The sequence below is a fragment of the Rhipicephalus microplus genome, chromosome 1, assembly GCF_043290135.1.
Source record: "Rhipicephalus microplus isolate Deutch F79 chromosome 1, USDA_Rmic, whole genome shotgun sequence".
NCBI lineage: Eukaryota > Metazoa > Arthropoda > Arachnida > Ixodida > Ixodidae > Rhipicephalus > Rhipicephalus microplus.
The window spans coordinates 30,684,131-31,837,563 of NC_134700.1; the positions used below are offsets into that span (position 1 = coordinate 30,684,131).

General features: G+C 44.9%; 7 protein-coding genes, 4 long non-coding RNA genes, 1 other non-coding gene and 1 pseudogene across 40 annotated transcripts; 9 read left to right on the forward strand and 4 right to left on the reverse strand.

The window, feature by feature from the left end:
- Positions 1-809: 809 nt before the first annotated feature.
- LOC142767690 (uncharacterized) lies at positions 810-3,146 on the reverse strand. 2 transcript variants are annotated; one of them, XR_012885113.1, is made up of 4 exons: positions 2,886-3,146; positions 2,515-2,565; positions 1,045-1,270; positions 810-934 (listed from the first exon to the last, which is right to left on the reverse strand). It is a non-coding gene; the product is annotated as an uncharacterized LOC142767690 (long non-coding RNA). The 2 variants fall into 2 exon arrangements; XR_012885112.1 differs by lacking the exon at positions 2,886-3,146 and having other exon boundaries at positions 2,515-2,806.
- Positions 3,147-66,160: 63,014 nt separating this feature from the next.
- Positions 66,161-82,879, reverse strand: LOC142765228 (uncharacterized). The gene is made up of 6 exons (XM_075865905.1): positions 82,786-82,879; positions 73,748-73,848; positions 72,004-72,273; positions 67,867-67,917; positions 66,396-66,621; positions 66,161-66,285 (listed from the first exon to the last, which is right to left on the reverse strand). Exons 1-6 carry the CDS (start codon positions 82,877-82,879, stop codon positions 66,176-66,178), a joined length of 852 nt encoding a protein of 283 aa, XP_075722020.1. The 3' UTR covers positions 66,161-66,175.
- Positions 82,880-88,717: 5,838 nt separating this feature from the next.
- LOC142765230 (uncharacterized) lies at positions 88,718-96,501 on the forward strand (annotated as a pseudogene).
- A 10,628-nt stretch (positions 96,502-107,129) lies between these two features.
- Positions 107,130-140,235, reverse strand: LOC142765232 (uncharacterized). Its single transcript, XM_075865919.1, has 7 exons — positions 140,194-140,235; positions 136,333-136,479; positions 118,224-118,314; positions 113,197-113,259; positions 110,828-111,045; positions 107,627-107,786; positions 107,130-107,529 (listed from the first exon to the last, which is right to left on the reverse strand). The coding sequence occupies exons 1-7, from the start codon at positions 140,233-140,235 to the stop codon at positions 107,315-107,317; spliced, it is 936 nt and encodes a 311-aa protein (XP_075722034.1). The 3' UTR covers positions 107,130-107,314.
- A 50,605-nt stretch (positions 140,236-190,840) lies between these two features.
- On the forward strand, positions 190,841-199,266 carry LOC142767693 (uncharacterized). Its single transcript, XR_012885115.1, has 3 exons — positions 190,841-190,948; positions 191,896-192,003; positions 196,485-199,266. It is a non-coding gene; the product is annotated as an uncharacterized LOC142767693 (long non-coding RNA).
- A 12,301-nt stretch (positions 199,267-211,567) lies between these two features.
- On the forward strand, positions 211,568-865,078 carry LOC119178032 (uncharacterized). 22 transcript variants are annotated; one of them, XM_075892549.1, is made up of 10 exons: positions 211,568-211,713; positions 249,453-249,601; positions 353,706-353,867; positions 434,397-434,527; positions 514,240-514,342; positions 526,211-526,342; positions 654,479-654,567; positions 656,726-656,809; positions 839,573-839,633; positions 864,196-865,078. In XM_075892549.1, the coding sequence occupies exons 1-10, from the start codon at positions 211,629-211,631 to the stop codon at positions 864,205-864,207; spliced, it is 1,008 nt and encodes a 335-aa protein (XP_075748664.1). In that variant the 5' UTR covers positions 211,568-211,628; the 3' UTR covers positions 864,208-865,078. The 22 variants fall into 22 exon arrangements, with proteins under 22 accessions (XP_075748664.1, XP_075748731.1, XP_075748844.1 ...); XM_075892616.1 differs by having other exon boundaries at positions 656,729-656,809; XM_075892729.1 differs by lacking the exon at positions 839,573-839,633 and adding an exon at positions 659,298-659,387 and having other exon boundaries at positions 864,196-864,320.
- On the forward strand, positions 259,861-265,788 carry LOC142770570 (uncharacterized). The gene is made up of 3 exons (XM_075872687.1): positions 259,861-259,911; positions 262,897-263,454; positions 263,568-265,788. The coding sequence occupies exons 1-3, from the start codon at positions 259,861-259,863 to the stop codon at positions 263,589-263,591; spliced, it is 633 nt and encodes a 210-aa protein (XP_075728802.1). The 3' UTR covers positions 263,592-265,788.
- LOC142814024 (uncharacterized) lies at positions 594,320-598,298 on the forward strand. Its single transcript, XR_012894788.1, has 2 exons — positions 594,320-594,554; positions 595,057-598,298. It is a non-coding gene; the product is annotated as an uncharacterized LOC142814024 (long non-coding RNA).
- LOC142814474 (uncharacterized) lies at positions 786,084-870,864 on the reverse strand. 5 transcript variants are annotated; one of them, XM_075893448.1, is made up of 7 exons: positions 870,584-870,864; positions 869,339-869,446; positions 868,858-868,915; positions 807,550-807,807; positions 804,960-805,025; positions 796,663-796,725; positions 786,084-787,619 (listed from the first exon to the last, which is right to left on the reverse strand). In XM_075893448.1, the coding sequence occupies exons 4-7, from the start codon at positions 807,655-807,657 to the stop codon at positions 787,209-787,211; spliced, it is 648 nt and encodes a 215-aa protein (XP_075749563.1). In that variant the 5' UTR covers positions 807,658-807,807; positions 868,858-868,915; positions 869,339-869,446; positions 870,584-870,864; the 3' UTR covers positions 786,084-787,208. The 5 variants fall into 5 exon arrangements, with proteins under 5 accessions (XP_075749563.1, XP_075749488.1, XP_075749613.1 ...); XM_075893373.1 differs by lacking the exon at positions 870,584-870,864 and adding an exon at positions 870,098-870,226; XM_075893498.1 differs by lacking the exons at positions 869,339-869,446; positions 870,584-870,864 and having other exon boundaries at positions 868,858-868,989.
- Positions 870,865-942,615: 71,751 nt separating this feature from the next.
- On the forward strand, positions 942,616-954,027 carry LOC142814597 (uncharacterized). Its single transcript, XM_075893659.1, has 5 exons — positions 942,616-943,027; positions 947,970-948,032; positions 950,183-950,271; positions 953,431-953,590; positions 953,688-954,027. Exons 2-5 carry the CDS (start codon positions 948,029-948,031, stop codon positions 953,948-953,950), a joined length of 516 nt encoding a protein of 171 aa, XP_075749774.1. The 5' UTR covers positions 942,616-943,027; positions 947,970-948,028; the 3' UTR covers positions 953,951-954,027.
- A 61,950-nt stretch (positions 954,028-1,015,977) lies between these two features.
- Positions 1,015,978-1,020,249, forward strand: LOC142767695 (uncharacterized). The gene is made up of 2 exons (XR_012885116.1): positions 1,015,978-1,016,236; positions 1,019,752-1,020,249. It is a non-coding gene; the product is annotated as an uncharacterized LOC142767695 (long non-coding RNA).
- Positions 1,020,250-1,040,116: 19,867 nt separating this feature from the next.
- LOC142767698 (uncharacterized) lies at positions 1,040,117-1,051,559 on the forward strand. 3 transcript variants are annotated; one of them, XM_075869903.1, is made up of 5 exons: positions 1,040,118-1,040,428; positions 1,045,361-1,045,423; positions 1,047,570-1,047,658; positions 1,050,808-1,050,960; positions 1,051,058-1,051,559. In XM_075869903.1, exons 2-4 carry the CDS (start codon positions 1,045,420-1,045,422, stop codon positions 1,050,931-1,050,933), a joined length of 219 nt encoding a protein of 72 aa, XP_075726018.1. In that variant the 5' UTR covers positions 1,040,118-1,040,428; positions 1,045,361-1,045,419; the 3' UTR covers positions 1,050,934-1,050,960; positions 1,051,058-1,051,559. The 3 variants fall into 3 exon arrangements, with proteins under 3 accessions (XP_075726008.1, XP_075726011.1, XP_075726018.1); XM_075869893.1 differs by lacking the exon at positions 1,050,808-1,050,960 and having other exon boundaries at positions 1,040,117-1,040,428; XM_075869896.1 differs by lacking the exons at positions 1,050,808-1,050,960; positions 1,051,058-1,051,559 and having other exon boundaries at positions 1,040,117-1,040,428; positions 1,047,570-1,047,872.
- Positions 1,051,560-1,089,233: 37,674 nt separating this feature from the next.
- On the forward strand, positions 1,089,234-1,089,306 carry TRNAS-GCU (transfer RNA serine (anticodon GCU)). Its single transcript has one exon. It is a non-coding gene; the product is annotated as a tRNA-Ser (tRNA).
- Positions 1,089,307-1,153,433: the final 64,127 nt, after the last annotated feature.

The following is a 1,153,433-nucleotide window of genomic DNA, read 5'->3' on the forward strand; positions in this document are numbered from 1 at the left end:
TAAACACAGCCAAGTACATTTCACGAGCAAGCAAGCTTGTGCCACCCAAACACGTATTCAACTATTTAAAGTAATGTGTTGAAAATGAAACTGAATATTTGAATCAGTTTTGTTGTAAGACAGGAGTAGCATTAGAAATACTTAGTTGGCCAATGGTGAAGATACTTTCATGCAGACGTTCAACAATCTGTTTTCAAAGGCACAGATGGAAGCACACGAAACGAAATTTTGATCATTATTTGCTCTTATTCTGATTCTGAGGAATAAACACAGCCAAGTACCGTTCACAAGTGAGCAGCTTGTGCAAAGCCAACCAAACTCTCAGATCGACCATTTCGAGCAGTGCATGGAAAATTGATCTGAATATTGGATGTAGTTTTGTTTCAACAACACCAGTATTGCAAAACCTTTTTAATATCCCTACTGAAAATTCCTACATGTACAGGAACTGCACATACGATGTTATTGGATACGGGGCATACAGGTGTCACGGGTCATACAGGTGGTACGGGTTCATGCGGGTGGTACGGGTCATGCAGGTGGTACGGGTCATGCGGGTGGTACGGGTCATACGGGTTGTGCGGGTCATACAGGTGGTAGGGCTCATATAGGTGGTATAAGTGTAACGAATGTATGGGTATTACAGGTTATGCAGGTGATATGGGTTGGATCAGCTATTTGGGTCAAAGTTAACATGCAGTAAAAGAATGTATTAAGAAAGGCATGATAGTTCATGAAGCACACAGTAAAATAAACAATGTAATGTAGGTATGCTGCAATGATATCAAATAAACACGATCAGGCTAGAGTAATGTTTTGACGACTCATTTATTTAGGTCGTTCAACATTTCAGCAATGAATCTGTTCATTTTTCTTAGCCTCTCAATCGGTGCCACTTCACTTGGTCTCCCAGATATGTACTTGCTGAAGGCATCTGTAAAAATGAGCAGGAATATGTAGCAATTAGGGACTTACTGGTTCATATAGTTGATAACTTTTATTGTCCCTAAATTCCGCAAAATATGCTAAGCATGAAACACTTACTTCCGACTGCCTCCATTTTCCTAGGCGTGAGTGCCCTCCTGGGTGGTGCCTGGTTTTCCGAGCGCACGTAGCGCCGACAAGGGGCTCCTGTGATGCTCCTGTGTTGGAGGGCACTCACACCCCAAAGATGCTTGGTCGCATCCTTACAGAACAAGCTGTCTCTCGGACGCAAAAGCAGCCATGCCCATTTTTTCTGCTCCAGGAATATGCCGTTTCCTAGGTGAATCTGTGCAAAAAAATGTGGAATCATAATAAAAGACTCAAGAGATATCTTGTTTTTGAAAAAGTTAGTTGCGCTCTTTGGTCGTGCGACTATAGTTTTGCTCGTATGTATTCAAATAGTTCTGATGAATCTTACAATTCACTTCTGCAACTGCATGTCATCTTGTATAACACTGGCATACTAAACGTTATCCAAATATTCTTTTTCTAAAGCAAGTACAGTTCACAGATTGTATATAAGTCTACAGGTGCATATAGTGCTCATTCATGGCAATACTACACCAGTTCACAAGGAGAATCATTAATTTTTAGATACTAAAAGACTGGCAAAAAGTGGGGTGCCATAGTAAGTTAGAAAAACATCAACACAATCCCTATTTAGAAATTTTACACTAATGTGGCTCCAGCGAAACAAAAAAGCATTCGTTTCAATGATCAATGAAAAGCAAATCACATACGTCATTGCTGTCTTTAAGTCTCACCTGAACAGTTTGTGAGAAGCTGTAAGACATTTTAAAAAGAAGCATACTTACAATTTTGAGTGCTCTAGATATGTGTGAAATTTAAATTACCAATTATGTAACATATCTTACAGTGTGTTACAGGTGTTAGTAATGTTGAGTCCATAATATTCTACTAAAGTATAAGAGACCAGCAGACACCCTAGAAGGCACTTTGAGCTGGCACTGACAAAAAGTGCTCTGGCACAATGCAGATGAAAATTTATTTTGTCAAGTCCGATAATGAGGAACTTGGGAATCAAAAAGACAGAGCCTCAATTCATTCCCCTTTTTCCTGACATTAGGACTTGTCACAAAAATTTTTATAAAGCTTGTACTGAAAGCCGTGACATTCCAAAAAAGGGTAATGCAGAATATTGCACTGGTCATTCGTGAAATAACCTCCTGAACCTCTAAATTCACCACCAGTTCATAATTCACAAAATTATCCGTAGTAGATGAATAAACTAAGCATAAACATACAAAGAAGTGAAAGTGCAATGCAAGTTGCATAACTATGTATTCAACCCAGTAGTGAAAGTATTGCCCTGAATAAACATAAATTTACAAAAAGTAGAGCTACTTCATCGTTTAACTGAATAAGGGCATGCACAGAGAGACGGACACTAGAAGAAGAAAATGCACACAACATAAGCGGTGTTCAAGTGTCTGTACTTGCCCTTATTCAGTTAAAAGATGAACGAATACCAACTAGCCTAACTATCCAAGCTACTGTAAAGCTACTTACTTGATTGTCCACCTGGGAAAACAGCGGCAGTTCATCACTGGCACCCAAACACTAAACGGCACAACAAAGGAAAAGTCGATCAGCTATAAAAAATATTATTTATTTTTATTTATTTATTTCAAAGTACCTTACAGGCCCCATGGGGGGCATTGAGTAAGGGGGGCTATACATGTATACAAATAAACTGGAAAAAAATATACAAGACAGACAATTGAGCAAGGGGGGAATACATATAGACACCTCAAAATGAAAAAAAGTACAAAAGAAACAATTGAGTAAGGGGCGCAATACTTATATACATCTCAAACTAAAACAAATACAAAAGAAACAATTGGAAAATATTAAGTCAAACAAAAAGCACCAACACGTACAAAAGTTCAGCATGTACAAAAGATACACGCATAGTAACCGTGGGCGAAACACTGTATTTTCTGCGCATGCAGCGGCCACAAGGCAGAATCCTCGCGCACATGAATGTGACAATCACAAAAATGAACCAATACGGACCAATGAATTATGATACGGCATCTACTTGCTGAGGCATGTGAAGTGGCTTGATAAGATATGACGGAATGTGTCAAAGTTTGTCTGGGATGCAATGTCGTCAGGCAAACTGTTCCACAGACGAATAGCACGTGGAAGTGCGGACTGATTGAACGCGTTTGTTAAGCCGTATACACGGGAATAGCTAAGATGATTGTGTAGTCTACGTGAAGTGAGATATGGTTTTTGCAGAGCAGTAACGGTGATTCGGGAAGAATGGGTAATTTCATGAAAGAATGACAGCAGGGCAATTAGGCACACATATGCCAGCATGGCTTCCAGGTATAAAAGTTAAGCATCATTTCCAAAACTTTTTTTTCTTTTCAGACACAACACAACTATCAGCCCTCATTTGTGCTTTGTTCAGCCCAATAACAGCTGCTGAAACTTTTATCCCTATTGTTTTTCCAGCTTATGCTCCATAAATTGTTAAAAGCCCAATCACTGAGCTGCACAACGAACTGATCAGTGTTCTGCATTGTGTTATTAAAACAACCTAATTTTAATCCCACTTAAAACTAAGTTCATGGTTTATACAGTTTCTAAAACAAAGCTCCCTTTGAATTGACTACCATAATTTAATTACTGCAATTTGGTGTTTTCTAGGCCAAAAACTTGATCCTAACGTGAAGTTTACCCATCATATTGCTTATGCTAAACAAAAAACTGCCTTCGGTGTATGAGCCCTCATTAAATCTTCTTTATTTAGCTCCTGTGATGCCTTATTGTTGCCCTGCTTTTATAAACAGTCAAATCACCTATGGCATTATTACATGGGCAAATATGCATAACAATAATTTTTTGCCAATAGAGAACATTCAGAATTAGGACATACACATAATTACCAACAGTTCTTTTTACTCTAATGCTGCTCGCCTTGTCTAGGCTAACTTCATACTACTTGCATATGACTTGTTATCACCTAATCATAACGGTATTCAAACTAGCTTTTGTGTGAACTGAGTTATATAAAATGTTCAAAAATAATAATTGTGCAAAGTTTGCCCATAATTACAACTTCCTTACACCTAAACATACATTAACTATGGCAGAACGACATCCTACTTTACAGTGATTAAATTATAGAACTTACTCCACACACTTAAAGAATTTCATCTCCTAAAACTAGCTTGTCAAGAATGTTTGTTAATGCAAAAAGCATATGCAATTAGCTTAAAAATCTTTGTAAATTTCCATTTAGGTTTTATGGTGAGTAAAGCTACGTGTACAACTATTATTATGTTGAATTCGACTGAGAGATCCGGAACAGCCGCCCAAGTCTTGAAGCGAGCACACGGCTTACACCGTTTTTAGATACTGTCAGTTGGGAAAGCCCGCTATGGAGGCGGCACCGACTCGTACACACTCAGAGGGGCGCGGTGCTAACGTAGCTTTGAGAACGAGCTACTGCTGGCTTCCCGCGGCAGCGTTGAATTTGTTTTTCCCTTTTAGTTTGCTTGCTCGGATTACAGAGGCGGGAGCTTGAAGGTTAGATTTCTGTCACGCAAACCGTATTTAACATGGTACACAACAATCAAGCAAGCTTGAGTTAATTAGCAGTTTAACACAATAAGCATGCTGACCTTCAGTGCGCCGGGCTGTCTAAGTGGCTATGCCTATGAGGAAAACACTTCAAATCAGCAGTACTTCTTCAAACCCCCCAATTACCCTGTAGTTCTCAAGGACTGAACAGGTGCTATTCCATGAAAAGTCTTGCAGGTAATGGTCAAAACGTACATAAATAATCATACATTTCTTAGGTACAGGCGTGAACCTTATTTATCACTAAGTAGTACAGTCGAGCCCACATATAACGGCCCCACCTAAAACGAACTTTCGCTTCAAACAAACAATATCCGCGTGACCATGAAAATATATATTGGTTCAATGGCACAAAATCGCACTTACAACGAACGTCTCCGAGCGCCGCTGATCAGTTACAGCGAACAGTCAGCGGTCTCCCGACTTCCCGGGAAACCAATTTCAACCACCGATCAGGCATCGGCGAGGTGCCCATACATTCTTATTGTTAACGCTGACCCTGCCTCCGCGACCCTCTAGTTGCTGCTCCCCAACCCATGAAGAAAGGAAAGTGCCGACTGCTTTTTGTTATGCACCCCTCTGTCCTTTGTTCCCCGCTGCTCTGAGCCAGACGAGACCCGCGTTTTCACACTGCCACGACCGGTCGGCCATCTACCCTGTTTTTAATCGCTGGTATACTGTCGTTGGCATCGCCGGCCTGAAGTCACCAGACCATTTGCCAACATCGTCGGCCACCGACTGTATCCGATAGTCTGCGTCTAGTGCACGGGCGTACGCTACCCCACCGACTCTGATAATTTGTGATTCGTTTCGTGTTAAGGACTTGTTCTCGCTCGCTTCCCACTCGACTCGGCATGCCTTCCGCTCACGTGCGGAAGCACGAAAACGGCTGTTAATTGAGCGGGACGAATAGCGAAATATCGAAGTTTGTGAGGCCACGCAAACTCGCCGGCGCAACAAAGATTTTTTGACCACGGCCGCCGATTGTTCGAACACCCCCGCGCACTGATCCAGGCGGCCACGCTTTGACTTCTGCGCGCGCAGGCACTCTTTCCCAGTTTTTCTACGTGCGAGTTTCGCGGACCTATCAAGCAAGCTACCCAAGCTGCCTCCTTCCCATGCGTTTTGGTTTGCAAGGTCGCCCTTCTGCCGCATCCTCTCCTCTCTTGTCGCAATTTGGAAACTAATTTCCTGCTGTTTCACATGCAGAGGTAGCAGACGACGCTCCTTCACCAATCTCAAAGTGACAGCAGCGCCGCCTCCGCGGGATACGAGAGGGGGCAGTCCTCGCGGCTGCGACAGCGCGTGCTTACCCAACTGACAGTATCTAAAAGCGTCTTACACCAAGCCAAATCTGTGACTGGAACACATGAATGCTGTGCATAAGGTGTCCAGAAGCTGTTTATGCATACGACACTTAAACCGGCTCCTGAACTTTTTCGACGTAGCCGATGATCTTCGGTCATCTGCACAGCCGGTCGGGCAACTTTTTTTTTAAAAATCACTTCCACACACGGTTTGTGGTCGCTGCTGCTACAACTGTCAAAACTTAACCGCCAGTTCATTCAGCAAAGTCAAACGATGCCAGTTTTAGAATGTAAAGAAATCCTTAGGGTGATGAGACACCACCTAAAAAAAACGTTGAAGACAACCTCATTCCCCGATCGTACCAAAAATGACAGCCCTGCATTGCCGGAGTTCCAGAAAAATCTACCTTTGCCAGATCAAACAACATGGAAGCCCCATTGCGGAGTAATTAGTTCGAATCTGCCAGTAGAAAGCGGGAAATCGCTCCGAATTGACCAGGGGAACTCGGCGAGAAAGTTTTATCCTGCTGAACCAGTGCGATTCGACATTGACAGATGGTCACACTGCATTTGCTCAACTTTAAAATACTTGTCTGCATACCACTAACAATGACTAGATGTATATTGATTAAATAAACAAACTGAAAAGTTACAGGATGCTAGTCTGACAATATAACCCCTAAATCGGATTGAAAAAAAAACAACAACAAAGAAACAGCCGTTTCAATTATAAAGTACACACCTGGCTGGTAGGTTCTTGAAAACCACTTGAAGTGGTTCCAGGGTGTGATACCGGTGGCATCAATGGGCATGGCTGCATCCGTGGCTGCTCTGAAGAAGGCGACGGAGGCTCTGGTAGCAGTAAGTGCTGCGGCGGTGTGTGTACTTTTGTGACCGAATGTGTTGAGTGTGCGGGGCTCGGAACTGCTATAATGTGCAGTCGTGCTTACGTGTGTGTTTCCGACTGCGAACCAACGTGTCCCCAGTGCCCTGAAGTTCTTCTACCGGAAGAACTTTCTTAAGTGGGGGGTGATGTGATGTATTAGCTTTAAAAATGCGAACATAGCAGACGACAGCGCCACATTACCTGGAAGATGAGAAGAATGAAGGGGCATTGCAGCGCGCTCATTAAAAAAAAGAAGAGGAGATGCTCGCGGAGAACGAAGCCGTTCGGACGCCGGCAAAACGACGCAAGGGAGCCTAGGGCGAACCCGCAACTACGCGCGAGGTTCGAAAGGCCGGGTTCTAGTCCTCGAGCCATTGACGTCCTCGGGGCACGTCGTGTCGGTTTGGCCAAGCACGAGTTCTCGGTGAGTGGTCCTGTGGACATCTCCGGTACGGCGAGCGCCCTCGAAATACCGGAGCTTCTGACCACGTCCACCGAGCCGACGTCACTGACAGTGTGCAGCTACGCTTAGAGCTGGTGATGTCCTCTACATTGGTATGCTGACCTGGCACCCAAACGACGACAGCATCCGAGCACGCAACGGATACCACTTCAAGGCACCGGGCTATGGCACAGACTGTGACAATATTTACTCTTTTCTTTTGTGTGTGAACTGCGTGCGTGTACCACTTATAGTACTGTAGGTCCAATAGTTTTTTTGTTCATACATTATAACTCCCTTTTGTTTTCCTCACTGTCCCCATCTTCCTCGCGTCACACGCCTTGCTATGTGACGAACCTAACCACGACACCATCATATCCACTATTCTTGCCACCTTATTCACCACAGATTCCAGCATCCACCAACCCAGGATTTTCAATAGAGATACGACCAGGGGGGCGGCGTAAGCCTGTGGTGAAGCTGCGAATGCGCTGTTCCTTATCGGAAGAGTGTTGCAGCAAGTGGCTGTATTACACCAGGCTATCCAGTGACAAGACGCAAGCTGCACAGGTTGCTACGCGGGGTCACCGAGTCACGCCTCCCCCCCATTTCTGTCGAGGGCAGAGTCTTCAGAGGAAAACTCACGGAGGCAGAAGAAACATTCGCAGCGTGTCGTGAAAGGAGCAGGTTGGCACGTTGGCACCTGTGGAACGATGCCGGTGGAAAGAGTGGCGCTGCCTGGTTAGTTCGCAGCGATGTATGCTTGCTTGAGTCGGTCAGTCGAGACGCGTATGTTGGTCCCGTTCAGGCATAAAATGAAGTTCTTGTCGTCACGATGAATGACTGCACTCTAAGGCAAAATTACCTGGAAAAGGAGTAACGGAGGCCAATAGGTGTGCGCGATGAACGGATAGGCCGTTAAAAAGCAGCCACAGAGGGAAAAGCGTGCCGTGTGGAAATCACTTAGTCTCCAAACACGCTTCAAAGGAATGAACCACCCGGGAATCGCAGACAGTGTGAAAATCGTTGCCAAGGTCACTAGCCGTCCTCCTCCTATCCTGGTTGAGTCTTTCTCCGTTTTTGCTGGCGATGGTTCGCGTTGCGTCGCGCTCCGAGTGCTCAACCACGACCGCATGGATTCGACGATCTAGGAATTACGAAGTGGTGTTTGTGTGTACGCTTCGATGAGGGTGGGCTGCTGCTTTTACGTTTCGTTGCACCCATGAAGTCTGGAGAAAGTCTCGACACGTCACCACGCCGCGCTGTATATCTCTGGCTTCATTATAGTCATGACCAACTCACGACAGCAACAGTTAGGAAGGCCAACATGGCAGCCGAGATGACAGCAGGCCTATCGAATGTATACTTCACTCCGACTCAGGGCAGAACTCAGCGTTGGATTTTTTCGCAAGTAGATTATCATTCTTTATTCTACTCTACTTGTCGCGTATGCGATACGGATCGCGCTTGCCGGCAACGGGCTTGGTCGTGTTGCATATCGCCCGCACGAAATGCACCGCGAAGGTCAGCTTGGGCGTCTGCAGTTCGTCTGCGCAAATCGGCCGCCATTGCCGTCAGCCCCCCGTAAGCTCGCTCATCGAGTGCTAGCCTGCCTTCGCCGCCGCGATGAGCTCCGGGCTGACGAGGTTGGGCTGAGATCTCGTCCCTGTGTTGGGAGTCCTCAAAAACAGGTTTCGCGTTCTCGTAACGAGCTTGGTTGTAGTATGTCGTGCGCTGTAATTGCAGCACCACGGGCTGGTGAGGCTTTCGCTAGCGTCAAAACTCAGTGAAAATTGGTCACCATTAACATTGGCTTTCCCGTCAGTCGGTCGCAAGCAGCTCGGCGCCGTCCGTTGACCGCAGTGGCACACTCGCGTTTGCGCGCCGCACTCGATGGAGTTTGTGAAAAAAGGCCGCATTAACGTTGATTTCTTCGGCGCTAGCTCCAAACTAGCTCGGCGCTGTTCGTGGCGGCGGCCAAGGGTACGCTCTCTCCCGTTGGAAGTTCGCTGGTGGCAGACACTCCGCGTGCAGCGCCGTGTTTGGTCTCGCGTTCGCTTGCTCTAGCTGAACGACGCCGCTGGCTTAGGGCTCGCCGACTTGTTGGCGGCACGGTGGTTCGCGGAGTTGTGGCTGCAGCCGCCGCTCCTAAGCTATTGCGCTGCGGGGATCGAAATGAGTCTTTGACAATGTGGGACATCACGGTGAAATATTAACCCGTCATATCTCACGTATGTTTAAATTTCACCTTGCACGTATTTCTCATATGCTTTCGTATTCATCCTTTGTCACGTGTGACTCACTATTTTACATACGTATTGTGCAACGGTGGGCACACACCGGGCTAAAGGCTATGTGCGCTGGCGTCTGTGATGCCTGTCAACCATCTCTTTCGTCAGAGCAGCTTCAGAAGTACTGTGCGAGAAGTGAAGGTAAAATTATTTGTGTGTCACATTTTACACGCATGATTTTTATATTAACTTGCACATACATGCCACACGCGTGCATTATATTCTGTCACGTGTATCTATGTCTAACTATTTTTACTCTCTAATTGTACGCACAGAAGTGGGAACACAACAGGCAGAAGGCAGCGTGCGCTGGCGTCTGCAATGCCTGTCATCTATCACTTCAATGGGAAGAGCTCCACAAGGAATGAGCAAGATTTGACAACGAGACTGGATTTGTACGCTTCGCCATAAATTCACTTGAAAGAAAGGAGACACTTGATGTGTATGTAGAAAAATAAAATATTTCAAAGTCTCACTTTTGTCTGTCGTCGTTGCCATGACTGCGAAAGCAGGTACACATAAGTGGCTAACTACTTTTGCGTGCTTTTTTTTGCGCTATTCGTGGCTCACTGTGCAGAAAAACAGGCGAAAAAGGTATTTGATTTGGCGCAAGGTACACAAAAAAAGAATGTTCGAACTATGGATAAAAAGTTTATCCGATTGGAGTATTTGAGAGGATCAACCATTCATCCGGCGAGGTGCCACCGCAAAGACTAACGGTACTCGGTAAGGTGTAAATGTGGGAATTAACAGTTGCACTATAATGTGCAAATGTGAGGACTAAATGTTTGTCCTTTGAGGTGAATTATTTGACTAACGGTTACTCACTAAGTGTAAATGTGAGGACTAAATGATAGTCTCTTGAGCTTGTCTGTGGAGACTAACTAAATGTTAGACCCGATGCCGGTAGTCCTTAAAAGAATTAATGGTTGTGGCAGCCCCTTTAGTCCCCAAAAGGACGAACCACACACACTTTTAACTTTCTTTTGCCTTAGAGTGTGAGTAGGTTCTGCTGTAAGGTGGCTGGAAAGGCCATCGGACGGTATCGTAACGGAGACAAGTATTCGTGCAGGATGTAGCTCCTTAACACAAAAGGCGTATGCTCGCTGTGGTGGGCTGTAGGTGACATGTGTAAGGCAGCAATGGTGCGTCGTATTCGGTCGACGAATAGGTAGGGTCTTCAGGAGACCATAGTGCTTAATGGCATAGATGCCAGAAAATATAGGGGCCTGAAGTGGTCCATATGTAGTGTAATGCATTGTGCTGCAGGTTGCGTGGCAGGCCAGTGGGATGCGTCAAGCCGGTAAACTCGGCGAGGATGGCATGTTACGACTAGTGATTGTCGACACTGCGTATCCTAATTATTGGCTGTTGGGTCGTTGTTTGTTGGCTTGCGGTGGAATAACCCGTTGTCGCGTCCAGTTCAGTTCAGCCTAATTACCTTAAAAGTCTCCCGAAGGAGACATTAAAGAAGGGGTGGGTTCACAAAAGTTTCACACAATGTATACAATAAACACTTTCATATTGGTTATTTACAAGTTGATAGAAGAAAAGAGGTACTCGGAGCAATGTTAGCAGGAAGGTTGTGAAAGTTTTCGGCAGTGCTTGGGATGAAAGAGGCAGAGTAGTGAGCAGTTCGGGCACATAGACGTGCAACTTATTGCGGAGGACCGCCATCGTGAAAAACTTGTGTAGCGGGAACAGTGTATGGCGCTCGACTAAGGATCTTGTAAAGGGCAGTGTAGAAGGAGGTTTTAGTGAGCTAGAAAGTCTGATACAATGATTGAGTCGGCGACGTCAGCGATCACAAAGCTCTAGTGAATGTCGTGGCGTAGGTTCTTGAGATTCACGCGCAAGTGCAGTGAGTCGTGCGCAATAATTGTGGAATGGTCTGCAGCGCTGAGATGGAAAGATGTTGTTAGGCGAGGGTCTTGAAGGTGGCATTGTGGGTAGAAGGAAATGTCGGAATCACTGTCGACCAGGTAATGCAGTTTCAAGATTTGTCCGGTAAAAAAAATGCGATGCCCTTCGGGTTGGCAGCTTTTGGCTGTTCCTACGAGCCGCCGTTTCCTTTTCCGCATGTTTGAAGTTTGAAGTTTATTTTCAATTGAAGAGTCGAACGTCGCTGGAACAGGGCGATCGACAGTATCGGGCTTTGTCACCGAAGCGTCGGTGGTATTAGCAGGGACCATTGATTTCCGGGTTAAGTGACCAGGTGGTGTTACGGCCACGGCTTCGCAAATGGTGGCACTGCTGCATAAGAAGACTAAGCTCACCCAAGTGTCGTTGAATGAAGGTGAGCCGTGATATGTTGTCAATATCGCGCGCAAGCTTTTGGTGTACAGTGGTACGATGACAGCATGGATGATGAGCAACAGCTGCTTCAAGAAGGCCTCGACGACGCGTAAGAAATGACACAAGTTCGTCGAGGGGCACCCTTACTTGAGCCTGCAGAATGGCTGGGGTGGGAATCATTGGAGCCAAAGCGATTGCAGGAACAAATCTTGGGCTATGTTGCCCGCGAACGCACGCACGTGGTGCAGGAGCTGCGAATGTTCGCACTCAGCGTGCTCTATGGACTGCAGTTGTCTTATCTTTTGTCCTTCCGAGAGTGACAAGCGGTGGATAAGTGCAGTCTTCTGGTGTTCATACAGGTTGGCCATTGGTGGGTTGGCAAGGACCTCATTGGCGTAACGTGCGTCTACGTGGGTGATGACGTAATCAAAATGAGTCCGGTTATGCTTGATGTGCGCCAAAGGGAACTGGGCCTCGACCCGAGCAAACTAGACATTAGGTGAGTCCACCTTCCACAACAGAAGCGTGACATCAACACGCCGGGAAGCAGCGTTCGGGATAGATTCTGTAGGAGCTCTGGCACCCTCAGCGGAACCAGCGGGCAAGGCCTCGTTGGCGTAGGCGTTGCAATATTGCTGCTGTTGCTGGGACTGTAGTCCCTGTTGAAGTTGTTGAATTTTATGGCGAAGAGTGGTGAGTGCCTTTGAGTCGGCCTGGCGGTGTGGTTAGTTCGTTTTCTAGGTCAGCAGATGTGTGATGCTGGGTCGACGAAGAACAGATACCAACACTAAAATATAACCATTTATTAACGCCGTACCAACACCAAGGCGCTTAGAAAAACAGTCATAAAACAAAACTTGGCAGCTTGGGTTTCATAGGTAGTATTCACCTCCGAGCAACCCTGTGCTCCCGCAGCTTACGCTTCGGCTATCCTCACAGCACGCAGGAATCACGGTGAATGCACTACTTCAGGCCGCCATGACTAGGTTCATGTACACGCGTGTGTGCGTCTGCGTGATACCAAAGTGGCACCTTTTTTTGCGCCCACCATTCGTTATCACGTTTGATTTGGCCGCATTTGTGTGCAGCCATTGCACAAAATAGAAGGGTGAGGAAAGTAGAAATGGAAAACCGGTTGAGTTTTATTTCTTGCCGAATGTTATTCGTGGTCACGAGGCCGTGCGCTGCCGGTTAGGGAGAAGCATCGAGTCGAGTGATTCAGTCATCTTCATCAGGCTAATTTCAACAAGGCTCTGGAGTGAGTGCTTTAGATTGGTTACCCTGCAAATGGAAACTCAGTTGAGTTTAGATTCTCACAGCTTTGAGTAAATAAAATGCGAACAAAACACGAAAACAAAGAAATCACCATAACACAATAAACTTGGTCAAATTTCTTGCTCTGGCAAAGACGTCGTCGAAAAGCTTTGATTTGTGGGGTTTAACGTCCTAAAATCTATATGATTAGGAGAGACGCCTTTGTGGAGGGCTCCGGAAATTTTGACCACCTGGGTGTTTTTTAACGTGCACCCAAATCTGAGTACACAGGCCTACGACAATTTCGCCTCCATTGGAAATGCAGCCACCGCAGCCGGGATATGAACCCGCGATCTGGGGGTCTGCAGCCGAGTACCTTAGCCACTAGACCACCGCGGTGGGGCTCGTGGAAAAGCATAACACAGCGGAGTACTCAACGTTGGAATATTCATATTAATGCATGCGCGGTACACTGCAAGCTGAACTAAGACCTACACGCTTTTGTTTTTTTGGCTGAAGTGACCTGGCTTGCTTGCGTCAAAGCACAGGTGGCCTGTAACCTTAGTTAAGTGAATAATTTATTGCTCCAGATACTTTTCATTTGATTGATCAAAGCTGTTTCGTGTGCACTTCACTACAGTCTAATCTACCGCATGCAATGGTGTTTTCACATGCAAGTTCGTAAGTGCTGTTAAGCCCACCGCTTCAAGCAGATTCATAAAACATCGAACTGTATCAAATAATGGGTGAACTTTAGTTTCACGCTTACAGACCAAATGTAACTTCAGATTATCTTACTTTTGCGCCCACAGCGATCCAGTTACCGCGGCTATTTAGCGAAGGTTCTTGCGCAAACCCACTAGTCAAACACCCACAGATTTCCTGGCTTTGATTCGTTCGTGCGTCACAAAACTTGTTGCATATGCCCCGAAGAGTTTTTTGTCACCTTCGTGATAAACTACTGCTAAAAGAAACAAGTCCGGTGTCGAACGCCGACTCCTCGCTGGTCAGAATGAGTGGGTAACGCACATTGCAGAGAGCCACTTAATTCTTGTATGGCTGTACAGCATCGGCGTCCAATTTCTTCGCGTACATGATCAAGCGAGTGGAGACCGTATTGCCTGTGGCTGCGGCAGCTTCACAAATTGTCGATTTCGTACATTCTAAATCTAAAGAAAAGATAACACAAGAGAAACGGGCCCGCAGTACTCAGGTGCTGGTGTACCACTGGCGCCAATATGGCGGCTTCAATATGGTGGCCACGCGGTTGCAAGGGCCACTGGTGCATTTTTCGCTGCTGTGCCCACCAAACTGACGTCACGTGAATACTACCTATAGCCACCAGAGGTCACATAAGCCTCCGGTGAAACTTTGGTGGCACTGTCCCTTATCTTAAGCGCTTTGCAGCAAGTTACAGTGTCACTCCGGGCTATCCAGTGACGAGATGGACAGGTTTGTGCGCAATGGTCACCACCGATACAACAGGAAATCTTATTTGATCATCCTCTGCAGTACATCTCAAACACCGCCCCTCCTCTCAGCAATATAAAAAAAGGTTTGTAGTTTCTGGCATGGGAAAAAGGCTTACCCTTAGGGTGAAAAAAAACATGTTCCCCTCGAAATATCGTTACATGCAATGTTCCTGTGTGTACTCTAAAAAAGAAACTCTTTGTGGCAGGAGCCACTTGCATTATTTTAACCCATTTTATTACGTCTTGCCCTTGGTCTCCCCCGTCTATTGTCCTAAACATAGGAACAGGGAAACTTGCATCGCATACAACTGTGTGCAGCTTTTTGCGTGTCACTGAAAATAGATTCTCGTTGTGAAATCTGAGAGACACAAAGCAGATACATACAATCACCTCCATCAAATACCCACTGACTACGTCATTATTGTGGTTATTATATCCAAGTGAAACACTTTTCAGCCTCAGTTTGCACACCATTTGCTGGGAAGCAACACTCACGTTACCGAAAGAAACATGTCTTAAATGCGAAGCATTTGTTAGTGAACTTTGGCAACGTTGAACGTATCTATCTATCTATCTATCTATCTATCTATCTATCTATCTATCTATCTATCTATCTATCTATCTATCTATCTATCTATCTATCTATCTATCTATCTATCTATCTATCTATCTATCTATCTATCTATCTATCTATCTATCTATCTATCTATCTATCTATCTATCTATCTATCTATCTATCTATCTATCTATCCGCTTACGACTTTTATCTCTGCTGGTCGTGTCGATATTAGTATCAATAACGAATTTTGTATGGCATAAAATTGCTGTATTACGAGAATGATGGAATATTTAAAACATGAAAATCATTATATGTATGTCATGAATGTCATGATTTCCTTTTTCTGGTCTTGCTGCCCTTGTGGCGCTTTCGTTCACAGGGCATGTTGCGAAAGAGGTATGGTATCAATTGTCTGCATGGTGAACCCAAGCGACAGACCCTAACATGAATTGATTGATATGTGGGGTTTAACATTCCAAAACCACCATATGATTATGAGAAACACCGTAGTGAAGGGCTCCGGAAATTTCGACCACCTGGGGTTCTTTAACGTGCACCCAAATCTGAGCTCACGGGCCTACAATTTCCGCCTACATCGAAAATGCAGTCGCCGCAGCCAGGATTCAACCCCGCGACCTGCGGGTCAGCAGCTGAGTACCTTAGCCACTAGACCGGCGGGGCGACTCTAACATGTGAATTATGACATGCGTGTCATGTAACAAACCGATTACATCCAATGCTCATGATGCAATCGGGGTTATTTCACTAGGCTTCACGTATACCAATGTTTGTACGGGACATGAATGGATGACGAAGGTATGTGACTGGTGCAAGCATGACCCTTTTGCAAAAACAGCGTGATGACATTACGTTTTTTGGCACTGGTACACGCTGGAGACACTGGTACACGATTGTAATCACTGACACTTCGCTGGGCGCGCTGGGAAAAAGCTGTGTCGCACTGATAGGGGCGCTGAATGAACCGCTGTGATGGTGGTGCGCATTGCGAAGCGCTGGAAGCGCTGGAATTTTCACTGGCAAGCGCTGGTGACTACTGGAGCACGCACTGTTTCTACCAGCGCGGCGTGCACGTATTGTAGCATGTGCCGTGATATGTGGTATGTTTCGGTGTCGTTGAATATAAAATGCTTGATTCGACGACACGGAGAGATGCTACCCTAGCAGATACCGAGAATACGTAATTCTTGCGGCGCACGTATGTATCAAAGCAATAATAATGCACCTTTTTCGCATATGCTCCCGCGCATACTGACCATACTGGCATCATCCGTGTATCGCTGTCAAAATTCTACATTGCAGTGTTTGTAAGCCTGGAGCTGTACGCCACTCCTAACAGAAACAGGAAATTGTTTTTTGCCACGAAGTTGACGAAATGTAAATGAGCTCTCTCGATTGCTTCGGAAGATTTCCCAGCGGAGGCGAGAAAAAAAAAAGCTGGCGTTCGATTCCGCCACACCGCATGAATGTATGTCTGGCCATGCTTATCCTTCTACTTACTTCAGCTAAGAGTTAGAAATGTTCCGAAGCTCAAATGCTGAATTTTCAACCATTCCAACTCACCACATCGAGAGCGGTCTTCCAAGTGCCCGGCCCAGCGAGCATTGAACCTGTCGTGTCGGCCGCGTTGGTATATATGTTACCGGCGCTTCTTGCTTCGTGTACACACAACTTTAAAGTGTGAAAATAACTGTAAACTATAGTTTGGACATCCATGAATCCAAATCAACAATTTTTTCTTGTGTCGGTGTTTGCGCAAGGAGCGCTGACGATCGAACTTCGCGCTTTCAGCTACGCAGGCTGTCACCGAAAGCTGCCAACCGCACTCAGCCGGTACTTCTCTTACCGATATGTAACAACACGCAATTTTCAGTTGGTAATTTAATACACCTTCGGGAACTGACTCCCTGACATACGTTTTCAGCGGATTGCATTGGTATTTCTATAGATGTTTTTTTTAATTATTGGTATTGATATACCTACATATATCTGTACAGCTGGCACGTCCGCTGTATACTGCCAGCGAAGGCCAGAAAAACGGCTGTTGCTCGGCATCGCCACTCTATAAATACATTTCTGGCATTTATTTGCCTTCCACTTACTTCAGGTACAGTTTAAGTAACAGTCAGAAATGTTGCAAAGCTCAAATGCAGAAACTTCAAGCATCGCAACTCAGCTGCTTCGAGAGCAGCCTTACTCAGTGCCCCGTCCCAGTGAGGCCTATCTTGCCGACCGCGTCAAAGCACATGCAGCCGGCGCTTTTTACTTTGAGTAGGCACAATTCTAAAGTGTAAGAATGACTGTAAATTACTGTTTAAACATCCCTGAGCCTAAATTGACCATTTATCTGCGTGTGCGATGCCCGCAGAAGGAGCGGCGACGATCGATGTGTCACGCTTTAAGCCAACGTTACTAGAACCTTATTCTAGTAACGTTGCTTTAAGCAACGTAGGCTTTCACCGAAAGCTTCCATCTGAGCGCAGGAGCCGGTACTTCTCTGACTCGTATGTAAGAACACGTAATTTTGAGTTGGTAATTTGGTACGCGTTAGTTAAATAATATACTGGCGTACTTCTTCGGTGGATTGCATTACTTATTTCTTCGGCGGTTTTTCAGTTGCAGGTATCGATAAAACTGCAATTATGTAATCTGGCACGCCGGATGTGTACTGCTACATCGTCGCTTGCGCGAAAAAAAAAAACTCAATATTCACTCGTGTGCGCGGATATTTAGAACAAGACATTTAAATCACCTGTACATGTTGACAAGTAGCAAGTGCGAGAACCAACTATCAAAGGAAAAAACTATCAGCAGCAACAGCTGACAATCTGTGGCTGCTCCTCCAGCCAATTTCAGATTTTTCAAAGTTAAGATGTGGATGCTTGAAAGAACTTTGCGCTCTTGCTAATATCCGTATGTCATTCGGTGCGCGTGAGCCATTCGTCACTCTCAAATCAAGACGCAATTGTTATTTGAAAAAGAATATCGTGTTAGCCTTGACTGTGCGACTTGTGAACATAAAGTTGAACAGCGCGTTCTTTGGATAAATAGTCATTTTACAACCTCACATGCATTCTTTGGCGTGACGTAGGGGCCTTTTAAAAGGCGTTCAAGGAGGATATGGCTGCCGCATTGCATGAGGTTTTTTCAGAGTCTTTAAATCGCGGAACTCTGCCTCCATCGTTTAATCAGATGCACACTGCGCTGATTCCTAAATGGAAAGAGTAACAAGTTTTACGCAAAGTGACAGGACACAGGCCAATCAGGCTAACAAACGTAGATTATAAGGTGTTTATGAAAGTTCTAGTTAGGAGGTTGCAAGCAGTTATATACAAGTTGGTCGGGTCACATCAGACTTGCGGTATCAAGCATACGAGCATATTTACGAATATTCATGTTGCCAGGAGCATTTTGGAGTATTGTGACGCTGCGCTTCAAAAAGTAGCTATGTTGCAAATTGATCTAGCCAAGGCTTTAGACATGGTTCCACACAATATACTCTTCACGCTAGCTGAGTACGTTGGTCTTGGTGCGATCATATGTAAAGGTATTAGATTGGCATGCAAAAGTTCAACCACAAATTTAATTGTAAGCGGAGAACTCTCACAGCGCATACAAGTACTTTCCTCCGTGCGCCAGGGGTGTCCTTTAGGTACTTTGCTTTTCGCTCTATTTTTGGAGCCACTGTGTCAGAAAGTGATTCACCATGCAGGGATTAATGGTTTCAGGTTGCAGTCATGTGAAGTGCGTGTTTTGGCATACGCCGACGATATTGCCTTTGTTGCTGTTGATAGAGAGAATGTCACTTCGTTATTTGGAATCACTCAAAGATTTTGTGACACGAGTGGAAGTTTAATAAACAAAGAGAAAAGCATTGGTTTATGGCATGATAATTGGGACCTCACGCCCAATTCTTTTGGAAATATTCAGTGGCTCAAGACACCTAGTCGTTACCTAGGGGTACCATTGGACAGGTATCAAGACAGTGAAGCATTTTGGCTTGGTAAGGCTGAAGAACTGTGCGCGACCGTCGAAGGATGGGGCGGCCGTGGCTTATCAAGTTTTTCTCGGTCAGCTGTATGCAACGTGTTTCTGGCTGCTAAAATTATGTACCTTTTGCAAGTACTTAGTTGTACGCGTAAAAGCATTCACAAAGTCCACAGGATATTCGCCACGTTCACCTGGAGCTCTACATGGGAGCGAACATCTGGAACAAACTTGTTTCGGCGTGTTAAGCAAGGAGGGCTGTCTTTGTGCCATCTGTTTCTTAACCAAGTAATATCAGGTTTCCTGCTAATAAGAGACCAGAGAGACTCTTTTTTATGTTTTTTATTTCAAACAACGCTCTTACATCACATGCCTGACTTGTTTGTATCTTCAGACAGGAGAGAACGGCATACCTTGTCACCGTTCTTGCGCGAAGTTGTGCTTTCATATTGTTTCTTAAGGGCAAGGTTTTCGATAAATTACCTAACTAGTGTGAAAAGAAAGCGCCTTATGAAAGACTTAATACAGAATGTTTTAGATGCGGAGCATCTTATACTCGCGCCTTGTAGTGCGCCGTCCGCGCCGTCCGCACCGCTTCTCGAACATTCGACAGCTGACGCGCGCGCATGCGCCGTCGCGCCGTCGCCCACTCTTCCACCATCTGTGCATCCCTTCCTCCTCTACACACCGCGCGTGCTTCACTCGACCACCATCTGTGCACCCTTCCTCCTCTACACACCGCGTTCGACATCTACAATTCTCCTGATTCTCCAGTGGACGCGCATGTGGCGTCGCGCTTCGAGAACAATCAACAGCTGACAGTGCATGCGCCATCGAGCTGTATATATACTCAAGGTCGGCGCTCGCTCGCTCGCTCAGTTGCCGCTCGTCGGTTGGTTTGTACGGCGCGTCGACGTCCAAGGTCGCGGTGAAATGAATTCCAACGAATCCACAAACACAATGATCGACGTCCCTTCGACCAGCGCCGCCCTTTCGCATACGTGTGTACGTGTTCACTCTTTAACACCCCCTCCTACAACCACGTTAACCAATTTAGCCATCGACCCAAGTAAGTCGCACTTTAACACCCCGTTAACCAATTATATGCTCCGCATCCTCCTCAGTGTTCCCCCGAGGGAAGCTGCGGGCAATTTTTTTTCCTGTGCCCCTGTACCGTTCAAAGTATGAAAAATTATATGGTCATGACGTAATAAAGCGAGTGAAAAACATGTCTATACCACCAAATGTGAAAACCTTCTTTTTTAAACTTCGTACGAGAACCTTGCCAGTAAAGACGTGGCTTGAAGAGAGAGGGATGTTTGTACCATGGGGAAGCAGCTGTTTTCTGTGTAACAAACCTGAGACCAATGAACATATGTTTATTGATTGTAAGAACGCTATTTTCTTTTGGGACATTTTATAGGGGACTTTAAAAAAAGATTTACCTCTTACTTCATATGGAATTCGTTTTTTTTCCTTTGTGATAGTTCTGTGCAAAATTTGGATGTTATATTTTACTTGGTCTTCATTCGGTTTGGCGTAGTATGCTATCGTACAGACACTGTGATGTGAGAGTTCTATGTGTTAATGAGTGTTTCGTGGAAGCTGTTATAAAAGTGCGAGATGTGTATAAGACTACCGACTGTGTTGAAGATGTAATATCTTTGTTCGATGTGTTATCACGCATGAAACACGTGTGATAGTGATTGTCAAACTAGCTTGACCTGTTGTCAAGAAGGGAATAAAGAAAAAAAAATTGGCGTGGCGTAGGGGCTAGCACACTCGGTTTGAAATCAGGAGCTGGCGAGTTCAAATACCGTCAGGAGACGTTTTTTTTCGATTTCTATTTTTTTATTTTCAATGTCATTGCGTTCTATTTTTCTTATATATATATTTATTTATGACGAATGGGCACTCCTGTTTTAACCCCGTAAAGCCATTTTGCGCAGAGTACTGTGACGCTGCCACTCCAGCGTCCCAGTACCTGCACTGGGAGGCGCTGGTACCAGCGCCATACTGGGCCCATATCAGGCATGGCGCGGGACGCTGGTACCTAGTGGCACTGATTTTTGGAATAGGGGACAATCATGAAATGGGTGTCAAGTGACGACATGACTACATGCCACGCTCAAGATGTGCTCGCGGCCGCTTCACTAGCTTCACGGTATTACGTGACGCGAACGGACGATGATGGCAAATGACACGTCCAAACGTGATAATCATAAAATACTTGCCATGTAAAAAGATGACTACACGCAACCCTCATGTTACGCTTGCGGCCGTGTCGATAGCTTTAAATATACCAAATTTGGTATTACGGGACGTGAATAGATTACGAGGGTATGGGAGTGGTGCAAACATGGTAATCATGACACGCATGTCATGTAACAACATGGCTACATGCCACACTAATGATGCGCTCGCCGCTTTCTTGCTAGCTTCACATATACCGAACTTGGTATTACGGGACGTGAATGGATACTGAAGGTATGTGAATGGTGCAAACATGATAATCATGAGATGCGTATTATGTAACAACATGACATGCCACGGTCATGATGCGCTCGCCACCCTTTCTCTGCTTTACTTATACCGAATTTGGTATTACGGGACGTGAATGAAGGGCGAATGTAGGTGACTGGTGCAAACTTGATAATCAGAAGATGCGTGCCATGTAACAACATGACCACAAGCCACGCTCAAGATGCGCTCGCCACCGTTTCGCTAGCTTTACATATACCAAATTTGGTATTAACGTGAATGAATGACTAAGGTAAATCATACATCCAAACATAATTATCATGAGTCAAGAGTCCGACGGAATACCGTCTGGCCGGGGACAAACATAGCGGAAAAAAAAACCTTGGTCGGCGTTTTTGTTTTTTTCCCTATAATTTTCATGATATTCGTGTCCCGTAAAACATGACTAAATGCTATGCTCATAGTGCACTCGTGGTCGTTTGGCTACCTTTACATGTACTAAGTTAGGTGTTACGTGATGCCACTGTTTGACGAAGGTATATGACTGGTGCAAACAGGATAATCTTAACCACCTTGTCCTCTAAGAGCATGACAACATACCACGCTCAGGATGCGCTCACCGCCATTTCGTAAGCTTCACATATACCGAATTCGGCACTACGTCACGTGAATGAATGACGAAGGTAAATGACATATCTAAACATCATAATCTTGGCATGTATGTATGTAAAGCATGACTACATGCTACGCTCATAGCGCGCTCGTGACCATTAACCTTAGCTACGCATATAGCACATTTGGTATGATGTGACGTGAATTGACGTCGAAGGTAAATAACACATCCAAACATGGTAATGATAACATGCGCGCCACGTAAAACATGACTTCATGCTACGCTCATAGCGTGCTCGTGGTCGTTTCACTAGTTTCATATATACCGAATTTCGTATTACGTGACGTGAATAGACGATGAAGGTAAATGACACGTCCAAACTTGACAATCATGACATAGAAGTCTAGTACGGCACAATTTACGTCCTCCGCCTGATAATATTGTGCTAACTTTAAGGTCACGTATCAGCCTTCCTCATTCGTGCTTCGCATATCACCGATTACCGCTGTAGGTGGAACCTACCAAAAAATTTAGTTGTCTTACGAAACAGTGTAGTAGTCCCAAACCGTTGTTTCATACAAAACTAAAGAGTTTGGTTGGTCTGCGTTCCTCTCATTGTTAGGCCCATACGAACCATTTTACACGTACAAGGTGTGTTATAAGTACTCAACCATATTATTATTATTTTTTCTAATCATGTATTTGAAGCAAGTGCGGTTGCTTTAGGATAATTTATACGCTTGTCGGCATGAGCGAACTTTTTCCCGTCCTCCTGATAGCGTCCGACGCTGGAACGCCACAGTTGTTTTGTTTGGTCATCAATTTTAGAATTTACCCTAATTCGCATGACAAGTTCTATAATATGAGGAAAGTGGACCTTAACCACATTATTTGGCAGTGCTCCAATCACTACAAAGCCCCGGGCCTTTGTAACAGCTGTGTGGTCCGGAGCATTGGGAGGCTTCCATGCGCAGCTACGACCCCGACCTTCAGGAAGTTATTCTGAGGTAGGGAGAGCTGGTAGGGGATCCTCCACACGTACTCGCAGCTTCTTTCCCTTAAGATGTGACAAATAAAGTTGTTTCCGCCTCTTTGTTGTTACAAAAGAATGACGGAGCGACTGCAGCAGCGAAACTGCATTAAATTTTGCCCGAAATTGTGTGACAGCCATGTGGAAATGAACCTAAAGGTTCAGACGGCTTTCAGTGATGGTGCTATAAACAGCACAATAATCAGTAACAGCTAATTGCAAGCTCAGGCTGTGGCGTTTATTTGATTGCTTGGTATTTGCGAGTTTTCCCGGTGAAGTTATAATGGCGTCTTTTACATAGAATTTATTCTACTTGGCGCGCAAAGAGCGCCCAAATGTTCCTTAGCGCATTCCCAGACATGAGATATCGACAGCATTTTGATGTGTTCAGAGAGCTCCTACGTCGCGCCTCAGGTGCACAGCGACGATGACTAGGCAACGATGATGTTGAAAATTTTAGCGTTGTCACCATGGTCTATACATGTGGTACCGTCTGGCGGCCACACCTCGCTGCCTGTCAACAGCTTCATGTGTTTTGTTCTGCTTGGTTTGTGCAGCGCGTCAATGTGTGTCCTGCGTTTTGACTTGTCATAACATGAGAATCATGACATGTATGCCATAAACGTCATGATTTAGATTTCGTGATCATGTAGCTTTTGCGGTGGCTTCGTTCACATGGCGTGTTGCAAAACTGGTATGGTATGGCATGATTGCATGGCAAACAGAAGCGACCGACCCTAACTTGAAAATAATGACGTGCGTGTCATTTAACAACAAGACTACATGCCACGCTTATGATGCGCTCGCGGCCGTTTCGCTAGCGTCACATATACCGAATTCGGTAGTATAGTACGTGAACGGATTACGAAGGTATGTAACTGGTGCACGATGATAATGAAATGCGTGCCATGTCAAACATAACGACATGCCAGATTCATGATGCGCTTGCGGCCATTTCGCTAGCTTCACATATGCTGAATTATGTATGACGTGGCGTCGATGCATGACGAAGGTATGTGACAAGTGTAAACATGAAAGTCTTGAGATGCGTGTCACGTGAGAAGATGACTACATAGATCTTGTGGTGGCTTCGTTCACATCGCATGTTGCAAAACTTGTATGCCACATAAGTCAAGGCTCCAATACATTTCGACGGGACATGGTGCGCGTGCTCGTCGCGTCATAAGAGCGCTGCCCCGCCAGGTGCCGGTCTAGCAATATACTCGCAGGCGTGTGCCGCGCTGCGTTGCTTTGACGCATGCGTGTTTCAGCGCGCCCAGTGCTCTCCATCACGAAAACAGGAACCCGCAGTGTTATCTGGGTAACTCATTCGCGCGAAATGCAGCATGTCACATTTCGCGGCGGTTGTGGGACCGCACCGATGGAGCTCTTCGCGCCGGTCGCACCTGGCGTCAGACTATAGAGTGCTCGCGTTTTGCTAACGTAGCGTCGCTGTGCGAAGCGTGCGCGGGTGTCAACGCTACATTGAAGTATATTGGGCTCTTCGAGATTCGCTTACGGCCGTTTTGCTAGCTCCGCATATACTAAATTCGGTGTCACGTGACATCAATGCTGCATTTCTGATGAAGGCGGAAATGTTGTAGGCCCGTGTACTCAGATTTGGGTGCACGTTAAAGAACCCCAAGTGGTCAAAATTTCCAGTGCCCTCCACTACGGCGTCTCTCATAATCAAATGGTGGTTTTGGGACGTTAAACCCCACAAATCAATCAATCAATCAACGTGACATCAATGGATGGCGAAAGCATATGACTAGTGCAAACATGATAGTGCTGACAAGCGTGTCAGTTAAAAAAATGACAACATACCATGCTCATAGCGTGCTCGCGGTCATTTCGCTAGCGCATCATGTACTAAAGTTCGTATCACGTAACGTAAATAGATGGTGAAGGCAAACGATGCATCCAAACATGATAATCATGTCACGTAATTCGTGCACGGCATCATCTATTTTTGCCTCGTAACATTGTGCTCATTTTAGAGTAACATAACCATCCTCATTCATGCTTAACATATCAGCGATTCCCACTATTTATCTTATGCCGATTTTAGAGATTTATCATGGAGTCATGAGCTCGATTGTGCTTATTGGAAGTTATTATCTGGTGAACAAGTAGCTTGCAATCAGCGTTTATATGTCTTAAGGCCACACTTTGTGCAGTGTTTCCCGGTGTTTTCTGGCGTCGCGTCTCTCGGCGTCGTAATATAAATGCTGCCAGGGAAAATGGCCTACCAGATGGAAAGCGCTAAGGCTACCTCAGCGTCATACCTTGCGATTGAAGTAGGGTGCCTCGATGCGCGTGGAGCGAGCATCGATACACTCTAGATAGAAGAGAATGAACAGGGCACCTCGCGCAACAGCGTGGTGTCCGTCAGTAGACGAACAAGAAATATTTTTAAATGAAGCTTTTGTATTTATTTGCTTTTCAGTGGCGAAGCTCCTTATAGCAGCAACCGTTCGTCCCTCGTAGCCGTAGTAGTAGCGTGTAACAAGTATAACATTTTGATCTCCAAGGTGGTGCCGGTGAGAGATTTTTTCTGTGCGTTGTTGAACAATGACGATAGGGCTCAATGCACATACCAATGGCTGCTAAGAGGGAATGATAGAAAAGGGAATTCGGCTTTTTGTTAACGCGCACGCTGCGAATTTTTTATTGTTCAACAACACACAGAAAACAAGAAAGGGTTGCTACGTTATACTCGATGGACGTAACCTCCTAGGTTTTAGAAAGGTATAGCGAGCGTTGGGCCGCAGTGCCATGAATACAGTGAACTAGTATATACCATGAACTCGAGGTGGTTAAAGGTGGGAAGTAGACACGGAACGCAAGCCCTAAGAAAGTGTGCGTGTGCCTCCTCTCGTTCAGTCCTCGGAATGTCCACTGGATGGCCGTGCTTCTATATGAGGAATATATGATGAAAATATGTGAGCTGGTGGTACCTGGAGTGTTGAATAGGTGGACGAACGGACACACAGACAGATGCATGGACGGACGCACAGATCACTGCACGGACGGATGGACGCATGAACGGACGCAGGAGCGGATGCATGGACGAAAGCAGGGACGGACGCACTGATGAACGTGCGGACGCACGAACAGACGCACGAACGAATGGGCGAACGGACGCACGGAAGGCCACACAGACGCACGCATGCATGGACGGAAGCAAGAACGAATGGTCGGACGGATGCTTCGCCCCACTATCCATCATTCACTCCATGGATATGTTGCCATTTTTTATAGTGAGGGGAAAAAAGTACAGTGCTGTCTAAAGGCTAATTTTCTTCCTTTTCCTTGTAGCGAGAACTATTCAGATTAAGAAAAACAACTAACTTGCAAAATTTTGACCTCTGAGCTTGGATGTTGTACATGTTTCTGACCCCGTATTTGGTCAATGCACATTGCCTGCTAATCCTACTGGTGTCGCTCGGAAACCGTTTGTAGAAACACCAAGTGCTTGCAATGCTTCTGTGGAACAAGCTAAGCCAAATGCGAGCATAATTTCAGAACCTGCGGGTCACACAAAGCACGTCAAGGGCTCAATGGATCCAAGCTGGGTGGCAGCCATTTCGGCCACAGCGACGATGCTATTACGCAGGTGAAGTCATTGCCAGTCATGCGCTGATTAGTTCTCTATCCATCGAACAGCTTCATGTGTCGACGCCAACGCTGGATTGTCTGAATCGTTCATAAGTGAACGTTTCGGCCACCGTCACAGGTTGCGTGAACGCGGAGTGACGCCAGCGTACGAAACCTTAGGGAAACGCCGACAAGGCGCTGCATATTGTTGGGCCTTTAGAAGCCAGCGGGGCTCAAGCGTGCGTATCCAGCTGCCTCGTCTCTGCTCGGTGCAGAATCGATTTCAGATTCCCGGTTGAGAAGAGGAACAAACTCAAAATGATTCCCCACGCCGCGAATCGCCGCAATAGGTGACCAGTAAAAGAGCGACGGATTGTGGGATGCACCCTCTGCTACCGGCTTCCGGTTTGAGAAGTGTACACGATGATGAACCGCTCGCCGCAAGCGTCCGATTATTTGGGATTCGTGTGAAAGGTTGCCCGTTTAACTTCGTGCTGATAAACCATGGTCCGTTGTCAAGCCGTTGGCTGCTCCAACTCGAGCGTGAAAGGCAAACGCATGAATCGATTGGCACAAAACGAACAAAGAAAAATGAGGTGGGCCGCGGCTGTGAAGAGAGCCACGGCGACAGGTTGCCTTTGAGTATGCACGGAACGTTAAATCCAGAGTGTACGAAAAGAATTTTATCACAAATACATGCATAGACCGCACTAAAAAAGCTTAAGTACAAATTTGCTGTGAATATTAGATCAGGATATAAATTGGCGCGCAGGCGCACCTAGCAAAGATATTGTCACGTAAGAGCGAGGGTAGCCCGAAGACAGGAGACCGGGAGGTTAGTAGAAATAGAAGGAGATCCGTTTATTTGGCGTACTTGCGCCCACTAAAGTAACAACAGACACACCGGCTTAGCGGGAGGCGAACAGCGTGCTCGACTGCCGTCGGGTAACAGAAAATGTCCCACTGGAACGCGAGGCGCGTTCGACGGCCGTCGGGTAACAGAAATGTTCCACTGGAACGCAAGGCGCGTTCGACGGCCGTCGGGTAACATAAATGTCCCACTGAACGCAAGGCGCGTTCACCATCTGAGATACAGTCGCCGTAGCGTCTGGTGCTATCTTGTTATCAACGAATGGTCGACGTGCGGGCCATGATATTCGCAGATGAGTCGCGGTATCGGCATGCGCAACACTATCCGCAATACACCTCGCGGCATTGCTCCCCTCCTCAACGTAAGCATCGACCCGATGCTTTGTTTAAAATAAAACCAAAACAAAAGGGCAGCCTCTGCGGAAGTAAATGGCAAATAAGCACGAATCACGCACACATAAACAAAACAAGAGATGCAAACAGGGAGCCTCCTTTAGCGCGCATGATAGGGCTTCAAACGGGCGACGTGTACCACTTCTTGTCGTGCGCGGCATCGTTGGGATGAGCTAGCCCCATCAGGGACCACTTCATAGTCCACTTCACGCACTTGACGGATGACTTTGTATGGGCCGAAATAACGGCGCATGAGTTTTTCGCTTAATCCTCGGCGGCGAACGGGCGTCCAAACCCAGACTTTGTCTCCTGGCCTGTATGTTAAATCGCGTCCGCAGGTTGCAGCGTCTTGCGTCGTTTCGCTGTTGGTCTTTTATGCGCAGACCATAGAGAAATAAAGGTTAAGAGTGGACGCTCCCGTAGACCCCAGCGGCCCAATCGACCCTAGCACACCTAGTGGTTGGTGAGAGCAAGTGGCGTGCGCTTCCTGTTTCGGTTTCACTGGCGCAAATTTTGAATTACTTTGCATAACCGACGTTTGGCTATGACGAAAGTTCATGATTTCAGACCACTATTCATCGCCCAAATGGATAGTTTTTGTAGGTCGTTTTGATTTAGCGATTCCCTGTTTTGTTTTGTTCAGTGGTTCGTGCGAATCGGTCGTGACGCAATTTTTATTTGGATTAGGTTATAATAAAAAGAGATGCAGGTAATGATAATTCACTACGGTTTTATTCATCGCGCTTGTGTTTTTCTTTTGGAACGAGTGATGAATGTATATATCAGTCAAAGAGACAGAGTATCCGTAATGTTTTATTCAAAGGCAAGGTAGAGTCTGAGAATATAAAAAGCACAATATTACAAAGGTAGACAACAAATGCATCTCGCCTTACAAAGAAATTATAACAAATACAGAGAGAACACAGACAACGCACACATCGCTAGAGTTGGCAGAAGCCGAGAAGCTGATGAAGTATGACACACCGGGCCAGTGGGTAAGTAAGGATCTATGGCAAAAACACAGCGCACAATGCTGATGAAGAAGGAAGAAGTGACATATACACAGCAATGAAGTCGCGATTCACGCCTGGGGTTACCCGAAATAATGCATATAAAAAAGAGCACACAGAAACCACACGACACAATATAGCAGAAAGGCAAAGGTGCAGTGTGCTGGCTGTGCTTAAGAACAGCTAGTCCAAAATGAAAAAAAGCAGACTGGATGCCTGCTTGTCCTCAGAAAGGTAGGGCTTTGCAGCTTGCTCACTACGTGAAAGACAAGCTTTATGCTACAACACTGGCAGGTCTTGCGGCTCTTCTTATGTGTCGCCTTCATCAAAAACTTAAGATCCCAAGCGATTTGCGTCTGGGTGTTGCTGTGACGCTTGCGAGCTAAAATATGTTGTAGTCATTACTTATCCAGAATTGTGGACCTTAATTGGTGCTACGAGAGCGGTATTACAGGACTAATAAATAGCAGAAGGAAACCACTTTGGCTCATTATTTTTTACAAAGGCTCTACATCGTACGTTATCACTCACAAGCTATATAAAAATAAAATGGCAGCGTCCGCAGCCCCATCAAACGCTACAAGTTTGAGTATTCTTTTGAAAATTTTGATCGGAGAGATGAGGAGGTTGATGAGAAGCTAAAATACGAAAAGCGTGATAACGTGAACCGTGGCCACTTCATACTGTGTTCCTTACCCGCTAGAAGACATTTCAACAAGCGGTTTTGTTATCGATATATTACTTGAGCTGGAGAGATAAAGCATACACAGTGACCAAGCGAGCCACAGTAAAGTGTACAGTTGGCCCGCATTTGCTACAAAAATAAAGACAGGATACCCAACATTCTTTTTAAGGTTATGCAAATCACTTCGAGCGAATACACAGTGTCCCTACTCCTCATAGCGGGTAACCTAAACAATGTATGCAATGAAAGAGTGGCTAGTCCAGTTGAGCTGAATATAAGCATATAAGACCATAATGAAGTCTGCTGTAACGAAGTAATAACATAACAAAGCTATTGCAGGATTCGGCTCAACTCGAATACTTTAGTGTAAACCTGCCGCTAATTGCTAACCTTTGAACTTGTCAAGCTGTATGCCTGAGATTGAAGACTGGAACCTAACCCTATCTAAGTTTCGGTTCACAAAACGCACATGTCAACATAAACGAACCCGGCAAAACATTTTCAGAAACTTCGCGCGACACCCAGCAGAGCAGAAATGAAAATCGCCAACACTTGACAGATGGTGATACGAAACATCGCACACTTTCAGGTGATGTGCAGTGGCCTCAATTATGGCAAGAAAGTGAGATTCAAGTTGTTGTACGTATGCAAAAGCTGCTTCTGATGGCACAGTGAGATTCCCTAAAGAGGTTTGCTGGGGACGTGGTATGCTTTGAGCATTGTGAAATACTGGTGGGTACCCTTAAGCGTCTCACTGTCGTCTTTCAGTAACTGTGGGCAACTGCAACCGTCACATGCATTCCGAAGGAAGTGTTTGTCGAGAAAACCAGCTACATAATATGCAGCGGAGTCATCGATAATATGGGAGTGAAGGTTTGTCGCAAGTTCAGAGAGATCGTCTAGAGCAGGAAAGTCGTCAGGCTGTGGCTGTGCACACTCCTCATTATCCACAAGAGACGCACTGGTGAGGGAGAATGGCGAGAGCTGCTCCTGGAGGAGGTTTCATTCATCATCCTCGACATTTCCGTATTCTGACAGCTTGAAGAGTTTTCTAATGCAGATGTGCTTCAGGCCACAAATAAATTGTGCTACATTGGGGTTGGTGTTGCAACCCTGTTTTTGCCTAATGTGGCCAAATATGTTCTCCAGAGGATCCTGTTGAAGCCTGCGTGTTAACAGGTATTCAAAATTGTAATTTTTGGAGAGGTCGTCCCATAGTTAACAAATTGCCTGAATTGTAATTTGCCAACCTACGATGGTTTGTGGTTGACGTCTGCCAACAAACTGCCATGATGCAATCCAGGGAAGCTGGCCTCGGAGGAAGTCAATCAGCTCTGAATCATTTTTCATGATTGCATGCCACAGCTTTTGCGAAGTTCATTTTTTACTCGAGCTGTTCCAGGCATCGAAAATCCTGTCCATACGATGACAAAATTGAGCTGTAGTGATGGCCGAGGCAGGCAGCACCTTCGCATACACCAATGACGTGATAGCAATCGAAACTGATGCACTGAGGACCTGAGTTGCTCTGCTGACCTTCATATTAGAAAAAGGTTTCTGATGAACGTGCCGTTCAGTCAACTTTGGAGCCAATCGCAACCGCAACTCATGTGAGGATTGGTAAAGGCTTACAATGTGCGACCAGTTAACGAAGTCATCCCCAATGTATACCTTGTGTGCTTGGACATTATTGCGTGTTGTTTTAATTAAATGCGGAACATCAAAAATGTAATGTACCCGCTCACCATTAACTTCAAAAAAAGGCTTTGCTACAGTCACTCTTAGTTGGTTAGCGAGACTTACATTTGAACTGCCCTGGTCACAAATGACTGCTTTCACTGCAATATTAATGCTCCTAAGCTCCAAAATGAGTGACACCAGCAAGTTATGCATAACAGATGATGGTGTTGATGTGTGCCCTATAGTAAAAGCAACCGGTTGAACCCACTTTCTCGAAACGCCAACAAGAAGAAAAACCAGTGCTCGATCAGTGATGGTTGAAGTGCGATGAGTGCCATCATCTGTAAAACCCTGGACAACGTCTCTTGCAGCATCATAGTACAAATTCTTTTTGAGTGCTATTTCGTCGAAAACTAAAGCGCACACTCGGTCCCGTTCATTCCAAGCTTGAGTATTTGTTGCAATTAAAGAAAGAATTCCTGGAATTATGCCTGGAGTCATCTTTACATTAGCTAGCCACCTCCTTAATGAACGCCGGGAGGGCAAAGAAAAATATGGAGCCAGAAATCGGTATGCTCGCGGACCTCGGAAGTTTAAGTGAAGAGGAAATTTCTTGAACCACACGGGAAACCGCTTGCCCTTGCGTTTGGGCCTCAAGCGAACATGTGCAGAAAGAAGTTTAAAAACCTCCTCGGTGACGTGCGGTCGGATAACTTCAAGGGCCTTTGAAGTCGATAACGGTGCTTGGTGAGGCTGTCTCCGCAGTCTTTTGATAGTTTTCCGCTGTGCTGCTACTTTGGCTTGCAGATGTTTATTGGTTTGCTTGTACTTCATTGATGGAGACATTGTCGCTGGCACACAGGAACGCACTGCAATAAACAAAAAAATGGATGTAAAAGCGAAGAACAACTAATCCCATACGAGCACTTTCCTCGCTCTTTCAGACCCAAGGTGCACAACTTTGTGTGGTGCAAAGTTTTCGATTCCACTACCTAAAAACAAACCATTCACAATGTTGACAATGCACAAAAAAAATAAAAATCACTGAGAGCCCACCCTTACATTTTGTAAGTGCACACGTAGTGTCCTTTTGAGGATAGTTTCCTCAGAATGTCCTAAACATAAAATAGCACATTAAAAACAGCTGCAATAAAAGCATAGTCACCATTTTCTCTAGGGCACTCAGGCGTGGAGCTGTTGGCGGAGACGTCTTCTGGAGGGTTTTGTGAAGCTTGTTCAGTGCCTCGGACAGTGCTGTCGGAACAATCTTGCGAGCGGCCTGCGGAAGTCTCTATATCAATCCACTCTGGTGTTGAAGTGAACATACAACTTACCGGTCACACAAGTTCCTTTTGTGACAGCTGAATGACTGGTTAAGGTTTTCTCCGGCAAGACGAAGTTAGGGGAAATTCTTTCGTCAGCTACAAGGGAGCTGCCACCTGCAGAGGTTTGATCAACAGTCAATTTCGGTAAAAAAAAAAGAAATCGCGACACTGAACGCACCCTGTTCATCGGGGCACCTCAATGTGTGGAGCCGCTTTTTGAAGCCTCTACCGCAGGTCCTGAAGAAATTAAATTACGACAATGTATCAGTAAGAGGCTTAAAATAACACAAACTGAAGCTCATCTGCACCTTGCAGTGCAGGTTCTGCAGCCATGTCACAGTCACTACTTGAAGCGACGCTCAGAGAACCTGCATATATGTGCAGTTGGTACAAGTTACAAAGCTTGTAGCATGGGGAAACTTAAACAGCTCTTTCAAACGCATAAATTGGTCGAACGCGGAAGAGAAGGTACCAACTAGGAAACAAGTAATTGGTGATTTTTGGAATTATCAACAGTGGCAGCTTTCACTCATAAAAGGTATACGTACATGTGCACTCAGGCTTGAAGATAACGTGAAATAGCCCTTTAAAGTCTTTTAAAACAAGTTGCGCAGGTCAAGAGCATCAAAAAACGACAGAAATGTAAAGCTGCTGTTAGGAAGGTAATAGCCCACAATTCACAAAATTTAAGACTTTCCAAGGGTTACTTCTATAGTGAGGCTTCTCCATCGGCTACAAAGATCTTCATGGTTAACTGTCGCCACTGATTCAATACAAGTGGCTGCTAATGCACATATTTGAGTTTCAGTCAATCACTTACATGGTGCAGCTGGTTTCACACTGGGAACAGCCATTCTTGTAAGCCTTGTGTGCCCAGGGTCCATGAAACTTAGAGCAGTAAAATGGTCGCTACAAACCCTGTACGTTGCGTACAATAGGCTGGCCGGCTTACTAAGGAGATCATCGCGTCCAGCATACTGCATCCATGCTTTCATCCTGCATTGGCAATGAACTATCAGCTGAAAGGGGAAGTGCTTGAATAGTGATTTTTTATTGTTACCCTCACTGAGCAAGTACGAACAATAAGCCTAAAGACATGCAAACCATACAAAAGCTTTAACACACCTGCCGTACCGTGGTATGCGGAAGAAACTCGTCCCAGGCTTCTTGTGGGTTCTGCCATTGTTGAAGCACCACGATACACAGCAGTAGCTGCCGTAGCTTGGACCGCCGGATGGCATGGCGTCAGCGCGGTCTGAAAATGTTAGTAAGTGGATGCTTCGCAGTCAAATTACGAAAAAGATATGTGCACGTCATAAGTGTACCAACCCCTTTGAATGATTAGCTAATCGATGCACAATACAAAACCAGTGATACATCTCTGACCCATAAAACTCTGACTTGCAAAGATATACGTCAAGACCACGTACAAAGATCTTCAGAAGTTTCCAGGCCGCTATTCCTTGTAATGCAATGGTATCGCGGCCTGGGAACTTAAGAACACCTTCGTACGTACGCAGTATCAGCAGTATCTTAGGAAGAAAAATCGTAGTTGAAATTTATGCGGTAAAATCATAATGGAAACGTCAAAAAAGTTTGTGAGCAGCTTGCACTAGTGGCACAAGGCTAGCGAAAAAACGAAGATGATGGCCACTTGGCTAGTCCAAATTTGCCTCCGGCAAACCAAGAATTATTCGTGTTCCGAGCCTTCGGGAAACGCGTCGTGAAGCATGCGAGGTCCAGAGAATGCTTCTCAATATTTTGCACCGAGCCTATGACCTAGCGTCCCAGCTACGCTCAGCGCACAGACGCTCGCGTCCGTGGCAGACGCAGCACGCGTCGCCTCGGCTTGACGCCGTGCCGCCTTTGCTATACTGCATACGTTGCACAATGTTCGCGTCTAGCCGCCGCATAGAGCCACAAACTTTCTTTTTAGCGAACCTCCCAGTCCTTACAAGCTTCAGAAAAAGGTTACAACTGCGTGAATGAGACTTCACGTAAGAAACAAACTCGCACACTCGAAGCGCAACGTGTGTGTGTGCATCTTTCTATGTTTGTTGCATGGTGTCTTATTCGCGCAAGTGTAACCGTTTTCTGAAAAAATGACCCAACAAGACCAACAACATGTCATTCAACAAGCTTCACTTGAAAACGTGCCTCACCTGTTATCTCACGCACGAAAACGCCGACGCAGCCGACGTTGACGAAAGCGACGAAAGCTTCTCGCTGTCAGTCATGCATGGGCTTGTCGCTGGGTAGATGGTGTTTATGACAGTACGGCTGAAGAAAAATAATCGCGTAAGGTGTGTTGAATGAAGTGTTTTTATGTATAAAGAACATACCAAATTTGGGCGTATAAATATTATTTTGTAAAAACAATTCTGTTGCATTGATTATAACTGTTTTTTTTTGCGCTTGCGCCCTCTGACGTTTGGTGAGAGCACTAGTTCGTTACGTAGTCATGACGCACTTCCTGAGGCCAGGTTTCGCGGAGTGTCCGCTCTTGTCTTCTTGTTTCTCTATGCGCAGACGAGCAAGCTGCCGAGCTTCTTCTGCGCGCTGAAGGTAGGCGGCCACGTCTAGGTTGTTTTCATCGGTGACATTAGGCAGCATGGCTTCCAGGGTAGTAACGGCATCCCTCCCATGGACGAGATTAAATGGTGTCATTTCAGTGGTCTCCTGCACCGCGGTGTTGTAGGCGATTACCACCTAAGGCAGAATTTATTTATTCATTTATTAATTAATTTATTTATTCAGTTACCCTCAAGGCCCGAGGGCATTACAGAGGGGAGTGGGTACATACATACATGTACAGCATACAAAGCAAAATACAACGACAGAAAAATTGTAATCGTCGCTTGCTACAGGGTTGAACTGAGGCTACGTACAAATAAAATTAGTGACGGCAATTTTAAATAAAGCAGCATCTTTTATACCAACAATATCACAAGGAAGATGATTCCAGCATACGGATGTTTTTGGCACAAATGAATTATGAAAACACTTGGTGTGCGCTAAAGGAAGTCCTACTTTATGGCGACGATCAATGCGAGTGGAAACGTAAGTTGGTTGGGCCAATAATCTGCTTCTGAGTAACGAATTGGTGAAGTAAATTTTACGGAATATACACAGCCGAGACACTTTCCTGTGAAGAGACAGTAGGGGTAATGCTAGTGTAGTTTTATTTGATGTGACGCTCGAGGTGCGATGGTAATTTGAAAGGATGAAGCGCGCTGCCCGATTCTGCACTCGTTCTAATTCATAGATAAGTGAGTCATGACCAGGGTCCCCAACAGATGCTGCATATTCTAATCTGCTACGTACCAATACTTTGTAGAGTAAGAGTTTCAAGGAAACGGGTGCCTGATTAAAATTTCTTCGAAGGTTCACAACGTGCTATTAGCTTTAGCTGCAATATATTCAATGTGTGTCTTCCAAGACAATGTAGAAGTTATGTGGATACCTAGATACTTATAAGAATTTACTAATTCGAGAAGAACCTTATTAATATGATACGACCTGATACTAGTGCTGTGTCGGTTAACATGCATGTACTTGCATTTGTTAACGTTTAACGCCATGCCCCAAGTCTCACACCATTCCTGAACCCGATCCATATTAGCCTGCAAATCTAGAACGTCTGAATGTCCCTTAATTGCCCGATAAATTACGCAGTCATCTGCGAAAAGACTCACTGAAGAAGTAATGTTTAGAAGCAAATCATTTATATAGAACAGAAAGAGCAATGGTCCCAACATGGAGCCCTGTGGGACCCCAGAGCCAACCGGGACCCTGGGCGAATCAAAGTTATTACCAGTTACAAATTGGGAACGGTCACTGAAAAAAGCAATCACCCATGCGAGGACGTTATCATCTATATTGAGGCTCCGTAATTTTAAAATGAGTAAATCATGAGGTACTTTGTCCAACGCTTTTGAGAAATCTAAAAAGATACAGTCAATAGGTGTGCCGTTGTCGAGAATAGAATGCAAATCATGTATAAAACATATTAGTTGCGTTTCACAGGAAAAGTTTTTACGAAATCCATGCTGCGAATCAGTAAAGAAAGAATTGCTCTCTAAAAATTTTACAAGCTGCGAATAAATACGTGTTCCATTATTTTGCATGGTATCGAAGTGATTGATACTGGTCTGTAATTTTCTGGACAAAGTTTATCACCTGACTTAAAGAATGGAATAATTCTTCCCACACTCCAATCATCCGGAAGGCAGCCCACTTCCAGAGATTGCTCAAATATTTTTGTTAAGATTATGGTGCTGTAGACTTTAGGGTTGATTAAAAACTTGGAAGTAATGTTGTCAATTCCGGCGTAAGACGAGACTTTAAGATTTTCTATTATTTTTTGTACACCCGCTGTGTCAAAACGAATTGCTTTCATTGGGAGATAACCACTAGCTTGACAAACAGGGTTTGAACCTTTGTTGAGGAGACCTGACACTGCCGCCGCGAAGGTGTCGCAGAGAATAACAGCGCAATCATCTTTATGGGTTACCCCGTCCGAAGTTGTAAGTGTTATTTCATGAGTATCTTTTTTATTCACCACCCTCCAAAATTGTCTCGGGTTGTTGACTAACATATTGGGGAGTGTGTTATTGAAATAGGTTTCCTTTGCTGCTTTTGTGGCCCTCCTATATTCTCCATTAGCAACGTAGTAAGAATCCCATCTGGCCTGCGAGTTAGAAACTTTAGCGGACCGAAACAGCCTTTTTTTTTCTTATTAGCCAACCCTTTCAAAAATTGGCTATACCAGGGAGCATGCTTATTGGTGGTGACTAGCCTCAGGGGAACAAACGCTTCAGTCAGGTATGCTACTTTTTCTTTGAACAAAATCCAGTTCGAATTGACGGAACGAGCCTCGAATTCATCAAGATAGCTGTCCAGAAATAAACAAAGTTCTCTATTGATGGCATCAAAATCGGCAGCAGCGTAATCTCTAATGTGCTTAGTATAATTTTCATGGTGAGGAACGCAAACATCCATAGTGGAATGGAGCAAAGAATGATCACTTAATTGAGGCAAACAAAGTGGAGACATGAACAGGTCAGGCACGTTGGTTAACACGAGATCTAAAACGCTCGAAGTAGTAGGTGTAATGCGAGTTGGTTGGGTGACAATTTGCGTAAAGATGAAATCAGAACAAAAGCTCAAAAAATTATAACTGTCAGTAGAGAACGGACTTAACTGAGGTACATCACTGGATCAAAATATATTTGGGTAGTTGACAAAGCTCGGATCGCAGGACGGTAGCAGATACCCAAGATAATCTTTTTATAACATGTGCAAATTTCAACAAATATGATCTCTAAATTGGTTACAACAGGCACAAAAGACGAAGAAATATGATCCGCTACAGCAACAAGTACACCACCACCGCATCTATCACCTCTATCACGACGATACACATTGAAACGCTTTGTGGAATCAAACAATTCACTGCTGTTAATTTTTGAAGTAAGCCACGTTTCAGTTAACAATACAACATCAGCGTCACATGAGTCGACTGCCGCATTTAGTTCATCGCGTTTCGATAAGACACTCCTGATGTTCGTGAAAAGAAAAGAAAGCGAATTTTTTGGGCACCGCCCCCCACCCCTCGCGTGTCGCTACTGCGGCGAGTTTGCAGCTGATAACGGTGCCCTGGATACTGAGGGTTCGCCTGAAAGCTGCCGATTAACGAATTCCCCAGAGGCGCCACCAAGTTCGTACACACTGTCGTCAGAAAAATTGTAACTGTAACGTTTATCACCTATGTGCAAGTTATTGTACCGAAGCTTGAAAGAAACGTCCCGTTGTTTGGCGAATTCTACAAGCTTCTTTCGCGCCTGCCGTGTTTGAAGGGAATAATCCTCACTTACAGTGATGCCATTCTTTTTTAATTTTCCACTGAGCGATAGTAATTCCTGCTTTACCTTAAAAGATGCAAACTTAGCAATAACTGGTCTATTTTGGTTGGGCCTGTACGTTCCTAGCCCGTGTACTCGCTCAAGAGCTTCGCTCGGCACTGGTGACTTAAAAACGGTACTGATCTTTTTAACCAGTTTTTCTTCAGTTTGGTTCCATTTCTCCTGCGGACAGTCTGTCAAACCGTAAAACAAGAGGTTACTGCGTCTCATTCTATCCTCAAGCTGAGAATGTTCATCGTGTAACCTAGCGTTTTCTCTGCTCAGATGGTCGGTTAGCTGCTTTAGCTGCAAAAGTTCATCCCCGACCTCGGCGTTGTCACACGCTTTTGCTTCGACAGCGGCGAGCCTACGGTCGATGTCGTTAACTTTGCGCTCGATTGCTTCCTGGTTGTTTTTAATTTCATTCACGCTAGATATTAACTTAACTTGGTCCTGTTCCATTTTTTCGGTTCGAGAGTTCACGCTCTGCAGAAGAGCAAACATGTTACTAAATTTTGGCTCATGAGCCCTGTTCGATACGTCAGACTCAGGAACATTTTTATTGGGCCCTGGGTTTTCTTCAACGTCGCCAGATAGCAAAACAAGCCTAGATATAACGTCTACACATTCACTTAACAGTGACACCAAGACTCCCGGGCGTGGGATTAGCATCAAGCACACATTGTTGGACTTCTTTGCATATAAAGGAGTATTGTTACTAACCTGTGCGAACAAGCGAGCAAGGTTACGGTGCCGCATTTCTGCGCTGTTCCCACGCCCACTGGAGAGGCCAGGTTCGTGCCATCCGTTTTTATCCTGGGCTTGCGATGACGTCACGACCGATGAAGTGGCCGCCTGGCTCGGGAAGATGTTGCAGGGGTGTTTCCGGCCAAATCCTGGACTGGCCGAAAACTGGTCGCTATCAGGCAGAAGCACTGTCCGTGGCTCATGCCCAGCAGTCGGGGATAGCCACGAGCAGAAGTGAAGAAGTGAAGCAACCTGTGTGAACAAGCGAGCAAGGTTACGGTGCCGCATTTCTGCGCTGTTCCCACGCCCACTGGAGAGGCTAGGTTCGTGCCATTCGTTTTTATCCTGGGCTTGCGATGACGTCACGACCGATGAAGTGGCCGCCTGGCTCGGGAAGATGTTGCAGGGGTGTTTCCGGCCAAATCCTGGACTGGCCGAAAACTGGTCGCTATCAGGCAGAAGCACTGTTCGTGGCTCATGCCCGGCAGTTTGTGATAGCCACGAGCAGAAGTGAAAAAGTGAAGCAACCTGTGTGAACAAGCGAGAAAGGTTACGGTGCCGCATTTCTGCGCTGTTCCCACGCCCACTCATTAAGTCCCAGGTCTTGTGTTCTGTGTCCACGTACATAGCGAGCATATCGGCAATGGTCTTGTTCAAGCGTTCCGTGAGACCATTTGTCTGCGGATGTTACGCAGTTGTTCTTCGGTGATCTGTATGACTGTAATGTAAGATTGCCTGAGTAAGATCAGCCGTAAACGCTGTTCCCCTGTCTGTTATTAGTACCTCAGGTGCGCCATGACGGAGGATAATTGATTCGACAAAAAATTTGGCAACTTCTACGGCTGTGCCGTTCGGGAGGGCCTTAGCTTCAGCGTATCGGGTAAGGTAATCAGTGGCCACTATGATCCACTTGTTACCGGATGTTGACGTGGGGAAAGGTCCAAGCAGGTCTATACCAATCTGTTGGATTGGCCTCGACGGGGGTTCAATTGGCTTGAGAAATCCAGCTGGTTTTGTTGGAGGTCTCTTCCGGCGCTGACATTCGCGGCAACTCTTGACGTACCACGCAACATCTGAGGAGAGGCGGGGTCAGTAGTATCGTTCTTGAATTCTGTGGAGTGTGCGTGTAAAACCGAGGTGGCCTACAGTGGGTTCGTCATGTAACGCTTGTAAAATTTCTTCTCTGAGGCTGCTTGGGACGCTACCCCGCACCTCCAACAGAATGTCACGTAAGAGTGAGGGTAGCCCGAAGACAGGAGACCGGGAGGTTAGTAGAAATAGAAGGAGATCCGTTTATTTGGCGGACTTGCGCCCACTAAAAGAAAACAGACACACCGGCACTAAAAGAAAACAGACACAACAGAAAATGTCCCACTTGAACGCAAGGCGCGTTCGACGGCCGTCGGCTAACAGAAATGTCCCACTGGAACGCAAGGCGCATTCACCATCCGAGATACAGTCGCCGTAGCATCTGGGGCTATCTCGTTATCAACGAATGGTCGACGTGCGGGCCATGATCTTCGCAGATGAGTCGCGATGCATCCTGGACCACGATAAGGCCGCGTGCCGGTGGTATCGGCATGCGCAACACTGTCCGCAATACGCCTCGCGGAAATATTATGGGAACGCGCGGGTGAAATGTACCTGCCATACAAGATGAGCGCCGGCCATCGCACTCATATGTATGACAAAAAAGGCAAAAGCTTTACTCAGGAGTAAGTTTACACGTAGCGCTGGACGTGTGCATTTGTGTTTATCTTCGTCAAACTGTGCGCCAGGACGGCAATCATAGGAAGAAGAGCGGTAAACAAGTGTAGGGTTTAGATTATTCAGCGCAGTCAGTCTATGTCTGGCTGTATTGTTTGCGTGCCGCCAAGCCGCGCAGCTTAATCAAGATCAGCTTTTATATAAGCATCTGGCTTCGACTAAGAAATGCATCTTATAGCGCGCAGAAGGCGAGATAAAAAAGATATCTCAATTCGCTCAATAAGTGTTGCGCTTCATGCCGATCGACCGACGACGTTGGCTAAAGCAGTGATCCCGAAATGAAGTTTTAGGGCACCATTACAGTCATCCCCATGCCCTGAGATCTTTCAAATAGCGATTTTTATTTGCAGTAACGTATCATACAATGAAAACTGTTTTCTGTATCGACTGATCTGCTAACCAAACTGACAGCGTACCCACAAGCAGCATAAGTGCATTGCAGATCATCTTAGTGCGACAAAACGTTTCTCTACCGTTTATGGCTTTCGTAGCTTGTCATTGTCACAATCACGGTTAGAAAAACAAGAAAAACAACTTCTACAACACTGACAATGCACGGAGAGGTGTTTTGTTTTTCAACGGAGCGGTACAAAACTGCGCGCGTGCCACTGCTAACCAGCTCGGTGCGTCGAGCCGGAAGCAGTCGTATCCAACAGTTCCCTGCGATGGCCCATATTACCAGTTACCTGTTATTTGTTCGTCAGTCTTTTCCACGTCCCTCGTGGATGCAAATGACAGTGGCATCGATGATGGCGATGGTGAAGAACTGCCTACAGACGTTCGCGCCGAGCACGTGAAATGTCAACTAAAGCAACCGTCACTATTTTGTGCAGCCACGTGATCATATTGACGGGACCGTGGGAGGCGACCGATAAGCAGTGCTGAAAATTGGCGGACTTTGTTCTCGTTTTGATGATGATGTTTTATGTTTCATGGCACAAGGGCCATTTCATGGCCAAAGAGCGCCAGTTCATCTTACTAGAGATATGGACCATGATTGTGATAAGTGGCTGAAGAGCGGCCATAAAATTCCTCGCGCTAAGGCGGGTAAAAACATAGAAGTAATGAAATCATGACCAGGTCGTGAATAGTGTATGGTGGTAATAGATGAGAAAAGTTTTTGATAATGAAAACGATGGTGCCTCATTCGTTCACACTCTGGCGTCCAAGGGCCGTGTGGCAAGTGCGTTGTTTTGTGTAGCCACCGCAGCGGAGACATCTCTGAAGAGGTCGTGCAACAGAATGCCCGGGTATATGATATGAAAAGTACAAACTTCTCTTAAAAAAGTCAACAATGATTTATGTGCAAAGAAGTGGTTCCCTACCAACGAACATTGCAGGATGAAGTGATATCTGTTGTCAGTAGGGTAACAGCAAGTGTTGTCTTCTTAGCGTATGTAGTTCTTTACACTGGACTAGAATATGAAGTACGGTGAGTGCTTCTCCACATCTGTCACACAAAGGTGAATCGCGCCCAGGTAAAATAAATGAATGTGTTGTGTGTGTATGTCCTGTTCTTAACCGTGTAAGGATTACTTCTGTGAAGCGTGATTTTAATACTGGCAGCCAGTGACCAAGGTGTGGCTTGCTGACATGCAATTTATTACTCGTGTATGTGTTCCATGTGCTGTGCAAAAAACCCCTGAATTTTCGTTTTAGAAAAGGTTTCAAGTCGAGTGCAAAAATTGGTATCGGAGTGTAGATAGTGGTTTTGTTGGCGCATCTAGCTAGCTGGTTCACCAGAATGTTGCGTTGTATTTCACGGTGTCCTGGCACCCAGAAGACTACAACATGCTGCTTAGATGAGTGCACTGGGCATCGGAGTGAATAAAGCGAGACAAGGATAGGGTTTTTGTGCTTTTTATAAGTTTTCAGATCTTTTAATACGCATAGGGAATCTGTATATATGATTGCCTACTGTAGCTATATTTGTTTAATGTGTTTAACAGCCGCAAGTATCGCATAAACTTCGCCGGTAAAAATGCTTGAATCATAGTGCAGAACGCCGGCTTTCTAAAAGAATGGGCCGATGGCTGCATACGAGAGAGAATTGTTAGACTTTGAAGCATCCGTAAAGAGCTCAGGACATGTGTATTTGTGTTCTAGTTCAAAGAAGTATGTCTGGATATGTGCAATCGGTGCATGCTTCGTAACCTCTAAAAAAGACACGTCGCAATCTATCGCCTGCCACTGCCATGGTGGCAGGCTTATTGCGGGAGCCATCAAGTGGTGTTTGAGTGGCACACCAGTTTCCTTCGCTAGGCCCCTCACACGTAATGAGTAGGGCTGTCTCATAGAAGGCCGTTTCTCAAACAAAGCAAGGATTGACATGTCAATAATTGTGGAATGTGATGAGTGATTCTTCTCTGCACTTACATTAAGATGAGATTTAAAAGACATGAAATATCTCTGTAGATAGAGCGACCACTCGTTCGATTCCACGTACAGGCTTTCCATGGGGCTAATACGAAAAGCACCCGTAAAGAGACGGATGCCTAGATGATGAACAGGGTCAAGCATTTTAAGGGCAGTAGGTGTCGCAGAATGGTATACTATTGTCGCATAATCTAGGCGAGTAAGTATGAAGCTTTTACACAAATTCATTAAACACTTTTTATCCCGTCCCCACGTAGTGGGTGACAGCACCTTCAGAACGTTCATAGCTTTTATGCACATGTGTTTTTAAATATCTGATGTGTGGTATGCAGGTTAGCTTAGTGTCCAAGATTAGGCCTAAGAATTTGTGTTCGGTATTAACAGAAAGACGCTGCCCATGCAGTTGAATATCAGGTTCGTAATAAATGCCTCCCTTCCTGGAGAACAAGACACACGTGCTTTTCAGTGCATTCTGTCGGAACCCGTTTTCTTCTGCCCAATTAGAGACTTTGTTCAAACCAAGCTGAACCTGCCACTCACACACGTCCAGATTACACGACTTCAAACCAAGCTGAACGTCATCGACACATATGCAATAAAACATATTGCGAGGAATGAACAAGCGCAAGGAATTCATTTTGATAATAAAAAGTGTGCAAATAACTACACCACCTTGTGGCACACCTGTTTCTCGGACAAACGACTGACAGAGAACGCTGCCCACTCGAACCTAGTATGTGCGAATTGACAAGTAACTTTCATTTATACTTAAAAATCTGCCATGCACGCCAAGATAGGACATGTTTCTTAATATTCCAAAGTGCCCTGCTGTATCATAGTCCTTTTCAATATCAGAGAACACAGAGAGAAAATATTGTTTGTGGACAAAAGCGTCTCTGACCTGTGCCTCAATACGAACAGGGGGGTCGGTGGAGGATCTACCCCCTCGAAACCCGCACTAATATGGGTCGAGGAAAGTGTTCGTTTCAAAGAAATGAACAAGTCAGGAGTTTGTCACTTTTTTCGAGAAGTTTGCTTAAACAGCTTTTAAATATGATAGGCCTATAACTCAAAACTGAAGAGGGGTTTTTGCCCTGTTTCAAAATTGGACTAACAATAACCTCTTTCCAGGAAGCAGGGATAGCGCCAGAGAACCAGATAGCATTGTACAAGCAAAGTAGGGTTTTTTGTGTTTTGATTGGTAGATTTTTTTCAAATTTCATACATCACTCGGTCAAATTCCAAGGCGGAATTACTGCAGGAGTTTAGTAACATTTGAAGCTCAGCTAAGGTGAAATCTAGGTTAGATGCCTCGCATTCAGTACATTTGTGTTCGGGTTTCTCTTTTATATTCTTGTTCTGTATTTTTAAAAGCATCATTATAGTGTGACGAGCTTGAAACCTGTTCGAAGTGTGCACCAAGGAAGTTAGCTTGGTCTTCCAAGGTGTCACTCTGTGTGTTTACAACTGCGAGGAATTGCACTTGTCTTCCTCCTACCCTACCAACCATGCTCCAGACTTTAGCCTCTTGTGTATATGAATTGATTTCTGATAAAAACTTCTACCAGCTTTTTTCTGGCCCACCGACACGTTCTCCTGCCTTGCGACTTTATTTTTCTAAAGCTGTGAAGATTTTCGGCGGTTTGTGAGTTCCGAAGAAAGCTCAATGCTTTGTTTTGCTGTTTGCGCGGGTTTCAGCACTCATAGTTCCACCACTGCGCACGTCGTTTTCCAGGGTGTTCATTCGTTTGTGGGATGTATTTTGTGGCAGCATCAATCGAAAACGCTGTGAAGTAGTTGACAGCAGCATCGATATTCAAGTACATATATCATTCTAACCTGAACGAGCGATGGTATAAAACTGTTATCAGTTGGCTCTGTTTGTTAGTCATTTGGGAACCTGTGGTGAACACTCAGTTGCTGTGATTGTTCTCAGAAATACGGGAAAGTGGTCAATTCCGTAGGGACTACTGATAAATTTCCACTGGAGTAGAGGCACAAGGGACGGAGATACAATGCTTAGGTCTATGGAGGAATCGGTTTTGTTAGCGAGTATATAATAGGTTGGTTCTTTTAGATTCAAGAGACAGGCGCTTGGCGAGAGGAGTAACTGTTCAATCTGTCGACCTCGTGCCTCTCAAAGAGTGTCGCTGCATAGCTTGCTATGTGCATTCAAGTCTCCAAGGAGATGGTAAGGTTCTGTAAGTTCATTTATTAAAGATTGTAAATGATTTTTTTGCTGCTGATAGCTTGGGAGAATGTAGCTAATGCAAATTGTGATCAGTTTATTAAAATCAACAGCTCGTACAGCCACTGCCACAAGCGACGTTCGGAGTTGTGTGTGCATGCGATCTGTTGATTGACTATAATGGCTACACCTCCGGATGGTGTCACGGCAACATCACGGTCCTTTAAAAAAATATTGTGGTTGCGTAGAAAGCTGGTGTGTCTTGGTTTTAGGTGTGTTTCTTGTACACACGGCCCTTTTGGTGAGTGTTTGTATAACAGTTATTGGACATCATCAAGGTTCCTTAGAAGGCCCCTGACGTTCCGTAGTATAATTTGAGTGTTCGTGATGAAAGTAAAGTAGTGGTGTGTGTACGAAGAGCGAGTGGCTGTTCAGGCGGAAAGTTTGAATTAAATTGACAGGGCCGTCACCAGGTCCCGGTATCTGTTTTTTTCCTGAGGCGCTCCAAGAAGCCATGCCACTCCCTATGCACCAAGGGTACCGACGTATTCATTGCCTCCTCGGAGGCACTGGATGCCTGCACGTGCGAGCCAGTTGTTCGAAGTTTAGGCCTCGCCTGATGAGGGGAGGCCATGAGACCGGAAGACGCGGGGGTCTCTGATCTCTGTTCGTATGTAGGTGGAGTAAACGGAACTACTGCCGCCTTGGGGGCAGGCGCCACAGCCGACAGCTCGCTCTGCAGGCCGAAGCAGTGGCGAAGGCTGGTGCAACGGAACCCACGGGCGCGCAGCATCAGCATATGATTTCAGGCAATAGAATGGCGAGACCTTTCTTTTGCCTTCTTTAAATGAGATGTTTTCCTTCACCTTCAGTGTGATGATCTCTTTTTATTTCCTCCAGAATAGACATGACCGTGAGTATGAGGCATGATTTCCATCAAAGTTGACACAGTGTGCCGGTTCTGTGCAGGTGACCAAGGTTTGACTCGAAACTCCACATTGTGCACAAGTTTGTCGGCCATGACAGCTTTGCGAGCCGTGGCCATATCTGTGACATTGAAAGCATCGTCGCGGGTTAGGTATGTATGGCCGAACACGAAGCTTTGTGTATCCAGTTGTGAGTGTTTCGGGAAGGATGCTGGACCCGAATGTAACGAATATATGTTTTGTCGGAGTCTCTTTGCCATTTCGCTTCATCTTGATTCTCTGTACATTATTACATTCTCTTCTTTCCAGCCGTCGAAAAGTTCGGCATCTGTCAAGTCAACTAGGTCATCCTCTGATACGACTCGTCAGACCGTGTTCATCGAACGATGTGCTGAAACAGCGACGGGGACATCACCAAAACTCTTTAAACCAGATAGTTTATCATATTGTTCCTTGTCTCGAACTTCAATGAGAAGGTCACCACTGGCTTTTTTTGTAGTGTTGTTCCCTGTTCCAGGTGTCTCTATTAGGCACCTTGATACTAGGAACGGTGAAAATTTTCTGACAAGTTTTGCCGGTGTGTCATTGTGAATAACGTGGTAGTGTGAAAAGTTGTTTTTGTTTAGTTGGAATAGCTGAAAGCTTGTTTCAGTGCGCGCTCTCTTCAAAGAGCGATCAATAGGAAGTTGGAAGTTTTTAGCCATAACTTATGGAGTGTGTCCAGTGGCGGTGACAGCCACCCTCCACCGAGACCAACGAGGGAAAGCTGCAAGAGAAGAAAAAAATTCTTTCATACGCCAACTGTACACCGCCACTATAACATGATGTGAGGCATCCCAAGGTGGGGAGAACACACAAGGTTAACCCTTGCCGCCAGGAAGAAGCGGAAGTAAGCAGAAGAGAGAAGTCGACAGGACAGACTAAAAGTGACAGATAAAGACAAAGTCGTAAGGAAAGAAATAAGAAAAGGCGACTGCTGATCTCACCTGGTTGGTTCAGCCGAGGGGTACCGTCTACGTGCAGCCGGGGCCAAAGGAGTGTGTTGCCTCTGCCGGGGCGCCTTAAAAGTCCAATCACCCGGCGTCGGCTCAACCTCCAGGATCCCCTTTTCCCCGGACAGGGCAAAGCCACGCACGGCTAGGCGTGGAAAGTAGTAGACCCCCCCCCCCCCTACGTTAGCTCGAGTCCGTGGTGTCGCTACACACCAAACGCCCACTTAGGCAGACACCCCTGCGGGCTGCTCTAGTTTTAAATTGGCTTCTATAATGGTCGAAATAATCAACAATACATATAAAACAGGGTTTATTGGCGTAAGTAGTACGTGCACAACAGGTCTACCTATACGAAAAGTGGGTGGCAGCAACCGACCCAGAAATCACAGCGCTAGAACCAGCAGCTCGCGCTCGGCTCCCCTCGTGAACCACTAAAGTCATGGCCCACCGTGTCACATGATCTTCATCTCTACAATACCCCGGTGACAAAGACGAGCCATATTGGCACGTCAGGCTGATTAGAGTAGGAGTGGGTAGTGATAGTGCTTGAGGCGACTAACGTGGACAGTCTTACAATCGAGGTGGCGCCTGTCCGTACATGGCGGGACCGGTTCAATCACTCATGTAACAGGAGATCGACGTTCAGCGACGCGATAGGGACCGTAAAATTTAAGGGCAAATTTAGAGGACAAACATCGGGAGTGGAAGGGCAGTCGGAGCCAGACGAGCGAGCCTACGGCGAAAGTCTTGGCTTGCTGGTCGTGGTCGTGGCGCTCTTTGTCGAGTGCTTTCCTACTGAAAATTCCTATACAGATAGGACCCGTATCATACGATGTTATTGGATACAGGTGAAATAGGGATTACGGGCCGTATGGGTGATAGAGGGATTACGGGCCATATGGAGGATACAGGGCTTAAGGGGCATATGGGGTATATGGGTCATACAGGAGTTATAGGGTTTGTGGGTAATATAGGTGATAGGGGTCCGATGAGTTCTCCGGTTCCTCCTGAAAATCATAATATAGTGCAAAAAAGAGAGAACGGTCACACAAAACCACACACCATATAATTTTAAGCAAGCACAAACTAGCCCAAAAACAAGTCCTTCTGCAGAACAACCCCGGTTACTTTGGGCAAGTAGTAAAGGTCATAAGTAATGTTTGCCCAAGCATGGTAATAAGGCTATACCAGTTTAGAAAGTGTACAAAATATGATATGCCACAAGGGGCAATTTAATGGTGCTTAGAAAGTGTAGTTGACTAAACGGGTGGAAGTGTTGTATGTAGTGTAGTGTGGGGACAATTGAGAAAAACAAGACAAATATTTTTGCATCCTCGAATTCATTTATATGATTAAACATTTTGCAAGGAAGTGTGTTTATCTTTCTCAGCCTGCTAGGTTCATGCGTATCTGCTGGCTGATTCACAAACTCTGCAAAACCATTTGCACAGTAATGGGCAAATACATGTAGCACTTACTAAATACTTTACTTATTTGTTTAACTGTAAGTTAAAACATAAAGCGAAATACCATAAAGAGTACTGACACAAAATTTCGTGGCTAATATAGCCTGCGACATCGATTCCTTTGAACATGCGTGTTGTGTCTTCGCGGTTTCTGTGTGTGTGTGCGCGCGCACCTGTTGACGCCTCAGCTGGCCGCCTGCACCACATCGGACTTTTGCTACTACCACGTGCGAATCGTTATCTGGCTAACGCTACGCTGCCTATAAATACGTTATACACTTTTGAATAAACGTTCTTTTCATTCTGCTGACTAAGTTGATACATTGCTGGTCCGGCACTGCTATGCGCACACCATGGCTATGCTACAGTGGCGACGAGGATGTTCACCACGCATGCAGTGAAAGACGACCCTGAACCTGACACTACAAAAATTGAGCAACCAAGGCGATCATGGCTCACAACCAGCTTCCGGATTTCGAAGAGAGCAAAGATAAGTGAACGCCATACCTTATCAAAGTCGAAGCATACTTTGAAGCGAATGCCATTGAAGACTCGACTAAGAAAAGAGCATTGCTGGTTGCTGCCTTAAGCACGCACACGATACAAGTGCTGGCAGGGAAGGTGGCTCCACGCAAGCCGAATGCGCTGACTTATGAAGAAGTCGTGGCACTGTTGAGTGAGCACTACGACACCAAGCGACACGAAATCACAGAAAGTTACAAGTTTTTCAGTCGGTGTCAAGTGGAGGGTAAGCCCATTAATGAATTCCTGGTCGACATTCGCCGAATAGCTGATAATTGCGATTTTGGCAGTGCATTAAATCGCATGCTACGAGATCGCATTGTGTGGTGTCCGGTCAAGTGCACTACAGAAGCAGCTACTTGCGAAGCGGGAATTAACATTAGAAGACGCTGAAGCGATGGTCCTTTCTGCTGAAGCTGCAGATAGTGGCGTGAAAAACATGAACGGATCTGGATTGACACCAGTGTTAAAAGTACAAGCGTATCAGCAGAAAACACCGCAAGACGAGAGATGGAGGGCTACACGTCAAGAATGCTCAAGGTGCGGTAGTGCATAGCACAATGAGAGCGGTTGCACCTGGTCTAACGCTCGCTGTTATCGCTGTGGAGGACGCGGTCACCTTGCGAGGAAATGCCGAAGCCGCGGTCCTCACGAGCAAGGAACAGCAAGCAGGGCACAAGCCAACATTCTCACGGGGACGGAAGGTTCGACAGACGACGAACACGAAGCAGCGCACATCTGGGCCTTGGCCTCGAAACGGAAGAGTTGTCTGGTGCCACCAATTCGCCGAACGTTCTCTTGGTGTGGTGTGCAGCTTACCATGGAAAAAAAGAAAAGCGGCGCACAAAAAGACGGAGACAAAGAAGAGAACCACACACAGCGCTGCACTCACAACTGAAAGTTTAATCCGAGCAACAAGAATTTAAAAAGTAAAAGCCGCGCATGACAAGTGAGGTACAACGAGATTAAATGATACGCTCATCAATAAAAGTGAACTCTTTTTTGTGCAATGTAATCGAGGTCTGGCTTACGCAATCATCACGTGACTTGTTAATATGATAGGCTTCAGACACCTCACGGGTGAATTAATTGTGGTGCTTAAAAATAATAACAGTGTTAGACAGATCAGGTGTGCACCCACACGTGGCACAATGCAAAGCCAAATGGGAAGGCGTGCCGTTATGCAAAGAGAGATAGTGCTCCCGCAACCTTTTATTAACACAGCGGCCCGTCTGTCGCACATAATGAAGACCACAAGATAAAGGAATGCGGTACACCACCCCCACAGCACAAGGAACATACTTATTTCCATGGTTTACGGCACATTTCTTTACATCTGGCTTGTCCTTCTTGTCTAGCTGATTTGCCACCAATGCACATATCTTTCCCAATTTAGTGGGTGCCCTAAAAACCACATCAACTCCGTAGCAGGAACCAACAATTTTTAACCCATGTGCCAGTTTATGCATATAGGGAATTGCTGCGAACTTTATTTTTTCCCGATTGGTTTTCCTAGCTGCACGTCCTTTTAAACCACCAAATAACTTATCGCAAACAGCCACAATTATGTTAGGGGGCAATCCTGCTTCCTCTAGTCTTGCAACTTGCTTAGCAAAAACCGAACCCAACACATGCCTGCACGATTTTTCTAGAGCGGATTTAGGGCAGGAGAAAGCGATGCCCCTCTTTACCACCTTTACCACCATAGATCGCAATGTAGACACAATCCTAAGCGGAACTGTGATGCGTATTTTCCGTGCTGCCTGCGTTATGCTGCGGCAGCACGTAAGTGCGTCAGTATTCTGTGTGTAAGGAGGAAGAAGAACAATACGCCATGGTGAGCCATCTCTTAAGCCAGAAGCGCCAAGCGGGAGCTGTTTGTCCCAGCGCCTTGATTACTGTGTCGGTTGTCACCGCCCACTTTCACTATTGATAGACCTGCTGTGCAAGTGCTACTTACACCTGGAAGCCCCGTTTTTTGTGTACCATTTAGCACACTAGTTGGCATTTGTTGCATTCCGTGGCTCGTGTTCTTAGACCTGTGCCAAACTAAAACTAGTCTGTAATAAGCAGACAGCAATTACCCATCTGTCTCATGCTGCAGCAAGCAATCCACCACACTGTGACTAATAGGCTGTCAACAATGTTAATATTGCAAGACAAAAATTTGCGTCAGTACCTCTTCAAGCAATAATCACTAGCCACAACCTCCAAATTTCTCGCTGTCAGGGCCCCGTTCAGGGGCACTTGTTTGTCCTCTTCATGCACAAATACTCCAACGCGGGGCTACTATGAGGCTCTTGTTCTGAAGCTGAAGGACACTCCACAGGAGCTTTGTGGCCTCCTTGCATTACGACCGCAGCCAAGCCCACTGCTCCTTCTTCTGCCTCTCAAATGAACCTGCAGGGGGAAAATGTCTCTGTGATCCTTTTTTCTTGTGTGTGGGAGTTAACATCGTTACACTCACTCTCAAATTGTTGCTTTGACACTTAAATCTTACTAGCATAACTACTTCAAAAAATAAAGTTTCACTAGTAAAAATTGATCGAAGAGGTTCCACAATTTTGAATTCAAACAGGTAAATAGAAGGTCTCACAGAAGAATATGCGTGGAGCTCTAGGCACGTGCACGAGTTGTGATCTGTGGCTTTAGCACAGCACTTAAAAGGGCACATGTCTTTTCTACTGAGAACAAAAAAATGGATTAAAAATGTGAAGTAAACAATAAGTAGGGGTACGCAAATATTCATATTTTTGAATGTCTTTTGAATAATATTTACTATTCGGTTCAATTCGTACGGCAAATTTTGCTATTTGAACTATTTTAACTTACCAGAGACAAAAAATAGGGTCAATGTCTGACTGAAAGAGACCCTCCAAATTTTTAATATGTTTCACCTCATCACACTCGTATTGCGTGAAAGCTGCCTTTCTGGCTCTGCTACGGTCGCAAATGTACTGACTCTCGAAAAGGCTGATTCTAACAAGGAGATGATAGGTGTGGCAGAGACAAGGGCTTATTTAGAGTGGTTTTGACCTGAAATTTGATCCACTCTTTGGCTGCGTGAAATCGTGCATATAAACACATTCGTGCATATATAAATTCAATTGTGCATTGCCTTATTCTTTATAAGGCAACTACGAAACGCTACCCTACCAACACTTATCAATTTTGCCAAAAGGAAGACTTTCATCTCATAAGAATAAACTTTGGAAGCCTCTCCAAATTTTTCTAGAATTTCACATGAAGTATTTGAAAAAAATTCTAGAAGTATTCGAGAAATTTCAGAAAAATATTCAATTTGCACACACACTTCAATATTAGAATTCGCTTTGGCACACATACTATAACAATAAAGTTTAAGAGAAGTGGGATAACCAGAAATAGTTGAGCATTTTATCGCACACTCGTGCCACAGAGAATTATTCTTCTTGTTCTTGAAGCCCTTTGATGATGTTGAAGCAGGCAAAACCATATAAAGTATAGCCAATTGGGGGCACACTTGCACCACAGCGACCTTTTCCTCCTGTTCTTCGAGTGCCTTGACGGTAACATATAATGTCCAGCAATTTAAGGGCCTCGATCATCTTTTGTCATCACTTAAATCGTTTTCAAATTGTTCTTTTAAAGTGTAGCAGATTTATTTATTTATTTATTTATTTATTTATAAATACTACAATCCCTAGTCGGGACTTTGGTAGGGTGGGAAGATGAACAATGCATGATCTGGTACTACGAAATGTGTGGAACAAGTGGTAGGCGTAACCAGGTCACATAATTCGTATGACATAAAACAGAAAGTGACCTATCAAAAAAAAAAAAAAATGAAACGCGGTTACACATCTGAACAATACACAGATGGCAGATATACAGGAATTAGGCATGCTAAAATGGGCATTTCTTTCACAAATTCAGTATAGTATACACAACACTCTCCATGAAGCAATTTAAGTGGCCCAGCAACCCTTTTCGAGCATGGTCAGAAAATGCTGCCGAGGGTAGTCGAGGCACCTGAGAGCGTGTGAGACAAACATAATAGGGCAACACGCAGCCTGTTATTCATAATTTATTATCAGTCACCTGAAAAACGCTGTTTCCCCTGAACAAATAAGGCTCCAAATTCAACTGTCTGCGCTTCAAGTGCAATGTGTACAACCGCAACCGGAGGCCGCCACATGCCCGTGCACCTGTTTGTGATTACACTGAAAAGAAGCCCCATGTTAGAAGAAAACAAAAGGGGGGGGGGAATAAAAGAGTTCAAGTTCAGGACGCACGTTGATGAATAGACATAGCTTCTTGTCCCACAGTCATCCCCTCCTGCGTGGCTTTGAGTGAGCTCACTCGAACGAAAGGTGAAAGAAAGCACGTAACGTATGTGACGAATTCCTGTAGCTCTGCTAGTACTGCGCAGATTGCAAATTTTTTTGCAACAGTCGATTTGGGATGAATTAGGTTTCTCTAATGAAGACATTTGATGGTTACTTGGAAAGGCTTTTCAGGGCTTCTTCATTACAAGGCAATGCGAACATGTGCCTGTAACATGAAGGTAGGAACTCTTCAACCTGATATGGTCTTGTTATGGCACAACGTAGTCATTACAATTCCAGCTTCCAGTTTTAAATTTAGTCGACCTGTTCTAAACTTTACCCACTGTACAAACCACACTTTTATATCAATAAAGTATCCAAAAATGAAGAAAATGCACTAATTATGTGAGCAAATACAGTACATGGATATAAAAAAATAAGTGCAAGCTGCAGGAGTGTAAATGGCATATTTAGGCTGTATGAGGAATGTCGTGGATTTGGTAGCGATAAGTATTAATGCATACAGCAAAGAAAAATTTTTTAAAAAAGCAAAGCTGCCCACTTTGTTATTTATGAGGGCCAGAACTGTAAGCGACAGTCCCCCCACTGAGTGCTGCCCCCCAAAAAGCAAAAAAATTAGATAGTTAAGTCAGTCTTAAATAAGGTGATTCCACACAAGCATGCAACCACAGCTGACACAAATGAGCACTTAAACAGCATTAAAAAAGAAGCCCCCAAGCACAGCCCCTAATGAGCCCTTTGCAGCTACACGAGCTATCAACAGCTGTTTCGCTGAAGCATGCATGCTCCTGCACCCTCCTCTGAAAGAAGGCACCGCGCAATAGCCAGCATGCTTCACACCAAATGCTGGTGCAAAAGCCCCTCCAAAAAATAAGAACTCAGGACACAATGTCATGTAGAAGCCGCTACAGTGCTATGAGAAAAGCATGCAAGAAACTTATTCATTTCAAGGCTTTGCCTTTGTTTTGCTATGCATGGATGTGTCATGTTAATAATCCTCGAACCAGGGTGCAAATGGCAACTATTGGCACCCTTGTTCAAGAATAATAGCAATTGAGAGTCGAGATTAGCAGTTACCTCTTTTGGATTCAATCTCACTTAACTCTACAAAAGAAAACGCTGGTTAAAGCAAATGGGAGCAATTTATGGCCCAATCCGAGTTTGAGTGACTCGGCTTGTGAGAGAGTTTGCCGACCTATGGCTAAGAGGGGTTCTGAAGTCTGCCATTCCTTTCCTCCAAAGCCTCTATTTGTTGCTCAATCCACTTGTTACATTGTAAAAAATTTCTCTTTTTGGAGGAGGCTCAATCAAACAAGCTTCTAATTGCCAGAGCCATCCTACAGGGCTCTTTTTTTTTCTTGAATCGCTGCCTTCTGCGACTTTTTTTTTGGAGGGGTGGGGTGGGGGGTGTTGGGAGTGTATATATAAACCTAAAACATTACCACTCAGTAGAGACGCTCTAAATGCCATAAAATTCAGAGTAAGCACTCCTAACAGAGCAAGCACGTCCCTACTTTCTTCAAGAAATGCTAAATAAGTAGCCTCTTCTCCTCTACCACCATCTTCAGTGCTTCTATTTGCCAAGTGAATGCGAAATAAAGCCGTGTATGCATGGGCATTCAAGAAAGTGCTTACGTAGACGCACAGATGTGCATTTTTTATTCTCAGTGATTCTTCCACTTCCACGTTAAATATTGACCGATGACTGAGCAAGGGCCTACTCTTCAAACCTTGTCGAATTATCATTCACTCTCCAGGAGCACTTGCTGAGAATTTTTTGATAAACACAACATACTACGAAGTCTGTACTTTCCAGTAACACGTACCTCAAGACTAGGGTTGCAGTAACTACCTTACTAATTCATTTATTACTTCATAGGTAGCCATGAATATTCACTTGAATATCATACTGTCTGCTGTGTTGCTTACCGCAACAGGTGCATGTGCTTCTTAATTTATAACTATGCAATAGTTGCACATCATATTTGCAGACTGATGTTTATGCGTGATTTAGTCACAAGAATTTATGCAAACTATTACAAAATTAACTGCTTCATGAACGTAACAAACATACAGTCAGCATGAGTATAACTTGAGAAGCTTGCTTTGGCATGTTGACACTCCAGAGATACATTTCAGCTCATAAATTACAATGCCTATATTTTTCAAAGTCAAACTGGCCCCCGAATAAAAGGCAATTAAAATTTCATGATGCAACGCATATGTGTTGTACGATTTCTTTAGTGTGCCTGTCTATCTTATGAGGTCACAGCATTCAGTTCTTGACGCAAAGCACCCATGTAAGCATGCCTCGGGTAAGTGTGAAGTTTGAGCTAGAATTCAGTATCAGGGTGCTGAGCAGTGCAGTGCAGCTGAAATTCATCGAATATTGAGCAATGTGTACAGCACCACTTCCAATACATGACAGCAAGGCACTGCAATAATCTAGGAAATTAGAAGCATGATGTACAATATTTACAATGCAAACTGACTGGGAATGAAGCAAGTGTAAAACAATGATTTTGTTGACTTAACGGATCAGATTATTCGGAAAAAGCATTGGGTCAAATTTTTTGGGCTGAGTAATTCATTTCCCAAAATATTGCAGTTAGCTCAATACAGCACAGATGATATACCATGGTTGGACACAGAGTGAGACTCTAGTGCTGCAAACTGCGTGCAGTCAGTTCCTAAAATGCTGACTGGTCATGAAAGCAAAACGATAAACGGGTGCCATTTTGACATTTCTCTGGCACTACTATGATGTACTCCAGAACTGAAGGTGCAATACAAACAGTGGAAGCATTCCGATGAGCGCAAAGAAATTCAAGTGAGCCTTCTCCATGAAGAAGTGCATGGCTGCTGTGTTTGGGGAGATAAATGGTGGTGTTTCCTTGATAAAATAAATGAGGCATAAGCCCACAAAGACTCATGAGATTTGCCATCTGCATCGGCTCCTAGTTAAAGATATCCGTGGCACGCTGTTTCGCTGGCCACGCTTTTGTAAACGTAGACAGAGCTTTTCTTTCAATTGTGTTGAAATCTAGTCATTTGCACATAGTCGGCTGTGCAGCTGTCGAAAATAGTGCCGAACGGGAAAAAATGTTCAGATTCTCTTGGAACAAAGATAGAAAATTGAAGCGGATTTTGTGGAGAGACATGGTGAGTGGTATATGCCTAGCGTAAGGTGAGTAATATTTATCGACAATCCTGCATGGATGGTTTCGTTTGACACATCTGGTATTTATGTACAGGTGCTCCAAGCAGAGATCCATGGCAGGTTGACTACGTGCCATCAACATATTGGCACGTCGATATTGGCGCCAAGACTGAAGTACAAAAGTCGTTTGGATGTGTAGTTTTTTATCAGCACAATCACACTCACTATCTACACAGCTACGACAAGCATACGGCATTTGTTTTAAAATGCACGGCCGCTATGCAACGTGCAGCCAGCTCTGAGCTTGATACAGAAAATAGCAAGACAGAGCAGCCAACAGCCGCCCGATATCATGCCAGGGGTGACACCGTGGAATCTACGGCACCAATTGCAGTGATGTATACACAATTAGTAGTGGTCAAGTAGGCGACGACTTCGCACCAGTTGGAAAAAATGATGTGTCAGTAATGCTATGTAGACAAGAAAGAGCGCTCCACTATTCTATTTATAAAACAGGTATACAATGTGTTACTATTGATTTCAACTGTTCCTCCAAGCATTCATTCTGTAGTAAATTTATTCATACCTGATCTGGTGCACATGCGAGCAGGACAAGAAACAAGGCTTTACAAACACGGTGCCTGACTGTGAGGTGAGCATCGCCTAGACCAGCTTGTTCACTAAAACGATGCAATGCCGAAACGCCTAAGAAGCTCGACTTTACTAAATAAAAGTAGATGTCATTCATGAGCATTTGAACATTTTACCAGGCCGTCACCGCTGAACACGTAGTTTTAGTAACACATGATACTCGTTGCACATGGTGAACGTTGATACGAGATACTATATATCCAACAATCTGAGACAGTGACCGAGTGTTTCAATTGCAAATGCAAAAACAGCTGAGTGCCCTCACTGAAGCAAACATGTAAAAATAAGCACATTAGTCGGTGATGTGCATTATTATGCAAGTGTAAAATTAGTTGAAAGACGTGACAACCAAGGCCACGCCACTTAAAAGAAAACACATAATTGTGATAGCACATACAGTCGGTTGCTTGCCACTTCAAATGAAAATATTATTTGGCAATCACAGCACATGCTTCTCTTTTGTGGTCAGTCGTAGGTGCGGCCATGCTATTGTGTGCTAGAAATTTGCAGCATATGCGTCAGGTTACCATGAAGAAAGCGAGTGACACGGATAAACACCAATACTCAAGGAGTGATGCAGCACGCGGAGAGCCATTGAAATGGTAGCTGGTGCAGACTGCATGCATCCCATGAGCCTTTGCAAGTTTATGCCTCACTTATTCATGGGACATGGCATGACCCTCACTACAGTATTGTAGGTCTATTTCTCAAATGTCTACAGAGCGCAATTAAGAATAAGCAAAGAGAGATGTCATAAGACACTATCTTTTTTTTTCATGACAACATGGGGCCACAGAGGAAGCAGCGGGAAGTTCAGTCGCCCAACACCATACAGACTCAACTTAGCTATCTCTGATTGCCATATTTTTGCTAACATGAAATGCTGGCTAGGAGGCCTGTGTTTTCACCGAGTCCTGTTCTTCGCTCTGCTGCTTGATGCAGACTCGCTTACTGAACTTCTAGGTGGAGAGTAAAGTAAGTTGCAAGGCAGACAGTTCTGATGAAGCCCTTGAACAACATTTGTTGTGCTGAATACTAAATCACTGAGACTCTTACATTACTAAGTCAAAAGTGTGGTTGCTAACTATTAGTGCTGTTCTTTTTCTTTGTAAGAATAATCCTGGCAAAACTGACGTATTTACGTGTGGTGCCACTATCGTTAATAATTATTTCTGTACCATTCTTCTTTCTTGTAATTCCACGGCAGCTTGGGCTATGCTAGGCTGCAGTATTGTGAATAAATAAATTAATGAGTTGGTGCTACACACTGACAAATGTCTGAATCAAAATGGCAAATATGCACAGATGTAGCTGGTGAATGTACCTAAACGCTTCAAATGAAGCAGTCTTCATTTTCCCTCTGGTTACTACTTCACGACCGAACAGAACTCGGAAAAAAAATGCAACATAGAATGAGTGACCCTTGCCTAGCCAATTAGCACAAATGTACTTGAATGAGCGACTATCGTATAGACGTGCGGCTTGTGAAAGCAACCAGGACATTGGAAGTTAGCATCTTGTATATGTTGTTAAAATCAGTTTTGCTATTAAACCACATTTACCTTCCAAGTTCTGACGTTGTTTTCACAGTCACTCTGGTAGAAAAGATTGTGTTGCACGGCGAGTCGTTTTTTTTCTCCATCCGCACGAGGTCAGTAAAAATAGTTTAATCAGACAACACATAAAGCTGGAGAGCAGGCTACTATAAATAACCACACAGAAATGAAAACGTAGAATGTGTGACTATTACATGCGAACAATAAATAAATGCAATGTAGTGCAGGTTCACCATCAGGAATAGCGACGTCGACTTTTTCATATATTAATAACTCTACCGGTGTCACACCGGAAATTTCCAGCCCCATCAGGGCCGACCCGAATGTGGTTTTTGATCGCGATCAACAGTGCCAGCTACAACTTATGTCACTGTGCAGCCGCACAGAATAAAGTTTAATCCAGATCGGTCATGATTGCGATTGAAAGATGCCATGGGACACGAGCGCGCGGTATCAGGTGCAGCACGCCAACATACGCAACACACGAATAAAATGTGCCACATAAAAAAGTAAAACACACACGCACTCAAACATGTTTTCGTTGTGCCTTCCTTTGTTCGCCTAAACGCACGCCAGCAAACGTCATGGAAAATAAAATGACACTCACCTCAAAGAAGGTGGACATCCCTGTAATAGCAGCTCTTCTTGATGTCCTTACCCGGCTCACTTTGCCGATAAAGGCCTTTTTTGCCATATCGGCAACGCTCAGCGAAATGAAGCATTTCTCGAGGTTGTCCACAACGGCATGGTAACCGTCTTCGCAAACGACGAACGTGACTTTTGGTGCACCGCGCATTTCAAATGACTCTTGACGGTTTTACTGAACCACATCGGTTTCACACCTGCCGCACAGTTCGAAGAGGCATAGAGGCTGCACACAGGAAACGTTTAAACCCGGTAGCACAAGACAAGCAACAAACTCCTTCGCACAACCCGCAAGCGCCATATTGACGATGAATGACTCCGAAATGGGCTTGTCTTGGCCGCTTGTCGTTAACCGACTCTCCCGTTGTTACAATGAAAAAAAAAAACTCGAAGCTGGCGAGAAAGAGAAAACTCGTTGACGCAATTTCAAATTCATAAACTCACGTTTTTTCACGCGCATAAAAAAGCATGCAGCAAGTTCGATTGGTTTCAATAGTTTTATTTTCACGCTACCAAAAATTTGTATTTTGGCTTTCGTAGTGCGGCTGTCAGGTGGTGTTGACTTATAGCTCGTAAACATCCTGTCGCGCAAAAATGCAAATGGCGGTTAAGCATTCTGCGATTATCCCGTTGATTCTCATCGACGCAGTAACAAACTGGACCTACCTACAGCGGAGAGCATGTGGAAAAAAAAAGCTTTTTTGAACTTCACTAAGCTTCCCAGCTGATTATTGTTCAGCAGCATGCCGTGACGACATACGTTAACTGGCGTACATAAGCATACATAATCGCCAAAAGAACACGACCAGTACACCCAACTTCGAGGAGACCAACAGAAAAAAAACACATCAAAGATAAAATTCGTCCGTGTTATTCTAGACTAACGACGAAAGCATAAAGCGCAGATCTGCGAGATGTTGACTATTTTTTGTTCAATACACAGAGTAATGGTAGGGATATTCTCGTCTGGGCCTCGTAATTAGTGTGTGGTGTTGTTTAGAATTTTTTCACGAGCCGTAAGTGTTACATAGATGAGTATTCAGCAGACCTTACTCTATCTGTAAGCATTAATATATTCTTTACCTTGTATATGCATATGCCAGAATTCAGCGTAAGTAATAGTGTAAAAACAGCTGAGCTGTCGAGAATTATTTTTGGCTAAGTTGTAAATTATGCATAAAGCTCTGTTTTGAATAACGTGGAGCTTCTTTAAAGTGCTGCTAGTAGGAAGAACAATTAAAACGTGAGACAGCTTAACGGACGAGACTGGCCTGCACATCCCTCAGCAACTTTTATGTTAACCAAACTCCTAGAATTTCACATGGCTGGCACGATTTTTATGTTTCTAGAGCTGCAAGTCACTGATTTCTGTCATAGCGCATGCTTCACCCCGTGGCCAAAAAGTGATTCCTTTCGTATTAGCCACAACAATTTCTAGTGCACTTTTTCCAGTCACGCTCCATTTTTACTAACCAAAAATTCTACGAAGATTACGATATTACTTAACGCACATCCTACGCACAGCTTCTTGTTGAAGCAATGCTAACTGCAGCCACATGCACTCCGCAGTTGTAGAAACATAACATTTATTCGTTACATGTTGCCACTAAAACTGCCAGTGCTCAAGCTTCATGCACACCACTATGTGCGTTCAAGGAGCCGCGAACTAAGCGGAACGCCTACAGCCACTTTACGACAATTGAAGCCTGCCACACTGCAGGCGCACAAACTTCATCTATAAGGAACGAAAGCGAGGGGTGGGGAGATAGCCTGCGTGACTGAGTATGAAACGAGGCTGCAGTGGCTCTTGATATCTGCAGACTCCGCGCTTGCTCTCTCGTCTTCGACCTATCGGTTAAGCCTCCAACGCAGACAGCGAAGCCGCATGACCCAGGAGCACACACGTTGAGATCAGCTCTCTCACACAACTGTATTATCGGTGCCATAAGTGCATGGTCATCGGCAGGATTCTCTCTTGAGGGGTGCAAATGGCTGGCGTAGGGCGAAAGCACTGCCATAGCTTGGGTGGGTGCGAGTGCTAGTGAGGCTTGAGGGGGACAACTACCCCATTTTTTCCCTTACTGACACCCATGCATAAATGTGCAAAACAAAATGAGTAATAGATACTAACAATCTTGTTAATAATAAGTAAACAAGAAACAACCCAGTATGTTTTTCTATGTGACTCCAAGCTGGCATAGAATCCAGTGTTTCTCATGAGTGCTAATCAATATTAACATGCTGATGTCAAAGTGACGCATAAGAATTGTTAAGTTATAAGACTCAATTGCCATCATATTACGGAAATTCAAGCTTGACACAAAGTATTTCTTCGTTTTGTTTTATAAGTGTAAGGCTTCCTTAAAGTAAATAAAGAGGGCTAACACAAAACACTTCTCTTCAATTTTTTGAAGAATGAATTCTCTCTGCAGTTACACTACACCAACGTTTTCTTTAAACCATGCTTGCATGGAACTGCAAGATTACGTTTCTCAATAAACTGAGAGAGATTTCTTTAAAGGACTAGAAAACGTCATTTGAAGAGAACTCAAAACGGGCAAGCAGAAAATGCAGAAGTTTGTGTCACACAATTACTCAGATAACACATTTCAAATAATTCACATTCATGCACCACATCAATCGAACTGAAGAGCTAATGGTCACAATACTCATGTCTTGCAAAGAAGAGTGGCTCAAGTCGTTGTTTTGAGCTTCCATGCATTGCTTTAAATTGTTTATCAGTGTGTTTGGTAGCACAAGCTTTCTTCTTTTTGATACTTGGCTGGGCTATCACAGAAAAGGCGCACAATAGCATATAATTATCCACGCTTTCTTTTGTGCACTTCCATCTGAACCATTGAAAACAGCTTGTTGCACGCTTACGTGTACAGCATTATCCCCATTGGACAGCTATTTGTAACGATACTCATGTCACAGCACATGAGCATCTTGTGCACAAAGCAAAGCGTGGAGCATTATTTTCTATTGTGCACCTTCTCTGTGATAGCACAGCCACGTATCAGGAACAAGAAAGTTTGTGCCACTAAACAATCTTGTAAACTATTTTAAGCAATGAGTCGAAGCTCAAAACAACAACTTGAGCCACTCTTCTTTGCAAGACGTAAGTACCGTGACCATTAGCTGTTCAGTTGGAATGATGCTGTACATGAATCCGTACAACAAGCTGTTTTCAAGGGTTCAGATAGCAGCACGCCAAACAAAGTGTGGAAAATATTTCCTCTTGTCCGCCTTCTCAGTGATAAACACAGCCAAGTATCACAGACTAGTATTCTTGTGCCACAATAACATTCTCATCAACCATTTAAAGCAATACGTGGAAACTCAAAACGAAAAATTCAGCCCCCTTTGTTTGAAAGACATGAGTATCGTTGTAAATATCTGTCCAATCGGCATGATGCTGTACATGCAGGCATACAACAAGCCATTTTGAAAGGTTCAGATAGAAGCGCACAAAACAAAGCGTGGAGAATTATTTCCTCTTGTCCACATTCTGAGTGATAAACACAGCCTAGTATCACAGACAAGCATTCTTGTGCCACAAAAACACTCTCATGAACCATTTCAAGCAATACCTGGTAACTCAAAATGAAAAATTGAGCCCCTTTTGTTTGCAAGACATGAGTACCACTGCGAATAGCTGTCAAATGGGCATGATGCTGTGCATGCAAGCATACACCAAGACGTTTTGAAAGGTTCAGATGGAAGCGCACAAAGCGAAGTGTGGGGAATTATTTTCTCTTGTCTACCTTCTGAGTGATAAACACAGCCAAGTATCACAGGCAATTATTCTTTTGCCACAAAAACACTCTCATGAACCATTTCAAGCAATACTTGGAAACTCAAAATGAAAAATTGAGCCCCTTTTGTTTGCAAGACATGAGTACCATTGCGAATAGCTGTCTAATGGGCATGATGCTGTACATGCAAGCATATAACAAGATGTTTTGAAAGGTTAAGATGGAAGCGCACAAAACAAAGCATGGAGAATTATTTCCTCTTGTCCACCTTCTGATTGATAAACACAGCCAAGTATCACAGGCAAGCATTCTTTTGCCACAAAAACACTCTCATGAACCATTTCAAGCAATACTTGGAAACTCAAAATGAAAAATTGAGCCCCTTTTGTTTGCAAGACATGAGTACCATTGCGAATAGCTGTCTAATGGGCATGATGCTGTACATGCAAGCATATAACAAGATGTTTTGAAAGGTTCAGATAGAAGCACACAAAAGAAAGTGTGGAAAATATTTCCTCTTGTCCACCTTTTGAGTGATAAACACAGCCAAGTCTCACAGACAAACATTCTTGTGCCACAAAAACACTCTCATGAACCATTTCAAGGAATACGTGGAAACTCAAAATGAAAAATTGAGCCCCTTTTATTTGCAAGACTTGAGTACCGTTGCAAATAGCTGTCTAATTGACATGATGCTGTACATGCAGGCATACAACAAGCCGTTTTGAATGGTTCAGATAGAGAAACACAAAAGAAAGTGTGGAAAATATTTCCTCTTGCCCATCTTCTGAGTGATAAACACAGCCAAGTATCACAGACAAGCATTCTTGTGCCACAAAAACACTCTCATGAACCATTTCAAGGAATACATGGAAACTTAAAATGAAAACTTGAGCCCCTTTTATTTGCAAGACTTGAGTACCGTTGCAAATAGATGTCTAATTGACATGATGCTGTACGTGAAAGCATACAACAAGCCGTTTTGAAAGGTTCAGATAGAAGCACACAAAAGAAAGTGTGGAAAATATTGCCTCTGGTTCACCTTCTGAGTGATAAACACAGCCAAGTATCACAGACAAGCATTCTTGTGCCACAAAAACACTCTCATGAACCATTTCAAGCAATACGTGGAAACTCAAAATGAAAAATTGAGCCCTTTTTATTTGCAAGACTTGAGTACCGTTGCAAATAGCTGTCCAGTTGACATGATGCTGTACATTCAAGCATATAACAAGACGTTTTGAAAGGTTCAGATAGAAGCGCACAAAGCAAAGCGTGGAATAATATTTGCTAATGTACACCTTCTGAGTGATAGCCCAGCCAAGTATCAAGAAGAGGAAAGCTTGTGCCACTAAACACTCTTGTCAACCTTTTCAAGTAATGCATGGAAGCTCAAAACAACAACTTGAGCCACTCTTGTTTGCAAGACATGAGTATCGTGACCATTAGCTGTTGAGTTGGAATGATGTGGTATATGAATGCGTACAACAAAAAGTTTTCAAAAGTTCAGATGAAAGCACACGAAACAAAATCTTGAGAACTATTTGCTCCTATTTAGCTTTTAAGCAATAAACACAGCCAAGTACATTTCACGAGCAAGCAAGCTTGTGCCACCCAAACACTTATTCAACTATTTAAAGTAATGTGTTGAAAATGAAACTGAATATTTGAATCAGTTTTGTTGTAAGACAGGAGTAGCATTAGAAATACTTAGTTGGCCAATGGTGAAGATACTTTCATGCAGACGTTCAACAATCTGTTTTCAAAGGCACAGATGGAAGCACACGAAACGAAATTTTGATCATTATTTGCTCTTATTCTGATTCTGAGGAATAAACACAGCCAAGTACCGTTCACAAGTGAGCAGCTTGTGCAAAGCCAACCAAACTCTCAGATCGACCATTTCGAGCAGTGCATGGAAAATTGATCTGAATATTGGATGTAGTTTTGTTTCAACAACACCAGTATTGCAAAACCTTTTTAATATCCCTACTGAAAATTCCTACATGTACAGGAACTGCACATACGATGTTATTGGATACGGGGCATACAGGTGTCACGGGTCATACAGGTGGTACGGGTTCATGCGGGTGGTACGGGTCATGCAGGTGGTACGGGTCATGCGGGTGGTACGGGTCATACGGGTTGTGCGGGTCATACAGGTGGTAGGGCTCATATAGGTGGTATAAGTGTAACGAATGTATGGGTATTACAGGTTATGCAGGTGATATGGGTTGGATCAGCTATTTGGGTCAAAGTTAACATGCAGTAAAAGAATGTATTAAGAAAGGCATGATAGTTCATGAAGCACACAGTAAAATAAACAATGTAATGTAGGTATGCTGCAATGATATCAAATAAACACGATCACGCTAGAGTAATGTTTTGACGACTCATTTATTTAGGTCGTTCAACATTTCAGCAATGAATCTGTTCATTTTTCTTAGCCTCTCAATCGGTGCCACTTCACTTGGTCTCCCAGATATGTACTTGCTGAAGGCATCTGTAAAAATGAGCAGGAATATGTAGCAATTAGGGACTTACTGGTTCATATAGTTGATAACTTTTATTGTCCCTAAATTCCGCAAAATATGCTAAGCATGAAACACTTACTTCCGACTGCCTCCATTTTCCTAGGCGTGAGTGCCCTCCTGGGTGGTGCCTGGTTTTCCGAGCGCACGTAGCGCCGACAAGGGGCTCCTGTGATGCTCCTGTGTTGGAGGGCACTCACACCCCACAGAAGCTTGGTCGCATCCTTACAGAACAAGCTGTCTCTCGGACGCAAAAGCAGCCATGCCCATTTTTTCTGCTCCAGGAATATGCCGTTTCCGAGGTGAATCTGTGCAAAAAAATGTGGAATCATAATAAAAGACTCAAGAGATATCTTGTTTTTGAAAAAGTTAGTTGCGCTCTTTGGTTGTGCGACTATAGTTTTGCTCGTATGTATTCAAATAGTTCTGATGAATCTTACAATTCACTTCTGCAACTGCATGTCATCTTGTATAACACTGGCATACTAAACGTTATCCAAATATTCTTTTTCTAAAGCAAGTACAGTTCACAGATTGTATATAAGTCTACAGGTGCATATAGTGCTCATTCATGGCAATACTACACCAACCTTCACAAGGAGAATCATTAATTTTTAGATACTAAAAGACTGGCAAAAAGTGGGGTGCCATAGTAAGTTAGAAAAACATCAACACAATCCCTATTTAGAAATTTTACACTAATGTGGCTCCAGCGAAACAAAAAAGCATTCGTTTCAATGATCAATGAAAAGCAAATCACATACGTCATTGCTGTCTTTAAGTCTCACCTGAACAGTTTGTGAGAAGCTGTAAGACATTTTAAAAAGAAGCATACTTACAATTTTGAGTGCTCTAGATATGTGTGAAATTTAAATTACCAATTATGTAACATATCTTCCAGTGTGTTACAGGTGTTAATAATGTTGAGTCCATAATATCTACTAAAGTATAAGAGACCAGCAGACACCCTAGAAGGCACTTTGAGCTGGCACTGACAAAAAGTGCTCTGGCACAATGCAGATGAAAATTTAGTTTGTCAAGTCCGATAATGAGGAACTTGGGAATCAAAAAGACAGAGCCTCAATTCATTCCCCTTTTTCCTGACATTAGGACTTGTCACAAAAATTTTTATAAAGCTTGTACTGAAAGCCGTGACATTCCAAAAAAGGGTAATGCAGAATATTGCACTGGTCATTCGTGAAATAACCTCCTGAACCTCTAAATTCACCACCAGTTCATAATTCACAAAATTATCCGTAGTAGATGAATAAACTAAGCATAAACATACAAAGAAGTGAAAGTGCAATGCAAGTTGCATAACTATGTATTCAACCCAGTAGTGAAAGTATTGCCCTGAATAAACATAAATTTACAAAAAGTAGAGCTACTTCATCGTTTAACTGAATAAGGGCATGCACAGAGAGACGGACACTAGAAGAAGAAAATGCACACAACATAAGCGGTGTTCAAGTGTCTGTACTTGCCCTTATTCAGTTAAAAGATGAACGAATACCAACTAGCCTAACTATCCAAGCTACTGTAAAGCTACTTACTTGATTGTCCACCTGGGAAAACAGCGGCAGTTCATCACTGGCACCCAAACCCTAAACGGCACAACAAAGGAAAAGTCGATCAGCTATAAAAAATATTATTTATTTTTATTTATTTATTTCAAAGTACCTTACAGGCCCCATGGGGGGCATTGAGTAAGGGGGGCTATACATATATACAAATAAACTGGAAAAAAAATATACAAGACAGACAATTGAGCAAGGGGGGAATACATATAGACACCTCAAAATGAAAAAAAGTACAAAAGAAACAATTGAGTAAGGGGCGCAATACTTATATACATCTCAAACTAAAACAAATACAAAAGAAACAATTGGAAAATAATAAGTCAAACAAAAAGCACCAACACGTACAAAAGTTCAGCATGTACAAAAGATACACGCATAGTAACCGTGGGCGAAACACTGTATTTTCTGCGCATGCAGCGGCCACAAGGCAGAATCCTCGCGCACATGAATGTGACAATCACAAAAATGAACCAATACGGACCAATGAATTATGATACGGCATCTACTTGCTGAGGCATGTGAAGTGGCTTGATAAGATATGACGGAATGTGTCAAAGTTTGTCTGGGATGCAATGTCGTCAGGCAAACTGTTCCACAGACGAATAGCACGTGGAAGTGCGGACTGATTGAACGCGTTTGTTGAGCCGTATACACGGGAATAGCTAAGATGATTGTGTAGTCTACGTGAAGTGAGATATGGTTTTTGCAGAGCAGTAACGGTGATTCGGGAAGAATGGGTAATTTTATGGAAGAATGACAGCAGGGCAATTAGGCACACATATGCCAGCATGGCTTCCAGGTATAAAAGTTAAGCATCATTTCCAAAACTTTTTTTTCTTTTCAGACACAACACAACTATCAGCCCTCATTTGTGCTTTGTTCAGCCCAATAACAGCTGCTGAAACTTTTATCCCTATTGTTTTTCCAGCTTATGCTCCATAAATTGTTAAAAGCCCAATCACTGAGCTGCACAACGAACTGATCAGTGTTCTACATTGTGTTATTAAACAACCTAATTTTAATCCCACTTAAAACTAAGTTCATGGTTTATACAGTTTCTAAAACAAAGCTCCCTTTGAATTGACTACCATAATTTAATTACTGCAATTTGGTGTTTTCTAGGCCAAAAACTTGATCCTAACGTGAAGTTTACCCATCATATTGCTTATGCTAAACAAAAAACTGCCTTCGGTGTATGAGCCCTCATTAAATCTTCTTTATTTAGCTCCTGTGATGCCTTATTGTTGCCCTGCTTTTATAAACAGTCAAATCACCTATGGCATTATTACATGGGCAAATATGCATAACAATAATTTTTTGCCAATAGAGAACATTCAGAATTAGGACATACACATAATTACCAACAGTTCTTATTACTCTAATGCTGCTCGCCTTGTCTAGGCTAACTTCATACTACTTGCATATGACTTGTTATCACCTAATCATAACGGTATTCAAACTAGCTTTTGTGTGAACTGAGTTATATAAAATGTTCAAAAATAATAATTGTGCAAAGTTTGCCCATAATTACAACTTCCTTACACCTAAACATACATTAACTATGGCAGAACGACATCCTACTTTACAGTGATTAAATTATAGAACTTACTCCACACACTTAAAGAATTTCATCTCCTAAAACTAGCTTGTCAAGAATGTTTGTTAATGCAAAAAGCATATGCAATTAGCTTAAAAATCTTTGTAAATTTCCATTTAGGTTTTATGGTGAGTAAAGCTACGTGTACAACTATTATTATGTTGAATTCGACTGAGAGATCCGGAACAGCCGCCCAAGTCTTGAAGCGAGCACACGGCTTACACCGTTTTTAGATACTGTCAGTTGGGAAAGCCCGCTATGGAGGCGGCACCGACTCGTACACACTCACAGGGGCGCGGTGCTAACGTAGCTTTGAGAACGAGCTACTGCTGGCTTCCCGCGGCAGCGTTGAATTTGTTTTTCCCTTTTAGTTTGCTTGCTCGGATTACAGAGGCGGGAGCTTGAAGGTTAGATTTCTGTCACGCAAACCGTATTTAACATGGTACACAACAATCAAGCAAGCTTGAGTTAATTAGCAGTTTAACACAATAAACATGCTGACCTTCAGTGCGCCGGGCTGTCTAAGTGGCTATGCCTATGAGGAAAACACTTCAGATCAGCAGTACTTCTTCAAACCCCCCAATTACCCTGTAGTTCTCAAGGACTGAACAGCTGCTATTCCATGAAAAGTCTTGCAGGTAATGGTCAAAACGTACATAAATAATCATACATTTCTTAGGTACAGGCGTGAACCTTATTTATCACTAAGTAGTACAGTCGAGCCCACATATAACGGCCCCACCTAAAACGGACTTTCGCTTCAAACAAACAATATCCGCGTGACCATGAAAATATATATTGGTTCAATGGCACAAAATCGCACTTACAACGAACGTCTCCGAGCGCCGCTGATCAGTTACAGCGAACAGTCAGCGGTCTCCCGACTTCCCGGGAAACCAATTTCAACCACCGATCAGGCATCGGCGAGGTGCCCATACATTCTTATTGTTAAACGCTGACCCTGCCTCCGCGACCCTCTAGTTGCTGCTCCCTAACCCATGAAGAAAGGAAAGTGCCGACTGCTTTTTGTTATGCACCCCTCTGTCCTTTGTTCCCCGCTGCTCTGAGCCAGACGAGACCCGCGTTTTCACACTGCCACGACCGGTCGGCCATCTACCCTGTTTTTAATCGCTGGTATACTGTCGTTGGCATCGCCGGCCTGAAGTGACCAGACCATTTGCCAACATCGTCGGCCACCGACTGTAACCGATAGTCTGCGTCTAGTGCACGGGCGTACGCTACCCCACCGACTCTGATAATTTGTGATTCGTTTCGTGTTAAGGACTTGTTCTCGCTCGCTTCCCACTCGACTCGGCATGCCTTCCGCTCACGTGCGGAAGCACGAAAACGGCTGTTAATTGAGCGGGACGAATAGCGAAATATCGAAGTTTGTGAGGCCACGCAAACTCGCCGGCGCAACAAAAAGATTTTTTGACCACGGCCGCCGATTGTTCGAACACCCCCGCGCACTGATCCAGGCGGCCACGCTTTGACTTCTGCGCGCGCAGGCACTCTTTCCAAGTTTTTCTACGTGCGAGTTTCGCGGACCTATCAAGCAAGCTACCCAACCTGCCTCCTTCCCATGCGTTTTGGTTTGCAAGGTCGCCCTTCTGCCGCATCCTCTCCTCTCTTGTCGCAATTTGGAAACTAATTTCCTGCTGTTTCACATGCAGAGGTAGCAGACGACGCTCCTTCACCAATCTCAAAGTGACAGCAGCGCCGCCTCCGCGGGATACGAGAGGGGGCAGTCCTCGTGGCTGCGACAGCGCGTGCTTACCCAACTGACAGTATCTAAAAGCGTCTTACACCAAGCCAAATCTGTGACTGGAACACATGAATGCTGTGCATAAGGTGTCCAGAAGCTGTTTATGCATACGACACTTAAACCGGCTCCTGAACTTTTTCGACGTAGCCGATGATCTTCGGTCATCTGCACAGCCGGTCGGGCAACTTTTTTTTTAAAAATCACTTCCACACACGGTTTGTGGTCGCTGCTGCTACAACTGTCAAAACTTAACCGCCAGTTCATTCAGCAAAGTCAAACGATGCCAGTTTTAGAATGTAAAGAAATCCTTAGGGTGATGAGACACCACCTAAAAAAAACGTTGAAGACAACCTCATTCCCCGATCGTACCAAAAATGACAGCCCTGCATTGCCGGAGTTCCAGAAAAATCTACCTTTGCCAGATCAAACAACATGGAAGCCCCATTGCGGAGTAATTAGTTCGAATCTGCCAGTAGAAAGCGGGAAATCGCTCCGAATTGACCAGGGGAACCCGGCGAGAAAGTTTTATCCTGCTGAACCAGTGCGATTCGACATTGACAGATGGTCACACTGCATTTGCTCAACTTTAAAATACTTGTCTGCATACCACTAACAATGACTAGATGTATATTGATTAAATAAACAAACTGAAAAGTTACAGGATGCTAGTCTGACAATATAACCCCTAAATCGGATTGAAAAAAAAACAACAACAAAGAAACAGCCGTTTCAATTATAAAGTACACACCTGGCTGGTAGGTTCTTGAAAACCACTTGAAGTGGTTCCAGGGTGTGATACCGGTGGCATCAATGGGCATGGCTGCATCCGTGGCTGCTCTGAAGAAGGCGACGGAGGCTCTGGTAGCAGTAAGTGCTGCGGCGGTGGCAAAGGCAGCGTTGCTGACCACCCTTGTGGAGCCAATGGCGAGCACGGCCATAGTGGTGGTGGCGACGGTAGTGGTGGCGACGGTGGGGGTGGCGACGATGGCGATGGCTGCATGAACTGCAACGGCCTTGCCTGAAAATGCAAATAAAAATCTATATTACACTTTTGAAGCATACAGCTTTTTTTTTTTGCAAGTTGAATCGAATTTGTTATTGTCAGTTTTATAATTGTATCTAACTTGTCTAAACTCACTCCATTATGCTTTCGTCCCTTTGTTTTTGGTGCAATACAGTGAAATCTCATTACCTCAAACACGCTTAATTAACAAATAACAATTCACGGGATAGCGAAAGCTCAATGTATGTCATCTAAAACGACAGTATTATCAACAGCAGTGCCCTACTTAGCGAGAAATTGAGGTAAATGCACGGGAACAAATTCGCCGCAGTAGGACGTTCGCGAAATGATCCTTATGACGTCAGACACAATGCCTACAAATAATCACTTGTAATCAAACTAGCTCACTAAATAAAGAACCTTCCAAGTATCAAAGGACGTAAAAAAATGCGGCTTGTTGAGTTGTTTCTCATGAAAAAAGAACCGCCGGTAGTTACAATGGAGAATAGCACAAGTGGTTAGAAAATTCAACTTTTTCCTGGTTAAACTAGACAGGCCGTGCCATCTAGCGGTGCCCAATTGAGCCAAAACATGTCTGCCATTTAGGAGCCTATTGTAGGAAATTGATCGATAGCCGCTGTTGCTGATGCGGCTCCTGGTGCTTTAGTTTCGCTAGTAGTGTCGGCGACCGTACAGTAAAAAGCCGGGCAACGTTGTGCACGGCAACAGTGACGTGAGACTTTCCGCTTCTTGAGGCGGGTAAATTAAAGTGCGCTACCTGATACAGACCACTAAAACACGATTTTATTTCAAAATAAGCACCTCCTTGGCACAAAAGGCTTCTGGACCGGTAATCAAACAATAAAGGTCGACAACTTTGATTCTCCAGCTCGCACATTTGCCTCAACTGTACTGCTGACATCACTTCAAGTCGACCTATGAGAAGTCTCCGTTAACAAAACATGGCAGCTCAGCCATGTTTGCCAAGCCATAGTTGAGTGAGGTTTGTAGTATTATACTGGTTCGATTGTGCCACCATAAAGATATTTCCTCTTTCATAAGTTGTGCAGCAATGTGTGATGATGCACACGGTTGACTGAATATTGCACCGAAATGTTTTGAAATAGGCATGTCTAATCATTACTGAAGCAGAAAAATAACAACTGGGCACAGCTTCATTCTCCTTCACGGCTGCTTCAAAACAACAGATAACGAAAATCTTCCTTTTCCTTTAAGTCGATTGTATTGACCCGCCACGACTCCCAACAGCTTTCTGCACTCCCAGTTGTTTCGCAAATGCCTCCGGGATAGGCAACCTTAGAACAAGCAATGACATCATGTGACGTCGTGATGACACGACCAATTTGGGAAACTTATTTCTGATGCCACGATGATGGCATCACAAGTTGATATTTGTCACTTTCGTTGGTGCTGACGGCCACTTTTGTCACTTGATGAAACATCTTAATGCGTTGTCATATGCTCATACCTTCTCTTGAATGCTCCTGTGGGTGGCCTCATGTTTATAGGCGCCATGATTAGTAGATGTGCTGCATTGGTGGCCGCAATAGGAACGGCTGGCCAATGTTTCTGTAAGAGAGCAAATGTGAAAAATAAAGAGCGCACATTTCTTCATTGCATCCTGAACGAAGCATTATTTTTTCAGAACTTTAATATATTTCAACCTGATTATTGCAAACATAATTATGTTGTATTTGCTCAAAGCTACACCAGCGCGTCAGGCTGATATTTTTCCCGATTTTACCAGAGTGCTTTTTGCTAAAATCCTCGGGTGCCATAAAATTCTTTCATACTCTGAAGTGCTCCAACCAAGTTGCCTTACCAATTTACTCTCTAGAAAACGTGTTATAAACAAAAGGAAATTAATCCCATGCATAGTGTAGTATACATTCCACTCAAAAAGATGGGTGAAGTTGAGATATTGACTGAAGCCTGTTAGGGTGAGAACATGATAAATTAATGACACCAACCACGAAAAGGAATACAAATAAGACATTTCAGCTCTCATGATGGGAATCTTGTTCAGAGTGACAACTAGACGGAGTGAAAATATGCTTATGAGGACTTCAAAAGTGACTCAAAACTGCGAGTGTAGATAAGAATGAAGGTTCCATGTGTTATCAATGGTTCCATGTGTTATGTGTATCCATTGTTTAAATCAGCATTGATTGCAAGTGGTGTCCTGAAGAGTTTTTTTTTCTAAGCTTATGCCGTTATGCTAATCTATTTTATTGCTCAAATTTTCAGGGTGTTTTGCCATTCATGGATATGTGGGGTAACGTCCCAAAACCTTATATGATTATGAGAGACGCCATAGTGGAGGGCTCCGGAAATTGAGACCACCTGGGGTTCTTTAACGTGCACCCAAATCTGAGCACACGGGCCTACAACATTTCCGCCTCCATCGGAAATGCAGCCGCCGCAGCCGAGATTCGAACCCGCGCCCTGCGAGTCAGCAGCCGAGTACCTTAGCCACTAGACCACTGCGGTGGGGCAGGGTGTTTTGCCAAAGCATTGGAAGACACCTTTACCTTGTTGACATCATTGACATGCTCTCTGACCTGATGTTCGAAATTTCCAGTCTCACTGATATATACACAATCACAGTCTACAAGGTATCCAATAAGCATCAAGATACCTTTATTTTGTCCTTCATCTTTACCAGCCGATAATGCAATTTGTAAGAACGGAACTACTTGGACATCGTAATGGTTTTTGAACTAGTGCCTGACTCGCACGCATCAGACACGTACAGTATAGCGGCACGTTATCTTGGGAACACAAGATCAGATCTTTGCAGCTGAAAGAGCTGGCGTTTAACCAGAGTTCAAGTAGCCGGATGCTAAGAGATCTCTGTGCACTTGCTGTAGGTCAGCAGCCCTGCTAGTCTGCATTGTGCAGATGCTATTAGTTCTAGCGACAAGTGAGACAACCACCGATATGTTCTGGTTTGTCAGTTGCACCAAGTCAATGCCAGTACCTGATGTTGTGTGTTTTTTCTGTAGACGGGAAACTTCAAACTGCGCTGGTCACATTTGACTAAGACTAGCAAGCGTGTGGCCGCACTTGCTGTCTTCCAGAAATGCTTTGGAGAAAGAAGTATCGTTGATGGCACACGGCACCACGCACCAAATTTTTTGGGTGGTTTGTGGCTTCCTCGATAAGTTCCGCTTTTTCAAATAGATGCCGCAAAAAAACAAGAAAAAAAACGAGAAAAAAGAAGCACTGCTCGTTAAATTGGCATGAGGGAACACATTTTAAAAACGACGCTGTTGGTTGGCGCCCAATGTGCCATATTCAATGCTCCTCACTGCTGGAATTCAAAATGGCAGCATAACATTATTGGCGAGCTCCCAAGCAGGTGATTATTCAAACACATTCCAGTTCTGCGTGCACAATGAAATGCGGGTAGAAAAGCAACTAGCTCACTATCAAGAAGGCAGAAGTCAGTTACCCTCTGAGAATAAATGTAGAAATGGTGGGTGCATATCTCGCCACACAATGCTAAGGTCACAGCATATGTTTTTTTTGCCTTTGTAAACACGTGTCAGCTCATTTCCGAAAAAAAAGTAACCACATACCCATGCCATGGATAGTATTGCGATACGGGCGATATATCGTAAAAGTATTTCACTACTGAGATAAAAATACATTTTTAAGAAGTATATCGATACAGCAATACAGACACTCAAAAGTATCTCTGAAATACTATCGCGATACTGCCCAGCCCTGCTTTGAGACAGTTGTACACTAACAACTCCTCTAAGTGTCAGACAATTCAAACTGTTCCTTATAGTTTTCAAAGGCAGTCCTGTCTAATGGTCGATTCCTACTAAAGAGATTCATTTTTGTTACAGAATTTTTTTGAAGAAAACTAATAGTTCCAGCAGGGTGGGTCGTGACGTTATATGCTCCTTTTCTGCTAAGCCGCCTGAACCCCCCCCCCCCAGGTACATATGAACATAATGTGAAAGAATGCACTTTGATGGGTGGTGTCTGATGGCATCATGCCTGAAGCCACAATTTTTCTGTTACCTTGCTGGAGCCGTCTAGAGTTTGGTGAAAAAGGGTAAGAGGAGCGGAGTCCATTCATACAGAACATATGCTTTGCTGGTTGCTGTTTCCTGCTAGTGCTGCTGTAACCACTGCACTGTTGCAGAAGGAAACACCATTCAGCAACTATCACAGCTGTTTCCATACTAAGTGGCCACTCTCTCACACAAATCTTATTCTATAAAGGGCTGCATTGTTTTGATTTTCTTAACTCTGATCATACAGTTAACGTCCGATTTCTCGGACTACCGAAATCCTGGACATGCCTGATTTCCCGGACTGATCTGTGGCACCATCATGTTCCCCATACAGTCAATGTATTAAAAGTCCAAAATTTCGGACATTTATAGCTTTCACCGTCTGATTTTCCTGCTAACTTTTTACTGCTAACAGCGGAATTGAAGTCACAATCAGCACCACTATATTTGTTTTTTTTTCGTACCCTCGAACCCACTGTGACGTGGCTGCCGTACCCTTGACACCGCAAATGCCGGAATCCAGCGCACGCCAATTTGTAGCCAGCCGTGGCTTAGACAAACCTGTGGCCACAACTGCATGGGGCTGTTACTAATGTTACTATAAGGCTGTGATCCGGCGGGAAAGCCACGCTGTTGACCTATAGTCTGCCGTCGGCATGCTTCCCGACTCATAGAAGGTGGCAACGCAACAGACTCCCAGGAACTGTTTTTGCCACGCCAGCTTTAAAATGTACGCCGAGACGGCAGTCTCACCTAGAGAGGGCAGCGTGTGTAAAGAACTTCCAAATGCGGTCGTTGCTTCAACGACCCACACGGTGCTGGTGTTTCGATTTCAGCCGGGATCACCTTGGAGGGCTTTGCCGACGCTAGCGAAAACCTTGAGCTGTGTGCAGAATTTACCGGTGATGAAATCATTCAAGTTACTAAAGGTTTCGACAACTCCGAAACATAGATCAAAGAGGCAGAGCCTACACGGGCAACAATTTCGGTGTTGACGCGAACATGACATCGTCCTAGGTATACAGTGACAGCATGACATCAGCTGTTATTGAGGCAAACATTATCGGCGCAAGTGGAACTCTGTGCAAACGAAAATAAGAGAGTCCTTTTAGCACTTAATTTTTACAAATGCAGTAGCGTCGGTCACATCAAATTTTTTCTTTTCGCTTTTTTTATTACAAACGGCTCTTCTCGGGGCCACCTAAATCATGCACTTGCTGAATCGCAACGAGAATCCTGTACTCCTGCCGTGACCTTTTCCGTCAGTGAAAAATACCTATTCATAAAGTGTATTTTCACTAGCATTCGTTTTTCCTGACTGCCTGATTTTCCGGACCTTTCGCAATCCCTTGAGTGTCCGCGAAATCGGATGTCGACTGTACAACATTAATCCAAAGGGCTATTTCAGGTACTACATCAATATTGTGGAACAAAAAGCATCGAAATAACATGAAGATGCCAAAGTAAATGTGTTAGGGTACACATAACCACAGCACTCACTGACTGCATGAAAAATTTTTTAAAAAAATTCTAAAAGGCAGCATGGAATAAATATAACTTACTGAGTTCGTTTTGCAGCATATCTTGCAGCTTGTCATTTCTTTTCTCAAGTACTTCGATTCTTTCCTCTAGTCTTTTGTTTTTTTTCTTGAGCTGCCTCGTAATGTTCCTCTCTTTTTCGAGCCGACTCAGTTGGACAAGCTCTTCTTCGGAGCTCGCACTGCTTCGGCGCCTCTTTTATCTTGGTTGCTGATTTTTTTCTTTTTTCTTTTTTGAATGCTAGCAAATAAACACATCAACCCAAAGCCAACATCACTGATTAGAAGCCGAAAACGAGCATATATGCCAGGAAACATACACGCTCCATTGATACAAACACAATTCAGGTTGTAGCAACTACCTAGCATATGAAGTTCAGTAGGGTTGAAAGCTGGGCTAGTTGGTGAGATATCATTTCAACATATGGTATAGTAGCGCAACCTCGACGAGGACCTGAGGACAAGAAAACATGCCACTGTTTGTGAGACTAGTGAGTGCAGTGTTTTCTTGTCCTCAGTGTCCCCATAAAATTTGCCCTACTACACCATATGCTAAAATTATATGTAGCATATTCCAGCCATGACTAGTGAGCATTCTAACACCCTGTCACACAGCAAATCTAATGTCCTTCGTTTGCAATGTCCTTTTTTTGCTGTCACACGGGGAAACTTATGCTATTTGATGAAAACGACCTTTTCTGTGGAACGAGTTCTTGCAACACAATCGCATTCGATTTCAGACTGAGTAGTCTCAATGTCAGGGACTTTTAGGGAAATGACTATAAGTTCAGTATATATACATTTTATAATTTATGAAGATCTTGTTCCTTATTAGCTCGACTTATTACTGGTTTGATGACATGATAGCAGGTGCAAAAGTTAAAGAAAAACAAATTAAGGGACCCTAAAGCTATGTTTTTAGGAGTTGAAGGCGATAAGGATATCCTGTTGCTACTACGTGCATCGAACACTTGGTGCATGAAACCTTTTCGAACTTCTTACGCACCCACTACGTGGCCTTAAGGGAATGGGTACAGTAGCGCATGTGCCTTTGGTAGTGGGTGACCAGTTTTAAACATCCAAGCCATTATGATAATGACATGTTATGACGCCCGCTAGAAATGGCAGGTTGTACCACGCATTATTACTGCATTATTACTGCATCATGTTGCATTGTAAAGCATGTATACAGGATGTGTGTGTTTATTAAGTATGAAAGGTAATTTCACTGCATTTCCAAGCAGAGGAAGTTCGTTCATTGTATTTCCAAACAGATGCGTGGCCGTGTGGTAGAACATCCGCTTGCCATACGAACGAACTGCGCCTCAAGAATTTTTATTGTTTATTTTATTTGCATCATTCTCAGTTTTTCAGTAGCGCATAAGATGATTTTTCGCTTACAACCAATGATGCCTACGCCGGAATTTCTGCAAATCGAGCTCTCTAATGCCATAGCGTTAAAAAGAAGCTACTCTCCATGACAGCAGCAGAACGCAGGGCATGTTTCGTTTGTGCCCTGTAGTCATTATTGCCTGTACTGTGGATATTAATCATGTGGTGACCAAGGTGGTGACTACACGAAATCGTTGCTGCCGTCTCATTTCTGCAGCGGGGGAGTAGGTTGTGCACCTTGCTTCAGTTGACTGTACTCATGCCCGGTCATACCATCGGCCAACGGTATTCGAGTGTGTCGTGCAGCTGTGGCAAGTTTTTATTTAAAACTGACACTTTTTTTATTATAGGTGCACCTTTCCACCCATAAAAATTATTTTTGTGCATACACGCATGTTACATACAAGTTTTATTATATGTTTATTTTTCCCAAAGCCATGGGTCAGGAGGGCTGAGGTCATGGTCATCATTTCAAAATGACATTTGTTTTTGTCATGAGACAGCACGCAGGCAAAATGAAATTAGGTCCGCTTAATGTAATTTCTTGTGAATGGCATTTAATTTGCCATGTGACAAGGGTAGAACATCTCTCACATTGCAAGGCGTCCCGATAACCACCACAGCCACCACAGTTGCAGTGATATTCGATTTCAAACAGTGCAATTTCCACACACCCCGACTTGCGCTAAATTGTCTAGAAAAATTCTTAGCTGCATCACAACATCAATCAACACATAGTTACTATGACTGCAACAAAAACAACTATGCCTTACCAACTTTTGCCACATAATAAGATCAAAGCAACAACACTAACACACAATGTCATCTAAAAAGCTGACAAATGCATATCTGTGAAATTTAACATAGGTCACTATGTAAATTGTAACCAAAATGCTGGAAGTTGCTGCTCTGTGCCTGCTATTCTCTCTAATGTAACTCTGTGCAAGGCGAAGTTACCATTTGTGGAACGAGCAGCCATATTATGCCTACCTAGCTTAGTGTACACTGATCAGATTTATACACGAGTTTCGAGTAATCAATTACTTTTCCAAAACTAAAATTCTGGGTAACTCAATTAGGTTTACTTGTCATTGATTAGCAGTTATCATTGACTTTTTTTATAAATAATCAAGTTATAACCAGTATTCTACAGCACTTTTTGTCCTAATACCCTGTAAGGACAACCCTCCCCTCTTTGTCAGACAATGGCCACAACAGATTTCACATGCATGCTCCTTTCCTTAAGGCCTTCTTAACTGTTGCGAATGCAATGGGAGAGTTTGTCAGTATGTTTTGCCACCTATCGGTTGTAAGAGCGCTGCAACCCTGACTTTGCATCTCCTGTGTCCCGTACACATCAGAAGGCTGTTGCTCGATATAAAACCGCGAAATGGGAATTGTCCACTGGGAGGGCGATTATTCAAGAAGCTGTAATTTGATCACCACTTCAAAATTGATGCTCAGTGTACACTAGCTGCATTATCTACACATAGTGCCCCGTAAGAAGAGCTCTCCAAGACTTTTGTCCTTTCAAAGAACTTCTGAGCAACTTCCATTGCTATAAAACTGCCAAACACAGTCACGGGGGAACATCTCGTCCTTGTTTTGCAGCTTCATGAAATTTAAAATTATGCCATTTCAATACAGTTATAAGTGCTATAAGTACCAAATCTGGCAGCATAGTATAGTATGCTATAAAACTGCCAAACACAGTCACGGGGTAACATCTCGTCCTTGTTTTGCAGCTTAATGAAATTTAGAAATGTGCCATTTCAATACAGTTATAAGTGCTATAAGTACCAAATCTGGCAGAAGTATTAGCACCTATACTTGAAAATGCAGTAGTCACTTCTTGCCCAGGTGCCTGATGCAGGTCACGGATGATTTCAAGAAAACAAAAAGTTTCAAGTATGTTACCTTTTCAGTTGTATCTTCTTCACTTTCTACGTTATAAAAGACAGTGTCAGCAACCGACAGCCGTTTCTTGCCCATCTGATGAATGAGGTCACTGAAGGTGGCTACAGAAATTATCAAACGAAACTAAATTTTAGCAGGCCACTAAAGCACCAATGTGGTATGAAGACCACAAATGCATGCAAAGTACAACTACATATCTGTTCTACCACAAAAGTTTGGTTCTGAAGAAAGAAAGCTGTGCTGTACATGCATTCGCTTCTAGATGATGCAAGTGAAGGGCTGATGGTAAGAGTTATGCAAGTATTTAAACCTTGAGACGAACCACATGTTGCTAGTTATAGCACAATCTCAATTAATTTAGCAGGTGATCACATATGAGCTATTGGAACACACATCAAAACAATTAGTCAAAGCTTTTGAACGTAATTCAGTCTGTGTGAGCAACACCATTTCTAGGAGTGCTTATTAACTGTCCCGCAGTAGCTTCTTGAAGTTCCATTTTATTATCATTCCAATCTATTCCAGAGAAAAAAAATATCTAATTACAATAAACTCATCAAAATAATTTTGGCATTGCCATTTACTTATAGCTTCAGCATGCAGCAGTTCAAAGATCTTGTCAATTGAAATGTCTAGGTGCAAAGATTGCATCAAGTTCAAACTAGAACAAGATAATCAGAAAATATATGTAGCTCTGCTGATCGCAAGTTGGGCATTCAGTTCAGTTTATTACCTTAAAGGCGCCCCTTTCTAGGAGGGGGCATTACATAAGGGGTGTGGTTTTATTTAGGTTAACAATAAGCAATAAGAGTTGTTTTAGCATTGGAGATGATCAATAATACGATCTTGAAAGGCAGATGATGACATTTATGGCGTTGTTACAAGACATAGTATATACCCGCATTACCGAACAGGCCTAACCAGCCTGAACTGCCTATATGCCGACGGACCGCACGCTTTAAATTACTCGACCAGCTGCACAATATAACATTCCACGGACATTCTAATTGATCTTTGCGTCCACCGGGATGACTGTCACTGTGAATAAGTGCACAATTTGTCTTCTGGTTTTCTACATTGCAGAATGATCACTTGCTCGCTGTTTTTCCTGCTGCGCACGTCTTTTGATTAAGCCCAATTGTGGTGCATTTGTGGACTGAAAGACTGCTGAAACATTCCAATGACATTTAGAGTATACATGAAAAATGTTTTCCTTCTTTGTATAGCAGCCCGCAAGGTCTCACCGTATTCCAAATCATAAATTGAGTGCCCGAGACGACCACCACGTGCACACGAAAAGAGCTACGTGGGCTAATAAGAATGAACAACTTAGCAGTAGTTGCGCAACCACCACCAACGGGTCAAATAAGGCACACTGAAAACACAGAAGCAATTCCGTGCGTCTTATTTTGACTACGCACCGAATAACACACGTGCGAGCAGCGACGTCTGCCACACATTTTTCCTGTATTGTAAAACGGATTCCTAAACGCCACCAAAATTAACACCTCAAAGAAGACAGAACTCACCACCAAGAAGGACGACGTCTCCTCGATAATACCCTTCGTCGACGTGCCCTGCTTCATTGGTCTTCCAATATATTTTGTGTTTTTGGCAGTGAGCCACACTCGCCAGCTTGAAGTCCTTAATGAGCTTCACGCTCACTATAGCCCGGTAGCCATCGTCGTAAGCGACGTAGGCCACCTTCGGTGCTGCCGGCATAATTAAGTGGGAGCGCAAAATCAACACTCGCCTTCAAAAACAAAAAAAGAAAGACTGCAGGCACTACTGCCGAGGCACGTCTCACAGGTCTCATTCAAAACATCCAGTACTTCAAACGTAGAGTACTGCTCTTGGATTGGCTAAACTTAACATGCTAACGACCTGACTTGTAAAACGTTTAGTGCTTGTTGCGCCACCTACTGAGTAAAAAGTATACCATAATATGTGTATTTTGAAGCAATTGTGCGCGTAAAATATTGTATTTTTGTCACCAGATAACAAAACGTACTAGTAAGTTTTTAAAAAGAAAGAGTTGTGTTTGAGTTTTGATGATTTGGACTGTTGTAGAACAATGTAATCACAAGTCATTCAACGCGAAAGGTCTGCTTAGTATTTTTAGTTTACTTACCTTTATTGCTTCTTGAGAGTGTTTTTTACTTCTATTTTGAGAGAGGGTTGGTGGGTTTGTGGGGCGAACATGTTATAAGGTAGCGTTTTGTTAAAGGAAATGAGTTACGATACCAGCTAGAACATTACAAAACTTGTAGTTTGCTCGGAGCCAAAATGCGGACACACGCCACATCTACCGCCTAACAGGACACTGGAGGAATAAATAAAATGTACTTGATTGCATCTTTTTTTTCTTGCTTATTTTTCAAGACGTTGGTAGACGTGCGTGTTTTACACATCACCCATAATCTTATTTATGAATATACAGGCACGACAAGATAATACCAATCAATTAATGAAGAAACCAGCCTACAAACCACTGCACTGCTTTTATGCGATATTCACTGAACGACACGATAAAAAAAAGCGCACGGCTTGCTATAATTATCGAAACGATAGGCATCCGCATATTGGAAATGTAATTGCGGAATGATCACACTCGCAATAACAATATAAATGTTGGTGTTTAACGTTCCAAAACGATGACAAATGAGAGATGCGCCTTAGCGGCGACCACATGGAATCCATAAACGTCCACCGAAATCTAAGTACAAGGGCCTCAAGCATATTCGCCTCTACTAGAAATCCGGATTCAAACACAGACCTTCGGGATCAGCAGTGGAGCAACGGGAAAGAATTGATGCACATGCCACACGGCATGTGAATGTCCACCTTCGGGATTGTATTAGGCTAATTTAGGGATAAGTAATGAGTCCATCTTGGTAGGAAGTGCGGCCACTATTACACAGGACCCACAACACAAGCGCTTGTGTTGTGTCTTCTGTGTAATAGTGGCTGCACTTCCTACCAAGATGGATTCATGCCAACTGGCCCGATACAATTGTTTATTGACTTACATTTATAGTTCGGCGGGCTCTTCATTATTAGCGTCTCTTAAGCGGTTGTGTTGTTTGTTCTGTGTAATAGTGACTGCGCTTTCTACACAGATTAATTCATAGCAACTGGTCCGATACAATAGTTTATTAGTAATGAGCCCGTCTTGCAATATCAACATATAATTTCGACTTGGACGCGAAGATCAGAGTCAACATTGCCTTTATAGAAACCACATTCGTCACGACATATTATTTCTATCTCGAGTACTTGCGCTTACAAGTCGTCAAAGCAAAAAAAAATAATAATAATAGCACGTTATATCCCGTGAGTATACTCATGTGAGTAACATGTACATGTACTTCAGATCGGCAAAGAAGGACCAACAGTAGTGCTGCAGCGATCGATGGTGCCCTGCGGCATAACTAAAATAGAATGAGTTGCATGTCGACATTGGCCAGCAATCACGTCTGCATCTTTACATGTTAAATTAATGCAAATATATGCATGTGTGCTCAGAGCAACTATAAGCGGCAACATTTTCTTACGTCAATCTCCAGCGTGTCCACTATCTCAGTTTATCCGAGTTGTCTACCTGTACCCAGGACCCAGGCTGCAGCCGAAGATTTCTTTCGGGGTGGGGGCAGAAGTTTGAACACCCCCCCCCCTCCTAGCTTCTGCAGTGACCTGCATGGTAGTAATGCAGGTGTGACCTGGGGTGGCTCGAGCGCGTGGAAAGTGGATATGTGGGCTTGAAGCATTGCGCTCAGAGAACTGCAAACATGGAGAAAAGACGGATATACACGATCGGTAGTGTTTAGTGATTTTACTTCGTCCTTTTTCCGGCTCTTTTAGTTGATTCAGCGCATAAACTTTGGGGTCAGGTTTCCGGAAAGTGCCGTTGAGACATGACAAATTTTGGCAATCGACAGCTGCCGGTGGAAAATTCTCGTTTCGGAGCTGGCTCTTTATACAGAGGCATTCAATGATGGGCTTATGAAGGAAACTACTTTTAGGTAGCCACATCAGTGGGCAATAATAACAGTTATGAGCAGACCATTATTTTATGAAACTCTAACCATGCACAGACAATCTCTCGGTCCCGTCCTTTGTTAAAAAAAGTCTGTGCAGTGATAAACTTGCTGATAACAAAAATAGTGCATTCCTTGAAGCGACTTTTTTATGACCACCTGTTACGTGCTCTACATAGCAAAAGTACACGTCAATTGCAAGAATCTAAACACCACTGTCGACCACAGAGCCAATCTTTATTAAGTGGGTTGCTGATCGTCACATGTTTTGCTTTTACATTGTCTGCATTCCGCCACTATGTTTATTTTTCATACGTTTAGATTCCAGGCACTATACCGACTATATTGCTACACGGTTAATGCTGTCATTCATCCGTCGTCATCCGTATCTTTACCTCCACCATCGTATCGTGGTCTTCAGTTGTGCTTTGCTTAGCTAGTCATGAGTCAACTAACTGCAAAGAAACGTCGAAAGCTGTATTTAGGACCAGACACTGAATTCGTAGTACCCCGTTCGACGCGATGGTACAGCCAGAAGTCGACCAGCAGTGCTTCGGCGACCGCTACGACTCGTCTCGCGGGTGTTTTGAACTCGCCACCAGACAGTTCTCACGCGTCCCAGGCATCACCAGGAGATCGATGTCTCACGGACGGCTGTTCTGTTGACACGAGTTCTATCGGAGTACGAACAGAGGTGCCAGAAGGAAGCGACGACTTTTTCAACAGCGCGCATGGCGTAGGCGACAATGCATACCAAAGCCCCGAAGAATGCCCTGACAACGAAAGCGATCATTCAGAAAATGAAAGTGAAGACGGTGACACTCGACCTTTCCGAGATTCAGATCAAGACCTAAGCTCCGGAACCAAAGAAGATAGTGGTGACTATCTTTGTGGAGACGGCGCTTCTGTAAATCGAGACCAAAACCCTGGGGCCGAAGGAGACATTTCTGGCGGCCGCTGTTCTGTGCCCTCGTTCGACGAATCAGAATTGCTTGCCAGATGCGTCGCGGATTTTGGAACAAAAACACTTCCGGGATCAGCAACCACAATTGCAGTCGCTATCGTTCTAATAATGTCGTTCATAGCGGCTCACGGCCTTTCCTGGTCTGCTGTGGACGACTTGTTGAAACTTGTGGAAGCCTTGTTCGGTTTCGAAAAGTGCGGCCTGCCGCAGTCGAAATACCTACTGAGAAAATAAATGCGATTCCGTCAGCAAATACCATTATTGCTGTAGTCAGTGTGGCAAGCTGCTCGACATTTCTAGCGACAAAATACACATGACTTGCAATGTCTGCCGGAGCACTGTGAAGCTGTCGGACGTAAAAAGCGGGGCCACATTTTTTTCCATTCTGGATGTTGGAATGCAACTTTCCAGCACTATAGAAAGTCTCTCTGGTGTTTTGTTTGAGAACCTCAGCAAGTTGAAGCAGCAGGCAGAAGTCGGGTGCCACTTGATTTGTGACATCACTAGTGGCATGATGCACTGCACTTTGCGACAAAAGGGTGTGTTAAAGTGGAGCGATTTGACTATTACCTTTAACACGGATGGAAGTCCTTTATACAAATCATCTAATTCCTCAATATGGCCCATACAAATGATAATAGATGAACTTCTTGTGCCCTACAGATATAAGAATGTTATTCTTGGAGGCTTATGGTACGGACGAAAACACCCCAACATGCTGGTCTTTCTGGAGAAGTTTGTTAAATCCTTGTGTAGGACTGGCGAACTTATTTGGAAATAGTCTTCAACTGTTATTCACAGCAAGATTTACACCATCTGTGTCTGTGTTGATGCACCGGCGAGGGCAGCAGTTGGAAACCAAGTTCAGTTCAACGGCTTTTTTGGCTGCCCGTGGTGCCTGGCTTGTGGAGAAGCCAAGAGGGTAAGTGCACGAAAATTCATAAAGCAGAGTACCTAAACAAGCTTTCATAATGCTTGAGCATCATTAGTAGTCTTTTTTTCAGGCAATTCGAGAATGCCCAATAGTTGTGTATGAGGAAAAGTGTTTGTGTGGCGTAAGTAGACTTTGCAGCTGCTCACTGCTAGTTCAATGTGTGGGAGTGCAAAAAAGAAAGAACATGTTGCCATTTAGTGAATATTCTTACAAATGCACCTACATGTGTCTTCTCTGTGCGCAAAATTTGAAAAAAAAATAATTCAGTCAGTGTAGGTACTACCAAAAGAATGTATGTCAAATATGGCATTTGAGCAGTATGTGCTAATTGTGCCGATATTGTCAAAACGCATTGTGAGCAATATGAGTTGAAATACCAAATTGATGTTTAGTCAACGACAGAGGCGTAGCCAGAAATTTCTTGGAAAGAGGGAAGGTAGTAAAGTCACATTTTTGAAATGGTAATTTTTCTGTTTTGTGCCACAACAAAATAAAATTTCGCGGGTGGTGCACAGGTCCGGTGCTCAGGTCCGGTGCGTTGCTAAAGATATCGTTTCTCTCTATAGAGCAGTCAATTTCATGAACAATTTTGCACTCACCAACAGCATTTAAACAGTAATATTAGTGTTGCATCTGATATTGCTTATGTCAGTACATATATCTACGCTATTATGGTCACCTTTGCGCAAACACTTCACAACACCATCGGCATCTGTAAATTCCATCACCTGCTGTTAAAACCAACAAAGGGTGGTAGATGATCATCATTTGTTGCTTCTAGTGGGGATGAAAGCTAACTGTCTAGATTAGGTATCTCATTTTAATAAATTGAAACTGAACTGTACCCTCTCACATTCTCACCAGAACCTCGCCTTTGCTCATTGAGTGTTCATGAACATTTATTCCAAATGCATCCGCGAATTTCATTGACTGATTCTGGACGTTAGCTAGGAAGCTGACTTGAATCCTCCTTTTTTTATCCCGGCTGTGGCAGCTGCATTTCCGATGGAGGCGGAAATGTTGTAGGCCCGTGTGCTCAGATTTGGGTGCACGTTAAAGAACCACAAGTGGTCGAAATTTCTGGAGCCTTTCACTACGGTGTCTCTCATAATCATTTGGTGGTTTCGGTACGCAAAACACCACATATCAATCAACTTGAATCTTTTTGTTTTAATCTATGCCATATAGCAAACGAGTAAAAAAAATAAAAGAAAAACGATACTTCGGAACCACTCAGCTGGTTCAACAGTGGCACACATAAACACTTGACAGTGGAAATCAGAGATACTATCGAAGGTGAACACAGAAATTCCCGACTGAATACACTGCAATATGCTGCACCTCGCAAAATTTGCTTGATTTCAAAAGTGCTGGCACGGTACAGGTTCAAAGGTAAACGTGTGAAGGCAGTGTGCTTGTCATGGCAGTTGTTGGGGCGTACCTACTTCTCCATAAACAAGTAGCTTGTGCGCCTGTTTGGTGGTGCTTGAGTCCTTAAGGAATCTCTATAGCATTTACTCAGTGAAATATGTATGTAGTTTCTGCTTTATTTCACTGAGGGGCGCCTGATATACTTGAATGCAGAACCTGATGTGGAGAGGACATCAGGAGGCATCCGAAAAGTCATGACCCTGGCATCGAGACTAAAGACCCCAGTCAATGGCTTGAAAGGGGTGTCACCACTGGTGAAACTCCCACACTTCGACCTTGTGTGGGGCTATACAGTGGAGTATATGCATAGTGTTCTGCTGGGCGTAACAAGGCAGTTTGCTGATTATTGGTTCGACTCGTCAAACAGCAATGAGCCATACTACATGGGTGAGTGCACCATACACCTCATGGTTGAAATACTGTGGATAAATATTTTAAAACAGTGCATATGGCCCACTTTTATATTGCTGCCAACGTTTTGACATACATGTGTTTGTATGATGCCGTCTCATGTATACTTTGGCATCTTCCCCTATTTGAAGGTTTGCGTGCTTGAATGGGCGATACTTTTGTTTTTCTCGAAAGCTTCCTCTGTAAAATGATGGAAATTGATTTCAGAAAAGCCTGGCATTTGACCAATGTAGAAAATACTGTAGTGAACAATGGCACGTAGTCTATGGATAAATCAATCTAGGTCCACAAAACCAGCCAGGGCTTTTTTCAAAGTGCCCCTTCTAGTGTTCAAATGTAAACAGCACATTGTCTTCTCAAACAAGAATACTAATGCCACCTAGCGTAATGTCTAGCTGTAACAGGAATGTTGTTTTAAGGGTTTCACATGCCAGAATCACCATATGGTTATCAAGCACACCATATGATTATTAAGCCTAGTTGAGGTTTCTGGAAATTTTTACTACCTGGAGCTCTTAAAGGAGCACTGACATCAAGTTTACTCATGTCCATATTTCCGCGTCAACGAGTAGCTATCGTCCCTTTAGTAGCGATTTGCGACCTAAAATGCATCTGAGGTACGAATGAATATCTGTAATTGATTTATATATCTGCTATCAAATGAGGTTCAAAATGAGGCGAAAGGCCGTCAAATTGTAGTGCCGTCAGCGCTACCTCGCGGCCACACCTAGGCCGCTGCATAGCTGATGCTGCTTTCACAAAAAATGGTGGTGTCACGCACACTGGCGTTTCGTCTGCTAGGAGACGAAACACCTTCCACGCCTCGACGTGCCGGTTGTCGACGTCATTGTTACTAGCGTATCGTCACTCAGCGTGGTATTTGTGGAATGTATCACGCCGAACACGCAGCTCTTGTGTTGATGTCACAGGGCAGTATATTTCCAGTTTTCTCTCCTTAGCTTCTCTACGCTGTTTGACATCAAAATAAAATAACTTCCTCGCATTCCATGCCATTAAAATTTGGCCAAAAAGGCCTACTCATACCAAGCGATCAAATCATCGGCATATCTTGATCTTGAAATTTGATGTCAGTGCCTCTTTAAGCATGCCCTGATATCATGCAGCACGTGCGCTTTTAGCACTTCGCCTTTGTCAAAATGGTACTGCTATGCATGGGATCAAACTCTTTCTATTGGGTCAGCAAACAACACCGCGGCCACTACGTCACTGTCCGCAGCAGTAACATGAATGCATGAAGTTGCCATGTAATGATGTTTTTAGTGTTGCATAAAAAGCTTCCTTTGGAATGCTTCAGGGGACCATTAATTCATATGGAGAATTTCTTACTAGTAGTTGACTAGAACTGTTTGCTGCCCCCCTACAGGACGTCCAAGCACATTGAGGGTGATCAACAAACGCCTGCTGAACATTCGTCCTCCACATCATTTCACCCGGCTGCCTCGCGCGCTACGAGAGAGGTGCTATTGAAAGGCGCACGAGTGGCGAAACTGGCTGCTATTTTACTGTTTACCATGCTGCTACCCTGTGCTACTGCCAAGATATTTCCGTCACTTCGCCCTCCTGTCTGAGGCAATTTTTCTCTTGCTTTTGCAAGAGCTGTCATCTGACCACATTGATCGTGCAGGTAAGAACACGTTGACAACTGAAAGCACAATCAATTGCATTTTACAAAACTGTCTTCAGTTCACAGTAAAAAACAATCGTGCCATTGAAAGAATAATAATTTCTCAAGAAGACTGTCTTTATAAGAGGTGATTTGAAATGGCCTTTGATATTAGTGGGAGACTCAGAGTGAAATGGGAAAGGGATTGTTTTTTTTTGTCTGCTGAGGTTTTGAACTCTGAAGGCTAATAACGTCCTTTACCGTGTTCCAATTTCGATAGTTCTTTTTGTGTTCATCAGTATTCAGCACTACACAAACTTCAGTGCTGCAGAATTCAGAAGAAAAAGCGTTGCAGACCCCTTTTAGAGGGCTCGTAAACCACCGAGAGGTCAAAATTCAATTGTGGTGGGGAATTGTGAACGAGTGTATGACAAACATGGAGCTGTGAGAATTTTTCGAAACGGTGCTGTAATAGCGGAGTTAGACGTGTTTGATTATAGAAACTGTGACGATCATTCCTTTTGTTCTTTTCTGCACTTCCCTCCATGGTATACTCTCCTAAAGCTGCTTTACCCTTTCGATGAGCACCCCTCTCTTGCTCCTCTCAATCTTGCCTGGCATATGTCAGTGCTGATGCGCTGCTTGAAACACCGTCTACTTGCAGTGGCCGGGACTCCGTGAGTTGCATTGTAGCTGTGTGCTTGTCACGAACGAAATTTTCAGAAGCATAAAAAGATTACTTTATGGTCCCCAGGTCCAGGAAAACGGCCTATTCTGCGGCCTTGCGAACGAGCTGAGAACGCGCCCCTCTTACTGCGATTCGACACTGAGAAGTAGCTGCTGGTGAAGCAAAAGAAAAGCATCCGACAGCACTTGACCACCACTGGGGGAGAGGGAGAGCGAAAGCTGAGAAGACGATGTGGCGATAGGGTCAGTCGCAAGTTGCGCTGTGTGTCGAGATTTGAAATGAAATGAAATTAACAGATTTTATTTCTGGAGAGAATACAGAAAAACGAAGTGATGCTAAAGGCCATTCGGCCTGACGTGGCTTTGCTACGCCAAAAAACTTCAGCAAACAGTGCATATTGCATATTGCAGTGCATATTGAATAATAATTATCACAATAGAAGGAGCAGCATAATAACAGAAACACAAAAATGGCATAAAAGCAAAAATACGTGGCATATAAGTACAAAAAATAGGCTGCATAGACACAGAATCAGCCATCGAGGCTCTTTTCATTACATATTAAAAAAACACATACGTATTGATGTATTCATATAATACACTCACATATTAATACATACATCTGCCCATATGTACGTACATGCTACTGTATATACACGCGTTTTGTACATAACGGTGAGAGCATATGTGGAACCTAGCCAGAAGTTTGTTGGAAACATGATGTTTAATATACTCAATTATTGAGGAGATTTTTTATGTGATATTTGAATTGCGTTATTTAGAGGTTAAAATTTAATTGTTCACCTAAATGATTTATAAGCTGTGGGGCGCGGTATGCAATCAGGGCTCTGCCATATCCAGTCCTAGTAGCAGGAACGCGAAATAGTTGCCTACGGAGCGAGTATTTGAGTGCGCCTTCCGGTGCCGTAATAGTGTGGAGTTTATTTTTATAAATGTAAAGTAATAGCTTATACTCAAACACCTGTCTTGCTTTGAGTATACCATGTTTTATCAATAATTGACCGCTAGGAATCTCCCTAGCATTGCCATAATAATCATTTATTAGGCGGAGAACTTTTTTTCTGTAAGATTTCTAGTTTATTTAAATTCTTCTCACTTGTAGTGCCCCATACTAGCATACTATAATTTAAACGCGAATAAAAAAGAGCATAGTATATCTTTTTTTAAGCAATATTGGTACTCATTCTGTATCTGTGCCACCATTACGTTCGTTCATAATTATTTATTAGTTACCAGAACAAGCCATAAGTATTTATTTCAATTAGCGTGATCGGCAGTGCTTGTTGGCGAATTGCAGCTGTCGCGCCCATATGAGTCGAGCCAGTATGAACCTTGCGTTGCGCGCACGCCTTCAAAGGATCGCCAACACGTTGGACCCATACAGGGACACGCCGTACCAGACAACCTCCGCAGCTGATTCGTGAGTGGGGGATGCAGGCGCACTGGCAATACGACGAACAAAAGCAGCACAGACAGCTGCTTGCAGAATGATGGGAAGTCGTAGACTCTTGCTCGACCAATCACAGCATGTTTCGATCGGCGCATCACAGATAGTTGAACGGCGCTTACACGGAGGCACGAAAGGCCCGAAAAAAAAGGAAGGATTGTTTCTTTTCTTTTATGGCATGCCGCCGGCTCGTAGCACTGCCACGTGTAGAATCGTTGATTGTAACGGCGTTCTGCACATGCTGCACGTGTTTGTTTGAAATGTTTGAAAAAATATCAGAGGTGGTTTTGTGGCCTCTTCAAGCGGGGACGTTGCTAGTGGAGACGAAAAAGTCAGCGTAGAAAAAAAGTGATTTCTTTATTACACTATATACCTCATGCAAAACTACTGTCATTTGTCAGTCGGGTGAATAGCCACCATGTCAGAGGCTCGGCCTGGCGTAGTACGCACAGGTTCGCATGTGTTTATGTAGACATGTAAGTAAGGCATATCGACGTGAGGCATGTATTGGCTAATAATCGCAATGCCCTTGTGTGCATAGGGGGGGGGGTGCAAAGCCAGCCCTAACATTGATGTAATAGAGAGGAAGGGGGTCTGTGACTGGGGGGGGGTGCACAAAGGCAGCCCCGTAAATTGATGTATTTGGAAGGGGATGCTGCTATGAACTTTCACCCACCTTCTCTACTGAAAGGTAACTCCTTTGTTCACCTGTGATGCTCTACACAATATTTTGAAATTCTTGTCACCAGTGCGTGATGACGCTTAAAGGCGAGCTTTGGCATTTTGCGATATTTATAGATTTCAACAAAACGCTTGCTTCGTAATGTTTATTTTAGGCCATTCCACTTTTGAAAGTATTTAAATACAGCTTTTTTAATGTGTTCATCTCTTCACTGGTGGCTTATGCGTAGTAAATCTTACTTCTTTGAAACAAGAGAGGCTGCACGAAAAAGGTGTTGTAATATTCTATAGCATCATTGAAGAAATAGTTGTTTGTTGTATTTTTCAGGACGGCTTCTGACATCCTTTGTATCCCAGGCAGCCGGGCTCTATGGACAGCGATGTATGAGCTTTAATGTGCATCAGCTTCTCCACCTGGCTGATGCTGCGAGACAGTTTGGTCCTTTGTTGGCCCATTCTGCTTTCGCATTCGAAAACAGTAATGGTTACCTCTTAAAACTTGTTAGTGCTGCACAAGCTGTGCCTGCGCAGGTGCTGGAAAGAGTGGTGATGGCACAAGAGCTCCAGTTATTGCTTGCAGGGCTTCCATTGCCATCAAAAGTGCTCCGTTTTTGTAGTAACATGCTCGGTAACCCAATCACTGAGCATGCACGGCACATTGGAGCTGCATGGTTGTTTGGAACACCGAAACAGGTTCCTTCTCTCAGTCATCAGGAGTCTACTTGCTTGCAGACATGGTGTGGACAAGTTCCAATCGTTCAAGAACATTTCAGATTTTCTATTTTGGGCACAATCTTTCACAGTGAATCGTACAAAGCTGGAAAGAAAAACAGCTCTGTGTTCGAGAGCAAAACTGGAGGCTTTTATTCTATTAAAAAAATATTTGAGGTGACAGATCCAACTTGTGCTTTAAATGGTGGGACTGTCCTTCTTTGCACAAGAATAGTTGCTGGAAACAACGTTGCAGGACTCCCGCCACACATTTCCGACTGTTTTTTTTCTTTAGTGTATTCGCTCCTCCCTCTAAGTATGAACGACATTGGCAAAGCATGTGTTCTGGTCTCTTTGAATGACAAAGAAGAGTACATTTGTGCAGTTCCTAACATGGTGGAACGTGACTAAGGTTACATTAATTTCACAGGCAGACACAGAAGTGGTAAAGAAATACATTTCAAAACCACAATATGATTATGAAGGATGCTGTAGTGGAAGGCTTTAAAAGTTTTGACTCTTCGGTGTACTTCAATGTGCACCTTAATCCAAGCAAGTGGTTCAGTAGTTTTTGCGTTTATCGAAATGCAGCCACCGTGGGCAGCATATGATCCCGTGACCTGTTGGTCTGCAGTCAAGCATCATAACTACCAAACCTCTGTGGCAGATGAGAAACACATCCAGTTAAGGCAGGTACACATTGCTGCGAACCATATGACACAAGTAACTGAATGAGCTGCTTTTGATGTGGCAGGTTCGGTCTTGTCTTGAATGGTAGTATGTGAACTCATAGATTACTTTTATTTTTCTCTATATGAGCATGTTGTGGCCAAAAACGTTGAACAGCAGCTCGAACAACATCGTACATCGAGGCGTACTATATGGCCTGGCGTAGGAGTGAGTGTGTTGCTCCAAACACAGTAGTCACTTCGTGGTCTTGCGAAAGATCCTGAAAGTAATCTAAGATAGATTTGTCCACCCATGCTTGTAGAAAGTTCCGGATGGCTGAGTAAAAGTTAGTCGTGCCTAGCTGGCACGTGCAAGCTGCAGTGAACTTTCAGTAAACGAACATCTGTATAACATGGAACTCAAAAATGTTTTTGATTTCTTGATCAATATTCATGAAACTTGGTAAGTTTATGTATATTTGTGTGCTTACTTCAAATATGTGATTATTTCCTATTGTAAAGTGTACTTTTTAAAAATACAGAAAATTTTGTTTGCCTTTCAAGGAGGCAGTTTTCTTTCTGAACAAAGAGTTGCAAAAACAAATTAGCATATCACAATAATCTGTAATGAGAGCTGACTAGTTCAACAAATTCGGATGTTCTGAATTCATTAGACGAAGACTTATATATGTTGAACATTCGTCGATGAAATTCCAGATTGAAATTGGCTTACTGAAAAATGTTAAACATTCTATAACTTTCTGAAAAAAATCTCTTTTTGTTGCATTGCAATAACATCTGATTACACATTCATCTAATATGCTAATTTGCTTTGTAGCTCTTTTAGTTTAGAAAAAAATTGTTACCCAAAAGGTGAAAAAAAATATTCTGCGTTTCTTAAAAAAGTACACTTAATACAAGAGAAATAATTACATATTTGAAATAACCACACAATTATGCATAAACTCGTCAAGTTTCATCAAACTCAATCAAGAAATAAGAAACATTTAAGAGCAGTGTCTCCCGTAAAATAAGTTGCTGCTTAAAAGAAACAAATGCGTCTAGTATGATTGGGTATGAACTCAGTTGCAACCCTGGTGATCGGTCAGTAAACTTAGCTCCTAATAAATGCAACATATTTTTCTTGTCCTTTCAGGCTCCGTTTAACTAAAGTTTACTGTAGTAGTTTTTTGTCGTTGGTATCCCCAATTGGTGTGTCATGCATTATGTTGACATGAAATGTGACATGCATTATGTTGACATATTTGGTGGTGTTTTATTGTACAATAGTTATGTGCAAGCCCTTCCTTGCCAGAGTCTTCATTAGTGATTTGCTTTCAAATCAGGGTGTGAGCCCACTTTGGGCTTTGTTGTTTTCCAACCTCTGATTTATTTTATTCAAAAATATTGTCTTTGTTCACAAAAGTAGCAGAAGTGGGTAGCAAATTTATCACGAACCTTATAACCAAATAGACGCTCGGTCAGGCCATTGGTTTATTGGTGGTATGCAGTTGTAAGGTGGTGGCTTGTCTGGCTCTATCTCAGGATTGCCTGAGTCAGGTCAGCAGTAAATGCTGTACCTCTGCTGGTGATGAGAAGCTCTGGAGCGCCATGTCAAAAGACGATGTTCTAAACGATGAACTTGGCCGAAGATTTCTGTCGGTGTCACTTGGTGACCTGCGGCTGTACGGGTTCCCGGGCCTTCTTAAGCCCCGAAACCAGTCTTAACTTCAACCTCACAGCGAACGTCCCACTGATGACGGAATGGTCGGCTCCCATGTCGACGAGAGCTCTGACGCTGTGGCCATTGATGAGGACGTCGAGGTCGCTAGTTCGTTGCCTGGTGTTGAGGTTGGGTCATGGCGTCAAATCACGGCTACGATGGTTTGTGCCACTGTTTTGACGTTGCGTCATCAGATCTTCTGGCCGCGAAGTTTCGACGTCGGAACTATGTTGAGGTTGTGATGGGTTCTTGAAGGTGTGTAGCGGTATTGTCGTCAGTGATTGTTCTTCGCTTGTTCGTCCTGCAGCAACTGCGCCTATATAGGTTACTGTGCTTAGTTTTCCGAATATGAGCAAAACGGCCGGCTCCAGGCCTAGCCAGTGTAAAACTGGCAGTGAGGCGACATGTAGTGACCAGGTGAAGGTGAATGCAAGGATTTTCGGGGTGTCCTCTGTGTGGCTGCGAGGTAGTCAGTGATGGCGCGCATTCTTTAACCCCACTGTGGACTGGCGCTTTGATAGCGAAACCACACAGTCTTATTTGGTGGTATTGGCTGCCGCTGTAGGTGTGACCAGCTTCTTCGCAGTAGTAGCAAAGAGGTCGGGGCACAACATACATCGGTTTTTGCCGGAGCGTAGCATTGGCCGGTGGGTAGACGGTATGGCAGCGGGGGTGTCTGGTGACAAAAATGCATCAGCGCAGCCTCTTGACGTGGACGTCGAGGTGGAGTGTAGTGTCGGGCAGCAGCAGCATAGCTCATGGCTTGGGGTTGCGGTTGCGATGTCTCAGGGATATTTATTGAGAGCCAGATTTTTTGTCTGACAATGTCTGCGATCGATTAAACTTGTGGCTGGCATGACAGAAATATTCAGCGAAGTTCTTCCCGTGCTACGGCCATTATGGTCTTTTGAGCCTTGTTTTGTAGAGGTTTGTACTCTGGTGGTAAACATTGCTGCCTGCGGCTTGTTCGCTGCTTGTGGCCAGCGTGGGTGTCTTCACCGCGACGTGGAATGGGTTCACAGCTTGACGGGGGAGTCTAGCACATGAAAGAAGCAGCACCTCCACCAGATGTCACGGAGGCGTGACGGGGACAATGGAAGCAGACTGTGATTGCGAAATAAAACTGTTTATTTGGCTGAACTTGTGGCCCATAAACTGAAGGTCAGATTACAGGGATTCCCACTGGCACTGATAGCAGTAAACAGAATGTTGGCCGTTGATTAACTGGCAAGTGGTGAAATGCATGAGCGTTTATACATTTGCCATCGACCATTCTAGCATTCTCGTTAGCAGTTACCTAGGTTCCAGAATATTCTGCAGTGTTCCAGGAGTGGGCCTAATCTTCACAGAGTGATCTACTGCAGTCTTGAAGCTTCTTGAACATCGCAGGTGCTGTTTGTGCTGAGAATCACTGGCAGTAAAGTAGGGCAATAACAAAACCTGAGGAAAGAATATGGCAATACAAAACAAATTAACAGGTGATGTAGTTCTGTAATTTGCTCAACAAACTTTTGGAAAAGCAGTATGTAGAGTAGATCGAGATTTCAACTATCAGTAGAACAAAACTTTTTAAAACAGTTCAAGTGTGACCGGTAAGGAACAGTCCATATGCAATGTCAAGTTGTACATACACTGGAATATATGAAAGAGAGAGGTTCCTGAATGTGATTATAAGTGTGAATGATCCTGCACAGCAAAACGATTCGTTGTTGTAAGCACCCACATTTCAATGTCTGCAATAATAAAACATAAGCATGCAATGAAGCTGAAAAAATGTAAATGTAACAAGTGTAAATGACTCTTGTTGCTTTTTTATGAACTTATTTCATGGTATTTATGCAATTGTGTCATACTGTGAGGTGGCTGAACAATTTAAGTGTATTTCAGTATCGGGCAAACCAATGATTTGTAAACAGCTGACTTTAATTTTATTGTTGCATTTTAAAATCTTCATTTACGGTAATCATTTTGATGGCCTTGTTATTTGTGCTTTTGTATATTACAGCATTGTAACTACAACTATTGTCTTGGCAGTGGTGTGTGTATGAACAAATAAATGAATTACGTGATGGCTCTGCATTCCATTGCTGTGGAATGTGGATATATGCCTGTATTTAATTGAAGCCATGCATCATTTTGTAGTAAGCCACAGAAAACCTCAATAGCAGCAGCTATTTTTTCTAGCCTTGCATTGTGGCAATGTTTGTTTTTGGAGGTTTCCTGTAGTAGCTGTACTGACTGTCATTGTTTATTTTTGAGGTTTTATGTACTAGTTGTACTGAGTGGGGAGTATGTTGCACCAATAGTACAAAGCTATCTTAATATTTTCTTGCCTTGCATTGTATTAATTTCGAGATTTTATGTATTAACTGTACTGGAGTAGAAGCATGTCCTCTGAATCTGACTCATACAGAATTGACCAGTTCATACGTAAAAATAAAGAAACAGGTTTTTCATCTTTTTTGTGTGGAAAGCAATTTGCTACGAGGACAGAAAACTTTATTACAAAGTGCTCAAATTTTTAAACCTTTTCACATGCCATATGAATGAGACATAAAACATAATAAATGGCATAGACATACATAAGTTTCACTCTGACACAAACACTAAAATATATGCCAAGCAAGAGCAGGCTGTAGGCTATTTTACCTATCCAGAGGCCCTCCACATGTATTCTAAGCTATTTCACCGTTTAGCCCGATATAGTTGCATAATTCACTCTTTTACGTTACGATTAAGGAACATCAATCAGTAGCACATTTACAACATTTGTATGAATTGGCTTGTGTAGACAGCAGAAATTATGTAAATGGACTTGAACATGTGAGAAAGTAAGCTAATTAAAATGTAACTAAAAGGTTTTGGGAATAGATCTTATGTACTTTGGGATATACTTTATTGTATGATATATACAAAATAAAAATTGTTTACTTCAAGTAAAAGGACCAAAAAGTAATTGAGCTAAAAAAACTTATGGTCCTTTTTAGACCCTTCTAATTTCAAAGGAGTGGTATACATGTCTTACGTGAAATATTTCAGAAAAAAAATATACATAAAACTAATTGAGTTAAGAGATTTGGCATTTTTAGGCTCTTCATGTTTTCAAAGGTTAAGATGGAAGCACACAAAACACAATCTTGAGAACTATTTGCCTATTCAACTTTTAAGCAATAAGTACAGCCAAGTACATTTCAGGAGCAAGCAAGCTTGTGTCACCCAAACACCATTGAACTATTTAAAGAAATGCATTGAAACTTGAACTGAACATTTGAACCAATTTTGTTTTAATACATAAGTGCCGGAAATACATGGTTCACCGGTGCATACATGCACACGTACGTACAACAAGCTGTGTACAAAGGTTCAGGTGAAAACACATGAAACAAAAGTTTGAGAATTATTTGCTCTTATTCATATTCCGACAAATAAACACAGCCAAGTACGGTTCTTAAATGAGCAAGCTTGTGCCAAGCCAAAGAAACTCTCCGATTGACCATTTCAAGCAATGCGTGGAAACTCAAACTCAAAATTTGATGTAGTTTTGTTTCAACAACCTAGTACTGCAAAACTTTTTTTAACTTTTTCTATTAAAGTTTTATGTGCTTTTTTATTGAGGGGAAGTATAGATGGATGAATGGCATTATTGAGGTCTTTCAGTGTTTAAAGTACAGAGGGCAGCTGCTACGTCAGAAGTGAGAGGCCTTCCCCCTCGACCGTGTCATGCCCTCTTATAGATAGCCCAGAGCTGTGCCTCAAGATTCGAGGTGCATAGAGATCATTCGCACTTTTCCTTGGTAATCCTGGCTCCTTGTGCCTTGAGGCAATGCCAGAGCATGTGAGTGAGACTATAGGTGTACGTATCTCTCCGGAATCTAATTCAGGTTGAATTGTCTGTTATATTTTTTGTGTATTGTGTATATATATAACAGGAAGTTATCCACTATTTACCAGTTTAATGAAAGGATTATTCATTGCACAAATACATTTGAATGATCTTTTGCATAAATATCATAACATAAATTGTGCAAATGTAAGTATGCATACAACTAAGGTGATCACAAATGAAATTACTTTGATAATTATATGATATACTTATCTAATTTGCTGCAGCATATATTTGCATCTCATGATATATACTAATTAAAACTGGCTATTTGTTGAGGTTGTGTACAGCTAACTAATAGAGCTGAAGAAGTTAAAAATTTGGGTACTTCAATACCAGACAAAGTTGTACTTGTCTAGATATTCAGTCTAATAAATTCTATTCATGTTCTACATTCATTGTTAAGGGTGACATTGAGCCCCATGCAAGTCCTATAGATGGCCTCCATTCAGCCCCATTAGCTCCTATATTGTGCTTGATGCGACATACATAGCATTCCCATAGCTCCTACATACCTCTATATGTTCTTCCCAGGTCCCATTCAGCTCCTACATAGCTCCTACATAGCTCCTACATACCCCTATATATTCTGCCCAGGTCCCATTCAGCTCCTACATAGCACCACGAGGGTCCTGTATAAGCCATATATACCCCATTTGGTCCTCCCAAAGCTCCTGTATTAACCCCAGTAACCCCTGTATTGAAGCATACGGATCCTGTATGAAATTATATAGGTTTTTTCAATAGGGTATGTTTGTATGTAATTATTTTGTACTTGTATAAAATAGTGACTTCACCGATATCTTTCAGTGTTTGTGTTTAGACCAGAGAGCGCAATTGCTATGTCATTACAGAGACGCCTTGCCTCTCGACTGTGTCGTGTGCACTTTTGCCTCGAGGTCCATGCTTCGTAGAGCTCATTCGCACTCTTCCTTGGTAGTCCTGCATGGCCCCTTGTGCTTTGTGCCTTGGTGCAATAAGAGAGCACGTGAGCGAGGCTTGGTCTATCTCTCCTGAATATAAGGATTAATTGTCTTTTATCTTCTTGTGTATGTTCATATAATAGAAAATTACTCACTCACTATTTTCTGTTAGAGATTTCTTATAGAAAGATTACTTATTGCAAAAATACAACATTTAAACTATTCTTTTTTCATAAACTGAACAGCATTATTTGTGCAAATATAACACCAGTACAACTAAGGTGATCAAAGGAAACAAAGTACTTTGGTAATTTTCTGATACACTTATCTGTTATACTTTAGCACATATTTGCATCTCATGATATGAACTAGTTAAAAATTGGTTATTTCTTGAGGTTGTGTACGGCCAACTAATGGAGCTGAAAAACTGAATATTTTAGACCTTTCAACACAAAAAAAAACAAAAATGTTATGCGTGCCTAGGTATTTGGTCTAGAAAGTTTATTGATGTGCTACATTGACTATCAAGGTTGACATTGAGCCCTATCAAGTCCTATGTATGGCCCCCATTCAGCCCCATTAGCTCCTTTATTGTGCTAGATGGGAGGCCTACATACCAAACCCATAATGCCTATATACCTCCTACATACCACCATATAGCTCCTGTATAAGACCTATCTACCCCCATTTGGTTCCTGTACAGCTCCTGTATTAGCTCCTGTAACTCCTGTATTGAAGTGTACGGATCCTGTATGGAATGATATAGGTTTTTTCAGTAGGGTTGTGCTTGTCTTATCGGCTGCGTCTACTGCTTAAACAGGACGTCTCGGCTTATGGTGGCCATCGATACCGTGATATAAAAATTCTAGGCGTTTTTTCTTACGAAAGTGACTTTCCCCTTGTATTTTAAAAGAAATGACTCAAAAATAAACAGTTGCAAGTGAGCGCCCGTCCTGTCTACGTGTTTTCTCTGTTCTAGAGGTTGTTGTTTTGGCGGGAAATGGACAATTCCATTCAGCATAACTTCACTTCTTTATCCTTCTATATTTGCCTTCTTCAACTTTCCCGACCATTTCTCTCTAAATGGTTCACATTGATAGCATATCAGATCATATTGACACTACTTTTTCTGGCCGCGGTGTAGCACCATCCCGGATCGAAGGGCATTAATCACTTCAACTGCCATTTGAATATAGTGACATTAACACTTTCAGTTTTCTTAGTTCGCTTGCGCTTTTTATGCTGTCTGCTTTCCGCAAGGAAGTTTTCGTATGGTCAATATACCTTCCTTTAGGAAGTTTCTGTATACTCTGTAAAGCTTTCCATATTTCCATATCTTTCCATATTTTCTGTAAGAAACTTTCCATATATACGACATGACTTCCGTATCCTTCCATATCTTTCATAAGAAACTCTCTGTATCAACGTTTCTAGAACTAGGTAAGTTGCAAAACTCCGCGCGTCAGACTAACTGTCACATGGCACAAGGACAGCTTCCCGGTTGGTGGCGCTGGCGGTGCTACAAGCTTCTGCTAGCAGACGAAAACGCGTAGTCGTCATGCCAAGACGCCGTGGCGGCCGTTCTGAAAGAGCTTTGCCAACAGTATATCTTCAGGATTTGCTGTTGTATTGCCGCAAAAACTTAATACTGCATAATATTTAGCGGCGTAAGGTATATACAGAGTAATTATTGCTTTCTGAACTGACAATAATAAAGGATCCTTCAAATATATATATATATATATATATATATATATATATATATATATATATATATATATATATATATATATATATATATATATATATATATATATATATATATTTATTTATATATATATATATATATATATATAAATATATATATATATATATATATATATATATATATATATATATATATATATATATACATAGCATAACATACGAGTCTTTCCGTTAGTTGAGAGTTGGTGTATGTTCGCAATTGATTTTTAGGTGCAAAATAACCCAGTTACAACGCTTTATATCCCCTCTTGTGATTGTGTTTTTCGTGCCTTAAAACAAATTGCAACCATTTGGCACAGTCTTTTGGCTTTTGTCTGGTTCTGTAGTCTGCTTTTTTATGTCAGTCACATTTTTAGCAACTTAGATCGTCGAAAAGTTGCGCGTGCGACTTTTTTCTTAAGCATCTCTTTTCTCTGCAACTTCTTGAGTTCCTGTAATGAAACCTGTTAACAAAGCTGAAGCCAAAGCTTCGAGCCGGGACTGCCCTTTTGATTATTGGTGACCACTTCGTAGTCATTACCGACGAGGCTGCCTGCTGATGCACTAGGACACACATGAACGCACTTTCACCTTTCCTATGTCCACCAGAAGTTCGGCCAATGGTGTGATAATATCTGCATAGCCGGCCGACTTGGCTAAATGATGGTGACGGCTGCTAATGGTGACTGTCTTGTCTTCTTAGACGAGTACACATTTCTCCTCAAATTACGCTTTTTTTTCTTTTTTGAACACTAAAAACACCACATCTTGTCTCGCCATTCTGAACAACGTTCTGCCAGCATGCAGCAGGCAAACAAACTTTTTATATGTCTTGAAGAGAACTGGCGCCACTCGTTGGCGGCATGTCGGGACTTATTTCACTGTCTTCGAGCTCAGTGATTAGAGATAGTCTATTCTTTTTCGCCGATAATATTCTAGAAACAACCACGCTCATATCGGGCAGCTTTCGCTTCTTTGTCGCGGCTTTTGAAAGCTAAGCAAGCTAATTCGGGAGTATCCGCGGAACGCATCAGTCGACGAAGTCACTCTTTCCTCTGGCGGTTTGTACTTTCAAATCATTGATGACGTGAGTGAAAGTCTTCAGGATGCCCTCCTCCTGAAAGTGTATATTACACACTCGTGATGTGCTGGGCAGTTTTTATCTGCACGAGGAATAGTGTGGTCCCATTCCTCTCGCTGCTCAGGTACACGCGGGGCACAAAAGAAATGTCGTACATGTCTCTCGTTACCTGTAGCCACTCGTACAGCACGGAACGCAACCTGTGGGCATGATGAAAATACCCAACGCAACACATACAAGGCAGAACAGGGCACGCTGAAGCACAAAACTGTTCACGCAGAAAAAAGCCTCTACGAGTAGCGACGCACTACAACATGCACAGCCGGCGGAAGTTACGGAAGTGACATGAGTGAGCATGCAGTGAGTGAATCCAGTTGCGACAGCAGCACCACATTTATCCCTGGCAGCGGCGGCGGCGAACAACGTGGCTTAGTTTTACAACTTACCTATTTCTAGAAACATTGCTCGGTATACCCTACATAATTTCTGTATCCTGCATATTCTTTAAAAAAATATTTCCACATATGCCAGAAAACGTTCGCATGGTTTCATGAAAATCCATATTTTTGTATAGTCCACAAGGAAGTTGTACAGAGTCCATAAGTTTTCCGTAAGATTTCATAAGACCTGTTTCAATAGGAATGTTGAGCTATGATCTGTCCGTGCTATCGAAAAGGCGTTTTATAATCAACAATAGAGAGTTTTTGTGCTGAATAAGCAAGCTCTTGGGCCGCCATGGGCTCGGGGGAATGCGGCATTGAGTACCCGGCCCATACCAAAAAGGAATGCGTTATAGTGGTGCGCACACAAATGTGAGCCGCACGAAAGGCAGACGCGCTTACAGTGCCATAGCGTCTTGTCGCATAAGTATTGTTCAAATTTTTTGTACGATTTAGAGTTTTAAAATAAACGTACAGGATGATATGGAGTAAACTACTTTCAATAAATCATTTTATTATTAGGACAGTTATTAACCCGAAACAAAACGCTTTTTTTTCGTATTTGTCGCAGTTGCGACAGAAGCCGGCAACGCCGATGCCTAGCAATCCCGACGGCCGGTCGTAGTGCGACAAGCGCTTCAAAAGAACAACGGTAGAGTGTAATGGAAGTGTTATACTGATTTCTTTTGTAATAACTCTTTCTTCGTTGGTTACACGTGTACAATATTCAAAATACCTAAGCCAATTTAATGGAAGTTAGCTGTGCTTTAAAAGTGGAGAGAAAAAAAATACCGTTCCAAACGCATGCAGAACCAGGAGGCCGTAAATAGAAAGAGGAGAGGAAGGGAATCTGAACTCTTTACACCACTACACTTTTGCGTAAATAACCGTCTCAAAATTTACTAAAACATTTACACGCATTCACAGCAACCAATTGCCAAACTTAGTCATTTAGCTGCACTCCCGACCCCTCTTGAACAAAAATTCAGGGGGCTAACCTTGCGCTGAATGTTTCCAGTGGGTGAAGTAACATATAGCGTGTCTCTGTAAAAATGCACACTGTATATTTCACTTTTTCGACAGTACGACGTCTTAAAGCTAGTTCAAGTCTAACGCAGTCAGACGAAAATTGCAGCGCCTCAAATAGTAGCTGCGCTAAAGGGCATTGCATGAATATTCTTGATGGGGTGGGGACGTGTGACCTAAATGCGTGTGGATATGATTGATAGATATGTGGGTTTTACCGTCCCAAAACCACCATTTGATTACGAGAGACGCTGTAGTGGAGGGCTCCGGGAATTTCGACTAACTGGGGCTCTTTAACGTGCACCCAAATGTGAGCACACGCGCCTACATTTCCTCCGCCTCCTTCGGGAACGCAGCCGCTGCAGCCGGGATGCGATCCCGCGACCTGTGGGTCAGCAGCCCAGTACCTCAACCACTGGACTACCGCACCGGGGCCTTAAATGCGTGTTCTTGTATGTATATATATATATATATATATATATATCATGGACAAAGGCCTCTCCCATGTTCCGCTAGTTAACCCGGTCCTGTGCTTGCTGCTGCCAGTTTATACCCGCAAACTTCTTAATCTCATCTGGCCACCTAACCTTCTGTCTTCCCTAACCCACTTCCCTTCTCTGGGAATCCAGTTAGTTCCCCTAATGACCAGCGGTTATCCTGTCTATGCGCTACATGCCCGGCCCATGCCCATTTCCTCTTCTTTATTTCAACTATGATATCCTTAACCCCCCCAGGCAGCACGCCGCCGTTGGACCAATCTTGGACCAACATCGGCTAACATCGGCACCGACGTCGGGCCGACGTCGGAAGTGCAACTTCTTCCAATGTCGGGCCGACGTTCAAGCCAATGATGGGCCGACGTTTTGCCGATGTTTTAGCCAGTATGCAACCAACAATGGGCCGACGAAGGCCCATCGTATTGCCGACAAAGCTGCCAATGTTCGGCCAACATTGGGCCATATTTCAGCCAATCACATGCCATTTTTACGCCGATGTTTGCTGCACGACGAATATTGGCTACGGATGTACGACCGACATTGGACCAATCCAGGGCCACATTGCAGCCAATCAAATGCCGTTATTACACCGATGTTTCCTGCACGACGAATATTGGCTACTGATTGGCTTGCCATTATGTCAGCATTAACAGTAGGGAATTTTTCTTACCAGAAGATTTAAACCATATGCCTCGATGACCCGCTCTTGTAGCTTTGCAGCCCTGTATACTTGGGGCAACAGAAAATTGAATGCTGAGAACTGAAAGCAGTTACTCGATCTATTTCGTCTTTTATACCTCAGTCCCTTTGCTAACACTAGAAGTGTAGTTTATTTTTTTACCAATTTATCTTTTGCAATAGCGAGTGCTTTATTTGGTACTGGTATTTGGTACAGCAGATCGAAAAAAGTCGTTAGGAAGTAAATGTTGAAAGCGTATGTCCCCCACTTGCAATCCCCACATATGTCCCCCACATGGTAATCGAGAATATTTATAGTTTAGAGCATTTATTTGTAACTAAAACATGGTGATGGTGCTTCCGAATCAGCATAAGCTAGCCGAACAGTGCACCACCGACAGTCTGCAGACTATTTATTCTTTGTTTTTTTTATTTATTTGGTACAACAAAAAATGTATACATTGAAAAATATATATACACAACTAAAAAAGGCCCGCTTTACTGCAGGTCAGGTTGCGTTGGGGGCACAGTGACAGTGGTGCTGTCAAGGCCCTGGCTGCTGCGGCTGGGCAGGAAGCCAGCTGCCGCGAGCAGCCGATAATCTGCACTCAGAGTGGGGATCATCGGGCTGCTTCACAACAAATGCTTCTCTGAAGCGCCGCTTCCTGCCCACACAGCGATCACCAGACCCTGGCAGCCACCTCTTAATAATGTTGAGGGCCTCCGCCTGGTCGCACCCTGCTTTTTGGCAGATGACATCTGCATACAAGAACAGAAATACCATAGTACACATGAAGCACTGCAGTACAGAAAATACACAAGGGTACACACACATAAAACAATGAACAAGTCTAACCTGTCACTAATCTACAGAGCCTCAGGTTCACAAAGGCCCTTTTCCCTTTTCTGCCATGAAGGCTGTACAGCACTTGCACATCATGTGCCAATACAGCCTTCATGGCATTCACACCAATTTCTCGGAAGCCACGTCCCCCAATCTGCAGGAGGTGCTTGCGCTGTAAAAAAATGCAAGAAGCATAGATGGGGTAAACGCAACAGCACATCGAAATGTTTTCATGATAAAAATCTGCAAGAAGAGGACACTGAAAACAACAGCTTGAATTTTTGGGCATCACAACATCTCATTGTTTTTTTACGCTAACTTCAACTCACTTGACCTAAAATGGTTTCCACATCAGCCCTCTCACACTCAGTGTGAGAACCTTTCAGAGTCCTTCTCTGAATGCAGTTTCGCTGTTATGAAATCAAATACAACATTATGAAATCAAATACAACACTGTTATAACCCTTAATAAATATTGATTCTAGCTATGAAATAGTATAATTACTTTGTACAGTGCTCAAATTCCAATACACGTTTCTTCGAGGTTACAATGTCTTTGCCTGAATGTTGACCAGGAGTAGCTTCTACAGGTGAAAAAGGATAAAATATGTGGAATTCAAAAAGAAGCTTGGACATGTTTTTAATCAATGCATTGTAAGCTGAGCACAACAAGATAAATGAACATGATCAAGGCGTACTAAGAGGCAACCTTAGAGCGACCAAATCTTGGTCATAGATGAAACTGATAGAAAAATAAAGGTCGCACTAGATGGTCGCACCATTTGCTGTTTATATTTTTCTGTGATAGCCAACAAAGAGGCATGTCGCTATAGAAATCTCATCACAATAAACAAAGGTGCATTTTTCTTCACACTGCAAAATTGGGTGCATGTTAGATTTTTAAAAAAGTAAGAAATCGGCTAACACAAGGCAGGGTGAACTGTAGCTCAAAGTAGAGAGAGCCGCAGCGGACACGAAATAGGGTGATAAATGAACAAAATTAGTGAATGTCTGTTTTAAGCAGGCTATTGCTAGTCACTGCCCATCAAACACACGATGCCGCCTACATCGTCTGCTAGCTTTGGACAGTTCACTCGGACTTCACAGACTATAGTAAATACAGTCGAATCTCATTATTTCCAACACACTTAATTCGAACTGACGCTGTGGTCCTATCAAAGCTATACCGCGCTCCGAAAATGCTCTCAGCACCCCGCCCAATCCTGCGGTGGCACTTCGGACACCTCATCGCTGTGCTTGAAAAGAAAATGAAGAAAAGGAAAGAAAAGACTGCGGTGGAATGTTTGCCAAATGTCAATCTGCGACATTCCTGCGCCCCGTTTCGGCTTTTTCCGTCCCTGCCACGTAGAGACCCTTCTCATCTTAACACTGCGCATGAAGAGAAAGAGGGGAAAAAAAGCTGTCACAGAGAGTTGGCTCTCTCATGCCGATCTGCAACACGCCGGTGTCACGCTTTCCTGTTTTTCGTTCCTGCTATGTAGAGACTCTTCTCCTTTCAACACCGCGCATGAAGACAGAAAAAAAAAAAGCTGCCGCGGAGTGTTTCTCTCTCGAATGCCGATCTGCTTTTCTCCAGGTGGAGACGCTCCTCCATTCTCATCATGTGCTGGCCACGCTCCGGCTGCAGCGCAGATGGTAACAGTGGAAACACAGTTGTCTTCGAAGAGTGTCAGCACTGGACATTGCCGCGCGCAACTTCTTTTGCCAGGAGAATACTGAAGCCGAAGTACAAATGCTTTGCAAACTGCACGCAAAACTTGTTGACTCGTTGCAAGGCCAACGTGTACAGACATGTATTGACTACTTTAATTATTGACGGATGTCCTGTAATTTGTGAATAAAACTTCTCCATGCACATGCATCACTGCATGGTGAGCCCTCCACTCGTTTACCGTATTTACTCTATTCTACCGCGCCCTGGATTGTAACGCGCGCCCGGTTTCCACCACAAAAAAAAAAAAAAGACATCGGTTGCAACGCGCACCCTTTTTTCTCGTTGGCCCGCTTGATCACACCACTCGCGAAAACGACTCTTTTTGAGAGCGTCTTCCGTTTAAATATGAAGTACGGGGGAAGCTTATGCCTATCTGATGTGCAAAAGAGCATTGCTGTCACTCTAGTTTTACCGTGGCCCGATGTCAGTACACAAACTTGCTTCGCCCCCTTCTCCTAGACGGTTGCGATGCCAGGCATGTCGAAGTAAAGAGGCGTGTGATCGGCATTCCCGATTTGCCCAAGCAGGTAGCCGTTGTTGTGCCGCAAGTTTAGGAGGAACCTCTGAAGACTCTGAAGCTTTTCTTCGTACTCCTCCGGCAACTTCCGGCATATGCCCGTTCGCCTTCGGAGAAAAAAGCCTTTTCTCTTCATAAAGTTCGTTAGCCAGCACCTGCTCGCTTTAAAATGGCTCTGCATTAGCCTTTTTTCTAAGGCTAACTGCATAGCCTGCACTTGGAGCAGTTCTGTCGTCACGGGCCGCTGTGCCGCTCACTGCTTAATCACATACTCGCCGAGCAGCTCTTCAATTTGTGGAAACCGACCCTGCTGTGGTCCACGGAAGCCTTTGCGTGAATCTTTGCTGTCGACAATATTCTGCTTTTGTTTCCGCCAGTCCAGCACGCACGTTTCGGGAACTACGAATGACCGCGATGCGGCCCGATTTCTGTCCGTTCCGGCACACGCGACGACTTTTCTTTTAGAAGCAGCATTGTGGTGCACTCGTCGAGTTTTTGAAGTCGGCCTTACCATGCCGTCGATGCTAATGTACTACAAGATGACGAACTCCTCAGCACACGTATGAAGTGCCGCGCATGGGAAACACATAGGCAGAAATGACCGACGCGCCATGCCGACGCACGTAGGGGGTGGCCATTTTGTAAGTGGCGATGGCAATAGAATGACAATATTCATTTTTTTTTCGTACTCGATTCTAACGCACATACGATTTATGAACTCTCCTAACCGGAAAAAAGGTGCGTGTTAGATTCAAGTAATTACGGTAACTTTCATTATTTTGAACTTCTTTTAATTTGAACAAATTTTCTGGCCTCTTTGAGTACGAATTATTCATATTCGACTGTAGTACAGTGGCTCATGAGATAACCTGACTAGTTTGTTTCCCGAAACACAGTATGTTAAAGCAGTACTAAATTTCTGCATGTTACATAGGCATACTAAAAATCAAGAAATATACACCAAAGCCGCAGCCACAGCTTTACTCTGCACAGCTGCCTCCACTTCTCCAATTGTACCAGCAGGCAGCCGGGGAAGGTCAGAGGGGCGCTGTGCTGGCTGGGCGTGCTGAGGCACGGACAAGAGCCGTACCTTGTGCTTCAGCTGTCGCACCTCCTGCAGAACCTCTCTTTGTTGCTGCCGGATGCCAAGTTGGATCCGCAGGATCCGTAGCAATAGAGCTGAAACATACAAGAGTACATACCATATTTACTCGCACAATTTGCATCTTCACATAATTTGCTCACCAGTATAATTAGCCAGCCTGCTTTACTACAAGAAACTTTTTGCTCGCATACTTTGCCCTCCCCAACCAGCCCGAGCCACCTTGCCAGCACACACACAGACACATTTGACTTCATGATGCTCTGGTCAGCCACATCTCTTGTCGAGCAGGCGAGTGCAGTCTTACACAAAATGGACTGAGTGCAAGGTCCCTTCTTCCATGAACTTTTATGCTTTCCCTAGAATATCGAACTTGAAAACTGAAACCTGTTTATGTGTAGTCCGAAATGCCTAAAGGTTTGCCTCCTATCTTCCCACCTCTTCCACGGCAAGAATGTATTCTCGAGACACAGCACAGATGTTGAACGCGTGCAAGGACCTGTCACATCAACTAGATGAGGCAGGTTTTCGCACACATTTTTTTTTCGGTTTCGCCATCTGGCCATTGCGTTTTTACCGTTCCTTGTGATAGGCTACAATAATTATATACGAGGCAGATTGCTGTTATAAAGCTTACCGAAGAAAACTGAAACCATGCTACCGCTAAGCACATCAGCGTGGAGTTCTTCGACATGCAATATTCAGTATGGGAGCCAGCAGAAGAGTGCGTTGAATAAGACTTAGCATAGAAGCTTGGGTGTGTTGGTTAGATATCGGAGGGAACACAATGCAATAGAAGACTGGGACAAGGAATGGACACACACACACACACATGAAGAGCGACACACACAGCACTGTGTTGGCATCGCGCTTCCTTGTCTGCATCTTACTTTACGTTGGGCTCCCGACAATTATTGGAGAGTACTTATGTTCTCTGGTATAACCCTGTCCTGGGAACTGGTTTTTGTGAGCACTGTTCGGAAGAACTTCAAGAAAATGGGGGCATTTGAACAGGCTTAGCAAACAAATGACAATTCGCTTTGGGACAGCTGTGACAGCGCCTGCAACATATATTCCCAGTTGAGCTTTTAGGCCAGCGATTCCTACTAGCTTCGCACATGACCGGATTGACAAAAAAAGTACACATAATACGCGAGTATATACCGGTTTGACTCTGTAGCTTTGATGAACCAGGCAGATACACAAATTTATCCAAAACTCCATTGATTCTGTTGCAAAATTATTCAACAAACAAATTGCGATGTTATCCATGTTACTATACGACTGTGGCACTTTACCATTGCAGCTTTCCAGGAGGCACATATAGTGCAGCGTTAGTTCACCACTCGCAGTTAATTGTATGCAGTAGGTTGCTCACAGCAACTGACTGCATGCAATGGTGAACATCTTGCATGCTTGCATCGCTGTTTCAGCATGCTGGCTGCTTCCCATATGCCTATCAATTGATGTTCATAAAATTGGGAAGATGAAGAAAGACTACACAGTGCCCTCTGGCCACCCTATACTCCAAACCTCCAGCCAACAAACAAACAAAAGAAACAGAAGTATGCAAATGAATATTATTCCTAATGCAGCTGGAATGGAGTGTAGTTTTCACCAATTCTGTGTGTTAAGTCAATATGGAGTGAGTTAACTCTATAAAGTAGCTTTTCTCATAACAGTGTTCCCTCTATTGTAACACAAGGAGTGACTTCATAGCATCTAGAAAGAAAAATAGAATCTTCAGTATTTGATAGAAATGTGAGGCTCTACCTTAAAACAACAATAATCTGGAAAAAGAACTCATTACATTCGAAAAAAAAGGTAGCACAGTTGATCCCCTTTACAAGAGACACTGATGTAACAGACAAACGGGGATAAGAGGCACCAGTGTGCAGGCTGACATTTGGCCCATCATGCATCAGGCACTCTGTAGATGCGCCTGTGCAGCCGGGAGCCCTGCAGTCAAGCATGCTGAGCAAGACTGTTGACCACTGTACAATGACACGTTGCCACAAAATTTCAAAACTTCATTTCACAGACTTGTGCAAAAGCTTCTTACACTCTTGCATAATTTTTGCACAAGCTTCTCTCATTCTTGCGTGATTTTCGTCAGAACATACAAGTGTTGGAAGTTGTATGTCCCCAAAAACTTGCACAATACAAATAGCATATATTAAAGTCTATCACTTAATACGTGCATAGTGTAACAATGAAAGGAAACTCACGCTTGGTTTGCTCCAAGCCTTCCCCGTGCGGTGCCTCCTTGAGCCTTGGAGAGGACTGTACAGCTAGAGCAAAGTAGCATCAATCCAGTGTTAATGGCAGGTTAACAAGACAACAAAACTAACCCCCATAACCATAAACGCTCCCCGACTCGACTTTCACCGTTCACTTGACAGAGTTGAGCACTGTGCCGCTGCTCGTTTGAAAGCGACGCTGCGCTACTCAAGAACCACAGCAGATTATTGCTGACATGCAGCAATTTTCTCTGCTTAGAGACGGCGCTCCCATCAGCCATCTCAAGTGAAGGTGAAGCGTTGAGTGGAGGGACGTTCTAGAATACGGGGGTAAGATTGGTTGCAAGAACACTACAATAGACACACTTAATTTTTACACTTCATCTATATTGTACAGCTACACACATTCTGCATCCTTATAATGCAACATATACATACAGGCTTATAAAGTAAACACTGTAGGCTGCTCAAATAACACCTACACAAAAAAAATTACCCAAAAGTGGCCATGCGCAAAGTACTTTTATTTGAAACTCACAAAACTTTTGCGGTGATGGAGAATAAATAAGACAGGTTACGCTTGGAGGCACATGAGACCTTCGCAGCTTTCATAAAGTACAAAAAACAATATGGTATGTGTGTGTGTATGTACGCATGAAGCTTCAGCCTTTACATACGGTTTCTTGAAAGAATCTACTATGAATTTTATGGCACCTGTGTCCTTCAGCGCAATTGAAAGCCTGCTGATCAGTGTGTGCAATTGTGGAATAGTTACATGTAAAATGGTGTGAAACACCTAAAATCAAATTTTTCTAGCTAGAAAATATGCAGCTGTGTATACACAACACATGCTTCAAACAGTGGGAGGTGACCACAAGAGTGATTTGAGTGTAAGCGGCAGTATTCCGCATTCATGCACCCCGCCATTTTCAACTGTTGCCCAAAAGCAGCACCACTTCAGCGTGCTACTTTTTTTTTTTACATCATAAATAGCACGGAATACAGCAAGGATGAAAACAACATATGCAATTAAATTTTGAGCACTATTTATGGCGCGCATGATTGATTGATTGATATGTGGGGTTTAACGTCCCAAAACCACTATATGATTATGATAGACGCCGTAGTGGAGGGCTCCGGAAATTTAGACCACCTGGGGTTCTTTAACGTGCACCTAAATCTGAGCACACGGGCCTACAACATTCCCGCCTCCATCGGAAATGCAGCCGCCGCAGCCGGGATTCGAACCCGCGCCCTGCGGGTCAGCAGCCGAGTACCTTAGCTACTAGACCACCGCGACGGGGATGGTGCGCCTGAAAAAAAAAAGGCCTTTGTACAACGACGAATTCATAATTTGCCTTCACGGACCTTCTGTTAGGCTGCACCACATACAGATTTTTTGTGGCTTTCAAAAGAGATTTGAAAAAAAAATATATAATAACCGTGTTTACTGTCGTCATGAGCGCACTCACTAAGTCACCCTCATTTCAGTCGCCAAAATTTTGATTTTTTTTTTCCACATATTAAACACACACCTTACGTTCATCCGCTGAAGTCCCACGGGCTCCCCCCCCCCCCTTGCCGCCTTCGCTCGCTGCCACGTGCCATTTTATTTTTGTTTCTATTTGTTCACGGAACGTCCCCTGTCTTTTTTAATTATCTCTTGTAACATATGTGGCATTATCTTGTTCCCGAGGTGCTACAGGTGCTCTGCTATGTAGATGCACCATTAAACTAGTATTTTTGATCAACTGTGCATTTCTGATGTTTACCTTGCAAGTACGTGAAACTGGCATGCTTCTTGATCTACGATACACATGTGGCTTGTCTCACTTTGAAGGAAAAGTTAGCATACAATGGTGTAAATGCTTAGAATTTGAAATATTGAGGCAGCAGCACACCGGAGATGATCATATGGTAAAGAAACAAGTGCTGCCTTATTACTGGCAAGTTGTCACTTATATGTACAAATAAATTTTGCGAGCTAAAAAAAAGTACAAAAGCACAGCGAGGCTATGATGTGGTTCAACCCGTGGATTCGCTTCATTTATCAGGCCATATGATGAAGCTTCCTTTGGTAAAACTGCTCAGATAAGAAAAAAAGTTTGCTGTCCAATACAGCAACTATACAAAGTGTGCACGTGCATCTCGCAGGGCCTTTTCGTCACTTCCGAAATGCGCCACCAACATGCCCGGGCACCAACCGAATCTATCGCCTACAACTGCCATGTTGTCTCCTCGTGCTTGCACCCGTTCAGTTTTGCCTCACGATGCAAGTTTGAGAATCTATGAGCTGCTAGTGAGGCAAGTTGATTTAGTAGTCCACGCAGAGGGAGCAGAGCTTAGGGTGTTTCTTCGCTGAAAGTTATAACCTGAAATTGAGAACGCACATTCCGATTTTCCTAAAAGTTTCAGCGTATTTGGCTGGTGCAGATTAACAAAAGCTACTTGAAGAAACTTTGCAATATTTGCATCTTCAGATGCAACTTCATTACGGGTAAGTGCCATAGCCAAGTATTTACCTGCAAACAGATATAGCTTACCAAGATTCTGTACATACAAACTTGTCCGCAGTTAAAATCATGATGGCGAGGAAGGCGGTTAAAATCGTGATGGCGATCGCGGAGATTTCGTATTGCATTGAAACAAACTATAAAGAATGGGAAACAATATTAGTACACTTTGAAGTATAGCCGATCGGTTCAAGTTGGGCGTCAGGATTTTTTTTAATTAGTCAATTAATTCTATACACGGTCTCTATCATGTTCAGTGACTCCACTGTACATTAGCGTACAACAAAAGCAAAATACAAAGTGAAAAGTGTGTTAAAGCGTACGTGAAAAATAAAGTGATGACTGGCACTACCGCGGCACACACCACGCAAAGTCGCTATCTGCCTTGTATAATATTTTCCTCGACTATTTCCACAAATTGCAATCAAAGAGGCTCAAGCTCAACATCAGCACTGTTTAAAACACTTGGGGGGGGGGGGCATTGCTACTTTGGTGGCGTAGGCCGTGACAATATATTCATAATATTATATCTCTTGTAAACTTGCCTAGCTCTGCACGACTAGTTTTCGATGGGAGCAGCTGCGCTTCGCACATCCACTCTTAAAATTGCGGCTCGAGAGATTTTGAGCTTTCACTTGTTTTTGGGCCAGGCAATTTGTAGTGAAAGCAAGATAATAGGCCCTCATAGGTTGTGGCGGGCAGCCGGTGTACGCCGTGGCTGGTATATGTGTCGCACATCTTGATTATCTGGTCTTGTATCGAGTGAACGAGCGAGGCCTTCCTAATCCAATGAGCTCGTTAAAGTAAGACAACAAAAAACCAGAATGCTTCCACATCGTTCACAGCAACAGATGACGAGCCCCCAACAAACCGCACTGCAGCACGTGAACTGCCGTAGGTACTCAGGGAGTTACCCGGGCATGGCGGGAGAGGGCGACAACGGCAGGAGTGACATCACAAGAACACTATGTATAAAGGGGACATTTAAAGGCTTTTTTCCCATTTTCAAACTTCGTGCACTGTTCTGTCACAATTTATAGCTCAGAATAGTTGTATTTTGAAAAGAGCACTAATTCATAAGCCCAATGGTTCAAGGATGGGTGCATTTAGGGGGCCCATTCTACGTTTTACTTATGCCCTTCAAGAACTTGCTTACAGGGCCAAAGTCCTGTTTCAGAAAGAACACGCTAGTGCGTGGCCAGCAGTCCGTCAAGCATTAGTGCTGGTGAGATTTGGAAATGCAGCGCATGAGTATCCTCATCTGCTACTTCTCTGCTCATGCTCTCGGGGCTTACTTGCGAGGCACGGTCCTTCGCACTTTTCATTGTCACACTGTAAATCAACTGATACCAACTCTGCCTTCCATTATTTAATAAACCAATATTTCATGGTCACGAGGACGAGCTTAAAATGTCTGCTACATCAGACCTGAACAGCATTTTGAGTCATCGAAACTTGCTAGTTGCAGCGAGCATTATGCGAAAAATATGATGTGCTTTACGGTGACAACTTCCAAAACACTGCAGCAATGATTAAAATCATGCATTTTTTGTGCTCACAGGAAATCCCTGAAGCAGGAGGCACTGGGCTAGATAAATTGCGCAGCTAAAATACGGATGCGCTTTCCAATGCTGTCATGCGCACAGGCGGAGATGGCAGACAAAACTGGGCGCACCCCGATTCTATGCGCATGCGTCCTATTCACAAGCCTCGCTGCCAGTTAGCACCACATGGCTCACTGTCCATGAGCTCGCTTGTTTCCTGTAACAGTGGACCATACGGTACACCTATTTAAAAACGAGGATAGAATGTATATAATGCAGCATCTGATGAAGCCATGACGATGTGTTGCTGATGAAATCTGGAACTCTAGTTAGTACCCTTATTGTTAACCAGCCGACCGACTAGCAAAAAGATTTGCCACTGAAATGATGGCATCTACACCTGCCCTTAAAGGGACACTGAACAAAGTTTTTGCCGCCGAGATTTTCAGCCAAAGCAAAAGATTGGGCCATAAAATTCATAGACAATAATAATTTCAAGCAGAAACTACGAAAACATACTGAATTTAATGAGCCTTTTACAAAATGCCGCGTCTAGCTCTTAGACACGGCGTTTTCTAAAAGGTCGCGACATTTATTTTTCAAGTTTTTTTTTTGTTATTCAAGACAAATCTACGGTGCATTGTTCACAGAAAACAAAATTGCCTCGGTAAGATTTCTTTGCGAGCAGCTTACTAATTTTAAGGCAGGCACGTTGATTCGTGAACTGAAGGATGCGAGTGATCGATCTTGCCTGCTAGTGGCTAGGCGACAAAGGCTTTACCTCATGTCCTGGTGTAGCTAAGTCACGCAAATGGAGCATAAAATGTGCATTATCATTTATTTCACCTAAATATCACACGTATGTGACTTATTGCCGGTGACAGGTGATCAGGATGAAGTCGACAAGTTGCAAATCTGAACAAGAATTCACTCGAATGAAAAACCAACCTTTACTCACGTGCACGGTGAAGTCGAACACGTCGTCCGTCAATGTTGTCGCTGATGCCCGAAGGAATAGAGAAGAGGACAAGCGACGGGGTCGTCTCTTTCTATAAAGTCGGCGGGACTGCCAGAACGGCCAACACAAAAGGCATCGGGTTGACATTCCTCCATCTGGGCATCAGTCGCTCCACCCGGGCATTCGGCTGCTACTGGTTCTACTACTATCCTCTTCCCCGTGCCTCTTCCCGACATTGCAGTGTTGCTGCCATACTCGCGAACCTTTTTAAATTAAAGCACGCAATTATGTATTATCGTGCGCCATACTAAACTTAAAAACAGTGCGCCGGTACATGAGATCACGAAGCGCGGTCCACGCCATCACAAGAGCAATTAGAGAAATGAAACGAAGAAAACAAAATTGTATAAAATATTTTGTCTCAATACGATCCGCAATCCAGTTTCCCGCAGCGGCTTTTGGCTCTGTATGAACGGCCAAGCCAGTGCCAAGCCAAGCTTGCGTCCCTGATCAGCTGTTTGTTTCCATCGAGAATTCAACAGTGAACTGGCAATTTGTTTAGATGATATTGCTAAAGGACTTGAACTTGAATATTTCTCTACGTACTACTGCTGTACTTTTCCTCTCTGTTTCCTGATCACAGTGATGAGATTGAGGAGGTTACAATTTAGAAAACAGCAAGTGCAGCTCAAGCATTGCTAGTATCGCTGTTTCGGTAATAAAATGTTACAAAGATTTTGCCCCGCGACCTGCTTGCCGTGTTCGAGCACCCAGTAGAAATTTACGGTCCCGCGTTTGAAAGAGTTGAATAAAATTGCAATATTACGAAAGAAAGGCTCTGAAGCAACATCGCATTTTATCAGTCCTACACCTCCCACACCTAGACGAGTAAAACTCGTCGATATTGTCTTGCAAAGCTGTGTATAATAGTTAAAACACATTCTTTAGCCCACGATGAATTGTTCTCTCGTGTGGCTTCTCCATTTGGTACTGTCATGTTAACTTACAAAGGCAACTTTCCATATTTAGTCTCTTTAGATGTTGCAAAAGCTTGACACGTGGTGTGTATGCCATACTGATAATTCTCCTCGTAACCTGGGTCCGCCTCTTTAAACAGCGTCGCATTTTATTGTTCGCAATTGTGTTTGTTTTATACTGTAAGCGAGCTGTGTGATTTCATCAATATTCACGAGTGTTCCCTGACTATACAAACACTTGCGTCTTATTTGGTGCGGTGCACGTTTGTATGTAGCAAAAAATGTCATTTCGTCAGCGTGTGTCTGCATACACTTGCATGCCCTGCAGTACGTGTACATAATTAATGCAGTAAGGACTGCAATGCATAGCCTTGCATGGGACATATATTCCATGCACCCTAAGAGAAATGCTGTTTGTTATGAGCCTACTGTTTATCATTACATTTTTTTTTCGTTAAAGTTTCATCTCCATATAAAGCAGCTGTATACAGGCACGAGCTTCAGCAGCTTCCTCGTTGTTCCATTTTAAATAAAAACACCAAGCCTACCCGAATCAATGATCTGTTTGCTATCATTACTGTTATGTGTTCTCGCTGCGCTGTGAAGCTTCCTACCGGCCTGCAGAAATTCAAGGGAGCGTACAATAGCGTGGTTCAAGAGGACTTGTGGGGAATACTAGACACACTGGGTGTAAAAGATGGAGTCACTAATCGTTTAAAGGAAATCTATAAAACTAACAAGGTAGTTAAAAAGTGGGAAAAACAGGTATCCAAGCCCACAGTGGTGAAACGTGGACTTAGGCAGGCGTGCCCACTGTCACCCTTACGTTAGCCGCCGCCCGATCTAAAGGGTACGGCCACATCCATCCATCTATCCAGCCAAGAATATGCTCTCTGGCTTGTTGCTCCAGGCCTAGTCAGGTAGATTTTCTGGCCTCACCGTTGAATTGGTTGCTCGGGTTGTGGCTTGCAAACATTGCAGTTTTGGGCTTCATATCATCTTGTTCCGTCATCATGTCCTCCAAGTGGAGGACATGTCGCAGTGTGAGGAGGGAGTACGACAAGGCGCTGATAGAATGAGCTATCAGTCTTACCAGGCAGGCGGTTGAGAGCGCACCGAGGCAGCTTACGCACACCAGCACTATCCGCTTCCTGTATAATACAGGCTAGGGAATTATAGAAACACAGAGCAGAAATCATTGTGCCTCTCTCATGCACTCACAAGGCGGAACCTGCTTCAAACACTGAGGACCGAGATAAGCAACACCATGCGTGACGATAAATCATGGTCTCCTATTGCAATAATGTTTAAGGCACGCATGCAACTTAAACCATTGTCACGCAAGATGAATTCACAACACCATCGAAGTGAACCCAAGGCACGTGCTGATTATTATGTACGGTACTAGCACTAAATTCATGCAGACGTTTAGTTGGTGCTGCAGTAGGCCTAGTTGAAGGAATGGCCACAGCTACTGCTGTGATGGAGAACGGGCTCATTAACATCTTCATGTAGATTAAAACGGCTTACCCCGAAATGGCTGGGAGTGTCACGCTATCCCTAGCAGTGGCACATGCAGTTGCATATTTAACGATTACAGAAATGGCGTACCGATTTCCAAAGCACCTATCAATACTTCCGTCAAGGCGTAGCACCAAACACTTTATCGCACATTTCGGGAAACATTCTTTTTTCTCCCAATCTGGTGGCTAGGCATGACTACGCCCAAGAATAAGCATGTTATTATGTGTGTCGGAGGTATTTTCATCTGATCCCTGAAAAGTTATTTCCCTAAACCCATGGAAAAAAAAAGAAAATGGAATTCGCACCTGTCATCACATTGCACCCCATCACAGGAATGGGATGAGATTGGCCTGGCGCTCAATACTCCTTTACGCTTAATCAGAGCTCAGTCTGGCACCAGCTCCAGACAAAACCATTTATAATCTCCTGTCTGGCACATCTGTTTTACTCTGCTCTCTCTCAACCAGAGTGCACCATGTACCTGTGGTTCACCCCTGGTGGATCTTTTTCACTGTTTGTGAATTGCACACAAAGCCCTTACTGGTAGATCCTATTCTCAATTCTTCACTATTCTCACGGGAGGCCACTCTTTGGGCAGCTTACATCCCGACATGTGCGTGTCATGATGTCAGTGCCGTCTTTTTCAGAGTCGGCGCCGTCTTTTCTTTCTCTTTTGCTCCTTCCCTGTCCTGTGTTTCTGGTGTTGCACTGCAAACAAGGGAAGATGTTAAAGAACACCAGATGTTCAAAATTTGCTTCTCATTAATATATCGTGGTTTTGGGAATTGAAACCCCAGATATATTGAAAGAAGATGCATGAAAAGAGAAAAATGATATTGGAAACTGGCAAAAAAAGGGATGACAGACTTCTTAAGCTATGCTGCCATTGAGATTTTCAGCTGTTCACGCAATTCTCACACGTGGCTTTGATGCAGCTATGCACATATCACACAAGCATGCTGACTGTACAGTTAGTATAACTGCAACCTTCATGTACCTAGCCTTCATGTACCCTCTATGACATTTCAGAACATCTGAGTCAGTGTTAGCATCAAGTTATGTTCTTCATGCTGGGGAACCAGTGTGATAAGTTACCATTTCTACAGAATGAAGCCCTGTCTACTTGGAACAAGCTGAAAGATACATAACTAAACGGCCCTTTTCAGGGCCAGTCAATCTCTGTCCGGCTTGGATGCACCAACTGATTCCCTTGATCATCAACCCTCAATAAAACTAGCAAATGTTTGTACATGTGCAAGCAGTGTCATTCAATATCTTAGGAAATGCTTGTTAAGCAATTTCAAGGAGAATCGTTTTTCTGATCTCATAGTGAGGCATTAGGAACACCTTAGTCACACCAAATGCCATTATTCAATGAGAGGAACAAGAGAAATATTTCACTGGGAACTATGAAGTAAACAAAAAAACAAATGTTTTCAGATACTGCGAGATCATTTCATAAAAAAGCTCAGAAGTTGCTATGTGTGGCCGCATTTAATCTGTGCAAGCATCGTGTGGTTACAAAATTCTGTACCAAACATAGGTTCAGCTTTCTGGAATAGACCGCGCTGCACAAGCTAGCTCAGTGCATGCACTTCTGTACTCTGCCAGAGAATATTTTTACCACCAGTATGTTGTAACGTGAAGTGAAATGGTGATTGCATACTAGGGCGCGTCCTGCAGGACCCCAATAAGGTTGTTTCACTTGATCGGTTGGTGTGCTGTAAGCAGAACATTTCCAAGAAAAATCGTATAGTTTGGAGGAGGACTTAAGCAAGGAAAGGTGTAGATAAAACACTGGATTCACTGGCATTATCCTCACCAAGTATAACATTGTTTTTCTGGTGAAGCTTTGTGTCTGAACAGCGAGCAGGATAAGCTGGTAAAAACATGCAAAATGGGAAGTCTAGCACAGCAATCTGTGCAGTACTGCTCATTTCATGGAGCATTAATTTCACAGGCTTTGCTCATTGTTAGCGTTAAGCCTATATTATGTCCACTGCAGGGTGGAAGCCCAATCAATGTTCTCTGTCCTGTATGAGCCAATTTCATATTATGGCTGATAATTTCTCGATCTCATTAGAACTAATCACCTGCCACCCTCTGCTACATTTCATGTGTCCTAATATAAATTAATTGACATTACTGACCTGTCATCCATCTTTTTTTCTCATTCCCAACTAATGCATTCATTTTTGATAAACTCTGCTTTCTTCCCATGTCTTAATATTATGCTAGCCTTTTTTCTTTTTCGGAAACATTATCTTCGCTCAGAAGCTAGAAGTTATCAGAAAGAACATAACGACATTCTACCTCCTGAGCATATGGCATCATCAATACAAAAATGTAATAAAAGTGAGAAAACATCCTATCTATATAAGAGGCCCTAAAATACTGCAGGAGGCAACAAATAAACTGGTATTTGTATATAGGCAGTGACAAAAACTTTGACTACTGTCACTTATTCTAATTCTTGGGACATCTTTTTTAGTACATCATAACACATAATTACACATTTACACAATTTACACAGAGGAATTGCCACCACGTGCATTGAGGCCACCTTTCAGAAGTCATGTGAGCACAAGGATGAGGTAAGCCTTAAAAACCAGATTAAAAGACTAAAGGATGCTGGATATCCCAACAGCACCATCACACCCGTGTGCTAAATCCTCCTGCAGAAAGTCAAGTTAAACAAAACAGGACCAAAATAAAAACAGAATGACCAAAGATCTTTGCATGCTATACCGTACGTACATAAGGTGTTTCACAATATAAAGAAAATAGCGAGCCGATATGACTTTATCTTGTTATTTGCCATCCCTTGCAAGTTTTCAAAAGTGTGTGTACTAAAAAGCAACAGGAATAGCCATTATTTCACCATTCGTCACGAGAATAGGTATACTGAATGCCAATATAATGTTGTGTACGAGATACTATTGACACGTGGAAACGTAAACATAAGACAAACTGGGCAATGCCCCTATGTTTGAGCAAGACAGCATGCTTAAAATGTTAAGAATGGCTATGGTAGTCGCATGGCCATACACTGTAAAGAATGTAAGTGCAGTTCTATGTTTCATAAAACACTGTTTTTGAAAAAAGCAAGAACAAGAAATGAAAGAGAGACTGTGAAAGCATTTTCTTCTCAGGAAGGCCATGGATCAGTGCATCAGTATACCTTCACTCATCCATTCGGAGAGAGAGTTTTCTTTTCTCAGTTAGGATTATATTATCATGGTCTCACATGTGTCGTTGTGCATGAGCACTGTTCTTGTACTCTGTAAAAAAGTGGGCGTAGTACCTTCAATAAAATTTAGTTGGCAGTCAGCGCTCTTTCCTGTCCTTTTTGTCTCTTCCTGAACTTCTCTCACTGTTACTAGAACACAACCACGATCAACCAACTTGCCCAGATTAAGCTATTGTTGACGAAAAGTCACAGCATGAAAATACTTCAGGGGCTCAGAACCTCCTCACTACCCGTCACTAGGAGGGTAGTGAGAACCTCCTCACTACCCTCCTCACTACCCGTCCGCTCATAATAAGTTCATGCGCTACGTGACGCCAAACATGCGAATAAGAGTGTTTTCACACTCGTTGTTTGGCTTATAGATGGTGCTGACGGTCACTCCTACTTCTAAATTCACATATGAACACCCCAAAAAAAGTGGATGGAGGGAAGGCCGCTGTAATAGCTCAGTGGTTAGAGCATCGAACGCGTTATTCGAAGGTCGTAGGTTCGATTCCTGCTCACGGTTGGTTATTTTTTCATCCATTACTTTTTCATCCACTTTTCTTTCTTCTTTCTTCTTATTTACATTCCATTGGTTCTAATAACTTCCCCTGTACACTCCTTGGCAATGATGTCTGTTAGATCTCATTAGTATTGTGTTAAAACACGGAAAAACGAGCCCTTAGGTTATACACTTCTTTCCCTTATATATATATATATATATATATATATATATATATATATATATACATATATATATATATATATATATATATATATATATATATATATATATATATATATATATATATATATAAGAACTGCTACTGTTACATTACTGTTTTACAGTACTGTAAAACATTACTAATTTGTTGCTCTTTGCCGTTTCTTTCTTGCACCACTATGTCGGTGCAGCATGTTGCCATAGCGTCGCACTTATTCACAAACCCATACGAAGACCGGTCCACCCGTCGTGACCGTTAGAATCCGGTAAGACAACCGCTAAGCTGTGTCTCTTCTCAAGTGCGTTTGACCCATTGAAAATGTATATTCAGTATATATATATATGTGTGTGTTTGTGTGTGTAACGTAAGTAGGTATTGATTGAAGGTAGAGGCTGAAGAAGAAGTCAGAGAAGAGTAAACATGGGGTATGAGCCAGGCCACGTCTCCCATTCATCATAGCGTCACACGAGTCGCCAGGATGAGGACCTCTCAGCCACTTCATCAGTGTCTCATCGTCAATACAGTTCTCCGCAAGATGCCCTGACCATACATCGACTACGGAATTATCTCCTGGCCGCACACAGCGACCAGCACCATGCCAGAATCATCGACTGACCTTCCCATCCCCAAGTACACCGGAGGAGCGGACGATGGACATGTACAGGACGGGTTCGACCTGTTCGAGCACCACGCAACCGCTGCATCCTGGTCGGAACGGAAGATACCAACTGCGTCTCTGGAGAGGCCTTCAAATTCTACCTCACCCACATATTTCAAAACGACGAGTAAAAGGAAAAGATAAAACAAGAAATGATCGTTTGGTTTAAAAAATAGGATGACGACTACGACGAAGACTTGCTTGTAACCCACTATCCACAGATAACTGTACTCAGTCGTCAATTTTACAGGCAGTTTTCAACCATTCGAACGCACTACAAGATTCGACCTCTGACAAAAGACGAAGTGGCACACGAGTTCAGTGGCAGACGACAATGCGTATTTTGGGAAAAACACAGCCGTCGAGCGCGCCTCCCTTCTGCATGAAAGTCGGCATTTGCCAAGACATCGCTTCAGCATATGACCCCAGACGTTGCTCAACCACCTGATGCCGTTCACTCTTCGTCTCGCATACGTGGTCAACCACCTGGGTTTTCATCATGCGGTTCTTCAAGCGCTCCTAACGCTCACCATTTGCCTTATAAGGACGCCGTATTTATGGTAGATGACCTGGCGCATCGAGAAAATACCCTGTCGAGCCATGCTTTTTCCGCACGGGTTCATGCATCGCCATCCGGTGCATACACACTCGACAGTGGAAGCAACACCGAAGGCTCCGACGCATCGAACGTCGCACGCTGCAATGCGCAAGAGCCTCTCGTAGTGAACAGGGTAGAAGAAGCTTCTGAAGAACTTTCTACCAACTCTGAAGCATTATATTCATTGCCCGAAGTGCATGACAACAGCCCACAAACTACTAGCTGCCGACTGGGCACCACATAAATTGTGAAGAAAACCAGCGCGATGTTCAAGGAGGGATCTCACCGCAATGTGTCCTACAGCAACATCAGGAACGCCAGCAAAAGCAAGTCCAAGAATCGCAAACACTCAAACGAATACACCAACAAGGACGACGACGCAAAGTAAGCCTCTTAAAACAAATGCAGACGTCAGGCATCTTCGCATAAGGGATCGGCGCAAGAAACACATTTGGCGCAAGAGATCAAGACTGCGCCTACGATTAAAGCTTCGAAACAGCAGGAAACAACGGAAGAGACGAGAAGGAACCATCTGTACAACGCAGAGACAAAGACATCATTCTGATTTCATCAGCTGCGACCATCGCACATGCAAACTAAAAGCACACCGTCTGTTCCCGTCACGAGACGCAACTCGACGCCTTCAACATCCGAACTTGAAATGCAATAGGGACTCCCACTCTTGTCCGCTCCTGGCAAGAACTCATCCCATTTCACCACCAGTGCAGATCTCCAGGGTGTGGTTATGCCATCCAGAACGCAACAGTCGGCCTCGCCTACCAGAACTCCTGCGTTAACCATACTGCTGCACTCTCCACTGATGTCTTTGAAAGTTTAGGGAATTCCTCTGGAGCAAAGAACCAATTGTGACTTTTGACATTTGTGACATTTTAACACCTCCTTGTTTACTTTTACTTGTTCATAATCCATGCCTTCTTTCGGGGGGAGGGGGAATCGTGTAACGTAAGTAGGTATGGACTGAAGGTAGAGGCTGCGGAAGAAAAAGTCAGAGTACAATAAACATGGGGTATAAGCCAGGCAACGTCTCCCATTCATGATAGCGTCACACACACACACACACACACACATATATATATATATATATATATATATATATATATATATATATATATATATATATATATATATATATATATATATATATATATATATATATATATATATATATATATATATATATATATATATATATATATATATATATATATATATATATATATATATATATATATATATATATATATATATATATATATATATATATATATATATATATATATATATATATATATATATATATATATATATATATATATATATATGTGTGTGTGTGTGTGTGTGTGTGTGTGTGCTTACTGAGTATCATCATCATCATCAGCCTGACTACGTCGACTGAAGGACAAAGGCCTCTCCCATGTTCCGCCAGTTAACCCGGTCCTGTGCTTGCTGCTGCCAATTTATACCCGCAAACTTCTTAATCTCGTCTTCCCACCTAACCTTCTGCCTCCCCCTAACCCGCTTCCCTTCTCTAGGAATCCAGTTAGTTACCCTTAATGACCAGCGGTTATCCTGCCTACGCGCTACATGCCCGGCCCATGTCCATTTCCTCTTCTTTATTTCAACTATGATATCCTTAACCCCCGTTTGTCCCCTAATCCACTCTGCTCTTTTCTTGTCTCTTAAGGTTACACCTACCATTTTTCTTTCCATTGCTCGTTGCGTCGTCCTCAATTTAAGCTGAACTCTTTTTGTAAGTCTCCAGGTTTCGACTCCGTAGCTAAGTACCGGCAAGATACAGCTGTAATATACCTTCCTCTTGAGGTATAGTGGCAATCTACCTGTCATAATTTGAGAGTGCTTGCCGAATGTACTCCACCCCATTCTTATTCTTCTAGGTCCTTCAATCTCGTGGTTAGGCTCTGCGGTTATTGCCTGCCCTAAGTAGACATAGTCTTTTACAACTTCAAGTGCACTATTACCTATCTCGAAGCCCTGCTTCTTTCCGAGGTTGTTGTACATTACTTTCGTTTTCTGCAGATTAATTTTAAGACCCACCTTTCTGCTCTCCTTGTCTAACTCCGTAATCATGAGTTGCAATTCGTCCCCTGAGTTACTCAGCAATGCAATGTCATCGGCGAAGCGCAGTTTACTAAGGTATTCTCCATTAACTCTTGTCCCTAACTGTTCCCATTCTAGGCTTCTGAAAACCTCCTCTAAGCACGCGGTAAATAGCATTGGGGAGATTGTGTCCCCCTGTCTTACACCCTTCTTGATTGGTATTCTGTTGCTTTCTTGATGAAGCACCATGGTAGCAGTTGATCCCCTGTAGATTTCTTCCAGAATGTTTATATATACTTCACCTACGAGCTGATTCCGCAGTGTCTGCATGGCGGCTGATATTTCTACTGAATCAAACGCCTTCTCGTAATCTATGAAGGCTATGTATAGTGGTTAGTTATACTCTCAGCATTTCTTTATTATCTGATTGATAGTATGAATGTGGTCAATTGTTGAGTAGCCTGTTCGAAATCCTGCTTGTTCCTTTGGTTGATTGAATTCTAGTGTTTTCTTTACTCTGTTAGCAATTACCTTTGTAAATAGCTTGTATACTACAGAGAGCAAGCTGATCGGCCTGTAATTCTTCAAGTCCTTGTCATCTCCTTTCTTATGTATTTTGATGATGTTAGCGTTCTTCCAAGACTCTGGTACCCTTCCCGTCAGGAGACACCTCGTAAACAGGGTGGCTAGTTTTTCTAACACAATCTGTCCTCCATCTTTCAGCAGATCTGATGTTACCTGATCCTCACCAGCATCTTTGCCTCTTTGCATGCTCTCCAAAGCTTTTGTGACTTCTTCTATCATTACTGATGGGGTGTCATCTGGGTTACTGCTAGTTGAATTGAATTGAATTGAATCTTTATTTTCATGTCTGGTACAACATGAAGGATGGCGGGAGTAAAAGCTGCACTAAAACAGCTTGACTAGCTCCCGCTACCTAAAAATAAATGGGTCACAAGCAGTGGCATACAAATGAGAACAAAAGCATAATGTACAGAAATTCCCATGCTATTGGGAATAAAATAATTACATAATCTGAACGTAAACAGGATACAACAGTTCGTACGAATAGAAGAACAAAACATCAGTAGCTTGAAGAGGCTGTGTATACATGTGTTGAAAAATACATAAGAGGTCAAACGGATACAAAAGGGTAGATTTCATCATAATACAATTTATAAGAACAGAGATGCAATATTTTTTGTGGTCATGGTTTCTATATTTACGTCATTGCTGCTTAAATAATTCAACATTCTGGGAATAACACTGCGTACCATTTGGTCACCATACTTTGTGCGTGATCGTGGTATTAACCAGAGGTTATGCTTACGGGTATCGTATTTATTTTCCGAAGGTTGCAGGTTGGCTAAGTCAGATAGTACAGTTTTTTGCTTCAGCTCTTTTTTTATAGTCCTACAAATGTTGTAACTGTAAAGATTTTGAAAACTGATTAGTTTATATTTTTGTTGCATGTACATAACTGATTGATATGGTTCTTTCTTAGCAATGATTTTCAGAAATCTAGTTTGAAGTCTAGTAAGCTTCTCAATATTTGTTTGTGTTGTGTCACCCCATACTATAAAGCAATAGTTTACATAGGACATAAATAAGGAATGATAAATAATAAGTATTGTTTTTAATGGAAGTAGATAATTGTTGCGATAAATTATACCAAGTACACGTGCCGTTTTTGTTGCCACCTGCTCTACTTGTGCATCCCATAGCATGTTGTTTGAAAATACGATACCTAATGTTTTGACATTGTCAACTATTTCAATCAGACTGTTATTAAGATAGAGCGGAGAACTTACTTGTACCTGCTTGCCTTTTGCTCGAAATATAACCGCTTTGGTTTTTTCCGCATTTATTAATAGTCCATTGGAACATGCCCACTTATATATCTTCTCTAATATATTATTTCCTTTTTGAATCAACTGGTCAGTTCTGATAGTATTAAGGTCGTGGTTGCCTCGGCTACTGTACAGATTTCTGTAAAACACCTCCGCTATTTTAACTATCCTATCCATATTGGATATAGATAGGATAGTTAAAATAGCGGAGGAGTATTGGTAGTTATTGTGCCTTCTTTGTCCCTTAGAGCATACATCCGACTTTTGCCTATCCCAAGTTTCCTTTTCACTGCTTTGACGCTTGCTCCGTTTTTCAGAGCGTGTTCAATTCTCTCCATGTTATACCTTCTTACATCGCATACCTTACGTCTATTAATCAACTTCGAAAGCTCTGGCAGTTCTATTTTGCCTGTTTTACTTGACACTTTCATGATTTGACGCTTTTTACTTAGGTTCTTCGTTTCCTGGGAAAGCTTGCAAGTGTCCTGTCTAACTACCCTGCCTCCAACTTCCACTGCACACTCCGTAATGATACTCGTCAGATTATTATTCATTGTATCTACGCTAAGGTTGGTTTCCTCACTAAGAGCCGAGTACCTGTTCTGCAGCGACACTGTGAATTCCTGTACTTTCCCTCTCAGTGCTAGCTGATTGATTGGCTTCTTGCGTATCAGTTTCTGTCGTTCCTTCTTCAAGTCTAGGCGAATTCGAGACCGTACCGTTCTATGGTCACTGCATCATACCTTGCCAACCACTTCCACATCCTGCACGATTCCTTGGTGTGCAGTCATTATAAAGTCTATTTCATTCTTATTTTCGCCATTAGGGCTCCTCCATGTCCACTTGCGGTTTTCTCGTTTTCGGTAGAAAGTATTCCAAATCTGCAAATTATTGCGTTCTGCGAATTCTACTTGTAGCTCTCCTCTGGCTTTTCTAGTGCCGATGCCATAATCTGCTACTGCCTGGTCTCCAGCCTGCTTCTTCCCTACATTTGCATTAAAGTCGCCCATCACTATAGTATACTGTTTTTACCTTACTCATTGCCGATTCCACGTCTTCATAGAAGCTTTCAACTGAGGCGTCATCATGGCTGGATGTAGGCGCGTAAGCTTGTACTACCTTCATCTTGTATCTTTTATTTAGTTTAATTACAATACCTACCACTCTTTCATTATTGCTATAGTATTCTTCTCTTGTAGTATTCCTCTCTATAGTAACCTCACTGAGCCCTATTATATCCCATTTAACACCCTCTAGCTCCTCGAATAGTATAGCTAGACTTCCCTCACTAGATAAGGTTCTAGCGTTAAACGTTGCCAAGTTCAGGTTCCAAAGGCGGCCTGTAGTCCAGAGATTCTTAGCACCCTCTGCTGCGTTGCAGATCTGACCGCCGCCATGGTCGGTTGTTTCGCAGCTGCCGGGAACTGAGGGCCGTGAGTTTTTTGACGTATGCATGTGGGAGGCAGTGGCCAGATACTGCACCAGGGTGGCCAATCCTTCTATGGTGAGGGAGTGCGTTGCCGGTGGTGGTTACCGGTGAGGCCGCACCCCAGGCCTCTAAATGCAGTTCCATGAACACGCGGATTTTTGTTTTTCCGGTTGGGAACTGCGTGGCACCGGGATTTGAACCACGGACCTCTTGCATGCGAGGCGAATGCTTTAACCACTACGCCATCGCCGCACCCGGATTGTTATGTTCTAAATGTAGGTTTCAGCAGTGTATCAGTCAGGTTTGTGGTCATTTTAATAAAAAAATGTTTTAATGAAATGATATTTCTGCTGATTACCCCCTTAATAAAGGGTCTAGAGGGTACGGAGTTGGGCCTCCGATTAGCCTATGGGGTGCTGTGTATTGATATATTAGGCGGAAAAAATTCAAATTTGTTTGTGAGGTGATGTTACCAAATTATTCTTTTTAGTGATTAGGATTATTTTGGTCACGAAATAGTTCCGGTACTATTACTCCTGTCCTGATGAAACCTGAGCGGCGACAGGTCTACAATTACGGCTTTGCACTGTATGAGTTAGAAGTTTCCCGGTAGGTTGTTAGCAAAGTTCAAAGCGATCGTAAGAAAAAAAACACGTGGTTCAAGACTTTGATCTGACGGGCGTACTTTTCTCCCGAGCAGTGAGCCACCCTCCCCCTCTGAGCGAGGGAAGACGCGGGCGCCCCACGTTTATTAGCGGCTTTCGTTATATTCTTTCTAACTCTATTTTCCGGTTACCTTAAGCTATCAAAATTATTTTTACACGAAAAAAACCGGACTGTTGTGTTCTAAAAGAAGATTTTAGCTATTTTTCGGTGGCGTTTGTAGCTCCTTTTGAAAATTTGTTTTAATGAAATGAGCTTTTTGCTGATTACCACCTTAATTAAGGGCCTAGAGTGTACGGAATTGGGCCTCCTTGTAACCTATGGGGTGCGGTTTATTATTATATTAAGCGCACAAAATTTAAATGCGTTCGAGGTGATATTACCAATTTATTCTTTTTAGTTATTAGGCTTAATTTTGATTGCAAAATAACTCTGGAACTATTAAACCTAGCCTGATCAAACTTCAGTAGCGTCATTTCTACCCTAAGGACTTTCAACTTTATAAGTAAGAAGTTTCCCGGTAGAATATTAACGAAGCTACAAGCGATCGTAAAAACACGTGGTCTGACTGTTGTTGTTTTCACAGATTCACACTGTTTTCCGCTCCTAAAATTTAAAATTTTCGTTTTTTTAGTTAAGTATTCACCACAAAAAGGGGTGACGACACGAGCGAGCGCCGAAGGGCGCCCGTCAATAGAGGCGGTGGCCTCTTTGTGCAACGCGGCATGCCACGAAGAAGACATGTTGCGACGAGCCCGAATCGCACAGGCGAACTGACTCGCTAAGAGCAGTCAAAAGCTGCAGCTTTTGATACCGAGTTGGGCGCCAGTGTGGTGTACACGTATCCCGAAGGAGTACGGCCACCAGCGTGGGTCCGGTCTTAGCGAGCCGCAGGGCACGCGTTAACCGTCGCCGTGGCGAGAACACGATACTGCTCAAAGTCGCAACACTTTATTGTGGCAACACCAAACGCAGTATAGCCCGTTGCAAAGGCGCGACGGGAAAGCAAATAGGCTTATTCACGCCACGGGCACAAAAGTACTACAAAGGGTGCCACGAGCACGTCTCCGCGGTAAAGGTGATCCACGGAGACACCGGCACCAAGGCCCGGTTGCTCGAGCGAGGGAAAAGGCGCTCGCGTTGGCTTCGAAGGAGATGGGTTGGCGTAGCTAGGCCACACACTAGGACACCATACCACCCTTCGACCGTGCGTACGCAGTGGGGCAACAAAAGGTGAGCGTTCGCCTCGGGCGCAAGGCGCCGTCAGCAAAGTCCGACGAGCCCCGTGCGACGGGAGTCGACAGACGGAAAAGATTGCATGGCTCGCCGTTTACAGTCCCGGAGAGTATCTCTCTGGCCGCTTCCGACACAGCTCGCGAAAACCTCTCTGGAGACTTCGCGCGCAATGCCACAGTCAACATCCGCTACCGGGTGAGGTGGTTAAACATCACTCTGCTTTCCCAGCGCGGCAAACAGCAAAAGATGGCAGACATGTCGGGACATGAGAACGGCAGAAAAGGCGGCAAAGCCCGCGCAAAGGCAGCGGGCTAGTCTCAATTCCCACAAAACCAAAATGGCACTTTCGGGGTTTTATCGTCAGCCCTGCTGAACTAATCACTTCCAGCACAGTCCGTAGTCGTTCCACGTGCTGACCGAAGGTGGCCAAAAAGATCACGACGTCATCAAGATAAACAAGGCAGGACTGCCATTTTAACCCGGACAGTACAGTGTCCATCATTCGCTGAAATGTGGCGGGTGCGGAACACAGGAAAATTGGGAGTACCTTGAACTCCTATAACCTATCTTGGGTGACGAAAGCAGTTTCCTCGCGTACTCGTTCGTCCACCTCTATCTGCCAGTATTCGCTCTTGAGGTCTAAAGAGGAAAAGAATTTCGCGTCTCATAGTCTGTCAAGGGCGTCATCGATCCTTGGAAGGGTATAGACATCCCGCTTTGCGACGACGTTCAATTTTCGGTAGTCAACGCAAAAGCGCAAGGTCTGGTCCTTTTTCTTTACCAGCACTACAGGCGAGGCCCATGGGCTGGCTGATAATTGAATTACGTCGTCCCTAAGCATTTCTTCAACTTGGCCTCTGATGACTTCTCTCTCTTTTGGTGATACTCTGTACGGGTGCTGGCAAATAGGTCTAAAAGATTGATTGGTTATGATGCGGTGTTTGGTGATGGACGTTCTTTGCACTTTCGATGACGTGGAAAAACACGAGGCTTACTCCCGTATAAGGCTCTCGATTTTTGTTTCTGGTTCGGTGATAGGGCTGTTTTGATGTGCATAGATACGAGTACAGAATCTATACCGTCAGGGTGTAGTAGTGCAGTCTCGGAAAAATTCAAATCCATAATCGGAACGTAATCGTGCAAGTGGCCAACAACAGTTCCCTTTGCAAGATGACGCACTTCATTTCGGAAATTAGTCAGGAAGAAACTCGTACACCCATCACGCACTCTTACAATATCTCTTGCTGCACAGATCCCTTTCTCGAGTAATAGCCCAGTATTGCTTTCTGCCATTCCTTCATAGTCGTTGTACACATTTCTTTTTACGGTGACAACGATGATGGATCTTGGAGATACTGTTACATCAACACCTGCAACCTGGAGCGCATCGAATCGTATTTCACTCTCAAATGTCGCGATGGCGTGTTTCGTCGAGAACCAGACGCATGTTTCCTACAAGTTTATCACTGCGCCATTGGCCTGCAAAAAGTCCATTCCAATAATTGCATCTCTTCAACACTCCGACAGGACAATGAAGCTGGTGACGTAGGTGAAGCCGCGTATTCCGACTCTAGAGGTACACATGCCTGCCGGATCAATAAGGTGTCCCCCGGCGGTTCGCACTTGTGGTCCTATCCAAGGGGTCAGCACTTTTTTCAGCGTTCTGGCAAGTCCCCTGCTCATGACGGAATAGTCTACGCCTGTGTCTATCAAAGCATTCGTTTCGTAGTCGTCTATAACTACGGACAAATCAGAAGCGACGTTATCATTTCCGCATGTAGTCTCATGTCCATCATCACATTTTGAAATCGGCACTAGAGGTTGTTTTCTTGCGTCTGCCGCGGCCTTACCTCCCCAGGTCCCCGATTCTAGTTTTCCCAAAGCGGGCTATGGGGAAGTCGCCTTGAAGAGTTTGAAGATGGGTGCGGACTTGGTGACCTATACCTCAGTGGTGCTGTCGACCGAGACTGATGCTGCTGCGAGGAGTAAGTACCTTGACGCGTTGACAAGTACTCCTCGATTTTAAAAGGTCACTCCCATTCGGTGGACAGGCAGCGTTTACGAGAAAACCCCGGAGTTGAGCTCGGCGATATTCACACATCCGGTAAAGATGGCCAGCTTCGCCGCAGTGATAACAAAGTGGAATTCGATCAGGAGCTCGCCATATATCAGCTTTTCGGATCCTCCTCTCGGCTGGGGAAGGCGTGAATCGAGGTTTCGACAGGTGCGTGCTTGCTGCGGCGAAATAATGTACAGGGGTGGTGAAAGGAGGTCCAGGGGCGACGAAAAAAGGTACAGGGGCGCCTCTCATCACCACGGCGTACGAGACTGCGGGCTGCATCGGAACCGACGCTTGAACAGGCTGTGATTGTGGCTGCTCTTCACGGATTGCCTGTCTCACTTCCTTCCGAACAACTTCCGCTATTGATTAGACTGTTGAGGGGCTGCCGTTTAGCTTCTGGAGCTCTTCTCGAACCACCGATCGAATGAGCTCTCGTCGATGCCATTCCCGAAGACTGCTGACACCGCGTCTACAGATGCAACGTTAACATCTCAATTGTAGTGCTTCGCTCGCTGTTGCAGAGTTTTTTCAACCGCTGTCGCCTCAGTGCGAAATTCAGCGATGTTTCGCGGGGGGCATCGGAGTAAACCAGCAAAAATCTCCTGCTTCACCCCACGCATCAGGTGCCGAAGTTTCTTGTCCTCGCTCATATTTTGATCAGAGCGGTGAAAGAACCGGCACGTCTTTCACATACATTGCGACACTTTCATTGTTCCGCTGGTTTCTTGCTTGCAAGGCAGCTTCAGCTGTTTCTTTGCGGTCTGTACTCGTGTATGTGGCCAGTAGCTCCCGTCGGAAATCATTCCATCACCGAATGGCACCTTCATGGTTTTCAAAACACGTTCGTGCGCTGTCCTGCAACGTGAAATAAACGCGGCGGAGCTTCCGTTCTTCGGTCCATTCATTGCAGTTGGAAACGCACTCAAAACCCTCCAGTCAACCCTCGGCGTCTTCATGAGGATCGCCCTGAAAAGGGTCGGGCGTCCGTGGCTCATCGAAAACGACGTGCGTGGCAGCGACTGGAGACGAAACGACGTGTGCGGCGGCAGTTGGATACGACGATTCGGTACTCTCACCGGAGACAGCTGGAGACACTCTAGGCTCTGGTGGCCTGGGAAATTCCAGCGGCTCACCACAAAGACGACAGCTGGAGCGCGGATGAACTGGCGTGAGCTCAGTTGGTTCGACTCCTCGTGGTTCCGGGGTGCTTCCTCGAAGTCCAACTGGGTTTGGGCCCGCACCTCCACCAGAATTGTTACGCACAATCCAAATGGTGTAAGAATAACTGTTTATTGGGGCTAACTTGTGCCCGAAAAGTAAAGGAAAGTATAGCGGCGTTTCTAACAGGCGATCAGCAAAAGGATTCAATCTCCGAGAAGCCCTCGAGCGGTGCACCCCTTCTTTTTCATGAAAATCTCGTGCTGAGGAGGCTCGCGCCGTCAAGGCCTTTTCTTGTCTCATTATCGGACCGCTGGTCTCTTGGAGGGCGCATGAACTAGTGCGCGTAGTTTGAATACAGCGTCTGCCTTGCATCAGTATACAAAACGCTGATTTCTTGAGTTCCCTGGACATTGCCCAGAACGAACCGTACTTTCAGCTAAACAACATGACATCACTTATTCCGACGTCTTCAGTCTTACATAATTTTCGCTCTTCGTTTGCCGACGGCCTACCACAACCATATGGCAGCGAACTTCTCACTCTTCTGCACGACTTCCACTCTTTTTTTGATTGCGCGAAAAACGTCATTCACCACATCGACACCGGTTCTCATGCTCCATTACACCAATGACCCTATCGAGTTTCCGTGGGGGAGCGCAATATTATTGACGAACAAGTACACAACACGCTTCAAGGCGAAGTGATTCAACCGTCCCAAAGCCCCTGGTCCTGTCCTGCCATCTTTGTGCACAAGAAGGATGGAACCATGACATTCTGTGTTGACTATCGCTGCCTCAATAAGATAACTCTGAAGGATGTCTACCCAAATCTGCGCATCGATGGTGCTCTCGACTGCTTATACGGAGCAGAATATTTCTTGTTCCTAGATTTAGGCTCTGGGTATTGGCAAGTACCGATGGCCGACATTGATCGTTCGAAGACCGCTTTCGTCACGCCTGATGGACTCTACGAGTTTAACATCATGCCGTTCAAATTCTGCAACACCTCGGCTATATGTGAATGAATGATTGACAAAGTCCTTTGCGGCTACAAGTAGAACATCTGCTATTCTACTTGAATGGCATCGTAGTCTATTCTAGGTATTTTAAACTCACCTCTTTGGGAGATTTTGACGTGTCTCAGCTCAGTTGGTTTCCAACTCAGCGTGAAGAAGTGTCATTTTGCTGCATGGCCCTTGACGATACTGGGTCAGGTCGCTTGTCCAGCCAAACTCCGTGCTGTGGCCGAATTCTTCAAACCCACTTGCATGAAGACACGTCTATGTTTCATTGGGCTGTGTTTCTACTCTGGCTGATTCGCGCGCAACTTCGCTTCAATCATCACCCTCCTTAGCAACCTTCTGACAGCCTCTAATGGCCTGTCTGCTTGGTCACGAGAGCGTGACACAGCTTTCGAGACGATTGGACACTTACTAACATCGCCTGCGATACTCCGACACTTTGACCCGTATGCGCCCACGGAAATTCATACTGATGCCAGCGGGATCAGTCTTGGTGCCGCGTTGGCTCGAAAAAAGCTGGGGTACCAGGAATACGTCGCAGCTTACACGAGTCGAACTTTGAAGCAAGCCAAATGCAATTATTTTGTCCCGGAAAAAGAATGCCTCGCCATATTTTGGGCTTTGGCTAGGTTCCGTCTGTACCTTTCTGGCTGCCCTTACGACGTTGTCATGGATCACTAAGATCTGTGTTGGCTATCATCGCTGAAACATCCGTCGAGACGACTCGGCCGCTGGGCGCTCAAGCTGCAAGAGTATGACGTTCATGTTGTGTACCGATCAGGCCGCAAGAACTCTGAAGCGGACGCACTTTCCCATTCACCTCTAGCGTCTACCACGGCTTCACCGTCTGTTTCCTTCTCGCCAGTCGACGTCACCGACATGTCAGTGAAGCAACGCAAGCATATGTGGGTTTACCACCTGCTTGACTTTCTGGCTGATCCATCAGCTTACCCCGCTTCCAGAGCTTTATGTCATCAAGCGGCTCAATTCAACATTCGAGATCGTCTCCTCTATTGGCGGAATTACGCATCTGACGGTCAGAGGTGGCTGCTTGCGATACCTCGCCACATGCACATGCAAATGTGTGGCTTTCCCAACAAAGCGCTAAAGCTGGCGTTCTCAAGACCTACACCCGCTTGCGTCAGAGGTACTATTGGTGCATAATGTATTCACATGTGCGCAGGTATATTTGCGCTTGTACTGCTGTCAGTGATGAAAAGCTCCCCCTCAACGAGCCGCCGGTACACTTCAACCTGTCCCATGTCCGGTGCACTCACTTGACAGTATTCACATTGATTTATACAGCCTGCTTCCCTCGACCACTTCTGGGAACAGATGCATCATTGTCAGCATGGAGCATGTTACGTGTTATGCAGAAACGGCAAGGTCGCCAGAAGCTTAATTGTGACGATGACCGACTTCATGCTATTTTACAAACGGGTTCCCAAGTGTGGCTCTGAGTCTCACTGAATATTCCTGGCTGGTCTTTCAAGTTATTGGCCCGCTATCATGCCCCCTACTGCATTTTTGCTCAAACTCCTCCCTTCGATTACGAGGTCGACCCCTTGGTACCACCTGAGGACTTGCGTCTTGTGCCCGAGAAATCGTCCACGTATCTCGCATCAAGCCTTATTATGACCCGGCTATACTATCAACGCCTTCAGCCGCCAGGATTGCTCCTCTATTGCCCGTGGACAAATGTTGTGAAGATGTTCACCATCAATAACTTACATAACATAGCATTTGTGAAAGAAATCAAATCAAGCCGGTAAAGATGATTGATATGTGGGGTTTAACGTCCCAAAACCACCATATGATTATGAGAGACGCCACAGTGGAGGACTCCGGAAATTTCTACCACCTGGGGTTCTTTGACCTGCACTTAAATCTGGGCACACGGGCCTACAACATTTTTGCCTCCATTGGAAATGCAGCCGCCGTAGCCAAAATTCGATCCCACGACCTGCGCCGGCAAAGATGAGCACCACATTTTAGAAGCATTCACAGTCCCACATAACTGTTGCCAAATAAGCAGTAGATAATCAGTACGACATAAGAGCAATGCTTTTCATTTTTAGACTTTACTAAACTAGCCTGCATGGCTAGCTGAAAAAGAAAAAAAAAATTGTCAAATGAGCTATTTATGCTTGACATGGCAGCTTTTGTCGCATAAATTAGATCAGAGCCGATATTGCTGCACACTAGTAGCATTCTGGGAGGTTACTATGAAGATTCTTTTCAGTTTCTTCAGAACCTATGAGCTGGTCAAACAGTAAAAGTTCATCCTTCTCTCAATGCCATTTTGGAGCAAGATTGCAGCAATCACCCACAAAAAACTGTTTGGAGCAGCATGAAGCAGCATTTTTGTTTTGGGGCAGTTTGGAGCAATCGGAGGAGCACTTCCGTCACGGCCCTGGTTTGACCAGTTTACTGGTGCACTCCTAACTCCCGACGTGCTAATTTGCAGTTCTCAGTACTTTGCTCGCCTCCATAGTGTGCCCGAGCCACTGGGGGCCCGTAAGCCATCATGTGCAGTTTCGTGGCTCTCAGTATTTTGCCAACTTTTTTTTGTGCGCCCAACTCACTGGGGTAACCATAACCCGCAATGTGCTGCTTTGTATTTCTTAGTATTTCAGCCTCAGTAGTATGCCTGAGTCAATGGGGTGCTCGTAATCTACAATGTGTCACTTCGCAATTCTCAATATTTTACCCGCCTCCGTGATGTGTCCAGAATACTGGTGCGCCCATAACTCACGATGTGCTGCTTTTTGGTTCTCAGTATTTTGATCACCTCCATGGTAAGTCTGAGTCACTTGGTTGCCCGTAACCTATGACAATGCCACTTCACTGTTCTCAGTATTTTTCCAGCCTCCACAGTGTGTCCGAATGACAGTGGCACCTGTAACCATAATGTGCCGCGTCATGGTTCTCTCAGTATTTTGCCCACCCCCATGGTGTGCCTGAGTCACTCGGGTGCCTATAACCTACGATGTGCTGCTTCGCGGTTCTCAATATTTTTCATGCCTCTGTGATGTGCTTGGGTCACTGGTGACATGCTGCTTTGCGGTTCTCAATAATTTGAGCACCTCCATAGTTTACTTTAGTCACTGGAGCGCCCGCAACCCATGATGTTCCGCATCACGGTTTTCAGTACTTAGCGCACCTTTATGGTGTCCCGAAGTCACTGGGACGCCCCTAACTCACAACGTGCCGCTTCGCGGTTTTCAATATTTTTCCAGCATCCCAGGTGTGCCTAATCCACTGAGATGAACATTCCCTTAAGTTTCGCACATCGTTGAGCCAGAGAAACTCTGGTGGAGCCACGTAACTAGCTTCTGGAGCAACTATATCACTTTGGAGTATTTACGTGCCCCACATTTTCAGCTGCAAACATTTGTTTCTGAGCCGTCACATCACAGGTGAAAGGAAATTGTTTACTCACACTTGCACGCACATTTGCTTGGAGAACTCAAGGTGAAATCAGGCCACATCTCATTGCTTTTCTGCAGATATCCCTAAGTCAGCTCAATTCACTTCGTATTTGTAAATTACTCTGGCTTGCCCTGATGATTTATTTACAATACGAAAGCACAGTCTATCGAAATTTTTGAAGCATTTTATTTACTTAACAAAAAATTGTCCGATTACATCAATGCTTTTAGTACAAAGAGGTATTTCATTGTGTAGAGAAATGTCTGCATCATGCTTTATGAACAGAATCATTAAAGGTATGAGCAGTTCATAACGAACAGAGTTTTGTGACTGGTCCACTTTTCCTATAACTTAAGGTGAGCCCTACAAAACATACGGTGAAGGGGGAGTACGTATTTACACATGCAAGACTGTTTAAAGGGGTACTGGTACAGTATATATGCAAGTTAAATTTCCCAAAACAAGATGCACCACTGCTTGACTAGACTTTTGACTTTTATATGTAGCTACACTTATAATGGAAAACATCTTCATAAAACTGCTGGCATCCAATGGTGTTACCCCTATAGAGTATTTAGAAAGCAGCACAATTTAAGCTGTCGATACAAAATAACAACATGTTAAAATGAATTCACGCAGAATAAAGACGGGCTATATGTACAGTGGGCACTTTTTAATACGTTGGCGTGTTGTTTTAAAGATATTTATTATGTAATAAGCCTTTTAGAAAGCAATAATAATCATCTTCCGAAAAACTGACATGATAATACTGAGTTGTCACCGATATAAATGTTCTAACAACGTTACTTATACTCTGGTTTCTCAAGAAACAATCGACTGCATTTACGCTCTTATGAGGAACACTGTACTCTAAATATCATAGAGACCGCCGACAAAACGAGCGTATGATTTAATCGTGAATTTTATACTGCTCATCTCTTCACCAGTAGCCAATTAGGAAGTAGCTCAAAGTGCTGCTTGAGTGAGAAGCTAGGCGGATCCGCGCAAATTCCGATTTACATTTTTTTGTATGTGTTTCGACAGGATCTTGTAAGTGTGAATGTATCGACGCTATTTCGACATGCCCGCATATCCACTTTTGCATGACGCGTCGCAGCTGCGTCCACTGATAAAAGCTCAAAAATGCGGTAAGCACGCTAAAAACGGGCAATTATGTGCTTTCGCAGGCCACAGCGCACGCTCTCCCAATGCAGACGCTCCTGAGATATACATTACACAACAGAGCCGCCGCTACTGTCACCTGCCGGAGAATCAGCCGAGATGCGGCGTGGCCGCCTCGTTCATTCCACTGCTCCTTCTAGTCCACTGTAACAAAGGTGTAACGTGTAACTCTGTGTAACATTTACTTTGTACGTTTACTTCTTTACGTTAACGTGTTACCGAATACCAGTTTGCGTTTACCGTCTTACCAGAACGCATATCTTTCAACGTTTTGAGCTCCTCATACGTAAACGTTTACACACATATGTAACTTGTATACCTATATGTTATCGCAAACCATAAATGGTGATGCTAACTGCATTTAAGCTGCATTTAACTTACATAGGATTGAATCACCGTTGCGACAAAATAACAAGACTTTTTTTCTCGTGTAGAGTATTCTAGTATACGCAAAAAAGGGAAAATACAAGCTTATTGTAACGATTGTGTCAACATCTTGTGACACTTCGTGCAACCACAGTCAAGAACACGTTGGCTTGCACAAAATGTTTTTGAAGGGAAAATGATTAAAAAGGTAACTCATTTTTAATTATGCCACTGTGCGGTTCTTGCAAAAAACATACAATTCACAGTGTTTCTGCAATAACAATTTTGTGATTTCCGGGTTAATTATGGTCCCGCTAGAAAGCACCACTTAATAAGCAGGTAGGGGCTCACACGTTTTGGCTTTTACGTTCTAAACCATTCTAGATTTGGTAATCTGGCTGAAACAATGCAATCTCTATTAGTCCGCTTCCAGCACATTAGGTAACAGAAAAATGCCCACCTCGGGGGTGAAGTAAACCCTTGCTCTGCACTGCTTCGCCAGAGGTGGCATCTTAGAATGAGACCGATCCATGCTGTCTGAGATTTTGCACTTTTGTGCTATGATATTTGTGCTTAAAAGTCAAGCTGGTGGCTCTGGCCACCCTCAGCTTGGCTCGCTGAAAAAGTTGGTAACATCACGGGTAACAAGATGCGCCATCATGTGCGCAAGGCCAGCTTATCTCCGCTAGGAGGCCAAAGGTGGCAACGTTGTTTATCGCCGCGCGGACGCATGGCCCTAGTGCCTACGCGTTCTTGCGACGCATCTGCTTGGGGTTTCGCACATGCGCGATACCACCGCCCCAGCGTCCCGGGTACGCAAGCCGCTTGGGTAGCCAGCACTAAAACTTTCTACTACAGAACCATACTAGAGAGTTTTAGTGCTGGGTACCCAAAAACGAGCCACACGAATGTCACACGCGCTCGCAGCGTCATAGCGTCTCGTCACGTAAGTATTGTTTATTCATTTTACGATTTAGAATGGTAAAATATGGATACTTAGTGACATGAAGTAGTCTATTTTAGATAAATCATTTTAAGTACTGCGACAGTTATAAACACCAAAAAAACTTTTTCGTATTTGCCGCACTTGCGACTGAAGTCGGCACCGTCGATGCCAAGCAATAAACTAGATAAATGGTTTGCTATGGCTGTACCCTTTAGATCAGGTGCTGCCTAACGCCATCAAGTCGTATTACATAGTGAACCAAAATTTAGAATTATTTTTTTTCTTTAAGTAGTGTGGTTGAGGAATGGTAACTTGCAGTGAAGGGTTGATTTTCACTCGTGCCTTGACTTCAGTCACCAATCAGATAACTTCCTTCTAGTTAATTCTATCCGCTTAAAGGCTATTTTGCCCTCCCTGTCCCTAAACCCCCGTGCTTTGAAAAACTATGCGCACACATTCTGAACTATAGGGTGAAGCCCTTTACAGAACATTATCAAGTGTTCGGCGGTTTACTCCTCCTCTCTACACGCACTGCATACCGTGTCTACCCCATCATATTTGGCCCGATATGTCATGGTTGGCAATACTCCCGTATTCACCTGAAACAGTAGAGAACTACCCCGAGTATTATCATAGACCCTTCCCTTGGCGATTTCCTGCTCAAAAGATCAATAGTCATCTAGTGCCGACTTCCTAATCATGCCAATTCTCCGCATATTGGTCTCAGCTTCCTTCCCATTCTTCTTATCCGGTAGTTCTTTTTAGTTTGGCCCCTGCTGTTTTCTAAGTATTTACCAGTCAATTTTTCTAAGTACTTACCAGTCAACCACGCTATTGTATGCTCCCTTGATAACCAAAATTGAGAGCTACAGAGGCCTGTGTTTCTTTTTTGCTATTTGGATGCACTGCGTCAGTGGGAACAGATTGTTTTACAACCTTCTGTCTTTCCGAAACTCATTTTGCAGTTCCCCCAGCACCCCCTCATCCTCTATTCATTCTGCAGTCTTTCCTTTATATTCTGCATGTTATAGGATGGTAGTTGTTTACGTCAGCTTTGTCCCAATTTTCTTCAGTGATCATTCTCATCCTGCCAAGTTTCCATCCATCGGGAACTTCCCCATCGCTTATTACTTTGCTCACTGCCTCTCTTAAAGTCTGCTTAGACTTTGCACCCAATGTCTTTTAAGCATAATGGGAATGCCGTCTGGGCCTTTTGATGTACTACTAGGAACCTTCTTCTCAGCCCTTTCCCACTCGTTGTGAAAATGAAGCCATTGTGCCATTTGATTCATCCTTGTCTATTGTGGTGCATAAGGCACTTCTTTGCCACGCTTTTTCTTATATATTCAATATCTTCGTCCCCTTCGATCCGAGCACCTTCAGCTGTAGTTATAAACCTCTGCTGTAGGCTCGTCTCATTTCTTAGGGAGTCTAGATGGTTCCGAAATTTCGCAGCTGCCTTTTTATCTCTTTTGTGTACTTCTGCCAGCCTCTGAGCCCCCTTCTAATCTTCTCATTGATCAGAAGGCATGCTTCTCTTCTACAACTTGGAAAGATGTCCCATTTTCTTTCATCATCTGTCGGTTCCCCCAGCTGCTTAGCATGTCTGTGGTCCACAGAGGATTCCTCAGGTTTGGCTGTGGCTCTCTTACCATCCTCGTCCCACAAACTCTTGGGTTTGTGTCTTCTTTTCCGGAGTGACTTGTCATGTGCCTTCGCAAGCTCTAGCTCAAACAGTCTAAATAGATTCTTGTACGTCCACACTGTTTTATAATCCTCACTGATTACTTGCTCTATTTGTTTAGTAGCTATTTCAACTGGCCTTTCTGGATAAATTTTTTTTTAGTTGCTCATCTTGTCTTCTTCCCACTTTCACTGCTCTTCCAAAACTTAGCTTGAAACATTTTTGATCACTAGCCAGACTTTTGGAGCCACATTCATCTATGTGCATTCCCCTGAGCCTATCATACACCCTATTTGACATCAGTGCGAAATCCATCATCGACTGCAGCCTTCCTACCTGCCATGTTATTTGCCCTTCACACTTCTCAGTACTGTAGCAATAGATCAAATCATGCCTTTCACACATGTCCGTGATCATTTCACCTGTGGGGTGGGTATGCCTATCTATATCTTCTATGTGCGCATTCATATCGCCTAGTATAACTATCTTGAACTCTCCTTATAAATCCTCTATGTCCTTTGATAAACACTCCACCATTGCCTTGTTTTCAGCTTTGGGCTTTGCTCCGCCTACAAGTACCCTTAACCCAAGAGTGTAATTAGCCCTGCCACTTTCCCTTTTAGCCATAAATGTTCCTAGCACTGCTGCTTGACCCTTTGCCAGTCTGCCCTTTTATCAATGAATACCCCAATACCACTGCCCTTTCTTCTGCTTCTGTTCTTTTACAATATTTCTATGCACATTACGAACTGTTAGAAGGTTGTTCCATGTCCCTAAGATGTGTTTCTTGAAAACCATATACCATCGGCCTCTTCTCCCTTAGCTGTTCTTCTATCTCTTCCCACTTGCGCCTGTTACTGCCACCCTGCATGTTACGCCTACCTGGCTTTCCCGGCAAACGAACACGGAACTTCGGAGTGGTCGCCACCTTCATTTTCCTGCAATGGCTCAGTAGGCCCACCCACAAGAGCAGCAGCAGCAGCAGCAGCAGCTGGTGCTGCTGCTTTTATATATATATATATCATATATGTTTATATCATATATATATCATATATATGTCATATATATATATATATGTATATATATATATATATATATATATATATATATATATATATATATATTCATATATATATATATATATATATATATATATATATATATATATATGAAAATCATGCACACCTTTGCGGTGAAGCAACCGCGGATGCCACTGCTATATGTGACCTACTTCGACGTGACCCGGTGCGCGCATGCGCCTGCGTTCGTTTCGTCGCATCGCGCCGGCGATGTCACGCCAAACGCTTTGGGCTTCGTGGATATCGGACGCAAAGCGTATCGTATCGTGTGTCCTGCTATGCTATCGCCACGACCAATTTAGGTTTTTCGCGTTCCCAGCACTGTACCAGTTAACGGCACACAAGTGGTAGACGTGTGGGAACTGGAGTAATCAGCTGCGTTAAGGTGATTGAATCGTACAACGCACGCAGTTGGCGTAATTTGACACATGCACCGACGCTCGCATCCTGTATCGCAATGACCATGCGAATTACCTACAACATTGCCGCGAACAGTTGGTAAACTGTGGTGGAGTGCGTGGATGTCGGGCACCTTGTCTCTGTAGGTCGTCGCGAGTTACAATCTTGTTGTGGAACATTTCTTTTGTTGCTTATTTTGATATACGTATATTGACCTACTGCATCCAAAACATCAGCTTGGTTACGCAGTCCGGAGACTTCAATGAACCCGCAGTACGACGCGCAAAAAAAATTTCCGTGAGTTCATATGTGCTGATTCATAGAACACATAACACGTAGGATAAATCGTTTACAAACAAGAAACACGCACGCTTAAAGCATCGTGTTGTATTATCAAATACAGAACCACAGACCGCTCTCCGCACCCTCCCTCCTGCTTTATTTAGGTCTGGGGAAAGAAGGAAGTTCTCTGCACAGATTTGGCAAGCTGGTTCCTGTAAGGTAGAGAGTTTCATTTCACACTCGCTGTTCCTTAATAATTTTCCGTTTAGCGGCGTGGCTAAGGCCAGCTGGCTGTCTTTCGAGAAATATATGAACGTGTACGTTACAAACCGGAAAATGTGTCAGTATTGCTGTAATCTCCAGAACATGGGGAGGATCATTTGACAGCTGGTGTCAGGACTGGTCCTCAGAACTGAAAGGCAATATTTATGAATAAATCTTAAGTTAAGAGTCAGTGACTGTTCTAAGTACTGAAGACTGTTACCTCTGCTGTCAGCAGCTGTGCACCTTTTGCATATTCGCCATGTGATAGTTTGAAATTTCTTTCTCACAGTGTTGTCTCAATCTAGCTCAGTCATATTTTTATAGTTTTCTTTCTCCAGACTGAGTGCAGGAGAGCTAACAAGATTGTTGTGATCAGCAAATAGCTAGTTAATTTGTCCTATTATCCATACTTTGTGTGCAATTTTGTGGTGTATGTGTCTTCAGGACGTCCTATAATCAGTGTGAGAATCAAACAGAACTAAAAACAAGGAACGGCTCAGTTGGCAAAGCAGCTGGTGCATATCACTCTTCCTATTACTTATATCTTTGTGACTCATACTGCTCCACACACATTAAGTTCTCATTGGTTTTCATAATTACGTGGTATGTGAACATGTTTCCTCAAGTCTTTTCAAACTGAAATGACCATTTTCACATCTAGTTTGACATGCAGATCAAGATATTTAGCTTATCTGTATTATCAACGGCTGAAATGGTCACATCCACCAGAGAGGCAGTTTATTTATGAGCCACTGAAGGCACAAAAGTGCAAGATGGTGCTTCATAGTTAATGCAGTGGTGTAGCCAAAGAATAGGACACTGGATCAATGGCCCACCCCTGAAGTTTTCAGCAATGGGATACCGAGAACGAAATAACACATACTCAACTTGCCTGCACTGAAGACCAAGGACGTCATCTCCCTATCCCTCTATCACACAAAGTTCCGCCTATGTCACAGGTTATAAGTCCACGGCCCATGTTCAAGAATTTCGTCAAGGATTATGCGACCTTATGTTTTCAAATAGAAACGTTTTTAACAGAAACCAATATAACCTTTTAGCATCAGTGGCGACATTTGTGTATGCAATTCGTTTATGCTAGCTGTGTGAACTTGAGGCCAGAATAGAGTAAAATACTAAGTTCGTTAGATGAACTCAACCTTCTGTCTAGTTAGTATGTCCTTACTTGACCTCAGTATGCTGCGCACAACCGAAGTTCATCACTATAGTGAATGAACTATTATCTTTCTTGGGTCGCTCAAATCGTGTTCTAAAACCAACGTCAAGTGTTGATTTTCTTCTCCCGAAATAATGCAATGAAAAACTAATTGCACACAAATCAGGATCTTATGATTTCATTCTTTTTATATCAACGCTAAATATAGCTTGCAGCAGAATGATGAAGTACTTAATTTCACAGAAATTGTAATGGTTTGCTCACACAAAAGAACAGATCATTTTCTTCCTTGGAATGTAGTATTGAGTGCCTTGTGATTGTGCTATCTGAATTTGCCTCATTTGTTTCATAATGCACACTTGAAGGGGCTATAATCTTAGCAAGAGTTAATCGTACTCTTCGCACGTGATTCACAGCTAACTAAAAGAAGAGGCTTTGCCTGTCGAGCTAGTAATACATACTCGGGACATCACCACTTCAAAGATACACCAGCCTCAACCAAGAAAGGGCACACCTGTAGTGATTAGTCCACACTTTCCATGTTTTCTGCTGTGCAATGGGGCTGGCTGAGTGTGCACCGCATCGAGCGCCAGGACGCTGCAGCGACGAAGTCTTCCTACAAAACACTCACCAGCTGAGAGGAGAAGTACGGACGTGCCAACCATTCAAAACACAATGCCGGAGAAAAGAGTGGCTATTACGTTTGCAGTGCACAAAAACATGTTACGACTTCAAAGTTGTAATGTTGCTGATCTTCCGGCCAAGTAAAATAAGGGTACACTGAGAAAAGATACTGAGGATACGCCATCAAGAAATTACAAAACAAAAACTGACGGAGGTTTGTCTTCATCACATGAACAGCCTTGAACTTATAAGGCGTGGAAGTAACTGACCAACAATGAGCGCACGAGGAAGAGCTGTCACACGAGGTTGTCAGCAGTCAAATGAAACTGGCTGGAATCTGGGTTGGTGCCATTGTAGGCACAGGGAGACTGGAGGCCCTCCCCCTCCCCCAATTTTTGCCTGACCTCTGTGTTGTGTTTCGACTATGTTCCCAAAAGGGAACATAGTCGTAACACAATGGCCAAGTTCCCCGTCTCTCTGCTCCTTCTGAAGGACTTCGCTTATTGTGGGTGCACTCCCGGTATAGACCTATCCTGGCACCGAACCTGGCTAAAATGCAATAAGAACAACAAAATACTCAAAGCAAATGTTACCACCATACATTGACTTTTTGCTTTGTGTGCAGAGGAATCTAGCGAGAAGTATATGAAACACAAAATAAAAGCACCACTACCAGCACCTGCTAGTACCCGCTTTCATAATAGTACATAGTGCTGAAGAAGCATGCAAAGAGCAATCCTACGAAGTGAAATATTATAAAGCAACCGGAGGCTGTGTGGCCCTGACTGAGACATCACCACAACAAAAAGGAAAACCTTTCAGTCATACCAGCCGTTCATGCACAGCACTGAAAAGTCATTAAAACCTACCTTCGATGCCTTTCTTGCACAAGAACATTTAAAAGAATACACACTAATGGAGAAGAAAGCTATTATTCAAATCCGACTCTTATGCACTGATGGAAGATACTTGGACCAGGATTTCTAACAATGGCTTTAGTACAACTCTTAAACATATCTTCAAAAGTGCTGACCGCAAGTGGACAAGACAAGTAGGCAGACCACAGTGCGACACAATAAACACATTAACCACCAACCATGAACTTTTGCCGGAGTGGATGCTGCAAGAAATTTTGAATACTGGGAACACTCAACGTTCCCAACCGAAATCTTGAGCTCACAAACACGATAAGAATGTTCCGATTACCTGGTGCCCATCGCCACGATGTGAAACAGGGACATATACACAAACACAACTCATTTTACGTGAATAAAATACTCTTGCTTACAGGTTTAGAGAAACCGTCTCACCAAAATTTTTTCTAATAAGCTCACCACCTTCATCGTTGCTGGGAGTGTGTTCAAATAAAGGATACAGATGGCACTGGCGGGGCTCTATGCAGATGGTGTTCTTCGAATGAATTAGCAATGGCCTGCATGGTCTTTTTTGACCACCTTTCACGTCTGAGCCAATTGTTATATTCCTGTCGACATGGTAGTGTTGTAGTTGTGCCTAAGGAAACGTATGAAAGACATAAATATTAGTGAGAGAGGCATATACACTTTGAGACGTCTTTTAATTATTGCAAATGTAAACTGTGTTAGAAATAAGAAAACCAAATTGTTGCTTTAATGACACTGTGTATATTAGAGAGAAGTATTTGTACTGTGTGTCTACCATCTTTCTATATGCAATGAGTGGATAAAGCCAGGCTTGCTCAAGCTAAATTAAGGCTTGGAAGCTGATCAGAACATGACAATCAATGCACTTTCTTGTATAGCCCCTGTCACACCTGGCTCTCATGTTCATATTTATTATTATTATTATTATTATTATTATTATAAATGTATATAGATAGGGCTCACAAGTTCCTCAATTTATTTGGTCTTTCTTAAAATATAATGCTGTGCCTTGCTCCAAACAAATTTTTCAATATGGAAAACGCCATCACTAGCTGTCCTCTTACTTTATTTGCCTTGAATGTGTGTTTCTTTCAATCAACTGCAGAAAAATTTGCAGCATTAAGTAACTATCTGCGACAAATTTTATTTATTTATTTACATACCCTAAGGACCCGACAGGGAATTGCATATGGGGGATTAGGAAGATTTTCAACATGTATAAGATACATTAAATGTTCAGGAGCATCATTATAAAGAGCTTTAGTGCAATGAAGTGAAGCAAATTCACTTCATTGCACTAATGTTGCCGGGAGTCTGAGTAGTTGCATTATTTCAGTGGGCTAGAGTTGACTCAAAAAGGAACTACTCAGGCAGAAGGTACACAACAATTATGGCAACAGTGGAGTCGAAAGGAGCTAATACTAGTGGATTTTCACATAAACAAGTAGGGAAAAAGCTACTATATGTAATCATGAGATCAAGTAAGCTTTCTAGCTTTTAGACTGGCACGACACAAAGAAGGAAAAAGAGAAAGACGCACGTTACTCAATAGAGTAACTTGCGTGAGCACATTCTTCCTGAGTTGTCCTGTGATGATGTTTTGAAAAAAAGAAATAATTGAGAAATTACATTCAAAATAAAAACAATCATGCATCAGCTCTCTTTCACATATACCGCAGGGTAAACAAATCCTTCACTCTTGTGTACAACTTGTTTTTTATTTTTTGGGATTGCTGGTCAATTTTACGTATTGCCTTGTCGATGTAGTATGTATGTGTTCTGTAACTCTGAATAAACTTGCCTTGTCGATGTAGTATGTAGTATGAACATTGCCTTGTCGATGTAGTATGTATGCGTTCTGTAATTCTGAATAAACTTCAGCCGTGAATCGGCGCTTGTGTTCCTGTGGCTCATTTGTTTTTATTCTTATTCGTTGTACTGTTCCAATATCACGAATCCACATCAACCTAATCTGTCCGTCCTATTCAAGCTTTTTGGCTCCTATAGTTGTATTACTATGTCAGAGTTATGACCAAACATTTCTCTCAAAATGTTTGGAGGACCGTTTGATGTACCACAGGGTTCGCAGCATTCATCACATTGGTTACGTGAATATTGCTTTTTGCTATTCAGGGGCACATGCACGATCCTAATTTTTTATTTTTGCTCACATGGCTTTACAAGCTTCAGTGCTTTTTTGATGTGAATGAGTTAGAAAAGAAAATAGGCATGACTTATGACCACGAGCTTGTTGATCTACAAAAAAAAACAACGCTCCTGATGCAAGACCACATCGTCTTTTATTCTAACTGATTGAAAATTCAGATATTTAGAATAGTGCCTCAACGTTTTTTAAGTGAGGTCTGGTTGCAGGGGTCAAGCTCACAGCAAACATGAAGTTACACTTTATTTTTCATAGCACTTGAGCGTTAGTACCGGGCAATAAAAAATTTATATTACATTCTCACTTCTCATTTGTGGCACTCGAGAACTCGCACATTTGCAAACCCAATCAAAACATAGATTTACTGACTCGTATAATAACATTACAGCTGTTATTCAATATGTTTGTAGCCATCATACCTCAGGTGTCAGAAATTCAATGGGATAATTTTTTGCACCTAAATTAATATTTCAGACATAACAAATGCATAAAACACAGAAAAAATATTTTCACTTTCCCTGAAGAAATGATGCTGGCAAACACTTTATTAGCTAGATTGACTTGACAAGCAGTTAACATGTATTTTCAATCGTGGCATATTGGGGAATGTTTATTGATGTTATGTAAGTTGGATATTTTTGCTGTTTCAGGCCATTTGTGCACTGATGATGACTTCTGCATAGAAAGTGAATCATCTATTTTGTTTTCATAAAACTTCAGTAAAAGTTACTTAAGACAAAGGTATTTTTTTTAAACTTGGCAGCATGACAGCGATGACGAATGATTAGCCCATGTCATTTCATTAGGCTCGCATGTACAAGAGTCTAGTTCACTGCTACCATATGTGCCTTCCAATGCGCTGTCACGTAGCTATAGATAGAAGCTTTTTTATGATTAACATTGACAAGATCCGTAGTCACTTGCAGGAAGGTGGGCTTCGTGTCGATCAGAGTAAAAGAACATGGTCACTGGGTAGACCAACAGTCATGCCTAAAGCAAGTTTTACAGTGTTTCAACCAATGTCTGCCATGAATGTCATGCATACGCGTTTCATTTATTCCATTGCTCATTAGAAGGTGGGGCTTGGTGGAATACTGTCGGTGCATATTAGCTTTCTCTATCTGTTGGGACCAAGAATGACATGAGTGATGCAGCCAGCAGCTACAAAAGCGGGAGCAATAGTGCAGAACCTAGCAATGTTTGGAGTAAGAATATATTCAACCCAACGCTGAACCATGCAATCAACACAAGCCTACAAGTTTGTCTTTTGCAAGGCAGCAGTATAGTCAGTGGCACGATAAGATCCTCAGAAACGTCGCTGAATCAAGTGGTTGGGCTGCAAACATATCTAGTAATGTAACAATGTGTTGAATCTTGAAGTGCCACAAAGCATTCGACACAGGTGGTACGTAAATCCACGTGATGCCATACACCTTACGTTATCTGTCAGGGGAAGCCTTTGGATTTCCCGTGTATTTGGGCATGAAAGACGGTCTAGTAATAAGCCTAATTTTGCTTGTAAGTGGGCGTAAATGATCAGTTCTTAGGTCACAGCATGTGTTGAAGCTAACATGTCTCCTGTTACTGGCAAACGATTCTGCACCACTGAAAGTCTAGCAGCGTCAAAGCTTATATTTCTTGCAAATGGCAGAATTTGTTGTCATGTCAACTAGTTGCAACTTTTTTAAGGTGTATATTTCTCTGGGACAGGTGAACATGTTGATTGGGCTATGTGACAGGGCATCAATGACAATGTTCACAGCTCCTATGATATGTTTCTGATATTGTTCGACATAAGCTGCAGTTCACGGGATTATGGATGCCACAATTGTAACTGAGGGAGTGTAACATGTAGTGATAAGAGATGTACTCACATATTCTATGACAAATAAATCACCTAATTTCTTCTATGTAATAAAGTAATAACATAAGCACTAACCATTCATGCCCACTTGTACGCACAATTAGGTATGTAACCATTAGATAGTATTAGAAATACACCTAAGTACTTGAGAAATCCAAAGACTTCCCCAGGCAAATAAGGTAAGATGTAGTACAGCATCACGTGGGTGTACGTACCACCTGAGTAGATTGCTTTGCGGCACTTCAAGATTCAGTCGCATTGTCACATTGCTGGATATGTTTACAGGGCCAACCACACGATTCAGTGACATTTTTGAGGATCTTTTGGCTTCAGTCTCCACAAAAAATGCTGTGATCCTGCTCAGATAGTGGGCATAAGTTTTCAGGACATGTCAGGGAACTGATTGGTCACCGTACGTAGGTACTCTTTTGACCATTCGGTGATCTAGCACAAAGTGCATTCAAGATGTCAGACAATGATGTACAGTGTAACTCTCATTTGATGTTCAAAATAAAGCGCATACTGTCGTGCAAGCATCTGTTGATCCCCAAAAGTCTGTAAGGGAGTTTTTGGTCTAAGGGAGCTCAATATAATTGCATTTTTGTGTATCAATAGGACGAAGTGGGGGAATATGTAAAATGGCCTGACACCATAGTACAAAATGTTAGTACAGCACGTATTCTACTGTAGGGCTTATCAGCTTCTACTATTCGGAGAGGGGAAGCTCTCAACACCTATAAAATTCCTGGGTAAAGCTGAGTACTAGATGCTGAGATTACCGGGATACGAAAGGTGAGGTTTTGGACATCAAATGCACACCTGCTTATGCTAACAAATCTGCCTTGCTCAGCTGTTGTTTACAGAACTCAGGTGTGATCTGTGCTCATCTAATGAACTCGCAATGAATAGGCTTTTGAGGAGAGCATGACAAAATTCAAGGCTAGGAAAAACGCTGAAACGTGTGTCTCGAATTTCTCATGCCACATGGCATATGTTGAAGATCAGACACGATGAACGGTGTCACTATCAGTATGTTATTTGAAATCTGCTCTTCTTTTAGAGAATTTGATGGTAGAACCACATGAGGCCGATTTCGGGGGAAATTTCTGCATCATATATCTGTGACATCATATACGAATGTGAGGGGCTGGGTTGAAACAGCTAGGCTCAGTTGACTGTTGCTGCTATGCCGTTAGCATCCTGATTTACACTTCAGCACCATTTGCAGAAAACAGTAACACCAACACACAGCAAACATAGGGCTTAGTGAAGTCAGCAAAATCTGTAAATATATACGTAAGTTGGTATGGCTGCCGCGAAAATTCTTTTGAATAAGCCCAATTGAGATATTACTTTTGATATATTTTTGTTGTAAATCAATTTTATGGTTGAGTTTTTGCCATATGCAAAATATTTCTTCTTTGTTTCACTGTATTGAGAGCCCTTAATGAACTACACCATACTGATGTGGGGGCCTCCACAGTTTAATATATGAAAAGGTGATTATGTAGTGTGTAATAATACCGTTGCAATGAAAGAAGCAAGTACAATTGCTACGCCTTAAAACACAAGTAATATTCTGACTGATCACCTCGCACCAATGCAGAGCTTTTTATAGTGGTCAAGCTGTCAAAAATGTTGAAAATTAGCGCTCGTGTTGTGCACACTCTTCGATAGGCCTCATTGTTTTCGCGATGTTTTGTTTATACGCTTGCTGGCAGCATAATCTGCTACTTTTATGAAGTCTATACATGTGATGTTGTTAGGACTAAGTTAATAGCAGACGGGCGTATACGGGGACTGTTATGGCTTTGCGCATTTCTTACTAAGTCATGCACGTGTATGCGCTTAGTTCTTGTATTTTACGAGCTGCCGTATTCTGTTCACGCGGTCTCGTGTATGCCACAAAGAGAGCGATGTGTATACAAGAATAAAAGTATACACAAACATGTGACCATGCTGTATCACCTTATCAAGAGCGTATAGCAAGTGTTTATTTCTAGGTGAAGCGTCGAACCAACGGTGTGGTTGAACCAGTATAATAATATCGTGTTGAATTGTATAGTTTGAACCTAACCTTGAGGCAATGCCTAGCACCTCATACTACCACCTAATTTAATTAGGACGAAAATTGTGAGCTTCTTCGCCTCTTTACGGCCGTCATTCTCGCTTGGTATTTACGCGTCATTCTCGCACGTACAACCGTGGCTTTTCACCCATTTCGAGTTCAAGACTACTGCAGCTACATACTGTCTAGAACTCCGGCATGATGAAATAAAATATATGCTGCAATCGGATCAGCTGGTGCTGACTCTCGCAATTTTGCGAGGATCGCCTGAATTTTCTTGCTGATTCTTTGTAACGGTGTTCTTTGATCGTGATCAGACCTTCCAGGTTGTGTTTGGCGCAGAATCACGCAAACGTTCGGCGCAGACGTTAGCTAAATCACGGCCTTAGAGTGGGAAATTGCGATGCGCAGATTGCGACCGTCTTGTTTCCTCCGCAATGATAGGTGTTCGTGTGACACGTAACGCAAGCTTAGCACAGTCGTAAGAAGTAGTAGGCTTGTTTTGTTGGTTATACAGCCAGCTGGTGCTGTAAAAAAGCTATCATTTGTATGGTACTTCATTAAAAAATTTCGTTTCACAGTCTTTTGCGCCAACCACGACCTTGGTCATGATACCAGCTCGCCAAGCTGAGCGACAGTAGGTTTTGACATTTGATTATTAACTATACCATCGCTGCCTTTCCGAGTGCTAAATATCACTATTGCTAAGGAGGCTTGAAATCATCTTTATATTTTGTCAATAAATACTTCCCTGGCGACATTTCGGGTGATTGTGTCCGATTTCGTTGACGCTCCCTTACCAAGACCTGGCAACACTGATTTTGTCATTCGGGTGCTGGGCAGAGAAAAGAGAATTTTAGCTGCCTCAGCACCGCCTGCGACGATGCAGATTACATTTGTGAGTATAAGTTACTGTTTTTTCTGTACGAGTGCCTTCTTGTTCATATCTGTCACGTGCATCTTAATCAACCGCTCGCCGTAGTGTGCGAGTATTCGGAGAGTAGGTAGGACGAATAGTTACGGCTGGTCGCGTATTTGCAACCCGAGTGATCGATCTTTTTTCTTTCGATTCGAAGTTTCATAGTAGAGTACAGGTAATTTTTTAACGTGTAACTTTTGTAAGCTTACCGCAGTATGACGGGAGCCTATGCTGTCTGCCTATGTCTTGCGTATCCTTTAGAAAAGTGCCTGCCTGTCACCAATGCTAATTTTATGTGCCTGGATGTCAAACTTGTGCAGTGGATCGCAGTGTGAGCTAAATGGTGCATACACGTGGCACATGTCACACCATTTTGCATAACCACTTTTTTACGATGCACCTGAAACAAGGCCAACTACTGCAGTCTGCCATGGGTTCAGCGTGGGCTCTATCTGGAGCGTGGTTCATTGTAACTAGAGGCAGTTCTCTGTGTGGGAGGTTCGTACGCTAGACAAGGCTTGTTTAACTTGCTAGCTATATTAGATATAATGAGCAGCTACGTTTACAAGCTTTGTGACATCAATACGAGTAAACAAAAGTGGCATCAACATTTATGTCAGTTGCGTCGCAGCAAAGAAAGTTGTTGTGGTGATTATGTTGCTACTAGCGGGTTTAGCTTGGCAGACAACAAAAGGAGGTCTGACTTACTTTTTTGTTTTTTCTTGCTTTGCAAGCCGAGCAATACCTTACAGTTCGTTTTGAAAATTCACTCGTGGCGAGTCAGAAACAAAATATCAAATTTAGAGTAATAATTCATCTGAATTCCTATGTTTGCCTTGTCAGCATCGTGTGGTTTTAATAATATAAACGCCCCCCATTCCTCATCTAGTGATACTGGTTCTGCGCACAAAAGTGCCAAACTAAATTTCCTGCACTATCCTAATAAAATAAATGTAGATTATGCCATGCTGCACCAGAGTTCCACATTGGACAGTGTGTATCAGTGGAAATAGTATTGCTGGTCTAAACATTTGTCGCTTGGTTTCAAGGCCATCAATCTCACAGCCATACACGCAATATGTGCTTCAGTGCATGCAGCCAGAAACCAGATGCAATATTTAACCACCCAGAGGTGGAAATTCAGTTGAGGTGAAGAAGTGCGCAAGTGCACAACAACCATAAAGCCCTTAAAATTTTTTGAAACGGTGCTGTAATAGCGAAGTTCAATGCGTTTGATAATCTAAGCACAGTAATCACTCCTTTCTTTCTTGTTTTCACTACCCAGCGTTGGTACCTCTCCCGGAGCCGCTTTGCCCTCTTGCCGAGCACCTCTCCCAATCTTGCGCGGCATACATCATTGACGACATATTGCTCCAAATACTGTCTTGTTGCGGTGGCCACGACTCCACTCTCTGCCAACTGTGTGCTTGTTGGCGAATCGCTGTTGCTGTGCCAGCCGGTGCTTATATGAATAGTGTCGGTATTAACCCTGTGCTACGGACCACAGTACCTGATTTGCAAGCACGTGCATGCATGCGGGCATCACGACAAATGACGAGTGGCGTGGACAGCTTCTTGCAGGCTAACAGGAAGTCGTAGGTACTTGCTTGACCAGCATGTGTATTATGCACGTCATATTCAACTTCTTGATGTCACGTGTTAGCCCGAAAGGGATAGGGGGATCGTTTCTTGGAATTTGTAGAGCACTGGCGGCTTGTTGCGCTGCCACGTGGAGAATCATTGATCATGCAGGATTTTGCATATGATGCACGTGTTTACTTCAAACGTTTGAAAAAAATATAGGGGGTAGTTTAGGGGTCCTAAAATGGACCGGAGCGGTCGCCAGACTTTAAAATAAGGATTGCTTTAGTTATTTGCCATTCATGAGGAACAATGCAGGGCGGCTGAGAAGAGGCTATAGCGAGACACAGCTGGGGGCTAAGGAAGCTCTGTTACACCAGTGCAAAGCGTAATTTACGAGAACGGCTTATGTCGTCGTGGGCATTAGTTTGTAAGCGTTTTATTCAGAATGGGAGGTGATAACATGAAAGAACAAGAGGGATCAAAAGCTTGTAGACAAGAGAAGAAAATTCACAAATGCTTTCAACACATGAAAAATTATAAAATATATACAGCACCTCATCAATATTGGCACGTGTTGTTTTTCAAAGCTTCATATTGTTGAGTTGCATAACTTCAGTCATTTTTTTGTGTCTTGAGTAGATGCTAGTTGGTGTTGCAAGTCAGAGGAGTCATTTTGTTGTGATTACAGCAGCAGGATTACAGTAAGTCAGGTGCAAAACAGGGTAATACAATTGTTTAGGCTCAAGCGCTTCATTTCATTGGAATGCGTGTTGTTCGGACGCCATTTTGTCTCTATTAGGGGCGAAGCTCCTTAGGGCGTGGGCTGTGCGTCCCCTGTAGCCTGTATGTAGCCACCTCTAGTTTAGTTCTTGCAGTGTTCACTAGATGGCGGTACCGTCCTCTGTATGTAGCCACCTCTAGTTTAGTTCTTGCAGTGTTCACTAGATGGCGGTACCGTCCTCTGTATGTAGCCACCTCTAGTTTAGTTCTTGCAGTGTTCACTAGATGGCGGTACCGTCTCCTGTATGTAGCCACCTCTCGTTTAGTTCTTGTAGTGTTTACTAGATGGTGGTACTTGTGGCTGATGATGAAAAGATGCAAGATGTTATAAACTAGAAAGCGGTACTTGTAGTTGATGAAAGACGCGAGATCTTATAAAATAGGAATGATGTCACTTATGGCGCGTGTCATTGGTTGAAGGCAATTGTTCGATTTAGTGCGGCGACGTACGCTAGGGGGAGCGTTGTAATAAAATGCGTTCGCTGTTGGCGCGCGCTCGGAGTCGCCGGATGGATAAGGCTGCACAGCGGAGAGAGCGCAAGGCGGCAGCAGCGCGCGCTCGCAGAGAGAATCCCGATGTGCGAGCGCGCGAGCCATGGGACATCGCAAGCCATCCATCGTCTAAGAACAAATAAAAATTGATTTGTGTATATACACACACAGCGTTTCTCACGTCTTTACATGATGATAGACTGGGCGATTTACACGGAAGATTCACAGTTTACCGATGAATCCCTCCGGAGCTTCGCCCATTCATCATCATTCACCCCGTGAATATGCCGTAATTTTTTTTATTGACACAATGCGGCATTCACCCTTTCTATGCACCTTCCTTGGCTATTCTCATGTCTTGACCATGAAAATAGCCTTGACTACTCTAGTGTGGCTCCATTTCATTCTTTTGTTTCATGTCTGCCCTGTTCTAGATATATTACTTACAAAATAGCCCCTCTGATTTATTGCACGCCTAAGTTGAAATGAAACTTTTTACTCTTTTTTTATATTTCAAATAAATAATGCTTTGCTGCTGTAGTCATCAACGTACGCTATATATAGCATTAACACAAAAGTAAAAATTTTTAAACTTTTAGTATTATGAGCGTGAAAAAAATGAAAAAAAGTATTTATAAAGTAAATGCTGATTAGCTGGTATTTCATTGAATACCCTTTTGGGGCGCTGTGCTTGTACACAGCACAGTAGGTGTAGACTATTTGCGTTCACGTCATCTTTTTTGGGGCTTATTCGCACCTTACAATTTCACGCCGTTTGCAGCAGGGCAGTTGTGTAGCGCCTACTGAACACTTGCGAAACCACCTTTGTACGTTAACAGTAGGAGCGCACTTAAAGTTAACTGTAAAAGATTTGCCGGAACAGCATTCTTTCAGTTTTGAACAGTGTTGACACACTTGAGACATCTATTAACATTTTACGGCATACAAAGGTGGATACAAGAGTTTTTATGAAGGAGAATCAGCATTTGAAATACCATATTTGCTCTTCTTGGGAATTAAAAAAAGTAATAATAATAGGGGGAGAGTCACAGCATTCGAGTCGCCCTTCTTAAATTGGCCGCCCCCTTTGAAAGAGCAAATGGAGTGCTCGAAAAGTACACATAGTGAAGCAACATGCGTGCGAACCACACCACAAATGTTACCTTATATATTAAACTCCACAAGAAACAAGTAACTATAAGCAACATGTTCGAGCACAACCAGTTCATTAGGTGAGAACCGATGACATGCAGAAGCTACATGGTTAATATGTATTTGTTATTGCAATGTAATCGACAAAGTAATGCTGTAAACAGCAGAAGAAGCAAGCATAAATAGCCATGGTGCAGCATTGAAGCCGGTGCACAACGCTGGTTTTTCTGTGCCTGCATTCACACGGTGCATAAACTGTTTCATTCTTGCATGGCATAAAGGAGCATGCTGTGATGAGTGCCTATGCTGTCCCACATCTCGATAGAACAGAGAACATAAACAGGCATTTATTGTAGGCAGCAAATGAGCAACAAATCTGGCCCTTTGCATCAGCCACGAGAAGCCAAATAACATAGAGGTTAATCTGAAGCAAATATTTTTAGCATCCCAGCTTCCTCAGTATGAGCAACGTGGCACACGAAAATTTGTTGGCACTGCCACCTCTATCTGGTACCATACGTTAATATGTACATTTCATGCCTGCACCTGCACAGGTGCCGGCTTAAAATGGGGCTGGGCATGGCGCATTTCTGAGGCTGGGTGTGCTCCACCTGCACAGGTGGAGCGCGCCCAGCTTCAGAAATGCGCTGGGTGTCTGCTAGATGACGGCAGATTCTACACAAGGTCTGTGCAGCGCTGTCGGTTGTTTCAAAAACACATCACTTTTCTAATTATTTCTTTTTTTAGCCTAGCAAGTTTTGTCGTCCTGTCTTGATAACAAGGAATTCCTTTTCTCTCGTGCTGTTGACCTGTGGTTTGTATTCCAAGGCTTGTTTAGGGCATTGTGTCGGCTATCGCTTGAACACTAGTGCTAGTACAGTGTGGCAAGTTTCAAAATGTCTCGTAAGTGCTTTCTATTATGAGAAACCAGAAAGGCTGAAGTCTCAAAATGACGCTTTCTTTAAAGGCTGAGCTCCTGCTAGTCACTTGCTCTTTAAAGCAGAGCATTTTTTAGTGAACTAAAAATGCTTTAGCCATATCTGTTTGTCAGTCGGTCTGTGTAGTATGTAACTGATCGATCCATTTATTCTAGCCATTTAAGTTTGGGCGCTCTGCGATTGTCTCCTTAACTTGACACCTTAGGTCAGCTACTCACTTATGAGTTGACTTCGTCAAGACTCGCTCATACTCAAATTAAGCCATGTGCTTAAGTAAGGGCGAGTAATATTTTAGCGAGCTTGAGGCCGAGCGAGTCTTGTTTAAGAAAATTTTGCTGGGTCAGAATGAGCTCCATGCGCGAAGTATGTATAAGTGAGTTTGAGTGACCTCTTATTTTTTGCCAACTAATGTTTGACATGAACCAAAACGTGCATGACAGGGCAGAGTGTGATATAAAAGTGTTTGATTCACCAATTCACTGACATTTGGTTTCTATAATATACAAGATGATTATTTACAGTACTTACAAATGCATTAGAGAGCCAAGAATTTATGGTTGACTGTTTTCGAAAAGTTTCTTGTCACTGTCTTTTCGACCACTGATTCACCCTGCACCGACCACTTGTTTTCCTCTCTTGCTTGCTGCACCGTCCAGTATTCCAAGGGTCGGTCATGCAGTTTCCTTAACATACTGGGCGTGAGGCCCACCACCGGAGGCGCGAGTGCTGCAATCACTGTGACGTGCAGGGTTGGATCACGTGATCTCGCCTCGTACTGGTAAACGAAAGCTGGCCGTTGCATGTGCGATTTTACTACGACTTTGCAGTGTCTTCATTTTCGAAGAGCATTGTTTTGCTCTGACTTCATGTGTGCGGACTTCTGCAGACTACACAATCCGGAAAGACAGCAAAAGTTACCGGCGGCATGCCACAGTGTGCTGGATACGTGAGGCTACTCTCACGGCAGCTTGCAGTGCCACTGTCACCTCTCTCTTTTTGTGTTGTGATTGTTATTCAACTATGGGGTTAACATGAGCACCGATCATGAATGCTCGCATAAAAGCAAGAAATTCAGGTTTCCGCACGGGAGCCACGCTCACGACTAAAAATAAATGTGCGAACAGTCCAATTATGTATATTTCAAAATAGGATGTAGGTGTGTATATCTAAGAGAAGTTGCTGTCATTGTCATTACACTCAAGAATGTGCCCTGTTGCTGTCCGAATTGTCAGATTGTATAGATGTAGTCCAGAAGTCCACATCTTTTCCCTTTAATTCAATAATTTCACTTTATTCATCTCTATTTCATTGTCAGTTGCTTCTGTGTATTCGGCCGGCACGTTGGACGAAACCTTCTTTCTTACATCATACATGTGGCGCTCTAGATGAAGCTACTTCTCTCGCCAAGGTAACCTAACAGCAGCATGTGTCACTCCCACCCTCCTCTCCTGCTTTCCTTCCCTATGTGTGTACTCGACCACGCTGGTTTCCATCCACCGGTAGCGTAGCCAGGAGGTAGCACACCAGGCCCGTGCCTCTGCCCTCCCAATATTTTCCTACGGTATATAGGGGCGCAGAAAATAACGTGCTGCCACATCTGCTTGCCTAGCGGGGACAAATTCTAATTAACGTGCCGCCCCCTTCAATAAAAACTTCTGGCAGCGCCTCTGCCATGTGCGACGTCAGCTCACAGGGTTCTTTGCTCATAGATCACATCTGTAGGATGGGCCCCTAGCCACTGTCACTTCCTCTCAATGCAGTTTTGATCTACAGGCAAAAACTTGGTAAGCTTTGAAAACTGATTCATCTGAAATACCGTACAGTTTGTGAATAAAGCCTAAAAAAACTGGACACTCCCTATTTCAATAAAGCTTTGAGCCCCCACCCCCCGCTTTTTTTTGTCTTGAAGTTGCGTCGTCACGGCCACGGTCCTGGTGATGGACATCTGCGGTACTGACGCCAGGTCAACGGGGGCGTGCCGTTATTAATTTACCTGGTCGAACGCGCCTTCAAGGGAGAGCCAAAGCGATACCTAGCCCCACGGTGGAAAAAAAACAAGGTGGGAAATTGGAAAGGGGAGGTGTAGTGATTAGAAAATTTCTTGGCTTGGGATTCTAACCCGTGCAGGGAATCCTGAATAGGCCACCTTTGCCATTTCACATCGCTACTTTGCGGAAAAGCATAATATATTTTGGAAGCGGCTGTTATTCCTAGTCACGGGATACTGCACATAATGTTCACTTACCAATGCGCTTGTTTGTTGCCTAATTATGAGTATCAGTGTAACCCCTGATGTCTAAATATGCTACTGGAAATAAATTGGAGCAGTGTATGCCATTTCGGCTTCCCTAAAAACAAACTAAACTCTGCACCAGTTTTTTTGGTTTTTTTTTCACCACCTGTGCTCTTCGGTGTCAGGAATTTCCCAAATTTCATGGTCGCAAGCTTGGCAGATCCAAATTCAAATTTGCAGTGTCTGTCAAGTGATTTTGCACATACAGCAAATGGTAATATGGACTTTATTATTGTTGGCTCAGTGGAGTGGTTCAAATTACCACTTTGATTGAAATAGCAGTGCTCATGTTTACACTGCGCAATACAAGTGATGTAGAATGGATTATACATATTTTGTTTTTAAATCTAAGCCTGTTTTTACTGCTCAAAATTGTGTATCTATTGATGAAAATTGCAGTTTTTTTTCTGTCACCTGCTCGAAATTTACATTTTAGTGCTCCGAAAGTAATATTTTGCTGCTCCAAAAATTGATCCAAGTTGTATTTCGGTTGTTGCACCCCTGATATTGTTAAACAGTAGCTTTCAGTGACGCTGTGTTTAATAAGCAAACAAGTTTGATATTCGGACATTCTTTTCACATTTCTTCTGGTGTCGCCGTAATCACCAACATGCACCTACCACTCTGACCAGTATAACTATTGGCGCGTGACGGGAGAATCTTGTACACTACTCCTGTAACACATGGAATGGAGGAGCTTCAGTGTTTCTGATCACAATCACCTTTATTTCTTGTATTGCCTTTGGCTACGAGCTTAACAAGTGTGCAAGTGCTGCCCATCTCTTGAGAGCCGTGCATATCCATGCCGCATCATATCTTGATGCAACACTCTTAATTGTGCGCCATCTTGTGAACAAGGCTAACAAGTGTTGTGTATTTTCATGTACTAATAAGAGGTTGTATCAATAAAGAACTTCAACATAGAGCAGCAGGGTTAAGTGGTTTTCATGATTTTTCTCACAAATTTGACATTTGCTGAAATGTTTGATCCATCTCGCCACCTTTTCGCAGGATCTAGTGACCGCATAATCTGGAAACCGTGATGTTGGAAATCTCTGGATCTCAGCATAAACATTGCTCGATACCTTGTACACGAATGACTTGCACACAGCCCCTTGTACCAAATATGCAGCAATTTTCTCCTTCATCACTTTGTAGTCAGCGAATGTGTAAGGCAAAAGGGGCTGTTGCGACAGGGGTCTGTATGCCAACACACATTGATAAGGAGCGAGACAGCTGCTCATATTGCGCATTTTTGATACATTTCTGTTTTTTTTGCAGCAAGCTGCTCTAAAAGCATAATAATCAAGAAAATTGCACCTAACTGCTCGGAAACAGCCTCGAAAGCTAGAAATTCGATGCTAATCTCAGCTTCAGTGGGGGAAAATGGTGAGTTTGTCAATTAGGACGCACCCAATTGTGCTTTTTTTCACTTTCTGTCTTTCTGGTGACAAAGGCACCCATGGTGCCGCCATAATCTTCAAACTTTAGCAAATATGCGCGACCCGACAAAAATGTGCGGCCATACATCGAGCGTGCTGCTTCTACTAGCAAGGCTGTGTGTTCTAGTGCCACTGTCGGCTAGCGAAAACCACCGAGTTGGGTGGCAAGCATAGCAGCGTTGACTCTCCAGTTTTCTGTCGTGCATAGCGCATTGCTTCATTCACTGTGGCTTTCATGTTGACGCTGCTGCATGCGATCACCTAAAGATACGTATTTGCTGTGAGCGAGCAACTGTAAACGTAGAGTCATTTTTTTCCTGCATCCGACGCGTCTCCCTGATGCTCTAGAACGTGGACAATTGCTTCTAAAAATGTGTTCCGTGAGCGGCAGAATGTGTGCTACCTATTCCCGGTTTACACCCATTATCTACTAATTTATTAGGGCAGGCGAGTTCTCCTGGCATTTCGCATTTAAAAAAGCCATCGCAAGTGAAATCCGCACATCAGTGCCTGCAGGTAGAGAGAAACACTTGGTTACATGCGAAGCTGTGGTGACAAAACGAGTATTCAAACGATTGTAAACAATATTAACGGGCACCTTCGCACATTATTCGTGACTCATCATGCACCGGCAATCACTTGGCACAAATTTCATTAATGGCTATTCGCCACTGCTTCGTTTTGTAATTGAAACTTGACACAAGTGTTGAAGAAGTGTCGCTGCATGTGTGCCGGCCCTGGGCTACACAAGCTTTTGGCTTATTTCAATCAGTGTTTTGGTCAGCGGCAGTGTGACTTGGTTTTCTTTTTTTTCTTCTTTTTTTAAAATAAAACCTGTTTCTCTATGATCAGCTGTTTGTTTGCGTGGACAGGAATTCTTTCACCTGTGGTGCGCGAGCACTTTACTCGAGTCACAGAGCCGCGCAGGCAGCAATCGCAAGTCGATGTATTTTTGGGAGCTCTTCATCGATGGTGATGACCTATATATATTGAAAAAATATAATACTGGCAAACTTGTGCTATAATAATAGCGCGTGGTTGCATATGTGGAAAGGCGTTATCAGTGTCACTCGCTTATCACTTAGTGCCATATGCAAGAGCTTTACGAGATAGTATATGCGGCGAGATTTCTTGGCTCTCGCGCTGCACTCTGGAGGTGGTCCTGCATGAGGTGGCCGCGAACAGCAGTGCAGTATGCCTTTGTTTGTTAGAAACTCTGGACGCTATCATGCTAGGCTTTTTTTTAAAGCGAAAGACTACTTTTCCGTCACAAATATTCTTATGCAATCACAATTTTTTATATTTCTTTTTAAATGTGGTGTGTTTTTTAATGTTTCCATGGAACCTAGCTTTCAACAAAACCATTTTTAGATATTATTTCACATGTTACGAGGGCTACATAGGTCACATATGTGGTATGTAAAAAAGTGGTGCTGTTCATACCTAGCGATAATCTTCAAAAACTTCCTTCAAAATCTGTTTCAGTGTAATGTGTAATATACGCCATTTAAAATATGCACTGGTGCCCCCACGTTGCTAAACATGGGTATTTTTATGCCCCCAGGACAACTTAGTAAAGGCTGCCAACTACTCCAAAATTGAAATTTTGCCGCTCCAAAAACTGCTCCCAATTTAGTTTCAATCGTCTCACCCCAGTTTGAGTAAAGCGTTAGCCTTAGGTCGAAAAACTGAAGGTTTTATTCCTGCGGCAGTTCTGGCGTAAAGTGAAGTACGCTTCCAATCTCCTTAAGGAGACACTAAAGAGCACAGCAATTTTTTGCATATTAGTAACTCTAATTTCACTATCCCCGAAACACCTTTCTTGCCGGGACATGATGCTCGGCAATGGAGAAAACATGCAGGAAGAAAATTTGGGTGAAGATTCCACTGCGATTGCCGTGCCAAACACCGTGACGTACGAAATATTGAAGGCGCCTACTGGGTAGGGGGGCTCCCACATAGCTTCTACTCAATAAAAATGAACTACGTTGTGTTCAGTGGGGACTAGACCTAGCATACGATGGTTGGAAAATTTCATTGAGCCAATGTCGTGAAAATAGGTAAAACACATTGTGAAATTTGCTACGTGCTGCTCAAATGCAGGGGTGCAACAGCTGTTCTGATGGCGCCAATTTGATAAAATTTCTTATTTGTGCACCGAGCTTTGCCAAAACCATGAAATTTGCCGAAGTTGCGCCAGGCTGCGCCAAAATGCCCGACCAGCCTCAAAATTCTCTCATTTGCGCTAATTTGAGCGAGAAATTGAGACAACTTCAGCCACTTGTAGTTTGCATCATCAATGTATGCGGGCAGACCCTAACCCGAAACCGCAGTGTTAGATAGCTGCTCATTAGATCAAGACACTCGCAAAACTCAATCAACCAGATGAAGTAACAACGCAGCGTGCCTGTCGCTCTGCTGACCGCAGCAGATATTTACCGGCGGGACGACGCAACTACAACACAAAAGATGTGTTGCCGTAGCCAGCAACACTTCATTGAGAAGTTTGATATTCCAGTCAGCAAGTGTGGCCATGGCAATGTTAGGAACAATTACAAACTAAAGCCATAGTTGCCATAGCAACGCCACATGCGATATATATCCAGTGTAATTGCGAGGCCAACTGGCGCGTGCCATTATTACTTCATCTGGTCAACCACGCCTAGCAAGCAAGCCAAGAAACTGAGCCCTAAACCTAACCCCTTCATGAAAAGAAAAAAAAAACTGGAGAGGGGGGGTTGTGGTTCGATATTTTCTTGGTCTTGTTTTAGCCTGCGCAGAAACGCCGCTTAAGCCGCCTTCGCTATAGTACATGGGTGGCCTGCAGAAAAGCAATAAGAAATCAAGAAGGGGCTTATAGTTGTAGTCTCTATGGCTCTGCACAGTTTGTTCAATGACTGATATATGTATACGCGACATATTTGTGAGTTCTAATATGCTCGCTTATGTCTAAAAGAGATACTGCCAAACTGTTTCTAGTACAATATGATATCTTTGCAGCTGTAAAAGATAAAACAGTTTTTTTTCCAGTTTTACGAATCTCATGGTCACATCTTGGGAAATCCACATTTGAATTCTGAAAAATAAATAGACCGACCTGGTGACTTCTAATGTAGACCTCATCATTGTTTGCTGAGTTGGGTGATTAAAAAATTACTACTTTGTCGAAATAGTAGTGCTCATATCTCATATTCACTGTGCATGATATAGGAAATATTAAATGGCTTGCACACACACACACACACACACGCACACACACACACACACCCACACACACATACACCCACACACACACACACACACCACACACACACATACACACACATACCCCCCCCACACACACCACACACACACACACACCACACACACACACCACACACACACACACACCACGCACACACCACACACACACACACACACACACACCACACACACACAAACACACACACACACCACACGCACACCACACACACCACACGCACACCACACACACCACACACACACAAACACACACACCACACACACACACACACACACACACACACACACACACACACACACACACACACACACACATATATATATATATATATATATATATATATATATATATATATATATATATATATATATATATATATATAAATAATTGGTCACACTGACGAAAGCTGGCCCACCGAAACGTATGAAATTAATATTATTAAAAGTGTTTCCTCGTTAGTCGTGCTTTTTCGCTTCCGTATATATATATATATATAGAAATTTGGTCTTTAGTAGTAAAAAATGAGTGTTTTCTCTCTTGGAACCTGCTGCAAATTTGAGTTTTGGTGCTCCAAAAGTAATATTGGGCTGCTGCGAAAATCGCTCTAAATTCTAGTTAGGCTAATGCACCCTGGCAAACGTTTAAGCACGAAATTTACCATAAAATTCTGACCTTGATTTTTGTTCAATAATGACGAAATGATGACAGTGAAACTTGTAGCATTAGAGTTCTCAGACCATAGTTTGTTAATCTAAGTGAAGTCATTGTTTCTCTTTATTTTCCCGAGTATATCTACCTGCGGCCGGTCTGGAGGAGCCCGCTCGCTTTCTTTACGGCCTGTGTACAAGAAGAAGGCTGTGCTTCTACCTATTGCCGTAATCTCGTTCCAAACTAACTCACCGTCGTCCATTGGAAAAAAAGGCTAGCACACTCAAATAATGCTCAGGTTATTTATACTGTTGCACTTCGTGGTGGTACCAATACAATAGAAACATGGTAGGAAGCATACATGACAACTCTTTTGAATACTTCATGAAAGGAGTAAATTGATAAATATTCCATTCTGCACGCCTGTACCACTGCGCCTCACATTCAGAAGCTCGGTTAATGATCCGTCAATAACTGCAGCCGAAATGACAGACAACGTAATCTTTTTTTTCCTGAGAAACATAGTTTTGGGAATGTTTACTTCGAATGCACATGCCGGCAGCCAGTGCCCATGAAAATGATAAATTTTGCACATTCTTGTTCAAGGTTTTACATATCGTGTTCATTGAAATAAGCACATCAAAAAGGTGATTGTAAAATAATTAAAGGGATGGTCACTTATTTTCTCAAGTATGTGTGAATAGCAATCGCAGTTGCAGGAGTAATAGATATAGTTGTAAGAATATCAAAGAAAATAATTATTGTTTGAAATGAAAACACAAAAGTTAGAGACATTAAAGAGCATGTAGTGATAGTTTTGGAAAGTCGTTGTAGTGAAGAAAAAAACACAACCCCAAGCCCACACAATCCCATATGCAATCTTCAGTGCCGATTAAAAAATGCGAAACATTTCATATGCAATAAGGCTCGCCACAGACGCAGGGGAACAATACAATTTTAGAGAATCAGAAAGCGTTCTCATTATTACTAATATATTTTCATTGCGCCTGAAGAAAAAAAAGCCCTGTTTATAAAACATTGTCTTGATGCTTTTAGCTGAAGTAGCGACATTCTTTCTACAGCGAGAAATACTTTTGTGTGGGGTTGTAAACAAAACCAGAAGGCATGCTGTTTTGATCCGTTAACACTTTATGCAATTAACTAGAAGAATCCGGAGAAACTTTTCAGAAGTAATTAGCACCGACTTTTCTGCGTGACTCTTGTCCACACTTTCCGGACAGCCCAGTAACAGTGAATCTTAATGGTATGACTCAAGAATCAACTGTAATTGTCAATAATTTTTGTTCGAGGAAGTTATTTCACTGATATGTTTATAAAGCATGCCATAGTGGAAGGCTTTGGGAATTCTCACCATGTGGAGTTCTTTAACCTGTACCTAAATGATAAATTGAACAACACGAGCTTCAAGCATTTTGGATTCAGCGAATAGATTATGTTCAAGCATAAAAAATGATTTTTGTGCTGTTGCGTGTGCGTATTCATTACCCAATGTATAAGGGCCAAAAAATACAGGCTGTGCCCACACGCCTCTAGTACTCTCACTGCTTCCTACAAACGTAAAAGCCATTGGTTAGAGAAAGTGGCCGGGTAGAGCTGATTTACAATACAATGGGTATACCAAAAAAGGCGTTCTGAAGAGTGTGCTCTCGACACCCTCATGCAGAGTGTGCCGTCACTGTGTAGAAAGAACTATATTGTATTTGCGGCGTGGCTGCTTAGGTAATAACAGGAGGGAGTGAGCGAGCGCCTATTGACCAGCCGTGATTCATTATCCATTCGTTATTGTTGCTTCCTTCGCAATCGATCAGGTAATCGTGCATGTATCAAAATGCATACTGCAAAACCATCTAATATTGCTGTACCGATTCATCTTGTTGGCATCACTTAAAGGAGTACCGACACAAGCTTTAAATATTTAGGGACTGTTTTCTAAACAATACGATTGGTTTCAAGAAAAGAGTTGTGTGTTGCCTGAGAAAGCATCGCATATATTTTTTAATACCTCTACGTTTAAATAACACTTTCAGTTTCGATATTATGTAGGAGGCTTCTCCGTGACATGACAAGGCAGTATGATGTTGCAGGAACTTGGCAATTCGCTACGTAGTAATGACAAATAAGCGATCTGCTCTTAGTACATATTGCCACGTTTGATTCGTCAAGTTTTGTTATCGCCCCAATACACTACACAATTCTCAGCGCAAACCACGCCTGAAGTTTTCGAGAATCTTGAGCACAGTAGTAGGTCATTTCAATAAGATCACGTCCACTCCGGGAACTGTACAGATTATTCTGGAACCTAAGCTACCGCCAGCGATAACGCTAGAACATTCGACGGCAAAAGTATAAATGCTGATGCACTTCGCCGACTGTCTCTCTCGTCCGCCTGTCGACCACCCAGCGCCCGACGACCCGGATGACGACAATTTCTTGGGAACGATAACTACCGACGACTTCGTTTAAAGACAGCGGGCCGACCCGGAACTTAAGGCCATAATAGAATACCTCGAAGGCAGGACCACCGAAGTTTGAAAGTATTCAAGCGCGCACTTTCATCGTTTTTCATGCGAAACGGTGTTCTCCAAAAGAGAAACTTTTCACCACTTCGATCGAAGTAACTCCTTGTGGTGCCTTCAGCTCTGTGACCAGAACTCCTGCAGGCCCTGCACGACGATCTGATGGCAGGGCACTTCGGTGTTTCTCGCACGCTCGCGAGGATACAAGAAAGGTACTACTGGCGACGTCTTACCACTGACGTCACTCGTTATGTGAGGACATGCCGGGACTGTCTGCGTCGCGAGACACCACCAACAAGGACAGCGCGACTTCTGCAGCCAATTGAAATACCTCGCCGACCATTCCAGTAGATTGGTATGGACCCATTGGGGCCGTTCCCGACGTTGGCTTTTGCAAAGGAGTGGATCGTGGTAGCTACCGACTATCTCACCCGCTACGCCGAGACAAAAGCCCTGCCCAAAGGCAAAGCATCCGAGGTAGCTAAGTTCTTTGTCAAAAATATTGTCCTACGTCACGGCGCCCCGGATGTCCTTATCACCGACAGAGGAACGGCATTTACTGCTGACCTAACTCAAGCGATCTTGGCATACATCCTGACAAACCACCACCGGACGACAGCGTACCACCCACATACCAACGGCCTCACCGAGCGGCTAAACAAGACGATCGCCGACAAGCTGGCAATGTACGTCGATGTCGAACACAAGACGTGGGACGCCATTCTTCCGTATGTGACCTTCGCATACATTACAGCGGTGAAGGAGACGGCGCAGATATCTCCATACAGATTGGTCTACGGAAGGAGCCCGGCAATGACGCTCAATGCCTTGTTACCCGACGTAACCGACGAAGAAAACCGCGGTGTGAGTGAATACCTTCAACGCGCCGAAGAAGCCCGACAACTCGCGCGTCTCCGTATGAAAAATCAACAGACGACCGACGGCCGCCGTTACAATCTTCGACGACGCTTCGTGAAATACCAGCCCGGTGAACGTGTTTGGGCGTGGACACCGATACGCCGACGTGGACTCAGTGAAAAGCCTGTGCGACGGTACTTCGGACCGTCCAGGGTGGTTCGACGTTTCGGCCCACTTGATTACGAGGTTGTCCCGGACGGCATCACCAACTCTCAACGACGCTGATGGCGACCTGAAGTCGTCCATGTCGCGCGCCTCAAGCCGTTTTATGCGCGTTAACAAACTGAAACAGTGTTTTTTGTAATATTGCTGTTTCGTAAATTATTCATTGTGGTTTCTTGCATTATTGTTGTACATTCATCTTTAATTAGAGCATCGGGACGATGCCTTTTTCACAGAGGGGCAATGCCACGTTCCATTTCTCAAGTTTTGTTATCACCCCAATACACTACACAATTCTCAGTGCAAACCGCGCCTGCAGTTTCGAGAAGCTTCAGGGGACGGATTCACAAAACTCACTTACAAAAACATTTTTGCGCAAGAGAAATTTTGTTGCGTAAGTCGATTCACGAAACGAAAAAACGTCGTAAGAGGCCATCGTTGTCACATTGGCCGCTGCAAATAAAGCGCGCTGTGACTGCCCGGGAACATGTCAGCGATGATGATGCAGTTGCTATATTTGCTTACGTCACCGAAAAGTGCTCGTAAGTGGATTCACGAAGCGAAATTGTGCGTAAAAACAGCATGGCTGAAAAAAAATCCTAAGAGTGGTCCGGACCACTCTTAGCAACAATGTCGCTACTTAGAACCTGCTGCCGCGGCGGTATACTTTGGTGCCCTGGCTGGTTTTGAGTTAATTCACGCCCATTAAGGGCTGCCTGATGACTGCTGTTGCGTTTTTATTTCTTTTGGCGCTTTGAGCTTCGCGCGTTATTTCTCTTCTACGCAGTGGATGGTGTTGACAACCACCATCGTCCAATAAGTTTGAAGTCGCAGTAATTGAAGAATTCTATTGGGCGTCAATGGCATAAAACTACGCATGTAAAGATTTGTGGTTGGATGAAAACCAATGTGATACGTGAATGGTCGGTGCATTCGAACGCGGCTTGGCATAGGATCCACCTTATTTTTTATGTTGTTGTGTTGCGCACCATCTCACCCCAATTAAAAGTGCGACTCGAGATCCTTGCCTCATTGGTGGAAATTACCACCAAAGAGGCTAATGGGAGCACATTCTTTGCACGCTATTGAAACTAAACATGAGAGGAAGTTTTCAGTGAGTGGTTCATAAAGTTTGTGCTCTAGTTTACTTTCATTGGCTCTAACTGTCCAATGAATGCGATCTCTGAAATACAGCTGTCGATACACTTTGGGACGATCTGGAACAAAGCGTGCTTTGTAAACCAAAGCGTTTAGGGGTGCGCGTGATTACGCATGGACCTACAAACAAATTATGCATCTTCACCTTCACTGTTCAGACACCGATATGGTGTCTGAACAGTGAACCGTGATAGTATGGCAAGCAATTGGAATGAAATGACCCTAGCAACTTTGTATGACATTGAAAATATGCAAACCCACCCGATTCTGGAGCAACCCTTGGCTTAATTCATCCCTGCGTCAAGTACCAGCCATTTAACTTGGCGCACTGCGATCTGCTTGGCGCACTGCGGCGCACTGCGGCACTGCGGCAACTTGGCGCACTGCGGCGCACTGCGATCTGCTTGGGAGCTTCGAGGGCACAAAACTGCCTAACAGCTGGCTGCAAGGTTAGTTTTTCTTTAATACATACGATTATGTGAACACCACTTACTGTGAACAAATTGAAAACCCAAGCATGGTTGCTTTCAGTGGATACCTGTAATATTCTTACACATAATTCTTATTCAACATTTATAGAGCTAAATTGCAAGATAATTGAGAGTGTTGAAAGCTGAAAGCCTGCAGCTTATGAATGAAACTCCAATAATCTGAGACTCAAAATCTTCTGCTTTGAAACGAGCACAAATACTTTGATTCCTTATTGAGCTCTCGAGCTTGCGACTCCCTCTGTGGATCAAGTGCTTTGGAAGGAAATAGCAAGTGGGTGAAAATTGCCTGGCTGTTCACAACGTGCAAGGAGAAAGACCTATTGAAGAAGCCTCAGATGCCATAAGGCCAATAACTGCATCTTTTACCTAATGTAGCGTTTTCTCTCTCAGTGCTGTTGCTTGTGTTTCAGCCGAACATGTTCACCACGATTGCATAGTGATGTATATTTTTCTACAAATTGTACCTGACCTAGGTATGCATTGTTGATCTCTAAAGGTGACGTTCAGTGCGTTTCAAAGCCATGGCTTCTCATTTCTCTGTCTGTGGCTAGCCTATTTCAGCAGCAGAGCGATGCAGCTAGCACACATGCAATCCAAGTCATGGAGCGCTCCTTTAGTGTTCTGTGCAGGACGCAGCATATCCATCCGGCAAGACACTGGTATCAACAATAATGGTAAGTGTTGGTGGCACCTGTAGGAGCCCGTTGTGTTTGTTGCGTATGATTATTTCTCCTGATGAAGTACATTTTTGAAAGGTTTTCTTCATTTAGAATAATAGATATCAGCTAAAAGCACACTCATAATCCACAAGTTCTTTGTGTCTTCTAGACTGCCCATTTGCTCCTATATGCAGTACGGTGAGCTGGCTATGTTTGACAACCTTAAAGTTATGAACATTGGCTGTTGTGTTGTAATGCAGTCTAACTTGTGTTTCTTAGTGAACTTATTTGTGGTCTGCTTCTCGCGCCTAGTGTAAAGTCAAAATAGAAGAAACTTTATTGGCTTTTTATGTCTGGCAGAAGTTTCATGCCTTCATCTACAACATTGTAGTTTTGCTCTTGTATCATATAAATATATTTTCAGTCTCCACTGTTTGTGTGTGTGTGTGTGTTGAGGCTTGTCATTGGCTTCTGAAAATACAATATTTGTAAATATGAGCACATAATTGACAACTATACACTCTTGCAAGTAGCATGGTTGTAACAATGATCTGTGTTTTTCTAAGTTCTAGCAGTAACAAGGGGTTCGGTGCTCCACAGCCATGTACAGTGTATCAAGAACAGAGCACAGAAGACCAACAAGTATAAAGGGACTGCCAGTGACTGTTCTCCTGCTCAAAGTTTACAACAGTAGAAAGAGCACGTTTTGATGTCAGGAGCAGCTGCTGCTTAACTTCTTAGCAGTGCATTATTCAGCAGTTCATTTACTTGCATTCGAAATTATTTAAATTTTGCATGGAAGATACCAAACAATGACACTAATTTAAAGGCTGCTGTAGGGTTAGTGGGCAAATATTTTTGAGCTGAAGGTTTTAACATGTGCGTTAAGTGCCTGCGTGCCTCTACATTTACATGCCAGAAATGAAAGCATCCATGGTCCCCAATGGTAACTGTGTTTGCATTCTTTGTAGTACAAGAAGTAAAGCCATGGATGCAGTAATCATGTACTTAGTCGATGTAATCCTTCAGTGTACACTCATTTGTATAGCACCAATGATGCCATGAGTGTATAAGCTCTGGGAAGCGAATCTATGTGGATTATTTTACTTGGAAGGAAGAGGATCATCACTACTCTTAGTATATCTTAACAGTAGATTTTAGTGCTTGGGTATTATCCAACTGCCTGTCCGTCCTTTAACAGTCTACTTATCTACTGTGTATGTGTAACTTCTTAAATGTATACTTTGCTCGGATAGGTTTGTTCATAATGTAATGCAAGTGACTTATCATCTATGTAGCTCTACTCCGAATAGAAATAAAAGTATTTATTTTTATATGTAGCTATAGCATGCATTCACTTGTGTTTTTCTAGGTGCTTGTACAATTGTTTAGCCCTACAAAAGTGCTGGTATACTCTAATATTGAATCTGGCATCTTAAAATAGTTTGTTAGTGGAAGTAAGAATGTGTTTACAACCAATATTACTATCCTCAGATGAACTGTGAAAATCCTGTGGAAATTCATTTACATTTTTTGAATTTCGTGAAGGCAATTGTTGTTATGTTCTTTAATTGTGGTCGCTGTTTCATGAATTGACACATAATTACTTTGCAGTGGTATAGTATTAGTTGTTATTTTACACATATGTGCTGAGCAACATCGCAGTTGAGGCCAGCAGCAAGACATACATGCAGTGCACTGGAGCATCACCTCACATAGTGTACAGTCTTTGCCCACCAGTAAAATCAATATTTTTCAAGCAGACTAATAGACAGCTGTATGGGAACTGTGTTGATGTGCAAACTTTGAAGTCTTCTTGAGGAGTGTTTTTCATCATTTTTGTCCTAGTGAAGTAGCTACCCAAGGCCACAACTGGTGGAAATGTGGTGGTTTCCTCTCTCCAAAAGCACTCTTACCAGCTGCCTCAATGTTAGCATGGGGTGAATTCACGAACTGGAAAAATAATTGGTCTTTGTTTTCTTGGCCGAAAGAGTGACTTCCACCGTTGAGCCACCACGACGCGCCAGAATAGAAACTTTTAGCTAAATAAAGTTGATTCTACTTTTGAGAAGTGTTTTGGGGAAACGAAATGGCACCTATAGCTGTCGACATAAACACTGTTTGCACCAAGGAGCTTAGTAGCTTATAATTGTATTATTCATGTATTGTCAAGAATTTACTCGCGCTGTGCCAACTTTCAGCCCAAGTGTCCTAACATGCTTTGTTAGTGGGTTGTGAATGAGCCAAGCTATGTAAATAAACAGAGTAATATTGCAGACATGTACAAAATATTGATGCACAGCCCTTTTCTTTAGCATGACATTGTCAAGGGCTTTATTCTTGTGTTTTTTATAAAAATTGCTTGTCACTAGGCAGCAGCGGAAAACTATGCATGGAGCTTTTGCAAGATGGTTCGAGAAACACCGTGTTCAGGTATAACAGTGCCGGTGGATTTCTCTCGTAAGTTACTTTCTGTAGTATATTCAAAATGAGTGTATTAGAATTGTTGTTTTATAGCCATTCATTTTAATATTTACACCTGAGTGTATGTATGTATGTATGGGTGTACATATGTATATATGTGTGTGCGTATATGTATGTATGTATGTATGTAGTATGTATGTATGTATGTATGTATGTATGTATGTATGTATGTATGTATGTATGTATGTATGTATGTATGTATGTATGTATGTATGTATGTATGTATGTATGTATGTATGTATGTATGTATGTATGTATGTATCTTTTAAATGAGAATCCGTTTTTCAATGGTGAGTAAGTTTGGTATAGATTTGGCTGAATTTGTTTCTAGTTATTTCTCTTTTGAGCCGTTTTACATTTCAATTTGTTTTGTACTGCATAAAAATAAATGTAACCTTACACAGAATATGTGTGTTCGAAGAAGTTGTTTCATTTACCAACCTACAGTCATGGGCAAGAAATTGGGTAAAATGGAACGAACCTTCGATGATTAGTTTAGAGCATAGCTACTCTACATGGCATATCTCACACACATTGCTTTGGTTGAGTATGTCAATTTCAACCTTTCAATTTTAATCAGAATAAACAAGCTATCACCCGTGGTTGTATATGTGTGGGATATTTATGCGTACTGTGATACCGGTTCGCAATTACAATTAAGGTCACAAACCTAGTCAAGCTGAATACACGAATTTTGTCCATGCACCTTTCATCTGCACTGGAACTGTTGTTAATAAAAAATAAACTTCAGTTTAGAAATTTATTCTAGTAACCAAAAGCAGGGTATCTTTTTATCACACAAATCAAATTGCCATTGTTCTGTTCCATTCTGGACAATAGGGGACCCTCAGCAGAACTCGATTAACTGCTGTAGTTCATTTTAACCATTGACAGCGACATTTCACTGAAGCGTGCAGCTTGGCAAATAGCGGGAGAGAAGACACAAACTAATCACTTTGTTTGCGTCAGCTCTAACTGTCCGTGCTCTTTGGTCTCGCTGCATGTGATGATGCCCACCAATTTAGCACGAAAGCGTGTCCCTACAAAGGCAGTCAACTTGGCTGCAAGCAGTTAGCTCACTGCATGTGTAGATTTCCTTCAAAACACCGTGAAGACTGATTCCTGGTCGAATATCCAAACACGTGAAAAGTTATATACCAGGTATGATATTGGTATTTCAGCACTGGACACTTTTGCGATAAGAGAGGATGGAGGAGAAAATTATGAACCCTGAATTGTTTAATTTTTGAAGGAGCACAGTACAGCGCTTTTGGGTCAAAATGGGTTTGAAAGAAGCAAGTGCGAAAGCCTACTTCTCAAAAAATTAGTACCTGCCACCACGCATAAAGTCAGGCCGGGCAACCTCTTGAAAAAAAAAAAGTGCTCAGTGATTCTGCGAATCGAATCGAGCACCTCCTAGATTGTAGTTGAGCGCTGTAACCGCTCGTCCACTGCAGCAGTGCTTGCATTCGCCCTATTGCTGATATATTGTCATTCCTTCGAATGAAGCCAAATGCAAAAACGTGCGGTGAAACTTCGTCAAAAATAGAAAAAATTGTAAGAATGCGTTTGCCCAAGGTTACTAAAAGATAGAAACCGCCACGTGTGACTGTATAACCGTGCGCTCTTTATTCTTGTACATTACTGTCATGACGTTGGGATAGCCGGCTCTAACGTAGGCTACATTCTCATAGTTTGCCAAATATAAATAAGAAAATAAAAATATATATATATCGGCCTGTGACAACGCTAATCAACTATTATGAGTTAACTGTCACTAGTGTCACTTTCACTAGATGAATGCTCAGTTTGCTTCCATTATCGTTATTTAGGAAAGTTTTGGCTCATTACCTCAACTGTCCTAATTAGCATTGATTCTCACATCTAAGGACAGTCACAGTTCATCTCGCTTTTTGAGTGGCTGTCACTCCCATATAATGCCTACTCCACTTTTTTATGCTCTCCGAGCATCTGACGCTGCTTTGCGGAGACTTTCCCTGACGTCTGCTGGGCCAGAAAATTGTCTGTATTATCTATCAATTTCAAGCTTTTGCGAAGGCGAAACGAGTGTCTCTCTCTCTCTCTTTTCATCCTTTTCGCACGTGTGATAACGTCTCTCGACCTCAAGACTCGTAATCGCGTCCCTTGCTTTGTTTGCGCACTCAAACAACGCTGGACGAAATATTTGCACCGTGTTTTGTGAAAAGCATTAGCACTGAGACACCTCCAGACGAGTCTCCCTCATTTTACGTAGACATATACCTAAGCGTAAGCGTATGCACGTTCTCGCATTCCGGCTTTATAAAAATGCTGCGGCGCGTGGAACCAGCGAAATTGCGCTCACAATTTCATTTGATTACTCCTGTTATCTATTTCCGCACAATTCGTATGCAGGCACCAAAGTCGCTCATGTGTCTTGTAGTAAGAATATTGTAACAAAGGCTACCTTTGACTATAGGTACAAAACACGTTATGTTCACCACTATAACGTGCTAGATTGCACCAAATTAGTTAAGTAGCAGCGCAGCTTCAATGAAACGTAAAGTAACTGGTCGCGTTAAATAGGGGAAGACATTCGAGGCACATTTTCAAACAATGCATGCATCGATTTATGTGTGGTTTCATTTATGTGGTGCACCTGGAGTGTTGTTTACTTGTACTTGGCGAGATAGTGCATGGATTGCTCGGTGGCTTAAGGCCATCTAGCAATTATTTTTTTTAGCTACAGTTGTTGAATAAAGGCGAGTGCTTGGCTTTGCACAGCCCATCAAAACGTCTATTACAACGTACGCGGCATCCCGTAAGCGCTGTAGCAGACGCTCGCGGAACTGAATTTTATATGCAGCAAATCATTGGCTATTATCGTATACTCTCGATGCTAGACGCTTTGCGTGCTACCTTGATATTATCGGCACACACTTCTTTCTTTCCTTGTCGTTTCATCGGCTACCGTGTGTCCTCCTTGCCCTCTTAAGTGCCGAATAAGGTAAATTCATACCCACGCTATAGTAATCCCTCCAGATAAGAGAATTTTTGGCTAAGAAAATACGTAGCCAAAGAGAAAGCTTTGCGAATTCGGCCCCAGGTCTGTAGTAGATCATTTCGATATGATCATGCCCACTCCGCGAACTGTACAGATTATTTTGGACCGTACGCCGCCGCCAGCAATAATGCTAGAACATTCGATGGCAAAAGTATAAATGCCGACGCACTTCGCCGCTTGTCAGTTGTTGATCGACGGCCGACGCTCCGTTCGCTGCTATTAGTCCAAGACTGCTACTGTAATCGGACTTTCCGTTTACCGGGCACAGTTTCGGCCAAATAAACAATTCATTGTTCGACTCGCAGTGTGCTCCATTCGTCCACGTCACAACCCCGTGACAATATAAAGCATGAGTGCATTCTCCTTATTGACCATGACAATGATTTTTGTGATTCAGGCTGCATGAGAACTGTGTTTGCGAACTCGGTGGAACCTTGTTGATTCGTCGCGATAATTTGCACCCTATTGCTTGCCAATACTCTGGAACAAAAACTTTAAAATCAAAGTAACTATCTCATGCACGCAGGCTACATATTGTGTGGTAAGGGGTAAAACTAGTTGCATACCAAGGCCACTAAAAATGTCCCTTTTGCGATGTCTCATAATTTTCACGGTACACCTTTAAACAACGCTAAAACCAAAAACATTGTTCTTCGATTAGTAAAGTAAAACTTCTCAATCCAGGAAATACCACTTGTACCACGAAACGATGCTTGGTAAGAGAGATAACGCGTGAAAAGAAATTGTGGGTGGAGATGCCACCTTGATCTTCTCGCAAAAAACCACGAACATCATAAAATTCAAACGCGTGTACCGGGTCTTATGTAAGTATTCATTTATCAAAATTAAGTGCACTGTTGTCTGTCGGTGCGATGGGCCTAAAATACGAAGTTTCAGAAATATTCATTATGCGAATGTTGCGAAAATACAATACATTTTCAAAATTTTTGAGCATCGCTAAATTTAAAAAATAAACTTCAACCCTAATTTTCTCCGCTGAGAATGAACTTGTGGCACTAGAGGCCTCGGCGTGCAGTGTGTCAGTCTAACCTGAGACATTCGTTCTTTTTAGTGTTCTTTTAAGAAAATATTGCCAACTTCTGGTGTTGTCCTTTCTTCTGTGTGTGATCTCCTCGCCCTCTTGACCGTATATATATTCCCACCATCCGTGCAATAAAAATGTCTTTAAGTGTGCACTGTGTCCTATCTCTCTGCTAAACCTTTCCTCTGAAACATTTTCTGCGCACTGAAAAAATATATTTCTCTCTCAAAAATAACGAAAGGGCGCTGGCGGTACTGCTGCGTATTCAAGTGCAACAGTATGTAAAAAAAAGGAAAGGGAGAACGTAGAAAGAGGAGGCAAAGTTGCATCCAAGCGGTCAGCCGAGCAAAATTCTGCTCTCTCTCGCCTTTCTAGTGCTGTCGGGCTGTTTCTAAACCGGTTATCACGTGTCTGCTATATTTATTCAGTAGTGAAGACAGCCATCAGTGGAAGCCAGGGCCAAACAGTCGAGATGAAAGGGTGTTTTGCTGGAAATGAAAGGAGCATACTATGCGACAAACAGCATTGTAAACTTTTTTTTATCTGGCTCGCTGAGCGTTGAGTAGTGAAGTTCAAGACTAACAAAGTTTCCATGCGTCCGTCCACTTGACCATCACCACCAAACTCTATCTGATGCCACTGCGTGTAGTGAACGAAACGATAGGCAGGTAGTGTTTTTTTTTTGTAAACAGTTATGTGCAAACGAAAGCTGTAGTGGCCACAACACTTGTGCAGTGCCATGTTCACACGCCTTTGAGCTGCCATTATGTTGCCTTTTTGTGCCCCTCCTGCTTGGTCTACAGACTGCAGTATGTAATAAATAAATAAATAAAATAAATAAAATAAAAGATACTCTCACGGTCAAAACTCTACGCCAAAGTGCCTCTGTTTAACTTAATTTGTGCAAAAGACAGGGTTCTCGTTACAAACAAAGGAGCCGACTCCTCAAAGCTTAGCTTTACGGAGCCAGCCAATTCAGCAAGCGTTTTTCTCACTTGCTGCCATGGCTAAGTAACATCGAAATTTATGTGTTGCTAGAGAAGTATCACATGTCTTCAACGTTTACTGGTTGTTTAGTTACCTAACACGCAGTTTCAATTTTTTTCCACTTGCCTGTGTCAGCTTAAAATGAGTATGTCTGTTCAATGTCGATAATTGCTGGGCTCTAATGTGCCAACAATATATCATTCTGAGGTACGCTGTAGTGTGTGTACCAAGATTGTGGTCGTTTGGGTTTCTCCAATGCGCACATATAGTTTGGGTCACGGGTGTTCTTTTTCTATTTCGTCCCCGTCTAAATGCAGCCAATATGATCGGAGATCCATCCCGTGCTATCAAGCATAACACCGCGACACCACCCGTGCTATGCTGTCACAGTGGTTTGCTTAATCAATGTCCACGTACATACATACCGCAGACAGGATGTACTCATGCCACCAGAAAAAAAAAGGGATGCCGCAACCACTACTTATTCGCTTTTTTTACTACAGAAGTGGGCAGTGTAGTATCGTCGCCGCGCGGGCATATAAGCCAGTACTACCGTAGCACAAAATCCCAACCAGAAAATGATCACAAGGGAGTTGACATCCCTGCACAACACTGTCTCTTCGATGCCATATGTATATAGGCAGTGCACTTTGCAGAAATGCTCTCCGTTTTCAAGCGCTATTTATGAGAGAGTAGCCTTCAGACAGTTTTTTAAAACCACAGTACAGTATTACTGGCGCAATCGCTTTTAGAGCTGTTTGTTCCAAAAGGAAGCACAGCAGCGCAACAAGTGCGTGCTCTCCCTACAGCCGGTCCGCGAATGGCTGAATTGTGTCACGACTCTCTGCCAAGTGCTGTTTTTTGGCGAGCCATCTATCCAGTCCTGGTGTCCTGTGAAACCAAAACTCCTGATCAATGCAAGTCTCAAAAAGCACGTGAAATTTCGGGGGTTTATATAATGCGAAAAGAACCACATAGGAATCCACATCAGCACATCTTTCATAGAAATGGGAGATACCAGTTTAAAGTTAATACAGGAGCCTTGCAATAATCCACAAGTGTCATTTCTGAAATTGGGTTTGCATATATTATTTCATCTTGTGTTGTCTATCTGGTGATCAGCCATCCTCTTGTGCAGTATTAGCTGATGTGTGCCCAAGAATAATCCAGAGTTGAAAGTTCGTGCGGTCGTGTGTCTTGTTGTCCTGTTATAAACTTATACAGCCATATGCTGTAGTTGCAGGCTAGTTCACCTAGCTTGTAACCTTGTAAGTCACGTTTAGAAATCATGAAAGACCATGTGTTTATTTGTAAATTAGTCAAACAAGCTTGTTCTATTCTTCTTTAACTGAAACCTATTTATAAATATTTTAGTCTGTGGTAGATTTTTTTTCGCACAATGTCTGTCGAAGTATTTGTTCATTTTTTATCATAATGGCCACTTGGCATTTGATCTGGATAGTACATTATAAATTCTGCTGTCATTATTTATTATTGTTTTAGCTTGCATATATGTAACACTGCAGTGCTTAGAACTTATTCTGAGGTGTTTATTTCTATTCACATATGCAGGTGTTTGAAAGAGCTCAGCGTTTCATCAAGACGCGGCTGTTGAAGTTTGTTGGCCTCAATGGAGGTTAGGAAAGGCACTTCACATATGTGTTCATAGATTCGCAGCCCGATCATTGCTGCCCCTCAGAGCAGGGATCTGCGACAGGCTGTGATGGTTGGTTTCCTGCCCAATCGCTGCTTGCAGGACCCCGGGAAGCCCACTGTCATTGCCTCATCTCCTGCTTCAGCCTCTGAATCATCACCCCACCTCTGCTGCCCTGGCCAGCCCTATGCCCATGGAGCCTTGCTTAACTCGCCTTCTAGTTTGGGTGCATTACTGAACAGCAGCAACTTGAAGAGCTGAATTTAAAAATAAATGGTTTCACTTAGTATACTTAGAAATAAAATTACCGATATTGTGCTCTGGTATGCTTATTTATAAATTGCTTGTGTGCGGAATATTTTCACCGAGCAGTAATGGGTAATGTTTTTTAAGCTAATACTTGGTGGGACAGCCTATGTTACGATTTCTCGCAAAACTGAGGAGGAATGTTTGGAGAAAACTACACAGTAACTAGACTTGTGCAGTCTTATGCTCTCCATGTTGCGAGGGTTATAGACAATGCAAGAAAAAAGGCAAAAATGGACGTTTTAGTGGAATCGTGTAGTGTTTGTATACTAGTCATCCAGTGGTCAGTCGCCTTGAAGTATACCACGCCGCGAATCTCGTACGGGGTGGCTATAAGCTGCTAGGAGAAGTTCTGGGGGCGTCATGTAAAGTCTACCGGCTAAGAAATTCCAGTAGTAAAAAGCCCATGTTATAATTATGGAATATTGGCAAGCCAATGGTAGCCAATATTCGTCATAAAGCGAATGCTGGTGTAATAATCGCATTTTATTTTCAACAAAAGGGCCCGAGAATGGTCCTATGATGGATGTATGTCAGCAACTACGTCGGTAAAAGGACGGGCCTTCATCGGAATGTTTAGAGTGGGTCGGCAGGATATTGACAATTGCAACAGCAGAACGTCGGCCCCGGGTTGGCTTGAACAACGGTCCTACATTGGAAGAAGCCTTTGGGCGAGATCACGAGCTTGGGCCAATATTGCGGCCGAAATTAGCCGATACGGGTCCAAGAATGGTCAAACGCCGGTGTGCTGCCTGGGTTCCTTTGGGTCAGTGGCACTGCATTGGGCACGAAAATTGCCCAAAACTTACGAGCTTCTTTATAGCTTCACTTGAAATCTCATTCATTGAAGGACGCAAATGGAAGCCTTTCTACTACAGAAGATACTTGGACGATATCTTTATGATATGGAACCACGATGAGGGAAGTCTTTTCTGTTTTATAGTGGATTTCAACAAGTGCCACCCATCAATAAATTCACGCACAAAATTTCCAAAACTAGCATTAACTTCTTGGACGTCACGGTAAAAAATGACCGCTTCTCAAGAAAGCTTTACAAAAAGTCTACAGACCGTTAACTGTACCTACATTTCAACAGCAGCCATCCAAAACACTGCAAGACAGGTATTACATATTCTCAGACCTACGAGTACTGAAAAATAAGCACCGATATGGAGGAATTCGACAGACACGCAGAAGACCTAAAGCATTTTTCATTGAAACAAAATTATACCGAAGACGTTATTGACTGTGTGATACTACGTGCGGGCAACGTTAACTGGAATGATACAATTAAGGGACCAAACTTAATATTTAAAACGACTTTCCAAACGAACCTTGTACTAACTTACTCCTCATCAGTGCCACGAATCAACAACATACTTTCCCGCCATTGTAACATGATCTTGCAAAGCAAATGACTAACTTCAATTTTCGCGAAACAACTCAATGTGGTGTAGCCCAGAGTTAAAAACCTAACATCTCAAGAAAATTCTTGTCAGAGCAAAAACAAACCCCTTCAAAATTCAATCAGGGTGGCATCGCTGCGGAAAAGCTCGATGAAAGGTATGCCCACAGATAGTTACAACACGTGAATCAAAAGCGAACTTCTCGGATTTCAAATTCTGCATAACAGAAAGCCTTAATTGCGACTCCAGTACCGTAATATACATGCTACATTGCAACATCTGCGGACAAGAATGTATTCGCCAAACGTACACACCGTTTCGGCAGCAGTTCAATATTCACCAGTACCACGCCACTTCACTGCCGAAGCTACCTTTATCAAGACATCTGCGCCTGCCAAACCACAGTTTTGAAAATATCAGCGTAACTCTTTTACATTCCGGTTTCTTGAACAGGCGCGAGCGCGAACAGTGTGAGGCATATTTTATTTTCAAATTTAGAACATTAGTGGCCTGCATAACGAGCACCCCGGAAGACTCTCCTGCCTCCGAGAAGTAAGCCAGGAGGAAATTGGTGACAAAGATTTATAGCTGGAGACCTTGCTTGTTTTTTCTGACTTACTCGTACGTGTACACTGTCCTTTCTTCTCTTTTTAGGGGCGAAGCTCCTTAAAGCGGCTCCCGTTCGTCCCTCGTAATACGCAACATGTCTTACGCTATGACCTCCAAGGGGGTGCCAGTGGGAGATTTCTCCTGTGCGTTGTTGAACAATAAACAAATCGCAGCGTTCGCGTTAACTAAAAGCCAAATTCTTCTTTCACTCCCCATTAGCAGCCATTGGCATGTACATTGAGCAGTATCTGACAAGAAAAGGCTGCTACGTTATACTTGCTGGACGTAACCTCCTTTGTTTCAGAAAGGTTTAACGAGTGTTGGGCCGCAGTGCCATGAATACAGTGAACTAGTATATACCATAAACTCGAGGTGGTTAAAAGTGGGAAGTAGACACGAAGCGCCAGCCGTAAGAAAGTGTGCGTGTGCCACCTCTCGTTTAGTCCTTGGAATGTCTGCTGGATGGCGGTGCTTCTATATGCGGAATATATAATGAAAAGATGAGAGACTGTTGTACTTGGAGTGTTGAATAGATGGACGAATGGACACACAGACAGATGCATGGACGGACGCACGGATGGCTGCATGAACGGATGGACGTATGGGCGGACGCAGGGTGGATTCATAGAGGAGCGCATGGACGGACGCATGGATGGACGTGCGGACGCACGTACAGACGCACGCCCGGACGGGCGAATGGACGCATGGGTGGACGCAGGGTTGGACGCACGGACGGACGGAAGCAAGAACGAATACACGGACGGATGCTTCGCCCCACTCCTCCATCATCCACCCCGTGGATATGCTGCCTTTTTTTTCTTTTCTTTTTTAATACATTTTTTCCTCACGTGTACATACAAAGTGTTTACGCTTGCCTACCACTTGACGGCCATTGAGGGGAAACAGGCGAAGATGAAAGGTAAAGAGATGAGACACCCATAAAGCGGAAACTCTTTTTTTACGCACGCCATCACCCCCCCCCCCCTTCCCCCGCCTTTGCGGCGACAATCTTGGGTGGTCCGACACACGCCCAGAACTTTCAAGCACAGGATGAAAACCTGATGTGGACTTACACGGACATTTGGATGTGGACAGTCCGATTTCGGGCTCAGCGTTCAAAGTGTTTTGTTTCTTCTTTTTTAACTGTTGTTTGTTTGTTTTTTATTTTTTTAGTTCTTTCTCACTCTCGCAAACATTTTTCAAGGCGAGAGGAACGCGGCAAGAACGAAATTCGAACGTCTACCATAGTATAACTCAGCCCCTGACGAAGGCCGGACCCCTCCAGAAGCTATTAAGAAATAAATATATATATCCTTGTTGACAACGCTCCCGTTGTGCCATATATATATATATATATATATTCCAGTAGATCCTCCGTGAGCGCTCACAACGTGGTTTATTTCGACGTTTGGGCCTAGAGTCTGGCCTTCATCTGGATTAAAGGTACAGTTGGTTGGTGCTCAGCTTTATACAATCTCAAATCAGAGGGAAAGGAAAAAAGGAAAAAAACAAGAAAAAAAAAGAAAGAAAAAAGAGAAAAAATATAAGGTGGACTTCCCTCGGGCGCCCCCCTTCCACTCTTCCTTCCACTTCCCGCTTCATCTTTCTTCCCTCTCTACCCTTTACCTTTCTGATGTGAGCGGTTTGTGTATGCTTCCTTTCACTAACGCATTCTTCCCGACCAGACGGCGCCTCCTGGCACTGGCGGTTCAGTGTGGGACAAAAAGTTTTTTTAGGAAGTTGTAAGCCTTTAACTACACGGAGCCCCGTCAACATTTCGTCGTTGTAAGAAGGGAGCCGCGTATTGTGGCAGAGGCTGGTAAGCGGGCATTTTAGGAAGTTTTAAGCCTTTAACTACTCGGCGCCTCATCAACATTTTGTCGTAGAAAGAGGGGTGCCGCGTATTGCGGCAGATGCTGGTAAGCGGGCGCAATGCAAATTCCTTGCCCGCTTCTGGATTACGCGTGCAGTGAGGGCCTCCCGGCTGTGCACAGGGTTACTCTTGGGCATGTCATGTATGGCACAATTGATTAGGTAGTAAAATAAATCAGAAAACAGACGACAGCTGCACTTAGAAAGAATAGTTACACTTGGAATTGTTTTGAGTTGTCCAGTGCCCTTCGCAGCTGCAGTGCCGTGAACTCAGTTACTATTTTCATTAATGCCGTTATTGTTTTCTAATGCTTTATTTGCTCGAAGTGTACCAGGATTCTCAATTATTCCTCTATCGAGGGTGTTAAATTGGTGGATAAGGTATGACTCTCGTTGTTCACGTTCTCGATTTGATTTAAATCCCGTCTCTAAAGTGTTACTGATAGTTTGTCGAATGCATGGTCGGGAAGATTGAGATGTTTTGATAGAGGTAGACTTGGGGCTGGTAGACTTGGAGTAAACTTGAGAATATATATATATATATATATATATATATATATATATATATATATATATATATATATATATATATATATATATATATATATATATACATATGTATATAGGAATATAGCTCTACAATTCGGCTGTAGCACCTTTTCACCCACTCTTCTTTATTTAGCCCGCCCCAGCTACTCGGCTGCTGATCCGCAGGTCGCCGGATGAAATCCCGGCTGTGGCGGCTGCAATTCCGATGGCGGCGAAAATGTTGTAGGCCCATGTACTCAGGTGAGGGTGCACGTTACAGAACCCCAGGTGGTGGAAATTTCTGGAACCCTGCACTATGGCATCTTTCATAATCATTTGGTGGTTTTGGGACGTTAAACCCCACATATCAATCAATCACTTTACTTTTTTCAGAATAACCTTATGACGGGGTCTAGTGAATTCTCCTATACATTCCTTGGCATTACCGTCTGTAATATCGCATTAATATTGTGTTAAAAAACATGGAAAAACGAGCCCTTAAGAATACACTTGTTTTCTTTATTCAGTAACGAGGGTCTCCTACTGGCATACTTTGTTCTGTTAAGGCTGTATACGAGGGACTATTGTTCAGCTACCAGCCCGTAATAAGTTCACGTGCTACGTGACGCCAAACAGGCTCATAAATATTGCGCCACACTTGCCGCCATGGCTACATGTGGCGCTGACTGACACTTCCATGTTTAAATTCACGTACAACACCCAATAATGTGATTTGTGGGATATCCGCCATGATAACTCAGTGGTAGAGCATAGAACGCGTCATTCGAAGGTCACAGGTTCGGTTACTCCTCACGGCAAGTTATCTTTTCACCCATATTTCTTTCTCCACATATATCTACAATTGGTTCTAATAACTTCCGTATACATTCCTTTGGATTATTGCCTGTTAGATGTCATATATATATATATATATATATATATATATATATATATATATATATATATATATATATATATATATATATATATATATTTATATATATATATATATATATATATATATATATATATATATATATATATATATATATTATTTGAAAGTCTTCCTGGATTCTGGTCGAGTTATAAGTCACCAGAAGAAGCGAACGAGCAAACGAAAAACGATGCTTTATTGCCAACGTTACGGCCGGCGACCGGCCTTTGTCAGGGCATCACTGACGATGCCCTGACGATGCCCTGACGAAGGCCCGGTCGTAAAGTTGGCAATATGAAGCATCGTTTTTCGTTTGCTCGTTCGCTTCTTCTGGTGACTTATATATATATATATATATATATATATATATATATATATATATATATATATATATATATATATACGCTAACCCTTTTAAGTGCTAGAATCAAATAAATCAATTATTGCACTATTCTCGAAGTTGAGCACTAGTAAGGTTGGAACGCCTTGTTGCCTCGGTAGCGCAGACGTCGTCGAAGTGTGATTTTGTGTTGTGAGTGGTGCAACCCTGGTGCTTCTTGTTTGCGTGTTTCTTGACAGACTGTGACTGAGTGCGTGATTGCTTGCGGTGTGCAAGCAGTGCTTTTTCGCGTCTGTCTCGGCGTTTTCTGTGTTGTTGCCGTCAGTGTATTTGCAGGCGCAGGCAGCGTCTCTGGAGACTTTGCTTTGTGCGAAGGTGCTTGGCGTGTTGAAATGGTCGTTGTCTTGTCGATCTTATTTTCTGATGTTGTTGAACTGGTGAGTGCGCCTCCGTTGAATTTTGCGTTCATCGATGCCTTCGTAGTAGTCTCTATCGTTATCGCATGAGTTTGTAGACTTGGCTTCGCTTGCTTTGCTGATGTTGCTCAGCAGATGGCTGTAGTAGAGACTTTTCCGGAATCGGGCATTCATTTCTTTCTCAAGTTGACGTGCCTGTAGACAGCTGATGCATCATGATCTGTTCTATTGCTTGCCGGGCATAGTTGGTAATGCGCCGTCATTACTAGCATGCTTTTCAGAGGCTTCGGTAAGGTTGTCTAGTATGAAGGCTTTTTACAGACAGCTGCGTGCGAGGTTTGATGTATGTATTATTTCTGCATTGTTTCGTTTCTGGGAGCTGTGAGCACTAAATAAGGATACCACAGGTGACGTGGCATAATTAGGTTCGGACTGCATAGTGTGCGGAGCCATAGAAATAAAGTGTGCTGAAAAATACCTTTTCGTGCCGTCATTGTGTGGTTCGGTATTTTTTCCGATGCGTCGATAGTTAATCTATTGCGAATGTGGTGTCTTTACGAGGCAGACGGTGAGGTTTTAAAGCACTTGAGGAACCTTGTGATGTAATCCCTGGTGGCGGGCTATGTATGCCAGACGAAGAATAGAGAGTATCAAGTGGTTGAACAACGTCTCGTGTCATTTGCTGAAGCGATGACTTTGGAAGTGCCATCTTGTGTGAAGAAGTCCCGCTCGTTGATTGAGTTTTTCCCGAAATACGCTTGGTCACCTGTCAGTGTACTTATGTTCCACTTTGTGTTGTGGCGGTGGTCGATTCATGCTGGACTTGAAGACCATTTGTGAAAGTGAGAACTCAGTGCAATCGCCTGTGGATGGTTGGTTATAAGCGAGCCTTGGTCATAGTCGTTATTGTCTTTTTGAAATTGGATGGTCATTTCTTGTTTATTTTTTTCTTGACTTGTCTTTTTCAGATATGTGGGTAAGAATAAATTTAAATGCCTCACCGGTGACGTAGACGCTGAAGATCCTAACCATTTCCCGTTCCGGCCAGAATGCCGCGGTGCCTGGAGCTCAAAGAGGTATAACCAATCTTCCATGAGTCCATCGTCTGCTGATCCGGTGTACTTAAGGATGTCTAGGTCAGAAAATGGTTCTAAAATGATGCTGGTCGAAGCGTAAAGCTAGGCGCTTGTACTGTAGTCCATTTGTGCTCAGGGTTTCTTGCGGAGAACTGCGTCGCGTCGATGATCAGTGACTCGTGAAGGGTCTGGCAGGTCTTCATCCTTTCGACTCCTTTGTTAACGTCTTTCTATTAACCGTGTGTGTTCTTCCGAAGATCATTCCATTTGTCGTTGTCCTAGTTGGTTTAGCCCTTGGAGACTATTGTTCTTGAGTTTGCTTTTGCTGGCAATGATGGTGTTGCTGTGGAAAGAGCTGTAGTGGCAGCCCTTTTTGACCATAGCACTGAATTTCTGGGCAACATGATGTGGTGTCCAGTGGGCAGATGATAATCTGTGGACTGTTATGCTGCGTTTCGGGTAATGGAGGTTGTGTGCTAGAATTGTCTGGAAGATCTTCGACGGCTCTTGCGACGCCAATCCTAATGAACGCTTCTGGCTCTCGGCAACACGTAATATTTGATGATTCCGACTCTCCTGTATTGCTAAAACTCTAGGGTGGCTTGACACTGCACGGCGACACCTCGATAACCGTGGTTTGGTCGAATTTTACTTGGCAATGTTTGTCCATCTGCGCAACTAAGGAGCTGAGTTGTTCTGACACGTGAATCTGGACGGAAAGCAAAGTGCTTCGCTGAGTATCTTCCGCAATCCGCGGCTCCATCTCGACCGTAGTGAGCATGTGAGATGCGAGGTGAGCGTTGTGAGCAACCGAAGAGCCAAGCAATGGAAAACCAGAAGGTTGTCTGAGTGTGCGATACGAGAAGTACAGTGCACAAGGTGGCTCCCTAACATCAGTCCTTCAGTGCAGCGGTAGCGTAAAGTTCGGTTTTCGAGCAGTTTCAAAACGCTGTGGAAGGTATATTTTCCCTGCTAACAGATCTGATTGCCTTTCAGCATGCGGATACCTTAATTTTTCTTCTCGAACTGGGAATCGCAGACTGAATCTGCCTGTTCCAATGCGTGAAGACTGCTGGTGGTTGTGACAACGTAGTATCGATGCCTTCAGAGGGGGTTGTGAGCGTACTGAGCTATCCACTTTTATTTCTTCATATTTACATTACAATTCAGTCCAATAACTATACCTGGACTTTCTATGGCATATTGGTCTGTTATATCTCATTATTAATGTGTCATAACACAAGAACAAGCGCTCTTAAGTATACACTTCTTTGCCTTATTCATTACTGAGAGTCTCGTAGAGGCAGACTTGATGCCTTAGTTTGTATACGAGGGACTATTGGTCAGCTGCCAGCCGACATACAACCTAAGTTCACGTGCTATGTGACGCGACACAGGTTCTTAAAGAGTGTGCCACACTCTCCGCCATGGCTACTGGTTGCACTGACTGATAGTGCAAGGTTTACATTCGCATATAAAACCCAATAAAGTGGCTGGGGGATAGCCGCCGTAGTAGCTCAGTGGTAGAGCATCGAACGCGTCATTAAAAGGTCGCAGGTTCAGTTCTTGCTCATGGCAAGTTATCTTTTCACCCACATTTCTTTCTTCATATTCACAATATGAATCGGTCTAATAATTTCGCCCATAGTCCCTTTGGCATAATTGTCTTTTACATCTCATTCATAATTGTCAAAACATGGAAAAGCACGCCATTAGTATACACGTCTTTCCCTTATTCCTTAACGAGGGTCTCGTACTGGCAGACTGGGTGCCGTTAGGCTGTATACGAGAACTATTGGTCAGCTGCCAGCTCTTAAGAAGTTCACGTGCTACGTTACGCCACACAGGCTCCTAATAAATGTGCCACACTCGCCGCCATGGTTACTGATGGCGCTGACTGACACTCGCACGTTACACATTACACATATATATCCAATAAACTGGCTAGGAGGAAAGGTGCTGTAGTATCTCAGTGGAACAGCATCGAATGTGTTGTTCGACAGTCGAAGGTTTGGTTCCTTCTAACAGCAAGTTATCTTTTCACCCAAACTTTTTCTTCCTATTTACTTTACAATTCGGTATAATACCGTGCCCTGTACTTTCCGTGGACTTATGGTCTGTTGGATCTCATCATTATTGTGTCAAAACACGGAAACACGAGTACTTAAGTAAACACTTCTTTCCCTTATTTATTAGCGAGAGTCTCGCACTGGCGGACTTGGTGGCTTAGGTTGTATACGAGAGACCATTGGTCAGCTGCCAGCTCATAACAACTTCACGTGGTACGAGACGCCAAACAGGCTCCAAAAGCGTGTGCAACACTCACCACCATGGCTACTGGTGGCGCTGACTGACACACCCTACGTTAAATTTAATCACATATATACTCAATAGAGTGGCTAGGAGGATAGCCGCTATGGTAGCGCAGTGGTAGAGCATCCAACGCGTTATTCGAAGGTCGCTGGTTCGGATCCTGTGCTCGGCAAGTTATCGTTTCACTCACTTTTCTTTCTTCCTATTATAAAAAAGAGCTGGGACAATCAAAACTGTTATTCGAGACCAGGTAAGAGCGTAGGCCCAGCTAGCAAAATCAGCGACAGTCCGGGCCGAGCGTCTCGTGCTTAACACTGACAATGTGTTTGCCGAGATTTGCCTGAGCCACTACATTCATCATTACATATTTCCCCCTCGCTGAAGATGGTGCCAAGTAAGTGTTCTAAGGTGTCGTGAGGACAAGTGGTTCGTGATATGGTTGGAGGCGATCCACATGTACAATTTCGCGGCCTCGGCGACGCAGGTTCACAGTGGCCGTGAGGGGTTCGATGAGGTAGTTAACAACGTAAGTTTGTTCTATGACGCGATAAGGTCCATGGTACCTGCTGAAAAACTTTGTATAGGTACCAGGAGCAGCACTGGGGGGCACCCACAGCCAAACACGAGAGTTGGACGAAAACTGGTAGTTGGACCGTCCATCGTCGCGACGAAATTTCTGTAGCCCTTGTTCTTGTGTTGTAAGGGTGCGAGCTAATTGCCGACATTCTTCCGCATACCGCGCGGCTTCGGAAACTGGTGTGCCTTCGGATGAATCGGGTCGGTAGGGGAGAATGGTGTTGATTGGAGATGATGGTTCTTGACCATAAAGTAAAAAGAAGGGAGAAATGCCTGTCGTCGCTTGAGGTGCCGTGTTGTAGGCGTACGTTACGTAGGGAAGGATAAGATCCCAGTTGGTGTGGTTGGAGGCGACATACATAGAAAGCATGTCGCCAAGAGTTCGGTTGAAACGCTCGGTCAAGCCATTTGTTTGTGGGCGATATGCGGTAGTACAGCGGTGAATCTCATGGCATTCTGCAAGAAGTTCTTGAATAACATCCGCGAGAAAGACACAGCCTCGGTCGCTCAAAAGTTCACGTGGAGCGCCATGACGCTGAACAAAACGTTGCCTGACCCACTGCATTCATCATTACAATATTTACATTTAAATTCGGTGTAATAACTTCACCTATACTTTCCCTAATAATATTGTCTAATAAATTGAATATATATATATATATATATATATATATATATATATATATTATTTGCCACCTGCCTTCATTCACCTTCTGTGAGGCAAGACACTCTCGAAAATACTGAAGATACATCCTTGTCAGTCTCTCGTCAGTTGTAGCACGTTCACCAGCTGCAGCACCAGGGCTTGATGATATCACTACGAAGATGCTCAAAATCTTCTTTGATGTTGCTTAAATGTATTATTGAATACCGTAAATAATTCGATGAAACACTCTTGGATTCCTTCTGTGTGGAAGGTAGCTAAAGATATACCTCAGCCTAAAGATAAGAACAAGGAACTTACTCTAAGCAACATTCGACCGATTATGTTAACATGCAATTTCGTAAAATTGATTGAGAGACCATTACATGCTCAGATAACTACATTTGTTACTGTTAATAATTTATTAACACTAACAATTTTAGTTAAGACCAAAGTTAGCAAGTGACCCAAAACATGACCAAAAATAGTAAGTTGGCAAGCCCGAAGCGGCACTTCTTTAGACTGAGTTGGAGGTTTGCCTTAGTAAAAAAACTGAAGAATCGTGCACAGACGATCGACGTGCGTAGGGAAATCAGGAGCGAAGACGATAACATTATCAAGGTAACATAGGCATATTTGCCATCTAAGACCGCGTAAAATACTGTCTATCATTTGTTCAAACGATGCAGATGCATTGCACCGACCGAATGGCATAACCGTGAATTTTATTGGCCATCCGGCTTAACCAACGATGTTTTGGGAAGGTCACAATCTGCCATCAGAACCTGGTAGCAACCTGACCGTAAGTCTAGCGAAGAAAATAATTCTGCACCTCGTAGAAAGTCGATAGCGTCGTCGATTAAGGAAAGGAATACGTCTTCCCGTTTAAGTTTTTCAGTTGCTGGTAGCCCACACAAAATCTAATCGAACCATCTTTTTCCTTCTCTAGCACAACTGGTGAAGACAAGGGGCTAGAAGATGGCTTGATGACACCGCGATAATGCATATCGTCCATTTGATCTGCAATTACACATCGTTCCTTGAGGGATACGCGGAAGCGGCGTTGCCGCAAAGGAGCGTGCGTTGTAGTGTTGATTGTGCAAGCTACGGTGTTAGTTTGACTCAGTGCATTTTTAGGAAAGTAAAATGATTATCGAAATTCATAAAGAATGACTATTAGCTTGTCCTGTTAGTCCAGAGGGAGCTTGCTTTTTCATGAAGCGAGTGAAGATATCCAAGGAGTCGTGATCCGGCGTAAAAAAGAGGAGCAAAAGCGTTCTGTAGAAGTTGCTGGCTGAGATCAGCGGACTCAGTAGGAACAATAACGTCATCATAACTGGTAAAACATAGCCAAGAGTTTCGTGAGCGCATAAGGTGATACGACATGAGCTGGGACTGCTAACGACCATTCCGGAAGCATATTGTGAGGTGGCAGAACGGTGTATTGCAGAGATGTACCATGACGGCGACTGAAAGTGTCAGAAGGCGAGAACACAACGGTAGAGCCAGGAGGAAGAAGGTTCAAGCGGAAGGACAAGGAGATTAGCCAGTTCTTAGACCGGCTGGATACCTTGTTATTTGCCTGGTAGAGCCAGAAAATTCAGTGCGATTGACGTAGACAATGATGGCACTAAGAGAGGGAACATCAATGTTCGAAGCAACAAGAATCTTGCCACCAAGGTTAGTGCGCTCATATTCGGTAGATGGGCCATCAGAAAACTCGGAAATTGCGCCTGAGCGCGAGTGCACTCAATCACGGCGTGGTGGCGCGACAACAAATCCTATCTAAGTATCACGTCGTGAGAACAAGTGGTTCACACGAGGAACTCGATGTGGTACAAGACGTCCTGAATATTTACTTTTGCCGTACATGATCCTACTGGTCAAATTGGTTGCGTGCTCGAGATATTTAGCAAAACGTCAGAAAGTGCGTTATACCTTTTTGTATAGAACGGCAGAGTTTTCGGCTTATCACAAATACAGCGGCATCGGTGTCAAAAAGCGCAAGAGTTCGCAGACCTTCAACAAACACTTCCAGAACGTTTGCGGTGGGCGGGCGAGGACTTCTACAAAGTGACGATCTCACAGCTGGTGCCTCCGGAGCGGTGGCAGTCAGTTTTCCGTCTACACGGGGTTCAATCAGCAATGCAGAGCGGATGAAGAATGGTAGCGGCGTGGGGACGATGAGCGATGGAGACCGAATCGTTGGTAGTCGGTGGCGGAGTTGTGGTCTAGTTCGGTTGGTGACGGGTCGCATTCCGAAGATGGTCGGTCTCATTGACAAGGCAGTTTTCGTCGTGCGTTGTACGGTGCCGGGAAGAGTAGTCAGCGTATTTTGGTGCTGCGGGACCACTGTAAAGCACCGGCGATAAAAACGTGCGACGTGACCTAGATATCCGCATGCGTAGCAGATCAGGTAATTGTCAACTGTGCTCCGAGGGTTTCCATTACAGCGCTGCCGTGTTGCTGAAATTGGCGTCGTTGGTACTCTAAGGGCTGGGGAGTCTAAGAAGAGGTCGTGGTGGAGTAGCAGCAAGAGCAGCGTAAGCCAATGGCGCAGTGACAGGTGTTGTCGGATAGGCAGATGGCAGTGCCTCAGTCCTGCGCCTATATTACCTGCTTGATGACGGGTGCGAGACACTCAGCAGTGGGTTCCGTAGCCGGTAGATAGGACAGGTACGAAAGTTCTCGGGCCACCTCCATACGCACATATAATTTGATTTGCGACATTAGCGACTTGTGGTATCCACCGAAGGTCAACGCATCTAGAGTTTTGCCCTGCCGCTCACCACCGTGTCAAGACCCTTTGTTTACGCAACCTCTCAAAACTTTGGCAAAAAGTGGTGAGTTCGAACACAGTCCGAGGGCCCTTCACCAGAAGCATCTGGAAGGCGTCGTCGTCTATCCCCTTCAAGATGTGTTTGACCTTGTCTGCTTCTGATATTGAAGACTCAAGGCACTTGAACAAGTCGAGCGCATCCTCGATGTTACTTGTGAAGCCTTCCCTCTGAAACTTTGCGCGTTCCAGTAGGTGCTGTTCAGCATGAAGCTTTCGTACCTCGGGACGACGGAACACATCGGCAATGCACGCCATAAAATCACGTGAAGTCGCGATCTGCAAATTGTGGTTGTTACACCAGAGACTCGCTACCCCTTCCAGGTAGGAGGGTACATATTGCAGCTTCGAAGGGTCGTCCCACTTGTTGTTTGCGCCTACCTTCTTTAATGTCGACAGTCAATCTTCAACGTAGCTAACGTGGTTGATTGGGCGAGTCGGTACGAAAAGATTCACACGTTGGCGCTATTTTTGATGTGAATCAATCTTCAACGCATTTCATCAGTACCATTGAAAAAAGAAGGATCGTGCATGCGTAGCGTAGTGGGAACGATAACCATAGGAAGCTGGGTCGTACATTGCTGTTTGTTTTCGTCAGCCGTTTCTGAGATGGCGGGTAGTTTCCTGTTGCGCAATGTCATGTTCAGTTACCCAGCACCTCCACCACTCCACAACGGGGTTTATTGGCGTTAGTAGTACTTGCACAGCAGGTCTATTAATAAGGAAAGTAGGCGGCAGAAACCGGCACAGAAATCACAGTGCTAAGGCCAGCAGCTCGCATTCGGCTCCTCTCGCTAAAGTTGTGAACCACTGCAGCACATGATGTTTTTTCTATCTACATATATAAAAAATCGGCCCTGTATTGCATTTTTATTACCAGAACATTCCTAGGAGATTGATGACTACGCATTGACACACAAAATAAAACACTACATGCGCGTCAAGTTGATGTCACTGCCTTTTAAACGAAAGGAAAAGGTGTACGTCTAAGGGCTTGCTTCTTTTGCTAGATACAATACTAACAATTCTAACAGGCATCCGTGACAAGGAAATATAAGAGATAATATTAGTAGTAGTTTTATTGTAATTGTGAATAATGAAATGTGGATGAAAAGATAACTCTCCGTGGGCTGGGACCAAACCTTCGACCTCCAAATAACGCGTCCGATGCGCTACCGGCTGAGTTAAGCTACCACGGCGGCTATACCTCCATCTATTCTATAGGTTGGGGTATATACTGTCAAGGGGTCGTGTCGTGGATGAAGGAAGCAGACTGTAAATACAAGATGAAACTTGCGGCCCGTAAACTGTAGGCTGGAGAACAGCACTGTCCACTGTTGCTGATAGCGGCGAACAGAGCGTCAGCCGTCGATCAACTGGCAAGTGGTGACGCACGTCATTACTTATGTACGTACCATCATATAATCTAGCAATATCTTTAGTGGCAACCTAGGTTCGTAAGTGTTCTACGTAGGTTCGTAGGACGTAAGTGATCTGCTTTAGTCCCGAAGCTTCTCGAACATTCCAGGCGTGGTTTTCACTGAGTATTATAAACAGTAAAACGGGATGATAACAAAACATGAGGAGGGAATGCGTACCATAAACGTTGGAGTGTCGGTCAGCACCACCGGTAGCAATGACGGCGAGTGTGGAACACTATCTGCCTGATTGGCGTAACGTAGCATGTGAACTTATTATGAGCTGGCAGCTGACCAGTAATACATCGCATGCGACATGAAGGCACCAAGTCTCCTAGAACTAGTACGTCGCTATGAACGAAGGAAAGAAGTGTACATCTGAGGGCTCGCTTCCTTTGTTAGACACAATACTAATGAGATTTAACAAAAAATCATGAAAATGAATGTATAGCGGTTGTTATTAAAAGTAATTGTAATGTAAATGTGACAAAGGAAAAGCTTACGCAAGGATAACTTGCCCTGGGCTGGGACCAAACCGGCGATCTTCGAATAATGCCTCCAATGCTCCACCAACTGAGCTACCCTTCGTCCGACTCATAGGGTATATGTGTGGAATAAATGTGGGTGTTTCAGTGAACAGAAGGATAGCCACCATGGTACTACCGCTCAAGAAGCACGGAGTGCTGGGTGCGCTGTGTCCAGGTGTCATCTTTTATACTTCAATTATTCCCGCACTAAGGTAGGATGGTAGCTCAGTTGGTGGAGCATTGAGCGCAGAATGCAAAGAATGCTTACAGGGTCCCATGTCGAGCCGCAGCATTATGCGTAATAATCAAGTATTCTGCAACAGCACCACCCCAGGTCCTAGAACTACTTTTCAAATAGACTGCGATGATCATGATATGTCAATTGTGGTTGCAGTGCTGAATTTCTAAATTTACAAACATTACATACTCATACGGGTAAGATCGAAGGGTTGATAGGCTGAATCAGTTCACGTCTTCCTGCTCTTCTCCTTTCACGGCTTAAACCTGTTGCAATGCCAGGCTTCTAGACGAATCCCGCTGGGCGAGTATGAATCACTCCGAATGTTCAGATTCAAACCACTTAAGAAGAGTGACATGTACCAGCGAGGGTCGGTTTGACCGACGACCAACTGATGTTAGCCGTGCTACCACGTATGTCAAAGCACTCAAGTGAACACTAATGACGAATGGGCCACAGTGCTTCGGTGAAAACTTCTCGAATAGGCCCCGTTTACGTTGTGGAGTGTACAACTACACAAAGTCTCCTTTTCTAGTATGCGGCAGACCGATTTTGGCCTCCGTAGCTTTCCTTAAATTGGTGTTGCGAAGCCACAGTACAAAGACGAGCAATACGCCGGGCTTCTTCGGCTAGACAGAGCGTCATGGAAACAGAATAGTCGCTATGGAAGTCAAATGGTAGAATCATGTCGATGCAGCTTAACGGTGAATGCGCGCAAAAGGGGGGGGGGGGATGACTGTAATAGGTTTCCTCATGCCTGACCGTGTTAAACGCATAGATATAGTGGAGAAAGTTATGTCAGTGCTTGTGGTCAGATGATACGTACGTGGTCAACATGTTACTCAGAGCTCTGTTCGCACGTACTACAAGCCCATTCGTCTGAGGGTGATAAGGGGAGGAATGGTGGAACTGCGAATTACAAAGACGAAGCAGTTATTTGATGGCAACCGCAACAAACTGATGACTATGATCACTAAAGATCACTTTGGGAGGGCCATGGCGAAGAATGATGAACCTAAGCAAGAACACGGCCACGCACGCCGCTGTCGAAGATGACACGGCCGCAGTTTCTGCGTAATGAGTCAGACGGTCGACGTATGCTATAACCCATTGATTTCTGTTAGAAAAGGGTAGAAACGGGCCCAAAATATTGATGCCAACTTGATCAATTGGTAAATAAGGAGGTGACAGTGAATGAAAGCGACCTGACAGAGGAGTTGAAAGGCGCTTGTAGCGTTGAAATTGTTCGCAACTTGCAACATAGTGCTTGAATGTGTCCTGCATTTTGGGCCAGTAAAACTGATCTTGCGCCCCATTCAAAGTTGTAATGAACCGCAGATGACCAGCTGTGAAATCTTCGTTCATGGCTTTCAGTATGCCAAATTGTAAACTGTGCGGTATGACCAGAAGGAAGCGCCCGCTTTCAGCCGAATAATTTGTCTTGTAGAAAAAGCCATCACCGACAAAAAATCAGCCCGTGGCTCGAGGACGCGATGCCGCAACAATAATGGCTTTAAAAAAATATCACCCTTTCCATCTTCCTTGAAAGTAATCATATCTGGGTATGTGAAAGAAATGGCGGTGAAGCAGTAGTGAAAACAGTCTTCTTCGCACTCAATCGTGTTAAGAGGAAGGCAGGAGAGACAGTTGGCAGCTGCGTGGTGGCGTCCATACTTGAACGAGACGATGAACTCGTACTCCTGAAGTTGAAGAGGTCAACGCGCCAGTCGACCACCCGAGTTACGAAGACTCAACAGCCATCAAAAAACTGGATGGTCGGTAACGATAGTGGACGGTCGTCCATAGATATAACGTGGAAATTTGTGGACTGAACACAGCTACCAAGCATTATTATTCTGTCACGGTATAGTTGCGCTCAGCTTTGTTGAAAGAGTGACTGTAATAAGCCACTACGTGTTCAGCTTCTTGATCACGCTGCCCTCATACAGCACTAATGCCAATGCCACTAGAATAAGCGTTCACTTCTGTAGGCAAGGATCCATCGAAGTGACGTAGTATGGGCCCCGATGCTAGTAAATTCTTCTCGCCGCAAGCTCAAGTCCATTTGAAAGGGACGTCCTTTTAAAGAAGACATGTTAGAGGATGCAGCAGGTCGGTGAACGTCGGAACGAGACAATGAAAAGATGAGCATCGACCCAAGAAGTTCCTCAATTCCCACAACAATTTAGGTGGTTTGAAACAGCAAATGACCTCGATTTTTTGTGGGTCTTGCCTTACGCCGTTTTTGTCATTGAGATGTTCAAGTACTATTGTCTTCGTTTAACAAAAACGACATTTCTTAGCGTTTAGTATTAAGCCGGTTGTTTGTATACAGTCCAAAACAAAAGTTATATGTCTGCTATGCTTCTTCAGTGTCCTGTTGAAAATCATCACATCATCTAGGTATCAAAATAAAGGTTACCATTTAGTTCATCGATGTATTTTGTTCATAAATTGTTCAAACTTTGTTGGCGCATCACAAAGACCTTACGGCAAAATTATAAATTTCTAAAGGCCGTCAGATGTGACGAATGCCGTTTTCTCGTTGTCGTTTGGGTGCATATGTGTTGGGCAATACTCTGATGGCAAGTTCAGCGACGAAAAGTAGGCAGCGGAAGGTAGGCAGGTAATCACGTTATCAATTCTAGGAAGCTGATGCACTTTCTTTTGGTGACCGCATTTAGTTTTTATATTCAACGCATAACCGCCATGAGTCATCTTTTTTCCTTACTAAGATTACAGGTGCTGTCCACGGACTAGATTACTCTTGGACAACACTTTTCCATAACCCATCAGTGAACTGTTCAGCTATCACTGTCCTTTCTGTCGATGACACATGGCAAGGTTTTTGATGAATGGAATGTGCACATGCGTTGTCAATTGTGATGATGATTGATTTGTGGGGTTTAACGTCCCAAAACCACCATTTGATTATGAGAGACGCCGTAGTGGAGGACTCCGGAAATTTAGACCACCTGGGGTTCTTTAACGTGCACCCAAATCTGAGTACACGGGCCTACAACATTTCCGCCTCCATCGGAAATGCAGCCGCCGCAGCCGGGAATCGAACCCGCGACCTGCGGGTCAGCAGCCGAGTACCTTATCCACTAGACCACCGCGGCTGGGCGTTGTCAATTGTGGGATGAGCACGAGAGGGAGTAGTGAAGTCTCCATGTCACCTTACATGAAATCGACAACCGAAAGATGTGTCAGAAGGACTCGTGCAAGAGCGTGGCATTCATGTGAGGGTAGCGACTTCGTAATTGATCTTAAGATCTGTTCTTCAGAACCGCTTTTCTGGGGGTCGTTTGTTTCAGACAGCCGCTCCTCACTTGAAACGATGATAGTGCCGTACGTGATTTCGGCGAACTAGGCAAGCTTCATATCACGCGGGAGAACAGCACGCACCGAATAACAAGTTAAAGCCTATAGGCTTGAGGCACCATCAACAATTGTCACGAGAGAATGTGGCACAAGTACATTTTTCTTCACGCAACTTGTTGCAAGTGGTTGAGTTAGGACGTCCAACGATGAAAGATTGGCAACAGCAAGAATAACAGAAACACGAGATAGATACCATGACACTAAAATATAATCGTTCGACATGACAAAGCAGTATTTCTCCGGTAAAGATGTCTCAGCAAGCGCAGACAGAAGTGCGTTATTCCCTGTAATTTCGCCTGTGCCACAGTTAACAGAAGCACCTTATTCCTTAAGAAAGTCGATCCGGAGAATCACATTGTGATTGTATCGCAATATTACCTAAACTTTTGTGACAAGAAATTCAGCACTAAATAAAACACTAGGATCACAGACAGCCAGAGCTATTAGGCACTCTCTGCTAACAACACGAAATGTCACACCACTATTTCACGGGAACATAACCTTCCAACCAAGCCTGTCTTTGAATGTGTCGCTCATGATAGAAACCGTAGCACCAGTATCCACTAACGCAGTTGCAGGCACACTAAAACAGAATCTTTATTTTGAATCATCGTAAGAGGAAGAAGTTTGCAGAGATGGAGACCGGCCGGCGACCTTACCTCCATTGAACGCACCGGCTATCTTTTACCTGAATGAGGGCGCGCACTCAAACAAGGGCACTAGAACAGAAAATTGGGCGGAAAAGAGCGCTCTTTGTCTGTCTGATTTTCTGTTCTAGTATCCTTGTCTGAGTGCGCGCTCATATTAAGCTAAAGGATGAATCAGTACCAACTAGTCGAATTATCCATGCGCCGGCTAGTTCCTTGACGGAAATGGTGGCAAAGAACGTCGCCGTGGTGATGGTAAACAGCGGAAGCGACTGTTTAGTGGCGTCTGATGCTAATAGAATGGCGGAAGGAAGAATGCTTGAGTAGCGGGTCTGTAGTGTTTGTTGCACGATGCTCTGCCGGCCAATGATCACCGTTGAAGCCTTTAAAATTAGGCCAAGTCGGTGGTGGGCTGTATCTAGTCTGGCGGCGAAGGCGAAAAAAACGACATATTTGCACAGCACAAAACTACGAGTAGTTACGACGTAACTACAGAAGAAGAGAGAAGGACAGAAAGAGCGTTGACATTAACTGATATTTTATTAGCGCAAACGCTGGAAATATACTCGCGACAGAACAACACCATGCAATCGCGCAACCTACTGTATCAAAGCAAGAAAAACATCATCTCTTTATATGGTTATAACGAAACAACTCAGCACAATTTTATGATCTATTGTGTCGAAGCCAGAAACTCGATTTTTCTTTTAGTCGGAGCAAGTAAAGGGATGCTAATGCATAGATCACCCAGTATTTAGATTTCATTGGCCTCCATAATCTCTCATGTTAGCTGGTGACGGTGTTTGGCTACAACAGTGCACTTTTCGAATTCTGGTCTGCAACCATGCAACCACAATCTCTGCAATGAATGCCCAAATGACCTTGCACAGCTGAGTATACATTGTAATGATGCTCCTTTAAACGTTCATTCAGGCATTGGCGCGTTTGCCCAACATATATCTTGCCGCATGACAACTGCAGCAAATAAGCGATGCCTATCACACTACGAATAGCCTTTTATGTTTGATTGAGCAGCAGCTTCTTCGTGCGCACTGCCTATTCACCCGTTTGCAGAAAGCTGAAAGCTTTTCCGGGGCAGAGAAAACCACCTGCACATCTACCTTATCGCTTAGCTTTTTCAAATTGTGAGAAATGCCCTGTAGATAGGGAATGACAGCCACGCGCTTTGAGCTACTAGCAACGCAGTTCACTGGTGCATTCTTGTCCCTGTTTAATATTCCTAAGCATATTTTCCGTTACCGAAACTAGCGCTGATCAGAGGGGAATCTAGCTCAACGAATCTGCTCATTAACGAGTGGCCGAAACGCTTTCAAAGGACACTTCTTATACAATATATGCAAGTCCTCTCTCTACGAGCTTTGAATGAGCCTACAAGTACGGTAGAAGAGGTTTGCTTTGTCTAGGCTCATATTTCCAGCAAAGGTGATCACTTGGGTTGTTTAATCTCAAATATAAAAATCTTAATGAGTGGCAAATAATTGTTCAAGAAATGCCTTCCGAATGTTTTGCGGCCTCTCGTTAACCAGAAGCTTCGTTGAGCAGGCTTCCCGTCTGATCAGCGCTGGTTTTCCCGTTTATGTGCTGGTTTCGGTGGTGGAAGAGATGCCTAGGAGGAGTAAAGAGGGACGACAAGCACCAGTGAACTGCGTGTCTAATAGCTCAAAGCGCTTGGCTGTGATTCCTTATCTACACAGGATTTTTCACAATTTGAAAAAGATGGTGATAAGGTAGACAAGAATGTGGTTTTCTTTGCCCCAGAAAAGCTTTGAGCACTCTGCAAACGGGTGAATACGCCGTGCGCACAACGAACCTGCTGCTCGATCAAACATAAAAGGCTATTCGTAGCATGTGTGATAGCCGTCTTTTATTTGCTCCCGTTTTCATGCGGCAAGATATATGTTGGGTAAATGGGCCGCTGCGTAAATGAACGTTTTAAGAAGCATCATTACAATGTATATTCAGCTGCACAAGGTCCTTTGGGCATTCAATGCAGAGATTGTGGTTGCAAACCGGAATTCAAAAAGGCACTGTTGTAGCCAAACACTGTCACCAGCTAACGTGAGAAATTACGCAGGCCCATGAAATTTAAATACTGGGTGATCGATGTATTAGCATCCTTTCGCTTGCTCTGACTAAAAAATAAATTGAGTTTCTGGCTTCGACACAATAGATCATGAAGTTGTGCTGAGTTGTGGCGTTATAACCATATAATAAGATCATGATTGTCTTGCTTTGATACAGTAGGTTGCGCATTGCGCGGTGATGTTCTGTCACGAGTATATTTCGAGTGTTTTCGCTAATAAAATTTCACTTAGAGTCAGTGCTCTTTCTGTCCTTATCTTTTCTTCTGTCGTTACGTCGTTACTACTCGTAGTCTTGCTCTGTGCAAATATGTTGATTCCGAATCTCCAACTAGCCCAAGCATCTGTCTCTACAAAAGCGAGATATGTGTCCTATGGCACCAAAGCTGTAGCAGACAGGTGAAGGGCGACCGACGTTGTGAACTTCGGGATAAGCCGCACTGGGACGCTGTGAGTAATAGACACGATCTTCCAAGTGCCGATTTGTGGTCATACCCTGATAAGCGAGTTGTTCATGCAAAACGTAATCCAGAAAGGTACAATGGTGCGGATGCAGGGGATCGTTTTAACTGTTTGCAACGCTTGACGTGGCCGACAGCGAGGAAGCCACCGGTGCAGGTTCGTGAGTTTGAATAAAAACGCAACCGAACTGTACAGCCATCACGCCATTCACTGATTTGTTGTGTCACTCAAGCTATTCGCGAAAAATTGGCCTCACAGTAACCGAAAGGTCCAAATGGACATTGTAGCTGTTCTCAATGCCTGAATCTGTCACAGAATTCGCTAACGTGGCGGAAATTTGGCGCGATACGGCATAGTTTGAATGTCTCACATGTGCGACAATGCGTCTGCACGTCAGCTACCGAATCGAGACTCTCTTTGCCAATAAAGTAGTTATAAATCATCTCGGCAATAACGTTCGGAAGTGCCCGACTTCGTCTTCTTCGGACATACGAGGATTCGCCGTTTTACACAACTTCAGGATCCTCTCTATTTACTTGGTAAAAGTGACTTGCCCTTGAGCGCGCTGAAGTGATGTCTGCTTGGCTCGTTGTTTTTTTTTCGCAGAGAAACTCCCGAACGCTCTGTGATTTATTTAGTAAAGTGACCCTAAGTTAGTGATTCTTTGTGGTTCTCGAACGACACCAGGGCAGTGTCTGTCAGGAAGAGAGCAACATACTCTGGCTGAGCCGTGGCATCTCAGCCGTTGCACTTGCTCACACGCTTGTATTGTGCGAGCCATACTTCCACGTCCTCGCAGGGTTCTTCCGAGAAATGGCATGACTTCAACTGACGCATCCCGGCACCGGGAATTTATGCCGGAGGAGTTTAAGATGACTTTTGGTCACCGTTGTTCGACCTCGTGAACTCAGGTAGTGTTGGAGGCAGTCGTGCGAAGCGTTGGCGTCGGCGAAGACCTAGCGGCCACAGCTCCGTCGCCTTGGGCGATTACACAGCCCCTCCACCACAAAGCTATTACGGTTAAAGTGGAAGGATGTTTATTAACAGGGCAAGATTGTTGAAGAGGTAAGAATGGCGTCGATAGGATGCACCAGTTCACTTCTCTTTTTTTTTGCTGAAACCCATTTTGATATGTACTCCTACGCATAGCGGTCACGTACGTCAGGTTGATGTTATTGCAGTTAAGGGCCATCCACTGAAGTTGATTAATATAGCAGTGTCTACTATCCTAGCGAGCATGAGCGCTTCATGTCAGCTCATTGCTTCTAATGTTCCATGTTCCTAATACTGATGTTCATGTTGGCATCGTTGTGCAAATGCGAACTATTCGTTGTATAAACGTCTGTGACTGTTCACCATATGTTGATAGGTGCAACCTTTACACATATATTTAGCATGCTTTTATAACGGGTCGTTCAATAAAAAAATTACAATGTGGACACCCATCCTCCTCGTGTTTCTATCTACGGTGGTTCCCAAGAGCTTGTAGGATCTGCCGAACCTCTTATCCTTGTAAATCGCGGGTCATCGCAAAGTGCCATGTACCACTGCTGCCGTAGACGTCGACGGGTACAATACGGGATCTATAGATTGGTTGTTTCACCAATATCAGACAACCGAGATGCCGACCACGTAAGCGACGCTATAGAAGCAAATTTAATGAAAAACAAAAAACAGGTGCCTAGTGCTGAAGCGAAACCTCCATAGCTCTGTGTAATGCTGAATTCCGGTCAATTGCTCGCGTGTTTAAATTCTCTTGGTTGCTGTTTCGTTGCTCCTGTGCAGGATGTTGATATATAAAGATCTAGATATTTCTTGAATAAAACCAGTTTGCGCCTGTCCTCGTCTGTCTCTTCCTGTGTGTCGTGTTTTGTTGCGCTCTCAAGGTGGTTTCTATGTCAAAGCACCAACTCGCCTAACAGTCAACTCTTCGTATGCTACACAGTTTATAAAAAGGATCCTTGATTCTACGTACACTTTCCGATCGCAATTTTGCGTTCGAGCAGCTATAGTGTCGCTGAAAGCTGAAAATTCACCGGATACTGTGGCTAGCGCAAAGGGAGACCTACTTGTGCTTCTTTCCTTGTCATCTCGTTGCCCCTTCTTTTTAGTGTAATAGAGCAAACTGGGTGCTACAATCCTGGCTGACCACCCTGCCCTCCTCTCAATTTATTCTCTCTCACTGCTTGCACACAACGTTTTTCCCCCAGTGATCATGTATGCGGAGAACAAAATACTTCACGAAGCACTGCTGTCTTCGTTTCTTTCTGCTAGTTTCTTTCCACTCACAAGCTTGGATGCTGCAGCCGAGTAGTGTCATGGTTGTTTACCAGGCAGGATAACGACGGAAAGCTTAGTGTATACAAGAAACAGTAAAAAACAAAAATCCTGCACGGGTTGAGCTCTCTGAATAACAATAAAAATATTCTTGAACATATTATGTATATCTCCTATTTCAATGCTTTCCTTTATACTACGTAGCTATAAAATGTAGCGCCCACGGACTGCATGAAGACACGCAATAAAAAAGTGGGTGCTGTGCTTTCCTAGCCTTAGTTGTGCTGGCACAGAAAGTTATCGCCAGGTATAAAATACTTCTAATAGGCAACTTAAGCATAAGTACGGCGTCCAATGAGTAACGCTTTTTGGCTGTCACATCATTTTCTCTGGTTCTGCTCTAAACATTTACTACAGCTACCACAAGCATCTATGAATAGAAGAGTTGGTTTAACCATTGTAATGAACGTTTGTCGCTGGGATGGAGATGAATCTCTGAGCTTCATCGTGGATGCATTCACAACAAACGGTGCTGTAGCAGCCTAACAGTGAAAGTCAGTGCGGAGACTCACTTATATCAATGCACCGTGAACAATAAACTACTGCTGTAAGGCCATTTTTTACTTTAATGTCATACCGATTCGTGTGACGAAAGGATCAAGCGTGTCCTTTTACTTTTTTCTCTTTTCCATCCTACATGAACCGTCATCTTGCACATCAGATTTCTAGTTAAAAAACACACACAGTAAACATGAACAAGAATTCACACAAGACCAGCGCTGACTGCCAACTACTTGATTTATTGAAAGGAATGCTACGTGAAATGCTACGTCTTCCGCTTCTTTTCAAAGTCACGAATAACCTGGGGGAATTTGACATAACTAATGTTTAAACAAAGTATACTCGATACTGTCTGATGAATAAGATAACACACTCGATATTAGTGATGGTTCATTGGAGATTACTATGGCTCCGCTTCTGGTGAAAAAATTAAACTGTAAAGAACAACTATACGATGTTTTGTACAGCCACATGAAACGCTCCGCTAAATAAAACGTACAATACACGTATATGCCGATATTTTGTAATATTCTTTGCGTGCAATTAAAGAAAACAGCACGACTCCAGCCAGTCCTTTTTTTTAATACGCTAGCGACGTTTCGAAACTTGACCGATTTCTTATCTAGGGTTGACACAAAAGATGTGTTTAGCGTTTTTGCATTCTTTATCATTCCTAGTAAAAGCATTCAGGTTTTCAAGTCATGTGTATTTTAAAATTGATTTTGATTGGTGTTTAGACTGCTCCGCGGTCAGGGGTAACAAAGCTACCCCTGACCATTCAGATATCTGCCTGCGTGAAACCTAATACAGGATATTTCCTGCAAAACTGTATGTGGCCACGTGCCATTAAGAATGTTTGCTCCACGGAAATTATGGAAGGCTCTGCCCTAAAAATAAAGAAAAAAACGCAAATGTAACAGATGTGAATTCACAGCGTGTGTGAGACACCAAGTGCACGCGGCGAGGCACACGATGTGTCAAAACCGCCCAGGCTAAAATGTTAAGCTCCGGCAAGTTGAATCAGTTTGCAAACAACGTCTGCGTGACCCTTGTGCGTTTGTGCTCACCCACTCTCTCATTGAAATTGGTGGCAGTTGTTTTTTTCTTCGTCAAAATGGTTGATTTTGCCGTGTTCTGTGTGGCTAAGGGTGAGGGCTGGCTTGCCTTAATATTACGCGGCACACACTGCAGTCCGGCGCGTAAAATAAACAGAGGAAAAATGCATGGATTCCTGTAACACTGGTTTGCATACGGCAAATTGTGTCTCCATGGTTTTTCTCGCGATGTAGTTTAAACAACTAAACAAAAATAAATAAGGAAGAGAGAGAGGAAATAGGAAAAATGAAATCAGAATAAAAAGTGGCAATACAAGTGAGCACAATGGCACTATAGAATGCCAACACAAGCACAATGTAATAACTCTAATATGATCGCGGCCAGTAAAAAAGAGGAGCACCTCCGACAGCAAGCTGATACGGGTGAGTACTGTAAACAAGGCGAGTTCTTGTGCTGATTTTCGCGATTTGTACAACGCGTGTTATCGCGTCGCTTATCGATAGCACTTTCCGAGGTCCGTTGAGACCACACATGGGTGCTCGCCTGCATAGTGTCACCTGCTTCGAAGTCAGCTCTGTGTGAAGTATGGAGCTCAGCGATGTACACTTTTCTGTGCCCAAGAGGAGCCCGTTTGGCTCCACAGACATCATTGTGCCAGAGCTGTCTTTTGGTGAGTGCGCAGCAAAAAGGCTGCATGTGAGCTATCACTGAGAAATCTAGCGTAAACGACGACAAAGGGAAATAATGGTCACATAGCACAGGTTTATCACCATGATTGGATAATTATATTGTGCACAGAAATTCACTGCATTTGCTGTCTACAATTGAACGGATACTTACATATTTATCATCCAGGTCAGCTTCCATAACTTTCAGGTGCGATCTGTTGTCGCAATTTCTGTACAGACAACACTCGACTCACCTGACAAGGCACCGCATTCACAGCGAGAACAATAATGAGCTAGGTTGACTTTCTTGTATTTTCAGAATGCACCGGGGCTAAGATAACATAAAATTGAAGCACCTGCCCTAGTGGCCTATGGACAGTTTACCGCAATATAACGATGCGCCATAATCAGTGTCCCCTCTTTCTGGACAAATTTATTCATGCGCTGCAACTTGACGTGCTGAAGCTTGTTTTGCGGTTCAAGTTTATTATCCTTAAAATTTCTTACAATTTCAAGGTACAGAAAACTAAATACGAACGTTTGCCTGCTGAGAAATATTTTTCATAATGTGCGAAGGGACATGATATTCTGAAACGCTGGTTTCTCGCATTCATGCGGGCACCCTCGAAGATAATGTTCATGCACGCTTGTTTGTGGGCGACCCTCCAGTATCGAGATTAACAAAATCTAGGGGCCTCCACAACTATTGAGCAGTGACCTCACCTGTTCAGATTCACAGTCGTTACACGAGAACCTGATCGTTTAAGCGCATTAAAATGCACTGAGTATGCCAAGGTTGTTAGCTCGCGGTTCATTTGTCTAATAAATATGATGGTAAGTAAATGTTAATTCTAGGGAAATTGTTAGGTCTCAGGTGTTAAAAAAGCGGTTTTGGCGCCACAAATAGGCAGGCAAAACGATGCTTTAGGTCTGCAACATCATAAATGTTGTTCCAATACCTATCCTTATCAATGCAAAAAGTCTCAAGAGAAAGACGTGTGCGACCTGTGCAGAAAAGCAAAAATAAATGTTTTTGCTTGTAAAGGCACTTATGTACCCGCTGCTGAACGCAGGTGTCCGACTGTCCTTTTTTCTGCATGGTTTGCTGAGTAGGATCTCTGCATTTATTAACGCGACAGCGTTAAAGAGATCGTTTCACCACAGACCATTGCGATTGCATAAAACTTTGCTAGAAGCATTATACAAAGCTGACGAAGTGGGTAGTCTCCTATACCCACTGCCCATAGAAGTGGGCAGTACTCTATAAGTTGTTTAATAAGGAAGCCTTGGGTGTCGTGGAAATGAACTTTAGGCTCGTGTGTGAAATGGCTTGTGAGATAAAGAATCGTGCCCTGGCACTTCTAGAGTAAATGAATTTGGAGCTGCGCAAGACAAGTGCTTAAAGAGTTTTATTTCATTTTTTCGTGCACAAAAACTACGGCTATGCAGTCCAAGCAGGATGGCAACGAAATTGGTACAATATTAAAAGCGCTTGGTCCAACGTTTGGTACAACATTAAAAGTGTTGAAATGACTTAGGAAAAAATATAACAGTAAAAAATTCTCTGTGTACGCATGGATAAATGCTGTAAAAGAAATCAATAATGATAAGGATTACAATGAAATGATAAGGACTACAAGGAAATACTCATAATCGGTTACTCTTCATGTCTCTTCATTTTATAAAAATATACCTCACGATGACGGCATAGCTGCATTACAAAACATGTACACAGAACATAAACAATCTAACACCTCCAATTTCTCTGCCATCGCAACTTCGACGAGGTTGGTCCTCTAATTAAAATAATTTGAGTTTATCCACGAGTATTTTCGACAAAGCAGCGGCACCGCTAAGGGTACCAAGATGACAGCCAAATATGCCAACATATTTATGGGAAAGCTAGAGTCAAAATTTTTTGCCATTGTACCTTGATACCACTGTTATGCAGAAGCTACATAGACGACATCTTCCTTATTTGGACCCACAGCGAGGATGACATTTTCGGCTTTATCGACACTTAAAACGCTGTACATCCGATAACACACTTCACACACACCTATTGGCAAGCAACCGTAAATTTTATTTATGTTACCATAACGATAGAAAAAGACAAGCTTTCTGCAACGCTATATCGCGGACCAACAGATCGACAACAATACCTCCATTACCAAAGCGATTACCCGTGGCACTGTAAAAACAGTATTCCATACAACCAGGCTGACCGGTTTAGGCGAATCTGCTCAACAGACGCTGATTTTGACACGAGCTCGCAGAGGCTAAAACTTATGCTCGATAAACAAAAATACCCCCCACATGTAATTGATGACGCCATTCAAAAAGTGAAAAACTGAAATGTGAGGACTTACTTATGAAGCGACCACCGCAATAAGAGCCGCAAAAATTAAACCTTTCCCCAAGTAAACAAAATCCTGAAACGACATTACAGCAATCTGGAACAAAGTGAACGTCTGAAACGCGCATTTCCATCCACTTCTGGCGTCTTTTACCGACGACCACGTAACCTCAAAGACACTTGTCTACTTTCAAATCAATACCTCACTCCCTACTAATTCAGGCCGACCTTGTGTAAGGTCACGATGTCTTGCATGTAAACGAATGCGAGAAACACACAAAGCAAGCAGCACACAATCCAAGTTTTCGATTAACTTACGAGGAAACCTATACTCAGCGACAGCTTTTCTTGACATTGGAGCGAAGGCTACGGAGGCCAGGCCTCCGCACATTTGTGTTACTACGTAAGTAGTCCGGCAGCTTGCAGCCGATTTCAATTCCAGTTTCGGTTTTCGCTTGCTCGCTCACAATTGTTGTAGATCGTTGTTAAGATTGCGTGCAAGACGCGAACAGTGAAGCTTATTTAAGAGCTTGTGCGGCCACCAGTAATAAGGCTGGAAAGTTCGATGCGTGATGTATGAAAGACGGCGCGTCCCAACGATGAGCAGCTTTTCCACGGCCGATGCTGTGCTCGCCGCTGCAAGAGCAAGCAGCAGACGCAGCCGGCGTGCGGAAAACGTGGTGCTGTCCAAGAAATAAAAAAGAAAAAAAAAACTGGGGCACACGATAACTTCTTTTCTATGAACAGCGTCCCATGCTTGTTTTATCCTTATAATGAAGAAAGTTTTAATTATTCGGGCCAAGTAGCTATTAAAATCAGAAAATAAAACAGGTACTATTTCCTGGCGCACGCGCATGCACGCGGTTCGGTTCTGTAGCTTCCACAGCGCTGTCAAGAAAAGCTGTCGCCGATTATAACACACAATTCCTCTATTGTGGTATACCTACTCGAATGCAAAGTGTCCAGTATGCAGTACAATGGACAAACAGAAACATCATTTAAGATTCGTCCTAATAATCAAAGAGCCCACGCGAAATCGGCCCAAGTCTGCCTATATTGAAACAACTCAATCTTCTCGACCATGCATTTGACGAACTAACAGTGGCACTCTTAAAGGCGGGATTTAAATCAAACCGAGAACGTGAACAACAAGAGTCATACCTTATTCACGGATTTAACACTCTAGATAGAGGAATAAGTGAGTATCCGGGTGAACTTGCAGTAATTAAAGCACTAGAAAGCAATAACGGCAATAATGGAAATAATAACTGAGTTCACGGCACTGTAGCTGAAAAGGGCGCTGGACAACTCAAAATATTTCCGAGTGTAAATACTCTTCCTAAGTACAGCTGTCGTCTGTTTCTGTTTATCTTTACTGTCTAATCAATTGTGCCAAGCATGACATGCCTGACAGCAACCCTGTAGTGCGCAATCGGGAGGCCCCTATTGCACGCGTAATTCAGAAGCGGGGAAGAATTGACATTGAATCCGCTTGCCAGCCTCTGCGGCAATACGTGGCACCCCTCTTTGAGCAACGGGACGTTGACGAGGCGTTTAGTAGTTAAAGACCTAAACTTCTTAAAAAAGCTCTTTTCCCCCACACCGTACCACCAAAGCCATGCGACGCCATCTGGTCGGGAACAATACTTTATTGAAAGGAAATATACACAGACCACTGACATTCTCAAGGTGAAAAGAAGAAAAAGGAGAAAGAGGGGTGGGCAGGGGAAGTGAGATTGAAAGGGGGCGCCCGGGAGAGTCCAGCTTATATTCAAACATTTTTTCCCTCTTTGTCTCTCACCCCCATTGATTTTATTTACAATTGCATAAAGCTGAGCACCAACAAACTGTACTATCAATCATGGTGAAAGCCAGACACTGGCTGAAACGTCAAAATAAACCACGTTGTGACTGCTCACGGAGGATCTACTTGACTATATATATATATATATATATATATATATATATATATATATATATATATATATATATATATATATATATATATATATATATATATATATATATATATATATATATATATATATATATATATATATATATATATATATATATATAGTGGGAGTAATATTTTAATGGGCCAGTGTTAGTCTTCGTGAAGGTATGGGATGTGGCACAACGGGAGCGTTGTCAACAAGGATAAATATATTTATTTCCCAACAGTTTCGGGAGGGGTCCTCCCTTCATCAAGGGATGAGTTATACTGACATGAACTTCCAAACTTCGTTGCTGCCGCGTCCCTCTCGCCTTGAAAGATGTTTGCGAGAGTGAGAGGGAACTAAAAAAAGAAAGAATAAAAAAGGGGTAAGAAAAAAGACGAAAAGAAAGAAAAAAGAAAAAAAGAAAGAAAGTAAAAAAGGGGAAGAACCACTGTCAACACTGAGAACGAAACCAACTGTCCTTGTACGTCCACATACGGTTCTTATCACGTGCCGTTCAGTTCTCGACGTGTATCGAGCCACCCAAGGTTGTCGCCGTGGTGGCGGGAGGGTCCGTGACGGCGTGCGTAAAGAAAGCGTTTCCCCTTAATGGGTCGGTCGGCGTGCGGCGTGCGTAAAGAAATGGTTTCCCCTTAATGGGTTGGTCGGCTCTTTACCTTTAATCTTCGTCCGTTTTCCTTCAATGGTCATCAAGTGGTAGGCGAACGTAAACACTTTGTATGTGCATGTGGAAAAAAAAGAAGAAAAAAAAGAAAAAAATAAGAAAGGACACTGTACACGTACGAGTCAGTCAGAAAAAACAAGCATGGTCTCCAGCTATCAATCTTTGTCACCAATTTCCTCCTGGCTTACTTCTCGGAGGCAGTTGAGTTTTCCTGGGTCCTCGTTGATGCCGGCTACTAATGTTCGAAATTTGAAAATAAAATATGCCTCACGCTGTTCGCGCTCGCGCCTGTTTGAGAAACCGGACTGCAAAAGAGTTACGCTGATATTTTCAAAACTGTGTTTTGGCAGGCGCAGATGTCTAGATAAAGGTAGCTTCGGCAGTGAAGTGGCGTGGTACCGGTGATTATTGAACCGCAGCCGAAATGGCGTGTCTGTTTGGCCGATATATTCTTGTCCGCAGATGTTGCAATGTAGCATGTATATTACGTTACTGGAGTCACAATTAAGGCTTTCAGTTATGCAGAAATTGAAATCCGAGAAGTTCGCTTTGGATTCACGTGTTGTGACCATGTGTGGGCATACCTTGCACCGAGCTTTCCCGCAGAGATGGCACCCTGATTGATATTTGGGGGTGTTTGTTTTTTGCTCTGACAAGAATGTCCTTCAGATTTTTATCTCTGCGGTACACTACGTGAGATGGCTTCGCGAAAATAGAAGTTACTCGTTTGCTTTGCCTGATTATGTTGAAAAGGCGGAAAAGTATGTTGTTGATTCGTGGCGCTGATGAGGAGTAAGTTAGTACAAGGTTCCTTTGGGAAGTCGTTTTAGATACTCTGTTTGGTCCCTTAATTATATCATTCCTGTTCACGTTGCGAGCACGTAGTATGGGATCGTCAATAATGTCTTCCGGATAATTTTGTTTCAATAAGGAATGCTTTCGGTGTTCTGCGTGTCTGTCAAATTCCCGCATATCGGTGCATATTCTTCGGTACCGGTAGGCCTGAGAATATGGAATACCCATTTTGCAATGCTTTGAGTGGCTGCGGTTGAAATGTAGGTATATTTGACGGTCTGTAGGGTTTTTGCAAAGGTTTGTTGACAAGCGGTGATTGTTGACCGTGACAGTGACGTCCAAAAAGTTAATGCTAGTTTTGGAAATTTTGTGCGTGAATTTTATTGACGGGTGGCACTTGTTTAAATTCTCTATGAAGCAGAAAAGACTTTCCTCAACGTGGTTTCATATCATAAAAATATCTTCTAAGTGTCTCCTGTAGTAGAAAGGTTTCAAAGTGCGTCCCTCAATGAATGGGATTTCAAGTGAAGCCGTAAAGGTGCTCGCGAAGTTTGGGGCCATTTTTGTGCCCATCGCAGTGCCACTGACCTGAAGGAAATGCTTGCCATTGAACTCAAAATGGTTATAATTTACTACAAGTTCAAGAAGGGTAAACAGTACCTCGCCACTTGCACTAGTTGATGAGTCACATTTTACATATTCAGAAAACATAGCCCGCTTCGGTCATGGTGGTATGTTGATGTAAAGTGAGCAGACATCCATGGTTACCAGAAAACTGCCGCCTGGGATGTCGAGACTTGACGTTTCGCAGATGAAATGGATTGTGTCCTTTAGGTAATAGGGAAAATTTGGGGGATGTTTTTTATTAAGGAATTGATGCATTCCGATATATTTTCTGTTGATGTGGTGTTACTGGATACTATCGGACGTCCCGGATTGCCTGCCTTGTGTATATTGGGGAGCAAATAGAATCGACCGGAACAGAATGGGCCGGTAACATTGCTTTTAACATTTTCCCGGTAATTTTCTCGTCCCGGCGGAGATTGTTTAGGGTTACTTTTAACTACCACCGGCGAGGCCAGCGAGCCAGCGAGTCCCACCAGTGAGTCAGAGATCGGCGGCAACAGCTGCCATGGAAAACTCTAGTGCCAAACCCACTCAACAACAGGGAGCCGAGGGACACAAAGAGCCATCCAAGGTCCCCGAGTGACGACATCGCCACTCCCACCAGCGAGGCCTTACAAAACCAGGTGGACAAATGCGGTGAAGACCAAGGCGGTGGCTTCCAAATGACACGGGGAAACAAAAGGTACGGGCATTCTTAAACACGCATGGTCCCACTCATTGCTATCGATTAGCAAAATAATGAAAAGTGGGTGCGATACGAAAAACACGCGGAACAACTAACCAAATATGTATCTCACGAAATTGCACCGAAGGGCCTCCGCCTAGACTGCAACCCCTCAATGTCTACACTAAGTGAAGCAGAAAGGGGGAAGTGGGAAAAAATATTACTATAAGCGTCCTTGCAACTGACTCGGGTCATGGCGGACCATAGTGAGCGTAAGGCCGCCGAATACAGTGTCACGGAGGTCACGCAGAAATTGGTATCTAATCTTGGAGAGCATGATGCAAGAGAACTGGAAAGATATGAACTAAAAAAGAGAGGCGAAATTTCAGTAGTAAAAGATAGAAAATTCAAGCGGGACTGCAGAGGCTCCACTATTCTGCAACAGGAAAATAGGAATGAGGCCGTACAAGAACGTCAGGGACCACCCGTACCACAACCTAACTTTGAGGAGAAAAATGGGAACTCGAAACTACAGTGCAATCCTAATCAAAACATCCTTACTCTCGAATATGACGCTGACACTCTTGTGCCACGTGATAGCCAAGAGCAGCCGAAAACTTATGAGAAAAATGTCCTCAATCTGTCAAACACAACACTCACAACCGCTCAGCTTCAACTTTTTTCGAGAGGCTTAACCTTCTGTCCATCATCCGGTAGATTCAATGAATTTGAACTGTACCAAGACCTCAATAACTTTTCGCGTAATGTCCGCCTTCGTGAATACTTTCATGATCGCAAGAACTGTACGGACGAGAATAGATTGATTGGTGGTGAGAAATCATTGTGTCCAGGTGAGCAGAGGGACAAACACCTCGATATGTATATATCAGCAGTTCAAAAAGATGTCATCAGAGCGTATGAAAAGAATCGGCCATTTTGAGACAACATATCAAAGTCAGAACGAAGGGCACTCGATGAACTACAAAAAGACACTGGAATTACTATCAAACCGGCTGATAAAGGGGTATGCATAGTAATTCTAAACACGTCGGACTACTTAAAGGAAGGGGAACGACAACTATCAGACACAAAACTCTACAAAGAACTTCCAACGGACCCGACTGCCGAATTCGAAAGGGAGATAAAAGTAACCCTAAACAATCTCCGCCAGGATAAGAAAATTACCGGCAAAATGTTAAAAGCAATGTTACCGGCCCATTCTGTTCACGGTGAATTCTATATGCTCCCCAAAAGCAAGGCAGGCAATCCGGGACGTTCGATAGTATCCAGTCACAGCACATCAACAAAAAATATATCAGAATTCATCAATCCCTAATAAAAACATCCCCCCAAATTTTTCCTATTACCTAAAGGACACAAACCTCTTCATCTGCAAAACTTCAAGTCTCGACATCCCAGGCGGCAGTTTTCTGGTGACCATGGACGTCTGCTCACTGTACAGCAACATACCTCATCATGACGGAATAGCGGCTATGATTTCTGAATATGTAAAATCTGACTCATCAAATAGTGTAAGTGGCGAGGTACAGTTTACACGTCTTGAACTTGTACTAAATTATAACCATTTTGAGTTTAATGGCAAGCCTTTCCTTCAGGTCAGTGGCAATGCAATGGGCACGAAAATGGCCCCAAACTTCGCGAGCACCTTCATGGCTTCACTTGAAATCCCAATCATTGAGGGACGCACCTTGAAACCTTTCTACTACAGAAGATACTTAGACGATAATTTTGTGATGTGGAACCATGATGAGGGTAGTCTTTTCCGCTTAATAGAGGATTTTAACAAGTGCCACCCGTCAATTAGGTTCACGCACAAAATTTCCAAAACTAGCATTAACTTTTTGGACGCCACTCTCACGGTCAAAAATGACCGCTTGTCAACAAACCTTTACAAAAAGCCTACAGACCGTCAAATGTACCTACATTTCAAGAGCAGCCACCCAAAGCATAGAAAAACGGAAATTCCATATTCTCAGGCCTACCGGTACCAAAGATTATGCACTGATATGCGGGAATTTGACAGACACGCAGAACACCTAAAGCATTCCTTATTGAAACAAAATTATCCGGAAGACATTATTGACGATGCCATACTACGTGCTCGCAACGTGAACAGGAATTTTATAATTAAGGGACCAAACAGAGTATCTAAAACGACTTCTAAAACAAACCTTGTACTTACTTACTCCTCATCAGCGCCACGAATCAACAACATACTGTCACGGGGTCGTGACGTGACCGAAGACAGGAGACTTCGTGTTGGAATTTAACTGTTTATTTGGGCGAACCTTTGCCCGGTAAAAGGAAAGTGCAACTACAGCAGCAGTCTCGCACAGATAGCAGTCTCGGACTGATAGTGGCGAACGGAGCGTCGGCCTTCGATCAAGAACTGACAAGCGGCGAAGCGCGTCGGCATTTATACTCTTGCCGTCGAATGTTCTAGCGTTATCGCTGGCGGTGGCGTAGGTTCCAGAACAATCTGTACCGTTCGCACAGTGGGCGTGATCTTATCGAAATGATCTACTACAGTCCGGAACTTTCTGGAAAACTGCAGGCGCGGTTTGCACTGAGAGTCGTGTGGTGTTTTGGGACGATAACGAAAACTTGGGAAATAGAATGTGGCATTGCCACCCTCTGAAAAAGGCATCGTCCCGATGCTTTAACTAAAGATGAAGGTACAATAATAATCGAAGAAAGTACAATTAATAAATTACGATGAAACAATAATAAAAAACACTGTTTCAGTTTGTTAACGCGCATGAAACGGCTTGAGCACGCGACATGCACGACTTCAGGTCGTGATCGGCGTCGTTGAGAGTTCGTGATTCCATCGGGGACAACCTCGTAATCAAGTGGGCCGAGAAGTCGAACCACCCTGTACGGTCCGAAGTAGCGTCGCAGAAGCTTTTCACTTAGTCCACGTCGGCGTATCGGCGTCCACACCCAAACACGTTCACCGGGCTGGTATTCCACGAAGCGTCGTCGAAGGTTGTAACGGTGGCAGTCTGTCGTCTGTTGATTCTTGATACAGAGACGCGCAAGTTGTCGGGCTTCTTCGGCACGTTGAAGGTACTCGCTCACATCGAGGCTTTCTTCGTCGGTGACGTTGGGTAACATGGCATCGAGCGTCGTTGCCGGGCTCCTTCCGTAGACCAATTTGTATGGAGATATCTGCGTCGTCTCCTGCACCGCAGTGTTGTATGCGAAGGTTACATACGAAAGAATGGCATCCCACGTCTTGTGTTCGACATCGACGTACATTGACAGCCTGTCGGCGATCGTCTTGTTAAGCCGCTCGGTGAGGCCGTTGGTCTGTGGGTGGTACGCTGTCGTCCGGCGGTGGTTTGTTTGGCTGTATGCCAAGATCGCTTGAGTTAAGGCGGCAGTGAATGCCGTTCCTCTGTCGGTGATAAGGACCTCCGGGGCGCCGTGACGTAGGACGATATTTTCGACGAAGAACTTAGCTACGTCGGATGCACTGCCTTTTGGCAGGGATTTTGTCTCGGCGTAGCGGGTGAGGTAGTCGGTAGCTACCACGATCCACTTGTTTCCGAAAGCCGACGTCGGGAACGGCCCCAGTAGGTCCATATCAATCTGCTGGAAAGGTCGGCAAGGTGGATCAATTGGCTGCAGAAGTCCCGCTGGCCTTGTCGGCGGTGTCTTGCGTCGCTGACACTCCCGGCATGTCCTCACATAACGAGTGACGTCGGTGGTAAGACGTGGCCAGTAGTACCTTTCTTGTATCCTCGCGAGCGTGCGAGAAACACCGAGGTGCCCCGCCATCGGATCGTCGTGCAGGGCCTGCAGGAGTTCTGGTCGCAGAGCTGAAGGCACCACAAGGAGGTACTCAGCTCGAAGCGGTGAAAAGTTTTTCTTTTGTAGAAGACCGTTTCGTAGAAAGAACGACGCAAGTGCGCGCTTGAATACCTTCGGGACTTCGGCGGTCCTGCCTTCGAGGTATTCTATAAGGGCCTTAAGTTCCGGGTCGGCCCACTGTCGTTCAGCGAAGATGTCGGTAGTTATCGTTCCCAAGAAGTAGTCGTCATCCGGGTCGTCGGGTAGCGGTTGGTTGACAGGCGCACGAGAGAGACAGTCGGCGTCGGAGTGTTTTTTGCCGGATTTGTAAATGACAGTAATGTCATATTCTTGAAGTCTCAGGCTCCATCGTGCGAGGCGACCAGAAGGGTCCTTCAAGGTGGCTAGCCAACACAAGGCGTGGTGGTCGCTCACAACTTTGAAGGGCCTGCCGTAGAGGTAGGGGCGAAATTTCGACGTAGCCCAGATGATGGCGAGGCACTCCTTTTCTGTTGTGGAATAATTTGCTTCTGCTTTGGATAGCGATCGGCTGGCGTAACTAATAACCCTTTCAAGTCCGTCAGTCCTCTGTACAAGAACGGCACCGAGACCTACGCTGCTTCCGTCAGTATGTATTTCTGTCTCGGCGAATTCGTCGAAATGGGCAAGTAACAGAGGCGTCTGGAGGCGATGTTTAGGCTCCCTGAAAGCGTGTTCCTGTGGCGTTTCCCACTTGAACTCCACGTCGGCCTTGGTAAGGTTGGTAAGAGGATCCGCGATGCGGGTGAACTTTTTCACGAATTGCCTATAATAGGCGCACAGGCACAGAAATCGGCGCACGGCTTTCTTGTCAGTGGGTGGCGGGAAGTCGGCGATGGCGGCTGTTTTCCGTGGATCGGGACGAACTCCAGACTTGCTGATAACGTGCCCCAGAAACAAGAGCTCCTCATACGCAAATCTGCACTTTTCTGGCTTCAGTGTGAGCCCGGAAGTCTTGATGGCTTGAAGGACAGCTTCAAGGCGCCGAAGATGCTCGTCGAAACTTGAGGAAAACACGACGACGTCGTCCAAGTACACAAGGCAAGTCTGCCACTTCAATCCTGCCAGTACTGTATCCATACCGCGTTGAAAAGTTGCAGGCGCTGAGCAAAAGCCGAAGGGCATCACCTTAAACTCGAAGAGGCCGTCCGGTGTTATAAACGCCGTCTTCTCTCGGTCTCTTTCGTCTACTTCGATTTGCCAATAGCCAGTCTTGAGGTCCGTTGGCGAAAAGTACTTGGTGTTATGGAGCCGATCAAGTGCGTCGTCTATTCGTGCGAGAGGATACACGTCCTTTCTTGGGATTTTGTTCAGGCGGCGATAATCGACGCAGAAACGTAGGGTCCCATCCTTTTTCTTCACTATCACCACGGGGGATGCCCATGGACTCTTGGACGGCTGGATAATGTCATCCCGCAGCATTTCATCAACTTGTCTCTTCATGGCCTCACGTTCTCGCGTCGAAACCCTGTACGGATTCTGACGGAGTGGTCCGGCATTTTCTTCGGTTATGATGCGATGTTTCGTGGTTGGGGTCTGCCGAGTATTCGATGACGACGAAAAGCAATCTTCGTATTGGAGGAGTAGGGCCTTGAGCTGTTCTTGCTTATGGTTAAGAAGTCTGGGACTGACGTCGAAAGCTAAGGAAGGGGCTTCGTTCCTTTGAGCAGGTTCCGCAGAATCGGCGAGGGCGAAAGCACTGGTGGCTTCGACAATTTCTTCGATGTATGCGACCGTTGTTCCTTTGTTCACATGTTTGTACTCATTGCTGAAATTCGTGAGCATAACCGTTGCTTTGCCTCCCCGCAGCTCTGCTATTCCTCTTGCGACGCAAATATTTTGGGTGACCAACAGATGCTGACTGCCTTCAACGACGCCTTCCAAGTCAGGTGATTTAGGAGCACCGACTGAAATAATGACGCTTGAGCGATGCGGAATGATGACTTGTTCTTCCAGCACATCCAAGGCATGGTGTCCTGACGACATGCGCGGTGGTAGTGCTTCTTCTGTGGATAACGTTATCGACTTTGTTTTTAGGTTGATGACAGCACCATGGAGGCATAAGAAGTCCATGCCAAGGATGACATCTCTCGAGCAACGCTGTAGGACTACGAAGTCTGTAGGATAAATACGGCCGTTAATGGTGACTCTCGCTGTGCAGATTCCTGCAGGCGTTAGAAGATGATCTCCGGCTGTGCGGATTTCAGGGCCTTTCCAAGCTGTCCTAACTTTCTTTAACTTCGCGGCGAACGACCCACTGATGACAGAATAGTCGGCTCCAGTATCGACGAGAGCGGTCACACTGTGGCCGGCAATAAGAACGTCGATGTCGCTAGTTCGCCGTCTCGCATTACAGTTAGGGCGTGGCGTCGGGTCACGGCTGCGTCGGCTTGATCCGCTGCTTCCATGTTGCGTCGTCAGGCCACCTCCGGTAAGTGAGCTTTCGCCGTCAGGGCTTTGCCTGGTTGGCATTGTGTTCGGAAAGCTCCGTCGCGGCGTCGTCGTCGTCGGAGGATCTTCGGTAGTTCGTCGCAGAGCAACCGCACCTCCACCGGTTGCTGCCCTTAGTTTCCCGGATGCGGGCCAGGAGACCGGCCCCGCGTTGGGCCGGAGTACTGCCGGTGGTGCGGTGACGTGTGGCGGCTGGGCGACGGCGAACGGGAAGGACTTCGTGGTGTCCATTGAGTTCCTGCCAGGTAGTCGGCGATGTCACGTGGCCGATCTCCTGGCTGCGGACGCGGTGCATTGACGGCGAAGCCACGCAGTCCCATCTGTCGGTACTGGCAACGGCGGTATGTGTGTCCGGCCTCGCCGCAGTGGTAGCACAGTGGGCGGTGGTCAGGGGTGCGCCAAACGTCGGTTTTCCTCGGCGCACTGCGCTGGCCCGCTGGTGAACGGTAGGTCGTCGGTGGGGTTGGTGGCGGCGGTGGTAAGTGCGATGGGGCGGCGGGGTGGCGTTTTGGCGTGGACGGGGAGGAGCGTTGTGGCGCAGTGCAGCGGCGTAGCTCATAGCTTCCGGCTCGGGAAGCGGTGCGTGGGGAATTTGAAGCGATTGCCGAACTTCTCGCACAATGTCGGCGATTGAATCCACTTGAGGCTGCACCGAAGGCAACAGCTTGCGCAGCTCTTCCCGCACGATCGCTCGGATCGTTTCACGCAGGTCTCCGGAGTTACTGGCTTGAGCAGCAGCGCAGTCTGCAGTCAGGCGATGATTATACTGTCAGGTGCGCATGTCCAGGGTCTTTTCGATAGTGGTCGCTTCGGCTGCAAATTCTTGGACGGTTTTCGGTGGGTTTCTCATCAGTCCCGCGAAGAGCTCCTGTTTGACCCCTCGCATGAGGAAATGGACTTTTTTCTCCTCAGGCATGTCTGGGTCAGCGTGACGAAATAGTCGGGTCATTTCTTCTGTGAAAATGACGACATTTTCATTTGGTAGCTGAACCCGGGTCTCTAATAAAGCAGCGGCCCTCTCTTTGCGAGCGACGCTCGCGAACGTTTGTAGTAATGCGCCGCAGAAAATATCCCACGTTCGGAGTGTGGACTCCCGATTTTCGAGCCAGGTCCTTGCGGTGTCTTCCAAATGGAAGAACACACGACGCAGCTTTTCGTCATGGTCCCAATGGTTGAGGGCGGCCACACGGTCGTATATTTCTAGCCAGGACTCAGGGTCTTCGAATGATGACCCATGGAAAATTGGTGGTTCCCTGGGTTGATGCATGACCATCGTGGGCTGGGGTGCTGCGGTTGTCATTGTCGCTGCAGTCGCGGTCATGGCCTTGGTCTTCCGCGCCTTGTCTTCTAGAAGCCTGTACTCCGGTGGTAGCCCTTGCTGTCGGCGGCTTGTTCGCTGCTCCTGGTTGGCGTCGGTGTCTTCTCCGCGACGTGTGCTGGGTTCACGGCTTGACGGGGGCGTCCGGTACATGAACGAAGCAGCACCTCCACCAGATGTCACGGGGTAGTGACGTGGCCAAAGACAGGAGACTTCTTGTTGGAATTTAACTGTTTATTTGGGCGAACCTGTGCCCAGTAAAAGGAAAGTCCAATTACAGCAGCAGTCTCGCACAGATAGCAGTCTCGGACTGAAAGCGGCGAACGGAGCGTCGGCCTTCGATCAACAACTGAGGAGCGGCGAAGCGCGTCGGCATTTATACTCTTGCCGTCGAATGTTCTAGCGTTATCGCTGGCGGTGGCGTAGGTTCCAGAACAATCTGTACCGTTCGCACAGTGGGCGTGATCTTATCGAAATGATCTACTACAGTCCGGAACCTTCTGGAAAACTGCAGGCGCGGTTGGCGCTGAGAATCGTGTGGTGTTTTGGGACGATAACGAAAACTTGGGAAATGGAACGTGGCAATACTTTCCCGCCATTTCAACATAATCAGGCAAAGTAAACGAGTAACTTCTATTTTCGCGAAGCCACCTTACGTAGTGTACCGCAGGAATAAAAATCTGAAGGACATTCTTGTCAGAGCAAAAAACAAACACCCCCAAATTTCAATCAGGGTGCCATCCCTGCGAGAAAGCTCGATTCAAGGTATGCCCGCAGATGGTCACAACACGTGAATCCAAAGCGAACTTCTCGGAATTCAAATTATGCATAACTGAAAGCCTTAATTGTGACTCTAGTAACGTAATATACATGCTACATTGCAACATCTGCGGACAAGAATATATCGGCCAAACAGACATGCCATTTCGGCTGCGGTTCAATAATCACCGGTACCAGCCACTTCACTGCCGAAGCTACCTTTATCTAGACATCTGCGCGTGCCAAACCACAGTTTTCAAAATATCAGCGTAACTCTTATGCAGTCCGGTTTCTCAAACAGGCGCGAGCGCGAACAGCGTGAGGCATATTTTATTTTCAAATTTCGAACATAAGTAGCCGGCATCAACGAGGACCCCGGAAAACTCTCCTGCCTCCGAGAAGTAAGCCTGGAGGAAATTGGTGACAAAGATTAATAGCTCGAGACCATGCTTGTTTTTTCTGACTGACTCGTACGAGTACACTGTTCTTTCTTGTGTTTTGTTTTTCTTTTTAATCTTTTTTTTCACATGCACATACCAAGTGTTTATGTTCGCCTACCACTTGATGACCATTGAAGGGAAATGGACGAAGATTAAAGGTAAAGAGCCAACCGTCCAATTAGGGGAAACCCGTTCTTCACGCACGCCGTCACGGACCCGTCCCGCCGCCACTGCGACAATCTTGGGTGGCCCGACACACGTCGAGAACTGAACAGCACGTGATAAAAACTGGATGTGGATGTACAGGGACAGATGGCTTTGTTCTCAGTGTTGACAGTGGTTCTTCCTGTTTTTTACTTTCTTTTCTTTTCTTTTTTCTTTTTTTTTCTGTTTGTCTGTTTTCTTCCCCCTTTCTTATTTTTTTCTCTTTCTTTCTCTTTTTTAGTTCCCTCTCACTCTCGCAAACATCTTTCAATGCGAGAAGGACGCGGCCGCAACGAAGTTTGGAAGTTCATGTCAGTATAACTCATCCCCTGATGAAGGGAGGACCCGTCCCGAGACTGTTGGGAAATAAATATATTTATCCTTGTTGACAACGCTCCCGTTGTGCCATATCCCATACCTTCACGAAGACTAACTGGCCCTTTGAATTATTACTCCCACAATATATATATATATATATATATATATATATATATATATATATATATATATATATATATATGTGTGTGTGTGTGTGTGTGTGCGTGTGACGTATGAAGCGATGATTGGTAGAAGCCGAGAAGGAAGAAGTGAGACTAGAATATACATGGGGTATGAGCCAGGCCACGTCACCCTTTCATCATAGCGTCACACAAGTCGACAGGATGAAGACCTCGCAACCACTTCATCGCCCGGCCATCATCATCGAAGACCTCAGCGAGACGCAGTAACCGAACGCGGACCACCAAGACCACCAAGCATCATGACAGCAGCATCAGAAGACCTTGACATCCCTAAGTACACCGGATCAGCGGACGACGGACCCGTACAGGACTGGTTCAACCTGTTCGAGCTCCATGCCACCGCTGCATCATGGTCGGAGCGGGAGATGATCATCACCTTCACTGACTACATCTCAGGTGAGACGTTCAAATTTTACTTCACCCACATCTTCGAGAACGATGAGTCTTGGAAAAAGATCAAAGAAGAAATGATCACCCGTTTCAAAGAATACGATGAAGACCTGTACATACCTCATCAGCTGAAGTCTCTTCAACTCAACCATCACAGTTACGTGAAGTCTTCCCGCAGTAAGCGTATTTCCCAAACAAGACTTCAGAGTAAATATTCCACCATTGTACCATCGTATGACTCGTCCAAATACACTTCACGCATGACAACACCAACTAGGGACTTGCACGTCGCAGCAGAGAAGGTAATGCCACCGTATGCCGATAGGAATGTAGACCATTTTGCCAAAAGACCAGACTTACGGTTGGATTTTTTATGAGCAAATAAATCGGCATTTCCAATGTATTTACGGCACCATAATACTTCAGGTATTACTGAACAACCCGAATCACTTGATGCGTGGTGTCGCACACATGGCCCACACGGCTCCGGATGCGTGATGGCACTTACGCACGACGAGTTAGTAAATCCACATGAAACCAACCCAGACAATGAATGTTCACAGAAACATCATTCGTTCAAAGTATTCAGCCCAGCAGTTCCATCTCCTGTCATCAACTTTACTGATAAACCTGATGAAGCACCTCACAAGATCGTAGCATTTACGCATGAGGAGTTAGTAAATCCGCACGAAACCAACCCAGACAACGAATGTTCACAGGAATCTCATTTGTTCAAAGTATTCAGTTCAGTAGTTCCACAGAGACAGAAGCATTCACAATCAGCATCTTGTGAAGAAAAGTGTTCTGCAGATGCGTCGAGTGTTCATCAATCACAAGATCGAAGCGACGTGAATCCAGTACACAACCTCACTGCATATAATGAAAACCAAACCACAGGTGCGACTTCTGATGACATAAGTACGCTTCAGGCAATGACCAACAATGAACGGTTTATAAATACAGAAGATTCAAGTGCATCGAACCCGCCACATTATCTAGCGCCGGAAACAGTTGCAATGGTTGGCATCGTAGAAGCCTGCGGAGGACTCGCTAAGAATCCTGGCGCAACGCGATCAATGTCACACCACAAGCAAGTTGACGAAACGAAGAAATTAGAACGTCAACGCATACTTCAACATTGTCAACGGCGAAACAAAACTTCATCGAGTGCACTCCTAAGGCTTGAAGAACATTGCAAAAAGGCCCATCGTGGTGAATACATTCTCCACCAAAGATCAAGAATGTGCCTTCCATCAAACCATCTGCGACATCGCTATAGAAAAATTTCTAAAAGCCACAAAAGCACCTCTTGTACTCGGCAGAAACACAGGCAGCACCCAATCAACCTCGATCAACGCGCACGCAAGCTACCTGCACGACCTGTGCCACGACGAAGAATTCGATGCCTACGATATCTGAACTGTCCATTCTGCAAGGTGTTCGAACCTCGTTTCTTCTTCACAAGAATGCCGGCTGCGATTTCCGCTATCTCCACGTCCAAAGCATTCTTGTGTTATCCAGGACGCAACCATCAGCCTCGCCCACCGGAACTCCTGCGTTAACCGGACTGCTGCACTCTTTCCTGAAGTTTTGCGAGTTTACGGAACACCACGGGGCCATGAAGCCAATTGTGCATTTTGACATTTGTGACTTCTCAACCTCTCCTTGTGTACTTTTCCTTGTTCGTAATTCATGCCTTCTTTCGAGGGGGGGGGAATCGTGTGACGTATGAAGCGATGATTGGTAGAAGCCGAAAAGGAAGAAGTGAGAATACAATAAACATGGGGTATGAGCCAGGCCACGTCACCCTTTCATCATAGCGTCACACGAGTCGGCAGGATGGAGACCTGCCTGCCCCTTCATCAGTCACTCATCATCGACGCAGTTCCCCAGCAGACGCCCTGACCGTACATTGACTACCGAATCATCTCCTGGAAGGACGACGACCAGCACCATGACAGAATGGTCGGCTGAACTCGACATCCCCAAGTACACCGGATCAGCGGACGACGGACCCGTACTGGACTGGTTCAACCTGTTCGAACTCCACGCTACCGCTGCATCTTGGTCGGAACCGGAGATGGTTACGAACTTCAGTGACTACGTCACCGGTGAGGCATTCAAATTTTACCTAATTCACATATTCGAGAACGACTAGTCATGGCAAAAAATCAAAGAGGAGATGATTACCCGTTTTAATGACTATGACCAAGACTTACTCATTGCCAACCATCTAGAGACAACTGCACACTATCGTCGATTTCCTAAGCAGTCCTCAAGCATTCGGAAGCCCAGCGCGAATCGACAAGTGCCTCAAGACGAAGTGGCACATGCGTTTACTTACAGAAGGCCATGCGTATATTCGGAAAAACCTAACCGTCAAGCGCGCATCTCTTCTGCGCGAAAGTCAGCATTTCCGAAATCATCGCTTCAACATACGACACGAGACATCGCTCACCCTACTGATGCCTTTCATGCGTCGTCTCGCATACATGGTCCACCACCTGGTTTTCTATGACGCAGCTCTTCAAAGGCTCCTAACAGTCACTATTCGTGTCATAAGGACGCCTTGTTCATGGTAGACCAGCTGACACATCAGGAAAATGCCGAACAACGCCATGACGACTCAAAGAGTGAAAATCAGTCTTCACACATTGGATCAGCTTATTTTCCATCTAGCACAATAGGGCTACCTCCTGGTTTTCCGCCACTTGGCTCTTTCGTCGTTCACAACGCCCACCTCACATCTAGCACGCTCACAATGGTCGGGATAGAGCTGCGGAGCTTGGAGAATACTCAGCCAAGCCCTGAACCTACCATCCAGATTCAGGAGCAAGAACCACTCGCAGCGAACAGCGAAGAAGCCCTTGATGATGTATCTGTCAAATTTGAAGCATTACCTTCATTATCCGAAATGCAGCTAAACAGCCTAGAGACTACTACCTGCCCCCTCGACACTACATTCAATCGCCCAGAAAGTCAGTGTCATGGTGAAAAAGGGCTGCCACCTCAGGTCTGTTCGCAGCAACATCATCAATTACAGGAAGTCCAAGAACAACAGAGATTCCAAGGGCTATACGAACAAGGACGACGACGAATGGAATCACCTTCGGAAGAACACACGCGGTTTATGGAAAGCCGTTTACAAACGTGTCAACCAAACCGACGACATATTCAAGATTTCTCGCTCGAAACAAACAAAGCATCGAATCCAGGATATTTTCCCAAGGGACGTCGAGTAAGCTTTCTCCAGTCTAGATAAAGACTCAGGCAACACGACATTCAACGTCGAGAAAGGCTCCAAGCCATACCCTGTATTCCGCAAGGACGCAGAAATCACCGCACCAGCCTCGGTCAACAAGCACGCAAACGGGTGGCAACGCATGGGTTCCAATCAAGACAAATAGCACGACACCTGCGCAAATCATCCAGCCAATGCTTCAAGGCCATCACACCACGTTCATTCATCGCAAGAATACCGGCAGTGTTTCCATCTGATTTCACGCTCAAAGCATGCCTATGCTATCCTGGGCGCAACACCCAGCCTCGTCCACCAGAGTTACCCTAGATTTGACCGGACAGTTGCCCTCTGCTGTGAAGCTTTTGTGCGAGATAAGAAACTCCCCTATGAAATCGAACTACCGTGCATTTTGACATTCTTCACTTTATGCTTTTTGTTGTTTTGTTGATTGTAACGTGCTCATTCTTTCGGGGGAGGGGGAATCGTGTGATGTATGAAGTGATGGTTTGTAGAAGCAGAGAAGGAAGAAGTGAGAATGAAATAAACATGGCGTATGAGCCAGGCCACGTCACCCAGTCATCGTAGCGCCACACACACACACACACACATACACACACACACACACACACACACACACACACATATATATATATATATATATATATATATATATATATATATATATATATATATATATATATCTGACGAAGGCCGTGCCACGGCCGAAACGTTAGTAAATACGATCCTTTTCTTATGTGCTATCTTCAAGTTATTTCAATATAGAAAATACCCGGACCTGTCGTGCCTTCCCTTCAAGTTCTTCTTCAACCATGGGTCCTGGGATAGCACTGAAGAAAAGGATGATTTCGAAATACCCTGTGCACACTCCTACCACAGCAGTTGTGGGAGATTCACAAACAAAGTATTTACATCAATACTTCGACCCTCTCAGCAATGGCGCACCAGCCTTCATTTCGCAGTGTGGTGCTACAATCGGTGATGTGCGTGACTTACTGGGTCTAGTGCCCCGCTCAGCATCCTGTCTTATTCTTCATGTTGGGACGGTCGATGTGGCTTCGTGTTCGGGACACGAGGCGTTTGCAAAGTACCGCGATCTACTTGAAAGCATTGCAAAATACCGCCCAGAAATTCGGCGAATTTACGCCACGCTGATACTGCCTAGAAGTGGAAACCGTCGACAAAGGAACTCTAACCTGACATTCATCCGACGCTGCAACAGAGAAGCATCAGTGTTCAACAACATGCTTCGGAATTTTTGCCGCTATTCCCGGCTAGTTTGCTACCTCGATCATGAAATCGAATGGTTACCACCCACACGCGTCCTCGCAGCAGACGGCCTTCATATGAGCTTCGAGGGTGTGTCGTTGCTTGCAAGCCACATCCGCCGCCTGTGCTTCAGGAGACCGGTGGATGCGACATCAGCTGCCTGGTGCGATTCATCAACGAATGACGACTCTCCGCATCGAGTGGATCGAGCTGGGCGACCTTCAGCACCCAGTCATCCTACAGCACAGCCGAACTCAAGAAACAACACCGCGCCGACAGCAACCTTCACCATGACGAGCAAGCCTTCCGTAGCAGAGAACGTCACCTCGAAAGCAGCGCGCGCCACATGAACAAGTCTCAATCTACACAGCCTACGTCTTGCCTACCGCCGCCTGCGGTCGCTGCATCACTTTCGCCGTCTCAACCACGCTACGGACTCCGGAACAGGGGCACAACCACGAGAGGAACCAACTGACTAACACAACGCCATCTAAGTGAGAGTACTTTATCTGTTGGCTCAATGAATTTTTTAAGGACCAGGAAGGTTATAGAAAAACGGACTCGTTGTGAATCCCACATTTCTATGCTTAGAATGTATGTCGCGGCAACAAGTGCTCCTAAAGGTTTACAACTAAAACTGCAGCCGGCCACATCAGAGATGTCAAAGAAAAACCTGTAAAGGTGGCACAACACCTTAAATCGGGCGTCTGTTGAACTAACCAGCATACTTATTAGCCATTATGAATCATCAGAAAAAGGTCTGCGGAATCAGGAAAAACAGCTTGTGCAATCATCTCAGTTTACGACTGAAGAATTAAAAACTCTCGAATTATACCGGTCACAGAAGTTAGCCGAGCTGGATGCTAAAAAGTCAAAGAAGGTCGCGCGTGACAACTTAGAAAAAAAGGAATGCTCCCGACGAGAAAACATTCTAACTACAGCTGAAATGCGCCAGCCCGAGCTGGAAAGTAAATCTTCTGGACAGGATAACATTATAAATTTGTCATGTTACGATCTATCAATTGAGGAACGTAGTGTGTTATCTCGAGGACGTAATTTTTGCCCTGCAACAGGAGGCTATAGTGAATTTCAGTTGGTGAAGGATCTTCACAATTTCGAACGTAACATGCGCCTCCGTGAGTACTTTTATGATCGGTCCTCGGCTCACAATACTGATAGCTAATCATTGCCATCTTACAAGCATTGGACACCCCCCTCCCAAAGAGACAAATGTCTGGACCTTTATATCAGAGCTGTACAACGCGATGTCATGCAGGCATATAAAGAACGTACACCATTGCACCGCAACCTTACTGACAGAGAGCAACAAGCAATTGAATCCCTCGCTGGTCGTAATGACATAATTATAAAACCTGCAGATAAAGGAGGCGCCATTGTTGTAATGGACAGAAGCAAATATATCAGCGAAGGCCATAGGCAGCTCAGTGATGCATCATATTACAAGCTGAAAGATCATGACCCAACAAACGAGTTCAAAGATATTGTTCGTGATACCTTGACTGCGCTCTTTAATGATAAAGAAATAAGCTATGGCACTCTGAAATCCCTCATACCGTTGAGCCCAGTAGCTGGCAGGTTTTACCTTCTTCCCAAAATTCATAAGAGAGATAATCCCGGTAGACCGATAATTTCTGGAATTGGAACAGTGACTGAGAACCTTTCCCGTTATGTAGATAGCCTCATCAACACCATTCCGTCCAGCTTTTCTTCTTACATTAAAGATACCAATCACTTTCTATCAGATATTGTTGACCTACAGGTTCCTCAAAATTCGTTTCTCGTTACGTTAGATGTCACGTCACTGTATACTAATATCCCTCACTCAGATGGCATCGAGGCAGTTATCTGCGCGTACAACGATTGCCACGCCAACAAACCAGTTTCCGCATCTGCGTTAGCTACGTTGCTTAAGCTCATTCTTGAACTTAACAATTTCGAATTTGATGGGACACATTATGTTCAAGTTAGCGGTACATCTATGGGCACAAGAATCGGACCAAACTACGCAAACATATTTATGGGGCTCCTTGAAAACAAATTTCTTGCAAATTGTGAATATAAGCCATTTTACTATAAGCGGTTCATCGACGACATTTTCCTAATCTGGCACCATAGTGAATCGCAACTTCTTTCTTTCATAGCAGATCTTAACAACGCTCATCCGGCGATTTCTTTTTCGCACTCATATTCACCTGTGAACATAAGCTTCCTTGATGTCATGGTCACTCTACGTAACGGGAAGCTGATAACTAATCTTTACAGGAAACCCACGGATAGGCAGCAATATCTTCACTTTAGTAGTAGTCACGTTAAACACAACAAAACTAGTATTCCCTACAGCCAAGCAGTCCGTTTTAAAAGAATATGCTCTGATAGCAGCGAATTTTCCCGCCACTGCGAACAACTTCAGAGCGCGCTCGAAAAACAGAGCTATCCGGCCAGCATAATCACAGACGCCATCAAACGTGCAGAAGAGCTTGACCGATCAGACCTGCTGAGTACTAACAAAAGACCCAAAGATTGTTCGCGGACTAATCTAATTTTGACACATGCGGCCTCAGCTCCAAATGTGAACCATATCTTAAAGAAACATTTTAACATTTTAATACAGAGCGAGCGGCTCAAAGGAATCTTTGCAGAACAACCACGCGTGGTCTACCGACGATCGCGGAACCTTCGTGATTTACTAACCTCATCTAAAACCACGTGTTCACATCATGAAGGCTGTCATCCCTGCAACAAACCACGTTGCAAAGTGTGCGCGCACATGACGACATCTAAAACAGTTTGTTGTCCAGTTTTTCTTTAAAAATAAATGGGAACTACACGTGTGATAGTATCAACGTCATCTATCTTCTCGAGTGTTTAACTTGCGGTGCTCAGTACATAGGTCAAACAGAGACAAGTTTCAGAATTCGTTTTAATAATCACCGTGCACATGCCGTAAGCCTCCCTAATCTACCGCTGTCGAAGCACGTCAGTATGCCTGGCCATGGTTTCGACAAAATTAGAGCCACGATTATTCAGTCCGGTTTTAAGACAAATCACGATAGGGAAGTGAGGGAATCCTTCTTGATCCACAAATTTAACACCATTCGTTCAGGTATCAATGAAAACGTAGGAAAGCTCACCTGCCTCGCACTATAACAACACGACTTCTTAGATTAGTAAAATATTTTAGTGTATATTAAATTGTATATTAGTCAACCGTGGTTTCTTTACCTCTGAGCTCTTTTACATGTCCTGCCAACCATACTGTGCCCCACGTGTCGATGCGCAAGGAAATTTGAAACTTTTATATTCATGCACCCGTCACATGTCAGTCATGTCAACACAAGGTCCTGACAGATTACCATTTTTTACTTTGATTGTCCTAGCTGCAATACCGAGAGTTCATCACGTGAGCCTATAAAAGCGGCTGCATTGTATCATACCTACTTACTCTGACGAAGGCCGTGCCACGGCCGAAACGTTAGTAAATACGATCCTTTTCTTATGTGCTATCTTCAAGTTATTTCAATATAGAAAATACCCGGACCTGTCGTGCCTTCCCTTCAAGTTCTATATATATATATATATATATATATATATATATATATATGTTTAGACCGCATTGTATTGTAAATTTGAGAAAAAGAAAAGTAGGTGAAAAGATAACGATAACTTGCCATGGGCAGGAACAGAATTTGCAACCTTCGAAGAACGCATACGACGCTCTCAGCATCGAACGCGCGGTTCATTGCAGATTGCTCCATTCCTTCATGCTATGAGCATATCCTGACTCTTGCATCCGATACCATCTTTATAAAGGATGTGTTCTTCACACTGTCCGGACGTTACTTACCTAGCAGCCTTCCCATTGCTCCTAGCCAGGTGTGGTTGCATGAAGTAAACTGTTGGTTGCAGCAGTTTACCCCTACTTCTTGTTGCGCTACCCCAGAGTACTACTGTGACTTGCTTTATGGCGAATTCCACTCGTCGAGCGTTATCAAGTTTTCTTGCTCCAAAGCTTACAATCCGCGTTTCGCTGGTAGATTCAGAGCAAGCTCTCATTTTGCACTGGTAGATTCGGAGCAATCCACTCCGCGACGGAGCGTTCCGATTGCTCCGTCTTGCAAAGACCGATTCTGCCGGAACTCTGAGAATGCATCGCCGTTTTTTCCGGTACAGTCGGGCGACTGGGATGCCCTACACGTTCTTTTAGGCGATCTAGTAACCATGTGCCCTTATTTACATTCCTAAAATTGGAAAGTGGTAGCCCTGCCTTCCGCGAGACTGCGTGGTCGAAATGCGTGCTTTGCAGTGGCGAAACAGTTGTCAGACAGAACACCTATGGTTGTCGATAAACGGTGATAGCAGAAAAGGAAATCGTTTCTGGTAGCGGTTTAGTGATGTATGCGTAAAACAAATTCCGGAGAGGCCTCACGCGGGGCATTCACGTGTTCCACTCGCATATCTGGTTTGCACATTCCGAGTTCTCGCTCCAAGATTTCGGCGGCCACTCCGTATCTACCTGTGGAATTCGCCATTACTGAGACCAAACCACTTTTTCTCGTGCCCCTCCAGGCGGAACCCCCATCTTCAGCTACTCGTACAATTGACGAAGCTACCACGTCTGCTTTAACAGCCGCAATAAACGCCAATATCCCTTAGAAGCAGCTAGGGCTAGTTGGTATGGCATGACGATAGTTATAACGCGAGAACAAAACAAACCCACAGAGACAATCGTGTCCTTTGTGTCCTTCTTGTCTTTGTGTCATCGTTTTGTTCTCCCACTAAAACAATCGTCATTCCAATATCCCAGCAGCACAAAAAAGAGCACTTTTAGCTGAACTTTAAAATCACAGCGCTTCCCTTGGTGCCCATTCCAAGTTCCTGGACTGTACTTCCGTCACAGTGCATTGTACGCCACCACCCCTATATTGTCTCTTCTGAGCAAAAGATCATTGCGGACAGCGTCACCGACATGCTCAATCGAGATGTTATCCGGCAATCGCCCAGGTCTTCACCTTTAGTGTTGATCCGGAAAAAGAATGGTTCAGTGCGATTCTGCGTTTAATACTGAACACTTAGTAGGATCACACGCCGGAACGTTTTACCGATGCTGCACATCGACGACGCCATTGTCTCTCTACGGGGCGCCTAGTTCTCCTCCAGCATGAACATTGAACCTGGGTTTTGGCAAATACCCAAGCACGGAGCGGACAAAAATAAAATGAAATTTGCAACAACAGATAGCCTTTTTAAATTCAACGTCATGACTTTTTGCTTATGTAACGCCCCTGCCACGTTTGAGTGCATAATAGACACGGTTCCTCACGGTCTCAAATGAAAAAAAAAATTGGTTCCACAAGTGTCATCGAAAGACGATAGTCTTGCGTCTGGAGACGATGAACCAAACGTTTACTTGATGTTCTGAGCAAGAAAATTGGTGAATCGCATTCTGCAGGCGATTCACCTCGAGTGCTTCGATTCACCTCGGTTCACCTCGATTCACCTCAAGTTAGAGTGCCTCGAGCGTGTAGCGGAGGTGAACGAGCGCATCGAGCCACGTTAGACACAAATGCCATCTGGCGGTTTTCTTCAAAAAACGAAGACGTGCAGCCGATGCAGAAAGATGTGCGCCAGTATCGGAGGTGATAAGGGGTAGAACGCAAAGCATCGGGCAGGTGCTACCACCTTGACGTCGCAGCAAAGCGTTGGAAACACCTTTTTGAGCATCGCGTTGCACCGTCAGCGAAACGTGATTAAATGCTACATTCCTTAGAGTTACTTGTGTGCGCCTCTTCTAGTGTAAAGGCAGACATACAAAACATCGAAGCGCTGTTCTGGCGCCTTAGATATGCGCATTTTCTGCAAAATTCTGGAACACGTCTTTGCTGCGCATGTTTACGAACATCTCGAGTCGAAGAACTTCTTTTTATCAAATCAACACAGTTTCACAAAGGGACTAACTTGCGAGACACAATTACTCGAATTTACAACAGATATTCACCTTAACATGAATCACTTCTTACAAACATACTGCTTATTCCTTGAATTCTCGAAAGCGTAGATCGCGTTGCACATTGCCGCCTCATATCAAAGTTCTAGCTCTAAAATTGAACTCCTCTACATTGTCATGGCTACGTCCCTTTCTATCTAATCGAGAGCAATTTACTTCTAATAATGAAGTCGATTCCTCTAAATCTATCGTTGCTCCTGGTGTGCCACAGGGTAGCGTCCTGGGGTCTCTGTTGTTTTTAATCTATATAAATGGTCTGCCTAACAACATAACCTCTCGCATACGAATATTTGCCGAAGACTGCATAATTTACCGCCCAATAACCAATATTGATGGTCATATCACGCTTCAACGAGACCTAGAAATAGAAAACCAGTGGTGTAACACAATGCTCCTGACACTAAACGTGTCGAAGTGTAAAATTATGTCTTTCTCCCGCGAACCTGTTAATTCACAGTTTTCTTATCACATCAACAGTAATGTCATATCGCCGACCACGACCTATAAGTATCTAGGCGTGCACCTTACACCTAATCTATGATAGTCAGAGCACATAACTTACGTATGTGCCAGTGCATCCAGATCATTAAGATTCTGGCGTCGAAACATGCGCAGTGCACCCTCCGCCTTGCGAGAACTTGCGTATCTAACTTCTGTGCCACCGTAGCTTGAGTATGCGTTTCCGATTTGGTCACCATATTAAAAATACCTTATCAAAGCATTAGAAATTATTCAAAATAGGGCAAGCCGTTTGATTGCTCACAGCTATAGTAACCTGTCTAGTATCACGCAAATAAAAAGTAAACTATCATTACCGTCGTTAAGTACCCGCCGTAATATTGCATTGCTGTCAGTGTTCCATAACGTCATTCACTCTGACGACTTACGCTACCCTGTTTGAATCATCAAGTCTATACATCGCGAAGATTGCACAACACTCTAAGTTACGCCCGCCCCGCCGCGGTAGTCTAGTGGCTAAGGTACTCGGCTGCTGACCCGCACGTCGCGGGTTCGAATCCCGGCTGCGGCGGCTGCATTTCCGATGGAGGCGGAAATGTTGTAGGCCCGTGTACTCAGATTTGGGTGCACGTTAAAGAACCCCAGGTGGTCAAAATTTCTGGAGCCGTCTACTACGACGTCTCTCATAATCATATGGTGGTTTTAGGACGTTAAACCCCACATATCATATCTAAGTTACGCCCACCTATAAGGTGCGACGCAATCATTCAATTTTTCCCCACTACCTTGCGCTATTCGTCTCTGGAACAGCTTACCAGACAACATTGCTTCACTCACAGACCATGACGCTTTTTGTCCTCAATTGAACAAACAATTTTCCACCCACTTGGCTTAGTATCTCTGACTTTTTATTAGTAAAACTTCTTTTTGATAAGCTATTGTAAGGGCGCTTTTCAAACTGATGGCGTCTGTCTCTTCAGAACCCTGTCATACATTTCTTAGTTTTTTTTTCACAATGACGAAATTGTATGGTGGCTGTTATAACGTTTATTGTGCGTGTACTTCATAATATAGTACTCCTACGCAATACTTACTATGTCGTGCATAAATAATTTTTTGCACATATAGTTATCTGTTAATATTTTTTTCTACTTGTTCTTCTATTCTACCGCCCTGTAATTGTACACTGTGCAAATCTTCCTTTACAATGTATTGAATTGTACTTTATACCCCTCTCACCCTAAGCCTCTTACGGGGCCTGTGAGCTATTTAAAAAAATAATTGCATTTTAATTGACAATTGCACAAACTATAAACCCTAAACCTTGAGCAATATTGGTGGGCGTTGCGGATGGTGTTGGCCGTTTGATGCCATTTGAGGTATCGTTAGGGTAGACAAGCAGACAACTGTACAGACAGGCAGACCAAAATTTTTCCGTCGAAGGTCCCTAAGAAAGACTATCGCCTTGAAAACATGTCTCTGTTAACCGGGCGACATCGTCATATTTTCAACCAGATTTAGTCAACACCTTGAGCCCCGCCGCGGTGGTCTAGTAGCTAAGGTACTCGGCTGCTGACCCGCAGGTCGCGGGTTCAAATCCCGGCTGCGGCGGCTGCATTTCCGATGGAGGCGGAAATGTCGAGGCCCATGTTCTCAGATTTGGGTGCACGTTAAAGAACCCCAGGTGGTCAAAATTACCGGAGCCCTCCACTACGGTGTCTCTCATAATCATATGGTGGTTTTGGGACGTTAAACCCCAAAAATCAATCAATCAGTCAACACCTTGAGTTGTTGGACAAAGTTTGTCGTGTACTTCCAACGCTTGACTTCAACTAAACACAAATAAATGCCACTTCGCCAACACGATCATCAAGGTGTTGGGTCACCTTATCAGTAAGGACAGCGTTAGGCCAGATGCTGAAAAGATTGTTGCAGTGATAAGCTTTCCTCGCCCAGAAACTAAAAAAAGCACGCACTTTGTAGGCCTGGCGTTGCGCTTTCGTCGCTTTATCCGCCACTTTGCTACCATGACCTCAAAACTGCACAATAATCTGACGTCCGGAGCTGCCTTTACGTGGACTGATGACCGCAAACATGCCTGTCAAGACCTCAAGCACGCCCTAACATCCGACCTCGTTCTCTCTCATTGCGACGAGAACGCACCTTCTTATTCACATGCCAACGCTAGTGGCCACGAGATCGGTGCAGTTCTTCTACAACGGGATCAGACTTCTTGAGAGAAAGTAGTTGCCCATGCCAGTCCGGCTCTCACGGCGGCCGAGCAGAACTACTTCATAACAGAGCAAGAATGGCTTGCTGTTTTAAAGTGCTTATTTGGGCCGGTTGGTATATAAAGAAGTGAGAAAACAGTGCGTAACACAGGACAGCGAAGAAACGAACGAAGCGCTGTTGCAGCACCTCGTCTGTCTCTTCACTGCCCTGTGTTTGGCGCAGTTTTTTCGCTTTGTTAGTCTTGCAGTTGTTTGAGCAATTCCCGAATTTTGATCATGTTTCTACAGGTGCCACTTCACAGTAATAGGAGATCATCACACCTTATGCTGGCTATATTCACTGGATATTTTGTCTGCTCATCTGGGTCATTTGGTACTCCGTCTTCAAGAATACGGTTTCGGCATCGTTTACAAGTCTGGAGAGAAACATCAAGATGCAGACGATCATTGTCATTGCCCTTTGCCACTATCACTGTCGAGCCCATCTGGTCAATATTTGTCACGTGATATCGGCACTGTGTTAACCCCTACATTACCTCATCTAGCCATTGGTGGTACCCTCAGTTCGCCTCGCACCAGCGTGATGATCCGAACTGCAACCACATTATCGAACGTCAAAGTGGCGGGTCACGTCGTCTTAATGCAAGATCTTGTCGACAGCTACAGCAATTCAAGATAGAAAACAATGTCCCACAACATTATGTTTACACCACTGATGGACATGTCTGGGTTCTAGTTCTTCCACGTTCTCTAAATCACCAAGTTCTCGAACTCTTTTATGACTATGCCTGTGCAGGCTACTTGGGACATCAAAAAACACCCGTCTGAGTCAGGCAACTTTTCCCCTGGCCGGGCTTCACCATCGTTGTAGCCAAGTACGTGGCGTTCATCCTTTGTGTCAATAGTGCAAGCGACAAACTACCAGTCCAGCAGGTCTATTGCAGGAAATCCCATGTCCCGAGACACCTTTTGTCATTCTTGGGATAGATTTAGTCGGGATGGATATAGTCGAGCAGTCTCTGCGTGCCTCACAAGGTAAGCAAAGTCTGCTCCTCTATGTACAAGTTTTGCCTCAGGTGTCATCAATTTTGTTCTCAACGCCATTTTGTTATGGTTCGGTGCACCTCGCGCCCTGTTGAGTGATCGCGACAAGACCTTCTTGCTTACAGTCATTGAAGACCTTCTGCGAGCATTTAGCCAGTGGACGAAACAATGTCAGCCCACCACCCTTGAACAATTTGGTTGACCGGACCTTTAATCGCACAATGATCGACATATTCTTGATGTATGTCGGACCACACCACGAGAACTGGGACAAAAAGTCTTCCTTTTGTGACGTTTGTACACAGCACGGCTGTCTTACAAATCAAAGGTAACTCTCGTTTTTTACCTAGTTTACACCAATGCACAAACATTCACCATCGACGTCACTTTTTTGAATTATCCAAGTGGCACCTCGTCAACCATATCTGAACAGTTCATTCCAAGGGTTGAATAGTGTCGGCGACGTGCACGCCTCAACACAAAAGCCAGTGAGCAAGATCGCAAGCAGTGATACTGCAGCTCTCATCACCATGCCTTCTTCAGTACTAGGGATGAAGTCCTGCCAGTCCTGCTTTGGACACCTAATCGTGCGCCAGGACTATGCGACAAAGTGCAGTTCCAGTATATTGGGCTCAATTTATTTAGTGAAAGAATGTCACCAGAGAACTATCACGTTATTCCCGTTGAGATTCTTTAGATCGTCGTTGTCGTGTGTCAGACATTGTTAACTAATCACGTTTCAAACAATTCATCGACGTCCTATGTCAATCTAAAATGCTGCCGGGTTGGCCGCTTGCACGAGGGTGGTAATTAGTGTGAACATTACTTATGCACCTCATCTTCTCAGCTGTATATATTCATTATCCACACTTAGGGCTGGGTTGTGCGAATCTATTTCTACTGACCAATTAAGAGCAACAGTCTTCGGTGCTCAATGTCGATATATATATATATATATATATATATATATATATATATATATATATTTATATATTGTTACGTGAAGATACACGTGATACTAGGCGTTTCAAGACACATTTACACAACGCCAACGCGCAAGCAGAGATACAGATCAAGAGCTGAAGATGATGATCCTTCTTACCCTGGCGCATACCCACAGAGGGGGCCCTACACCAATATCATATCGTCTTTCTCCGCGCCTATCTACCCCCTTTCGTGGAAAATTGTCTCATAACATAATCCCCGGGTGCTGAAGCACCATCTCGCTGCTTTCTTTGATGTTGCCGAGCGGTAAAGCTTAAGGCGAGACACATGAACAATGTCTGTAGATAGTGAAGAGGAGGAGGAGAAAGACTCGAGCGGGGCTGTCTCGTAGGTCACATTTGTCACCTGGCGCAATACGCTGTAGGGTCCCGAGTAGCGGGAAAGCAGTTTTTGAGAAAGTCCAACGTGCCTGGTCGGAGTCCACAATAACACAAGAGAACCCGGAGCAAAGGAAACTTGGCGATGATCAGAGTTGTAACGGTGCCGCTGCTGATCTTGCGATGCTAAGAGGCACTGACGGGCAGCTTCTTGTGCTTTTTGCGCTCTTGTGATAGCATCGCAGGCGTATTCGGTCGTCGAGTCAACGGCTGTCGGAAAGATTGTGTCAAACGGTTAAGTTGAATCATGGCCAAACACGAGATAGAAAGGTGAAAAACCAGCTGCATCGTGGTGTGAGGAATTATAGGCGAAAGTAATGAAGGGCAATGCAACGTCCCAGTCCTGGTGGTCGGAGGATACGTGCAAGGCGAGCATATAAGTCAAAGTCCGGCTCACTCGCTCAGTCTGTCCGTTAGTTTGCGGGTGGTAGGCTGTCGTAAGTTTATGTTTTGTCTCGCAGGAGCGAAGCAGGTCGTCGATTACTCGGGAAAGGAAATAGCACCTAAGATCTGTGAGGAGTTGTCGTGGTGCGCCATGATGAAGTATTATGTCGCGCAGAAGGAAATCGGCAACGTCTGTGGCACGGCTGGTTGGTAGAGCCCGTGCAATGGCGTACCGCGTTGTGTGATCCGTCGCAATAGCTATCTACTTCTTCCCAGAAGTGGAAGCAGGGAAAGGGCCTAGGAGGTCAAGACCATGTCTAAAGAGTGGATCAAAGGGAACGTCAAGTGGTTGGAGGAACCCATCAGGGCTCACCGAAGGTTTTTTTCGGCGTTGACACTGATCGCATGAGGTGACGTAGCTGCGGACCAAGCGATAAAGACTGGGCCAGCAAAATCGATGGCGTACACGATCATACGTCCGAGACAGTCCGAGGTGACCGGCAGTGGGAGGGTCGTGGAGCTGGCTGATCACGCTCGCACGTAAGTGAGAAAGTACCACCAGGAGCAGTTCATGTTCATCAGGGCGGACGTCGTAACGGTAAAATGTGCCATCCTTGAGCACGAACAATTGAGTAGACGGGTCTGGTGCTGTAGAATGAAGTTTCTCGATAATGTTACGTAAGACAGGATCTCGGCGCTGTTCCACGCGGATGTTGCTTAAAGCGGAGAGCGACAGGACACATGGCGCTTCATCGAACGCCTCAGGTGGGTCCACTGGATTCCGTGATAAGCAGTCAGAGTCATGGTGTAAGCCGCCAGATTTGTAGGACACCAAGTAGTTCTACTCTTGGAGTCGTAATGCCCATCAACCAAGACGCCCAGTGGGGTCCTTCAAAGATGCGAGCCAGCAATGTGCGTGGTGATCGATTGTGATGGTGAAATGTCCACCGTGTAAATAGGGCCGAAATTTTGCTACTGCCCAAACGAGAGTATTCCCTTTCGGTGATTGAGTAGTTTCTTTCCGCCTGTGAGAGGAGACGGCTGGCATAGGCGATAACGCGGGCGCAGCCGCTTTGATGCTGGACCAAAACAGCACCAGTTCCGTGGCCACTGGCATAAGTGCGGACTTCTGTAGGGGTGGCGTTATCAAAATGGGCCAGAACAGGTGGCTCTGTTTGCAATGTAATAAGTGTAGAGAACACCGTAGCCTGCACAGCACCCCACGTGAATGAGACATTTTTTTCAGTAAGTTTGTGAGAGTACGGGCTACTTCCGCAGATGGGCATGCCCTCTCCTTACTTTTCCTTCCTCCGTGAGTGGATGACTATATAATAATATGCCCGGAAGGCCTAAGAAATTCTAGAGGTGTCACCAGAAAAGAGAAATAAATCCTGAGAATTTTCAGCTACGCCGACCCGGGCTTCACCTTTACACTCGAGAAGGCTTCAGAAAAAGATATTAGGTTTTTAGACCTGATCTAGAAATGGGAATTGCAGCAAGTAGGTTGTAGGTATGAACACAGGTCAAGCCACGGCTTTCTTCCGTTAGACTCATGTCCCATCAAAAATGTCACCAGGCTACTGGTGATCTCAGCTCTCTGAGCGGATTTAGGCAAGACATGTCCACATAAAATAGGACAAAGTTTCTAGCGTCTAGTCACACAACAAAAATTGGCAGATCCTACGTACAGTGGGAATCAATGATATGCGAAGCCCGAATGAGAAGTGTTGATTTGTAACTTTACAATCAGAACAACGTTACGAGGTGAAGGTAAATGATTCCGTACATGACTTCCGCGAAATGATTATGAATTTGGATGTGTCGTTTACATTCGTCATCTATTCACGTTACGTGATACCAAATTTAGTATATATGGAGCTAGCGAACCAGCCGCGAGCATGCTGTGAGCGTGATAAGTTGTCATGTCCTTACTTATTGCGCGTGTCAGTAATATCATGTTTGTACCATTCATAAATTTCGTCATCCATCGATGTCACGTAACACCAAATTTGATATATGTGGAGTTTGCAAAACGGCCGCAGGCGCATCATGAAGGTCCCAATGTACTCCAAAGTAGCGTTGAGCGCACGCTGGGCACCGCGACGCTTAGCAAAAAGCGAGCATTCTATAGTCTCACGCCAGGCGCGACCAGCGTCCCGACGGCAACCGGCATGAACTGCGACATGCTGCATTTCACGCCAATGTGTTGCCAAGACAACACTGCGTCTCCTTCTATTCGTGATGGAGAGACGCCGGGTGCGCTGAAACGTGCATTCATCAAAGCAATGCAGCGCGACGCGCACCTTCAAGTATATGGCAGGACAGGCGCCTGGTGTGGCAACGCCGGCGTGACGCGACGAAATGAACGCCGGCGAGCACGCGCACCGCGTCACGTCGAAATGTATTGACGCCTTGACTGTGGCATGTAGTCGTGTTCTCACGTGACACGCATCTCATGATTATCTTGTTAGCACCAGTCACATACCTTCGCCATCTATTGGTGTCACGTAATACCAAATTTGACATATGTGAAGATAGCAAAACGGCCATGAGGCGTTTGCTAGTCCACTCGCATGTAGTCCACTCGCATCACGTCATTCTGAGCTTCGTACACGTGAAGCTAGCGAAACGGTCGTGAGCTCATCATGATCGTAGCATGTAGGGATGTCGATACATGACACGCATCTTATGTTTATCATGTTTGCACCAGTATCATACCTTTCTAATCCATAAACGTCCCGTAATACCTATTTTGGTATAAGTGAAGCTAGCGAAACGGCCGCCAGTGCATCATGACCGTGGCATGTAGTCATGTTGTTACATGACACGGATCTCATGATTATCTTGTTTGCACCAGTCACATATTTTGGTCATCCATTCACGTACTGTAATATCAAATTTGGTATATGTGACGCTTGTGAAACGGCCGTGAGCGCATCAGGAGCGTCCCATGTAGTCATGTTGTTACATGACGTGCATGTCACGATTTTAATGTTAGGGTGTCTCTTGTGCTTGCCATGCAATCATGTCATACCATTCCAGTTCTGCAACATGCCATGTGAACGAAACCACCGCAAGAGTTGCAGGACCATGAAATGTGAATCAGGACATTCATCACGTACATGTCATGATTTGCATGTTATGACTAGTCAATTCGGTTCTCCATACAGTCTGGTTATGCGATACCATGTTTGGTATTGATACCATTGTCGAAACGTTCAAGAGAGCTAAAAGTCGTAGGCGGCTAGATAGATAGATAGATAGATAGATAGATAGATAGATAGATAGATAGATAGATAGATAGATAGATACGCTCAAAGTCACCGAAGTTTGCTAAGAAATGCTTCGCGTATAAAAATGCTGGCTATACAGTACAGGTAACCAGAGTCGTAGGTTTCTCAATTTTCTGGAAAGTGAAGAGGTGTGAACGAAAGCACCAAGAAAGTGCTGACTGGGACCGCCGGCGTCGATTATAAGTGTTTTTTTTATGTGCACGCGCTAATCCACAGTCTGAAAAAGATTGCAAAACGGCAAGGCGTTCGAGAACTTTGTCCTACCCCTTCGAAAGAACGTATGATGCGGCAGCACGTCAATAGTGACAATAAGAAGAAACTATGCGAGGCGAAGCATAATTAGAAGTAAGTGCCGTGTGACAGTAGGTGATATACAGCATACAACTATCATGTGGGTCAACAGGCGGGACGCTGCGGGGGGAGACTGGGCGACGCGTGAAAGACAAAGCCAGAGAACACGTGAACAATGTCAAGGCATGTGCTGTCACAGCCCACCTCTCAGCGCATTGTCAGACATGTGGCTGCCAAGCCCGCTTTAACAGCAAAGATTGCTAAACAGCAATCTAAATTGTTAAACAGCACAGATTGTTAAAAGGAAGGACACTGACGCTTGCGCTATCGTAGAAGCAATCCCTATAAAAATGAAAGGCGCAAAATGGATCAGCGACCCATCAGTTGTGCTGACTCAGACAAACATTGACTATATCTATAGCAAATGTTCCACCTTTTCTGGTATTTGAAATTCCGTTTAGTGTATGTAATTTTCATGCACGTGTTTTTTTCTGCACCTATATATTCAGCGGAGGGTTTCAATAAACGCCTATACCTCCTGTTTCGTTTGTTCGTGCGTACATTTGTCTTTACCTGCAATCATTGAATATCCTTTTTGAGGCCTTCAAATCAATGAATTGTAGTGATGTAAATAACGTGAAGAAAAATCCGTCCCGTTACACATACAGCCGTATCGGTTCAATTCTTTACGTTTTCTGCGTACATCAAGTGTACTAAATTCGTGCTGTCTGTCGTCACTGACTAAAATGTCGCAAGTGATGACCTCCCTTTCACAATAAAGGTGTATTTGCTGTGCATGCACATTATGCATGCAGACAGCGTTGAGGAACTGTTCCGTTTCTATAAGCACTCTCTACATGACCAGCCTACCGACGATTCAAGCTTTTAAATCGCCGGTTGGTTTGTCACCTAGAAATATTTATATCACAGATTGATGTTTCTTGGAACAATGAGGCTATAGTCATGAATGTTGTGAGAATACCTCTCTGAAAGGTTGCGACCAAAGTCTAAATTGATTTGACGCATGTTTTTTAATGACACTTTCAAGGTCATGCGCCGAGCTCAACGCCTCTTTCCGGCTGAAATATTGCCTGCACAGGTGCTTCAGGTCTTGGCCTTGTGAAAGAAAGCAGTCCTGAAGAGGAAGAGGTGGTGCTTGCTGTTCGCCATGCTGTTCAGTGTGGCGTGAATTACTTTGACACAGCTCCTTGGTACGGACAGGGCCGCTCTGAGAGTGTTCTCGGAAAAGTACGTATAGCATGCCATTCAGTGATCGGGGTATGTTTAAGATATTTTTACTTTTATTTTATTACTTTAAGGGCCTTCGCTGTGGAGGCATTACATGAAGGGCGGTACAAAAGGTACACTTGGTATGAACATACAAATGTGACATAAGCTCCATGACTACAAAAGAAATACACAAATGTTGGGTGAAGAACTTTTACAAAAATGTCAAATTAGGTAGACACATGAGCTGTAAATAGCAATCATAAATGTGAAGGGCATCAGATTGAGAAACGACACCAATATATCACACAATCCTGGGCGCTGTGAGAGTTGATTGAACCGGTCAAGGTTTTTCAATTGTACCACGTGATCTGGAAAATGGTTCAATTCCTTTGTAGTGCGTATAAAAAATGACTGCGCAAATGTGTCAGTGCGGGGGCGAGGGTATGTTACTTGTAGTTCATTATTGCTGTGGCTCGATACATGCGGTTTTGGCTCGATGTAAGTGTTGGGTGATAAAGAATGATAAAACTGGTGAAATAATGCCAGTCTTGAAAGCTTCCGGCGGTGGCTGAGGAGAAGAAGTGCTAGGCGTGATTTCAAGTCTATGACACAAGTAAATGATGAGTAGTCTGAGAAAGTGATTCTAACGACGCACTTTTTAATTGCTTCAGTGCTATCAGTTAGGTACTTCTGATGCGGATCCCGTATGGCGGCTGCATACTCTTATTTTGGGTGGATTATGGTTTTATATGCCAATAGTTTTAAGGGAGGAGGAGCAAGTTTTATTGTACGCTGCAGATACCCAAGAGATCTAGTAGCGCAGGCGATTAATTTGTTTATGTGGACGGTCCAGAAGAGATCATTCGCGATATGAACACCTAAGTACTTAGAAGACATTGTGAAATGTAAAGACGACCCTGTTAGAGTGGAATTAAAAGTTAGCGAATTCGCGCGTCGTAAAAAAGACAATAATTTGCACTTGGAAACGTTTCATGACATTTGCCAACTTTTACACTAGTTTTCAATAGCAGTTAAATCAGATTGAAACGCAAGTTCGTCTTGGTTATAAGTATTTTTGGCACATAGCACACAATCATCTGCAAAGATACGTATGTTGTAAGTAATGTCGAAAGGCAACTCATTGATATCAATAAGAAACAGTAGCGGGCCATGTACTGTACCTTGTGGCATGCCGGAAAGAACAGGGGCTGTGTTAGATTGCGCGGCATTTACTACGGCAAATGGCTTTCTTGGTCTGAGGAAGTTTTCTATCCAGTTGAATGCAAATGAATCTAGATTTAGCAGTGATAGTTTGTACATTAGACGGCGATGGGGTACCTTGTCGAACGCTTTTTTAAAATCGAGAAAAAAACTTCTGCTTGAATAATGCTGTCAAGATTAACGTGTAAATTATGGGTGAAGGTGGCAAGTGTGGTTTGGCATGATAGCACTTCACGATAAAGTACCAAACAACTTTGTGACCACCAGCATTCCTATTTTGCCGAGGCTTGAGACATCGAGTGGCGTCAGGTGTCATCACTTCCATCATGCTTAACATGATCCTTTAAGAGTTGTTGCGCAAGTATTCATGACTTAGTGACGAAGAATATAACATCACAGGTAGAGGTACCGTGTACATTGTGAGAGACCAGCATCAACATTCCATAAACGTCTGTAACTACTGTTTTCTTGAATGCTTTTGAAACAACAAAAAGTAATGTCTCGCAGCTGTCAACGTATACACAAATGCCGCTGTACTAAACTGGAAAGACTACTCTTGTTATATGCAAGCTTATATTTCAATATTATAAGTAAACTTCATCAAATGTGTGAAACCTAATAATATTAACAAGAACAATAATAATAATGATAATAATAGTCTTAATAAGGTGATTCTTAGTCCTCCTTCAAAAAATACAAAAACATGGCAGCCAATAAAAATCTCTCAAGAACAGCGTCATTGAGCCGCACCCCGACACACACAGCTGCAGTGAGAGGTAATCGAAAGCAATCCACTTGATAGTATTGTGATTTATATAAAATAGTACAATACGTGAAAACAATAAATGCACTAAAGACCAAACACAGTCGCAGGCACATTTATGTACAGCGCAGATCAGATCACTTTATTATGATTCGTTTATTAGTACCTCAAGAGTCTCGAGGAACATTCCACGAGGGGTAGGAAAAAAGATAACAGATAAAACAAAAAAGGAGCAAAGTGGCACAAACAATAAAATATGAAAAAAACAACAGTACATTTAAATTAGAAAGATAAAACACGGCTTTTTACGGCGTTTTTAAATTGATCGAGCTGAGGTGAAATGGCGATGTGGGTGGCAAGGTTGTTAGAGCCTTGAGCTGTCTGAAGGAAAAATGACTTCTGGAAGGTCTTTGTATTTGGGCGAAGGGATATACTGCGTTGGGGTGGTGATGTTGTGATGTTCGATGTGCAGATCTGACAAATGCATTGCCTGGTGGCAGGGAAAGAAAAAAAACTTACAATACAAGCACAAGCGTGAAATTTTTTGGCGATATGCAAGATGAGGAAGATTAAGCTGGTGTTTGACTGCTGACACACTTGTGTTATTTTAATAATTTGAGGTAATAAATCTGGAAGCACGGTTCTGAATCAATTCTAGCATAGTAGGAAGGTTAGCTTGATGAGGTTCAAAAATGGCATTAGCACACTCCAGTTTAGGCCTGATTGTTTTATAAGCTATTAGTTTAGTAGCAGCAGGTGCCGAAGCAAGGTTACGACGTTGGTATCCAAGAACTTGATTAGCTGAGTTAGTGATGCTAATGGTGTGTAAAGTCTATGTTAGATTATATGAGATACGAACACCAAAGTATTTAGTAGTGTTGGTAGTGGCTATGAGGTAGTTGTTTAGAAAGGAAGTATTAGTGGTGTAGTTATTACGACGATGAAATGTCATTGGGAAAACTTTGTTAACATTTAGTGACATTAACCAATCTTCACACGATTCCTGTAAAGTGTTAAGATTTGGCTGTAAAACGAAAGAATATAAGGCATCATTTACAGGGTGATAAAACAGGCAATCATCGGCGAATAGTTTAATAGTAGAGGTATTGTTACGTGGCAAGTCGTTATGTAAATTATAAAGAGGATGATACCTAGTACAGTACCTTGTTGAACGCCCGAGTGAACGGGAGAAATGGGAGATTCGCAAGAGTGCGCGACAACAAACTGTCGGCGATGGCTTAGAAATTCATGAATCTGGTTCAGCACGAAGGGGTCTAAGTTCAGACATGAAAGTTTAAGCAGTAATTAAGTCATGTTGGGAACCGTTGTTAAATGCTTTTTCGAAATCAAAGAATATAGCATCAATAAAGATAATATTATCAAGATGAGAAAAAATTTTGTGCTAGAAAAGGGCTAGTTGGATTTCACAAGAATTGCCGGTATAAAAGCTCTGTTTATTGATATGAAAAAATTATTAGTAGACAGAAAATGCGCTACAAAAGAGTACACTATATGCTCCATTATTTCGCGACAAACACAGCTGATGGATATGGAACGATAATTGTTAGGAGACGACCAATTACCTTTCTTGAAGATGGCGACGACCATCCCGATCCGCCAGTTCTCTGTAACAGAACCTGAATCTAATGATTGCCGAAATAATAGTGATAATACGATACTGGTTACATGATAGGTATTTTTTAGCACTTTGGTATTCATACCATGAGTTTCAGCTGCTGATGAGTTTTTTTTAAGTTGTTGATCATATGCACAATGACACTTGAAATAAAGGTAATACAAATCATCAGTGACTGCGCGTAGGGCAAGTATGAAGGAAGCGTCTGAGTGGATTCGCGGGTGAAAACCGAGAAAAACGTGTCGTATAGTAGAATAGCGGCATCTTCTCTGGCAATGGGGTAATCATCAGGATCGATTAGCAAAATACCTTCCGTTTCTACGGGTTTATTACTTTGCCAGAACTGTTTATTATTGTTGTGCAGCGAAGAAGGTAGCATGGTTGCGTAAAACTGACAACTTTAGGGCAAATGCTTCTGCCGTGTTCCACCCATCATCCCGGCCTGCATGCTACGGCGACACTATACCCGCAAACTACCTAATCACAGATGTCCCTCTAATTTACTCGCCTTTTCGTGCATTTGCCTTCTCTTGGCATTTATTTAGCTACTTTTAAGAACTAGTGATCATCTTTGCCTAGGCGCTGCATGCCCTGCTCATGCCGATTTTTTTTATGACGTTCACCAAGACGTCCTTAAAGGAGCAATGACATCCACTTTATGCATGCCGTGTTTTCTGCGTCAATCTGCAGCTTTGAGCCTTCTAGTAACAATTTGCTACTGATAATGCAAGAAAAGAGTGAAAAAATTTTGTCTAATATTTATTTGTAGGACCTATATCCCACGATTCAAAAAAGGGGCACCGCCTGCCAATTACCTGCGCGGGCAGCGCTCACACCCCCGTCACAACTTCTAACACGAGAATTATCGCACTGGAGATTGTACCTTTCAGGAGCTCAAAGAACCATACCTCACAAACCAATATTCATGTCTAACACAGAGTCGGCACGGCATCTCCTGGACCAGTGGCACATGAAACATGACTTTCGCACTCAGAAGCGGGTGCGAATGCCCGACCTCTGGAAAGGCACCGTCAGAGTTGGACACCTCTTCGTAACGATAGATGACCCTATTGCAAAAACAGCGTGATGCCACTACGTTTTTTGGCACTGGTACACACTGGAGACACTGGTACACGCTTGTAATCACTGGCGCTTCGCTGGATGCACTGGGAAAAAGCTGTGTCACACTGGTAGGGGCGCTGGCTCAACTACTGTGATGCTGGTGCACACTGCGAAGTGCTGAAAGCGCTGGCATTTTCACTGGCAAGCACTGGTGAATACTGAAGCACGCACTGTTTCTACAAGCGCAGCTGCAGCGTGCATGACTTTGTAGCGTGTGTCGAGGTTTGTTTCGGTGTGGTTGAACATAGAACGCTTGATTCGACGGCACGGAGAAATGCTACCCTAAAAGATACCGACCATACGCAATTTTTGCGGCGCACGTACGTATCGCAACAACTATAATGCACCTTTTTCGCCAATGTCGCCGCGTAAACCGGCCATATTGGCATCATCCGTGTATTGCTGTAACGATTCCAAGTTGCAGTGTTTGTAAGCCTGGAGCTGCACGCCACTCCTAACAGAAACAGGAAATGCTTGTTGCTGCACAGTTGACCAAACGTGAATGAGCTCTCTCGATCGCTTCGCGAGGTTTCCCAGCGGAGGTGAGAAAAAAAAGCTGTCGTTCGATTGCGCCACACCGCCTAAATATATGTCTGGCCATGCTTATTATTCTGCTTACCTCAGGCAAGAGTTAGAAGTGTACGAAGCTCAGATGCAGAATCTTCAACCATCCCAACTCACCGCGTTGAGAGTGGTCTTACCCAGTGCCCGGCCAAGCGAGTAATTCGCCTGTCGTGCCGGCCGCGTTGGTATATTTCATTTTTATTTCCTTAAAGACCCGCGAGGGGGTATTACATAAGGGGTGGGTAATTATAAACACAAAACATAGAAGCCAATGACTTAACATAAAAAGTGATTATTGATATTTTCTATGAACGATGATGGGAAGAGAATGGTTGCAATTTCACTGGGAAGGTCGTTCCAGTGTGGTGCGGTATGTGGGAAAAACGAGGCAGAAAAAGTAGAAGTCCGGGAGCGTGGCTGAGCTACTTGAAGCAAATGGCTCGTGCGGTGAGATATGCGTGTTGCAGGAACGATATAAGCTGGGGCATGCAAGGGACTATGAAAACGTTTGTGGAACAATGACAAGCTGGCTATACGACGCCGAAGTTCTAGATATGGTAAACCAGATTCTGCTTTCAATCCAGATACGCTGACAGTTGAAGAGTATGAACAGTGAATATATCTAGCGGCCCGGTTTTGAAGCGATTCGATGGCATGTGTAAGATAAGATTGTCGAGGGTCCCAAATTGGTGATGCGTATTCTAGTTTAGGTCGAAAGATAGATTTGTATGCTTGTAATTTTACGTGTTGTGGAGCGTGGCGTAAATGGCGTTTAAGAAAACCCAGTGTTTTATTTGCAGATTAAATTATATTTGTGATGTGTATGTTCCATGAAAGATCGCTACAAAGATTGACGCCCAAATACTTGAATGACGGAACATTTTCTAGGGGGATGGCCTTAACTGCGTACGGATACACAAGCGGCATGTGACGGCGATGGAATGAAACGACTTTATATTTACTCGGGTAAAGTTCCATGAGCGAGCGCTTACACAATTCCTGGAGGCAGTTTAGGTTGGCTTGTAAGGATGCCTGTTTTGAAGTGTCAGTAACAGTGTCATATATAACGAAGTCATCAGCAAACAGGCGGGTTTTACAGGTTAGGTTTGAAGGCAAGTCAATTATGTATATAAGGAATAAAAGAGACCAACAACCGAACCCTGGGGTACTCCGGACGTTACTGGAAGAGAATTAGAGATACGGTCGTTGATATTAACAGACTGGGAGTGGTTTGTAAGAAATTCTCTGATCCAATTTAGTAAGTTCGGGTGAAGATTTAACTGGGAAAGTTTTAGTAACAGTCAAGAATGAGGTACTTTGTCAAACCCTTTGGAAAAATCTAAGAATACGGCATCGGTTTGTGAGTTACAGTCCAGGTTAGTATGCAAATCATGAACAAATAATGCGTTTCACAAGAGAAGCCTCTGCGGAACCCACGTTGTGCTGAATGAAAAAAGCTGTTTGAATCAATAAAGTCTATGATATGGGTGGAGATGAAGTGTTCCATGATTTTACAGGGTACGCTGGTTAATGATATGGGGCAATAGTTTAATGGCGAGGTATTGTTACCCGATTTGAAAATTGCAACGACCTTGCCGTTATTCCAGTCATCTGGTGAGCGTTCTGTTAAAAGTGACTGTGAGAAGAGCAAGCATAGAAAAGATGCACAAATATATTTTGTGTTCTTAAGGAATTTGGAGTTGATTCCATCAATACCAGAAGAGGAGGAAAGTTTTATTTGTCGATGAAGCACATAATTCCATGAGCAATGAACGATACCGGTGGCATAGCACATTCTATAATGGTGGGTGGTACTGTAAATGACACGTTACTATCTTTGGTAAACACGGATAAAAAAGCGGTGTTGAAAATGTTAGCGCATTGCTCATCGGCGATCAATGCGCTAAAAGGGTCTCACCGACGCTTCTTGCTTCGTGTACACACATCTTTCAAGTGTGTGAATAACTGTGAAGTATAATTTAGACATCATCATCATTATCATCATCATCATCATCATCATCCTCATCATCATCAGCCTGACTACGTCCACTGCAGAATAAAAGCCTTTTTCATGTTCCGTCAGTTAACCCGGTCCTGTGCTTGCTGCTGCCAATTTAAACCCGCAAACTTCTTAATCTCATCTGCCCACCTAACCTTTTGTCTCCCCCCAACCCGCTTCCCTTTTCTGGGAATCCAGTTAGTTACCCTTAATGACCAGCTGTTATCCTGTCTACGCGCTACATGCCCGGCCCATGTCCATTTCCTCTTCTTTATTTCAACTATGATATCCTTAACCCCCGTTTGTCCCCTAATCCAATCTGCTCTCTTCTTGTCTCTTAAGGTTACACCTACAATTTTTTCTTTCCATTGCTCGCTGCGTCGTCCTCAATTTAGGCTGAACCCTCTTTGTAAGTCTCCAGGTTTCTGCTCCGTAGCTAAGTACCAGCAAGATACAGCTGTTATATACCTTCCTCTTGAGGGATAGTGGCAATCTACCTGTCATAATTTGAGAGTTTCTGCCGAATGTACTCTACCCCATTCTTATTCTTCTAGTTACTGCAATCTCGTGGTTAGGCTCTGCGGTTATTACCTGCCCAAAGTAGACAGTCTTTTACAACTTCAAGTGCACTATTACCTATCTCGAAGCGCTGCTCCTTTCCGAGGTTGTTGTACATTACTTTCGTTTTCTGCAGATTAATTTTAACACCCACCTTTTTGCTTTCCTTGTCTAACTCCGTAATCATGAGTTGCAATTCGTCCCCTGAGTCACTCAGCAATGCAATGTCATCGGCGAAGTGCAGGTTACTAAGGTATTCTCCATTAACTCTTATCCCTAACAGTTCCCATTCTAGGCTTCTGAAAACCTCCTGTAAGCACGCGGTAAATAGCATTGGGGAGATTGTGTCCCCCTGCCTTACACCCTTCTTGATTGGTATTCTGTTGCTTTCTTCATGAAGCACTATGGTAGCAGTTGATCCCCTGCAGATTTCTTTCAGAATGTTTATATATACTTCATCTACGCCCTGATTCCGCAGTGTCTGCATGACGGCTGATATTTCTACTGAATCAAACGCCTTCTTGTAATCTATGAAGGCTATGTATAGTGGTTGGTTATACTCTGAGCATTTCTCTATTACCTGACTGATAGTATGAATGTGGTCAATTTTGAGTAGCCTGTTCGAAATCCTGCTTGTTCCTTTGGTTGATTGAATTCTAATGTTTTCTTTACTCTGTTAGCAATTACCTTTGTAAATAGCTTGTATACTACAGACAGCAAGCTGATCGGCCTGTAATTCTTCAATTCCTTGTCATCTCCTTTCTTATGTATTAAGATGATGTTAGCGTTCTTCCAAGACTCTGGTACCCTTCCCGTCAGGAGACACCTTGTAAACAGGGTGGCTAGTTTTTCTAACACAATCTGTCCTCCATCTTTCAGCAGATCTGATGTTAACTGATCCTCACCAGCAGCTTTGCCTCTTTGCGTGCTCTCCAAAGCTTTTCTGACTTCTTCTGTCATTACTGGTGGGGTTTCATCTGGGTTACTGCTAGTTCTTATGGTATTAGGGTCGTGGTTGTCTCGGCTACTGTACAGATCTCTGTAAAACTCCTCCGCTATTTTAACTATCCTATCCATAGTGGTAGTTATCTTGCCTTCTTTGTCCCGTAGTGCATACATCCGATTTTTGCCTATCCCAAGTTTCCTCTTCACTGCTTTGACGCTTCCTCCGTTTTTCAGAGCGTGTTCAATGCTCTCCATGTTATACCTTCTTACATCGCATACTTTACGCCTATTAATCAACTTCGAAAGCTCTGCCAGTTCTATTTTGTCTGTTGTACTTGATACTTTCATGCTTTGACGCTTCTTAATTAGGTTTTTCGTTTCCTGGGAAAGCTTGCCAGTGTCCTGTCCAACTACCCTGCCTCCAACTTGCACTGCACGCTCCGTAATGATACTCGTTAGATTATCATTCATTGTATCTACGCTAAGGTTGGTTTCCTCACTAAGAGCCGAGTACCTGTTCTGCAGCGACACTCTGAATTCCTGTACTTTCCCTCTCAGTGATAGCTCATTGATTGGCTTCTTGCGTATCAGTTTCTGTCGTTCCTTCTTCAAGTCTAGGCAAATTTGAGACCGTACGAATCTATGGTCACTGCATCTACCTAGCCAACCACTTCCACATCCTGCACGATTCCTGGGTGTGCAGTCATTATAAAGTCAATTTCGTTCTTATTCTCGCCATTAGGGCTCCTCCATGTCCACTTGCGGTTTTCTCGTTTTCGGTAGAAAGTATTCAAAATCCGCCAATTATTGCGTTCTGCGAATTCTACTAGTAGCTCTCCTCTGGCATTTCTAGTGCCGATGGCGTAATCTCCTACTGCCTGGTCTCCAGCCTGCTTCTTCCCTACCTTTGCATTAAAGTCGCCCATCACTATAGTATACTGTGTTTTTACCTTACTCATTGCCGATTCCATGTCTTTATAGAAGCTTTCAGCTGAAGCGTCATCATGGCTGGATGTAGGCGCGTAAGCCTGTACTACCTTCATCTTGTATCTTTTATTCAGTTAAATACAATACCTACCACCCTTTCATTATTGCTATAGTGTTTCTCTATGTTGCCAGCTACGTTTCTGTGAATTAGGAGCCCCACTCCCAGTTCTCTTCTGTCTGTCAAGCCCCGATAGCAAAGGACGTGCCCATTCTGTAGCACAGTATAGGCCTCATCTGTCCTCCTAACCTCACTGTGCCCTATTATATCCCATTTAACACCCTCTAGCTCCTCGAATAGTACAGCTAGACTTCCCGCACTAGATAAGGTTCTAGCGTTAAACGTTGCCAAGTGCAGGTTCCAAAGGCGGCCTGTAGTCCAGAGATTCTTAGCACCCTCTGTTGCGTTGCAGATCTGACCGCCGCCCTGGCCATTTGCTTCGCAGCTGCTGGGAACTGAGGGCCGTGAGTTATTTGACGTATGCATGTGGGAGGTAGTGGCCGGATACTGCATCAGGGTGGCCAATCCTTCTCTGGTGAGGCAGTGCGTTCCCGGTGGTGGTTACCGGTGAGGCCGCACTTCAGGCCTCTTAATGCAGTTCCATCAACACGCGGATTTTTTTTCCGGTTGGGAACTGTGCGGCCCGGGATTTGAACCACGGACCTCTTGCATGCGAGGCGGATGCTCTAACCACTACGCCATCGCCGCACTCGGATTGTTGTGTTCTAAATGTAGGTTTCAGCGTTCTATCAGTCAAGTTTGTGGTTATCTTTATAAAAATGTTTTAATGAAATGAGATTTCTGCTGATTACCCCCTTAATTAAGGGTCTAGAGAGTACGGAGTTGGGCCTCCGATTAGCTTATGGGGTGCTGTTTAATAATATATTAAGCGGACAAAATTTAAATTCGTTTGTGAGGTGGTGTTACCAAATTATTCTTTTAGTGATTAGGCTTAATTTCGGTCACGAAATAGTTCGGGTGCTATTACTCCTGTCCTGATGAAACCTGAGCGGCGACAGGTCTACAATTAGGGCTTTGCACTCTATGAGTTAGAAGTTTCCCGGTAGGTTATTAGTAAAGTTAAAAGTGATCGTAAGGGAAAAAAAACGCGGTTCAATACTGATCTAACGGGCGTCCCTTTCTCCCGAGCAGTGAGCCACCCTCCCTCTCTGAGCGAGGGAAGACGCGGGCACCGCACGTTTATTAGCGGTTTTCGTTATATTCTTTCTAACTCTGTATCTTCCGGTTGCCTTAAGCAATCAAAATTATTTTTACACGGAAAAAACCGAACTGTTGTGTTCTAAAAGAAGATATTAGCTATTTTTCGGTGGCGTTTGTAGCTCCTTTTGAAAATTTGTTTTATTGAAATTAGCTTTTTGCTGATTACCACCTTAATTAAAGGCCTAGAGTATACGGAATTGGGCTTCCTGGTAGCCTCTGGGGTGCGGTTTATTATTATATTAAGCGGACAAAATTTAAATGCGTTTGCGAGGTGATATTACCAATTTAATCTTTTTAGTTATTAGGCTTAAGTTTGATTCCTCAATAACTCTAGAACTAATAAACCTAGGCTGATGAAACTTCGGTAGCGTCAGGTCTACCCCAAGGACTTTAAAATTTATAAGTAAGATATTTCCCGGAAAAAAAATAACGAAGCTACAAGCGATCAAAAAAACACGTGGTTCGACTGTTGTTGTTTTCACAGATTCACAGTGTTTTCCGCTCCTAAAATTTAAAATTTTCGTTTGTAATAGCACAATTTGTAGCGGTTGAACTCCTTGTATCTTCACGAACAAATAAACACCCCTCTGACCCTCCTAGAACCAAGATTGCTAAAGTTATAGGCCGATATGTGCAGAGCACACTTACACGTGCTGCTGACGCGGTCGCTCCCGTGGGCCGCTCCCGTGGGGATTTAGACATTCATGAACCTAAATCAAGTATTTTGTTTTGTGTCGACATTCGCATAAGGAGCGCTGATGCTCGAACGTCGTGCTTTCAGCTACGCAGGCTGTCACCGAAAGCTGCCGGCCGCACTTAGCCGGTACTTCTCTGACTGATATTTATTAACACCTAATGTTCAGTTGGTAATTCGGTACGCCATCGTGAACTGACTCTCTGGCATACGCTTTCAGTGGATTCCATTGGTGTTTTTATGGGTTTTTTAAATTGTAGGTATTGATATAACTGGATATATCTGTACACTGGCACGTCCTCTGCACACTGCCAGCGGAGGCCAGAAAAATGGCGGTCGCTCGGCATCACCACTCCGTGAAGGCATTCGTGGCATTGATTGACTTTCCACTTACCAGCAGCCTTACCCAGTGCCCCGCCCCAGCGAGGCCTATCGTGCCGGCCGTGTCGAAGCACACGCTGCTGGCGCTTTTTCCTATAAGCAGGTACAATCTCAAAGTGTAAAAATGAATGTAAAGTAAAGTTTGCACATTCCTGAGCCTAAATCGACCATTTACCGCGCGTGTGGTGCCTGCACATGGAGCGGCGACGATCGATGTGCCGTGTATTCAGCAACGTAGGCTGTCACCGAAAGCTTCTTTTTGAGCGCAGAAGCCAGTACTTCTCTGACTTGTACGCGAGAACACGCAATATTGAGTTGGCAATTTGGTGCGCGTTAGTGAACTAACATACTGGCAAACTTTTTCAGTGGATTGCATTAGTCATTTCTTCGATGGTTTCTTAGTTGCAGGTATCAATATATGCAAATATGTTATCTCGCACGCCAGATGTGTACTGCTACATTGTCGCTTGCGCGAAAAAATACTCAATATTCACTCGTGTGCGCGGATATCTACCAAACAAGACATTTAAATCATCTGTACATGTTGACCAGTAGCAAGTGCGAGAACCAACTGTCAAAGGAAAGAAAAACTATCGGCAGCAACAGCTTACAATTTGTGGCTGCTCCTCCAATGAATTTGAGCCCCACTGCGGTGGTCTAGTGGCTAAGATACGCGTCTGTTGACCCGCAGGTCGCGGTATCAAATCCTGGCTGCGGCCGCTCCATTTCCGATGGAGGCGGAAAGGTTGTAGGCCCGTGTGCTCAGATTTGGGTGCACGTTAAAGAACCCCAGGTAGTCTGAATTCCCGGAGCCTTCCACTACGTCGTCTGTCATAATCATGACAGACGACGTAGTGGAAGGCTCCGAGAGTGGAAGGCTCCGGGAGTAGGCTTGGCAGCACCGTGTTCGGGCGGTTGTTCATGAATTTCCACTTTTTCGTCCAGATCGCCTTGCTGCGGGTGGATTCCGTCGTTGGCCCGGCGGAACTCTTCCCACCATGGGGAAACATCGCCGCGCCTGCGCCGGACAGCCCCGTCCACGAAGAACCATCAAGGAAAGCAGCGCCTCAAGTGCCCCTCCCCTACCATGTGGTCAACCGAGTGACGTCAGCGGACACGCTTGAGCTTCAGCATAAAACCCGGAGCCATCTTCAGCAGTCTTTTAGTGGGCTTGTTAGCACCGTGTTCGGGCGGTTGCTCATGAATTTCGACTTTTTCGTCCAGATCGCCTTGCTGCGGGTGAATTCCGTCGTTGGCCCGGCGGAACTCTTCCCACCACGGGGAAACATCGCCGCGCCTGCGCCGGACAGCCCCGTCCACGAAGAACCATCATGGAAAGCAGCGCCTCAAGGGCCCCTCCCCTACCATGTGGTCAACCGAGTGACGTCAGCGGACACGCTTGAGCTTCAGCATAAAACCCGGAGCCATCTTCAGCAGTCTTTCAGTGGGCTTGGCAGCACCATGTTCGGGCGGTTGCTCATGAATTTCCACTTTTTCGTCCAGATCGCCTTGCTGCGGGTGAATTCCGTCGTTGGCCCGGCGGAACTCTTCCCACCACGGGGAAACATCGCCGCGCCTGCGCCGGACAGCCCCGTCCACGAAGAACCATCATGGAAAGCAGCGCCTCAAGTGCCCCTCCCCTACCATGTGGTCAACCGAGTGACGTCAGCGGACACGCTTGAGCTTCAGCATAAAACCCGGAGCCATCTTCAGCAGTCTTTCAGTGGGCTTGGCAGCACCATGTTCGGGCGGTTGCTCATGAGTTTCCACTTTTTCGTCCAGGTGGGTGACAAACATTCTGTCTGCTCTATTAGAGACGATTCGCTCACTTTAGTAGTGCTGCCGGGCCCACAGAGTCTGCTTTCTTCATTTTGTGATTGTTTTCTTGTTATTAGGCTACTGCTGTTAACATCAGGTGATGTGGAGTTAAACCCTGGACCCCGCTCAGACTCGGAGTCTGGTTCAGAAGCCACTTTAAATAGCCAGCTCCTCAAGAAAATTTTAAAGGAACAAATAAAGAGGAATAAAGTGCTCACTGCTCTTTCTGAAAACTTAAAACACGTAGAAACTACAGTAAGCAACCTACAGGAAAGATTGACCGCCATGAAAAAAGAGTTAGCTCGCCTACAGCAATTTGAGGATAAACTCGCCGAGCATGAGGTTATGACCGTAGAAACAAATAAACTGGTGCGAGAGCTATCAGTTAAGGTAGAAGACTTGGAAAACAGGAGCTGCCGGAATAACATAATAATCTATGGCGTGGAAGAGGGTGATAACGAACAAAATGTAGATTTACAACAGCGTATTGTTAAGGGCATTTTTAAAGACATCCTCAAGGTGAATGTTACATCTGTAGAACGCATGCACCGAATCGGCAGGAAAACACAAAATCGAGAGCGGCCAGTAATTCTTAAGCTGTACAATTTCTCTGAAAAAATGTTAGTCCTTCGTAACTGCAACAAACTTAAGGGAACAGCGATATCGATATCCGAAGACTTTTCCGCACGAGTTCGGGACCTGCGCAAAAAGCTATGGCAATCAGCAAAGAAAGATCGGGACAATGGTGCTAAGGTCACTCTTGTATTCGATAAACTAAAGATAGATGACGACTTGTACGTATGGGATGAAGCAAAAAATGCAAGAGTTTCCATGAGAAGGGCACTTCACGATGGTCGCGCGAAAAGCAACGCGTGATTCCCGCAAGCCGCCACACCGTTTTCATTGGTATGTTTGAATGCCCGTAGCATTGTTAACAAAACTAATAAGCTAGAAGAATTGTTATTTTCGTACACTCCTGATATTGTCGTGATAACTGAAACGTGGCTGCACCCAGACATTCTTGATTTTGAAATTGTTCCTTCTTCATACTGCCTACTTCGGTCAGATCGTGACGGTCGCGGGGGCGGGGTCGCCATTGCAATAAAACGTGGTTTGCAATATCGTAGAGAAAAGGGTATCGCGAATCCCGAAAGCGTTTGGTGCACAATATTTGCTCACGATACTCCAGTACTGATCGGTGGCATCTACAGAAAACCAAATGCGTCTGATGATTACCTTTTACAAATACATGACTATCTGGATGATAAGGTTACCCCCCGTACCAAATTGATACTTACTGGAGATTTCAATCTCGCTATTGACTGGGAAAACTTAACAAGTACTAGAAATACCGCCAACAGCGAGCTATTATACGATTTAATGTTCAATTTTTCATTGTCCCAGTTGGTCCAGGAACCAACCCGAATTCAAGGAAACACTCGCTCCATACTAGACCTAGCTTTTCTTTCCGATAAGCTATCCGGTAAAGCCACTGTAGAAGATGGAATATCTGACCACAAAATGTTAATCATAACTTTTAACCTTGAATGCTTAAATACCAAACCCGATGGCGCAAATTCACGGATAGCCTTGAAAGACTACACTAGAGCTAATGATGTTTGTGTTATTGATTACCTCGACACAGCACTAGAGACTTTTTCTCTAGAGGAATGTGAGGGTGTTAATGGTATGTGGATTCAACTGAAAAAAATAAATACGTACTGTGAACAAAATTTTATCCCAACGAAACTAAAACGCACACAAAGAAAAACACCATGGATCAATCGCCGTATTATTCACCTTAAAAGAAGGGTACAGAGAATGCGTAAGAAAAAGAGGAATCCAATCATCTTAAAGGAACTTGCATCTCAGCTTAAGGCGGTAATTAGAAATGCAAGACAAACTTTTTTTTCACATACGTTATCTCGCTTCATGACGGATCAGCCGCAAAAATTTTGGCGTTTCTTGGCACGGCCTGAAAACCCAACAACTGAAGTAGAAATTGAGGGTACTATCGTAAAGGACGCGCAGACCGTTTCTAATGCTTTCAATAGGTATTTTCAGTCGGTATTTACACGAGCATGCGCACCAAGCAGCCCTGTTGCTCCGGTGCATCCTTTTTTAATTCCTGATGTCGTTGTCACTACGGAAGGTATTCTGAACCTGCTGTTGCAGATCGATGTTAAGAAATCAGTGGGTCCTGACAATATTTCAAATGTATTCCTTCGACGCTACGCAGAGCAACTATGTCCCTTCCTTGAAGCAATTTTTAAAGCATCCCTGCTAACAGCTTCTTTACCTGCCAACTGGTTGTGTGCAAAGGTTATTCCATTTCATAAAGGCGGGAGCAAGCTGTCCATAGAAACATTCAGGCCTATCTCGCTAACTAGCTGCTGCTGTAAATTATTGGAACATGTAATCAACAAGGCAATAATTACTTATTTAGAAGACAACAACTTATTGCACCCAAACCAACACGGATTCCGTAAAAACCTGTCTACCGTTACTCAACTCTTGGAAATAACGCATGACTTCGTAACTACTATTAACTCACAATTGCAAACCGACTCCATATTTATAGACTTCGCCAAAGCTTTTGATAAGGTGCCTCACAGTAAATTGATTGACAAACTTGTGTCTATTGGTATTAACAGTAACATAATAGCATGGATAAAAATGTATCTATCAAATCGAAGCCAGTATGTAACCGTAAACAACACAGCCTCTGATTCATTGGAAGTTTTTTCCGGAGTACCACAAGGTTCTGTTTTAGGACCCACCTTGTTCCTAATATATGTTAAGGATATCTATATGTGCCTTGAGCCTAACGTTAAAATGAGATTATTCGCTGACGACTGCGTGATCTACACCACTATCCGCACAACTGATGACCAGCTTAGACTTAATACCACACTAGCTAATATTGCATGTTGGTGTCTTGAGTGGGGAATGGAAATTAACGTGTCAAAAACAGCTTGCCTTAGCATAACTCGCAGAAAAACTATCCAGCATTTTAGTTACAATTGGGTCGGCACAAACATTGCAAGAAACGACGCTGTTAAATACTTGGGTGTTACCTTTACAAGTAAACTGAAGTGGGATGCACATATAAGCAGCACATACACAAAAGCCTATCGCCAGCTGGGGTTCCTGCGTCGAAAACTTGCATTGGAACCTCCTAATGTAAAGATGATAGCATATAAATCTCTCATAAGGCCGATCCTCGAGTACGCCAGCATTGTTTGGAACCCCCACCAAAAATATCTTTCCGACAAATTAGAAATGGTCCAACGCAAGGCCCTTCGCTTTATCTATTCTAAGTATTCGAGGCATGACAGTGTCACTGAGCTGCGCAGGCGGGCATGCTTGCCGACCCTTGCAGCCCGTCGCCGTGTCTCTTCCTTAAAGTTTATTTTTCTTTTGTATCACAACGGTTTAAATATAGATAAAGACAACTATATAAAGCTGCCTAACCATCACTCCCGTCGTACCAACCACAATAAGTGCATTAGACCATTTATGTCACGTTGTGACACTTTTAAATATTCATTCTTCCCGTCAGCAGTGGAAGAGTGGAACAAATTGCCATGTGAATGCGTTAATCATTCCTCTGTAGATTCATTTGTTCGTAATGTAGAAAGCCTGTTTTATGAAGACTAAAAGCAACTTTTGTTTTTTTTATGTTTGTGAGCGCTTCCTCTGTAGATTCATTTGTTCGGAATGTAGAAAACTTTTGTTTTTTTTATGTTTGTGAGCGCTTCCTCTGTAGATTCATTTGTTCGGAATGTAGAAAGCCTGTTTTATGAAGACTAAGAGCAACGTTTGTTTTTTTTATGTTTGTGAGCGCTTCCGAACACACTGATCACAGTACCCCCTGCTGATACCTTGATGTTTTGTGACCTGTCCATGATTTTGTACAATTGCTTTCATCGTACAAGTTTTATTTTCACCATCATCTTGTGATTCTGTTTCTTCCGCTATGTGCGATATTGCCTGGTTTGTACGCGACTGTGTATATTTGCTCGCCCACCCTGTATGAGCCTGAGAAAGGCTTACAGTATTAAATATATAATAATAATAATATGGTAATATTGAGACGTTAAACCCCACACATCAATCAACAATCCAGTAGATTTGAGATTTTTCAATGTTAAGATGTGGATGCTTCAAAGAACTTTCGCTCTTGCTAATATCCACACGTCATTCGGTGCCCGGAAGCTGTTCGTCAAATCAGTCAAATCAAGCAGTCAAATCAAGACGCAATTGTCATTGTGACAGGAATATCGCGTCAATCTTGACTGTGCGACTTGTAAACATTAAGTCGAACGGCACGTTCTTCGGATAAATATTCATGCTACAACCCCACATGCATGTTGTGGTGTGGCATAGTACTTCGCCTGGGGCAACACTTGCCTAACATGGTTGTATCAACCTGCAGCGTACCCGGTGGCGTTTATGGCTTTCTCCGCGAAGTTGTGCTTTCTTGTAGGTTTCTGTCAGTGCGGTTTTCACTTGAATACTTGAGTCATGTCCGACGTAAAAAGTTGAACAAGGACCTATGTGATGTGTTTTTACCAGTGCCTTTGTGTCAGTCCCTTTACATTGTATTACATGGCCACACTGTTCTAAAGCGCGTCAAGGCGATGAAAATACCGCCAGGTGTTAAGAATTTCTTTTTAAAATTAAATACCGGTACACTGACCATCAAAACCTGGATGGCTGCAAAGGGGTTTTACGTTCCTTGGGGCACGCATTGCATAATATGCAGAAAGGAGGAGACAATTGAACATGTATTCCTTGACTGCTGGGATGCTGTCTTTCTTTGGGACGTGCTCCAGCGCACGATCAAAAAACATTTCCCCCTTGATGCACATGGCATCTGCTATTTGCAAATACAAAGTGACGACGGTACCCCTTCTGATATGATAATGCTTATGGCTCCTCATAGCATTTGGAAATCCAATATGGCAGCCATGCACTTTGATGTAGATGCACGAGCGCCAACCCAGTACTTCAAAGAATATATAAGAAATTTTGTGGATGAACAAAAGTTGCAGGAATACACCCCAGAGTGGTTGCCGCGCGTCGAATTACTAGCGATGATGAAAACATTTTAACAGATGCGTGGCCACATCATTTGAGCCACGGTTTTTACAATGTTTTGGATTGTGTTGCGTAATTATCTGTTAATATGTGTATTGTTTACGTGAGCCAAAGACAGGCAATAAAGAAAAAAAAAGTGGCGTGGCATAGTGGGTAACGTACTCGGGTCGAAATCAGAAGGCGGTAAGTTCAAAGCCCCTCAGGAGGCGTTTTATTTTTTTTTAATTTTTCTTCTCAATGTGAATGCGCGCTGTTTTACTTCTATATTTGCTTATTTAGGGCGAATAGACATCCCTGTTTTAGCCCTGTAAAGCCATTTTGCGCTGAGCACTGGGACGCTGCCACTCCAGCATCCCAGTGCCATAATGAGCCAGCGCCATACTGGGCCCATAATCAGGCATGGCGCTGGACGCTGGTACCCAGTGGCGCTGGTTTTTGCAATAGGGGGGGGGGAGACAATACTGGTCGTCGCGAGGCAAACGCAGACGCCTTGCAACGTCGTTATGACAATTAACAAGGAGTCTCCTAGGTGGATGGGGCCTGTCATAATACAGGAAGTGGTATACAGTAGCAGTCATTTACGAGTAAAAACAAGTAGATGGGCTCGCAATCAAAATTAATCAACACAAGCGGAAGAAGTACTAGCTATGCTGGCTCTGATTCCCGATTGCAATGATCCATGACAGATTGCCCCAGATGCATCATAACAGACACACTGATGCACCATAACACGAAGCCGAAATTATGAAGCTGGTTGGAATACACTGCAAGGGTAAAACTTGTTGCAGAATCATTGCGATTGGAGAATCGACCCCTGCTTCCATTGCTTAGTCTGCCCTGGGGAATGAAGGCGCAAACAAGGTGGGCGTCCCACTTAGATCCTGAGTACCTGAAACCCGAAGATGGACATCTCCTCATATACAAAGCATAACCACCTCTCACAGCAGTGTGCATCGTAAATACCCGCCTCCTGCAAAAGAGCAGAGAACAGCTTTTGAACAAATCCCACGGCGACTATTTCCATATATGCTACTGGGACTAGAAATTTTGAAACGTTTTCATTCTTCCCTCGCTAGCGAATGCAAATACTGCGGGGAGGTGGCGGACACCTACAACATTGTTTATAGGCTTTCCAGCTCAACTTAGTTCTGCCCCCAAACCTAACCCAAGCTGAAAGGAGGAAAAGGTAGCCGTGCTCAGTTGCTCGGACCTTCAGATCCAAAGGGTTTTTCTCTGGAGGGCTAAGCTAGCGGCTGCTAACAATGGTGTCCCGGCCTAGGGACTGCACTCGTTGCGGAGTCTCTAAAGGGCTGCACTTTTGTTTGCTTTCAAATCAACTTTTTTTTCAATCAATCTTCATTAAAATTTCCAAAACAAATTCGGTCATGGTCTCGTTCATTTTGGTACAGTCTCTGGTCATGTAAGTCTAACGTTCAATGTGCTGCGAAGATGCGGCGAGAGACATGCATTGCATGCACAGCCCTACCCAGAAAGTTTTGCAACCAACTGAGAGAGTGTTCCGCGGCAAAGACATTTCTTCTTGAGGTACATGAAACACCTCTGGTGTCATTCACGCACAGCTGTTCACGAAAAACACGAAAAAATGTTCTCAAGGACATAACTAAACGAGTTTGAATTGTCAAGCTCGTACGAGAACGACTGGCATTAGGGCATCTTGCTTCATAACGCAAAGTGTTGAGTTGTGCAACACGACACGAAATAAAGAAAATAACGACGACACAAAGCGTGAACCACGAACAAAAGGTTATTAGTTTCAGCCCACATTCTTTCTAGACCGCAAAAGCGCCTCGACACATATACAACAATTAACTTTGAAACTCAAGCTCTTCACTAGAAAGCTTGACAGACGGCGTGCTGACGCATTGAAGGTGTCATCCTACAATGTTTTCAGCCTCACTGATTTCTCTTGTCTACTTATCATTCACCGAGAAAACAACCATACATGCGCTTAAAACAGGTTCAGAGCCACACGCACCACAGTGTCTACCAAAAAAAGGCAACAGTAGTGAACCTAAGCCTGCTCAAGAAATGTGCAACAAATTCGTCGTTCTATGATACTCTTATGGTTTCATTCAGTGACAAATGAACTTGGCCTAATACTATGATATACGGGTTTTCATTCCATGCGAAATAAGATCAGCGAACTCTGAGCCAATGTTCGCTGCCGTTCGAAGAATGAGATGGGTGTTTCGTGGTATGGTTTCACTGAAAAACATGCCTATAGGTACATACCTTGATTTTGCCACTTTTTTATTCACTTCTTTTGTCATGTGTAGGCGCGTACGTTAGGCAGATGGGGCATTGCCTTAATGCACAGTTAAGTAAAAAATCCTATGCATTGAAAGCTTCAGCAAAATCACAATTATCACTTCACTTCTCTGTGTGGTTCTACATACATTTTTAATAACGCGGACGCCAAAAAGCACGTTACCTTGCTAAGGCTGCGCACGTATCCAACCTGTCGCGAGCATATGTCAGTCAGGCTTTGGTGAGAATAAATAATAAAAGGAGTATGTATTTTTATAAGGGTTGAATATGTAACGCGCGTTTGATTTAGTTCTTGATCAAAAGAGGACCTAAAAACTTTCTGTGCGCATGCACCGTACCCCTGGATGCTGTATGTGTCTACGTTTTGCAGGTAAACATGCTTGACAGCAATCAGTCTGGATGAAAAAACTATGCGAAAAAAGAAAGTCTACAGCCACATTCACAGCATAGTTATTGATATTAAAAATTGGCCCCGTATCTGCGTGCTTCACTGCAAAGGAGGTCGAAAGATGAAAGTCTGGAATCACTGCGCTGGAGTGCTTCGATGAGTGAGCAGAGGCGAGCTAGTGTATCGAAATAATCGAGGCACTCTACGGATGAATAGATGGATGCTTTGAGCGACCTCTTTATAACGAGCGGTGAGGTGTGTGCCACCAGCCTCACAACAAAAAGTGTGAAGAAAACTTTATTTTATGTTGACTTAATATCTCATCTACTTTGATTAAATTGATCTTATAGCAAAAAAATAAATCTATGTTCCATCTGTCGTTTCGAGGTGGCATGACCTCAATTTCCCACTATTTTTGTTCCTTATCTCTACTTTCTCGAGTAATACTCTAACCATCTCTTACTTGTTTCTATCGCATACGTGTTCAGCTTTCCAAGTTTGTCTCTAAAAATCCAAAGTCTCATGTAGGTACGCATAACTGTGTGTACATCACCGCATTCAATCAGAACATGTTCCATTGCTGTCTTGTCCCCTACAGAATGTGCATTGTTCTTCCTCTTTATTGAATCTCACTTTATGGCTACATGTTCTCAGGCAACCCGACGTCGCTTCGAACAATAAAGCGCTTCCCCTTGAATGATCATAAAACCTCTCTCTCCTTATTTCGTTTCCTCCCTTTCGGTAGTTACTGAGAGCCAGTGTCCTTTTTTACACTATCATCAAAGCAATCATCTACGCTTCTCTGACTTTTCGCTTATTGCTCCTTGTTGCCATATCACCCTAACTTCCAGCCGTATATTTACTGGTCAGCCTCCTAGTTCTTTTTCTCCCCTAAGTGTCGACGCTCTTCCCATACAGACCCTGGAACTCTTTCCTTGTTTATCTACTCTCCTTCGTTTTTCTAATCCTTACTTCAAGTCTCATTTTGCTCTGAACTTCCTCTACTACTAAACCTGTTCATCTCATATCCCCTTTTACACCCTCATTTGTTGTGTTCCCGTGAGCACCCAACACGAGGCGTAGCACAGTCCTTTGATCGACATTCATTTCTGAGTGCACCTCTGACTTCATGCCCACCACTGAGTTCCCAAATGAAAGCCCTGGAACTCAGTTTCAGTTCAAGTTTTTTTGTATTTTTTTTCTTTCGGACATAGTTACATGACATGAAATATGTCCACGAGGCAAGGCACAAGGAGACTTGTATGTCTCCTGACGAGGCTTTCACCCCGGAATTACACGTCGGACAGCCAGGAGCAAGATCAGAGAAAATAACTATAATGCTCATTGCATAACTTATATAAACGAAAAACGAACAGTAAAAACACATTAGGACAAAAATTATACAAAATTTACACTGTTCAGTTTTGCAAAGTTACATAAATATACAAAATTACATATTTTCCTGTTCAAAGCAAAATAATTGTAATTCCAAGGAGGCAGCAAAAGTAGCTTTACTTGTTTTTTTTAAACGAGACATACTTGAGTTTTGATTAGCCAATTTGATTAGGGATAGGCATGCATTCAGCAATGAAATAATCTGATAATCTATAGTTTTAGTACCATAATTGGTCCTTAGTCTTGATCCACTCAATGAAATAGTGCGAAGGTCATATGCCACTTGTCTGTTTAGATATTTGCTTGATAACATGGTGCGATCACGTTTGAATTCGCAGAAAATCATTGCTGCCAAAGAAAGCTGATATAACTGTGAGAATGGTGGTACGTTTAGACTTTTATACAAAGAGTCAGTTGATGGGTGAGGATAGGATGAAATCATTTTTAGGCTTCTTTTTTGTATAGAGGAAACACGTTCAGCATCCGTCTTTTTGCACGTACTCCAGACTAGGTGACAATATGTTAAGTGGGAATGAATAAAAGCGAAGTACAATTGTTTTCTAACACGCAACGGCAATGAATATTTTAGCCTGTATAACATAGCAAGAGATCTAGATAGCTTAGCACGAACATAATTTATGTGCTCAGACCTGCTGAGGTCAAACCTAAAAACGACTCCCAAGAAGCGGCAAGAGTTGACGGGCCTTATTATATCTTATACACAATTCTACGTTATGAAGAAGTGGTTTATTTTTTGGACGAAATATTACGTATTCTGTTTTATTTACGTTTAAGCTTATTTTGTTCCCATTAGGCCAGGTATAAAGTTCGTTTAGCCAGATATTAGCATGGTGCTCTAATAAATATAGATCTGGACCAGAAAAGAAAACGTTAGTGTCATCGGCGTACATAGCAATGGCGGGAGTAAAAGAAATGTTGGCAGTATCATCAATATATAAAAAAAGAGCGAAGAACCCAAAATAGATCCTTGTGGGACCCCAAAGTATATATTACCTAAGTCTGACTTTAATTTATGAAGCTGTGTATATTGCAATCTGCCTTAAAGGTAACTCTTTAATAATTTAAGGGCCAGTCCACGAATACCATATGTCGTTAGCTTATGAAACAAGATTTGGTGTTTGATCGAATCAAACGCTTTTCGAAAGTCAATAAAACTTCCAACTGTAGAATATCGCTGTTCAAAATTACTAAGTATCTTTTCTTTTACCTGCAGTAGAGCAGATTCCACTAATTTTCCACATTGAAAGCAGTACTGGTGTTTCGAGATTATACTTTAACTTGAATAAAATCATACAATCCTTTATAAATAATACGCTCTGCAATTTTCGAAAAAAGAGGCAGTACCTCTCATAACTATAACGCCTTTCCACACATCTCAAAGGGCTTCTCACCTATTGTATCCGCATAGCATTCTGTGCTTCGTAATTGCAGCATTACTCTTTTTCTTTGGTGTCGATTTATTTTCTTGTACCTCCACATATCTGTCTTCCTCATTTATGTATACTCCGAAGTACTTGTACTCGCTTACCCTCAGTATTTCTTAGCCCTTTATTGAGACCACCTGGTCCTTATGATCGTTGATATCAACATATGGTAGATAAAAGATGAAATGAATTGGAAAGGTAGGAAGCACTAGGTTATATTCAAAAGGTAACAGCAGATTTGTTTAAAGAGGTCGCCCAGGAGACTTCCTCGTTGAGTAAAAGTCTGAAAAAAAAGAGCAGCGGGGGGAGAGATTGAGCTTGAGAATTTCAACTGAAAGAAGGCCGAAGAAAAAATTTGTAAGCGGACTACTCTGGGTTTAGATGGGGTTCCCGTCCACCTCAATAACGAACAAGGAAACAGCATAAAGAAGCGCTGCTGAAAAACATAGAAAAGTGCTTTCAGGAGAAGGAAATACCACACACTTGGCGGAAAAGTAGAATGAACCTAATATAAAGGCAAGGGAGATAAAGCCAGCATTTGATTTTATGGACCGCTAACCATTACATCAGCGCTCTAAAGGTTGGACATGCAGGCAATAAAATTAAACGTAGAAGCGCGGGCAGAGGGAAATGATATTTTGGGAGAACTTCAAAAGGAATTCAGAATTAGCATGTGCTTAGACGATAACTTGTTTGTTATTGCACAGTGTGTAGAATTATTTAAAATAGAAAAGAGGCCCCTATACATAGCTCTTCTGGGCATCACTGGGGCGTGTGATATTTTTAATCGAAAAATTTCCTGAGACATATTGAAGGAAATGGGCATCTGAGATGACCGTATACAACATTTGAAAAAAAAAGATATACCATAAGAACACAGTTTGCATAGAATCAGAAGGAATAAGTAGAAACGGCAGTGTTGAAATTAACAAGGGGCTGAAGCAGAAATTTCTTTTGTCCCCTCTGTTATTCTTGCTGTACATGACGAGGACAGAAAAAGCGCTAGAAGGCGACAACCTTGGATTTAAACTGTCGAAAAAACAGGCTGGCGTGATGGTTGAGCAGAAGCTTCTAATACCGGTGTCACACGGGCATTTTTATTCGCGATCAGTATCGATCCAAACTTACCACGATCTGGATCAGATGCTGCTCCACAGTCACTTTTATTCACAATCAGGCCCTATTGCGATCAAGACTATCGCAATCCGCGCAGCGCGATCTGCCTGAGAGATCGCGATTTCGTGGCGTCTGCACCCCCTGGCCAAGTTTGTTTAAAGCAAAAATATAAAAACAAAAAATAAGCATATATATATCTTCAAAAACAGTTTTAAAAAGCTAGATATTTATTTACGAAAGAAACTTTAAACTGTTTCAATTGGAAAAATTATCTGTATATATTCGTATTGATATGTGTATTCGTATTGACCGCATGTAGTTATGGAAAAAGCAGACGATAAGCAGACAGCAATTTCAACTCTCGCACAGTCCGTGTAGTTGGAGCATTTCTAAGCAAATTGATTATGAGTGTCGCCAGTTTTCCGACTACGTCGCAGAGTATACGCTACGACGTAGTCGAAAAGCTAAAATAGAAAGCCGAACTCTAAGCCAAAAGGGAGCAACGGGGGCATAGGGCTTGCTCCTTTCAGGGATCAATTGCATTGCCACTGCCATTACTCCGCTAAAAGGAGTAACTGCAGAGCGACGAACCGTTGCTCTCCTTTCAGATTCTCCTTCAGGGGATGAACAGTTACTCCCTCCAGTTGCTCCCTGCGGACCAACAGTTACTCCCACCAGTTGCTCCCTGCGGACCAACCATTACTCCCACCAGTTGCTCCCCTAAGACCAACGGTTACTCTTTATCGTTCCTCCCGCGTATTCGCAGTTACTCTCTGAGGACCAGCTGCACATTCTTTCAGTTACTCCTTGGGTAAATAACTATATCGAATAATCTTGTCACACGCTCAACACATGGCGGGAGCTCCTTAGAAAAGCACTGCTTGGGTGCTTCTAACACAAAAAGTGGACAATATTGAAAGGAAAAGAAATGCTTCATTGTTTTTCTTTTTTTGAGGCGACGTGTGAGCACACGTAGAAGTAGACTTCGCCACACCACAGCCAGAAATAAACAAGCGACTTAATACATTATAGGTTTTCTGCGTCTTCCGTGGAAAAACAATCTCGAATTTCTAGCATAAGGCAGTCTGCGTCATTATTGGTGAGAGAAGGGTGGCGATTTCTCCAATTCTGAAGGACTCGAGTTTCGCAGCTGGTGATTCCATCAGGCTAGCGCAGCGGAATGTCACCGCAGGCATATATGAAGCATCTCATTGTTGCAAGAAAAAAAAATAGAAGAGTGAGGTTTAACTTGCCAGAATCAATACATAACAATGAGTCACACATACTGCAGCACCGCTTACATTCTAGGATGTCTACTGCAAAACGAAATGTGAAAAAATGAAAGGTTTGGCCAAACGTTACTTGGCAAGCCATATAAATGCTGATGTGGTAGACGTTCTTCACATGATGTCACAGATAGCAATATTCTGGAAGGAAATGTGCAGCACCTCAAGGAGGCATATTTGTAGCAGTTAAAGATACACTTTGGTTCAGTTAACTTGTTTTCTGTACACAGCTGTGTGACATTTCTATAAGCCCAATCACCAATGGGCATTCTAAGCGAGATCATAAGTGTGGCAAATAACACGTGCCGTCGGCTCTTGTTAAAGTACATATTAAGCTCGTGCACATAGTTGCTCTCGATTCTAATGTTCTATTATACGCTGCTGCGTCTTGAATTGTGCAATACCTGTAGGCACAAGCCAAGCATGCAAAGCCTGCTTGATAGCAACCATTTTTAGAGGCTACATGATAATCTTCAGTATATTTCCTTGTACCTGACGCAAACGGCTGGACAAAACTATAGACAAGAAATGTAGACCATGATACATTAAAAAAATGCTTTAAATATAGGAAACTAGGATGCACTTGTTCACTCGGTTGATGAGTCGCAGCCACGAGAAATGTGAACGAAGCAATATTTCTTTAGGCATGCACAGATATTCTGATTCTTTGTTTGACAGTGTCACAGATAGCTTGCCGATACATATATATCTGAGCGCAACAATATGTGAAGCTTTTATTAGTTCAACGTCTTGTTGGTTCACAGCCCAACTGGTTACTGCTCTGTTAGACAAATTGGAATAAGTGCACCGTGGTTTAAAAAAAGCATTATTAGAATTTAGCGCCCGATCTGAATGTCTTTTTATTTATTTTGTACTTCCTTCTACTTGTGCCACAAATACATTTGTTGAGGATGTGCTACCATTCAAGTCAACATCGCATACTTGGTCAACGTGATGGAAATACAAACATTAGGAACACTGCCACCCCTAGTAAGATCATAACACTTCAGGATCTTGAAACAGCTAGGAGGTGCAAGAGTGTTAAGCCCACTCTTGCAGAACTTTAAACGAGAATTTTTGAGAGTGGGAGAGGTCAGCATGCTGTGGCACTTTTTAAACCTATGAAACATCTGCAGAAAACTGGGTAAAGGCGAGTCAAGAAACGTTGTTATGAAGGCCTGCGCATGGACAGCTTTGTGAATCTAGGCCCAAGTGTTATGCTTTGTGCAAGCCAAAAATCGTGAAAATAGGGAAAGCGTACTTTTAGTAGCACCAGCGTGAACAAATCCTTGCAGTTGGCTTTCTAGTACAAACAGCAATCCCGGCAATGAAAACATAAACATTTATCTTAACGGTAACAGTGTAAGCACACACACGGGCCAGCGGAGCTATGTGAAATTGTCCGTGCCAGCGCAACCATGTGGCAAGATAAACTATTCGCTGGCCAACACCTGCGCAATTCGCCCCCCAAAAGGCGATGCTTTCATAACCGTAGTACAAAAAGTCTGCACTTACCAAAATTTACTTGCTTTCTGAACTTTAGCATCATTGGGGGCATCATTATCTGCAGTATAACCACATTTGTGTCATACTCTGAAAAAAAAGTGGAAAAGAACATGCATCAAATATTGTTTTATTTGGTAGCAGTGAAGTCTGTTTAAGAACAGCCAAGTTGTCATAAGCCTAATTACGTGCATGCCGCAAATCCCAATCGGCGTTATTGAGGCTGTCAAAATTTTCGTCGATTGGTATTGACGTCAAAATGTGACTTCAACGGCTTGCCAAGTTTTCATAGCGCATAAAGATTTCATGATGCATAATAATGACAACACTAATGTGAACCTACAGCATTTATGATTGTCTTTCCCAATATTCAGTTTTGCAAAGCTTTTGCATCACTAAAGAAATCTGAAAGATTTGGGTCAATCCTCCTATAAGTGTTCTGTCCATATGTAAAGTGCTCGCTTGATGGTGCGCTTATAAAATAGCACGTTCAGCGTAGAGGTGAAGCAAGTGACGCAGTGATGCAGGCAGATTTTTTTTTCTTTGAGGCGTGCGGGGAGAGGGGGGTGGGGTCCGCTTATCTGAATCGGAGGCCAGAATCATTCCTCATAAGATAGCACACAAGTTAGCATGTCTATGTGCTCGCCGACCACAAAGTATATGAATATGAGTAGTGCGAACGCGAACCTAGTTGCGCCGAAAAAAAAATGTCGAACAGTGGCAGCACAGGCGACAGCGCAATGCTTTCAGTGTGTTCTGCTAATACACGTATAAAAAAACTTATGTGTACTAAAGCTTATAATTATTTATAAAATATTGAGTTTAATTTTTATTTAGTGCTAGTACACATAAGCATTAAATATAGATCACTATCTAAATTACAGCGCTTGCAATACTAGCACCACACTTGTCGTGTGGGCGCAGATGGCGCAGATTTGTCATTCTGCCCTCAAACTACACGTTGAAGCGTGCTACTAAGTTTGACGGCTGATGAAAAGCGCCTCTGGGTCTGTTTTTTTTCCACCAATATATTTGGCGGGGGGGGGGGGGGCTCCTTTTGCACGTGTTTTGGTGCTTGATCGGCTTTGACGCCCTTCCCTAGCAGACAAACGGCGTGCCTAGGTTTTTTTTACATCCTTTTTTTGCACGTGTTTCGGCGTTTGGTCCGCTTTGACGTGCCAACTCTCCATGCTGCTGCGGCGTGTGTTAGGCATTTGCGGTAGCTGTATTCTCAGGCCTTCTGTGTTCAGCCATCGGTGCTATTTTATTATCTGCAGATACTAAAATAAACCACTGTTTTGGTTTGGTGTTGTTTGGCACACCGAACAAATAATAATCTGGCCCATGAATATCAATGTGGGCCGCATGCATATTTGTGTGCGGTATCCTTCAGGGGAGTAAACGGTGCGTGACGAGAGCTTTTAGAGCGGTTCCTCCTTCCGTTGCTCCCTTAGAAACTTCAGAAGAACAGTTGCTCCCCGTTTTCGAACATGTTAGCCGTCTTGTTCCGCTTGGTCCTTTTGGGGAGTAACAGTTGGTCTGAAGAACTAAAAATAGGCGTTGCTCCCATTTCGACCGTTTTTGGCTTAGAGTGTACGCGCACTTCGTGGTCGAATGGACAAACCTTTACAGTACAATACCTACTGGCAGGAGCAACTGTGAGAATTGAGGTGCCAGAAGTGAAACTGTAGCATGTACAACAATATTGCTGCTTCACTGTGACTGGACGGCTACGAGCAGTTATTATCAGAAATAAAAGGGAAGATTGAAATTCTCCCACAACAATACAGGTAAGCGCGAAAAAACTCTACTGAAAGACAGACAAATAAAATCACTTTTGTAGTAGCACGCAAACTTTTGAACCTTCGAGCGGTTCTCGCACGAAGAACACATTAGGGAGTTTTAGAATACCGTTTGCAAGCCCTGTGGGCTTTGCGGGCGAAGCGGGCGCCATATGAGTTTTACTATAGCGTTTGCCCTGCTGTGATCCGCAACGAACGATCGCAGCGGCACCGTACCTCGAAAACAGCGCTTGCGGGCGACATGCGGGCCGCCATCACCGCACGCAATTTCGAATTTTTTGCTTGCGGTCCGCGAACACGACGGCCGACTCGCGTTACGACGCATGCGCAGTGGCAGCGACCGCACCGCAAGGGCTCGCGGTGCGCTATTCTAAAACTCCCTTTTGCCGATAAATGGCTCTGTTAAAATATCGTACTTCGAGTTTTGTCAACGACGTGTTTCAGGCACACAAGCGCCATCTGGTGCATTTCTTCTAATCCAACCTCGTACCGGTTTATTTTGGGCAGTGTAGCAGCGGCCGTAAACTTCTTCGCCACGATCAAGGAAACTGAACCGGATCACCCTTATCGCGATTAACAGTGCCCGTTTGACACCGGTATAAGTCTATTTTATGCAGACGTTATTGTCCTATTTGCGGACAGCGAAGACAATACACAGCGGCTAGCAGATATATGCGCAAGACAAGGCGAGGCTTCAGAACTAGGATTTAGTGCAACACAACGTAAATTGATGATATTCAATGACCACGCTACGCCCGGCCGCGTTGCTCTGGTGCTTAAGGTACTCTTGAGCCGCTAGCACATATATGCGGAAAGGAAGGCGAGGCTCTAGAACTAGAATTTAGTGCAACACAACGTGAATTGGTGATATTCAATGACCACTCTACGCCCCGCCGTGGTGGCCTGGTGGCTAAGGTACTCGGCTGCTGCCCCGCAGATCCCGGCATTAAATCCCGGCTGCAGCGACTGCATTTTCGATGGAGGCGAAGATGGTGTAGGTCCATGTGTTCAGATTCGGGCGCACGTCAAAGAACCCCAAGTGCATGGTCTAAATTTCTGGAGCTGTCCACTACGGTGTCCTCATAATCATATGGTGGTTTTGGGACGTTAAACCGCACATATCAATCAATGACTACGCTCCGTGGGATGTGGCACCATCTAGCAGTGATCTGAAGAACGCTTTTTTGTTCATAAAGCCGCATTGAGAGCGTAGCGCAATAGTCCCTGCAGTCTCTACAATTATGTATCTATGAATTTCTTAATAAAAAGCCACGCTGCCGGATACCCACGCATTTATAGTATATCTGAGATGAGCATACTATTTGCGTTTGGATTGACAACTTGTCCAAGCATGAACGAAGCCGCCAGAGAAAGGATACTGCGCTTTCAGCAAGGGTCAAACGTTCTCTGCGATGCGTAACCAGGGTTGCCAGACTTGGCTACTTTACACCAGATTGGCCACTTTAATAAGACCATGGTGACAAAATGCGCTGGCTACCTGGCAACTTTTTGGCTGTTGTTCTGACACTGGCATCAACAGCTAGTATACGCTAAAACCGAACAAAAATACAAAGTGTGTTATGTGGTACTTTACCCTGCTAGCCGCAGCTCCTTTAGTGTAATCGCATTTTTCACTCAGTATACCGGTAGCAATTGCCTGCGCACAAAACCCGCCCTGGCCGATATAGGCACCCAGCAATGCAATTTGCTTTTACACGTCCCACCGCCGAGCAGCGGGGATTAGAACCCGCAGGGTGGCCCTTAACGCCATTTCACCGTTGTGCACATTGCGAACAGATGGAAAAACATAGCAGCGCGTCGTTTTTCAATGGACTTACCGAAGCCCGTTGACAACTTCGTTGCCAGAGGTGGAAAAAAAGAGCGAAAGCAGATACTGTTGCGTTAAGGATTGCCTCAATAAAGAAGGGGATGTCGGCGTCATAATGAATCGCTTCCTATCGATACCATGGGAGTAACTCAGCGGCAGGAGTGAATCGCCGCTGTTGGCACGCCAAGTAAGTGTCGTCCTTGCGAATTTTCGTTAAACAACATCAGAGCACAAACAATAAAGGGAAGCATTCGTTCAACGCACGGTAACTTTAGAGCTGCTCACAAGCATCCTAGTGACCATTTTTTTATGTTAACGTTTGGTCCTTGTATGTTCTTTCTTTCATCATCTCTCTCCTGTCTTCTTCAGTTTTGCCGTCCTTTCCTCTATTTCTCCTTCCTGAAGAAGCAGGCAGGCATTGTGCCCCTATATATGTGAAAGGCGTCAGCTTGTTCCCTCGCTATTTCCTCTGTGTGTTGTGGTTTCTGTGTATGCAAACGAAATAAATAATTCCTGTGCATCGAACTGTATTATAATGCAATCATGAGTGTTCTGTGGACAGTTGTATTCCGTCCGTAAATACCGCAAAGGAAATACGCATGTTTTCAATTTTTCACTGTACAGCGAAAAGCAAAACCAAGGCGTCCGAGACATATCTGGTAATCGCGGACACCAGGAGCTGCAAAAAAAACATGATATCGGTCATGGCCAACAATTGTTGATTCACTGGTATGACGCAATTGTTGACATATGCTACACACCAAACAATAATGACCTGAAATAACCTCAAGAATTGGGTGAACCAGTTGTTCTCTAGCGCACTTCCTTTCCTGGTTATTTATTTTACCACATACTAGTCGGAAAAAATTACTCTTGTGCTAACTGAGTTTTTGAACGCCGGAAGGGTAGTAAATATATACCCAACTGATGATTTGATTGATATGTGGTGTTTAACGTCGCAAAACCACCTCATGATTATGAGAGACGCCGTAGTGGAGGGATCCAGAAATTTTGACCACCTGGGGATCTTTAACGTGCACCCAAATATGAGTACACGGAATATACCCAACTGAGGTTTTGAGCGAGTATAAAGAGAGTAAATTCTTACTGCCTTCACAAGGTTTTTGAGGTGATTTCTGGGAGTTATTTCAGGCGGTAAAAAAGAAATGTTGAGGGTTGCATTTGCCCAGAGTCCACAAATTTAATAAATATGACGTGATGGCAGAATTGATAACACATAGATCAACACACAAACAAACATGCACACACAACAAATGCAGAATAAAACACCACTCGAACAAACTGCACGTGTTACTCGACTACACTTCGACAATCGAGTATATATAGGCATGACTTTCGGACCTGCCGAGTAGTACCGGTAGGAGAGCTGATTTTTTCGCATGGATTAACAAGAACGGTTGAGAGTGCAAGCGTAAACTTCCGTGGACTGCGAGTTGCTAGGAGTCACGCGAACCTATCATTATAAACCTACTCCATCTCACCTGTTTGATTGTCCAATGCTGGCACATTGGCCTATTGGCCTCACCAAAGTTGGCACTGCTGTTCCACGAGTCGATAAAATACACCTATTTACACACAAACCACGGCAGTTCAATGATTTTCATTGAGAGGCGATGCACAAACACAGTGGCAGCACGTATTAATGACAACGGGTGTAAAAGAACGGTGCACGCCTGTATACAAGCTTCTTACCGATGGCGTACCAGGCCTTTTCGAGGAGCACGGCTATGCGATGAAACACAGCTGGCGATCACAAAATACATCTCCTATGCGGATTTCATCGTCATTTCGTCGACTGGCATCAACAGCTAATAACGGACGATGACATCAGCTTGATTTTGTTACCACGGGCAGATCTTCGCGATTTGGCACGGAAGCAAGGTGTCCGCGACGTGCAGGGTCGGAAGCGCTCAAAAGCGCATGGTCACTCGATGATGTAGGAAACACGTCAGAACCAATAGCTCAACCAGACACACAGATTCCGAGCTTCTTGCACCGTCTGACTCCAGGGCCGCCGCAGAGCTATAGCCAACAATTCGCGAGAATATGCAGGACAACTTTACACAGCAGGTTTTTATTTTTTTTTTCTTGGCGAGACACCCCTTCTCTCCTTCCCATTTTTTTCATCCAAAGAATGCTGTCTTCACTCATTGTACTTATACTGCCCCCAGTTTCAGTGAAAGTGCGTGGACTCGATGTCAGTCATGAAGCAAGACGATGCAAAAAAAAATAAAAAAGTTTGTGTCCTCGCGTACCTTCGGGATTCACTTAAAACGTCACTCGTGGGGTATGGGGCGAAAACCACCAAAGGAGCTCCATCTTGCAGTCGCGTGGTAATAAACCCTGAAACGCACGTTAAAAATCACGTGATATGAAACTCCCTACGTGATAAAACTGGATTTTGACATCCTTTTACTACGTTTCTAAGAGGTGGTGGTAAAACTATGTAATGTACCACCTTTTACTCCAACACGAGGTGGTAATTTTAAACGCGAGAGAGTATTCAGAGGTAATGAGCTGCAAAAATCCCAAACTCGTATAGTTTTTGCTTACAGTGTATTTAAAGAGGACAGTTGGAGACACTTACGTGTGCGACGACGACCAGTTCAGATTATGGGTGGTTGCGGAGCGCTCGATGTTAGCGTCACTAAGATGTTGCACGGCTTACACCATGGTTAAAGGTTCTGATGAGCTTCATAGTCAAGGTTACCTCGTATCTCTGTAGAATGTGCTAAAAAATAGGAGACCTATATTATCGCTCTCTTTTTATGCTATCGGCAGTGGAGAGCGCGAGTGTAATTCACTTGCCCAACACTTTCGTAACATTATTGAAGTTTTTGCGCACACACACAAGGACACAGAAGAAGGGAACACAAGGACCAGCGCAGTCCTTGTGCGCTGGTCCTTGTGTTCCCTTCTTCTGTGTCCTTGTGTGTGTGCGCAAAAACTTCAATTATGCAGCAGTACCAACTAGCCCGTCTTTCCGTATTATTACTTTCGTAACAGCCCGTATCTGACGAGAGATTCGTGCTACAGCTGCGGAAATCCACAAAATCCATGTCCTTTACGTCCGCGGCGATTCACAATGCACAGTGGCGTTGACTGAGGCCTTTATTCATAGCGCGCGAAGCTGTAGCGTCGGCTCTTGTTTCCGCCTTTTTTCTGGCAAGTCGTACAGCAAGCACTTCATAGCGATTCGGTAGGGCATGTGACTAGTGGAGAGAAATTCAAAGCACTTTTTCTTTTTTTTAGTGTTGAATGCGCAAACACACTTAACAATTTCTTTGTCACTGTTTCTCCCTTCCTAGTTGCACATGGTTGCAAAGCAGACTGTGCAAAGAATTCGTACTTTGCACTACCCAAAACAGCTCCGACATGCGGCCCTGTGTCTCTACGAAAGCTAAGCGGTTTTGCATGTTTTGAGCTTGTCTTTATAATTATAAGCCTGCAGTCAAAATCTTTCTAGCACTTATTTTATTGTATGGCTTTTTCGGGGGTCAGTCACCAGGTACTTATTAGTTTGTGCGTGTGTGTTTGATTTTTTGCTTTTGTAGTTTTTTCTTTTTGCACCCCAGGGGGGAGGTGCACGTACATTGAACACGCAAATTTTTGTAGCAGAGCTTAGACGTTCTCTTTATCGTAGGGCAGGGCTCGAGTTTTCTAATTATCGAGTGAGACAAATCATAGGAACAATGGTGTCAGAAAGACATGGTTAAAGACTGTGAAGTGTTCAGGATGCGGTGTGGTTTTAAAAGTGAACACAAGTGTAGAAGCGGATGTAGAAGAGGCTGACGCGAAGTGTAGGCAATGTGAGGTCGAGGAAAAAATGGAGAAAGTGATGGTTGCCCAGAGTGAACTGCTGATGAGAATCACCGTGCTCGAGACTGCGTTGGCGACAGAGCAAGAGAACACGAGGGCAATGGGAGAAATGCTGAAGTCCGCTGAAGAAGCACTAGCCAAGGTGAATAGAGGAGCGGCCTACAGAAAGAACAGTAGGGAACCGGCAACCGGAACGGCGGAGAAGAAAGAGCAAGCAAGTTTAGAAAAAACAGGTTCAGTCGGCTCAATTGTCATAAGGCCCAGCTTCAGCGAAGTAGTGGTGAGGCTGGGAGGGGACAAAGCAGCCAGCGTCACAGGTGCAAGTAACCCCCAGGTGCAGGACGCTCCAGCTGAAAAGTCACAGCATGTGATAATCGCCGGCGACTCTAATTTAAATCGAGGCACAGAAGCCATCAAAGAGAGGGTAAGAGGTGACAAGAGGGTTGCAGTAGGGGCGTTCCCAGGACGCAAGCTGGAAGCAGTCATGAGGCAAGCGAGCGCAAAACTCAAAACTACAGCTGATAGACGAAACCTCGTGATAATTTCAGGTGGTTTAAACGATGTCCCAAAATGAAGGTACAGCAGCACTAGCAACCACACTGGCGAAAGGCGTCGATGACAGGCACGCCACTTCTCCTCAGGTACAAGTAGTGATATGCATGATACAGGAAGTACCAGTACGTGATAGCAACCTGCAAAGAGCGGTTGTTAACGCAAACAAAGAGATATGGCGGATGAGTCGAGAGAAAGGCTTTGAGGTGGTGGAAATCAACAGAAAGGTGCCTAAATAGATGGGGTGTTTTTCAACGAGACAGAATTCACTTCGATGGGCGGCTTGGTCATGAGGTGGGTTGGCGACTTGCAGGACGCGCAGTAGCTTTTTTGAGGGGCAAGCGCGCCCTTCGGGATGCAGGATAGCTAGTAACGAGGAAAACAACCAGGAAGAATCTTTGACAGCTGGTATGGACAGATACGATTTCAAAGTGGCACCAGTATCTAAGATAGGTAGTGTCCGGGCAGAGATAGATGTAGCAACGAGCGCCGAGCCAGTTCAGACATAGGATATATTAACATGCAGAGTGGCAGGAACAGGCTGAAGTGGGAAGAGATAGAAGAATAGCTAAGGGAAAAGAGGCCGATGGTATACGGTTTTGTAGAGACGCATCTCAGGGGCATGGAACTACCTCCTATTCACCCGGACTACGCGTTGGATTATTGTAATATAACGGAAGGCTGCAGAAAGGGGGGTGGTATTGGGGCATTCCTTCATAAAAGTAAAGACTGGCAAAGGGTAAAGCAGGAGTGCAAAGAACATATATGGTTAAAAGGGAAAGTGGCAGGGCAAATGACACTCCTTGGTTTCGTGTACTTGTGGATGGGAGCAATGGCCAGAGAGGAAAACCAGGCAGTGGTAGAGTGTATATCAAAGGCCATTCAGGAGTTAGGAGGAGAGTGCGAGATAATTATAATAGGAGATATGAATGCGCGCACATAGAAGATATAGATGGGTATACCGACCCGACAGGCAAAATGATCATGGATATGTGTGAAAGGCCTGATTTGATCATTTGCAACAGTGCCGAGAAGTGACAAGTGAAAATAGCATGAGAGGTAGGAAGGCTGCAGTCGACAATAGATTACGCCTGATGTCACATAATATGTATGGCAAGCTAAGAGGAATGCACATAGATGAAGGTGGCTGCAGAAGTCAGGGTAGTGATCACAAAAGTATCAAGCTAAGTTTTGGAAGAGCAGTGAAAGTGGGAAGGAGAGAAGATGAGCAACTACAGGAAAATTTTCATTCAGAAAGGCCAATTGAAATAGCCACTAAGGAAATTCAGAAAGTAATCACAGAGGATAACAAAACAGTGTTGACATACACGAACCTAATTAGACTGTTTGAGCTAGAGCTTCCTAAGGCACGTGACAAGTCACCCCGAAAAAAAAGACACAAACCCAAAAGTTGGTGGGTTGAGGAAGTTTAGAGAGCCATAGCTAAACGTCAGGAAGCCTCTTGAGAACACAGACATGCTAAGCAGCGGGGTCGAACCGACAGATGATGTTGCAAGAAAATGGGAAATCTTTCTAAGCTGTAGAAGGGATGCATCCCTTCTGATCAATGAACAGATTAGAAGAAAGGGAGTTCAGTGGCTGGCAGAATATACATAAAAAAGATATAAAGGCAGCTGCGAAATTTTGGAACCATCTACACTCTCTAAGAAATGAGACGACCTTAGAGCAGAGGTTTATAACTACAGCTCAAGGAGCTAGGCTAGAAGGGGACGAAGCTATTGGATATATACGAACTAGGGTGGCAAAAAAATTAAACAAAAAAGTGCTTTATGCACCATAATAGACAAGGATGAATCAAGCGGCGCAATAGCTCCATTTTCACAACGAGTGTGGGAAAGGGCTTAGAAAATTGTTCTTAGTAGTACATCAACAGGCCCAGATGGCATTCCAATTATTCTGATAAAGATATTGTCATGGGGTCGTGACTTGGCCGAAGACAGGAGACTTCGTGTTGGGATTTAACTGTTTATTTGGGCGAACCTGTGCCCGGTAAACGGAAAGTCCAATTACAGCAGCAGTCTCGCACAGATACAGTCTCGGACTGATAGCGGCGAACTAGCGTCAGCCTTCGATCAACAACTGACAAGCGGCGAAGCGCGTCGGCATTTATACTCTTGCCGTCGAATGTTCTAGCGTTATCGCTGGCGGCGGCGCAGGTTCCAGAACAATCTGTACCGTTCGCACAGTGGCCGTGATCTTATCGAAATGATCTACTACAGTCCGGAACCTTCTCGAAATTTGCAGGCGCGGTTCGCGCTGAGAATGGTGTGGTGTTTTGGAACGATAACAAAAACTTGGGAAATGGAACGTGGCGTTGCCCCCCCTCTGAAAAAAAGGCATCGTCCCGATGCTTTAGCTAAAGATGAAGGTACAATAATAATGCTAAAAGTACAATGAATAAATTACGATGCAACTATAATACAAAAACACACTGTTTCAGTTTGTTAACGCGCATGAAACGGCTTGAGGCGCGCGACATGTACGACTTCAGGTCGCGATCGGCGTCATTGAGAGTTCGTGATGCCGTCGGGGACAACCTCGTAATCAAGTGGGCCGAAACGTCAAACCACCCTGTACGGTCCGAAGTACCGTCGCAGAAGCTTTTCACTTAGTCAACGTCGGCGTATCGGCGTCCACAACCAAACACGTTCACCGGGCTGGTATTCAACGAAGCGTCGTCGAAGGTTGTAACGGTGGCTGTCGGTCGTCTGTTGATTCATGATACGGAGACGCGCAAGTTGTCGGGCTTCTTCGGCGTGTTGAATGTAATCGCTCACATCGAGGTTTTCTTCGTCGGTGACGTTGGTTAACATGGCATCGAGCGTCGTTGCCGGGCTCCTTCCGTAGACCAATTTGTATGGAGATATCTGCGTCGTCTCCTGCACCGCCGTGTTGTATGCGAAGGTCACATACGGAAGAATGGCGTCCCACGTCTTGTGTTCGACATCGACGTACATCGACAGCATGTCGGCGATCGTCTTGTTAAGCCACTCGGTGAGGCCGTTGGTCTGTGGGTGGTACGCTGTCGTCCGGCGGTGGTTTGTTTGGCTGTATGCCAAGATCGCTTGAGTTAAGTCGGCAGTGAATGCCGTTCCTCTGTCGGTGATAAGGATCTCCGGGGCACCGTGACGTAGGACGATATTTTCGACGAAGAACTTAGCTACCTCGGATGCACTGCCTTTTGGCAGGGCTTTTGTCTCGGCGTAGCGGGTGAGGTAGTCGGTGGCTACCACGATCCACTTGTTTCCGAAAGTCGACGTCGGGAACGGCCCCAGTAGGTCCATACCAATCTGCTGGAAAGGTCGGCAAGGTGGATCAATTGGCTGCAGAAGTCCCGCTGGCCTTGTCGGCGGTGTCTTGCGTCGCTGACAGTCCCGGCATGTCCTCACATAACCAGTGACGTCGGTGGTAAGACGTGGCCAGTAGTACCTTTCTTGTATCCTCGCGAGCGTGCGAGAAACACCGAGGTGCCCTGCCGTCGGATCGTCGTGCAGGGCCTGCAGGAGTTCTGGTCGCAGAGCTGAAGGCACCACAAGGAGGTACTCAGCTCGAAGCGGTGAAAAGTTTTTGTTTTGTAGAAGACCGTTTCGTAGAAAGAACGACGCAAGTGCGCGCTGGAATTCCTTCGGGACTTCGGCGGTCCTGCTTTCGAGGTATTCTATTAGGGCCTTAAGTTCCGGGTCGGCCCGCTGTCGTTCAGCGAAGTCGTCGGTAGTTATCGTTCCCAAGAAGTACTCCTCATTCGGGTCGTCGGGTAGCGGTTGGTCGACAGGCGCACGAAAGAGACAGTCGGCGTCGGAGTGTTTTTTGCCGGACTTGTAAATAACAGTAATGTCATACTCTTGAAGTCTCAGGCTCCATCGTGCGAGGCGACCTGAAGGGTCCTTCAAGGTGGCCAGCCAACACAAGGCGTCGTGGTCGCTCACAACTTTGAAGGGCCTGCCGTAGAGGTAGGGGCGAAATTTCAACGTAGCCCAGATGATGGCAAGGCACGCTTTTTCTATTGTGGAATAATTTGCTTCTGCTTTGGATAGCGATCGGTTGGCGTAACTAATAACCCTTTTAAGTCCGTCAGCTCTCTGCACAAGAACGGCGCCAAGACCTACGCTGCTTGCGTCAGTATGTTTTTCTGTCTCGGCGAATTCGTCGAAATGGGCAAGTAACGGAGGCGTCTGGAGGCGATGTTTAAGCTCCGGGGAAGCGTGTTCCTGTGGCGTTTCCCACTTGAACTCCACGTCGGCCTTGGTAAGGTTAGTGAGAGGATCGGCAATGCGGGCGAAGTTTTTCACGAACCGCTTATAATAGGCGCACAGGCCCAGAAATTGGCGCACGGCCTTTTTGTCAGTGGGCGGCGGGAAGTCGGCGATGGCGGCTGTTTTCCGTGGATCGGGACGAACTCCAGACTTGCAGATAACGTGTCCCAGAAACAAAAGCTCCTCATACGCAAATCTGCACTTTTCTGGCTTCAGTGTGAGTCCGGACGTCTTGATGGCTTGAAGCACAGCTTCAAGGCGCCGAAGATGCTCGTTGAAACTCGAAGAAAACACGACGACGTCGTCCAAGTACACAAGGCAAGTTTGCCACTTCAATCCTGCCAGTACTGTATCCATAACGCGTTGAAAAGTTGCAGGCGCTGAGCAAAGGCCGAAGGGCATCACCTTAAACTCGAAGAGGCCGTCCGGTGTTATAAACGCCGTCTTCTCTCAGTCTCTTTCGTCTACTTCGATTTGCCAATAGCCAGTCTTGAGGTCCATTGGCGAAAAGTACTTGGTGTTATGGAGCCGATCAAGTGCGTCGTCTAATCATGCGAGAGGATACACGTCCTTTCTTGGGATTTTGTTCAGGCGGCGATAATCGACGCAGAAACGTAGGGTCCCATCCTTTTTCTTCACTATCACCACGGGGGATGCCCATGGACTCTTGGACGGCTGGATAATGTCATCCCGCAGCATTTCATCAACTTGTCTCTTGATGGCCTCACGTTCTCGCGTCGAAACCCTGTACGGATTCTGACGGAGTGGTCCGGCATTTTCTTCGGTTATGATGCGATGTTTCGTGGTTGGGGTCTGCCGAGTATTCGATGACGACGAAAAGCAATCTTCGTATTGCAGGAGCAGGGCCTTGAGCTGTTCTTGCTTATCGTTCGGTAGTCTGGGATTGACGTCGAAAGCTAAGGAAGGGGCTTCGTTCCTTTGAGCAGGTTCCGCAGAATCGGCGAGGGCGAAAGCACTGGTGGCTTGGACAATTTCTTCGATGTATGCGACCGTTGTTCCTTTGTTCACATGTTTGTACTCATTGCTGAAATTCGTGAGCATAACCGTTGCTTTGCCTCCCCGCAGCTCTGCTATTCCTCTTGCGACGCAAAGATTTTGGGTGACCAACAGATGCTGACTGCCTTCAACGACGCCTTCCAAGTCAGGTGATTTAGGAGCACCGACTGAAATAATGACGCTTGAGCCATGCGGAATGATGACTTGTTCTTCCAGCACATCCAAGGCATGGTGTCCTGACGACGTGCGCGGTGGTAGTGCTTCTTCTGTGGATAACGTTATCGACTTTGTTTTTAGGTTGATGACAGCACCATGGAGGCATAAGAAGTCCATGCCAAGGATGACATCTCTCGAGCAACGCTGTAGGACTACGAAGTCTGTAGGATAAATACGGCCGTTAATGGTGACTCTCGCTGTGCAGATTCCTGCAGGCGTTAGAAGATGATCTCCGGCTGTGCGGATTTCAGGGCCTTTCCAAGCTGTCCTAACTTTCTTTAACTTCGCGGCGAACGACCCACTGATGACAGAATAGTCGGCTCCAGTATCTACGAGAGCGGTCACACTGTGGCCGGCAATAAGAACGTCGATGTCGCTAGTTCGCCGTCTCGCATTACAGTTAGGGCGTGGCGTCGGGTCACGGCTGCGTCGGCTTGATCCGCTGCTTCCATGTTGCGTCGTCAGGCCACCTCCGGTAAGTGAGCTTTCGCCGTCAGGGCTTTGCCTGGTTGGCATTGTGTTCGGAAAGCTCCGTCGCGGCGTCGTCGTCGTCGGAGGATCTTCGGTAGTTCGTCGCACAGCAACCGCACCTCCACCGGTTGCTGCCCTTAGTTTCCCGGATACGGGCTAGGAGACCGGCCCGCGTTGGGCCGGAGTACTGCCGGGGGTGCGGTGACATGCGGCGGCTGGGCGACGGCGAACGGGAAGGACTTCGGGGTGTCCATTGAGTTCCTGTCAGGTAGTCAGCGATGTCACGTGGCCGTTCCCCTGGCTGCGGACGTGGTGCATGGAAGGCGAAGCCACGCAGTCCCATCTGTCGGTAGTGGCAACGGCGGTAAGTGTGCCCGGCCTCGCCGCAGTGGTAGCACAGTGGGCGGTGGTCAGGGGTGCGCCAAACGTCGGTTTTCCTCGGCGCACTGCGCTGGCCCGCTGGTGAACGGTAGGTCGTCGGTGGGGTTGGTGGCGGCGGTGGTGTCCGGCGACGGTAGTGCGGCGGGGTGGCGTTTTGGCGTGGACGGGGAGGAGCGTTGTGGCGCACTGCAGCGGCGTAGCTCATAGTTTCTGGCTCGGGCAGCGGTGTTTGGGGAGTTCGAAGTGATTGCCGAACTTCTTCTCGCACAATGTCGGCGATCGAATCTACTTGAGGGTGCGCCTAAGGCAACTGTTTGCGCAGCTCTTCCCGCACGATCTCTCGGATCGTTTCACGCAGGTTTTCGGAGTCACTGGTTTGAGCAGCAGCGCATTCTGGAGTCAGGCGACGATTATACTGTCTGGTACGCATGTCAAGGGTTTTTTCAATGGTGGTCGCCTCGGATACAAATTCTTGGACGGTGTTCGGTGGATTCCTCATTAGTCCCGCGAAGAGCTCCTGTTTGACCCCTCGCATGAGGAAACGAACTTTCTTCTCCTCAGGCATGTCTGGGTCAGCTTGACGAAATAGGCGGGTCATCTCCTCTGTGAAAATTCCAACCTTCTCATTTGGTAGCATAACACGGGTCTCTAGTTGAGCAGCGGCCCTTTCTTTGCGAGCGACGCTCGCGAACGTTTGCAGAAATGCGCCGCAGAAGACATCCCACGTTCGGAGCGTGGACTCACGATTCTCTAGCCAGGTCCTTGCGGTGTCTTCCAAGTAGAAGTACACACGACGGAGCTTTTCTTCGTTGTCCCAGTGGTTGAGGGCGGCCACACGGTCGTATGTTTCTAGCGGTATCGCTGGCGGCGGCGTAGGTTCCAGAACAATCTGTACTGTTCGCACAGTGGGCGTGATCTTATCGAAATGATCTACTACAGTCCGGAAACTTCTCGAAAACTGCAGGCGCGGTTCGCGCTGAGAATGGTGTGGTGTTTTTGAACGATAACAAAAACTTAGGAAATGGAACGTGGCAATATTAGGTCTGAAGTCTAAGCAGGCTTTAAGAGAGGCAGTGAGCAAAATAATAATCGATGGTGAAGTTCCGGATGGATGGAAACTTCGCAGGATGAGCATGATCTATAAAGGAAAGGGGGACAAAGCTGACATAAACAACTACTGTCCTATAACAGTGACATCAGTGGTGTACAGGCTGCCGATGCAGATTATAAAGGAAAGACTGCAGGCATGGATAGAGGATGAGGGGTTCTGGAAGAACTGCCGAATGGGTTTCGGAAACACAGGAAGTTGGAAGACAATCTGTTCTCACTGACGCAGTGCATCGAAATAGCAGAAAAGGAACTTAGGCGCCTGTGGCTAGCATTTTTGGATATCAAGGGAGGGTACGATAGCGTGGTTCAAGAGGAATTGTTGGGAATACTGGACACACTAGGCGTGGAAGATGTAGTCAGTAATCCTTTAATGGATATCGATAGAGGTAACAAGGTAGTCATAAATTGAAAAAAAAACAGGTATGCAAGCTTACATAGGTAAAACGGGGGCTTAGGCAGGGTGTCCCCTGCCACCCTTACTATTCATAATGTGCCTACAAGGATTAGAGGCCAAATAAGAGTAAAGTAGACTGGGCTTCAACCTCTTTTTCGTCAAACAAGGAAAACTCATTGAACAGGCACTGCCAGCATTGATGTACTCAGATGATATAGTGCTAATGGCCGACAACAACGTATATTTGCAGAGATTGGCGGACATCTGCAGTAATGAGGGAGATAGTTTAAATTTCAGATTCAGTAAGGAAAAATCAGGAGACATGAATTTTAATGACATTGAAGGTAGGGAGCTTAGAATACAGGAGGTTACGCTAGAGATAACAGATAAATACAAATATCTTGGCGTATGGATAGCCAATGGGGCCGAGTACCTAAGGGAACACGAAATATACGTGACGACGAAAGGTAAAATGAATGCAGTTTTAATGAAAAACAGGGTACTGTGGAATTACATTAGGCATGATGTTGTGAGAGGATTATGGAAAGGATTCGTGGTTCCAGGTCTGACGTTCGGCAATGCGGTCTTGTGCATGAGATCAGAAGTTCAAGCATGATTTGAAATTAAGCAACGTGAAATAGGTAGGCTTGCCTTAGGAGCTGACGGGAATACACTAAATCAGGGAGTACAAGGTGATATGAAATGGACATCGTTCGAGCGCAGGTAAGCTAGCAGCAAGTAAAAATTTGAGAAGCGATTGAGAGTATGGAGGAGGAGCGTTGGGCTAGGAAGGTATTCAGCTACTTGTACATGAAAAATGTCGATACAAAATGGAGGAAGCGAACCAGAAAATTGACTGGTAAATAATTAGAAAACAGCAGGGGGCCAAACCAAAAAGAGTTATCGGTTAAGAAGAAGGTGAAGGAAACTGAGACCAATATGTGGAGAATCGGCATGATTAAGAAGTCCGCACTAGAGAACTATCGAACTTTTAAGCAGGAAATTGCCAAAGAAAGGATCCATGATAACACTCGGGGTTGTTCTCTACTATTTGAGACCAGGACGGGAGTATTGAGAACCAAGACATATCGGGCCAAATACGAAGGGGTAGACACTGTATGCAGTGCGTGTGGAGACGAAGAAGAAACTGCCGAACACTTGATAATGTTCTGTAAAGGGCTTCACACTATAGTTCAGGATTATGGCGCAGAGTTTTTCAAAGCACTGGGGTTTAGGGACAGGGAGGGAAAACAGACTTGAAGTGTGTAGAATTAACCAGAAGGAGGTTATCTGATTGCTAGCTAGAGTGAAGGCACGAGTGAAATTTAAACCCTTCACTGCAAAGTATGAAACTTCAACCTCACTATTTAAAGGAAAAAATAAATCTAGTTTTTGCTTCAATAAATATTATGGCTTGGTGGCGCTAGCCGCCGCCCGATCTAAAGGGTACAGCCATATCCATCCATTGATGCAGCTGCAGAGTCTCCAACATTCCAGACACAGCGAACTTTCTCCAGAGTCAGTGCACTGTGTCTAGTTGTCTCTGTTTCGTACTTAACCTTTCGCGCACCTCAGGTAAAATGTATTACTAAATCACCCAGCAATGCCTGCTTCCAGAGTCTGTAGTCAATACTCGTGTGCAGCAGGCGTCCGCACGTGAGATTGTAAAACAAAGTCTGTGCTCGGGGCACTTAGATGCACAGTATATGGTGCATTTGGTTTGCTTAAAGACGTGGCTTGAGGTCAAAGTTTTTAGATACTGTCAGATAGGAAAGCTCGCTCTAGAGGCAGCGCCATTTCGTATCCGCTCTGATGAGCAGCGCTGGCGTAGCGTTCAGATTGAGCCGCTGCCGCCACCAGCGTCCCGCGGCAGCGTAAATATTTTTTTCACTTGCTCAGACCACAGTGGCGGGAGCCTGAAGAGAAGGTTAGATTTCGGTCAACGCAACAGTACTGGACATGTTACTCGACAATCAAGCATGCTTAAATGAATTAGCAGTTTATCATAGTAAATATGCCGACCTGAGGCGCGCCAGGCTGTCGAAGTGGCTATGCCTCTATGCCACTTGCGATCAGAGGCACTTCTTCATACCTCCAAAATTACCCTGAAGTTCTCAGGACCTGAACTGCTACTATACCATGAAAAGCATTCCTGGTGACAATCAAGACGTACACTGCTGACTAACATTTCGAATCTGAGGACCTAACCACTTGCTGCGAGCAAATCGTAAGGGGAAACGTGAAACTTTCATGTGGTACTTAGCGACCGTACCCTGTATATGTCAACAAGCGATAGAGATACAGAGCTTTATATTTTTATCTATTATTATTTATTTATAATACCTCAAGGGCCCCAGTCAAGGGGTGTTACATGAGGAGGTAGACAGTTCACAAACAGATGATTTGTGCTATGTCTTCTTTGAAATGGGCGATGCTGGAGTGGTGCACGATGTCAGCAGGAAGATCGTTCCATTCTGTTGATGTTTGCACAAAAAATGAAAAGTGATGGGCAGTGGTATGCGCACGGGGTGGATAAACCGCTTTCGAGTGGCTGATGCGGCATGAAAGACGATGGGCTGGAACGATAACATGGTTTAGGTGCATTGCATGATAAAATGTGTGAAACAAACACAGTCATGAAATTTTGCGGCGTGAAGCTAAGTTAACCATGTTAGCTTGACATTTTAGTTTGGTGACGCTGCTAAGATAGGAATAGTCAGAATAAATGAATCTGGCTGCACGATTTTGGATAGTTTAAAGCGTTTTAATAAGAGTGATTTGATGGGGATCCCAGATGGCACATCCGTATTCTAGCTTCGGGCGGACTAGTGTTAGATAGGTTAAAAGTTTAACAGAAGGTGGGGCTAGACGTAAGTTTCTTCGGAGATAGCCAAGCACGCGGTTGGGGTCATTAGTGATGTTCATTATGTGGGATAACCAGGTCAGATCTGAAGTTAGAGTGGTACCGAGGTATTTACATGAATTAGCTGCTGTTATTTCAGAATCAAATAGGAAGTATTTATTGGAGGAATAGGATTGACGGCGATAGAAGGAAATGACACAAGTTTTCTTTATGTTAAGGGACATCAGCCATTTTTCGCACCATGATTGAATCAAAGATCAGACTTTAAGATGACAGGGTCGTTAGAATTGTGAATAGGACGATAAATGACACAGTCGTCTGTGAACAGACGAATGTTAGACGCTAAGTTATTTGGGAGGTCGTTATTATAGATTAGGAATAGTAGAGAACCAAAACCGTGCCTTGAGGTACGCCGGAGGTTACAGCGGATAGGGAGGAGCGTAGGTTATTAGCACAAATGAACTGCTTACGGTTAGTAAAGAAGTCACGTATCCAATTAAAAACAAGACAATTATGGTTAAGACGTGAAAGCTTTAAAAATAATCTGTTATGAGAAACTTTGTCAAAGGCTTTTTCGAAATCAATGAAAATGGCGTCTACAGGTATGTTATTATCCAGGCTAGAACTCAGGTCGTTAACGAACAGGGCGAGTTGAGTGTCACATGAAAGTTCTTTTTGAAAACCGTGTTGGTTAGGGTGAAAGAAATGTACTGAACGTAGAAAAATTACTATGTGGGAATATTTATGTGTTTCATTAATTTAGAGCATACATTTGTGATGGATATGAGGCGATAATTACTCGGTGAACATGAAATACCTTTTTTCGGGACAGGAACGATCTTACCAAGATTTCAGTTTTTCAGCACCACTCAGGATGAAATGGACTGCTGAAATATGTGCGAAAAAATAATGCTTGTTATAGGCTTAGTGTTTTTCAGAATTTTGGAATTGATGCCATCCATTCCCGTGGATGACGTTAGTTTCAATTCGTCGATTAGTTTTGCAATACCGTATGAATCAAATGTAATGCCTGGCCTGACAGGAGGATCAAGAAGTGGGGAGTCTGGAAGCGGGCAGCAAGATTCAGGGGTAAATACGGAAGAGAAGGCAGTATTTAGTACTTGAGGGGTAACATGTTCTGGAATAAGATCGCCGTGTTCATCAAGTAAGGATAACGTTTTAGTGGGGTTGGGGTTAATGGCTCTCCAAAATTGTTTAGGGTTATTTCGTAGCATATTAGGTAATGTAGAAGAGAAAAAAGAACCCTTAGCCTTCGCAGTGAGTGATTCAAATTCCTTTGCCGTTCTGCGGTACTTGTTCTAAGCGCTCGCGCTGTTAGACAGTTTAGCCGAGCGATATAATCGCTTTTTCTTATTGTTAAGACGCTAAGAGATATGTTGAACCAAGGTGAAGACGGCCGTTCCGTAATTGTAATTGTGGGTATAAATCTATTGATCAAATCATGGATTTTGCACTTGAACAAAGACCAGTTAGTTTCAAGGGGGCGTTGGAAGAAGCCGTTCAATTACAATTAACAAAATGTGGATAGTTCGTTGTTAATGACGGCATAGTTACCCTTATCGTAGAGTGTGAGGGTTTTCTTGGAATGGCTTTTGCCGTGTAGTTGATTAGAAAACGATGCGTGAAGCATAGCGTGATCACTAATCTCTGGGAGAGGAACTAGGGATGCAAGATTGTCGGGGTGTGACGTGAAAATGAGGTCGAGAATATTTGAAGAGTGCTCAGTAGCTCCCGTTGGGAATGAAACAAGTTGAGATAAACCAAATGTTAGGCACGTGTTAACAAAGTCGCTTTCCATAGTGTGTTTAGATATCGTGAGCGCGAGGTTAGACCAGATTATGCCTGGGATGTTAAAGTCACCCATTAAAATAACCGGTATGTTAGAATAAGAGGCATTCAGGAAGTTAGGAGCACTGTGGAAATTAGCGATAAATGAAGCATCTGCGTCAGGAGGGCAGTAACAGACTGCGATGATAACCGAAGGATATGAATTTCTGCAGCAGACAAACAGTAATTCAAGGCTGGAAGGGATGACCACTGAGGAGCAATTTAATCGACTGTAAGCAGCTATCAGGACGCCACCACCACGCTTATCATCACGATCTCGCCGAAATATAGTAAAACCAGGAAAGCATGGTGCTGATTCGGAATCGCTTATTGAAGGGTTTAGCCACGTTTCAGTTAAGAGAACAAAGTTGCATTCTGTAATGCAGATAAGATTAAAGAGCGAGTCGCGTTTCGGCCGGAGGTTTCAAATGTTAGTGTGTACAATTGAAAAAAGTTCAGGGTTTATTTTACGATTCGCCGAGGTGGGAGGTGGTAGCTGTGGGCGGAGAGGGATTACTTTTTCAGAAGAGCGAAAGAAAACGTAAGTGGTGCCACCAATGGTTAGTTTGTTGTACCGAAGTTTATAGGCCTTGCGAGATGCTTTACCAAATTCAATGAGGTGTTTACGGGCCTTGCGTGTGTTGGCGGAAAGATCTTCGCTAATGCTGTAATTGGTGTCTTTTAGTTTTTTGGCGTTGGACAGCACTAGTTCTCGATCCTTGAAATGGCAGAACCGGACAATGATGGGTCTATTTTTACTTGGTTGAAAACGCCCTACGCGGTGAGCACGTTTAATGTCTCTAGATTGGACTGAAACTTCCAGATTGGCAAAACATAAATCCATGACGCGCTTCTCAGACTGTGCCCAAGTCTCGTCACTGGCATCCGTAAAAGACAAGGTGGCATCGTCGCTGTCTGTCCTCAGAGTCGTCCATCCTGGCGACAAGGCTAGCGATATCACCACAGTTTTGCTTAGTTAGTGTTTGTAAGCCGTCAACCTTTTCTTTTACCGCGGCTATTACAGAGCAGTTGTCTTTAATTTCAGAAGGTCTTTTAGTAATTTCTTCAAATTTTTGCTCTTGTTGCAGAAGCGTAGAACGTATGGATTTCATTTCATTAAGGATGGCTGCCTGCCCGGACTGAATATCGTTGAGGACAGATATAACGTCGTTAGGGGTTTTAGTATTAGAGGGCCGAATTGCCGGGCCAGGGTTTGTGTCGATGTCGCCACATAATAGCAACAGCACTCGCAGGGCACGAATACAGCTAGAAACAACCTCTAAGCAACAGTTTGGGCTCAGCAGCACTAGCAATGCAGCGTATTTGGTACGCTTGGAGAATAGGGAACAGGAATTTTTTATCTGCACGAAAAGCAGGCATTCCATGTGAGTGCGGGCCATCGCTGGGGTGCTGCCGAGCCCGCTGAAAAGCGCGCGGCCTTTGGTGAAGCTTTTATCGTAGCGGTGTGACGTCAGTTCTGTTTCCGTGCCTCGTGACCATGAGGGGAAGGGTGGCAGCAGTGACGGAGGCACAGGCGGGAACATTGAAGGGCATTCGTGCGGTGTAGGTGGCAGGGTATCCACGGCACAATGTAGACGGGGAATCCCGGCTGATGGGTCCAAAGCGTGCAGCGGTAGCTTAGCCTGGGGGGCCAGGCTCTGATGTGCAGCGTGCTGCAGGCTACCGGGAAAGGATTGAAGACGGGCCACGCAGAATATCTGCACAAAAAGCAGGCGTTGCATGTGAGTGCGGGCCATCGCTGGGGTGCTGCCGAGCCCACTGAGTGCTGCCGAGCCCACCACGGTTAACGTTAACCGTGGTGTTTCTGAAGGGAGTGTTCTCAATACAACACTTTTTAACATCACCTTGATTGGGCTTGCTACTGAACTTCCTGACACGGTGAAGGTGAGCACATAAGCGGACGACATCTGCATCTGGGCTTCTGGAGCTACGCGCCCCCAACTGCGTGCTCAACTGCAACGTGCAGTGACCATCACAGCAAGGTACCTACGTCACCAGGGTCTCACCCTGTAACTGAAAAATGCGCTGTGCTTGCATTTACACGAAAACAAATGACAAGGTATATTCAAATGACAAATGACAAGAAACCTCCAAAATTACCCTGAAGTTCTCAGGACCTGCTACTATACCACGAAAAGCCTTCCTGGTGACAATCAAGACGTACACTGCCGACTAACATTTCAAATCTGAGGACCTAACCACTTGCTGCGAGCACATCGTAAGGGGAAACGTGAAACTTTCATGAGGTACTTAGCGGCTGTACCGTGTATATGTCAACAAGTGATGGAGATACAGACCATTATAACATTCATCGTGGTGTTTCCCAAGGAACTGTTCTCAGTCCGACACCTTTTAACATTACCTTGATTGGACTTGCTACTGAACTTCCTGACACGGTGAAGGTGAGCACATATGCGGACGACATCTGCATCTGGGCTTCTGGAGCTGCGCGCCCCCAACTGCGTGCTTGACTGCAACGTGCTGTGACCACGCAAGGTAACTACGTCGCCAGGGTCTCACACTGTCAAACGAAAAATGCGCAGTGCTTGCATTTACACGAAAACAAATGACAAGATACCCACTAAATGTGAATGGAACAGAAATTTGTGCTGTTGTGCAACACAAATTCTTGGGCGTTATCTTCGACCGGACTCTATTGTGGTCAAAACACGTCACAGCCTTGAAGTCGAAGCTCAAGAGTTTTGTCCGCGTTCTTCGGGTCATGGCCGGAGCAAGATGGAGTCCTTCGGAGGCAGCTCTCCTGCAACTGTACCAATCTTTATTCGTAGGGTACTTACGATACAGCATGCCCGTTCTTTCAAGCATGAAGCCCAGTTGTGCGAGCCCGCTGGAAAGCATCCAAGCTCAAGGGTTGCGTACATGTTGGGGCTTACCTCAATGCACATCAACCAAGGCAACTCTCGCCGAAGCTCGGGCTTGTCCAATCAAAGTATATGAGCTCTGCAAGCCTCTTCGAGTTCACTTTCGCCTGTTGACTCGTCTTTTAGGGTACTCAGCACATACCCTAAAAAAACGAAAAAAAAACAGGCAACATCCCCTCTCAGCGCTCCCCGCCAGCCACCGAGACTGAAGTTATTCAAGGGCTATATCGTGGCTTGAGAACATCATACCGCCAAGATCCTCTCCCCCACGTGTTCCTGAGACACCTCTATGGCTCCTGCCTAGACCACTTGTTTTAACTTCAGATTTCTGGGATTATGAAGAAGTCCATTGTATCATCGATCGGCCTAAAGCAACTTACACTGCTGCACATTTATACTATGTACGATGGTGTGGCGCACGTATATACTGATGGACATACCACGTCGCGTACTTCCGCCGCAGCTTTTATCATTCCGCAGATGAAGATAGCTCGACGTTTCAAGATAGATCACAAGACCACATCAACAGCCGCGGAACTTGTTCCTCTTCGGGAGGCAATACGTTCCATGTCGACAGAACCCGCTCGTAATTAGACGATACTGTGCGATGCCAAAGCTGCTCTTCAAACCATCGATTGCTTCATGAGACAAGGTCCATATCATACTTTATCGATTGAAATAGCAGAGCTTCTTGGCATTGCTACAAAAAATGGACATCATGTAACATTTCAATAGATACCTGCACATTGTGGCATAATGGGCAATGAAAAGGCAGACGCTGAAGCTAGGAGAGCTTCAAATAGTGCCCCGGAAGTGTGCATCGCATTTTCTCGACAAGATACTAACATCCTACTTCAACGCGAAATGCACAACTCCATCTTAGAGCACTGGCAGAAACCAGAACACAAGCACAAGCGGCTGCACAAATGGGACCCGGAAATGAAGTTCGGTAAGCCTCACAAGTTAAAGCGAAGAATCTCATGCATTATCCACCGCATTCGCCCCGGTGTGGCTTACATAAGACGTTACACCCACTTGATTGGCTGTAATGACACAAGTCCCAACTGTGGTCCCTGTAGGTTGCTAGAAACGCTTGAACATATATTTTGCGACAGTCCAGCATATGCAAGCGAACGTCAGCAACTGATATCTTCGATTGGCCGATATATTAGTCGACCATTAACCGATGAGGTTGTGTTAGGTTCTTGGCCTGACGCCAGCAGCACACATGTGCTTATACGAGCCATCATCGCTTTCTTAAAAGCCACTGGACTGGATGCACGTCTGTAGAAATACACAGCCTAATAAGAACATATCGTCTCTCTACCTTACCATCGTCATTCATCACTCTTTCACTCCCTAGTCACCCTTCTCCAGTGTAGAGTAGCAGGCCAGAGCAAACATAGTTCAGGCCGACCTCTCTATCTTCCTGTAAATAAATTCGCTCTCTCTCTCTTCAAGGGGTATGTGGGCAACTAAAGCAGGTGCGTTTCCGCGAATTTTCCCGAATATTCCTGCACACTTGTCAACACCAGCAGCATTAAAGCGCAAAAGAAAACCACCGAAAGTAAAAAAAAACACGAATTTAGAGGACCATGTGTCCACAGGTGGTGGTTATGTGTCAAAGTTAACATAGAAAACAGCGATGTTGAGGAAGCTACAGATGTCCCCTCTAATTCAGAGTGGTGTGCAGAGGTAGCAACTTGATTCGCTGTATTACCAGACGAAACAATGTTCTAATGCTGGAAGGCCGAGCTTATCTAGGAAGTTTTTTTTTTCAAATGCGCTCTTTGTGCTGTGTTTAAAGCTTTAAAGCGAAGACAGCCAAAGCGTCGCGCTACGAAACAGAGTGTCTGATTACTTGCCTGCTCCTTGAAATGTCGAGCCCTGTTTCTCCTTATGGGTTGATCTCCTACTGATCTCCTCCTACTTATAGGTTGATCTCATACTGCCTCTGCCGTCATCGTCACGCCTTTAAGAAATAATTTATCAAAAGAATGCTTTGCAAATTTTGGTTTAAAGAGATTTTGGTCCGCAATATCGGTTGTGCTGAAAGAAGGCCTGTCATCAGTTAGTCCACTTGACTGGTAGAGCCTTTGGAATGCCATGTATTCATTTTCCGAATGTCGTACACTTTTTCTTCAAAACTGTCGCCCTTTTAACCATCTCTTTTTTAGATGTCAAGTGTAATTCTGCTGAAGCGTCGGTGGTTTTGTAGATTCCTCTTTTTTTCTTTTACTGAGTTCGCTGAGTCTTCTTTTTATTCTTGCATGGTGGGCATTAGTCTTTCCGGGACAGCGCGAAAGTGATCCTCCTCGCGTCCCGGATCTTCGGTGTGCTTTATTTGTCTTGAAGTTATTTATTTATTTATTTATTCACATACCTGCAGTACCCAAGGCGCACTATTGTAGGGTGAAAAGCAAAACAATATAATACATTACAGGCAGTAGAAAACATGAAGTGTTAACACAAGAAAATCACCAATGTGTTTAAGATTACAGATAACGTGACACATGTACATTTCTAACAGGTCACTCGAAAAATATAACGCGTCAAACATAGCAAAGTACACTACTTCTCGACCATTCCAGCCTTTGTCAGCTGAAACATTCACCTTGATTGAGGGGGGGAGGGGGGGCTGAAAGCACTGGTAAATCTGCATTGTGAGGCAGATGGCATCTTCAGGCAACAGAAATTGTGTGCGCGCGGCGAAAATACGTTCACTCAGTAGCAGGCTCGACCAACAGATGATTGTTATTGCGGGAGCAGGTTTGTGCCGGTGTGTGAATATGTGTGGAGGAAAGTCAAAATAGTGAGCAGCGAGCTGACGAGCAGATGAATCGCCGAAAAGAACACGGATCTTCGTTGAGAAAAGATTCCAGCTTGTGATATCGGCTTCATTGGTTTCTAACCATGTCCGCGGCGTGCCGTCGAGGTAGAACACAACATTGGCGAGCATGAGCGTGGGATCCCAGCGGTGGGTAGCACTGACCCGCTCGTACCGGTGTAGCCAGGAGTCAACGTCGATGGTACCGTCCGCGGAGAAAAAGCCAGGATCCCGCAGGGGTGGCAGGGTGACGTAGGTTGTCGACCCGGCTCGAGAGGCTGGTGGTGATGAGGCACTGGCTGTTGAAGTAGCCGAAGAGTCCCCGGTGTTGCGACCACTGCGCGTCTCCATTGAGGCACGGGAGTCGTCAAACTCCACCAATAATGTTACGAGTAACTTATTTAATAACCTATATACGATGAACCGTGCTCTGCAAACAAGATAGCGACAGTTTATCAACAACCAGCAACCGACGTCGTCTTTCTCTTTTTTGCAGCACGGCTGTGCCGGCTGTTGTTAATCAATATGTACGTAAGACCCAGTACACGCGTTTAAATTTCATGATGCCGCATGGTTTCGTGCGACAAAATCAAGGCGGTATCTCCAACCACAATTTCTTTTCGCACGTTTTCTCACTTACCAGGTGCCGTTTCACAGTACAAATGCTATTTCCTGGATCGAGAAATTGTACTTGACTACTATGCGAAAAATGTTTTTTTTTCAGTGTTTTTAAAGGGGTACCTAGACAATTTGGAAGATCGCAATAGGGAAAGTTTTAGTTTCCTCGGTATGCAAGTAGAATTACCACTTATCACACAACAGTCAACCAGCATGCATAAGATAGTTACTTTGATTTTAAAGCTTTCGTTGCAGAGTATAGACAAGCAATGAAGTGGACATTATCGTGACGAGTCAAGAAGGTTCCTCCGAATATGCAAACAGAGTTTCCATGCAGCCTGAATCACAGAAATCACTGTCATGATCAATAGGGACAATGTACTTATGGTTTATATGTACCAAGAGCAGATCGCTTATCTGTCATTAGTACGTAGCGAGTTGCCAAGTTCCTGCAACGTCACACTGCTTTGTCATGTCATGGAGAAGCCACCCACTTGATATCCAAACTGAAAGTGTCTTTTAAAGGTACAGGTATTAAAAACTTATGCGATGCTTTCCCACGCAACGCAGCACTCTATTCTTGAAACCAATCGTCTTCTATAGAAAAAAAAATCCTAAATATTGAAAATTCGTCTCGGTACTCCTCTAAGTGGTGCCAACAAGATGAATCGGGACAGCAATATTAGATGGTTTGGCAGTACGTATTTCGGTGCATGCTAGATTACCTGATCAATTGTTAAGGGAACAGTAATAATGAATGAATAGTAGATCACGGCCGGTCTATAGGCGCTCGCTCACTCCCTGCTTTTATGGCCTAAACAGCCACCACGAGTAAAATATAGTTGTAGAGCGCCCCTGTCTCTGGCTAGCCCTATTGAATAGGAAAATGTTTCACAATTTTTTCATCTGCACTGAAGATTGCATATGGGCTTGCGTGGACTTAGGGTTGTTTTTTTCTTTACTACAACGACTTTCTAAAACTGTATCACTACATGCTCTTTCATGTTTCTAACCTTTGCGTTTTCATTTTGAACAATTATTATTTTAATTGACATTCTTAATACTATTGTTATTACTCCTCCTATTGCGATTGCTATTCGCACCTACATGTGAAAAATAGTGGTCATCTCTACTATGCTCCTACTTGCACCTTTTTGAAGTACTTATTCCAATAAGCACGAAGTGTGATACCCAGAACAAAAATAAGCAAAGTTTATTATTTAAATGGGCACTGGCTGCCGGCATGTGGATTCGAAGTAAAGGTTTCCAAAACAATTTTTCTCAGGAAAAAAAAAGATTACGTTGTCTGTCATTTCGTCTGCCAGTTAGTGACGGATCATGTGGCCGAGCCCTCTGAACGCGACGAACAATGGTACATGCGTGCAGAAAGGAATATTTATTAATTTACTGCTTTCTTGAAGCATCAGAAAGAGTTGTCATATATGCTTTCTACCATGTTTCTATTGCATTGGTACCACCAGGAAGTGCAACAGTGCAAATGAACCTGAGAATTACTTGAGTGCACTAGCCTTTTTTTCTAATGAATGGCAGCGAAATAGTTTGGAGCGAGATTGCGGCGATTGGTAGAAGCAGAGCCTCTATCCTGTACACAGGCCGTAAAGAAAGCGAGCATGTTCCTCTAGACCAGCCGCAGGCAGATATACTCAAGACAATAAAGAGAAACAATGACTTGACTTAGATTAACAAACTGCGGTCTGAGAACTCTAATGCCACAAGTTTCACTGTCATCATTTCATTATGATTGAATAAAAATCAAGGTCAAAATTTCATAGTTAAATTTTGTGCTGAAACATTTTCCAGGGGTTCAACTGCGAAATAGAATTTGGAGCAATATTCGGAGCAGCAAAATGTTACTTTTGGAGCGCTTACCCAAACTTGGAGCAGGTTACAAGCAACAATATATATATATATATATATATATATATATATATATATATATATATATATATATATACATTCCCTAATTCTTGCACAGTGAATATGACCACTGCTATTTCAACCAAATAGTATTTTCTTGAATCACCCCACTCCGCAAACAATAATGAGGTCCACACTAGAAGTCACCAGGCCTGTGAAATCGTTTTGGAATTCAAATGTGGATATCCCAAGATGGTGACCATGAGATTCGTACAACTGGGAAAAAAACTGTTTGCCTTTTTACAGCTGCGGAAAGGTCATAATGTACTTTAAATAATTTTTTCAGTAACTTTTTTAGACATCAGCGAGCATATTAGTACTCACATGCATACGTCATTGAAAAAACTGTGCAGTGTCTACACGCTAGAACTATAAGCCCCTTCTGAATTTTATATTGCTTTTCCGCCGGCCACATGTGTACTATGGCAAAGGTGGCTTAGGCGGCGTTTCTGCATATGTTAGAACAAGACCGAGAAATTTTCGAACCTCACCCACCACCCCCTTCATTTCTTTTTTTTTTCATGAAGGGGTTAGGTGTAGGGCACAAATTTTTGACTTGCTTGCAAGGCGCGTTTGACCAGGTAAAGTAATAATGGCACGCGGCAGTTGGCCTCATAACGGCACCGGATATCTATCGCATCTTGCGTTGCTATGGCAACTGACGTGGTCACGGCATGAACTAATGCTGGTAGCGTACAAGTCCGATGTGCTGAGAGTTCGTACACTTCCAGCTTTAGTTCCTAATGGTTCCTAAGAAGACATGGCCACACTTGCTGACTAGAATATTCATATTTCTAACGAAGTATTGCTGGCTACGGACACACTTTGTGTTGTAGTTGCGTCGTCGCGCCGGTAAATATCTGCTGCAGCCAGCAGGCCGACAGGCACGCGGCGTTGTTACTTCATCTGGTCGATCAAACTTTGCGAGTGTCTTGACCTAATGAGCAGCTATCGTACACTGTTGTCTAGGGTTAGCGTCTGCCCGCACAGATTGATGACGCAAGCTACAAGTGGCTAAAGGTCTCAATTTCTCGCTCAAATGAGGGCAAATGAGAAAATTTTGAGTCTCGTTGGGCATTTTGGCGCAGCCTGGCGCAACTTTGGCAAATTTCACGATTTTGGCACAGCTCAGTGCAAAGTTGACCAAATTTATCAAATTGGCGCAATCAGCGCAGCTGTTGTCCCTGCATTTGAGCATCAAGTAGCAAGTTTCAAAATGCCTTTTTTGTATTTTCACGACATTGGCTCAATGAAATTTTCCAAACCATCATATGCTAGGTCTAGAACCAACTGAACACAATATACTTCATTTTTATTGAGTAGAAGCTATGTGGTACCCCCCCCCCCTCCTGTAATAGCCCTTAATATTTCGTACGTCACTGTGTTTGGCACGACAATCTGTGAAATCTCCACCCGAATTTTCTTCTTGCATGTTTTTGCCATTTCCATGCATCATGTCGCGGTAAGAGAGGTGTTTTTGGAATAGTAAAGTTATAGTTACTAATACGAAAAAAAATTGTTTTGCTCTTTAGTGTCCCTTTGTAGAGAATGAAAGTGTGCTTGAATTTACAACAGAACTGCTGCACGAATTTAACCTTCAGTTTTTAGATGTAAGGCTAACGATTTACTCACACAGGGGTGAGACGGCTGAAACTAAAGTGGCAGCAGTTTTTGAAGCAGCAAAATTTCAATCTCGGAGCACATAGCAGCTTTTACTAAGTTGTCCTGGGAGCTTTAATATACCAATGTTTAGCGACGTGGGGGCACCAGTGCATATTTTTATTGGCTTATAGTGCACATTTGACTGAAACAAATTTTGAAGGAAGTTTTTGAACAGAATATTGCTAGGTATGAACTGCACTAAATTTTTTACATACCACGGGACCTATCTAGACCTTTTCAGATGAAAAAAGGTTTTGCTGAAAGCTAGGTTCTGCGGAAACATGAAAAATACACTACGCTCAAAAAGAAATTGAAAATGTGTGATTGCACAATAATCTTAGTGACGTAACAGTGATCATTCGCTTAAAAAAAGCCTGACATGATTGCGTCAAGAGCTTTTAACAAACAAAAGCATGCCGCATGGCCGTTCGCGGCCACCTCATGCAGGACCACTTCCAAGAGTGCAAAGCGAGAGCCAAGTAATTTCGCCGCATAGACCATCTCGTAAAGCACGTGCATCCGGCACTGATTGATAAGCGAGTGATACTGATAACGCCTCTCCACATGAACAACCACGCATTATGAATACACCAAAAGTTGGGCAGTTATATATTTTTTCTATATCTATAGGTCGTTACCGTCAATGTAGGACTCCCAACAATATATTGACTTGCGATTGCGGCTCCCGCCACTCCGTGACTCGCGTCAAGTGCTCGCGCAGCACAGGTGACAAAATCCATGTCCACATAAACGAACTGGTGTGGCAGGTTTTATTGCAAAAAAGAAGGAAAGAAAGAAAACGAAGTCACACTGCCGCTATCCGAAACATTGATTGAGATAAGCCAAAAGCTCGTGTAGCCCAGGGCCGGCACGCATGCAGCGACGCCTCTTTAAGCACTTGTTGCGAGTTTCGATTACAAAACGAAGCGGTGGCGAATCGCCATTATTGAAAACTGTGCCAAGTGATTGCCAACGCGTAATGAGTCACAAGTAAATCACCGAGGTGTCCGTTATTATCGTTTACATTGGTTTGAATCCTTGTTTTGTCATCGCCGATTCGCATGTAACCAAGTAATTCTCTCGACCTGCAGACACTGATGTGCGGGTTTCACTTGCGATGGCTATTTAATTCCAAATATAAATCAGATGTCGCCTATCTAAAAAATTAGTAGCTAATGAGTGTAAACCTGAAACTGGTTACACACAATTTACCGTTCAAGGAACCCATTTGAGAACACATGTGCACGTCCCAGAGCATCCGGGATACGCGTCGGATGCACGGAAAAAAAGACTCCACGTATAGAGTTACTCGCTCACAGCGAACACATACTTGTAGGCAATCACAATCAGCAGTATTGACATAAAAGCCACAATGACTGAAGGAACGCGCTACGCACAACAGAGAACCAGAGTCAACCCCGCTATGTTTGCCACCCAACACTGTGGTTTTCGCTAGCCGGCAGTGGTACTAGAACACACAGCCTAGCTAGTAGAAGCAGTACACCCGATGCGCGTAGCAGATACTTGTGAAGTCACACATATTTGCTAAAATATAAAGATTATGACGGCACATGGGAGCCTTTGTCACGAGAAAGGTGCAAAGTGAAACAAAAAAGAAAACCACTATTGGGTGCACCTTATTAGTCAAACTCGCCCTCTTTTAACCGCTGAAGCGGAGGTTGGCATCAAAATTCTAGCTTTCGAGGCTGTTTCGGAGCAGTTCATTGCGATTTTCTTCATTTTTATGCTTTTAGAGCAGCTTGGCGCAAAAAACGGAAATGTATCAAAAATGCCCAATATGAGCAGCTGTCTGACCCCTGCCCAATGCATGTGTGTAGGCAGTACAGGCCCAGGTCGCAAAAGCTCTTTTGCCTTACACGTCAGCTTATTCCAATATCCAAAGATGGATTTTCTGCATGTTCGGTACAGGAGGCTGGGTGCAAGTCATGTGTGCAAAACGTATTGAGCAGTGTTTGCGCTCAGATCCAGATGTTTCCTACAGCAGGGTTTCCAGATTATGCGGTTACAAGATCCTGCGAAAAGGTGGCGAGATGGCTTAAACATTTCAGCAAATGCGAAGTCTGTGAGAAAAATCATGAAAGCCTTTTCAGCCTGCTGCCCCACGTTCAAGTTCTTTATTGAAACAAGCTCTTACATGAAAATACACAACACTTGTTGGACTTGTTCACAAGATGGCGCATAATTAAGAGTGTCGCATCCAGATATGATGCAGCATTCGGCAGTGGTATATAGGCTCTCAAGAAGCTGGGTAGCACTTGCACACTTGTTAAGCTCGGGGCGAAAGGCAAAACCAAAAATAAAGACGAATGGGGTCAGAAAAGCCGAAGCTCCTCCATTCCTTGTGTTACAGGAGTAGTGTACAAGATTCCTCTGCCATGCGCCAGCAATTATATTGGTCAGAGTGGTAGGTGCATGTTAGATTACGGGGGTACCAGAAGAAATGTGAAAAGAATGTGCGAATATCAGACCTTTTTGCTTAGTGAACACAGCGTCACTGAAAGCTACTGTTTAACAAGATCAGGGGTGCAACAGCCGAAATACATCTTGGACTAATTTTTTAAGCAGCAAAATATCACTTTTGGAGCACTAAAATATAAGTTTCGGGCAGGGAACAGGAAAAAAAGTGCGACATTTTTATCACTAGATACCAAATTTTGAGCAGTATAAAAACTTACATTAAGAAACAAAATTTTGTATAAAACATTCGACATCACCTAAATTGTGCAGTGTAAACATGAGCACTGCTATTTCAATGAAAGTAGTATTTTGAATCACCCCACTGAGCCAACAATGATACAGTACATAGTGTCACGGAATCGTGACGTGGCCAAAGACGGAAAACTTCGTGTAGGGATTTAACTGTTTATTTGGGCGAACCTGTGCCCGGTAAAGGGAAAGCCTAATTACAGCAGCAGTCTTGCACAGATAGCAGTCTCGGACTGATAGCGGCGAACGCAGCGTCGGCCTTCGATCAACAACTCAACAACTGACAAGCGGCGAAGCGCGTCGGCATTTATACCCTTGCCGTCGAATGTTCTAGCGTTATCGCTGGCGGTGGCGTAGGTTCCAGAACAATCTGTACCGTTCGCACAGTGGGCGTGATCTTATCGAAATGATCTACTACAGTCCGGAACCTTCTCGAAATTTGCAGGCGCGGTTCGCGCTGAGAATGGTGTGGTGTCTCGGAACGATAACAAAAACTTGTGAAATGGAACGTGGCGTTGCCCCCCTCTGAAAAAAAGGCATCGTCCCGATGCTTTAGCTAAAGATGAAGGTACAATAATAATGCTAAAAGTACAATGAATAAATTACGATGCAACTATAATACAAAAAACACACTGTTTCAGTTTGTTAACGCGCATGAAACGGCTTGAGGCGCGCGACATGTACGACTTCAGGTCGCGATCGGCGTCATTGGGAGTTCGTGATGCCGTCGGGGACAACCTCGTAATCAAGTGGGCCGAAACGTCAAACCACCCTGTACGGTCCGAAGTACCGTCGCAGAAGCTTTTCACTTAGTCCACGTCGGCGTATCGGCGTCCACAACCAAACACGTTCACCAGGCTGCTAATCAACGAAGCGTCGTCGAAGGTTGTAACGGTGGCTGTCGGTCGTCTGTTGATTCATGATACGGAGACGCGCAAGTTGTCGGGCTTCTTCGGCGCGTTGAATGTAATCGCTCACATCGAGGTTTTCTTCGTCGGTGACGTTGGGTAACATGGCATCGAGCGTCGTTGCCGGGCTCCTTCCGTAGACCAATTTGTATGGAGATATCTGCGTCGTCTCCTGCACCGCCGTGTTGTATGCGAAGGTCACATACGGAAGAATGGCGTCCCACGTCTTGTGTTCGACATCGACGTACATCGACAGCATGTCGGCGATCGTCTTGTTAAGCCGCTCGGTGAGGCCGTTGGTCTGTGGGTAGTACGCTGTCGTCCGGCGGTGGTTTGTTTGGCTGTATGCCAAGATCGCTTGAGTTAAGTCGGCAGTGAATGCCGTTCCTCTGGCGGTGATAAGGACCTCCGGGGCGCCGTGACGTAGGACGATATTTTCGACGAAGAACTTAGCTACCTCGGATGCACTGCCTTTTGGCAGGGCTTTTGTCTCGGCGTAGCGGGTGAGGTAGTCGGTGGCTACCACGATCCACTTGTTTCCGAAAGTCGACGTCGGGAACGGCCCCAGTAGGTCCATACCAATCTGCTGGAAAGGTCGGCAAGGTGGATCAATTGGCTGCAGAAGTCCCGCTGGCCTTGTCGGCGGTGTCTTGCGTCGCTGACAGTCCCGGCATGTCCTCACATAACGAGTGACGTCGGTGGTAAGACGTGGCCAGTAGTACCTTTCTTGTATCCTCGCGAGCGTGCGAGAAACACCGAGGTGCCCTGCCGTCGGATCGTCGTGCAGGGCCTGCAGGAGTTCTGGTCGCAGAGCTGAAGGCACCACAAGGAGGTACTCAGCTCGAAGCGGTGAAAAGTTTTTGTTTTGTAGAAGACCGTTTCGTAGAAAGAACGACGCAAGTGCGCGCTGGAATACCTTCGGGACTTCGGCGGTCCTGCTTTCGAGGTATTCTATTAGGGCCTTAAGTTCCGGGTCGGCCCGCTGTCGTTCAGCGAAGTCGTCGGTAGTTATCGTTCCCAAGAAGTACTCCTCATTCGGGTCGTCGGGAAGCGGTTGGTCGACAGGCGCACGAGAGAGACAGTCAGCGTCGGAGTGTTTTTTGCCGGACTTGTAAATGACAGTAATGTCATATTCTTGAAGTCTCAGGCTCCATCGTGCGAGGCGACCTGAAGGGTCCTTCAAGGTGGCTAGCCAACACAAGGCGTGGTGGTCGCTGACAACTTTGAAGGGCCTGCCGTAGAGGTAGAGACGAAATTTCGACGTAGCCCAGATGATGGCGAGGCACTCCTTTTCTGTTGTGGAATAATTTGCTTCTGCTTTGAATAGCGATCGGCTGGCGTAACTAATAACCCTTTCAAGTCCGTCGGCCCTCTGCACAAGAACGGCGCCAAGACCTACGCTGCTTGCGTCAGTATGTATTTCTGTCTCGGCGAATTCGTCGAAATGGGCAAGTAACGGAGGCGTCTGGAGGCGATGTTTAAGCTCCTGGAAAGCGTGTTCCTGCGGCGTTTCCCACTTAAACTCCACGTCTTCCTTGGTAAGGTTAGTGAGAGGATCGGCGATGCGGGCGAAGTTTTTCACGAACGGCCTATAATAGGCACACAGGCCCAGAAATCGGCGCACGGCTTTCTTGTCAGTGGGCGGCGGGAAGTCGGCGATAGCGGCTGTTTTCCGTGGATCGGGACGAACTCCAGACTTGCTGATAACGTGCCCCAGAAACAAGAGCTCCTCATATGCAAATCTGCACTTTTCTGGCTTCAGTGTGAGTCCGGACGTCTTGATGGCTTGAAGTACAGCTTCAAGGCGCCGAAGATGCTCGTCGATACTCGAGGAAAACATGACGACGTCGTTCAAGTACACAAGGCAAGTCTGCCACTTCAATCCTGCCAGTACTGTATCCATAACGCGTTGAAAAGTTGCAGGCGCTGAGCAAAGACCGAAGGGCATCACCTTAAACTCGAAGAGGCCGTCCGGTGTTATAAACGCCGTCTTCTCTCGGTCTCTTTCGTCGACTTCGATTTGCCAATAGCCAGTCTTGAGGTCCATTGACGAGAAGTACTTGGCGTTATGGAGCCGATCAAGGGCGTCGTCTATTCGTGGGAGAGGATACACGTCCTTTCTTGTGATTTTGTTCAGGCGGCGATAATCGACGCAGAAACGTAGGGTCCCATCCTTTTTCTTCACTAACACCACGGGGGACGCCCACGGACTCTTGGACGGCTGGATAATGTCATCTCGCAACATTTCATCAACTTGTCTCTTCATTGCCTCACGTTCTCGCGTCGAAACCCTGTACGGACTCTGACGGAGTGGTCTGGCATTTTCTTCGGTTATGATTCGATGTTTCGTGATTGGGGTCTGCCGAATTTTTGATGACGACGAAAAGCAATCTTCGTATTGCAGGAGCAGGGCCTTGAGCTGTTCTTGCTTATTGTTCGGAAGTCTGGGATTGACGTCGAAAGCTATGGGAGGGGCTTGGTTCCTCTGAGCAGGTTCCGCAGAATCGGCGAGGGCGAAAGCACTGGTGGCTTCGACAATTTCTTCGATGTATGCGACCGTTGTTCCTTTGTTCACATGTTTGTACTCATTGCTGAAATTCGTGAGCATAACCGTTGCTTTGCCTCCCCGCAGCTCTGCAATTCCTCTTGCGACGCAAATATTTCGGGTGACCAACAGATGCTGACTGCCTTCAATGACGCCTTCCAAGTCAGGTGATTTAGGAGCGCCGACTGAAATAATGACGCTTGAGCGAGGCGGAATGGTGACTTGTTCTTCCAGCACATTCAAGGCATGGTGTCCTGACGGCGTGCGCAGCGGTAGTGCTTCTTCTGTGGATAACGTTATCGACCTTGTTTTTAGGTTGATGACAGCACCATGGAGGCATAAGAAGTCCATGCCAAGGATGACATCTCTCGAGCAACGCTGTAGGACTACGAAGTCTGTAGGATAAATACGTCCGTTAATGGTGACTCTCGCTGTGCAGATTCCTGCAGGCGTTACGAGATGACCTCCGGCTGTGCGGATTTCAGGGCCTTTCCAAGCTGTCCTAACTTTCTTTAACTTCGCGGCGAACGACCCACTGATGACAGAATAGTCGGCTCCAGTATCGACGAGAGCGGTCACACTGTGGCCGGCAATAAGAACGTCGATGTCGCTAGTTCGCCGTCTCGCATTACAGTTAGGGCGTGGCGTCGGGTCACGGCTGCGTCGGCTTGATCCGCTGCTTCCATGTTGCGTCGTCAGGCCACCTCCGGTAAGTGAGCTTTCGCCGTCAGGGCTTTGCCTGGTTGGCATTGTGTTCAAAAAGCTCCATCGCGTCGGCGTCGTCGTCGGAGGATCTTCGGTAGTTCGTCGCACAGCAACCGCACCTCCATCGGTTGCTGCCCTTAGTTTCCCGGATACGGGCTAGGAGACCGGCCCCGCGTTGGGCCAGAGTACTGCCGGGGGTGCGGTGACATGCGGCGGCTGGGCGACGGCGAACGGGAAGGACTTCGTGGTGTCCATTGAGTTCCTGCCAGGTAGTCGGCGATGTCACGTGGCCGATCTCCTGGCTGCGGACGCGGTGCATTGACGGCGAAGCCACGCAGTCCCATCTGTCGGTACTGGCAACGGCGGTATGTGTGTCCGGCCTCGCCGCAGTGGTAGCAGAGCGGGCGATGGTCAGGGGTGCGCCAGACGTCAGTCTTCTTCGGTGCACTGCGCTGGCCCGTTGGGGAACGGTAGGACGTCGGTTGGGGTGGTGGCGGCGGTGGCGTCTGGCGACGGAAGTGTGACGGGGCGGCGTTTTGGCGTGGACGGGAAGGAGCGTTGTGGCGCACTGCAGCGGCGTAGCTCATAGTTTCTGGCTCGGGCGGCGGTGTTTCGGGAATTCGAAGCGATTGCCGGACTTCTTCTCGCACAATGTCGGCGATCGAATTTACTTGAGGCTGCGCCGAAGGCAACAGTTTGCGCAGCTCTTCCCGCACGATCGCTCGGATCGTTTCACGCAGGTCGTCGGAGTCACTGGCTTGAGCAGCAGCGCATTCTGGAGTCAGGCGACGATTATACTGTCTGGTGCGCATGTCCAGCGTTTTTTCGATGGTGGTCGCCTCGGATACAAATTCTTGGACAGTGTTCAGTGGATTCCTCATTAGTCCCGCGAAGAGCTCCTGTTTGACCCCTCGCATGAGGAAACGAACTTTCTTTTCTTCAGGCATGTCTGGGTCAGCGTGACGGAATAGGCGGGTCATCTCCTCTGTGAAAATTCCAACCTTTTCATTTGGTAGCTGAACCCGGGTCTCGAGTAGAGCTGCGGCCCTCTTTTTGCGAGCGACGCTTGCGAACGTTTGAAGAAATGCGCCGCAGAAGACATCCCACGTTCGGAGCGTGGACTCCCGATTCTCTAGCCAGGTCTTTGCGGTGTCTTCCAGGTAGAAGTACACACGACGGAGCTTTTCTTCGTTGTCCCAGTGGTTGAGGGCGGCCACACGGTCGTATGTTTCTATCCAGCACCTCCACCAGATGTCACGGAATCGTGACGTGGCCAAAGACGGAAAACTTCGTGTAGGGATTTAACTGTTTATTTGAGCGAACCTGTGCCCGGTAAAGGGAAAGCCTAATTACAGCAGCAGTCTTGCACAGATAGCAGTCTCGGACTGATAGCGGCGAACGCAGCGTCGGCCTTCGATCAACAACTCAACAACTGACAAGCGGCGAAGCGCGTCGGCATTTATACTCTTGCCGTCGAATGTTCTAGCGTTATCGCTGGCGGTGGCGTAGGTTCCAGAACAATCTGTACCGTTCGCACAGTGGGCGTGATCTTATCTAAATGATCTACTACAGTCCGGAACCTTCTAGAAACCTGCAGTCACGGTTTGCGCCGAGAATCGTGTGGTGTCTCGGAACGATAACAAAAACTTGTGAAATGGAACGTGGCAATATTAGCATTTGCTGTGCCTGTAAATTCATTTGACAGACTCTGCGAACTTAAATATGGATCTGCCAAGCTCGCGACCATGAAATTTGAGAGATTCCTGAAACCGAAAAGCACATGTGGTGAAAAAAAACAAAAAAAAACTTGTGCAATATATAGGTTGTTCTTTTAGGGAAGCAGAAATGTCATACATTGCTCCAAAACATTTCCAGTAGCATATTTAGACATCAGTGCTTACACTGATACTCAGAATTAGGCAGCGTACAAACGCACGAGTAAGTGAACATTATGTGCAGTGTCCCGTCACCAGGGATAACAGCCCCTTCTAAATCTAAATACACTTTTTTCGAAAAGACCGGTGTAACATGGCAAAGGTGGCCTATTCAGGATTTCCTGCACGGGTAGAATCCTAAGCCAAGAAATGATCTAATCACTACATATCCCCTTCCCCAACTTCCCACCTTGTTTTTTTTCACCGTGGGGTTCGGTAACACTTCTCTCCCTTGAAGGCGCATTCGACCAGGTAAAGTAACAACAGCGTGCCCCCGTTGACTTGGCGACAGTACCGCAGATGTCTATCGCCAGAACCATGGCCGGGGCGATGCAACTTCAAGACACACAAAAAAAAGGAAGAGGCAGAGCTTTCAATAAAATAGGGAGTACCTAGTTTTCTTAAAGCTTTATTCACAAGCTGTGTGATATTTCACGGCAGCTATTATAGCTGCTGGAGTGCTATAGTTGTCTATAGCACTCCTTTGACTTGCGGTTGCGAATACATAGGCCAATCTGGAAGGTGTGTGAATGAAAGACTAAAGGAGCACAAGTACAATGTAGAAAGAGCTGTATGTGGTCATTTGGCCCTTCACTGTCAGAGGTGCGGTTGCGTCCCTATGTTCCAAAACACCCGTATACTCTTTAAGGCCCGTGACAGAACCACACGTGAAATTATTGAAGCTTTTGAAATAGACAAAATGAAAGAGAAATGTGTGAGTGTGGCTTCCATAGCATTATCATCTAAAGAAAAGAAGTATCTGGAATTTTCGCTTTGACGAGCTAGTGTAGATTGTCGCTATCAGTGATGACACGTGCATGGGCTGTGCTGTATTCTTGACGTGACATTATCCATGTTTTATCCGTCTCCTGTTGTATAAACAGCGTGTGTGATCGCAAATAAAACATTAGTTGCAAGTTAGCGCTGTGTGTGTGTGAATCTCTCTTTTGTGTGTGTCCTTGTCGTGGTGCGCTATACCAGTGAAAATGATGAATCCCAACCAACTAGCCCGGCAACGTGCCTTAGCAAAGCTATTATAGGACGAATCATTTTTCGAAGCTTGCCACGTTTTCGCATCTAGATCAAAACGGCACTTAGAGGAAGTGACAGTGGCTATGGGCCCATCCTACAGACGTAATCTATAAGCAAAGAGCCCTGTGAGCAGAGGTCACTGATGGCTCAGACGTCGCCAGAATTTTTTTTCGAAGTGGGCGCCACCTTGATTAGAATGGGTCCCAGCTAGGGAAGCAGATGTGGAAGACCAATATTTCCTGCGCCCCTATATACCATAGGTAAGTATTGGGGAAAGGGGGCAAAAGCACGGGCCTGGTGTGCCGCCCCCTGGCTACGCTACTGGTGGATAGAAACCAGTGTGGTCGGGTACACAAATAGGGAAGGAGAGCCGGGGAGAAGGGTAAGAGTGGCACAGGCTGCTGTTTGGTTACCTTGGCGAGAGAATTAGCTCCAAGTTGAGTGGCAGACATATGATGTAAGAAAAAAGGTTTCGTCCAACATGCTTGCCGAACACACAGAAGCACAGAAGCAACTGACAACAAAATAAACTGAAATAAGGTAAATTACCGGAATAAAGAGAAAGAATTGGACTTCCGGGCTATATCAAGACTTTCGGGCAATTCAGACAACAACGGGGCACATTCTTCAGTGTAATGACAATGACCGCGAATTCCCCCAAATATACACACCTACATCCTATTTTGAAATATACATAATTCGACTGTTCGCACATTTATTTTTAGTTGTGAGCGTGGCTCCCGTGCGTAAACCTAAAATTGTCGCTTTTATGCGAGCATTCATGGTCGGTGCTCATGTTAACCCCATAGTTGAATAACAATCACAACACAAAAAGAGAGAGGTGACAGTGGTGCTGCAAGCTGACGTGAGAGTACCCTCACGTATGTAGCGCACTGTGGCATGCCGCCGGTAACTTTCGCTGTCTTTCCGGATCGTGTACTCTGGAGAAGTCCGCACTTATGAAGCCAGAGCAAAACAACCCTGCTCGAAAACGAAGACACTGCAAAGTCACGGTGAAATCACACATGCAACTCCGAGGTTTTCTTTGCAGTGCGAGGTGAGATTACATGATCCGAGCCTGTACGTCACAGCGAATGCAGCACTCGCACCTCCGGTGGTGGGCCTCACGGCCAATATGTTAGGTGAACTGCATGACCGACCCTAGATACACTGGACAGTGCAGCAAGCAATAGAGGAAGACAAGAGTGGTCGGTGAGGGGTGAATCAGTGGTCGAAAAGTCAGTGACAAGAGACTTTTCGAAAACGGTCAACCATAGATTCTTGGCTCTCTAACGCATTTGTAAGTAGTGTAAATAAACATCTTGTATAATATAGAAACCAAATGTCAGTGAATTGCTGAATCAAACCTTTTTGTAACATACTCGGTCCTATCATGCAAGTTTTGGTGGATGTCAAACATCAGTTGGCAAAAAATTAGAGCTCACTCAAACTCACTTATACATACTTCGTGCTTGGCGATCATTTTGAGCCACCAAAATTTTCTTAAACCAGACTCGCTCGGCCTCAAGCTCGCTAAAATATCACTCACCCTTACTCACTCAAGCACAAGGCCTAATATGAGTATGAGCGAGTCTCGACTAAGTCAACTCATAAGTGAGTTGCTGACTTAAGGTGTCAAGTTAAGCAGACGATCACAGAGCGCCCAAACTTAATAGGCTAGTATAAATCGATCAATCAGATAGATACTACACAGACCGATTTAGAGACAGGTATGGTTACGGGTGCTTCTAGTTTGCTAAAAAATGCTCTGCTTTAAAGAGCAAGTGGCTCCCGGGAACTCAGCCTTTAAAGTAAGCGTCATTCTGAGACTTCAGCTTTTCTGGTTTCTCTGAATAGAAAGTACTTACGAGACATTTGGAACTTCCCACTCTGTACTCGCACTGGTGTCCAAGCGATAGCCGACACACTGCCATAAACAAGCATTGGAATGCAAACCACCGGTCAACAACACGAAAAAAAAAGGAATTCCTTGTTATCAAGGCAAGACAACAACACGTGCTAGGCTAAAAAAGAAATAATTGAAAAACTTATTTGTTGTTGAAACACCCGACAGCACTGTACAGACCTTGTGTAGAATCTGTCATCCAGCAGACACCGAGCGCATTTCTGCAATGTTGAAAGCCGGGCGTGCTCCACTTGTGCAGGCACGGAATGTCCATAATAACGTGTGCTGGCAGATAGGGGCGGCAGAGCCAACAAGTTTTCGTTTGCCGTGTTGCTCAGACTGAGGAAACTGGGATGCTAAAAATATTTGCAGGAAATAGCCTCGATATTATTGGACTACTTCGTGGCTGACGCGAAGGGCCAGATCTGTTGCTCATTTTGCTGCGTACAATAAATGCGTGTTTATGTTTTCCGTTCTATAAAGATGTGCGACAGCATAGGCACTAATCACAGCACGCTCTTTTGTGTCATGCCACTATGAAACAGTTTTTCCATCGTGTGAATGCAGGCACAGACTTACCAGCCTTGTGCACGAGTTTCAAAGCTGTATAATGGCTACTCATGCTTGCTTCCGCTGCTCTTTACAGTATTACTTTGTCAATTACATTGCGATAAAAATACATATTAGCCACGTAGATTCTGCATGTCACCAATTTTCATCTAATGGAAAAGTTGTGCTCGAACATGTTGTTTATAGTTACTTGTTTATTGTGGAGTTCAATAGCGTAACGTTTGCTGGTGTGGTTTGCCCATGTGTTGCTTCATTATGTGTACTTTTCAAGCATTCTATATGCTCTTTCATAGGGGGCGACCAATTTCGGAAGGGCAACCCGAATAACGTGACCCTCCCCCTGTTAATAATACGGCCAACGGTGAATGGGCGCAGAGTCACCAGTGTTGGGTCACCTTGTTGACACTGTCAGCGTATGACCAGACCCGGCGAAAGTACGCGCTGTAACAAACTTCCCAGTTCCACACTCTGTTCATGATGTTCGCAGTTTCATGGGCCTCTACTACTACTTTTCTTGCATCTGAGACCACAAGCCTGCCTGCAACCACACCCAGTGATGTTGTGCACATCAGCAGGCTAAAACCTTACCACCTGCCTAGTGAAGACCCTAGTTAATGTGCACTGAGGTGGCGCTTTTATCGCCAGGAGGGGGGGGGGTTAATGCTACGTAGCTGACATGTCAGTGGTCAGACGACGACAACGAGGAAGTGGTCTGTCGGTTGTGCGTGCTGTCCTCCATCTTAGTCGACGCCATACGCATCATTTTCAATATAGTTTTTAAATAGACGCGCCTCGTGTCTTTTTTACGTAACAATAATATTTTTATACCCAAAGAAAAACCAATATGTTATTCTAAATGGTGATCCTCCATCATAAGAATTTTGGTATCCATCTTTGTGTGCCGTAAAATGTTAATAATAAATATCTCTAGTGTGTCAAAACTGTTCAAAACTGAGAAAAATGATGTTCTGGCAAATCTGTTACCCTTAACTGGTGGTGCGCTCCCACTGTTTATGCCTAAAGGTGGTTTTGCAATTCTTCAGTAGGCGATACACAACTGCCCTTCTGCAAACGGCATGAAATTGTAAGGTGCCAATAACTCCTGAAAATGGTGACGTGATCACAAATATTTTACACCTACTGTGCTCTTTATGGACACATGCCCCCCCCCCCCCGCCCCAAAAAGTGTATTAATGAAACACCAGCTAATCAGCAACTACTTTATGGATATGCTTTTCATTTTTCTTTTTCACGCACAGCAGACTAAATGTTTAAAATTTTTTACTTGATTGGTAATGCTATATATAGGGGACATTGAAAACCACAGCAGCAAAGCATTATTTATTTGTAATATAAAGAAAGAGTAAAAAGTTTAATTTCAAGTTAGATGTGCAATAAATAGGAGGGGCTATTTTGTAAGTATTCCATCTAGAACAGGGCAGACATGAAACAAAAGAATGAAATGGAACTACACTAAATTGTTCAAGGCCATTCTCATGATCAAGACATGAGAATAACCATAGAAGTTGCATAGAACGGGTGAAAGCCGCATTGCGTCAATAAATTGGAAACAAAATGGCATCCGAACAACATGCATTCGATTGAAATAAAGCACTTGAAGCAAAAGAATTGAATTAGCCTGTTTTGCACCTGGCTTAACATAATCGTGCTGCGAAAATAACAACAAGATGACTCCTCCGAATGGCAACACCACCTAGTATCTACTCAAGACACAAATATATGGCTGAAGTCACCCGACTCTGCAATCTCAAGCTTTGAAAAAGAACGCGTGCCAATATTGATAATGTGCTGTATTCATTTCATATTTTTTCATGCGTTCTAAGCATATCGGATTCTCTTAGCTTGCCTACAAGCTTTTTTGAACCCCCTTGTTCTTTTATTCTATCTCCTTCCATTCAAAACAAAGCACTTACAAATTACCCCCCCCCCTCCTCGACATAAGCCGTTTCCAGTAAATTACGATTTGAAATGGTGTAACAGAGCTTCCTTAGCCCCGAGCTGTGTCTCGCTATAGCCTCTTCACAGCCGTCCTGCACTGTTCCTCATGAAGAGCTAACAACTAAAGGAATCTTTATTTAAAATTTCGGCCACCACTCCAGTCCAGGTAAAGGGCCCCTCAACTGCCCCTATAGTATTTTTCAAAAGTTTGAAGTACGTGCATTAAATGCAAAATGCTGCATGATCAATGATTGTCCACGTGGCAGCGCAACAAGCCGCCAGTGCTCCACAAATTCCAAAAAAACAATCAGTCTATGGCTTTCGGGCTGGCACGTGACATCAAGAAGTCGATTCTGACGTGCAGAATAAATATGCTGCAATTGGTCAAGCAAGCAACAATGACTTACTGTTAGCCTGCAAGAAGCTGTCCACTCTATTCGTCGTTTTTCGCAATGCCCGGATGCATGCACGTGCTTGCCAAAGAACTACTGTGGTCCGTAGCACAGGGTTCATACCAACACTATTTGTATAAGCACCAGCTGGCACAGCAACAGTGATTCGCCAACAAGAACACAGTTCACAGAGGGCGGAGTCGCAGCAACCGCAACAAGACAGTGTTTGGAGAATATGTCGTCGATGATGTATGCCGCGCGAGATCGGGAGAGGGGCTCGGCAAGAGGGCAAAGTGGCTTCGGGAGAGGTACCAACGGAGGGTAGTGAAAAGAAGAATAAACAAGTGATTACTGCGCTTAGATAATCAAACACATTCAACTCCACTATAACAACACTGTTTCAAAAAACTTTATTGGCTTTAAGGTTGTTGTGCACTTCCGCACAACTTCTTCACAACAACTGAATTTTCACCTCTGGGTGGGCAAATATTGCATCTGGTTTCTGGTTGCATCGAGTATAGCACACATTGCGTACCAGCACTTTTCAGTTATTAAAATAATCCTTGGTGTATGGCTGTGAGATCGGTGGCCTCGAATTCAAGTGGCAAATGTTTAGACCAGTAATGCTATTTCCACCGATGCGCACTGTCGCACGTGGGACCCTGGTGCAGCATGGCATAATATACATTGATTTTATGAGGATGGCGCAGAAAAGTTAGTTTGACACATTTTTGCGCAGACGCTGCATCACTTGATGAGGAATGGGGGTCGTTTACGTTATTAAAACCACACGAAGATAACAGACAAGGCAAACATAGGAATTCAGATGAATTATTTTTTGAAATTTTGTATTTTGTTTCTGACTCGCCACGAGTGAATTTTTATAACAAACAGAAATGTATAGTTGGGTTTTAAAAGCAAGAAAAAACGAAAAAGTAACTCAGACCTCCTTTTGTTGAGTTCCAAGCTAACCCACTTAGCAACATAATCTCTTTACTGCGAAGTAACTGACATAAGTGTTGATGCCACTTTTATTTCTTCGTATTGATGTAAAGAAGCTTTTAAACGTCGCTGCTCATTATATCTAATGTAGCTAGCAAGTTACACAAGCCTTGTCTAGCATACTAACGTCCCACACAGAGAACTGCCTCTATATCCAATGGGCCACGCTCCACATAGTGGCCACGCTGAACCCACGGCAGACTGCAGTAGTTGGCCATGTTTTAAGTGCATCGTAAAGACGCGGTAAAGCGAAATGGTGTGACGTGTGCTACGTGTATGCACAATTTAGCTCACAGTACCGATCCACTGCACAAGTTTGACAACCTGGCACACAAAATTAGCATTGGTGACAGGCCGGCACTTTTCTGAAGAATACCCGAGACGTAGGCAGACGACATAGGATCCTGCCATGTTGTGGTAAGCTTACACAAGTTACTCAACAGAAGATTAACTATACTTCACTATGTACCCTCGAGTCAAAAGAAAAAAAAGATCGATCATTCGGGTAGCACATATATATATATACGCGACTAGCCGCAACTGTTCATCCTACTTACTCGCCAAATACTCGCTTTTTTTTTCCTTATTGCCTTCTTGAATACAGGTAGAGCTAATATGACAATCACTATCACACGCGTTTCATACGTGATAACGCTTCAAACAAATATATTACATCTTCAACACAGTCGGTAGTCTCATACACATCTCGCCCTTTTATAAAAGCTTCCACGAAACACTCAATAACGGATAGAACTCTCACATCACAGTGTCTGTACGATAGCATACTACGCCAAACCGAATGAAGACCAAGTAAAAATATAACATCCAAATTTCGCACAGAACTATCACAAGGCAAAAAACGAATTCCATATGGAGTAAGAGGTAAATCTTTTTTTAAAGTCCTCTGTAAAATGTCCCAAAAGAAAATAGCGTTCTTACAATCAATAAACACATGTTCAATGGTCTCAAGTTTGTTACACAGGAGACAGCTGCTTCCCCATGGTACATAAATCCCTCTCTCTTCAAGCCACGTTTTTACTGGCAAGGTTCCCGTATGAAGTTTAAAAAAGAAGGTTTTCACATTGGGTGGTATACACATGTTTTTCACTCGCTTTAGTACGTCATGACCATATGATTTTTCATGCCTTGAACGGTACAGGGGCACAGGAAAAACATTCTGTATTAGGTCTTTCATAAGGCGCTTTCTTTTCACATTAGTTAGGTAATCTATCGAAAACCTCACCCTTCAGAAACGATATGAGAACACAACTTCGCGCAAGAACGGTGACAAGGTGTGTCGTTCTCGTCTGTCTGAAGATACAAAGAAGTCAGGCATGTGGTGTAACAGCGCTGTTTGAAATGAAGAACGTAAAAAAGAGTCTCTCTGGTCTCTAATGAGCAGGAAACGTGATATTACTTGGTTAAGAAACAGATGGCACAGAGACAGCCCTTCTTGCTTAACTCGCCGAAACAAGTTCGTTCTAGATGTTCTCTCCCACGTAGAGCTCCAGGTGAACGTGGCGAATATCCTGTGGACTTTGTGAATGCTTTTACGCGTACAACTAAGTACTTGCAAAAGGTACATAATTTTAGCAGCCAGAAACACGTTGCATACAGCTGACCGAGAAAAACTTGATAAGCCACGGCCGCCCCATCCTTCGACGGTCGCGCACAGTTCTTCAGCCTTACCAAGCCAAAATGTCTCTGTCTTGATACCTGTCCAATGGTACCCCTAGGTAACGACTAGGCGTCGTAAGCCACTGAATATTTTCAAAGGAACTGGGCGTAAGGTTCCAATTACCATGCCATAAACCAATGCTTTTCTCTTTGTTCATTAAACTTCCACTCGTGTCACAAAGCCTTTGAGTGATTTTTAATAACGAAGTGACACTCTCTCTATCAACTGCAAAAAAGGCAATATCGTCGGCGTATGCCAAAACATTCACTTCACATGACTGCAACCTGAAACCATTAATCCCTGCATGGTGAATCACTTTCTGATACAATGGTTTTAAAAATAGAGAGAAGAGCAAAGGACTTAAAGGACACCCCTGGCGAACGGAGGAAAGTACTTGTATGCGCTGTGAGAGTTCTCCATTTACAATTAAATTTGTGGTTGAACTTTTGTATGCCAATCTAATACCTTTACATATGATCGCACCAAGACCAACGTACTCAGCTAGCATGAAGAGTATATTGTGTGGAACCATTTCGAAAGCCTTGGCTAGATCAATTTGCAACATAGCTACTTTTAGAAGCGCAGCATCACAATACTCCAAAATGCTCCTGGCAACATGAATATTCGTGAATATGCTCCTACAATTGATGCCGCAAGTCTGACGTGACTCGACCAACTTGTATATAACTCTTTGCAACCTGCTAGCCTGACCTGTCATAAACACCTTATAACCTACGTTTGTTAGCGTGATTGGCCTGTATCCTGTCACTTCGCGTAAAACATGTTGCTCTTTCCCTTTAGAAATCAGTACGGTGTGTGCCCGATTAAACGATGGAGGCAGGGTTCCGCGATCTAATGACTCTGAAAAAACCTCATGCAATGCGGCGGCCATATCTTCCTTGAACGCCTTGTAAAAGGCGGCATTAATGCCATCTGGATCGGGTGATTTGCCCATGCCAAGATCATCGATAGCCTTCTCAATTTCCCCTATACTAATAGACATTTCCAATAAATTTGTGTCCTCAGCATTAAGTGTCGGCATTTCTATCAAGAACTCATCTACAAAACCCGGCTCTTTTGGTTCGCGATAAGCAAACAAGTCCTGATAATAGTTTTCGAAAGCTTTCATATATCTTTATGTTCTTTCAATATTTTACCATTCCATTCTATCTCTAGTACGTCGTGAGCTCGCGCATATGCCTTTTCATCTGACATGGCTCGCTTTGTCGGGGCTTCACCCACGAGGTATCTCTCAGCTCTTGCTCGTATAATTGCGCCTTTATACTTATCTTCTTCAAGACATTCAATTTTGTTTTTGACAACCTGCAGTTGATGTGTGAATAAGCCCGGGTTTTCTGCTTCAATTTTCACCAAATCATTTAGCTTTGCCCGTAGCTCACGTTCCTGTTTTCGAGCTTGATACTGCATGTAGCAACCACGCTCTATTGCGTTCCATTTTATCTTTTGCTTAAATAATTCCCATCTTTCCGTGGCACTCCTTTCTGCGTTTTTGAAAAAATTCTCGATTTCCTTCTTTGTCTTATCTACAAACCCTTCGTGCATAATTATCTTAGTATTCAGTTTCCTTGTTGCCCATACAACCTTCTTTTTGCACTTTCTACCCATTTCAAACGAAACTAAGCAATGATCACTGAAGTAAACAGCATAAACGTCATAGTTCTGACGTAAAGGTACTATCTCAGAACAAAAATATGCTCGATCTAGTCGTGCGTGACTCAAACCTTGAAAATGTGTGAAGTGTTGGCGACTGCCACCCATCGCAAACAGAGCTACGTCATGTAAAAAGTACTTATTAAGGCTGTCTCTAAGCAAACCAACGCTTTCATCGCCTAATTTAGCAGTATACGTGCAATCCTCTTGGGTCAAAACACAATTGAAGTCACCCAACAGAATCACACATTTCTGACATTCAAAGTACGCTTGCATTTCCCGAAAAAACAAACATCTGTCTCTCGAATTTGTAGGTGCGTGTACAAAGATAATTCTAAATTTAGTGTTCCCGTAACAAAAGTCACACAAAACAAAACTCCCACGTAAGCAACTTTTGACCTCTTCCACTACAATACCAAGAGAGTTCTTGACAAAAATAATACATCCGGCTGATGCTCCCACTGCATAGCTCACACACGCATTGTACCACAATTAAAATTCTGCTACCAAGCTATCAGTCGCGTCCTCAGTACTAACTTTAGTCTCCTGGACCGCGAGCAAGTCTAGGTCTTTTTCTTGCATCAAGCGTTTCAACTGGTACTGTTTGCGACGCGTTCCTAGACCACGTACTTTCAGCGTACCAATGCGTAAAGGCGCAGTCATGCTAGCCATGTTGATGACAAAGATGAAAACTACAATGCTGCGCTCACCGTGTCTCGTATACCGTGCAGCGGGGAAAACCAGGGTCTGACGCGTCTCGATCCAGTCCCCCAACCGGCGACGATGACGCCGACCGGGTTTCGAGGGCATATTTTTTACTGTTAGTGCCCGTGACGCGATGCCACAGACGCTCTGGGCGTTTCAGGTTGCGTTCCATGCTCTCCACTCGGTAACGCTTGCCGCGTTCCGTGGTCACTTCCGGAGACTTTGTGCTGGCTTCTGGCGTAGCGATCTCGCCACTGGTACCCATGTCTTCCTCCATCGATTCTTGAATGTCCTGCGCTGGCCGCCTGTTGCGGCCAACTCCTCGGATTCTTTCGTTGAGTCTTTGCCGCCTTGCGTTGTCGCGTCGGCTGTCTCTTCTCCAGTTGCCTGAACCGTGGCGTCGGGTCCCACGGCGTTGCTGCCAGGGGCCAACTTCTCAACCTTTGCGGCTTCCATTAGATTATCTTGGGCGCCGTCTGTTGGCAGCACGCTCTTCGTAACTCTGGCATAACTCCTAACGCAATCTTGACTTTCATGTCCCAACGCTTGGCATACACCACAGCGGGGGGTCTGGCAGTCTCGTCGTATATGTCCTTGCATGTGACACCTTAGGCAAAGCGGTGCCCGACCCGGGGCCACAAGAAGGACGGTGCCTCCTCCAATCTTAAAAAGGTGCGGCAAGTCTTCTAGCACCACGCCTTCCTTCAGTTTCAGTCGCACCACCCTCGTCGCCGATATCGCGTGTTTAAAGCCCGCGACATTCAAGTTGTCGTTGGAAACCTCCAGAACTTCACCAAACTCACCTAACGCTTGTCGAATGCTCTCATTCGAGACCGCAAAGTCAACCTAGTGGGTTTTCACGGTTACATCATGTTGGATAGGGTCGATGATAGCACAGAAGCCACCCTTAACTCGGAGTCCACTTGTTTTGAGTAATGCATCTTTGTCATCCTTGCTTTGCATCTTCACCAGCCAGATGTGATTCATCTGGAAGGCTCCAATGCCAGTGATCGCCTTGATGAGTCCCACTTCTTCCAACGGGGCCCGAAAGTCTTGTAACCGGTATGGTCTTTTTTCCTAATCCCCGTGAAGAAACACACACTCTTCCATACTGTCACCCGACGGCAATGTAGCAACAAAATCCGGTAATCCGATGGTGCAGAAGGGAACCTAATACCATGGCCAGCAGCGGCTGCCGAAGCACCTCGCACGGAGCGAGCCATCACACGTCCGTCTCCCACCGAAGCTGAAAGTGGAGTCTCGCCAAATACTCGCACGCTACGGCGAGTGGTTGATTAAGGTGCACTTGTCAGGTATGAACAAGAAAGCACTCGTACAGAAGAACACTTATACTCGCAAAAGTAATCTGGCTCGTCGCTGGCGTTGCTGAGGCAGCTGAAATTTTCTTCCCTCTGCCCAGAACCTGGATGACAAAATCAGTGTTGCCAGGTCACGCTATGGGAGCATCGACGAAGTCGGACACAATCGCTCGAAATACGGTCGGGGAAGTATTTATTCACAACAAAACTAAAGAAATATTTCAAGCCTCCTTAACAAAAGAGATATTTAGCACTCAGAAAGGCAGCGTTGGTGTAGTCAACCAGCACACACTGTTTACTGTGTGTAAACAGTGTGTAGGGTGTGTAAACCTGTACTTGTATGTTGAATTCTTTCCTTTTTCCTTTTCTACGTGACTTGAGTGCCTACCATGTACTTGCTACTCGTACCGTGTCCACCTGCCTGGACCTCTGAAGGTCTGCAGTATGTATTAAAACAAAAATAAATAAAATAAATAAATAATGATTGTTAATATCTACTGCCGCTCAGCGTGGCCAGCTGGTATCACGACCAAGGTCGTGGTTGGCGCAAAAGACTGTAAAACGAAATTTTTAATGAAGTACCATACAAATGACAGCTTCTTTACAGCACCAGCTGGCTGTATAACCAACAAAACAAGCCTACTACTTCTTACGACTGTGCTAAGCTTGCGTTGCGTGTCACACGAACACCTATCATTGCGGAGGAAATGAGACGGTCGCAATCTGCGCATCGCAATTTCCCACTCTCAGGCCGTGATTTAGCTAACGTCTGCGCCGAACGTTTGCGTGATTCTGCGCCAAACACAACCTGAGAGGTGTGATCACGATCAAAACACACCGTTACAAAGAATCAGCAAGAAAATTCAGGCAATCCACGCAAAATTGCGAGAGTCAGCACCAGCTGATCCGAATGCAGCATATATTTTATTTCATCATGCCGGAGTTCTAGACAGTATGTAGCTGCAGTAGTCTTGAACTCGAAATGGGTGAAAAGCCACGGTTGTACGTGCGAGAATGACGCGTAAATACCAAGCGAGAATTACGGCCGTAAAGAGGCGAAGAAGCGCACAATTTTCGTCCTAATTAAATTAGGTGGTAGTATAAGGTGCTAGGCAATGCCTCAAGGTTACGTTCAAACTATACAATTCAACACAATATTATTATACCGGTTCAACCACACCATTGGTTCGACGCTTCACCTAGAAATAAACACTTGCTACGCCCTTGATAAGGTGACACAGCATGGTCACATGTTTATGTATACTTTTATTATTTATACACATCGCTCTCTTTGTGGCATACACCAGACCGCGTGAACAGAATACGGCAGCTCGTAAAATACAAGAACTAAGCGCATACACGTGCATGACTTAGTAAGAAATGCGCAAAGGCATAACAGTCCCCGTATACGCCCGTCTGCTATTAACTTAGTCCTAACAACATCACATGTATAGACTTCAGAAAAGTAGCAGATTATGCTGCCAGCAAGCGTATAAGCAAAACATCGCGAAAACAATGAGGCCTATCGAAGAGTGTGCACAACACGAGCGCTAATTTTCAACATTTTTGACAGCTTAACCACTATAGAAAGCTCTGCATTGGTGCGAGGTGATCAGTCAGAATATTACTTGTGTTTTAAGGCGTAGCAATTGTACTTGCTTCTTTCATTGCAATGGTATTATTACACACTACATAATCACCTTTTCATATAATAAACTGTGGAGGCCCCCACATACGTATGATGTGGTTCATTAAGGGCTCTCAAGACAGTGAAACAAAGAAGAAATATTTTGCATATGGCAAAAACTCAACCATAAAATAGATTTACAACAAAAATATATCAAAAGTAATATCTCATTTGGGCTTATTCAAAAGAATTTTCGAGGCAGCCATACCAACTTACGTATATATTTACAGATTTTGCTGACTTCACTAAGCCCAATGTTTGCTGTGTGTTGGTGTTACTGTTTTCTGCAAATGGTGCTGAAGTGTAAATCAGGATGCTCACGGCATAGCAGCAACAGTCAACTGAGCCTAGCTGTTTCAACCCAGCCCCTTACATTCGTATATGATGTCACAGATATATGATGCAGAAACTTCCCCCGAAATCGGCCTCATGTGGTTCTACCACCAAATTCTCCAAAAGATGAGCAGATTTCAAATAACATACTGATTGTGGCACCATTAAACGTGTCTGATCTTCTACACATGCCATTTGGCATGAGAAATTTGAGACACACGTTTCAGCGTTTTTCCTAGCCTTGAATTCTGTCATGCGTGCCTCAAAAGCCTAATCATTGCGAGTTCATTAGATGAGCACAGATCACACCTGAGTTCTGTAAACAACAGCTGAGCAAGGCAGATTTGTCAGCATAAGCAGGTGTGCATTTGATGTCCAAAACCTCACCTTTCGTATCCCGGTAATCTCAGCATCTAGTACTCAGCTCTACCCAGGCAGATTTATAGGTGTTGAGAGCTTCCCCTCTCCGAATAGTAGAAGCTGATAAGCCCTACAAGCTCCCTCGTCTTAGTTTTGTGAAATACGTACTGTACTAACATTTTGTACCATGGTGTCAGGCCATTATACATATTCCCCCCACTTCGTCCTTTTGATACACAAAAATGCTAATATATTGAGCTCCCTTAGACCAAAAACTCCCTTACAGACTTTTGGGTATCAACAGACGCTTGCACGACAGTATGCGCTTTATTCTGAACATCAAATGAGAGTTACACTGTACATCATTGTCTGACATCTTGAATGCAATTTGTGCTAGATCACCGATTCGTCAAGGAGTACACATGGCGGCCAATCAGTTTCCTGACAAGTCCTGAAAACTTATGCCCACTATCTGACCAGCATCACAGCATTTTTTTTGTGAAGACTGAAGTCAATAGATTCTCAAAAGTGTCACTGAATCATGTGGTTGGCCCGGTAAACATATCCAGCAATGTGACATTGCGACTGAATCTTGAAGTGCCGCATAGCAATCTACTCAAGTGGTACGTGCTCACATGGTATGCTATACTACACTTTATGGTATTTGCCTGGGGAAATCTTTTGGTTTCTCGTGTACTTGGGTGTATGTGAAAGACTCTCTCATTGTGATATACCTTTTTGTGCTTACAAGTGGGCATAAGTGGTTATTGCATATGTCAATACAATAATACATGGAAGAAATTGTGTGATTTCTTTGTCATAAAATATATGAGTACATCTCTTAACGGTACATGTTACACTCCCTCTGTTAAAGTCGTGGCATCCATATTCCCATGAACTGCAGCAGATGTCAAACGTATCAGAAACATAACATAGGAACTGTCAACATTGTCATGGGTGCCCTGTCACATAGCTCAATAAATACGTTCACGTGTCCCAAAGAAATATACACCTTAAAAAGTGGCGACTGGTTGATGTGACAACAAATTCTGCCATCTGCAAGAAATATAAGTTTCCACGCTGCTAGACTTTCAGCGGTGTAGAGTTTGCCAGCCACAGGAGCCTTATTAGCTTCAACACAAGCTGTGACCCAAGAACTGACCATTTACGCCCACTTGCAAGCACAATCAGCCATTTTACTAGACTGCCTTTCACGCCCAAACACACGGGAAATTCAAAGGCTTCTTCAGGCAGATAACGTAAGTTGTATGGCATCACGTGTGTTTACATACCACCTGTGTCGAATGCTTTGCAGCACTGCAAGATTAAATAACATTGTGATATTGCTGGATATGTTTGCAGGCCCAACCACTTGATTCACCGACGTTTCTGAGGATCTTACTGTGTCATTGATTATACTGCAGCCTTGCAAAAGAAAAAAATTGTAGGCTTGTGTTGATTGCATGGTTCAGCGTTGGGTGGAATATATTCTTACTCCAGACATTTCTAGGTTACGCACTGTTGCTCCTGCTATTGTAGCTGCTGGCTGCATCACTCATGTCACCCTTGGTCCCAAAAGATAGAGAAAGCCAATATGAACCGACAGCATTCCACCAAGCCCTACGTCCCAATAAGCAATGAAAATTATGAAACGTATATGCGTGACATTGAAGGTAGACATTGGTTGCAACACTCTAAAACTTTCTTTAGGCGTGACTGGAGGTCTACCAAAAAGCCATGTTCTTTTACTCTGATCGACACGAAGCCCACCTTCCTGGCAGTGACTACACATCTCGTTTATGTTACATCATAAAGAAGCTTCTGACTATAGCTGTGTGACAGCGCATTGGAAGGCACAGATGGTAGCACTGAACTAGACTCTTGTACACGCATGCATAATAAAATATGGGCTAACAATCCCTCATCCGTGTTATGCTGCCAACTTAAAAACTTTTCTCTAAAGTAACTTTTACTGAAGTTTTATGAAAACAAAATAGATGATTCACTTTCTATGCAAAAGTGATCATCAGTGCACAAATGGCCTGAAACAGCAAAAATATCTCACTTACATAACATCAATAAACATTCCCCGCAATGCCATGATTAAAATTGCACGTTAACTGCTTGTGAAAAATCAATCCAGCTAATAAAGCCTTTACCAGCATCTTGTCCTCTGGCTAAGCGAAAATATTTTTCTCTGTTTTATGCATTTGTTATATCTGAAAAAACAAGTGCGATAAAATAACAGTGCGAAAATGCCCCATTTAGTTTGTGACGCCGGAGTTGTGATGGCTACAAGAATTATTGAATAACAGCTGTAATGTTACCATATGATTCAGTAAATATATGTTTTGCATTGGTTTGCTAATGTGCTAGTTCTTGAGTGCCACAAAGAAAAAGCGAGAATGTAATTTCATTTATTTTGTTTGCCTAGTACTTACGCTCAAGTTATATAAAAAATGTAGTCTAACTTCATGTTTGTTGCGAGCTTGACCCCTGCAACCAGACCTCACTTGAAGAAGGTTGAGGCACTATTATAAATACCTGAGTTTTCAATCAGTTGGAACAAAAGACGGTGCGGTCTTGCATCTTGAGCTTTGTTTCCTTTGTAGATCAACTAGCTTGTGGTCGTAAGCCATGCTTAATTGTCTTTCCTTATTCATTCACATTATAAAGCACTGAAGCTTGTGAAGCCTCATTAGAAAAATTAAACATAAAGACTGCATGTGCTCCTGAACAGCAAAAAGCAATGTCCACGTAACCAATGTGAATAATGTTTTGAAACCTTTCGTACATCAAATGGTCCTCAAAACATTTTGAAAGGTTTGCTTGGTCATAACTCTGACATAGTTTAGTATGTCAACTATAGGAGCCAGAACCTTGAATAGGACTGACAGATTAAGTTGGTATGGATTCACGATATCATAACAGTTCAGCGAAGAAGATTAAAACAAATGAGGCCCAGGAACACAAGCGCCGATTCACGGCTGAAGTTTATTCAAAATTGCAGAGCAAATATTTACTACATCCACATGGCAATACCAAAAAATAAAAAGCAAGTTGTACGCAAGAGTGAAGGATTTGTTTACCCTGTAGTATAGGTGAAAGAAACTTGACGTATGATTGTTTTTTATTTTGACTGTACCTTCTCAACTAGTTCCTTTTTTTTCAAACATCATCACAGGAGAATTCAGATAGCTTGTGCTCGTGTACGATACTCAATAGTCTTTTTTCTTTCCTCGTCGTGCCAGTCTAAAAACCAGAAAGCTTAGTGGATCTGAAGATTAAATATAGTAGTTCTTCCCCTACTTGTTTATGTGAAAATCTTCTAGTATGCTCTTTTTTCGACTCCACTGTTGCCATAATTGCGTATCTTCTGCTTGAGTAGTTCTTTTTAAAGTTAACTTTAGCACACTACAATAATGCTACTATTTAGCCTCCCGGCAGCTTTACTGCAATGAACTGAATTTGTCGCTGACAGTAGGTCAATGCAGCAAATTTCTCTACACTTCACAGAATGAAACACACATTTAAGGCAAATCAAGTAAGAAGACAGCTAGTGATTGCATTTTTCATATCGAAAGAGCTGTTGGGAGCAAGGCAAAGCATTGGATTATAAGAAAGGTAATATAAATTGAGGAACTTATGAGCCCTATCTATATGCAAATAATAATATTATTAATAAACATGAGAGCCGAGTCTGACAGGGTCTATACAAGGAAGTACGTTAATTGTCATTCTCTGATCAGCTTCCAAGTTTCACTTTAGCCTAAGCAAGCCTGGCTTTATCCACTCATTGCAGGCAGAAAGATAGCAGAAACACAGTTAAAATTTGCAATAATTAAAAGACGTCTCAAAGTTGACATCCATCTCTTACTGATATTTATGTCTTTCGTGCCTTTCATTAGGCACAACGTCTACACTAACATGTCAACGTGAATATATAGAATGGCTCAGACGTGAAAGATGGTCAAAGGTGATCATACAGGGCATCGCTCATTTATTCGAAGAACACCGTCTGCATGCAGCCCCACCGCTGCCTTCTGTCTCCTTTAATTTGATCACACTCCCAGCAACGATGAAGTTTGCGAACTTTTTAGAGAGACATTTTGTGAGACGGTTTCTGTAAACCTGGAAGCCAGAGCATTTTAACCACGTAAAAAAAGAGTTGGGTGTGTGTATATGCCCCTGTTTCACATCATGACGATGGGCAGGAGGTCATCGGAACAATGTTATCTTGTCTTAGAGGTCGACATTTCGGTTGGGAACGCTAAGTTGGAGCCAGCGTTCGCAATTTCTTGCGGCATCCACTTTAGCATAAGTTCATGGATGAAAGTTCACGTGTTCATTGTGTCGCATCGTAGTTTGCTTTCATGTCTCGTCCACTTGCGGTAAGCACTTTGGAGGGTATGTTCAAGAGTTGTACTGAAGGCATTGGTAGGAATCCAGGTCCAAGTATCTTCCATCAGTGCATAAGAGCCAAATTTGAGTAAAAGCTTTGTTCTTCATCAGTGTGTATTCCTTTTAATGTTCTTGTGCAAGAAAGGCATTGATGGTAGGTATTTATGACTTTTCAGTGCTGTACATGAACTGCTGACATGACTGAAAGGTTTTTCTTTTTGTTCTGGTGTTGTCTAAGTCATAGCCACACAGCCTCCTGTTGGTTTACAATATTTCACATCGTAGGATTGCTCTTTGCATGCTTCTTCATTACTTAGTACTATTATGAAAGCAGGTACTAGCAGGTGCTGGTAGTGGTGCTTTTATTTTGTGTTTCACATACTTCTCGCTTGATTCATTTGCACACAAAGCAAGAAGTCAAAGTAAGGTGATAACATTTGCTTCAACTTTTCTTGTGTTTTTATTGTATTTTAGCCAGGGTTGGTGCTAGGATTGGTGTATACCGGCGGTGCACCCACGTAAAGCGAGGAGGAGCAGAGAGGTTGGGAACTTAGCCATTGTGTTAAGACTATGTTCCTTCTTGGGAACATAATCATATCACATAATATCGAAACAACACAGGGGTTAGGCAAAAGGTGCGAAGGGGGGGGCTCCTGCCTCCCTGTGCCTACCCAGGCATCACCCGAAATTTTTGCCTGTGTCATTAGACTGTTGACGACCTCGTGTGACTGTCACTCACTCGTAGCTTAACATTTATTCATAGATATTGCTTTCATCTTTGAGGACCAGTTTCGACACCAGCTGTCAAGTGATCCTCCTCATGTTCTGGATATTACAGCCAATTTCGACACAATATCCGATTCGTAACGTTTGCGTTCATTGATTTCTCGAAAAACAGCCAGCTGGCCTAAGCCACCCCACTAAACAAAAAATTAATAAAGGGCAGCGAGTGTGCAGAAAAACTTTCTACTTTACAGGAACCGACTTCCAGATGTGTGCAGAGCACTTTCTTCTTTCACAGACTCAAAAAAAAAGCAGTAGGGAGGGGGGCGGAAAGAGGTCAGTGGTTCTGTATTTGATAAAAGAACTCGACGGAGTAAGCGTGCGTGTTTCCTGTTTATAAACAATTTAGCCTGCTTGTTATTTGTTCTATGCATCAGCACATATGAACTCACGGAAACGTTTTTTTTGGCGCGTCGTACTGCGGATTCAATTAGATCAAGTTACTGGGTAAGCTAGCTGACGCTTTGGCTACGGTAGGGCAATGTATACACACACACACACACACACATATATATATATATATATATATATATATATATATATAAATATATATATATATATATATATATATATATATATATATATATATATATATATATATATATATATATATATATATATATATATATATTATAATGAGGCGTTTTAGAGTGGCACTCTTTTATAAAACAGGAGAGCGGTCACGACACGTCAAGTGGTAATGGCGGAACCAGTCTGAGTACCCAGCCAACCAAACGTCGTCTTCTTCACCGACTGAGTCATACCCCCTGCCTTTCTGAGTAGCACTCGTCTTCTTCACTACATTTTCCTCCCCTCCGGAAAAGAGCCATCTTGGTGACTCATGGGCAGGAGACAATAGAGGGATCATAATACGGTTTTAGGCGGTCTATGTGCACGGTCTCACGTCCATGGCGTCGTTGATCATGGGGCTGCTCTAGCGGCTCGACGATGTAATTGACGGGTGAAGTTTGCTTAACCACACGGTAAGGGCCGTCATACTTGTATGTCAGTTTCGTTGAGAGACCAGGGCAGGTTGAAGGGATGCGAAGCCAGACAAGGTCATCTGGTGCATAAGAAGCTGGAGGCGTCGGGCTATCGCGGTGGTGTTTCTGTCGTTGCTGTTCAGCACTTGTGAAGGAGCGGGCAAGCTGACGACACTCTTCCGCGTATTTAGCAGCTTGTGACATCGTCGTCGACTCAGCAACATCCGGGTGGTAAGGAAGGATGGTGTCTAGCGTGCACAAAGGAGGAAGTATGGAGAGAAACCAGTGGTTGTCTGGACAGCAGTATTATGCGCTTATGTTACGAAAGGGAGAATACTGTCCCAGTTGGTGTGATAGGTTGCGACGTACATTGACAGCATATCTCCTAATGTACGGTTGAATCGTTCTGTAATGCCATTAGTTTGAGGGTGATACGCGGTGGTGGTGTGATGAATGACTTGGCATTCCTGGAGAAGCGATTCGAGGGCGTCCGACAAAAACACACGGCCTCGGTCACTCAGGAGTTCACGTGGTGCACCGTGACGTAAAATGATCTGATGCAGTATGAAACGACCGACGTCACTGGCTGATGCAGAAGAGAGTGGTGAAGTTTCTGCATAGCGCGTAAGGTGATCGATAGCGACGATTACCCAGCGATTTCCAGCAGGTGTAATCAGAAGAGGTCCATACAGGTCGATACCAACACGGTCAAACGGTCGTGCAGGACAAGGTAAGGGTTGTAGTGGAGCTGGAGAACTTGGAGTAGGATTCTTCCGGCGTTGGCAAGCGAGACAGGAACGTACGTAGCGACGAACGAAGCAATACATTCCAAGCCAGTAGTAGCGGTGGGACAGGCGGGTGTAGGTTTTTAACACTCCAGCATGGGCGCATTGTGGGTCGGCGTGAAAGGAGGCGCATATGTCTGAGCGGAGACGACTTGGAATGACTAAGAGCTATTGGCGTCCTTCGGAGAGAGAATTCCGTCTGTATAACAAACCATCTCTGATAACGAAGTGCTGTATTTGACGACGCATACCTCTAGGCATATTTTGCGAGGGAGCTCGACTCAACAAGTTGACAAGTGAAGCGATCCAAGGATCTTTTCGTTGCTCCTGTAGCATGTCGCTGACACTAAGTGCAGATACGTCGGGGGCAGGCGAAGACGGCGACTTGTCACTGCATCGTAAAGGTGGTCGGGACAGAGCGTCTGCGTCGGAATGTTTTCGGCCAGATCGGTAAACGACGTGAATGTCGTACTCTTCTAGCCGAAGCGCCCAACGGGCGAGCCGGCTGGTGGGATCTTTTAACGAGGAGAGTCAACATAATGCGTGATGATCTGTAACCACGCTGAATGGGCGCCCGTAATGATAGGGCCGAAACATGCCTATGGCCCATATGATGGCTAGACACTCTTTTTCGGTGACTGAATAGTTGGCTTCTGCTTTTGTGAGTGCACGGCTGGCGTAAGAGACGACGTACTCATCAAATCCAGGCTTACGCTGGGCGAGCACAGCACCGAGGCCAACTCCGCTAGCATCCATGTGTATTTCCGTCGGGGCAAGAGGATCAAAATGTCGCAGTATAGGAGGTGACGTAAGAAGGTGGCGGAGTGTAGCAAATGCATCATCACAAGCTGACGAATAACTAGAAAGGTCGTTGTTGCTGCCAAGAAGGTCAGTCAAGGGCGATATGATGGAGGCGAAGTTGCGAGTAAAACAAAAATATGAACATAAACCGAGGAAGCTGCGAAGTTCTTTTAAGGTCTTCGGTTTAGGAAATTCGGCAACGGCATGGAGTTTCGTCGGATCCGGAAGAATACCATCTCTAGATACAACATGGCCCAAAATTAGGAGTTTTCGAGCGCCGAAGCAGCACTTCTTCAAGTTTAGCTGTAGACCGGCGGAGGTGAGGCAAGTAAGCATTGTCTCGAGCCGCTGAAGATGCGTTGAAAAGTCGCTTGAAAATATCACGACATCGTCTAAATAACACAGACATGTCTGCCAATTCCGGCCACGGAAGATGTTGTCGATTATGCGCTCGAAAGTGGCAGGCGCATTGCAGAGCCCGAATGGCATGACGTTAAATTCGTATAAGCCATCAGGGGTAGCAAAAGCCGTCTTGGGGCGATCAGCCTAAGCCATTGGAACCTGCCAATAACCTGAACGCAGATATAGTGACGAGAAGAACTCCGCGCCTTGTAAGCAGTCAAGGGCATCGTCTATGCGGGGTAGCGGGTAAACATCTTTGCGTGTGATTTTATTCAACCGGCGGTAGTCGACGCAGAATCTTATTGAGCCATCCTTTTTCCTAACTAGAACAACTGGGGATGCCCACGGGCTGTTAGAGGGCTCAATAACACCTCGCTTCAACATGTCGTCAACTTGTTCCGCGATTATGCGACGCTCAGATGCCGATACCCGATACGGACGCTGACGTAAAGGAGCGTGAAGGCCAGTGTCGATTTCGTGAGATACTGCGGAAGCACGGCCCAAAGTCAGTTGCTGATGGTCGAAGCTGGCACGGAAGCGCTCGAGGAGGGCGATGATGTCGGTGCGCTGTTGGGCCGTAAGGTTGGTGTCGATGCAGCGCGAAATTGCGTCGGTGAATGATGGGGAAGAGGATGACGCGCAGCAATCAACAGCGTCAATAGGTAGCGTAGTCGAGTGGTCAGGAACTACACGTGCACTCGAGGGATCAATGTCATCGGCAAAGCCCAAGCACTCTCCGTACAGTAACTTGGAAGGCGAGGGAAACGGATTTGAAACATAAATTGCACTTGATGCCTCGTGAACTTTCAGAACGGCGAAAGGAATCAAGAAGCACTTGCGACGAACAGCGGTTTCAGAAGGCGTAAAAAGAACAGTTGAGCCACTAGAGACGTCACAGGAAAGCGGAACTAGGGCGGATGAGAACGGGGGTATCGAAGTGTCAGCGGCAACGAAAACTTTTGCAGGTGAAAGGGACGAGTCGAATGAAGCAGCGACGCATAACGGCGCGAATTCCACTTCGGCGCGAGCACAGTCGATGACGGCATGATGAGTGCAGAGAAAGTCCCAGCCTAATATAATGTCATAGGAATACTGCGGGAGCACTACAAACTCGACGACATAAATATCGTCCGCAATAGCGACACGTGCTGTGCATGCAGCAAAAGGGCGAATTCGTTGCTCGCTCGCAGTGCTCAAAACGAAGTTGTGAAGAGGCATTGTGACTTTTTTTTGTCGACGGCAAAGTTTTTCAGTCATTACAGACACTGCGGCGCCAGTATCGACCAATGCAAAAACAGGTATACCTCCAACGGAGACAGCATCAACGTTGGACGGTGAAAAACAAGGTCTTGTGGAGTTCGAAAGATCCCCAGTTCTTGCCCCCGGAACTGTGGCCCCTAGTTTTCCTCAGGGACAGGGCGAGGTCGACGTAGCATAGGGGAAAGGGAACGGCGTTGAGGTGAAGGCGACCGGTGTCTGTTGAAGTTCCGGCGAGGTGAAAATGTGTCCATGGTCGCAGTCTCGCCAGACACAGCAGGCTCTGGTCGTTGTGGGAACGTATAATTGTTGGGCCTGACGTCGTCACGCAGGAAAAACTCACGCTGTCGACAAAATCGTGCCACGTGCCCCGCAATTCCACAGGCGAAGCACGTGGGGCGGTTGTCTTGAGTGCGCCAAGGGTTCTGAAAGCGCGGAGGTGGTGGTCGGGAGAAAGGACGGGCAGCCTGGTACATATGCTCAGTCGGTACGACAAAGGGGCGCGTGGACTTAGGCGTTCGTGACAAATAGGCGTGGCCGTTCGCGACAAGTGGACGTCGGGTTCCGTTCAGTGCTTCGGCATAGGTCAATGGAGCAGCCACAGGTGGTGCGTGAGCTGCTGGTAGCGCCTCGGACACTTGCTCCTGGACTACTCGCTGTATTGATGGCGCTAAAGTAGATGGGGCACCTTCGGAGGTATAAGGCACGATGAACAACTGGTGTGCGACCTCCTCTCGTACAAATTGCTTGATCTCGAGAAGCAAAGTGTTGTGGTCTATAGTAGTGCCAGGCGACGTTAAAGCGGAGATTGTTGCACATGGCGCGTTGGCACGACGAGTGGTGTCACGCTGTTTCCAGAGCTCGTCATAGCTCTGACAAAGTTGGATCACTTCCGCTACTGTTCGCAGGCTTTTGGTGACAAGCATCTGAAATGTGTCGTCAATCACGCCTTTCAAGATGTGTTTGATCTTCTCGGCTTCTGTCATGGCCGAGTTGACACGCCGGCAAAGGTCGACCACATCTTCGATATAACTGGTGTAATTCTCACCATTCTGCTGAGCCCTAGTACGCAAGCGCTATTCTGCCCGTAGTTTGCGAAGCGCTGGACGGCCAAACAAGTCCGCGAACGCCGTTCGGAAGGCCGACCAGGTGGGTAGGTCTCTCTTGTGATTGCGGTACCACAGACTGGCCACATCAGTCAAATAAAATTGGACGACGGTAAGCTTGTGCGCATCGTCCCACTTGTTGTGCATGCTCACCCAGTCGTATTCGTCGAGCCGGTCTTCCACGTCTTTGTCATCGGTTCCACTGAAGGTAGGCGGATCGCGTTGCCGAAAGGAGCCGAGACAGACAGGAGCTGCAGTAGTTGGAGCCGAGGCGGCCGCCTGCTGATCGTCGTTCGTGGACATCGTAGCAGCTGGAGGCTACGTACGGTTTAGCAATTCCAGGATTAGGCGTTACCCAGCACTCTCCACCAATTATAATGAGGCGTTTTAGAGTGGCACTCTTTTATAAAACAGGAGAGCGGTCACGACACGTCAAGTGGTAATGGCGGAACCAGTCTGAGTACCCAGCCAACCAAACGTCGTCTTCTTCACCGACTGAGTCATACCCCCTGCCTTTCTGAGTAGCACTCATCTTCTTCACTACAATATATATATATATATATATATATATATATATATATATATATATATATATATATATATATATATTTATATATAATCAACATAAAAACGTTCCACAACAAAATTGTAACTCGCGACGACCCACGGAGACAAGGTGCTGGATGCCCACGCACTCCACCACACTTAACCAACCGTTCACTGCAACGTTGTAGGTAATTCATGTGGTCGTTGCGACACATAATGCGAGCGTCGGTGCGTGTGTCAGATAACGGAAAGTGCATGTGTTGTTCGATTCAATCACCTTAACGCAACTGATAACTCCAGTTCCCACACGTCAAGTACTTGTGTGCCGTTAACTGGTACAGCGCTGTGAATGCAAAAAAACCAAATCGGTCGCGGCGATAGCATAGCAGGACACACAATACAAAACGCTTTGCGTCCGATATCCACGAAGCCCAAAGGCTTAAATTTGCTTCGCCGGCGGGATGCGACGAAAGAAACGCCGGCACGCGCGCGCGCGCTGGGTCACGTTGAAGTGGGTCATGTACAGCAGTGGCATCCGCGGTTGCTTCATCGTACAGATCTGCACGATTTTCATCTGGGAAAGCATCGCATCGGACGTCCGACTGGTGACAAACTCTATAAATGTTTATCAGCAAAATAGTTTAGCTTGCGCAACTTCAATCAACAATCATGCACATCAACTAGTTGTGCATAATTTAACGACAAAATATTTTACTCATGAGCCCGGCATAATACTCTCTCGAACTCGAAAAATCCACACGTGAGTGGGACCAGAACAGCGCGAAAAGCAGCAGACGCAGAAATCAGCTCATACCGGTTTAGTGTTATGCCAACGAAGTTGACTCTTGAGCCGACGCCTGCAATAACGTTCGAACGACGGGTCAATAATGCCAGCCTCATTGCATGGCTTTACTCGTATTGGCTGTTGGTTGTACAACTCGGTCCAATGTGGCCGTCGTAATACGCTGGCACGTCCAATATTGGCGGAAAGTTTTGTATGCTGGTCAAACACCACCATTTTATTCGGCTTACACAGCCATTATTGGCGAAACGTTGTCAATGCCGGTCCAACATCGCCGTTCTATTCAGCTGGCACAGCCATTGTCGGCGGTACATTGTCAACCTGGGGCATTCTTGGGCAATGAACTTCTAATCTATCCCCAACGCTGGGCAAACACTTGGCCACGAATGGCTTGCACGGCTGGCTCTAAAACAGCCATGTTGCAGTACCGACACAGTGGGATGCGAACTGTGATGTTACGTCAGTGCTAAGAGTATATTACGTTTTGGTTCCATCGTTATTCATGCACAGAGGCACAACAACAATCCAGAGACGTCATCGTCTCGTCGAAACAGGTTAATCTCCAAGTCCTTAGACTGCCTCGAACCACCTAAGTCGCCAAGTTGGAATTATGTCTCACATCATTTATTCACGTCTCACATTCATGGTGCAGGGTACCAATATACAATAAAACGTCGATACGTTTCTAAAAAAAATGCGTACAGTAAATGCAGGATCTGAGGATACTTATGATTCAAATCGGTTTAATTTATTTTCAGGATTGCGAGCGTAGCAGCCGGGAAATCATTGCTCAGTCGTGGTGGTCTAGTGGCTAAGGTACTCGGCTGCTGACTTGCAGGTCATGAGGTCGAATCTGGGCGTCGGTGGCTGCTTTTTTGGTGGCGGTGAAAATGCTGTAAGCCCGTGTGCTCAGGTTTGCGTGCACGTTAAAGAACCGCAGGTGGGCGAAATTTTCAGATCCCTTCACTATGGCGTCTCTCATAATCATATCCTGGTTTTGGGATGTTAAACCACACATATCAGTCAGCTGGGAAATCGTATTAACGGGAATGTATCAGTGAGGTTATACTGTATAGGTCCACACAACTCTACGAGCTTACATATTCGACGGAAAATTATGGTCGACAACTGTCTCTAGATTCAACTATTGAATTAAGAGGCAGTGTGCGTCCAGACAGAGTTCGAATGGCAGCTGACGCTTTAGGCAAATAGAGGGACGTCAGTGCAACCCTGAGAGTAATAAGTATGGCTGTACTGCGACTCTGCAAACACAAACCTAATCAACAGAAAGCTCCTAGTGGATATGCACCACAGAAATGAGGAAACACGGCCACCCACTACTGATACATAAAAAAATTAGACAGAAAAAAAGGTGAATGAAAACATTAATTAGCAAAGAAATAAATGCATACATAAATACATAACTTGCATGTTTCACTTCTAGGCCACATAAACTGAGGTGTAGCTGCTTTAAAAATACATATACTAAAACTTCAGAACATCTTATTATTTGTATAAATTTAAAAAGTAAGCAAACAAAATCCTTGTGCCACACAGCTTTGCTGAACACCCACCTTCACAGAGTAAAATAGCTCCAGCTTTCTCCAGAAATCTTTGAAAACTATCCCGCAAAAACATGCACATATAGCTGGGTTTATTCATTATAGCCCGCTTGGAAGCTTATGCTGACTTCATTTACCCAAAAAGCCTCAACAACTGCCAATGACAGGTAATCAGCGTACAGGATTGCCGACAAGTTCCTTCGTCTACTTTGTACCAATTGCAAAATATGTACTGCTGACAAGAATGATGAATTATCATCGTATTCGTGTAATTCATTGATAAAATATTTTTAGCTGATGACGGCATCCTTTTTTGGAGACAAAGCGTACGTTATTCAGTTTCTGTGCACAATTAGGAACGAACAGACATCAAACACTGAGCTAACGATAATAGGCATATTTCTTGTCTAAAGTTTTCTTGATCTTACATGCGCTTGAAATATTTTGCTACACGCAATATTTTTGATGATCACAGAGGCATGTTGAACAAGACAGACATGAGCGTTTCGGCAGGATATTGAAAATACTGTTTAACTCTTCCTCCAATGCTTGATGCAAGCAGATAACCATCGCATATTAGATATGTTGTCATGGTGTTGAAGTAATGTAGCATGACTGCCTGCAATCTGGACAAAATTATCCATTCTGAATTAGCAGCTACTGTCAACCATTTGACAATTTATTGCAACTTTTACACTTGATTTAAACTCGGTGTACAATAACTTATTTCACGCATTCATAGACAATCGATCGTAATGCGTACCGTAAATAAAGGCGGGGGGGGGGGGGGCTGCATGCACAAAAATGTCTTGTATGCAAGCTCCTCTTCAGGGCACATGCACGCAACTACACGAATCGGAAACTGAACTGTACACTCCTAAATATTTCACGGTTTACATCTCATGAACACACTTCACAACACTGGACAGAATCGTTCAAATGTGACACGGTCCACGGAACTTCATCACAGCGCTACACACAACAGCACTCGTATGGCATTGCGCACTACGAATGACAACAACGACGGGCAATAAAACTTGTCGTGCCTTATCGTGGCAGAAGCTAACGCTCGCAAGCGTTCAAAATTTATGCTAACTATATGCTGCGACGAACGGCACACACAAAACACTCCCGACGCGCACTGAACGCAATTCCTGTTCTGGAAAGAGGAATGATTACATCACGGAATTATCTGAAGTTTCTTGCGATTACACTTGAAAGATGGATGGTACAACCCAGGAAACACACGAAGCGACGACGCTCACATCTGCAAACACACTTTATACACTGCGCTAGTTTCTTCGTTTCCGTTGTCGATCGGACGCCCTGACGGGCCAGCGAACACCAGCTGGCTACTGATGTCTCACCGGGAGTCTCACAGCGCATACGATAGTCACAACGATAAAATCCGCTGTACTTTTTGTTCCATGTCGCTGCAGCGCCCAATTCAGCCAGCGCCATGTTTGCCAAGCGAGCTGACGGGGCGGCCGTCAAGGCCGTTTTTTGCAGTAGCCGGCTGGCGGCTTTAAAGAGTTGAGAGCCGCTCTGCAAGACGTCACAGAGACGGCCGCTCTAGCCCTTTGTGTGGTGCGGGTGTGCGGAGCGGGTGTGCGGCTAGCGCGTGTAAGGGCCGTTACCACAAGGGGCCCCGACGACCCCGACCAAGCGCCGAGGACCCACGCTAGAAACAATCGTTCACGGCAGCCTCCATGCGCAACAGAGACTCGCTTAACTCTCGCCTGCCACCAAGGCTTGCCTTCCGCTAGGGCTCGCCGTCGGCGCTACACCATGATGATAATAATAGTAGTGATAAACGTGAACACAATGCCACCTACCACCCAGTGTTCGTAACCCGAAATGCGGCTTTGGGCGAGACACCTGCACCACGCAGCACAAACAACATTACAGGGGGTGTCAGCACCCCCCAAAAATATATATAGCACCTTACGTACAGTGAAGCACAGAATAAGCGCTAAGTAGAAATAAGAAACTGAGAGAACTTCCAAAGGGATAACTTGAGAGTGCGATCTCGGAGCACTAATTATGTGGTAGCGAAACGTATGGTTTAGCCACAAATTAAGTATTGAAGCTGAAATTATAAATACAACGCATAAGAGCTGACGATAAAAAAATTAAAAGATATTCATTTCAGTGAGCCTAACTTCTTCGTACATAAATTCTTCATTATTATACTGTTCAGTGAGGACACGAATTCATCCGAGCGAAAGAAAGACAGAAGACCCCAGTCTGAAAGAAAAAAAAAACAATGCATGGCTGTTTCGAAACGTGCTCGCGTACTCCACACCAGCTGGCTCTTGAACGCCGTAAGTAAAAACACCGTAAGCGGTTGTAATGGTTAGAAGGAGAAAGCGGCTAATTTCAGCAGCCTAGTAGGGAGCATAGCGCACGGCCTGAAGAATGCGCTGGAGGCGAGGGCACTTTACTTTGGCTCCCACAATGACGAGCGACTGGAGAGAACAGGTTGAGTGACTAACCAATGCCATCTAGACAATTTCAGGCCGGCTCACTGTGTTTGCAACGGGCTCTGATGTCCCTCCGTTTGACTGGTGTGTTTCGCTGCACAGATGTGCCTCGCTTGCTCTCGTCGCACGACAGACAAATTGACAAGCTCGATGAACGTTTTGGTGGCGTGCTGGTGTGCATGTTGGTGACTCGAGAAGACCGTCTTTTTCTTTTTCTGTGAACTGCAGAGTAGATAAGTCATACATTTTTATGCACGGGATATTCGCAATCTGTACAGCTGTATATCCGAATGGTTGAGCGATGCTGCGTTTCTAATTGTCATGGCAAAGGGACCAAGTTCCGAGTGTTTTCGTTTTCCAAGGACAACTGAAGAATGAAATAGGAGCGTGTCGTTTGTCAAGCTCACGTCGGCATTGCCTTCCTTTGTGACCCGAAGGTACATACATACATACGTACGTCCGTAGTACATATTTCTAAATCAATCCAATGGCACTATTTCCACCATGTTTCGTTGTTTGTCCAAAATAAAGATGTCCTGTGTGCTTCTTACTTGTTGTCGTGAGCCCCGGCATTAAAATACTAAACGCGCGTGGCAGTAAGTTCAGAACAGGAGCTTTTCTTTAAGAGTCCGTAAACCTTTTTCTATTGGCAATTAGTGCCACGTACTTGCATTACTTCTGTTTACTTGGTTGATTAAATTGGAATGAATGCTGTTGCATTCCTTAGTACATCGGTTTTGGGCATAGTATTTTCATGCTGGTGTTTCTGCCACTTTATTGCTGTCAGCCTTGACCTAATATGCTTCCTTGAAAGCTAGAGGCGTGTTGACGCGGTAAAGCGCTTTCTCAATTTGTTTTCACGATTGTGATTTTTCCACTTCTCGTTAGAATATTTAGGAATCCCTACCAAATATATACAGATCTAAGTACTGGCAGTGAAGTAGAAGCACCTACTTGGTCTACACGGTTTAATATAGACCCCATACTGGGGGTCTTTATTAAATATTTTCCAGGCCTTAAGGTGTATCACCGACTACGAACCTCTGCGAGAGGGGCCAGAACAAAAGAGGTCACAAGTTCGTTGTATCGGTCAGAAGAAATTTTTTTGAAATAAAAGATTTTGTTTTCTCTTCGAATGATCGTCACCCTGTTATTGGGCTGAGTATGTATTTGTGGCAGCAGCACACACTCGTCAATAACTAGCGTCTATGAAGACAGATGTTCCAAATAGTACAAATAAAACGGCAGAAACTTTTAAAGTACGTAGAAACAGCTCCTCTGCGTGCTTTAAATAGTAAGTGTGCGTGCATGTGTGTGTAATAAATGAAAGAGGAATACAGTTTACCTTATTTATTTCGCCACTGTGTTTGTATATCAAAGTTTGCTCTTATAGTTCGACCACTCATTCGATAGCGTACAATCTTTCACTTGTTCATGGCAGAAATAGCTGACATGTAAATCTCCAAACGTTTTCAATCACAATACATTTCTTGAACAAACCACCGCCTTTTTTTACCCAAAAGGCAGAATAAAGCTGTTAAGCATGCAAACTTGTCACGAACACTATTTTTTTATCGGGAGACGATGGTGGCAATGGACTTGCAGCCTCTCGTACACGCGCTCGCTCGGGAAAAATGAGTGATAGTGAGCAGGCCTAATATTCTTCTTGGTTGCAATCGGCTAACCACTTTGCTCACGAAACTCACCAGCATCATGGTAAAAGGATAAAAGCGGGAACGAGGGGGAGGGCTCAACTTCATGCGGCACGTGGTGGACGGTTCAAGAACTAGCCCTTCGTGAGCCGGAATCCTGGCCTCAGCAGACGAAACAAATGGGCTTGCTATCTAAGGTACGCCATTTCGGATAGATTACGTTGACGAGCATAGATGGAAGCAAGGCGAGGGGCAGAAGGGGGTCAATAAAAAGGCTCAGCACAGTATAAGGGAGGAACAGGATGTGGGCCAACATTTGATAATTCTTGACGAACGACGGCTTGTATCAGCGAAGTCCGGTCGTATTCGGGCAAGGCACAGGCGTCTGAAATGGCATGGCTATCTGTTGTGTGGCCTCGACCTCTCAGCGAGTGACATGCGTGGGTTTGTCATATCGAGAGGCCTGGTGCAACACGTCGTCATACGAAGTCGCCGCTGTGTTCAAAAGGCGCACGATGCTGGGAGCTTCACGGCTGGCCGGGCTATAGCGTATTCGAGACGTCAGCATTCTTTGAGGATCACCTCAGTGCTCGTGACCATAAAATTCAGCAGGCTAAAAGCGTCATCGCCAATGCCTTTTAGGACGTGGCTAGCTTTCTCGTCTTCCGAAATGCACTGGTCAGCCTTGCTACAAAGGGCCAAGACGTCAAGAATGTAGGAGACGTAGAATCCGGTAAAAGACTGGCCCATGTGCCGAGAGTCTTCTTTGCAGCGAACTGACGACCAAATGAATTACTGAACAGGTTGCGGATCTTGTCTTTATAAGAATGCCTGCTCTGTATTTTGCATTAGTGGCTTTGAAACCACGTTCGCGTAGTGCAATCGAAATGGAAAAGCATGGTGGCGAGCATGAGCATGCGATCCACGCGGTGAGTAGCACTGACGCGCTCGTACCGGTTCAGTCATGCGTCAATATCGAAGGCACCGTCACCGGAGAAAGTGCCGGGATCCCGGAAAAACGGGAGTGTGACGAAGGTCATGGCTTGGGCAGAAGAGGTTGGTGAAGAAGTATACCAGCAGTCGAAGCCGTCGATGGGTTCCCGGCGTTGCGACCGCTGCGCGTTTCGATTGAGTTGTGGGAGTAGTCCACCTCCACCAATATTGTTACGAGTAACTTCTTTATTAATATGCTAACGATGCTCGAAGCTCTGCGAACAAGATGGCACCAGTTAGTCAACAACGAAAACTGCATTTGTTCTTCTTTATTTCTTTGCAGCCGCATTGTAGCGGCTGTTACGCATCCATACAATAAAAATATCATCCACGTGGTTATTGTCGTAAAAATTAGAACACACGGATTTCTAAAATCATCGTACCTCTTCTGCCATCACTGACTGTCTTACAATGAAGACCAACCAAATATGCAAAGCTTCTCTACTCGCTTAAAAGTAAAGATTCGTCAATTAGGACGAAGGCCCACTCTACATCTCTTACGTTAAAATCACCCATGCATGTCACATTTGGCGCATGTCGTGCAATTTCATAGATAAATGTAATAAAACAAACCAAAGAGCCTAAGATCTGGTTAGATGAGGGGTGGAAGACGCCAACAAGAAAAGTAAGGGGCACGAAACTGACTCAGCCGGAAATGAAACATCAAGTACAGAAAACTTCAAGTCAGAGTTAAAGTACAAATTACCGTGCTTCTCTGCCTTCAGCTATATAAATTCTTGTAACATTAAACTTTGGCAGTGACACTTACGTTTCACTCCATGAAACCATGTTTCTTTAACTCCAATCATATGGGAAAAGACGGACCGAATAACAAGATGTCAGAAAATTTATTAACTTCTAGCATAGATATTTATCAGGGACCTAATAACAAGAAGTCAGGAAAGATATTAACTTCTGGCATAGATATTTATCAGGGAAGTCATGGGAATAGCATTGAAGGATACAAGCAGGAGCTGAAGTAGATAACAATATTTGTAGGACTCACAGTCGTGTTCGAATGCAGATCCAGCAGTAGCGCACACCTTCAATAAACGCGTGTCATACATTATATGCACCGAGGAGCAACTACTTCAGTAAGATTTGGTTGCCTCCTACAGCTTTATTCTGATAGTTTGGACGTTGCTTGAGGAGTGCTCTTGTATTCGTACACCAAATTCTTTCAGATTGAACGCATTTTTAGGCATTATAGCGTCTTCGCAGAATTCCATAAATTTTGATGTAATTGGATGTATACGACCTGCAAAACGTTTGCCGATCATACGACATTTTTCTATTTGTGGGCAATCAACGCGAAGTGCTTCCGTGAAAAATTTTGATATAGTGTTCACTAATGTCATATAATCATTTGGAGTTACCAGAATTTTATATATGATCGAAATCTCACAGTGCCCTGCATTTTTCATGTCGTGATTTTGAGCCGCGAGGTAGATTACCTTGTCGTTAATGAACTCAATGGTCGTCTTGACGCCGTCCAGCATTGTTTAGGTACGCCAGACATATAATTTGATGACTCAAAAGCAGAAAGACGTGTCTCGAAAGCTTCAAAGCACAGGCTGACGGGAGAACGAAGTTCAGCAATATCCTGGGTTATCTTATTTTTCTCAGCAAGTATTCTGGAAAACATGGCCGAAACTGCAAGTTTGCTGTCTGCGGATGCTGAGCCACTGTTATTGGTGCCCACAACCACCCCTACTAATGATGCAGACAAACCAGTAGCAGTCCTAGAATTTCTCGGTAAATCACCCCTGCATCCTCCACGGCAGGGTTTCAGCTCAAGAACAAGCAACTTGCACAGTACGCAAGCTGAGCAGAAACAGATATGTATGAAGAAATGACAGACTGTGAGCGAGTAAACAGCTGCAGGTAACGGTTGTCTGAGCTAGAAAAATAGCCGTTGTCTAAGGAACACACGTGCACTATAAAGAAGCATCGCATGAGCATTTTGTAACCACTGCTGCTGCCTCTTTCACTAAAAGAGCGCTGTAGTTTCAGTGTCTCTCATATTCATTATCGATGATGTTACCCAGACGCACTTGGAACTGCTGGTTAGAACGACAAAGTTAACGCGGACAGCGAAGGCGCATCATGCGACTGGTAAGAGCCACCTGTCGACAGAAAAGAAGGCAAGGTTGGCTGGATACTGTTACGGAGATCATCAAAGACGTCTGACGGTTCCGATGCACACAGGGGCACCCCGCTGTCCAAGCGTAGCATTGAAGATTGAATGAGGCTCACAAAAAGCTGCACGTTAAAGTGGCAGTGCATGAACATCTTGTCACCACTGCTGCTGGCTCACCCACTCAGTATGAATGGCATAGATTGAGGAATGTAAAGCACTCAACGGAAAGCAAACGGTAACGGTACACGGCACGCCTTGAGGTATCATGACGAAACTGGAAGCGTATGAACTGTGGTGACTCTTCATGAACGTAAGGTTTTCCATTACCTGAAAAACGTTGCAAGCTGGTATATACTGTGCATTGAATAGTCCACGGCCGTTAAATGGCTGAGGTGTGTTCGTGAACCATTAGGAATAAGGCTAGTCGCAAGCATGTGGCAGAAAACTTGCCGCGACGTACCGGAGATGTGCAAAATACGTGGTGTATGAAAGGCTACTTTCTTGTCACAAATCGTAATTTGGGCAAACGGGGTGTTGTATAAATGATCAGAGAGCATGATCTCAACGACATATGTCTTGGCGCATTCGCCAGTGCATTCAACAACCTAAGTGTTAACCAGGTTTGGTAGAGATGAAGATTTTGAACAGAAGCAAGTATCGGAATTCCCGCTGGTAGAGGAAGGCGTATCAAACAAACATAACAGAGGAACACGTCTATCACACTGTGCATATAAGAAAAGACGCTGCTTCATCGCTGGACAGCTGAGGTTGTGATGAGACTGTGCAAATATGTTGTTCATTTCATGTGTAATAACCTCAACACTTCTGGAAGGGTGGCTCATTCTGTCATCATGCACTTGCGCTTTTTTGGGTGTATTATATTCCGCAGCAAATTAGGTCTTTCGGTATGTACCAACTAGGCCAGCAAGGAGGCTTGTTCAACGAAAAAAAATTATGAGGCACAAAATCTGTGTGTGCGCTGCCAGAAAAATTTCCTTCACATTTTTGTTCTTGCAGGCCCTCGAAGGAATTTCCCGAGATTCATTTTACGTGGCCACAAAGGTAGGCCGCTACGAGCTGGACTGCGAGCGAATGTTCGACTTCAGCGGCAGCCGCACTCTAAAGAGCGTCCAGGAGGGACTGCGAAAAATGAAGCTGAACTACTTTGACGTCGTTCAGGCAAGTTCACAACCGCCAGTGTCAGGTTCCTAATATTAAACGATGTTGCCTTTGCAGAGTTTGTATAGACATGACGGAGTTGCGCACAATGCGGGAAAGCAAGAAAGAAAATGCGATGCCTTACCACCACAATTGCAACATATGTTTGGCGAAATTTGCAAAGAACTTGCTAATTAGTGAAAAAAGTTTTAACGCATGTACATTTGACGATATAAGTATAGAGGACAGCCCTCAGTACAAGAGGGCAATGTTTACCAATGAACTAGCAAGACATGGTTAGCACAGGGTACGGGTATACGTTCATTGTACAAAAAATGAAGCCAGTTGTCGAGAAATAATTACAAAAGATGAGTCATCCAAGCATATGCTATGGTCTCCGAGACAGCGCGCCAGCAAGATTCTGTCCGGCCTACAAATCAACATGCTCCACACCAAAACATTGCAGTTTGCCTCGCACCCTCACCAAGCGCGAGAGGACGCGTTAACCAAGCATCCGATGGCTGTTGAGATCGAGGCAGAAAGTAAAGCGTACGGCACACCAATGTGCATATTGGTAATTGTTTTGCACCCAAGAAAAGAATCAGCCCAAGGATGACCTGAATGAGCTGAAACAAAAAATATTTTGTGTTATTGCATATTTTGGCGCAGTTTACTAAGCAAAACAGGACAACTGCTCAATCTATTCAAGATAGATAATTATATTATCGTCATTATCATCCATACTATTCAAACGGCAACACAAGCTTAGACAAATGCAAACAAAAACAATAAAAACTTGAAGCAAAAATGATCACTCTCAACTGAACTTTTATTCACTCACTGATCATAAATATATACTTATGTGTGGCTTCACACATAATACAAACCCATACATAAACATGTGACAACGTGAGGTAGCAACCCATCAAAATACCGAAAAGTAGCATCTCTACCCAATACACTTTAAGCTTTTTCTATTTGGCAAGGCTAAATACGCGAAAATGATGCACAATTCTTTTAGGAGCGAAGCTGCTAAAGTCGTGGTCTGTATCGCCTAGCTCGTACGCGACAGCCTAGTTCGATGACTCACTCAGCAGGTGCGGACGTATGGTTAGAGTGGCAGACGAACAGACTGACAGACGGACAGACTCACAGACAAACAGACATACGGAAGAATGAACAGATCATTGACGATTAACCGGTAAAACCCTCCGAAGCTTTACCACACTCATCAGTCACTCCGTAGATGTGCTGTGTTTACCCTGATTTTGTGTTTCTGTATACTGCTTTTGTCTTCTGTTGCAATGCGGTGTTACCCTCACTGACCAGCGGGTAACCCTGTCAGTGGATGTCTAATAATCCCTGGTTTGTTACCAGGTTTCAGCATCAACTTTTGAATGCAAACATTAGCTGGTACTTTTAAACTGAGCCGAAACCCATTGTTGCCAGGATCGAACGTTTTTTTAACTTCTCTGCTTTCATTGGCAGGCAGCGTTTATTTATACTTTCTTTTGAACTCTACCTCGGAAAAAGAATAGTTGAGGAAATGAAACTGCTCCCGCTGGGGCGTTCTGAAACCATCACGAAATCGTGCACTGGCACTCTCTTTTACGCGCGCGTTTCCTCCTCGATCGACGCTCCCGCGGGCGTGTCGCAGAATTCAATGGAGGCGGGTTATTCACGGCAGCTTGCGCACCACAGTAGTGCTGATTTTTTTTAATGTTGGTAATAAAATGGGGAACACTGAGGCAACCGTTTAATAGAGGATTAGGGTCTTTCAAAGGTTGTAGAAGTGGGACATGAATATTAAAGGAAAGTTTTTATGAGGCTTTCTACGATGCGGATGCTCTATAACACATGATAGCAAGCTGTACGTTTGCATCTGATGTAGTTCTGCTTGTGACATGTCCGTCTGTGTTTGGATTTTTTTCGTGCTTGTGCTAGTATACAACAAAGGCACTGACAACATCACATAATGCAATGACTTCGTGGTTGGTGGATCGTTTAGCCATGTGTTTATCTTCGCAGCGTGAAAGTAGCTCTGCGCAGTGGTATCCAAACTGAAGAGGGGCTTTAAACAATGTCGGAATGATTAGGTGTAACCGACAGTGATTCATCAATCACAATAACAGCAACATAAGAAAATGTTGAATTAGAACTGTGCTTTGATGTTGTCAACGAAACTAGCGATCGGGCTACCTGCGAGAGGAGAAACTCTGCAACAGGAATATCATCATCATCTGTGCGTGGATAGCGACAACAGTCTCCTAGAAAATGGCTCGATTTCACTATCACTGTGCTATAGCTATTTTTGTGGTGTGTGTCTGTACTCGTTTCTTCTTTTGATGGACCGCATCTCTTTCATGATTTTGGTGTATGAATCCCTCAAAGAAAACAAAACAAATGCCCTTATGAAAAGAACGCCAAGTAGTGTCATCTCTAATAATATATTCATTTGTTTTCTCCAACAAAGATTCTCGTAAACGATTCCTAACAGTCAGAAAAGTCGCGGTGGAGAAGCTGAATCATCCCACGTAACTGTTTGCAGCGAAGAAAGACTACAGTTGTGCATTTTATGCGATTACCGAGGTGCTTGTGATGCGACAAAGTATGAGCTATGTATTTTATTTATTTTATTTTTATTTATTTATACATACTACAGATTGGCATTCTCATCTGGTCAGGAGGGGCATAAGAAACATCAAGTGATTCGTAACAGAAAAAAAAACATTTATCCATACGCTTTCACAAGTTTGTGAAACAGCAACAAATTGTATAACACAATTTACCACTCTAATCACCGTTCCAGCGATATAGCCAATTGTCAGCTGAAAAAAATCTCATGAGGCATTCAACTGCAGTTGTCAAGTGTTTTGGGAAAATAACTGCATTTGCAAGCGTGCAAATATGGGTGCAAAGGATCGATCATGCGCACAGCGGGTATTCCTAGCAGCGGCTGGCTAAACGCATCAAGTTACATATAAGGCAACTTTTCCTGACATAATTTTGTATAAAAACGTAAATGATTGATGTTTTTTCTCGTTTCTAACGAAGAAATTTGGCATGTAGATGACAACTCCAGTTTGAAGCAATGCACAAATAGCCGAAAAAAAAAATTGCAGCATATGCAGCATATCCACGAGGTGAATGATGACGACGGGGGTAAAGCATGCAGACGGGCGGGCGGATGAATGGATGAACGGATGAATGCGCACACGGACAGACGGACGCATGGACGCACAGATGTATGGGGCGACTGACGGAGGCTTCATCTCAATCATTATTACTCAATCATAGGATATGCTGTGACACCGTTTTTTATTGACATCCAATGCAATGCAACTGGCTACTACGACGACTGCGACGACAGGGGACATGACTCCCGGCGTAGGGAGTTTTGCCTCTAAAAACGCGTGTGTTAATGAGCAGGCCGAAATAGTATTCCAAATGCAGCATTCGGTGATACTTCAACACAAGCAAGAAGAAAGGCGTCTTACCTTGCAAAGTACACTGTTCTTTGTCGGAACGAAGTTTGTTCAGCGGATGTTGTGGAGCCGTTGTAGCTTGCGCTAGCAATCGCGTTTACCTTGGGGTATCATAAAAGGTGCGCGACCATTTTTACTGTGGTTGTTGTAGCCATAGGCGTAGCAGCATTGCATAGCGTCTGCACAAAGCACAAAACAACAAAGCGCCCGCTACGTTTGTTACGCGGAGCGTCGGCAAAAATCGTGCGAGCGAAAAAGAAAAACAAGCAATGCGCAAGATCCGCGCGTCTCAAAGAGGAGACCGCGGATCTTCGCGGACTGCGGACCGCGCAGACCAATCATCGGGAAGTGAAAGGTGTCGGAGACTGGGAGGACGCGAAGTGGGGCAAGAAGGGAAAGAGGACGTCGAGCGCGTGGCACAGGGTACAGTGGATGGCGGTACCTTCCCAAGATCAAAAGGGGCCAGCAAGGGAGTGCCCCTTGATTTTGTGTAGGACTCGCTTGCTGTATTTTGTGCCGACCGGTGTGCCCTCGTGATCTCCGGCGTCAGCGTAGCTCTAGCCGACTGGGCTCGCCCTACGTCATTTCCTGACGCTGACGACCTTCTACAACAGTGTAGCCCTGACCGACTGGACTTGCTCTGTGACCTCGCCGACAAGAGCTCTCGCAAGTGGTGCCCCGTCCTCGGACCTCGGACTCCTATGACCGTGTTTGCATCTTTCCTATCTCTCCTATCTCCTCTATTTGTCGTTGTTCTCTTTGGCTTACCACCTCAAGCCTCTTCCTCTTTTCTACACCTTTACTTCTACCATTTTAATCCCTCCTCACCCCCATCCCTTGTGAGCTACTGTTGATGTGTCGCTCGCTGAAGCAGACAGTTACGGGGCTCACTTTTCTCTTCCTTTCTCTCTTAAAAACCACTTAGTAGTAGATCAAGGGGCTTTATCGGGCGCAGCACGGACGTGCCCTCTGTAGTAAAACTCCACTAGCCGAGAAGAAAAATTGCGCGCAGACACCTCACCGCGCTCTTGTTCAAGGCCACTTCGGGTCGAATCACCGTTCGTGCGTAATTGAAGGTGTTTCAGTGCATACTCACCGGTTCCAAACTTTATTGTGACTGCGTTTAAAAGCTAAATTCGCAGAATTGCCGGCATCGGCGTCGTTGATTGCTATGAAAAAATTTATGATGTTCGTGACCACACACTCAAGATGCAAACAAGAGCAGCCATCTTTAATTTGCTAAGTCATTATAATAAGGAAAAAAAAGTGAAAAGTGCCGCCCGTAACTGTCTATCATTTCCATGACAACACAAGGCGGCACAGGGGTTGGGGTAGTGAGAATAAAAGGGATAGCTAAGGAAAAAATCAAAGAAAGATGGGAGACAAAACATCGCATTCGATCCGTCTCACACAGACAGTGCGTACCCGAACCGCCGCAAGAACCCCCAAACAACCGAAAAAGCCACCGAGAAGGCCGGGAAAATATATCCGTGGAGAAGGTGCATGAAAGGACGGGAGTGCACAAAACACTCTTTTAGGCAAGTAGTCCAAACACGGCAAGAAAAAAAGTTTCAGTTTATTTATATATTATTTTCATTTACAGATACTCTCGGTCCCCATCAGGACTAAGGCAGGAGTGGTAATAATAAATCAACATACAGGAAACAGTCAACGGAACAATAGAATACAGTGATACAGTGATGTACGCCCTATTGTAAATATTCGGACACAAGTGCAGAAAACTGATCACGAGTCCTTGCGTTTACAATATTTGCAGGGGGACAATTCCAGTCACGGGCTGTCGAAAGGAAGAATGAGTACTTGTAGCTGTTCTTGCGAAATCAATTTTCCCTAACGTGCCTACTATGTTTGTTTCGCACTATGCGGGTCCTAGATTAATTTATGTAGCATACGTATCAACAAGTAGCATCTCATAAATGTATAAATAGAAAATACACGTCGTTTCTCCTTCCTCCTGACGTTAAGTAAGGGCAGGTTTGCCCTCACCTAAAGTGGTGTTACGGCATCTTCCCGACGGTATCAGGAATAAATAAACCGCAATGCACATCTTTAAGTTTGCTTCAGTTTTGACTCTGGATCTTTCAAATACAGATCCCACATTTCACAAGCATATTCTAGTATTGGGCGCACGAGCCCTTTATAAGCAGTCAATATCGTGGCTGGAGAAGCCAGTTTAAGGACACGTTGAATATAATTTAATTTCTGGTTGGCTTTCCCTACCACTTTTCTTAATGTGTGGTATCCAGCTAAGGTCAGGTGTTATTAAAATTCCGAGGTATTTGTACTTCGTTACGCGATGAAGTGGTTCTCCTTGTAGAGTGTATGCGATTGACAGAGGTTCAAGTTTGTGTGTGATGGTCATACATGCTATCTTTGCTTGGTTAAAAGAAATCTGCCACATGTCGCACCATTGTTGAACTTTTTATAAGAAGGTATTTAACTGGTCAATAATAAATTTCACCTTTGTATATATGACACAGTCATCTGCGAATAACTTTGCTGTAACTGTGGCCGATTCTTCGATCAGGTCGTTAATGTATACCAGAAACAACACAGGGCCCAAAACTGAACGTTCAGGCACCCCTGATCTTACACCACAGACCCCGAACTTATTTTCATTAATACTGACAAACTGTCGGCGATTAGTAAGAAAGTTTTTCACCTATATGACTACATCTGTATCTTCTATAATAGCCTTTAATTTAATTACCAGTTTTCTAAGATTAGCCTTAATGAAGGCCTTTTCGAAGTCGAGAAAGATCAGATCTATTTGTCGCTTGCCATCACTAGCTTTACTAAAATCTTGAACACTTGCAGTAATTGTGTAACGGTTGACAAACCCTCGCTTAACCCATGTCGATAGTTACTAAGAATATTGTTCTGTGACGAAAACAGCCGAATGTACTTAGAAACAATTATTTCTAACACCTTACAGCAGCTTGACGTTAGCGCAATGGGCCTATACTTGGCAGTAGACGTGGTGCCACCGTCTTTGAATACGGGTATAACTTTACTTATTTTCTATTCTTCAGGAGGTGTACCTGACCATAGTGGCTTCGTAAAGATAATGAAGAGGTACTTCACAGTACATTCATCATACCTCTTTAAAAATAGATATGATATCCCATCGGGACCTGCCGATTTCTTTATATTTAGGTTCAGCAGCAAACTTAATGCTCCTTTGTATGTTGACCGCAATTCCTCTGCAACTGAGCGAGCATTTAAGTTCATGATACTGCAATATCCACACTAGTGGATATTGCAGTATTACGCACTTAAATGCTCGCTCAGCTTGCAACAAGCACGATGATATAACTACGTTTCTCGACGAATTCTCGTTTAAATTGAACATCTTCATGATTTCTGAACCTTGGTACACGTGCAATGACGAGGTACTATGCTTGCCAACGTATAAATCGTTCTTTCTAAACAGGCCCTCTCGTCGAGGGGGAGGTGTGTTGCAACTAATTGGTGACCAATTAGTTTGCAGCCTTCTCTTAGACTTTTCAGCGATTACACCAGACTATGAGGCATTATCACTAGCATGTCAAAAGTATGTATATGTGGTAGTTTATCGTCCACCTGACGGAAAAACAGAAGCATTTTTCCAATTTCTTGAAAATCTGCTTACGTATGCGTGCACTAACAAGTTGCACATTATCATAGGGGGCGACTGCAACATAAACCTTTTACAGCAAACTGAAACCTCTGGTAACTTCCAACTATTACTTGATCCTTTTGCGTGTGCTAATATTATTACTGAACCTACACGTGTCACTTCAGATACAGAAAGCCTTATCGACTTACTTACTACAAATGACATAAGTGATTCAACCGTTTCTGGAACTGTTATTGCCGATATTAGTGATCACTACCCTATATACATGTTTCCAAATCACAACGAGTATCTTAATCGTGCAAAAGTATCAACTGCAGAATAATACAAAATACAAGAAATTAGTACCAAAACATTAGACACTTTTAGGCGTGAAATTGCGCAGATTTGTTGGGATCCTGTCTATAAATCAGTTAACGCTAATGAGGCGTATGAAATATTCATGTGCCTGTTAAGAAAAACTTACGATAAGTGTTTCAATTATAAAACTGTCAAAACCCTAAAGAAAGGTCGGAAACAATGGATGACGCGAGAATGTCTGGAAATGATTAAGAAGAAAAATCTACTGTACGCGAAATTCGTGAAAACAAGACACAATAACGATCTTTCGGAATTCAAGCGGTATAGAAATTTTGTAACGAAGCACCTGAGAAAAACTAAGGATGCGTACTATGAAGCACTCTTTAGGAGGGTTAGCACTCGTGGCGACGTGGTTTGGCGAGAAATAAATAAGCTTCTAAATAGAAGTTGCTCTCGAGACAACGCGCTTGAGTTAATCATAGATAACAAGTTAGTAAAAGGTAGAGAACTTGCTAATAAATTTAACGTGTACTTCACAACGCTGGTGTCATCTGCATCTGATTTATCAAACCCTTCTCGTGCCTGTAATAATGATTACATGAACTTTCTAGGTGTGCCAAACATGAGCACTGCATATTTTTTAAACACAACTCCAGAAGAAGTATTGTCTGTATTTATGTCACTAAAAAACACTACTGCTCGGGACATAGATGACCTACAACTTAAGCCTATTAAAGCAGCACTTGATCTTTTGTTACCTGTTCTTACCCGTCGTTTTAATATCTGCTTATCTACGGGAGTTTTCGCAGAAAGAATGAAGCATGCGAGAGTTAGTGTCTTATACAAATCTGGTGACCGAAATATCTTTTCTAATTATCGTGCGATCTCCATACTTCCTGTTATATCTAAAGGGCTAGACAAAATCATGTATCAACGTGTCATGTCTTTTTGTGAAAAGTACTCTATATTATCACCGCATCAATTTGGCTTCCGATGGGGCACGTCCACGGAACTGGCTCTCCTCACACAAAAAGAACTCATACTTAACTCATTTGAAAAGAAACTGTTAACACTGGGTGTTTTTATTGACTATTCCAAAGCGTTCGATAGAATCAACCACGAAGTACTCTATGCAAAATTGCGTCATTATAGTTTTCGGGGAACCCCACTTGACTTTCTGAAATCTTATTTATCACAAACAAAGCAATCTGTAGTTATAAATGACAGCCAATCCTCTCTACTAACCATAACGTCAGGTGTACCTCAGGGCAGCATATTAGGGCCCCTACTGTTTAATATTTACATAAACGACATAACAAGTGTCAGCAAATATGTTGACTTCATAATTTATGCAGATGACACTAGTATATTTTTTCATGGTAATGATTTAGGTAAGCTTGCAGACTCAGCCAACAACATTCTTAACGACATCTTCATATGGAGTACTGCAAATTATTTATTGATTAACACAAAAAAAATCCAAAGCTGTGGTATTCCCACCGGTTCAGAAGGCTGTCTGTCGTGGTTTGGATATATATCTCGGGCCCGAAAAAAATCGAGGTTGTCAAAAAAGTTGAATCATTAGGAGTAATTTTTAATGAAAATCTTAATTGAGACAAACACGTTAATAATGTAACTAGAAATATAGCTAGGACGTGTGGTGCTCTCTCTAAATTTCGACAGATACTTCCAGCAAACATTAAACTTTTCTTCTATAATACGTTGTTTTCATCTTACATAAACTATTGTAGTCTAGTGTGGGCAGATACATCTAAAGCAAATCGGAACAAAATATTTTTACTTAAGAAAAAAGCGATTCGTCATATTGCAAACGTACCATACGACGCATATACAAGTCATTTATTCAGAGAATATAAGGTTTTACCCATCGATCACATACACAGCTTCAAACTTATTATGAAATACAAACAAAGCTTGCTATCAAACAAAACTTGTTTTCTTAAACTGTGTAACCTCAGAAAAAATACACGATCCTATTAGGACATTCGGAAAAGGCTTTCCTGGTTCGTTCCTTATTCGCGAACTAATCACAGTTTGAGAAGACTTGAACACTGTATTCCAGCTTGTTTTAACGTTTTTGAAAATAAAAACATCGACATCTTTAATAGACATAAAAAACAACTTAAGAACCTTTTCATCCAAAATGGCGGCATGTAGTTTAGCTTCTCTTAGTTGTCCGGCTACAATACTATATGTAAAAAAACACCCTATAATAGTGCTCGTGTTTAACATGGCATCCTATGATGTTTGCTTTCTTTGACATTTTTTTTCGTTGCTTTTTTAGGAGTGAAACATGCAACATTGCACTCGTCAGTGTTTCCCTTGTGCATGAAAACTTGTGCTTTTCGCATACCCAGTGTTGTAAACGTTGTATAATCATTTTGTAATACTTTGGTAGCCGTTTAGCAACGTGTGCATTGTTTCATGATTGACCGCATGCTGTTTTCTTTTGTTTTTGTTGTTTTTCTCTCTTTGTGATTTGCTTATTTTATGTAAACCTGAAACTGATGTAATTTTGATGCATTTTCTTTTTATTTTCTAATTTCTTGAAGTTTTGAAAATCGACGTCAAATTGTTTTTTCATGTTTTATGCTCTGCGGATTTTTGTAATGCCAAGTGAAAAGGGGTAGGAGCCTCGTCAAGCTGCTAACATAGCAGTTTTTTGCTCTTATCCTTGAGTTTTCTTTTTCGCAACTCTGTGAAGAAAATGCTCAATAAAACTGAAACTAAAACTGGAACTGAAACTGGAGCTGTTGGTGTACCTCAAAGTTTGACTGCTTTTCATCATTATTGGAGACGACACTAGCAAAAAGGTCATTGAAAAAATCACATTTAGCCTCAATAGATCTTTGTTGTGTGCATATTTTATTGACTGCCTTCTTAGTTGGAGCCAGGTGCATCCAAAGCTTTTAAGGTGATTGGCGTAAAATTGTATCCTTGTTGACACCATAATACTCGTCCTTAGATTCTTTCATCTATAATTTTAACTGTATAATTAAGTGTGACACGTCATCATGAACAGCGGAATTACGTGTACGCTTATAAAATGCCCTACGCCTTGCCACGCTTTTTTTCAGTTGTATGATCTGTCTTGTATTCCATGGGCTGTGCACCCATTTTGATTTACTTTTGAGAGGAACATAGCGGCTTATACATTTGTGAACCGTTCTCTTAAAGTTTAACCACAACTCATCGATATGCGCAGATTCATCTTGACTAAATTTTTCACACTCTCGAAACGAAAGGCCAGTTCATCTATTATTGAAGTATCATCAGGTTCTTTGAACTGTCTATAATGTGAAACATGTCTAGGGACCCTTGAAAAGCAACCTATATTTAAAAACAATCCTACAATTCAGTGATCCGAGATCCTGGGTAGAATATCAGCTCTATAGTATCTCTATACAATGCTATGGCTTAAAAAGAAGTGGTCAAGAACAGATTTGCCATTACCGCAGACCCTAGTAAAGTCCCGTACTACTTGTGTTAGCTCATGTTAAAAGCACATATCTATAACTGCTGCACCTGCATCACGGTCTCACGTACCCGTTTCTATTTCGTCCTATTTAACGTCTGGAACTTTAACATTTCCCGCTATGATAACGTTTTTGTTCTGAACGAGTAAGTCTTGCAGTTTCTTACTCAGGGCACCAATACTGGCGGCAGTACTTCCCGGAGCACGATATACGCATCCCACAATCAAGTAGGGGCGGCCAAGAATTTCGCAACATGTAGCTTCAATGTCAGACGGTTTGTAAAGGACCGTATTTTTGAGGCTGCATTCCAGAAAGATGGCAACGCCCCCACCCCTGCTACGGCGGTCATTTCTGATCACGTTATATCCTGTGGGGCATAATAAACAATTTCGGACATTTTCATGTAGCCACGTTTATGTTACAAGTACAATATGTGGGTGATGCTCAAATAAATTGTGCTCCAGGTCCAAAGCCTTGTTAACAAGGCTACGAGCAATGACGTTCAGTAGCCGAAGCTTGCCCGGAAGTGCATATCATTCATTTAAATAAGCAGTGGTTCTTGCAGCTGTATTAGACGGGCTGTCAGTCAGCCAATAGGGTTGATTTGTGGCTTCATCCCATGCATACGTCACTCCATTTATTATCTTTTTATTATACAGAAGTGCAACCATGTCTTTGCTTTTTCATTGTATTTTCCTTCTCACATCATGCGAAAAGTCTCCATTGATGAAAATATTCGTGCCCTTAAGCCTAATGCGATTGCGTAGTGCGTCCTTTTTTTCAGTGAGGCTTCCCAGGCGCACAATGATCAGTCTTGGTCCGTTTGAAGAAGGTTTTCCAATTCGATGTATACGTTCGACATTTGTTGCTGATAGATTCAGTTTTCTCTGCAGAATTCCCACTACAACCTCCTGCTTCAAAGTTGGCTCTGTCTCATTCTGCGCATCTGGAAGGCCTCTGATTACAATAATATTACTTCTACTGTGATTCTCTATTTGGTCAACCTTTTTTTATCAGTTTTGCCACAGTGGATAGCAGAAATGATAATTATGTTTCAGTCTCCTCTACCCTTTTTACCAGTGCAGGTATCTGGGACAAAGTCATTTCGACACTAACAATTTTTCGTTCCATTTCGGATTATTTTGCTTTGTTTTACCTTCGCCACTCTATTAGCCGCAAGAGCAACTCCTGCGTTTCAGGGCTGGGGTTTGTTTCCACGTCTCCACTACGCGCTAGTAACAACAATATGACCCTTCAACACTCGGCAAAAAGCACAATGATTGCCTATGGGCTCGGCAGCACTAAACTACAACGACAGTCATCTCGAATAGAGTCATAGTAATGTTTCGCGCCAACCTGTGCAAGCAGCAAGACAGGGTTTAGCATTCTTGTCTGTCCGACGCTGCCAAGCCCACTGACGGCACAGCTATCATCCTGGCTCAAAGAAACCACCCCCTGGGTTGGTGTTGATGATGCTAGGGCTTTCGCTGTCCATGCACACTCAGCGACAATTGCCCGCTCCATAGATCCGTAGATTTCATGAAACTTGCGCACGTCCAATCACGAAGCAGCGTGTTCCGGCGGAGTAATGCCGTTATCAGCCTTTTGTGAAGACGAACGAAGCAGCAGCAGCACTTGTAAAAACAGAAAAACAGGGTTTAGCATTCTTGTCTCTGTGGTGCTGCAAGCCCACTGACAAAACAGATAGCCTCCTGGCTTGAAGAAACCGCCCCATAGGTTAATGTAAATGGTGCTAGGGCTTTCGCTCTCCATGCGCCCTCGGCGACAATTGCCCGTTCCGTAGATCCGTAGATTTCATAAAACTTGCGCACGTTCAAACACCAAGCAGCATGTTCCGGCGGAGTAATGCCGTTATCGGCCTGTTTTGTAGACGAACAAATTACAGCATCACCTGTGCAAACAGCTAGACAAGATTTAGCATTCTTGTCTTTCCGCTGCTGCCAACCCACTCTTCGCACTAGAGTAGAAAAAACTGTTCGGTTGAAGTCACAGATCACAGTCCTGTTGGTCTCGATGAAGCATTCTAGCTGCAGAGTGGGCAAACACTCGCCTGGCCATGTAGTCCAAGCCAGGGAAAGGAAAAAAAAGTTCAGTTACACCTAAAGTATAAAAAGGAGAAAAAAAAGTCACAACTTTGCCACAGAGGCGAAGCAATGAACGCGATAGCAATAAAATGGAAGGCCATGCGCAGAATGGCAAGCAGATCAAAACATACCCCGCGTTTATCAGGCACGCAAAAAACGTACTCACAGGTACAGATGAACGCCAATAGGCGTCTCAGTGGTTAATCCGCTGTGTCTGGAAAGCACGCTCTTTTCGAGAACGAAGGCTGTGGAACGATTGCAGTGACTTTTGTTAGCCCCGTAACTGCAACATAATTGTTCCAGTGCAAGCCCAACGCCCGCCAAGACATTTTCTTCTCCCCACCAGGAGATAAAGGCTCTCGACAGATCCTTACCTCTCCGGGGGCCAAAATACGCGTGAGATATGAGAGCCGCCGCACGCCCTTTGCATCATCTTGGTGATATCTGAAAACACCATTGTCCCCCCTCCTCCAAAAATGCCCTCTAAGAGCGGTAAGTGGTAGACATAAATGGTTTGCCATTTGAACGTTTAGGTAGGTAGCCTTCGGTGGTTCAGTGGTAAGTGCCATACATCCATGAAGTGGAGGTCCCACGTTCGATTCCACGTACCAGACTCTTTTTTGTAATCTTTTTTATTTTATTGTTTTCATATGTATAGATACGTATACAGCCAGGGTGCATGACGCCGACGCTGGCGGCAAAATACATCCGAGAATGTCCATATAATTGCTATCGCAATAAAAGAAAGTTCAGCTGAACACACACATGAGAGTGCCGATGGACTCGATGTCCTAATCAAGTCACCCTAATTCATCGGGAGGATGACCTCATGCGCAGAAAGAGCCGCAGCACACAGTCCATGAACCGGAGAATCCGGCGACAGGAACACGATCACAACGTGCATTGCCGCCACAAGTGCATTATTCAATGTGTCCTTCGGGTCAAGCTCGGGGGTCGCGTTATCCGGTGAAAGGGGGGGGGGGGTGGAATACGTGTGCTTGCAGAAGCACGAGGTGCACAGGTAAGAGGGCAAGGGGCGTATGCCAATGCCGACCAATCATCAGAGGCGACAGAGTCGCGAAAGGAGTTGCCCTTGACGGCTGCCTCACTTGTCGATGTTGATAGCGGTCCTGGCCTTCTCCAGCGATTCGCGGCACGTGACGGGGCCATCAGAGGAGGCGATTATGACGACGGCTTTGCGCTGAATCTCCCAGAAAGGGTTGCACAGATCGTTAGCCGGGTGGGTGCAGCTGCATGAATGCCGCCGCAGTTCACGCAGCGAGGGCGCTCCGCAGGGCTGCCACCACTGCGGAAGCAGCGTTATTCACGCGAGTAGGTCGCCGTGGCGTGGCCGAAGCGGCCGCAATGAACGCGCTGTAGTTGTCACGGCAGGCGCGGACGGACTAAAGTTACTTTAAATGGTACCTACGTAAGGGTGTAAGTATACAGTAACTCAAGGACGGAGTGGCCTCCACAGCTTGAAACGGAACACCTCCAGTTATACGGTGGTCCCCTCAAAGGTGATGGTGGCACGCCTGCCACGGCAAGCACACGAAACAACTGGAATGGCCGAGTCGATGTTCGCCGCGATGCCAGCGGTCTCCAAGTCCTTGTCAACCCCGTGCACTCTAAACACGAAAACCACCAGACTGGAGTTTGTGGCTTGTCCTCTAGATCAATCCCGTCTGTAGAGAATTTTATGCCCTCGATATGGGAGTAAAGAAAAACGCTCATGTGGTAGTTCCTACAAAGGGCGTAGATTGGGAAAGAACTTTACTCCCTTCGTGGCTAAGAGAAAACAAAGCCGTAGTTTTATGGTTCTTACTTGGGAGTATTTTATGGTTCTTACTTGGGAGTAATGCCCAACTAGAGCATTATTTTAATCCCTTCCGGCTGTTCTGAAGTGGCAAAGCGCGAGTATTTTAGTTACTTGACCACGCTGCTTTGTCTTTTTTTATGTTCTATTTCGGAGTGAATAAGTGGAATCTAGGGTGTTTTAACTCGCGGCTCGGGAAAGTACTTTGGGTAATGATAGGGAGTAACCGCTGCAGCCGGAACTCCCTTTGAGCAAGCATTCTTGCAAGGCTGCAGGCTGTGTTCGAAAAACATTTGACGCGAACAAGAGCTATTTATAGCCAAACACCGAAGCAAAATACGAATCAATTTAGAGTTCTCGTCTATGCACTACAAGAGCACGCAGACTGAATATTTAATGTATTTTTATGGAGGTTAAGTTACACACAATATATAACTCTTGTGTTCATTTCATGAGTGAGCATGATTAATGATCGCAGGATTTGTACAGCACGAGCACGATAATTACCATCACACAAAGCACCTAAATTACAAACACTACAAAGAAAAGCTTTTTCACACATTTCTACCATAGAGTTGAAAAGTAAAAAAATGAAATGAAATGCAGTCATCCAAACACACTCTGCCAATCACATTAAACTACCCGACTAGAAATCTGCTAAACTTCTATTATAAGACCACCTAATTTAGTAAAAAGTGCATTTATGCAGCCCTGGCACTGTGGATGACTATAGCAAATAACATATATGTTGAAGGTAATTATAGTGTCAATAGATGAACTTACAGCACTTGTTTGAATTCAATGCTATACCAGTGACTGAAGTTCCCCTGGAGATTTTCGGACATTTTCCCGTAGCACACATCTAACATAAGAATAAAAGAAAAATCCTCAAATACACAAAATGAATGCAGCTACATTCTTCTAAAAGAAAATAAAAACCTGAAAGCACTGTTGGATCAGCATTGAGGTTGCAGCAAAGCCATTTTCACCAGACTAGCCCATATCACCTTCAAATCACAACAGTACAGAAGAGGTTGAAGAGTGTACTACAAAAAAATTGTTGCTTCAATACGATTGAACCATATCGATCAAGCTCAAGGAAGGCATTCATGAACATATGAAGAAACGAACATTCCGCAGAACTAGGCAATGAATTAAGAGTACTAAAAACATACAACCTTACAAAACTCAGCAGCACAAGCAGACGGCTTTTTTGTCTCATTTTCTGTGTACTTTCTGCTAATGCTTTGTAATGAATACATTCAAGATTGTCTAAACTACAGCTTTACTATCATATTGCAATTAAAATGACATTGAAGCAAACCAGCACGCACAACAAATTAAAAAATGCAGCATTACAACATCAGAACTTACACTACACTTTCATAAGTTGTCACTGACGTCAGCTAGCATACTTGCGCACATTTGGGTCATGCCATATCATAGTATCCAGTGTTTTTCTCACCACCAAGAATATAGCTAAACTAAATTCTACGTGTTTTTTGAAGTTTACATTTGCCTTGCTCGTTTGTTTACGTTGCCGAAAATTTTCTTCATATTTAAGAGAGTCTGTAGTTTTTCGCTGACTGAGGTAAAGGGCGTTAAAAAACAATTTTTAGAAGATAATTTTAGAATCCACTAAATAGAATAATATTTACGGCAAGTAATCAAAATGATGCAACTGCAAAAATATTGACATACTTATGAAAATCAATTCCTTGGGGGTTTTTCACACGAGCGTAATGCATGACTTCGTTGAACCATATTTTTTCCAGGACCTTGACCAGCTCAAAGAGCGCACACAGAATATGTGAGGTCAGCCGCGTTAACATGCTACAAATTAAAGGTAATTTAACCGCTTAGGGTGAAGCAGATCATCCCGAAAAAGAAAATGCGAATTTCACTTTGAAAAAAAAAACGCTGTTTAAAACAGCAAAAAACTCACCTTGGTGTTGGGCTAAAAATATGCACGGTTGTTCTTTTCAAAGTGTTATGTATGGGCTAATCAAAGATGCAGTTACTAGACAGTACTTTTTTTGGCTTCAGAAATAATTTTTGAATAATTATTCCTCACAGATTTTTTACTATGCCACTCAAGCAGCATGGTGCATTCGTAAAGGCAATCCTCCACTCAAGTCGACTGGCCTAAAATGCAGAAGGCAAACTTCGTGCTATATACCAGAAAACTAATTTATCATCTGCATTCTGTCGCTAACAGAAATGCATAACAATGAATGTGGTCAATGTGGTGACACCAGCTAAACTATTCAGCATTAGAGATTTACAGTCACAAACGCTTCTTTCTTATGAACGTCTGCAAATGAGGAAGGCGTGTTTTACACACCTAAAAAAAGCTTATTCATAACCAGTACGCAAGTACCATTCCCAAAATACACTGATGAAAGCAGTCTTAATAGAAACTATTCATTTTTTCAAGCTTTCAGAGACTACCTTGCTCCTTGAGACCCAAACCCTGTCATATGACTACACACAAATGAAGATCTTTATATTAAGAGCTCAGAGGCTAGCCTACTGTCTTCTCTCGCTTATGTCATGGGTAATGTAGTGTTAATGCGTATTGTATACTTTTTAACGGCCTGACAGCTCTTTACGGAGTCATCACTAGGAAAGGAGATAGAGCTGCTTGAATCCCCCTTCCCCCTTGCTGTTAAGATATTTCCGTTTAAGTTATTCATAAGCATATACAAGTGTACAATCATACAAGTGCATACACGAATGTACATAAAGCGCGGCTGAAATCACTTTTTTATTCTTTCACAGCGCGCCAATTGAAAATACTTCTTTTTCCATAAAACCTGTCACCACACTTTAGCCACATTCCTTGTAGTGCACCTGTGTTGGCAGTGTGACACAGATGATAACTCCATTTCTTTTACGGTTGCTTTATAGTTGCACAAAGATTGGCATCTACATTTCTGTCAGTGGGATTGGGCTGAAGATAGCCTTTGCAAGTGCATCATGTTGCAGAGTTACGTAGGTCAAAAGCAGTAAAAGAAACATTTCATTAAAAAATATTTTTTGTAAACATAAAACTCTAATAACTGCACCTATGTTCAGCTAATACATACCGCTTTCAAATGAGATAACATGCATATTTTTGTCCAAGCTCCAAGGTGCTTTTCTGACGCTGTATACAGAGCTTCCCCCTCCCAAAAAATTAAAAAATAGCAAATTTTTGAAGACGATCTGCTCCACTTTCAGTGCCTAAACTATTTTATTTTTTGCATGTCAAACAGGCCAGCTGTAAATTTTCTGTGCGCGCTTTTTGATCTTGCCATCTTGCCATGTTTTCTGAAAAAAATGCCGAATTTGGCAACTATTCAGTTTTGCTGGTGTGAGAAGCCCTCGAAGAATTGATATACATAAATGAATCATTATTTTTACAGTTACATTGCTTCACTACGTTGCCACAAATACCAGTTCATCGAGGTAATTACAAAACATCTTATGGCAAAAATTGTTTTTGACGCCCTCTAACTCAGTCGGCCGAAAACTACAGACTTACAGTAGGCACGAAAACTTTTGGCAACGAAAAGAAAGAACCAAGGCGAGTGCTTTGAGAATTGTGAATTTTTTCGGCCACGTTTGTGATGGTCGGGAAAATGCTGGTTGGCTTGGCATGGGTTAGCACAGATTTAACGCACTACCTGAAAGGAAATTCAAAAAAAGAGGATCGTTTTCATGGGGCTTATTTTTTGTTAGACAAAACAACACCAATTCAATTGACAATTAGGACAGCAAAAAGATTGTGGCCGACAACTATCAACTATTGTGTAATAATTATGGTGTCAAATAAAGAGGTCTTGGCAGGTGAAAAATCAATGCTGCACTGAATGTAACACCGACCAATCTGTTACGATGACCAAAGTTTCGCATTGAGCTTTCTCTCACTAGTTTGCAAGACACAATTTACCTAACATATATGCACGGCTGAATGATCTGTCTGCGCCCAGTCAAAAAACCAGTGGAGTATTCAGGAACCACGACTCCATATAAAATCCTATTGAGTGATCATTTAGACAGCACCTATGTGTTGGTTTATATACCCTGCCACCACTCTTAAGGCAAAGGTAATGTCAATGAAAACGTTACTGTTACCTGCAATCAAACTTATTAGGAGAGTACCAGGAGAGAAGAACTTTTGTGAGAAAAAAAGAACAACAGAGCAAGACAATCACCACTATTTTTTATAATTTATGTCAAGAGCTTCAAATTGCAGCAGTTTGTATAAAAGTTGAATGATGCGTGCTCCGCGAACGATTCTCTGGGTGTTTTTCACGTGTATTCCACGTGAGGGGCAAGAACGTAGGGTCTTCCAGAAAATGGTGATTACACTTGAAGAACACGCATTCTGTCATAGTGAAGCACAAGGACAATTAGTCCTTCTGCACCAAGTAAGGCCGAAACAGCGCTTGTGCCTGCGATAGCAAAAAGAAAGGAGCACTTCAAAAAAGAGTTGATAATTGGGCTGCTTTATGTTTGGACATAAAATCTATTGCGGCTAGCGCAACTAGACAGGACTAATATCAGATAAGAACAGACTAGCACAGGCGCAACACTATTGCAACACTAAACAAAACTGAGCTAAACTGTAACATTCAGTGTCGATGTTGTTGAGCCAATAAAAAATACTGTTTAACAACGCATGGTCTGTGCAGTTAAGCTTGAAAATGCATGTTTCACAACCATGTCTTATTTTGATGGTGTCACGGACCATTATATCTGTTTTACATGAAGAACATGTAAAGTGCTTGGTGAGCCGGAATTGCATAGAATGGTGCATATCAGAGTTTCAAAACAACCGGCATTCGAAAAGGGGACTGTTTTGAAAGAATTTTTTCAGTTGCTTCATTACTGACTATGGGCGCTACTTGAAGTGACTGTGACGATGTAAGGTAATTAAAAGGCTAGTTTCAAAAACGAAAACATTTTTCTAAAAAAATCAAAGCTTGTTGCTAAAGTGCCCAACAAGAAAGGTTGAAGTATTGCATTACCATAACGTCGTGTAATTCGAAAATAGGGTAGTGTCAGGAAAGCGCAACGCCAACATGGTTCCGATGGCGCCAATGCTCCGAAATCTGCAGCCAAGGTCCCTAGCCGCTTGGTAGCATGTGTTACTCAGCTCGTGACTGCTTCTGTGCAGAGCTGATAGACGAGCGGACGAGATTCGGCCTCCTCACGCTCGCGTCTGAAACAAGGCAAAGTTGATGTATAGCATAGAAATAGAGGCGTTACAAATTTGGCACTGGGGCCGATGGTTTAGGGACTCGAAGAGCTGAGATGTCTTCTCTCGCACGAATGCGTCGGCTTCTCTCTGACGGATACGTCCACTGCTGGCGACGCGACACTTGACTTTTTTTACAGGCACTGGGAAGACCTTTTTCGTCACCAACGTCAAACCAGAAGTGCCACTGGCCGTGATGTCAGAATCCTCCAATGAGGACCCACCACTGGGCTGCATCATGATTATCAATTTGGAGCCACGCTGCGCTTGATTGCACCCAAGAACCAGTGGTGTTGCCACGCATTGCGTAAAACTCGCCAGACTGGAAGGTGCCAATTGCTTCAACGGGCTCGTGGGCTAAGGGAGCTCGCTGTGCGTTGCGTCAAATAGACCGGCGCCGCCACTAGATGAAATCGTTCAGTTGATCGTGTCAGGCGGGCTTGGTCACTGGCCTTGACACAGATTGCCTTTGCAGAGGCATTGACGTTTGGTGGGGACTCCCAGGCGTAACAGCACCCCCGCCGCCAGACAATGCGCCGGAAAGACGAGCTGCTTCCACATGACTCCGATGTCGGGCACGCTCGTTCGCCAGGACCCTTCGGGTTCGCCTCCAAGACCATGGGGATAATGTAGCTCTAGGCTCAGTTCGGTGAACAAATCCCATTCTTGAAGACGGATCCTAACTCCATTGGCTTGTCGCCACAACTTGATGACCAGCTTCGCTCGTCTCTTCTGAAAATTTTAGGGGCGAAGCCCTTCAGAGCGGCACCCGTTCGTCCCTCGTAGTCGTAGTCGTAGTGTGTAACCAGTCTTACGTTTTGACCTGCAACGTGGTGCCGGTGGGAGATTTCTCCTGTGCGTTGTTAAACGATAAAAAACTCGTAGCGTGCGCGTTAACTAAAAGCCAAATTTTCCAGTCTCTCATTCCCCATTAGCAGCCATTGGCATGTACATTGAGCACTATCTGACAAGAAAGGGTTGCTACGTTATACTCGCTGGGCGTAACCTTCTTGGTTTTAGAAATGTTTAGTGAGCGTTGAGCCACATTGCCATGAATATTGACACACCTCGATGGGCGCATGAAGAGGAAGAGGTAGAAGCGGTCTGGCTCACGAGCAGCTCGGTCGCCGGTTTCTGGCTCTGAGCTGTACCGATCTCAACCATTTTCCTGTAAATAAACGCGTTCCTTCGTCACAGTTGTGGTGGAAGGTGCTGGGTAAGCCAGCTACTGTCAAGCGAGACCGGAGAGCAGCCGTCTACTAACGACGGAACCGCAAGAGCACGAGCTTCGCCGCAGCCGTCGACTAGCGGGCTTGCCACCACTACCTCAAGATATGAACTTGGACGGAGACATCCAGCAGCCGGTCGCGAGGGCGCCGTCTTTCCACTACCGAGAGCCACGCACATTTACAGGAAAACCTGGCGATGACGTTGAAGAATGGCTCAGCCACTATCAACGGGTGAGCCGAGCCAATGGCTGGAATGCGGCCAGCCAGTTGTCCCACGTGGGTCTATTTCTCGATGGCAGTGCTTTAGTGTGGTTCGAGAATCACGAAGACACCTTGACAACATGGGACCAGTTTATGGAGGAGATCAAGAAGTGCTTTGGCGACCCTGCGACGAAGAAGAAACGTGCAGAGCAAATGTTGTCGCAGAGAGCTCAAGCTTGTGGTGAGACATGCAGAACCTACATTGAGGAGGTACTGAAACTGTGCAAATGTGTGGACACCAACATGACGGAAGAGGACAAGGTGGGCCACATTCTCAAAGGAATTGCGGAAGACGTCTACCACTTCCTTATCGGCAAGGAGAGTCTTGAGTCTGTGGCCGATGTGATTGGGCACTGCCGAACGTTTGAGGCCCTGAAGACTCGCCGCATCACTACGAAGTTCGGACGCCTTGCCAATGTTACGACCGTCGCCACTGTCGATGTGTGCCAAGACTCCGTGCCTACCGACCTTTCGTCAACGATTCGCCTCATTGTACGTGAGGAACTTCGTCGTCACCTTTACGCGCCCTTGAACGCCCGAGAACCACCGTGCGATACACCGTCCACAAGTATCAATGCTACGAGTTTCGAGGAGCGCAGCTATTCCAACCGCGGCCCTCAGCTAAGGGCTCCACCACCGGCGTCTTCTTATGTAGAGTCGCCTCATGCTCCCCACAGTCGTTACGGCTACAACAGCCATCCACCTCCTTTTGCGTCTCAGTGGGAACAGAGCGCCGCGTACCCTCAACATCCAGCGACGTTCCCTATGCCCCGTGAACGGCCCGTCTGCTACCAGTGCGGTGTTCGTGGACATATCGCCCGATTTTGCCCAATGCGACGTAATCCACGTTCGACATTCCCTCAGAGATCCGCGACGTTTGCACAACGAAGCCAACGGCCTGACTACACCTACTGGCCCCCCAACCCAACTGACGAGCGGCACGCCTACCAGCCGATCAACCGGAGTGATTCGCCCGGATCTGTGCGCAGCTTAACGCCGCCCACCACCCGTCCACCTCGGTCACCATCTCCACGGCGCCGGTCACGAATGTCGTCTCCGCCACCGGGAAACTAGCCAGCGCGGCCGACGGAGGTGAGGTCGCTGGACGTACCGATTTTCATCAAAGAATGCCTCCACCAGTTTCTATGCTTCAGAATAAGGTTCAGGTACTTGTTGACGACGTTCCCACGATGGCATTGATAGACACTGGCGCAAGTGTTTCCGTGATGAGTTTAGTTTTTAAGCAACGACTGGGCCGTAAGGTTATGTTTCACTGGGACAAACCTGCCACATTTCGGGCAGTGAGCGGCGCATTCTTGCGTCCTGTCGGCGTCTGCACTGCGTCTGTTAGTGTTGCCGGTAAAACGTTCAAGGCGGAATTCACAGTACTGGCTCAATCAACGCATGACGTTATACTTGGCATAGACTTTTTGCGAGAGTGTCGTGCGACCGTGGATTGTGGAGCAGGTGAGGTTCTGTTGTCTACTCTCGCCCAGCAGCCTGATTGTGAGAAAGGTAACCTCACTGTAGCTAAAGATGTACTTCTGCCAGCGTGGTCCACGGCCAGCGTACAAGTGACCACTTCGGAAACCAACTCGAGTTTGAATTCACGTGACATAGTGATTGAGCCATTGCCTGTAGCTTGTCTCAAGAAAAACATCTTTGTACCACGGTGCATTGTATCTCTCGCAGACGAGACGGCTCAATTATGGGTGATAAACAGCTCACCCGAGTCGGTTGTACTACCGGCTGGTATGCGCCTTGCCCTGTTCGAAAAGCAGAGCAGCACCTGCATTGGAGCTTTAAGCGATCTTGAAAGGGCGGGTCCGGAAACTTCTGGTATGGAAGCTGAATTTTCAAAAATGGTTAGCAAGTCCATTTCCTCACAGAAGCGCAAAGACCTGGTTGCACTGCTGGCGAGACATGCTAAAGTATTTGATTTTGCACGGACGGTGCCTAGGGCTCAGATACCGACCACGCGCGCTCGTCACAAGATCGATACTGGCTCTGCTCATCCTCTCCGACAAAAGCCCTATCGCGTGTCCGTGTCCGAACGCAAAGTTATTGCTGAACAAGTTGGCGAGATGCTAGCCACTGGTGTAATTCAAGAATCGTCAAGTCCGTGGGCTGCACCTGTTATTTTGGTAAAGAAAAAAAGACGGGTCCTGGAGGTTCTGTGTTGATTATCGGCGTCTCAATTCTATAACCAAGAAGGACGTGTACCCCCTCCCCCGCATTGATGACGTAATTGACTGCCTTCATTCAGCTTCCTACTTTTCTTCGGTAGACTTGCGATCCGGGTATTGGCAGATTCCCATGGATCCAGTTGATAAAGAGAAGACGGCTTTTGTAACGCCAGACGGTCTATTTGAATTTAATGTTATGCCGTTCGGCTTGTGTAATGCTCCGGCAACATTTGAACGCTATATGGATACCGTCTTGAGAGGCCTTAAATGGGAAATTTGTTTATGTTACCTGGACGATGTGGTTATTTTTGGACGAACTTTTGAAGAACATAATCATCGCCTTGACGTTGTTCTAACATGTTTGGAGAAAGCCGCCTTGACACTGAACTCAAAAAAATGTCGTTTCGGTGAACGGCAAACACTGGTTTTAGGACACCTTGTGGACAAAGCTGGTGTTAGGCCGGACCCGCAGAAAGTGGACGCCGTCAGCAAGTTTAAGCAGCCACAGTCTATCCGCGAGCTACGAAGCTTTCTGGGCCTATGCTCTTATTTTCGCCGCTTTGTACCTAATTTTGCTGAAAAGGCCCAGCCACTGACTGACTTGCTGCGCAAGGACGTCCCTTTCCACTGGACACCAAATTGTGAGTCAGCGTTTAAGCAACTAAAGTTCGCTCTCACTTCCGGGCCAATACTATGCCACTTCGATCCCTCTGCTTCCACGGAAATCCACACCGATGCCAGTGGAGTTGGTCTCGGCGCGGTGCTTATTCAACGACACAACAATGCTGAACACGTCGTCGCCTATGCAAGCCGGTCCCTGAGCAAGGCAGAGCGTAATTATACGGTTACCGAATTGGAGTGCCTCGCCGTCGTTTTCGCCGTACACAAGTTTCGCCCCTACATCTACGGTCGTCGTTTCTCAGTCATCACCGATCATCACTCTCTTTGCTGGTTGGTGAGCCTACGTGATCCATCTGGTCGACTTGCGCGATGGGCCATACGGTTACAAGAATTTGACTTCACGGTCCGCTACAAGAGCGGTAATCGCCACGCAGACGCTGACTGCCTGTCACGGCTTCCTCTACCAACGACCGAGTGTGAAGCTGATAATTTTGACGATTTTATCACAGCTATTGACTCTCATTTTCCTGACATCGCGGCTTTCCGGACAGCACAGCACGAGGATCATTGCTTAGATCACCTGTTTGCCTCCGCGAATGACCCGGCCAGTTCAAGCTCTTTTGTAGTCCATGACGCCGTCCTTTACAAGAAGAATTATTCTGGCCAAGGCGCCCGTCTGCTTCTGGTAGTTCCACGCGCTCTACGTCCCCAAATTTTTCGGTTCTGCCATGACAACGCAACCAGTGGGCACATGGGCTTCGCCAGAACGTTTCATCGCATCCAGCAAAGGTTTTACTGGCCCAAGATGCGACGCGACACAGAAAAATACGTAGCGGGTTGCGAACAATGTCAACGTCACAAGCGTCCCACGACTACATCACCCGGACCTCTCCATCCCGTACCACCTCCTAGCTCTCCCTTCGAGATTGTTGGTGTCGACCTTCTAGGTCCGTTTCCGCGGTCAGCCAGTGCCAATCGATGGGTCATCGTGTGCGTCGACCACCTGACGCGCTACGCAGAAACTGCGGCTATACCTACTGCAACAGCCTTTCACGTGTCGCAGTTTATGCTTCGGCATATCATTCTCCGTCATGGCCCTCCACGAGTCGTCATTAGCGACCGGGGACGTCAGTTCGTCGCTGACGTCGTTGAAGAGATCCTACGCCTGTCTGCCAGCCAATTCCGCCACGCAACCCCGTATCACCCCCAGACGAATGGCCTCGTCGAGCGGACCAACAGGACGCTAACGAACATGTTGTCAATTTATGTTGATGCCAAGCACAAAAACTGGGACGAAGTACTGCCCTATATCACATACGCCTACAACACCGCGAAACACGAGACAACAGGGTACGCGCCCTTTTTCCTGCTCTACGCCCGCTCCCCTCGCAGTTGCCTCGACACCATTCTGCCTTTTACGTTAGATGTGGAAACATCGGTTGCCGAGTCACTATGCCGCGCTGAAGAAGCCCGTCGCGTCGCACGCCTTCGAACCATTGCATCTCAACAGCGCTCCAAGACCCGGTACGACGCCCACCATCACTCCGTTGCCTACACAAAGGGTGACCTGGTGTGGTTGTGGACACCTGTCCGCAAACGTGGTTTATGCCAAAAGTTTCTGGCCCACTACTCCGGACCATTTGTAGTCATTGACCGTCTCAGTGACGTCACATACGTCATCTCCGGCGTCACAAGCAATGGTCGGCGCTCTAGCAAGACACAGCTGACACACGTCGCGCGCCTCAAGCCATATCACCACCAACCTTCCTATTGACTCGCCCAGTGGGCATCGTCTGCGAACGGGGGAAATGACACACCTCGATGGGCGCATGAAGAGGAAGAGGTAGAAGCGGTCTGGCTCACGAGCAGCTCGGTCGCCGGTTTCTGGCTCTGAGCTGTACCGATCTCAACCATTTTCCTGTAAATAAACGCGTTCCTTCGTCACAATATAGTTAAGTAGTATATGCCACGAACAGGTTAGATTTGTGGGAGTTAACGTCCCAAACAACCATATGATTATGAGAGACGCCGTAATGAAGATCTCCGGAAATTTCGACCACCTGGGCTTCTTTAACGTGAACCGAAATCTAAGTACACAGGCCTACATCGTTTCCACCTTCATCGGAAATGCAGCCGCCGTAGAGGGGATTTGAACCCGCGACGACAGGGTCAGCAGCCGAGTATCTTAGCCACTAGACCACCGCGGTGGGGCCATGCCATGAACTCAAGGTGGTTGAAGGTTGGAAGTAGGTACGAAGCGCAAGCCGTAAGAAAGTAAAAGCCTAATTCTCGTGTCTCTCATTCCCCACTAGCAGCCATTGGATTGTACACTGAGCAGACCATTCTTCAAGCAGCACAAAGGCCACACATTGTGATCGGCGATTTTAATGCACCTCATCTGCTCTGGGGTAGCACTACAACGAATTATCGCGAAAAGGATTTAGCCAATTTTATATGCAACTATGGACTAAGCGTACTCAATGACAGATCACCTACATTTGTTCGTGACACGTCCTACAGCAGCTGCCTTGACCTCTGTTTCGTTTCCAGAAGCCTTATCTCTTCCGCATGTTGGTGCACAGATTTGGACACTCGCGGCAGTGACCACCTTCCAACCTATGTTCAGTTCAGGTGGTTTCGCCGCACGCACACACGCCAAATTCATCAAAACGACTGGACACTGTTCAAGGCATCTGTCAAGTCTGGCTGTGAGCACACGACCGATCCATCCGAGGTAGAGAACATCATTGCTTCTTCACTGCGTGACACAACCAAACAGGTTAACCCAGCGATGCAGAGATCAGCAGTTGACTCCCAATACGAGGCCCTTCGTGCAATCCGTCCCCGTGCCGAACGCCGATACAGACGAACGAAGTCGCCTTCAGACCTTTCCGCCTGTCGTCGAGCTCAACGACATGTTCTTCGGCATCTCGACAAGATTGACAGGCAACGTTGGAGAAATTTCTGTGGATCTCTGGACCCAAGGCAACCTCTATCTAAAATCTGGCGGGTGGTACGAAGTTTGCAGACAACTCCCTAACAACGTCAACCATTTCAAGCTGTTGCTCTACATCAGGGACAGACAGAAGTTGAGATAGCCAGTGACTACTGTAGCCTCATCGTGGACACCACTGGTGGTCTTGCCACTAATGAGCCTCTTACTACCATTGCGCCTCCATCGTCTGACGAGTGCCTTGATGAACGTTTTACAATACATGAGCTTGACGCTGCGATTTGTGCCTCTCGCCGATCATGGGCACCAGGACCTGACGGAATCACGTATGCTGCACTCAACCATCTTGATACAGAAGCACGACGTATCCTGTTATCTCATTGTAACACTTCATGGGAGTCAGGAGAAGTCCCAGCTAATTGGAAATGCAGTCGCATTATTGCATTGCTAAAGCCGGAGAAGTGTCCTTATGCACTTTCCTCCTACAGACCAATCGCGTTAGCCAGCTGTGTCAGAAAATTGATGGAAAGAATGGTACTGGCACGATTAGAGTGGCTTCTTGAGAGCAACAACTCCTTTCCTGCATTTATGAACGACTTCAGAAGAGGCTGATCTGCCATTGATGGTGTGGTCGACTTGATCACCAGCGTTGAAGAGGAAAGAAGCTGACGCAGACTAGTGGCGGCGGTCTTAGACATAAAGGGTGCCTACGATAACGTGCTGCATTATGCGATCCTTGACGCATTGGAAGATTTCGACATCGGTGGACGACTGTACGCTTGAATTTTTAGCTACCTTAGGGACCGCACCATTTACATGACGACAAGTAACGGAGACACCGATCGATATAAGGTTCATCGTGATGTTCCCCAAGGAGAAGTTCTCAGCCCGATCCTATTCAGTGTAACAATTATCGGCCTAGCAGCAGAACTTCCCAGCACGATGAAGATCACTGCATACGCTGATGACATAGGCATATGGGCATCCCGAACTACTCGTCCGCAATTGTGAGCTCGACTACAGCGTGCAATGACGATCACACACAAATATCTACGACGTCAGGAGCTCCCTCTTTCAATAGACAAATGCGCAGTGCTTGCGTTCACGCGCAAGCATATGTCGCAATACCCGATATTTATTAATGGGACTGCGATACGTGCTGTAACGCACCACAAGTTCTTTGGGGTTGTCGTAAACAGAGATCTATCGTGGACGAAGCATGTCGCAGTACTTGAATCTAAATTGAAGAGCTTTGCTCTCATTCTTCGCCACGTAGCAGGAGCAAGATGGGACCCATCAGAATCATCGCTACTTCAACTCTACAATGCTCTATTTGTGAGATACATTCGATACAACATGCCGGTGCTCTCCAATATGAGACCTAGTTGTTTGAAGACACTAGAGAGTGTTCAAGCTCAATGCTTACGAAGACGCCTGGGTCTACCGCGCTGTACTTCAACAAATGGGACGATCGCAGAGGCTCGGGCTTGTCCCATCAGTGTATACATGCTCTGCGAGCCACTTGGAGTTCGCCTTCGATTACTGAGCAGACACAGACAGCACCCACTGTCAATACTACCCGCCACTCACCCAGATTGCAGTTTCTCAAGAGTATTATCGCAGCATTAAAATATTATACCATCAAGGTTTTTTCGGCCAAATGCCCCTGCAGTGCCTCCGTGGCTCCTGCGTAAACCACCTGTCTCTTTTACGATACCTGTAATTACGAAGAAGTCGCTCATTTCTTCGGTTGGCCTCAGACAACTGACCCTATATCCCATTTGTACAACGTACAGTGATTCTCTGCACGTTTACACCGACGGATCCACCGCGCTAAACACCTCCGCCACAGCCTTTGTCATCCCAGACATGGATATCGCTCGACGATTCAAAGTGGACCATAAAACCACATCAACTGCCGCAGACCTTGTCGCTATCTGGGAGGCAATAAGGTTTATTTTCGGAGAGCGACCTCGAGCCTGGACGATTTTCTGTGATGCGAAACTTGCTTTGCTAACCATTATTTGCATCATGAAGCAAGGTCCGTATTACAGTTTGGCAATAGAAATCACAGAAATTATTCAGGTTGCTTCAACAAATGGTCATCTTATAACTTTCCAGTGGATTCCCGCTCATTGCGGCGTCATGAGAAACGAAGAGGCAGACGCTGAAACTAAAAATGCCTTAAGCAGTCCCCCTGAAGTACGCATTGCATTTTAACGAGCTGACACGAACGCCCTGTTTCGCTGCGTGATGCGTAGCTACACACTTCAGCACTACACCAAACCGGAACGGCGACACTAGCGACTTTACAAATGGGACCCGGAAATGAGGTTACGCATGCCTTCTAAATTGAAACGGCAACTCACAAGTATGATCCACCGCATTCGTCTTGGTGTAGCGTACACCAGACATTACGCACATATCATCGGTCGCAGTGACACCGTTCCTAATTGTGAACACTGTGATGTGCCAGAAACACTTGAGCACATATTTTGTGTCTGCACAGCATACGCACGTGAACGACAAACACAGATTTCTTCTACTGAACTATATCGCAGTAGGTCAATAACTGATGAGACCATGTTGGGCCCTTGGTCAGACACCAACAGTGCAACTGCGGTCACAACAGCAGTTATTACCTTTTTAGAAACAACTGGACTATGTGCGTGGCTATAAAGTGTGTCTCAGCTAAAACGAACGCTACATACTCACCTCTCTATCTCACCATCATCAGCCTTTATTATTTCTTTTCCCCTTTTCCTTCCCCCAGTGTAGAGTAGCAGGCTAGAGCAAGCTATCGCTCAGGCCGACCTCTCTGTCTTTCTGTAAATAAACTTACCTCCTCCTCCTCCTACATTGAGCACTATCTGACAAGAAAGGGTTGCTACGTTCTACTCGCCGGGCGTAACCTCCTTAGGTTTAGAAAGCTTAAGTGAACGTTGGGCCGCAGAGCCATAAATACAGTGAACTAGTATATACCATAAAGTCGAGGTGGTGAAAGATGGGAAGTACACACGAAGCGCAAGCCGTATGAAAGTGTGCGTGTGCCACCCCTCCTTTACTCCTTGGAATGTCCGCTGGATGGCGCTGCTTCTATATCAGGAACATATGATGAAAAGATGCGAGATGGTGGTAATTGTAGTGTTAAATAGATGGACAAACGGACACACAGACAGATGCAAGGAGGGACTCACGGATGGCTGCACCGACGGATGGACGCTGGGGCGGATGCATGGAAGAACGCATGGGCGGACGCACAGATGGACGTGTGGATGCACGAACAGACGCACGTACGGACGGGCAAATGGAAGTACGAATGATCACACAGACGGACGTATGAACGGACGGAAGCAAGAACGAATGGACCGACGGATGCTTCGCCCCACTGTCCATCATTCACTCCATAGATATGCTGCCATTTTTACACGTACAACAATGTATTTAAATAGAATGCAACCTAAAGTTGGCCCCTTGAGATCACTCTAGATGAGAGTGCTCAGCTAACGCCATGACGAAGACAAATTTTCGCCCCGAATTGCCAGCGATAGACCAAAAGGTGGAGAAGGTACTAACTAAAAGCACGGCTCAACGCGTCTGCATTAGCGCTTAGCTTTCCTTTTTTTCTTTGTTGTGAACGTCAAAGATGTGCTTTTGGTGTATAATGCTCTATCTCAGTAACCGGCTACTTTTAGGTGACGATACCTCTGCGGTACCAAGAGCTGCTTATACTTGAGACGTTGCACACCTGTGTAACTGCAATATAGGCGTCCTGATTTCTCACAAAAAGAAAGAATATCTCTCTTGGTTTCCAACTTTACGCTTTTTATTGGCGCTTTATTCGAGAGGTCCTCGCGCTGCTCTCAAATGAGCGTTTCTCGATCAACCCTTGACAGCCCACTCCTACTTTCCGTACAGGCGAGAGCGTTGCAACCCCCTCAGTCTGACTCAAGGGTGGCATTTCGTCTCCTTCGCTAACAAATACTGCGCCACTCGCATCGGCGATAGGCTTCTCGAGTGACTGCTTAAATGACTCACACAGAAAATTTTCTGTCTGAGGTTCTGTTGACTCGCCACAATGATCACACATATGAGCAGCTTTTGCACTTGGTGCTTCACCACATTGAACAAGATAAAGTTCTTGCGAAAGCTTCCGCGTCTGCAATCGCGTAAGGGTCATGTACGCTAAGTTGGAGAAGAATGATTATCCTGCTCTTTGAGAAGCTGCTCGGAGTTATTAGAAAAAAGATAGGGAAAACGATCGAGAAGCACGGCCGATGCAGCCGCTTCGGTGCGAAACATACCGAACGGGCCTTCAACGACAACCGTAGCGATTGGTAAGCAAGCACTCTGTTCCTCAGTGACTTGTGTGATCTACGCGCAGTCTCATGTAAAGTTATCTGTAGACACCAACAAAAGATGGACAGCGTCCATGGTTGCTGCAGAGTTTCGAAGTGCTCGACACGTTTTTTATTCACACTAGTTTCTTGGAGATACGGCTCTAACAACCGCAAGTTTTTTCTGATTCTTGGATTGTTAAAGAAGCAAACTTTTGCTTAGAGTTTATTGCGATGTCATTTTTTTTGCAGTCATAGCAGATTAGCGGCTTGCGTAATTCAAACGCCCATGTGGTATCAGTGCGTTGTTTAGGAACCTCACTCGATTATACCGTTTCTGTTTGCCCTTACCCTACAGTGTCCTTCGTAAAAGACAGGTTCTTCCCGAAATTACGGTGCGGAGCGGGTTTCCATTGATCAGCTAATTTTGAAACGCCCTTTTTCATTTCATCTTTATCAACGCACACTGCCCTGCTATGCAACTTTCGGTGAGTATAATACTGCTAAGCTAACTCTGCCGTCTTGTTTAGCTGTACTTCCCTACGTTTATCCTGCAGCCAAAACTGGATATCCCCCTCTATGCAGCGGTAGAATTGCTCCTATGCAATGCATTCTACCACTTAATCGCAATCGCCATAAACACCTTCGCTCTTTAGTCATTCAAATAAATCAGCTTTAAGACGAAACGCGAAGTCAACGTGTGACTCATTCCCCTTTCTAGCATACTGGAACCTTTGCCTGAAAGCCTCGGGTGACAACCTATATCTTCTCAAGAGCACTTCCTTAACTTCGTCATAGCTCTCAAACGCTTCCCTCGACAAGCACGTTATCACTTTGGACACTTCACCGGAAAGAAGAAATAACAGGTTCCGTGCCCAAGGAGACCACTCCTAAGCATTTCGCTCACAGACGCGTTAAAACTTGACGAGATACTTCGCCATGTGTTCGCCTACTGCAAAGGGTGGCAATTGGTCCCGAGTTCTATAAGCAGTGAACTGAACTGTCGCAGAAGCTACGAAAGGCGCCTGAGAACACTGTAAGATTTGCAATTCTATTCGTATCAACTCGAGGCGCTCCTGTCTTTCCGCCTCCTCACGCTCGCGACGTTCACGTTTTTCAGCCTGATCGCAGCGTGCTTTTACATACGCCCAGGCCTCATCGACTACCTCAGCCGACACTGCTTCATCCTCTATGATCTCAAGGATCGCTTGTTTTCGTTTGGCACGGCCCAAAGTAAGGCACGTTCCTCGCAAATTTCCACGAGTTCCTCCACTTTAAAGTTTTCCATTGTTTACACTAGCCTCTTGCTGTTTGGCCCTGTTATGATTCTACTTGTCGTACTAACTATAAGTCTACTAGGAAGACGCGCAAGCAATATTTTTACACTGCCATGTTTACATCCTCCGCAATAACTTTGGTTTCAAAGTGCTTCGACTTGGCTTAAAACGATAAAAGCTCACTATAATGCTTCCACAGCAGACCTTCTTTACACTACTATAACCTGTGCTAGAGTATTCTGGTGAACTGAGGGGAAAATATCAGGCACTCACCGCATTCATGTCGCTGACGCCAGTCAATCTCGCAGCTGCCATCCACTGTTACGAAGTGCACCGCCGACAAGGTTACGTAGGGCGCCACGAAACTCGCCCCTTACAAGGACACGGGCCGCGTCGACAGCGAAAGGGCTCGAAACAACGAGATGTCTTCGCTCGCACGCATACGTCAGCTTCTTTCTGATGCATACGTACACTGCTGGCGACGGGACGCTTGGCTTTTTTTACGAGCACCGGGAGGACTTTTTTGGTCATCAACGTCCAACCAGAAGCACCGCTAGTCGTGATGTTCGAATCCTCCAATGGGGACCCGCCACTGGGCTGCGTCATGATCATCAAATCCAGAGCTTCTGCGCTTGGTTGCACCCAAGGACGAGTGGTGTTGCCACGTATTGCGTAAAACCCGCCAGACTGGAAGGTGCCGATTGCTTCAACGGGCTCGTGGGCTGAGGGAGCTCGCTGTGCCTTGCGTAAGACAGACCACCGCCCCCGCTTCATGACGTCGTTGAGTTGATCGCGTCAGGCTGGCTCGATCGCTGGCCCTGACACAGATTGCCTTTGCAGAGACATTGACGTTCAGTGTAAATTCTCAAGCGTAACAGTAGACAGACGTCAATTGAATCATTGTTTCCTGAACCCCTCCAAATATCTATGCCTTTATTCGGGAGGTGCATCTTGAGTGCCTGCGAGAAGATGCATGCTGGACCTCCGTTTCTTGCAAAGTGCTCATCATCAATACATTCCTTCATAGCATAGAATGAACGGAAAAACGGAGAATGCTAATAGCTCGCTATACAACCTTAACAAAGTGTTAATATTAACAAGAATACGAATGAAAATATAGGGGTTGTTATTTGAAGTTTATAGTGTAATTGTCACAAAGGTAGACGAAAAGATACTGTATAATTGGCAGAAACCATACCTGCCAATTAGAATACGTCTGATGCTACGCCAACCAGTTCCTTCGTTCTAACTAACATACCTAACGCAGGTGAACAAGCCCTTAAATTTCTCTTATTCTGTTCATTCATAGTAAGGGCTTTGTTCTGTCAGACTGGATGCCCTCAGGTAGTAAGGAAAATCATTAGTCAGCTTCCAACTCAGAAAATATTGTATGCTTTATCATTCCAGCAGGCAGGAAAAGTGTTCCTCACTCGCCATCTTGGATACTAGCAGCGTTGGCACTCCCAGCACATACACAAGCCATGCAGCCATATATTTCTCGCAACCTGTACTTCTGTGTGTGTGTGTGTCTATTTTTTCCCTGAAAATTTGAGCTTACCTTGATAAGCCTTTCGTATATGAGAAGATATTGAAAAAACAGGTTTATTCAAAACGCTGCTTAGTCATTCTAAAACCTTTTGAAGTATTGAGCCCCGACACAGTTTAGCCCAAGGTTTTTTTGTACTGCATTCTTGTAGATTGATTCCGAAAGGTGTTCAAACGACCCTTGACACCAAACTTAGAAAGTCAAAATGCTTGTGTTGCTTGACAGTCCAGCATGCGAAGGCACTTTTGACTGATTATTATTGAAAACTGCCGATAAAGTATTTTAACTTGATGTTAAACTAAGGGAGAGTGCTCATCCGAGTTATTACCACCAATCGACTTCTCTGATTCGATGCAAAGAGAAATTACGCGTGACGTTCTATGAGTAAAGGGAGTACTACCTACAACAGAGAACATTTGTGGGGTGCGCACCATACCCCAACTGGCACCCGGTGAGAAGTGCCAGCTCAACCCTCTCACCTCTCACTCTGCTAGCAGGCTGCTTTCACAATGGTTTTAACTGCTTACGGCAGTAGTTGTCCTCTTTCTATCTCAGGGGGCTATGATCAAAGGCCTCACATTGTTTCATTCTTCACCAACCGCAGGTCTCCCGATTTTCGAGACTTCAAGCTGTGTGGGGCTTGTCTTTTAGGATACTTAGGTGGGCGTTTATTCGAAAGAATATCGTTATGCACTAGTATTGATTATAAGATGGTTTGAATCAATTATGTTTCAACGTCGGTATTGCCACAGTCAAATCTACAAGTTATTGTAAAAAGTTGCAAACAAACTTTTTGCTGTCAAGAGCCCTTAAAAAGCCCGCATACAAGTTTCTCTAAAGGGGCAGGATGGTGTGCATTTCACGGTAGATTTCACTTTGGAGAACAGGAAAGAGTCTGCTGGTGCTAAGTGCAGTAAGGTAATCAGGGAATCGCTGAGACTTCATTTAGGTCAGGTGGTATGTATGGGGAAGCGACATCAAATGTTGATGCTCAGTCATGTTGATGTTTAATCAGTTGCTGCATTATGCGCTAGCACAGTCTTTGAACCCGAGCTCACCAAAACTTAATTTACCCTGACGAAACACTCAGATGACTGGCATTTGGCACGTCAGGGAGGTTACATCTGCCACCACAGTGCGTGCGCGTTGCAAGTGCGCCTGCGGTGTAATCATGCCAAAAAAAGTTGTTTTTTGTACTTTTTATAAACATATACACACTATGTTTATATGTATTTATATATTTCTGTGACGAAGCACATTCTTTTTATGGAGAAGTCTTGAGCGCAAGCCAGACAGACCCCCCCCCACACATAAAAAAGCATAAAAGAGACAAGCACTGGCCCTAACAACTTTGTTCTTTTTGTAACGTGTACAGTCCACCACCATTTTTTTCGGACGCCGAAAATTCGAACATGCCCATTCATTCGGACATCTCGGTAGCACCACCACTCATCCCATTGAAGCATTGCAAACTCAGGACTGAAGATTTGGATGCCCCAAGGTGCGCCGTTCAGATTTTCTACCCTCCGGCTGGCTGATCGAGTGCGGCATCAAATGCCATGACCAGCTGCCCGCGTTGTTTTTCAATAGTTTCACTAGGTTGCCAGCACTAAAAGGTTGCAGTGGCTATGGCTGGAGATTGTGTCAAGATGAAAATTAATGCAGAATATACAATTGTCGATTTCGCAGGCCATGCGTTTTCGGGCGGCACGTAATGGCAATTTTTTGCCGAGAATTTATTGAATGACTACCAATCCAAACTGCAAGCCAAGCCAAGCGATATTCAGAATTGGCTTGGTGATCGCTCGGATTGGCCACACGAACGCAGTGAACAAAAAACACGAGTGCTGCAGGATGAACCGGCTTTGCGCGACTTAGTTCCTTTTGGCATTTGAGAGTTCGCTTGTCAATTACTTCTGTGGCCAAGCGTATTTTGCATCTCGCTCTCTTGTTTGCTGCAAGGCTCTAACGCGACTAATTCCATTTGTGGCTTTGGCGCTATTAAGAGAACTAAGCATTTACTAGACACAGATGGCGATGAAAGTAGCTGTGCCACTTTGCAAGACCAAAGTAGGAAGACTTCAATCTGATGCAGCTTAGGAGTTTAAGTCGGGCAACAATGAGTGAATAGTGGCTTACGATGAATCCAGTGAAGTGCAGCCACAACATTGCTATGAAGATTTAGCACATGCCTTAACAGTGCTGTGATCTACAGCTACGGCCAAACACTAGCTAAAATACAGGCTTACTAAATCACCTGATTGTGCTTGTGTGCAGACGTGCACTTTTTTGTAGCCACTGGGCCAAAGAAGGTGCTTTTTTACTGGCGAGTCCTTTATTTTTGGGCTCACCATTATTCAGAGTTTTTAATGGTTTTTTCCTAATGTGAGTAAACAGTCGGTTACTTATAATTGCATGCCATTGCTACATAACAATGATTACGCAGCAAAATATTCATACGGGACTTTCGTTGAAGTGGGGTACAGGAGAAAGAATTCAATCTGTTCTGTGCCAGGCCTGACTGCTGCAACCATCTATCATCCCGCCTGTACAATAAACATCTCTCACCCTTTAACATAATTGGCAGATAACGCTGGGTAACGCCTTGGAGCACCGGACATACACGGCGAAAGACACACCCCTGGAGCTTCACTGGAGCCGCAGACTCGCAGGACTTCCGTCGCAACCAGTCATCATGAACCCTGACGGTGAAATCCAACCAGCTGCGTTTAACACCTATAGACACCATTACAAGGAACCGCACCCGTTCTCTGGGAAACCTGAAGAAGATGTCGATGAATGGCTCAAGCACTATCGGTGGGTGAGTCTGTATAACTACTGGGACACTACCGGCCAGCGCAACTACATACCACTTGTCTTGAGAAACCCGCATTGATGTGGTACGAAAATCATGAGGAGAAATTGACTACGTGGGCGAATTTTGTGGACAAAATCAAGAAGGGTTTTGCAGATCCTACCACAATAAAGAAGTGAGCTGAGCAGACCCTGAGCGAAAGTGATCAAGTCCCTGGGGAGGCATGTACGATGTATATTGAAGAAGTTCTCAAGCTTTGCAAGAGTGTGTACCAACTCATGACTCATGAGGATAAGGTCGGACGTTCCCTTCAGGGTATTGTGGAAGATATAACTACCTTATAGGAAAGGATAACTTGCAGTCGGCCAATGACATCATTCGACATCGCCGAACATTTGAGGCCCTTAAAGCGCGGCACATTTTGGCAAAGTTTGGTAGACTCGCCAACGTCACAACGGTCGCAAGCGTTGACGTAGTCCCTCCACCCAGCCATCTGGCGTCAACAATACGAGAAATAGTGCGCGAAGAACTTGATCGACGGGACGCCGCTGCGCCGTCGATAGCACATGGCCACGGTTCTTATACGCCATGCGGCCTCCCACCTGCGTCCATCAACGCTGCGGGCTTCGCCGACTCAAGGACGCCGGTCGATTGCGTCGTCATGCCTGTATGTCTGATCCACTAAACGACTTTGTGCAAAGGTCACCCCACGATAGGGCAGCGTGGCAAGATTATCTCGCTGACCATCTTCAGCCGCGAGTGGGGCGTGAAACACCTGTGTGCTTTTACTACGGCGTTTCTGGACATATAGCCCGCTTCTGCTCAGAGTGGCATCGGTCACTTGTGCTGCAGTATCAACGACCCCCGGCATCCTCAGGGCGCGCAAGTACTCGGAGAAACTATCGCTGGCCACCCAACGGCTACTACCATACCGACTTCCAACAGACCTTCCGCAGTGATTCGCTGGCTTCAGTGCGGAGTGTGACGCCACCTTTCCACGACTGAATGCAACGCTGACAATTTAAAGTACTGTCTGGCCGCAATTGACTCACGATTTCCAGATTTGGAAGCGTTCCGTACAGAACAACGTCAAGACCGTAGTCTGGACCGTTTTTCTCACCTGCCGTCGATAGTTGCATTAGAGCCCATTCGTCATTCAGGATGGCATTCTTTACAAGCAAAATTTCGCTACAAAGGGGGCCCGCTTACATTTGGTTGTCCCCAAATCATTGTGACCCAACGTGCTGCAAGATATGCACGACAATCCAACATCTAAGAATATGGGGTTCGCCAAGACCTATCACCACACAAACGTTTCCACTGGCCCCGCATGCGTCAGGCTACAGCTAAATACGTGACAAGGTGTGAGCATTGTCAATGGTACAAGAGTCCAACAAGTGCGCTGCCAGGATTCCTTCATCCCTTACTGCATCCATGCTTTCTCTTTGAGGTCGTCGATAATAACTTGATGGGCCCTTTTCCACGATCTATCATTGGGAACCGCTGGATTATAGTATGTGTAGACCACCTCACTCGTTATGCTGAAACCGCAGCAATCTCAGCCGCAACAGCCAATGACATTTGTGACTTCCTGCTACGCAACACTATCCTCCGGCATGGGTGGCCTCGTGGAATCATCAGAGATCGTGGCCGGCAGTTTGTAGCCGACGTCGTGGAAAAGTTGATTCGCCTGTCTGTTTCCCAGTTTCGCCACGCCACTTCATACCATCCACAGACCAACGGTTTGACTGAGCGTGTACGCTCAATAACATGCTCGCTATGTACGTTGATTCCAAGCATAAAAACTTGGACGAAGTTTTACCGTATATGACCTACGCCTACAACACTGCGCTACAAGAGACCACCAACTTTAGCCTGTTTTATCTTCTTTACATCCGTGAGCCATGTACTACCCTCGACACAATTCTACCGTTGTCAGAGCAAGAAAACGCGTCCCTCGCAGAGACACTTTGTCGCGCAGAGAAGGCACGGCGCATCGTGCGTCTCCGGACTTTCACAGCCAAACACTGTTCAAAGGCTCGCTACGATAAGCGACATCGATAAGTGTCGTACAGATAAGATGATATGGTGTGGCTGTGCACTCCAAATCGCAAGAGTGGTTTGTATCAAAAGTGTCTGGCCCGCTATACATGTCCCTTCGTCGTTTTGTCGCGCCTTAGCGACTTTACGTACTTAATATCACGCCTCGGATCTTCAGGCCATTGCTCCAGGAAAACTGACGTCGTACATGTCGCCCAGTTGAAGCCATACCACGCGCGTCACTAACTCGCCCACTGGGCATCGTCTGCAACGGGGAAATGATACGGAATTTCGTTGAAGTGGGGTAGAGGAGAAAGAAGTGAATGTGTTCTCTGCCAGGCCTGGCTGATGCAACCATTTATCATCCCGCCTATACAATAAACATCTCTCATCCATAACAATATAATACATACCAACACACAGATAGTTAAATATGAAGGGAATGCACGAATAGAAAAATACCATGTTAGCGAAAAATATAAAGATATCAATTACACAAAGCTTTTCCACTTTCTTGATGTGGCGAGCTTGAGTGCAAGTCCAATATTTACTCTTGCTTCTGCCAAAAATCAGTGTCTCCAACATCATGAGGCACAGCTGCGGCATTACAGTTCATATGAGCAACTTGTCATCCTTTTCCAATATCTTCCACGCATTGTGCATATTCTTTAAGTTGCTTAATTCAAAGCCCAGTTTACACGATGCAGGTCTTGCTACTGGGATGAGGTATGGTGTGTATAAAGGTGCTGTGCGCGATATAGCAGACTCCATGCTTGACTAGTGTCTGCTAACTCCCCACCCCTACTACTTTATATGCAGCAGCACTGCTTAGCAAGCTTGTTTCATACAGATAAAGCCATAGAGACATCTGGGGTGCTAACCACTCTTTTGTGTTGACGTGTGACAGCATGAAAGTAAGGCGCCACAACTGGCCCGACAGTTCACATACACACATCAACCTCTTGATTTTTATTTTAAATCACGGCTTCGGTAACAGTTGTTGGGAGCAGCATAGGGTAGCTTGCAGCCAAAACTTGATATAATATCTGAATGTTAAAGCTCTACTGCATTTTAACCTGACACAAGCTTTTGAGGGCAGATTTCATGCATAACGACACAATTCCTCTTTTAATAACTTTCCAATGTGCTGGCCTAAGTCGCACAAGCTTTTGGTATAGGATGATTTCTGGCCTTGTTGAAGTTCAATGCAGACTTAATGAAACAAAGAGAAAAGAGAGGAAGAACACCTTTAACTCGGCACACACACATGTGTCTGTGTGTGTCTCCCTTCGTCTTGCCCTTCAGTGATTAATCTGCACTAAAAATGTCAGCAAAGTTGAGAGCCTATGTCTTTGTCATTTAAGTGAGCCCACTGGAAATTTAGGAAAAGAGGATTGGTGTCATGCATGAAATCTGCTTGAAAGTTTACGTGAGCATAAGAAGCAGAGCTTTTGCATTTAGGTAGTACACCACTTTTTGGCAGCAGGCAACAATATGACACTGCATACCGATGTTCCTGAAGCCTTGATTGAAAAAAGAAAAAAACCAGTACGAAGGTAACATGTGAACGAGCACCACCCAAGTCATGTGCAGTGCCTTGACTTCATCAGGTGGCACATTAGCTCTCGAGAGTTGCTAGAAGGCACGATATCTCCCTTGACGCTTTTTATTCACAGTGAACAGGCTTGTTCAGGTGTGATTTCGCGGAAGTGGTGGAAACAAGCATGGATGGCGAATCAGCAAGGTGTCTTTTATGTTTCATCCAGCAAGTGTGGAGTAAATGTCATGCTTGTGTTCTGTGGCAAAATATCAAGTGGGTACAGCACCAATCAAAGACGCTGACAACGATGCACAGAAAATAATACTAGTCACAAAAAAGTACATTTCTTTGCTCATTCTAATAAGTGCTGCAACAGTGAACTGTAGTTTTTTTTTGAGACGTGGATTTGACCCCTTATTCTTGCTGCAAAAACATGCAGCTCGGCACTTCAGGAGGAGGGTATTTTTGCATTTGAATATAAATTCAGGACTTCTTTCGGTAGTACAGCAGTACAGAAATTAAAACCTAAACATGAACTCCTACGCAACTATTCATCTCGAGTCGCTGCTGGGCTATTTGACACTATGGATTCATATGAACTACACCAATCACAATGTTTACGTGTCACAAGCTTTGGTTTTTTGAAGTTTTTGACAGCATAAAGCAATTCAAAAATGGCATTTGAAAGCTCCGCGAGCACATTATGCACTATGTTCTTGATGCACGACAAATAAATTCTTCACTTCAACAAACCTTTTTAAGGCAGCAATTTTACAGCAGCAAAGGTACCCCCTGTTATTTTTATTTGACAGCAATCAACAAAACAGCAACTCCCTCTTTGTATCCGTCATTTACACTGCATCGCGACAACACATTCACTGTCTCCTGCATAAGCCCTCATAACAACCTGAGTTAAAGTCTTTTGCCCACACTTCTAGGTATATTTGGCCTAGAAGGGCGAGTACTTGGAAGGAAAGGAAGAAAATTAGTAGACCCTCAATTTGCAACCGAGTTTATTTTGGGAAGTATTTTAACGCGAAAACAACTACGCAGGCAGTCACACCTGACTTTCACTGAAGCAATAACAAATATCTGGGTAAACATTCTGTTAACAGTCTAGGATACCGTAAATGAGGCATGTTTGTTTAGTAGAGGCTGAATTTTTAGGCACTAAAAAGTGTGTTTTAGGCGCCAAAGACAAGCAGGTAAAACACCGTTTTAAGCCATCAAAATCTTAATAGTAGGCACAATAAATTTCAGCGAAAATTGAAATATTCCGAAACAACGACGTTGGTTACTTGTATTTTCGGCAATAGCAAATAAAATGATATTGTTTACGATAGCAAAAACATAACAACGATTGAATAAAGGCCTCCATTTCCCTCGCCAATCACAGTATGTGGTCTTTTGTTTCAATGTCTAGCATTGTGCCTGAGGTTTCCACCATTCAAATAATACTCTCCTGGGTCTTTCGTTTCGTTGTGGCTGAAAAGGGCAGGGCAGAAGCCAATAATCAGACCACTGACACCCCAGAAGGGAGGAATTTCAGGTTTAATTGAGTAGCACCGATTTCTCCCCTATCGGTGAACACCTTAAACGGCCCCTCACTAGGTTTGGGCATTTTGAACTGACAAGCGTAATGGTGCCTTCCAGATCATTCCTGTTAAGACTGGCAAAATTACATGTCCCGGAAAAACGCTCCCTTTCTAATGAATTCCACTTGCCCTTCTCGCGCGCGTGCGCCCCGAGATTCAGGGAGTGAGGTACTGCAAAGATTGGTTTTGTGTTTAGACCGCTCCTTTACGTTGACATGGGTGGGTTGACGTCACATACAATACGCTCTTCATCAGAACTTCGTTAAATGCTAGCTATATGTAGAAATACAGACGAAAAGTTTCCCGTCTTCTGAGTATATCCTGCATTTTAAATGGTGCCTCGTTAAGAGCGTTGCACGTGACATTACTTGGCATGTGCAATTTGTGTGTTCTGTTGTGGAGCGTCAATCAGGAGTACTTTGGTTTGGGCTAGCTTCTCGATATCAATTCAAAAGGGAAGCGCAAAGAAAAGCAGTAAAAAAAGACGGCGCTCTTTCTTTCTTTTCCCTGTGTCTTTGCATTGCCCTTTCAAAATCAGTATATCAACTACCACTACTCCATTTTGCTTGCGTTTGATTTCTCGTCGTTGCTACATCGTGCCTTCGCCAACCCTGACAACGCTAAACTTGTGTTTCGTGTCTCGTCTCTGACTGCAGTTTCAGCGGAGTGACGAGGTGTAGCGCGGTCACAATGCATGATCCTTCTCAGCCTCTCTTAAAGTACATCCACTGGCTGATTCATCCCACAGAAACTGGTAATACGCAACAGAGTACGCCGAAACGACACAATATCAATGGCGTGCGTGCACAAGTAGGCTGGGGCACGTCATGCACACGTGAGTTTGCTTACGCATGCTGTGTTTGGTGCGTATTTGTCATGTGATTCTCCAGCCCCGATAACGAAAAGAACAGGGAATGAATAAAGCTCGCGATGGCTACATGGGACGAGAGGCAAGGGATTCAAGCTTGCTTATTTGCATCATGTTTGGTGGCTCGTAGCGAACTAATTCAAAAATTCACCATGGTAAAACGCTTTTCGTTGGGCACGCAAGAACTACTAGTGTCTAACTACAACTTAATATGTCACCTAGAGAGGGGCGCCTAAAGACTAAATTAAAAACAAAACAAAAGCCGCGTGCTAAATTTTACCGAAAGGCGCCGCAGCAGATGGGTTACAATGTCGAAGAAAACACGCTTTCATTGACAAAACACACTTTGTTTCCTTTGTAAGCCATTTCACTCTGTCATGAAACTAACAAAAGCGAACTATACAAAGGTTATATCTGATACGATATTCTAAAATCTTAATTACCAGTTCGCGAAGAGGACTGTTTAGGTACATTTATTTTTGAATGTGAGTTTTATCATAAAACGGTTAAATAGAAGCTTTAACCGCAGTATAATTGGACGCCATGATAGTGATTGCCATCCTACTTCATTTTTCATATTGTCGGGGCTGTCACTTTTGAGTATTGGCAAGGGACAAACTTTGAAGCCCTGTGCTGTATTTTTTCATGTTTGTCACTTAAAGACATATGCCAAGGAATCTCATATGGCACAAGCGTGTTCAGGCATAGGGCTAATGCGTGCTAAATACACCATTCACTGTAAACATGCCAGCGCCCTCTCATGCTTCGCTGTACAAAGTACAGCGATTTGTCTACCTTCGCCCCCACTGAATCAAACACAACATTCTATGAGTGGCCCTACATGGTTTTTCATTCGTTCTCCAGCTACCCGTGGCTGCCCAGAAAAACAGGCTCTTCCTTTCCAACTGCAACACCTAGGTTTGCAGGGCGGTTCTTCACTTCCTTCAGGGCACTGGAAAGATGTCTTTAAATGGCGATCACCGCGTCCTCAGCCATAGACGTGACTTTAGTTTTCTTACCCCATCTTTTATTTTCGCTCCTCCTTGCGCTGCAGACGCTCAGGCATGCTTCCATTCAGGGCTGCAGAAATAGCACGTTTTGCACTCTTCATTCTCGTCTTCCAATAGCTCGCAGCAAGTCGGCTTTGTCTTCATCAAACCTTCTGGTGTTCGGAAATATCGATGTTGCCTTTTTTATATGAAAACGGTTTGACACCATGTTCGAAATCATAACTTTGGCTTGCATAGCACTCATATTGGCGCCCATTTAGAAAAAAGCATTTATAGGCACATATAGGCATTTGGGCACGAACACCCAACATAGGCATTTATAGGCACTATAAAAACACCCTAAAAGCCGTTCTTAACCTCTGATTCATGCTGATATGTCAAAATGGCACAATCGGAAAGCAGCGAAAAATAGGCATTTGCCTTTAAACTGGTCTCTATTATTCAGTTTTAAGACTTAACAGTGTTTAAGGTAGTATATTTTCTCCATTGTCACATGCACCGATGATGCACTAATGAATGCATCTCGGCAATTTTATAGTTTCCCGCCTGTGAGATTTTGCGCTCAAATCAACCCTTAGCCTTGACCCTGACCTTTGCCTCCACAATAAGTGCATTGCAGCCACATGTATTGGAATGCGCAGGAAAGTGCACCCCAGTGTTTCGAGCATTCAACGTAGTTACGTGCCATCCGAGTGAATAGTTAGGGCATTGGCCTGTTTGGCCGATGTAAGCTTTGCCACAACTGAGTAGTATCTTATATACCACTTCCGTAGCACATGGGACCAATGGCTTCTTGTTTGTTTCGACAGACTTCTTTCTCTGTTCTTGCCCTTGCAAGAGTGCATAAATGGAAAAGCTTTAAGGGTGCTGAGAAGACGAGGTCTATGTTATGCTTTGAACATTCTCATAAGGGAGTGTGAAATCATGTGAATCTAAGGAATTACAAAAACGTTTTTGGACCTCTGCCGTGTTGGTCCGCTCAGTTAAGTCACAATCGGCTCGAGAAGGCAGGATTCTGCCGCAATTAGCAATGTGGAAAGAAACCCCTTGGTTAGAAGGCGCGAAATTTGGCTGTCAAAGCTAAAGCTGTCCTCATGATAGCGTGACTTGGTCAGAGCCGTGCTGAGGCATGAAGAAGCGATCTCCCTTTTCACCCGTGTACTAAGCGAAGAGTCATATAGGAGGATAGTTTTTTTTTGTCCTGGCTAATACTTTCAGCCAATGTGGTCGTCTAACAATTAAAAACAACGATAACTCAAAAACTACACTGTATTTTTGTGGGGTGAACACTGTTTAAGCAGGGTTAGACCTTATTATCCTTCACATTGGACCTTCCCAACAACGGTGTGATTCAGAAAACATGTGACGACTACGTTTCCTAGGAGTGTAAGCTACTGTGAAAAAAAGCTATTCTCGACTTTTCTCATATTATACTTGAGAACAGGTGGATTGCTACTTCATGCCTCCACTAGGCTCTGACCAAGGCATGCTCTCTTATGGTCAACTTTAGTTTCGACCACAAGATTTTTTGCCTTCGAACTTTGGGTTTTCCTTTCACATTGCTCGTTGCCATAGCATCCTCCGTTCTCGAGCAGATTGTGATTTCACTGAGCGTGCCTACACGACAGAGGTCCAGCAAGTTTATTGTAATTCCTCAGATTCACATGATTTCACACAACCTTAAGAGACTGCTCAAAGCATAACGCAAACCTCGTCTTCTCAGCACCCTTAAAGCTTTTCAATTTAAGAACTCTTGCAGGTGACAGAACAGAGAAAGAAAGAACCATAAGAAACCATTTGTCCCCTGTGCTATGGAAGTGGTACATAAGAAACTACTCATTTGTGGCAAAGCTTCCATCGGCCAAAGAGACCGATGCTGTAACGATTGACTCGGAAGACACGTAAATACGGTGAATACCCGAAAAAATAGTGTCACCTCACACACAATGAAAGTCACAGCATAAACGGACACATCTTGTTTGTTCCCTGTTCTTCCTCCCTGTGGCGGCCACCGAGTGCGTTCTATCGCACAGCGCTGTAGTCAGTAGCGACGCCTCATATCATATATGCCCTCTTGCAAAAAATGAATAAAAATAAACTGTTCTGTTTATTCGCTAACGAAGTCTTACAATTTCTTCTAGGTCTTTTTACGCTTGCATTTTTTACAGGCGCAATAAATTCTAGACTGGTTGAATCTTGTGTGCCTTCTGGTGCAGATAATCCAGGGTCTGCACTTTCATGACCATACGCTTTTGATGTGTCGGGTTGTGGCACACTAGATGAAAAATCAGATGCAGGTGACCGGTTCAGTAGAGGAGAGGTTACAGGCTGTGATGCATCAAAAAACCGATGAAATGCAAGTGTCCAGTTCATAACAGAACATGTGCCTGATTTCATTTTGTTGACTGCTCCGGGTGAACTGCGGCTAACTTGAATGCATTCCACACACGCCTATCGTCCAAGACGTACGAGGCCAGTCCACGTTTTCCAATGATCTTCTTGGACGTGGAGAATTGTGGAGACAGCTTGCAGTGCCCTACAGGTGTCTTAACACGCATGTAATCACCAACGATCAAACTGAGTTCTTTGGCTCTACGTTTTTTATCAGTGTGGCTCTTCGAGAACATCTGCTTGTTTTTTACGCGCTCTCGCAACTGCTCAGTTGCCCTTGACGGGCCTTTCCTGAAGCATCTGTCAGGCAATCCCACTATGTCAAGTCTCGTATGAGGTTGGCGTCGATGAAGGAGAACTGCGGGTGCCGCATTAGTAGTCGCTAGAGGTGTACAGCGATATACTTGCAGGTAATCAAGCATGGCTGTTCGTATTTAACGACGTTAAAACGGGACTAGTTGAATATATGACTTCAGCACCCTATTGAATCTTTGAAGCGAGCCGTTAGCTTGTGGGTAATACACAGAAGAGTTTTAGTGCGTTATTCCGCACTCTGTGAGAAATTCATCAAAGGTTGCTGAAGAAAACTGTGGTCCATTATCGGCTCCAATACCTCGTGGGTATCTTCTCGCGCAAAAAGATCCAGTGAAAACTTCTTTACTGTAGGCGTGGTCACATCTCGCACGAAAGTCACTTCAGGCCACTTGCCCCAATATTCAATCACAGTATTTGCAAAACGGTAGTCGACCGAGGCTTGCGTGAAAGGTCCCACAATGTTGATGGCAATATTCCGAAGCCGCGTCAGGAAAAGAACACGTTCTAGTGGCGGTGCAAAGTTGCGTGCAGACTTGGCACTAGACTGGGAAATCACGCATGTACGCACCAGTTCTTCAATGTGGCTATCCATGCACGGCCGCCAATAAGACTCTCCCAGGCGTGTTTTGGTACGACTAATGCCTGAATGCGACACATGGGCCAGATTCATAAGATGGCGTGTCAAATTCGCCGATACGACAATCCTGTCACCTCAGCATAGGGTGTCACTTACGACAGAGATTTCAGCCTTCACGTAAAAGTAAGGTAGCAACTCTTTTCAGAGGGATTTCTTGTCAGGCCAAGAAGTAGTCACGAAGTGCTTAGCTTGACAAATAACATCAGCACTTTCTTCTTCAAGCTTTTGCATGGTAACAACTGGAGACAAAACGCATATGAATTCTTCCTGGGTGCACCGTGGAGTAAACTCTATACGGGCAGCTGGGAGAGAGTGTCAGCCACGACGTTTTCACTGTTCTTTCTGTATTCCATGGTGTAGTTGTAGCAAAGCAACCATGAGGACCAGCGCGCTATCCTCAACGGACGGTGACCTGTACCTTTTGTTGAGAGGAGCGCATAGTCTGCCCGTAGGCCGCATAGTCCGTCCGTAGGAAAAAGTGCCTCCCCCACAGGTAAACGTGATAAATTTCGCAAGCCCAGACGCAAGCAAGAGCCTCACGTTCACCGGCTGAGCACTGTCGTTCATGCGGCTGCAGAGTACGAGAGGCGAATGCGACAGTTTCCATGGAGGTTCCGTTATCCTGCTAAAGCACCGCACCTAGTCCATATTCTGAGGCATTCATCGTAACATACACAGGTAGATGAGGATCGAAGAGATGAATCACTTCGCAACATGTTAGCCGGGCTTTCAGTCGCTCCAAACTGCTTTGTGCTGCCGCAGTCTAAGCGAACGGCGCATTTCCTCGAAGCAAGGCATGCATTGGCTGCACTACGTCAGAAAACAGTCCGAGCATAGAACGCAGTTCGTTCATGTTTTTAGGTGATGATGCCTTGGTTATTGCCTCAACAGACAATTTTATTTGAAATAATCCTCCAGCACCGACAACAAAACCAAGTAAAGGCAGCTCTGCGACGTCGAAAACACATTTGTGATTGAGCCTGAGGCCCGCATCAAAGAGGCGCTTGAAAGCAGCGCGCAAATTGCGCAGATGATCATCTAGGGAGGGTTCATACACAATTGTATCGTCAGTGTAAAATAAAACGCATCGGCACCCTTTTAAAAATATATGCATCATTTTTTCAAATGTCGAGGATGCCGACGTCAGTCCGAAGAAAATGCTGTTGAAACGAAAGAGTACGTCGTGAGGGATCCAGATGGTAAGGTCACGGCTCTCTGGACTGAGTGGTAATCAGTGGTACGCAGATGCTAGGTCAAGCTTCAAGAATTGCTGTGCCCCAGCCAAGCTGTTCAATAGTTCTGCAGTTTGTGGCAGAGGAAAACTGTTCACAACTACAGCTTTGTTTGGCTCCCGTAAGTAAACGCAAACGCGAATCGAGCAATCTTTTTTACTAGCCATCACAATAGGCGGCATCCGCTCTGACGAGTCAACGCGCTAAATAATGTCTTGAGGATACGCTGTCCTACCAAGCCCAAGCAGTTCAGCAGGGTCACCTTCCAACGAATTGCAAGTAGGTCGGAGGTGCCCGAAGCCAGGATTCCTTGCTTGAAAACCAGGATTCCTTGCTCCCATGGAATGTCTTGGTGTCCTGGTGATGACAGGAATGGAAGTGGCAGTTGTAGCCGCGAAATGCTCATCGTAGATGATTTCAGACAACAAATGAAGTCAATGATGAAGTTCAAGCCGGTAGCGCATGGGTTGGTGAATTATCGTCGCCAAAATATGTTACATCATAACCAATGAAAGCCACAACATAAACGGGGACATCTTGTTTTTTTTTTCACCTTATTCCACCCTGTGGCGGCCGCCGAGAGCGTGCCATCGCACAGCGCTGTAGTCGGTAGCGACGCCTTATATCACAAATAGGGTGCACCTTCCTGCGCATTGCAGTACATGTGGCTGATTGATTGATTGATTTGTGGGGTTTAACGTTCCAAAACCACCATTTGATTATGAGAGACGCCGTAGTGGAGGGCTCCGGAAATTTAGACCACCTGGGGTTCTTTAACGTGCACCCAAATCTGAGTACGCGGGCCTACAACATTTCCGCCTCCATCGGAAATGCAGCCGCCGCAGCCGGGAATCGAACCGGCGACCTGTGGGTCAGCAGCTGAGTACCTTAGCTACTAGACCACCGCGGCGGGGCGCAGTACATGTGGCTGCAATACACTTTTCGTTGAGGCGAATGTCAAGCGCAGGGCTAACGGCAGGTGTGAGTGCAAAATAATACAGGCGGGAAAGATGAAAACTGCCGCAGATGCATGCATTAGTGCATCTTTGGTGGAACTTACAATGAAGAAAATAAACTGCATTGAACGCAGTAAAGTCTATAAACGGATAAAGCATGCACCATTCATGGTATTGTACACTGTTAACACGTTTTTTTACCCAGATATTTGTTGTGGGTTCAGTGAAAATCAGGTGTGACTGTGCCTGTGCATTTGTGTTTGCGCTGAGGTACTTTTTAAAATAAACTTGTTTGCAAGTTCAGCGTCTTCCAAGCAGTCTTTTTTTTATTTCAAGCCTTCGCGCTTCTAGTTCAAATGTAAACTAACTAGCCCAACAATTCAAAATCATGAAGCCTACTTCAATCTATAATGTTTGCTAGTGGCCACGTGTCTGCCTCAATTTTCGAATCACGGTGCTTTCCAGTAAAAGAGTCACCACATATTTTTTTCGCTGATGCGATTGCACAGTTCCTTGGAGTGTATTGGCGTTCCTCTGGTGGTTTTATTACTACATGCATTAAGCCTTGATTTAAATATGTTCAGCAAATGTTTTGTTGACGAACATAGCTAGCGTGAGTACCTTGGTCAAGGCAATTTTCTGACACTTCGACTTTGCGACAACTATGCGAAGTCCATTTCTTGCCTCTATTCACTTTGAACTTCTTGCTTCAATGCCTTGGGAGGCACAGGACCTTTGGTAAAGATTCGTTTTATTTCCACTGCATTTAGACTCTTTACCAGGCTTCCGACTTTAATTTGAGCAGTTTTTAATGTGGTCGGTCTCTTGTCAAAAGCAGACAATTTCAAACGTGAGGTGAATTCAAGCTACCATACTGCCGTGAGATCAACGACCAGAACAGTTACATTTCAGGTTAAGTCCTTCAAATCAACTACAAAGTCTTCATCACTTGCATTGTGAAGCTGAAATTTATGGGCTGAGTTTACACCTTTCTAATACAAACATCTTCGAGCAGCTGTGAAATTGTATAAGTTCTCTTAGTTTTGCGAAGAGCTTTTCCTCTGGAAATGACAGAAACAAATTTTTCTGAATGTCATATGCTTCAGTGTCAATTGTTGGTAAAAATAGGCGCAGTGTTTTCTATTCAGTTCTGTCATTTGCCCTGAAGCTCCGAATGCTAAACATAGGATTGAAAGCTCTCAATCTAAGAGTTCAATTTATCTGATTTGCATACAGCAGCATGACTTGGCTGGAGAAGCACAATCGCTGCTTGCCTAAATTTGGGATTCCTAGCTAGCCTTGTTGTTATAGCACATGTGGTGCCCGCATGAAGTCACCACATCCTTGTGGGGATTGTCCAGCAGGCCCTTTGACACAGGTCCCACCCTGATTGCCAGAATAACTGTTGCACACTAGCAGCAATGGTTCTGCAGTGAAAAGGCAAATAAAGTATTGACCAGTACAGTTCCTTCTTTTATAAGCAATATTGTTATACATAGCACAATGTGGAGCTATGAACATCCCTACGCCGCTTTGCAATGAAATGTACGAAATCTTGCACCACGACGCTAACGTCTCTTTCACTTCACCTTTAAATATTTTCTATTTCTCTTTTGTTTACCGATGCTAAATTTGATTCAGCTATGCTTTAGTAAGTGAATAGAATAGCTCAATCAGAAGAATATTTAATATGTCTATTTTATACACACTGTGACACAAATATATCTGATACTTGGATACAGAAAATCTTATACATCACTGCAAAGCTGCGTGACGTCTTCAATGGCTTTTGGGAGGTGCACATACAGTCTCCATTACAGCAGGAACATATCAACCACAAATTTTACATCCACTGTAAGTGAAATCTGGTTCATATTTTTTTCACCACACAGATAATCTGTAAGAATTTTATTCAAGCTAAGTTTATGTGGTTGCTCAAGAATTTTTTGCGTACTCTATCGTCACACAATATAGTGAACTAACTTTTACACAAATGGTGCTGAGTTGCCACAATTTCTTTATCACTGCGGTACGCATGAAAAAGCAGTTATGACGCATGATGGCAACAGCTTGATGGAAATGAAAAGAAACATCAAACACCAACTAATGCATATGTAACCACAAAAGGGAACCACCATAGGCCAACTGATATCTGGCTTTGAGTCTGCATCTTTTTTCTGAAAGGTGTCAGAGTTCAGCGTGAATTATAATATGTTGCAGCAATTCGGTTTATTAAATGAATGGGACTTTGAAAAACAAGACAGAAACATGAATTATGACTGTAACAAACACAGAACATGCAGAATTCAGCTGCAAGTGCTTATTGCACTGCCTAGGCTGCTATAATGAGCTCACAAGTTTATAAGGATGTTTTTTACGCAGCACCAGCTTCGTACAGCTTGCAACGTGTCTCAAAAGTACAGGCGCAAGCAAAAAGCGCGCATATCCCGTTGTCGCGTGGAAGAACGCATTGCTTCTATCTCTGCACACTGCCTGCTGCAGTGTGCATGCCCGTCTAGTCGTAATCACGTTGCCTCGCACAGTGCTTTGTTTGACGAAGTTATGGTGCTGAAAGCTACATCTATCACTGAGTCTTACTTACTTTGCTTCATCACATGTAGCCGCGCTTTCACGTAGCGGCTTAGGAAGGGCCTATTGAGATGGTGAGCAGGTAGTTTTTTTGATTGATTGATATGTGGGGTTTAACGTCCCAAAACCACCATATGATTATGAGAGACGCCGTAGTGGAGGGCTCAGAAACTTCGGCCATCTGGGGTTCTTTAACGTGCACCCAAATCTGAGCACGTCACATAGTTTTTTTTTCACCAGTTAGCCCGACTAAGCATAGCTAGCACCATATAATCGAAGAAAGCCAAACAATAAAAAATAGGTTTTCTCAGCCCAGCTTGCCCTTGTCACAATGAGCCAAGGTAAACTTGCCTTATTAAGTCAAACTGAAGTCAAAAATGCTTTAGCATAGTGTTGTATAGTATAATCTTGAAAACCTAAACATAGGCAGATCAAATTATGCTAATTTCAACTAGTGTAGTCGTTTGCTGTTTTCGTGTTAAGCCATGTAACGCTGGAATAAGCCAAGGTGAGTGAAATTGAGTATATCTATATCCAGCAAGACATAATTGATCATGCTGTCACTTAATTTACCCATGCATGATTAGCTTTAATAAGGCAAACATCATCGTGGTCGAATAGTCCAAGTCGAGTTCTCTAACGTCAGAGAAGACAAGCTCTGAAGGAGGTGAACTACTCTTTGCTGAATAGATACTAAAGAGGCCCATTTAGGTCTCTCATGTGTTGTATGAAACACAGATGTCTCATTCAGCAACAAATATTTCTGTTAGGCTTAACTAGGTGTAACTTGCATAATTATGGGACAGTCAGGAGCAATTATATTTTCATTGGCTTGGATTCTGTTTGCACATGGGAAATTTGATGTCTATTCATTAGGCGACATGAGAGGTCACCTGATAATGATGGGATGGGTATGCACACAACAGCAGTTGTCAAGTCGGTAGACAGCGCATCGATGCATTTTCCCACCCGATTACGTAGCCTGCACGCTTTTGCTCTCGCTTTACACTGCCTGCACAATAAGCCGAGTAAAACTCAGCGGCACAGTGTTTCCCATCGAACCAATTAAGCTTACCCGAAGTCTCATTATTACGCCAATTACACCTAGTTAAGCAAAATAGAAATGATTGTTGCTTAATGAGGCATCTTTGTCTCAGTCAACACATGGCAGATTTAAGTAGACTTTTTTTCAGTCAGAAAACAGCAGACAGCCTTTTTCTGGGCTTGTATTTTCTGGCTTATGGGGAACTCGGCTTCGGTTATTCGACTGTGATTAGGTTTGCCTTATAGAGGCTAATTATTCTCGGCTAAATGAAGTGATAGCGTGATCAATTATGCCTGGTCAGATATGGTTATACTTGACTCAGCTTGGCTCATTTAGGCATTACATGGCTTAGCATGAAAACAGCGAATGGTGACGCTTAATAATAATTAGCTAATTTTTATCTGCTTATACATGGCTTTTATGGGTTATACCATGCTACACTATGCTTGAGTGGTTTTGACTAAAGTTTGGCTCAACAAGGCAAGTTTAACTTGGCTTAAGTTGACAGGGGCAAGCTGAGCTTAGACAGCCTAATTTATTATGATTGGCTCCATTTGGTTATATGGTTCTAGCTATGCTCAGCTATACTAACTGGTGAAAAAAAACTACACCCTCGGCACTTGAATTGGCCCTGCCTAAGCTGCTACGTGAAAAAGTGGCATCAATTTGGTGAAGCAAAAGAAGCAAGATTAAGTTGTCGTTTTGGCTATGAGGGCCATAAATCTGTAAAATAAAGCGTTGTGCAAGGCCACCTGATGACCACTGGACGAGTGTGCACACTGTAGCACGCAGTGTGTAGAGATGGCACGTTAATGCATTCCGCCACGTGACCTCGTGGTCTGCACACTTTTGCTTATGCTGCGTTAAAAAACGCCCTTATAAACTTGTGAGCTCATCGTAGCAGCCTAGGCAGTTCAATAAGCACTTGCAGCTGAATGCTGCATGCCGTGTGTTTGTTACAGTCATAATTCATAATTTTTGTCGTGTTTTGCAAAGTCACATTCATTTATTACTAGTACCATGCAGTCATCGCATTGAATCGATATTCGCTGATTCTTCATCATTTTATTGCTTTACATTCATGCACGCACACGTGAACGAAAAACAGACGAAGCGAAGTCTCAACTTTTTGGTCGCTATGCTCTTACAAGGAATGTATCAAATCCTAGCTAAAAACCATCCTCTTTCATCACATCGCTTTTAGAAAAAAAACTAAAACTTGAACGTGCCAAAAACATATCGTTGATGGTTCATTTCAATCAGATGAACATAATACACGCACGCATTCTGAGTGATCGCACGCTGCAGCAACTCAAGTAATTACGCTCTTCATGGAAGAACTTTCTTGCCTAATGCCACATGCCGTCGTTCTAAACTCTCAGCATTACCAGCACCAAATAAAAGCACACTAAAGCAATGCGAGGTTCCTGATGATCTTAATTGGCGTTAAGATTCCCACACAGTGGCCTTGGCAATAGAATGGCACTTTGCGTCACTCACAGCGCTCTTTTTGCATGTATAGTCATGCCTGATTTTCCTTCCCATCGAGCGAAGCTATTAAGAGTACGTGCTTTCAACTTAGACGCCGCATTCACACTTGAGAAGCGGGTCCTTAGTTAGCATTCTTTCTCGCGGGGTGGGGTGAGGGGCTCCTGTTTGAGTTCAAAGAGGGCTACCCCTTCAAATAGCTATTTTCAGATTTCTATGCCATGACAAAAAAAATTAAGGGCAGGGGGGGGGGGTGCCATTTTATGGCTACGTCCCTGTCGAAAAATGAAACGAAAACACCAGAGCGGCCAAAACACAACGTCCGCGTTCGTCGGAAATGTTCACATTTGTGTGCGCCTAAGAAATGCTGTGGCTGTCACCGCTTTCGCGAATTAATTCGAGTTTGCCTGCTTTAGTTCCGTTCCGAATCGCAGTTTTCACGCAAATTTTTGTGAAAACTATGCTCTCACTTTTTGAAACTTTGCTTAGGGAAATATGCCAGCGGAAACGGCACGAGCGAACGCGTTGGTAGCGGTGGTGTCAGATTCGGCCGGCTGTGCACAAAAATGCATCGTTGGAGCATGCCGACTCACTGGTGCTGCACCGTCTACTTACAGTGTTTTCGACTATCGTAATCCCAACTAGGCTCTCGATGAACGCGTCTTCGTTGAGGCTGTCAAGCTTTGTCGAGCTGTACGAGGAGTTTGCAATTGGAGCCGATGTGAGCCATCACCGACGTTTTTGCTGCCATGTTGCATCTGCGGCAGGCTATTCAAATCGCGTGGTTTTGAGCTAGTAAGCCATGAATCGGAAAGAGGATCCGCTACCACGTGACAGGAAAGTTGGGGCAATTTCTTCATTCCGGCCTTGCGGCGTGGTTTTCTGGTGACTTAGGTGGCGAAGCGAGTGAATTTCCGGTAAGTTTTGCCACTTTCGCTTCAGAGAGAACAAATGTTATACCTGAACCCAGCACGAAACTTTTAACAACTTATTAGATTGCAGCAGCGCGCACACGCACGAAAAAAAGAACGCACAAAGTTCATTCGGATATACTTAGCCTGTGTCCTCCCCTTGAAAATTAAATACCACCAACGACTTCGTCCCGGCTGCGCGTTTGACAACCGTATGCTGGAGAACACGCGAAAGAGAAAGGTGACGCCCATGTCGTCTGCTACGGCGCTCATGGGGAGCGGCTACCACGAACGTCATTTGCGCGTTCAGTTAGAAATTTGGCTGTTTTTTGCTTTTGCCGCACCAGCAGCAAACGTATTTGTTTGCCGCAGCGTCACTAGCATCAGGGCTCGCTTTTTCCCGTAGATTCCACAGCATATTCGTCACGGCTCACATGTCAAGCTTTAATCCGGTCGGCTTATTGCGCTGTTGCAGTACGGCTGCACGTCACCGTTCATGTTTTGAGCGATTTCGAGGCTACCGGTGGTATTGCCTACACGATCAATGAATATCGTTAGTAAGTGCGAGTTTAAACTATCCAGTGTTCATATTACGCCCCAGTCGTTTTAAATGCGAAACATTTCTTAGCGAACTTCGATGACATTGAGCGTATCTATCTATCTATCTATCTATCTATCTATCTATCTATCTATCTATCTATCTATCTATCTATCTATCTATCTATCTATCTATCTAGCCGCTTACGTTTGGGTGCTGTCGTGGTCACCCCATTTACTTGGCGTGAACCAAAATTACCATGAGAGGGTAAAATGGTTTGACAAATACGACGCGCCTGTGAAGACACGAATAATGTCACAATCCCGTCGGGTACGTCATCAAACACTTCCCACCAGACAGTGGCACATACCCATGGTCGGGTATGTGCCGCTAGTTGGCGGGTATGTGCCACAGGTGATTGACACTTGGTATCTGCTCAGGAACGACGAGAACAGACATGGACAATTCTAACGCGCGAGTGTTAAAAAATAGCAGACGTTGGTAGCGTTGACGCGACGAGTCTCAGTTGAAATCGAACCCAAGAATTCTGGGTGCCAATAAAGCATTCTACCACACAGCTACGCTAGGTGGTCTCGGAACTACTTTTCAAATAGATGTAAATCTTCATGAAACGGTATTAGTGGTTTCGGTGCTGCCTACCCAATCTTATAAACGTTACATACGCAATATTTTAATACAGCCGTCACGTCGGGTTAACGTCAGGTGTGGTTAGTTGTCATGCGCTGAAGTTGATTTATGTAGCAGTGTCAAGGGCAAGCATCTTCGTGACCATCAGCGCTTCGTATCAGCTTCTCGTGTTGCTAATACGCATGTACCAGTTGACATCGTTGTGCAAATGCAAACAACTAATCATACAAACATCTGCAGCTGTTCAACATATGTCTCAGCGTGCAACGTTTGTACCTATATTTAGCATCATTTCATGACGTATCGCTAGCTCAATAAAAAAATTGCAACACGGTCACCTTTCCTCCGCATGCTTCGCATAACGCAGATTTCCAGGTACGTGGTATTTGCCGATTTTTTTTTACCTGTAGTGAGAGCAGCGCAAAAACTTGAAACAGTTGTTCAATCACTGAGTATGTCCTCTTTTGAAATAAACTGCCTAGTTACTTGACATTGCAGTGTCGGTTCGTGATGGCTGTCACAGTTTCGCGGACCTAATGCAGAGTACCACACGTGTATACCTTGCAGTTGACCGTGGGTGATATTTGAAGCAAAATCAGGGAGATAGGAGGTAGTTGGAGTGCAAAACAAAAACCATATTTCACAACATGTGCGTGGCTCCTAACTGTATCACTGTGATGGTACTGAGCAGCTTACTGCAATGACGAATAGAAAAAAAGATGGGTCACAGGCAGGTGGTGCAAAAGTAAAGTGAATGATGGTTAAGGGTGACTTTAGTTTTAAATAAAAACTGCAAGAGTATGTTTGTTTATGCCAATTTTTTTATTTATATTACCCCCAAGGCCTGAGGGCACCGCAGGAGGGAGTAGAAAATTCAATGCCCACAAAAAATAAGTAAGCATTGTTAATTTCTAAATGTACAGTGTTACTTATATGGTTGCGTACTTCAGAGAGGATCATGTGTTTTATTATAGGTAATTAAGTGCTAATGGAAAGAGAAAGTAAAAAACCTGCGAATAAGGTCGTCGGGTTTCTCCTGTTTCAATTTTTTTTTTATTTTTTGTTGTCACCAACTCGTCGTATTGCCACGAGTGTGCAGGTGCCGCCTGTCTACGTACTCAGCCCTGACACTGTTTACTTACGGCTTCGGTAGTTCGGAAACAACCCCAAAGCAGTCGGATCACTCGTCACCCCGCGAGCGCAGCTACGACGGCCAGGACAGACGAGGTGACAGGCATTGCGAGGAAATGATGTTAGCAGTGGTGGTAGCTAATGAGCGCCGTAGGAGACGACATGGGCATCGCCCCTCTCTCTTGCGCGTTCTCCAGCATGCGGCTGTCAAAAACGCGTCACGGCCGCCGCTGGCTGCCTCGAAGAACAGAAGGTAGTACAGAAGTGACGCACTATCTCGCGCTTTGAAATACAGAAGATGGCATAGTCCGGACCACTTTTTCCGCCGCGCGTGCGTGTCGTTCTTGACACGCCGGATCGCAAGGCACCGGCGGTGTATGAACTTTTCGACGAGCGTTGGCGCGGTGCGGGCTATTTCAAACTCGCCTACCGAAATAACTTTTGCGATGTTGACGCTGAGGCTTAGAACAATACTTCTCGCTTGTTTCTTCTTGTCCAAACGGGCATGTATAGATACACCCTTCTGAATCACGGCATTTTTTCTTTTTTTTTCAGTCACTCTCTTTGAGACTCGTTTAATTCCCATATTTTTCGATTTTGGTGATCATGGTAAAACAGTGGTTGCATCCCATTTTACCCTCTTTCAAGGGAGTTAAAATTTCGGCATGGGCGGAAAAAACGCATATAACATGCTTAAAACGCCCTTATTCGCTCATTTCTCTTTACAGTGTAGACGTTGCCTCCACAGGTGTCTTTTTCAAGGAGCTTGATCCTGACGTCGATAAAGCAAACCCTTGGTACTCCGAGAAGTTGCGAAGAGTGTGCTTCATGGGTGACATCCACGGCAACAAGGTTGCGTTGATAGTTCACGCAGACGCGCCGGGTGGTGGTGAATCCAGACAGAAATGCCGCTATGACATCTCGAGACGCGGCGAGGAAGTGTGCCTTATTCTCCACCGGTCTGTAGATAATAGTGCCACCGCGTTGCCTTACAGCTGTGGGGGGAGGCAGAGGCTGTTTTTTTTCTGCACCAGGGTCGTGTCGACTTCGGTGGGGGCAGAGTCAGTCGGAGAGGGGCAGGAGAGAGCGTCTCGTCCTTTCGGGTAGCTCGTTTCCGTCGTTGCGAGAGACGAAACCGATGTGTAATGCTCCCAGGAGGAGCTTGAAACTGACGAAGTATTCGTGTCAATTTCAGTACAGTCAGCTCACGGGTTGAGCTTCATGGGGGCTCTCGTGTACCGCATGGCCACCTCGCGCTTCGTTTTTCTCTTCTTCTGTTTTGAAGAAGCTGGTACAGTGGTCAGCTCCTGAAGTTCAGCGTCAGTGGCTGACGCAGATGCCCGTTTCGGATGGGCCTCTTGTGCCGCCTTTTAGTGTCGCACAGTAGTGCACGGTGAAGTTGCTGTGGATTCATCTTTGTAGGGTTCACGAGTGAGCGCCTCAGTTTGCTGCCTCCGACTTTACTCATGCATGATTGTAAAGGTCCACCTTTGAAGGCTGTGAACTTCCTCAGAATCAAGATTCTTGCCACTGAGCTTACGGAGCTCTTCGTTTAGCTTCTCCAAGGTCTCTATACTTAGCCCTTATCCCTTATAAGGGCTACGCGCCTGGCGCAAAAAACCGGCTGGTGGGAGCACTAAAAAAACGCGTCCTCTCGCTTCGAAAACCAAGAGACAAAAAAAAACTACAACATATGTTTACTTTGAGCCACCGAAGTACTTGTCATGCTTTCCGCACTTTACGTCAGGTCCAGTTTATTTTTTTCTCGTGTGTGTGCGTATGTGTGCGCATGCGTAGTATGTGTGCGCCCATGTGAGGTGAACAGCCATTAAGTAGTTAAGAAAGCACGGAAAGATTGAAAGCACTGAGTCAGGTAAGAACGCTGGCCGTTTCACTTTGTCCAGGAGAGCTTCGCCGCCAGGAAGCTCACCACAATAGCTACGCCTGTATATTCCCTGACCGCTATCAGTGTTACCTTGCTATGGCGCAAGCCAACGCCTCCAATCTCTTTGTGCCACTAGGAACATTAAGGGTGATTACCTGGCATGATAGTATATGCTGTTGCAGTTTGGGAAATCCCGGAAAACCACTTGTCGAAATGTTTAAAGCGCTTGCTTTCGTCGTGGCGTGAAAAGCGTGCGCGCAGCCGAACAATCGCCCAAGTCGGCGCCACCGGTGAAACACCAGAAACGCGGCCACTTCCTGGGAACTTTCCCTCCCAAAGCCGCCTACGCATGTGCGCGAACAACAGGCGAGCAAGGAGCGATGGGCACGTGCAGGCGCAGACGTCGTCTTCTCAGGCACTATTTAGCAGCTCGTTTCAAGTGTGCAAGTACGGCCTCTAATTTAGGCAGTATAGATTATTATCTGCAACCAAAATATTTGCTGCGTCTACCGATATATGTTACAGACAGAAATCTGAAAAAAAGGTACAATGCCCGAGGAGCTGTTGCCGTCATAGAAGTGCAAAAGATGGCAACAAGTCGAAAGCGTCAACTAGCAGAGGTTCGGCATAAACTTCAATCCTCTGTGACGCTATTGCATCGCCGTCTCCTGCGGCAGTGACCTGGATTTTTCCCCTCCTCAAATATTCTTGCTCCATGACCTAGACATCTATATCATCACCACCATCCTGAATGCACGCACTGCTGGGCAAAGGCCTCTTCTTGGTCCACCAATCAACCCGGTCTTGTGCTTTGTGCTGCCTCATTACGCCTGCGAACTTTTGTATCTCATAGACACTTCTAACTTTCTGTGTCGCCTTGGTGCTTTTGCTCTCTATGAAAACCGACTCAATTACCTTTAGTGACCAGCGAATATCCTGCCTACGTGCTGCGTGCCAAGCCCACGTTTTTCTTGATTTAAGCTATGATATCCTTAACCTCGGTCTGTTCTCTGACCAACTCTGCTCTCATCTTGTCTCTTGAAGGTTGCACCTAATATTTTCGCAAATATTGCAAATGGTTCTGCTCATTCGGCAGAGCGACCACCCCGGATAGGTGTTGGTTCCGGGCGTGAACTTGGACCAAAGCAAATTTTTCGGCAGCTAAAAGGCTTTTCTTTTTGAAACATTTGCAGGAATTTCTTTTATTCGGGCTACAAACGGATGGTTGACTTTCCTCTTTTTAACCGACCCGTGCCCTTGTGGGCTTTCGCAGAACTCATTTGAAATATTGTGTCCATGTGCTCCGAGTTGTCGCTCAATTCGGCTTCACGCTGTAAATAGGCAGCTTCCTGGTTAGCTCAATTAGCAGGGCGACCGCCCCGGATGGGCGTTGGTCCTGGGTTCAAGCCCCTCATCAGGACGAATTTTGCGCCAAATAACAGCGTTTTCAATTTTTAAAATTCGTGCGAATTTTGTTCTGGCTTTGTGCTACCAAACTCTTGTTTTTCTTTCCATCGCTCGCTGCGTTTTCCTCAATCGAAGCTGAACTCTGTTTTTAAGCCTCCAGATTTCTGCTCCATAGATAAGTATCTGCACGGTGTAGCCATGATATACCTTACTCTTGGAGATAATTAGCTAATTACCATTTATTATTTGTAAAAGCTTGTTCAATTTGATCCACCACATCCCTATTCTTCTTGTTATTTTACTTTCATAGTTCAGCTCCACCGTTACTATCTGTTCTGTATAGACATATTCATTTACAACTCCCAGCGTCTTTCCACATATCGCAAAGTGCTGTTTTCTGCCTGGACTTTTCTGCGTTACTTTAGTTTTGTTCATAATATTTTGACACCTACTCTTTTGCTTTCGCGTACAGATCAATTATCAGGCCATTTATATTCTCAGTCACTCATCAAAACAATGTCATCAGCGAGTCTGAGGTTACTAAGACACTCGTCAATAACTTTTATCCCAAACTCTTCCCAATATAGGGCCTTAAAAACCTCCTGTAAAAACGGGGTGAATAGCACTGGTGAGATTGCGTCTCCCTGCCTACCACTCATCTTCATTGGGTTTATGTTGCTTTTATTATGAAGGACTGTGATTCTGCTGTACATTTCTCTCAGTATATTTAAGATGGATCCCTGATCGTCGATTCTCTGACTCGGCAGTGCCTGCACCACTGCTCGGCCGAGTCAAATGGTTTCCGTAATAAACGAAGGCTATGTATAGAGTTCGGTTGCATTACCCCGATTTCCAAATCACTTTATTGATAGTATGAATAGCGTTCATTGTAGAATAGCCTATACAAAAACTTGCTTGGTCCTTTGGTAGATTGAACTCTACTGTGGTGCTAATTCCAATTGCAATTTTTTTCGTGAACATCTTGCAGAGAATGGACACTAAGCTGATTGATTTGTAGTTTTAAAGATCTTGGCGTCCCCTTTCGTATAGATTACGATGATGTTAGCATTCTCCCATTATTCTGGTATCCTTGCCGTCAAGAGACACTTCTTATTGAAGGTACCCAGTTTTAATAACGCACTCTTTTTGTCATCGTCCCACATGTGTGTGGTTACTTTATCTTCACCAGCGAAATTCATTCCTTCTAAAACATTTATTACTTACCCTATCGTTACTGGAAGGTTGACAGATTTTTCTGGGCTATTACTGCTTTTTACGATATCATACAGGTTGTTTCAGCTACTCTACAACTCTCTGTAGAACTCTTCTGCCACGTCAACTATCCTAACCACAATGCTTGTGACCTTCCTTCTTCGTGCCTTAATGCATACATCTGATTTTGGCCATGCACGAGTTTGCCTTCGCGGCTTTTAGGCTTCTTCCGTTTTTTACAGCATGCTAGATTACTTCAGTGTTATACAATATTATGTCGGCTACTTTGCACCTATTGAATAACTTCGATAGCTCCGGCAGCTCTGTTTTATCTGTAGCTTTTCAGGCTTTCGTTGCTTCTCGTCTGCTAATGACATTTTTTCGTCTCCTCACAAGTTTGCCAGTGTCTTGTATGTGTGTCCCTCTGACATCAATTATCCAGTGTTTATGATACTATTGTTATATCATTGCTGATTAAGTCAACGCCAACGTTGATTACCTCGTTTAAAGCCATGAATCTATTCTGAAGCGAAACTAAATTTTGTACTTTTCCTCTCCATACAAGCTTCTTGCGCATGGCTTTCTGCTGTAGTTTGCTTGCTTGCTTGATCCTTTCTTTTATGGCTCTCACCCACTAAGGGGGATGGGCCAAGAAGCCGGTGGTTAATGTAAGTCAATACCTTTAGGTTTTCCAGACTAGAGGAGTAGAATTACTTTGTTTGGACTGTGAAAATATTTGGCACAATGCAAAGAAGAGGGGGGGGGGGAAGGAGAGAAATAATAGAGTTTGTTGAATATCTGAGGTGTAATCGTTATATGAGATTCTTCTGAAGGTTAAATCATTACAGTGTAGCAGCTAAGTATTAAATAGTAGATTGGCTAGTATAAAAGGAGAGCTGATGAATAGCTCAGCAAGGTAATCTTTTTGTGTTACATAAGAATTTGCAGAGAGCCCCGCAGATGTTCCTGTCGCTGTGTCCCATTGAAGCAGCCCCGAAAGACAAAATGTTAGGAGTAGTAAGTGATATTCCTAGTTTTTTTAATAAAGCTTCGAAGCATTGTTTTCTTTGATTTTTGAAACGGTAACATGTGAGAAGAAAATGGTCGATATGTTCAGGTTCGTTACAGCTTGAGCTCAGAGCGGATGGCACCAGACCAGACCTGTTTAGGTAGAAATTAGGAGGTGGCACACGGCAACGTAATTTTGCTACAGAGACTTCCAATTTACGCGTGGGACATCGATTATTTTTTTTTACATTGAAAGCTGTTATGAGATCACTTTTCACGTCACGCGCAGTCGAATGTTGTGCGCCATTGCCGCCGCTGGTGTCGTCCACCACATCACGCGAAATAGGACAAAAAAACCTTGAAATGATCACACAGTGGGGCTTGAACTCGGGTCCGCAGGGTGCCAGCCCATTATTCAACCACTGATTTACGCCGGTGCTTTTAACTTGTCGAACTTGCCGTAGGCAGGCATGACCTAGCACCAATAGCACAGTAGGGCTCGAACCCGGGTCCGCTGGCCGCTGGGTACCAGCCCAGTATTTTACCACTGAGATACACCGGTGCTTGTAACTTGTCAAACTTGTCTTAGGCAGGCTTGATGTCAGGAAAGCAACCGCGTTAATTTTACTTATAAAGCGTTTTGAAACAGCGAAAGGACACCAAGTCGTAGAACAATGCGGATAGTGTATTGAGTGGTCCGTCCAACGCTCCAAACCATCGCGAAAGCTTGTTCTTCTTCGCCTATTACCTGTGGCGCACATCCCCTTCTGCCATAATTCTTGATCGTCATCAGTCACAACTGGCACAGAATTGCTTGCAAGCAAATACCACGCTTCTCAGAAGACTAACAAAAAATTTCATAGCGAATGTTGGCATACTACCCAAGAGTTTATTAATAATGTCCTAGTGGGTACGAAGCAAGTATGCTTGCTTGCCCATTGAGTGTTTTAAAAAGGCTATAAAAAGCCGCTCTTCTAGCTTTCGCTGTGACGGGGCTGCAGCTACCACGTAGGCCTGGCGTTTTTTAAGTGTAGGTGAATTCAAGCTCTTACCGTTTTATGGTACTGCCATTTTCTACCATTCTATGCATCCTATACTGTTTTATGGTGCTATCAAAATATAGCACTACGATTTTGGTACTTCTTTATTGTACCCTGTTTCTTCCGGGCTTGAAATACCTTGTTTTGAGAGAAACAGGTGTGTTCTAGCACCTCTGACTTCTCAATACGCGCGTGTGTGGAAACAGGAAAACTTTCGTCAGTAACTGCTATCATCCTCCTCTCATGACACATTGTTTTACTATTTGATCAAGTACATTCATTCATGGAGGAAACAACCCAAGCATGGTTACACTCAACAGCAAGACGTTCTAGACAACGGAGGGTGTCGTGACAATTTCTTTGAAGTAGGTTCATTAGCGATTTCGCAGCAATATTTTTGCAGCGTTTCATTAGCAGACCTACATTTACCCAATGCATATAAACAGGCTGCTTGGAGCTGCATGCCGATCATGTGGGCTTTGAAGACGGGGACAGGGAAGAGACACATGTGCTATGTGTCCCCTTTCTTTTTCCTATCCACGTCTTCTAGGTTTGTCATATATGTCATTCATAGTTAGAGTGCCTGAGCTATCATCATCTCCTTTATCGCCGTCTGTACTTCGCTGGCATTTTCCGGGCGCAGTGCCAATACAATGATTAATGTACTCCTGACTGTATTCATTATGACGAATTTTAGAGCGCTAGAACATAGAGAAAAGGGGACACTGTAGAAACAACGTTCTTTTCTACTTTGTCACAATTTTTTGACGCAAGGTCATCTTATGCTCGGGGCAGTGTCCATTAAGCGGCTTCCGAACACACACTGCGCATGCACAGCTCTTCTTTTTTTTTCTTGTTTAGGCAGGTGTGTGCTCTCCTTCTTCCATCTCCCCATCTCCGCTACAGGTGCAGCGCAGTAAATAATTGCATGCAAACTCCTTTTCGTTTTCTCCCTCTCTCTCGAGGGGTGCACTGGTAGGTGGCGCAAGAATCACGGCGCAATCTAAAGCGCGTTCACTGTCCTTCCATCATTCTCCCACGGGGCAACGATGTGGAAAATGCCATGAACAACGTCGACGTCGGTGCTAGTTGCAGTGACAGTGCCACCGCCGTGCAGCTGAGGAAGGACCCGGATACCGAACGTAAACTTCAACGCCCCAAAACCGGCGCACCTCTCCGCGCTGAACCCAGTCGCAAGACAGATCCGTTCTGGGGTGTGGACATGATTGGTTAGTTGATTTTTTAGTTGCTAGGTTGTTGCTCAAAGTTCTGGTGAAACCCACCAGAGGGATCAGTCATGAAACAGATGATACCTTATCTTTGAAATAAAATTATTTTACCAGCTGCATACGGTTAGATAGGAATGTTTCAAAATAAACAGATCGGTAAAACATGGATTAAAATTAGAATAATAAAAAAACTTAACAAGCTAGTATAGTTGGAAGTAAAGTGAATTTTTGCCTAAGCCTAACATTCTATTTGTGTTGTTTCCCTCGGAAATTCGCATACGGCTTCGCAAACGTTCTTGCGGCTAAAGAGCCTTTCAGTTGCTCCAAAAGAAAAGACCACCGGAAGGGATGAATCAGACAGATTCTTCTCACAGTCTTTTTTTTGGTTTGTGAATAACCTGCAGGTTAAGAGGAAGTGATGCAGAAACTCACTATTGATGCAGTTGGGGCATAAGGAAGACTTTACAAGACTTGACTTTTGTAAGTAAAAGTTCAAGAGCGAGGGCGGCGGACCTGGCATCCTAGTCTGGTAATTGATATCTCCGCCTTTCTAGAGGAGCACCATCGATTTTGCCAAGGGTGCTTAAGATGAGAAAACTCAGATGTTGCCAAGCGAGCCTTTTGTAAGTTATCTGATGTGACAAATTTGTCAAATCATGCCACAGCGAGAAATGCTAGCGTCGACAATGTAGAATTTATGGGTTCTTTATGTGAAGCCACTGCAAGTGCATCTGCATATTAAAAATCATCATAATCATAACCATCATAATCATCATCATCATCATCATCACCCTTGCTACGTTCACTGCTGGCAAAGGTCTCTCCCATGTTCCGCCAGTCAACTCTGTTCTGTGCTTACTGCTGCCAATTTATAACCACGAACTTCTTCATCTCATCTGCCTACCTTACTTTCTGTCTCCCCCAAACCTTATAGCCTTCTCTGAGCGTCGAAGAAACATATATAAATATTCTGGAATAAATCTACAGGGGATCAACTGCCACTATAGCGCTCCTTAAAGGAAGAAACAAAACACCTATCTAAAAGAGTTTACGGCAGGAGGATACGATGTTCACAATGCTATTTTCTGCGTGCTTACAGGCGGCTGTGAGAGCCCTAGAATGGAAATAGTGAGAAATAGGAGTTAAGGGAGAGTACCTTCGTAACCTGTGCTTCGCCGATGACATTGCATTGCTGAGTAACTCAGGGGATGAATTGTAAGTCATGATTACGAAGGTAATCAAGAAGAGCAAAAAGGTAGGTCTTAAAACTAATCTGCAGAAAAGGAAAGTAGTGTACAACAACCTCGAAAGAGAAGAGCGCTTGAAGTTGTAAAAAACTACGTTCACGAGATTCAAAGACTAAGATTACGAGATTAAATAACTAGAAGAATAGGAATAGCATGTAGCGCAATTGGCAAGCACTCTCAAATCATGGGTGGTAGATTGTCACTAGCCCTCAAGAGGAAGGTATTTAACAACGGCATCTTACCGGTACTGAGCTAGCGAGCGAAAACCTGGATACTTACAAAGAGGGTTCACTTTGAATTGAGGAAGACGCAGCGAGCGATGGAAACGAAAATTCTAGGTGTGACCCTACGAGACAAGAAGACAGCAGAGTGGCTCAGGGAAAAAACCGGGGTTTAGTACATCATAGTTTTAATCAAGAAGAGGAATTGGACATGGGCTGGGCATGTGGCGCGTAGGCAGGATAACCGCTGGTCATTAAAGGTAACTGACTGAATCTGCATAGTCATTCAGGGTTAAACCATTCTGACCTGGTATCAATGACAAGTGAATGAGCGTGGACATGATCTTGTGTGGAAACCTGTGGCGAGTGCTTCCCATTTGACCGCCCACAAAACCACCCTCATCGAGATACTGTAAGCACCGACTCTAGGAATCACCCACAATCTCTAAATAAAAACGCAACATTCCCGGACAAACGTCTCCTCTCTCTTGATTACATTCTCCATTTGATTGGGTTGTACTACCAAGTGAAACGAAACTAAAACTCGTAAGTCACTTGCGTAGGTCTGTATTGAAAGAAGTCCTTTGTATACTATCTCTTTAGCCTCTAGGGTGGCGTCGTGTAGTGTTCATCGTAAAAACCAAAGTTTTTACATGGCTTTATTGCAGACATTGTCAATATCCATTAACCAGTTGAAGGTATAATAATAATAATAATAATAATAATAATAATAATAATAATAATAATAATAATAATAATAATAATAATAATAATAATAATAATAATAATAATAATAATAATAATAATAATAATAATAATAATAATAATACTATTAATAATTTTTAGTCCTTTTCAATACGTTTGATGAAGGCCAGCTGCAGATAAAAGCTGCTCTTCGAAGGAGGCAGCTTGGCAAGGGATTACAGCCACGTTTTGACATGACAGCAGTGCCAAACAGTTAGCAGTACAAATTCAATTACCAAGCAACAAAACACAGCAAGCCCGAATTCTAAAAAAGAAAGATCACATCACTAATAACATTTTTACAATTGCAGAGGTATATTAAAAACTGAACGTATCTTCTTCGCGCAATTTGGGCTTCGGTGCAGTGCAAGAAATCTATGCCAGCTTTGTGCAAGTTGAGTGCGAGATCAATACCATGGCACTTATCATTCTTAACTTGATCTAACACTGCATCTTTATGCTTTAAAAAATAAGATTAGTGGTCTTTTTTATGCGTCATATGCATGAAAACAGTTTTCGACACATTCTTTTTCATTTGCCTTTCGTCACACCAATAAAAATTTTTTTGTGAATAGCTATTAACTTCCAGTTCATTGTCACAGCTGCTTATTTTTTCATACACAACGATGTCTTCTGTGCAATGTTTTATAGCTATTTACTTATTTGTTGAGAAAAACCAGCAACCACATCACAGATGTATTTGAAAAAAAAGTAAAGTGCCTTCAGTACACCTTTGCAGTATGCCTGCGGTATGCGGTATGCTATTGGAACTGCAAATATTACTTAATTCAATAAGTTGTTCTTTATTTTAAAATATGCCCCTGTCCGTTTATTAGCTGAATATCACCAAGAAACAGGACACGTTTTTAAACATTTTGTGAAGTACTTTATCGAATGCTTTTTGCAAATTGGTCAATATATTGTCATTATGAGAGCTAAATGGACCAAACACAAAAGTGCAAGAAGCCTAAATAGGCTCTATTGGCATATACACACTCTCAACTTTCCCATAGAATACAATAATAATAAGTGGTCTAATATAAGCAAGACCACACAGTCCAATCTAAAGAATAGATTAGAATGGTTAGCACCTGGCCTAGTTAATGATCTTGCTTGTTCAGTATTTGTAGTAAGCACTAGGCGCGCAGAAAGAAACAAAGAATCTAAAGACGGGTGTGTGAATGTAGCATCTCCTAAGAACAGCATGTTTATTTCATTCTGACACATCCAGTACCCTTTTTGTGAAATGTCCATACTTTCTCGTCAATTGTTATTGAACTAAAAAACTTATATAGGCTAGACCCTTTGACTCTTCAATGCTCATCTGAAGGCACGCAAGAACAATCTTGGCCAGAAGCAGAGGAGTAATATGGGCCTGTTTTATGAAAACTATGGTTGCTCGCCAGGCTTCGGAGCATGTAGGATTGTGGGCTGACATCATTAGGTGGATGTGGTTAAAAGTGCAAGCACATGCAATGCATATGTAGTGTAGCTTCAATGCCTGTAGGCAAAATGAAAAATTTCTTTTTAGACGGCCCTTTGACAGCCTGTGTTAAGATAGGAATAGTTTTTATTCATAAGTAAGAAAAAATGTCGCCACAATCTGAAGTTGGTTATGATTTGACTGAGTGAGCTCGCACATGTGGGGCAGTATGCTGTTCTTGTTTCTTAATATATTGTCACGGTGCTTTGATAACAGTAATAAAAAACTTTGATCAGCGCACATGGTCTCTTCTAAATTCGTTTCGTACTCCCTCGCAGTTACTTTGTTACGGCAGGGTTAGTGAAGCGGTTGGAGGTGGTTTGATCACTATTATCGACCGGGCAACCAACGGTTTATTCCAGTAGGTTCAAGTGAGCTTTGAGGTGGTACTATGGCAGTTCGAAGCTGAAATCACTTGGAGGACTCCCATATCAAAAATAAATTGCTCGTATGTCAATAACAGGCACTTACTTCCGACTCCTTATTGAAATGCAAAATTATTTGCTTTGCCGCAACGCGGAATTGTTAAGCGGCGCAGCTGAGCCCAACAAGGGCATAAAGTTTGATACAAAACAAGCGGGAGTGTCATTATCATTGAGTCACACAACGAGCACCGCGTTGTATAATAAACAGCCTTTAACATCAAACTTTTTCTGGCATTGCTCCACTTATTCTGTTTACAGGAAGTAAAATAACAGTTCGTAAACGCGCTAATATCTTTGTAACAGTTTTTGCAGATGTCCCTTTATTTTTGTGACCGACCATGCAAACGCTAGTCAAAACGTATTTTTTTAAGAACTGGACGACGACTTTTTGGAATAATAAGTGCAACCTAAACTTAAAAACAGCGCCGAATGAAGTTATCTAGAGGTTGAACGCACAGGAAGCATGCTACACGACTACGAGTTGCTCACAAAATCTGCTTTGAACTCTAGAGCTGCCTGCTACAATCAAGGTTAAAAAACACACACACATACAATGGACTACCAACCAATCACTTACGACAGTTAACCGATGGGCAACACGATTCATACGAACCGGCCGTGATCGTAGAAGTTCGGGGTGCTGATTCATCAACAATCGCGAGGTGACACCACACACACACACAAAATAAACACAACGGGTGCTTATTTGCTTCATTCTTGATTTGTGGCTCCTACGTTACGGGGGACTTGGCGTCGAGTGTTCTGTAGACAAAGCCGTCTTCCTCACATCCTCACATAACTCGCAGCACTCGAATAGACCAACACTGCCAGAAACAACCTCGTAGTGCTTGAGCTAGGGAATTTCCGCGTGCTCCAAAGCGTTAATTTTGCTTGGTAGGGCAGGGCAGCCATCAACAATAGTTTTCGTACTGCTTATATTAGTCGATGGTTTTGTGCCTTTTTAGTTTCGTGCCGCACCATGAAACCCAATGTTTTGAAGTTTCCATCGGGTCACTACGAAACTTTTTTTCAACCGAGTCCACGCTACTATCAAAGGGCCACTATATACGCAGGGCACCTGCATCAGTTTTGGACTGAGCAACAAGACACTAAGTTTATGCAAGTAGAGGACCATGTTGAAGCATCTAATGTTACATCGCTGAAAACAAAGTATAGATACTTACTTGGTGCTTTACCCACCGATATGTGGTCCACAAGGGCGTAGCCAGAAATGTTTTGTTTTGAGGGAGGGGTCACGCCAACCCGGCGGCGGAGGGGGGGGGGGGGTGCAGAGGCATCATCTTTTTCTCTGTGACATGACTATCGGTGGTCACTTGAGCAGATTGTAAACATGTATATGTATCAAACTCATGAGATTCTCCCACCTCGGTACTCATGCGTATATGGTTTTATGTTTTGAAGAGACAAAGTAAACATAAATTATTAGCAGCACAGTACAGCAAATGACAGCTACAGTGGTAGTTTAAAGAGACGGCGTCTAGTCACACCATTTGATAGCTTTGTCTTGAAAAACGCAATATTGCCACAACCAGCCCGATCGGAGAAGATATCGTTAATCACTGTTGAACGTAGATGACGTGGTCCTTGACGGGATGAAGTCTATTTCCTAAGTCAAGAACGACTCCGCTTATAACGTGGAGTAAGAATCACCGCATGCTTATGGGAATGATTTTTATGTTCAACTACTTATGTCAAGCAGCCCTGATGCAGTGATAGCTTTTAAAGAACGTTTCTAACTTTACTCCGCGCATCCACAAATGCTTGTGATATGCAATAGCTGTTTTTTATAAGTTATGCTGCACGTTGGCAACCTACTTTCACACGCATTATTTGTCAGGCAGATATTCTCGCAACAATGGTTGACTTTAGAGTTGCACTGTGACTTTTAGTATCACTGAAGTACTGTAATCGTAGGGGTTTCATCGTGCAACCTGCGAAGGCTAGGTATTTATAGTTAAAAAAGGTTAATTTGGTCTCAATCGATAATGCACCTGAGACCAGACTATACCTACTGTAGGCATTTAGTATACCAATCCTCTTCACCTGTACATTATCATCACTATCATGTCTTGCTCATGCATCCTCAACGTTGTCGCGTAGCATCATCATCTTGGTTCGTTCATCTCAGCTGTCGGCTGCCGGTTTCTCGGGCCTAATAAAGGTCTCCTAAACCAAGACTTTATACGTGGTCGAGCGTGCTGTTGAATCCCCCGTCATCCTCTCGACCACTCTACCCCCTAGAGCTACGTTCAGGTCGCCGCTTGGGCCAGGTGTCCGGAAATATGTCGCACCAAGAGAGGTCGGTGCAGCAGCCGTTCCCACTCCGCCACCGCGTGCCACGCCTTCTCACGTCATTAACAGCCTCCAGCGTGAGCCCCATCCCTTCGCTGGTATGTGCGGGGAAGATGTGGAGAAATGCCTGGATGATTTCGAACGTGTCGGCGCTTCTAACCGGTTGGATAACACCTACAAACTCGCTTACGTCTCATTCTACCTCACGGGTGTCGCCAAGACGTGGTTCCTCAACCATTTCATCGACATCCCCGACTGATCAGCCTTTATAGATCAGCTTCGCCATGTCTTTGGCACACCGGCTGTTCGTTCGGCTCTCACAAAGAAAGCTCTCGCGACTCGGAAACATCACATCGGGGAGTGGTATACATCCTACATTGAGGATGTCCTTTCACTTTGCCGCCGGGTTGACACCTCAATGAAAGAGTCAGACAAGGTACGCCAGCTTCTTAAAGGGATTGCACCCAATGCATTCAATGTTCTTGCAATCAAGAATCCGGCTATCGTTGCTGACGTTGCGACAACCTGTCAGCGCCTCGAAGAACTTGAGTCTATGTGCCTAGAACCGGACAGTGACGCGGCCCGTACTACGGCAAATCTAAACCTACGAGACACAATAAGGGTGATTATACGCGAAGAATTAGAATCAATGGGATTCACACTACCTTCAGTGTGTCCCATTTAGTCTTCTTCAACGTCATTGCGGGATGTCGTTAGGGAGGAGCTCACGTCCATGACCCACATGGCCCAGCTGTAGCCCAATGTCGCTCGTACTCTCCCATCGTTCTTTGCATGCCATCGGCGCACCATCAGGCACCGTCAGATCGACGTCGCCGCCACGAACGTACGCGTCGGTTGCTGCCGCACCTCCCACAAGCTTTTCCACGAGCTTTCCATCACCACCACCTGAGCCATCATCTGGACCTCTCACTGCTCTCTCTCCCGGTGCACCTAACGCAAGCTATATACTACCCCCCTTATCGATCGACTCGCCCTACGTGCTATTATTGCAGTTATCATGGTCACATTTCACGCTTTTGCCGCAAGCGCCAGCAAGATGAGCGCTGAGGTTAGGACATACGCGAACGGGACTATGCTGCAGGAGCCTTGTACCAGGGCCGTCGTTATTCGTCACCGTCGTGTCAGTCTCCATCTCCGCCAGCATCCGGTGAACAGCGCAGTAGTCATCGATCAACCGGACGCCGTTCACCGTCCCCCTACCATCACTCCTCTTCTACTCTTCAGCTTGCTTCCCTCACTTCTGATCTGTGTCCGGAAAACTAAGCGATGCAGTTTTTGGAAGACAAACTGCATTCCAACACAGGACTCGAATTCCTCCAGCGCACCCTTACAATATGATTGGAGTCACAGTTAAGAGAGTGGACGTTGATGCTTTGGTGGACACTGGGGCTGGGTTTTCTCTTATTCATGCTGATTTGTGTATCCGTCTTCGAAAAGTCACGACGCTTTATAATGAACCAACACTGGTTACAGCCCAGGGAACAATGATTTGCTCTTGCGCTCTCTGTGCTGCCCGTGTGCTAATCGACGACATTCTTCGTCATATAGAATTTGCGGTGCTGTCTCCGTGCTCGCACGAACTCATTTTAGTTTGGGACTTTTTTCCTGTGCTTCCGCGGCTATTTGTAGTGCACAACGTGTCGTTCATCTTACTGACGCAGACCACTTGCCCAGTGAGGAAACCTGCAGGTCACTTCGACCCATCGCTGCTGTAGACATCGAGTTACCACCACATGAACAACAATTAGTCACAGTTTTGTCCAACAACGTGGACTCTGGGACATTTTGGTCATTCCATCGCCCCGTTGCCTTAATAAAGGCATAGCTCTTGCATCAGGTGTGGCTCGCTTCAACAATGAATCAGCTGTCCTCGCTGCTACGAACACCACACCAGATAAAATTTTACTGCTGCGGGGCACTACTGTCGCCTGCGTTGCCGATCTGGAGCCTGTGTGCGTCGTGCCTCTTACCCTGCCTCCTCTAAAGGCCATCATGGAGATCATGCTGCTTCCTCGGTCATTACAGCAGCCATCAACAAAGACTTGACAGACTAGCAGAAGCGGCAGCTGCTTGATTTGTTTCAGGGGCATGCAAACTTTTTTGACTTTCATTCATTCAGCCTGAGCCAGACAACCACTACAGCACATCGTATTCTATTCATCGTGCATCGCCGTCCGTACCGCGTCTTTCTAGCCGAACGAAAAATCATTGAGGAAAACATAGGCGATATGCTGACGGGAGATAATGCGACCCTCAACCAGTCCTTGGTTGTCCCCAATGGTTCTGGTGCGTAAAAAAGATGGTTCCGTGCGATTTTGCGTCGATTATCGAGCACTCAATAAGATCACTAGGAAGGACGTATACCCCATGCCACGTATCGACGACGACCTCGATTCCTTACAAGGTGCTGAATTCTTTTCAAGCCTTGACTTGAGTTCCGGCTACTTGCGAATCCTCGTGCACGAAAATGATAAAGAAAAAAAAACTGCGTTTGCAACCCCGGACGGTCTATACGAATTCAATGTTATGCCATTTGGTCTATGCAATGCGCCCGCAACTTTTGAGCACTTGATTGACACCGTGCTGCGTGGCCTCAAATGGAAGACTTGCCTATGTTACCTCGATGACATTGTTGTCTTTTCATCGACGTTTCCTCAACATCTGCAACACTAGAACGAGGTCCTGACTTGCCTTGCAGGCGCTGGTCTTCAAATTAACACCAAAAAGTGCCATTTAACCAGCAGATCTATCAAGGTCCTCGGTAATGTTGTTACCAAAGACGGAATTCGTCCAGACCCTGAGAAAACTGGTGCGTTGCTTCGCTTCCCTCGCCCGGACAAACCGAAAGATTTGCGAAGTTTCCTTGGTCTCGCCTCTTACTTTTGGTGATTCATAAAAAACTTTGCCTCCATAGCCGCACCACTCCATTAGGCTACTTGCTTCTGGTACGCCCTTTTAGCGGTCTCAGGAATGTGAATCGGCTTTCGACAGGTTGAAGAGTGCCCTCACGACCGACCCTGTACTCCCTCATTTTCACGATGATGCACCAACCTTCCTGCATACAGACGCTAGCGGCCACGGTTTAGAAGCCATGCTCCTGCAGCGCGACAACTCTTCGCGAGAGCGAGTCGTTGCGTACGCCAGCCGCGTCCTCTCCACAGCCGAGAGGAACTACACGATCACTGAGCAGGAGTGCCTCGCCATCGTTTGGTCAGTGCAGAAATTTGGTGCTTATCTGCATGGCCGCCATTTCACCATTGTGACCAACCAACACGCCTTATGTTGGCTTTCGACACTCAAGAACTTGTCGGGCTGCCTGGGCCGCTAGATTCTACACCTACAAGAGTATGATTTTGACATCGTATACAAGTGTGGCAGAAAGCATAGTGACGCCATTGCTCTTTCTCGCTGCTCACTACCAGTGCCTCCACTCAGCGTTTCCGCACTCACTTTGCACAACACACACTCGGAGTCCACGTCTATGGCGGTTTACTCTCTCGCCTCTATGGACCAGCTGCCTTCGGACGACCCCAACGATTTTTCGTCTATACAGCTGGCTGACCCATAATGTGGATGTATTATAGGCTACCTCACTGGCAGTTCCCGTGCACCTAATGCGAGGATCCGTCGCCAACTCTCGCAGTTTAGGCTGGACAACTCGATGCTGTACCACAAAATTTACCACCCTGACGATCAGCGCTGGGTTCCCGTTCTACCCCGATCGCTTCGGTCCGAAGTCCTCAGAGCACTTCATGACCATCCGACTGCTGGTCACCTTGGTTACCATAAGACCCACGATCGCCTTCGAAGTCGGTTTTATTGGCCAAGTATTACCACTAGTGTAGCTTGGTACGTCGGTTCTGCACTACCTGCCAATGTATAAAACTACCCACATCTGCTCCAGCCGGTACACTACAGCCTCTTCCGTGCCCAGCCACACCATTTGAATTTGTAGGCATCGATCATTACGACCTCCTTCCAGTCAGTGCTGCTGGAAACCGATGGATAGTAACAGCTGTTGACCATTTGACACGCTACGCTGTGACGGCATCTGTCACTACAGGTTCAGCTTCCGAAATTGCCGATTCATCCTCCGAGCCATCACACTGCGTCATGTTGCTCTACGTGTATTGCTCAGTGACTGTGGAAGGGCCTTCCTTTCACAACTAGTGAACGAACTTCTTCACGCCTTTGGCACAACTCACAAGACTGCCTCTAGTTATCATCCCCAGACTAACGGCCTCACTGAGCGATTCTAGTGCACTATTGCTGACATGAGCGCTGCCTATATTCAACAAGACCACAAGAACTGGGATGTAGTTGTACCATTCGTCACTTTCGCCTAAAATACGGCTATTCAGCAGACAACCGGCTACTCACCCTTTTACCTAGTTTATGAACGCTCCCCTATTTTTTTCCTGGACGTCTCATCTTTACCTGCCACGCGAGTTCATCTCCAACTTCTTCAAAGGAATACGTTTTACGGCGTTTTAGAGCCGCTAACGTACTCGTATAAACACTGAAGCCCGACAGCAAGACAGAAAGCTGGTTTATGATGAATCCCATCGTGCTGCATCCTCTTAACCTGGAAATGAAGTATTCTTTTTGACGAATATTCGCACACCCGGTTTGTGCGACAAATTCCAGCCACAGTTTATCGGGCCGTACACAGTTCTTGAAGAAACTTCACCAGTGAATTATCACGTGACACCACTTGTAGCCCCAGCAGATCGCCATTATCGAACTACTGAGGTCCTCCTTGTGTCCTGTATGAAGCCCTTCATGCGACGTTCTTCGTCCCCTTGACTTGCCGCGGCCAGGCTGGCCGCTTTCACGGGGGGGGGGATCAGTGTAGGCATTTATTATACCAATCGTCTTCATCTGTAAATTATCACCATTAACATGTGTTGCTGATGCATCCTCATCGTTGTCACGTAGCATCATCATCTTGGTTCGTTCATCTCTGCTGTCGGCTGCCGGTTTCTCGGGCCTAATAAAGATCTCCCAAACCAAGACTTCATACTATTCACTTATAAAGAACATATTTGTTGCGTATATGCGCTGAAAATTCCCAATGCGCGCAAAAACGCGAATACTGTTCTAGTTTTTTTTTTCGTAGCTTTCGTTGTTTTGCTCCCTGAAAGATAGCGTTGCAGCAAAATGTATTTCGTTGTTAGCAACGTCAACAGATTCAGTACGATGCACAATATTTCATTGCGCAACGTCGATATGTTATGCAGTATGTAATGTATACAGTGTTCTAACTAGAACATTAATTTATGTTTGCTACACTTACGCTGGCGCTAAAAGGAGCAACCCCATACCACACAATATCTCGAGTGATTAGTTCTCTAGTAATGAAGGAATGAACTCTGGTCTTGTTCAGAGCATATGCACCATATCCCGATATTCTGAACCCGGGAACTCCGACAAGAACTGCAAGCACATGCAACACGAGTTCGCTTACGCTGTATTGTGCACCATCCATGCCGGACGGTTGTCTGTTTAGGGAATTCTGATGGGAGTCGCCGGAATTTCACTGCATCAACTCCTTGGGGATTATTCACAGTTGAGACAAAGGATCACAGCGCGACAGACACTACCATCCTTTTGTAGGGGCGCAATCACAAATGCGAGACATTTCGCGCACAGAAAAAGCTAAGATACTGGGTGAGTGCGAACTTACCGGGTCCTGAAGGGAAGCGGAAGAAATGTATATCTGCGAATCTTGCCGCCAGAAGAAAAACGAGCACTAGTGTTTCAAGTGGAACTTTACCAGCCCCCATGTATTACTAATAAAAATCTCGTACCTCGCATTCAGTGTACCTCACATTCAGCCGTAACTTTGCTGAGCATGTTGCTTTCTAGCAGTGCGAATTCCCGCCCTTGAAATACGCTGCCTACGTGCATTGCTGAGTATTTCATGCTCTGTCTTGATCAGCGTCTCATAATGAGACTCAATGACTGCAACAAAACGCAGTAAGTAACATTTGATGATTATTTCTTGAAAGGCGACGCTGCTCCCATTGCACACTTTACAACTGGCTAAAAAGCTACAGTGGTTGAAGAAACGATTCCCAGTTGCTGTTCTGTACTGCCTGACGCTGCTTTCAGTGCATACTCTGCAACTAAGCCAACAAAAATTTAGTGCATCTAAACTGATTGCTTGTCTTTTTACGAACAAGTGCACAGTCTTGTTGAAGTTTTGCTTTGCTAGTCAACATAAGCATTTGCTTCCATCTACGTTCTTAAGGCCTGACCCCACGCACTCGTTGCAGTGCATGAGCGCCTCAAATTTCGACGCGGCGCCATGCCCACCACTTGTGGAGATAATGGCCTTACAGCTTCTTTAAAGAAGCTGTAAGGCCATGTGCCCTCTCTCTTTAAAGGAACAGGACGCAGGGCTGTGCCAGAAAGCCCAACGCTTACGCGCTGCTGCAGGTACGTGTGGTCAGGCCTTCAACGCGCGCCCAAGAACCACCTTGGTGATTGGAGTGAGGCACTTACGAGCGCATTCATGAAAACAAGAGCATTTGTATAGAGAGCTACTACATAAAAATTTCGGAAGAGGTGTCGATCATGTACGTATCTCTTACGCCCCAAAAAGTGCTAAGTGTTTTGGACGTGCAAGAACCACATTCAAATACTGGCGAGGTTTTCGTAGAAAAGCATGGAGACCACGTTTGCTACTAGTCTTAACCCTCTTCATGCTTGGTGAGAAGAGTAAACAATTTTCATTATTTGGCAGCAACCATGCTTGTGTGTAACAAAACTCAAATTTCCCTTGAAGGACAGCTTGTCATAGCAACGCACCTTTGTGTCCAGAAGTTCTATTTACTCGCCGGCAGCGGTCTGACAGCCGCACATTGCTGTCACTTTATCTGGTCAATGGCGTCTCGTGCTGTGAGTGTCCTCACCTAAATACCTTACACTGTGGTTTCAGATGTAGAATTACCCGAAACCTGAGATCAGTGCTCGTGTGAGTGAGCCACTACGCTAGAGAATATATATAAGCACTGTGACCATACCTTGTGGAGACGCGTGTGGATAACGACGCGTGGGATGGCGTGGCTCGAGGACTTTTAAGGCCTGACAACGCGTATTGTTTGCATCGCGTTGACGCGTGGCTTTTTCACGAGGCACCATGGCATCTTCTTGTAGAGAGAGTGTGCGTGTAGCAGCGCGAAGCTGTGTGATTTCTATCCCAATATAAAAGAGAACTCGGCACCGCGTCAAAGAGATACGCACCGACGCGCTGCAACGGATACGTGAGATCACGACTTCAAAGCATGCGCCCAACGCGCGCCCACGCGCCATCTCGCTACTGATGACGACGATGCTCTGAAGTCGCTGAGCTGTTAATAACTCGCTATTAGGAATTCCTAGAGTGTTCGCTGAGTAGCTTAGCGGTAAGCTTTACGCGTTTGTAGTGGGAGGTCGCTTTCTCGACACACCGCAGCGGAAGTTTACATTTTCGTTTTTTTTTGCAGCCTGTTCGTATATCCTCCACAACGTCATATCCGTGACAGAATTACATCCACGAGACCATGGTAGACCCCGGCATACAGAATTTTTATGAAAAAAAGGCATCATCAAGCGTTCCACACTCTCTATGGAATATAAACGGCCCCAATAGTTTCGTCAGGTCAAGTACCACCCCAAGCAGACCTTAGTGCCTCATCAAAGCTTCGCGTCCACTGCTTCTCTCTGGGCTCGCCCTGTGCTTTTTATAATATAAAGGAGGTATAGGCTCGGTAAACAGATGCGTTTTTTTATTCCTTCTCATCACCATCATTAGTCTGACTACACTCATGCATTGCAGGGCAGATGCCTCTCCCATAATTCTCCCACAAACCCAAACTTGTGCTGTCTGCTGCCCCAATTTAGCTGCGCACTTTTGAATCTCATCGGCGCACCTAACTTCTACGCGTCATTGATTTAAATTTCACAATGTTTACTGAAACGTCATGCTGAAAGCGCTCCACATATTTGTACAATTTCATGTTTTACTGAAAGTCGTCCTTTCTTGTAGTTTTTTACGACGTATCATTCACTTTTTTTTACGCTGTAGGTACACGACATCGAGTTTGCGCCAAGTATCGACGTGGTTATCAACGAGACTCTCCCTGCCCTCGAAAGTCTTCGCCAGGCTGGAATAATTCACTACATCGGTGTCACTGGCTACCCGCTGAACACGTTAAAGTGAGTAGCTCGAACGAGTTTATGCCACTTTGTGTATAACAGAAATTTGCACACATTTCTTTCAGAAGAACAGGAGCCTTTTTACTTTGCCGGATTCTCACAGTTTGCTTGTCTGAATCCCCCAAGCTATCAAAGTCATCGAAGTCATAAAGGCAATTAAAGTACGTGCAAAGTGCAGCAATAGACGAAGAGGTGCCATAGAACTTATAAAAGAATTTCCACTTCTCTAGTGGACGTGTAATAATTGTTATCAACACGAAGGACTACATCATAGATGAAAAAAGGCAGTTACAGGACAGAAAATTTTGTAAATCGCTTCATTCTCGGAAATTATCGTTAAGTATTCAGGCAACGAAAATCCGCAAAGTTGCAGTGCCTTCAATGTTTACGTGCAAGACCATTACTATTCTGTCCCCCACGCGGAACTGATGAGAAACATCAAGTCATGCCTCTGTTATGAAAATGTTGAAGTCAAGTTTATGAAAAATACCGGGGTATCAGTTGCCAGTCTTCCAAAAATCTTCGCCTATTATTTGAAATCTACATTCGTTGGATGTCGCAGAGAGATGTATGTTCAGTATTCCAGAGTCTGGATTGTGTAGAAAGTAGCTGCTCTTCTCAACAATACTTCATTGGCCGTAATAGACAAGAATATTGATAAATAATTGCTTGGTCTGACCAAGATAAGTCTTTCGGTTCGTTGGCAATGTTATAGTTATATTTGTGAAAGTCGTGAAATGTTGCAATGTTATGTTTCAAGGTGTTTAAGGAATATGGGATGTGTCTTAAGTTCACAAATTATGTTGCCCATAATAACCAGTTGCAGTTGCTTGATCTAAAATTTCACACTCATGGGGCACATATGTTGGCTGTATAATCCTAAAACAGTAAACTCCTATTGTCGACTTTAGAGGACATCCGAGGGAACCACAATTCTGCGACCACATGCTCACTACATATCCACCGAGAGAGACAACCAAAGGCACTCTATGGACGGAGAGCTTGAACATGGTCGCTGTATGAACAAAAAAGGGGAACGTTAGTACGAAATGCCTAAGCGAACCCCACTACCCTTTGTCCACACACTCTGTTCTCGGGCCGGCGCCCACGTGGTGGAAAGAGTAAACAGTGTAAACAATTTGTATGGTTGGTACACCCACCTGTTTAATGATAGTTTCTGCGGCTGTCCGTTTATTCCTCTATTGCGCGCTGACAAAAGTGCCCAAGTTGGCAAACTTGCTCATTAAGCAGGCGACCAATGATGTTATTTACGTCATTGTAGGTGTGGTACCTCGTTGTCCGCGTTTCTGTTTCCGTTAGAAATTAGCAGCGTTCTTCGTATGTGTAGTTGCTTATACTTTCAGGGATGTATAATAATTGCTCTGTGTTGGGGTGCTCAACACCCACAAAAAAATAGCCAGCATAATGTTTCTACTCATTCACCGTGAGACTTTACGAGAAAGAACGACGGAAGGAACGGATCATCACGGTGCGTTTAAACAGACGAGCCACTGCAACATTGCGCGAATTATTGCGTTTTTTATCGTTATCGAGCTTTCATTCTGGTGTATCGACGCTAGTTGGATGCACGCGACCATAGTAAACGACGAACGTTATCGTAGCCTAAGCATGTGTTGGTTCAATTCGACCACCGTGCAAGGGTACTCGCTTAAATGTGCTGTATTTATTATTTACAGAAACACCAATGAGGCAATCGTTGACTTCAGAAATACCAAGCAGTGATTTAGACGTCGCGTTTCTAATCAGAACAAGTAGGATGTTCACTACGAGCTCTAACTAATATCTGAGCCTTGTTACACTGGTCTGCATGAACGCCGTTAAAGATAGAGGGACCCTCTCTGATTTTAGAGAGAAGCGGCGATGTCCCGAATGTTCGTCTTGAAATAAAGAAACGTTCCTTCCTTTTGCCAAGGAGAAACCGTTTTTCCATATAAAATCAAGATGCCTGACCCCGGCTTAGCGAAGCGAGTAAGCGAAGCGAGTTCATCGATTCTCGGCTGATAAAAAGTACATGATACTGAAAATCGTAAACAGTCCCGCTGTGCTTCTTATCGAACTAAATGACCCTACAATCTAGCAGAGAAAACTGTGATGATGAAAACATCTCAAAACAGAACGACGGAACTCGTACGTTTCGTTCGGCCAGTGAGACGGCGTTCACATTGAAAGGGGCGGATACTGTGGAGTTCTCCCTCGAAGACTGCATGCTAGGCTCGCTGTACTTAATTCTCAAAAAGTGACGCAGTGCGGCGATGTTGTGCACGCGTTTCGGGGCAACAGGTCGCTAGTTGTGCCCCCTAACTCGATCACAGCAGAACACAGCAGTGTACAGCAGAACAATTCGGTTTAGCGGTGCAAATTTCGAATAGATAGATGTTCAACAGTTTTCAAGCAGCTGGAGCTGTGACAGCGCCCCAGCCGTGAAGAAGGTGGTGTCATCTAGAAGGATTGAACGAAAAGTGAAAAAATGGGCAGATCCCATGTACAGTGGGAATCGATGAGATGCGAAGCCCGAATCAGAGAGGATGATGTGTCACTTTAAAATCAGCACAACTTTACGAGGTGGAGGTACATGATGCCGTACATGACTTCCGTGCCATGATTATCATGCTTGTATGTGTCCTTTACCTTTGTGATCTATTCAAGTCACGTGATACAAAATTCAGTATACGTGGAGCTAGCAAAACGCCTGCGAGAATGCTATGAGCGTGGTATGTTGCCATGTTTCTATATATCACGCGTGTCAAGATTATCATGTTCGCACCAGTCATATATTTTGTCATCCATTGAGGTCACGTAACACCAAATTTGGTGTATGTGGAGCTAGAAAAATGGTTGCGAACGCATCATGAAGGGTCCAATATAGGCACCTGACAGAGCACCAGAGTGCACGACGAAGCTCTTTGGGCCGCCTCAGCATTTTTGGTATACCGATCGCCAGGAATACTAAGAAAATGGAACGCTCGCTGAACACAGTGACACGCTAAAGTGTCAGTGCCTTTTTTGGCACGTTTCTAAAAAATGCTTCTTGGCGCTTACATAATCAGCCGTGACCCCCTTGCAAACACACACAAAAAATTATATACATGCGCAAGTTCAGTTTTGCTGCGCCTACTCGCTTTGCTACGCATGATAAGACATAGTTTTGCTGTGCCTACTCGCAAGGCCGTGTGTTATGGCGCTACCATCAGATCTCTTAAACTGCATTGCCAGGTGCCTATATTTCAATGCAGCGTCGACGCGCGCGCATGCTCGCAGAGCGACGCTACGTTAGCGAAACGCGAGCACTGTATAGTCTGACGCAAGGCGTGACCGGCGCGACCAGCGTTCGTCGGCGCGGCCTGGCGAAAACTGGCGCAAAATGCGACATGCTGCATTTCGTGCCGATGGATTACCCGGACAACACTACGGCTTCCTCTTTTAGTGAAGGAGGAACGCCGGACGCGCTGAAACGCGCATGTGAAAAGCAACGCAGTACGCGCCGGCGAGTATATGGCCGAACCGGCGCCTGGTGTGGCAACGCTGGCGTGACGCAACGAAAGAACGCCAGTGAGCACGTGCACTACTTCACGTTGAAATGTAATAACTCCTTGACTGTGGCACGTAGTCACGTTCTCACATGACACGCATCTCATGATTGTCATGTTTCCACACTTCACATACCTTCGTCATCCATTGGCTTCACGTGATACGAAATTTGGCATATGTGAAGCTAGCAAAACGGCCGCAAGCGAGTCACGAGTGCGGCATGTAGCCATGTTGGTACATGACACGTATGTCATGATTATCATGTTTAGATGTGTGATTTACCTATGTCGTTTGCTCGCGTCGTCTAATACTGAGTTTGTTACATGTTAATTTATTGAAACCGCAACGAGCGCATTATGAGGGTAGCATGTAGTCATGTTGTTACATGTTAGGCATCTCATGATTATCATGTTTGCACCAGTCACATACCTTCGTCATCTATTCCCGTACTGTAATGCCAAATTTGGTATGTGTGACGCAAGCGAAACGGCTGCGAGCGCATCATGAATGTGGCATGTGGTCATGTTGGTACATGAGACGCGTGTCGTGATTTTCATGTTGGGGTCTGTTGCTTGTGTTTGTCATGCAATCATTTCATACCATACTAGTTTCGCAACATGCGATGTTAATGAAACCGCCGCAAGAGCTGCAGGACCATGAAATGTGAATCATGACATGCATAACATACATATAAAGGCTTTCATGTCTTGATTAGTGAAATATGTTCTTCATACAGTCATGTTATGCCATACCAAGTTTGGTATCGATACTATTATAAAAACGGCCAGGACAGATAAAGTCGTAGGTGGCTAGATAGATAGATAGATAGATAGATAGATAGATAGATAGATAGATAGATAGATAGATAGATAGATAGATAGATAGATACGTTAAAAGTCGCCAAAGTTCGCTAAGAAATGCTTCGCATATGAAAAAATTGGCAGATCCCCCGTACATTGGAAATTGGTGACATGTGAAGAACGAATGAGAAGTGTTAATACGTCACTTTAAAATCAGCACAATGTTACAATGTGGAGGTAAATTATGCCGTACATGACTTCTTTCTCATGATTAATATGTTTGCATGAGTCGTTTACCTTCGTCATCAATTCAAATCACGTGACACCAAATTAAATATATGTGGAGTTAGCGAAACAACCGCGAGCCCGCTGTGAGCATGTTGTGTTGTCATGTGCTGACATGACACGCATGTCAGGATTATCATGTTTGCGCCAGTCATATACTTTGTCATTCACTGACGTTGCGTACACCAAATTTTGTATATGTGGAGCTATAGCAAAACGGCCGCGAACGCATCATGGAGGCCCCAATAAACTTCAATGTAGCATTGACACACGCGCACGCTTGGCACAGCGACGCTAGTTAGCAAAACACAAGCACTCCAAAGTCTGACGCCAGGCGCCGGCAACCAGTGCGAAATGCGACATGCTGCATTTCGCGCCAGTGCGTTACCCTGACAACACGGCGTCTCCCTTTTTTTGTGATGGAGGGACGCCGGATGCTATGAAACACGCATGCGTCAAAGCAAAGCAACGCGGCGCGTGCCTGCGAGTAAATGGCAGGACTGGCGCCTGGCCTGGCAATGCCGGCGTGACGGGACGAAATGAACGCCGGCGATCATGCATACCGCGTCGGGTCGAAATAAATTGGCGCCTTCACTGTGGCACGTACTCGTGTTCTCACATTACACGCAAGTCATGTTTATCATGTTTGCACCAGTCACATACCTTCGTCATTCATTGGCGTCACGTAATATCAAACTTGGCATATGTCACTGGTCTGATAAGTAGCTAACCTCCCTGTCCTTCCTCTTTCAATTCTCCTTGGCTTATGGGAAACTAGCGAAACGACCGCGAGCGCATAATCAGTGTGGCATGCAGTAATGTTGTTAAATGACACGCATGTTGCGATTATCGTGTTTAGATAAGTCATTTACCTATTTTGTCCATTCGCGTCACGTAATACCGAGTTTGGTACATGTGAAGCTAGTGAAATGGCCGCGAGCGCATCATGAGCGTAGCAAGTAGTCATGTTGTTACAAGACATGCATGACATGATTTTCATGTTAGGGTCCGTCGCTTGTGTTTGGCATGCAAGCATGACATACAATGCCAGTTTTGCAACATGCCATGTGAACGAAACCACTGCAAAAGCTGCAGAACCCCAAACGTAAATCATTACGTTCATGACATGCATATCCTTATTTTCGAGTTATGACTACAAAAATATGTTTTTCATACAGTCATGTCATGCCATACCAATTTTGGTATAGATACCATTAACGGAGCGACCGGGCGAGCTAAAGGTCATGCGCTCCTAGATAGAGAGATAGATAGATAAATACGCTCAAAGTCCCTGAAGTTCGCTAAGAAATGCTTCGCATTTAAAAAATGGCTGCATATCCACGGAGTGAATGATGGAAAGCGGGGCGAAGCATCTATCCGTTCATTCGTTCTTGTTTCCGTCCACCAATGCGTCCGTCTGTGTGACCGTCCATGCGTCCTTCCGCCCGTCCATGCATGTGACTGTTAGTGCGTCCGCACGTCCATCTGTTCGTCCGTCCCTGCGTTTGTCCATGCATCCGCCCCTGCGTCCGTCCATGCGTCCATCCCTCCATGCAGCCATCCATGCGTCTGTCAGCGTGCCCGTTCGTCCATCTAGTCAACACTCCAAGTACCACCATCTCGCATCTTTTCATCGTATATTCCGCATATAGAAGCGCCGCTATCCAGCGGACATTTCAAGGACTAAAGGAGAGGTGGCACACCCACACTTTTTTACGGCTTGCGCTTCATCTCTACTTCCCACCTTTAACCAACTCGAGTTCATGGTATATACTAGTTCACTGCATTCATGGCACTGTGGCCGAACGCTCGCTAAACCTTTCTAAAACCAAGGAGGTTACGCCCAGCGAGTATAACGTAGCAACCATGTCTTGCCAGATAGGGCTCACATGCCAATGGCTGCTGATTGGGAATGAGGGACAGGAAAATTCGGCTTTTAGTTAACGCGCACGCCGCGAATTTTTTATTGTTCAACAACGCACAGGAGAAATCTCCCACCGGCACCACCTTGCAGGTCAAAAGGTAAGACTGATTGCACACTACGACTAGGACTACGACTACAAGGGACAATCAAGTGTCGCTTTAAGGAGCTTCACCCATGAAAAGAGAGCCTGCGACGACCTTTGTTGACAGACCCGCGCACTTCTTAGCGGTGATTTTACCGAGAAGTTCGGCCCAGGAGGACACCTAGGTGCCGGGTCAGGAGTAACTCTTGCGAGGCTTTTTGCTCATACAAAGCATAGATGATTTATTCACATATTTACAATACTTGGCAAACTAGGTGAGCAGACGCGCCTTTACATAAGCAACGCCGTGAGACACAACCAGCCGTCACAAAGGCCACCGATAGAAGGCCCTCAGTGAACGTGCGATGCACTTTTTTGTACCCTGCATTGTGCACGCACTTTTTTCAACGCCAACTGCGTGTCTCAGCGACGCCGATGCGCGTTTAATTTGGCGCACACAGACATCTCTCACGTTGCTGCAGGACGCGGACCACTTTAGCAGGGCTCCCCAATGACTGTCTCTTGCAGGGGTACGTCTTTGCTCTCAGTCAATAAATCGCGTCCACCACCTCAGGAGGTCCCGTAAGAGCAACAGTACCACTGCTCCCTGAAGTGGCCCTTGTACATGGTCCATCGCGATTGTCCGTGTGAGTCCCAATAGTTGTTGATCGCAACACAAATCCGCACACCACACAGCAGGTCGCACAACAAGCACACTTCGCCGTCGTCACAATCACACTACACCAACGCCCGCTTGGTGCCAGCAGGCTACTACACAGCTGCCAAGACCCGGCCACCGCTGCCTGATTGTTCCCTGGTCCAGGTTGGAACACTGCGCTGAAGACGTACAAGGTCCGCAGAGGCTAGTTCTTTCTGGGCCAGTAGCCCTAGCTGGACTTCTCTGCCTGACTTTGGCGGGGAAGAGCGCACACAAACAGCACACCAACACTAAGAGCAGTCAGCCCTCCAGATACCCACCAGGTGTCAACACTCAGCAAGGCTTCTTTCCAACCTTTTAGGGTCTTTCCTAACATTTACGGTCGAAGCTCCTTAAAGCGGCATTCGTTCATTCCTCGTCGTAGTACGTAACATGTCTTACGCTTTGACCTGCAAGGTGGTGCCGGTGGGAGACTTCTCCTGTGCGTTGTTGAACAATAAAACATTTTCAGCATGCACGTTTACTAAAAGCCGAACTCTCCTGTCTCTCATTCCCTCTTAGCAGCCATTGGCATGTACATTGACCAAAATCTGACAAGAAAGAGTAGCTACGTTATGCTCGCTGGGCGTAACCTCCTTGGTCTTAGGAAAGTTTAGCGAGCGTTAGGCCGCAAGCCCCGCCAGTTATATAGCCATGCATTTGCAGTCCATTATTCTCTGTGTCACTTTCTCCGGCTTTATTATTGCTGTTCCCTCAAATGACATCTTCATAAACTTCAGTGAACTACTATATACCATGAACTCGATGTGGCTAAAGGTGGAAAGTAGACACGAAGCGCAAGCAGTTTTTACTGCTTGCGCTTCGTGTCTACTAAAAGTGTGCGTGTGCTCCTCTTGTTTAGTTCTTGGAATGTCCGCAGGATGGCGGTGCTTGATGATGATGACGGAAGGTGTTCCGTTATTTGTATAGGAAAAGCGTGGACACACAGTGGAGAAAAAGAACTAGAAGACTCACTAGTAAATATACGGCTGGTATTGTAAGCCATATGTCAACAAAGAGCGTTAAGGGAAAAGTCAGGGAGGCGGAGAGGATTTACTGGATGGCAGCTATGGAGAAAAAACCGGCTTTGAGTAACTACCGAAAGGGCAAAAATGAAATAAGGAGGGAGGCATTTTACGATAATTCAAGGGGAAGCGCTTTACTGTTTGAAGCGAGATCGGGTTGCCTTAGAACGCGTAGTTATAAAGCAAGATTCAGTAAAGAAGAAGAACAATGCACATGCTGCGGGAAAGATAAGGAAACGGCGGAGCATGTTCTGATTGAATGTGGAGATATCCACCCAGGTGTACGCTTGGGCACGAGCCTACAGGAAGCCTTGGGTTTCAGGGACAACAATGGAAAGCTGAACACACCCGCGATTGAAATAAGTAAGAGACGGTTAGAGTATTGGTGGCAGAAAATTAGAGAGAAAGGTCAAAAATAAATATTGGAAAAATAAAATATGGACAGTGTACCGTAAATGGCAGAGAACTTAAGCTGAAAATTTACCTTTTTTTTCCATTAAGATAGAATTTATCGAAGTAGAGGCATTAGGCCAACATAAAAAAAGAAGAAAAAGGGTTTTTTTTTCTTTTTTTTTGTCGAGCCTGGTGGCATACTTGTCACCACCCCGTTATAAAGGGGACGCTCATAGCATCCATCCATCCATCCATCGAGTAGTTTTTAGTGGCGCAAGGGCCAATCGATGGCCAAAGAGCGCCATTTCGATTGACTACAGATATGAACAATGATATGGTACGTGGCTGTAAAGGGGCCTTAAAATTCCTCGCTCTAAACCGGGTTAAAACATGAAAGTAAAAAAATCATGACAGTGGCGTGACATATATGTAGTGATAGCTGATGGCAAAATGTCATGATAATAAAACCATGATGAAGATGTAGTCACCGCAGCCACGAGGTCGTGCTACGGATAGAGGTCGTGCTACGGATGACCACAAAATATCGGGTGAAAGCTTTGCACATCTTTTAAAAACGTAAAAAGTGTTTGCAGTTTAAAAAGCGGATCCCTACCGATGAGCATCCCAGGGTATAGAGGGAGCTGCTCTCGGTAGGGCAGTAAAAAGTGCTTTTTTCTTAGAGCATCTAGCTCATTGCACTGAACGAGAATGTGGAGAACTGTAAGGGGCTCTCCACATCTCTCACAATATGGTGGATCACCAGTATACAGAAGAAATGAATGTGTAGAATGTGTGTGTCCTGTTCTAAGCCTTGTTAGTATTACTTCTGTGTGTCGTGATTTTGATATTGGCGGCCAATAACCTAGTTGCGGCTTAATAGCATGGAGTTTATTATCTGTGTGTTTATCCCACATGCTCTGCCAATACCCCCTGAGCTTTCGTTTTATAAAAGGTTTTAAGTCAAGTGCAGGGACTGGTGTTGATGCATTGGCAGTAGTGACATTGGCGCAAGCAGCCAGATTGTCGGCCAAACGTTCCCTTGTATTTCACGGTGCCCTGGAACCCAGCAGACAACGACATGCTGTTTCGATGTGTAGAGTGTGCACAGAAGTGAGTAGATTGACACCAGCACGGGGTTCTTGTGTTTTTTGGGAGTTTTCAGGGCTTTGACCACGCTTAGGGAATCTGTGTATATTACCACCTTTTGTAATTTTATCTGTTTAATGTGTTTTACGACCGCCAGTATTGCAGAAGCTTCTCCTGTGAAGATGCTTGCATTAGGATGAAGAATGCCGGCCTAGGAAAAGGATTGGCCTACCGCTGCATATGACACAGAAGTGTTTGACTTTGACGCATCAGTAAAGAACTCAGGGATGTGTATTTATGTTGTAGTTCTAAAAAGTAAGTATGTATGTGTACAAGTGGTGCGTGCTTTTTGACATCAACAAAAGAAACATCACAGTCTATAAGCTGCCACTGCCACGGTGGAAGATATGTTGCAGGAGCCATCAAACTGGGTTCAAGAAGAGGCACACCTTTTTCTTCGGCCAGGCTCCTTACACGCAGCGCGTAGGGCTGCCTAAACGAAGGACGGTTCTCGAACAAGCCAGAACAAGACAAATCATTAATTGTGAAATGGGAAGGATGTTTGTTGTCTGCCTTCACTTTCAAAAAGTACAAAAAGGACAAGGAACATCTTTGTAGGTGGAGCGACCATTCAATCAAATCCACGTACAGGCTCTCCACAGGGCTGGTGCGGAAAGCACCCGTAGAGAGGCGAATGCCTAGATGGTGGACAGTGTCGAGAATTTTCAAGGCTGTTGGTGTTGCCGACTGATAGATTATAGCACCATAATCTAGGCGTGTGCGTACGAGGCTTTTATATAAGTTAATTAAACATTTCTTGTCACTATCCCATGTAGTGTGTGACAACACTTTCAAAATGTTCATTGTTTTTAAGCACCTGTCCCTTAAATACTTGATGTGTGGGATGAAGGTTAGCTTAGTGTCTAATATGAGACCAAGAAACTTGTGCTCGGTCTTCACTGACAGACGTTGACCATGCAGGTCAATGTCGGGATCAGGATGGAGGCCCCTCTTTCGGCTGAACAAGACACAAGTGCTCTTTTGCGCGTTGAGTATAAAACCATTCTCGTTTGCTCATTGAGATACCTTGTTCAACCCTAGTTGAACTTTCGTTGGCACATTGAGATGTTGCATGATTTGTAACCAATCTGCACATCATCGACATATATGCAGTAAAAAATATTTCATGGGAGAGACAGGTGCAAGGAATTCATTTTAACTATGAAAAGTGGGCAGCTCAATACACCTCCATGTGGCACTCCTGTTTCTTGGACAAATACTCGAGATAAGACAGTGCCAACTTGGACACAGAATGTACAGTTGGACAGGTAGCTTTCCATAATTGTCGGCATTCTACCCCGCACACATAAATGTGACAGGTCTCGCAATATGCCGAAGCGCCATGCAGTGTCTTATGCCTTTTCCATATCGAGGAACACAGACAGAAAAAATTACTTGTGAACAAAAGCGTCGTCAATTTGTGCTTCGATACGGACAAGGTGGTCAGTGGTGGACCGAGCCTCTCGAAACCCACACTGGTATGGGTCAAGTAGGCCACTAATTTCAAGGAAGTGCATCAGGCGCCTGTTAATCATTTTTTCAAAGACTTTGCAAATACAGCTGGTTAATGCTATTGGCCTGTAGCTGGAAAGTGAGGCCGGGTCCTTGCTTTGTTTTAGGATTCGGATAATGATAGCTTCCTTCCAGGCTGAGGGTAGCTCGTCAGAAGACCATATAGCATTATACAGAGAGAGGAGAGCTTTCTGGGTTTCAGTGGGAAGTGTTTTAACATTTCATATGCCACACGGTTCGGGCCTGGGGCAGATTTATTGCAGCAGGCAAGTGAGGCCTGCAGTTCAGCCAAACAGAAAGGTTCGTTGTATGCCTCATGTGTTCTGGGCTTGCGCTCTAATCTCTGTTTTTCTATTGCGGTTTTGTATTGTCGGAACACTTCACTATAGTGTGTTGAGCTGGAGACCTGTTCAAAGTGCGCTCGGAGAGTGTTTGCCTGGTCTTCCAAACTCTCCCCTTGTGTGTTCACTAGAGGAAGCAAATGTGCTCCTCGTCCTGCCACTTCACCAACCATGCTCCAGACTCTCGACTCATCTGTGTATGAGTTAATGCCCGATACAAATTTGTGCCAACTTTCTCTTCTCGCCTGTCGGCGCGTCCTCCTTGCTTGCGACTTGACGTTCTTAAAGTTTGCAAGATTCTCGGCTGTGGGCGAGTCTCTAAGCAACCTCCATGCCTTATTTTGTTTTTTTCGAGCATCACGGCACTCATTATTCCACCATGATACTCGTCGTTTGCTTGACGGTACACATGTTTGGGGAATACGTTTTGTTGCTGCATCAACCAGGAAAGCTATGAAGTAGCATACAGCATCCTCTATGCTCAATGCCGCCATGTCAGTCTAAGATAATAAAGTCCTTTTTTGAAAATTTTCCCAATCAGCTTTGTCGGTGAGCCATTTGGGAACTTGTGCAGGACATGTATTTGTTATTGATGTGCGGATAACGATAGGAAAATGGTCACTACCATATGGATCATTAATGACTTCCCATTTAAGTAGAGGCAGGAGTGATGGGGATATTATGCTGAGGTCTATTGCTGAGTACGTATTGTTAGCGATGTTGTAATATGTTGGCTCTTTCCGATTCAGCAGGCACGCACCGAAAGAAAAAAGGAGCTGTTCAATCAGGCGACCTCGAGCATCGCTGCGAGAGTCACTCCATAGATTGCTATGTGCATTGAAATCTCCAAGGAGGATATAAGGTTCTGGAAGTTCGTCTATGAGGGACTCGAATTCATGCTTTTCAAGACGGTGTTGTGGAGGTATGTAGAGAGAGCAGATGGTGACGAGCTTATTCAATAGAACTGCTCGAACAGCCACCGCCTCAAGGGATGTTTGTAGTGTTAGGTGTGTGCATGCAATTCCTTGATTGACTATAATGGCAACACCACCGGATGGCACAATGGCATCATTCCGGTCTCTCCGAAAAATAACGTAGTGACGTAAAAAGTTGGTGTGTTTCGGTTTCAGGTGTGTCTCTTGTACGCACATCACCTTAGGTGTATGTTTTGTAAAAGTTCCTGGATATCGTCGAGGTTTCTCAACAGTTCTCCGACGTTCCACTGTAGTATTTGTGTCATTTTAATTTAGTGTGGTGCTGAGCATACAGAGGTGTTGCGTTAGTTTACAGGGCCTTTTGAGGGCCCTGTGATTCGAGTTTTTTTCTTTTTTGGCGCGCTCCAAGGAGTTGCGCCTATCCTTCGGCATCTGAGGCGCCGGAGGAGTGGGACTTGTATCTATCACCTCTTGAGAGGTGGTGGATGGTGCCTCCTGGGCAGGCACATTCACTGAACTTTCGGACCTGACTGCGCCTGCAGTGGTCCGAGGTTCAGCAGACACTAGGGTCTGCCGGCCCTGTTTGTCAGGTGGCGGAGCAGTACAGGCTGCTCCAGCAGGGGGCGGTGGCGGCACGACCGCGGCCACACACTGTGTGACATTCGCGGGTGCTGAGGCATGTGGCGCGGCGCCCCGGCACGTCACCTCTGCAAAGGAGGGATAAAATGGGTTGTGTATTGCGAAGCGTTGGCGCGCTTCTTGGAATGTGAGATTGAATTTAACCTTAAGTTCTACTATTTGTTTTTCTTTTTTTTATGCGGGGCATGATCGTGAGTAGGCAGCGTGGTCTCCTTCACAGTTCGAACAATGAGTTGTTTCTGAGGTGCAGTTGTCTAATATGTGTTGAATGAATGCGCACTTTGCGCAAGTGGCACGCTCTCTGCAACTCTGTGATCCATGACCGAAACGTTGGCACTTGAAGCATCGACGAGGGTTGGGAATGTATGGTCTTACACGAAGCTTACAATAGCCAGTTTCGATTGATTCTGGTAGGACACTTGTTCCGAAGGTAATTATCACGTGTTTTGTAGGGGTCAGTTTGTTGTTGCATCTTGTTGTTATTCGTTGGAATTTGACCACATTCTGGTCCTGCCAACCTTCGAGCAGCTCACTTTCAGAAAGCTCAGTAAGATCATCATCAGAAATTACGCCACGGACAGTGTTCATGGACCTGTGTGGGCCCACCGAAACAGGGGTTTCCCCAAAGGCTACAAGCTTAGACAGATTTTCATACTGAGCTTTGTCACGAACCTCCAGAAGAAGATCGCCACTTCCCATCTTTGTTACTTTGTAACCTGGGCCTATTGCTTCTGTGAGAGTTTTGGAAACGAGGAAAGGTGAAATAGCTCGGACTGTCTTCTTTTCGTTTTGACTGTGGATTTCATGGTACTTTGGGAATGTCAGCTTTGGTGTGTTAGGCAGGAAAGTATCTTCGGTGCGCCACCTTTTTAGGGAGCGATCAGGAAGGGGGGAGGGAAAGATTTTGCCATAAAATACAATAAAGTTCGGCGGAGATGGTGGCCACCCACCACCGAGCCCAACAAGGGGACGCTACAAGGTTGACTAGTGAACACTTGGAGACGCCAGCCATGCATCGCCGCTATAACCGAATTTAACTACCCAAGGTTGGGTAACTACACAGGGTTAACCCTCGCCGCCAGGAAATTCTGAAGTAAACGGAAAAGAGGAGATGACAGGACAGATAAAAAGTGAGAGATAAAGACGAAGATGTAGGAAGAGAGAGATAGGAAAAGGCGACTGCCGATTTCCCCTGGGTGGGTCAGCCCAGGGGTGCTGTCTACGTGAAGCCGGGGCCAAAGGGGTGTGTTACCTCTGCCGGGGGGCCGTAAAGGTCCAATCACCTAGCATTGGCTCAACCCCCAGGATCCCCTTTTCTCCGGACACGGCAAAGCCACGCACGGCTAGGCGTGGGAGAGAGTCAAAACTCCCTCGTTAGCTCGGGTCCGTGGTGTCGCTACACACCAAACGCCTACTTACGCAGGCGCCCCTGCGGGGGGGGGGGTGGCGGTGCTTATATATGCGGAATATATGATGAAAAGAGCCAAGGTGGTGGTACTTCGAGTGTTGACTAGATGGACGAATGGACACACAGACAGATGCGTTGACGGACGCAGGGGCGAATGCATGGACGAACGCAGGGACGGACGCACGGATGGACGTACAGACACACGAACAGGTTTACGCGTGGATGGGCGGATTGATGCAGAAACGGTCACACAGACGGACGCTTAGACGGATAGAAGCAAGAACGAATAGACGGACGGATGCTTCGCCCCTCTCTTCATCATTAACCCCGTGGATATGCTGTCATTTTTTTTAAACAGAAGCCTACACGGTGGTGGTAACCGGTAAATACCTTGATGCTCAGGTTATCGCGTCCCAAACATTGCGCCAGAATGCATTCACGTACTGAACAAACCCTAAAGATAATGCCCCTATTAAGCACGGTATTTCACACTCGCGTCTCGAAATCCGCGCAAAAACAATGAGAATCTTCATAGAAGCTTTATCCGTGAGGCAGAAACCAGGCGATTCAAAGTGAAGCAATCGCCTCAAGTCGCATGCAGATGGGAGTGTCTGAACGACCCTGACATGCACGCACACACTTTTCATTGGCTCGAAATCCAACATACCAATGACCTTCGAGGAAGTGCGCGCTGCTACCTGAGGCACCGTCGAAAATGTATCGGCCGCCACGCCAGTTATATAGCCATGCATTCGCAGTCCGTTATTCTCTGTGTCACTTTCTCCGGCTTTATTATTGCTGTTTCCTCAAATGACATCTTCATTTTCACCATCCTGCTCATTCATAACTCCATATATAGGCGAGAACACTTTCACTCAACCATTTCTGCTTTAATGTTGTATGCTACCAAACCAACAGTTCCAGTTTGGCTATCCTTCCCATCCACGTTGCTATCTGCTGGAGATTGAAACACCGGCTGTACGCTTTCTGGATTGACGAGTGCGTTGCCACACTTTTCTTGGTCAGCCAGAGATACCGCACCTATCCTAAGCCGAGAAAAACCTTCCTCCACGAGCGAGTCATCTCGGTTATCGCTCATGATTGTGACCGCTGTTATCTCCGACTGGTGCTGGACCCTGCACTCACCATATAGCTCAGCCGCGTCTCTCAAGATTATCGTGCCCGATCTCGCTAGAATCTCTTCGTTTTCTGTGGCCTGACCACCGACAAGTCTTACCAGGACACTTCGAAGCTGAAGCCTCAATCACTCCATTTCACTTTCACGAGCTGCAGCTTCCTCTTTACGCCTGGCGGTCTCTCTCTCAAGCACAAGCCGCTCTAGATCTTTGGCTTTCTTACGCTTGGCCTGTACGCACTCCCAACTATCACAAAGCCTCTCCTTATCGACGTTGAAATCATCAATCGCCTGCTATAATTGCGGCTTTCTGTGTATCCTAGTCATGCCGATACCAAGCTCCTCACACAAAAGCACCCAATGCGGTTCATTAAACTTGTTACCTCAATGAACACTGCCTCAATAGGTACCTCAATATACACTGCCTTCACAAAGCAGCAACAAATCTACCTTTTTGGAAAGATATCTCCATCTAACAAAATCACCTGGTAGAATCTCTACGGAAAGTGAGCACTCACCAGCATCAGTACCATGAAAGAACACAACCGAATATAACCAGATCCCGTCACTGCCAACCAGTTGATGGGACCAAAGAGTCGGGCCCAAACAGACATCCAGGTGCCGCGTCAAGAATAACTCTGGCCAGGCTTCTTGCTAGCATAAAAACAGACTATTGAATCTCGCCGAAGACAAGGGGCACGGAAAGGCGCGCGCGTTTAAAAGCAAAATAAAAAAAGAAGATTCTTGCTGTACATTCTCATCAAACTTAGTCCACTCTTGTATCATCTAGTTCCTGCCACATGGTGCCGTGAACCAGTATAGAGGTTTCTTCTCTTACTACTGGCCACGGAATACCAGCACGAAAGACAGGCCACTGAGGACGGGTGAAGATGAGGCCCAGTGCGAACCGACGGCAGCGAGACGGGACATCGCCATCTGAGAGAGCTGCAAAGACACGCAGGACGACACACGCAGTCACGGGTAAAGATTCACCGCTGAAATCTGTAAGTGACCAGCCGTTTCCCTAATTATTTAAAATGAACAGGGACGTGAATTTGAAGAAAAGAGAAACGCCAAGGACGCCAATAACCCAACTAGTGAGCGAAGCAGAAAATAAGCTTCATGCCCTACGGCATTATCGCTGATAGCCAGCCAGATTAAAATCATCACCGACGTGTTAAAGAAAGTTGACGAACAGATGGAACAGTTCATAACGCCGCAAACTGTCGAATCTGAGTTTGCGAGGACCATTACGTACGAGCTAAAGACGATTAGCATTCTGCATAGCATCAATGCCAACCTTTGTCAACAAGAACGGCGCGAGCCAGTGACAGAACAGGTCACTTCAAATGACAATGCGAGGCAAGCGCCACAAGAAAAAGCAGTAAAGCTATCGAGGGTAGAATTAATGAAGTTTGATGTTGACAGGAGAAAGTGGCAGATATTCAGGCGTCAGTTTGAATTGGCTGTTCATGTGAAAACAGAATTAAACGAGGATCAAAAGTTCACGTACCTTCTGTTATCACTAACCGGGAGAGGAGCAGCTGCCGTGGAGGGACTTCATTATTCAGACAGCAATTATGTGAAAGCTATTGACATGCTCAAGCTGCGATAGAGGAAAGACGAAGCGCTTATAGAAATGCACATGAAAGAGCTAACTAACTTTAGTAAAGTAGCAAGCTGCAGTGACTATGAAGGATTGAGAAGCCTTTGAGAGTAGGTGCAAGTGCATACATGTGAGCTGGAATCCTTAGGTGTGATAATCAAGTCCTATGCATCGATGCTACTATCAGTATTGAAGAGAGCTTTACCAGCGGAGATGCACATGGGGTTTTAACTGAAACAAAGAGAATCGGCTGGTAGGTCTTGAGATCAAGATCGGAATGCAACTAAACATCAGGAAGAAGCTCTGAAGCACTTCATGAGGAATATAGAAGACAAAGTTGAGTGCAGAGAGGAAATGGTCGAGCACAAGAAAACCCATGGCAACAAATTTGACAGTAGGCAACAGAAAAGAACGGTTATTTTCAGTGCACCGCGGAAAAGTTTTGCATATTCTGTGAGACTAATACCCACTACTCTGATGACTACAGAAAGAATACACCATATGAAGAGAAGAAATTGAAGCTAAAAGTATCTCATAGATGCTTCCGTTGCAAGAGGCCCCACCATACCGCCAAAATATGCAAGGGAAGCAAAAGATGCAAAATATGAAAAATATGAGGGAAAAGGCACGCAACGTCTCTGTGCCGGGAAAAAGAACTCACAACGCAGTGCACAGCGGCTATTTATGTTAAAAATGAAAATCAGGAGGAGCAAGGGTGACCTGCCGATATACAATTATATTGTTAAACATTTTTTCTGCAGACTGCAATGGAAATAGCAGAAGGTAAAAACAAGTCGTGCTATTGTCGGGTTCTGTTAGACACTGGTAGCCAAATAACAGTCATCCTTGAGAGCTTGTCAAAAGAGCTTGGTTGCACAATCAAAGGCAAAGAAAGACTGACCATAGGCTCTTTCGGAGGAGGACAAGAGCAAAGGCTATGCATTAGGTTGAAGTCAAACTTAGAAGCGCAAACAGTGGCGAATAGGTTTTGTTGGAAGCACTCGAGGTTTACGTTATATCAAAAGAAAGAATACCGCTCCTGCCAGTTTCACTGAAGAAAAAGAATGAAGATGGTGGATTAAAATTGGCTGACTGTTTGTGTACAAGGAAAGACTATAGAGAAGTGGGCATCCCTGTTGAATCAGGACAGTACTGGTAAATAATGACTGGAGGCATTCGAAAACCGGAAGAGAAGCTGACAGCAGCAAAGACCATAGTTGGTTGGAGAATGCAGGGCAAATCTAAGTTAGCCGCGACGTTACTGAAACGGTCAATCATTATGATATGTGACGTTGAAGTGGACAAGTCCGACATAGAGAGAGAGCTAAGGCATTTCTGGGACACAGAAAACATCGGCATAAAGGGCTCCGAGCAAGAAGCAAAGAAAGAAGAAAGTGCAATGGAGTGTTTTAGAGAGAACTTAAAGTGTGAAAAGAAAAGATACTAAGTACGACTTCCATGGAAAGGTACCGTGGAGCTTCATGAAAACAAGGGTGTCGCATTGATCAGGTTGAAGCAACTCACTCGAAGGTTACGGAAAGACGAAAGTGTATTGCCACGCTACGACAGTGGCATCAGAGAAAACTTGACTTGTGGAGTGGCACAAGTGGCCGAGGAACAGAGCGCACCAATGTCACACTGCTACTACATGCCGCATCAAGCCGTCAGCAAGGAGGATCGTCAAAAATATAAAAATACAAACAGTAATTGATGCGTCATCATCGTCCTCAAAAGGGCCATCTCTAAATGACTACCTCAAAGCTGGACGAAATCTCAAATGTGATCTCGCGTACATGCTGATGAACTTCCCACACCATCGCATTGCAATGACAGCTGATATCGAGAAGGCATTATTACAGATTTCAATACATGAGGAAGACAGAGATAGACAGAGATGTGCTGTGTTTCCTTTGGTGTGATAGAACTCCGAGAGGAAGCGATGCAAAGATCGTGACATGGAGAATTTCAGCAGTGACTTTTGGCACTGGCCCCAGCAATTTCTTGCTCACAGAAGCAGTACAGCACCACCTTAGCAAGTTGGAGCAGAAAGTTTCGTATATGATTAAACAGCTGAGGAGAAACATCAACGTCAACGACCTGATAATGGCAGCCGAATCACCCAAGGAAGCAGAAAAATCTTTATCTCTACGGAGAATCAAAGCAGCTTTTTCAAGAGGCTTCAATGACTCTCAGAAAATTCAACACAAATGAGCCTGGGTTACATCAAAGCATCAAAAAAGAGGAACACTCAATCTTCGCGGCTTCCACCGAAGTAAAAGTGCTTGGTATCAGATAAAAATTCAAAGAATATAGGCTGTACCTACTCTCATTTGACAAGAAAGACATCGACACCAGCGGTGCACTAACGAACGCCAAATGTTACAGCTCACTGCGAAAGTATACAATCCTTTCGGACTCTACTCCATTCACGGTAACTGCCAAGCGAGAAATACAAAAGATGTGAAGACAAGGAACGTCTTGGGACGGCTCACTGCCAGATGACAAAACAGAGACTTGGAGGAGATGGATTCGAAACCTGGAATTGATTCAAGAGTTTGGTGTACCACCAAGTTTGATGTAAGACAAAGGAGGAAGCCAATCACAAGAAACTTCACTTGTTTTCAAATGCAAGTCCATATGTATGCAGAACAGCGGCCTATTTGCTAAATCACAACTAGAAGAAAAACGAGGCTCAAATCCTAATTGCAAAACGAAGAAAAATATCAATGAAGCAAATCTCGTTTCCACGACTTAAGTTTATGGCTGCTTTGCTGTCTGCACGCATATCTAAACACATCAGAAGTGGATTTGTGAGGAATATAAATGCTACAAAATACTCAACGAACTCAACCTTTGTTCTTAGTTGGCCACACGAAAAGAAAAAAACAACGATACATCTTTGTAGAGAATAGGGTGAAAGAGATAAAACAGAAGACGAAGCTATCAAAGTGGAAATACATTGCAAGTTAAGGGAATGCAGCTTACCTCATGACCAGAGGTGTAAGTGCAAAGACTTTGATACAGTGGCACCTATCTTGGCATGGTACCAATCGGCTTGTTCAAAAAACAAGACCACAGGGCAGACGGAAACAAAAGAAGATACTCAGAGTAGTGAATGTTATGCAACTAACACATACACGTCAATTCTGGTCATGACTGACGCAGAGAAGTATGGAACCTACGTAAGGTTGCTCAGCGTAACAGCTAGGGTTCTGAGATACATACAGATTGTAAGAAAAAAGCGGAAGAAGCGCAAGGAACTAAAGAATGCAGAGACGGCAATAATAAAATTGGAGCAGCGAAAAATACGGGAACATATTATACTCAACAAGAGCAATACGACGGAGACAACAATGATGTTTCTTGTAGTACGGAAGTCTGTGAAGATGGACAAGGACTAATAAGACACAAGGGTCGTCTGCCTTGAAGTAGACTGACATACAACGAAAAACATCAAATTTCGCTACCAAAGTGGACGACCACTACAAAGCTGCCAGTACGATATTTGCATCAACTTGCGTTACATGGAAGGGTCAGTGCAACACTTTGGCTGCTTAGAACAAAATATTCCATAATCCAAGAAAGGCAGCTGGTGAAGAAAGTTATTTGGATGTTATCCCGGCTGCGGCGTCTGCATTTCCGATGGAGGTGGACGTGTTGTAGGCCCGTGAGGTCAGATTTGTGTGCACGTAAAGAACCCCAGGTGGTCTAAATTTCCGGAGCCCTCCACTACGGCGTCTTTCATTATCATATGGTGGTTTTGGGACGTTAAACCCCACATATCAATCAATCAATTCATGGATGTTTAAAGTTTCAACGATTTGACGTTAAACCTAATAAGCAAGACAAAGCACCCCTGCCTGCTGACAGAGTAAACCAGCGACAGCCATTTGAAGTGACTGGTGTAGATTTTACAGGCCTGATGCGTATAAAAGACGCCGTGAAAGACATAGCAGAACTGTACATCGCAGTATTTATGTGTGCAACAACAAGAGCTGTACATCTCGAAGTTGTCGACAACTGTAAAACAGAAGCATTTTTACATGCAATCAGACAATTTGCTGCGAGAAGAGGCTTATGTTGCACAAAATATAGTGACAACGCAAGGAAGTACAGAACAGCCAACAGATCAATCGTATGCTGAAGAAGTTACAAGAAGTCTCTACAGGTGGTAACCGAGGAGATAAAATAAAGCGGAAGTTTATCGCCAAACAAGCGTCTTTGTGGGGAGGCTTCTATGAAAGGATAATATTAAGCATGAAATCATCAATGAGAGAAGTCGTCGGAAAGAGACTGCTAACCAGGGGAGAGATGCAAACAATAACCACTGAAGCTGAAGCGGTGCCAGCAACAGGCCATTCACTTATGTGTACAGCGAACCGGACGAGCCACTACCTATTGTGCCGGCTGACTTAATAGGTGGCAAGTACAGGCTTCTGGACAATGACGAAGATCAACACGAAACCAACATTGAAGAAATTTCGAGAAAGCGGCAAACGTCATGAAAGATTGATGGAAAAGATGGAACACTGTATATCTGAATGAATTGTGAGAGCAAGCTTACGCAAGTAAACGAGAAACAAGAGTGAACCGAGGAGACATCGTATTGCTTGGTTCACGCACTCCTAGTTCACTTTGGAACCTGGCCAAAGACATGGAAGTTTATTCGGGAGTCGACGGGAAGATACGCTCCTGCCTTTTAAAAACCAATGAAAAACTAATTCGGGCACGTAATGAGGAAATATATGAGCGTACAAGGTGGAATCACAAGCACTTGACTGAAAAGCACTTGCATTAGGGGTCCTGTACAACATATCTACCAGCTAGAATGTTGTTTTCAATGAGGAGAACGAAACTTCATACGGGCCGGAAGCTAATCACATTCGGCGAAGACTAAGAGAAGAAGACAAGGGGCATGGAAGAGCGTGCGTGTTAATAAGCAAAATTCTATAAAAGAAGATGTTTGCTGTTCGTTCTTAACGAACGCAGTCCACACTTGTCTCATCTTATTTTTGTGACACGGACGATTTATTTACATATTTACAATGCTTGGCAAACTAGGTGACCAGACGCGCCTTTAAAAGAACAACGTCATGAGACACGACCGGCCGTCACAAAGGTCACCGCGAGAAAGCCCTGAGCGCACCCGTGACGTGCTTTTTAGGGGCGAAACAAAGGGAAGTTTTTCACACTTCTGACAAGTAATCAAATACACAATTCTTCTCCGACACTTATGATGAACAAACGGGGTAAACACACCGATAAACAAAAAAACACGTTCAGATTGTACACTACAAAAAAGCGCGATCACTCGAGCATTTGTTACTCAAAGATTACAAGAGCACTAGAGAGCCCGCGCGCAAAAGAGCCGATTTCCGTTTACGGGCAAAAAAGGGGCGCGATAATGGCTCAAGAGAACGAAGGGGTTAATCCGTACAGAGAACAGATTTGAGACACATCATTGTACAAATTACAGGAGGGGTTGGGCATTGGCACTTTCCATTTGCCGCTCAGGAAACAGTGGGACGCAGCTGCTGGCGTGCGCTTAAAAAGGGGTTATTGGCAGGCGTAACTTGCCTTTTTTCAGGAAAAAACCTCGTATGCCAGCGGCGAAGAAACTTGTCCTCACCGCTGGCTTCAAGTTGGTCTGCGAGGTGCAGCCACACCATGTGGCGGATACGAGCTACGGTCGAAAAGACCGCCCTGACCAGAGAGCGCCTAACCTCAGCGAGGCAGCGTCGTTTTTAGACCGTAAATATGGTGCAGAGGGCCACTAGCTTTCCCAAGGCGCCTTTGTGTCTGTTCAGGGCGGGGGGGGGGGGGGCTGGAATTTAAAATTCCTCGCAGTCAGGTGCCAAACCAGTTTTACCACTGGGCACTCAAATAAGGCATTCGCCAGAGTCTCATCCGCGCGACCATTGGGACAGCGGGGTGTAGGCGTGATGCCAAACTTGTGGAGGCGCTGGTGGGTTGGGAGGACGTCCCAGTTTTTCCTCCATGTGAAGTCTTGGGCGGACGAAGAGATGGCACGTCCATCTGTTTTCCCTTTCCGCTTCCAGTTTCACGACCGTCGCCTCTCCTCGGGGTTCATGTGGTTGCTGGCGATTTCTTCCTTAATGTGAGCAGGTGGGGTCTCATCTACGTCACACGTAGGGGTCTCCTTTTCTGGCATGCGCACGGTGTTTGCGGCTGCCTTATAAAACGCGGAGGGAGTCTCGGCGAGTGGGGCGAGCGGCCAGTCACCATTCAGCAACGATGCAATTGAACTGCACCAGTAATGAATTAAGGGCCTCCCTAAGTAATCAGGTGCACGAAACAAGGCCCTTGCGATCGTCAAGGCGAGAACTTTGCTCGCCGTCAGGATATGCGTAAGCCCGAGGCCACCCTCTGAAGCTGCGAGTTGCAGGAGGGTTCGACGTAAGGGGGCGGGTTGGCCGTCTCACAGGTAGGCACCGATCATACTTGTCAATTGCGTCGCAGTCTTGGTAGGCATCACGCCTGTTCGTCTTACATTAAGAGGGAAAGGCGCAGATGGTTGTCATTGCAGCTATGGCCCTCTTACGAAGCATGAGATCCTTCGGTTGGAGTTCTATTGCCTCCTGTGCCCGCTCGAGTGCTTGTTGCCAGGTTAGGTTGGCGATGCCACCGCAGCAAAAGTATATGCCGAGCACCTTGACGGCGTCGACCATTTCCAACTCTCCCAGAGCGCCGTGAGGGAATGTTCCAAATGATAAGGCCTTGCTCTTTCTCATGTTCAAGGCTGCGCCTGAGACGTCAGCATATTATGCGATTGTTCGCCAAAAAGCATGCAGGCTTGCCGGGTCCCTGACAAACAGGGATACATCATCAGCGTAAGCGAGGACCTTAATGTTGGGCTCTCTCGTTAACGGAAAGCCTCTGATGTGCGTTTTCTGGTCGATGTTCACCAGCAACAGCTCAAGAGAGAGTACGAAGAGGGAGGGCTCTAGCGGGCACCCTTGGCGGATCCCTCTCTCAAATACAAGGTTACTCGTCGGGGTGCCGTTTACTACCACGTGGCATGTGAGGTTGCTGTACAGGAGGGTGTGGCATACTTTTCTTCTTCTGGCACGAGACACTTGGGATATAAGCTAGTAGTGGGTAGTCAGCTGAGGAGAGGAAGAAGTATTTGGCACAATGCCCAGGTCACTGCGGATTAAAATTCAATGAATTGGCAGGTGCTTTGGCACGAGCATCACTCGATGGACCAGTAATTTCAGTACATCCCGAGTTAGAATACTCATCAGGGGTTAGATATAAGTTAGATATAGAATTCGATATTTTTACAGGTAGTTTAGAAAATATCACACAATGGACAGATTATCAACACCTCAAACTTCCATGGAAAGCCCAGTGGAGTCCGTCAAAAAAACTTGAAATTATAATTTCCAGATTCCGGTGCCGTGTCTCCCCATTAAATTTTTATTTACAAAGAGCTGGTCTGACACTTTCCTTCCTCCCTTTGTCCGTTCTGCGAAGAATCAGAAACTATTGAACATTATTTCGGCTCATGTCGTAACTATGCAATAATTAGGAAACAACTTTTAGATATTCCATTTGCGAAGCTAAGTGTAAATTTAACCACAGAAAATGTTCTAGGTTTTGGTGCCCCTGTGTTTTGGGAAATTGCCACAGAGATGCATTCGATGCGGTGGGTAATTTTATTCAAGACTCTAAACGTTTTTCAACATAAAGCCCACGTTAACGATACTCAAAAAAACTGGGTCGAAAAGTAATTTTCCATTCTGGATAAATCCGTGACATACCAAATTAATCGTGTCTGGTCGGCTCCCAAAATAAAGTTGTAGCTAATAGTGTCTACTTTGTTGTTGATTCTTTTTTCTCACTATCTAAATGTTTGGTTTCTTTCTTTTTTTAACATACTGTCTTCACTATACAACCCCCCCACCCTTTTTTTTTCGTTTTAAGCAATAATGCAGTTATCGTCCGTATGAGACTATATGTTCTCTTGGCCAATCCCTCAGAGTGGGTATGAGCCATGGATTAGAGGATAAAAACAAACAAACAAACAAACAATTGGCGGAGATGCATTAATAAACCGCGCTGTATTTTCGGAACCGCGTTTCAGATTGCTATATTTATTGGTGACTCGGACTACGAACGCGACCTGCCATAGAGCAGCGTGAGCATCTCGACAGCCTCAGCCCTGGTGACGCTGTCACTGCACCCGGCCATGTACCCTCTTCGGGTGTTGTTGGAGGTACTACAACGATGACGCTACCACAGCTGTGGCTTGCCGATCCCTCCTTATGGTTCATTCAAGTCGAGAACAAGTTCTGCATTCATCGCATTACGTCAAATCTTCGCAAGCATGAGCTCCTCGTTGAAGCGTTGCCGCCACAGGCAATGGACAAAATACGCGACATGATCGTGGGCCCGCCTGGTGACGCTTCATATCCGGCAGTCAAACAGGCTCTTCTTCACCGACTCGTTCTGCCTAAGCATCGGCGCATTCAGCAACTTCTGTGCAACGAAAAGCTCGGGGACCGCCGTTCCACACAGTTTCTACGCCACCTGCAGCACCTGCTTGAGGACGAGCCGGACGGCTCGGAAACATCCATACTACGTGAGTTGTTTCTACAGCGTCTTCCACCTACCATGCGAATGGCTCTTGTCGCAGCTAAGGATAAGCCGCTGCCGGAGCTGGCAGAAATGGCCGATGACATGATGGACATTGCTCCGGCAGTCATAAAGGCTGCCCACACCTCTCCGATTTCCGAAGCAGATTCTCTTCGAGAAATAGTAAAAGATCTCGCAGCTGAAGTCGCCAACTTGCGTCTGCAATTGCTGAGCATTCGCAAGTTAAATGACCAGCCTCGTCCACATCGGCGATCTCTCACGTCGGCTGCTCCACAACGGTCATCAGACATTCCTCGCGCATTAGATCACTAAAGATGGCATCACACCTTTACCTAACAAGGTTCAAGCTATCCTGAGTACCCGCCTCCCACGTCCATACACAATCTACGACGTTTTCTCGGACTCGTCTATTTTTCTTGCCGCTTCATCCCTACATACTGCTGCAGCTTCTGGAAGCACTACTCTCGACTCCGCAAGCCGTGTCAGCCGCACTTCCCTGGGACACGGTCGCGGATCAAGCTTTTTCCGCCGTTAAGACCAAGCTTGCCAAGGCCAACCTCCTGCACCACCCCTGACCAACTGCTCCCACTAGCCTCATAGTGGACGCTTCAACAGAAGCAGTTGGGGCCGCTCTTCATCAATGGATCAATGGTGCATGGGCTCCGATTTCCTTCTTTTCCCGAGTTACACGACACTGAGCACCGATATAGTACTTTTGGACGGGAGCTCCTCGCGGCTTACCTTGCGGTGAAGCGTTTCAGGTACTTCCTTGAAGGGCGACAATTTGGCATTCTTACCAACCACAAGCCCCTTCTGTCGGCTTTAAGTTTCTGCAGTACCACGCACACTCCTATAGAACTTCGACACTTTGCTTTCATTGCCGAATTTACCACAGACATGCGTTATGTAAAAAGCAGCTTTAAAAGTGCAGCGGACGCTCTCAGTCGTACTACAATCAATGCCATGACAGGCAACACCGACCTTTCATTGTCCTCGCTCGCAGAGGCACAGGCATGAGACGATGAGTTTCCACGACTCCGATCCTCTACTTCACTCCGACTGGAACAAGTCAACTTTCCCAATGATGACGTTACGGTCTGGTGCGATGTTTTACACAACTGCACTCGTATCTATGTTCCTTCACAGCTTCGTCGTGCTGTTTTTGACACCCTCCACTCCATCTGCCATCCAAGTGTAAGAGCTACGCAACATCTGGTCACTGAACGCTATGTCTGGCTGCCCACACACGCTAACATTCGTGACTAGGTTCGCACTTAGAGAACATGTCAGCGTATCAAGGTGCAACAGCACACCAAGCCTCCATAGGGAAAATCCCCTCTCCCTGATGCACGTTTCAACACCATTAATTTGGACATTGCCGGACCATTATCTTCATGTCGGAAAAATACGTATTTGCTTACGTTTATTGACAGGTACACTAGGTGGCCTGAAGCAGCTCCAATGCCTGACATCAACGCAGAAACAGTTGCTCGTACCTTTCTTGCTACCTAGATTAGCCGTTTCGGTGTACCATCAATGGTGTTCTACTTTACGCGCTCAGCAAAGACACAACCACACGAGACGCTAGCTAGCAAGGGACTGTTTATTGATGGCTGCCGCGCCGCGCGCGCGCCCTCTCTCAAGGTGGCCAGGTGAGGTGGGATCATCCCGATTTATTAAGCGGTGGCCCGCCTGGTACATCCTCCTTTTTCTTTAGGTGATGTAGTCGGCAAAGCGCGTCGGTGCTCTACGTGGCCTAGTTGATCTTCTGAGACTCGAGTCGGCTGCTTCTTGTGCCTGGCAAGTGACCTTATGCTGGGACGGGACCACGTCGGGGTCCCTTGATGGTTGACTTGCAATGGGTGGTGCACGTGCAGCTGACTGGTTCAGTAGAGCATCCGATGCAGGCGCCTGTTGTGACGGATGTCGTTCCTTTCGTGATGCGGATGCTGTTGTCAAATCGGGCGCTGTATCTGATGTTGAATGTTGTCTATGCTGTATAGGCGACGGGATTATCGGTGCGACATCCTTGTCATCCAGTGGGTCTAAGTGTTCGGGCGTCCTTTTTAGATGCTGACGATTCCTTCGATAACGCCGGCCTTCATCTGTACAGACTATGTAAGATCTAGGGCCAGCAAGTTTCTCTACTCGGGCTTTCGGAAACCACCCCTTGTCGTTTCTTATTCTGACGACGTCCCCTTCGGAGAGAGGTGTGAGAGGTATGCCTTTGCCGTGATCCTGTGGATGTTTCCGCACTGACGATGTCGAAGCCGATGAGAAGTCTGGAAGTCGTCCCCGAAGCATCCGTCCCATAAGGAGCTGACTTGGTGTGCGTCCGTCTATCAGGGGCGAGATTCGATAATTGAGCAGTGCAACCCAAAACTCCTCGCCAGCGTACTCACTTTTCTTCAAGAGGCGCTTTACGACCTGTACCCCTTTCTCAGCTAGACCATTGGCCCTGGGGAAGTGTGGACTGGATATGGTATGAGTAAAATCGTATTTTACTGCAAACTGTCTAAACTCTCGCGATGTGAACTGTGGTCCTCCATCGGTACAGACTTCAATGGGTATACCGTGGCGAGCAAACATGGTCCCTAGTGTGTCCACTACGACCTGACTTGTTGACTGAGGCAACTGTTCCACTTCTGGGTAGTTGGAGTAGGCACAGTACGCAACCAGGTAACGCTTGCCCCCATGGTCAAATAGGTCGACACCAATTCGCTGCCACGGCCGCGTTGGGATTTCCCTCGATAACAGTGGCTCTGAAGGTTGCCGGTAGGCAAAGTGCTGACATGTGGCACACTTGCTAATGAGTGACTTGATGTCAGCATTCATCCCAGGCCAGTACATCAGAAGGCGTGCTCTGGCTTTGCACTTGCTCATTCCCAAATGGCCTTCATGAAGACGTTGCAGCATGGATCGCCTCAGACTCTTTGGGATTACCACCCTGCTGCCCCGCAAAAGCACTCCATCAACATATGACAGTTCTGACAAACATGGAGCTAGTTCGCCTGAGACTGGTCGTCCTTCCTGGAGTGCCTCCACCACTTGCTTGAGGTATGGGTCCGCCAGGATTGCAGAGGTCAGTTCAGTCTTCGTGTTCTCACTTACGATGCTGGCTAGCACGCGAGTCGCATGGATGCATACGTCTTGTTCGCTTTCTCCGTCACTCGGTTGGGTTCCTGGAATTCGGGACAGTGTGTCCGCCACTAGCAGATGCTTCCCAGGAACATATTGCAATTTGATATCAAAAGGCATTAGCCTCAAGAAATAGCGCTGCAATCGTGGCGGCATTTCACTCAGGTTCTTTTGTGAAATAGCAAGCAAAGGTCGGTGGTCTGTTTCGACTGTCACTGATAACCCCAGTACGAACTCCCGGAAACGCTCACAAGCAAACGTCACGGCCAGCGCTTCCTTTTCAATTTGGGCATATTTTGTTTCAGCCTTTGAGAGCACCCTTGAAGCATAACCCACTGGGCGCCAATCTTGGTCATGGAGTTGAAGAAGAGCAGCACCTACTGCAAAGCTTGATGCATCAGCTGAGAGTTTCGTTTGCTTCAATGGGTCAAAAACTGCGATCACTGGAGCCGATGTCAAAGCCTTAATAAGATCTTTCCATTCTTTGTCATGGTGAACTTCCCATATGAATTCAACATCATTCTTTATCAATGACCTAAGGGCGTCAGTTCTTTTTGAGAGATTAGGTATGAATTTGCCAAAGTAATTCATAATACCTAAAAACCTTTGAACTTCCTGTTTACTCGACGGCTTTTGCATGTTGGCAACGCATTCAATGAGACTAGCATCGGGTTTTATTCCTTCTTTGCTGATACAATCTCCCAGGAATTTAACTTCGGCCTTCGCGAACAGACACTTTTCTTTGTTCAGTGTCAGGCCAGCCTTTCTCGCTGCCATCAGTGCTGCACGCAGGCGTTGATCATGCTGCTCTTTTGATGCACCCCAAATTAAAATATCATCGACATATACGCGTGTGCCCGGCAGGTTTTCAAACACTTCCGTCATTGCCTTCTGAAATACTTCGGGGGCGGACGCGATACCAAATGGCAGGCGCAAAAATCGGTATCTTCCGAACGGCGTGCTAAAGGTGCAGATCTTTGAAGTGTCTTCGTCTAAGGGGATCTGGTGAAACCCGCTATTGGCATCAAGCTTGGTGAACATCACCGCTCCTGCCAGCTCTGCTCCTGTCAGCACTTTGCCTACCGGCAACCTTCAGAGCCACTGTTATCGAGGGAAATCCCAACGCGGCCGTGGCAGCGAATTGGTGTCGACCTATTTGACCATGGGGGCAAGCGTTACCTGGTTGCGTACTGTGCCTACTCCAACTACCCAGAAGTGGAACAGTTGCCTCAGTCAACAAGTCAGGTCGTAGTGGACACACTAGGGACCATGTTTGCTCGCCACGGTATACCCATTGAAGTCTGTACCGATGGAGGACCACAGTTCACATCGCGAGAGTTTAGACAGTTTGCAGTAAAATACGATTTTACTCATACCATATCCAGTCCACACTTCCCCAGGGCCAATGGTCTAGCTGAGAAAGGGGTACAGGTCGTAAAGCGCCTCTTGAAGAAAAGTGAGTACGCTGGCGAGGAGTTTTGGGTTGCACTGCTCAATTATCGAATCTCGCCCCTGATAGACGGACGCACACCAAGTCAGCTCCTTATGGGACGGATGCTTCGGGGACGACTTCCAGACTTCTCATCGGCTTCGACATCGTCAGTGCGGAAACATCCACAGGATCACGGCAAAGGCATACCTCTCACACCTCTCTCCGAAGGGGACGTCGTCAGAATAAGAAACGACAAGGGGTGGTTTCCGAAAGCCCGAGTAGAGAAACTTGCTGGCCCTAGATCTTACATAGTCTGTACAGATGAAGGCCGGCGTTATCGAAGGAATCGTCAGCATCTAAAAAGGACGCCCGAACACTTAGACCCACTGGATGACAAGGCTGTCGCACCGATAATCCCGTCGCCTATACAGCATAGACAACATTCAACATCAGATACAGCGCCCGATTTGACAACAGCATCCGCATCACGAAAGGAACGACATCCGTCACAACAGGCGCCTGCATCGGATGCTCTACTGAACCAGTCAGCTGCACGTGCACCACCCATTGCAAGTCAACCATCAAGGGACCCCGACGTGGTCCCGTCCCAGCATAAGGTCACTTGCCAGGCACAAGAAGCAGCCGACTCGAGTCTCAGAAGATCAACTAGGCCACGTAGAGCACCGACGCGCTTTGCCGACTACATCACCTAAAGAAAAAGGAGGATGTACCAGGCGGGCCACCGCTTAATAAATCGGGATGATCCCACCTCACCTGGCCACCTTGAGAGAGGGCGCGCGCGCGGCGCGGCAGCCATCAAAAAACAGTCCCTTGCTAGCTAGCGTCTCGTGTGGTTGTGTCTTTGCTGAGCGCGTAAAGTAGAACATGGTGACTACTGATCGAGACAGACAGTTTGAGTCAGCGCTTTTCACCTCTGTCACATTTCTACTGGGTTGTGCGCATATTCGCACAACTGCGTATCATCCAGCATCAAATTGCTTAGTGAAGAGACTCTACCGTCATCTAAAAGCAGCACTCGCCTCGCATCCTCACGCCGAAGATTGGGTATTACACCTCCCCATCGTGCTTCTCGGCCTGCGTTCAACACATCGGCCAGAACTTGCCTGCTCTGTAGCCTAGATGGTTTATGGCTGCACACTCCGTTTGCCTGGTGACCTTGTCAGCTCCGTTACTGCGCAGAGTGTTTCGGATCCATCTTCTTTCGCCCAGCGTCTGTGAATCTTCATGCAAGTCTTGCGCCCATCACCAACTTCAGTCACACTAAGAACAACGTTTTGCTTTCGGAAAACCTACAGACATCTCCACACGTATTTGTTCGTGTCGATGCGTCTCGCCGTGCTCTTCAGCTTCGCTATGACGGTCCTTTCCCAGTCATCAAGCGTTCTGAACATCATTTTACAATCCTGCGTAATGGGCATGCAGACACAGTCAGCATTGAAAGGATCAAGCCGGCACGCATTCTGAAAGCTCCGTCTGATAATTTTTTATTCGCTTCAAGTGCCCACGGCCACTTGCATGCAGGGGGGCCTATCTGTGGCATACTTTTCTTCTTCTGGCACGACACAGTTGGGACATAAGCTAGTAGTGGGTAGTCGGCTGAGGAGAGGAAGAAGTAGTTGGAACAATTAGATATTCCATTTGTGAAGCTAGGTTTATATTTAACCACAGAAAATGTTCTAAATTTTGGTGCCTCTGTTTTGGGAAATTGCCACAGAGATGCATCCGATGCGGTGTGTAATTTTATTCAATACTCTAAACGTTTTTCAACATAAAGCTCACGTTAACAGGTACTCAAAAAAAAACCAGGTTGAAAAGTAATTTTCAAATGTGGATAAATCCGTGACATACCAAATTAATCGGGTTTGGCAAAACCAGCCGTCTGGTCGGCTCCCAAAATTAAGTTATAACTATTAGTGTCTACTTTGTTGTTGATCCTTTTTTCTCACTATATAAATCTTTGGTTTTTTCTTTTTTTTAACATAGTGTCTTCACCATATAACTCCCCCCCCCCCTTTTTTCGTTGTAAGCAATAATGCAGTTATCGTTCATATGAGACTATATGTTCTCTTGGCCAATCCCTCAGAGTGGGTACGAGCCATGGATTAGAGGATACAAACAAACAAACAAACAAACAAACAAACAAACAAATGGCGGAGATGTAATAATAAACCGCGCTGTGTTTTCGGAACCGCGTTTCTGAGTGCTATAAGGGCGATGGTGTCTACGAAGCATGTCGGGAAGCCAAACAAAGGCTCCGCACAGGGACTTGTCAGACATGTATTCGAAGGCATTCTTGTTAAGGTAAGGTTGGCAAACATGGAGTGGCCTGTAACCGCACAGGACTGCCAGGGAGCGACGATGGATGGCAAGATGAGCTTAAGGCAGCTATTCAGGATAGAAGCAGCCGTTTTATAGTCCACGTTTAACAGGGTTATGAGGCGCCACGCCGACAGCTCCTCCTGCGGTGCTTCTTCTATCAGTATAAGGACACTCCGCCCCTCACCAAAGGATCCTGGTTTCAGTTGCTTCGTAACCACCATGTTCGCCAGTGCGACAAGCACTCCCCCTAGATCGTCGAAACAAGTGGCGTAAATGTTGGCTGTAAGGCCGTCAGTTCCGGAAGTCGAGTTCGGGGGCATGCTTGTTATCGCGCCCCTAACCTCTTCTGCAGACACTTCCGTGCTCAGTAACGCAACCGCCTCTCCTCCCAGCAATGGGAGGTGCTGGCAGAACTCTCAAATCTTGTCTTTTCCGCCAGTTTCTACGTCGCTGTCGGCGTCCCGAAAAAGGGCCGAGAAGTTCTCGCATAAGACATCGCGGATTCCCTCTGGTTCAGTTGCGAATGAATCGTCCGAACGTTTCACTCGAGTGATTCGTACGCTGCCATTCCCAGTTGTGTCACTGGGGTGCGCTCCGAGGTGTTTAATGGGTGCGCCGCGCCCCCCAGGTGGTCTGTGCGCACGCAGTTGAAGCAGCCGGGCTTACTATACCTCCAGGGTGTTCAGATAGTCGCGCATGCATGTTGTCAGCACCTCCGCCCCCCTGAAAATGCGCATTCAGCGCAGGATCTCATTCAGTTTAGCGGTGATGCGGTGCTTCCTGGCCTTGCCTTCGTCTTGAAGGATTCTCTTCCACTCCACTTTCAGGGTGTCCCAAGAGCGTGGGGTTAGGTCCGGGGCGTTCGCCATGGAACCCCGCAGCCGCGCCCTAATGTGCTCGATGCTATCATCGTCTTGCAGAATCGCTGGGTCCACTCAACCCATGGTCATCAGTACGGAGTCCAGGAGAGCCGCTAAGCCTAGTGACATGGGGGAGGTGATCTGGTCGACTCACTAGGTCTGCCGGGGGGGAAAGGACCTCGCACACCATGAGCGAGGGCAGGAGTGAGTCGGGGAGATACGTCCGATCTAATCGGCTGGCTGTAGGTGAGAGGCTCCAGTTGGGACAAAAAGGTCGCCGTGTGCGATCAGCACGCGTCGGATAACCGAAGGTGTCGAAGAGTCTTCACGAACTCTCTAGCATAGTACGTAGACCCCCTCGGCCCTGTCCACTGACGTCGCGCTGTGAGTCCACGACACAGTTGAAGTCCCCCAGCAGGGCGTGCGGGACGGGTTCCGAAAGAAGGTCGTGCAGCTGCTGGAAGAAGTGTTTGTGTTCTTCCGTGTCGCAGGGGCGTACACGTTCACGAACCGAATCCGTCTTTCGCTGATGTAGAGGTCCAACATGAGTGATCTGCCGTCAGCACCGAAGATGCAGAACGCCTTTTGCCGGAAGCGGCGCGTTGTTTAGGACCACTCCCACTCCGCAGGCCCTTGAATTAGTTAGGGAGAAGAAGGCGTCCACCTGGAACTCGCGTCTGAAGGTTGAGACCTCTGACGGCGACCGGAAGTTAGACTCTTGTAAAAAGAGCACATTGATACCCTGTGCTTGGGCGAAGGTCAGAATGTCTTGCTGTTACGATTTGTCACGAAACCCGTGGACGTTCCAGCTGGCGAACTTCAGAGTTGACATGATCTGCTTTAGTGGGCGTGGGGAGAGTACTTGGGGTGAAGGAGGGGGTGGGGGGGGGGCGACCGCTTGCGCTAGGGCGGCACGCTCGAAGGTGCCGAGCGTAAAGGCACGGGCGGCGAGGTCACTAGTTGGGTTAAAAAGCCCTCCGTGGTTTAAGGGATGCGTCATAGGAGCCGTGGTGCCGATTAGTCGCAATGGCAGCAGGCAGCTGTGCAACAGACAAACATAAACAAAAACCATTGCCATGGCTTCGGCTGGTGAAAGGAGCAAAGGGGGAAAGGGAGTTGGTGGCGCGGCCATCACTGATAGCAGAAACAAGCGTGAGGGAGGGGGTGTGGGGTCATGTTAGAAAGAGCGGAGCATACGTGAGGAGGCGGAGAGTGGAAGGGGAGGATCGCGTTGCCTTGTGACGGCGCCCGCTCTTGTGTCCCCCTCAGTCATTACAAAATGGAGGAAGCGAACCAGTAAATTGACTTGTAAATACTTAGAAAACAGCAGGGGGCCAAACCAAAAAGAATTATCGGTTAAGAAGAAGGTGAAGGAAGCTGAGACCAATATGTGCAGAATTGGCATGATTAAGAAGTCCGCACTAGAGATTTATCGAACTTTTAAGCAGGAAATTACTCAGGAAAGGATCTATGATAATACTCGGGGTAGTTCTCTACTGTTTGAAGCCAGGACGGGAGTATGACGAACCAAGACTTGTCGGGCCAAATACGAAGAGGTAGACACAGTATGCAGTGCGTGTGGAGAAGAAGAAGAAACAGCCGAACACTTGATAGTGTTCCGTAAAGGACTTCACCCTATGGTTCAGGATGATGGCGCAGAGTTTTTCAAAGCACTGGGGTTTAGAGACGGGGAGGGCAAAATAGACCTTAAGCGGGTAGAATTAACTAGAAGGAGGTTAGCTGATTGGTGGCTAATGTCAAGGCAGGAGTGAAAATATACCCTTCACTGCAAATTACGAATCCTCAACCTCACTATTAAAAAAAATCTAGTTTTTGGTTCATTAAGTATTATGGCTTGGTGGCTAGCCACCATCCGATCTAAAGAGTAAAGCCATATCCATCCATCCATCCATCCTTACATCCATCCATCCATCCATCCATCCATCCATCCATCCATCCAACCATCCATCCATCCATCCATCCATCCATCCATCCATCCATCCATCCATCCATCCATCCATCCATCCATCCATCCATCCATCCATCCATCCATCCATGCATTCATCCATCTATCCATCCAGCCAGCGAACCAGCCTTGCAGCAAACACGGAGAAGAAAAGAAAGGGACGATGCTTTGGCGAAGAGGCTATTTTTCCTTACTTGCGATTGAAGGCGAGTGCCCTTCCCCGTCAGGGGCGCGTTGAATTTCTGCGACTTCGCAATGGGAGGGAATCGCTGTCGCTGGAACAGACGGGTGCTTTAGAGCACCCAGGCTTGTTTTCAAAGTTCGCGGGGAGGCTCGACGCCACAACGGGTGACTTGTTCTCGAATTTTAAAGGGGACCTTGATCTCGAGCGCTCGCGCCTATCGTTCGGGGCTGCTTCGGCAGTCTGCATCTCGATGGAGATACACGGGTCCGTGCTCAAGTGGTCAGTATCCGGCAGGACGTAGCGGCTGCAACTTATGATGGGCACCTCCTCTGGGTGGGGGGGGGGGGGGGTAGCACCGTCGGGGGTGGAAGTGGCGGGAAACTATTCTCGTCAAATCCAGAGAATGCAGGCTCGTCGTTGTTGTGACTCTGCGCCTGAGTTGGCACTTCTTGTTCCTCACTAGCAGGCTGCAACAAATCCCAGGAGCCGCGGGTGGATTCTGAAGAGCCGGATTCATGGCCGCTCGACTCGTCCTGGTCGCCATCTGAACTAGTATTGCTCGTGCCGTCCCCCGTTTTGGAGCCTCCGTTCAAGGCAGCGGGGGTCGCTGATACGGTGCAGGCGTCTTGCGTCCCTCGGGAGTTTTCGATCTGCCAGTGGTCCGGGACATTTGTTGTCGTGTGGAACGAGTCCCGGGTCTTCGAACCTGAAGCCCTGACGTCGGTTCAGTCCCGGTAGGCGGGCGCGAGGTGCTGGGGTGGTTGTTACTAGTAACTTGCTACGTCTCGGGGGAAAGGCCACGCGCTTCCGCGAGGTACGAGCGTTTGCAGAAACACTCGCGTGTGCCGTAACGCCCACCGCATCTCTGACACTCCTCAACACACCCTTCGGCGTCATGCCCAAGTACACCACATCTCTTACAATAAGCGGCTGCGCACGCCGTGGCCATGTGCCCCGGTTCGTTACGCCTTGCGCACACTCTGCGCATACCGCGATATTTACACATAACACGGTGCCCCGCGATGGTTGTGAAGTTTGGGACTGGCCTACTCATTTTCATGCGCACTACTCTAACCCCAATAAGCTTGTTTTGTCGGTTAGGAACTGAGGCAAAGGAAACACTTATTATCTTGCCGTACTGTGAAAGCGTGTTAATCAAGACCTCCTCTGGTATATGTGCCGGAAAGCGATATACCTTAACAAACTTAACTGAGGGTCCTACCGCTCCTACTGTAACGTGCTCCCGGTTAACCTTGAAGCTCTCTGCGACCATTAGCTTTGTGGCGTGACTCGCGTTTCGGGTACACACAAGGAACTTGGCGCCTCCGTATGTTGCAAGACTAACACACTATCAGGTCTCGCTGTCTCTTCAACTGCATCTATAAGGTCGTCTATAGACACGTCCCAATCAGGGGCGGTGAACGGAAAACAGTCCTCCCTCATCGGGAGGGTGCTTGGGCTTGCGATGACTGAAGGGGCGTGTCCGCTGGTCTCGCGGGCGCTCAGCCGGCGGGACAAGGGAGGGGGGCGACTTGTTGGCCTTGTAGTGGGCAGATTTCTCCGCACTCTAGTGCACAGGATGGCTCAGAGACCACTCAGTGTCAGGTGGCACCAGGGCAGAAGGCTTCCGGGGCCGCAGGCGGCGTCCAGGGACCTTGCGATGCCTGCAATGGGTGTGGGAGGGGGCTCTGGGCAGGAGGCCTGAGTCCAGGGGGCGGCGGCTGCTCGCGGTAGGGCACGACGACTCTGCCACAGGTTGCTTCCTTTTTCCTTGAATTGGACCGGTGAGGCAACGACAGCGGGACGTGGCCCCGGTCCAGCTGTGGGACTCACGCGGTAAAACGACTTGCTCGGACTTTGATCTTAGCCAAAAGGACTTTGATTTAGGCGGCACCCGTTCGTCCCTCGTAGTCGTAGTCGTAGTGTGTAACAAGCGTTGCATTTTGACCTGCTAGGCGGTGCCGTTGGGAGATTTCTGCTGTGCTTTGTTGAACAATAAAATGTTTGTGGCGTGCGCGTTAACTAAAAACTGAATGCTCCTGTCTCTCATATTCATCAGCAGCCATTGTCATCTACATTGACCAATACGCGACAAGAAAGGGTTGCTAGTTATACTCGCTTGGTGTAACCTCCTTAGTTTTAGAAAGATTTAGCGAGCGTTGAGCGGCAGTGTCATTAATACAATGAACTAGCATATACCATGAACTCGAGGTCGTTAAAGGTGGGAAGTAGACACGAAGCGCAAGCGATAAGAAAGTGTGCGTGTGCCACCTCTCGTTTAGTCCTTGGAATGTCCACTGGATGGCGGTGCTTCTATACGGGGAATATATGATGAAAAGACGCGAGTTGGTGGTACTTGGTGTGTTGACTATATGGACGAATGGACACACAGACAGATGCATGGACGGACGAACGGATGGCTGCACGGACGAATAGACGCATGGACGGACACATGAGCGAGTACATGGACTAACGCAGGGATGGACGCACAGATGGACGTGCGGACACACGAACAGATGCACGCACGGACGGGCGGAAGAACGCACGGACGGCCAAACAGACGCACGCATGGACGGACGGAAGCAAGAACGAATGGACGGACGGATGCTTCGCCCCACTCTCCAGCATTCACTCCGTGGATATGCTCCCATTTTTTTATCCTATGATCTGTGCACGTGCTTCTTGTCCGCCGCCGACGGCGCGTCTCAGCGACGCCGATGCGCGTTCGATGTGGCGCACATGGACGTCCCGCCCCTCGCATTGCTGCAGGACGCGGACCGCGTTAGCAGGGCTCCCCGATGACTTTCTCTTGCAGGGCGATTCACTTCTCTTGCAGGGCGATTCACTTGTCCATTCACTTCACCTAGACAGCAGCGCCGACAATCCATTCTTTTTCGCAGGAGGAAGTTAGCACATTTCTCCTCGGCGACCCTCTTCAAAACTTGTCACTGCTTTAGTGGTGTCGTGACTCATTGATAATTTTAAACAGTTCTACTGACCACACTACATCATCAAACATGTCTCCACTGGCAGAGCGAACCACGCTATCCCTTGAGCAGCAAACTTCACTAACTCTGTGCCTCCGTCGCCGCGAGCTTGGGACACGGGCCAGTAATTCAGGCAAGCTTCGGTATAACTCATGTATGCGTGGCTAAGCGAAAACTGTCGGAAAAAGGCTCAACCTTTTCACAGATTTGTGTGTGGAATCAGACGGTGCCACTTCAATTAATTCCGTTCTTCCGACATTGTGTGGTGTTGGGGCTCGGGGGTTACGGGTATCTCACCGCTGCCTCCAGTTTGTTGACAAGGATCAGTGCCGAGCCGGTCTCGACTGGTTGCTGGCCCTCGTCACTGGACTAATCCTTTGTAGGGAGTACATTTACTCTTGAATGACACACGGAGCTTTATTTGCATCCTATAACGAGAGTGAAGAAGAAGAAGAAGAGATATAAGAAAAGAAAAAAAAAGAGAGTAATGCACAAAAGTTTTCGGTTCATATAGCCAGCCGTAAGAAAACCTTTAGGCACCCGGTATCCGCAGTTCCTGCTAATCAAATGGCTCGACAATGCGGTGGTGAGGATGATAGTCCGACAGAGTGAAAGGAGAGAGAAGAGTGTCATTTACCTCCAAGGGGGCAGGCGCTAATCCGCAACGACTTCCCAGCAGATTTGTGGATGCAATGATCGTCGCACTCCGTGAACCTTCGTTTAAGTGGAGCCTCAGCTGCCCAAGATATTCAATAGGTCTTTGGCACAGTTGATTGAGTGCGCACTTTCTTTCGCGTAACGTCTTACAGGACGGAAGTCCTGAAACAATCTATAGGCGTTACAATTTCATTCGGACGGCTGCGCCAATATTGTGAAATAAGGTGAGTGGAACGTTACAATTCAGTTGCATTATTTGAGAAGCGCTTTCCGAATAGTTCACTCACTTGAAGAGTTAAAGGACACCTTCCGTGACATAAAGCAACGGCTTACATTGCTCATTGTCTCCGTCAGCTGAATTATTAACCCATACACTTTCTCATAAGTCTCACTGTTATCCCTAGGCCTTACGCACCACTTGTCTGTGTATCTGCAGAACCCATATACTGACATGAGCATCGACTTCCGGCAGGTTTACTTGGTACTGACTAAGCTCGAAGAGCTGGGAAATAACGCGGAGGAAGAAGTCGACGAAAGATATTTCTGTATGTGAACAGACAGATGCGGTGTTCCGGATAAATTGCGAGATTCCACGGTTGGTAGGAACACAGAGGTACCGGACCGACTATGATGTAAGATCGGCGAAAGATCTTCGAGACTACAGGTGAGCTTTGATCATTCCGTACATAGTTGACGTGAAAGCTTCTCTCAAACGGCGCTTCGCAATCCATTGCAATACACTGATAAGTTTGCAGTTTGTGTTGTCAAAGCACGCCTCTGAAGGCTAATTTAGTCTCTGCAGCCAGCCTTTCAATTTTACCCGAGAGATATAACAACAGCTCATATCCTTGCATTAAAAGGTGATTAGGAAATCTGGAAAACGTAATGGCTAGCCATGCAAAAGAACAAATTTCGCTGCTTTGCGACGGATGCTTTAGCTGAATGCAACCAAGCCTTCCTGCACATTCACACATTTCTCAAGATATTCGCAACGCTCCCAGTAATTATTGACACTGAAAAGAGTAAAACCATATTTGAAGAAATAGAAGGCCTAGTAGCGGCTTGATAGTCTTGATTGATTGATTGATATGTGGGGTTTAACGTCCCTGAACCACCATATGATTATGAGGGGCGCCGTAGTGTATGTCTCTGGAAATTTCGACCACTTGGGGTACTTTACGTGTACCCAAATCTGAGCACATGGGCCTACACTTCCACATCCATCGGAAATGCAGCCGCCGTAGCTGGGATTTGATCCCGCGACCTGAGGGGTAGCAGCCGAGTACCTTGGCCCCTCGAGCACCACGGCGGGTCTGTTGCTAAGAGAGAGTGTGAGAAGTTCAGCAGAGAAATCGTCTGATATATATATATATTTTGCTGTGCATGCGTAAGAGGACGGCCGGTTGAATTGAATTCCCCACCCCTTTTTTACAGCGAAAGCTCTTATGATATCACTTTTCAGGTCGCGTGCAGTTGTTGTCTGCTGCCGCCACCACCGCTGCCGGTGTCCGTAACCACATCACTCGAAAATAGAAAACAACTTGCACCAATGACACAGTGGGGATTGAACCCGGGTCCACTGTGTGCCAGCCCAATATTTTACCACTGAGCTAAACTGTTCTTTTCTTCAATGCGTGAAATCATCACCAGTGAACCAGTAAACTACGCACAACATTTTTCATCAGAGGTCAGGCAAACACGCATAAGGGTCACGAAGTCAAGAAGCGGGAAACCACTAGGAAAAGGGGTCATTAGTCCCAACGACACTGCGCACTTGAGCAGCTGCATCTCGGAAGACGGATCTCGTCAACCGTAGTGGCTCGGCGTGTCTATCAATCATGCGACTTTTTCATAGTGAATAGAGTTCCAAGCAGCATAAACCGGTCACATGGAGTAATATCAGTCAGACTCTTTTTGAAGGGGAAGAACCTAGTACCATGAGCTGTGACTGGAAGATATTTTCTTGTTTGTTCAGAATGTCCCAAAAGGAAAAAAATCGTAACGACATTGAATGAAAAAGTTTTCCATCGAAGGTCCCCAAGAAAGACTATCGTCTTTAAAACAATGCTCTATAGTCTCAGGTTTGTTACAGAGTCTACAATTTACAGTCCAGGGTAATGTAAATGTTTTTCATTCAGCCACGTTTTCACTGGCAGTGTTGAAGTGTGCGCTTAAAAAAAGTGTTTTCACTGAAGGAGATATTCACGTTATGCGCACACAAAATAATATATCGTGACCAGACAACGTGAATGTGGGTTTCAATAAACAGGTTGAGGGAAAAGGTTACACACAACTACAGCGGTTCAATTTGTTCTGTCAATAGTATACAAACACTCTAAGCTGATTCTGGCTTTCAAAAAATTGGCAGAATCAACAATTTCTTTTAGTAATCCCCACAACGACAATTCCTTACCAATGCTGGTTGTGACATAAATAAAAAGAAGGTGGTAACATAGATGGTTACAAAGAACCGCAAAAAAACAGGTGGCACACATCTTTATGGCAAAAATATATCAACACCACATGTCGCACGAACAAATTCACAAGGCCGAGGCCTACCTTTTCAAGCGGAAGAAAAAGCTTGTCTCTTCTCATGAGTTCCCAGGAAGAGCTCCAACTAAAGCAGGCAAATATTCTACGAAAGGCTTGAATGTGCCCGCGTAAGCAGTGCAAGACCAGTAGGACATAAATAGGTTTTGACGCAAGGAATATAATGCACGTTTTCACTCTGGTAAAAATAAAGAGCTCCCATCTGTGCCATGTTGCCACCTTTCGGCGGATCGTAGTTATCACAGCAGTCCAGTTTGGGCCGCTGTTACCATAGTTATCGAGAGGCAAGCCAAAGTACTTCCTAGGAGCTGCATTGCCATGAATATTTGCGAAGACCGAAGATGTTTAGGCACACATGCCTAACTAGCATCCACTACTTCTATAAAACTTTATACAGGCACCAGTGATCTCACAGAAACGTAAAGTAGTATTGAGTGCTTCTTGAACACTGGGTTTATAATAACAAAATAAGGCAATGTCATCTGTATAAGCTAGAAATTCAACTTTCTCAGCATCATTTTGGTAGCCTCTTATGATAGACTTTAGAAGCACACTTAAACATAGTGGTTACAGATAAATTGCAAAAAGCAAAGGCGAGAGGGGACATCATTGACGTACAGATGAACTTAGCTCTATTAAATTGCAAAGTGTGCCGTTTACAATTAGCATGGTTGAGCACTTCTCATAACAGAGTGAAGTACCATTGTACAGTACATCACTCAACATCAGGTGTCTTAGAAGCTGGAACAAAAAAGCATGCTGTACCTTATCACATGCTTAAGCAAGGTCTATTTGAAGAAAGGCTTCTTGGTCCATGCTATCATCAATACAGTGAAGAACCGCAAAGCTATACGAAAGTTTGTCTGTATAAAGTGACCTTGAAATCGAAATGTTTCGTGGTCACCTGCACATTTAGTAATCACTGTTTGCAGCCGATTCGTAAACATTCAGCTAATATTTTATAGTCAACATTACATAACGATATGCGCCTATATCCGTTAACTTTATTTATTGCATCACACTCAGTACTTTTTGCGATTATTGCTGTATGGCCCTGAGAGAAGAAAAAAGTTCACTACGTTCATAAGCCTCTTTAAAAAGTTGCTCAAGAGAAAGCATGAGAAGTTCCTGAAAACCGATGTAAAATTGGCCACTAAGGCCATCTGGGCCAGGAGTTCATTCATCTACAACGTGTTTATTGCAAATCTAGATTCCTCTCGGGTTATGGGTCTATCTACGGTTACTCTAACATTATCTTGTAACTGGGGCACAAGGGCAATCAAATGGTCATCTTCTCCCTCAAAATTCTCCCGAAGCTGAGCCGCGGTGATCAAACTTTTGTAATAATCTTCAAATGCGGGTCTTATTTCACATATCTCTGTGCAAAGAAACCCCGTGACTCAATTTGCAGTATCTGTTTAGAAAGTGGATATCTCTTTTCATCTCCGAGGAATTTTTAGTGGGTGAAATGAGTAACACGGGAAAGAATCTTTGTTCCTCTGTATAAATCTACATCGTGATTTCGTATCTGTGCTCGAATCACATTTATATCATCCACGTACAATCCCGGCTGTTAACTTTCAAAAGTGTGAAGTCTATGAAATATTTCATAAATATAGCCTTTTTGAGCTTTTTTCTTTGCGCTATTTCACATTAACTTCTAATCGTCTGATACCTAATTATTTCTTTGTACTTTTACCATTGAGCGAAAATTGGTAGCTATAGACACCTCTTGTACCGATTCTTTTACTATTGTAACAAAACAATCTTCGCACATCAACTGCACGTCAAGGTTCCATAGGTCCCACTTTGGAGGGGTTTTAAAAAATTTTCAGGAACCTAACAATGGTGAACAAGCAAGAGTGTGTGAAAATTATGGGCTTTACAGCATAATTACGAATGTGAGATTATAGGCTTAGCGATACATACACATGGTAAAGTCGAGCATGAAAGATGCCTTGAAAGTGCGTGAACCTCGCCGAGGAAGGTGTATGCTCTCCCACATCTATGAAATTGTAGTCATTCAATAATTTCTGCAGTAAAGTTGCACTTGTATTATAATATTTGTTATAAATGTATGATCTCTCGCGTCACAAACACCAGTAAAGTCGCCAAAATCTATCAAAGTTCTGCCAGTATTTAGCAGAGAAGTTAAAGAGAGGAAAAAAGCATTTCTGTTATTCACATTAGAGGGAGCATTGAAACAGATAAACCTCCTATAATGGGAATGAAAAGTCAAAACAAACGAAACGTCCTTCTCCATCAACATGTATTGACGTCAAAGTATAATAAAGTACCTTCTAACTAATAAAAAGCATCAGCAGATGCATTCAGGGCTAGGCTAATGTATAAATCGTAATCTCCAAAAACTTCGAGGCCAAGATCAGTGTCACGAGCAGCCGAAATCTTGTCTCTTGCCCTGCAGCTACATCGATGTTTTACTTCTCAAGCACGTGGCGCAACTGCCACTGACGCCTTACATTCCTCAAGCCACGTACGCCGAGTGTCGCTACACACATGAGAAACGTTAGCACGGTAGCCATTTTGCTATCCTGAAACTTTTGTAGGTCACCTTTTGCCACAGGGAAACCTGTGGCTTTACCTCGTTTGCACTTTTTAGGAGTACTTTCCTGAGGACGCTCGTTTAGGTGGTGCGTCCCCCTGTTTACAAAGGAGGCGACACGGGGACCACATGAATACACTTGCTCTGTCGTGTCTGGCGCACTCGTTGTTGCTTCATCGGTGACCAGTGCCTGACGCTTCCTTGTCTACCCACTATTTATTGCTTCTTGTTCGTCGTTCTCAGGACCCTTTTCTTAAGGTCTTCCAGTTGGTGTCCTCCTGCAGCATTGCATTCATTTGTGTTTTCACTAACGTCATTACGATGTTATTTTGCGTGCCGACGGTCTCTATGGACAAGTGTTCAGCTTCTTTTAAGGCACATTCTGCTCCTCCCGTGGCTTCTCCTCTCGTATCAACTACCTCAGTGACATCCATAGGATGATCCAGATGTTTCTTTTCTGTGACTTGGCCAGAATGGAGTTTGTTGGCATAAGTCGACACGGAGGCATTCGATGAGTCACCAAATCTACTGCACTGCAAGCACCTCGGTGTTTTTGCACTGTCAATGAGCATGCCCCACTAGCTTGCAGCGAAGACAGTGGAGGCCTACCGGGAATAAGTACGAGGAATTGGTGGCCATAGATTCGCATATGATGGGGTATGGAGCTCACAGTGACAGTGTCCTTGAGCTCCGACGCAGCGTTGCCATTTCTTTTTACCCATTGTTTCATTCCTGCACATTTCCAAGCTTCTCTCTCAACGGACTTCACCACGTCATAAGCTTGCAACACCTCTTCAGCACGTCACGATTCAAGATGAGGTGGAAGCCAAAGAAGTTTAGGCCTGATATTTTTGGTCTTCGGATCTAGCACCATGCACTTCAGCATTTTTACGTGGAGCTCTCCGAAAATGACGAGTTTCCGTTTCGTCATGCTGCTTGCACACGCAACCATCCATACAAGGCGGTTGATTTGATACTGACCAACTCCTATAATTTCCCCTGTGCTCACCACTTCAAGCAGCGCGTCACGGAAATCTGGGGCACGGTACGACCTACCACCCAAGTCAGCAAAAGAAAACGTATTTCAAAATGTTGTTGCTGGTTGGAAGACGTGGCAGGACAACTTTATAGCTTCAGCCTTCCTCACGAAACGAAGTCGATGATCCTCGGCCATTGGCCGATACGCTATTTCCACTAAAGAGCATTTCCGAACACAGCCGATCAGTGCGGCTTCTTCGGCACTTGTAACTCATTGTCTAAATTGCCTTAGACAGGCTTGATGTCGGGAAGGCAATCGCATTATTACGATTCATAAAGCGTTTTCAAAGAGCGAAAGAACGACCAGTCGTCGCATAATGTGGATATCATAACGAGTGCATCGTCCAACGCTCCAAACCATCACGAAAGCTTGTTCTTGTTAGCAAATAACTGTAGCGCATACTCACTTCAGCCATAATTCCTCATTGTCATCAGCCACAATTGGCACAAAACTCCTTGCAAGTGTTTATTGAATACCACGCTTCTGAGCAGAATGGTGAAAAATAGCATAGCGATAGCCGGCCTACTACCTAAAAGTTTACTAATAAAGCCCTAGTTGATACCAAGCAAGTGAGCTTGTTAACCTATGCGTGTTTTAAGAGGTTCTGAACGGCTACACTTCTAGTTTTTGCTGTGACTGTGCTGCGTCTACCGCACAGGCCTGTCGTTTTTTTTTTCTTTTTGTCACTCGTTTTCCACTTACTGACTCTGTATAAGAATAATTGGTCGGGATTATTTGGTTAGAAAACATTTTTCCAGTTGCACACGAGCTAGCTTTATGCACTGTGAAAATTTGCTTTCTATGCTGATTACCTCGCCTTTTGTGTTGGTTTCCACGTATTCTCACTGTCTTCTAATAAGTTGGCACTTTCTAATTCCCAGGCAACTTTCTTGGTGTTTACCATGAAAAGACTTTTCGACCATTAGACCTTGCCTTCCCTCCCCCCTAAAAAAATATGTCTACATGGTTGCTGTAAATTAAATACTTTTCGCCCTAAAATGACGTACCTGTTCGTTGCCGTGGATGGTTGCTGTGCCTTATGATGTCGGAACAAGTCTTGTGAGGGTTGCAAGCTCTTTTTATTACCACCCGTTGAGCGCGACGAGTTGCGACAAAATACATAGTTGCATAGAATTGGAAGCGAAAAATTCAGGACGACATTTTACAGTGCACAATGCGAAGTAAGTTGCGCCTCTCTTACTTCTAATGGACTTTGACGCTTGCTCAATTCAATGCCCGTGCTAATGCCTTAGACAAGGAACAAGTAATTGGGCAGTATGCCGCCACTTCTATCTCACGCTTCAATAACGCTCCTTTGGGGGATGTATTTTGGTGAACAAAACATGCTTACCTGTTACGCTTGTCGATTTGCACGGACTGCGTGCTGAATTCGCGGTATGGGTTTGTGCTTTGCATGCACGCAGAAAAAAGATTGAAAATGTGATTGCGATAGTTTGGAGAATCCGTGCTACTGTTTGCGCAAACACTACTAGAGTGAGAAAACTCTTTATATTCGTACTCTTCGTTGGTTTTGTGGCCTTCTCGGGCACTTTAAAGCAACTTGATTTCTGTGAATATTTTACGTTGCCGGAACTCCGGTTGATTTGGAATGCGAGGACAGCTATACAAAGCATACATGGCTTCGAGTAATTGGGTGCGTGCTTTGTCTGAAAACCTCACAAGTACGTGCCGTTTCGCGTGATGGTTTATTTGCTATTTTGGTGGAAGGTTTATATCTATAGGAATGGAACTCTCACGAATTAACCGCGTAAGGTTTAATGGTAATTCATTCATACGCTAGCTCGCTCTTTCAGCAATGCAATTCGTATATCACATACGTGCACAGGGCGCACTTACAAAACATAATTGGTGCGTCAAACGACTTCACGAAACAATCACAGCTGTTCGAATGTATCGACTCTAAATATTGTACGCCTTCTTTCACTAATAATGTGAAAGGCTTAGATGTCTCATCAAACGCAAAACTTGACCGTAGGTGGCATCGCCATCTGGCGTCGAAATGCAGTAATAGGGGCATAGGTTAGATTTCAGATTCAGTAAAGAAAAATTAGCAGTCATGATGTTTAGTGTTAATGAAGGTAGTGAGCTTGGAATACAGGGGGTCACGCTAGATATAACAAATAAATACAAATATCTGGGCGTATGGATAAGCAATGGGGCCGAGTACCTAAGGGAACACGAAATATACGTGACGACTAAACGTAACAGGAATGCAGCGGTGATGAAAAACAGGGCACTGTGGAATTACAATAGGTATGAGGTTGTGAGAAGAATATAGAAAGGAGTCATGGTTCCTGGTCTGACGTTCGGCAATGCGGTCTTGTGCATGAGATCAGAAGTTCAAGCAAGACTAGACATTCAGCAACGTGGAATAGGTAGGCTTGCCTTAGGAGCTCACCGGAATACACCAAATCAGGGAGTACAAGGTGATATGGAATGGATATCATTTGAGGGCAGGGAAGCTAGCAGTAAGATAAAATTTCAGAAGCGATTGAGAGAAATGGGGGAGAAGCGTTGGGCTAGGAAGGTATCCAGCTACTTGTACATGAAGAATGTCGATAAAAAATGGAGGAAGCGAACTAGAAAATTGACTGGTAAATACTTAGAAAACAGCAGGGGGCCAAACCAAAAAGAAATATCGATTAAGAAGAAGGTGAAGGAAGCTGAGACCGATATGTGGAGAATTGGCATGATTAGGAAGTCCGCAATAGAGATCTATCGAACTTTTAAGCCGGAAATTGCCAAGGAAAGAATCTACGATAATACTCGGGGTAGTTCTCTACTGTTTGAAGCCAAGACGGGAGTATTGCGCTCCAAAACATATCAGGAAAAATACGAAGGAGTAGATACGATATGCAGTGCGTGTGGAGAGGAAGAGAAAACTGCCGAACAATTGATAATGTTCTGTAAAGGGCTTCACCCTATAGTTCAGGATGCTGGCGAAGAGTTTTTCAAAGCACTGGGGTTTAGGGACAGGAATTGTAAAATTGACTTTAAGAAGCGGTTAGAATTAACTAAAAGGAGGTTATCTGATTGTTGCTAATGTCAAGGCATGAGTGAAAATTAAACACTTCACTGCAATGTACGAGTCCTCAACCTCACTATTTAAAGAGGAAAATAAATCTAGTTTTCGTTCACTAAGTATTACGGCTTGGAGGCTTTAGCCACCGCCCAATCTAAAGGGTATAGCCATACCAATCCATCCATTCATTCGACAACGTCAGCGCAAGTTGTTGCTTCAACTGCGTGACAGCGACTGTGAATGCTCTCTGCACATATTCTCATCTATATATGTGACTCTAAAAAATCTGTGATGGACCAACGTGACACTCGTATAGAACATTTTAGGATAAATTAAACGGCTGAAGTGAACGCTCTCAACACGCTGCCTGCCAAGCAAGCACTCTCTTTGTGGAGGAGCGTCTGCTACGCAGGAGCAATACTGGTGGCACGTCGTTGGAAGTTTGAGAGAGTTGGAGAGAAGACGAAGGAGAAATGGTAGTGGATGAGGACAGTGTCACTACTTCGCGTAATTTTAGGGGTTTCAAGGGCTTTACCTATATTGCCCAGAAGTTCTAGTACCACTACCGTCATCATCAGCCTGACTGCGTCCACTGCAGGACAAAGGGATCTCCCATATTCTGCCTGCTAACTCCGTCCTGCACTTGCTACGGCCGCTTTATACCTGCAAACTTCCAAGTTTAATCTGCCCACCTAACATTTTGTCTGCCTCCAACCAACTTGCCTTCTCTGGGAATCCATTCAGTACACTCTACTTTAACTGGACCCCCTCTCTGCCGGGACCAAGCCCTTCACTGGCTGGATGCAGGCTTTTCTCCTCCTGATTGGCTTCAAGATTCATTAAAATGTTGATGTCTAGCGTGTGCTGGCAATCTCCGCTTATAGGTTTCATGGTGCTCGCTTGTTGTGTGCTTCTGTGCCGTGGTGTCTCACGACTCGCTGGGTTCGTGCATCGTGATTTTCTGCTTAAATAATTCCCGAAAAATTTCTGAAAGGTGGTGTAGTCCCCGAAAGAAGGACAGGTGAGCGTGCCCATTGAGTCGTAGTTCTCATCGTGTCAATTTGCGTTTACATGTACTCCGAACATTATTTGTTTGAAGTGGGGACACAGTTAATGTTTTCAGAAGTGACTGAATTGAAAAGCTCACAATGGTACGTTTCAGTAATCGCACAAACAAGCCGTAGGCCAGCACTTGCGACACAACCATATTTACAAACTTACAACTGTCATACAGCCGCGTGCTTGAAGGTGTGTTTTGTATTTGTGTCAGGATAATCACTCGTCATAGCTTATGACTGTGTTTTTGAGGCTCCAGGCGTACGTATTAAAAGTTGCACTGCTCTGTGACAAATAAGCATGTTCGCTTTTGCCCGAGTCGACAGCACTCGTTACCTAATTGAATCTTGTCACTTTTCTTCAGCATGGAAGCGTTTTTAAACAATTGGGAAAGTACACAGCTGATCGGTGCGCACAGAAAACAGCTGTAGAACTGCAAAATTGGTGCTTCTCAAGGACGAACGGCATACATTTTTTGATGTCATGTGTTCATTTTTCATGAGCATTCAATATCACTAGTTAAATGAAAAATCACCGTTTTTGGAAACGTAGTCAATGCAGATTAGGAAGGGCATACGCAGGGTTTCTTCATTCTTAGAGTAAATTCTGGCTCTGAAGCTGTGTACTATCATTCTCGGCATTGACTTCCTCCAAGGGTGTGGCGCTTTCGTTGACTGTAGTACTGGTGAACATTTTTTAGTGGTGATGCTTTTCCCACCCTAGTTGATAAACCACCTCCTTCGGAAGGAATGAATAAACTTTATTTGAAGTCCGGCAATTTCTTTTGGGCGAGGTGGGGGAACAGAGCACTTACCTTTGTACCTTTCCACCCTCCATCGATGATGATGGCGTTGCCTCAGGTGATCGCTCCAAGTCTTTACACACGGGCGGCATCTTCGGCTTGCTGGACGGCCCAAAACTGGTTGACCAGCTTGTGGCTGGTGGGTGGCACCTCTCAGAGGCTGCAAAACTTACGCAACCTATCTGCAGCAGTGACCGCCGCTATGGCGACAGCCGGCCCCCCTCGCGCGGTGGTATCAAACAGCAAATCACCGGAATACTCAGTTACAGTTTCCAAAGAGCTGACATTACCGTTAAATTCTGAGAGCTGACATTACCACTGAGATCCCTAGTCGTATCTGCTCCAGCCGCCGCACTATCAGTCTTTGATGCCGTTGTTCAACCTTTCACGGTTCAGTGCACAAAGTTAGACATACTAATGTCTACTCTGATTATTTCAATTGCTAATGCCCTGGCTCATACCGTATCAGTATTTATACCTTTACAGTGTTAGTGCATTTTTAGGTAATTCAAGTGCTGTGATTGTCTTTAATATGCAGTGAATGTTCCCGTTTCTTTGTTCTCATAACAATGCCATACAAGCCCCCCCACTAAACCAATTCTGAAACCATAAGGGTGTGAAAAAGGGTGTGACACCTAACAGCACACTCTTTGAGCACCCTATTCGGGCCTCGGTACCCTACAAGCCGAACAAAAAGAGTGCACACATCAAAAGGGTGTAGACTAGGGTGCAAAAAGGGTGTTACAACTAATGGGTGTACAGTCACTGACAAAACTTGGTGAGCAACGTGGTCAATAAGCATAGCCAATAGCTTTTAGAAATCCCCGGTGAGACATCACGGTCTCATTAGGAGCCCCACCGAAGTGGCGGATATGTGAATAGTTGCAGAGCCTGGCTGAACCTAAGTTCTACATTGATTCTGGCACTCGTCCCGCCTCGGCTTCGTCCCCTCATGACCGGCGCTGACAAAGCTATACGCTACAAGCTCACTAGCCCATGGCGAAGTAGGCAGAGCTTGTAGAGCTACAACAAAATTTGGTTAACACAACATATTGAGCTCACGGCCTCGTTTGCGCCTAACGTTGTTAACAAAACATTGTACACGACTATATATAATAATCATACAATTGTTAGCGCAAAGAAGTACAAACCAACAAGGCAGTGATACCAAAAATTGCTTTAGTATAGGCCAAAATTTATTATTCTTACAATGTGTCAGATTGAGACGTGTTCCGAATTTTAATGACCGCTTTGGACTTTGACGTTCTATTACCATAGCTATAAAGGAACGTTTCCTTGCTTTTGTTTACAGAAACCTCTTTTAAATCAAGAGAAATATTCTTTGACTACAAAATTCCCTAAAAGAATCTTTTACTACAGATAGCTAAAATAATACTTCCCAACCAATTACCAGTACGCTTATTTTATGTTGTCCAATTTTGCTTCTCTGCAATTTGTATTTAAGTACAACAGTTTTAACAGTGTTTTTAACAGCCACCTTAGCTACGCAACCAATATACAGATGTTAACAAAATATCAGTTTAAGATATTCTAAATCAAGCAAACAATTCAAATTTCGCGCGATCTCGGACATCTCGGATTTCGTTAAAATACGCTTTGTCTTCTTGTTTTTTATGTCAAAAGGTTTTGTACGCAGTACGTGCTGCCGTATACTACGCTTACACAAGTTTTTATTATATTTTAGGCAGAATATTTTCACCTATGAAATAAAAAATGAGGTGCGCGACTGTAGATCGGCTGACCTATTGGCCGAGATTTCACAAACCACGAATAGTATTTGTTCAATTGTTACTTGAGCCTCTAAATGTACAAGTTCGTGATCCGCTTCCTTGAACTGAGCAAAACTTTTCTGCAGAAATCCTTTACCATGATATCCTTCGAACTCACGCTAATCTAATGCCTGCAGGTATTTTAAATGGTTTAATGCAGAAATATTTAGGTTGTCTGCCAACAGATATCATTAGTGCCTCTGACGCATCGCAATCAGATGAAAAATCAGGCGCTGGAATATATTGCCTTGTACTTGACTGGTCATTTTCACCTCGCTTACCAGATTTTCTTCCTGTATTTCTGGCTGAATTTAAGGCAATAACGTAAGCTTTGCGAAAGATAATTACTTCAATTTCGTCGTAGAAGTCATAAATGATTCATTATCAGTGTGTTCTTGTCTGTCCATATTCGCTTGCTCACCCATACTGAAAATTTTTAAATCATTGGGTGTCCTGTCATCTCCGATGTATTCATTTATTCTGGGCACCAGGGCACCTGGGTTTGTTTTTAAACAAATAGCTGAATCTCTTGCTAAGGCGCCGCTTTTTACACCCATCATTCCCATTTTCTCTCCTACAGTACACATTACGGTGGCGCGATTTAACACGCTCGAATTGAGGCCAAATTTCTCCGTGAACTTATTTATCAGCGCAGTCAACTGTCTAATTCAAGGATGATGAAAGTTGTCATCACCAAATATTGTTGCCACGTTACCTACCTCAATTTTCACTTGTATATATCATGTTTATTGAATTAGCCTATGTGCATTTACTGTAGTCAAGAGGAAACGATTAATCAATTTTTATGACATTGTCCCCGTTTTCATTTCTTCAGACAAACCATATTAGCACTACCTCTTCTAAAACTGGGCTTGCAAATAATCGAACCTGCTTTTCGTTCATTTCGAGCCTCTACACTGGGTTTCTGCTGCAGGGATGTTTTATTCGCCGTTCAGGAATACATCGCTGCGACTAAACAATTTTCTTGCTAAATTGTAGTCTCACTATTTTTGTTTTCCTTATCTTTTTTCTTCGAATTAGCAATTGGCACTTCAAATCATAATAAAGTAACTTAAGGTTTTTAGGAAAGAAGCAATGTAGAAAGTATCGCGCAAATTCACCTTATAACCGGCCAATTCCCTCATCGGGTACGAGCCATGTGCAGGGGAAAATAACAACAACAGCAGCAGCAGCAGCAGCAGCAACAACAACGACGACGACCTCAGCAGGACAGAAATGGCGGAGTCTACCTTACGACCACAACGGCTGTGTGCGGAATGTGTGAATTTAATTTTTGTTGTAGTTCAAAGAGTTTTCGCGCTGTCTTTTGTGTTCTGTCGTTGCTGCTTGTTACGAAGATGCACTATACTCAAGAGAGGACCGGCTCCTTCATATTGTCGAGCACTCGCCAAACTAAAAAGATAGGTGAATACTTCTGCTGCCAACGCTTTTTTGTTTGTTGATTCTCCTCCTTGCGTCGTCAGCTTCTCTTGCGGTTAACGTCATGAGCGCTATAATAACGTTGTGAGCTAAGGTTATCCTAACTAGTAGACGATAAGTGAGTTTTTATTAACGTAGCGAGCCTGTTGGCCTGTCTCATTTCATTAGGCTCAAGTCAACGCCCAGTGAAGGTATGCGTGGAGGCGCAATTTTATGTGGGGGGGAGGGGGGAGTGATTTTAAAGCAGTATGCAATGTGCGGCTGTCATTGGGCGGGCGCTTTAAACAGAGGTGGGGCAATGCCCTGCTCGCTATGAATAACTATGTTGTTGAATGCCGTCGGACGCCGTTCGGGGACAGCGCCTGTTAACCGTAAGCATCGAATTTGTGTCTGTAGCGTGCGTTTTAGGATCCTGGTGATTCGCATTGAATTAGATCTTAGAGTATTTTATTTATAAAACCGAAGAAGAATGACGCGGTGAACGATGAACAACGACCAGAAGCTCTTCTGCACTTTTGTCAGTACTAAATTTTGTTTCTCTATATCAGCTCAAGTGTTGTATTCTATTTCTCAAACTACTCTTTTGTAAGTTCCTAACACGGCTGGGAACTTTCGCGTTCAGTGAGATTGATCACTGCGAGGAGTATAGGTTCAGCCCTTTGGGTGATGCACGCTTGGAGAATTGAAACACAATGAACGGAACAACAAAACAATAGGCACACATGTGAAGAGCTTTGTCCTGTGGGTCTCTGCTATTCTTGTCCAGATCATTGCAGCTCATATACTGAAGTATGTGCACGTGAGCCTTCTGCTAACCTGTTCATCGCTTGAGCCTGTGCCACGTCATGATTTATGATTGAAAATGTTGGTTTTCAGAAACGAAGAACAACGATAAAACAAAACCAAAGATATTTTTCTAGTAGTGAAACCCATTCTTTTGTTGTATTTTTTTTGCAGATCATGTGGTGTTTCTACAGTGTTTACAGAATGCATGATTACAAAAGGTGTATATTGAAACACCCAAAGGATGGTGCAGCATGAGCGAGTGAAGGTATTAAACAATTGGCGCCGTATCTGCATGTTACACCACCAATGTAGTCGAAAGACAATTGTCTTGCGTCTGGAAAGAGTAAACAAAGCGTGTAATTGATGTTCTGCGCAAGAAAATCGGTAAATGATATTCTGGAGGCGCTGCGTTAAAGTGCCTAGAGCGTGCAGAGGAGGCGAACAAGCGCATCAAGTCATGTCACACGTGACACATGAGCGCTATCTGGCAGTTATCCTGGAAAACGGGGTGCGCGCCGTGCGTGCCGGTCTCTGAGGTGATAAGGTGTAGAACGCAAGGTGACGGGTAGGTGCCACCACCGCGTCGTCTGAGCAAAGCGTTGCAAGCGCTGTATGGCCAGCGCAGTGGTATAAAGGCTACGATCCTTAAAACTATCCTTGTATGCCTTTTCTAGTAAAAAAATACACTTACATAATATTGAGGTGGTGTTATCGTGCCTCAGATTTGTGCAATATTTGCTTTTTAATTGACAATCGCACAAGTATAAGCGCTACAACTTGAGCGATATTATTGGGCGTTGCGGATGAGGCCAGCCGTTTGGAGTATCGATTGGTAACTTTAATACCGTTTAGGGTACCGTTAGGGGAGACAAACAGACCGAAATTTTTGCGTCAAAGGTCCCTAAGAAAGACTATCGTCTTTAAAAATGCGTCGCGCACACCGCATGGTGCAGCGAACGCGCGTGGGCTAAAAAAAAGCGCCCCTCGCACGCGACGATAAGCGAAGAGAAAAAAAAAATTTAAACGGCACGTGAGGAAGCTAGCGGATGAGGCGTATTTGGTATTAGTTTCGCCTTGACGGCGCACCCCGTGTGTGTCCCAATTGATGAAATTTGGAACTTTGAACCTCCCTTGACAAAGTCGTGCGAAGAGGTACATGTGGTACTGCCAGCACTGACGTCATAAATTATTGCGTCCTATGAAAGGTACACGGAATAACCTACCTCTGGTGAACCGGTGAAATGCTGAACTTAGCCGGTTCATTTGTTGAGCTCAGTCGTTCGGAGCCGCTTTGCCCGTCTCTATCACACACAACACAAACACTTCAAGACTTCATTTAAAACACACTTTATGAGTGCCCTTACGGTGCGAACATTCTCACTGCCGAGCAGGGTGTCATTCAGGAACTTCGACAACCGACAGTAGACGAAGAATAAAACAGCGCTAAAAACAGCATGAAAAAAGAACACATACGGCACCTAACTAACAACCAAACTTTAATGCAAACCACCTGCAATATATAGAAAACATGTTAAGGACTTGTTTTATCCCTTACATCATGAGATTTTGTGCAATGAAGTTAGCCAGTGCATTGAGCGCTATGGGTGCACTAATTTTCACAATGCATGTAGAATTCATGTTCAAAGGTTTTTGGAACTAATACGCCTTTACCCACATTCGAAGATTGTACTTCTCAAGGACACGTTCTACACTCAGCGAGAAGGAGTGTGCATTGGCTCATGTTTAACTCCAGTTTTTAGTGACCTTTTAATCGCGTGGTATGATAGAAGTCTCATGGTTAACCTCCATCAGACAAGCACCTTTAATGTGGTCCGCCCCGTTGAAGATGTCTTAGTGTCTTACCGGACTGACCAAACTGACCCTCGGCGAACCACCGGTGAGATGTTTGACATATTTTGGTGCGAAATAAAGCAACTAGAATTAACATCGGAGCTTATTTCTGGCAACAAGCTGCGATTCCTAGCCCTAGAAGTGCATTTTCTAGTTCACAGTGTTTGTTGGATATATGAGCCACGCTCAAAGAAAATCTTTCTTCCTAAATGTCCATCCATTCTGAACTAGTCAAGCGAAGCATCGCACTTTCCTACCAAAAGGCATCTTTAACTCACTTTTCTCACCCCCAGATGGAATGCAGTTTTTCGCATCAAAGTTCACCACCTTCAGCAAGCAGTCTTTCCTAATCCCCTGCTAACTTTTACTTCCGAGACTCTCCTAACTTCACTAAGAGCGCCTGATAAAAACAAAGCAACAGCCAACTCAACAAGCCTCATTCTAGCACTGCTGTTATTCCCTACGTACATGAGGTTTCCCACGGGCTAAAGAAGGTCACTGGAAAAATAGGTGTAAGATTTGTGTTCTGCATGCGTGGCAAGCTTGCTGTGCTATGTCGCAGGGTCAACAGCGAAGGACCTACGAAAGAAGCATGCATTAAGACACACGATACGCGCTATGTTTAATGTGTTTTAACGAATGTCTACAAGATACTGTTTACTTGTGGGCACTGTTACATTGGCCAAACTGACCGATGCATAAATGATCGGTTGAGGGAGCATGCTTATTGTCTAAAAGGCTCCGTACCCAGCCACTTGGCGTACCTTTGTAAAAAGCGTGGTTTTCAGCAAATTCTTGATAAGTAGGTGGTGATAGGGCGATTTGAAAACCAGTGAAGCGCGAGATTAGAGAAACCTTCCACAGTTCACAAATCGATGCTTCCTGTGTTTGCGTACCCTTAATCTTTCTTCACTGCTGTGAAATTACTTATTTGGGGTCCATTGATGTGACCTCTTCTTGATAATGTTTGCCGTATGGAGCATGTATGTGCAATTGTGTTTATGTTGCGTGGTTGTGCGCAGATGTTGTTTCTTATATATTGCAGTTGGTGTTCAATAAACATCGGTTGTTAGTTCAGCGCCATGTATGTGTCCTCGTCTCCTCTCATTTTTCGCGCTGTACCATTCGTCGTCTACCCTGTAGCACCACCAACACATTCAAGCACTTTGTTAAAGTATAAAGTGCAGCTGTATAAAGAAATCAGATTCATAGAAGGATTAGTGTGTGAAAAACATAGGCTGAACTGTTGTTTGTATTGTTCATGCTTCTTATATTTCTTATTCAACCACACTAACTAGCCATTGTCAGTCATTAATAAAATCAGTACATGAAGTTGAAAAAGTTGCCATGTGTTTTATTGGATGTTTCTGTGATTATGTTCTTCATGTTGTCTCTACATTCGCTGTTAGTTATGGGTTTGATGTATATATACACCATTGATGCAATAGGAATATTTTATTTTTGTTACCACAATAATACCATCACGTTAGGGCAACGTGATAATATGAATGTTGTTGCCTCGTTGAAAACAATACGTTAGGACAACATCGTTATTTGAATGTTGCTGCAACATTAAAAACACTGCGTTATGGCAACGTAATACTATAAACGTAGTGCAATGTTATACTTTATCATCTAACGTTGACTCAACGTTCCGCGTTACGTGGGTAAATGTAGGGATAAAACAGAGAGCTAATTTTTGCTTCACTTCACAAAGGCATAATGCCTTCTTAAAACAAAAAAAGTAGTTCAGGGCACGAGGTGATGTGTGGGATGCAAGAGAAGGACTACTTAGAAAGCACTGGTTTAGGAGCGATATGAAAAGAAATTTCAAAATGAAAAAAAAAAAGTTTTACAAAAGCAAGTGTATGACGGCATAGCTAGCACCCCAATGGAATCATACGTTGTTTCCTTGCAGTGCCCACCTCTTTGCATGTTACTTCACTTTTTTGCTATATATTTCGAGAAACATAATCTGTTAGATGCGCTTTCTCTCTGCCAGTTCAGTTTTTTGTCCCCAACTTTGCAGCGCAACTTTTTCCTGCACATATTATAACTTGAATAGCTGGGCGTATAAAAACAGCAGAAAAAAAAAACAGCATGGTACGCAAAACTATTCTCTGATAGGTATGTGCTTTGTCTATTACATCCAGCATCAATGCTGGTGGTGCTATAGTACCGCACTGGAGAGTGGCATCGAAATTTTTCCAGTCGTAGCGGCACGTATACGCAGGGTTTGTAAGTGGCTAAGGGAAGTGTCATGGCTCTGACACAACTAAAACGGGAAGAAATCTCGAAAACAAAGGGCGCATGGGCAAACAGAAGAACGTAGTTTTTGTGGAGACTGTGGCAGCTCTGTCGTGTTGCTCTGCTTCACCGAAAGGGATAAGCACACCTACTCGCCGGTCCTGACCTGTGTATTTGGACGAAAAGATGAAGTGATGTCACTGGCCTTAGTTTTATTCAAGTGGCTTAGTGGTACCAGTAGCAGCTTCAGCAGTCGTGTTCACTCAGCAATTATTGTTACACAATGTATAGTGTTTGCGACTACAGCATATTGTATTAGAAGATACACAATACAACATCGTGTGTAATGGAAATACAGATACAGATAATCGTTTTTGTGAGGCTCATCGCGATACAAACACAGGATATCCCAAGAGTACTTTAGATAGTATCTGAAATACATATATCTTTGATACCGCTCAGCCCTGTCCACAGGCACTAACCTGTGTTGCCGTTGAGTTGTACTCTGTGTACCAGATCTTCATTACGTGAGGCCGAATTTATAGGTACCAAAAATGGCTTTCAGGCGCCAAAAATAAACGCTAAAAACACTGTTTTAGGCTCTCAAAGTTGTAAATATAGACTCATTAAGCTATGACAAAATTAACATTTGGAAGAAACACGTGTGACATCTATCATACAACAGGAAAGCAAACAAAAATGATTCAGTTTATGATGGTACAAAGGCGCGTAAGGTTTAGCATACCCATGCATTTTTTCGCGCAGAGTTCACAGAAAACAGTTTCTCCTTTTCTAGTTCAACATGGGGACATAAGTGTTCACTGTAGAGTAAATAAGCTTCAGGGTCTCTTTATTTTCTTTATATCTGAGAAAGACTACACCCACCCAGAGCGAATTAGGCCAGAAGGATCTTTTAGATGCGAAGCATCTTATACTCGCGCCTTGTAGTGCGCCGTCCGCACCGCTTCTCGAACATTCGACAGCTGACGCGCGCGCATGCGCCGTCGCGGCGTCGCCCACTCTTCCACCATCTGTGCATCCCTTCCTCCTCTACACACCGCGCGCGCTTCACTCCTCCACCATCTGTGCACCCTTCCTCCTCTACACACCGCGTTCGACATCTACAATTCTCCTGATTCTCCAGTGGACGCGCATGTGGCGTCGCGCTTCGAGAACATTCAACAGCTGACAGTGCATGCGCCGTCGAGCTCTATATATACTCAAGGTCGGCGCTCGCTCGCTCAGTTGCCGCTCGCCCCGCCGCGGTGGTCTAGTGGCTAAGGTACTCGGCTGCTGACCCGCAGGTCGCGGGTTCAAATCCCGGCTGCGGCGGCTGCATTTCCGATGGAGGCGGAAATGTCGAGGCCCGTGTGCTCAGATTTGGGTGCACGTTAAAGAACCCAGGAGGTCAAAATTTCCGGAGCCCTCTACTACGGCGTCTCTCATAATCATATTGTGGTTTCGGGACGTTAAACCCCACAAATCAATCAATCAGTTGCCGCTCGTCGGTTGGTTTGTACGGCGCGTCGACGTCCAAGGTCGCGGTGAAATGAATTCCAACGAATCCACAAACACAATGATCGACGTCCCTTCGACCAGCGCCGCCCTTTCGCATACGTGTGTACGTGTTCACTCATTTAACACCCCCTCCTACAACCACGTTAACCAATTTAGCCATCGACCCAAGTAAGTCGCAATTTAACACCCCATTTCACAACCATGTTAACCAATTTAGCCATCGACCCAAGTAAGTCGCACTTTAACACCCCGTTAACCAATTATATGCTCCGCATCCTCCTCAGTGTTCCCCCGAGGGAAGCTGCGGGCAATTTTTGCCTCGTATTACATTGGTCTAACCGCAAAGGCAATTTTTTTATCGGTCTGTGAAGACATGAGAGTACCCTTACGCAGGTTGTTAAATTTCGAGAAATGAAGAGGAATGCATGCACTGGGTGCTCTCGATCTCATCTACCAAGACTTGCCCTTCTAGGTGCACCATAAAGAGGTTAATGTCTGATGGAAGACCACTTGACCTTAATCTCTTGGGCGTGCGCCCCAACATCATGGACTTGATGGAATGGTCCTGCGTACATCAAAGTCATACGTGGCATTGCGAGAACTATTCGAGACGACTTGTGGGATTTGGGCAATCTGTGGCCTTTATAGAAGTAAGAAGGTTGACAGAAATATTAAAACACACCGACAGAATATATGCGCGGTATTTTTTTTATTTTGTGTGGAGTCGGATGGGCGACTAACCACTGAATGCAGAGATGTTAGTTAACTCGTACTTGACTCGTTCTTGACTCAAGACAGTCTTGCTTCTTGACATAAATTGTTCTCGAACTTGCGGACGACTTGAAGGCGACTCGGCACAGTCTAAGTCAGGGAAAGTTTCAAGTCAGCTGAGGAGCTAGCTTGAAAGCGACTTCTTGCGTTATTCCAACATGGCCACCTTTCGAATGGACATCGCGCGGAGGTTGGCCGCTTTTGAGTTTGCTTGCCTCGCCATAAGCGTAGTCTTTTTTGAGGCACACTGGCAGCCGATGATACCTCGGTCCGCTCACGGATCGAGGAAATCCGATGGAGCTTTACGACAAGCAACAATTCCACGCTCAGTACAGATTCACGAAGAACGCCGTGAAGCAGCTGCTGGCTGTGTTGCTGCTCTGTGAAAGTGGAGACAACAGAATACAGCCTGTGCCTCCAGTAATACAGCTACTGATGGCGCTCAGGTTTTATGGCACTAACGAATTCCAAACTGTCAGCGGGAATCTCATCCACACTGCGTAGTCGACAGTGTGCCGTGCAGTTGGCAAGTTACGCTACTCATCTCAAAGAACCTAGACGCAATGCTGGTGGGCTTTCCACACACCGTGGCCCTTTCTATAGTTATGCGGGACATATTGAAGTGGCTGAGTTTCCTGGCATTACAGGATTTGCCGACAGCTCACACGGGCGCATTTATATCCCCGGTGGTGACGACACCGAAGTGTTCGTTAACCGCAAAGGCTATTTCTGTTTTTATAAAGCACGATTACATTTTCCGTTGTTTCCTTCTCTTTCGGACAGAACTGATTCAGTGCTGTGTCTGTGTGCCTCCTCTATGCTTTTGTCTCATTTGGGGCGCTGTTTCTCGCTCAGAAAGGCATCGTTTGCAACACAACGCTACGAAAGATTTCGGAAAAAAAAAACAGGTGCCCCTATCATAGGTTTCTTGATCATGTCTGCACGCCGGGAGACAAAATTCTGCTGAGGGAAATGTCCTGACCCCCGCTTTTTATCTTGTTCACCAAGCTCAACAAAAGGATAGGAATCACTTTTGTTTCCAGAACTTGTTTTTTTTATTTTTTTATATATAACTGCGCCTTAGCCTACTAATTGCATATCCACAGGCGAATACCTTATTATTCACCTTACCTCGTAAGCCAGGTCAGCACAAATGCACGCCTGGACATTTGATGCAAAAAAAGGAAGAAAGATCTCAACACGATGGTTGTTTCGTCTCCAAACAAGGAAGCGTGGAGAAACGTGCCGCATTCGGGTAGCCACTAAAACCAGCGAACACCAGATGCTTCACAGAAGCAACACAGCGCATCGCTGCAGCGGCAGGCAAATCTACACACTAAAAACATTTACACTCAAAAAAGTGTAAAAAGGGTGCTTTTACGAAAAAGCACCCTTTGCTACACCTTTTAACACCCATAAATGGTCGATTGAAAAAAAGCACCCCTTTGTTTGAGTGCTTGCCTCGATAGCACCCTAAAATAAGCTCTAAGGGTGCTTTTGTGCCTGAGAAGGGTGTAGGTGACGATTCATCAGATAAACTGCAGCAAAAGAAGAACACATAATTATAATATTTGGGATTGTACGACTCAAAAACCTCGATATGATTATGAGGGTCGTCGTAGTGGTAAGCTCCAGAGATTTTGTCCATTTGGTGTTCTTTGACGAGCACTGATATCGCACAGTGCACAGGCTCATACCTTTTCGCCTCCGTCTTAATTCGACTGCCACGGCCAGCATCGAACCCGCGACCTTCGGATTGGCGGCCGCGCAGCGTAGCTACTGCACGAATATGTGGACCTTGCGTTAAATGACGCCCTAATTGACTTAGAATGTGTGAAGGTGCTCTCCGAATACAGCAGAATGCCAGCAGAAGCAAATCGCGTCTCATCTATAATGGCAACTAACTGCAATCCATGTTACGAAAGCTCATCTTAGCGTTGGTTATGAGCTACATGTTAGGTGTGGATTATATACCGGAATTTATCGTTCGCCCGAGTATGGGTGTGTGTGCGTGAGCCTGCGCATGTGAGCCTGCGCATTTCAGCCGAGACCCAAGGTTTTTCTGAGATACGTCGACGACTGCTTCTGCGTGATAAAGAAGACAGACGTCCAAGCTTTCCTTGACTGCCTAAATGGCATCGAGACCTCTATCAAGTTTACTGTGGAAGAAGAAAAAGACGGTTGCCTCCCGTTCTTGGATGCAGTTGTAAAACGTACTCCCACAGGCCTCGCCTTCGCTGTGTACCGAAAGCCAACGCACTCCGGTAGATACCTCGACTATGAGTCAGTCCACCCGGTAGCCCACAAACGCTCAGTGATTCGGTCTTTAGTTCAACGAGCGATTCGCACATGTTCCGATGAAGGAAGCCTGCAGGAGGAGCTCCGGACCATTGAAGATGACCTGATCAGGAATGGATACCCCAAGGTTTTTATTAGGAAAACAACTAAATCCGTCATGAATAGACTGCAGTCAACTAATCAAGCCATGCATAACACATCGTCTACGAAAAAGCGTGCATCAATTCCTTATATTCGAAATATAAGCGAAGCCCTAGCCCGTCTATTCAGAAAACGTGGTGTACAGATCGCGCATGTTCCAGCAAGCAAGCTTAAGGCTGAGTTGCTAAATGTGAAGGATCCTCTCCCTCGGCAACACTTTCCTGGTGTTGTCTACAAGATACCATGCGCCGATTGTGAATCGGTGTACATAGGCACGAGTGGAAATTACTGCAGACGTCTGATGCAACACAAGAATGACGTCGCCAAGGGCCACACAGTGACAAATGCACTCGCAGAGCATGCCGAGAAGACGGGCCACGAGATAAGCTGGGACAACGCACGCATCATGGCCACGGAGAAGAATTTTACAACCAGACTGAACCTCGAATCACTAATCATTCAAACGACAAGTAACACAATCAATAGATCATCTGGCACACTAAACCACGTGTACTCCCGGACTTTGCGTCATGCGCTCAACGTTACATAAGAACCTGTTGCTCAGCCGTCATCCCATTGTGAACAAGGGATCCGTACGGATCCCGAAACGTCTTTGTTTTTATTTGACATTGGTCAGTGACCTGTTTTTTCAACAATGAAGCCATATGTAGTGAAATCATGGTGATTGTATATATTTGAAAAAATTATGAGTATATATTTGCCTGTATTTCATTCCTATTACCTGATTGTGTACATGAAGGAGTACTAAACTCGAAACCACTGGAATTGTAGATACTTGAGAGAATTATAGTGATATATTAGCGTGTGTTTAATTTGTAGTCTCTATGTACTTGAAGCAGTATACTAAACTGAAACCAGTGTGATTGTATATTTCAAAGAATTGTCAATAAAGTGAAACTGAAAAAAATAGAATAAAGATTTGAGGTGTTGCGTGTGTAGTGTACGTATACTCTAACATGTTACACATCTGGTGACAAAGTTGTGTGGCAGAAGAAAAGTTTTCAAGTTTTATGTGCCTATTAAATAAGTGCAATATGCAAGGGCAGCAAGACTTAGTTTTCTGTAACGCGCATTATGCATATACTGTGGAGTACATATAGATCCAACAGAAGTTCATACACGATTGTACGTGTTTATATTTTTGCCCATACGCAATGAATGGAGCTCGACTGGTGGCGCACCATTGATAATCAGGACCACTTTCTTCATGTAGTGTGTAATTAGTGCATGCTGATATATATTAGTACAGTCTAACAGATTGCTGGCACCCCTGCTAAGGGCACTCAACACCCTTGTGCACCCTTCTCGCACCCTCTTCAGTGGGTGCTAAAAAAGTGAAGGTCATTGAAGGCACCCTTCTTTAACGGTGTTTTTGTAACACCCTACAGTTTTTTTACATGTACACCCTATTCTAAGGGTGCATGGAAAAGCACCCTCTTCGGAAGGTGCTGAATTAAAACCCTTAGGTTGTCGTCCATGGGACAAGCTCATTTACACTCTTCTGGGTGTAAAATGTTTTACTGTGTAGTGACGTTGATTAGTATCTAGTAACGCTGGTGACAGGCACCACATGCCGCTCGTTAGCCGTGAAATGGCAAAATATGCTTGGGGCACTTTGTCTGTATAGTTATTTTGAAATGTACGATCCTTTATTGCTTTAACACATGCCTTATGCGAACAACTTCATATTAACTTCGTTAAGAAACGAGCAACGTGTTTGTGCTTTGAAGCTCGCTCTTGACTTGGGAAATCAAGACAGCCTGAGCAACTATGGCATGTGAAGGCCGACTTGGGCGTTTCGAAGTCTGCTGCTTGCTTCACGCTTTGCCTTACGCTTTGACTTACTCAAGTCAAGTCAAGGGCACGAGCCAAGTAAAATCTCTGCATTTGGGGATAAGCTTCCTTCATTTCATTTGTGTTGGTGTTCTCGCCATTCTCGTGTCGTGCTGGTGCCAGCACTCACAATGTTCGGCGTGTTTTTGGTGCTTCGTCCCTTAGAGCAGTGGCAGTGGTAAGGTGCTATGTATCGTGGTAAGGATACGCGATCTATGCCAGCATCACCAAACTTGCTCGCATACAGGGATCCATCACACAGAAATGTGCAGTACGACGCAAAGAACGTCGAAACGTCATAACACCGCTTGCGTGCACGTCCTTGCATGGGCATGTCATGCAAATGTACCTTATAAGCGCATGACGGGCTGATTCGTTCGCGTCGAGTGATCTTCCAGTTTCGAGTTGTTCTGATAACAAACAGCGCAGAGAAGCAATTGTGCTTGTGAAGTCTATATCGAGTGAGTGGCGAAGGTTTGAAGCTCAGCTCCTCACATCATACTTTCGCAGGTTGTAAGGAACCAATTAAAAATTCCAGTTATAAAAAGCCTTTCATTGGGCATGCGACGACTTTCACTGAGTAAAATTTCTCATGGGACATAGGAAAGTGTCATTTAGGAAGTAAAAGACAAGTAAAACAAAAACCACATGGATATCTTTTTTATCTACCCCTTAACTTCTCCTGATGGCGCTCAATGGTCTCGCATTCGTTCTTCATCGTTCGGCCGCTGGACAGAAACACCCCCTGTTCCTTACGCAAGCGAGAAGATGCCGAAGAAATGCCAAGCAGACGACGTGACGCGAATAAATATATGGGTAGTGTCTAATCGACCTTTCTCTTGGCTAAAGAGCCTTGCAGCCTTGACCGTGATGAAAGTAACCCATGAGATGAAGTATAGTTTGCACCTTGCACTGTTCTGAAAGCTCAATTTTTCCGAATAACATGAAAACCCGACTCCAGTGGTACTTGAAAGCAAAATTTGAGGTTAAACTGCGTTTATTTGGCACGATTTCCGAAAACAGGCATTTAAAGGCAGTTATAGGAAGTTAGGTACCAACGCCCAAAATAGTCTTTTAGAGGCACTATAGAAACACTATAAAAGCTCTTCTTACCCACTAATTTGTGCTTATATCTCTAAATGGCATGACAGGAACGCAAGAAACAAAATAGGTATTTTCCAATAATCCGGTCGCTAAAATATATGTCGTGTATACCAGTCTTAGTGTTTTAATGACGCACAACGTATCTTTTTCGTACAACTTTATAACTATGATGGTGAAAAAGACATCCCCCTCCTTATTTTGAACTTTAGACTTAGTCCTCAAGTCCTACCATACGGCATTGGCTACTCTATCGCGGTCCCAGCAGCGCTAAATCTCATAGGTGTACCCTGAACTGTCCGCGGCCATCTCTTTGAACTCATGTAGGGCTGACGCACTTGCACCTTCAACACTGCAAAGCGATATAACAAAAATGACTGCTTCAGACCTTTCGCACTCTCAAGTAGAATGACTCCGTGATCTCTTGACGACATATCTTGAAATGTTTGACTTTGACGGCAGACCTTTAGGTCAAGCCTTACAAGTCAAGCATTGCATTGAGTCTGGTGACGTGGCTCCAATTTAAAGGCATCCTTACCTCGCGTCACCATCAGAGCGCAAAATACTCCAACAGGAGGTTCACAAGGTGTTCAAAAAGTGTATGATTGAGCCCTTTTCTAGTACATGGGCTTCCCCTGTAGTCTCAGTTAAAAAGAAATCTAACACCCGGCGTTTCTGTGTGGATAATCGCACCTATTCAGTGTCACTATTTCATTTTATTTATTTTTGAATACTGCAGCCTAATTAGAGCTATTACAGGAATGGTACAGCAAAATTCAGGAACCAGCTCCCAAAAAGTTTCAAAGTGGTAGAGAACAAACACTTCCAGGCACCAAACTTCAAGCTTCCGTAGCTGAATGGAAAAAGCTGTATTTGTTCATGTCAGTGCGGGTAAAAAATTTTGCAGTGTTAAGGGCAGGGTCATTCTTCGTAGACAAAGATTTGAAAAATTTCAGATATCATTCGACAGTGCTGAAGCGAGAAGAATTGACTAAAGTGAGCAGAGAGTGTAGGCATTCAACATCGAAACGTTTCACAAGTGTAGTTAGACCTAGCTTGAAAAGAAAATGTGAAAATTCAAGACCTAGCTTGAAAAGAAAAAAGAAAAGAAACTCGATGGCAATTGACAGCAATGGAATCAATTTTTAATGCAGTTCTCGAGGGCAGTAAATAACAACGACAACTTTAGAGCTGCCGACAAGTTTAACTTCTTGAACACCCTTGTCACTAGACCTACTGCCGCAGCCATGTCCGGACTTCAAGTATCAGGCGAGTGTAATGAAAATGCAGTAGATATCCTGAAGTCACTCTTGGGAGACGAGATGATTATCGTACAGCAACTTCTTCGAAACCTCTTAGATCTCCAGCCAGGTTTGTCGTATTCAAGCACCACTAAACTTCGGGAGCTCTATGACGAAGCTCAAGCCCACGTAAGGGGTCTGAAAGCGCTTGGAGTGAGCCCTTACACCTACTCCTCCATGCTACGGGAGATTCTCTCATGTGTCATGCCATCAGACTATGTTCTCAAGTATTATGAGAGCCACAAGACGACGGCAATGATCGCTGTGGTGTCCACGATGCAAGCGCAAAGGCGCTCACAGGACAACACGACCAAAATCGAAAAAGAGCTACAAGATCCTCTGTACTTTCTCGAACATCAGCTTCACTGCTGAGAAACTTTCGCGACGTATGCGTCCTCAAGAAGGCCGAAAATACGTCAAAACACCGTGGAGATGTCGAGTCGAGTTGGGCATCATGCCATGTCAATAACAGCGTCTCTTCAGTGTGTTTTGGGTGGGTTCGACCTGTGTCTGTTTTGCGAATCATCAAAACATTGTGCTGAGGTCTGTGACAGCAAAGTGAGGTTGACAGAAAAGAAAGAAATGCTCAGCAAGACAGGGCAATCTTTTCGATGTTTAAAGCGAGGTCATAGGGCAAAGGATTGTGGAGAAAACCGAAAATGCAACCGATGTTTTCGACGACATGTAAAATTCATATGTGACCCCGACTTCCGCAAGAAGGCAGAAGAAACCACAGCGACAGCAGTAAACCTCCTGTAGTAACAAGCAAACCTAAACAATCGGCTCGATGCGTACATCGTCATAGTGCGCAAGTTGGAAGCCAAGAATAGCAGGCTCACAAAGCAGATTGAGACGAGCCAGAGACCCACACTCGCGAAGTGACCAGCATCAATAATCTTTACGAAAGAGAACTGATCCAAGTCCGAAGGGCCTTCCACGACACGGTCAACGAAAGAGCCAGGATTCAGCTGGAAGCGAAAAATGGCCGACCAACAACGAGGCTCTCCGGGAAAAGCTAAACAAGAGGAAGTGTGAGTGGTTCACAGCAGAGCTACGTGCGACAACTTTGGAGTCTAACGTTGTCGACTTTCAAGGACGCCTGAACCAGGCTTTGAAACAGCTTAAGGATGCCGAGAATAAGTGGGATGTCCTTTCAAAACGCCTCGAACGAGTCAAGAAGGAGATGCAAGATCAGATACTGCGTTGCCGAGGCCTCAGCGACCGAGCCAAGACGCTGAATGAGCAGCTGGACTTTCAGAAGTTCCTTTATGAAAAGGAACTGGAGAAAGTGAGCATTGTCAAACAGACTGAGATCACAGAAATTTATTGGCGTCTGAAGGAGAACTATGAGCGCAAACTGGCTGACATGCTGCAGGATTTTCACGAACGGTATTAATCGCAGTTGTGGCGGAACCAGGAGAAAATGCAGAGCATCTATGAGGCCAAGATGCGTGAGCTCCAGGAACTGCTGGACCGACGCTCGTCAGACTTTTCTGTCACATGCGATGAGCTGCCCAGCTACAAGACTCGCCTGGGCGGTGTCAAATCTCACATTGCTGAGCTCGAATCCCTCAACCAGTCCCTGCAGTCCTGTGTGCGCGACTTGGAACCACTGTAGGAGCAAGGAGATGACTGGAACGCTCTAGAGAAGATGCCAAAGGATTGTAAAAGCGAACACGACCTGAACCGCCTCGTTCCAAAGCGAGAAAAAGACTCGCTAACCTTCTGAAAACATTGGCAGAAGGAATATCTGGAGGAACTGAGAAACTTCGCCATCAACAAAGTGGAACGAACTGAATTAGTGAAGGAAGAAAACTTAGTTCTTATCCGAAACAAAGAACACCTCGGCAAGTTTTGTTGATGGCAAGAATAAGATACTTGCATAATGGATGCAATGGGAAAGCTCGCTTCTGTTCCCTCCAGTGGCCGGGCAGCAGAGGTCAACGGCCCTGTTCAAATGCTATACCCACTAGAAGCAGAGTGATATCATTTGTTGGGCTCGGGAAGATGTTGTAACTTTGTCTTCACGAATGAAGCAGACAACGTTCATCACCATCGCAAGTGCTCCTCACGAGCTTCGCTCGAGGGCACGAAGCCATCAATCTTTTTTCTATTTATTGTTCCTGTAAATAGCGTTCCTTTTAGACGTGCCGCCTCTCGTTTCCGTACTACAGCCACGTAGCCGGAGGATCTTGAGGTCTATTGCACACACAAAGTGTACAACTCTTTGTTGAACGGCTTCTAGTTCCTTGGTGCCATATTTTTAGGGGGTTTTATACCCCGCTACCATATTCTTGAATGGGTTGAAAAAGTGTTTTGTTGGTAAGCAGTTCAGTTTCATGAGGAGCAAGAAAGAGCATGCGATGTAAATAACATAAACTCCTAAGGGCTTTGTCGCATGCGAAATGGATATGATTGGACCATGAAAAATTATGTGTTATGAAGACGCCAAGGTACCTAAATCCTGACACTTTGCACAATGGATTTAGTTGAAACCGTAGTGAAATGTCAACGGGCATGAGCGTCTGCGACATACAATATTGACTGCCTTCGAGAAGTTATTATTCAATTGACAAGATTTGGTCCAGCTACGGAAATGAGAACATGAATTGTTAGGAATGGCATGATTCAATGGAGACCTAGCAGCGTGATACAATACGTAGTCATTTGCGAAAAGGCTTATTTTCACAGAAGTGCGCAAGTGTAAAACTGTAACATAAAACAGAAATAAGAAGGGTCATGGCAGAAAACCTTTGAAACTCCGGATGTAACCACCATCGAAGGCGAGTTAGTCAAGTTGAAGCACACGTACTGTGAACGCTTCAAGAGAAAGTCAGATATCCAGCCAACCAGTCATGCAATCTTTAGTATAACAAACTATAAGTGCACTACTTTTGGGTGTGTTACAGTATCAAAGGTCTTCAAAAAATCAATTATTATAGTATAAACCTGATCAAATACGTCTGAAGAACTTCTTGTGATATGAACGAATTTTGTCAGTGGAGTAATAGTGCTAACATCACGCCTAAACCATGCTGAGAAGTGCTCAAAACTTCGTTCGTTTCTAGGAATTCCAAGATGTGTTAAAAGACAACATGCTCTGGCATTCCGCAAGAATTTACTGTTGAAGAGATGTGTCCTTTATGAACTGAAAATTACCTGATTTTATTAAAGGGAGAATGGAAGCACGTTTCTATGATGAAGGAAGTGCCACTGACAAGAGAGATTTCCTTAAAATAACTGTCACGTATCTGCTACGCCAAAGAGCATTTCTAACAAGGAAAGCTGTCGGGGCGCAGTCGGGACCGCATGCTTTCTTGGTGTGTAAGTTCAAAATGAGATTGAGTACGCCTTCGAGTGACACTGACCCATCGTCATTTCCAGGGTGAGATTCGGAAGGAAAAGCAGAAATGTCCGAGTTGTCATTATTAATGCCTGAGTGACAGTAGGTGTCGAAGGTTGAAGCGATTATCTCCAAATCGGAAACTCCAACATTGCTATTTGTCATCGCGTGCAATTTTGAACCAAAGAGCAGGATAGGCTTCCAGAATTTGCGGAGGTTTGGTTTTATCAGCATAAGAAAATCACATTGTACTAATGTCCTCTAGTGGCCTTCGTTTGAGCAGATAGTTCTTTTTTAGTGACTAAAAACTGTTGAAGCTTTTTAGGGTCACCAGAGCACTTTTATCGACGTAGTTTGGCCCCACGACGTGATAAACTCAAGATATCCCTAGTCATGCAGAGTATTTTAGGGTTCGCTTTTTTATCTTTAGTGAAATGAAACAATTATTAGACCAAATAACAAGGCCTTTCAGAAAAATAGTGATTTGACATCACTGGTGGTGCTTTGCAGCTCAAATTGTTCAAATGAGTCACAAAAGGCTTCTGTAATTGTTTGATCAGCAATGCGGTTAATACCAAGAAACGTGCAGTAAGCGAAATGCAATCAACGATATCACATTAAAAACCGCACATGGCCAAAAATGTACTGACGAAAACTAGATCAAGGAAAGCGACAATCAGAAATGATTCCTGAATAATTTGGTGAAATCAAAAATGTCAATGAAATGTTAAGTAGCTCTTTTCTGATATATACTTCGTGTCGACTGACTGTCATAGAAGACCAGTTTAGAGCAGGATTAAAAAATCACTCAGGCAAGTAATGTTAGATGATGAAGCAACGTTGCTCTGCAGAAATCTGTAAATTTGTAAAATTTCAACATAAGGACAACGTGGGCAGTAAACGAATTTGATAACCAGGGGTATGTTAAATGCGAAGCATTTCTTACCGAAACTTGGCGACATTGAGCGCATCTGTCTACCTATCTACTAGCCACCTACGACGTACAGCTCCCCTGGCCATTTGGATAATGGTATCAATACGAAAATTGGTATGACGTAACATTACTGTTATGACAAGCGTAATGAACTAGTCGTAACGATAAAATCTTGAAAGGTATGTCATGAATGCGACGATTCACTCTTCAAAGTCTTGCTGCTCTTGCTGCAATTTCATTGCTGCTCTTGCTGCATTTTGCAACATGCATTTCATGACGTGTTGCAAAACTGGTATAGTATGACATCACTGCATGGCGAACATAACTGACAGGCCCCAACATGGAAAGCATGGCATGCATATCACGTAAATCATGACTCCACGCCACGCTGATCATGCGCTTGTGGTCATTCCGCTCGCTCCTCACCTACTAAATTTAGTATTACGGGACGTGAATGGATGGCAAATGCATATGACTGTGCAAAAATGATACTCATGCGTGTCTTGTGAGAACATGACTGCATGCCAGCGCCCATGACGTGTTCGCGGCCATTTCGCTTGCTTTAGGTATACCAAACTCGGCATTATGGGACGTGAACAGATGGCGAAGGTATATACTGGTGCATACATGATAATCATAACATGCGTGTCATGTAAGAACATAACAGCTTACCAAGCTCATGAAGCGCCCACGGCCGTTTCGCTTGCTTCAGATATACCCATTTTAGTATTACGTGACGTGGATAGATCCCGAAGGTATATAGCTGGTGCGAACACGATAGTCATGACATGTGTGTCAAGTAAGAACATGGCAACATGCCATGCCCCTCAAGCGTTAGCGGTCGTTTTGATTGCTTAAGATATACCAAATTTAGTGTAACGTGATGTGAATGGATGACAAAGGTATGAGTGGTGCAAACATGATAATACTTGTATGGGTGTCATGTAAGCACATGACAACATACCGTGCTGATGAAGTACTCGCGGCTGTTACGCTAGATTCACATTTACGAAATTTGGTGTTACGAGACGTGAACTTATGGCAAGGATATATGACTTGTGTGAACATTATATATTGATCACATGTGTGATGTAAGAACATTACGACAAATCATGCTCATGAATTGCTCGCGGCTGTTTTGCTTGCTTAACATAAAGCAAATTTGGCCATATGTGACCGGATGGATGATTAAGGTATATGACTGGTGCAAACATGATAATCAAGGCACGCTTGTCATGTAAGAAATTTTGAATATGAAATGCTCATTAACTGCTCGCTGCCGTTTCGCTAGCTTCACACTTTGCTGATACGGGATGTGAATGATGACTAAAGTATATATGTAGTGCAAACATAATATACAAGACATGCGCGTCGTGTAAGAACATCACAACACACCTTGCTCTGAAACGCTCGCACCCGTTTCGCCAGCTTCACATATACCGAATTCGGTATCACGTTGCGCGAATAGACGGCGAAGGTGAGTGACACGTCCAAACATAATATTCGTGACATGCGTGTCACGTAAAACAGGAGTACAAGCTACGCTAGTAGCGCGCTCGCGGGCATTTTGTTCGCTCCACTAATACCAAAGTTGGTATGATATGACGTGACGGACGAGGAAAGTAAATGACCCACCCAAACATGATAATTTTCATATGTTTGTCGTGTAAAACAGGAGGCATGCTACGCTCACAGCGTGCTCGTTGCCGTTTTGCTAGCTCCACGTATACCAACCTTTGTATCACGAGACGCGAACGGACGACGAAAGAAAATGACGCGTCCAAACATGATAATCATGACATAAAATTGTGTACGGCATAATTCACGTCCATCTTTGAACGTTGTGCTGATTTTAAGTGACATATAAACGTCCCTCGATCATGCTTTGATTATCGTCGATCCCCACTGTACTTGTAATCTGTAATTGTTTTTTTTCTATGTGGACCTTGCGCCATAAGTAACCTGTAGTCGGTGGTGAAGAAAACACAGAAAGGAAAACGAAAATAGGGCAACGCCACTACCTCTACCCACTTTTCTGCATCTCCAAACCAAGTTGTAGCCAGGGAGAGCTAATTCAGAATTATAACTCTGTCGTGTAGCCAAGTCTTAGTAACGCCGATAATGTGTGGGGCATAATAGAATATCAGGGAAAGAAACTTGGAATAATTACTGACAACACTTCTGGCAATAATATTCATAATGAGTAGCTTATTGTGAATACCGGTTGGTCAAGATTGATTCTATGATTTCAGTTAAAAAAAGGTTGTAGTCCCACTCCCTCTCAGTGACGATGTTTCAAACTGCCATGATGGTGTCGCTTACTTTTGGTTGGACTACATGCGCTTTGGTACTGGCACCTCGACTGGGGAATACCACCTTTGCAACGCCGGATGAATCCAGCAGTTCAGAGGTATGCCATTTGGGTAGTGCAATGCGCCAGCCCCAATCGAGTGGATAATGGATACATTTTGCGCAGCTTTAAATGGTCTGTATGCTTTTGTTACATTGACGACGTCAGCATGTTTTGCACCAACCAGTGAGATTCACCTCAACTGAATTGCGTCCATTCGTTCAGTGTTACGTGCTGCCTGCAATCTAATTCCTCTAAATGCTACTTGGGGCAACTTCAAGTTGTCATCCTGCAGCATTTCGTCGACTGAACTGGAACCCGCTGCAATCTTGATAAAGTTCACGCTTTTCTCGATTTCCCTCAACCATCTTGTGGCAAAGACAGTATGTTTTGTGTCCCTATGCTCATAATTCCGATGATTTATCAAAGACTTCGTGGACATTGCACGCCCTCTAACACATCTTCTCAAAAAGTACGTGCCCTTTTTGTTAGGTCATTGTCAAGTCACTGCGTTTTCAATCCTTTACAGAGGAACGAAAGTGTGCCAGAATCACAAGTAAGATGTCAGAACCAACATGTATCAAACTTCGTCGTAGCAAGGTGCCGTCGCATAGCACGAAAAGACGAAGACACGAATCGAAAGCCGTAGAGTTGAGGCTGTCGATTGTCTTCCGAAAATATGGCTCACGTCGTTGATGAGCAGGAATGTTGATGAGGTAAGTTATAGCAAGCACATACAGAACAGTTTAATTCACCAAATAGTCTGGTGGGTCTACGGAATAATGAGACAGGCAGCCGGTGTCCTAATGCAAGCGGCCAGACTTGTAGACCACAGTGAACGTGCAGTCTTTACTTCGTAGTGTCCAATGACCAAGGCGTCCAGTGAGTTCCTTGAGTGAAGACAGCCAGCCTAGGTCTTGGTGATCACTTACAACGTTGAAGGGTATGCCGAACAGATGGGGACGAAAATTTCCGCCAGCCCATACAAGAGTGAGGGACTCCCTCTAGGTTAAGGAATGGTTCCGCTCAGCTGAGGAGAGGCGCTGTTGGCGTATGCTGTGACGGAGTCGTGACCCCGTTGATTTGGTGAAGGACAGCGCCGATACTATGACCACTCGCATCGGAACGTACTTTGGAAGGCCCAGAGTCGTTGAAATGGGCCAACATAGGAGGAGACGTGAGTTTGTCGGCGAGGTGCGAGAAAGGCGCCGTTTGATCAGGTCTCCAAGAGAAGGAACGTTCTTTTTTGAAGGCATGTGTTTTAAAATGTTTAACAAAGCCGCCACAATAAGAGCACAGGCCCAAAACTGGCGAACGTCCTTAGAAGAGCGTAGAATAGGGGAGTTGGGGACGGCACGTATTTTTTTTCTGGATCAGGTACACCCGCAGCGTCAACAAGATGGTTGAGCATGGTGATCTCTCAGTGGCCAAAGCAGCATTTAGAAGACTTGAGCTGAAGAGCAGTGGTGCGAAAGATTTGTAAAGTAGCCGACAACCGTCGCAGGGGCTAGGGAACGTAGGGGAGAAAACAACGGCATTGTACGTTTAACAGTGACATGTGAATCAATTGAAACACCTCAGTAGCAAGTACGTCATGCGCTCAAATATTGCTGGTGCGTTGAGCAACCCGAAGGGAATGCCTTTAAACGGGTATAGACCATGGGGCGTAATGGAGGTGGTGTTTTCCCAATCACTTTCCTCGACAGCTAATGGTTAAAAGCTTGAACGAAGGCCGACGAAAGAAAAGTACCAGGAGCCATGAAGGGAATCAAGGGCGTCGTCTTATCGTGGTAAAAAGTAGACGTCTTTCTTGGTGATTTTATTGAGGTACCTGTAATCAACGAAGCACCACCAGGTGTTGTCTTTCTTTTTACAAGTACTGCGGGTGACCCCGGATCGCTCGAAGATGGCTTGAAAAGGTCCTTATGAAGCATCCTGTCATTTTTTGTTTGAATGACGCTTCTCTCAGTCACCCTGACATGGTAACCGCGGCGAATAATGGGTGTTGTGTCCATGGTGTCAATTCGATGGGTCACCAAAGATGTTTAGCCAGGTTTGGGTGAAGCGAAATAAAAAACGTCAAGGTATCACGCCAACAAAAGGCGTAGGTCCTCGCTTAGAGAATCGGGTCGCGACCCGAGGCACACATGTTGTCCAACGCGTCATAAGGTGTTGGGCTAGCAGAAGGGCTTCCGAGAGGTGACTGCGGGGCATCAAGTGACAGGGTCATTTGGGTCTAAAGTTGATATCGTGCCCAGCGTGATGCCGTCAGAAAGCAGTTTTGCACAGCGTCCAAAGCTCGGACAGGTAGGCTAGCGTTGTTCTCAGAAACCGTTACAAGAGAGTGAGGCAGAACTTCTCGTGACGTCAGAACAAAGTCCAAGAAGGGAATAATTAAGTAGTCACCATCACGTAAGAGTGGGTGTGCCCTCAATAAGACGTAAGTCACTGTACCTGGACGCAAGTGAAAAAAAAAGCTAGACGACACATAAACGTGGTGGTGACGCCATAGTTGGGTCAGGTATAACAGGAGGCTGTAACTGTAACAAACCAGGTGAACAGGTGATCAGGGTAAAATACTTGCTCAGAAAGTGGGGGCAGAGATTAGGTTTAGAGGGCACTCGTCCAGAACAACAAAAAGAACTCAGGTCTTGTGGTCATCGAAGCTCAAACATACAGAACACATTTCAAGGACGGTAGGTGTACGGCCGCCAGCTACACGCACAGCACGTGATGAGGTGCGTGTAACGACTTGCGGGGAAAAGTAAGGGCTCGCGAGTAATAATTGGTCACCTGTGTACACGAATGCTGAAACCGACACGCCATCTACTTCTAGGTTTCAAAGGTTGTATCGAGTTGGCAGAATTACTAGAGGATTTCTGGGTCGAGACGTCAATGTCGCATCACCTCTGGGAGCTGCACTGGCCAGTTTTCTGAGAAGGGACGGTAAGGAAAAGGCCAAGGGAAGCGACGGAACATAGGTGACCGAGAACGTTGCTGGGTGGGGGGGGGGGGGGAGATGGTGAGCTGTCGTACCGTGGGGTCGATGTTCGGCCATAAGAGTTCAGGGGGTCGTCATGGTCGTATGAAGGGGAAGATTAGGTGTCCTCTGGATAGTAAAGTGCACAAAAAGATGATGGCCATTGATAGCGATAATCGCGGAAAATGTGTCTGACGCCGTTCTAGTTGAAGCACATCAGCCTGTCATCACTTGGCCTCACCGATCCGGCTCAAGGTACCTGCAAAGTGTCAGTTGGGGCCGGCAGTATGAAAGAGGGCTAACGGCGAGATTACCTAGGGCAGATACGGGCTGGATATCTGCATTTGCCGTCTCTTCGCACACGACAGCCTGGATTATTGACACTTTCGGGCGGGCCTCCTTGTGAGAACGAGCGCTATGGGAGCACTTGGAGTTGCTGCCTCGATCTCTCGCTGCATACGTCAGAGGAAGGTTTTGGCGCTGGGCGGTGGCTAGATCAGTATGTCTTCGCAAGAAGGGATGGAGGAAGTGTTAGGGAGCCGAACATATTGCTGCGTGACTCGTCGGCTCATTGCTTCTTTGAACCGTCAGCCCTCTCTGATTATTTTGTCAATAGTGCAAAAAGCAAGTGAAAGGCGTCGTCAGCGTTACCTTGAAGAATGTGGCTGAATTTGTCGGCTTTGGGCGTTTGGTTATCAACTTGCGGGCACAAAACTAAGATGTCTTGCATGTGAACTCTGTACAGCTCCATCGAGGTTTGGGCACGGCATGAGAGTTCTTTTTGGGCGGCTTGTGGACGTGCAGTGAGCTTTCCCAAAAGTTCTTTGTTTTTTTATTTACATACGTCCCAGGTGGTCAGCTGCTTATTGTGCATGTCGAACCCCACACTGGCCGTGCCCCTGAGGATGTAGCAGACATTTTCGAGCATGAAAGTCAGATCCTAGCAGTAGGCCTTGCTAGTGTCCTCATAGTCGGCCAGTCGCTTCTTCACGTGCACGTTACCAGTCCAGCAGAAGGGGCCCAGGTCTTGGAGGTGGGTCACAACAAGTTAGCCAGGTGCCATTGACTGCCCAAGAAGACGCCCACTACAGGTATTCCCTGACGAAGGCCGGACCCCGGCAGAAACGTAGGAGCAATAAAAGTTTTCGCACGTTTGTCCACTCAAGCCAATTTCTATATATATATATATATATATATATATATTTGGCATAAGACGTACACATCGTTCACCCGCAGCGTAAGGCAAAAGGGGGATTCAAACCTCATGACTAGGCCTTACCACTCTGGGGCAGCAGAAGCAACAAATTTAAAGACAAGTGAACTTTGAAAACTCTGAATCAAAAAGTACATAATCATATTATATTATGCCTAAAATCAGCAATTATAGTACTAAAGTAGCGACAGTAATGAACACAAAGTAATGATGTATTCGCAGTGACAACATAACCACTAATGCAATAAAAGCAACAAAACATCAATAGTGAGGTAATTAGCCACACTAATAATAATAACTTTTATTAACTTTACAATGCAATCACCAAATATTAGTATAATTTGTGTTGTGAAAAATACACTGAAAATTGTACAACACATACGCGTCGAACTCAAAAAACATGTCCATTAATAAATGTTTATATTCTTGAATTGTTTTATAATTTCTGGTTACTTCAACAATAGTATGATACGTAATGCATAAACACGTAGATTACTACTTGATGGTTTGCATGCCATAGTTTGTCCTGGGTTTCTTAGTTATCATTGATGTGTGCTGTAAACTGTATCCTGTTTCTCGACTGAGGTACCGGTTTGAAAAAGCCTCAAAGTTTGTAGAGACTTCTCTGAATAGTCGAATGCAGATCTTTGATCTGTAAGTGTTTCTAATGCTAGGAATACTGTAACGCGCCATTATAAAGCACGAAATATGGTGTACACTTTTATATCAATATTAATTTATAATAACACTGATAATTACTCATAAAACTGTAATAATATTTATATATACTCTCATTACTATGACCAGGGGTGCATAAATATAGTTGCTATGAGCACCGTTCTACTTAGTTGAGCCACAGTCCACCTTCTTGTATTTCGGAGTGTAGAAATTCGAACTAACTAGTACAGGAATAATTAGGTATTATGCTACGCTTTGTGACAAATGCATTCGACATTGTGGTGCCTCTAGATTTTTCCAAAATACTCTGGTGAAACAATAGCACGACACTTTGATTTGTTTTTTTTTCACGGGATCTTGCCACCAATACTATAGTAGTTTGAGCCCCTCTTTCCTCACTCAGGGAGGTGGTCGAGCGGAGTGTGGTACGAGTGGACACTGTTCTCAGCTATTGCCGCGGCACGCTTTTCGATGACTCACTGGCCGACTACTTGCCCTTCTTTCAGGTTAGTTTGCCTCTTTCGACGAAACTAAAGTTTTAGGCAGTGCAGTTTTTACGTAACAAGTTTTAGGGGCTAGATTATTGTTAAGGCACACGCATACGCTTTCATAAAAAAAACACAAATTAGCTCTTCATGGTGTTTACTCTGTCTAAATAGCATAGCTGGCCTAAATTGAAAGCATATGCGTGACTATTTGAAGCCCCTTGATGTGCGAAGTACAATGTACAGTCTGGAAATCTGTCATATTACTATCGCATCAATCCAAGGTACTTACTTTTGCATGTAAAGAAAAAAAAACAGAATTATTTGGCAGTCTTGTGCAAGTTTCTGTAATTAATGACAATAAGCATGCACAAATGAGTATTCATTTATTACGCTCTCAGTCTTGTTCACTTCTCATAAAAATCAAAAAAGATGAAATATCAAAGTTCGAACGGGCCGTCCAACGCCGTGTTGTGTTCGCTAAAGTTTTCGGCTACTGTCACACAGTGCACATTCCGGCACGTAAAATTTAGAGATCATTATTCTTATAGGCAGTTGTTTGAGGTCAGGCAGACATACTGACAATGCACAAAGTGCAATCAATGGGATGAATCATGTGCGATGTCCTTTATTGGCCATAAGTCGATGCAGCTATATAACGAGTAGCGTACCGCCCGTGCGTTTATACTTGGGTGCACGTTAGAGAACCCCAGGTGATGGAAATTTCCGGAGCCCTGCAATACGGCGTCTCTCATAATCATACTGTGGTTTTGGTACGTTAAACCTCACATATCCATCAATGAGTAGCGTACCTAATTATGGCCACCGCCGCTAAAGAATAAGTTCGGCAGACCTAATTTTCTTCGGAATACAAGTTGCGGAAAACTTGCGGAAGAAATGTGACCATATATTCATTATTTTATTGAACAATTCGTTGTGATGTGATGCTAAATATATGTACAAATGTTCACGCACTCATAAAAGTCACAGATGTTTACATAACTAGTTGTTTGCACTCTCTAGACGATGCCAACAGGACCATACGCCTAGACCTCTCCCTGTTTGTAAGCAGTGTGACGTCACTGTGGGCACTCTGCCCACCATACCTTCTCTTGGAGCAGGTGCTAGTTGGCAAGAAAGCACCGCTGGGGGCATCTTTCTGCATAGCAGAGCAGCGTGTCTGCATTCCTTTGACAGAAATTTTTACTTTGCTATGTGCTAAAATCACATCTTTTTAAAAAGGGGGTCGCGGAAGGGTCACTGCTCTTAGTGTGGATATTTTACTCGTCGTAGATAGATGGACGGAAAAACATTATTTAGAGTACTGAGAGAAGCGACTAGCACGCAGTGCGCTTCACCACGTAGATGGCAGCCAATAAAGATCTGATCATTTTCAAAAGCGAACGTGTCGAATGTACACGGTGACTGGCACTTCAATAAATAGTTGTATGGCGTGGATGTAAACTTATTCTATTTCCATCGTGGCATGTTCTATGCACTTTTAAATGAAGTACAACATTAGAGGCTGCACGGGTTTTTGCTGATTTGTGCGACATCACGGATGAGATTCTCACTCATTAAGCGAAAATCTGATCGGGGCTTAATGAAAAAAAATTCTTGCCGTGTGTTTGGCGATATTAAAATATCCTCGTTAAGAATAAAGTGAAATTCTGCCACAGAGTTTATCAATACCTTAAGTGAAAGTTTATGGGATTAGAAACCCGACAACTCAATAATATGTAATATTATCTGACACAGTTACCTGGCTGCATTTGACACCTATAACGTGTTTTCGTACCTATATCGCTCCTTTAGGCTTGATACAAAAGCTTCTAATGCACGTTGTCAATTCACAAGGGTCGAGCCGTAAAAGTACAAAATAGGTAACAAACGAAAATCTCCGCTGTTTGCATTAACACGTATCAGGTATCTGATAATACAAGCGATAGCCTCGGTGAAGCGTATATAGAGATTCGGCAATGCTAACAACGTGCTTATAGCTTATGCGTAGTCGTATATATCACCCGGAGATTGTGCACTTATATTTCTGCACGCGTCGCATACGCTGAGATATACTGCACTGGCACATGATTGCTTCAAATTCATTTTCTCCTTGGCTAAAATTTCAGATTGTAAAGTTCCATCGACAACCGATTACTGCAACCAGCCCACAACGAATACCGGTGTTTTCGCACACAGGATGCACCGCGTTATTCACACTGCACACACCACGCCCGATATTCCCAGTTTAACCAACCGTAAAAGTGAACCGTTATTGTCGATGTTTTTCAACGCACACCACACGCCCCGCAGTGGTGGTCAAGTGGCTAAGGCACTCGGCTGCTGACCCGCAGGTCGTGGGATCGAATCGCGGCTGCGGCGGCTGAATTTCCGATGGAGGCGGAAATGCTGAATGCCTGTGTGCTCAGATTTGGGTGCACGTTAAAGAACCCCTGGTGGTCGAAATTTCCTGAGCCCTCCACTATATACAAACATACGGCAGTTTTGGGACGTTAAACCCCACAAATAAATACATCAACGCAAACTACACGCCACAGTCAACACTGCACATTTCACTTCTCCGTGATCACTTTTGTGTTTACACTGTGTTCACTTCTTCATGATAAACAGCCTGCCAGCGTGGCAAAACTTTCATCAAGCACTTTACGACAGACCTAGATGTTCTCTGACATATACTACAGCTAATGTTCTCACTGTGAGATTAAGATTAAGCTTCCAAAAAGGAAAAAAACTTGCGCCAAGCACCGAGCATGTGTACCTTTTCAGGCACCGGCAGGAGTGTTTCGCCAACCACCACCTAGCACGTGCACTGGTGACGTCACACTGTAGCGTACCCCAGAACACAAGAAGCGTAAGCTGATATGAAGCACTGGTGATCGCGAGAAAAATAGCTCCAGACACGGCTACATTAAGCAACTTCAGCGGATAGCACCTGACTACAATTGACGCTAACACGACAGGCCGGTTGCATCATAGGAGTTGGTGTGAAATGTCTAAATGATTGAATAGCTAGCCAGCACTGCAACGACAATTGACGTTTCACGAACGTCAGGGTTTCTTTCGAGAAGTAGTTCCCAGACCTGGCGTGCCTCTGTAGTGAAATACTTCATTGCCACGCAGAATGCTGGTGTTCAAATCCTGCTGGGACACTCACATGTATTCTTCTAATTCATTGGGTCAATGCAGCCGAAACAGCTTTTTCTTAAAAAAGCAGTGGCACCAAATATCAAACTAGAGAAGCTGCGTTCATTACACTGCTTGGTATTGTTTGATTGATATTTGGGGTTTAACGTCCCAAAACCACCATCTGATTATGAGAGACGGTGTAGTGGAGGGCTCCGAAAATTTTGACCACCTGGGGTTCTTCAAGTGCACCCCAAATCTGAGTACACGGGCCTACGACATTTCCGCCTCCATCGGAAATGCAGCCGCCACAGCCGGGATCACTGCTTGGTATGCATGAGTAATATAGAGAAGTATGAATTGCGTTAGTTACATAGAAGAAACATGAGTGCCACAAAAAGGTGTATTGAGCTGCACACTTTTCATAGTTAAAATGAATTCCTTGCACCTGTCTCTCTCACATATTATTTTTCATTGCGTATATGTCGATGATGTACAGATTGGTTTCAAAACAAGCAACATCTCAGTGTGCCAACGTCCGGTTCAACTCGGGGTGAACAAGGTATCTCATTGGGCAGATGAGAATGTTTTCATACTCAACGCGCAAAATAGCACGTGTGTCTTGTTCAGCCGATAGAGGGGCCTGCAGCCTGACCCTGGCACTGACCTGCATGGTCAACCTCTGTCTGTGAAGACCGAGCCCAAGCTTCTTGGACTTATGTTAGACATTAAACTAACCTTCATACCACACATCAAGTATTTAAAAGACAGCTGCTTAAAAACATTAAACATATTAAAGTGCTGTCATGCACTCCATGGGGTCAATGAATGTCAATGAATTTATATAAATGTCAATGAACTTATATAAAGCCTCGTACGCACACGCCTAGATAACGGTGCTATAATCTATGAGTTGGCAACACCATCAGCCTTGAAGATTCTCGACCCCGTCCACCATCCAGGCATTCGCCAGTCTACGGGTGCTTTCCGAGCTAGCCCTGTAGAGAGCCTGTACGTGGCTTCGAATGAATGGTCACTCCACCTACAAAGCTTTTTGTGTCTTTTTTGTACTTTTTGAAGATGAAGGCAGACAAGAAACAGCTTTCTCATTTGACAAATAATAATTTGCCTTGTTCTTGCTTGTTCGAGAACCGTCCTTTGTAGGCAGCCCTACTCGCTTCATGTAAGGGGCCTGGCCAAAGAAACAGGTGTGCCTCTTCTTGAACACAGTTTGATGGCCCCTGCAACATATCTGCCACAGTGGCAGTGGCAGCTTATACATTGTGATGTCTCTTTTGTTGAAGTCACAAAGCACACACCACTTGCACACATACACACATTCTTCAAGAACTACAGCATAAATACACATGCCCTGAGTTCTTTACCGATGTGTCAAAGTCCAACAATTCTGTCATATGCAACGGTAAGCCAATCCTTTTCTGAGGCCGGTGTTCTTTATTCTGATGCAAGCATTTTCACAGGAGAATTTTACGCAATACTGGTGGTCGTGAAACACATCAAAGAGATAAAATTAGAAAAGGTGATAATATGCACAGATAACTTAAGTGTGGTCAAAGCCCTGAAAACTCCTAAAAAAACAAGAACGCCGTGCTGGTGTCACTTTACTCACTTCTGTGTACACTGCGTACATCAAAACAGCATGTCGTTTTCTGCTGGGTTCCAGGGCACCATGAGATACAAGGGAACATTTTGGCCGACAAGCTGACTGCTTCCGCCAATGACACCACTTCCAATGCAACAATGCCAATCCCTGCACTTGACTTAAAACTTTTTCTAAACCGAAGGCTCAGGGGGTATTAGCAGAGTATATGGGATAAACACAGATAATAAACTTCACGCTATTAAGCTGAATCCAGGTTTTTGGCCGCCAATATAAAATCACGACGCACAAAAGTAACACTAACAAGGCTTAGAACTGGACACACACACTCTACACATTCATATCTTCTATCTACCGGCAATCTACCTTATTGTGAGAGATGTGGAAAGCCACTTACGGTTCTCCATACTCTAGTGCAGTGCTATTAGCCAGATGCTGTAAGAAAAAAGCATTTTCTAATGTCCTACCGATAGCAGCTCCCACTATACCATGGGATGCTCCTCGGTGGAATCCGCTTTTTAAACTGCAACCACTTTTCACGTTTAAAAAAATGTTCATAGCTTTCACCCCTTCTTTCGAGGTTATCCGTAGCACGACCTCTGTACAATGTTCGCGGTTGTGGTGACCACATTTCCATCATTATTTTATTATCATGACATTTTGCCATCCACTCTCAGTACACATATCTCCCGCCACACCACTGTCATGACTTTATTCTATGTTTTTACCCGCGTTAGCGCGAGGACTTTTAAGGGCCCTTCATAGCCACGCATGATATCATTGTTCAGATATCTAGTCTTTTGAAATGGTGCTCTTTGGCCATCAATCAGCACTCATCATAATCGCCATCATAATCATCAACATTCATAGCTGTACTGGCACCTCTCCTGAAACCTCTCCTGAAACAAAAGCTCCGGGCTTCCTGGCAAACACGTTGGTTTAGCACGCAGAAAAGAAAGTTACTAATAAGCCATAAGGACGTGACACACGCAGTACGCACTCATACCTCATATCTTTTGTCTGGTGGTGGTCCACCCTTGTGTGACAGATGTGGAGAAGCACTGACCATGCTTCACATTTTACTGCACTGCAATTAATTAGACACGCTATATACACGTGTCCCACTACACTGCAGCCAACAGATACCACTTCATCCTGCGATGTTCATTGGTAGAAACTTTCTTCACTCATATATTATTGCAGAGTTTAAAGAGACATGAATCCTTTTCATGTCATATACCTAGGCATTCGATAGCATCACCCCTCAAGATAGGTCACTGCTGTGGTGATTACAGCAAACAAAGCCCCTGCCTAGCAGGCCTTGGACGCTAGGACGTTAACGTGGCACACGTTCCAAAGCCATATATCTCCATAATGCGTTTAGTAAAACGGCATTTTGCCAACCATTTCCACTCCGCACATTTCACGTGACTCTCAATGTTTCACTACTTCTGCTTTTTACCAGTGTTGGCGCAATGAATATCAGAGCCGTTAGACAGCCACCTATCATAATAATTGTTCACAAGTCTAACTGCGTGACCTGGCGCTCTTTGGATATCGAATAGCCGTTGCGCCATGAAAAAACCACACATCATCATCACCCTTTCACGATCCAGGACATCACCGCAGCACTGAGTGCTGCGACGGCCACATTTGCTGTGGCCGCCACCAAAGCAGCCTCCGATGGCGTAAGGACGGTGCAGCGCAGCTTTTCGGTGGCGCCACTTGTCTGTCGCAACAACTGAGCAGCCTGGCGACTCCCAACTGCTCATTCTAGACTGCCTATCTGAGTGCCAAGGCACCTAAACCTGCTGCAGAATCAGCTTCTGGACGGAGTTTCTCACTCAACCTTCTCATGAACGTCATGCGGATGACATCGTTGCTGGCCAAGGAAAGAGCCCGTTTAGACGGGGAAACTTCCGGATCCTACCAAAGCATATTGATATCAGGTACTGCTTTCGAATTACCAGATTTCCGCAGCTTCAAGGACGACTTGCTCCTGTGCGTCAATAACATCAACTTGCTTAAAAAGCATCATGGCTTGACAGATCGGCAGAAATAGTTGTCGGCCATTGAGCAAAGTTGATACCAAAATAGAACCAACTAATGCATGTTCCTACTGCCACGATATCTACCATATAACATGTGCTCTGGTGGTGCCTTGCGTTACGCTGCGGGGAAGTCATCATGCCATCCAAATGGGAGGGTGCTATTGCGAGCTCCGGACTTGAACAACAGGTATGGGCAGTCCACCGGGCCCGTGACGTAGCAGAGAGACTTGGCCTTTCTCTTCCGAGGTGAGAGCAGCCCGCAACGTGCTAAAGCACGTTCCAAAGGACCAAATAAAGCTACTCTATCCATTCATATATCCATCTATTCATCCACCACCTTCGCGATGCAGCAGAATATTAGCAAGCCTACGAAGGTATCAGGAAAAAAACCTGTCCTGAATGGTGTGCCCAACTCACAAGTCTGTTCCGTCCCTTTTAGAATGCCTTCGACTGTATCATCTCTGATCCGCTCTCTACTGTGATCTAGGGCTGCGATGGCAACCCATTCAACGTTATAGCTATGCCATGCAGCTCTTTCGCCCCGCTGCGGTAGTCCAGTGGCTAAGTCACTCGGCTGTTGACCCGCAGGTCACGAAACGAAATCCCGGCTGGGGTGCCTACAATTTCGATGGAGGCGGATATGTTGCAGGCCCGTGTGCTCAGATTTGGGTGTACGTTAAAGAAGCACAGGCGGTCGAAATTTCGGGAGCCCTCTACTACGGCGTCTCTCATAATCATATGGTGGTTTTGGGACGTTAAACCCCATATATCAGTCACCCACTGCAGCTCTTTCGCAAATGACTGAGAAAAAATTGCGGTAAAATTGCTGCGGAAAATGGTTAGAGAGGAGACAAAAAAAGATGTGGACAGTACAAGCGTACGTGCCAAAGCCGTACGTAACGCGGGGCATCTTCATCATGCGTTTAGTAGTACGACTTTTCGCCACCCATTCGTAGACTACCTAGGTTACCTACGCTATATATACTATGGCTTGTGTGTAGAATACAATGGCAAGGTGTTTAAGAAAATTGACGGCATATGCATAGGATCACGCTTGGCTTCCATATTCTCAGACATGTTCGGGCGGTGGGAGACAGGACACTCACTACACGAGTAGTTTCAAGGATCCAAAATGGTCGATTGCTTCATATACATAGATGACTACCTCGTTTGCTTAGACCAGCCACAAGATTAAATTAACGCGACAACAATATTCAAGATATTTGAAGACGCACAGGAATGTTTGCATTTCACGTACGACGTCCCCACCGAAAACGCTCTGCAAAACTTAGACCTCAACATAAAACAGGACGGGAGCCACATGTGCTAAATGTACCGAATGAGAGGAAAAAAAAGGCATACTTCGCTTCGATTCTGCACACACGAAACTAGTAGAAAGGGCTATTGCTCACGCTAGCATGACACAGTCATTAGGACGATCCTGTACACACAGATGTGATGATAGCATTAAACTGCAGATACAGCGTCTAAGAGAAAGCGCTTACACCGACGGCGTGCTGGAATCAGCTGGGGAAACCATTCGAAAAGAGATAAAACAAAAGAAAAGTAAAGAAAACAACAGTCATGAAAAAAGACTGTGGTGATTCTATATGTTCACAAAGCATCCTATAAATTGAAGAAGATAGGAGCCAGGCATCAGCTGAATGTTGTGTTCTCATCTCCAGTCAAATTGGAAGGAATGTGCCAAAAAGTGAACGACCCCGAGGCGACTAAAGAAGAATGCTGAACACATCAAGGTAACAAATACGTTGAATTTGAAGTAGGCATCGTATACTCTACTCCACTGACATGTGGCAAGAATACGTTGGGCGACCGAGAAGAAGCATCAACTAGCGGCCCAAAGAGTATCGCTATGCATGTCAGCAGACAGCCATCACAGGTAACCTCTTTGTGCACTGCAGAGTGTGGGTGCAGCCCACTGTTAACAAAAAAACAAATTCTGGCCAAATAAAAAAATTCAGACCACACGCGAAATTTTGGAAGCCTTTCACATATCAGACAAAGAGAGCACATGCGTTTGTTACAGCTCCATTGCACTTACCCATACGGAAGTTGAATTCACCAGAAGCCATAATTAGAATTTAAATCAGCATACCTGGATAACCACTGTGAAGCAGCATCACATCTGCTAATCATAATCACCCAACGTGTTTGCCACTGAAGACCGTGAAGCAAGATCACCGAGCCCTACCCTTTTGGTAAATCGACTACTATCTTGCCGGGAATGCTTCATTCTTCCATGTTCGTTCAATGAACTTCAGTTGATAGTTTGCGCTTGTCCTGTCCTCTTCTTTTCTGTCTCCTTCCTAACTTCGTTTGCTGTAGCCATTTTAGCGCAATTTTTTCTCATTCATGAAAAACCAACTAGTCCAACACCTCACTTTGCTATTTTTCGCCAATAGCATCGCAGAATATCTCGTGACAGACACCAACACCAGCTGCGACAAGGGTTCCCCGCCACACAGCTCCTGTACGCGAGGTTACCATCAGCAGGAACATCCCCAGAGACCAAGACAATCATCCATCAAGCACGGTTGGGGACGTGCCCCTCAAGACCAGCAACGCCTGCGAACACGCAGCCACCATTTTTTGTACCTGATACGCACGCCTTCCGTGAATAACCAGAAGAAGAAGAGTCTAGGACATTTATCAGTGCGAACACAGGCTCACCGGCAACGCTGATAAGTTCTGCGCCTCTTGACGTACAAACGTGTACTCTGTAGTCTGTGCCTGAACCATCAGCCACGATGCCCAACTGAAACTGCTTCCAGGGCCATCAGACATCGGTAATTTCAAAAGTAAGGTGCTTTTGACTGAAGCCGAGGTGTAATTTCAAGTTGGAATAGTCGCTGGTAACGACCCGGTTTAATCCTGATAAGGCGAATGTAAATTCCGACTCTAATACATGCCTCGATTCAAGAAAAAAACACTTCCAGCATCTCGGGGAGCTTGACGGGAACAATACTGCAAGAGAATGAGCTACGTTGCGTGCGGGCTCGGAGTTTCACCCCTTGTCGAGGATAGATATACCACTATACGAGCGTGCTGTTGTCAGTTACGGTTGGATCGACTGACACAAATTTCACGGCGTGTACAAGCGCACCTGCTTTGGGCACACTAGCCGTACGACAGTCATCAGCGAGACCTACGACAATGGAAACCCAGCCTATAGTGTCCTGTTGAGTCCCCATCGGCAGTTTCACCTGCCGGATGCCAGCGTCTTCGAGACCAACGACCACAGCGACACAGCCGATGCCGATCACCCGAGACTTCGACGCGTCTAGACGACCTATCGTGGCATGCAGAACCCTGTCAGCACCACCCGTGAGAGACGTTTTAAATGAGAATGTATTTCTGAGTCACTATTTCACTATGTCAGGCATCCGGCGCTGTCCGACTGTTGGCGGATGTTATCTCTTGCTCTCACTCCCTCTCCCATAACAGCAACTGCAGGTGCGTGCTGTTATCCTCGTCCCTAGCAAGCTGAGCGTTGGGTGCAAGAGAGTGTAGGAGAGAACAGGTGCAGTGCTTCGCCGCTCCTTCTCTTGCCATTTGCTCTCTCTTCTCCCTGCGCCCCCCTCTCCTGTAAGCTGACGCCTCACTCTCGACCATTTACTGGCTGGACGCTTCTCAAGAGCATCCAGAAGTGTGTGCTGGAGACACTGCTTTGAGATGCCAACGCCAAGCTGAAAACGATGGTGCTCCACTCTCCCGTCCGCTCACTCTTCACTCTCGACCAATCTCTGTTCGGGCACCACTCAATTTTATGGCAAAAGTCGGTGATGGTGGATGTCTGACGGCAACGGTACCTTTTCTAGGCTCTAGAAATGCATTCTCATTTCCTCACAATTCCCTTCGGCGAGGTGGCGGCGTTTGTTTTAGAATCTTATGAGATCCAGTTGATGTGCGGCCGAGAACGTCCGGCATGCAACAGCCATGGCTGGCCTCGTGAGACATATAAGGGGTTTATAGCGATGAAAAAAAAATTGACCCAGACACATGCGCGTCATAACAAGTAGCCAAGACTCCAAAGACCAATAAGGCAGCGTTTTCGCAGCGTGACCCAGTGTAATGTAGATGAAGCGACGCTCGGGCATGGGAGAATGAGAAATAAGAAATGGCAGAGTAGAACAGCTAGCCTCGGTAAAAGGCGTCTAGTATTCGTCTAGTATGTGGCAGTATGTAGATAACGAATAAATAATGCAGCTCGCCAGCAGATATACATACGAAAGTAATTGCAGCTTTCTGCGTGCTATCTCTGCACAATTTTTCTATTGAGGCAAAAAAGCTGTAGGCTCATGTGCTCAGATTTGGCTACATGTTAAAGAACACCAGGCAGTCAAAATTTCCGGAGTCCCCGACTACGGCAGCTCTCATAATCATATAGTGGTTTTGGAACGATAAACCCCACATGCCAATCAATGTATACACAATACGACAAAAAAGACGCTATTAAAATCGCTGCTTTTGTACACCAGTGATTTCGTAATAAACAAATGTTTTCTCGTGGAGAAAGTGAAATTGCACATTAGTAATTGCGCCGTCTTGCGGAGGCTTCTCGTTGAGGCACATGTAGTCAGATGTGCACCCTCTAACTGGTTAGCAAGCTCATTCCATTGGGTGCAGAAATCACAATCTTGGGTCACTGCCTGTATATAGAGTGGTTCTGATAAGAAGGTAAAACAAACCCTAATGAGTTATTTCAAGAGCAAACTAACGTACTTTGAAAAAGAAAGATGGTTTTTGAATGAGATAATATTGAAATCACTTAACAAGTTTTCAAGCAGACCTTTTTGTACACCGGCTTTTGCTATGGCATGCTGGAGACTTATAACAACACATTTACGGAATAAAGCGTCTCAAGATACTTATGGCAGGTATCGTATCGTATGCATTGCGATAGCATCATATATTGATGTGCCCAAGGTTTCTCACCTAGGTATCTTGTATTGTATAAGTGTTCAATTTCAAAATATAATTTCCTAGGTCTAACACCCGTTCGCACGGTTTGCTTTCGGTGCAACGCTGCCAGCAAATGATATTTTCTCACAGGAAAACAGCTTGGGTGTTGCCAATGCAGCACCTCTGGGCATGGGTCTGCTAACCTCGTCCACGCCGCCCATCTGGCACCCGGCAGCAGAAGAGCTGAAGAAGACTTGTGCTGAGGCCGCGATCTTCTGTCAGGTAAGCTGGGCCATTTTATATAGAACTATACGATGCTGACTGAAGCCCTATTCAAGTTCTGCGTAAGCTATCACATTTTGCAAGAGAGTATATTCTCGAAGGCATGATTCACTGATTCCCGCAAAAGCCGTCTATGTAAAACAAGATACTCTGAAACGCATGGTGTCACTGCTTGTCAAGAGATGCAAAATTTCCGGAAATTTTGAACAACCAGAATAAGCCAGTTTTTTCGCCATTTTTTAAAAACAAAAACACATTTTCGTCACCATAAGGCAATAGTTTATTGCCATAGGAAATTAGTTTATTGCCGAGTGTGAAAATAACTAACCTTCACCATGTAAATAAAAGAAATGAAATTCTTTCTCTCTTTTCCTAAACAAACACACCCTTTAACAGATTGATAGCAGTCCAGAAACATCAAAGCGAACTCATTTGGTACTCAGTGAATGGTGGCGGCTTCTCAGAATTGTTCCATCAGATAGAACAAGAAACCTAAAATATTCTGTTTGGTAGCGGCTTCAATTACGAAAACATTACCATTGTAAAAGAGATGACGTCGAAAAACTTATTCAAAATCAGTATAACTGGCTGCATCTCTAGCTATAGCCAATTGTAGATATAGCCTATATCTACATTGGCTATATTGCCACAGGAAATTACCATTGCTCCGCGCAACGCGGACGTCGAAAACCAGAGAAACGCTGACAGCACGACTACTAGCGACGAAGCCAGCCGCAATGCACGAGCTGGCCCTGCATACACCCGGTACTCCGCCGAACAGCCAACGCGCGTGAAAAAGAAGAGAACGAGAGTGCTCGAGGCAGAGGCTCACGAAGACTACTGCCCTTGAATCTTCTTGGTTGCTGTGCGTCATTCATTTTAGGCACAAGTTCACCCTTAATAAACCGTGTAAATAGAACGTCATTGTTGTGAGGCTGCTACATTCGTTACATTTTCTGGGGGAAGTGCTGGGTAGATGATTTCAAACCCCACAAGAGAGCGAAGTCCAAGCCCTGACCATCCGCAAGGCTAGGAGTTTGCGCCGGTGCACCAACGGATCAGTCACCGTATTCGAGGGGTTTCACCAGAATTTGGACCACTTCCCCCTGGGCCAAGGGAATCAGCGACGGAAACAAGAAACGCCACCACCATGACTAGCCAAGTTGCACCATCACAGCTCATTGTCAGCCAACCCGTCATACCGAAGGTGTTCCATGGTGACCCGTTTGAGGACGCTGAAGACTTGCTGGATCATTTCGAGAGGGTGGAAAACATAAACCAATGAAACGAAGCAGGTAAGTTGCGCAACGTATACGTCTCTTTGGAAGACGGAGCACGAGTGTGGTACGAAAACCATGACGCATCTTTGACGTCCTGGGAAGAGTTGCAGCGGCGGCTACTGTGTACGTTTGGCAACAATGATTGCCGGGAAAAGGCAGAAGCAGCTCTTCGTGCACGGAATGAGACTGTCGCTATGTACATAGAAGACATGCCCGCCTGTTCAAGCGAGCTGATCCCAACATGACTGTAGACAAGAAGGTGCGTCATCTCATGCATGGGGTAAAACAAGAGCTGTTCGCGGGATTCATTCGCAATCCGCGGCGCACTGTTGCCGAGCTTCGGTCGGAAGCAACAAAAATAGAAACGACGCTGCAGCAGAGAGCCCGGCAATACAATCGTGACGTAACCTGTACATCAGCAGGGGTCTTTTCGGCAAACGTTGTCAATAATCTTGACACTCTGCGGGAGCTCGTCCGGTCAGTTGTCAGGGCAGCACTACGCAAGCTGCAGCCACCCGCTTCACCGGAACTGTCTATTGCGGATGTTGTCCAAGAAGAAATTCGTCAGGCGATACGAAAGCCGCAAAGGGATACACCACCGACACGACGCACGGTAACTTATTCTGAGGTGCTCAGGCGGCCTGCTGTCCACAGTGCGCCTATGGAGACACCTGGTACTTACGCACTGCCAACACTAGCCCGCGCCATATTGTAGAGGCAACTCGCAGCGCACCTCTTCCGAAAGAGACAAGAGCTCGGAAAAGTGATGTATGGCGAGATGCCGAACGTAGGACCCTGTGCTTCCCCTGTGGAGAGTTTGGCCATCTTTACCGGTTTTGCCGATATTATCAAGCTGGTCTTCCAGGATTTGCGGTCAACGCACCGTGTCCGCGAAACGGTAAAAGGCCGTGCGACATTGAGGAATACCTGTTCTCACGTCAGAGCTTCGAGCTGTATCGTCGTCATCAACCGCGGTCACCATTCCCTCTACGTCAGCGCTCGCAGAGCCCACGTTTCTTTCCAAACGCACCTAGGTATCGTTCGCCTAGCCGAAACCCGGGAAAACGAAGTGGGCGACCTATGAAGGCGAGGCCGCTGGTGATTCGAAATACGAAGATCCTCCACTGCGACACCAGCGTTACGACGACGACGACTGTCTTCAGGTAAAAAAGTGCAGTAATGAGAAGATAACTTCCGACTTGCCGTTGGTAATTGACGAGCTAGAGCTCATGGCTCTAACGCTGTGATAAGCTACGATTTAGAAGTGCCTCAGGAAAGTTCTGACCGAATGGAGTGGACCTCAAGTACCTACGGCAGGCGGTTACCTTATTACGCTTCTCGGCAGATGCACCACAAGAGTTGAGATACGAGGTTTCACTTACGTTGGTGACTTTGTTGTCCTGCCCGTATGTTCGAGAAAAGGTATACTCGGAAGGGATTTTCTGCAAGCAAATGGTGCCATTATCCATTTGCAGAGGTCCAGCATATCATTTTCGACAGAAGAAGCTATAAAGGTAGCTCGAGCAGACGAGCAATACACCACTCCACTGCACAATGTCGATGATGATGTGACTGTACTGCCACAGAGCAGTGTAATTATTCTAGTCAGAAATGATACGTTTGGTGACTACAAAGTTGTGGCAGACAGCAACATGGACATTTTCCTGAAAATAGGTATTTGTGTTGCACGAGGGATTATCCAGCTACGAAACAGGTACGCAGACATTCTCCTGAGAAATCTTGGGAACGACTTCCAGCACATCGCGAAGGGGACAGCCATAGCCTTTCTTCATGAGGTTTGTGAAGCCAAAGAAATATGCAGCCTTGAAACAACGTCAACGGATGTGAAACCAACATCAGATGTCTGCGACGTAATATCCGTAAATCCTAATCTTTCAGTGATCCAACGTCTACAGTTATACGACCTTGTACGGGAATTCGGCAGCTGTTTCTCCAGTAGTTCAAAGGTACGCCGCACGACCATTGCAAAACACAGGATCGTAACAGACGAGACAACCAGGCCGGTACGCCAGCGCCCGTACCGCGCTTCACCAAAAGAAAGGGAAGTCATCAGGAATCAAGTACAGGAGATGCTTGAAGATGATGTTATTCAACCTTCTAGCAGTCCGTGAGCATCTCTTGTAGTACTTGTCAAGAAGGATAACACGCTAAGGTTTTGCGTCAACTACCGGAAAATAAATGCTGTGACTAAACGGGATGTATATCCCCTCCCACGTACACGACACATTAGACAGACTTCGGTGTCCGAAGTTCTTCTCATCACTATATCCGAAAAGTGGATACTGGCATAATGAAGTTGATGAACGTGATCGCGAGAAGACGTCTTTCGTTACCCCGGACGGACTCTATGAATTCAAGACTCTCCTTTTTGGTCTCTGTTGTGCGCCGGCAACGTTCTAACGCATGATGGACACTGTACTTTCCGGATTGAAGTGGCAGTGTTGCTTAGTGTACCTTGACGACGCGGTCATCTTCGCCGCTACATTCGAGGAGCATATCAAGCGCCTACGAAGTGTTAGAAGCAATCCTTTCGGCAGATTTCACCATCAAGCCAGAGAAGTGCCAATTCGGTTTTGAAGAGCTTCGATTTCTTGGGCACGTTGTCAGCACCCACGGTGTGCGCTCTGTTCCCGAAAACACAGCCGCCGTTGCAAGGCTCCTGGTGCCAGCAGACAAAAAGTCTGTGCAGAGATTCTTAGGTCTCTGTGCTTCATATAGACGATTTGTCAAAAATTTCTCACGGATTGCAGAACCCTTGACGAAACTTACGAGAGAAGATGTACCTTTCCAGTGGAAAACAGTGCAACAAAGCGCCTTCAACGAATTAAGAAAACGGTTGCAAGAACCCGCAACCCTTTCTCGTTTCGATGAAACTGCTGACATGGAAATACACACAGACGCCAGCAACATCGGCTTAGGATGCATCCTAATACAGTGGCAGAATGGCGAAGAAAAGGTGATAGCATACGCAAGCCGGACTCTAACAAAGACGGAGACCAATTATTCGGCCACAGAGAAAGAACGCCTTGTCGTCGTCTGGGCCATCGGTGAGCTTCGGCCTTACTTGTATGGTAGATCATTCAAGGCAGTCAGCGATCACCATGCCCTTTGCTGGCTCACCAACCTCAAGAACCCGTCCAGACGACTATGAAGGTAAAGCCTCAGACTGCAAGAATTTGAGATCTGCGGTATACCGATCTGGCAGGAAGCATACCGACGCTGACTGTTTGTCACGGGCCCCTGCAGACACAGCACTATCAGATGAAGAGGACTTTTCATTCGTGGCTGTGGTCGAGACTTCTCAGATAGCTGAAACTCAACATGCGGATGAAGCATTGCTCCCGCTCATCAAACACCTGAAAGGAGCTGACGTACAAGTACCCCGTATATTTTCTCGAAGCCTCGCATCGTTCTGCCTCCGAGAAAATGTCCTCTACAAGAGAAATTTTAAGTCCAACCGTGAAAAGTTTCTGCTTGTCGTTCCCGCTACTATGCGGCAAGAAATATTACAAGTGTGCCACGATGACTAGGTTTGTAGGGTTTAACGTCCCAAAACCACAATATGATTATGAGAGACGCTGTAGTGGAGGGCTCCGGAAATTTCGATCACCTGGGGTTCCTTAACGTGCACCTGAATTTGAGTACACGGGCCTGAAACATTTCCTCCTCCATCGGAAATGCAGCCGCCGCAGCCGGGATTTTAGCCCGCGCCCTTCGGGTCAGTAGCCGAGTACCTTAGCCACTAGACCACCACGGCGGGGCGTGTGCCACGATGAGCCTACGTCTGGACATTTAGGGGTCACTCGAATGCTTGCACAAATCCGTCAGCACTATTACTGGCCCAAGCTATTGTCTTCAGTACAGCGCTATGTCAGAACATGCCGCGAGTGCCAATGACGGAAAGCGCCTCGTGCTAAGCCAGCGGGCCTTCTGCATCCGATAGATCCCCGAAAGCACCTTTCCAACAAGTTGGAATGAACCTTCTTGGACCATTCCCGACATCTCTACTTGGCAAGAAGTGGATCGTTGTAGCGGCTGATTATTTAACGAGATACACGGAAAGAAGGCTCCTTGCATCGAGAAACGGTAGCTGAGGTCGCCAAGTTTTTTGTGCTACGGCATGGCGCTCCAACTGTTTTTCTCACCGATCGCGGACCGGTTTTCACGGCAGAACTCATGGAATGCCTGCTGAACATGATCCACATTGTTCTCAGGAAAACCACCGCATATCTCCCTCAAATCAACGGCCTGACTGAACGCCTTAACAGAATTCTAGCTGACAAGATATCTATGTATGTGGACGTCGAACACAAAAAGACGGACGACATTTTAACATACGTCACCTTCGCCTAAAACACCGCCGTTAAAGTGACTACCACGATTACCCCGTTTCAACTAGTTTACGATCGTGTAGTTACCAAAACACTGGACGCTATGTTACCTATAGATCAAGATGACTACCCTTCTGATCTCGATGACTATATAGAGAGAGCAGAGGAGGCCTGCCAATTAGCAAGGTACCGAATATGTCACCAACAACGAATCGATGCCGACCGCTACAACCGAGGAAGACGTGAAACACGGTATGAAGTTGGTGGCAAAGTGTGAATACCGACCCCAACACGATGACGAGGCCTGTCTGAAAAACTCATTTGTCGATATTTTGGTCCTTACGTGGTAGTACCGCGACTCAGCGACCTCGTTTATGAAGTCAAGCCTACAGGACATGGGCATTCCAAACGACGCAACTCCACCGAGCGTGTACACATTGTGCGTATGAAACCGTACTACAACCTGTACGAAGACTAGCGACCCCACTTGCTTGCTGTACAATCAATTCACTCTTACAAACCTTCCGAGACGGAAACGCTGCTTACATTATCATCTAAAGCATCGGGGTGGTGCCTCTTGAGACCGGGGGATAATGCCACAGGAAATTACCATTGCTCCACGCAACGCGGACATCGGGAACCAGAGAAACGTGAACGGCATGACTACGAGCGACGAAGCCAGCCGCAATACACGCGCCGGCCCTGCATATGCCCGGTACTCTGCCGAACAGCCAATGCGCGTGAAGAAGAAGAGAACGAGGATGCTCGAGGCAGAGGCTCACGAAGACTACCGTCCTTGGATCTTGTTGATTGCTGTGCGTCGTTCACTTTGGGCACACGTTCGCCCTAAATAAACCGTTTAAATAGAACATCCTTGTTATGAGGCTGCTTCATTTGTTACAATATTTTCCCCATGATTAGGCTATATTTTCCCCATTACCATTTCTCTTAGTGCAGGGTAGCCAACCAGATGCCCCAATTTCTTGTTGACCTCCTGCCTTTGTCTAATTTTATTCTCTCTTTCTTCATCTTGTTAAGATGTTGCCTTGCGAAAATTGTAGCTGCTGTTGCAGTGCTTAACGGCAGCGAGTCCCTGTTCCCCACCACTGGTATCTTCGACGAGTCAGAAATTCACCTCAACCATTGCAGAATCTGCTTCCACGTGGCTTTATAAGCATACATAGTTGTTGGTGGTAGCAGTGTATAAGGAATTGTCAAAACTGAACAATCATCATCAATATCGCCAGCCTTACTATGACCACTGCAGGACAAAAGCCTATGTTCCACTGGTCAACTCGGCCCTGTGCTTGCTTTGCCAACTTATACCCACACACTTCGTAATCCCATCTGCCAATCTAACTTTTACAGCGAAAGCTGTTATGAGATCAATGGTCGGGTCACGCGCAGATGTTTTTCGCCGCCCCCGCTACTGCCGATGTCACCACCAGTGCCACCGGTATCCGTAACTACATCGCACGAAATTAGAAAAAAATTGCACCAATGACCCAGTGGGGCTTGAACCCGACCGGGTTCATTGGGTGCAAGCTTAATATTTTGCTACGGAGTGACGCCAGTGCTCGTAACATGTTGTCAAACTTGCCTTAGGCCGGCACGAGCTAGCACCAAAGGCAAAGTGAGGTTCGAACCTGGGTGCGCTCACTGTGTGCCAGCCCAATATTCTACCACTGAGCTACACCGTTTTTCAGGGGTGAAGCTCCTTAAAGCGTAAGGTGTGCGTCCCCTGTACGTACCCACTTCTCATTTAGTTCTTGCAGTGTTCACTAGATGGCGGTACTTGTAGCTGATGGTGGTACGGCTATTTATGGTACGGCTTTTACGGGGGCCAGTCACGAGGTATCTATTAGTTAGTGCGGGTGTGTGTGCTTGAATTTTTTTTGTGGTTTTTTTCTGCCACCCAGTGGGGGTGGTGCGCGTACATTCAACACGCCAATTTTTGTAGTAGAGCTTAGACTTTCTTTTTTTTTCGTAGTGCACGGCTCGAGTTTAGTAATTATCGAGTATGAGGACAATTGATGTCAGAAAGACATGGCTAAAAAGACTGTAAAGTGTTCAAGATGTGGAGTGGGTTTGAAAGTGGACCCAAGCGTAGAAGCGGATGGAGAAGAAGCTAACGCAAAGTGTAGGCAATGTGAGTTCGAGGAAAAATTGGAGAAAATGATGGTTGCCCAATGTGAACCGCTGGTGAGAATCGATGAGCTCGAGACTGCGTTGACGACAGAGCAAGAGAAAACGAGAGCAATGGGAGAAAGACTGAAGTCCACTGAGGAAGCACTAGCGAAGCTGAACAAAGAAGCGGCCTACGGAGAGAACAGTAGAGAACCGGCAACCAGAACGGTGGAGAAGGAAGAGCAAGCAAGTTTGGAAAAAACAGGTTTAGGCGGTTCAACTGTCGCAAAGCCCAGCTTCAGCGAGGTAGTGGTGGGGCTTGGAGGGGACAAAGCAGCTGGCGTCACAGGTGCAAGTAGCCCCCAGGTGCAGGACGCTCCAGCTGAAAAGTCACAGAATGTGATAATCGCCGGGGACTCGAATTAAAATCGATGCACAGAAGCCATAAAAGAGAGGGTAAGAGGTGACAAGAGGGTCGGTAGGGGCGTTCCCAGGACACAAGCTTGAAGCAGTCATGAGGCAAGCGAGCGCAAAGCTCAAAAATACAGCTGATAGACGAAACCTCGTGATAATTTCAGGCGGTTTAAACGATGTCTTAAATGAAGATACAGCAGGACTAGCAGCCACACTGGCAAAAGGCGTCGACGGCATGCGCGCCACTTCTCCTAAGGTACAGGTAGTGATATGCACGATACCGGAGGTACAGGTGCGTGATAGCAACCTGCAAAGAGCGGTTTTCAACGCAAACCAAGAGATATGGCGGATGAGTCGAGAGAAAGGATTTGGGGTGGTGGAAATAAACAGAGAGGTGCATAGGGGGAGGGGGGACGTTTTCAACGAGACAGAATTCACTTCAATGGGCGGCTAGGTCATGAGGTGGGTTGGCGACTTGCAGGACGCGCAGTGGCTTTTTTGGGGGGCAAGCGAGCCCTTCGGGGTGCAGGATAGCTAGTAACGAGGAAAACAACCAGGGGGACTCTTCGACAGATGTTATGGACAGATACGATTCCAAAGTGGCACCAAGGTCTAAGGTAGTTAGAGTCCGAGCATAAATAGACGTAGCCGCGAGTGCCGAGCTCATTCAGACATAGGGTATATTATCATGCAGGGTGGTAGAAAGAGGCTGAAGTGGGAAGAGATAGAAGAACAGCTAAGGGAAGAGAGGCCGATGGTATATGGTTTTGTAGAAACACATCTCAGGGACATGGAACAACCTCCGAACAATCCGGACTACGCGTGGGAATATTGTAATAGAACAGAAGGCAGCAGAAAGGGGGGTGGTATTGGGGCATTCATTCATAGAAGTACAGACTGGCAAAGGGCCAAGCAGGAGTGCAAGGAACATTTATGGCTAAAAGGGAAAGTGGCAGGTCAAATGACATTCCTTGGTTTCGTGTACTTGTGGACGGGAGCAAAGGCCAAAGAGGAAAACGAGGCAATGGTAGAGTGTATATCAGAGGACATAAGGAGTTAGGAAGAGAGTGCGAGATAATTATACTCGGAGACATGAATGCGCACATAGAAGATATAGATGGGTATACCGACCCGACAGGCAAAATGATCATGAATATGTGTGAAAGGCTTGATTTGATCATTTGCAACAGTACCGAGAAGTGTGAAGGGCAAATAACATGGGAGGTAGGAAGGCTGCAGTCGACGATAGATTATGCACTGATGTCACATAGGATGTATCATAAGCTCAGGGGAATGCACATAGATGAAGGTGGCTCCAGAAGTCTGGGTAGTGATCACAAACATATCAAGCTAAATTTTGGAAGAGCAGTGAAAGTGGGAAGGAGACAAAATGAGCAACTACAGAAACATTTTTATTCAGAAAGGCAAATGGAAATAGCCACTAAGCAAATTGAGAAAGTAATCACGGAGGATAATAAGACAGTGTGGACATACATGAATCTAATTAGACTCTTTGAGCTAGAGCTTGCTAAGACGCGTAACAAGTCACCCGGGAAAAGAAGACACAAACCCAAATGTTGGTGGGATGAGGAAGTTAAGAGAGCCATAGCAAAACGTCAGGAAGCCTCTAGGGAACACAGACATGCTAAACAGCGGGGTGAACCGACAGAGGATGTTGAAAGAAAATGCGAAACCTTTCTAAGCTGTAGAAGGGCTGCATTTCTTCTGATCATTGAAAAGATTAGAAGAAAGGGAGCTCAGGGGCTGGCAGAAGTACATAAAAAAGATAGAAAGGCAGCTGCGAAATTTGGGAACCATCTAAACTCCCTAAGAAATGAGACGAGCCTAGAGCAGAGTTTTATAACTACAGCCCAAGGTGCCAGGCTAGAAGGGGACGAAGCTATTGAATATATAAGAACAAGGGTGACAGAAAAATTTCAACAAAGAAGTACTTTATGCACCACAATAGACAAGGACGAATCAAGTGGTGCAATGGCTCCATTTTCACAACGAGAGTGGGAAAGGGCTGAGACAAGGGTTTCTAGTAATACATCAACAGGCCCAGATGGCATTCCAATTATGCTGATAAAGACATTAGGTCCGAAGTCTAAGCAGGCTTTGAGAGAGGCAGTGAGCAAAATAATAATCAATGGTGAAGTTCCCGATGAATGGAAACTTAGCAGGATGAGCATGATCTATAAAGGAAAGGGGGGCAAAGCTGATATAAACAACTACCGTCCTATAACAGTGACATCAGTGGTCTACAGGCTGGCGATGCAGATTATAAAGGAAAAACTGCAGGCATGGATAGAAGATGAGAGGGTGCTGGGGGAACTGCAGAATGGGTTTCGGAAACACAGGAGGTTGGAAGACAATCTGTTCTCACTGACGCAGTGCATCGAAGTAGCAGAAAAGGAACACAGGCCCCTGTGGCTAGCATTCTTGGATATCAAGGGAGCGTACGATAGCGTGGTTCAAGAGGAATTGTGGGGAATACTGGACACACTAGGCGTGGAACTTGTAGTCACTAATCTTTTAAAGGGCATCTATAAATGTAACAAGGTAGTTATAAAGTGGGAAAAACAGGTATCCGAGCCTGCAGAGGTAAAACGGGGACTTAGGCAGGGGTGCCCCCTGTCACCCTTATTATTCATGATGTACCTACAAGGATTAGAGGCAAAATTAGAGGGAAGTGGGCTGGGCTTCAACCTCTCTTTATTAAAACAAGAAAAACTTATTGATCAGGCACTACCAGCATTAATGTACGCAGATGATATAGTGCTAATGGCCAACAACAAGGAAGATTTGCAGAGATTGATGGACATCTGCGGTAATGAGGGAGATAGGATAGATTTTAGATTCAGTAAGAAAAAATCTGCAGTCATAATTTTCAATGATAACGAAGGCAGTGAGCTTAGGATACCGGAGGTCACACTAGAGATAACAGATAAATACAAATATCTGGGCGTATGGATAAAGAATGGGACCGAGTACCTGAGGGAACACGAATTATACGTGACGACTAAAGGTAGCAGGAATGCAGCTGTGATGAAAAATAGGGCACTGTGGAATTACAATGGGTATGATGTTGGGAAAGGAATATGGAAAGGGATCATGGTTCCTTGGCTGACGTTCGGCAATGCGAACTTGTGCATGAGATCAGAAGTTCAAGCAAGATTAGAAATTAAGCAGCTTGGAATAGGTAGGCTTGCTTTAGGAGCTCACGGGAATACACCAAATCAGGGAGTACAAGGTGATATGGGATGAACATCGTTTGAGGGCAGGGAAGCTAGCAGAAAGATCAAATTTGAGAAGGGATTGAGAGAAATGAAGGAGGAGCGTTGGGCTAGGAAGGCTTTCAGCTACTTGTACATGAAGAATGTCGATACAAAATGGAGGAAGTGAACCAGGAAGTTGACTGGTAAATACTTAGGAAACAGCAGGTGGCCAAACCAAAAAGAACTATCGGTTACGAAGAAAGTGAAGGAAACGGAGAATGACATGTGGAAAATGGGCATGATTAAGAAGTCCGCACTAGAGATCTATCGAACTTTTAAGCAGGAAATTGCCAAGGAAAGGATCTATGATAATACTCGGGGTAATTCTCTACTGTTTGAGGCAAGGATGGGAGTACTGCGAACCAAGACATATCGGGCCAAATACGAAGGGGTAGACACAGTATGAAGTGCGTGTGGAGAGGAAGAGGAAACTGCCGAACACTTGATAATGTTCTGTAAAGGGCTTCACCCTATAGTTCAAGATGATGGCGCAGAGTTTTTCAAAGCACTGGGGTTTAGGGACCGGGAGGGCAAAATAGACTTTAAGCAAGTGGACTTAACTAGAAGGAGGTTATCTGATTGGTGGCTGAAGTCAAGGCACGAGTGAAAATTAAACTCTTCACTGCAAAGTACGAATCCTCAAACTCACTTTTTAAGGAAAAAATAAATAAATAAAGTTTTGGGCTCAATAATTATTATGGCTTGGTGGCGTTAGCCCCCGCCCGATCTAAAGGGTACAGCCATATCCATCCATCCATCCGGCGAAAAGGTGCAAGATGTTATAGACCTAGACGGCGGTACTTGTAGGTGATGACGAAATATGTGAGATGTTATAAAATAGGAATGATCTCACATATGGCGCGTGTTATTGGTGGAAGGCAATCGTTAGATTTAGTGCGGCGACGTACGCTAGGGGGAGCATTGTAATAAAATCGAGTGGGCAAAATCTACAGAAGATTCATGGTTTACCATATTTACCTCCGGAGTTTCGCCCACTCATGATCATTCACTTCGTGTATATGGCAGCACTTTTCTTAACTGCATGAAATCATACCAGTGAACTACGTGGAAGAAAAAGAAGCCGCACTGATCGGTTGTGTTTGAAAATGCTCTCTGCAGAAAACAGCGTATCGGCAAATGGCCGAGGATCATCGACTCCATTTCATGATGAATACTCAAGCTATAAAGTCATCCTGACACGTCTTCCAAACGGTAACGACGTTTTGAATCCTGTTTTCCTCCATGCAGACTTGAGTGGTCGGCTATACCGTGCCCCAAACTACCGTGACACGCTGCCTTACGGGGTGAGCACAGCGGACATCAAAGGAGTAGGCCAGTATCAAATGAGTCATGTATAGATGGTTACATGCGCAAGCAGCATGTTAAAACAGAAACTCATCGCATGTGGTGAGCTCCATGTAAAAGGGCGAAAGTTCATGGTGCTAGATCCGGAGACCAAGAATATTAGGCTGAAAATTCTTTGGCTTCCACCTCATCTTGAATCGCGGTGTGTTGAAGAGGCGTTCCAAGCTTATGGCGTTGTGAAGTCCGTTGAGAGAGAGGCATGAAGGTGCGTAGGAATGGAACAATGGATGACAAAAAATAGAGACGTTGCCTTGGAGCTCAAGGACACAATCACTGTGTGCTCAATACCACACCTTATGTCAATTTATGGTAACCAGTGCCTCTTACTTATTCCCGGTAGGCCTCCACCGTGTCTTCGGTGCGAGCGAGTGGGGCATGTCCGATGGCAGTGCAAAACACCGAGGTGCTTGCAGTGCCATAGATTTGGTCACTCGTCGGATGCCTGCGTGTAGACTTATTCCAACAAATTCTGTTGTGGCAAAGGCACAGAAGAGCAACACCTGGATCATCTTTTCGACGCCACTGAGGTAGTTGATGCTACAGGAGAAGCAGCGAGAAGAGCAGAAGCTGCTTTAAAGGAAGCTGAACACTTGTCCATGGATAATCTTGGCACGCAAAATAACATCGCTAACGACGCCAGTAAAGCATGAATGAATGTAATGCTGCAGAAAAACATTACCTGGAAGACCTTAAAGACAACCCTCCTGACAAAGAGGAACAAGAAGCAATGGACAGTGGTGAGACAAAGAAGCGTCATGCACCAGTCACCGATGAAGCAACAACGAGTGCGCCACACACTACAGAGCAAGTGTCTTCATGTGGTCCACGTGTCAACTGCTTTGGGACCGAGGGGCGCACCGATTAGGCCAGCTTGCTCAGGAAGGTGCTCCTAAAAAGTGCAAAGGAGGTAAAGCCAAGAATCACCCTGTGGCTAAAGGTGACCTTCGAAACGTTTAAGATAGCAAAATGGCTACCGCGCAAACGTTTCTTATGTGTGTAGCGGCACTCAACGTACGTGGCTTGAGGAATGTAAGGCGTCAGTGGCAGTTGCGCCACGTGCTTGAGCAGTTTAACAGTGATGTAGTTGCAGTGCAAGAGACTAAATTTTCGGCACCTCGTGACACCGACCGTGCACTGTAAGTTTCCCGAGACTGCAAATTATGCATCATCGCAGCCCGTGGTGCAGCCGCTGGATACTTTTTATTAGTTAGAAATATCTTGAATCACACTTTCATGTCGCTAATTGTTGATAAGGAAGGACGCCTCATTTGCTGTGGCTTTTCTTTTCATTCCCATATTTGGAGGTTTATCTGTGTCTATGCTCCCTCCAAATTAAATGAGAGGAATGATTTTTTCCTCTGTTTAACCTCGCTACTGAACACTGACAAAACTTTGATAGTTTTTAGAGAATTTAAATGTGGTTGTGACGCGTGAGATCATTCATATACAACCACTTGTTATGATGCGAGTGCAACTTTACTGCAGAAGTTATTGAATAAGCGCAATTTAATGGAAGTTGGAGTGCGTGCTCCTTCCTCGGTGATGTTTGCGAACTTTCAAGGCATCTCTCATGCTTCGCTTGATCGTGAGTATGTATCTCTAAGCCGATGGTCTTACATTCATAATTATGGCGTAAAGGCCATATTTTTTACAGACCATTGCTTGGTCACCGTTTCTTGGGGTCCTGAAAATTTTCGTCAAACCCCTATAAACTGGCACCTATGGAAGCCTAACGTACAGTTGTTGCGCCAAGAGTGTTTTGTTAAAATAGCAAGAGAACCGTTACAATATGTCACACAGTGCCGACAGATGCAAAATTCTGCTCAATAGAAAGGATCAAAGAAAGAGCTAGTTAACAAGCAATTAGTATTTCTTTAGAAATAGCACAAAGAAAAAAATCTGGAAAACGCTATCTTTATTTATTTATTTATTTTTACATACTGCAGCCTGCATTGGGCTATCGCAGGAGTGGGTTTGCTATACATCAGCACACACAATATTACAACTCCTAACAAACAGGAATAGAACTCTTAATAAACAAATTCTGAATCAATACTCTCAGGCAACAAATTACCATTCTTAATAAACAAATCGCGAATCAATACGTTCCTGAGAGAAATCTTCTAAAGGCAATGATCTAGTTGACCCAGGCAATACGTTCCACTTTTTTATAGTGTGCGGAAGAAAAGCTGAATTTAAATAGGTTAGTACGTGGATGGAATGGTGTTAGGTTGAGTTTGTGGCTAATATTTGTGGGTTTCAGTTTATCAGGAGACAGATATTTGTTAGTTGATGCGTAGCGTGGGGAATTAACAAGAACATGCATCAAATTTAGGCATTCGAGCACGCCTCGCGTACAGGGTTTGCAGACCTAGCGTAGCAAGTTGAGAAGAGGGTGAGAAATTCCAGCCGTAATGGCGGAAAATGACACGAATGGCTTTTTTCTAGTGATTCTAGTGTGATTCTAGTGTGCACACGGATTCTATTGTGCCGATGTCCGATTTTTTATGAGGGTTCCATACGGGGCAGGCATATTCGAGGATGGGACGGATGAGCGATTTATACGTTAGCAACTTCGCTCAGGGGTGGAGCATCATTAAATGAACGATTTAGGTAGCCCAGTTTCTTTAAAGCTTCATTGCAAGAGTATTCGATATGTTTAGCCCAAGAAATATTGGGTGTGAAGATGAGGCCTCGGTACTTATGTTCGGACACACGTGACAGAGAGGATCCATTGAAGGAGTAATCGAACAACGAAATGTTAATGCGTTTACAGAAGGAAAGAACAAGTGTTTTAGTAAAGTTTATGTTCATTTGCCATGTGTCACAGCATCTGCTTATTTGTGCAAGACAATCATTAAGTAAATTGTGGTCATCATTGGTATTAATTACAATATATAGGACACAGTCATCAGCGTAAAGGTGGACTTTCGCAGACTTATAATTGGGCAAATCATTTATGTACAATGAGAACAAAAGTGGTCCCAGGTCTGAACCCTGGGGAACTCCGGATGAAGCATTCACAACAGACGAGATTGAGGAATTAAAAGAAACAAACTGAGATCGGCTGTTTAAAAAGCTAGCAGCCCAGTAAACTAAGGAACATTGGTTAAGAACAGCGTGAAGTTTGTGCAGAAGTTTAGAATGTGTAACAGTGTCGAATGCTTTGGCAAAGTCGATGAAAATTGAATCACTTTGGTAACCAGAGTCTAAAGCGCTCAAAATGTCGTGAGAAAATTTTACAAGCGGGGTTGTTGTACTAAAACCTTGGCGAAAACCATGCTGCGCATTACTTGGGATGTTATTATTTTCAAGAAACCCCATGATATGCTTAACGATTATGTGTTTAAAATGTTTACATGATTGATACGTTAATGAAATCGGAGATAGTTTAATGGTGACTGCTTGCTACCAGATTTATGCATAGGAAAATTTTTTCCAAATTTCCAAGCTGAAGGAACAGTTGAAGTGCCTAAGGACTTCAGAAAAAGTATGGTCAAGTAGCGGTTGGTCCACTCACAATATCTAAGAAAAAAAATATTAAAAATGCCATCAGGACCAAGACATTTCTTATTTTACAGGTGCAAAGTTAGGTTTATAGCACCTTCGAGAGATACGGAAATGTAACTGATTGAGTAATTTGAACCATGGTGAAAGCTACGGATGTCTTAGTTGTCAGTTGTGAAAGCCGATTGGAAGTATTCATTGTATGCGTTAGAAATGGTTAAGGGGTCACTGCAGGGGGCGTTATTTATAACAACTGTATTTGTGGCAGCTAAGGTGGGTAAAATAGAAGCCCAAATTTTATAGGGTTGCTTTTCATTAAATCTTGCAACGTAACTTTGAAATAGAAGTCCTTCGACGAATAAATTTTGAACTGAAGTTCTTCTTTTGCGAGGTTCAATTCCTGTATTTTAAGGCAGTCACCATTTCTTTTTGAACCTCTCAGTCTGGCAACCCGACGCTACAGGTGAAGTATATCACGCAATATGCGGGGAAGGTGGGGTTTTTTTTTCGTTTTTATTGGGACGAAGCGCTACATACATGCTGCCACCGTCTTTCCAAAGAAGCCACCGCGAAATTCACATCATTACATTCGCTGAGGCGTTCGAAATCATCAAAAGAATCTGACAAAAGATCAAAAACAGACGCGTCATCTGCTCGTGGAAAATCGGGAAATGTAGAATAGACAAATGGTTGGTATGTACACGAAAAGAAATTGATTCTAGGACGGTCTTGTGGTCTAAAATACCATCAGCAACTTCGCATTCATAACGATGGTCTAAAAGGAAAGGACGAACAAAAACTAAATCTAAAACAGCATCCCCTCGTGTGTTAGTTTCAACAATCTTTTGAACAAAAAATAGAGCGAGAAGTTTGTTGTTTGTTTGTTTGTGGGGTCTAACGTCCCAAAACCACCATATGATTATGAGAGACGCCGCAGTGGAGGGCTTCGGAAATTTAGACCACCTGGGGTTCTTTAACGTGCACCCAAATCTGAGTACACGGGCCTACAACATTTCCGCCTGCATCGGTAATGCAGCCGCCACAGCCGGGATTTGATCCCGCGACTAGAGCGACAAGTCTAACAGAACTTTGCAGATTTCTACGTCATAGCCTGTGAGCGATAGAGATGGCCACAAAATACCTGGAGTGTTGAAATCACCTAGGCAGATCAAGTTAGAAGTAGATAAGAAACGCTCGTGCATAAAAGTTGTTAAAGCGAGCAGCTGATCTATGTTAGATGATGGCGAGCGGTATATTATGCCAAACACTATGAAAATGCTTCCAAAGAAGACCTTGCACCAAACAGATTCGGTATCAGGCAAACTGGGGATAACTGAAAATTTAAGATCAGACCGTAAAAATAGAGCGACACCCCTCCCCTGCCATGGCATCTGTCAGTTCTGGTGACTATAAAACCTGGGAGTGTGACTTCGCTATCGTATATATAAGCTTTAGTGCTGACATTAGAAGAAGCTTTTGCTGGGCGAGAATGAATCCTATTGAGAGTGTTAGTGTCTTCGTTCCAGTTGTGCCTAACTTGATCTATAAACACACGATCAAAACTTAAACGTGCAATGAAGCCCACACCCCGAAAGAATTGTGATGTTTTTAATAACCTCTTTCTGATTGTTCGTACGCGCAATAAATATTCTTCAGAAATGCTAAAGTTACACCCTTTAAGTTTGTAGCCGTTTTTAAGAACAGATGTTTTTTCGCGACAGCCGAGCAGCTCTGTGATAATGGGACGTGGACGATCGGCTTGCCTACGTCCAATGCTGTTACACCTTTCGATATTAGGGCAATCAATTTGCAGATTTCCTTTGACGCTTCAGAAAGGCTACACAGAAGAAGGTCAGAGGTCAGAGGATTCATCTGGTGTCTCAGCGAGGTCATGCAGCAGAAAATTATTGTGACGAGATGGGTTTTCTAGATCATCGTTCGGCATAGCGAGTTGCTTGATCTTGATTTGTAGCTGCTGAATATAGCTGTTCACTTTGTTACCAGCAGCTGTAGAAGGCGTGACGGGAAGACATTCCAATGCAAAGACACGAGTCTCCAAAACATCAAACCTAGAATTGACAACTTCATGATGCTTCATCATATGAGCTATATCTTGCGATTTACGCTGCTGACCCTTAATTAATTCGGTAAGCATTTGAGTCACTGAAGACAAGTTAGCATCCGCTGCATCAAAATCACCCGTCTCATCAGCAAAGGACAAACCACGTAAACGAGAGTTAGCTTTGTTTAACTCATTTACTTCATAAGTTCCATACTTTCGAAAGTCAACAGCCAGCATTGTGCATGGACGAGATAAATGTGATTCAAGCACAGGTACAAAAACACGATACAAATTTACACAGAAGAGCAAACAGTCGTTCCCGTATTAACCATTTCATTGAAGAGGAACTCACTGAAAAAATCCCTCGGCAATGAAGACAGATATTCAATTTCTAAACAGATACTGCAAACTGAGTCACGGGGTTCTGTTTGCACAAAGACATGTGAAATAAGAGGCGCATTAGAAGATTAATACAAAAGTTTGTTCACCGGGGCTGAGCTTCAGGAGAATTTTGAGGAAGAAGCTGACCACTTCATTGCTCTCTTGCCTCAATTATAAGATGATACACTCACTGAGTGTGGGCACGTAACCAGAGAAGAAATTAGATTTGCAATAACAACGTTGCATAAGAACAAAACTCCTGGCCCAGATGGCCTTAGCGGCGAATTTTACATTGCTTTTCAGGAACTTTTGATACCTTTTAGTGAGCAATGTTTTAAAGAGGCTTATGAACGTGGTGAACTCCTTTTCTATCAGTGAAGTGAAGTGAACGTTAACTCCCTTCTATCAGGGTCATAGAACAATAATCCCCAAAAAGTGCTGATCTTGACGCATTAAAGAAAATTCACGGATATAGGCCTACATTGTTACGTAACGTTGACTACAAAATAGTTGCTAAATTTTTGACAAATCAGCTAAAGATAGTGATTGATAAATGTGTATGTGACCACCAAAAATGTGGAATTCACGGTCGCTCTATACAGACAGACATTCATATTTTACGTTCAGTTCTTAAGTGCATTGATGCTAGCATGGACCAAGTAGCCCTCCTTGAAATGGCAATTACTAAGGCATTTGATGAGGTACAGCATGCTTTTTTGTTACGCCTCCTAAGACACCCAGAGCTGGGTGATGTACTGCACAATGATATTTCACTGTGTTATAAGAAGTGCACAACCAGCCTAATTGTAAATCGCACACTTTCCAATATTAGAGTTAAATTCACCTGTACGTCAGGGTTGGCCGCTCTCGCCTTTGCTTTTTGCAATCCATCTTGAATCATTATGTTTATGTGTGCTTCAGAAGTCTAGCACAAGATACTACTAATATAATGCTGAGGAAGTTAAGGTTCTAGCTTACGCAGATGACATTGGCTTCATTTGAGCTGATAAACCCAGTGTTCAAGAAGCAGGCAACACTACTTTCAATTTCTGTGAAGTCGCTGGCGCCACCATAAGTTTGATAAAATTAGTGGATTCTGGCTAGGCTTGTTGGCCTAAACTCATTCGGTCTTTGCGAATATCAATAGGAATGCGACTCTTATGAAGTACCTTGGTGTGCCTCTTGATAACTACTGTAACAGTGGCCCACACTGGACTATTGCGATAACTACAATCCACTGAAAGGTGGCGACATAGCCAGAATGGGAGCTTTCCATTTTGCCAGTGCGACAGCATGCAATATATTTCTTGCATAAACGCTTATTTATGTTCTGAAGGTGTTGCACTGCTCTCGTGTGCACATTCATGCCTTTCATAGAATATTTGCCTGCTTTATTTGGAGCTGTTCCGGGGAACTCATGAAAAGAGACAATCTTTTTCTTGCGCTTGAAAAGGGCGGCCTCGACCTTGTGCACTTGTTCGTGCGACAGTTGCTGTTGCGATTTTTTTAAAGACGATAGTGTTTCTTGGGGACCTTCCACGGAAACATTTTGGCATATCTGTTTGTCTGTCTGTAGACTTGTCTGTTTGCCGCCTTTACCAGTACCTCAAACGACAACAAACGGCCAATTTCCCCAGCAGCACCCACCAATACTGCTCGAAATTCAGCGCTCATACTTGTGCGATTGTCCATTAAAAAGCAATTATTCCGCATATCTGAGGCACCATAACAACACGTCAATGTTTTGTATGTGTGCCTTTATACTAAAGAAGGCACAAGTAATTCTAAGGGCCGTAGTGTTTATCCCGCTGGGATTACAGTGCAACGTGTTCCTCAAAGTAGGTGCTTCCTACGCTTTGCTAAGATGACGCGGTGGTGGCACCTGCCCATCGCTTTGCGTTCTACACCTTATCACCTCCGAGACAAGCGCACATCTTTTTCCGTGGGCACGCACGCTTTCTTTTGTTTTTGAACTGCCAGATGGCGTTCGTGTCTAGCGTGCCTCGATGCGCTCGTTCGGCTCCGCTACACGCTCGAGGCACTAATGCAGCACCTCCAGAATACCATTCACTGATTTTCTTGCGCAGAACATCAAGTAAACGTTTTGTTCTCTCTCTCCAGATGCAAGACTATCGTCTTTCGACGACATTTGCAGTGTAACATGCAGATTCAGGGCCAATTTTTTACCTCAAGGATGTGTGCAACCCCTTTTTTTAGCGGTTCTTCGCAATCGTCATGTTACCACCTTCTTTATATTGACGTCACAACAATCGTAGCTAAGAAACTGCCGTTGCGGGGATTCAAAAGAAATTGTTGATACTGCCATTTCGTAAGCCAGGTTTAGCTTGAAGTATTTGCATACTATTGGCAGAACAAATTTAACCGCCGCACTTGCGAATAACCTTTACACCCAACCCGTTTATCTAAAGCAATATTCGCTTTTGTCTTGTCACAATGTATTATTTTGTGTACGTAAAATGTGGACATCTCCTTCAGCGAAAACATTTTCCTTAAAGTGCACAATCTTGCGCTGCCAGTCAAAACGTGGCTGAATGAAAAAAAACAATATTTATTTATTATTTATTTCTTTATTCAATACTGCAGACTCGAGGTCCAAAAGGGGTGGTAATACCTATACAAATATAAATAAAATAATTGCGAAACGAAACAATAAAGGGCGAAGGAGGTTGTTTGATAGGTTATTTCATTCATCACATGTATTAGTAAGACAGTTCCATTCACGTATGGTTCTTGGGAAGTGAGAATACTTCAGTAGGTCTGTGCGAGCAAAATTGGGTGGTGGTGTCGAGTGGGCCAGCTACTAAGGGGTGTCAAATACGGGTATGGGTCTAGAGCTATTTCTTTGTTCAAAATTTCATCAAGGAATTCTAATCTAGATTTTTGTCTTCGCATCGGCAGTAATACCCTGGACAGTGAATTGTAGACTGTGCAATTAACCTGAGACCATAGAGCACTGTTTCATTCCTTGTCGTGAAGATTTATGTTTTTGGGACATTCTAAAAAGAACTATTAGTCAGCACTCATGGTATAAGGTTCATGCCATTCAAAAAGAGTCTCAGTGATTATACTCCTTATGAACTGTTTTTAATGTTGGGACTTTATTCACTATGGAAAAGCCGCTTAATTGATAGCACGCCGAGCCACCAGTGTCGACGAGATCCTTCTTCCGAGAAGCAGCTGCTCAAGTGCGCAGTGTTGTTCAGACTATGGCAGATTCATCCATGTGAGAAAGCTGCAACTGTATAGAGACAATTGAACATCTCTTGGGCCACTGTGCCTAATTTAATGCAGATAGCCGGACTCTCCAGTGCGCCTTGAATAGACTCGATGACCGGCCATTTAATGAAGCAAAGATCTCAGAATTCTGGTCGTGAAGCACATTAGCACAGAAACCACACGAGCCCTCCTGAGATACTTGACAGCAACTTCATTGAGGGACCGCCTACGAAACTTGGCATTGTGTGTGTGACGTGACATGTGTCTACACTTCTCTCTCTTTTTTTACTCCCCTCTCTCCCTCCCCATGTGTAAGGTAGCAAACTGGACGCAAAGTCTAGTTAACCTCCGTACCTTTCCTACATTTCTTCTCTCTCTCTCCCTCTCTTTTGACCCCTTTCCGGAGTGGCTTCCCTTTCGTGACGCTTGTGAGTGTTTGCCTGAGTTCTGATAAAGTATGCTGCGCGTACCTCACTCAGTTAAAGGAAGAGAAGGAGGCAGCCGGCAGAAGCAGTCGCTCATCACGTCGGCTCCGTGTTTTCTGGATGTATCTCGACGAAAATCACCATATTCAGCGGATTTCTCGTTACAAATCAACGCCACAAGTCATCGCGACCATCCTGACAAAAAATCGGGTGGGAGGACTTGCAGTTGAGCATTGTTTGCCCGTTTTTGTGTTCGCTGCGCCGGCAGAAGAGCCACCTGCAAGCGTTCGCCGTAGGCACAGCAGCTAGACACGCAGCTAGGCGTCGCGGGGAACCACGAAGAACGCGGCGCCCTACACGCTGGTTGTTTCCAGTTTCTTTACCAGATGGAAGTGACCGTGGAGGGAGAAAGCATTTAGAAAGAAGAATTTGAGAATAATACTGTGTGCGACCGGTGGGAAAGGAAAAATTACAGAGCGAATGTCAGACCAACCAAGCGAGCAGCAATTGACAGGGCAGAAGGACAAGAAATGATTAAGAAGAAAAATCTACTGTACGCGAAATTCGTGAAAACAAGACACCATAACGATCTTTCGGAATTCAAGCGGTATAGAAATTTTGTAACGAAGCACCTGAGAAAAACTAAGGATGCGTACTACGAAGCTCTCTTTAAGAGGCTTAGCACTCGTGGCGACGTGCTTTGGCGAGAAATAAATAAGCTTCTAAGTAGAAGTTGCTCTCGAGACAACGCGCTTGAGTTAAACATAGATAACAAGATAGTAAAAGGTCAAGAACTTGCTAATAAATTTAACGTGTTCTTCACAACGCTGATGTCCTCTGATTTATCAAACCCTTCTAGTGCCTGTAATAATGATTACAGGGACTTTCTAGGTGTGCCAAACATGAGCAATGCATATTTTTAAAGCACAACTCCTGAAGAAGTATTGTCTGTTTTAAGTCACTAGAAAACACTACTGCTCGGGACATAGATGACCTACAAATTAAGCCTAATAAAGCAGCACTTGATCTTTTGTTACCTGTTTTTACCCATCTGTTTGATATCTGCTTATCTACGGGAGTTTTCCCAGAAAAAATGAAGCATGCGAAAGTTAGTGTCTTATACAAATCTGGTGACCTAATTATCTTTTCTAATTATCCTCCGATCTCCATACTCCCTGTTATATCTAAAGGGCTAGAGAAAATCATATATCAACGTGTCATGTCTTTTTGTGAAAAGTACTCTATATTATCACCGCATCAATTTGGCTTCCGACGGGGCACGTCCACAAAACTGGCTCTCCTCACACAAAAAGAACTCATACTTAACTTATTTGAAAAGAAAGTGTTAATACTGGGTGTTTTTATTGACTCTTCCAAAGTGTTCGATAGAATGAACCACGAAGTACTCTATGCAAAATTGCGTCATTATGGTTTTTGGGGACTTGCTTTCTGAAATCTCATTTATCACGAAGAAAGCAATCTGCAGTTATAAATGACAGCCCATCCTCCCTACTTACCAAAACGTCGGGTGTTCCTCAGGGCAGCATATTAGGGCCCCTACTGTTTATTATTTATATAAACGACATAACAAGTGTCAGCAAATATGTGGACTTTATAATTTATGCAGAAGACACTAGTATAGTTTTTCATGGTAATGATTTAGGTAAGCTCGCAGACTCAGCCAACAACATTCTTAACGACATCTTCATATGGAGTACTGCAAATTATTTATTGATCAACAAAAAAAATTCCAAAGCTGTGGTATTCGCACCGGTTCAGAAGGCTGTCTGTCGTGGTTTGGATATATAACTCGGGCCCGAAAAAAATGAGGTTGTCAAAGAAGTTTCATCTTTAGCAGTAATGTTTAATGAAAATCTTTATTAAAATGAACACGTTAATAAAGTAACTAGAAATATAGCTAGGACGTGTGGTGCTCTCTCTAAATTTCGATAGATACTTCCAGCAAACATTAAACTTTTACTCTATAATACTGATACGCAACCGCCGGCACAGCCTGTCTGGAAGAAAGAGAAAGACGACGTTGGTGGCTGTTGTTGCTTCAATTATTTGTTTAGTTTAATATTCCTTTTTAGTTAATTATTATTTTCTATTACATCATTAGTTTTTTCATTAAGGATAAACCTTTTAATATATCTCATATAGGATACTTCTAGATTTCATGGCCAATCCCCCATAGTGGGTATGTGCCAGTGCGAAGGGGCAACAACAACAACAACAGTTGTTGATGAACTGTCGCCATCTTGTTCGCCGAGCACAGTGCATCGTATTTAACCTATTAAATACGATACCCGTAACATTATTGGTGGAGGTGGACGACTCCCGTACCTCGATGGAGACGCGCAGCGGTCGCAACACCGGGGACTCTTCGGCTACTTCAACTGCCAGTGCCTCATCCCCACCGGTCTCTCGATCCGAGTCCACAACCTACGTCACCCTGCCACCCCTGCGGGATCCTGGAACTTTCTCCGCTGACGGCACCATCGACGTTGACTCCTGGCTGCACCGGTACGAGCGAGTCAGTGCTACCCACCGCTGGGATCCGACGCTCATGCTGGCCAATGTTGTGTTCTACCTCGACGGCACGCCGCGGACATGGTTCGAAACCAACGAAGCCGAAATCACAAGTTGGGATCTTTTCAAATCGAAGATCCGTGATCTTTTCGGCGATTCATCTGGTCGTCAGCTCGCTGCCAAGAAGACTCTCGCCACTCGCGCCCAGACGTCTACTGAATCGTACGTGTCATACATTCTTGACGTCTTGGCGCTTTGTAGCAAGGTCGATCAGCGCATGTCAGAAGACGAAAAAGTTAACCATGTCCTCAAAGGGATTGCTGACGATGCCTTCAACCTGCTGGTTTTTAATAATGTCACGACCATCGACACGATCCTGACAGAATGCCGCCGTCTAGAACAGGATAAAGCCCGCCGCGTCACCCACGGCATCACGCGCCTGCCGAACACAGCTGCTACTTCCTCGTGTGATGACTCCGTCCGCCAAGTTCCCCGATGTGACAACCTCACCCGCATCATTCGTCGTGAGGTCGAGGCAGCCCAACCAGTAGCTACTCCATTTCCAACGCCTGATCCTTCACCGACCACAATCTCACTGATACAAGCCGTCGTTCGTCAAGAATTATCGAATGTCGGCCTACACCCCATTCAACCAGTCTACTCTGCCGAGCCTTTTTATCGTCGTCCATCCGCTCCTCGATATGGTTCCAACTACTCTCGACAGCGCAATTTGTCCGAATGGCGTACACTGGACGACAAGCCCATATGCTTCAACTGCCGACGTGTTGGTCATATTGCTCGCCACTGCCGCAATCACTGGGCTCCGCCGGCACGCTATGGGCCTCCTACCCAAGCCACTTCTGACCACCAGTCGTCCTCAACATTTGATTTTGGTTCCCCTATGCCGACCACATCCTCTGATCCTGCCGCACCTCTGACGAGACCTCGCTACGCCCGCTCGCCATCCCCTGCTCGCCGTCAATCTCGTTCGCCCCCACAACGCCGTCCTGCCTCTCCGACCTATTCGCAGCGCCCCTGACCGGAAAACTAGGCAGTGCATCTTCTGGAGGTGAAGCTGCATTGACGACGACCTCTGCAAGAAATCCTCGTGTGACATTACCGACCACCCGGAATCTGTTGAACGTTACTTTAGACAATGTACCTGTGCGCGCGTTGATCGATACTGGCGCGCATGTGTCCATAATAAGTGCTGCTCTTCGTCGCCGCCTAAAGAAAGTTGTCACACCCGCCTTGAACCGAGCCGTTCGAGTCGCCGACGGGGGAACTGCCGCGATTATCGGCATGTGCTCCGCCCGTGTGACTATCGCCGATAGAAGCACTGCTGTTCTTTTCACCGTTATAGAAAACTGTCCTCATGAAGTAATTCTAGGCATGGATTTTCTCACCGCTCACTCGGCCCTTATAGATTGTTCAGCCGGCTGTCTTGACCTTGAAATGCCTCTACTTTCTGATCTGACCAACCCACCCCAAAGTCGCCTTTGCTGCATTGATTTCGCACGCCTTCCGCCTAACTGTGTCACACATATCAACCTCTTCTCTACACCACCTGTACCTGACGGTGAATACATGGTGGCACCAATTCATGCCGTGATGCTTACGCATGGCGTCGCTGTTCCGCACACCATTTTGACAATCGTTGAAAACCGCACATGCCTTCCTATTGTCAATTTCGCCCACACAGCCCAAATTCTTCCACAAGGTATCTCCCTGGCCGAAATTACTGCTCTACAAGACCATACGGTTGAACCCTTCAGAGTGGATGATTGCTGCACCTCAGACAATGAACCAACTCTATCACGTTCATCGGGCGTCGACGTTGACCACATGGTACCATCAGACCTCGCTCCTGATCAAGCGGAAGCCCTTCGTCACGTCCTAGAGTCTTATAGTGACATTTTCGACTTCGCCAGCACGGCTTTAAGCCGAACGAGTGTTGTTACTCACCGCATCAATACTGGTGACGCGAGTCCCATTCACCGACGTCCATACCGTGTTTCCGCGTCCGAGCGCACCGTCATACAACGGGAAGTCGAAAAGATGCTTGCAAAAGACATAATCGAACCCTCTTGTAGCCCCTGGGCTTCTCCTGTCGTCCTGATCAGAAAGAAGGATGGAACATGGTGCTTTTGTGTAGATTATAGGCATCTCAACAAAATTACGAAGAAAGATGTTTATCCGTTGCCTAGAATCGACGATGCCTTAGACTGCCTTTACGGTGCTACGTATTTTTCCACTATCGACCTTCGATCTGGCTATTGGCAGATCGCTGTGGATGAGATGGACCGTGAGAAGACCGCATTCGTCACTCCTGACGGACTTTATCACTTCAAAGTTATGCCCTTTGGTCTCTGTAATGCGCCGGCCACATTTGAAAGAATGATGGACTCGTTGCTCCAAGGGTTTAAATGGTCAACCTGCTTATGTTATCTAGACGACGTTATCGTTTTCTCGCCCACATTCGACTCCCATCTCAAACGTTTATCGGCGATTCTTGAAGTTTTTCGTCGAGCCGGACTTCAACTGAACTCGTCGAAATGCCACTTTGCTCGTCGTCAAATAACCGTACTTGGCCACATCGTCGATGCCGCAGGAGTCCGCCCAGATCCCGAGAAAATTCGCGCCGTCACGGACTTTCCTGTTCCGAAGTCAACAAAGGACGTTCGCAGTTTTGTGGGCTTGTGCTCCTACTTTCGACGGTTTGTTAAGGACTTCGCCATCATTGCACGCCCACTCACAAACCTCCTGAAGAAGGACACCCCGTTTTTCTGGGGCGCTGATCAAGCCTCATCTTTTTCCCAGCTCACGACGCTCCTTACAACAACGCCGATTTTAGCCCATTTCGATCCATCAGCTCCAACCGAGGTTCGCACTGACGCTAGTGGGCATGGCATCGGAGCAATGCTAATGCAACATCAACGCGGACATGACCGTGTTATAGCATATGCAAGCAGCCTGCTATCTACAGCCGAGCGCAACTATTCAATCACGGAACGTGAGTGTCTCGCTCTCGTGTGGGCAGTCGCCAAGTTTCGCCCATACTTATACGGGCGTCCATTCCGGGTAGTTACCGACCATCACGCGCTCTGCTGGCTGGCCTCACTCAAGGATCCCACAGGACGCCTCGCTCGTTGGTCCCTACGATTACAAGAATACACGTTCACCGTAACGTACAAAACAGGGCGGTCACACCAAGATGCTGATTGCTTATCACGCTACCCTGTGGAAGAGGCTGCCCATACTGACACCTTTCCAGACATTCTGTCTGTGACGCAGCTACTCAACCTTGGCCACGAACAACGCCTGGATGCTTCACTGCGAACCATCATTAGCAAGCTTGAGTCAAGGCCTCGCGACGCATCTCTACAAATGTTCTTGGTAAAAGACGGCATCCTGTATCGCCGTAACCTCGATCCATATGGCCATGACTTGCTCCCCGTCATACCAGCACATCTTCGTGCGACTGTTCTCAACCAACTTCATGACGCTCCTTTGGCGGGCCACTTGGGCGTCTCTCGCACATACGACCGTGTACGTCGTCGTTTCTTTTGGCCTGGTCTTGCCCGCTCTGTTCGACGCTACGTCGCCGCTTGTGAACCCTGCCAGCGCCGCAAAAAGCCATCTTCGCTACCAGCTGGATTCCTTCAGCCCATCGACATTCCCTTTGAACCTTTTTTTCGAGTTGGCCTCGACCTGCTTGGCCCATTCCCGATCTCCAGCTCAGGCAACAAATGGATCGCTGTCGCCACTGACTATGCGACACGGTACGCTATCACACGAGCACTTCCGACGAGTTGCGCAACCGATGTGGCGGACTTTCTGGTATATGATATTATTTTAGCTCCACGCCAACTTCTCACTGACCGGGGCCGCACCTTCCTATCAGCTGTCGTTGAAGAAATCCTGCGCTCTTGCTCGGCCAAGCACAAGTTTGCCACTTCGTACCATCCGCAAACGAACGGTCTTACGGAGCACCTCAACCGCACCATAACCGACATGCTTTCCAAATACGTAGTGGCCGACCACCAGGACTGGGACGTTCATTTGCCATTTGTGACGTTCGCATATAATTCGTCACGTCACGACACTGCCGGCTATTCACCATTCTATCTTCTATACGGCCGAGAACCCGCCCTACCATTTGACACCTTGCTGCCCTCGGTCACGGAGTATGCCGGCGAAGCCATCACGCGAGCCGACCATGCACGCCAACTCGCCCGCAGCCGCCTGCAGGCTTCACAGGAGCACCAAAGACAGCTCTACGATTCCCATCATCGAAACGTGCACTTTTCACCGGGTTCCCTTGTCCTCCTCTGGTCCCCCACTCGGCGTGTAGGGCTTTCTGAAAAACTGCTGTCACGCTACACTGGACCATACCGCGTCGTTCGCCAGGTGACTGACGTTACATACGAGATCGTGCCAGCCGATTCAACGTCATCATCGTCACCTTTGAGTGACATCGTGCACATAGCCCGACTCAAGCCCTATCACCCTCCTTCTACCGCATCCGAGTTGCTCAAGCACCGAGACGGTGCTTCTACCGCCGGGGGGTTATGATACGCAACCGCCGGCACAGCCTGTCTGGAAGAAAGAGAAAGACGACGTTGGTGGCTGGTTGTTGATGAACTGTCGCCATCTTGTTCGCCGAGCACAGTGCATCGTATTTAACCTATTAAATATGTTACCCGTAACAATACGTTGTTTTCATCTCGCATAAACTATTGTAGTCTAGTGTGGGCAGATACATCTAAAGCAAATCGGAACAAAATATTTTTACTGCAGAAAAAAGCAATTCGTCATATTGCAAACGTACCATACGACGCACATACAAGTCATTTATTCAGAGATTATAAGATTTTACCCATCGATCACATACACAGCTTCAACCTTATTATGAAATACAAACAAAGCTTGCTATCAAACAACGCTTGTTTTCTTAAACTGTGTAACCTCTGAAAAAATACCCAATCCTATAATGACATTCGGAAAAGGCCTTCCTAGTTCGCTCCTTATTCGCGAACTAATCACGGTTTGAGAAGACTTGAACACTGTATTCCAGCTTGTTTTAACGTGTTTGAAAATAAAAACATCGACATCTTTAATATACATAAAAAACAACTTAAGAGCCTTCTCATCCAAAATGGCGGCGTGTAGTTTAGCTTCTTCTAGTTGTCCGGCTACAATACTTTATGTAAAAGAAACACCCTATAATAGTGCTCGTGTGTAACATGGCATCCCATGATGTTTGCTTTCTTGGACATTTTTTTTCGTTGCTTTTTTTACGAGTAAAACATGCAACATTTCACTCGTCATTGTTTTCCTTGTGCATTAAAACTTATGCTTTTCGCATATCCAGTGTTTTGTAAACGTTGCATAATCTTTTTGTAATACTTTGGTAGCCGTTTAGCAACGTGTGCATTGTTTCATGATTTACCGCACGCTGTTTTCTTTTGTTTTTTGTTGTTTTTCTCTCTTTGTGGTTTGCTTATTTTATGAAAACCGGAAACTGATGTAATTTTGATGCATTTTTTTATTTCCTAATTTCTTGAAGTTCTGAAAATCGACTTCAAATTGTTTTTTTTTCATGTTTTGTGCTCTGCGGATTTTGGTAATGCCAAGTGAAAAGGGGTAGGAGCCTCGTCAAGCTGCTAATACAGCAGCTTTTTGCTCTTATCCTTGCGTTTTCTTTTTCGCAACTCTGTGAAGAAAATGCTCAATAAAACTGAAACTGAAATTGAAACTGAAATTGAGAGAACAACGGCTTCGCCAAATCACCAGAGGTAGCAGAATGCTGCCCCTTTCAAGGGAAGATGACAAGATAATTGTTAGACCTCGTGGGGACTTCGCGCCAGTGACCACGGTGCCGCCCGCATTGCCAACAGCGTCTACGAGGCGGCCAATATACCAAGGGAAGTCAGAGCAAGACACAATCTGCCTCAACTACCAACAAAACATCGGTGTGGTCAGCACTCTTGTCGTAGAACCTGCCAACAGATACCAGCGAATTGTTTGTATTAAAATAGGCACGCAAGCTTTTGAAGACAGCGTTTATAAAGCAGCCCCAGAAAATACCTCCAAGAGAGTGATCCGGTTAATACCGCTAGAAGACACTGCCCGAGATCTAACTGAAAACGTCGTAAGCCCAAGGAACCCAACTGCGCTCGTGGCCAAGCGAATGGGCAATACCACCAATGTGATTGTACTATTCGACGGCTACCGTTTGCCAAGCTACGTGAAATACGGTGGGGCATTGCTCTGATGTTTGTTGTACAGAAACCAACTGGACGTGTGCTACCACTGTGGACGCTTGGGGCATAGGGCAGATGTTTGCCGCAACCCTAAAGATAAGATCTACCGAGGCTGCAGGATGCCAAATCCTCCCGAAAGCTACGAATGCAAGGCCAGGTGCCAGCTGTGCGAAGAACACCACCCCACAGCAGAGCGAACCTTCAAAGCAAGGTAAAAGACACCAATCCTAGTGTGGAAACGCTGCTCGGAAAGAGCCAGACAAGAACAAGAGAACGCGTCCTTCGCCGCACATGACAGGCCATCTCACGCCAATGCAGCAAGGAACAACATATCGGAGTCTTCTCTCAGTTTGCCGCATGAGAGGAAAAGCCGCTCTAGGTCCAGGAACCGCTCCAGGTCAAAGTCACGCTCTCAGTCAAGGGCCAAGGAACCGCAATACCCCGGCGGCGATACATCGTTCAAGGTGAGCTGAAAAGACAGGGTCAGGGGGATGCGAGCGAAGGTGGAGGCTGCTTCTGACCAAAAGTCACAAAACTCGAGGCAGAGTTCGAACAACTGAACCAAGTGATTCTATAGAACAGTCAGTTAATTGCTGCGATGAGGGAGGAGAATAAAAATTAAGGGAATTAAGGGAATAAATGGCAGCAGTGGCGAACTACGTTCACAGCGTCTAAGGCTTTTTTTTCTGCATTCTTGCCGCAGATCACTTCTGCGCAGCCTGCACAGCGCACCCGATCTTCCTGGACAGTTGGACACGTGTCGGCCGATTTTCACCGACTCCGTGCAGCACAAGGGGGCGTTGACAGCGGCCGCGTCAGTGTTTCTGCGCGAGTGCGACTGCCATAAAAGCACCGTCTCAAGCATCGAGGCCTTCATTTGGCAGCAGTGGCGAACTACGTTCACAGCGTCTAAGGCATTTTTTTCTGCATTCTTGCCGCAGATCACTTCTGCGCAGCCTGCACAGCGCACCCGATCTTCCTGGACAGTTGGACACGTGTCGGCCGATTTTCACCGACTCCGTACAGCACAAGGGGGCGTTGACAGCGGCCGCGTCAGTGTTTCTGCGCGAGTGCGACTGCCATAAAAGCACCGTCTCAAGCATCGAGGCCTTCATTTGGCAGCAGTGGCGAACTACGTTCACAGCGTCTAAGGCATTTTTTTCTGCATTCTTGCCGCAGGTTGGTGCAAAGACTTTTACTGTTCCGTTTATATTTTTCAAAGATACATTGTCACTGCTGCCAAGCTGCGTCATTTCTGTTATATTTTGCCGTGTGTTGTGTGTTATTTTTGTTACCCGTAGTTTCTTTTTGTCATGTCGAAAGAAATTGCAAAGATTAAGGAAGATGTCAAGAACGATCTCTTGAAACTAAGAGATGAGTTTAAACAGGAAATGAAGATGTCGCGGGAATCGTTCGAGAGGGAACTCAGAAATGAAATGCGTGAATTTCGAACTGAACAACGCAACGTTGCTCAGAGCCTTGAGTTTGCTTATAAAACTATAGAGGATTTGAAAATCCAGCTGGCTGCTGCAGCAGCAAAAAATGCTGAATTAACCACGAGAAACAAGGAACTGCAGGTGAAATGCCAGACTCTTGAGACCCATACAGGGGACCTAGAGAGACGGCTGGTTCACCTAGAGCAGTATTCCAGAAACTCAAACATCGAAATTCAGGGTGTTCGAAAAGAAGAAAATGAGGATGTTCTGAGTGTCCTCTCAAAAATCGGGGAGGCTATTGGTGAGCCTGTTCAGGGGTCTGACATAGAAATATGTCATCGGGTGCCTACCCGAAATCCGGACCGCAGTAACATTATAGTTCAGTTTAAGTCTCGGGCGAAACGAGACCTTGTACTAAAAAAAGGAAAGAAGATGCGCATCCGCAACAATGACATCGGAGTGTCAGACTCTGCGCAGATCTACATAAATGAGCATCTCTGTCCTGCTCTGAAGCGTCTTCTAGGCATGGCAGTAAAGCGCAGGCATGAAAAGCACTGGAAGTCTGTTTGGTGTTTCAGTGGTAAAATTTTTGCGCGGAAGTCTGATGATTCAGATGCCATACAGATATCTCGCGAAGCTGATCTTGAAAAAATAAACTAGTAGAAGTATCACGTCCTGTACAGAAAAAAAAAAAAAGGATCGAAATGAACTACCATAACCTTGCTCTACCACAAAATATCTCGCTACATTGTCGATTGCAGAAAACCACTTTACATCTGAATGCACGTTCCGCAGTTGGGAAAAAAGATGACATTACTTGCTTTATCAACCAGTTCTCGTTTAAGTTTGACATAATCATGATGACAGAGACATGGTACTACGATGGCTGTGATATGCTTCGTCTGGACGGTTACTCGCGATTTTTTATTAATCGTCCGAATCGCCGAGGAGGGGGCGTTTGCATCTTTGTTGACGCTTATCGGACCCATGAACTTGTTTCCGATTTTTCTGTGATTACGGATGACTTTGAATTTTTAACACTTAAAACTGACTCAGAAATTGTTGCTGCTATTTACCGTCCCCCAAATGGGAACATCGTGAATTTTCTTAATTTTTTTGAGTCTTTCTTAGAATATATCAACTCAAACAAATATCGGTTTGTGTGCGGTGGTGATTTTAATATAAACCTTTTGGAAGACACTCAAAGCACGTGCGAGTTCATATCGTGCCTTCACTCATCTGGATTTACAAATCTAATATCAACGCCAACTCGTATCACAATAACCAGTTCATCACTGTTAGACATGATGATTACGAATGCTGACACACTTGTTTCTAACGCCGGTACTATTTCATCAGACATAAGTGACCACTGTCCAGTGTTCATGCAATACAGTTCCTCAAAAACAGAAAAGAGGCGTCAACATCAGACTGTACAAGTACAAAATATCACTGATGGGTCACTGCAGGCTTTCAAGCGTGCCGTTAGCATGCATGACTGGTCTTTCGTTTATATGATTAGAGATGTTCATGAAGCGTACTTAAAATTTATAGAATCTTTTACAAATATCTACCTCATTCATTTTCCTTTTAAAACGTTTAAACCGTCAAAGAAAATAAGAAAACCTTGGGTCACATTTGCTATTAGGCGTTTGATAAATCGAAAAAATAAGCTTTTCCATGCATTCTTGAAATCGCGAGAGGAAGAATTACTACAGCAGTATAAAGCTTTCAGAAATAAACTAAACAGCGCTCTTCGAAAGGCGAAGATAGCGTATTATGAAAAATTGTTTTCTGGTATCTGTACAAGGTACCCCGATGCAGCTTGGAAAGCAATAAACAGTGTTTTAGGACGCCACAAGGCAGACTTCATGCCACGTGAAATTACGTTAAATAATCGTGTACTAACTGGTGCACTACTTGCCGATTCTTTCAATAAATATTTCACTTCTGGTATACCGCCAGTTAAGAATACCCTGCAAATGACTAGCTCAATTATTAGAAATGCTGAAAGCATATTTCTCAACCCGGCAGACGAACCAGAAGTATTCAGAACATTTATGAGTCTTAAGAATAGCAGTGCATTAGATATTGACAATCTTCAGATCGGTCCCATAAAATTTGTTTTAGAGCATTTAGCCCCTGTACTTGTGTACATATTTAATTTAGCAGTAGAGTCCGGGGAATTTCCCCGTGAAATGAAGCGCTCTCGTGTGTCTGTTCTGTTTAAAGGTGGCGACAAAAACATGCTGGGAAATTATCGCCCAATATCGATTATTCCGGTGTTTGCTAAGGGTTTCGAAAAAATGCTACATTCCAGATTATCCAACTTTTTCACTAGAAGTGACATTATAAGCGACGCTCAGTTTGGTTTCCGTAAAGGAAGGTCTACGGAGTTAGCTTTGTTAAGGCTAAAAGAAATTATTTTAGAGAACATCGAAAACAGGCTATTTACATTAGGTTTGTTCATTGATTTCACCAAGGCTTTCGATTCCATTGACCATAGCACGTTACTTCTTAAGTTAGAAATCTATGGTGTTCGAGGCACTCCCCTGGCTTTAATAAAATCATATTTAGCAGAACGATCACAATGTGTGTGTTTAGGTAACCATCACTCATCTTCATTGCCTGTCAGTAGAGGTGTCCCGCAGGGAAGTGTATTAGGGCCCCTTCTTTTCAATGTTTTTATAAATGATATTGTTAATATCAACAAGTCGGTAAAATTTATAATATATGCTGATGATGCCACGGTCTTGTTTTCCGGCGCAGATACAGATAGGTTGATAGAAAGTTGTAATCGTTTCTTTTGCAATATTACATCATGGTCACTATCAAATAAACTTAAAATTAACCCTAAGAAAACGAAGGTTATAATATTTAGAGCTAGAAATAAATTTCTGAACGTTAAACAAGATATTATTTGTGCAGATCAAAAAATAGATATTGTAGAAGAACATAAAATTCTCGGTGTAACATTTTCATCTCATCTAAGTTGGGACTCTCACGTAAGTCATTTATGCAAGAAACTTTCTTTTACAGCGGGAGCTCTGTCGCGTTGTCGAGAAATTCTCCCTACACAAATAAAAGTCAGCATATATCAAGCACTGTTTCAATCACATATAAGTTACTGCAGTCTGGTTTGGCTTACTACAACTCAACGCAACATCAACAGAATATTGGTTTTGCAGAAGAAAGCTGTCCGTCACATTGCCAACACTGGTTATTTATCACCGACATCGACATATTTTCGCAAGTACAGTATAATTAAAATCCAATATATGTACGAGTTCCGTATCCTACGATCATTTTACATATGTTCTTCTTCATTTAAACAATTTATCGAGTTAACTGCTGCACTGCAACGCAACAGTCATGCTATCAATACTCGTAATGTAGGAGGATGGCTCATACCGCGCTTTCGCACTGACTATAAACTGCAGTCATTGAAATATAACCTCCCATGCATTCTTAAAAAGCATAATCATTTACATAAACCTGCGCTAAATACATTACGTGAAATATTTCTGAATTACTAATGTATTTCAATTATTTGTTAATGTTGTACTACATTTCACTGTATATTGTTGTATATGATTAGCTATCATGCTTTCTATTATTATATTGTGTTGATATTAGTGTTTCGTGTAGTTTACTGCTAGAATTACAGGTGTACTATTGCTTGTACTATTACAGGTGTACTATTGACTGTGTTCCTTGTACTTGTAGTATTAAAAATTTCTTTTCTGTAAATAAATTTTGGTATTCTGTTGGTCTTGTTCGTTGTTAGAGATGTGTTTTAGTCAAAAAATCATTCCCTGTTACGCTTACACAGATATTGTTATATGCTTTGTTTTTGTAAATATTTTTGTACAATGTGTGATATATCTTGTAATTTGGTGCAAATATTTTTACCGGTCACTTGTTGCCATGTCATTGGTCTTCTGGGCCCTAGTCAAGCTGTTTCATTACAGCTTTTAGCCCAGGAGACCATCCAGAATGTAATGTTTTCGTTTATTCTGGAAATAAAAGAAAAAGAAAGAAAAAGAAATAGCTACAGAACAGGCACAGTACATTTCTATGACGCAATAATTATAACACAGGATAGTGTAACCAGTGCGGGGGAGAGAACTGATTCCCCTCTCCCAAAACGTAAGGCTTTAGAGAAGAACGACGATAGTACTAGCAAGCACGAAAAAGACCAAGACTGCGAACATGTTGCACAAAGGTCAAGAGGAATATAAAGATTGCGTAGAGTTACGAGTAAGCAAAGTTGAAGAAGCTGTGAAAGTTCAAATTGAGGCAATAAACGCCATTAGGGAAACCATGGGAGCGCAAATCAAAGAGTGGGGAACGGCTATTATGCAGCAAATTACCACAGTTATACAACAACAATAGCTTCACCGGCAACTAGATAGGTTGTCTACTAGGGTAAGAGAACTTTAAAAATGCCCCTTTGCTACAGTCCTACAAGCCAGTGGAGTAGCACCCTTTAAATCAATCATCAACCCTCCGCTACTAAAGCCGGCTATTATGAACCCAGCGCCTCCTCGGCCGTGATTGCCGCCATGGATAGAAGCAAAAAATACGTAATATGGCATTGAAATTGTACGAGTTACAAAAACAAGAAAGCCATTCTACACCAGTATCTTAAAGATAAAGAAAACAAGATATCATCATATTACAGGAGATGCACGGTCTCGCTAAGTTGTCTGGCTACCGCTCTATTGGCAGTGCCGAGGGGGAGACTAAAGCCCTTACAACTTTAGTGTGGGGGATCCAACGGAAGTGCAACACAGCACACAGGTTACCGATATAGAAAAGACACTAATTGAAATTACACCCACATGAAAAACGGAGGACAGTGTGTTGATCCTAAACGTGTACAGTAGCCCGAAATTCACACGGCACTGATTTTTTACTCTCTTTAAGCGCAGGCTTACCATAGCGGATGACCGAGTTGTAATAATCGGAGTCGACTTTAATGCTCCTCATTGTACATGGCGTTATTAACAAGTCCACCCCAAGGGCAGGAATCTTTGGCTGGACTCGCAGCAGGAAGGGCTAACGCTCATCACTGCCCCACAGTACCAACTAGGCTAGGGAAGTGTCTGTGATGATACCACACCCGACCTTACTTTTATAAAGAACACGCAATCTGCGCAATGCCTGGATACACAGCAAGACTTTGGCAGCGATCATTCTATCATTGAAATCTAGCTTATTTGGGGGCCCAACAAACACAGGGGCAAACAGCTTAGGCTAGTTGACTGGGTTAAATTCAGAAGTACGCAAGAGGGTATCACAGAAAGCATTACAAACATTTACCAATGGACAGCTAATCTAAAGAAGCATATTTTGGAGGCAACAAAAATAGTCCCACCGGAAGCTAAGTTTGTAATTCTGAACAGTAAGCTATTACGCATGTGGAAAGCCAAACAAGGGCTACAAAAACGCTGGAAAATGCAGAAACATAACAGAACACTAAGAAAAAAGATAGCCACACTTAACAAGGAAATCGAACGATACGCACAACAGCTTTATTGGCAACAATTGGAAGAAACTTGTACCACCGTGGACAACCAACTGAGCCTAGGCAAAACGTGGAGTTTACTTTCACACCTCCTAAACCCAGAAGACACAAAAACGGTACACAAACAAAATATGAACAAAATTCTACATGCCTCTAAAGGCACAAAAAAAAACCTTTCTCAAAGAGGTCGCGCTTAAATACATACATCCCAGGCACCACCATGCGCCCACGCCGATTACGTAAGAGCGTCGATTCCTGATCATGATGAAGAATTCAACGAAACCAAGATACGAGCAGCTCTACACAAACTAAATACTACGTCAGCACGAGGCCCAGACACCATTACGAACAAAACACTGCAAAACCTAGGCGGTACGTCAATTGGCAAATTAGCAGACTTTAATAATGAATGCTGGAGACAAGGCCACATACCGCAGCAATGAAAAACGGCGCACGTCGTGCTTATACCCAAGCCTGGCAAACGCTTACAGCTTGAAGGCCTAAGACCTATCTCACTAGCTTCTTGCCTAGGTAAGGTAATGAAGCACGCCCTACTGGCCCCATTGACTAACTACCTAGAGGACATTAACGTTCTGCCATGTACAATGATAACATTTCGGAAAAATCTCTGTACACAAGACGCGACGCTACAATTAAAACGAGATCATAGATGACCCCAGCTTATAAAACTAGCCATCGTCGGGCTTTATCTAAAAAAGGCATTTTATAATGTCACCCACCAAGCCATACTGAATCATGTCACTAAATTAGGTTTAGATGAGCGGACGTATAATTACATCCCGAACTTCCTAACGGATAGAGAAGCCAAAATTGTTGTAACACGCCTCATGAACGAGGAAATACCTATGTGCAGGCACACCCCAAAGATTATTTATTTATTTATTTATGTATTTATTTATTTATAATACCTCAAGGGCCCCAGTCAAGGGGTGACATGAGGAGGTACACAGTTCACAAACAGATGATTTGTTCGATGGCTTCTTTGAAATCGGCGATGCTGGAGTGGTGCACGATGTCAGCAGGAACATCGTTTCATTCTTTTGATGTTCTAACAAAAAATGAAGATTGATGGGCAGTGGTATGCGCACGGGGTAGATAAACCGCTTTCGAATGGCTGATACGGCTTGAAAGACGATGGGCTGGAACGATAACATGGTTTAGGTGCAATGCATGATAAAATATGTGAAACAAACACAGTCTTGAAATTTTGCGGCGTGAAGCTAAGTTAACCATGTTAGCTTGAGATTTTAGTTTGGTGGCGCTGCTAAGATAGGAATAGTCAGAATAAATGAATCTGGCTGCACTATTTTGGATAGTTTCAAGCGTTTTAATAAGAGTTATTTGATGGGGATCCCAGATGGCACATCCGTATTCTAGCTTCGGGCGGACTAGTGTTAGATAGGTTAAAAGTTTAACAGAAGGTGGGGCTAGATGTAAGTTTCTTCTGATATAGCCAAGCACGCGGTTGGGGTGGGGTCATTAGTGATGCTCATAGTGTGGGAGGACCAGGTCAGATCCGAAGTTAGAGTGATACCGAGGTATTTACATGAATTAGCTGGTGTTATTTCAGAATCAAATAGGAAGTATTTATTGGAGGAATAGGATTGACGGCGATGGAAGGAAATGACACAAGTTTTCTTTATGTTAAGGGACATCATCCATTTTCGCACCAAGATTGAATCAAACAAAGATCAGACTGTAGGTTGACAGGGTCGTTAGAATTGTGAATAGGACGATAAATGACACAGTTGTCTGCGAACAGACGAATTTTCGACGCTAAGTTATTGGGGAGGTTGTTAATATAGATTAGGAATAGTAGACGACCAAGGACCGTGCCTTGAGGTACGCCGGAGGTTACAGCGGATAGGGAGGAGCGATGGTAATTAGCACAAACGAACTGCTTACGGTTAGTCAAGAAGTCACATATCCAATTAAAAACAAGACAATTAAGGTTAAGACGTGAAAGCTTCAAAAATAATCTGTTATGAGAAACTATGTCAAAGGCCTTTTTCGAAATCAATGAAAATGGCGTGTACAGGTATGTTATTACCCAGGCTAGAACTCAGGTCGTTAACGAACAGGGCGAGTTGAGTGTCACATGAAAGTCCTTTTTGAAAATCGTGTTGGTTAGGGTGAAAGAAATGTACTGAACGTAGAAAATTTACTATGTGGGAATAAATTATGTGTAACACTAATTTAGAGCATACACTTGTGATGGATATGGGGCGATACTTACATGGTGAAGATGAAAGACCTTTTTTCGGGACAGGAACGATCTTACCAAGCTTACAGTCTTCCGGCACCACTCCGCATGAAATGGACTGCTGAAATATGTGCGAAAGAATAATGCTTGTTATAGGCTTAGTGCTTTTCAGAATTTTGGAATTGATACCATCCATTCTCGCGGATGACGTTAGTTTCAATTCGTCAATTAGTTTTGCAATACCGTATGAATCGAATGTAATGCCTGGCATGACAGGATGATCAAGAAATGGAGAGTCTGGAAGCGGGCTGCAAGATTCAGGGGTAAATACGGAAGAGAAGGCAGTATTTAGCACTTGAGGGGTAACATGTTCTGGTATAGGATCGCCGTGTTCATCAAGTAAGGATAACGTTTTTGTGGGGTTGGGGTTAATGGCTCAATGATATCACCTATCTTATTTAACTTAGTCCTAACTGGCCTCCCAAGTAGATTAGAAAAGATAGAAAGTTTGCAGTATACAGTATATGCAGATGATATTACTCTGTGGGTAAGCAATGACAGCAATGATAAATTGAACAACGTTTACAAGAAGCAATCGACACCTTCAGAGCAATACCTAGAAGGAACTGGTCTCACGTGCTAAGCTAAAAAATTTGAGCTGCTACTATAGTGACCAACATTAAAAGGCCTACCTCCCAAGCAACACAACACATATACCTATGCATACATACAACGTAAAACACGAGATGGACCTACCATACTCATTGTCGACAAGATAAGGCTACTGAGCTTAATAATAGAAGCCAAAGGCACCAACAGAGAAACGGTACGCAATATCGAAGCGAAGGTTTCTCAAACGATGCGCCTAATCAAAAGAATCACGAATAAGCATAGCTGAATGAAAGAGGCAAATGTCATATGGCTCATCCACGCGTTTGTCATCAGCCACATTACGTATGTTTCTGCATATCATAGAAGGTTCGCAGCAGAAAAAATGAAATAAACAACCTCATAAGAAAAATCTACAAACAAGCGCTGGGGCTCAAGAAAAGCACAAGTACAAAGAGGCTGTTGGAGCTAGGTTTACATAATACACTTGAGGAACTGATGGAGGCGCAACGTATTGCACAGCACGAGCGCCTCTCTAAACCCAAGACTGGTAGATGCATCCTGGAAAAATTAGGCAACACTTACCACACACGAGTTTGCAACTAATGCGAAATTCCTTGTGAAGTACCGGCTAAGCTCACTGTGCCTCCATTACTTAAAAACATGCATCCCGTGCACAACGCAGGTAGAAGACTGAGCAGAGCCAAGACGATGACAAAGAGCTACGAAAAGAACAAAGAAGCGGTCTTCGTAGAAGCCGCTCGTTACAAACACAAAAACTGCTTCGTCGTGGCTGTAGTTAACCACAAGAAACAATGCAGCACCAGTCTGACAATACACACGAGACGCGTTGAAAAGGTGGAAGAGATAGCTATAGCTTTGTCTATATCACACACTGACGCGTGTTATATAATCAGCGATTCACAAGCAGCTGTACACAACCTTGCTAATGGCAGAATCTCTCCTGAAGCACTGTGTATTCGTAGAACAGGCAAACCAGCCAATACGAATGACGCGTTTGCATTCTCTGGTTCCCAGCCCACATACCCGACACCACGGGAAACATCAACCCTAACGAGGTGGCACACGAGGTACCTCGGGGACTCAGTTTCTAGGCTACGACGAATGTGTATCTCTCGTCAGAATTTCCAAATGTGCGGGAGGTGGAGGACGGAGTGACAATGTTTAATGAAATTACGAAACATTATAAATTACAGAGGCGTGTTTACCCCCCTTCTCATCATAAACTCAACAGGGCACAGTCAGTTCAATGGCGACAATTACAAACCAGATCCCATCGAAATCTACCGCTAATAAATGTTATGTATCCAGAGATCTATGCGACCGCTCAATGCAGAAATTGTCAGGCACGAGCTTGCTTAGAACGTATACTATGAGAATGCCAGGGAATAAAACACAGTAATGAGAACGCGGCCTCCACCGACAGCCTCCGCGCGCGTTGGCTGGCCGTGCTGCTTAGTTCAGCCCTGGACGATCAGCTATGGGCAATCCAGCGGGCCGAGGAAGCCGCTAGGAGGCAAGACCTTCTAGCCGACACCTAGGTGGGAGTCCAGCCCACTAACATGCCGGATACAAAATAAAGTTTATTCCTTCCTTCCTTCACTCAGTTACGCCGGTGCTTGTGACTTGCTGTCAAACTTGGCTTAGGCAGGCTTGATGTCGGGAAAGCAATCGTGTTAATAAGAGTTATAAAGCGTTTTGTAACAGCGAAAGAACAACCAGTGGGCGCAAAATGCAAATAGCGTAACGAGTGGGCCGCCCAATGCTCCAAACCGCCACAAAAGGAAGGAAGAAAGTGCCCCGAAACGGTGGCACACACCCACAGTGAAGGATTGGCCAAGAACCGGGTAGTTATGAAGAAATACTTTTAATTTATTGGCTCACAGTTCTTAAACTACTGAAAAAGGGCAAAAATAAAATGAGAAATGGACAAACAAATATAACGAATACAGAAAATGAAACAGATGGTTTCACCACAAACAATGAGTAAACGAATGAATGAGCAATTTGAAAAAAAAAAGGTAATCTAGGAGTAATAATAGGTTGTACAGCCTGAATCTTTTTGAAGCTTTAATAAATCCCTACAAGTCATCGGCAAGTGTCCCGTCAGTGAACCCTAGAGACAAAGTTCACAAAGAGAGTCCATTTGGAGTGGTCCTCTGCAACCCTACAAGAAGGAAGATGGCATCTAATGTGATTTTACGCGATGCAGTGTATTTTTCCCAATATATCAGATAATGTTCGGAGGTCTCAGGGACTCCACAAAACCAACAATTAGGGGATGCAGCCAGACCACCTCTGTGCAAGTGAAAATTGAGATATGACGTTTGATACATTGGGCTTGTGATTGCGACTTCAACTGCACGCGTTTCACATATTTTACAGTTACAACAATAATTTAGGTGTTGAAATTCCAATGTGTTTATTATGGGCACAAAGAAATTTTTCTAACATCACTTTACCACTGAATCTAGCCCTTCAACTAACTTAGATGCTGGAAGTATGTGAATAGCTGGGCCATTTAATGATGACTTAGCTAATGCATCCGCCATTTCATTTAGGAAAATTCTCTTAAGCCCTGGTACGCAAACCAATTTAACCAACTGTATATAGGGTGGAATTACTGATTCAGAAGTACTCAGCACGTGGGAGTTGTCATATGAAGTGAGAGAAGAACACATGGACAGCGAATCAGTTAAAGTTATTGCCGAACTAGTTGGTGCAGTTAATTTGTGGAGGGCCAGCATTATACCAAAAACCAGCTACAAAAATGGGTACAAAATCTGGAATGCGTAGAGAAAATGGGCAATCTAGAATAGGGGCGAATATCTAAGTTGAACACTTTTCTTCATTTTGAGAAGCTTCTGCTGCAATGACTGTCCATATTTGTGAATGAACCAGATAATCACTCAGAAGTCACTGAAGTGCTGTCTAACCTTAGTTTCACTTGTTATGGAAAAATTATGTCACACTGTACTTCTATAGAGCTGTTGCTATCGTTGATCGGAGATACGGCACTTATTTGGACATTTAAGTTGTCAAGGAAGCTCTGTACATAGAGAACATGAGATGTGTGAAATCCCAGCCGATATGCTCCAAAGAACAACACAGGCTAGGAGATAAAACTGTTTCGGAACGCCTTTCTTGGGATTCATAGAGCTTTAAACATGATTGTACCGCCAATAAGTTGAAACGTGAATGAAGTGATGGGAGTCTAGGTTCCATATACAAGACTTTATTTGTTACAAATTTAAAAAGACCTTAACACAGACGCAAGGCTTTACTCTCAAGCATTACAAGCAGGCGAAGCTTATAAGCAGAAGCGCCTGCGAATATTATGCATCCGAATTCCAGCGCCGGCTGAACGTACATGCAGTATATTGTTCAAAGTGTTTGCCTTCGCATGCTGAACCTACTACGACTAATCTTGCGTAACAAGCCGGCCTCCCGAACACCCTTTACTGATATGTAGACGATGTGTTCCTTCCAAGATATTCAGCGATCGTATTTCATTTACTCAACTTGGGGAATATACTCTAGATGATATTAAAGAGAAATATGAATGGGGTCTTTCAGATGAAATTGTAGCACGGAGCATTTTCGCACATTAAGATGCAGGTGTATTTCATCAAGCCACCCTTCTAAAGTTGGTAAGCATGACTGTAGCACCTGATATAGGTTGTGAATATTGTCGGCCACAACAAAAAATGCAATGTCATCTGCATAAACATATGTGTGTACGTTCTGATGTTGTGATACAGAAACATTAGTATATTAGTTAAAACAGGAGAAAGGACTGCCCCTTGTGAAACGCCTCGTGTTACTCATACGCAGATAAAGAAATGCCACTTTGGTAACAAAATAATGTCTGATTAGGCGAAAATTTCTCAATACATGCTGTAATGTAATTGGGAGCTTCATGTTGTGCAACTGCTTAACTAAAACTGCACGCTCGACGCTGTTTCGCGATTCCCGACGTTACCAATGCGGCATACTTTCTTTCACGCTGAGCTCACCGAATCCGACTCTCAATATCTATATGTGCGAGCCATTACGAGCATTCTTGTCTGAAGCCAATTTGAGACTGATTTCGAATATTGTTCTCCTAATGAAGCTTATTATACGGATTTTTACCACTTGTTCAATCAATTTTACTAGATTAGAGGTTAGCGCAATGGACCGAATGCTGTCAAGTTAATACCCTTTATCTAGATTTCAGGCAGCGGTATCACCTTAGCTATTTTCCAAGCCGAAGGGAGCCATTCTAATCTTATTGAATAGTTTATCACCTCCAATAAAATCTCTCGAAATTCTTTATTTAGCATTTTTAACATGACCGACGTGACTCCGTCAGGGCCTGGAGCCACTGATGGAAGGCTATCTACTACCTCTGATAATTCATAAATAGAAATTTCTATGAAGCTGTTGTCACTTGAGGCATGCTTTGGCGGTGAGGATAACTGGGAAGAAAAGCGCTGCTCTAATCCCATACCAATGATGTCTAACGAATCTCTGATTTCCTTCAGAGACAAAATATTTGACTGTGAGCTTATATCTTGTGTTATCATTTTCTTTTTACGGAAAAATCTTTGGAGTGCGAGCGTCTTGTTTGATTTAGATAGATACTCGAACGTCCGAATGTCACTACTTTCTTTTGCTTGCGAAACTGTTCTTTTATAAGGCTCCTGCATAAAATTGGTAATTCTTCCAGTTTTGAGGGCGTTGATTGAACAAAAGTTTCTTCCACGCTGCATTTCTTCGCCTGTAGTATCTGGAAGAATCATTATTCCGCCACGGTAAAAAACCGTTCTGCTTCACAGATGTGACCGTAAATTCAGACTTTTCGCAGAAATTTTGTAAACTATACAAATGTTCATAAATTTTGACTTCGTGCTTGTATCTGGTAGAGAAGTTAATCTAAAAAGGAAGCATTTTTATTTTTTAAATTTAGTATATTTACAACGTGCGTAAATTGTAAGCTATGTATACTAACGCACTTATTTCCTAAGTAACTGGTATATGATCGCTGTTTCTTGCGCTGTAACTACGGACCAACTAAAAACATTAGGGCAGATGCTTCCAAAAATAGAATCCTATGAAGAAGAAGTGTTACCTCTCAAGTACGTTGGGTTTCCTAAATTCAAACAGGGGAGGTGTTGGGACCAGTCCCAAAAACGGTTACCGCACGCATCAGTTCTAACACCCCATCCTAGGTAACGTAGAACGTTGAGTCAACGTGGTTTGAATGTAACGAATGTGAGGCAACGCTAGACGGTAAAATATAACATTGCACCGACGTTTATCGTAATAGGTTGCCATAACACAGTGTTTTTATTGTTGCAGCAACATTCAAATATTGACGTTGTCCTAACATGTTGTTTATAATGAGGCAACCACAATCAAATTATCACGTTGCCCTAACGTGATGGTATTATTGTGGCAACAAGAATCAAATATTCACATTGCATCAACGTAGTATATAGACATGAAGACCATGTTTAACAATGATCGCAGAGGCAACATGGAGAAGACAATCGCTGAACATTATCGCTATCAGCCCATTTAGCAAAATGAATTTGACCGACAACAGACACCTGTACTCCACCGACTCACACAAGAAAGTGGAAGCTTACTTTTAAGCTGCTGCTTCTTCCAAGTGTATAATAAATATTTTGTACTGTACCTTTTTTATTCTTTATTCTTTCGTAAATATTGTACCGCTAAAGTTATATAATACCACTGTCCTCGACTCCGTAACAATGTATAACGAAACCACTCCTCATTGTAGATTCTGCTTACAAAATCAGTCCATCTATCATTTTGTAAACACGTACTATGACGTTTGTTTGTTTATTTGTTTCTTATTAGTTTTCTTTTTTTTCTCCTTTGTTTTGTGCTTGTCAAACCGCAATGCAAATACTTTGCAAACGCATGCGGAAACGCGTAGCATGTGTCATTTTTGTTTTTATTTTCAATTCGTAGCAGTGCACAGAGCTATCATGCCTTTTTCCTTTTTAAATGTGACCTTGTATGCATATTTCGATGCTCCCCCCCCCCCTCTTATGTAATGCCCAACCCAGGGCCCTTAAGGGACAATAAATGATGATGATAATGATGAAACATCCAATAACACACATGGCAACTTTTCCTACTTCGTGTACTCATTTAAATATTAGCTGACAGCTGCTAGTTAGCGTGGTTGAGTAAAAAATAGGAGAAGCATGAACAAACAGACAACAGTTCAGCCTATGTTCTTCACACACTAATCGTTCTATGAATCTGATTTCTTTATACAGCTGCACTCTATGTTTTTATTTATTTATTTTTTTGAAAATACACGATTGCCGTAGTGCAGGAGACAAACAACACCACCATGAGTCACCTGACTTGGCCCCTATAGCTCCGCACCATACGTTCGTCACACAGAGTGACTGCATTGGCAAAAAGAAAAGAAACACAAGAGCAAAATCACATGGTGGAGACCATTGCGTCGCCTTCTTACGTCTGTAGCTAGATACACTAAACACAGTGAATTCATATGTGAGAAATATATGTGGAAGAGCAAGCCGTTTAGGACCCCAAGTTTCCAGGCAACAAAAAGCCTGTTGGAGGCAGGCTTCATCTTAATATGTATGCATGCAGACTTGAAGAATAAATTACCTGTCTATGTTTATTATTACTGTGTGGTTGTAAAAATAGCATGGGTACCATTACATTATGAAGTGAGCAAGCAGTAGTTAAATCAAACTGTGCCTCCATTATGATGCATCATCACAATCTTGTTTCAAAGAGTGCTTTCAGATTAAACACACAAGAAACAGGTATACTAAAACGAGATCTACATGCTTGCATGATGCAAGGCAACAGCCACAACACACCCTACGATTGGCAAGAATTATTGAAGTGGAACCAATGGGAACCACGGAGCTAGAAAAACTGCTTTTTACAGAGTCCTTACTGTTAGGGAACATAAAGAGCAATGCGATGGTTTGAGAAACAGATGCAAGCAGGACAATCAGTAACTGGATATAGTAATAAAGTAATACCACGGTCGAAAGCGAGAGAGAAGGGGGAGATATGGTCTGAAGCAAGGCAGGGAGGTTCACCGGAAAGCAAGTATCTGGTTTGCTACCGTGCACTTGGGAAGGGAGACGGAAAGGTAAAGAAAACGGAATGAGAGAAAAAAAGAGAGCGGGAGGGAGCGAAAACACATACACGCACTAGAATATCACAAACGTTCGATGAGGCGGGTCGATCGCAGAAATTTTAGAAGGACGGTTGAAATCGCAATAAATGTATAGACATGCAGAGCTTTCGGACAAAAAACGGTGTCCATCTTGATTAGAAACTGCCTTCACAACTGTTTGCAGTACTCAAGTATCTGGTAGTGTCTCGGATTGATGAAAATGCAATAGAGCAGCTATTTCACGTTCGGTGCACTTACGGCTTTGTTGGGAACTCGCATCGTCAAGAAAGCATTTCTTGTCTTCTTAATAACGGCGTGTAATTAAACATCGGCCAAAAATTAAGCAATCGTAAAAAAGTGTATGATTCTGTCACTGCCAAATCTATCATTCATTGCACACACAGCAAACACCAGGCCTTCAAGCACTGTCTGCAAGCAATTATAAAGATCAAATCGCACCGCGAAGAAATGTTATGCTAATACAGATGGACGATCACCCACAACAAGCACAGAACACGCAAACATAGAGAAGCACCCCTGCTGAAAACACTGTGTTGCTGGTAAGAAAACTTAAACCACGAATTGCAGTATCGTGAAAAGGTACAGTAATCTGGAAACAATATCACCCACAGAAAATCTGTGAGACGCCAACAAGGAGATGCCAAGTATGCATACCACTATGCATCTCACAAATAACACCAAACCACTGCAGTCCTCTTGCCATTTGTCCAAGGCCTGGCTTCAGCTTCGCTTTGACGGTAAAACCTATGTCGGCTGGAACAAATGCACCCACTGATTTCGATTCTCTTGCTCGAGTAAGTCGAGCGAGAAGACACACAACTGAAGCAAAGCTGCTGATGAGATGCCATTCTATCTTCACATGACTTCACGCAGCTTTCTATGTAGTAGATGTAGAAGTGGCACCAGGTTTGTGCAGCTGTCTGGGCGACTGGTACATTTGGTCAACTGCAGTGTTTTTTTACTTGGTCCCAACACAAACGGCTGAGGCATATGTCACAGGTGTGCTACTTTCTCCTTAACATGCTACCATGCACTTCAGTGCTGTAAGTTTCGGCCATTACTTGTCCAAAAGCGTCTTTTTCCTATATAATCAAACGTGAACGGTTGCAGTCTTAATGGAGTCTTCTTCAGCAAAGAAAGGTTCGAGGATTTTTTTGTTGTGTAGTTTTTTACTAGTTCCATTTTTTTCTAACAAGTCTGCTAGTGAAGGGTAAGCTTTTTAAGCAGCATGCTTGTTGTCGACAGAATAGGTACGGTAACCTGTCAGCAGTTAGACGGGCTTCCCTTTCTCTTCCAGCGTGATGATCCTGCATAAGTATCACCACGATTATGCAGCTGTCTGGTTGACTAATACAATTGGTCAACTTCAGTGTTTTTTCTTGTTGGTCACAACACAACGAAGGCTTAGCTGCCCTTATCAAGCTGTCAACTATTAAATTAGTCTATCAAATTAGACTGAGGCTGACTTGAGCTGAAAGTCGTGTGCGAGCTGCCACTGCTTGGTGAACTTTGCGAGCTCTGTACACGACAATTGTGGACTATTGTCGCTAGTTCACACAAATGGTGATTCATACCTGGGGATGTCTGTTGTCTGATCATCCTGTCGCGCTGCTACTCATTGTTACATTCACGCACTTCTAGAATTGAGGCAGTGGGTGAAAAGCCGTGACGTTATTTAGCTTGCCACTTTAAGCAGCGAAGGGTGCAGTGGGTATACCCTTTGTTGCGTGTCGGCGTAGAGTGTGCATGAAGGGTTCATTTCTGGTTGTGGAGTCACTTCATTTGGAGGACCGAAATCTAAACTGTAGTAAGTAAGGCAACAGGTCCCCCGGCTACGGAAAGACGGAGTATCATCGTCCGTTCGATATATGCAGTTTCTTGAGTTGCAACGATCGAATAAAGCTGAATTCGCTGTGTGAACAGTATTCAGTTCGCGCACAAACCGCCGATCATGCACTTATGCGCTCAGATGTCTCTGCTGTGGACGTAATTTTCTGTAGAAGATCCGCATCGAGTGAGCTCACGATGATGCTTAGCTGTTGAGTGGAGTTATCTCCTTTTTTCACTAGATGTTGTCGTTATCGGTCACATTTGAACGACTCCTCACGCTTGAATAAGCCACCTTAACTTGACGCCTTTGACCGAGAATGGAGAACGAAAACACATGAAAATAAGATGCTCCATGCTACTGTGTTACAATGATGATGACGATAATAGTAAGTTGAAATCAAAATTGCACTAGGTTTGATTTGAACTTCATTTTTGAAGTGGTTTTTTAGCACTAAAAAGAAGACAGGTAAGGCAGCATAAAAAAGTGAGACAAAAGTTGTTTGCAAAGAACCGAATTACTGTACACACTAAATTATCCCTTGGACAACGCTATGACTTGTAAAGCGCGACTGATGTTTTAGTAACGCACTTGTCACTTGCTTTTTTCTGCACCCTCAAGAGGCGTTTTCACGATGGTTTCAATGTTGCGCTCATCAGATGTAACCATAACAAAAATACAGTCATAATTAAAAATAATATTATGATTTGCACGAAGAATACATAAGAGTACCTAGTTATAAAACAAGCAGTACCCTTCAAGATGAACATTGGCTTTATTTGTCTCGGAGGCTATACATTGTCAACATCGGATCCCGCCTTGCATCATGGGCTGTTACAGCCACGTGATGACATTTCACGCTCGAAAATGGAGAGTTCCGACGTGGTCCCTCCATCAGTAGGTAATGATGCGAAATTTTACTCATATAGAGCTTGTTGCCTGCGTTTATCGACTATGTGTTCTGTGGTGCCCCGTCCTGTCTGTGTACAACTAAGCAAGGCGTTCGGCAGCAGCAACGGCTTCCACCTGACCACTTCACACGCTGCATGATCGGGTAAGTAGCGGAGTTTGCAGTCTTCTCTTTTGTAGCCCTTTTTGCCATGGCATATTTTGTCGCACTAATTGTGACGTAAGTCACGTACACTGCCGGTGTCACACGGGTGTTTTCGATCGTGATTTGGCTCCCAAATGGCGGTTTGACTCTTGTTTCCCGCAAGCTCGATCCAGATTATATTCGCAACACTTAGCAACGATCATTGTTGATCGCAATTTGAAAATCAGCCCCGTTGTCGTTCTGTTCTTGCGCTATAACTATTGTCATGTCATACCGACTAGCCCAACTGCCACACTTCCAAATCATTCCTTCTGACAAGCAAAAGTGCTCATGTGACACCGATGTAATCTACTGTATGCAACGAAAAATCATAAATGTGTCATTTTTGCGTACATTCACTTTCAATATCTCGATTTATCTAGTGTACACGTTGTATGTACTAAATAAAATGAAAACAATATACTATTTTTCCTCAGAATCATTGTTAGGTGGATCTGAGTGATTATGTCTACAAAAAACTGGCCCTTTGAATGAGTGGCAGCGCCTTGTTCGTTTAAACAGTGGTTTCACCATGTTTTCCCGGGCCACCAGTTTTGCCGTAACCTCTTCCGTCGCGTCTCTTATCATGGCCTTCTGTGTTTGGCTCAAGTCAGCGTTACTATATTTGTACAAGTTTCTCCGTTTTATGGAACAAATATAATTTTACTCCAATCAGTCTGTTAGGAAAACGAGTATGATTCTATATGGCAGTTGAAAAGACCGAAGATTGTGAAGCGTATCCCTATCGACGTGATGACGTGTGGCACAACTCTTCATTTGCTTCAACCACTTACAAATTATTGAAAGGGAATAAATGGACGTAATTTTCTTAATAATTCTGTTACCGATATCGACACTCGAATGCTAACCACTCAAATGTTTACCATAACCTGAATGACCTAATGTTTAAAAATTACCAGAGTGAAATAACCCCCTGATAAGGATACTTGAAAGTGCTAAGCTGTTTTCAAAGACACTTGCGATCTCTCTTAAAGATTCTTAAATGCCTTGTCAATGTTGTTGTATGCTCCAAAGGTTTCATAGAGTCTATCCTTACGACAGCGTCCCATCTGACTGATGTAACTCCTGCTGCATGTCATTGATTGTGCACATCATGCCTTTAACACAGGTTACATATTATGCCTGTGATGAGCGCGGCAATGTTTCCTTCCTTTCATCTTATCGATGAATCTGCATAGGTCAAAAAGTTTCGGGACCCGTAAACATTAGTTTAACTCCAGCACCTTCTTCATATATTCTAGTAGAATTTGTGATAAACACTGTGCATGGTAAGTGCGACAGCCGTCTTCTTTTCTTGCAGCCCTTCAAATGGTCGGTAGCTCCTTTCTACGCTTAGAATACCTCGCATGCCTAAGCAAATACTCGGCTAGAAGCAACTCGTCTTCAGTTGAACCTGCATCATGAAGTCTCGACGCTTACTTGGAAATTGCTTCTACCACCTTGTGTTAAAGTCATCCACAAAGAGCACTTTGCAAGGCCATGTGCATGGCCACCCTCTTGGCCTTTTTTGTGTGCCCCAACGAGAAAGAAAGCAGTGGCTTCCATGGACGAGACTTATACCACCAACTTGTGCACCATTTGGAAAAAGCTGTGTAAGCGCAGGGATTCAATTGTAAAACGTTCAGGAATCTCATGTCTTGCCACAAGATGCTGGAGCTTTTGCTGCAAAATTTTCATACTGGGCTTGGTAAGCCGCTTGCAGTCCACAGATTCTACCAAATGAAACAGTAAAAAATTATGCACATAGCAGGAGATTGTACTGCACTGAAACTTAGCAATATGTTCTTATTGTTCCTTCAAATATTGGCCAAGTGTAGGTCTCTGAGAATCAATACAGTGCTCGACTCAATACTAATACCCTCACCCTGCCTTTACTAATACACCTTTGCGACCTAGCCAGGAAAGGTAGACTCAAGTAACAGTGTGAAAAACACTTCCAAACACCTGGCAGTGACATTCAACACTTTCCAGGGAAGAATACTGCTCAAAGAAATTCGATAACAACCTTGAGGCACAGCAGTTAATCCTTTGCGCTGGCAGCAGTTTATGTTTGGTTAATCATTGCATTGATTTTTTAATGACTTGAACTTGGCCTGTGCTGAAAGAAAAAAAATTATAATAGAAGGTTGATGACTTCTAGTGCTGTAAGATCCTCCTGCATTGTGGATGATTTTTTGCTGTTTCACTAGGCTCAATAAATAGGATGGGAGTAGAATGCCTGCCCACTTTGAAGCTTTCTTAGGATGTGCTCCAACTTCTTGAAATAGCGCATCTGCTTCTTGAATGAGGCACGATTATTTCTTGAACTTAAGGTGACTTCTCAGAGAATAACACTCATATCGGTGGTATGAACCTTGGGCTTGGAAGCCATTGCTGCTTTTGTGTCGCGGTATTCAAAAGTGGCTATAAGGCGGAACAAGCACTTGCCTTTGCAGAATGCTCTGTGGCAATCGACTCACCCTAAACAAGTTGGATGATGTGAATTCCGAGTAAACATCCCATGTTGAGATTGTAGGTTTCACTTAAGATGTGATTTTTGGTAGCTGCGAGTTTGCTTACGTATGTGATGGATCCTAAGTGAGAAGAGGAGAGGCTGGCCAAATTGAAGGCGTAAAAAAATAAAGCAACTGTGAACATTGCATGTACAGTGTCTCTCGCAGACTCAAGGTGGTAGGGAGAAAGTGCTAAGGTACAGACAGTGTAATTTCTTGACTGTGCAGATCCACTTCTTGAATAAACTAAAAAGGCTTCAGCTCCGATCACAGGCAGAAGTGCGTAACATGTTTTAAATACATGGTGAACACAAGAAAAATAAGCCCCTAAAATTTCCTTTTGTTCATTCATAGCGAGGGTCTCGTTCCTGTAGACTTAATGCCTTTAGGTAGTGTAGGGGGGCTTATTGTCAGCTGCTAAAATGTAGAAAGATCACGTGCTACGAACCATGCCCACTAACACTCCTAGGTTTACGTGCTCGGAAACACTTGATGATGTCTACATGTGGACAGCCGCCACTTTAGCTAATTGATATGAGCATCAAATACACTATCCGAAGGGGTTAGGATTAATCTTTGCCGAGGGGAAGTTGTGTGCTTGTCCACCTTAATTTCTGAACATTTTTATCGTAATTAGTGTACTGTACTAAAAAAGCTGCTAATAACGTTTCCTATATTTTTCACGGGCTGATTGTCTGTTTTCATTGAAGGACTGTATATACATCTGCACTGCTTTGTAATAAATTTCAGTTGGAAGATGGTGCTTCATCTTTGTATCTTTCGTCCCTCCAATTGCATTTGCTCGCGGAAGGCTTTGCAGTCGAGTTATTTTGTCGAATAGACATGTGGGGGCACATATGCTGTCTTCAATATATCAAGTGAAGTATGCTGAAACACACTTAAAATTAATATTACAGTGCTTGTCATACCACTACTTGCAGAACACCCCTTTGGTTTATGTCTAAACAATCCACTGTCTTCTACGTCATAAGTTTGTGTTGGCTTCCACGACCCTTCCAAGTGCTTTCCAAGCAGACTTCTTCAAATAAAAAGGAGATAGACTTGCACGGGCACACAAAGGCTGATGTCCTTGCTTTGCTTGCGCATTTGGATTGGTCATGCATATTTACATCTCTGAGGCAATTATCACTGCACCCAGAAAGCCTTTATTGAAGAAAGTCGTCTGTGTGGTGACCACGTCCATGTGGTTTTGTGTTCATGTAGCCAGCTATGTTCGCATGAAAGCCAGATTACGTCCCACCTCACTTGTTTAGAGCCCTCTGCAACCGGAATTGTGACTTAGCACTGTAAACCCCTTTTCTAGGTAACTAACTGTTCAATCCACGATGAGTGTCTCGTAAATACTTATTGCAACAGAAAAAACGCAATGCAAATATTTTGTGTGAGTGCTCAGGCTGTGTCTATGAAATATAATTTAGCCCTTAAATGCTCATTTTGTTCTGTGACATGCAGGAAAGTAAAGGGCTAAGACAGGAACCTCACCTAATTATACACTCTGTGAGCATCGTTGCAGTCTATAAACAGCAGTTTAAAGTTTTCTCGGAATCCTTGCGTGGGTCATGGGTTAGGCCAATTTTCTAAGACAGTGTGTTTCTTGCACTTAGTTCAGGTCAAAGATTTAGGGAGATAGTAGAGGCAGAGAGAATGCAATGTCAACTGACTCATGTGTAAGCATGCTATTGTTGCACCTTTGAGAGAAACATCGTTCTCTTTTGGTGGGATTTAGATATGCGAGCAGTCCGGCTGCATCTTTTTCACTTCTCTTATCCTGATGTTTTTATTCTGGTGCATGGCTTGATGTCTTTATTTTTTGCATTTTTTTCTGCTTACAGCTCGCCCTTACTGTAACTAGATGGACAGGTGAACAGAAAAATTTCGGTGTTGCAGGGGTTTCGTTATTGAAAAAAGTCACAGTACTTACTGAAATACGCAAAGATGCTTACCATCAGGGAAGAAAATTGACAAGAGAACAGAAAACGCGTAACTCGCAACAAACTATATTTTTGAAAATCTGCGAAATACATAAGCGTAGCAACCATGCGCGTGCACATTGCCTCACATGATAGTCAAAAACATGAAAGAAAATTGACAACAAAAGAATAATGACAAAAGCCACTAGACAAAAACAATTCTGAGCAACCGAAATTCCCCACCACGCAGAGCAACAGATGTAACACTAACATGCGAATCTCCCTTCTTTGTAATGTAGAACGCTTCCATAATTTCACGTGCCAAGGAATCATTACTTGTTTCAAGGACGGATACACTGGAAAACCTAGCCTCACAATTGCAGAAACTACAATGTGCTGGCAAATAATCCGAAAGTTAATTTTTCACAAAACGTTCTTGCTCCCTGATTCTGTCATTTATGCACCTGTATATTTGCCTGCACATTGTAGTTTCTGCAAGTGTGAGGCTAAGTTTTTCAATGTATCCATCCTTCGAAAGATAATGACCCTTAGCACGCAAAATATGACTGCATTTTACATTAAAAAGAAGCGATACGCATGTTAGTATTACTTCTGTTGCTCTGCGTGTTGGGGTTTTCATTCTTCAGAATTTCTTTTTGTTTAGTTGTTTTTTTGTAACAATACTTTTTTGTCAATCTTATCGGGTGTTTTTCAACTAGCATGTGAGGTAATGTGCGTGCGCAAGGTTGCGACGCTTATATATTTTGCTGATTTTCTGAGAATAAAGTTAGTTGCGAGTGACGCCCTTTTTGTTCTGTCCTCAAATTTTTCGCCGATGGTATGCATCTTTTTAGAATTAGGTAAGCGTGTACCAACTAGCCCAACAACAAGATTTTTTTAGGTGTTGGTCCCACTCCGGCAGCACATGCTTTGCATATTATTCACTGTTTGCTGAGGTTCTATGCTCAGCCTATTGATGTTATTTGTATTGCATTAGAAAGCTTACATTCTCCACTTTACAATGATAGCTAGTATTGTCGCCTGGTCTGAAGCGGTTTTGCATATTACTCAAAACAGTGCGAGCAAAGACCACTGCTTCTGCTGTACAAGCCTCGGTCGCACTAGAATTGTGTCAAAACTGTTCAACATAACCAAATAAAATTTCCTGAGCCTCTTTATAAAGCATTATGCAAGCTTTCTATGACAAAGTGTTGCCAGTAAAGCAATTAAAACGTCATGTAGGCTTAAATCAAAATGAGCAGAACAATATAGTTTTATGGGTGAATAACTTTTTTTTGTGTAGAACAACAATATTGAATGGGTTTCCAGGTTACAAGGTACCCAATGTATTTTCGAAGTTTTTTCGCGTTGTGAACAATAGCTGATGAATAATAACTGCTTAAATGCACAAGCCTATGTATCCACTTGTTCAGGCATTACTGACCAGGTGAAAAAACTGTCAAAGATGAAAATCTGAAATTTTCAATATTGAAGCAGCAAGCATTTTTATGCAGAGAAAATTGTCTAAAGGTAATTCGAAAAATGTAAGACAGAGTGAATTAAGCTGATTTTTTCCTTCCCAAGTTTGTGCAAATTTACTTTTTTTTTCTTTTCCCGCTAATTGACAATTATCGCACAATAGCAGGAATGTGTCATGTTTTGTAATTGCCAGAGCTCGCTAACTTTGCATAGCAGCGCGTGACTCAAAAAATTTTCAACAAATAATAAATATTGCAAACATTTTTTGGTGGTGGCATCATCTGTGAAAAGAACCATGAATTTGTCTTGTGTTAGTTCGGACGTTTGTCAAAAGTGATGCCGCTAAACATGACTGTGCCGCCCAAACACGTTTAAGTTATTTCTCCTGATTTCAGACTTCAGTGTCTAGCCCAGTGGGTAAATTTACATCTCCAAAACCCTACGTAATCCCAAGAGGTTGCTGAAAAAAAAGAAAGAGATGGAGTGACAGAAGAAGGGGACAAAGTGTGCCACATTCCTGACTAAGTCGTTTGGCCATTGTGCCGAGTATTTCAGGAATGCTTGGCTGCTCGCCTTTGTAGCCAGGGGACTGCAGAAGTGTTTCTGCTGTCCCCTTACTCTACCTTACCTTCTATTTTTGAGACTCGTAAGACATTAAATGGTGGTCTTTTCTCCGCGGGGATGTGAGGAATGTTTGGCAGTGTGTGTTCCACACGACATTGTTTGAAGTGTAGTATACTATGAAACCATTTTCGAGAGACTAGTCTGCACATGTGAAGAAATGGTGACATGACACGCGTTGCGTTTTTTTGGGGGGGGGGGAGAGGAAGGGATGTCAAAGGGCCAAGCAGTCTCTATAAACGTTGCACAGAGTGGCGACAGTTGCTAACTGAGAAGTATTTTGAATCGTCGGCAAATCATTTCTGAAAAATACTAAGCCCCCGAGATTTTTTTACCAGTGCTTGGTGGATAACTTCAGAGACTACGGACTCCCAGTTTCAATTTCAGTGACCATCATAAAGGCGCTTTTCAGACATGAAAGGGCCCATTGACAAGTTTGTGGATAGTTTGCGGGCAAGTTGGTGGAAAACAAACTTGCACGTGCACATTACCTATATCAAAAACTGTGAGTTAATGAGCCATATTTCTCTGACGGCAGCAAAAAGTGTGGATGGCTGCGTGAGCTCTATAGCATTCCCAGCAACGCGCAGCAAAACAAACAAGTGTCTTGACGCCTTCAATGTTTGGAAACCATATTTTTAGTATGCTAACTTCTTGATAAAAATGTGTTTGCTAGCGTAATACTCTCAAATTACGGTAACACATGTACTACAAATGATCATTCTGTCGTCGAAGATCATGGATGTGATGCCATTTGCTTGTTGTAGCGGGCAGGGACTGGTCTAGCAGAGAGACAGCAGGAAAAAAGCTTGAACTGCATAAAAGACAAGATAAGACATGATGGTCACAATTTACCTCCAGCAAAGCTTAGCTTTTGCAAATATTCTGTTCGCTCAAGTAGGTCATATTATACCTTTGTTTCTAGGCACCCAGCCTTCACTGACCATAGCGGGACATAACGCATTTACTCTCAGCATCGGCTGCCATAGACACCTAGAAAATGAGACGTTCGCAGAGAACGTAGACGCTCTCAAGCGTATTTTTCCAATAAATTTCTTCGAGTGCTCACTAGGTGAAGCCACAAATGTGTGAGCTGTTTATTCTACTGCATTTTCCAAATGACAAATGCAATACCCGGTCTGGTTTTGAAGCTTCCACTCGCTAAGCCAAGGATCCCAATCAGCTACCGTGCTGTCCATACACTCAAGATGGTAAAAACACAAAGGGGGTAGGAGCGGGAATGCAATTTCAAGTTTGAAACAAAACAGTTGGAAGCTTGAAAAAAAGGCTGTGCGTGAGTTTTTGCGATAACCATATCACATGCTAGTGTTATGAGTACTCACATAGGTGAGCACACATGAAGCAATCGTTTCGTGTGAAAACTTCGTATACCATACCACTGTGCTGCTGTTCTAAAACTGGAATGAAAATATTTGCAGTACCATGTGCACAAACTTATTAGACTGTGAAAGGTGTACTGTCTCATTCTTGAAAGCCCAGTAAGTGCGCAAGTGGGGTGTGAAATTTCTGTCCCAAAAAGACTCCCAAGATCCCATGTGCGTTTATCTTAGAGGATTTGAACGCCAAGCAGCCATCCTTTTCTGTTTCTCGGTCGACTGTACACCCTCGCGAAAAGCTTTCTGCACCTCAGGCGGTTTATCCCTTTTTCGAAGATCTACCCAAATTAGACGAAGCGGCGATGTCACTTGATAACATCAAGATTTCAAAAAATTTGGTGATCTATGATGTCAACCAATCATTTCATTTAGACTCGTGTAGACAGCGACATGCACTTTTAGCGCTTGATTAGGCCTCTAAACTGTCCCGACCATGTGTACTGTGCTGTTTATTTAGTAGGAGCGCGTAAATAGCGTTAAATTATTACACTGAAATGAATATTGCCTAAGGCTTATCAAAATAAATACCCACTTTTTGTATTAGAAGTCTACGTGAATATGATATCATTACATTCGTTGTTCAAAGCTCAGCGGGTGCAATTTGCATCTGTTTTACAAATTATTTGCGGTGCCAGCGGAACTCGTTTTATAGCTGACAGAATTGACTCTCATATGTTTCACTAAATCTGAGAACTGCATTCGCGTATTTAGGTGTGAGACCGCCCTCTATGTATAAGTGTTGCTCTGTTTGACCTCATTTTTCCCACTGTCGGCTCACCACGCTTGCACCACATCATGAACGATGGCACCCCGATTCCCATTCATATTCTTGAAGGTTTAAAGTAGCTATGTGAGAGAGAAAAAGAAAGTGGCAACCTATACACCTGTTTAGCGATGCATGAGGCTAGCAATGTTTTGGCTGGTGACTTCCTTCCGCCGTTCACGCCCATGAAATCACGATTTTGTCCACTCACTGCAAGGCATGAAAAAGATGCTTTGTGTAATGACAGCCTGGAAGTAGTAAACGATTGTTTTCCGGGAGCTTCTGTATGTACCGACATAAGTATCAAGCGGACCATGCGCAACACCCGCAGTATATGTGCAGACGGGTCCACAGTTACAGGCAACGCTAGAGCACGTGTCATCTGCTCTGATGTTTTTTACAAACTGCCACATCTAGTGGCCACGCGATCAAGTAGATGAGGTGACAATTATCATACTCTAAAACGGGTTTGCAAACCTCGCCAGCTATCGCTCGTGTCTCCCCACTCACTACATTTCTCCTGTAGTGTTCTTAGAACGAATATGAATAGGCCCGGCCGTGAATAATGCTAACGGCTCCTGAGTAAAGCCCTGAAATGGGGGCCATCTTAGCACTTCTGTTGAAGGAAGGTGCACAATGTAAAGCAGTGGTGGATAAAGGGAAGTAGCAGGACAGGAAGCTCACATATGCCACAGGAACGTCTGACGTCATGCCCACCAAGGTGCTGCCTCACTAAGACTAGTGTGCAGCCGCGGCCTGCTGGAAATGTTTAAAAAAACAGGCAGGTCTTCAGAAACACTGAACTTAAATGGTTTATCGTAACAGAAGCTGCTCTCCAGTAGAATTTTGATGCTTTCGTCTTTTTTCCTCTTTTTGTTCAGTATGCTTCAAGCTCCGACAGAGGCACTATAGAGTGATGGATATTAGAGTAATTTGAGTGTCATAGAGGTGGTATGTTGTATACGAAATGTCGTAAAATGCAGCTATTCTGTTGTTTTGCACGAGGCAAAATGTTGCTAACATAAGTTACGCCAGTGTAATGAAGGCTAGGCATTGTACGTGAGTTAGTCATGTTTTGTTGAGAATTGGCAGCTTAACGTGATATTTTCACGTGCTTGTCAAAAAGAAAGACAATAGCAGTTGTGCATGTGCTATGAAGTACAAGAAAATGGTTGAAAAAGAAGAATTCTCTTGCGCGTTCTATTGAAAAAACTGACCTGCTAATGGCGTCTCAATCTCTGCGGCAAGACCTCTGTTTTGACGTCGGGACACTGGTGAAGGTGCTGAAGCCTGCAACCTGATGCAGGACAGTCTTGCTCGGACCCGTTCACCTAGTCCAGAGACTCAGCCCCTCGTCGTGACTCCAGTGCACCGATTCAGTCGGCGCCTACTAGGACTAAGTCCCGAGTCCACACCTGTTCCACCTCTTTCCAGCATGGCAGCTCCTACGACATCCACGGTTATCCCGCCGTCGCAGACCACTATTCTCTCGCAGGTGACTCTTGAACATTTTCGCGTTCCTGAAGTTTTCCGTGGGGAATAGTACGAGGATGTCGAGGACTGGCTCGAACAGTTCGAACGGGTCGCTGCATTCAACCACTGGAGCGAACAGCACAAGCTTGGTCGTGCATATTTTGCACTAGACGATAGCACTCGCACGTGGTATGAGAACCGTGAGGCTACATTTCAATCTTGGGAAGACTTCCGTCGAAAGCTCCTCGCTACATTCTTGAACTCGAACCGACGGGATAGCGCACAGCAAGTGATTGAGGCGCGCGTGCAAAAACCCAATAAAACAGCCGCCATGTACGCAGAGGGTATGATCCGTCTGTTCCGACGAGCTGACCCTGACATGCCCGAGGCGAACAAAGTGCGTCCCCTATTGCAGGGTGTTAAAGAACAAGTGTTTGCGGGCCTCGTACGAAATCCACCTACGACAGTAGATGAATTCATAAGAGAGGCGACTGTCATCAAGCGTGCACTGCAACAACGACGCCAACACTTTGAACACCTGCAGAACTACATGGCAGTAAGTGCTGCAGCTCAGAACACTGCCGTATGCGAAAGTTTCCTACAACAAACGATTAGGGAAATACTGCGTGAGGAACTCGGGCCCTCTCCGTTCGCCTTGCGCAACCGCCAGTCGCATCTGTTGCCGAAATAATCCGCCAGGAGTTGAGGCAAGCCATTACACCACCCGCGCCAAGCCCTGAGCCACATCCAGTGAGCTACGCTGATGTCGTCCGTCGCCCTGCACCGACATTTGTGGCGCCGTCCTTCCAGCCACGACCCGCTGCCGTACCTTGGTGGCAACGGGAATCTACGAGATGACCACCAGTTCGCTAAACAGACTTAAGGCGCATGGCCGGCCATCAACCTATTTGCTTCCGCTGCGGAGAACCCGGTCACATTGCCCGCTACTGCTGTCATGGCGATTCCGGGTTCGGGAACTTTTCTCGTCCCGCTTCTTTCCGCTCCGAAGACCGTCGTGCCCACGAGGCCGACCAACTATCGCCTGCCCAAGAAACTCCACCGCGTCGCTGGCGATCTCCCTCACCTGCGCGTCCCCGTGACTTCCCTCAGAGCTACGCGGACGTCACCAGAGGCCGTTCGCCTAGCCCGCACCAGGGAAACTAACTGATGCGACTTTGGGGGGCAAGGTTGCCAATCGTCGAGACACTGAAAAGTTCCCCCATTCGTCGTAAGAAGGTATGACGGCTACGACGACGAATACGACGATAAATACTAACGCCGATGAAGTTGTACGTACCGATCTGAGCGTTCTCATTGACGGACATCACGTTACAGCACTGGTCGACACTGGCGCCAACTTCTCAATTATGCGACAAGACCTCGCCGACCGCCTTAGAAAGGTCAAGACACCGTGGACCGGGCCGCACTTTAGGAGTGCTGGTGGTCAGCTGATGACTCCCACGGGTAAATGCACCAGTAGACTTCGCATCAGGGATTCTATCTTCGTGGCCACTTTCGCCCTGTTGCCAGACTGCTGTAAAGAGTTAGTTTTGGGCATGGATTTTCTTCAAGATCATGGCGCTGTTATCAACATTCCTCAACGTATGGTGACGTTTTGCGCACATCCGTATGCCGACAACAGCAGCGAAGAACCACGCGGCCGTTTGCGAATAGCCGACGATTTCACACTCCCACCGAAATCCTGCTGCCTTGTGTCGGTGTCCAGTAGGTGTCCTTGCTATAAAAATGTGATAGCGGAGCACATAGTTGCCCTTTTGTTCACGCAAGGCATTTCCATCGCGAGGAGCGTCTTGGCGCTTACTGGTGGACAGGCAGAAGTTCTCCTCACGAACTTCAGCAACGAGCGCCGTCAAATTCAGAAGGGTACCACGATCGCCTACTACGACGATGTAGACCAAGCCGGAGATTGTTTGGCCTTGCAACCAGAGGACGCGGCTGTCCGCACCTCGACAACTTTGTCGGTGGACATCTGCTCTACGCTACCGCCCTCTGATAGTAAGCGCCTGCTTGAACTTAGACACCAATTCGAAGACTGCTTTTCGCATACGTCAAAGGTCCAACAAACACCATTGACCAAGCACCGCATTATTACTGAAGACAACACGCGACCAATTCGGCAGAACCCCTACCGTGTGGCTCCGAAAGACCGCGAGTACACAGAAGAAAGTACACAAGATGCTCGCGGATGACGTCATACAACCTTCAAAAAGTACCCTGGCATCACCCGTGGTTTTGGTCAAGAAAAAAATGGCAGCTTGCGCTTCTGTATTGATTATCGCAAGTTGAACCAAGTCACGAAGAAAGACGTCTATCCACTGCCCCGCATACACGATTCACTCGAACGGCTGCGTCATGCGCGCTATTTCTCTTCAATGGACCTCCGAAGCGGCTACTGGCAGATCGAAGTCGACGAGAGAGATCATGAAAAAACGGCCTTCGTGACGCCTGATGGTCTATACGAATTTAAGGTGCTTCCTTTTTGGTTGTGCTCGGCGCCAGCCACTTTTCAGCGTCTCATGGACACCGTACTAACAGGCCTGAAGTGGCAAACATGCTTGGTCTATCTGGACGATGTTATTGTACTCTCAGCAACATTAGAGGAACATCTCAGCCGTTTATTCACCGTCATCCAAGCCATACGTTCGGACGGCATTACTTTAAAACCAGAAAAACGCCATTTTGGTTTTCACGAACTGAGCTTCCTAAGCCACGTGGTCAGTCACAAAGGTGTTCGACCTGACCCGGCCAAAATAGACGCCGTAGCGCAATTTCCTGCACCACGCGACAGAAAGGCCGTGAGACGCTTCTTAGGGTTGTGTGCCTATTATCGGCGATTTATCGAGGACTTTTCGTCTATTGCGGCGCCATTGACACGAATCACACGTGAGGACATCGCCTTCTTATGGGGTGAACAACAACAATTGGCATTCAATGAACTACGGCAACACCTGCAAACACCTCCAGTTCTCGCACATTTCGACCAGGAAGCTCCTACAGCACTTCACACTGACGCCAGCAATGTAGGTCTGGGTGCCGTTCTGGTGCAGTGGCAAGACGGCTGTGAAAGAGTAATAGCCTACGCCAGCAGAACTCTCTCTCGCACGGAGGAAAACTACTCGACCACCGAGAAGGAGTGTCTCGCCGTGGTGTGGGCGGTCATCAAATTTCGTCCATATTTGTACGGCCGCTCCTTCAAGGTTGTTAGCGACCATCACTCTTTGTGCTGGCTCACCAACCTTAAAGATGCGTCTGGCCGTTTGGCGCGCTTGAGCCCAAGGCTTCAAGAGTTCGACATGACCCTCGTCTATAAATCTGGGAAGCGGCACACCGACGCCGACTGTCTCTCACGGTCGTCAGTGGAGACTGTCGCTAGTGACGACGAAAACATCGATGCGGCATTCTTGGGAGTTGTCAACACGGCCACTATTGCACAGGAGCAGCGCAGTGACCCCAAGCTGTTACCACTCATTGAATATTTAGAAGGACTACGTAAGTATGGGCCGCGGTTATTTGCCAGAAGACTGCCATCTTTTTGCTTGCGAAACGATGTTCTCTCTAAGAAAAAGTTCTTACCAACCGGCAACCCGCACTTGCTCGTCGTGCCTGCCTCTCTTCAAAAAGAAATTATCGAAGCGTGCCAGGATGAAGCAACTTCTGGTCATCTAGGCTACACCCGAACATCGTGCCGACTACGATGCAAGTACTACTGGCCAAAGTTACCCGCTGCTGTTGACCATCACGTGAAAACTTGCACCGACTGCCGAAGACGCAAAGCACTTCCCAGCAAGCCAGCCGGTCTTTTACACCCAGTCAAAGCACCAGCGAAGCCGTTCACCAAGATTGGAATGGATTTCCTGGGCCCTTTCCAGCTTCCACAACAGGGAAGAGATGGATAATCGTGGCCACCGATTACCTCTCCCGTTATGCGGAGCCTAATACTATGCAGCGCGGCACAGCAGCAGAAGCCGCTCAGTTCTTCATTGAAAACATCGTCCTTCGGCATGGCGCTCCGACAGCAGTGATCACAGACAGAGGACCTGCCTTCACCACTGAGCTTTTGGAGTCGGTTCTCAGACTCAGCGGTACAGCTCACCGGAGAACAACTGCATACCATCCGCAGACAAACGGACTGACGGAACGCCTCAATAGGACCCTCACAGACATGATCAGCATGTACGTTGACACGGAACATAAAAACTGGGATAACATATCGCCGTACATGACCTTTGCCTATAATACCGCTCGACAAGAAACCACTGGAATGACGCCGTTCAGGCTGATCTATGGTCGCGAAGTCATGACAACGTTGGACGCCATGTTGCCGCATGAGTTTGACGACATCCATGTAGACGCCGAGGAGTTCCCTCAGCGCGCCGAGGAAGCCAGACAGCTCGCGCGTGTGCGCATCTGTCGTCAACAGCATCAAGATGCACATCGGTGCGAACCCTGACACAAGTTTATAAGCTACACACCAGGCGACAAGGTCTGGGTCTGGATTCCGATACGTCGACGTGGACTGTCAGAAAAACTGCTAAGACGGTACTTTGGTCCATACAGCGTCACGCGACGCTTTAACGACGTGAACTATGAAGTTGTTCCCAACATTGAATGTAGTTCCAAGCGCCAAAAGCATTTACCAGAAGTCGTACACTTCGTGCGTATGAAACCGTATTTATCCAGTTGACGCGACCACTTCATACGCCTGGTAGAGCACCTAAGTTTCGCATCGGGACGATGCCTCTTTCGGAGGTGGGCAAATGTCACGTGCTTGTCAAAAGGAAAGACAATGGCAGTCGTGCATGTGCCATGAAGTACAAGGAAATGGATGAAAAAGGAGTACCCTCTTGCGCGTTCTATTGAAAGAACCAACCTGCATCTGGTGTCTCAATCTCTGCGGCAAGACCTCTGTTTTGACGTCGGGACAATATTACAGAGAATGCCTCTGCGCAGCCACTGATACAGTGTCTTCACGACGAGGAAGTACATAAACTTTTAATCTTATACGACATAGAGTAGAGCAAAAAACTTAGCTTGTCCTATTCTAAAGAATTCCGGAAATTTTACCTAAGGCTTACGCATGAAATAAGGTCAAGTTTGTTTTGATGCTTTAAATTTTGAAGCAGCGATTCGACAGAGTGAGCAGAATTTGTTGAGCTAACTACCTAAAAATTTGGTAATCAACTGTTGCACTTCTTGAATTAACACAGGTGGTGTAGCCAAATAGAAGAGACGCATAGATAACAATTGCCAAGAAAACAGTTCACTGGCAATGGCATAATTATGAGATGGTAGATTATCAGTAGTCAACGCATGGCATGAATTCTGAGTAGCAATGTTTATTTCACCTCAGGAGGGAAGTATGTACAGAAAGGTAGAAAGCAAGTCTATAATTATTTGTTTTTGTTTGAATAAACATTTTTTTCTGGAAATATTTCAACATATGCCAAATCAACATGGAAACAAAACTCTACTTCTTAGTGATTATAATATGTACTCGGACTTTAATCAACAAAATATCACGATTCTACACAGATATTTCGCCTCTTGTGTGAGTGACATCCTCACTGTGCTCTGGCACCAAATGTGTAGAGGTGACCAAATTTATTGATTGTCTCGTATGTGTCTACTCATCCGGATGAAGTCCATGATTGTTGTTGCATACTGGCTGGTCACGACAGTCTAACCACGACTCGATCGCTTTCTCTTCCCTCTGTTTTGTTCCCGAGCCAGCGTCATGGAACTACGGAAGTCGAAGGCATGCCCCATTTTCAAGCAGTGTTTGATCAGTTTTGTCTGAGAATGCGTGGTTTTTGTGATGCCCCATTTGTGTTCAATAAAACTCATCGACCACTTGCCGCCAGTTTTGCCAATATAAGTGGTGCCGCAGCCGTCACACAGGAACTTGTAACCAACCCTGTTTTGATCATTCGCAGAAGTGCTGTATTTCAGATTAGAGAGCACGTTTACCAAAATACAAAGAGGCTTCAAAATAACCTAATACCCAGTGGACGGAGCACTATTCGAACAGAGTCTGAAAAACCTTCAAAGTAAGGTACAGAAACAATGCTTTTTGTTTTCTCGCGCCACACTCCTTGTTCTTTTTTGCATGGGTTTCTAGGTGTTGTTGATAAACGTGATCAGATAATGACTTCGTTACAATTCACAAACCAAGTTTTCCATCTATATGACTGCAAGTGCTGATCAGTGATGTATACGGCACCACATGCATGAGTGAAATAGGCAGAAAGCTACCAACAGGGCTCAAAGCGCACAAAGGTGACATTGCAGAAGCCAGCATTGCCACGCATTGTAAGACAAAACTTCAGTAATAAGACAACGCTAGCTCGGGAACAAAAGTGGGGCAAAAGAAATCTTGTCGAGTCGTGATTCAACAGTGTGACAAGTTGGCGCACCAAGAGAACCGCGAGTTTATACTAAGCGACATACGAGACAAGCAGCAAACTGCGTAACCTCCGCTCATTTGGTTCCAGGGCATACTGAGGATGCCAGTTGCATATATGGCGAAACGTCTATGTAGTTCTTGCTATTATTTGCTTTCTTAAGTATGAGTCTGTATGTTTAATCATGAACTGGCCTGTCTTTTGGAACATTTTTACATCTGCTCCTTAGTTATAACTATGCTGCATACTGTGGTGTACGAAGAGACATGCAGATAGTTTTGTTTTGATGTTCTGGATAAAGTTTTTTTATTTTGTTTTAGGTACATATGCACGTGCCGGAATAAGAAAATAAGCAGAAGAATTTTATCCTACTATTTCACCAATGCAGCTAGTGACGAGTGACAGAAAGGAATACTACGCTGTGATTGTCGTTTGTTTGGTAAGCACCATATTATATGGAAACTTGAAATTACTAACAATTTTCTTTGTGCATCATTTATTATATTTAACTCAACGAACATTGCCAACCTGAAAATAACTAGGTAGACTGAATATGTTTGAGCTGAAGAATTGAATTAGGACCGTAAATAAGCTTGAAATGTTGATTCTCTGCCATCAATATTGAGTAAGGAGCCAATCATTCGGCTCAATAAAGCTTCAAAAATTTTATCTCTGCAGTATTTATGTTTCCTCACTGCTGTGTTTTTTTCACTGCTGGACTGTTACATAGCTCTTTGTCAGTCCTGGCACAGCTTTCATAGGTTATTGCAGACAGATTTTGTTAGGCGATTGTCTGCGATTTCTTAGAGAAGTGTTCCCAATTATTTGTTTTGTTTGCTTGAAAAGCTACTTATATGGGTCTAATCACTTCCTCTTAATAATGCACGCCCTCATTGCCAACCGATTGCCTCGCATCATGGCTTGTTCCTTGGTCGTCACAGCCATCACCCTGCAATGTCTGTTTGCCAATATCGTCGACAGTGTACCACTCTTGGATGTACCCTGACCTGGCGAGCGTGTTCACCCAAGTTGAACCACATTGGCAAAGTCTCGAGTAAAGACTGGCAACTTCAATATGCTGCTCAGTTTCCATATGTGGCATGTGAGCTGTTGTGGCGGTATGGTTGTTAGTTGCTTCTCTGATTGTGATGCAGGTTGGTGTCCATTTGTCATTCTACTTTAAAAGATTGCATTTCCTGGGCCTGCTGCTGTTTCTGTGCCCACAAGTACAATTGTATGTGTACCCTAAGTTGATATTAATGGTGTTTAGTTTTTGTGAGAAATAGGGTACTAGGTCATATTACTCGTTCTGAATACCTTCAAAAAATCAACTTCCTTGCTAACAACTTCCGCAAACAAATGAGAGTACTTTGCCACTTTTCCAAGAATGTACGTAACCCATCAGTACAAATTATCAACTTGGAAGCTGCATTCACTTCGAATCCTAAAAAGTGGAAATGCTAAAATTATTGGCACACACAACACAACAAATGCATAAATGAAAAATACTACATAATTATGCAGAGCAGTGCAAAACAATCCAAAGATAACTTGAGCTCACCTCTAGATACAAATTAATAAAATCTGGACTGAAAAGTACGAATAATTGTGTCACAGCAGTTTAATCTTCGAGTGGACAAAAGGACAAAACTTGGTAATGAACTGAACAGAAAAAAGTTGCATGCCTTGTGTATTCGTTTCGTGATCAATATTTCTCGCTTGGTTGTGGCTGGGAGGTCATTACTTTGCGCAAAATACAGTGAGTAATTGCTCCGCTGATCGCGTCTCGTTTTTATGACCGGGTGTCGGCTACCTTAACTTTCAAAGACGTATTTTTTTTACTCAATTGGCCACATGTAATGAGCCACTTTTCACTGAATGCGTGTAAGGTAGTAATCATGAAGATAAGTTGCTTTCAAACTGATAAGCTTCTTTTGATGTGCAACATGGTTGCTACACAGATATTCGCAGGTTTTTCTGTTTGGGTAAAAACAAGTTCTTGTTTTGTACCTTTTAAGCTCCGTCAAAACAAGCTGTACCTGAGTGGGATGTGCCAGTTTTCCAATGCTCGATGTTCTTTTTGTTAATAGACAGTCAACAGTAGTGGCAACCATCATTGTATACAATACATGCATCACTGTTGGAAAATAACCGATAAGGCAATGGTTGTCTATGATAATCGTGTCCTCGTATGTATTTAAACACAGCAGTTTCGCCAGTGTCTTCTTCCTTGCCTATTCACTTTCCCACTGATATTGTAAATACTATAGATAAAAGCTTTTTTCGTCAAACTTTTGCTAAGATTGTATAAACATGTTGTGTTTTCATTTTGCACCTATATTGTTTTTTGTGACCCAGCAGTTGACATAGCATGAAAGAAACTTGCATTGTGCGTTTTTCATAGCTGTTACTGAATGCTTAAAATGTGTTTTGTAACACTCCCAATCATGTCTTGTTCTGTGATGCCAAATAAATAAGAAGTAAGTATTCTACGTAAATAAATTTCTTCTTTTTTCTTTTATGAAAAATTCAGCCATTTCGGCTTGTTCTTTCTTGCCAAAGCTTTGTGACTGCATGTTCTCATGATCTGCCATTCTGCACATAAAAATACTGCACCCTCAACACATATTAACTTATTGTAGTCATATCTTACACAGAGTGAAACCACATTTTGCAATGCTCTAAATTAATGCAGAATGTATACCACTGTGGTGGTAGCTTTGGGATTTAAAATGTGTGTTTTTGGTCTTACGAACATGCACGAGTGTGTTTTGACATTTTTGTAGTTCGGCTGTTCCGAAACCACTTGTTTATGCATGTAGGAATGTGTTAATAAAGCGCTTTTAGGAAACAGGTTTTGTGCAAGGACATTCTTGAAATTTTTCATACCATACCAGTGCATTTTTCCTAGCCAGAAGCTTCGGGGCGGTTTCCGTAACAAGTCAACATGTCTTTTATTACTAACGCACACAGAGTAGTATATACTTTCTTTGCACGTCGCATGAAAGTGAACACGTCACACAGCAATGTTGACATCACGTTACTGGTATGCTGCCATCATGTTGCTGGTTTGTTGACGTCACGTTGCTCGTATGTTAACATTACGTTGCTGCTATCTGGCGAAAACATTGCCTTGATGCTGTAAATGTGATTCTGGACGTTGCCATATCGTCCTGAATGTTATAAGCAACGTTATCATGTGATCAAAAAACAGGTTTTTAAGCGCTTTCAGGCAACGTTGCTGATTGACATCGAGACGCTTTCATTCAACGTTGGGATAACATTCTGCGTTACTTGCGATGTCACATGATGGGCCTTAAATCTCCTGCCAATAAAATATTTGTACCCCATGTGCCAATTAGGGTGTCCACTGGTCTGGTATCATGTACGTCTAACGCAAAATAAACATTGCTATTGTACATATCTGGCGAGAAGGTACAGTTGCCTTTATAGCTAAAATTTTAGTTCTGTTGAGAGCAGCTTTAACAATGCCTTAGCTTTATGGCAAAAGCTGTTTGATAACAATGCCATTATTTCACCACCTCCTGAAAGGCGGTCTAGCCTGAACGAATGATAGTTTTTTACCTAAAAGCTGTTGTCTGCATTAGGCCAAGTTTCTTGTAAAAAAATTGAATCAGGATTCAGTTGAGAACTGAGACTTTGTATATCAGTAATTGCGGCAAATATCGAACGACAATTCCACTGTAAATGTTTCAAAGAGGCAGGTTGCGCGTCTAAGATTTCTGTTTTTGCTTAATTTCCAACAATTCAATATTAATCCAGGACTTTATATTCAGCCCCGCTTATCTCGTTCAACTCGAAGCACCCATGAGCACAATCTAACTTCAATTTTTGCACGCACTAATCTTTTTAAGCACTCCTTCTTTCCCCGCACAATCGAACAGTGGAATAGATTGCCTGTTGATGTGTTTTCGGCGCGTGATGTGTCGGATTTTGAAAAGCGTGTACTTTCTGCAATATTTTAAACATTCACTGTGCTGCTATGTTTCTCTATGTACTGCTATCTTTTTTGTTTCTTCACACTTGTTGGACTGTTTTTAGAATTGTGTACCAATTTACCATGCGGATTGATGTTTTCTATGTAATTAATTTCTGCCCACCTGCTTGGTCTTCGGACTGCAGTATGTCTTAAATAAAAAAAGATGCTATTTTGTTAAAGTAATCATTGCGAAGACAACTTTCTACAATATACTGCCCTTCAAGTATTTACTGGCCTGGCCAGAATCGTTTCAATATTTCGCCTGTGGGGGACGTGAAGTTTGCACGGTTCAGCGGAGATCAGCTACGTTTTTGAGCATTGATGTCAATTTTCACATCAATAGATACGTTCAAGTCCAGCATGGGTTTCTGAGCACGCATCGGAGTAATTGCAGCTATCAGAGGCATCCAACTTATCACATATTGGACTTGATTCATTGGTGGTAGGGTGCATAGATGACTCGAGAGGACAGCTTGGTTGCGGGGTTATAAGCTTAGCAATATGATCGCTCACGCCTTGAGCAATAAATTTGGAGATGTTGACAACTAGTTGTTCCATCAACCTAGCCATAGCTTGTCGAACAGCTACCTCGACTACTTGTGCAGTGCTCGTCTCCGTAAACGTTTGATGTGCAATAACGCGAGCATACTATACTCTCTTTAATAATTGTCATTGCCTCCCTTCTAGAGCATATGTTTTTACTAATGACTTCGAGAACTTGCATTTCTGTATATTTGAACAATGTTAGTACTCCACAGCATGTTGCCCACCACACAAGCAACATATGTCTTCTTGTGCCGTACATTCTCCTCTTTTTGTGGACTACACGACATTTGCTGCATCGGCCTTCTGATTTACAGCCACCGGCACTATGACCGAACCTCCAGCAGTTTCGGCATAGTAACGGACGACATGCCAATTGATCTGCTCGAAACACCAGGGGCCATGTTTTAATCCCAGAAGCACATTAGGCGCAAGTAAAAGTCTCAATCATGGACTCTGTTGTGACGCGCTTGTTGTCCACAACCCGATTGAATCAATAAACTGCCACCACACCTGCCATAGAGAGCTTTACTAGAGTTTCAGCTAAACTCAGCTGCACGTCTACACCACGTACGATTACCTTTGTGCAAGCCAGTTAAATGAGGTGAAACAAACGCACTCGCCGGAATTGATGCAAAGGACAAATATTTGAGAAGGCCTCATACAAATTCCTGCTCTGGCGATCTGCATACTATCCAACCGCGACCAAACTGCCGCGCGTCAGTTATGGTGTGGTAATAAGAAGACACTGCGTGAAGGTGTTCTTAAATAGCCCTGGAAATATTCATCTTAATGATGTGACCACCCAAAAGTATTAGCAAGACGGCAATGCTGCTCACGCCACTGTGGAGAAACATGTCCAGAGGAAGATCATGCCACAGAGACGCTGTCAATGGGAAACGGTCCTGACCAAGAGAATGTCCTGACATCAGTAGGCCACAAAATAGGCCAAACAAGAAAATTGAAGTTCATCAAGCTTTAAATGTGAGATAAAGCACCAAAGATCCTATAAGACAAGAATACTACAAAGTACTTGCCAGATCAAACTAGCAAGGACGCTCGCGATGCAACGGGATGCAGAACTGGCGGGAAGGAGTGCTAGTATTTCTAACACCATCTGTCGTCCGTCTTCCAGCATGTCTGATGTTACCTGAGCCTTCAAAAAGCATTGCCTTTTTGAATTCCGCCCAAGGCTTTTCTCAGTTTTTTTACCATTACTGGTGGGATGTCTTTTGGGTTACTGCAGTTGGTTACTGCGGTTTCGGTTACTGTGGCGCATACCCACTTCAGCTATAATTCCTTGTCATTGTAAGCCAGTGCATGGAAAATTGGCACAAAATTCCTTGCAAGTATTTAGTGAATACTATGCTTCTCAGAAAAACGATAAAATAGCATAGCGAATGCCAGCCTACTAAACAAAAGTTTATAATTAATGGTCTAGTGGGTACCAAGTCAGTGTGCTTGCAGTAGTTAGCAAATCGGTGTTTTTAAAAGGCTCTGAAAGCCCACTCTTCTAGCTTTCGCTGTGACTGTGTTGTGCCTACAGCGAAGGCCTGGCGTTTTTCTCCCCATATGCCGCTTGCCTTCTGTGGGAACCCAGTCAGTTATCCTAATAACCAGCGGTTATCCCTCCTATACTCTACACTCCCAGCCAAAGTCCATTTATTCTTCTTGATTTCAACTATGGCATCCTTAACTCCGGGTGGTTCCCGATGGAGGCGGAAATGTTGTAGGCCCGTGTGCTCAGATTTGGGTGCCCGTTAAAGAACCCCAGGTAGTCAAAATTTCCGGAGCCCTCCACTACAGCGTCTCTCATAATCATATGGTGGTTTTGGGACGTTAAAGCGCACAAATCAATCAAACTCCGGGTGGCTCCCTTATCCACTCTGCTCTCTTCTTGTCTCTTAACACTTTTAGGACCAAAGAAAAACAGACAGTCTTAAAGAGTGTTATAATAAATATTTTAGTAAGTCAGATAAACAAGATATGCTCATGTATTATTCATCAAAACGAAAGTAATTGAATGATCTTTTAGAAGCAGACTAAATGTTACACAGAAAAAATTTATACAAACTTAAGAAAAAGTGTGAAAAGAAGAGTTTGGCCAAACTTTAACGTAAAAAATTTTAAAGGCATGTATATACAAGTAAAATTGTGAACTGAAAAATTTCAACATGTACAAAAAGTGGCAAAATGTCTTTTTTAGGTTAAGCTTTGGTCTGCCTATTTACAACTTACAACTGCCTTTGTTCAGCCCGCTTCAGACTCGGAGCACTCTTGTGCCAGTCACAGCTGATGGCTCTCATGCCACTGCAAGAAACAATTTCTAGTTGTAGTAAAAGCCAAGTGAGCATCACAAGTTCTGCCCAAAACAATTAGTATTGAGTTCAACTTCCTTGCTGTCGTAGCAAAGCTTGCAGCTTCTGTGGCTTTCTGCCTTTTCCCGCTTGTGGAGTGCTCGTTTAGTGGACGGTGGTGGAGGAGTGCATGCTGGCTTGGCAACATCATTGTTGAAGATGTGACGAACGAGCTCTCCTCTGATCACCAGGTGGTCGTACTCCACTTTTGTTTGAAGTTCAGGGATATCCCGAATCTGAAATGCTCATGACGTGGGCGTAATTGCAGCAAAATGGTCCACGGCAGCCCTGAAGCTTCACGAACACTGGAGCTTTTCGATTTTCCACTTCTGGCTTCCCGCGGGCTGACAGAGAAGGCCAGAGTGTGCTCGTTTTTCTTGGGTTGCTTCTCCCCCCCCCCCCTCCGCGTCGCTCTTCTGGTTGGCGTTAGTTTTTCTCGGGTTGGGTGGTTCTGGCGACCCGCGAGGAGCCCCAGGGTCGCCAGACGCTTTCAGGACAATTTAGCCGTGGAAGCTAACTGGAAGGTTTTGGGCAGGTTTCGGGCTAGAAGACGCTGAAAATGCACGATACGCACTCGGAACAATTCTTGTGAGGACTCGATGGATTGTAATGTGGGCACTTGAGGAATAAAGGCTGCGCCTTCGCTTGTCATTACCCGTGGCATTCTCTTCTAAAGCCTGTTCCGCCTTGCAAAATTAGGTGTATACGAGCGGCAGCGAGTGTTTGAAACTACTTTTCATAGCTTTTATTAAGTTTCCCGCGAAGCTTCCTCCTGTGAACAACGTGGTGGGCTGTTGCCTGCTAACTGCGTCGTGCACATGCCTAAAAAGTTAGGTACTGCACGTTCGCACGCACGCGCCAAATTTGGGGAAACTTTTTTTCCTAGTAGGCATTTGTGGAGCCATGCCCGCTTTCAGTGCACTAAGCGAAGGCGGTTGTGGTTGAACTAGCTCGCTCCGTCATATTTTTGCGTGCGTGAGCCTCTTAGAACTTGACTACTCGATAGATTTTCGATGGTAAAAGAAGGCCCTAGATCGCGACTGGTTTTTTCAAGTTTGCGATGCCCTGTGGTCGCGAACGGCGTGCGAGCGCATTTTAATCTATGGGCCAGCACTTGTGGTAGGACATGCGCTACGACGCGAGAAAAAAAAACGAAGAAAGATTTTGAAATGTATACATTCTTTAGTTGCCAATTTTATTGTGGGATCTGTCTTTTTTCACCTCTTTGTAACAATGCTGCGCAGTATGTACGCTTATGATCAAGTAGGTAAGATTAAAGCTGATATACATAAAAGTGCCACTTAGGACTTGAAAACAATTCCAGGCAAGTGCCGAAACTCGTCGAAAACATGTCATGGAAAATATTATTTTAGATACTACGTGCACTTGTGGTAGCAATACCTACGCAGGTCTAAACTTTAGACAAAAATTCAGCAGATCACACGTACCTGGGTATCGACGTTATGCGAAGCATGCGGAGTGAACGTGACCATGTTGCAAATTTTTCATTGAGTGACACGTGATGAATTGACGCTAAATATAATTATGATGTTGCACACACAGGCATATGTTCAAGAGTTGCAGATACTTATATAACCATTTGTTTGCGTGCTGATAAGGACTAGAACATGCATAATACAAAACCAGAAGATTATAAGAAGGTCTGATTGCTCGCGAGGATGCTGGCTCTAGACACTGCTACAGAAATAAACTTCAGCGCATGGGAACTGACCAAAATTGACGATAACCTGACGTGGCGGCTGTATGAAAGGATAACATTTGTAATGTTTATAAAATTAGGTACACACTAAGCCAGTTTGTCGCTGGACGAGCACCCTTTGCTCCCTATTGGGTGTTCAAAAAAGGGTGCTGAAAAAGGGTGTATAGCTCAGCAACCTTAGAAAAGAGTGCAGAGCAAAAATTTTAAAGGGTCTAGTTAGTGCACTCTTTAACTAAGGGTGCTATCTTGCCACAACACCTTTTCAAACGGGTGCTGGAGGGGGGTTTCACATCGACGTACCAGCGGGCGAAATCTAGGATTGATGCTGCTCTGGCTAGAAGTGCAAAATGCTCTATACTCGGTAGATCGCTCTGTGTGACAGGCCACATATGGTTTGTTAATACTTCAACAGATGTACAATGTCGTCCATTCCACCCTGAACTCGTGCACCGTGCGGCCAGAACTCCACGGAGTGCCTCTCGCAGGCGCTTATGAAATTAGCACAGAATCACAGTAACAGCTCTAAGCGGGGCATCTGCAACTGCGTCTTTTAAAACACAATGGCTCTGCATTGAGGCTACTGGTAAGTTGGCTGCAGTGTTTTGCTTTTTCTATATGTAGGCAAATAGAGAATCCGGCACTGTTATCGAGAAGTGCTGCAATTGTGCCTCACCCTGTTTAGGTGCTGCTCCTCGGTTTTTTTTTTTTTTGCTGTTATGGATAGAACAAGCCGCACTTACTGCACTTCTTAAGAACAGCGCTGAATTTCAGATGTGCTTGCACTGTTTCAAGAGTAAAGTTCGCTTCACCACAAAAGAAGTGTGATTTGGCGAAGCCGCCGTTCTCTAGCAGTCAACGAAGTGAAGGCCCCACTTACAGCTGCCAGTCGATTTGTGTGCTAGTTACCAAAGTGCCCTCGAGAAGCGCTCAGCAGAGTGCCGGCTGCAAGGTGCACTGTTCAGGGTGGAAGTAAAAAATAAGTAAATATATACCTAAAACAAGCTTAGTGAAATATGTGTGTTTCAATAATCATGAAATTGATTCCAGAATGCGCGTATGCCTTATGCTACCAATCTTTGGACCAGAATGAATGACATCTATCCAAGACCCTTTCCTGCCCACATGAATTTCCAATTCATGAAAGCTTGGTCACCATACAGACATGTATGCGTGCAATTTAAGAATTCATAGAGTTCGAACACTCGCGTGTGTTTCGAAAGCCACATATTCACTTTAAAAAACACTCAGATAATATCCACTAAATAAAGCACTTTACTTCAATGTTGTAAACATTGCGCTATTCTAAATTATGCGTATCATGATGATGATGATGATGCGTGGCGCTTTATGGCGCGAAGGCCAATTGATGGCCAAAGAGTGCCATTGCAATGACTAGATATATGGACGATGATATGTTGCATGGCTTTATAGGGACCCTAGAATTCCTCGCTATAATGTGGGTAAAAACGTAAGTATTCAAATCATGACAGTGTCATGATATGGATAGTAAAAATTGGTGACAAAAGATTTTGATAATAAAAACTTGTGTAAAATTACTTGGCACTAGCACAAGTGCCTCATCAGCGCCCTTGTGTCCAAGGCCCACGAGGAGAGGGCTTTTCAATGTAGTCACTGCGGCAGCAACCTCTCTTGAGAAGTCGCGCTACGCAATGCCTCGGCTTAGAAAATTGAAATTGCTCCAGCCACAGTTCAAATAGAGTCCGACGTTTCGAGACCGACTCGGTCCCTTCCTCAGGGGGTGACTGTCTTGGTCATGGAAGTGTCGTCGCGTCGTGTTCTCTCACCACGGCTCCGGCTTTCCCTTTCCACCACGTTTCGGAGACCGTGAACGTACACCGAAGGCATTGTTCCCAGCGAGCGGTTCACGTTGGCAGGCGTATGCTGAATGTGCCAAGACTCTAGCAAGAGCCTCTTTCCAAAATTCCGTTCTGTTTCAATAACAGAAGCGCCGTCTAAGTCAATTTTATGGTCGTGCTTCTCGTAGTGCTCCGCCAGAGCGCTACGTTGCACTTCCATCTTCCTGACGTCGTTCTTGTGTTGGCGCATTCTTTCCGGGAAACACTTGCTCTCGCCTATGTAACAGGCTGGACACCCAGAACACGACACTTTGTAGAAAACGCCCGGGTGTAGCTCCCTCGGAGGTCGGTCTTTCGGCCGCGGTAGCAAGCGAGCGAGCGTCGAAACAGGTTTATGGATTACCGTGACCCCGGCTTTTCTTAGGACTCTCGAGAGCTGTTCACTTATGCCCGGCACATATGGAATGGCGACGTGGTTGTTTGGCGCCTTCGTTTTTCTCGTGTGCGGTGGTGTGGCCAGGGCGGAAAGGGGGTCGGGCGGTGTGTCGCTTGCAGGTGTCTTTCCGCGGTGCGGTGGTTGTCGTCTCGACAAACGGCGTGACGCCCGGCGGATGAACGCTTCTGTGTAGCCATTCCCTCGTAGCTCGGCGACAATCCTCTTTTCTTCTTTCTTCCTCTCACCCTCCGACGTGCAGATTACTCGTGCACGTGAAAGGAGTGCCGAAACCACTGAAGCTTTGTGGGCAGTTGGATGACAGGACGCAAAATGCAAATACCTGCCGGTGTGAGTTGGCTTTCTATACACCGAAAAGGTCATGCGCTCGCCCTGTCGTCTGACTAAAACATCGAGAAACGGAAGCGCCCCGTCTCGCTCTCGTTCCACCGTGAACTGTATCGCTTGGTCGATGGAGTTTAGATGTTAAACTGGTCCCTACCGACGAACATTGCAGGGTGTAAAGGTATATGCTGTCGGTAGGGTAATGGAAAGTGTTGTTTTCTAAGAGTATCTATTCGTTTGCACTGTAATAAAATGTGAAGAATTGTTAGTGCTTTACCACATCTGTCACTCAATAATGGATCGCCAACGGACAAAATATATGAGTGTGTCGTGTATGTGTGTCCTATCCTGAGCCTCGTTAGCGTTACCTCTGTATGACATGATTTTGATACTGGCACCCAATGGCCAAGGTGTGGCTTAGTAATGTGTAGTTTGTTTTGTGTGCGTCTATCCCACTTGCTCTGCCAGTAGTCCTTGAGATTTCGTTTGAGAGACGGCTGAATATCAAGGGCCGCGACTGATATGGGTGTAGTGGCAGTGCTTTCATGAATGAATGCAGCAAGCTGATCCGCCATCACGTTGCCTTCGATCTCACGGTGCCCTGGCACCCAGCACACTACAACATGTTGTTTGAGTGTGTAGAGTGTGCATAAAATTAAGTAAAGTGAGACGAAGACAGGGTTTTTGCTTTTTAGGAGTGTGCAGAGCCGCTACTACGCTGAGAGAGTCCGTATAAATTACTGCTTTTTGTAGTTGTAGTTGTTTGATGTGTTTAACGCTGTGAAGATACTTGTCTCTGGATGTAGAGGCCCAGCGTCCAAAAAGGATGGGCCGACAGCAGCGTAGCGCACAGAGGGGATAGACTTAGAGGCATCTGTAAAGAACTCACGACGTGTGTATTTGTGTTGTAGTTCCAGAAAGTATGTTCGGATGCGGGCAATTGGCGCGTGTTTTGTAATTTCTCTGAGAGACACATCGCATTCTATAGTCTGCCACTGCCAAGGTGGCGGTAATGCTACAGGAGCCAGTAAACTCTGTTCCAGTGAGACACCAATTTCCTCAGATAGACCCGTGAGGCGAACTGAGCAGGGCGGCCTCATCAAAGCCTGTTTTGAACAGCTTGGAGCTCGACAAATCATTAATAGTGGAGTATGAGGGGTGTTTCTTGTCTGCTTTCACCTTAAGAAAAAATACAAAGGATATGTAAGTTCTCTGCAGATGAAGCGACCACTCATTTCACTCAACGTAAAGGCTTTCTACGGGGCTGGTGCGAAAAGCACGCGTAGAAAGGTGGATGCCGAAATGGTGCAAGGGGTCTAGCATCTTCAAAGCACTTTGAGTCGCAGACTGATGAACAACGGCCCCATAATCTAAGCGGGTGCAAATGAGGCTTCTGTACAGGTTCATGAGACATTGCCTGTCACTACCCCACGTAGTACATGGCAACACTTTTAGAACATTCATGGCTTTTTTAAAATACTTCATGTGCGGTACGAAGGTCAACTTGTTGTCCAAGATTGAGCCTAAAATTGACAGACGTTCACCGTTCAGTTTAATGCCGGGTTGTGAGTTCATGCCTCGTTTTCGGGAGAACAAGACACACGTGCTTTTTTTTGTGGGTTCAGTCGAAATCCGTTTTCCGCTGCCCATTTAGACACCTTGTTTAAACCTAACTAAACCTGCCGCTCACACGTTGCCAGATTGCATGACTTAAAGCCAAGCGGGACGTCATCGACATATGTACAGTAGAACATCTTGCGGGGGATGGGCAGGTACCAAGAATTCATTTTGATAATAAAAAGTGTACAACTAAGTACATCCCCTTGTGGTACTCTCGTTTCTTGGAAAATGTTCTGAAGAAAATACTGCCCATGCGCACATGAAATGTCCGAATGCGCAAGTAACTCTCGAATATGGAAAGCATTCTACCGCGCACACCTGAGTGAGACAGGTCTCTTAATATGCAAGACGCCATGTTCTGTCGTACGCCTTCTCGATATCAAAAAACACAGAGATGAAGTATTGTTTGTGGACGAAAGCTTCTCGGATCTCTGCCTCAATGCGCACCAGATAGTCGGTGGTGTAACTACCCTCTCGTAACCCGCACTGGAATTGGTCGAGCAGATTGTGTGTTTCGAGGAAATGTAAAAGTTGGCGGTTTATGATCTGTTCAAAAAGTTTACAAGGGCAGCTTGTAAGTGCAATGGGCCTATAAGTCACAACTGAGGAAGGGTTCCTGCCCTAATTCAAAATAGGGAAAACAATAGCCTCTTTCCAGGAAGAAGAGATGGTGCCAGAAAGCCAGATAGCATTGTATAGGGAGAGTAAAATTTTTGTGCTTTTAGCGGCAGGTTTTTCAACATTTTCTGCGTGACACGGTCGTAGCCTGGGGCAGTAGTACTGCAGGAGTTTAGTGATGTTTGTAGCTCAGCTAAGTTGAAAGGTTGGTTGTATGCCTCGTAATTTGTGCACTTGTATTCTAGGTTCTGCTTTTCTATCCTTGCTTTGTATCTTTGGAAAGCTTCTGTATAAAATGACGAGCTAGACACCTGCTCGTAGTATGCACCGAAGAAGTTCGCCTAACCTTCCAGGATGTCACCCTGTGTGTTTACGAGTAAGAGTGAGTGTACTCGTCTTCTTGCTACCCTATCAACCATGTTTCAGACTTTAGCCTCTTGTATATATGAATTTATCTCAGATAAAAACTTGTGCCAGCTTTTTTTCTGGCTTACCGACGCATTCTCCTGCGTTGAAACTTTATTTTCTTAAAGCTCTCAAGATTTTCGGCTGTCGGTGAATTTCGAAGCAACCTCCATGCCATGTTCTGCTCCTTTCGCGCATTCCGCCACTCAGTGTTCCACCATGGGACGCGTCGCAGACATACCATATGTTTGTGGTATGCACTTGGCTGCTGCATCAGTAAGAAAAGCTGCGAAATGCTGCACAGCTTCATCTATGTTTAACGTACATATATCAGTCCAACTTAAACGAGTAGTGTTGTGAAACTGTTCCCAGTCCGCTTTGCCTGTCTGCCATCTGGGAAGATGTGGAGGACCTCATTCTAGTTGTGTACTTAGAATGATTAGAAAGTGATCACTTCCGAAAGGATTGTTGATCAGTTTCCATTGAAGTAGGGGTACAAGCAATGGGGACACAATGCTTAGATCTATGCATGAGTAGGTTTTGTTTGGAAGGCTAAAGTATGTTGGCTTTGAAGAAAAGAGGAACTGTTCAGTTAGGCGACCTCATGCATCACAGCGCAAGTTGCCCCATAGACCATTATGTGCATTCAAGTCCCCAAGGACCACATGAGGCTCCAGTAGTTCATGTATCAGTGACGGGAATTCATGTTTTTTGGGACGGTACTGTGGAGATATGTAAAGAGAGCAGATGGTGACAAGATTGTTCGAAAGAACTTTTCGAACAGTCTTTGCCTCAAGGGATATTTGTAACGGTAGATGTGTACATGCTACGCCCTGATCAACTATATTGGCCACACCACCATATGATGCTACAGCGTCATTGCGGTCCTTTCTGAATATTACATAATGACGTAGAATATTTGTGTTTTTTAAATTTAGGTGTGTCTCTTGTACACACAGCACTTTTGGGGAATGTTTGTGTAAGAGTTCTAGGATATCGTCGAGGTTTGTAAGCAGTCCTCTGATGTTCTATTGTAATATTTGTGTATTCATTTTGAGTGTAAAGGAGTGCTGTGATACTAAAGAAGTATTTTGTTATGTCAAGAAGCCTTGCCAGGCCCTGTAATGATGGTTTTTGATTTTCTGGTGTGCTCCAAAAAGCCGTGCCTCTCCTTTGGCGCTAAAGACACCGTTGGACTTGCGGCGGTGTCCATCACCTCAGACGAGGTGCTGGATGCCCGCTCGCGGTTCACGAGTGCGGACATGGAATTCTTAGGGCTATCTGTCGAGACAGAAGGTCCTGGAGCTTCACGTCCGGAGGCCTGCAAGCCTTTTGGTGGCGGAAGAGCCTGTGCTGCTTCCTCTGAGGGGGTGAATGCCGCTGCCACTCGTCCACTTTGTGTGGTACGTGTGGGCGCCGCGGATTTTGTCGACACTGCCCCCTTTCGTGCCACTTCCGCGAACGAGGGATCCTGCATTAGTAGACACTTGCGCAACTCCATAAACGAGATGTTTTCATTTACTTTGAGTGTAAGTACTTCCTTTTCATGTTTACATGAAGGGCATGTGCGAGAATAAGCGGGGTGGTCACCATCGCAGTTCGCGCAGTGAGTGGTGGTTTCTTCACATTTGTCGGTGGAGTGATCGTGCGAGTTACACTTTTCACAGGTTTGACAGCCGCGGCAGCTCTGATAATCTTGGCCGAATCGCTGGCGCTTATAACAACGTCGGGGGTTGGGGATGTGGGGTCGGACCTTTACCTTCAAGTAGCCTGTTTTGATATATTCTGGGAGTATGCTTGTGCAAAATGTAAGAATTAGGTGCTTTGTCGGGGTTTCTTTGTTATCATGCCTGATATTATTTCTCTGTACATACGTTACATGGTGTTCGTTCCAGCCCTCAAGGAGCTCACTCTCTGTCAGGTTAATTAGGTCTTGTTCAGACACTACGCAACGGGAACTGTTCAGGGAGGGGTGTGGTGTGGTATTACAGGTGTTGTTTCAAAAGAGGTGAACTTTGTGAGATTTTCATACTGGGTCTTGATTTGTACTTCAAGAAGAAGGTTCCCACTAGCCATACGTGTAGCCTGATATCCTGGACCAAAGGTATTGGTGAGGCATTTGGAAAGGACAAACGGAGAAACGTTTCTTGCGTTCTTTTCTTGCGTTTCACAGTGGATCACAAGAAAGGGCGCGAAAATTTATTTCGGCTTCATAAATACAATCAGTGTTGCTTCGATGCACCCTCTCTTAGGAGGAGGGTGATCAGACAGTTTCGTAAACAAAAAAGAGGCCATGAAGTATATATAAATTCGGCAGCCATGCCAGCCGCCCACCATCGAGCCCAACATGGGGACGCGGCAGCGCAATTATAAAAGCATGCCATCGCCAGCTACACAAAGCCACTATAACCCAATAATATGTGACGAAGAGAGGGCACATGCACAAGGTTAACCCTTGCTACCTGGAAGATGGAAGTAAACAGAAGTGAGGAGATGACAGGAAAGATTGAAAGAGAGAAAAGATGAAGTTAAGGAGAAAGAGCGAGACAGAAAAATGCGACTGCCGATTTCCCGTGGGTGGGTGAGCTCTCGGGTGCCGTCTACGGGAAGCCGGGGCCAAAAGGGTGTGTTTGCCTCGGCCGGGGAGCCTTAAAGGTCCAATAACCCAGCGTCAGCTCAACCCACAGAATCCCCCTTTCCCCGGTCACGGCAAAGCCACGCTCGGTTAGGCGTGGGAAAGAGTCGAAACCCCCCCGTTAGCTCGGGTCCGTGAAGTCGCTACACAACAAATGCCTGCTCACGCAGACGCCCCTGCGGGGAAATTATGTGTAGCAGAAGGGAGCTTTTATGCATTTGAGAATGCAAGATATTAGGCCGCAAAGAAATTTTATGAAAAATAATTAACAAGATGCAAACAGTCACATCAACTATTTATTGTACATAACATACAACCCAAAAATATTGACAGTAAACATGAGCTATGGCCTACTGCACCGATTGTAAAGGTAAGATATGTGTGAGTGAGGATCAATCTTCTGTTTTTTCAAATCTTTTTCTTATGACTAGATATCGTTTTTTTGTGATGAGACTTCCTTTTTAACTTTTAACATTCTGATTTCCCTCAACGCATATTAGGTAACAAGTAAATTATTTAGAAAAATAAAATTAAAGTTAGAGGCAACAGCAGTCAAAAGGCGCATATTGAGGGTATTGCCAGTGTCCACACAATTGAGAAAGAAAAGTGAAATTGAGAAAGAAAATGGATAGGATAGTAGGTGTGTGATAAAAGAAGTGGGCTTATATCATGTTTTTGTCATCACGCTAAAAACCTTGACTACAAACTTGCTCAAGGCTCATTTACAGCTATCCCTTATTTAATTATATATATATATATATATATATATATATATATATATATTGATGAAGGGAGGACCCCTCCCGAAACTATTGGAAAATAAATATCTTTGTTGACAACACTCCCGTCGTGTCATAACCCATACCTTCAATATATATATATATATATATATATATATATATATATATATATATATATATATATATATATATATATATATATATATATATATATAGCAGACAAAAGAACATCCCAGCCTAAAATGAGTTCGTGGGAGAATGGGGATAGCACAGCAAATTCTATAAGATGAAGAATGTTGTCGATTAGCACACGGGGAATACAGAGAGCGGAAGGGCGAATCATTGTTCCCGGGGTTGTAACCAGTGTTGGTCCATCATAAGGCGTCGTGATTTTTCGAAGACGGGCACACATGTCAGCACGAATAATAGAAAACCCAGCCCCAGTGTCCACCAAAGCATCAACGTCCATTCCTTCAACTGTGGCTGCTATCATATTGTAACGGAGCGCTTGAGGAATTGGTGTCCTGTGTTGGAATGCAGTTTGTCCTCCAAAAACTGCATCGCTTAGTTTTCCGTACGCCGAAAAGAAGAGAGGGAAGCAGGCTGAAAAGGAGAAGAGGAGTGACAGTAGAGCGACGGTGAATGGCGTCGGGTTGATTGATGACTACTGCGCAGTTCACCGGATGCTGGTGGAGATGAAGACCAACGCGGTGGTGACGTATAACATTGGCTCTGGTACAAGGCTCCTGTGGTATAGTCCCGTTCGAGTATATCGTGCCCTCGGCGCTCATCTTGCTGGCGCTTGCGGCAAAAGCGTGAAATGTGACCACAATAGCCGCAGTAATAGTACGTAGGGCGAATCGATCGATAAATAGGGTAGTAGCTTGCGTTAGATGCACCGGGAGAGAGAGCAGTGAGAGGGACAGGTGATGGCTCAGGCGGTGGGGTGGAAAGCTCGTGGGAAAGTTTGTGGGAGGTGCGGCAGCAATCGACGCGTACTTTCGTGGCGGCGACGTCGAGCTGACGGTGCCTGATGGTACGGCAACGGCATGCGAGAACGATGGGAGAGTACGAGCGACATTGGGCTACAGGTGGGCCATGTGGGTCATGGACGTGAGCTACTCCCCGATGACATCCCGCAATGACGTTGAAGAAGACTGAATGGGACACACTGAAGGTAGTGTGAATCCCATTGATTCTAATTTTTCGCGTATAATCACCCTTATTGTGGTTCGTAGGTTAGGATCCACCGTAACACGGGCCGCGTCACTGTCCGCTTGTAGGCGCATAAACTCAAGTTCTTCGAGGCGCTGACAGGTTTTCGCAACGTCAGTGACGATAGCCGGATTCTGGATTGCAGTGGCATTGAATGCGACGGGTGCACTCCCCTTAAAAAGCTGGCGCACCTTGTCTGTCTCTGTCTTTGGGGTGTCAACCCGGCGGCAAAGTGAAAGGACATCCTCGATGTAGGATGTATACGACTCCTCGATGTGCTGTTTCCGAGTCGCGAGGGCTTTATTTGCGAGAGCCGAACGAACAGCCGGTGTGCCAAAGACATGGCGAAGCTGATTTTGAAGGCTCACCAGTCGGGGATGTTGATGAAGTGGTTGCACCACGTCTTTGCGACACCCGTGAGGTAGAATGGGACCTGAGCGAGTTTGCAGGTGTTATCCCACCGGTTAGCAGTGCCGACACGTTCGAAGTCGTCCAGCCATTCCTCCACATCTTCCCCGCGCGTACCAGCGAAGGGATGGGGCTCACGCTGGGGGCTGTTATTTACGTGAGAAGGCGCGGCACGCGGTGACGGAATGGGAACGGCTGCAGCACCGACCTGTTCTTTGTGAGACGTATTTTCGGACACCGTGCCCATGCGGCGATCTGAACGTAGCTCCAGGGGCTGGAGTGGTCAAGAGGATGACGGAGAATCTAACAGCACGCTCCACCACGTATAGCCCCGCCGTGGTGGTCTAGTGGCTAAGGTACTCGGCTGCTGACCCGCAGGGCGCGGGTTCGAATCCCGGCTGCGGCGGCTGCATTTCCGATGGAGGCGGAAATGTTGTAGGCCCGTGTGCTCAGATTTGGGTGCACGTTAAAGAACCCCAGGTGGTCTAAACTACCGGAGCCCTCCACTACGGCGTCTCTCATAATCATATGGTGGTTTTGGGACGTTAAACCCCACATATCAATCAATCAATCCACCACGTATAAAAACTTGGTTTGGAAGACCTTTATTAGGCCCGAGGAACCGGCAGCTGACAGCTGAGATGGACCAACCAAGATGATGAGGTTACGTGACAACGATGAGGATGCATGAGCAACACATGATAATGATGATAATGTACAGATGAAGAGGATTGATAAACTAAATGCCCACAATATATATATATATATATATATATAAGAAAAAGAAGTGTATACCTAAGGGCTCCTTTTTCCGTGTTTTGACACAATATTAATGAGATCTAGCAGACAGTAATGATAAGGAATGTACAGGGAAAGTTATTAGAACCAATGGAATGTAGATAAGCAGAAATAAAAGTGGGTGAACACATAACCAGCTGTGAGCAGGAATCGAACCTACGACCTTCGAATAACACGTTTCATGCTCTAACCACTGAGCTATCACAGCGGCCTTCCCTCCGTCCACTTTTTTGGGTTCATATGTGAATTTAGAAGTAGGAGTGTCCGTCAGCGCCATCATTAAGCCAAGTGATGAGTGTGAAACGCTCCTTTATGCGCATATGTGGCGTCACGTAGCACGTGAACTTATTACGAGCGGTCAGCTGAATAATAGTCCCTCGTATACAACCTAATGACACCAAGTCTGCCAGTACGAGACCCTCGTTATTGAATAAGGGAAAGAAGTGTATACCTAAGGGCTCGTTTTTCCGTGTTTTGACACAATAATAATGAGATCTAGCAGACAGTAATGCCAAGGATTGTACAGGGGAAGTTATTAGAACCAATGGAATGTAAATAGGAAGAAAGAAAAGTAGGTGAAAAAATAACCAGTCGTGAGCAGGAATCGAACCTACGACCTTGGAATCATGCGTTCGATGCTCTAACCACTGAGCTATCACAGCGGCCTTCCCTTTGTTCACATTTTTGGGTTTATAAGTGAATTTAGAAGTAGGAGTGTCAGTTAGCGCCATGAATAAGCCAAGTGACGAAGGTGAAACACTCTTTTATGCGCATATGTGGCGTCACGTAGCACGTGAACTCATTACGAGTGGCAGCTGATTAATAGTCCCTCGTGCACAACCTAATGACACCAAGTCTGCCAGTACGAGACCTTCGTCAATGAAAAGCCATAAGAAGTGTATACCTAAGGGCTCGTTTTTTTGTGTTTTGACACAACAATAATGAGATCTAGCAGGCAGTAATGCCAAGGAATGCACAAGGGAAGTTATTAGAACCAATGAAATGTAAATAAGAAGAAAGAAATGTAGGTGAAAAAATAACCAGCCGTGAGCAGGAATCGAACCTACGACCTTCGAATAACGCGTTCGATGCTCTAACCACTGAGCTATCACTGCTTTTTTTAGTACCTGTTTTTCTTTACAGGTGTTCACACAGAAACATGAATGATAAAATACACTTGGACCAATATTTGATCCGAAGTGCTCACATTAAAATTTTTTCAGGTTGCACAATTCCTATAACACTGTTAGCCAGCTGGGAGGTTCTTCTTCGTGTTTATACACCTCAGTGATATACCGCATATTTGCAATGAAGTTCTCCCGGACAGGACGTATGTTCTGGTCAAGATGTCTGTAAGCCATAGTGGTCTGCCATATGCTGTGAAGGCTAATTAACATAACCATGTCGTATGGTATGCCGTCGTCCTCATCCACACAAGAAAACAAATGCCATGGCTTGTAATGGGTAGATCTTTTTTCAATGTTCTTTCAAGGATGTCCCAATGAAAGACAGCGTCCCAGCAATGAATAAACACATGGTCTATTGTCTCAGGTGTTTTACAAAGTAAACAATTGGTTGTCCATGGTACATCAATTTCCTTGTCCGCTAGCCACTGCTTTACGTGGAGAGTCCCAGAATGTAATTTAAAAAAGAAAGTTTTTGCCCCTGCTTTTACTTTCATCCTTTTGACCCTTTTCAAAATGTCCTGTCCGGGTTCTCGATTGAACATAGATCTGTACAAAGGTGTTGGGAGCAAGACATCACGGAGATCCTTGTACAGATTTTTTCGCTTAACAGTGGCAAGATATTCCAGCGAAAAGCGCACTTTCAAAAACTCAAAAGACTGTATAACTTCACTGAGCTATCACAGCGGCCTTCCCTCCACCCACACTTTGGGTTTATATGTGAAGTTAGAAGTAGGAGTGTCAGTCAGCGCCATCTATAAGCCAAGCGACGAGTGTGAAACACTCTTTTATGCGCATATGTGGCGTCACGTAGCACGTGAACTTATTACCAGCGGGCAGCTGATTAATTGTCCCTCGTATACAATCTAATGACACCAAGTCTGCGAGTACGAGACCCTCGTTAATGAATAAGGGAAAGAAGTGTATACCTAAGGGCTCGTTTTTCTGTGTTTTGACACAATAATAATGAGATCTAGCAGACAGTAATGCCAAGGATTGTACAGGGGAAGTTATTAGAACCAATGGAATGTGAATAGGAAGAAAGAAAAGTGGGTGACAAAATAACCAGCCGTGAGGAGGAATCCAACCTACGACCTTTGAATAACGCGTTCGATGCTCTAACCACTGAGCTATCACAGCGGCCTTCCCTCCATCCACTGTTTTGGGTTTATATGTGAATTTAGAAGTAGGAGTGTCAGTCAGCGCCATCTATAAGCCAAGCGACGAGTGTGAAACCCTCTTTTATGCGCATATGTGGCATCACGTAGCACGTGAACTGATTACGAGCGGGCAGCTGATTAATAGTTCCTCGTATACAACCTAATGACAGCAAGTCTGCCAGTACGAGACCCTCGTTAATGAATAAGGGAAAGAAGTGTATACTTAGGGGCTCGTTTTTCCGTGTTTTGACAGAATATTGCTACGTAGCTGACATATCAGTGGTCAGAAGACGACAACGAGGAAGTAGTCTGTCGGTTGTGCATGCTGTTTTCCATCTTAGTCGACGCCATATGTATCAGTTTGAATATAGAATTTAAATAGACACGCCCCATGTCATTTTTACGTAACATCTTTGTGGTGGAGGTGCTGGGAACTTCCCCGTCTTCATCACGAAGCTCCGCAACGGCCGCATCATCATAGGTCCAACCATGTCACAGGTTGAACAACCATCGTCTTCACCACCTGCCCCTACCGTGACTTCTACATACGTCCTTCTACCTCCTGCTCGTGATCCCGGTGTATTTTCCGGTCAGGATGGCGTTGACGTCGACAAATGGATCAACCGGTACGAACGGGTCAGCGCAAGTTATAGGTGGGACCCGACTCTTATGCTTGCCAATGTGCTTTTTTACCTCGATGGCCCACCGCGAGTGTGGTTCGAGACGCACGAAGCGGAGATTATGAGCTGGGACTCCTTTAAAGAGAAGATCTGCGACCTTTTTGGCGACACCGTTGGGCGGCAGATCGCAGCGCGGAATCAACTGGCGGCTCGTGCACAGACGTCGACGGAGTCGTACGTCGCGTACATTCGCGACGTCATCGCCTTATGCCGCCAGATTGACGAGCACATGAGTGAGTCTGAGAAAGTGGCCCTTGTGCTGAAAGGCATAGCAGACGACGCATTTAATCTTTTAGTTTACAACAACGTTGCCAACGTCGACGCCATCATTAAAGAGTGCCAGCGGTTCGAAGAAGCCAAGAACCGCCGTATTACTCAGCGATTCACCCGGCTGCCCAACACGGCCGCAACCTCATCGTGTCAAGCCGCCCACCAGTCCCCCACGTATGACAACGTCACACGCATTGTTCGTCGGCAAATTGAAGCCGCCTGTCTGACTCTTCTTCAGCCACCCGTTTTCGCAACGCTCGCCTCTGACCAACCACAGCCGTCAGTGGCGTTAATACAAGCTGTGGTGAGGCAGGAGTTTGCGAACCTCAGCCTTCCATCAGCATGTCCCTTGACTTGCCCTGAAGTCCCGTCCTACTCCCGAGGACACGCTCGTTGTTCACCTTCAACAATATCCTTCCGTAACCCTTCGGAATGGCGAACACCCGACGACCGGCCTCTTTGTTTTTCCTGCCACCAGCCTGGGCACGTTTCTCGCTCCTGCCGCCGCCGTTGGTCAAACCAACCACGTCAGACTTTCTCTACCTCGGCGCTCATGCCTCCGACGACCCCTCGACGTTCCGTCGCTGCACCCTTCAATTTCTATTCGTCGTCATCTTACGAGCCTTCCACTGACGCCCCTTTGCCCGGTCGCCGCTACTCTGACGCCCCTTCGTCCGGTCGCCGCTACTCTGACGCCCCGTCGCCGCTACGTCGCCAATTCCGCTCTCCGCCACCTCGGCGCTTTTCCTCGCCGAGCTTCTCTGGACGACCGCAGCAGGAAAACTAGATATTGCAGCTTATAGAGGTGAAGCTGCAATACCAATAACGGCTGAAAATCCTCTACTGACGCTTCCCACGCACCATAGCCTGCTTGAAGAAGATGTCGACCATGTTCCTGTGACCGCCCTAATTGACACAGGTGCGCACCTGCCTATTATGAGCCCTTCTATATGCTGGCGCTTACAAAAGATTATGATGCCATCTACGACGCAGACAATACGTGTTGCCGATGGCGGTACTGTACCAGTAATCGGAATGTGCACTGCTCGTGTCAGCATTGCTGGTCGTCACGCCGTGATCCTTTTTGCCGTGCTAGCCTGCTGCCCTCATGACCTCATACTTGGCCTTGATTTTCTTTCGGCACACTCGGCCTTAATTGATTGCTCGTCTGGTTCCCTCAGCTTTGATCTACCCATCTTTACCGACTACTCTGCAAAGCCCACCAGCCGCTTGAGCCCAACCATTTTCGTTCGCCTGCCACCTCGAGCCGTCACGTACGTGTCTTTGTCATCCACCCCTCCCGTTCCTGACGGTGATTTTATCAACAGGGTAGCGGGATCAACATTATATCGTTACGCCAATTACTAACGTTCGGCTGACGCGCAGTGTTACTGTGCCCTATACCACCGCGACCATAGCGGATAACTGTGTGTTACTTCCGCTCCTTAACTTTGGTTTCACCCCTCAAGTGTTGCCCTGCCAGATGTCTCTAGCCAAGCTAACTGCCATAACAGAGGACGATGTCAGTGTTGTCGCTGTATCTGCTCTTGATCAAAGCGCAGTCTCACGGTCACCCAGCTCAGACAATGGTATTTTTCGAAACATGATTGGATCGAAGCTGTCGCCTCACCAGGCCGACGCTTTCTGCCAAGTTTTGGCCTCATACAGTGACATTTTCGACACCGACGATCGTTCCTTTGGCCAGACTGAAATTCTCACTCACCGAATCAACACTGGTGACTCTGCGCCCATTCACCGTCGGCCGTACCGCGTGTCAGCGTCCGAGCGAGAAGTGATTCAGAAAGAAGTGGCCAAAATGCGTACGAAAAACGTAATCGAACCATCAACGAGCCTTTGGGCATCTCCCGTGGTATTAGTAAAAAAGAAAGACGGCTCATGGCTTTTACGCGTTGATTATCGCCACCTCAACAAAATTACCAAAAAAGACGTGTACCCTCTACCACGCATTGACGATGCCCTTGATTGCCTCCATGGCGCCACCTTCTTTTCATTTCTCGACCTCCGATCTGGCTACTGCCAAATGGCTGTAGATGACATGGACCGAGAAAAGACCGCCTTCGTTACTCCTGACGGTCTTTACCAACTCAAGGTCATGCCATTCGGGCTCTCCAACGCGCCATCGACCTTCGAGAGAATGATGGACATGCTCCTACAAGGATTTAAATGGTCGACATATTTGTGTTACCTGGACGACGTGATCATTTTCTCACCTACCTTTGCAACCCACCTTGAAAGCTTTTCGACCATTCTATTCATATTTCGACGGGCCGGCCTGCAGCTCAATTCCTCCAAGTGCCACTTCGGTCTTCGTCAGTTTACCGTATTTGGTCACCTTGTTGACGCCGGCGGCGTACGGCCAGACCCGGCGAAAGTACGCGCTGTAACAAACTTCCCAGTCCCACTCTCTGTCCATGATGTTCGCAGGTTTGTGGGCCTCTGCTCCTACTTTCGCCGGTTCGTGAAAAACTTTACGGCACTCGCCCGGCCCCTCACCGACCTTCTCAAACAAGACGTCCCATTTTCTTGGGGCCCTCCTCAAGCTGACGCCTTCTCTCAGCTAATCACCGCTCCAACGACACTTCCTATTCTTGCACATTTCGACCCCGATGCTCATACAGAAGTGCGAACAGACGCGAGTGGTCACGGAATTGGTGCAGTTTTGCCGCAAATTCAGCGGGGCAACGACCGTGTAATCGCGTACGCAAGCCGTCTGCTTTCTAAGTCTGAACGTAATTATTCTATAATAGAACGGGAATGTCTCGCTCTTGTTTGGGTGGTTTAGAAATTCCGTCCTTACTTGTATGGCCGCCCTTTCTGTGTCATCAGAGATCATCACGCGCTGTGTTGGCTTTCTTCTCTGAAGGACCCCACTTGACGACTTGGTCGTTGGGCATTACGCCTACAGGAGTATTCCTACTGGGTTGCTTATAAGTCTGGACGTCTCCATCTGGACGCCGATTGCTTATCCCGCTACCCTGTTGATCAGCCCGACGAACCAGACATCGAGCCTAGCCTCAGCGTCCCAGTTTCTTCAGATTGTCCCAGTTTCTTCAGATTGGTGATGTCGCAGTTTCTCCAGAAAGTCCCAGTTTCTTCAGATTGGTGATGAACAACGTCGTGATGCTTCTCTATGACAACTTATTGACCGTCTTGAATCTTCTTCGAACGACACGTCACTTCGCATGTACGTCCACCTGAACGGCACGCTGTACCGTCGTAGCCTCCAGCCAGATGGCCCTGAGCTCCTTCTTGTCGTGCCAAAAAATTTGCGTTCAACCGTGCTGCACGAGCTTCACGATGAACCAACTGCTGGTCATCTGGGTGTATCTCAGACGTACGACCGCTTGCGTCACCGCTTCTTTTGGCGCGGTCTCGCCCGGTCCGTTTGCCATTACGTGTCCTTCTGCGATAAATGCCAACGTAGGAAGCGAACTACTGCGCCCCCGGCTGAACTTCTTCATCCGATCTCCATCCCAACCAAACCTTTCTTCCGTGTTGGTATAGATCTTCTCGGTCCTTTTCCCGAGTCAAAATTGGGCAACTAGTGGGTCGCCGTTGCTATAGACTAGGCGACAAGGTATGCCATCACTCGAGCGCTCCCCACCAGCACCGCTACTGACGTTGCGGACTTTTTGCTCCACGATGTCACCCTACACCATGGCGCTCCTTGCCAATTACTCACGGATCGCGGCCGCGCATTTTTGTCTCGTGTAATCGACGATCTTCTGCGCTCTTCCTCGACGCACCACAAGCTGACCACTTCCTACCATCCCCAAACAAATGGCCTTACCGAACGACTAAATCGGACCCTAACGGACATGCTCGCGATGTATGTGCCGTCCGACCACCATGACTGGGACCTGGCGCTACCTCACGTGACCTTCGCGTACAATTCTTCACGCCACGACACTACTGGTGATTCACCCTTTTATTTGCTTTATGGCCGTAATCCGAAGTTACCACTCGACACCCTACTTCCAACCACTACAACGCCGTCAACCGAATATGCACGCGACGCTATTGCTTGTGCCGACCACGCATGTCAGATCGCCCGCCCTAGACTTTCGGCTTCGCAAGCCACCCAGAAAGCCATCTACGACAGCCGGCATGCTGATGTTCTCTTCTCACCCGGTTCTCTTGTTCTCTTGTGGTGCCCAGTTCGTCGAATTGGCTTATCAGAGAAGTTGTTATCTCGCTACATGGGTCCTTACCGTATCATCCGCCAGGTAACCGACGTCATTTATGAGATCATTCATGCATCTGAGACCACAAGCCTGCCTGCAACCACACCCAGTGATGTTGTGTACGTCAGCAGGCTAAAATCTTACCACCTGCCTACTGAAGACAGTAGTTAATGTGCACCGAGACGGCGCTTTTACCACCGGGGGGGCAATGCTACGCAGCTGACATATCAGTGGTGAGAAGACGAAAACGAGGAAATGGTCTGTCGGTTCTGCGTGCTGTCTTCCATCTTAGTCGATGCCATACGTATCAGTTTGATTATAGATTTTAAATAGACACGCCTCGTGTCATTTTTACGTAACAATAATAATGAGATCTAGCAGATAGTAATGCCAAGGAATGCACAAGGGAAGTTATTAGAACCAATGAAATGTAAATAAGAAGAAAGAAATGTAGGTTAAAAAATAACCAGCCGTAAGCAGGAATCGAACCTACGACCTCGAATAACGTGTTCAATGCTCTAACCACTGAACTATCACAGCGGCCTTCCCTCCGTCCACTTTTTTGGGTTTATATGTGAATTTAGAAGTAGGAGTGTCAGTAAGCGCCATCTATAAGCCAAGCGACGAGTGTGAAACACTCTTTTATGCGCATATGTGGCGTCACGTAGCACATGACGCCACATACGTTCACCATCCTTGAGTAACGAGAGCCGCTCCTTCGATCTGCGACTGGCTATGTTGGAGCGCAACCAGCGCGAGAACAGCGCGTCTCAGATGAGCTACAACAGAAAATACTCGCACTGACGCAGACACTCGCAACTACCACATCCTCTCTTACCTTTCAACTCACGGTGCTAAGTAAGTAATTCGCCACACTCACCGCCCCTACTTTCAGCTCCCATGTAACCAAATTGGCCGACATAGTCGAAACCACCACCACTGCGCATCACACTGGTTTTGTTCAGCTGGAAAACTCAATTGTCCGGATTCTTACGACCCTCGAAAGACAATCCAAGCAACTGGAATTTTTCACCTATATGCTTAACTCCCTGCAAGAGTCGCTTTCCCCGGCAAAAAAGAAGGAACGCGCACGCGCAGGCGCTTCCTCTACTTCAAAGACCTTGATGGCGCGTGAAAAGGACCTCGAGATTTTGCAGTGGAACTGCCGCAACTTTAGTCATAATAGGAACCCACTCCACCAATATCTTCTCACCCACCCCACACTGCCCCATTTTCTTCTTATACAAGAGACTCGGACGGGCCTTATCGTCCCGGGCTACCGCGCTTATCACGCTACGACGGGAACATCATTTGCGTCTATTTATGTACGAAATAGCGTTCTCGTTAAACCACTGGATGCACCCTTCCCCTCCTGAAATATTTAGTTGGTGTGGTCTATTACCAACCATTTACCCGTATTTCTCTCGCTCTGATGTCATTTTACAACCCCGCCTGTCTCGTCCTCTTTGTTTAGGGCTCTTGGCAAATTCCTGCACTCCCTTCGATCGACCACCTCTATCCTTCTTGGGGGTGACTTTAATGCTCCTCATAGGCTCTGGGGTTATCCTCGAACACTCAAACCAGGTTGCTTTCTACACTGCCTCGCCCAGGAACTCCTTCTCACCCTTCTAAATACCCCTGACACCCCTGCTCGAGCGGGGCCTGCTTCACGGCGCTCCACTACTTCCAATCTCACCTTCTCTCGGAGTTCCCTTCCTTTTCACTGGCAGGTGTTCGCTGAAAACCTTTCAGTGATCACTTTCTTATACACATCACCACCCCTCTTTCTCACAATAGGCGAAAGCAACGAGTCGCTCACACTGACTGCGAAGGATTCCGTAATAACATTTTGTCTGACTCTTTTAAAACTTACCCCGTGTGGACGTCGCGGATCTCCGCAGCAATGACATCTTGTAGTCGCCGCGCTCGTTTTCAACTCCCCATTTTTGACCGCCTCACTTCCTTAGTTTATGGCGACATCATCAACGCTTGAAACGCTCCTTATGATTCCAGCCACACAGTTACATAGTCAGCCAAACAAATAATCAAAGTCCACTCAGTCGCAATCCGCAACACAAGTACATATATCAATAAAAATGCAACTCACTAGAGAAAAAACCAACACACTGATTCTAACGGAATATAAAACAAATATTTTGAGATGGCAAGGCATTGGTGGAAGGCAGTTGCTTTTATTATCTATTGGTATTGTGAAAAATAATTTTGAAATACGTTAGTATGCATGAGATGTCTTTTATTTTGAACATATGGTCAACGCCGTCTGAGACGTAGTACGGTGCAAGTAAATATTTCACTTTATGGATTCCGACTTGACAACGATAAATAGCATGAAAGATTTTCAATCGCTATTCGAGTTTCGTAAAGATTTTTCACGGTGTTTTTATTTAAAACTTTTCTGGCGTGCAAATGAAGCGTCCATATTGAGTAAAAAAATATTGACTTGCTGCTAACCATATGAACTTCGTGTGCAATGAACAATTTAAATTACTTGATAATAAAACTTTATGGAGTTCGATCAAAAGCGATCGGTTAAAAGAGCATTAAAGAGCTCGTTCCGCAAAAAATTTGGTGTAGGCGTTGGGAGATCTGAGTAAAAATTCGTCTCGTGCGTGACAGAAAATTGAGAAACATGCAAATGAAACCTTTTTATAAATTTTCGGGTCTGAGTGATGATCGAAATCTTGCAGGCCATCTACATGGCAAGCAAGTGCTCCACCTCACAGCTATGCGTCTGCTTGGAAATAAAGTATGAATAACTTACTCTGGTTGGAAATGCAAGAAAAATAACTGTCATGCTTAACGAACACACGTGTTTTGTATACAGGTTTCACTGCACAACGTGCATAATGACAGCAATATCGCATGATACAAGCGTGCGTTGCCATCGGGCATCGCAACACGTTATTACCAAAACGACTTCGTGGTCTGAAGTCAGCTAACAATTACACGAAGACACACACATTACTGTGCGTATTAAGTGCATAGCAAGCTCTAAAACTTTTTACGCACAAAATATTGAGAAGCACGGTATGTTAAGTTAGTTGGTAATTCATGTCAACTGAGTTGCGCGAAACAAATCATACTTCAAAAGGAAGACACCTGGACACAGCGCACACTAACAACAAACTTAAATAAAGAAAACAGACATATATTTGGTTACGAGAACACGTCAGGGGAAAGAAAATGATTAGATGACCAGGCATCTACCCATTTTCTTTCACCGTGCAGACATCGTGCAGTGTACACCACTCCGGTGTCGTGTGCGAAACGTTATCTTTAATTCAGTTATATAACTGTGAATCACAAAGCTTCTCTAAATGTACCACCATGCTCTAACCTATCATCGCATTGCAGAGAGTGTGGCTGCGCGCCCTTGTTTGATGATACGGTTGGTAAAGCTAGATTCAGGAACAAGGTAATGCTCGAAATCAAAGAGGCGTATCTAATCAACAAAGCTCCTGGTTTATGTGTCGCACCACCTTCGGTTATGTTGCTTGCCGCTGAGGTAGCTTTTCTGAGAGTGTATCAATAATACAATCTGTGTGCTCATCTAATCATTTTGTTTCACCGCACACGTTCTCCTAACCCAAAATATATGTCTGTTTCCTCCAAGAAAGTTTCCGTAAGTGCTAGTGTGCTGTGTCCAGGTTTCTTCCATTTGTATTTCAAATTTTCGCGCAACTCAGTTAAAACAACGAATATTGCTTCTGGTTCAAACTATGCTACCATTCTTTTCAACAAAATGCAGCCATGTGCGAAACTTTCAAATACACAGTATTATTCCACAGTTAAAGTTGTTGAAGTAGCATTATATGACAAAAAATACATACTGGGTGGTTTAATTACGCACAAGGAACCGAATATAGCTATCGTGTTTTACTCTGAAAAAACGGAGCTTATTGGTCCCCCAGTTTTTTTGCACAGTAGCAAACCTTAATGCATCGGATGAGTTTTTTTGAAAATAACTCAGAAAATAGCTAATATTGCTCTGGTTCATTGCTCGCAGTGTAGTGAACAAGACTACACCCCTTGAGTACTTAATGCTTTCACACGATCTTCACACAATTGCGATATTAGAAACAAGGTTGCAGGAAAATGTGCCAAATGATTGTTTTGCACCTCCCAGCTACATCATAATTAGAAAAGACAGAGACTCACGGGGAGGTGGGGTGTTCACAGCTGTTAAAGGTTCTCTTAATGCTTCATCGATTGATTGTGAAGTACCAGAAACTCTCTGGTGCAGATTTACTTTTGAAAGTGCTGTTTTCCTTATCGGAGTTGTATATCGGCCTCTCTCAAGCTCCCTTGAGTTTCTGAAATGCTCGAACAAACGTTTATGGTAGCATTTAATTGGAACACTAGGTTGGTAATGACTGGAAATTTTATTATGCCACATCTAAACTGGAAACATATTTTAACAGTAATGGGGAACCAGTAAAAACAGAAAAAATGCTAGCAATTATGTTAATCTACAATCTGAACCAAATAGTGCTTGAGGATACCCGAATTACGCCGATGCCTAGGTCATTAGTAGACTTGGTGTTCCTGTCCAATAAGTTGAATGATTACAAAGTGACGGTGGAAGGTGGTATATAAGATCAAAGGATGATCTGTCTTGAGCCCTCTGTTCGAGCAACACGATATGCGAAAAGGTATACACAAGTAATGGTTCAAAACTATGCTAGGGCCTACGATACTTCAGTTGTTGACTGTTTCGAAGTCATATTTAAAAACTTCGAGGCCACCTCTGGTTTGAAGTTAGTAGAATAGCTATGGCAAGAATTTAAATGTGTTATAAGTTACTGCTTAGACATTTATGCTACATCGCGTGTTCAAAAACGAAACAAGGAGTTCCTTGGATCATCCAAGATATAATTTATATGAAAAAGAAAATAAAAGACTGCGTAAAAGGAGCAAGTCGCCAGTGGCTCTGTAAAATCTAAAAAAAATGATCTCAAGCATACTTTGGCTGATTAAAAAAACGTTTTTTTAAAAAAAGAAAAACTCTCAGTGATCTTTTTAAGCCTTCTCCCGAGAAATTTTGGCGGTACTTTAGAAACAGAGAAGAAGTAGTTGATGAAATACATGTCAGTAATACTTATAAGAAAAAAAAGATGCGACAGCAAACAATTTTACCCATTTTTTTCAGTCTGTATTTATTCTTTTTTTGGGGGGGTGAAATATTTTTATTTGTCATTTTAGTTGGTAGATCCCACGTAGCGAGGGAATCAGTGTAACACGTATACATGGTTCGCCCGGAGGGTAAAGCGAAAAGAGGATCCAAACCTCCTAACCAGGCCCTATCCTATTGGAGCAGCAGAAGCTGCGGATTTGAAAACAAGTCAACTTGGCAAATTCTGAATCAACAAGGATACAATCATTATTATAGTAAGCGTATAATCACCAATTATAGTAATAACGTAGGGACTGTAATGAATATAAAGTTATAAAGTAATCACAGTAAAAACATAAGCACTAATGCAATAAAAACAACCAACAACAATACTGTGGTAATTAGCTATAGTAGTACCAATAAAATTTAAAAAATTACAATGCAGTCGCCGGATATCATTAATATTTGTGCCATTATATTTATTATTTATTATCTGCCAGAAAGTACCGCAAGTATGGAAGAATCCTTAAGAATTCGTCCTACTGTTTCAATGGAAACACTTGAAATAGCTAGGGAGGGGGCATTTCAGCCGCTACTCGCATTAGATACGAAACTATCGAGTTGTCCCGACGATATACCAACTATGTTCTTCAAGAATGGAAGTCAGAATGAATGGCATAAAAGTCAGAATGGATGTTACATTATCTAACTATATTCTTTCAAAAATCTTATACAACGCACTGTTTCCATGAGATTGGCGCACTGCATTCGTTATTTCTTTATTTAACGGCGGCAATCTCAAACTGGCAACAAATTACTGTCCAGTATCACTCACTTTCGTTGCTTGCACAGTGTGAACGCATAGTAGCAAAACAGCCATTCGCATTTCTGGATCACAACGCTTTGCTGTACCCTTACCAACATGGCTTCAGGACGGAGTTATCAACTGTTACACAGTTATTAGAAACAATTATTGAATTACCGGGTGATATAGATATAAGATGATAGGTTGATGTGATTTGTGTGGATTTTGAGAGAGCGTTTGATAAAGTATCCCATGTCCAAATAATCTTCAAATAACGTCAACAGAGAGTAATTGAACTCGTAATAAAAAAGGATTGAAGCTTATTTAACACATCGTATGCAGGAAGAGAAACTGAATGGTCACTTATCAAAACGCCTCGTGGTACTTTCGGTAGTGCCCCAAGGCTCTGTGTTCAGACCACTATTGTTTCTCTTCTACATCAATGATATCAGCTGTGTGGCAGAAGAGGGTGCTCATGTTAAACTTTTCGGAGATGACTGCCTAATCTATGCCGCAATTACCAAACTAGACGACCAAATCAAAACTCGGAACTCTTAGTATTATTTAGCTAACTAGTGTAGGAAATAGAAAATAAAAATAAATTATTCTAAATCTACACAAACACACGTCGGCAAGAGGAAAACAATGCATTCTTTTTTGTAAAGCATTGGTGAACAATAGTTGGTAAATACGGCCCAGTTCAAGTGCCTTGGGGTAACAGTTACGCAAAAATTCACATAAAATGAGCATATAGGTAACATTTGTACAAAATCCTATCGAAAGTTATATCTATAGGGGAAGAAGCTGCAGGACTTATCACGTGACGTTAAACATATTGCATGCACCACCTTCATTAGTACTGTACTAGAATATTCATTCGTTTTTATGAGTCCCCGTTAGGCTACTCTTAAGGAAAAGATAGAAAAATGCAGATACTAGCAGCACGCTTTATTTGTTCAACGTACCGAAGGAAGGAATTGGTCGTACTGGTGTTACACAGATGCAAGCTAGATCCTCTTGAACTACATAGGAATAAATATAAGCTTATAGTATTGTTTCAAATACTGCACGATCAACTGAAGATAGATAAGCTCAAATATTTAGACTATACAGGCAAAAGAAATCCCATACTAACCACGATTGCGCCACAAAACCATAACACACAAATACTGACACATTTCGATATTCCTCTTTTCTAGATGTCATAGAAAAATAGAACAAACTGCCGACCCAAATTGTTGTTTTAAAAATGTCACTGACTTCGAAAACGCTGCAGAAGCACATTTACGCGATGAATAAATGAACTTTTTTCAGTGCAAAGTATTGTTTAAAAATGACTGAATTCTGAATTGTTCTTGAATTGTGATTTTGAATGTTCAGTTGTTAATTAAGAGCATACCAGTTTTCAATGTGAATTGTCAAATAATAAGAAACTTTCTGAAGATTACACATTCTTTATGTATGTCGTCTCTGCTATGCCCCTCTAGGAGGGTTGACAACAATAACAAATAAATAAATTTTCCGGCTAGCGTAAATTATCTACAGTGCTCACGGATTAAAACGTGACTTCACATTATTTTGTGTAGCTATGTTTACGGTTATGTATAGTTCCTCAACATAGCCACGCTATGTTGCGATATCTATAACGATAATGCGGGCTTTGATGTACGCATTCCAGTCCAAATTACACTTATACCACCCAAACTGTAGATAGCGAAAAAAAACGTAAAAGCTATTCTCACCTTTTCCCGTTTCGATTTGTGATCACTGCACCCTTGCTTTGAAGAACCAAACTAGCCAAAAAATTTTTACTGCGTGTCCTTGTCAAAGCAAGTGTAATTATAAAATCACGGGGAAAGTAGACAAAAAAGACAAGTTGAAACGCGGGCTCATAAACTTCATGGCAACCTTGGAGATTGATTGATTTATTGATTGATACGTGGGGTTTAACGTCCCAAAACCACCATATGATTATGAGAGACGCCGTAGCGGAGGGCTCCGGAAATTTCGACCACCTGGGGTTCTTTAACGTGCACCCAAAACTGAGCACACGGGCCTACAACCATTCCGCCTCCATCGGAAATGCAGCCGCCGCAGCCGGGATTCGAACCCGCGACCTGCGGGTCAGTAGCCGAGTACCTTAGCCACTAGACCACCGCGGCGGGGCCATCCTTAGAGATGGAGGTATGCAACAGTTTTTAATTTGTAATGGCACAAGTTGTAATTTATCCTCAGTATTTCTTCAAACAATAAAATGTGAAAAATACACAACAAATACAATTATACCGAGATTTTTACAAAAAAAAGCAAGAGCACGAAACCCATAATTTGGTGTTGTAGAGTTGCCGAATAAATAGAGCCCTGCCTGGAAGAAATAGAAAAAAAAGAGTTGTATCGCTTAAACACAACAACCTAATCACGCAACCACAATTTGTATGAAGTTAATTAATCGCGAAGTATGCAATGCGCTATGTTTTCTGAGTTAAAATATTACTTGTGGACAACGTGCGACGTCAATGGAAATGGTGAACTTACCTTAACATTTAACCGACACTTGTCTTTCACGGAGCCTGTTATTTCAGATAACCTATTCACACCTTAAAACCACCACGTTCATTCGTTTTGCCCTTGGAAGAAGTTGTGATGGAAAGCTTGCCCGCAAGCATGGGTGGCCATGTTTTGTTTTTCGCCCGAAACGTTGACCATAGCCACTCCAGTGGCCTACACACGCATATGCACAGAAAAACGCATCCACGTCCGTCCAAAACTTACGCGACGTACCGCGAAGTAGCTTCCTCAGAGCTGCGTAATCAACTTGTGTAAATTGCAGCAGAAGTTGAACACAAAATAACAGCAAGAGGAATGAAAAGTGACAAACTCGATCCACACCACACCCATGACTCCATCGAGCGAAGACGCAACAATGGCACGGATGGATACACAGCACGCTTGACAGTATAACCTACATTGCCCTTTAGATCAGTGATTTACACACTTTTTACTGGTACTAAATTTTCGTATGCTAATTAGCGAACAACGTTTCATTTGTTGGCAATTATAGACGCAATATTATTACCATGCGACTGAATGTTGCGCAAACTATTTTCTTCGTTGTTACTTGAAATGGGCCGTGACACTTTCTTGTCTGCTGTGTCGACCGACGGCAGTAGGCATGCGAAAATTTGGCAGCATATCCACGGAGTGAATGATGGAGAGTGGGGCGAAGCATTCGTCCGTCCATTCGTTCTTGCTTCCGTCTATCCATGCGTCCGTCTGTGTGACCGTTCATGCGTCCCTAGGCGCGTCCGTGCATGCATCCGTCCCTGCGTTCGTCCATGTATCTGCCCCTGCATTCGTTCATGCGTCCATCCATGTATCTGTCTGTGTGTCCGTTCGTCCATCTATTCAACACTCCGAGTACCATCATCTCGCATTTTTTCATCTTATGTTCCCCATATAGAAGCACCACCATCCAGTGGACATTCCAAGGACTAAACGAGAGGTGGCACACGTACACTTTCTTACGGCTTGCGCTTCGGGTCTACTTCCCACCTTTAACCACCTCGAGTTCATGGTACACACTGGTTCACCGTATTCATGACACTGCGGCCTAACGCTCGCTAAATCTTCCTAAAACTAAAAAGGTTACGCCCAGCGAGTATAACGTAGCAACCTTTTCCTGCCAGATAGTGCTCACTGTACATGCCAATGACTGCTAATGGGAAATGAGAGACAGGAAAATTCTGCTTTTAATTTCTTTCGGCTTGCGCTTCGTATCTACTTCCCACCTTTAGCCACCTCGAGTTCATGGTATTTACTAGTTCATTGTATTCATGGCATTGCGGCTCAATGCTCGCTAAACCTTTCTAAAACTAAGGAGGTTACACCGAGTGAGTATAATGTAGCAGCCCTTTTTTGTCAGATAGTGCTCAATGTACATGCCAATGGCTGCTAATGGGGAAGGAGAGACAGGAGCATTCGGCTTTTAGTTAACGCGCACGCTCCGAATTTTTTTTGTTCAACAACGCACAGAAGAAATCTCTCTCCGGCACCACCTTGGAGGTCAGAATGTAACACTTATATTTTCGTTTGTTATTACTTTACGCCATTTTTATTTTTTTTACGCCATCCCTGTCGCCTAACTCGGCTCACTCTCCTCCCCCCCCTTTTTTTTTTTCATCCGCTGCCACGCATCCTAAGGTCTATCTACGGGTGGCACATCCCCCTGTTTTTTTTTTAAACCAAACGCAACAGCAATCTTCACGAACGCTGCGACTGTTGAGACATTGCAGTTGATAAGGGCACAGCGAGCGAAGGTCACGAAGCTACCGGCGCCAAAGATGGTCGCTTCCTGCAAATACGACGGTAGCGGGCAAGTCAGGAGCTGGCAGGCACGCACTTCGTTGTTCGCATGCGCGAAAGCTTACCTTTCCAGCAATAGCATGAAATTCAAAAGCGTTCTCCATGTAGCTCCGAGCGTACACTCCGTTGAATGCTTAATTGGCAACACTCAGCTTGCGGTGTGCACAAGCTTCAACGAAAGCCGTTGACGAAGGACACGCAATCCGCCGCACTTAAGTCGTTGTTACGTACTTGCCGACACGCCACAGGTTCGGAGATTGTAGTGACACATACTATATCTTCTGTAAGCGCGAGTAAATCAAGGAAACCATAGAAGTACACATCCAGGACAACGCAAGTTAATGGTAAAACAATCCGCCACCGTTAGCCTGCGGCAAACACGCACTCGACATGTTGCCACCCAATTCAAAGTCTGCCTGTTGCACCAATTTACGATATAGTTTGCAAGCTGTGTCAAGCCACAAAGATATAGTGTAGTATTTTATGCCTGACAACCTAGTTGTTTGCTAACAGAGCTTCAAGGTCTTTTTTTTTTTGCCACTGACGCGTGCAGCGGCAAATGCGTAGCCTTCGAGATGTACATTTTTCTTTTCCGCAGTGAGGCGTCAATGCGGCGTTGTTTCCCTAACTTGGAGTTCAAATTTGTTACATGTGCGTCATATGTATAAATAGGAAGTTAGGGAAGGGTGGCGGGGAGATTGTTTTGTATTTGACACATCTCCACCCCTTCTTTATGTTCGTTTGAGGTGCTCTTTCCTATTCAAATGCGGCCAATTCTAGAACCGAAGCAAGGTCATTTAACGCTGGCTTGGCCTATACAGGGTGTAAACGTTCTTCTAAAACAGTAATATTTATAAGTAATGTTTAGCAATACTGTATTAGATGAAAGATAAAAGTACGTATGAACCAATTGAGTGTCTTTTGAGCTGCTTTCGGGGCAAGATTCGGCCCATTTCAAAAATAAAAAAGAAAGCTCCCATTTGGACTCGTACGTATGCAACAAGTAAAAATGTTCATACATATGGGTCAGACCCCCTTTTTTTCTTTTTCTATCCCCCTTCATGCATAAATTCTACCAACACCCCTGCTGTGCTATCAGCTTCGTTTAAATAACACTCTGCCATCCAGCAAGAACCTTGGGACTATGCTTTTTTTTAACCGATGATTATGAATGACGCTTGCCTTTATTTCAAGTCTTAAATTTTGTGCGAGCCTACGAATGTGCGATTATATGTGCATTGTAACGCCATAGTAAGAACTGTCAATTACAACGCTGCAATCAGTGAACTACCCTTCCTTCTTGTGGCACGGGTACAGTGCGCTAGTGTCATCTGCGATCGTTCACGTGTAAATTATACGACGTGCAAGCGTTCATATCAAGGAAATAAACAAAGAGCAGTAAGTGACCACAGAGTGGTGCGTTTCATTGAACGAGTTCACCCATGCTTAGTGGATGTGCGCCAAGCTTGTCCTGCGGCGCGGCATGCGTTCACAGCAGCTGCATCACAGTAAGCTTAGCCAGGTAATTGTAAACATGCCCAGTTCCACGGCAATGCGAATGCTGCAAACAGTCAATTTGAGCTGATCCATATCCATAGATCTAAATATAACTCACTAAATAAATCTGCAGCTTGTGCATTGATGCGAAACACTTCAATGTAAGGAAATGTGTATCTCATTGTAAATAAAAGAGCTGCTCTGGTAAGAAAAACTTCGTGTGATTTCAAATGATAATGCACACATGATGGCCTGTCGAAAGCCGTGTGTAACCATTTCATGTTTTTTTTTCAGCGCAACATAATCTCTTTTACTGATGTCTCTGTGAGAATTAGTTATGAATGGGAATGAGTGGCAGCAAAATATTTTCAGTAAGAATCCCAAGAACTCGGCCTGTGAATTAAGTCGTTAAAATGTGTGAAATCTTATGAATTATGTAAATAGAGGGTCGTATTTAAAAATTATCATATAGCACGATATATTTTGACGAATGAAACGTGAATGAAAACAATTGCCGAAACATTGATTTTTTCACCAGATCTTTGGCATGCGGTCTGATTGCATTCGTTGGGGTGTGATATGTATTGATGCTGTAAACTATATACAAATATGATAGGTGTAACATTCAAGAAAACACCCTTGGGTGTAATTTGCGAACATACACATCTAGTACACCTAAAAATAACAAATGGTTATACAAAAGGCGTAATTGTATAAATTACACCCGTTAGGATAAATTTCGCAGAAATAATAGCTGCAGATGGGTGATTTATTGAAAAATTCACCAATAAAGGCGTGAAATGATTTGCAGTGTAACTTCATATATCTGTACACCGGCACGCCCGCCGTATACTGCCAGTGGAGGCCAGAAAAACGGCTGTCGCTCGGCATTGCCACTCTATAAATACATTTCTGGCATTTATTTGCCCTCCACTTACATCAGGTACAGTTTAAGTAACAGTTAGAAATGTTGCAAAGCTCAAATGCAGAAACTTCAAGCATCACAACTCAGCTGCTTCGAGAGCAGCCTTACCCAGTGCCTCGTCCCAGCGAGGCCTATCGGGCTGGCCGCGTCGGTGTACATGCTGCCGGGACAAATTTATTTTAAGTAGGCAAAATTCTAAAGTGTAAGAATGACTGTAAAGTACAGTTTAGACATCGCTGAGCCTAAATTGATCATTTATCCGCTTGTTCGGTGCCCGCACAAGGAGCAGCGACGATCGATGTGTCGTGCTTTCCGCAACGTGGGCTGTCACCGAAAGCTTACTTCTGAGGGCCGGAGCCGGTACTTCTCTGACTCGTATGTAAGAACACGCAATTTTGAGTTGGTAATTTGGTACGCGTTAGTGAACTAGCATACTGTCATAATTTTTCAGCGGATTGCATTAGTCGATGCTTTGGTGGGTTCTTAGTTGCAGGTATTGATATAACTGCAAATATGTAATATGGAAGGCGGGATGTGTACTGCTACATCGGCGCTTGCGCGAAAAAAATCAATATTCACTCGTGTGTGCGGATATTTACCGAACAAGACTTTTAAATCTGCTATACAAGCTGACGAGTAGCAAGTGCGAGAACTGACTATCAAAGAAAAAAAACTGTCGGCAGCAACAGCTGACAATCTGTGGCTGCTCTTGCAGTCAATTTCACATTTTTCAGAGTTAATATGTGGATGGTTCAAAGAACTTTGCGCTCTTGCTAATATCCGCACGTCATTCGGTGCCCGGAAGCCGTACGTCACTGGGGAATCAAGACGCAATTGTTATTTTTTGGAAAGAAATATCGTGTCAGTCCTGACTGTACGACCTGTAAACATGAAGTTGAACGGCACGTTTCTCGGTGAATGGTCAGTTTACAACCCCCCCCCCCCCCTAGGGCATGTTCTTGCGTGGTGTTGTGGGTAGCGTACTCGGTTCACAACTCGGAGGTGGCAAGTTCAAATTCCATCAGGAGACGTTTTATTTTTTTATTTCATTTTCTTTATTTTTAATGTGAATGCACGCTAAATTACTTATACATGCTGAGATACGCTGGTACCAGCATATATAAGTACCATACTGGCTCCATAATGAGGCACAGTGCTGTGCGCTGGTACCTAGTGGTGCTGGTTATTGCACTAGGAATGGAGGTACCCAGAGCATACATGACATTCAAGTACACCATATGATTTTACAGCTCAGCGAATGATTTCTTTATTCGCTTTTTTGAACTCGCTGAAAAAACTTCTTCAGGAAGCGCATTCAAAAATTTTGGAATATATACACTTCTACATGCTTCACGCATATCTGTTAGAAAACCGGGGTGCAATAAAACGCTTTTTTTTTCTCTCAGGGGTCAACGCGTTACATTTGGCGCTTTAAAGTCATCACAACGATTGTATCTAAGCACAACTGTTTTAATAAAGAAATCGTGGAATACACAAAAGCCCTAATCCAGAAAAATAGGTCTGGCATCTACGTTTCTACTGTAAGCTACACTTTTTGAAATATCCCGAAGTAAACTATAAATGCGTGTTTTCCAGCGTTCTGAGCAAAACGCGAAAACTGTATTCTCATATCTGACCACACTATATGCTAGCTAAAGAACTATAATTTTTTTCACAGGGAGAGGCACCAAGCTTTTTATATTGAAAAGCGGGAATGCCACACTTCTCAATTTGAAACGAATAAATGCAATGTGATGTTGTCAAGACATATCAATATGAGAAATTACGCCTAAATATCTGAGTGTTTCGGCATTTTCCACTGCAGAACATTTGCATGGATTGCACTGTTCAGTGTGAAGAAAAATTGGTATATTCAAGTTTTGTGTTTCTAGAGGGCTTCGAAAGCAGATAAGTTTTCTTTTCTTTTCATTTACAATTCCGGAGTTTTCTTTAAACCATATCAATGCATTATAAGTTTCAATCTGAAGAGTATTATTCGCCCCTTCATAATTTAGTGTGACGTGTTATTAGCACCGTATTATCTGCATACTGGTACACAATGGCTTCACAAATTATTAAAGGGAAGTCATTCATAAAACAACTAAATAGCAATTATGACAACAGCGACCCTCCTGGCATACCAGCAGTAATATATTTTCTATTGCTAATTACTTCCCTACATCCCATAATGACTTGTGACCTGTCTTGTAAGTAATTATAGAGTACATCATAAAATGGCCCCCTAAAGCCCAAACGAAATAACTTTTCTAACAAAATAGCATGGTTCACTGTTTCAAATGCTTTTGCCGAAAAAAAGAACACAACAAAACAGGTTTTTGTCTAAAGCCGAATATACATCATCGTTTAAGTCTTCCAATAATGTTACAGTGCTGCGATTAGCAATGAAACCAAATTGCCGGGTTGTTAGTAGCGATTACTTCTGTAAGAAGGACATCATACGTTGAAGCAAAAATGTTTCTACTGTCTGAGAGAGTAAAGGAAAAATAGAAAAATGGTCTGTATTTCCTATATCATCTTTTTGCCCTGCTTTAAACAATGACTTAATTTTTGCCATTTTTAATTTCTCGGTAATCGATGCACAGGCTAAAAATCAATTCAACATGAAGAGATGCAAATCTGCTAATGCTTTAAAGTTTCTTCGAAGTGTGACCACAGCTACCCCATCAATTCCTGGTTGCTTAATTGGACGAAAACTGAAAATGATAATAATATTATCAATATTAGTATTATTATTACAATAATCAATTATTCATCAAGCCATCATTTCTTAACCATATCTAGGAACAACAATATGATATATTGTGCTGGCGCAGGCAAAAAAGAAACAATATTATAAAAATACATTACAGACTGTCTACAGAAAAACAAATCGTGAAAAAGGGTAAAAACACGTGCTGACAAAAAAATCAACACACAATGAAACAAATGAATAAAAACAAACTTACTGAATGAATGGGACTGAAAAATAATGTCGAATATATACAACAGTGTGGAAGGCTTCCTGAAACACGGGTAAGGGAAGAATCTGTACATGTGCAAATCCGCTTTAGGACACGGCTAACCTCACTGATAAAGAAAGTGACTGTGGACTATCAAAAACAAAACAAATCAGGAAAGTTTTCGTTAAAGAGGCTCGGTATTCTGTAAAGAATAGAATGTTGGAAGAAGCTGACAGGTGCATGCAGCAGTCAATTCTCTCTAGATAACTTACGCAGAATTTGAGAATTATTACAACCGAGAAGGGCAGATTATTTAACCCTGGTGGTGGTAGAAATATTTATTGCCACTTTAGAGAGTGGGCGCCGAGCTTCCTCATGGCACGTGGGGGCACCGTCATAGTGAGGAGGCACTCTTAGAAAGCAAAGGAAAGCCCTTGAAGTGGGATACTCTTCATGGCGCACAAGATGATTCGTAGCTGATTGAGCGCAGAAGTGCTGGTCATGATGGTCTCCCAGTATGAAACTGCCGCAGTTGGAGGTAGGGAGTGCGCGATGATGGGACATGTGAGGAGTATGTGGAGTAAGTCTCCTGGTTGGCCGCAAACTTTACATGAAGAGGGGAACTCGTCTGATTAACTGGCATTTGGTAATACGGGGTATGGAGCAGTCCGAGTTTGTAGGCGTCGCGAATGTGTGGCCGGCGGTATGTTTAGGGATAGGGCAGGGGGGGTGTATATTATTCGTTGATCTTGGTAATACGATAGAACATCATGAAAAATAAAGCAAGTATTGCTCTAACGGTGGAGGGGGCTCCATTTCTTCTACCCGGATTGTGAGACCTCGGGCTAGAGAATGAGCCTCCTCGTTGCCAAGAAGGTCGGCGTGTGCTGGCGTCCAGATGAGGGTTTAGGAATGCTGAGGCTGTCAGAATCATAGCAAGCGAGCAGCGGTACGGGATATCAAGACATTGGCGTAGTTCAGGATAGCTAATGATCGTGGTGGTGAGTGCAGAGATGAGAACAATTCGCAATGGCTGCCTCTTCTGCCTCTGTGGAAAAATTTGTGACAATTGAGAATTGATCACGAATTTAGAAGATTTGCTGATTGTCAGCCACTGTAAGGGTAATGCGGGATCCTGACGCATATTCTGCTGCGTCCACGTACACCACATCCTGGTTCTCGCCACATTGTCTCTGGAGGACCCGAGACTTTGCCTTTCTGCGGTTCTCGTCGCGCACAAAATGCATGCTCCTCGGGATAGGGGATACGTTTAGGAGAGAGCAGAGGTCAACAGAAAGAGGGACCTTCTCGGGTGAGTGTGTAATTGCTTTAATTGGGACAAAAGAGAACGGCCAGCCACCAAGTTAGACAAATGACATCTTTGTGTCGTAAAGGTAGTTTCAGCGAGTTCCTGAAATGTATTGTGTACACCAAGTTTGAAGAGTCTGTCATTGGATGTGCTTCGGGGAAAGCGTAGAGCCGTTTTTGTGCAACTCCGTAGAAGCGCGGTAACCCGGTCTCTCGCCTTCTGTCGGAGAGCTAGATAAGAGAGGCCATACGTGGTGCGGCTTACAATGTAAGCCTGGGCAAGGCGAAGCGTGTTTCGCTCGCGTAGGCCAGCCCGACGGTTCGCTATGCGACTAATCAGTCAAGTGGTCTGCTGAGAATGTGTTTGGAGAGTCCTGATGTCTTCTCCGTGTGCGCCAAGTGAGTAGAGAAGAAGCCCTAGCAAGTGGAAAGGTGAACACCTAGAAAAGGTGAACACCTAACAAGTGGAAAGGTGAACACATAGCGCTATACAGATAGAGATAGAGGCAATGGCTGCAATATGTTCCTTCGGTCGGTAAAGCAAGCGCTCCAATTTGAAAGGCGAGCAGGTATACCCACGTTCTCGAACATATGTGTCGATGGTGATTAGCGCCCATTGCAAGTGTTCTGTTTCGACGTCACTACCACGGTTTGCCCAGCCGCTGATATCGTCGACGTAGAAGATGAAGTGGATGACAGAGATCTGACCCAGCTTTCAGGGCAGATGAAGAAGCTTATGTTAAAGAAAATAGGTGAAAAAAATGCTCCCTGGGGTGCACCACGTGCGCCAAGGGTGATGCCTGGTAGGCTGTGATCCCTAAAGGCAAGTCTTGCTGTGCGGTGGCTGAGGAAGTCCCGGCCGTAGCTGTATATCTTTGTGCCGACTCCCAGGTTTATATGGTTTTCTAGCGTAGCTGAGTTCGCAACGTTGTCGAATGCCTTTGTTAGATCTACTCTCAAGGTAGCTCTGGTGGCGCAGGTTTTAGAGCCAAGATTGTGGTGTTTAAGTTGCGGAAAAATGTCCTGCGTCGCAGTCCCAGGGCAAAATACAAACAATTTATTGCCCTCTAAGTACTGGCACAACCTTGTTTTGAGATCTTCCATGAGTTTGCCGACACAAGAATTTAGGAATATAGGCCTGCGGTTAAACGTAAGGAGGTTTCCCCGATTTGGGTAGAGGGACAACCTTGGTCTCTTTCCATTGCGGTAGAATCATGACATCACTCATTAAAGTATTCAGTAAGAATGACAATTGATTGGTCGTCGAAATTATCCAGACCGGGGGCTGAGGAAGTGCTCGACTTCTGTTCTTCAGCTTGAACTCTTGCTAGTGTAATGGGTTGGTTGAGAAGTTCATTAAAACCTTCTAAGTCGGTATGCAATACGACGGTGTATGTTGGGAAGTACTGATTTCGAAGTTCCTAAAGGAGTTTTGGTGAAGGTTTATTGCAGGTATGTAGGAGTTTAATGAGCTTGTGTCTTTCGTTAGTCTGAGTTTGAGCGCTCTGTTCTCATCTCTTCTATCCCCTCCTGTCGTTTGCTTTGTTAAGCAGCTTTCTTCGTCTACCATGCAGCACCAATCAGTCCAATCAAGCACCTTGTTTGCGTTGGATCAGTTAGGTGTCTGAAGAAATTCGAAGTCTGAGGCAAACTCATACTGCCATGAAATATACTGCAAAGCGATTCTCAGTTGTGTCATATAAGAGTAGCCACGTGGGTCTTTACGTCTTCGCTCAGGCGGGCGAGGCGACGTCTAAGAGTTTGGTTCTAACGCTGACTTTGCCAGTGCCGTTCTACTCTCCCTTTAGTGTCCCATATTTGTAGGAGAAGGGAGTCAGCCGTATCAATTGGACAGTCCTCTCGTACTAGACATGTTGTAGATCGGACATCGCTTCGAAGCTGTTTCGGCCATTCTGTGATGTCTGTGATAGACGCGTGGGTGCGCGTTGCCTTATAAGTACGAAAAAAAACCCAGTTAGTGAAAGTTGAACCTCTGAGAACCCTGCGGGGTAGCTGCATAATTACGAGAATTTCGGTAATGTAATGGTCCCGGCCCAAATTCTCTTATCTGTTGCGTCATGTGGCATGAGGGAGGCGATGTGCGAACGTAAGCTCTGGTGTAGTGTCTTTGCAGACACTATTCCCTATGCGTGTCGGAAAGGCCGAATCGATGAGCAGCGAGAGACTGGCTTACTGCGCTGCTAACCACTCCCGACGATCTTTTGGTGTGTCACGCGGCTGTATATGGGGCGTGAAAATCTCCCATGACGAGTAGGGGGCACTCATTGGCTGTGTGTTTCGCGAGCCTAAAGAGGCGCTGGAAGTTGACTTGTGAGGGCTTAGGGCTGCTGTGTACATTCAGAATGAAGAGGTTGTTAGTTCTAGCATGTTGCGGCACAATCTCAATTAGAATGTGACCAATGTCCTGAACTGCTAAACATAGGAGATCGTGGTAATTGAGCGAACAATTGGAAACGCCACCTAAGAGGGAGTAGGGGATATGGGTGTAATAGAAGTATAGCTGGGTAAAGTTAGTGTATTAAAGGGTTCCTGCAGGGCAAAGATCATGGGTCCCGTGGCACAAGATATCAGTTGGTGGAAAACAAGATGCTTCTGACCAAAACCTCGGCAGTTCCACTGCCAGAGTGTCAGATTACGGTATCTAGCTGTCATCATGAGAATTGAGAAAGGGCGTAGTCGTCACATAGGGTTGGGAGTCGTTAGTGACATCAGGGAGCGGGTTGCCCTTTAGCTGCTTTGGGCTTCCTGAGTTTACTAAAGAGAGATGTGACTTTGGAAGGCGTGTTGTTAACAATTGGAGCTGTGAAGCAAGATTCTTGCAGCGGTCATTCAATGATTAGGCTAATGCATCAGAATGATGATTAAGCGCAGCATTTTCTTTGTTACACGGATTACCGCGCCTTTGAACGTTGTGCATTTCTAATTGATACCGTCCTGCAATTTTGCCTCCAAACGAGTAGCAAAAGACTCAAGCAGTATCGGTGTATCGGCTAATCATCTGTGTGTTGAGGGACGCACTCTTGTGTCTTGATTTGTGTGCCGAGGAAGTTGTGTGTCGATATCTAACTCAAGTGAATCAGAAGAGGATGTAGCGTTGACATGGCTTGGTGTGAAAGATATGTGGGTGGGCTGTGCGCAGGAGGTTGGGATGTAGTAGGAGTTGAAGGAGATGGAATGGTACGGCATGTGGCAAGAGTACATAAGTGGGCTTCGAGCTTCGCGATGTGCTCTCCAAGGGCGGCGGCTTCAGCTCGGGCAACTTGAGCTTCTGCTTCAGCTGCCGCTGCCTCCTCCCGAGACTTGGTCGGAGCGTCTTGCAGACTGGAAGCCGCTGCTGATGATGGTGAGTGCTTGGAGGAAGAAGGGGGAGGATACTAGCATTGTTCAGGTGGCTTGGTCAAGGCTCGTTTGTGTTGCCTTGGCTGAATGGGTCCCAGCAACAACTGGGGGAAATTGTCCCCGTGTGGAACTGGTTCTTGTCACTGCGTTTGAGGTTGCCTTGTCTGTTTGCGTGGCTGGTAAATGTTGCGTCCTTTGCATGATCTAGCGCAGGTAAGATGAGAGCCCTCGCACATTATGCACTTGGGCGTGCAAGGAGAATAATGGGGTGAATGTTGGATGCCACAACGAAGGCAAAGATTAGTCTTGGGGCTTGGACATACGTCGTGACAATGACCCTGTAGTCTGCAGTTTGCACAGGCATCCAGACTTCCGTGCTATGAATTTATTTATTTGTGGGGTTTAACCTCCCAAAACCATCATATGATTATGAGAGACGCCATAGTGGAGGGCTCTGGGAATTCCGACCACCTGGAGTTTTTTAACGTGCACCAAAATCTGAGTACACAGGCCTACAACATTTCTGCCTCCATCGAAAATGCAGCTGCCACAGCCGGGATTTGATCCTGTGACGTGCAGGTCAGCAGCCGAGTACCTCAGCCATTACATCACCGTGGCGAGGCTTTCGCGGCATGTAGTGCAGCAAGGAATGGCTCCCACATAGGTGTAGGTGCTCCACATAGGTGTAGGATAGGTGTAGGTGCTCTGTTAAGCACAGTGTTTTGTTTGTGGAGTGCAGAACCGCGGTGGTTTACTGTTTGCTCAGGTCGTGTGGGAAAATGTACATCGGTCAAACAGGCCGGTGCATAAATACAAGGTTAACGGAGCACAAGAGAGCATTAGCTAATAATGCTTACTCGCACTTAAGACGGCATTGCTTAGAATGTGGCTGTTCCCCGCTGTTCTCCGAGACTAAAATTCTTTCCAGCCACAGAGATAAGATGACAAGGGAAGTGATCGAGGCCTTCCACATCGCAAAAAGAAAAGATTACTGTATAAGCCAAGCATCGATTATTTTGAGCGATTGCGAAGTTGGCTTTTTAGAAAATACGTTGTCATTGTAGCACGTGGTACACCGTCTTGTTGTATAATAACCAAGGTCGTTTACGAAATAAACTAGTTGAGAGTGCAGCGGTGTCCCTATCGTCTCTCTTTGTGTAAAAGTCGTGCGCTGCTTATTTGTAATCATGGCTCCCACATATTTAATGAAATGTGGTACCTCAATGGTGTCGAAGGTATTGAGAATGCAGTGCGTATTTCCCGTTCATCGAGCTGCGAGTATTGAGTATTCGGGATTCCGTCTCACCAGGTCTTCGTACACCTGAGTTGGGGTCTCGTCGTCAAAGGCATTTGAGATGACTTCTCTTGTAGCTCCTGGTGGAGGTGCCACGTAAGCCACACAGGGGTAAGTATGGCCGCCAATGGTGATTGAAGTCAGCGTTTTTAAGGGTGAAGCTCTTTAGAGCGGCACCCGTGAAATCGTTGCTTGCAGTCGTAGTCGTAGGGTGTAACAAGAGTTACATTTTCACCTGCAAGGTTGTGCCGGTCGGAGATTTCTCCTGTGTTTCGTTGAACAATAAAAAGTTCACGGCGTGTGCGTTCACTAAAAGCCGAATGCTCCTGTCTCTTATTCCCCATTAGCGGCCATTGGCATGTAAATTGAGCACTATCTGACAAGAAAGGGTTGCTACGTTATACTCGTTCGGTGTAACTTCCTTAGTTTTGGAAAGGTTTAGTGAGCGTTGAGCCACAGTGCCATAAATAAAATGAATTAGTATATACCATGAACTCGAGGTGGTTAAATGTTAAGCTCAAGCAGTTAGAAAGTAAAAGCCGAATTCTCTTGTCTCTCATTATCCATTAGCAGCCACTGGCATGTACATTGAGCAGTACCTGACAGGAAAAGGCTGCTATGTTATACTCGGTGGGCGTAACCTTCTTGGTTTTAGAAAGGTTTAGCAAGCATTTGGCCGCTGTGCCATGAATACAGTGAACTAGTGCACTAGAGGGCTTCGAAAGCAGATAAGTTTTGTTTTCTCTTCGTGTAAAATTAGGGAGTTTTTATTAAACCGTGTATCATTGTGAATTTCTCTCTGAACAGCAATAATCACCCCTTCATAACGTATGTGACGTGTTAATAGCACCGTATCGTCTGTATACTGTTGCACAATGGCTTTGCTAATTCCCAAGGGGAAGTCATTCATAAGTAAATTGAATGTCTATGGTGACATCACCGATCCTTGTGGCACACCAGCAGTAATATATTTTCTATTGCTAATTACATCCCTACATCCCTTAACAACCTGTGACCTGTATTGTAATTATTGCGCACAAAATAAAAAGGTCCCCTAAAGCCTTAACGAAATAGCTTTTTTAACAAAATGGTATGATTTACTCTTTCGAACGCATTTTCCAAGTCTAAAAATAGAACACAACAGAACAGGTTCTTGTCTAAAGCCGAATATATTTCATCACTAAATTCTTCTATTATTGGTATAGTACTGCGATTAGCAATGAAACCGAATTGCTGGAGTGTTAGTAGCGAGAACTTCTGTCAGAAGGACGTCATACATTGAAGCAAAAAGTTTTTTAGTATTTGGGAGAGTATAGGCAAGATAGAAATCGGTCTGTAATTTTCTATATAATCTTTTTTCCTTGCTGCGTATACAATGGCTTAACTCTTGCCGTTTTCAATTTCTCGGGAATCGATGCACTGGTTAAAAACTCATTTACCGTGAAGAGAAGTATACCAGATGATGCTTCAAAGTTCCGTTGAAGCGTGGCCACAGCTACCCCATCAATTCCTGGTTGCTTATTTGGATGAACAATGAAAATTAATCTCCTGAGATCTTCCTTCGAGAACGTGAGGAAATAAGCAGATGCAGGAACAGACTGCTCAAGCGTGCAAGTGCGTGTATGCGCATGCGCATTCTTGGAAAAACACGTAAAGAAGTGTTGAACTGATCAACCACTAACTCGGGGTTCTCGGAAGACGATTTGAGTAGATCAGTGGGCGTATTCTTTTTGCCTGTTAGATTATCTATCAAAGCCTATGTCTTTGCCGGATTTTTGTATGCTTGGTTGAATTGTTCCGTAAAATACAGCTTTTTCGCTGACCTTAAAAGAATGACAACCCTATTCCTTGCGATCTTGCATAAAATTTACAAATCACAATTTTTTGGTTCCCGTCGGCTACGTTTCAATAGCCAGTTTCTATCAAAAATAGCGCTCATAATATCTACAGTGAACCACGAATAATATTTTTATGTTTTTTAGTTTTTAACTATGTACTTGAACGTTTCAATTTTAGTAGCTGCTCGCAAAATTTTTAGTATATTGTGGAATAGTTCAATCGCAAGGTTAACTGCATTCAGTCAAATTGTGCTATAAAAAGATCAAAAACTTTACTAATGAATATCTCTATTTTCCGTTCATTACTATTATTTTTTCCTTCTGTATTCTCATTATTCTGCAGCAGCAATTGTCTACATATGCGACAGGCCACGAAATAATGGTCAGTTATTTTTTTCCTATTCACGCAAGACCATAATGAATAATTTGGTGCTCGCATAGCAATATGGTCTCTACAGGAAGACACAAGTCTGGTCTGTATGGATTCTTCCCGTGTTGGGGATTTTATGGTCGACTGTAAGCCGTATCTTGCTAAAACTGAAAGGTAATCAGATACATCAACTGTGTTATAGTTCAATGTATGGATGTTTAGATCTCCTACCGCGCAAATTTGATCTATCGTTGCTAGGCCGTCTAGGACTTCATCTAGCTCTCTCAAGAATCGTGAGACATTATTTTTAGCAGGCCGATAAAAGGCTAGCAGTAGTAAGTCCGTGTTTGCTAGCGTGATTTTTACTGCAAGGCATTCAGCATGGCTAAAGATTATGTTCAGTGATGTGGTGCAATATTTCGTGCTAACGAATAGCGCTATGCCACCACCTCGTTGGTTTGTCCTGGACATAAGTAGGCCTTGTAACCATTCAAGACGAAGATATTTGTGACATTCACTGACACATTTGATTCGACTAAAACAAACAGGCCCACACAATCCTTGAGCGATTCCGCTACCGTTATAAATTCATCCCAGTACTTTCCAAGGCTTCTAATATTTACGCTAATCACTGTAAAGTCATGTTCTCGCGTGGTGCCAAAAATATCTTTAAACTCAGGGAAATTTGATGTAGTATAAAAGTTCATTGCCATGGAGTTTATGAGATTTTAGCAATGTCTAACAAAATGTTCACTCGCATCAGAGGCGCATCTTCGTCTTTCTTCACAAAAATCTTGCCTCCCTTCACCCATGAGATTTTGTAGCTTTTTTTCTCGTGCTGCTGTTCTCGCTCGCAAGAACAGATTACGGTTGAGCCTTGTCAGGTTATCATTGAAAAACAGCTTCGGACACTGCCCGTTGTGGTGCAAACGTTTTAGTCTCCCCCTAGCATCAAACCATTGTTCACTTGCATCCACCGACGGCAGTGTCCGGGTGTCCATCAGCCTCTATACTCGAGTGCGTTATTGCGAATTCTGATGGGTATGTACCGGCCTACATACTGTACAAGTAAATGAACGACAGTGTTAGTGTTGAAATCATGTTCGCAAGCAGATATAATGAATACGTGGCCGCACCAACCAGGGCTGTTTACGTATTGCCGAGTTTGCCTTAGGAATTACGCCAGCCCTTATTCGCAAAAAAACGTGTCATATTGATTGCATTTGCAAGGTAATGTTTAAGCTAATCCTGATGAGGCACGTGTGCGTTAGCGACCTCGACAAGTAACGACACACCCACACAAGGTAGGAGCATTGTGAATTCGGTAGCCTACGTAAATGTTGCTATAAAGCTTCAGCATTTCAATACATAGTTCAATAAAAGTGCGTCATGTGTGAGTCAGTTGCACCCATCTTAACGTATGCCCGTTAAGTGTTTATGGCATTATATTTATTCGACGCTTGCAAACACTACACCAAATAAATTGTTTACTTGGGCACTCACCAAATTCTCGATAAGTTTACTGTCTGCATAGCCAAGAATGTTATATGTAGCCAAAAGAAACGCTAGATGCAATTTTATAAAAATTATTACAACTTATACTTTGAATTATTCATAATGCCTGCGAGTTGCATTCACATAGGTCCTCTTTTTTGCTTTTGATTCATTGATATGTGGGGTTAAATGTCCCCAAAACCACCATATGATTATGAGAGACGCTCTAATGAAAATATTCTTTATGGTGGCTGAGGTTCGTCACCCTTGTGTTCCGTGCCGTGTTAGAAGAAAAGGCCTGAGAGAGACGGCGTGATAACAACACAAGACGTTTATGACAGAACACGGAAACTAAACATAGAAAACACTGAGACAGAAAATGTACAAAGAATGCAACAGAGAGAACTAAGCTTGATTAAAAATGACCAATTAGAGTTTAAGTATGAGCGTTCGAAAAACCTGAGGGCCAGATCGGCGGTACGACGGACGCCGATGAGGTGCAGGGCAGGAGGCGGTGGAGAGGCGCTATGGAATGTGCTTACTTGCCGATGTGTGACGCTCTGGTGACGACGGCGATTCATGGCGTGGGTGCGACTACGGAGCAGTCAACCCACATCCGAGACGCGATGCTCCAAACGGGGAATGGCCAGCCCGTCCAGCGAAGAGTTTACGTCGAGACGCGATGCTCGGCACAACCGTGACCATTAGCCAGGCCACATCCATCGCTGTGCCGAACGGCTGACCAAGGAGACGCCTCACCGAGACCCACAATGCTTTCGGCGAGGAAGAGAACAGCAGGCCAGGCCGCGCCCCTAGATGAAGTACTCGTGCCGGTAACGCCACCCCAGCTGGTGGTTGGACGGCAGTAGCGTGGACAGCCCCGTTCCCTGGCCGGAACCTGGGTCGCCTGCGTCCGACGCTTCGGCCCACTCTCTTCCGTCTGCCGCTGCTTCGGCTCGTCCCCAGCAACGAAGCTTACCGCCACGTAATGGTCACACGTAGCCCAATTGTGGCACGCCACCTTTATGGGCCATCACAGTTCATCAGCTGATTGGCTGACCTCACACTCACCGTTGACTCAAAACCACACACGCCTTGCGCCGCACTTCCGTCGTTGTCGTCGTTTTTCTTCATTCACCACAGACGCCTTTGTGGAGGGCTCCGGAACTTTCGACCACCGGAGGTTCATTAACTTGCACACAAATCTGAGCACATGGCCTACAACATCTCCGCCTTCATCGGAAATGCAGCCTCCACAGCCAGTATTCGATACCGCGACCTGCCTGTCAGCAGCCGAGTTCCATAGCCACTAGACCACCGTGGTGGGGCCATTTTGTATTTAAAAGATAATTGCCTAAAGATTGCACTGTGCATGCAAATACGGTAAATGGCTGCTGAAAGCAATCGCAGATGGGGGTAAACGAAGATAACTAAAATCTTGTTAAACGAAGGGATCACCACCTTCGAATACTCAGCAATTTGGTCCACCGATGTGTAAGATAAAAAATGCTACCACTTCTTGCTACTGCTCCAAGATGTGCAATAATGTGAATATTATAGGTTGCATGAATTTCGTTTTACATAATACTACATAGGATTGCTTGATCAGATAGAAAGTTTCGGGAGCTTCAATAGGTTTTCTGGCCTGACACAACTTCTTCCTTGTAAAACATGTCGTTCAGTAAAACGTGTAGCTGGGCGAGTTGATTCATAAATCTGGGCAACTTGGTGAGCGCAAATGCAGACGAACGACACCAGAAAAGAAAAAATGGGAACAAGCGCAAACTTTCAACTGAATATAATTCTTCGTCATCTTCATATATATAGTCACACGTAATTATAGTCAAGTGGTCCCAAGGTCAGAACAAGACATCTTACGGCAGGTGGCGCGAAAAATCACGCTCACTATGAAATAGTAATATTAATGTATGTACACACAACTGTTGCCTCTTGCAGCGAAATGAAAGGCTTCGACCAGTTCACGAGCTGTGGTGTTAGCACTTCGACCCAAAATCCTAATCTCTAAAAAATCGGTGAGCACATTCTATAGCTTTGCAAAGCGTGAACAAATGAGTGATCCCGTTATTTCTAAGTGAAGGTTCACGTTACCTTTCATGATAAGGTTCGGCGTTCAGTGCTGCCGGGTATCTTTGCACGGTAGTGTCAGCAATTGCTGAGGTTCTGCGTGATGTCAAAGCAGCCCGTTCCAGCGTGTACCCTGGCCTGCATCGCAGGTGGCGTCCAGAGGTGGTGCGTTATATGCATCGCGCTTCCCACAACATGAAAAAGATAGCGAGTAGGCACGGTCTGGGCTTTGTCGATAATGATGAGTGGTTTTTAATGGCGCAAGGGCCAATTGATGGCCAAAGAGAGCCATTTCAAAAGACTTGATGTGTGAACATTGATATGATGCGAGGCTGTAAAGGGGCGTCAAAAGTCCTCGCACTAACGTGGGTGAAAACATGGAAGTAATAAAATCATGACAATGGTGTGAGATATATGCACTGGAAGTGGATGACAAAATGACATGATAATAAAACCTTGATAGAGATGTAGTCACCACAGCCACGACCCCGGTACGAAGGTCGTGCTACGGATAACCTCAAAATACGGGGTGAAAGCTATGAACATCTTTTAAAAACGTGAAAAGTGATTGCAGTATAAAAAGTGGATTCCTACCAATGAGCATCCCAGGGTGTAGTGGGAGCTGCTGTCGGTTGGGAGTAAAAAGTGCTTTTTTCTTAGAGAATCTAGCTCATTGCACTTGACCAGAATGTGGAGTACCGTAAGTTGTTCGCCACATCTCTCCCAATATGGTGGATTACTGGTAGATAGAAGAAATAAATGTGTAGAGTGTGTATGTCCTGTTCTAAGCCTTCTTAGTGTTACTTCTGTGTGTCGTGATTGTGAGAGTGGTGGTCAATACAACCTAGTTGCGGCTTCATAGCATGTAGTTTATTATCTGTGTGTTTGTCCCACGTGCTCTGCTATTACTTCCTGAGCTTTCGTTTTAGAAAAGATTTTAAGTCAAGTGCAGGGGTCGGTATTGATGTATTCGAAGTAGTGTCGTTGGCGGAAGCAGTCAGCTTGTCGGCCAAAACGTTCCCTTGTATCACACGGTGCCCTGAAACCCAGCAGACAATTGCATCCTGTTTTGATGTGCACAGTGTGCACAGAAGTGAGTAAAGTACCACCATCACGGGGTTTTTGTTTTTTTTAGTTTTCAGGGATTTGACCACACTTAAGTTATCTGTGTATATTATCGCCTTTTGTAATTTTACCTCTTTGATGCGTTTTACGACCGCCAGTATTGCATAAGCTTCTCCCGTGAAAATGCTCGCATCAGGATGAAGAACGCCGGCTTCGAAAAAGGATTGGCCTACCGCTGCATATGACATAAAAGTGTTGGACTTTGACACATCAGTAAAGAGCTCAAGGCATGCGTATTTATGTTGTAGTTCTAGAAGTATGTATGTATGTGTGAAAGTGGTGCGTACTTTGTGACTTCAACAAAAGAGACATCACAGTCTGTAAGCTGCCACTGTCACTGTGGCAGTTATGTCGCAGGGGCCATCAAACTGTGTTCCTTTTATATCGCTGCAAGAGGTAACACAAGAGGTAACACTTTTTTGAAGCCTTTTATATCGCTGCAAGAGGTAACACTTGTGTTAGTGATGAACTTTAAAGTTTGACGCAAGGCAATCTGGTGAGATGATGCATTGTTGAAGGTAAAAAGCTCGGAAGCAATGCGCTGACTAAAGTAAAAGTTTAAAAGAAAAAAACGCAGAAAAAAGAAGATTCAGCTTCCACACGGAAGCCTTGTTTACAGTGAAATGAAAACACGTATGAAACATCCTTCCCGCTGACAAGGGAAACGAAACTTTTCTGTTAGACAGAACCGACAACTCGGGTAAAATGTTGACGCTGTTACAGGATACGAACACGTACGTGCGTCTCGACCGTGATCCGATGCCCAAGGTGCAAAAAGACTTCCAAAAACTTCTGGCGGATGTCTTCTGTGTGGTTTCTTCTGAACGCATGTCACTGTTCTTCACCTTACTTTGTCACAGTGTTTCAGCACCGGCTTTCTACAGCCTGCCCAAGGTCTACAAGCGAGGCGCTCCCATGCGCCCAATTGTAGATTTTACACGCTCACCCTGCACAAGCTATCAGAATTTCTGCATCATGTCATTTCACCCCTTTTAGGCCACCGCGGCACCCACATACGGAACTCATACGTATTAAAGGACAGAGTCCTTGACGTCATCCTCGATGAAGCTGACATTTTAGTGTCCTTTGACGTGAATCGCTTTTGACCAGTGTGCCCGCAGAACTGGCTAGGGATATGCGCAGGACAGCTCTGGAGTCGGATGCAAATCTAGCGGGAAGATTCCCAGTTGATGTACCGGGCTTTTCGGCTTTTATGATTCTGTTTGTCGAATTAGTATTTTACTTTCGAAAACAAGTTGTACAAACAGATCCACTGCACGTCTGGTGCTTTTATATCAGTGATCGCTGCTAATTTGACTATGTAAGCGATGGAAAGTCGAGCCCTCCCTTCATGCAGTCCAGCTCCGGAGGTGTTTTGCCGCTATGTGGACGACATTTTTTGCATCATTCACCAAGAGACGGTTCAGGCGTTTATTTAACACCTGAACAGCATACAAACAATAATTCAGTTCACGGTGAAGATGGAAGACGCAGGAAAGCTCCCATTCCTTGATATGCTCATTGAAAGAAAGGGGCCCACTTTCTAGTTTCGCGTGTTCAGGAAGATGACACACACAGGTTGCTAATTGCATTTTGATAGCACGCAGCCCTCTTCTCACAAAAGAGGCGTGGTTTCTACACTTCGATGGGTGCAGAAAATCTGCACAAGAAAAGAAGACTACGCAGCCGACGTACGCTTGGTGTGACGTGAATTGTCGGCCTGTGGCTATCCGAATTCCTTCTTGAACACTGTTGAACGTCGAATTGCACGTCCACCCACATTTCCCTTGTGCTGCATCCGGTGAGAAGCGTGCGGGAATACCGTATATGCCCTTGATCAGCGAAGCCCTAGGCTGTTTTCTGCGTTCCCATGGCGTCCATATGGCACATGTTCCGGACCAAAAGCTACGACAATCGCTTGCAAACGTGAAAGACAGATTAGCCAAAGTGAAGTTTCCTGGTGGGGTGTACGCTGTTCCTTGCGCGTATTGTGACAATGTGTATATTGCTGAAAGATGTGACTTTGAACGGCACCCTAAACTGCACATTTACAATGTTAAGAAAGGAAATATCAAATGCTGTGCCTTTGCCGAACATGCGTCAGGTAGTCGCATAATCGTTTGGGGGAAGGCACGTGTTCTTGCTAGAGAAAAAGGACTGTCACGGCGTCTGTGTGTTGAGTCATTGGTGATACAAACCACTCCGCGCACTTTAAACAGGAGCGATTGTAATCTGTCTTCAGTATATGCGCACTGCCTGCCTGATATATTGAAACGTACATAAGGTGAACTGCCTCACACACGTTTTCATTTCACTGTGAACAAGGCTTCTATGGGGTAGCCGAAACATCTCTTTTTTCTGTGTTATTTCCTTTAAACTATTGCTTTGGTCAGCACAATGCCTCCTGGTTTTTTAGCTTCAACCGTGTTAGTGATACCCGAAGATTATCTGATAGTGAGCGTAATTTTTTGCGCTGCCTGCTTTAAGATGTTTAGTTCTGACCTTGTCACTGCTTGACTAGGTTATATGTGACTACATATATGAAAGATGATGAATAATTAAATTCAGTTGAAAGTTTGCGCTTTTCCCTGTCTCTTCTTTTCTGTTGTCTTTCGTGTGCATGTGCGCACACCAGGTTACCCAAAACATGTCTGCTCTCTAATAAAATATTTATGTAGCGATAATTGCACCTCATCGTTGAAAACCTAAGTTTTATGGAAACCTTGTGCACTATAAGTTACACGAATGCATGCATAGTTGCAACTATCACGTACTCAAAGCTGACCTAAAAGTTTCTTTGTTTTATCGCACTGCAAAAAGCAGGTCGCGGGTTCGATTCCCGGCTGCGGCGGCTGTATTTCCGATGAAGGCGGAAATGTTGTAGGCCCGTGTACTCAGATTTGGGTGCACGTTAAAGAACCCCAGGTGGTCGAAATTTCCAGAGCCCTCTACTACGGCGTCTCTCATAATCAAATGGTGGTTTTGGGACATTAAACCCCACAAATCAATCACTGCAAAAAGAATATATTTATTTATTACCTTTGTTGTTGTAGAAGTTAAGTAGGTCACCTTTGGGTACGGATTGTTATATATGACAATCCGCATGAAAGATTATGATCGTGGTGCTATATATATACTTGGTTTATTCCATATAAGGAAGCACGTACACAAATAGGGATCTACTCTATATGTTATACGTGATGTGGCCCTGCCTTATAAGGCCGGATTACTTCTTATATTGGCAAACCGCGCTTTATATAGCTGTAAATAAACCCATAAGTGAACCGACTTCGTCGGATGCACATCAATGTATGTTAAATGGAAGCCACATATGCATATGCCTATATGTGGCCGCATATAACCTATGCAAGTGCCATATATGGCAAATTCCGTTAGGCACAGCACATGAGTGTCAGCCACTCCGCATCCACCGGAATGCGACCACTGCGGCCAGGATCAGAGTCGCAACTTTCGAGTCATCAGCAGAGCACCGTAGCCACTGACTGATTCATCGTGGTGGACGCGCGAAAAACAAGCTGTTTGTGTCATTCAACGTTCAATGAAGCTGTTCCAGCCTGTATGAGCATAACAGTGACGACTTCAGTGATGGCAGAATTGAGCGCGGAAGCATCACGGTCTGGTGTCGACCCCTAAGGTGCGCAAGTTATTGGGAACGACCCGTATTGATCTCCTTGTTGCTCATTATTGTGCGTGCTTACTGTGAGACGCGATGTCATTCACGACTAATACAATATGCAGCCAATAAAATCGAACAGCTCTGCTCGCGTCGTCATCGCGTCGTAGAAGAAAAAGTGTGCTGAATTCGTCTGCTTAAGGAGGCATCAGAATGAGTAGGCACGTGGCGTCCCATACAAAGACTGGTCTGCGTTTAACGAGTATTTTGTAATTAGCTATTTCTGAAAAAATAATTGACTGAGGCTCGCATATTTTGGCACTTATGACCAGGCTGCACAAGAGTGCATAAGTTGAAAGTTTTATATGAAATAGATGAATGTCAAAAATTGCTGCAGTTCCCCTTTAATTGCTTCGCACCTAAAATCATTGTTGTGTACTGTGATTTCTAAGCCTTGTTGTCAGTTCAATTCACTTAGCTGCGTCTCTGGAAGGAGCACGCCACAGGTATAAATTGACGTTTCAGCCCACCTACCCACACTTTAGAGGGCCCATATCCTTTTTGCAGATTTCGCATGGAGGAGCACATTTATATATGTGGCTTGAAAGAAGTACAAGCTTAAGAAGGAAAATATATTAAGGTAATTCTCAGAGAAGCAAAACATTATGAAGGATATTATGCAGGTCATAGTTAAGTACTCGGGATTGATGTGGGGTCGATCTATTGCATTTCTTCTAACCCACGTTATTCACAAGAATTAGGTATTTTAATTATTTTTCTATGCCTCAGATAGTTCATGAACTCAGGCATTTTCAATAATAACTAATTTTGTAAAAAATATAAGCACAATAATCTCAGTATGAAAGCGAAGAAATTCAGGGTGTGTAAGGCGTACGGAAAATGTCGCATCTGAGATAATGCCATCGGAAAAGGACTTTACTTCAGCTATAGCTGGCTCAATGCATGACATTTTTCAGGTCAAAGCGACACAACTGACCATACCTTGCTTTTCTATGTAGGAAGCCGGTTGCAGCATAGAGAGACTAGGACTTCAATACAGTTTGACCAAGTTTCATGGTGTCCACACGACGATAGTCGGCATGAACAGGTAAATAAAATAACAGTTTACATAGTTTGTAAAATTGATTACGAGGGCTCACAATTAAGCAGAATTTTCGTGCTTCGATCAATAAGGTCACAACCAGTGCAGTCTTTGTCTGTTTATACATAACACTGAAACAACGAACCACAAATAGCGCATGTGCCCCTTGGTTTTCTGTAAGATGGTGTTAGCTTACAATGCGCAGTCAAGTTGTGCGTTTTCCTTCTCCTGTTGTCCTTGGTCTTTCTTAATAATTCATCCTTTCAGTCAAAGAAGCACAGCGTAGGTCTGATGTCTTTTGAAGTCCTATGTTTAGTTGGGTTTTTTGTTGGCTATTTCCATTCAAAGCGCCTATGATCAGATACTTTTTTCATAGCACGAACGCCAACCTAGCTGAACTCTCGGTCGTGTTTAACTACTATGACGCCCCGCCACGGTGGTCTAGTGGCTAAGGTACTCGGCTGCCGACCCGCAGGTTGCGGGATCAAATCCCGGCTGCACTTACGATGGAGGCGGAAATGTTGTAGGCCCGTGGGCTCAGATGTGGGTACACGTTAAAGAACCCCAGGTTGTTGAAATTTCCGGAGCCCTCCATTACAGCGTCTCTCATAGTCATATGGTGGTTTGGGACGTTAAACCCCACACATCAATCAATCAATCAATCAATTGCAGTTGTTTCAACTATCCGCGAAGTGATTGCAGTTGTAGGTCCGGGAAAGTGCACATATTCTGCTTACATTTCTGACTAAGGCACGTCATGAGGTGGGTGAAAAGAATTCATATATTTACATGGCGTACCAAATTATGACAATGACATACACGTGGCGCTAGCTCGCAACTGGACGTTTTTTTAGCGATTACAGGTGCCATTCATAAAAAAATAAAGATTGATAAATGCGAGCAAACAACATGTAAAAGCACAACACATAAAATGCACATGTCATCAATGATCACCAATATATGCTCACCCGCCTTCGTCCAAGTAATGATTTGTCCCCTTAGCCGACAGGAATAAAGAAGGCACGCTCAAGAAAAGTGAGAAAGCCCTGAGCAGACTAAGTTACTTCCGCTACAGAATGGTTTGGAAAAAAATTGTGGGCAGTAGCCATAAGCGTAATTGTATGATCAAGCACTGAGTAGAAAATTGTTAAAACAGTAAAAACTGTATATTTTATTGCTTAGATATGTGAACGCGGGTACGAACGCCAAACTGAAAGATGCATTAGCCAAACACTTAGGACACATGCGTGCTAGTCAAAAGAATCATTTGGGTATTCGGTGCAGTGGTTCCACCTCAGGGTTTGAGAACACACGCATTCTCAATAATTCTCGACGCGCGGAATAATTGAAGGGCACAAAATAGACAAGCGGAAAGAAAAATGTGCCTGCGCTCCTTTCTTAGGTTAGCCCGGTTAGAAAAACGACTATCGTAAGCGATCGCTTGTTGACGCAGGCGGCTGATGATGGTTTTTTGGTTTTATTCATCTCTCGTCATTGGATGTGCAGGTTGTGTTGAGTGAAAAGAAAACGTCTAGTTGCAAGTTAAGTGCGTGCGTCTCTCTTGACTATCCCTGTCATGATGCGCTGCCACATTTAAATTTATGAATCCATTCCTGGCGAAGCTTTTGCAGACGCTGAAGCTTACATTTATAGGTAAAAATATTCTTAAGTTACGAAATGCAAGTTACACAATAAGTTATTTTTTGCGTTTGTGTTAGAGTATTGCTCCAGTGTAAATCGTCGAACTCTCGACGCTCATGAGATACCAATCTCCATATTAGCTCATATATGTATTCGAGCAATCGACAAGCCATCAGTGAATCCTGAACTCGTTCTTAATGTCAGCAATTTGTTCAAATATTTTTTAGCACACTTCAAGGCAGCATCAAATGTACCCATCAAAAAGTGACATGATTTTATTGTTTCACGAGTAGGGCTTTCATGGTCTGATTTTATCATGCCACAAATAAAAAAGTTTATTATTTCTGACTACCAGTTGATAGCTGTGAAGTTATGCGCAAGCATTGGATTCACCACAATTGTAACTGCAGCTGGAAAGGCGGCGATTGCCGATTCGTAAAAAACAGCTGTGCAAACTAAACCAATCTCTACCTGACACCGATATACTAGAATTACACTTCCTATTCTTCCGTTTCTTCTGCAGCAGACAAGTTCTGCAGAAGAATGTTTCTTGCCTGGGTGGAGTTACGAAAGAAGAGGAGAAGCTCGGTCAGGAGGTAAAGTCGAAGTGAGTGAATGACTTTCCCACATGCCACATCGGCCAAAAATAGTAAGCAATGGTTACCGCTACAGTTTTCAGCTTTGATGCCTCAGAAGCTGTGGTTGAACTAGATGGTGTACTTTCAAGGAATATTGCCTTTCCGTCTCCTGTGACGGTAAAAGCGGGATGCTCTTTCGTCACCTGCCTTCGTGCTGTCCGTGAATCAACATATAACCAGCTGTGCGTAACTCACTTTGCCACGAAGTCACCGGCCAATCTTGAGGACAAGTGTTGAAAGCGTCAGTGTCAAAGAAATGAACGGCCAGAAGAAGTAAAAGGGGGGAAAACAAAAAAAACAACAAAAAGTGGCACATAGAAAGACCTCGCAGTTTTGTCCAGGACCCCTTGAAGACTTGGTCTCCGAAATATTTCCGTTTCAACAAAAACAATATTATGAACTTCACGAGTGGGGCTAAAACAATAAAACCGGATTGTCTACCTCTGTTACATTTCACTTCGTCGCCACTTCACCTTGGTTGGCCTAGTTTAGCTTTTCCGACCACTTGTAATGTTGCAAGGGCGTCCCGGCTTTCTCAATGGTTCAAATTACCTACATCTCGTTTTATACGAACCTCTTATAGGAAGTTTGGAAGGCTTTGGGGCCCGTAGGGAAAGTGTATTCCTGCGAATGAACGTGCGGGTGTCGTGTTTCAGCGGTGAAACATCAAAGTTTAGACACTCACTACTTCATTTATGTTTCATACACTCAGCCGTATTATCAATAACTTAACGATGGTCTCCGAAAATAGTGGTGGCGCAACTAGGAACAATAATAAGAAGGTAGAGTGTTCTCTCGTTTTCCTTCCTCAGCTGCGACAAAAGTGTTCCACAATTTACAGAAAGCCCGAAGGAAGTGCCGAGCTTTCTTGATTCCTCCGTGGTTTCTTTTTTTTAAATACGATAGTCTTTTTGGTGACCACCGACTCCAAAATGTTGGTCTGGCTGTTCTTATGACTGCTTGTCCACGATACCGGGTACTCTTAATGGCACAAGCTGATACCCCAAACGGCCGACCACATCCGCAGCGCTCGCCAATGTTGCTCAAGAATCAGCGTTCGTACTTGTGCGATTGCCAAATCAAAAGCAATTAGTGCGCATATCTGAGGCACCGTAACAACATGTAGGCACTGTAACAATACGAGAGTAGAAAAAATGATGGCAGATGGTGGTGGTGTTTGCGAGCCAATGGCGGTTATGGTGGAAAACGCTGGCTGATGACGGTTAGAGGAAAAAAAATGGTGGCAGATGTTGGTGGTGGTGGCGAGCTAACGGTGGTGACTGTAGAAAATGCCGGCTGATGGTGGCGAGGCAAAACGTGTTTGATGGAAGGCTTGGTGAGCAAGGTGGATGGCGGTGGCGTGATGAAAGCTTGGTGGAAGGTGATGGCATGATAAAGAAAGTACTTGACAGTATGTGAATTTACTTATTCGTAGTGTTTCGTTCTTGAATGCGTAGAGATATATGTTGAAGGTCAAAAGAAACCAACGCTGTTTATTACGATTCTTAACAGGTTTATTTTTTTCCTATGGTGTCAACGACGGGTAAATTTTTGTGGAGCGTAGAATATGCGGCCGTGAACATGTATGTGTACATTTTGTCACGTACTTACATCAGTTAGACATCCGCGGTGTGTTTTTGTAGGGATGTTTAGAAGACTATAGGTGTCACTGTGAACAGCGACTATAAATGTTTCACATCCGCGTGCAGTTGTCGATAAATAAAGGAGCTCTAGTTGGCAATTGCCCCTTTCAATGTTAGAGCAGAATACAGCGGTCGCTTCATGTCGCCACGCTATAGAAACGCCACTAAGGCAATTCTTGAACACTCTATTGCTTGATTCGTACTTTTACGCTAACAAAGTGCGTGTGAGTATGGATAAACTTTCACTTTCGACATGCGTTGAGACGCGCCCCAGCATTGTCAGTTGGCGCGCTTCACCATCCGCTCTACCATACACCACCATACATCATGTGGCACTAATATTTCCAGCACCATAATCCACCAAAATGGTCGATGGTAGAATCCACGATTCCTGTGGTGGACGTTTTTTCAATAGGAATGCATCCCTTTTTTTCATGCACACTAAATTTTAGAGCTAACAGACAAGAAAGTCAAAAAAGAGTCCTTGGCTTTCTTGCCTGTTAGTGCTAATTGATGATCTGCCTAGCAAAGCAAAAGAAACCCCAAGATCCCCTTTTTTCTTAATTATTTTTATGGCAGGTTTTACTCTTTCTCGCTTCATTTTTGGGTTCACTTGCTGGACTATACCAAACAAGGGTCATTGTGCCTTGCCGTGCTAGCGTTCCTCCACAGACAATTGGTGAAGAGGCTTGCTTACAGTAGGTGGGTACACGGGTTCGAATCTCGCTTGGTTAAGAATTTCTACCTTCCTTGTTATCTATGGCTTTGCTGAATTTTTCGCCCCATCAAAGTTTTTGTACCTGATGCCGGACAGATTGGCGCATGTGTTCTGGGAGCAAAGCAGAGGCTGGCGGAGACCGCGTGCTGATCCTGGATGATGAAAGTTTCCTGTCTACGGTTAACGGTACAGCGCCAAGCTCAATATTTATTGATAAGTATTGCTTTTTGTCGAAGTTTTGAGACTCGACACAGTGCCCACACCTTATATATAAAGTAAGCTTCATTTCTGTAAATATTTTTTAGAAAGCAGTATATGTCTTTAGATAGTTAATGGTACAGCGATATTTAAAATTGTTTCAATCTTTTATTAAAGCAGTGCAGGGTCAACGTGACAAGCTGCTTTAACGGTGGTTTTGTGGCTGCGTCTGACACGACAGATGAGTTGCAGCAGCGTGTACCATGCTCTGGTACCCATAGCAGTAAGCATATGCCTCTGAAGCGAAAGAATGAGATGGCTGAACCTTAAACAACGACGCCAGCAAGATACGAGAGCTGAGGCTTCACGTCTGCATTTTCCTCTCTTGCAGTCGCGCGCAAGACCCCATGATCGCGTAATGTCAGGCAAGCCTTCGCGTTAATAAATGTTATAAGAAAGAATAAATTAAGAGCACATGCCGCACAATGAGAATAGATTGTTGTCGCGACGTCAAGAGAAAGAGGGTAACGCGAAGATTGAGAAAACATCGTCAGCCACTATTTTTAGCAGCGTGCGCCGGCACGTTCCTCTTCTTTGCGTTGCCTTTGTTTGCGTTGTCCTCTGTTTCGTAGCAGATGTTCTTCAACTGCGCGAGTTTACCAGAGAAAGAACACACTCACAACAGCACGAGTGTTCTCTATTCGTGTCCAGGTTATTTTTCGCTGTTGAAGGACCTCGCGCAGCAATGAAGCAATCTTTAGCTACTCCACAAAACATTTCTTGGGCCGGCAGCACTGGCCGCAAAAACCAAGATGGCTGCAGTTAACAGGGTCAACAGGGCACTTTTACTTGGCGCTTTGCTGAAGTATATTTTTATTGTGGCGTCGACTCACGTTGCCTCGTCGAATGTGAAAAGCCGCTGGCCACGAACAACCTCGTCCTCAATGGAATAAAAAATTTCACCTGCCTAACAGCGGAGATAGTTACTCTATGCGTAGGGATATTGAGCCTCTTCGGTGAACCGCATCATATAAATTTCAAGTTGAAAAACCTTGTTTACGCGCTCTATGCACGCTCGAACACAATATATACACGCATGATTATTCAGTGGAATCGTGATAATGCTTGACTCAGAAACAGGCTTGTTCCACTCCAAGCCATGGTGCACTGTGTCGAAAAAGAACCAAGTGATGCACCCGCGAGTCGCATGCTCCAGAAGCTGGAAATATTGCTTTTAGGGGCGAAGCTTCTTACGGTCGAGCCATGTCCTGTGTCGGTCGGTGTGACACGCTAGTACTGGAATTGCCCGATAGAGGGCAGGGTGGTGCCAGCGCTCGCTCTTGGTGCGTGCAGCTGTTTAAAAGGAGGCCCATATGGGTGCGGCTCTCTCTCTCTCTTTCGATAGCGGTGGTCATGGAGCGCGCAGCGTGGTTGCGCGTCAACGAAGTCCTAAGTTGTGGGCTCGCCGAGCGGCTGCTGCACGGCAGCGAAGACAAACGGATCCAGACATGCGGGCTCGCGAAGCTGCAGCGAAATGGGAGCACCGGCAAGCCTACGTGAAGCTGAGGGCTCACGAAGCTGCAGCGGCACGGAAACGTCGGTAAGCTGATCCAGAAGCAGCAAGGCCTCGCGCAGCTGCAGTAAAATGGCAGCTCTGGCTATGTACGGGGAATTCACGGTGAATGATCCCCCGGTGCTTCGCCCACTCGTCATCATTTACTTCATGAATATGCTGTGATTGTTTTGTAGCTACTCTTAATTTCTTGCAATCTGACGGACCTAACCTATCCGCGCATCTTGTTTATTGATAATGCAGCACCGTGTGTAGATTCCACAGAGCAAAAGCAGGCATAACAACGTATGCTTATCGACACTTATTGTATTTCAGGTTTCAGTACTGCAGTTCACGAGGAAGAAATGTTCGTCAAGAACAAGGGCACAGGGTGATTTTTTTTGATGACGTACACCCAACCTTTATGTGTATTCGTGCATGCGTTTGTACAAGTTTGTTTATGCACATGCAAAATCAAAATACAGCACCTTCATTTCACAATGAGGAGCTTACAACTTGCGCAATAAACAAGTATACGCAAAAATTACAGTCGCACACATAACGCGAAAATATTTCCTGAATTGCTTTCTTGTATAAACGAAAATATACTCCGCGTTTAGAGGTTGCCCAATATTGGCCAGATTGCACACATGCTAAATGATAATGTACTCACTAAATCGAACAAAATCATCGCGAGCGCAATACTTTGAACAAACTACCATAGTGTCCCTCACTTCTTTTCCGATGTGTAAGTTTTCTTATCAACGCCATTCTTTATAGGGCGTCGTCTTCATCCTTCGGGAAGTAATTGATACGCTGTCATCTGTGCAATGCGATGTCATGCATTGGGGCACAATTTATTGGCCTCCGGAGATCAATTTTTTCGAGGCTTGCGCGTTTGACAAGGCGAATGTTTCTCAACGTGCTTAAAGTGGTAGCAAATTTCTTTTGATGGTTTACCCTTTAGTGCAGTTTCCAGGTGCATCAGCTAGGTGGCGAGCGTTCAATTGGAATCGCGAATAGACCGCTAGATTGACTTGCCACGCTTGGTGAAAGGTTATGGTGCTCGATTGCTTGCCCGAAGGTCGTGGGGGCGGTTACAGGCCGCAGCGGTAGCATTTTCGATGGTGGTGAGAATTTTTGAGGCCCGTCTATCAAGACTTACGTACGTGTTAAAGAACGGGGAAACAATTTTAACTCCAACCAAAAAGTGCATGAATATGCGTAAACCCGACGTTTCGGAACCGACTTGGTTCTTTTCTAAGGGATGACCGGGGCTACGTTGCAGTGGCGTCTTCGAGACACTCAGGAGGCGGTTAATGACGCACCCTCTCCCGTTCTGCCACGTAGATCTGCCGTTCTGCCACGTTCTGCCACGTAGTACATGTGCATACACCGAGGAAAGGATTCCGAGGGAATGGTTGATGTTTTGGGCCATTCACTGTATATGCCACGAACTTAGCAGTAACTTTCTCCTCCAGTTAGTCTCGCTTTCAAATACGTGTCATTACGTCGAAATTCGTCCTGTGACCAAACGTCTCAAAATGCTCGGTGACGGCGCTGACTTCTTTGTATAGCTTCCGGACGTTGTTGGCTTGTTGATTGAGTCGTTCTCGTAGGTTTTTTTGTCTCGCTGAATTACGAAGGCCACTGGGCGCACAGGATTTTGTTAATGACACCAGGGGTCCGGTCCACGGTTGGCTGGTCTTTCGGGTGGGGTAGGAGATGACCCAGCGTACTGGAAGGCACGTGCGCGATGCAAACCACTTCTTTTTTGAAGGTCCGCGGCAAGATCTCGCGGGTTCTTCGGACGTATGGGACCGGTAAGCGTTTCGGAGGGCTGCGAAATACTGCTGATTGGGGTTTCCATATTCCCTGTTGCTCTGCGCGGCGGATGGCTGTTTGTGTGAAGTTTACAGTTATCTGGTTTTTATGATGTCCGAAATTACGCGGGTCTCTTCTTTCTTTCGCTGCGTGTCATTGGAGCATGTGTTCTTGGCTCACTGGAATAAGGTGGCCTTGGATCGGCATTACATGGCAGCCCTTCGAAACGCGTGCCGGTAACATACGTCCAAGAAACCAGCAAGATGTTGGCGCGGGTCTTCAAAAAAGAAAGGTTCGCATCACGCACGTGCCTTTATGTACGGTGAGCCACGTCTTCCGCCGCCCGAAGAACCGGCCAACAATAGACAGGACCACCGGTGTCGTTTACAAAATCCCTTGCGCCGTGTGCCCTTAGTTGTATATCGACGAGACAAAAAACCTGTCGGAACGACTACAACAACACACCAACGACGTCCGGAACCTCTACTAAGAGCGCCGTGACGTCGCCGAGCATTCTGAGACGTTTGACCACGGATAAATTTCGACGCAATGGCTATCCTTGAAAGCGAGACTAACTGGATGAGATAGTTACTACTGAAGTCATGACATATACAGCGAACGGCCAAAGACATCAACCATTCTTTCGGAACCCTTCCCCCTGTGTATGTACACGGACTACGCTCTGCGTCAAAACTGGGAGAGGGGGCGGGGTCATTAACCACCCCGCGAGTGCCTTGAATGCGCCGCTGCGACGTAGCCCCAGTTCCTCTGAGGAAGGAACAAATGTGGTTAAGAAATGTCGGGTTTACGCATTTTCACGCACTTTTCCCTGTTTACATACCCAACCAAGACATTTGTCAAATGCTTATATTCATGTGTTAAAGAACTTTTTCTGAACCCTACACTACGGTGTCACTAATAAAGCTATCAGGGTTTGAGGACGTTAAATACTACGCATTATTATACAGAAGCGTCTTACTATGCGCCTATTGAGAGTGTTTTAAAAAAGGGGCCCAGTAATATTTAGAATAACAAAAATTGAGGCATATCCGTGCTACATGTGGAGTTCCATTCATTTTTGCAGAAGGCCCCTTCAGATATGTACACACTTTATTATGGCATCTAATTGTAGAATTTAAAGCAGTTGATTTTTCAAAGCCAAAGTGGGGTATTGGGCAGGTTGGCTTTCATGACCGAAAAAATTACGCTACAGTTGCTGTGGAGAATGAAGTTAGGGAAAAGGCAAGAAGTTAAGGGGACAGTACAAGCGGAAACTATCAACTGTAGTTCATTAGAAGAACATACAAGATAGAAGGCTCCAAGGAAAGAAAAAAAAATGTTTTACGAAAAGGGTTGGGCGCGGCAATCTAGCTCTACTGTCTTCAGTTGCTACACGTGGAGGTATCACGATTACCAGATGCAGTGCTGATTAAAAGTTTTTATCCGATCATCTTTTTTAAGGGCTGAGTTTCGTGACAGCTGAAATAAAACACCCGATTTCTATCCCGTTTTACTATCTTAATTGGGCAAAAGCATACTGTAACAAAAATTTCGCTGTTCTATAGTGGAATACTTCCAACACACATAATTTTCTTCTTCGAAGATAACCTTCATATCTAAGAACTGTAAGCAATTATCAGAGGGTTGTTCTGACGTGAAAACCAGGCCTTTGCCCCTTTTTTGAGTGCTTCCATCACTCTTGAGGCGAACGTATGACGTCCAGTGTTTAAGCTCAAAATCACATATTCATCAATATACCTGAATATTTTAAAAACACTGCCATCCAAATATTTCCTGACTGGTCGGTCAACTTTTGTAAAATATTGTACTTAACAAAGGGGCTACCTTAGACCTTATACATACTCCTTTCTTTTGACGGAACAGCCTATCTTTAAACATCAACACCGTGCTTTCTAGATCCATATAGAGTAATTGAAGAAATGTTTCTAGCGACATTCCATTGCTCATTTCACTGTGACATTACACTTGCTCATTGCCCCCTTCAATGCACTGTTTCACAAAATCTAGCAGAGCATCTGGCGGCAAACAGTAGTATGGTCTTTATTATCAACACTACAACCAAAGCTGCCTGCTTTAACGCCAGATAAATATGATACCTTCTCCTCAGAATTCTTGACAAACAAAAGTGTCAATCCTGAATGGAAGGCGCAGCATAGTCACAGCGAAAGCTAGAAGAACGGTCTTTCGGAGCCTTTTCTTAAAACTCAACGTGTGTGTCTGATGCAAGCCAACTTGCTGGTTACCTACTACGTCAATAATAATAATAATTTCTGCGTAGTAGGCTGGAACTCGCTATGCGATCTTTCGTCATTTTTCTGAGAAATGTGGTATTCGCTTAACACTTGCAAGTGCGTTTGTGCCAATTGTTCATGCGGTGGCCTTCGACGATAAGGAAATATGCCCTAATTTATTTATTTATTTATTTATTTATTTATTTATTTATTTATTTATTTATTTATTTATTTATTTATTTATTTATTAGAATACCCTCAGGGCCCGTAGGGCATTACAGAGGGGGTGGGTACAACATATATAACACACAAGAAAAAAAGACAAAATAAAGAAACAAGTATCAGATGCGCAAATCAGGAAGGCAACATAAGTCAACTAAAAATGTATAAGAATTCAAGCACATACAAGACAAAGATAAATAATGGAAACTGCGTATAGTTACAAGCATTGCTGAGAAATTGCAGTCTTGAATAACAAAGGGTCTGTAATTGATACAACGGAAGAGGGAAGGTGGTTCCAATCGGCGGCTGTTTTCGGTAAGAAGGCTGCTGAAAAGAATTTGGTGCGGCAAAACAGAATGGCAACCTTATGCTGATGATCAATGCGCGATGAGTGGTATGACGGTTGTGCAATGAGGTCTCGCTTTATTGATGGATTGTGAAAAAATATCTTATGAAAAAAATGCAGTCGCGCCAGTTTCCTCCGGACAGTAAATTGGGTAGGTCAAGGTTAGATTTCATTTCTGATATGCTAGCAGTACGGGAATAATTAGAACAAATGAACCGAACTGAGCGGTTCTGAACAGATTCTAACGCGGTAATTAAATTTTGCTACACGGGATCCCATATAGCGGACGCGTACTCAAGCTTTGGGCGAATTAGTGATCGGTATAATAGAATTTTGAGGGACAGCGGAGCGCGAGAAAAGTTGCGGCGTAAGTATCCTAGCGTTCGGTTAGCGTTATTACAGATGTAGGTAACATGCGTGTGCCAAGATAGATTGTTGGTAATGTAAACGCCGAGGTACTTATATGAAGAGACATGCTGGAGGGGAACGGCGTTAATTCTGTTGGTACAGGGGGGAGAAATAGATCGCCGGGTTATTGACATGCATTTAGATTTGTTAGAGTTGAGAGTCATAAGCCATTTATTGCACCAGGTTGAGACAGTGTCAAGGTCTGACTGTAGAAATTGGTTATCACATTCATTGTTTATTTCGCGGTAAATTACACAATCATCTGCAAATAACCTTATAGCGGAGTTAATGCTGTCTGGGAGATCATTAATATATATAAGAAAGAGTAAAGGGCCTAATACGATTTGGGTATGCGCCACAGTTAATAGGCGAATAAGTACAAGATTTGGTAATGGGTTGGAACAATGGATGACCCACTCGTTACACACTTCGCATTCTGTGACACCTGGTTAGTATTTTGCTGTTTCAAACGCTTTATTACTCATACTAAAGCAAGTTTTTGCTGTCATCAAGCCCGCCTAAGGCAAGTTTGCGAACAAGTCCCAAGCACCGGCGTGGCTAATTGGTAGAACACTAGGCTGGCACGCAGTGGACTATGGTCCCTGCCCCACTGTGTCTTTGGTACTAGGTGTTTCTTGTTACATTGTGCGAAGTGGTTACGGACAGTCGTGGCAGCGGGGGTGGCGGACAACTATGACGCCGCGTGCAACCCATGTTGTGATCTCCTAACAGCTTTTGTTCTAAAACGTGGCTCTAAGACACAACGAAGCTAGTATACTTAAGTTTTCTTTCAGTGAGCACTGAGACACGCTAAATTGCTACGAATCGCGTTTCGATACTCAGAACAAAACCCCTACCTTATGCGACTTTGCCGCAAATAGCGCTTCCAAAGTCTGGCCCTTTTACGTTTTCACGAGCGGTTCTACATCAACCAATCTATATTTTTTCAAAAATCCCATAGCCCAATGTTTGAAAAGTCTACAATTCTAGCCAAATAAATAAACGAACTACGCGCCGCGAAATTTAGGAAACTTTTCATATATCTAACCAAAAAAGCACATGCGTCGTTCCAGCTCTATTGCCCTAACCGTCACGAAAATTGAATTTAGGGAAAGGCCAGAAATAGCAATTCAGTCAGCATACTCGAATGAAAACTTTCAATCAGCGCTACATCTGGTAATCGTACTCACCTAACGTCTAGCATCTGAAGACAGTGGAGCGAGATTGCCGCGCCTCACCCTCTTAGTGAACCAATTTTTCCTTTTCACGATAGCTTTCTTTCTTCCAAGTTCTTTTAATAAACTTCAGTTGAGAGTTTGAGCTCTTGCTGTCCACATTCTTTGTCTTCTTCTTAACTTCGTTCTCCGCAGCAACTGTAGCAGAATGTTTTCTGTCAGTATTAACTATTGGGTCAGTGCAAATAGCCGATCGAGTCAAAGGGAAAATTCAAGTCCGTCATACTTATAGTTCATATCCACTTTGACTTTTTGTGAGGGCAGCCACTGGATATCACCATAAAGCGATAAAATCTAGCTAACGTAGCGGGTGAAACTGAAACTGACGTGCCAAACATGGCATCTTCTATTCAATTCAAAAACTTCTTCACCGACGACACTGTTTTTTTCGCTTCGGAAGAGAAGAATAAACGAGCGTTAATGAACATCCATAAAGCAAAGTGTCTAGATTGACGGTTGACAACAGATTCGAGAGACCAGCTGAGCTGAGGCACGTCAGAAGTTCCCGATGGTGGACTAGGTGATTTGGAAAATCGTTAGAAGATATTATGATGTCAAGGTAGGAAAGGCAGGCGTTCCCTTGTAGCCGTGAAAGACATTGACCATCCTCCGTTCGAATGTATCTGGGGCGTTGCAGTTTTTTGAGCTTCATGACGCTTAATAAATCAGGATAGAACTACATTTTTAAGAGAAAAATAAAAGTACAAAGAGTACTGGGACTGATGGCATTATGTTGCTAGTGACGGGTCCAATACAATGTGTGTAGAGACTGTACAGGTCGGCTTTGAAGCTAAAAAAAGAAACAAAAAACATAAACGAATTGTGTAAATACAGCAATACACGTTTAATTTTCCCAATTCACCCAGACATACACACAGGCCTACATAACTTCTCTCGACGAAAAAAAGGACTTGCATGCTGGACCGGAATTTTTTGCACTTTTTATCTCAAGAGAAATCGTGTTTCATATTTTTGTTTAATTAAATTCGATCAGTTGTTCTTCATAGTTAATGTAGCATTTAGGCAGATTGAAATTGCTTTTATGTGCATGTCGCGTATTGCGTGTAGGCATTGAGAAAATATCAGCAGGCAAAGAGGAACTTCTATTACTTGTGTATTATTGAAACAGCAATTTTGTAATCGCGCAACTTGACAGCTGAGAGATTGCGTTGCGACTGGAAAATGTTACCTACTAGTTCACCTTGATTATTCATTTTGATTGTACGCTTTTGAATTCGTTTCAAGAGTTTTAGATGCGAAGCATTTCTTAGGAAACTTCGGCGACTTTGAGTGCATCTATCTATCTATCTAGCCGCTTACGTTTGGGTGCTCTCGTGATGACCCTCTTAACTTGGCGGGAACCGAAATTACCATGGGAGAGTAATATTGTTTGACAAAATAGACGCACTGATCAAGACATGACTAATGTCCCAATCCCGTCACGCACGTTGTCAAACACTTCCCGGCAGACACAAGGCACATACCCGCGGCGGGTATGTGCCACTGGTATGCGGGTATGTGCCACAGGTAATGGACACCTAGTATCTACTCAGGAGTGATGAGAACACACGTGGACAATTTTACTGCGCGAGCGTTAAGAAGTACCCAATTTTTGTAGCGTTGACCCGACGAATGCATAGCATAAATGTCAGGGTCCCAGCAGGAATCAAACCCAAGCGTTCCGGGTGGCAATAAAGCATTTTATCACAGAGCCACATCAGGCTGTTTTTCTTTATTATCTTTCTTTGGCACATAACATACAACGCAAATAACACTTACGGTAAAACCACTCCATGAAACACGTATGTACGATGACATTGCAGTCAACCAGCGTAATGCTACTATCGTCGGATTAAAATTCTGGTAACGTGACCTGTGGCTTTACCCTTGAGAGACAGTCGGGTGGTTCCGGTACGGCTTTGTGAATCTCAACAAACCACTGGACGCTCTCTCTGAAGTAGGCTCGAGCAGGCCGTGCATCTTTATCCAAATGATAGCCTGCCATTCTTGAACGCCAGAACGAGTGGAGGCCCATGAGCATAATTGCGTCGAATGGGAGCCCATCTTCAATTTCAACACTCAAGAACCAAATCCCGTGTGGGTTCAACAGGAATATTTTTAAGAGCCCTTTGCAGCACATTCCAAAAATAAACACCTTCCCAGCAATGTAAAAACACATGGTCTAGAGTTTCTGGGATCTTACAAATTAGGCAATGCGTGCTTCAAGGCAAATAGCATCCTTTTCCATTCAAAAAAGTTTTCGCAGGCAATGTACCAGGGTGCAACTTAAAGAAAAATGTTTTTGCTCCAGGCTGCACATACATTTTCTTCACTCTCTTCAAAACGTTCGTACTTGGGCCTTTGCTGTACAATGACCTGTACAACGGCAGAGCATGGACAATATCGCATAAAGCGAAATACAGTTCTTTTCGTTTAACAACCGAAAGATATTCTCTTGAAAACCGTACACTTAAAAATATCTACTAGACACTATTTTATTGTAATAGCCCCCTATCCCTCCTACACAATCTTCGGTAGACAACATATTCCGGCAGATGTCTGCCTAGTCGCAATTGACATAGGGTGCGCTAGAATGGATCTGTGACGTCTCGAAAAAACAAAAACCGATTAACTAGCTGCCGTAAAAATAGGTGACCTAACCCGAGCCCTCCGTCTTTTACTCTTAGGAACAAGTTAGTACGGCTGCAGCGTTGCGATCCTGAGGCCCATTCGAAGACGGCAAATATTCTTTGGAACTTTGCACATTCGTCCTTGAACAATGTAGTGCGTCGCTGCGCACTACAAAGTGCATCGCTGCGTCGCTTGTTGTACCGACTAGAGTCGACGCGCTGTTGACGGCGTATTCGGTATCTTGCCATTTGTCGTGCTTCTTCGGCTCTTTGCAAGAAGTCATCTAAGTCAGGTGGATAGCTGTTTTCGTCCTGTAGTGGTAACGTGGTATCCAGTGGGGTGGTCGCTCTTCGGCCGAATACTAGTTCGAAAGGGGCAATGTGGGTTGTTTCTTGAACGGCTGTATTATATGCGAATGTTACGTAGGGTAATATTTCATCCAACTGTTTATGTTCAACGTCGACATACATTGATAGCATGTCGGTCAGAGTTCTGTTGAGGCTTTCGGTTAAGCCATTTGACTGAGGGTGATACGCCGTTGTTCTTCTGTGATCGGTATTTGTCATGCGCTTCAGACATTGCATTAGGTCTGCAGTAAATACGGTGCCCCGATCCGTAATAACGACGATTGGCGCACCATGTCTGAGCACTATGTTGTTCACAAAGAACTTGGCGACTTCGGCAGCTGTCGCACTGTACAGAGAGTCGGTCTCAGCATAATGGGTCAGATAGTCTGTAGCTACGACAATCCATTTCTTGCCAGCACAAGATGTCGGGAAAGGTCCTAGGAAGTCCATGCCGACTTGTTGGAATGGGGCATCCGGAGGGTCTATTGGCTGGAGAAGGCCGGTTGGTTTTACGGCTGTAGTTTTGCGCCATTGACATTCACGACAAGTTTTCACGTAGCGCTGCAGTGATGCGAGCAACTTAGGCCAATAGTACTTCAGGCGAATCCTGGCGAATGTTCGGCTTACACCCACGTGTGCAGATGTTGGCTCGTCGTGGCATGCATGCACAATTTCCTGTCACATGGCTGTGGGCATGACTAGTACAAACGTTTCACCATTAGGTTCGAAGTTCCTCCTCTGAAGAACACTACCTCGAAGGCGGAACGGGGAGAGCCCTCTGGAGAATATGCGAGGGACTTGAACGTCGAGACCTTGCAGGTGTTGTATAAGCGCCAGCAAATCCGGGTCATCTTGTTGTTGTTGAGCGATTTCGGATACGTCGACAACGCCTAGAAACGGGAAGTCTTCCTCTTCAGGTACACTTGGATCGACGAAGATCGTGACAGGCAGTCGGCATCATTGTGTTTCCTTCCAGATTTGTATACGACAGTAATGTCATACTCCTGCAGCCTAAGGCCCCATCTGGCTAGTCGACCTGACTGATCCTTGAGATTTGCTAGCCAGCATAGAGCACAGTGGTCACTGACAGCTCTGAATGGTCTACCATAAAGGTAGGGTCGAAACTTATTTTTTGCCAGACGACTGCAAGGCACTCTTTTTCAGTTGCAGAGTAGTTTGCCTCAGCTTTTGAGAGTTTGCGGCTGGCATAGGCTAACACTTTCTCTTGGCCATTTTTCCACTGGACCAGGATGGCGCTGAGGCCGACATTGCTGGCATCGGTATGAACTTCAGTGTCGGCTGTCTCATCAAAATGGGCAAGTATTGGTGAACCCTGAAGCCGTTTTCCTAATTCATCAAAAGCTTTCTGTTGTTCGATTTCCCATGTGAAGGGCACGTCGTTTTTCGTCAGTTTTTTAAGAGGTTCTGCAATCTTTGAGAAGGTTTCCACAAATCGCCAATAGTAGGCACATAAACCCAAAACTCGACACACTGACTTTTTGTCTTTGGTTGTAGGGAACCTCGGAACAGCGGCAGTCTTTTCGGGATCAGGACGAACACCGTCAGAACTAATGACATGTCTAAGGAATCTCAGCTCTTCGAAGCAGAAGTGGCAATTTTCGGGTTTGATTGTCAAGTTTGCTGACAGGATGGCTTGTAATACTGTGCGCAGTCGCTCTAGATGTTTGTCGAACGTTGCAGAGAATACCACCACGTCATCCAAATACACTAGGCATGACTGCCATTTCGATTCCGCGAGGACAGTGTCCATCATTCGCTGGAACGTCGGTGGCGCGGAACAGAGGCCGAATGGAAGCGCTTTGAATTTGTAGAGGCAATCTGGTGTTACGAGTGCCGTTTTTTCACGGTCCCGCTTGTCGACCTCTATTTGCCAATATCCGCTTTTCAGATCCAAGGAGGAGAAAAACTTTGTGGATCGCAGCCACTGTAGTGTATCGTCAATACGTAACAAGGGGTAGACATCTTGTTTAGTTACACTGTTGAGTTTTCGATAGTCGACACCGAATCCAAGCGTGTTGTCTTTCTTCTTAACGAGCACTACGGGGAACGCCCATGGACTATTCGAAGGCTGGATGACATCATTCGAAAGCATTTCCTCCACTTGCTTTTTAATGATTTCCCGTTCTTTCTGTGACACTCGATATGAATGCTGGCATATAGGCCTCGTGTCATCTTGCGTTATAATTCTGTGTTTCGTAATTGACGTGCGCTGGACCTTCGAGGCACTTTAAAAGCAATCAGAGAATTTTTTTACTAAAGCGTAAATCTGTTTCTTTTGACTGTCCGGAAGGCTCTGGTTGACGGTCACGGATGTGTCGATGTTGCAGGCCACTGGTCGAGTGGTTGACGTCGTTAAGCTGCGTAGTGCGGTCGCCATACAGAAGTCGTGTAAATAGGCAATAGCCGTGCCTTGAGCGACGTGATGAAGTTCATTGTGCAAGGAAGTTTATTAGCGATGCCAGGTAGTAGGCAGGCAGCCGGTACGGACAGAAATGCTCAAGCAGTCCAGCGTCTACAGCTCGTGCACCCACTCGCGCTTCGCACTCCGAGAGAGATGGTCCCACAAGGCAGTGCCTTGCGAATTCCCCACTACAATACCCCGGCGACGAAGACAAGCCATCCTAGCGACTCCAGGTGACGAGAGAACAGGAGGGTCGTAGCAGGGCTTGAGGCGACTGACGTGGACCGTCTCACGACCAAGGCGGCACTTGTCCCTGGACGGCTTGAGCGGTTCAATCACATAGGTGACAGAAGAAGGGTGCTGTATAACGCGGTAAGGGCCCGTATACTTCGGTGCAAACTTTGGAGTCAGTCCAGGAGAGTGGAAAGGCAGTCGGAGCCACACGAGCGAACCGACGGGGAAAGTGTCCTGAACAAGATCACGGTCGTGGCGATCTTTTTGGAGGGCTTGATTATCTGCTTTGAAGGACCGTGCAAGCTAACGACACTCTTCGGCATGTTCGGTCATTTCAGAAACTGGACTGAACTCGGAGGCATCAGGATTGTATGGCAGAATTGTGTCGAGTGCGCTGATGGGTCACGACCATATAAAAGAAAAAAGGGAGAAAAGGCCGTTGTTGATTGAATCGCCGTATTGTAGGCATACGTAATGAAAGGAAGGTGAACGTCCCACTTGGAGTGGTCGGAATCAATATACATAGCGAGCATGTCTCCGAGGGTTCTATTGAAAAGTTCTGTTAGGCCATTCGTCTAAGGGTGGTAGGCTGTTGATGTGCGGTGTACCGTACGGCATGACTGTAGGAGCTGCTGCAGAACTTCGGACAAAAATACGCGACCTCTGTCACTCAGGAGCTCCCGTGGTGCACCATGATGAAAAACAAACCGGCACAAGATGAAGGTTGCAACGTCACGAGCGCCAGCCGAAGGTAGCGCTGCCGTTTCGGCGTACCTTGTCAGATGGTCGGCAGCCACAATCACCCATCGATTACCACCAACAGAGCACGGTAGTGGGCCGTATAGGTCAATCCCAACACGGTCAAATGGGCGTTCAGGACATGGTAAAGGCTGCAGTTGACCGGGTGAATGAGGGAATGTCTTGCGCTGCTGACATTGGAACATGAGCAAATGTGTTTGCGTACAAACGTGTACATACCCCGCCAGTAGTAACGTTGGCGGATCCACTCATACGTCTTTAGCGCACCGGCGTGTGCGTGTTGCGGCTCAGCATGAAAATCTTCTCAGATATCAGACCACATATGGCTGGGTATGACTAGCAGCCATTTACGACCCACCACTTGGTAGTTGCGACGGTATAACAGGCCATCCCGTATGGCGAAATGCGTTGCTTGGCGGCGAAGAGCACGCGGGTAACCGGAAGTTGATGTGTCAGAAAGCATATACAAGAGCGAGACAATCCAAGGGTATTTCCGCTGTTCAGATGACATGTCTGTGACGCTGACGGCAGAGAGGGGAAGGTCAAGGGCTGATATTTCCGTATTATCAGATTTCACGGGTGATCGTGAAAGCGCATCTGCGTCAGAGTGCTTTCGCCCCGATCGGTAGACGACGCGTATGTCGAATTCCTGGAGGCGTAGTGCCCAACGTCCGATGCGACCAGAAGGATCTTTCAGTGAAGCCAACCAACAGAGTGCATGATGGTCAGTTACCACATCAAACGTTTGGCCGTACAAATAGAGCGAAACTTGTTTAACGCCCACACAATCGCCAGGCACTCTTTTTCCGTAACAGAATAGTTGGCTTCTGCCTTAGTGAGGGCGCGGCTAGCATAGGCGACCATATACTCCGTAAAACCTGGTTTGCGTTGCGCGAGCACTGCACCAACGCCGACGCCACTTGCATCCGTGTGTACTTCGGTCGGCGCAGTAGGGTCGTAATGACGCAGTACGGGTGGTGAGGTAAGGAGTTGGCGCAGTGTTGCGAAGGATTCGTCACAGGCTGCATTCCAATGCGAAAGGCCAGCAAGGAGTTTGGTGAGCGGAGCGATGATGGAAGCAAAGTTCGGGACAAACCGACGAAAATAGGAGCACTGGCCCACAAAGCACCGTAATTCTTTAACTGTAGTCGGCTTAGGAAATTCGGCAACAGCACGAAGCTTGTCAGGGTCGGGAAGGATGCCGGCTTTCGAGACGACATGACCAAGTATGGTGAGTTGTTTAGCCCCGAAGTGGCATTTCTTCAGGTTAAGCTGAAGCCTGGCGTTTGTAAGGTACTGTAGAATTTTACGCAGACGAATGAGATGCGAAGTGAAATCGGGTGAAAAGACCACAACGTCATCAAGATAGCACAAGCAAATGTTCCATTTGAGGCCACGTAAAATGCTGTCCGTCATTCGCTCGAATGTGGCGGGCGCATTGCAGAGTCCGAATGGCATCATGGTAAATTCATAGATACCATGCGGTGTGACGAACGCCGTTTTTGGACGCTCAGACTCAGCCATTAGGACCTGCTAATAACCTGAGCGAAGGTCAAGCGAGGAAAAGATTTCTGCACCTTGGAGACAATCGAGAGCGTCGTCTATGCGGGAAAGAGGGTAAACATCTTTTCTCGTAATGTTGTGTAGGCGCCTGTAGTCTACGCAAAACCGGATCGAACTATCCTTTTTTTGACGAGTACAACTGGTGAAGACCAAGGACTACAAGAAGGCTTGATGACTCCACGCTGTAGCATGTCGTCTACTTGTTCTGCAATTACGCGACGCACCGCCGGGGACACGCGATAGGGGCGCTGGCGCAAAGGAGTACTCTTCCCTGTGTCAATCGTGTGCACAACGGTGTTCGCTCTTCCTAGCACCACTTGGGGAAAGTCAAACGAACGCCCGAATTCGTGCAACAGGATAACAAGCTGCTCTCGTTGAGCCGGGGCGAGATGGCTGTCAATAGAACTGTGAAATGCATCGGACGACACGCTGTTAGAGGCAAAGTGAGGAACCAATGCATTCAGTTCTATATTCGGCTTGGTGTCGATGAAATCGGCAGCACGATAGTACCTTCATCAATAAGCTGAATGTGGCCGAGCGTCTCGTTGCGGCGCAAACGGAGGGGGCACGAGTTCGGATCGGAAATCGGGAGTTTAATAGCGACGTCAGGTAGTAGGCAGGCAGCCGGTACGGACAGAAATGCTCGAGCAGTCCAGCGTCTACAGCTCGTGCACCCACTCGCGCTTCGCACTCCGAGAGAGATGGTCCCACTAGGCAGTGCCTTGCGAATTCCTCACTACAATTGGAGAAGTTCGTAAGTAGAACATCTGCACGGCCATTCGTCAAGTGAACAAGGCCCCGAGCTACACAGACACCTTTTTTTCAAAAACAGCCCTACATTTGTATTTGTTATGCCTTCGCGGTTTAAAATGCGTCATTCTTACGAGCACCATTATACTGCAGCGTGGCGGCACAGTTACGTCATCATGAACAACGCGTAGAGCAGTTAGGCGTCGTTCTTCAGATTCCGCTACAAGTATAGCTCGTTCAGTCGAAAACGACACGCTGGACCTACGCAGGTTAATTACGGTGCCTTTAGCTCGCAAAAAATCTATTCCTATATTTTTATTTTGTTTCATTTTTATTTATTACATACTGCAGACCATGGTTAGATCCAAGCAGGGGGGCAAAAGAAGATAAAATGCAAAAATACAAACAATACAAGCAAACAAGGCACTTATACAGGGGGTAATTCATTCCACTCTTGTATCGTACGCGGAAAAAAAGAGTACTTGAAGGTGTCAGTATCAGCAAAATATGGGGCGAAAGCATTCGGGTTGTGGTGCCTAGTAGGTCTTGTTTGTAACGGTGACAAGAACGGAGTTAGGTCAATGGACAGTGCATCTTTACTTAGTGAAGAAAGGAAATCAAGACGGAAGCACTTTCTCCTGGATTCAAGGCTGGGGATTTTGTTAGCAAGCATTATTTGTGAGGGAGAATCAGTACGTGAGTATTTAGAGTAAATAAACCTTACAGCTTTTCTCTGAATTCTTTCTATTTTACGGATGTTGTGATTAGTGTAGGGGTCCCAGACTATACAGGCATATTCGAGCTTAGGTCTAATAAAAGTAAAGTAGCTGAGGAGCTTGACCTTAGAGAGGGAATTTCTGAGTTTGTGTTTTAAGAAGCATAGCTTACGAAAGGCAGATGAGCAAATATTGTCAATGTGTAAATTCCACGAGAGATTGCTGGTTAGTGTGACACCGAGGTATTTATGACTGGTGACTTGTTTCAATGGCGATGTTCCTAGTGTGTGTTGATAGTCGTACAGAACTTTCTTTCGTGTTATGCGAAGATACAGTGTTTTGTCGGCGTTCAGCACCATTCCCCAGTTCTTGCACCATTCAAGTATATTAGTAAGATTGCGATTAAGTTCACACTGATCAGCACAGCACGAAACATCCCGAAACAAGACTGCATCATTCGCGAACCACCGAATTTGCACACCAGTTGTAATTTCATTAACAATATCATTTATATAGAGTATGAAAAGCAATGGACCCAGCACACTTCCCTGAGGAACTCCCGAAGTGACATCAAGATAGCCGGACCCTATTCCATCTATTATGACCAGTTGTTTGCGGTTTGTCAAGTAATTTGCAACCCATGTGACCAGAATTTCGGGGAGGCCAATATTTCGCATCTTAAGAATTAATTTGTCATGTGGTACCTTATCGAATGCTTTACTGAAGTCTAGAAATATTGCATCTATTTGACCGGTGTTGTCTAAGGTGTGTGCAAACGAATGAAATACTGTAACTAACTGTGTGACGGTGGAGTACCCTTTCCTGAACCCGTGCTGGAAACCTGTTAGAATATTATGGTCGTTTAAGTATTCAAGAATGCGAGTGGCGACAATGTGTTCCATTAGTTTGCAACAAGAAGATGTTAGTGATATTGGACGGTAATTTTGAAAACATGGGCAGTCGCCCTTTTTAAAGATAGGTACAACCGGAGCTATCTTCCAGTCTTCGGGGAGCTCACCATACATTAAAGAAGTACGAAATAAAACAACAAGAAATTTAGCCAGTGACTCAGCATAGCGACGAAGAAATATGTTTGGAATGCTGTCGGGATCACATGTTTTTTTGTATTAAGGTTCAAAAGCATAGATAACACACCAGAGTAAGAAATAAAGCCAACATCACTAGGACGATACACTGCGGTATGCGCCAACATACATGCGCAAGAATCAGAGAATACACTTTGAAAGTACTGGTTAAAATGCTGAGCAATTGCCTGCGGTTCTGAAATAACAGAACCACCCACTACAATTTCCTTCACCGGCTTCTTTTTTTCAGAAATATAATTCCAAAATTTACTGGGGTCATTTTTAATAAACTTAGGCAACAATGTTTTAAAATAATAGTCTTTGGAGCCACGAACCTCACGTGCCACAGTATTCTTTATCTCTTCTACAACGGGCGATTGTACATGTCTTTTTTTTAAGCGTTTAATTCTTCGCTTAAGGTGAATTATCTTCCGGGTTACCCAAGGCGTGTGTTTATAGACTCGTTTGGCACAAAATTTTGTACGCAGTGTTGGCACATTTCTTTAAATTTATTCCAAGGGCGCATACGTCGTCCCCATCAAAATCATCAAGGGAAGGTTCCAAATGCTCAATTATACATTCATCGTTAGCTTGTGAATAATCCTTGAAAGAGCGTGATGAACATTTATCAGTACTGACAGACCGACCCAATGGCAGAGAGGTACAAACAAGATGAAGATCTGACAAGCCCTTTTCTACTGTTACTGTACTCTCTCTAAAATAATTGAGGCCTCTTGAACAATCTGGTAGCACAATGAAATCGGCAACGTAAATAAAGCCCCGTATTTCAAGTCTTGCAGTGCATCTGCCAAGGGGCGTAATAATGTGATCACCTGCCGTGCGTATCTGCGATCCACTCCACTGTGTCACAACTTTGTTAAGCTTCTTCACCATCTTGCGACTTATCACTGAATAATGAGCACCGGTCTCGACTAAGGCATTCAGCTCCCATCCTTCCATTCTCAACCGCAAATCTGAAGTAACGCTTTTGTTGCTGAACCCGTTTGCCGGAAATACACCGTCGTCGCCCTCAAGCCATATTGGAGGATCTTCGTAACTGATGTTATCAGTGGCCTCACCTCCACAGGTCGCTTGCTTCAGTTTTCCGGGAGTGGACTTGAAGAGCGATGACCACGCTGCCTTGAAGGTGCACGTGGGCTAGATGACCGGCAGCGCATAGGCGATGGTGACCGTGACCGATGTTGGCGTAGAGGTGGCGAGTTCTGGCGCGTGGACAAGTACTCCTCAATCTCCGCTGGTCGTTCGCCGTTTCGGGGGCACGGTGCATATGACGGGAAGCCTCTTAATCCAGCCTGTCGGTAAGGGCAGAATCTGTACAAATGACCCGCTACGCCGCAATGGAAACACAGAGGCCTGCGCTCGTGATCACGCCAGACGTCCCTTTTCCTGGGCCTAGGCTCCACATAGTGATGTGAGCTACGTGCTCCTGGGGGCAGATAGGTAGCCGTTGGTTCCCGTGGACGAGGTGCGCTGCGTGCTGTAGATGGGAGAGGAGTCGCCGCCATCGCAACTGCTGCATTGTTGTGTACTGTTGGTTGTCAGAGAACTTCAGAGTACGTTCGTATAGGTCGAACTAGCTGCAGCTCACGCTCTGGTTCTCGTATGACCTGCCTTAGTCCGTCACGAACAACGACTGTAACAGATAGTGCAGTTGGAGTCTGGGGCATTGGCAGTCTGCTCAGTTCTTCCCTAATAACTAATCTAATGAGCTCTCGCAGGGCTTTAGCGTCATTTTGCACGCCTCCAGAGAACACCTGTGCAGATGCGCAGTTAAGATTCCGGTTGTACTGCCGAGCCTGCTGTTCCAGTGTTTTTTCTATGGCCGTCACTTCCGAATAAAACTCAGCAACTGTGCTTGGAGAGTTTCGGACGAGCACGGCGAACAGCTCTTGCTTCACTCCGCGCATTAGATGGCGCACCTTCGTATCCTCAGCCATGTTGTAATCCGCACGCTTGAACAGACGGACCATGTCCTCAATGTACATGGCAGCACTCTCGTTTGTGAGCTGGTTCCTGGATTAAAGAGCAGCTCCTGCTTTTTCTTTTCAGTCTAAGTTTGTGAACGTAGCCACCGCTTGTCGTCGAAATAACTCCCAGGTAGACAACGAGGTTTCTTGGTTCTCAAACCATGTCTTTGTGAAGTCTTTCAGGGCGAATATACGCGATGGAGCTTCTCTCTTTCGTCCCATTCATTCAAGCTCACCACTCTCTCGAACAGGTCCAACCAATCTTCCGCGTCCTCGTACGAGTCGCCGTGGAATACTGGCGGCTGGTGCGGTTGGCTAATTAACACTTGTGCCGGTGTTACTTGGCTAGTCTTAGTGGTGTCGTCCATCGCTTGACTTCCCCTTGGTGTGAAGTTGAGAGGACTGAACTCAGGTGAGTCACCTCGAAGACGGCGACTTGCCCTCTGGTGTACAGGAGTCACTTCCACGGGGTTGACAGACTGGTCGTCGGGGCTACGCTGTTTTGAGCTCACAGGGCTTCGATTCATTACCCAGCACCTCCGCCAGAAATGTAGCGATGCTGAGGCAGACAGGCTAAAAAACAAGCGTCTTTATTAGTGCGAACTTGTGCCACGAGTCTAATGACTATGGTCGTCGAGTACGAGTAGCCGAGAGGCACAGATTCAACTATCTTCCTCTTCCTCGTAGTCCAAGCGCACGAACGCGTGGCGCATGCCAGCTGGGTCTTGCTGGTGCTCTTGCCATGATGATTGCGGCGGGCTACTTGAACGTGGCCAACCTGTCGCGGCAATATGCATGCACTTAAGCATATTCAAAATGTCAAGATGTTCTGTTTAGCTATGTTACAAAACTTGCCAAAACTTCTGTACGGTGCTCTGGTACAATCTTATGACAAGTATATGTCCCATAGAAAATTTTGGGCATCGTTTATTTTCATATAGGGTATTTTGACTATTGATGACATGTGAAAGCCTTCTACACAGTGCTTGGCTGCAATTTCAAAACCAATGTCTGTCTCATCAAGAAGTGTAAGATGCATTTTGTAGATGTTAAAGGATATTTAAACTAGCAGCAGAGGGCAGAAACCTTCAACACAGTACTGATCTGCAATCACAATCTAGCTTAGAAGCCATTTGTAGTGCTCTCTAACACGTTAGAATAAAGTTATCAAACACTGAAATGATCTACTAGGTTTGGTTCGTGATACCAGTGTGTCTCACTTTTTGGAGGCACTAGTATCATAATAATGTATTATTTCTCTCATTTCTTATTGGGGTGCACTCAGGGGGTAGTGATATTTGTTTACGTTGGCACACTTATTTTGATATTACTGTTCAAATGTTTCATTTTGTATATATGTACACCACTCCTGCAGTAGCCTCACATTGGGCTGCCGTATTTGAAAATAAATAAATATACCATCCGAAAGTGTTCTACGCTGTGCTCGGTTCCAATATGATCACTAATATTTGTTGGATCAAGAAGTGTCAGGTGAGTTTTATTGCATTGGAGAACATTTTGGCTGCCTTCCATACAGGGTTCCGTTCCAATATTATGACCGATATCTGTGAGTACTTGAACAGTTGTGTGCGGTGTGTCGTTTTAGAGAATACTTTGACTGAAGAGAACGTCCAGAAGTCTTCTATACAAGGTTTAGTTCCAATATTATTTCATTTCATTTTATTCATTTCATTTTTATTTCCTTAAAGACCCCGAAAGGGGGTGGGTAACATACAATCGATATTTTTGTCACAATGATAAATGTGAAGTTACATTTGAAATATTATGCATGAAGCTTGATAAAGAGGTGATTGTGGCGATAACGTGGGGAAGGCCATTCGAGTCTTTTGCTGCTCTGGGAAAAAAAGCAGAAAATGTTTTAGTATGGGCATATGGTTGAAAAACTTGAAGCGCATTGCCGGTGCGAAGATATATGTGAGCTGAAGGGATAATGTAAGGAGGGCGGTTAAGTGGACAGTGGAAAAACTTGTGAAATATTGAGAGGGTTGCGATGCGTCGGCGACATGATAAAGGGGATAAGTTAGAAGTGGCTTTGAGGGATGAAACACTGATGTCGTATGAGTACGAAGCTTGAATAAATCTAGTGCGCGACTTTGAATGGATTCAAGGGAATTTGTAAGACCAAATTCAGGCAGGTTCCGATTGGGGCATGCATATCCTAACTTAGATCTAACTAATGATGTATAAGCAAGTAGTTTTACATGACACGGAGTGCTGAGTAAGTGGCGTTTTAAGAAGTCCAGGGTTCTGTTCCATGACAAATTGTAGGATAGAGTGACTCCAAGGTATTTGTAAGTGGTTACTGATTCGACAGGGACGTTAGCTATGTTATAGAAAAAGCTAAGAGGGTTTAGACGGCGAGTGAATGAGATTAGTTTGCATTTAGTAGGGTTTAAGGTCATTAACCAGTCATCACACCACCGTAGGATACGGTTGAGGTCTTCTTGTAATAACATTTGGTCAGAAGGGTCAGTGACAGTACGATAAATGACACAGTCGTCATCAAACATGCGGCAATTTGAAGATACGCGCATCGGAAGGTCATTAATGTAAATTAGAAATACAAGAGGACCAAGGACAGAGCCCTGCAGTACACCCGATGTTACCGGAAGAGGGACAGACAAACTATCATTTGTAAGAACTGATTGCATGCGGTTAGTGAGGAATTCTTTTATCCAGCTAAGTACATATGGGCGCAAGTTTAACGAAGACAGTTTTATAATTAAGCGTTTGTGCGGTACCTTATCAAAGGCTTTCGCAAATTAAGGAATATAGAATCGGTTTGTTAGTTAATGTTGAGGTTGGAATGAAGGTCATGAACAAAGACGGCAAGCTGGGTCTCGCAAGAGTGACCCCTACAAAACCCATGTTGAGAGTGATGAAAGAAGCTATGGGAGTCGAGAAAGTTCATGACGTAAGAGTAAATGACGTGTTCCATGAGTTTGCAGGGTACACTGGTCAAACAGATTGGTGGGTAGTTTAGTGGAGAGTTCCTGTTACCAGATTTGAAGACAGAAACGACCTTTCCCACTTTCCAATCGTCTGGGACGATGCCTGTTGAAAGAGATTGTGAAAATAACAAAACAAGATACTCCGACGCAATGTGACGTACATTTTTCAATAGTTTAACATTAATACCATCTAGTCCAGATGCTGATGATAGCTTCAACTTTTCAATGAGGAATGAGATACCGTAAGCAGTAAAAGTGATTTCAGACATGGCAAGAGTGATATGAGAAGAAAATACAGGTAAGAGTGCCTTTCGTTCATTAGTAAACACAGTTGAGAAGGCGTTATTGAAGGCATTAGCGCACTCTGTATTTAAAAGAACCTCTCCAGATTCGTTAGTTAGAGTGGAGCTGATAACTGCTTTAGGGTTATTGACCTGCCAGAACTTTCGGGGATCGTTAGTTAACCTAATGGGCAAATCTTTGTTTAAAAATTTGAACTTAGCGTCACAGATAGCCGTCAGATAGGCTTTTTTAGCCTCGTAGTACTTATCCTAGTTGTGGTAGCCTTCTTTTAGCTTGGCAGTCCGAAATGTACGCTTTTTCTTGTTGTCTAGTCGGTGCAAACACTTATTAAACCATGGCTTATGACTGTTAACACGAATATTGGTTTTAGGGATGAAGTTGGCTTTTAGGTCAGTCAGCTTTTGTTTTAAAACTAGCCAGTTCTCCTCATTAGTGCAGTGGTCAATTTTAGACTGAAATGTAGCAAGAAATACTGTAAGTCTATTATTTAGAGCATCGTAGTTACTCTATCATATAAGGTTATAACTTTCTTGTGTATGTGACGAGTAACAGGGCTGAAACTAAAGTCTGCATGTATACCTTTGTGTTCACTGATCTCACGGAGATACTGAATGAAAGATAGGCTATCAGGACTAGTCGTTGGTATTAAATCCAAAATATTAGAGGAATCGCGTGAGATACGTGTTGGCTCCGTTACTAACTGCTTTATATTATAATCAAGAACAACACTAAGAAAATCATTAGTTTCTGCTGAGTTAGTGGTAGAAGTGTCGTGTTCCCAGTCGATACCAGGAAAATTGAAATCACCGAAAAGAACAATTTCAGCTTTAGGATACTTTGATGTAAGCTGGTTTAAAATGCTTTGAAGTGCGCGAGAAAAGTTAGGATTGTTATGTGGAGGCCGATAGCAAACACCTAATAATACAGATTGTGGCAGTGCCTGAACCAACACCCACAAAATTTCTAAGTCTGAGTCGATGTTAATAACGGAACATGGTAACTGATTACTAATTGCAATGAGGACACCACCCTCGCGAAAGCCTGTGCGGTCTTTTCGATAAGCAATGAAACCCGGTAGATCGGCGAGCACTTCCGCATTGGTGACGTCATTTGTTAGCCACGTTTAGGTTAGTATGAAAATACTGCAATCTGATGACTTGACAAGATGAGACAAGTGATCGCGTTTAGGCATGAAACTTCGAGCGTTCGTAAAAATTACTGAGAAAGAAAGGTTAGCTTTTGGTTTAGGGTGACAATAAGTGGATTTAGTTTGACTTCGACATGATTGCTATTTAATTTTTGGCACCTATTTTGAGGTTTCATTGAACGAGTGGCGTTTCTGGCCTTTGTGTAGTGTTTCATAGCGCAAAGAAAATGGGCAGGACTTCTGCTTTGTGAACTCGACCAAATGCCTTCTAGCATTTTGAACACGACGAGAGAAATCCTCTCCTATGCTGTATGTCGTCCCTTTAAGCTTACGTCCGCTTGAAAGGATATCGTGTTTTGTCTTGTGGAAAGTGAATTTCGTGATTATTGGCCTGCCTTTGTTTACTGAGTGGCGGCCCAAGCGATGCACGCGATCAATTTTTTAGGGTTAGTATCTATACCTAAGTAGTGATGACAATGACGAATGATTAGTTCCTCAAATTTAGCGTACGATTCTGAAGGATTAGCATCTCGTAGGCCATAAAAAATTAAATTGTTACACCGCGATCTGTTCTCTGCGTCATGCAAACGTGCCTCAAGGTCATATGTTTTGCGAGCTGCATGAACGGTGCTACTTTAAATTAGTTCGAGTTCTGTCTTTAGGGGCAGCAGAGCTTGATAATGTTTTTCTATATCAGTGATTCATTTTGTTAGGTTGGAGAGGGCATGTTCTGTTGATATTAGTTGACTTTTCAGTCCCTGCACTTCCTCTAAGAGAGTCGACTGGCCCGCGGAAAGCTTTTGCAGTTCAACGAGTATAGTAGTATTAGGACCCGTATTAGACTCGATGTCTCCCGATACAAGTAGCAATAACAATCTCACGGCACTGACACACTCAACCACAGTCGTACAGCAGCAACGTGGGCTCGGCAGCTGCAGCAAGAAGTAATTACTGCTCTTCTTTGTGAAGAGTGGTGGCAGAACACTAACCTGCATAGCGAAGAGCAGTAGATTAGTTTGTGACGAAACGAAGCAGCCACCAAGCCCACGAAGCGCTGCCGATGGGGGCACACATTTTATAGCCAGCGAAGTGGATGACGCTGCTGGCGATGAGGCTGACCATCCACCATTCAGGACCAGGCATTGTGATAGTGGTGACAGGCTGGCAGGTAGAGGCGAGATGAAATCCGATTTTCCGGTTGTTTGGTCGATGGTCAGAGCAACGTCAAAGCGTCGCAATCCACAAATCGTTGTTGTGTGCACAGGGGTGGACACACCAGCAACAAGAAGCAGATGCACTACGACGGCTGATAACACCTGCATATTGAAGAGCAGTGGATTAGTTGGTGACGAAACGAAGCAGCCACCAAGCCCACCCATTATGACCGATATTTGTGACTACATGAACAGTTGGGTGCAGTTTGTCGCTTTAGAGAATACTTTGACTAAAGACAACGTCCACAATCTTTCATACAGGGTTTATTTCCAATATTATGACCGACATCTGTGACTTCATGAGCAGTTGTGTGCGTTTTTGTTGCTTTAGAGAATACCTTCACTAAAGACAACGTCCAGAAGTCTTCCGTACAGGGTTCAGTTCCAATATTGTGACAAATATGTTTGTTTTCATGAGCAGTTGGGTGCGATTTGTCACTTTAGAGAATACTTTGTCTAAAGAAAATGCCCAGAAGTATTCCATAAAGAGTTCATTTCCAATATTATGACCGATATCTGTGACTTCATGAGCAGTTGTGTGCGTTTCTGTCGCTTTAGAGAATACTTTGACTAAAGACATCGTCCAGAAGTCTTCCGTACAGGGTTCAGTTCTAATATTGTGACCAAGGTGTGTGTTTTCATGAGCAGTTGGGTGCGATTTGTCGCTTTAGAGAATACTTTGACTAAAGGAAACGCCCAGAAGTATTCCATACAGGGTACAGTTCCAATATTATGGCCGATATCTGTGACTTCATGAACAGTTGGGGGTGGTTTGTCGCTGTAGAGAATGCTTTGACTGAAGACAACATCCAGAAGTCTTCCATATGGGGTTCAGTTGAAATATTATGACCAATCTCTTTCACACCATGAAGTTTCAGGCGCAGTTAGTTGCATTAGAGCACATTTCGACTATGAAAAATGCCCAGACATTTTACGCAGAATTTGGTTCCTATCTTATGACCAATATCTGTTGTATCAATAAGAACCAGGTGTGCTTTGTTGCATCAGAGGAAATTTTTAAGACGCACATCAGCCGAAAGCCTGCTACTATGACCTCCATTGTAGTCTCATGACCAAAATCTGTTGTATCAATAAGAACCAGGTGTGCTTTTTTTTCGTAGGACGATATTTCTAACACACACATCAGCCGAAAGCCTGCTACCCTTGCCAAACTTGTAGTCTTACGACCTAAATCTGTGAGATCATGAAGTTTCAGGCGTGATTATTAGGTTGAGTGCTCTAAAGTATGAAGTGTAAATGTACTGAAGGTACCAGCAAATTCACGATATTGTTAATAAATTTGGTAGTGCAGGTATAGAAACCCGGTGGTTAATAAACCTGATTAGGAGGGCAGCCGCCACCTCATTCACCGAAGAGAGGAGGAAGGGAGCTCAATATCAGCTCCATATATTAACATAATAGAGAGGGGGCGCTAAGTCAGCCCCTACATGGACATAATAGGAAGGCGGCGCTGTGACGAACTTTTGCTTCCCCCCTCAAGGAGAACCTTGATAGACGTACACTTTCCCCCCCCTCCTTAGGGAGCCTATGATAGACGTACAGTATCCTAGACGCGCATGTTCATTCGCGGGAGTGGCGCACGCACTGATTCTTATTTATGGTGCATACCGCTGTAGTTATTTTAGGCATTGGAATGTCAATTACTTCTAAAATAGTCTAAACTATGGTGGGTGAAGCACTACCAATTTTTTAACGTGTTCTCATATCCTGTAAAACATGCAAACCCGCTTTAGATATGAACGTGCCATTCTGTGCTGAACTTGGGCAGTTCTAAGCCAAAAACTCAAGCAACATTGTGCATCGGCCTTGGACGCGTGGGCGTCAATGCGGTTAACGCGTGCCAGTGGTTGTGCGCCCTTTTCCCCCACAGGCGCGACTAGGTGCTTTTGACGCGTAGGCGCGAGCATACGCGTGCCATTGGTTGGTCCTTTGGTGCTGTCGCTGACGCGTAGGTGCGTCGGCAGTCCGCGCCCCCATGCGCATAACGACGGCACTTGGAGCACCAGACACCTAGCAGTCTCCGCGGACGTGTCCCGTGCCATGACATCGTAGGCACTACATGGCTTGTCTGGGCACCACAACGAGGGCCAACTACCCTGTAACTCAGACTTGGTGGGAAAGGTCGTCCTTTTTGTATCCGGGCTTCGATTTCAGCAGGACGGTTCTTGTGGTTGAGCCCTTTTCCTTCACACATTGGACCCACCAACGCTCTCAAGTCACCTCGGTTACGTTGCCAAAGGCCGCAAAAGCCGTGCGTATATCTTCGTCTAAGACGCCGTAGAGCATTCAGTGGAGGCGAAGCTCCACTTGCTGGTCCTCTGGTTCAAGATGATACACCGGCGGCTGGTTCAAGATGATACACCGGCGGCCTTTCACCTTACGTTACGTAACCGCAGCAGCTTCTTGGTGGCTTTACTGGAGTTCAAGATCACCGCCCACACATGGTTAATTCGGTGTGTGCCTAACGCCCCGACGTCAGGAAGCACACCAACTGATGCGAGGGCGTCGCGGAAATCCTCGACCCTGTAGGGCCTTTCACGCACGTCGCCGTGCAAAAACAACGTGTTCAGTACAGCACGGTCGGTGGGCAACGCAGGCAGCACGATCTCGTAGTCCTTATCGTCTTCACCATCGATCCTGTTTCCGCGGCCAGCCCGGGCCACTATCGCTGCTCTGTTGGAGCACATGATTCTGCGACCATCCGCTCGCGCTGCCAGAAGAAGAATGAGAGCCATGCCAGGTCTCAGAACTACTTCTGAAATAGACGCTAATATTCAGAAAAAGGGAATAGTGGTTGCAGTGCGGCCTACCCAATTTTGTAAACATTACTTATGTATGCTTTTATACAGCCGTTACGTCAATTTACCGTCAATTGTGGTGAGTTAATTGCCTTGCGCTGAAGTTTATTTATGTGGCAGTGTCCAGACCAACATGCTTGCGAGCATCAGCGCTTCATAGCAGCATCTGGAATTGCTAATACGCATGTTTTAATAGGTATCACTGCGCAAGTTCAAACAAGTCGTTATATAAGCATCTGCAACTCTTCAACAAATGTTTGTGCGTGCAACCTTTGTACATATATTTTGCGGGATTTCTTGACGTGTCGCTCAATAAAAGAATCGCAGCAAGGTCACCTTCCCTCCGCATGCTTCGCATAAAGCCGATGCCCAGGGCGTGGGATCTGCTGATTTTTTTAGATTAGATACCTCTTGTACGTAACACCCTACGATTTCAAGTAGTAACACATATGACCGTGGCAGTGAAAAGTATAGGGTACGGAGTAAGTATGGCTTGTGGAAAATATTGGTGAGCTTTTCTTAGAGGATAGCACCCATAGGCTACATTTGTACACACAATCTGTAATTGCTCCTGCCAGTGTGAATTTTTATGAGTAATTACGCCGAACTATTCAAACGAAACAACTTTTTGTATAGGAACATTTTTTATTGTTAGGTTAGAAATGCAGTATTATTGTGTTTTTTGCGAGTGTGAAACACTACGTATTTAGTACTGTTGAGAGTGAGCTGATTCTTGCGAAACCATTCTGAAACGTTTGACAAATCAGTCATTGCATCATTTTTTAGTGCTGCTAAGGAGCGTCCTGTAAATTATCAAACAGTGTCAACGACGTACATCGATGCCCTAGACCTCTGTAGAGATTGTGTTACGATATGGATACAGAGAAAGAACAATATCGGGCTTGATACTGAACCCTGCAATACCCCTAATTTAATATATTTGTGAGATGAATTGATGTTAACAATGACTACCTTTTGTGCCTGTGCCGACAAATCACTTGAAAAGAAATCAAGGAAGTAACCTGCGAAGCCACAGGACATAATTTTTGCAGTACAGTCAAGTGACTAATAGAATCAAAAGCACTCCTTGTGTCTAAAAGCACTGCTATTACTGTGTTGTTTTGATGTAGCATGGAAATAATAAATTTCTTAAGCATGAATACAGCAGTTTATGTCGACCTGTTCGCAACGAAATGCTATTGCTGGGGAAAAAGTACTCTTCGAGCATATCTTGAGTGCTTTCATTGTGACAAAATAATTTTTCCAGCGTAGTGTTATACAACTCAGGAGATATATTGCTTGAGCCCTCACTCATATATCTCATAAGGTGTTACGAAAGTGGTTTTCGCACGATCGGTGTCAGCCATTGCGAATACTCCGAGCATAAATCGAGGGATTTGTAATATTCTGCTCCTTGTAATCAGTCGAAAATGTCGTTGATGCGCAGAAGTTGGCACACATTCTTCGGAGTTCTTGCGATGGCGACAGTCTACACAGCATTTTATCAATCTATCCTATCCTTAATGCTCACAAGGCTGACAGGAGAGAATAAGGGCTTTTGGTACGTTGAAACATGTCGTCGACTTGTTCGATAATAATCTCGCATTCTGCCACCGAAACCTGATATGGTAGTTAGCAATAGGAAGCATGACAAACGGTGTTGATATGGTGAGTGACGCTCTTTATGCGGCTAAAGGTTGGATCGGTGCAATTGAAATAAGAGCGGAAGATGTGTAGAAGAGCGAGAAGTTCGCTGCGATGCGATGGCGGTCAGTCATCGGCAACCAAAGGGCGAGAAATATCTAGGCCTGAAAACTTCTAAACAGGTAATGTAATGGAGTTCAACTGAAGCTAGTGATCGTCCTCAAATATGTCCAGGGAACGCAAGAGGTCAACGGCTTGTGAATACCCAATAGATTTCCCTCGAAGCAACGTTACGGCAGACGGGAGCGAGTTTCCAATGCCGCGCCCCATTTAAGTGAGAGTTCTGCAAAAGGCAGTCGTAAACCGCGTCGACGGATGAATTCCGACGGCGCGAAGAGTGCTTCCCGTCCCACGAGGTCGTTCGCATTAGGGTGAGAAGGGTCCATGTGTCGAGAGATATACCTGTGTTGTCAGCGACGACTAGTTCTTAAGGAAGATCATTTGGAAGAGAGGCCTGCACGGTGCAACAGCGACTTCTGCACAAGAGGAATTAAGGTTGGCGCTAAGGCTCGAGAGGAAATTTCACCCGGAAATAATCTTATGGAGCCAGACGGTAGCACAAGGAACTTGATCCCATAGAGTGCGTCTTAAATGGTAATTCGTGCTGTGCACAAAGCTGACGGTGCGAACCATCGGAAGCAGGCAGTATGGATCCTGCCAACGACGTCGTCATCTTCTGTAGCTTGCGGCACAGCGACTAAAACGCTGGCTCAGATGACTGAAACAGTGGCTTCTTTGTCAATAATTGCTACGGCAGCGGAACTTCTGACATAGGCGTCAATATCACTTTGCGGCGAAACACATGGAGGCCTTGGGCAGTCCGACTTGCATGCAGCGTTTGCCTTCGAAGCTGCAGCAATAAGTTTCGCTCCTGTCCCCTGTGTAGCAGAGCGGCGACGCATGAGGGTCAGAGAGCGCCGTCAAGGAGATGGGAATCGGCCGCTAGAGGAGGAGGGGCTGTTATTCGAGGTGGGAGTCGGTCGTGTGCATGGCGACGAAGGATCGGGCGTATTCATTGCATTGAAAAAAAGAAATTATGTAGGGGCGGCAGTGGCTGGATAGATGAATGGATGCTATGGGCATTTCCTTTATAACGGGTGGTGGCATGTGTGCCACTAGGTTCCCCAAAAAATGAAAACTTTTTTATGTTGGCGTAATGTCTTATCTGCTTTGGTTAAATCAATCCTAATGTAACAACAATAACAACAAATATTTTTCTGTTCCATTGCTTCTTCTTCAGGCAGAGTGACTTCATTTTCTCACTATTTCTGTCCTATATTTTTACTTTTGTGCACCCAATACTCTAACCGTCTCTTCTTGCTTCTATCGCGTACATGTTCAGCTTTCCATGTTGGTCCGTAAAACCCGAAGACTCATGTAGGCTTTTACCCACATGTATACCTAAGTGGAAGTCAACGCATTTATTTTAAACATGTTTCATCGTTTCCTTATCTTCCAAACAGCATGTGCATCGTTCTACATTTTTCATATACCTTGCTTTATGACTTTATGACTTCAATATATATGACAACCTGACCTCGCTTAGTAAAGTAAAATGCTTCTCCTTGAATTATCATAAAGCCTCTCCCGCTTTATTTTGTTCTTGCCCTTTCGGTAGTTACTAAGAGCGATATTCTTTTCCATAGCTGTCATTCAATAAATTCTCTGCGTCTTTCTGACTTCTCGCTTGAAGCTCTTTATTGCCAAATCGCCCACACTGCCCGTCGGTAAGCTCCTAGCTCTCTTTCTCCACTTTGTGTCCATGCTCTTCTTATACAAATACCTGAACACCCATACTCCCTTGAAGTTTTCTAAACCTCTCTTCGAATATCATTTTACACTCAGCTTCTCTTATTTCAAAGCCTGTCCATCTTATATCCCCTTTTACAGCCTCATTCGTCATTTTCTCGTGAGCGCTCAACAATGTCGTCCCACAGTCCTTTGATTTACACCCACTTTAGATTGCACCGTTGACTTCATGCACACCTCTAAGTTCCCAAATTTAAGCCCTGGAACAATTACGCCTTTCCCCAGACCCTAAAATACTTTTTTGTTGTATTCCCATAACGCTCTGTGATTCAATATTATAGCATTCTTCTTTCCTTTCACTCCCGATGTTTTTTTCATGTATTTTAATATATATTTCTTCCTTATTTATCCCTACTCCGAGGTTCTTGTACTCGCTTATCCTCAGTGTTTCGTGGTCCTGTATCGAGATCGTCAGGCTTTCGAGATAATTGAATACCATCAATTCTCATTTTGTTGCACTAAATTCTAGTCCTAGAGTCTCGAAGAATTCTTTTTCGCATATATCTACCAGCCGTTGTATATAATCTTTACTGTTCGAAAATAGGACAATATCCTCTGCATAAAACAGACCCGAGAGCTTCTGCTCAACCATTACGCCAGCCTGTTGGTGTGAAAGAATAAATCTAATGTTGCAACCTTCTAGTACCATTTCTATAGTCACTAAGTACAACAAAAAAAAGTGGGACAAAGGACATCCCTGTCTAAGTGCCTTGGTAATTTCAACGCTGTCGTTGCCACTTATGTCTTTCAATTCTATACAAACTGTGTTTTCTCGGTACATTTCTCTTAAAACTTCTATACAGTTGTCACCTATACCCACTTCCTTCAATATGTCCCACCCAATTTCTTGATTAACGTTGTCGTACGCCCAAGCGATGTCCAGATAATCTACGTATATGGGGTTGTTTTCTATTTTAGATATTTCTATACAGATACAATGTGAAGATACAAGATGAAGGTGATACAGGCATATGTGCCCATGTCCAGCCACGATGACGCGTCAGTTGAAAGCTTCTACGAAGACGTGGAATTAGCAATGAGTAAGGTAAAAACACAGCATACTACACTGATGAGAAACTTCAATGCAAGGGTAGGGAAGAAACAGGCTGGAGACCAGGCAGTAGGAGGTTATGGTATCGGTACTAGAAATGTCAGAGGAGAGCTACTAGTAGAAGTCGCAGAACGCAATTATTTATGGATTGTGAATACCTTCTACCGTAAGCGAGAGAGCCGTAAGTGGGCATTAAGGAGCCGTAATGGAGAAAATAAGAACAAAATTGACTTTAAATTGAGTGCACATCCTGGCATTGTGCAGGATGTGGAAGTGTTTGGCAAGGTACGAAGTACCCATAGAATAGTATGGTTCTGAATTCACCTAGACTTGAGCAAGGAATGTAAGAAAGTGATACACAAAAAGCCAATCAATGAGCTAGCACTGAGAGGGAAAGTACAAAAATTTAGAGTTTCGCTTCAGAACAGGTACTCCGCTTTTATCCAAAAAACAGCCTTAGCGTAGACACAATGAATGATAATCTGACGAGTATCATTACGGAGTGTGCAGTGGAAGTTGGAGGTGCTGTAGTTGGACAGGACACTGGCAAGCTGTCCCAGGAAACGAAGAATCTCAATAAGAAGCGTCAAGGCTTGAAAGCCTCAAGTACAACACACAAAATAGAGTCGGTACAAGTTTCGAAGTTGAATAATAAGCGTAACGTATCCGGTGTTAGAAGTTATAACATGAAGAGAACTGAACGCACTCTGAAGAACTGAGGAAGCATCAAAGCAGTGAAAAGAAAACTTGGCATAGACAAAAACCAGATGTATGCATTGAGGGACAAGGAAGGCAAAATAACTACCAATATGGATAGGATAGGAAAATCAGCGGAGGAGTTTTACAAATATCTGTACAGCAGTGAGCACAACCATGACCTTAATATAACAACTAGCAGTAACCCAGATGACAATCCAACAGTAATGATATAAGTAAGAAAAGCTTTGGAGAGCATGCAAAAAAGCAAAGCTGTTGGTGAGGATCAGGTAACATCAGATCTGCTGAAAGATGGAGGTCAGATTGTGTTAGAAAAACTAGCGACAGTGTTTACGAGGTGTCTCCTTACGGGAAGAGCACCAGAATCTTAGAATAATGCTAAAATCATCTCAATACATAAAAAAGAAGATAACTAGGAGTTGAAAAATTACAGCCGATAAGCTTGCTCTCCATAGTGTACAAGCTATTTGCAAAGATAATTGCTAACAGAATTAAGACAACATTAGAATTCAACCAATGAAAGGAACAAGCAGGATTTCAAACAGGCTACTCAACAATCGATCGCATTCATAAAAGAACCAAGTAATGGAAAAATACTCAGAATATTGCCAACCACTATGCATAGCCTTCATAGATTACCAAAAAATGTTTGATTCAGTAGAAATATTAGCATTCACACAGACACAGCGGAGTCAGGGCGTCGACGAAGCATATATAAACACCCTGAAAGAAATGTACAGGGGATCAACTGCTACCATAGTGCTTCACGAAGCAAGCAACAGGATACCAATCAAAAAGGGTGTGAAGCAGGGGATACAATCTCACCAATCCTATTTACCGCAGGCTTAACGGAGGTTTTCAGAGGCCAAGAATGGGAGCAGTTAGGCATAAGAGTTAATGGAGAGCACCTTAGTAACCTGCGCTTCGCCAAGGACATTGCAATGCTGAGTAATTCGGAGGACGAATTCCAACTCATGATTACAGAGTTAGACAAGGAGAGCAGAAAAAGAGGCCTTATTATAATCTGCAGAAAACGAAAGTAATGTACAACAATCTCGCAAGATAACAGCGCTTCGAGATGGGTTATAGTTCCCTTGAAGCAGTGAAAGACTATATCTACTTAGGACAGGTATTACCGGTGGAGCGAACCACGAGACAGAAGTAACTGGATGAATAAGAATGGGGTGGAGAACGTTTTTCAAGCACTGTCAAACCATGACAGGGAGATTGCCCCTATTCCTCAAGAGAAAGGTGTATAACAGCTGCATCTTGCTGGTACTTATCTACAAAGCAGAAACCTTGAGACTCACAAAATGGGTTCAGCTTAAGTTTAGGACGACGCAGCAAGCAATCGGAAGGAAAATGGTAGGTGTAACCTCGAAAGACAAGAAGAAAGCAGTGTGGATTAGGAAACTAACCGGGGTTAAGAATATCATAGTTAAAATCAAGAAGAGGAAAGGGGCATAGGCCGGGCATGTACAACGTAAACAGGATAACAGCTGGTCATCAAGGGTAACTAGCAAGATTACTAGAGAAGCCAAGCGGGTTAGAGGGAGACAGAAGGCTAGGTCGGCAGATGAGATTAAGAAGTTTGCGGGTATAAAATGGCAGCAGCAAGCACATGACCCAGTTGACTGGTGGAACATGAGAGAGACTTTTGTCCCACAGTGGACGTAGCCAGGCTTGCGTTGATGATGATGATGATGATGATGACGATGATGATGACACAGTGAGTAAGGAAAAACAGGTTATCATCTAACCGCCTGTCAATTTAGAATCTCTTCAGTTTTCGCAAAGTATCAACTTGCTCTGCCTATGTTTCTATTTTAATTTTACTGCCTGCATCACCAACCTCTATAGCACAGATGTATTGTTTACCGGTATATGCGGGCGAATGCTAGCGTTTTCTTCTTTCCTATTATGTATTAGGGTCTTTTCACTTTTCCATCATATGTCTGGTATTTACTTCACTTGTGAGCACTTTTTACAGATTTCAGCAGTGCTTCTTTAGTGCTGTTTCTTAGTTCGTTAATGAGGCTGATGGGAATCGAAACTAATCGCACAGTACTGCGCTTAAGAATTTTTCCTTCAGGCATCTTCCAATTTGAATTTTCATGTATTACGTGTTCCTCAGTTGCCCTTTTTTACACATTTATTCACTGGGGAAGTCCCCTAGGTGGCATTTTTGAACAAATCTGCTCTTACCTTTTAGACATAAACTAGTGATTTGTACCCTTACTTGATTTCTTGGCGCCTTCATCTACCATGCATTGTCGCATTGCGACAGACTTATTGCATAGCATTTTTAGTGGCTCTAAGATATTCAAGGCGCGGCCTTCTTTTCGCCAATCTCTGTCATACAGCATTGTCTTTTGCGTTTATTTTTCGCATCGACAAATACTTGAACAGTGTTTTTTTTTCAAATATATTCCCCGTAGTGTGTTGACCTCACCCTGGGACGGCTTATCTCTTTTTGCCGCTTTGTGCTACTGTGATGCCTCAAGTCGCTTTTCGACTGCTTCATGGATCACTCTCGTTCGCCAACTTTTAGACTTCCTTTTTACTTTGCGACAAATCGTTTCTTTTTCTCTCTGTCCATCTCCCTTGTCATTAAATTCAACAGCTCACTATACTTCCAGTCTTTCCTGGTAAATTTCTTACTTTATCCTCGAACCTTGCGGCTATATTTGTTATTTGTGTGTCATTTATATACGAGCTTCGAAACTTGGACTCTTTGTTCTTATTTTCAGTTTTATATCCCGTTTCTAACATCATGCGTTTATGATCACTACCCAAGCTGTTAATGCCCTCCTTGTCTCTTCTAATCTTCGAAACCCAGAGGGGCTCTGAACACGTTTGCTTTGCTCTATCGCATTTGGCTATGCTACGATTCAGCATTTCAGCACACCTAATTTTTTCTGACATTGTCCTGATGCATTCTTCTGCGGTATAATTCAGAATGTGTGGAGGCTTTTCCAAATCTCTAAGGCGTGTTTCTGTAACCACATAATCACCTATATATTTGTATAAAGCAGCACCAACTATTGTATAGTAAGCGCGGCGTCACTGGGTGCGCCAGAGGGACGAGGGATTCCCCAAGACCATAAATAACTTCGTCCCTAAAACGACTGATTGCGCTGTACAACCATTCTCTAGCCAACCCGTAAATACAGGCCCTGGATCTTGACCTCTAAGGTAGTGCCAGTGGGAGCTTTCTCCCATGCACCGCTGGGAAAAAAATCACAGCGTGCGCGTTAACTAAAGGTGGACGCCCATCGGAGTCTTCTTTCTCTTACCGCTCATTAGCAATGATTGCCAAGTTCCTATAGGAAACACCGGTTCATCACCGCATGATTTGTGCCTTCCCAGGTGTTTCTCCCGCGCAACGCCGCGATGGGCGCCAGCGTCAATTTTTCCGCCAGTGCACGTACTAGTGCCCACGGCTTCATATATACACAAGGTTTGTTTCAGTTGAAGTTTATTTACTTTTATATAAAAGTCACAGTTTCACCGCAAAAATGTGATGTACAAACTTGTAGTGTAACGCTGAGAACGGCTAGCAGATCAAAGCGTGCAACGCACTTTTCGCACACAAATGACGCATGAAAACACACAAAGAATAACAGCTAAGTACCAACTACTACAGCTAGACGCTTAACGCGCTGTTTAAGCAAAAATGACCCACGAAACACAATCACAGTTACATACAATCGTGAGTGCGAACTAATGAATGTCTCAGTTGTTACTTCGCTGTTTCAAAAGCGTGCTCTTTTCACAAACAGGTTCTGCCCAGCGACTGAAGTGACCTTTGTGGCCCAGGAAACTAACACAATCCTTTCAGAGAAAGACGAGGGCACACGATTCTCCTCACCAAAGGATAAGCACGCGCGCACACGCACCGAACCCCGCACACGCACCGAAACGCGTGGGAGATGAGTGCGCTTAGGCACATCGCGACAAGCTGGGTGCCAAGTGCGGGCGGCTTTTTATACTTTCTTGAGTTTTTATTTATATAGGTACTTATACGCTGGATGACGTCACGGGTGGAGGTGACGGCACAAACCACCCGAGACTGCCAATATAAATGCTATTGCAATAAAACATGCATGCTTACAAATGTATACAGAATGAGGTGTCAGAGCTGAAGGGGGACCTCCTGAAGTAAAACTTGTCAAATAACTATATGTAAATTGCAAGTCTATCAAAAATGTGGAATAAGTGACACAAATAAGTGTAATACAGACTAAAATTGTCAAATTTTAATATTTCTAACTACAACAAGAACAATGCTTAGAACATTTGAAAAAAAATAGATAAGAAAACCAAAATAATAGACTAATATAACAAAGGAACGACCAAAGCAAGAAAAAAGATGAGTAGCGGTGTCACAATTAGGAGTACATGAACACGAACAGGCGTAGATACTGCTACACTTCTTAGAATACTAAAGTATCCTGAATAAATGTAAATACTGTGTTTTTAAAAAAAGCTAATGTTGCAGACTGCTTAACGATAGGAGTAAGACTGTTTCATGTAAATATTGTCGTCAAAGAACCGGAGTGTTGTTTTAAATTATTATGGACTAACGACAGTAGTTTTTTTCTTTAGCGAGAAATAGTGTAATAATTTAAAGTTTCTTTTCCACTGCTAGGCAAACAGTTTTACACTTTTGTGAAAGGCACAAATTAGACAGAAACAATGAAAAACCAGGGGACTCTGTTGCGTGTTTCACGTCTTTAACCTACTTAAATTATTTATAAGAGACTAGCCCAAGAAGGCGCTAACCTAAAGTGACTAGGTGGCTGGCATTGATGGTAGTTTTCTGCTTCGAGCAAGTGCAGCTGCTAATTTTGCTTTACAAATAATCACTATAGAATAACAAAGTCGCAGTTTCGTGACAAGGCGGAAGCAATGATTGTGATAGCAACTCAACTCATCGAGCTATTACACGAAGTAAGGCTACGAGATTTAGGAACCGTACGATGTCTAGTGAACGTAGTCGATTTCGCTTGAAGTGACTTTAATGCAGTAATAACAGTATCTAAACAGGCGTTCTTGTGAATAGTTCACTGTGTGACGTCCAACAGGAGGCAAATTCCAAGTTTAGCATCAAGAAACGTGAGAAGTCACTGGCTTTAACGTCGAGGTACAATAACGTAGAAGACTCCAGTGACCATCACTGGCACATTCTTTAGGCACTGTGATGCAGGTTTACGGTTTAATAAATTGTTGCTCGGAGGGAAAACCTTGAAAATAAGAAATGACGAAGCCGTTTAAGGTGTGAAAAGAAAAGTAGAAACTTCAAGCCTAATTAACAAAAAACTGAAGTTGCGATGTACAGACACCGAGTTTAAGCAGACAAACTGAAACTTGTCCTAAAAGTTGTCCAGCTAGAATGTTTATGAAAATCAACAGTCACCGGTGGCGTTGATGGCGGCGGTGGCTTGTTGGGTTGAGGCAGCGGACACTGGCGAGGTCTCAGCAGGTGGAGTCACGCGCTGACCAGCACGGCGATGCTTGGCGGAAAACGAGGTAGCCCTTGCCTTAGCAAGAACTGCGGCCACTTGCCGATGCTGGCTCGTTTCGAGGACATGATCACCACGCGAAAGGTTCCACCCTCCACGGGTCGTTCGGGATCGGAGTCGAAGCCCAGACACTTGGGACGTGACGTTGAACAGTCACGGCCGGAACGAACACTTGGGACGTGACCTTGAACAGTCACGGCCGGAACTCTAGAAGGCCGCGTACCTCCAATTACGCCGTGGGCAGCTGGAGCATCCTGGCCTTGCCAGACTTCACGCGGTCGCGTCCGAAACCCGACACCCCAGTCGCGCGACACCCAGGATCTGCACTCCAGCCAGCTCGATCTCGTTCTGCCCCCGACTGGTCTTGCTCTTCTTCCCTCTCGTGCATTGGCTGCAGCGCAACCTTTCGCGCAAACTTCCTCTTCCTTTTGGCGGGCCGCAGTTTCGTGTGTTACGTTTTGCACCAACGTCATCATATTTCCGCCGCTCAATTGCGAAGCACCGCTGCCGTCGCCTCCAAGCACGTTGAATATAAAACCACGGTGCCACGACACTGCACAGACACCACCACTTCACTATACTACACCACAATAGGCCTCTTTTGGGAAGTTTTTTCTGCACGAAAAACTGCTGCTCAGTACTTAGATGAAAGTCACTGAAAATACACACTCACACAGTTCACTACATCGTCCAAAGGTCCACATTTACAAACCACTATATACACACGAAGCAAAAAAATGAATGAACTCATCTAGCAGATAATGAAAATCACCAAATTAGTCTCTTTAGTACACCACCTTTTTCATATATACCCTATTAAGTAAAAAAAGAAGTACACATCAAGTCAATGTTACATTGCATGTAACTTCTTCAACTGTTCACGTGAAACACCCTTCCGTAGTCCGCAATCCAGATCCGTAAGAAACCACCAGGAAATCAAACTTGACGCTTAAGTTATAGCTTCCCAAACAAGACGTTTAATGACCCTAATCAATTGACAAGAGTGACGAATTCGACGCCGGTGAAACAATTTTCGACTCTAAGCTCTTCCGAAGCTAAAGCTGTGTATAGCCAGACGCCCAACCTCTAAATCACAAGCATACACGCTGGAATTGCTGTATGCCAGTCGGAAGCGTTGCCTCCAGGCGTGCTAGTAAAACCACGTCTGAATGATTCAATTCTTCCTCGGAACGCCTTGCTTGAGTTCTTAAGCCGACAATTGTTCAGACACCTTTAGAGAAGCGACCTCTTCAACCGAAGATGCCAGGGGCACCAGTCGGCGTCCTTTCTCGTACAATGGCCTGCTGGACCATTACTGCCTTCGGGTTTACTTTCAATCACTTCAGCTTTTCTTCTCGATTCTTCATCAAAACTTTCAACCCTAGTGCCTAGCTCACCGTGACTACTCTCATTATCACATAGAGCTGACCTACATTGCAACTCTACTCTCTGTTCTTCAACATGGGTTTCTTCATTTTGCTCCAGTTTTCGCATGGGAGCATTGTCTTCTATTTCTCGAGAACTGAAGCCCTCTCTCTGTATGGGTGAGTTACATTCATCGTGAAAAGCTGTGTACGTAGCGCCTGTTGCTACATCCAATGGCCCAAACCAATAGGCAGAAACTAAATCAGAGCTTTCATTACGGCACTCGCCGGCGTTTGCTAGGAGACCTTTTACAGCTCCTTCAGTGGAGCTCTTCAGAGACAATCCTGCCTCTGCATGAAGTGTGCTTGACGTCTCACAGATTTCAACAAACTCTTTACTTTTAATGGAACATTCTTGTTTCATGCTCTAGAAGCATGCCCGTGCTTCAATAAGCTGATCAAGTCTCCTAGTTTCTTGGCTACCCACCTCTCTGTCATCTTCCCAAGTTTCTTTTTCTAGCGAAAGGCCATGAGGAGGTAGAGGGTCAGCCTGTCATAAATTCAAATCGTTCGTGATGTAACTGCTGTAGGAGCACACCTCAGCCACTGGTTTACTCCTCTGTATCTCCAGCTGCCCCCTTTTTGCCATCACAAGCTCGAGTTGCCGTTCGAGTTTTAGCGTCTCTAATTCGAGCTTTTCTTTCGCTGCTTTTCGCTATGCAGCCCGTTGCTCATGCTCTCTCTCCATCCGCTCCTCATACCACGCTCTGAACACAGTTCCCTTGAGACCATGCGTTCAGCCAATTCATCTCCCACTTGCTGGTCATGGTTCGCCACGCGTCCGAAAATCCAGATGAAAAACAAACAACTTTGTCTTGTTGCGGACGCCAATTTGTGATGCAGGTTTACGGTTTAATAAAGTGTTGCTCGGAGGGAAAATCTCGGAGTTAAGCAATGACGAAGCTGTTTTAAGTACCCAAGAAAAGGGATGAAGTTGCGATATACAGACACCGAGTCTAAACAGACAAACTGAAACTTGTCCTAAAAGTTGTCCACCTAGATTGTTTATGAAAATCAAATGTCACCGGTGGCATTGATGGTGGCGGTGGCTTGGTGGGTTGAGGCAGAGGACACAGCCGAGGTCTCAGCAGGTGGAGTCACGCGCTGACCAGCCCGGCGACGCTTGGCGAAAGATTAAGTAACCCTTGCCTTAGCAAGAACTGCGGCCACTTGCCGATGCTGGCTCGTTTTGAGGAGATGATCACCACGCGGAAGGTTCCACCCTTCACGGGTGGTTCGGGATAGGAGTCGAACCCCGGACACCTGGGTCGTGACCTTGAACAGTCACGGCCGGAATTCTGAAAGGCCGCGTACCTCCAAGTACGCCGTAGGCAGCTGGAGCGTCCTGGCCTTGCCTGACTTCACGTGGTTGGGTTCAGAACGCGACACCGCAGTCGCACGACACGCAGGATCTGCACTCCAGCCAGCTCGATCCTATTCTGCCCCCGACTGGTCTTTCTTTTCTTTCCTCTCGTGCATTTGCTGCAGCGCAACCTTTCGCACAAACTTCTTCTTCCTTTTGGTGAGCCACAGTTTCATGCGTGACGTTGCGCGCCAAAGCCATCATCATCTTTCTGCCGCTCCAATGAGAAGCACCACTGCCGTCGCCTTCGAGCACGTTGTACATAACACCACGGTGCCACCACACTTCACAGACACCAACGCGTCACTATACTACACCACAGGCACACAATGAACAGCAGTTCTGCAAGAAAAAGTTCATTACGTCAGTTCACAAATTTCTTGATGATATTGTCAAGGTCTATTAACCAAGTTTTGTTATCGTCCCAAATTACTACGCAATTCTCAGCGCAAACCGCGCCTGCAGTTTTCGAGAAGCTTCCTGACTGTAGTAGATCATTTGGATAAGATTATGCCTACTCTGCGAACTGTACAGATTATTCCGGAACCTACACCACCGTCAGCGATAACGCTAGAACATTCGACTGCAAGGGTATAAATGCCGACGCGCTTCGCCGCTTGTCAGTAGTTGATCGATGGCCGACGCTCCGTTCGCCGCTATCAGTCCAAGACTTCTACTAGAACGAGGCTTTCCGTTCACCGGGCACAGGTTCGCCCAAATAAACAGTTAAATTCCAACACAAAGTCTCCTGTCTTCGGCCGCGTCACGACCCCATAAGATCTGGTGAAGGTGCTGCTTCTTTGATGCTCCGGACGCCCCCTTCAAGCCCTGACCCAAGCCCAAGCGGCAAAGAAGACACGGACGCTAACCCTGGTACAGCGAACAAGCCGCTGGCAGAGGGGACTACAACCAAAGTACGGGCCCCTTCTTGAAGCAGCCAGGCAGACCCGGATCCCGACATCAACTACTGCAACCATGACTGCCCCCGTGCAGCCTGCACCACTCCTGCTCCAGCAACCCAAAGAGTCGCTAACTTTCCGTAGTTTGCCACTGGAACACCCGGAATACTAGATCAAAAGGTGCGACCGCGTCGCCGCCTTCAATGACCGGACAGACGATGACAAGCTCCGGCATGTGTATTCGCCTTAGAAGATACTGCTCGGATCTAGTTCGAGAATCAAGAGCGAAGCCTTACAACGTGGGACGTCTTTCGCACCATGTTCCTCACTACTTTCGCAAGTGTGGTGCGCAAGGAGAAGGCCGCAGGTCTTCTCGAAACCCGCATGCAGATGCCAAACGAAAACATGGTGCTATTCACGGAAGATATGATTAAACTTTTCTTCCACGCTGACTCCGACATGTCCGAGGAGAAGAAGGTCCGTCTGCTCATGCGAGGACTAAAGCAAGAACTCTTCGCCGGGCTATTCAGAAACCCACCAAAGATGGTCGCCGAATTCATTTCAGAAGCATCTACGATAGAGAAGACGCTCGAGGTGCGCACGCGGCAGTATAACCGTAGCTTCTCGTCTACAAGCTACGCCGGCATTCAAGCGCTTGGAACCACTGACTTGCGTGAGACGATTCGAAAGATTGTGAAAGAAGAACTGCGAAAATTACTTAATTCAGCGCAGCCTCACGTGGAATCCATTGCGGACGTCCTACGCCAGGAGATCCAGCAATCGCTGGGCGTTTCTCAGCCTCAAGAGCCTCAGCTGCAAGCCATGGGCTATGCTGTTGCAGCCTGCCGCCACGCCCCTCCTCCACGTGCACGCCAAAACCCTGCCCCACCGCACTTCCGTCGCTAGATGCCACCGCCGCCACCACTCCCACTGACGTTTTACCGTTCGCCAGCGGCCCAGCGCAGTGCGCCGAGAAAGACTGACGTCAGGCGCACCCCTGACCACCGCCCGCTCTGCTACCACTGTGGCGAGGCCGGGCACACTTACCGCCGTTGCCGGTACCGACAGATGGGACTGCGTGGCTTTGCCGTCGATGCACCACGTCCGCAGCCAGGGGAACGGCCACGTGACATCGCCGACTACCTGACAGGAACTCAGTGGACACCACGAATCCCTTCCAGTTCCCCGTCGCCCAGCCGCCGCACGTCACCGCACCACCGGCAATACTCTGGCCCAATGCGGGGCCGGTCTCTCAGCCCGTATCCGGGAAACTTAGGGCAGCAATCGATAGGGGTGCGGTTGCTGGGCGACGAACTACGGAAGATCCTCCGACGACGACCACGCCACGACGGAGCTTTCCGAACACAACGCCAACCATGCAAAGCCCTGATGGCGAAACCTCACTTACCGAAGGGGACCTGACGACGCAACATGGAAGCAGCGGAACAAGCCGATGCAGCCATGACCCGACGCCACGCCCTAACTGTATTGCGAGACGGCGAACTAGTGACCTCGACGTTTTTATCGACGGCCACAGTGTGACCGCTCTCGTCAATACTGAGCCGACTATTCCGTCATCAGTGGGTCGTTCGCCGCGAAGTTAAAGAAAGTTAGGACAGCTTCGGAATGCACTGAAATCCGCACAGCCGGAGGTCATCTCGTAACGCCTGCAGAAATCTGCACAGCTAGAGTAACAATTAACGGCCGTATTGATCCTACAGACTTCTTAGTCCTACAGCGTTGCTCGAGAGATGTCATCCTTGGAATGAACTTTTTAAGTCTCTATGGTGCTCTCATAAACCTAAAAACAAAGTCGATAACGTTATCCACTGAAGAAGCACTACGGCCGCGCACGCCGTCAGAAAACCATACCTTGAATTTGCTGGAAGAACAAGTCACCATTGCGCCTCGCTCAAGCGTCATTATTTCAGTCGGCGCTCCTATATCACCTGACTTGGAAGGCGTCGTTGAAGGCAGTCAGCATCTGTTGATCACCCGAAATATCTGCGTCGCAAGAGGAATTGCAGAGCTGCGGGGAGGCAAAGCAACGGTTATGCTCACTAATTTCAGCAATGAGTACTAACATGTGAACAAAGAAACAACGGTCGCATACACAAAAGAAATTATTGAAGCCACCAGTGCTTTCACCCTCGCCGATTCTGCGGAACCTGCTCAGAGGAACCAAGCCCCTCCCATAGCTTTCGATGTCAATCCCAGACTTCCGAACCATAAGCAGGAACAGCTCAAGGCCCTGCTCCTGCAATACGAAGATTGCTTTTCGTCGTCATCGAAAATTCGGCAGACCCCAATCACGAAACATCGCATCATAACCGAAGAAAACGCCAGACCACTCCGTCAGAGTTCGTACAGGGTTTCGACGCGAGAACGTGAGGCCATGAAGAGACAAGTTGACGGAATGCTGCGCAATGACATTATCCAGCCGTCCAAGAGTTCATTGGCATCCCCCGTGGAGTTAGTGAAGAAAAAAAATGGGACCCTAAGTTTCTGCGTCGATTATCGCCGCCTGAACAAAATCACAAGAAAGGGCGTGTATCTTCTCCCATGAATAGACGACGCACTTCATCGGCTCCATAGCGCCAAGTACTTTTCGTCAATGGACCTCAAGACTGGCTATTGGCAAATCGAAGTCGACGAAAGAGACTAGAGGAGACGGCGTTTATAACACCAGACGGCCTCTTCGAATTTAAGGTGATGCCCTTCGGTCTTTGCTCAGCGCCTGCAACTTTTCAACGCGTTATGGATACAGTACTGGCAGGATTAAGTGGCAGACTTTCCTTGTGTACTTGGACGACGTCGTCGTGTTCCCGCAAGTTTGGACGAGCATCTTCGGCGCCTTGAAGCTGTACTTCAAGCCATCAAGACGTCCGGACTCACACAGCAGCCAGAACAGTGCCGATTTGCGTACGAGGAGCTCTTGTTTCTGGGGCACGTTATTAGCAAGTCTGCAGTTTGTCTCGATCCACGGAAAACAGCCGCCATCGCCGACTTCCCACCGCCCACTGACAAGAAGGCGGTGCGCCGATTTCTGGGCCTGTGCGCCTAATATAGGCGGTTCGTGAAAAACTTCGCCCACATCGCCGATTCTCTCACTAACCTTAACAAGGTCGACTTGGAGTTTAAGCGAGAAACGCTGCAGGAACAAGCTTTCCACGAGCTTAAATATCGCCTCAAGACGCCTCCGTTACTTGCCCATTTCAACGAATTCGCCGAGACAGAAATACACACTGACGCAAGCAGCGTAGGTCTTAGCGCCGCTCTTGTGCAGAGGGCTGACGGACTTGAAAGGATTATTAGTTACGCCAGCCGATCGCTATCCAAAGCAGAAGCCAATTATTCCACAACAGAAAAGGATTGCCTCGCCATAATCTGGGCTACGTCGAAATTTCGCCCCTACCTCCACGGCAGACCCTTCAAAGTTGTGAACGACCACCACGCCTCGTGTTAGCTAGTCACCTTGAAGGACCCTTCAAGTCACCTCGCACGATGGAGCCTCCGATTTCAAGAACATGACATTACTGTCGTTTACAAATCCAGCAAGAAACACTCCGACGCCGACTGTCTCTCTCGTGCGCCTGTCACCAACCACCACCCGACGACCCGGATGACGAGTACTTCTTGGGAACAATAACTACCAACGACTTCGCTGAATGACAGCGGGCCGACCCGGACTTAAGGTCCTAATAGAATACCTCGAAGGCAGGACCGCCGAAGTCCCGAAGGTATTCAAGCACGCACTTGCGTCGTTCTTCCTGCGAAACGGTCTTATACAAAAAAACACTTTTCAGCGGTTCGAGCTAAGTACCTCCTTGTGGTGCCATAAGCTCTGCGACCAGAAGTCCTGCAGGCCCTGCACAATGATCCGACGGCAGGGCACCTTCGTGTTTCTCGCACGCTCGCGAGGCAACATGAAAGGTACTACTGGCCACGTCTTACCACTGACGTCACTCGTTATGTGAGGACATTCCGGGACTGTCAGCGACAAAAGACACCGCCGACAAGGCCAGCGGAACTTCTGCAGCCAATTGAATCACCTTGCCAACCTTTCCAACTGATTGGTATGCACCTACTGGGGCCGTTCCCGACGTCGTCTTTCTGAAACAAGTGGATCGTCATAGCTACCGACTACCTCACGCGGTACGCCGAGACAAAAGGCCTTCCCAAAAGCAGTGCATCCGAGGTAGCTAAGTTCTTCGTCGAAAATGCCGTCCTACGTCACGGCGCCCCGGAGGTCCTTATCACCGACAGAGGAACGGCATTTACTGCCGACTTAACTCAAGTGATCTTGCCATACAGCCAGACAAACCACCGCATACCACCTACACACCAACGGCGTCACTGAGCCGCTTAAGAAGACGATCGCCGACATGCTGGCAATGTACGTCGATGTCGAACACAGGACGTGGGACGCCATTCTTCCATACCTGACCTTCGCATACAACACGGTGGTGCAGAAGACGACGCAGATATCTCCTTACAAATTGGCCTACAAAGGAAGCCTGGAAACTACGCTCGATGCCATATTACCCAACGTCACCGACGAAGAAAACCTCGATGTGAGTGAGTACCTTCAACGCGCCGAAGAAGCCCGACAACTCGCGCGTCTCCGTATCAAGATTCAACAGACGACCGACAGCCGCCGTTACAATCTTCGACGACGCTTCGTGGAATACCAGCCTGGTGAACGTATTTGGGTGTGAACGCTGATACGCCAACGTGGACTAAGTGAAAAGCTTCTGCGACGATATTTCGGACCATACAGGGTGGTTTGACGTCTCGGCCCACTTTATTACGAGGTTGTCCCCGACGGCATCACGAACTCTCAACGAGGCCTATCACGACGTGAAGTCGTCTGTGTCGCGCGCCTCAAGCCGTTTCGTGCGTGTTAACAAACGGAAACACTGTTTTTTGTATTATTACTGTATCGTAATGTATTCATCGTACTTTCTTGCATCATTGTTGTACCTTCATCTTTAATTAAAGCATTGGGGCGATGCCTTTTTTAGAGGGGGCAATGCCCCGTTCCATTTACCAAATTTTGTTATCGTCCCAAAACACTCCACAATTCTCAGCGCCAACCATGCCTGCAGTTTTCGAGAAGCTTCCTGACTGTAGTAGATCATTTCGATAAGATCACGCCTACTCTGCGAACTGTACAGATTATTCTGGAACCTACGCCACCGCCAGCGATAACGCTAGAACATTCGACGGCAAGAGTATAAATGCCGACGCGCTTCGCCGCTTGTCAGTAGTTGATCGACGGTTGACGCTCCGTTTACCGCTTACCTGTCGCCGGGAGTCCCGCGACCAGGCACGCTGCCAGTCGTCGACCCCATCTTATCGAGCATGAAGCGAACCCCTGGACAACCCCCCCCCCCCCGCTCAGTCCAGGCCTTCATCGTGAGCCAACGCCCGGGCACCACAGCGCAAGCCGTGGGAGCCGGGGCCAGGACGAAAGTGTGATGGTTTTCGCAGCGCCACCACCGAAAGCTCATTGCTTTAATTTCAGCGCTCCAGAGGGGAGCATCGTCGACGACATCATAGATGCCCTCGAAGCAGTAACCGGCCCAGCCGGTATCAAGTCCCTCCAACACAAGGGAGGTGCAACGTTCGGCACCGCAGCCGCAAACGTCCATGCAGCCACCAAGCTGAAGAGCCGGGGCGCCATTCTCTTGAACGGCGAATCAGTTCCACTATTCAGCGTAGGTCCTAAAATAGTCCTCGTCACAGTCTTCCGGGTACCGCTGTGGGTAAGCGACGCAGCCCTAGCGACTGTTATCTCCGCCTACGGCAATGTGCAACATATCCACGAGGCAGTGTTCAAGAACGCCCTGGGGTTGGTACAGGCGTCCGTGTGGCGCGAGTAGAAAGGAAAAGACAAATACCAAACTTTCTGACAGTCCAAGGCTACAATGTCATGTGTGGCTACCGGGGTGTCAAGAAAGCGTGCTCTAAGTGCAGGAATGCTGGCCATATCGCGAAATATTGTGGCACGCCCCGTTGCGCGCGCTGCAACGTGTTTGGACATGCCACAGAGGGATGCGTAGAACCGTGCCGCAAGTGCTCGGGCAGCCATGCACCAGCTGACTGCGTACGTCCGAAGTCCTTCGCAGCGGCTGCAGCAGCGGCAACCAAAGGACAAGCGTGCACCTACTTCACGCCCACATTGCAAAATGATTATCCGGCGCTCGAGCCTGCGAGCGACACTGACATAAGCGACACTGACGCTCATACTGAACCACAAGACGCAGGAGACCTGCCTCCCCTGTCTGAGAAAGCCTCGTCAACCCTTCACACCCCGTTCGAGACCAGCAACTTCTCGACGGACGCTAATGAAGAACACAGCTCATCCAAAGCCGAAGCCCGAGTGCCCGTACTTAGCAGAGACCACGAGAGCTCCAGCTCTGACACAGTTGACACCACCAGTAGCTCCAAGGCGCCGAGAGCTTCGATGGGACGCGGCACCCGAACCACATGACGTGCAGAAGCTCCGATCATCGCCCCAGACAAGACCACAACAGTGATTATGCCACCGACAACGACGAGAGCCCGCGCCAGAGAGTACTCGGCGCAGACCCGCAAACTGAGCCTGTCAAACCCAATTTACCAGATTACAGGTGCGGCCGCCGGTGCGAGCGTCGGTGCCTGCGCCATGGAAATAGACCGTTCAGCCACCAAACGAGCCCACCCACCGACCACGGACTCTGAGGGTTCTACGAACAGTAGTAAGCCCCAAAAACTTGCTAATGCTCTGACGACGTCAGAGCGTTTCTCTCCTTAGTTTTGTTCACTCGTTGAGCACTCGCCCAACCCCCTGCAAGGGGTTTCTTTGAAGTTTGCTCGCACTCCCCCGATTTTCAAAATGGCTACGGTACATTTTCTCTCCTTAAATGTCAGGGGCTTCAGACGCCGAGATAAGCAGACAGAAGTCATGCACTTCGCAAAGTCACGCCATGTTGATATCCTTTTCTTACAAGAATGTAATTTTAGAACCCCTTTTGATGTGCAATCCTTTTGTTCACAATTTAGAGTCGAGGCCTTTTTTTTCGCTGACTGATTCAAAGATGTGCCGAGTCGGACTTGTTTTTTTTTTGACACCAGCGTTACGTCGTAGAGCACACTGTGCTTATGGTTTTGACGGCCGCACACTATCAGTAGACTTTGACCTTCACGGCTGACGAGTAAGGGCGCTCATAATATATGCCCCAGCTCAACGTGGGGGCACGGCCGACTTTTTGAATTCACTCGACTCATTTATGTTTGACAGTTACTTCACTTTCTTAGTTGGAGATTTTAACTGGGTTGAGGACACCGACAGAGATGCGCACGGACGCAGACAAAGCAGACAATATAGCGGACTTAGCGCATTGCGACAACTTATCCGCAATTTCAACCTTAGGGATGCGTGGGTCGACACTCACGGGAATGACTTCGTTGCAACCTCGCAACGGGGTCCTAACATGACCCGGCTAGACCGCTACTATTTTCCAGAAGTGCTAGCCACTCATGTCCCACCTGACGTTCCATGCATTACAGACCACTTTCCAGTGTCTGTAAAACTTTTCTCTGAACAATCCACTTCATTTAGAAACCATTGAAAAATGCACACCACACTCGCGCACGACCCGGAAAGCGTAGCATAACTGCGCAATGCACTAGAGCAAGCGTGCGATAGGCCGCCTGAACCCCGCAGCTGGGACGCATTGAAACACAGTTGTCGCGCCGAGCTTATCAAAATGGGGCGCAACCGGAAAGCGGGCCTGACGACAGAGATAAATGACACGCTACGAAAAGCGCGCATTGTACGCAGAGGCAAGACGCTGACATTCGCAATGCATGACTATCTCGATCAGTTAAAGGCGCGGTACGAACTTGTGCTACATCTTAGTTCGCGCACGGCTGCGCAGTCTTTTATCAACGGACGACCGGTTTCAGATCCAGCGGTTCTTCGAAGTGTTCGCAATGGCTCCTTGGGTGAACATATGCATGTTCCTTTCTTTCAGTTGCCGAACAGCGAGCAGTCTACACGAGCAGAAGACATAATGAGGGTCTTTGAAACACATTTTTTGAATCTTTTCAGGGCGGAGAACGCGAGCGACGTGAACAACACTACCATAGTTAACGAGTTTGGCGCGGGAATTTTCCGCGTTTCGGAGGAGCTCCGCGATGGTCTGTGCAGCCCAGTGACGCTGGATGAATTACGCATTGTGCTTCAGCGCATGAACACAACCGCCGCCGCCGGCCCTGACGGGATACCTTTGAGTTTCTACAAAACCTTCCTTGAAACAATACAAGACCACCTTTTGACAATGCTAAATGGGCTTTTTGCTGACGGAATCAGACCAAATACGTTTCGTGAGAGGAGAGTTATACTCTTGCTTAAAAGCGAGGGAGAGCCGTCCGACACAAAGGCGTGGAGGCCCATTTACCTACTTAACTCGGATTATAACAAATTGACAGCCATCCTTGCAAACCGCCTAACAATCATTCTACCGGAAATAGTAAGCGACATACAAACATGCTGTGTCCCAGGTAGTACAATCTATACCTCGCTTGCGCTGACTCGCGATTTATCCACGTACGCTACAAGACCACAAATATCTGGCGTTTTTGTTTCCGTGGACCAGGAAAAAGCTTTTGATCGCATAGAATGGAACTATCTCTTCGCTGTGCTTGAGTGTTATGGCTTCCCAGCACATTTGACCGACACCCTCCGTTTACTCTACACAGACTTATAAACGTCATTAGCAGTGAATGGCTATACATCTGAACCTATTGCAGCAAGTAGGGGCATTCGACGAGGCTGTCCCCTCTCCGCAATTTTCTATGTATTATGCATAGATCCATTATTGAAACAAATCCAGAAATGTACTTCGATACGTGGTTTCCCTCTTCCAGGCTTGGGCGAAGTGAAAGTAGCGGCATACGCCGATGACATCTCGTTGTTTATTCGGAACATAGACAGCTACAGAGCCTTTCTTCGAATATTCCACACGTATGGTTACCTGTCGGGAGCACGTCTTAATCCCGGAAAAAGCAAGGCATTGTGCTTTGGGATGCACATTGAAGAGTTCCCTGATGGCATCCAAATCGTCCAAGGCGTTAAAGTCTTAGGTGTAACTTTCCTTTGGACTGGTGAGATAGCCCGCACCACATGGAAAAAAATCCAACACAAAGTGGACAGACGCATTGAAGTCGCTAGAACGTTTTAACTAGCTTTTACTGAAAGAGCTTATCTAATTAAATCCAGCATAACAGTGCCACTGCTTTATGTAGCCAGAATTGCACGACCACCTCGACGGGTTTTGCTGGCTACTGCGTGCGGCTCCCTTTTTTGGGATGGCCACACCGAAGCTGTTGCTAGAGCCTTGGTCCGCCTACCAGTAAAATAGGGAGGGCTCAGTGTACCCAACCTCGATGTATTGTGCCGCATGTTGGCTCTAAAAAACACCTGGGCACTCTTAGAGAACTCATCGTATTGAGGCAGGCAACTTGTAGTGTATCTGCTAGGAACCTCTAGAAGACTTTCTGATTTAGCAAACGACACGGGACCAGCTGCTGAGCAGCCACCATCGTAGTACACAGATGTTATAAAATCTTTGCAACAAGGGCGAAACGATTTTCCTGTTCAAGAAGTTACGGAAATATCACCCACCGACATGAGCGAATTAATAGCATCCAAAAGCCTATCTGAAGAACAACGCCGGAAATGCCGGGCGAAAAGACGCTGGACTCTTACAAACACGTATCTCCCCTCCGAGGTCCGTGACCTAAACTGGCTCAGGGAATGGGGGGCTTTACCAACGGCCGACCACCTTGCGGCGTGGGACGTGGCGCCCTCCACCACATGCCTGCAGTGCGGTCGCGTCGAAACACTGAACCATGTCTTCCATGAATGTATACTAGCGCGCACCTTTTGACATGGTTACCAGGATGTTCCAAACAAATATGCAGTGGAAAACTAGCCACAAGGATAACTTTGTCATACTCCTAATGGCTATTGGAGCCTTCGTCTTATGGAAACGAAGGAGACTGGCCTGCCTGAGGAGACGCCCCCAAAGGGCCATGTTTCCCCTACTACATCGGCTAAGAAACATAATGCTTATGCATCTTAACGCAAAACTATCAATCAATCAATCAATCAATGAAGCTTTATTTTCATAAATAGATATATGCAATTACAGGGATTATTTGGACCGATAGCCTAAAGTGGCTAGTGGACGGTCCAATACAATGTGCAACATAAAAAAGTGTACAGGTCAGCTCTGAGGTAACAACAACAACACAGTAATACATTTTTTCTTGCAGATATGCATACTTATTAGCTTGCAGCTAGTTTCTATACATAGGCACTTATTAAAAAAATACAATGAAAATCGAATCACACACACATGCTTACATGTCTTGACTCCACAGAAAAAATGATTTACATGCCATGCTGAAATTACGTGCCGTTTTAATCTCTAGGGGGACCGTGTTCCATATTTTTGTTCCACTAAACTGTATCAGTCTTTCTCCGTAAACATTAAAACATTTGGGCAGATTGAAATTACCATTCGAAGCATGTCGCGTATTGCGTTTAGGAATTGAAAAAAGATCAGCAGGCAAAGGTGAATTTCTATTAATTATGTTATTTACTGAAACAGCAATTTTGTAGTCACGCAACATCGGAACCGAGAGAATGCGTTGTGATTGGAAAATATTACTTACTGATTCACCTTGGCTTATGATTTTCAGTGTACGCTTTTGAAGTCGTTCAAGAGTTTTTAGATAACTGTTGTACGTCAAACCCCACGATTCCAGACAGTAACCTATGTGACAATGACACAATGAAAAGTAGAGTGTGCGGAGTATAGCTTGTGGAAAATATTGGCGAGCTTTTATTAGAGAATAGCAGCCATAGGCTAGCTCTGCGCACACACTTTGTACTTGCTCATGCCAGTGTAAGTGTTCATCAAAAGTGACGCCTAAATATTTAAAACAAGGAACTTGTTGAATAGGAGTGTTGTTTATTGTTAGGTTAAGAGATTCAGCGTCAATATGTTTCCTACGAGAGTGAAACACCATATACTTTGTTTTAGTACAGTTAACAGTCAGCTGATTCCTGGCAAACCATTCCGAAATGTTCGATAAATCGGTCATCGCGTCATTTTGTAAATCTGCTAAGGAGTGTCCTGTGAAAACTAAAACAGTGTCGTCCGCGTACATCAGTGCCCTTGACCTTTGTAGGGATCGCGGGACATCATTAATATAAAGAGAGAACAATATAGGGCCCAAAACTGAACCCTGTGGCACCCCGCATTTAATATAACCGTAGGATGATTTGATGTCACCAATGACTACCTTTTGTTTGCGTGCCGATAGATAACTAGAAAAAAAATCAAGCGAGTTACCTTTTATCCCATAAGAATGCATTTTTTCCAGTAAAATGGAATGACTAATAGCATCAAATTTCTCAGTAGCCTAACTAGTCATGCTGGGAGAGGAGGCTTTCCTCCGACGCTGGTGTACGCGATTTATTACCGTAAAAAACAACAGAGTGTCCATGCCTTTTTTTTTCATATTGAGAAGGTGGGCTAGAGCTTGTGCCGCTCTGATATTACAGTGTTTATTTTTCTTTTCTTCTTTAGAAACATGTATTTTTGTGCAATATTGTTCTTGAGCGCGGGAGCAAAGTGTCCTCACAGGTGAATGCAAAATATCACGCTACACTGTGAATGACCTCACCTTGTTTGTTCATATAGCCTTACTGTTCATTTAAGTTTATTGATCTCGATGTCATAAATGTCCTGTCTTTGTTGTACAATTTTGGCATTGTACGTCACTGCATACGCTATAAGTTCTTTCGCTGTACATAACAGCTTGCATTGTACGTACGCATTGTTCACCATTGTCCATTTTTATGTCATAAGCTGTGTAAGATATATCCGGAGATAAAATTCTCTTAAACGCTATCAGTCCAAGACTGCTACTGTAATCGGACTCTCCGTTTAGCGGGCACACGTTCAGCCAAATTAACAGTTAAATTCCAACACAAAGTATCCTGTCTTCGGCCACGTTACGACCACATGAGAATATGTACACTGTTGCGACGACGAAGCCGTGCGATGTTTTAACGGCGCGAGCGTCATTGCAACTCATCCAAACAGTTTTTAAACTATAGACTTTGCCTCAGAGAGAATTGTTTTGTGCTTTTATTAAAGAGCCAAGCTTACTTTTTGAAACTTGGTGGTCACGATTTCACTGCCCACAGATCATGTGGGCTAGAACCACTGAACCACTGAACCACTGAACTCTGCTAGAACCACTGAACGTCAAAATCAAACATATTTTCGCAACAATTATTGTTAAGTTAGATCTTCAGATTGAATTGGAGAATATTTATCTTTCTAACGCAGAGAAAATGCCATTCCAATATTTAAATGATCGGCTTCAGTATTACTTGGCACACGTGAACATGAACAACCAAATTGCGACTGATGCATCGGTATCAAATGAAAAGGCTGGGGCAGGTGTTTTCTCACGTACCCTTGTCTGGTTCTTTTCGGTTACGGTCCCAGATTACACAGCAATATTCATAGAATTATCCACTATTGTACTGGCACTACGGAAACTTCCTTTGGGTGAATCGGAATCAGTCGTATTTACAGATTCTTTTTTCAGTCTGTGCTGCTGTGTCTTCAGGAGCCAACTTAACACTTATGCACGTGTTTCAACAACTCATATCGACGAACATGCAAAAATTGCTGCTCTTATGAATACCAGGCCATTGTGGCATATATCTCAATGAGATGGCGAATGCACTAGCAACATTATCTTTTAGCGGTCCCCTTATCCCGATTTTGCCTGATACGGCTTACACGACAGAAATAAGGTTTAGAAACCTCTGTTTGCATGAATCCAACTGCTACTCATTGAATAAATTTCGAAATTTCGCACATCTTAGATGCTGCTGGAATAGAAAGTGGTGCGCAACACGGCAATTGGATGTTACTTATAAAAGATTGCTTTGCAGAATTCCGAAACTGAATTATTTGCATAAGGTTGGTCTAAAGGCGTCACCTTTATATCAGATTTGCGAGGAAATGAAAACGATAGATCATTTCTTTTTGTTCTGTTGAGGACATTCTTATCAGCGGAAAAGATACCTGCTAGCTCCGCTTGAAAAATTAGGATTATATTTAAATGTGGCAGTAATTTTATTGTTTGGCAGCATAAATGTCATTATAGCCACAGGGACGTCTGCTCTGCGGTATTTGCCTACCTAATTGAAACAAAGCGATTGCCATGTTGAACAGCCCATATATATATATATATATATATATATATATATATATATATATATATATATATATATATATATATATATATATATATTGCTACGGATGTGATGGGTTTATTTACACTGAAAAAAATGTCAGTGCTCTACCGTCACTGCCGAATCACCATTCCTCGAGAGCGTCTTATCTCTTCTTCTTCCTCGCTCTTTCAGTCCGCGTTACATTTTCCACTGGGCCCGAAGAAGCTCACCGAGCAAGTAGAAGCGATCGGTTGTTGTAGGGCTTCAAACAGGCAATGTGCAAAATTTGCGTCTTGCGCGAACGCCGGTTTTGAGCTGTCACTTTCGCAACAGCGTAAGGGATGTCACTTAGGCACTGAGTAATGACGAATGGTCCTGAGTACTTAGAAAGAAACTTCTGGCAAAGTCCCTTCTTTCGAACAGGCGTCCACAGCCAGACCAAATCACCTCTAGCATAAGTCACGGGCGGGTCTTTTGCGTCGTAACGGCCTTTCGCGCCCGCGTGGGCGGAAAGAGTTCGGAGCCGAGCAAGTCGACGAGCTTCTTCGAAGCGACACAAAGTCTGCGTGACAGTGGCGTTTTCGTTCGTCGAAGAAGGAAGTATGGTGTCGAGGAAACTTTGTGGATGACGAGCATAGAGAAGAAAAAAAGGCGTATAACCCGTGACTTCGTGTTTCGCGATATTAAAGGCGTATGTAATAAAAGGTAATACGGCATCCCAGTCCTTGACGATAGTTATAGCGCGAGAACAAAAGGACGATACAGAGACAAGGACACAAAAGACACGAGCGAAAGACACGAGATCTGCTGCGACGTAAATTGAAAGCATGTTGATGATGGTACGATTGGTGCGCTCAATGAGACCGTTGGTCTGAGGGTGGTATGGCGTGGAATGGCAATACTGACACCCACAAAGCCGTAGCAACTCTTCGACTACGTCAGCGGTAAACTGTCGGCCGCGATCACTTATCAACACAAGAGGGGCCCCGTGACGAAGTATGATCGAGTGTAGAAGAAACCATGACACATCAGATGATGTGGCTGAAGCAAACGCCATCGTTTCAGTATACCGCGTCAGGTCATCTACGCACACAATAATCCAGCGGCGGCCGGTGGTAGACTTGGGGAAAGGACCCAGTAAGTCTGTGCCGACTTTTTTGAATGGTGATGTCAGTAGCCTAACCGGCCGCAGTGGGCCGGCAATGGTGTGGTACGTTGTTTGTAGCATTGGCAGACATCACAAGTTGCGACGTAGTGCTTCGCGGTCTTCCAGATTCAAGGCCAGTAAAAACGTTGTCGGACACGGTGAAGCGTTCGGGCAAATCCAAGGGGCCCAGACGTGATGTCATCGTGCATGGCTTGGAATACCGCAAGACGCAGGCATTCTGGCACGACGAAGAGTAGTGTTGAACGATGGCTGGTGTAAGTCTTGCAATATAAAAGGGCGTCATGAATCACGAATGGCGTGGCGCATTTAGAGCCACGAGCCACATCGATTATTGGTTTCAGCGAAGAGTCACGCTGCCACTCGTGATGGAAGACGTCCAAATTTGGGAAGTTAGATGAGATTGCAGCCAGGTAGTTATCGAAATTATCATAATCAAAATTCATAGTCGGAGATGGAAGACGAGATAAGCAGTCGGCACCAGCGTAACACCAACCGCTCGTGTAGGTCAACGAAAAATTATACATATATACATTCTTGAAGCCATAAGACCCAACGAGCCAACCGCCCAGCTGGGTCACGTAGTTTGACGAGCCAACAAAAAGAATGATGATTTGTGATGACCTTGAGTTGCCAGCCGTACAAATAAAGTCTGAACTTTTGGACGGCGAAAACAACCGCAAGACATTCCAGTTCGGTGACCGTATAATTTTCTCCGCCTTAGTGAAAGTATGGCTTGCATACACCACGACGTGCTGGCGACTGTCGTAGTACTGAACTAGCATGGCACCAACACTAACACCACTAGCATCTGTATGCAGTTCCGTGAGTGCCTCCGGGTCGAAATGGTGCAAGAGGGGCCCGGAAATAGGCAAATACTTCAGCTGCTCGAAAGCAGCCTCACACTCTACGGTCCATCGAAATGGGGCGTTTTTGCGGAGCAACTCTGTCAGGGAATGAGCAAGCTGGACGAAGTCTTTGATAAACCGAAGAAAATGAAAACACAGGCCCACGAAGCTACGGAGATCCTTGACAGACGTCGGTTGCTTGAAGTCTCGGACAGCACTGATTTTGTGCGGGTCTGGTCGTATACAGTCCCTGTCAACTAGATATCCAAGCACAAGGGCTTGACGCTAACCAAAATGACACTTCTTTGTGTTTAAAACGAGACCAGCTTGTTTGACGCAATCTAGAACAACGCTAAACCGATGGTTGTGCTCGTGGAATGTCTTGCCAAAAATAATTACATCATTAAGATAACACATACATATCTCTCATTTGAGACCGTGAAGGATGGAGTCCATGAATCGCTCGAAGGTAGCTGGGGCATTGCATAAGCCGAACGGCATAACGTTGAATTCAAATAACCCATCAGGCGCGACAAAAACAGTCTTCTCTTTGTCAGACGGATGCATTGGTGTTTGCCAGTATCCAGACCTTAGGTCGACAGACGAATAGTATGCGGCCGAGTGCAGACATTCAACAGCATCGTCGATGCGTGGTAGCGGATACACGTCTTTTCTTGTGACGGCGTTGAGAAGGCGGCAGTCTACACAAAATTCGCCAAGAGTTGTCTTTATTTTTTACCAATATAACAGGAGCTGCCCAGGGACTGCTTCACTCTTCAATAACGCCTTTCTGCAGCATGTCGTTGACCTGATCGGCGATCACTTGCCTCTTTGACGGGGATACGCGATAGGGTTTCTGGAGTATCGGTGTAGCATCTCCCGTGTTGATGCGGTGGTGCATACGGGATTTGGGCAACATGGAACAACGCTTGTTTTGAGCGAAAACAGACTCCCGTGTAGCGTGTAAGTACCTCCTCAAGGACATTCTGCTCGGAAGAAGGCAACGACTCATTGATCATACGTTTAATCTCGGCTGAGTAGTTGGGCACAGTCTGACTAATGGCTGGACACTCTGAGACCATTCTGACGTCAATTATGGCCTGCTCCTCGAACGTTCCCAGTTTAAATCCAGCTGGTAGAACAACAGGCTCTGAGGCTGCGTTGAGCGCCCACAAGCAAGCATGTCCGTCGATGGCTGTAAGGACAGACCGTGGGACCAGCACATTCTTCTTGATGGTGTTTGCATGATCAGGCTCCACGAGTCCAGTGCAGGGTCCTGAGCGGACATGAGAAGAGCATACGGGTACAAACACTGCTGTCCGACCAGGGATCGTCACATCTTCAGACAACGAAAGAGCATCGATGGGCAGAGTCGGTAAATCGTCCATTATTTCAGCGGGCAACGTACTTTGTAGAAGAATCTCTCCACTTCCACAGTCAAGCGTAGTGCCGCATTCATGAAGAAGGTCTATCCCTAAAATTACGTCATGAGTTGCGCGAGCCAGTACAGTGAATTCCACTCGGAAATTTCGTCCACCAATCATGAGTACAACTGAACAAATACCAACAGGGCATAACGCTTTGCCTCCAACTCCACGAAACGTTTACTTACGATGTGAAGATAACTTTGTGACCCAAGAAACGATGTTTGAAACGAAGGCTCATAACCGAAACAGCAGCACCAGTGTCTACAAGAGCAAGAGTATCTACACCGTCTATACACACACGCACTTTGTTCATCAACATCACAGCAGCAGGAGGAATTGGCAAACTGACCGTCCCGCGACCACACCTCTATCGGTCGCACCAGTTAGTTTCCCAGCTGATACGGCGAAGGTGGCCGACGACGCGGAGACGGCAACCAGCGGGACCGTGTCGGAGGCGGCGTCAGGCTTCGCTCGGAAGCGGGGGACTCGCTGTGAAATTCGTTAGGTCATTGCTGTCGAGGACGGTGATCGGCCGGGTGAGAGGTCCTGGTTTCTTGCATACAAGGCGCGTGCGTCGAAAAACGTGGCGGCACAGGCTTTTCGTACATACAAGCCGGATACGTCAAAAAACGTGGCGGTGCAGGCGGCCGTCTAGGACAGAAGCGCGAAATATGCCCTGCGAGACCACATTACATTAGCTTACATTAGCTGGAGCAGAGGTGGCAGAAGTACGCGGAGACGGGTCGTGCTCCGCAGGAACATTTTGTGATGACGCATAGTACTCTTCTGGTAGAGACCTGGTTGACGATGGTCGGAGGTCCGCAGCGGCACGTCGAGATGATGACATCTGGTAATGGCCACGACCCGTCGGGGAAAACGGAAGTCGCGGGGTAAAATTGGCAGTTTCTGTGCGTGGTCGGTTTCCGACGTGGCGCTCTCGCATCCAGTAGGGAGGCGGTTCGGGGCACGCGGCGAACGAGCATTGGTGGTGAACGTCGCCTGCTTGAAGCCATACGAGCTCTTCTCGAACTACCCGACGTACGAGGAAGGGAATGTCTTCGCAAGTGGTGACGTTCGTACTTGCGACAGTGGGAACATTGTCCAAGTGCCTGAACTTTGGTAGATTTCTCCGGGTCTTCAACGCCTCGAATGCGCGACACTGCTGCCTGAAAATCGAAGGAGTGTTCAAGTTTTTTTTATCAAAAAATTGTACACGTCCTCGGCGATGCCATTTAACAAATGACCGACTTTGTCTTCGTCAGACATATTTGCGTTGACAATCCCACAAAGCCTCAATACTTCTTTAATGTACGTTGTGCACGTCTCGCCGGGCAACTGAGCCCTACGTGACAGCGTTTGCTCAGCTTTCTTTTTCATGAAACTCCTGTCCCCAAAGCAAGCCTTCAGTTCCTTAACAAATATACCCCAAGTGGGGAGGACATGTTCATGGTTCTCAAAGCAAAGCAAGGCTGTCCCGGCAAGGCAGAATACTACGTTCACGAGCTTCACCGGTACGCCCCATTCGTAGTAGCGGCTCACTTTGTCGAAGTGTTTCAGCCAAGCGTCCACGTCTTCGTAAGTTTTATCTGAGAAAATTCGTGGCTCAGGTGCCTAGTAGTCTGGTTGTCGAGGTCGACGGCCACCTTGTGCCGTGTTCGAGGCACTGGTGGATGCAGCAGCGTAGTAAAACAATGGGATTGCTGTGTCGTCGTTCATGCTGATGTTGTCCGGGGGTAGGCCAGCTAAGCGTCTGCTTCTTCGAAGAACTTCTGCAACGGGGTCCAGGATGGCAAGTTACCCAGCACCGCTCCACCAAAGCTGTTACGGATGTAGTGGGTTTATTTACACTGAGAAAAGTGTCAGCGCTCTACCGTCACTGCCTAATCACCATCCCTCGAGAGCGTCCCATCTCTTTTTCTTTCTCGCTCTTTCAGTCCGCGTTACAATATATATATATATATATATATGTATATATAAATATATATATATATATATATATATGTATACATATATATATATATGTATATATAGTGTCATGACCAAGAAAGACGCCGGCGCTTCGGCACGCGGGTAGCTAGAGAAAAGAAGAGAAGGACGAAGAGCAGAATAAGCACAGCAGGCCAAGGATCGGGTGTTGTCTCTTGTTCTCTGTCTCGCTCATCACAATGGCGCAGTCGACGAAAAAGTCTTACGTCCCGGCTTCGTCATCCAAGACAGCCGTGATAAGTGCTGCTTGAGGACGGCGTCAAGGCCTCCTCGGCAGATGTTCACCTGCCGTCAGTGCCAGCACCGTTCGGGGACGGCGTCAAGGCCTCCTCGGCGGTGGCAGTACACAAGGGACGCTGTCCACGCGTTCTTGGCTATGGATTCTGCCGTCAGCGCAAGCCGACAAGTGAACCCTCTGCGGGAAGCCACCGTTACGTGTCTTCGTGGTTCGTCGGCATCGCGGGCTTCTCCATATAGGAACGCCGTTCACGCTTTCTTGGCAATGGGGTCCCACCCGCCGCTTCAGCCACCTTTCAAACCGCGATTGGACGGCGTCCAGGCCTCTCCTGGGGTTGTAGGGCATGACCTTATTGACACCCTGCCACCGTTTCACGGCAGGGATCCGCACCGGATCCTGTCCTTTGGGAATTATGCTCACGCTTCCCATGGCCTACATTCCCATTGCTGCACTCTTTCAACAAACAAGCCGCCACGGAACGCCGTCCAGGCTTCCCTACTCGTCGACCTCACCGAGGTGAATGCAGCAATCGCGTCTTACTCAAAGACCACAATCATTGACTCTTCAGTCTTAACGCCCGACAGTACCGCGGACTTGCGGCGTACCATCGCGCTACTACGCGTCGAGACTAACGAACTGACAGCGTTGATCGCCGAGCGAGCTCCTACACTGTTGCCAGCATTGTGTGACATTAAAGCAGTGTTGGATGTAGCTGCCTCATACGACATTGAGGCAAGCACACCCGAGCAATGCAGGGAGCTTCGGTCTTGTCTGATCGAGCTCTCACACCAGCTCGACTGCTTCGCGTCGATGGTCTCTGCATTACCACCTGCCACCTCACAATCACCAGCCATCAGCAAACTACCGGAATTCCACGGGGTCCGGAACGACGCCGACAGCTGGGTGGCAACCGTCAACGCGATTGCGATGCGTGAGGCCTGGACGGAATCTCAGAAATGCACCGTGGCTGTAGACCGTCTTCGGTAAGGTGCAGCGGCATGGCACCGGTATGAAGGTTGGAAGCAGCAGTTATGGGCGGAGTGGAGCTTCAAGCTCATAGCTGCCTTCAGCCGGACACTCTCCGATCTCCCTTCCACCACCCAGTCCAACCTGACCGGTACCGAGGATGGAGCTCAAAAAGGGTTCATCTCGAGGCTTCAGCTGAGCACTCCAGTTCCCCACATGAGCTTCCACACTCCTCGCTGGTACCGGAACCAAATTTGTGTCAGACATCGGCCACCCGTCCTCTTTCGTGAGGGGTCATACAGGGGGGCACGGGGTAGCTTGACCCTCTGGACCCCCTGTAACAAGAAGAGACAGAGATGGCAGCACAGAGGCTCCTGCGTCAAATCATGATGGCTGGGCATCGCAGCCTGTCCAGAACGCCGACGGCAATGAAGACGAGTGCCCCAAACTGTGCCAATAGAATTACCTGCTAAGCGTGCTGCGAGTGCCACGAGATAGCCATGGTCACCGACCAGAGTGTTCGACAGCCCCGCAAGGCGTGTGAGCGCGTCCACGAGAGGGACCTCACAGACGCAGCCAATATGAAGACAGCTTCACAGAATGTCCTGCCGCAGATTGCAACACCGGCCGTGAATTATGTTTTCTGCCACACATCGCAGAAGTTGCGTACCCACTCTCGACACCAGTCAAGGCACCTAGCGCGTCTTTTGGGATACGCTTTCGGCAATCCTCGTCCGGCATTTTACGTCAGCCGCTGATTTCGCGGCCCGTCCGAAACGCGCTGTCAGGTGCATGTTTGGCTGCTTTCCACAGAGAGCCTCTGCATGGCCGAGACCTACCAAAACGATGCAGCCAGTCTCGACCTCCCGATAGATTTGTGGCAGACTCCGGCACCCAGTTCCAGCGTGGCCGAGGCCGACCTCCGAGATGCAGCCAGTATCGACCACCAGATCTGCTTCTGGCAGATACCCGGACCAAATCGCAGCCCGGCCGAGAGCGTCGGCCGCAACGGGGCAGCCAGTGCCGGCCGCCTCAGTCCACAGCACTTTTTCAAGGGGCATCGTGGTGTGCAAAAGAGCGACCAGCTCGAGGCAGCCAGTGCCGTCCACCAGAAACGCTTTCCCAAGACCGTCGTTCCATGTTGCAATGAGGTCCAGGCTGACTACCACGATGCAGCCAAGCCCGCCCCCCAAAAGCTTTGCCGCCAGCTTCGCGCCGGCGAAGTCATGGCCGAGTGTCATGACCAAGAAAGACGCTGGCGCTTCGGCGCGCGGGATGCTAGAAAAAAGAAGAGAAGGACGAAGAGCAGAATAAGAATAGCTGGCCTGGGATCGCGTGTTGTCTCTTGATCTCTGTCTCGCTCATCACAATATATATGTATATATACATATTGTTACGAAGAGTGGAACGGCAGCTGTGGGCCATGGGCAGGAAAGCGTGAGGAAGAAGAGGCAGAATAGAACAGTTTACTCAATTTCGGTGAGTGCAGCTCTGACAACCTCCGAACAATCTCGTGCCTTAGCAGTGTTCCACACATTACCACCGCCGCATTTAAAACTCCTCAAATTAGTGTGGGTCCCAGGTCTCGGCGGATTACAATGAAATGAATGGGCAGATGCTTTGGCACAAGCATCACTGGATGGAGCAGTAATTTCAGTACTACCCGAGTTAGAATACTTATCAGCGGTTAGATATAGGAAATTCGTTATTTTTACACATAGTTTAGAAAATATCACACAATGGGCAGATTATCAGCACCTCAAATTTCCATGGAAAGCCAAGTGGAGTCCGTCAAAAAAAATTGAAATTATAATCTCCAGGTTCTGGTGCCGTGCCCCCCCATTAAATTTTTATTTACAGAGAGCTGGTCCGACACTTTCCCCCCTTTGTCCATTTTGCAAAGAATTAGAAACTATTGAACATTATTTTGGCTCATGCCGTAACTATGCAATAATTAGGGAACAACTTTTAGATATTCCATTTGCGAAGCTAGGTTTAAGTTTAACGACAGTAAATGTTCTAAATTTTTGTGCCTCTGTTTTGGGAAATTGCCACAAAGATGTATTCGATGCGGTGTGTAATTTTATTTAGGACTCTAAACGTTTTTCAACATAAAGTCCATGTTAACAGGTACTCAAAGAAAACCGGGTCGGAAAGTAATTTTCAAATCTGGATAAGTCCGTGACATACCAAATAATCGGGTTTGGCGAAACCAACTGTCTAGTCGGCTCCCAAAATCAAGTTATAGCTATTAGTGTCTACTTTCTTGTTGATTCTTTTTTCTCACTATCTAAATCTTTGGTTTGTTTTTTTAACATACTGTCTTGATTGATTGATTGATTGATTGATTGATATGTGAGGTTTAGCGTCCAAAAACCACTATATGATTATGAGAGACGCCGTAGTGGAGGGCTCCGAAAATTTACACCACCTGGGGTTCTTTAACGTGCACCCAAATCTGAGCCCACGGGCCTACAACATTTCCGCCTCCATCGGAAATGCAGCCGCCGCAGCCGGGATATGAACCCGCGACCTGCGGGTCAGCAGCCGAGTAGCTTAGCCACTAGACCACCGCGGCGGGGCTTAACATACTGTCTTCACTATACAACTCCCTTCACTTCTTTTTTTTATCGTTGTAAGCAATAATGCAGTTATCGTCAATATGAGACTCTATGTTCTCTTGGCTAATGCCCCGGAGGGGGTATGAGCCATGAATTAGAGGCTACAAAAAACAAACAAACAGCTTGCCCGACGAACGGGTGTTGTGTCTGTCTCGCTTATTACAATGGCGCAGCCGTTCGACGAACCTGTGTGCGACGACCTGCGTGAAGAAATCGTCCTACGGAGCGGACGCACTCTCCAGGAATCCGACCTGGCCACCGCGGGTACCGAAGCCAGCGTGCTGCTTACAGGCGTCCTTGCCAAACCACAAGGTGACTTCACTGACTTAGCTTCGCAAACTGCCTCCTTGCCCAGGGACGCCGTACACGCTCCCTTGGACTTCGTCTCAGGTATCATCCCTGGAGCAACGTCAGTACCGTCGCCAAAAGAAAGGTGTAATTCCTCGCCTGTAGCCGCCAGCGAACTCTGCACGGTTCTGCAGGCCATCGATACTTCGAGCCAGCGTCTTGCAGACGCCACCGTCACCTTCTCAGCAGCCTGTGCATGCACCACGTTGCCTCCTCCGTGTATGGCAGAAATTCCTGATTTTAATGGCGTTGATCAAGACCCAACCGTCTGGCTGGATGAAATCCATTCGTTGGCCCGTCGACATGCATCGACAGACGACGTGACGCTATCGCTAGCCGTAAGCCAACTGTGCCAGTCCGCCAAAGCGTGGCATCAATACGATGGCTACAAGTACAAATCCTGGAGTGACTGGACTACAGCCTTCGTCACGGCCTTCCCACCACTTCCATCCGCATACGACGACCATTTTATGCGCATGCCATCGCGTCGGCAGGCTCCATCGGAAGATTCCCGTAAATACGTCTACGATAAGCTCGGGCTTCTCGACAAATGTGGCATTACATGAATCTCTCCGGCTGCACGCCAGTATGTCGTTGATGGCTTGGCTGACCCTACCCATGCTGCATCTTATCTTGCCAGTCACCTGAATCGTGACTCCAGGTTTTCGCTCAAAGGGCAGTCGAACTTCAGCAAAAGTCTCGTCGTCGGCTTAGCTTGGACACATTACCGACTGTCCGTTTGACTTACGCCTCCACACGGCACGGATGCTTCAAGTGCGGTCACATTGGCCACAACGCCAAGGAGTGTCGTCAACCTTTCCAGACACGAATCCACTATCAAGCCTGTCAAACTCCTCGGATGTCCATTCATGTTGAGAGAATAGGTGACCTAAGTGCTCTGGTGGATACCGGTGCGGAACGAACGGCGCTACACCGTCTTGCTCCGCACACAATCCGACTGTGGACGCAACCTCCCCTCTGCGAACTTGGAGGAAGTGCTATGTCAGTCGGAATGCTCGACATTTCAGTGCGGACGGCAACGTGCACTAAAGTTCTTCCAGCCATTCCCGTCTTTGAAGACCTCCCTGCCGACATGATCCTTAGGGCTGACTTCTTGCTATCTGATGACATTGAGCTCACCATAAATCGCGGCCACGTCAAGCTCCGGTCTTCGACAGCTGGGACTACCACCACAACCCTGCCACAACCGACAGGTGAGCCGTCCACTCCGCCTACGTTGTCTTCTATATTGGCTCGCCATCAGCCAGTAGACGCTAACAATACAGCAGAACTGCCAGGCACTAATTCGCTGCTCCATCGCATACCAACGGGAGATCATCCGCCAATATGCGTACCACTGTGACGACACGCTGAACGAGAACGGGCAGTGATCACAGAACAAGTAGACGAAATGCTTGCCGCGGGCATTACTAGGCCGTCGTCGAGTCCGTGGGCAGCGCCAGTCGTCCTTGTTCGCAAGAAAAACGCATCACTATGCTTCTGCGGCAGCTACAGGCAGCTCAATAAGTGTACAGTGCCTGACTCTTACCCTTTACACCGCATTGATGACGCTGTTGATACAGTACGTCACTGCAAGTTCTTTTCATCGCTTGATTTACGCGCATGGTCCTGGCAGAATAACGTCGCGGAGGAAGATCGATGTAAAACGGCCTTTCGCATACCTTTCGGTTTGTATGAATTCAACCGCATGCCGTTTGGACTAAGAATGGCTCCTAGCACTTTCCAGCGTGCGATGAATTCAGTGCTCGGACCATTGAAAAACCAAGCCTGTGTGGTATACTTAGACGTCATCCTGGTCGTTGGCAGGACGGAGAATGAACACCTTCGCAGTTTGGACAAAGAACTACACAGACCCTATGCGGCAGGGTTTCGTTTGAACAAAGAGAAATGCCAGTTAGGGGTGTCCAAGATTTCGTACCCGGGACATAATATATATCTTGTCGGGATTCAGCCACTCCCGGAGCGAAAAGCTGCCGTGTCGCAGTATCCCACACCAACCTGCTTGAAGCAGGTTCAGTCATTTCTGGGTATGGTGTCGTATTTGCGAAGGTGTATTCCCCACTTCGCTTCGATCGCAGCTCCCTTGAGCGGTCTTCTTTAAAAAGACGCGCGGTTTGAATGGGGCGTCTCACGAGAAAATGCTTTTCGAGCTATAAAACAAAAGCTCAATTGTTGCCCCATACTAGGTCACTTCAATGAAGACTGGTCCACTGAAGTGCACACTGATGCCAGCCAAGTCGGCCTAGGAGCTGTGTTAGTGCAGCGTGATCCAGATGGCGTGGAACATGTGGTCGCTTAAGCCAGCCGTAAACTTTCAGACACCGAGCGCCACTATCACTCCAACGAGCTTGAATGTCTTGCGGAGGTATGGAGCGTTGATGAGAAGTTTCGACATTATTTTTTCGGGCGTAAATTCACTGTTGTGACTGATAATGCTGCTATAGCATGGATGTTCTCCAAGCAGCAACATAAGCACAAATTTGCCCGGTGGATCATCACGCTGCAAGAATACAATTTCGACGTGCGCCACCACGCCGGGGGGCTAAACAAACGTCGCCGATGCACTCTCACGGAACCCCCTTGACTGCGCGCAACAAACCAGGCAAACCCACTTTTTTTTCGCCCAGATAAATATAAACTGAGCCCAACAAGAGGATAAAGATTTGGCATCCAGTACTTTTCACAGTACTTTTGTGATGCGCAATGCCACATTGTACCGGTGTCACTGGCGAGCAGACTGATCCGAAGAATGTTACCTCCTGGTGAACCCGAAATCCCCCAGGTCAGAAATATTACGAGCCATTACGAGCCAGAAGGCGGACACACCGGCCAACGAGCCACACTCCGGAAACTACAAGAACTTTTTGGTGGCCGAAGATGCAAAGTAGCGTCCATTCTTATGTCGCCAGTTGCAAAATTTGCCAGCAGTTTAAGCGATTGCCTGGGTGTCAATCTGGATTACTAACACCAATTCAGATACCCGCAACAGTTTTCCACACAATTGGCATTGATTACATGAGACCTCTACCCACCACGACTGCAGGAAATTGTTACGTCATTGTAGCAGTAGACTACCTGTAAAAATACGTGGAAGTGGAGGCCGTGCCATCTCTTGCATCCACTTACCTAATCGACTTCCTCAAGCACCGATTTGAATGGAGACGTGGCTTACCAAAAAAGTTAATATCTGATCGGGCTACAACGTTTCGTAGCGGGGAACCTAAAAAGTACCTTTGCATGGCAGGCGTGCAGCACCATTTCGCATCCGCGTTTCATCCTCAAGCAAACGGTCTTACTGAGAGAACCAACCAGAGCATCCAGGCACGACTTGCTCCATATGCGAAGGCAGGGAAAAAAGGAAAGGCCGACTGGGACGTCCACCTTCCGTCAGCCGCTTTTGCGATTAACACGGAACTGCAGACGTCTACCGGGGAAACGCCCTAAGAAATTGTTTTTGGGAAACTACAACAGCTGAAAGCGGTCCTCAGTTTGGGTGCTCCCATTATAATTCCACGTGCCAACGATCGCAAAGCGGCCTGTCAGAAGATCCGAACTGAGGTGATCAGAAAAGCCACCCACACACAAGAAAATCAAAAGCACCACTATGACAGACGCCGTAGACCCGCTCCTGCTTACAACATTGGTGACGAGGTCTGGGTGCAAAGGTGCACCAGCGGGCCTGGCAAGAAGCTACTCCCTAAGTTCGACGGGCCATTCATAATTAGTCAGCGTGTAGGAGAAAATACCTGGCATGTGAACACCTCAGATGCGAGCTTCACTCTCGATAAACGCAAAAGAAACAATTTTGCCATGCATGTGTCGCGCTTGAAAAAAGCAGTCGGACCGCTGCAGGTGCAATGAACTGTGATTTCTTTTTTTTCATTGTCAGGTCCGCAGTGTGGCCGAATGTAACGAAGAGCGGCGCGGCAGCTGTGGGCCATGAGCTGGAAAGCGAGGTAGAAGAGGCAGAATAGAACAGCTTGCCCGACGAATGGGTGTTGTGTCTGTCTCACTTATTACAATATATATATATTCGTTTTAGACCCACCATTACCTCTGCCTCAAATCGCATCTGATAGCCTGCATACCCTGCTCAGATAGCCTGATACCCTGCTCAGATATACTCCTTTTTGAATTTTGGCTTTTCTTTCTATATAATACTTTTCTCAGTCCAAAATTACTCTGTGATTGAAAAACCATAAGCCTTTTACTTAAGATCCTGCCGCCCGGTTGTTGACTGATCCCCCATTGTGGGTGTGCGCCAGATTAACAAGGACCATAATCATCATCATCATCATCATCTGCGCCAGCGAGTTGGGATTTTACATTTAGGGTGATATTGGCAGTGCCAATTTTGGTGGGAATGGAATATACATGCACACCAGGACCAGCAACTATCCAATCGCCCTGGAGTTGATGCGAGGAAATTTCTCCTGTTTCTTCAGCATGAATGTGGAGCCAGAGACGTTTTGCATGGCCCTTTCATCCAACTGTATGTGCTTCAGTGAACCAAGGTGGAAAGTTGGCATTTTGGTATTCCATGTTTAACATGGGTAAGAGCGAACTGAATGTGACTACACAAATACAAGACACACACATGCACACACATACACTTTAAGCAAAGAGCGAGTAAAAAGGGTGTCTTTTTGTTCCACAACAATGAACGTCACCTATATTGCGTTCCGTCCTTGACCTATCGCCCCGCGCTCGGTACATTCCGGTCACAATCGACATGCCCATTATCATGGTTGCATTGCGTTCACGTTAGAAAAATGCCCAGCACCGAGTTTTCAAGAAAGAAAGCGCACGCAAGCGTGATGACGATTGTTAGTGTGGCACGAAAAAGACACCCTTTTTACTCGATATTTTTTAGAGTGGAGCGCTCCAATCAACAGATTATTTTTTTGATCACAACACTACCTAGAGGGCACAACGATGAGCACAACTCCTGCGCAGAAGTAACCGCAACATTATTGCGCATCGTAATGGACACCAAAAAATCAAATTCCTTTGTCAGCGCGATAGAAGGCATACTAACACACCTTTCCCCCAACTTTTCAATTTCTCCTGCGTTTATTATCTCGCGTTTAAGCTGATTCTTATTTCTTGGCAAAACTCCGCACGTGTCGAACAGGGGCATACAAGCACACTTTTTACAATGTATTCCTAATAACCACATTGCCCCGTTTTTTCTATTGTAATGATGCTTACGCAGCCGGTCATTCAAGAAAAGAGCAGTTTGTACGACGTAGCAGCGATCACAAGATAGCAGCAGGCATTACAAGACACACTCAGTGCACTCAACAAACTTAATTTTGTGATTAGTTTAGCACCGCGATTTTCATTTGCATACTCGTCGTAATATTGTACAACCTTTCCAACTTGTTTGGAGTGGAAAAAGCACGCGCACTTTGGCCCGCTGGGCAAACTTTCTGAGATTATGTAAAACCGCGTGTACCTAAGGTAACACCCTCGTGCGATTCTCCTGCTCAAATAATTTCGCCGCATTTCGGTTTTTGTTTTTGCTGTTCCTTCAAATGCATTCAACTACGGAGACAAGCAAAGCCTGGGGAACCCGGCATCCAGCAACCTCTTCCTTTGCTGATAGAAACTGAATTGGACCGTATGGTGACACAACTTCGTTAGGGCATTGTTGAGGCAATGCTTCGTAAGTGCTCTCTTAACTAATTTGGAATGTGCCGACTGGTAGGAAAGAAGGGGTGTACTTGCGCGAGGTTCATAATGCCAACAGGTATGATCGCAGTCGAACGACAGGTGAAGGTCCAGAAACCTCATGGTGCCATTTGGCGGAAGCTCATGCGTCACCTCTAAGGGCTAAGGACAATCCTTGATTGCTGGTAAAAGGCCACTGAACTTAGCAACTAGTCGCTCGGTAGGACAATTCACAAAAAACAAGAAATCATCTACATATCAATAAGTTCTAACTACCTTAGTACCGTTCACCCTTTCTCACAACTTCACAAAAAGCTTAGCTAAAAACAAGTCACTCAGTCGAGGAGCAAGGAAAGAACCAATGCAGATGCCTCTTTTCTGCGGCTGTGCACAATCCTCCCATAAAATAAAGGTAGACTTAAAGTAGCACGTCAGAAGTTGTAAGAAATGCCTACAAGAAAGACCAACCTCGTTTTGAAATATTATTACACCATATTCATCAATGTCTTTTTCAACAGACCGTAACAAATCTTCATACAGAATAGAGTAAAACAAATCTTTTACGTCAATTGAAAAGGCTTGAAGGTGTACGTCATGGTTGATGTTTTTTTTTATAATAACCTCTTTCGAATTCCTGAAAAGTACAGGGTCACAGATAGGTAAAATCACAAGCTTTCTTGCAGAAACGACGCTGCTTGTTTTCGCCAAGTGTCGCGTTCAGAGAATATATCTCTGAATGGCACATCTACTTTATGTGTCTTTGCCGTAAAAAACACTGCTAAACAATCGCGCGTTTCCTTCTCAATAATTCTGATCAATTTATCTAGCTTCAACTGCTTACACAGCTCCTTAGCCTCACTTCTCATTTTTGGAAGACGTACTATATTGCGACTGTCAAATACCGCAGAGAAGGCTTCGCCAGCCGTTTCGTGCTACTGAACAAAAAAGAATACGGTGAATTCGCCTCTTTGTCCGCAGGCAACACACACAACGATTTATCGACCAAATAGGAGCCAACGCGCTTAATATAGAGTTTTGAATCGGTCGTCTTACATCGAGAGACGACGTCAACAGCTGCTGAGACGATGCGACCTGCTTCCTTTTGTGGTACATCCTTTGAGATCTGTCTAGCCAAAGACAACAATTCATGGCGTGACTGTTTAGTTTCGATCGCAAACTTCGGCCCTAAAAAGAGGGCCTTCTTGAGCGGTTCTGGTAGTTACACGCCCTCAGACATATGAACAGGATTTTTGGGTGCAGAAGTCTTCGCGGGAAGACGCGTCCCGAGATACGCCAGCTCCGGCTGCCATAAAAATTCAGTAGTCTTTTTAATTAGCTTAAGGTATTCCTGAAGAAATTTCTGAAGGTTCCAGCCTTCCGTTCGCATCAAATTTGCAGCTCCAGATACAGGTGGTACCACCGCACTTGCCTTTGTCATTCAGACTTGAGTATCTTGCAAATCCTCAAAGCATGTCCCGTCGATGGCAAGAATCCGTAGACCAGAGTAGTGAGCTCAAGTAAACCCCTCCTTCCCTACCACTCGGCACGTTTCAAATTAGTTAATAGGGCGAATACGAAGCTTTGCTTCAAGAATGCCCTAACGAAGTTGTGTCACCATACGGTCCAATTCAGTTTTGATCAGCAAAAGAAGAGGTTGCTGGATGCCGGGTTTCCCCAGGCTTTGCTTTCCTCCGTAGTTGAATGTATCTTGAGGGACAGCAAAAACAAAAACCGAAATGCGGCGAGATTATTCGAGCAAGAAAACCGCACGAGGATGTTACCTTAGGTACACGCGGTTTCACATAATCTCAAAAAGGTTGCCCAGCGGGCCAAAGTGCGCGTGCTCTTTTCAGCGCCAAACAAGTTGGAAAGGTTGCACAAGATTACGACGAGAAATGCAAACCAAAATCGCGGTTGCAAAACTAATCACAAAATTAAGTTTGTTGAGTACGCTGAGTGTGTCGTGTAATGCCTGCTGCTATGTTGTGGTCGCTGCTACGTCGGACAAACCGGTCGTTGCTTGAATGGCCGGCTGCGTGAGCATCATTACAATGGAAAAAAATAGGGCAGGTGGGTTCTTAGCATTACATTGTAGAAAGGGTGCTTGTATGCTTCGGTTCGACACGTGCGGGGTTTTGTCAAAAAATAGGAATCAGCTTACACGTGAGATAATAGAGGCAGGAGCGATTGAAAAGTTGGGAGACAGGTGTGTTAGTATGCCTTCTATCGCGCTGACGAAGAAGGAATTGGATTTCCTTGATGTCCGTTATGATGCGTAGTAATGTTGAAGTTACTTCTGCGCATGAATGGTGCTCATCGTTGTGCCCTATGTGTAGTGTTGTGATCACAAGGATGAACTGTTGAAAGTAGCGCTATGTGTGTGTGTGTGTGTGTGTGTGTGCGCGCGTGTGTGTGTGTGTGTGTGTGTGCGTGCGTGCGTGCGTGTGTGTGTGTGTGTGTGTGTCCTTTCTTTGTGATTTTGATTGATATGTGGGGTTTAACGTCCCAAAACCACTATATGATTATAAGAGACGCCGTAGTGGAGGGCTCCGGAAATTTAGACCACCTGGGGTTCTTTAACGTGCACCCAAATCTGAGCACACGGGCCTACAACATTTCCGCCTCCATCGGAAATGCAGCCGCCGCAGCCGGGATTCGAGCCCGTGCCCTGCGGGTCAGCAGCCGAGTACCTTAGCCACTAGACCACCGCGGCGGGGCTTTCTTTGTGTATTCGTAATCAGTGTGCTCTTACCCTTCTTAAACATTCAGTGAACCCACCTGTTACGTTCTGCCACTCGTATGTCAATTGTGCAGAATAGACAGGGGGCACTGTACGTTATACAACTAATTTTTTGGCTCTCTCTCCGCACGGTATTTTCACTGTTCGTTTCTCTCTGTAGGGTGAAGGACTTCCCTCGGATGGCTCGTTGCGGGTGCAGCAAGCTGGCAGCTCTCTTTGGGTGTGGTACATGGCCTCGCCACTGCTTCTTAGAGGCAATCTCGGGTTGAAGGTCATGGTGCAGCGACGCATGGTCCGAATGCGAGCGACGCGATGACAAGCAAACATATCTTGTTTCCCGTGACCGTCCGAGAGGGCCGTGGCGGCCGATTCTCAAATAATTTTGATGACCAGCGCTGCGTTCTTGTCTTGCTGAGTGTCGAAAGATGGCACATAACCGTCAGGGCTACAACATCGATAGATCTCGAGCGTAGTATGCCAATCCGCTGTCGCTTCTAGTCTTCGGCACCGCGTGCCAGCGGGCACGTGGTGCAGATTTTGCAAACAACTTCGCAATAAATCTGCGCAGCGAAAGATCGCTGACATCTTCTGAAGAAGAGAGAGAGAGCACTGGTGAGAAAAGGTGGCAAGGCATGCTGAAACTGTTCAAACACTGGTATAAAGATTAGGTCAGCCCTAAAGGAGTTGCATAAGTTTGCAGTAAACAGATTGGCTGACAGAATGTTAAGACCAACCAGCAGTGGTCACTCCCCTTTTCTTTGTTTACTGCAAGAGAAAAACACTGCATGAAATTCGGTTCGTTTCAATCTAGGCTGCAATTATTTGACTGATATATCAGTAAAGCTCCGTACAATGTTACTTTCGTCTGGGCCGTAACCGCGTGGTGGTCAATGAGTGAGGTGGGACTCTTTGTATGTAGCAACAGTCCTCTAGGCTCTGACTTAAGAGAGGTAAATAGAAGAGTAAGACGATGTTTACATCTATGTTGTCAGTTTGCTTCTGCAAGGAGTAAATACCTGACTGTAATATTTGGCAACAATATACTCTTAGGTTTTCAATATCTCCAACCTGCCTCCTACTTCATGAACGCCGACAGTTATCTCCTTGACGAGAATTCGATATTTCTCAAGAACACAACACGAACAAACACAACTCGGGCAGTCGACAGGATCGGCGAGCTCTGCAACATCATTCACTGGACCAGCGCTGAGAAGAAGTCTGAGACATCCAACGGTCACCAGCTGAAACTTGAGACGATCCCACAGAAACGAACTCCGCATCGGGGAGGAGATCAAGGAACGGCAGAACATTCAGGAACAGGTGAACAGGGTTTCTCGCGTTCTTCTTAAGTTGGCAAGGCTGCTTGTGTTTAGACCAAATGGTGAGGACACGCAGAAGTGCAGAAAAAATAGTCTAATAACAAGAAAGATGCGATTGTGGCGAAAATAGTTCGGAGTCGAGAACCATTATTAGATGGAATCCTTAATTTTTATGAGCCAAATAAGGCGAAAGCGCCTATTGAGAGGCAATAATTTATAGAGCAGGCATGTCAGATATTGCCAAATTAGGTGATACAAGAACTCTTGAACGTGAAATTCAAAGATTTAATCTCCAAAGTGAGTACTAAAAGTTATTGCAAAATAGAAAATATCCTGAACGCCTCATCGGCACGTTGTTCAATTCTGGGTCAGATACGGGTGATTCAAGGCGACTGCGTTTCGATTCTATCCAGCAACGTTCAAAAGTGCGCAAAGGGTTTTGGCTGCCCAGTGACGCTGATGTACCGTTATGGTTCGAGAAGGTCGAAAAACGTTTTGCGACTTACCGGATTCCGCACGAAAGTCACGTGCATTTGGGTTACGCTAGCTCTAACTGAAGGCGTTCGTTTTCTACTGAGCAACCTTAACCCCGAAGAACGTGCAGATTACGAGTCGGTTAAGATGGCAGGGCTGACGGAAGTGAAGCTTTCTCTGGCAGCGTATCTTTAAAGGTTTGAGAAGGCAGTAAAGTGGAAGGAGGTGACAAGATCACAGTTCGGGTCCCGCATCAAAACGTACTTCTTCAATTACATCCAAGTGAGAGAGGCCGACAGTGTAGGTGCGGTGGCAGAACTCATGGTGACGGATCGAATAAAATCGGGACTTAGTACGAAGAGTCTTGAGTATGTGAGATCACGAGAAGGCGAGGGATGGCGTAGGCCAACTTAGATCACTAAAGTACTTCAAGCGTTCACACAAGCGAAATGTGAAGGGCGTGCTTCAAAGCAAAAGGTTGCAGAAATGGGCCACAAACCTTTGACAAGAATAAATAAAAGAGTCTTAAGGAGCGTGACGTATGACACGGCTCCGGTCATTTTGCGAACGCGTGGTTGAAGTCTAGTGGTAAAAAGAACGAAGAGAAGGCTAGCGAGCCAAAAACAAACAGTACAAAAGGTAATGAAGGTAATGATAGCCCAAGATAAGGGGAGTCAAATGCCTGATGGAGTGTTTAGTGCAAACATAAAATCACTAAAACACAAGGCTGACGGCACAAATAAACTGCAGTTCCTTCCTGTGTTCATTACAGTACCCCCCTGTAGTGCCCTTGGGCGCTGTGGGTATTCTAAAAATAAATGAATAAATAAACAAATGAAATAAATAAGTTATGTGCGGACATACCCATAGATGCGATTCTGGATACAGGGAGCGGTATAACTGTAATACAAGATAGTCTACTTCCGCGAAGCCTAGTAGAACCATCAGGCATGGTAAGATTAGTTACGTCGTTCGGCAAAACTATTAAGGCGCGGCTAACTACTTTGCCGTTGAAATTAAACCATCTGAAACGGGTCCCAGAGCATCACAGTGTAGACCTACTGTGTTCTAATGATCTCGTCGAGAGCACAGACTGTTTGTTGACTGAGGAAGATTGGAAGCGTTTAATAAAGGCCAACAGTTCTCTGGCACCCAGTTGAGTACCGGCTGAGCCTGCTCATGTGGCAGAACCATCGGCTGAGAAACAAAAGAAAGTGGCCTGCACTCCTACCTTGGAAGACAAAGACGTTTCCAGGGAAGATTCGCAAATCGAGGAAGAGAGGGATGCTTCATCAGGCCAGAGAGAAAAGTTCCGCAATGTGAGTTCCGCAATGTGCAGGTGGGTAACTGCACGCTAAAGATATTTTGGCAAGACGTTCGCAGTGGGAAACCAGGCATGTTTATTTCAGACAGACCACCGCGATTCTACTGCGTTACCACTGCGATTCCATAGCAGGCTCCCGAGTGAGTCAGCTAGTTGTCCCCAAATATAGGCGCACTGAGTAATGCGTTTAGCTTTAGAGTCAGTATGTGGGGGTATTTCGGGCCACAAAAAACATAAGCTCAAATTAGGTGCAACTTTTTGGCGGGGTATGGTGAAGGCGATACTAGATCGTTGTTATTCGTGCCACGAGCATAAATTTGTTCAGACAGACGTCGCACGGGTACGGTGCCTATCACTCCGCTCACCAGACCCGAGCACCTTTTCCAAGCAATTAATGTACACGTTGTTGGACCCTGGACACGCTGTCAGCGAGAAGCCATGAGTATGCACTGTGCTTAGTGGGCCTTTGCGCGAGGTGGCCAGAGGTACTCTCACTGTGCTCTCTGAGAGCTAAGGCTACTGATCGAGATTCTCAGTCGCAGAGGCGTTCTGGAGATTGTCTGCTCCGATCAAGGTGCTAATTTCAGATAACAGCTTCCACAATTCATGCTGGCGAAATTATGTTGCACGCCAAGATTTTTAACTCCAGAACACCCAAAGGATAATGAGGTTGTAAAGAGGTGCAACCGAGTGTTGGAAAAAGGCTGTATCTTGTCTTTCAAAGATACTTTAAGAATTGGGACAAGTTGATGCCAATGGTTTTATGGGCCAATCGGGAAGTTCCCCACGAGGTAACCGTAGTAGCTCTGTTTCGTCTGCTGTATGGAAGGAATCCTACACGCGCACGTTTAATACTGCGAATGACATGGACGAGTCAGGTGCCGGTGCCTGCAACTTCGAGAAAAAACTCAGCTAAGTATTTACAGCAACTTAGCAGCTTGAGGCTGCCGCTAATATTCTGGCATTTACTAGTGCGACCCATCAGGACAGTTATGCCAGTGCATATAGTCGCACCACCAAGCTCAAAGTTTTTAAGGCTGGCGACCAAGTTCTGGTTTTTGACAATGATTGAAATTATAAAATGGGATCACGCTTGTTGGATTTGTGCGCGAACATTCTTACTGGGTTGAAACATCTTAGGGTAAAGTGTGAAGTGTCCACGCCAAGAACATTCAGCTGTATATTCAGCCATATTGGGGTCATTTTCAACAGAGACCATGACTTCGGGGACATAGCATATGCTGCGCAACCGGCCACTATAAATTGGGAAGAGTTAGTTTTGACTAGCGAGAAGGTGGCTCATCTTATAGCAAACGCATGGGCGGAAATAAAGGTGGTGTTTCAAAAATATCGCAGACACTTTTATGGCACACTGAATATTTTAAATGCAGATGCGCATAGGATAGAAACAGAAGCGCGTCACCAGCCAAAAAAGGCGTTTTCTCATTTAGTTCTGGAACCGTAAAAGAAAGAAGTGAGTCAGAAATTCAATGAACCTTTGGAGTCGAACTTGATCTGTCCTACAAAAAGTGAGTTTGCACACCCAATAGTATGCGTAAGAAAAACTGATTGGACTATCCACACGTGTGTGGACTACGGAGTACTGAATTTTGTCACCAAATTGAATGCGTTTCCCAGGACGTATCCCCAAAAATAATATTTAGAGTAGAAAGTGGGCATTTCATTACTGTGGTTGATCTTAGGTGCTGGTACTAGCAGGTACTGATGGAGGAACAGCCAGAAATTCATCGCGTTTGTAATGCACGGGGGTCATGCATGGAAAGGTATGCCCTTCGGGCTCAGAAATTCTCTGGCAACCTTTTTAAGAAGAGTGAATAAACTCTTGTCGCAACGTCAGATGCTTACCACGGCATACCTTGATGATATTTTGATTTTTATAGCACTTGGGAGGAACACGTAAAGCATCTCTACACTGTCCTCTAGGTCTTAGATAAGGTGGGGCTGAGAGCTAATCCGGAGAAGTGTCAGATCGCACCGTCTTGCATTCACTACGTGGAGTTCAGAAACGGTTTCCTGTCTGTTCAGAGATGGTTCAGAGACGCATGCTCTAGACCCAGAAAAGATAGTAGCATTTAGGAATCTCGTGCCACCATGCACTAAAAAGGGACCACGCATCCTGTTAGGACTTTGCGACTATTATCGCGAGTTGGTCCGAGGATATGCAGAGGTGACGAACCCGCTCAACCTGCTAACAAATAAATCGGTACCTAATAAGATACCCTGGCCAGTGGAAGGTCGAAGGGCATTTGACATGCTCAAGGAATGTATGTACGAGGTGGTGGCACTAAGCACCCTGGATCCATCTGAGCCCTACTGGCTTTTCACATACGCATCAGCTACGGCAGCAGGCGAATGTTTGACACAAATGTCAGCCAAGGGCGAAGAGAAGCCTATCGAATTTGAATTTCATCGCTTCTCACCCACCCAGATGTGTTGGTCGACGATTAAGAAGGAAGCGTTCTCAATAATAACGAAGTTAGGCTACTTGCTTTTGGGGGCTATTGTAAATGTCGTTTCTGACCACAATCCGTCGTCGTACCTTACAATTTCAACTCCACACGGGGTAAATTTGACAAAATGGGCTCTGGTTTTGCAGTGAAATCATCTATTGGTGCAGCATCGGAAAGGAGCCTGCAACAGCAATTCGGACGCGTTCCAGGCTTCAGAACAGTTTATGCAATTCACCAGAATAGTGCCACGTTTTTTTTCTCAAGTTTTGTTATCGCCCCGTTACACTGCTAAATTTTCAGCGCAAACTACACCTGCATTGCTCGAGAAGCTTCAAGTCCGCTGTAGATTATTTCGCGAAGATCACGCCCACTCTGTGAATATTACAGACTATTCTATAACCTACGTTGCCGCTAGCGATAACGCTAGAACATTCCATGGCAAGTGTATAAAGCTGACGCGCTTCGCCACTTGTCAGCTGATCCATAGAGTGATGTAAAAGGCCAAGAGAGGACACTTACAGAGGCCCCTACGGCTGATTTGGGTTCGCAGCACACCAAACAAATGTGGTGAAACTTCGCAGCCTCAGAGATGGAAGACCGCAGAAAATACTGACTCGAGGGCCCTTTTGTAGGGATTAGGATTATCATACAGCCTTCAAGACCACTTCCACGTGCATGCTCATCTCTGAGACCGTACATCATTTTTTTTACCGCGACCTTTGCATGCATTGATGAGCTTCATGTAAGCTGCACCGGTGGAGTGGCAAGCACACGTTGTCAATGCATGTCTATGCACACAATTTAATTAAAGCATGAGATTCATCGGAGGACGAAAACTCTTATTTTCAAGAGATATTCTTGGTAAGCACAAGCCTGCTTTGTTAATGTTTGATAAACGCAGGCACAAAGAGAGGTTAATTGCACAGCGAGACGCGAAAATACAGCTGCCATATTGTGATTGTAAATTACACACAAAAAATAATCCAGTAGGCAACAATAGTGTCCCGTGCTACAATTGGTCTTTAACTCGGAAGAACTTAGCCGGTGGGGAGACGCACCAAAAACTGGCAAGATGGCTGCTTCAATAACCAAAAACTAACCAGAGCGCGCACTGCTTCAAAACATTGTCTTCCGTTCTAGCGTGCAGCCATGGCTTCCGCTCGCCATACCTAGCGGCCAAGTAGCATTAATCCCTCCTACAATATGGCCATCACTCTGATGCTCGGAAAGTACAAAGACAAAGTCGGGTCCAACCAACATGAAATTCACGCATACAAAAAAACAGCAAATAGGTTCATGCGCAGTCGCACCACTGCGTGAAGTACTGCTTCAGTCGCACTACGCGCAAGATCTCCGAGAAGTGCCTTCGCCGCCGCGGCGAGAAGGCGCCGTCAGGTGCAGTCTCGTAGTTCACATAACTCACGCTTCGCAACACTTTGTGCGGTCCGAGGTAGCGACTGAGCGGTTTTTCAGACAATTCATGGTGTCGGACTGGAGTCCACGCCCAAACTTGATCGTCTGGATGGTATTCAACTTATTGCGGGCGAGCGTTGCGGCGGCATGCGTCTGTACTCTGCTGGTGCGTAATGTGTAGGCGTGCTAAGTGGCGTGCTGCTTCGGCGTACTGGGTAAGCGGCACAGCGTCAAGAGTGATCAAAGCGCCGCAATTGTGTGGAAGCATCGCATCCAGCATGGTATGCACCTCGCGTTCATAGACTAGAGGAAAAAGCGTGAATCACATAGTTTCCTGGAGGGCAGCCGTACGCGAATGTGACGTACAGTAGCACCTGGTCCCAGGTCTTAGGCTGGACATCTATGTACATGGATAACATGTCAGCGATGGTCTTGTTGAGTCACTCTGTCAAGCCGTTGCTCTGCGGATTATATAGCCGTGGTCTTGCGATATCTCGCGTAGATGAGCTTGAATACGTCATGAATGAGCTGGGCCGTGAATGCTGTTCCTCTGTGTGTGACTACGCACGACGGGGCGCCATGTCGAAGATTGATCTGGTCCTAAAGAATTCGGCGATGTCGGAAGCTGTAGCACGTTGTAGTGCTTTTGTTTCGGCGTACTTCGTCAAAGAGTCGGTGGCTACGACGATCCACTTGTTGCCGGCAGATGATAGCGGAAAGGGCCCCAGTAAATCCATTGCTATTTCATAAAATGGCGCTCTAGGTGGTTCTATTGTTTGAAGAAGCCCTGTGAACTTTAGTGGTGGGGATTTGCGGCGTTAACATTCCCGGCAGCTTGTCACGTATCGCTTAACGGATGCGGAAAGCTTAGGCCAGTAGTACGCTTGTCAAACTTCAGCGAGAGTTCTAGAAGTACCTAAGTGACCAGGTGTGGGCTCATCGTGGCGGGCGAGAAGAATCTTGTCACGCATTTTGTGTTGGCATAACTACAAGATAGGTTTTCTCATTGTCATTGGAGTTTTTCTCCAACGGCAATGACCAAAAAGCTTGCCTCCTTATGCGGGGTGTTATACAAGAACTTTTCGCAAGATTTATTCACAACGCGCCTACGATAGTTGCCGAGTTTCTCGCCGGAAGTACAACTATAGAAAAGGCGCTTGAGATGCGGACAAGGTGGTACGACCACCGCTCAACGAAAAAGATTTACGCTCACGTTCAACCCCACAAATTCAATGTTTTTCGCAAAACCATACGCGTGGTCGTGCGTGAAGAGTTGCATAAGGTGTTTCCAGAATCGCAGCTTCGAGTGGACTCGATCACTGACATTATTCGTGAAGAAGTTTGTTAGGAATTTCCAAACTTACACTACAGTTTCATACGGAGGCTATGAACTACGATCCAGAAGTGCGTCGTAGCGCTCCCTCACCACGCACACGCCAAGAAGCCGTACCACCGCAATTCCACCGCCAGACACTACCGCCACCACCACCAAGGCCATACTACCCATTTGCAGGATGGCGAGACGCACCGAAGAAGACAGACTTGTGGCGCATCTCCGAACACAGCCCACTGTTCTACCACTGTGGGGTAGCTGGCAACACCTACCGCCACTGCCAGTACCGACAAATGAGACTGTGTGGATTCGCCGTCAATGCACCACGCCCGAAGCCAGAAGAACGGCCACGGGACATCACCGACAACCTGGCAGGAGTGCGATGAACACCATGACGTCCTTTCAGTTCACCGTTAGCGAGCCAACGCATGTCACCTCACCGCCGGAAATACTGTGGCCCAATCTGGGGCCGGTCTACTAACCCATATCTGGGAAACTAAGAACAGAAAACGATCGAACTGCGGTCGCTGTGCGATGAACGACCGAATATCCTCCGAGGATGACGACGCCGCGACGAAAATTTCTGATTACAGAGGCAAACCAGGTAAATCCCTGACGACGAATACTCACTTACTGAAGATGACCTCACGACGCAACGTGGAAGCAGCAGAACAAGCCTACGCCACCATGACCCGATGCCACGGCCTAACTGCAACGCGAGACGCCAAACTAGCGACTTCGTAATTCTTATTCTCAGCCGCAGTGTGACCGCTGCCGTTGATACTGGTGTCGACTATTCCGTCATCAGTGGATCGTTCACCGCGAAGTTGAAAAAACGTTAGGACAGCCTGGAAAAACCCCAAAGTCCACACGACCAGAGGTCATCTTGTAACGACTGCAGGAATCTGCACAGTGACAGTCACGAATAACGGCCGTATTCATCCCGCAGACTTTGTAGTACTACAGCGTTGCTCGAGAAATGCCACCCTTGGCATAAACTTCGTATCCCTCTGCGGTGCATTCATCAACCTGCATGGTAAAAAATTTCAAGACATTATCCATAGAAGAATCCCTACCGCCGCGCACGCAACCAGGGAACCACGCTTTTAATGGCTAGGAAGCACAAGTCACCATTCCGCTTCGCTCCAGCGTCATAATATCAGTCGGCACTCTAAAATCATCTGCTTTAGAAGGCTTCGTTGGAGGCAGTCAACATCTGTTGGTCACCGGCAATATTTGCGTCCCAAGAGGAATTACCGAGGAGCGGAGGGCAAAGCAACAATTATGCTCACAAATTTCAGCGATGAGTACAAGCACGTGAACGAAGCAACGACGGTCGCATACATGGAAGAAATTCTGGAAGCCACCGATGCTTTCGCCGTCGTCGATTCTGCGGAATCTGCCCAGCGGAACGAAGTACCTCTCTCAGATTTTGACGTCAATTCCAGCATTCCGAGCCATAAACAAGAACACCTCAAGACCCTGCTTCTGCAATACGAATATTGCTTTTCGTCTTCAGCGAAAATTCGGCAAACTCTGTCGCGAAACACGGCATCATAACCGATGAGAATTCCAGACCACTCCATCAGAGTCCGTACAAGGTTTCGACTTGAGAACGCAAACGACGTAAAGAGGCAAGCTCATGAAACGCTACGGAATCACATGATCCAGCTTTGCAAGCGTTCATTTGCGTCCCCCGTGGTGTTAGTAAAAAAGGATTGAATTCAACGCTCCTGCTCAGATAATCGCCGCCTCAACAAAATCACGAAAAAGTACGTGTATCCTCTCCCACAAATAGACAACGCACTGAATCGGCTCGATGTCACGAAGTACGCTTCGTCGATAGACTTGGAATTCGGCAAATTGAAGTCAACGAAACAGACCGAGAGAAGGCGGCGTTTATAACAACGGGTGGCCTCCTTGAGTTTGAAGTGATGTTTTTCAGTCTTTGTTTGGTGCCTGCCAGTTTTCAACGCGTTATGCATACAGTACTGGCCAGATTGAAATGTCACACTCGCCTTGTGTACTTGGATGACGTCGTTGTGTTTTCCTCGAGTTTGGACAAACTTTTTCAGCGCCTTGAAGCTGTACTTCAAGTCATCAAAGTGTCCGGACTCACCCTGAAACAAAAAAAAAATGCAGCATCGCGTACGAAGAGCTTTTGTTCCTGGGACACGTGATTAGCAAATCTGAAGATCGTCCTCATCCGCGGAAAACGGCTACCATCGCTGACTTCCCGCAACCCACTTGCAAGAAAGCGGTGTGCCGATTTCTAGGCTTGTGCACCTATCACAGGTGGTTCGTCAACTTCGCCCGCATCGCCGATCCGCTCACTAACCTCAACAGGGCTGAAGTAAAGTTCAAATGGGAAACGCCGCAGCAAGAAGCTTTACAGGAACTGAAACAAAGCCTCCAGACGCCTTTGATACTTGCCCAATTCGATGAATTCAGAGCGAAAGAGATACACGCTGACGCAAGCAGCGTAGGTCTCGGTGCCGCTCTTTTCCAGAGGGCTGACGGACTGGAAAGGGTTATTATTTACGCCAGCCGATCAGTATCCAAAACAGAAGCCAATCGTTTCACATCAGAAAAGGAGTACCTCACCATTATCTGGGCTACGTCGAAATTTCGCCCCTACTTCTATGCCAGGCCCGTCAAATTCGAGACCACCACGTGTTGTGTTCGGTAGCTTCCTTGAACGACCCTTGAGGTCGCCTCGCACGAGGAAGCCCGAGACTTCGAGAGTGTTGACATGTGTGTATGTGAAAAGAGCGATGATAGGAATGTTTTGAAGATTACAGCTAGTCGGACAGGGGGTTTTCGAGACGACAACGAAGCAGGCGTCTTACTGTACAGGTGATCCTTAACACGCTCATTTTGCTGCAGTTATTTGCTGTCATCCTTTGTTCGCGCTGCACTGTGTCAGTGACGGAGATGCTCGACGCAGCACTGCCCAATGCTCTATACTTCAAGTGGGAGCTGTTAATCCTGCCCGGACGTGCCTATTGCAAACCCTGTCCATCGATTCAGCCATCGGCTACGAGGCCTTCCTCCAGAGTTCAATTCCTCGCTGCAGCCCTCTACAAACATCTGGAAATTGCTAACACCAGCCCCCAGACAATACTTCTTGGCACCGGTTCTCCCGCTCTATCTCAGGTAACGTTTTTTCAACAGCTGGAGCCTGAACGCTTTGGTGGAAAGGCACACAAAGACGTAGAAAACTGTTTACATCCCTTTGACCGCATTGCGGAGATCAACCAGTGGTCTGCTCAGGAAAAGCTCTCCCGCGCCTACTTCTATCTTGATCGCAGCGCTCATACTTGGTACGAGAACCGAGAAGGCAGCCTGTATAGATGGACCGACTTTCACCAGCAGATGGCTGAAACCTTTGCTAATGTCGACCGGCGTGATAGTACCCACCAACTACTAGAGCTGTAGAGAAAGGAGAGGCGGCGAGACAGCGGTGACAAGCCCATGCCGAGGTGACAGCTTTATTCTGGATGCAGGCGTAGGGGGAGTCGCCGATGCAGCGTCAAGCAAGGTTCAAAAGCTAGACCGTTCTCTAATACCACGTGGCTTGCGCCCCACGAGCCATGTGGCTCGCTTCTTTTTCGGTGCGGCCACCTGGCCAATTCTAGCGTGGCGCTACATAGCCTCCCCCCCTAGCACTTTCCGTGATCGAAAACATATGTGCAAAAGAAAGAGAGGGACAGATCATCATCATCATCATCAGCCTGACTACGTCCACTGCAGGACAAAGGCCTCTCCCATGTTCCGCCAGTGAACCCGGTCCTGTGCTTGCTGCTGCCAATTTATACCCGCAAACTTCTTAATCTCATCTGCCCACCTAACCTTCTGTCTCCCCCTAACCCGCTTCCCTTCTCTGGGAATCCAGTCAGTTACCCTTAATGACCAGCGGTTATGCTGTCTACGCGCTACATGCCCTGCCCATGTCCATTTCTTCATCTTGATTTCAGCTATGATATCCTTAACCCCCGTTTGTTCCCTAATCCACTCTGCTCTCTTCTTGTCTCTTAAGGTTACACCTACCATTTTTCTTTCCATTGCTCGCTGCGTCGTCCTCAATTTAAGCTGAACCCTCTTTGTAAGTCTCCAGGTTTCTGCTCCGTAGCTAAGTACCGGCAAGATACAGCTGTTATATACCTTTCTCTTGAGGGATAGTGGCAATCTACCTGTCATAATTTGAGAGTGCTTGCCGAATGTGCTCCACCCCATTCTTATTCTTCTTGTTACTTCAATCTCGTGGTTCGGCTCTGCGGTTATTACCTGCCCTAAGTAGACATAGTCTTTTACAACTTCAAGTGCACTATTACCTATCTCGAAGCGCTGCTCCTTGCCGAGGTTGTTGTACATTACTTTCGTTTTCTGCAGATTAATTTTAAGGCCCATCTTTCTGCTCTCCTTGTCTAACTCCGTAATCATGAGTTGCAATTCGTCCCCCGAGTTACTCAGCAATGTAATGTCATCGGCGAAGCGCAGGCTACTAAGGTATTCTCCATTGACTCTTATCCCTAACTGCTCCCATTCTAGGCTTCTGAAAACCTCGTGTAAGCACGCGGTAAATAGCATTGGGGAAATTGTGTCCCCCTGCCGTACACCCTTCTTGATTGGTATTCTGTTGCTTTCTTTATGAAGCACTATGGTAGCAGTTGATCCCCCGTAGATTTCTTCCAGAATGTTTATATACACTTCATCTACGCCCTGATTCCGCAGTGTTTGCATGACGGCTGATATTTCTACTGAATCAAACGCTTTCTCGTAATCTATGAAGGCTATGTATAGTGGTTGGTTATACTCTGAGCATTTCTCTATTACCTGATTGATAGTATGAATGTGGTCAATTGTTGAGTAGCCTGTTCGAAATCCTGCTTGTTCCTTTGGTTGATTGAATTCTAATGTTTTCTTTACTCTGTTAGCAATTACCTTTGTAAATAGCTTGTATACTACAGAGAGCAAGCTGATCGGCCTGTAATTTTTCAAGTCCTTGTCATCTCCTTTCTTATGTATTAAGATGATGTTAGCGTTCTTCCAAGACTCTGGTACTCTTCCCGTCAGGAGACACCTCGTAAACAGGGTGGCTAGTTTTTCTAACACAATCTGTCCTCCATCTTTCAGCAAATCTGATGTTACCTGATCCTCACCAGCAGCTTTGCCCCTTTGCATGCTCTCCAAAGCTTTTCTGACTTCTTCCATCATTACTGGTGGGGTGTAATCTGGGTTACTGCTAGTTCTTATAGTATTAAGGTCGTGGTTGTCTCGGCTACTGTACAGATCTCTGTAAAACTCCTTCGCTATTTTAACTATCCTATCCATATTGGTAGTTATTTTGCCTTCTTTGTCCCTTAGTGCATACATCCGACTTTTGCCTATCCCAAGTTTCCTCTTCAATGCTTTGACACTTCCTCCGTTTTTCAGAGCGTGTTCAATTCTCTCCATGTTATACCTTCTTACATCGCATACCTTACGTCTATTAATCAACTTCGAAAGCTCTGCCAGTTCTATTTTGTCTGTTGTACTTGACACTTTCATGATTTGACGCTTCTTAATTAGGTTTTTCGTTTCTTGGGAAAGCTTGCCAGTGTCCTGTCTAACTACCCGGCCTCCAACTTCCACTGCACACTCCGTAATGATACTCGTCAGATTATCATTCATTGTATCTACGCTAAGGTTGGTTTCCTCACTAAGAGCCGAATACCTGTTCTGCAGCGACACTCTGAATTCCTGTACTTTCCCTCTCAGTGCTAGCTGATTGATTGGCTTCTTGCGTATCAGTTTCTGTCGTTCCTTCTTCAAGTCTAGGCGAATTCGAGACCGTACCAATCTATGGTCACTGCATCGTACCTTGCCAATCACTTCCACATCCTTAACGATTCCAGGGTGTGCACTCATTATAAAGTCTATTTCGTTCTTATTTTCGCCATTAGGGCTCCTCCATGTCCACTTGCGGTTTTCTCGTTTTCGGTAGAAGGTATTCAAAATCCGTAAATTATTGCGTTCTGCGAATTCTACTAGTAGCTCTCCTCTGGCGTTTCTAGTACCGATGCCATAATCTCCTACTGCCTGGTCTCCAGCCTGCTTCTTCCCTACCTTTGCATTAAAGTCGCCCATCACCATAGTATACTGTGTTTTTACCTTACTCATTGCCGATTCCACGTCTTCATAGAAGCTTTCAACTGAAGCGTCATCATGGCTGGATGTAGGCGCGTAAAACATAAAAGAGAATCCGTAAGATCTTCGCTTGGGAAGTGCAGGTTGTCAGCTAAAAGGACGTATAGTCGTGACAATTTTTCTGGTGGTCGGCACTGAGAAAACAAATTGGCAGCATATCCACGGAGTGAATCATGGAGAGTGGGTGAAGCATTTGTCCGTCTATTCGTTCTTGCTTCCGTCCATCTATGCGTCCGTTTGTGCGACCGTCCATGCGTCCATCGGCGCGTCCGTGCGTGCGTCCGTCCCTGCGTTCGTCCATGCATCCGCCCCTGCATTCGTTCATGCGTCCATTCGTGCATCTGTCTGTGTGTCTATTCGTTTATCTATTCAACACTCCAAGTACCACCATCTCGCATCTTTTCATCATATATTCCCCATATAGAAGCACCGCCATCCAGTGGACATTCCAAGGACTAAACGAGAGGTGGCACACGTACACTTTCTTACGGCTTGCGTTTCGGGTCTACTTCCCACCTTTAACTACCTCGAGGTTATGGTTTATACTAGTTCACAGTATTCATGGCAAGGGGGCCCAATGCTGCTAAACCTTTCTAAAACCAAGGAGGTTATGCCCTGCGAGTATAACTTAGCCACCTTTTTTTGTCAGATAGTGCTAAGTGTACATGCCAATGCTAATGGGAAATGAGAGACAGGAGAATTCGGCTTTTACTTTCTTACGGCTTGCGCTTCGTGTCTACTTCCCACCTTTAACCACCTCGAGTTCAAGGTATATACTAGTTTATTGTATTCATGGCACTGCGGCTCAACGCTCACTAAACCTTTCTAAAACTAAGGAGGTTACACCCTGCGAGTTTAGCCTAGCGACCCTTTTTTGACAGATAGTGCTCATTGTATATGCGACTGGCTGCTAATGGGGAATGCAGCGTGCGCGTTAACTAAAAGCCGAATGCTCCTGTTTCTCATTCCCCAGTATCAGCCATTGGCATGTACATTGAACTCTATTATTTATTGTTCATAAACTCACAGAAGAAATCTCCTACTGGCACCACCTTGGAAGTCAAATCGTAACAATTGTTAGACACTACGACTTCGATCGACGAACGGGCACCTGGCAATGCAGTTTACGAGATCTGAGGGTAGCGCCAGAACACACAGCCTAGCGGGTAGGTGCAGCGAAACCGAGTCTTCCAAAGTGCAGCCTAGCGAGTAGACGCTGCAAAACCAAACTTGCACGTGCATATCATTTTTCTTAGTTTTAAGCAAGTAGTGACGGCTGAATATTTTAGCGCTCAGGAAGTTTTGTTTGGAAACCTGCTAAAAAGAGCACTGACACTTCAGCGTGTCACCGTACTAAGTGAACATTCCATTTTATTAGTATCCCTGGTGGTTGGTACCAACAATGATGAGTTGGTCCAAAGAGCTTCGTCACTCCCTCTGGTCCACTCTCGGGTGCCTATAAGCAGCTTCGCCCCTAAAACGTAGTGGCCGAGGAAGAAAGCACAGGGGCGTGTTAATAACAAGTAAGTCCCACGATGGCTTGGTGGATGCGTTCTTGAGTTGTCCAGTCAGCGCGAGCGGGCGTTGCTGTGAAAGGTGCCCGCAGAAGTGACAGTTTGGCCGCTAACAATGGCAGCTGGTCGGTGGTGCGCGTGTTGACTGACGGGAAAACGCCGTGCTCAAAGGAGAATGTGAAGGAGGGCACGTGACTGGTCAGCCCGCCAGGCAGAGGTGGACGTGGCTTGAGACGTGTCAAAGGGAATACATGTATTTCAGTTACTCGCTTGCTGGTTCGCGTCTCTCGTCTAGATCATGGCAGGAGGCATGTCACGTGACAGCGCAAACGCGCATTCTGGACGAGCATCTGTCGGTGTCTCAGGATTCGTCAAAGCCCCTTCGGTAGTTGGGGCACGAGGGCTCGTGCATCGGTAGACGTGGCAGATGGCTGCCTCTGTGGCAGGCGCGAAGTGAGTGATGTGCTCTGTTGCAAGAGCAGTGGGCACGTCGTACGTTAGTGCGTCAGTCATGGTGGCCACAGCCAGCATGTTCGGTCGTGTCTGGCGGGGCGCACGAGCTTTCGCTTCAGGGTACATTGATGGAAATCCTACCCTATTGCGAAACACAGTGTCCCCAGCGTGAGGCCAGTACGTTTCTTGGCACTGGTACACGACGGGGACACTGGTACATGCTGGCATTTACGTTAACTTCGTTGGGCGCACTGGTAAAAAGCTGTGTCACACTGGTAGGGGCGCTGGCTTAACCGTTGTGAGGCTGGAGCACGCTGCAAAGCACTGGGAGCACTGGAATTTCCACAGAAAAACGTTGGTGAATACCGGAGCACGCACTGCTTCAACCAGTGCAGCGTTCGCTTTACTGTATACGTGTGCTGTGATATGTTTCGGTGTCGTTAATTATAAATGCTTCATACGACGGCATGCAGAGATGCTACCTTAACAGTTGCCGAGCATACGTAATTTTTGCGGTGCACGTACGTATCTCAGCAATTATATTGCACCTTATAGATGCGAAGCATTTCTTAGCGAACTTTGGCGACTTTGCGCGTATCTATCTATCTATCTATCTATCTATCTATCTATCTATCTATCTATTTATCTGTTATGTCCGGTGTTGTCGTCGGCCCATAGACGTACGCGTTGGTCGCTGTAGTCCAAAAAGCTCAGAGAGCCTCGAACGGTTAAAAACAAGTTTATTCCTATTCGGATGGAGGCGGCGGCCGAACTGCCGGGGGAAACGACGGTGGCTCGTTTGCGCCGAGCGGCGGAAGGGGAGGAGTCAACATCTGGAAGCAGTTTCAGCAACCGGTCCTTCGCGGGTTCGGAGCGCCAGTGACACAGGGGTGCTTGGAACACAACTACTCCCTCCTTAGCTTGTCGCTTGGAAGCGATCTGGGGGCCGCCGTGGGCGTGTGGACGCTCAGGACGCACTAGGAAGAGAAGCCTACGCTCGCTGGTTGTCGTTTCTCTTGTGTTCAGGGCCGGCGGGTGGCGCGACGGGTGGCGGCGCCGATTCATCTGGTGCGAGATGCCAGGCTAAGTGGAACGAAGCTTCCGTCGAGGTGGCTGCTTGAATGGGAGGTTCCCTTGGCAAATTACCTAAACGGCGTAGCTGATTAAGGTGGCGGCGTGTGGCCCTTCCACCAATGTCGACGAGCCATGACCGCAAACCTATGCGTTTGAGTGCCGTCGCTTCAACCCAGCCGGGCTTTCTGTGGAACTGGCGGGCGTATATGCGCTGTCCACTTTCAATTCTCCTGCTATGCGGGAGCTTTTCTTCCTCCGACGGTGCTTTCGCTGAGGGCTCCGGGACAATTGCTGTCAGCTAGGTTCTCATTTCTCGTCCGAACATCAATTTCGCTGGCGTTTGATCAGTAGTGCTTTGAACAGTGTTGTGCTGTCTGGAGAGAAAGCGCGCGATGCGGCGTTGCATTGTCCCAGTCTGGTCTTTAGTAAGGGCGTGCTTTAGCTCAGCCACGTAGCGCTCGGCTTGTCCGTTCGTAGCCGGGTGGTAAGGAGCTGATGTAACAGACGAGACACCGTTGTCGCTGTAAAACGAGAATCTCCGTGGACACAAACGGAGTGCCGTTGTCCGAGACCACCTTGCGCGGTAGGCCAAACGTTGCAAACAACGACCGCAGAGTGTCGATAACTGCTGCTGATGCCGTTGTAGCCATTTGTTTTACCTCCAGCCACTTGATGTATGCGTCTACAACCACCAGGAACGAACACCCTTCGATAGGTCCAGCAAAATCAATGTGCAGCGTGTGCCAAGGCGTGTCTGGTCTTTCCCATTCAGGAATAGGAGCTCTTGGCGGGCTTCTGTGGTTGCATTGGCAAGGCTGACAATCGTGAACTGTAACGGCGTTTAAGTCATATTGTGCCGATGACGTTAGTGCTGTTAGGCTTGTATCTTGCGTCTGGCCCTCCTGTGCGTCGACATTGTTGTTCCGTTGCACTGAAGTCTTCGGTCTGAGCTCTTTGCGCTTCCAGATGCATGCCTTTTTAATGTGTCCGAGTTTTTGGCAAAAATTGCAGGTCGCTGTCTTGTATCGACATACCTGGGGATCGTGCATGTCGTCGCATCGCCAACAGCGCTGTGTCTTTCTGCTTGATTTCGCCTTAGACGTGGAATGACCTGACTGCTGACTGGTGTGATGCACCAGCTCGACGTTCCGTCGAATATCCCTCTGCTGGTGACCGGCGCTCTCCGCTCGTTGGGCGATGTCGTAGGCTTTGGAGAAGGTGAGACCCGTCTCCGCGAACAGGCGTTGTTGTAGGCCTGCGTCACGCAGCCCGCACACAAAATGGTCACGCTACATAACGTCCAAGGGGAGCATAGTGGTGTTAGCAGGTGTGGCAGTCGATCCTCCCTCTTGCGCAGTAGCTGCAGTTGTCGCGGTCAACGTCCCGAAATTGCAGTCAGCAGCGAGCTTTTTGAGAGCCGCTACGTATTCGGCCACTTTTTCGCCTTCCAGTTGGTCTCGCCGTTGGAAGCGGGCTCGACAGTAGACCTCCGATGGCCTTGGGTCATAGTGCTCTTGTAGCGCTGCTACGATGTCGTCGTAGTCAACGGCTGCTGGAGTGCGTGGCTGAATCAGGGCACAGACTGTGTCGTATGTCTGCTCCCCACACAGCGTTAGCAGGTTGGTCCTCTTCATTGCTGTATCAGTGATGTTGTTAGCCTCGAAATAAAATTGCAGGCGTCCAAACCACGATGACCATGATGAGCCGTTGAATTCGGGTAGCCGATATGGGAGCCCGTGCGTAGCCATAGCTTGTAGCTTGTCAATATCGTTGCGTAGCGTTGGTGCAAATCCACTTCCTCGTCGCCACTGTTATGTCCGGTGTCGTCGGCCCATAGACGTACGCGTTGGTCGCGGTAGTCCAAAATGCTCAGACAGCCTCGAACGGTTAAAAACAAGTTTATTCCTATTCGGATGGAGGCGGCGGCCGAACTGCCGGGGGAAACGACAGTGGCTCGTTTGCGCCGATTGGGGGAAGGGGAGGAGTCAACATCTGGAAGCAGTCTCAGCAACGGGTCCTTCGCGGGTTCGGAGCGCTCGTGACACAGGGGTGCTTGGAACACAACACTATCTATCTATCTATCTATCTATCTATCTATCTATCTATCTATCTATCTATCTATCTATCTATCTATCTATCTATCTATCTATCTATCTATCTATTTATCTATCTATCTATTTATCAAGCCGCCTATGACTTTTATCTCTCCTGGGAGTTGTGATAATGGTATCAATACCAAACTTAGTGAGGCACAGCGTGACTGTATGAAGATAATATTTGACTAGTCATAACATGAAAATCATGACGTGGATGTCATAAATGTGAGGATTTATATTTCATGGTCCTGCAGCTCTTGCGCTGGTTTTGTTCACAAGGCATGTTGCAAAACCTATTATGAAAATTATGGCATGCGTGTCATATAACAGCTTGACTACATGCCAGGCTCATGATGCGCTCGCGGGCGTTTCGCAAGTGTCACATATATCCAATTTTGCATTACGGTACGTGAATGGATGACAAAGCTAAGTGACAGGTGCAAATATGATAATAATGAGATGCGTGTCATGTAGCAATATGACTACAAGCCACGCTCATGAGGCGCTGGCTGCCGTTTCGCTAGCTTCACTTTTACGAAATCTGGTATAACGGGACGTGAATGGATGACGAATGTATGATACTGGTGCAAACATGATAAACAATAGATGTGTGTCATTTAACAACATGACTACATGCAACGCTCATGATACGCTCGGGACCGTTTCGATAGCATCACATGTACCAAACTATTTCTTGACGCGAAGGGACGACATAGGCAAATGACACATACAAAGATGATAATCACGACATGGGTGTTATGTAAATGACTACATGCCGCACTCATGGTGTGCTCACAGCTGTTTAGCTAGCTTTACATATGCCAAATCTGGTATTACGTTACGTCAATAGATGACGAAGGTATGTGACTGGTGCAAACATGATAATCATGATATGCGTGTCATGTGAGAAGATGACTACATGCCAGAGTTAAGGAGCCGTTACATTTTGACGCGACGTGGTGCGCGTGCTCACCGGCGTTCATTTTGTCGGGTGACGCCAGCGTTGCCACGCCAGGCACATGTCCTGCCATATACTCGCCGGCGCACACTGCGCTGTTTTGATTCGACGCATGCGCGTTTCAGCGCGTCCGGCGTCCCTCTATCTTAAAAAGAGAAAGCCGCAGTGCTGTGTGGGTAACACATCGACGTTAAATGCAGCATGCCGCATTTCGCGCCGGTTGCCGTTGGGCCGCGCCGACAAACGCTGGTCGTGCTGGTCGCGCTGGTCACGCCTGGCGTCTGACTGTAGGGTGCTCGCGCTTCGCTAACGTAGCATTGCTGTCCCAGCGTGTGAGCGCGTCAACGCAACATTGGAGTATACTGGGCCCTTTATAATGCGCTCACGGCTATTTGGCTAGCTCCACATATACCAAATTTGGTTTTACGTGATGTAAATGGATGACAAAAGTATGTGACTTGTACAAGCATGATAATCTTGACACGTGTGTCATGTAAGAACATGACAAGATACCATGCTCACAGCATGCTCACGCTTGTTTGGCTAGCTCCACATGTACTAAATTTGGTATCACGAAACGTGAATAGATGAAGAAGGTAAACGACACATACAAACATGATAATCATGACAAGGAAGTCAAGTACGGCGTCATTTACCTTCACCTCGTAACATCGTGCTAATTTTTTAGTGACATATCAACCTTTCTCATTCGTGCTTCGCAAACAATTGATTTCCACTGTACGTGGGATCTGCCAATTTTTTCGCATATGCCCCCGCGTATGCCAGCCATATTCACATCAGCCGTGTATTGCTGTAACAGTTACAAGTTGCAGTCTTTATAAGCCAGAAGCTGGACGCCACTCTTAACAGAGAAAATTGTTTTTGCCGCCAAGTTGATGAAACGTAGATGAGCTCTCTCGATTGCTTCGCGAGGTTTCCAAGCAGAGACGAGAAAAAAAGCTGTCGTTCGAGTCCGCCACACCGCGTAAATAAATGTTTGGTTATGTCTATACTTCTGCTTGCTTCAAGTAACAGTTATAAATGCTCCAAAAGTCAAATGCAGAAACTTCAACCATCGCAACTCACCGTGTCAAGAGCGGTCTTACCAGCAGTGCCCAGCCCAACGAGCATTATTGTGCCGGCCGCGTCGGTGTATATGTTACCAGCGCTTCTTGCATCGTGTACACACAATTTTAAGGGGTGAGAAAAACTGTAAAGTGTACTTTAGACATCTATGAACCTAAATCAGCTTTTTCGCCTTGTGTAGGTGTTCGTACAAGGAGTTCTGTCGATCGATGCGTCGCGCTTAAAGCTACGCAGGCTGTCACCGAAAGCTGCCGGCCACACTTACCCGGTACTTCTCCGACTGATACGTAAAAACACGCCATTTCCAATTCGTAATTTGGTACGCCTTCGTGAACTCACGCCCTGCTATGCGTTGTCAGTGAAATGTGTTGTTATTTCTTTGGGAATTTTTTTGAAATTGTTGTAATTGATATACCTGCATATATCTGTACACTGGCATGCGCACTGTATCCTGCCAGCGTAGGCTAGAAAAACGACCGTCACTCAGTATCGCCACGCTGTAAATGCATGCCTGGCAATAATTGTCCTTCTACACTGTAAACAGAAATAAGCCAAGATGGGAGTATATGACCTTGTCCTCTAGCGCACGCCCCGATGGGAGTTTTATAAACCCCTCCGTTGGGAGTAAAAACTTTACTCCTCATCCGTAGGGGGTTTTTGCATGGTGCCAGGGGGGTTTTTATTTACATCCATTGGGGAACTTTTTCAGGTCAGTATGGGAGTAAATTTTTTTGCATCGACAAAGAAAAAAATTACGTCAGCAGCCGTACCATGCGCTAGCGTAACTTTAATTACTTAACATTTAATGAGCACAACAATGATTACAGCACACAAACATTATCACAATGTTCACATTATACCACAACACTCACACTCAGCACAGCTTGCCACACGCAGTACACACCTACCATATAGTCACCGGGTATATATATGCACCACACTTTTACCTCCAATGTCGCCCTGGTGAAAGCCTTTTTTTTGCTGTTAATTAGGCAATAAATACGGACGGCGTAAGTATGAACTTGCGGTGGTCTGATGTAAGCACTTCAACACACATGCCTTTTATCCTAAGCCTGCCTAATATTCAATATTTTTTTACTATAGCGAAAAAGTTTCATCAGTTGACGCTCTGCCGTACGGGCTGAATTTGCATTAGCAGTACTGTTTGTGGACCCGTAAAGTGCACGGAATCACACACAAAGTGCGCGCGGCCTTGAATGAACAGATTAACGAGGCACATTTAGCAGCTCCAGCGATGAACCGAGGTAGACCGCCGCTACCGCGTTCGACGACTAGGCCTCACTCACGAGTACGGCACGGTGATTCGATAAATGACAGCTGGCGATCACAAAATGCTTGCTGATGTGCAGTTTACGTCTCGTTTTTCCCATGCACAGAAATAGGTGTCCGCTATCCACGCAGTTTAAGCTACGGAGCGATAGACTTAAACTAATGAGACGGTTCGCAGCCGCTGTTCCCATTGCTCGCAGAGCTCGCCACGGCGGCCGGTGCGCAGTGCGAGCTCGATACGATGCCGGCTTGATACCGATGCCATAGGGAGGCCTTCCTACCGCTTAGATGTTGCAGCCGGTGAAATACCGGTGACACTCCGAGAAGCCACTATCGGCGGAGACGGGGCGAGCGCGTCGCCGGCGCAACTCTCAGACAGGTTGCCGGCCAGCCTGCCGTAGTCGAGCGAAGCCTACTTCAAACCGCTTCGAAGTTTTACGGTGCAATCGCTGACGATCGTACTCCGCCTCGTTCGGCGCTCACCTTGTAGTTAGTCATTGACAGCTGCGGTCGCAAGGCGCAGAAGACTGTTATATATCCCAGCAGCCTTCATTTTTTGTGAAACACATTCTTTGCATCGCCGATGGTCGGTGCTAGCTCGTAGCGCTTGCCGCGGTGGCCGGCGCGCAGTGCGAGTTCGATACGATGCCGGCTTGATACCGACGGCATAGCGAGGCCTTCTTACCACTTAGATGTTACAGCCGGTGAAATACCGGTGACACTCCGAGAAGCCACTATCGGCGGAGACGGGGCGAGCGCGTCACCGGCGCAACTCTCAGACCGGTTGCCGGCCAGCCTGCCGTAGTCGAGCGAAGCCTACTTCAGACCACTTCAAAGTTTCTGATGGTAAAACTCCAGGAGCAGCCGCTGACGATCGTAACAGCTTACTTTTGCTACCATTATTTATTCTTCTAAGTTTTTTTTACTCGGCCCTTTGAAGCGCGGCATTCACGACGTTTCGTTGAGGAATCGGACCGATGTGCAGCGTGGTTTACCGGTGCGAAATATATTGAAATGTTCCCAGTAAATACCAACCGGTCGTTGCTATTCTTCGCTGCACTGATAATTTCGTTGGCTGTTGACAGATGCTTACACGGTTAGCCACACAAAGCACATGTGTTTCACACCGACGTGCAAACATATGCCCGTACAGATACACACACACACACACACACACACACACACACGCACACACACACACACGTCACGCCCAAAGAGGGTTTTTAAAGCTCCTATAGGGAGTTTGTAACCACGTGACCTGAAACTCTCTGGGGAGTTTAACAAGGTCATGTCGTTCATAAACTCTGTGATTAAGGAGGGGGCATTTTACGATTACATGTGCCGAGTTCACTCCCTACCAGGGAGTAAATAATTAGGGCAGGGGAGTTTTGTGGGCTCATGTGCTGGAGAAACTCCCATCTCGGCTAACTTTTGCTTACAGTGTACTTACTTGAGGTACTTTTTAGGTAACAGTAAGAATTGTTGCGAAACTCAAATGCAGAAAATTCAAGCATCGCAACTCTGCTGCTTCGTCTGCTGCTTCGAAAGCCCCGCCCTAGCAAGGCCTCTCGTGCCGGCTGTGTTGGTGCACATGCTTCCGGCGCTTTTTACTTTAAGTAGGCTCAATTCTAGAGTGTAAGAATGACTGTAAAGTACAGTTTAGACATTCCTGAGCCTAAATCAGCCATTTCTCCGCGTGTGCGGTGCCCGCACAAAAAGCGACGATGATCGTTGTGTCGTTCTTTCAGCAACGCAGGTTGTCACCCGAAAGCTTCCTTCTGAGCACAGTAGCCGGTATTTCTCTGACTGGTATGTAAGAACATGCAATTTTAGTTGGTAGTTTGGTACGCGTTAGTGAACCAAACTAAAAAGTATACCAGTGTGTTACACTGGTATACTTTTTCGACGGATTCCATTAGTATTTTCCTCGGTGGTTTCTCAGTTCCTGGTATCGATATAACTGCATGAAAATATGTTATCTTGCCTGCCGGAGTAACACTGCTTTATCGTCGCTTGCGCGAAGAAGAATACTCTATATTCACTTTTGTGCGTGTATATCTCCTGAACAAGTCATTTTAATTCATCTGTACATGTTGAGCAGTACCAAGTGCGAGAACCGACTATCAAGGAAAAAAATTATCGGCAGCAACAGCCGACAGTCTGTGGCTGCTCCTCCAGTCAATTTGAGTTTTTTCAGAATTAAAATGTGGATGCTTCAAAAAGCTTTGCGCTCTTGCTAATATCCGCACATCAATCGGTGCCCGGAAGCCGTTCCTCACTGTCGAATCAAGACACAATTGTTCGTTGGAAAGGAATACCGCGTCAATATTGACTGTGCAACGTGTAAACATGAAGTCGAACGGCGCTTTTTTGAAGAAATAGTCAATTCACGACCCAACAAGCGCGTTTCGGCGACGCCCGTTGGTTAGTGTGCTCGATTCGAAATTGAATGGTGGCGAGTTCAAATACCAGAAGGAGGAAATTTATTTTTTTCCACTGTTTCTTTTTTTATTTTTTATTGTGATAGCGAGCTACTTTACTCACATAATTTTTTTTTATTTATGCCGAATGAGCACCCCCGTTTTCACCCTGTGAAGCCGTTTTGCGCAGAGTACTGGGGCGTAGCCGCTCCAGCGTGCCAGTACCAGTGCTGGGAGGCACTGGTACTAGCGCCATACTGGGCCCATAATAAGGCATGGCGCTGGACGCTGGTACCCAGTGACACTGGTTTTTTGCAATAGGGTAGCGGCTGCTGGCAGGATGTATGAAGCACCGACTTGGATTCGCCTTCAACATCGAAGGAGTCGCCTTCAAACAACGTCGACGGGGTAGCCTTCGCGATCGGGGGCCGCATAGCGGGCGTGATGATGCCCGTAGTAGTGGCATTCTCCAGGGCATGCGGAGATGCAGTGGTCGTGGAGACTAACATGTCCCAGGGGTTGTGAGCCATGAAATTGGGGCAGGGTGTTCAGTTGGTGAGCGTGCCTGAGGGATCATCGGCCAAGGGCTTAGGAAAAACGTACCTCGTGATGGACTGGTCGCTGGCAGCAAAAACGTCTGAAAGAACCTTGTCGGTTCTGTGACCGGGTGCGAGCATAGCTGCGCTAGTGGCCGGACGAGAGACGCTCCTCGTGGCTGACTAATCCGATGTCACACAACGAACGTCCTGAAACTCTCCGGCTGGGTAGTCTGGTGCAAGAATTGAGTCGCTAGTGGCCAGACTAGAAGTAGAAGGAGACGTAGCTGGACAATAGAAGGCTTGGTCAAGACAGTGATGATGGCCAGTTGGCACCGCTTGCTGTGATTAACGGGAAACCGGGAAGTCGCGGGTGAACGGAAGTGGGCAGTAGATAAGGCCATAGGAGGCCATTACCGTAGAGCAGAGGTCATCGTACGGCTGCAGGCTTGAGTTTGAAATGGCGGCGAGATGACGCAGTTCTACCGGAAGGGCGCCGAGAAAAGTGGCGTGCATCAGTGACTGCTCTGTGAAGCCATTCACTGCAAAATGGTGTCGAGCTGCATCAACTACACCTAAGGGTAGGTCGATCGGAACGGCGGCACTGGCGGGTAAAGTCGCCGGAACATGGCAGCCGATGGCTCGTCCTTCAGAGCACCCGGTCCTTCAGGTTCAGAACAGTGGCAGAGGCGGGCCAAACGGTGGCTGCAAGGCGTGAGCTGGCCGGAAAATGACCGTGAAGCTCAGAGGCAGCGTTGCAGCGCAGGTCGCTTGTCCATTGGTCCGCGGTAACCTTACGTAGAAGAAGGAGAAGCGGCGAAACGGCGGCAACGAGACCGTGCCGAATTCATAGCTTTATTCGGGACGCAAACGTAGGCGGAGTAACCACTGCAGTGTCCAGCCAGATTCCGAAGCTAGGCCATTCTCTAATTCCTCGTGGCTTGCGCCGCAAGAGCCACGCGGCGACCTGGCTAAATCTAGCGTGACGCTACAGAGATAAGGGTCCAAAAACACAATAAAATGGTCACCATGTCTGCAGAACACATGACACATCTGTTAAAGAGGGGTGACCCACAGAAGACTGAAGATAAGATAATGCGCTACCTCATGCACAGCGTGAAAGAGCAGCTGTTCACTGGACTTCTGCGCAACCCACCGAGCACCGTGATGGACCTCATCAAAGAAGCGTCGGTTATAGAACGGGCACTTCACCAACGCTGCCGTCAGTAAGACCGCTTGAGCAGCAGCCTTCGAATTCATGCTGTTGCTATAAGTTTGACAAGCATTGTTCCTTGCGTGACATTATCAGAAAGATTGTTCGCGAAGAAGTGCAGAGGTTGCAGACTCCGCTAGTGGACACACCCATGGCATCAGTAGCTGACGTCGCCCGCGAAAAAATACTCCATGCATTCTCGACGGTTAATTCTGCCCCCGAGCACTGTACCACGACGTACGCCGCCGCACTTCGAAGCTGCCTACCCGTCCCGCATTCATAATACCCGCCACCTGCAACCGTAGCTCTAAAAGAACGGGGAGTCATACAGCAACAAGTCACTAAAATGAGTAGCGTTTTTGCGTGGGCTACAGGAAGCTGAATCAAATGACTAATAAAGGTGTGTATTCACTTCCTCGTATGAATGCCTCCCTCAATAGACTTCGAAACGTTCGAAATTTTCTTCAATGAACCTCGGAAGCGGATATTAGCAAATCAAGGTAGATCCAAGAGGTCACGAAATACTCCTTTAGGCATGCCGGATGGTTTAGACAAATTTAAAGTCTTGCCCTTCAGTCTGTGCTCAGCGCTCACTGCTTTTCAAAGGCTCTAGGACACAGTACTTCAAGGTTGAAGTGGAACACCAGCTTAGTTTATCTAGACGACGTGATACTGTTTTCGCTAACTTTTGTTGTGCATTTCAATGATTGATTGATTGATTGATTGATATGTGGGGTATAACGTCCCAAAACCATCATATCATTATGAGAGACGCCGTAGTGTAGGGCTCCGGAAATTTTGACCACATGAGGTTCTTTACCGTGCACCCAAATCTGAGCACACGGGCCTACAACATTTGCGCCTCCAACGGAAAGACAGCCGCCACAGCCGGAATTCGATCCCGCGATCTGTGGGTCAGCAGCCGAGTACCTTAGCCACTACACCACCTCGGCGAGGCGATGAGCGTCTCAAAATGCTAGAAGTTGTTTTACGAGCCACACGCTCCGCGGGCCACACATTGAAAGCAGAGAAATTTCATTTTTGTTTTGAAAAACTGCTCTTTCTTGGTCGTGTTATCAGCTACACCGGCGTTCAGCCTGATCCCGAAAAACTTGCGGCCATGGTACAGCGAATAGGCTCAGTGAATTCATCGCTCGTTAGGGTATCCTTTCACCAAATCAAGTAGAATTTAGACAGGGGTGATCTATATGGTCGGTTCATGTTGATTTAAACAGCCGAATTCGCCTTGCAAATGTATCTGGTGAGCTTTTTGCATTAGTCACGTTAGATATTGCAAAAGCCTACGATAGTGTGGAACAAAGTGCAGTAATTTTAAGATTAGTGGACTGTGAGGTGCTCAAGTACATTTTATCTTGGGTTCAGTAGTTTCTCTTTAAGAGACAATTCTTTTGTTACAACAAGGGAATTACTTCTGCCTTCATAGGCAAGCAGGAGGTTTTCCGCAAGGATCAGTTCTGTCCCTTCTTTTATTTATTATCTTATTTTTATCCAATTCCGTTCGTAATAATGTTCCACTTTACGTCTACGTCGATGATATTGATTTTTCTTCGTCATCCCAAGATATCAATAGTTTCTATCAAATCTTACAGTCGTATTTGAGTGAGCTTGAAGTGTGGCTTGGCGGGCTGTCTTTCTCGCTTGAATGTTAGAAAACGGGCTCTGCTTGTAGTCCCTTTATCGGTTCCCGTATTTATTTCACTGCATTATCGAAATGATACGGTTCCACAAGTAACGGCACTAAAATGTCTTGGCATTGTTTACGTGAACAATTTAAATTGGCAGCAACAGATAGAATCAAACACCCGTAAAGCAGAAAGCACCCTAGGATTTCTGCGCCGGTTTTGCAATAAAGATTCAGAGATAAGCAGGGATACGTTACCTATAATATACAAACTATACGTACGCCCAATTCTGGAGTTTAGTTGCGTTCTCTTTTCCGGAAGTGCTGAGTACAAATTAAGGTCTCTTATATTGCTAGAAAGGGAAGCTCTGCGGATGTTTCTCGGACTACCTAGGCGTGACGCGGATAGCGTGCTTTATTTGGAAGCTCGAATCATTATACTTGATGCTAGACTTACACAGCTTACCTTGAAAACACTTGTAAAACTCCACAATGCGCCCCTCTCTTGTTCACCGAGAGTTTTCATCAGATATCCAGTTTCTTTTTTTAGGCGCGCGTGGTGTCGTTATCAAAGACCCCAAGTCATTTGCGTTGAATCTCTGTAATCAAATCTTCACGTTTTCCTCCAGCACGTAACTCCCCACAAACCCTATGCTCGGTTCCAGTTGACTTAGTTTTCAATGACATTCAAGTCCTTCAAGACCATCTCTGTCATTTTCACAATTACGTAGTAATTTCAACGGATGCAACCCAGATCTTCAGAAGGCTGGAGTAGGTATTTTTCCCTTCAGCTTAATTGGTTTTTTGTGGTCCAATTGCCTGACTTCACACCAATTTATCTCGCAGAATTCTTGGCTATTACATGAGCTCTTTGGAAACTAAGTTCTCAGAAATCAAAAGCTATTATTATTTTGGATACTTAGTCTGTTTGTACACAGCTAGCATCCACAAAGCAGTCTCCTTTTCTCAGAATATTTTGGTCTCTTGTGCTGCATAGCCAATCAGAAGTTCGATTTCTTTGGGTCCCCAGGCATGCTGAAATAAACTAAATAATATTGCTGACTCGCTCGTTCAGCATCTGTAAATTTCTCGGTGGTACTAGTAGCTCCGCAGTTTCCTTTTATTACTGTCAAACGATTCAAACGCCTATTAATTTAAAAAATCAACGAAACATCGCTCCTACAATATGAAGAAGTTTGGCCCTTGCAATTCACATGGAACACCGCAAAATACTTTTAATTGACTGATTGATTGATATATGGGGTTTAACGTCCCAAAACCACCTTATGATTATGAGAGACGCCGTAGTGAAGGGCTCCGGAAAGTTCTACCACCTGGGGTTCTTCAACCTGCACCAAAATCTGAGCACACGGGCCTACAACATTTCCGCCTCCATCCGAAATGCAGCCGCCGCAGCCGGGATTTGAGCCCGCGACCTGCGGGTCAGCAGCCGAGCACCTTAGCCACTGGACCACCGCGGCGAGCGCAAAATGCCTTTACTGTCCATGTGAGGTGACCCTAACAAGCTTTCACTGTAGATTTCCTCGGTTAAATCTTAGCTTCCACAAATAAGGATTTTTATTAACTAACCTATGTGCAGTTTGCCATGAAGCGGGAACAATAGATCACTTTCTTCTCACATGCCGCTACTTCGCCTTACTGCTTCAAATAATTCTTGAGAGACCGATTGGTATGCTCAAATTCCCAGTTAATGCATCCACCCTTTTATCGTTTGGAGCCAGTCAGTTGGGTGCGGGCCGCAGTGCTATTCTGTCAGCGGTACATAAATTTATTCGGGCAACCGGAAAATTACGCTGCTAGTGGTACTGCCAGATATATCCGATTCTTTATCCCCCTTCATCAATCTTGCTAGTTTGTTTCATATATTCTGGTTCATTGACTTCTTCTGCACTTTTCACGTCTTTTCAAAGGAACATTATTATTGTTCTTATTCTCTTGCAAAAAAAAGAAAATTCTCTTTTTTTTGGAAGCGCTGTATAAAAACTTTCATTATAAGGTGCAGAGTGCCTAATCCAGCTTGTGGGTATGAGCCAAGATCTCCTAGGTGACAAGAGAAGACAAGACAGCCAGTGAGGCTCGGAGCTCGTCTTCGTTTGAGACCATCGCGTCTTGCTCTTTCTGTCGCTTGGTTTCACTGTGCGGTTTTTGGCTAAGTATTGAGTGGTCTTAGTTGTGAGGTTTTTTTATTTTACAGTCTCCAGTTCATTATATTTGCTTCTGAATCTATCCATATTTGTTGTGCTGATTTTGACCAATTCTCCTGGCCAGGCGTGATCCACCTGGTCAGCGTCACCGTCCCCTGACAATTTGCCGTTAGAGTTTTTCTTTCGCAATGGGGTCAGCAACATTCTTGTCGCAATGGTGCCTACAAATGGAGGTTTCATCAGGCTCACGAACTCCAGGCTGTCGAAAAAGAACTGAAAGCCACATCGAACTACTTTCAGACCATCACCAACGTGTGCCAATTTGGACGAAGTGGCATAGTGTGTTGGTCGCCAGACCGGACTTGTGTGCAGGATCTGCTTAAGTACTTTGTTCGCGTCAGCCCCGGTGAGTGCTTTCATTGCGCCTCACCTTGCGTGTACAAAATGCGTCGTAAGGGGCGTGGATTCCAAACTGAATCCAAAATAGACCCTAGACAGGCTTTCGGGAGCAGGCGTAAAAGATTCTCCAATACGATAGGGCGGAAAGACCCTACGCACACTTGCGCAAAACTTTCATCTTCTGCCTACGCACACGGGCGCGAACTTTCTCCTTCTCCTGATCTCCTTTCTGCGCTGCTCGCTTAAATAGCTTTCGCGCTAGATTCCAGAAAATTCTCATCGTTTCGTCGGCGCGATGCACAGCCAAGGCTGGGGAAAGAGTGAGACGTTTCGAAGGCCGTCCGCGACTCGTGACGCAACTCTGCGTCACCCCGCCCCTTTTTTTCGAGAACCTTCCAGGGCTTGCTTGGCCGCCGATGTGAGGAGGCTGGTCGGCGAGACAACGCTTCCGAGAGGGGAGAAACGGTGCGCCCGGATAGTCTTTGGATGCTTGTTTTCTTCTGTATCGTTGACCTTGAGGCGTCTCTCACGCTTGGTATTGTTACTGTCGCTAGAATTCGGCAGCGCGCACCTTTTCGGAGCAGTCGTTTGTGATACTGCCCCCCACTATAATAATATTATCACCTAATATTGAAAACCACACAAACGAATGCGAACAGTCACCACACACTTAAAGTCTGTAACATAGTCTGTCGCTCATGGTGCGTTACATTCACAGCAGAACCCTCGATACAACGTACATTATAAACCAATTTCACAACACATGGAATACAAACACGGGTACGTAAATACGACACTTCATCACACATTTCAAACAGTACAAATGTACAAAGGTCTTTCTTTACAACAATTGCACAATCCTATACATCACGTTACCGCAACAAGCACTTCAACACTTCTGACACAGGATAACACAATAACAACACAGCATATTGCGTGAAACGCTGTCAGACCCTTCTGAAACATTCAAGCTCGGCTAAGGTAGTCGGCACCAACATTCTCATTTCCCTTGATGTGCTCAACTCGGAATTGATACTCTTGCAGAAGCAAGCTCCACCTCAAGACTCTGCTGTTGAGCTGTTTAGCCTGTTCAAGTATTGGAGTTTCTGGTGATCAGTTTGGACCAAGAAAGGCACTCCGTACAGATACATATAGAATTTCTGTATCCCCCACACTAGAGCTAGACATTCTCTTTTGATGGTGCTATAAGATGTCTCCCGGGGAGGTAGTTTGCGACTGGCGTATGCTATAGGGTTGAGGGTTCCTTCGTGTGACCGCAAGAGCACAGCCCGAGGCTGGTGTCGAAAGCATAGGTGCGTAGGATGAATTCCTTGGTTAGGTCTGGGAGGTGGAGCACGGGAGGGTTCGAGACAAATTCTTTGAGTCTCGCAAATCCTTTCTCGTGCGTCGTCGTCCATTTTGCTACGTTCCATTCGCCCTTCTTTGTCAGTTCTGTGAAAGGGGCGCTGATGATCTAGGCATAATTTGGAATGAACTCCCGGTAGTAGCTGGTCAACCCCTAGAAAAGCGCGTACCTGTCGCTTCGTCTGTGGGGTGGGTGCAGCTTGGATTTGGTCGAGAGTTCTTCCCACTGGAGCAAGCATTTTTTGTCGACAGTGATAACCAAGGTAACCAAAGATACGAGACGCAAAACGGAATTTTTATGGACACACCCTACAAAAGTTTATTAAAAGCGCACCCGATAAATTCTGGCGCTACATAAGCGTAAAACGGTCGACATTATCGGTGTTTCCAGCTGAAGAGGGCAAGAAAAAGGCGAATAATTTCAATTCTTACTTTCACTCTGTTTTTAGCACTGATAACCTCCGAAAGATTACACCGGGTTCCCGTCACGATGACCAAGGCAGATCACTTCCGTCGTTAAATATGACAGTACCTGGCATTCTTTCACTGCTATTAGACCTTGATGAAAAGAAAAGTAGTGGCCCAGACGAAATACCAAACACCTTCCTTAAACGCTATGCTGAACCCATTAGCAAGTACCTCCATCTCATATTTACAAAGTCAATTAGCGATTGCCGTCTTCCGGCGGAGTGGAAAATCGCGAAAGTTGTGCCAGTGCACAAATCTGGTGATACTTCTATCCCAACGAACTACCGGCCAATTTCTTTAACTTGCACTAGTTGCAAAATTCTCGAGCACATTATCTTAAAGTTATTAACCAAGCATGTAGAAGAAAACAACCTCATCTCTCTTTCTCAGCATGGGTTCAGAAGTGGGCTATCTACTGTCACTCAACTTGCAGAGGCTATACATGACTTCGGGCTGGCAATAAATGAACAATCACAAATCGATGTAATTTTTTTAGATTTCTCTAAGGCCTTCGACCGCGTGTCCCACTCTAAACTCATCACTAAACTCATAGACAAACTAGGCAATGGTCCAATAGTTGAATGGATTAGTGATTACCTTTCAGACCGCTACCAGTTTGTGCACTATAATGGACAAAATTCTGACACTGTTAAAGTTCTTTCGGGCGTTCCGCAGGGATCCGTTCTCGCTCCGCTCTTGTTCCTGTTATTCATAGATGACATTGTTGAATCAGTAAACGTTAAAATTAGACTGTTTGCAGATGACTGCATGATTTACAGTGAAATCAAACACATTGACGATCAGGTTGCCCTTAACGATTCCCTAAACAACGTAGCCCAGTGGTGCCATGATTGGCAGATGGTTATTAATTCCGAAAAAACGGTCGTGATGAACATAAGCAGAAAGAAAAACAAACTATTATTTCCATACTCACTTAATGGTGTCACCCTTCGCACAGCAACTCAGTATAAATATTTAGGGCTTCTAATATCATCTGACCTCAAATGGACTGCGCATATACATCAGGTGACGAAAAAGGCAATAAACAAGTTGATTTTTCTAAAACGGACCCTACGCTACGCTACCACAGATACCAAGCGCTTATCTTACATTTCCTTTATAAGACCTATGCTAGAATATGCGAATATAGTGTGGTTTCCTTCAACAAATACTGACATAGCTTTGCTCGAGAGCGTACAGCGCAAGGCGGTAAGATTTATCTTTAACCGCTATAGGCGAACGGATTCCCCTTCCGAGCTTCTGCTCCGAGCAGAGCTACCTACGCTTCGCGATAGAGCAAAAATACATCGGTTGAAGTTCTTTTATCAACTGTTGCACGGCCACTTTAAAACTAATGCCTCCGTCTTCACTACTATAAAAGAAAAAGGGAAAGTGCGCCAAAAACACGACCTCATCTTCAAAGAATATTTCTGCAGTAACAATACCTTCAGGTTTTCATTTTTCCCTCGCGTAATAAGAGAATGGAATGCGCTTGATCCAGATACTGTAGCACAGCCAACACTTCAAAAATTTTTAGAAAGCGTTGAAAAACTCATGTCTGTGCTCCCAAGTTCCAGGTGTTAACCTAATTGCGTTCGGGAGAAAGCATCCACACTCTAACATTTTATTTTATTTTCTTCATCATTTGGTTCAAGGCAACTATGCCTGTATGATGTATACATTACTTATCATCATGATCGCGCGTTTCTTATGTACTCTTCTTGTATTGCCACTATATTGCCTTGCTTGTATATAGTTTGTATCCTTTCCACTCCTGTAATAACCCTCAAGGAGGGTTGACAGTATTTTGTAAATAAATAAAAATAAAAAATAAAATAAATAAATCTCATTCATTTCAAACTCACAGTTGCTCGGTCTCACAGTCAGCCCGGCAGCCTGAATTGAAGTGAAGAGCTGTCTGAGAGTGGATACGTGATCCTCCCAGGTCATGCTTGTTATGAGTACGTGGTCGTAGTAATGTTCAACGCCCGGCATTCCCTCGTTGACTAGTTACATCAGCCGGGCGAACCCAGTGGGTGCCGTTTTGATCCTGAAGGGCATGTAGCAAAACTGGTAGAGACCAGATTTTGTTGAACACGCAGTCTTAGGTTTCGACTGCTGGGAGAGTGGGATTTGCCAGTTGCCTTTAACGAAATCTAACTTAGAGAAGTAAATTTTGTTTGCGGCACTAGCAAAAACGGCATCTGCTCAAGGCATGGGCTCTGCATCTGCCAGTATGACGTTACTCAGGCGCCAGAAATTGACCACAAACCGCCTGGTTTTGTCCGCTTTGCCCACAAGCAGCACTGGGGAATTATAGGGCGACTTCGAGACTTCAAATATGCCCAGTGTTTTTTATTTTCTGTACCTCGGCCTCGATGTCCTTAGTCGTAGAAAAAGGTAACGGGTACTGTTACACATGAACAGGGTACTCCATGATTGACTCAAGGTGGCACTCTACCCAATCTGTCTTGCCCGGGACATTCGAAAATACTTTAGAGTGCGCTAACATAATTTCCTTCAACGCCTCCTTTTGTTGGTCCTTCGAACTTGGGCAGATTTGGACGTCGGTGATTCCTTCTATCTGCATGAACTCCGGCACCGGAATTTCCTGTTTATCTCCATTATGAATAACCCCTACGATGGCTTGGCATTTATTTGGAGCATCATGGTTTGTTTCACGCTCCGCATACTTCAGTAAAATGGCATGAAAAGCTTTCGGCCCGCTCGGCGTCTTGACGGAGTAATCGAAGTTCCCGATTGTCGCCTGCACTTCTGAGGGCCCAATTCAATGCAGCAAGGGTTTATTTTTGTCAGTTGGCAGCAAGATGAGAACCCTATCTCCAGGTTGAATGGTCCTATTCCTTGATTTTAGACTGTAGTGCTTAGCATAGGGTGCTCCCACCCTTCGGACTTCTTTGTGAGCGAGGTGGCACGTCTCTTCCAGACTATTTCGGATATTCAATACGTACTGGTAGGTTGTCTTCAGCTCATCGTCCAGCTCTTGGTTTGTCCAGACTTCCTTTAGGATCGCCAGGGATCCTCGGACATGCCAGCCGTACAGCAGCTCGAACGGTGAAAAGCCGAGACTTGCTTGTGGAACCTCCCTGTACGCGAAAAGCAACGGACCGAGCAATCTGTGCCAGTTTTTCGGTTTCTCCTCGCACATTCGTAGAAGCATAGACTTCAGGGTGGCGTTAAATTTTTGCACCATCCCGTTGGCGATCGGGTGGCAAGGGGTGGTATAGAGTTGGCGCACCGGTAGGAGTCGTGCCACTTTCTTCATTAACGTCGACGTAAAATTCGAGACCCGATCACTTAGGATTTCTCTCGGTACACCATAACGGGAGAACATCTCAACGAAGACTTCTGCGACTCGTTTGTTCTCTATTCCAGGTAGTGCAACAGCCTCCGGGTAGCGCGTGGCGCAATCAACGAATGCAAGATATAGCTAATTCCTTGACCAAATGGAGGCCGGGTAGGGCCTACTATATCAATAGCTACTCTTTTAAAGGAGACGTCTATGACAGGCGACTGGCCGAGTGACACGTGTCGCACCCTTCCTTTTGGCACAGTTCGCTGGCAGATATCGCAAGACGCCACGAACAGTTTCATGTCGGCTGTGACCCCACGCCAGAAGGATTCTTCCTGAATTCTGTCCTTGGTTTTCTCGGCTCCCAGGTGTCCAGCCATTATTCTATCGTGGGCTAGCTTCATAACAGCCCCTCGGTGGTTCTTCGGTTCCAAAAGCTGTCGTATCCGTCGACCACTCCTCTCCGTATAGTACCTGCAGAGCAGTCCACCTCCCCGCTTGAACATTATCGTGCATTTACTATTACGGCAGTTGAGATCCTTGTCGATCTGCACAAAGCAGGGTTTTAAAGCCTCGTCCTGGATTTGTTCCTTGGCATAATTGAAGCTAGGGTCCTCCGAAGAATTGGGTGCAGGGAGGGGCTGGAATGGCTTTGACTGGGCTTTGTTCTGTGCTCGGGTCGCAACTGTTATGAAGTCATCTTCGGCCGTGGGTGGTTGGTTGTGAGGGTTTGTAATCGATTGGTTAATCTGGTGTACGGGCGCCCTCGATGTTCCCCTGGATTACGCCATACAAAGGATAATCCAAGCAGAAGGCAGACAATTTCCACCGTAGAAGGGCGTCTAGATCTTGACCTTGGCCTCAGGGAGCCTCATGACCAAATGGTCGATGGTGTAAATCACACTGTGCTTGCCCTTGTGTTCACTGTCGCGGACTAGGTCTCTTCGTACTATTACGGTCGACCACCCAGTGTCTACTAAAACATTGACACACCTTCTCACAACTTTTCCAGCCATCACAGGCATTCCCTTTACTAATGGTTTTGAGTGGGGAGCCAACATGGCATTCAACACCGGAAGTTTCGTCCAATTTTTGAGCTCTACAAACCCGTTGCCGATGTCAGCATCATCAGCGTTTGATGCCGCCTGCACGCCGGCTACTTGTAGTGTTTCACTTGCTCTGTTACGACATGCGTCTGCTTTGTGCCCAGTCTGACCACACTTGAAACATTTTACAACCGTAGGGCTCGCAAATTTAGTTCGACAGCTGTTATCGCAATGACCCACTCGGTTGTACAGAAAACATCAAGGAACGCTCTCCGGTGCACACTACTCCTCTTCGGGAGCCGATTTCTTCTAATCTTTAGGATATTCCTTCTTGACCTTGGCTAAATTTGTGCCACCTTGCGCTTCCAATAATTGGTCAACCAATTCAAGCATGTCTTCAAGTGACTTAGCTCTCCTCTCTTTCAAGTACAGAGACAGCCTTGGGTGGCAACTGTTGAAAAATTGTTTTTTAATAAGGAGCTCTCTAAGATCATCATACTCCTTTGCTGTCCCTGCAAGTACAAGACATCTGTCAAAATAATGACTAAGTCAGGCGGCGTACTGTGTAGCCGTCTCACCATCAGCTGGTTTTACTGTCTGAAATCTGTTACGGAAACCTTTAACAGTAAGTCTAAATCACTACAGTAAAGCAGCTTTCACCTTTGCATAGTTGGCTGCATCAGTCGGCGTTAGACTACCGTACACACTGAGCGCTTCGCCACTCAATCAAGTACTCAAAGCAGTTGCCCATTATTGTTCAGGCCAATACTGGCTCCTTGCAATCATCTCAAATCGGTGAAGATATGCGTCAAGCTCGTCCTTCCTTTCATCGAACACTACGAGCATCTTTCTTGGGTTCAAGCGGAAGCCGTGATCTTCCCGTTTGCTGCTTTCGACTGTAGCTTGCACAGGAGTTTCGCTTCGCTGTTGCAAACGGAGCCGCTCGAGTTCCATTTACGCTGCCACTGCCGTTGCTTTTCAGCCATCTCCGCCTCTCTTTCTTCTTTCAGCTTCGCTCCTTTGTCTTTCTTTCTTTTTTCACCCGTTAAGCTGCCAGACTTTCTCTCTCTAGTTCCAACTTCAATTGCTGCTCTCTTTCTTCTTTCGCCCTATCAGCTTCCAGCCTTTCCCTCTCCAACTGAGCTGATTTTTCTTTCTTGCCCCTCTCAGCTGCCAACCTCTCTCTCTCTCTCAAGCTCAGCTGCTTTTTCGGCTTTGGCTTTTTAACCGCCAACCTTTCTTTATCCTGCTCCGCTGCCTTTTCTTCTTTGGTCCTTTCTTTTTCTTTTTTTTCTTCTGGCTGACCCACTTCCGTACTTCAGCGTCAGAAAGACCTATCTTGTCACCAAGAGCTACCAACTTTTCGAGATCCATGGTGCCTCTCGAAAGGAATTCTAGCCACGTGCACAAGATATCTGCCAGCTGAGTCTATCGAAACACTTTCTGCCCACTCGTTAACGAGAACACTGAGCAACACGCAAAAAATGTTCCGATAGCACTATCAACGACTCAAGGCTCTTTCTCACTACTTTGAACACACTGTGCACCAAAAGGTCCTGTTGCGGACGCCAGATGATTTGTCACAGGTCCCGTTAATTAGGGAGGCGATCCCCGGGCTAAATCTAAAGACCAAAGTGTCGGCCCCCCGAACTGCACCGAGAAACCGCTGACAATTTAGAAGTGGTCCCATTTTGCGCGCCAGCGGACGCTGGCTGTGGTCTGAAGAACGAGTCAGAGCCGAGAGGTGATGAACAAAACAGAATTATAATCTAAAATATGGCAGATCCAACGATGCACAAATATGCACCTCGACAATAGTTGAACACGATATGTCACCAATCAAACAGCGTGCTACACCGTACAATCAGCTACACTCGAAACAACGGACTCAAACAACAATACGTGCTACAATGCAATCACATGTATCGAACAAACAAGACAGCTAAGGACTAAAGAGTTTTAAACTTATTCAGTCCAAAGTCTTTGGAACAAAGTCTGAATGATACTCTTCCAAGAATCACTCACTGAGAGTTCATTGCTCTTGTCATTAAGCTGGCCCCGAAGCTTCTCTTCCAGGAAACCTCGCGTCTTCAATTGGCCGCTCTCCAAGCACCAAACTTCTTCGCCGGTAACACGTCGGCTTCCCACGCACAGCTGTTGCAACGCGTCTCCGCTCGCTCGCGGTAGACACACTCTTCTGCTTGTAGCGCGAGTCTTCGGCCCTCATGCGGAAATCCTCTTCATTACCTGCTTGGTCGCTAAGGGCGAAACCTTCCCCGATACGATACGGTGGAAAGACTCTATGCAAACTTGCGCAAAACGTTCATCTTCTGCCTACGCACACGGGCGCAAACTTTCTCCTTCTCCTGATCTCCCTTCTCAGCTGCTCGCCTAAATACTTTTCGCGCTAGATTACAGAAAATTCTCAACGTTTCCTCGGCGTGAAACACAGCCAGCTGAGGCTGGGGAAAGAGTGAGGCGTTCTGAGGGCTGTCCGCGACTCTTAAAGCAACTCTGCATCACCCCGCCCTTTTCCTTCGAGAACCTTCCGGGGCTTGCTCAACCGCCGATGTGAGGAGGTTTTTCGGCGGGACCACGCTTCCTAGGGGGGAGACAGGGTGCGCCCGTGGAGTGTTTGGATGCTTCTTTTTTTTTATTGTTGACCTTGAGGCGTTTCTCAACGCTTGGTATCCTTACTGTCGCTGGAATTCGGCAGCGCGCTTTTTCGGAGCGCTCGCTTGTGAGAGCGGCGCCGTTGACACCACCAGTGCGCATGCTGGCATCTCGTGCCCAAGTATTAGAGGTTTTTAGTTTGACGTTTTTGTGGTCCGCCCCGCTCCGGGAGCACCCGCGAAGCCGCAGTGGAGCAGCGGCTGATTTTTCTCTTTTAGTTATTCGTTGCCGGCAGCGAAGCGGACCTTTCGCAGTTGCAGCGCCCTCTGGTCGTTTTCATTGTCGGTAAACAAAATAAAAAACATTTTTTTCACGTATACAAAGCAAAACAATAACGTGTAAATGATCTTTTCATGAAGTATTTAGAAATCCACTTTCAATGTATTAACCGTCTATTTTTTGACAAAGAAGCAAGCTCTGACTTGATAGTAGCTGCTCAAAAGCCAACAATGTTCCGTTTCAGATCCATTGCAAGCATTCACTGTGTGTTGTTCGCGCTTTTGACGCATGTGTGGTGGTGGCGTTTTTATTTTTCACCATTGAAGCTGTCTTTGCATAACCATGCAAGCACTCGCGAAAAGCGTGCCATCTCCGGAGGCAGGCATCTTGAAATGATAAAAGTTGCTGCACGCACGAGAGAAGGCGCGCGCGTTGTCTCCCTTCCGCTTGCAAAAACGGCAGTGACGCACCGCGCTCCGCTTAGGCTGCTCGTAAGCGGACCGTATTCCCCGCTCCGGTAACCCGCTTAAGGCCTTAGCGGAGGGCGCATGCGCACTCGCGTTCCCGCTCCGCTTAGCTGCTAAGCCGAACGCTAAAACGTCAAACTATAAACTTCTATTCTTTTCTACCTAAAGTGCAGAAGGGAACGCAGCAGTGTGACATATTTCTGAAATAAATGAAAGAAACAAACCTGCTGTCACTTTCCCTAAGAAAAAAATCTACAGCATTAACATAGAATCAATTGTATAAACGGTAACCATTCGGTAACCTAATTAAAAATAGCTACTATTTAATTAAACATTAGTTTTCACTTCTACTTCAAAATTTTCTATCCTCCACGCAGAATGCCAGCGACGCATGCAGGTGAGGTAACCACGCGAACGCCACAGTATGAGCGTATTACGAAGAAATAACACTCGCTGGAGAAGAACGGTCACTGAGCCGACCAAACTCGCCACTCTGAATCAGCCACTACCTCGCTCTCTCCTCGAAATGTGCCGATCCGTCAAGTCAGGCGCGAAAGCCACGCTTCTAAGGCGTACAACGCTTCGCACTCGCCCGCGAAGCTTGCCCAGTTTCTCTTTTCGGCTACCTCTGGTAGCGCCGCAGAAGCAGGAGACGGGGGGGATGTCTAGACTACATCTAGACTGAACGTCACTGGCTCTGCAGCGGCCATGGGCTGGTTACAGGCGAGCTTTGGTCGTTTATGGTCACACATTGACACTGCGAGTTCTACGATATTCAATGGATATGCTGGGGACTGTAAGAACGAAGATGGAGAGGTTTTGCTTGTTGAAGAAGAACGGCTCACGCGTTCAGCGTTCTGTGTTTCTGGTACAGAAAACTGTGCGTTGCATAGCAGTGGCAATTCACACTTTTTATTCTCCAGTAGTCAACCTTGTCGAATACGTGGCTTTCAGAAAGACGCCCTTCGGCCACATACGCGACCCTTCGATTTGGATGCAGTAGAGATAACTTTAAATGAACACGATACTGATATTGCTATTGTGCAACCAAAGCGTAAATAAACTATAACTGACAAAAAAAGGAGGCAACGGTAACTCAAGCACCTTCACCGTGAAGGATGTTGGGAGTAAATGGGGGTCGTATATTCGTAATATTGCGGCAAAATCGCTCATCAAAATAATTAGTGGCACGATCTGGGCACGTAATTACCTAGTGCATCAGTGAAATATTGTTGACCACCTGATTAATATCAATACGCAATAAAATAGTAAAACGATTTTTAACGAGAGGAAGGCAATATGATTTAATGAAAATAACTAGCCCAATTTCACCCACATACGCGTCAGCAGAAATGGGGAATGCTAAAATGCTTCTGTCACAGAGCAAATAATACCTGCTTGCAATGATCTATATAGGCCCATTCCTTGTTTGTGAACACAGGTAGGCTGCTGTCGACATTATAGGTAAAATTAAAGCAACTTCCGCACGTAACTTCCGCCATAGGCGCTGAGCGCTGCGATGTGCGCCGAAAAAAAAAACGACGTTGCGAGACGCCATAAGCGTTATGAAAGCCATAAGCACTGAGGGCAGCGATGTGCGCCACCAAACAAAACTAAGCTGTGAGACGCGACACACATCCAACCGCGACGTAGCTCATCGGCCTCCCGTTTTAAATGCGGAGCATTTCCATGCGAACTTCAGCGACTTGAGTCTATCTATCTATCTATCTATCTATCTATCTATCTATCTATCTATCTATCTATCTATCTATCTATCTATCTATCTATCTATCTATCTATCTATCTATCTAGCCGTCTACGACGTTCAGCTCTCCAGGCCGTTTCGATTTTGGTATCGATACCATACATGGTATGACATAACATGACTGTATGGAGAACATGTTTGGCTAGTCATAACATGAAAATCATGATATTTATGTAATAAATTTTATAATTTACTTGTCATGGGATTGCTGCTCTTCTGGTGGTTTCATTCACGTGCTATGTTGCAAAACTAGTATGGCATGACATGATTGCATGGCGAACAAAAGCGACAGACGCTAACATGAAAATCATGACATTCATGTCATGTAACAACATGACTACAACGAACGCTTATGATGCATTCGCGGCCGTTTTGCTACATTCAGATATACCAAACTCGGTATTACGTGACGCGAACGGAAGGCATAAGGTAAATGATACATCCAAGCATCATAGTCACGACATGCGTGCATGTAACAACATGACTTCATGCCACACTCATGATGTGCTCCCGGCCATTTCACTAGCTTCACACATGCCAAATTTGGTATTACGCGGCGCCAATGGATGACGAAGGTATGTGACTGGTGCGAGCACAATAATATGATATGCGTGTCATGTAAGAACATGACTACATGGCACAGTAAAGGCGCCAATACATTTCGACGCGACGCGGTGCGAGTGCTCACCGGCGTTCATTTCATCACGTCACGCCGGAGTTGCCGCGCCAGGCACCAATCCTGCCATTACTCGCCGGCGCGCGCTGCGCTGCGTTGCTTTGACGCATACGCGTTTCAGCGCGTCTGGAGTCCCTTCATCACGAAAACAGGGACTCAGTGCTGTCTGGGTAACGAATCAGCGAAATATATCATATCGCATTTCGCACTGGTTGCCGTCGGGCTGTGCCGACGGACGCTGGTCGTGTCTGGCGTCAGAGTACAGAGTGCTCGCATTTTGCTAACATATAGTTTCACTGTGCCCAGCACGCGCTCACGTCAACGCTGCGTTGAAATATGTATTATGTTCTTCAAGATGCGCTTAAGGCCATTTTGTTAGCTCCACATATACCAAATTTCATGCATCGATGACGTCAATGTACCACGAAATATATGACTGGCGCAAACATGATAATTCAGACACGCGTGCCTTGTAATACCATGACAACATACCACGCTCATAGCGTGCTCGCGGCCGTTTCGCTTGCTCTTCGGTATCGCATGACGTAAATAGAGGACGAAGGTAAACGACACATCCAAACATGATAATCGTTTCTTGACTTAGAATACCACGTGTACCATTGAAAACGCAGCAGAAACTGCGGTAGGCAGAGCGGCTTTTGCCTACCAAGATAGCGCCAACGCATTTTCGCGACGTAAGTCTAGTGCAATTTGTCTATAAGAAAAATTCAGCCGATGCAATGCTTTTTTTTTGTCAATTGCACCAAAATGAAAGCAGCAACAGAAAAATACACTAGCCTTCAGTGCGGGCAGAAGATTTTTCGGTGATTTTCGCTCACACGCGATAAAAAAAGGCAGATACCACGCACAGTGGAAATCGCCGATCACACAATTGAGAAATGTTGATATGTCACTTTAAGTTCAGCAAAACGTTATGAAGTTAAGTGAAGGATGCCGTACATGACTTCCATGTCATGATTATTGTGTTTGGATGTGCGTTTTGCTTTCATCATCTATTCACGTCACGTTACACCAAATATAGTATATGTGGAGCTATAGCGAAACGGCCGCGAGCACGCAATAAAAGTGGTATGTTGTCATGTTCTTACATGACACATGTGTAAGGATCATAATGCTTGCACCAGTTATATATTTTGCCATCCATTGACATCACGTAACACCAAATTTCGTATATGTTGAGATAACAAAATGGCCCAGAGCACATCATGAACAGCCCAATATACACCAATGTTGCGTTGACGCGCGTGCACGCTGGGCACACCGACGCTACGTTAGAAAAACGCGAGCATTCTATAGCCTGATGCCAGGCGCGACCAGCGTCCGTCAGCATGGCCCGACGGCAGCTGGCGCGAAATGCGACATGCTGCATTTCGTGCCGATGGGTTCTCAGACAACACTGCGTCTCCCCACTTTCGGGACGGAGGGACGCCGGACGCGCTGAACGGCGTGTGCGTCAACGCAACGCAGCGTGGTGCGCACGTTTGAGTATTATGCGGAATCGGTGCCTGGCGTAGCAACGGCGGCGTGACGCGACAAAATGAACGTCGACAAGCACGCACACCGCGTCACGTCGAAATGTATCAGCGCCTTGACTGCGGCTTGTAGCCATGTTCTCACATGACACGCATTTCTCATGATTATTATGTTTGCACCAGTCACCTTTGTAATCCATTGGCGTCATGTATTACCAAATTTGGCATATGTGAAGCTAGCGAAACAGTCGCGAGCGCATGATCAGTGTGGCATGCAGTCAGGTTGTTACATGACACGCATCTCGCGATTATCAAGTTTGGTTGTGTCACTTACCTATGTCGTCCGTTCGCGTCGCGCAATACCGTGTTTGGTACATGTGAAGCTAGCGCAACGGCAGCGAGTGCATCATGATCATGGCATGTAGTCATGTTGTTGCATGACGCGCATCTCATTATTATTATGTTGGGGTCTGTCGCTTGTGTTCGCCATGCAATGATGCCATACCATAACTGTTTTGCAACACGCCATAGGTACGGAACCGCCGCTAGAGCTGCAGGACCATGAAATGTACATCGTGGCATTCATGACACACATGTCATGATTTTCATGTTATGACTAGTCATATATGTTCTTCATACAGTCATGTTATACCGTAACAAGTTTGGTACCGATGCCATTATCGAAACGGCCAGGAGAGCTTAAAGTCGTAGGCGGCTGGATAGATAGATAGATAGATAGATAGATAGATAGATAGATAGATAGATAGATAGATAGATAGATAGATAGATAGATAGATAGATAGATAGATAGATAGATAGATAGATAGATAGATACGCTCAAAGTCGCCGAAGTTCGCTAATAAATGCTTCGCATTGAAAAACATGTGCAAGCTGAAATCCGACTCGCTCTTCTTTCTGCCATGGTCTCCACCGCTCTAGAAACCCAAACGCGCCTGTCGAGGTAGCTGGGTGCGTGAGGTGATACTCGCTTTTTTTGCTGAGGAGCGTGGTAATTGGGATGGCCGGAGAGAACCACGCCGGGTGCCCGCAGTCTCAGAGGCAATGGCCGGGCAAGTTGGTCTGTTCTCCCCTTCATTTTCCTCCGCCTCCCTACAGCCTTCGAGCAACGTTGCGGAGCTGGTTCTCCACATTCAGCCGCGCTGCAGACCTGGCAAACAAATAGCAACAACAGTACAGTCCAAACGACACACTCGTTTCTTGAAGCGTGCAACGTGCACTGGAAATTTATTGTTTTTCCGCCGGTCAAGTGCAAAGCTTAGATCTGAGCTGCTAACGCACCTAATATTCTGCTCTAGACGTTCGGTGATAGCGAAGGGCCCCTCGAACTGTATGAGTATCTCCTTGCTCGAGCAGCTGTCACCCCTTTGCACCCACACCTCGTCTCGAATATTGTACTCCAGGGCAGGTCGCCGGCGGTGGTCATAATAGTGCTTCTGTTTTACTTGTGCTTGTGTGGCTTTTTTCCTCGCCACAGCTCTAAGCTTTTGGCAAGTATCTGAACTGTTGCCGTAGTGTGTGACGCTAACAGGAGCGTCCTGGCTTAAGACCACTTTTATTTGGGGCAGCTTTCCATATACGATTTCATATGGTGCCGCAGCAGTATAATTCTGCAGCACCGTGTTGACTGCATAGACAGCTGCCCGAAGGTGGACATCCAAGTTGGCCTCTCCTTTCTTGTCGACTTTGGCATACGGAGAGAGTATCGCCCTAGTACATTAAGTAGTGCGCTCAGTAAGGCCATTTGCTTGATGATGGAACGCAGATGCGGTATGTTGTTCTACACCCGCCTTAGAAATGTACCTTCGAAACTCTCGGCTGCGAAATGTCATTACACGGTGAGATATTAGTATCTTTGTCAAGCCATGCCTTCATTCAAATCTGCACTTCAGAAAACTTATGTTACAAAATGAACGGAAGCAAGTGATGGCACGGCTGCCACTTCCACATACTTCGATAAATAGTCTACGGCTTCAATGATATAGCGGTTTCCAGCAGTTATGGTGGGGAGCGGCATGATGTAGTCAATGCCCGTCGTACGGAAGATACTCTAGTTGCGGTGCTTGGCGGCGTTTCGCCGCCAACCACCGCAACTGGAGTAGACATGCCGCAACGTCGTTTCTGGCGGAAACTAATGTCGCGGCTGCACTCTAAGTTGCTATATGGCTCGGTTTTCGGCTGTATTCGCATGGTTTAGGATGTGTAGCGAGAGAGGAAAATGGGACGGCGGCCAACGTGGTCGTGTCGTTCTCTCGTCACTTTATTATCCAAGGCGATTTGCTGAAGTGGAGCGGCGGCAGCTGCAGCGTCCAAACCGCCAGGCCAGAAGCTCGTTCTCCACAGCTCGTGCCTCGAGCTGTCGCATGAGCTGCACGAGAGGCGCAGCGCGGTGGCTAGAAAAAATGACGATGATGATGAATGGCGATGATGATGACGCTACAGATGTAATGGATACTTGGAAAAATTCATCGTGAACCACCTGTTGTTTTAGACACCTAGCTCCTTTTAAAGTCATGTGTCATACGCGACTACTTGATCGAGGCGCTCCCACGTCGTCTGCTGGGCCGATACCAGATAGCTCATGCTAGTAATCCGCGGAAGATCGTTTTGTCACCGTAGCGTTCACTTGACTTAAGAGTTTTTTTTTTGCTAACTGAAAATTGATTTTTGAGAGAAGCCTGTGCCTGGAGGTAATATTTATAGCTCGGTTGCCTAATGTTCCCCGATGCTTGCTACTCTATACTGGCGTAGCACATTATGCACAAGCCTGGAGTTCAGGCACTCAGTAGCACTAAATGCCACTCGACTGCTTTCAGGTATATAGGTCATCATCTGATCCCTTCGCAAAGCATTACATGTGTTGCCACCCACAAAATGGCAGCATATCACGGGGTGAATGATGGAGAGTAGGGTGAAGCATCCGTCCGTTCATTCGTTCTTGCTTCCGTCCGTCCATGCATCCGTCTGTGTGACCGCTCATGCGTCAATCCTCCCATACGTGCGTGCATTCGTTCATGCGTCCGCACGTCCATCTGTGCGTCTATCGCTGCGTTCGTCCTTGAATCCACGCCTGCGTCCGTCCATGCGTCCATCTGTCCGTGCGGCGATCTGTGCATCCGTTCATGAATCTCTCTGTTGTCCATTCGTCCATCTAGTCAACACTCTAAGTACCACCATCTCGTGCACACTCCCCCAAACACCAGTGGAAGCTGTCATTTCACCTAGCTACAGCCGTACAGTTCCACAAAGTGATAGCTTATAATGCCTCATCAAATGCGAAAATAATCGCTGGTGGTGTCCGGCGTTTCTTCGTGTCGGTGGCTTGAACAGGAGTGATGCAAGAAATCATCATTACTTGAAACCAGCATCATATGACGTCACATATCATGAATGTTTACGATGTATCGGAAGGTCGCAAACTTGACGCCATCATATAACATCTTCGCTTAGTCGAAATGGGCCAATCATGAGAGCAGTGGATAAGCAGCTGAAAGGCAGAAAGCTAGATTTGCCTCCACTCCTTGGGGCAGTATGAAAACCACGCTGGCCGCAGAAAGTTACCGAAGAACTATAGGAAACTTTCAGTGCATTGAATCGGAAGAAAACTAGAAGAGTTTTTGCCTTTCATTCGTTTCATGTGAATACATAAGGGGACCGGCGAGTTTCTTTTTGTTTGTAACGATTGAGAAATTAATGAAAAGAGTATTTGAATTTTTTTCAGTCAGACATGCAGAATGGTACACAGCAATATTATACACTGAGGCATGCAAATAATAAGGTTGCAAAAGCTTGAAAGCGAAAATTAAACGCGAAAGTTATGTAGCTTTAACGCATGTATCGAACCGGGCGGCCTAGCAGAGCCAGGTGAAAACAGCACAGCGCTATGTTCGTGTTTTATTTCATCTTCTCTGCATTCGTGAAAGCCGTAAAGGAGCTTAAGTGCTAATTAACTAGCATAAAAAGACGAATTTTTGAGCTTTAAAATACGCGTGGCCATTCAGCGCCGGGATCCCGTAGATTGATAGATGGATTGATATGGCTGTACCTTTTAGATCGGGCAGTGGGTAGCGCCACCAAGCCGTAATACTTAGTGAACCAAAAAATAGATTTAGTTTTTTTTCTTTCTCCTAAATAGTGAGGCTGAGGACTTATACTTTGCAGTGAAGGGTTTATTTTCACTTGTGCCTTGACTTTAGCCACCAGTCAGATAACCTCTTTCTAGTGATTTCTTCACGCTTAAAGTCTATTTTGCCCTCTCTGTCCCGAAACCCTAAGGCTTCGAAAATCTCTGTGCCATCCCCTTGAACTATAAGGTGAAGGCCTTTACGAAACATTATCAAGTGTTCGGCAGTTTCCTCCTCATCTCCATATGCACTGCATACCGTGTCTACCTCTTCGTATTTCGCCAGATATGCCTTGGTTCGCAATACTTACTTCCTGGCCTCAAACAGTAGAGAACTACCCCCAGTATTATCATAGATCATTTTCTTGGCAGTATTGTTCCTAAAAGTTTGATAGATCTCTAGTGCAGACTTCTTAATTATGCCAATTGTCCACATATCGGTCTCAGCTTCCTTCACCTTCTTCTTAACCAATATTTTTTTCAGTTTGACTCCTTGCGGTTTTCCAAGTATTTAGCAGTCAATTTTTTTGGGTGCTTCCTCCATTTGTATCGACATTCTTCATGTACAAGTAGCTGAATACCTTCCTAGCCCAACGCCCCTCCGCCATTTCTCTGAATTGCTTCTCTAATTTTATCTTGCTGCTAGCTTCCCTGCCCTCAAATGATGTCCATACCATAGCACCTTGTACTCCCTGCTTTGGTGTATTCTCGTGAGCTCCCAAGGCAAGCCTACCTATTCCTCGTTGCTTAATCTCTCATCTTGCTTCAACTTCTGATCTCAAGCACAAGACCGCATTGTCGAACGTCAGACCAGGAACCATGAACGCTTTCCATATACCTCTCACAACATTACACGTATTGTAATTCCACAGTGCCCTGTCTATCATCGCAGCTGCATTCCTGTTACCTTTAGTCGTTACGTATATTTTGTGTTCCCTTAGGTACTCAGTCTCATTGCTTATACATACGCCCACATATTTGTATTTATCAGTTATCTCTAGCCTGACCTCCTGTATTCTAAGCTCACTACCTTTATTATCATTAAAATTCATGACTGTTGGTTTTTCTTACTGAATCTGAAATGTAACTCATCTCCCTCATTACTACAGACGTCTATCAATCTCTGCAAACCTTCTTTGTTGTCGGCCATTAGCACTATGTAATTTGCGAATATCAATGCTGGTAGTGTCTGTTCAACGAGTTTTCCTTGTTTGAAGAAAGAGAGGTTCAAGCCAAGTCTACTTCCCGCTAAATTGGCCTATAATTCTTGTAGGTACATCATGATTACCAACAGTGACAGAGGACACCCCTGCCTAAGCCCCCGTGTTACTTCAGCGGGCTTTGATACCTGCTTCTACCTTTTTATAACTACCTTGTGACCTTTGTAGATATCTTTTAAAAGAATGGTCACTCCATCTTCCACAGCTGGTGTGTCCAGTATTCCCCGCAAGCCCTCTTGAACCACGTTATCATACGCTCCTTGGCATCCGAAAATGCTAGCCACAGGGGCCGGTGTTCCTTTCCTGCTACTTCTATGCACAGCGTCAGTGAGAACAAATTGTATTTCAACCTCCTGTGTTTCTGAAACCCATTCTGTAGTTCCCCCAGCAAGCCCTCACCCTCTATCCATGCCTGCAGTCTTTCCTTTATAACATGCATTGCCAGCCAGTAGGTCACTGATGTCACTATTAAAGGGCGATAGCTTTGTCCCCCTTTCCTGTATAGACCTTGCTCATACTGCCAAGTTTCCATCCATTGGGTGCTTCATCATCGATGAATATTTTGCTCACTGCCTCCCTGAAAGTCTGCTTAGACTTTGGACCCAATGTCTTTATCAGCATAATTGCAATGCTATCTGGGCTTGTTGATGTACTACTAGAAACCCTCTTTTCAGCCCTTTCCCACTCTCGTTCTGAAAATGGAGCCATTGCGCCACTTGATTCATCCTTGTTTATTGTGGTGCATTAGGCACTTTTTGTTGATTTTTTTTTCACCATTCTTAAATATTCAGTAGCTTTATCCTGGCACATTAAGGTGTAGTTATGAACCTCTGCTCTAGGCTTGTCTCATTTGTTAGGGTGTTTAGATGGTTCCAAAATTTCGCAGCTGCCTTTCTATCCTTTTTATGTACTTCTGCCAGCCACTGAGCCCCCTTTACTCTAATCTTTTTATTGATCAGAAGGGATGCTTTCTTTCTACAGCCTAGAAACATTTCCCATTTTCTTTCAACATCATCTGTCGGTTCACCACGCTACTTAGCATGTCTGTGTTCCCTAGAGGCTTCCTGACGTTTTGCTATAGCTCTTTTACCTTCCTCCTCCCACCAACTATTGTGTTTGAGTCTTCTTTCCCGAGGTGACTTGTCACGCGTCTTTGCAAGCTCTAGCTCAAACAGTCTATTTAGATTCGTGTATGTCCACACTGTTTAATTATTCTCCGTGATTACTTTCTCAATTTGTTTAGTGGCTATTTCAATTTGACTTTCTTGAAAAACATTTTCCTGCAGTTGTTTTTTTGTCTCCTTCCACTTTCACTGCTCTTCCAAAACTTAGCTTGATACGTTTGTGATCACTACCCAGACTTCTGGAGCCACCTTCATCTATGTGCATTCTCCTGAGCCTATCATACATCCTATGTGACATCAGTGCGTAATCTATCGTCGACTGCAGCCTTTCTACCCCCCATGTTATTTGCCTTACACACTTCTCAGTACCGTTTAAAATGATCAATTCATGCCTTTCACACACATACATTATCACTTTGCCTCTTGGGTCAGTATACCCATCTATACCTTCTATGTGCGCATTCCTATCTGCTAGCAAAATTATCTCGCACTCTCCTCCTACTTCTTGAATGTCCTTTGATATACACTGTACTATTGCCTGCTTTTCATCTTTGGCCTTTGATCCCGTCCTCAAGTACACCAAACCAAGGAGTGTCATTTGCCCTGTCACTTTCTCTTTTAGCCCCAAATGTTTTTTGCACTCCTGCTTGACCCTTTGCCAGTCTGTACTTTTATTAACGAATGCCCCAATACCACCCACCTATCTGCTCCCTTCTGTTCTTTTACAATATTCGCACTCGCAGTCCGGATTGTTAGGTGGTTGGTTCATGTCCCTAAGATGTGTTTCTACAAAACCATATACCATCTGCCTCTCCTCTCTTAGCTGTTCTTCAATCTCTTCCCATTTCATCCTATCAGCTGTAGTTTTGAGCTTTGCGCTAACTTGCCTCATGACTGCTTCCAGCTTGCGTCCTGGGAATGTCCCCACTGTAACTCTCTTGTCACCTCTTACCCTCTCTTTCAGTGCTCCTGTGCATGGTTATAAACTCGAGTCCCCGGTGATTATCACATGCTGTGACTTTTCAGCTGGCACGTCCTGCACCTGGAGGATACTTGCACCTGTGACGCTGGCTGCTCTGCCCACTCTCAGCCTCACCACTACTTCGCTGAAGCTGGTTCTTGCGATCATTGAACCAGCTGAACCTGTTTTTTCAAACTTGCTTGCTCTTTCTCTGCCGTTCCAGTTGCCGGTGCCCCACTGTTCTCTCTGTCGGCCGCTCCTTTGTTCACCTTCGCTTAGGCTTCCTCAGTGGACTTCAGCCTTTTTTCCATAGCCCTAGTTTTCTCTGGATCTGTCGCCAATGCAGTCTCTAGCTCGGTGATTCTCATCAGCAGTTCACTGTGGGCAACTATTGTCCGCAATTTTTGCTCGACCTCACATTGCCTAAATTTGGCCTCAGCCTGCTCTCCATTTGCTTCTGCACTTGGGTCCAATTTCAATCGCACCCCGCATCCTGAACACCTTACAGCTTTTTTATCCATGTCTTTCTGACACCAATTGTCGTTATGAATTGTCAGACTCGATAATTACAAAATACCATTTCTGCCCTACGAAAAAAAGAAATTAAGCTCTGCTAGAGAAATTTGCGTGTTCAATGTACGTGCACCTCCCCCACGGTGTGGCAAGCGAAAAAACGCAAAGAAACAAACACACACACACGCACAAACTGGTAAATACCTGGTGACTGATCCCTTAAAAGCCGTACAATGTAATAGGTGATACAAAGATTTTAACTACTGCCTTATGATTTATATAGGCAGGCTTAAACATGCAAAATCTGCGCAGTCGATCAGTAGCGCTCAAAAGAAGTCCATCCACTGTGCCAGTATGAACTTAACTACTCGCGCAGCGCCACCGTGAAGCATCGGCGAGCGGAGGTAGAGTGCGCGCTGGACGGCCTGAAGAGAGCGTTCGCCCGGACTCTGAAAAAGTAGAGGAGGTCTTGGCCTGGAAGATCTGCTGTAGTGTCAGCAAATATTGCTTCATACCGGGAGAATACACAATCTAAGGTAAGCGGACCATGCGGTGGCTTAACTCTCAGTGTTGTCGGAGGCACCTCCATAGCTCCGATTGACGAAGGCCGGTGGTCTCTATGGCAGCGATTGATTGTGATCTGGACGTCTTCCGCCAATAGAAAATCCGCACCCAGAATCATGTCAGCAGGTAGGTCTTGTAAGACAGGAATTTCTCGAAGAATGTTCGTCCCCGCTGCTGTCCGGACAGTCACGTCAAGCATCGCCACTGTAAACTGTGATGTAAATTTGATATTAGACGTATAGGTGGGAGTTTGCAAAATTGTTGGCTTTCATGTTTATGTCAGCTCACTGGGCTGATGTACCATCACTGCATTGGATTTGTTTTCATTGTATATTTGAATGCATTGAAAGAAGGTGATAAAATTTGTAAGTACTTACTTTTCTGATTGCCACAAAATTTTTGTGCAACACTACATTGTAAACAGAATGTAAACATTGAGCTGGTTGACACAAGGTATTGTATCTCTTTTAACATGTCATGGTATTACACGGTTCGTCTTAAGAACCTTTTTTTTTCACGTGCGCGCTTCAAAATAGAAATGTCATGAGCTCTTGACAAAATATTAGCCTCAACAGTTTAATTCATCCTGCATGCGGTTGTCAGTTGGGTAAAGTAAAGCAAACTTGGTTATGCTATGAATTTATTACTTCTGTAAAAAATAAGGCAACTGTTATATGAATCCTGTTTATGAAAAGCTGTACAGCCCAATAACTCTTCGAAAAGTATTTTAGTTGGTCCGTATTATTTTTTGTTTACTCTCACTATTCAGCACACTAATATTCACACACTTCAGAGTGCCTTCTAGCCAATATATCTTTAAATGTCCTATGAAAGTTTCAAGAGTTTTTTCCATGCTGAGCGTATTGTTTGGCATGATTTTGCATTGAACTGTAGTTATCATAAACTTGCATTTGCGTTTTGGTTTAGCTTTTCTCCTCAAGCGTTAGTGTAGATGCACATGCCAGGCATGATGCCTTCATATCTTCATATAAATGCTATTTTGCCAGCAGGTCATACCAATTTTATTTTCATTAGTGCGAAATACAAGTTATTTGTTGCTATGAGTCATCATCGCGTGCTTGTACATTGCACATAACCATTCCAGACATACATAGTGCATCTCATGGATGAGTGTATAGTGTAAAACTTTTTATATATGGCACATATTGTTCTATTAGTGACATTGTATTCAGTGTAAACATTACAAAGTGCTATTGGTGACTCATGTGTAACAGTGCATCCTGTCCTGAGACTGCCATAATTGTTCGAAAGTGTGCATATCACTATCTCAGGCAAGGTAAATCTACAACCAATTTCAGCAGTCACGGTCTAGAAGCATGCCTTAAAACAAACATGCAACTGCTTATCTGATGGACTCTACAGACTGCCGCAAGGCTTTCTGCTTGTTTACATTAAAAAATTCAGTGAAATATTGCACTTTTTTTACGAGAAGTCCAGTGATCGTGCTGTTTTCCTACTAGTTGCAGATGCGAAACTTTTGTTCCCCAGGCTACTTACAAGTGGTTGCTTGTCTCCATGCCTCCGGTCGCTACACCGAGGACAAATAAGCACAAGTTTTTTACTATTCATTAGGTTGGGTTCACTGCCAGTCTGCTTTAGTTTTAGCTGTCTAACTGACATGGTTTTGCTAATTTTGAAGTATTTCTGGTCGTGTAAAATCCCAACCTATGGTTTCTGAATCATCCAAGCTTGAAATTCAAATCTTTGACTTCTTCACATGAACTTGTTCCTTCAGCTGTAACATGCCTCTGTGGCTCCACGGCGGTGAAAGCCTATGCTAAATAAAAGCCTGGAAGTCAGGCGTTAAATTTGCTTGTCACATCTGTGGTTTGATCAAAGTCTTGCATATTAAAATAACAAGTCTGTACTGTGCCTTACACCTGTAAAGCAAGCTACTGTACACTTAAACTTAGAATAGGTAAAACAGCATGATGCAGAAGTGTCTGGTATGTGAGTAAAAATTCTAATAATTCTCTAGTATAAGCCACCCTTTATTACTTTTAGCACATCAATATGCAAGGTGTGTTCAAGCCAGTCAAGATTGAAATAATTAGTCACAATATTTTCCAACCAGCTTGTTCTGCCATTTATTTACGCAGAGCACAAATCTTCCAAGGTGAATGCATTTATGTGAACTGTACAATTTTTTCAACAAAGAATAACAACCATTTCAAAAAGCTTAGTCATAGCACTTCATTGTGTCTTTAAACATAATTCAAAGCTTTAGCATCTTTTTTTATGGAATTGCAAAAGTAATCCACATTCCTGCAGGGGACAAATGTCCTCCTATTATTGAACTTTGCAAGGGTCTGCCTGCGAGCAGGCTGGCTTAAGTATTTTCACTTGTAGTTACTTTATGTACTGCTATTTTAATATGCAAACGATATTTAAATCTTATCAAATATGCCCAGACATGTGCAGATGCATTTACTAGTATCAGCCCGCAATTTTCTGTGGAGGGACACAAACCCTTAGGATAGCACTGCTACAGTACACGTAGGTGCCTATGACTTGGAGTCGAAAACTGAGCACATAGCACTAGCTATCATTTTCTCTGCATAAGCAACATTGTGTAATTGAACAAAGAGGAAGTAGTATGGTCCGCTGCTTTATTGTAGTTGCACTCTGAAACGAGGTACTGCATCTGGCGTCGCAAGTATGAAATGTAAGCTAAGCTGTCAACCACATGAGAAATGTCTCTCCACAATTTGAGAGAGAGTAAATAAAATAAAATGATGGAAAGGCAGGGAGCTTAACCAGAAACTGGAGCATCCAGTTTTCTACCCTGCACTGAGGGAAAGAAGAAAGATGAGAAAGAAAGCCAAAAGCAAAGTGAGCGCATGAAAAAGGAAGAGAGCGGGGGTGCTACAGCATATTTAATAGGCCACTTCCGTGCACAAAGTTCCATAAGGCTTTAACTAATTTTTTGTGCGAAGACAGATCATGTCAGCTTTCGGGCACTGACTGTTCTGGCAAGAGTCTGTGCTCAAAGTGGGCTAACGCTGCAGCTACTGGCTGTCTTTGCACGCCGTATTGAGGACAGTAACAAAGAACGTGCTCTATAGTTTCATTGCTGCCGCGATGATAGCAAGGAGCACTTTCTTCGAAGCTGATTCGGAAGGTGAAAACTTTAATGAAAACGACACTAAACCACAGTCAGCAAAGCACCGTTGTCTCAAGTCGAAAGAGTCTGGACGGAGTTCGAAGTCGACGAGGCGGGTCCAGCCTATGCAGACGCGTGTGCTGTAAGCACTTTGGGTTCCACAGCAATTTTCCCATTTTGATTGCAGCATCAGTCCTTAAATATGTAACAGGTTCTTATACACTGTCTTCGTGTGCTAATCGAGCAGCTGCATCAGCATGTTCGTTGCCCAATATGCCGCAGTGACGTGGAAGCCACTGATACGTGATTTCGTGTCCTTCGTCGAAGAGGTGGTGAAGCAGATAATTTCCAGCATTGGTTGCTGGATAATTTCCTGCATTGGCATAACGTGAATACCAAACAAAGTAATGCTGCCTTGGAGTATGTGAACACGCTTGGCTTCTTGGTGTTTAATGACTTTACCTGCACCATGTAGAGCAGCAAGTTGCGCAGCTGGCGATGTCGTCTGGTGAGGTAACTGAATCTTCGTCGTCCTTGCAGGAAAGATCACTGACCCTGCAGACCCGTATACTCTAGTTGAAGCGTCAGTAGATTGATGGCTATACTCACTGTACTTTTTTTACAACAGGAGAAGAGAAAGCTGCTTTACTTCTGAAAACGAAAGCTCGGCTTCGGACCGTATGCATGGAACCATAAGTTGAACCTTTAAAAAATTCTTACACCATCGGGGAGTTGCAATTGTGGATGGAGTTGTATATCCCGTACGTATGCGTGTACGATATACAAGACTGTCTGGCAAAATGAGGCGTATGGTCGGTCTTCCGGCAGTAAGGCTAAAAGATGGGCAGAGGCGCCGGTAAGATGCCCCAAGTGTGTTTTGTGTGCTGCTATTACGATATGCATCTTTAGCACGAAGTCATTTACAATCGCATATGTCTCAGCTGTTGATGAACATCACGGTAGCCCCAGACAAACTCGCAGAGTCAAAGCCTGAACGCTTTCGAGAGTGTGAAGGCTGGTTCTGCAGCTATTGATCAGCACAGGCAAGCCATGTTGCAAATAGCAGAGGAAAAGCGTCTTCTACAATTGCATCAATGCAGGTATCGAGGTCCGCCAGGTTTTTCCTCCAAGATATTTGAAAAAAGTTAGTAATGTCTTTCAGCTTCTTCTTCAAGTAGGCCACATGTAAGCCCCAGCAGAGATCTCAATCAATGAATACACCTAAAAATCTGTGCCTCCTGACATATGGTATGACTTGGCCGTCGATAGATATAGCCTATGGTCTCATTGGCTTTCGACTGAAAGCAGTTCCTGCACATTTCGATGGCGAGATCTTCAGACCCTGTTCATTGAGGTACATCGATTACATCGCAGCTTTCTGAAGTCTCACACGTACTTGAGATGTGATAAGAAAAGTTTGGATTTCTTCAGTGGCCTTTAAAGTTAGGTGCAGTCATATTTTGCTGCTCCACTCATAGCACTTTTTTAGCTTGCAATCAGGCCTCCCCGCGGTGGACTAATGGCTAAGGCACTCAACAGCTGACCCGCAGGTCACGGGATGAAATCCCGGCTGTAGCACACGCATTTTCGATGGAGATGAAAATACTGTAGGCCCATGTGCTCAGATTTGAGCACTTCGAAGAACTCCAGGTGGTCGAAATTTCCGAAGCCTTCTACTACGGCATCTCTCAAGTTCATATATAGGTTTTGGAAGTTTAACCCCACTTATCTATCAATCAATTTGTTTACGATCAGTGCACCCTTCAAATTGCATAGTCTAGCACAAACAAGCAACATCCTGCCAAGACTCTTTTTCGGTTTGATGGGTAATTCATGTGTAAATAATCTGTAGGTCTTGATTCTAATAATCGCGCTTTCTATGTGTATGCGCAATGAAGCGATCCTCCTTATTCTGGTGACGTCTCCTTCGGAGAGCTGAGGCCTCCCTGTTGGAGAAATGAATGGTTAACCGGCAAGTTTTTCACCGCAACAATAATCAAGCGTTAGCAGTTCATTCCTCCCCTGTGCAAAGTTTGGCATATTCAGCTTGACTTCTTGCAGCTAGAGCTTTCCTTTTAGGCTGAATACCCTGTCACCCATATTTTCATCACCAGGACCCAGGAGGTCTTCAATGCTACAGTCGGCAGTCATAAACTTGTCGGACGCTTGTCTCCTGTACACATCGGACACATACAGGCTGTAGCCATTCGGCGAAATGGCCTCTATGAATTTCACAGTTTTGGGACCTTTACAGTTGCTATATGTCTGTGCTTGAGGCATTAGCTTCCTTGATCACGGCAGAAAAACCTCTGTGCAGTGAATACTGCATGTCGTCCCTTCATAATTGGTGTTAATAAAAAAGGTGGCATGCTGTTTCTTATGGCCTCGCTTGGTCAACACAAGACCACCTTTTTCATTATTTTACAGAGTGCAAACAACGTATGCTTCACAATCCTGTGCATAGAGACTACTGCTTTTTGAAAAATTTCGGACAAATGCCCATAGAAGAGCCCTAAGCGCCGTCTAATTAAGGTCATCAGCAGTTGATCCTCAACACGAATGTTGAACCTCTTGGTTCTTTCAACTGGGATGGTCTTTGCCAATTTCTTAAACATATATACGCCAATGTAAACAAGGAAGCAGCTTCTGTGAGGGTTGGTGCGAAGATTTCGCACTTCTTAGAGACTGGAGCAGTCCTTGCGTATTTATGGTCCTCTGCCATTATATTTTCCCACTGTGCCTACTGGATTTTTTTTTGTAACCTGTTTACAGAAACAGGAGATATTCATGAGGTACTGCTTCTGAACAAACAAAACCACACTAAAAGAAAGAGCAAATGAACAGGCTAATGCTCTGCGTTCCATCTTGAAGGCACATTAAAGAAAATATGTTTGATGGGAAGATCTTCAACATTTAACTTCTTTGAAGTTCAACTGTACATACCACTTACTAGGATTCTTTTGTCTTAAGGGTGATTTCATATCTACAGTCACATAACAGAGAGGAAGCATAGCAACTGCTGGTTATAAACAGATGATAACTAACAGAATACTGCAAGCTACCTCAATATTTGAATTTTTACATGTGAAGTATTTACACATGTTTCGCGGTGAAGCTTTTTAGTGAGCTGTAGCTTGTGTGATGTTACCAGAAACAAACCATGAACAGGCATGCGCTCTCTTTGTAATCCTCGCGATCACTCCCAAAACAAGCGTCCATTTCTCCAGCACGAGATTATTGCATCTCCTGCTGGATAAATTGACGAGCAAGAGGACTAGTACAGTAAAAGAGGAAGAGGGAGAAAGAGAAATAAGAATAGATGGAGATATTGTAGAGAGAAATTTTTTTTCTAAAGTGACATTCAAGCTTACATAGACACAATATTAAGGCAAGTGGTTAGTAGACCATAAACACACTAGGGTAGAATAGGAAGTGAGGGCAGGGACAACTTATTAGGGTAAGGAGGGAAACAGAGTGGGGAATGCCATCATTTCCACGGTTCAGCTTCTGCCTTTGCACCACTAGTGGGGAGGTTGCCCTACGTTTTCTTTATTATTATTGCTGAAAGTTTTATTAGACAGCATCATTTGTTTGAAAAAGGTGGATTATCGGAGTTAAATGCAGGATCGAAGCGATGAAACTTTTGTGCCACACAGTGTTGTCAGATCCCACTTTAAGAGAAGTAGACTTATCTACGAGGCCACAACATGAAGAAGCCAAATTATTCGTCAACGCTGCCTCCAGCATGCCTCTTGTTCACAAATGTTTCATAGCACAATTTGTGTGTTCATTTCAATGCTTTTTTTATAGAACCAGGGTTACTTTGCATGGCAATGTCTAGCAGCAGAAGCTGAAGAACATGCTGAAATTCATGAATTCTGCTTAGAACTTAGGGCAGGAAACAGGCAGCTATTTGAACCCGTGCGCTACAAAGAGTAACATAAAATTCGTACATAATATCTGCAAGCTAAATTTTAAAAAGTTGAAATAAATGGCCACCTACAACACCTGCATGCATCATGACATGTTGGTGCCAACATTTGAAGTATACTAACGAATTTACACTGCAAAAAACTACTATATACAAATTTTGTGATTTACACAGTGAATCAAGCTGTAAAAGGGCATCATTAGGGTGAGGTGAATGTGAAGTAATGGCTGTCGCAAGCCCCCGATATGCCGTAATATTTGCATACTTACTGTGATATCCTCAAGTACGACAGCGAACACTTCCTCCTCAATCTAAGTCACGGGTGAGATTCAAACTGGGTGAGATGGCTAGCAAAAAACACGTCAATAGCACAGTGCACACTTTGTAGATTTGAGAGTATCATGGTCGTCAAGAGCGTGTTAAGCCCAATTAACAGCTCGTATTCTCTAACAATGCCGATCCGCCCTAGAAACTTGAAGATTCTATTGCCTCATGAAATGCTTTTTTTTAAGTCTATGAGGGATATCCCCATACCTCGGCAGTATATGACAAGTTACCTAGTCTCTTGTTAGAATATGCTTGATGTCTTTCTAAGTGGTTCGTCAAGTACTTATTTTGATTTCAATTTTCTACCACGATATCTCGTGCATTGTGTTTTTTGCCGACATTCGATTGATTGAACTTGCCACGAAGCTGCTGTGTGAAGTTCTGTGCTTTGTGTGTTATGATAAAATCAGCTTGTTTTGTACAAGCGACACGTTGCCCTATTTTTAACTTTAGTCTCATTTTGCCCCTTACCACGCTGTGTTCACTACATATATTTACTCAAAGCTTTCTATAAATCGCACTATGCTGTGGTCCGTGCATATTATATATTCTATTCCACCCTGCCATCAGCAGTTTTCAGTGACCATTTCATGTTTCCTGCAAGCGTGCTGTCTTCATAATGCATCAGCCACTCCTTTTGCAAGTTCCACCGATTGCTCTTCTCTACCATTCAAAATGAGTGTGGTAATCACCTGCAGCTTGTTCATTTCAATGTTTTTGGTCCATTTCAGCAATGAAATCACTGGTGACTACTGTTTTTTTAGCCTGTATTTTTCCCATCGCTGATTCACGTTCCTCAGAGAAATAAACATAACCATACTACTGATTCATGGCATTTCTGCAAGTTATTGTGAGAGCAATACATATTATCTTGCATGGTTTTAATTACGACTGGTTCTTCAGGGGGTTTCGCATTACCCCACATGGTTAAAGTAGACATGTTGTGTAAGCAGCTGCGCTCAATAATACTGTCGACTCTCCATAAAGATAACTTTATGGCACCAGAAAATGTGTTCAGCTGTACAGTTCTGTTTGCTGAGAGAATCCAGGTAGGAAACCAATTATTCTAGAAACAGTTCTGTTTACAGAAAACGTAATGAACATATTTATGTAAAAAATGAAAACTACCATTTGTCAAGCATAAATTTCTTCATGTTCTCGTGATTTTTTAAAGACTAGAGTTCACATTAGTAACAGAGGCAGGTCTCTCTACTTCAAGAGCAGTAAGTAGTTCAATGATCAGTGATGGCTACACTTTGTCTGAATTGTGGTCGTATTGTGTGAAGTTTTGTTTTGAGAAGAGCTCATTTTACGAACACGACTGGGTGATGTCATGCCACAACCTGTCACGGTGGCAGTTTCACCCCAATTCATTGGTCTAGCCAGTGGGTGGCACACAAGGCCTGTGCCTCACCTTCAATATTTTCATACTGATTCTTTACAGAACAGGTCCCATGTTTTTATATCACCATCGTAAACGTAAAGCCGTTTTGCAGTGCTATTTCTGCACTAACGTCTACCATAGCAGCTACACGCAGGTGATTCATTGCTTCCTCGGTGTGAGTGTTGGACATAGACTGCGTGGCAAAAAGAACAGTGTAGAGCAAACTCGTAAAGTTTGTTCAATACACAACTTCACATGATTTAGTTTGATCATTCCAACAAATTTTATCTAACAAACTTCATCTTGTAAGTCTATCTTAATGCTGTTCTTTCTGCACATTAAGTAAACACTAGTCCTCACATGATGTGTGACAGAGGCAGCTTTTCTTTTTGTGTTCACAAGCGTGTTGAACAACCGGCAAGTCTCGCATATAGGCAAGATGTTCGCATCTCAATCTAAAGTTGATGTGGTGCTAAATGCATACTTACTGTCCTAGAAGCATTCTCGAGCATGTGCAGAGGTGCCCCGTTGATGTCATCATCAGACGTGGACTGAAAGAAAATACAACAGGGATAACCCTGTGTACTGAAGCAATGTCAATACTTGCAATCTTAAGCAATGTCATTACTTGCAAGCTTGAACTGCCGCTGTACGACAATTAGTATTAACCAACAGCCAGACATAATAAGACCACATCAATATTTATTTAGTTGCTTGTAGTAGATATCAACTAGTGCGATCTATAGTATTCTAGGCAATAACGATACATGCAAAGAAGCAGTAAAAGTGCAATAATTTGCAACCAGAGGTCAAAAAAAGAAAACCTAGAGCGCAGTGAGCCTTGTAATAATAAATCAACCTTAGTCTCATCTCATATTTCTTTGAATTTTCTGAACACTCTCCATAAAGTGCGTATCCTGTATTCGGGGGGGCGCAGGCTTTTTTGCTATCTATGCCATAGCCAAAGAAAATTCAGGGGGGGGGACGTGCCTGGTGTGCCACTCCCTGGCTATGCGCCTGCTCTACGTGTCTTAAAAAAGCACAACATTAGTAACAGGGGGTAGTAGATAACTACGTGATATATTTGTGAATACTGACCAACTTTGTTCATCAAACTCACTGAAGGCACAGAACTCGTAAAAAGAATGTGAGATAATAATAGGGTAAAGGTATGCATAATTTTACGCGAGTCTGCAGTCGTAATGACGGCTCACTAGGGCTGAGAATAGTAAAAAATTTTCGTTGAACCACTCAAACCTACTTTTCGTAAATTTCTTAACCACACTTACGCGTGCTCAGACTTGACAAAATATTGCTCACCCAGACTCTAGAGACGCGGTGCGGCATCTGTGTTGTTCATACGATGTTCGAGCGGCGCCTGCTTTCTACAATGATCTTCAAGTGAAATTTTCGAGTGCGCGTTCAGCTTTGTTTGTGCATTAGTGAAAGTTCCAGGATTATTTGGTGCCAAAACCTGCTGCGTGAGTGGACTATTTTGACGTTTTGGAACGTTTCTTTTTCTCCGGAGCCAGTCGCCGTTTGGGCTAAGCCTAACGAGGTAAGCCCACGCCGGTGCGATGCCAATCGCGTCGCCGTTTCCGGGTGCCCTTTTCGCTCTTTTCAGGGCTTATTTCCAGAAAAATAGAATATCAGGTGCTGGGGGAGGACATAACCCCCGAAGAGGTGACAGAACACCGCGGTTGGCAGTCTGCAGGTGCCAAAAGAGCTGGCGCGCGCTTGGCAGGCGCTAATCCTAATGGTGCTACTCTCAACGAGACGAAGTCGACATCGACCGAGGCTCCGCGAGGCCGCAACGGTGGAAATAACATCAAGGCTAGGATCATTCGCGCGGGCCAGATGCCCCAGCTCTCCAGGAAGGATGCCAAGATCGTACTTAGGCCCCGCGGGGGGCCTCAATATTGTTAAGACCGGCTGCACCGTGGTGGCTGATGCAATCCTGGCGACCACAAGCATCTGTGCCGAAGATTTACCCGGTGACATGCTATGCCTCAACGAGCAGCAGAATATTATGGTTGTCAGCACACGTAGAAGGGAAAATGCCAACCACTACGTCAAAGTCCGGCATATCGTCGTCATAGGCCGAAAATACGAGGTCAGTGCCTACGAAGCTGCCCTCATTCCACGTGCAAGGGCGTGATCCGAGGTATTCCACTCGTCAACGGCCCTAATGATACTGACAACAAGATCGTAAAGGAAAGAAATACGCTCGCCCTGGCAGCCAAGTGCGTAGGTAGCACCGGTACGGTAATCGTCACCTTCGACGGTAATGAAGTGCCAAACTTTGTACGCTACGGCCCCCCTCGTGCAATGTTCCCTTTATCGCAAGAAAATAGACATTTTCTGCGCTTGTGGTTGGTTTGGTCACCGTGCTGATGTGTGTCCCAACCCAGGTGACGTCGTTAGTCGGGGCTGTGGGGCTTCAAATCCTGACTCACAACACAAGTGTACCCCCAAGGGCAGGCTGTGCAGTCGGCAGCACCTCACGGCTGACAAGGACTGTAGGCGAAAATTCCAGATCCCGTATGCCGTGCGACGAAGGCGCTGGAAAAAGTCTCGCGCCACCGATCAAGGCCAAGCCACGACACCACCATCACCTCCCATGGATGGGCAGGACTTCCAGCAGTCACGCGGTTCTGGGGCCGTTCCAGGCGACGTTCTCGGTCGCATTCCAGGGGCAGTTCCCGGTTCAGGAGCTGCTCCCGGTCCCGAGGAGGAGCGTGGCGCTATAAGTCCGGGAGCCGCTCCAGGTCTCGATCCAGGTCTACCAGGCGTCAACAGCAGCCTAGAGGGGTGTCAGCGAGAAGCAAGATGTCGGGCTCTATAACCTGGGCTGACACGGTCCGAGGAGGGCCAGCTGAGGTACTGTCGGGTTCACTCCCAGAGCACGCGGAGAGCGTGCGCGAAATTCCCCAGCTAAAGCGCAAAAACGCTGCGATGATGGAAACCATAAACAGGCTTATGCCCGAAATTGCTGAGATTAAGGACGCGAGAAACCCACCACCGCAACCCGCCGCCGCCTGCGTCACCGATACAATGCCCCTACCCATGAAAGTGCACAGCACTGAATCCTGCGACAGCAGCAGTGAGATTAAAAGTACTCTCAAGAAGAGGGCCGTCACCTACAAAGAGGAAGGTGTAGCGATTCGAGTCACGTCTGAGCTTCCAGACATGCTTTCCGTGCTCAGTGAAAGCATCAATGAGCTCGGGGAGAATTTCGCCCAACTGCAGATCACCCTGGCCGCACAAACCGACCGAGTATCCAAGGTAGAGTCCTTTTTAGAAAGCGTAGTGAAACCTACACTGACCTCAACTGCCGTCATACAACCCAAGCTCAGCGCTACGGGCCCCATTGTCCACGCTATTCTTAGCCCACCCGAGGGCAGCACCAGCCCACAAAAGTACCCAAATGGCCAAGTGAGACGTTTCTCATTTGGCAATCGAACTGCAGGGGCTTCTCCAGTAAAAAGGCGTCCTTGCAGCAGTACAATCGATCCTCTAGCGAAGAACCCCTCGTCATTCTGCTTCAGGAAACATTAATCCCAAACGTAACACTGACTGGTTACCAGCCCATCTCGCGTTATTCTGATGGCCAGGGCGCCTGCCCCTTAGTCAGTAACAAGCTCACACACATCTCTCACGACCTCAATATGACCATCAGCAGCGCCGAATATGTCATGACCGAGATTCTGCCACGCAGCTCGGACCGAAGCAGCATCATTTTTTCTCACCGAGTATAGTAGCCTTTAGGACCGACGACAGCGCTTCAGGGCCCTCAAAAAGAATGCAGTCAACCCGGTGGGTGCCGACCCCCTGGTTGTGGCGGGCGGTTTATGCTCCGCACAACACTTGGGGCTAACCGTACAATACCAGCAAAGGCGTGGAACTGTGGCAAAACGCGACTGACATAGACCTTACTCTAATCACCAACAAGGCCTTTCCAACTCGGTTGGGCACCTCATACTGCAGAGACTCGACTTCCGACTATACCTTCGTCAAGAATCTCCCCGATGTACAGTGGGCCAACTCGAACATTGACTTAAGTAGCAACCATAAAATCCTGGTGACGCAGTTCTTAGTAGTGCGAAAGAGGGCATGGCAGTTTGCTTGGACAAACTTGAACAAGTTTCGCAAAGTCCGCAACGACTGACCTCTACTGGCAACCAGGCGAAGCCTCGAGCCGTGAATTAGCCACCTCCGAGAGGACTTCATAAGTACCACGAAGAATATTAGTACTGACCTTCCGGTTGAAAAAATGGAGAGCCGCTTTGCTCACCTGCTCGAGGCCCAGCAGTCACTTTTCGCCCACTGTAAAGGTCAGCGCTTCCATTGCAGGTCGGGCAAAAAAAAATCTCCAAACTAAACAAGACCATCGAGGAGCACTACCGCGTCCTCTCCAAGCAGCAGTGCGACGAGGTGTGCAACTTGGTAGACGGCCAGATGCGTAATGACAAGACATGGAACCTGCTGAAGCACCTGCTCAGCGAGACTAACACTAAAACCAACTAGGGGAATGTACTAGTGCGAGCCATGCACGAAGCCAAGCAGTCCTCTTAAGGAGAGGAGGTTTTGAAGCTGCTGGTGCAGAAGTACCTCCCTGTCAAGTCGAACCCCGCAAAAACGTACCTCGAGTACTCGGGACCGGCCAACAATGAACTGAACGCCGAGATATGCCACGAAGAGGTTCGGTAGGTGCTCCGCGGGCTCAATGCAAGATCTGCCGTGGGTACCGATGGCATAACTAATAAGACCCTGCGCAACCTGGACGACCGGTAAATTGACTACCTCGCTGAAGTCATCAACGAGGCATGGAAGACTGGCGAGGTCCCCGACCCGTTGAAGGTCGCACGCACCGTGCTCATTCCCAAGCCGGGGAGGCCACCCAACTTGGGCAACCTGCGCTCCATTTCGCTCACATCCTGCGTGAGAAAGGTAGCCGAGTATGTGGTACTAAATAGGTTGACTCGGTACCTGGAAGAGGATGGGATCTACTCACACACTATCATTGATTTTCGGGCCAAGCTTTCGACGCAAGACGCTATGAAGCTGCTCAAACACCAAGTCATCGACTGCAACACACGAGACACGCGCGCCATTCTCGGCCTCGACTTTGAGAAAGCCTTCGACAATGTTACTCACTCTTTCGTGTTGCGGTCGAAGGCATACTGATTGATTTGTGGGGTTTAACGTCCCTAAACCACAATATGATTATGAGAGACGCCGTAGTGGAGGGCTCCGGAAATTTCGACCACCTGGGGTTCATTGATGTACACCCAAATCTGAGCACACGGGCCTACAACGTTTCCGCCTCCATGGGAAATGCAGCCGCAGCCGGCATTCGATCCCGCGACTGGCGGGTCAGCAGCCGAGTACCTTAGCGACTAGACCACCACGATGGGGCTGCGGTCGATTGCTGGGGTCGGCCTTGGAGTCAAATTCTACGAATCTTTCAAATCGTTCTTGACCCGTAGGAGAGCCACCCTCAAAATGGGAGACCTCGTCTCCGAGGAAATTGAGCTGGGCTCGCACGGCACGCCACAGGGGTAAGTGATATCGCCCACCCTGTCCAACCTTGTCATGGTCGAATTGTACAAGAGGCTCTCATGTATCGAAGGCATTAACCACAGAATTTACGTGGACGATATTACCATTTGGTGCACAGGTGGCAGCGACAGGCAAGTCGAACGCTCCCTGCAGGAGGCCATAGACACCACGGAAGATTACCTCCGTCCCCCAGGCCTGAGGTGTTCTCTAAACAAGTCAGAGCTCCTCCTTCACCAACCAACTAGGCGAGAGCCAAAGCCCCAAAACAGGCAGCCGATCTCGAAGAGTGATATCAAGCTCTACACTGGAGATGGCGGCGCAATACCCAGAGTTGACTCCATTCGTGTCCTCGTCATGACCACTGAGTCCAATGGTTCCAACGGCAAGACTATACTCAAGCTCGCTGCCAAGACGAATAATGCGGTTCGGCTGGTTCGGCGGGTGGCCAACCGCTACCAAGGCCTCAAAGAAGACAACCTAATCCGCCTGGTCCATGCCTTTGTGCTCTGACACTTTTCATATGTCGCGGCCATGCACAATGGGCAGCGTGCTCAGCGTGTCAAGATCAACGTCTTGCTCAGGAAGATTACCAAGCGGGCCCTCAGTACCCCTATCAGGACGCGCACCGAGCGCCTGCTCTAGCTCGGAGTGCACAACACGTTGGAGGAGATTGCCGAAGTGCCGGAACAGGCCCAGCTCGCGCGCCTTTTTAGCTCCAAGACCGGCAGACATATACTCCGAGAGCCCGGTCACTCTCCGGCTGAAGTGGACGAGAAGATGAGATAGATGCCCCGTGAGATTCGCGACCTCATCACTGTGGCACCGATACCGAGGAATGTCCATCCCGAGCACAATCGTGGTAGGTGACGGGCTAGAGCTGCCACTCTTTTCAATTAAATTCACAGTGAGGGGCACGGTGTCAGCTTCGTCGACGCGGCAGCGTACCATGGGAGCCGCGCGTTCTCCGCAGTTATCGTCAACTCCAAACAGCAAATCACCAACTGCGCATCGGTTCACACTGACACGATTGCCGAGCGAGTGGCCATCGCCCTAGCCATCCTGGCAGGTCAAAGGGAGGTCTTCTATAGTGACTCTAGGTCAGCCATTCACGCTTTCGAGCGCAGTGTAATCTCCAAGAAAGCCTTACGCGTGTTCCAGAGTGGTGGCCGCGATGCTATCAAGCACCACACACTGATCTGGTTTTCTGCACGTGTTGGACAAGTCCAAGGTGCTCCCCCAACCTCAATGAGTATGCCCACAAGACCGCGCACGCGTTAACCGACCACGCTGGTTTCGGGCGACGATTCGGGGCCAATGGGGTCGCGGAAAACAGGGACGCGCCTGCCACGTGCAACGAAATAACAAAACATTTTTACCTCGCGCGAAGACTATATCCACTCCCTCATCCAAAACCTAATAGGCCACAAGCCCTTACGCTCAGACTACTGCAGACCGACACGTACCCTAACCTGAGATCTCTTCACGCTATTTATCCTGACGTGTTCCCCAATGACGCTTCCCCGCATGTGGGGATGTATCCACATTGGCGCACATGCTCTAGGAGTGCAAGGCAATGTACACTAACCCCAACAGTACATCGGTCAGGTGGGAGGCGGCTCTACGCAGGTGCCTCCTGGCCGACCAACTTCGGGCCATCCAGCAGGCCCACGGAGCGGCCGATAGGCTTGGCCTAACGGTCCCGACGTGGGAGTCCCCCGCTGCGAGCTGACACGCACCTTATAGGACCACGATAAAGTTTCGCAACCAGCCCTAACTCTGGGCTTGATTCAAATTTGAACGATACGACTCGCGAGCTCGTCAGCCTACAATTACCTTTTTGACTGATTATTATCAAGGCTAGCGTTGACATGTGTAACAGAGGCAAGCCTCTGCATTTCAAGGACAGCGAATAGTTTACATGGGAGAGGCCTTTTTCTTGCAGTGAGCGTAGTCAGGCTGATGGAAGGACTGCTATAAGAAGCTTCATCCCTAAAAGCAATAAAACCACGTCGCGCTGCGCGTCGCAGCTGTGAATACGTCAGATCATCTGTTATAAGTATCTAAAGAGCGTTAAATTGTAGATGAGGGGTAGAATTGACGCATTTATTTGCGTGCCTCAAGAGGGAGGAACTGTTAGACCATGCGGAGCAACGCTTACTCCCACGGAACTTGCCGGCACAGTGGCAGCCTCGAAGGAATGGTCAGCATGCGTGTAAGCAAATAGTTTCCTTAAGAAATGAGCTGCGAAGAGTTTGATTTTGTGTAAATGGTCGTGACAACTACGGAAAAAGCGAAGTATTATTGTTTGTATAGCATAATTTGAAGCGAACGTGTAAGCCTCCATCCTCAAAAAAGGTGCTTGTGCTCAAGCTGCATTAATGCTTGGCGTGGTGTTTTCGGCAAGCTAACTCTCGTTGGTGTAGTGGTGTGTTGTGGATGTGTTGTCGTTGCATGGTTGTGGATGCTGTCTCTTGTGGTACACTGAATCCTCCTTGCGCTGTGGTAAAAGTGATCCGCTACTAGAATGAACTGCTACGCTATCAAAATGCTACGCGACGACTGGGATATCGCGTGGGAGGTGAGTGTACGCAAGACTGTTATCACTTCGCGAGATTTTACCTGTATGCGGTTGATTCGTAACGAGAACCACTTCTATAACACTCACATTCTTGGCGAACAAAACCCGCATGGTTGATGAGCTCGCGCTACACAGCTTTGTGAGTGCTGCCCCGTCTGTTAAATAGGACAACAAGCGTGAAGGCTGAGCCATCGAAAAGTGGTAGCCTCGATGAGAGCTCAACAATAACTGCAGCAAGTACAGCAGTTCATAAATGGTTTTGCTTTCATTGCAACACAGCACAAATAAGCATTATTCTTATGGGATTTTCGTGGATTTAAAAAAAAATCATTTAAACTCCACACATTGTATTCATTTACAAAGGTTAACAACTAATTTAGGAAGTTCAGCTGAATCGCGAGCTTTATGAAAATGAAGCGCGACCTTTAATGATAAATAAGTTGACCCACAAGCATATCGCCGTGAAATATTGAAGCGTTAAACTCGAGAACGGGCTTCTTGAACATCATAACACGTTTTTTACTGTTCGGCTGCATTATGACGGGTTCTGTGAAAAAGCAGTTTTCCTCAATTATTTAAGCGATGGAACGTAACTACAAGTGCACTAAAAGTTTTCTCGGAACTATTGAATGCTTCTGCAGTTACCTTTTCAGAAAACCCAAGAATGAAAGCGTTTCTTGGTCCAGATGACTGAGGCGCAACGAAGATTTCCTGAAAGGGGGGGGGAGAAGAGAATAAAGAACTCTTCCCGTTTCACGGAATGTTTTGGCGCCTCAGTCATCTGCACCCACTAAGCACAAACTCGCCCCAAAACAAGTCCTCTTGAAAGCGTTTCGCCTTCCGAGGAAAGTAAATTATTGCAGCTGTCGATAGTGCGGGTACACTTCCTCAAGTCGGCTGGACAGCACCCATTCCAATAAATCATCGCATCTTTAATGCCTTTCTTGAGTACAGGGAAGCTATTATTTCTTTTGTACTCATAAAAGTTGAAGAACTGATTGATGTGTGCGCACAATGGCGCAGAATTGACACGAGTTGCTGAAGAAACTTGGCTGTTGCTTCAAACGTTTTCTCTTTTTTCTTATTTATTAAACAGACATTTTCGCTGAATGACATTACCAACCAAGTTCTGTACTCCAAGAAGTGAGCAAGCATGACAGAACGACGGCAAGGTCTTGCATTGCTTAGTTGATAACAGTCTCATTCAGAAAACACACTCCAGAAGTAATCATTGAAATGTTCTACAACTTCTTGGGGGCCTTCTATAATTTTACCATAAATATTTACTTTTTGTGCGGCTTTTTTGACTGGCCTAGGTAGCGCCAAAATGTTTAGGGAGAGTTTGTAATAAAATCAGGAAGGTTATGATTGAAAAATCTATCCCGCGCCTTTTCCACTTTAGCCAGCAAAATATTTTTTTTAATTCTATGACCATTGAACTCTTGGATTTATGTTTCTTTTTCATTCTCTTAAGTCTGCGCCTAGTTTAGATAATGTCTCTGCTTAACCAAGGGTTGGACAAGAGTTTTTCAACGCTCTTGAAAGGAATAAATTTGTCAATACAATAAGTATTGGTACCCGTAAACACTTGCCAAGAAAGCTCTACATCGCTGTCAACAATATTTAAGTGCAAGTCTAAATAATCAATAATAGATTCATCATCCGCTTTATGATTACCTCTAACTTCCGTTTTTTCACTGGGTAACCGTACAGTACTCGCACTCATAAGTAACGTGAAGGAAATCAACTGATGATCAGAAATGCCATTCTCAATTTCAACAACTCCTTCGCTGAAAACGTCACTAACAAATAACAAGTCGAGAATATTGCCCCAACGGGTAGGTGCATGTACAACTTGATGGAGATTCATGTTTAGCAGAATATCAATGAGTCAGTCACCGGACAGGCAATGTCCATATCTCCAATGATACCAATCTATTTGTGGGAGATTAAAATCACCGGTAATTATTAGGTTTTTCCTTTACACTTCAAAGTGTGATCATATAACTTCTGCATGTACTGATTATCAGCATTTGGGACTCGACGCACAGAACATAATATGAATTGCACGCTTCGAACAGTGACACTCAAAAATAAACTTTCATGTTTCTCAATCTCATCTAGCACTCTTACATCAACACTATTTTTTTGCAATGACTGCAACACCACCACCTCGGGCATATCTATCTTTTCTAAACAATTGATGGTTTGGTGAAACCATTTCATCATCACGCACCCCGTCGTGCAACCAAGTTTCACAAATAACGCACGCATGAGGATCCTATGCCAGCAAGGTATCATGCAGTTTTTTTCTATTTTGTTGACAATACTTTGGGCATTTAGCGAAAGCAGTCGCAACTGCTGATACTCTGGCTGCTATTATGTATGTCGCGTTCGTGTCTCAAATTTTGCCTGTTTCTTTGGAATTTCTTCCCGTATATTGTGTGAGTCATCCCAAAAGTAGACAGCACCGTCAATGCGAATCTTATCATGAACAAGCTTAATTTTCTTACCGCTTGCTTTTTCGTCTTGTGTACTGCTCCACAGAAGTCGGCGCCTGCGCAATGGGTCTGCACAATAGTCATTGATATGCCTGTTCCCTTTAGCTTACGTGCGTTCTTTAGCAGTGCTTCTTTTTCAGAGTAACTCTGAATGAGCGCAATGACCGGCCTTCCTGAGTGTGCTTTTCCAAGTCGGTGAATTCGCGTCACAGTTGTACAATTTTTACCTAGTTTGTCACTAAAGATGCCGTGAACAACGTTATCTCGTAGCTTCACCTCAGTTTCATTCGGCTCGTCCGGAATTCAAAAAAAAAAACAATCTAATTCGAGCGGCGACTGCGGTTTTCTAGATCGACAAGTTTTTCCTGTTGACCTTTGAGTGATTTCTGCACTGCATCCACAGCCGTACTTAATCCCTTGTGTTCCCAATTTCTTGCTTTTAATTTACCCATGTTAAATTCCAAGTTGCTTAGACACTGTTTAAAGGCTTGACAGCTTATCTGTGGATTCAAGTCGCTCTTTCAAGGAAGCAATGTATTCTCCTATTTGCTGCTGGCCAATCACTAACGATTGAAACATTTCCTCGACAGAGGGGCCGGATTCTCTTCGACATCAGCACAAAGTAAAAGCTTGCATGAAAATAAACAATCATAAGCAATACTCAAGCACACACGTGGGCACAGCAATGAAATCAGGTATGTCTCGTCACTGCGTATTGTGCTATATTCACTAACCTGAACAAGAAAAACGAGACGCATGGACAGTGATCTGCGCCAAACGTTTTCGCCGTGCCCACTGGAAAGTTCGTCCTGCGATGCCTTCTTTATAGGTGCTGGTCCCATTGACGTCAGGAACCCGTGACTTTTGCTTCTTGCGTCAAAAAGCGTTGGAAGGAGCCATACAGCCTTGCCGTCGATGTCGCATGATGTCACTGCTGGAAACGGCTTGAATACGGACGCATCAAAGTAGGGAGTGGATGTCAGGAACAAAGCCTGAACAAGAAAAACGAGACGCATGGTCAGTGATCTGCGCCTAGCGTTTTCACCTTGCCCACTGATGTGTCCCGGACTGTTTCCTTTTGCTGTAAATATTTCAAGCCACTGCAGACCGACACACTCTTTCTCAATAGGTTTATTTTGACTCGTTTGAATGCTTTCGCGAAGGGCGTTCAAGTGTCTTCCGGGGAACGAAGCGACCGTTGAAGTGTGGTAACTTGGGCTAGTTGGTATGGTATGACGATAGTTATAGCGCGAGAACAAAACGACCGGTCATTACCTGCGACAACAAATTCTAGCTGTAGTAACTGTGTAACTCAGCTCTAACAATAAATGTAGCAAGCTTGATATATTTTCTAGGTCCATCACCTAAATACATATTACCTATAATATGTGCTCATAACTGATAATAAAAACTGGTGCCTACCCTGTTGACAAGACGCCACATTGCACAATTGTGAAGTACTCAATGTAGCATTGCATAGCGAAAAAATTAGGCACTTTACGCATGCGCAATTGCTTATTTAACAAATTTAGCGAAACTACATTGCTCTCACTGCGCGAGCTATCTATCGGCAATGTGCAAGTTTCCTTTCGGATTCCACATTATGCATTCACTTTACTTCAAGATCAACACTACTGGGCGAGCGCCGCATCTGACAGCAGAATCAGACCCTTGTCTTGAAGCCACGCTATTAAACTCGAGCGCCGCAACACAATGAGAGTGACGTTCATTCAGCGATCTCGATTTTCAATTATATGCATATGCTTGTTAGCTTTCAAGAGTCTTTACACATGGGTTGAAAGCTTTCGATATGTATGAGTGGTTTGTTTTGTCCGGACCTGACCATATACATTGATTGTACCAGCTTGGACACTCGCAATAAACGATGCAAACCTTACTTAATTGACGTTGTTTTGCCAGTCGAGGCCAGCAAGGTCACCTGGCGATAATTACAGACATGAAGCACGATTTAGCAACGAAAAAAAAACAGAGGAAGCGAGCAGCGCGAAGCAGCTTCGGAACTCCGCACCTGCAAGAAAAAAAAAAGCGTGTTTGCTGATGACGAACTACCAGCGCCATCTCGCCTGGCGGTATTGCAGTTCAGTACGCCGCCGCTACGTATTTGCATGTTATTTTGATACAACAGCCCAAAGGTGCAGTTTCTGTTCTCTAAACTGGTAGGCGTTCTGTGGCTGTGTCGGGAGCAGGCAGATATTCTCCGGGGCAGCAAACGGTGAGCCACGCAACCTTTTCCGTCTGTCGACTCCCGTCACTTGAGGCTCGTCGGACTTCACTGATGGCGCCTCGCGCCCGAGGCAAATGCTCACCTTTTGTTGCCCCTCTGCGTACGCTCGGCCGAAGGGTGGTACGGGTTCCTAGTGCGTGGGCCCGCTACGCCGACTCGTATCTCTCCGAAGCCAACGCGAGCGCCTTTGCCCTCGCTCGAACAACCGGGCCTTGGTCCCGGTGTCTCCGTGGATCACCTTTACAACGGAGACTGCTCCTGGCACCCCGTGTATTACATTTATGCCCGTGGCATGGATAAGCCCACTTGCTTTCCCACCGCGCCTTTGCAACGGGCCGTACTGCGTTTGATGTTGCCACAGACAATAAAGTGTCGCGACTTTGAACAGTATCTAGTTCTCGCCATGGCGACGGATAACGTGTGCCCTGCGGCTCGCTAAAACCGGACCCACGCTAGTGGCCGTACTCCTTCGGGATGCGTGTCACTTCAAGGTTGCGTATATTTTATTATTATATGGCAGAGTGAAATATAAAACTGGTGCGTTCTGGTCATTCAGTTTGGTGGCCCAGTTAGTTAAAAAGTTTAGAACAATGTTGCGCACTATATATACGCTATCTCGTAGTTTCCATCAGTAAAAGCATGAAGTCGTTCAAAGAGCACTTTCGAATGCATAAGTACACACTGAAAGGCGCGTTGCGCCAGCGCTGAAGCTAGACAGCCCTCGGGGGGCTTAATTCTAAAATGGGCTCTCGCTGATCCAGCCCCGAAACGCATCGTATGGGCTCCTGGCCATCAGGGCTTACGAGGTAATGAGGCCACTGACGCGGCCGCCCGAGCGCTTACCCACCGGGCTCCTCACCTTGGCTCTTATGACTCGGAGGCCAATACACCGCTGCTGCGGTTCAAAGAAATTCTGACCTATTATCGCGACACTCACCGCCTTTACCCGGCTCCTGCAAAGGGGCTGAGTAAGGCGAAAGAGCGAACTCTAAGGCACCTGCAGACAGGTACTCTACTCTGTCCTGCAATCCTAAAACATTTCGATGTTAACAAAGATGGGAGGTGCCCACACTGTGGGGAGACGTGTGATATCTTCCACATGGTAGGGGCATATGCGAAAAATCCCCAACTACCCCCTTCCCATACTCCTTCCCGAGAGGCATCGGAGACTGCCCTCCTCAACTGCTCATCACTAGAGTCTCAACGGGCTCTGGTGAGACGGGCGCGAGTAGGGGCCTCGTCATGCGGTGTCTCGGACTAAAGACGCCGACCACGTAGTGGGTTCATGCTTTGGCCCCGTACCTCTCTCTTTTATAATAAATGTTTTTCATCATCATCATCGGGGTGCTTGAAAAATTAGTAGAAGAAGGTCCATGAAGTCATGCACGACTTCCCGATCGGACTGATTATTGGTGCCAGAAGTGGCTCGCAATTTGTCATCTAGCTTAAAGCAATGTTGCAGGGCTTGCCAAAAGTGAACACTGCATGCCCTACAGCGCAATGGAAATGCGTTGGTTCAGCCCTGCCGCTTTTACATCCACGCGTGCGAGTGCTTGACAGCCTCACTCTAAGTGCATTTTTCGAAGTTTGCGCTGACCGTGACTGGATTGGAAACAATTACTGTGCCTTTACTTGCTTGCGCACTTGTCCCAGCCGAGTCCGAAAGAGCATTATCATTCACCAACTTCTACAAAAAGAAACATAGCTTGCCAACAAAATCACGAGCCACACGCCAAGTGCACCCGTACCTTCTTTGATTCGGAAACATAATCTTGCCTAACCAAGCACCGCCAGCCCACAACAACTTGAAGAAAATGATAATTGAGACTTTCAAGAACAAATGCGCAACGTTCTCGTAGGTTCCTAGGTAAATTATAAGCTATTTGCTTACCTTTTTTTGTATCCCAGATGCCGCATGGGGACAATGTTTTCGTCCCTTTGTTTTTCGCCAATGAAGTGCCATGAACACAGGCGTGACGACGACGACCCACTGAAGTTTTTTCGATTTACGAACGCCACCCACTGCTTCCGCAATTTAGGGGACGACGGAAAGGGTTACAATGAGAATATGTCACGCCTGCAATCATCGCGTGGCGTGCTGTGTAGCGTGCATACAATCACACCTAAAATGTTCCTTTTCCGCTGATTGTTGGTCCACGACACAATGATGGCTGTACAATCTGTTAAGTACACGCCATTCCCTGCCATTGCAATTGCTGTTTATTGCAAAAACCTGGTGAATCCCCATGCCACATCCAAGCGTACTAGGCGTTGAGGTTTGAGATGCACAGCCCAGAGCACGATGGCAACACTGAGAACACACTCTCGACCCCAGCAGCTCGGGGATTCGAGAGTGCTGCTGTGAAAAGTTGTATACCCTCGTCCATGCACGCGATTTTTGTTCGACGCTGACTGCACGTCTCAGCGAAACCGATGCGCGTTCGATGATCCTTAACTTGGCACACATGGACGTCTTTCGTGTTGCTGCAGGACGCAGACCGTGTTAGCAGGGCTCACCGATCACTGTCTCTTGCTGCTGCCAATGCTCTGCCAGTCATAGCAGCTCCTCCGCCACCCGAAGGGGTCCCATGAAGGTTGCCGTATCGCTGTACCGCTACTCCATGAAGTAACCCTTGTACATGGTGCGTAGCGATTGTCCTTACCCGTCGCACCAGCTGTAGGCCTCAAAACACACACAGCACAAAGCGGGTCACACATAAATGCCTTATTAGCGTCGCCACAGTCCACAGCACACCAAAAGCTGCTAAGTTCCCACATGCAGCTGCACAGCAGCCGAGGCTTGGACACCGCTGCCTGGTTACCCTGGTCAAAGGTGGAACGCATCGCTGAAACGTAAGCAGTTTGCAGAGGCTAGTTGCAGTCCACCTTGCCTTGGTGTTGTACCGGCAGGCATTGCTGAATTTTTTTTCTGCCTGGTGGGAAAGAACGCACTCTGCCCAATACCAACACTGAGAAAACTCAGCTTTCCTGAGATCTACCAGGTGTCAACATTCTTGGATGCTTCTTCCTTAACTTTTTGCACAACGGAGGCCTACACTGTGGTAGTGACCAGTTAAATCTTTTGACGCTCAAATGATTGCATCCCAAACCGTGCGACAGAATCTCTTTACGTTATGAACTAAAACAAGACAAAATGCACCTTTTAAGTGCGTTATTTCGGGATCGTTTCTGGAAATCTGCAAAAGAAACACCACGAAGCTTCAAGGAAGCTTTATTTGCCAGGCAGAAATTAGGCGATTCAAAATGAAGCTTGCCCCTTAGGTCTCATGAAGACGGGAGTGTCCAAACGACCCTGACCAGCACGCGCACACTTTCCTTTGGAACAAACTCAAAGATACTGATTACCTATGGGGGAAGCGTGTGTTGCAACTTGATAAATCACCGAAACAAGAAAATGATCACAGAAGAAATTGAATTGGCGTCCACGCCAGTTACAAAGCCGTGCGTTTGCAGGTCGTCGCTCTCTATGTCACTTTCTCCAGCTTTATTATTGCTTACCCACGAAGGCCCTCTTCGTTTTCGCCATCCTGCCCATTCACATCACTATATAGAGGTCAGAGCAAACTTGATTCAACACTTTTTGATTTAGCATTGTATGATACCCAACCAACAGTTCTGGTTTCGCTATCCTGTCCATCCACATCACTTTCCGCTGTCGATAGAACCTCCGGCTCTATGCTTTTTAGTTTGATGAGTGCATCTGCACTCTCTTCCTCCTCGGTCCGACATGCCGTATCTGTCCCAAGCCGAGAAACGCCTTCCTTTACGACCGACTCATCTTGACATTCTGTAGTACTTGAGACGCCACTCATTTCTGACTGGCAACGAACGCCACACTCACCAGCTAGCTCAGCTGCGCCTTCCAAATTTATCGTGCCTGGTCTCTCTTGAATTTTTTCCTTTAGTGTGACCTGACCAATGGCACGTTTCGCCAGGACAATCCGAATCTCAAGCCTCAATTGCCCCATTTCTCTTTCATGCGCGGTAGCTTCCTCTTTACGCCTGGTGGTAGATCTCTGAAGCGCAACCCACTCTTGTTCTTCGGCTTCTTTACGCCTGGCCTGTACGAGCTCCCAACCATCGCAAAACCTTTCCTCATCAATAGCGGAATCCTTAATTGCCTGTATAAAAGCGGGGGGTGGGCTAGGCTAACCTACCTCACTCGTCATCCGGAAGATATATATATATATACGTGTGTGTGTGTGTGTGCGTGAAAAAAGTGAATACTTAAGGGCCCATATTTCGGTGTTTTGACGCAATATTAACGAGATCTAACAGGATCTACCACTGAGCTACTACTGCGGCTATCCTCCCAGCCACTTTATTGGGTATAATGAATAATATGTGAATAATATGTGAATTTAATCGTGGGAGTGTCAGTCAGCGCCACCAGTAGCCATGGAAGGGAGTGTGGCACACTCTTTTTGGGGCGAAGCCTCTTATACCGGCACTCGTTCGTCTTTCGTAGTTGTAGTAGTAGTCGTGTTGTGTAAGGAGTTTTATGTTTTGACCTCCAAGGTGTTGCCAGTAAGAGATTCCTTCTGTGCATTGTTGAAAATTAAAAAACTTGCAGCGTGAGCGTTAACTAAAAGCCGAATTCTCCTGTCTCTCATTCCCCTTTAGCAGCCATTGACATGTACATTGAGCACTATCTCATAAGAAAGGGGTGCTAGGTTATACTCGCTGGGCATAACCTCCTTGGTTTTAGAATGGTTTAGCGAGCGTTGGGCCGCAGTGCCATGAATACTGTGAACTAGTATATGCCATGAACTCGATGTGGTTAAAGGTGGGAAGTAGACACGAAGCGCAACCCGTAAAAAAGTGTGCGTGTGCCACCTCTCGCTTAGTTCTGGGAATGTGCATATGTGAAATATATGATGGTGCATATGCGAAATAAGGTGCATATGCGAAATATATGATGCGAAGGTGCATATACGAAATATATGATGAAAAGATGCGAGATTGTGGTACTTGAAGTGTTCAATAGATGGACGAACAGACACACAGACAGATGCATGGACGGACTCACGGATGGCTGCACCGAAGGATGGACGCATGGACGGCGCAGGGGCCGATGCATAGATGAACGCAGGGATGGACGCACAGATGGACGTGCCGACGCATGAACTGACGCATGCACAGGCAGGCGGATGGACGCATGGACGGTCACACATACGGACGCATGGACGGACGGAAGCAAGAACGAATAGACGGGCGGATGCTTCGCCCCACTCTCCATCATTCACTCTGTGAATATGTTGCCATTTTTTAGACGACTGTTTGGCGTCACGTAGCACGTGAACTAATTAGGAGCTGGCAGCTGACCAATAGTCCCTCGTATACAACCTAACGACACCAAGTCTGCTGGTTCGAGATCCTCGTTAATAAATAGGGAAAGAAGTGTATACCTAAGGGCTCCTGTTTCGGTGCTTTGACACTATATTGACGATATCTAACAGAAATGATGCCAAAGAGAGTGTAGAGGAAATTATTAGACCAAATTGAAAGTAAATATGAAGAAAGAAAACTGGGTGAAAAGATAGCTTGCCATGAGCAGGAACTTGCCGTTGGCAGAAATCTGCCTACGGCAAGTTACCCCTTTTCTTTCTTCATATTTACTTTACGATTCGGTTTGATAATTTCCCCTATACTTTCCTTGGCTTCTCTCGTCTGTTAAATCTCGATATATATATATATATATATATATATATATATATATAATTATTTAGGAAATAAAGGAGCATACTTTAGAAAATTGGATAGCTCTTTACGTTTCGGCCGTGGCGCGGCCTTCGTCAGGATCCTGACGATAGCCGTGCCACGGCCGAAACCAAGAGTAAAAACCTATGCAGTTTTCGTAAGTGTGCTCCTTTATTTCTTAATTATAATTGCACCTGACCCACAGAACTTCTTTTTCATTCATATATATATATATATATATATATATATATATATATATATATATATATATATATATATATATATATATATATATATATATATATATATATATATATATATATATATATATTCGAAAGCCTACAAGAAAAACCACTGCAGCGGCAACGTTGGCAAAATTTACCTACGTTGTAACATAGCTCGTAACAGTTTCATTCTTCCCTAAGGAAATGATTGAGTGATTCCTGTTGTTATGGAAAACTACGTCTTACTTGGTGGTTTCCTCAGCCTGCAGCCAAGAGTGACCATTGTCGAAAGTGGGGGGCTGAGCCCCCCCCCCATTTTTCTCAGTGGGGGGGGGGGGGCTAGCGCTCTTCTTGCCCCCCCCTCGGCTGATACGCCTATGATGGCTTCCTAGGTACCTTCTACACGTAAATACAGAGCTCCTCGCTCAAAAGCACTAAATCCAGTTTTTTAACATGTTCAAACTCATGGTCACGCAGTGCAGACTTCCGTGGCTCTAACTTCTGGGAAGATACCTAAATAAACACTGGTTTCACAAAGCAGCTATCAATCTATCCCTTTGAATAGAACTCACCATCTATCCAAAACACCTGGTAGAATCTCAATGAAAAGTGAGCACTCATCAACATTGGTACCAGCAAAGAACATTGCCGAATTCAACCAAATGCCGCCGCTGCCAACCAGTTGGTGTGAACGAGGAATTGGGCCCAGGCGGACACCCAGGTGCCAGAACAGGAGAAAATCTAGCCAGGCTCCTTGTCCACACGAACGAAACACGATTTCTTTACATATTTATAATACTTAGCAAACTAGGCGAGCAGACGCGCCTTTACATGAGCAATGCCATAAGACACGACCGGCCGTTACAAAGGCCACCGAATAAGAGCAGTGGAGCACTGAGCGAACACGCGACGCGCTTTTTATACCCTCGTCAGTGAGCGCGTTTTTTGTCCGACGCCGATGCGCGTTCAATGTCGCGCACACGGACACCTCTAGCGTTGCTGCAGGACGCGAACCGCGTTAGCAGGGCTAACCGGTGGCTCTCTTGCAGGGCTCTTAGCTTGCTGTGCCAGTCATAACACCACCGAGGTTATCCCACAAGTCATCCTAACGCTGCGATTCCGCCACGGCTTGCACCACATAATTTCTGCAGACATTCTTCTCGCGCAGCACCCTTGGGATGGAATGGCCTTTTGAACACACGGCAGTCGTAAGCGATTCTGCGCGCGTCAAGAATGTCATCCTAGAAGCTGACTAACCATATCCTAACAACAACTCTTAATACCGCCTTTTTTATGTTGCCCACCCCTCATGTAAAGTTCCCTACAGAACATTTAGGGATATAGTAAATATATAAATACATGAACGAATAAACAAATAAATAAACGACGTTTGGTAATGTGTGACGCGAATAGAGGACGAAGGTATATGACTGGTGCAAACATGATAATAATGATATGCGTGTACACTTTAAGAACATGACTACTCTCCTTGCTCATGATGCCTTCGTGGCCATTTTGCTAGCTTCACATATACCACATTTGGTAAAACGTGACTTTAATTACCAACAAAAGTTAAGGAGAACCCTGAACATGATAACCATGACATGCGTGTTGTGTAGAAGGATAGCAACGTACCACGTTCATGATGTTCTCGCGGCTGTTTCGCTATGTTCACCTCCAATCACGTCAAGCAGGCGAGTGGAGGTAAACATAGCGAAACAACTGAGGCACCAAAATGACTGCGGCAAATTGATAATCATGTTGATTTATGTAATGCAAGAACAAGACGACATGCGACGCTCATAGTGCGCTAAACTGCCGTTTCGTTAGCTTCACATATACTAAGTATGGTGTTATGTACTTGACGTGAATGGATTATGAAGGTATATGGCTGGTGCAAAGACGTTAATGATAAAATGTGTCTTACCCGAAAACAAGACTACGTACCGCGCTAATGATTCACTCGCAGCCGTTTTGCTAGCCTCACGTATATCAAATGTTGTATTGCGTGACACGAACGAACAGCGAACATACATGACTGGTGCAAACACGGTAGTCAAGACACACGTGTCATGCAACAACACCACGTACCACACTCATGAGGCACTCGCGGCTGTTTTACTAGACTCACATATATTAAATTTGGTAATACGTCACGCGAATGAACGAGGAACTTGTATCACTAGAGGAAAATGATGATATTAAGCCTGTCACGCAAAAACACGGCTTCGTGCCACACTCATACCGTGCTCGCGGTTGCTTCAATATCTTACCATATATCAAATTTTGTATTACGTGACGCCAACTGATGACAAACAAATAATATTGGTCAACATATTGTGATGCACGGTGAGGGCAACCTTTATTAGGCCCAGAAGACACGTTGAAGTGACCGCACCCGTGGCAACGAACCCGGGCAAGCCAAGTTCCCAAAGCAGATGAAGATGACAACTACTTAAGATGATGAGCAAGTGTGAAGAAACAATATGTGCTTAATGAAAGCCCACAAAATTTCCCCTCCCCTACGTAAAATTGGCCATTCTAACCGCAATTTTTGACCGTAGTTTAAAGCGAAGAGGAACTCCATGTGAAAGACTGCATGCAAAATACGTGGAATATTTCTGCTGCCCGGCAGCGGCGGTCCGTTTGAAGGAGAACGGATGCCACGTGATAATTGACAGGAGACGTTTGATCCAAGACAGTGTACGGGCCAATGAACCGTAATTGAACCTTCTCGCACAGGCCAGGATTGCAAGTGGGTGCAAGGAGGAGGACTTTGTCGCCAAGGCTGAAGGACACGGCACAATGGGAGGCGTCATATTCAAGCTTGCGAACCTGTTGCTTGGCTTCAGTGTTGAAACAGGCCAGCTGGCGGCAATGAAGTAGACGAGACATGTATTCTTCACTTGAGGATGAACATAATTAACCAGGTGCGGAGAAGAACGAAGCATCGAGGAAGAAAGAGGGGAAGCAACCGTGGACGAGTTAGAATGGTGAGTAACTGGTTGTGCGCTGTACAAAGGAGTTGTAGGCAAAAGTAACAAATGGCAGAATGGTGTCCCAGTTTCTGTGGTCCGGTTCAATATACATGGCTATCATATCTGACAGTGTGAGATGAAAGCGCTCATTCAGCCCATTCGTCTGAGAATGGTAACTGTAGCTTGTTTTGTGTGTAGTGCTGAATGCCTTGAGCACTTCTTCAATTTGATTGACTCATTGATTGCTATGCGAAGTTTACCAACCCAAAACCACCATATGAATATGAGAGGCGCCTTAGTGAAGGGCTCCCGAAAGTTCGACCACCTGGGGTTCTTTAACGTGCACCCAAATCTGAGCACACGGACCTACAACATATCCACCTCCATCAAAAATTCAGCCAGCGAAGCCGGGACTCAAACCCGTGACCTGTGGGTCAGCAGCCGAGTACCTTAGCCACTAGACCACCGTGCCGTGGCTTGAGAATTTTTTCGATGAGTTCCAAAAGAAATACTCTTTCACGGTCGCTCAGGATTACACGAGGAGCTCCGAGATAAAGGATCATTACTCAAAATATGAAGTCAGCCACTTCCAAAGCGGATGCAGAAGACACAAGAGCTGTTTCGTCGTAGCGAGTCAGGTGGTCGACAGCTCTAAATATCCATCCATTGCCCGCGACAGTCATAGGAAGCGGACCATACAGATCAACGCCAACTACCTCAAATGATTGCACAGGACACGGTATTGGTTGTAATCGTCCGCATTAGGTTGATGTCGGGAGCTTGCGACACTGACAAAGTGTGCATGGGGCAAAGTAGTTCGCGACACTGGTGGACAAGCCTAGCCAGTAGTAGTGATATCTTATGCGGTCGTACGTTTTTTGGAAGCCCATGTGTCAAGCATACATGTCGTCGCGATAAGTGCCCGATAAGTGCCCGACTTGTGCCCGAAGAGAGCGAGGGAGAACTGGCACCCAGCGTTGACCTTCAGGGTAGTAGATATGACGGTACAGGACGTGGTTGTCGAGCTTGAATCGCGTCAGCTGTCGGCGAAGACGGACGTTAGGAGGCCGGCAAGTCCCGTAAAGACGGTTCATGATTCGACGACAGTAAGGGTGAGTACGTTGGTGGGATAACAACAAACCACACTCGTTAGGAGAAGTTGGATCCAGAGAAGCTAAGGACGAAGCATGTGGGAAAGGGACGGCCGAAAGCTCTTCGCGTGCGGCAGTGATGCGTTTGTTAGGTGGCTCTGAAGGGAGTGGGCAACGCGAAAGTGTGTTGGCGTCTTCATGTTTGTTTTCCGATTTGTATGTTATAGTGAAGTCATATTCTCGTAAGCGAAGAATCCAGTGACCAAGGCGGCCGGACAAGTTCTTGAGTGTCAAGAGCCAGCACAAGCCATGATGCTCCGTAACGACGCTAATGTGGCGGCCGTACAGAAAAAGCCAAAACGTTTGTATTGATTTTACGACCACTAGACACTTCTGTTCTGTAATGGTATAATTATTTTTGGCAGGGGTCAGTGCATGGCTCACAGATGAGACGACTTTCTCACATGAAGATTTGTCTCGCTGTAGGAGAATGCCACTAATGTCTGACCACTAGTGTCTGTATGCAGGAGCGTAGGCGCGGTTTCGTGGAAATGACAGAGGACTGGTTCGGATGTGAGTGCACACTATAATTTTTCAAACACCGCTTCGCATTCAGGAGACCACAAAAAGGCTACGCCTGATCCCAGCAACTTGTGCTATGGCGAAGCCATTGAGGAGAAGTCTCAAATAAATTGGCGAAAATAAGAAGCGAGGCCGAGGAAACTGTGCAAACCCCTGGATTTTTCAGGACCCGGGAAGTGTTCGACAGCGGAAATCGTTTCTGGATTGAGACGAATACCGTCCTTGCTTACGATGTGGCCTAACAATTTGTCTTGTTCGCAGAACGACACTTATTGGTGTGCAGCTGAAATCCTTCATTTGCTAGGCACGTGAGAGCTTCGTCCATTCGTTACAAGAGCTAAAAAAAAAAGGTTAGCGAGAAAAAAACGATATCACCTAAATACCACAAGCAAGCATTTCAAGCCACGTAAAACTGTGTCGATCATTCGCTCGAATGTTGCTGAAGCATTACAAAGGCCGAATGCCATGACGTTGAATTAGTACAGCCCATATGGTGTTGAAAACGCTGTCTTTTCTTCGTCGTCCTTGTGCATTGGTATTTGCCACTAACCAGCCCCGCCACAGTGGTCTAGTGGCTGAGATACTCGGCTGCTGACCCGCAGGTCACGGGTCCGAATCCCGACTGCGGAGGCTGCATTTCCGATGGAGGCGGAAATGTTGTAGGCCCTTGTGCTCAAATTTGGGTGCACGTTAAAGAACCCCAGGTGGTCAAAATTTCCGGAGTCCTCCTCTACGGCGTCTCTCATAATCATATAGTGGTTTTGGGACGTTAAACCCCACATATCAATCAATCAATTGCCACTAACCTGAACACAAGTCTAGGCTTGAGAAGTATTTGGCACCCTACAGTGAATCCAAAGCATCGTCTATGCGCGGCACGGGGCGAAAATTCTGGCGGGTATTATTATTACGTGCTCTGTAGTCTATGCAAAATCGCATGGAGCGATCTTTTTTTCCTACTAAAACAACAGGAGATGACTAAGGATTCGCGGAGGGACGTATGATGTTCTGTCGCACCATATCGGCTACAGTTTCTTGAATGACCTCACGCTCGGATGAAGAGAGGCGATATAGTTGACGGCGTACGATGGAAGTGCTATCGGTCTGGATACGTTGCGTGATAATGGACGTCTGTCCCAGAGATGAAGAACGAACATGAAACAATTTTCTATGATTTTTTAGCATGACAAGCAAATAATCTGTTTGTGAAGAGATTAGCGCTCGACTAATAGTCGCAGAAAGAACACAAACGCATCAATAGTGTTCAATAGAAGAAAGGTTAGCACACGCTGGCATAAGCGGGACAACAGAGACAGGCTGGGATTTCGTAACGCAAGCCATTTTGGTGCCTTTGGGAATGAGAATTTTCTTAGGCGTCTGGTTTGTAGCATAGAAAAGTCCGGAGCCATTGTGTAACCGCACTAGACCTGAACCAAGGGCTATACCTCTTGCGAGACAGCGTGCAGATGGTTGGAAAAACTCGTCACCTGAGGCGATCACGTTAGAAGCGATGGTAACTATTCGCTGACGACCAGGTGGTAGCTCGGTATCTTCCGCAGCCAGCAAGCGAACGGGCTGGTCATCCGCATAAAGTGCATGGTCAATTTCAATCGTAGGAACAACTATTTCTCGTCCGCAGATGGAACCCAGGCAGCACGCCGCCGTTGGACCAATCTTGGACCAACATCGGCTAACATCGGCACCGACGTCGGGCCGACGTCGGAAGTGCAACTTCTTCCAATGTCGGGCCGACGTTCAAGCCAATGATGGGCCGACGTTTTGCCGATGTTTTAGCCAGTATGCAACCAACATTGGGCCGACAAAGGCCCATCGTATTGCCGACAAAGCTGCCAATGTTCGGCCAACATTGGGCCATATTTCAGCCAATCACATGCCATTTTTACGCCGATGTTTGCTGCACGACGAATATTGGCTACGGATGTACGACCGACATTGGACCAATCCAGGGCCACATTGCAGCCAATCAAATGCCGTTATTACACCTATGTTTCCTGCACGACGAATATTGGCTACTGATTGGCTTGCCATTATGTAACCATTATTAGTAGGGAATTTTTCTTACCGGAAGATTTAAACAATATGCCTCGATGACCCGCTCTTGTAGCTTTGCAGCCCTGTATACTTGGGGCAAGAGAAAATTGAATGCTGAGAACTGAAAGCAGTTACTCAATCTATTTCATCTTTTATACCTCATTCCCTTTGCTAACACTAGAAGTGTAGTTTATTTTTTTACCAATTTATCTTTTGCAATAGCGAGTGCTTTATTTGGTACTGGTATTTGGTACAGCAGATCGAAAAAAGTCGTTAAGAAGTAAATGTTGAAAGCGTATGTCCCCCACTTGCAATCCCCACATATGTCCCCCACATGGTAATCGAGAATATTCATAGTTTAGAGCATTTTTTTGTAACTAAAACATGGTGATGGTGCTTCCGAATCAGCATAAGCTAGCCGAACAGTGCACCACCGACAGTCTGCAGACTATTTATTCTTTGTTTTTTTTTATTTATTTGGTACAACAAAAAATGTATACAATGAAAAATATATATACACAACTAAAAAAGGCCCGCTCTACTGCAGGTCAGGTTGCGTTGGGGGCACAGTGACAGTGGTGCTGTCAAGGCCCTGGCTGCTGTGGCTGGGCAGGAAGCCAGCTGCCGCGAGCAGCCGATAATCTGCACTCTGAGAGTGGGGATCACCGGGCTGCTCCACAACAAATGCTTCTCTGAAGCGCCGCATCACCAGACCCTGGCAGCCACCTCTTAATAAAGTTGAGGGCCTCCGCATGGTCGCACCCTGCTTTTTGGCAGATGACATCTGCACACAAGAACAGAAATACCATAGTACACATGAAGCACTGCAGTACAGAGAATAAACAAGGGTACACACACATAAAACAATGAACAAGTCTAACCTGTCACTAATCTACAGCGCCTCAGGTTCACAAAGGCCCTTTTCCCTTTTCTGCCATGAAGGCTGTACAGCACTTGCACGTCATGTGCCAATACAGCCTTCATGGCATTCACACCAATTTCTCGGAGGCCACGTCCCCCAATCTGCAGGAGGTGCTTGCGCTGTAAAAAAATGCAAGAAGAATAGATGGGGTAAACGCAACAGCACATCGAAATGTTTTCATGATAAAAATCTGCAAGAAGAGGACACTGAAAACAACAACTTGAATTTTTGGGCATCACAACATTTCATTGTTTTTTTACGCTAACTTCAACTCACTTGACCTAAAATGGTTTCCACATCAGCCCTCTCACACTCAGTGTGAGAACCTTTCAGAGTCCTTCTCTGCATGCAGTTCCGCTGTTATGAAATCAAATACAACACTGTTATAACCCTTAATAAATATTGATTCTAGCTATGAAATTGTATAATTACTTTGTACAGTGCTCAAATTCCATTACACGTTTCTTCGAGGTTACAATGTCTTTGCCTGAATGTTGACCAGGAGTAGCTTCTACAGGTGAAAAACGATAAAATATGTGGAATTCAAAAAGAAGCTTGGACATGTTTTTAATCAATGCATTGTAAGCAGAGCACAACAAGATAAATGAACATGATCAAGGCGTACTAAGAGGCAACCTTAGAGCGACCAAATCTTGGTCATAGATGAAACTGATAGAAAAATAAAGGTCGCACTAGATGGTCGCACCATTTGCTGTTTATATTTTTCTGTGATAGCCAACAAAGAGGCATGTCGCTATAGAAATCTCATCACAATAAACAAAGGTGCATTTTTCTTCACACTGCGAAATTGCGTGCATGTTAGATTTTTAAAAAAGTAAGAAATCGGCTAACACAAGGCAGGGTGAACTGTAGCTCAAAGTAGAGAGAGCCGCAGCGGACACGAAATAGGGTGATAAATGAACAAAATTACTGAATGTCTGTTTTAAGCAGGCTATTGCTAGTCACTGCTCATCAAACACACGATGCCGCCTACATCGTCTGCTAGCTTAGGACAGTTTACTCGGACTTCACAGACTATAGTAAATACAGTCGAATCTCATTAATTCCAACACACTTAATTCGAACTGACGCTGTGGTCCTATCAAAGCTATACCGCGCTCCGAAAATGCTCTCAGCACCCCGCCCAATCCTGCGGTGGCACTTCAGACACCTCATCGCTGTGCTTGAAGGAGAAAATGAAGAAAAGGAAAGAAAAGACTGCGGCGGAATGTTTGCCAAATGCCAATCTGCGACATTCCTGTGCCCCGCTTCGGCTTTTTCCGTCCCTGCCACGTAGAGACCCTTCTCCTCTTAACACTGCGCATGAAGAGAAAGAGGGGAAAAAAAAACTGTCGCAGAGAGTTGGCTCTCTCATGCCGATCTGCAACGCGCCGGTGTCACGCTTCCCCGTTTTTCATTCCTGCTATGTAGAGACTCTTCTCCTTTCAACACCGCGCATGAAGAGAGAAAAAAAAAAAAAAGCTGCCGCGGAGTGTTTCTCTCTCGAATGCCGATCTGCTTTTCTCCAGGTGGAGACGCTCCTCCATTCTCATCATGTGCTGGCCACGCTCCGGCTGCAGCGCAGATGGTAACAGTGGAAACACAGTTGTCTTCGAAGGGTGTCAGCACTGGACATTGCCGCGCGCAACTTCTTTTGCCAGGAGAATACTGAAGCCGAAGTACAAATGCTTTGCAAACTGCACGCAAAACTTGTTGACTGGTTGCAAGGCCAACGTGTACAGACATGTATTGACTACTTTAATTAATGACGGATGTCCTGTAATTTGTGAATAAAACTTCTCCATGCACATGCATCACTGCATGGTGAGCCCTCCGCTCGTTTACCGTATTTACTCTATTCTACCGCGCCCTCGATTGTAACGCGCGCCCGATTTCCACGACAAAAAAAAAAAAAAAACCTAAGACATCGGTTGCAACGTGCATTCTTTTTTCTCGTTGGCCCGCTTGATCACACCACTCGCGAAAACGACTCTTTTGAGAGCGTCTTCCGTTTAAATATGAAGTACGGGGGAAGCTTATGCCTATCTGACGTGCAACAGAGCATTGCTGTCACTCTAGTTTTACCGTGGCCCGATGTCAGTACACAAACTTGCTTCGCCCCCTTCTCTTAGACGGTTGTGGTGCCAGGCATGTCGAAGTAAAGAGGCGTGTGATCGGCATTCCCAATTTGCCCAAGCAGGTAGCCGTTGTTGAGCCGCAAGTTTAGGAGGAAACTCTGAAGACTCTGAAGCTTTTCTTCGTACTCCTCCGGCAACTTCCGGCATATGCCCGTTCGCCTTCGGAGGGAAAAGCCTTTTCTCTTCATAAAGTTCGTTAGCCAGCACCTGCTCGCTTTAAAATGGCTCTGCATTAGCCCTTTATCTAAGGCTAACTGCATAGCCTGCACTTGGAGCAGTTCTGTCGTCACAGGCCGCTGTGCCGCTCACTGCTTAATCACATACTCGCCGAGCAGCTCTTCAATTTGTGGAAACCGACCCTGCTGTGGTCCACTGAAGCCTTTGCGTGAATCTTTGCTGTCGACAATATTCTGCTTTTGTTTCCGCCAGTCCCGCACGCACGTTTCGAAAGCTCCGAATGACCGCGATGCGGCCCGATTTCTGTCCGTTCCGGCACACGCGACGACTTTTCTTTTAGAAGCAGCATTGTGGTGCACTCGTCGAGTTTTTGGAGTCGGCCCTACCATGCCGTCGATGCCAATGTACTACAAGATGAACTCCTCAGCACACGTATGAAGTGCCGCGCATGGGAAACACATAGGCAGAAATGACCGACGCGCCATGCCGACGCACGTAGGGGGCGGCCATTTTGTAAGTGGCGATGGCAATAGAATGACCATATTCATTTTTTTTTCGTACTCGATTCTAACGCACATGCGATTTATGAACTCTCTTAACCGGAAAAAAGGTGCGTGTTAGATTCAAGTAATTACTGTAACTTTCATTATTTTGAACTTCTTTTAATTTGAACAAATTTTCTGGCCTCTTTGAGTACGAATTATTCATATTCGACTGTAGTACAGTGGCTCATGAGATAACCTGACTAGTTTGTTTCCCGAAACACATTATCTCAAAGCAGTGCTAAATTTCTGCATGTTACATAGGCATATTAAAAATCAAGAAATATACACCAAAGCCGCAGCCACAGCTTTACTCTGCACAGCTGCCTCTGCTGCCTCCACTTCTCCAATTGTACCAGCAGGCAGCCGGGGAAGGTCAGAGGGGCGCTGTGCTGGCTGGGCGTGCTGAGGCACGGACAAGAGCCGTACCTTGTGCTTCAGCTGTCGCACCTCCTGCAGAACCTCTCTTAGTTGCTGCCGGATGCCAAGTTGGATCCGCAGGATCCGTAGCAATAGAGCTGAAACATACAAGAGTACATACCATATTTACTCGCACAATTTGTATCCTCACATAATTTGCTCACCAGTATAATTAGCCAGCTTGCTTTACTACAAGAAACTTTTTGCTCGCATACTTTGCCCTCCCCAACCAGCCCGAGCCACCTTGCCAGCACACACACAGACACATTTGACTTCATGATGCTATGGTCAGGCACATCTCTTGTCGAGCAGGCGAGTGCAGTCTTACACAAAATGGACTGAGTGCAAGGTCCCTTCTTCCATGAACTTTTATGCTTTCCCTAGAATATCGAACTTGAAAACTGAAACCTGTTTATGTGTAGTCCGAAATGCCTAAAGGTTTGCCTCCTATCTTCCCACCTCTTCCACGGCAAGAATGTATTCCCGAGACACAGCACAGATGTTGAACGCGTGCAAGGACCTGTCACATCAACTAGATGAGGCAGGTTTTAGCACTCATTTTTTTTTTCGGTTTCGCCATCTGGTTATTGCGTTTTTACCGTTCCTTGTGATAGGCTACAATAATTATATACGAGACAGATTGCTGTTATAAAGCTCACCGAAGAAAACTGAAACCGTGCTACCGCTAAGCACATCAGCGTGGAGTTCTTCGACATGCAATATTCAGTATGGGAGCCAGCAGAAGAGTGCGTTGAATAAGACTTAGCATAGAAGCTTGGGTGTGTTGGTTAGATATCGGAGGGAACACAACGCAATAGAAGACTGGGACAAGGAATGGACACACACACACATGAAGGGCGACACACACAGCACTCTGTTGGCATCGCGCTTCCTTGTCTGCATCTTACTTTACGTTGGGTTCCCGACAATTATTGGAGAGTACTTATGTTCTCTGGTATAACCCTGTCGTGGGAACTGGTTTTTGTGAGCACTGTTCAGAAGAACTTCAAGAAAATGGGGGCATTTGAACAGGCTTAGCAAACAAATGACAATCCGCTTTGAGACAGCTGTGACAGCGCCTGCAACATATATTCCCAGTTGAGCTTTTAGGCCAGCGATTCCTACTAGCTTCGCACATGACCAGATTGACAAAAAAAGTACACATAATACGCGAGTATATACCGCATTTGACTCTGTAGCTTTGATGAACCAGGCAGATACACAAATTTATTCAAAACTCCATTGATTCTGTTGCAAAATCATTCAACAAACAAATTGTGATGTTATCCATGTTACTATACGATTGTGGCACTTTACCATTTCAGCTTTCCAGGAGGCACACATAGTGCAGCGTTAGTTCACCACTCGCAGTTAATTGTATGCAGTAAGTTGCTCACAGCAACTGACTGCATGCAATGGTGAACATCTTGCATGCTTGCACCGCTGTTTCAGCATGCTGGCTGCTTCCCATACGGCTATTAATTGATGTTCACAAAATTGGGAAGGTGAAGAAAGACTACACAGTGCCCTCTGGCCACCCCACCTTATACTCCAAACCTCCAGCCAACAAACAAACAAAAGAAACAGAAGTATGCAAATGAATCTTATTCCTAATGCAGCTGGAATGGAGTGTAGTTTTCACCAATTCTGTGTGTTAAGTCAATATGGAGTGAGTTAACTCCATAAAGTAGCTTTTCTCATAACAGTGTTCACTCTATTGTAACACAAGGAGTGACTTCATAGCATCTAGAAGGAAAAATAGAATCTTCAGTATTTGATAGAAATGTGAGGCTTTACCTTAAAACAACAATAATCTGGAAAAAGAACTCATTACATTCGAAAAAAAAAAGGTAGCACAGTTGATCCCCTTTACAAGAGACACTGATGTAACAGAAAAACGGGGATAAGAGGCACCAGTGTGCAGGCTGACATTTGGCCCATCATGCATCAGGCACTCCGTAGATGCGCCTGTGCAGCCGGGAGCCCTGCAGTCAAGCATGCTGAGCAAGACTGTTGACCACTGTACAATGACACATTGCCACAAAATTTCAAAACTTCATTTCACAGACTTCTGCAAAAGCTTCTTACACTCTTGCATAATTTTTGCACAAGCTTCTCTCATTCTTGCGTGATTTTCGTCAGAACATATAAGTGTTGGAAGTTGTATGTCCCCAAAAACTTGCACAATACAAATAGCATACATTAAAGTCTATCACTTAATACGTGCATAGTGTAACAATGAAAGAAAACTCACTCATGGTTTGCTCCGAGCCTTCCCCGTGCGGTGCCTCCTTGAGCCTTGGAGAGCACTGTACAGCTAGAGCAAAGTAGCATCAATCCAGTGTTAATGGCAGGTTAACAAGACAACAAAACTAACCCCCATATTCATAAACGCTCCCCGACTCGACTTTCACCCTTCACTTGACAGAGTTGAGCACTGTGCCGTTGCTCGTTTGAAAGCGACGCTGCGCTACTCGAGAATCACAGCAGATTATTGCTGACATGCAGCAATTTTCTCTGCTTAGAGACGGCGCTCCCATCAGCCATCTCAAGTGAAGGTGAAGCGTTGAGTGGAGGGACGTTCTAGAATATGGGGGTAAGATTGGTTGCAAGACCACTACAATAGACACACTTAATTTTTACAGTTCATCTATATTGTACAGCTACACACATTCTGCATCATTATAATGCAACATATACATACAGGCTTATAAAGTAAACACTGTAGGCTGCTCAAATAACACATACACAAAAAAATTACCCAAAAGTGGCCATGCGCAAAGTACTTTTATTTGAAACTCACAAAACTTTTGCGGTGATGGAGAATAAGACAGGTTACGCTTGGAGGCACATGAGACCTTCGCAGCTTTCATAAAGTACAAAAAACAATATGGTATGTGTGTGTGTATGTACGCATGAAGCTTCAGCCTTTACATACGGTTTCTTGAAAGAATCGGCTATGAATTTTATGGCACCTGTGTCCTTCAGCGCAATTGAAAGCCTGCTGATCAGTGTGTGCAATTGTGGAATAGTTACATGGAAAATGGCGTGAAACACCTAAAATCGAATTTTTCTAGCTAGGAAATATGCAGCTGTGTATACACAACACATGCTGCAAACAGTGGGAGGTGACCACAAGAGTGATTTGAGTGTAAGCGGCAGTATTCCGCATTCATGCACCCCGCCATTTTCAACTGTTGCCCAAAAGCAGCACCACTTCAGCGTGCTACTTTTTTTTTACATCATAAACAGCATGGAATACAGCAAAAATGAAAACAACATATGCAATTAAATTTTGAGCACTATTTATGGTGCGCATGATTGATTGATTGATATGTGGGGTTTAACGTCCCAAAACCACTATATGATTATGATAGACGCCGTAGTGGAGGGCGCCGGAAATTTAGACCACCTGGGGTTCTTTAACGTGCACCTAAATCTGAGCACACGGGCCTACAACATTCCCGCCTCCATCGGAAATGCAGCCGCCGCAGCCGGGATTCGAACCCGCGTCCTGCGGGTCAGCAGCCGAGTACCCTAGCCACTAGACCACCACGGCGGGGATGGTGCGCACGAAAAAAAAAAAAAGCCTTAGTACAACGACGAATTCATAATTTGCCTTCACGGACCTTCTGTTAGGCTGCACCACATACAGATTTTTTGTGGCTTTCAAAAGAAATTTGAAAAAAAAATAATAATAACCGTGTTTACTCTCGTCATGAGCGCGCTCACTAAGTCCCCCTCATTTCAGTCGCCAAAATTTTGATTTTTTTTTTCTTCCACATATTAAACACACACCTTACGTTCATCCGCTGAAGTCCCACGGGCTCCCCCCCCCCCCTTGCCGCCTTCGCTCGCTGCCACGTGCCATTTTATTTTTGTTTCTATTTGTTCACGGAACGTCCCCTGTCTTTTTTAAATATCTCTTGTAACATATGTGGCATTATCTTGTTCCCGAGGTGCCACAGGTGCTCTGCTATGTAGATGCACCATTAAACTAGTATTTTTGATCAACTGTGCATTTCTGATGTTTACCTTGCAAGTACGTAAAACTGGCATGCTTCTTGATCTACGATACACATGTGGCTTGTCTCACTTTGAAGGAAAAGTTAGCATACAATGGTGTAAATGCTTAGAATTTGAAATATTGAGGCAGCAGCACACCGGAGATGATCATATGGTAAAGAAACAAGTGCTGCCTTATTACTGGCAAGTTGTCACTTATATGTACAAATAAATTTTGCGAGCTAAAAAAAGTACAAAAGCACAGCGAGGCTATGATGTGGTTCAACCTGTGGATTCGCTTCATTTATCACGTCATATGATGAAGCTTCCTTTGGTAAAACTGCTCAGATAAGAAAAAAAGTTTGCTGTCCAATACAGCAACTATACAAAGTGTGCACGTGCATCTTGCAGCGCCTTTTCGTCACTTCCGAAATGCGCCACCAATATGCCCGGGCACCAACCGAATCTATCGCCTACAACTGCCATGTTGTCTCCTCGTGCTTGCACCCGTTTAGTTTTGCCTCACGATGCAAGTTTGAGAAACTATGAGCTGCTAGTGAGGCAAGTTGATTTAGTAGTCCACGCAGAGGGAGCAGAGCTTTGGGTGTTTCTTCGCTGAAAGTTATAACCTGAAATTGAGAACGCACATTCCGATTTTCCTAAAAGTACCAGCGTATTTGGCTGGTGCAGATTAACAAAAGCTACTTGAAGAAACTTTGCAATATTTGCATCTTCAGGTGCAACTTCATTACGGGTAAGTGCCATAGCCAAGTATTTACCTGCAAACAGATATAGCTTACCAAGATACTGTACATACAAACTTGTCCGCAGTTAAAATCATGATGGCGAGGAAGGCGGTTAAAATCGTGATGGTGATCGCGGAGATTTGGTATTGCATTGAAACAAACTATAAAGAATGGGAAACAATATTAGTTCACTTTGAAGTATAGCCGATCGGTTCAAGTTGGGCGTCAGGATTTTTTTTAATTAGTCAATTAATTCTATACACGGTCTCTATCATGTTCAGTGACTCCACTGTACATTAGCGTACAACAAAAGCAAAATACAACGTGAAAAGTGTGTTAAAGCATACGCGAAAAATAAAGTGATGACTGGCATTACCGCGGCACACACCACGCCAAGTCGCTATCTGCCTTGTATAATATTTTCCTCGACTATTTCCACAAATTGCAATCAAAGAGGCTCAAGCTCAACATCAGCACTGTTTAAAACACTTAGGGGGGGGGGGCATTGCTACTTTGGTGGCGTAGGCCGTGACAATATATTCATAATATTATATCTCTTGTAAACTTGCCTAGCTCTGCACGACTAGTTTTCGATGGGAGCAGCTGCGCTCCGCACATCCACTCTTAAAATTGCGGCTCGAGAGATTTTGAGCTTTCACTTGTTTTTGGGCCAGGCAATTTGTAGTGAAAGCAAGATAATAGGCCCTCATAGGTTGTGGCGGGCAGCCGGTGTACGCCGTGGCTGGTATATGTGTCGCACATCTTGATTATCTGGTCTTGTATCGAGTGAACGAGCGAGGCCTTCCTAATCCAATGAGCTCGTTAAAGTAAGACAACGAAAAACCACAGTGCTTTCACATCGTTCACAGCAACAGATGACGTTCACAGCAACAGATGGAGAGGGCGACAACGGCAGAAGTGACATCACAAGAACACTATGTATAAAGGGGACATTTAAAGACTTTTTTCCCATTTTTAAACTTCGTGCACTGTTCTGTCACAATTTATAGCTCAGAATAGTTGTATTTAGAAAAGGGCACTAATTCATAAGCCCAATGGTTCAAGGATGGGTGCATTTAGGGGGCCAATTCTACGTTTTACTTATGCCCTTCAAGAACTTGCTTACAGGTCCAAAGTCCTGTTTCAGAAAGAACACGTTAGTGCGTGGCCAGCAGTCCGTCAAGCATTAGTGCTGGTGAGATTTGGAAATGCAGCGCATGAGCATCCTCATCTGCTACTTCTCTGCTCATGCTCTCGGGGCTTACTTGCGAGGCACGGTCCTTCGCACTTTTCATTTTCACACTGTAAATCAACTGATACCGACTCTGCCTTCCATTGTTCAATAAACCAATATTTCATGGTCACGAGGACGAGCTTAAAATGTTTGCTACATCAGACCTGAACAGCATTTTGAGTCATCGAAACTTGCTAGTTGCAGCGAGCACTATGCGAAAAGTATGATGTGCTTTACGGTGACAACTTGCAAAACACTGCAGCAACGATTAAAATCGTGCATTTTTTGTGCTCACAGGAAATCCCTGAAGCAGGAGGCACTGGGCTAGATAAATTGCGCAGCTAAAATACGGATGCGCTTTCCAATGCTGTCATGCGTACAGGCGGAGAAATGGCAGACAAAACTGGGCGCACCCCGATTCTATGCGCATGCGTCCCATTCACAAGCCTCGCTGCCAGTTAGCACCACATGGCTCACTGTCCATGAGCTCGCTTGTTTCCTGTAACAGTGGACCATACGGTACACCTATTTAAAAATGAGGATAGAATGTATATAATGCAGCATCTGATGAAGCCATGACGTTGTGTTGCCGATGAAATCTGGAACTCTAGTTAGTACCCTTATTGTTAACCAGCCGATCGACTAGCAAAAAGATTTGCGACTGAAATGATGGCATCTACACCTGCCCTTAAAGGGACACTGAACAAAGTTTTTGCCGCCGAGATTTTCAGCCAAAGCAAAAGATTGGGCCATGAAATTCATAGACAATAATAATTTCAAGCAGAAACTACGAAAACATACTGAATTTAATGAGCCTTTTACAAAATGCCGCGTCTAGCTCTTAGACACGGCGTTTTCTAAAAGGTCGCGACATTTATTTTTCAAGTTTTTTTTTTGTTATTCAAGATAAATCTATGGTGCATTGTTCACAGAAAACAAAATTGCCTCGGTAAGATTTCTTTGCGAGCAGCTTACTAATTTTAAGGCAGGCGCGTTGATTAGTGAACTGAAGGATGCGAGTGATCGATTTTGCCTGCTAGTGGCTAGGCGACAAAGGCTTTACCTCATGTCCTGGTGTAGCTAAGTCACGCAAATGGAGCAGAAAATGTGCATTATCATTTATTTCACCTAAATATCACACGTATGTGACTTATTGCCGGTGACAGGTGATCAGGATGAGGTCGACAAGTTGCAAATCTGAACAAGAATGCACTCGAATGAAAAACCAACCTATACTCACGTGCACGGTGAAGTCGAACACGTCGTCCGTCAATGTTGTCGCTGATGCCCGAAGGAAAAGAGAAGAGGACAAGCGACGGGGTCGTCTCTTTCTATAAAGTCGGCGGAACTGCCAGAACGGCCAACACAAAAGGCATCGGGTTGACATTCCTCCATCTGGGCATCAGTCGCTCCACCCGGGCATGCAGCTGCTACTGGTTCTACTACTATTCTCTTCCCCGTGCCTCTTCCCGACATTGCAGTGTTGCTGTCATACTCGCGAACCTTTTTAAATTAAAGCACGCAATCACGTATTATCGTGCGCCATACTAAACTTAAAAACAGTGCGCCGGTACATGAGATCACGAAGCCCGGTCCACGCCATCACAAGAGCAATTAGAGAAATGAAACAAAGAAAACAAAAATGTATAAAATATTTTGTCTCAATACGATCCGCAATCCAGTTTCCTGCAGCGGCTTTTGGCTCTGTATGAACGGCCAAGTCAGTGCCAAGCCAAGCTTGCGTCCCTGATCAGCTGTTTGTTTCCATCGAGAATTCGAAGCCCAGTGAACTGGCAATTTGTTTAGATGATATTGCTAAAGGGCTTGAAATTGAATATTTCTCTACGTACTACTGCTGTACTTTTCCTCTCTGTTTCCTGATCACAGTGATGAGATTGAGGAGGTTACAATTTAGAAAACAGCAAGTGCAGCTCAAGCATTGCTAGTATCGCTGTTTTGGTAATAAAATGTTACAAAGATTTTGCCCCGCGACCTGCTTGCCGTGTTCGAACACCCAGTAGAAAGGGTTGAATAAAATTGCAATATTACGAAAGAAAGGCTCTGAAGCAACATCGCATTTTATCAGGCCTACACCTCCCACACCTAGACGAGTAAAACTCGTCGATATTATCTTGCAAAGCTGTGTATAATATTTAAAACACATTCTTTAGCCCACGATGAATTGTTCTCTCGTGTGGCTTCTCCATTTCGTACTGTCATGTTAACTTACAAAGGCAACTTTCCATATTTAGTCTCTTTAGATGTTGCAAAAGCTTGACACGTGGTGTGTATGCCATACTGATAATTCTCCTCGTAACCTGGGTCCGCCTCTTTAAACAGCGTCGCATTTTATTGTTCGCAATTGTGTTTGTTTTATACTGTAAGCGAGCTGTGTAATTTCATCAATATTCACGAGTGTTTCCTGACTATACAAACACGTGCGTCTTATTTGGTGCGGTGCACGTTTGTATGTAGCAAAAAATGTCATTTCGTCAGCGTGTGTCTGCATACAATTGCATGCCCTGCAGTACGTGTACATAATTAATGCAGTAAGGACTGCAATGCATAGCCTTGCATGGGACATATATTCCATGCACCCTCAGAGAAATGTTGTTTGTTATGAGCCTATTGTTTATCATTACATTTTTTTTTTCGTTAAAGTTTCATCTCCATATAAAGCAGCTGTATACAGGCACGAGCTTCAGCAGCTTCCTCGTTGTTCCATTTTAAATAAAAACACCAAGCCTACCCGAATCAATGATCTAATTGCTATCATTACTGTTATGTGTTCTACGATGTACACAAGGACAGTAGTATACAAAAAATAGGGAGGGAATTGAATGCCCTGCCTGCATGGCTGCGCCGTTTCACAAGATCAGGCGCTGCGCTGTGAAGCTTCCTACCGGCCTGCAGAAATTCAAGGGAGCGTACAATAGCGTGGTTCAAGAGGACTTGTGGGGAATACTAGACACACTGGGTGTAAAAGATGGAGTCACTAATCGTTTAAAGGAAATCTATAAAACTAACAAGGTAGTTAAAAAGGGGGAAAAACAGGTATCCAAGCCCACAGTGGTAAAACGTGGACTTAGGCAGCCGTGCCCACTGTCACCCTTCTTATTCATGATGTACCTACAAGGATTGGAGGCCAAATTAGAGGCAAGGGGACTTGGCTTCAACCTCTCTTTAGTCAAACAAGGAAAACTCATTGATCAGGCACTACCAGCATTAACCTACGCAGATGATATAGTGCTAATGGCCGACAACAAGGAAGATTTGCAGAGGTTGATGGACATCTGCGGTAATGAGGGAGATAGGTTAGATTTTAGATTCAGTTAGGAAAAATCAGTAGTCATCATTTTTAATGATAACAGAGGTAGTGAGCTTAGAATACAGGAAGTCACGCTAGAGATAACAGATAAATACAAATAACTGGGCGTATGGATAAGCAATGGGACCGAGCACCTGAGGGAACACGAAATATGCGTGACGACTAAAGATAACAGGAATGCAGCAGTGATGAAAAATAGGGCACTGTGGAATTACAATAGGTATAATGTTGTGAGAGGAATATGGAAAGGGGTCATGGTTCCTGGGCTGACGTTCGGCAACGCGGTCTTGTGCACGAGATCAGAAGTTCAAGCAAGATTAGAAATTAAGCAACGTGGAATAGGTAGGCTTGCTTTAGGAGCTCACGGGAATACACCAAATCAGGGAGTACAAGGTGATATGGGATGGACATCATTTGAGGGCAGGGAAGCTAGCAGCAAGATAAAATTTGAGAAGCGATTGAGAGAAATTGGAGAGGAGCGTTGGGCTAGGAAGGTTTTCAGCTACTTGTACATGAAGAATGTTGATACAAAATGGAGGAAGCGAACCAGGAAATTGACTGGTAAATACTTAGAAAACAGCAGTTGGCCAAACCAGAAAGAACTATCGGTTAAAAAGGAACTGCAGGAAACGGAGACTGACATGTGGAGAATTGGCATGATTAAGAAGTCCGCACTAGAGATCTATCGAACTTTTAAGCAGGAAATTGCCAAAGAAAGAATCTATGATAATACTCAGGGTAGTTCTCTACTGTTTGAGGCCAGGACGGGAGTATTGCGAACCAAGACATATCGGGCCAAATATGAAGAGGTAGACACATTATGCAGTGCGTGCGAAGAGAAAGAAAAAACTGCCGAACACTTGACAATGCTCTGTAAAGGGCTTCACCTTATAGTTCAAGATGATGGCGCAGAGTTTTTCAAAGCACTGGTGTTTAGGGACAGGGAGGGCAAAATAGACTTTAAGCGGGTAGACTTAACTAGAAGGAGGTTATCTGATTGGTGGCTAAAGTCAAGGCACGATTGAAAATTTAACCCTTCACTTCAAAGTACCCGTCCAACTTTACTATTTAAAGGAGAAAAAAAAATCTAGTGGTTAGTTCACTAAGCATTACGGCTAGGTGACGTTAGCTGCCGCCCGATCTAAAGGGTACGGCCACATCCATCCATCTATCCAGCCAAGAATATGCTCTCCGGCTTGTTGCTCCAGGCCTAGTCAGGTAGATTTTCTGGCCTCACCGTTGAATTGTTTGCTCGGGTTGTGACTTGCAAACATTGCGGTTTTGGGCTTTGTATCATCTTGTTCTGTCATCATGTCCTCCAAGTGGAGGACATGTCGCAGTGTGAGGAGGGAGTACGACAAGGCGCTGATAGAATGAGCTATCAGTCTTACCAGGCAGGCGGTTGAGAGCGCACCGAGGCAGCTGACGCACACCAGCACTATCCGCTTCCTGTATAATACAGGCTAGGGAATTATAGAAACAAAGAGCAGAAATCAACTCTTGTGCCTCTCTCATGCACTCACAAGGCGGAACCTGCTTCGAACACTGAGGACCGAGCTAAGCAACACCATGCGTGACGATAAATCATGGTCTCTTATTGCAATAATGATTAAGGCACGCATGCAACTTAAACCATTGTCACGCAAGATGAATTCACAACACCATCGAAGTGAACCCAAGGCACGTGCTGATTATTATGTACGGTACTAGCGCTAAATTCATGCAGACGTTTAGTTGGCGCTGCAGTAGGCCTAGTTGAAGGAATGGCCACAGCTACTGCTGTGATGGAGAACGGGCTCATTAACATCTTCATGTAGATTAAAACGGCTTCCCCCAAATGGCTGGGAGTGTCACGCTATCCCTAGCAGTGGCACATGCAGTTGCATATTTAACGATTACAGAAATGGCGTACCGATTTCCAAAGCACCTATCAATACTTCCGTCAAGGCCTAGCACCAAACACTTTATCGCACATTTCGGGAAACATTCCTTTTTCTCCCAATCTGGTGGCTAGGCGTGACTACGCCCAAGAATAAGCATGTTATTATCTATGTCGGAAGTATTTTCATCTGATCTCTGAAAAATTATTTCCCTAAACCCATGGAAAAAAAAAGAAAATGGAATTCGCACCTGTCATCCCATTGCACCCCATCACAGGAATGGGATCAGATTGGCCTGGCGCTCAATACTACCTTACGCTTAATCAGAGCTCGGTCTGGCACCAGCTCCAGACAAAACCATTTATAATCTCCTGTCTGGCACATCTGTTTTACTCTGCTCTCTCTCAACCAGAGTGCACCACCTGTGGTTCACCCCTGGTGGATCCTTTTCACTGTTTGTGAATTGCACAAAAAGCCCTTACTGGTAGATCCTATTCCCAATTCTACACTATTCTCATGGGAGGCCACTCTTTGGGCAGCTTACATCACGACATGTGCGTGTCATGATGTCAGTGCCGTCTTTTTCAGAGTCGGCGCCGTCTTTTCTTTCTATTTTGCTCCTTCCCTGTCCTGTGTTTCTGGTGTTGCGCTGCAAACAAGTGAAGATGTTAAAGAACACCAGATGTTCAAAATTTGCTTCCTTTATATATCGTGGTTTTGGGAATTAAAACCCCAGATATATTGAAAGAAGATGCATGAAAAGGGAAGGATGATATTGGAAACTGGCAAAAAAGGGATGACAGACTTCTTAAGCTATGCTGCCATTGAGATTTTCAGCTGTTCACACAATTCTCACACGTGGCTTTGATGCAGCTATGCACATATCACACAAGCATGCTGACTGTACAGTTAGTATAACTGCAACCTTCATGTACCCAGCCTTCATGTACCCTCTATGACATTTCAGAACATCTGAGTCAGTGTTAGCATCAAGTTATGTTCTTCATGCTGGGGAACCAGTGTGATGAGTTACCATTTCTACAGAATGAAGCCCTGTCTACCTGGAACAAGCTGCAAGATATATAACTAAACGGCCCTTTTCAGGGCCAGTCAATCTCTGTCCGGCTTGGATGCACCAACTGATTCCCTTTATCATCAACCCTCAATAAAACTAGCAAATGTTTGTACATGTGCAAGCAGTGTCATTCAATATCTTAGGAAATGCTTGTGAAGCAATTTCAAGGAGAATCGTTTTTCTGATCTCATAGTGAGGCATTAGGAACACCTTAGTCACACCAAATGCCATTATTCAATGAGAGGAACAAGAGAAATATTTCACTGGGAACTATGAAGTAAACAAAAAAACAAATGTTTTCAGATACTGTGAGATCATTTCATAAAGAAGCTCAGAAGTTGCTATGTGTGGCCACATTTATTCTGTGCAAGCATCGTGTGGTTACAAAATTCTGTACCAAACATAGGTTCAGCTTTCTGGAATAGACCGCGCTGCACAAGCTAGCTCAGTGCATGCACTTCTGTACCCTGCCAGAGAATATTTTTACCACCAGTATGTTGTAACGTGAAGTGAAATGGTGATTGCATACTAGGGCGCGTCCTGCAGGACCCCAATAAAGTTGTTTCACTTGATCGGTTGGTGTGCTGTAAGCAGAACATTTCCAAGAAAAATCGTATAGTTTGGAGGAGGACTTAAGCAAGGAAAGGTGTTGATAAAACACTGGATTCACTGGCATTATCCTCACCAAGTATAACATTGTTTTTCTGGTGAAGCTTTGTGTCTGAACAGCGAGCAGGATAAGCTGGTAAAAACATGCAAAATGGGAAGTCTAGCACAGCAATCTGTGCAGTACTGCTCATTTCATGGAGCATTAATTTCACAGGCTCTGCTCATTGTTAGCGTTAAGCCTATATTATGTCCACTGCAGGGTGGAAGCCCAATCAATGTTCCCTGTCCTGTATGAGCCAATTTCATATTATGGCTGATAATTTCTCGATCTCATTGGAACTAATTACCTGCCACCCTCTGCTACATTTCATGTGTCCTAATATAAATTAATTGACATTACTGACCTGTCATCCATCTTTTTTTCTCATTCCCAACTAATGCATTCATTTTTGATAAACTCTGCTTTCTTCCCATGTCTTAATATTATGCTAGCCTTTTTTCATTTTTCTGAAACATTATCTTTGCTCAGAAGCTAGAAGTTATCAGAAAGAACATAACGACATTCTACCTCCTGAGCATATGGCATCATCAATACAAAAATGTAATAAAAGTGAGAAAACATCCTATCTATATAAGGGGCCCTAAAATATTGCAGGAGGGAACAAATAAACTAGTATTTGTATAAAGGCAGTGACAAAAACTTTGACTACTGTCACTTATTCTGATTCTTGGGACATCTTTTTTAGTACATCATAACACATAATTACACATTTACACAATTTACACAGAGGAATTGCCACCACATGCATTGAGGCCACCCTTCAGAAGTCATGTGAGCACAAGGATGAGGTAAGCCTTAAAAACCTTATTAAAAGACTAAAGGGTGCTGGATATCCCAACAGCACCATCACACCCGTGTGCTAAACCCTCCTGCAGAAAGTCAAGTTAAACAAAACAGGACCGAAATAAAAACAGAATGACCAAAGATCTTTGCATGCTATACCGTACGTACATAAGGTGTTTCACAATATAAAGAAAATAGCGAGCCGATATGATTTTATCTTGTTATTTGCCATCCCTTGCAAGTTTTCAAAAGTGTGTGTACTAAAAAGCAACAGGAATAGCCATTATTTCACCATTCGTCACGAGAATAGGTATACTGAGTGCCAATTTAATGTTGTGTATGAGATACTATTGACACGTGGAAACGTAAACATAAGACAAACTGGGCAATGCCCCAATGTTTGAGCAAGACAGCATGCTTAAAATGTTAAGAATGGCTGTGGTAGTCGCATGGCCATACACTGTAAAAAATGTAAGTGCAGTTCTATGTTTCATAAAACACTGTTTTTGAAAAAAGCAAGAACAAGAAATGAAAGAGAGACTGTGAAAGCATTTTCTTGTCAGGAAGGCCATGGATCAGTGCATCAGTATACCTCCACTCATCCATTCGGAGAGAGAGTATTCTTTTCTCAGTTAAGATTATATTATCATGGTCTCACATGTGTCGTTGTGCATGAGCACTGTTCTTGTACTCTGTAAAAAAGTGGACGTAGTACCTTCAATAAAATTTAGTTGGCAGTCAGCGCTCTTTCCTGTCCTTTTTGTCTCTTCCTGAACTTCTCTCACTGTTACTAGAACACAACCACGATGAACCAACTTGCCCAGATTAAGCTATTGTTGACGAAAAGCCAGAGCATGAAAATACTTCAGGGGCTCAGAACCTCCTCACTACCCGTCTAGTTACGGCCCTGGTCTATGTGTTCTGAGAGTGAAGCACTAGTAGACCTATCTAACTACCTAACGGTGAGGAGGGTTTGTGTATACTCGAGCTTGTTTCATGACATGGTGAGAGGTGGCAGGTTGTTGAAATAATATGCTGTGTGGGAGGTCAAGATTTTGATTGAGAACGCTGAGTATGAGCCAGTGACATTAGGCGTTCAAGACTTTTTGCGATATTCACTCTAGCATAGGACCTTGGTTGGTGGTTGAAGTGTGCATTTGATCACATTGTAGTCTTCCATCATAATTTTTTTGCCACTTGGCGTCGACGCTCTTGAGTTGTACCAAAGTAATTAAGCATCCAGGTACAAGTATCTTCTGTCAGTGTTTCAATGAAGAGCTGAATATGAGTAATAGCTTCCATCGATACTTCTGGCATTGGTGTATGCACATTTCTTTTGAAGTTCTCTTGTAAAAAAGGCATTAAAGGAATGTTTTTGTGACTTTTTAGTGTTGGCCAGAACTGCTGGTGTGTCCGAACGGCTCTTCGATTGGTTGTGGTGTTGTCTTGTTCAGGGCCACAGAGCTTTCAGTCTGTTTTTAATATTTGCCTTCACAGGAATGCTCTTTGCATGCTTCTTCAGTACTTTGTATTATTCCTAAAGCATTGGCTTCCAGATATTGATTGTGGTGCTTTAATCTAGTGTTCAACTTCACGCTAGCTTCATTTGCACGCAAAGCAAGAACTCAGGAGTATGGTAACTTTTGCTATGGGTTTTCCCTTCTTCAGTCTACTGTATTTTTGCCTGTGTTGTCTAAGCGCTGACAGCCTCGTGCGACAGCTTTTTTTTTGTGCACTTATTGTGTGCCAATGACTTATTTGCCTCCTCAGCTAAAGGCTTTTTGTATTATAAGAGAAAGCTCTGTCTGTATCGCTTTTGTCATTTGCTGATGGTTTATCTTCAGTATCTTTTCTCAGTGTACACTATACTTGAATGGAAGAGCAGCATGACTACCTTCAGCTGTTAGCAGGCTTTTAGCTGCTGTAATACTGATTGATGCTCCTTTCTCGGGCGTTCTATTTTGGATGGTTGGCATGTCATTGCTTCTTTTCAACTTTAAAACTGCAAGTGCACCTTTTTCTGGTTACACCTGGTATATTTTTCCAGTGGTTATATATATATATATATATATATATATATAATATATATTGCTAACTTGAGAAACAAGGCCTCTTTATGTTAGGTGCACATCAGGTGGGAAGAGTACTTCTATTACTTGCCAAGATTGTGGCCCCTTATGGGGGGAATCATAATGCACTGTTGATGTGTCAAATTCACATGGCATAATTCCAAGGCACTCGATCAATATCCAAGGAAGAAAATTATGTTCTTTTGCGTGAGTTTCAGCAACTCATAGTAATTTGTATGTAAATGAATACTTCCTCATTCTTGGCTGTCATGTTTTATGGAAGCACATGTGCTTTGTTAATAACAGAAAAACACGCACGCTCACGCCACTGCAGTGGCGTGAGCGTGCGTGTTTTTTTTTTGTTATTAACGATTTGCCCTATGCATTCACGTTTCTTCTTTTTTTGTGTCTCGTACTTCTCGTATCGCGCAGCCTACCGTTTTGGGCACACGTAAAAAAAGTACATAAAAAAGATGCGTTCCACGCCGAAATTCGCGTTCGCAACGAGCTGGGCACCGACAGGGTGCCCTACGACGCCCACACACTCCGCAACACCTTACCAACCGTTCGCTGCGATGTTGTTGGGAATTCGTGTGGTCGTTGCATGAATATAGCGCGTGCGTGCGTGCGCACGCGCGTCTGTGTGTTAGATCACGGCAACTGCATATGTTGTATGATTCAGTCACCATAACGCAACTGACGACCCCCGCTCTTCCCACACGTCAAGCAGCAGCAAGTGCCGTTAACCGTACTGTGCTGTGAATGCAAAACAGATTCGAATAGGTCGCGTAGATAGCTAGCCCGACACATGATACGATAAGATTTGCGTCAGATATTCGACGTCTACATGCACGCGTAACACAGCGGTATCCGCAGCAGCTTCGTCATACGTACGGATAGCACCGCATCGGACGTCACGTCTGACAGAGAAACTTGATCGGTAATTTTTTCTCACTTAAAAAGTCTACCTTGCACAACTTCAACCAACGATTATGCATTTCAACGAGCTGTGCATGGTTTAATGATTGATTGATTGATATGTGGGGTTTAACGTTCCAAAACCACCATATGATTATGAGAGACGCCGTAGTGGAGGGCTCCGGAAATTTTGACCACCTGGGGTTCTTTAACGTGCGCCCAAATCTGAGCACACGGGCCTACAACATTTCCGCCTCCATCAGAAATGCAGCCGCCGCAGCCGGGATTCGAACCCGCGACCTGCGGATCAGCAGCCGAGTACCTTAGCCACTAGACCGCCGCGGTGGGGCATGGTTTAATGACGAAAAGATAGTTCTAATATTGTGCCCGGCACATATATTACTCTCTCTCTAACTTGAAAAATCGGCGCGTGAATTGGGGCCAGAACAGCGCCAAAAAGCAGCACACGCAGAAATTGGCTCATATTCTATTATTATGACATCGTGATGTTGACTTTTCAGCTGTCGCCGGCAATAACGTTCAAACGGCGGGCCAATAATGCCGGTCTTATTGGATGGCTTCGCCCATATTGGCTGCTACTTGTACAACCTGGCCCGATGTGTCCGTTCTAATAGGCCGGCACAGCCTATATGGGCGGAAAGTTCTGAAAGCTGGCCCAATATAACCAATCTAATAGACTGGCACAGCCATCATTGGCGTAATGTTCTTAATGCTGGTCCAACATAGCCGTTCTATTCGGCTGGCAGAACCAATATTGGGGGTACGTTGTCAACGCTGGTCCAACGTCGCCGTTCTATTTGGCTGGCATAGCCAATCTTGGCGGTACGTTGTGAAAACTGGGCCGTTCATGGGCCAGGCAATGCCGATCTATCCCCAATATTGGGCCAACCTTCTGTGCTGCCTGGGAAGCTTTCGCCGTAAAATTAAAATCCCTGCCTAACACAGGCTGGTTGGCACACGAAGTCAGCACGGTGAATTGTACAAAATGTTGAAGACCAGCAAAGAAAACTTGAGCGGTGCACCTAGCGGCAGGTCTAATGGCATCCCCTTGAGCTGTGAGCAGTGTAGGTCATAATAAGGGGTGGTGACTTTTGGCAGACGGGAACACAAGGAACGATCAATCGCGGACAAACAAGCACCAGTGTCTATTAAAGCATCCACGTACACACCTTCTGTTAAAACAGATATCGTGTTATATGGACGCACTGGAGGAATTTCTGTCTCTTCGTTCGATGCATGTGTTCCCCCAAAAGCTGCAGAGGTTAGTTTTGTGGGCATTGGTTGGCGAATTGCGACACAGTTCACAACGTAGAGTGGTGGAGAGGCGATGGTGAGCGGCGTCTCGTTGAGCGGTAAGAAGTGGTTGGCTTACACGTCGCAGTTGGCGACGGTGGGCGACATAGCGGCGGATCATAAAGACGACGTAGGAAAGCGCACCCACTTGTCCCATTATTCGATCCGTAGGAGTCGAATCCACGACGCTCGTCCTGCTGACGCTTCCGACAAAAGCGTGCAATGTGGCTCCAATAGCCGCAGTAAAAACAGATCGGACTAAGTGGCCACATGGTGCGTAAAAGGGCTCGCTCGATGCATTCGGAATTATCGAAGCCAGTAGGACAGGCGTCGAGCGTGGAGGCATCGGTTGTACGACGGGTGGTGAACCAGCGAGGACTTGTGCATACTTCGGCTAGAATCAAGTTACCGGAGAGTCTACGTAAGCTAGCCCAGTTATGGACGCGAACTCTTCTTTTATAACGTCGTGTAAAAGGGTGTTGGAGGGGGAAGGTGGACTAGGTGTCACTGAGAGGCCGAAAGATTGCTGCTCTTCCCGTATGATCGCCCGGATCATAGGATGCAATGTGTTGGTGTTTTCAGGGCTCACCGGCGGTAATCTTTGAAACTTAAGTTCCTCTAGGCATTGGCACGTGGCCACAATGTCAGCTACTGTGGTCGGGTTTTGTATGATCAATGCATATTGAACGTGACCATGCCCATCCCTTTCAATAGATGGCTAACCCTCTCTAATTCGGACATGGATGTGCTGAAACGGTGACAGAGATCAAGTACATCCTCTATGTACGAGGTGTAAGACTCACCGCATTGTTGCTTGACGCGTCCAGTGTCTTCTTCGCGAGGGCTGAACGAACTGCCGGGGTGCCGAAGATTTGGCGAAGCAGTTGCTTGAAATGTTTTGGGTCCGTGATGTCCATTTTGTGATTGAAAAACCATGCTTTCGCTACACCTGTCAGATAGAAATAAACACGGCGAAGCATGACAGGATCAACCCAGTTGTTAGTGGAACTCGCTAGATTAAACTGGCTTAACCAATCGTCCACTTCTTCACCTCGAAGTCCGGTGAACGTGCGCCGATCATGCTCGTGCGTGATAATATACCATGATGGATAAGCCGTGCTAGCTGGGGCCGTGCAAGTAGACGCAGACGCACCGGTTGCCTCGTCCTGAGGCATTTTACCAGACACCTGGCACAAACGACGGCCTGAGCGGAGCTCCAAGAGGCAGTGCGGGCTCGGAGAGGACGGAAGATCGCAGAACACACTCCACCACTTGTGATGCAACGGTGAAGGCAACCTTTATTAGGCCCAGAAGACACGATGAAGCGACCACACACGAGGCACAGAACCCAGGCAAGCAAAGTTCCCAGAGCAAGTCAGGTCAAGTCAAGATCCTTGACGGTGTGGCGCATACCCACGCTTGGGTGTTGGCCAAGAACCGGATAGTTTTCATGAATTTTTTTCTTTAATAACAGATTAAAATAATTCATTTATGAAAAATAAAAGAAAGATGGACAAGCCGAATTTGATGGTTGAATTGTAAATAATCTGTAGAGTAATGCAATAAAGCGACGTATTTGATTTAATATGAATTTAGAAATTTGAAAATCTACCGAACAATGATTTCAACACTTAAACGTCTTTAAACTTCTGACTAACTGCTGCAATACGTCAACCATCTTCCCGTAACTGTGGCCTAGACACAAAGCCCCGAAATAAAGCACATTTCAGCATTTAAATATATTCTGAGTAGGTGGCGAAAGGCACCTAAAGTGTTTTTACGTAAGGCAGAAAATCTATTACAATAAATGAGATAATGTTCAGTTGACTCATTTACTCCGCATACAGGACAATGAGGCGAGGCTCCCAGAACAGCTCTGTGTAAATATAAATTCAGCTGTGGAACTGGACAGCGCAGTCTAGTGGTTGCGACTTCCGTTCCGCGCGTTTGACATATTTTACTATTCTAATGGTATAACAAGTGCTTGAATTCTGGTGTGGCTCTTAGGGAAGGTGTAGAAAATTCCTCTAACAGTAGTTTCCTTCTTAATCTAGCTCCTATTAAGAATTTCGATGCCGGTAATACATCAATAACAGGCCCATTCAAGATGACTTGGCCAACGCATCTGTCATTTCATTCATATCAATGCCCTTATGTCCAGGAACCCAGACCAGTTTGATCAGATTGAGATGCGAGAAACTAACGCTTTGAAAGCATTCTGAGCATGCGAGTTCTCATCTGCAGTAAGGGAGGCACATACTGATAGTGAATCTGTTAAAATTATTGCGGTTATTCCTAAAGCAGTTAGTTTACGGAGAGCTAGAATTATCGCAAAAAACTCTGCTTCAATTATGGGCACAAAATCGGGAAGGCAAAGCGAGAAGGACCAGTCTAGGGCAGGATAAGAATACCAATTCCATATTTTTCTTCCCTTTGTGACACATCAGTTGCTATGACTGCTTGTATTTGCGTATGTGCCAGGTAATCTCTTAATATAGCTTCTAAAAAACTGAGCGGCATCAATTTTGAATATTTCCAAATATATCATCAAACTGTGATTTAATAGCACTGTTAATGGTACTGAATAAAGGAACAGCATCAATTTGAACATCTAAATTATCTAGAAACCGCTGTATACCCAGAATTTGGGTATACAAAATCTCGGCCAGTATTGTCCAAAAAACAAGTAAGGACGGTCAATAAAAACTGTTTCTAAGCGCCTTACCGGCGATTCATAGAGCCTAAGAAACGCCTGTGTAGCTAACAATTGAAAATGGGTCGCAAGTGAGGGAAGCCTAGCTTCAAGATACAAGATCTTGATTGAAACAAGCTTGGGGAGACCTAAGCATAATCTCAAGGCTTGTCTCTCTATGACTACCAGAGGATGTATCTTGTAGGCAGGTGCCCCCGCATATAATACACACCTAAACTCAAGCACCGAACGAATATACATACAATACACTGAGAAAGAGTATTTCTCCGCATACCTAAGCGACTATTAATAATTTTGCTTAATTTTCGCATCGCACGACTTCCCTTTGCTGCAATGTATTCAATGTGTGTGTTCCAAGACATTGATTGGTCTTAGATAACCCCCAGATATTTCACATTCACTACTTCAGGGATAGGATCTATGTGATAGGAAGCGAGATGTGAAAAGGGTCTTTGAGTGGAAATGTTAAAACAGAACATTTCCTGACAATTAAATACAGATGTAAGCTATCAAGCCACATTTCTATGGCCGATAGGTATGTCTGTAATATTTAAATGGCATATGAATGTCCTCTGCTGCTGAAAAGAATCTAATGCCTTCCACATATACATGAGTGTAGACGTCCTGGTGCCGAAGTACAGAGTTCATCAAGCTACTGAACAACACCGGGGAAAGGACGGGCCCTGCGGGACACTTCTTGTTTGCATATATTTAGAAGACGAGTTGCCGTTTTTGTAACAATAAAACACAATAAAACGTTCTATTGCGCGAAAATTCTGCTATCTAGGACTGTATATAGTTTGAGAAGTTAAGGTTGCGCAGCTGGGTGATCAACACATATGCTCAACGCTGTCGTCTGCTTTTGCTATATCGAGAGTGACAAACGCAGCATATTTTCCTGCCCGCTTAGCTAATTTTATGTGACTTTCAAGGTCTATATGGGCCTGTCATATGAAGCATGATGATGAACATGTGTGAAGAAAGCAGATGTGCTTAATTATTACTCACAATATGATAATCACGACATGCTTGTAATGCAAAAACATTACATCATACCACGTTCGTTATGTGCTCATGGCCGTTTCGCTAGCATCACATATATCAAATTTCGTATTAGGTAATGTGAATGAGCGAAGAACGAGCATGAATAGCGGAAAATTATTATTCGATGGTTTGTTAGTTTAGGCTGCTCAGGTATACTCCTTTTCTTAATTTTTGGCTTTTGTTTCTATATATATCCTATTCAGTCTAAAATTACTTTGTGTTTGTAAAACCATAAGCCTTTTACCTAAAGATGTTGCCGCCCAGTTCTTGGCCGATCCCCCTTTGTGGGTGTGCGCCAGGGTAACAAGGATCATCATCATCTTCTAGGCTGCAGTCTTTTGCCGTGGCGCAGGTTGACAGTAGGCGCGTTGGTCACTCGCAGGTGCGCTATCTTGAAAAGGCTCGTCCAAAGAAGGCAGATTTCAATCTGGAATTCCAGGCCGACTGCTTTTCAGCTTTCCAACGGCTTCTGAGAGTGCATGCTTGAAATTTGGAAGAGTTTCAAACATGACCGTCTTGCAAAAAAAAGGAGGCTAGCCCTCGTTGCTCAGTAATTTTCATCGGTTCCAAAAAGAGCGAAGATCTTTTCCCATGATAAGACGCCATTCTCACATGGACGTAGTCGCTGGCGGCACAGTTTCTGGTCCGGGCTCCACGGCGACAGTCAATCAAGGAAAGAAAAATCCAGTAATGAGCTTGTTTTTTTTTTCGGACACGCTGTCGCGACCGTTTCAACAACTGTGCTGGGTTTCGTTAAACGAAAAATCCAGTAATCCAACAATGATTAAAGCGAGTTTGGCGTAATCGTCAGTGCAAGAGGAAGGCGCGTGAAACTCCTTTTGTCGCATGAGGCGTGAAGCGGTAGGTGCCAAAGTGGTTCGTTATGGCGACCCGGATATCACACCACTCATGTACTGTCATCTGAACAAAGGACCTTAGAACTCTGTTGAACTTTTCTACAAGACGTTGTTGAATCTTGCTACAAGACAAAACTTTCCTCAAGACTACGTTTGCTTGCAGATGGTAAACAGAATAAAATAAATGACGTATGCCCTGTTCCCGAATAAACTCTTCAAAGTCAGCTGAGCTGAATTGTGATTCGTGATCACAAACTAGTTCATTCGGGTAATCATAACAAGCAAACACTTGTAACAACAAGTTCTTGACCATCGCCGTAGAAACTTGTCCCCCAAAAAAGACACGCCTGCGTAGTAGGCGCAGCACTCTCATTGCCAAAGCTAGATGAGCGGCCTTTTAAAGCTTTTTCAGAGCAATCGCTGAGTAACTATTCCAAGCACACTTGCTTGGTACCTACTAGGGCATTATAATTAACTTTTGGGTAGTAGGCTTGCATTCGCTATGCTATTTTTCATCACTCTTCTGGGAAGCGTGGTATCCGCTAAACACTTGCAAGGAATTTCACGCCACCATTTTTCATGTAGTGGCTAATGACGATGGCAAATTATGGCTGACGTGGGTGTGCGCTACAAATAATAAGGGAACAAGAACAAGCTTTTGTGATAGTTTGGATCATTGGGCAGCCAAATCGTAAGACTATTCACATTGTGCGAGGACTGCTTGTTCTTTCACTGTTGTAAAACGTTTTAGCAGTCGTAATAACGCGATTGCTTTCTCAACATCAAGCCCGCCAAAGGCAAACTTGACAACATGTGACAAGCACCGGTGTTGCTCAGTGGTGGAATACTGGGCTGGCGCCCAGCGGACCCGAGTTCGAGCCCCACTGTGCCATTGGAACTAGGTCGTGCATGCCTAAGGCAAGTTCAAAAACAAGTTACAAGCACCCGCTTAACTCACTGGTTGGATATTGGGTTGGCACCCAGCAGACCCGCGTTCGAGCCCCACTGTGTCACTGGTGCGGGTTTTTTTTCTATTTTCGCGCAATGGGGTTAAGGACACCAGCGGCAATGGCGGCGGACAACAACTGCGCGGAACTCAAGAAGTGGTCTCATAACAGCTTTCACTTTAAAAACGTATGGCCAATTGCTTTGATAATAAGTGTCACCGCATAACAGCTATTGGTGGGGGCTTGCTAGAAGGGGCCAATAATATCAATGGCAATTTTCTTTCAAGGCTTGTTAGTGAAAGTTACTGGCTGCATAGGGGTTGCTGTAGGCCATGCAGATTTCTCACGACTGGTAAACAAGACATGTTTTGATGAGCTCTTCTACACGGTCATCCATTGGAGGCCACCGGTACGACTCTCGAAGTCGACGTTTTGTACGACTGATTTGATTGATATGTGGGGTTTAACGTCCCAAAATCACTATATGATTATGAGAGACGCCGTAGTGGAGGGCTCCGGAAATTTAGACCACCTAGGGTTCTTTAACGTGCACCCAAATCTGAACACATGGGCCTACAACATTTCCGCCTTCATCGGAAATGCAGCCGCCGCAGCCGGGATGCGAACCCGCGCCCTGCGGGTCAGCAGCCGAGTACCTTAGCCACTAGACCACCGCGGCGGGGCGTATGACTGATCCCCAAATGCTATTCATGTGCGACTTCCATCAAACGACGAGTGAAGCAACATGGAACTACGATGCTTTCACCACACTAATCAAGTCGTGCACAACGAACAGCTCTGCACGCACATGAATATATGACATTAGCACCGCTTCCAAAGATTTTTACCGCGAAAACTGTTATGGGATCTCAACTCGTGTCTCGCGCAGTGCCGTAGTTGTCCGTCGCCACCGCCCCCGCTGGTGTCCGTAACTACTGTCACACGGAATAAAAGAACAAAAATTGGCCCCGTATCTGCATTCAACCTGCAAATGTCGTCGAAACACGATACTCTTGCGTGTGGAGAGAGTGAGCAGAACATTTATTTGGTGTTCTGCTCCAGAAAATCGACAAATGGTATTCTGAAGGCACTGTGTTAGAGTGCCTCGAGCGCGCAGCGTAGGCGAACAAGCGCATCAAGTCACGTCACACGTGAGACATGGATGCCATCTGGCAGTTTTTCCACCTGGCAGACATGAGTGCCATCTGAAACCCGTTTCAGAGAGACAAAGGGCGTCGCTCTGAGACGGGTGTGCACGTCCGCCTCAGAGGTGATAAGGTGTAGAACGCAAGGTGATGGGTAGGTGCCACAACCGTCTCGTTTTAGCAAAGTGTTCAAAAACACTCTCCTTTCCGTGCAAGCGTTGAATGGTCAGCGCAGCGTGATAAGCACTACGTTCCCTAAAATTACTTATGTATGCTTTTTCTAGTAAAAAGCGCGCAAGCAGAATATATACGTGTTGTTATGGTGCCCCTGACACGCGCAGTATTTGCTTTTTATTCGACAATGGCACAAGAATGATGCTGAATCTTTAGCAACATAGGTGGGCGGATGGGGTCAGCCGTTTCAAATACCCGATGCAGTTAAGAGTGGACAAACGGACAAGCGTACAGACAGACAGACAGACAGACAGACAGACCAAGATTTTTGCGTCGAAGGTCCCAGGGAAGACTATCGTCTTTAAAAACCTAGTACAAATGACACAGTTGGGTTCGAACTCGGGTCCGCTGAGTGCCAGCCAAGTACTCTACTACTGAGCTAAGCCGGGTTTTTTTCTTGCATGGAGTCTATCAAAGTATTTGCTTAACAAAGACAAAATTAAGCGAACAAATCTACAACCAAATAGCGAAAATAGGCGCACAAGTGTTACCTAATAACACTCAATAGCTAGCACAGCGTGAGTTCTTAACACCGATAAGTCTTCACATCGTGTTAAACAAACAAGAAAAGGGTGAGGCCAAACAGCCCTCCAAGATAGAGTACCAATCTGGTCTAAAGTCTAGGTCGTCGTAAATGTCTTTCAGTTGAATAGCAATTTGAATGAAGTGTGCTTGAAGAGGTGGTGGGTTCTGAATTGTGGTCCTGCATCCGTGTCTTCCACAAGCTGTGCATACCCACGAGGAGAAACATATCATATGGCACTTCATTAAGTGGTGCTGGTAGAAGATAACGTGTTGTATGATAATTAATGACGAAACGTTTTGTCAGTGCTCGCTCATAGCCATCCCAAAAGAGTATGGCATCTTTTCAGCTAAGAAAGCAACGTTCAATCGCTTTTGGTACATCACATAAACGGCAGTTAACAGACAGAATAAAATACATTTTCTTTTCAACCATGTGCTTACACCCATTGTTTCAGAGTTCAGTTTTAAAAAATGTTTTTGAATTCGGTGAAATGTACATTCTGCGCACTTGTTTCAACACATTGTGGCCTGGAATATTCTAGTACAGTAAGCGGTACAACGGAGGCGGGAAAAACATATTTAGCAGATTTATATACAAAACTTTGCGTGATGCTGTGTACAGGTATTCTACAAGAAGCGAGCTTTAGGGAACTGAACTGCGAGGTAAACTTCCCGCAATAATCCCTACAAACATGGGCGTTCGGAGAAATTTATTGACCATTCAAGTCTCGTAAGCAATGAACAAGCGTAACCTGCAAGAAGGAACGGATTACAGGATGGGAATCGTCTTGAATAAGGAAAAATCGGGACACTGCATGCCACAGATAAAGGTGTTTTAGTCCTAACCCAGTTTCACTCTCTGACCTTAATATGTAGTCACAACGCATCGGCTCAAAAAAGGAAGGACTTGTGAACGTAGCAAAAACGGGATTAAACGGTTGTATATAAATTTTGCGCATTAGATAAGTTGCAATTTGTTGTAAATATTTGTTGCTAGGAAAGTGTTGCAAGCTTCACCTCTCCATAAATTGGAAGTCGATAGGGAACAAATGTCTGGGCTTGTCGTTCAAGCTTAGGGACTTCAGTAAAACTTGCGTTGGGTCTAGTTGGTACATAGCACAAAAAAGAAGTTAAGCTTAGGGACGCACTCCTTCCAGTAATGCACACTGGATCTATACACATGCATGCATGAAGGCATGGTGGAGAAGTTCTCGTACAAAGAATACCTGCGAAGTGGTTCAGCGTGCTACCAAACAAGCCAAATCAAAGTCTTAAACTCTTAGATGCAACATTTTAGTAGCAACTTTTTAATTGTACATACCACATTTCTGACACTTATCTGTGCAAAGAAAGCGACATCGCCTGCATAAGCTAATACTGTCCAATATACTGAAACCACGAATGTAACTCGACTGCATTATGCTTAAGCACATATTATTCTAGATGAAGTGAAAACAGAAGAGGTGACATCAGGCATGCAGGTGCTTAGGACATATTGGTAAATTTGCCTTAGGCGAGCTTGATGTCGGGAAAGCAATCACATTCTTACGAATTATAAAGCGTTTTAAAAGAGCGAAAGAACAACCAGTCGTCACACATTGCGAATAGCGCGAGTGGGTCGTCCAATGGTCCAGTTCATTACAAAAGCTTGTTCTTGTTTCACCATGAACTGTGGCGCATACGCACTTTAGGCATTATTCTGTACTGTCGTCAGCCACTGCATGAAGAATTGGCACAAAATTCCTTGCAAGTGTTTAGCAGATACCATGCTTCTCAAAAAATGACGAAAAATAGCATAGCGATGACCGACCCACTAAAGAAATATTTGTATTGTTAACGTAATAGCGAATATCAGCAAGACTGCTTGCAGCAGTTACCCAATGAGTGTTTAGAAAAGGCTCTGAAAGGTTACTCTTATAGCTTTTGTTGTGACTGTGCTGCGCCTTCCACGCAGGCCTGGCGTTTATTTTTTTCAGGCCAAGATGACAAAACGAAGTTTATGACTTTTGTGTATATCTTGTCAGACGCACTGGCTGCTTCCAATTCTGCCATGGTTAGTATAGGAGAAAGAAGGTAAACAAATTTATCGTCAGTGACCTTACCGTTTTCTCAAGGTAAACGCAGTCGAGAGAGTGCATCAGCCACCCCATTATCACTTCCCTTGCGGTGCTCTACAGTGCAGTTGTAACACAGCAGTCGCGCTGAACAACGTGAAATTCACAATGACCGATGTCAAACACCATTAGTAGACAGCAGGGTAACAAGGACCCTATCGTCAGTTCGCAAAGGAAGGGACAACCCTAAAGGTTTACATTACAATTTTCACAAGCCCTAACGCATGCAAAGGCTTCGCGTTCACTTGCAGAATATTTCTGTTCTTTTGGCCTCAAGGTGCGGAAAGCAAAAGAAACCGTCTGTATATTTCCCTTGCTGTCTTGTTGTAGAATAGTGCCAAGCTCATATACAGAGACATCGTTCGTGACGATGACGGAAAAGTTCAGGTCAAAGAAATGTAGAGCCTTGCAAGTTGTCAACGGCAATTTCGAACGAATGAAAATCTCTGCAGCCGCTGCCGTCCAAGCAAATAATTCGTCATCTCAAACGATGCCCGTAAAGGTTTCACAACACCAAAAAAATGGGGATTGAAGTCGGCGCAACTTGGTGCCAGGACAAGCCGGGAACAAGGTTCATTTATATTTGAAAGCGCTGTAGTTCCTTTTATTGCTAGGAGAGTTGACGCTAGTGAAAACACCTAATAGACATTCACAACATGTCCCATTAACGTGAGTTCTGCGTCGTTGAAAGCGCATCTCTCTTTTAGTTCCAGGCCTGCTCAAGAAAGTTATTGCAAAACGTTGCGAAGGTTTGAAAGAATGTCTTCTCGAGGACGACCTTAGACAATAATGTCGTCCATGTAAAAAAGTATACCTTTGCACCCTTCCAGTATGAGATGCATCATCTTCTGAAACGCAGACGATGCTGAAGCGAAGCCGAAGCATAGTCTTTTGAAGCGAAAAAGACTGTCGTGCGTAAGAAAAGTAGTCAGATCCCGGCTTTCAGGATTGACTTCCAGATCATGGTAAGCAGACGCCAAGTCCGGCTTCGAGAATCGCTTGGCGCCGGCTAAGCTGTGTAGCAGCTCATCTATCTGTAGCAGTGGAAAGCTGTTAACAATTATATTCTCACTAGGCTCTCACAGATCGACACATATTCGCAATCAGCCATCTTTTTTCCGAACAACTACTATTGGAGAAACCCACTGAGAGGCATCAACGTGCTCGATTATGTTTTGAGGTTCAAGTTGCAGCAGCTCAGCCGACACCTGCTCACGTAGGGTAAACGGCAGCCGTCGTAATTTGCTGGCGACGGGTGCATGCACTCACGAACCTTGACTTTGAGATGGCATCATTTGGCAAGTTAGAAGTGTTGCTCAAAGAGATGTTCATACTCTGAACCTAACTTTGTTGGCAACGTAGCAATGTAGGAGGACAATGTAAGACAGTGAAGTGATTTACATTCAATGTTAATCTGTAGTGCCACAATGGCGTCTAAGCATAATACAGTGGTGCCTTCAGATAAATCATACATAGGAATACAAGCGGTTTTGTGTGAAACGCATCTGGAGTGGCAAAAAATCCTCGATTTTTCATCCTTCGCTTGAAGTAGTTGAAAAGCTGCAATGAGGTCGACCTAAAAGGGCAAGTGCTTGCGAAAAACTGAAAATAGAGTTTTTCGGTAAAAACGTACCAAAACATCTCGTATCAACTAGAATCAAGATAGTGTGACTTTCCACTGCAACGGATGAGTCGATGCCATGCTTGTGTTCCTTGACAACACAAACTGTTTTGCCGCTTCACTGAAACCTATTCTTGTATCTTCATCAACTTGTGGAACTTTCGCAGAGTATCCAGACGACCTGCACATAACGTCTAAGTGCCTTATATTCTCGCAGCGATGACATGTGCGCCGGTGAGCGTTACATGCGGGATTATTTGCAAGGTCATCAGCCACCCTACAACAATGAAAGTTGGAAAGTTTGCGGTGCCTTGTACAGGACACCCCACTGCTTTTGCTTTGCACTTAGCACAACTTGTACATTCACTTCTTCGTTCTGGAGGCTAAGCAGAGCTTTGCGCCATTTTAAATTGGTGAACTGAAGCGTCGTCGTCAAATTCTTTAGCTAGACTCACAGCTTCTTTTTACTACTAAGCGTGTGTATTAGCTCGTGACAGTGTAAGTGAGGAGCTTCCAAGTATTAAGCGCTCACGCAACCGATGATTCGTAGTCTTCGAGATGAGCTGTTCACGTAACATCTCCGCAGCGAGACTTCCAAAATCACAGCTAGCGATGAGAATTCGCAAAGCAGGGACGTATTCTTCCACTGTCTCACATGCATGCTGAGAACGAGGACTGAACCATTGTCGAGCCACAATGACGTTGACGGAACTGTTGAAATGACCCAAAAGCAACGCAATCGCAGAGTCATGCGCGTCGTTTGTCAAGCTGATGTCACCTGTACGCTAAGAGCTGGAAAGAGCACCATTAGCAGAGCCAGTCTATGAATCCAGTGGCTTCAATGCGAAGAAAATCCGCTGCCCCTTCATGCCTCGACAGGTGAGCGGGATCGCTTTGCGGTGGTCGGCTGGAAGATCTGACGCTATAAAGTCACTAGGTACGTCTGAAAAGCTTGCTTGTACTGATCCCATGAGACAGCCAGATGACCAGGCCAAGGCAGGATATGCTGTGGCGGTTGTATTCCCGGAACGCTCGTTTTGGTGATGCAGCAGAAATCAGCAGGAACATTGCAGAACAAGACTACAAGCCACACTCATAATGCACACGCAGCCGTTTCGCTAGCTTCATATCAATGAAATTTTGCATTATGTGACGCGAACGGAGGACGAGAGTAAATGACACGTCAAAAATTGATAATCATAATATGAGTGTCCTGCAAAACATGACTACATGCTACGCTTATAGCGTGCTCGCACTCGTTTCGCTTGCTTCACATGATACAAATTTGCTATCACGTGACTTGAATGGACGGCGAACACAAATTCCAGGCGCATACATGTTAATTATGACATGCAAGCCATGTACAGCATAATTTACCTGCCAACGCTGTTGGAGCTGGCGTTGCAAACGTTACTGGTGCCGTCGTTACGTGACTATAAGTAACATACTTGCATCTTATCTAGATGTGAGTACGCGTAATTTTTTAACGTAACGTCCGCATCGTAACGTTTTGCTGTATTTAAAGTGTCATATTAACCTTGTTTATTCCTGCTTCACATATCATCGATTCTCACTGTACGTGGGATCTGCCATTTTTTTATTGTGAGACCAAGATAACAATATGATTCGAAGGAGGACAGAGCTATCGAGTTGAGGGAAAACGTGTAATCGCTGTTTAAGCGCATACATGATATACGCATCACTTTGCAATTCGAGATGTGGTGTTTCAATACAGAATCAGAACTTCAGGTATCAACTAGTTGCAAAACGTTTTAAGAAGATCTCATTGTCAATAAGGTGTGCGACGCAACAGCTATCTGTAAGAAGTCGAATTGAAGATAAAATGCCGTTTGGAAAGGCGTTTATTAAAATGAAAAGAGCAGAGGACCAAGAACAGATATCTGTAGTACTACAGCAATCACGTCGGTAGTGGTTGAACAACAACTTCCAACAACGGTGTATTGGAGCCGATTACTTAGAAAGCAGCAGATTTATAATAACACGAGGTAGTCCAGCCATAGGCATGAAAACTTGCCAAACATCGCTGGCGAAACACACAATCAAAAACTTTGGAAAAATGTAGTTAGATGACATCAGTTCGCAAAGATGAGTCTAGGTTTCTGCGAAGTTCAGTTACAAACTCAAAGAGCTTAGTAACACACGATAAGCCAGCTAAAAACCATGTTGACTCTAAAAAAGAAGGAATGATTACCCAGATGTCATGCTAATTGTGAGTGCATCATATGATCTACGAGTTTGCAAGCAACCCTTGCAAGCGACATGGGTTGATTGTTCGAAGGAGGCGAGTGGCTGCCGGGCTTGTTTACCGGTGCTATTTAATCAACTTACCCCTCGTTCCGCAGCAAACATTCTGTGATTCACCGAATGAAATTATTTGTTATATAAAACAAAAGAGTGCTCTTGTGCCTTTTCGTATTTTGCCTATAATGCCACGATGGTCAGGGGCACCAGAGCTTTTACTTTTTTCAATTGTCTTCATGTTGTTTTTTTTTCAAAAGTGGTGATAATATAAGGTATTTGGGGAAGAAAAATGATGGGGCGATATATAGCTGTTTTCTTAGGTTCATTTGTAAAAACAGGTGAAAAGTGCTATTTGAATACATTTGATCGCTTGTCAATTGGCACATTAGAGTCGTCAGAGTAACTTTAAAATTGTTATTCGAGCTTTTGCTTGCTGGTAGGACTTTCCAAAATGTTTTTGAGTTAGAGCATACAATGGTCAGGAAGTCGTGGTGAAAGAACTTCTCAAAGCATAAATAGTATTGCGCCGGCATAAAGATTAGTTTTCACATTTTAAAGAAGTTACCAAGCATTTGTAATCGCGGAAAAGGTGCTTTTCCTTTCGTGGCAGCCTTTTTGAACTGTTCGCGAACTATAGGGTTTTTTCCAAATTGTCGCGAATGCGTACCAGAGGTACGTTTAGCTCAACCCAGTGGTGTTAATTTATTATTAAATAACATCCAATTGTCAACTACTGAATGACATGAAGCGGTCTGACAAAGCGAATACGAAAACTCCTAATTCGAGATTAAGTTTGGTGAAGTCGGCCTTGTTGTAATACCTGATGTGTTTAGTGGAGTGCTGTCGTACAGGGCATGGGATGCAAAGGCAAAAGAGGGCTGAGTGATATTAACCTAGACCATCAACGGATTGATTGATATGTGGGGCTTAACGTCCCAAAACCACTATATGATTATGAGAGACGCCGTAGTGGAGGGCTCCGGCAATTTAGACCACCTGGGGTTCTTCAACGTGCACCCAAATCTGAGCACACGGGCACAACACTTCCGCCTCCATCGGAAATGCAGCCACCGCAGCCGGGACTCGAACCCGCGCCCTGCGGGTCAGCAGCCGAGTACCTTAGCCACTAGACCACCGCGGCGGGGCACCATCAACGGATGATAGCAATTTATTTCTACCGCGCTTTAATACAAGAAGGAGATATATATTATTTCTTCCGTGGGTTCATGAACTAACCACTTTCCTAAAGATCATAAAATTATATCAAAAAAACATGCTGGCTTGGTGGTTGCGTGACTTCAGATTTGTCTGAAAACTAAAATCGTCGCAGAGCAATATAATAACACAAGGAAAAGAATAGTACAGATGGCGTGAAACAGAATTTCGTTCATGAATGAAGGAGGCATTACGATCAGGAGCATGGTATAGGACAAAAATCACAGTCGTTTTTGAAGCTAGCAAAACATTAACACACAATATTACCATATTATCTCCTCATGTTTTGTTATCACCCAATTTTAGTGTCAGGAATTCTCAGCGGGAACCACGCCGACACTATTTCAGAAGCTTTGGGATGACAGTAAATCATTTTGCTAAAATTACACCTACTCAATGAGCAGTACAGTTTGTTCTGAGACCTACGTCACCGATAGGAATAACGCTAGACTATTTCATGCAAGTGTTGATGACTGCTTGACATTTGGGGTTTAACGCCTCAAAACCACTATATGATTATGAGAGACGCTGTAGTGGAGGGCTCCAGAAGTTTCGAAAACCTGGGGTTTTGTTACGTGCACGCAAATCTGAGCACATGGGCCTAAAACATTTCTGCCTCCATCGGAAATGCAGCCGGGATTAAATCCCGTGACTTTCCATGGCAAGTGTATAAATAACGACACGCCTAGCCGCTTGTTAGTTGATCGAAGGTCAAAGCCCTGTTCACCGCTATCAGCGCCAGTGACAAGTTCGGCAAGAACAAACAGTTTCTTCTTCAACCTGGAGTCTGCCCCCATTGTTCACGGCACGAACCCGTGACATTTGATGAAGGTGCTGCTTCTCTCATGTACAGGACACCCCCGTCAGGCCTTGAACCCAGCCCACGTCGTGAAGACACCGAGGCCAGCCACGAGCACCGAACAAGTCACAGGCAGCAGTGTTTACTACCGGAGTATGGTCCTGTACAAGACAAGGCTCGGAAAAACATGGCCATGACCTTGACCACGGCCACGATAACAACTGCTGCGTCACAGCCCGCGATATCTTGAGACAGCAGCCAAGAGAACCATTGATTTTACAAGGGTCATTATTTGAAGACCTAAAAATCCTGCTGGAGACCTATGACCGAGTATCTGCCCTCAACAATTGGAACAAGGAATAGAAGCTGCGTCGCGTCTGCTATTATCTAGAAGACGCAGTAATAACCTGGTTTGAGAATTGGGAGTCTGCCCTTCAAACCTGTGATCTCTTCTACGGCGCATTCCTGCCAACGTTCAATAACCTCGCTCGCAAGGTGAAGGCTGCTGCATTGCTGGAGACCTGAATGTGACTGCCTTATGAAAATGTCATCATTTTCACGGATGAAATGACCCGTCTCTTCTGCCATGCTTACCCCGATATGTCCGAGTAGAAAAAGGTACACCTTCCTATGCAAGGAGTCAAGCAAGAACTCTTCGCCGGGCTGATCAGCAACTCTCCGAAGATGGCCACCAAATTTATTTCGGAAGCATCTACGATAGAGAAAGCGCCCGAGATGCGGACACGGCAATACAACCGCAGCTTCTCATCTACAAGCTAAACTGACATCCAAGCGCTAGGAACCGCTGACCTGCTCCAGCTGACCTAAGCGATCATGCAATAACAGCTGCGAAAATTTCTTTCTTCAGCGCAGCCTCACGTGGACTCCATCGTGCACGTCGTACGCCAGGAGATTCAGCAATCCCAGGGCATTTCTCAGCCTGCAGAGTCGCAGTTGTGAGCTATGAGCTATGCTACTGCATTCCGCCGTCATGCCCCTTCTCCGCACCCACGCCAAGACGCCGCTCCGTCGAACTTCCATCGTCAGACGCCACCGCCGTCACTCCCACTAGCGATGTCCTACCATTCGCAAGCGGGACAGCGCAGCGTACCGAGTAAAACCGATGTTGACGTGCACCTAAAACCACCCGCTCTGCTACGACTATGGAGAGGCTGGGCACACCTACCACCGTTGCCAGTACCAGCAGATGGGTCTACGAGGCTTCGACATCAACCCGTCATTTCCACAACGGGGTGAACGACCACATGACTTCACCGACTACCCAGCGAGAGCACAGTCGACACTGCGACCACCTTACCATTCACCGTCGCCAGGCCACTACACGTCACCACAACGCTGCCAGTACACCGGCCCTACTCGGGGTCATTTACCGCGCCCATATTCAGAAAACTAAAGGCAGCCACTGATGAAGATGCGGTTGCTGTACGACGAACTGTTGAAGGTCCTCCGCTGCCGACGACGACGCTGCGACGAAATCTCGAGAGCCCACTGTAACGTCAACGTAATCCTGCTATCGAAACGTCATAGCCAGAAGATGACTTTGTGACGCCACATCGAAGCAGCGATACAAACCGTCGTAGCCGCGATCCGACGCCACGACCAAACTGCAACGCGAAGCGATAAAACTGCAACGCGAAGCGATCAACCACATACCTTTACGTTCTCATTTTTGGCCACAGAGTTACAGCTCTTGTCGACATTCGTGCCGACTATTCTGTCATCAGTGGTACGTTCGCCGGGAAGTTGAAGAAAGTTAGAAACGCCTGGGAAAACCTAGAAATTCGTACAGCTGCAGATCACCCAGTTGCGGCGGCAGGAAGCTGTACAGGCAGAGCCACCATTACCAGCCAGATTTATCCCGCAAGCTTCGTCGCACTGCAGCTTTGCACTAGAGATATCAGCCTTGACATGAACTTCTTAAGCTTTCATGAAGCTGCCATTGAGCACAGAACAAAGTCGATAACACTATCCACTGAAAAAGCACTGCCGCCGCACACGCCGTCAGGAAGGCGCGGTGTAAATGTGCTGAAAGACCAGGTCGCCATTCCTCCTCGCAACAGCGTCAGCATTTTCGTCGGCACTGAATATTCAACAGACATGCAGGGCGTCGTTGAAGGTGACCAGGACCTGCTGATCAACCGCAAAATTGGTGTTGCCAGAGAAATAGCCGAACTATAAGGACCGTACGAAAGATTGGTGCTCACGAACTTCAGAAGCGAGTACAACACGTGAGCAAAGGCACGATGGTTGCGTTCATCAAGGAGATGCTGGAGGCCAGCAACGCTTCCGCCATTACCGATTCTGCCTAATTTACTCCAATGACTCAAGCCCTTCAATCGGCTTTCACCGTTAGTTCGAGCCTTTGACGCATAAACAAGAGCAGCCTAAAATTCTGCTCCTGTTTTACAAAAAGTGATTTTCATCGTCATTGAGAACTTGGCAGACCCCTGTCGTGAAACATTGTATCGTATCAGAAGAAATTGCCAAGCTACTCCGTCAGAGTCCGTACAGAGTTTCAACGTAGGAACGTGAGGTCATAAAGAAATAAGTGGAGGAAATAATACGGGATGACATTACCCAGCCTTCAAAGAGTCAATGGTCATCATCGGTGGTGTTAGCTAAGGAAAAGCATGGAACACTACGCTTCTGCGTTGACGATTGGCGACTCAACAAGATCATGAAGAAGGACGTATACCCTCTCCCCCAAACGGACGACTTCCTTGACCGACTCCACAACGCAAAATAATTTCCATCAATATACCTCAAGGAAGGCTAGTGGCAAATTGAAGTAGTCGAGTGAGACCGAGAAAAGACTGCCTTCATTGCACCACAAGGCACTTAGAGTTCATGGTTAGGACTTTTGGTCTTCACTCGACCAAAGAGCATAACCACGAACCCTAATCATTAAAAAACGGCGCCGTCCTCGACCTGAAGTCGTCCGTACCACGCGCCTCAAGCCATTTCAAGCACGAACCACAGGACTGTGTCGCGCCGTGGTGGTCTAGTGGCAAATGTACTCGGCTGCTGACCCGCAGGTCACGGAATCGAATTTCAGCCGCAGTGACTGCATTTCTGATTAAGGCCGCAATGTTGCAGGCCCGTTTGCTTAGATTTGGCTGCATGTTAAGAACCTCAGGTGGTCGAATTTCATATGGTGGTTTTGGGACGTTAAACCCCACATATCGATCGATCAACCTCAGGACGGTACTTCGATGTTGTTGCTGCGCTTTATTGCTTGTACCTATAATCTAGTTTCCTTAATATGGTACTTTCACTCTTTGTTAAATCATCTAAATGATGTATTTTCCAGAGGGGGGCAACGCCACAATTTATAATGATGTTTTGTTATAACCCCGGTTTACTCTCAGTGATTCTCAGCGCGAACCACGCCAACACTGTTCGAGAATCTTCGGGACGGCAGTAGATCACTTTTTTTAAGATTACGCCCACTTTGTGAACAGTGCAGTTTAATCTGGAACCTACGTCACCGCTAGCGATAACGCAAGGATATTCCATGGCAAGTGTATAAATGCCGACACGCCTCGCCACTTGTCAGTTGATCGACTGTCGACACTCTGTTCGCCCTATAAGTGCAAGGGCCTTTCATTCTTTTTGCGTGGGCGCATGTTCGGCCAGAATAAACAGCTTGAACTTCGACGTCAAGTTAGCTCTTTTCATTTACTTCCTAACCCCATGACATTATCTCGTGTCGACAGTTTATTTTAAGACCACCAGAAGCAACACTTTATTTATTGTAATATGGCCCCGCCGCGGTGGTCTAGTGGTTAAGGCACTCGGCTGCTGACCCGCAGGTCGCGGGTTCGAATCCCAGCTGCGGCGGCTGCATTGAGGCGGAAATGTTGTAGGCCCATGTGCTCAGATTTGGGTGCACGTTAAAGAACCCCAGGTGGTCGAAATTTCCGGAGCCCTCCACTACGGCGTCTCTCATAATCATATAGTGGTTTTGGGACGGTAAACCCCACATGTCAATCAATTTATTGTAATACATCACTCCCACTCCGTCCTATCCTGTCAAGCCGGTGCCATCTGAAGCCACGTTTCCGCAAATATTGCAACGTCGGTGTTGCTATCATTCAGTAGACATTCCATGGCGTCTTTCCATTGACAATCTACGCACATAAGCCATTAAGACGGCCAGGCACTGTCACACGGAATCATTAATGGTTGTGAGGCAAGGTTCGGTAGGGAGAATTTGGGTGACCCGCTCGTTTCAAATTGAGCAATGTCTGCTACCACTGCAAACAAACAACGGTATCAGGTCCTCTATTCTACGAAAATTGCTTGTTGTCAAGCATTAACTTGTCCAAATTTGAATGTTTTACCGCTCTGTATGTCGTGGTCTTAAAGTTTCCTTCGTGCCTGTGAAACCTTAGCTGAGACGTCTTCCGAAGTTCAAAAACTTGTGCCTTAGAGCTTAGGTGGCTATGCCAGATTTTTTTTATTTGTTCTTAAATCTGCCATACTTTACAATGATGGGTTCAGTTTTGCTCTGCTGGTAACGGCCACGCCGATGTGATTCATCAGTTTTGTTCATTTTAAACGGCAAAATGTTTTCGGGCCTTGAATTAGGTTGAACGTCACCGCTCAGCAGTAGGCGACTGAGGCAATCAATGGCATAGGAAAAGTTGCACAAAAGATGAATACGCGAATAAGCGTGCGTATGTTAAGATCTACATTTTACTTTCATGCTATTGTTATTCTTATGTTAAATAATCAACCACATTTTTGTCTGCTCACGCCTGCTGCAGGTTTTTCAATAAACCTACGAGGAACCACTGGGAGGGCGTGGAGATATACAAGATACGACGAAAACTTGCCAAGCGCCGGTGTGACTTTGGCCGGCAAATTTCTGCGGATGAAACCTGCCACTTGACAGAGTGATTCATTCACAGAGGTAACACGAAGGTCGCGAACTGCTTGGACAACCTTCAGGGACAGCCCATTGTTACATTGATTCTTGTGATGAATTTCTCCTATTTCAGGCATTCGTTATGAGTGTACTAATGTTTTGTGATGATGCATCGTCACGTCATTCAGACAGTAAAGACTTCAATTGTAGTAACATTTCCGGGAGACCAACCGTCTACATTTATCAGGACTTGACACCAGAGCAAGCACTACAGTCGTTCGTCTTTCGAACGAATATTGACCCGCTTTTTTCAGTCATCGTTTCTATGTCTCTCCGCGACGTTCGTGTGCACTTTATTTCACAGGACAACTAGTAAAAGCGAAGGAATTGGAACACCTTTTTGACATGATGGAATAAACGTGTTGTCTATAGAGGTCAACATCTTTGATCAATCATTAGGTGATCAGGAATGTGCGTGTTGAAGGTTATACTAGTTTCACTTGTTCTATCAAGCGAGATACCTGTCTTATCCAGCAAAACTGGACAACAAAGATATTTCAATGTATTCATTTGTCTTCCACATCCTGCTAAGAGTATTATTGAAAAGCAGTCGAGGAGTGAAGAAATCGTTACAATTACATGCTGAAAAGAGAAACTCGCTTGACAAAGGGAGGGTAACTTTAGAGCCTTTTATAATACTTGTCACAATTTTCACTTCGCTTCGCTGATATTGTAACATTTCAGTCTTTGAATTGCACAATGAATATGGCATTCATAAGGGAGTCACCTATGCTTTCCTAAATTCTATTCGATGGCACTGCATTTCCCGACTACATTTGCCTTGGTGGAGCCGTCCTAGTGTCTCGATGCATAGTAGAGCTACCAAAGGTGGACTTGAGCTCTTACATGACCATGGTAGCGTCTGGAAGTTGGAAGTGGTACTGGCTTGATGGCGTAGTTCACCAGTGACATGCATTCAGCGATTAGATATCAACCATTATTATAATCAAGAGGCAGGAACGTGAAAAAAAGTGACACGAACGATCCTACACAAAAAGTGTGAGCATGCTTCCTGCTCAAGTCGTTGTTTTTTAAGATCTTGTGCCATAAATTTGAATGAACGTACAGATTTGGCGGCATTCTTCGGCATACATTCGTAGGAAGGCTGGAATTTGAAAGCGTGCGGGTGGTATCAAAATATATTATCAAGCTTTCAAGAGAGTTGGTGTCCTTATGGCAGAAATAAAATGAGAAAACCCTGTTATTACATGCTGAACTTTTTAATACGCACATGTCACGAAAAGAAGCAGCAAGCCTCTACTGTAATGACCGAAGAGTATAATTCGTCGAGAATGTCACCGAGTGTGTGACCAAAGCACTGCAGTGGTTATTATTGGGCGATAGTTTGTTGTGACGCAATGAATACTATCATTAGTAGAGCAGTTTGAGCTCGGTAAGGACGGTGTTGCAAAAAAATTGGTCGGCTATGCGATCCACAAATTCAGCATGCCCCACTTGGAAAGCAAGAACAGTGAAGGAAGAGAGCGCTAGTTACGAAGGAAGAGGCCTTGGGCGGCTAATGGTAAATTCTTGCAGAACGGTAAGACAGGAATATGACTGTGCTTCCGAAGTGCTAGGGAAAAGAGTAGAAGTAGAAATGCTAGAGAAAGTAGAAGTTGGATTCGAACACAGGTACCTGTGGTTTGAATGCAAGCGGTGCAGCTACGCATGTCTATTCATATTGGCCCACACAACAAGAAATAATGGCTTACAATAACAGTGCGTTGGGCGAGTTATTCTATAGCCATTAGCATTTGCGAAAAACAGGAACACGAAGGTGAGATGTTGATGAAAAAGGCCAAAAAGAAGATTACTGCCTGCTCCAGCAGATCCATGGAAGCCACATGAACGCGTCAGATTATATTTCGTCATCTTCAGCCTCACTACACCCACTACAGGACAAAGGCCTTTCCCATGTTCTGCCAATCAGTAAGACGGTAAATTGGGCCAGTTGGTCGGGATCAATTGTGAACTTTGTTGCAGCAACATAAGAAACACAGCGAATGGAAGGAACAAAAGAGAAAAGGAAAGATGGCACTGACTCACAACTGCTCTTTATTGGAAAAAAGATAAACATACACTGTGAAAAAAATTGTCAAATTGTCAAAATTACGGTGAATATACCTGCAGCTCCATTTCCAAGTCTGTGGCCGTCAAAACGACGACAGACCGTCATTTTCAAATGACAGCACAAATTTATCATTTTGATGTGTTTCCCGTCATTTCCAAATACAAGCGAACTGTCAAATTCACAACATTTACATCAGAAAAACGACAAGCCATCATTTTCGAATGACGTCACAAGTTTATTGTATTGATGTGTTTCCCGTCCTTTCAAAATACAAGCAAACCATCAAGTTCATAATATTTACGGCAAAGTAACCAAAAGTTGTCATTTCCAAATGAAGGTATTCTTTCATTATACTGACGTCTTTTTAATGAACTTCATACACAACTGAACTGTCTGAATAACAACCTTTCACCGTCAATAGTTGATGATTTTAGATGAAAGTAAATACTAAGTAGTGTCATTTAACGTCTCTTTTCAATTAAAGCTATAATCAGACCATGAATGTAGCATTTACTTTGTAAGGAGACAGCAGGCTCTCAATGCATTGTCGATAATGGCTCATGAGAACCACTGTGTTTTGTGTCACTATGAATTGTATTGTAGTGTACGTCGCCATGCCACTGTCATTCGACATGGGTAGCACTGCATAAAATATACAACGAAAGCTTTTGTGAATACTTGCACATATATTCTTCAAAGTGTTTTGAGAGAGCTAAGCACCCTTTGAGCTACTCCGCTGACTCTGGCTTTACCACAGCATTTAGTCGGGATGATCTGCCCCTTGTACATAGGAACGAAAATAGAATGATAAAATGAATACATATTCCATAAACTGTGCCAAGCACATACTTGAGGTTCAGAAGTGAAACGCTGGAAATGTGTCAACTGCACTAACTTGTGTGATACAGACACTGCATTATGAAATAAAGAACACCAGACTAAAACTTTGTGCAGCAAACGTAATGGTTATTGTCATATGCTGAAAATATGGGAGCATAAAAAACAGAAAACACTAATACATTAGAGTAATGCGAAAAAGTTGTGTTTTTTATAAAAAACGCTAAACATGCAGCATATTGCAACTTTTTGCCGAAGCAAAATAATAAAATAAAATGAGTAACCTATCAGAGTCTTGAAGGACTAGCTTATTGACATTAACGAAAACACTGTATCATTATAATTTATCAAAGCAACAATAATGTATAAATTACTTAGTGTGACACAGTTTATCTTGGGTACCTAAAGTTTAAGGTGCCGTCAACCGTAGGCAACACAATTTTTTTGCAAAATGTAATGGCTCAAAAAATTTTACTCACACTCACATGTACCTGCACGATTCTTTTTCAGCATGATCGTAGATGGTCGAAAATTGAGCGGGTACGCTTGATATGAAACGACCTAAAGCATTTGACATGGCCACTGAAATGGATGGGATACTTTGCCTTTAATGACCCAGGTGTTACTCTTAAATAAACACATAACACCTGTCAGTGAAAATAGTTTTACAAACAAATATTGCATGAAACATAAAAATAAAACGTCGTTGAGTTGCAACTAACTATCATATGCTTCTTGAAAAAGACATCTTTAGGAAACAAAATAGGAATGCAGAATGTATCTCAAGTTTGGTGGCATAGGCACAATGTAAAAGACAAGCGATTCATGCGTTAAATGCACATTTTAAAGGTGAACGTATTCGACAGAAATCTGTCTGGCTGGGTCTTTAGACCAAAAGTGGCTGGTGAACCTAATTATTCATATAAATGGAAAAAACACTCATTTTTTGCGTTTTGAGGTAGCCTCATTCTGAAATAACTAGTGCATTACACCTGTGATATATTAGAGGATAAGGTCGGGACTGCTGTCCGCCCCGCCGCGGTGGTCTAGTGGCTAAGGTACTCGGCTGCTGACCCGCAGGTCACGGGTTCGATTCCCGGCTGCGGCGGCTGCATTTCCGTTGGAGGCGGAAATGTTGTAGGCCCGTGTACTCAGATTTGGGTGCACGCTAAAGAACCCCAGGTGGTCAAAATTTCCGGAGCCCTCCACTACGGCGTCTCTCATAATCAAATGGTGGTTTGGGGACGTTAAACCCCACAAAGCAATCAAGGTCGGGACTGCGTAAAGTTCCTCTCACCATCTGCATATAGCACAGTTTACAGATGCAATCAGGCCATAGAAAAAGAGTATTTCAGTTACAAACTTCATAATCATGCATTGTTGCTTGAGACGGCCTTTCCACAAGCGTACTTGTCTTCTTTAAGGCTGCAGCCTTGAAGAATACAAGTTTACTTATCAAAAAGTTTTCTCCAGTGACACTCCCCGTTCTCAAATTTTTCATCTCTATCTTTCCAAGAACTTTTGCCTTGAATAACAAGCTTAGCTCCACAAGTAGTGTTTTGAGCAAAAAAAAATTCTAAATGGCATACTCACCAATGACAGCTAGATGAGGTGTTGCTGACATTCCCTCCGGGCTCTCTTCTCCTGCATGCTGGGAATTCACAAGCAAAAATTCAGTTAGACTCGGGAGAAAAATTGTAATAGCCAGACATACCTATCCAAATGACACGTCATAACCAAACTTCTAAAGGCCGCCTTGCATTCTTTAACGTAAGCAGCTGATAACGCAGTCTATATTATAAGCCTACACGCTGTTCAAGGAGAGAAAATACATGACAAATAAAAAATACAAAGAAGACGTCATTTTGACTTTTATAAACGCCTCCTTCACAATGAGGCCAGACAGCTGTGGCTTGGGTGCGTGGGGATAGTAGGCCTGGGCATCAAGTTAAATGTATTACTTTAAAACACATAATTTAGGATTTGGTCTGTCTTTACAAATGAAATGCGCGTGTAACCAGAAACGGTAAAACAAGTAGACTGAATAAAAAATTGTGAGAGATTCAGTACATACCTCGCTTGGCCGTGTGGAAGTTTAAGTGACATCTATAACCAAATATGCTTCAATCTGACCTGTCTACGCCAGAAGGTGTCCGTTGACCCTTCAGACCAGGCCTGTGAACTAAAGACAATTGAACCTATTAGCAGTCAGTGATTGATGTCTATTATACAGCTATATGCAGTAACTTGCATACAAACTTGCAAGCACTTGACACATCTCCTAGAGTTGTCCTAAGCCTACTGCGTTTTAAGTGCTTGCGCATATCGATAACGCTCCATTTAACTCCACTTTGTCAATTCTTACGAAGTAAATATCCGCTGGTTTCATAAGCAGCAACTTTTCTTTTAACCAATTCAGTCTGCCCACACGCATGATTGCTCTTCGTACATTGTTTCTCAAAATACACTCTGTTTTTCCCATCTTGGTCTTTCTTCCGCGGTGTATTTAGGCTTCCATGTGCATTTACAAGCTAAGGTTGCTTTAAATTGCGATTCGTAAAGCAGAGTAGAATTGACCGATCGTAACTAGATACCAACGTCTGTATTTTATGCCTGCTAGCGGTCGAGCACCACACTAAGAAATTGCGGAAGAGGTGCAGTTTTCAGCCACAGTATTAGACTAAAAAAACTATTCCTGGTTGACGTATAATTTAACAAATTCGCGGCTGTATCTTCCACATTATTTAGTTCCTCAGACAAGTGATAATCATCGTGGGCTTATAGCGCAGGTAATATAACGAACAGAAGAAAAAGAAGAACAAAAAGTGCTTACGAAACATCTTCACCAGGTACTTTCAATGTTTTCAGTGGTACATAAAATTATAACGCGCTCGACCAATCGATTCCAGTCCTTGCAACGTTAACCACTTTCTAACGCGATCGAAAGTGTGCGATAAGTCCCATAAACACGCGCTAATGCTCCTCGTACGCTCACGTTTTCTTTTCTCTTTTTTTTCACAGAAAGAGAATTTTTCTTTTTTTATCATTAAACACAAGCTGACACCTGAAAATCACTGCATGTGGTTCAGCCTCGGCGCGAAAGTACCTCCCAAGGCGGTGGTGTCGGGCTAACTCCAACGTGCATGCACGTCGCCCGAATGCACACTGCAGGTAGGGAATTCACGCAGACGTGTGAAAGAAGTCAGCTCCACAACCCTCGAAAACTAGCGCGTGCTTCATCGCTACTCGCAAACTAGCTGACGTGTTAAAACCATGGACCGCCGAAGGATGTAAACAGACGAAAGAAGTATGTAAGCACACTCATCTAGCGGCTGGGTGTAGGCTGGAGCGTTGAGTAGAACGCGCGTTACACTGGCCCTTGGTCTTTCCAGTAAACCACGCAAGAAATACGACAAAATGATGCACCAAGCTGCAGGCTTCTTCCCAGCGCGAAAGAAAAAAAACTCGCAGAAAGGTCGAAGAAACACGATGAAACAGGTTGGCAATGCATGCACCGGCTCCCTCGAGTGTCTTTCTCTCTGTCAGACAGAGCAGCGGCGGCATCCTTTCCACTGTCTCGTGGAGGTGTGACTTCAAGAGGGTGTGAGAAAAAGTGAGATGTCACATGACGTGTGGTAGCCAACCGAAGCACACTGAAAGCTTTTCTCTCTTTCTATCTCTCATCTCTGCTTCTTTCCGCTCGCTGAATGACGGCGGAGCCCCCATTTTTCGCATTTGACGCCAACGACTCGTCAAAATAGATGAAGAGATGGTTGTCAAAATGAGGTCCCGTTTTTACAGTGTATATATACGTAGGTACTGAACGCTTACATCACGACATGCGCCGAACAAGAGGTGCACTGAGGCAGCGTTGCCACACATATAGCGATAAACCAGAGTGGCCTTAATCTAAATCTGAATTCTGTTTTATGTAGTTTGACAGATGGCTCACTCATGGACATGCTACCCCTAATCTTTATAAGATACGCCTCGTTGATTTCTCTCGTTAGTCGGTTAGGTTGATCGAAGGTGATGGTGGTTTTCTAAAAAAACTGGACGAAAACCACATGACCTGCAATGCTCCGATAGATGAAGTCGCGCGGTCCCCTGAAGAGAGAACTCATGATCCCTTAAACGAACATTCACACATCGTTTCGTTTGTCCTATGTGCTCTCTACCACACGATAATTTAGTCAAATACACAGCTTTTTTCCCGCATGCAATGTACTTGTTCTTGTGATTAACAGCGCATTTTTATTTGGCTTATTTGTCCTTCAGCTCATTAGCAACCATCGCACAAATGCGACCTACCTTATGTTTCGCGGGAAACAAAACGTCAACGCCGCACTTTCAACCTACGTCTTAGCTCGTGCGCCACTTTGTATACATAACGAACAACTTCTCTTCTTTTTTTTCATGATGTTTTCTTTGAACTCCTCTGTGTTTCACGAGCTTAACGTTCCGAACCAGGGACTTACACACAGATAAAATTACCTTGTCAGAATACACAGCATCTACTAAGCGTTTGACCGGTTTATGAAAGGCAGAATTTGACGCGTGCACGCAGGATTTTCCCAGCGGTGCATTTAGAATTGTCTTTGCAATTGCTCTGTTCACAATCTTAGAGTGGCAAGACTTGTAGCTCAAGATATGCCTTACTGATCTTTGATCGTATTTCCAACACAGATGATTTTTACCAAAAGTTGCCTTTAGAGACAGTAGGATTGGGCGTGTTGGTATAACATAATAAAGAACGATAAAAAGCTGTTCATTTGCTTGTCGGCGTGATGTTCTTATGCATTGTCATTGTGTTTCGCGCATGACTATTGAAACCGGTAACTGTATAAAAGCGAAGACCTTCGCAAGAAATAAATTGTTGCCAGTTCAGCGCTCTGTCTCGTCTCTTCTCCTGCCCTTCCGGCCCTGTCGTTTGCGTTAGTGAGCCTTCTTTATCAAGTTAGCTTTAGGTCCAGAAACTGATGCTCGTGTAGGGAGGTTTATTGGGTGAACTTAACAGGCATGCGAAAGATCCGAGATAGCCCCAGGAGGAGGAAGATGGTGGTGCTCAAGCGCCATTCTCGTGGTACCTTTCTCTGCGATGATGCTGGTTCTTCTCTTGTGTTGTCATCATGTCTTTGTTATAACTGCCCCCTTCGAGAAAGATAAAGGCATTCTGGTGATCTAACAGGTGGGAACAAGCGGGTCGAAGTACAGCTTCAAGTGGTTCGATGATTGATGTGTGGGGTTTAACGTCCCAAAGCCACTATATGATTATTAGAGACACCGTAGTGGAGGGGTCCGGAAATTTCGACCACCTGGGATTCTTTACCGTGCACCCAAATCCGAGCACACGGGCCTACAACATTTCTACCTCCATCAGAAATGCAGCCCCCGCAGCCGGGATTCAAACCCGCGACCTGCGCGTCAGCAGCCGAGTACCTTAACCACTAGACCACCACGGCGGGGCAAACTTCAAGCGGTCCACATGAACAATATCGGGTCTATGCCAAAGATGGTCACCCAGCGGCGTAAGCGGTTCAATGGCGTAATTGATGGGCGATGTGTGATCTACCACGCGGTATGGACCATGGTAATTAGAAAGTAGCTTGGTAGACCAACCAGGTGCGAAGGGTGGTACATAAAGCCATACAAGGGTTCCGGGGTGAACTTTGCGGCAGGATGGTGGTCGTCATCGCGGGACTCTTTCTGGCGTTGCCGGTCAGCCGTAGTAAACTGCTCTGCTAGTTGGCAGCATTTTTCGGTGTGACGGGTGGCTTCGGGCACGGTCATGCACTTAGATGCATCTTGTGCGTATGGCAGCGAAGTGTCAATTGTGCACGATTGTTGACGTCCGTATAGAAGGAAGAATAGGGAAAAGCCGGTGGCGACTTAGGTAGCGGTGTTGTACGCATAGGTCGCAAACGGAAGAACCATGTCCCAGTTCGTTTGGTCAGATGACACATGCATCGCGAGCATGTCACCCAGATTTCGATTAAACCGCCTAGTCAGGCCTTTTGTCTGCGGGTGATAATCAGTACTCATGTGGTGTAAAATATTACACTGGCGTAGACGCGTTTGAATTACGTCGGATATATAAATACACGGCCCCGGTCACTGACGAGGTCACGAATAGGGCCATGTTGTAACATAAAACGATGGAAGATGAAAGCTGTGACGTTCTGAGCGGTCGCAGTAGGAAGATCAGTGGTTTCGGCGTACCATGTCAGGTGATCTACAGCAACAATAGCCCATCAATTACAAGCTGTGGTCAATGGCATTGATCCATAAAGGTCAATTCCGACACGATCGAATGGGCGGTCGGAGCGCGGTAGCGGCTGTAGTGAAGCTGCGCTTAGATTCGGTGGCTGTATCCGTCGTCGACACTCGTGGCAGCCACAAATAAACTGTCGGACAAAAGTAAACATCCCACGCCAGTAGTACTACTTCTTTAAACTTTCGCGTGAGCGCATTGCGGGTAGAAGTGAAACGATGCACAGATTGTAGAGCACAGTTTTGGGGAATGCCGAGCTGCCACTCCCTCTCGCACGAAGTCTTTTAATTGTGCGAGCAGGTTTGTCTGGTCAGTCATGACGTCTAGTGCGGCCACTGGTTCGATTATCTGGAATTATTGTCGCGTCTGAGCTCGTTGCCTCCGCAATTCATCATAGCTCCGACACTAAGTCAGCACTTCGTCCACAGTGCTAGAAGACTCGCGAGAAGCATCTGAAAAACGTCATTGTCGATGCCCTTTATAAAATGCTGTATCTTTGCACTCTCGCTCAGGGAAGCATCGACACGCGCGCAGAGATCAATTACATTTTCTATATATGAGGTGAAAGTTTCACCTGGCTCCTGTGCCCGAGTGTGCAGACGTTGTTCGGCGCGTCGCTTCCATAAGTCAGGGCGACAAATAAAGGCGCATATCGCCTTCTTGAAGGCGGACCAGCTTGCGAGCTCGGTTTCGTGGTTCGTATACCAAAGCTTGCCAACGTTTGTGAGTTAAAAATTGACAGTGCCCAACTTAGCAACGTCATCCCACCCGTTGAGTCCACTGACTTTTTCGTTGACGACAGCCAGTCCTCAACATCCTGGTCTTGATTGCCCGCAAAGATCGGCGGGGGTCTCACTGGTGAACTGGGCCAGGGCAAGTAGCGGCTGCGAGAGGTACTGTTTGTTGGGCAGCGTCAAATTGCATTGTCGATGGCAGGGTGCGGAATGACAGTTCTAGGGCATAGGCGGTTCGGTTACTCTTCACGATCCACCAAATGCAATGAGGTTTACTGGAGGAACCTAACGGACAGGTGGAAGATCTGAGATAGCCACAGGACGAGGAAGATGATGGTGCTCGAGCGCCAATCCCGTGCTGCCTTTCTCTGCGATGATGCTCGTTGTTCTCTGGTGTTGTCATGATTTATTCATTATACTCGCAGTTCTTAGAGACTTCGTGAATAAAGGCGATACCTAAACCTTGCTGACTGAGCAACTTGAGAATGTCACCATTGTCCTTATGGTTAATGCAATTGTGGCGAAAATCACAAAATCATTGAATTAACTAAAAACGGCCCCGGCACGGTGGTCTAGTTGCTAAGGTACTCGGCTGCTGACCCGCAGGTCGCGGGATCAAATCCCGGCTGCGGTGGCCTCAATTCCGATGGAGGTGGAAATGTTGTAGGCCCGTGTGCTCAGATTTGGGTGCACGTTAAAGAACCCCAGGTGGTCGAAATTTCCGGAGCCCTCAACTACGGCGTGTTTCATAATCATATGGTGGTTTTGGGACGTTAAACTCAACATATCTATCATAACAAAAAACGGCACTGAAGAACTTACTAAGTTAACCCTTCAGTTGCCTGTCAATGTAGTCTAAAACAATGTCTCTTACGACAGGGCCACTCAAGACCCTCTGCAGACGCTCGACTTTTGTACAGCCGCGACCACGTCTGTGTATAGCGCGCGAACAGCCGGCCTTGCTCTGCGGCGTGGCACCTCGCGGTCATTGTGGGCTGTGACGTCACGCGCACAAGAGCAGGCGTGCCTTGCAAATATACAGGCATGCTCTGCTCGAGTGAGAAGGGTCGAAGGTGTGCCTGCTTAACTGAAGATCTGCGATCCATCGGTGTGCTTTTATCAAATCTATGTCTTAAGACGAAGCGCATTTCAACTGATAAAACGTGCCTGCATAAGTGATGGAAGCTGTGTGGCTGTTTTCATGCATGCGAGTACAGCAAGATATGATAAGTTCAATAGCTGTGTAAAAGAAAAAAAAAAGTCTAGACGGCCATAGAATCAAAACAGTTACAAATATTGCGTTGTTTTGCACTATGTGTTATCAGTCGCAACGCGCTTCTTCTGATGAAATAGATAGGACGAAAGCACTCTGAAGGAGCGCCGATTTGCAGTTAAACAAGCCAACCTGTCAAGACGTCAGCCGTGCAGAGCAGGCCTGTACATCTGTAAGGTTGCGGATGCTTCTGTGCACGCAACGTCAAAACCCGCAACGACCGCAAGTTGTCGCACCGCAGAGCAAGGCTGGCTGCTCGTGCGCTATACACAGACGCTGCCGTGGTTGTACATAAAAACCCCCTGCCACAACACTAAGATATTCTCCAGGTAAAGTGACAAAAGTTCAAAAAATGATTGTAAAGAAATACCGCAACCATATATAAAAAATCCTTGATCGTTTTTGAACATTCTACAGTCTTTTACGCATTTATTAACTTGGCTATGCGGAAGGAAATATTACGCTCAAGGCGCCACATAAGCTCAACGAGTCATTCGTTAGGTACTCGCACGCAGAATCACAATCCGGTATGTGGAAAGGGTCAAAAGTGTTCACGCGTGCAAGGTTCCTTTGAGAAAAAAAAACGCGAATGGTCTGACAAACTGCCAGCTCTCTTTTTTTGAGACTATAGCCCAGAAAGTCATTCACGCGTGCAAGCTTCTTTAAAAAAACCGAATGGTCTAACAAACTGCCAGCTACCTTTTCCTGAGATTATAGCCCAGAAAGGCATGTCTTACTTGTGCGATTTCACCGTAAAGAAAACCTGCATTACAGGTTTTTTGCCCTCTTTATGCTGGTTACCAAACGTTGCAAAATAAAACCTTCTAACATAAAAAGCGCTCAGTTCTTTACTTCTGTAGCTTTAACACTGACACGCCTGAAATTTTTTTAATTGCTGCCTCACTCTTTCGTTAATACGCTTTGCAATTTACTATTGCGAAGTATCTTTCTTTGTCGGCTACTAGTACACGCAGTGTGTTTTCACAAAAGAAATCCACTAATGGCCTTAGCGAGTCCTTGACCGCCACCCCCCCTGCGCCTTTCCCGTTCTGACAATGGTATCAACACTGTCTGAAACACACCTTGAACGCAAATCCTCGTTGGCACAACTTGAGATCGTGATCGCTGTGGCTACCTTTTCAAAGTCATTCAGATGAGGTTCGAACCAGTACTTCGGCCCAAGTTCCAGCACCCTCTCATGTTCTCCCATTTTTGGCGTTGCACTTATATAAGCACAAGGCCCTGTACCAGGTTTCTTTTCTCCTTTGCTGGAAGCGTCGGACTTAAAATGCCCCAGAAGAGTTCTCTGGCGCATTGTACGTCCGACGCTTCATCAGCCGGCAGTTCTTGTGGTTGTCGTCCCCTTTTTGAGAAAACCGCCATGATCTTCAAGCATCCTAACCAATTCACAAGAGAAATCGCTAAGGCCTATAATACAAAGATTAGGGGTAGCATGTGCATAACTAAACGTTCCGTCACACTACATGAAGAAAATTTAGTTATTTAGGCCACTATTTATTATCACCGTAAGTGGGACAACGCTGCCTCGGTGCACATCTTTTTCTGCGCATGTCGTGATGTAAGCTGCCAATTCCCATTGCCCATATATATATATATATATATATATATATATATATATATATATATATATATATATAAATATATGTATAGGCAGACATGGTGGTTGAGTGGCAGTAGCGTTGCATATAGTCCAGTAGATTCTCCGTGAGCGGTCACAACGTGGTTTCTTTCGACGTTTCGGCCTAGCGTCTGGCCTTCATCAAGATTAAAGGTACAGTTTGTTGGTGCTCAGCTTTATACGATCTCAAATCAGAGGGCAAGAAAAGAGTGGAAACAGACGAAAAAAAAGAAACAAAAGAAAATAGAAAGAAAGAAAAGAAAAGGAAAACAAAAATAATATACGACGGACTCCCTTCGGGCGCCCCCCTTCCCTTCTTCCTTCCACTCTCTCCCCTTTCTCCCCTTCACCTTTCTGATGTCAGCGGTCTTTGTATGCTTCCTTTCAGTAATGCATTCCTCCCGGCCAGAAGGCGCCTCCTGGCGCTGGCGAATCGGTGTGGGGCAAAAAAGAGCTTTTTAGGAAGTTCTAAGCCTTTAACTACTCGGAGTCCAGTCAACATTTTGTCGTAGAAAGAGGGGTTCTGCGTATTGTGGCCGAGGCTGGTAAGCGGGCATTTTAGGAAAATCTAGGCCTTTAACTACTCGGCGACCCGTCAATGTTTCGTCGTAAAGAGGGGTGCCCTGTATTGCGGCAGAGGCTGGTAAGCGGGCGCAATGCGAATTCCTTGCCCACTTCCGGATTACGCTTGTAGTGGGGGCCTCCCGGCTGTGCACAGGGTTGCTGTTGAGCATCTCATGCATAGCACAATTGATTGGGTAGTAAAATAAAACAGAAAACAGAAGACAGCTGCACTTAGGAAGAGTAGTTACACTTGGAATTGTTTTGGGTTGTCCAGTGCCCTTCGCGGCTGCAGTGCCGTGAACTCAGTTACTATTTTCATTATTGCCGTTATTGTTTTCTAATGCTTTAATTGCTGCAAGTGTACCAGGATTCTCATTTATTCCTCTATCGAAGGTGTTAAATCGGTGGATAAGGTATGACTCTCGTTGTTCACGTTCTTGATTTGATTTATATCCCATCTCTAAGAGCGTTACTTATACTTTGTCGAATGCATGGTCGGGAAGACTGAGATGTTTTGATAGAGGTAGACTTGGGGCTGATTTTGCATGGGCTCTGTGATTATTGAAGCGAATCCTAAATGGTGTTTCTGTTTTTCCGGTGTGCTGCATACCACACACGTTACAATCGAGTAGGTATACCACATTAGAAGAATCGCATGTTAGGATTCCTCGTATGTTAATCGAAAACTTGGATTGTGCGCTGGTTGCTTTGTGTGTTTCTCGCATTGCCTTACTTACAAGACATCGTGGCTTTAAACAAGGTCGGCATAAATTATTGGGGGGTCATGTGTTAAATTGAGAGTGGACAAGGGTGTCTTTCAGGTTGCGTGGTCGTCGGTAAACGACGCCTGGAGCGGATGGGAATGCACGTTTCAGACGTTCACTTTGTTCCTGAATGTTGTAATGTCGTTTGAGAATTTTGTTTACATTGGGGAAGTTTGTGCTGTAAGTCAAGCAGAGGTTTGTTCGTTGTGGGTCTTCTTGTGGTGTTCGCTTCATAAGTAAGTCTTCACGCTTTAGTTTTCTCGCTTTTTGAACAGTGTCAATAATTACATGTGGGGGGTATTTTTGTTTCTCGAGCATAAGTTTTAACCGCTGACCAAAGTCAGCGTCTCCAGAGGAGATTCGCTTAAACCGGTGAGCCTGGCTGTATGGAATACTGTTTTTACAGTGGCGTGGGTGATCGCTTTAATAATGAAGGTACTGTTATCGATCCGTTGGTTTGCGATATAGGGTTGTAGAGAGCTTCTCTTCTTCTATCGTTATGGTAACATCAAGAAAATTTACGGTTTCTTGCGAGTTTGTGTGTGTGAAGTGTATGTTCGGATGTACAGCATTCCTACTGAAACGTTCCGTATGATGCGGAGACCTCAGGTACGGAATTATTGGAATATGGAAGACGTATGATGCGGACTCCGCATCCTATGGAGAGACGCATAATGTGGATGCAGAAAAACTGAAAAAATAATGTTACGTCTGAATCGAGTGCAAAGCAATATATTGTGTAAATTGAATAGACGCCCACATCCTGAGTACATGCAATACTGCGTACAAATCACAATATTTCTTAAATATTGCCACCATTGATGAACGAGCCACTGTGGCTCATACGCGTTTTTGGGCGCGAAGAAGAGAACATCTTCGTTGCTCTGGTTGAAGTGAACTCCTGGCTGCAGGTCTTGTTTTGTTCCTGACATTACTGGTGGAGACGCTGGGTACGTGTACCTCGACTGTGTCGGCCATCGTGGAGAGAGCTACATCTCCCAGAGCAAGAATCAGCCGCCGCCTGCGTGGGTTACCTCCTGAATTTGGTCCCTTGGCATCGACACCCAGAAAGATGGCAACTGCGATGACAAGCCAGGCGGTCCAAACCAGCGATGGCCATGATTCGCTTCTCGCCCATGTTTTTCACGTGCCACAGACACCAAAGCCATTCCATGGAGACATCTTCGAGGATGTTGATGACTGGCTAGACCACTTTGAACGGGTTGCCGGTATCAACGAATGGGACGATGTTCGCAAGCTGGGCCGAGTTTATTTCTACTTGGAGGATTCTGCGCAGACGTGGTACGAGAACCACGAGGGCTCCTTTGCAACATGACAAGAGTTTAGCCGACAGCTCCGTGACGCCTATCGCAACACCGAAAGGAAGAAGAGGGCCGAACAAGCCATATCCAGCAGAAACCAACGGCCGAACGAACGTGTATCCATGTTTGTCGAGGACATGCTTCGACTCTTCAAGCGCGCGGACCCTGCCATGCCTGAGGAAAAGAAGGTGCGCCATTTGATGCGCGGAGTAAAAGAACAGCTTTTCGATGGGCTCGTGCGCAATCCACCAACGATAGTCGCCCAGTTCATCAGTGAGGCAGCTACGATGGAACGTACGCTGCCGCAGTGGTCGTCACAATACGAACGCCAGATCCCGGCCACCACATGCTCTATCGGCTCTGACAGCGAGAGACAGACCCTCGCAGACTTCATTCGAAGTATCGTTCGGGATGAATTGCGACAGCTGCAGGCAGTGGGATCCCATCCACCTGTGTCAGCCCTCGCGGATGTAATCAGACAAGAAGTCCGGCAGGCCATCACACCCCTAGCCCCAATCACACCGCCGATTCCCGAGGCCCCAGTCCTGACATACGCAGCGGCATTGCGATCCCCTGCGCCACCGGCTACAGATACTGCTATGCGGCCAAGGTACCAGGCTATGCAGCCATTTCACGACACTGCTTCAAGCCCACCTCTCGGCTCAAGGTTTTCGAGCCCACCCACCTATCCGCCGTCCATCTCAAGACAAAGTGGTAGCAAGGCAAGCACGTGGCGCACCTCGGATAACCGTCCGCTCTGCTATCACTGTGGCGAAGGGGGTCACGTATACCGGAACTGTCAATACCGGCAACTAGGTCTCTGCGGCTTCCACCCTGATGCTCGATGCCCGCGCTATGGTGAGCGCCCCCGCGAAATTGAAGCCTATCTCACGGGCCAACGTACTCCTTCGACTATTCGGCATCACCAGTCGAGATCACCATCGCCTCGCCGGTCTACGTCACCCAGTTTGCCCTCATCGTCTTCCGCTCCTTTCAGGAGCCGGTCACCGAGTCCCCGCAGGGGAAACTAGGAACGGCGACTTCTGGGGGTGAATTCGCGGCCCAGCGAACTGTAAAAGACCCTCCTTCGACGCAACGACCAGACGAGGGCGATTCCGGTTTTGCAGTGTTCTCCGACAGCAAAAAGATTGTTTCTGCAGAAATTGCCGTCTTCATCGACAATCATGCTGTTAACGCCCTCGTCGACACCGGTGCCGACTATTCCGTAATGAGCGCAACACTGGCATCTGAACTGAGGAAGGTTACGACGCCTTGGCAAGGACCTCAGTTTCGCACGGCAGGTGGCCATCTGGTGACGCCTACTGGTATGTGCACGGCACGCATTCGAATACGTACGTCAACATTTGCGGGCTCTTTCCTCGTATTGCGCGTGTGCTCTCGGCCAGTCATTCTAGGAATAGACTTCCTTCGTGAATACGGCGCCGTCATCGACCTCCGTGAATTACTTGTGTCGTTCGAGGATCTTTTTTGCGCTGCAACTGACAGTATGCAATTCCGCAAAAGAGCGCTCCGTGTTACCGACGATTCTCTGACTCTCCCACCTCGAAGCAGCCTCTTTATCAAAGTAGAATTTGACAGGACTTGTCTGACGCGGTAATTGCAGAGGCCAATTTGTCTCTCCTTATTTCACAACAAATCTGTGTTGCCCGAGGATTCATTCAGCCTAGCAATAGGCATGCTCACCTGCTGGTCACGAACTTCAGCGACGAATATCGCCACCTAACGAGACACACTGCCATTGCATATTGTGAAGAACTTGCCGATGCCGATGGTCCATCTACGTTAGCTTCATTTTCATCGAATGGCCACCCTGACGAGGCCTTTGTGAGCACTCTCGACGTAAACGAGAGACTACCTTCGGCTCAACGAGAAAGCCTTTTGCGTATACTCGGCTCATTTCAAGACTGCTTTGCCACTACGTCAAAGGTTAAACAGACACCATTTGCTCAACATCGTATCATCACGGAACCTACTGCGAGACCCATCCGACAACATGCCTATAGGGTGTCGCAAAAAGAGTAAGATGCTATACGTGACCAAGTCCAGCAAATGCTTCAGGACGACGTCATTCAGCCCTCGACCAGTCCCTGGGCTTCGCCAGTTGTGCTAGTAAAGAAGAAGGATGGTACGTTGCGTTTTTGCGTTGATTACCGTAAACTGAACAAGGTCACCAAAAAGGACGTTTATCCTCTACCCCGGATAGATGACTCGTTGGTCCATATACGCAACGCTAAATATTTTTCCTCCATGGATTTGCGTAGCGGATACTGGCAAATCGCAGTGGATGAGCGCGACCGCGAAAAGACGGCGTTTATTACTCCCGACGGTCTGTACGAGTTTAAAGTGTTGCCTTTCGGTCTATGCTCAGCGCCAGCTACTTTTGAAAGAATGATGGATACGGTTCTCACGGGGCTCAAATGGCAATCATGCCTTGTTTACCTTGATGACGTCGTGGTCTTTGCAGACACGTTTGAACAACACGTCCAACGCCTTTATGCAGTTCTTCAGGCAATTAGAACAGCGGGGTTGTCTCTCAAACCCGACAAATGTCATTTTAGATATGAAGAACTGAAGTTCCTTGGTCACGTTGTGAGCCATGCTGGCATCCGCCCAGATCACGAGAAAACCCGCGCCGTTGCCACCTTTCCCGTGCCCACAAATAAGCGCGACCTACGCCGATTTCTGGGGCTCTGTGCGTATTACAGGCGCTTTGTCAAAAACTTCTCAGATTGCTGAACCCCTCAACAAGCTTACAAAAGGCGGTGTCTCGTTTGTTTGGGGTCCCGATCAGTGCCATGCGTTCGACACCCTCCGAAACCTCCTCCAGGCTCCGCCTGTACTAGGTCATTTTGACGAAAGCGCTGACACGAAATTACACACTGACGCCAGCAACGTTGGACTAGGAGCGGTATTAGTTCAGTGACAAAATGGCGTAGAGCGCGTGATCGCTTATGCGAGCAGAACGTTATCCCCAGCGGAGAAAAACTATTCTGCAACCGAAAAGGAATGCCTCGCTGTTGTCTGGGCCATAACAAAGTTCCGCCCATACTTGAATGGCCGTCCATTCAGGGTAGTTAGCGACCACCATTCCCTTTGTTGGCTCGCGAATCTCAAAGATCCCTCAGGTCGTCTAGCACGATGGAGCCTTCGGCTACAAGATTTCAATGTCACCATCGTCCACAAATCTGGGCAGAAACACACCGACGCCGACTGTCTCTCACGTGCACTGGTCGAAAATGCCAACACTGACCTTGAAGACGACGACACTTTTCTTTCTGCCGTATCAGCGACCAGCTTAGCGGAGCAACAGCGTCACGACTCGGAGCTCATCCCGCTCATTGACTACCTGGAAGGACGCAATTCCCACCTTCCTCGAAGCTTTGCGCGCTCATTATCTTCCTTTTGTTTCCGTGATGGAGTGCTTCATAAAAAGAACTTTCATCCTACACAAGCTATGTATCTGCTTGTTGTGCCAACTACGCTTCGTGGTGACATTTTACGTGCGTGTCACGATAAGCCATCATCCAGACACATCGGCTATACGCGCACGCTGCAACGGATTCAACGCTCCTACTACTGGCCACGTCTCGCGAAGACTGTGAAGCACTACGTTCGCACATGTCGCGACTGTCAGCAACGTAAGATTCCACCTTTACGACCAGCGGGACTACTGCACCCGATTGGCCCACCAAAGGCGCCCTTTCATCAGATTGGCATGGACTTGCTGGGGTCATTCCCCACGTCTTCGTCTGGAAACCGGTGGATTGTCGTCGCTACAGACTACTTAACACGCTACTGTGAAACCAAGGCACTTCCAAAAGCCACCGCAGCAGATGTCGCCCAATTTTTTGTTAACAGCATCGTCTTACGTCACGGTGCTCCAGCTGTCATCATAACTGATCGTGGGACAGCTTTCACCGCAGAGATGCTGCAGGAAGTCTTGCGATTAAGTGGCACGGAACATGGTAAAACAACGGCTTACCACCCGCAAACAAATGGGCTGACTGAACGACTCAATAGAACAATTGCAGACATGCTGTCAATGTATGTGGACATCGATCACAAGAACTGGGACACCATACTTCCCTACGTAACATTTGCGTATAACACTGCTGTTCAAGAAAGTACCGGTTTCACGCCTTTTCGCTTAGTCCACGGTCGTGACGTCACGACGATGCTCGACGCCAAGCTCCTGCCCGACAACTTAAAAATATACCACACGGATGCCGCCAAATTCGCGCAGTGCGCAGAAGAGGCCCGTCAACTGGCTAGTCACCGCATTCAACGTCACCAAACCACAGACGCGCGCCGCTACAATCTTCGCCACCGTGAAGTTATTTTTAAGCCAGGTGATAAAGTCTGGGTGTGGACCCCTATCCGACAGCGTGAACGTTCCGAAAAGCTTCTTCGCCGCTACTTCGGCCCTTACAAGGTTGTGCGACGTCTCAGCGACGTCACTTACGAGGTTCTCCCACAAGGCAATTCGAACGAAGATGTTCTCTTCTTCTTCGAGCCCAAAAACGCGTATGAGCCACAGTGGCTTGTTCATAAATGGTGGCAATATGCATGATGAGAGATTGAATCATCGGCATCTTTCTAATTGTCGTGTTGCGGAAGCTAAATTGGCTTTTAACCAAATACGTTACAAAGCTACTCAATTAACATGCTAGCGATCATAAATGGTGGTTACATTGCAACACATTATTGCAGTGTTCTATGCAAGACTTAAAGAACATATATAGTTATTATTTGCAATTGAGAAGCAATATTATACACATCAGCCCTGCTACAATCAATATACTTTTTTATTTGTCTGTAGGCTTCAGCTGTGAATAGCGACATTGCAGTGTTGATGGTACAGAAATGAGGTGACTACACCGTAATTTCACAAGCTCCACCTAAGCCACAGGATGGTGGCACAAAACACAATGTAACGGCAATTTTGGAATGAAATCTTTGAACATAAATAATAATCATAGCACTGTGAAAGTGTGGCGCTATGTTTATCTCATGAACGCCTTGTGGAGATCGGCGAAATGCTGCTTGAGGCTCCGGCACCACTGTAGATTTGAGAGGTCACTGCCACAGCTCTTATGTGGCCTTCATAGGCACCTGGAAATGTAAATAACTGGCACAAATATTGTCAGAGACACATGTTAGCACCTTAGTTCACATGCACAAGAAATATATATAAATATAAATGAGATTTTAATGCTTCCTCCACGGTAAAACTTTAGGAACTACCAGTGAAAGCTCTCATGTACATTTAATAGTGTGTGCATGTACATCTGCTGCCTTTATACTATACAGTTTGTGCACAAAATAGGCATCTTGAACAATTTTGAGAGATAAACCTATGCAAATTATGAAGGTTAAAATTGCCATGAAAGCAAGCAGGATCATGCAGGTGCCATTAAAAACCTCTGCAGGCCAGACAACTATAACCGAACTGCACAGAAATAAGGGAGCAAGAGTAACAGAATTTCGGCTACTGAATCGCAGGTCGAGGTATCGAATCCCGGCTGCATTTCCGATGGAGGCAGAAATGCTGTAGGCACGTGTGCTCAGATTTGGGTGCACGTTAAAGAACCCGAAATAGTCGAAATTTCCAGAGCCCTTCACTACGGCATCTCTCATAATCATATAGTGGTTTTGGGACGTGAAATCCCTCATATCAATCAAGAATAACAGAAATAAACTGCCTACAGAAAAGTTGAGGCATGTGCTATCTGTAAGTGCTTACACCTTACTTCATACAGCATGCTCATTCCATTTTGAATACCAATATTGAAAATAACTGCTCTATTAGGAATGTAAAAGGTATACCTTTTAAGGTGAAACTGAATGAATCTATAAAAATTGACCCTATTATGACATCACGTTTTCATATAACAAGATTGACTAAGACTGAAATATCATTATGCACGAAAAAATCTTCAAAAAAACAATGAAGTTTGAAGTTATAATTTTTAATATGGCTACTACGACTATAACCAAGAAATCTACCTCAACATGGCTAATGTTAGCTTCTAAGGCCTAGGTTCACTAGACAATAAACTATACCACAAAAAGCACAGCGTTCAGGCAAAGCACCATGGAAAAAAAGAAAACAGACCTTTTTGTTATTACCTACAATGCTTTTAAAATGGTATTTTTACCTCCACTTGCCGCTTTTTATCTAAGTAACTGGTGTGAAACAATTTAGCTGAAAATGCACTGTGCCTCTAAAACCTGTTGGTTGAATCTGAATTTTTTAAAAATGGTGAAGCTTGCACTAAATTAGGCTCCACAAGCTTTGGAACAGCGAGACTACATGACTCTTGGGACTACTTTGGTTACTTGTGTTTTGTTTCTGGGCCTAAGCATGAAGACAAGGGCTTAATTGAAATGCTGCTAACAAACAAATGCTTTCGAAATTGCCCGAGCGTCAAAGGATGCTCAGACATTTGTTGTTTTTCCCACTGGGCTATTCTACACCAAACATCCAAACCATACTGCCTGGCGACCATCACAGATATATAGTTTTAAAAATGATAGTAATTTACTCTTTTGAAAATAGTTATTTGCAGATTTATTTTGGAGAGAGAAAAAGTAGTGGTCACGTGGGTAGCTTCAGATTTTCGCAGAATATCGTGCGGGTGTTATTTGTGAGAAAAATTTAAAAGTACTGCTTTTTCTTGCCATATCAAATTTGATCTACATATTAAGTGAAGGTGCTTCTTTAAAGTATTTGAAGTCGAGTAACATTAGTGCAATTTATCCGCTACATAGGCTTTCAAGAATTCAGCCAAACTATTTATCGTTTGCATTTCTTGTACGGCAATACTACACTTTGTATGAATATTTGAGCCACAAATACTCACTCCACAGAAGTTTTATTTCACGAAAAAAATTATGTTAGGTCCAGATTACAAATATCACTATATAATCGTTTTTGTCCACATTGGGATGCCATTTGAACAATGTCTTTGTCTAATGGAAAATTACTTTTATGTGGAAGTTGAAAGCAAAATAAACAGTTCTTGCTATATGGCAAGTTTTATAAATGTGGTTTATAATGTGAAGGTTTATAAATGTGAATTGCCGAAGTGTCTTAAACAAATTAGAATCTCTTGAATGCCTACTTCTCGACCTTGAGCCAGACTTTGTTGCTTTAACCGAAACCTGGTTAAATAATGACATTTTAGATAGTGAAGTAACGCCCCCAAATTACAATATAATACGGAAGGACAGACCGACACGAGGCGGTGCAGTAGCGTTAATGATAAAACGCGAAATACAATACACTGTGCTGTGTGTCTGCAGAGGTTGAAGGTGTAGAAGCTGTCTTTTTGAAACTAAAATTTGGCCTTCACACAACAATTGTGGGCTGCTGCTATCGCAGTCCTACTTCTGGCGAAGATAGCATGCAATCGCTCTACAACTACATTGAACAAAACATACAAAGCGCAAGATTCATCTTGTTGGGTGATTTTAACCTTCCTGATATCGACTGGCAATCCATCAAATTTCATTCCGCATGCTCAGATGTCCTTATCGACACAATGCTGCGATTTAATCTTCACCAAGTAGTCAACCAACCAACACGTGTCCAGGGAGAAACTTCAAATATTCTTGACCTTATATTCTTGAGTAACCACTTCCCAGCCGATGAAACAAAGATTGAAGTTATGGATGACATATCTGATCACAAGCTCACTTTGTGCACTGTCCCCTTTCGTGATAAAATGGAACCAACGAACATAAAAATTACTTACCCGGATTTTAAATATGCCGACGACACCAGCATACTAAATTATCTAATTATAAAGTTTCCGTCCTTCGAAGAATTGTCGAATGATAGTTCCACGACCATTGAAATATTATGGTCTCAGTTAAAAGAAATTATGCACCACTGTATTGATGCCTTTGTACCTCTTAGAGTGAAAAAAATTAAGAAACACAACCCGTGGATAACACGTGAGGTAATACATGCGAAACGCAAAGTAAAGCGAATACGAAAGAGAATAAAACGAAAACCCGGAGCAGTAACAGTAAATAATTTGACCGCTGCTGTGAGTGACCTAAAAACAAAAATCAAAACAGCGAAGAGCAACTATTTCACTAAAACGTTGCCAAACTTTTTAAAAAAATCACCCAGCAAGTTTTGGAGCTACCTAAAGCCTGCAAAAAACAACAAAAGCAACACAGCCCCGGAAAAAGATAACCCGATCACTGGAGACAAAATGAACAACTATTTCAAGTCTGTATTCACTGTCGATGACGGAAACATTCCAGACATCGACACTAGTGCGGAAGGTACCCTGGAATCGATTATTGTCAATGAGGCCGGTGTCATAAATCTCTTGTTAAACTTGGACACAAAAAAAGGAGCAAGGCCTGACAACATTCCTAACATCTTTCTTGTAAGATATGCAGAGGTGCTAGCTAAATATCTGTGCGTCATGTTTAACAAATCACTATCAACGTGCTCTTTACCTGTGGAGTGGAAAAAGGCCAAAGTTATTTCTGTGCATAAAGGAGGATGCGGAAATGATATATCTAACTTTAGACCTATATCCCTGACATGTACAATCTGTAAAATCTTGGAGCACATAATTCTTAAACAAATAACTGTTTTCCTAGAAGAAAAACGTTTATTATCTTCCTATCAGCATGGCTTTCGCCGAGGTCTCTCAATCATAACTCAATTAGTGGAATTAACACATGAGGTATCCCAGAGTTTTGACAACCAAAAACAAACTGATCTAATCTTCCTCGATTTTGCCAAACCATTCGACAAGGTATCACACAAGAAACTACTTCAAAAACTTGAGGCCACCTTAGGAAATTCTACTGTTCTTAACTGGATCAAAAATTATCTTACTGATCGTACACAGTATGTGGAATTTAACGATGAAACCTCTGCTACCACCTCCGTCACATCTGGAGTTCCGCAGGGCTGTGTGCTGGCGCCAATTTTGTTTCTTCTCTTTATTAATGATTTGCCTACAAATATTAAGGAAAAAATCAAATTATTCGCGGATGACTGCGTGCTATATCGAGAAATAAACTCAACGGAGGACCATGTAGCTTTAAATAGTGCTTTACAAGATGTTTCCTGCTGGTGCCATAAATGGTAGATGTCACTTAATGCAAACAAGTGTACAATTTTATCAGTAAGTCGAAAAAAACTAGGTCAAATTTTCTTTACACCATTAATGACATTCCCATAACTAGAGTAAGTCAGCATAAATATCTTGGAATTATTATAACTGAAGATCTAAGATGGGATGCACACATAAGTTTCGTTACTTCAGCTGCACTACGCCGCTTGTTTACACTCAGATACCGGCTTCGCCAGGCCCCGCCTTCTCTAAAACCGCTTGCATACCCTTCCCTTGTGCGATCATTACTTGAATACGGTAATATTATTTGGTCACCATTCACAAAACAGCAAATCACGAAACTGGAAGGAATTCAAAGGAAAGCTATGAGGTTCATTTACAACAAGTACAGACATACAGATTCTCCGACTAAACTTATGAAAAAAGGTGGATTACTTACTCTAATGAATAGAACAAGGTTAGCACGTGCAAAATTCATACATGAAATAATACATGGTCATTCAAACATTGATGTATCCGCCTATCTTACGTTTGATCAAACTAGAACAACACGCCAAAAACACCCAATGAGATTTAACGAATACTCCTTCAACACAAACTGCTTTAAGTACTCATTCTTTCCGTTAGCCACTAATGAATGGAATAAACTGGATCCGAGTATCTCCAGCACTACCGAATTAGCAAAATTTCTAACCCTTGTCGAAAATGAACTTTGTATTATGCAAACGGAATCACCTGGTTGATTTTAATATGAGTGTTCGTGTGAACATTGTACGAGCGAAGTATCATGTCATCTTATTTTTTCTTTAAGCAATTTTTAGTACTGAATCCAGGTGAAGAGAAATCGCTCTGTTGATTCTTGAACATGTTTCTGTTTTTCAGTGTGTATAAATTTGCCCTTCCTTGAAATACTTTGCCATATTGTAGGGTAGTTTCTTATTGCTGTAATTTCTTGTTGTGTTTCTTGATGCATATGCCAATATGTCAACCAATGTGTCAACCAAGTCGCTGCATTTATTTTCTTCTGACAACTTTTCTTTACACTAATGTTTTATGCCTTCTTTGATCTGAAATTGTTAAATGATCCGATTCTGTTATTTTATTCTGCACTTTATCGCGATGTATGTCTTTATTGTGTACCTATTCGAATTTTTATGTTCACGCCCTTCCTGCTAAAATCCCTGATGGGATTGACAGTATGTCGAAATAAATAAATAAATTACAATTTTTGTTTCAATGAGGAAAATGACTTTTGAAGTCTCTTATTGAGGGCCATGGGGAACTTCGGAACGGAAGCTGTCGTATATCAAATGCAAAAAACATCCATCATTAGGAAGCTTCAATAATTATTTATTCTTTAAAACAAAGTGTAATCATATAACTTGCCATATAAAGAGAACTACTTCCTTGCTTTTGATGTGGCAAAAAATTACACCAATATTACTGAGCTTCATGCAGTAGACACAATCATCTTTACCTAATTCCTAGACCAAATTTGGTGTAGAAGAGGCAGTATTTTTGAAATATTTCTTTTTACTTTTTACAAACAACAACCAGACGACACCCTGGGCAGTCCAGAAGGCACCAAGGTGGCCTAATATCTTGTTCTCTGCAATAGATTTTAGCATTTTGCTGTTTTCAATACAGTAAACGAGGATATTTTTTTTCAATACACATTTAGGATGGTTGGCAAAATGGCTGGGATGTTTGATGTGAAATTGCCTCACTGCCAGCATTTATTCTTCGAAACTCAAGCTATCACTTCTCTGTTACTGCATTCCTTACATACAATGCCTGCATAGGAAGAAAAAGAAAGGCAGGTCTGGCAAGGTTCACAAGGCAAGATATTTTCATGTTGGATAAATTCATTAGAATAAACAGCAGCAAAAAAAACATTCATTTTGAGTAGTCTAAGACACAAGCTTTATACCAGTATACTAAGAGCCAAGCGCAAACTTTTCATTTGATCATTTGTGGTGATAGACAGGAAGCGCTTTTTGCAAAACCGATCATCCTGTAATTAACTGAATGAAGTACAATGCCCAGTTCAATCCAACACCACATAGGCATCTTTGCTACAACAAAGCCATGTGTCATTGATTCATGCACTAGATGAGACAATGCAAATGTAACAGAAAGATGAAAAAACACAGGAAAAAAAGAAGAAAAGGGGGGATGCAAAGTAGGAGCAGTGTAGCACATTACTTTTAGTTTGCATCCCCCTTTCTTCATTCTCTTTCCTTCATTTCTTTCTTTTACCTTTTTTTGCTTCTCTTACCCCCATCCTCCAACAGGAAAACACTTTGTATCATCGCAACCTAACTCTAGAGGAAGCAAGGGCTGCACTCTTCTGCGTTATAGGTTTTTTTCAGACAAACATTTCCAACAGGCACACACGCCTACACCAAAAGATTATGTCATTACTAACCCCATATAAACTAACACGCCAAGGATGACATGGTGACTTCTAAAAAATAGGTCCTCCTATCGCAACATCGGCCAGCCTGTCTGAGGCACTTCCACGGTCCACCCTGATTACCCGACTAGATGCTTCTATTTGTCGACTCGCATCTTCATTTTGGATAACACTAAGACAAGCTTACATTGATGAATACGCACGAAAGTTTAGTGATGTATCATTCATCAGATTGAGCAACTGTGTCAAAAAATTATTGATAGCTTGCTTCCTGGCTTTTTATACTAACAATGCTTGAAGTAGCCTGAAACTGCGTAATGTCTTCTATGCACATAAACCAGATTGACAACGTAATGCACAACATGCTCAAAAATATTGCGAGAAACATGATAACGGCAAAATGACCAGCCACACAAATTTCTTGCTGTACATGTTTACAAAATGTTCATGTACATTCAAATGAGATGCTTATCATACAAGCCGAAAGAACCTACAAATAGGGCCTTGGGGCCTTCTGTAAGTAGACGTGTAGCATTTTTTCTGTGGAAGGCTTTACACCCATAAGTGAGGAACAAAACTCCTGTACAATGAGGAATGTTGGCAGCTATCAGTTATAGAATAAATAATGCAGCTAATCTTCCCCGACACATCTGTACATTTAGAGAGGTGACGAAGCTTCTGTCATTTGTGGCAGTAACTCCAACAGGACCAGCGCCAAAATTGGCACTACTTGGCTAGACAAATGTCCAAACATGCCTGCCCGACTCCCTCTAGCCATCCCGGCTGAATCTGACACATGATTTCTTGACTGCTGGCTAGACAAAACAAAACCAGTGACGCACTCACAATACACAGCGTGACGTTCCTCTGGAGTTGTCAACTTCGTGTTCTGCAATGAAGGAGCAGCACAGTGTCCTGATAAGGCATTCCTTGTAATGGTTTTCAATGCCACACAGTGACTTTGCTGTTCCTGTCGAAGAGAGCTTGGGGAGCTTGGAGGGTGCTTGCTCTTTTCGGGGGGCTGCTGCCGCTCCTCGTTTTCTGCTCAAGGTCAACCTGCACAAAGTTGTAGACGAGGCTTTAAGAGTTGTATATAATGATATACAAATTTATGCTGAACACACATTTCCTCGTGGCACACTGAGGAACTTCTTATAAAACTTAAGGCCTCGCATATGAAAACATTTACAATCGATCTGAAGATGAACTTGACTCTAAAGGAGTAAGTTTGCTATGTAGTGTATATAAAGAAAGGTCATTCAGCACAACCACAACTACTGTTGCACACGAAAACAACATTAGCTGGTCGCTGTGGGCCGCTTTCATGGCATAGCTTAAGCTGACACTGATCGTCCAACGATACTAAAAATATGCAAAGATTGCCTCATCGATTTCAGGCAGTACTGAAGGGTAGGGCACGAATCTATCGTTCTATTCATGAGAAGTGCACAAAATTCAACATCAGTACCAACCCACTCAGCTAAAATTTGATTAGGATTTCTTCATTAAAGAGACTGACAAGACACCAGAACGTGTGATTGGAGGTGGAAATCAAAAAATGTGAATTGAACTGCATTCTTTTTTCAACTTGAGTGGCATTTCCTTTTAATATTGCACTTCAAAAGCCTAAAAATCAGTATTTCATGCCGCGTGTTTGTTTACTGCAAATTATTTGATGCTTTAACATGCAAAAAGATTAGGGGTCAAAGTTACAGCATATATCCATATTACCTGTGCCAACAATATTCTGTGCTGCCTACGCAGAGGAGTCAACCCTCAAAAAGCAGCACTGTCATCGTGGCAAACAGTGTGAAATTTGTGCATTTCACACGCACATGAAATGCATGCTTTCGCAGCAAACTGCAATGCACAAACATATAAAGCTGTTATGCTGACCTCCCACTGTTTGCTGCCTGTGTTGTGTGACACATCATAGCAGTCAGAGACCCGAAAATTTTTAAAATGTTTCCAGCACTTTCCGTGTTACCACTAGATGTACTCATGAAAGCCATGTCAAACAAAAAGGAAAAAGCCCCGAAAATTCTCTTCTTTCACTGCATGTTTATAGGATCAGACCAGTAAGCTTTCTATTGCAGAAAAAAACAGCTACTATAAAAACTGATAGTTGGTCCCATTAACTGCTTTATGCTTTAAGCCATGTTATTATGCTAAACGGGTGTCCTGCTTTACACGATCTGGTCTTCATGAACTCTTGAACCTAGCACTATATAGGTTGAAAGACGCACTGAGTTTGAGACAAACCTAATTTCCCGTGGAGCATCCTTATGCACTATAACAACAAATCTCAATCTAGTTAGTTGATCGTAACGAGGTGAAAACAGCTCGCCCTTGAAAAGCACGGGCAGAAGGAATGACGCCTGCACCTTGTGCTCCCTGTACATTCTCGTTGAGGGTGCAGTTCTCATCTTATCCTTATGCAATTTCGCATTTATAACATTGTTCACTGCATATTCTTTGTGGCATTAAAGTGTGTGATACCGTCATGAGTAGCCCATGTAATTTATAAAAATAGAATTAGGATAGCTCGATTCAAAAATAACAAAGTGCATCCAGCACCATGGCCAGTAGCCATTTTTAAGGCAAGAGGCAGATTGATTTAGTCTTCAAAACATATCTTACTTGTAACCACTACAAAAGCTAACTCATACACGGGCACATTCTCTTTGTCTCTTCAGATTATAAGGTACCTTTTTACAGCAGAAAATCTGCAAGCAGAATAGAAGTGTTGTAATTGTGAATAAAGAAAAGTAGAAGGAAAAAAGATAATCTGCCCTTGACAGGGACCAAGGCTGCGAACTTCGAATAACATGTCCGATGCTCGATCAACTGAGCTACCATGGCAGCTATCCCCCTTCTATTTTGTACGGTATATATGTGTATTTAATTATGGAAGAGTCAGTCAGCGCTGCCTGTTACCATTATGGCGAGTGTGGGACACATTTTTTTGCCTACTGGCAAACGCATTACGATTACTTCCAATATCCCCATACTTTTTTGGCAGCATTATGCATCTGTTAATTCTCAGAAAATCTGCTAGTCACAGGAGGTGGCAATGGTTCGCCCTCCCACTTAAATGCATGTACTTGAACACATGCACAACTGATCAAAAAAACAAGTCACACACCGCTAAGATTACTGAGATTCACTGTTTCAGATTCATGAGTGAAGGAAAGAACTAAAAATTTAAGGGTTCGCTGTCATTGTTGAACACATAATAATGAGAAATAGCAGACAATGATGCCAAACAAACTATAGGTGATGTTATCAAAAATAACTTTAACAAAATTGTGAAAATAAAAGTGAACGAAAACGTAACTTGGCGGCAAGTTACTAATGGGTTGACATTTTATGACAATTGAATTGACATTACTTTCTATAACATCCCTATATTTTCCTGGGTAATGCTGTCGGGTAATTTTTTATTATTCGAGTGGTGAGTAGGCTGACAAAGAAGAGATATGACATTGATACTTTTTTTCAACACCTATTAGTTTGAGGACCTTAAAAGAGCGGAAGCTGCTTTGAGTTGACCAGAATATTTAGTTTGAGCGAAAAAAAACGTACACACATTTTAACCAGCCTTTCTAACACATTTTGAGACATAAAAGTGTATGCTGCCAGTAATGTTAGGTACCATTACTTTTGTCACACTATGCACTGTAGCAGGTGTAGTTAGAGTGGTGATAGTTAAGCATTAATCAAGCACACCACCAACTGCGTTTACATCTATTGTTGCGTATTTTAAAAGTAAACCTGCTGTAGTAAAAAACATTTAGAGCATTTATGTTTTTATACAGTTCAAGTTATACTGACTTGGTAAGCAAACCATTTGCATAAAATCAAAAGGCATAAAGTGATTCATGTATTATAAGTATGTGAACAATTTCAGCAATGCAGGGCAAAGTGACAACAGTTCTATTAAAACTCCCTCTCATTATAACATGCATAAAGAATATTTATAGTGCATCTAATATCGAGACTACTAGACTGTCTATTGACCTTTCAGAAGAAGGGTATCTCCTTCACTTTCAAGGGGCAACCACTTAGCCTTTTCCTGAGCTTTTCTGTGAACATTTCCTGAATTTCAGATATCATTAGGATTGATTTACAGTGAACAGATTTTGCTTACGCATTGAAACCTAGTTCTGTATGTAACTGCAATAAAGGGTGCCAAACCACCTCCAATTATTTTTTCAACATTTCAAGCAAATGTGTGCAACGACTTCAAAATGTCCTGATTAACAATGACAACTGAAGCAGCACAACTAGCTAAACAACCAAATCTGAGCACACGGGCCAAGTGTCTCTTTGAAAAAACTTACAGGCCACAAGGTTCAAGATAAATATTTGATATACATGGGATGTAAGGCACGCACAAGAGGTGCTGCCATATTATACTTTTCCCTGTGTTGAAACCTGCTTGCTTTACTCACACAACACATCTGTAAAGATGCCATGAAAACACCAAGCAGCTGATGCAGCATGGTTGAACAAATGTCCAGGGATTCCACCATTCATATTGGCTAAGCAGCCCTACAGCCTCCACAGTCCTGCAACCATTTGTAAGACAAATATAGTTCTACCCAAAGTTCTTGGTTTACAGACACGCATGCAAGACGCATAACCACTCTATAGGAAGTTTGCATGATGATGCTCTGGGTACCAAAACGGATGCCAATATCAAGTAAGTATCCCGGCGTACTGCTTCTTTCTTTCCGTTCTTAAAATTTAATCAATCCATGGTTATTAGTGTTCCCCCAATGTGAAGTATACTGGCAGTCCGGTGAAGAATTGCAATGCATTTCAAACACAATCCAATCCATGGCAAGTAAGCATGCAATAGCGTTTTGTCAGCTGTTCAAAAAAACAGCATGAAGTTTAGCTAAAACCCATGTTTTTTCTGAACACCATTCAATTTGATATAAAAGTTGTGAGCATGATGTGAAAGAACACGAATTCATGTTTAATCAATGATTACTTATAATGTACTGATATGAATGCAACTAACTGAATATGAATTGATAATTTTTGCTTGAGCATTTCGAGTTATGAACACTATCGCACTTGCCAGCTGCATCTTGTGCAAAACAGCGGCAAGCTAGACTAGTTTCTGTAGGTGAGCAGTAATGAACAGTGCAAAGTAACAACGAGAAGCACCAGTAACAATAGTAAAGGGCAAGCATAGACTGCCAACTGTATAAGTTATTGCACGAAAGTTCGCCTGAATATAAGTCAGACAACTCGTGTAAATGAAGGTCCAGTTGGAAATGAACAAGTTACGAAATCAACAATGCCTGCTTTCTCTTACAGGACCCTCGTTCACATGAAGTATGCAGCGATAGGCTCCTACCGAGGTACGTCACAGCATGATGTCACTGGCACACGTAAAAGGTGTGGCTGGAAAAACACTCCCACTGGTGGCTCAGCCAGGTACAGACGTGCGGTGTTTGGGGCAAGTTTTAATTTTTCAAAGCTTACACTTCATGTTACAATGTCGACGCCAGCTGTAGTATGTGTCAGCAAACATTTAGCTGTGTGGTAAAATATTTGCCACGCTGTCTCTTTATCTTGAAGAAAAGAACACACGTAGTGACCTGTGTGAGGAACAGCGGCACAGTCTTCAAAAATGTGCACTGTTGATTGCGGCATGTAGAGTGCATTGAAAGGTATTGAGAATATTGGTTCAACTGAGAATAATGTATGTGGTGTGTGCAGTGTCAATAACAATGTGTCTTGTTTGCGAAGGCTAGCACTCATGGCAGGGACCAGTCGTTGAAAAAAATTTGATTGGACATTTTAGTCAAGGTAAATATGCACTTCACGCGACCATCTGCAAGTGGGTACAGCTCAGTATTTGCGCTGTGCGCAGAAAAAAATTGCGTGGTCACCGGGCTGAAAGATACTATTTGCTGAAGCTGCATGTATGAATCGCCTCGATGAGTACGCAAGCCCAATAAAGGTATAACTCGATTTATCGAAGGCCTCATATGTCGTCATGTAATAAGCAGAGATTCTTGTTTCACATATACTCAGTACCAGTACCTTTACCGCTCGATATTCATGAAGTGACAATGCACACTACAAGCTTGTGTGTTAGATCCTAAGGGAGCAATGTAAATATGCAAATAAGTTGTAGGTGTCAGATGCAGAGATGTAACTGCACAAAAGATTACGTATATATAAGGCTACAGATTTATAATCGCATACATATCAGTGGTCTATCAGGAATGCCACCAACAACTTCCTTTCCAACCAGTCCTTGCACAGAGAGGGGAATGAATCGCACGGTGCTCAAAATGACGTCACACTATTTGCAAATATAGTGAGGTTTTTTACTTAGGCAACATTTTGCTCAATACATTTTTTATATGCAAGACTATACTCGTCCCACATTGATCATACTGATGTCTTTTGTTCTTACTTTGTGCTGTGAATTACTAGGCATTTAGTCATCATGATCTTTAAAAGCTAATTTCAGTGTTCTCCCTAATATTGCTGACAACTGTGTCGTTGCATGAATTGGGCAAAAAAGCAACACAGAAAGGCTGTCACAATAAGTACACCAACATGTGTATTCTCCTGCAAACAAAAGTTGGCACTAGTCCAGTCATTACCCGTCTTCCTTATCTCTTTGCCTTGTTTGTGCTGAAACAGCCAAACACCTGATGAGTTAGATGAGAAATATTAACGCATGAAAACTATAAGTGCTTGCATCAGCAACAACACAACAGCGTGATAACCGCACCCCTGCCACACTGCAGCGAAACATATTTCGAGCATGCTGGCATTGTATTACTTTATAAAAAGCAACTCTGACAGATTACAAAATCTCACATTGTGCATGCGAGTTTTCTTCAAAGTCAGGCGTACAAGGTAGGTGCTGGCCGGTACATTATTAGTTACAAGCAAAGGCGTCTTGCAGGTACACATAGAATTTGCACGAACACCTCTCTCTCTACACTAGGCACACACATTATATCTTTTAACAAGCATACGCCACTGTTTAGGGGTATAATAACGCTCTACTGTGAACGTATGCTTATCAACCCACTTAGGCGGTTGGCTAGGTGAATTGAGCCAAGTTACAAATTGTATCGCCCGCGAACGTGAAGAAGATGCTGCTTTGCATCAAATGGCACCGCATGCTTCATTTAATCAACAACGTAGCAAGCGCCGTGTGCGTCCTCCTCACTACATTGCACTTATGAAAAAATCGATCACCATACACATGCATGTTGCCGCAGTTGTCACGAACTAGCTCCAGTAAGGCCGCGCCGATGCGCCATGGCTCTGGCTGGCGTTAGCGTTGTCAAAGCGAATCGGCAACCGCATTCGCAAAGTCGCATAAGGTTGCCGTTTCATGACGCCTCGTTCGAGTGCGGCAACACACACTTTCACTGAGTGGCATACTTAGTCTACATAAAAAAGTGTCCCACTTACCTTTAGTTTCTTTCAACTGACCTGAGGGAAGCGACCACAGGCGTCAGCCGTCACCTCGGAGTCCTTCGAGCGCCCGCACAACCCGCCGATTCCTAGGACGACTCGCACTTGATTCGCACTCGAACAACCGCGGGAATAGGGCGCAATCTTAGCACATCACACGAACGAGGAACGGCGCTTCCTTGCGTAAATTTAACATTTCGTGCTCTCGTGTGTAGCAGCGCGAACACATGAGAGACGCACCGAAACGGCATGCCCTCGGAAACAAAGAAGACAAACAACATGTGGCTTTAGCTGTGAATGGATTTGATTTGGATATCTGTGTGAGGAAAAAAAACATCTGTTGCTGCTATAAACTGAAAAAAAATATGTTATCTAGCAAAATTACTTTAAAAGTGATAAACGATTATTCAAAAACAAGTTACAACATATGAATATTTTCGCAGGTCTTTGTTTTGTTTCTGTTCTAGTAGACGACAGCCTCCTACTGATTCTACGACAGACGTAGTGTGGTTTTACGTTCGGTGCGTGTCGCCGACGCAAAGCTCTATAGTAATCATATCAGACTTATCAATTCTCAATGAATCATAGGATCACTATAAAGCAGTAACATTTTGACATAGTGCAGTACGCAATCTTTCAAGGTATGACATTTCTTTGCTCTGAAGCAAATCGAAGCAAGCCGGCCGGCGCAATCAGCTGATGTCGCCGCTACGCGAGGCATGGTCGTGCGCAATGGCGTCGCGCCCCGCGCTCGATTTGTCATCAAGCGATACAGCTACTAAGTGGAATACAGCTGGATGCAGGGATTAATGGCGTATCACTCTAATTTCCTGTGGTGGCAAACTCAATCGCAAGAGAGCCCCGGAAAACAACCTTCAACTGCTCAAGCTTGTGTGTGGGTGTAAAAATACTTGTTTTCATCCGCGAAGGGGCGGAAATTTATAGTTCAAAGACATGCAAAAAAGCATGTGACGAATATACAATCACAAAACATATGCACACAACAATAGATACAATCGCATATTGTACATAAATATGCCAACACATAGCGTGTAAACAGCAAGTTTATATATATATAACTTAAACGTCCATACACCCTCCTGCGCGGATAGCTTAGCCAGCTAACGCATTCAGTTCACGTACGCGAGCCAACTAAGTGGCGCAGTTTCAATTCCCGCAAAGTTTTATTTTGTTTTTACTTTTTTTTCACTGTTTTTATGTACTGCTATCTTTTCTATTGCGTTAGGTACTAAAACAAAATAAAAGCAATATTGCGTTCAAGTACGTATGTGGGACTGTGTTTTTTGTGCAACAGTTATTAGTATTTTTATTTTCATTATTACATTTTTCATTTATTTCATAAAATGACAAAATTTAAGATTAAGGGAAACATTGGGTCTGCTTGATTGTGAAGGGACTCGAGAAGTGAGAAAACTCTAACCAAAAAATTATTTGAGAAAAAACTGAGCATTTTAAAGCCGGACAAGCTTCTTCAAGGGTAGGCCCTAGGTATGCGCGAGACTTGCTATATGACTCATCTCAAGCTGTGGCAGTTGAGGAAAGGCAATATCACTGAGAAGCAGTTGCGAAATATATTTTGTTTGATGTTTTTTGATTCCTCCAAAATGAGGGCTGCACAATTGTGATCGAGCCAAACCGAGAATAGCGGGCACGATGTCATGAGACAGAAAATGAATAATGTTCATTGTTTGAAAAATTGCCCTTAATAAAAGGAAGAGTTATGGAGTGCTACATAGCTTAACTCACAGTAGGAATCTTATATATACATATAGATAGTTTAAAATGGACAATGTTGCACAAACAGACATTGGTTAAATTTCTTTGCAGCACAGTTGAAGCATCTTTGTAGAACTGAAGCATAAAGAGAAGCTCATGCGTCCTCACTTTATTGCGCTTTACATAGCTTGCATTTGTCCATGCAGCCATGATATATTTTAAAGCATTTGTTTCACCTATAATATTCTTATTCATTAAAGCTGGCCCATAAGTTTTCTCTTATGTAGCACTCGAATTGAAGCGTAATCTGCATGGTGGTCTGAAACAATGCTTTTGAAAATCTCAAAACAACCCAGCTTTATACACGACCATCCGAGCATCAATAATAAGCTCCATTATGTGTCTGTATATATCAGTTGGGCTCTCATACTTAATTATTTTTCTGACCACTCCCTCTACCCCTACCTCGTTTCTGTCGCGAAGCTGTGGCAAGTTGTGTATAGCTGTGTTTATATTGTAGGATCACATTCCATCAATAAAAAAATATTTTTAGGCTACATGCAATTAGTGTTCATAGATTTTCATTTCTTTTGTCGGGGCTCAGGAGAGCTAAGCTCATGGTCGATATTTTAAAATGACATTTCTTTTTGCCAATGTTAATGAGAACAGTTTCATTAACATTGACAAGTTCATTCGTAATGAATTTAGTTCTCATTATAACTGTTTCTACCAAATAAAAACGAGCCCTTGAGGTTATGCTTTTTTGCTTGATTTGTTTTCGTGTGACAGCATGCAAGTAAAATGGCAGTTACTGTCATACCTTGTGAATGACATATTTTCCGTGTGACAGACTTTAGCACCTGGTCATCTGCAGAAGTTCTATTCATTCTGCAAAGGGGCGAACAACAGTGACTGACAACACAAACTAGCCTGCATTATTCTTTTGTACTATATATGTCACTGTGCATTCATTTATAACTATATAGACGTCGGATTTCCTACTGAAAATGTGACAACAAATGTTGATTTTCTACATTTTTCTAGATTTCTAAATTTAGATTTTACATGTAGATTTTCTACATTTTCTATATTTCCGTAAGACCTTACGTTCCGCATTTTCCTTATGAAAGCTTCTCTACACTCCATACACTTTCCTTATCCTTCCATATCTTCTATAATGAACTTTCCGTTAGCTCCATAAATTTCCTTATCGTTCCATATTTTCCATAAAACTCTCTCCATCCACGCCATAAAACTTCCTTATCCTTCCATATACTCCATAAAAAGCCTTCCATATATGCCATACATTTTTCTTATCATTCCCTATACTCCATAAAAACCTTTCCGTATACGCCATACAATTTCCTTATCTTTCCATATACTCCATATGAAGCCTTCTGTATATGCCATACAACTTCCGTATATTTCCATAAAACTCCGTATTTGTTCCGTATGTAGCACAAGGAAATGTTACGGAGTCCATATATTTTCCGTAAGATTTCATACGGAACGTTTCAGTAGGGATTGTAAGTGTCGATAAATCTGAGAAGTTCGTCCACGCTGTGGGTCCAAATAAGAAAAATGTCATCTCTGTATCTTCTGTATAACATTGGTTTCAAAGAACTTTGTGCAAGAAATTCAGATTCTAGCTTTACCATCCTACTGAAACGTTCCGTAAGATGCGGAGACCTCAAGTACGGAATTATTGGAATATGGAAGACGTATGATGCAGACTCCCCTTAAGACGTATGATGCGGACTCCGCATAAGACGTATGATGCGGACTCCGCATCTTATGGAAAGACGTATCATGCGGAAATTACTGAAATGTGTGCATGTTACGTCTGAATCTAGTGCAAAACAATATAATGTGTAAATTGAATAGACGTCCACATCTTGAGTACATGCAATACTGTGTACAAATCACAATATTTCTTAAATGTGCATGATGAGGGATTGAATCATTGGCATCTTTCTAATTGTCGTGTCGCGGAAGCAAAATTACATTTTAAATAAAATACAGCACAAAACTACTAAATTAACATGTTAGCGATCATAAATGGTGGTTACATTGCAACACATTATTGCAGTGTTCTATGCAAGACTTAAAGAACTTATAAAGTTATTATTATCAATAGAGAAGCATTATTGTACAAATAAGCCCTGCTACAATCAATATATTTTTTTATTTGTCTGTATGCTCCAGCTGTGAATAGTGACATTGCAGTGTTGATCATACACAAATGAGGTGACTGCACCGTAATTTCACGAGCTCCACCTAAGCCACAGGATGGTGGCACAATGTAACAGCAACTTTAGAACGAAATGTTTAAACATAAATAATAATCATAGCACTGTGAAAGTGTGGCGCCACAGGATGGTGGCACAATGTAACAGCAACTTTAGAACGAAATGTTTAAACATAAATAATAATCATAGCACTGTGAAAGTGTGGCGCTGTGTTTATCTCATGAATGCCTTGTGGAGATCGGCGAAATGCTGCTTGAGGCTCCGGCACCACTGTAAATTTCGAAGGTCACTGCCATAGAACTTATGTGTCCTTCATAGGCACCTGGAAATGAAAATAAGTGGCACAAATAATGTCAGAGACACATGTTAGCACAATAGTTTACATGCACAAAAAATATAACACAAAGAATGAAACTGAAAATGTAAGGCACACAATCCTTCATGTTATGCATATGTGTTTAATAGAAGGAATGAGTGTATAAATTACTTCTGCCACATCAAAAAACAGCATGCTTAACAGTGAAAATAACTAGGTTGTCACCATTTTCAATGGTAGAGATAATCGATTATTATGTCCTTATGAAATTATGATTTGAATGCTTCCTGCACAGTAAAACTTTAGGAACTGCAAGTGAAAGCTCTCAATGTACATTTAATAGTGTGTGCATGTACATCTGCTGCCTTTATACTATACAGTTTGTGCACAAAATTGGCATCTAGAACAATTTTGAGAGATAAACCTATGCAATCTATGAAGGTTGAAATCACCATGAAAGCAAGCAGGACCAGGCAGGTGCCATTTAATATCTGTGGAAGCCAAATATCTATAACCGAACTGCAAACATATAGGGGAGCAAGAGTAACAGAAATTCAGCTGCTGACCCGCATGTCGCGGTATCCAACCCCGGCTCCATTTCCGATGAAGGCAGAAATGCTGTAGGCACGTGTGCTCAGATTTGGGTGCACGTTAAAGAACCCCAAGTGGTCAAAGTTTCCAGTGCCCTCCACTACGGCGTCTCTCATAATCATATAGTGGTTTTCGGACGTGAAACCCCACATATAAATCAAGAATAACAGAAATAAACTGCCAACAGAAAAGTTGGGAGCATGTGTTATCTGTAAGTGCTTACACCTTACTACATACAGCATGCTCATTCCATTTTAAATACTGATATTGAAACTAACTGCTCTATTAGGAATGTAAAAGGTAAGGTAGAACTGAACGACTCTACAAAAAGTGACCCTATTATGACATCACGTTTTCTCAAAACAAAATTGACTAAGACTCTCAAATAACAATATGCAAGGAAAAAATCTGCAAAAGAACAATCAAGTTTCAAATCATAATTTTTAATATGGCTACTATGACTATAACCAAGAAATCGACCTCAACATGGCTAATGTTAGTTTTTAAGGCCTATGTTCACTAGACAATGAACTATACCACAAAAAGCACAGCGTTCAGGCAAAGCACCACCCAAAAAAATAAGCAGTCCTTTTTGTTATTACCTACAATGCCTTTAAAAGGGTATTTTTACCTCTGTTCTCCGCTTTTTATCTAAGTAACTGGTGTGAAACAAGTTAGCTGAAAATGCACTGTGCCTCCAGAACCTGTTGGTTGAATCTGAATTTTTAAAAAATGGTGAAGCTTGCACTAAATTAGGCTCCACAAGCTTTGGAACAGCGAGACTACATGACTCTTAGGACTACTTTGGTTACTTGTGTTTTGTTTCTGGGCCTAAGCATAAAGACAAGAGCTTAACTGAATTGCTGCTAACAAACAAATGCTTTCGAAATTGCCCGAGCGTCAAAGGATGCTCAGCCATTTGTTGTTTTTCGCACTGGGCTATTCTACACCAAACATACAAACCATACCGCCTGGCGACCATCACAGATGTATAGTTTAAAAAGTGATGGTAATTTACTCTTCTGAAAATAGTTATTTGCAGAAATGTTTTGAAGCGAAAAAGTAGTGGTCACGTGGGTACCTTCAGACTTTTGTAGAATGTCGTGCGGGTGTTTTTTATGAGAAAAAACTTCAAAGTACCGCTTTTTTATTGCCATATTAATTTGATCTACATATTAAGTAAAGATGCTTCTTAAAGTATTTGAAGCCAAGTAACATTTGTGCAATTTTTCCGCTACATAGGATTTGAAGAATTCAGCCAAACTGTTTATCGTTTGCATATGTTGTATGGCAATACTGCATTTTGTATGAATATTTGAGCCACAAGTACTCACTGCACAGAAGTTATATTTGACGAAAAAAATAATTTTAGTTCCAGATTACAAATTTCACTATATAATCGTTTTTTTCCACATTTAGATGCAATTTGAGCTGTGTGTTTGTCTAATTGATAATAACTTTTATGTGTAAGTTGAAAGCAAATAAACAGTTCTTGTTACATGGCAAGGGTTATCATTACAATTTTGTTTAAATGAGGAAAATGATTTTTGAAGTCTCCTATTGAGGGCCATGGGGAACTTCGGAATGGAAGCTGTCGTATATCAAATGCAGAAAACAGCCATCATAAAAAAACTTCAAAAATTCATTTCTACTTTAAGACAAAGTGTAATCATATAACTTGCCATATAAAGAGAACTGCTTCCTTGCTTTTGATGTGGCGAAAAAATTGCACTAATATTACTGAGCTTCATGCACTACACACAATCACCTTTACTTAATACCTAGACCGAATTTGGTGTAGAAGAGGCAGTATTTTTGAAACACTATTCACTTTTTACAAACAACACCCAGACGACATCCTGGGAAGTCTAGAAGGCACCAACGTAGCCTAATATTTTGTTCTCTGCGATATACTTTAGCATTTTGCTGTTTTTAGAAAAATACAGTAAACGAGCACAATATTTTATTTTCAAAACACATTTAGGACGGTTGGCAAAATGGCTGGGATGTTTGATGCGTAATTGCCTCAGTGCCAGCATTTATTTTTCCGAAGCTCAAGCTATCACCTCTATGTTACTGCCTCCCTCACATACAATGCCTGCATAGGAAAGAAAAAGAAAGGCAGGTCCGACAAAGTTCACAAGGCAAGATATTTTCATGTTGGATAAATTCATTACCATAAACAGTAGCAAAACAACATTCATTTTGAGTAGTCAAAGACACAAGCTATATACCAGCATAGTAAGAGCCAAGCACGAACTTTTCATTTGAACATGTGTGGTGATAGACGGGAAACACTTATTGCAAGACTGATCTGTCTGTAATTAACTAAATGAAGTGCAATGCACTGTTCAATCCAACACCACATAGGCATCTTTGCTACAGCAAAGCCATGTGTCATTGATTCATGCACTAGATGGGACAATGCAAATGTAACAAAAAAGATGAAAAAAGAGAACAAGGAAAAATAAAGAACAAAAGGGGGGATGCAAAGTAGGAGCAGTGTAGCACTACTTTTACTTTGCATTCCCTTTTCTTTCTTCTTTTTTCTTCTTTTCTATCATTTATCTTTTTTTTTGCTTCCCTTACCCCCAACCTCCGAGAGAACACTTTGTATCAGCGCAACCTAACTTGAAAAGAAACAAGGGCTGCACTCTTCTGCCTTATAGTTTTTTTTCAGACAAACATTTCCAACAGGCACACACGCCTACACCAAAAGATGATGTCATTACTGACGCCATTTAAAATAACATGCCAAGGATGACAAGGTGACTTCTAAAAAAGGTCCTTTTATCGCAACATCGGCCAGCCTGTCTGAAGCACTTCTACTGTTCACCCTGATTACCCCACAAGATGTTTCCATCTGTCGACTCGCATCTTCATTTTGGATAACACTAAGACGAGCTTACATTGATGAATACGCACGAACTTATTTTTTAACTGACGCAGCAAAACTAGCTATGGGTGCCCAAAAAGTAGCTAGAAACAATACCTTTACCTCTTTGAGTCTTTTGGAAGTGTTCAGCCCTTCAGGGCTCACCTTACAACACTTTTTTAAATACATGTTTGTGTGGCCACTGTTCTTGCTCCTGGCACAGTGAGGAGGAGCACATGGCAAGAGACAAGAAAGAAGCATAGCGAAAAAAAGCGAAATAAGCGAGGACCTCTTTTGTGTCGTACAATGTGTGTAACATTACTATTGCGACAACATATAGTCAAATTATCACGGCTATGCATCCATTGCAGAGTCATACACAGCTGCAACACCACGACTATATTTCAACCCTGTGTTGGTTTAGGATTCCTTTATAGTGGCAAGCTAATGATATCTGCATTTGTTTGGCACATACTAAGATGCAGTTAAATGTGATATGGTAATCTCATTTAGAATGTACGTCATGTGGCTTCATTATATATGTGGCCATAAGTAACTCTGGTTGCAAAGCAATATGGCAGAGTCTAAACAGACGTCACCAACCACTCCAATCTGAACTTGCCTTTGCTACTTGCCCATTATCATCCCAGCAAAAAATGAATAATTGAATCTGCTACAGATAAGTGCTAGGTTATGCTAAGGACCAAGTATGAAGGGTGTTTTGTCACTATTGAGATCAGTTATTTGTTCAAAAACACTTGCTGTCAAACACAAATACATTGCTGTCGAAGCATCAAGACTCAAATATAAAGCAAAAAGAAGTGTCTCTTCAAAAATTACAGGCCACAAGGCAAGAGAAATATTTTATATACTTGGGATGTAAGGCACGTACAAAAGGTGCTGCCATATTATACTTTTTCTTGTGTTGAAACCTGCTTGCTTTACTCACCCAACACATCTGTAAAGATGCCGTGAAAACACCAAGGAGCTGATGCAGCAAGGTTGAACACATGTCCAGGGATTCCACCATTTCTAAGCAGCCCTACAGCCTCCACAGTCCTGCAACCATTTGTAAGATATAGTTCTACCCAAAGTTCTTGGTTTACAGACACACATGCAAGACGCATAACCACTCTATAGGAAGTTTGCATGATAATGCGCTGGGTAGCAAAACAGATGCCAATATCATGTATCCCGGCCTGCCGCTTCTTTCTTTCCGTTCTTAATTAATCAATCCATGGTTAATAAATGTTCCCCCAATGTGAAGTGTACTGGCAGGCCGGTGAAGAATTGCAATGTATTTCGAACACAGTCCAATTCATGGCAAGTAAGCATGCAATAGCGTTTTGTCAGCTCTTCGAGAAAAGAGCATGAAGTTTAGCTAAAACCCATGTTTTTTCTAAACACCATTCAATTTGATATAAAAGTTGTGAGCATTATGTAAACGAACACGGATTCATGTTTAATCAATGATTTCCTATAATGTACTGATATGAATGCAACTAACTGAATATGAAACGATAATTTTTGCTCGAGAATTTAGAGTTATGAACACTATCGCACTTGCCAGCTGCATCTTGTCCAAAACAGCGGCAAGATAGGCTAGTTTCTGTAGGTGAGTAGTAATGAGCAGTGCAAAGTAACAACAAGAAACACCAGTAACGACAGTATGGGGCAAGCACAGACTGCCAACTGTGTAATTTATTACACAAAAGTTTGCCTGAATATCAGTCAGACAACTTGTGCAAATGAAGGTCAAGTTGGGCATGAACAAGTTACGAAATCACCAATGCCTGCTTTCGCTAAGAGGATTCTCATTCACATAAAGTATGCAGCGATAGGCCCCTACCGAAGTCACAGCATGATGTCACTGGCACATGTAAAAGGTGAGGCTGGAAAAACACTCCCGCTGGTGGCTCAGCCCGGTACAGTCGTGCGATGTTTGGGGCAAGTTTTAATTTTTCAAAATTTACACTTCACGTTACAATGTCGACATTAGCTGTAGTATGTGTCAGCAAACATCCAGCTGTGTGGTAAACTGTGTGGTAAAATATTTGCCACGCTGTCTGTTTATCTTGATGAAGTGAACACACGTAGTGGCCTGTGCGAGCAACAGCGGCATAGTCTTCAAAAATGTGCACTGTTGATTGCGGCATGTAGTGTGCATTGAAAGGTATTGAGAATATCGGTTCAACTGAAAATACTGTGTGTGGTGTGTGCAGTGTAAATAACAATGTGTCTTGTTTGCGAAGACGTTAGCACTCATGGCAGGGACTGGTCAATGAAAAAACTTGATTCGACATTTTAGTCAAGGTAAATATGCACTTGACGCGACCATCTGCGAGTTGGTACATCTCGGTGTTTGCGCTGTGTGAAGAAAAAAATTGCAAGGTCACCGGGCTGGAAGATACCATTTGCTGAAGCTGCATGTATAAATCGCCCCGACGAGTACGCGAGCTCAATAAAGGTATAACTCGTTTTATCGAAGGCCTCATATTTTTTCATGTAATAAGCAGAAATTCCGCTTTCACATATACTCAGTACCTTTACCGCTCGATATTCATGAAGTGACAATGCAAACAACAAGTTTGTTTGTTAGGTCCTAAAGGAGCAATGTAAATATGTAAATAAGTTGTAGGTGTCAGATGCAGCGATGTAACTGCACAAAAGATTACGTATATATTAGGCTACAGGTTTAGAATCGCATACATCTCAGTGGTCTATCAGGAACGTCACAAACAACTTCCTTGCCAACCAGCCCCTGCACAGAGGGAGGGAATGGTTGGCACGGTGCTCGAAGGGACGTCACACTATTTGCAAACATAGAGAGGTTTCTTACTTAGGCAACATTTTGCACAATATATTTTTTAGATGCAAGACTGTACTCATCCACATCGATCATACTGATGTCTTTTGTTGTTACTTTGTGCTGTGAGTTACTAGGCATTTAGTCACCATGATCTTTAAAAGGTAATTTCAGGGTTCTCTCTCATATTGCTGACAACTGTGTTGTTGCATAAATTGGGCAAAAAAGCAACACAGAAAGGTTGTCACAATACATACACCAACATGGGTATTCTCCTGCAAACAAAAGTCGGAACAGGTCCTGTCATTACCCGTCTTCCTTCTCTCTTTGCCTTGTTTGAGCTGAAACAGCCAAACACCTGATGAGTTAGATGAGAAATATTAACGCATCAAAACTATAAGTGCTTGCATCAGCAACTACACAACAGCGTGATAACCGCACCCCTGCCACACAGCAGCGAAACATATTTTGAACATGCTGCAGTGTATTATTTTATAAAAAGCAATTCTGGCAGATTACAAAATCTCACATTGTGCATGCAAGTTTTCTTCAAAGTCAGGCGCACAATGTAGGTGCTGGCCGGTACATTATTAGTTACAAGCAAAGGCGTCCTGCAGGTACACATGCAGATTGCACGAACGCCTCTCTCTCTCTCTGCACTAGACACACACAGTATATCTTTCAACAAGCACACGCCACTGTTTAGGGGCATAATAACGCTCTACCGTGAACGTATGCTAATCAACCCACTTAGGCGGTTGGCTAGGTGAATTGAGCCAAGTTACAAATTATATCGCCCGCGAACGTAAACAAAATGCTGCTTTGCATCAAATGGCACTGCAGGCTTCGTTTAATCAACAACGTAGCAAGCGCCGTGTGCGTCTTCCTCACTACATTGCACATATGAAAAAATCGATCACCATACACATGCATGTTGCCGCAGTTGTCTCGAATGAGCTCCAGTAAGGCCGTGCCGATGCGCCATGGCTCTGCTTGCGTTAGCGTTGTCAAAGCGAATCGGCAACCGCACTCGCAAAGGCGCGTAAGGTTGCCGTTTCACGACGCCTCTTTCGAGTGCAGCAACACACACTTGCACTGAGTGGCATACTTGGTCTACATAAAAAAGTGTCCCCCTTACCTCTAGTTTCTTTCACACTGTCCTGAGGGAAGCGACCACAGGCGTCAGTCGTCACCTCGGAAACCTTCGAGCGCCCGCCCAACCCGCCGATTCCAAGGACGACTCGCACTTGATTCGCACTCGAACAACCGCGAGAATAGGGCGCAAACTTAGCACATCGCACGAGTGAGGAACGGCGCTTCCTTGCGTAAATTTAACATTTCGTGCTCTCGTGTGTAGCAGCGCGAACACATGAGAGACGCACCCAAACGGCATGCCCATAGAAACAATGAAGACAAACAACATGTGGCTTTAGCTGTGAATGGATTTGACTTGGATATCTGTGTGAGGAAAATAAAAAAAAACATCTGTCGCTGTAATAAACTGAAAAAAATGCATGTTATCTGGCAAAATAACTTTAAAAGTGATAAACGGTTATTCAAAAAACAAGTTACAACTTTGAATATTTTCGCAGGTCTTTGTTTTGTTTTTGTTCTAGCAGACGACAGCCTCTTACTGCTTCTACGACAGACGTAGTGCGGTTTCACGTTCGGTGCGTGTCGCCGACGCAAAGCTCTACAGTAGTGATATCAGAGTTATCAATTCTCAATGAATCATAGGATGGCTACAAAGCAGTAACATTTTTATATAGTGCAGTATGCAATCTTTCAAGGTATGACATTTCTTTGCCCTGAAGCAAATCGAAGCAAGCCGGCCGGCGCAATCAGCTGATGTCGCCACTACGCGAGGCATAGTCGTGCGCAATAGCGTCGCGCCCCGCGCTCGATTTGTCACCAAGCGATAGAGCTACTAAGTGGAATACAGCTAGATGCAGGGATTAATGGCGTATCACTCTAATTCCCTGTGGTGGCCGACTCAATCGCAAGAGAGCCCCGGGAAACAACCTTCAACTGCTTAAGCTTGTTAGTGGGTGTAAAAATACTTGTTTTCATCCGCGGCGGGGCAGCAATCTATAGTTGAAAGAAATGCGAAAAGCATGTGACGTATATACAATCCCAAAACATATGCACACCACAACAGATACGATCGTATATCGTACATAAATATGCCAAGACATATTGTGTAAAAAGCAAATTTATATACATAACTTAAACTCGCGTGCACCCTTCAGCGCGATTAGCTTAGCAAGCTAACGCACCCAGTTCACGTACGCGAGCACAACTGGCGGCGCAGGTTCGAGTCACGCGAAGTTTAATTTTTGTTATGTTTTTTTTTTCAACGTTTTTATTGTACAGCTATCTTTTCTAATGCCTTAGGTTCTAAAACAAAATAAAAGCAATATTTCGTTCAAGTACGTATGTGGGACTGTGTTTTTTGCGCAACAGTTATTAGTATTTTTATTTTCATTATTAATTTTTTTTATTCATTTCATAATTTAACAAAATTAAGGACTAAGGAGAACATTGGGTCTGCTTGATTGTGAAGGGACTCGAGAAGTGAGAAAACTCAAACTAAAAAATTTATTTGAGAAAAAAATTGAGCATTTCACAGCCGGACCAGTTTCTTCAAGGGTAGGCCCTTGGTATGCGCGAGACTTGCTACATGACTCATCTCAAGCTGTGGCAGTTGAGGGAAGGCATTATCACCGAGAAGCAGTTCCAAAATATATTTTGGTTGATGTTTTTTGATTCCTCCAAAATAAGGGATGCACCATTGTGATCGAGCCAAACCAAGAATTGCGGGCACGAAGTCGTGAGACAGAAAATGAATAATGTTGATTGTTTGAAAAATTGCCCTTAATAAAAGGAACAGTTATGGAGTGCTACGTAGCTTAACTCGCAGTAGGAATTTTATATATACATATAGATAGTTTAAAATGGACAATGTTGCACACACAGACATTGGTTAAATTTCTTTGCAGCACAGTAGAAGCATCTATGTAGAACTGAAGCATCAAGAGAAGCTCATGCGTCCTCATTTTATTGCGCTTTACATAGCTTGTATGCGTCCATGCAGCCATGATATGATATATTTTAAAGCATTTGTTTAACCTATAATCTTCTTATTCATTAAAGCTGGCCCATAAGTTGTGTCTTATGTAGCACTACAATTGAAGCGTAATCTGCATGGTGATCTGAAACAATGCTTTTGAAAATCTCAAAACGACCCAGCTCTATACACGACTATCCGTGCATCAATGATAAGCACCATTATGTGTTTGTACATATCAGTTGGCTCTCATACTTAATTATTTTTCTGACCACTCCCTCTGCCCCTACCTCGTTTCTGTCGTGAAGCTGTGGCAAGTTGTGTATAGCTGTTTTTATATTGTAGGAGCACATACTATCAATAAAAAATTATTTTTAGGCTACATGCAATTAGTTTTCATAGATTTTCATTTCTTATGTCGGTGCTCAGGAGAGCTAAGCTCATAGTCGATATTTTAAAATGACATTTCTCGTTGCCAATGTTAATGAGAACAATTTCGTTATTATTGACAAGTTCATTCACATTGAATTTAGTTCTCATTATTATTGTTTCTACCAAAAAACGAGCCCTTGAAGTTATGCTTTTTTGCTTGATTTGTTTTCGTGTGACAGCATGCAAGTAAAATGACAGTTATTGTCATTCTTTGTGAATGACACAATTTTCATGTGACAGACTTTAGCACCTTGTCATCTGCAGAAGTTGTATTCATTCTGGAAAAGGGCGAACAGCGGTGACTGACAACACAGACTAGCCTGCGTTATTCTTTTGTACTATATATGTCACTGTGCATTCATTCAAAACTTTAGAGAGCTCGGATTTCCTGCTGAAATTGTGACAACAACTGTAAAGTTTCCACATTTTTGCAACAATCCACATGCCTTTCATACACTATTGCACATTTTCGTAAGCACCTTACAAAATCTGTATATTGCCGTAAGACCTTACATTCTGCATTTTCCTTATGAAAGCTTCTGTACTCTCCATACACTTTCCTTATCCTTCCATATCTTCCATCATGAACTCTCCGTATGCTCCATAAGTTTCCTTATCTTTCCTTATCCTTCCATATACTCCATTAAAAGCTTTCCATATATGCCATCCATTTTCCTTATCTTTCCGTATACTCCATTAAAAGCTTTCCGTATACGCCATACAATTTCCTAATCCTTCCTTATACTCCATAGGAAGCGTTCCGTAAATGCCATACAACGTCCGTATATTTCAATAAAACTCCATATTTTTTTCGTATGTAGCATAAGGAAATGTTACGGAGTCCATATATTTTCCGTAAGATTTCATACGGAACGTTTCAGTAGGGCATAAATATGTTGGCATAATTAGGTGCCATTTTGGTGCCCATATAGCGGTCCCGCTGATTTGTCGAAAATGCTCTTGGATAAACTCGAATGAATTTAATTCGAGGACCATCCTCGTCAAAGTTGCAATGGGAGAAAAATCTGGGGTGTTAGATTGTCTGTGGCTTATTTACATGTTTTGTAACGCAGCTGTGCTGTCATCATGAGGAATATTTGTATATAATGAAGAGACATCAAGAGTAATCAAATACGAGTTTTTAGGCACACACAGACCTGCAATGTCTCGAAGAAAATGTGTGGTGTCTTTTATGTACGACGCGAGAGTGCATGGAATGTGGCTTATTAATTTGTTCACGTACCCTGATATGGGTTCAGTTATTGTACCGATGCCTGATATGATTGGTCGACCTGGGTTACCGGGTTTATGAATTTTGGGGAGGATGTAGAAGCGACCTGGACGAGGGTATGCTGCTCGCATCAGTTTGTGGTCAGTGTTGGTTATCTTTTCTGCATCCAACAGTTTCTTTAGTTCTGTTGATACGATACGTTTGTATTCGTCTGTCGGATCACCTGGGAGGCGTTGGTAAAATCTTGAGTCGTCTAGTTCGCGGTATGCTTCTTGTAAGTAGTTGGTTCTATTAAGGACTACAATTGCTCCTCCTTTGTCAGCGGGTTTTATTGTTATGTCTGTCCTAGATGCCAAATTTTTCATACTTATTTTTTCAGAGTTTGTCAAGTTTTCTCGGTTTCCTTTCTGTCTGTGGTATTCGTGTACTATATCTTTCTGTACTGTGGTGATTTAAAGGTCCAATTATTTGTCTCGATTACTGTTCAGTGTCCAATCATTTGATTTACGACGGTGAATTGTTTCGTGGTTAGAAGGCCTGTCCAAGAAATTTTCGCGCAACCTCAAGCTTCGAGCGAAGTTTTCGAAATCTCGGAGCAAGTGGAATTCATCGAAAAGTTTTGTGGTCGGGCAGAAGCTTAGTCCCTTAGATAGCAGTTTTTCTTCGTCAGGTGACAAGCTCGTGTCCGATAAGTTTACAACCACAGTGTCACAGGGTGTGTTCCTAGATGGGTGCTCATTTGTACCATTAGTGGTTTCCTGGGTGGCGGTGTTGTAGTGATAAGGAACTATATCAGGGAACGCGGGTTGGGGCACATGGTCTCTTTCGAGTTTATGAATTTTTGTGGCCATGATGGCTTGGTATTTTATTCTGTTCTAATTTTGTTAATCGGGTGATTTATTCGTTCGATAAAGTGTTGTGGCGGATATGGTGTTGGTCATAGCGACCAGTTTCTTTACCTGCTTATCACTGTGATTAAGAGCGATTTCTGTTAATATAAGAGATGCCTCAAGAAGGACGTTTTTCCTTGTTATTTGGTCGTGTTCATCTAGATTTGTAGCGGCTGGTGTGAGGGAGAGTGTCATACCCTTGGGGGCTACTTTAGCACGAAGGTACACTTGCAATGTTGATTTATGCATTTCATGTTTAATTCGTTTGTCAGCAAGTTTTCGTACTTTAAGGAAAGTAGCACTGCAACTGGGAAGCGATGAGCTGGACTTACACTTCTGAAGTCAATCTTGTTTTGGGGGCGGGGATGGCACTGATGAGGTGCACAGACTGTGGTTGTATTCGGGAGGCTTTCGTCGTTGTAGGGAGGATTTCGGCGTTGGGCTCCCAACGAACGTGTTCGTAGGCAGTTCCGGGGTCCGCAATAGGGGGACGCGGTTTTGTAGTTCGGCAGGCTTCCCTTTGAGGAGTGGTGTAGTGGTGCTGTCGTGTAGTGCTTTTAGTGTCGACATCCGCAATGGAGGGACGCGTGTTGGCTGTTCAGCAGACTTTCCCCCTAGTAGTGGTGCGCTGTTGATGATGGTGAGGGGGTGCATGTGGCTCGTGGGAGTAACAGTTTCGCTGATCGTCGGGAACTCATCTGTGATGTTGGGTGGGTGTGGGGCTCCTGGTGTATGTCGACTTGCAGATTTCTTTTTGTTAGTGTCTTCTTGTGTTGAACGTATATTGACGGGAGCTGCTGGTTGAGTCGACCACCCCGTGGTAGTTTCGAAGTCTCCGCGATTGAGTGCACTCCTGAGGGTTTCAGCAATCAAAGCGACACCCACAAAACTTGAATGAAGTCCATCCGCAGCAAGAAAGCGTCTTGGTGGCAACTGCTCGAATTGGTAGTCAATGTCTGACAACCCCTGGGTTTTCGGCAGTAAACCTTGACTGTCTCGTTGAATTGACGAGCATCCCGGTTGAAGCGGTGCACGAATTGTTCGTTCGATCGTTCTAGGTGTAGGTTGAGGTAACCGGGCAGCACGCATGAAACAACGAGCCTTTCAAGTTCCTGGCGTGTCCGAAGTGTATTGTTCACTAGGCGGCGAAGGCGGCGTAGCGATTCCTCTAATCCGTACGACGCCAGCTCGCTCGCACCAACGTGAAAAACGAGCGTGGTCACAGATCGTGGTATGCCGGCAAGCTCTTTTTCGATGTCGAATGTGGAGGCTCCGCGAATGGAATTGATCGCAGGTGTCGTCTTCGCATGCGGGTTGAAATGTCGATGTAAATACCTTGTTTGCGAGTTTCCGATGATGGCTGATGTTGGTACATGTTTAGGGAACTTCCGTGAGACATGCTCGACTGTAGGTGTGCCTGTGGCCGGGTTTGTGTAGGCAGGCATGGTGGTTGAGTGGCCGTAGCATATAGTCCAGTAGATCCTCCGTGAGAGGTAACAACGTGGTTTATTTCGACGTTTCGGCCTAGAGTCTGGCCTTCATCAGGTTTAAAGGTACAGTTTGGTGGTGCTCAGCTTTATACAATCTCAAATCAGAGGGCAAGAAAAGAGGGAAAAAGTCAGAAAAAAGAAAAAAAGAAAAAGAAAAGAAAAGAAAAAAGAAGAAAAAAAAGAAAAAAGAAGAGAAAAATAGTATACCACAGACTCTCTTTGGGCGCCCGTTCCCCTTCCACTCTTCCTTCCACATCCCCCTTCATCTCTCTCTCCTTTCTCCCCTTCACCTTTCTGATGTCAGCGGTCTGTGTATGCCTCCTTTCACTAACCCATTCCTCCCGACCAGAAGGCGCCTCCTGGCACTGGCGGTTCGGTGTGGGGCAAAAAAGAGCTTTTTTAGGAAGTTCTAAGCCTTTAACTACTCGGAGTCCTGTCAACAATTCGTCGTAGAAAGAGGGGTTCTGCGTATTGTGGCAGAGGCTGGTAACCGGGCATTTTAGGAAAATCTAAGCCTTTAACTACTCGGCGCCCCATCAACATTTCGTCGTTTCGAAGTAAACTCAAAATAGACCATGCGCCTCAACCCGCGTTCCCTGATATAGTTCCTTGTCACTACAACACCACCACCCAGAAAACCACTAATGGTACAAACGAGCACCCATCTAGGAACACACCCTGTGACACTGTGGTTGTAAACTTATCGGACACGAGCTTGTCACCTCACGAAGAAAAACTGCTATCTAAGGGTCTGATCTGGCCGACCACAAAGTTTTTCGATTAATTCCACTTGCTCGAAGACCTCGACAACTTCACTCAAAGCTTAAAGCTGCGCGAATATTTCTTGCACAGGCCTTCTAACCACGAAACAATTCACCGTCGTAAATCAAATGATTGGACACCGAACAGTAATCGAGACAAGTGCTTGCATCTTTATATCACCGCAGTACAGAAAGATATAGTACACGAATGCCACAGAAAGAAAGGAAACCGAGAAAACTTGACAAAATCTGAAAAATTAATGATGATAGATGGTAGCGCAGACAACGAACACGGACAAGAGAAGGCACATAGACACAACACATAGACACAACACAGCGCTTCTCTTGTCCGTGTTCGTTGTCTGCGCTACCATCTATCATCATGCAACCATACCAACAAGCCCAAGTCGCCACCCTCACTGAAAAATTAAGTATGAAAAATTTGGCATCTAAGACAGACATAACAATAAAACGCGCTGACAAAGGAGGAGCAATAGCAGTCCCTAATACAACCAACTACTTACAAGAAGCACACCGCCAACTAGACGACTCAAGATTTTACGAACGCCTCCCAGGTGATCCGACAGACGAATACAAACGTATCATATCAACAGAACTAAAGAAACTGTTGGATGCAGACAAGATAACCAACACTGACCACAAACTGATGCGAGCAGCACACCCTCATGCAGGTCGCTTCTACATCCTCCCCGAAATTCATAAACCCGGTAACCCAGTTCGACCAATCATACGAGGCATCGGTACAATAACTGAACCCATATCAGGGTACGTGGACAAACTATTAAGTCACATTCCATGCACCCTCGCGTCGTATATAAAAGACACCACACATTTTCTTCGAGACATTGCAGGTCTGTGTGTGCCGAAAAACTCGTACTTGGTTAATCTTGATGTCTCTTCATTATATACAAATATTCTTCACGATGACGACATAGCTGCATTACCAAACATGTACACAAACCATAGACAATCTAACAGCCCAGACTTCTCTGCCATTGTTACTTTGACGAGGATGGTCCTCGAAATAAATTAGTTCGAGTTTAACCAAGAGTATTTTCGACAAATCAGCGGAACCACTATGGGCACCAAAATGGCACCTAATTATGCCAACGTATTTATGGGAAAGCTAGAGTCTTAATTTCTTGCACAAAGTTACGTGAAAGGAATGTTATACAGAAGATACATAGACGACATCCTTCTTATTTGGACCCACAGCGAGGACGAACTTTTCAGCTTTATCGATACTTACAATGCTGTACTTCCGAACATACACTTCACACACACATACTCGGAAGAAATCGTAAACTTTCTTGATGTTACCATAACGATAGAAGAAGAGAAGCTCTCTACAACCCTATATTGTTAACCAACGGATCGACAATAATACCTTCATTACCAAAGCGATCACCCACGCCACTGTAAAAACAGTATTCCATACAGCCAGGCTCACTTGTTTAAGCGTATCTGCTCTAGAGACGCTGACTTTGACACGAGCTCACAGAGGTTAATACTTATGCTCGAGAAACAAAAATACCCCCCCCCCACATGTAATTAATGACGCTGTTCAACAAGCGAGACAACTAAAGCGTGAAGACTTACTTATAAAGCGACCACCACAAGAAGACCCACAAAGAACAAACCTCTGCTTGACTTACAGCACAAACTTCCCCAATGTAAACAAAATCCTTAATTGACATTACAACAATCTGGAAGAAAGTGAACGTGTGAAACGCGCATTCCCATCCGCTCCAGGCATCGTTTACCGACGACCACGTAACATGAAACACACCCTTGTCCACTCTCAATTTAACACATGACCCCCCAATAATTTATGCCGACCTTGTTTAAAGCCACGATGTCTTGTAAGTAAGGCAATGCGAGAAACACACAAAGCAACCAGCGCACAATCCAAGTTTTCGATTAACATACGAGGAAACCTAACATGCGATTCTTCTAATGTGGTATACCTACTCGATTGTAACGTGTGTGGTATGCAGCACACCGGAAAAACAGAAACAACATTTAGGATTCGCTTCAATAATCACAGAGCCCATGCGAAATCAGCCCCAAGTCTACTTCTATCAAAACATCTCGGTCTTCCCGACCATGCATTCGACATAGTATCAGTAACGCTCTTAGAGATGGGATTTAAATCAAATCGAGAACGTGAACAACGAGAGTCATACCTTATCCACCGATTTAACACCCTCGATAAAGGAATAATTGAGAATCCTGGTACACTTGCAGCAATTAAAGCATTAGAAAACAATAACGGCAATAATGAAAATAGTAACTGAGTTCACGGCACTGCAGCCGCGAAGGGCACTGGACAACCAAAAACAATTCCAAGTGTAACTACTCTTCCTAAGTACAGCAGTCGTCTGTTTTCTGTTTTATTTTACTACCCAATCAATTGTGCCATGCATGACATGCCCAACAGCAACCCTGTGCACAGCCGGGAGGCCGCCACTACAAGCGTAATCTAGAAGCCGGCAAGGAATTCGCATTGCGCCCGCTTACTAGCCTCTGCCGCAATACGGGGCACGGGCCCTCTTTTTACGACGAAACATTCATGGGGTGCCGAGTAGTTAAAGGCTTAGATTTTCCTAAAATGCCCGCTTACCAGCCTCTGCCACAATACGCAGACCCCTCTTTCTACGACGAAGTGTTGACAGGACTCCGAGTAGTTAAAGGCTTAGAACTTCCTAAAAAAGCTCTTTTTTGCCCCAGACCGAACGGCCATTGCCAGGAGGCGCCTTCTGGTCGGGAGGAATGGGTTAGTGAAAGGAGGCATACACAGACCGCTGACATCAGAAAGGTGAAGGGGAGAAAGGGGAGAGAGATGAAGGGGGAAGTGGAAGGAAGAGTGGAAGGGGGGCGCCCGAAAGAAGTCCTTCGTATATTATTTTTCTCTTCTTTTTCTCTTTTTTCTTCTTTTTCTTTTCTTTTCTTTTTTCTATTTTTTTTTCTTTTTTCGTCTTTTTCCCCCTTTGCTTGCCCTCTGATTTGAGATGGTATAAAGCTGAGCACCAACAATCTGTACCTTTAATCTTGATGAAGGCCAGACTCTAGGTCGAAATGTCGAAAAAAACCACGTTGTGACCGCTCACGGAGGATCTACTGGACTATATGCAACACTACGGCCACTCAACCACCATGCCTGCCTATACATACATACATGTATATATATATAGATTTATTTATATATATATATATATATATATATATATATATATATATATATATACTTATATATAAATATATGAGTATTGGGAATTAGCAGCTTACATCACGACATGCGCAGAAAAAGATGTGCACCGAGGCAGCGTTGTCCCACTTACGGTGATAATAAATAGTGGCCTAAATAACTAAATTTTCTTCCTTTAGAATGACGGAACGTTTAGTTATGCACATGCTACCCCTAATCTTTGAATTATAGGCCTCAGCGATTTCTCTTGTGAATTGGTTAGGATGCTTGAAGATCATGGCGGTTTTCTCAAAAAGGGTACGACAACCACAAGAACTGCCGGCTGATAAAGCGTCGGACGTACAATGCGCCAGAGAACTCTTCTGGGGTATTTTACGTCCAACGCTTCCAGTGAAGGAGAAAAGAAACCTGGTACGTAGGCCTTTGTGCTTAATTTTAGTGCAACGCAAAAACGGGAGAAAATGAGAGGGTGCTGGAACTTGGCCAAAGTACTGGTGTCAACCTCCCCTGAATGACTTTGAAAAGGTAGCCACAGCGATCACGGCTCAAGTTGTGCCAACGAGAATTTACGTTCAAGGTGTGTTTCAGAGTGTGTTGATACCATTGTCAAAACGGGAAAGGTACAGGGGAAGGGGGGCAAGGACTCGCTAAGGCCGTTATTGGATTTCTTTTGTGAAAACACACTGCGTGTACTAGTAGCCGACAAAGAAAGATACTTCGCAATTGTGAATTGCAAAGCGTATTAACGAAAGAGTGAGGCAGCATTTAAAAAATTTCAGGTGTGTCAGTGTTAAAGCTACAGAAGTAAAAAACCGAGCGCTCTTTATGTTAGAAAGAATTATTTTGCAACGTTTGTTAACCAGCATGAAGAAGGCGAAAAACCTGGAAATGCAGGTTTTCTTTACGGTGAAATTGCACAAGGAAGACATGCCTTTCTGGGCTATAATCTCAGGAAAAGGTAGCTGGCAGTTTGTTAGACCATTCGCTTTCTTTAAAGAACCTTGCACGCGTGAATAACTTTCTGGGCCATAGTCTCAGAAAAAGAGAGCTGGCAGTTTGTCAGACCATTCGCGTTATTTTTCCAAAGGAACCTTGCACGCGTGAAGAATTTGACCCTTTCCACATACCGAATTCTGATTCTGCGTGCGAGTACCTAACGAATAACTCGTTGAGCCTATGTGGCGCCTTGAGCGTAACATTTCCTTCCGCATAGCCAAGTTAATAAATGCGTAAACGACTGTAGAATGTTCAAAAACGACGAAGGATTTTTTATATAAGGTTGCGGTATTTTTTTACAATCATTTTTTGAACTTTGGTCACTTTACCTGGAGGGTATCTTAGTGTCGTGGCAGGGGGTCTTTATGTACAACCACGGCAGCGTCTGTGTATAGCGCACGAGCAGCCAGCCTTGCTTTGCGGTGCGACAACTTGCGGTCGTTGTGGGTTGTGACGTCGCGTGCACAGAAGCATGCGACCCCTTACAGATGTACAGACCTGCTCTGCACGGCTGACGTTTTGACAGGTTGGCTTGTTTAACCGCAAATTGCTGGTCCTTCAGGGTGCTTTCGTCCTATCAATTTCATAAGAAGAAGCGCGTTGCGACTGATAACACACGGTGCAAAACAACGCACTATTTGTAACTGTTTTGATTCTATGGCCGTCTAGACTTTTTTTTCTTTTATAAAGGTATTGAAGTTATCATATCTTCCTGTAATTGCATGCATGAAAACAGCCACACAGCTTCCATCATTGATGCAGGCACGTTTTATCTGTTGAAATGCGCTTTGTCTTAAGACATAGATTTGATAAAAGCACACCGATGGATCGCAGATCTTCAGTTAAGCAGACACACCTTCGACCCTTCTCACTCGAGCAGAGCATGCCTGTATGCTCTGCTCGAGTGAGCATACAGGCATGCTTACGCGCACAAGGTACGCATGCTCTTGTGTGCGTGACGTCACAGCCCACAACGGCCGCGAGGTGCCACGCCGCAAAGCAAGGGCGGCTGCTCACGCGCTATACACAGACGTGGTCGCGGCTGTACAAAAGTCGAGCGTCTGCAGAGAATCTTGAGTGGCCCTGTCGTAAGAGACTTTGTTTTAGACTACATTGACAGGCACCTGAAGGGTCAACTTAGTAAGTGCTCCAGTGCCGTTTTTCGTTATGATAGATATGTGGAGTTTAACGTCCCAAAACCACCAAATGATTATGAAACACGTCGTAGTGGAGGGCTCCGGCAATTTCGACCACCTGGGGTTCTTTACCGTGCACCCAAATCTGAGCACACGGGCTTACAACACTTCCGCCTCCATCGGAAATGAGGCCGCCGCAGCCGGGAATTGATCCCGCGATTTGCGGGTCAGCAGCCGAGTACCTTTTTGCCCCACAGTACCTTTTTGCTACGAGTACCTTTTTGCCCCGAGCAGCCGAGCTCTTTTTGCCGCACACCGAACCGCCAGTGCCAGGAGGCGCCTTCTGGTCGGGAGGAATGCGTTAGTGAAAGGAAGCATACACAGACCGCTGACATCAGAAAGGTGAAGGGGAGAGAGATGAAGGGCGAAGTAGAAGGAAGAGTGGAAGGGGGGCGCCCAAAGGGAGTCCGCCGTATATTATTTTTCTCTTCTTTTTCTTTTTTTATTCTTTTTCTTTTCTTTTCTTTCATTCTATTTTTTGCTTTTTTTTCTTTTTGCTGTCTTTTTCCTTCTCTCCTTGCCCTCTGATTTGAGATTGTATAAAGCTGAGCACCAACAAACTGTACCTTTACTCCTGATGAAGGCCAGACTCTAGGCCGAAACGTCGAAATAAACCACGTTGTGACCGCTCACGGAGGATCTACTGGACTAAATATATATTTAATAATATATATATATATATATATATATATATATATATATATATATATATATATATATATATATATATATATATATATATATATATATATATATATATATATATATATATATATATATATTGTGAAGAAGAAAGAGCGTCGTTGGCAAGCAACATCGCCACCGCTTGGGTACTGGGTGCTGGGCTTCACTCGCTCGGCTCGTGCTGATCATCGCCGGCATCTGCTTGACCGTTGCTCTTGCACGATCGTGTTTCTTCGTAGGACCACCGTTGCAACAGTCGTCAATAAACCCTTTTTCAATTGGTGGAAGGTGCTGACATTCCCCGTCGCCTGAACCTGGGTGCTGCCATTCGCCGTCGCCTGAACCTGGAGCTGCGCAACCGAACGCTACCTCCCATCATGGCTACCAACAACGCGCAACCTGGCTCTTCCACTCCATCCCCCAGCAACCCCGCCGTTTTTCGTTTGCGAGAGCCCAAGGTCTTTAGCGGAGCTGATGAGACCGACGTGGAAGACTGGTTCGCTAGCTATGAACTGGTGAGCGCAAACAACAAGTGGGATGACGCGGACGAATTGACTTTTGTCATCTTTTACCTCACTGACGTGGCCGAAATGTGGTATAACAACCACAAAAACGACATCACGACGTGGTCCATCTTTAAAACCTTGTTTGCTGACGTTTTTGGCCGACCCGCAGTCCGCAAGTCCAGAGCCGAACAACGCTTGCGGACTCGCGCACAAAAGCCAACGGAATCTTTCACCAGCTACATCGAAGACATTATTGGTCTTTGCAACCGTGTGAACACCACCATGCCCGAGTCGGAGAAGATTCAACACATCCTCAAAGGGATAAATGACGGTGCATATCAGCTGCTCCTGGCCCGTAATCCTGCCACCGTTGCGGAACTTGTCACTTTGTGTCAAAGTTTCAACGAGTTGAACAAGCAGCGCGCCCTGACTCGGCCATTTTCCTCACACGCCGACTCGCTCTCCAGTCTCACTTCTGTTCCCGACCACTCACCAACCCTGCAAGAGATTAAAGACTTTGTGCGTGAAGAAGTAGCTCGGCAACTGTTGTTGATTCCCTTCACGCAGCAGCCGCCGTCCTGTCGTCTGCCCTCACCACTCCGCGACGTTATTGCCGAAGAGGTAGCTCAGGCTGTTCCCGCCGCTGCCCACCAGCAGCATGTGGCCATGCCTGTTGCCCATGCGCCGGCTATGCAGCCCGTGGCCGCGCCTCTCACGTATGCCCAGGTGGTACGTAGCAGACCCCGCCAGCAGCATTTGCCACCCATGTCTTCAGTCGCTCCCCACTCCGCCCCATTTTCGACACCTTGGGCCGCACCACGAGTCAGCAATTCCTGGCGCACTCCTGACAATCGACCAATCTGCTACGCCTGCGGTACTCCAGGACACGTGGCACGATATTGTCGCCGTCGCTTCCAACCACTCCACGACGCTACTTGGCCGTTACCGTATGACCCACAGCCCATGCACATACCTGCTCCCTATCCCTCAACGCAGTATGGATACACTAACTTTCCTGAGTCTCGGTCACACCAGCCTCAAACTCATTCTCCCCGCTCCCCATCTCCTCGCAGGCGATCACTGTCCCCAATGCGTCCTAGACTCGCTTCCTCCAACCGGAAAAACGGAACGCCGCAGTTCCAGAGGCAAGAACTGCGCCGTCGTCGAAATGCTCAAGTCCTCGCACTTCACCAGCTAACGTCGTCGCTATATCTGTCGATGGTGTTTCTACCTTTGCCCTCGTCGACACAGGTGCTGCCGTTTCTGTTATAGCCGCCCAGCTCTGCCGCTCCCTACGCAAAGTGACCACGCCGCTCTCTGGACTATCGCTTCGTACAGCTAGCGCACAACAAGATCGACCTCTTGGCACCTGTACGGCCCGCATATTCATCCAAGGCTCTATGTACGTTGTCGAGTTCATCGTCCTTTCGGTGTGCTCGCATGACGTTATCCTCGGGTGGGACTTTCTGTCAAATCATCATGCCATCATCGACTGCGCACGCGCTGAAGTTCAATTTTCGCACCTGTGTGACGAACCTTTGCACGAACCCCTTGAGCGGTCGCCAAAACTTGTCGTGCGTGAGGACACTGAAATTCCGCCAGCCTCCCTTGCCGTTGTCCCGGTTTGCTGCGATGACTATAACGATGCTACAGTAATGTTTACACCTTCCGACATTTTCATGAGCCGCAGAGCCGTTTCCTTGCCTTTCGCTACACTCGACGTCACTGCGGGCCGAAGCAATATTTTCGTTCACAACCCCCTTTCTGCACCGCTCACGCTACTTGCCGGCGAATGTCTCGGTCGAGTGGAGTACCTCGATTCCTCTTTATTCCTTAGCATGCCAGACGAATTGTGCAGTAGCGCCTCGACCGAACTTCATGCCCTTTCCCCACTGGAGTGCTCATCGAGTGACACCTTCTCGAGTTCCATCGCCGACACCTTAAGTGCCCATGAACGCGCCGAGCTTCTTAATCTCCTCCAGCACTTCGCGAATTCATTCGACGTTTATCAGCCGCAATTGGGTCGGACCTCCGCAGTGCACCACTACATTGACACCGGTTCGCACCAGCCATTGCGTCAAAGACCGTACCGTGTCTCTGCTGCAGAACGTCACGTCATCAACGACCAGGTCGAAGAGATGCTACGCCGTCGCGTTATTCGACCATCGCACAGTCCTTGGGCATCTCCTGTCGTTCTAGTTCGAAAAAAAGATGGATCGATTCGATTTTGCGTCGACTACCGGCGATTAAACAAGGTGACACGGAAAGACGTCTATCCATTACCGCGCATAGACGACGCCCTTGACAGCCTACAAGGAGCCGAATTCTTCTCCTCCTTAGACTTGCGATCTGGATACTGGCAGGTTTCTATGGCAGAAGCTGATCGCCAGAAAACTGCGTTCATTACACCTGATGGCCTGTACGAATTTAACGTAATGCCATTTGGTCTTTGTAATGCTCCTGCCACGTTTGAACGGCTCATGGACAACACACTGCATGGACTGAAGTGGTCTGTGTGTCTATGCTACCTCGACGACATTGTCGTTTTCTCCCGATTTTCCTACGCATCTGCTTCGGCTCCAACTGGTTCTGACGTGTTTAACCAACGCTGGGCTCCAACTGAACCTTAAAAAGTGCCGCTTCGCCGCGCGAGAGCTGTCCATCTTAGGGCACATCGTCTCCAAGCATGGTGTTCGACCCGACCCTGCAAAACTGCGAGCAGTTGCTGAGTTCCCGAAACCTACTACACTGAAAGAATTACGCAGTTTTGTCAGACTATGTTCGTACTTCCGGCGCTTCGTGCGAAATTTTGCATCGATCATGTCACCACTGACCAACCTCCTACGCGGTGATGCAGACCTTTCATCCTGGTCTTCTGACTGCGACGTCGCGTTTGCCACGCTCCGTAGTCTGCTAACATCTCCTCCAATTCTTCGGCATTTCGACCCAACAGCTGCAACGGAAGTTCACACAGACGCTAGTGGGGTTGGTCTAGGCGCCGTCCTCGCCCAACGCAAGCCGGGCTACTCCGAATACGTCGTCGCTTATGCGAGTCGCACACTTACTAAAGCTGAGGCCAATTACAGCGTCACTGAAAAAGAGTGCTTGGCCCTAGTGTGGGCGCTTCGCAAGTTCCGCCCTTATTTGTACGGTCGCCCATTCGACCTGGTAACGGACCACCATGCACTTTGTTGGCTCGCCACATTGAAAGACCCTTCTGGCCGCCTAGCTCGGTGGGCACTGCAAATCCAGGAGTACGACATTCGTGTCATCTATCGCAGCGGACGCAAGCATTCTGACGCCGACGCCCTGTCGCGTTCGCCTTTACCTCCCGACTCGGCCTGCGGAACCACTGGTATCTCCATCGCATCCCTCGACCTCGACTCCTTTACCAGTGAACAACACAAGGACCCGTGGATCGCTTCTCTTTTTAACTGTCTTTCTGGATCGTCAACCACTGCGCTACCACGATCTCTCCGACGTCAAGCTGCTCATTTCGCCATTCGTGATCGGCTACTACACCGACGCAACTACGCCCCCGAAGGTCGTAAGTGGCTCTTGGTTGTCCCGCGCAGCTTGCGATCACAAATCTGCGCCTCCTTTCATGACGATCCCCAATGTGGTCATGCCGGAGTTTTCAAAACTTACGAACGCATCCGCCATCGCTTCTACTGGCGCGGAATGTATAATTTCGTTCGAAAATTCGTTATGGGCTGTCCTAACTGACAACGTCGCGAATCACCACCTTTCCACTCGTCCGGTCTGCTTCAACCGCTTCCGTGCCCTGCCAAACCTTTCGATCGGATCGGAATCGATCTCTATGGCCCTCTACCGACAACATCAGACGAAAATCGGTGGATTTTAGTCGCTGTGGACCATTTAACACGCTACGCTGAGACCGCCGCCCTTCCAAGTGCCACTGCGCGGGACGTAGCATCCTTCATCCTTCATCGCTTCATATTACGACATGGTGCACCTCGAGAACTACTAAGCGATCGAGGTCGAGCCTTCCTATCAGAAGTCGTCACGTCTCTGCTTTCTGAATGCCATGTTGTTCATCGCAAGACGACGGCATACCACCCGCAGACTAACGGGCTCACGGAAAGATTTAACCGCACCCTTGGCGATATGCTCGCCATGTATGTGACATCCGATCATACTAACTGGGATCGCATTCTTCCATTCATTACGTTCGCATATAACACCGCGGCACAGTCTACCACTGAATTTTCACCTTTCTTTCTTCTTTATGGACGCGAACCATCTCACACCATCGATACTCTCCTTCCATACCATCCTGCCGCATCCGAATGCCCATCTGTGTCCGAAGCTGCCCGAAATGCGGAAGAGTGCCGTGAACTCGCACGCACCTTTACGTCTCGAGAACAACAGCGCCAGAAAGAAAACAACGTCGACTCTTCCCAAAGCCCCAGCTATTCCCCGGGATCACTTGTATGGCTGGCTGTTCCTTACCAAACCCCCGGCATTTCCTCAAAACTCGTTCCAAAGTACGAGGGCCCATACCGCGTTTTGGAGCAAACCTCGCCGGTGAATTTTCTCATCGAGCCACTTTCCCCATCTGATGACATGCGCCGGCGTGGACGTGACATCGTCCACGTCGCCCGCCTTAAGCCATATTATAGCCCTCTGCCTCCAGACTCTTAGGTCGCCAGGATGGCTCTTTTTCGGCAGGGGCAAATTGTGAAGAAGAAAGATCGTCGTTGGCAAGCAACATCGCCACCGCTTGGGTACTGGGTGCTGGGCTGCACTCGCTCGGCTCGTGCTGATCATCGCCGGCATCTGCTTGACCGTTGCTCTTGCACGATCGTGTTTCTTTGTAGGACCACCGTCGCAACAGTCGTCAATAAACCCTTTTTCAATATATATATATATATATATATATATATATATATATATATATATATATATATATATATATATTTATTTATTTATTTATTTATATATATATATATATGAGATCTAACAGACAAAAGTGGATGGAGGAAAGGCCGCTGTGATAGCCCGATGGCTAGAGCATCGAACGCGTTATTAGAAGGTCGTAAGTTCGATTCCTGCTCTCCGCTGGTTATTTTTTCACCCACTTTTCTTCTTATTTATATTTCATTTGTTCTAAGAATTTCCCCTATACATTCCTTGGCATTATTGCCTGTTAGATCTCGTTATTTTTGTGTCAAAACACGGAAAAACGAGCCCTTAAGTATACACTTTTTTCCCTTTATATATATATATATATATATATATATATATATATATATATATATATATATATATATATATATATATAGTCACGGGGTCGTGACGTGGCCGAAGACAGGAGGGAGAGTTTCTGTTGTGATTTAACTGTTTATTTGGCCGAAACTGTGCCCGGTAAACGGAAAGTCCGATTACAATAGCCGTCTTGTGCAGATAGCAGTGAACGGAGCCTCGACTGTCGATAGACTACTGACAAACGGCGAAGTGCGTCAGTATTTATACTCTTGCCATCGAATGTTCTAGCGTTATCGCTGGCGGCGACGAGTGTTCTAGAATAATCTGTACTGTTCGCGGAGTGGGCGTAATCTTACCGAAATGATCTACTACAGTCCCAAAGCTTCTTGAAAACTGCAGGCGCGGTTTGTGCCGAGAATTGTGTAGTGGATTGGGGCGATAACAAAGCTTGAGGAATGAAACGTGGCATTGCCCTCCTCTAATGAATATGAACAGCCCCGCCACGGTGGTCTAGTGGCTAAGGTACTCGGCTACTGACCCGCAGGTCGCGTGTTCAATTCCCGGCTGCGGCGGCTGCATTTTCTATCGAGGCGGAAATGTTAGAGGCCCGTGTACTCAGATTTGGGTGCACGTTAAAGAACCCCAGGTGGTCTAAATTTCCGGAGCCCTCTACTACGGCGTCTCTCATAATCAAATGGTTGTTTCGGGACGTTAAACCCCACAAATCAATCACTTAATTAATCTGAACATATTCATCATATTTAAATGAACAATTAATAAATTACTACGAAGCAATAATACAAAAACACGGTTTACGTTCGTTAATGCGCATGAAACGGCTAAAGGTGCGCGACAAGGACGACTTCAGGTCGCGATCGGCGTCGTTGAGAGTTCGTGATACCGTCAGGGACAACCTCGTAATCAAATGGGCCGAGACGTCGAACCACCCTGTACGGTCCGAAGTAGTGTCGCAGAGGCTTTTCACTGAGTCTACTTTGGCGTATCGGCGCCCACACCCGAAAACGTTCTCCAGGCCAAGAAGCGTGGTCGAAGATTGTAACGTCGGCTGTCGGTCGTCTGTTGATTCTTGATACGGAGACGCGCGAGTTGTCGAACTTCTTCGGCGAATGAAAATACTCACTCACATCGAGGTTTTCTTCGTCAGTGACGTTGGGTAACATGGCATCGAGCGTCGTGGCCGGGCTCCTTCTGTAGACCTATTTGTATGGAGATATCTGCGTCGTCTCCTGCGCCGCCGTGTTGTATGCGAAGGTCACGTACAGAAGAATGGTGTCCCACGTCTTGTGTTCGACATCGACGTACATTCCCAGCATGTCAGCGATCATCTTGTTTAGCCGCTTGGTGAGGCCGGTGGTCTGGGGTTGTACGCTGTCGTCTGGCGGTGGTTTGTCTGGCTGTATGCATAGATTGCTTGAGTCAGGTCAGCAGTAAATGCCGTTCCTCTGTCGGTGATGAGGACCTTCCGGGGCATTGTCACGTAGGACGATATTTTCGACGAAGTACTTAGCTAACTCGAATGCACTGGCTTTGGGCAGGGCTTTCGTCTCGGCGTGGCGGGTGAGGTAGTTGGTAGCTGCCACGATCCACTTGTTTGCGAAAGACGGCGTCGGATACGGCCCTAGTAGATTCATACCAATCTGCTTGATTGGTCGGTGGTCGACGAGGGTGTTCAAATGGCTGCAGAAGTCCCGCTGGCCTTGTCGGTGGTGACTTGCGTCGCTGACAATCCCGGCATGTCCTCACATAACCAGTGACGTCGGTGGTAAGACGTGGCCAGTAGCACTTTTCTTGTATCCTCGCGAGCGTGCGTGAAACACCGAGGTACCTTGCCGTCGGATCGTAGTGCAGGGCCTGCAGGAGTTCTGGTCGCAGAGCTGAAGGCACCACAAGGAGGTACTTGGCTCGGTGCGGTGAGAAGTTTTTCGTTTCGAGAAGACCGTTTCGCAGGAAGAACGACGCCAGTGCGCCCTTGAATGCCTTCGTGACTTCGGCGGCCCTGCCTTTGAGGTATTCTATTAGGGCCTTCAGTTCCAGGTTGGCCCGCTGTCGTTCAGCGAAGTCACCGGAAGTTATCGTTTCCAAGAAGTAGTCGTCATCCGGGTCGTCGGGCGGTGGTTGGTCGACAGGCACACGAGAGAGGCAGTCGGTGTCGCAGTGTTTTTTGCCGGACTTGTAAACGACGGTAATGTCATAGTTTTGAAGTCTCAGGCTGCACCGTGCGAGGTGACCTTAAGGGTCTTTCAAGATAGCTAGCCCACACAAGGCGTGGTGGTCATTCACAACTTCGAAGGGCCTGCTGTAGAGGTAGGGCAAAATTTCGACGTAGCCCAGATAATGGCGAGGCACTCCTTTTCTGTTGTGGAATCAGCTGGCGTAACAAATTACCCTTTAAAGTCCGTCAACCCTCTGCACAAGAACGGCCCTGAAACCTACGCTCCACCAGATGTAAGCACCTCTACCAGATGTCACGACCCTTGACATCTGGTTGATGTGCCTCTTCGTTCATTTACCGGACGCCCCCGTCAAGCCGTGAACCCAGCCCACGTCGCGTAGAAGACACCGACGCCAACCATATGCAGTAAACCAGCGGCTGACAGCAAGGTCTACCACCACAGTACGGGCTTCTACAAGACAAGGCGAGTAAGACCAAGGCCAAGACCGCGACTGCAGCGACAATGACAACCGCAGCGTCCCAGCCTAAGATTGCATGCATCAACCCAGGAATCCACCAATTTTCTAGGGGTCATCGTTCGAAGACCCTGAGACCTGGCTTGAAAGATACGACTGCGTGGCCGCCCTCAACCACTTGGACAATGACGAAAAGCTCCGTCGTGTGTTCTTCTATTTGGAAGACACCTCAAGGACCTGGCTCGAGAATCGGAAGTCCATGCTCCAAACGTGGGATGTTTTCTGAGACGCATTTCTGCAAACATTCACGAGCGTCGCTCGCAAAGTGAGGGCCGCTGCTTTACTAAAGACCCGGGTTCAGTTGCCAAATGAAAATGTTGCCATTTTTACAGAAGAGATGACCCGCCTATTCCGTCACACTGACCCGGACATACTTGAGGAGAAGAAAGTTCGTTTCCTCATGCGAGGGGTCAAACAGGAGCTCTTCGCGGGGCTAATGAGGAATCCGACGAACTACGGAAGATCCTCCTACGACGACGATGCCGCGACGGAGCTTTCCGGACACCACGCCAACTAGGCAAAGTCTTGACGACGAAACCTCACTCGCTGAAGGTGACCTGACGAGGCTACATAGAAGCAGCGGAAGAAGTCGACAAAGCCGTGACCTGACGCCACGGCCTAACTGCAACGCGAGACGGCGAATTAGCGACCTCAACGTTCTTATCGCCGGCCACAGTGTGACCGCTGTCGTCGATACTGGAGCCGCCAATTCGTCATTAGTGGGTCGTTCACCACGAAGTTGAAGAAGGTTCCCAGGCAGCACAGAAGGTTGGCCCAATATTGGGGATAGATCGGCATTGCCTGGCCCATTAACGGCCCAGTTTTCACAACGTACCGCCAAGATTGGCTATGCCAGCCAAATAGAACGGCGACGTTGGACCAGCGTTGACAACGTACCCCCAATATTGGTTCTGCCAGCCGAATAGAACGGCTATGTTGGACCAGCATTAACAACATTCCGCCAATGATGGCTGTGCCAGTCTATTAGATTTGTTATATTGGGCCAGCTTTCAGAACTTTCCGCCCATATAGGCTGTGCCGGCCTATTAGAACGGACACATCGGGCCAGGTTGTACAAGTAGCAGCCAATATGGGCGGAGCCATTCAATAAGACCGGCATTATTGGCCCGCCCTTTGAACGTTATTGCCGGCGTCAGCTGAAAAGTCAACATCACGATGTCATAATATTAGAATATGAGCCAATTTCTGCGTGTGCTGCTTTTTGGCGCTGTTCTGGCCCCAATTCACGTGCCGATTTTTCAAGTTAGAGAGAGCTCGAGTAATATATGTGCCAGGCACAATATTAGAACTATCTTTTCGTCATTAAACCATGCCCTGCCGCGGCGGTCTAGTGGCTAAGGTACTCGGCTGCTGACCCACAGGTCGCGGGTTCGAATCCCGGCTGCAGCGGCTGCATTTCCGGTGGAGGCGGAAATGTTGTAGGCCCGTGTGCTCAGATTTGGGTGCACGTTAAAGAACCCCAGGTGGTCGAAATTTCCGGAGCCCTCCACTACGGCCTCTCTCATAATCATATGGTGGTTTTGGGACGTTAAACCCCACATATCAATCAATCAATCATTAAACCATGCACAGCTCGTTGAAATGCATAATCGTTGGTTGAAGTTGTGCAAGGTAGACTTTTTAAGTGAGAAAAAATTACCGATCAAGTTTCTCTGTCAGACGTGACGTCCGATGCGGTGCTATTCGTACGTATAACGAAGCTGCTGTGGATACCGCTGTCTTACGCGTGCATGTAGACGTCGAATATCTAACGCAAATCTTATCGTATCATGTGTCGGGCTAGCTATCTACGCGACCTATTCGAATCTGTTTTGCGTTCACAGCACAGTACGGTTAACGGCACTTGCTGCTGCTTGACGTGTGGGAAGAGCGGGGGTCGTCAGTTGCGTTATGGTGACTGAATCATACAACATATGCAGTTGCCGTGATCTAACACACAGACGCGCGTGCGCACGCACGCACGCGCTATATTCATGCAACGACCACACGAATTCCCAACAACATCGCAGCGAACGGTTGGTAAGGTGTTGCGGAGTGTGTGGGCGTCGTAGGGCACCCTGTCGGAGCCCAGCTCGTTGCGAAGGCGAATTTCGGCGTGGAACGCATCTTTTTTATGTACTTTTTTACGTGTGCCCAAAACGGTAGGCTGCGCGATATGAGAAGTACGACCCACAAAAAAAGAAGAAACGTGAATGCCTAGGGCAAATCGCTAATAACAAAAAAAAGACACGCACGCTCACGCCACTGCAGTGGCGTGAGCGTGCGTGTTTTTTTTTGTTATTAACGAAGCACATGTGCTTCCATAAAACATGACAGCCAAGAATGATGAAGTATTCATTTACATACAAATTACTATGAGTTGCTGAAACTCACGCAAACGAACATAATTTTCTTCCTTGGATATTGATCGAGTGCCTTGGAATTATGCTATGTGAATTTGACACATCAACAGTGCATTATGATTCCCACCATAAGGGGCCACAATCTTGGCAAGTAATAGAAGTACTCTTCCCACCTGATGTGCACCTAACGTAAAGAGGCCTTGTTTCTCAAGTTAGCAATATATATTATATATATATAAATATATATTTATATATATATATATAACCACTGGAAAAATATACCAGGTGTAACCAGAAAAAGGTGCACCTGCAGTTTTAAAGTTTAAAAGAAGCAATGACATGCCAACCATCCAAAATAGAATGCCCGAGAAAGGAGCATCAATCAGTATTACAGCAGCTAAAAGCCTGCTAACAGCTGAAGGTAGTCATGCTGCTCTTCCATTCAAGTATAGTGTACACTGAGAAAAGATACTGAAGATACACCATCAGCAAATGACAAAAGCAATACAGACAGAGCTTTCTCTTATAATACAAAAAGTCTTTAGCTGAGGAGGCAAATAAGTCATTGGCACACAATAAGTGCACAAAAAAAAAGCTGTCGCACGAGGCTGTCAGCGCTTAGACAACACAGGCAAAAATACATTAGACTGAAGAAGGGAAAACCCATAGCAAAAGTTACCATACTCCTGAGTTCTTGCTTTGCGTGCAAATGAAGCTAGCGTGAAGTTGAACACTAGATTAAAGCGCCACAATCAAAATCTGGAAGTCAATGCTTTAGGAATAATACAAAGTACTGAAGAAGCATGCAAAGAGCATTCCTGTGAAGGCAAATATAAAAAAAGACTGAAAGCTCTGTGGCCCTGAACAAGACAACACCACAACCAATCGAAGAGCCGTTCGGACACACCAGCAGTTCTGGCCAACACTAAAAAGTCACAAAAACATACCTTTAATGCCTTTTTTACAAGAGAACTTCAAAAGAAATGTGCATACACCAATGCCAGAAGTATCGATGGAAGCTATTACTCATATTCAGCTCTTCATTGAAACACTGACAGAAGATACTTGTACCTGGATGCTTAATTACTTTGGTACAACTCAAGAGCGTCGACGCCAAGTGGCAAAAAAATTATGATGGAAGACTACAATGGGATCAAATGCACACGTCAACCACCAACCAAGGTCCCATGCTAGAGTGAATATCGCAAAAAGTCTTGAACGCCTAATGTCACTGGCTCATACTCAGCGTTCTCAATCAAAATCTTGACCTCCCACACAGCATATTATTTCAACAACTTGCCACCTCTCACCATGTCATGAAACAAGCTCGAGTATACACAAACCCTCCTCACCGTTAGGTAGTTAGATAGCTCCACTAGTGCTTCACTCTCGGAAAACATAGACCAGGGCCGTAACTAGACGGGTAGTGAGGAGGTTCTGAGCTCCTGAAGTATTTTCATGCTCTGACTTTTCGTCAACAATAGCTTAATCTGGGCAAGTTGGTTCATCGTGGTTGTGTTCTAGTAACAGTGAGAGAAGTTCAGGAAGAGACAAAAAGGACAGGAAAGAGTGCTGACTGCCAACTAAATTTTATTGAAGGTACTAAGCCCGCTTTTTTACAGAGTACAAGAACAGTGCTCATGCACAACGACACATGTGAGACCATGATAATATAGTCTTAACTGAGAAAAGAATACTCTCTCTCCGAATGGATGAGTGAAGGTATACTGATGCACTGATCCATGGCCTTCCTGACAGGAAAATGCTTTCACAGTCTCTCTTTCATTTCTTGTTCTTGCTTTTTTCAAAGTGTTTTATGAAACATAGAACTGCACTTACATTCTTTACAGTGTATGGCCATGCGACTACCATAGCCATTCTTAACATTTTAAGCATGCTGTCTTGCTCAAACATTGGGGCATTGCCCAGTTTGTCATATGTTTACGTTTCCACGTGTCAATAGTATCTCATACACAACATTATATTGGCATTCAGTATACCTATTCTCGTGACGAATGGTGAAATAATGGCTATTCCTGTTGCTTTTTAGTACACACACTTTTGAAAACTTGCAAGGGATGGCAAATAACAAGATAAAATCATATCGGCTCGCTATTTTCTTTATATTATGAAACACCTTATGTATGTACGGTAAAGTAAGCAAAGATCTTTGGTCATTCTGTTTTTATTTTGGTCCTGTTTTGTTTAACTTGACTTTCTGCAAGAGGGTTTAGCACACGGGTGTGATGGTGCTGTTGGGATATCCAGCATCCTTTAGTCTTTTATTCTGGTTTTCAAGGCTTACCTCATCCTTGTGCTCACATGACTTCTGAAGGGTGGCCTCAAAGCACGTGGTGGCAATTCCTCTGTGTAAATTGTGTAAATGTGTAATTATGTGCTATGATGTACTAAAAAAGATGTCCCAAGAATCAGAATAAGTGACAGTAGTCAAAGTTTTTGTCATGCCTTTATACAAATACCAGTTTATTTGTTGCCTCCTGCAGTATTTTAGGGCCTCTTATATAGATAGGATGTTTTCTCACTTTTATTACATTTTTGTATTGATGATGCCATATGCTCAGGAGGTAGAATGTCGTTATGTTCTTTCTGATAACTTCTAGCTTCTGAGCAAAGATAATGTTTCAGAAAAATGAAAAAAGGCTAGCATAATATTAAGACATGGGAAGAAAACAGAGTTTATCAAAAATGAATGCATTAGTTGGGAATGAGAAAAAAAGATGGATGACAGGTCAGTAATGTCAATTAATTTATATTAGGACACATGAAATGTAGCAGAGGGTGGCAGGTGATTAGTTCCAATGAGATCGAGAAATTATCAGCCATAATATGAAATTGGCTCATACAGGACAGGGAACATTGATTGGGCTTCCACCCTGCAGTGGACATAATATAGGCTTAACGCTAACAATGAGCAAAGCCTGTGAAATTAATGCTCCATGAAATGAGCAGTACTGCACAGATTGCTGTGCTAGACTTCCCATTTTGCATGTTTTTACCAGCTTATCCTGCTCGCTGTTCAGACACAAAGCTTCACCAGAAAAACAATGTTATACTTGGTGAGGATAATGCCAGTGAATCCAGTGTTTTATCTACACCTTTCCTTGCTTAAGTCCTCCTCCAAACTATACAATTTTTCTTGGAAATGTTCTGCTTACAGCACACCAACCGATCAAGTGAAACAACTTTATTGGGGTCCTGCAGGACGCGCCCTAGTATGCAATCACCATTTCACTTCACGTTACAACATACTGGTGGTAAAAATATTCTCTGGCAGGGTACAGAAGTGCACGCACTGAGCTAGCTTGTGCAGCGCGGTCTATTCCAGAAAGCTGAACCTATGTTTGGTACAGAATTTTGTAACCACACGATGCTTGCACAGATTGGATGTGGCCACACATAGCAACTTCTGAGCTCTTTTATGAAATGATCTCGCAGTATCTGAAAACATTTGTTTTTTTGTTTACTTCATAGTTTCCAGTGAAATATTTCTCTTGTTCCTCTCATTGAATAATGGCATTTGGTGTGACTAAGGTGTTCCTAATGCCTCACTATGAGATCAGAAATACGATTCTCCTTGAAATTGCTTCACAAGCATTTCTTAAGATATTGAATGACACTGCTTGCACACGTACAAACATTTGCTAGTTTTGTTGAGGGTTGATGATAAAGGGAATCAGTTGGTGCATCCAAGCTGGACAGAGATTGACTGGCCCTGAAAAGGGCCGTTTAGTTATATATCTTGCAGCTTGTTCCAGGTAGACAGGGCTTCATTCTGTAGAAATGGTAACTCATCACACTGGTTCCCCAGCATGAAGAACATAACTTGATGCTAACACTGACTCAGATGTTCTGAAATGTCATAGAGGGTACATGAAGGCTGGGTACATGAAGGTTGCAGTTATACTAACTGTACAGTCAGCATGCTCGTGTGTTATGTGCATAGCTGCATCAAAGCCACATGTGAGAATTGCGTGAACAGCTGAAAATCTCAATGGCAGCATAGATTAAGAAGTCTGTCATCCCTTTTTTGCCAGTTTCCAATATCATCCTTCCCTTTTCATGCATCTTCTTTCAATATATCTGGGGTTTTAATTCCCAAAACCACGATATATTAATGAGAAGCAAATTTTGAACATCTGGTGTTCTTTAACATCTTCACTTGTTTGCAGCGCAACACCAGAAACACAGGACAGGGAAGGAGAAAAAGAGAAAGAAAAGACGGCGCCGACTCTGAAAAAGACGGCACTGACATCATGACACGCACATGTCGTGATGTAAGCTGCCCAAAGAGTGGCCTCCTGTGAGAATAGTGAAGAATTGGGAATAGGATCTACCAGTAAGGGCTTTGTGTGCAATTCACAAACAGTGGAAAAAATCCACCAGGGGTGAACCACAGGTACATGGTGCACTCTGGTTGAGAGAGAGCAGAGTAAAACAGATGTGCCAGACAGGAGATTATAAATGGTTTTGTCTGGAGCTGGTGCCAGACCGAGCTCTTATTAAGCGTAAGGGAGTATTGAGCGCCAGGCCAATCTGATCCCATTCCTGTGATGGGGTGCAATGTGATGACAGATGCGAATTCCATTTTCTTTTTTTTCCATGGGTTTAGGGAAATAATTTTTCAGGGATCAGATGAAAATACCTCCGACATACATAATAACATGCCTATTCTTGGGCGTAGTCATGCCTAGCCACCAGATTGGGAGAAAAAGGAATGTTTCCCGAAATGTGCGATAAAGTGTTTGGTGCTGCGCCTTGACGGAAGTATTGATAGGTGCTTTGGAAATCAGTACGCCATTTCTGTAATCGTTAAATATGCAACTGCATGTGCCACTGCTAGGGATAGCGTGACACTCCCAGCCATTTCGGGGTAAGCCGTTTTAATCTACATGAAGATGTTAATGAGCCCGTTCTCCATCGCAGCAGTAGCTGTGGCCATTCCTTCAACTAGGCCTACTGCAGCGCCAACTAAACGTCTGCATGAATTTAGCGCTTGTACCATACATAATAATCAGCACGTGCCTTGGGTTCACTTCGATGGTGTTGTGAATTCATCTTGCGTGACAATGGTTTAAGTTGCATGCGTGCCTTAATCATTATTGCAATAGGAGACCAAGATTTATCGTCACGCATGGTGTTGCTTAGCTCGGTCCTCAGTGTTCGAAGCAGGTTCTGCCTTGTGAGTGCATGAGAGAGGCACAAGAGTTGATTTCTGCTCTGTGTTTCTATAATTCCCTAGCCTGTATTATACAGGAAGCGGATAGTGCTGGTGTGCGTCAGCTGCCTCGGTGCGCTCTCAACCGCCTGCCTGGTAAGACTGATAGCTCATTCTATCAGCGCCTTGTCGTACTCCCTCCTCACACTGCGACATGTCCTCCACTTGGAGGACATGATGACGGAACAAGATGATACAAAGCCCAAAACCGCAATGTTTGCAAGCCACAACCCGAGCAAACAATTCAACGGTGAGGCCAGAAAATCTACCTGACTAGGCCTGGAGCAACAAGCCAGAGAGCATATTCTTGGCTGGATAGATGGATGGATGTGGCCGTACCCTTTAGATCGGGCGGCGGCTAACGTCACCTAGCCGTAATGCTTAGTGAAATAACCACTAGATTTTTTTTCCCCTTTAAATAGTAAAGTTGGACGGGTACTTTGAAGCGAAGGGTTTAATTTTCAATCGTGCCTGTACTTTAGCCACCAATCAGATAACCTCCTTCTAGTTAAGTCTACCCGCTTAAAGTCTATTTTGCCCTCCCTGTCCCTAAACACCAGTGCTTTGAAAAACTCTGCGCCATCATCTTGAACTATAAGGTGAATCCCTTTACAGAGCATGGTTAAGTGTTTGGCAGTTTTTTCTTTCTCTTCGCACGCACTGCATATTGTGTCTACCTCTTCATATTTGGCCCGATATGTCTTGGTTCGCAATACTCCCGTCCTGGCCTCAAACAGTAGAGAACTACCCTGAGTATTATCATAGATTCTTTCTTTGGCAATTTCCTGCTTAAAAGTTCGATAGATCTCTAGTGCAGACTTCTTAATCATGCCAATTCTCCACATGTCAGTCTCCGTTTCCTGCAGTTCCTTTTTAACCGATAGTTCTTTCTGGTTTGGCCACCTGCTGTTTTCTAAGTACTTACCAATCAATTTCCTGGTTCGCTTCCTCCATTTTGTATTGACATTTTTCATGTACAAGTAGCTGAAAACCTTCATAGCCCAACGCTCCTCCCCCATTTCTCTCAATCGCTTCTCAAATTTTATCTTGCTGCTAGCTTCCCTGCCATCAAATGATGTCCATCCCATATCACCTTGTACTCCCTGGTTTGGTGTATTTCCGTGAGCTCCTAAAGCAAGCCTACATATTTCACGTTGCCTAATTTCTAATCTTGCTTGAACTTCTGACCTCATGCACAAGACTGCGTTGCCGAACGTCAGCCCAGGAACCATGACCCCTTTCCATATTCCTCTCACAACATTATACCTATTGTAATTCCACAGTGCCCTATTTTTCATCACTGCTGCATTCCTGTTATCTTTAGCCGTCACGCATATTTCGTGTTCCCTCAGGTACTCGGTCCCATTGCTTATCCATACGCCCAGTTATTTGTATTTATCTGTTATCTCTAGCGTGACTTTCTGTATTCTAAGCTCACTACCTTTGTTATCATTAAAAATTATGACTACTGATTTTTCCTAACTAAATCTAAAATCTAACCCATCTCCCTCATTACCGCAGATGTCCATCAACCTCTGCAAATCTTCCTTGTTGTCGGCCATTAGCACTATATCATCTGCGTAGATTAATGCTGGTAGTGCCTGATCAATGAGTTTTCTTTGTTTGACTAAAGAGAGGTTGAAGCCAAGTCCCCTTGACTCTAATTTGGCCTCTAATCCTTGTAGGTACATCATGAATAAGAAGGGTGACAGTGGGCACGCCTGTCTAAGTCCACGTTTCACCACTGTGGGTTTGGATACCTGTTTTTCCCACTTTTTAACTACCTTGTTAGTTTTATAGATTTCCTTTAAACGATTAGTGACTCCATCTTTTACACCCAGTGTGTCTAGTATTCCCCACAAGTCCTCTTGAACCACGCTATTGTACGCTCCCTTGAATTTCTGCAGGCCGGTAGGAAGCTTCACAGCGCAGCGCCTGATCTTGTGAAACGGCGCAGCCATGCAGGCAGGGCATTCACTTCCCTCCCTATTTTTTGTATACTACTGTCCTTGTGTACATCGTAGAACACATAACAGTAATGATAGCAAACAGATCATTGATTCGGGTAGGCTTGGTGTTTTTATTTAAAATGGAACAACGAGGAAGCTGATGAAGCTCGTGCCTGTATACAGCTGCTTTATATGGAGATGAAACTTTAACAAAAAAAAATGTAATGATAAACAGTAGGCTCATAACAAACAACATTTCTCTGAGGGTGCATGGAATATATATATATGTCCCATGCAAGGCTATGCATTGCAGTCCTTACTGCATTGATTATGTACACGTACTGCAGGGCATGCAAGTGTATGCAGACACACGCTGACGAAATGACATTTTTTGCTACATACAAACGTGCACCGCACCAAATAAGACGCACGTGTTTGTAGAGTCAGGGAACACTCGTGAATATTGATGAAATCACACACCTCGCTTAGAGTATAAAACAAACACAATAGCGAACAATAAAATGCGACGCTGTTTAAAGAGGCGGACCCAGGTTACGAGGAGAATTATCAGTATGGCATACACACCACGTGTCAAGCTTTTGCAACATCTAAAGAGACTAAATATGGAAAGTTGCCTTTGTAAGTTAACATGACAGTACCAAATGAAGAAGCCACACGAGAGAACAATTCATCGTGGGCTAAAGAATGTGTTTTAAATATTATACACAGCTTTGCAAGATAATATCGACGAGTTTTACTCGTCTAGGTGTGGGAGGTGTAGGCCTGATAAAATACGATGTTGCTTCAGAGCCTTTCTTTCGTAATATTGCAACTTTATTCAACTCTTTCAAACGCGGCCCCGTAAATTTCTACTGGGTGCTCGAGCACGGCAAGCAGGTCGCGGGGCAAAATCTTTGTAACATTTTATTACCGAAACAGCGATACTAGCAATGCTTGAGCTGCACTTGCTGTTTTCTAAATTGTAACCTCCTCAATCTCATCACTGTGGTGAGGAAACAGAGAGGAAAAGTACAGCAGTAGTACGTAGAGAAATATTCAATTTCAAGCCCTTTAGCAATATCATCTGAACAAATTGCCAGTTCACTGTTGAATTCTCGATGGAAACAAACAGCTGATCAGGGACGCAAGCTTGGCTTGGCACTGGCTTGGCCGTTCATACAGAGCCAAAAGCCGCTGCAGGAAACTGGATTGCGGATCGTATTGAGACAGAATATTTTATGCATTTTTGTTTTCTTTGTTTCATTTCTCTAATTGCTCTTGTGATGGCGTGGACCGCGCTTCGTGATCTCACGTACCGGCGCACTGTTTTTAAGTTTAGTATGGCGCACGATAATACATGATTGCGTGCTTTAATTTAAAAAGGTTCGCGAGTATGGCAGCAACACTGCAATGTCGGGAAGAGGCACGGGGAAGAGGATAGTAGTAGAACCAGTAGCAGCTGCATGCCCGGGTGGAGCGACTGATGCCCAGATGGAGGAATGTCGACCCGATGCCTTTTGTGTTGGCCGTTCTGGCAGTTCCGCCGACTTTATAGAAAGAGACGACCCCGTCGCTTGTCCTCTTCTCTTTTCCTTCGGGCATCAGCGACAACATTGACGGACGACGTGTTCGACTTCACCGTGCACGTTAGTATAGGTTGGTTTTTCATTCGAGTGAGTTCTTGTTCAGATTTGCAACTTGTCGACTTCATCCTGATCACCTGTCACCGGCAATAAGTCACATATGTGTGATATTTAGGTGAAATAAATGATAATGCACATTTTCTGCTCCATTTGCGTGACTTAGCTACACCAGGACATGAGGTAAAGCCTTTGTCGCCTAGCCACTAGCAGGCAAGATCGATCACTCGCATCCTTCAGTTCACGAATCAACGCGCCTGCCTTAAAATTAGTAAGCTGCTCGCAAAGAAATCTTACCGAGGCAATTTTGTTTTCTGTGAACAATGCACCGTAGACTTGTCTTGAATAACAAAAAAAAACTTGAAAAATAAATGTCGCGACCTTTTAGAAAACGCCGTGTCTAAGAGCTAGACGCGGCATTTTGTAAAAGGCTCATTAAATTCAGTATGTTTTCGTAGTTTCTGCTTGAAATTATTATTGTCTATGAATTTCATGGCCCAATCTTTTGCTTTGGCTGAAAATCTCGGCGGCAAAAACTTTGTTCAGTGTCCCTTTAAGGGCAGGTGTAGATGCCATCATTTCAGTCGCAAATCTTTTTGCTAGTCGGTCGGCTGGTTAACAGTAAGGGTACTAACTAGAGTTCCAGATTTCATCAGCAACACATCGTCATGGCTTCATCAGATGCTGCATTATATACATTCTATCCTCGTTTTTAAATAGGTGTACCGTATGGTCCACTGTTACAGGAAACAAGCGAGCTCATGGACAGTGAGCCATGTGGTGCTAACTGGCAGCGAGGCTTGTGAATGGAACGCATGCGCATAGAATCGGGGTGCGCCCAGTTTTGTCTGCCATTTCTCCGCCTGTACGCATGACAGCATTGGAAAGCGCATCCGTATTTTAGCTGCACAATTTATCTAGCCCAGTGCCTCCTGCTTCAGGGATTTCCTGTGAGCACAAAAAATGCATGATTTTAATCGTTGCTGCAGTGTTTTGCAAGTTGTCACCGTAAAGCACATCATATTTTTCGCATAATGCTCGCTGCAACTAGCAAGTTTCGATGACTCAAAATGCTGTTCAGGTCTGATGTAGCAAACATTTTAAGCTCGTCCTCGTGACCATGAAATATTGGTTTATTAAATAATGGAAGGCAGAGTTGGTATCAGTTGATTTACAGTGTGAAAACGAAAAGTGCGAAGGACCGTGCCTCGCAAGTAAGTCCCGAGAGCATGAGCAGAGAAGTAGCAGATGAGGATGCTCATGCGCTGCATTTCCAAATCTCACCAGCACTAATGCTTGACGGACTGCTGGCCACGCACTAGCGTGTTCTTTCTGAAACAGGACTTTGGCCCTGTAAGCAAGTTCTTGAAGGGCATAAGTAAAACGTAGAATGGGCCCCCTAAATGCACCCATCCTTGAACCATTGGGCTTACGAATTAGTGCCCTTTTCAAAATACAACTATTCTGAGCTATAAATTGTGACAGAACAGTGCACGAAGTTTAAAAATGGGAAAAAAGTCTTTAAATGTCCCCTTTATACATAGTGTTCTTGTGATGTCACTTCTGCCGTTGTCGCCCTCTCCCGCCATGCCCGGGTAACTCCCTGGGTACCTACGGCAGTTCACGTGCTGCAGTGCGGGTTGTTGGGGGCTCGTCATCTGTTGCTGTGAACGATGTGGAAGCATTGTGGTTTTTTGTTGTCTTACTTTAACGAGCTCATTGGATTAGGAAGGCCTCGCTCGTTCACTCGATACAAGACCAGATAATCAAGATGTGCGACACATATACCAGCCACGGCGTACACCGGCTGCCCGCCACAACCTATGAGGGCCTATTATCTTGCTTTCACTACAAATTGCCTGGCCCAAAAACAAGTGAAAGCTCAAAATCTCTCGAGCCGCAATTTTAAGAGTGGTTGTGCGAAGCGCAGCTGCTCCCATCGAAAACTAGTCGTGCAGAGCTAGGCAAGTTTACAAGAGATATAACAGTATGAATATACTGTCACGGCCTACGTCACCAAAGTAGCAATGCCCCCCCCCCCCAAGTGTTTTAAACAGTGCTGATGTTGAGCTTGAGCCTCTTTGATTGAAATTTGTGGAAATAGTCGAGGAAAATATTATACAAGGCAGATAGGGACTTTGCGTGGTGTGTGCCGTGGTAATGCCAGTCATCACTTTATTTTTCGCGTATGCTTTAACACACTTTTCACTTTGTATTTTGCTTTTGTTGTACGCTAATGTACAGTGGAGTCACTGAACATGATAGAGACCGTGTATAGAATTAATTGACTAATTAAAAAAAATCCTGACGCCCAACTTGAACCGATCGGCTATACTTCAAAGTGAACTAATATTGTTTCCCATTCTTTATAGTTTGTTTCAATGCAATACCAAATCTCCGCGATCGCCATCACGATTTTAACCGCCTTCCTCGCCATCATGATTTTAACTGCGGACAAGTTTGTATGTACAGTATCTTGGTAAGCTATATCTGTTTGCAGGTAAATACTTGGCTATGGCACTTACCCGTAATGAAGTTGCACCTGAAGATGCAAATATTGCAAAGTTTCTTCAAGTAGCTTTTGTTAATCTGCACCAGCCAAATACGCTGGTACTTTTAGGAAAATCGGAATGTGCGTTCTCAATTTCAGGTTATAACTTTCAGCGAAGAAACACCCTAAGCTCTGCTCCCTCTGCGTGGACTACTAAATCAACTTGCCTCACTAGCAGCTCATAATTTCTCAAACTTGCATCGTGAGGCAAAACTAAACGGGTGCAAGCACGAGGAGACAACATGGCAGTTGTAGGCGATAGATTCGGTTGGTGCCCGGGCATGTTGGTGGCGCATTTCGGAAGTGAAGAAAAGTTGCTGCGAGATGCACGTGCACACTTTGTATAGTTGCTGTATTGGACAGCAAACTTTTTTTCTTATCTGAGCAGTTTTACCAAAGGAAGCTTCATGATATGGCGTGATAAATGAAGTGAATCCACAGGTTGAACCACATCATAGCCTCGCTGTGCTTTTGTACTTTCTTTAGCTCGCAAAATTTATTTGTACATATAAGTGACAACTTGCCAGTAATAAGGCAGCACTTGTTTCTTTACCATATGATCATCTCCGGTGTGCTGCTGCCTCAATATTTCGAATTCTAAGCATTTACACCATTGTATGCTAACTTTTCCTTCAAAGTGAGACAAGCCACATGTGTATCGTAGATCAAGAAGCATGCCAGTTTTACGTACTTGCAAGGTAAACATCAGAAATGCACAGTTGATCAAAAATACTAGTTTAATGGTGCATCTACATAGCAGAGCACCTGTGGCACCTCGGGAACGAGATAATGCCACATATGTTACAAGAGATAATTAAAAAAGACAGGGGACGTTCCGTGAACAAATAGAAACAAAAATAAAATGGCACGGTGCAGTGAGCGAAGGCGGCAAGGGGGGGGAAGGGAGCCCGTGGGACTTCAGCAGATGAACGTAAGGTGTGTGTTTAATATGTGGAAGAAACAAAAATTCAAAATTTTGGCGACTGAAATGAGGGTGACTTAGTGAGTGCGCTCATGACGAGAGTAAACACGGTTATTATTTTTTTTCAAATCTCTTTTGAAAGCCACAAGAAATCTGTATGTGGTGCAGCCTAACAGAAGGTCCGTGAAGGCAAATTATGAATTCGCCGTTGTACAAAGGCCTATTTTTTTTTTCATGCGCACCATCCCCGCCGCGGTGGTCTAGTGGCTAAGGTACTCGGCTGCTGACACGCAGGGCGCGGGTTCGAATCCCGGCTGCATTTCCGATGGAGGCGGGAATGTTGTATGCCCGTGCGCTCAGATTTAGGTGCACGTTAAAGAACCCCAGGTGGTCTAAATTTCCGGAGCCCTCCACTACGACGTCTATCATAATCATATAGTGGTTTTGGGACGTTAAACCCCACATATCAATCAATCAATCATGCGCACCATAAATAGTGCTCAAAATTTAATTGCATATGTTGTTTTCATCCTCGCTGTGTTCCGTGCTGCTTATGATGTAAAAAAAAAAAGTAGCACGCTGAAGTGGTGCTGCTTTTGGGCAACAGTTGAAAATGGCGGGGTGCATGAATGCGGAATACTGCCGCTTACACTCAAATCACTCTTGTGGTCACCTCCCACTGTTGCATATTTCACAGCTGCATATTTCCTAGCTAGAAAAATTTGATTTTAGGTGTTTCACGCTATTTTCCATGTAACTATTCCACAATTGCACACACTGAGCAGCAGGCTTTCAATTGCGCTGAAGGACACAGGTGCCATAAAATTCATAGTCGATTCTTTCAAGAAACCGTATGTAAAGGCTGAAGCTTCATGCGTACATACACACACACATACCATATTGTTTTTTGTACTTTATGAAAGCTGCGAAGGTCTCATGTGCCTCCAAGCGTAACCTGTCTTATTTATTCTCCATCACCGCAAAAGTTTTGTGAGTTTCAAATAAAAGTACTTTGCGCATGGCCACTTTTGGGTAATCTTTTTGTGTAGGTGTTATTTGAGCAGCCCACAGTGTTTACTTTATAAGCCTGTATGTATATGTTGCATTATAAGGATGCAGAATGTGTGTAACTGTGCAATATAGATGAAGTGTAAAAATTAAGTGTGTCTATTGTAGTGTTCTTGCAACCAATCTTACCCCCTATTCTAGAACGTCCCTCCACTCAACGCTTCCCCTTCATTTGAGATGGCTGATGGGAGCGCCGTCTCTAAGCAGAGAAAATTGCTGCATGTCAGCAATAATCTGCTGTGATTCTCGAGTAGCGCAGCGTCGCTTTCAAACGAGCAGCGGCACAGTGCTCAACTCTGTCAAGTGAAGGGTGAAAGTCGAGTCGGGGAGCGTTTATGAATATGGGGGTTAGTTTTGTTGTCTTGTTAACCTGCCATTAACACTAGATTGATGCTACTTTGCTCTAGTTGTACAGTGCTCTCCAAGGCTCAAGGAGGCACCGCACGGGGAAGGCTCGGAGCAAGCCATGCGTGAGTTTCCTTTCATTGTTACACTATGCACGTATTAAGTGATAGACTTTAATGTATGCTATTTGTATTGTGCAAGTTTTTGGGGACATACAACTTCCAACACTTATATGTTCTGACGAAAATCACGCAAGAATGAGAGAAGCTTGTGCAAAAATTATGCAAGATTGTAAGAAGCTTTTGCAGAAGTCTGTGAAATGAAGTTTTGAAATTTCGTGGCAATGTGTCATTGTACAGTGGTCAACAGTCTTGCTCAGCATGCTTGACTGTAGGGCTTTCGGCTGCACAGGCGCATCTACGGAGTGCCTGATGCATGATGGGCCAAATGTCAGCCTGCACACTGGTGCCTCTTATCCCCGTTTGTCTGTTACATCAGTGTCTCTTGTAAAAGGGATCAACTGTGCTACCTTTTTTTTTCGAATGTAATAAGTTCTTTTTCCAGATTATTGTTGTTTTAAGGTAGAGCCTCACATTTCTATCAAATACTGAAGATTCTATTTTTCCTTCTAGATGCTATGAAGTCACTTCTTGTGTTACAATAGAGTGAACACTGTTATGAGAAAAGCTACTTTATGGAGTTAACTCACTCCATATTGACTTAACACACAGAATTGGTGAAAACTACACTCCATTCCAGCTGCATTAGGAATAATATTCATTTGCATACTTCTGTTTCTTTTGTTTGTTTGTTGGCTGGAGGTTTGGAGTATAGGGTGGCCAGAGGGCACTGTGTAGTCTTTCTTCATCTTCCCAATTTTGTGAACATCAATTGATAGCCGTATGGGAAGCAGCCAGCATGCTGAAACAGCGGTGCAAGCATGCAAGATGTTCACCATTGCATGCAGTCAGTTGCTGTGAGCAACCTACTGCATACAATTAACTGCGAGTGGTGAACTAACGCTGCACTATGTGTGCCTCTTGGAAAGCTGCAATGGTAAAGTGCCACAATCGTATAGTAACATTGATAACATCGCAACTTGTTTGTTGAATAATTTTGCAACAGAATCAATGGAGTTTTGGATCAATTTGTGTATCTGCCTGGTTCATCGAAGCTACAGAGTTAAATGCGGTATATACTCGCGTATTAGGTGTACTTTTTTTGTCAATCCGGTCATGTGTGAAGCTAGTAGGAATCGCTGGCCTAAAAGCTCAACTTGGAATATATGTTGCAGGCGCTGTCACAGCTGTCTCAAAGCGTATTGTCATTTGTTTGCTAAGCCTGTTCAAATGCCCCCATTTTCTTGGAGTTCTTCCGAACAGTGTTCACAAAAACCAGTTCCCACGACAGGGTTATACCAGAGAACATAAGTACTCTCCAATAATTGTCGGGAACCCAACGTAAAGTAAGATGCAGACAAGGAAGCGCGATGCCAACACAGTGCTGTGTGTGTCGCCCTTCATGTGTGTGTGTGTCCATTCCTTGTCCCAGTCTTCTATTGCGTTGTGTTCCCTCCGATATCTAACCAACACACCCAAGCTTCTATGCTAAGTCTTATTCAACGCACTTTTCTGCTGGCTCCCATACTGAATATTGCATGTCGAAGAACTCCACGCTGATGTGCTTAGCCGTAGCACGGTTTCAGTTTTCTTCGGTAAGCTTTATAACAGGAATCTGCCTCGTATATAATTATTGTAGCCTATCACAAGGAACGGAAAAAATGCAATGGCCAGATGGCGAAACCGAAAAAAAAAATGAGTGCGAAAATCTGCCTCATCTAGTTGATGTGACAGGTCCTTGCACGCGTTCAACATCTGTGCTGTGTCTCGGGAATACATTCTTGCCGTGGAAGAGGTGGGAAGATAGGAGGCAAACCTTTAGGCATTTCGGACTACACATAAACAGGTTTCAGTTTTCAAGTTCGATATTCTAGGGAAAGCATAAAAGTTCATGGACGAAGGGACCTTGCACTCAGTCCATTTTGTGTAAGACTCCACTCGCCTGCTCGACAAGAGATGTGCCTGACCAGAGCATCATGAAGTCAAATGTGTCTGTGTGTGTGCTGGCAAGGTGGCTCGGGCTGGTTGGGGAGGGCAAAGTATGCGAGCAAAAAGTTTCTTGTAGTAAAGCAGGCTGGCTAATTATACTGGTGAGCAAATTATGTGAGGATGCAAATTGTGCGAGTAAATATGGTATGTACTGTTGTATGTTTCAGCTCTATTGCTACGGATCCTGCGGATCCAACTTGGCATCCGGCAGCAACAAAGAGAGGTTCTGCAGGAGGTGCGACAGCTGAAGCACAAGGTACGGCTCTTGTCCGTGCCTCAGCACGCCCAGCCAGCACAGCGCCCCTCTGACCTTCCCCGGCTGCCTGCTGGTACAATTGGAGAAGTGGAGGCAGCAGAGGCAGCTGTGCAGAGTAAAGCTGTGGCTGCGGCTTTGGTGCATATTTCTTGATTTTTAATATGCCTATGTAACATGCAGAAATTTAGTACTGCTTTAAGATACTGTGTTTCGGGAAACAAACTAGTCAGGTTATCTCATGAGCCACTGTACTACAGTCGAATATGAATAATTCGTACTCAAAGAGGCCAGAAAGTTTGTTCAAATTAAAAGAAGTTCAAAATAATGAAAGTTACCGTAATTACTTGAATCTAACACGCACCTTTTTTTCGGTTAAGAGAGTTCATAAATCGCATGTGCGTTAGAATCGAGTACGAAAAAAAAAACTGAATATGGTCATTCTATTGGCATCGCCACTTACAAAATGGCCGCCCCCTACGTGCGTCGGCATGGCGCGTCGGTCATTTCTGCCTACGTGTTTCCCATGTGCGGCACTTCATACGTGTGCTGAGGAGTTCGTCATCTTGTAGTACATTAGCATCGACGGCATGGTAGGGCCGACTCCAAAAACTCGAGTGCACCACAATGCTGCTTCTAAAAGAAAAGTCGTCGCGTGTGCCGGAACGGACAGAAATCGGGTCGCATCGCGGTCATTCGGAGTTCCCGAAACGTGCGTGCGGGACTGGCGAAAACAAAAGCAGAATATTGTCGACAGCAAAGATTCACGCAAGGCTTCAGTGGACCACAGCAGGGCCGGTTTCCACAAATTGAAGAGCTGCTCTGCGAGTATGTGATTAAGCAGTGAGCGGCACAGCGGCCCATGACGACAGAACTGCTCCAAGTGCAGGCTATGCAGTTAGCCTTAGAAAAAGGGCTAATGCAGAGCCATTTTAAAGCGAGCAGGTGCTAGCTAACGAACTTTATGAAGAAAAAAGGCTTTTCCCTCCGAAGGCGAACGGGCATATGCCGGAAGTTGCTGGAGGAGTACGAAGAAAAGCTTCAGAGTCTTCAGAGGTTCCTCCTAAACTTGCGGCACAACAACGGCTACCTGCTTGGGCAAATCGGGAATGCCGATCACACGCCTCTTTACTTCGACATGCCTGGCACCTCAACCGTCTAAGAGAAGGGGGCGAAGCAAGTTTGTGTACTGACATCGGGCCAGGGTAAAACTAGAGTGACAGCAATGCTCTGTTGCACGTCAGATAGGCATAAGCTTCCCCCGTACTTCATATTTAAACGGAAGACGCTCTCAAAAAGAGTCGTTTTCGCTAGTGGTGGGATCAAGCGGGCCAACGAGAAAAAAGGGTGCGCGTTGCAACCGATGTCTTTTTTTTTTTTGTCGTGGAAATCGGGCGCGCGTTACAATCGAGGGCGCGGTAGAATAGAGTAAATACGGTAAACGAGCGGAGGACTCACCATGCAGTGAGGCATGTGCATGGAGAAGTTTTATTCACAAATTACAGGACATCCGTCATTAATTAAAGTAGTCAATACATGTCTGTACTCGTTGGCCTTGCAACGAGTCAACAAGTTCTGCGTGCAGTTTGCAAAGCATTTGTACTTCGGCTTCAGTATTCTCCTGGCAAAAGAAGTTGCGCGCGGCAATGTCCAGTGCTGACACTCTTCGAAGACAACTGTGTTTCGACTGTTACCATCTGCGCTGCAGCCGGAGCGTGGCCAGCACATGATGAGAATGGAGGAGCGTCTCCACCTGGAGAAAAGCAGATCGGCATTCGAGAGAGAAACACTCTGCGGCAGCTTTTTTTTTTTTTTCTCTCTTCATGCGCGGTGTTGAAGGGAGAAGAGTCTCTACATAGCAGGAACGAAAAACAGGGAAGCGTGACACCGGCGCGTTGCAGATCAGCATGAGAGAGCCAACTCTCTGCGACAGCTTTTTTTCCCCTCTTTCTCTTCATGCGCAGTGTTAAGAGGAGAAGGGTCTTCACGTGGCAGGGACGGAAAAAGCCGAAGCGGGGCACAGGAATGTCGCAGATTGGCATTTGGCAAACAATCCACCGCAGTCTTTTCTTTCCTTTTCTTCATTTTCTTCTTCAAGCACAGCGATGAGGTGTCTGAAGTGCCACCGCAGGATTGGGCGGGGTGCTGAGAGCATTTTCGAAGCGCGGTATAGCTTTGATAGGACCACAGCGTCAGTTCGAATTAAATGTGTTGGAATTAATGAGATTCGACTGTATTTACTATAGTCTGTGAAGTCCGAGTGAACTGTCTTAAGCTAGCAGACGATGTAGGCGGCATCGTGTGTTTGATGGGCAGTGACTAGCAATAGCCTGCTTAAAACAGACATTCAGCAATTTTGTTTATTTATCACCCTATTTCGTGTCCGCTGCGGCTCTCTCTACTTTGAGCTACAGTTCACCCTGCCTTGTGTTAGCCGATTTCTTACTTTTTTAAAAATCTAACATGCACCCAATTTCGCAGTGTGAAGAAAAATGCACCTTTGTTTATTGTGATGAGATTTCTATAGCGACAGGCCTCTTTGTTGGCTATCACAGAAAAATATAAACAGCAAATGGTGCGACCATCTAGTGCGACCTTTATTTTTCTATCAGTTTCATCTATGACCAAGATTTGGTCGCTCTAAGGTTGCCTCTTAGTACGCCTTGATCATGTTCATTTATCTTGTTGTGCTCTGCTTACAATGCATTGATTAAAAACATGTCCAAGCTTCTTTTTGAATTCCACATATTTTATCGTTTTTCACCTGTAGAAGCTACTCCTGGTCAACATTCAGGCAAAGACATTGTAACCTCGAAGAAACGTGTATTGGAATTTGAGCACTGTACAAAGTAAATATACTATTTCATAGCTAGAATCAATATTTATTAAGGGTTATAACAGTGTTGTATTTGATTTCATAACAGAGAAACTGCATTCAGTGAAGGACTCTGAAAGGTTCTCACACTGAGTGTGAGAGGGCTTATGTGGAAATCATTTTAGGTCAAGTGAGTTGAAGTTAGCGTAAAAAAACAATGAAATGTTGTGATGCCCAAAAATTCAAGTTGTTGTTTTCAGTGTCCTCTTCTTGCAGATTTTTATCATGAAAACATTTCGATGTGCCGTTGCGTTTACCCCATCTATGCTTCTTGCATTTTTTTACAGCGCAAGCACCTCCTGCAGATTGGGGGACGTGGCCTTCGAGAAATTGGTGTGAATGCCATGAAGGCTGTATTGGCACATGACGTGCAAGTGCTGTACAGCCTTCATGGCAGAAAAGGGAAAAGGGCCTTTGTGAACCTGAGGCTCTGTAGATTAGTGACAGGTTAGACTTGTTCATTGTTTTATGTGTGTGTACCCTTGTGTATTCTGTGTACTGCAGTGCTTCATGTGTACTATGGTATTTCTGTTCTTGTATGCAGATGTCATCTGCCAAAAAGCAGGGTGCGACCAGGCGGAGGCCCTCAACTTTATTAAGAGGTGGCTGCCAGGGTCTGGTGATCGCTGTGGGGGCAGGAAGCGGCGCTTCAGAGAAGCATTTGTTGTGGAGCAGCCCGATGATCCCCACTCTCAGAGTGCAGATTATCGGCTGCTCGCGGCAGCTGGCTTCCTGCCCAGCCACAGCAGCCAGGGCCTTGACAACACCACTGTCACTGTGCCCCCAACGCAACGTGACCTGCAGTAGAGCGGGCCTTTTTTAGTTGTGTATATATATTTTTCAATGTATACATTTTTTGTTGTACCAAATAAATAAAAAAAACAAAGAATAAATAGTCTGCAGACTCTCGGTGGTGCACTGTTCGGCTAGCTTATGCTGATTCGGAAGCACCATCACCATGTTTTAGTTACAAAAAAATCCTCTAAACTATGAATATTCTCGATTACCATGTGGGGGACATATGTGGGGATTGCAAGTGGGGGACATACGCTTTCAACATTTACTTCCTAACGACTTTTTTCGATCTGCTGTACCAAATACCAGTACCAAATAAAGCACTCGCTATTGCAAAAGATAAATTGGTAAAAAAATAAACTACACTTCTAGTGTTAGCAAAGGGAATGAGGTATAAAAGATGAAATAGATCGAGTAACTGCTTTCAGTTCTCAGCATTCAATTTTCTGTTGCCCCAAGTATACAGGGCTGCAAAGCTACAAGAGTGGGTCATCGAGGCATATTGTTTAAATCTTCCGGTAAGAAAAATTCCCTACTAATAATGGTTACATGATGGCAAGCCAATCAGTAGCCAATATTCGTCGTGCAGGAAACAGCGGTGTAATAACGGCATTTGATTGGCTGCAATGTGGCCCTGGATTGGTCCAATGTCGGTCGTACATCCGTAGCCAATATTCGTCGTGCAGCAAACATCGGCGTAAAAATGGCATGTGATTGGCTGAAATATGGCCCAATGTTGGCCGAACATTGGCAGCTTTGTCGGCAATACGATGGGCCTTCGTCGGCCCAATGTTGGTTGCATACTGGCTAAAACATCGGCAAAACGTCGGCCCATCATTGGCTTGAACGTCGGCCCGACATTGGAAGAAGTTGCACTTCCGACGTCGGCCCGACGTCGGTGCCGATGTTAGCCGATGTTGGTCCAAGATTGGTCCAACGGCGGCGTGCTGCCTGGGTTAGGACAGCTTGGGAAGGCCCCAAAATCCGCACAGCTGGAGGTCATCTCGTAACGCCAGCAGGAATCTGAACAGCGAGAGTCACTATTAACGGCCGTATTTATCCTGCAGACTTCATAGTCCTACAGCGTTGCTCGAGAGATGTCATCCTTGGCATGAATTTCTTATACCTCCATGGTGCTGTCATCAACCTAAAAACAAACTCAATAACACTATCCACAGAAGAAGCACTACCGCCGTGCACGCCGTCAAGAAACCATGCCTTGAATATCCTGGAAGAACAAGTCACCATTACGCCTCGCTCCAGCGTCATTATTTCAGTCGGCGCTCCTAAATCACCTGACTTGGTTGGCGTCGTTGAAGGCAGTCAGCATATGTTGGTCCCCCGAAATATTTGCGTCGCAGAAGGAATTGCAGAGCTGCGGGGAGGCAAAGCAACGGTTACGCTCACGAATTTCAACAATGAGGACAAACATGTGAACAAAGGAACGACAGTCACACACATCGAAGAATTTGTGGAAGCCACCAGTGCTTTCACCCTGGCCGATTCTGTAGAACCTGCTCAGAAGAACCAAGCCCCACCCACAGCTTTCCACGTCAATCCCCGTCTTTCTAATCATAAGGAAGAACAGCTCAGGGCCCTGCTTCTGCATTACAAAGATTCCTTTTCGTCGTCATCGAAAATTCGACAGACTCCAATCACGAAACATCGCATCATAACCGAAGAAAATGCCAGACCACTCCGTCAGAGTCCGTACAGGGTTTCGACGCGAAAACGGGAGGCCATGAAGAGACAAAGTGGTGAAATGCTGCGGGACGACATCATCCAGTTGTCCAAGAGTCCATGGGCGTCCGCCCTGGTGTTAGTGGAGAAAAAGGATGGGATCCTACGTTTGTTTCTGCGCCGATTATTGCTGCCCGAACAAAATCACAAGAAAGGACGTGCATCTTCTCGCACGAAAAGACGACACACTTGATCGGCTCCTAACGCTAAGTATTTTTCGTCAATGGACCTCAAGACTGGCATTTGCAAATCAAAGTCGACGAAAGACGCCGAGAGAAGACTGCGTTTATAACACCGGACGGCCTTTTTGAGTTTAAGGTGATGCCCTTCGGTTTTCGCTCAGCGCCTGCCATTTTTCAACGAGTTATGAATACGGTACTGGCAGGATTGCAGTGGCAGACGTTCCTTTTGTACTTAGACGACGTCGTCGTGTTTTCCACGGGTTTCGACGAGCATCTTCGGTGCCTTGAAGCTGTACTTCAGGGTATCAAGATGTCCAGACTCACACTTAAGCCAGAAACGTGCAGATTTGCGCTCGAGGTGCTCTTGTTCCTGGGGCATATGATCAGCAAGTCTGGAGGTTGTCTCGATCCACGAAAAACAGCAAAAACAGCCGCCATCGCCATCTTCCCGCCACTAACTGACAAGAAGGCGGTGCGCCGATTTCTGGGCCTGTGCGCCTGCTATAGGCAGTTTGTGAAAAACTGCGCCCGCATTGCCGATCCACTCACTAACCTTACCCAGCACCTCCGCCAGATGTCACGGGGTCGTGACGTGGCCGAATAAAGGAGACTTTGTGTGTGCATTTAACTGTTTACTTGGGTGAACCTGTTCCCGGTAAAGAGAAAGTTCGATTACAGTAGCAGTCTTGCGCAGATAGCAGTGAACGGAGCGTCGGCCATCGATCAACTACTGACAAGCGGCGAAGTGCATCGGCATTTTTACATTTGCCATTGAATGTTGTAGCGTTATCACTGGCGGTGAAGAGTGTTCTCGAATAATCTGTGCAGTTCGCGCAGTAGGGGTGACCTTATCGAAATGATCTACTACAGTCCGGAAGCTTTTCAAAAACTGCAGGCGTGGTTTGCACTGAGAACTGTGTAGTGGATTGGGGCGATAACAAATCTTGATGAATGGAACGTGGCAATATATATATATATATATATATATATATATATATATATATATATATATATATATATATATATATATATGAGAAGTTTTGCAATTATTGCACTCTTTAGGCATGTGCGGCAGGACAACATGTTTTTGTGTTTACAATTACGTCGGATTACGCTGGGTAGATATTTTTCCTTGAATATCTTTTCCTAGTCGATAGTGGAGGAAAGCAGTATTACATGGGTAAAATAACCCACTATCGGTAAATCGAAGTGAAAGGGACGTTGAACATGAAGAAACCTCAACAAAGTTCTGCACATGTGATGTACATTTTGACGTACATCATAAAGCCAAGAGGTGTAATAGACGTACTGTTATACGCCACGTGGTGTGAAAAACGGTGAACTAAGAGTGATGTCCCGGATTTCTGGTTATAAATTGCACTTCGTTTTCTGAGTTATTCAGCAGTGTGATATCATAGGCGAAGCGCAGGTTAGTATGACATTTTCCTTCAACTCTTATTTCTGACTCTTCCCATTCAAGGCCCCTGATAACATCCTGTGCGCACGCGGTAAATAGCGTTAAGAAGATCGTATCTTTTCATTTTACACCCTGTTTAATTGGTATTCAGTCACTTTCTTTATGAAAAACTGTGGTGGCAGCTGATCTTTTGTACATTTCTCCAGGTTCACTATATGTGCTTCATTAACGCCCTGATTCTGCAGTGTCGGCAAGACTGCTGTTATCTCTACTGAATTAAATGCCTTCTCGTCATCTCTCAAGGCTATCTATCGGGGTTGGTTGTATTGTAATCATTTTAGGGGCGAAGCTCCTCCTAGTCTAACCTTGTTATGCATCGCGCGTAACCGAGAGGACAAACGAGAAAAAAAGAAGGCAGTATTTTCCAAACACTATAATAGACGGCACTGTCTTAAAGAAGTACACACAAACTGCATCTGAGTGAGGATATATTAGATGGCGCTGTACCGCTACTCTCCGCTTAGCTGCTGCGCAGGTTGCATTGGTGTGGCATGGACAAAGCAGAGCAGCGGGCGCGTTCAAAACGCTTACGGTGGGATTCCTTGGATTGCATGTTGTCTCAGTGTTACCCGCGTGCCGTCTCTATTATCGAACATCATCGGGCACATGGACGCATGCATGAACGGACGGATACCCGGTCGTAAGGACGTATGAACGCTTCGCTCCCCTCATCATCATTCACTTCGTAGATAAGCGCTGATTAGTTTCTATGACCAGAAAGATTATAGCGCCAATGTGGCATAGGCGCGCGCTAAAAGGTAAACTGCGAGGCAGAGGAAGACGATGTGAGGTAAAGGGCAGCTGGCCCGTAGAAAGGGTGCTGTTTCTTTGTCGCTTCCTTTGCAATGGCGAAGTCAAGTGGGCATTCTGCCTCGAGAGCTTCATCTCCGAGGCAAGACAGGCTGGTGGGTGCCCGAACTGGTCTTCGTGTTTGTATGTTGCAGTGCCGTGATCCAAGGTATATTTAAGATCGAAGGTATTGAAAAGCGGGAAAAATACATAACTCAACCTGACGCACCACTACCGGTTCGGTGCATATTTTGCAGCTACATAACTTCCGGTTATCAGAACAGTCATCGACCCAGTGGGATGACGCTTGTCACTTGAAGAGGGTCTTCTAATTAGGAGATTCCTAAGTGGATATCGTGCCAGAGGATATTATAACGGAAGACATTCTAGTACCACCCATGGTTGGACCTGATTATAAGGCTTCTGACCAAGACCACTTAACCACACATTGCACTTTGTCAGAAAGAACAAACAGCCGACCTCGATATTTCTCAAGGTCACGACCTACCTCATAAGTCGATATTTTAACTTTGTCCTGCGAGGCCGCAGATGTCAAATGGTACACCTTGTGGCCCCTGCACGCATGAAGAACGGCGCACAAGTATTTTCTTGCCCCGCCTTGGTGGTGTAGTGACCAAAGTACTCGGCATCTGACCCGCAAGTCACCGGATCGAATCTTTGCTGTGGTGGCTGCTTTGTTGATGGAAGCAACAATGCTGTAAGCATGTGTGATCAGAATCGTATGTTCGTTAGAGAGCCCCAGGCTATCGAAATTTCCAGAGCACTGCAATACGGCGACTCTCATAAACATAAGGCGCCTTAGGACGTTAAAACCCACATAATAATCTATTTAGAAGTATCTTCTAAGTGTGTTGCGCATACTCTCGACTTGACGACATTCATTCACAGCATCGACGAGACCTACACGGACTACAGCGACACAGTCGCCCACTAGAATGTTTGATGGTACAACAGTGCAAGTCCTGGGGTACGCGCAAACAACCACCGCGGCTTTGTAAAGACCACCCGCCATAGAACGTTTCCGCAACTCTTCAGCGTGGGTGAGACCTGCGGCCACAACTAGGCAGCCAAGCTCGACTGCCTGAAGCTGCGGCACTTCTAGTAGAAACATCTTGGCCTGCAAAAGGACGACGACTCAGGTACAGCCAGTGTGGCCCGTCAGAGACAATCCGGCAGCTCCTCGCACTTCTATCCATCTATATATATAAGGGAGTGAAGTGTATACCTAAGGGCTCGTATTTCCATGTTTTAACACAATATTAATGAGATATAACAGACAGTAATGCCAAGGAATGTACAGGGGAAGTTATTAGAACCAATGGAGTGTAAATAAGAAGAAAGAAGAAAGAAAAGTGGATGAAAAAATTACCAGCTGTGAGCAGGAATCGAACCCACGACCTTCAAATAACGCGTTTGATGCTCTAACCACTGAGCTATCACAGCGGCCGTCCCTCCATCCACTTTTTGGGGTTTATATGTGAATTTAGAAGTAGGAGTGACAGTCAGCGCCATCTGTAACCCAACGAACGAGTGTGAAAACACTCTTATTCGCATGTTTGGCGTCACGTAGCACGTGAACTTATTATGAGCGGGCAGCTGAATAATTGTCCCTCTTATACAACCTAAACACACCAAGTCTGCCGGTACGAGACCCTCGTTCAATGAAAATAAGGGAGAGAAGTGTATACCTAAGGGCTCATATTTCCGTGTTTTAACACAATATTAATGAGATATAACAGACAGTAATGCCAAGGAATGTACAGGGGAAGTTATTAGAACCAATGGAATGTAAATAAGAAGAAAGAAGAAAGAAAAGTGGATGAAAAAATCACAAGCTGTGAGCAGGAATCGAACCCACGACCTTCGAATAACGCGTTCGATGCTCTAACCACTGAGATATATATATATATATATATATATATATATATATATATATATATATATATATATATATATATATATATATATATATATATTATGAGACCACGTCCGGTACGGCAGCAACCAGGTTATCCTTTTTTAATCCCGGCGCACGAGCCAGAGAGCCAGCCCGCGTGACATACGATGATGATCACTACAATGGTTTGGTCATGCAGATGAAGATGAAGTACATAGTCAGCGCTCACACTATTTTCCCCCCTTCGCGAAAGAGGGCAGCAAGTTAGAAAGGGTTGGGACGCCGAATATATCGTTTCAGTCGAGAGACGTGGGCGATCTCGGTGTGGCGGCGACGACGATCAGAAGCCGCGTTGACAGGAGCAACGCGATAGTTGACTTCAGATGTTCGTTCCAGGACGGTGTATGGACCGAGATACCGGTGAAGGAATTTTTCGCAGAGCCCAGGTACACGAAAAGGTGTCCACAAAAGGACTTCGTCGCCTGGGCGGAACACAACAACTCGACGCTTCGCATCAATGTCGATTTTTCTCTTGTCCTGAATGGTAGCAGTGTTGGCGCGGGCGATTTCACGGCAGCGGGCGACGCGAGCGGCGAACTCTTCCGGGAGAGATGAAGATGGATTGGAAGATGTGGACAAAAAGGTGGTGTCCAGAACAAAAGTCGGTACACGGCCATACACGAGAAAAAAAGGGCTGAAATTCGTTGTACGCTGTATGGCAGTGTTATATGCGAACGTGACAAAAGGAAGTATTGTGTCCCAGTTTTTGTGATCTGGTTGCACGTACATAGAGATCATGTCGGACAAAGTTCGGTGAAAACGCTCAGTCAGACCATTAGTTTCTGGGTGATACGCTGATGTGGTTTTGTGGATGGTGTTAGAGGCCTTTAAGACTTCAGCAAGGACATGTGAAAGAAATGTCTTGCCACGGTCACTAAGGAGCACACGCGGTGCGCCATGTCGTAAAATAATGGCGCGAAGGAAAAAATCGGCTACTTCAGAGGTAGCACCAGGTGAAAGAGCTGCCGTCTCCGCGTAGCAAGTAAGGTTGTCTATAGCAGTAACAATCCAGCGGTGACCGGCTGGCGTAAGCGGAAGAGATCCGTATAAGTCTATGCCCACAAATTCAAAGGGAGTGGACGGGCACGGCAGTGGTTGCAGTGGCCCCGCGGGAAGAGACGTGGTACGTTTTCGGTGCTGGCATGACGCGCAGGAAGCGACGTACTTGGCGACAGAAGTGGAGAGGCCAGGCCAAAACCAGCGAGTCCTGAGGCGGTCGTAGGCCTTGTGGAACCCTAAGTGGCCAGCTGTCGCATCGTCATGAAACGCTTGTAGAACTTCCAGACGAAGTGAGCGATTAATGACGGGAACCCATTGGTTACCGAGAGGATGGTAAATTTGCCGACATAATGTTCCCTCTTGAAGCTTGAAACGGGCAAGTTGTCGTCTTAGGCGGCTGTTTGGAGCACGTGATAAGCCAGTGAGCCGATCGATGATTGTGCGGCAGTAGGTATCGGCATGTTGGAGCGAGGCGAGATCTGTGGACGAAAGAAGGTCCGCCGAGGCAACTAACTGTTTCGAAGGAGCAGCCGTCTGTTTGCTCACTTTGGCAGGCGGTGACGAACAGATGGAAGGTGACACTTCGGCGCTTTGCGAGAGCGGGCAACGGGACAAAGCGTCGGCATCTTGGTGCTCTCGGCCTGACCTATATGTGACGCTGTAGTCATACTCTTGCAATCGTAGTACCCAACAGCCAAGGCGTCCCGACAAATTTTTGAGAGACGATAACCAACACAGAGCATGATGGTCAGTCACTATTGTGAAATGCCGGCCGTAAAAGTAAGGACGAAACTTTTGTATGGACCACACGATGGCGAGACATTCTTGCTCAGTGATGCTGTAGTTTCGCTCAGCAAGTGACAGAGTATGGCTCGCGTAGGCCACGACTTGTTCTTCGGAAGCTTGGTTCCGCTGAAGAAGGACAGCACCGATGCCAAGTCCACTTGCGTCAGTGTGTAGCACAGTAGGTGCTGCAGGGTCGAAATGGCGAAGCACTGGCCGTGATGTGAGGCATCGCTTGAGGGTGTGAAAAGCGGCTTCGCAGTCATCCGACCAGACAAAGGGTGCGCTCGTGGTCAGAAGTTTGTGCAGAGGAGCCGCAATAGTAGCGAAATCACGTACAAAGCGGCGGAAATACGACGCTAAGCCAAGGAAGCTGCGGAGGTCTTTCTGTGTGGTTGGTGTAGGAAAGTGCAGCACCGCGGCAACCTTGTCGGGATCGGGCTCAACGCCATGTATACTGACGACATGACCTAATACCTTGATGCTGTGACTGGCAAACCGACACTTCTTAGTGTTGAGCTGGAGACCAACCTTAGCTAAACACGTGAGGACTTCGTCTAGCCGTTCCAGGTGCTGTGAGAAGCTCGACGAAAAAATGACAATGTCATCCAGGTAGCAAAGGCAGGTCTTCCGTTTTAATCCCCGCAGTACCGTGTCTATCATCCGTTCGAATGTGGCTGGGGCATTGCACAGGCCGAAAGGCATTACATTGAATTCAAAGAGCCCATCTGGCGTAGCAAACGCAGTCTTCTCTTTATCAGACTCGTGCATTGGAATCTGCCAATAACCGGAGCGCAAGTCGAGACTCGAAAAGTACTCGGCACCTTGTAAAGTATCAAGAGCGTCGTTAATGTGAGGCATTGGGTAGACGTCCTTACGAGTGATTTTGTTGAGTGATCTGTAATCAATGCAAAACCGTACCGAGCCATTCTTTTTTTTCACTAGTACGACAGGAGAAGACCATGCGCTTGTCGAAGGCCTGATGACGTTGCGCGCGAGCATGTCGTTGACTTGTTCTTCTATAAGCTTGCGCTCAGAAGCCGACACACGGTAAGGGCGGCGGCGAATCACACGGGATCCGTCGGTGTCGATACGATGGGCGGTCACTGTTGTTTGACCCAGACCTTCGGAACAAACGTCAAAGCAAGTTTTGTGCTTCATTAATAACGCTAGCAAGGCATCCGTTTGCGTTGGGTTGAGATGTTCACACAAAGTGGCCTTGAGAGCAGGAAATGCATCTTCCGCTGGCATACACTTTGAGAATGACGAAGCAGATGAACCAGTGACGACACAAAGCGGTGCTTCTTCGGTAATGCTGGCAACAGTGGTCCCCTCTGGCAAAAGAAGTGGTTCTGGCGTCGTGTTGCAGGCCGTGATGCTTGCATAACCACGGGAAAACCGCACTAAACAAGATGCGATGGTGATTCCTCGAAAAATGCAGCGCTGGCAAGGAGCAACCAGAGCGTCACCATCTAGAATGTCACGTGACTTGATCGTAAGGACACGTTCTCGTCCGGGAGGCAGGAGGAAATCCGCAGCTGTCACAAGGTTGGGCGACGAAAGATCGGCAGCAGAAGAAAGCTCAGTGTCCGTAATACGAATGAGGGGCCGACCACACGAAATTACAGCAGACGCCGCTGACAAGAAGTCCCAGCCTAAGATTATCTAATGAACGCACGAAGACAGCACAGCCAATTGTATGTGTTGACGGATTCCATTGATGAGAATACGAAGAGTGCACAACCCGGTCGGGCGAATTGGACTGTCATTAGCACCGCATAACATGGGACCGGCATAAGGAGTTTGCACTTTACGCAGGCGAAAACACAATTCACGATTAATTACCGAAATTGCGGCTCCGGTGTCTATAAGGGCGTCAACAAAAACACCTTCCACAGAAACAGGCAGTAAATTAGCTGGACGAGACGGAGGAGTTGTAGCGTTCCGACGACAAGCAGTTTCCCCTCCAAAAACTGCACCTTCTAGTTTTCCGAGTCCCGAGAGATAGGAGCGGGACGCAAGGGTGATGACGTACGCCGAAACGGTGACGGAGAACGGCGGCGAGATGAACGAGAAGGATGAGGCCCAGCATGAGACCGTGGAGGGGAGGGCGACTGACGGAAGGTGGATGGATACGGTGCGGGATCTTATTCATCGGGTCTCGGGGAAAAATCTCTCTCGTAAGCTGAGTAACCACGTCGTTCATCCTGCTGACGGCGGCGGCAGAAACGGGATATATGACCCCTTATGCCACAGTAGAAGCAGATGGGGCGGGGAGGACGCCATGTAGAATAGTGGCGTAGCCTTGGCGCTTGCGTTGTCATCGCAGCCACATGGTCGCATCCGACGTCCGCAGGCACGGTTGGAACTGGGGCAGGGACCCGCGATGCAACTTCTGCGTACGAAGGCACTGGGAAGCGCACAGGAGACGGGGCATGTGCAGCGCTTGTCATTGATGCCAGTTCGTCCTTGATTATCTCTCGCAGGTTGGGAGGAGGTGTGTTGACAGACGCAACGGTAGGGTTGCCTGGAATAAGGCCGTGAAGTTCTTCTCTGACAATTGTGCGGATAAGGGCCAACAATTCATTCTCTTTGGTAAAGCGAGCGTCGCAGGAGGCGTGTGGAAGGCGCATGGAATGAAGCGCGTCCAGGCGTTGGCGTGTAGTGATGACGTCCCGGACGGTAGTCGGGTTCTGAATCACGAGAGCATTGAAGGCCCCAGAGTTGATGCCTTTCAGTAGATGTCGGACGCGATCGGCCTCCGTCATGTCATTTTGTGCTCGGCGACAGAGAGCCAGAATATCTTCAATGTAGGACGTATACGATTCGTCGTCCCCTTGAATGCGGGGTGCGAGCTTCTGTTTCGCTACTACAGAACATCCTGCAGACGTGCCAAATACCTGACGGAGATGCCCCGTGAAGGCCGACCAATTGGAGAAGTCGCTCTCGTGGTTGTAATATCAGGTTTTAGCGACGCCATCGAGGTAAAAAGGAACGTAGCGCAGTTTGTGCGCCTCGTCCCAATAATTACAAACGCTGGTTCGATCATAACTGTCGAGCCATTCTTCGACGTCTTCGTTGCGAAGGCCGGAAAATACCGGAGGGTCACGATGAGAGGTACTCACGGTGTAGTGAAGCCTAAGTGGCTGAGAAGGAGCGGTTGCAGCAGTGGGCGGGTTGGGTTCTGCCATTGCTGTTGCTTGAGGGCACAACCGTCGACCAGACCGGAGCTCCAGGGGTGACGGGTAGAGCAGGAGGACGTGGGAACCAAAGCACGCTCCACCACTTATGAGACCACGTCCGGTACGGCAGCAACCAGGTTATCCTTTTTTAATCCAGGCGCACAAGCCAGAGAGCCAGCCCGCGTGACATACGATGATGATCACTACAATGGTTTGGTCATGCAGATGAAGATAAAGTACATTGTCAGCGCTCACAATATATATATATATATATATATATATATATATATATATATATAGTGGAAGTAATAATTCAATGGGCCAGTTAGTCTTCGTGATGGTATGGGATATGGCACAACGGGAGCGTTGTCACCAAGGATAAATATATTTATTTCCCAACAGTTTCGGGAGGGGTCCTTATTTCATCAGGGGATGAGTTATACTGACATGAACTTCCAAACTTCGTTGCTGCCGCGTCCCTCTCGCCTTGAAAGATGTTTGCGTGAGCGAGAGGGAACCAAAAAAGAGGAAAAAACAAAAAAGGGGGAGAAAAAAGACGAAAAAGAAAAAGAAAGAAAAGAATGAAAGTAAAAAAGAGGGAGAACCACTGTCAACACTGAGAACGAAACCAACTGTCCGTGTACGTCCACATACGGTTCATATCACGTGCTGTTCAGTTCTCGACGTGTGTCGGGCCACTCAAGAGCCATCCAGGGCACCAGCAGTGACAATGTAGCCACTACCACCAGCGAGGCCAGCGAGGCCAGCGAGTCCCACCAGAGAGTCAGAGATCGGGGGCAACGGCTTGCACGGCAAACTCCAGTGCCAAACCCACTCAACAACAGGGAGCCGAGGGACACAAAGAGCCATCCAGGGTCCCGGCAATGACGACGTCGCCACTCCCACCAGCGAGGCCTCACAACACCAGGTGGACGAATGCGGCGAAGACCAAGGCGGCGGCTTCCAAACGACACGGGGAAACAAAAGGTACGGGCAGTCTTAAACACGCATGGTCCCACTCATTTCTATCGATTAGGAAATTCATTGAAAAGCTGGTGCAATACGAAAAACACGCAGAACAACTAACCAAATATCTATCTCACGAATTTGCACCTAAGGGCTTCCGCCTAGCCTGCAACCCCTCAATGTCTACACTAAGTGAAGCAGAAAGAGGGAAGTGGAAAAAAATATTACTAGAAGCGTCCTTGCAACTGACTCGGGTCATTGCGGACCATAGTGAGCGTACGGCCGTCGAATACAGTGTCACGGAGGCCACGCAGAAATTGTTATTTAATCTCGAAGAGCATGAGGCAAGAGAACTGGAAAAATATGAACTAAAGAAGAGAGGCGAAATTTCAGTAGTTAAAGATAGAAAATTCAAGCGGGACTGCAGTAGCTCCACTGCTCTGCAACAGGAAATTAGGAATGAGGCCGTACAAGAACGCCAGGGACCACCCGTACCACAACCTAACTTTGAGGAGAAAAATGGCAACTCGAAACTACAGTGCAATCCTAATGAAAACATCCTTACTTTCGAATATGACGCAGACACTCCCGTGCCACGTGATAGCCAAGAGCAGCCGAAAACGTATGAGAATAATGTCCTCAATCTGTCAAACACAACACTCACACCCGCTCAGCTTCAACTTTTGTCGAGAGGCTTAACCTTTTGTCCATCATTCGGTAGATTCAATGAATTTGAACTGTACCAAGACCTCGATAACTTTGCGCGTAATCTCCGCCTCCGTGAATACTTTCATGATCGCAAGGACTGCACGGACGAGAATAGAGTGATTGGTGAGGACAAATCATGGTGTCCAGGTGAGCAGAGGGACAAACATCTCGATATGTATATATCAGCAGTTCAAAAATATATCCTCAGAGCGTATGAAAAAAAATCGGCTATTTCGAAACAACATATCAAAATCAGAACGAAGGGCACTCGATGAACTACGAAAAAACACTGGAATTACTATCAAACTGGCTGATAAAGGCTGAATAGTAATTCTAGACACGTCGGACTACTCAAAGGAAGGGGAACGACAGCTATCAGACACAAAATTCTACAAAGAACTTTCAACGGACCCGACTCCCGAATTTGAAAGGGAGATAAAAGTAACCCTAAACAATCTCCGCCGGGACGAGAAAATTACCGGCAAAATGTTAAAAGCAATGTTACCGGCCCAATTTGTTCCCGGTTGATTCTATTTGCACCCCAAAATACACAAGGCAGGTAATCCGGGACGTCCGATAGTATCCAATGACGCCATAGCCTGTTTACATCAATGGGCAGAGTGTCAAATATGCACGGACGCATCGTTTCCAGGGCATAATAATCGACAGAAGTCTTTCGTGGAGCCCACATTGTGCGTACTTGAAGAAGAGACTGCTATCTATTGTGCATATCATGAAATTCTTGTGCGGTAAAGCATAGGGAACTTCTGTGGCCTCCATGCTACAGCTGTACAGGGCCCTATTTCTGGGTCTATTGCGCTACAGCTTGCCGGTACTGACTAACACTTGCAAATCGAATACTCATTCATTGAAGAGTTTGCAAAGTCAGGCACTGCGAATCTTCCTAGGACTGCCCCGATGTGCTTCTACTTATGCCACAATCATGCTTGCCAAAGACCATCCGGTCAGGACATATATAGTTGTGGATTGCCTCAGAGCGCACATTTGACATGCTAGCCGTGTCCCCGACCACCACTTGGCCCTTCTACCTTCTTGAAGACCATGTGCTACGTTTTCAGACGTCATAGCGAAGCACCTAAACAGGATTCCATCAGGATATACGCCAGCTGCGAGAACGGCATGCCCTTTGTGGTGCCTTGACCAGCCGCAAGTACGTCTAGAAATTCCGGGAATCAAAAAGAAAAGCAGACATTCCAGAATAGCATTGAAGCAAGCAACACTGCTAGTATTACATGAGTTGTACTTAGACCGAGCGCAGGTATACACTGATGGGTCCGTCTCGTCCAGCAGCTCATCAGGTGCCGCTGTAATTCCAGCTGCAGAAATGACAATCAAGTTTAAGTTGTCGCATATGACTACATCTACGGCATCAGAGCTTGCTGCTATAAGGGCTGCTTTACAATATCTTGTTCAAGGACGTCCAGGAAAATGGGTCATATTCTGTGATTCGAAGGCAGCGCTTCAGAGTTTGCAGTCTGCCATGCGTAGGAGGAGCCATGACCAACTGGTACAAAAAATAAGACATTGCCATCATGAAGCTTTAGCACGAGGGCATGATATTATATATCAATGGCTGCCTGGACATATCGGTATTACCGGAAATCAATTAGCCGATGATGCAGCCCGCTCAGCCCATGAAGAAACCCGTGTAGCCCCGATTCCTCTATCAAGGAATAATGCAGCAACACAACTTTACCTGCTGGCTCGAGATCTCACACGCACGTTCTGGTCGTCTACCAGCTTCCAAAGGTGTCAATTTTATGAACTGGATCCTTCGCTCAAGCTAAAGCTACCATCACAACTTTCCCGCTCCGATGCGACACTGTTATGCCGCCTTTGGTTGGGTGTTGCATTCACAAACATGTACTCCTTTCGCATTGGTATGGCAGACACTCCTACATGCGACTACTGCGGAGATGAAGAGACCATCGAACACGTCCTGTGCAGCTGCGCTTGCTACGACACACAGCGATGCCAGCTACGGATGGTTTTGAATCGACTTGACCCCGGACCATTTTGTGTGCAGAAGATACTAGGACCTTGGGCATCTGCCTCAGTTGCGCAGAAAGCAACTAAAGCACTGCTACTTTACCTTAAGTCAACAAACCTGAGCGACCGCCTGTAAACTGTGTGTGCTCCCCGAGTGTGCTCGTGATTGTGTGTACCTTCTCATCTTTCTGCAACCTCTTTTCTCCCCTTTATCCCTTCCCCAGTGCAGGGTAGCAAACCGGATGTGCGTCTGGTTAACCTCCCTGCCTTTCCTTGTATCTTTATCTCTCTCTCTCTCTCCCGATAGTATCCAGTAACAGCACATCTAAGAGAAAATATATCAGAATTCATCAATTCCTTAATAAAAAACATCCCCCAAATTTTCCCTATTACCTAAAGGACACAAACCACTTCATCTGCGAAACTTCAAGTCTCGACATCCCAGGCGGCAGTTTTCTGGTGACCATGGATGTCTGCTCACTGTACACAACATACCCCACCATGACGGAATAACGGCTATGGTTTCTGAATATGTAAAATCTGACTCATCAACTAGTGTAAGTGGCGAGGTACTGTTTACACTTCTTGAACTTGTACTAAATTATAACCATTTTGAGTTCAATGACAAGTATTCCCTTCAGTTCAGTGGCACTGCAAGCGGCACAAAAATGGCCCCAAACTTCACGAGCACCTTTATGGCTTCACTTGAAATCCCATTCATTGAGGGACGCACCTTGAAACCTTTCTACTACAGAAGATACTTAGACGATATTTTTATGATATGGAACCATGATGAGGGAAGTCTTTTCCGCTTCATAGAGGATTTTAACAAGTGCCACCCGTCAATAAAATTCACGCACAAAATTTCCAAAACTAGCATTAACTTTTTGGACGTCACTGTCACGGTCGAAAATGACCGCTTGTCAAAAAACCTTTACAAAAAGCCTACAGACCGTCAAATGTACCTACATTTCAACAGCAGCCACCCAAAGCTTTGCAAAACGGGTATTCCATATTCTCAGGCCTACCGGTACCGAAGAATATGCACCGATTTGCGGGAATTCGACAGACACGCGGAACACCTAAAGCATTCCTTATTGAAACAAAATTATCCGGAAGACATTATTGACGATGCCATACTACGTGCTTGCAACATGAACAGGAATGATATAATTAAGAGACCAAACAGAATATCTAAAACGACTTCCCAAACGAACCTTGTACTAACTTACTCCTCATTAGTGCCACGAATCAACAACATACTTTCCCACCATTTCAACATAATCAACCAAAGCAAACGACTAACTTCTATTTTCGTGAAGCCACCTCACGTGGTGTACCGCCGGGATAAAAATCTGAAGGACATTCTTGTCAGAGCAAAAACAAACACCCCCGAATTTCAATCAGGCTGCCATCCCTGAGGAAAAGCTCGATGCAAGGTATGCCCACAGATGGTCACAACACGTGAATCCAAAGCGAACTTCTCGGATTTCAAATTCTGCATAACTGAAAGCCTTAATTGTGACTCCAGTAACGTAATATACATGCTACATTGCAACATCTGCGGACAAGAATATATCGGCCAAACAGACACGCCATTTCGGCTGCGGTTCAATAATCACCGGTACCACGCCACTTCACTGCCGAAGCTACCTTTATCTAGACATCTGCGCCTGCCAAACCACAGCTTTGAAAATATCAGCGTAACTCTTTTGCAATTCGGTTTCTCAAACAGACGCGTGCGCGAACAGCGTGAGGCATATTTTATTTTCAAATTTCGAACATTAGTAGCCGGCATCAACGAGGACCCCGGAAAACTCAACTGCCTCCGAGAAGTAAGCCAGGAAGAAATTGGTGACAAAGATTGATAGCTGGAGACCATGCTTTTTTTCTGACTGACTCGTACGTGTGCACTGTCCTTTCTTGTTTTTTGTTTTTCTTTTTTTTGTCCTTTTTTTCTTCCTTTTTTTCTTTTTTCTACATGCACATACAAAGTGTTCACGTTCGCCTACCACTTGATGACCATTGAAGGGAAACGGACGAAGATTAAAGGTAAATAGCCGACCAACCCCTTAACGGAAAACCCTTTCTTTACGCACGCCGCACGCCGACTGACCCATTACGGGGAAACCCTCTTTTTACGCACGCCGTCACGGACTTTCCCGGCACCGCGGCGACAATCTTGGGTGGCCCGACACACGTCGAGAACTGAACAGCCCGTGATATGATCCGTATGTGGACGTACACGGACAGTTGGTTTCGTTCTCAATGTTGACAGTGGTTCTTCCTCTTTTTTTACTTTCTTTCTTTTCTTTCTTTTCTTTTTCGTCTTTTTTCTCCCCCTTTTTTGTTTTTTTCTTCTTTTTTTAGTTCTCTCTCACTCTCGCAAACATCTTTCAAGGCGAGAGGGACGTGGCAGGAACGAAGTTTGGAAGTTCATGTCAGTATAACTCATCCCCTGATGAAGGGAGGACCCCTCCCGAAACTGTTGTGAAATAAATATGTTTATCCTTGTTGACAACGCTCCCGTTGTGCCATATATATATATATATATATATATATATATATATATATATATATATATATATATAGGCGTGGTGTGACGTCGCAGTATATGCTGCCTTCAGCTACCAGAGTTGTAGAAAGGTACGCTATATTTTGGTGTAAAAATACTTACGGGAAAGCCACTCACATCTCGCGTAGGGGCAGTACTTGCGTCAAATTTTTATTTTTATTTTTTAGAAAGGTACGAGCAAACATCAGTTTCTACGATCACGCCTATAAACCTAGATTTCATGTTTACATTGTCGATACATAATAATGAAATAAAGTGCGTCCACTCATTGAACCAGTGAGATATATATCACACAACAGCTTTGTCTTCTTTTTTGCGGTTTTTTCACCTACAGATTTAAAATTATTTCTTCACTTTTCATCGCAGTCCAAACAGTAAGGAATTTTTTTTCATCGCGTTGTGTCATTCACCAAGTTTGCGAGGAATCCAGCTATACTTTTGTAGTGACCAACTGTTTGTAGTGATCAACTCAACTTGCTATGTTTATTCATGATATACACTCTTCTCTCGACCGTCACTTTCAGACTGATGCAATCTTTCTCGACTTCGCAAAAGCCTTTGATAAGGTACCGCACAAATGCCTACTGTTAAAACTTTCCCAGCTGAACCTGCACCCCAACATTCTTGCATGGATCATAGAATTTCTTTCTAACCGCTCTCAGTTCGTCTCCATTAAAAATACTTGTTCTAGCTCCCTCCCAGTAACATCCGGCGTCCCCCAAGGATCTGTACTCGCACCCCTCTTGTTCCTAATATATATTAATGATCTTCCTGTTCATGTATCTTACCATATCCGTTAATTTGCCGACGACTGTGTCATCCATCGTACAGTTACTAACATTTCTGATCGAACTACACTCCAACAGGATTTTGATCTCGTGCAACAGTGGTGTGATCTTTGCTTAATGAAGCTTAATCCCACTAAATGCAAACTCGTCTCATTTCAACGCCAGCGTAATCCTTTATCATTCTCAGACATAATCTCCAATTCCGCTATCGAACAAGTTTAGTCATATAAATACCTAGGCGTCACCTTAACATCTGACCTTTCCTGGAACACACACATCCACAACATCATATCTTCCGCGAACCGATCCCTCCGTTTCCTAAAGCGTAATTTGCGTCACGCACCACTACACATCAATTTTCTGGCTTACAAATCGCTCATCAGACCTAAAATAGAATATGCAGCGCCCATCTGGAACCCGCACCAGATATACCCAATAAACGAAATAGAATCTGTACAAAATCGTGCCACTAGGTTCATTCACTCTTTATATTCATATGACATAAACATATCATCCCTAAAACGTGACATTGATGCTGCTAATCTTTCCGTGCGTCACCGCATCCCAAGCCTCTCTTTGATTCACAAGTTTTTGTCCAGATCCCTCAATAAAGCACCTTACATCATCCCACCAACGCGCATATCTCACTACACAACCCATCCTTATTCAATCGCACGCGCACGCGCTCGCACTAGTAGTTTTGCTGCCTCATTTTTTCTTCGCACAGCAGTGGACTGGAATGGCCTTCCCCGTGATATTACACCATCACGTGTTCAACAGCGTTTGCGGAAAACGTAAATGCATATTGTTTGTCAGAAGATCACTCTCCATTTGTTAGCCCACTCCTTATGTAATACCCCCTCACCGGGGATTTAAGGTAATAAAGTGAAGTGAATTATTGAGCGGGATGGCGATAGAGAGTGGCCGTGCGATTCCCGTGTTACAGGCGGCTCTCGTATTACGCTCGTGTTAAACCCTCACGACAGATGAGGTGAATCGTTGTTCAGCAGCGCCGTCCCGTCCAACAATCCTTTCGCTGAAGATTTAAAAGCGGCATAGAATTCAAACACTTGCAGGGGCAACTTGCCTTTTCTGTTTTGTTTTGCTGTGGAGAGGTTGAGGTCTATATTGCCTCGGCTACTGCATATCCGTAACACTTTGCCGATTCGAAAAGTGTTAATTGCGACGCATTTCTAAGCGAACTTTGGTAACTTTGAGCATATCTATCTATCTATCTATCTATCTATCTATCTATCTATTTATATCTATCTATCTATCTATCTCTCTATCTATCTATCTATCTATCTATCTATCTATCTATCTAGCCGCCTACGCCTTTTAGCTCACCTGGCCGTTCCGATAATGCTATCTCTACCAAACTTGGTGTGGCATAACAAGACTGTATGAAATACATACTTAACAAGTCATAACATGAAAATCATGACATGCCATGAATTTCATACTTGACGTTTCCTGGTCCTGCAGCTCTTGCGTTGGTTTCTTTCACGTGTAATGGTGGAAAACTGGTATGGTATGGCATGATTGCATGGCTACCACAAGCGACAGACATGCGTCTCATGAAGCAGCCTAACTACATGCCACGTTCACAATGCACTCGCGGCTGTTTCACTCGCGTCACACATACGAAATTTGGTATTACAGTACGTGAATGGATGACAAAAGTTTGTGACTGGTGCAAACATGATAATCTTGAGATGCGTGTCGTGCAACAACGTGACTGCATGTCTCACTCACGATGTGCTCGTGGCCGTTTCGCTAGCTTCACAAGTACCAAACTCGGTCTTACGCGGCGCGAACGGATGACATGGTAAATGACACGTCCAAACATGATAGTCACGACATGCGTGTCATGTAACAACATGACCACACGCCACACTGATGATGCGCTCGCAGCTGTTTCGCTAGCTTCACATAAGCCAAATTTCGTATTACGTGACGCCAATAGATGACGAAGATATGTGACTTGTGCAAACATAATAATGAGATGTGTGTAATGTGAGAATATGGCTACATGCCACAGTCAAGGCGCCGATACATTTCGACGTGACGCGTAGCGTGTGCGTGTCGGCGTTCAATTCACCGCGTCATGCCGGCGTTGCCACGACAGGCACTACTCCTGCTATATACTCACAGGTGCATGCCGTGCAGCGGTGCTTTGACGCGTGCGCATTTCTGCGTGTCCAGCGTTCCTCTGTCACGAAAAGAGGCAGATTCAGTGTTGTCTGGATAACGCATTAGCGCGAAATGCAGCATGTCGAATTACGTGCCGGCTGCCGTCGGGCCGCGCCGACGGACGCTGGCGCGCCTGGCGTCAGACTATAGAGTGTTCGCGATTTGCTAACGTAGCATCGGTGTGCCCAGCGTGCGCGTGCGTCAACGCTACATTGGAGTATATTAGCTTATAGAGAGATAATTACTCATTACCGGGACTCCTCCCTACCTCCCACCGTTTTCTTCCGCCCTGCAAAGGACTCAGGAGCGCGGACGAGAGAATTCTTTTCCGACTACTTAACAATACTTTACTGTGCCCGGCAGTGCCTAAACACTTTGAATCTTCCTTTTTCGGCCTGTGCAAGTACTGCGCAGAGGTGGCTGACACCTACCACATGGTATAGGCATGCCGGCTCAATCCTTGTTTTTCTCCGAACCCAAACCCAACAAGAGAGGACTGGGACGCGGCGTTGCTCGGTTGCCAGGACCTTGTGGCCCATCGAGCCATGGTCCAGCGTGCCAGGACAGCGGCTACGGCCAATGGAGTCCCTGACTAGGAATTTCACCTAGTACTGCAGGGAGGCCGACTCACAAGGGGCTGGTCTCCCTTGCAACCTGTGTTTTTTTAATAAATGTTTACTACTACTAATACTACTAACCCTCGTGATGCACTCGCGGGCGTTTTGCTAGCTACGCGTATACCAATTCAGTGTTACGTGTCGTCAATAAATGACAAAATATAGGACTGGCGTAATTATGATAATCCTGACACGTGTGTCATGTAAAGACATGACAACACACCAGGCTCATAGCTTGCTCGCGGCCGTTTCGCTAGCTCCACATATACTCAATTTGGTATCACGTGACGTGAATAGATTACGAAGGTAAACAACACATCCAAACATGGTAATCATGACACGAAGGTTATGTACGGCATCATTTACTTCCACCTCGTAACACTGGGCTGAATTTAAAGTTTAATTTCAACATTTCTCTTTCGTGCTTCGCATATCATCGACTCTCACTGTACGTAGAATCTGCCAATTTTTTAAATGCGAAGCATTTCTTGGCGAACTTCGTTGACTTTGAGCGCATCTATCTATCTATCTATCTATCTATCGATCTATCTATCTATCTATCTATCTATCTATCTATCTATCTATCTATCTATCTATCTATCTATCTATCTATCTATCTATCTATCTATCTATCTATCTATCTATCCATCTATCTATCTATCTATCTATCTATCTATGTATCTATCTATCTATCTATCTGTCTGTCTGTCTGTCTGTCTGTCTGTCTGTCTGTCTGTCTGTCTAGCCGCCTATGACTTCTAGCTCTCCTGGCCCTTTCAGTAATGATATCGATATAAAACTTGGTATGACACAACATTACTGTATGAAAAACATACTTGACTAGTTGTGACATGAATATCATGACATTTATATCCTGAATGCCATGATTTACGTTTCGTGGTCCTGCAGCTCTTGACGTAGTCCATTCACATAGGATGTCGCGTAATTGCTGAGGTACGACATGATTTCATGGTGAACACAAGCACCAAACTCTAACATGAAAAGCATGACATGCGTGTCATATAACAACGTCACTACATACCATGCTCATGATGCGCTCACTGCTGTTTCGCTAGCTTAATTTACACGAAATCTGGTTTCACGGGAAGTGAGTGGATGACGAAGGTATGATGCTGGTGTAAACATGATAAATATGAAATGCGTGTTATGTAGCAATGTGACTACATGCTACGCTAATGGTGCTCTCGCAGCCGCTTCGCTGGCTTCACGTGTGCCAAATTTAGTATTACGCGACGTAAATGCATGACGAAAGTGTCCGACTTGTGCAAACATAATATTCATGAGATGCGTGTCATGTGAGAACATGGCTACATGCTACAGTCAAGGTGCCAATACATTGTGAAGTGACGTGGTGCACTTGCTCGCCGGCGTTCATTTTTTCGCGTCACGCTGTCGTTGCCACGCCAGGCACCTGTCCTGCCATATACTCGCAGGCGCACGGTGCACTGCGTTTCTTTGACGCACGTGTGTTGCAGCGCGTCCGGCATCCCTCCGTCACGAAAAGAGGCAGATGCTGTGTTTGCTGGGTAACGCATCGGCATAAATTTCGCGCCGGTTGCCGTCGGGCCACGCAAATGGACGCTGGTCGCGTCGGTCACGCCGGGCGTCAGACTACAGAGTGCTCGCGTTTTTCTAACGTAGCGTTGCTGTACCTAGCGTGCGCGCACGTCAATGCTACATTGGAGTGTATTGGGCCCTTGACGATGCCCTCGCGGCTGTTTTGCTAGCTCCACATATACCAATTTGGTGTTACGTGACGTCAATGAATGCGAAATATAAGACTGGTGCGAACATGATAATCCTGATATGTGTTTCATGTAAGAAGACGACAACAAACCACGCTTATAGCATGCTCATGGCCATTTCGCTAGCTCCACATATACTATATTTGGTATCGCGTGACGTCAATAGATGATGAAGGTAAAAACACTATTTTAACATAATAATCAAGACACGGAAGTCATGTATGGCACCACTTACCTCCACCTAGTAACGTTGTGCTGATGTTAGAATGACGTATCATGTTATCTTCTTCGGGCTTGGCATATCATGAATTTCCACTGTACGTAGGATCGGCGCTTTTTTAGTATTTCTTCTGGCATTATTTTCAGCGTTTTACCTATTAGACCAGTTTGGTTTATGCAGCCGACACACGCTAACCAACTGTTTATGTATTACGTATTCACTAATGTATCTGTGTGTAATAACCTCACCTAAATAAAAAAGAAATGGGCCGAACTTTATTCCTGCTTCACTTAACAATATTATTTCAATAGCAACCCTTGATGAGCCTACGTGTAATCACATGCGATGTATCTAGTCAAATTCAACATACAACGCACCTGCTACGGCATTTCTCGCGACCAACAGGTAGCAGGGGTTAGTATCGAAGAAGCACGGCGAAAATAACAACAGGCGATGTCAACCACGCTCGATCTGCCCGGCATCTGCTGTTACGACGATATTAGGTACCTGTTAAGGCGTTTATTAACTGGCAACCAGTGAGTATACACAATGGCGACAGTCACGGCCAAGCACGGACTCCCAGTGCAGGCAGTGTCCTTGTTGAGTAGCCCTACTAGAAGGCACTCAAGAGTTCGACCCATTTGAAGTTCGGAGGCTTCGCTACAATTACCCCGGGGTTGTAAAGGGAGCCGCCTGGTGACCTAACTGCTTGTTACTTTTAGCGGACCATAATATTGCTTCAGGTGCTCCACGTTGATGATGTCGCGCACATGGCGGCGATTGTACGAAGATTGTTTGACTGGTTTGACCAGATAGTTGACCGGAAATGTGCGCTCAATGGCACGATAGGGGCCTTCGCATTTTTGGAAGTAGTTCGGAAGAGAGGCCAGCTACAGAGGTCGGGATCGAGAGCTATACAGGCGCACCAAGAAGGAATGTAGGCTCATAAGTGGTGGATCCATCTGGAATACACTTCTGCCTCTCTTGCTCATGCATCGTAAAAGCCTTGGCAGGCTCGTGACAATCTTCAGCAAGCCTGGATGTCTCAAAAACAGGTGCACACTCAGATGAATTCGGCGTGTACGGGAGTATGGTGTCTATGGTTTGTGACGGGTGTCTTGCGTACAGCAAACAGAAACGTGAAAAACCAGTCCTGCTCTGAGGAGCAGTGTTGTAGGTGTAGGTGACGAAAGGCAGTATATTATCCTAATTCGTGTGGTTGGCGATGACGTACATCGAAAGCATGTCGCCGATGGTGCAATTAAAACGGTCGGTGAGGCCATTCGCCTGCGGGTGGTAAGCAGTAGTTTTAAGGTGAACAGAATAGCACTTCGTTAGATTGGCTTCGGCGACTTTCGACAAAAAGACTTCGCCTAGATCGATGAGAAGCTCTTGGGGTGGTCCGTGGCGCAGTGTGAAATCATGCAGCAGGAAGGATGCAACATTTCGTGAAGAAACCGCCGGGAGAGCGGCGGTTTTCGCGTATCGCGTTAAATGGTCTACGGCAACGATGGCCAAGCAGTTACCAACCGACGTCAGAGGAAGTGGTTCATGGAAATCGATACCTACGCACCAAAACGGACGATCAGGGCAATGTAACAGTTGCAGACCGGCGTGCGACATGTGTGCTGATGGCTTGCGGCATTGGCAAGCGAGGCAAGAGCGAACGAACTGCTGCACGTAGTGGTACATCCCGTGCCAAAAGTGGCGTTGCCAAAGGCGTTGGTAAGTTTTGGCTACCCCAGAGTGCGCGCATTGTGGATCAGAATGGAAAGATTCACATATTTCCAACCGCAGACTGCAGGGTATCAAGAGTAACCACTGCCGACCAACGGCGTCGTTATTGCGTCGGTCTAAAAGGCCGTCACAGATGGCGAAATGGAGAGCTCGACGACGCAAAGCACGCGTGGATGGTGTTGCAGACGGATCAGAGAGCAGGTCGATCAGCGGGGAGATCCAATTACCCTTTCGCTGTTCAGTAGCGAAAGGGTAATTGGATCTCAACTTTCGCTACTGGTTCAGTAGCGAAAGTCTAGCGAGGATGTCAACATCGATGGCAGAAACAGTAATTGAGGTTACTGAGCAGGGCACATCGCGTTGACGTAGAGGGGAGCGTGAGAGGGCATCGGCGTCAGCATGCTGGCGTCCGTTGTGGTACAGCACGCGGATGTCGTAATGTTGTAAGCGAAGAGCCCATTGGGCGAGACGGCCTGAGGGATTCTTCATTGATGAAAGCCAGCATAGTGCGTTATGGCCGGTGAAGACATTGAATGGGCGACCATACAAGTAAGACCGAAACTTTGTAAGGGCCCAGGTGATCACCAGGCACTCTCCCTGACGGTGTGGCTTGTGTCGGCTCTCGTGAGCGTGCGGCTTACATATGGTGCGCCATATTCAGGGAATCCGGGTTTGCACTGCACCAGGACAGTGCCGAGGCCAACTCCGCTGGCGTCCGTGTGCTCCTCCATTGGGGCTATAGGGTCGTAGTGGCATAGAATGAGAGGAGACGTCAACAAATGACGGAGCTTCGCGAACGCGACGTCGCACTCTCATGACCACGAACTGAGGGGCCCGTTACTTCCACGGAGCTTGGCCAGCTGTTATATGATTGTGGCAAAGTTTCATATGAAGCGTCGGAAGTATGAGCGTAGGCCCACGAAACTATGCAGTTTTTTGGCAGATGCAGGTTTGGGAAATTCTGCCACGGCCCGCCGGTTGGCCGGATCAGGAAGAATGCCATCCTTGGACACGACATACTCTAGGATGATGGGTTGTCGTGCTGCAAATCGGCACTTCAGGTTTAGTTGCAAGCCGGCATTGCTAACACGTGCAGACGTTGGAGATGCGTAGAGAAATCCGGAGCGAAGACAATGACTTCGTCATGGTAACACAAGCACGTGTACAATTTAAAGTTACGCAGAATGGTGTTCATCATGCGCTCAGAGGCGCCAGGTGCATTACTTAGACCAAACGGTATGACGTTGAGCTCGTATAAGCTGTCTGGTGGGACAGAGGCGGTCTTCGGTCGGGCGTCGTCAGCCGTCGTACTTGGGCTGATCGAGAGAAAAAAAATCGGCTGCGTGAAGTCTGTCATTCGCGTCATCGGTGCGTGGCAGTGGATAAGTCTCTTTGCGAGTGATCTTAGTGAGCCGTCTGTAGTTCACACACAACCACACAGGACTGCCTTTCTTCGCAACAACAACCACAGGAGACGCCCATGGACTGTCTGAGGGCTGAATAACGTCGCATCGGAGCTTATCGTAAACCTGCTCATTAGTTACCCGACGTCCAGCAGGCGACACACGATATGGACTTTGCCGTAAAAGTAGGTGGGCACCTGTGTCGATGCGATGCGTAACAGCCTTCGTGTGACCGAAAGAACTTCGCCTAACTTCAAAGGAAGAACGATATTCTTGCAACAGGTCCAAAAGGTGAGAACGCTCTACCACCGTAAGGTTGTCAGCGATACAAGGTTGTCAAATACATCAGCAGATGACGGATCATAATTGGAAACAGCATTGATGGTATGCGACCTGGGGCAACGTGTTTTGTCGGGCACGCCCAGGGCTTGTGCGTCGTCAACTGGTTCCACTCTGCCGAGACATTCCCCTCGAAGCAAGGTAACGGTGTACAGGCATGTGTTGGTTACGAAAATGGCGACGGTTCCCTGGTTGACCTGCACGGCCGCGAAAGGTACAAGCGACTTCTTCCTGCTACAAACGCGGTCGGATGGCGAAACGAGTGCATTTGTGCCGGACAGACCAGCGCAGTAAACGAGCACAGCCGTCGTCGAGTTTGGAGGCATTGTTGTATCGTTTTTGTTAGAATCTTGCTCAGTTTCTAGGAACTGTCTTCTGGCGTCAAATGCGAGAAGTGTGAGAGTTCAATTTCGGCGGTGGCACAATGAATGACGGCGTCATGGCGGGAAAGAAAGTCTCATTCCAGGATGAGGTCATGAGAGCATGCCGGAATGATGTTGAACTGGGTGACATACAGAACGTCCTGAATGACAACGCGAGCTGTGCGCCATGCTGCATGATGAATACGATGCAAAGGAGGAGCACGAAGGAACAACCCAAAAAGTTGAGTCGTCACTTTTTGAAGTAAGCGGTAGAGTGTTTTGTCCATGACTGCTACGGCAGCTCCAGTGTCAATAGGAGCCAATGCAGAAACACCATCCACAAGCGCGTCAATGACAATTAAGAGGGCTGCTCTGAGGGCTTTCACATTGTGATAGCGTCGCATTCCTTGCCTCGGGGACTGCGACGACTAGTTTTCCTGCTCATGAGCAGCCGAACTTGGCCGCATGGGGGACAGGGAACGTTGTTGTGGAGACGGCGAACTTCGAGGAGATTTACCTGCTGAGTTGGCGGTGACATAGACGGCAGTTCCTCGTAATAAGAATGGCTGAGCTGGCCAGCAATAGGCAAAGAAATGGGAGCCAGCTGTGCGCGTGCTACGTGACTGGCGTAACCACAGGCAAAGCAGATGGGCCGGTTGTCACGTGTGCGTCATCGGTTCGTCGGGGTAGGTCTCACCCATGTCGCAAAAGCCTAAGGACGGAATGGTGGCTGCATTGTGGGCTGAAGCTGAGGCTGAGGGGTTACGTAAACATACGTAATGGGAATACCCACTGCAAAAGATGGAGGTCGAGCGGCAGCTTCAGCGCAAGTGAGATGAGCGGGTTCTGGAACAACTTGAGGCGGCCTGGCGACCACTTGGGTGTAACTCGGGGGCGAAGGAGCCGGAGGCTGTCGGGGGTGTAACGCAGGCATTACCTCTGCGATTTTCTGCTGAATCGCTCAAGGAATGGGAGGAACAAGGGTAGTAGCCGATTGTTGAACAAGCAGTTGGTGGGCGAAGGGCAGGAGAGAGAACAGACGCGCGATTTCCTCACGGATGAAGGACTTGACGTCTGTCATCAACGCTAATTGGCCACAACTGGCCTCCAAACCAGCAAGCGTTGCAGCTCGTGGTGGGGAGCGACGGGTCATCAAATGCTGGCGGCGGAGCTCCTCGTAGCTCTGGCACAGTGTGATGACCCCAGCTACCGTGCCGGGGTTTTCGGCGAGCAGCATCGTGAAGGCGTCATCGTCAATGCATTTCACGATGTTTCGGATCTTGTCAAACTCAGACTTGGTGTGATGGGATTTGTTGCATAAGTCTAGGACATTTTCATTATAGCTTGTGAATGACTCACCAGCCTCCTTAGTGCATTCAAGTAAGCACTGCTCGGCTTAGGGCTTGCGAACAGCAGGGTGGCCGAAAACGTTGATGACAGTGGTCTCAAAATCCGACCAGGTTGCAAAATCAAAGGCGTGGTTGGTGTACCACAAACTGCCAACGCCCGCAAGGTAGAACAACAAGTTGGTCAGCCCGCCGTCCTCGTTTCATTTGTTGGGACGCTAACGTGCTCGAAAATGGCGAGCCAGTACTCCACGTCAGTGCCATCAGCGGCAGTGAATATGGGTAGATCACGGATCCTGGTGACGCCGGGACAAGCGGGTGGCATGGCAGGAGGCCTTTATTAGGCGGCAACCAGCGAAGGGCGACAGTCACGGCCAAGCACTGACTCCTAGCACGAGCGGCGTCCTTGTTGGGTAGTTTCACTAGAAGGTACTCAAGAGTTCGACCCATTTCAGAGTTTGGAGGCTTTGCTACATACCAACTGTCTCTTGAGTGGCGTGTCGCGAGAGCCAAAGCTGTACAGGGAGCATCCAGGCTGTTGCAAGGCAAAAGGCAGCCAGAAGAAAGCAAAGATACGTTTTTAAAAATTATAATTACAGTGCGTGTACAGAACGAAGACAACGAAACCTTCGACACTACAGGCTCGGCCTTTTACAGGCGCCGAGGCGCTGCAGGACAGGCGCCAAGACACCGAGACGTTGCAATGTTCGTGACGGACGCACTCGGTGTCTGTGCGAAAGACGCTGGCAGGCACTCAAAGAACTTCATTAGTACCCGAAAGCTGCGCTCAACCCGCCTTTTCCTTAAGGGGTGACACCGGTTGGCCACGATGGGACGGGGAAGTTAAACTTCACGGCCATGTCACGGACCCTCTGGATGGCCCAAAGCTGGTCTCCTTTCTATTGGCTTGTGAGGTGACAGTTCCAGTCTGCCTCCATAGAGGGAGACTCTCTGCTCTCGCACAACACATGGCATTGCCACAACATGTGTTCGAGAGTACATTTGGAGTTCCAGCACGCTCATAACACTGTAAAGCATCGGCGTCGTTTCTGTAGTGTGCGCTTCTTTGTAGTGCAAACGAACCACCTATGACCACGTCATGGCGCTCAGAAAATATGGTCGCTGCAATCCCAGCGGCGGTGGGAGCGGTGCCTGGAAAACAGTGGCGCAACTCTGCTACTTAAAGGGCTACTCACCAGGTTTGACAATTTTGAGCTGAAAGTCGCCCTGCGTAGGCGAGGCGTTCATTATCACGTCTGCTAAAATTTACAACGCTACGCATCACGGAAATGAGTCAAAATTCAAGATGAACGCTGCTTCCCATCCCCTCTGCCGGCGCACGCCTAGAGAATGAGGGCATGACGTGGACGTATGAATGTCCCTATGTAGATAGCAATGCAGTGACATTGGTCATCTACGTAGACGACTCTGCTCTGACATTGTCAGCAGTAGACCACGTGACATGGCAAAAATTATTTAACACGACATGCGTAGTTTATGTATTTGCTGCTTCAAGAGATTATTAAAACTTGAAATAAATAATGAGACGCAATAAACATTGTGCGCGTTTTTTATTATTTCTCGTGAAATGCTACAAGACGCGGGGCTAATGTGCTAGCGTTTCGCATGCGTTCGTATCTCCGTGGTCAGCGCATTGAGCAGACGACTGCCGTGGAACGCTCCTACATGTTCGCGCACTGATTGTGCTCATCTACTCTACCGCGTATAAGCCAGTGTTTCCAAACCATCCCGCGGAAACAGGCAGAAGACCGCAAAATAATTTTGGTCAACAAACTAACGCTGCTCGCGTGCTCGGCGTATGGACTTGTTTTGGCACGTCATGCGCACGTCACCTCTTGGTCGGATGCCCGAGAAGGTGGGAAAGAGATTTGCCTTGCGAAGGCTACGCGGAGAAGCGGCAAGGGTTTAGAGCTTGCCTCCTACCATTCTCGTTTCACGCCACTTCAAAAAACCTCTTTTCTCCGCTCGTGATGAACCGACTCGAAAAATATTTGTGGAGAAATGTTAATCATCGAACACCCAACAACTTCTATTATTTATCTAAAATTCGGCGTGGAGCCTGGTGAGTGGCCCTTTAAAAGGAGCATATATACAGTAACTAGAGTGTAAGGATTACCGTGCCATAAGGGCGCGGGTGCACGCTGTAGGCCAGACGGCGAGGCACAGGAAAACGCGAGCTCAGATACAGAACAGCCGGCCTGTAGCAAGGTTGCTGTGTCTGTGTCGCTTTCTTTACACCAAATTTATCGTATGAATGTGGCCGACGGATGACTTGCCTGTTCGAATATTTTTTAGTGAGAGGAAACATCACCCTGTGCGCTGAAGCGCAATCGATTCGCGCTTGATTTTAACTGTAATTTACGTTCGTATGACAGCTAGTTTTTTTTTACTAGTGAAAATGTATCTGCACAGATTCATGCAATGTCTTTCTTTGTTTTGCGGGGGGATGCCTGTTTAACGAAGGACGGATCCTACCACGAAGACATAAATGTTTATTTCATCAATTAAAAAGAATGAGATTCAGCATACTGACGCTACACTCGTTGAAAGTAACAGAGAAATCTTGAAACCGAGCTTGGCGGCTTAGTTCTTATAGCCACTCGTGGTAACGTAAGCGTCCGGTAAAGCTGCGGGGGCACTGTCCCTTATCGGAAGCCTGTTGAAGCAAGTGGCCGTTTCCCGCTGGGCTAACTAGTGACGATACGGAGGCAGCAGGTGTATGCGGAGTAGTCGCTATATCAACCTCCGTCTCCCGCAGAGTACATAGTTCTCCGGGACTGTGAAATCTAGAAGGTATACCAAATGTCGCGAAAGGAGTGAGCTGCGACGTCGGCGACTGTGTAAGGATGCCAGTGGAAGAAACACGTGGCGCTACCCAGTTAATTCGCAGTGATAATGCGGGTATAATTCGGTCAATATAGATACAGACGTCATTGCCATTCAGGCGTAGGGTGAAGTTCTTGCCTTCGTGATCGACGACTAGGTAGGGTCTACTGTACGATGGCTGGAAAAGCCGGCAGACAGTATCGTCGCGCAGAAAAGCATGCGCGCACGATGATAGTCTCGAAACTCAAAAGGTGTAGGCATAGAACACTCATATACTACCAATTAGAGACTAGAAACTATAGCCTTGACAGAGCAGTGAAAATAAATGTAATAATAGGGCACGGACGGGCTAGACTGCAACTGCACGCGCTTCTTCCCTTACGGCCTTCTCACCCGTCATTAATACATTGGGAGATTTTCTGAGTATGTGTGGCTACCCGCTGGTGGTAGGGGCGGAGTGACCCTGACCTTACATCTTCTGCGCCGCGACGTCTTTCACGGGCGACTTACGTTTCGACGACGTCGGCGGCGTCGCTCAGCCTAATGGCCATGGGGCCTCCGGTAGAACAGGCGGCCGGCCCCACACCGCAGCCGCAATCGTGGCGGACACCCAAACTGGATATGATCCTGACAACAAGATCTAGACCGCCGTCCCGTCTTCGGACAGCCGACCGGAGCTGTCCCAACCCTTCAAGAGCACCGTGCTTGCTGCCGCGGTCGCTCGCCGAGAGCAGGCGAGCAACACACACATGGTGGCCTCCTGCAATGCGGCGTCACTGGCCGCAGCTGCCGACGCTGATGCTGGCGCCTGCTCCTCAACACTTTCACCGCCTGCCACGTGCTCCGCGGGCCTGCAGCGGGGAGACAAGAGGTCTGTCTGGTAGCCTCAACCCCTGCCGAAGCTGAAAGCAACAGACTTCGTCGCTGTGCTCAAGCCCAGGACAAAGCTGTTCCTCGCAGCCGTATTGCCCGAAAACAGGGCCGGTAGTGCGCTCATCGTCCACCTCGGAGTGACCGCGAAGCAGCTGGTCACCGTTGTGATGGGGCGAAACCAAAATCTCATCCTAGTGTACATCTCGAACCCGCATTTAGCGGAAAAACCTATTGGTGAGTTTGCGGTTCCCTCACCTGTCGGACCAGTGCCCTTGTTGGGGTACCTGCGTGCGGACACTCAAGACACATGTTATGGAGTAGTGACGGGGCGCAGCTCAGATACCGAAGCCGCTATTCGTGAAAGCCTTTACTGACCTGATGGCGAGACCCTCCACGTCTGGCGACTGGGCACCTCTAACAAGGTGCGTCTCACCTTTTCAGGCAAGGCGAAGCCCTGGTACGTCTCCTATCACGTTCTGCTTATCTTGTGCAGTCTTACAAGGAAACTGTGCCAGCCTGCAGTCTGTGCGGCTCCGTTGGGCACCGACCCGACCCATGTTCCGGTCTTAAACCAGACGTTTGCGCCATCTGCGGAAAGGTGGTGCCACTCATTCTTGGCACCCGCGCTCCTCACGAATGCACGCCCAGGTCCGCTCTGTGTGCTGGACTCCACGTCAGCGGGGACCGGTGCTTTAGGAAACACTACAGGGCACCGCCACCTAAGCTTCCAATGCTCCACCGGAAGGTAAAGCCGGTCCCAAGAAGAGAAATTGTCGGCGCCCACGGAAGCCACGGAAGCCGGGCTCTCGGGCACCGCCACAAGGGGATCAGCCCTCTACCACCAACCCTGTTCTGTCCCAGCATCCTGGTGCGGCTGCTCTCGGGCCTTCCCGGTGAGGCCCAACTCCTGACCTATTTCAAGTCAAGGGGCCTACTGCGGGTCACGGTTCACCCAACCTGCCCAAACCGAACCCGCCGTCACCAGGACACAAATCTTCTGGCCAAGAGGATTCATCGTGGGCCGACCGCCTTCGGCAGGGACCCCGGGTGAGAGGCTCGGGCAGAGCAGCCTTTCCGTTCCCACCCACCATTATCCCCCGACCAAAACCGCGTACCCCTTCCACTCCCACCTGACAACAAATTGAATTCCGCGAGTTACACGCCGAAGTTCCCTCATTAACGCAGGCAATGGAGGCGCTTGCGAACCGCTCATCCTGACCTACTCCGACTACATCCAGGCAGGCGCTGGAGGCGATGGATAGTGCCCCCCCCCCTCAACATGGAGACAACGCGGTGCTCCTCGCACCGATGGAGGCACGTCTTAGCAGCTTAGAGGCCCAGATGGGGTCCATAGTGACCACCATTGAGGAAAGATTCGCTGCCACCCTTCAAATCGTTTTCGACCGCATCCCGGGCATGATAGCTGGCCAGTTGCCCCAACTTGCTCCTAACACCCGCCGGTTTAAGATTAAGCGGGTGCTAACTCTGAAGCATCCTGGCCCCTTTCCCATGTGGCTGCGGTAGACGAGCAGTCTAACCGTTCGACTGCGACCTCTGAAGTGAGCAGCCTCGAGATCGAGCAGCGGAGCCCCAGTGAGCCCTCTGCTCTCGTGGAGCCCCCCCCCCTACATTACGCTCCAACGATGGCGAGCGACGGCCCGAGATCGCGCCGCGGCGGCGCTAATTTGGATATTTTTACAATCCAACAGTGGAATCGCCGGGGATTTAGGGCGCGCACTAAGTGGGCTGCTCTCCGGCTCCATTTAGAAACCTATCGACATTCACCTGTGGTAGTGGCCCTTCAGGAGCCGGGCAAACACGCTGCTCTCACAAATTATACCGTGTATCAAAGGGATGCGCAAACCGCCCTCTGCGTGCATCAAAATTACACTGCCAATCAGGTAGATCTCGACTGCGATCCGCTTTACTCGTATGGTATGGTGACTATCCTCCCGCTTACGAAGCAGAACGCGTCCCTACACATCCTCAACATCTACAGCTCGCTCAAACTCTGTAACGCAACTTTTAATGCTGTTTTTAGCAAAGCCCTTGCAGTGGCAGGCAGAGAACCGCTAGACATTGTAGGTGACTTTAACGCCCTTAGTCCCCACTGTGGTTACCATAAAGAAGAACGGCGTGGTAGAAAGTTGGCAGAGCTTATTTCTACCTTGGGTCTCACCATCCAAACTGACCCTGCACACCTGATTCGCATAGGTAACTCTGTAAGTCGAGACACATGTCCTGACCGTACACTTATTAAGCATATCAGGCATGCAGACTGGCTCAACACTGAGGAAACTCTCAGCAATGACCACTGTATTCTCCTCACTACCACTTGGAAATCGCTCCTTACCCGTCCCCACCAACACGCGAAACTTCCGGACTGGATGAATTTCCGTTCAGAGTAAACGACTCGGGCTTCCATAGCTCGACAAGGCTACGCCACTTGGGCACAGCACCTGGTGACCTCGCTTCGACAAACTGAGCAGACGTTCAAGCTCCCAGGGGCCACGCCGGCGGTAGATAACCATCTCCTCCGTCTCTGGGACGCTCAGCATAGCCTCGTCCGCTGATGGCACCGACAGAAGCCTAATAGTCAACTCGAAATCCGCATCGAAGCCCTCACCCAAGAAGCAGCCGAGTACGCGGCCCAGCTCGCTGACTCCAATTGGGTAACAATGCTTCCGATGTAACAATGCTGCTAAGCATATGTCAAACCGCAACACGTGGCGCTTTTTCAGGGCCCTCATCGACCCCACCCAAACCCGCACAAAAACGCAAAAGCATCTTCAACGCGTGCTCCACGCCTTCGCGGGTGACGTGGATAAATTGGCACAAGCTCTTAGGGATAAATTTCTCTGTGACCGACAGGACCCCATTGGACCGGCGTACTGATATGAAGGCTCAGAAAACGCAGACTTGGATCGTTGCTCTCATCTCTACGATATGAAGGCAGCCCTGTCCAAAATTAGGCTCGGAACAGCGCTGGGTCGGGATCAAGTGACGGTTAAGCTTTTAGCCAACCACCCAGGCATGGCATATCTTCACCTCCTCGACTACTTCAATCAAATTTGGGAGGGATGCGACCGCTCCCGATTGATTAAAAAACGGCCCTGGTAACTTTTCTTCCCTATTCGGGCAAGTCAATAAATATAGAAAATCTCCAACCCATTTCTTTAACCTAGTGTGTGGAGAAGCTTGTGGAAACAATGGTCAGGGATAGGCTTTCCGATTACCTCGAAGCCCGTCGAACCTTTGCCGACACTATGTACGACTTCCGTTCACATCGCTCTGCTCAGAACATTCTCCTGCAACTCCACCGTGACGTTATTGAGCCGGTAGAACATCCCATCGACGGCAAGGTAGTTCTCGCCTTGGATCTCGAGGGAGCTTTTGATAACGTTACCCACGAACTAAGTCTTACCCATCTGTCGCAAACAGACTGTGGGCGTAATGCTTTCAGGTACATCCGTCTTTTCTTGATGGAACGGCAGATATACCTCCGCATTGAAGACAAGTAACACGGTTTGTACCTTCTAGGTACTCGACTCCAAAGCGAGCGGTCCTCTCTCCCCTTCTGTTCAATCTCGCCAAGGCTCATCTCCCCCCACTCCTGAAAGATACGCTGTACGGCACTGTACGGCGCTGTACGGCACGCTTTGTGCGCCGACGATATCAAGCTGTGGGCAACACACGGTTCTCTTGGCAGAATGGAGGCCAGCTTGCAGCAAGCAGCATTGGTCGTGGATGACTACGCCCATCGCTGCGGCCTCGAATGCTTCTCCACGAAATCTGAGTACGTGCATCTCCGCCCTAAACCAAAAGACACGACTCAAATAGTACTTTCCCTGTGCACCGGGCCTATCCCGGCACGCGAAGAAATCCACGTCTTAGGGCTCTTTATACACAAGAGCCGGAAAGTCGATACCACCCTGCGCATATTACGTATGGTCGGGCATCAGGTGCGCTGCGTGGTCCACCGAGTCTCGAAAAAGCGGGGATTCTCAGATGCCGCGATGCTCTACGCCTCGCCAACACTTTTGTGACCAGTCCAATTCTTTATTCGACACCCTACTTACGTTTGCGCAAATGCGATGAGAACACGCTGGACAGCATTATCCGAAAAATAAACAAGCGCGCCCGAGAACGCCCGATCACGACGTCTAACCAACGACTTGCAGAGCTGGGCATGACCAACACGTACGGGGAACTCAAAGAGGCCCATCTCAACAACCAGTACCTGCGGCTTACCAATTCGCACGCTGAGAGATGTCTCTTACACCGCCTCCATATCTTTTACACGAACAATGCAGAGGAGCGCACCACGATCCTAGAGGACTGGCGTGTAGCGTTGGTTATCTAGCCTCTGCCCAAGAACATGGCTAGGGGGACTCGCGAAGGCAGGCAAACTGCGTGGGTTACAGCTTTGCAGGGACACTATGGGTCCCGACTTGGAGTCTTCTATTCGGACGTATCCGGCCCTCACCATGTGGAGTGGTACACGGTGGCCGTAGTCCATCAAAACGTGCCTCTCCAAGGGCTCACATTTTGAGCCATGGACACCACTAATATGGAGGAAGTTGCGATAGCTCTCACTGCAGCGGACCTCGCATCTCGGTTTATTATTACCGATTCATGGAGCGCGTGTCAAAATCTTGCTAAAGGTCGCATCACTGTTCGTGCTGCTCAAATCCTTAAGCGCTGTGATTACATGGACCGCCCGAATACACATTTCGTCACCTGGACTCCAGCTCACGCAGGACTAGGTGGTAACGAGGCTGCTGATGCCTCGGCCCCCGCGCTTGATTTCCGGGACCCGCCTTGCCCTTCATCGCCTGATGATTCAGAACCTAATCCGGTAACCTCCTTTCGCAAAATTACAGCGATGTACAAATCGAACGGGCTTCGATTTCCACCCCCAGCACCGGGCATGACTAAGGCTGACGAGCGCTGGTTCTTGCGCCTCTACACCAACACAGTATATTGCCCGGCTGTACTTAAGCACTTCAATCTGGCCTTCTCCGGGGAAGGCCCGCACTGTGCCTATTCACTTGCAGATACTTTTTACATGGTGTTGGCATGCTCTTCTATCCCGGCGGTACCCCCCATCACTTCTTCTACAACCCTTACCCGAGAATGCTGGGAGGCTGTCCTACTCGGCTGCTCGGCCATGGCGGGCCAAAGAGCCCTCGAGGCCAGGGCGCATGCCGCCGCAGAAGCCACGGGGGTCCAGGACTAGGGACTCCTCCTAGAGCTTGTAAAGGGACGGCCATTAAGGTCGTCTCTCTCTCTGAAATGTAAATAGTTTCAGTAAATGATTTTAACCACCACCACCTGTGCCACGCACACGGCACCAGAGAACTTCTCGATGCGAAACTTTGTAATGAGGATTCTCTACGAAGAAGAGGAGACGCAATATTAAAAAAAATAAGAAATAAAGGGAGGATCGTGTACTTCAAAAAAATTATCTAACCGGACCCTTCCCGCTTAATTTAGGAACAGTAGAAAAATTTTTACACCCATAAAGTTGTATCTTTTGCCTAAGGGCAACACCCTTTCAGGTTGTTTAAACACAACATAAACGATAAAGGCTGATGCACACCGGCGACTAGCAGCGGTCGCACGACCATTCGCGACTGGCGACCGAAAAGCGACTCATCTTCACACCGGCAGAGGCTGCATGTGAGCGACCGGAAGTCGCAATAGCGGAGAGTCACGTCCGGATGTCGTTATCAGTGAGAACTCTGGAGACCAGCGCCGATCAGCTTAGATTGCCGCCAGCTGAGTGAGTGGAGCAAACCAAGCGTGCCACATTTCTTGTCTTTATCCGTTCTGGCCAGTGCAATGAAAAAACAAACAACAAAAATTGAGCATCGCTGAGTGGTTCAAGCAGCTTTGCGACCGCGGTCCCATGACTGGAGAATCGGTCAGGAAGCGACTAGCCAAAGCAGTGGCTTTGCGACCGTTTGCGACTGTTTGCGACCAGTCACAAATGGTCGTGCGACGGCTGCTAGTCGCCGGTGTGGACCAGCCTTAAGGTGTTTAGAAACACCCTGAAAACGTAGGGAGTAAAGAAATGTTACACCCTATGTTTATAGGTGTTTATGAACACCCCTAAGCTATGGATATTGGATGAAGCTGCTTCTGTGCGAGTGGGGTGTAAGCCTAAAAACACCCTTGAAACCAAGGCAGTAACATAGATAACCATACTTGATCAAATGAGGCGCCATTAACGGGACAACAAAAGGAGAGACACAGGAGGTGACACTTCGTCTTGTGTTTTGGGGTGAGCCATTCATAGCACTTCATTTCAAAAAAATATGCATCACCAACTGTCCGAAGGCTCAACTGCTCTAAGGGAGAAGCATATATGAACCTTCTTTGTGGCTCACAGGGAAGAACAAACATACTTTCGTCACCTACTGCACTTATTATACATGCATGCATGCAGCTGATGAAATAGGGTGCCGTGGTCTTGAATAAGCTACATAACACCAGTGTATATTGGCGTAGGTAGACTGGACAAAAACGACAAAGTGGGACGCGGCAAGCACATACACACACTTACATACATACGCACACACACACACACGCAAGCACCACACCACAGTAGTCCAAGTAGTGAGCTGTAGCGTAAGGTTCAGCCGAACATATTGGCGAAGCAAAAAACAATTTAGCCCATATGTGACATCTGTCTTCATAAAAAACTGCAAGAAGTCTTACAAACAAGACTCTGATGGCATTCGGTTAAATGTTGAAAATTCTTACGTGACCAAGTTTTTTCTCTCTTTACTTAAAATTTATTGTTTTCAATAAAATAAATTCCCACAACTTTCAAGAACGTTTGCGCTAGTCGGGCAAATGACTGAGAGGTATGGCGTTGAATTACACCTGTACAATAGAAAAAACACGTAGAAAGAGCAAGCGGGTTTCTGGACACATATTTACAACGTATTATACGTCGCAGTATAAATTTTGACATTAAAATGGGAACAGACAAGGTAGTGTAATTGAGTTTGCAATAATGTAATGTCAGGGTTGGTATACTTCTAATTGCAAAACCACAGCTCGTCACTGCTGCTTGCACAATCGTCTTCAGCTGCTGAGATTACTGGTGCCTTCAAAAGAAGAGGGGCCAACCTGTTCTTTCTGTACAGAAAATTAAATCCCGGAAACCTAAAATAAGTACACAAAGAACAATGACCAACTTCACAAATAGTACAACTTACAGTATGCACCCCGCATGACTAACTGCTTCTTTGTTTTTAAGTATAAATTGATTGCATAGCAAGCATATTCAGTGGCATCGGGCTCAACTGCAGTGAGAAATGCAAGAAGAGGTATGCTGAGCAATAACTTGCATAAAAAGTGCGCTGTGGCAGAATCATTACACCTTTCGTGCCGTAGATATGAACCTTCCTTTACCCTTTAGGCTTGCTCGCGCAGGCAAATGAAAAGGTGCAGCTCCAACTTGATAATGCTTAATAAACTGTATGTATCGAGCAATCTAATTGAATGTCATATTTTACGCCTAAGTATGCATAAGCAAAGGTACATGTGTATTTCTGCAGATGTACCATGGTACTCATTCGATTAGCTTATTAAAAGGGATGCAGTATGACGTGCCACAACTTGTCTTTTATCTGTATTGCAAAAAATCACAATGCCACTGAGCATACATGACGGTATGTGCATTGAGAAGGTACTCAGGGCAGGAAGCTTGTAAATTTAAGTGTTGTGTAGGGACGTGTTAAATAGCGAATGACACTAGTGTTCTTGAAGTGGGTCACATTGCCACGAGTATACAATGGGAGAATCGGCTATTGGATCATTCCACGTCAGACGTTCCATCTATTTTGCAACCATCTCAAATTATTCGAAAAAATCGCGCTGGTTTACTGCATTAAAAAGTTGACTGCTAGAATATTTAAGGACAAATCAATTTTGGTCCCGTGGCTGCCTCCTGAACTTCCTGGAATAGTGTCTGGGTGTTCGTGAAAAAAAATTCTTTATATTTACTTCTTATTCCGTGCCAAATTTGGTCTACAAGTTAGGTAAAGGGCTTGTGTAAAGTGTTCGAAGCTCAGTAATATTCTTACCAATTTTCGACCATATACGCCTCAAATAAATTAGCCAAAATGTTTTACATCTGCACTTTTTACATGAATACTGCACTTTGAATGAATATTCGATGCGTGAATACTTAATCCACATCAGGTGTATTTTGAGGAAAAAACATTAGGACCTCTCACGCTGTCAAACTTTACGAGTAAAAATCGCAAATTTAACAAAATATTTGTTTTGTTCATAATGAGGCACAACTTGCCCCATGTGGTGGTTGAATTAAAAATAATCTTTGTACCCAAACTGAAAGCAAATAAACAGTGCTTTTTATGTGCCAAGTTTTGTTATAACAATTTGTGTTTACAGACAAACATCACAGCATATCCACGGGGTGAATGATGATGAAAAGGGCAAAGCATACGTCCATCTGGACACACAAACGGATGGCCAGACTGTCGGACGTAAATATGGACGGACAGAAAGACGGAAAAACTCACGGACGGACCGGCGGACAGAACCCGGACGGACGGACGAAAGCAGAGATGTACGGATGGAATATTCTCCCCACTAATTATCATTCTTTCCGTGTATATGCTGTGAAAACCACTAACGCCATTCATTGTGCAACCCATAAAGTGGCTACATACTCCTAGTACGACTACAGAGGGGGGAGGGGGGGGGAAACGACTCACGGCCTAAAGAGCTTTGGCCCTAAATGAATTTTGAAGTTCCCCATTCGCAGCTATCTTCCCATTTGGTCATACGGTAGCCGACGTTTGAAAGTTCGCCATTGCCGTTGTTGGGAAAATTCAAAAGTGATTTTATTCCTTAAAATAGAATTGTAATAATAAAAATTGCCACATACAAACAATTGCTTATTTCTTTTCAATTCGGATAAAAGGTGATTTTTATTTCCACCACCACATTGTGCAAGATGCTTCTCAGTATAAACAAAAGGGACAAATCTGTGAAAAGAGCGATTTTTTTCGTAGAGGTTATCAGCTTGAGATGTCTGAAAATAATTTTGCATCAAAATATGTTTCTGTGAAGGAAGTAGTCAGAGCTCAGATATTCATACAATGTGCAGTATCGCAATGAAAAAATGGAAACATAACACATTTTGTGCTGAATTCTTGAAGACGCATGTGGCCGAAAAATTGTATTATTATTACTAAGTTCTCAACACCTTACATAATCCCCTCTACCTAACATGTACACCACACTTGGTATAGAAAGGAGTATCACTTTTAAATTTTTATGTTTCCCAAACAACTCAGACAAAATTTTGAAAAGTTTAAAAGGCAACCACGTGAAGCAATCAATAGACTTTATTTAAAGTTTGGCCCTTTTACGCCCGCTGTACCACGTGCAAAACACGTTTCTGTGACTTGATATGTGCTGATGCATAGAACACATAACACATAGGGTAAATCGTTTATAAACAAAGAAACACGCACGGTTACGGCGTCGTGTTATTCTGATCAAATACAGATCCACAGACCCACTCCTCCTACCTCCTGCTTTTTTTAAGTCTGTGGACAGACGGAAGTGCTTTGCACCTATCTGGGAAGCTGGTTCCTGTAAAGTAGAGAGTTTTATTTCACACCCGCTGTCCTTTATTAATTTTCCTTTTTTTCGGGCGGCTAAAGCCAGCCAGCTGTCTTTTGAGAAATCTGCGGACGCACACGTTACAAACCTGAAAATGTGTCAGCAATCGCCGTAATCTCTAGAACAAGAGGAGAATCATTTTACTGCTGGTATCAGGACTGGTCTTGAAAACTGAAAGGCAATACCTGTAAATCTTAAGCTACGAGTGAGTGACTGTATGTAGTTCTGAAGAATCTTGCATGTGCCGTCAGCAGCTGTACATGTTTTTATTTGGATTGTGAGATCTTTAAATTTCTTTCTTACAGTGTTTCTTAATCTACCTCAGTCATATCTTCTTGGTTTCCACTCTCCAGACTCAGCAAGCCTGTTTGCTATTTTGCCATGTGATCAGCAAATAACTAGTTCATTTGTCTTAATTGTCAAATACAGGGCATGCACTTTTGAGGTGTATCTGTCTTAAGGACTTCCTATAATAAGTGGGATAATATAAATGTGTCTAAAACTAATTTATTTTCTTCCTCCACAATCCATTGAATAAAGTAACCCTTGACTATCCTTTCATTTTGCATTGTTTTGACTGTTCATTCTGCTCTTGTAGTCCATTACAGTATTCATCTGTTGTGAAATACATTGGCTTATACATTGACAGCGACCTTTCCTGGAATAGTCATCTCGCCTATGTTTGCAAAAGACTTCGCGCTGTGTCATGTCAATTATATAACATAAGATACAACATGCCGTTTTCAATACGTAAGATGAGAGCATACGCTTTAGGTTACAGTATACTGCGTTACGGAATAACCATTTACGGAAACTGTGCTGTCCGTTGGCACAATAGAATAAACAGAATATTGCGTTCGATTTAAAAAATATATATATCTAACGACCTGAGCATTATTTCTGAGAAAGACATTTTCAAAATGCCGTTTATGCCATACTTCAATGATTTGTTAATTCAAATGGTTGTTTTAAAACATTTCTTGTGCAAATAATTCCTGGTTCCGTATGTTACTTCTCGTTCTTCAAAGCCCGAAGTACGTTACTGGAGGCCGCAGTGTTCAACAAAATATGAAACCAGAACACAAGCCCAATATGTACCAACCTATTTCAATGTACTTTCCCTCAGCATTTTTCGCACAAAAACAAAATGCAAAACAAAACTGCTACGGCGTATCTGTCTACAATTGCAATGCATATCGTGTGTTATTTCATATACATTCATTCGCAAGCATGATGCTGCACAATTATTCTGTGTGTCACTTTGCTTAAGAAGCATTTGCTGTAATTCTTTTTTTTTCTTTATACCTTTTTACTTTCAATTGCTGTAACTATTGTATATTGCTTGTAACTATTGCTTAAATTCCTGTTGTTTCTAATCTTATATGCACGTAATTTTTTGTCCTATTATCCCTATTAGGCCGTGAAATACAATCTTGTAACGCGTCCGGTTTGTTTTGCTGTCTGCCAGGCTCTGCCACTCAAGCCATCAATTAGCTTTGGCAGGCCTAGTCACATGTACTCTTTTATTCGAAGAAATAAAAGGTAATAATGGCAGTGCATCGTAATACTCACCTGAAGGGGCTATAATCTTAGCAAGTATTAGTAGTACTCTTGGCACCTGATTTGCAGGTCACTAAAAGAAGAGGTCTTGCTTCTCCAGCTAGCAATACATACTCAAGATATCACCACTTTAAAGATACACCAGACGAAACCATGAAAGGGCACACAAGTAGTGATTAGTCCACACTTTTCAGGTTTTCTGCTGTGCCAAAAAGGCTGGCTGAGTGAGCACTGCTTCCAGTACCAGGAGGCTGCAGTGACAAAGTCCTACTTACAAAACAATCGCCAGTTGCGAGGAGAAGTACTGACGTGCCAACCATCCAAAACAGAATGCCATCAAAAAGGTCGACGATTACTTTTACAGTCCATAAAAACATGCTAAGAGTTGAAAGTTGTAATGTTGGTGATCCTCCAGCCAAGTAAATTAAGAGCACACTGAGAAAAGATACTGACGATACGCCATCAGCAAATGACAAAACTAAAACCGACAGAGGCTTATCTTCATCGCATGAACAGTCTTTAACTGATAAGGCGAGTAAGTAAATGACAAACAACAAATCCACAACGAAGAGCTGTCACACAAGGTCGTCAGCAGTGAAATGACACAAGCTAAAATCGGAGGTGGTGCCAGGCGTAGGTACAAGGAGGTTGGATGCCTGCCTTCCCGAAATTTCGCCTGACCCCCGTGTTGTGTTACGATCGTGTGTTGTGACTATGTTCCCACGAGAGAACATAGTCATAACACAATGGCCAAGTTCGGCTGCCTCTCTACTCCCCTGAAGGGCCTCTCTTATCGAGGGTAGACCCTTGTTATAGAACATAACTGGCACCAACCCTGGCTAAAATACAATACGAACAACAGGAAACTCAAAGCAAATGTTACCACCTTACTTTGACTTCTTGCGTTATGTGAAAATGAATCTAGCGAGAATTATGTGGAACACCAAATAAAAACACTGCAATCAGCACCTGCTAGTACCTGCTTTCATAATAGTACAAAGTACTGAAGAAGCATGTGTGAGGAGGTTTATTAACCGTGAAAGACAGCAACGAGACATCGTGAAGAACCGTCCAGCGATCGGTACAGCAACGAACGGAAGCACGTGCCGAGAGAGCCGGGCGTTGGCGATGCTGCTTGCTGCAGGCATATGTTCTTCACAATCACCCCAGCTGAAAAAGGAGCCACCCTGGCGACCTAAGAAGTTTCAGGCCGAGGCTTATGATACGGTTTTAGGCGAGAAACATAGACGAGGTCACGTGCCCGCCGGTGCATGTCATCCGATCGGGAAACTGGCTCAATAAGGTAATTAACCAGAGAGGTTTTCTCTAAAACGGTGTAAATCCCCTCGTACCGGGGGGAGAGTCCCGGAGTTTGGTATGGGATGGCAAGCCACACGAGAGACCCTGGGGCATAGCTCGAATCCGGAAGAGAGGTGCAATGGTGTTCTTTCTGGCGTTGCTGCTCGTCCGAGGTGAACGCACGGGCAAGCTGGCGGCACTCTTCGGCTTGTCGAGCAGCATCGGAGATAGGTGGACGTTCGGAAGCATCAGGACGGTAGGGAAGTAGAGTATCACTTGTATGCAAAGGGTCACGTCCATAAAGAACAAAGAAAGGTGAAAATCCCATGGTTGTTTGTATTGCAGTATTGTATGCGAATGTGACGTATGGGAGAACGCGGTCTCAGTCGCTGTGATTCGATGCCACGTACTTTGAGAGCATATCACCAAGCGTGCGGTTAAACCATTCCGTTAGCCATTAGTCTGCGGGTGGTATGCAGTCGTTTTCCGATGAATGACGTGGCATTCCGAAAGCAGAGCTTCAACGACCTCGGAGAGAAAAGCGCGGCCTCTGTCACTAAGGAGCTCTCGCGGTGCGCCACGTCGAAGGATAAATTGACGTAAAATGAAAGAGGCGAGATCCTGAGCGGTAGCGCTCGGTAAAGCGGCTGTTTCGGCGTAGCGTGTTTGATGGTCGACCGCCACTATAATCCACCGATTGCCATCTGGTGTCAATGGAAGGGGGCCGTAGAGGTCAACGCCAACGCGATCAAACGGCTTGGCAGGGCACGGAAGTGGCTGCAATTCACCAGTCGCACGTAGCGGTGTTGATTTGCGTCGCTAGCAGTCAGGACAGCACTGCACAAATTCGCGTGCAAAATTGTACATGCCGCGCCAGTAATAGCGATGGCGAAGGCGTTCATATGTTTTGAACCCCCCGGCGTGGCCACATTGTGGATTGTCGTGAAGAGAGGCGCATACCTGCGATCGTAAAGTGCGTGGAATGACCAGTAGCCACCGGCGGCCATCAGGAGAGTAGTTGCGTCGATGGAGAAGTTAATCGCGAATGGCAAAATAAAGAGCTTGACGTCGGAGGGATCGAGATACCGGAAGGTTGGGCGTACCGGATAGATTTTTGAGAAGAGATGCGATCCACGGGTCACGACGTTGTTCGGTAACAATTGAGTCAAGATTTACCGATGACAAGGTCTGGAGGCACGTGTTTCCGCACGTCGCATCTGGTGGTCAAGGTGAGCGGGACAGAGCGTCAGCGTCAGAGTGTTTGCGTCCGCAGCGGTATACGACGCGAATGTCGTACTCCTGGATGCTGAGTGCCCATCGCGCAAGGCGGCCACAAGGGTCTTTCAGCGTGGAGAGCCAGCAAAGCGCGCGGTGATCAGTTACTAGATCGAACGGGAAGCCGTATAAGTACGGCCGGAACTTTCCAAGTGCCCACACCAGAGCCAAACACTCTCTGTGTCACAGAACGAGCGCTAAACAAGAGCGCGCCGCCAAATCCTTGCGACAACGGGCGGCAGAAACGCCGCGAGGTAAAAAGAAAAAAAAAAGAAAGCAAACATCCAGGGCTCCCGGGCGCGCGCTCTCCCTGCAGAAGCACGGCTTCGCAGACGATCCTCCTCACCCCACATCGGCGGCCCAGCAAGACCGCGATTTTTCTAGAACGAAGGAGGCGGGGTCAGACCGAGTGAATCATCCTCCGGAGAGGGCAGTCGAACCGTCTCGTGCCTCTCCCCAGCCTTCGCTGCGTATCGCGCCGACGAAATGACGAGAAACATCTGGAAAGTCGCGCGCAAGGTATTTAACCGAGCAGCCGAGACGAGAAATCAGGAGGTGACGGAAGTTAACGCCAGAGCGCGTAGGAATTCCGCCGTGTAGTCGGCGAAGGTTCTGCCCGTAGTGACAGAACAGGAGGAGACGGAAGTGAGCGCCAGAGTGCGTAGAGAGTCCGCCGTGTAGTCGGCGAAGTTTGTGGTCCGCAGGGACGGCTCGAGCTACAGGCAAGAGTGTGTGTTTACCGCTAACGAGCGAAGACCCGTGGCAACCGCTGCGAGTGTGAAGCCGACGTGTTCCGGCGAAGAAGTTGAAGTTTGAAGAGTGGCCAATTGAAGACGGGAGGTTTCCTGGAAGAGAAACTTCGAGAACTACGGAACGACAACAACGCGGGACTTTGAGTGAGTGATTCTCGGAAGAGTATCATTCAGACTTTTGTTCCAAGGACTTTGGACTGAATAGGTTTTCTATCTCTTTAGTCTTTAAGTGTCTTGGTTGTTCAATGCATGCGACTGCATTGTAGTGCGTATTGTTGTCTGTGTCCGTTGTTTCAAGTGTGGTTGATTGTACTGTGTAGTACATTGTCTGTTTGGTGACGTATTGTATGTAACTATTGTGGAGTGTGCATACGTGTGTATTGTTTTTGATCTGCCGTTAATGAGGATATAATTTTGTTTGTTTATCAACTCTCGGCTCTGTCTTGTTCTTTGGGCCACAGCCGGCGTCCGCTGGCGCACCAATAAGGACCACTTCTAAATTGTCCACGCTTTCGTGGTGCGGTTCGGGGGGGCCGATACTTCGGCTCTTGGAATTAGCCCGGCGATCGCCTCCCTAATAAACGGGACAGGTGTGACAATTAAACTGGCGTCTGCGACAGGACCTTTGGTGCACAGTGTGTCCAAAGTAGTGAGAAAGAGCCTCGAGTTGTGATAGTGCTATCGGAACGATTTTGTGTGTTGTTCAGTGTTCTCGTTAACGAGTGCAGGGGAGTGTTCCGATAGACTGATTTAGGCAGATACTTTTTGCACGCGGCAAGGTTTTAGTTGCGAGTTGCGAGACACAATGGATCTCGAAAAGTTAGTTGCTCTTGGTGAAAAGATGGGTCTTTCTGGCGTCGAACTACGGAAGTGGGTCACCCAGAAGGAAAAAGAAGAAAAAGAGAGAGCCAAAGAAGAAAAAGCAGCCGAGCTGGAAAAAGAGAGGTTGGCGGTCGAAAGAGCCAAAGCGGAAAAAGAAGCTGAGGTGGAGAGAGAGAGGTTGGCGGCAGAGAGGGCCAAGGAAGAAAAGGCAGCGGAGTTGGAGAGAGAAAGGCTGGCCGCTGAAAGGGCGAGAGAAGAAAGAGAAGCAAAGGAGCGACAGCTGAAAGAAGAAAGAGAGGCAAAGGAGCGACAGCTGAAAAAAGAAAGAGAGGAAAGGGAGCGGCAGCGGCAGCACGAGATGGAACTCGAGCGGCTCCGTTTGCAACAGCGAAGCGAAACTCCCGTCCAAGCTAGAGTCGAAAGCAGCGAACGGGAAGATCACGGCTTCCGCTTGAACCCAAGCAAGCTGCTCGTAGCGTTTGATGAAAGGAAGGACGACCTAGACGCGTACCTCCACAGATTTGAGACGATTGCGAGGAGCCAGAATTGGCCGGAACAGCAATGGGCAACTGCTTTGAGCACCTGCTTGAGTGGTGAAGCGCTCAGTGTGTACGGTAGGCTGACGCCGACCGATGCAGCCAACTACGCAAAGGTGAAAGCGGCTTTGTTGAAGCAATTTAGATTCACTGTGGAAGGATTCCGGGACAGGTTTTGGACAAGAAAGCCAGCTGACGGTGAGACGGCTACGCAATATGCCGCCCGACTTTGCCATTATTTCGACAGGTGGATTGAACTTTCAGGGACAGCGCAGGAGTACGATGAGCTTAGAGAGCTCCTAATTAGAGAACAATTTCTTACTAGTTGCCACCCGAGCCTGTCGCTGTATTTGAAAGAGAGGAAGGCGGAGTCATTTGAAGGAATGCTTGAATTGGCTGATCAATTCTTAGAAGCGCAAGGAGGAACTAATTTGGCAAAGGTCAAGAAGGAGTGTCCTGATGATTCGAAGAAATTGGTTCCCGAAGAAAAGAAGCGTGCACCAGAGAGCATTCCGCGGTGTTTTTTGTGCAACCGAGTGGGTCATCGCGCGAAAAACTGTCGAACGATCTTTACGAGCCCTACGGTAGTGAAATGTTTTAAGTGTGGTCAGACTGGACACAAAGCAGATGCTTGTCGGAACGGAGTGAGTCAAACTCACCAGGTATCCTGTGTTCAAGCGGCACCGAAATTTGATAATAATGCCGTCACCGACGGATTCGTAGAATTGAAAAATGGGGAGAAAATTCCTATTGTCGGTGCTGTAATGTCAAAACAGCCAACCGGTGTTACGAAAGGAATGCCAGCGCGGCCTGGAAAAGTTGCGGGCAAAAAAGTTACGGTGTTAAGAGATACCGGCAGCTCCACGGTTATCGTGAGGAGAAATTTGGTACGGGAAAGAGAGTTGACAGGCAGAACGAAACCGGTTTGCCTAATTGACCGTACGGTCCGAATGCTTCCCGAAGCAGAAATTGAGGTTGAAACCCCGTATTTCAGCGGGAAGGTTACTGCGTTATGCATGACGACCCCCCTGTATGACCTTGTCATCGGAAACATCGACGGGGCGCGAGGGCCAAGTGATCCAGAATGTTTGGGAGAAGACCCGAAGATCGAGCCCTCGCCAACACAGCGGCCGCGAGATACAAGGGAGGAGCATCCCGTGACGGATCTCACTAGAGCACAAGGTGAAGCTGCGGCGCAAGAGACAGCGAAGGAGAAGACGATCGTGTCGAATAAGTTCGCGGGCCGAGCAACCGGACTTACGTCGGCACGACCTAAACCGACCGACAGTGTAAAGGAGACGGAGTCGGCCAGCCGGGCAAAATGTAGAGGCATGATCGAGCGGGTAAATAAACAGACAGGACCCGTCGAAGGTAATGACGCGTTAACGGTGTCGGAAGTGACAACGATGGCTGAGACGCCGCCTCAGATACCGTCGTTGGAAGGGGCTCGCCGAAAAGGAACGTGGAAACACAAGAAGAGATCGAGCGAGCACCGCAAAAAGGGGCGCAAGCGCTGTTCGAAGTACTCAAGATAGGTGCTGAGGTGGAATCAGAATGTGTTTGGCAGGGCTGAGTGACATATGTTGTGTTAACGTTCTTGTTATCCTGCGTCTCAAGTGTATGTCGAGTGAGTCAGTGTTCTGTGCGATGGTGTGATGTATAGTGTTGTATAATTGTTGTATAGACAGAACTTTGTACGTTTGTATTGTTTAGAATGTGTGATGAAGTGTTGTAGGCATGTACCTGTGGCTATATTTCATGTGTTGTGGAATTGAAGTAAATATGTACGATTGTATTGAGTGATATATTGTGAATGTGAAGTGTCATGAGCGACGGATTGTGTTACAGTCTGTGAGAGGGTGTGGTGACTGTTCGCGCTCGTCTGTGGGGTTTTGAATATTATGAGATAATATTCTTAAAGTGGGGGGCAGTGTCACAGAACGAGCGTAAAAACAAGAGCGCGCCGCCAAATCCTTGCGACAACGGGCGGCAGAAACGCCGCGAGGTAAAAAGAAAAAAAAAGAAAGCAAACATCCAGGGCTCCCGGGCGCGCGCTCTCCCTGCAGAAGCACGGCTTCGCAGACGATCCTCCTCACCCCACATCGGCGGCCCAGCAAGACCGCGATTTTTCTAGAACGAAGGAGGCGGGGTCAGACCGAGTGAATCATCCTCCGGAGAGGGCAGTCGAACCGTCTCGTGCCTCTCCCCAGCCTTCGCTGCGTATCGCGCCGACGAAATGACGAGAAACATCTGGAAAGTCGCGCGCAAGGTATTTAACCGAGCAGCCGAGACGAGAAATCAGGAGGTGACGGAAGTTAACGCCAGAGCGCGTAGGAATTCCGCCGTGTAGTCGGCGAAGGTTCTGCCCGTAGTGACAGAACAGGAGGAGACGGAAGTGAGCGCCAGAGTGCGTAGAGAGTCCGCCGTGTAGTCGGCGAAGTTTGTGGTCCGCAGGGACGGCTCGAGCTACAGGCAAGAGTGTGTGTTTACCGCTAACGAGCGAAGACCCGTGGCAACCGCTGCGAGTGTGAAGCCGACGTGTTCCGGCGAAGAAGTTGAAGTTTGAAGAGTGGCCAATTGAAGACGGGAGGTTTCCTGGAAGAGAAACTTCGAGAACTACGGAACGACAACAACGCTGGACTTTGAGTGAGTGATTCTCGGAAGAGTATCATTCAGACTTTTGTTCCAAGGACTTTGGACTGAATAGGTTTTCTATCTCTTTAGTCTTTAAGTGTCTTGGTTGTTCAATGCATGCGACTGCATTGTAGTGCGTATTGTTGTCTGTGTCCGTTGTTTCAAGTGTGGTTGATTGTACTGTGTAGTACATTGTCTGTTTGGTGACGTATTGTATGTAACTATTGTGGAGTGTGCATACGTGTGTATTGTTTTTGATCTGCCGTTAATGAGAATATAATTTTGTTTGTTTATCAACTCTCGGCTCTGTCTTGTTCTTTGGGCCACAGCCGGCGTCCGCTGGCGCACCAATAAGGACCACTTCTAAATTGTCCACGCTTTCGTGGTGCGGTTCGGGGGGGCCGATACTTCGGCTCTTGGAATTAGCCCGGCGATCGCCTCCCTAATAAACGGGACAGGTGTGACACTCTGTCACGCTGTAATTAGTTTCGGCTTTCGTCAGAGTGCGGCTAGCGTAGGCTACAACGTATACTGAATAGCCGGGCTTTCGTTAAGCGAGAACAGCGCCTAGCCCGACGCCGCTGGCGTCGGTTAGCACTTCGGTAGGAGCCGTCGGGTCGAAGTGGCGAAGAATAGGTGGGGAGATGAGCAGACGGTGCAGAGTGGTGAAGGCAACGTCACATGCAGGAAACCAAGAGGAGAGGTTCACATCACCGCGAAGAAGCTGGGTTAATGGTAACATGATGGATGCAAAATTGCGAACAAAGCGCCGGAAATATTAGCATAGGCCTACAAAACTGCGAAGTCCTTTCATGGTCGTCGGCTTGGGAAATTCTGCGACTGCTCGAAGTTTTGCTGGGTCAGGTAATACGCCGTGCTTCGACACAATGTGGCCTAGGATGACGAGCTCGCGTGCAGCGAAGTGGCATTTTTTCAGCTTAAGCTGCAGGCCAGCGTTGGTCAGACAACTCAAAGTGTTCCTGAGGCGAAGGAGGTGCGTAGGAAAGTCGTGCGAGAAAACCACATCGTCGAGGTAGCCGAAGCACATATTCCACTTGAGGCCACGTAGTGTATTATCTACAAGTCGTTCAAACGTGGCGGGCGCATTACAAAGCCCAAAGGGCATGACGTTAACTTGTATAGTCCGCCAGGTGTAATATATGCAGTTTTTTGGCGATTGGCTTCAGCAATTGAAACTTGCCAGTAGCCAGACCGCAAATCTAGAGACGAGAAGAATTCCGCTCCGTGAAGGGTGTCAATGGCGTCATCAATGCGCGGCAAAGGATATACGTCCTTGTGGGTTATCTTATTCATACGACGATAGTCCACGTAAAATCAGATGGATCCGTCTTTCTTACACACCAGGACGACAGGAGACGCCCTGGGACTGTGAGATGGTCGAATTACGTCTCTACGAAGCACATCTTCGACTTGATCGTTGATGACGCGGCGCTCTTCAGTGGAGACACAGTACGGTCCTTGACGCAGTGGCTGGTGTAGGCTGGTGTCAACAAGATGCTTGACTTGCGACGTGCGGCCTAGTTGAGGTTGCGACACATTGAAAGAATTCCGGAACTCATGCAGAAGATCAAGCAGGTCGGCGTGTTCGGTGGGAGTGAAGGTGCCGGCGATGGCGCTGGAAAACGTACCCTTGGACGACTCCTCGAGGGCCGACAGTGATTTTGCGTGGTCGCAGTAGTCATTTGTGAGATCAACCAAAGATGAAGGGTCGAGATCCTGCACGCGGCCGAGACATTCCCCCGCTAGCAAAGTGACAGGTGTGGAAAGCGGGTTGAGTATGAACATAGTGCTTCTTGCGGCGGCAAGGTCAATTGTTGCAAAAGGCAGCGGCAGAGCTCGACGACTCATGAAGATATAAGAAGGCATAAAAAAGACTGTAGCGTCAGTGTGGGCGTTGCATGAAACTTGAACAAGTGCGAAATTTTAGGTGGAATATTGGTATCTTCATGCACGAACAGCTTCGGCGGCTGATGAAGAGCGTCAAGTAAAGGGACAACACAAAAGGGTGAAAACTCAACTTCTGCGCGTGCGCAGTCGATGACGGCATTACGGTGGGATAGGAAGTCCCATCCGAGGATGACGTCATGCGAACAGACAGCGAGGACAATAAACTCCACAATGTAAACAATGCCTTTGTTGGGCACTCGTGCAGTGCAGGCTGCGAGAGGCGTTACTTGCTGTGCACTTGCGGTTTGGAGTGACTGTTTCGAAAGCAGCGTCGTGACTTTACGTAATACACAGCAGACATTAGCGGCAATAACAGAAACAGCATTGCCGGTGTCTACAATGGCGAAAGTACAATAACATTCAACAGTTACTGCGACCACGTTAGCAGGAGAGGGGCGAAGGCTTAGACAGTTTGAAAATGGCGCAGGTCTTGCCTCTTGAACTGCGGTGCTTAGTTTTCCGGGTCAGAAGGTCTGGGCCGGTGACGCATGGGGGAGGGCGATCACCGACGAGGAGAGGGTGTGCGCGACGTCACGAAGTCGGGGTCGTTGGGAGGGGCATAGCGAGGTGACGAGACCGGCCCGTATTGCGCAAAGGGTTGGCTGCCGGGTTGCGATGATCGGACATAGTCGCCGAAAGTCTGAGGTCGACCGTGGCCGTAGCGGGCAACGTGTCCGGGAGTGAAGCAGGCGTAGCATATTGCTCGGTTATCGGGCGTCCTCCAAGGATTGGCGACTAGTGGCGCCGCCCAAGGTGCAGTATAAGCCGCTGTGTGTGCGGTCTGTGAGAGCGAGGTGGTTGCGGAAGCCTACGCACAGCGTCTGCATATGTGAACGGCGCTGCTACAGGCTGCATCACTTGCGAACAGGCGACAGGAGGAGCCACAGGCTGCGCTGCATACGTTAGGGGTGCGGCCACGGGCTGCACGGCTGGCGGATACGCGGCAGGAGGGTCTACCGGCTGCGCGACACGCTGGCAGTGAACACGGCTGGATAGAGGTGGCTCGTGGTGCGCAAGAGGAACAGCTTAGGCAACCTCTTCCGAAATAGCAGTGCGAAGTGGGGCAGGTAGACGGGTGGTGGTCTCGTCAGTGAAGGGCACTAGGAAAAGTTGGCGGGCGACTTCCTCACGGATGAAGGCTCGAACTTGCTGAAGCAATGGTGAATTGTCAGGCAGGGTGTGGAAACTGGACAGTGACTCACCACCATGCTGAGGCTGCCGAGTCAGAGTGCGTTGCTTCTTCAACTCGTCGTAGCTCTGACACAAGCTGACGACTTCGGAAACTGTGCTCGGATATCTTGCCAAGAGCATTATGAAATGCGCCGTCGTCGATGCCCTTAAGGATGTGTTTGACCTTGTCAGATTCGGGCATGGTGTCATTCGCACGTCGACAAAGGTCGATGACGTCCTCAATATAGCTGGTAAAGGTCTCGCCAGTCTGCCGAGATCTGATGCGCAAGTGCTGCTCCGGCCGCTGCTTGCGGACAGCCGGCTTACCGAACACCAGCACATGACGTCTTGAAGACGCTCCATGTGGGGATGTTGTGTTTGTGGTTGTTAAACCACAATTCAATGACGACATTGAGATAAAATATGACGTGGCCCAGCTTGTCGGCTTCACCCCACTTATTGTTTGCACTCACCAGTTCGTAGTGCTCGAGCCAGTCTTCGACGTCAGTTCCATCCGCACCGCTGAAGGCCTTCGGGTCCCGTAGCCTAGGTACGTTTTCATGATATTTTAGTACTGTGCAACAACTGCTGACATTGCTTAAAAGCTTTTTTATTCTGGTGTTGTCTTAGTCAAGGCCACACAGCCTCCTGTTGCTTTAAAATATTTCGCTTCCTATGATTCCTTCACCTCTGCTACCCAGGCATTTATACGTCCGATGCGTGTAAGGCGTGCGGACGCCTTTCACGCATCGGCCAGGGCAGTTGAACTGGGGCGAAGTCTTCGATGTAGTGGCGTTGTCAGTCATGACAGGTGGTAGCGTGCGGCTTCGCAGCTCCAGAGTGTAGCAACGGGGATTAACAGCACCTTCCACTAAATGTGAGGAGGTTTATTAGCCGTTAAATACAGCAACGAGACAGCGTGAAGAACCGTCCAGCGATCGGCACTGCAACGAACCGAAGCACGAGCCGAGAGAGCCGGGCGTTGGTGATGCTGCTTGCTGCAGGCACATCTTGTTCTTCACACATGCAAAGAGCAATCATAGGAGTGAGTGAGGAAAAACTTTATTGAACATGTCCGGCGTCATTGAGTGGGGTGGGCTACAAGCACTCCGGCCTAGGTGACGGCCTTGAGTCCTTGGACCCGGGTGGCATCCTGGGCTTGCCGGACGGCCCACAGTTGATCGGCAAGGTCGTGGCTGAGCAGAGCCGCCTCCCATCGCGCCTCGCGGTTCGAGACTGCCATATCTACCGGGTTAGTAGGGAACTGCTGCGCGTTACCGGTACACTTCCACAGCATGTGCTGCAGCGTCGCTTTGGCTCCGCACGCCTTACACGCATCGGCCGTATAAATGCCTGGGTAGCAGAGGTGAAGGAATCATAGGAAGCGAAATATTTTAAAGCAACAGGAGGCTGTGTGGCCTTGACTAAGACAACACCACAATAAAAAAGCCTTTAAGCCATGTCAGCAGTTCTTGCACAGTACTAAAATATCATGAAAACGTACCTTCAATGCCTTTCCTTCGCAAGAACGCTACAAGGAGTACGCACTGATGTAGAAGAAACCCATTACTGAAATCTGGCTCTTATGCACCGATGGAAGATACTTGGACCTGCATTCCTAACAATATGCTTCAATACAACTCTTGAAAATACCCTCAAAAGTCCTGACTGCAAGTGGACGAGACGTGAAGGCAGACTACAATGCGACACAATGAACATGTCAACCACCAACCATGAACGTATGCTAGAGTGGATGCCGCAAGAAATCGTGAACACTGGCTCCAACTCAGCGTTCCCAACCGAAAACTTGACCTCCAAGACAAGATAAGATTGTTCCGATGACCTGCTGCCCATCGCCATGATGTGAAACAGGGGCAAATACCCACTCAACTCATCTTCACGTCGCTAACATGCTCTTTCTTCCAGGTTTATAGAAACCATCGCATCAAATTTCTCTCTAATAAGCTTACCCCCTTTATCGTTGCTGGAAGTGTGTTCTAACTAAAGGACACGGAGAGCACTGGTAGGGCTGCATGCTGATAGTGTTCTTAAAATAAATGAGCAATGGCCTGCATGGCCCTTTTTGACCACTTTTCACTTCAGAGCCATTTGTTATATTCACGTTGACGTGATAGTGGAGTTGTTGCGCCTGATGAAAGGCATGAAGGACATTATTATCACTAAGAGAGGCATGTAAACTTTGAGATGTCTTTTATTAATTGTAACGTCTGAACTGTGTTCGAAATAAAAAAAACAAATTGTTGCTCTAATGACACTGTGTACATTAGTAAAAATTTTTTGTATTGTGTTGCTGCTATCTTTTTACATGCAATGAGTGGATAAACCAGTCTTGCGTCAGCTAAAGTGAGGCTTCGATGCTGATCAGAGAGTGACGATGAACGTGCTTTTTTTGTACAGCCCCTTTAAAACTCGGCTCACATGTTTTTTTTATTAGTAAGGGTATATAGAGAGGACACACTTGTTCCTAAATTTATACGGCCTTTCTTAAAATCGAATGCTGTGTCTTTGTGTTATTTTCCTCCTACTTTCCTTTCTTAATGCTGTGTCTTGCTCCAAACAACTTTTTCGATATGAAAAATGCCATCACTAGCCATCCTCTTACTTTATTTGCCTTGAATGCGTGCCTAACTCAGTGAACTGCAGGAAAATTTGCTGCATTGACTTACTGTCACCGACAAGTTCAGTTCACTTCACTAAAGCTGCCAGGAAGCTGAATAGTAGCATTATTTCAGTGTGCTAGAATTGACTCAGAAAAGAACTACTCAGGCAGAAGTTACACAACAATTATGGCAGCAGTGGAGTCAAAAAGAGTTCACATTAGTGGAATTTCACATAAACAAGTAGGGGAAGAACTATTATATGTAATCTTGAGAATAATAAAGATTTCTGATTTTCAGACTGGCAGGACAAAAAAGAAAAAAGACTCTTCAATTACGTGCGCGAGCACGAGCTTCCAAAGTTGTCCTGTGATATTATTTTGAAAAAAAAAGAACTAAATAGGAAGATGCAGTCAAAATAAAAAACAATCATGCATCAGCTTTCTTTCAGTTATACTGCAGAGTAAACAAATCCTTCACTCTTGTATACAACTTTTTTTGTATATCTGGTCAATTTTGCATATAGCCATGTGGATTTATATATCTGTTCTGTAATTTGAGTGAACTTCAGCCACGACTATGGCGCTTGTGTTTCTATGGTGCATTTGTTTTTGAATCTTCTTTGTTGTACTGTTCTAATATCGTTAATCCATACCAACTTGATCTGTCAGTTTTATTCAAGATTTCTGTCTCCTATAGCTGTATGTCAGACTTATGACAAAGCATACCGTTTAAAATGTTTGGAGGACCGTTCGAAGTATGGCAGGGTTCACAGCATTGATCACATTGGTTACATGATCATTGCTTTTTGGTTTTCAATGGCACATGTATCGTTTTTCATTTTTGCAAATGTGGCTTTTCAAGCTTCAGTGCTTTTATGAAGTGAATGACCTAGGAAAGACAATTAGGCACCACTTACGACCATGAGCTTGTTCCTCTACAAATGAAACAAAGCTAAAGATGAAAGACCACCCCCTCTTTTATTCTAACTCATTGAACAATCTTCTATTTAAAATAGTGCCTCAAACTTCTTTGAGAAAGGTCAGGTTGAAGGAGTCAAGCACAAAGCAAACATATGGTACACTTTATTTTTCAGACCACTGGAGCACAGGTACCAGGCAGTAGAAAATTAAAATTATTTCATCACTTTTTATTTGTGGTACTCGAGAACTAGCACATTTGCAAACCCATGCAAAAAATACATTCACTGAATAGTATGATAACATTACAGCTATTATTCAGTAATTTTTGTAGCCATCATAACTCAGGTGTCACAAATTCAATGGAGCAATATATTGCACCAAAATTATTATTTCATATATAACAAATGCATAAAACACTCGAAAACATTTTTTCTTTGCCCGAATAAATGACGCTTGTAAAAGATATATTAGCTAGATTGACTTGACAACCAGCTATCATGCAATTGTAATCATGGCATTGCGGGGAATGTTTAGTGACGTTATGTAAGGGGGATATTTTTGCTGTTTCAGGCCAATTGTGCATATATGATGACTTCTGCATAAGAAGTGAATCATCTGTTTTGTTTTCATAAACATTGATGAAAAAGTACTTGAGAGAAAGCTTTTTAAAAAGTTGGCAGCAAGACACTGACGAGGGATGGTTAGCCCATATCATTTCATTTTGCATGCGTGTACAAATGTTTAGTTCACTGCTACCCCATGTGCCTTCCAATACTCTGTCATACAGCAATTGGTAGAACCTTCTTTATTATGTAACTTTGACGAGATGTGTAGTCACTGGCAGGAAGGTGGGCTTCGTGTTGATCAGATTAAAAGAACATGGTCACCAGGTAGACGAACAGTCACGTCTAAAGCAAGTTTTACAGTGTTGCAACCAATGTCTGCCTTGAATGTCGTGCATATACATTCTATTATTTGCATGCTTTTCGGGAGTTAGGGCTTGGTATAATAATGTTGAACCATATTGGTTTTCTCTATGTGTTGGGACCAAGGATGACATGAGTGATGCAGCCAGCAGCTACAAAAGCAGGAGCAACAGTGCATAAGCTAGTAATGTCTGGAGTGAGAATATATTCCACCCAACGCTGAACCTTGCAATGAGCACAAGCTTACAAGTTTGCCTTTTGCAAGGCAGCAGTATAGTCAATGACACAATAGGATCCTCAGAAACGTCGCTGAATGAAGTGGTTGGGCCTGCGAACATATCCAGCAATGTCACATGGTAATCGAATGTTGAAGTGCTGAGAAGCATTTCACACAGGTGGTAGGTAAACCAAAGTGATGCCATACACCTTTTGTTATTAGCCTGGGGAAGCCTTTCGATTTCCCATGTAGTTGGGCACGAAAGACAGTCTAGTTGTACCAATATGCCTAATTGGGCTTGCAAGTTGGCATAAATGGTCAGTTCTTGGGTCACAGCATGTGGTGAAGCAAATATGTCTCCTGTTACTGGCAAACCACTCGGCACCACTGAAAGTCTTGCTGCGTCGAAGCTTGTAATTCTTGCAGATGGTAGAATATGCTGTCATATCAACCAGTTGCCACTTTTTTAAGGTCTATGTTATTCTAAATCAGGTGAACATGTATATTGAGCTGTGTGACAGGGCATGATTGACAACGGTGACAGCTCCTGTGATATGTTTCTTATATGTTTGACATCTGCTGCAGTTCATGGGAATATGGATGCCACGATCGTAACTGAGGGAGTTTAACATGTACTCATAAGAGTTGTATTCACATAATCTATGACAAATAAATCACTTATTTCTTCAATGTAATAATGAAATAACATGAGTACTAACCATTTATGCTCACTTGTAAGCACAATTAGGTATATCACAATTAGAGAGTCTTTCATGGACACCGAAGAACAGGAGAAATCCAAAGACATCCCCGAGCAAATAACATAAGGTGTAGTATAGCATCACGTGGGTGTACTTACCACCTGAATCGATTGATCTGCGGCAGTTCAAGATTCAGTCGCATTGTGACATTGCTGGATATGTTTACAGACCCAGCCACACGATTCAGTGACATTTTTAACGATATATCGGCTTCAGTCTCCACCCAAAATGCTGTAATGCTGTTCAGATAGTATGCATAAGCTCTCAGGACATGTCACAGAACAGATTAACCGCCATATGTACGCCTTCGACGAGTCGGTGATCTAGCACAAATTGCATTCAAGATGTCGTACGATGATGCTCAGTGTAACTCAAATTTGATGTTGAGAAAAAAGCATATACTGTCGCACAAGCGTGTCTTGATCCCCAAAATCTGTATGGGAGCTGTTGGTCTAAGGGAGCTCAATACAGTAGCATTTCTGTGTATAAATAGCACGAAGTGGAGAGAATATGTAGATTGGCCTAGCAACATGATACAAAATGTTAATACAGTAGTTCACAAAAATAAGATGAAGGAGCTTGTAGGGCTTATCAGCATCTAGTATTCGAAGATGGGAAGCTCTCAACACCTCTAAATCTGCCTGGGTATCGCTCAGTACTGGATGCTGAGATGAAAGGATAGGAAAGGTGAGCTTCTGGACATAAACGCACACCTGCTTATGCAAACAAACGTGTCTTGTTTAGGTGTTGGATTACCGAATTCAGATGTGAACTATGTTAATCTCATGAACTCGCGATGAGTATGTTGTTGAGGCAAGCATGACCAAATTCGAGGTTGGGGAAAGTGCTGAAATGGTTGCCTCGAATTTCTCATGCCCCATAGTATATGTAGAGGGTCATATACAATGAACGGTGTCACTATCGGTATGGTATTTGAAATCTACGCGTCTTCTGAAAGGATTTGATGGTTAAACTGCATGAGACCAATTCAGGAGAAAATCGCTGCATAATATATTTGTGATATCGTATACAAATTTCAGGTGCTCAGTGTATTAATTAAGGTGCAGCTGCTTCGTTCAAACAGCTAGGCACACTTGACTGTTGGTGCTATGCCATCAGAATTCTTATTTCGATTTTAGCACCATACGCAGAACACAGTAATACCAACATACACTGTAAAAAAACTTTACACCCTAAAAGGTGCAAAACGGGTGTACGCATCAAAAGCACCATACAAACACCATTTTATATTCTATCTTTAAATTTTGAGGTGTTCGTGAATAAAACATCCTCAAAACATCCCATTTACACCCTTATATTTGGGGTGTTATGAACAAGGCTACAAATTATTGATACATAAGTGAGATTGAACGTCCCAAAATCATCATATGATTACTAGAGACGCTATAGTGCGGGGCTTCGGAAATTTCGAACACCTGGGGTTATTTACCGTGCACCCAAATCCGAACACACGCGCCTACAAGGCCACAAATACACATTTTCGGGTTGTTTTGGTTACATAGTTAGTATACTATAACCATGTTGATACCAGCAAGGATCCTACTGCCAGCTGCTTGCGGGTCTAGTAATGAATCGAAGCAGAAAGTAACGTGACCGAAACGCAGTTTTCATCGATAAAGCACGCAAACTTCTGTAAGACGGAAGATACAATAGGATCGCCGCTTTTCTACTAGAGTAAAGGCCAATTCTCCTATATCTGTTTCTTTCATCCTTGTCATTTGCGTGATTAGTCAACACTTACAAAGTCTACTGATTTGCCTGAACAAGCTAATGCTGCGCACATTGGTGTAGCCATGCATGGAACACTCCCCCTCTCCCCCTCTTCCCATAAGATAGAAGCTTTAAAAGCTGGAGATAAAACGTCCGCCACCTGCAAAAAAAACAGCAACGCAGTTTTTAGTTATAACCACCACATCAACAGGCCATCAGGTCCCTTAAAAACGAACAATGAAGTCATGTATTTTTAGCAGGCACGTTTTATTTAATTACTGTAGCGAATGTTCCTCTTCATGTGTCCTTAAAAGTGCGCCATGGAAATTAGGGGGAGGACACCGACCATAAAGAAAAATGCCGAATAAGTACACTTCAGCGACATTGTCGCAGGTTTGTTCAAAATGACGGGAGCATTGTTGACTTAATCGCGAATAAAGCTCTTCTCAGGGGAGCCGAAACGCAATCTCCAGTTCTCTCTCTCTCCATCTGTTTTTTTGGATCCTCTTCTTTTATTTATGGTAATTCCCCAGCAGACGTGCTTCGATCAAAGCCTTGACTTTGTATGTAGTAAGAAAACAACATTGGTGAAATATTTTCAGCCGTGGTCTTGTTCCAAAGACTTCAAGCTAAGTACAAATGTTTTGTCGTAACGTGAAGACAGAAGTAGTATTTAACAGGTTGAGAAAGTAGAAGCAGGTCAGTATTTTCATTTACAGCGCGCCAGAGCGTACCTCCTTTTTCTTGTTATTGCTTGCTGCATAAAAGCGTGCAGATTTGCGTATGCGCTGTGGTCTTTGTGTTCCTAGCAGTGCGCACGTGGCAATATGTTCTCATCGAATACTGTGACGGCCGATGCATGCAATGTTGCAATGTCTTTACCGAAATGAAAGTGCTGATAAAATATCGCCTGCGTGACCCTGAATGTGCAGTCCCTAAAGGCCCATAAAGCTAAGCACAAAGCATCAGCTCAGCTTTTTTACCAGTATTCACTACATTAGGTCAGTGAAGTGCGCTAAATATTGCTCCTGAATGTTACAAATGCTTGTTCTGACTAGTGGCTCGTGCTGGCCGCACTGCATCGTCACAATGTACACTTTGATTCAGATGCACTCTTAAAGAACGAGTATAACGCAACACATCACTGCCGCAGAGAAAAATAAAAAAATAGCAGTGCCCGCGTTATCAGTAGAGGGCCGGTGCTAGCGGTAAACCGCATCTAGCCGGTCTGAGAGCGCACCGATGCCATCAATTCACCTCGCCTAGACAACCTTGGCTGCCCAGGATGGCTGTGCTCGCGGTCTCAGAGCGCGGGAAAGGGACCGGGATCATTTTACAAGTCTGTGCGTGCGCTGGCGAAAAACCCTCCCTTGTTTGTGCGTGTGGTACGCGTGGCTTCTCGATCGGTAGAGTTTATTAGTCGGTGTTTAGTTTGAAATGTGGCTGCGCTCTGCGGTCGACCTGTGTGCTCTGTCAGTGCTGATTATTCCGAAGGTGCATCATCCTGGCGACTGGACCTGTGGATTGAGATTGTGGAGCACTCGAAGTGAAATAGTGAGTACCACTCTCACGTTGTTCCGTTTAGCGCTTTGTTAAATGCGTGAGCCAAGAAGAACGCCTTCAAACAATTTTGTTTTCAACTAGTTCATGACAAATCATCAGTTGTTTACTTAGCAAAAATATTTGTCCGAACTGTTTTACGAGGATGATGGCGAAGTGTGATTGTGAGCAAGTTTTTTGTTTGTTTAGATTGTTTTGAGTACAAAGCAAAGTGAGCGTGCGCCACTGACGTTCAGCGAAGGCTTTGAACAGTTTTTTGTGGTGCCCTTTGTTGGCAGCCGTGTCTAACGGGGCCCGCTCGTGATGCACATCAATTTTAGTTTACTAATTATTACTTGTGTGGGGACGGCACCTGTTAGCTCTAAGCATCTACCGTAACCAAGGCGCATATGCTTGGGCATGTTGGTAGTTCATTTACTCTCTCTCTTTCTTATTGCACAGAAAGACCAAGAACGGAAAACAAGGGCGTGGTGTCCATGTCGTTCGTTTCGGTCCTTTTTCGTTTTGTGTGGTAACACTACCGTGATAACTCGGGTTGATGCATTAGGTGACAACACAGCATATTGCTTTGTGTTAGGTGCACCTCACTCAGTTTGCCTACTTGATAATACATTAAATTTCGTTATATTCGCCTTCACCGGTATTTTCGTTCACCCGCAACGTAGTATGACACTGCCGACAGCCGTGCCTGCGTAGCGAATCGAGCACTCAAGCTGTACTTTTGTTTGAACGTACCTTGACTTGTGTGTGTGGCCTAATTGCCCACTTTAACAGTGCAAACGCTTGTTTGAACATAACTGCTAACGTTCGACCACATTTTATTCCGATTGTTTCCATCATGTGTAACTTTCAAACTATTCTTGTTGTTCGTTGTTTCGACTCGCTTTGGCGTTTAACTTCGCTATGTGCTTCAAATGTTATATGTATTTCCGCTATGTGAAGCGTGTTATAGTTTTTTTGTTGCACAAAGAACAATGTAATGTTATACATACTGCACGGTGTCTAAGCATGTGTTGCAGCCAAAATGTAATACTGGGCAGCATATTTATCTGGGAACACAACACACACAGCCACTGAACAGCCTACGCTGCATCAGGAAGGAGTTATGCTTTCTCAGTCTGCCAACATGATCGAAACAAATTGCCCTAATTTAGCAGTATGCAATGGTCATTGAGTGAAAGGAACGGGGTCACTTTATTCCAAATTTCCCAGCCAACTTTGTGGCTATGGGAAATGTGTTTGAAAAAAAATTGTGCTGATTTGATGCACTGAAAACAGTGAACTGCTTGAATATTTTGGATCAAAAAAATTTTTGGTCTTGCGGTTGCCTTTTAAACTTCCCGGAATGTTGTTTGAATTTTGATTGTGAAAGACATATTTTACAAGTACTGCTCCTTTTTTATACGAAGTTGGGTACTTGTTAACTAAAGTGGCTTATGTAAGGTGTTTAAAACTGAGTAAAATTAGTAAAGGTTTTCGGCCACATACGTCTGCAAGAATTTAGCCAAAATGTGTTATGTTTGCATTTTGTCATTGTGGTACTGCACTTTGTATGAATATCTTAGCTGTAACTAGTTACTTCACAGAAAATATATTTTGATGAAAAATTATTTTCAGATATCTTAAGCTGTTAAACTCTACGAGAAAAGATAACTCGTTTCACAGAATTGTCATTTTTGTCCATATTGAGACGCAATTTGCGCCATGTGGTGGAACAAATAAAAATCACCTTTTACCTAGATTTAAAGAAAATAGACAGTTCTTTGAATGTGACAAGTTTTATCATTACGATTTCTCTTTCAAGGAATAAAATAATTTTTGAATTTTTCCATCAATGGCAACGGGGAACTTCGAGGCGTCGACTGCCTTATGACCAAATGGCAAATGGGGAACTTGGAACTTCTAAAATCATTTAGGGGCAAAGCTCTTGAGGCCGTGGGTCGCTCCCTCCTCTGAAGTCGTACTAGTAATATGTAGCCACTTTATGAGTTGCACAATAGATAGCTTTAGTGTTTTATAGCTTATACATGGACAAAATAATTCGTGGGGTAAATTGTTCGTCCGTACATTTGTGCTTTTGTCCACTCGTCTGTGCATCCGTCCATTCGAGCTTCCGTGAGTTGGTCTGTCCGTGAGTTCATTGGTCTTTCTGTCCATCCATACTTGCGTCAGACTGTCTGTCCAGCCGTTTGTGCGTCTGGACGGACGAACGCTATGCCCCACTCATCATCGTTCACTTCGCGGATATGCTGTGATCTTTTTTTTTTTCAAAACATAAATCGCTATGACAAAATTTGGTACATGAAAAGAACTGTTTATTTGCTTTTGATTTAAGTAGAAAGTGTATTTTAATTCAGCCATCACATGGCGCAAGTTCCGTCGCATTGTATACAAAACAACTATTTTGTGAAATTCGCGATTTTTTCTCGTATTGTTTCACAAGTTGAGAGGTCTAAAATATTTTTACTTACAAATATAGCTTATGTAAATTAAGTATTCACTCGTCAGATATTCATTTAAAGTGCAGAATTGATATAGAAGAATGCATATATAGAAAAATGCAGATATAACACACTTAGGCTAAATTATTTGAGACGTATGTGGTCGAAAATGGAAATAATATTACTGAGTTTCGAACACTTTATGCAAGTCCTTCACTTATCTTGTAGACCAAATTTGTCACGGAACAATAAGAGGTACTTATGAAGTAATTTTTTTTTTCACAAACACCCAGAGGAGATTCCGGGAAGTTCAGGAGGCAGCCACGGAACCAAACGTTATTTGTCTGCGAACTATTTTGGCAGTCACCTTTTTAATGCAGAAAATCAGCGCGCTTTGTTTTGAATACATTTGAGGTGGTCGCCAAATGGCTGAGACGTCTGACGTGGAATGACCCAATAGCCAATTCTATCATTATATAATCGTGTCAGTGTGAGCTAGTTCAAGAACACTAGTATCATTCACAATGTATAACGTAACTATACACCACTTAGTTGTACATGCGCTTACAGTCATGTATGTTCAGTGGCATTGTGCTTTTGTGTAATACAGATAAAATATGTATATGTTGTTGCGCGTCTTACTGCATTCCTTTTAATAAACTAATCAAATGAGTACCATACTAGATCTGCAGAAATACATATGCAGCTGTGTTGATGCATATTTCGGCATGGAACTTGACATTCACTTAGATTGGTCGATTCATGGAGCTAATATAACATTATCAACTTGGAGCAGCACCTTTTATTTACCAGCGCGAGCGAGTTTGAAGGTTTCATATCTACGGCACGAAGTATAATAATTATGCTACAGTGCGCTTTTTAAGGCGTTTATTGCTCAGCATACCTTTTCAAGTATTTCTCACTGCAGTGAAGCCCGATGCCATTGAATATGCTTGCTATGCACTCAAATTATACTTACACATATGAAAGCAGTTAGTTATGCAGGGTGAATACTGTATGTGCCACTCTATGTGAAATTTCGGTAATTGTTTCTTGTGTATTTTTTAGGGTTTCCGGGATGGAATTTCCTGTAGAGAAAGATCAGCTTCGCCCCACTTCTCTCGAAGGCACCAGTCATCGCAGCAGCTGAAGATGATCGCGCAAGCAGGAGTGACAAGCTGTGGTTTTTCCATTAGAAGTATACCAACACTGACATTACATTATTACAACTCCAATTACACTACCTTGTAGAATGTCCTAGTTTTTTAATGTCGAAATTTATACTGCGAGATATAATAGGTTCCAAATGTGACTCCAGAAACTCGCTTACTCTTTCTACGTGTTTTTTCCTATTGCAAGGGTGTCAATCAACGCAAGACCTCTCAGTCATTTGCCCGACTCACGCAAATGTTCTTGAAAATTGTGGGGAACAATTGTATTGAAAACAATCATTTCTAGTATAGAGAGAAAAAAAAGGCTGGGACACGTGAGATATTTCAAAATTTTTCAGAATGCCATCAGTGTCAGACTTCCAGTTTTTTCATAATAAAGGCAGATGTGAACATATGTGCTCAATTCTTTTTTGCTCCGGCGTTATGTTCAGTTGAACCTTACGCTTCAGGTTACTGCTAGTGCTACTTTGGTGTGGTGCGTGTGTGCGTGTGTGTGCATGTGTATGTGCAAGTGCCTGCCGCGTCCTACTTTGTCGTTTTTGGCCAAGTCTGCTTACACATATATACACTGGTCTTGTGCAGCTCATTTAAGACCACGGCACCTTATTTTATTAGCTGCATGCATGCAGCTATAAGTGCAGTGGGTGACGCCAGTCTCTTCCTTCTTTCCTGTCAGCCGCAGAAAAGGTTCATATATGCTTCTTCCTGAAAACAATTGAGGCTTGGTCCAGTTGGTGATGAATATTTGATGGAATGAAGTGCTATGAATGGCTCTCCTCAACACACAAGACTAAGCGTCATCTCCCTTATATGTGCTTTTGTCGTCCTGTTAATTGCGCTTCATTTGATCAAGTACAGTAGACGAAGAAAGTGCTTATAGCGCGAACGATAGGAGGGTAGAGCAGAGGCGAGAACAGAGCGCTCAACTAACTACCAAAGTTTTTGCAATCCAACTGCAATATATATGAAAACAGAATCCGCGTCAAACTACGCAACATCAGCAAAATCAGACATACAGGTGCCGAACGGCCTACCTCATCAAGAGCCAGTCATATCAGGGTACCCAGGATAACGAAATTCACAGCTGTGAAAAAATTTTGACGGTACGCTAACACAGGAAGCACCAAATTGTTTAATAGTGGAAGACTTCGCTGATCTCGCGCTCGCGCTGATTTTTATATCGCCCCATAATCACACACTTGTCGAAAATTGGCTGGCAGCCACACTTTTTACAATGGTCCGCCAAGTGGCTGGTATCGAAGCCTTTTAGAGAGAAAGCATGCTCCCTCAGGCGAGCATGCTTACTTCCTCATGCTCCCTGTTTTGCCAATGTACCAGAGACGTGTACGTAGGGAATAACAGCCGTGCTGGAATGTGGTTTGTTAAATAGGCTGTTGCTCTGTCTTTTATCAAGTACTCGTAGTGACGTAAGGAGAGTCTTGGCGATGGAAGTTAGCAGGGGATTAGGAAAATCTGCTTGTTGATGTCGGTGAACTTGGTTTGAAAAACTACATTTTTCTGGTGGTGACAAGGGCGAGTTTGCGCTGCCTTTAGGCAAGAAAAAGCGATGCCACGCTTGACTAGCTTTGAACGGGTGACGTAAAAGGAAGAAGGCTTTTCTTTGAGCGTGGCTTGTACCGCCAACAGACTTGGTCCACCAAAAAAAGCATTTCTAAGTCTAGAAATCATAGCTTGTTACCAGAAATGAGCTCCAACGTTAATTCAAGTTGCTTCATTTCTTGCCGAAATTCGTCTAAAATCTCACAGGTGGTTCGACGAGGGTCAAATTGGTCGTTGCTGTAAAACACTAAAAAGTCGTAACGTAGCGGAACACTTTGATTTGATAGATATGCTTAGTTTAACGTCCCAAAACGACCATATGATTATGAGAGACGCTGTAGTGGAGGGCTTCGAAAATCTGACCATCTTGGGTTTTCTAACGTGCGCCCAAATCTGAGCACACGGGCCTACAACATTTCCGCCGCCATCGGAAATGCAGCCGCCGCAGCCGGGATCCAGACCCGCGACCTGCGGGTCAGCAGCCGAGTACCTCAGCCACTAGATCACGGTGGTGGTGCGAAGCGGAACACTTTAACTGTGCTTGTCTGAAGAAGGCTAGTCATGGGACTTCTGTCATACCGTGAGAGTAAAAGGTCACTAAGAACCGGAGCTAAACAAGAGCCAATGCACACTCCTTCCCGCTGAGTGCAGAAGGTGTCCTTGTAAAGTGCAAAGGTCTAAAGTAGATAAAAGGGCTGCGGTTCTGAAAAACCGTGAAGAAGAATCCCACATGAATTCTGAAGTTTGGTGAAGCCATAAAGCTTAATACACTGGCTAATTTCATCGCACACAACGTCATGACGTAAAGAATAAAACAAGTCCTTGACATCCACAGAGAAGGCGCTTACTCATTTCGGGCACTCAGTCCCGAGGTAATCACTGACGGTGACTGGGCTCTTGATTCGACAGGGGTAATCAATTGGCAGGACTCCTAAAGACCTCGGCTGATACAAGGCAACAAGATGCTGCCAAGTACCGCGCTCGGAAACAATTGCTATGATGGGATTGCCTTCTTTGTGTGTTTTCACTGAAAAAAAGACCGAGAGGCTGAGGCCTTTTGCCGTTTTTGCGGACTTTACCAAAGTGGTTAACCCCACTTCCTCGCACAGTTTTGCCACTTGCGTTCTCACTGTAGTTCCTTTGATGGCTGGGAGCACCTTGAAATTCTTCCGCATGGCTTCTTCAGCCTTGCTGTCTTACAAATGCTTCGGCATAAGCACAAACCCTCCTTCCTTATCAGATTGGAAAAGCTTGACCTCGGTCCTTCTTAGGCTGGTGACCACGGCACTAGACCATTGCCGAGCCGTCTTGACGTCTTGCGGTGACACTCGACTCCCTCCTGGATGAGTCTACCAATTTTGTCATCTTTTACTTGTCCAACAGTGCTTCTAACGAGGCCAAGCAGCTCCACCTTGTTCAGGTTTGGATGCTTGCAGTATTTCGGCCCATTTTGCAACACATTTTTTACATCTGCGGAAACAGCAACGTCTCCAAGAATGACGACTTCCTGTCCTAGTGGGGTGCGTCGGCTCCTCTTTTTTTGGCAGCCCAGGTAGAAGCTGGCCCCACTAAAACTCAGCTGATTGACGGGCTAAGCCAAGATCCCGATGGAAGAACCTTTCCACCGATCCTTTCGGTGCCTGCATCAAGGTTGCAAAGTGTAGACGTAGAAGCAGACCAGTCGCCAAGCTTCAGAGTGAAGGATACGGCAAAGCTGGTTTGCATGTCGAGTAGACGCAGTAAGCCCCCCCCCCCCCCCCGAAGAGACGCAGTACTTCAGGAGGCAAGTAAGCTTTTTTCAGAGAAAATGTAAACAGTCTTGCCCTACAAGACGCAGTTGCGATCAAGCTGACACATAACGCAGAAGACTGTAGGAAGTCAGGGAAGCACAGAGGACCAATTCGATTCTCGATGAACTAACGGTGAGACTTTTTGACGTATTTCGGCATGAAATAAGCTACTTGAATTAACGTTGGAGCTTATTTCTGATGACAAGCTACAATTTCTAAATTTAGAAATGCTTTTTTGGTGGACTTTGTCTGTTGGCGGTACGAGCCACGCTAAAAAAATGGCTTCCGTTTACGTCCACCCATTCTAAGCTAGTCAAGCGTGGTATCGCTTTTTCTTGCGTAAAGGCAGTTCTAACTCGCTCTTGTAACCACCAGGTAGATTGTAGTTTTTCAAACCAAGTTCACCGCCTTCAACAAGCAGGTTTTCCTAATTTCCTGCTAACTACCATCGCCGAGACTTTCCTTACGTCAATAAGAGTGCTTGATACGAGACAAAGCAACAGCCTATTCAACAAACCACATTCCAGCACGGCTGTTATTTCCTACGTAAAAGAGGTTTCCCATAAGCTAAAGAAGGTTGCTGAAAAAATAGGTTCACGAGTTGTGTTCTGCGCACGCGACAAGCTCGTTGGGCTATGTCGCAGAGTAAGTGGTGAAGGACGTAAGAAAGAAGCGTGTACTAAGAAACACGCTACGCGCTTTGTCGAATGTGTTTTATCGATTGTATACAAGAAATTGTTTACATGCGGGCTCTGTGACATTGGCCAAACAGGCCGATGCATTATTGATCGCCTGAGGGAGCACGCTTACTCTCTAAAAGGATCCGTTCCTAGTCACTTGGCGGACTAATGTAGAAAGCGTGGCTGCCAGCCAATTTTCGACAAGTGTGTGATTATGGGGCGATGTAAAAATCAGCACGAGCACTAGATTAGCGAAGCCTTCCACATTCAACAATTTGGTGCTTTCTGTGTTAGAGTAGCTTCGATTTTTCTTCACGGCTGTGAATTATGTTACCTAGGGTCCCCTTATATGACTGGCTCTTGATAAGGTAGGCCGTTAGGCACATGTATGTCCGATTTTGCTGATGTTACGTAGTTATGCGCAGATTCTGTTTTCTCATATATTGCAGTTGTATTGCAATAAAGTTTGGTTGTTAGTTCAGCACTCTGTTCTCCTATCTTCTATCCCCTCCTAACGTTTGCGCTGTTAAGCACTTTTTTCGTCTACCATGCAGCACGAACCAGCCCAATCAAGCACCTTGTTGATAAAGTATGCTTATTTATATAACTGCCATCGTTTCAAGGGTGTTTTTAGTGTTACATCCCACTCGCCTAGGTGTAGCTTCATCTAACACCCATAGTTTAGGGTTGTTCATAAACACCTAATAAAGTAGGGTGTAACGTTTCTTGACACCCTATGGTTTCAGGGTGTTTCTAAACACCTTATTGTGAGGGTGTTTCTAGACACCCTAAAAGGGTGTTGCCCACGGGACAAATAAACACCCCTATGGGTGTAAAAAATATTAATGTACAGCGCACATTTGGCTGAGTGTAGTCAGCAAAATCTGTAGATGTATACGTGATTTTGGTATGGTTGCTTCAAAAATTCGTTACAATTGCAGCCTAATTGAGATATTACTTCTAATATAATTTATGTAGTACATCAAGTTCATTATTGAGTGAATTGCCATATGCAAAATAAATCTTCTTTGTTTCTCTGTCATCAGAGCCCTCAATGAAGCATGCCATACTGATGTGGCGGCTCCGCGGTTTATTATATGAAACAGTGATAATGTAGTGTGCAATAATATCATTGCATCGAAAACAAGCAGGTACGTTGCTATCTCTTAAAAACCCAAGTAATAATCTCACCGATCGCTTTGCATCAATGCAGATCTTTCTTTAGCGGCTAAGCTAACACTAATGTTGAAAATTAGCGTTCGTGTAGTGCACCTTCATCATTAGTCCTCGTTACTTTTGCGATGTATTCCTTATACGCTCCCTGGTAGCATAATCTGGTACTTTTGGACAGTGTATACACGTAATGTTGGTAGGACTAAGTCAATAGCGGACAGTCATGGCTTTGCAAATTTCCTACTAAGCCATGCCCGTGAACAGTTATTGTATTTTACGAGCTGCCGTGTTGTTTTCAGCGGTCTGGTGTATGTCACCTTCAGAGCGAGGTGTATTCGAGATTAAAAGTACACACACATGTGACCATGCGGCGTCACCTTTTCAAGCGCGTAGCCAGTATTTATTTCTGGGTGAAGTGTCGAGCCAACGGTGTGGTTGAACTGGTCTTCTTTTATTGAATTGTATATTTTGAACCCAACCTTGTGGCAACGCCTAGGCCCTATGCCATCAGTTATTTAATTAGGACGAAAATTGTGCGCTACTTCGCCTCTTTACGTCCGTCTTTCTCGCTTGGTATTTACGCGTCATTCTCGCACGCACAACCATGGCTTTTCGCGCTTGTCGAGTTCAAGACTACCGCAGCTGCATACTGTCCGGCACTTCGGCATAAAGAAATGAAATATATGCTGCCATCGGATCAGCTGATGCTGGTTTTCGCGAGTTTGCAAGGATCGCCTGAATTTTTTTGCTGATTCCTTGTAACGGTTTCTTTCGATCGTGATTGAAGGACACCGCCACTCAGGTGGTGTTTAGCAAAAAATCACGCAGATGTTTGGCACAGCCGTCAGCTAACTCATGGGCTGAGAGTCGGCGATTGCGATGTGCAGATCGCGACCATCTTAATCCCACCGCTATTCGTGTGACAAGCAATGCTAGCTTAGCACAGTCGTGAGAAATACTACACTTGTTTTGTTGGTTATAAAGCCAGCTGGTGCTGTATAAAACTTTAAGCTGCATAATACTTTATATAGAAAAATCTTGTTTCCGAGTCTTTTGCACCAACCACGACCTCGGTCGTGATCTCTACTCACCAAGCTGAGTGACAGTGGATTTTGACAGTTGCTGGTTGACTACACCATCGCTGCCTTTCTGAGTGTTAAATATCACTTTTGTTAAGGAGACTTGAAAGAATTTTTAGTTTTGTTGTGAATAGGTACTTCCCTGGCCATATTTTGAGTGATTTTGTCCGATTTTGTCGACGCTACCTTAACAACACCTGCCAACAACAATTTTGTCATCCGGGTTCCGGACAGAGATTGAGAATTTCAGCTGACTCAGCAACGCCGGCGACAAGGCACAGAACAAGGCGGATTACATTTGTGAGTATAAGCTACTGTTTTTTGTACGAGTGCTGTCTTTTTCATACCTGTTACGTGCATCTTAATCAACTGCTCGCCGTAGTGTGCGAGTATTCGGCGAGTAAATAGGACGAACAGTTGTGGCTACTCGCGTACGTGCGACCCGAGTGATCGGTCTTTTTTTCTTTCGATTCGGGGGTACATACTAGAGTACCGGCAATGTTTTTATGTTCAACTTGTGTAATCTCACCGCAGCTGACGGGAGCCCCTGTCATCTGCCTATGTCACGGGTATCCTTTAGAAAAGTGCCTGTCTGTCACCAAGCCTAATTGCATGTGCCTGCATGTCAAACTTGTGCAGCTCATCGGCAGTGTGAGCTTACTTGGTCATACACGTAGCACATGTCGCACCATTTCGTATAACCACGTCTTCACGGTGTGACATAATAGTTAGTACACGTAGTTCATGTCGCACCATTTCGCATAGCACCGTCTTCGCGGTGCACTTAAAACAAGGCCAACTACTGCAGGCTGCCGTGGGTTCAGCATGGCCATTATGTGGAGCATGGCCTATTGTAGCTACGGGCAGTTCTCTTTTGTGAGAGGGTAGTACGCTACAGAAGGATTGCGTAACTTGCTAGCTGCACTAGGTAAACTGAGCAGTGACGTTTATAAGCTTCCTGACACCAATACGAGTAAATAAACGTGGCATCAACATTCATGTCAATTATTTCGCAGCAAGAAATGTGGTGGTGGTGAATATGTTGTTACTAACGGGGTTAGCTTGGCAGACAACCAAAGAAAATCTGAGTTACTTCATCAATTTTTTCTTGCTTTGTAAGCCCAACAGTACCTTTCAGTTCTTTTTGAAAATTCACTCGTGGCGAGTCAGAAAGAAAATATGCTACTTCAAGTAATAATTGATCTCCATTCCTAAGTTTAACTTGTCTCTTAGCTTCATGTGGTTTCAATAGTATAAACGCCCCCGTTATTCAACGATTGATGGTGCTTCTGCGCACAAATGTGCCAGACTGGGTTTCCTGCGTAATCTTAATAAAATCAATGTACATTATGCCATGCTGCAGCAGAGCCCCACGTTTGACAGTATGTGTCAGTGGCAATAGCATTGCTAGTCTAAACATGTGCAGCTTGATTTAGAGGCCACCAATCTCACAGCCATACAACAAGGATTACATAAATAACTGAACAGTGCTGGCACACGATATGTACTATACTGCATTCAGCCAGAAACACGATGCAACTTTTAACCACCCAGAGGTGGAAATTCAGTTGTAGTGGAGAAGTTGTGCGCAAGTTTTTGACGACCCTGGAGCCGTAAAAATATTTTTTAAAACGGTGCTGTAATAGCGGTGTTAAACGCGTTTGATTATCCAAGTGCAGCAATCACGCCTTTTGTTCTTCCTTTCACTACCCTCCGTTGGTACTTCTCCCAAAGCCGTTTTGCCCTCTTGCCGAGCACTTCTCTCAAATTCGCACGGCATACATCATCGATAACATGCTGCATCATCAATGACGGCTGCTGCGACTCCACCCTCTGTCAACTGTGTGCTTGTTGGCGAATCGCTGTTGCTGTGCCAGGTGGTGCTTATAGGAGTTGCACCAATATGAACCTTGTGATACGGACCACAGTACCTGATTTGCAAGCACACGCATGCATGCGGGCATCAGGACAAATGACAAGTGACATGAACATCTGTTTGCAGATTAACAGGGAGACATAGGTGCATGCTTGACTAATTGAAGCATATTTATTCTGCACGTCAGATTAAACATCTTGGTGTCACGTGACAGCCGGAAAGGCATAGAGGGATTGTTTCCAGGAATTCGTGAAGCACTGGCGGCTTGTTGCACTGCCCCGTGGAGAATCATTGATCATGCAGCATTTTGGATATGATGCACGTGTTTACTTCAATCGTTTGAAAAAAATTACAAGGGGTAGTTTAGGGACCCTTCAAATGGACCTGAGCGGTCGCCGGAGTTTAAAATAAGAATTGCTTTAGGTATTTGCTATTCATGAGGAAAAATACAGGGCAGCTGAGAGAAGCCTATAGCAAGTCACAGCTGGGCTAAGGAAGTTCTGTTACACAATTATAAAGCGTTATTTACTAGAAACGGCCTATGTCGACGTAGGGAGTGAAATTGTAAGCGTTCTATATAGAATGGGAAGAAGATTGAATAGAAGAATAAGAGAGAGCAAAAAGGTCGTAGGCAAGCTGACAGAATTAAGAAATGCTTTCAAGACACGAAAAAATATAAAATGAATACAGCACAACATCAATATTGGCATGCGTTGTTTTTTCAAAGCTTGAGAGTGCAAAGTAGGATGACTTCAGCCATTCATTTGCGTCTTGAGTAGAAGCTAGATGGTGTTGCGATTCGGAGGCGTGATTTTGTTGTGATTTTCGCAGCAGGATTATTGTGTGTCAGGTGTAAAACAGGCTAATTCGATTCTTTAGGCTCAATCACTTCCTTTCAGTCGAATCCACGATGTTTGAATGCCGTTTTGTGTCCATTTTATTGACACAATGCGGCCTCTACCCATGGCATGCACACTCCCTGGCTATTCTCATGTGTTGACCATGAAAACAGCCTTGACCAAACTAGTGTGGCTCCTTTCATTCTTCTGGTTGATCTCTGCCCTTTTCTATAAAGAATGCTTACAAAATAGCCCCTCCGAATTATTGCACATCTAACTAGAAATGAAAATTTTTACACTTTCTTTATATTTAAAATAAATATTGCTTCGCTGCTGTAGTCTTCAACAAACGCTATTTGTAGCATTACCAACAAATGAAATTTTTTAGACCTTTAGCCTTCTTGGTGCGTGAAAAAGAAAAATAGAAAGCGTATCCATAAATAGGTGCTTATTAGCGGGTACTTTAATAAATACCTTTTTGGGGGAGCATGTGCTCGTAAACAGCACAGTAGGCCTAAAATATTTGCGTTCACGTCATCACTTTCGGAACTTCACCTTACCATTTCACGCCATTTGCAGCAGGGCAGTTGTGTATCATTTACTGAACATTTGGGAAACCACCTTTGTGCGCAAACAGTGGGAGCGCACCCACAGCTCAAGGTAACAGATTTGCCAGAACAGCATTTTTTCAGCTTAGAACAGTGTTGACACACATGCGACATCTATTAACATATCACGACACGAAAAGGTTGATAAAATTTTTTTATGATGGAGGATCACCATTTGCAATAACACACTTGCTCTTCTTGGGGTATAAAAATATATGGGCATGGTCACGGCTTTCGGGGCCCTCTTCTGAAATTGGCCGCCCCTCTGTAAGAGTACGAGAAATGCTTGAAAAGTACACACAGTGAATCAATACGTGTGCAAACCACACCACCAACTGTTACCTTATTAAACTGCACAAAAAAGGTAACTGTAAGCAACCTGTGCTAGCACAACCGGCCCATTCGCTGAGAATTGATGACATGCAGGAGCGACGTGGCTAATATTCAATTCTGATCACAATGTAATTAACAAACCCAGGCAGCACAGAAGGTTGGCCCAATATTAGGGATAGATCGGCATTGCCTGGCCCATGAACGGCCCAGTTTTCACAACTTACCGCCAAGATTGGCTATGCCAGCCAAATAGAACGGCGACGTTGGACCAGCGTTGACAACGTACCCCCAATATTGGTTCTGCCAGCCGAATAGAACGGCTATGTTGGACCATCATTAACAACATTCCGCCAATGATGGCTGTGCCAGTCTATTTGATTGGTTATATTGGGCCAGCTTTCAGAACTTTCCGCCCATATAGGCTGTGCTGGCCTATTAGAACGGACACATCGGGCCAGGTTGTACAAGTAGCAGCCAATATGGGCGGAGCCATCCAATAAGACCGGCATTATTGGCCCGCCGTTTGAACGTTATTGCCGGCGTCAGCTGAAAAGTCAACATCACGATGTCATAATATTAGAATATGAGCCAATTTCTGCGTGTGCTGCTTTTTGGCGCTGTTCTGGCCCCAATTCACGCGCCAATTTTTCAAGTTAGAGAGAGAGTAATATATGTGCCGGGCACAATATTAGAACTATCTTTTCGTCAATAAACCATGCCCCGCCGCGGCGGTCTAGTGGCTAAGGTACTCGGCTGCTGACCCGCAGGTCGCGGGTTTGAATCCCGGCTGCGGCGGCTGCATTTCCGATGGAGGCGGAAATGTTGTAGGCCCGTGTGCTCAGATTTAGGTGCACGTTAAAGAACCCCAGGTGGTCGAAATTTCCGGAGCCCTCCACTACGGCGTCTCTCATAATAATATGGTGGTTTTGGGACGTTAAACCCCACATATCAATCAATCAATCATTAAACCATGCACAGCTCGTTGAAATGCATAATCGTTGGTTGAAGTTGTGCAAGGTAGACTTTTTAAGTGAGAAAAAATTACCGATCAAGTTTCTCTGTCAGACGTGGCGTCCGATGCGGTGCTATCCGTACGTATGACGAAGCTGCTGCGGATACCGCTGTCTTACGTGTGCATGTAGACGTCGAATATCTGACGCAAATCTTATCGTATCATGTGTCGGGCTAGCTATCTACGCGACCTATTCGAATCTGTTTTGCGTTCACAGCACAGTACGGTTAACGGCACTTGCTGCTGCTTGACGTGTGGGAAGAGCGGGGGTCGTCAGTTGCGTTATGGTGACTGAATCATACAACATATGCAGTTGCCGTGACCTAACACACAGACGCGCGTGCGCACGCACGCACGCGCTATATTCATGCAACGACCACACGAATTCCCAACGACATCGCAGCGAACGGTTGGTAAGGTGTTGCAGAGTGTGTGGGCGTCGTAGGGCACCCTGTCGGTGCCCAGCTCGTTGCGAAGGCGAATTTCGGCGTGGAACGCATCTTTTTTATGTACTTTTTTACGTGTGCCCAAAACAATAGGCTGCGCGATACGAGAAGTACGACCCACAAAAAAAGAAGAAACGTGAATGCGTAGGGCAAATCGCTAATAACAAAAAAAAAAAAACATGCACGCTCACGCCACTGCAGTGGCGTGAGCGTGCGTGTTTTTTTGTTATTAACGAAGCACATGTGCTTCCATAAAACATGACAGCCAAGAATGATGAAGTATTCATTTACATACAAATTACTATGAGTTGCTGAAACTCACGCAAAAGAACACAATTTTCTTCCTTGGATATTGATCGAGTGCCTTGGAATTATGCTATGTGAATTTGACACATCAACAGTGCATTATGATTCCCACCATAAGGGGCCACAATCTTGGCAAGTAATAGAAGTACTCTTCCCACTTGATGTGCACCTAACGTAAAGAGGCCTTGTTTCTCAAGTTAGCAATATATATATTATATATATATATATATATATATATATATATATATATATATATATATATATATGTATGTGTATATATATATATATATATATATATATATATATATATATATATATATAACCACTGGAAAAATATACCAGGTGTAACCAGAAAAAGGTGCACCTGCAGTTTTAAAGTTTAAAAGAAGCAATGACATGCCAACCATCCAAAGTAGAACGCCCGAGAAAGGAGCATCAATCAGTATTACAGCAGCTAAAAGCCTGCTAACAGCTGAAGGTAGTCATGCTGCTCTTCCATTCAAGTATAGTGTACACTGAGAAAAGATACTGAAGATACACCATCAGCAAATGACAAAAGCAATACAGACAGAGCTTTCTCTTATAATACAAAAAGTCTTTAGCTGAGGAGGCAAATAAGTCATTGGCACCCAATAAGTGCACAAAAAAAAGCTGTCACACGAGGCTGTCAGCGCTTAGACAACACAGGCAAAAATACAGTAGACTGAAGAAGGGAAAACCCATAGCAAAAGTTACCATACTCCTGAGTTCTTGCTTTGCGTGCAAATGAAGCTAGCGTGAAGTTGAACACTAGATTAAAGCACCACAATCAAAATCTGGAAGTCAATGCTTTAGGAATAATACAAAGTACTGAAGAAGCATGCAAAGAGCATTCCTGTGAAGGCAAATATAAAAAAAGACTGAAAGCTCTGTGGCCCTGAACAAGACAACACCACAACCAATCGAAGAGCCGTTCGGACACACCAGCAGTTCTGGCAAACACTAAAAAGTCACAAAAACATACCTTTAATGCCTTTTTTACAAGAGAACTTCAAAAGAAATGTGCATACACCAATGCCAGAAGTATCGATGGGAGCTATTACTCATATTCAGCTCTTCATTGAAACACTGACAGAACATACTTGTACCTGGATGCTTAATTACTTTGGTACAACTCAAGAGCGTCGATGCCAAGTGGCAAAAAAATTATGATGGAAGACTACAATGTGATCAAATGCACACGTCAACCACCAACCAAGGTCCTATGCTAGAGTGAATATCGCAAAAAGTCTTGAACGCCTAATGTCACTGGCTCATACTCAGCGTTCTCAATCAAAATCTTGACCTCCCACACAGCATATTATTTCAACAACCTGCCACCTCTCACCATGTCATGAAACAAGCTCGAGTATACACAAACCCTCCTCACCGTTAGGTAGTTAGATAGCTTCACTAGTGCTTCACTCTCGGAACACATAGACCAGGACCGTAACTAGACGGGTAGTGAGGAGGTTCTGAGCCCCTGAAGTATTTTCATGATCTGACTTTTCGTCAACAACAGCTTAATCTGGGCAAGTTGGTTAATCGTGGTTGTGTTCTAGTAACAGTGAGAGAAGTTCAGGAAGAGACAAAAAGGACAGGAAAGAGCGCTGACTGCCAACTAAATTTTATTGAAGGTACAACGCCCACTTTTTTACAGAGTACAAGAACAGTGCTCATGCACAACGACACATGTGAGACCATGATAATATAATCTTAACTGAGAAATGAATACTCTCTCTCCGAATGGATGAGTGAAGGTATACTGATGCACTGATCCATGGCCTTCCTGACAGGAAAATGCTTTCACAGTCTCTCTTTCATTTCTTGTTCTTGCTTTTTTCAAAAACAGTGTTTTATGAAACATAGAACTGCACTTACATTCTTTACAGTGTATGGCCATGCGACTACCATAGCCATTCTTAACATTTTAAGCATGCTGTCTTGCTCAAACATTGGGGCATTGTCCAGTTTGTCTTATGTTTACGTTTCCACGTGTCAATAGTATCTCATACACAACATTATATTAGCATTCAGTATACCTATTCTCGTGACGAATGGTGAAATACTGGCTATTCCTGTTGCTTTTTAGTACACACACTTTTGAAAACTTGCAAGGGATGGCAAATAACAAGATAAAATCATATCGGCTCGCTATTTTCTTTATATTGTGAAACACCTCATGTACGTACGGTATAGCATGCAAAGATTTTTGGTCATTCTGTTTTTCTTTTGGTCCTGTTTTGTTTAACTTGACTTTCTGCAGGAGGGTTTAGCACACGGGTGTGATGGTGCTGTGGGGATATCCAGCATCCTTTAGTCTTTTAATCTGGTTTTTAAGGCTTACCTCATCCTTGTGCTCACATGACTTCTGAAGGGTGGCCTCAATGCACATGGTGGCAATTCCTCTGTGTAAATTGTGTAAATGTGTAATTATGCGTTATGATGTACTAAAAAAGATGTCCCAAGAATCAGAATAAGTGACAGTAGTCAAAGTTTTTGTCACTGCCTTTATACAAATACCAGTTTATTTGTTGCCTCCTGCAGTATTTTAGGGCCTCTTATATAGATAGGATGTTTTCTCACTTTTATTACATTTTTGTATTGATGATGCCATATGCTCCGGAGGTAGAATGTCGTTATGTTCTTTCTGATAACTTCTAGCTTCTGAGCAAAGATAATGTTTCAGAAAAATGAAAAAAGGCTAGCATAATATTAAGACATGGGAAAAAAGCAGAGTTTATCAAAAATGAATGCATTAGTTGGGAATGAGATAAAAAGATGGATGACAGGTCAGTAATGTCAATTAATTTATATTAGGACACATGAAATGTAGCAGAGGGTGGCAGGTGATTAGTTCCAATGAGATCAAGAAATTATCAGCCATAATATGAAATGGGCTCATACAGGACACAGAACATTGATTGGGCTTCCACCCTGCAGTGGACATAATATAGGCTTAATGCTAACAATGAGCAAAGCCTGTGAAATTAATGCTCCATGAAATGAGCAGTACTGCACAGATTGCTGTGCTAGACTTCCCATTTTGCATGTTTTACCAGCTTATCCTGCTCGCTGTTCAGACACAAAGCTTCATCAGAAAAACAATGTTATACTTGGTGAGGATAATGCCAGTGAATCCAGTGTTTTATCTACACCTTTCCTTGCTTAAGTCCTCCTCCAAACTATACGATTTTTCTTGGAAATGTTCTGCTTACAGCACACCAACCGATCAAGTGAAACAACTTTATTGGGCTCCTGCAAGACGTGCCCTAGTATGCAATCACCATTTCACTTCACGTTACAACATACTGGTGGTAAAAATATTCTCTGGCAGGGTACAGAAGTGCATGCACTGAGCTAGCTTGTGCAGCACGGTCAATCCCAGAAAGCTGAACCTATGTTTGGTACAGAATTTTGTAACCACACGATGCTTGCACAGATTAAATGTGGTCACACATAGCAACTTCTGAGCTTTTTTATGAAATGATCTCGCAGTATCTGAAAACATTTGTTTTTTTGTTTACTTCATAGTTCCCAGTGAAATATTTCTCTTGTTCCTCTCATTGAATAATGGCATTTGGTGTGACTAAGGTGTTCCTAATGCCTCACTATGAGATCAAAAAAACGATTCTCCTTGAAATTGCTTCACAAGCATTTCCTAAGATGTTGAATGACACTGCTTGCACAAGTACAAACATTTGCTAGTTTTATTGAGGGTTGATGATAAAGGGAATCAGTTGGTGCATCCAAGCTGGACAGAGATTGACTGGCCCTGAAAAGGGCCGTTTAGTTATATATCTTGCAGCTTGTTCCAGGTAGACAGGGCTTCATTCTGTAGAAATGGTAACTCATCACACTGGTTCCCCAGCATGAAGAACATAACTTGATGCTAACACTGAGTCAGATGTTCTGAAATGTCATAGAGGGTACATGAAGGCTGGTTACATGAAGGTTGCAGTTATACTAACTGTACAGTCAGCATGCTTGTGTGATATGTGCATAGCTGCATCAAAGCCACGTGTGAGAATTGCGTGAACAGCTGAAAATCTCAATGGCAGCATAGCTTAAGAAGTCTGTCATCCCTTTTTTGCCAGTTTCCAATATCATCCTTCCCTTTTCTTGCATCTTCTTTCAATATATCTGGGGTTTTAATTCCCAAAACCACGATATAATAATGAGAAGCAAATTTTGAACATCTGGTGTTCTTTAACATCTTCACTTGTTTGCAGCGCAACACCAGAAACACAGGACAGGGAAGAAGCAAAAGAGAAAGAAAAGACGGCGCCGACTCTGAAAAAGACGGCACTGACATCATGACACGCACATGTCGTGATGTAAGCTGCCCAAAGAGTGGCCTCCCGTGAAAATAGTGAAGAATTGGGAATAGGATCTACCAGTAAGGGCTTTGTGTGCAATTCACAAACAGTGAAAAAGATCCACCAGGGGTGAACCACAGGTACATGGTGCACTCTGGTTGAGAAAGAGCAGAGTAAAACAGATGTACCAGACAGGAGATTATAAATGGTTTTGTCTGGAGCTGGTGCCAGACCGAGCTCTGATTAAACGTAAGGGAGTATTGAGCGCCAGGCCAATCTGATCCCATTCCTGTGATGGGGTGCAATATGATGACAGGTGCAATTTCCATTTTCTCTTTTTTCCATGGGTTTAGGGAAATAATTTTTCAGGGATCAGATCAAAATACCTCCGACATACATAATAACATGCTTATTCTTGGGCGTAGTCATGCCTAGCCACCAGATTGGGAGAAAAAGGAATGTTTCCCGAAATGTGCGATAAAGTGTTTGGTGCTACGCCTTGACGGAAGTATTGTTAGGTGCTTTGGAAATCGGTACGCCATTTCTGTAATCGTTAAATATGCAACTGCATGTGCCACTGCTAGGGATAGCGTGACACTCCCAGCCATTTCGGGGTAAGCCGTTTTAATCTACATGAAAATGTTAATGAGCTTGTTCTCCATCACAGCAGTAGCTGTGGCCATTCCTTCAACTAGGCCTACTGCGGCGCCAACTAAACGTCTGCATGAATTTAGCGCTAGTACCGTACATAATAATCAGCACGTGCCTTGGGTTCACTTCGATGGTGTTGTGAATTCATCTTGCGTGACAATGGTTTAAGTTGCATGCGTGCCTTAATCATTATTGCAATAGGAGACCATGATTTATCGTCACGCATGGTGTTGCTTACCTCAATCCTCAGTGTTTGAAGCAGGTTCCGCCTTGTGAGTGCATGAGAGAGGCACAAGAGTTGATTTCTGCTCTGTGTTTCTATAATTCCCTAGTCTGTATTATACAGGAAGCGGATAGTGCTGGTGTGCGTCAGCTGCCTCGGTGCGCTCTCAACCGCCTGCCTGGTAAGACTGATAGCTCATTCTATCAGCGCCTTGTCGTACTCCCTCCTCACACTGCGACATGTCCTCCACTTGGAGGACATGATGACGGAACAAGTTGATACGAAGCCCAAAACCGCAATGTTTGCAAGCCACAACCAGAGCAAACAATTCAACGGTGAGGCCAGAAAATCTACCTGACTAGGCCTGGAGCAACAAGCCAGAGAGCATATTCTTGGCTGGATAGATGGATGGATGTGGCTGTACCCTTTAGATCGGGCGGCGGCTAACGTCACCTAGCCGTAATGCTTAGTGAACTAACCACTAGATTTTTTTTCCCCTTTATATAGTAAAGTTGGACGGGTACTTTGAAGTGAAGGGTTTAATTTTCAATCTGCCTTGACTTTAGCCACCAATCAGATAACCTCCTTCTAGTTAAGTCTACCCGCTTAAAGTCTATTTTGCCCTCCCTGTCCTAAACACCAGTGCTTTAAAAAACTCTGCGCCATCATCTTGAACTATAAAGTGAAGCCCTTTACAGAGCATTGTCAAGTGTTCGGCAGTTTTTTCTTTCTCTTCGCACGCACTGCATATTGTGTCTACCTCTTCATATTTGGCCCGATATGTCTTGGTTCGCAAAACTCCCGTCCTGGCCTCAAACAGTAGAGGACTACCGTGAGTATTATCATAGATTCTTTCTTTGGCAATTTCCTGCTTAAAATTTCGATAGATCTCTAGTGCGGACTTCTTAATCATGCCAATTCTCCACATGTCAGTCTCCGTTTCCTGCAGTTCCTTTTTAACCGATAGTTCTTTCTGGTTTGGCCACCTGCTGTTTTCTAAGTATTTACCAGTCAATTTCCTGGTTCGCTTCCTCCATTTTGTATTGACATTCTTCATGTACAAATAGCTGAAAACCTTCATAGCTCAACGCTCCTCCCCCATTTCTCTCAATCGCTTCTCAAATTTTATCTTGCTGCTAGCTTCCCTGCCATCAAATGATCTCCATCCCATACCACCTTGCACTCCCTGGTTTGGTGTATTCCCGTGAGCTCCTAAAGCAAGCCTACATATTTCACGTTGCCTAATTTCTAATCTTGCTTGAACTTCTTACCTCATGCACAAGACCGCATTGCCGAACGTCAGCCCAGGAACCATGACCCCTTTCCATATTCCTCTCACAACATTATACCTATTGTAATTCCACAGTGCCCTATTTTTCATCACTGCTGCATTCCTGTTATCTTTAGTCGTCACGCATATTTCGTGTTCCCTCAGGTACTCGGTCCCATTGCTTATCCATACGCCCAGTTATTTGTATTTATCTGTTATCTCTAGCGTGACTTCCTGTGTTCTAAGCTCATTACCTTTGTTATCATTAAAAATCATGACTACTGATTTTTCCTAACTGAATCTAAAATCTAACCTATCTCCCTCATTACCGCAGATGTCCATCCACCTCTGCAAATCTTCCTTGTTGTCGGCCATTAGCACTATATCAACTGCGCAGGTTAATGCTGGTAGTGCCTGATCAATCAGTTTTCCTTGTTTGACTAAAGAGAGGTTGAAGCCAAGTCCCCTTGCCTCTAATCCTTGTAGGTACATCATGAATAAGAAGGGTGACAGTGGGCACGCCTGCCTAAGTCCACGTTTCACCACTGTGGGCTTGGATACCTGTTTTTCCCATTTTTTAACTACCTTGTTAGTTTTATAGATTTCCGTTAAACGATTAGTGACTCCATCTTTTACACCCAGTGTGTCAAGTATTCCCCACAAGTCCTCTTGAACCACGCTATTGTACGCGCCCTTGAATTTCTGCAGGCCGGTAGGAAGCTTCACAGCGCAGCGCCTGATCTTGTGAAATGGCGCAGCGATGCAGGCAGGGCATTCAATTCCCTCCCTATTTTTTGTATACTACTGTCCTTGTGTACTTCGTAGAACACATAACATTAATGATAGCAAACAGATCATTGATTCGGGTAGGCCTGGTGTTTTTATTTAAAATGGAACAACGAGGAAGCTGCTGAAGCTCGTGCTTGTATACAGCTGCTTTATATGGAGATGAAACTTTAACGAAAAAAAATGTAATGATAAACAGTAGGCTCATAACAAACAACATTTCTCTGAGGGTGCATGGAATATATGTCCCATGCAAGGCTATGCATTGCAGTCCTTACTGCATTAATTATGTACACGTACTGCAGGGCATGCAAGTGTATGCAGACACACGCTGACGAAATGACATTTTTTGCTACATACAAACGTGCACCGCACCAAATAAGACGCACGTGTTTGTATAGTCAGGGAACACTCGTGAATATTGATGAATTCACACAGCTCGCTTACAGTATAAAATAAACACAATTGCGAACAATAAAGTGCGACGCTGTTTAAAGAGGCGGACCCAGGTTACGAGGAGAATTATTAGTATGGCATACACACCACGTGTCAAGCTTTTGCAACATCTAAAGAGACAAAATATGGAAAGTTGCCTTTGTAAGTTAACATGACAGTACCAAATGGAGAAGCCACACGAGAGAACAATTCATCGTGGGCTAAAGAATGTGTTTTAAATATTATACACAGCTTTGCAAGATAATATCGACGAGTTTTACTCGTCTAGGTGTTGGAGGTGTAGGCCTGATAAAATGCGATGTTGCTTCAGAGCCTTTCTTTCGTAATATTGCAATTTTATTCAACTCTTTCAAACGCGGCACCGTAAATTTCTACTGGGTGCTCGAACACGGCAAGCAGGTCGCGGGGCAAAATCTTTGTAACATTTTATTACCGAAACAGCGATACTAGCAATGCTTGAGCTGCACTTGCTGTTTTCTAAATTGTAACCTCCTCAATCTCATCACTGTGATCAGGAAACAGAGAGAAAAAGCACAGCAGTAGTACGTAAAGAAATATTTAATTTCAAGCCCTTAAGCAATATCATCTAAACAAATTGCCAGTTCACTGTTGAATTCTCGATGGAAACAAACAGCTGATCAGGGACGCAAGCTTGGCTTGGCACTGGCTTGGCCGTTCATACAGAGCCAAAAGCCGCTGCAGGAAACTGGATTGCGGATCGTATTGAGACAAAATATTTTATACATTTTTGTTTTCTTTGTTTCATTTCTCTAATTTCTCTTGTGATGGCGTGGACCGCGCTTCGTCATCTCATGTACCGGCGCACTGTTTTGAAGTTTAGTATGGCGCACGATAATACATGATTGCGTGCTTTAATTTAAAAAGGTTCGCGAGTATGGCAGCAACACTGCAATGTCGGGAAGAGGCACGGGGAAGAGGATAGTAGTAGAACCAGTAGCAGCTGCATGCCCGGGTGGAGCGACGGATGCCCAGATGAAGGAATGTCAACCCGATGCCTTTTGTGTTGGCCGTTCTGGCAGTTCCGCCGACTTTATAGAAAGAGACGACCCCGTCGCTTGTCCTCTTCTCTTTTCCTTCGGGCATCAGCGACAACATTGACGGACGACGTGTTCGACTTCACCGTGGACGTGAGTATAGGTTGGTTTTTCATTCGAGTGAATTCTTGTTCAGATTTGCAACTTGTCGACTTCATCCTGATCATCTGTCACCGGCAATAAGTCACATACGTGTGATATTTAGGTGAAATAAATTATAATGCACATTTTCTGCTCCATTTGCGTGACTTAGCTACACCAGGACATGAGGTGAAGCCTTTGTCGCCTAGCCACTAGCAGGCAAGATCGATCACTCGCATCCTTCAGTTCACGAATCAACGCGCCTGCCTTAAAATTAGTAAGCTGCTCGCAAAGAATTCTTACCGAGGCAATTTTGTTTTCTGTGAACAATGCACCGTAGATTTGTCTTGAATAACAAAAAAAACTTGAAAAATAAATGTCGCGACCTTTTAGAAAACGCCGTGTCTAAGAGCTAGACGCGGCATTTTGTAAAAGGCTCATTAAATTCAGTATGTTTTCGTAGTTTCTGCTTGAAATTATTATTGTCTATGAATTTCATGGCCCAATCTTTTGCTTTGGCTGAAAATCTCGGCGGCAAAAACTTTGTTCAGTGTCCCTTTAAGGGCATGTGTAGATGTCATCATTTCAGTCGCAAATCTTTTTGCTAGTCGGTCGGCTGGTTAACAATAAGGGTACTAACTAGAGTTCCAGATTTCATCAGCAACACATCATCATGGCTTCATCAGATGCTGCATTATATACATTCTATCCTCGTTTTCAAATAGGTGTACCGTATGGTCCACTGTTACAGGAAACAAGCGAGCTCATGGACAGTGAGCCATGTTGTGCTAACTGGCAGCGAGGCTTGTGAATGGGACGCATGCGCATAGAATCGGGGTGCGCCCAGTTTTGTCTGCCATTTCTCCGCCTGTACGCATGACAGCATTGGAAAGCGCATCCGTATTTTAGCTGCGCAATTTATCTAGTCCAGTGCCTCCTGCTTCAGGGATTTCCTGTGAGCACAAAAAATGCATGATTTTAATCGTTGCTGCAGTGTTTTACAAGTTGTCACCGTAAAGCACATCATATTTTTCGCATAATGCTCGCTGCAACTAGCAAGTTTCGATGACTCAAAATGCTGTTCAGGTCTGATGTAGCAAACATTTTAAGCTCGTCCTCGTGACCATAAAATATTGGTTTATTAAATAATGGAAGGCAGAGTTGGTATCAGTTGATTTACTGTGTGAAAATGAAAAGTGTGAAGGACCGTGCCTCGCAAGTAAGCCCCGAGAGCATGAGCAGAGAAGTAGCAGATGAGGATGCTCATGCGCTGCATTTCCAAATCTCACCAGCACTAATGCTTGACGGACTGCTGGCCACGCACTAGCGTGTTCTTTCTGAAACAGGACTTTGGCCCTGTAAGCAAGTTCTTGAAGGGCATAAGTAAAACGTAGAATGGGCCCCCTAAATGCACCCATCCTTGAACCATTGGGCTTATAAATTAGTGCTCTTTTCAAAATACAACTATTCTGAGCTATAAATTGTTACAGAACAGTGCACGAAGTTTAAAAATGGGAAAAAGGTCTTTAAATGTCCCCTTTATACATAGTGTTCTTGTGATGTCACTTCTGCCGTTGTCGCCCTCTCCCGCCATGATCGGGTAACTCCCTGGGTATCTACGGCAGTTCACGTGCTGCAGTGCGGTTTGTTGGGGGCTCGTCATCTGTTGCTGTGAACGACATGGAAGCATTGTGGTTTTTTGTTGTCTTACTTAAACGAGCTCATTGGATTAGGAAGGCCTCGCTCGTTCACTCGATACAAGACCAGATAATCAAGATGTGCGACACATATACCAGCCGCGGCGTACACCGGCTGCCCGCCACAACCTATGAGGGTTTATTATCTTGCTTTTACTACAAATTGCCTGGCCCAAAAACAAGTGAAAGCTCAAAATCTCTCGAGCCACAATTTTAAGAGTGGATGTGCGAAGCGCAGCTGCTCCCATCGAAAACTAGTCGTGCAGAGCTAGGCAAGTTTACAAGAGATATAATATTATGAATATATTGTCACGGCCTACGCCACCAAAGTAGCAATGCCCCCCCCCCCCCCCCAAGTGTTTTAAACAGTGCTGATGTTGAGCTTGAGCCTCTTTGATTGCAATTTGTGGAAATAGTCGAGGAAAATATTATACAAGGCAGATAGCGACTTTGCGTGGTGTGTGCCGCGGTAATGCCAGTCATCACTTTATTTTTCGCGTATGCTTTAACACACTTTTCACTTTGTATTTTGCTTTTGTTGTACGCTAATGTACAGTGGAGTCACTGAACATGATAGAGACCGTGTATAGAATTAATTGACTAATAAAAAAAATCCTGACGCCCAACTTGAACCGATCGGCTATACTTCAAAATGAACTAATATTGTTTCCCATTCTTTATAGTTTGTTTCAATGCAATACCAAATCTCCGCGATCGCCATCACGATTTTAACCGCCTTCCTCACCATCATGATTTTAACTGTGGACAAGTTTGTATGTACAGTATCTTGGTAAGCTATATCTGTTTGCAGGTAAATACTTGGCTATGGCACTTACTCGTAATGAAGTTGCACCTGAAGATGCAAATATTGCAAAGTTTCTTCAAGTAGCTTTTGTTAATCTGCACCAGCCAAATACGCTGGTACTTTTAGGAAAATCGCAATGTGCGTTCTCAATTTCAGGTTATAAGTTTCAGCGAAGAAATACCCTAAGCTCAGCTCCCTCTGCGTGGACTACTAAATCAACTTGCCTCACTAGCAGCTCATAATTTCTCAAACTTGCATCGTGAGGCAAAACTAAATGGGTGCAAGCACGAGGAGACAACATGGCAGTTGTAGGCGATAGATTCGGTTGGTGCCCGGGCATGTTGGTGGCGCATTTCGGAAGTGACGAAAAGGCGCTGGGAGATGCACGTGCACACTTTGTATAGTTGCTGTATTGGACAGCAAACTTTTTTTCTTATCTGAGCAGTTTTACCAAAGGAAGCTTCATCATATGGCGTGATAAATGAAGCGAATCCACAGGTTGAACCACATCATAGCCTCGCTGTGCTTTTGTACTTTTTTTAGCTCGCAAAATTTATTGACGGATAAGGCAGCACTTGTTTCTTTACCATATGATCATCTCCGGTGTGCTGCTGCCTCAATATTTCAAATTCTAAGCATTTACACCATTGTATGCTAACTTTTCCTTCAAAGTGAGACTAGCCACATGTGTATCGTAGATCAAAAAGCATGCCAGTTTTACGTACTTGCAAGGTAAACATAAGAAATGCACAGTCGATCAAAAATACTAGTTTAATGGTGCATTACATAGCAGAGCACCTGTGGCACCTCGGGAACAAGATAATGCCACATATGTTACAAGAGATAATTAAAGAAGACAGGGGACGTTCCGTGAACAAATAGAAACAAAAATTAAATGGCACGTGGCAGCGAGCGAAGGCGGCAGGGGGGGGGGGGGAGCCCGTGGGACTTCAGTGGATGAACGTAAGGTGTGTGTTTAATATGTGGAAGAAAAAAAAAATTCAAAATTTTGGCGACTGAAATGAGGGTGACTTAGTGAGTGCGCTCATGACGAGAGTAAACACGGTTATTATTTTTTTTTCAAATCTCTTTTGAAAGCCACAAAAAATCTGTATGTGGTGCAGCCTAACAGAAGGTCCGTGAAGGCAAATTATGCATTCGTCGTTGTACAAAGGCCTACTTTTTTTTCATGCGCACCATCCCCGCCGTGGTGGTCTAGTGGCTAAGGTACTCGGCTGCTGACCCGCAGGGCACGGGTTCGAATCCCGGCTGCGGCGGCTGCATTTCCGATGGAGGCGGGAATGTTGTAGGCCCGTGTGCTCAGATTTAGTTGCACGGTAAAGAACCCCAGGTGGTCTGAATTTCCGGAGCCCTCCACTACGGTGTCTATCATAATCATATAGTGGTTTTGGGACGTTAAACCCCACATATCAATCAATCATGCGCATCATAAATAGTGCTCGAAATTTAATTGCATATGTTGTTTTCATCCTCGCTGTATTCCGTGCTGTTTATGATGTAAAAAAAAGTAGCACGCTGAAGTGGTGCTGCTTTTGGGCAACAGTTGAAAATGGCGGGGTGCATGAATCTGGAATACTGCCGCTTACACTCAAATCATTCTTGTGGTCACCTCCCACTGTTTGCAGCATGTGTTGTGTATACACAGCTGCATATTTCCTAGCTAGAAAAATTTGATTTTAGGTGTTTCTCGCCATTTTCCATGTAACTATTCCACAATTGCACACACTGATCAGCAGGCTTTCAATTGCGCTGAAGGACACAGGTGCCATAAAATTCATAGTCGATTCTTTCAAGAAACCGTATGTAAAGGCTGAAGCTTCATGCGTACATACACACACACATACCATATTGTTTTTTGTACTTTATGAAAGCTGCAAAGGTCTCATGTGCCTCCAAGTGTAACCTGTCTTATTTATTCTCCATCACCACAAAAGTTTTGTGAGTTTCAAATAAAAGTACTTTGCGCATGGCCACTTTTGTGTAATTTTTTGTGTAGGTGTTATTTGAGCAGCCTACAGTGTTTACTTTATAAGCCTGTATGTATATGTTGCATTATAAGGATGCAGAATGTGTGTAGCTGTACAATATAGATGAAGTGTAAAAATTGTGTGTGTATTGTAGTGTTCTTGCAACCAATCTTACCCCCGTATTCTAGAACGTCCCTCCACTCAACGCTTCACCTTCACTTGAGATGGCTGATGGGAGCGCCGTCTCTAAGCAGAGAAAATTGCTGCATGTCAGCAATAATCTGCTGTGATTATCGAGTAGCGCAGCGTCGCTTTCAAACGAGCAGCGGCACAGGGCTCAACTCTGTCAAGTGAAGGGTGAAAGTCGAGTCGGGGAGGGTTTATGAATATGGGGGTTAGTTTTGTTGTCTTGTTAACCTGCCATTAACACTGGATTGATGCTACTTTGCTCTAGCTGTACAGTGCTCTCCAAGGCACAAGGAGGCACCGCACGGGGAAGGCTCGGAGCAAACCATGCGTGAGTTTCCTTTCATTGTTACACTATGCACGTATTAAGTGATAGACTTTAATGTATGCTATTTGTATTGTGCAAGTTTTTGGGGACATACAACTTCCAACACTTATATGTTCTGACGAAAATCACGCAAGAATGAGAGAAGCTTGTGCAAAAATTATGCAAGAGTGTAAGAAGCTTTTGCAGAAGTCTGTGAAATGAAGTTTTGAAATTTTGTGGCAATGTGTCATTGTACAGTGGTCAACAGTCTTGCTCAGCATGCTTGACTGCAGGGCTCCCGGCTGCACAGGCGCATCTACGGAGTGCCTGATGCATGATGGGCCAAATGTCAGCCTGCACACTGGTGCCTCTTATCCCCGTTTGTCTGTTACATCAGTGTCTCTTGTAAAGGGGATCAACTGTGCTACCTTTTTTTTTTCGAATGTAATGAGTTCTTTTTCCAGATTATTGTTGTTTTAAGGTAGAGCCTCACATTTCTATCAAATACTGAAGATTCTATTTTTCCTTCTAGATGCTATGAAGTCACTTCTTTTGTTACAATAGAGTGAACACTGTTATGAGAAAAGCTACTTTATGGAGTTAACTCACTCCATATTGACTTAACACACAGAATTGGTGAAAACTACACTCCAGTCCAGCTGCATTAGGAATAATATTCATTTGCATACTTCTGTTTCTTTTGTTTGTTTGTTGGCTGGAGGTTTGGAGTATAGGGTGGCCAGAGGGCACTGTGTAGTCTTTCTTCATCTTCCCAATTTTGTGAACATCAATTGATAGCCGTATGGGAAGTAGCCAGCATGCTGAAACAGCGGTGCAAGCATGCAAGGTGTTCACCATTGCATGCAGTCAGTTGCTGGGAGCAACCTACTGCATACAATTAACTGCGAGTGGTGCTGCACTATGTGTGCCTCCTGGAAAGCTGCAATGGTAAAGTGTCACAATCGTATAGTAACATGGATAACATCGTAATTTGTTTGTTGAATAATTTTGCAACAGAATCAAAGGAGTTTTGGATAAATTTGTGTATCTGCCTGGTTCATCAAAGCTACAGAGTCAAATGCGGTATATACTCGCGTATTATGTGTACTTTTTTTGTCAATCCGGTCATGTGCGAAGCTAGTAGGAATCGCTGGCCTAAAAGCTCAACTGGGAATATATGTTGCAGGCGCTGTCACAGCTGTCTCAAAGCGGATTGTCATTTGTTTGCTAAGCCTGTTCAAATGCCCCCATTTTCTTGAAGTTCTTCCGAACAGTGCTCACAAAAACCAGTTCCCATGACAGGGTTATACCAGAGAACATAAGTACTCTCCAATAATTGTCGGGAACCCAACGTAAAGTAAGATGCAGACAAGGAAGCGCGATGCCAACACAGTGCTGTGTGTGTCGCCCTTCATGTGTGTGTGTGTCCATTCTTTCTCCCAGTCTTCTATTGCATTGTGTTCCCTCCGATATCTAACCAACACACCCAAGCTTCTATGCTAAGTCTTATTCAACGCACTCTTCTGCTGGCTCCCATACTGAATATTGCATGTCGAAGAACTCCACGCTGATGTGCTTAGCGGTAGCACGGTTTCAGTTTTCTCCGGTAAGCTTTATAACAGCAATCTGCCTCGTATATAATTATTGTAGCCTATCACAAGGAACGGTAAAAACGCAATGGCCAGATGGCGAAACCGAAAAAAAAAATAGTGCGAAAACCTGCCTCATCTAGTTGATGTGACAGGTCCTTGCACGCGTTCAACATCTGTGCTGTGTCTCGGGAATACATTCTTGCCGTGGAAGAGGTGGGAAGATAGGAAGCAAACCTTTAGGCATTTCGGACTACACATAAACAGGTTTCGGTTTTCAAGTTCGATATTCTAGGGAAAGCATAAAAGTTCATGGAAGAAGGTACCTTGCACTCTGTCCATTTTGTGTAAGACTGCACTCGCCTGCTCGACAAGAGATGTGCCTGACCAGAGCATCATGAAGTCAAATGCGTCTGTGTGTGTGCTGGCAAGGTGGCTCAGGCTGGTTGGGGAGGGCAAAGTATGCGAGCAAAAAGTTTCTTGTAGTAAAGCAGGCTGGCTAATTATACTGGTGAGCAAATTATGTGAGGATGCAAATTGTGCGAGTAAATATGGTATGTATGTACTCTTGTATGTTTCAGCTCTATTGCTACGGATCCTGCGGATCCAACTTGGCATCCGGCAGCAACAAAGAGAGGTTCTGCAGGAGGTGCGACAGCTGAAGCACGAGGTACGGCTCTTGTCCGTGCCTCAGCACGCCCAGCCAGCACAGCGCCCCTCTGACCTTCCCCGGCTGCCTGCTGGTACAATTGGAGAAGTGGAGGCAGTAGAGGCAGCTGTGCAGAGTAAAGCTGTGGCTGTGGCTTTGGTGTATATTTCTTGATTTTTAATATGCCTATGTAACATGCAGAAATTTAGTACTGCTTTAAAATACTGTGTTTCGGGAAACAAACTAGTCAGGTTATCTCATGAGCCACTGTACTACAGTCGAATATGAATAATTCGTACTCAAAGAGGCCAGAAAATTTGTTCAAACTAAAAGAAGTTCAAAATAATGAAAGTTACCGTAATTACTTGAATCTAACACGCACCTTTTTTCCGATTAAGAGAGTTCATAAATCGCATGTGCGTTAGAATCGAGTACGAAAAAAAAATGAATATGGTCATTCTATTGCCATCGCCACTTACAAAATGGCCGCCCCCTACGTGCGTCGGCATGGCGCGTCGGTCATTTCTTCCTATGTGTTTCCCATGCGCGGCACTTTATACGTGTGCTGAGGAGTTCGTCATCTTGTAGTACATTAGCATCGACGGCATGGTAGGGCCGACTCCAAAAACTCGACGAGTGCACCACAATGCTGCTTTTAAAAGAAAAGTCGTCGCGTGTGCCGGAACGGACAGAAATCGAGCCGCATCGCGGTCATTCGAAGTTCCCGAAACGTGCCTGCCGGACTGGCGAAAACAAAAGCAGAATATTGTCGACAGCAAAGATTCACGCAAAGGCTTCAGTGGACCACAGCAGGGTCGGTTTCCACAAATTGAAGAGCTGCTCGGCGAGTATGTGATTAAGCAGTGAGCGGCACAGCGGCCCGTGACGACAGAACTGCTCCAAGTGCAGGCTATGCAGTTAGCCTTAGAAAAAGGGCTAATGCAGAGCCCTTTTAAAGCGAGCAGGTGCTAGCTAACGAACTTTATGAAGAGAAAAGGCTTTTCCCTCCGTAGGCCAACGGGCATATGCCGTAAGTTGCCGGAGGAGTACGAAGAAAAGCTTCAGAGTCTTCAGAGGTTCCTCCTAAACTTGCGGCACAACAACGGCTACCTGCTTGGGCAAATCGGGAATGCCGATCACACGCCTCTTTACTTCGACATGCCTGGCACCACAACCGTCTAGGAGAAGCAAGTTTGTGTACTGACATCGGGCCACGGTAAAACTACAGTGACAGCAATGCTCTGTTGCACGTCAGATAGGCATAAGTTTCCCCCGTACTTCATATTTAAACGGAAGACGCTGTCAAAAAGAGTCGTTTTCGCGAGTGGTGTGATCAAGCGGGCCAACGAGAAAAAAGGGTGCGCGTTGCAACCGATGTCTTATGTTTTTTTTTTGTCGTGGAAATCGGGGGCGCGTTACAATCGAGGGCGCGGTAGAATTGAGTAAATACGGTAAACGAGCGGAGGGCTCACCATGCAGTGATGCATGTGCATGGAGTTTTATTCACAAATTACAGGACATCCGTCATTAATTAAAGTAGTCAATACATGTCTGTACACGTTGGCCTTACAACGAGTCAACAAGTTTTGCGTGCAGTTTGCAAAGCATTTGTACTTCGGCTTCAGTATTCTCCTGGCAAAAGAAGTTGCGCGTGGCAATGTCCAGTGCTGACACTCTTCGAAGACAACTGTGTTTCCGCTGTTACCATCTGCGCTGCAGCCGGAGCGTGGCCAGCACATGATGAGAATGGAGGAGCGTCTCCACCTGGAGAAAAGCAGATCGGCATTCGAGAGAGAAACACTCCGCGGCAGCTTTTTTTTTTTTCTCTCTTCATGCGCGGTGTTGAAAGGAGAAGAGTCTCTACATAGCAGGAACGAAAAACAGGGAAGCGTGACACCGGCGCGTTGCAGATCGGCATGAGAGAGCCAACTCTCTGCGACAGCTTTTTTTCCCCTCTTTCCCTTCATGCGCAGTGTTAAGTGGAGAAGGGTCTCTACGTGGCAGGGACGGAAAAAGCCGAAGCGTGGCACAGGAATGTCGCAGATTGGCATTTGGCAAACATTCCACCGCAGTCTTTTCTTTCCTTTTCTTCATTTTCTTCTTCAAGCACAGCGATGAGGTGTCTGAGGTGCCACCGCAGGATTGGGCGGGGTGCTGAGAGCATTTTCGGAGCGCGGTATAGCTTTGATAGGACCACAGTGTCAGTTCAAATTAAGTGTGTTGGAATTAATGAGATTCGACTGTATTTACTATAGTCTGTGAAGTCCGAGTGAACTGTCCTAAGCTAGCAGATGATGTAGGCGGCATGGTGTGTTTGATGGGCAGTGACTAGCAATAGCCTGCTTAAAACAGACATTCAGTAATTTTGTTCATTTATCACCCTATTTCCTGTCCGCTGCGGCTCTCTCTACTTTGAGCTACAGTTCACCCTGCCTTGTGTTAGCCGATTTCTTACTTTTTTAAAAATCTAACATGCACCCAATTTCGCAGTGTGAAGAAAAATGCACCTTTGTTTATTGTGATGAGATTTCTATAGCGACATGCCTCTTTGTTGGCTATCACAGAAAAATATAAACAGCAAATGTTGCGACCATCTAGTGCGACTTTTATTTTTCTATCAGTTTCATCTATGACCAAGATTTGGTCGCTCTAAGGTTGCCTCTTAGTACGCCTTGATCATGTTCATTTATCTTGTTGTGCTCTGCTTACAATGCATTGATTAAAAACATGTCCAAGCTTCTTTTTGAATTCCACATATTTTATCGTTCTTCACCTGTAGAAGCTACTCCTGGTCAACATTCAGGCAAAGACATTGTAACCTCGAAGAAACGTGTATTGGAATTTGAGCACTGTACAAAGTAATTATACTATTTCATAGCTAGAATCAATATTTATTAGGGTTATAACAGTGTTGTATTTGATTTCATAACAGCGAAACTGCATTCAGGGAAGGACTCTGAAAGGTTCTCACACTGAGTGTGAGAGGGCTGATGTGGAAACCATTTTAGGTCAAGTGAGTTGAAGTTAGCGTAAAAAAACAATAAAATGTTGTGATGCCCAAAAATTCAAGTTGTTGTTTTCAGTGTCCTCTTCTTGCAGATATTTATCATGAAAACATTTCGATGTGCTGTTGCGTTTACCCCAGCTATGCTTCTTGCATTTTTTTACAGCGCAAGCACCTCCTGCAGATTGGGGGACGTGGCCTCCGAGAAATTGGTGTGAATGCCATGAAGGCTGTATTGGCACATGACGTGCAAGTGCTGTACAGCCTTCATGGCAGAAAAGGGCCTTTGTGAACCTGAGGCTCTGTAGATTAGTGACAGGTTAGACTTGTTCATTGTTTTATGTGTGTGTACCCTTGTGTATTCTCTGTACTGCAGTGCTTCATGTGTACTATGGTATTTCTGTTCTTGTATGCAGATGTCATCTGCCAAAAAGCAGGGTGCGACCAGGCGGAGGCCCTGAACTTTATTAAGAGGTGGCTGCCAGGGTCTGGTGATCGCTGTGGGGGCAGGAAGCGGCGCTTCAGAGAAACATTTGTTGTGGAGCAGCCCGATGATCCCCACTCTCAGAGTGCAGATTATCGGCCGCTCGCGGCAGCTGGCTTCCTGCCCAGCCACAGCAGCCAGGGCCTTCACAGCACCACTGTCACTGTGCCCCCAACGCAACCTGACCTGCAGTAAAGCGAGCCTTTTTTAGTTGTGTATATATATTTTTCAATATATACATTTTTTGTTGTACCAAATAAATAAAAAAAACAAAGAATAAATAGTCTGCAGACTGTCGGTGGTGCACTGTTCGGCTAGCTTATGCTGATTCGGAAGCACCATCACCATGTTTTAGTTACAAAAAAATGCTCTAAACTATGAATATTCTCGATTACCATGTGGGGGACATATGTGGGGATTGCAAGTGGGGGACATACGCTTTCAGCATTTACTTCCTAAGGACTTTTTTTGATCTGCTGTACCAAATACCAGTACCAAATAAAGCACTCGCTATTGCAAAAGATAAATTGGTAAAAAAATAAACTACACTTCTAGTGTTAGCAAAGGGAATGAGAAATAAAGGATGAAATAGATCGAGTAACTGCTTTCAGTTTTCTGCATTCAATTTTCTGTTGCCCCAAGTATACAGGGCTGCAAAGCTACAAGAGCGGGTCATCGAAGCATATTGTTTAAATCTTTCTGTAAGAAAAATTCCCTACTAATAATGGTTACATAATGGCAAGCCAATCAGTAGCCAATATTCGTCGTGCAGGAAACATCGGTGTAATAACGGCATTTGATTGGCTGCAATGTGGCCCTGCATTGGTCCAATGTCGGTCGTACATCCGTAGCCAATATTCGTCGTGCAGCAAACATCGGCGTAAAAATGGCATGTGATTGGCTGAAATATGGCCCAATGTTGGCCGAACAGTGGCAGCTTTGTCGGCAATACGACGGGCCTTCGTCGGCCCAATGTTGGTTGCATACTGGCTAAAATATCGGCAAAACGTCGGCCCATCATTGGCTTGAACGTCGGCCCGACATTGGAAGAAGTTGCACTTCCGACGTCGGCCCGACGTCGGTGCCGATGTTAGCCGATGTTGGTCCAAGATTGGTCCAACGGCGGCGTGCTGCCTGGGAAGTAATGTGTCAACAGGCATGAGTAGCTGCGATGCAGCTTTGAAGTTCGTGCACAGGGCGAGTTTGTCTCTGCCTGCATTCACACGGTGCAAAACTATTTTATTCTGGCATGGCAATAAAGAGCGCGCTGTGATTAGTGCCTATGCTGTGCAACATCTGTATAGAACGGCGTACATAAACACGCATTTAATTGTAAGCATCAAAATACGCAACAGATCTGGCCCTTCGCGTCAAGCCACGAGGAAGTGGAATAACGTAAGGCTTAATTTCCAGCAAATATTTTTATCATCCCAGTTTCCTTAGTCTGAGCAACAAGGCACACGAAAATTTGTTGGCTCTGCTGCCGCTATCTGCCACCCCACGTTAATAAGGACATTCTGTGCCTGCACAGGTGACCCCGCCGCGGTGGTCTAGTGGCTAAGGTACTCGGCTGCTGACCCGCAGGTCGCGGGATTGAATCGCGGCTGTGGCGGCTGCATTTCCGATGGAGGCGGAAATGTTGTAGGCCCGTGTGCTCAGATTTTGGGGCACGTTAAAGAACCCCAGGTGGTCGAAATTTCTGAAGCCTTCCACTACGGCATCTCTCATAATCATATGGTGATTTTGGGACGTTAAACCCCACATATCAATCAAGAAAATCAATCAGTGCCTGCACAGGTGGAGCACCCCCAGGCTTCAACATGGCAGAAATGTGCTCTGCTTCTTATAGATGGCAGCAGATTCTTCACAAGGTGTGTAGAGTGGTGTTGGTGTTTCAAAAACACATTAGTTTTCCAATTTTTTCTTTAGTCTAGCAAGTGCTGTCCTCCTGCCACGAAACAAGGAATTCCTTTTTTCTCGTGAAGTTCACCTGTGGTTTGAATACCCAGCCTTGTTTAGGGCAGTGTGTCAGCTATCGCTTGGACACCAGTGCTAGTACGGAGGGGCTACATTCAAAATGTTTCGTAAGTGTTTTCTATTCATAGAAACTAGAAAAGCTGAAGTCTCAAAAGAACACTTCCCTAAATGCTAAGCTCCTGGTCGTCACTTGCTTTTTAAAGCAGAGCATTTTTTTGCGAACTAAAAGCACCTTAAATATATCTGTCTGTCAGTCGGTCTGTGTAGTATCTATCTGATTGATCGATTATTTCTAGCCTCTTAAGTTTGGGTGCTCTGTGATCGTCTCTTTAACTTGATATCTTAGGTCATCAACTCACTTATGAGTTAACTTAGTCGAGACTCGCTCGTACTCAAATTAAGCTATGTGCTTGAGTGAGTAAGGGCAAGTAATAGTTTAGCGAGCTTGAGGCCGAGTGAGTCTCTTTCAAGAAAATTTTGGTAGGTCAGAATGCAGCCCCGGGCGTAAAGTATTTGTAAGTGAGTTTGAATGAGCTCTTATTTTTTTGCCAACTGATGTTTGACATAAACCATAGCTTGTATGACAGTACAGAGTATGTATAAAAAGGTTTCATTCGGCAGTTCACTGGCATTTGGTTTTCACACGTTCATTTACGCTACTTACAACTGCGTTAGAGAGCAAAGAATCTATAGCTGACTGTTTTCGAAAAGTTTTCTAGCACTGTATTTTCGACCACTGATTAACCCTGCACCGACTATTCTTGTCTTTCACTATTGCTTGCTCCGTCCAGTATACCTAGGGTTGGTCATTCAGTTTTCCCTAAAATGTTGGGCGTGATGCGCACCACCGGAGGCGCGAGTACTGTAATCACTGTGGCATGCAGGGTTGGATCATTTGATTTCGCTTCGCACTGGCAAAGGAAAGCTGGCAGTCGCATGTGTGCTTTCATCGTGATTTTGCGGTGTCTTCATTGGCGAACAGCGCTGCTTTGCTCTGGCTTCAAGTGTGTGGACTTCTGCAAACTACACAATCCGGAAAGACAGCAAAAGTTGCCGGTGGCATGCCACAGTGTGCTACGTCTTGAGGGCACTCTCATGTTCACTTGGAATGCCACTGTCACCTCTCTCTTTTTGCGTGGTGGTTGTTATTTAGAGCCTAGGGGTTAACATGAGAACTGACCATTAGGCTGGCATGAAAGCGAAACGTTTAAGTTTCCGCGCAGGAGCCATGCTCCCAACTAAAAATGAATGTTCGAACAGTCCGATTATGAATACTTTAATATAGGATGTAACTGTGTACATCTGGAGGAAGTTGCCGTCATTACTTTTAAAAATGTGCGCCGTTGTTCGAATTGTCAGAGAGTCTATATATAGCCTGGAAGTCCAATTCTTATTCCTTTAATTTGAATAATTTCACCTTATTCCGATCGATTTCGTGGGCAGTTGCTTCAGTATGTTCGGCCAGCACGTTGGACGAAACCTTCTTTCTTAAATCATACATGTGCCGCTCCAGTTAAAGCTACTTCTCTCGCCAAGGTTACCTAACCGCAGCCTCTCCCACTCTCACCCTCCTCCCCAGCCAGCTCTCGTTCCCCATCTCTGTACCCGACACCAGGGGTTTCCATCCACCAGTAGCGTAGCCAGGGCAGCACCAAGCCCGTGCCTCTGCCCCCTCCCCCATTTTTCCTACTTTATACAGCGGCACAGGAAATAACGGTTGGCCACATTCGCTTGCCTAGCTGGGACCCATTCTAATCAAAGTGGCGGCCCCGTCGAAAAAAATTTTCTGGCAACACCCCTGCGATGCGCGACGTCAGCTCACAGGGTTCTTTGCTTACAGATTACGTCTGTAGAACGGGCCCATAGCTACTGTCACTTCTTCTCAATGTGTTTTTGATCTCTCCCTATTTCACTGAAAGCTCTCAGCCCCCCCCCCCCCACCCACTTATTTTTTGTCTTGAATTTTCGTCGTCTCATCCACGGTTCCGGCGATAGAAATCCGCGGTACTGTCGCCGGGCCAACCGTTGCACGCTGTTGTTACTTTACCTGGCCGAACGCACCTTCAAGGGATAGCCGAAGCGGTTCCCAGCCCCACGGTGAAAGAAAAAATAATGTTCGTAGTTTGAGAGGGGGAGGTGTAGTGGTTAGAAAATTTCTTGGCTTGGGGTTCTAACCCAAGCAGGGCATCCTGCCTAGGCCACCTTTGCCATTTTAAACCGGTGCTTTACGGAAAAGCGTATTGAGATTTTAAAGGCGCTGTTACTGCTACTCACGGCACACTACACATATTGTTCAGTTACTCATGTGTTTGTATGCTGCCTCATTCTGGTTATGAGTATAATCACTGATGTCTAAACATGCTGCTGGAAATAATTTGGAGCAGTGTATGACATCTTTGCTTCCCTAAAAACTCACTACATTGTGCACCGGTTCTTTTTTTCACCACCCGTACTCTTCGGTTTCAGTAATCTCCCAAATTTTATTGTCGCCAGCATGACAGATCCATATATGAATTCGCAGAATCTGTCAAATGATTTGAGAGGCACAGCAAATGCTTATATGGACTTTATCCCTGGTGGCTCAGTGGGGTGGTTCAAAATACCACTGCCATTGAAATAGCAGTGCTGCTGTTTACACTGCACAGTTTAGGGGATGTTGAATGGTTTATACATATTTTGTTAATAAATTTAAGCCTTCTTTTTATACTCCTCAAAATTTGATATCTCGTAATGAAAATTGCGTATTCTTTCCTTGTAACCTGCTGGAAATTTACACTTTAGTGCTCTAAGTGTAATATTTTGCTGCTCGAAAAATTTCTCCAGATTCTCTTCCGGCTGTTGCACTCCAGATCTTGTTGAAGACTAGCTTTCAGTGATGCTGTAAGCAATGAGCAAACAACATTGATTGTCGGACATTCTTTTCACATTTCGTCTGGTGTCCCCGTAATCTAACATGCACCTCCCAGTCTGACCATTATAACGGTTGGCGCATGACAAAGGAATCTTATACTTATACACTACTCCTGTAACACAAGGAATGAAGGTGTTTCGGTGTTTCTAATTACATTCACCTTTATGTTAAGCTCGTAGCCTCTGGCTACGAGCTTAACTAGTGTGCAAGTGCTGCCCAGGTTCTTGAGAGCCATACAAATCACTGCCGCATCAAATCTGGATGCGACACTCTTAATTGTGCACCATCTTGTAAACAAGTCTAACAAGTGTTGTGTATTTTCATGTACTAATAAGAATTTGTACCAATAAAGTACTTAAACGTAGGGCAGCAGGCTGAGGTGGCTCTCATGATCTTTTTCACAGGCTTCGCTTTTGCTGAAATGCTTGATCCATGTCACCATCTTTTTGCAGGATCTAATGACTGCATAATCTGAAAACCCTGCTGTAAGGAACTTCTGGCTCTGAGCATGAACACTGCTCAATACCTTGTGCACACATGACTTGCATACAGCCTCCTGTACTAAAGATGCAGCGAATCTATCGCTGATCACTTTGGAATAAGCTGATGTGTAAGGCGAAAGAGGCTTTTGCGACCTGGGCTTGTACTGCCAACACACATGCACAGGGCAGGAATGAGACAGCTGCGCATATTGCACACTTTTGATACATTTCCATTTTCTTGCGCCAAGCTGCAAGCTGCTGTAAAAGCATAGAGATAAAGAAAATTGCACCGAACTGTTGCGAAACAACCTCGAAAACTAGAATTTTATGCCAACCTCAACTTCAGTGCAGAAAACAGGGCTAGTTTGACTAATAAGACGCGACCAATTGTGTTTTTTTCCCTTTGCACCTTTCTGGTGACAAAGACTCCTATGGTGCCACCATAATCTTTAAACTTTAGCCAATATGCGTGGACCCGCAAACATGTGGTGCCGTGCATCGAGCGTGCTGCTTTTACTATTTTGGCTATGTGTTCTATAGTGCCACTGTCGGCTAGCGAATACCACCGAGTTGAGTGGCAAGCATAGCGTGACTCTCCGGTTCTCTGTTGTGCGTAGCGCGTTCCACCAATAACTGTGGCTTTCATGTCGACGCTGCTGAATGCGGTCACATAAGAGTACGTGTGACTGTGAACGTGGAGTCTCTTTTTCCCTGCAATTGACGCGTCTTCCAGACGCCCTGTCGCGTGCACACAGGTTCTCAAAATGGGTTCTGTTAGTGGCAGAACATGCGTAACCCGTTCTAGGTTTACACCCATTAGCTACCAATTTATACAGGCTAGTTCTCATTGCAATTTGCATTTGAAAAGGCCATCGCAACTGAAATCCGCACGTCAGTGTCTGCAGGTAAAGAGAAACACTTGGTTACATGCGAAGCCGCGGTGACAAAACGGGTGTTTAAACCATTGTAAACCATATTATCGGGCACCTTGGCGTTTTATTCGTGACTCATTACGCATCGGCAATCACTTGGCACATTTTCATTAATGGCGACTTGCCACTGCCCCGTTTTGTAATCGAAAATTGAAACTCGCAACAAGTGCTTGAAGAGGCGTCGCTGCATGCGTGCCGGTCCTTGGCTACACGAGCTTTTGGCTTATCTTAATCAATGTTTCGGTCGGCGGCAGTGTGACCTCATTTTCTTTCGTTTCTTCTTTTTTGCACTAAAACCTGCCTCTTTATGATAACCAGTTTGTTTGCGTGGACAGAGATTTTTTTACCTGCGATGCACATGCACTTTACACGAGTCATGGAGCAGCGCGGGCAGGAATCGCAAGACGATATATTAACAGGAGTTCTTCATCGACAGTGATGAGCTCTAAATATTGAAAAAATATAAAACTGGCCAACTTGTGCTATAATAATAGCGCATGGTTGTTCTTGTGGAGAGGCGTTATCAGTATCACTCGCTTATCAATCAGTGCCGGATGCACGTGCTTTACGAGACAGGCTATGCGGCGAGATTTCTTTGCTTTCGCGCTGCCCTCTTGGAAGTGGTCCTGCACAAGGTGGCCGCGAACGGCAGTGCAGTATGCTTTTGTTGTCTGCTAAAGAGCTCTTGATGCTATCATGTCAGGCTTTTTTTTAACTGAACAACCACTGTTACGTCACTAATATTTTTGTGCAATAACAATTTTTAATGATTTAGGGCGATGCGTTCTTTGATTTTTCCACGGAACCTAGCTTTCAACGAAACCTTTTTTAGATATTGTTTCGCATGTTACGAGGCTACCCTACTGAAACGTTCCGTATGAAATCTTACGGAAAATATATGGACTCTGTAACATTTTCTTATGCTACATACGGAAAAAATATGGAGTTTTATGGAAATATACGGAAGTTGTATGGCATTTACGGAACGCTTCTTAAGGAGTATAAGGAAGGATAAGGAAATTGTATGGCGTATACGGAAAGGTTTTTATGGAGTATACGGAAAGCTAAGGAAAATGTATGGCATATATGGAAAGCTTTTAATGCAGTATATGTAAGGATAAGGAAAGATAAGGAAACTTATGGAGCATACGGAGAGTTCATGATGGAAGATATGGAAGGATAAGGAAAGTGTATGGAGTGTACAGAAGCTTTCATAAGGAAAATGCAAAATGTAAGGTCTTACGGAAATATACAGATTTTGTAAGGTGCTTACGAAAATGTGCAATAGTGTATGAAAGGCATGTGGATTGTTGCAAAAATGTGGAAACTCTACAGTTGTTGTCACATTTTAAGCAGGAAATCCGAGCTCTATAAAGTTATAAATGAATGCACAGTGACATATATAGTACAAAAGAATAACGCAGGCTAGTCTGAGTTGTCCGTCACCGCTGTTCGCCCTTTTCCAGAATAAATACAACTTCTGCAGATGACCAGGTGCTAAAGTCTGTCACACGGAAAATGTGTCATTCACAAGGAATGACAATAACTGTCATTTTACTTGCATGCTGTCACACGAAAACAAATCAAGCAAAAAAAGCATAACTTCAAGGGCTCGTTTTTTGGTAGAAACAATAATAATGAGAACTAAATTCAATGTGAATGAACTTGTCAATATTAATGAAACTGTTCTCATTAACATTGGCAAAGAGAAATGCCATTTTAAAATATCGACCATGAGCTTAGCTCTCCTGAGTACCGACAAAAGAAATAAAAATCAATGAAAACTAATTTCATGTAGCCTAAAGATAATTTTTTATTGATAGTATGTGCTCCTACAATATAAATACAGCTATACACAACTTGCCACAGCTTCACGACATAAACGAGGTAGGGGCAGAGGGAGTGGTCAGAAAAATAATTAAGTATGAGAGCACAACTGATATGTACAAACACATAATGGTGCTTATCACTGATGCACGGATGGTCGTGTATAGAGCTGGGTCGTTTTGAGATTTTCAAAAGCATTGTTTCAGACCACCATGCAGATTACGCTTCAATTGTAGTGCTACATAAGACACAACTTATGGGCCAGCTTTAATGAATAAGAAGATTATAGGTTAAACAAATGCTTTAAAAGATATTATATCATGGCTGCATGGATGCATACAAGGTATGTAAAGCGCAATAAAGTGAGGACGCATGAGCTTCTCTTGATGCTTCAGTTCTACATAGATGCTTCAACTGTGCTGCAAAAAATTTAACCAATGTCTGTGTGTGCAACATTGTCCATTTTAAACTATCTATATGTATATATAAAATTCCTACTGCGAGTTAGGCTACGTAGCACTCCATAACTCTTCCTTTTATTAAGGGCAATTTTTCAAACAATCAACATTATTCATATTCTGTCTGATGACTTCGTGCCCGCAATTCTTGGTTTGGCTCGATCACAATTGTGCAGCCCTTATTTTGGAGGAATCAAAAAACATCAACCAAAATATATTTTGGAACTGCTTCTCGGTGATATTGCCTTCCCTCAACTGCCACAGCTTGAGATGAGTCACATAGCAAGTCTCGCGCATACCTAGGACCTACCCTTGAAGAAACTGGTCCGGCTGTGAAATGCTCAGTTTTTTCTCAAATAAATTTTTTGGTTTGAGTTTTCTCACTTCTCGAGTCCCTTCACAATCAAGCAGACCCATTGTTCCCCTTAGTCCTTAATTTTGTTATATTATGAAATAAATAAAAAATTATTAATGAAAATAAAAATACTAATAACAGTTGCGCAAAAACACAGTCCCACATACGTACTTGAACGCAATATTGCTTTTATTTTGTTTTAGAACCTAAGGCTTTAGAAAAGATAACAATGCAATAAAAACGTTGAAAAAAAAGCAAAAAAACAAAACTTGGCGGGACTCGAACCTGCGCCACGTACGTGCTCGCGTACGTGAACTGAGTGCGTTAGCTTGCTAAGCTATTCGCGCTGAAGGTAACTCGTGAGTTTAAGTTACGTATATAAATTTGCTTTTTACACGCTATGTGTTGGCATATTTATGTACAATATGCGATCGTATCTATTGTTGTGTGCATATGTTTTGGGATTGTATATACGTCACATGCTTTTCGCATGTCTTTCAACTATAGATTGCTGCCCCGCCGCGGATGAAAACAAGTATTTTTACACCCACACACAAGCTTGAGCAGTTGAAGGTTGTTTCCCGGGGCTCTCTTGCGATTGAGTCGGCCACCACAGGGAATTAGAGTGATACGCCATTAATCCCTGCATCTAGCTGTATTCCACTTAGTAGCTCTATCGCTTGATGACAAATCGAGCGCGGGGCGCGACGCTATTGCGCACGACCATGCCTCGCGTAGCGGCGACATCAGCTGATTGCGCCGGCCGGCTTGCTTTGATTTGCTTCGGAGCAAAGAAATGTCATACCTTGAAAGATTGCGTACTGCACTATGTCAAAATGTTACTGCTTTGTAGCCATCCTATGATTCATTGAGAATTGATAACTCTGATATCACTACTGTAGAGCTTTGCGTCGGCGACACGCACCGAACGTGAAACCGCACTACGTCTGTCGTAGAAGCAGTACGAGGCTGTCGTCTGCTAGAACAAAAACAAAACAAAGACCTGTGAAAATATTCATAAGTTGGAACTTGTTTTCTGAATAACCGTTTATCACTTTTAAAGTTATTTTGCCAGATAACATACATTTTTTTCAGTTTATAGCAGCGACAGATGTTTTTCTTTTATTTTTCTCACACAGATATCCAAGTCAAATCCATTCACAGCTAAAGCCACATGTTGTTTGTCTTCTTTGTTTTCGTGGGCATGCCGTGTCGGTGCGTGTCTCATGTGTTCGCACTGCTACACACGAGAGCACGAACTGTTAAATTTACGCAAGGAAGCACCGTTCCTCGTTCGTGTGATGTGCTAAGATTTCGCCCTACTCCCGCGGTTCTTCGAGTGCGGAACAAGTGCGAGTCGTCGAAGGAATCGGCGGGTTGGGCGGGCGCTCGAAGGACTCCGAGGTGACGGCTGACGCCTGTGGTCGCTTCCCTCAGGACAGTGTGAAAGAAACTAAAGGTAAGGGGGACAATTTTTTATGTAGACCAAGTATGCCACTCAGTGCAAGTGTGTGTTGCTGCACTCGAACGAGGCGTCGTGAGACGGCAACCTTACGCGCCTTTGCGAGTGCGGTTGCCGATTCGCTTTGACAACGCTAACGCCAGCAGAGCCATGGCGCATCGGCGCGGCCTTACTGGAGCTAATTCGAGACAACTGCGGCAACATGCATGTGTATGGTGATTGATTTTTTCATATGTGCAATGTAGTGAGGAAGACGCACACGGCGCTTGCTACGTTGTTGATTAAACGAAGCCTGCAGTGCCATTTGATGCAAAGCAGCATTTTGTTTACGTTCGCGGGCGATACAATTTGTAACTTGGCTCGATTCACCTAGTCAACCGCCTAAGTGGGTTGATTAGCATACGTTCACGGTAGAGCGTTATTATGCCCCTAAACAGTGGCGTGTGCTTGTTGAAAGATATAATCCCAGGCAGCACAGAAGGTTGGCCCAATATTGGGGATAGATCGGCATTGCCTGGCCCATGAACGGCCCAGTTTTCACAACGTACCGCCAAGATTGGCTATGCCAGCCAAATAGAACGGCGACGTTGGACCAGCGTTGACAACGTACCCCCAATATTGGTTCTGCCAGCCGAATAGAACGGCTATGTTGGACCAGCATGAACAACATTCCGCCAATGATGGCTGTGCCAGTCTATTAGATTGGTTATATTGGGCCAGCTTTCAGAACTTTCCGCCCATATAGGCTGTGCCGGCCTATTAGAACGGACACATCGGGCCAGGTTGTACAAGTAGCAGCCAATATGGGCGGAGCCATCCAGTAAGACCGGCATTATTGGCCCGCCGTTTGAACGTTATTGCCGGCGTCAGCTGAAAAGTCAACATCACGATGTCATAATATTAGAATATGAGTCAATTTCTGCGTGTGCTGCTTTTTGGCGCTGTTCTGGCCCCAATTCACGCGCCGATTTTTCAAGTTAGAGAGAGAGTAATATATGTGCCGGGCACAATATTAGAACTATCTTTTCGTCATTAAACCATGCCCCGCCGCGGCGGTCTAGTGGCTAAGGTACTCGGCTGCTGACCCGCAGGTCGCGGGTTCAAATCCCAGCTGCGGCGGCTGCATTTCCGATGGAGGCGGAAATATTGTAGGCCCGTGTGCTCAGATTTGGGTGCACGTTAAAGAACCCCAGGTGGTCGAAATTTCCGGAGCCCTCCACTACGGCGTCTCTCATAATCATATGGTGGTTTTGGGACGTTAAACGCCACATATCAATCAATCAATCATTAAACCATGCACAGCTCGTTGAAATGCATAATCGTTGGTTGAAGTTGTGCAAGGTAGACTTTTTAGGTGAGAAAAAATTACCGATCAAGTTTCTCTGTCAGACGTACGTGACGTCCGATGCGGTGCTATCCGTACGTATGACGAAGCTGCTGCGGATACCGCTGTCTTACGCGTGCATGTAGACGTCGAATATCTGACGCAAATCTTATCGTATCATGTGTCGGGCTAGCTATCTACGCGACCTATTCGAATCTGTTTTGCATTCACAGCACAGTACGGTTAACGGCACTTGCTGCTGCTTGACGTGTGGGAAGAGCGGGGGTCGTCAGTTGCGTTATGGTGACTGAATCATACAACATATGCAGTTGCCGTGATCTAACACACAGACGCGCGTGCGCACGCACGCACGCGCTATATTCATGCAACGACCACACGAATTCCCAACAACATCGCAGCGAACGGTTGGTAAGGTGTTGCGGAGTGTGTGGGCGTCGTAGGGCACCCTGTCGGTGCCCAGCTCGTTGCGAACGCGAATTTCGGCGTGGAACGCATCTTTTTTAAGTACTTTTTTTACGTGTGTCCAAAACGGTAGGCTGCGCGATACGAGAAGTACGACACACAAAAAAAGAAGAAACGCGAATGCATAGGGCAAAATCGTTAATAAAAAAAAAACACGCACGCTCACGCCACTGCAGTGGCGTGAGCGTGCGTGTTTTTTTGTTATTAACGAAGCACATGTGCTTCCATAAAACATGACAGCCAATAATGATGAAGTATTCATTCACATACAAATTACTATGAGTTGCTGAAACTCACGCAAAAGAACATAATTTTCTTCCTCGGATATTGATCGAGTGCCTTGGGATTATGCTATGTGAATTTGACACATCAACAGTGCATTATGATTCCCACCATAAGGGGCCACAATCTTGGCAAGTAATAGAAGTACTCTTCCCACCTGATGTGCACCTAACGTAAAGAGGCCTTGTTTCTCAAGTTAGCAATATATATATATATATATAATATATATATATATATATATATAACCACTGGAAAAATATACCAGGTGTAACCAGAAAAAGGTGCACCTGCAGTTTTAAAGTTTAAAAGAAGCAATGACATGCCAACCATCCAAAATAGAACGCCCGAGAAAGGAGCATCAATCAGTATTACAGCAGCTAAAAGCCTGCTAACAGCTGAAGGTAGTCATGCTGCTCTTCCATTCAAGTATAGTGCACACTGAGAAAAGATATTGAAGATACACCATCAGCAAATGACAAAAGCAATACAGGCAGAGCTTTCTCTTATAATACAAAAAGTCTTTAGCTGAGGAGGCAAATAAGTCATTGGCACACAATAAGTGCACAAAAAAAAGCTGTCGCACGAGGCTGTCAGCGCTTAGACAACACAGGCAAAAATACAGTAGACTGAAGAAGGGAAAACCCATAGCAAAAGTTACCATACTCCTGAGTTCTTGCTTTGCGTGCAAATGAAGCTAGCGTGAAGTTGAACACTAGAATAAAGCACCACAATCAAAATCTGGAAGTCAATGCTTTAGGAATAATACAAAGTACTGAAGAAGCATGCAAAGAGCATTCCTGTGAAGGCAAATATAAAAAAAGACTGAAAGCTCTGTGGCCCTGAACAAGACAACACCACAACCAATCGAAGAGCCGTTCGGACACACCAGCAGTTCTGGCCAACACTAAAAAGTCACAAAAACATACCTTAAATGCCTTTTTTACAAGAGAACTTCAAAAGAAATGTGCATACACCAATGCCAGAAGTATCGATGGAAGCTATTACTCATATTCAGCTCTTCATTGAAACACTGACAGAAGATACTTGTACCTGGATGCTTAATTACTTTGGTACAACTCAAGAGCGTCGACGCCAAGTGGCAAAAAAATTATGATGGAAGACTACAATGTGATCAAATGCACACGTCAACCACCAACCAAGGTCCTATGCTAGAGTGAATATCGCAAAAAGTCTTGAACGCCTAATGTCACTGGCTCATACTCAGCGTTCTCAATCAAAATCTTGACCTCCCACACAGCATATTATTTCAACAACCTGCCACCTCTCACCATGTCATGAAACAAGCTCGAGTATACACAAACCCTCCTCACGGTTAGGTAGTTAGATAGCTCCACTAGTGCTTCACTCTCGGAACACATAGACCAGGGCCGTAACTAGACGGGTAGTGAGGAGGTTCTGAGCTCCTGAAGTATTTTCATGCTCTGACTTTTCGTCAACAATAGCTTAATCTGGGCAAGTTGGTTCATCGTGGTTGTGTTCTAGTAACAGTGAGAGAAGTTCAGGAAGAGACAAAAAGGACAGGAAAGAGTGCTGACTGCCAACTAAATTTTATTGAAGGTACTAAGCCCGCTTTTTTACAGAGTACAAGAACAGTGCTCATGCACAACGACACATGTGAGACCATGATAATATAATCTTAACTGAGAAAAGAATACTCTCTCTCCGAATGGATGAGTGAAGGTATACTGATGCACTGATCCATGGCCTTCCTGACAAGAAAATGCTTTCACAGTCTCTCTTTCATTTCTTGTTCTTGCTTTTTTCAAAAACAGTGTTTTATGAAACATAGAACTGCACTTACATTCTTTACAGTGTATGGCCATGCGACTACCATAGCCATTCTTAACATTTTAAGCATGCTTTCTTGCTCAAACATTGGGGCATTGCCAAGTTTGTCTTATGTTTACGTTTCCACGTGTCAATAGTATCTCATACACAACATTATATTGGCATTCAGTATACCTATTCTCGTGACGAATGGTGAAATAATGGCTATTCCTGTTGCTTTTTAGTACACACACTTTTGTAAACTTGCAAGGGATGGCAAATAACAAGATAAAATCATATCGGCTCGCTATTTTCTTTATATTGTGAAACACCTTATGTACGTACGGTATAGCATGCAAAGATCTTTGGTCATTCTGTTTTTATTTTGGTCCTGTTTTCTTTAACTTGACTTTCTGCAGGAGGGTTCAGCACACAGGTGTGATGGTGCTGTTGGGATATCCAGCCTCCTTTAGTCTTTTAATCTGGTTTTTAAGGCTTACCTCATCCTTGTGCTCACATGACTTCTGAAGGGTGGCCTCAATGCACGCGGTGGCAATTCCTCTGTGTAAATTGTGTAAATGTGTAATTATGTGTTATGATGTACTAAAAAAGATGTCCCAAGAATCAGAATAAGTGACAGTAGTCAAAGTTTTTGTCACTGCCTTTATACAAATACCAGTTTATTTGTTGCCTCCTGCAGTATTTTAGAGCCTCTTATATAGATAGGATGTTTTCTCACTTTTATTACATTTTTGTATTGATGATGCCATATGCTCAGGAGGTAGAATGTCGTTATGTTCTTTCTGATAACTTCTAGCTTCTGAGCAAAGATAATGTTTCAGAAAAATGAAAAAAGGCTAGCATAATATTAAGACATGAAAAGAAAGCAGAGTTTATCAAAAATGAATGCATTAGTTGGGAATGAGAAAAAAAGATGGATGACAGGTCAGTAATGTCAATTAATTTATATTAGGACACATGAAATGTAGCAGAGGGTGGCAGGTGATTAGTTCCAATGAGATCGAGAAATTATCAGCCATAATATGAAATTGGCTCATACAGGACAGGGAACATTGATTGGGCTTCCACCCAGCAGTGGACATAATATAGGCTTAATGCTAACAATGAGCAAAACCTGTGAAATTAATGCTCCATGAAATCAGCAGTACTGCACAGATTGCTATGCTAGACTTCCCATTTTGCATGTTTTTACCAGCTTATCCTGCTCGCTGTTCAGACACAAAGCTTCACCAGAAAAACAATGTTATACTTGGTGAGGATAATGCCAGTGAATCCAGTGTTTTATCTACACCTTTCCTTGCTTAAGTCCTCCTCCAAACTACACGATTTTTCTTGAAAATGTTCAGCTTACAGCACACCAACCGATCAAGTGAAACAACTTTATTGGGGTCCTGCAGGACGCGCCCTAGTATCCAATCACCATTTCACTTCACGTTACAACATACTGGTGGTAAAAATATTCTCTGGCAGGGTACAGAAGTGCATGCACTGAGCTAGCTTGTGCAGCGCGGTCTATTCCAGAAAGCTGAACCTATGTTTGGTACAGAATTTTGTAACCACACGATGCTTGCACAGATTAAATGTGGCCACACATAGCAACTTCTGAGCTTTTTTATGAAATGATCTCGCAGTATCTGAAAACATTTGTTTTTTTGTTTACTTCATAGTTCCCAGTGAAATATTTCTCTTGTTCCTCTCATTGAATAATGGCATTTGGTGTGGCGAAGGTGTTCCTAATGCCTCACTATGAGATCAGAAAAACGATTCTCCTTGAAATTGCTTCACAAGCATTTCCTAAGATATTGAATGACACTGCTTGCACATGTACAAACTTTTGCTAGTTTTATTGAGGGTTGATGATAAAGGGAATCAGTTGGTGCATCCAAGCCGGACAGAGATTGACTGGCCCTGAAAAGGGCCGTTTAGTTATATATCTTGCAGCTTGTTCCAGGTAGACAGGGCTTCATTCTGTAGAAATGGTAACTCATCACACTGGTTCCCCAGCATGAAGAACATAACTTGATGCTAACACTGACTCAGATGTTCTGAATTGTCATAGAGGGTACATGAAGGCTGGGTACATGAAGGTTGCAGTTATACTAACTGTACAGTCAGCATGCTTGTGTGATATGTGCATAGCTGCATCAAAGCCACGTGTGAGAATTGCGTGAACAGCTGAAAATCTCAATGGCAGCATAGCTTAAGAAGTCTGTCATCCCTTTTTTGCCAGTTTCCAATATCATCCTTCCCTTTTCATGCATCTTCTTTCAATATATCTGGGGTTTTAATTCCCAAAACCACGATATATTAATGAGAAGCAAATTTTGAACATCTGGTGTTCTTTAACATCTTCACTTGTTTGCAGCGCAACACCAGAAACACAGGACACGGAAGGAGCAAAAGAGAAAGAAAAGACGGCGCCGACTCTGAAAAAGACGGCACTGACATCATGACACGCACATGTCGTGATGTAAGCTGCCCAAAGAGTGGCCTCCAGTGAGAATAGTCAAGAATTGGGAATAGGATCTACCAGTAAGGGCTTTGTGTGCAATTCACAAACAGTGAAAAAGATCCACCAGGGGTGAACCACAGGTACATGGTGCACTCTGGTTGAGAGAGAGCAGAGTAAAACAGATGTGCCAGACAGGAGATTATAAATGGTTTTGTCTGGAGCTGGTGCCAGACCGAGCTCTGATTAAGCGTAAGGGAGTATTGAGCGCCAGGCCAATCTGATCCCATTCCTGTGATGGGGTTCAATGTGATGACAGGTGCAAATTCCATTTTCTTTTTTTTCCATGGGTTTAGGGAAATAATTTTTCAGGGACCAGATGAAAATACCTCCGACACACATAATAACATGCTTATTCTTGGGCGTAGTCATGCCTAGCCACTAGATTGGGAGAAAAAGGAATGTTTCCCGAAATGTGCGATAAAGTGTTTGGTGCTACGCCTTGACGGAAGTATTGATAGGTGCTTTGGAAATCGGTACGCCATTTCTGTAATCGTTAAATCTAACTGCATGTGCCACTGCTAGGGATAGCGTGACACTCCCAGCCATTTCGGGGTAAGCCGTTTTAATCTACTAGAAGATGTTAATGAGCCCGTTCTCCATCACAGCAGTAGCTGTGGCCATTCCTTCAACTAGGCCTACTGCAGCGCCAACTAAACGTCTGCATGAATTTAGTGCTAGTACCGTACATAATAATCAGCACGTGCCTTGGGTTCACTTCGATGGTGTTGTGAATTCATCTTGCGTGACAATGGTTTAAGTTGCATGCCTGCCTTAATCATTATTGCAATAGGAGACCATGATTTATCGTCACGCATGGTGTTGCTTAGCTTTGTCCTCAGTGTTCGAAGCAGGTTCCGCCTTGTGAGTGCATGAGAGAGGCACAAGAGTTGATTTCTGCTCTGTGTTTCTATAATTCCCTAGCCTGTATTATACAGGAAGCGGATAGTGCTGGTGTGCGTCAGCTGCCTCGGTGCGCTCTCAACCGCCTGCCTGGTAAGACTGATAGCTCATTCTATCAGTGCCTTGTCGTACTCCCTCCTCACACTGCGACATGTCCTCCACTTGGAGGACATGATGACGGAACAAGATGATACGAAGCCCAAAACCGCAATGTTTGCAAGCCACAACCCGAGCAAACAATTCAACGGTGAGGCCAGAAAATCTACCTGACTAGGCCTGGAGCAACAAGCCAGAGAGCATATTCTTGGCTGGATAGATGGATCGATGTGGCCGTACCCTTTAGATCGGGCGGCGACTAACGTCACCTAGCCGTAATGCTTAGTGAACTAATCACTAGATTTTTTTTCCCCTTTAAATAGTAAAGTTGGACGGGTACTTTGAAGTGAAGGGTTTAATTTTCAATCGTGCCTTGACTTTAGCCACCAATCAGATAACCTCCTTTTAGTTAAGTCTACCCGCTTAAAGTCTATTTTGCCCTCCCTGTCCCTAAACACCAGTGCTTTGAAAAACTCTGCGCCATCATCTTGAACTATAAGGTGAAGCCCTTTACAGAGCATTGTCAAGTGTTCGGCAGTTTTTTCTTTCTCTTCGCACGCACTGCATATTGTGTCTACCTCTTCATATTTGGCCCGATATGTCTTGGTTCGCAATACTCCCGTCCTGGCCTCAAACAGTAGAGAACTACCCTGAGTATTATCATAGATTCTTTCTTTGGCAATTTCCTGCTTAAAAGTTCGATAGATCTCTAGTGCGGACTTCTTAATCATGCCAATTCTTCACATGTCAGTCTCCATTTCCTGCAGTTCCTTTTAACCGATAGTTCTTTCTGGTTTGGCCACCTGCTGTTTTCTAAGTATTTACCAGTCAATTTCCTGGTTCGCTTCCTCCATTTTGTATTGACATTCTTCATGTACAAGTAGCTGAAAACCTTCATAGCCCAACGCTCCTCCCCCATTTCTCTCAATCGCTTCTCAAATTTTATCTTGCTGCTAGCTTCCCTGCCATCAAATGATGTCCATCCCATATCACCTTGTACTCCCTGGTTTGGTGTATTTCCGTGAGCTCCTAAAGCAAGCCTGCATATTTCACGTTGCCTAATTTCTAATCTTGCTTGAACTTCTGACCTCATGCACAAGACCGCGTTGCCGAACGTCAGCCCAGGAACCATGACCCCTTTCCATATTCCTCTCACAACATTATACCTATTGTAATTCCACAGTGCCCTCTTTTTCATCACTGCTGCATTCCTGTTATCTTTAGTCGTCACGCATATTTCGTGTTCCCTCAGGTACTCGGTCCCATTGCTTATCCATACGCCCAGTTATTTGTATTTATCTGTTATCTCTAGCGTGACTTCCTGTATTCTAAGCTCACTACCTTTGTTATCATTAAAAATCATGACTACTGATTTTTCCTAACTGAATCTAAAATCTAACCTATCTCCCTCATTACCGCAGATGTCCATCAACCTCTGCAAATCTTCCTTGTTGTCGGCCATTAGCACTATATCATCTGCGTACATTAATGCTGGTAGTGCCTGATCAATGAGTTTTCCTTGTTTGACTAAAGAGAGGTTGAAGCCAAGTCCCCTTGCCTCTAATTTGGCCTCTAATCCTTGTAGGTACATCATGAATAAGAAGGGTGACAGTGGGCACGCCTGCCTAAGTCCACGTTTCACCACTGTGGGCTTGGATACCTGTTTTTCCCACTTTTTAACTACCTTGTTAGTTTTATAGATTTCCTTTAAACGATTAGTGACTCCATCTTTTACACCCAGTGTGTCTAGTATTCCCCACAAGTCCTCTTGAACCACGCTATTGTACGCTCCCTTGAATTTCTGCAGGCCGGTAGGAAGCTTCACAGCGCAGCGCCTGATCTTGTGAAACGGCGCAGCCATGCAGGCAGGGCATTCAATTCCCTCCCTATTTTTTGTATACTACTGTCCTTGTGTACATCGTAGAACACATAACAGTAATGATAGCAAACAGATCATTGATTCGGGTAGGCTTGGTGTTTTTATTTAAAATGGAACAACGAGGAAGCTGCTGAAGCTCGTGCCTGTATACAGCTGCTTTATTTGGAGATGAAACTTTAACGAAAAAAAAATGTAATGATAAACAGTAGGCTCATAACAAACAACATTTCTCTGAGGGTGCATGGAATATATGTCCCATGCAAGGCTATGCATTGCAGTCCTTACTGCATTTATTATGTACACGTACTGCAGGGCATGCAAGTGTATGCAGACACACGCTGACGAAATGACATTTTTTGCTACATACAAACGTGCACCGCACCAAATAAGACGCACGTGTTTGTATAGTCAGGGAACACTCGTGAATATTGATGAAATCACACAGCTCGCTTACATCTTAAAACAAACACAATTGCGAACAATAAAATGCGACGCTGTTTGAAGAGGCGGACCCAGGTTACGAGGAGAATTATCAGTATGGCATACACACCACGTGTCAAGCTTTTGCAACATCTAAAGAGACTAAATATGGAAAGTTGCCTTTGTAAGTTAACATGACAGTACCAAATGGAGAAGCCACACGAGAGAACAATTCATCGTGGGCTAAAAAATGTGTTTTAAATATTATGCACAGCTTTGCAAGATAATATCGACGAGTTTTACTCGTCTAGGTGTGGCAGGTGTAGGCCTGATAAAATGCGATGTTGCTTCAGAGCCTTTCTTTCGTAATATTGCAATTTTATTCAACTGTTTCAAACGCGGCACCGTAAATTTCTACTGGGTGCTCGAACACGGCAAGCAGGTCGCGGGGCAAGATCTTTGTAACATTTTATTACCGAAACAGCGATACTAGCAATGCTTGAGCTGCACTTGCTGTTTTCTAAATTGTAACCTCCTCAATCTCATCACTGTGATCAGGAAACAGAGAGGAAAAGTACAGCAGTAGTACGTAGAGAAATATTCAATTTGAAGCCCTTTAGCAATATCATCTATACAAATTGCCAGTTCACTGTTGAATTCTCGATGGAAACAAACAGCTGATCACGGACGCAAGCTTGGCTTGGCACTGGCTTGGCCGTTCATACAGAGCCAAAAGCCGCTGCAGGAAACTGGATGGCGGATCGTATTGAGACAAAATATTTTATACATTTTTGTTTTCTTTGTTTCATTTCTCTTATTGCTCTTGTGATGGCGTGGACCGCGCTTCGTGATCTCATGTACCGGCGCACTGTTTTTAAGCTTAGTATGGCGCACGATAATACATGATTGCGTGCTTTAATTTAAAAAGGTTCGCGAGTATGGCAGCAACACTGCAATGTTGGGAAAAGGCACGGGGAAGAGGATAGTAGTAGAACCAGTAGCAGCTGCATGCCCGGGTGGAGCGACTGATGCCCAGATGGAGGAATGTCAACCCGATGCCTTTTGAGTTGGCCGTTCTGGCAGTTCCGCCGACTTTATAGAAAGAGACGACCCCGTCGCTTGTCCTCTTCTCTTTTCCTTCGGGCATCAGCGACAACATTCACGGACGACGTGTTCGACTTCACCGTGCACGTGAGTATAGGTTGGTTTTTCATTCGAGTGAATTCTTGTTCAGATTTGCAACTTGTCGACTTCATCCTGATCACCTGTCACCGGCAATAAGTCACATACGTGTGATATTTAGGTGAAATAAATGATAATGCACATTTTCTGCTCCATTTGCGTGACTTAGCTACACCAGGACACGGGGTAAAGCCTTTGTCGCCTAGCCACTAGCAGGCAAGATCGATCACTCGCATCCTTCAGTTCACGAATCAACGCGCCTGCCTTAAAATTAGTAAGCTGCTCGCAAAGAAATCTTACCGAGGCAATTTTGTTTTCTGTGAACAATGCACCGTAGATTTGTCTGGAATAACAAAAAAAAACTTGAAAAATAATTGTCGCGACCTTTTAGAAAACGCCGTGTCTAAGAGCTAGACGCGGCATTTTGTAAAAGGCTCATTAAATTCAGTATGTTTTCGTAGTTTCTGCTTGAAATTATTATTGTCTATGAATTTCATGGCCCAATCTTTTGCTTTGGCTGAAAATCTCGGCGGCAAAAACTTTGTTCATTGTCCCTTTAAGGGCAGGTGTAGATGCCATCATTTCAGTCGCAAATCTTTTTGCTAGTCGGTCGGCTGGTCACAAAATAAGGGTACTAACTAGAGTTCCAGATTTCATCAGCAACACATCGTCATGGCTTCATCAGATGCTGCATTATATACATTCTATCCTAGTTTTTAAATAGGTGTACCGTATGGTTCACTGTTACAGGAAACAAGCGAGCTCATGGACAGTGAGCCATGTGGTGCTAACTGGCAGCGAGGCTTGTGAATGGGACGCATGCGCATAGAATCGGGATGCGCCCAGTTTTGTCTGCCATTTCTCCGCCTGTACGCATGACAGCATTGGAAAGCGCATCCGTATTTTAGCTGCGCAATTTATCTAGCCCAGTGCCTCCTGCTTCAGGGATTTCCTGTGAGCACAAAAAATGCATGATTTTAATCGTTGCTGCAGTGTTTTGCAAGTTGTCACCGTAAAGCACATCACATTTTTCGCATAATGCTCGCTGCAACTAGCAAGTTTCGATGACTCAAAATGCTGTTCAGGTCTGATGTAGCAAACATTTTAAGCTCGTCCTCGTGACCATGAAATATTGGTTTATTAAATAATGGAAGGCAGAGTTGGTATCAGTTGATTTACAGTGTGAAAATGAAAAGTGCGAAGGACCGTGCCTCGCAAGTAAGCCCCGAGAGCATGAGCAGAGAAGTAGCAGATGAGGATGCTCATGCGCTGCATTTCCAAATCTCACCAGCACTAATGCTTGACGGACTGCGGGCCACGCACTAGCGTGTTCTTTCTGAAACAGGACTTTGGCCCTGTAAGCAAGTTCTTGAGGGGCATAAGTAAAACGTAGAATGGGCCCCCTAAATGCACCCATCCTTGAACCATTGGGCTTATGAATTAGTGCCCTTTTCAAAATACAACTATTCTGAGCTATAAATTGTGACATAACAGTGCACGAAGTTTATAAATGGGGAAAAAGTCTTTAAATGTCCCCTTTAAACATAGTGTTCTTGTGATGTCACTTCTGCCGTTGTCGCCCTCTCCCGCCATGCCCGGGTAACTCCCTGGGTACCTACGGCAGTTCACGTGCTGCAGTGCGGTTTGTTGGGGGCTCGTCATCTGTTGCTGTGAACGATGTGGAAGCATTGTGGTTTTTTGTTGTCTTACTTTAACGAGCTCATTGGATTAAGAAGGCCTCGCTCGTTCACTCGATACAAGACCAGATAATCAAGATGTGCGACACATATACCAGCCACAACGTACACCGGCTGCCCGCCACAACCTATGAGGGCCTATTATCTTGCTTTCACTACAAATTGCCTGGCCCAAAAACAAGTGAAAGCTCAAAATCTCTCGAGCCGCAATTTTAAGAGTTGATTTGCGAAGCGCAGCTGCTCCCATCGAAAACTAGTCATGCAGAGCTAGGCAAGTTTACAAGAGATATAATATTATGAATATATTGTCACGGCCTACGCCACCAAAGTAGCAATACCCCCCCCCCCCCAAGTGTTTTAAACAGTGCTGATGTTGAGCTTGAGCCTCTTTGACTGCAATTTGTGGAAATAGTCGAGGAAAATATTATACAAGGCAGATAGCGACTTTGCGTGGTGTGTGCCGCGGTAATGCCAGTCATCACTTTATTTTTCGCGTATGCTTTAACACACTTTTCACTTTGTATTTTGCTTTTGTTGTACGCTAATGTACAGTGGAGTCACTGAACATAATAGAGACCGTGTATAGAATTAATTGACTAATTAAAAAAAATCCTGACGCCCAACTTGAACCGATCGGCTATACTTCAAAGTGAACTAATATTGTTTCCCATTCTTTATAGTTTGTTTCAATGCAATACCAAATCTCCGCGATCGCCATCACGATTTTAACCGCCTTCCTCGCCATCATGATTTTAACTGCGGACAAGTTTGTATGTACAGTATCTTGGTAAGCTATATCTGTTTGCAGGTAAATACTTGGCTATGGCACTTACCCGTAATGAAGTTGCACCTGAAGATGCAAATATTGCAAAGTTTCTTCAAGTAGCTTTTGTTAATCTGCACCAGCCAAATACGCTGGTACTTTTAGGAAAATCGGAATGTGCGTTCTCAATTTCAGGTTATAACTTTCAGCGAAGAAACACCCTAAGCTCTGCTCCCTCTGCGTGGACTACTAAATCAACTTGCCTCACTAGCAGCTCATAATTTCTCAAACTTGCATCGTGAGGCAAAACTAAACGGGTGCAAGCACGAGGAGACAACATGGCAGTTGTAGGCGATAGATTCGGTTGGTGCCCGGGCATGTTGGTGGCGCATTTCGGAAGTGATGAAAAGGCGCTGCGAGATGCACGTGCACACTTTGTATAGTTGCTGTATTGGACAGCAAACTTTTTTTCTTATCTGAGCAGTTTTACCAAAGGAAGCTTCATCATATGGCGTGATAAATGAAGCGAATCCACAGGTTGAACCACATCATAGCCTCGCTGTGCTTTTGTACTTTTTTTAGCTCGCAAAATTTATTTGTACATATAAGTGACAACTTGCCAGTAGTAAGGCAGCACTTGTTTCTTTATCATATGATCATCTCCGGTGTGCTGCTGCCTCAATATTTCAAATTCTAAGCATTTACACCATTGTATGCTAACTTTTCCTTCAAAGTGAGACAAGCCACATGTGTATCGTAGATCAAGAAGCATGCCAGTTTTACGTACTTGCAAGGTAAACATCAGAAATGCACAGTTGATCAAAAATACTAGTTTAATGGTGCATCTACATAGCAAAGCACCTGTGGCACCTCGGGAACAAGATAATGCCACATGTTACAAGAGATAATTAAAAAAGACAGGGGACGTTCCGTGAACAAATAGAAACAAAAATAAAATGGCACGTGGCAGCGAGCGAAGGCGGCAAGGGGGGGGGGGGGGAGCCCGTGGGACTTCAGCGGATGAACGTAAGGTGTGTGTTTGATATGTGGAAAAAAAATCAAAATTTTGGCGACTGAAATGAGGGTGACTTAGTGAGTGCGCTCATGACGACAGTAAACACGGTTATTATATATTTTTTTTCAAATCTCTTTTGAAAGCCACAAAAAATCTGTATGTGGTGCAGCCTAACAGAAGGTCCGTGAAGGCAAATTATGAATTCGTCGTTGTACAAAGGCCTTTTTTTTTTTTCATGCGCACCATTCCCACCGCGGTGGTCTAGTGGCTAAGGTACTCGGCTGCTGACCCGCAGGGCGCGAGTTCGAATCCCGGCTGCGGCGGCTGCATTTCCGATGGAGGCAGGAATGTTGTAGGCCTGTGTGCTCAGATTTAGGTGCACGTTAAAGAACCCCAGGTGGTCTAAATTTCCGGAGCCCTCCACTACGGCATCTATCATAATCATATAGTGGTTTTGGGTCGTTAAACCCCACATATCAATCAATCAATCATGCGCACGATAAATAGTGCTCAAAATTTAATTGCATATGTTGTTTTCATACTCGCTGTATTCCGTGCTGTTTATGATGTAAAAAAAAAAGTAGCACGCTGAAGTGGTGCTGCTTTTGGGCAACAGTTGAAAATGGCGGGGTGCATGAATGCGGAATACTGCCGCTTACACTCAAATCACTCTTGTGGTCACCTCCCACTGTTTGCAGCATGTGTTGTGTATACACAGCTGCATATTTCCTAGCTAGAAAAATTTGATTTTAGGTGTTTCACGCCATTTTCCATGTAACTATTCCACAATTGCACACACTGATCAGCAGGCTTTCAATTGCGCTGAAGGACACAGGTGCCATAAAATTCATAGTTGATTCTTTCAAGAAACCGTATGTAAAGGCTGAAGCTTCATGCGTACATACACACACACATACCATATTGTTTTTTGTACTTTATGAAAGCTGCAAAGGTCTCATGTGCCTCCAAGTGTAACCTGTCTTATTTATTCTCCATCACCGCAAAAGTTTTGTGACTTTCAAATAAAAGTACTTTGCGCATGGCCACTTTTGGGTAATTTTTTTGTGTAGGTGTTATTTGAGCAGCCTACAGTGTTTACTTTATAAGCCTGTATGTATGTGTTGCATTATAAGGATGCAGAATGTGTGTAGCTGTACAATATAGATGAAGTGTAAAAATTAAGTGCGTCTATTGTAGTGTTCTTGCAACCAATCTTACCCCCGTATTCTAGAACGTCCCTCCACTCAACGCTTCACCTTCACTTGAGATGGCTGCTCGGAGCGCCGTCTCTAAGCAGAGAAAATTGCTGCATGTCAGCAATAATCTGGTGTGATTCTCGAGTAGCGCAGCGTCGCTTTCAAACGAGCAGCGGCACAGTGCTCAACTCTGTCAAGTGAAGAGTGAAAGTCGAGTCGGGGAGCGTTTATGAATATGGGGGTTAGTTTTGTTGTCTTGTTAACCTGCCATTAACACTGGATTGATGCTACTTTGCTCTAGCGTTACAGTGCTCTCCAGGGCTCAAGGAGGCACCGCACGGGGAAGGCTCGGAGCAAACCATGCGTGAGTTTCCTTTCATTGTTACACTATGCACGTATTAAGTGATAGACTTTAATGTATGCTATTTGTATTGTGCAAGTTTTTGGGGACATACAACTTCCAACACTTATATGTTCTGACGAAAATCACGCAAGATTGAGAGAAGCTTGTGCAAAAATTATGCAAGAGTGTAAGAAGCTTTTGCAGAAGTCTGTGAAATGAAGTTTTGAAATTTTGTGGCAATGTGTCATTGTACAGTGGTCAACAGTCTTGCTCAGCATGCTTGACTGCAGGGCTCCCGGCTGCACAGGCGCATCTACGGAGTGCCTGATGCATGATGGGCCAAATGTCAGCCTGCACACTGGTGCCTCTTATCCCCGTTTGCCTGTTACATCAGTGTCTCTTGTAAAGGGGATCAACTGTGCTACCTTTTTTTTTTTCAAATGTAATGAGTTCTTTTTCCAGATTATTGTTGTTTTAAGGTAGAGCCTCACATTTCTATCAAATACTGAAGATTCTATTTTTCCTTCTAGATGCTATGAAGTCACGCCTTGTGTTACAATAGAGTGAACAGTAATGAGAAAAGCTACTTTATGGAGTTAACTCACTCCATATTGACTTGACACACAGAATTGGTGAAAACTACACTCCGTTCCAGCTGCACTAAGAATAATATTCATTTGCATACTTCTGTTTCTTTTGTTTGTTTGTTGGCTGGAGGTTCGGAGTATAGGGTGGCCAGAGGGCACTGTGTAGTTTTTCTTCATCTTCCCAATTTTGTGAACATCAATTGATAGCCGTATGGGAAGCAGCCAGCATGCTGAAACAGCGGTGCAAGCATGCAAGATGTTCACCATTGCATGCAGTCAGTAGCTGTGAGCAACCTACTGCATACAATTAACTGCGAGTGGTGAACTAACACTGCACTATGTATGCCTCCTGGAAAGCTGCAATGGTAAAGTGCCACAATCGTATAGTAACATGGATAACATCGCAATTTGTTTGTTGAATAATTTTGCAACAGAATCAATGGAGTTTTGGATAAATTTGTGTATCTGCCTGGTTCATCAAAGCTACAGAGTCAAATGCGGTATATACTCGCGTATTATGTGTACTTTTTTGTCAATCCGGTCATGTGCGAAGCTAGTAGGAATCGCTGGCCTAAAAGCTCAACTGGGAATATATGTTGCAGGCGCTGTCACAGCTGTCTCAAAGCAGATTGTCATTTGTTTGCTAAGCCTGTTCAAATGCCCCCATTTTCTTGAAGTTCTTCCGAACAGTGCTCACAAAAACCAGTTCCCACGACAGGGTTATACCAGAGAACATAAGTACTCTCCAATAATTGTCGGGAACCCAACGTAAAGTAAGATGCAGACAAGGAAGCGCGATGCCAACACAGTGCTGTGTGTGTCGCCCTTCATGTGTGTGTGTGTCCATTCCTTGTCCCAGTCTTCTATTGCGTTGTGTTCTCTCCGATATCTAACCAACACACCCAAGCTTCTATGTTAAGTCTTATTCAACGCACTCTTCTGCTGGCTCCCATACTGAATATTGCATGTCGAAGAACTCCACGCTGATGTGCTTAGCGGTAGCACGGTCTCAGTTTTCTTCGGTAAGCTTTATAACAGCAATCTGCCTCGTATATAATTATTGTAGCCTATCACAAGGAACGGTAAAAATGCAATGGCCAGATGGCGAAACCGAAAAAAAAATGAGTGCGAAAACCTGCCTCATCTAGTTGATGTGACAGGTCCTTGCACGCGTTCAACATCTGTGCTGTGTCTCGGGAATACATTCTTGCCGTGGAAGAGGTAGGAAGATAGGAGGCAAACCTTTAGGCATTTCGGACTACACATAAACAGGTTTCAGTTTTCAAGTTCGATATTCTAGGGAAAACATAAAAGTTCATGGAAGAAGGGACCTTGCACTCAGTCCATTTTGTGTAAGACTGCACTCGCCTGCTCGACAAGAGATGTGCCTGACCAGAGCATCATGAAGGCAAATGTGTCTGTGTGTGTGCTGGCAAGGTGGCTCGGGCTGGTTGGGGAGGGCAAAGTATGCGAGCAAAAAGTTTCTTGTAGTAAAGCAGGCTGGCTAATTATACTGGTGAGCAAATTATGTGAGGATGCAAATTGTGCGAGTAAATATGGTATCTACTCTTGTATGTTTCAGCTCTATTGCTACGGATCCTGCGGATCCAACTTGGCATCCGGCAGCAACAAAGACAGGTTCTGCAGGAGGTGCGACAGCTGAAGCACAAGGTACGGCTCTTGTCCGTGCCTCAGCACGCCCAGCTAGCACAGCGCCCCTCTGACCTTCCCCGGCTGCCTGCTGGTACAATTGGAGAAGTGGAGGCAGCATAGGCAGCTGTGCAGAGTAAAGCTGTGGCTGCGACTTTGGTGTATATTTCTTGATTTTTAATATGCCTATGTAACATGCAGAAATTTAGTACTGCTTTAAGATACTGTGTTTCGGGAAACAAACTAGTCAGGTTATCTCATGAGCCACTGTACTACAGTGGAATATGAATAATTCGTACTCAAAGAGGCCAGAAAATTTGTTCAAATTATAAGAAGTTCAAAATAATGAAAGTTACCGTAATTACTTGAATCTAACACGCACCTTTTTTCCGTTTAAGAGAGTTCATAAATCGCATGTGCGTTAGAATCGAGTACGAAAAAAAAATGAATATGGTCATTCTACTGCCATTGCCACTTACAAAATGTCCGCCCCCTACGTGCGTCGGCATGGCGCGTCGGTCATTTCTGCCTATGTGTTTCCCATGCGCGGCACTTCATACGTGTGCTGAGGAGTTCGTCATCTTGTAGTACATTAGCATCGACGGCATGGTAGGGCCGACTCCAAAAACTCAACGAGTGCACTACAATGCTGCTTCTAAAAGAAAAGTCGTCGCGTGTGCCAGAACGGACAAAAATTGGGCCGCATCGCGATCATTCGGAGTTCCCGAAACGTGCGTGCGGGACTGGCGGAAACAAAAGCAGAATATTGTCAACAGCAAAGATTCACGCAAAGGCTTCAGTGGACCACAGCAGGGTCGGTTTCCACAAATTGAAGAGCTGCTCGGCGAGTATGTGATTAAGCAGTGAGCGGCACAGCGACCCGTGACGACAGAACTACTCCAAGTGCAGGCTATGCAGTTAGCCTTAGAAAAAGGGCTAATGCAGAGCCATTTTAAAGCGAGCAGGTGCTGGCTAATGAACTTTATGAAGAGAAAAGGCTTTTCCCTCCGAAGGCGAACGGGCATATGCCGGAAGTTGCCGGAGGAGTACGAAGAAAAGCTTCAGAGTCTTCAGAGGTTCCTCCTAAACTTGCGGCACAACAATGGCTACCTGCTTGGGCAAATCGGGAATGCCGATCACACGCCTCTTTACTTCGACATGCCTGGCACCACAACCGTCTAGGAGAAGGGGGCGAAGCGAGTTTGTGTACTGACATCGGGCCACGGTAAAACTAGAGGGACAGCAATGCTCTGTTGCACATCAGATAGGCATAAGCTTCCCCCGTACTTCATATTTAAACGGAAGACGCTCTCAAAAAGAGTCGTTTTCGCGAGTGGTGTGATCAAGCGGGCCAACGAGAAAAAAGGGTGCGCGTTGCAACCGATGTCTTAGTTTTTTTTTTCTTTTTTTTTGTCGTGGAAATCGGGCGAGCGTTCAATCGAGGGCGTGGTAGAATTGAGTAAATACGGTAAACGAGCGGAGGGCTCACCATGCAGTGATGCATGTGCATGGAGAAGTTTTATTCACAAATTACAGGACATCCGTCATTAATTAAAGTAGTCGATACATGTCTGTACACGTTGGCCTTGCAACGAGTCAACAAGTTTCGCGTGCAGTTTGCAAAGCATTTGTACTTCGGCTTCAGTATTCTCCTGGCAAAAGAAGTTGCGCGCGGCAATGTCCAGTGCTGACACTCTTCGAAGACAACTGTGTTTCCACTGTTACCATCTGCGCTGCAGCCGGAGCGTGGCCAGCACATGATGAGAATGGAGGAGCGTCTCCACCTGGAGAAAAGCAGATCGGCATTCGAGAGAGAAACACTCCGCGGCAGCTTTTTTTTTTCTCTCTTCATGCGCGATGTTGAAAGGAGAAGAGTCTCTACATAGCAGGAACGAAAAACAGGGAAGCGTGACACCGGCGCGTAGCAGATCGGCATGAGAGAGCCAACTCTCTGCGACAGATTTTTTCCCCTCTTTCTCTTCATGCGCAGTGTTAAGAGGAGAAGGGTCTCTACGTGGCAGGGACGGAAAAAGCCAAAGCGGGGCACAGGAATGTCGCTGATTGGCATTTGGCAAACATTCCACCGCAGTCTTTTCTTTCCTTTTCTTCATTTTCTTCTTCAAGCACAGCGATGAGGTGTCTGAAGTGGCACCGCAGGATCGGGCGGTGTGCTGAGAGCATTTTCGGAGCGCGGTATAGCTTTGATAGGACCACAGCGTCAGTTCGAATTAAGTGTGTTGGAATTAATGAGATTCGACTGTATTTACTATAGTCTGTGAAGTCCAAGTGAACTGTCCTAAGCTAGCAGACGATGTAGGCGGCATCGTGTGTTTGATGGGCAGTGACTAGCAATCGCCTGCTTAAAACAGACATTCAGTAATTTTGTTCATTTATCACCCTATTTCGTGTCCGCTGCGGCTCTCTCTACTTTGAGCTACAGTTCACCCTGCCTTGTGTTAGCCGATTTCTTACTTTTTTAAAAATCTAACATGCACCCAATTTCGCAGTGTGAAGAAAAATGCATCTTTGTTTATTGTGATGAGATTTCTATAGCGACATGCCTCTTTGTTGGCTATCACAGAAAAATATAAACAGCAAATGGTGCGACCATCTAGTGCGACCTTTATTTTTCTATCAGTTTCATCTATGACCAAGATTTGGTCGCTCTAAGGTTGCCTCTTAGTACGCCTTGATCATGTTCATTTATCTTGTTGTGCTCTGCTTACAATGCATTGATTAAAAACATGTCCAAGCTTCTTTTTGAATTCCACATATTTTATCGTTTTTCACCTGTAGAAGCTACTCCTGGTCAACATTCAAGCAAAGACATTGTAACCTCGAAGAAACGTGTATTGGAATTTGAGCACTGTACAAAGTAATTATACTATTTCATAGCTAGAATCAATATTTATTAAGGGTTATAACAGTGTTGTATTTGATTTCATAACAGCGAAACTGCATTCAGAGAAGGATTCTGAAAGGTTCTCACACTGAGTGTGAGAGGGCTGATGTGGAAACCATTTTAGGTCAAGTGAGTTGAAGTTAGCGTAAAAAAACAATGAAATGTTGTGATGCCCAAAAATTCAAGTTGTTCTTTTCAGTGTCCTCTTCTTGCAGATTTTTATCATGAAAACATTTCGATGTGCTGTTGCGTTCACCCCATCTATGCTTCTTGCATTTTTTTACAGTGCAAGCACCTCCTGCAGATTGGGGGACGTGGCCTCCGAGAAATTGGTGTGAATGCCATGAAGGCTGTATTGGCACATGACGTGCAAGTGCTGTACAGCCTTCATGGCAGAAAAGGGCCTTTGTGAACCTGAGGCTCTGTAGATTAGTGACAGGTTAGACCTGTGCATTGTTTTATGTGTGTGTACCCTTGTGTATTCTCTGTACTGCAGTGCTTCATGTGTACTATGGTATATCTGTTCTTGTATGCAGATGTCATCTGCCAAAAAGCAGGGTGCGACTAGGCGGAGGCCCTCAACTTTATTAAGAGGTGGCTGCCAGGGTCTGGTCATCGCTGTGGGGGCAGGAAGCGGCGCTTCAGAGAAGCATTTGTTGTGGAGCAGCCTGATGATCCCCACTCTCAGAGTGCAGATTATCGGCTGCTCGCGGCAGCTGGCTTCCTGCCCAGCCACAGCAGCCAGGGCCTTGACAGCACCACTGTCACTGTGCCCCCTACGCAAGCTGACCTGCAGTAGAGCGGGCCTTTTTTAGTTGTGTATATATATTTTTCAATGTATACATTTTTGTTGTACCAAATAAATAAAAAAAAAACAAAGAATAAATAGTCTGCAGACTGTCGGTGGTGCACTGTTCGGCTAGCTTATGCTGATTCGGAAGCACCATCACCATGTTTTAGTTACAAAAAAATGCTCTAAACTATGAATATTCTCGATTACCATGTGGGGGACATATGTGGGGATTGCAAGTGGGGGACATACGCTTTCAACATTTACTTCCTAACGACTTTTTTCGATCTGCTGTACCAAATACCAGTACCAAATAAAGCACTCGCTATTGCAAAAAATAAATTGGTAAAAAAATAAACTACGCTTCTAGTGTTAGCAAAGGAAATGAGGTATAAAAGATGAAATAGATCGAGTAACTGCTTTCAGTTCTCGGCATTCAATTTTCTGTTGCCCCAAGTATACAGGGCTGCAAAGCTACAAGAGCGGGTCATCGAGGCATATTGTTTAAATCTTCCGGTAAGAAAAATTCCCTACTAATAATGGTTACATAATGGCAAGCCAATCGGTAGCCAATATTCGTCGTGCAGGAAACATCGGTGTAATAACGGCATTTGATTGGCTGCAATGTGGCCCTGGATTGGTCCAATGTCGGTCGTACATCCGTAGCCAATATTCGTCGTGCAGCAAACATCGGCGTAAAAATGGCATGTGATTGGCTGAAATATGGCCCAATGTTGGCCGAACATTGGCAGCTTTGTCGGCAATACGATGGGCCTTCGTCGGCCCAATGTTGGTTGCATACTGGCTAAAACATCGGCAAAACGTCGGCCCATCATTGGCTTGAACGTCGGCCCGACATTGGAAGAAGTTGCACTTTCGACGTCGGCCCGACGTCGGTGCCGATGTTAGCCGATGTTGGTCCAAGATTGGTCCAACGGCGGCGTGCTGTCTGGGATGTGTATGCCTAGTGTATAGTGTAGAGAGAGAGAGAGGTGTTCGTGCAATCTGCATGTGTACCTGCAAGACGCCTTTGCTTGTAACTAATAATGTACCGGCCAGCACCTACATTGTACGCCTGACTTTGAAGAAAACTTGCATGCACAATGTGAGATTTTGTAATCTGCCAGAGTTGCTTTTTATAAAATAATACACTGCCAGCATGTTCAAAATATGTTTCGCTGCTGTGTGGCAGGGGTGCGGTTATCACGCTGTTGTGTAGTTGCTGATGCAAGCACTTATAGTTTTGATGCGTTAATATTTCTCATCTAACTCATCAGGTGTTTGGCTGTTTCAGCACAAACAAGGCAAAGAGAGAAGGAAGACGGGTAATGACAGGACCAGTGCCGACTTTTGTTTGCAGGAGAATACCCATGTTGATGTATTTATTGTGACAGCCTTTCTGTGTTGCTTTTTTGCCCAATTTATGCAACAACACAGTTGTCAGCAATATGAAAGAGAACACTGAAATTAGCTTTTAAAGATCATGGTGACTAAATGCCTAGTAACTCACAGCACAAAGCAACAACAAAAGACATCAGTATGATCGATGTGGATGAGTACAGTCTTGCATCTAAAAAATATATTGTGCAAAATGTTGCCTAAGTAAGAAACCTCTCTATGTTTGCAAATAGTGTGACGTCACTTCGAGCACCGTGCCAGCCATTCCCTCCCTCTGTGCAAGGGCTGGTTGGCAAGGAAGTTGTTTGTGATGTTCCTGATAGACCACTGAGATGTATGCGATTCTAAACCTGTAGCCTAATATATGCGTAATCTTTTGTGCAGTTACATCGCTGCATCTGACACCTACAACTTATTTGCATATTTACATTGCTCCCTTAGGACCTAACACACAAATTTGTTGTTTGCATTGTCACTTCATGAATATCGAGCGGTAAAGGTACTGAGTATATTTGAAACAAGAATCTCTGCTTATTACATGAAGAAATATGAGGCCTTCGATAAAATGAGTTAAACCTTTATTGAGCTTGCGTACTCGTCGGGGCGATTCATACATGCAGCTTCAGCAAATGGTATCTTCCAGTACGGTGACCTTGCAATTTTTTCTGCACACAGCGCAAACACCGAGATGAACGCACTCGCAAATGGTCACGTCAAGTGCATAATTACCTTGACTAAAATGTCGAATCAAGTTTTTTCATCGACCGGTCCCTGCCATGAGTGCTGGCCTTCGCAAACAAGACACATTGTTATTGACACTGCACACACCACACTCAGTATTCTCAGTGGAACCGATATTCTCAATACCTTTCAAGGCACACTACATGCCGCAATCAACAGTGCACATTTCTGAAGACTATGCAACTGTTGCTCGCGCAGGCCACCACGTGTGTTCACTTCTTCAAGATAAACAGACAGCGTGGCAAATATTTTACCACACAGTTTACCACACGGTTGGATGTTTGCTGACACATACTACAGCTAATGTCGACATTGTAACGTGAAGTGTAAGCTTTGAAAAATTAAAACTTGCCCCAAACACCGCACGACTGTACCGGGCTGAGCCACCAGCAGGAGTGTTTTTCCAGCCACACCTTTTACATGTGCCAGTGACATCATGCTGTGACGTACCTCGGTAGGGGCCTATCGTTGCATACTTTATGTGAATGAGGGTCCTGTTAGTGGAAGCAGGCATTGTTGATATCGTAACTTGTTCATGCCCAACTGGACCTTCATTTGCACAAGTTGTCTGACTGATATTCAGGCGAACTTTTGTGTAATAAATTATACAGTTGGCAGTCTGTGCTTGCCCCATACTGTTGTTACTGGTGTTTCTTGTTGTTACTTTGCACTGCTCATTACTACTCACCTACACAAACTAGCCTATCTTGCTGCTGTTTTGGACAATATGCAGCAGGCAAGTGCGATAGTGTTCATAACTCTAAATTCTCGAGCAAAATTTATCGTTTCATATTCAGTTAGTTGCATTCATATCAGTACATTATAAGAAATCATTGATTAAACATGAATCCGTGTTCCTTTACATAATGCTCACAAGTTTTATATGAAATTGAATGGTGTTTATAAAAAACATGCGTTTTAGCTAAACTCCATGCTCTTTTCTCGAAGAGCTGACAAAACGCTATTGCATGCTTACTTGCCATGAATTGGACTGTGTTCTAAATACATTGCAATTCTTCACCGGACTGCCAGTACACTTCACATTGGGGGAACATTTAATAACCTTGGATTGATTAATTAAGAACGGAAAGAAAGAAGCGGCAGGCCGGGATACTTGATATTGGCATCCGTTTTGCTACCCAGCGCATTATCATGCAAACTTCCTATAGAGTGGTTATGCGTCTTGCATGTGTGTCTGTAAACCAAAAACTTTGGGTAGAACTATATTTATCTTACAAATGGTTGCAGGACTGTGGAGGCTGTAGGGCTGCTTAGGAATGGTGGAATCCCTGGACATGTGTTCAACCTTGCTGCATCAGCTCCTTGGTGTTCTCACGGCATCTTTACAGATGTGTTGGGTGAGTAAAGCAAGCAGGTTTCAACACAAGAGAAAGTATAATATGGCAGCACCTCTTGTGCGTGCCTTACATCCCAAGTATATCAAATATTTATCTTGCCTTGTGGCCTGTAATTTTTAAAGAGACACTTCTTTTTGCTTTATATTTGAGTCTTGATGCTTCGACAGCAATGTATTTGTGTTTGACAGCAAGTGTTCTTGAACAAATAACTGATCTCAATAATGACAAAACACCCTTCATACTTGGTCCTTAGCATAAGCTAGCACTTATCTGTAGCAGATTCAATTATTCATTTTTTGCTGGGATGATAATGGGCAAGTAGCAAAGGCAAGTTCAGAATGGAGTGGTCGGTGACGTCTGTTTAGGCCCTGCCATATTGCTTTGCAACCAGAGTTACTTGTGGCCACATATACAATGAAGCCACATGACGTGCATTCTAAATGAGATTACCATATCACATTTCACTGCATCTTAGTATGTGCCAAACAAATGCAGATATCATTAGCTTGCCACTATAAAGGGATCCTAAACCAACACGAGGTTGAAATTTAGTCGTGGTGTTGCAGCTGTGTATGACTCTACAATGGATACATAGCCGTGATAATTTGTCTATATGTTGTCGCAATAGTAATGTTACACACATTGTACGATACAAAAGAGGTCCTCGCTTATTTCGCTTTTTTTCGCTATGCTTCTTTCTTGTCTCTTCTTGCCATGTGCTCCTCCTCACTGTACAAGGAGCAAGAGCAGTGGGCATACAAACACGTATATAAAAAAATGTTGTAAGGTGAGCACTGAGAAGCTGAACACTTCCAAAAGGCTCAAAGAGGTAAAGGTATTGTTTCTAGCTACTTTTTGGGCACCCATAGCTAGTTGTGCTGCTGCAGTTAAAAAATAAGTTAAATGTTAAAAATTAATTGGAGATGGTTTGGCACCCATAATTGCAGTTACATACAGAACTAGTTTTCAATGCGTAAGCAAAATCTGTTCACTCTAAACCAATTCTCATGATATCTGAAATTCAGGAAATATTCACAGAAAAGCTCAGGAAAAGGCTAAGTGGTTGCCCCTTGATTGTGAAGGAGATAACCTTCTTCTAAAAGGTCAATAGAGAGTCTAGTAGTCTCGATATTATATGCACTATAAAATATTCTGGTGTGGTGCTTTTCATGCATGTTATAATGAGAGGGGTTTTTAATAGAACTGTTGTCACTTTATCCTGCATTGCTGAAATTGTTCATATAGTTAAAATACATAGATCACTTTATGCCTTTTGATTTTATGCAAATGGTTTGCTTACCCAGTCGGTTTAACTTGATTTGGATAAAATCATAAATGCTCTAAAATTTTTTCACTATACAGCAGGTTTATTTTTAAAATACACGACCATTGATGTGAACGCAGTTGGTGGCGTGCTTGATTAATCCTTCACTATCACCACTCTAACTACACCTGCTACAGTGCATAGTGTGACAAAAGTAATGGTACTTAACATTACTGGCAGCACACACTTTTATGTCTCAAAATAGGTTAAAAAGCCTGGTAAAATTGTGTGTACGTTTTTTTTTCGCTCCAAATAAATATTCTGGTCTACTCAAAGTAGCTTCCACTCTTTTAAGTTCCTCAAACTTTTAGGTGTTCAAAAGAAGTATCAATGCCATATACTTTCTTTGTCAGCCTACTCACCACTCTAATAATGAGAATTACCCGACAACATTACCCAGTAAAAGAAAGGGATGTTATAAAAAGTAATGTCAATTCAATTGTCAAAAAACGTTGCCAAGTTACGTTTTTGTTCACTTTTCTTTTCACAATTTTGTTAAAGTTACTTTTGATAACATCCCCTATAGTTGTTTGGCATCATTTTCTGCTAGTTCTCATTATAATGTGTTCAACAAAGACAACAAACCCTTAAATTTATAGTTCTTTCCTTTACTCATGAATCTGAAACAGTGAATCTCAGTAATCTTAGCGGTGTGTGACTTGTTTTTTTTTTTTGATGAGTTGTGCATGTGTTCAAGTACATGCATTTAGGTGGGAGGATGAGCTATTGCCTCCTCCTGTGACTAGCACATTTTCTGAGAACGGACAGATGCATAATGCTGCCAAAGTAGTATAGGGATATTGGAAGTAATCGTAACGTAATTGCAATCGTAATGTAATTGCCAGTAGGCAAAAAAAAAGGTGTCCCACACTCGCCATAATGGTAACAGGCAGCGCTGACTGACTCTTCCATGTATAAATGCACATATATACCGTACAAAATGGAAGAGGGATAGCCGCCATGGTAGCTCAGTTGATAGAGCATCGGACATGGTATTCGAAGTTCGCAGGCTCGGTCCCTGTACAGGGCAGGTTATCTTTTTTTTCCTGCCCCGCCACGGTGGTCTAGTGGCTAAGGCACTCGGCTGCTGACCCGCAGGTCCCGGGTTCGAATCCCGGCTGTGGCGGCTGCATTTCCGATGGAGGCAGAAATGTTGTAGGCCCGTGTACTCAGATTTGGGTGCTCGTTAAAGAACCCCAGGTGGTCAAAATTTCCGGAGCCCTCCACTAGGGCGTCTCTCATAATCATATGGTGGTTTTGGGACGTTAAACCCCACAAATCAATCAATATCTTTTTTTCCTTCTACTTTTCTTTCTTCACAATTACAACACTTCTATTCTTCTTGAAGATTTTCTGGTGTAAAACAGGTACCTTATAATCTGAAGAGGCAAACAGAATGTGCCAGTGTACGAGTTAGCTCTTGTAGTGGTTACAAGTAAGATATGTTTTGAAGAATAAATCATTCTGCCACTTGCCTAAAGAATGGCTACAGGACATGGCGCTGGATGCACTTTGTTATTTTTGAATCAAGATATCTTGTATTCTATTTTTAAAAATTACATGGGATACACATGACGGTATCACACACTTATCACACACACGGTATCACACGCTACAAAGATTATGCAGGGAACAATGTTATAAATGCGAAATTGCATAAGGATAAGGTGAAAGCTGCACCCTCAAGGAGAATGTACAGAAAGCACAGGGTGCAGGCGCATTCCTTCTGCCCGTGCTTTTCAAGTGCGAGCTGATTTCACCTCGTTCTGACCAACTAAATAGATTGAGATGTGTTGTTATAGTGCAAGAGGATGCTCCACGGGAAACTAGATTTGTCTCAAAGTCTGTGTGTGTCTTTCAACCTACATGGTAACTGGTTCAAGAGTTCATGTAGACCAAATCGTGTAAAACAGGACCGTGTAAAATGGACCGTGTAAATAAAATAAAATGGAGCATGTAAATAAACAGGATCGTGTAAAATGTCGTTTTCATGTGCAACTGTAGTTGTGGTTGTGCTGAATGACCTTTCTTTATATACACTACATAACAAACTTGCTTCTTTAGAGTCGAGTGCATGTTCGGATCGATTGTAAATGTTTGCATATGCGAGGCCTTAAGTTTTATAAGAAATTCCTCAGTGTGCCACAAGGAAATGTGTGTTCAGCGAAAATTTGTATATAATTATGTACAACTCTTAAAGCCTCGTCTACAACTTTATGCCGGTTGACCTTGAGCAGAAAACGAGAAGCGGCAGCAGCCCCCAGAAAATAGCAAGCACCCTCCAAGCTCCCGAAGCTCTCTTCGACAGGAACATCAAGGTCACTGTGTGGCATTGAAAACCATTGCAAGGAGTGCCTTATCAGTACATTGTGCTGCTCTTTCATCGCAGAAGACGAAGTTGACCACTCCAGAGGAACTTCATGCTGTGTATTGCGAGTGATTCAGTGGTTTTGTTTTTGTCCAGCCAGCAGTTAAAAAATCATGTGTCAGATTCAGCCAGGATGGCTAGAGGGAGTCGGGCAGGCATGTTTGGACATTTGCCTAGCCAAGTAGTGCCAATTTTCGCACTGGTCCTGTTGGAGTTACTGCCACAATCACAGAAGCTACGTCACCTCTCTAAATGTACAGATGTGTCGGGGAAGATTAGCTGCATTAGGTTTTTCTATAACTGATAGCTGCCAACATTCTTCATTATACAGGAGTTTTGTTCCTCACTTATGGGTGTAAAGCCCTCTAGAGAAAAAATGTAACACGTCTACTTCCAGAAGACTCCAAGGCCCTACTTGTAGGTTTTTTTGGCTTGTATCATAAGCACCTCTTTTGGGGTACATGAACATTTTATAAACATGTACAGCGAAAATTTTGGGTGGCTGGTCGTTTTGTCGTTATCTTGTTCCTCGCAGTATTCTTAAGCATGTTGAGCATTACGTTGTCAATCTGGTTCATGTGCATAGAAGACATTACGAAGTTTCAGGCTACAGTATAAAAAGCCTGGAAGCAAGCTACAAATAATTTTTTAACAGAGTTGCTTAATCTGATACATGATACATCACTAAACTTTCGTGCGTATTCATCAATGTAAGCTCGTCTTAGTGTTATCCAAAATGAATATGTGAGTCGACAGATGGAAACATCTAGTGGGGTAATCAGGGTGAACAGTAGAAATGCTTCAGACAGGCTGGCCGATGTTGCGATAGGACGACCTATTTTTTAGAAGTCACCTTGTCATCCTTGGCGTGTTAGTTTAAATGGGGTCCGTAATGACATCATCTTTTGGTATAGGCGTGTGTGCCTGTTGGAAATGTTTGTCTGAAAAAAAAACCTATAACGCAGAAGAGTGCAGCCCTTGCTTCTTTTCAAGTTAGGTTGCGCTGATACAAAGTGTTCTCCTGTCGGAGGTTGGGGGTAAGGGAAGCAAAAAAAAGATAAATGAGAGAAAAGAAGAAAAAAGAAGAAAGAAAAGGGGAATGCAAAGTAAAAGTAGTGCTACACTGCTCCTACTTTGCATCCCCCCTTTTCTTCTTTTTTTCCCCTTGTTTTCTTTCTTCACCTTTTTTGTTACATTTGCATTGTCCCATCTAGTGCATGAATCAATGACACATGGCTTTGCTATAGCAAAGATGCCTATGTGGTGTTGGATTGAACAGTGCATTGTACTTCATTTAGTTAATTACAGACTGGTCAGTCTTGCAATAAGTGCTTCCTGTCTATCACCACACATGTTCAATTGAAAAGTTTGTGCTTGGCTCTTAGTATGCTGGTATATAGCTTGTGTCTTGGACTACTCAAAATGAATGTTATTTTGCTGCTGTTTATGGTAATGAATTTATCCAACTTGAAAATATCTTGCCTTGTGAACTTTGTCGGACCTGCCTTTCTTTTTCTTTCCTATGCAGGCATTGTATGTGAGGGAGGCAGTAACATAGAGGTGATAGCTTGAGCTTCGGAAGAATAAATGCTGGCACTGAGGCAATTACGCATCAAACATCCCAGCCATTTTGCCAACCGTCCTAAATGGGTTTTGAAAAAAAAATTTGTGCTCGTTTACTGTATTTTTCTGAAAACAGCAAAATGCTAAAGTATAACGCAGAGAACAAAATATTAGGCCACGTTGGTGCCTTCTGGACTTCCCAGGATGTCGTCTGGGTGTTGTTTGTAAAAAGTAAAGTGTTTCAAAAGTACTGCCTCTTCTACACCAAATTCGGTCTTGGTATTAAGTAAAGGTGATTGTGTGTAGTGCATGAAGCTCAGTAATATTAGTGCAATTTTTCCGCCACATCAAAAGCAAGGAAGCAGTTCTCTTTATATGGCAAGTTATATGATTACACTTTGTCTTAAAGTAGAAATGAATTTTTGAAGTTTTCCTATGATGGCTGTTTTCTGCATTTGATGTACGACAGCTTCGGTTCCGAAGTTCCCCATGGCTCTCAATAGGAGACTTCAAAAATTATTTTCCTCAATTAAACAAAAATTGTAATGATAACACTTGCCATATAACAAGAACTGTTTATTTGCTTTCAACTTACATATAAAAGTAATTTTCAATTAGACAAACACACAGCTCAAATTGCATCTCAATGTGGACAAAAACGATTATATAGTGATATTTGTAATGTGGACCTAACATTATTTTTTTTCGTAAGATATAACTTCTGTGCAGTGAGTATTTGTGGCTCAAATATTTATACAAAATGCAGTATTGCCATACAAGAAATGCAAACAATAAACAGTTTGGCTGAATTCTTCAAAGCCTATGTAGCAGAAAATTTGCACTAATGTTACTTGACTTCAAATACTTTAAGAAGCATCTTTACTTAATATGTAGATCAAATTTGATATGGCAAGAAAAAGCGGTACTTTGAAATTTTTCTCACAAATAACACCCGCACGACATTCTGCGAAATTCTGAAGGTACCCACGTGACCACTACTATTTTCTCTTCAAAACATTTCTGCAAATAACTATTTTCAGAAGAGTAAATTACCATCATTTTTTAAACTATACATCTGTGATAGTCGCCAGGCAGTATGGTTTGTGTGTTTGGTGTAGAATAGCCCAGTGCGAAAAACAATAAATGGCTGAGCATCCTTTGACGCTCGGGCAATTTCGAAAGCATTTGTTTGTTAGCAGCAATTCAGTTAAGCCCTTGTCTTTATGCTTAGGCCCAGAAAGAAAACACAAGTAACTATAGTAGTCCTAAGAGTCATGTAGTCTCGCTGTTCCCAGGCTTCTGAAGCCTAATTTAGTGCAAGCTTCACCATTTTTTAAAAATTAAGATTCAACCAACAGGTTTTGGAGGCACAGTGCATTTTCAGCTAACTTGTTTCACACCAGTTACTTAGATAAAAAGCGGAAAGTAGATGTAAAAATACCAATTTAAAGGCATTGTAGGTAATAACAAAAAGAACTGATTTATTTTTTTGTGTGGTGCTTTGCCTGAACGCTGTGCTTTTTGTGGTATAGTTCATTGTCTAGTGAACATAGGCCTTAAAAACTAAGATTAGCCATGTTGAGGCCGATTTCTTGGTTATAGTCATTGTAGCCATATAAATAATTATGACTTCAAACTTGATTGTTCTTTTGAAGATTTTTCCTTGCATAATGATATTTGAGAGTCTTAGTCAATTTTGTTATAAAAAAACGTGATCTCATAATATGGTCACTTTTTGTAGAGTCGTTCAGTTCTACCTTACCTTTTACATTCCTAATAGAGCAGTTATTTACAATATCGGTATTTAAAATGGAATGAGCATGCTGTATGTAGTAAGGTGTAAGCACTTACAGATAGCAGATGCACCCAACTTTTCTGTTGGCAGTTTATTTCTGTTATTCTTGATTTATATGTGGGGTTTCACGTCCGAAAACCACTATATAATTATGAGAGACGCCGTAGTAGAGGGCACTGGAAACTTCGACCACTTGGGGTTCTTTAACGTACACCCAAATCTGAGCACAGGTGCCTACAGCATTTCTGCCTCCATCGGAAATGGAGCCGGGGTTTGATACCGCGTCATGCGGGTCAGCAGCTGAATTTCTGTTACTCTTGCTCCTCTATATGTGTGCAGTTCGGTTATAGTTATCTGGCTTGCACAGATTTTTAATGGCACCTGCCTGGTCCTGCTTGCTTTCATGATGATTTTAACCTTCATAAGTTGCATAGGTTTAACTCTCAAAATTGTTCAAGATGCCAATTTTGTGCACAAACTGTATATTGTAAAGGCAGCAGATGTACATGCACACACTATTAAATGAACATTGAGAGCTTTCACTTGCAGTTCCTAAAGTTTTACTGTGCTGGAAGCGTTTAAATCATAATTTCATAAGGACATAATAATCGATTATCTCTACCATTGAAAATTGTGACAACCTAGTTATTTTCACTGTGATAAGCATGCTGTTTTTTTTTTTGATGTGGCAGAACTAATTTATACACTCATTCCTTCTATTATTCACATATGCATAACATGAAGGATTGTGTGCCTTAAATTTTCAGTTTCATTCTGTGTGTTATATTTCTTGTGCATGTAAACTATTGTGCTAACATGTGTCTCTGACATTATTTGTGCCAAATATTTTCATTTCCAGGTGCCTAGGAAGGACACATAAGTTCTATCGCAGTAACCTTCGAAATTTACAGTGGTGCCGGAGCCTCAAGCAGCATTTCACCGATCTCCACAAGGCATTCATGAGATAAACACAGCGCCACACTTTCACAGTGCTATGATTATTATTTATGTTTAAACATTTCGTTCTAAAATTGCTGTTACATTGTGCCACCATCCTGTGGCTTAGGTGGAGCTCGTGAAATTGCGGTGCAGTCACCTCATTTGTGTACGATCAACACTGCAATGTCACTATTCACAGCTGGAGCATACAGACAAATAAAAAACATATTGATTGTAGCAGGGCTGATGTGTATATTAATGCTTCTCTATTGATAACAATAACTTTATAGGTTCTTTAAGTCTTGCATGGAACACTGCATTAATGTGTTGCAATGTAACCATCATTTATGATCGCTAGCATGTTAATTTAGTTGTTTTGTAATGTATTTTCTTTAAAAGGTAATTTGGCTTCCGCATCACAATTAGGAAGATGCCGATAATTCAATCCCTCATCATGCACATTTAGGAAATATTGTGATTTGTACACAGTATTGCATGTACTCAAGATCTGGACGTCTATTCAATTTACACATTATATTGCTTTGCACTAGATTCAGACGTAACATGCACACATTTCAGTAATTTTCGCATGATACGTCTTTCCATAAGATGCGGAGTCTGCATCATACGTCTTATGCGGAGTCCGCATCATACGTCTTATGCAGAGTCCGCATCATACGTCTTCCATATTCCAATAATTCCGTATGTGAGGTCTCTGCATCTTACGAAACGTTTCAGTAGGGATAGATAGGTCACGTAGTTTGTAAAAAGGTAGTGTAGTTCATACCCAGAGATATTTTGTTCAAAAACTTCCTTCAATAACTGTGTCAGTGTAATGTGTACTATAAACCAATTAAAATATGCACTGGGGCCCCTACGTTTCCAAATACTGGAATTTTAAGCTCCCAGAACAACCTAATAAAGGCTGCTAACTGCTCCAAAATTGAAATTTCGCTGCTCAAAAAGTGCTCCCAATTTATTTTAAGCGGTTTCAGCCCTCATTCAGTAAAACGTTAGCCTTATGTTAAAAAAACTAAAGGTTTATATTTCTGTGGCAGTTCTGTCGTAGAGTGAAGTACGCTTCCATTCTCTTTAATGGGACGCTAAAGAGCAAAGCTATTTTTCGCATTTTAGTAACTTTACTATCATAATCCCCAAAACACCTCTCTTACCTCGACATCATGCTTGGTAACAGAGAAAACATGCAAGAAGGAAATTCGGGTGGAGATTCTACTGGACTTCCTGTGCCATACACAGCGACGTACAAAGGCGTGTACTGGGGGGTTCTACTTAGCTTCTACTCAATAAAAATGAAGTACATTTTCTTCAGTGGGTGCCCTAGACCTAGCATACAAAGGTGTGGAAAATTTTATCGAGCCTGTGTCGTGAAAATACGAAAAAGACATTCTGAAATTTGCTATGTGATGCGCAAATGCAGAGGTGCAACAGCTGGGCTGATTGCGCCAATCTGATAAAACTCCTTATCTTTGCACCAAGCTATGCTGAAACTATGGAATTTGCCGAAATTGTGCCACGCTGCGCCAACATGCCCGACCAGCCTCAAAATTTTGTCAATTTCCCGAATTCGAGCGAGAAATGAAGACCACTTTAGTCACCTGTACTTTGCGTAATCAATCTATGCGGGCAGACCCTAACCCTAAACCGCAGTGTAAGATAGCTGCTCATTAGGCCAAGACACTCGCGAATCGCGATCGACCATTTGAGGTAACAGCGCCGCGCGCCTGTCAGTCTGCTGACTACAGCACATATTTACCGGTGAGACGACGGAACTACCACACAAAAATGTGTTGCCGTAGCCGGCAACACTTCATGGGAAATATCAATTTCCTGTTGCAGTTATGGCACGTCAGGAAGCATTAGAAACTAAAACTGAAAGTTTACAAGCTCTCAGCACGTCGAGCTTGCACGCTTCCAGCTTTAGTTCTTGCCATGACCACGTCAGTTGCCATAGCAACGCCACATGCGACAGATATCCGGTGTTGTTGCGAGGGCAACATGCGCTTGCCATTATCACTTTATCTGGTCAGACGCATCTTGCAAGCAAGCCAAGAACTTGCGCGCTAAACCTAGCCCCTTCATGAAAAAAAGTAGATATCGGGAAAGGTTTGTAGTTCGAAAATTTTTTGGTCTAGTTCTAATCTGGTGCAGAAACACTGCTTAGGCCACCTTCGCCATAGTACATGGGTGGCCTGCGAAAAAGCGTTAGAAGATTTGGAAGGGGCTTATAGTTGTAGTCACTAGACAACGCAGAGTTTGTTCAATGACTGATGCATGTATACGCCAGATAATTGTGAGTGCTAATATGCTTGCTGATGTCAAAACGTTTTTAGCAAAATGACTTGGAGTATGATATGACATCCCTGCAGCTATAAAAAGCTCGTTTTTTTCCAGTTTCACGGATTTCATAGTCACCATTTTCAGAATCCACATTTGAAATCTCAGACTCTGCCAAATAATATGACATGCATGGCGACTTCAAATGTGGACCTCATCATTGTTTGCTCAGTGGAGTGGTTAAGGAAAATAATGCTTTGTTGGAATAGCAGTGCTCATATTCACCGTGCATGATTTAGAGAATGTTAGATGGCTTGCACATATAAGTATATATACATATATATATATATATAAATATATATACTTATTGTCCAGTAGATCCTCCGTGAGCGGTCACAACGTGGTTTATTTCGACGTTTCGGCCTAGAGTCTGGCCCTCATTAGAAATAAAGGTACAGTTTCTTGGTGCTCAGCTTTATACAATCTCAAATCAGAGGGAAAGGAAGGAGGAAAAATACAGAAAAAAGCAAAAAAGAAAAAAGAGTAACAGGAAAAGAAGAGAAAAAAGGAAAACAGAAAAAAATAGAAAAAGAATATAAGGTGGACTCCGCTAGGGCACCCCCCTTTCACTCTTCTTTCCACTTCCCCCTTCATCTCTCTCCCCTTTCTCCCCTTCACCTTTCTGATGTCAGCGGTCTGTGTATGCTTTCTTTCACTAACGCATTCTTTCCGACCAGACGGCGCCTCCTGGCTCTGGCGGTTCAGTGTGGGGCAAAAAAGCTTTTTTAGGAAGTGGTAAGACTTCACCTACCAGGAGCCCGTCAACATTTCGTCGTAGAAAGTGGGGTGCCACGTATTGAGGCAGGGGCTGGTAAGCGGGCTTTTTAGGAAGTTTTAAGCCTTTAACTACTCGGCGCCCCGTAAACATTTCGTCGTAGAAAGAGGGGTGCCGCGCATTGTGGCAGAGGCTGGTAAGTGGGCCCAATGCGAATTCCTTGCCCGCTTCTTAATTACGCGTGCAGTAGGGGACTCCCGGCTGTGCACAGGGTTGCTGTTGGGCATGTCATGCATGGCACAATTGATTGGGTAGTAAAATAAAACAGAAAACAGACGACAGCTGTACTTAGGTAGAGTAGTTACACTTGGAATTGTTTTGAGTTGTCCAGTGCCCCCTTCGCAGCTGCAGTGCCATGCACTCAGTTACTATTTTCATTATTGCCGTTATTGTTTTTAATGCTTTAATTGCTGCAAGTGTACCAGGACTCTTGTCTATTCTTCTATCGAGGGTATTAAATCGGTGGATAAGGTATGACTCTCGTTGTTCACGTTCTCGATTTGATTTAAATTCCGCCTATAACAGCGTTACTGATAGTTTGTTGAATGCATGGTCAGGAAGATTGAGATATTTTTATAGAGGTAGACTTGGGGCTGATTTCGCATGGGCTCTGTGATTATTGAAGCGAATCCGAAATGGTGTTTCTGTTTGTCCGATGTACTGCATACCACACACGTTGCATTCGAGTAGGTATACCACAGTATAGGAATCGCATGTTAGGTTTCCTCGTATGTTAATCGAAAACTTGGATTGTGTGCTGGTTGTTTTGTGTGTTTCTCGCATCGCCTTACATACAAGACATCGTGGCTTTAAACAAGGTCGGCATGAATTATTGGGGGTGATGTGTTAATTTGAGAGTTGACAAGTGTGTCTTTGAGGTTACGTGGTCGTCGGGTACGTGGTCGTTACCACGCCTGGAGCGGATGGGAAGGCGCGTTTCAGACGTTCACTTTGCTCCAGAATGTTGTATTGTCGTTTAAGAATTTCGTTTACCTTGGAAAAGTTTTGTCTGTAAGTCAAGCAAAGGTTTGTTCGTTTTTGGTCTTCTTGCGGGGGTCGCTTCATAAGTAAGTCTTCACACTTTACTTTTATCGCTTTTTGAACAGCGTCATTAAATACATGTGGGGGGTATTTTTGTTTCTCGAGCATAAGTTTTAGCCTGTGTGAGCTCTTGTCAAAGTCAGCGTCCTAGAGCATATTCACTTATTGCGATGAGCCTGGCTATATGGAATACTGTTTTCACAGTGGCGTGGGTGATCGCTTTGGTAATGGAGGTATCGTTGTCGATCCGTTGGTTTGCGATATAGGGTTGTAGAGAGCTTCTGTTCTTCTATCGTTATGGTAACATCAAGAAAACTTACGGTTACTTGCGAGTATATGTGTTTGAAGTTTAAGTTCGGATGTACAGCATTATAAATGTCGATAAAGCTGAGAAGTTCGTCCTCGCTGTGGGTCCAATTAAGAAAGATGTCTTCTATGTATCTTCTGTATAACATTGGTTTTAAGGAACTTTGTGCAAGAAATTCCGATTCTAGCTTTCCCATAAATATGTTGGCATAATTAGGTGCCATTTCGGTGCCCATAGCAGTCCCGCTGATTTGTCGAAGATACTCTTGAATAAACTCGAATGAATATTATTCGAGGACCATCCTGGTCAAAGTTGCGATGGCAGGGAAGTCTGGGGTGTTAGATTGTCTATGGTTTGTGTACATGTTTTGTAATGCAGCTATGCCGTCATCGTGAGGAATATTTGTATACAATGAAGAGACATCAAGAGTAACCAAGTACGAGTTTTTTGGCACACACATACCTGCAATTTTTCGAAGAAAATGTGTGGTGTCTTTTATGTACGAAGCGAGGGTGCATGGAATGTGGCTTATTAGTTTGTCCACGTACCCTGATATGGGTTCAGTTATTGTACCGATGCCTGTTATGATTGGTCGACCTTGGTTACCATGTTTATGAATTTTTGGGAGGATGTAGAAGCGACCTGGATGAGAGTATGCTGCTCGCATGAGTTTGTGGTCAGTGTTGGTTCCAACAGTTTCTTTAGTTCTGTTGATACGATACGTTTGTATTCGTATGTCGGATCACCTGGGAGGCGTTCGTAAAATCTTGAGTCGTCTAGTTGGCGGTATGCTTCTTGTAAGTAGTTGGTTGTATTAGGGACTACAATTGCTCCTGCTTTGTCAGCGGGTTTCATTGGTATGTCTGTCCTAGATGCCGAATTTCTCATACTTATTTTTCAGATTTTGTCATGTTTTCTCGATTTCCTTTCTTTCTGTACTGCGGTGATATAAAGGTCCAAGCACTTGTCTCGATTACCGTTCGGTGTCCAATCATTTGATTTACGACGGTGGATTGTTTCTTGGTTAGAAGGCCTGTCCAAGAAATATTTGCGCAACCTCAAGCTTCGAGTGAAGTTGTCGAGGTCTAGGAGCAAGTGGAATTCATCGAAATATTTTGTGGTCGGGCAGAAGCTTAGTCCTTTAGATAGCAGTTTTTCTTCGTCAGGTGACAAGCTCGTGTCCGATAGGTTTACAACCACAGTGTCACAGGGTGTGTTCCTAGATGGGTGCTCGTTTGTACCGTTAGTGGTTTCCTGGGTGAGGGTGTTGTAGTGATAAGGAACTATATCAGGGAACGCGGGTTTGGGCACATGGCCTCGTTTGAGTTTATAAATTTTTGTGGTCATGATGGTTTGATATTTATGCTGTTCAAATTCTGTTAATCAGGTGATTTCTTCGTTCGATGAAGTGTTGTGGCGGTAATGGTGTTGGTCATAGCGACCTGTTTCTTTACCTGCTTATCACTGTAATTGAGAGCGATTTCTGTGAATTTAAGAGATGCCTCAAGGAGGACATCTCTTCATGTTATTTGGTCGTGTTCATCTAGATTTGTAGCGGCTGGTGTGAGAGAGAGTGTCATAACCTTGGGGGCTATTCTAGCACGAAGGAACACTGGCAATGTTGATTTAAGCATTTCATGTCTAATTCGTTTGTCAGCAAGTTTACGTACTTTAAGGAAAGTGGCACTGCAAGTGGGAAGAGTTGAGCAGGACTTATATTTCAGAAGTCAATCTTCTATTGGGTGCGGGGATGGCACAGATGAGGTGCACAGGTTTTAGTTATGCCCGGCAGGCCTTCGACGTTGTAGGGAGGATTTCAGCGTGTGGCTGCCGGCGAACGTGTTCGTAGGCAGTTCCGAGGTCCGCAATAGGGGGACGCGGTTTTGTAGTTCTGCAGGCTTCCCTCTGAGGAGTCGTGTAGTGGTGCTGTCGTATTGTGCTTTTGGTCTCGACATCCGCAATGGAGGGACGCGTGTTGGCTGTTCAGCAGACTGTTTGCTGTTCAGCTGACGGCGCATGTGCTGGTCTTCGCACGACGTCAGCGTAAGCCAGGGTAGTGGACACAGGCGGTGGCTGGTGCGAGGGCAGGAGTGCCTTGCAGACTTGCTCTTCGATGGTTTGGCGCAGCGACGAGGTCAGCTTGTGAGTATGGCTGAAAGGAAAGGCGCAATAGACAACTGGCGAGCCACTTCCTCTTGGATGAACTTTTGGATTTGCGGCGTTCATGCTGCCTGTTCCAGTGAAATTGCAAGAACGGTCAATGGTCGTCATGTCTAAAGCAGGTCGTCGCGTTTAAATGCACTGTGTTTGCATCTCATCGTAGTTTTCGAAGTGCTGAATACCTTCCGCAACTGTTCGCGGGTCTTTCGCCACCAGCGCGTGGAAGGCATCATCTTTGATGCCCTTTATAATATGTTTGACCTTGGCTGTTTCAAAAATGTCGGAATTGTAGCGACGGGAGAGGCCCACAACGTCCTCGATTTAGGGCGTGAAACCCTCTCAAGACAGTTGGGCGCGATCTCGCAAGCGCTGTTCTGCGCGGTGCGTGCGCACTGTTGGTCGGCCAAACACGTCCGCGAAGGCGATCTTAAAATTGGCCAGTCGGTAAGCTCAGCTTCTTGGTTATTGAACCAAAGCTCTGCTACTCCTGTCACGTAAAAGTGGACGCGGCCAAATTTGTTGTTTTCGTCCCACTTATTATTGGTGGTTACTTTCTCGTAGAAAGAGAGCCAGTCCTCGAGATCCTGCTGATCAGCGCCTCTGAAGACGACCGGGTCTCGCTCTCTCGGGACACCGCTACAGTGGGCAGACAGGGATGTAGGAATTGTCTGCTGTGCAACGCCGGTGGACATCGTTGATGGCGAAAGTAGAGCTCGGTTGTGGAGTTTCAGCATGGAAAATGGATCCAGCTTTCTCCACCACTTGTAAGTACGACTTTAGCAGTGAACCAAGTAGACTTTCATTGAGGAAATGCCGAGGTAAAGCCGACCAGCTGTTAAGTGGAACGATGGCGAGCAGCAACAACACTCTTCCTTCTCTTCTCTCACTGGTGCTTCTGCCAGTACTATATATTAATGCTGCATCATATTGTTACAGGGGTGACAGAATGAACGGAATAAATATAATTACAAAGTATACAGGGAGAGTCAGAGGCAGCTGCAGCCAAGATGGAAGAATAGCAGCAACAACAAAACGAGCACGGTCGCTTTCATCATCTTCGTCGTCTCTGATGCTCTTTCGTTGCCGATATCGTGTAACATATTACCCCCCGCTGCTGACAGCACCGTCTCGGCGCCTAAAGAAGAGTAGGGTCATGTGCGGATATGTACGGTTTGAAGCGGGTCACGTGGACGACGTCAGTAGCGGGGGCGGACGACAATGACTTACTGTCCAACGGAGCAATCTCGTATGTGACATCGGTAAGCCGGCAAAAAACCTTGTAAGGCCCCGAGTAGCTAGACAGGAGCTTCGAAGAGAGGCCAACGTGGCAGCATGGTGTCCAGAGAAGGACCAATGAACCTAGAGAGTAGAAAACTACTCCATGATGGCTATCGTAGCGGGCCTTCTGAGAGAGCTGCGAGCCAAGAAAACGTTCCCGTGCAATTTGGTGGGCCACTTGAGCTCGAGCAGCGGCATCCCGGGCGTACTCTGTAACCGTTTGCGTCGTTGATGGGAGAAGAGTCTCGAAGGGTAGCGCTGGATAGCGGCCGAACAATAAATAGAAGGGGAAGAAGCCAGTGGTGTCGTGTCGTGACGAATTGTACGCGAATGTCACATAAGGCAAAGTACTATCCCAATCAAGGTGATCTTTGGAAACGTACATTGAGAGCATCGTTGTCAATGTTCGATTTAGGCGCTCGGTAAGACCATTTGTTTGTGAGTGATAGGCCGTAGTGAGCTTGTGACGCGTCGAACACGAGCGAAGGATGTCACTTACTACTTTTGAAAGAAATGAGAGACCACGATCAGTCAGCAGCTGTCGAGGAGCGCCATGGTGAAGAATCACGTCATGAAGCAAAAAGTCCGCGACGTCAGTAGCACAGCTTGTCGGTAGCGCTCGCGTGATAGCGTATCTTGTGGCGTAATCAGTGGCTACGGCTATCCACTTGTTTCCAGTGAGAGAAGTTGAAAATGGTCCAACGAGATCAAGACCGACGCGGTAGAAGGGAACGGTGGGTATGTCTATTGGTTGGAGCGGACGAGCTGGTGGCAAGGTGGAATGTTTGGAGCGCTGGTAGAACTCACATGCAGCAACGTATTGGCGCACAGAACGGTGAAGGCCTGGCCAGAAGAATTTACGCCGCACGCGATCATACGTGCGCAGGACATCTCGGCGTCACGCCCCAACCGCGTGACCCCGAGATGTCCCGCGGTTGGGGCGTCGTGAAGCTGTTCAAGTACAGTGGAACAGAGTGTCGCAGGAACTACGAGTAGTAGCTCTGGTCCCTCGGCGCTGGTATTGCGTCGGTAAAGAATGCCATCGCGTAGAACGAACAAGTGTAGCGACCTGTCTACGTGGGGCAAGCGTACACTCTGCATAATAGACCGAAAGTGGACATCGCTGAGCTGTTCCTTGCGTATGTCGGTGAAAGCCGACATGGCGAAGACACAAGGGTCAGAATCATGTGCTGAAAGGTCAGGTGGGTCTATGGGGTAACGGGATAGACAGTCGGAATCCTGGCGCATTAGGCCAGGTTTGTATTCCACGTCGAAGCTGTATTCTCGTAGTTTCAAGGCCCAACGGCCAAGTCGTTCTGTTGGATCTTTAAGGGACGACAGCGAGCACAAGGAATGGTGATCTGTAATTACCGAAAAGATGCGGCCAAACAAGTATGGTCGAAATTTTCCGACTGCTCAGACTAGTGCGAGGCACTCACGCTCTGTAATGGAAAACTTGCTCTCCGAAGGAGAGAGGAGGCGACTGGCTTAAGCAATGACGCGATTTTGTCCTCGTTGCCGCTGGGCGAGAACAGCACCAATTCCATGTCCGCTGGCATCGGTACGAACTTCAGTATGGGCTGACGGGTCGAGATGGGCCAAGATGGGTGGGGAAGTAAGTAATGTTGTAAGGGTGCTGAAGGCAGTTGTTCGGTCAGTACTCGAATAAAAAGGCATGTCCTTCTTCAGTAGCTCCGTAAGTGGTCAGGCAATGTTAGCAAAATTCTTCACGAAACGTCGAAAGTAAGAACAAAGGCCGATGAAAGTCCGTACATCTTTTGCGGAACGTGGTATGGGAAAATCTTTGACAACTCGAATTTTGTCAGGATCAGGTTGCACGCCTCGAGCACTGACAAGGTGGCTGAGCGCAGTGATTTCCCGACGGCCAAAGCGACATCTGGAAGAGTTGAGCTGAAGCCCTGCTTTCCGGAAAACCTCAAGAACAGCCGTGAGGCGGCTAAGGTGGCTTTCGAATGTAGGTGAAAATACGTTTACGTCATCGAGATAGCACAGGCACGTGGTCCATTTGTATCCACGCAGGAGAGAGTCCATCATTCTTTCAAATGTAGCTGGCGCATTACACAATCCGAATGGTATAGCCTTGAACTGGAAAAGTCCATCCGATGTGATGAATGCGGTTTTCTCACGGTTTCGATGATTGACAGAAATCTGCCAGTTTCCTGATCGCAAGTCGATAGATGAAAAGTAGGCAGACCCATGTAGGCAGTCGAGAGCATCGTCAATCCGCGGCAGTGGATACACGTCCTTACGTGTTACTTTGTTTAAGTGACGGTAGTCTACGCAGAAGCGCCAGCTGCCATTCTTCTTCTTGACTAGCACGACCAGCGAGGCCCATGGACTGCAGGAAAGTTCGATGACGTCTTTTTTGAGCATTTTTTCAACTTCGTGCTGGATAACTTGTCGCTCAGCATTAGACACGCGATAAGGACGTTGTCGGATGGGGCTGGCAACTCCGGTGTTAATCCTATGAGTTACAAATGATGTCTGACGCAAAGGGCGGTCATCAAAATCAAAGATGTCGCGGTGGAATTTCAGCAGGTGCCGCATGTCAGCTGTCTGTGCTGGAAGAAGGTCCGGAGCGATCATCTTGTCGATGATGGCATCCGCTGCACTCTTCGAGGATGAAAACGGAGCAGAGGACGAAGAAGATTCAGCAACGAACACCGAAATGGCAGCCTCTATAGAAAAAAGTTTTGCCAAAGTCATACCATCTGGGATAACTTGAGCGCACCAGCTGAAGTTTAGGATCGGAAGAGATGCTGTATTTCCCGTGACTGTCAAAAGTGTGTGAGGCACGGCAACATTTTTGGCCAGCAGAACGTCAGCAATAGGTGTCAACATGTAGTCACCATCGGGAACAGGAGGGACAGATCTCAGGTTCACGTAAGTAACGGCTTGAGGTGCTAGGCGAACGTGATCTGCAGAACGCAGACGGGGTTGAACTGGAGTTGGGTCGTCATGGTAACACGGTAAATCAAGTTGAAGCATGCTGGTTCCACAATCAATAAGGGCAGAGTGGGCGGATAAAAAGTCCATGCCGAGGATAAGTTCATGGGAACATTTCTCGGGCACAGCAAACAGCACTGTCGTGGAGCGATCAGCCACACTTATGCGCGCGGAGCACATTCCAAGCACGGGAAACGTGCCACCATCGGCGACCTGGATAAGTGGCACTGTGGGTGGCGTTGAAACTTTCCTAAGGTGGCAACGAAGTTCTTAATTCATCACTGATATGTGAGCCCCTGTGTCCACCAGTGCAACAACGGGTGTGTCATCTACTTCAACGTCAATAAGGTTGCCTCGAGTCGGCAGCATGGTCAGAGGATTTGGCGGGCAAGTGGTCGATGCAGCATCACCTCCGGGAGCTGCATCATCTAGTTTTTCCGCGGCAGGTGGTCAGTCGGCGACTTGGGCCGAGCGAGACGATGGGCGACAGGAGAGCGGTGAATGGGACTGGTGAGCATTCGGAGATGGAGAGCGACGACGATATGGCGGCATAGAAGAAACGTCTTCACTGGTGACCTGAGGTGACTCCCGGCAAGTTTGAAAGCGTCCGTGATCCCTCTCTGGCCGATGGGAGTACCCATAGGATGCCTGATGCCAATACCACCGAGTGTTACAAAGGCGGGCCACGTGTCCGATTCGGTGGCAGTTGAAACAAATCGGGCGATCGTCAGCAGTCCTCCACTCGGCTGGATTGCAAAGCGCGCCGGAAGGTTTTGGTTTTGAGCATACGAAACATGGGGCCAACGACGGTAGATCGGCTGAGAAGGAGCTGTAGTGCACTCGGAGGCCAGTCCAGCATTGGAAAGCTCTTGTCGCACAATGGCATGTACCAGTGGCACCATCTGAGGGCTAGAGTCACAGACATGTGAGCACGTGGACGCAGGAGACAGAGCTTCAAGTTCACGTCTGATGATCTTGGTCACGTGCTCTACAGTTAACGGCATCTGTAGCCCAGGCGTGCCTTCGCACGACCAGGTTGCTGCTGTGTTTGGTAGTCAAGTGAAATTATGGGCGATACGTCGACTTTTTGCGGCCTCAAAACGCTGGCACTCCTCGATGATGGCATCGACCGTGTTGCAGTCCTTGCACATGAGAAGGTTGAATGCATCATCTGCAATGCCTTTCAATATGTGAGCTACGTTTGCGGTTTCTTTCAAACCGTTGTCCGCTTTTCGGCAAAGGGCAAGCACGTCCTGTATGTAAGTCACGTAGGACTCTGATGGCGTTTGCGCACGAGATGCCAACTCCTTCTTGGCCGCTGCCTTTCTACCCACAGACTTGCCGAAAAGGGCGCACATCTTTTCTTTGCACACATCCCAGCTTCCAACCACACGTTTGCTGTTCTTTTCAAATTGAACAGGACATTGGCTAACATAAGAGTTTCATCCCAGCGGAAATTCTTATTTGTACGTTCATACAACGGCAACCATTCTTCGATGTCGACATCATCCGTGCCACAGAACGTGCCAGGATCTTTTAGCTGCGGAAGGACAACAGTTGTTGTTGTAGTCGCCTCAGCGGGAGCCGGTCCCTGGTTTGCCATGGTGGAAAAATCCAAGCGTCGGGCACTGCAAAGCTCCGTTATATCGTGTTGTACCCCGCACCACCACCAAATGTTATAGTGGTGAGAAAATGAACGAAATAAATATATTTACAAAATATACAGGGAAAGTCAGAGGCAGCTGCAGCCAAGATGGAAGAACAGCAGCAACAACAACACGAGCACGGTCACTTTGATCATCTTCGTTGTCTATGATGCTCTTTTGTTGCCGATGTCGCGAAACAATATATTTTCTTTGCGCCTGAAGAAAAAAAAGCACTGTTGGCAAAACTTGGTCGTGATGCTTTTAGCTGAAGAAGCGACATTGTTTGTAACCAGAATCGCTTTTGTATGGGTTTTTAAACAAAGCCAGATGGCGTGTCATTTTGATTCATTAACATTTACGCAATTAACTTGAAGAATCCGGAGAAACTTTTCAGAAGTAATTAGCGCCGACCCTCCTGCGTGACTCTTGTCCACATTTAGCGGACAGTCCAGTAGCAGTGAATCTTCAGTGTAAGGCTCAAGAATCAACTGTGATTGTCAAGAATTTTTGTTCGAGAAATTTATTTCACTTATATGTTTAAGAAGGATGCCATAGTGGAAGGCTTTGGGAATTTTGACCAAGTGGAGTTCTTTAACGTGCACCTACCCAAGTAACGCAGAATGTTATCTGTACGTTGAACGAAAGCGCCCAGATGTCAGTCAGCAACGCTGCCTAGACGCGCTTAGGGTCCTCTTTTTTGATCACACGATAACGTTGCTTGTAACATTCAGGACGATATGGCAACGCACAGGATCACATTTTCAACACCACGGCAATGTTTTCGCAACATAGCAACAACTTAACGTCAACATTCGAGCAACATGATGTCAATATACGAGCAACGTGATGGCAGCATACCAGTAACGCGATATCAACATTGCTGTGTGACGTGTTGACTTTCACGCGACGTGCGCAGAAAATATACACTACTGTGTGTGCGTTATTATTAAAAGGCATGTTGACTTGTTACGGAAACCACCCCGAAGCTTCTGGCTAGAAAAAAAGCTCTGGTATGGTGTGAAAAATTGTATTGTTCTTGTCCACGCACAAAAACTGTTTCCTAACAGCTCTTTATCAACGCGTTTGTACATGCCTAAACAAGTGGTGTTGGAAAAGCCAAGCTATAAAAATGTCAAAACACACTCCTTCATGTCCGTAACAGCAAAAACACAATTTTTCAATCCTAAAGCTTCCAACACATGTCATATACATACTGCATTTTCTAGAGCCTTCAAAAATGTGGTTTTGCTCTGTGTAAGCAATGAATACAATGAGTAAATATGTGTTGAGGATGCAGTATTTTTATGTGCAGAATTGCAGCAACCATGAGGACATGCAGCCACACAGCTTAGGCAGGAAAGAACAAGCCGATGTGCCTGAATGACATATGAAAGAAAAAAAGAAGACATTTATTTACCAAAAATACGTACTTACTTCTTATTTATTTGTCATTGTCACAGAGGAAGAGATGAATGTAAGTGGTACAAAACATATTTTAAGCATTCAATAATAAATATGAACAAGGCACGTTGCAAGTTTCTTTTATACTATGTCAACTGCTGGGTCATAAAAAAAGAAAGACAGGTGCAAAATGAAAACAGAACTTGCTTATGCAATCTTAGCAAAAGTAAGACGAAAAATTTTTTTATCTATAGTATTTACAATATCAGTGGGAAAGTGAATGGGCAAGCAAGAAGACACTGGCGAAACTGCTATGTGTTAAGTATATAGGAGGACACGAATACCATAGACAGCCATTGCCTTGTTGGTCATTTTCCAACAGTGATGCCTGCATTGTATACAATGATGGTTGCCACTGCTGTTGACTGTCTATGTCATGATTTCATGAACAGAGACAATATTGCAGCATTGACAAACTGGCACATTCCACTCATGTACAGCTTGTTTTGACGGTGCTTAAAAGGTTCAAAAGAAAAACTTGTTTTTACCAAAACCGAAAAACCTGCCGGTATCTGTGTAGCAAAACATCTTGCACATCAAAAGAAGATTATCAGTTTGAAAGCAACTGAACTTCATGATTACTGCCTGACATTCATTCAGTGAAAAGCGGCTCATTAAATGTGGCTGATTAATTCCATAAAAAATAAGCCTTTGAAAGTTAAGGCAGCCGACAACCGGTCAGAAAAAGCGAAACACGATCAATGGAGCAACTGCTGAGTGTAAATCGCGCAAAACAGGGACCTCCCAGCCCCAACCAAGCGAGAAATATTGATCACAATATGAATGTACAAGGCATGCAACTATTTTCTGTTTACAAAGTTGTTGTCCTTTTGTCCATTGGATGAATAAACTGCCTTGACACAATTATTCTTGTTCATTCAGTCTAAATTTTGTTACGTTTTATCTAGAAGTGAGCTCAAGCTATCTTAAGATTGTTTTGCACTGCTCTGCATAGCTGTCTAGTATTTTTCATTTATGCATTTCTTGTGTTTTGTGAGCCACTGATTTTTGCAATTCAACTTTTTTGGATTCGAAATGAATGCAGCTTCCAAGTTGATAATTTGTAGCGAGCGGTTATGCGCATGTTTGAAAAAGTGGCAAAGTACTCTGACTTGTTTGCAGAAGTCGTTAGGAAGGAAGATGATTTTCCGAAGGTATTTAGAACGAGTATTATGACTGAGTACTCTATTTCTCACAACAATATAATACCATGAATGTCAACTAAGCATACACATACAATCACAATTGTGGGCACAGGAACAGCAGCAGGCACTGGAAATGCAATCTTTTAGGGTAGAATGACAAAAGGACACCAACCTGCATCACCATCAGAGAAGTAACAAACAGCATACCGCCACAACAGTTCACATGCCCAGTGGAGTTGACATATGCAAACTGAGCAGCATGTTGAAGTTGCCAGTCTGGCTCAAGACTTCGTTAATATGGTTCGACTCTGAACAAGCTCGCCATGTCAAGGTACGTCCAAGAGGATTACACTGTCGACAATGTCGGCAAACAGCATGTGCAGGGTGATGGCTATGACGACCATGGAACAAGCCATGATGCGAGGCAATCGGTTGGCAATGAGGTCCTGTATTATGAAGAGGAAGTGATTTGACCCATACTAGTAGCTTATCAAGCAAACAAAATAATTATTTGGGAACACTTTTTTAAAAAAATGCAGAGAATTGGCTGACTAAATCAGTCTGCAACATCCTATGAAATCTGTGCCAGGACTGACAGAAAGCTATGTAACAATCCAGCAGTAAAAAAACACAGCAGTGAAGAAACTTAAATAGTGCGGAGATGAATTTTGTGAAGCTTTATTGAGCTAAATCATTGGCTCCTTACTCATTATTGATGGCAAAAAATCAACATTTCGATCCCATTTTCGGTCCTATTTCAGTTCTTAAGCCTAAACATATTCAGTCTGCCTAGTTATTTCCAGGGTGCCAATGTTCATTGAGCTAATATATAAATGGTGCAAATAGAAAATTGTTAGTAGTTTAAAATTGCCACATATCATGGTGCTTACCAAACAGATGGCACTCACAGCATGGTAGTCCTTTCTGTCACTCCTCATCAGCTGCATTGATGGCAAAGTTGGACGTAATTCTGCTGCTCATTTTCTCTTTCTGACACGTGCATATGTACCTAAAACAAAAAAAATTATCCAAAACATCAAAATAAAATTATTAGCATGTTTTGGTACACCACAGTTTGCAGCAGTGTTATAACTGAGGAGAAGATGTAAAAATTTTCCAAAAGACAGGCCAGTTAATGATAGAAAATAAAGGCTCATACTCAACACACCAAAATATAGCATGAACTACATAGACATTTTGCCAAATATGCAGCTGGCATCCTCAGTATTCCTTGGCAACAAATGAGCGGAGGTTAGAGTTTGCTGCTGGTTCGTAGGTCGCTTAGTATGCGGCCGCGGTTGTTGTCGCGCGTCAACTTTTCGCACCAATGAATCACGACTCGAGAAGATTTCTCTTGCCCCACTTTTGTTCTCGAGCTAGCGTTGTCTCATTACTGAAGTCGAAGGCATGTCCCGTAGTCGAGCAGTGTTGAACTAGTTTTGTCCTATGCGTAGCATGGGTGGCTTTTGCAATGTATCCTTTGTGCTCTTTGAGCCCTGTTGGTCGCTTACTGCCTCTTTCACTTAGGCATGTGACGTCGCATACATCACTGTCAGCACTTGCAGTGATATAGATGGAAAACGTGGTTCATGAATTGTAACGAAGCGATTATCTGAACAGGTTTATCAACGACACCCAGAAACACATGCAAAAGGAACAAGGAGTTTGCCACGGGAAAACACAAAAACCAATATTTCTGTGCATTACGTTGAAGATTTTTCAGACTCTGCTCGATTAGCACTTCGCCCACTGAGAATGAAAACAATTTTGAAGCCTCAATGTACCTTTGTAAACGTGCTCTCAAAGCCCAAAAACATAACTTCTGCGAATGATCGAATTAGGGTTGTTAAAAGTTACTGTGCGGTGGCTGCGAATCCACTTATATTGGCAAAGCTGGCAGGAAGTTGTCAATGATTTTTAATGAACACAAAGGGGACATGACAAAAACTACGCTTTCTCAGACAAAACTCATCAAACACTGCTAGAAAACGGGGCATGCCTTTGACTTTTTTAATTCGATGACGCTGGCTCGGGAACAAAAGAGAGGGAAGAGAAAGCTTTTCGAACTCGTGGTTAGACCATCGTGACCAGCCAGCGTGCAACAACAATCACGGCCTCCATCCGGATGAGTAGACACATACGAGACAATCAGTGAATTCGGTCGCCTCCACACATTTGCTGCCAGTGCACACTGAGCACACCACTCACAGAGGAGGCGAAAGGTCTGTGTAAATTCGTTATTTTTTGTTGTGTAAAGTCGGAGTACATATTATAATCACTAAGCATCAGAGTTTTTTTTTCATGTTAATTTAGCACGTGTTCAAATTTTTCCAGAGAAAAAAAATTGTTTAATCAAACAAAAAACTATTATTTATAGACTTGCTTTCTATCTTCCGTTCATAATTTCCTCCTGAGGCAAAATAAACATTGGTACACAGCTCTCATGCCATGCGTTGATTGTCGATAATCTAGCATCCTATAATTATGCTGTTGCCAGTAAACTGTTTTCTTGGATATCGTTATCTATGCGTCTCTTCTATTTGGATACACCACCTGTGTTAATTCAAGAAGTGTAAACGTTGACTACAAAATTTTTTGCTAGTAGTTAGCTCAAAGAGTGCTGCACACTCTATCAAATTGCCCCTTCTAAATTTAAAGCATCAAAACAAACTTGACCAGATTTCATGCATAAGCCTTAGGTGAAATTTCCGGAAATTTTTAGAGTAGGACAAGCTTAGTTTTTTGCTCTACACTTTTTCGTATAAGATTAAAAGTTTATGTACTTTCTCGTCATAAAGACAGTGCATCAGTGGCTTCGCAGAGGCATTCCCTGCAATATCTTGTTAAGCTCAACAAAACGTGGCTAACTCACGTACACTGCCTAGCCTTCATTATACTGGTATAACTTATGTTAGCGACATTTTGCCTCGTGCAAAACAACAGAATAGCTGCATTTTACGACATTTCGTTTACAACATACCATCCCTATGACACTCAAATTAATCTAATATCCATCACTCTGTAGTGCCTCTGTCGGAGCTTAAAGCACACTGAACAAAAACAGGAAAAAAGACAAAAGCATTAAAATTCCATTTTAGAGCTGCTTCTGTTCCGATAAACCATTAAATTTCTGTGTTTCTGAAGATCTGCCTGTTTTTTTTTGAAACATTGCTAGCAGGCAGCAGCTGCACGCCAGTTTCTGCGAGGCAGCACCTTGATGGGCATGATGTCTGACGTCCATGCGGCATATGTAAGCTTTCTGTCCTGCTACTTCTCTTTCTTCACCACTGCTTTACATCGTGCACTCTTCCCTCAACAAAAGTGCTACGATGGCCCCCTTATCGGGGCGTTACTCTACAACCGGTTGCATTATTCACTGCCGGTGCTGTTCATATTCGTTCGAGGAACCCTACAGGGGGACTATAGGGACTTAAAAGACCCGAGCAAGAGCTGACGAGGCTTTCAAACCCGTTTTAGGGGATGTTAAATGTCAAAACGCCAGAGCAGATCACAAGTGCTCCAGCTTTACCTTTACCAGTGGACCCCTCTGCATATATACTGCGGGTGTTGTGCATGGTCGCCTTGGTACTTACGTCGCTACATAAAGAAGCTACCCGGAAAACTATTTTTACTACTTTCTAGCTATTATTACACAAAGCGCCTTCTCCTTGCCTTGCAGTGAGCGAAAAATTGGTCACTTTATGGACATGAACGGTGGAAAGAATTCGCCAGCTGAAACATTACTAGCCTCATACATCAGTAAAAAAATATATCGGTTGCCACTTTCTATTCCTTTCTCACTTAGCTACTTGAAACCTTCAAAAATATAAATGGGGAACGGGGTGCCATCGGTCATGATGTGGTCCAAGCGTGGTGAGCAGACAGAGGGAAAGATAAGGTCAAGCAGCGCAACATTCCTATATAGAGGGCGTTCTCACACTTACATACATGAACGCAGTACTCAGATTTAGTGAAACATATGAAAGTCAATTCTGTCAGCTATAAAATGAGTTCCCCTCGAACTACATTTATTTTGCAACACAGTCAAAATTACCCATTGAGCTTTGAACAACGAATCTAATGATATCGTATACACTTAGATTTGTAATACAAAAAGTGGGTAGGCAATTTGATATGTCTTAGGCAGTATTCAATTCAGTGCGAAAAGTTAATAATATTCGCGTACTCCTACAAAATAAACAGCACAGTACTCATTGTCTAGAAAGTTTAGAGGCCTTATTAAGCACGGAAAGCGCCCAATATCTGTCTAGAAGAATGCTGAATAAAATCATTGATTGACATCATAAATCACCAAATTTTTCAAACCATGACGTCATCACGTGACATCGCCGCTTGGTCTAAATTGGCCAGATCCCCGAGAAACTGACAGAAGGGTGCAGAAAGCTTTCGGCGAGGGAATACAGTCGACCGAGAAACAGAAAAAGATGGCTGCTTCGGTGTTCAAACTTTCTAAGAGAAACGCATATGGGATCTTCAGAGTCTTATTGGGACAGAAATGTCGCACCCAACCTGCGTGATTGCTGGGCTTTCACGAATGTGACAGTAGACCTGTCAGAATCTGATCAGTTTGTGCACAAGGTACAGCAGGATTTTTCATTCCAGATTTAGAACCGCAGCAGAGTGGTGTGGTATACGAAATGATTACACGGAACGATTGCTTCATTGGTGCTCACCTATGTGGGTGCTCATATCTCTAGCATGTGATATGGTTACAGCGAAAACTCATGCACAACCTTTTTTTTCAAGGTTCGATTTTTTTTTGTTTCAAAGTTAAAATTACCTCCCCCCCTCTCCAATCAGCTTTGTGCTTTTACCATCAAGAGTGTCTGAACAGCAGTCTAGCTGATTGGGACCCTTGGCTTAGTGAGTAGAAGCTGCAAAACCAGACCGGATATTGCATTTGTCATTTAGGGGGTGCAGAAAAATAGGCGGCTCACCAACTTGTGGCTACACCCAGTGAGCACTCGAAGAAGTTCATCGGAAAAATACGCTTGAGTGCGTCGACGTCTTCTGCGAACGTCGTATTTTCTAGGTGCCTACGGTGACCGATGCTGAGAGCAAAAACGAGATGTCCCGCTTTGGTCAGTGAAGGCCGGGTGCCTAGAAAGTAAGATATAACATGACCTACATGAGCGAACAGATTATTTGCCAAAGCTAAGCTTTGCTAGAGGTAAATGTTGCCCGTCTTGTTTATTTTGTGCAGTTCAAGCTTTATTCCTGTTACCTCTCTGCTAGACCAGTCACTGCCCACTGCTACAAGCAAATGGCATCACATCAATGATCTTCGAGGACACAATGATCATTCGCCATAGATGTGTTACCGTAATGTGAAAGTAAGTATTAGGTTAGAAAACGCATTTTTATCAAGAAAATGGCATCGTGAAAAAATATTGTTTTCAAACTTCAGAAGGCGTCATGACACTTGACGTTTGTTTGGCTGCGTGTGCCTGGGAATGCTATAGAGCTCACGCAGCCAACCGCACTTTTTGCTGCAGTAGAGAAAACACGGCTCATGAACTCACAGTTACATAATAGTTGCTGCACACACGCAAGTTTGTTTTCCATCATTTGCCCCCAAACTATACACAAACTTGTCAGTGGGCCCTTTTTAAGTCTGAAAAGCGCCTCTATGAAGGTCAACGAAATCAAAACGGTGGGTCCATAGCCTCTGAAGTTACTTGCGACGCACTGGCAAAAGTATCTCGGGGGCTTAGTCAATTAGGGGGCTACTTGCTAAGCACTGGCAAAATATCTCGGTGGCTTAGTATTCTTCAGGAATGATTTGCAGATGATTCAAGCTATCTTTCAGTTAGCCACTGTCGCCTATCTGTGCAGCGTTTATAGAGGCTGCTTGGCCTTGTGACCTCCCCTCCTCTTTCAAGAAAGAAAATTGCGACGCGCGTCGTGTCGCCACCCCTTGACATGTGCAGACTAATCTCTCAAAGGAGGTCCAATGTTATACTACCCTTCAACCGGGGTCACATGAAACACACACTGCCGAACATTCCTCACCTCCCCGCTAAGAAAAGACCACCAGGTGATGTCCTACGAGTCTCAAATATACAAGGCAAAGTAAAGTTCTCTGTGTACTTCAGAAATGCTTCTGCAGTCCCCTGGCTACAAAGGCGAGCAGCCAAGCAGGTCCTGGAACCCTCTGCACAATTGCAAAACACTTGGTCAGGAATGTCACAAGTTTTGTTCTCTTCTTTCTTTCTGTCACTCTGTCTCTTTTGTTTTTTTTCAGCAGCCTCTTGGGGTTACATTGTGTATTGGAGACGTAGTGACTAAATTTACACACTGGGCTAGACACTTAAGTCTGAAACCTGGAGAAATAACACATACGTATTTTGGCGCCATAGTCATGTTTAGCGGCGTCACTTTTGACCAACGTCATAACTGACACAAGACAACTTTATGGCTCTTTTCACAGATGATGCCACCACCAAAAAATGTTTGCAATATTTATATTTGTTGAAAAACTTTTCAGTCAAGCGTTGCTGCGCAAAGTTAGTGAGCACTTGTAATTAGAAAACATGACAAAGTCCTGATAATGTGCAATAATTGTGAATTAGCAATAAAAGAACAAAAAGTAAGTTTGCACAAACCTGGTAAGCAGAAAAAGGAGCTAAATTCCCTCTGTCTTACATTTTTCTAATTTAGTTATGACAATTTTCTTTGCACAGAAAGGCTTGCTGCTTCTATATTGAAAATTTCAGATTTTCATCTTTGAGAGTTTTTCCACCTCGTCGGTAATGCCTGAACAAGTGGATCCATAAATTTGTGAATTCAAGCAGTTAATATTCATGAGCTATTCCTCAGAACGCGAAATAACTTCGCATAGACATGAGGCACATTGTAGCCTGGAAACCCTTTCAATATTGTTCTACACAAAAAAGAAAACAAGTTGTTCACTCAAAAACCGACATTGTTCTGCTCAATTTAATTGAAGCCTGCATAACTTTTTGATTGCTTTACTGGCTACATTTATTCATGAAAACCTTGTATATAGCTTGATGATGAGGCTCAAGAAATTCTAGTTGGGTATGTTGAACAGTTTAGCACACTTCCAGTGCAACTGAGGCTTGTACAGCAAAAAACACTGGTCTTTGCTTGCAGTGTTTTGAGTGGTATGCAAAACCGCTTAAGACTAGGCGACAATACTAGCTGCCAACAGACAGTGGAGAATGTAAGCTTTATTATGCAAAACAATTCACATCAATGGGCTTAGCGTAGAGCGTCAGCAAACAGTGAATATAATGCAGAGCAGGTACTATAAGAGTGGGACCACAACCATAATAAATCATTTTGTTGAGCTAGTTGGTAGAGGCTTACTTAATTCTAAAAGGATGCATACCATTGGGAAAGAAAATTGAAGACAGAACAGAAAGGGCGTCACGAACAACTAACTTTATTCTCAGAAAATCAGCAAAATATATAAGCGTAGCAACCGTGCGCACGCACATTGCCTCACATTTTAGTCAAAAAACGCGATAAAATTGACAACAAAAAAATTACGACAAAAAAGCCAATAAACGAAAAAAGATTCTAAAGAATGAAATTCCCCAACACGCAGAGCAACAGATGTAATACTAACAAGCGTAACTCTCTTCTTTTTAATGTGGTATGCTTTCATAATTTTGTGTGCTAAGGTGTCATTACTCTTTCCAAGGAAGGATACACTGAAAAACCTAGCGTCACACTTGCAGGAACCACAATGTGCAGGAAAATGTGCCAGTGCATAAAGGACAGAACTAGGGAGCAAGAACTTCCTGTGAAAAAATACGCTTTCGGATGGTATGCATCTTTGCGTATTTCAGTAAGTATTGTGCTCTTATCCTATTACGAAACCCTTGCAACACCAAAATTTTTCTGTTCACCTGTCGATCTAGGTACAGAAAGGGTAAGCTGTATACAGAAAAAATACAAAAAATAAAAGCATCAAACCATGCACCAGAATAAAAATATCAGCATAAGTGAAACGAAAAAGATGCACCCTGACTGCTCACATCTCTAAATCCCACCAAAAGAGAATGCACTTTCTCTCAAAGGTGCAACAATAGCATGCTTACCCATGCGTCAGCTGACCTTGCAATCTCCTACATCTCTTCTATCTCCCTGACTCTTTGACCTAGACTAAGTGCAAGAAACACACTGTCTACAAAAATGGGCCTAACCCATCAGCCCACGCAAGGATTCCGAGAAACCTTCAAACTGCTGTTTATAAACTGCAACAGTGCTCGCAGAGTGTATAAATATGTAAGGTTCCTGTCTGAGCCACTGACCTTCCTGCATTGCACAAATCAAAGGGGGCAATTAAGGGCAATATTATCTTTCCAAGACACAGTCCTAGCATTCACAGAAAATATTTGCAAAGCATTTTTTTCTGTTGCAATAAGTAGTTAATGACCCACTCATCGTTGATGGAACAGTTAGTTACCTCGAAAAAGGTTTTACAGAGCTCAGTCACGATTTCGGTTTCAGAGGGCGCTAAACAAGTAAGGTGGGACGTAACGTGGTTTTCACGCGAACATAGTTGGTTTCATGTACACAAAACCACATGAACGTGGTCACTGAACAGACAACTGTATTCAATGAAGGCTTTTTGGGTGCAGCGATAATTGCCTCTGAGATGTAAATATGCATGACCCATGAAAATGCGCAGCCAAAGCAAGGACATCAGCTTTTGTGCTCCCATGCAAGTTGCCCCCTCTTATTTGAAGGAGTCTTCTAGGAGAGCACTTGCAAGGGTTGTGGAAGCCAACACAAACTTATGACGTAGAAGGCAGTGGGTTGTTTAGACGGAAACCAAAGGGGTGTTCTGCAACTGATGGTATGACAAGCACTGTAGAGTTGATTTTAAGAATGTTCCAGCCTATATCACTTGATATTTTGAAGACAACAGCGGTGCCCCTGCATATCTATCTGACAAGTTAGCTCGACTGAAAAGGCTGCTCCGAGCAAACGCAATTGGAGACACAAAAAATACAAAGATGCAGCACCATCTTCCAACTGAAATTTATTACAAAGCAGCGCAGATGTATATACAGTCCTTAAATAAAACAGACAATCAGCCCATGAAAAATATAGGAGACGTTATTAGAAGCTTTTTGACCATAATAAAGCAATTTCGATAAAAATGTTCAGAAAGCAAGGTGGACAAACGCACAACTTTCCACCGGCAAAGGCTGACCCTAAAACCTTCGGAAAACGCATTCGATGCTCTTATGAATTAGCTTAAGTGGCGGCTGTCCTCTTGCCGACGTTATCGAGTGTCTCCGAGCACGTAAACTTATGAGTGTTAGTGGGCACGTTTCGTAGCACGGGATCTTTCTACGTGTTAGTAGCTGACAATAAGCCCTCCTACATTTCCTAAAGGCATTGTCTACAGGAACGAGACGCTCGCTATGAATGAACAAAAGGAAATTATAGGTGCTTATTTTTCTTTGTCAAAAGAATTGGGTTCACCATGTGTTTAAAACATGTCACACTTCTAGCTGTGATCAAAGATGCAGCCTTTTTTAGTTCATTCAAGAGGTGGATCTGCACAGCCAAGAAAGTACACTGTCTGTGCTTCAACACTTCCTCCCTACCTCCATGAATCTGCGAGAGAATTCGTACATGCAATGTACGCAGTTGCTTTATTCATTTCTTGGGCCTTCGATGCGGCCGGCCACTCCTCTTCACGCCTAGGATCCATCACATGCGTAAGCAAACTCACAGCTATTAACAACAACACATCTTGTGTGAAACCCTCAATCCTAAAATGGGATGTTTACTCGGAGAATGCATCATCCACCTTGTTTGCGATGAGTCGATTGCCACAGAGCATTCTGCAAAGGTAAGTGCATGTTCCGCCTTTTGGCCCCATTTCAATACCGCGACACGAAAGCAGCAATGGCTTCTAAGCACAAAGTTCATACGACAAATAGGAGTGTTATTCTCTGAAAAACTACCTTAAGTTCAAGAATTTAATCGTGCCTCATTCAAGAAGCAGCTACGCTAGTTCAAGAAGTTGGAGCACATCCTGAAAAAGCTTCAAAGTGGGAATAACATTCTACTCCCAGCCTATTGATTCTGCCGAGTGAAATACCAAAAAATCATCCGCAAAGCACGAGGATCTTGCAGCACTAGAAGTCATCAACCTTTTAATAATTCATAATGATATGATGGTTTTGGGACGCTAAACCCCACAAATCAATCAACCTTTTAATAATATTATTTTCTTTCAGCACAAACCAAGTTCAAGTCATTAAAAACGAATGCAATAATTAACCAAATGTAAACAGCCTTCAAGCGCAAAGGGTCTAACGGTCTGTGTCAAGGATGCTATCGAATTTCTTCGAGCAGTATCCTACCCTGGAAAGTTCTGCATGTCACTGGAAGGTGTTTGGAAGTGTTCTTACGCTCTTACCTGAGTCTACCTTTCCTGTCTAGGTCTTAAATGTGTATTTGTAGCGGCAGGGTAAGGGTATTAGTATTGAAGCGAGCACTGTATCAATTCTAAGAGACCGCCACTTGACCAGTATTTAAAGGAACAATAATAACAGGTTGCTGTAAAATCAGTGGTTTCAGTGCTGTACAATCACCTGCTATGTGGATACGTTTTTACTGTTTATTTGGTAGAATATGTGAACTGCAATGGGTTGTCAAGACCAGTATGAAGGTTTTGCAGCACAAGCTCTAGCATCTTTTGGCAACACATGAGATTTTCGAATGTTTCACAATCGAATCCCTGCGCTTACCACAGCTTTTTACAAAATGGTGCACAAGTTTGGGGTGAATGTAAACATTCGACAGAAGTGTATCTGGTTGGGTAAGAAACTGGGAGATGATTTAGACTCCAACAAAAAGTTTTGAAGAAACTCAACGCTTCGAATCCAACTTGGTTCCTTCCTCCGGGTTGACTGCGTAGACTACTTAGCAGCGGTATAAGTCTCGTCCATGGAAGTCACTGCTACCTTTCTCATTGGGGCGCAAAAAAGAGCCAAAAGGGCGGCCATGCATAGGGCCTTGCTGAGTGCTCTGTGTGGATCACTTTAACACAAGGTGGTAGAAGCAATTTTCAAGTAAGTGTCTAGACTTTATATTGAGGTACAATTCAAAACGAGTTGCCTCTAGCTGAAGATTTGCTTAGGCATTCAAGGTAGCCTAGTCGTAGTAAGGAGCCACAGACCATTTGAAGCGTTGAAAGAAAAGAAGACGGCTGTTGCACTTAGCATGCACAGTGTTTCTCACAAACTCTACTAGAAAATATGGAGAAGGTACTGGAGTTCAAGTAGTGTTTATGGCCCCCGAAACTTTCTGACCTATGCAGACTCATCGATCAGATGAAAGGAAAGAAACACTGCCGCACTCATCCCAGGCAGTAGTATGTAACCTGTGTTAACGGCATGATGTACACAATTATTGACACGCAGCAGAAGCTACATGGGTCGGATGGGACGCTGCCTTGAGGATAGACTCCATGAAATCTTTATAGCATACAAACAACAGTGGCAAGGCATTTCTGAATCTATAAGTGGGATTGCAGGTGTCTTTGAAGACAGCGTAGCACTTTCAAGTAGCCTTTATTAGGGGGTTATTCCACTCTGTTAATTTTTAAACATTACTGCGTCACATTTATACTATGTACGATGGTGTGGCGCACGTATAGACAGATTGATCTACCACGTCGCGTACCCCCGCCGCAGCCTTTGTCATCCCACAGAAGAAGACAGCTCGATGTTTTAAGATAGATCACAAGATCACCTCAACAGCCGCAGAACTTTTTGCTATTCGGGAAGCCATACGTTCATACGTTTCATGTCGCCAGAACCCGCTCGTAAAAGAACGATACTGTGCGATGCCAAGGCTGCTCTTGAAACCATCGATGGCTTCATGAGACAAAGTCCATATCATACTTTACCGATTGAAATTGCAGAGCTTCTTGGCATTGCTACAAAAATGGACATCACGTAACATTTCAATAGATACCTGCTCATTGTGGCCTAATGGACAATGAAGAGGTGGACGCTAAAGCTAAGAGAGTTTTGAATAGTGCCCCAGAAGTGTGCATCGCATTTTCCCGACAGGATACTAACATCCTACTTCGACGCGTAATGCGCAACTCCATCTTAGAGCACTGGCAGAAACCAAAACACCAGCACAAGTGGCTGCACAAATGGGACTCAGAAATGAAGTTCCGTATGTCTCACAATTTAAAGTGAAGCATCTCATGCATTATCCACCGACTTCGTCTCGGTGTGGCTTACACGAGGCGCTACACCCACTTGATTTGCTGTAATGACACAGGTCCCTATTGTGGTCACTGTCGGTTGTCAGAAACACTCGAACATATATTTTGCGACTGCCCTGCATATGCAAGCAAACGTGAGCAACTGATATCTTCGATTGGCCGATATATTATTCGACCATTAACTGACGAGGTTGTGTTAGGTTCTTGGCCTGACGCCAGCAGCACACATGTGGTTATACGAGCAGTCATCGCTTTCTTAGAAGCCACTGGACTGGATGCACGTCTGTAGAGTTACCCAGCTTACTAAGAACATATCATCTCTCTAGCCTTCCATCATCATTTATCACTCTTTCACTCCCTAGTCACCTTTCCACAGTGTAGAGTAGCAGGCCAATGAAAACTATAGCTCAGGCTGACCTCTCTACCTTTGTCTAAAGAAATTCTGTCTCTCTCTCTCTAAACATTAAGTAATTCAGGTTATGGTCAACATTTGAGTGGTTAGCCTTCGAGTGTTGAGATTGGTTACACAATTCTTAACGAAGTTGCATTCATTTATTCACTTTTCAGTTATTTGCAAGTGGTTAAAGCAAATGAATAGTTGTTCCGCACGTCACCACGTCGATAGGGATACAATTTAGAGGCTGCAGTTGTTTCTACTGCCATAATAGAATCATACTTGTTCTCCTCACCAACGAATCAGAGTAAAATTATATTATTGCTATAAAACGAAGAAACTTGTGCAAATATATTAACGCTGACTTGAGCCAAACGCAGAAGGCCATGATAACAGACGCAACGGAAGAGTTTGCGGCAAAACTGGTGGCCCTGGGAAACATGGTGAAACCGTTCTTTAACAGAATAAGGGGCTGCCACTCATTGAAAGGGCCAACTTTTTGTGGACATAATCACACAGAGCAACCTAAAAATGATTTTGAATATAGAATAGTTGATAATAATTTTACTTCATTTAGTGCATAAATGGTAAACACTATATAAATCGAGATATTAAAGTTGAATGTACGCAAAAATGACACATTTATGATTTTCGGTTGCGTACAGTAGATTGCATCGATGTCACACGAGCACTTTTGCTCGTAAGAAGGGTTGATTTTGAAGTTTGGCAGTTTGGGCTAGTTGGTATGACATGACGATAGTTATAGCGCGAGAGCAGAACGACAACGGGTCTGATTTCTTGATCGCGATCAACACTGATTTTTGCTAAGCGGTGCAAACTATTCTGGATCGAGCTTGCTTGTAACGAGAGTCAAACCGTGATTCGGGAGCCAAATGACGATCAAACGTGCCCGTGAGACTCCGGCAGTGAACGTAACTTCGGCAGTGAACGTCACAATTAGTGCGACGAAACATGCGATGGAAAAAGGGCTAAAGAGAAGACTTCAAACCCCGCTACTTATTCGATCATGCAGCGTAAGGAGTGGTCAGGTGGAAGCCGTTGCTGCCGCCCAACGCCTTGCTTTAGTTGATTTTGTGCACACATCATATACAGTACATAAATGGAGATATTGGAAGTGAATGAACGCACAAATGTCGATTCATGATTTGTGGCTGCATAAAATAGATTTGATCGGTGTCACGCGAGCAATTTTGCTCGTCAGTAGAGCCGATTTGGGTCTGATTTTTTAATCGTCATCAACAATAATCATTGCTAAGTGGTGCAAATAAATCTGGATCGAGTTTGGCCGAGACGTGAGTCAAACCGCAATTTGGGTACCAGATCGCAATCGAAAGTGCCCGTGTGACACCGGCAGTGAACGTGCCTTACGTTACGATTATTGCGACGAAGCATGCGATGGAAGAAATGCTACAAAAGAGAAGAAACCAAACGGTCTTCGAGACAGGCCCCGCTAATTACGCAATCATGTAGCGTGAGCAGTGGTCAGGTGTAAGCCGTTGCCGCCGCCGATCGCCTTGCTTAGTTGTACACGGACAGGAGGGGGCACCACAGAACACAAAGCCGATAAATGCAGCCACGCAGACTCTACATAAACTAAAATTTCACAGTGTTAACTACTGATGAAGAACCGCGGCGAAACCCTCCATTATTTTGAGCGCGAAATGCTATCACGTGACTATAACAGCCCATGATTCAAGGCGGGACACGATGCTGACAATGTATAACCTCCAAGACAAAAACGCTAGTGCTAATTTCAAAGGTTATTGCTTGTTTTATAACTAGGTAATTTTAGTTATTCTTTGTGCAAATTGTAGTATTATTTTGATTCATGACTGCATTCCTGTTTTGGTGACATCTGATTAGCGCATCATACAAACCATCGTAAGAACGCATCATGAGCGTGCAAAAAAAGCAAGTGACGAGTTTGGTCATAGCGTTGTCCTACGGATATTTTAGTCTGTACACTATTTTGGTCCTTTGCAAAAAACTTTGTCTAACTTTTTTAATGCTGCCTTACCTGTCTTCATTTTTTATTGTTACAAAACTACCTTAAAAATGAAGTTGAAATCGAAACTTGTGCAGTTTTGATTTCGACTCACTATTGTCGTCATCATCATCGTAACACAGTAGCATTGAGCATTTTATTTTCGTGTGTTTTCGCACTGCATTCTCTGTCAAAGGCGTCAAGTTAGGGTGTCTTAGTCAAGCGTGAGGAGTCGTTGAAGTGTGGCCGATAACGACAACCTCTAGTGGAAAAAGATGAGTACCTCCACGCAACAGCTAAGCATTATCGTGAGCTCACTTGATGCGGATCTTCCTACACAAAATAACGTCCACAGCAGAGACATCTGAGCGCGTAAGCGCATTATCGGCGATTTGTGGGTGAATTGGATGCTGTTCACACAGCGATTTCACCATTATTACACCATCGCAAGTCAAGAAACTGCATCTATCGAACGTACGGTGATACCCCCCCTTTCCATAGCCGGCGGACCTGTTGCCCTTATCTACGACAGTTTAGATTCTGGTCCTCAAACTGAGGTGACTCCACAACCGGAAATGAGCACTTCATGCATACTCTACGCCGACACACAACAAAGCGTATACCCGCATAACCCTACGCTGCTTCAAGCGGCAAGCTAAATAACGCCTCGGCTCTTCCCCCCCTGTCTCAATCCTAGAAGTGCATGAGTGTAAGAATGAGCAGCAGCGTGACAAGAAGATCAGACAACAGACCTCCCCAGGTATAATTCACCATTTGTGCGAACTAGCGACAATAGTCCACAATTGTCATGTACAAAGCTCGCCAAGTTCACCAAGCAGTGGCATCTCACGCATGACTTCCAGCTCAAATCAGCCTCAGTTTAACTTAATAGTTGACAGTTTGATAAATGCAGCTAAGCCTTCGTTGTGTTGTTACCAACTAGATAAACACTGCAGTTGGCCAAATGTATTAGTCGTCCAGACAGCTGCATAAACGTGGTGCTTCTTCTGCATGTACATTACGCTGGAACAGAAAAGGAAGCTGGCCTAACTGCTGACAGGCTACCACGCCTACTCTGTCGACAACAAACATGCTGCTTAAAAAACCTACCCTACACTAGCAGTCTTAGTAGAAAAATGGAATTAGTAAGAAACTAGTACAGAGAAAGCATCGAAGCTTCCTTAACTCAAGAAGACTCCATTAAGACTGCAACAATTCACGTCTCGCATTCCATTAGAAAAAGTGGTCAGAACATACAGCATTGAAGTGCATGGTAGCATGTTAAGGAGAAAGGAGCACGCCTGTGACATATGCCTCAGCTGTTTGTGTTTCGACCAACTAGAAAAGTACTGCAGTTGACCCAATGTATCAGTCGCCCAGACAGCTGCATAAACGTGGTGCTACTGCTACATCTACTACATGAAAGCTGCGTGAAGTCTTGTGAAGATAGAATGGCAGCTCAACAGCAGCTTTGCCTCAGCTGTGTGTCTTCTCGCTAGACCTACTCGAGCAAGGGGATCGCAATCGGTAGGTGCATTCGTTCAAGCCGACATAAGCCTTACAGTCAAAGCGAAGCTGAAGCCAAGTCTTGGACAAATGGCAAGAGGACTGCAGTGGTCTGGTGTTATTTGTGTGCTGCATAGTGTGTTGTGCAGGCTGGACAACTCCTTGTTGGCGTCTCCCAGATTTGCTGTTGGTGGTATTGTTTGCAGATTACTGTGTTCTTTCATGATACTACAATTTGTGGTTCAGGTTTTCTTACCAGCAACACACTGTTTTCAGCAGGGGTGCTTTCTCTATTTTGGTGTCTACTGTGTTTGTTGTGAATGATCGTCCTTCTGTATTAGTGCAAGATTTCATGGCGGTGCACTTTGATGCTTATATTGATATGCGGACAGTGTGTTCTGCAGGTCTGGTGTTTGCTGTGTGTTGCGTGAATGATAGATTTGGCAATGACAGAATAACACAATTTTTACGTTCGCCTTATTTTTGGCCGATATTTACTTACACGCAGTTATTAAGAAGACATGGAATGCTTTCATGACGATGCGAGTTCCCAACAAAGCTGTAAGAGCAGAGCACGGGAAATAGCTGTTCTATTGAATTTTCATCAGTGACAGACACTACCAGATCCTTGAGTACTGCAAACAGTTGTCAAGGCAGTTTCGAACCAGAATGGGCACCCTTTTCTTCCGAAAGCTCAGCATGTCTATACATTTATTGCGACCTCGACCATGCTCTTAAAATTTCTGCGATCGACCTGCCTCGTCAAACGTTTGTGACATTCTAGTGTGTGTGTCTGTTTTCGCTTCCTCCCGCTCTCTTTTTTTCTCTTGTTCCGTTTTCCTTACCTTTCTGTCTCCCTTCTCAAGTGCAGGGTGGCAAGCGAGATACTTGATTTCCGGTGAACGTCCCCGCCTTTCTTCATATCATATCTCTTTCTCTCTCTCTTTTCACCGTGATTTTACTTCATAACTATATCCAGTTACTGATTTTCCTGTTTGCATCTTTTTCTCAAATCATTGCTTTGCTTTTTTATGTTCCCAAAGAGTAAGAGCTCTGCGAAACAGCTGTTTTTCTAGCTTCATGGTTCCTATTGGTTCCTCTTTCATAATTCTTGCCAATCGTAGGATTGGGTGTGGCTGTTGCCTAGCATCATGTAAGAATGTAGGTCCCGTTTTAGTAGGTGTGTTTCTTGTGTGTTTAATCTGAAAGCACTCTTTAAAACATAATTTTGGTGATGCACCATAATTGAGGCACAGTTTGATTTATCTACTGATTGCTCACCTCATAATGTAATGGTTCCTATACTATTCTTACCAGAGTGGAGTCTGGCAGGGGCTATACAAGAAAGCACGTTGATTGTAGTTCTCTCGTCAGCTTCCAAACCTCACTTTAGCTTAAGCAAGCCTTGCTTTATCCACCTATTTGATGTAGAAAGACAGCAGAAACACAGTACAAATATTTCTCTATAAAATACACAGTGTCATTAGAGCAGCAATTTGTTTTCTTATTTCTAACACAGTTCAAATTTGCAATAATTAAAAGCCATCTATTTATCATTTATTTATTTATTCACGAAACCCGCCCAGGCTTCATCAGGAGCATTGTGTGAGGGGGGTATATACAGAGTATATTCACGTTTATTTGAAATATCTAAACATGATTATACTCGTTATATAACATAAAATATCGTTATATAATTGTTAGCTAGAGCAGGCATGATATGCAACTAATAAACAAATTGCAGAGAAATTCATTTGTAAGCGTGCAACACATAACTATAACAAATTATACAGTATTCAGCGAAGACCAATATACATGGTTTAGTGGAAGGTTGATGCCACTGGCGATAAAAAAATGGTTGTTACTTCGTGACGAAACAATATAGGATCGTGAATGGTGACAACATTATCGGAAAGACCATTCGATATTTCAAGAGCTACTGGTAATGCTGAAGAGCTGAATGCGTTCGTGTACCCGAAAATGCGTTTGAAAGAACGGCTATTGTGCAAACGGCGAGAAGTGCGAGTTGGCTGGGTAAGAGGGAGGGAAGTTTCATGCTTACCGGATACTATTTTGTGAAACAGCCAGATCAAGGCGATCTTTCCGCGACAATCTAAGGGAGGCAATAATAGTGATGATTAATTGTGAGTGGTACCGGAACGTCGGTTGTAATCTCTCGCAATCTCATAGTTTACGTGTCCCTCTTACTGATAATTGTGTCTTTCATGCCTTTCATTAGGCACAATTGCTACAACAACATGTCAACGTGAATATAACAAATGGCTCAGATGTGAAATGTGGTCAAAGATGACTGTGCAGGCCATTGCTCATTTATTCGAAGAACATCATCTGCATGCAGCCCTACCAGCGACCTCTGTCTTCATTTTGAACACACTACCAGCAACGAGGACGGTGGTGAGGTTATTGGAGAGAATTATGGTGAGACGGTTTCTATAAACCTAAAAGCAAGAGCATTTTAACTATGTAAAGATGAGTTGTGCGTGTGTATATGCCCCTGTTTCACATCATGGCGATAGGCAGGAGATCATCGGAACATTCTTATTGTGTTTGTGAGGTCGTGATTTTGTTTTGGAACGTTGAGGGTTCCCAGTGTTAGAGAATTCTTGCGGCATCTACTGTAGCATAAGTTCATGGTTGATGGTAGACGTGTTCATTGTGTCGCATTGTAGTCTGCCTTTGTGTCCTTCCACTTGCAGTCAGCACTTTTGAGGGTATGTTGAAGAGTTGTACTAAAGCCATTATTGGGAATCTAGGTCCAAGTATCTACCAGCAGTGCATAAAAGCCGGATTTGAGTAATGCCTTTCTTCTCCATCAGTGTGTATTCCTTTTAATGTTTTTGTGCAAGAAAGGCATTGAAAGTAGATTTTGATGACTTTTCAGTGCTGTGCATGAACTGCTGACATGACTGAAAGGGTTTTCTTTTTGTTGTGGTGTTGTCTCTGTCAGGGCCACATAGCCTCCTGTTGCTTTATAATATTTCGTTTCGTAGGATTGCTGTTTGCATACTTCTTCAGGACTATGTACTATTAAGAAAGCAGGTACAAGCAGGTTCTGACTGTGGTGCTTTTATTTGGTGTTCCACATACTTGTTGAAAGATTCATTTGCACGCAAAGCAAGAGGTCAAAGTATGGTGGTAACATTTGCTTTGAGTTTTCTGTTGTTCCTATTGTAGCTTAACCAAGATCAGTGCCAGGATTGGTCTATACTGGCGGGCACGCACGTTAAGCGATGTACTTTAGGAGGATCAGAGAGGCGGGGAACTTTACCATTGTGTTACAGTACGACTATGTTCCCTCTTGTGAACTTAGTCGTAACGCATAGTCATAACACAACACCGGGGTCAGGCAAAAGTTGGGGAAGGGGGGCCTCCAGTCTCCTTGTGCCTGCCCTGGCACTCCAGCCGATTCCAGCCAGTGTCATTTGACTGCTGATGACCTCGTTTGACAGCTCTCCCTTGTGCACTCATTGTTTTTCAGTTACTTACTCGCCTTATCAGTTGAATGCTGCTCATGTAATGAAGACAAACCTCCATCGGTTCTTGTTTTGTCATTTGTGGTTGGCGTATCCTCACTATCTTTTGTCAATGTACCCTTATTTTACATGGCTGGAAGGTCAGCAACATTACAACTTTCAATCGTTAACATGTTTTCAAGGACTGTAAACGTAATCGCTGCTCTTTTCTGCAGCATTCTGTTTTGGATGGATGGCCCGTCAGTACTTCTCCTCTCAGTTGGTGAGTGTTCTGTAAGTAGGACTTAGTCGTTGCAGCCTCCTGGTACTGGATGCAGCGCTCACTCAGCCAGCCTTACTGGCACAGCAGAAAACATGAAAAGTGCTGACTAATCACTACAGGTGTGCCCTTTCTTGGTTGTGGCTGGTGTATTTTTGCAGTGGTGATGTCCTGAGTATGCATTACCAGCTCGACAGACAAAGCCTCTTCTTTTAGTTTACTGCAACTCACGTGCGAAGAGTACTGTTAACACTTGCTAAGATTATAGCCCCTTCAGGTGTGAATTCTGATGCACTGTCAATAATTGTGGCAAATTCAGATAGCACAATCACAAGGCACTCAATATTACATTCCAAAAAAGAAATTGATGTGTTGTTTCGTGTGAGCTTCAGCAAGCTATTACAGTTTCTATAAAACTAAATACTTCATCATTCTGCTGTAAGATACATATAGTTTTGATATAAAAAGAATGAATTCATAAGCTCCTTTTGTGTGTGCAATTAGTTTTTCATTGCATAATTTTCAAGAGAAGAAAAGCAAAACTTGACGTTGGTTTTAGAACACGATTTGAACTACCCACCAAAGATAACAGTTCCTTCAATTGAGTGTTCAGCTACGGTTGTGCGCAGCAGAGTGAGGTGAAATCACGACACATTGACTTGAGAGACAGTTAAGTTCATCTAACTAGTTATGTATTTTACTCAATTATGGTCTGAAGTTGACACAGCTAGCATAAACAAATTGCATACACAAATGTAGCCACTGAAGTTAAAGGGTTATATTTGTTTGTTTTAGAAATTGTTTCCACTTGAAAACATAAGGTCGCATAAACTTTGACAAAATGCTTGAACATGGGCCGTGGAACTATAACCTATGATATAGGCGGAACTTTCTGTTGTGGAGGAATAGGGGGATGACGTCCTTGGTCTTCAGTGCAGGCAGTCGAGTATGCGTTATTTTTTCTCGGTATCCCATTGCTGAAAAAATCAGGAGTGGGCCGTTTGTGCCCAGCGTGCCCAGTGTCCCATTTCTTGGCTACCATCATCATCATCCTCATCATCATCATCATCATCAGCCTGACTACGTCCACTGCAGGACAAAGTCCTCTCCCATGTTCCGCCAGTTAACCCGGTCCTGTGCTTGCTGCTGCCAATTTATACCCGCAAACTTCTTAATCTCATCTGCCCACCTAACCTTCTGTCTCCCCCTAACCCGCTTCCCTTCTCTGGGAATCCAGTCAGTTACCCTAATGACCAGCGGTTATCCTGTCTACGCGCTACATGCCCTGCCCATGTTCATTTCTTTATTTTGATTTCAGCTATGATATCCTTAACCCCCGTTTGTTCCCTAATCCACTCTGCTCTCTTCTTGTCTCTTAAGGTTACACCTACCATTTTTCTTTCCATTGCTCGCTGCGTCGTCCTCAATTTAAGCTGAACCCTCTTTGTAAGTCTCCAGGTTTCTGCTCTGTAGCTAAGTACCGGCAAGATACAGCTGTTATATACCTTCCTCTTGAGGGATAGTGGCAATCTACCTGTCATAATTTGAGAGTGCTTGCCGAATGTGCTCCACCCCATTCTTATTCTTCTAGTTACTTCAATCTCGTGGTTCGGCTCTGCGGTTATTACCTGCCCTAAGTAGACATAGTCTTTTACAACTTCAAGTGCACTATTACCCATCTCGAAGCGCTGTTCCTTGCCGAGGTTGTTGTACATTACTTTCGTTTTCTGCAGATTAATTTTAAGACCCACCTTTCTGCTCTCCTTGTCTAACTCCGTATTCATGAGTTGCAATTTGTCCCCCGAGTTACTCAGCAATGCAATGTCATCGGCGAAGCGCAGGTTACTAAGGTATTCTCCATTGACTCTTATCCCTAACTGCTCCCAATCTAGGCTTCTGAAAACCTCCTGTAAGCACGCGGTAAATAGCATTGGGGAAATTGTGTCCCCCTGCCTTACACCCTTCTTGATTGGTATTCTGTTGCTTTCTTTATGAAGCACTATGATAGCAGTTGATCCCCTGTAGATTTCTTCCAGAATGTTTATATATACTTCATCTACGCCCTGATTCCGCAGTGTTTGCTTGACGGCTGATATTTCTAGTGAATCAAACGCCTTCTCGTAATCTATGAAGGCTATGTAGAGTGGTTGGCTATACTCTGAGCATTTCTCTATTACCTGATTGATAGTATGAATGTGGTCAATTGTTGAGTAGCCTGTTCAAAATCCTGCTTGTTCCTTTGGTTGATTGAATTCTAATGTTTTCTTTACTCTGTTAGCAATTACCTTTGTAAATAGCTTGTATACTACAGAGAGCAAGCTGATCGGCCTGTAATTCTTCAAGTCCTTGTCATCTCTTTTCTTATGTATTAAGATGATGTTAGCGTTCTTCCAAGACTCTGGTACTCTTCCCGTCAGGAGACACCTCGTAAACAGGGTGGCTAGTTTTTCTAACACAATCTGTCCTCCATCTTTCAGCAAATCTGATGTTACCTGATCCTCACCAGCAGCTTTGCCCCTTTGCATGCCCTCCAAAGCTTTTCTGACTTCTATCATTACTGGTGGGGTGTAATCTGGGTTACTGCTAGTTCTTATAGTATTAGGGTCGTGGTTGTCTCGGCTACTGTACAGATCTTTGTAAAACTCCTCCGCTATTTTAACTATCCTATCCATATTATTAGTTATTTTGCCTTCTTTGTCCCTTAGTGGATACATCTGACTTTTGCCTATCCCAAGTTTCCTCTTCAATGCTTTGACACTTCCTCCGTTTTTCAGAGCGTGTCCAATTCTCTCCATGTTATACCTTCTTACATCGCATACCTTACGTCTAATAATCAACTTCGAAAGCTCTGCCAGTTCTATTTTGTCTGTTGTACTTGACACTTTCATGATTTGACGCTTCTTAATTAGGTTCTTCGTTTCTTGGGAAAGCTTGCCAGTGTCCTGTCTAACTACCCGGCCTCCAACTTCCACTGCACACTCCGTAATGATACTCGTCAGATTATCATTCATTGTATCTACGCTAAGGTTGGTTTCCTCACTAAGAGCCGAGTACCTGTTCTGCAGCGACACTCTCAATTCCTGTACTTTCCCTCTCAGTGCTAGCTGATTGATTGGCTTCTTGCGTATCAGTTTCTGTCGTTCCTTCTTCAAGTCTAGGCGAATTCGAGACCGTTTCATTCTATGGTCACTGCATCGTACCTTGCCAATCACTTCCACATCCTGCACGATTCCGGGGTGTGCACTCATTATAAAGTCTATTTCGTTCTTATTTTCGCCATTAGGGCTCCTCCATGTCCACTTGCGGTTTTCTCGTTTTCGGTAGAAGGTATTCAAAATCCGTAAATTATTGCGTTCTGCGAATTCTACTAGTAGCTCTCCTCTGGCGTTTCTAGTACCGATGCCATAATCTCCTACTGTCTGGTCTCCAGCCTGCTTCTTCCCTATCTTTGCATTAAAGTCGCCCATCACTATAGTATACTGTGTTTTTACCTTACTCATTGCCGATTCCACGTCTTCTTAGAAGCTTTCAACTGAAGCGTCATCATGGCTGGATGTAGGCGCGTAAGCCTGTACTACCTTCATTTTGTATCTTTTATTCAGTTTAATTCCTTGGCTACACCACTACATTATTTATTAAGCACCCTTCTTGCAGTTTTGGGCCTTCAGTGGCTCATCAATTAAACTGCCTCTCTAGTGGACGTGACCATTTGAGCCATTACTAATAGAGATAAGCTAAATATCTTGATCTGCACGTCAAACTAAAAGTGAAAAGGGTCGTTTAAGTTTGAGAAGCCTTGAGGAAACATGTTCATATACCACATGATTATAAAAACTAATTAGAAATTCATGAGTGTAGAGCAATATAGGTCACGAAGATATAAATAATCGGAAGAGTAATATGCATCAGCTACTTTGGTGAACTGAGCCAATTCTTGCTTTTAGTTCTGTTTGACTCTCCTACTGATTATAGGACGTCCTGAAGACACCTACTCCACAAAATTGCACACAGAGTATGTGATGGTTAAAGGCCAATTGCAACAAAATTTTGCCTTCCGTATATTCTCAATAAATACGTACGGTATCCAGAGAAAATGCTGCCTCCCAAATGATACCTTCAAAATAACAGTGCTTGCTTTACAAAAAAACTTACAAACAACGTGATTTTTGAGACCGAAACCAAAAAATGCGACGCCATTACGGTTTACCAGAAGTGACGCAGGCTACAGCTCGGCCGATTCACAGGAACCGTCTGCTCTTCCCTATTCAAGCACGGAAGCTGAAGCCGCTGCCCTGCGATTTCAGAGATATTACCATACAAGAAACTAACCTGCGTGAACATGCCCGGTGAAGAAAACATAGTTGATTGATTGATTTGTGGGGTTTAACGTCCCAAAACCACCATATGATTATGAGAGACGCCGTAGTGGAGGGCTCCGGAAATTTCGACCACCTGGGGATTCTTTAACGTGCGCCCAAATCAAAGCACACGGGCCTATAACATTTCCGCCTCCATCGGAAATGCAGCCGCCGCAGCCTGGAATCGAACCCACGACCTGCGAGAAAACATAGTTGCATGCTTATAAAAAAATATTCGATTCAGTTTCTTTCGCAGAACATGCGCCGCCGGCCTTTTGCATACGGCGATGTCTTTTATGCTTACAGCACATACATCCGAACTTGCAGGCTGTTAATCGAACCAGTGCAACCAGGTTAGGTTTCCGGTAGCACGAAATACGAAAAGTACTTTTATTTCAGACACCGAAAGCCTATATTGTGTCATTCAAACCTCCGCACGCGACAGACAGCGAGTACTTGTCTGCTTTTGCTGTAACAGTGTCCTAGCTCGAAAACAAGATAGTAATACACACATATACACTTTCTTTATTTATTGTCGCCATTCATACAAAACCAGGCTATCTTGTCCTGCGCATCACACAGGGCCGAAGATGGGGGGGGGAGCTTCCTGTATGTGCTGAAAAAATAGGAATAATGATTGATATGTGGGGTTTAACGTCCCAAAACCACCTGTAATGGTTAAGGACGTTCGTCACTATGTTTGCTTATAGCGGACGAGAAAGGATTAACATGAACAATTTATTTGATGGCATGGGTGGAACGGCTGACGGCGCACGGATACGCTACCGTGTGCAGCGCTGTTGAGTCGGACGTCATGGCCAACCCAGCAGTCAGGGTCGCAACTCCGGAGGTCCAGGATCAAGCCACGGCTCACGAGGATCACACCCGGTAGGCCTCGCCCACAAACCTGCTCCCGGCCACTGCACCCGGGCAGGAGCCGTTCAGCAGGCCCTGTCCTTGGACCTTGTACGGGCCGACGGACTCAACGCCGAACAGACACACCGGAGCTCGACCTGGCCGACACATACGGGTCCCACGTCCGGCTCAGGAACGCTGCCAGGAACTCGTCCTCTCGAGCGGCGCACCGCTTCCTCTGCCTTCGTGGCCTCAAACCTCGAGCTCTCTTTTCCGCACGTTCCTTCTTCTTGGTCAGGGCACCGCCAGGTACCCTCGGGTGCACACTGCAGCTAATGATCTCGCGGCCCGCGTCCGAGTCTGGCGCGTCACTCGGCCCCGCTCGGCGATCCTCGATTCAGCCAGCAACTTCCCTGGCACCTGGATACTCGGCCACCCTGGACCTTGCACGGCTCCGTGGTCCGTGCACACACCCGCGTCTCGCCCGGCAAAACGTCTCGCTCGTCTCTTGCCGATGTGCGATGCTCTGGTGACACCGGCGCTGGTTGGCATGGGTGCGACTACTGAGCAGTCAACCCGCATCGGAGACGCGATTCTCCATGCGGGGAATGGCCAGCCCGTCCAGCGAAGAGCGTGCGCCGAGACGCGATGCTCGACGCAACCGTGACCATTAGCCAGGTCACGTTCATCGCTGTGTCGAACGGCTGACCGTGGAAACGCCTCGCTGAGATCCGCGATGCCCTCGGCAAGGAAGAGAACAGCAGGTCAGGCCGCGTCCCGAGATGCAGTACTCGGGCCGGTAATGCCGCCCCAGCTCGTGGTTGGACGGCAGCAGCGTGGACGGCTGCGTTCCCTGGCCGGAACCTGGATCGCCTGCGTCCGACGCTTCGGCCCACTGTCTTCCGTCTGCCGCTGCTCCGACTTGTCCCCAGCCACAAAGCCTACCGCCACATAATGGTCGTACGTGGCCCAATCGCGGCACGCCACATCTATGGGCCACCACTGGTCATCAGCTGATTGGCACACAGTTGCCTCGTAATCGCACGTGCCTTGTACCGCACCTTCTTTTTCTCGTCTTCTTCTTCATTTCTTGTTGTCGCCTTCGTGCCACCTGCCCTCCGCTCGTCTTCTTCAGTTTTGGTTTGACGTTCCTCGGCGTCTTTAAATCCTTTCCTTACACCACCATATGATTATGAGAGACGCCGTAGTGGAGGACTCCGGAAATTTCGACCACCTGGGGTTCTTTAACGTGCACCCAAATCTGAGCACACGGGCCTACAACATTTCCGCCTCCATTGGAAATGCAGCCGCCGCAGCCGGGAACCGAACCCGCAACCTCAAGGTTGCGGGTTCGATTCCCGGCCGCGGCAGGGGAAAATTAGGAATAGAAAATTAGTATACATAAATACTTGATAGCGCTATGTACGTATACTTGCCTAAAACCATTTGAATTCCCTGTAGTCTAGTGACGGAAACGTTTTCTTTATTTGTGTAACAACACAGATGGGCAGGACGATGCAGTTTCCTGACCCAAGGCGGTCGTAGGCCCACCACACAAACTGCCTGTAGGCAGTGTACCTGTAACGTCTTCTAAAAAAACTAAGAGAACAGTCAGACAAAAAAAACAAGCGATAAACACTTATAAATAATAATTCATCTCTTGTGCATTCAACGACGTCATGAAAGCGTGGGTAGTAGTGCTGCAGCTTCCTCTATTCTACCTCCAAAATGAACGGAGTCAGGCAGTACGTCACAAACTGCGGGTTTTCCGTGACGCACACCTGATTCCATTGTATTCTGGCTGCGATGGCAGTTTATTATGTACAGGAGATGCACTCCGCACATGTGTCAATTACGGCGCAATGATGACAGCGGCACCTGAAACCAAATAAACGCGAAATGTTATTCGTCAACGCGATCGCACGTGTGCGTGCATACGTCCCACTTTGTGGTCACTCATCTACTCGCGTCTGGACTTGGTTCCAATGACGAGTGCTGCGACTTCTCAGCATCTGCTGCTTCCCTCCTTGGCTCTTGTAAATAAGGTTGCACGCCAAGCGTGTTTGGCATGGCGTCATCATTCGATGTGTCGTCGAACTCGGACATGCTGGTGTCGGACATCCCGCTACGCTCGTTGCCACGCACAAGAAAACCGTAGTACACACGTGCGCGAGTGAAAGGTTTTGGATGTCACTGTAGAAATGAACGAACAACAAGTGCTGTTACGGGTTTTGATTTTTTTAATAAAATTTTCCTGTTGAGTGGCGCACAGCCTTCCAGTTGTTTTTTTATCGATACTCGATCTAACCACGGAAATACCCCTCGAATTCAAGAATAGCTTGCTGCACTAGCTACAGCTTAGAAAACTAGCAGTAGCTATCAGCAATATCGGGGACCTTTAAAATATTGACATTATCAGAATCAAAAACCAGTTTGGCATAGGTTACAACTATATGTTTCAGCATGGATGAATGAAGGGCAGGAAATGCATTTCAGAGTTCATTACAGGCCACATGGGACGCACACTTATGGGTGGCATCGATGCAAAAATGACAAAAAGGAAACCAACAAATGGAAGCCAGAAATATTTACTTTCTCTATATGTTTATAACAAGACTGCCAGTCTAATTTTCAGGCTTTAGGCAGCAAAGGGTGGTACAATACATGTTACAGTATATATAGGTACAAAAATACCGAACACAATACACAGCTGTACAATTAGTGTAAAAAACCTCGATTCGCAAAGCAAAAGTTGTCACATACAGTCTACCATTTCAACAACTGTCGTGCAATACAAAACAATACCAAAACTATCCAAAGTAGTGCAAAGCAAGTTTTGCTGTGCCGATAAAAAGAAAAAAGTTGCAGCACCAGATTCCAATTCCAGTAGAGTTGAATTCAGCAAAAATACACCAGGGCATGTCAGTATACAAGCCCAACAAATAGAAGATCTGCAAATCATTTAACTAAGAAGGCTACAAAACTTAAGAGCAAAGTAAAAAAAAATGAAAGTGCAGCTGTGAAACAGATAGCGAGGGTAATGCACAATTACCTGAAGAAACCATATCAGATCAACATTTCCAAGAATTCTGGTAGCGATTTATTTGACACGTGGATAGCACGCAATAATACCATGCTGGAGCACCAACACAAACATTCGTAGGCAATATTGTTATTCAACAAATTTTGTTGTTGGACAAGTTCATGATGAATTACTGAACAAAGTGCTGCACAAAAAATAAACATAAACGAGAAGAGCCAGCCCGTCATTCTCTTTTAATTTTTTGTACAGCCTCTTGTTTAGTATAGCAACCATAAATATCTCCAACAAACAATGGCCATCGAGTCACTAGTATTCGCGGAGAGTGATTACAAAGGGCCAGTTTGCACGCTCATTCTGTCCATACAAGGTGATAATTTAGGATTAGAACTTGGAATAGGAGTTTAGGATTCATCGCAAATGCCGCCGCCGCCACCAGGATTTGATCTCGCGACCTGCGGGTCAGCAGCAGAGTACCGTAGGTACTAGACGACTTTGACAGCGCAGCACTGCAAAGACTAGATGAATTTCGATGGACTCATGCACAACATGAATCAAGTACAAAATTTCAGCTTGAAGTTGAAAGCTCTGCTGCAATAGAGGGCACTAGAGTGCCCACGATTCATGATACCTAAACAGAGTTCAGGCTTCTCTAAACCTAAGGTGACAAGCACAACTATGTTTTAAAGCACACAAAAAATTACCCCTAATATAATAGTACCACTCTAAAATGCTACACGTGTTAGGTATTATGGTACTGATTATGAAGGGTAATGTAGTGCAGGGCTTCAGAAATTTCGGCCATGTGGTGTTCTTTGCTGTGCATCTAAAAAACTAGTACATGGGCTTGCTCAATCTGCAAACGCGCGCAGTAGCTGACTTTCATCCCGGGACTTTGGATCACTTCTTCAGCACGACAAACTAGAAAAACATGGTGGGTAATCTGCACATGTAAGCATCATTGTTATGCGCACCAGTTCATCTTTGCTCAGGCAGCTTTCAGAGACCTCGACTCACAACTAAGCTTTCTATGTAAGTGTAAGCCACAGTATGATTGCAGTTAGTGTAAATAATGCAACAACGCGGGCCGCAAAATCACCAAGCTAAGTAGCGCACTACTTAGGATCACTAAATAGCGCACCCACACCCAGAGGGAGCAAGCTTCAGCTACTTGACGCACACAGATTTTGATTCACACAGAAAATGCATTGGACACATTCGCCCCAACCATTAGTTTGCCAGCTACCACTGCAGAGTGAGCATTTGAGCAGTCTGTCTTCAGATTACTGCTTAAGAGACATTGTTCTCCCAGATATTTCAGTGTGTGAGAAATTTTGCTAAAATCTTGTTAGAGCTTTCACAGACATCTTATTACTTAGCTAAGCATATGGGGAAGACTGTACGAGTCGCATGCAGATTTACGAGTGGTTAAAGCATTCCGAACACACAATGCTGGTCAGTGACAGCACCAAGTTGGACAATCTTTCACATCAACAAATAATGACTACATCGACCATGTTTGTGCTGCGATTCATAGAAGGTTTAACCACTCTAGAAGTTACTGGTAGAGTGCATAGGATTAGGTCATGAAATTTCGAATTGTTAACATATTGCTTTCATGGCACTCGAACACAATATTCAATGACAAGAGTCAAGGCAAAGCGCGAATTTTGAGCCCGAGCCGTGTTTTTTTCAGGAAACAGCCAAAGAGGACGACCTTCTAGAAGCCGTTGAAGAGTGTAAACCATTACACAGTTCCCAAGTTTCGCTACAATTACCCCACTTGTACGATAACGAACCACCCGGTGACTTAACAACTCGTCACTAAAAGTGGGTCATAATAGGCCTTGAGACGCCCCGCGGAGACACTGAATCACCCTCAACCACTCACGTCCGCAGATACCTCACTCAATGTGTTTGACCATGTTAACCAGAGATGTGCATTTGATGACAAGTTGGGGTCTTCATATTGTCGTTGAAGGTGATGACGCAGCAGGGGCAATTTCGTATGTCAAAGGAGTAACCTCATGAAGTACTCGATATGGACCTGTGTAGCGGGAAAGAAGTTTTTCCGACAAGCCGGCCTGATGGGTAGGGGACCACAGCAGCATCAATGAACCGTGTAAGAAGTGCATGTCACGGTGCCGTTGATCGTACAAACGCCACTGGTTGTCCCGAGAGGCCAGAAAGCGAGTGCGGGCGATTTCGTGTGCGTGGGCAGCCCGAGTGATAGCGTCAAGAGCATATTCGCTGGTCAGTGTCGCGATAGACGAACGGACTGTACCTAGGGGTAATGCCAGGTTCTCGACCGAACAACAGAAAAAATGGGCAGTAAGCGGCAGTGTCATTGTGAGAAGAATTGTAGGCAGATGTGACTTACGCAACGCGAGATCCAGTCGGTGTGGTTGGTAGAAACATTTTTAGCGAGCATGTCTGTAAGAGTTCGATTTAGATGCTCCGTGAGTCTATTGGTTTGCGGATGCTATGACGTACTCAGCTTGTGTCTCGTTTGACAAGACTGCAAGATGTCGGCTATGACCTTCGACAAAAAGGTGCAGCCACGGTCTGTAAGCAACTGCCGTGGGGCTCGGTGTTGACAAATCACGTCTTTGAGGAGGAAGTCGGCGACATCTGTGGCACAGCTTGTTGGAAGATCTCGTGTGATGGCATGACGCGTGGCGTAGTCGGTGGCCACGGCTATCCACTTGTTACCCGTGGGAGACAAAGGAAAGGGCTAAGTAGGTTCACGCCAACGTGGAAGAACGGTTCTAACGAAATTTCAAGTGGTTTAAGGCATCCGGCGGGAAGTGTCAAAGGTGTTTTTCGGCACTGGCATTTCTCACAAGCCGCAACGTATCTTCTGACTAAGCGTGCAAGCCCTGGCCAAAATAAGTGTCACCGTATTCGGTCGTAAGTTCGTGACACACCAAGGTGACCAGCAGTCGGAAGGTCATGAAGTTCATGTAGAACTTCCGAACGAAGGTGTTTCGGAATGACAAGCGGCAGGACCGGTGCATCCGGCTCAAAACTTTGGCGGTATAATACCTCATCGTGGAGGGTGAATGAGCGATAGGACTAATTGGAAGATGGTGGTTCGAGGCGCTCAATGATAGCATGCAAGGACGCATCATGTGCTGTTCATTTCCGATACATGTCATTAGCGAAAGGGAAAAGACGCAATGCTCGGTGTCGGTGTCGGGCATAGTGCTCGACTCAGCAGCCGAGTAGCGGGACAGGCAGTCTGCGTCCTGATATAGGCGTCCGGACTTGTACGTCACCGTGTAAGTATACTCTTGCAGTCGCAGAGCCCAGCGCCCGAGCTGGCCAGTAGGATTTTTCAGTGACGAAAGCCAACACAGCGCATGGCGGTCCGTTATGACAGAAAACTTTGTGCCATATAAATATGGGCGGACCTTCGTGACTACCCAAACAAGAGCAAGACATTCCCGCTTTGTTAATAAATAGTCGCGCTCGGCATCTGTGAGAAGGCGGCTAGCGTATGCGATAACTTGTCGCTCTCAATCATTTGCTCGTCCACTTTGCGGCACAACGCGAGCACGTCCTGTATGTACGATACATACGACACGGTTGATGGCTGTACAAGGGTGGCAAGTTCTTGTCGTGCGGCCATTTGTCGACCGGACGGGTCCCCAAAGTGGTCGCGTAGTCGTTCCTTGAAGGTGTTCCAGCTGGTAAGTTCGGCCTCATGAGCGTCGAACCATACACGCTGCGTGCCAACCAAGTAAAAGATTACGTTGGCCAGAATCATGGTAGGGTCCCATCAGTGAGAAAGGCTAACGCGCTTGTACATGCGGAGCCATTAGTCGATGTAAAGGCCAGGCTGGGTGGAGAACGTGCCGGGATTAGGGGGTGGGACATCGCAAGGTACGTAGTAGCTGGCGCTCCAGCTGAAGACGGTGACGGGTTGTTATCATTGGAAGCCATGGCCGGAGACTGGACGGTGTGGCCACTGCGAAGCTTTGTGGTGCGGACGGGGAACATTCTACCTCCACCAATTATGTTTCGGAAGAAAAGAGACGCCGTATTCACGAGGCTGTGTAAGAAACCAGAAGCAGCACCGGTGTGACCGCTAGACCAGACACCGAGCGGAGACCACTCTTCGTCCTCAGGCACACACGCGCATCGTCCTACATGCATGCCAACATGCATGTAGGACATGTCAACATGCATGTAAAATTTGGCTGTAGTGAAGAGATGCCAGTCACAGTCGTAGGGACCAAGAGCCATAAAACCGTTGTAATGTGAGCTCGGTAGTGATGTCATTGCTCACGCCCTCTTGTTGCTGCTCTTTTTCTTGTGCTGTAACAGGTTGGCAAGCTCGCAAAACTCTTCAGCAAGCTTGGCTGAGGCACAAATAGGCGCATACTCAAGTGAATTTGACTAGTATAAAAATATGTTGAAGATGTGCGTTGAATGTGTGCGTCGAATATTGCACAGAAAGTGCAATAAAAAGGGGAATATAAACCAATAGTGCTGAGTAGGGCTGTATTGTAGGCACAAGTGACAAAGGGCGAAATGACATCCGAATTTATGTGATGGTGGCGACGTACACTCAGAACTTATTGCAGAGCATGTAGGTTGTAAGCAGTGGTTTAGCGGTGAACTCTTTGAAAATGGCTTTCACGACTTTCGGCAAGAACACGGCCTCAATTGCCAAGAAGCTCCTTGGCTGGACCATGACGCCGTATGAATTTGGGAAGCAGGAAAGAGGCAACACTACATGCTGAAGCCACTAGTAAGGGAGCAGTTTCAGCGTATCGCCGGAGATGGGCAACAACAATTATAGTCCATCAGTTACTAGCCGACATTAATAAAAAGTGGCCCATACAAATTGATGCCCACAGACCCCAATGGGTGGTTAGGGCTAGACAATGGCTGTAGAACTGTTGGTGACAGGTGAGTTGAAGGTTTTTAGCATTGACCATAGAGGCAGTAGAAAACGATCTCCTGCGTTAACGGTACATCCCTCACCTGAAGCACCGCTGTCAAAGGCGGTGGTAAGTTTTGGACACCCCACAATGCGCATACCATGAATCGTAGTGGAACGGTTCTCACCTTTCAGCATGCTGATGGCGAAGTATCAGCAGTAGCCTCTGATGACATCAGCGTTGTGATTGCGTCGGTGCAGTAGGTCATCACAGATGGCAAAATCTTGGCGTGAACGCATGAGTGGATGATGTTGTCAACGAATCTATCAGGGAGGCGATTCATTTATCTTTGCGCTGTTGAGTAGCGATGCTGTGAATAATCATGGAAGAAATGACGATGGAAGATACTGAGCAGGGTGCATTGTCAGCATATCTGCGTCTATTAAGGTACAGCACGTGGATGTTGTGTTGCAGGCAAAGTTGCTGGTGGGTGAGATGCCTTGACAGATCCTTTAACGACAACAAGCATAGTACATGAAAGTCGGTGATGACATCAGCAAATAAGTTCAGAACTTTGTGAGAGCCTAGATGCTCACCAGGCATTTTTTCTGATACTATTATTCATTGGTCTCGGCTCCAGCAACCGTACTAACTTGCATATGCCAAGCATAATCCAAGTGCAAGGACAGTGCCAACGTCTACATCACTGACACCGAAGGGTCATCATAAGATAGTCTGGAATAATATGTTCACAAACAACGAAGCTTTGTGACACCGTCGTCACACTGTAACTACCACGAATTAAGAGACTCGTTATTTCGATGGAGCTTTTTCAGTGGCGATATGATGGTGGCAAAGCTTTGTATGAAGAGTCGAAAGTACATACACGCTCCTAAAAACTGCGTAGTTTTTTGATGGACGTAGGTTTGGAAAACTTGGCCGAGGCCCAAAGGTTGCCCTCGGACATGACTTAGCCCATGATTCTCAGCTCCCCTGCCGCAAATCAGGGCGCCGTAGGTAAAATGCATGAAAACATGCCACACACTTAAAGATGCATGGAGCAGTCGAGAGCGCAAACGACGTCGCCCTGGAAGCACAAGTCAGCGTAGCATTTCAGGTTCCCCAGAAGGGTATTCATCATGCACTCGAAGGTCGGGGGCACATCACACGGTCTGACTGGCATGAAGAGCTCGCGCGAGCTGTCAAGCATGACAAAGGCTGTCTTTGGTCGAGCATCCTCCGCAATCGGTACTTTCTAGTACTCCAAACACAGAGGTGAATTCTGCTCCTTGCATGCCATTGTGTCATCGATTTGCAGCAGTGAATACAAATCATTGCGAGTGATCTTGCTGAGTCGTTGGTAGGCCACACAGAACCATCCTTTGTAAAGATGGTCGAATAACATTTCATCTGAGCGTTTTGTCAACTTGCTCATTATTTACCCAATATTCTGCAGGAGATATGCGCCAGACGTTTCCGCAATGGTGATTGGGTGCCAGTACTGAGTTGATGCCAATAGTAGGCGCACAGCCAAAAGAGATTTGCCCGAGAGTGAATAAAGAACAACATCTAAGCAAACTTGTAATGTAGGCTAGGCAGCAGTGTAGCCAGGGGGGTGACATACTGAGTTCATGTTTACCCCCCCCACCCCAATTCCTAATGGAATACATAGCACATAACGACACCTGACCACATCTTCCTGCCTGGCCCCACATTCAGATCAAGATGATGCTCACACCCGAAAAAAATTTTTCTGCCTATGCTCCTCAAGCTAGCCTTCACATTTGGTCAGCCTGGCTGATTAAAGCGGAAGCAATGCGCAGCAATCAGGTGATATTTAGAAGGCCTGTCATGTTTAGAAGAAACACATGGGGGAACAGATTCACCAATCCCACTGGCCTCAATTGCCTCTTGTAGCTGCTGCAGATAGAGAAACGGTCCAGGGCTTCCTGGAGGAGTGAGTGTACATAACCTGCAGGTCCCAAAGGAAAAAAAACTATTATAGGTTTATTGAGCGTTGAAACTTTTACATATTATTTGCAACTACGCTGCCACTTGTGAAGTAATAATTTGTCTGCACACAATTCAGATCTCACTCCTGTATAACCGTATAGATTGAATACAATCGTTTGGGATCTTACGCCCCAAAACCAATGATGTGATGCAGGGATGGCGTAGATGAGGACACCAGAAATATTGAACATCTCGCGTTTTTTATTGTGTGATAGTCTGGAATAAGTATAAGAGGTTTCTAGCATTTCCCCTCCATTGAAATATGGCCACCGCTGCCGGAATTTGATTTCGCGATCTCCAGGTCAGCAATCAAGCACCACTAGATTATGTTATGGGTAACCATCTACAATAAATAACTGTTTGCTTTCTTAAATTTTATGAAATGTTACATAGCAGTAGTTTCAGTTCAGAGCTAACAGTGATTATACAATAAAAAATGATGGCACAGTTACATCGAACAAGTAATATCTGACATCTATGTTAAGCTGCAGACTTCCTCGGCTAAAGGAGAAGGAGAGGGGGGGCAAATGTTTTTCAATATGCACTGATGCATACTGAATATAAAGAAGATTCATATTCTAATTTAATGAGAAGCACTAATTGAGGCATATTGGTCAATTTTTCCAAAAACATACTTTTGCAGTAGGAACAGCACTCAAGCGTATAGCCTATCTATGCGATGACATTTCTGTCAGCACTGCAAGTCAGTTGCAATATTCCACATGGAATGAACTTTTTGTTGGAAAAGTTGGTACACATATTTACAAAACGCCCTTCTACCACATCACTCCAGCCATTGAAGCTAGTGAAACAGGGTATTGCATGGCTGCCTCGAATTCACCCCACAGAAAAGTCGCGTCCGTATGCTAGAGTAAGGTTTCTACGACAGTGAGACACCATGCCCACACATGCCCACACATGCACAAATCAGTCTAAACAAGGTGGCATCATGGCAAAGATGTCTGGCCATAAGAATGCTCCTGGCACCGCGCAAATTTTCTATAAAAAGATGGTGGCTTACTAAAACACCAAAACGATTGTAATCATATAGGAAGTACTAAAGACAAAACAGAAAGTGGCATTCTTTCTCCAGTCCATCCTTGGTGGCAGTGTTTTTTGGTATTTCAGTAAGCATAGATCAACTGGATCAAGTCTCAATATTTTCCTAAAGATATACACAAGCAAGCACAATGTGGTACAGTCGAACTCAGAAGAATCACATCTGAAGGGGATCATAAAAGTGTGTCATATACTAGATAACTAAAAGTGGGAAATATGAACATTCACCATAGGTTGGCTCTTCAATCACAGGAGAGAGGCTTGCTTCTCCATGCCTGGCTTTTCTAAACCACACAGCCCATTTTTCCTTACCACCAGAAGTAGTTGCCTGCTTGCGCCTTTTGTTTTCATTAGAGTGCATCGCAGCGATTTGCACTCTGCGAAAAAAAAATGAAAAAACACTTGTATGTCTAGATTAGATAGTCAACTCCGTGCCAAATTCACAACCACACAATGGAAGCAAATGCATAGACAGCACGGGTGCTCACTTACAAGTGTTTATTCATTGAGGAAGCGGGGAATGATAAACCCACCTCTTGTCAACACATGCGCAACATGATCAGGCCATCGCTTACCTAATCACGCTATCGGACAGTAGCTCTCTAGATAACATGCTTCGGACTCAACTAGTACAGGTTGAGTGACGTTTCGCTAACACAATTGATACCTCGTTTTTTTATGTGATAGGCCTCCAAAACTTCCCGTGCTAACTTGCTTTCCCTTCTTCCGAGAATCTTAGTGTGCCTGAAGCATAGTGTGCACCTACTAGAATTGACCTGCGCGCTGAAATGCGCACCGTTTTTATTTTTTACCGTGAGGGCATGTTTCCTCACTATATCATTGACGCAGCGCCTGGTGTGGCAAACATGGCTCTCCCTGCACGATGGGGCATTTCATACACCACTCTGGTGGCGCACCCCACGAACGGCCATGCTCGCTTGCTTTTGTGGCCTCTTGGCAGTTGAGAAAGGCTTTGATTGATGCGAGGGCAGAACTTTGCCAGTATGTTTGCACACAAGCAAGCACTTCTATGTCACACAGTCTGAGTGCAAGGCTAAAGGATGCGCGATAGAGGCTGCAATATATAACAAAATGAAGTTTTGATTTGTGAAAAATATAACCAATGTGTGAATTATTTTTATTTATATTAAGGAAACTTTCAAAAATATGAACATAATGAAGATCATGTGTGCAGGCAATTACCTGGCCTTCACTCTATTGTAGATGTAGTGGTAGGTTTTGGGGATAAACTGGTTGATAACGCTATGGAAATCCTCGCAACTGTATGTCTGTTTGCCAGTGGATAGCTGCCCAACATCCTTCAAAATTGTGGGCGCATGCACAATTTCTCTGAGCTTTTTGATGGGCATCAGAATCTATAGCGAAATATACAACAACATTATTTGCTTTTCAAAAAATTTACTGAAAAGTAGGGTATCTACCTTCCTCTAGCCACAGTCTGTTCTCATCAGTCAGGTCATCGTGTGCACACATTGGAAAAATAGGAGATTTGTGCTCATGTATATTGGCGACATGGTTGGTGAGCGACAACCACTTGAACAAAATTAGTTCTGCATGACTATCGCTTGATGCTGCACGCCAGTACAGATGGTTACCAACAGCCTGTCTGCATTTTGCAAATATTTCTAGCCCATCACATTTAGAAGCAGCCAGAAGCTTCTTTTTTATTCCTGAAGTGCAATGAAAAGAAATTTGAAGGGTTTCCACAAATAACCCACAGATGCTGGTAGACTGAAGTTGTGGTGTGCATGCCTTTCACAACATGCCAGCAGTCAAAATGATGAGTAATTTCTGGATGCTCCTTTTTCAGGTAAGCTCGTATGGAGCTGCGACGGTCTGTTACGATGCTACCTATGCATTTATCTATGTCAAGCAGAAACTGTAGGCCTCTCTTCAGTCCTTCTAGCTCCATTCGGACACTGTTTCTCACTTCATTTACCTGCACAGCATGAATATGCATGAGTGGTACGTGCATAAAATGACATTACGCAACCTGAGAAATGACATTTACCTGCACGAGTTCTGTGTACAGGACAACATTGTGGCCAGAATTATTGAAGGTGTACGTCAGATACTTGGCACAGAATCCTGGGGAGTCACACCTCCCGTTTACTGCCAGGCTGAGGGGTTCAGATGTTTCAAGCAAGTGCACCTGCTCATCTGTCCAAAGCTGTTTTGTAACAAATATTTGGAAGTACTAAGTACATCATAGTTTCGACTGCATTGCAGTTCGTGAGAAGTGCATGAACTATCCTACCGTGTACACTGATGGAAATAGCAAGGCAGAATGAATAACGAAGAACAGCCTAGGCTTAGGAATAGACACACCAATGCTTTAACGAAGGCGCAGAACTCTTTTTGGATTTGAGCCTGAGAACAAGATGGCACCTGAAAAGAGGCAACATGAGCAGGAGTAAGAACTATGCCCACACTGCAATTTCAATCCACAAGGGTGCTTTTTTATTCACTGCTATAAAAATGCCACTGCAGTAGCCAAGATAAGATTCTGCCATGATGCGTTATGCAGCAGAGTGCCTCACTAAACAGTGCTATTATGACGAGTAAAATAAAGAAACAATCAACAATGAGGAACCCGGAGCAAAAGTTCAGATAAGTGAGCTAGCTTAGTCAAATTTTGAAATGTTGGTTTTTCTTTTATTAGTGGTTCCTTACTTTCACGTTACCACAATCTTGTAAACCCTACATTTAGCCTCGAAAGGTACAACCTGATGTTCATACATGTATTCACATACCTAGGTAACATTGGCTGTAAGCATCAGCATGTGAAAAAATTTTAAGACAACTAACCAGCCAACAGAATGTTGCCCATGGCTTTCCTCTTCAACATTGGTTGGCTCTCCCATGACCAAACATGCTGCAGTAAACATGTAGCAGTGATGCGCAGAAGGCTTTCATCAGTTTCCTTCTGAACCCTGCAGGCAGCCTGGCGTGAGCGGCACCGTTCAAAAAGAGCCATGAGACAGCTGTCAAAGACAAGGTATTTGGCTTCGGACACTGCAACCTCACTGACAGGCTCTTCTAGGCTGCACGGACAAATGAGAACTTGTTAACAGTTTATGGCATCTACACTGAAGAGAAATGCTGATCAAAATATCTGCCACATACATGTTTTCTTGTGAGACAGCAAAAGTTGAGTCAGCTTCATTCACATCAGCATGTTGTAGGACATCATCCTCATTGGTGACCGTGTCGCTACACTCAGAGGCAGCCGATAAGTCAAGCTGTGGAGCATATGAATTTACTGGTGTGGAGCAGCGAGGATCACTAGATGAAAAGCTGGTCTCCTCGGTCTGTACAGTTTCAGAAGCAAATAAGTGAAACACTAAGGTTGCATGCTGAAATAATGACTGAAATATAATGCTTTTCACAGCTTTTCAGTGGGCCAGCTGTCACTGTTCCTTTATTTGCAAAGTTCTTTGGAACATACGCTTGGCGGAACTATGAAGCAGTCTCTGCAATTCTGTGCCCGCAAGTGGGGCATGCTGTGTGGCAAATTCCATCGGAAAGTGTATGTATGAAACCATGACATTAGCAATTAGACAAACCAGCAATAAGCCAACTGGTGAGGTATGCAAATATATTTACATGCGGACATTACGTGACTGCGCAAGTGAATTCCTAAAACAAAAATTTGCAATACATGCAACTGTGTAGAAAATTGATGGTAGTACAGAAGGGCCGCCAGCTAATCTCAACTCCATGCTCGGGAAGCTGGCAAGTAAAGCACTTATGTAACAAGTGACAGCCACCTGCAGATATCTTATTTCGAGCACAGCGCACCTTAGTACGAAAACTGCTAGACACGTTCACACGGCGCTTACCGTCCGCATCAGCCGTCCCAAGGTACGTGGCATTGAAATAACTGCTCACATTACTGACTCCCGCCTCGGCATCACTCGTGCTACTTACTCTTCGTCAGCTCCATCCCTTCGGCAGTCATCATTGGCGAGCACGTCACCGTCACCGTGGTTGCCGTCAAGCGCCTCGGTATTTGTTGACGGCGTGCACTGTCCGTCGGAAGCGAGGCCAGCTTTGGCACTCGCCAGTGGATTCCTTACGACCTAGGAATTGTTAAATACGTGAGAGTGTCACACGGTAATATTCTTGGCGTCGCTCAAAGCACACAAGGAAATACGAATACCTCTTGCCGCCGACGCTTATCGAACGCTGGTCGGGGCTTGCCGCTGTTGCGTTGGCAGTGGCTGAATATTGAAGGCACTGCGTCAGGCTTTAACATCCTTTTCATCTCTAGCGGCATTTTGGTGAAGAGTGACCAGTCGTACACATAGTCATCATCTTTCAAGTGTGCCGAGCAAAGTACGGCTCTCTTTGATGGCTCCCAATCCTTTCGCCTGACCGCGATCGTCCACAGCTTTCGAAGCTTTGCGCCTTTCGGAAAAAAGTGAAAGCTGGTCCCAGACGTGGCATACGTGTTCAGGCAGCCCACGGCAACGCATTTCGTAGGCATCGGGCTCCAACCTTCACTTTCTGAATCAGATGCTCGCGGTCGGGCGTCGCGCAGAAAAGAGATTTCGCGGCACGGTCGCACGATGGTACGCTGCGCTCACCTTCATCCACCAGCAGCGGCGCGCTGTTACCTACGACATGTCCGGTTGTGTCCGACTTGCCTGGGCACACCGCTACAGCTCCACGTCGTCTGCTAGATGGCAATTAGAGCACCTATAAAAATTATATTCTTGACTGCTAGTTTTTTTTATTATGATTATCATGACATTCCGTACATGTACTACGCAATTCTAGGCGATTACGTTTGAGTCAAATTCCGTTGCAGTTGGCCTTTAAGACAAATGAACTAGTTATTCGCTGATCACAACCATTCAATTTGCTCTTCTGCACTGAGCCTGGAGATAGGAAACTATTAAAATATGACGGAGCTAGATTTAGAAGCACTGTGAGAAAGAAATTTAAAGATCTTACATGCTAAATATACAAAAAATGCACAGCTGCTGACAGCACAGGCAACAGTCTTCAGTACTACAGACAGTCACTCACTCGTAGCATAAGATTTATTCATATATATTGCCTTTTAGTTTGGAGGACCAGTCCTGACACCAGCTGTTAAATGATCTCCCAAAGCTGTGGAGATTACAGCAATTTTTGGCACATTTTCCGGTTTGTAATGTGTACGTCTATTGATTTCTCGAAAGACAGCCAGCTGCCCTTAGCCACCCCACTAAACAGAAAATTTTAAAGGACAGCGAGTGTGAAGTAAAACTCTCTACTTTACAGGAACCAACTTGGCAGATCTGTGCAGAGCACTTCCTTCTTTTCACAGGCTCAAACAAAAACAGGAGGGGGAAGGGCGGAGAGGGGTGTGTGGTTCTGTATTTGATAAAACAACACGACGTCGTAAGCATGCGTGTTTCTTGTTTACAAACGATTTAGCCTACGGGTTATGTGTTCTATGCATCTGCACATATGAACTCACTGAAACGTTTTTTTTTTCTAGCGCGTCGTACCGCAGCCGGGCTCAATTGACTCTACGTACTGCGTAAGCTAGCTCATGTTTTGGCTACAGAAGGGCAATGTATAAATACCAAAATAATAAAAAACGGCAGCCTATCCACGGAGTGAATGATGGAAAGTGGGGCGAAGCATTCGTCCATTCATTCGTTCTTGCTTCCGTCCGTCCATGCCTCCATCAATGCGTTCGTCCATGCATCCGCCCCTGCGTCCGTTCATGCGTTTATCCATGCATCTGTATGTGCGTCCATTCGTCCATCTATTCAACAATCCAAGTACCACTATCACGCATCTTTTCATCATATATTCCCCATATAGAAGCACTGCCATCCAGCGGACAATCCAAGGACTAAACGAGACGTGGCACACGCACACTTTCTTACGGCTTGCGCTTCGGGACTACTTCCCACCTTTAACCACCTCGAGTTTATGGTTTGTACTAGTTCACTGCATTCATGGCACTGCGGCCTAACGCTCGCTACATCTTTCTAAAACCAAGCAGGTTACGCCCAGCGAGTACAACGTAGCAACCTTTTCCTCTCAGATAGTGCTCAATGTACATGCCAATGGCTGCTAATGATAATTGAGAGGCAGGAAAATTCGGCTTTTACTTTCTAACGGCTTGCGCTTCCCATCTACTTCCCACCTTCAACCACCTCGAGTTCTTGGCATTTCACTAGTTCATTGTATTCATGGCACTGTGGCTCAACGCTCGTAAAACCGTTCTAAAGCTAAGGAGGTTACACACAGCGAGTATAACGTAGCAATCTTTTGTTGATACATAGTGATCAATGTACATGCCAATGGCTGCTAATGGGGAACGAGAGACAGGAGCATTCAGCTTTTACTTAACGCGCATGCCACTAACTTTTTATTGTTCAACAAAGCACAGGAGAACTCTCCCACCGCACAACCTTGCAGGTCAAAATGTAACGATAATTGCACACTACGACTACGACTACGAGGGACGAACGGGAACCGCTTTAAAGAGCTTCGCCCCAGAAAACGTTCCATGCCAAAATTGTAACTCGTGACGACCCATGGAGACAAGGTGCCCGGTGCCCACGCAATCCACCACACTTTACTAACCGTTCGCTGCAATGTTTTAGGTAATTCGTGTGGTCGTTGCGATACAGGATGCGAGCGTCGGTGCGCACGTCAGATTAATGAAAATGCGTGTGTTGTACGATTCAATCACCGTAGCGCAACTGACAACCCCCAGTTCCCTGTTTTAACTCTAGTTTACGACACATTTCCCTGGCCTGCGTTTTTACCCTATCTAGACGAATGTCGGTACAACTTTTGAAAACAGATTCAATAGCTGTGACCGCCTTTTCCAGGTACAAGCTATTAGGAAGAACGGCGAAACCACCCTCCTTATCTGACGGCACGACACAAAGTTCATTGTCTCTAAGAAACTTGGTCGTCTTCCGCACTGGAAGGCTGTTGCTGGTAGGCTTACCCCGTAGGAGCACGTCGACGCCTTCTGAGATGCACCTGTCTGAATCCTCAGGTGAAGCATGGCCAGCCACAGAGCGCACCATTGAAAGAAGCTCGGGTGCGGACCTCCCTCGGTCGACGGCGAACTTCGGACCTAGAGCGAGGGTGTTGTGGACGTAGTCTGGGAGAACAACGTCACTGCATGAGTGGACGACACCTGATTCCCGAGGCTCAGTTGGGCGCTGCGCACGAAGGCTGGTGAGCTCACGTGACCACAGGCGGTTTGCAGTGTACTCAATTCGGTCGCAGTACTCTCGCCATCTTCTTTTCTTCACTCCCGGTGTTAGATCTGTCAGTTG

What these genes read in the sequence shown, in the direction of transcription:
- LOC142765228 (XM_075865905.1), bottom strand. Translation starts at nt 82,879, where the DNA reads ATGCCGGCAGCACCGAAGGTGGCCTACGTCGCTTACGACGATGGCTAC. An exon ending in ACAGGAGCATTCAAGAGAAG is followed by an intron (nt 72,274 to 73,747) that starts GTATGAGCATAT and finishes TTGCATTTTCAG; the next exon opens with GCAAGGCCGTTGCAGTTCAT. An exon ending in TTCAAGAACCTACCAGCCAG is followed by an intron (nt 67,918 to 72,003) that starts GTGTGTACTTTA and finishes TGTGCCGTTTAG; the next exon opens with GGTTTGGGTGCCAGTGATGA.
- LOC142765232 (XM_075865919.1), bottom strand. Translation starts at nt 140,235, where the DNA reads ATGGAGGTGATCAAAATACTGAGAACCAAAAAGCAGCACATC. An exon ending in GAACCAAAAAGCAGCACATC is followed by an intron (nt 136,480 to 140,193) that starts GTGAGTTATGGG and finishes GCCCAAACCCAG; the next exon opens with TTGGACTTCGAGGAAGCACC. An exon ending in AGGCTTGGAGCAAACCAAGC is followed by an intron (nt 111,046 to 113,196) that starts GTGAGTTTCCTT and finishes TGTATGTTTCAG; the next exon opens with CTCTATTGCTACGGATCCTG.
- LOC119178032 (XM_075892220.1), top strand. Translation starts at nt 211,629, where the DNA reads ATGGAGCTCAGCGATGTACACTTTTCTGTGCCCAAGAGGAGCCCGTTT. An exon ending in ACTACTTGCCCTTCTTTCAG is followed by an intron (nt 514,343 to 526,210) that starts GTTAGTTTGCCT and finishes ATTTTCTCACAG; the next exon opens with GAAAACAGCTTGGGTGTTGC. An exon ending in ACGATAGTCGGCATGAACAG is followed by an intron (nt 654,568 to 656,725) that starts GTAAATAAAATA and finishes TTTCTTCTGCAG; the next exon opens with CAGACAAGTTCTGCAGAAGA.
- LOC142770570 (XM_075872687.1), top strand. Translation starts at nt 259,861, where the DNA reads ATGTGGGAGGTAGTGGCCGGATACTGCATCAGGGTGGCCAATCCTTCT. An exon ending in GGGTGGCCAATCCTTCTCTG is followed by an intron (nt 259,912 to 262,896) that starts GTGAGGCAGTGC and finishes TTTTTCGTCCAG; the next exon opens with ATCGCCTTGCTGCGGGTGAA. An exon ending in GTTTCCACTTTTTCGTCCAG is followed by an intron (nt 263,455 to 263,567) that starts GTGGGTGACAAA and finishes TCTTGTTATTAG; the next exon opens with GCTACTGCTGTTAACATCAG.
- LOC142814474 (XM_075893257.1), bottom strand. Translation starts at nt 807,831, where the DNA reads ATGCGTCTCGTTTTTCTTGTTCAGGCTTTGTTCCTGACATCCACTCCC. An exon ending in TTCTTGGGTTTTCTGAAAAG is followed by an intron (nt 796,726 to 804,959) that starts GTAACTGCAGAA and finishes ATTTTCTTTCAG; the next exon opens with TCCACGTCTGATGATGACAT. An exon ending in TCGAGAATGCTTCTAGGACA is followed by an intron (nt 787,620 to 796,662) that starts GTAAGTATGCAT and finishes TTTACATCACAG; the next exon opens with TTTACAGTGGCGATGCTTGA.
- LOC142814597 (XM_075893659.1), top strand. An exon ending in TGCGACAGCTGAAGCACAAG is followed by an intron (nt 950,272 to 953,430) that starts GTACGGCTCTTG and finishes ATTTTTTTACAG; the next exon opens with CGCAAGCACCTCCTGCAGAT. An exon ending in GCTCTGTAGATTAGTGACAG is followed by an intron (nt 953,591 to 953,687) that starts GTTAGACTTGTT and finishes TCTTGTATGCAG; the next exon opens with ATGTCATCTGCCAAAAAGCA.
- LOC142767698 (XM_075869893.1), top strand. Translation starts at nt 1,040,246, where the DNA reads ATGCCCGGGTGGAGCGACGGATGCCCAGATGAAGGAATGTCAACCCGA. An exon ending in TGTTCGACTTCACCGTGGAC is followed by an intron (nt 1,040,429 to 1,045,360) that starts GTGAGTATAGGT and finishes ACTTTGCTCTAG; the next exon opens with CTGTACAGTGCTCTCCAAGG. An exon ending in AGGCTCGGAGCAAACCATGC is followed by an intron (nt 1,045,424 to 1,047,569) that starts GTGAGTTTCCTT and finishes TGTATGTTTCAG; the next exon opens with CTCTATTGCTACGGATCCTG.